Below are 1,091,144 nucleotides of genomic sequence, written 5' to 3'. Positions count from 1 at the left end.
AGGGTACCCAGAAAGGGCCAAAGTCCTGAGAGTTACGCCATGGACTGATGGTTGGGAAGTAGTAGTCTGAAATATAGAGTCTATCAATTTATCTCTTCTTTTAGAAATATCAGGATGAGACTTTTCAGGTCTTTCGGTTTCTCACAATTGCATTCTGATTTATCTGAAGTACTACTTAGTAAACTTGAGCCATTCATCATCTAGGGCTGGAAACAAAATTTTCAGAAGAGTTCTTGCTGGTTCTTGCTCGTTCTTGGCGTCTTGTCTCCTATGTTGGTTTCCAGTGTCCCTTGGCCATCAGATTTTAGCTCAACATATTAAACATTGATTTTAGTTCTGTTCCAATTCAATTAGCTTCTTAATCATGCTTGATTTTTTTTTCAAGTTAAATTGGAGTCGAAATCATCCTTTCCAAACTGTAAGTTTGTGCTTTCTTATGTTCAGACCCAGCATTAAATGTAGAAATTATTTTTTGTCTTTTTAGTATTATTTTTTAAATTTACTATATTGGGACACCGAGGGGCTCAGTGGTTGAGCATTTCCCTTTGGCCCAGGGCATGATCCCGGTGTCCTGGGATCGAGTCCCATATCAGGCTCCCCAAAGGGAGTCTGCTTCTCCCTCTGCCTGTGTCTCTGCCTCTCTCTGTCTCTCATGAATAAATAAATAAAATCTCTTTAAAAAATTTACTGTATTTTAGAGTTTTGTGTACTACAAATTTATTTCTCCATTTTAAATAGGATCTTTTTAATAGATCACTTTATTAAGCTTTAGCTAATTTTTCATAGAATTTAAGATTTTTTTTAACTTCTTTTCAGATGTTAAATCTTATCTTGAAGATCATTCTATCAAGTGTTCTTAATATACAGGTGAGGGAATGAAAGCTAGGAAAATAGTAGTAAATAGAAGCTGCTATTTACCCAACACTTACAAGTATTTTAATGAGTGTTTTAATTTTATTACTGCACCTTGGGTGCCTGGGTGGCTCAGTGGTTGAGCGTCTGCCTTTGGCTCAGGTCGTGATCCCAGTGTGCTGGGATCGAGTCCCACATTGGGCTCCATTGGGCTCCCCATCAGAAGCCTGCTTCTCCCTCTGCCTGTGCCTCTGCTTCTCTGTCTGTGTCTCTCATGAATAAATAAATAAAATCTTAAAATATATATTATTGCACCTAATACCCACAAAAAATATTGTGAGGCAGATAATTGTTTTTAACCTTTATTTTATAGATAAAATAAAGAAGTTTGTAAAAAACCTGCACAAGTGATCGAGTAGCTGGTAGATTGAGAATTTTTTTTTAAATTTCTGCTCTAATCCTTATTATACAACAAATCTTGTTGTTCTTTTTCTATCTCTTTAAGGTGTCAGATTAGATTGTTCATTTGAGATTTTTCTTGATTCTTGAAGGAGGCCTGTATTACAATACACTTCCCTCTTAGGTCCACTTTTGCTGCATCCCATAGATTTTGGACCATTGTGTTTTCATTTTCATTTGATTCCATGTATTTTGTTTTTGATATCTTTGATTTCCCGGTTGCCTCATTCATTGTTTAGTAGCATTTTATTTAACCTTCCTGTATATATGGTCTCTCCAAATTTTTTCTTATGGGTGACCTCTGGTTTCACAGTGGTCCAAGGATATGTATGGTATGATTTCAACTTTTCTGTATTTGTTGAGACCTGATTTCTGACCTACTGTGTGACCTGTTCTGGAGAAGAAGACCTCACGTGCATTTGAGAAGGATATGCATACTGCTGTTTTAGGATAGAATATTCTGAATATATCTGTTAAGCCCAATGTGTCATCTGGTCCAATATGTCATTCAAAGCCATGTATCCTTATTGATGTAGATGGGGAGTGTGAATCCTATTGTGTCATTCCAGAAGTCCAACTCATGACTACTAGACGTCTTCCACCTCAATATTCTGAAAGACTGAAGCTAAAACAGAATGAGATACTAGTCCTGCTGAATCCAAATCTGGCGTTTGTAAAGTATAAACATCGCTTTCCAGTTTCAACAGGGAGTTTCACATGAGGCCGTGATGCAGTACTTTGATGCTTCCCCTTTTTTCTCATAGTAATTTAAATTTTTAAAAACTGATCCTATGAATTCATGGAGCTATGTCATTACCTACAGCAAAGTTTTTAAACTTAAATTCTATTGAGATTTTATGCTGAATAATCATTTGTTGGAGCAAGGGGCAAGGGGGCAGTTCTGAACATTGTAGGATGTGCAGCATCATCCCTGACCTCTGCCCACTAGATGCCAATCATATTCCAAAGTTGTGACAATCAAAAGTATCTTCAGACATTGGCAAATGTCACCTGGAAATAGAATCACCCCTGGATGAAAACCACTGCTCTATAAAATTTAGGTCACAGGATCAGACCTTTTTTCCTTTACCAAAAGCTGTTTCCTATGTTCCTAAATTCTTAGTGATAGCTTCAACCACATTCTGTTCTGTGGCAAAAATCTTGATAGATTTTTAGAAGGTATGAGAAATTAAAAAAAAATATTAGCATTTTACAGTATCCATTTCTCTATTTTTTCTCCTTATAGGATATTATATCTTCATAAAAAGACCCTCCAGTTTCTAAAATGTCTGAAAGAGAACATTATTATCAAGGCAAAATGATTTTAAAAATTGATCACATTTTGAGTTTTCTTGAAATGGAATTCGTTTTAAACCCTATTACTAAGACCTTTGCCACTTGGCTTGTTTTGTAAACTTTAGTAGGAAGTCACTTTTTTTGGACAGATAGATATCGTATAGCTCCAAAATAAAATGCTTTCAATATTTTTTTTCTAACTAAATGATTTCCTTTTATGTGAATTTATAAATAGCTATTCATAACCTTGACATAAAATCCCACTCTTCTCTTTGTATTAGAATTGTTACTCCTGAGCGTGGTATAGCTTTGTTATAAAAATTTAGATCTACATCCCCTGTCATATTTGCCTTCTTTACATTAAGATCTTACATTTATCTTATGTCACTTAACCTCAGTATTGTTATTTAGAAACATAAAGACATTAAGTTGCACTCTAAATTCATTTACTGGTTTTTCCTTTGAAACAGTAAATATCTACACCACTGTTTTTCCTCTTTATATTTACTTGATATACATCATTTTATTTATTATCAACGTTTTCCTCCAGCAATTGCTTTCCCTCTTGAGATTTAAGAATCGTGTTGATTGTGTCAGTGAATGGCCTGAAAAATATATCCTCTGCAAACCCATGAGGTGCACTTTGTCACTGCAGGAGCTAGTGATTTTGTTAGCATAATTATGTCCAAAAGAACCAAATCCTGTTCTTTGATGTCATTTATGCAACCAGCTGTTCATTTCTCATATCTTCATTTCTATTCCAAAGGTATGACCTTCAAATAGGGAAAAGAGATGAACACACCACCTGGACTCCATGCCCTTCAGTTCCCTACATAATACTTGAAAACAAGTCATAACAGACTCTAGGGGTTTTTTTTAAGCTGCAGTGTAAGTCTCCAGTGTTTCAGCCCAATTGGGTAAAAGGTTAGCGAGTTTTTTGTTCCTAATCCTAGGGAAAATCTTTCTCACATATTAGTCACATATTCTGAGAAGACAGCCCAGTGCCCCATCAACTGATTAACCTTGAGTCTGTTTGCTTCTGGACAAGAAATCAGCCATCTTCATATTTGATCTCTTTCTACAAGTATTCTTCAAGCCTAGGCAAATTTCCAAAGTTTTAGATTTTTATATAAAATATAGAATATTATGTATTCAGAAATCCAGATTTACTCTTGGTAGAAATATCTTTAGATGGTATAGAATCTCAGTGATTAAGAAAGAAATCTGTAATCTTTGTCAATATCTTGACCTTCTGGTTTCCTTCCATCTATTGAGTAGCTTTCTTCTCAAAGGCTTGCTCTTTGGATTATTTCTCCAACCTCTCTGAATAAACTGACCCCAATGAATTGTTTAACAATGTCTCTTCCTTTTTCTTTTTTTACAAGTAGTATTTCCCACTTCATCTTGGAGACAGATAGTTATAAAAAGTTAACATATATCTAATAAGTCCTTTGGAATGATTCCTTACTGCTCTTCACTTCCATATACAGGGCTCTTTGAAGCTTCTCCAATAATTATTTCTTTCATTCATCGTTCTGCACAAATTTGTAGTATGGCTACTAATACTGAGAAAAACATAACAAGAACCTTTTTCTCATGATATTTACATGTAAAAGGAGGTAGATAAATGGTAAAATAAAATTTGATACACACCATAATTTCACTTAGTGATAAATAAAACAGGGTAATGTTTGGTAGAAAATTGTCAGAGTGCTTGAGAATGCTGCCTTGAAGATAACCTGGCCAATTCTGTCTTCCTGAGGACTTCTGTAAATGCACTAGAATGCTGACCAGTAATACACTTTTCCTAATTCTGGAATGGTCACTCCTACCTGAATATCAGAAAAAAAAAAAAAAAAAAAAAAACAATAAAAAACCAAAAAAAACAAAAAACAGAACCTCAAATTAGAGCTGAATTTGTTATATGCGTATTTGTTTACTATTCCTGAGAGCTGTGCCAGTGTTGGAATAGATATAAAATTCATGCATATTTATAAATAAAGCAAATGTTCCGTCATTAAGAAAATAAACTTGAGTATCAGATAAAAACAGTTTGAATTCCCTAATGGCTACATACTAGTCGTGAATTAGAACAAATTTCCTTACTTCTTGAATCTTTAGTTTTCTGTCCTATAATTTAGAGCAATACACTGAGAAATCTATGTCACAGATTTAGAGAGAGAATAAAATATAATATCTAACCTAAACCTCATAAGTGAGTAGCTAGCATACGATAAACAAAAATATGGGTTATCTCTTATTTATATATATTTTTTATGATACTACCTTCACCTAGAAAATTTCCAAGACAGAAATATTTACTTGTAGTAGCAATAGTGCTTTGACTTTCTAACACAGTCCCAGATTCATGAATTGCATTTCTTTTTAAAACTAGCAAGCCTGGCTTAGTTTCCTTTGGTTTTCTGTTTGAAATATTTTAATGAATTATAAATATCCTAAATACATTGTGTTCTGTACATTGATAAACAGGCCTTGCTTTTCATGTTTTCTTTGCTGGCAATACAATCTTCTGTACAGATGATTTAGAGGCCAGATGCAGAGCAATTTGAGATGTTGACGCCCCCTGCTGTGAAGCAATTATTGCCCTAGAGGCTCTTATCCTGCTTGGTTATAATTTTATTACAAAGCAAACAAAGTTTTTACTGTGGAATATTTATCAACCTGTAGCAATAGAATCATTATGGATGCAAATTTACATGACCATATTGGTAGACATGTTGTAATGGTCTGCATCAAGGCATTCATGACAACAAATAAAGTCTAAAATTTTCTCCAACAACATTTATTATTGATAGAAACTTATTTGCCAGCCTCTCTTTCTTTGTTCTTTTTGTTCAAAATGCAGGAAAATATTCTCTGGAAATTCTTTCAAGACATGAGCCTAGATAACTTAAAATGTATAAAATCCTGAATAAGGAGTCTTGGGAAAAAAAACGTGCTAATAAAAAAATAAAGATAAATATATAGAATGTTAGGCAAAAGAGAAATTGGTATTGAAAGAAGGTGGGGGGTGCCTGGGTGGCTCAGTCAGTTGAGCATCCAACTCTTGATTTTGGCTCAGGTGTTGATCTCAGGGTCCTTGGATCAAGCCCTAAGTCTGGCTCCATGCTCAGCAGGAGTCTGCTTGTATCTCTGCTCCTTCCACCACTCGTGCATGTGTGTGCACATGCACACATGCTCTCTCTCTCTCGAATAAATAAATAAAATCTTAAAAAAAAAAAAAGAGGCAGGAAATGGGGTTGAGGTGAAAGATGAGTTGGTGCTTTAGCTACACAGCATCTATTCAAGTCCTATCCCTGAAAATAGAAACATGAGACAAGAAGATTTTGATTATCTTTCTGCTTAACATCCACCTAATAACAACACAATGTGTACAAAATTTTGTACACCTTAAAATATAGCATAAACATAATTACTGTTTCTTTAAAAAATATATTTTAACCAAAAGAAGAAGTCTGAATTTTTCCTTAACTTTTGGAACTGAGAGGACACTGAGTAGAAAAATGCAATTAAATTTCATTTTTTTTAAAGGCCATATTGTAAATAAATAAATAAATAAATAAACCAAATTTAAGGTAGGAGGGGAATCTGAAATTTTATATTAAAATGGATAGCATGTAAATTATTTTTAATACAATATATGGTTTTTGTTTTTATTTTCTATTACTTATGAGAACAGCTTTTAGTAAAAGAATAGACTGTCTTCTGAAAGATTCTATTTAAATGAGAAGTGTTGTATGCTGCAAATTCATGTTTATAAACTTCTCATTTTATCTGAATAGCAAGGCACTTTTTATGAGCCATATATTCAAAACTCTTAAAAAGTTTTACTTCTGGATGAAAAATATTAGCATAATTGTGAGATGAAAAACCAACATCAGCAAAGTCAAATTTTCTTAATATCAGCAAGACAGCACAAGAAGGATACTTAAACATGAGTTAACAACTTGCTTCTCATTCATCATAAGGAAAAGGAAAGGGGGTGGGATCAGTAAAGAAATAATGAAGAAAATATGTCTAACCATTTTTATTTGTCAGCTCCGATATTTCCTGCTGATCAAGCTGGCTGTTGTGAATGGCTAATGAGAAGAAAATGAAGATTGAAGTGCAAGAAAAAAATTAAGAGATTTATCTCCTTTTTTTATTAGAACATACCATGGGAATATAAGAATAGGAAAAAAAATGAAACCATTTTTTTTTTTTTTTACCTTCAAATAGTTTATTCACTTCAAAAAGAAATAACACAGGCAGGTCTGGTTTATAAGAAGTTTGGAAGTTTCCACCCTATCCTAACAACAAATAAACACTGAGCAAGTTGGAAAATCAATAACTCCTCAAAAAAAAAAAAAAAAGAAAAGAAAAGAAAAAAGGAAAAGAAAGACAGACAGAAAGAAAAAAAAGAAAGAAGAGAAAAATCAACAATCATTCTTAGATCTATAAGAGAAGTCAATCAGAGGGCAAATTACTGCTGTTATACTGGAGACAGACAGGTGAATACAAAGAATTACAACTTACTAGAAAAGAAACTCATGACCTGAAACCTCTGAGGGAATCAGTGCAGAGGTAGGAAAACCTGAACTGTGATTGATGAATTGCTGGAGGCTCAGTGTGGACAACTCTGAGAGCTAAGAATTTCAGGGAGATGCAGTCATGGGAAGCCCATACACTTTTATGAATTTTACTTCCTGGAGTTTCACCAGGTTCTCACAGTTGAGTATCAGATAAAAATTCCCTCACATGTCCAGCAGGGGTGTGGTGAGGAAGGACTCATTTTGAAACACACCCGAACATTCTGGGTTTTGTTTTTCTTTTTAACAAGATTTTCCTTTAGGAGAAACTATTTAACCAGAGCCTAACTGCTGGGATTTTATCACAGCCTCACTGACCAGGGGAAATGGCAATATCCAATCCCAGCTAGCTCTAGCCTTTCACTTGGAGAAAGGGAAATACCAATGCACCCATTCTATCTATCCTGCCCCACCTAAGTAGGAAGTGAAATGCACATATAAATTTCAAAGGTACTGAGACCTAATCATAGGACTATAGAATATCTCTCCTCCCGTACATATTACCACCACAATACTAAAGGCCTATTTATATATTGTTTTAGCCTTGTAAATCATGTCTGGCTATCAAGAAAAGAAATCACAGACATATATTAAGGGCGAAAAACACAGACTGAAGAGACAGAGCAAGCAATAGAACCAGATTCAGATATGACAGGGATACTGGAATTTAAAATGACAATGATTCATATGCTAAGTGCTCTAATGGATAAAGTAGACACCATGCAAAAACAGATGGACAGTGTAAGCAGAGAGATGGAAATTTTAAGAAAGAACCAAAAATAAATGCTAGCAATCAAAAACACTATAACAGAAATGAAGAATGCTTTATGTGTTTATTGGACTGAGATAGCTCAGAAAAGAATCTCTGAGCTTGGAATATCTCAGTAGAAACCTCCAAACCTGATAAACAACTGGAAAAAACAAATGAGAAACAACAACAGCAACAGAGGAGAATATTCAAGGATGGGACAACTGCAAAAGATGTAACACATATGTAATGGGAAAAACCAGAAAGAGAAGAAAGAAAGGAAAATAAGAAATATTTAAAGTAGTAATGGCTGAGAATTTTCCCAAATTAATGACAGCAATCCACAGACTAGGACACTCAGAGAACACCAAGCAGGATTAATTCCAAAAAATTACAACTACATATATCATTTTCAGATTACCAAAACTTAAAGATAAAGCACAATTTCTTTTTTTTTTTAATTTTTATTTATTTATAATAGTTACAGAGAGAGAGAGAGAGAGAGAGAGAGGCAGAGACACAGGCAGAGGGAGAAGCAGGCTCCATGCACCGGGAGCCCGATGTGGGATTCGATCCTGGGTCTCCAGGATCGCGCCCTGGGCCAAAGGCAGGCGCCAAACCGCCGCGCCACCCAGGGATCCCTAAAGCACAATTTCTAAAAGAAGCAGATGGGGGGAGGGAGGAACCTTACATATAAAGGAACAAGATAAGAATTATATCCAACTTCCCCTCATAAACTATGTAAGAAAGAAGACAGTGAAGTAAAATTTTGGAGTGTTAATAGGAAAAAAAATGACCAACCCAGAATTCTACACCCTACAAATTGTTCTTCAAAAGTGAAGATGAAATAAAAACTTGCCAAGACAAAGGAATTTGAGATATTTTGTTACCAGTAAGACTCCCTTGTAAAAAATGTTAAAAAAAAATTCTTTAGAGGGAAGAAAAATTATAAAGGTCAGAAACTTGTATCTACATAAACAAAGGAAGAGCATTGGAGAAGAAACAAGTGAAGGTAAAATTAAAATTGTTATTCATTCAGTCTTAACTGATCTAACAAATAACAGTTTGTTCAAAAATAATGTCAACAATATATATAATTATGTATGTATACATAGTACATAAGTATACAAATATTCATGTATCCTTATATATAAGTGAAATGAAGGACTGCAGTAGTACAAGGGACAGGAGGAAGGAACTAGGACTATTTTTTTTAAAATACTCATTGTACCTGTAAATGACACAGTGTTATTTGAAAATGGATGTGACTACTTGTAAATGTAGTGCAAATCTTAGGGTAACTACTAAAAATGAAAAAAATAAGTATACTGATAAACCAAGAAAGTAGAGGAAGTTTAATCATGTGAGAATCTTCATATCTTAATAAAACATACATTTAAAAAAATCTACACCCAACTACATACATACTTGAAGCTTTTCCACTAAGGTCAGAAACAAGGCAAGGATGTTCCTTCTCACCACTTGTTTTCTACCTCATACCAAGTCCTAGCTAACACACTTAAGACAAAGAAAGGAAATACAAGGTATGTAATTTGGGGAGGAAAAAAATAAAACTCTGTTTATAGATAACATGACGGTCTACTCAGAAAACCTGAAAGAACTAAATGAAACTCCTGGAACTGAGAAGCAATTAAAGCAAGGTTGTAGCATAAACAATTAATATAAAATGTGAATTTCTTTCCTATATACCAACAATGAAGAAATGGAACCCAGAATTAAAAATATCATTTACATTAGCATGCCCCCAAAAGAAATACTTCTAAATCTATGAAAAATTGAAGATCTATAAGGAAAACTCTAAAATTCTGAGGAAAGCAATAAATAAGAACTACATAAATGCAGAGATATTTCATATTAATTGGTAGGAAGACTCAATATTGTCAAGATATTAGTTCTTCCCAATTTGATCTCCAGAATCAGTGTAATCCAAAGCAAAATACCCCAATGACTTTGTGGATATTGACATACTGATTCTAATGTTTATATAAAGAGGCAGAATCACTAGCACAATATGGAAAGACAAGAACAAAGTAAGGAGGACTGATGATAAGTGACTTCAGGACATACTATGTATAGTATGTACAGCTACAGTAATCAAAACAATGTGGCATTGGTCAAAGAACAGACAAAGAGATTAATAGAACTGATTAGAAATGAAGCCCCATAAATTCAATTGACTGGTCCTTTAAAAAAGGAGCAAAAGACAGTCTTTTGATAAACGACGCTGGAACAAGTGTATATCAACACGCAAAAAAAGTTTAAAAAAATAGGTCAAACATCTGAACAGTCACCTCATCCAAGAAGATATACAGGTGGTAAATAAGCACGTGACAAGATGTCCCATATGCCGTTGTGGAAATGCAAAGTGAAACAACAATGAGATATTACTACACACCTATTAGAAGGGCCAAAATCTGGAACACCTACACCACCAAATGTTGGCAAGGGACACAGAGAAACGGAGACTCTTATTCACTGCTGGTAGGAATAGAAGGTGGTAGAGCCATTTTGGAAGATGGTCTGGAAGTTTCTTACAAAACTTATCATACACTTACCATACGCTCCAGCAATTGCACTCCTTGGTATTAACCAAAAGGAGTTGAGGACCTAATGTCTACACAAAAAGCTACACGTGGATATTTACAGCAGTTTTATTTATAGTTGTCCAAACGTGGAAGCAACCAAGATGTCCTTCAGCAGGTGAAAGGATAGATGAACTGTGGTACTTCCAGACAATAATATATTAGTCGGTGATAAAAATACATGAGCCGACAAGCTGCTAAAAGAGGTGGAGGAAACTTAAATACAAATTACTACGTGAAAGAAGCCACTCTGAAAGGCCTGCATACTGGATGATTCCAACTCCTTGACATTCTGAAAATGGCAAAACTATTGAAACCATGAAAAGGTCAGTGCTTGCCACTGGTAAGGAAGAGGAAGGGATGAATAGGCAAAGCACAGAGGCTTCCTTTTATGGCAGTGAAATTACTCCATGTGATACCATATTGGTGACCCATGTCATTATGAATTTGTTAAAACTCATAGAATGTACAATACCGAGAATAAACGCTAATGTGATAATAATATGTCAATGTAGGTTCATCAGTTGTAACAGATGTACCACTCTGGTGGGGAATGTTGGTAATAGGGGAGGTTATGCATGCATTGGGGTAGGGAATATATGTGAAGTGTCTATGCTTTTAGCTCAACACTGCTATGACCCTAAGAGTGCTCTAAAAATAAAGTCTATTAAAAATTATGGGGAGAGAAATGATACCAGTCCTCCTCTAAATCTTTTTTTTTTTTATAAATTAATTTTTATTGGTGTTCAATTTACCAACATACAGAATAACACCCAGTGCTCATCCCGTCAAGTGTCCCCCTCCGTGCCCGTCACCCATTCACCCCCACCCCCCGCCCTCCTCCCCTTCCACCACCCCTAGTTCGTTTCCCAGAGTTAGGAGTCTTTATGTTCTGTGTCCCTTTCTGATATTTCCCACCCATTTCTTCTCCCTTCCCTGATATTCCCTTTCACTATTATTCATATTCCCCAAATGAGTGAGAACATACACTGTTTGTCCTTCTCCGATTGACTTACTTCACTCAGCATAATACCCTCCAGTTCCATCCACGTTGAAGCAAATGGTGGGTATTTGTTGTTTCTAATGGCTGAGTAATATTCCATTGTGTACATAGACCACATCTTCTTTATCCATTCATCTTTCGATGGGCACCGAGGCTCCTTCCACAGTTTGGCTATTGTGGACATGGCTGCTAGAAACATCGGGGTGCAGGTGCCCCGGCGTTTCATTGCATCTGAATCTTCGGGGTAAATCCCTAACAGTGCAATTGCTGGGTCGTAGGGCAGGTCTATTTTTAATTCTTTGAGGAACCTCCACACAGTTTTCCAGAGTGGCTGCACCAGTTCACATTCCCACCAACAGTGTAAGAGGATTCCCTTTTCTCCGCATCCTCTCCAACATTTGTGCTTTCCTGCCTTGTTAATTTTCCCCATTCTCACTGGTGTGAGGTGGGATCTCATTGTGGTTTTGATTTGTATTTCCCTGATGGCAAGTGATGCGGAGCATTTTCTCATGTGCATGTTGGCCATGTCTATGTCTTCCTCTGTGAGATTTCTCTTCATGTCTTTTGCCCATTTCATGATTGGATTGTTTGTTTCTTTGCTGTTGAGTTTAATAAGTTCTTTATAGATTTTGGAAACTAGCCCTTTATCTGATATGTTATTTGCAAATATCTTCTCCCATTCTGTAGGTTGTCTTTGAGTTTTGTTGACTGTATCCTTTGCTGTGCAAAAGCTTCTTATCTTGATGAAGTCCCAATAGTTCATTTTTGCTTTTGTTTCTTTTGTTTTCGTGGATGTATCTTGCAAGAAGTTACTGTGGCCAAGTTCAAAAAGGGTGTTGCCTGTGTTCTCCTCTAGGATTTTGATGGAGTCTTGTCTCACATTTAAATCTTTCATCCATTTTGAGTTTATCTTTGTGTATGGTGCAAGAGAGTGGTCTAGTTTCATTCTTCTGCATGTGGATGTCCAATTTTCCCAGCACCATTTATTGAAGAGACTGTCTTTCTTCCAGTGGATCGTCTTTCCTCCTTTGTCGAATATTAGTTGACCATAAAGTTCAGGGTCCATTTCTGGATTCTCTATTCTGTTCCATTGGTCTATGTGTCTGATTTTGTGCCAGTACCACACTGTCTTGATGACCACAGCTTTGTAGTACAACCTGAAATCTGGCATTGTGATGCCCCCAGCTATGGTTTTCTTTTTTAAAATTCCCCTGGCTATTCGGGGTCTTTTCTGATTCCGCACAAATCTTACAATAATTTGTTCTAAGTCTCTGAAAAAAGTCCATGGTATTTTGATAGGGATTGCATTGAACGTGTAAATTGCCCTGGGTAGCATTGACATTTTCACAATATTAATTCTGCCAATCCATGAGCATGGAATATTTTAAATCTTGATAGATAGTCATCCCCATGTTCTGTGCTAAGTATATCTAAAAAGGGCAGCCATACTCACTCCTGGGATGCCAATCCCTTTGGTAAATCTACTTACACCATTGTGACCGACTTTCATTCTTGTTTGTAGAATCAAGTCTGAAATAAATGAACGATTATTAGCCTTTAAGAAAGTCAGACACACACACACAAAATAAATAATTAAAAATTTTTAATAAATTAAAAAAAAAAGTCAGACACAACACTTTTTTTTTTCTGGTTCAATTGGGACCAGATTCACAGGTTTCTTCCCCCACTCCCCCAAACTCTAAGAATCCCACTTAAATGGAAAGCTGAGAATGTCTAAAGAGAAGTTCTCTATTCAAGACTTCCAATGAAAAATGCTATAGGCCTTTTCAATGTCAGTGTTACAACATGCCAGGAAAACTGCTATTCACCATGCCGTAAAGAGGTCCTAAAATTGACTTTAGAATTTAATATGTGCCATCGAGAATCATGACTGATCAGAGATTTTACTCTACTTTCAAATTCACAATTTAATGAATACAGACAGAAGACACGAGACCCCTAGGTCAGAGACAAAGGACAGCATTAGTCATAGGGTAGCAGCAGCCAGAGTATCATTGTGAGGTTCCTGGCATTCCGAGTCCCACGAGCCAGTGAGGCCAGCGTATCAGGCCGATGGGATGTGTCAGATCTTTGCAAAAATCTTCGGATAAATTACAGAGATTTCAAAAAGAGGGACTGCATGTGAATTTGGGAAGCAATCCTTAAAACGTGGCCCCAGGCAAGCGACATCAGTGTCCCCTGGAAACTTGTTAAAAATGCAAATTATCTAGCCTCATCTCAGAGAAGCAGAAACTCTGGGGTTGGCGCTCAGCAATCTGTTTTAAGAACTTTAAAGCTTGAAGCTCCGAATGATTCTCAGATGTACTAAAGATTGAGAATCATTACATTAAAGGAAAAAAAAAACCTGATTCACGAAGTTATGAAACATGGCTCTATGTTTTATGAAATATTGTCACTTGCTAGAATAATTACCACAGCTATCACTTGAGTATACAATGTTTCATTCATTCACTCATTTATTCATTCATAAACTTTTAAATTCAATGACTGTTAACTAAGTGGTCATTATGTACAAGATACTATATGTGTTGGAGACGGCGGTGAGCAGAACCACAAACTGCTATAAAATGCCACAATATTCAAATTCAGCTTTTCATCAAATATCAAATTATTTTAACGTATACACAATAGCGAAAAGTTGAAGTGTTTGTATCCGCCTTTAGCCTACATTAAACCCACCTGGGAAGCTCAAGTACATTTAATCGTGAAGACAATTATATCAGAAATTCTTGGAGCTATGACTGTTCCCCCAAGTGATTCTAACACAGGGTAAAATGTAGAAACTTACTCACTGCTATTATCCTATTAAATGGCACGAAAGAACTTAATTACTGAGTATGGTTATTGATATCCTCTGTAGTACAACATTACCCAGTGTTCAGCCTTAGTCACAATATTGTCATGTGGCTAAACATCAGGGCCTGCAAATCCCCTCAGACTTTTTCAGTTAAGGTCCAAATGTTTTAAATGAAGATAGTCACCTTGGGGATTCAAAGAACTATATCTAGTTTCTTTTTTTTTTTTCTATATCTAGTTTCTTATATCAAACACGAGAAGTCATTAAATTTATACTAAGTTCAGATATCTCTTTTCAGAATCTTTAAATGTAAAATCAAGATGTATTATTTCTAAAGAGGAAGAGAGAGAAGAACTCTGTTGAAAATTTTCCAAAGGTTTTCTTTTCTAATGTCATGCTAAAAGATGGAATGAGAAGATAAGAAAGAAATGTGAAAACTGTATGAACTTAAAGGGGATTCACATTGGAAAGGAAAATGAAGGTTGTGATTTTAGGTCCCTCTAGAAAAATTACCATTAAATATCAAAGAAACCGTCATGTTAAAACTACTTCAGAAAAAAAAAATCAAGAAGATTGCTTACACATGTAGTGATAAAAGGCACTATTCTCAGAGTAAGAGAATTTTGGTTTATTCCTAGTCCTATCTTTATAATTAGACAGATTTAGAAGACCTTCTACATGTTTCCTGACCTGAAAAATTCTATCTGGGATTCCCTATCTCGGTATCGGTGATCTATTGCCACAATAACTGTGTGTGACAAACAACCACAAAAACTTAGTGGCATGCAACGATAATTTATTTAGGCTCACGTGCCTGAAGTTCAGAGGTTTAGGGCTAGGTGGTTAGGGTCTCAATGGGGCTTTCTTATATGTCTGAGAGTCAGCTGGCTTCAGGCTGGGGACTCCAGTATCTGCGGGTCAGCTGGCTGCAGCCTGGGATGACCGGCCTCGGCTCCACACTCTTCTCACCTCTCTGGCAAGCTCGTTAAAGCGTGTTCTCATGGTGAAGGCAGATGAAAAAGAACAAAAGTACATGCAGGAACTGCATAAACCCTAGGTCACATGCATGGAAGATTTCTAGAAAGTTACCTGACAGAGTCTGCAGATGCAGGAAGTGTAAGGGTGAAAATGTTTTCACAGTCTACCACAAACTACCCTCTCACACAGGTATTCTTATTCATATTATTTGTGAATTCTCTCATTCCCAGACCTCAGGAAGTCTTATTCCATCATGATATCAGACTTGAAATCCAGATCTTATATGGTTTCTTTTGATCTGGAGGTTTGTGGATGGAAAAAAAAAAAAAAGTAAGCACAATAGATAACAGTAATCATTGGTCAAAAGTAATTCTGAAATTCTCTGGACAAATATTGTCAAGTCCATCCTATGCAGAGTTGCTAGGCTATCAGTTGGCAAGGTCAGTGAGAAATGTGAGAAAAGCTGGTTAGGTGTACGTGAGACATGCAGGAAATAGAGACCGAGCCTTCCCACGAAGTGTCTGGAGAGAATAGTCTGAAGGCTCTTGCCACAATAGCTTTGTCATATATTGTATGGTATGAATCTTAGGCTACTATTTAATACCATATTTTTTATTAATGCATTTAAAAAACATGAAATAATCCCTTTTAGCAGCAATTTTTAAAATAAAGATTGAAACAATATGTTTGGTGAAAAAATTACCAGCTTTTCATTTTCCAGATTTGATGATGAATATATTACTTACACAAACTAGATGCCAGAATTTTCCTCCTACTAAAAAGATTTCATGGTATTCGTGACTACATGAAAACCATAAAACAGGAATTTCTTTTATTGCTTAAAAAGCATCATTATATCATACATAAAATAATTAATATACAAATAAGTGAACGTGACAGTCTACTACCTGTAGCTTTAGAAAATGTATTTACATATTTCTCTATGAAGAGTTTTAATTTAAAGAAATTTTTTTTGAAAATACATTTAATGATTTTCTTTTCCAAGCTTTCTTTTGCACCAGGAAAGTAAAGCAATAGATTTTTGTTTCATTAGCAGAAATAGATTTCAAATAGTTAAATTGTACCAGTTTTATTTTTATTAGTGTCTACTGTATATTTTATTTTTTAATTTTTTTGTTTTTATGTTTGTTTTTTTAAGATTTTATTTATCTATTCATGAGAGACACAGGCAGAGGGAGAAGCAGGCTCCATGCAGGGAGCCCGATGTGGGACTTAATCCTGGATCCGGGGATCACATCCTGAGCCAAGGCAAACGCTCAACCACTGACCCACCCAGGCATCCCTCTACTGTATATTTTAAAGAGAAGATCAGTCAAGTTAATTCTAAGAATGATTTGAGTTATTCATCTAATTCATATTGAATAAGGCTATTGGAAGTTAATTTTCAAGTATAACATTTAAGAGTTTATAAAAAATACTGAAATTAAGTTAAAATTATCAATATTTGGATGAAATTCTTTACCAGGGGGGAAGGGGAGGAATTTACTGGAGGAGAGGGTCTACACTGAAGCAAATAAATTGATATTAAGGAACCAAGTTATAGGAATGTACTTGGGTTTGTGATATTAAAATAAATCATTATTCTACCCATGTGAGTGATAAAATTACACTAATCAAATCAGAAGCTATAATTATTAAAATTTACTAATACTTATATATGTCTCCATATAGTTTTGCATGTTTAGGTATAGGTAAGTAATAATATTGAAGGCATTAAGACAAAAATAGAGAGGCATTGTCATCAGCAGATTTAAATTGAAGGAAATACTATGGATAATCCTTTAGCCTAAAGAAAAATCATCACAGATTAAAAGTAGAAAGACATAGTTAAAATGGAGAACAAAATGAAGTCAAATATGTAGCTAGATTTAAATAAATAGTGGCTGTCTAAAACATTTATGTTTTTAAATTATGTATATAGGGGTGCCTGGATGGCTCACTTGGCCAAGTATCTGACTCCTGATTTCACCTCAGGTCATGATCTCAACATTGTGAGATCAAGCCTCACATTGGGCTCTGAGTTCAGTGGAGTCTTCTGGAGAGTCTCTTTCTCACCCTCTCCCTTAGCCCTTCCTCCTGCTTGTGCTCACTGTCTCTAAAATAAATAAATAAATCTTTAAAAAATTATATATGCATATATATCATTGTATATATATATTAATACATACATTACATGTCAATATTAGTATACAGGTGAATGGTGGTAATTGCAGGTAAAATATTCAAAAGTCTTTACATTTTCTGAAAGAGAGTAAAAGTACATCGTTAGTTTTTAATAAATGTGTATAACAGTTTATAATACCTATTGTTCTCACTACAGTAAAAGTAAAATATTGTTTCATTAAGAAAGTAATAAAATAGAAAGCAGAAATAATCACAGTAATGCTTAATCCAAAGTAAAGAAAAAATGGAATTAAAAGTTATAGTGAATATTTGATACAAATAGAAAACCAGTAACAAGTCTGTAGTTAAATCCAAATATATTAGCAATTACATTAAATGTAAACAGATTAAATATTCTAATTGAAAAACAAAGATTTTATGGCTGAATATAAGAACAACAACAACAACAAAAAACCCCACCTATATGATGCTTAAAAAAGAAAATCCTTAAATACTAAGAAAAAAGGTTGAACATAGATATATATACCAGTCAACACTAACAGAAGTATAATTGGTTTAAAGTAGTGATATCAGGTAAAGCAAACTTTAAGGCAAAAAGTATTAGAAGAGACAAAGAGAAAATTTTCTAATGACAAACTTAATCAATCTACCAAGAATATTTAACAATCCTAAATCTGCATGGCACTAATATAGACCTGAAATGTATAATGCAAAAATTAACAGAACCAAAAGGAGAAATAAACAAATATATAACTTGAAAAAAGAGTTTTTAACAGTCATCTCTGAATAAATTTAAATAAAGGAAAAAAATAAAATAATGCTTCTTTTACACATGATCTACTATGTATTTTCTATTTTAGAACCAGTAGCCTTAAATTTGTAATCCATTTGCAATTCATTTACCAAAATTCATTAAAGTGCAATAAGCCAGATGAGGATACAGAAAGGAATACAATCGTAATTTTCCTTCAGAAACTTATAACTAATAGCGGAGATATAAACAGAATACTACATTACAGAATCACAGAGCTTGCAGTGACAATAGAGGCATAGGAAGGGAGCTGTAGGATTCAGAAGACGTAACTTTATCTTGAGATGTGAAGAATGATTTCAAAATATGACTGACCAGAGTCCTGCAAGAAGAGTAAGGCCTTTTGAGAACAGTAATTGTGTCTCATTTATTTTGAGTTATCAGCATCTAGCACATCTGAGCACAGTTTTTCACCTGAAAAATGGAATAAAGACTATTTCAGGCAGACACATGTTGCTGTAAGAGAGTGGGGAGCTTCAAGGACCTGCTGGTTCTGCACAGGTTTTGTAGGACCTATAAAGAGATAAGTCAGGAAGGCTAAGTTGAAAACCAGTTATTGAAGGAATTCAGATAATTGAGACTTCTGTAAGGTTTGGAGTCCTTCCTGAAAATAACAAAAAAGCAACAATTCAGAAATATAAATATTTTTTAAGAGGCTTGGGGTGCCTGGGCGACTCAGTCACTTGTGCGTCTGACTCTTGATTTCAGCACAGGGCATGATCTCAGGGTCCTGAGATCAGTTCCAAGTCAGGCCGTACACTCAGTGGGGAGTCTGCTTGTGGATTCTTTTGCTTTTTCTCTACCTCTCCTCCTGTTTGCGCTATCTCAAATAAATAAATAAATCTTTAAAAAAATTATTCTATAGGTCAAGTGTGAAAAAAAGGGAATGGAAGATGAGCCATTTTACTATCAAGTACTGATTCAATTCAGAACATGTAGAAACTTTAAATATTGATGTTTAAAGCTCAGGAAGGTGTTTAACAAGTGCCTTTAAAATTTTCCTTGATTTTCATTTAGATTACATGAAATATTTGTAGGTTTACATATAAACATATTAAACATGGCCTGATTCAGAGCTTGTACACAATAGTCCCAAAGTTAAATGTGGATTAAAAAATAAAATTGACTAAAATAGCAAATGTTACCCAAAATGGCATTTTCGAAAAACAGCATATCTTAATTTTCCTTTAACTAGTGTAGGCTTTCCGGTAAATAATGTGCTTTCTAGTTAAGTGACTGTTTTCATCCAAATGAATGAATTAGATCTGTTTTAACAGATATAATTGCAACTATCACTAATAATAATAATAATCAGTCCAGACATAGTTCAATAAAAGTTATGGGTACCATAAACAGGAAAGATTTTATTTATTTATTTGAGAGACAGAGTGCACATGAGCTGGGGGGAGGGGAGGGGAAGGGAGAGAAACAGAGTCCTTGCTGAGCCTGGAATCCACACCCTGGGATCACGACCTGAGTCAAAGGGAGACGCTTAACCAACCCAGCCACCCAGGCGCCCTGCTTCAAATCTCTCATTCACTTTAAAACTTCAATATCTTTGGAAGAAAAATTTTAAAATGCATTTTAAACTCTCTAATATTAGAAAAATACATCCAAAATCATGACCTGGATTAAAATTGACAGAGTCACAATGCAATGAAAAAATTTTGCAGTTATTGGCATGTGTAGATTATTAGAAATTTTACAAACATTTGCAAAGATGTTAGAGACAGGCATATTTATTGTTGTGATGGGGCTCAGGACACACTACCCCATAATATGGCACCTTGACATATTGGATTTAAGGTGAAGTCGTTTCAGAAAATAGCAGAAGCGGGAAGGTCATTTTGACCTCCTCCCCACCTTGCGCATCTCCTCTAAAATGGTCCAGAAAACCTGCACATGAGAGATGCACTCTCTGTACCCAGGGAAAAGGAGGGTTCTTGTCTCCAAAGACAAAGGGACATCTAGAAGAATCTTATCAAAAAGCCTTACTATGTTTCCTCCAGTTTACTGCGTTTACATCATACCCCATAACCTATCCTGTTTATACACGAACTCACTCTCTTCATGAAACTCAGCATAAAAAAACCCCACAGGTCCAACTGTTTCTTTGGGTCTTTGTTTCCTTACGAAGTCTCCTGTGTCATTTACAACTTACATTAAATAAATCTGCTTTTCTCCCATTAATTTGTCTTCGTCAATTTAATTCTTAGATCCAGATGGGGACCAGTGGAGGATCCAGGAAAAGATTTTCCTCCACTATGCATGGAAGAAAAATATATAATAGGGAAAAAGAGAAGATGTACTAAAAAAGGATACACTAAAAAAGGATTAACCGAAGGAATTTGAAAGTAATATTATATTTAATTCTGCTCATAAATTATGACTGTATCCTATAAATGTACTTCTTATGATAGGATATTTAATTACCTGATAAACTGTAATGGCTACTTTGCATCAATAATCAAGTCAATAATCTGTGATTTCTAAATTCCCTAAATGTGCATTCACAGGATAGACTGTCACAGCTCCAAGACTTTTTGGTCTACTGGACCGTTGACCTGAAATTCACAAAGTCATTAAATATGTATTTCCATGATAGGCTGGAAAAGCTTTTGCGCCAAGTCAATGATCTGTTTCTTCAGAATGTTTAAGAGCATATTTACATGAAAGATCTTGTTTTTTTTTTCTTTTTCTTTTCTTTAACAGCTATCACTCTGTATTTCCTTTAGAGCCAAATATCTTATTTTATCAGTAACGTGTGAAACAAAGATTGATGTAATACATTTTAATGGGCCCACCGGAGATATTATCATACTAGGAGGATAACATTTCCATGTTTAAATAAACAACATGCATGTGTATTTATTTTATCTGAAAAGCCATAAAGCTCATATTTGGGTTTATCATTTTGGTCCCTCAGTATATTTCACCATAGTATACTTCTTCTTCACTCATAAATTAAAAATACCCTCCTGGTCAAGATTCACAACACTACTTAAACACTTATATGCATCCCTGACCATGTCCATCAAATTATGTCTTGCTCAGATGTTTTGAGGGACATTAACTGCATCTTTATTTATTTCTTACTAATGTTACAAATATTTCTTTGTCACCGATGGATTGCTTTTTTAACCCAACACCTGTCTTATTTGTCTACCAGTCCTCATCTTCCTATACTAAGTGCTAAATAACTATTTACTACATTTTGTTATATATTACTTTCAGTAAATTAATTATCAGTGGACTCTGTAGCATGGAGAATACTATTGATTTAAATTCATTGTATCAAATTATTCAGAGTATCATATCTTTCTTACACTTTGTGGTAGAAAATGTAGAACTACTTAAAAATGTTCCTGCTGGAACCAACAGGTGTGGAGAGGTGAATTACACTGGCTTTACTTCCTTTTATTCTTTAAAAAAAAAAAAAGTCAATCTGGATATAGTTGACACACAACATTACACTAGTTGTAAGTGTACAACGTCGTGAATTAACTTCTCTATACATTATGCTATGCTCGCCACGCTACGTCCTTTTATTTTTAAAAGTGAATGTTAAATTAGTTAGACTGGATAAAAGACCCACACTGTTCATGACTTCAGTTGGAACTCTGATAACTCCATTTTTCCTATACTCGAAAAACTTTAGAAAAGGACCAAGGGGTAAAAATATCACACAACAGTACGTTTTGTTGGCTCAATGTCTTGTCTCAGTTACAGTTTACTAGAGTCTGTTTTCAACATTTGTTGAAGATTTTTGAAATACACATCAGCAGAACTCTATTGTTTTGTTAGTTGGATCTATAATGAGACATGAAATGAAAAGCAAAGCAAAAAAAATGTTTTGAAAAACTTTTTATCAAAAATTTTTATTTGTGTTTGAATACCTATAATCATAACACTGTTCATGTAGGAAATTTAATTCATACTACTTCACAATGAAATTTTGTTCTTCTTCTTCTTATGATTTAATACCAGCTAATGGAATTATTTTGACATTCAAATATTTAATGCAGAAAACCATCCAGGTCAAATGAAGATTTTTATGTTTTTTTTTTTTTTTTTTCTGGGTGATAGCACTTTAACATCTGTCAAAATTAGGAAGGCTTAAGAATCAGATGTGTAAGCGAGTTTCTAATAGTGCTTTAAAAATAAAAGTGATTTTTAGAATACATAAATAAGTTTAATTAGGCCTCTGAATTTCTAGAGGCAGAACTGCTGATCTTTTGAACCTTCTGTTGATAAGCATCTTGAAGCAGGTCAAAATTTGCCACATAATTATTTGGCGGTATTCCAAGACATGCATTTCCGAAAAGTGTAATATTGACTTTCATTTTTCCTCCTCTGGGTGGTAATGGAACTTGTAACATTTGAGAATTTGTGTTACATTCCTGTCAGTCAGGACCTTCCTGCCTCCTATTTTATTTAAAATCTACTAAGGAGAGTATACGTGGCCATTCTGTTTCAGATTGCCAGACTATCTCTACCGGGCATCCCAGTGATGAAGTCTGTCTTCCCATCCTTACTGCTCAGTTCCATTACCACTTCCCAGTTTCTTTCCTCCCTGCTCTAGTAGTCATGCCAGAAAACCGGTGATGGGAAAGAAGGAAAAAAAAAAAAAAAAAAAGCAAAAACCTTGATCCAAAAATTTTTGTCAGCCTAAAACCAAGAAACTGGTTCAAGAGGCATTGCGTTCATTTGGGATCAAAGAATTGCAATTTGGGGTAGACAGATTCAGGTCATAACCTAAGGAGTATCTCAATCACAGTAGGTGGGCTTGGGGCTTGGAGGGGGAGAAAAAGATTAGAAAAGCTGTTTCCAAAAAGGGCATATGGCGCTGACATGGACATCCAGATCTGTTCCTCATTGATGAGCCAGGGGAAGTGGTCACTCGGCAAAAGTTCACTTTTTTTGGTCTTGTCATGCTGGATATTTTTGTTCTCGCTGACTTCTTGGGATGTTGGCAGTTTGGCCCCGTTTGGAGGTTTACAAAATAGGAAGTGCGAGGCAGCTCCTCTGACATGGCTACCCTGGCTCTATTTTAAGGATGTCTCTACTTATGTCATTTTCCACAATCTTAAGAACTAAAATTGTGCTTCCATCAATTCTCTTTTCTGGTGAATTTTATGGAGGGTGGATTCCATCTGTGGCAAGTGTGTCCTCAGATCTGCCTGGAATCCGTGGCCTGTCTCCCATACGTAAGCAGTTCACGAAGCCTTGAGTGGATTCAGCATAAAAGTAGACTTACCTCAAGCCAGAAAAGGATTTTTTTTAAAGGACTTTGCTATCTGCTGATAAAGGAATTCTGAGACTTTAAATCTTGCATTATTTATGTACTACACAGCCCATGAAGAAAATGATCTGCCATAGTATTAAGGATGAGATAATAAATTCTTTAGCTTTAAGGTAACAAAATAAAAAGGAGGTGACCTTTAGCTAATAATCTTTTGTAAGAAAGGTCAATAACTGCCAGGGAAAAAGAAAGGCAAGTTTTAAGTCTATTACTAAATAAAAAAAAAAAATCTAACTTTGAAAAGGCCTTGTTTTATTTTCTTCAAATAGAAGATGAGTCTGAAGTTATAGTATTAATAAAGTATCCAGTGGTGCATATTCTAGTGAGCAGATATAAGGATTAAGATAGTAAACCATTATATTGGATATTAAAAAACTAATTAGAAGTAAAAAAGTTAATAAATTACAAGAACCTTAAAGATCGTCTAAAACTACCTTTTCATAAAAGAAAAAAAAATCATTTCTAAAAGAGTTGGTATGAATATCACAATAAATAAAAGAATCAAATTTTTTTTTAGTTTCGAACATCTAAAGCCACTTGATTTTTTTTCACGGTCTAAGGAATATGTTCTTAATAATAATAATAAAAAATACCTATATGGCCATTTGAATGGCAAGACATACAACATGAGCTCCTATGTGACCTAATAAGAGACAAACAACCATCAGAGGCCAAAAGAGTAAAAGACATTTTTTTTTTTCTAGAATAATCTACCATTTTTATTTAGGACTCATACATCTTCCTTTTTAAGTCACATTAAGGTCACGTCTGTTCACAGTCAGGCCAGTGGTAATTTCAGTCAAAATACACAAACAGTTTATCAGTGATAAACAACAAAAAAAGGAATATATTTAATTATTTAAGTATTATTATTTTAATACTTATATTATTTATATTATTAATTATTATAATTAATTAATATAATCTATTTTAATATTATTTAAATACCTTATTTAAGCTTTAAACTATCTACTATGCATAAAATTATAAAGTGGGCCTACAAATCAAACAGGTTGTTAACAGCAACACTTACAATAGATGATACACAAATACTTGAGAGATAGAGAGTAACAAATATTACTAGACACAGAGAACGGATTTTTGAGTATCGATGAACAATAAATTCAGCACAGACAGTCATGGCAGCTCCCACAAAAAGGGAAAATACTTTGGATACACTCACTGGTGTGAGAAAGCATCGCACGCCTGTTCTAGCATTGAATTCAGGTGGGGACTTACTGAATTGAATCCATGTCTTAGAATTATTGAGGAACGTGACATTGTTAATGTATTTTTGAAAAGATAGAAATGCTTTCATAGTTACAGGTTGCATGTCTTGTTGAAACCCTGCCCCATAGCATGTTAGGGTCCTTCCTGATTAGAGTCAAGCTGCTAGCACGGACACAGGTACCGGCGTTTAAAGAAACAAAAAAAAGACACCACAGTAAAGTCAGTGACTAGTGAATTGATTTTTTTTTTTTTAAGTTTTTACTTAAATCCCAGTTAGTTAACACCCAGTTAGTTAGTTTCAGGTATAAAATACGGTGATTCAGCACGTCCACATAACACCCGCTGCTCATCCCCTATTTCACCCATTCCCCCCACACTCCCACCTCTGGTAACCATCAGTTTGATCTCTATGTTAAGAGTGTGTTTCTTGGTTTGTCTCTCTCTCTCTCTCTCTCTCTCTCTCTTTTTTTTTTTCTCCTTTGCTTGTGTGTTTTGTTTCTTAGATTCCACATATGAGTGAGACCATGCGGTACTTGCCTTTCTCTGAATGGCCTACTTCACTTAGCCTAATACTCTCCAGCTCCACCCACGTCTTTGCAAAGGGCAACATTTCATTCTTTTTTATTTGCCAGGCATGAAGACATACAGCAGTGAAGGCATCCCCAAAGCAGTTTCTTTGAGGTGGACAAAAGGGTTTCACGCCATTGAAAGAAGAAATTTGTTGTTTTGCTGGGTTATGCAAGGCACATCTCGCACCCTGGGTGGGGAGAAATGAACACAAGTCTACACTCTTAACTTAAAACATGGGTTATTGCTTATTGATGGGCAAAGAGTCTTCCACAGCGATATGTAAGACTCCCGTTGTGTTTGGGGTGCTGCTGTTTGGAACCAACATTCGTTTTGATCTTTCCTAAGTGTTGCTGCAAATGGAAGCTCTTTTACCACAAGAGCTAAGAAGCAGGTCTCCAAAGACTGATAGTGCATGAGAGCAGAGACTTGCCAAGGCTGAACCGAGTCATTGAAACAACCTGCTAAATCCAATGTTTGCTGCTATTAATAAAATCTTATATGTGAAGTCTAATATATTTCTGTATTACCTTTCCTACAACTTTCTAGCCCTTTGTCAATACACAGGAGTCCTCACTCAGCCATGGTCGTGCTTCCCAGTTTCAGTTCCCATGGTCAACAGCAGTCTGGAAGCACCTGGTACTTTTCTGATTGACCTTCAAAAGGTCGACAGTAGCCTAATGCCACATCCCAGTGCCCACGTCATGCACCTCACTTCATCTCATCACGTAGGTGTTTTATCATCTCCCTGATGATTCACAAGAAGAAAGGTGAGTGCAGTACAATAAGATGTGCTGAGAAAGACCACATTCACATAACTCGTATTACAGTATATTATTATAATTGCTCTATTTTATTATTAATTATTGTCGTTAATCTCTTACTGCACTGAAGTCAGAAATTAAACTTTATCGCAGATGCAGGCATACCTCAGAGATACTATGAGCTCGGTTCCAGATCATTGCAATATAGTAAATGACTCAGTAAAGTGAGTCAAATAAATTTTTCAGTTTCCTAGTGCAAGAAAAAATGATCTTTACACTTTACGGTAGTCTATTAGGTGTGCAATGGCATTGGATCTAAGAAGATGCACCTAACATTGCTAAAAAAATTTCTAACTACTATCTGAGGTTTTAGTGAGTTGTAATCGCTGATCATAGGTCACCGTAACAAATGTAGTAATAATGGAAAAGTTTGAAATTTTGCAAGAATTACCAAAATGTGACACAGAGACATGAAGTCTGTAAATACCATTGGAAAAATGGGGCCAATAGACTTGTTCGATGCAAGACTGCCACAGACCTTCTATTTGTAAAAATGCACAATAAAGCAAAGCACAATAAAGCAATGTATTCTTGTATGTTTAAGAAAAGACAGTATATAGGGGGATACATTTCTGTCCACAGTTTGTTGATCCACTGGGGGTGTTGGACTGTATGCCCCACAGATAAGGGGGGGCATTGCTTTGGTTATAGATTTTGAATATGATCTGATACAGAAAGACAAACCACTTGCCTTCATTGTCCCTTGTCTACTTACTCTTCAAGATGAAATTTAATAGCACTTAATTGAATTCTAAAAGATGGAAAAAAAGGTGCTGATTTTCTAATTATATTAAACTTACATATTAACTTTGGGAAAATTAGTATTTTTATTGCATTTTATTCTCACCCAAGAAAATGATTTGCTTTCCACATTCAAATACTGTTTTATATCCTTTGATAAGATATTTGTAGTTTTTATAGATTGTTTTCCTCTTTAATGTATTACTAATTATTGTTTTATTCATTCTTGCAAAAATACATTCTTTTCTAAGAATCTTCTCCATTACTAGTATAAAATACATACATTGCTTTTTAATATTAATAATTAATGAATTAATCCTCATTATAATATTCTCCCATTATGTTTATGTCAAAGATTTGGGGCACTGTACTTGTAAATATCATACTTAAAATTTACATTTCTATATATGGAAAAGTGAGATTATAATTGTTTGATACTATTTCTTTTCTAGCCTCATAATATTAATTAGGGGATTTCATCTTTTCCATTAAATATCATTTCGATAGTATTTAAAGGTCTACAAATCCATTAAATATGAGATAGAATTCAGTTGTGAGACTTCCAAATATCAGTGCCTGTTTTAAGGTTGACCGTTAGTCGTTAGTCATCTTCCCATTCTTGAAGGTCTTTTTGAGGTTTTTTACATCTTGGTTTATTTTGCTTATTTATTTATTTATTTATTTATTTATTTATTTATTTATTTATTATTTTGCTAATTTAAATTGAGCTAGAAAGTTATCCATTAAATGTGTTATTGGGTGTCTGGCTTCTTTCACTTAGCATATTTTGAAATTCATCTATGTTGTATTATGTATCAGTGCTCTACGCTTTTTCTAGATGAATAACTATATGCCAGTGCATGGATATGACACATTTTGTCCATCCCATTCACCATTGATGAACTTTGTATAGTTTTCACTTTTTTTGCCTGCTGGGTGTAGAGCCTGCTTAGAATTCTCTCTCTCTCCCTCTTCCCCTGTTCCCTCTCAAAAACCGCTCTTATGAATACTTGTGTACAAGTCTCTGTAGGGGTATATATTCTCATTTCTCTTTGATAGATTATCTAGGAATGATGTTGCTGACTCAAATGGTAACATATGTTTAACGTTTTTAAAAACTTTTAACCTATTTTCCAAAATGGTTGTGGCATTTTATTTCCAATGAGCCACATATGAGGGTTCTAGTTTCTCTACATCTTTGAAAAAACTTGTTATTGCTTGTCTTTTTTTATTATAGCCATTTTACAGGGTGTGGTTTTAAGATGCATTTGCTTAATGGCTGATGATTTGAAGCAACTCATCATGTGCTTTTTTAACCATTCTATATACTATTTTGTGAAATGGCTATTCAAATAATTTGCTCAGGATCTAAGTTTGCAGAGTCAAGTACTGGGCCAGGGCAGGAGCCTGGTTTCCAGGGAGGTGGCCTGGAGTTTGGTGCCTAAGGGCCAGCCTGGCACTAGGGCAAGTCTAGAGCCATTGCCATCTAGAAGTTAGGTCTGTGGGGACCAGCCTGGTGCTGGGGTTGATCAGCTGGCTGGGGCCACAGTAGTTGGTCTGGCACAGGGCCTGGCCAGGAGACTAGATTTGCAGGTGCCTACTTGGAGTCTACATTTTTGCAGGCTGATTGAAGAGCTGAGGCCACAAAAGCCACCTATGGCCAAAGGAGCTGGCCAGTGCTAGGATGTGCCGGGAGCCAGGGTTTGCAGGAACCTGTAGGGAGTGACCTAGTGCCATAGGAGCATGTGCTGGGTAGGCCCCTCTCGGGTATGTGGTCAAGTTGCTCATGTCGCTATCCTCCCACAGGGAGAATGTCTCTCCATGCTGGGATGCCTAGGCATGGGTAGTAATGAGGGTGTTGTGAAACGATCTTTCTTACCTTCCTCAATGTGTTGTGTTTTGTTTTGTTTTGTTTTTAAATCTCAGTGCTTTACCCAGGTGCTGTAATCCTCAATCTATAATCCTTGACTCTGTGTAGGTATTTTCAGTGGACATAGTTGTTCAGATTGATATTTCTGGAAAGGCACCATCACTAGAAATTCTCATGCCACCATTTCACTGACATCATTCACCTACTGCAATTTTGTAAATGAAAAAGACTTCATTTTACATTCAGTGATAGCTGGTAAAGAATGTGTAAATAGTAAGGCAATGCTATGGAACCACCAAGCTGAAGACATCTGCATAAAATCCAGAGGGTGATCACATTCAAGTTCTTGTCCTATTAATTCAGAAGCTCCAGTAATGACTAAAGTAAAAAAAAAAAAAATTTCCTTGTACCGCTCATTTCCCTGTATCCTGTATCCTAGTCTAGGACATTAAATATTATCTTTGAGAAGACATAGACCATGTGACTCCAAAATATCTATTCTCTCCTTAGAATTACATTTTGCTTCCCTAAATGGAAAATATTATAGGGTAAAACCCATGGGACTTAAGAACCGTTATAATTTTTTATATTGAAATGTAGTGTTATTTCTAAGTTACCATATGTTTATAAATTAATTTATATGATTAAATAAACAATGAGATTTGTGGTCATATAAGCAAGGAAACTTTTTTTTTTCCCCAAGGCAACTTTTACTTGTATTCTTTAAATCACTTTGCGGAGCACTCACATAGAGGTACAGACATCATCCATAATCAGCCAATTGCATCCCAACAACAGGCCTGGCCTGTGAGGGATATAATATTATTTCCATTTCATAACTGAGGACATTGCTCAAGATTATAACTAAGGAGCTACCTTGGTTACTATATTATTCTGTATTTCCTTTGAAAAGCTATAATAACAAGAACAATTCCCACAGTTAGATGTCTAATAGGTAATATTATATACAAATAGTCACTGATCACCATTTTAGGAATTTACATTGCTGAATTTCCAACAATAAATGCACCTGATGCAATTTCATAACATAAAAAAAATAATCCAAGAACAATAATACAGGAAACTCTAATAATTTCCAGACAATTAAATATAATTTTAAGATAGAATTATAAATCATCTAATATATAGTAGTTTAATAATTCAAAATGAATAATAATAATAAAAGCTAACAATTATTATAATTTGAATGTATATTTTCAGCAAATTAATTGCTAATAAGATGTTATGGACCGAATGATATTCCCTCTAAAATTCTATGTTGAGGGACGCCTAGGTGGCTCAATGGTTGAGTATCTGCCTTCAGCTCAAGGAGTGATCCCAGGGTCCCGGGATCGAGCTCCCTGTATGGAGCCTGCTCCTCCCTCTGCCTGTGTCTCTGCCTCTCTCTCTCTCTGTGTGTCTCTCATAAATAAATAAATAAAATCCTTAAAAAAATTCATATGTTGAAGCTTAATCCCCAAAGTGACTGTAATCAAAGATAGAGCCTTTAATGAAGTAAGTTTAATTAAATGAGATTGCAAAACTGAGACCCTAATCCTATAGAATTGGTATCTTATAAGAAGAGGAAAAGACAGCAGATCTCTCTCTCTCTCTCTCTCTCTCTCTCTCTCTCTCTCTCTGCACATCAGACAGAAAAGGCCCATTCGAGGAACACAAGAAAGTGGCTAACTTCAAGCCAGGAAAAGAGGTCACACCAGAAACCAACCAGAATCTTGATCTTGGACCTCAGCCTTTAGAACTGTGAGAAAATTTCTGGTTTTGTTGTGTAAGCCATCAGACTGGAGTATCTCGTTATTGCAGACTGAGTAGACTAATACAGAAGACGTGGATTCTAGCAATTACCTCAAAATATAGATGGTGTGTTACCTAGTTACTTCAGAAGATTTAGGAAAGATTAAATTGTGATAACACATGATCCCAAAATCTTGTGGCATAGAACTATAATGGCTGATGAGCTTGCTTATTTGTATATTTATTCGTTTGTTTGTTTATTACAATAGTTTATTTTTTTTTCATAGTTTATTTCTTGATCACACTTTACAACCACCGTGTGTTAACTGAAGCTTTACTCCATCCTGTCTTTATTCTGGGCTGACGGAGCAAACCTTATCAAAGATGTGGCCTATCTCGTGGCAAAGGACTAAACAGACATGGTGAACCAGGAGCTAACTCTTAAAACTTCTACTTAGAAATTACACATTTGACTTCTGTATACATGCCACTGACCAAAGTAAACCGCGTGACCACCCCTTACATCAGAGGAGCAGTGAGGTATAATCTTCCTACTGGGAAAGGGAGAAAATATATAATTTTCCACACAGCATAGTAAGTCATATAAACCATCTCACCTAACAAAATTACAACACTAGTTAAAATAAAATAAGTAAAATGAAATAGACTCTTCTCTAAAAGTCCTTAATAGGCTATAGTTGAATCAACTATGATGCCTCTACAAAACGGAGCGTTATGAAACTATAAAAAAGAATGAAGAATGTCTATGAACTCATATGCAGTAGATTTCAGATATATATTGTGAAGCCAAAGCAAACTGAATATTGTGAAAAATGCAAAAGTGCGTTCTATTGTATGACACCCTTCATCTTCTAAAAACTCTCGCCCCACCTTTATTCTCAATTTATGGTCTCGCTTTCTATTTCACTAGGAGAATCAAAGCGACCAGAAAGAAGCTCCCAACATCACACGTTGGTGCCTGCTGTCATCTGGTCCCACAGTTGCTTCCCTTCTGCTTTTAGAGTCGAACGGATCATGGTTACACTTAACGCCAAACATTTTGAGTTACACTGTAAAGTTCATTCCTTCCCACCTGTGTAGTACATTGTCCCAGATTTCCCAGCTCATTTCTATATTAGGTTACCTCTCCCTGCTGCATCCTTCTTATGATAAATTATCCTACTAATAATTTACTTGTTTTTTAAAACATCATTTTGAGACAACCACGTCCCCATTTCTTCATTCTCTTTTATAACCAAATCCCTTGAAAGGATTTGTCAGTATTTTTGCTCTCCGGTTTCTCTGCCCATTGTCCATTGAATCCACTCCAATATTGATTTTGCCCCTATCACTCCATCAAACCTGTTCTTGTCAATTCAGCAATGACCTCCACATGCTGAATCCAATATTCAATTAATAGCTATCATAATACTTGACCTGCCTGTCAAGTTGATCTGCCTTCCTCCCTAAAAACCTTGTTGTTGTTGTTTTTTAATTGCCTTCCTGGAACCACAGATTGTGGTTTACTTTCTTTGTCACCGAGGTCAAATTCTGTGGAGTTCCCCATACTCAGTCCTTGAACCTCTTATTTTCTCTAACTACATCACTTCATAGGGGGCCTCATTCATTTGTCTCCCTTTGAATATCACCTGGATGCTAACGACTCCCTAATACACATTTCTGGCCTGGACCTGTCTTCTGAATTTCAGTCCAGTATATCTCTGACCACCTACTCAACGTTTGGAATGAAAATCGAGATCTGAAAGTTGCAGGTTTATTAACGTTATCTCTCCAAATCCGCTTTATCTGTTCCACTTAATGACAACTTCATCTTTCTAGTTATGCAAGTTAAAAGACAAAAAATATCATCCCTGAGTTCTCTCTTTTTCTCACACCTCAACTCCAATCCTGCAGTAAACCGTCTTTGGTTGTACCACTTCTCACTACCTATTCCACTCAGTCCCGGTACAAATAACCTGGACCAACATTATGCCAAGAGTCACCTGAATTTCCTGACTGTACCTTTCTGTAGCTACTGTCTACTTCTACATGGCACAGGGAATGTTTCCTTGAAATCATAAGTCAGATCAGATCGCTTTAATTTGAACCTTCCAATATTTTTGCAATTAATTCAGAAAAATTCCCAGATCCCCAAATGCCATAAAAACCCTTCATATCTTGACCTTGTTACCTCTATGACTTTATCTACTATTGACCTCCCCTTTGTTCTCACTGATGTCTTTACTGTTTCTGGGATGCGGCAGGCCCAGCTCTTAGCACAGACTACACATTTTCTTTTTCTTTTTTAAAGATTTATTTATTTATTTTGAGAGAGAGAGAGAGGATAGATAGGCAGGAGGGGTAGAGGGAGAAAGACAGGGAATCTCAAGCTTGGCACAGAGTCTAGTGTGGGGCTCAATCTCACAACCCTGAGAACAAGACCTGAGTGGAAAAACCAAGAGTCTGAAACTCAACCGACTGCGCCCCTCAGGCACCCTTGACTACGCATCATTTTCAAAAAGCATTTCCCCTTGTATCTTTAGGACTCATTTCCTTTCCTTACTCAAGTACTTATCAGAGATATGACCACTCTATTTAAATTAGAAGCCTTCTAGCACAGCACTTTTTGCTCCTTAACCTAATACATATGTTTTAACATAACAGATAATTTATTATTCATGTTTTTTTGAAAGTTCCTCTTCTACCCACAACAGATTATAAGATTCATGAAAAATTGTTTATGTATTCCTTGTATCTCCACCGCATAGAACGGTACATAGCAGGTGCTCAATATATATTTATTTAATCAATGAATGAATGAAAAGCCTCAGCTTCATCATCAATCACATAGAAACAATTTATGCTTCAGCTTTCTTTCCAGATAAAACAACCCCAATGTTTATAGCAGCAATGTCCACAATAGCCAAACTGTGGAAGGAGCCACGATGTCCTTTGACAGATGATGGATAAGGAAGATGTGGTCTATATATACAATGGGATATAACTCAGCCATTAGAAAGGACAAATACCCACCATTTACATTGACATGGATGGAACTGGAGGGTATTATGCTGAGTGATAAGTCAATTGGAGAAGGACAATCATCATATGGTCTCACTCGTACAGGGAATATAAGAAATAGTGAAAGGGAACATACTGGAAAGGAGAGAAACTGAGTGGAAAAACATTAGAGAGGGAGACAAATCATGAAAGACTCTTAACTCTGAGAAACAAAGGTAGAGGGATAGAGTAACTGGGTGACGGGCCCTAAGGAGGGCACATGATCAGATGAGTACTGGGTGTTATACTGTATACTGGCAAATTGAATTTAAATAAAATTAAAAAAAAATAATTAAAAACAAAAGCAAACGCAAATGCTCTCTTGTAGGCCCAAGGTGTTATACAGATGAATGATGGTGATATATGTCTTATTAATGTAATCCCCTGAAGTAATTTATTATTCTTTCATTAGAGCAAGTGTATGTTATGGGTGTGAATGATAAAATGCAAAAGGCAAAAATTAATAACTTATTCTTCAAAATTTTTTTCACTGTCTACATTTAATATTGAAAATCATATTTTTAGCAAGCTTACATGGAATTTAAAAAGTTGCCTTCCCAGAAGGAAATATGGCCAATAAGAATTCCATTCTAAACAAGCTCATATGTACAGATTCCATGGCTATGGGTTGGGCTATAGGCATATCTTTTTTGGGAGCCACAGTTCAATCCAACCAATAATAATAAAATTAGACAATCCTTTTCTCAAAATTATTTTATTGTTTTGTGCCTTCTCTTCCTCCTCCTTTTATATGTATGTCAAGACCAAACAAATTTTCTCACTATGATATTTCTTACCTTCAAAATTACTTTTGGACAGATGAATATCCAAAACCATGAAGTTTTCTTGTTAGGTAAAAGGAGAAAGCTTTTAAGCCTTGAAGTAAAGATTTACATTTTTTGATAGTGTTGAAATGCACTTTAGGATTGCTAGTGATAGCTTCAATTATTTTCTGAAAGTCTTTACAGATTTCTCAATGTACAGCAAATGCACTTAGGCTAAAGACATGTCTAAATGTATAAAATGGCCATTTGAAGGCTGCAGGCAAACCTCGATTTAGTATGTGAAGATGAGCATTTGGCAAAAAAGGTTGTGACAATGGATGTACTGAAGAAGATAAAAGAGTAGTCACTGAGCAGCACAGTTTTAATGAACTGACCCAGAGTATAAAAAGATAATTACGGTCATAATTAGAGAACAGTAATTCATACTGAAATTATATGTGAATACCCTACGGCAAAATGCTAGAGTTATTGGTGGAATCAATGCAATCCTTTAAATGTAATCTAATGTTCACTGTTTTAGTGAGTAAGACAAAGAACAAAACACCTTATCTTCCCTCAAAGGCTGCACTGATTGTGAGAAATGCCCTGTGTAAAAGAACCTTTCAAAAAAAAAAAAAAAAAAAAAAAGGAAGAAGAAGTTTAGCTCCCAGGTATCAGCCACTTAGCTAATAGTGGAAATTGGATCCTCCCTATACCCTCCAAATACAGTGCTCTGCAGAGTATCTCAAATACCCAATAATACAGCTTTAAAGTTAGCCACAGTTTAAAAATATCCGTTTTCATCAGAAAAACTCATTTAGCAGAGGTCATAAATAGCATCATGAGTTAGAGAAATCCTGGTTGTTCCCACCAAAATCCCTTAAGCCTAACATGAAGCTCACTCTGATACTAAATGATCCCTGAAACTCAGGGAAGGATCCCAAAGAACATGAAGGTTGTTTGGGGGCAAAATCTACTACTAGCAAATAATACATACAGACTACCCCATTTTCATAATTAAGACAAAAATACTAAAGATATAGATTTTGCTTTTAACTTGTTTCTCTGGGATGCCTGGGTGGCTCAGCAGTTGAAACTTGTTGGTTCAGGGTGTGACCCCAGGGTCCTGGGATTGAGTCCCACACCCGGCTCCCCTCAGGGAGCCTGCTTCCCCCTCTGCCTGTGTCTCTGCTTCTCTCTGTGTGTCTCTCATGAATAAATAAATTAATATTAAAAAAAAAAACTTGTTACTCTCATCCAAATGATTTTTGGTTTCTTCTCTCTTGTTTCTACTCTCCAATCCATTGTGCCAAACACACAATTCCTTTATTAAACCAACATTTACCGAATGCCTCTGCTGCGCCAAGCACAAAGATAAGTAAATCACAAAGCATCTGATCACAGAAGGATTCTTTACTATATCCATACTGCTCTTGCTTATTGAACGCTTCACACTGCTCTAGTCGTTTTATGAAAATTAGCTCACTTAATGCTTATAAGAACCTATGGGTATGCGGGAATTAGTGCCAACCTAATTTTATAAATGACAAAACCAAGGCGTGTGGAAGTTGAACAATATATCCAAATTCTTGAATTCACAAAGTGCAGAGCTGGCTTTGAGCCAAGCTACCGGATTCCAAAAGCCAGGCTCGCACTGGCTCTACTCCACGTTCCCACCACCATATCTACCCTGGGTGGGTTAATTTCTCCTAAACTTTTACCTGTTTTATTCTTGATGGCAAAGTGCTGGTGATCATCCAACGATAAGCTTGCCTCTTCTCTGGGATTTTCTACGTGTTTCAACCACCCAGTTCTCTTTCTCCTACTCCAGAACATCTCCAATCTCTGTTAGTGAATAATCACGAACAAGGTAGCTGATCAGGATTTGACCGGGGAGACAGGAACAGGAAAGAAGGAAGAATGATAGTTCAATCCGAAGGAACTGAGCTGATAAAAGTAGGGACAAGAATTATGATCCAAAGGTTGCGCAGGATCTAAAAAGATGAGTGGTTTGAGATTGTGATTTCTAGCGGCGATTTTGAGGTAATCCACCAGACCTTAAGCAGATGTCACTAATAAAAGTGAAAGGGACGAAGTTGACTTTGGTGTCTTTAAAACCATGACTACATTCTGTTTGTACTAGAGCCTGCAGAGTTGACCCCAGAGTGGACACAGGACATTACCGTATCCAAGTAAAAAATGAAACATGAAATTTTTCAGGTATTGCTTATGTAGAACCAGCATCCCCAAAGCATGATGTTTGATAGGACACCGACATAATCGCTGAAAGCAGCAGTGAGGTGTGCATGCCTGATGAGCTTCATTGTTCTCTGGACAACCCTGTGGGCCACGGTGAACGGGGCTGATAGCTTAGAATGTGCAAATGTTTCTGGCAGGTGAAGGGAATCACAAGAAACAGTCTCCCATTTGTGTCCTACTAGAGCATATATCGATATGGAAGGAGAATAAGAAAACAGAATGGCCTGGGGGCTACTCCTAAAAGCCATGCAGGTCTTGAGCAGACCTAGGTGTTCTGAAGTCAGATTTATTTTTAGAGATTTTATTTATTTATTTATTCATGAGAGACACAGAGAAAGGCAGACACAGGCAGAGGGAGAAGCAGGCTCCATTCTGGGAGCCCTATGTGGGACTCGATCCCAGGACCCCGGGGTCACACCCTGAGCCGAAGACAGACGCTCAACCGTTGAGCCACCCAAGGGCCCCTGAATTTAGATTTTAATAATACAATGAAAAGTTGACTAAGGATATAAACGTTTAAGTTGGAAACTTGGGTTTAAATCCGGTCTCCATTGCTTACTAGCCCGGTGATCCCAAGTGCATCGGTTGACTTCCGCAAGCCAGCCTCACCTTGCCCCATCAGTAAAATGACCTTAACAGCATCTCTTCCTGTAATAGAAGGAATAATGTATGCAAAACATCAGAAAGAGGTCTTAAGTCGCAACTGACCCTCAATCAATACGAGCTCTTTTTGGAAAACATGCCCTGATGAGCGATGCTAATGTAACCTCTCTCTGTCTCTCTCTCTCTCTCTTTTTTAAGTTATAAGTAAAAGAAAGAGGACAGAAAACTTCAGTTTAGAATTCCAAAGCCTCTCAGAACTTTTTCACTGAACACTAGGTTTACTTTCCCTGGAGTCTGGGTAGCCATGTGAGACCAGCAGCAGACAGACCCGAGGAGCAGCATGTCAGGAAGGGTTCAACTCCATGACACATATCAGATCAGGGCCAGCTCCCTCAGGGCAGGAACCCAGCTTGGGGATATTCATTCATATTCTCTGGAATCTTTGATGTCACCAAGCTGGGCTAGATACACGTACAATAGTCCACAGGCGGGGGTTGGGGGTGGGGAGTGAAACTTTGCTTTTGATGAGAAAGGAAGAATGATGTTAAATCTTTGCTAGTTCCCCTGAAATTAAGACACAGCCCTCACGGCCCCCAGTTCTCTAGGCTATAAACCCTTCAGCACGCTGCCAGGAATGCTTATAAATTGTGACTCATCGTGCAGACCCATTAGCAATCTTCAGTGCTAAATTGGTAATTTCAACATGATAAGTGCCTTTCCACCCTGTGAAAGAGCATCCACTTTCCCTTCCACTTACAAGTGAGCTGGAGAATTTTTTTGTTGTTGTTGAGCTTTGCTATTTTACCTGAGCTTCTGGAGGATCTCCAGCAAAGATTCCTAATAGCTGCTGCTTAGTGGTGTGTGATGAAACAAGGTCTTCACTCTTTCATCCTCCTTCCCTGAAGCAATGCAAAGGATCATTGTTCCAACTTGCATTTCGGCTTCATGCAAAGAATGTGAAGTCTTGGCCCACTTCAATTTATTATACATATTGTATTTGATAGATGATCATCTTCAAACCGAGAAACGGTGCTATTGGGGACAGGAAACTTCTTGACACCGATTCACACAATAAAAATAAATAAATAAATATCAAATAAATAAATAAATAAATAAATAAATAAATAAATAAATAAGAGTTGCTTCTTTGAAGGGCAGAGAAACTTGCTGCCAATACTTCCAGTTTACTATCAGAGCATTTCCATAAATGAAATTCCAAAGTATTTCCTGTTCTTTTCTTTAAATGACCCTATTGTTGAGCATGTTTTGGATGATATCTCTAAACATTTAACAGGTAAGAAAGGAAGAAGGTATAAGTGCAGCAGTAACTAAGATTTTAAGGAGCACTTTTTTATTTTTTTAATCATGAAGGCTGTTCTAAGAGAGAAAGAAATTGATGACCAAGACATTCAGTAAAAATAAGTAATCTCAAAGTTCTCTGCTTTCAGAAATGGAGCCAATGGAGACAGAAAATCATTTGCACTCCTAAGAGTATCGTTAAACCTGTGGAGGAAAAGAACATACAGTTTTTATACGTTGAAAACAAAATTAAAAAGAACATTTCATAACCAAAACTGGCAAAGAAAGGTGACAGTCTAGGATGCGCACAATCATAGATTAATAAAATAGAAATAAGAGTGACAATAAAAAGGAGACACTCTAGATGGGATGAAGAGAATTCATGACAAAAGAAATAATGCATCAGTTGAGAAAATAAATTATAATTAGAAGTGAAAAAAAAAGTCCCTAAGTAAGTGAACTGGTATTATTTTTAGGATATTTTCGTTGTTAATCTCAGGCATCAATCCGGTGAGGAAAAGAGTAGCACAAGGGACTTAAGAATTGCTTTAGCTACATCTCGAGTTCTTTCGAACAAGAGAGATGGAGGGAAAAGACCACTGAAAATCCCTTCCTGAGAAAACAGTCTGGTTTCATCTGTTGTATATACTGCCATAATCAGATATTACCGAATGTTCTCGATAACAATTGACCTGCTCAGTGACCTATTTTCTTCAACTCCCATGTTCACAATTAATGAATATTCTCCTCACTTAACAAGGTATCAAAGCATTTTCCTTAAAAAAAAAAAAAAAGCATTTTCCTTGCTGAAATTACTGTGCATCTGTGGATGTTTATTGAGCACACATTATTGACTTTATCTCCTTCATCTATCTATTTTGTCTGTTCCTTACAAACAAAACAAAACAACAAAACAAAACAAAACACAAAAAAACAACCCTGCACATTTATCTTTCTATATAAATAAACCAGACTGAAACAGAGTTTTTTTTTGTTTTTTTGTTTTGTTTTGTTTTTGTTTTTTGTTTTTTTTTTTTGAAACAGAGAGTTTAAGGGACTTGACAAAGCACACAACTTGCAAGGGCTAGAAGTCAAATCCATATCTGTGTAACTTAGATCACCTAGTTCTTAAACACGTCTGGCAGGAGGGGTACGTGTGTGTCACCGAGGGGGTTATTTACACGACAGGCACCACAGTATTACTGCCCTATCTTTCCATTTATTGCCTAGTTAACTCATACAGTTATTACCTTAGCTTTTGGAAGAAGACAGTGTAAATAAAAGTTCAAAATAGATAATAGCAAGATAAATGATAAGAACATTTTTAAGGTATCTCTCCAGATAAGCTGTAGTTTTCTTAAAAACATTTTCTATTCCTTTGTCTCCTCCTATAATAGAGAGAATAGTATAAAGTTTGGAAGATATCCTCCTCTGTAAGTACTCATTGAATAAGTCATTCTGGTCATTCCTATTAAATTTCCAAAGCCTGCCATATGCAGAACTAATAAAATTGATCTCCAGAGATTACAAAAATAAATAATAAGGCTCAACGAGAGACAAGAAGATTGGAAAACAGTGAAAAACTGATAAAACAAACATGCGTGTGTACATTAATAATGATAGGTAGCATTTATTGACATTTACTTCCCAGCAGTCATTGTTCTAAGAACTTTGCGTGGATTAACCTCTTACCGTGCATGACGGTCCTGTGAAGAACTAGGCGAACCATTATTAAATTACTGATACTCGAGCTTTGTTTTTAAATAAACTTTTCATCTTAGAATAGGCTTGGATTTACAGAAAGAAAATGGCAAAGATAGAACAGAATTCTCATCTATCTCACACCAAGTGTTTCTTAGCATTAACCTATTAATATGTGTACTGGGGAGGGTTCTCCAGAGAAGTAGACTAATATGAGATAATAAGAGCTAGAGAGATGATAGGTAGATAGATAGATAGATAGATAGATAGATAGATAGATAGATATGATAGATGATAGAGATGATAGATAGATGATAGATAGATAATAGATGATAGATGATAGGTAGATAGACGATAGAGATAGATGATAGATAGATGATAGATAGATAGATAGATAGATAGATAGATAGATGATATATGGCTAGAGATAGAGATAGATAATAGAGAGATAGATGATAGAGAGATGATATAGATAGATATAGATAGATAATAGACAGATGATAGATAGATAGATGATAAATAGATAGATAGATAGATAGATGATAGATGATAGACACACACATAGATGATACACAGGTTTGTTACAAAGAACTGGCTCATGGGACTATGAAGGCTGTGCATACCGCGATCTGCCATCTGAGAGCTGGAGACCCAGGGGAGCTGGTGGTGTAAGTTCTACTCCACGTGCAAGCGAAGAACTGGGTCCCATTTTAAAAACCGTCAGACAGAGAGAGTAAAATCTCCCTCATCCTGCCTTTTGTTCTATTCTGGCCTCCAGTGGATCAATGGGACCCCCGGGCTTGGCAAGGGCCATCCACTTTACTTAGTCTACTAATTAGTATGGCAATCTCATTCCAAAACACCCTCATGGACACCCCAGAAGAGTGTTTAACCATACAGCTGGGTACCCTGTGTCCCAGTCAAGTTGACACATGAAATTAACCATCACGTGATGAACCAATATTATTTCCTTATTACAATCTAAAGTCCACACTTTACTTGGATTTCCTTCCTTTTTAGCCTAAGGTGGTTTTTCAATTCCAAAGTTTTCTTCAGGATACCGCATGACAAGTAGTTACCATATCTCCTGAGGTTCCTCTTGGCTTTAGCAGCTTCCAGACTGACTTATCTTGTTTATGATGAGCTTACTTTTGACCAGTACTGGTCAGATATTTGATTTTGTGACCTACCATTGGAATTTGTCAGATGTTTTCCGTGGATGGGACTGGTATTACGCGTCGCTGAGTGCTTGAACACAGAGGTAAACTACCATTTTCGCTGCATCACATCAAAGGTATAGAAATATCAAAATGATTTGTCACTGTTGTTATTAACCCGGATCACCTGGCCACGACAGGTTTTTACGTTTCTCTTCAGGTTTCTTTTTGAAGAAAGGCTCAATGCACAGCCAACACTTAATTAGTGGGGTTAGATTTTACTTCCTCCAGGTCATAGTTGCTACATAAATAATTTGGAATTCTTCTGCATGAAAGATGTGTCTATTCTCCACTATGGATTTCTTTATTCAGTCATTTATGCCGTTTACACACTCGGGGTATTTATTTTATACGCTGGGTTATAATCTAATGCTAATTTATTTGGCTGCTCAAATTGTTTCAGCTCCGGGGGTGTGGGGCTCTTTAAATTATCTCCTTTGTTCTTTATCTGAATGTGAAACCCCTAATAAAACTGGGGGCTCCTCGATGCCAGCTGACCCTGAGAGTTTCCCATTCTCACGCTAGTCCACACTCGGGTCTCACTGTTCATCCCAGGTACCACTTAAAGGCTCCCACAAGTTTACTGCTTCAGGGATTCCCACTCCAGGTGAGCAGCTCTGGTCTCTGACTCTCTGGACGAGCCTGACTCTCCAGATTTCGGGGTGGCACCTTGCCCTGCAACATCAGTTCTTCCTGACAGGTCCAAGGAAAGTAATGGATTTTCACTCTTCGCTTTTTTTATGTGAGCACAGAAGTGTGGCCTCCAAGCTCTTCACATTTCAAAGCAGAAGCGGGGAACATTCAGCTATCTTTGACCAACCGTTATGACCACCCCCACCCCCCTTTTATCTTTTACCCGTGGCAACATTGAAGCCCAGTGAGCTCATGTAACTTGCCCAAGGTGATGCTCTGGGGATTTACTGAGTCATGGGTTGAACTCAGTCTGATGCTGGTCGTCATGACCTTAACCCCTGTACTGTGCTCCTTCCACATCATACCACAACATACCATTAAAGATGTGGATACAATCATGTGCGAGAAACAGAAAGGAGGAATTAATTTTAGGAACTAACACTAGAAAGGAAAGCCTCGTGAAGGAGGTGACAAGGGAGCTGGTGCCCTGAATGAGGAATTTACGGGGCATGGGAGGGTGCAGACTTCCAGACTTACAGCAGCTATAAAGGCACAGAGATGGGGGTACCCGGCAGGGGGCTCAGAGGTTGAGCATCTGTCTGCCCTCAGCTCAGGTTGTAACCCCAGGATCCTGGGATCGAGTCCCACACCGGGCTCCCTACATGGAGCCTGCTTCTCCCTCTGCCTGTGTCTCTGCCTCTCTCTGTGTCTCTCAGGAATAAATAAATAAATAAATAATCTTAAAAACAAAACAAAACAAAACAAAAAAACTAAAGCTAGGTAAGAAGTCAAAATCAGCAACCCACAAGAGGGAGCCAGAATGAATAACCAAATCAAAGTACTATTAGAAGGTTGGGAAGAAATAGATATAAAACACAGGACTACAGGAATGATAAGCCTGGGCATAAAAAAAGAAAAAGAGTTACCTGAGAAATGACTACCTTTAAAACAGTGAGCACTGGGGCACCTGGGTGGCTCAACGGTTGAGCATCTGCTTTTGGTTCAGGGTGTGACCCCCGGGGGCCTGGGATCGAGTCCCATGTCGGGCTCCCTGCATGGAGCCTACTTCTCCCTCTGCCTGTGTCTCTGCCTCTCTCTCCGTGTCTCTCATTAGTAAATAAATAAAATATATATATAAAAAAAAAACACTGAACATCAAATTTATATATATGAAAAGCTGGGTGATGGACATGAAGGAGGACACACGATGTAAGGAGCACTAGGTGTTATATGAGACTGATGAATCACTGACCTCTACCTCTGAAACTAATAATACATTATATGTTAATTAATTGAATTTGAATAAAAATATGGAAAGCTAAAAAAAAGTTGCTGCATTCCCTCTGTATCTCTGTCTTTGTCTTTGTCTTTGTCTTTGTCTCTGTCTCCTATGTTGGCGTATGTGGGGAATGCTCATTTGGAGAAAGGAAGCCATATGGCCAAGCCAAAGCTCAGAGGAAAGCAGGATTTCAAGCTCCACTGGACTAGCAAGCCTAATGCACAACCATAGTTTAACAAACAAATAATAACAACAACACTTCTACTAGCAATGTAAAATTTAATTAGTTTATGTGTTTGTAAATAGCAAGTTAATTTTAGTGAAACAACAACCAAGAAACATCACGAAGCAGAAAAAATCTCCAATGACCGTGGACAGTGTTAGTGACGTACGAATAGTTTTAAAGGAGGGAAAGCTCTCAACATGTTACTGAATTATCTAGTGTGAAATAAGTTTGCTTGACTGATGAATGGTAAAGTTTCCTCAATGACTACTATATAAAATCCACAACATAACATGCAACCTATTCATTGCATAAATAAATATTTAGTATGTCAGACATTAAATAGATTAGCGAGGTTGATTCCAGGCAATTTGATAAAATTCAAGGGAAGCTTCCAAATTAAGAAATGAAATGGGTAGAGGAAAAGTTGTAAAAAATTTAAAGAGATGTGAACATAATGGGTCAAGCAGACTTTATCTGCTCAGAGGATTTTGCAAGAATAAACCTATTAAAAGAATAAATTTACTGCAAATCTCGCCCTACACTTTCTGTAGTTATAATGAAACTCATTTAAATGAATATTTGATAAATGCATAAATGAATAAAGATGAAATGAATAAATGAATGGAAAGGGAACATAAATACTAAATGGTGGAAATTAAATGAATAATTCTCTTGAATAAATCAGCTTCACTCGAGTTTGCCAGCGTTCTATACGGAGTAATACCATCTAAAATGGTAATTTTGAATGGAGCACGGTAACGAATTTATCTACACAAGAAGTATATGAATTTATGGCTGTAATCAATATACTCTAAACACACTTCGCTAAGTGCTCTGTCCTTTAAGTGCCTTAACACATTATATTTAAATGATATTTTCTTCACTGAGTTAGATTATCCAACATTTCTTTCAGTTATTTTTTTTTTTAACATAGAGAATACTTATGTTCCGGGGAATAAAATAAATCTTTCTCCATGTGTTTTCTTCTCAGAACATTGAACATATTAACCTAATTACTCTCCTCCTTCTATCAGTTTTCTTCTGGAACTTTCCAATTGTCCTTCCTATGGCTACTTTTTCATTATGTTGGTACGAGGCATATTAATCCCAGTCCAGCCTACGTTGTGGAATTAAGGAGAAGGGAAGGTTTTGTCTTTGTCTTCTGAGTGACCAAACATTTTTGTTTTGTTTTAGTTCCTAAACTAGTCATTTAAAAGGGGAATTGTCCGTGAAAAGAAGCCATTTTCCAATCAAGAAGAAAGGCGACTATAAATATTGGAAAAATAAAGCTTATGGATATTTTATAAACTGGGTTTCACAAATTTAAATTTCTGGGGAAGAAAATGATCTCTTGAAGCACAAAGTTTTCAGATCCTGCTTAAATGAATAACTAAGCCTCATGTGTGATTAAAAGAGTGATTGCTTAGAGTTATGTCAGTATTTTGTATATTCAAGAAAAGTTTGAGTAATTAAAAAGATAATCCTCTGTTTTTAAACTTTCAGTCTTAACACAATTAGTTGTTTAAAGTAGATTCATTTTAAACAGTACAAAGATAAACATTAGCCGGATTCGCTTTGAATTGTTGCCAAATCCAAATTAGTGGGCTCAAAACTTAAAAATTTTAATTCTAGGTTTTAAAAAAATTAATCTTACAAAGTTCTAATTATTAATCCATCAAAGTGAAAGGTATGCGCTTTTTGAAAATGTACCAGATTAGCTAGTGGGAAACTCTGTCCCTGGGCCAGATCTGGGGTTGATTCTCTGTGCAATTCCAAACACATTTTATAGGTTTTGTCTAAATGTTCCAGGTGAAGAATAATGTACATATTTTTTAATCTGTTGTCTTCACTGACTTTTTAAAATCATATTTATTTTGTTGTTCTACTGTAGTCATTAGTACATATGAAGAAATGTACAGCTTTTATAAATTAAGAGACACAATAACATCTCTTTCCTTGACTACCTCCTAATTTTAGAATTCTTGTGCTTTAGTATGTGTATTCCTCATTTCTTTGCCGTGCTTTCTGCATGTTTATCACTCGGTGATTTTTAAATAGTGCTATCGTATACGTTTATATCCTAGAAGATAAGTTATTTCTTCTTGCTTTTGAGTTCCATAAACATAATATATTATATGTCATTTTCTAGGACCTATTTTCGCTCAAATTTATCGTTGAACCCAGCACCATTTAGTTTGTCCATTTTGATTTTGATATTCTGTTTTGTGAATACACCATACTCTTTTCTTCTGAGAAGATGCCGTTTGTTAGGTTTGGGCTCCTCATTCTTTCACTTAGTAAATATTTAGTGAACACCTACTAGCTGCTATGCACTGTGTCAATAAACACACACACACACACACACACACACATCTCCCAGTCTTCATGAAGTTTATCCTAGTGAGAGTGAGATTCTTCTATGTCACAGAAATGGCACAATTTCTCATAGATTAGACAGATATTCAATTTATGAGATAATATAAATGTTAATATTTCATAACATCAAATATCTTTTACATGTAGTTAAACCAACTGTCACTCTGACCAGTAGTGCAGGAGTTGATCAATGCCCTCTCCAAATGTTGGTATTGCCAGACTACAAGCATCTATCAATCTATCAGGTGATCTCAATTTCATTTCATTTCAATTTTTATTTTGTGGTAGTGGGTAAGATTGAACATCCTTTCTATGCTTATTCATAATTTATATTTCTTTTTGGCAAAATGTGTGTTCATGTCATAACTCTCTTTTCCCATTGATTATCTTCTTCATGTTGATTTGGAAGAGCCCTTCACACATTCTGGATAATAATTTTTGTTATTTCTTAAGGATTTTGTTTATTTATGAGAGAGAGAGAGAGAGAGAGAGAGAGAACACATGCAAGTGCAGGGGGATGGGCAAGGGAGAGGAAGAAGCAGACTCCCTACTGAGCAGAGAGCCTGATGCAGGGCTCGATCCTGGTACGAGGCACCCGGGATCATGACCTGAGTGGACGGCAGAATCTTAATGACTGAGCCACCCAGGCACCTTCTAGATAATCATTATTTATTGAAAATATATTTCCATGTTTTTTATTATGTCTTTTAATAAACAGAAGTTCTTAAGTAGACATATTTGTCAAAATTTAAAGATAAATGTCTTTGTAAATTGTTTAGGAAATCTTTCCCAGTCCCAAAGTTATAAAGATATCCTCTTATTTTCTGTATTTCAGTTTTGCCTTGATGTTTTTATATCGTCTAGAATAGAATTTTGTATATGGAGCAAAGTAAGCATTTAATTTTCTTTTTCTCCATATGAACAATGAATTATCCCAGCATCATTTAACAAAAAGATTGATGTTATTCCCACAAATTTTCAAAACCACTGTTGCCAAACATCAGGCTGTAATAAGTCACATTGGTCAATTTTTCTATTATTTTCTTCCTCTAATGAAAGTAAAATAAATCTTGATTTTTGGCAGGGAAAGTCATCTGGCTTTGCCCCTTGTCATGTGTATCTTGGCTATTCATGGCCCTTTGCTTTTCTATATATGTTTTATTTTTTTATTTTTTTACTTTTTTATTTTTTCTATATGTGTTTTAGAAAAAAAATATTTGGGGAACTTTCATTTGAATTAAATTTAATCTACAGATAAATTGGGAGACTTGACTAGCACTATGATAGGTTTGTCAACTTCTCTCTGTACATTGATTAGTTTTTCTTTATATATTTTAACCACCTTTTAAGATACACCTAAGCTTAAAGTCATTATGTATTCCTGAAGTTTTGTAAAAATATAATGATACTTCCCAGCCCTAATAATTTTTTTTTAACTTAATTAACTTAATGCATATGTATTAAGTGTTTGGTAAATGTTAGGCACTTGAGATGCAACACAAGTTAAAAGCATCCATCACGCATTTGGAATGTTTAAGGTATTTCTGGCTGATTCCTTATATGTTGAGTAGGTAGTGAAGGAGTTCCAAACATCACTCTAAAATATCCCACTCTGGCAGTTTGACTCTTTTGAGTTGAAGGCACTTGAAAAACAGCAGATGTAAGAAAAACACTCTAACCTTCCTTCTTTTTCTTAAAAGCAGAGATGAAATTTCCATGTGGAAAATGTCCTCCCTATTGTAGAAGAAAAGTAACATTCTTATCATCAAGGATGAGAAGTTGAGAACTAGAGAATTCTATATAAACAGACTTTGTTAAAATAATTCTTTTATCTTCCTTTAGCTTCTCCACATAGTTTACTTACTTTTCCGCAATTGCCTCTCTTTGTTCAACGGAATATAAAAGCATGTAATTTTCGCCATTTCTTTGGGCCTTCATTCCTTTTGAAGGCTCCTGTGTCACACAAAACTTGCATTAAGTAAATTTGTATGCCTTTTCCTGTTGATGTCTTATATCAATTTAATTCTCAGGCTTCACTTTAAAAAAAAAAAGCACCTTTAAGAATATAAGGTAAAATTATCCTCTTCAGCAGTAGTGAGAGGTATCAGCAGTAATACAAATCACAAGGGGTCCTGCGAGCCTTGTTAAGAACGCCAAACCTGTCTGAACACTCTGTCTGGTTTAGCTGTGCCCCCATACATGTCACTGCATATGTGATCAGGTCTCATACTACTCAGTCTCCTCTGTTCACCCAGGAAAAATCAGTCTACTTATATATTTGGTCAACATTACTTGGCAATTCTGCATCTGCACTGTTTGCTAATGGGAATTTTCTTAATAAAACTTGATTTTCTTTGATATCCATACTCTTCACTGGGGCCCATTAGGGGCCCCACTCCCCCACTCCAGGGGTGGTCTTAATAGGCTTAAAGTTAATTCAGTCTCTTTGGATAGTAATTGGTTCATAAATAGGCATGTGATTCAATTTAAGTCAAGGCAATTCAAGGGGAGGTTTTCTGAGTCTTCTAGAATGGACTTTTGTGTTCTGGAAGTACCTATAGCAGGTGTTGTAGGGAACTTGGTTCTTCTGGATATTGTTCTAAACAGCTGCATGAATGGAACTACTGTAATTATCATAATGTAAGTGTCTCGGGATGAAAGGATACGAAAGGGAACAGAGGAGAGTAATACAGAAACAGAACAAGAATCATTAGATTTAAGCCACCCCCACCCTTAGACCTTCACTCATGGGTACCCTGGAATTTATCTTTTTTATTTATTTTTATTTTTTTAAAGATTTATTTATTTATTCACGAGAGACACAGACTAAGAGAGAGAGGCAGAGACACAGGCAGAGGGAGAAGCAGGCTCCTCGCAGGGAGCCTGATGCAGGACTCGATCCCCTATCCTGAGCCGAAGGCAGGCTCCCAATCGCTGAGCCACCCAGGATCCCAGAATTTATAATTTTTAAAGGCCAATCTGAACTGTATTTTTTGTAGAGTGATTATTTATGACAATTTGTCCCAAAGAAGGTTGGTTAATGACTCTTGTCCCGGCAAAGTCACAGTTGCGCCCATTTCATTATCAAGATTTTGGTGATTTGGATAACAAGTTATGTAGTGACCATGGCCTACTTCGGATAGTTAACCAGTGTGGTAGCACAGGACTTCTCCCTCAGAAGGATGCTGCTCCTGGGGTTAATGATCTGAGGTTGTGTCTTAAAATTCTTAATAGTTTTGTCTTTAACCTTGTATATTTTAAGTGAAGCCCAGTGATGCGATGGCCAATGACCCAGGGACTTGAAACTCATGTGCATTCTTCCGTCTTAGCACTCACCTGGGGTGGGTTCTAGGCCACCTGCTCCTGGCTCCTGCCTAGCAGCCGCTGCCACCATCTGCTCTTGGCAGAGGGCTGGAACAGAGACATGGAGGATTTAAATCTGATGCAATAAGTTTCAGGGCAGGCCCCAAATACCCATAAGGGTCTGCACTTCTGAGTTTCTCTGTGCCTGGAGAAGTGTAATATTGAATAGAAAATTAAAAACAACAACAAACACCATGACAGGTAAATAGGCAATCTGTAGAAGAAAGGAAAAACATTTTTTTCCTTTTTTTTTTTTTTTTTCGACAAGGAACACTACATTTACATTCTTCAGTGGGCCCTAAAAATTATGTAGCTGGCCCTGGTGGTCATACTAATATATACCTAAAGTCGTACCATGTGACACAGCAGATTCTGGACCCATCAACCTCACAATAACCAGCCGAGGTCATGGTACAGACAGCAGGGCCTCCATGATGTTCAACCACGAGGTTTCCATTCCATAATACTTCAGATGGGCGGCATTTGAATGGCACCCCCTGGAGGTGTATAACATACCAACATACCTTACAAGGATACACGTACAGAAAAGTATCCTTACCAAGAAAAACAAGTTAGAAACAATAATCATAAAACTAAAAACATTATTTTTGCTTCCATATACGTTCTTTTCAAAATTTCCTTGAAGAGTGAGTGATGCATTTAGTTTTATTTAATTAAGGAAATTAGGTGGAACAGTTAAATTTTAAGTTGTAATTGAATTCTTTACAACATGAAACCGTCATGATTTATTAAAACATACATTACTAATACTGAGATATATTTATTTTTGTGCCTATACGTGGTAAACCTTTTGAAGAAAATGTCATTATACCGTGATCATTTAACAAGTGAAGAATTCAAAGCTCCTAGAGTATTGTTTCTCTATTTTTATTTTATTAAGTATTATGTTGAGTATTTAATTTTATTTCCACTGGGTCACTAATTGATTTCTAATATTTTATATTTGAGGATATTTAAAATTCCATATTTTAATTTACATACGAATATACTTATTTAATCATTTTTAAGATTTTTTTATGATCAGAATAGGGAGAAAAGTTCATTAAATCTTCAAAAATTTACATATCTTCCCCAAATCCAGAAAGACCAAACAATAACCAACCAAACAAACAAACGAAATAAAACAAAACTTCCCCAAACAACAAAAACAAAAACCCTTCTGATTCTTTACAGGAAAGTAGTCTTTATAAGTAAATATACTGCAGTTTTGTAGTTGTGAGTGAGTAAAATAATTTTTTGCCAAAAAAAAAAAAAAAAAAAGGAAAAAGATAGATAGATCTCAGGAGAATAGTCCTTAAGACTTGCTGACTGCCCTGCTATGAATCAACTTGGAACAGGGAAGAGTTAGCAGTGTTTGAAATACATAAAGCACTCTCCACATGATATATGCTAATTGAGTTAGAGTTTCACTTCACATAATTAATCGGAGAATGATAAAGGTCATTAACTTTCAGGATTGCTGTATAGATAACAGACAGAGCCACAGAAAGATGGGGCAATGAGAAAATGTGAAACAGGAATACGCCCAGAACAAGGAAAGCTGAATGAATTCTGTACGGAGGTTTTGCCAATAACCCTAAGTCATCAAGGGGAGCCCAAGGCAAGAATTCCCCTTCCCACTCTTAAAACCTCGCCTGTATTTCTTGTGTCTTGATAGGCACCAACCATCCCTTCTTTTCCGCAGAGAACAAATCAATCAACTTTCTCCATGAATAAAGTAAATCTTCTTGAGCAGTATATCTGGAAGAGAAAATAGAAATTCTTTTTGAAATACCGAACATCTGGATTCAATTTAATTTTTTTAAATGTATATTTTAAAGAAAAACACATAGAGTTCAAAATAGAACAACCTAGAATTATTGAAATTTAACCACAGTTTTAGTTTATCTATATTTTTCCATTGTTGGAATAATGTGAATGGAAACATCTCTAGAAGCTGTAAAGCACATGATTGACATTTTTTATAAGTGCTAAAGACTTTTTTGAGCTCTTACTCTTGGTTATGAGAATTCAGCATTTATATGTGCATTTCATAAATCTCAATAAGTTTGAAGGATTCTGGACTGAACTCAAATATAGCCCCCCTCTAAACACCCTGTCTGCCTAGGCACCTTTGTATTTAGGTACTTCACATAAAAGGAAATCAGAATAGGAGATTAAAAGCTCCAATTCTCTGATCCACAAATTAAAAAATAAGTACAAGTCAAAAATCCTAATTATAATTCTCTGTTAAACTTTGGAAGTCTAGATATGAAGCCTACTTAGGAAAATTCCTATAAAAGCCTTTCAAAAAAAACACTATTATGACATACTCAGTCTTTTTTAATTAATGATTTTCAAAATTATTGTTGTTAAAATAGTAACCTTTCACAGTATTTTGGAAGTTTCATTTTGGGAAGAATCATTGCTCTCTTGTTCAGTTCTATGACCTAGAGCCTAACCAATTCCTAAATGAATAAACCCATTTCCATCGATAATACAGGTTTATTTGTCAGTAACAGAATGATAGCAACAAAACTTGCATGACAATTTAAATGCAGTAACAAGAGTGAAGATGAACTAAAGATTTTTTATTCATTGAAATTATGAGAAACTGATGTGTTAATGTCTCAGTTTGATATTTATGAAAACTAATCCAGTAAGAATATGAGCATTGTTAGTTTTGACATCTTCAACATTCTGCTATTATTTTAATTTAGCAGAGGTTTGCTGGTATATACTGAGTTCTACTCGGAAAATATGATTGAGTACTTTGGTTTATATTTACAAAATAAAGGAAGTCTTTCATCATGTTGACATAACCAAAATTACTTTTAAAATGACTATATTTTAAATCTAGTTACCAAACACCAATTTAAATTTTTCCACTAAGGATACTCCCACATTATTTGAGAAAGTTTTTAATCAAGATGAAATTTTCAATATATTAATGTAGCATATAAAGGACATAAAAGGACACAGACCTCTTTCAGAATATTTCTTATTCGAAAAGTTAGAATTGCCAAAACTCGCTGTCATTTGGTCAGCTTTTTAAAGAAGTGTTGATGTTTAAACTCATTTATGGATGCCCAGCTCACTGTTTAAATATTCAGCTGTAAAACTATTGCCTAAAAATGACACAGATACTATTTCTCTTAAGATTATATTTGACTTATAAAATTAACTTGAGTTAAAAGTAAAGCTTTTTTTTTTTTTTTTTTGGCCAGGATTTCATAATACGAGCAGAAACTTCACATCAGAACTATGTAATATTATTTGCACTTATCAATTCTTCTTCAAATGAAATTTTTGCATTTTTCAGTTCGTGCAGTTCACATAGAAAAAGTTCTTTTAAAATGACCTGAAAAGATGGAAATACTTTAATGTCATTTCTATTAGAGTGTAGAAAACTTGCTTATCAGTTTCCTGTCCTGATTCTTTACACATTCAGAAAGTCTGTGAGAAGAATGGTATTTTGAGAAAGAGCTCTAGGAGAACGGCATACATCTCATAAACTCTGAGAGAACTAACTTTCCCTTAATATCAGGTCTGCCAAAGAGTAGACTTAAATTAACATAATTACAGAACAAATAAGCATCACTGGCTAATGATTAAATTATAAAGCCACGGCTTCTACAAAGACCACATTCCTTCATATTAAAAAATCATTTTGTAATATGTGAATTCACAGAATTGAGTAAGTGGGCGCTCATAATTATTTCAGCCATTGCTCCTATGTTTTCTCTCTGATTCAGGCATGTCACACTCAAACTCTTCTTCCTTGATTTTCTTTACCTTTTTCTCTACTTAAAATGACCTCGTCTTTTCATTCACTAATTTATCTTTTCCAGGAACTCAGTGTCCCTTCTGCTTCGATGATCAGGTCCCCACTTCGGTGTGCAGCTTTCATCACATACCACTTGTGGCTTCGAAGATTACTTGAGCTCTCTATCCCTCAATTTACTTGTGGATGAAACAGAGACGATTAAAGTACATACACATAAGGTTATTGTGAGGATTACGAAGCCAACTGCATAAATCACTAAGAATAATATTCAACATGTTATAAGCTCAAGACTTCATTATCCTTAAGCACAGTTTTTCAATGTCATTTTTCCCAGAAATCCTATAGCTGTTCACACTGCCCTCTCTTCTTGAGTACTTACTGCATGTCTATGAAGTGGAATATAACCCGTTAATTAAGAATTATCTTTCCATTTTGGAATCTTGTTATATAAGGCAATTGCAAACCTTTGAAGACAGTTCATCTTGTTTAACTCGATATTTGAATTCTGAAACGTTTGGGCATACGATATCCTTGATAATTTAAATACTATAGTATTTCTACTATCGCTAATACCGATATTTTTATCTTAGCAAAGGTAACTAGCATTTATTAAACTTTTACTCTCACCGGCACATTAATGCCTTACTTGCACTGCCTTTTTTTTTTTTTTTTTAATCCTTACAGCAATAGTCTGAAGTAGATTCTGTTTTCCCATCCATTTTGCCGATGAGAAAATAAATTTGGAAATGTGGAGTCATTTGCCCAAAGTCACATAATTACCAGTAAATTTCACCATCGGTGTACTGGTATGGGTAGTCAGACCCTATGTCATAAGTCAGATCACCTCTGACCCACTTTTCTCTTCCTAACAGTATGGGAGCTTCTTGTTCTGGAGTTATTGTGCAAACCCCTCACTCTTATTTCTAGAATCCTTTCCAATTGGTTCTGCATAGCACTGCGTGTTCGATTTTTTATAGCTCTAAGGAAAAGGTTAGTGATGAGTAATAATTTGAAGCCTGTCTCCTTGTGGAATCTCTACAGGAATCTTTGTGTTCAATGAAAAGAATGTAAATGGCCTGGAGTCTGTCAACAACGTATCAGTGTTTATCTACATTGGCTCTTTAGATTTGGAACCACTTATTATATTTGTATAGAAATTGCTTCATTAATATGGACCTCTTCCAGCTTTTATTTTCCACCTTATTAACAATAATTTATCAGAGAACAAAATAGTCAGTGTCATAGAGTATTAGATTTGGGTGTGACTTTAGAGACCATCTAGTCCAGGGTCCTTAGTCAATGAGGAAACTAGAGCTTAAGGAGGGGTCTCTCCCATGTACCTTTGTTAGGTGATAGACAAGCTACTGCAGCAGAAATCCAAGAGTACAGGAACTATACAAAAAAGAAGAAAAAGCTACTTTTTTTTCTCTCTTTTCTATGCAGTTCTTATGTGAAAGGCCTAGATCATTAGAGAAAATCTGTTTCACTTTGTCAGAAAATGACAGGTTTCTGTCATTTTTGCTCCAGTTTCTCCTACGGTCTTTTCTTCTTCTTCATGGCATAAGGTGAGACACTGCCTCACATATGTCTACCAAGAGGAAGGAGAAAGAGAGTATGTAATGAAAGTATGGGCCATCTAAAGGCCCAGATCCAAAGGGGCACTCAAGAGACACACTCACTCATATCCTGTTGTTGAGTTTCATTACAGTCACATCTATCTCCAAGTGAGACTACAGAATGCATTCTCGGTGGACAGCTATGTACCTACAGACAATTTGAGCCCTATGGAAATTGGGTACCTGAGCTTTGATGAACACCTGCAAGTCCCAGCAGACCACACAGCAAATAGAGATGGATACCTACCTATACTGCCAAAATCATAATTGCCCTAGCAGTATGTTGCATAAACATGCAATGCTAATGTTTCACAGTGCATTGGTTCAGTATTATTATTTTCATGCTTCTGTTATAAGTAGTTGCTACATCAGTGTCATCTGTTTCCTATTGAAGTTTTTGAGAATAAAAATATGATTTCCATCAAAGCTTTTCTACTTCTTCAGGATAGCCAACTTTTTGTTTGTTTGTTTGTTTGTTTTAGAGCGACCATGTATGAGTGCAAGTTGGGAGAGGGACAGAAAGAGAGGGAGAGAGAGACGCTCTCAAGCCGACTCCCTGTTGAATGTGGAGGCCAACCGGGCTCTATCTCATGACCTTGAGCTCATGACCTGATCCAAAATCAAGAGCCAGATGCTAAAAAAACAAACAAACAAACAACAACAACAACAAAAAACCACCAGATGCTTAGCCAGTTGACCCAGCCAGGCAACCCCAGGACAGCCAATTTTTTAGGGAATCTTGTTGTGGCTGATTTTTCTTTATGTAATAAAGATAGACATTCAAACAAAGAACATATGCTTAATCTATACTCAATACTTTTTGGAGATGAAGAGGATAATAAAATAATTCAAGGGTTTGTAACAATCAGCAACATCCAAGTCTTTGAGTCATGGACTATAAGAAAAGGCATCCTCATATGGGTGAGTCGCATAGATAATTTCATTGGTAACCATGATGAGATAAACTATCCACATTTGGATCAAGACTATTATGAATCAAAGTCAGAGGCTCCCTTATCTATATATCTGATCTTTTATAGCAGTGGTTCTTTATAATGCTTGATTCCATGATAAAACCTAATCAGAGTTAAACTTAAGGAGTTCAAAATCAGATAATGATTTGCATTTGGCTTTTATAATTAACTGATTTAAAACTGCTAGCACAGCACTATACACAGCTACACCAGGGCAGAGGATAAGATGCTGTCACATCTGTTTGCCCCCCCCCATATATTCATTAGTTGAGCAAAATACTTTTGTACAACTCAAGTGAGAGTCTCCAGAATTTATCATTTGACCCTCAAACTCCACTTTAAACTGTATAAACTTTACTTATCTAAAATCACTGATTTCATATGCTATAGTGTTCAGTATCCATGTGGCATGAAAATAAAATGGGAATGTAGCTAAAATGTACATCATGATCAGATCATTACATATAACTCTGGGATTACTTGTACATGGAGTGTATCATTAAAATATAAACAATGGTAATGATACCATCATATAATAACTATATATTGCACACATCCTTAAAATGTCCCTTAAATAGGATAGCTGAGATTATGAATTCTGATTAAATGTCTGTTAAATGTGAATGTTTACTCTTACATATGTATCTACATATGATTGACTTGTCCATCAACAAAGAATTGTTCATTGCCAGTTCCAGAATTTGAGTGATTTGAATTTTAATCCAAGCTTAGTCAACTTACAAGATATGCAAGTTTCTTAGTTCAGTTACATTTTCAGATTTATGCTTTAAAATAGAAAAAAATAATACTTAAAGACTTTTAAGATGTGGGAGAAATTAGTTTAAGAAGATAAAAGGTTGGGGCACCTGGGTGGCTCAGTGGTTGAGCATCTGCCTTTGGCTCAAGTCGTGATCCCACGGTTCTGGGATCTAGTCCCACATCAGGCAGGGGGCCTGCTTCTCCCTATGCTTATGTCTCTGCCTCTCTCTCTCTCTGTCTCATGAATAAATAAATAAAAACTTTTTAAAAAGGGTCACAGACACAACTACAGATGTGTAGGATGCATCCAACAAAAGGTAGCTATTTCCACTCCATCCCTGATCCTTGAATCTTCCTGGGCAAAGATTGAGTCTTGCTTATTTCCACATCTCAGCAATGTCCTGTTAAATGCTTTGCACAATAGTCAGATATATGTTGAATTCACCTGAACCTGAAACCAAGGATGAAAGAAAACACCAGGATAATTCAAGAGAAAACATTTCCTTTGATTTATATTATCTGAATATCTCAGGTGAAAAATCTATTTTCTTTTCTTTTCTGGTCTGAAATATCAGGTAATGACCTAAATCCTCCAATTTAGTTTGTGTGCAAAGACTCAGTCTAAGATGAATATTTATGGTTTTCCTTAGGAACTAAAGTGATTTGGCAGTTGTTCAATTCACTAGATGTGCTATTAAGACAGCATAACTGATTCAGCAATTTCATTCAGATGCAGGTTTGCCTAATGTTGCAGACCTCCTGCAATAACCTGGAAAAATAAATAGGAAATTCAGAGGTTACACCAGTGATATAGTCATTAGAAATAGGCTCCATAGTGACCTGAAGTGATTTTCTTAATTGTAATTTCTCCCTTTTTCATTATAGTTGAGTTTCAAATTATAACTGACTACCTTCTTTGAGTTCTTCATGAACGCAAAGGCCTCATGCAGACCTTCAGTATCCATGAAGAAGAAAACAGACGTTAAATCTCCTCCTCACCTAAAATACAAGTAAGGACAACATACGATTAACACAAAAAAAAAGAGCCACATGCATTTACCAAAAATCTGTTCTACTCACACTCTTTTTTGTAAATTTTTATTTCTATCTTGAAAAAAATGTTTCCACCCATTAAAACAGTGCTCATCCTAGAGTTTACATATCACATTACGTGACAAACTGTTACAATTTAATATTACATATGCCTCACCAATTTAGATTGTAAAGATGCTCTCATTTTTATATTTATAATGCTTAAGGATCCACTGGTATTGGTTGTAGGAAGTCCAGTATCTCTCTCCACCTTCTCCTCCCACATCGTTGCTTATGAATCTGTTGCTTAAGGCATCCAAAGGTGAGGTCAGAGTCCTGTTTCTAAAAGACAGCCAGAAAGTCCCCTACTTTAGTTGTGTCTCATGACCATATGGTAAGGCTACACAAACTTGGAACTTCCTGGTCCCATACTCATTTTTATGATCTACGGTGAGCCTCTGATGATCTGTTTCATTGCTTAAACTCAAAGGTTCCCCAAACTGGGGATCACACTCACAATTTTTTTAGGTTCTTATCTGCTTTTCCCTGTTCCCCAAAGCAGAACACAGTATGAGGCAAGTTGAGCTCTAAAGAACTGAGCCACTCCCAACAAACTGTGGTAATGCATCAGCCTGAATCACTAGTTTAGACTCTCCTTTCCTCATGGGACTTTTTTTAAGGGTCCCGGTCAGGCTATGCTAGTTAAAACAATCAATTTCTACTTTTGAAACTTAGGAATCAGGGATTCGGAAATTTGGCTAAATTGATCCAATTCCTCTTTAGATTTGTGTATTCCAGAGGTTTCATAAAGTGATGGCATTCTTTGAATAAATATAAATGTTATACATTTTACCCTGTTATTTGGTACATTGTGCAATATTTTATGCGAATTTGATTTAGGAAATATTCAAATAATAAATATGGTAAGTCTTTGAAGAGATACAAACTCAAATTTAACATTCTTAAGAACTGGATGATGTCAACACTGATAGACAATTAAATTATAATAGGCTACATTTCTGCTGTTGAACTATGGTAGCATCATGGGAGCTGTAAATAGAAATATTGCTGTTTTATTATCAGAATTAGTGGTGAATATCCTCCCTCCTTCCCTTGAGAATGGGTTGGACATAGTAATTCAAATCCAAAAAATCTAATATGGCAAAAAGTGACAATATATAACTTCCGAGACTAAGTCATAAAAAGCACTATGGCTTCCTCTTTGATCTCTTTCTTATATTGGTCCTCTGGGAGAATCCAAGTGCCATGTCATAAGGATACTTAATCAGGCCTAAGGAGAGAGCCACAATGTGAAGAACTGAGCCTCCTGCCAGGATCCAGAAAAAAATGAAGACTGTTTACAAAAACAACATAAGTGAGCCTTTCTGGAAGTAGATGGCTCCGCCTTGGTCAAGCCTATAGATGACTGCAGCTCAGCTAACTTCTTTACTAAAATTCTGAAGAGACCTATCACTATGAACCAACTACCTAAGCTACTCAAAAGTTTTTTAACCACATAAACTGTGAAATAACAAATGTTTATTTTTTTAAAAACCATAGTAACTGTGGTAAATCCTATTAAATTCATGGTAAACTTTTCATGTAGTAACAGATAACTAATACCTTCAGAAAGTCATCCCTTGCACTGATTTCTACCACTATTCAACTACTTACCCTGAATTTTGATAAACACATTAACTGGCCAATTGCTGTCCAAAACATCTTTTTTCAGAATTATTTACTATACTCTACATGGTAGGAAAATCTCTAACAGGCGATTTAGCTTGATTGTACATATAGCAGCAGGATCTTTGCTCATCCTGTTCCCAAACTCATGTGCACAGCTGATAAACTAGATAGAGTTCAGCAGTTTTTCATAGATTCCTGACATCAGAGTAAACTTTAAGGGCAATCTACTGTAGCTCACCAAATAACCAACTGATGCCTGAACTAAAACGTCCATTTGACCAGTCATCTGTGTTTAAACTCACAATATCCAAGGAACGGGCTTCTGTTTGTAGGCAGTTCTTATATTGAGAAAGTCTTCTTTTATGTGAGGTTTTCAAATTTTTTATAGTATAGTTGACACACGTTTCATTAATTTCAGGTGTACAGCAGAGTGATTCAACATCTCTATACATTACACTGTGCTCACCACATGTGTAGCTACCGTCTGTCACCAGACAACACGATTGTAATAAGATTAACTGCTCTTGAACTTTGAAACTAGTTTACATTTTGACACCAGCCATCAGAATCACTCTAATTTTACTTCAAAAATCAACTCTTCCCTTTAAAATTCAAGAACTGAAATATATATTTAACATTGACATTAGTCAAATTTATTCATTTGTTTATTCATTCATTCATTCATCCATTCACTTAAAAAGATCTTATTGAATTCCTACCATTATAAGTCACTACAATAAAAGTTGTTTAGAATTCAATGATGCATTCAAAGACAGTTTAGTCAAGAAAGGAAGGTAATATATGTAATTCAAATCATTGAATTGTCATAAAGTAATTATTGTGATGAAGTAATACAAATACATGATCATTTGCTACTTATGTCTGGGAAGGAAAGAGTCAATAAAGCAGGTTTAAGACTATTATGCTTGGGGTACCTTGATGGCTCAGTCCTTAAGCAAACCACTTTTGACTCAGTTCATAATCCCAGGACCCTGGGATCAAGGGAGCCCCACCCTAGGCTCCTGCTCAGTGGAGAGTCTCCTTCTCCCACTCCCTCGGCTCCTCCCCCTGCTTGTGCTCTCTCTCCCTCTCAAATAAATAAATAAAATATTTAATAAAAGGAAGATCTTTAAAAAAAGACTACTATCTATGACTAGCATCTGGGAAGTTGGATTTTAGGGGGTTTCCATCATTCACAGAACAGTGTAGAAGCTCACTGTGCCTAAACTATTGGTATAAACAATGTGGTTTATGCTGATCACCTGCCTTCTTTCTGAGAATCTGGAATTTCTGTACATGTTAGATCAAGGGTGCTTATGTAATGAATCTTCAATAAAAACCCTGGGCAATCAGTCTCTCATGAGCTTCCTGGTAGACAACATCTCACACATGTTGTCCTAACCATTGCTGGAACACATAAGCATGTCTACCAGACTCCATTGAGAGAGGAGTTTTAGATGCTTGAGACTGATTTTATCTGGAATTTGTCCTATGTGCCTTTTCCCTTCACTGATTTTGCTTTGAATTTTGCCTTGCTTGATAAGCCAAGTTGACACACCACTTTTATTTATACATTGGCAAATAAAAACAGTAAATACGGGATGAAGAAATGAAAAGCAGCAATCAGGAAGCTGGAAACACTGGATGCTCCACTTTTTCACTCCCAGGTGCTAAATACCAAAACTGAGAGATGTGCCTCCAGAGCAAACAGTATTGATAAGAGAATGTTTTGACTCATGGTCCTTAAATCAAAGCTCAGACTTAAACTAACTCATTCTCTTCTTTTTTTCAATATTCTTGAACTGGTAACTGATCCAATAAAAAGGCCCTCACAACTAAGTTGTGAACTATTTCTGTTTACTTACCTGTAAAAGTAACATAAGAATAGTGCCAGCTCTCTTAGGTTTATTCCAAGGAGTGATTACAAAATGAGTACCAAGTGATTGGAACTATTTCTGGAACATCTACAGAGTGCAATAAATGTAAGTTATTAGTTACTATAGAAAATTGAAAAGATATACAAATAATTCTCAAAGACAATAGAGGAAAAATAAAACAAATACACTGTCAAATTAGCAAAAGCAAGGAAAAAATAAGCTACTCAGTAGCTCAGGAAAAAAAAATGGAAAAACAAAATAGTCATAACAGAAAAAAACAAAAAGTACACAGAAGAATATAAATGATAGTCAAAGTTATAATCAGACTGAAAAAACCACCAAAGTAGTAAGAGACAAAGAATGCATCTATTAAAAAAACAGACAATGATAAATATGAAAGATAGGCAAATTAATTCTAACACATACAAAATTGTGTTTCTGGAAAGGAAAATGGAAAAATGAAACAAAAATATATATTCAAAACAAAATAGAAGAAAAATTTCCCAAAACAAAAGCTTAAATTTGAAGGATGAAAAGATACATAGAGTAATCAAATATAAGCCGTAGTTTAGTGAAATTGAATTAAACTTCAGGAATAAAGAAGCCTGTAAGTAATCCAATGAGAAACAGAAAGAAGAGCAAGAAACAATTATTAGACTACTATCTAAGAAGCTTAAGGCAAAAAGGAAATAATTCAAGAAATGTATATCTGGCTAAATTCATTTGATTAAAAGAGAAGAGTCAAGCATTCTCGACTCCACAAGAATTGGGGGAATATAGCACGTAAGAGTGTCCCACAGTAAATTAACAAAACAAAAAACAGAACAAAACAAAACGAAAAACACCTCCTTGGCTGGACTTTGAAGGGGATTAGGAGCTGTAAGAACTTGGCCCGTACGGTGGCAGTACCAAGGAAAACACCGTATGATCATGACCTTGGTTATAGAGGATATTGACGGAGAAGAAAGATACAATATGGAAAGGGCAACACTAGATTGAACCCAATGATGTTGGATTGGAATTGGATGTACAGGTGGAAGTTCTTTTATTACTTACTTCATTTTTGTTAATTTTCTGTGCTAAATTATATGTATATATGAGAATTCCAACTGGAACAATTGAAGCAACTCTATGTTGGGCTCCATTAGTTTCTTTCTGATATTTACTTTCTGTTTTTCAATGTACAGATAATTTTTTCTTGACAGGAAAGTAAGCAAGAAGGGACATTAATAATTCTACTTTTGATGGTTGTGCACTTTGAATATCAATTGATCGAGCAATAAACCCATTGGTTAGTCACTGCCAAAATGGGATGGTTTCAGGGAATTATACAGGGGATGTAGTAATACTAGCCAATGGCAAAATTTTTCAAGTCAACTCCAAACAGGGTGTCTATTTCTCACTTAAGTGGGTAGAATATGACTTCTTTATTTATTTACTTACTTACTTATTTATTTTTAGAGCGTGAGCAGGGAGAGGGGTAGAGGGAGAGAGAGAATCCCAAGTAGACTCTGTGCTGAGTGTGCAGCCCCACATGAGGCTCAATTCCACCACCCTGAGATCACCACCTGAGCCAAAACTGAGAGTTGACAGCTTACCTGACTGAGTCCCCCAGGCCCCCCACTTTTCTTTTTCTTTTAAAGTAGCAGATCTTATAGATTAGGCAGGTGGCATAGTTATAGGACCACAGAGGTCCTCTCTGCAGTTGAGAAAACATGTACATATTCAAGTCTTAGAAATTCCTGGTAGCTTAAAATTTTTTTTAAAAAAATGGATATAAGACTCATGGAATATTTTAAATATTAATGTAAATACATTTTTTAAATGTATAGCATGCATTTAACATACACAAACAAATCAAAATACAATGGAATTTTGTTAACCACTAGGTATGCAGTAGTTTTGTATATTTTTAAAGATTTTTTTTATTTGTTCATGAAAGACAGAGAGAGACACACAGAGGGAGAAGCAGATTCCCTGCAGAGAGCCTGATGTGGGATGCGATCCCAGGACCCCGGGATCATGACCTGAGCCAAAGGCAGATGCTCAAGCACTGAGCCACCCAGGCGTCCCGAGTTCTGTACTAAATACAAAATTATTCATATTCCCCAAATGAATGAGAACATACACTGTTTGTCCTTCTCCGATTGACTTACTTCACTCAGCATAATACCCTCCAGTTCCATCCATGTTGAAGCAAATGGTGGGTATTTGTCGTTTCTAATGGCTGAGGAATATTCCATTGTGTACATAGATCACAGCTCCTTTATCCATTCATCTTTCGATGGGCACCGAGGCTCCTTCCACAGTTTGGCTATTGTGGACATGGCTGCTAGAAACATCGGGGTGCAGGTGTCCCGGCGTTTCATTGCATCTGTATCTTTGGGGTAAATCCCTAACAGTGCAATTGCTGGGTCGTAGGGCAGGTCTATTTTTGACTCTTTGAGGAACCTCCACACAGGTTTCCAAAGTGGCTGCACCAGTTCCCATTCCCACCAACAGTGCAGGAGGGTTCCCTTTTCTCCACATCCTCTCCAACATTTGTTGTTTCCTGCCTTGTTAATTTTCCCCATTCTCACTGGTGTGAGGTGGGATCTCATTGTGGTTTTGATTTGTATTTCCCTGATGGCAAGTGATGCGGAGCATTTTCTCATGTGCATGTTGGCCATGTCTGTGTCTTCCTCTGTGAGATTTCTGGTCATGTCTTTTGCCCATTTCATGATTGGATTGTTTGTTTCTTTGCTGTTGAGTTTAGGAAGTTCTTTATAGATTTTGGAAACTAGCCCTTTATCTGATATGTTATTTGCAAATATCTTCTCCCATTCTGTAGGTTGTCTTTGAGTTTTGTTGACTGTATCCTTTGCTGTGCAAAAGCTTCTTATCTTGATGAAGTCCCAATAGTTCATTTTTGCTTTTGTTGCTTTTGCCTTCGTGGATGTATCTTGCAAGAAGTTACTGTGGCCAAGTTCAAAAAGGGTGTTGCCTGTGTTCTCCTCTAGGATTTTGATGGAATCTTGTCTCACATTTAGATCTTTCATCCATTTTGAGTTTAACTTTGTGTATGGTGCAAGAGAGTGGTCTAGTTTCATTCTTCTGCATGTAGATGTTCAATTTTCCCAGCACCATTTATTGCAGAACATAAAGACTCCTAACTCTGGGAAATGAACTAGGGGTGGTGGAAGGGGAGGAGGGCGGGGGGTGGGGGTGAATGGGTGACGGGCACTGAGGGGGACACTTGACGGGATGAGCACTGGGTGTTATTCTGTATGTTGGTAAATTGAACACCAATAAAAATTAATTTATTAAAAAAATTAAATGCCTAAATTTGAGGCCCTGTGAATGTGAAACTCTGGGCAAAACAGAAGCCATAGAGATGCAAACTGATGCAATTAAGCCTAGATTCTCAGTCAGAAATTTGCATTATTGGAAGATGCTAACCTTTGTAGAAATCAATTAATTTTTTTAGGTCAAAGTAATTAAATCAAACTTCAAGCAATTAGGTTTTTAAAGAAGGAGAATGGCCTACAAATAAAAATTAGACCCTTGAAACCACTAGTGCTCATCGGAAAGAAGTGGAAAATTGCAGTTCATATAGTAGAGGCTCAGTCAAACCTGAAGAAGAATCCAAATCAGACCAATAACAGAGACAGCAGATATGTGTGGTCAATAGTTCCTGGTTGAGGCAAACTGGATGGATGTTGGTATCAGAACCCAAAAAAAGAGGATCTGTTTTTTTATCATATACTATTATGCTGAAGTTAAAGTTTTGTAACATGAATTCAATCATTTTTTAAATATGTGTTTATTTTTTTTTTTTAACTTCCCAAGTAAACTTCTTCCAAATGTTCTAGAATCTGGGTAAATCTGAACTGGATAAAGATTAGCTCAGGAATCTGATATTTGTAATAGATTGTCTCAATCACTCATCAGCCCCAAATAATAGACCAGCCCCTCCCTTATCGATCCACTGAGTAAACACTTATTCAGAACCTTGTAGGTCCAAGAAATTAGCGAATTACTATAATTGCAGAAATGTACAAGGCACATGCTTGCCCTCCAGTGACCCCAAATAGTACTTCCTGTCCTGGGTCAGAAACATAAACCCCAAGCTATGGACGGGCAGAGGAGACCACTTAACTTAAATCAGCATCCTCATAGAAGTCTTTTTAGGGAAGATGACATTTAAAACGAATATTAAACTATGAGAAGGGGTCACGGGCAGAAAGGAAAGAGCATAATACACAAAGATGTTGAATTAGAGCCTGACACACTTTGGAAGTTATTTTCAAAAAGTAACAATCTGGAATGATAAAGAGGCTAATTCATGGAGGATCTTGAATGGCAGCTAAAGATTCTTTTTGCTGCTCATGGACTGAAGAAAGGCTTCAGCGTGTTCGGGAAGCATTGTTTGCTAGCACCTTTTGAAGGAAAGCAGAGCGAGGATCTTCCTGCACTTACCCCAGACAGAGCCCAGACACAACCTAGCAGAGTTTACCAAAGCAGTGTGACAGCTACTTGGTTTCTATCTCCGTCAGTGTTATCCCCGGATGTGGAAAATGAGCCAGACCTGGCTTCTGGCATCTCCATCCCTGGATCCCCAGAAATCTCCCCATGACCTCTGAAGTCTACGATCTTCACTGTACACGTTTTTTCTGACACCAGTGGGCTGATGAGAAGGCTGATGCCTCTCAGTGCTCGTCTTTGGAGGCGGCCTGCTTTCCACGCCAGATGGCTTAGTGACTTCCTTTCCTTATTTTTCTGAAACTTCAAAAGGACTTTCCTTAGGTCGTGGTCTGTCCCAGGCATAGCTGTCTCCCTCGCTCCAAGAAACGCCAGGCCCATGCTGGAGGGGGGCCCATGCTGGAGGGGGGCCCATGCAATCTGAACGCGTGTCCTTCTGCACACAGCTCCAGAGGGTTTCATTCAGGAAATCCTTGATTATAGCTACCTCTAGTTTTCTCTGTGGTTTTATTTTGACACTGTTTTAGAAGTTGTTAGACCTTCTGAATTTGCCCTCTGGGCCACTGAATTTTTATTCTTCCTATCTTGAGCTTCTTTCCTTTTTCTTTTATTTCTTTAGGGTAAACTCTACCCCCAATGTGAGGCTCCAGGACAAGAATCGCATGCTCTCCTGACTGAGCCAGCCACGCGCCCCATTTTTTTTTTCTTTTCTTTTGAATCTATAATCTGGAGATTGTCTCCATTTTATCTTCCAAGGCCTTATTTTTGACTCTTTAATCCATCAATATTTTAATTCCTAAAAGCATTATCTTGCTGACAACATGAATTTAAATATTTTGTTTTGAATGTCCTTTCATCTAGATCTTCCCTCGTTCTTGTGATTACTCTTTTACACTCCTTCTCATTTGTTCTGCTTCACATATGAGGGGAATCATATGCTATGTGTCTTTCTCTGATTTATTTCACTTAGCGCCATACACTCTAGCTGCATCCACATCACTGCAAAGAGCAAGATTTCATTCTTTTTGATGGCTGAGTTATATCCCATTGCATATTGCACCCCGATGTTTATAGCAGCGTTATCAACAATAGCCAAATTATGGAAAAAGCCCAAGTGTCCATCAACTGATGGATGGATAAAGATAATGTGGACTTTTTTTTGAATAAGGGAGCAGCCTGCTGGCTGGGCCACACTCCCTAAATGCCAAGCCCAATACCGATCTCTCCTCAAAAGCTTTTGCTTGAGACTAAACATAGGCTAATGAAGAGTCGAAGTGGTTCGGGAAGATAGTCGAGAACCTATCAACCTATCACAATTGGGCCTTGAAAGACTATTTTTATCTTCCCACACTCTTCAATTTTCTGATTATAGCATTAGTCTTGAAATCTTAGTTATCTGCTGAAATTTAATGTCCACCTTCTTAAAATTGGGGAGAATGCCTGGTTTACTTTCTCTCTGGCTATCTTTTATAAACAGTGAAGCAATAGCATGATTTCAGTGCTATGAATAGAAACCATTTCCCCCATCTTTCTCAAGGAAAGGAGGAAAATTAGTCTCTCTTTTCTATCTCTGTACACATTTGATATTTGTTTTTATTCATATTTATGCATGTATTATATATTTTGAATTTGCATGTCCTTTTTTTTTCACTGTGTATGTTCACTTTAAAATAAATGATTAGAATACGTCCTTAGATTTAAGAATTCTCAATTTAGGTAAATTAGACATATATCCAATAAATTTTTCAAAAAGATTAGTAGATGCATTGAAGAATAAAATATTAGCAACTGGTTCATTTAACAAGCTTTTTGGAGGCTCTCATGATTTATTACTATGGTCCGTATTTGAGATTAGTATGGGAGATTTGAACCAAAACTGTGAAGGAATTCCTCAATCATACCAGTTCTATATCTGATGCCAATAATAACAAAACTTTGTAAAATATCAATCTTTCTCTCAAGACATTGTTATGGGTTCCATTCATTTCTTTTATCCTTAGATTTTTTATTTTTCTCCTTAAGAATTTATGGATTCTTCCTTTCACACGGAAGCTATTTGATGAGCCTATTTTCAACTCTCCTTTTATTTTCTTTCATCAGGAATGGAATCATTATTATTCTCATCACCAAGCTATAGTTCATTATCTGATAAAAACAGATACTCCTCACACTCAATTTTTGGATATTTGATTTTTCTTATTTATGTTCTCAGCAGGCATATTCTCTTCACTTGTTAGAAATGAAAATTCAGGGGCGCCTGGGTGGCTCAGATAGTTAAGCAACTGCCTTTGGCTCAGGTCATGATCTCTAGGTCCTGGGATCAAGCCTCCTGCTCAGCAGGGAGTCTGCTTCTCTCTCTCCCTCTGCTTGTGCTGTCTCTCTGTCTCTCAAATGAATAAAAAAATCTTAAAAAAGAAAGAAATGAAAATTCATTCTTTTATGATTATTCGTCTCATTAATCTATCTTGATTACCATTTCTCCCCTCATCACTGAAACCTAAAATATCTATTTTATATAATATTATATAATTATATTTATTTAGTTACATAATATCAATTTATGTGATATAATATTAAAATAGCATTTTTATTATTTTTTAGTTACTATGCATCCTAAGTGTTTCTGGCATTTTCCGATATTTAATATACATGAAGCACAAGAAAATATACTACCAAGTGAACTGAGGTATAAATAAACTTCAGCCCTAAGAGCTCCGGAACTTGAAAAAGATTGAGACTTAATTGGATTATCCTCTTCTATTTAAATGAGACCAAAAGCATGCCAAAGACAGAACATTTGCTTAAGCTTTATCCATTCAACACAGTATAATATAACGATTTGTCCAACATGTAAGAGATTTTATGAACAATGAACTTTCTTTAACTGAAAGCAAAATAGCATTTATGATCTAAATGAGAACTGACGTGAGGGGAGAGAGGACAGGGGGAAAAACAATCATTTTATGAGGATCTGAAATATCAGCTTTGAAAAAAAGCATCCACCAGACGAATGGATTCCATCAATGTCTTCTCTTTTAGCATAGGCCGACACGCTTGCAACCTGGTTTGTTGCTTGCTGAAACCAACTAAAAGATGCAGTTAACCCCCTAGAAGAAATACTAGATGATGTAATAAAGAATAAGTGAAATTGCTACATTTAACTATAGAACAGTGCTTCCAGTGGGCCTCTGGAAAAAAAGTCAGTCAAGTGCTCTGGACAGGAGAAAGATGGGCATTAAGAAAAAAGTTTTTATAATTCCAAGCATAAGATTCCAAGAATATGAGTCAATGGGTTGAAAAACTTTGAATATCAATTTTGACTAGGAAAAGATTGGAGAGCTTTTAAACATACATACTTCAGCCACTGAAGCTGTCTAATAAAGAAAGAATTTTTTAATATACCAGGATCACAAGGTTAACTCCAAGTACACTTCTGAAAAGTACAAAGAAAATATACTTCCGTATATTGTCAATCAAAGACAATTCCTTTTACTGAAGAAATTATTTTTACAATAACATAGGAATATATAAGGCAAAATGTTTGCTGAGAAAAATATGTTTATAAGGTAATATGCAGCAAGTAGAAACATTTATTTTACTATACAGATTTTATTGCTTAAATAATAAATACTATCATCTCTAATAATTACTTATTTGTTATGTTCCTACAAGATGATGTTCTTCACACCTTTGTCATTAGTTTATAAAGTTATTTGTTCAAAATTTCTCAAAAAATAAATCATACGGCACTCTCCTATTAAGTAACAAGTCTATAAGATTCTTGACTCTGGAATCTAGAAATACAGTCATCAGATTATCTCCTGACATGCTTATGAATAGCATGGGCCAATGTGAATGGAATGAGCATACCATTGAGTACATTTGCAACTGTATGATTCCTGTACTCAAGTAGTGCTAAATAATGGACAGATGGTTAACTGGAAAGTGACTTTTACCACTCACAGTAGAATCTGCCCTCAGTTCTGACCTATTCAACACATATTGTCGATGTGAATAATGACCTTGATAGCAGGTATTTCAAATGTCACAAAGTTGAGAGTCAGTCTGTATTTTAGATGACAATACTAGATTCCAAATGAATCAAAACTTATACTATTAAAAATATCAAAAAAATAGCAGAAAATAACATTCTCATAAAGCTAATTTTAAGATATATTTAAAGTATCATACTAAAAATAGTAATTTACATTTGAAAAAATGCATTAAGATCTAAGGAGAAAAATAGGACCGAAAACTTTATAAGAAGAAAAGGAAGTTATTGATTTTGGTTGATTGCATGTTCAAGGTAGGATACGTCATCTCTATACTGGTATATAAATACCTGTAATTTATATTTATATAAATTATATACAGGTATATAAATACCTGTAATTTTTTTAATGATAAATTTTCTTCCTTTAGTGAAGGCACAACAAATCTATAAACCAACCAGTAGGCTTAAACTTGGCATAGTTTAACAACATAGGGACTTGTTGAATCACTAAATATTTGTACTACTGTGTTAAATACTAGGAGTCAAAATTCTAAAGGAATATTGATAAATTGAAGGATTACCAGAGAATAGTAAATTTTATTAAGTAATCAGTTTATTCATTCCACAAAATTTTATAAGTGCCTATTATGTATGACATCAATCTGATGATAAGTGAGACAGCTATTGATGGGGACAGGTATTCGGTAATTCCGTAATTAGATTTACTATGAAAGCTGTCAAAAATGATTACAATCCATTGTACTGTATAGAGCAAGCCCTAAATCAGTCGAATCTAGGAGATCATCTGGCCTTCCCTGCAACGCACTAAAGGGTTCATGTGGGAAAACACGCGGTCCTACTAAGTCTATCTTCATAAGGTGTAAACCCTTCACCACTCCAGCTGTGTGGTTTTTTAGTGGTAAGTGATGTTGTTGGTTCAAACTACGGCAGTGTCTACACGGACAGAAGCCAGTGTTTTCACATTACGCATAACGAAGTACATCATCCGAGGTGGAACCTCGCTTCACAAAAAAATGAGAGGATATAAAAGGAAATGTGGAATGGTGAGTGAGATGGAACTAGAAGTGTTACCATGAAAACACCTAAAGCCTGCTCTGCAAGAATCCAAGGTATCTGTAGAATGAATCAGTTTGGGTAAGAAGTTAATGAGCAAAATGCTCATTGGTACCTCATAACAATCTTCCAAGAAGCTGGCACAGGCTTCACTCATTATGTTTGATCAATAATAAGTACATAGTTTATGATATCAGGGGCTACTAAACACGTGATCAGTATATTTACTTTTTTACTATTCTCCTAAGCTTATTAAGCTACCATGGTGTGTACTATGTCATATTTTCCCCAAATGTTAAGGATGGGCGCAGTCTGAAACTGCCGTGAGATATAGTTAACTGGTTTTAGTAAAAATGATGTAATGTAATCTATGGATCCATGTGTGCAGGTATCAGCCATGAAGATGTGCCATTTCAGTACTTGCTGAAAGAGATTGCCGGGTGAGTGTGCTAACTCTCAGCTCTGTTTATGCAAAGCACCCTGCACTCTACCCTCAGAATATCTTCACATGGCACCATATGAAGTATGGTTAGCAGGAGAGTGTAGCTGATAATCCCATCCTAAATATTAGGAAGCTTAAACCTTTATCTAAATCTAGATTTTAAAAACATCTACATAAATAATATTTTCCTCCTGAACTTTATCACGCGTGACACTGTGTGGAGCGGTGCCCCACAGGACACCCGGCAGAAGCATACAGCCACAGGCTTTCTGGGATTGCTCTGTTAGGAACATCCATGATTCTGTAAGAGCCATTCTTACAGGCTATCCTCTCCAGTAAACCACACACACACACACACACACACACACACACACACACACACACACACAAGAGTTGATTAGTTACCCCAGTTGACTGAATTGTGAATATAATTTGATGTCCTTTGAGCATATTGCAAGACCATTATTTTTTTTTTTCTATGCTCAAAATCAGGAAAAACTCGTGCTTCCCCAGAGCAGGTTTGTTTCCATCTTACGAGCACTGGTTGTTTCCCTGTTTGCCTTTGCAACATGTAAGCAAAGGCACAAATCTGTGGTCAAACGCTAGCAAATATTTTAAGCATTATGAAAACATTTCCGCGCATTCGATTTGCTCCTGGTTTACCTATGTTCCATCCCTTACTCAGATCCCTTATTTACTTAGCTTATCCTTTAGCACTGCACTTATTTTTATAAGCAAACTTAAATCTTCTGCAGAAGACAGAAGAGTGAAAGAGAGATGATAACTATGATTGTGGCTTATCACCAAAAGCGTAGTTACTACTGTAACAATTGGAGTAAGAAAACAGCTCTTAGGAACAGCGCGCATATTTTATTTAATACCACAGGACAGCTCTTGTTATTAAAATACTACCTGTCTCAAAATTTTCTAGAAAAAATATGTAATATAGGATATATGATACATATAGGTGATATGATATATAACATGATATATAGTGAACATGTTACATACACACATACATTATGTGTGTAATATAACTTAAATATGCCATATAACTTAAATAATCACATAATACGTGACCAGTAACATATAATCCATAGAGTACAATATATATTAAATACCTTATCAATATCATATGCCCAATACGACATATTTCTCTATTAGAGTGCATTCTGTGCATGGTTTGTGTGTCTGTACTTTTTTTCATGGCTTCCTGAAGTATGTTTAAGACTGTGATAGAGAAACAGAGGGCATGTAGGTATTGGTGGACACCTACATGGAAGGATTGATTATCGTGTAAAATGAAGCCGGGAGAAACAACGGTCGAAGGCATAAATCAGGCACTTTTCAGTGTAACAATTCCTTTATGGCCCATTGCTAAATGTTTTTCTAATCTTAATTACGATTTCTTCTTTGATTCATAAATTATTTAAAGGTATTTTTCCCCTGAATGAATGCTTCTTTTTTTCCCTTTTTTCCCCTGATATTCACGTTTAACCTATTTCACTCTGATCAAAGAATATTTGTGCCTACCAGATCTTTTTAAAATTCAATGAAACATTTTATAAACATATTTATATAGTTGTATATACAATACACACAATGCTGTTATATATGATGTGACCATGTGTATCACTTATTACATGTGCATTTGTAAATGTATAATATTTATGTGTCATTTTACATAGATAATATATTTATATATATTTATATATAGCTCCATTAATCTCCTGACTTAATGGTAGGCATCTCAATTCTTTTCCTCATAGATTTTTTAAATTTTCCTTACTCAAGCTTTAAAATTTTCATTTAAGTTTAAATGATTATATCTTTTTTAAAAAATTTTTATTTATTTATGATAGAGAGAGAGAGAGAGGCAGAGACATAGGCAGAGGGAGAGGCAGGCTCCATGCACCGGGAGCCCGACGTGGGATTCGATCCCGGGTCTCCAGGACCGCGCCCTGGGCCAAAGGCAGGTGCTAAACCGCTGCGCCACCCAGGGATCCCTAAATAATTATATCTTATAATGATACAGAGTTGCTATCATTATATAATTATATTCTTAATACTTTTTAATGTTTGAGCCATAAATTCTATTTTACCTGATATTAATATGGCTATATCAAGCTTCATTTCATTAGTTTTATCTTGTATAGTTTTTCCATTCATGTTTTTTACACTTTTTTTTGTTCTTATGAGTTAAATATCATGCTTGTAAATGGTATATAGCAATCTTTTAAGTCCTTCCTGGTAATTTTCATTTCTACTGCCAGTTTTAATATCTTTATATTTATTGTGATTTCTAGTATATATGAATCTACTCCTACCATCAAATTTTAGGCTGTTTAACTTTTTGTGTGATTTTTTTCTACTTTCCTTCTTTTATTGATTGGTTTCATTAAGTGTAATTGACATAGAATATTTTATTAGTTTCAGGTATACATCATAGTGACTTGATTTTTTTTTATACATTACAGAATGATCCCCATGGTAAGTCTAGTTACCTTCTATCCCCATGCAAAGTTATTACAATATCATTGACTATATTCTTTGTGTTGTACATTACACTCCTACAACTTATTTTATAACTGGAATTTTGCAGGTCTCCTTTTTTAAGATTTATATTTATTTTAGAGAGAGAGAAAGAGAGCACAAGTGGGAGGGGCGAAGGCAGAGGAGAGAGAATCACAAGCAGACTCCCTGCTCAGTGTGGGACTGGGCAAGGGGCTGGATCTCAGGATCTTGAGATCATGACCTGAGCCAAAACCAAGAGTGGGTCACTAACTGACTGCGTCATGCAGGCATCCCTTAACCCCTTAATCCTTGCCCAACATTAATTAATCCCAGCCCTCTCCTTAATTCCTGCCCAACCTCCACATCTCATCCTTCTGGTAATCAACAATTTGTTTTCTGTATCTGTGAGTCTGTTTCTGTTTTGTTTTGTTTTTTATTTCTAGGTTCTACATATAAGAGAAATCATGTGGTGTTTGTCTTTTTTTGTCTGACATTTTACTTAGCATAACCCCCCCCCCAGGTCCATCTCTTTACTTCCTGTTATATTGAGGTTTTATTTGCTCCACCAGTTTGGAGGTTGAATAGTCTGGATCTTATTTCTCTCCACAGTTTTGGTTCTCCTCTTCTTCAGACTGGCTTTCATTCCAGTTTATTCTTTTACTGAAACGATAGCCCTTTTAGGTCCCAGTTTTGGAGGGATATCTCCTGTTTGTACTTTATCTTCATATTGGACATAGGATTCATTTTCTCTTGCTCTCCATGACCGTGCACATCCATCAAGACTGAATGTGAAGGTCACCAACTTTCCAGGCCTATAGCAGTCTACAAAGCTATAGAGAGAGCAAGCGTACTTCCTCTTCATCGTACAGCTCCAGAGGATTCATTTCTGATAATGTAGTAAAAATGTTGTTATTTTTGTAATCCAGACCTGCTGATGATTTTCAACAGGACAAGGGATATCAAGTTTGCCATACTTCTAGAAAGAAAGTCAGTCAGGGGAATTTAAGAAGATAAACAAATAATTGCCAGCGCAGACTCAAGAGGATAAAGTTACGATGATCTGTACAAAGTACACATTCCTCCTTACTCCTATTTCTAGAGTTCCAAGAGTGAATACTTTTACTTTGAATTTTTTGAGTACACTTTCTGATGTACACATTCTAATTAACTGTGTTTCAAAATCTTTTCTTTCTTCTTTAAATGAGCCCTCTAAAGCAGTAAGATTTCCATGACTATGTTTCATCCTGAATTCCTTTTCCATTTTAGACACTCCCTGTTTATTTGATATGAAAAATACCTGATCTGAGCCTTGCTAGTGGTCTTTAAAAATTCAATTAGCTTTTTAAATGTATTTCATGCGTTTATAGCATCAAAGAGTCACAATATTGCAAATTAATTTTGATGATGGTCTTCTTTACAGCTTTTAGTTCTAGGAAGGTATAAAAAGTCAATTTCAACTCAATTTGATTTTTATATGTTCCAGAGAATGTGTAATTCTTAAATTTAAAACAATAAATAATACAAATCCTGTCCATACTTTAAGACAAGCTAGTGCAATGGGTTTAGGACTATTTACAAATGTTTTGCTGTGATTTAACAATGTAAACATCGTATTTCCATTCCATTTGGCATTGCACAATGGAGAATGCTATACAATTTATGAATGACAATGACAATAATGGCATACATTGCCTGTCAGTATTTCATAAAAATTTGATTGTAAGCATTTACATTATCGTAGAAAAATCTAAGAAGAAAAGAGACCAAATAACATCTACCACCTCATGGGGTTGCATTCTCCCATCCTAAATAAAACTGTTTACATTAATTTGTGAATTCCTCAGTGTGAAAGACAAAGTAGAGGAAGTCTTACATCCAATGTTGTTGCAAAAGAAAGTCATTTCAAGTCATTTAAAAAAGATATTAGAATGATTGAATATGGACCTAATGTCTAAGAACAACACTACGATAATCTATATAGGAAACATCCATGTCCCTGTGGCTCCAAGTCCTGAATTTCAAGAAATGCATATGCTGATTTCTCTCAGAATCCTGAGCAATAGTAATCTTATCTCCATAGGGATGAATATTTCCTCAGGGAGTCAGAGAATAAGTGTATTCTTTGTTCTGCTTGCCCTCAAGACATTTTAATAACTTTTAATAACTGAAACAGAGAAGAGGGAAAAAAAGGAGACCTGTAAGCCATTCAACCCTACAGCGGGTATCAAAAGTCACAGGCTCGGAGGCAGAGAGATCTCACTCCAAATCTTTGACAGGAGACCAATACAACTATTTGTCCTGGGGGGACTTCAAGGGTACACTGAGAAATGGGTAGAATAAAATTTGGGAGGAGTGCTGAAATATACAGTGGTTTATTATTCCAACTATCTCTCACACCTCAGTTTGGAGCAGTGAGTCCTGAGAGCATGGTGGGTGGAGGGACTGGAATGCTTGCAATAGTGAGAGCAATGAGCTAGTAGCTAGTGCAAGACTTTGTGGGAATTTTAGAATTTTCTTAGGAAACAGAGAGGTCACCTAAGAAATACTCACATCAGACTATTATAACAGAGAGGAATCTACATGGTTATCATATACCTAAACAGACATAGACTTCTTTTGCACTTTTAGTGGACATCTGTAGAATGATTTCAATAAAATCCAATTTATAGAATATTTGACTTGCTTTTTTTTTTTTAAGATTTTTATTTACTCATGACAGACAGAGAGAGAGAGAGAGAGGCAGAGACACAGGCAGAGAGAGAAGCAGGCTCCATGCAGGGAGCCTGACACGGGACTCAATTCCGGGACTCCAGGATCACACCCTGGGCTGAAGGTGGCACTAAACCACTGGACCACCGGGGCTGCCCAACTTGCTTTGTTTTAACTGAAAATTGAATTTATCTGTGTCTTCCTTCTCCACTTGCCCTCCTGCCCAATTATCCTTCTTAAAACAGAGCTGGTGTCAGGCAATTACTATGCCTTAGAAAGTATTTTATAGGTGTACTGGGGTGGCTCTGTCATGATCTCAGGGTCCTGAGATGGAGCTCCTCTTCTGGCTCTGGCTCATCCTGCTCTTGGGGGAGTCTGTTTGAGATTCTCTCCCTCCCTCTCCCTTTGCCCCTCCCCTCACTCACACATACTCTCTCTCTCAAATAAATGAGTGAATGAATGAAAAAAATAAATAACTCTTAACAAAAGAAAGCATTTTACAGATATCTGTATGTCTACATGCATGCCCACATCTAACTCATCTCACATTAACAGTACTTTCCACGGTCTCTCTAGTTTCTGTTCAATCAAGAAATGGTAAGTAGATGGGCCAAACAAAACATTTAAGAAGAAGAAAGGCAAGACACTAACATAGAAATAAGCTAGATAAATGAGTGAGGAAAGGAAATCATAGCCATGTTGATGGTAAGTGAGTAACTCAACTACATGAAAGCAAAGATATCTGTGAAATAAGGCATGACTTCAATCTAAAAGCACACATACAATGATTCAAATATATATATATAATATATATATATCAGGCTATTGTGAAATTTATATATAATTTATTTTATATATATACATTTATAATTATAAATTTATAATTTATTACATATAATTAATATAATTTATAATAATTATATAATTATAATATAATTCATAAAATAAATTATAAATTTATAATTATATAATTATAATATGATATATAATATTATAATATATAATGCAATAAAATAATACATATGTAATTAATATATAATATGTATGTAATTATGTATCATTATTATATAATGATATATAATTATGATCATTATATTATATATTATATGATTGTATACAATTATTATATATAATAATTTATACATAATTTATACATGATTATAAGTTTATAATATAAGTTTATATATATATATATATATATATATATATATATATATATATATATCAGTATATCAGACTACTGTGAAATTACCTGCATTACTTTCTATCTTGCTTAGGGCAAATAATGAAGACTATTACATAATTAAATTTGTATTTGATAGATAATCTCTTTATATTTTAGACCAAAACAATGTGTGACATCATTACCAACAGCTTATCTGGCTAAATTTGCTCTAATATAATTAAGCAGTATTCTTTTAAATTCTAAATGTGGAATACTCATAGCTCTGTATGGCATTCTCTAGGATTTTCATTAAAAATAGCAGATCTACATTTAAAAAAAAAAAAATCCTGAGGAAGCGCATGGCCAGCAGTTGAAACAATGAATTAGGTTTGCCACCATGCACATAGCGGTACTGCTATAGCCAGGAACACACCCACTCTTGGAGAGACTTTCCCAAGTCTTCCCCTGGGCACATGGGCAGCCATTGTTGAAAATAGCATCTCTCATTGGAGAAAGGATGGATATATATATGACATCTAGTTAATTATGAAAAAAAATTTTCATCTTTCTTATTTATTCTTAATTAAATGTATACTTTTATACATTGAGTAGAACACCTGGTCAAGTGTTCTCATCTTTCATGCTTGACGCTGATAACCATGCGTCTGTCTGATGAAACCCGATGGCCTGGAATAGGCCCTGTTCTCCTTGTCTTCTCTCCATTGGCTAAACTCTCCACAACAGCTGTCTTTTTACAACACTTGTCTTCAACTCTGTCATATAAGGTTCTGGTATTTGTTGATGAGCCTTCAAGAGAACTTGCAAGTGAGGAGGAGAGTTGGGAAGTAAAACTCCAAGCAGGCTTCCCATACTAGGTACAACCATACCTAACTTACTTCGTAGGCATAGAGGCTCCAGACAAAATTTTGTTATGGATTTAAAAAAAAACAACAACAAAAAAGTCCCACCAAAACTACACTGCTACTAAAAATTAAAAAGCTTGAGAAACATTTTAAAATAAATGCATTCAAGATTTCTATTGAAATGTGTTAGGTGGAAAGGAGAGAATATCCTGTGGAATATCACCTACAAACTTCTTAATAGGAGTAATTTGATCACACCTGATCAGGACCTGATGCAAGTTGTCAATTTTGACATCAGGGAAGGAAAGTTGCAAAACTTTTGATCATCCCATGTTTAGGAGGGTGGCTTTTGCCTGGGATTCCTAAGAAACCAGGAGATAAAAAAGAAAGAGAAGAGATGTAGAAGAAAGGATAACATCGACGATCTGTCCACATTACACACAGGACCAGGTATAGGAAAGCTGCCAAAGCAAAGTGCCATAAACTAGGTGCACTGATACAACAGAAATCTATTTCCACTTCATTCGGAGCCTGGAAGTCTGAATCAAGGTGTCAGCAAGGCTATGCTCCTCTGATATCTGTAGGGGAAACCTTCCTGACTCTTCCTAGCTCCCGGAGGTTTTGCCAGCAAGCTCTGGCATTCCTTGGCCTGCAGCTGCGTGACTTCAAGTTCTGCCTTCATCCCCACATGGGGTTCTCCATGTCCGTGTCTCTACACAACCGTCTTCTTGTGAAGACCCCAATCGTATTGAACTGGGAGCATACCCTAGGGCTAAATAGTCTTTCAAATTCTATGGAATGTGGAAAATTCAGACTTCTTGGGAAACAGAGGAGAGGGAAGGAAATTCAACCTGTAACACCAGGATTTAGCAAACTACCAGCAGGCCAACTACAGTCACTATCTGGATAAATCCCTCTGTATTGTAACTCGGTCGACCAACTATGGTATGTCTTGTCTGTGACTACTGTCAAGTCACGACAGAAGAGTGGGATAGTTGTGACACAGAATGTAAGGCTCCTTAAAATCTGAAATATTTCCTATTTAATCCTTTGTGCAAAAAGTTGGCTAGCATCTGCCCTAGCCTAAAGCCAGCCTTCTCGTTGTTAATCTGTTAATGTCAGCAGAAGAGACAGAGAGAGAGTGAGGGAGAGTGAGACACTGTGGCTTGGATTAAAACACAATCGCCACAGTCTTTTGTAGCTCCTTCCACCAAGACCCATGCCTTCAGTCAAGACTGAGCCTGCAACTTATTTTAACTAATACAACGTGGCAGGTGATGTAGTCTGAGGTGTAAATTCTAGGCCTCGGAAGATTCTCCAGCTTCCTTCTTTGCCCTACTAGGACGCTTCCTTCACCGGCTGGACTAGACTCGCAAACGACGAAGCCATGTGGAAAGGCAGTGAGGCCAGCCAGTAGTCAGCAGCAAGCCTCCAGACACTGAACAAGGCCGTGTTAGACCCTCCAGTCCTGCCAAGCCCCCAGATGGCTGCAGGTGAAGAGGCGCACCAAGAGAGATCATCATGAGAACCACCCAGCTGGCCACCGTTCAACCCACAGGCTTGGGAGAAATAATAAATCACCATTGCTCTAAGACACCCAGTGTCATGTCGGTTTTTTACACAGCAAAAGACAACAGAGAAACAGCCAAACTGTATGGATATTTTTTCTTTTTGAAGCTTGTCTCAGTGCAAAATACATCTGGCTGCTTTGTGGTTCTGAGAAAATCAGAAGTCTTCCCAGCTCTCCTCCATTCTGCTATTCCCCAGGGAGATGTGTGTGTTCAATTCCCCTCTCTCCTTGATTTTAAATCTGGCATTTAAATCTTCTTTTGAGGCGGTCACCAAATTCTTTAATACGGTACTGTAGAACCACGATATTCCCAAATTATAGAGTAAAAATTAGGTTATTTATTAAAGTTAATTTATGTGTAGTGTGATCTGTATAAAATAATAACACGATCTCATTTTTATGCAAAGCGACTTGAGATATAATCTGATGATTAAATTTGTTTTAATATAATCTGAACAAAAACATGTGGTGATCATGGCACTACATGCATTTTCATATACAGAATTTCAAAAATCCATTTACGTCCTCTCATAATAAAGAACAGATGAAATATGTTTTACTCAATGTGGAATGAATCAGCTATGAATTATGTCCCATTTCAAAAAATATTTCATTAAAAAGAGTTGCAACTCTAATTTTTCAATAGAATGAAGAATGTCACCAACCTACTATCTCCTAAAATACAGATTTGACAATAAATATTTACAGAGATTTCAGCTATTTACTTATTCTTCTTTCTGCCTCCAACTGAAAGATTTATGTAGGAGAAATGTGTACAAATGAGTGATCTTTTGTCTGTATGTGTTTTCTTTCTTTGCCTTTTCCTTTTTTCTTTTTCTTTTTCTTATTTAAGTAGATGGTTGCTTGGCTAGTTTTATTGAACATACCACAGGGAACACTAACTACAAAAAAACAACAACAACATGTTCTTAAATTAGACATAGAAGATTTTCCCTGCCTTTATTGGAGCTGCAATATATCATGGCAAAGGCCTTGTTTGAGACAACTAGAAACTTACTGTGACCTAATGAAGACAAAAGATACGGGCGACGTGATACTTACTAATACAGAAATAAGTCAGTGCTGTCCATAGTAGATGCACCAGAGTATCTTGTTTAAGTATTCACAGAGGGCAAGAGGGGAATGAAGTGAATAATATCTGTTCTATCCCAGTCCTGTTAACACTTAAAGTCCACGCTTGCTAAGAGTCACAAATCATGAATGTTAATATGGAGAAGAAGAGGAGAGCTGGAACTTAAAATTGCAAGTGCCCATCTCTGTGACGTACTTGGCAACATTTTTTTTTTAACCATTTCATGCCTGGCTTTGTGTTTTTCTCATTTTCTGTATGCATAAGTTATTTTCCCACGTGATTATAAACTTTTCTATTTGATAATAATGAGGTTTCACAACACTTTGAAGGCAAAGATGCAACAGCAACAACGCTGTCAGAAGGTTTTGAAGGTTCAACCTTCAACGTTTTGAAGGTTGCAGCTGCTGGAAGATGCAGCAGCAACAACGCTGTCAGAAAATCTCTGTGATCAGATACGATATTGTGCAGCCTCGGGAATGCCTGGTCAGCCCCAACTTACTCCCTCTCCACCCTGTGCCAGTTCACATGGACCACTTCCGTGCTCTCCTTCACGGCTCCATTGTGGTTGCTGAACATGCTTAGCTTAACAGCTCTCCCTACAAGTTCTTATTTGTCCATCTATGCCAGCGTTTCAGGAGTCCAGTGACTGTGTCTCTGCTCCTTCTAATCCCATTTGAGACTTTCATTTCCCTAGCTCCTCCCCACTTACTTCTATAAGGTTTAATTCTATAATAGATACTTTATTCCTATAATACTCATAAGTGGCTCTGCGTCTGTGACTAATACAGATCTTTTTTTTTTTTTTGATACAGATCTTAATAACAAAAGTCGACGTGGTTTCTTCAGGAGAGTTTACAGAAAGAAAATAATAAATTATGAATTTGGGGCTTTATAATTTTTTAAGATTTTATTTATTTATTCATGAGAGATGCAGAGACACCGGCAGAAGGGGAAGCAGGTGCCCCGTGGAGAGCCTGATGCAGGACTCCATCCCAGGACTCCAGGATCACGCCCTGAGCTAAAGGCAGATGCTCAACCCCTGAGCCACCCAGGTGCCTCTGACTGAATTTGGATCTTTGAATGTCCAGGGTCTGTGTAAGTAATCAGAAAGGCTTTAAGAATGGCCTAAGCAACATCACACTTAGACCAAGCAACTGGATCCCTTGCCCTGGGCTCTGCATCCCAGGGGGATCCACACACTGGAATGCTTTACTGGAAAATGTCTAGGTTACCCTAACATGGGATTGTCCCAGACAATGGAGGCATGCTTGTCTGGGACGGGCAGAGCTATCTAGGCAAAGCACCCCAGAATATGAACTGGACCTTCATGGGCCTGTTTTCTATGGTTCCACCCCCACCCCCTTGGGATAATGGCCAAACCTTTATTTCATGTGTGGGGTCAAGCAGATGCCTGTGAGGTCATCCTGGAGCCCTGTATCTGGGCTTCTCTTCCAAAGTTAATCTGAGGTGGGTCATTTTCAGCTCAGAGTCTTCTGTGAAGTTATACCACCAGGACGGTGTCGACAGGCTGATTTGGTGTCATACTCGCATTGGACACAGGACAAAATCAGGACTCTGAGTTATCAACATTCCTTTACTGAGCCTTGGGGTGAGCCACACTTCCAGGCTCACACCTCGATTCTCGCCAGTGCGCACTCTGACCACAGTGCCGCTTCTTATCTATGTCACCTAAGAGTCATAGGGGTAGTAATGGTCCTTAATCTCTGCATTCCCTACACTGGCAGTCAACATTGTCACCCTACCCCTTTCACAGGTTCCACACTATGTACTAAGCAGTTCCTCAGACGTAGTCATGCCTACAGTCGCAAATTATCAAGGCCATTTTTTGGTAACATCCATGAGCCCCTCTGACTGATCCCTTCGTTGCCTCTCATTGCTGTGGTCATGTCAGGTTCTCCTAAGTCAGTCTTCAGGATTAAACAGATGAGGGACAGAAATTCTTTGTGTGAATGGAAACTTTCTTCTCAATCCACCTAGAAAGACTGCCAATCCTTGCTGATAGCACTTTGAGAGAAGCAAGAAATATATTCTTGAAATACAATGATTGTGGCCCAAAAAGTTCATGAGAAGAGATGGTTGAAAGGTGAGCTGTTCTATGTTTTGACTACAAAGTTCCAAATGGCAAGTTTGATATGACCAGATATTAAATTATCAGCCACATTTTCTGCATATTCTGGTCAAGACTTGATATTTGTGGTCTTCCTAAACAAAGCATAGTCATCAGTTTGAGAGAGTCACTGAAAGCCAATACTCATGGGCAATAATAGTAGGAGTCCTACAATATCATCGGGTTAATGTAATGTAACAAGAATTAAATAAATGATATTAAAGAATTGAAGAAGCTATATATCATTTCAATTAAAACAAGATCTTGAAGAGTCATAGCATTGTGAGTCCACTTAGTATTTTTTATGATTATAGCTGTAATTTCTAAGACCCTGAATATTTTTTTATAACAGCCACTCTTGTGTTAGGGATATGATATCCTCTCAAACTTCTCTGAGAATGTTAATTATAATCTTTTTATTCATTGGTGTTTGTTTGCCCCATAGAATCTTTCTTCTTGTATGTACTAATTCTATGTATTGAGTTTGTTGTCTTCAGGTCTTCTTTTAATGATTTTCATATTCAGAACAAGAGTACAGAAAGAGGTCTTCTATGTCTGAATAGTTGAAATTTTTTTCATCCATTTAACAAACTGTTAAATACATTGTATTCCTTACAGCTAACCTACTCCATACGTCTTCACAAAGACAAAATTTATTTTTTTATTTTTATTTTAAATTTTTACAAAATTTAAAAACTTATATAACATTAGGTTTTTTGTATGACCAAAGTCGGTAAAACATCAAAGATTACTGTATATTTATGATTACATGTGTCCACGCCTGGAGAAACAGGTGAAGGGGATTAAGGGTGCGTTTATCCTGATGAGCACTGAGTAATATATCGAATGGTTGAATCACTATACTGTACACCTGAAACTAATGTAACACTCTATGCTAACCACCTGGAATTAAAACATAATGAAATACCAATAAAAATTTTAATTACATGTTAATTATTCTTATAAACATAAAATAATTCACAATTTTGGTTCTTAATGTCTAACAAATTGCCAATATAAAGAATTAGTTTGTATTGAGTCTCCTACATATTCAAGTTAGACCAAGATATAGCCAAATGTATGAGTCATATGAATTAATATAAAATAATTTTTAGTCACAAATATTGTACTTTCAGAACCACAAATTGAAACACAGAGAAGCAGGAAAAAGACTTTGCAATGCGATTCATTAGGTAAGATTCTATTCTGTTCATGATATCTGAAAGGAGTGACTTAATCCTTATTTCGTTTCTGTTCCTTATGTGATTCCACAGCTCACGTCCTTGCCACACTTCGAAAAAGAGTCTGGCATTGGCAGGGGCAGCAAACCCCACCAAATTTCACTGCATCGGGGCATTCAGACATAGTTGCCTTTTGTTCTGAGGGTATGGGGCAAAAGGTTTGAGGACATTTCCTAGTACCTGATAGGTAGTACTCAGCAGCATGGCAGGAACTTTAATGTGTGATATTCTTTAAAGTGGGGGATCCTGGGTCCTACGCTAAGGGTTGGCTTTCTAAATGGTTTTAGTTCCCTTGACTTATTTGGTGTTCAAGAGTTGTCTGGTCAAGCTTGCAACTGCCACAGTGTAGACTTACCTGTGTTATTATTCAGTGGCATTGACTGACATCCCAGGTACAATATCCTTGTATTTACAGAGAATAGTAAAATTGAAAATGGGGCCGGCTGTTTTTTCTTCTAGGGCTATGGATCCTTCTCATTATTGAGTGTTTTACATTACCAAGGGCAAAGTCGTATATCTCTAATGCCCATGGTCTGAGTGCATCATGAGTTCCTGTTTATCTCATTTGTAGTCCATCTGCCTCTTGGATTTTAGAATTTGATGAGAGGAGAGGAGAGGATCGGCAGGGTAGACCCAATCAGCATCGTTAGTCCCATATTTGTTAGTCCATTACTGATCCTGAACACTGGTCTAGGTCAGGTCCTTGCTTTAGTCTCAGGGGGTAATTTCTCCAGATTTGCTCTAGTAACTTTATTTCCCGGTGTAATTCTTTTTTAGTGATTTCCTCCTGTCTGTCTATCAGTTATTGTTTCACTTTTTCTGTCTATTTTATGAACCATTTCTTCTTCTTCTTATATCTTCAGGAATTTCTCAAAATGGCACTTTTCTTGTTTTCTTAGGGGTTTTCTTTGGGATATGTATACACACACTACACAAATAGATATAGATAGATGGACCAATAAATGAATGAGTATTTATACATATGTACATGCACACATCTGTGTATATAAACTACATGCATACATGTTTCTGTTATTGTGAGACATTTGGGCTGAAAAGACATTAACTATGATGACTGCAGATTGCAATGTGATGTAATTCCTTTAATCTGCTTAATAATTAGCCTATCGTATGCAAAATTTTATTGGAAGTTTTTTTTTGTTGTTTGTTTTTTTTTTTTTTTTTTTGAAGTAAGGGTTTTGAAAAGTGCTAGGAAAGTGCTAGTTGGGACGCCCGGGTGGCTCAGAGGTTGAGTGCCTGCCTTGGGCCCAGGGTGTGATCCTGGAGTTCCAGGGTCAAGTCCCACGTCGGGCTCCCTGCGTGGGGTCTGCTTCTCCCTCTGCCTGTCTCTGCCTCTCTCTCTCTCTGTCTCTCATGAATAAATAAATAAATAAATAATCTTTAAAAAAAGTTCTAGAAAGCAAAATATCTACTTTGTGCTATTTACTCTGCAGGCAAGTTTTGGTTATTTTATGGAGAATCTTCTGCAGCAAAGCCTACACTTTGAAAGTGATACTAGGGTTTCATTATCTACCGGCTTTCCCAGATTTGGGTTAAATTAAGAGGTCTTCCCAGAAAGCTTTATCATAAAAGCTCCCCACAGGAGTATTTTATGACCTCACCGGGCGCAGCAAAGGGACACGCAGTTGCTGTGATGTGGAAGCAGAAATGCTTTCACTGGGCCACAGATCCCATAAGGGAACTTCAGGCCTATGAATAAGTTCCCCGATGTTTTAATTTTAGATACTATGGGGTCTGTGAAAGCATTTCGAGCCTTTCATCAGCACTTGAACACAACGTACTCTCTTAAGACCAGACTTCTTTACAACTTCAGGATCGAATGTCATTTTTTCAATAATTGAAGACAGATGATTGACACCAAGCTTTTCCAAATGCCTGGAAGCAGCTGATCCAAGCCAAAGGCTTGCTCACTTTTTAAGACGGATTCTGCATCTCCTTGTTTTGTTCTATTTAACCTGCTTCCTACTTCTGTTGTCTTGATGTGTGCTAGTTTCAGCTTCCTAATCCCTATAATGGGTTTTAAATGACACTCCGGTATTGTCGTAGTGATTGCCACAGTGCATGGAAGCTGACTGATGAGACCAGACGCCGGAGAGCCGAGGAGCTTTCCCTGCTACATGGTCAGTGCTTAACCAAGGTTGGGTTTTAGTTGTTGGCACTGTTTAAAGGTGCCACATGCAAAGCACTGGTTGAGTAGCTGTGCAGAGCACCTGTGCCAGCCAGTATCTCGGGCTCTTAACATCTGTCCTTCTAAGATGAATTTGGTGCATGAAAAAGTGGCACACGGATGGGCAGGAAAACAGGTGCAGCACGCACGATGCTAGAAGTGACCTTCAATTTTCCCTATGACCTCGAGATTCCTTAAAAATTTAATTTGCAATTCAGAATTGTCAATCACTGCATTCGGTTCACCAAAGAAAGAATTTACATCTAAGACAGGGCGGGGTGACTAGTCAACATGGCTATTGACTACGGCCGGACGCAAGCAGCTTTAGTAGTAAGGATATGACCAAACACAGGTTGTCCCATCTATAAAGCACAGACCAAGTGCCCGTAGAAATATGAAAGGGAGAGATTTTTAAAAGAAAAAAAAAATTAAAAGAAAGATTTAGTCAATTTTATTATATCATTCAAAACAATATTTTAACTTAAATAAATATTCTTAACGTGGTTTGTATGAGAAAGGGAGGAGGGAAGAAAGAAGAGGTAGAGATGAAAAGAAAAAGCACACGTAGTCACTGTCCTAGCTACATTTTTTTTTTTTTTTTTTTTTTTTTTTTTTTTTTTGTCACAAGTAGGTAGCCTCCCTAAGAAATACCTTCTGGCCATAACCCTAAGATCTTAATTGTCTTATTGGTGGAAACCAGGCACCCAAACTCACATTTTGATGAGTATCAGTCTGCAAAGCCGTAGTAGACCCCCCTTACCACAAAGGACGCAAAGGCTCAAGAAGGCAACTATCTAGGTCATACAGGAAGCAACCGGGATTCAAACTTAGATCTATTAGATCCCAAATCCATTTACTTTTCCCAGCATTACACTGGCTTCCCTGGGAAGTGAGCCCCCTCTGGGTAAATATCACACCTTAGTTTGTGTTCTTCTTCGTTTCACTGGCACCTAAGACAATGTTTTCACCAATCACAGGTACTTACTTGGAATTTTGTTGAAAGGACAAAATGGATGAGACAATGGAGAATTGCAGTGGCAAGAAGTTCACTGCCCAAAAGGCATTTAATTTCAGGTCCATGCAGTTCTAATTGTTAACATTTTTCTGTCATTGGATAATGCACTAAAACAAATTTGTATTAGGAAATTTCTCCTCGGCACCATGAGGATGGGAACCATGTCTTATTTTGCTTTGTTTCTACAACTGCAGTGACTGGAATTTCAATGAATGTTTCTTGAGTTGACGAATAGCTTTGTATGTGGGTCAAATGGAGAGCCAGGCATGCATAGCGATATATTTCGCATTCGGGACGTTGTATAAATATTTTTTTGGATGCAAATGTGCAGCATATGTTTTTACTTAAAATGCAGAATGTCTTTAACATAATTGTACATTAACAACCACTAATAAACACCGGCAAAGGTTACGGACTACCTGCTGCCCATCAGTAAAAATAAAATGCATCACGTCTCTGTTTACTTCTGGTCAATGCATCCAATTTATTTAGATAATAAGATCTTCACCCAGGGTAGCTGCCACATGCAAATAGTGTTTAAATTATTAAACAATCAAACTGAGGAACAATAAGAAATACAGGAAACATTTATCCCTTTATCAACATCATTGCAATCACTATTTTGATGTGATACGTGATCATAAAAAGACTAGCAGCCAGCAGTTAAATAACAACACATTTAGGCTACAGGTAAAAAACAACTACAGGGAAAACCCATAAAGGTATTTATTGCTGATGACCTCACTTTATTATTTACATTGAATCATGTGAGATTGTGATGCTTGGTCATTTTTTTACCTATAAAAACATCAATTTCATAGGGTTGTACAGAAGAACAAAAGGCATTTTGTTGTCGTTGTGTTGCTGGTGTTGTTTAATCTCTTGGGTTCAGAGCTGTAAAAACAGGATCTCAGTTTTCTTTGGGGATTAAAGGATGGTTGGAACATGGTGAAAATTCAATATACGGTAGCTATTATTTTCATTAATAATAAATTAGACCTTTAATTATCATGTTGTCAGAAGAATACTCTTATCATGTGAAGGAACTAGCCTCCTACCATTGATCTTTTTCCAAAATATACATTATACCCGTATTGTTCTTCAGATGTTCTGAATATGAACTAATCCAGATAAAGAAAACTGTGGGTCTTACCAAAGGTTTCATGTTTGACTTTCATTTCTAAATGTCACGTACACACACACACACACACACACACACACACAGATTTCCTTCAGGAAAATTCCTGAGAAGAAGCCCAAGAGGCTTCTTGCTCAATTCTTTGCCAAACAAAACCTCCAGACCTTTCAAAATTCGTTTCAGATGTACTCCCAAGGAGCACAATTGTCTGATGTGCACCTTGAATGGGTTATAAGCCATGCTGACCTATATTGTGTATGCGGAGTGTGGATCTGAGGCCGTGTCGACAGCAGTTTTGTACATAAGACCGACTCAGAGTGCACAAAGGAAATCTGCATAGGAGAGGAGTAAAATGCATTTTTGATTTAAAATGATGCCGGTGCCTCTAATTTTTCAAGTGTCAAGAAAATAAAATAATGAAGGCGGCGTGAGGCACAGTTTTGCAAATGCATTAAACTGCAAATCAGTTATGAAGTCTAATCATATAAGAAAAATTGTCAGGTCAGAAATAAGCAAAAATGGCCTTGACCTAATTAAACCATCATCGGTATAATAATTTTGAGTTAGTTTGCTGCTTGTCCCTCTGTTTTTCTCTCTCCGTTTACCACAAGTGTCACTCAGCAGCAGATTCTGGGTTTGTTTTTCAAGCACTGATTTACACATACCATGTTTTATGCATTTTGTTTCCCCCTTTCCTGATAAGACATCTAGTTTTTCCTCAAAACGGGGTCCTGGGAGGCACACGTGGAGGATAGCGAACCCAAACTCCTCTCTTGGCATCTGGCTCTACTCTGCCAAAGAAAGTTGTGCTGGAATTATTTTTAAGTTCTTTCTTATATGACTCTTCAATCGGTTATTTCTAAAATGTCACCCTCTCGCTCCAAACCATGTCCTTAATAGCTGGCAGCCTCCGTAAAGAACGTGGGAAGGGGCATCTGGTACCTGCAGGATCTCAAAGCCGGACAGAATCAGGCTTCAATGACTCAGACTTTCCGTGTGGATTGGCAGCTTTGGCGCCAGGGTCACTTGCTAAGGACAGAAAAGCAAATAGTACTTGAGTAGTTTCACGGCCCAACAAAACCACAAAACCAAGCTGGGAGGTCCAAACAGAAGTGAAGACCTGATTTTGCTGAACCAGAAACCACAGCTTGGAATCTAGATGCACGGCTGCAGGTAGGTGACACAGGTCACTGGTGAGCTGTCTTCACCCAACCCTGGAAGGGCTGGCACATGCCACAGGCAGGGACATGCCACGCTTAGTACATGGGCAGACTGAGAAGAAACACACGTGAAATTGTGGAAGAGTCAAGGCTCATAAAATACCCTAATTAAGCAGAGTGAGTTTTCCCAAAACAGATCCCTACATTTGAACCACGTGAATGTGCGTTATGTGAACCTTAATCGAAGGAACCTTATCGGGTTAATTCATTATCACGCATTCTCTCTACAGTAGGGACTCTTAAATTAACCTAAAACCAGATTGTCAGTTCTGTGAGGTACAAGCTTCATTTATTTGATCCATGAGATGATTGAATGTCAGAACAGATGGGGGCCTGAGGGACTCTGGACTCCAGTCCTATCACTTTCTTTCCTTTCCTTTCCTTTCTTTTCTTTTTCTTTCTTTCTTTCTTTTCTTTTCTTTTCTTTTCTTTTTTTTAACGAAGAAATTGAGAATGAGACTTGAAGTGACAGGGCAGGGAGCAAGTCGACCCTCGGATGGTGTCCGCTGCCACTTCCATGCCTGTAGTCAAACTGTCAGCTTCAGTCTTCCGAAACAGTCTATTTGCTCTTCTTTTTGCTATTTTAAGAATCGTGTGTAGGGAGAAATGTTGCCTATATTTAATATGACTTTGCTCTACCAATGTATTTTGTTTATTTTATAAGTGTGTTGGTACATTTTATGATTATATATCATTACTATATTAATACAATATGCTCGGGGTTCTAACAATCCACTTATCTATGTGCACATAGGTGTATATTCACACGTGTATACCCAAAACGTGTATATAGGCTCCAGGGGTCCCAAAGACACTTTCAGGGCTCCATGAGGTCTTTCCATGTCTAACTTCACACCTGTGTGAGGCTAAATGGTCTTCATGAAACAACCTATGCAACAGATTGAAGTCACTGACTTCAGACCTGCTTGGAACTAGCTTCTTGCAGTAGGACCCGTGTTGTCTTTCTCCCTTTACCCACCCACCACTGCTCCTCCTTGCCTGGCTCGTAAATACGTCTGCCTGACCTTGTCATTGTTACAGCAGGGATCCCACCGTCAAGGGGTTTTATTTATTCTGATCCTGGGCAAATATTTAAAGATGATTCTCACATGGGGACACTTTTATGGATTTGCTGGTGATTTCCCGGCTGGCTTTTTTCTTCATGTAGACAGGACATCTTCAATTGGCTACTACCATTACTTTCCCAACCTCTGCTCCCTGGGATCTACCCCATATCTTGCCAGGGTCCTCTCGGGATTTAAAAAAAAAATTACTCAAGACTGAAATTTCTACCACGGGTTCCATGTTTATTCTCCTGGATCATTTACTCTTGACCAGCCACCAATACCCAGTTATCCCCCCTCCATCACTCGGGGCTTCAGATGGGTCGTGTGTGTGCACGCTAAGCGGGGAGGTTGAAATTGCAATGATTCCTTCCAAAGAGATTCTTTCTACTCATTTTACCTTTATGCACAGCTGCTAGTGGTAACAGGTTTCAAAGTCATAGAACTAGTTTCTGGTTATCTGATTCAAAACTTTGCTTTTGATTAGCACCTCCTTTGGACTGAAGCATCTATTAGAGACTGATGTCTTAGTCGAAGCCTTCCAATTTAAAGCCCTGTTGCACATCCTGATAATGAGCTTCCTCTATTTGAAGAAATCTGCTTTCCCTTGCAACATGAAAGAGTCTTTTACCATTAAATGTCTTATGGCATTAAATATAAAAATATACTTAACATTATGACCCAGTACACACAGAGCATAAATATGCAGGGATTTATACACACTGACATGCCAAAACTTTCTCAAAATCTTTGAATTTGTTCAAACTTTATTTTTACCACACCTTTTCTTAATCCTCACTGTGATTTTTTATTTCTAAACTCTTTCTCTCTCTCTCTCTCTCTCTCTCTCTCTCTCTTTCTCAATATCCATCTTCTCCCTTTAGGTCCTTCTCTACTGAGCCGTTGTTCTGGCTTCAAGCCACAAGGAAAAAAAAATAAATCAGGAAAAATTTTCCCACCTTGGATCAAATCCTAGTTACCAATATAATAGTGGATATATTTTGGGGGAGAATCAATCTTTCCTTTTAGAGTTATGAGAGACCTTGTAGCTTAGGAGCCAGCCTGAAACAGCATTGAAAAGTGGATTCAAGGAGGCACCATTTTGAAGCTTGTAAAAAAACTTTTAAAATGATCATCTGTCCATGTATTTTTCAGAGCACAGAATGGAATTTAAATCATCAAATTTTCTCAGCTAGCCTAAAACAATCGCTGTGATACATTATAAACATCTAACTTTGGAAGAATTATTCTATCTTTCACATCCAACCACCTAAATTCTGCTTGAGGATATTGATAATGTGTGATAACGTGCTCTCTGGGGAGCAGGACAAAGTCTTCTAGGCCCAGTGATGAACCAAAATAAGTGACCCAGGAAGGTTCATATAAAGATGAAGCTCACCTGCAACAGACAAACAATTCGGAGAGGAGGAGGTGGGACCCACCGAAGTCACTATTCTTCCTTCATAATTGTCTCTATAACTGATTCTACTTATACGCAAGTGTGGGCAAACAGGAACTGATGCATTTACCTAGGGCCTAGTTGGACTCAAAAGCTGTATAACATTCTGGCTCATCAACAGGTACCTCTTAATGTTCTATCACCTTCCCAAGGCTGCCTTGGGAACACATCTTGGTGTTAGTAACACATCTTGGTGGCTGAAACCACAGAAGTATTTTCTCAAATTCTGGAGACCAGAAGTTCCAGGCTGAGGTGGCCGGCAGGTTGGTTTCTCCTGAGGTCTTTCCCATTGGCTTGTGTAGATCGTTGTGTGTCTTCTCCTTTTATCTTCACATGGTCTTCATTATGTGTCTATCTGTGTCCTAGTCTCTCCAGGAATAGCAGTCACATTGCATTAGGCTCTACCCTAAAGGCCTTGTTTTAATTGATTACCTCTTTAAAGAACTCATCACTAAATATAATCACATTCACAGGTCCTGGGGTTAGGACCCCAACATATGAATATTAGGGAGACACAGTTCAGTCCATAACCCTCCCCTTCAGTTACAGACCTCTACTAACCTTTGTTCATACCTCCTACTTATCAATGATGCTGGCACATGGATCATAATCTTTATTTCTTCCTCATTCCCACCATCAGCACGAACGACGTGAAGTTCATGTGGATGATGGCTCCATTGCAGGGATCATAACTTGCACTTCACTGTAGCAGTTCCCTTCTACTGCTCTCCCCAGTGGTAGCATTTGCATCTATTTCATCACTGAATTCATGCATTCTAGAGCCTACTGCCCAATCAAAGCTTCCCACTCTTCTAATTCCCTTAAGGTTTTATTTATTACATTCATTACACCTTTTCTTCACCTTCATTATGATTATTTCCTTCTTAACTTCTTTTTTTCCTTTCACTATAAATCCCCTTCTTTAATTTTCTTCTCCACTGGGCTATTATTTTATCTTCAAGCCACAGAAAAGAACATATCAGACAAAAATTTCCTGTAATCTCTCCCACAACAGCCCATGCTGTTGAATATGTGTATTTTTCTTTCTATTGCTATATAACAAATCACCACAAACTTGGTGGTTAAAAAAATCCACAAATTACAAGCCCACAGCTTTCATGGGTCAGGAGTTCAGGTGAGCGTTAGCTGGATCCACTGCTCAGGAGCTCACTGGACTGAAATGAACAGGTTGGCCAGGACTCCAATCTTACCTGAGGCTCAGGGTGCTTTTCCAACCTCACTAGTTGGCAGGATTCATTTCCTCATTGCTAATGGAAGTCCCCATTTTCTTATTAGATATTAGCCAGGGACTCAGCTCCTGGAGGCATCCCTCGGGTCCATGCCCTGTGGCCGCCTCCTCTCCAATCTTGGCAGTTTACCCTAACTTTGATGCCAGCAGCAGAATGTATCTCTGCCATTTATCTTCTTTTAAAGGCCTGGCCTGACTAGGAAATATCCTTTCATTTAAATCCAAGTCAACTGATTAGTAACCTAATTATGGGAATGATATCTTACCATAGTCACTCTTCTGCTCACACTGCAGGGATATCATAGGGCATGTACATCAGAGGATAAGACTCCTAGGACCTGTCTTTAGAATTCTGCTTACCCTGAGATGCTGGGAGGACACCACACAACTATGTGACCAGAAGCACTGCAAAAGCATGATATTCAGAAATTTATTATATCCTACCTTATTCAAAATAAGCTCGGTGTGGCTAAAGACCAAATTAATATTTGTTTAATGTATTAATGAGGGATGAGTATTATATTGGGATTCAAAAAAAAAAAAAAAAAAACAGATTCCATCCAAAATCTGGGCCTCGGTTTTCCTTGAAATCCTAATTCTAATATTAAATGATGATGTTATTGTACGTCTTTAATAAAAAGAAAGGTTGTGGGCAGCCCTGGTGGCTCAGCGGTTTAGCGCTGCATTCAGCCCAGGGTGTGATTCTGGGGTCCCTGGATCAAGTCCCATATCGGCTCCCTGCATGGAGACTGCTTCTCCCTCTGCCTGTGTCTCTGCCTCTCTCTCTCTGTGTGTCTCTCATGAATAAATAAATAAAATCTTAAAAAAAAAAAAAGAAAAAAGAAAGGTGTGTCTCTTGAAAAAATAATAAAGTATAAATCATGCCCTTTAAGATTCGTTTATGTAACTCATATAAGTTAGTTTGTATTTATAGTAAGAAAAAATAATCATGAAAAACCTACATCTCGTAAAATAATCATTGGAGAACAGGAGTTAGTATTTATAAATTATTTATGAACTTGTTATGTTTCAGTGGGAGAGAAGTAGTATAGAGGCATTAACCAATCTATAAGAATACATTAACCCCTTCACACTGTTTTGTAACATAATGAAATATATTATTATTAGGTTATATTATTACTGGTGGCAAGATCTATGTTACAAAAATTACTCATTGTTTATTAAATCTAAAAAATAGATTAACTAATGAATGAGTAATTTGATGTTTAAAACACTAAAAAAAGCTTTTGAAAGTAAGATATTTTCTTATGTCATGATTTTAAATGACTTATGTCATTGATTGTCATGATTTTAAATGACTTTTGGAAATGTGGAAAGAATTCCAGAGAGGTTAGTGGTAAAGATACAAATTTGAGATACAACCACAAAGAGAGCTTTTGTCTTATTTTTATAAGTTAATACTAATATCATGATTAATTTTGACCCTTTTTAACCCAAGTCCTCTGCAGAGAATACAAAGCACCTTATATGTTTCTGTCTGGTAGTTTCTGTATTAATTTAGTTCCCTGTCCCCATTCTCTTACTCTTCTAATGTAGAATACATGTTCATTTAGATAAAACATCATAAATCATCAGGATATTGCCCTACTTTAAAAGTCATAAAATAATTCTCTTAGCTAGCAATTAAGGAGTAAAATAATGTGATCCCAACTTGCTGTTATACGGCAGCATAGATTGTGTTTTAATCAAGTCAATGCATCTCCTGTTCACTGAACATATTCTAAAAATATTTGTACATATAACCTTCCATTCTGTTTTCCTAAATAGAAATGGATTCCGTCATCGCCGTATTTTGCAATTTTAACCTAAGACCTAGCTCATGTATCACCTCTTTCCTGAAGTGTCCTGAAACTTAATAATAACAAGTAGTGTGTTTTTCTTCTCTTATCTTTTAAACCATATTGTTTTCAGGTTTCTTATACTACTTATTATTTGTTATCATGTACCATAGTTCTTTACACATTTATAACTTTCCTATTGAATAGAAAGCTGTTTTTAAGATAACAGATTCCGTCTTTCAGGACCCTCATTTCCATGAGGTAGCACAAAATAGATCCAGGAAATTATTTCTTCAGTGCCAGCATATAATAATCATTGATTGATTCTTATTATATGCCTGATTATTTGCATCTCTACCCAGGCAACGACACAGATATTATTATCCTTTATTTTATAGATAAGGCATAAAGTCACATATTAGTGAAAGGAGAGGGATTTGTATATTGATCTGTCAAATTTCAAAGCCCATGCACTACTTTCTAACTCAATTGCCACTCTAAAGAGTGAAGAAACAACTTAATAAAATTTAAATGAGTATTGAATTTTACTTCCTGAAAATGACCTTTTTGGTTTAGACAGACTTAAGACTCTTTTTAAACAGACACTGCCATCATTTAACAATAGTGTTTTTTAATACAACACTCAATGATGATTCATTGGTAGGTTCAATTTTTCTATTTTTTTTAAATATTTTACTTATTTATTCATGAGAGACACAGAGAGAAAGAGAGGCAGAGGCACAGGCAGAGGGAGAAGTAGGTTCCCTGTGGGAAACCTGATGCAGGACTCGATCCCAGGACTCCAGCATCACGCCCTGAGCCAAAGGCAGACGCTCAACCACAGAGCCACCCAGATGTCCTAGGTTCAATTTTTCTTCAAACATTTTATAAATACCACAAGTTCAGATTATAGACCGTTATGTTAATATTAATAAGTGATTAGGTGATTGTCCACTGAAAATATTAACATAGAGTAATTTCTAAGGGATAGTAAATTTGGAATAGTTAGAGAAAATATCACCTGGAGTCAATTTACATCACTGCAGACATAATTTACATCACTGCAGACTGGACTTCTACCTCCAATTTTCAATTTTATACCATTGTTAATGTTGGCATTTGGAGTAAGAGTTTGGGAGTGGTTTGATCTGCTTTAGTATCTTACAAAGCTGTTATTTTAAATATTTCTAGGAAAAAAAAGCCTTCAATAGGCTCATGACATCTAATGAGTTTGTATCTTCTTTAAAAAAAATGAAACTAAAGATATGTTTCAAATGAAATGTTATGGGCATATGCATTTTCAGTAATACTGTTAAATAGAGATTTTTCTTCTTAGCGCTGCCAGAAACATAGAAAGGGACAAAGTGAGATTCATAAGGCATCTTGACATTATACCTCTCTGGTTAAGGAAAAGAGTTAGTGAATACTTAATATTTATGGAAAATACATATTTAGAGCACAATAAGAATTTACTTTTTAAAAAAATGCCAAACTTTTACTTCAGGTATAATGGAAATTGTCCCTCTCCCTCCTCCTGCTTCTTCTCAGGCTCTCACTCGCTCGCTCACTCTCTCAAATAAATAAATAAAATCTTAAAAAAAAAAAAAAAGAAAACTTATACCAAGACAGTCCATATCCTGGATCATAAAACAAACCTCAACAGACTTAAAAGAAGTGAAATTGTGTAGACTGTGTCTCCTTCCTCTCTGTAATCAAACCAAAAATCAGCAAGAGGAGGATAACAGGAAGATTTCTAAGCACTTTGAAACTAGATGAATGAAGTGAACTTCATCTGAATGAAAGTTAAAGAGAACATAGAAGCATTTGTGGAATTCAGTTAAAACAACACTAGAGGGAAATTCATAGCACAACATGTATACATACATAAGACAAAAAAAAAAAAAAACCAAACACAGTCTGAAATCAATGATAAAAGAATCCACCTCAAAAACCTAGAAAAAGACAAAATAAACCCAAGCAAGGGCACAGAGAAAGTAGATTTTTTATACCTTTCTGGTAAGTACATAAAATGTTACTGCCACTTTGGAAAACAATTTGACAATTCCTTTTTTTTTTTTTTTAAGGACTTTACTTATTCATGAGAGGCAGAGAGAGAGAGAGATGCAGAGACACAGGCAGAGGGAGAAGCAGGCTCCATGCAGGGAGCCCGACGTGGGACTCGATCCCTGGTCTTCAGGACAACACCCTGGGCCGAAGGCAGGTGCCAAACCCTGAGCCACCCAGGGATCCCCTTCAATTTGACAATTTCTTAATGAATTAAACATTCAACGACCATCCTACCCAGCAATTTCACTTCTGTGCATTTACTCCAGAGCTGAAAACTCACGTTCACATGGAAATCTTTACATGAATATTTATAGAAGCTCTATTTGTCAGCCCAAAATTAGGAAAACAAAGCTGTGCTTCACCTGGTGAAGGGTTAAGCAGACGGTAGTGCATTCGTACCAGGGGATACTGCTCAGGATTGAAAGGCAATACGCTATTTGTGTACATAACAACTTAGACGAATCCCCACCTAAATATACTAAGTTAAAAAAAATTGATCCCTGTAGATTAAACACCATCTGATTCAATTTATATAAAGACTTGAAATGGGAAAATTGAAGAAACGAAAAACAAGGTTTTGGTTGACAGAGTTCAAGACTGAGAGAGAAGCTATAAACCACAACATGAGACATCCTTGAGGTGATGGCAAATTCTTCATCTTGACATTTCAATGTCAACATATTGGTTATGATATTGATCTAGAGTTTTAAGATGTTACCATTGGGGGAAACTGAGTTTTAAACTCTGTTTTATGGCTTACAACTCGATGTGAGTCTATAATTACCTCAAATATCTCAAAATATCATTTTTTTAGACATACTAAGGGAGTTATTTCAGGCGGTAAAGGACTGCAAAGGAATCAAAAGAGTAACTCATCATAACCTGAGGCTCTCTGCATTATACCAGAAATTCGAGATGAAAGTCATCTATTAACTTAGTAAGGACGTTTTTCAGTAGTGTGTGGGACATTTTGATCATATTTATTTTGTCAGAGGGAATATACAGATTCTGCTTGGATAATCATTCTCATATCCATAGAGTTCCCTCAAAACACAGAAAAAAAAAAAAGGGCAAAGTTACCTCTTTACTCAGAAGCAAAGTATTTGATACTTCCCAATAGGATATAGGATTAGTAGGAGGCCCAAGTGAGACCTCTCTCCTAACCCTTAAATCAGATTTTGAGGTCATATCACATCAGGTAATCCTTGAAGTATTGATGAGCACACCCAAAGAACTGTGGACCCCTGAAAAGATGAGACAGGGAGGAGAATGCACCTTTATGACTTTAACTGAACAGTGGTCCTGCTTGCAGGACTCGGGACTGATATCTGCTTCTATTATCTAAATGGCTCCTTCTCCGTGGAGAAGAAGCTAGAAAGTTGGTAGAGTGAGAGTTTCCTACACGGTTGTCTGATTCATGACAGTCACAGTTGGTCTCGTTTGACTGGAATTTTCTCTTATAATCATAGCATTTTTCATTGGTTAAAAAAATTATTTTAAAAAGTATTAAAACATCTAGAACACGACTAGTCTTCCGTTACCTGGTTACTGCAGCGGATGCTTGTATTTTGGGCTCCTCCTCATGGAAATGCCCTGTCATCTAGAAGTAGTACCGCCTGCAAGGAGAATCTGATTACTTAAAGTGTCTACCCTGGATAGGCGGAGTACAGTGGTATCGCTCTTGAACTGGCTGCAACAGGGCAGCTCAGGAGCCCAGGGACTGTCCAGTGGTACAGCTGCCAGAAGCAGACGGTGCCCTCAAGAAACATGCCTGAGAAATAGTCTCAGCTGTGCTTGTTTCTTTTGTCTCCACCTGTTCCGAAAACCAATTTTCCAGGCCTCCCATTGATATTTTTACCATTACACAGTCGCCACATGGATTAACTCTTAACCAGAGATGCTATGACAGGTACTATTAAGTGTAGGGCAGGCAATGGAAGTTCAAAGAATCTGGAATTAGTGATCTTGCTGATCTGGTCCTGAAGTTAAACAAAATCATGTTGGTTTCTTACAGACCGTGACTTTCAAGGATGGGATTCTGCAGACTATGACTTTAAGGGCAAATTTTCTAATTCCTGTGATCTTCAGGCATAGTGTCCTTCAAAAGCAAAAGTTTATAAAACTGAGTCCCCTCTGCCTTAGAACGGTTAAGAAAGAAAGGAGGACTTCCAGAATAATGAAGTCAGTCGGCAATTTTTTTTTTAGGACAACAGATTTAAAAAAAAAAGTGAGCTCAAAACTCTAAATTCTCAAGGCATATTCTGAAATTCCAAAATTTCCTATGATACTACAGCTATAGCTGTAGGCCTGCAGAAGCCAAAAACCAAATGCAAAAATTGAATCTATCATCTGCCAAATTATGACACCATTTGAATTTAGTTAATCTCCAGATCTCTTCTGGGAAAGTTAAAGCTTTGATTAGAACAAACATGAGTCCAAGAACCGGTGTTGGGCCTCTATGGAAAGAATTAGAGGACATTGTATATGCCGAGCTCCAAATCCCCCAGAGCTTCACTTGCTGGTTGAAGCAGTCTTTCTTCCCTCCTTCGTGACTATTTCTCTTTGCTTGTAAATGCTGCAACTTCCTAATTTGAAAAAATTATTAAAAAAAAAAGAATAGAGGTCAATTGTGTTCATTCCCTACCTCTTACATTTCATTCTCTCCATATTTTTTATCCACTTAATTTATAGATATGATGTGACATACAATATTCTAGAATAATTATGCTGTTTCTAACAGCGGGAAATATCTTAATTTACAATTTGCTGACCAAAACCTGAACTCAATGATAATGCACACTAAATGAAGCTGAAGTAGGATTTTCTTATAAATGATGGAATTCAAAGATTTAGCAGTTAGAAATGCTAAAGAACATCCATGAACTGCTACCTACTCTTTTATGTGCCCCAAGATGGCCCAGAAAAGACAATGAGACAAATGCCAAAATCTTCGAAAGGTGCTTTCATAGCTGTTTTTTGTTTTGTTTTATAAGCACTATCTAGTAGTAAGAGAAGATACACCCAAATGAGGTTCCAGATAGAGACAAGAGGCAAAGTGGTTATGATTACCATGAGATGAAGAAAGTACTTGTGATAATACGCACGGTCTAAGGCCTTTGGTGGCAGCTAATGGGGCATGGATTTTCATAGGTTCACAAGACATGGACAGTCCACCGAGCCTGGATTACTTGGAGTAGATCAGACTGTGAAAATATATACAAAATACACACACAGATCTACACACACCAGACACATACCCGAATATGGAGCGGCTCATCACCCTCAAAATTTATTTCTTGCCCAAATAACAATACAAGGTGGTTCCAGACTGGAGGTTGAAGGAAAAGGATGTGGTGTCACAAAGCCATACTGTGGCCCAGCTGATGATGCATCTGGCAACTTCCAACATGCACTTTCATGGGGGATCTTGGGCTGCTCTGAAAGGAAAAGAATGTGAAGGAGTCCATGAGAGAAGTCCTTATGGGGCCCGGCTTAGAAGTGGCAAACGTCACTGAAGATAATATTGAGTTGGCTAAAATTCAGTCATGTGGCCACGTTGTAGTCGCAGGGGAAGCTTGGACTGAAAGTCTGCTTTGGAAAAAGAGGAAGTCTGTTTTGGTGAACAGCTAGAAGATAATAATAATAATAATAATAATAATAATAATAATAATAATAATAAAAGAGGAGCCTGACTGAATCACAACATTAGACCATTTGTAGCCACTCGTCCCCATACCTGGAGGAGAGTTCTCAAACCCAAAGTCTCTTCCACTATGAGGAAGCGAGATCCTTGGGGAAACAATCCAAAATCGTATCAAATATACGCCTGGCGATCGTTCCTCCTACCCTTCCTTAGAGATCGGTAATGCTTCACAAGGGGAGCTCTGTACTCAGAAATAGGAAATACCCAAGCCTTTTGAAAAATATTGATCAGGAGCCGTGAACTAACAGAGTTTTCCTCGGGATATAGAATTCTACTGTGATCTCACAGCAGGGTATGGATGCATAAAGGTTAAGCAATTATTGGAATTTTGGCTCAGTAGAACTGTGAACACTTCTTTAATATTCCTCCAGAGTAGATAGGCAAAATAAACATCTTTAGGGGATGCCTTCAGAGAATTTAGGAGATCCTCATGTTGGCTCCTTGAGCGGTACGATAATAAAAAGGTTTACTTTGGTAGAAAAGATGAAGTGGGAGTATTTGGTGGGAAATGTCAAGTAGAGTCCCCTTTTCTACAAAAAAAAAAATGGCAAATCACAAGCAATTTTTAACATTATCATTAGTGACTTGAGGATGCAAAACAGTGATTCCTATCGCAGTTCCTCTTTACTCAGACTTTGGACTGAGTACAAAATGTAAGTGTGTCTTGAAAAACAACACTAGATATTAGTTACTTTATCAGAAATTAATCTGATTATAGCTGCTATTTAAGAGTTTTTTTTTTTCCTAAGGAATACAACTCTGGAAACATGGTACACAGCTTTTGATTTGAAACTCGCTTTTCCCTCTTCCTTTAAATAAAAAAATACCAGAAGCGTTGCACGTTTGCCTGGAAAGACCTTTGCTATATCTTCACCATCTTGCCTCGGTGTCTTTCGCATCCTCAGCTCTGGAGAAAAATGTAATCGTCTAAGAATTTCACAATAAGGGATCCCTGGGTGGCGCAGCGGTTTGGCGCCTGCCTTTGGCCCAGGGCGCGATCCTGGAGACCCGGGATCGAATCCCACGTCAGGCTCCAGGTGCATGGAACCTGCTTCTCCCTCTGCCTATGTCTCTGCCCCTCTCTCTCTATCTCTCTGTGACTATCATAACTAAATAAAAATTTTAAAAAAATAAAAAAAAAAAGAATTTCACAATAGAATATATTGGTTCTTAGAATTAATGCCAACATTCTGATAGGAATAATAAAACAGATCATGGAAATATCCTGAATGACCGGGTATGACCTGACTTATGGTAGAAGTTAATTTTTTTTTTTTCAGAGTAACATGCTTTTATTTTAACATGATGCGTGTAAGGAAAGACAAATACACCAATGGTGTATTTCCAGTTTGACAGAGAAATCTCACAAGTAGTTATGATATTTGGGAAAAGAGACACATCAATTACTAAGCACTGAAAGTCAAATTTTAAGAAAACGTAAGGATCTGCCAAAATAGGGAAGTGATAGAAGGAATGCAGAGACAACCAGGCTATCCTCTCAAAATGGAATGTACATTTTGCATCCTTTCATTATTCATTTATTTTTTTTACTTTATTAAAAAAAAGCAATGTATTTATTTAATATATTCATTACAAGGACTCAACCACAGACTTAATTTTAAAAAAAATAAATAAACAAAGCAAAGATGACAGCCCAGCTTAAGATACAGAGCCTTGCACAGAAAGGAAGGAAAGCACAGACCATCTACGGAAAAAGTAAGCACAGTCCAAGGAGAGAGGCTGGACAGTCAGGGTTCTCCGCTGGAAACCCGCTTTGAGTAGGTTTCTTGCAGCTACTTCAGATCTGCGGGGCTTCCTCAGAGCTGGGCAGCCTGTGTGTTCAAAGGGCGATCAATGTTGGGTTCTCCTAGCAGGCTCCGGAGGGACAGTAGGATGGCCCTGACATCCTACCCCACAGGCACTTGGCCTGCAGGATTTCTGGGCAGATGTTCCCCTGGGTGTCCACCTTGGGGTGGTAGCAGGTGCCAGGAGCTTTGTTTTGGGTGCATGGTTAAGGGTGGGCGTTGGAGGGGCACCTGGGTGGTTCAAGGGTTAAAGGGGTTGCCTTCGGCTCAGGTCATGACCTCAGGGTCCTGGGATTGAGCCCCAGGGAGGGTGTCTGCTTCTCCCTCTGCCCCTCTCCCTGCTCATGCTTTGGGCTCTCTCTCTCTCTCTCTGAAATAAATAAACAAAATATTTAAAAAAAAAAAAAAAAGGTAGCCAGCGGAGAGCTCCAGGAAGAACTTACACCTCAGGTCTTCATACACTGTGCCATCTGCCCCAGGGATGGGCCCTACCCATTTAAAAAGTTTGATTCAGGGGATCCCTGGGTGGCAGCGGTTTGGCACCTGCCTTTGGCCCAGGGCGCGATCCTGGAGACCCGGGATCGAATCCCACGTCGGGCTCCCAGTGCATGGAGCCTGCTTCTCCCCCTGCCTATGTCTCTGCCTCTCTCTCTCTCTCTCTGTGACTATCATAAATAAATTTAAAAAAATAAATTAAAAAAATAAAAAGTTTGATTCGGGGAAGGCAGAAATGCCTGTGTCGCCAGACAGCATGAAGGCCATCAGCTCCCACTGCAGCCCGTGGCCCATGGTGTCCCAGGCAGGGGGACCCCGCTGGGCTGAGCTCCCCTGGCTGCAGCTGGGTCTGGGGTGTCTGGCAGTGCCAGCCCGGGGAAGGGAACCCAAAGACCAGGACTGCAGCTGCCTACCCCTACCTCTTTGCACTTTAGAGGGAGCCTGTGATGGGATTGCAATATTATCACTTCGAGGTTCCAGCTTTGAATGTGTGGTGATCTACGTCTGACTGTGTTGACCTACCCGGCAGGGCCAGCTGTAAATTATGGTCAATTTGTTGTTGTTGTTGTTGTTGTTGTTGTTGGTTGCTTTCTTCCTTAATTACATGAGTATAGATCTTCCCGGGGCAGTGCCACCACACTTCGGTGTGATTCTGAGAGGGGTCAGGTGGTCCTGCCAGTGAGGTTTCTTTAAAAGGCGAACACACGTTTTACCCACTTTTCCTGGAAGGAGGAAAAGTGGCCTCTGTTAAAGATCCTTGACAACGTGTAAGTAATTGGCTAATGGTTTATCCAAAGTCAAGGGCCCTTCCAGTGATTTCGATGGATTGTTCATAGACCAGTTTGCAGACAGGTTTGCGGGTTTGACTTCGGGAACGGGCCCAGCATAGGTGGCGTTGTCACTACCGACAGCGACTGCTCAGTTTGGCAGCAGCAGGAAACAAGTCTGATGCTCTAGGGCACTGCCACTCCCATGGAAACCAGCCCGGTGGTGTGGATGTGATAATTTAAATCTACTAGAGTCTTGGGGCAATAAAACATTTTTTCTTTACTAAAATAGACACTAGATTTAGATTTACTTTCCCTGCCCTTCGGGCCTGTGCCAGCCCCACAGCATGAGGACTGATTGAATGTCTTGATACATCATCCAGCTTATCACAAAATATTCCTCCTAAGGAATTAATTTTAACCGTGAAATAAATAAGGTGCTGTTTTGAGCTCATGGAAGTCATGGTCTTCTCCTACATCACGGTTCCCGGAAACAACTGGACTCACAGGATGATAGAACTGCTGGTTGCCGTTCTCTTGCCACCTTTGAGACACGCGTTTGAATTGCCGTCGTGATGAGTAAAGCGTACACTCTAGCCAAGAAATAATACTTGTTGGGTCTCCAAAGTCAAAAAAAACTGTGTCTAGGAGCCAGAAGATGGAAATGGGAGGGTTGTCTGTCACGATTGTAACTAATGGCTTCCCCACTTGAGGAAACTTTGCTTTTTGTACCCAAGGCTGGGTTCTGCTGATACAGGTCTAAGTACTGCCAGAAGTCAGCTGTGGAGATGGTTCCCAGTGGTCCCTACTCTTGGCATCCAGCGTCCTCGTGTGATCTCCCCCCTTGAGCGCGTGCTAGATAATGCCTCGCTGGTGATGAATAGAAGACAGCAAAAGTGGTGGGATGTCATTTTCTAGCTTAAATTTAAAAAGATTCAATTCTGGCTTCAGTTTTGCTCACCTCTCTTGCTCCCCCCCTTGCTTCTGATGGAAGGTGGATGCCATGTGGTAAGGTGCTCTATAGAGAGCGTCACGTGCTAAGGAATTGGGGCCTTCACCAGCTGCTCATGAAGAGCTGGATTCTCCCAATTGCCACATGAATCAGCCTAAAAGTGGATCTTCCTTCACTAGAGACGTCAGATAAGACTCCAATCCAGCCAATACCTTGCTTGCAGCCTGATGGGACACCTAAGTCGGAGGATCCAGCTAAGCTGTATCTGAATCCTGTAAGATATGAGATAATGAGTATCATTGTTTTAAGTCACTAAATTCAACAGTAATTTTTTTTTTTTTAAGTAGCAATAATGGATCACATACAAAGCACCCAAAAGAGAAATGCTTTAACAGGTATATACCGTTAGTTGTTGAATACGATTTTGAGTTTCACATGCTTTTGGGCAAAATGACAAAAAAGAAGTTTAGGTTTTGGCTGGACGGATGTGAATATGAAATTAGTAATGTGGAAAGAAAATCATAAATACTAATGATTTATAACAATTCTGTAAAATGAAACTATAGCATCGAACTATATGTCCTTTCTTACTAAAAATGCATATTTACATATTTTATGTAGATAATTTTACGTTTTTTGTCTTTACCAGTATAAGAGGTTACTGTTGATAAATTTTATAGATTCCCTCCCCTACTCCAACACACACACACACACACACACACACACACACACACACACTCAGGTTTCAGAACATTAAAGTGAGAATCACAATAGATGCAGGGAAGAAACGCCTATTAGTCAGAGGCGAACTACTGAGTGTCTCTCTTTGGGGCCAATGTAAGTATATAGAAGATTTCAGAGTTGCTTTATGCTAGAGAATAGAATTATTTTTTGAAATATAATTTGAGAAGAAGGATATTATAGATATTGAGGAACTAACAGAGTAGATTGCATGGGCATTTACTTTTTTATTTTTTATTTTTTAAGTATTTTATTTGTAAGTAATCTCTACACCCCATGTGAGACTTGAACCCACAACCCTGAGATCAAGAGCTGCGTGCTTTACCGAGTCAGGCAGTTACCTCCATGAGCATGTATTTTAACCTGCCCAGCATCCAAATATCCTTTTATTCGATTGGGACACCAAGAAAAGTTAATGGCAAGGACATGCTTTCTACAATGAAAAACAGGCAAATGATCTCACTTTTATTTTGCTGGTAGCTGTGATGAGGCTGGGTGGCCAGCTCCTACCGTTACATTTAGATGTTCTAGGGTATGATTTTGAATCTTGAGGGTTTGACATGAAGCTCAGAGAAGACTTCAGAGTTGTGTAGTCAAGAAGCTTGGGAGTTTGGCTGGGATTATTAGAGTTTTTCTGAGATAATGTTGCTGGGCATTTCTGTCCTCATTTTCTGACTTTGGTTCTCTAAAACTTTTGCTAATTCTGTATTTCACTATTTCTTGAAAACATTTTTTTCAACCTAAATTGACCATAGAAATCTTCCGTTTCTTACAAACTTTGATAAAAACAATAGCAACAACAAAAACAACAAAAAATACCAACAAAGATACCCATTAGTTAGGACAAAAGGATCAATTGGAAAAAAATGTTTCAAAAAGACGAGCATTGCTAAAAGTTACCGAATAATTTTAACACCATAAAAAACTAGTATAGTGATGATACATGGAGGAAACCAAAGAAAAAATTGGGGACTCTAGTTAATAAATATTACAAAGAAAGCAAATAGAAGGCAGCCCAGGTGGCTCAGCGGTTTAGCACCGTCTTCAGCCCAGGGCGTGATCCTGGAGATCCGGGATTGAGTCCCACATCGGGCTCCCTGCCTGCTTCTCCCCCTGCCTGTGTCTCTGCCTCTCTCTCTCTCTGCGTCTCTCATGGACAAATAAATAAATAAATAAAATCTTAAAAAAAAAAAAAGAAAGCAAATAGAAACAACAACTCATTATTTTTACTTAGCTCAAAATATGTATATATCTCCTTTTTGCCAGACACATTGCTGGGTGCTTATTGATGTGATATCTTATATAATAGTCTGAACAACCATATGAGGTTAATGCTAGCATTATTTTAAAACTAACAAATGAAGGTGCCTGGGTGGCTCAGTCCATGGAACGTGCAACTCTTGACCTCAGGGCTGTGAGTTTGAGCCCCATGTTGGATTACTTAAAAACAAGATCTTAGAAAATAAATAAATAAAATGAATAAATTATTATCTGACAGATATTGTGGCTTTATTACAACCAGTTAGGTGATAATGGAGTGAAAAGCATGATTTTGATGATATCTCTGAATCTAAATTCTTTTTTTTTTTTTTTTAATTTCAGAAAACTGTGAAAATGAGATATCTTGCCATGGTGACTAATGTGGAAAACTGGCTTCATTGGTTATTCCAAATAATAGTCTCCCTGGTACCCTTTGAAAAATAGTTTTCAGCAACTTCCATCAAAAAGATGAAGCTTATTTCTTACTCCTTAGATCTAGGCTGAACTTATCATTTGTTTTGATGCATAAAATATGGCAAAAATGGCATTGTATTAGGATTTTGGTCAAGTCATTAGTCATTTTGATCATTAGTCTTGACCAAACCTAGGTCAAGAGACACTGCATGCATTTTTCCCCCCTTATACCCCCAAGACCACTGTTTGAACACACTTGGAAAGGTTTCCTTGTCCCAGGGACAAGCCATCTAGCTGAGGTGACCCTAGAGCACAGAGGCTACTCCCCCAGCAACCCTGGAGCTAACAACTAGTATACAAGTGAGCCCAGCCTAGATCAGCCAAGTTCAGGTCTGAACCAGACTCTACAGTCAACTCACAGCTTCATGAGAGACAATAAATGGTAATTGTTTCAAGCCACTGAGCTTTGGAGTGATTTGTTATAGAGTCATAGTTAACTAATTCAAGCATTAATATTTAGTATTTATAAATGTTTGAAAACACTATTATGCCTATTGCATCATCAAAACAAGTATATGGCCTCTGCAATCTGAATGTTATGAATTAAGTACTTTGAGTTTTGGCATTCCTTGGAAAATATCTATACTCTCATAATTTTATGATTAATCAAAACTAATTTAATTAACCAAACTCATTTAGAGAATTAGGATATTTTTATATTTCAAAGAATTACATTAAAAATCTATATAATGTAGTTTTCCTTGAGTTGAGATCAAAGGAAGAAGAATACATTCAGTCTCTCCAACAACAGAAATATTAGTAATTGGTCATATTTATTAAATACTTACTCTGGAGCAGAGTCTATGGTAAGTACTTACTCTTCATTCTCATTTTTAACCCTGAGTAACACCCAATCTGTATTTTCTACAGGGAATCCATACATCCTCAGGGTCTAGTCTGATTAAAGATAAACCCACAGAGCATGAACTGTCACACCTCATCAGAGTCAGTTTGCAGACTGCCAATACCCGGAGCTGTGCTGGGATTTGACAGCAGCGGCTGCGGCACCTCAGAGAGCATCTAAAAGTAGGGGCAGTGGGAGAAAGTTTCTACACTGAACTGTGCATGGGAGAAGTAGTATGGAGATGTCTGGAGTCCATTGGAGGGATTTCCAACTGTCCTAACAGCCCTAAGAACCGGCTATGGGAAGACATTCAAGTGAGGTTTCTTCTTTCTAGGTCTCAGGAAGCTGAACTATTGCTTAAAGAAGTCCCAAGCTGGGAAGACGTTGTCCCAAAACAGAAGGAACAGCCCTTTCGACCCTCTGTTTATGTATTCATACTTACCTTCATCAGAATGATCTGGGAAACATGCTTAAAAAAACGCAGATTACTGAGCTCATTTCCTGCAACTTCATACTTAGTAGATCTGAGGCTGGGCTCAAATTTTTGTATTTTTAATAAGGAGCTTCAGTTAGTTTTATAGATAAGCAAGTTTGGAAAACACTGGTTAGGTGACGTAGGAGTTAGAACATCTGGATGCCTGGCAGCAGGCAGCAAGAGAGGATGAAAGTAAGCAGCAGGCTTGCAAGGTTGAAGCATGACATCCACAGGCAAAACTAGAGGCTAGGAAGTGGAGATTGTGTGCAACAGGGACAAGTGTTTATAGAACAAGCAGAACTGAGAAGCAACTGGCCTCCGCCTTCTCTGCGTGGCCTGTGTTAACAGTTCACTCATTCATTCTTCATATAGTGCGTGTTACTGCGAGTCAGGCACAGTTTGGGTTTCGCCGAATTAAAAGGTTTTGTTATAAATGACCCTTGTCCTCAAGGATGTCACAGTTTAATAGAAGAAATAGACACATAACCAAATAATTGAGTAACTCATGGCTTTGATGTTGTGATAGATGTATAAAAAAATGAGATGGAAGTAAAGAAGGAACTTAACTCTACTGGGGGAAAGGAAGGGTCAGGAAAGACTATGGTGGGACTTGGTGGTCTTGAAAAACAGGTAAGAGTTTGTCATAATGCATAGAAGATAAAGAACATTTCAGGCAAAGGAAATAGTATGTGCAAAAGCAGTTGAAAGAATCAGATATCTTCAGTGAAGCGTGTAGAATCACCCTGCAGCTAGAAGACAGACTGCCAGAGGGGAGGGGGATATGGAAAGCAAGTAAACTACGGTCAAGTAGTAAAAGCATATTGTGATTTCATGCTAACAAATTCGAAAATTACCCAGGACTCCATGGAAAATCTGTTAAGCCATTCTAGATTCTTTTTTTTTTTAACAGAATGTAATTATCAAATTTATTTTCTACATTTAAAACAACACATATACCCTATGACCTTGAATTGTCTCCCAAAATTCATATGTTGAAGCTTTAGTCCCCAAATTGATGGTATTTGGATGTGAGGCCTTCGGGAGGTGATTAGGCTTAGATGGGGGTGTGCGCCTCCTGCTAGACCAGTTCCCTTACAGGAAGAGAAAGACCAGAGCAGCCTCTGCCATTGAGGACTCAGCAAGAAGGCAATGACCCATAAGCCAGGAAGAGAGCTCTCACCGGGAGCCAAATCTGCTGGCATTTGGATCTTGGACAATCCTCGCCTTGGACGATGAGGATTAAATATTTATTGCTTAAAATACCTAGTCTATGTTTGTTTCTATGTTTTTTTTTTATGTTTTGTTATGTTTTTATGTTTGTTTTTAGCCTGAGCTAAGAGTATGTACAAATTTGTTGTTTATATCTCTGTGTTTGAAATATGTGCAGAAGATGGGTGGGGAATCCATGGAAAAATTAAGAAAGTCAAAAAGAGTTCCCTGGCTCTGGAGATCAGGATTAGAAGCCTGTTATCTTGCAGCCTCCCTGACTATAGGTTGTTGTGGCATCATATGGGGAGATTTATTTATTTTTTTTAAAAGATTTTATTTATTTATCCATGAGAGACAGACAGAGAGAGGGAGAAATATAGGCAAAGGGAGAAGCAGGCTCCCTGCAGGGAGCCCGATGTGGGACTCGATCCCAGGACCCCAGGATCACACCCTGGGCTGAAGGCAGTGCTAAACCACTGAGCCACCCAGGCTGCTCTCATATGGGAAAATTTAAAAGATGCTACTATCCCACTACACCTCGTTTTGCTGAATCCATGGCTAATCACCATTACACAAATAAGATGAAGGTGTATGTGAAAAATTGGAATGCCACATGGTAGGAAATTAGGGAGAAGTAAAACAAAACAAAACAAAACAAAAAAAACACCCATGAATTAAAGTAGAAAAATGATTGAAAATAAATAGTGATAAAATAGGTAATGCATATTAGCTGATTCAGATTGTCCAGCGGTGACAACCAGGATGGCTGTGACACACCCATGGCATGTTCATTGTTAATCTTTCTACTATTTTCTTACTTAGACCGACATTTCCATTTGAGGGACCATCGATAAGGGCTATTTCTATTTTTACAGCATTCCCAGTGTCAAGATTCATGAGGTCAGATGTGAAGATGAATTTGTTGGTTAAGCTGTTCTCTCTTAAGGGCAAGAAGCTTAATCATTTTTTTTTGTACTGACCTTGTCTTGTCTGGAGATGAATCAATGAATCAAGTTAGGAATGGTAAATCATGAATAAGTGATTTATACTTGTCTTGATCAAATATGATAGATTGCTTGGGTTCCTGACTATTACTATATATAAAGATTTATATAATATACAAGGGACTGTGGATTGGAGAAAAAAAACTGAAAGTTTTTTCCAAGGATATGGTCCTATGTAACACGGTAAATGTTATTCCTAGTGAGCTAGTTCTTGAGAGAATGATAACTGGAGAGGATTAATTCGATATGGTTTTTTTCCAAGTAATTAAAATGTCCATTGTTTGCTCATTTCTTTCTTTTCCTTTTCCATCCATTGTTTTCTTATTTGTTTTCTTTTTAAGCAATTACACCCAAGCCCTATAGGTAACCAATAATTCAAAATCCACTTAGTAAGGGTCTTTCTTATTTCCTTTTTTTCCCAAAGATTTATTTATTTATTATTTATTTATTTACTTATTTACTTATTTAATTATTTGAGAGGGAGAGAGAGCGTGAATGGGTGGAGGGGCAAAGGAAGACGGAGAGAGAGAATCTCTAGCTGAGCACAGAGCCCAACACAGGGGTTGATCTTACAACCTTGAGATCATGACCTGAGCTGAAAATTAATGGGTCTTTCTTACCATCTACCCACTCAAATTTCTGGAAAGATCTTTCTAGTCTTTTACCAGCAATGAATGAGGAGGGAATTCACAGTGGTCAGAGATAAACTAACTGCTAAATGAGTGAATTTCACGTGGATAAACTGCCATATGCTGCATTTTTCTCTGGTAAAGGAGAAGGGATGGAGACAAGATGGCAGACCATGAAAGTGAAGTTGATTCAGCTTTCAGGCTAATACCTCCTAGAGAAGATCCAACTGATTTGTCAGCCTGTTTTGTGTAGTTTTCCATATGAGACTTTTAAAGAAAGAAATCAAGAGATGATTTGCAAATGATTATTCTACTCAAATTGAGAATGTATGTCACACACAGTGTGCTGGAAGCATACATTTAGGATAGAAAATATTTTGCTTTTCCTGGAAATTGAAAAAAACTATAGTTCTTTGTAAACATCGTTACATAATGAAAAGCACTGCATGCCATGAAGGTTACTGCCATCATCAAAATAGAAATCATGGTGATGGTTTGAATTATGTCCTTGGCAATCTGAGAACCCTATAAAATCATTTTTCTTGGTCTTAACAAAAATATTCAGTGTGAAATAGAAACCCATCTTCTATGTGTTTTTTTCACTCAATATTAAAAGGAATAAAATAATAAATGTGTTTTTAATGTCTTAAGTACACCTTTATGTTTTAAAGAGGGATGAATTAATTGAACAGGATATACTAAACGTATTTAACCTCACTTTATGTCAATCATATAAACACCCTTTGCTCTAATGAATAGTGAGAAATAAAGTTGTCATTGTCATTGCTGTTTTTTCAGTCTTTTCTGGGGCTTTATTTTTTTTTTTTTCTTCTGATATTTCAAGTTCCATTCTGGATACTTTGGATGTGTAAGTTTGAGAAACATGTCATTTTTTAAGTTCTCAGGATCTCTAATATTTTACATCAGCAAATCTTCAGACACTAAAGGCCAGGGAGATTCTAGGAACATTTTAGAGACCATCTAAAACAATTAACTGGGTTAGGTAAGCAAAATTCTAAGATATGGGAAAAGTGAATAGATTTTGCAGATATAATTCAGGTTCCTGATTGGCTTTACTTTGACTTATTCAAAGGCAGTTATCCAGTGGGTGTTGCCAAATCAAATGAACCCTTTAAAAGAAAGATTAGTCTTTCTTTGACTTCGGAGACATTTTCCTGCCAGTCTGGAAAAACAAGCCACCGGGAATTAGAGCTGCAAGACAGTGAATACTGCCAACAACCAGGTGTGCTTGGAAGAGGATCCCAAGCCTCAAGTAAGATTGCAAACACAGCTCACATCTAATTGCAGCACAGTGAGTCCAGCTACGTTGCCCCTGGATGACTGAACTACAGAAACTATGAGATAACAAATGATTATTAAGTTGCAAAATTCGTGGTGATTTGCTTATACTAATAAAAAAAAAACTCACACAGGAATATCAGGGGTGTATTAGTCTCAGTTCTCCACAAAGATAGAACTAATAGGATACATACAGAGAAAAAGAGAATGAAGAAGACAGAGCCAGAGAGCAAGTAGGTATGGAATCTGAGAAGTCCCCACAGGTCAGCAGCTAAAGAGTCAAGAGGGCCAATGTTGTGGGCAACCCACATTCTTAACTTTCATGATCAAAAAAGAAGACTGTGATCTTTCTTTGAGAGTAAATTTTTTAAAAAGAAAAGAAAGAAAAAGAAAAAGATGACAACTCTGATGAGCTCACTAGGGTCATACGTTCTTCCGTATGTAAGTCACTGTACCAAGTTTAGACCCAAGCCTGAGTCTGAGCAGGAGAAGACTGATATCCCAGCGCAATAATAGTCAATCCGAGAAGCAAATACTCATGTAGGATTTGTTACTGTTGTTCTACTCAGGTTTCCGGTGGGTTGGATGAATCTACTAGCACGGTGGGGATTCTCTGTTCTCTTCGACTTGACTGATTCTAAAGTTGATTTCAACCAGAAACACCTTCACAGACACATTCAGCCTAAGATTTAACCAAAGGTGGGGGCATCCAGTGTCCCAGTCAAACTGACATATAAATTAACCATGATGAGAGATGACAGACAGATGGCTTTATGCAAACCCTAGCCATTTCCCGTGGATCTGTTTTAAGAGCATGTCCAACCTATGGCAGAGAATGAATGAACTGTTCCAAGGTTTGTCTACATGTCTGATAGTTCATTCCATTATTTTTTATATTAATATTTATATTAAATTTCTCTATCCTCAATTTTCCTTACCACTTAATCCCCATTCATCCTTTCAAATAAATAAATTACTGAACAGCTGATACCATGTGTAAAAGTCTGCAAATCAAACCAGGATTAGACACTCTCAGGAGCCTTATTCTTCAAGACACTTAAAGTACTGTATTATATATAATTTATTATATATAATAATATTATATAATTTATACAAACCCAGATACTTACTAGGTACGACATAATGTACTAGGTACTAGTAACAATATAAAGATGTGTTAGGCTGAGCCTTTACTACTATGAAACCCATTATCTGGTGGGACCGGAGCAGACAGACAGACACTAGCACAAGCAGACTAGAGCAGAAGTGTTCACGTTCCGTTAGATTGTAGGAGAAGAGATCACTTCTGTGTGGGAAGATGAATTACAACTAGGGAATCGCAGGCTTTAGGGAAAAGTTAGTACTTGAAACCAACACTAAAAATACAGATAGTACTTCGAAGCGTGGGGATATAGTGAAATTTATTATATTAATAAAGGACATAGATGGCCTATGTTGGTTGTACGCTTTTAAAGATAACAGGATAGTAAAGTAAAGTAGCATTTGAGCTTGGAGGGTTTCAGTTTGCGTATCAGCTAGTTCACTTAGGATCTAGCTTCACTTTTCTGAGCCCAAGATTTCTTGACCGTAAAACACGGATAATAGTAAAACCTGCGCTCATGCTGTGAAATCAAATGAGACCATGTGATCGGTTTGATGAAGGTAAAATGTTTATTTTCCCAATTACTGCTTCCTACCGTGCTCTGTCAAATTCCCATCAACAGTCAAAAAGGACATCTCTGTGTGATTCCATATCTTTTCTTTATTAAAAAAAAAAAAACAAACACCTCATTACAGCAGAGACTTTGTTTCAAAGTTTGAAAAATTATAATCTTCTATTTGGCACAAAGCTTTACTTCTCTAGGGAGTACAAAGACTTTCAACTCCAATATCGTGGAGCTGAAGGGCAAGGGAGGAGAAAGTTGAGTGGTATCTCCCAGTCTGTCCTCCATCTTCCTTTCTTCTTCCTCTCATGGTGTTCTTTGTGAGACAAGGCAGATGGAATGATAAATTGATCAATCCATAGCTAGAGAATAAGGATTATTTTCTACAGAATTTTTTATAATCTGTAGAAAGCAACTCTTTTATTAACTTTTTTATAGTACCTTTGTATGCATATTATTTTTGGTTCTCAGAAATAGATGAGTTGGGTTTTCTTGAACTCTTAGCACATGACATCTGCGGAGATGCAGGGAGGGGCCAGAGTGGTCCTTCAGCCTGTAGGCTCCTATTGGAGAATACTCAAATCTAAGCTGTCATCATATTCCTACTAGAAGTACATGCGTTAATTGAATTTTTGACTACAATATCCTCATATATCTTTCATAACTTTAAATACTTAATATAACACTCCAGTCTGCTTACTTTTGGTTGTTGAAATTCTCTTTTAGACTCTTGCCACTAATTTGTACAGACTGGGCAGTGGGGGCGGACAGGAGGGGAGTTTGTGGGAACGGCAAAATACGTCAGTGTGGAGGCATAGACCACCTTGTTCTTCTGAGCATGTGTTCCAGGTATGGACAACCCTCAGGAGGACTCTTCTGTCTTTCTGACTCAGGTTCCTCCATTCATGGCTTAAACACAGAGGCTGGTGCTCAGCTGGGGCTCAGTGGAGCAAATGGTGGTAGTGTTCGCAGAGGCTGACCCACCTGGAAGCTCGTGCTCTTGGTCCCCAATTGTCTCCCTCTCAGTTGCTTCTGATTCTCCTCCATCTCGGTTTCTCCTCATTGAGGCTATAATGCCCACCTTTCAATTATTGTTCTCTGTGTGCTGTTGGATTTCTGGAATTGTTCATGGTTTGTGATCCACTCAGGGAAACTGTAGTGTTTAGATTATTATTATTTTTCTTTTCCTTGATTTGTTATTCATTTTTTGTTTTCCTTTCAAATTTTGGGGATTCACAATTGATCAGAAAGGCTATAATGTATCACTAGATCTCCATATTTTAGCTGGAAAGCAACACGTTTCCTTTACTTTTTCAACATTCTGGTCATGTTCCTCTGTATGAAGTATGGTTTATCAGTGTTCTTCCTTTAAATTGGAGCATGGTACTGAATAAAATGTTCTCCTTGCCCTGTCATGAAAAATAGGTGGGCCATCACCTCCTTTGCCCTGTGAATACAGTATAAGATTAAATTAACACATTTTGACAGTTACATCACATTTGCTTCTATGGAAATTAAATCAACTAACTGGTGTTAGGCTTTTTTATTTCTAATATTTTTTTGTAGATATATTGATGCCAAGTATCTTATATCGTGTATTTTCACAGTTATATTTTTGACCTATTTCATCCTTTTAGTCCTGTATTTGGGATTTGGTTGATTATATAGCCTATTATCTATCACTTCCTGTTTTCATATAAATTATGGTCAATAAGACCAAAACTAAAAATAATGTTTTCCAAGGACCACTAAATTTTATTGTTGAATACACAACTCACATATTACAACAATGAAGTAATTATATTTTTGCTATTTTCAGTACTTTTCTAGAGAAACTATTTATTCGTTCAATAAATATTTATTGAAGTCAACCTCTAGATTCTGGTGATAGAACAAGTCAAACAAAAACAAAAGCACCAAATCTCTCACATGCTCATGGAGTTTATTGGTGAAAGGGGTGACACTGTCCACACACACATTTCAAAAAAACAATAGCAGTGAGATTTAATTGTTTTGCAGAGAATTAAATAAGATGATCTGATTGACAATGCTTAAGCGACTGTATTTGCTATTTCTGGTAAATAATTGTCTTCTTGTGTTAAGGCAGTGGTGGTATTATGTTCTCATAAAAAAGATTTCAGGTACAGGTTAACTTGAGAAAATCCCAGAACAATTTCTAGTTACAACCTTTCCCATACCATTGTACCCTAAAAAGACTAAGGATTCAAAATACAATTTCATCAAAGATCCCTAGCCAGGGAGCCCATAGGTAACCCAAGGAAATAAGAATTATACTTCTAATTAAGCTGATGGTGTTATGTGCATCATAAATTTAGTTGCATCCATTAAGCAAATAGAGCCAATGTGTTTTATACTTACTTTGATTATGATTGAAATACCTCCCGACCGTTTTATCTTGGGTGATCTAAATAATTTCCTGTTAGAGAAATTGGGGCAATAGTATATCTATTGATGTAGGTGTCTTTTGCAAATAATTACTTTGCCTTAGTAAAAATTGAAAGAGTTTATAGCTTCAAGTCTATTTATTTCTTACTTGCCTCGAGTTCTAATGTTATTTCAGATTATGTTACCACAACTGCTCACAGGTGGTCTTAGCTTTAGAATCCCTACTTATAGCATTAATTTTTAACCTTATAATATTTTTTGTGCTTTAGTATCCCCATAACATCTCTTCCCTTCCATAATTCCCAGTCATTATCAGATATAAAGAAAATATGCATTTTTTACTCACTCTCAATTGCATTAAAATTTGTTGTTTTTTTTTTTTGTTTTGTTTTGTTTTTGGTTTTGGTTTTGGTTTTGGTTTGTTTTTGTAAAGCAACTTTGAAAATACTGTTAAGGAGCACCTGAATGGCTAAGATGGTTAAGTGTCTGCCTTTGGCTCAGGTCAGGATTTCTGGGTCCTGGGATCAAGGGCCACCTCAGGCTCCCTGCTCTTGGAGAGTCTGCTTCTCCCTCTCCCTCTACCTCTCCCCTCACTCATTCTCTCTGTCTCTCTCAAATGAATATATGAGATATTTTTTAAAATACTGTTGGAATGTAGACTCATGGAGACCTTCCATTTCAAGACGGTGGATAAAATATTTTTCCCCTTACCATTTTAACACTCCATTAAAATGATAAATGCTGTTGGAAGTAGATGAAATTTTTTGCAACAAATAAAATAGAAACAATGCATTCCTGAACAAGAGTTTTCCACAAATTTCTTAAAGTAGAAAAAGGAGTGATTTCCAAGGAAAAAGTGCATAAACATCTAACTCTAAACATGGAGGTGACATTGGAGATGACTTAAAAGAAGTAGACACTGATCTCTTATTCTTTGCTTTTTACTCCCTCTCCCACGAAGGGGAGCTCTAGCACAGTGCTCAGCTAAATGGACACTAAGTGGTCAGGGGGGATAGATCTTTCCCTCGGCTTCTTAACATGTTCAGTCACAAAGAGATGTGTTACTGTCTTTTCCTTCCTCCAGACAGGGGATGAAGACCATGTAGACTGTTTCAAGCAGATTTTTTTTTAATTTATATTTTCTTTTAATCTTTTACTGGGCAAATATATGTTGGATGAACACCTGGTGCCACATATATGAGGCATTTGGGCTAAAAGAGTGAGAAAAAGACTGGTGTTCCCCAAACCTACATTCTAGTGGGGCGATGGATCACACACTCACACAAATGTAAAATTACAGCCGTAACAATTTCTATGAAAGACAAGTACATGTCGCTATGGGGAAAAAAAACACAATAGGATATTTGTTATGTTTTGGCACAATTTCATGAAAAGGTGAAACTCTAGCTGCCATCTGAATGATGAGCAGAGGGAGCTGACTAGCAAACAGAGAAGGTAAGAGCAGCCCCAGCGGTGGAAACGGTACGGGTAAAGCATTTTGCCAGGGAGGTGCCGGGAAAGTTCAAAATTATAACACTTTTGTTATAGGAGACTAGAGAACAGAGAACTAGAAATGCGGGTACGGCCAAAATACATATGGCAGCATAAGGCAGGTGTGCTGGTTGATTTTAGGTGTCGCCTTGACAGGACCACGGATGCCACAGCTGATACTTAGACGTTATTTCTGTGTGTGTCCATGAGGGTATTTCTGGAAGAGGCTAGCATCTGAATTGGTAGACTGAGGAAAGCAGGTGGCTGTCCCCAGTGTGAGTGGCAGCAGCTAATTCCTGAAGGATCTGTATTGAGCAAAGACGCAGGGAAACTTAAATTCATTCTGACTGTGGAGCTGGGATGTCAGTCTTCTGCTCTGGATGCTCAAGCTGGCATCTGTCTCCTCACCCCCCAGCCCTCGGCCTTCTAAGAAAATCACGGGCCCACTGACTGGGCTCCACGTGGCAGATCACGGGACTTCTCAGTCTCCAAGGCTCAGCTGGTGAAGTGTCTGACTCTTGATTTCGGCTCAGGTCATGATCTCCGGGTGGTGACATCCAGCAGGATCCAAGCTGGGTGTGGGTCCTGCTTAAGAGTCTCTCTGCCCCTCCCCTGTGTGCATGCCTGCAAGCATGCACTCCGTCTGTCTCTCAAAAACAAACAAAAAACTTTGAGGAATCAGTTAATTGCTCATAGAATTATAGGATAAAATTTCGAAGGCGTCGCTGATGAAAGTCTGATGCTACCTTCGTCCTCACTAGTGCTCATTCCTTTCTAGAAGACTGCTTATAATTTAGCTTTTGAAAAATATTGCTTTGTTGTTTCTTTCTTTTTTTTTTTACTTCCCAGAACTTTTAGATTGTCTAAATTTAGTGCTTCAAAATTTTACAATATCCCCATGGTAACAGACTGTTGGTTATTTTGCTGGAAAGTCAGTAGGAGCTGACAGTGACCGTGTTTTCACTTTATCAAAATATCTTCCATTATTTTGGGTTAGTTTCCTCCCTCCAACTGCTTTTAAGATATTTTATCATTAGTTTCACCTTTTTGATCATCATGTAACTTCGTGTGCTTTTCTATATGTTTATCCCATTTGTGGGTCCCTTAAGCTTTCTGTAATTATGAGTTTATAGTTTTCATCAAATCTGACAAAATTTTGGTGGTCGTTTTATTATTTCCGTAAACATCTTCATCTGCTCCCCAACTTCTCCTTCTGGACCACCAGCTCCTATTCTATTATGTTAGATAACCTGACACTGACCCACAGGTCACTACTGCTCTGCTTATTCATCTGTTTCAGTCTTTGTCGTCTCTATTTGAGTAGGTTGTCTTGCAAGATTTTAATTTCATTGATTTTTTTTTCTTCAGCAGTGTTATGATTTACTGTTAATCATTTGGGTATATGTATTTTTATTTCCCCACATTTCTAGAAGTTCTATTTAAATTTTTTTTTAATTTAAATTCAGTTGGGCAACTGTAGTACATAGTTTCCGATGTAGTGTTCAAAACTTTGTCGGTTGTGGATAACACCCAGTTCTCATCACATCACATGCCCTCCTTAATGCCCATCACCAAATTGCCCCATGCCCCCCCACCTCCACTAGCTACCCTCCAGTAACCCTCAGTTTGCTTCCTAGAATTAAGAGTCTCTCATGGCTTTTCTCCCTCTCTGGTCAACTTTCCATTCAGTTTTCCCTCCCTTACCTGATCCTCTGCACTGTCTCTTATATTCCACATAGAAGTAAAACCATACCACTGTCTGTCTGTCTCTCGTTGACTCATTTCACTCAGCATAATACCCTCCAGTTCCATCCACGTTGATGTGAATGGTATTTGTCCTTTCTGATGACTGAGCAATAGTCTTTATCCATTCATCTGTCCATGGACATCTCAGCTCTTTCCACAGTTTGGCTACTGGGGGGCATTGCTGCTGTGAACACCGGGGGTGCGGGGGCCCCTTCAGATCACTACATTTGTATCTTTGGGGTAAATACCCAGTAGTGCACTTGCTGGGTCATAGGGTAGCTTTGTTTTTAACTTCTTGAAGAACCTCCACAGTGTCTTCCGGAGTGGCTGCACCAGTTTGCAGCACCCACAGTGCAAGAGGGCTCCCCTTTCCCCACATCCTCACCAACATTTATTGTTTCCTGTCTTGTTGATTTTAGCCATTCTCACTGGTGTCAGAATTGCGGTTTCGATTTATTTCCCCAATGCCGAGTGGCGTTGAGCATTATTTCATGTGTCTGTTGGCCAAGTGTATATCTTCTTTGGAGAAATGTCTGTTCATGTCCTCTACCCATTTCCTGACTGAATTATTTGTTTTTTGGGTGTTGAGTTTGATAAATTCTCTATGGATTTTAGATACTAGCCCTTTAATCTGATCATTCATTTGCAAATATCTTCTCTCATCCTGTAGGCTGCCTTATAGTTTTGTTGGCTTCCTTTGCTGTGCAGAAGCTTTTTATCTTCATGAAGTCCCAATAGTTCATTTTTGCTTTTGTTTCCCTTGCCTTTGGAGATGTGTCTAGCAAGAAGTTGCTGTGGCTGAGGTCACAGAGGTTGCTGCCTCTGTTCTCTTCTAGAATTTTGAGGGATTCCTGTCTCACAGGTCTTTCACCCATTTTAAGCTTATTTTTGTGTCTGGTGTAAGAGAATGGTCCCATTTTATTCTTCTACGTGTGACTTTCCAATTTTCCCAACACCATTTATTGGAAAGACTCTTTTTTTTCATTGGATATTCTTTCCTACTTTCTGGAATATTAGTTGACCATAAAGTTGAGGGTCCATTTCTAGGTTCTCTATTCTGTTCCATTGATCCATGTGTCTGTTTTTGTGGCAGGCCCACACTGTCTTGATGGTCACAGCTTTGTAATAGAACTTGAAGTTTAGCGTTGTGATGCCACCAGTTTTGGTTTCCTCTTTCAACATTCCTCTGACTATTTGGGGTCTTTTCTGGCTCCATACAAATTTTAGGATTATTTGTTCTAGCTCTGTGAAAAAAATTAATGATATTTTGATGGGGGTTGCATTGAATGTACAGATTACTCAGGGAGCATAGACATTTGAACAATATTTATTCTTGGGATCCCTGGGTGGCACAGTGGTTTGGCGCCTGCCTTTGGCCCAGGGCGCGATCCTGGAGACCCGGCTCGAATCCCACGTCGGGCTCTCGGTACATGGAGCCTGCTTCTCCCTCTGCCTATGTCTCTGCCTCTCTCTCTCACTGTGTGCCTATCATAAATAAATAAAATTAAAAAAAAAACAAACAACAATATTTATTCTTTTTATTCATGAGCATGGAATGTTTTCTCATCTCTTTGTGTCTTCAACAATTTCTTCCATAAGCATTCTGTAGTTTTTAGAGTATAGATTCTTTATCTCTTTGGTTAAGTTTATTCCTAGGTATCTTATGGTGTTTGGTGTAATTGTAGATGAGATTGGTTTCTTAAGTTCTTTCTCCAGTCTCATTGTTTGTGTAGAGAAAGGCAACTGATTTCTGGGCACTGATTTTATATCCTGCCATGTTGCTGAATTGCTGTATGAATTGTAGGCATGTTGAGGTGGAATCTTTTTGGTTTTCCACATACTGTCTCATGTCATCCGGGAAGAGTAACAGTTTGACTTCTTTACCAATTTGAATGCCATTTATTTATTTATTTATTTATTTATTTATTTATTTATTGCCTGATTGCTGAGGCCAGGACTTCTAGTACTATGTTGAATAGCAGTGACGAGAGTGGACATCCCTATTGTGTTCCTGGTCTTAGGGGAAAGGCTCTCAGTTTCTCCCCATTGAGAATGATATTTGCTGTGGGCTTTTCGTAGATGGCTTTTATCATTTTGAGGTGTCTTCTATCTATCCCTACACTGCAGAGAGTTTTTATCAAAAAAGAATGCTGTATTTTATCAAATACTTTATCTGCATTAATTGAGAGGATCATATGGTTCTTGACCTCTTTCTTATTAATGTGATGTATCACACTGATTGATTTGCAGGTGTTAAACCACCCTGCATCCCAGGAGTAAATCCCACTTGGTCATGGTGAATAATCCTTGTAAGGTACTATCAGGTCCTATTGGCTACTATCTTGGTGAGAATTTTTGCATCCGTGTTCATCAGGGATATTGGTCTGTAATTCTCCTTTTTGGTGGGGTCTTTGTCTGGTTTGGGGATCGAGGTAATGCTTGACTCATAGAATGAGTTTGGGAATTTTCCTTCCATTTCTGTTTTTTGAAATAGCTTCAGAAGAGCAGAGTAGGTATTAGTTCTTCTTTAAATGTTTGCTAGAGTTTCCCTGGGAAGCCATCTGACCCTGGACTCTTATTTGGGGGAACTTTTTCATTATGGCTTCAATTTCCTTTCTGATTATGGGTCTGTTCAGATTTTCTATTTCTTTCTGTCTCAGTTTTAGTAGTTTATAAGTTTCCAGGAATGCATCCATTTCTTCCAGATTGCCTAATTTGTTGACATATAGTTGCTCATAATATGTTCTTAAAATTGTTTCTATTTCCTTGGTGTTTGTTGTGATCTTTCCTCTTTCATTCATGATTTTATTAATTTGGATCCTTTCTCTTTTTTTAAAGATTTTATTTATTTATTCATGAAAGACATAGAGTGAGAGGCAGAGACACAGGCAGAGGGAGAAGCAGGCTCCCTGTCAAAGGCAGATGGTCAACCACTGAGCCACCCGGGTGACTCAAGGGTCCTGTCTCTTTTTTCTTTGATAGGTCTGGCTAGGGATTTATCAATCTTATTAATTCTTTCAGAGAGCCAGCTTTTGGTTTCATTGATCTGTTCTGTTGTTCTTCTGGTTTCTATTTCATTGAGCTCTGCCCTAATTTTTATTATTTCTATTCTCCTGCTTGGTTTAGGCTTTATTTGCTGTTCTTTTTCCAGCTCCTTTAGGTATAAGGTTAGCTTGTGTATTTGAGATTTTTCTAATTTTTTTAGAGAGGCTTGTATTGAATGTACATCCTTCCCAGGACTGCTTTTGCTGTATCCCAAAGGTTTTGAACAGTGCTGTATCCCAAAGGTTTTGAACAGCTGTGGTTTTATTTTCATTTGTTTACATGAATTTTTTAAATTCTTTAATTTCCTGGTTGACCCATTCATTGTTTAGTAGGGTGCTCTTTAACTCCCATGTGTTTGCGTTCCTTTCAATTTTCCTCTTGTGATTGAGTTCAGGTTTCAAAGAATTTGGGTCTGAATATATGCTGGGGATAAACCATCTTTTGGTCCTGGTTGAGACTTGGTTTATGACCCAATATATGATCTATTCTGGAGAAGGTTCCGTGTGCACTCGGAAAGAATGTGTATTCTGCTGCATTAGAGTGGAATGCTCTATATATATCTGTGAAGCCCAACTGTCATTCAAAGCCCCATGTTTCCTTGTTGATTTTCTGCTTCGAGGAACCATCCATTGCTGAAAATGGGGTGTTAAAGTCCTCTACTATTATTGCATTATTATCAATGTGTTTCTTTAATTTGGTTATTCACTGGTTTATATTATATAATTGGCTGCTGCCAAGTTAGGAGCATACATATTTGTAAATGTTGGATCATCTTGTTGGATACACCCTTTAATTAAGATATAGTGTCTCTCTTCATCCCTTACTACAATCTTTGGTTTAAAATCTAATTTGTCTGATATGAGGATTGCGACCCCAGATTTCTTTTGAGGACCAATTAGCATGATAAGGAGTTCTCCACCTCCTCCCTTTCAATCTGGAGGTGCCTTTAGATCTAAAATGAGTCTCTTGCACACAGCATATGGATGGGTCCTGCTTTTTTGTCCAATCTGATGCTCTATGTCTTTTGACTGGAGCATTTAGCCCATTTACATTCAAAGTAAACTATAAAAAGTTGAGTTTAGAACCATCTTATTACCTGTAAAGTCCCTGTTTCTATAGATTGTCTCTGTTTCTTTCTGGTGTATGTTACCTTTTGGGTGCTCTCTTTGCTTACAAGATCCCCCTTAATGTATCTGGCAGGGCCAGTTTAGTGATCACATATTATTTTAGTTTCTTTCTCTCCTGGAAGCTCTTTATCCCTCCTTCCATTCTTAGTGACAGCCTTGCTGGATGAAGACTTTTTGGCTGCATATTTTTTCTCATTTAGCACCCTGAATATACCACGCCAGCCCTTGCTGGCCTGCGAGGTCTCTGTGGAGAGGTCTAATGCCAGGCTAATGTTCTTACCCCAGTAGGTTAAGAACCTCTTGTCTCCAGCTGCTCTCAGGATTTTCTCTTTATCTCTGAGATGTGCAAGCTTCCCTATTACATATCAGAGTCTTGATCTATTTTTATGGATCTTGAGAGGGTCCTCTCTATCTCTTGGATTTGAATGCCTATTTCCCCAGATTAGTGAAGTCCTCAGCTACGATTTGCTCAAATATATCTTCTGGGCGCTCTCTCTCTCTCTCTCTCTCTCTCTCTCTCTCTCTCTCTTCTCCCTAAGGGACCTCAATAATCCTAATATTGTTTCATTTTATGGCATTATTGATTTCCCAAAGCCTCTCCTCATGGTCCATTTGTTGTTTTTGTCTTTTCCTCAGCTTCCTTCCTTCCATTAGCTTGTCTTCTAAGTCACTGACTCTGTATTTTGCATCAGTTACCCTAGCTGTTGGAGCATCCAATTTAGACTGCATCTCAGAGCATTTTTAATTTTAGCCAGATTAGATTTCATTTCTGCACTAAGAGATTCTCTAGTATCTTTTATGTTTTTTTTCAAGCCCAGCTAGTAACTTTATAATTGCTATCCTGAATTCCAGCTCTGACATCTTACTTATATCCATATTGATTAGATCTGTGGCAGAGTGTATTACCCCTGGTTCTTTTTTGTTGTTGTTGTGAATTCCTCCTTCTAGTCATTTTGCCGGGAAAGAATAGATGGGGAGAAGAGAGAATATAATCTCACAAAGTAGACAAAACAGGGTGATCTACTTGGTCCCAAGTATTTTTTGGTCTGTGTGTTAGAAGACACTAAACCTTAAATTGTGAAGAAAGCAAAACATATATATATATATATATATATATATATACACACACAATAAAATTGAATACAGGGAAAGGAAGCCAAAAATGAAGAATATATCTATAAAATGTAAATGTAAAAAAAAAGAAAGTTAAAAACAGACTTAAAGACAAAGAGTTGATAAACTAGATGAAAAGGGGGAAAAAAAAGAAATGGAAAAATTTAAACTGAAAGATAAGCGAATCATGAGAAAGAACCCCGTCAAGTTCTCTATACCGCTTTCCCCTAGGGCTGGAGTTTTGCAGTCCTGTTTGGTGAGAACTTGCTGTTCACCTTTCTTCCAGTTGGTCTTCTGGGGGTAGGGCCTACCCTGTTGATTCTCAGGTGTCTTTGCTGGATGGGGCTGCAGCGACCCTGGCCAGGAGCAGGCCTCACTGTGAGCCAAGGTTGTTCTGTGTGGCTTTTGCTCTCTGAAGGCTTTCCTGGCCTCTTTAGAGAATAAAAATAAAAATAGCCAGGCCCAGATCTGCAGCCCCGGGGCTGAAAGATCACAGTGTGTGACAACTGCAGACTCCCGTGGTCTACGCCCACTCCATCCCCTGGGGGAAGGCAGAGGGTTTCTGGATCCCCTCTTCTGCAGGCCTCCACACAGACAGCAGTCCCCCAGTGGGGCTGTGGTTTGCAGGTTAGGCCAGTTGAGCCAAGGGCACCCTCCTGGGCTTGCTGACCAAAACCAGTCTCCCCTCTCCAATGCTTGGGAACTTTGGTGGCCCAGGCAACCTTGATCTTTCCATGACTCCGGGGGTCTTGAGACTTCACTGACCCACCCAGGGTTCCCCCCGCTTCATTGTCCCTGAAGTTCAGGCAGGGACATCTCTCACTGGAGCAGACTTCCTGAAAGTTCTGATTTTGTGCTCCAGGGCCTATGTCACTTTCTGGTGGTCTGCTGATGCAGGCTCCCTCCGCCGGCGCCTCCTAGCCAGTGATCTTCCAGTATATCCCCTCAGTTTTGCTTCTCTGTACTCCTACCTTGCAAAAAGTGCTTGCTTTTCTCTTTGTAGAACTCCAGGTCTTCTCTTTTTACGTCTCAGGTTGAATTCATAAGTATTCAGGATGAGTTGGTAGTCACCTGGTAGTCAGTTCAGGGGACAAGATGAAACCAGGTCCCCTACTCTTCTGCCATTTTGCCTCCCTCCAATGTTTATTTAGATTTTTTAAATAACTTCCATTTCTTTCCTCATTATTTTTACATTTTCTCTTATAGTTCTGAGCATATGGAGAATATTATGATGGCTATTTCCATATATTTATCTACTAATTCCATAACGTCTGCTTTTTCTAATTTCTTTCTGCAGACTGGTTTTACTCTAATTAGGTGTCATATTTTCCTGCTCCTATGCATGCAGACAATTTTTTACTGGATGTTTCACGTTGTAGTTTTTACATCGTTAGGTATTAGATTTTCTTGTATTCCTATATAGGGTAGACTTTGTTCAGGCATGCAGTTAATTTGCTTAGGATCAGTTTAATCCTTTTAAGTCTTGCCTTTACTTTGGTCTGGAAGTGCCCAGAACAGTCTTTGGCCTAGGATTCATTTTGCTCATTACTATTGATGACTCTGGAAGATTCCACCCAAGTCCCTGAGCATCACAGCTTCTTTCCACTTTTCCCATCCCAGAACTTGTTCAGCCTCCTGTTTTCTGGTGGTTCTCTTAGTAGCTACCTGGAATCCTACCCAATATATAAAATGTCAGTATTTAGACAAAGATTCATATGTCAGATATAGAAAGCTGCTTTGTCCAAAATTCTCTTTTCTATTACCATTCTCCTCTCCTGGAAATTGCCTTTCAGCATAAGCTGGAACACTTAGAGGGCTTCTAAGATTTGTTTCACTTCCCTCAGATATCTCATTTCGAGGTTGCTTATAGGATCTAATATCTCAAAACAATTGTTTCATATGGTATGTCCTGTTTCCTAGTTGTTTATGGTGGGAAAATAAATTAAAAAACAGTTCTTTTTTTAACAGATTTATTTGAGAGAGACAGAGGTAGTGAGAGAGAGAGAGAGAGAGAGAGAGAGAGCAGAAGCAAGGAGGAGAGAGAGAAGCAGGCTGCCCGCTGCAATCATGACCTGAGCCAAAGGCAGGTGCTTAACTGGCTGAGCCACCCAGGTGCCCCTAAAACAGTTAATTCTTTATGAATGCAAGCACTGGTTGATATTTTTTATTATTATTGTTGGATTTCATGGATTGATATCACTTTTTTTTCTTTACTTCTATATTTATTTCTCTACTATGTTTTTGGTTTTATTTCCTTGGGAAAATGGCCTGTCGTTTATTTTATGACTTATTTTATTTTTACAAACTTATTTTAATTTTAAAGAACTTTTCTTGCTTTCTGTTTATCTCAATTATATATTTATGAAAATAACATCTTCTCAAGTATATCATAGTATATTGATAAAAAATTGAAGAGGTCTTCTTTTTCTTTAGGCACTTGTTGGTTTTTCGTTGGCTGTTTTAGGCCTCTTTTAACAGTTTGGTGATTCTTTGTTTTCTCTTCATGTTTAAGGATGGATAAAGATTGTATTGTGAGGCCTTTTCATATTGGGTACAGTGTGCAGTGGCTTATTTTGCTTAAAGTACGCACATAAAAAAAATCAGTCATTGTTTTATGGGACCATTAAATGCCAGAATGCAGGGATCTTTTCATTAGGGTACAAACATATACATTAGCTGTCCCAAGTCTCAATTCCTCAAGAGAAGAATCATTTTGGTGGGACAAGGAAGGATGTTGAAACTGTTTTTTCTGATTCTACTTTATCTATAAATGGTTATTATTGTGGACATAATTTTGAAACTATTCTTTTAAAGTAATGGTTAAGGAAAGAAACAACTGTAGTGAATCCATGGCCTTCAACAAAACTTTTCTGTGGTTTTATTTCCTCAACGGGTCAATGTTAGGTCTTGCAAGAACTTGTCTTTGAAACTGTTCAAAGACTGGGTAATAAAAATGACTTAGTTTGTTTTGCAAAACAAATACAGGATAGATAGATGAATGATAGATAGATGGTTGTTTATGGATTCAATGAGAAGGATGGATTTGAATGGGGTAAGAATCTGTGCCAGGTGGCTGAGTGATTTTTTTTCCCCCTTTTTCTTTCTTTCTTCTTCTTTCTTTCTTTCTTTCTTTCTTTCTTTCTTTCTTTCTTTCTTTCTTTCTCTTTCTTTCTTTCTTTCTTTCTTCTTTCTTTCTTCTTTCTTTCTTTCTTTCTTTTTCTTTCTTTCTCTTTCTTTTCTTTCTTTCTTTCTTTTTTTCTTTCTTTCTTCTTTCTTTCTTTTTTTTTTAGAAAGAATGAGAAAACATGTGCTCGTGCATGGAAGTAGGTGGGGAAGGGGCAAAGGGAGGGGGTGAGAGAGAGTTTTAAGCAGGTGGTGGTGGGGGAGCTCAATCTCACAACCCTGAGATCATGATCTGAGCCAAAATCAGGAGTCAGTCCCTTAACCAACAGCCACCCAAGTGTCCTAGTTGAATGACTTCTGTCCTGATCCAAATGAAAGAGTTAGTGGTTTGAAAAGACTGGAAAGTGGGGAACCCTGGGTGGCGCAACGGTTTAGCGCCTGCCTTTGGCCCAGGGCGCGATCCTGGAGACCCGGGATCGAGTCCCACATCGGGCTCCCAGTGTATGGAGCCTGCTTCTCCCTCTGCCTGTGTCTCTGGCTCTCTCTCTCTCTGTGTGACTATCATAAATAAATTTTAAAAATTAAAAAAAAAAATAAAAAAAAGATTGGAAAGTGGTATGAAAAGCTGAAAAAACAAAAATAAGTGGGTTCTTAAAACATTTAAGATATGGGGATGCCTGGGTGGCTCAGTGGTTGAGTCTCTGCCTTTGGCTCAGGGTGTGACCCTGGAGTCCTGGGATCAAGTCCCGCATTGGGCTCCCTGCATGGAGCCTGCTTCTCCCTCTGCCTGTATCTCTGCCTCTCTGTGTCTCTCATGAATAAATAAGTAAAATCTTAAAAAAAAAAAAGACATTTAAGATATGAAACAACCAGTACTTGATACTGGGCTAGATGGTAGGTGAGGGAAAAGGTGGTGCCACTAGTGATTTCTATGCTTCTAAGGTATAAATTGAATGGATATTGGAGCCAGTCACTTAGACAAACAAGAAATCATAAAAGAAGTATTCTTGAGGTGAATTCAACTGCTTTTGAGGCCAACTAAGAATGTGAGGAAGGTATTTATGGTCAGAGAGAGCAGAAAACATGCAGATTGGGGATAGAAACTTATTAGTTGCTTACACAGAGCTTTCCTAAAAGATATGGGCTTAGTGACACTTGCCAGGTGTTTAACAAAGTATGGTGAGAAGAGGAAGGCATCTGGGACTGAACCTTCAGAAATAAATGCAGCACTTAATGGTAAATAAAGGAGGGCGGCCCAGAGATAAGGAAAACGTATGGTAGAAGGAGGAAAAAGCAAACAAAACAAAGCCCCAGGCTAAGGAACGCTGTCTCGGGGAAGCCAAGGGGAAATATTATTCCAAAGAAGTAGAAATGTCAAAGGACTTGAGCATCACCGGAGTCCTAAAAGATGAGAATTGAAGTGTATTCAGTCGACCCCGTCCCTTAGAGATAAAGGGCTGATCCCTCCTGAACCACATAGTGCGGACTCCTGATTGCCCAGCATAATCATTCATCAAGCATCCTCGTACTTTTGAAAAGGAGTCCTGGTTTGTATGACAAATTACCGTTCACTTCACTTGGGGAGGTTGCATCGTGACTATTGACAATTCTGTTGGGGGGAGTGAGGGGGACACAAGTCAGACGGTCAAGGAATGGGGCATCCCTGGGAGATGAGGGGAAGCACAGTGATATTGAGCAACTCTGGGGAAAAAAACAAAAGAAGGTTCCTTATGAGAGGGAGGCAAAGGGTACGGTGCCTGGAGAGAGGCATGATGGGAGAGGTCTCTCTTGTGATTGTTGGTTTTGTCTTTTCTTAAATGAGACTGAATATGCGAGGTTGCTGTAAAGCGGGAGGGAAGGAGGCAACTGGGCCTGGAAAGACGGCTCTGCTTCCATGTGGGCAGGAGGCGGTGGGACGGTCCCTGGAGGGGGGGGGAGGCGGGAGAGGAGGGAGGGGAGGAGGAGAGGAGGCGGGAGAGGAGGGAGGGGAGGAGGGGGGAGGAGGGAGGGGAGGAGGAGAGGAGGCGGGAGAGGAGGGAGGGGAGGAGGGGGGAGAGGAGGGGGAAGGAGGGGGTAAGGAGGGGGAGAGGAGGGGGAAGGAGGGGGGAGAGGAGGGGGAAGGAGGGGGGAAGGAGGGGGAGAGGAGGGGTACGGAGGGGGTAAGGAGGCGGGAAGGAGGGGGAAGGAGGGGGGAGAGGAGGGGGAAGGAGGGAGGAGAGGAGGGGGGAAGGAGGCGGGAGGAGGGGGAAGGAGGGAGGAGAGGAGGGGGAAGGAGGAGGGAGGAGGGGGAAGAATGGAGGAGAGGAGGGGGTAAGGAAGCGGGAAGGAGGGGGAAGGAGGGGGGAGAGGAGGGGGAAGGAGGCGGGAGGAGGGGGAAGGAGGCGGGAGAGGAGGGGGAAGGAGGCGGGAGGAGGGAGGAGGCGGGAGAGGAGGGGGAAGGAGGGGGGAGAGGAGGGGGAAGGAGGCGGGAGAGGAGGAGGAGAGGAGGGGGGAGAGGAGGGGGTAAGGAGGGGGGAGGGGAGGGGGAAGGGGAGGGGGTAAGGAGGCGGGAAGGAGGGGGTAAGGAGGGGGGAGAGGAGGGGGAAGGAGGGAGGAGAGGAGGGGGAAGGAGGGAGGAGAGGAGGGGGTAAGGAGGGGGAGAGGAGGGGGTAAGGAAGCGGGAAGGAGGGGGAAGGAGGGGGGAGAGGAGGGGGAAGGAGGCGGGAGAGGAGGGGGTAAGGAGGGGGGAGAGGAGGGGGTAAGGAGGGGGCGAGGAGGGGGTGGAGGAGGCGGGAGAGGAGGGAGGGGAGGAGGCGGGAGAGGAGGGAGGAGAGGAGGGGGGAAGGAGGCGGGAGGCAGGAGCTCGTCCTCCGGGGACACGCAGTCGGGGCGCAGAGGGTGCGGATCCCGGGGGGTCGCAGCCCCAAACATGGCGAAGGGAGACGCGAAGAGGCTGAAATGCAGAAGGATGTGGCGCGGCCGCTGCGGGCCTCACGGGGCGTTCCCAGGCCTCCTCCCCGCGGCCTCGAACCGCCGCCCCCGGCTCTCTGGGCCTGTGTCCGTCTTGTCCAGAAATCTGGGGGGGTGTTGGGTTCTTTCTTTTTCTTCTTCCTTCCTTCCTTTTCTTCTTTCTTTCTTTTTTCTTTCTTTCTTTCTTTTTCTTTCTTTTTCTTTCTTTCTTTTCTTTCTCTTTGTTGTTTTGGGGGAGAGGAGGCAGGTGTGAGGGCTCAGCGAGGACAGCCTCGGGGTCAGGCTCAGGGCCGGGGCCGCGAGGAGCCCACGCGCTCGGCTAAGGCAGTTTTCAATGGTTTTTCAAAGAAAGTCAGGTTGGGAGGACTCCGTCAAGAAGATGTATGGCGGGGGGAAAAGAGAGAGAGAGAGAGAGACACGTGCAAGCGTGCGTGGAGGGCGTGGTTGGGTTGGCGGCCGGGGCGGGAGGAGGGGAAGGGAGGTCAGGGGGGCACGACCCCCCCTCCCCCACCCCACCCCCCGGCCCGGGCACCGGCGAGCCCCGCGGGGAGGAGGGGCAGGAGGGAGGCCGCCGGGGCATGCGGGGGAGGGCGCGGCCCGGGCGGAGCGAGCAGGAGGCTCCTGCAGCGGCTCCTGCAGCGGTTCCTGCAGCGGCTCCTGCAGCGGCTCCTGCAGCGGCTCCTGCAGCGGTTCCTGCAGCGGCTCCTGCAGCGGCTCCTGCAGCGGTTCCTGCAGCGGTTCCTGCAGCGGCTCCTGCAGCGGTTCCTGCACGCGGCTCCTGCAGCGGCTCCTGCACGCGGCTCCTGCAGCGGCTCCTGCAGCGGCTCCTGCAGCGGCTCCTGCACGCGGCTCCTGCAGCGGTTCCTGCAGCGGCTCCTGCACGCGGCTCCTGCAGCGGCTCCTGCAGCGGCTCCTGCAGCGGCTCCTGCACGCGGCTCCTGCACGCGGCTCCTGCACGCGGCTCCTGCAGCGGTTCCTGCAGCGGTTCCTGCAGCGGCTCCTGCAGCGGTTCCTGAACGCGGCTCCTGCAGCGGCTCCTGCACGCGGCTCCTGCAGCGGCTCCTGCAGCGGCTCCTGCACGCGGCTCCTGCAGCGGCTCCTGCAGCGGCTCCTGCACGCGGCTCCTGCAGCGGCTCCTGCAGCGGCTCCTGCACGCGGCTCCTGCAGCGGCTCCTGCAGCGGCTCCTGCACGCGGCTCCTGCACGCGGCTCCTGCACGCGGCTCTCGGGGAACCGGGGCGGGCCCGTAAGCTCCCGGGGGCGGAGACCGAAGGGACCCGGGAGGCCGAGCACACGCCTGTGCGACGCCCCGCCCTGCCCCCGGGCCGGACACGCAGGACCTGCCCCGAGGGCGCCACGGTGCGCGGGCTCATGCACGTCCTTTCCTGGGCCCCACGGCCGCGACCCCGGTTGCCGCCTCTCGCCTGTGCCGTGGGGCCTCCCCGACCGGGCTCGGCGCTGCCCCCGGGTGTCTGCAGCCCTGGCTCCCGCCCTGCTGGGCCTGGCCTCGCCGCTGCTCGCGGGGCGCACAGGGACGTGACCGCAGAGTCGCTGCAAGCGCCGGTCCATTGCGTGGGAAAGGGACACCCGGAGACTCGGGAAGAAGAGCTCAAGGGCCCCTCAAGCCCGCGGATGGAACAGGTCATTCACTTCTTCGTTCATGGGGCCCAGAGGCCGGGGTCGCTGTGGACCCTGTGCAACCCCCTCCCCGCCACCCCCCATAGTGCTGGGGCCCCCAGCACACGGTTTGCAGTCTCTGGAGCCGGGGCTGCACTTGCGCTGCGTGTGCCCGGGACAGGCCTGGCAGGGGGTGCAGGTCTAGAAGGCACAGAGGGGGCAGAGGGTGTGCGGCCTCCTGGATGTCACAGCAACGAGCGGGCTCTTCGGCCCCGGCGGACAGCTCAGCGGCCTGTGGCCCCCGGGGGATGGCAGACGCCCCCCTCCTGCTCCTCCAGCCCAGCTGCTGCGGCACCTGCAGACCTTGGACACCTGAGCCCGGCCCGTGGGGGAGGAAGGCGTGGGGAGCCTCTAGGGTGTCAGGAGGCCGGCGACAGGCCTCTTACCTCATGAATAGCTTGGCAGGAGAGAGGGGGGACTGTGCTGCTACCAGGGTCATTTAGAAGCTGGTTGGCACAGTGGTTAGAAGTGTGGGTTCCAGGGTCAGAGGGTTTTTTTTTTCTTTTTTAATTTTATTTATTTATTCATGAGAATACACAGAGAAGGGAGAGAGAGAGAGGCAGAGACGCAGGCAGAGGGAGAAGCAGGCTCCACGCCGGGAGCCCGACGTGGGACTCGATCCCGGGTCTCCAGGGTCAAACCCGGGACTGAAGGTAGACACTCAACAGCTGAGCCCCCCAGGGGTCCCCAAGATCACACTATCTTATTGGGACTTTACGTTACTTTGAGGATTTTATTTTCAATCCAGGACGCTGGCAGGTGCCCCGTAACAAACACCGACATCGGCCACCCAAGGGGATGGGGAGGCTGTAAAGTGCCCACAACGACCTAGGCCTGGCCCCGCTGTTTTGTCACAGCGCTTAGATGGGGGCTTGGGTGAGGCACGAGGCATGGGCCCCGGCCGTCTGCAGCACCTGCGCCCACCTACCACCGCACGTTCCAGGACGGAGCGGTGTCTCGGTCTGTAGTTTCCTGCTCTGAGCACACACACGTGCCCATGACTAACACACAACCCCGTCACCGCAATCTCACCTCCTGGGTACAATAACAGATTATTCTGCACATTATTTTTTTCTGGGTTTTTGTATCTGCGGTGCGTGGAAGCCCCCGTAAAGGGAGGCTTTTGGAGAAAATCTCATCCTGCCTGTTAGCCGTCACAGAGGCGCACTGGGCCGGGTCTGGAGCGTGCATGGAGGCCGCCCTGCAGCTGACTGCTGCCTCAGCTTCCCCGCAGTGACCACGCGTGGGAACCTCTGGATCCATGTGGTTGTCAAACTATGGCATTAGAGCCCGGGAAGGTCTTGGAGGGAAACCCACCCTCGGTGCCCAGCTGGGGCTCTAGCACCCGGCCTCTACCGAGCCTCCCCAAGGTTTCCACCAGGCCTCCACCCAAGCTTCCCCCCAGCTTCCACCAGGACTCCACCAGGCCTCTATCTGGGCCTCCACTGGGCCTCCCCCCGGCCTCACCCCCAGGCTCCCCTCCCCCGTCCCCCGCCTCCCATCAGCCTCCCCCTTGGACTCCACCTGGCCTCTACCCAGGCTCCCCCGGCCTCTCCCCTGGGCCTCCACCCAGCCTCCCCCCAGCCTCCCCCTGACCTTCCCCTGGCCTCCCCCAGGGCTCCACCTGGCCTCCCCCAGGGCTCCACCTGGCCTCCCCTCCACCAGCCTCCACTGGGCCTCCCCCCTGCTGGCCTCCCCCTGGGACTCCTCCCAGCCTCCCCCTGGCCTCCTCCCAGTCCTCCCCCTGGCCTCCCCATGGCCTCGGCCTCCCCCAGCCTCCAGCCGGCTTTTCATACACATTGGACGCCTGAAGGAGAGAACCTGCATCCCGAGGACCCAGAACACTGTGTCAGAAATAACTGGCGGCCCTTTTGGAGCTCCTTTGAGGAAACCAAAGTCTTGAGTGTGGGAGTTGATGGAACCACTGTGGCTTGATGATTCCCCTGGCACCACCCGCACACCCGCCGGGCCCATGCGAGAACCAGCAGTTTGAGAAAAGGAGGGGCAGCAGAGGGAGGCTGGCAAACCTTAGCGGCTGTCGTGGAGCCGGGCTCCTTGCTCTTCGGGTGACACGCGTCGCCTAGAGGCGTCCGTGGGTAACACGCTGGCACTCAGCTTGCATATTTGAAAGGCTCCATGTCTTGTCGCAACAGAGCACAGGAGAGCAATGGTTTTCACCTGTATTTAATATTTTTAAATGGGTGTTTCCAACATTACCGTTTCACGGCACATCCTCGTATTTTTGAACCAGACCGTATTTCTTCAAAGGTGCCTTTATTCCATAGGACTGTGTTTTCAATCATGTGCAAATATTCAAGCAACTGCAGTGTAAAATATTCACTCATATTCTTAATGGATATAGTACGCCAACCCATTTTTTGTCCCTCCGGATCACAATGTACTTTCTTAAGTAAGCGGCGTATTGAGTCATGGGACTAATACATTAAAAAGTCGTAACATAAATTGAGATCGTGCAATAGGCTAAGTATAGGGAGCACTAAATTCACGGTGGGCACCTATACATTATAGAAATGAGATATTCACCCCTACGTAGTAATTAGAAAAAACCCACAGACACGTGTCTTTAAATCAATGTCATTAAAAATCAATCGCAGCAAAGACAACGACCATGAAATTTCCCTATGAAGAAAAGATTTCTGAATCACAGATGGTAATCGGATTATTTCGAACAATATTCAATACTGTACTAGTTTAGTGCAATTTAGTAATTGGGATACCTCCTGAGAGAGACGTTTTTAAATCAAAGCAAATTTACTTGGAGAGCTCGTCCTCCAAATTTATCCCAAGTTAACTTATAGATCTTCCCCTGCTCATCACCATTCTTAAAGGCCGTATGTATATATATATATTTTACTGTTATACAATTGAGAAATTTTATTTAGTACAATGTTTTACGATATCAAAATGTTGCCACACTGAAGACATGATTAAAAATGCATGGTATATATTAACATTTTAAACACATATATGGAACTATTATCAAAATGATGTGCTGGTTTTTCCAGACGTCTATAAAACCAAACTAGCCCTTCAAAGTGTCCTACAAATCTTTTTTTTTTTTTCCTTTTCTGAATACAATCTATTCATATTCTCCAAGTAGCAAGTTAAAATGTGTGGGATCTATTTGCCACTGAACCTTTCTGTGTGAAATGTAAACACTAACTCACCTAATAGAGTCCTAGCTCAGCTTCTAAATGGAATTATTTATAACATCTTTGGAATATAATTACATGGGCTACGCTTAACCATCTGGGCATTTTGCTTCCTGCAGACAGTGTGCAATGGTCTAGTAAAATTGTTTGTTTGCTTGTTTGTGTGCTTGTTTCTTGTTAGGCAGATAGGATAAAACTGTCTTTGTCATCACACGCTTTTCTGACTTTCAGGGTAAGGGAGTCCATATGCAGCAGCTTGATATAAAGATAAAGAAATGGTAATTATTAATACGAGCAAAACAGTGCTGGATCTATAACGAAAGTATGATTCGACAAGGGCTGAGGATTTCAAAAGGCAAAACGCACGCCCGGGGTAGCGTTCATCCGCACAGGAACGTACTGGGTAAAGATTCTTTGGAGGGAGAATGATAGACTTACTGAGCAGACCAGATAATTAAATAATTACACATTGTGATTGAAAAATATATGTAGTTCATTAAAACAGGGACTCTGACTCCACTTCTCTAGCTAAGCTTCTATTCAGATGCCAGCTTGGTACTTTAATTAGAACAAAAGACCGACATTAACTTCCATGCAACATAATAATTCATAATAATGATCGTATATTAATCTCTTGAGCTTGCTGGGTACAGCACGTGACATGTGGCATAGCACGGGCACCTGTGCGGTTCCCTGGGGACTGAGGTGGCGCGTGGTAATTAGCCCCTGGGAAATAAAGTCTGTTTCCTTCTGGGAAAAGCTACCTCAGTGCTTCCTGGCTTATGACATCAAAAGAAGTCGAGGGAACACTCTTGGGCTCCGTCTATACTCACGAAACCCCTGTCTAGCGGTAGGCACCCAACCGACGGCTGCTGAATGAGTTCTTGACAGAACCCAGCTTAAGAAATTAGAGCAGCCACGCCTTCCCTTGGCTTCGATGGTTGGAGTTGGGCCGAAAACGTGAAAAATCACCATTTTGGTTGCAGAAAATCATCGAAACACAAGATGACCCAACCAGAAGCATAGTAATATTAGAAGCGGCTCCTTTTTCTAGAATGCTGAGAGTTGCCTCAATGTAATCCTCTGCTTTGTACATTTAGATACGATCTGAATATGCGATTATAAACGTCTTTAAGAACTATGTCATCTCAAAAAATAAAGAAAGAAAGAACTATGTCATCTCCTAATAAGCGGGGTCTCGAGATGCTTGGCGGGCCCGGGGATGCTCACGGCACTTCAGAGTCTAGCTTCAAAGGATAATGGAAAGGACCTATGATTAACAGATAAATATAGAGATGTAAAGATTCTAAAACTGCTTTCTTTGGGGAAAAAAGAAAAAGGCTAAAAGAAAGAGGAAGCAGAAAATGGAGCAGAGGGGATCCCTGGATGGCTCAGCAGTTTAACGCCTGCCTTCAGCCCAGGGCGTGATCCTGGAGACCCGAGATCGAGTCCTGCGTCAGGCTCCCCTGCATGGAGCCTGCTTCTCCCTCTGCCTCTCTCTCTCTCTCTCTCTCTCTCTCTCTCTGTCTCTCATGAATAAATAAATACAATCTTAAAAAAAAAAAAAAGAAAATGGAGTGGAGATGGTGATGACTGGAAAGGGTGACAGTTTACTGATTTCTTTGGCAACCGTCCTTTCAGATTCTTGTCACCAGTAATTTTGAATTGCATAAAACAAACCCACTTAACTGAAAAGTATTTGCACTTGAGGGGGTGCTTAGAACTCTTTCGGGATAGCAGATTCTGAGGCGCCGTTAAGCCAGCAGTTTGCCCGTACGTAGGAAATGCAGATTCACCAGCAGCCAGTTTGTTTTTGTTTCACGCTCACAGCTCGCTTAGCCTTCCCTCGGGTGCGTCCATGATCTTGTGATGAAGCAGTTATGTGGCTGATACGTTTATTGGAATACGTGGGTCCATTTCCCTGCCGTTCAACACGTGGATTGGCAGTTTAAAATAATTATTGTCTACTGGGAGAATGGGTGGCTAAGGCACATTTAATAGCCTATTAAACCAATGAGGTGACAATGTGCCACCCTCAGAGAAAGCTTAATTTTGGGAGTGATTGCACAGCCCACAGGACGTCTCTTGGGAACGTTTTGGCTAGGTCTGTCAATTATCGTGCAAATAATTGTAGCTTTTCATTTGAGGTGAAGGTGCTGATTCGCTATTAAGCAGATGGTAACAGATCACTATTTTCTGTGCACCTATTTTTTCAACGGGGAAACCCACTGTTTGCCACATATATCTTTATTTTAAAAAGTCATATAGGGGGTGCTGGGTGGCTCAGCGGTTGAGCGCCTGCCTTCAGCTCAGGTCGTGACACCGGGGTCCCGGGATCGAGTCCCACACCTGGCTACCCGCAGGGAGCCTGCTTCTCCCTCTGCCTGTGTCTGCCTCTCTCTCTCTCTCTGTGTTGTCTCTCATGAATAAATAAATAAAATCTTAAAAACAAAATAGTCAATTAGTTTTTCTGAATCTTTAATTATTGTAAATCCCTGCACCTGCTCTTTTATTCGGTGAAATTATACAGGCATTTGGAGGGGGAGATTGTGAAATATGTGGCTTCTCATCCCTTTTGTTTTTACGATTTTATTAATTTAATTGAGAGAGAGAAAGAAAGAGAGCACAAGCGTGGGGAGCAGGAGGCAGAGGGAGAAGCAGACTCCCCGCTGAACGGGGAGCCCAACGTGGGGCTTGATCCCGGGACCTTGAGGTCATGACCTGAGCCGAAGGCAGACACCCAACCAACTGAGCCTCCCAGGCGTCCCCCCACCGTCTCTTTTCATGTTGCTTCATCTGGTTACCATGACATTTTAGACTAGTACATTTAATTTTGATGCTTTTATAGTTACTTTCTAATTTATCTACACATGCTCACCATTGCTCGGGCGGGCAAACGTCGTAATGAATGATGTCATTTGTTTCTTCAACTTCGTTAATTACACCAGTCAAGTGGCAGGCCACACAGTCTGATCAGTTGTGCAGAAATACATGAAAATCTTCGGTGACGTGACTTTCTATAATCAAAAGGTTCTCCGCATGTTTTCTGCAGCACTCCGTGTGAGGACCACAGGACTGCAGAACACCCGGCCCAGCAGAGAGACACCCCAGCCATTTTCATTAGCTTTGGGATTTTGGACAAGTCGCCCAACCAAATTCTTCATCTTTAAAATGGGTTGTTGTGGGGGTTCAACAGAAGGAACAAACATGTGAAACACTATGTAGTACTGCCCGGCATGTACCGTGTAGGCAGCTGTGAGCTGTCCCCGTGTCCTTTTTTGACGCGATGGTTTCTCTCTCTCTCTTTTTTTTTAATGGTGCCATTTAATAGCAAAGTGTTAGGTCCTTTCTGTTATTGTGGCCTTTTTTTTATTTTTAAATATTTTATTTATTTGACAGAGAAAGAGAGAGAGAGAGAGAGACAGAGACCAAAGCAGTGGGAGCAGCAGGCAGAGGGAGAGGGAGAGGCAGGCTCCCTGCGTGATGTGGGACTCGATCCCAGGACCCCGGGATCAGGACCTGAGCTGAAGGCAGACACTTAACCAACCGAGCCACCGAGGCATCCCTGTGACTCTTTATTTAGATCTATTACCATGTAATGTTTTCTCAGGACCCAGGATTAGCATAGATTGGAAAATCTTAAACTTCATCGCATTTAGGTATTATCTGGGCGATCTTGCTAAAAACGAACATTCCTAGGCCTCGCTCCTCCAGATCCACATTCTGGGAAACACTGACTGCTGGTTTAATGTAGAGCTAAGACGTCCTCTCATGAAAGCATTTTGCTCAACGCCCTCCTTCCTGACTTGCGGTGTCAAGTAGAGACTCTCCCCACTTCTCCCAATGCCGAGTCTTGGTGTCCTTTTCCTGGATTCCCCGGGATAGACAGTTTCGTTTGTCCTGGGTAGTCCGAGAATGAGCTAGTCCTTGATTAAAATCCATGCTTCCACCCCCTCTGGCATCCGGTCGAATGGCTAATCAAATGCCCTGGAAAGGATCACAGGTAACCCTGGCACCTCAGGGAGAGACGTGGGCATGTTGCACGAGGAAGCAGAAAAGCTTAAATTCCAGGGCTTTTAGTTTAGTGTCTTTGCCACTAACTCAGCATGTGACCATAACCATGTCGCTGACCATTTTGGCTTCATTTACTGCATCTGGGGGAGTGTTGACGCTTGACCTCAAAGAATGGAACTTTCTTAAGGCTTAGTCCAGAATGGCTCTTAGGCTTTCTTTTGACCATACAACCTCTGCTTTTCCACAGAGGGCAACGGCTCACGTATACCCTTCCTGAGCCCAAATTTAAGTGGTGAACATCTGCCACATTTTCTTGGGAGAATAACCATTTGTGATTCATTACGCCCTGGCGCAGTTCCATGTACGAAGGAGTGTGAGAAGTACCAGGCACCCAGAGATCTCGACAATAATCTCAACCTACCATCAATTCACCAAAAACACTTGTTCTTAACTTGCATAGGATTTTATTTGCTTGGATTTGTTAGGGGGGAAAATTGAAATGTTGTAAATCTGGAGGAACACCATAGCAGCGATGTTCTAGGCAAGAGGTTTACCGCAGTCAAAGATCTGAAACAGCATCTATAGAATTAGTGGACATCTGTTTTAATTACAATTTGTTTTCTTTACATAATTTCTTAAATAGACTAATAAAAACATATTAGTATATAGTTACCTTTAGTTGTTTTTTTTTTTTTTCCACATAGCAAATACCAATATAATCTAGAAGGGAGCATCAATAATTTGAGATTTTTATCTATGCCATGAGGTTTAGGCCATGTTTAAGCAAAAATGAACAAACATATATTTTGTGCTCTCGACAGTCTTACAGACTAAGTAAGGGAATGGGCTTACTTAGGATTTCGTTTGAAGATGATGAACTACCAAACTGATAATTATTTGGTTTTGCTTGTTTTAAATTGAGCTTCAACTCCAAAATGTTGTTTGCTTTAACTTCGGCTCTAAACAAAGAACTGGAAGGAACACACCGAAGCTTGATTAAATATGGAAGATTCTTTGGCAGAAGCATTCCCTTATTTGGCCCCAAACACGTTTGTATATGTCTTCCCACCTCTGTTCTGCTATTGATTTTTGTCCAGCAAAAGAGAGCACTGCTGGTAAGGCACCGCGAGGCTGCTCCGCTGGGGCGCTCCCTGTAGGCATCCTTCAACACGGGAAATACTCTCAAACAAGTACATCGGTTCTAAAAAAATGTTGTAAGGTAGTCTCACGTGTCGCTCAAACACGCGCACACAGGCGTTTCACATGAAAGTGGATTTCTGCTTCTATTACCCAGCTAATGGCACCATTTGTCCTCTTTGCCTTGAGCATATCAACATTTACTTGTGGTAGGAACAGCTGAGTGGGTTCAAGCTCATCCATAAACACGGGAGGCCCTGACACGCTGCTCGGGAGGTGTGTCTAAAAAGAGAAGTGTGTTTGAGGGTTGTGTTAGGTAGAGACAATGACATAAAATATACCGAGGATGCGTTTCCTAAGGGGAGTTGGTTTATTCAATGCCAGAAGAACATTTTCTAAGGATAAGCTCAAAGTTTAAACTGTCACCTACTAGAATTTTAGGCTTTGGGGGGAAATGTAGTGGATTCTGGGGCCGTTTCATGACAACGTCAATATGAAGGACTTCATTTTCCACATGAGAGAATAGCTGAATTGTGGGAAAGACACACTCTTACAGGAACACTGCATTTTCCGCATAAAATTAGAAGCATGAATATTTGCTGCCCTTTCATCCCAGTCACAATGAAGGCTAAAGAAGGAAAAAAAAAATATATCAAAAGTTTCTTCACAGAATTAAGAAGTTTTTCATTGATCAAACAACTCTTTCTTTCGTTGTAAGTCCTTTTGTCAGAGGCAGAAATAGCGATTTGATGCTTTCTAAGATAGTTTGGGTTTTCAAAGAGAAACTTTGCTACTTTCCTGTGGAAATTACATGGTATTCTGTTAAAACCGCCCTACAGAAAGGAGTTTCGGAAAAGACATAAGAAGGAAGAGCGATGCAAAATGCTCTCATTTTAGAGTAGCTGGGTTTCAGTGCTTCCAACAGAACCAACAGAAGAAGAAATCAGAAATATTTTCTCCCTCGTAAGACATATATCACTCCTGAAATTTTTACAAAATCAACTGAGGCAAATTAGGGGTTTCAAAGCTAGTCACCTTATAAGTTGTTAGGAAAAAATTTGCATTTAAATTGCTCTGTGCAGCTACTTTGAGATTTTCCCCTGGAATGTTTATGGCTCTTTTTTTTTTTTTCATTAATACTTAAAAAATACAATTTCATAACCAGTGTATTACTACATCTAGTTGTATTACGAACAGGCACTTCATTTCATAAAATAGAAACATTCAAAGTGGTTTTGGTCGACCGATCACTCGGTCGGAATACTTGAATTCTTCATATTGAATACTTACTAGTGAAGTTAATCTGAAACCATATCAACTCTCCATTTCTGTTACAGAAACTAGGTCATTAGTAGCTGTAACATAAGGAATAACTTCCATTCCTATATGTTCTATCCCTAGGAGTGAAGATTGTCCAGCACTTCTTGGAACTTTTCCCCCCAAAATATTTTATATATATAAAAATACAGCAGATTTCTTTTTAATAGATAAATCTTGAGTATTATTTCAATAACTCACTTTTACATATTCCAGAGATGTAGATATAAGAAAATATTAAATGTGCAAAATGCTCTTTTATATGTACATTTGAAAATACGATGTAATAATAGCTTTAGACTTGTATAAAAAGTCATTGGGGGGGAAAGTCTTCAATGTCAGAAAATCCGGTTAGATTAGAGCTTTTGCTTGAGGAATTGTAAACAAACTTTTTAAAATGCTGAGAGTTTTCTCAGTTCTTTCCAACCAAGACACTCTCGAACACATCAAGTCCTGCTTTGAAGTAAACCTGAGCTGAATTAATGCTGTTCAACACCTCTGACAGGGCTTCTTGAAGGGTCTCATTTGATGCGAGTAACTTGCAGTGCTCCCGCGCCCCCAGGAGTATTGCAAACTGGCTTGTCTTCTCATCAGGGTGGTACAGGATATTTCTGGAAAGAAATAAGGAATGTGTAAATGTCTTAAACACAACGCTATTTTCGTATCAACCGTCGTAATAAATATCTCCAAGCAACAGTGGTATTTGAAGTAAATCAAGAAACTACAAAAACACAGTATCATTTTTCAGCCTCTCGTGAATTAATGGATATACGCATTGATCATCAAGTTTCCCATAGTGACGCGAGATCGACATTGTGTGCCCCCTCATGGAAGTATACAACACTCTTTATGAGCTAGAATAATAGTTTTGCTAAAAATGTTGAATCTGTATCTGATGAATCTTCTAAATCTAATTGCCAATAAACACGACAGACAAATACCTTAAAGGATGTAATGATGTGTCATTAGCAAATGCAAACGGAGGGGTGGGGGCGGGGAGGAGAACTCTGTAGCACAAATGATCCATCTCATTCAACAAATAAATTGCAATAAAAAAAAAAAAAAAGTGAAGGAAAAACCTCCAGACTAGGGTTTGTCGACCTCAGGCTCTTGACATTTGGGGCTGGATGCTTCTTCATTGTGCAGCTGTCCTATGCATTGCAGGAAGTTAGCAGTATCCCTGCTTTTTACCCACTAGATACCAGGAGCCCTCTCCTTTAGTCGTGTCAGTCAGTTCAGGCTGCTATAAGAACACCACCTGCTGAGTGGCTTAAGCAACAAAGGTTTATTTCTCACAGTTCAGAGGCTGGATGTCTGAGACCAAGGTGCCAGCGCGGTTAGGCTCTTGGTTGGAGTCCTCTTTCTGTTTCCATTCTCATAAGACTTTCCATGGTGCATGCAGAGAGAGAAGAGATCCTGTGTCTTCTCCTCTTTCCATAAGGGCTTGTCCCATTAGGAGGGCCCCACCTGCATGACCTCACCTCCCGAAGGCCCCACCTAAATACTGACACACTGGGGTTAGGGTTTTAACTCATGTGTTTTGGGAGGATACTGACATTCATTCAGTCCATAGCACTTGTGAAAACCAAAAATGTCTCCGGACTGCCAAGACTGTCCCTTACAGGGGGCAAAATTAATTCTGATGGACAGCTACTGCTTTAGACCAAAAGCAACATATCTACCGGTCATAAAGTCTGGACTTTACCAGGCCTTTACTCAAACAAACTGTTCATAAAGTGAGAAAGTGCATAATTGAATACTAATTGGAGATTCGTTAGTATTAAGGAATTGTTAATGTTTTAGGTGTGACGACGGTATCATCAGCATGTTTTCAAAAAGTGTCCTTATTTCTTAGAAATACATGTAGTAATATTCACAAATGAAAGGTTTTAGCACGTGTAAGATTTTGCTTCAAAACATTCAGGAGAAAAAGAAGGGAGTAGAGCCATGGACAGTGTAGATAGAATGAGACTGACCATTAGTTAATACTTGCGGAAATTGGGTAATAGAATGCGTTACACATGTAACTCTCTTCTTTTGTATATATTTGATATTTAGAATGCTATCTTCTCATAAGTGTGAAGTGAATATTAAATGGTGCCCTGAAATTTATCCAAATATTTTAGAAAGAAGAATCTGGCTTTGGGCAAATCTAAAGTGACAGATTTTTTTCTAGCTATCGATAGATTTTTTTATCAGTGATATATAGAAGGAGATTCACTTGGGCAGAAAACTATGGATTATTGTATCATTTGACTTATACCCAACCCAAATTGGCTGAAATTCTACAGTCTAATAAGAGAGGTTATCATTAAAATACAGTTGTCTAATTGTCAAGTTAAAAGTGAAAGGCAACAGAAGAAGGGTTACCATTGAAAAGGTCAGAAATAGTGAAAGGGACTATAAGGAAAAAGAGGGAAACTGAGTGGGGAAAAATTAGTGAGGGAGACAAACCATGAGAGATCCCTAATTCTGGGAAACACACAAAGGGTTGCGAAGGGGAGGTGGGTGGGGGGATGGGGTACCTGGGTGACAGGCCCTAAGGAGGGTACATGATGGGATGAGCACTGGGTGTTAGACTATATGTTGGCAGATTGGATTTAAATTAAAAAGAAAAAAAAAATGAAAGAAATGGTCAGAGAAAAGTTCCTAATAGAGAATATTTGAATGTCTTCTTGAATCACTGGCTACAAAGATTTAGGGAAGGAACCGGGTGGAAAGCAGAGAGAGCACCCTACAGAGGAGGGATGGTATACACAGAGGCACACATTTCTAGAATAGCCTGGGCTGCCCAGGGGACCCGTGCCCGTGATTGTGAATGACCACGGTGCAAGGCCAGAGCGGGCAGCCTTGGAGAAGAGCTCAGAGAGCAAGGCCTGTCCATCCTAGGAGAGCTTCCATACCAAGTTAGGGAAATCACACCTCCTCTTGTAGGCATAAGAAACAGTGAGAGGTTTTAAGCCAAAGAGAAAGGGTACGAAATTTTATCTGGAACGATCACTTTGCAACAGGAAGCCTGGAGAACCACATGGTCCAGGAGAAGGGTGACAAAGACGTGAGTTACACAGCGATGGCTCATTTGGAGAAGAGGAACTGAGGGCCACGATACAGACTGAACTGATTTATACTTCTCCTGACGCTAACCTCCACTTATACAGGGTTGTGAACTCTTACTTCCTATCTCATCAAAACCCTTCTGCCTCAGTTTCTCCTGACCTCCCACTGTGTGCTCGGCACCATATCTAATCCACCATCACTCGTGCCAGAACCCTGCAGGTCCTCCCTTTTCCTTACTTCTCTGAGGGTAGTGACTTCCCCATCTTTTCAGGGTCTTTCCTTCTCTGCTGGGGGACCCTGAGCTCTATATTTTCAAGGATATGTCAGGATATCATTGCTTTATACACCAGGGGGTTGAGAAATACGCTACTTCTTTATCACGTCTCTTTTAGTGTTGGGATTAGAAGAGATCTGCAGGCACGGCACGGTGATTTCATTTACTTAAATTTTTATCAGGCTTGGCTCAGTGATGGGCACTCAGCAGATCCTCAGTAATACTGGTGGAAATCACATCAATCCAGTTTATTTTGCATTTTAAGCTCTAGCTAAAGAATAAAACTAACTATTCTAGCTAAGAATAAAACTGTCTTACATTTGTCTTTAGGGGAAAAATTTAAGTTGACTCTAAGTACGCAGTGGGTGGCAGTAGAACAGATCGTTAGACTCAGAGGCTATTTCAATGACTTTTTCAAAACAGATCATTTAAAATGAGGACTATCTCTAATAATCCAATATCCTTGATGTTTGTATCTATGAGTAAACTGGGCATGGTATGAGTTAAATAGAACAGAGCAAGAAAGGTTCTCTCTAGATTCCAAACATTCTTGAATTCAGGTATAAATGTTTATTAAGAAACATACATTCCCCTGAATATGAGAGGGAGAAAAACATCTTCCAAATGGAGTGGCAAGTGGGATATGCGCGGTTCTCTGGACAGAAGTTGTACTCAGAGAAAACTTTGGATCTAGTTCCTTAATTAAAACATGCTTTTTAAAATAGAGATTTCCCTCCTGCCATTCCCACAGTATTCATACAGTTAAAGAGATTGTCAGAGGAAGCCATGCAGCCGAACTAATGTACCCGTGGGAACCATTGTACGCATACCGAGGTACAGTATCCACACGTACACGTGTTTCTACGTGTAAAACTTTTGATTTTATTAAAATAAAATTGCGAGAATTAGGGAAATATCTAATGACAATTTCCCTAAATATTAGTTCTGTTAGTTATACATCATTAAGGTGGGAGGGGTTGCATAATAAAAGAAATGAAATAATACAGAGGAACCTTGAAACAACCACGGAGTTTTTCCAAACAGAGATCATATGGCCTCAGATAGTCACATGTATTCTTCTACATAACAGACTATCCAAAGGTTACTTTTTTCATGTTTACATAATCTTTCTCAATTGAATTTTTATTTATTTTTATTTTTTTTAAGATTTTATTTATTTATTCATGAGAGACACAGAGAGAGAGAGAGGTGGGGGCAGAGACACAGGCAGAGGGAAGAGCAGGCTCCATGCAGGGAGCCCGATGCGGGACTCAATCCTGGGACTCCAGGATCACGCCCTGGACTGAGGCAAGCGCTAAACCACTGAGCCACCCAGGCGTCTCCCCCCACCTTTTTTTTTTACATTATTCTCAATTGCATTTTTAAAAAGGAGTGGGTTTTTAGTATGAGGATGCCTACCAGACTTTTGAATTCATAATAAGCCATTTAAATAGGCAAACATATACACATGTATATATGATAAAGGAAAATGATTTAATAATTAAGGTCTTTTAAGGACAAAAATAGTTTAAAATATATTTTAATTATTTAATCTTTTAAAAAGTACTCCTTTATAGACAACTTATACTGTTGTACCAATAAGAATGACTACATTAGTAGAGTATTTGTAGTTTTAAATTTTCTCCTTCTACTTTATCAGTTTTCTGTTTAAAAATAAATCGTTCCTTGGCAAATATATTTCCAGAATGTAAGAGTGCAATAGATATTTTCAAAAGCTGTACCAAATACTTCCGTTCTTAGAAGGCACGTTGCTAAGGATGCTGACAAACAAACATATTATAATCTGTGTTATCCAGAACAGCCTCTGTTTTTTAAAAAAAGATTTTGTTTATTTATTTGAGAGAGAGAGTGAGAGTGGGGGTGGGGACACAGAGGGGAGTGTGAAGCAGACTCCTTGCTGAGCAGAGAGCCTGACATGGGACTCGACCCCAGGACCCTGAGGTCATGACCTGAGCAGAAGGCAGACATTTAACGACTGAGCCCCCCAGGAGACCCCAGAACTACCTCTTAAATGAGTTGAATGAGTGCAATTAATATATTACGGGGAGCGTGTTTAATAATTTTTATCCTAGTATAGTGACCTTTCCACATTTTCAGAACCGACTGGCACAAAATACATTTCTACATATACATTCTATGGTTATTAAATGTTAAATATTATTAATATTAAATTTAATGATAAGATATTAATAAAACATGCTCATAAAAGGTTACAGGATTAATCCCTCAATGACAATCCATTTAAGCATGAGCACAGTCTCTAATATATATGTAAAATTCCAGCATAGCTACTATAAAATATCTAGAAGAGTGGTAATGTTGAATAAAAATACCCCATTGAAAGAGTGGTTAGGTCTGAAACACGAGAAATATGATCTCATTTTTTTTTCAAACAGGAAAGCAATATGTATACTTCTTAAAGACCAATGCGATGGAGTCTGTAGTGTGCCAACATTTGCTTTTCCTAAGTGGTAAGCAACACAGTAACATAGTTTTATAATGACTGTAAACAAGTCATGTGAATAGAAATGGATCCTTTTTTGGTTTGTGAAATTCCACAAGGAGCGAAACACATTTTCCATATGTTACATGATTCAAGTAGTAAGCTGTGGCAAGCTATTATGTAAGATAAACGCTCACATCTATTTCTACCCAAATTGGATACAAATCAGCATAAAAACTACGGATACTGAGATTCTACTTGAAGATGCGTAAACAGATTCTTTCATCATAATGTAAGAGAAAACTTTTATTGTGGGGAGCTGCTGATATAACGTATGTTAGTTGATCCTTATTATGATAGAAAGTTTTTTTGTTTTTTTTTAACCTGGATAGATTGCTTTACCTTATTAAACAAATTGGGGATAATGAAGATATATTTTTAAATTTTAAAGAATAATTTCTCCTACTGATTACCAGAGGTAGTTCTTTTTTTCCTTTGTGTGTCTGTACTAAATGTGTACCATTTAGCTTCCTGCTTATATAAAATAAATTTCTGCATTTGGAGAAAAAGTACCCTTTTCAAAAAAGTACCCCCATAGTATTTTAGTTTTAATATTTGAATAGAAGATAAAAATCAAAACCCAGGCATATTCTTACATTTCATCACATACATTTCCATATATTTCTTAGTTTCTGCGCACTTTCCTACATACTCAATCATTAACTCTAAGTACCCCAGGATCATCTCTGGGGGGGGGGGCAAAAATACTGTACCATTTTATAATATGCAAATGATTCTTGCCTTTGAAAATCACATTAGGTCGACGCTTCTGATGGAAGCTTCTAAGCCAAAAGCTCTTTGCATTCCCATGTATGTCACCAGGATTGAACCTCAGTTAAATGGAAGTAACAGATTTCAACAAATTATACTCTATGAGAGTACTCAAGCATGTCTTGCTTTCTCAATGCTGGGTCATATTTTTCAGCTTAGGGCAGACTAGGAATTGGCAAATAGTCAAAAGGCACGTGTCTGGCAGGAAAATAGGGTGGAGAAAAAGCAAGAAAATAGACTTGAAGAGTTTCCATGTCGAATCTGCTCTTTACAACCAAAAGGAATTATATTTAATGAATCATTCCTGCTCTCATACACACCTGCTTTAGTCCAGTTCAGAAAGTTTCCTCGTAGAGAGAATGCGCTGTGTTATTAATTCAATAAATCACCACCCTATTTGCATACACACAACATGTATCTCAGTATGGCATGTAGAGACATCAGACCTAATTAAAATATTATTTAATTGAAATCATTTTTGTAGTTATCGTGTTTAAAATAACATTAATCCCACCCTCATGCCTATCTTCCCTCATCTGTAACAATCTGGATCTTATAAATGTAATTCATACAGTCATCCTGACCCACACACAACACAAAGAGACTACTAAAAGGAAAGTGTAATACATTATTGATGACACTAATGAAATTACAACACACATCACTCATTTTAATGGGTCTGTTTCAATGACACATCACGGTGACCAGAAAAGAGCAGTGCCAAACTCAGAAACCTAATTAATAACTCACGCAGCATCAGTGAAGGAGATGAAGCATCTTTACTCAACTGACAAATCTTTTCCATTCAGCTAAGGCAAAGGAAAACTGAAGAAAATGAATTTTGAAACAAAGGGAGCTAAAGTCTTCATGAGTCATTTCCTTGCGTGTGAATTAGCAAATTAATGATGGAAACGATGACTCTCTTTCAAATGTTCCCTCTTATATTCATAAATGGGCACAGGATGCCACTCATCCTAAACTTAAATTAACATTCATTATACTTCATGTTGAGAAACTCCTAAATGAAATCACAGTAAATAATAAGCCATGTCTTTCAAAATTGATTGGGAATACATGCTGCATGCCAAGACAGAAAACCAGCTCAATTTTTATGTTTGTGGCTAATTCTTTTCAAGGATCATACTAACTGCACTCCATAGTTAACAGTGGCTTGCTGCACTTATATCAACATTAGGGAAGACGATTTGACTTGGATACCAGGTCAGTGAGAATTCACAAAATACATGGCTGTGCTACTTATCGAACAAATACCTTTTCAGCTAAGCTTGAATTTGGTCTACATTTGCAAAAACGGAATGAGAATGTAAGACCATTATGATATCGTCAAGCCACAAACTCACTCCGTAGACAACTGAGAACGAATAACGGGTGTAGATGGTTTACAAAACGGGTTGTCCTAATTCCTCTCCTTCTGTGCAGGCCTCCCCCAGACATGACTGCAGCTCCAACCCACCAATAAGTGGAGTCTATCTCCTTGCCTACTGATTCTGGTTTGGTTTTAATATTTGCTTTGGCCAACAGAAGGTGGCATACGTGGTGAGCCTATGCCTCACAAGGTGTTGTGCGCTCCCTCCCTTTCTCCAAAACCCTGACAAAACACCAAGCGAATGATCCCGTTAGCCGGCTAGAAGAAAAGAGAACACACAGAGTGGAGAGTGAGGCCCTCCTAGACTAGTTAGCTAGCCTCCAGCCAAGTTGGCCCCAGGAGCCCTTGCTCGCAGAACATAAAATCAGCCCGAAAGATACCCAGCCTGGCCCACATCAGAAGAATCACCCAGCTGAGTCCAGCCTAGATGGCCATATTGAAGAATTACAGACAAAATAAATAGTTAAGTGACTAAATTTGAGGGTGATAGTCAATGGGGCAATCAATGACTGATATGAGTGATAGTGTTTTACTTCCCTGTGGGAAGGGAAAGGTTAATGTTGCTCTAGGCATCAGTTCTCTATCGTCTCCTAATAGCATTGACAGAGCAGGGGGTATGCTGTGGACTCCACAGTTCTTTACGTGTTTAGCTGAATTTGAAAGAGACTGTTGAGAAATCATGCCAAACAGTCCTCACGATGTTTGCATTACAAAGCTAGGATATCTGCGTGCATTCATTTGCAGTTTTAAGGTCTGATTGGAGTATCAGGTGAGATTTTCCCACTAACCAAAAAAAAAGTTAATCCTTATGGCGTAATGAGGGTTTTTTTTTTTTTTTGGTTTGTGTTGTGTTTTGTTTTAATAGGGATCATCTTGCTGACGTACAACCCAAGAAATGAACAAAAACATTCTGTTTGCATCACAATTACATAGCAAAGAGGGCATAGAACAGTAGACTGTATTCTGTGTCTCTATGTCTATTCTCAGTCTAATTGATATGATTATAAGATTAAAAATATAAAATGATATATTTCTCAAGAGAAGCTCCCTGAGAAGAGGATATCTTTTAAGATATTCAGGAAGACTCTGTTGCATGGTGCCATGCTTGGTGGTTTATCAATAAAGAAAAATTATATTTCTGCACTCAAATATTTTCCATTAAATCAAAAGGGGGCCCAGTTATCAGACAAAGATTAATTTTTTTTTAAATTTTCAACCATAAAGTCTTTAATTTTTTTTAATTTATTTATTTATGATAGTCACAGAGAGAGAGAGAGAGAGAGGCAGAGACATAGGCAGAGGGAGAAGCAGGCTCCATGCACCGGGAGCCCGATATGGGATTCGATCCCGGGTCTCCAGGATCGCGTCCTGGGCCAACGGCAGGCGCCAAACCGCTGCCCCACCCAGGGATTCCCAGACAAAGATTAATTAACACAAACCTTAGCACCTTTCGGAATTTGATCACTTTTTCCCCACACTCATGTAATTGTTTTCTTGTCTTAATTTCATCACTGTTTTTTCCTTTCCATCTTACCTTTTTTACCTGTATGTATGGCTTAGACCTCAAAATTTAGATGACTCTTCTTTCATAACTTATTTAGAAATCCTTCTTAGTACGCGAGTTTCTATCATCAGCACCCTCTAAGGAAAATTTCATTTGAATACCCTATGGGCACTTCGTGATTAACATAACAATACATTTCCGTTAATCTATACCCCAAATATTTGCATTTTCCTTTTCTCCATTATTCTTTCTTTACCTTCATTACCTTTAGTAAACAGCAATGCTGAGGCCACAAAACCTAACAAAGTAAGTAATTCAGGTTTTTCTTCCTTTAGTTTTTTTTTTTTTATTTCAATAATGGAAAGGATGTGAACTATTTGTTTTGAAAAATTCACTCTGAAGGCAAAAGATGATAACTTAGGCTGCGTCTATTTAAACAAAGTGAGTAATTGAGCCAATATTGATCTTTTTTTTGCTTATTCTATTCAACAGCCCTTATTAAACGTCTAATATGAGTAAGTTGCTGTGTTAGGTGCTCAAAGATAGAAAAGAGTTTACAGTCTATGTTGAAAGCAAGCACATGATGAATAAATTAGTATTTTAATATATTTTCTATTTAATGCACTTAGGATGCAGTATATGGTATGAGATTAATTAATTTCATATCTTAAAAACTTTTCACTTTATTTTATACGTGTATATTTACATGTATATCTTAGATTGCTAGAAACCATTGCTTTGTTATAAAGGTTTTTGTGTATCTTGTCTCTCCAACTATATTATATGCTCTTTATGGGCAAATTCTGTAAATATTCTATGCAGTGTTCATCACATGTCTTATGGTTTGTGGGAAAATCTGCAGGGGTAGATCCTGAGAGTATCCATTTAACTTGGCTTATCTGATTCCAATCGCCACCCTATTGATTCAGATAACATAGTCCTAATCAAATCAGCATAAGGTAATTCCTTAATCAAATGGATTATTTCAACAATGGACATATGCTGGCAATTGATTTGAAGGGAAACTTTCTTCAGGATTCTAAGAGCGGTAGTTCCTTTTCTGCTTTTGAATAATATGGGTTATGGATATGAACTCTGCAAACAGTACATCCCCTTTTTTTTTCCAACAGGAGGAAAATCAGCTTTGACATGATACCAGGGAAGCAGACTTGAGAGACAGAAATATATTCCCTGGTCATATGAAAGAGATGCTGAATCAAACCAACCTAAAAGCTGCTTTTTCTCTTGACTTAAATTATATGAGTAAGATACTTTACTACTTTGTGTAGGGTTTTATGCTACTTTACATTAAATGTATCCAGATATACAATACTTATTAATTATATAGTTATTAAAAACACAGACTTATTTTCCATTTTAATAACTATAGATATTTTGTAACCTGAAGACTTTATTTAGTTTATGTTTGAAAGTAACCTCAAATTGAAATGTAAAAGAATAACCTCAGAAAATTTTAAATCTGCGGAAGAAATTCAGATGCAATGGGTCTGAGATACATTAGAGGAGTCTGCATTTTTTCCTGCTCCATTACTGAAACTTATTGGGTGATACTGACACACCCTTAACGATTCCCTCCAGTGAGTTTACTCAGAAACTTGTTTCCAAACAGGTTTTTTCCAGTGACATGTGCCATTATATACAAAATTACATCATTTAATTAACAGTATGTAAATAATGACATATTAAGCTTAAAAGACAGTTATTCCTATAAAAATAGAACTGAATGCATTAGAAAGACTCACAAGTATTAACTGATGAAATGAAAATATTTGATTATATGTGGAGAGATAAATGAAAAGATTATTAACAAAGGGAAGGAAGGGATTTTTTTTAGAAGCCCCTATTTCCTGTTCCAAGATGAAGAGACAACCTGGAAATCTTAAATGATGCATCATTAATGTGGCTTAAACAGGAAAGCAAATCTAGAATTTCAACTCTTAGAACAGTACTCAAAAAAAAAAAAAAAAAAGGCCTTGGTCTTATAGCGAAGTTGGTAAAATATTTCAGTTCAAATAAACTGCCTTTTCAATCATTTGTCCATTGACAGGTTCTGATTATGTCAGATAAAAGGATATGTACCTTTTAGGCAATATATAATCAGATCTTTACTCCTAAAAATGGAAAGGCAAATAGGTAACATTTTGAGTTCCAATTCTCATAGACTGGCAGTCATGCCTTGAAGTGCTAGGTTGACAATGGATTGGTGGCTACTTTGGGCCCCAACATAAAAGAGCTCTATTATTACTTAAGCTCTTATTTGCAGACCCTCCCTCACTTAAGATTATTTAGTCCATTCTCTTGGTAATAATGCACAGGTTTCTTGAAGTAATCAAGGGATGTATAAACCAAGCTATCACAAAAGAGGGAGAAAGTAATAAATATTTGATTTTGCTAATTAACGTATAGTCAACTCCAGTAACCCATTTTTAATGTATATGCTAACTTCTCTAGTTTTCCTGTTTATGAATTTGAATTAACTGAACACTTTCTAAAATTCTCCTTTAGGGATCCCTGGGTGGCGCAGCGGTTTAGCGCCTGCCTTTGGCCTAGGGCGCGATCCTGGAGACCCAGGATCGAATCCCACGTCGGGCTCCCAGTGCATGGAGCCTGCTTCTCCCTCTGCCTATGTCTCTGCCTATCTCTTTCTCTCTCTGTGTGACTATCATAAATAAATAAAAATTCAAAAAAAATTAAAAAAAAAATAAAATAAAATTCTCCTTTACTAGGTGCTCTAGACTGTCGACTTCTTAAAGCAATAGTCCAAATTGTTATTAATCAATTAGATTATATTTAAAGAAAATAACTAAAATTTATGTATTTGTCTTCAATAACTGTTTCACAGATATTAGCTCTTTTGCAAGGTATAAATGTCACTAAAATAAAAAGTACCTTTTGAAGTAATTGACTTGATTCGGTGAGTTCAATTACATTAATCTATATCTACCTTCTTTCTTGAGTCCTAATATTTAATATATGCAAAAAATAATTCATGTAGTTCTTAACTGAACTCTTTGGAACTGTGGCCTCAAATAGAGAGGAAGAAAAGTAATTTGTTCTTTGCCCTGGACATCTGGATGAAATTTTGTTCCAAACTTAATAAATGTTATGGCAGACACATTAATCCAATATTCTGAAACTATTACTAAGTGAATTCTGAGCCATACGAAGGCAAAGACCTCTAGTCATAGACTGTGTCTGAAATATGTAAATGTTGGGCCATCTGTGAGAGGATTGTTGAATTCTATAAATTGCATTGAGATGATTAAATCTATATGATGGATAGGTTATAGAATTTTAGGATTTTTAACATTTTAAAGAAGAACAGATCCAAGAAAATCTACCTTTGGATAGAAACAGGAGACACAATATAGTAACAACAATACTAGTCTTATAATGTCTAAGAAAATCTGAGAAGAATTTTATAATAGAAGATGATAGAAATCAAAGAAAAGTAATTACCTCAAGAGCTCACTGAGGGAGTACGTATTAAGCTTGAAGGACTGTGTGGAATACAAAAGAATTAGAGAACTTCGGTCAATTTCAAAGGAATTTTTAAGTTTTAAGTGGGAAAGAATAGTTTTGGAGCTGTTTTCTTCTGCATATGTGGCTTTCTTACCTAAATCAAAGCAAACTCTGAAATTAGACAATACTATCAGTTTTTCTTGCTCAAAAGACTGCAAAATGTAAAATAAATTTCTAATAATTTTGTATATTTTGTCTTCTTTCCTTCAGAAAGAGACAATTCATCTGTTTAACCTGTAAAGACACTAAAAAATGATAGACTGATTATTTATATGAAGATTTAAATGGACATTATAGCCTATTATGTAACTTCACATTGTTGTTTTCCATAATTAATTACATTTGATAATTTTTCACCTTATATAGAGTCAGATGTCAATAGCTTCCAAAATATATCTTATGAACAGATAGAACTAATTACTAATACTGTGACTACTAGCTTAAAATTAAAATATACTGCAGACCTAGTTTTTTTTTCCTCCATTATTTTAGAAACACATAAAATTTCAATTAAAAGTAAATGGAAATATATATAAATATATAAATCTAAATCTATATATTTTCTGCTAATTTGAGAAATAGAAGATAAGAAGATAGATGTTTCAAACAAGTACATACCCAGTTTTATTTAGGCTTTTTTTCTTTTCTTTTTTTTTTTTTTTTTTTTTTTAAGTAGGCTCCATGTGCAGCAAGAACCCAATGGAGGCTGACACCCATGGCCCTGAGATTAAGACCTGACCCGAGATCAAGAGTCAGCTGCTTAATCAACTGAGTCACCCAGGTACCCCACAATTTTATTTTGGTTTTAATTTTTAACTGAATTTTCAGATATTTCATGCTTTAAAAATAAGTGTTGATTCTATAATTCAAATTACTTATTTTGAAGTAAAAAGAAACTTATTTATCAGAACAAAGCATGTTGGGAACTTGCAGTCAGTAATTAGCTTCAATGCTAATATATTTTATATCTATTAAAAATAATGAAGATTACTGAACAGTTGAACCCAAATGCAAGGTAAACCCATGACAAGAGAAAAATAATGTTTTTTTCATCTTTAAGTAAATCAAATAGTTGTGATATAGACACACTCATCACATAATTTTTTAATCATGTCAAGTCTTATTCTGAATCACATATGATTTAAAGGTTACATATTTAAAAATAAATTCATAAAATCAGGTAAACTTTGCTTTTCCTTTTCAGTGGAATTTGGAAATTGTTATTTCCAGATGGAGATGTGTATATATAAATACATATTTAATATATAAATATAAAATATAAATATAAATATTTATAATGTATATATGAATATGTATATGTATATAAACAGAAATACATATATATTTGCAGATATGCATGAACACACATATATACTGATACATACATACATACAGAGAGAGAAAGAGAGATCAGTATGTAATGTTTCCCATACTGGACTATGAAGAAAAAAGTCTACATTTTATGTCCTCCTTCTAAATCATTTAATTGAATAGTAAGCTTCTTGTTATTCTACAAAATACTATATTTATTAGTAACACAAATCAATAAGAATAAAAGAAAATGCCACTAAACAAGCATATTATGTTTTAATAGATAAAGGGCTGATTACATTGTTTTATGGGCACCAAAGTAATTATGTGAAAATAGAAAACTCTACATTATTTATAGGCTATAGAACATTTCCATGGCAGCCCATCTTGGTATCTATTTTCAAATTACTAACTCTTCTTTCCTTTTCCCTTAATTTTAATTCTCATTATACTTGCTTTATCGAAATAGGACTTTCCTTACAGAAATTCTAATTATACTACTTATCATCATCCTACTTGACTGCATAGTATGAAGTCACTCAGATACCTAACTTTATATGCTCAATACTGTAAAGGACCCATTGTGATCTTTGCCTTACTGAAGGAGGAAGGATAATCTAAAAAGGGTAATGTTTGAAAAGAAAATATAAATCACATCTAAAAAGTAATTACAACAATGAAGAGAAATGGAAAAATATGAAGGAAATACTAAATAGTCAATATTAAAATCTGTCCATCTGAGTCAAGATCCTGGAGCTAGGAAGTGGTGGGAATGGGTCAAGAAGCTTAGTGTTGTGGGAAAGAGCATGGATTTTATCTTTTTTAAGATTTTATTCATAAAAAATAAATAAATAAATAAATAAATAAATAAATAAATAAATAAACAAACAAATAAAATATAAAATCCATACTTAATTCCCCGAAACTTTCCTCCTTACTGGTAAAATAGGATATATTACTTATAATCTGGAATTTGTATAATAATTAAATGAGCTACAACATGTAATGGATTTAGCTTGTGCCTGGCATATACAATAAATACTTTATAAATGGTAACTACTATTACTTGACATTTCTGGGTTTCTTGTCCCTCGCCCCTTTTAATTCTCGAGTTACTTTGTCCTTAGTATCACAGAGTTGTGAGATCACCAGATGATTTCTCCTGCCCAGAAAAGAGGTCATCCATAAGGAAATTTCAGGGAACAAGGGAAAGACCACTGTAAGGGTTTACCAAGATACGTATCACTCCATGCAAGAGTCTGTACCAATAAAATCATTTACCTTTTTATATTGGACTGTACCTTTAACTATCGAAAATGCCACCCATTCGCTTTTGTTATAATCACTCTACTTTCCTAGTGCTTTTTTTTTTCAGTAAATATATTTGAAAAAAAGAAGATCATATAGCCAATAGGATGACACACACAGAGACATATATACAACGTGTGTGAAAATCTATTGTTCAACTTTATTTTAAACTATTATAGAAAATGTACCTTGGTGTATTGGTAATTTAATAAAAGCAGACTCTTTGCATTTGTGATTTTTAAAGGATCATGGTAATTAGTGAATAAAAGTTTCATATATTCTGACTTGGAGTATGGGAGGAAAGCCAGCTACTGGCTATGAGAGGTACTAAGGAGGGGACAGCATTCTTATGGTCTGGATGAACTAAAGCATGAATCAGATGAATTTCAGAGAAGAGCCTGACTACTCATGTTTTGCCAAGAACTCAAGGCCAACTTTGTTGATTTCTTTTTAGTGCAACTATGGCATGTGATTAATGGTTTCATCATAGCACTAATTATACACCATTGTTATGCTTTGATGAAAACTTGTCTGTCCTGAGGCAGAATTTGAGAACATTGTCTTGTTTATTGTGTGTTTCTCCACGCTTTTAACAAGTAGATATGGAATAAATTTGACTGCATAAATCAATAGTGGTAGTAATAGTGATTCTAATATTTGTTGAGCAATTAGTCTATTGTGGGGGATCAGAATATGTCATCCCCAAATGTGACACTTGGATAAGAATTATTTTGCACTGAAGATAAATGAGAGACACAGGAAATTCTCTATCTTCTCCAAACTCTTAATACTGGAGATGAATCTAGGTTTTATCAGGCCAAAGACAGCACCAGCAGGGATGTGTATAACAAGCCTTACTAAAACGACTCTAGTCATCTATTAGTCCCCCCCTTATTTACCTTCCTATACATTTTGTTACCTTGGAAGCCTAACACCCTTTTATTTGAGGGTCTTGTCACTTCTCTACAATGTATTGTTCTTCATTAAGATTCTATATAAGCCCAAGTTCTAACCACCCCTTTGAGTTACTCATCACTAAGTTTCTCTAGTGTGTTTCACATCTTAAAAAGTCTGTTTGCTTTTTCTCTCATTAATCTGTCTTTTGTCAAATTTGCTAGTTAGAGAACCTAGGAAGAAAAAGTTTTCTTTTTTTTTTTTTCCCTTTTCCCTATAATATGCTCAGCCATATTCTAAGCATTTTACATGTTTTAACTCATTTAATCCTCAAAACAACTTAATGAAATAGGTAACATTATTATATCCATCTTATAGAGAACAAAAATCAGCACAAAGATTGGCTTGCCCAATGGCACATTATGCGGACGTAGCAGAGCCAAGATTTAGAAACATACATAAATGAAAGAGTTTTAATTTGAATATCTGCCTCTGTTTTTGGACTTCTATTAAAAACATATTCCAACAAATACTAAACTTGAAGCACATGGCTGATAGGTAGATAGATAAAACTTCCAGAGGAAACAACAAAATAAACTTTTGTCAACATGCCAGAGTAGACCAAACCCCACCGCACAATAGCTTATAGCTTCATCAAAAGGAAAACAGCAAATAAACGTTTGTCCCTATGCAATGACAATGATTCCCTTTCAAAGTCAACTTAGATGGTCAGAGATACTTGCCTGAGGATGTTTTCTGACAAAAGAGGGAGCTGATAACTGGTACTAAGCACTTCTCTCCTCATCCTGAACAACTGAAATCTGTATCTCTCTTAATGTAACAATACCATCTTGAACCGGCAGGTATTTTTAGAGCATAATAAGGATATTGTTCTAAAATCAAGCATGAAATAAAAGAATGATAAAACCATTGTGTATGTGCTTCATAATCTCTCACTCCCCTTCTTACCTATTGTATCTCTGCTAAATGCCTGCTTCTTTTGATCGAAGAAAAGAAAGAAAAAAAAAGAAACATCACCTAATTGAGATTTTAATCATTGAGAGACTTGTAACATGAAAGTTTTCAAAGAATTTACCTGAAGTAAAATTGATTTAAAAGTCTAATCTGTGGATTTTCGGATAACTGCCTCTTAGTTTAAAGGGAATACAGCAGGTATAGTGAAGAAAAAAATCCTCTTTTTTTAAAAAAATCTTTTTTTTTTATTTTTTTATTTTTTATGATAGTCACAGAGAGAGAGAGAGAGAGAGGAGAGAGAGAGAGAGAGGCAGAGACACAGGCAGAGGGAGAAGCAGGCTCCATGCACTGGGATCCTGACGTGAGATTCGATACCGGGTCTCCAGGATCGCGCCTTGGGCCAAAGGCAGGCGCCAAACCGCTGCGCCACTCAGGGATCCCAAGAAAAAAATCTTCTTAGATAGAGTAAGCAATTGAAGATATAATGGGGAAACTAAGACAACTATACATTGTGTTCATACACTAAGGATGAAAATAATTTCCAAAAAAGATAAATAGAGAGATCCAAACTAATAAGGACTGGGGGAAAAAATTGTGTTTTTTGAGTGAAAGTATTGGTGATATGGAAAAAATAACAGATTAGATTGGTGCAGGAGGAGAGGTCCATGTGACTAAGTGGTGACTAGGTTAGGTATGGCAAGGTTTGGAAAATTAATCATTTTATCATAGACAGAAAGGAGGGATGAAAAAAGAAACATATATTAGGGAATAATTAGGGATGAACGAAAGCATTGGAAGTAGACGTGCTAGTTCAGTTCAAATAGTTTAGCATTGACTTGCTACCCTTCCCTAACACTCAGGTATGGCAATGCTCTGCACACCCACTGCTGCAGCAATTCCAGCCCACAGGGCCTCCCATGATACTGGCACCTTGGTATTTCTCAACTGACCTTTGTGACATCCTTGCATGGTAACACATTGCGGTTAGGCATATGGGATTCTTTCTTTTTTTTTTTTTAATTTTTATTTATTTATGATAGTCACAGAGAGAGAGAGCGAGAGGCAGAGACATAGGCAGAGGGAGAAGCAGGCTCCATGCACCGGGAGCCCGACGTGGGATTCGATCCCGGGTCTCCAGGATCGTGCCCTGGGCCAAAGACAGGCGCCAAACCGCTGCGCCACCCAGGGATCCCTATGGGATTCTTTCTGATGTGGTATCCAAAGCAATTTCATTTGTGAGTAGAGACTTGGATGAATTTAGGCTAACAGATGTTGTAAATTAGCAGAAGAATATGAAAGAATATTTCAAAGAGGGTGGAATGAGAAAATATTTTATCTTTGGATCATCTAGTTCTAAGCATATGCCCAGATCAGAATAGGCACATAAATGAATTAATGAATGAAGCAAATAGCCAGTTTGTTTTAGTGAGACTCCGGAGAAATAAGATTACAGTTTCCAAAGTAAAGGAGGTACAAGGTGAATTTCAAGTAATATTCTAAATATTCACATTACTACAAGTAATTTCACCTAAAATATATTTACATTGTTAAGGAAAAAAAACAAAATGTTCTTTCATTCTATCTTATTTAGCATTACAGATGAGTAGATTTACGTTCAACTAAAATATTTTGAGGTTTTTTTTTTTTTTTTGAGTTTTGTCTTGATTAATTCTTCATTTGCTCCTATGGTCTCCGATATTTAACTTTTCTTTTTAAGTTTTCCTTACCCTCCATTTGTCATCACCATCATAGATCACCAACCATGGTGGGGGTTGGATGGGAGAATTTCTTTAAAAAGAGGGCTTATCACTCTCTTGGAAGTTGTGTTTTGTTTTTGTTTTTGTTTTTTTTAGATTTATTTATTCATGAGAGACACAGAAAGAGAGAGAGAGAGAGGCAGAAGGAGGGAGCAGAGGGAGAAGCAGGCTCCACACAGGGAGCCTGATGTAGGACTTAATCCTGGGACTCCAGGATTGAAGGCAGATGCTCAATCACTGAGCCACTGAGGGATCCTACTCTCTTGGAAGTTTTATAAGACTGTATACTGCTGTGAGTTAATTCAAATGAATGGAGTGTTTCATCTACAAGAAAAGATGTAGGATCTTTGGGGACTTGCATTGCTCTATAGAATATAAGTCACATATGTTAATTTTCAATTTAGCTCTTCAAAACTAAGAAGACCAGGTGAATTAACTTTTTCTATAGTTACAGAACTCAATATTATCACTTCAACATGAAACTATATAAAACTACTAATGTGCTATTTTGCACTGCATTCTTATTTTTTTTTTGTGTTAAGTCTTAAAATCCAATGTGTATTTTATATTCTAATATCTCAGCTTGGACTAACTATATTTCAAGTTACCAGGAGTCACATGTTGCTAGGGGCTACCATACTGAATAGTAGAGATATATAGGTTCAGATGACATAATTACAAACTATTTTTAAATTAAACAGCTAATTATTTGACATTTTAAAAAACTTATTCATGATATTTTTGTTTCCCTATGAATAAACCCATGAGTCCAACTTGTCTCTACTGTATTGTTAGGCTCGCTATAAAAATCTGATAAGAGAATAGGAAGAAGCCAGACATTTAAAAAATGATTACTAAAAAATATTCCTAAGATTTTCTTAAAAAAAAAAAAAGGAACAACTGAAATCTGAGGTAACAGTTTGTTTCATATCATTCCTGTAAGTTAAGCATTTTGGAGTAAAAAATATGGCCTGTATATAGGTTTGTCTTTGAATTACAAGACTGCTAAAAGCTAGCTTATCTTAACTTTTATTTAGTATTTTAATAACCAAAAAACAGCCCCAAACCAACAAATAAATATCTTATAATCTTATAGAAAGTCTTTGAAGATGTCTTCCCACGGCTGAGGGCTTGCATCACATAATTCAGGGAAGAGTAAGGATGAATGACCACATTATCAAAACCTGAAATAATGGTGTATGTTAGAAATGTTGACAGATCTTTAACTGCAGCAGCACAAAGTGTCCTGCTATGTGCACCATGCATCATCGATAAATAGGAATTTAGGATGCAGTTTTCTGCCTTGACCTTCAAGCTCCAACTGTGTTTTGATCATCAAGAGTCCATAAATAATATAATTTACAATCTCTCAAAAGAGACTATGTGGACACAATAAAGCACATATGTTACCTGGGGGAAAGAGAGATATATAGTTGGCCTCGTAGCCTCAAATTCAGTCAACCTAAGACAAAATTCACTTGTGTTAACACATCACTTTTCAGTCAGTGTCAAGTAGCTAATGTTTATCCTCAGCTCTATTATTTATGATCTTATAATGCAGGTTCGTTTCTGAGAAACTTAGATACTAGCCTCGTAAGGCCATAGTATTTAGGTATCAAGGGTGTCTTAGCAAACTTTGTTTCCTGATTATTAGCATGACATGAATACCCCTGAACTACGTGGAGAGTAGAAAAGTATACTCCCCTGTATCAGAAAGGGAAAGCTCAGCTAGAGATGATTATTTATGTAGAGTGATAATCTCATATACTCTGAAATCATGCTTCTAGAACACAGCAATCAAGTTAAAATGAGATATAATGGTGTCTGGATGAATAAATAACCATCACAAAACCCAAAAAACTGTCTATGAAGGGAGGTGGAGTATTACTGATAAACTGAGGCAGTCACCAGTGGGTTCCAGTGGCTTGACACAATGGCATCATTAAAAGTAATAAAATCAGTGATAAACAAGAGAAACAACAAAACACTGAACTGTTTACTCATTTTTTATTCTAAAAACAGACCAGTCTACTAGTCTGTAAGATCCTACTGAGTTACCACCTCCCTGTGATGCCTGCCTACATCCTCCCCAGCTCTGAAGAAAACAACAGAATCACTCACTCTTCTAAATAATGGCAACTGTTTCTTTCTTGGGATATATTCCTTTTAACCTTATTTGACAATTAATTTTAAAGATATCTTGATTCTGTATTAGATTACGAGAATAGAGGAAACAACTAAACTCTCACAGAGGTTGCAATAGCAAGTAGGGGCCACTAACCCCAGGGATACGAAAAGGTTGGATTTAGTAAATCTTAAAACCTCAAAGGAGGTGTCCTATGAAGCTGCAACTCAGACCTCTGAACAGAGGTCACTGCTCAGGCATTATTAACGTCCCTGAGCTCAGGGATGGGACCCTGTGAAACTGGGAGCCAGAGGTACGAGGAATGGAGACTAGACAGTTGGTGCTGGTGTCGCTGATGAGGATCACGAGCTTGGTTGAGTTAATGTTGGGGGGAAAAGTGCAGATGAGAGCTACCTGCTGCTACTAAAGTGAACTGTCACTACTCGGGTGAGGAAGCGTTTCTAGAGTGGTCATCGACATGAGAAAACAGTGAACACAAGAACCAGAGGCCAACAGGACGGAGTGTCTCTTTCTCTTCCCAGGCTCCTGTTTTCCCTTTGCGCCTCCCATCGGGGTCTAATGAGGACTCCAGGCGGCCCAGCAGGGATGCGGTCTGTAGATGCCCAGTTCCAGGTCCACAGCATGGTTGTATACAGGATGGGGTTCAAACTGAAAGGCTAAAACTTAATAAGGGGCCCATGTATGGACACCAAGCTATTGTCTATTCCACAGTCATATCCCTTACATTCTCAGGTGGAGTAGGCTGAGTGGTGGCCCCGAAGATATGGCCACGTCAGAATCCCTGCGACCTGGATACACCTTGCCTGATTTGGGGGGAAAGAAAAGTGTCTTTTCAAGTGTGGTTAAGCTAAGGCTCTTTATGAAAGGAGATCATCTTGCAGTATCTGGACGGGCCCTAAAAGAGCGAGATGGTGAGATATTAGGGAGATATACAGAGGAGAGAAGAAGGCAAGATGGAAGCTGAGGTGGAGATTGGAGTGATGTGGCCAAAAGCAAGGGGATGAGTGCTGGAAGCTCCTAGAAGCTCTTAAGAGGTGGCTTCTCCCCTAGAGTCTCTGGAGAGAGCGAGGAGCTATTCACACTTGGATTTCAGACATCTGGCCTCCAAACTTGTGAGAGCATGAATTTCTGTTGTTTTAAGCCTGGTAATTTGTGAAGACAGCCACAGGAAACGAATAAACAACTTTGTTTATGCCATAGATGATGCCAAGAGACACTTCGTGCAATTTATAATAAAAAGACAAAATAATAATCATAAAACTTTCAATTTACTTAGAGGAAGTTTCATTTGCTTAAAACATTTACCAGTATAAAATATCACTAGTAGCCTTAGAGCAATGAAATTTGACTAAACCAAAGACAAAAAGAAAGAAAGAAAGAAAGAAAGAAAGAAAGAAAGAAAGAAAGAAAGAAAGAGATTTGACTAAACCTAATCTAAATTGTATGCAAAATTAATCACTCAACAGTTAGAAGAAATCTGACTGTGTAGACTATCAAGTCTTTCATTTGGGAATTACAGTAATAAATATATAAAATGGAAAAGCAAACATTTTCTGAAGTAAAATGAAACAAAGGTATTCATCAACCTCCAGAAATTAATCTGGAAAAATATTTTGCTCTATTTTTAATTCTTTATTTCCAATGTCCAGTATGATTTTCTATTCATTCATTTGATATTCCATTTTAGAAAGGAAAAGAAAACCGGCACCGTAATCAGCTTTCAGAAAATGTCTACTCTTTATTTTTTCAAAACTGTCCACTTAATTTCATAGTTATTAGTTAAGAAAAGGACAGACTTGGGAACATGGGGGAGTTTGCAGCAACTTTCCGAAAGAGTACTTAACATTTGGTGCATATATTACTTTCTCTCCTCCTAAACTTGTATATCTGACGAGGCTACGTTTTGAATGATATTCTGTAAAATTAGATTGAGTTAGCATATCTTCCAAACTCCCTGGTGGAGCATATGTAAGCTTTGATTAGAAAATGAGACCTACTATGATTAGCAATAAAAAAAAAATTGGAGACACTTTAACTGGCACATTGGAGGGCTGCTCCTTCCAAAAATATTTGGCCATGTTTCCTCCCATTTTGCATTATAGTATAAAGAGCCAATTACTATTTGCATGTAATTATTTCTGGATGAGAAAAAGAAAGAAAGGTAAATTTTTTAGTCTACATTAGGATTAGCCAAATATAGCCAGACAGATACAAACAGAATTTCTTCCCAAGATTTCCATCTAAAGTGCTTACCAAAAGTAATCTCACCTTGTCGATCATATTATTTAAGCTGAAATCATGAGAACCTCAGTTGGAAAACAGAGAAAAGTCATTTGGTCCACATCAGAGCTATTAAAATCCACTGCTCATGTAAGAAATCTGTAATTCTTGATCACTTCCCTATCTTTTACCCTTACAGCTAATCCATCCCCAAGTCCTGCAGATTCTATCTCCAGAATGTTACAAATTCTTTTTCCTGTGGCTACTTCCACCAATATGACCTTTGGTAATGGTTAATTTTATGTGCCAACTTAGGTTGGGCAGGCCGCCCAGTTGTTTGGTCCAACAACACAATCTATATGTTACTGGGAAGGCTCTTCGTAGACGTGATTAACATTTACAACTGGTTGACTTTGGGTAAAGAATATCTTGGTAACGTGAGTGAGCCCCATGCAGTCAGTTGAAGTCCTTAAGTGCAAAAACTGAGATTTCCTGATGGAAAAAAAAGTAAATAAAAAAGGGAACTCTGCCTCAGGACTCTGATAGAGAAATCCTCCTAGAATTTCTAGCCTACCCTACAAATTTCAGACTAGGACTGCAGCATTAAATTTTCACCATTCCCAGCCTACCTGCCCTATGGATTTCAGACTTGCCAACGTCTATATTCCCATGAGCCAACTCTTTAAAATCCATCTATCTGTCTATCCATCCATCTACCCATCCATCCATCCATCCATCCATCCATCCATCCTATTGGTTTTATTTCTCTGGAGTACTCTGTTGGATAAATTTAGATCATTAAAGTATCGCATCATTTTTAATCTTCCACTTCTCCCATTATGTCTATAATCCCCTCTCTACATAACTTAGAGGAATACAAGACAGACAGACAAACCAGCAGACAGAATTATGTTATCCTCTGCTTAAAATCAGATTTCAAAGGCAACTGGAAAGAGCATCTAACTCCCTCTTCATGGGCTCTAGGCCCTTGTCTAATTCTTCAGTCTCAACCCAAGTTGCTTTCTCTCAATTCATTTGGCTATCTAAACAAAACAAAACAAAACAAAACAAAAACCTGAATTTTTTTCCTTTTTTCTTTTCTTTTCTTTTTTTTTCTTTCTTTTCTTTTCTTTCTCTTTTCTTTTCTTTTCTTTTCATTTTTACTTCTAGACACTTTTAAAGTTTGTAATTACATATTTATTTGGCTTATTGTCTGTGTATTCTGTTTCTTCCCACCAAAGAGTAAGGTCCACAAGGGTAGGGCTGATATTTACATTTTTGAGCATGGTATTCTCAGTAGTTCTGGCATTTGGTGAACACTAAAGCTTTGCTGAATTAATAAGTGGAATTAGTAGTAATGGAATTAGTTGTAAACCCAGATAAGTATTTTTGAAGAAGTGGCACCGATTTCTAACTCACAGGTTAGAAAGACAACAAGATAGAAAGTACAAGAAATAAAATATCACCTAACCCACAGGTATTAGTCCTATAGCTGAGGTCTGAGTAGTGACAAAGGGTTAAATAACCATTTTTTGTGAGATAAAATATATTTTGTTTCTGCTTCTCTTTATTAGTTTGAAATAGGATCATTTTATTCACTTTAACTCTTCCTTATTAATCTCCTTCTTTTATTTTACTGTTATCTGTGAAGCTACTACTAAAGTGGTCATTAATTTAGCTAAAAAATAAGATTCAGAATGGCTGGAATCAGGTTTTATTGCTAACTGATTTATGTCATTTACCATCTCTGGCAACTTCAGGGAAAATTTTATTTTTTCTGAAGTTTGGGGACCTTAACTGTAAAATCGGGGAAAATATCTACCTGGATGAGTGATGGCAGATCAGAAAAATTATGTAGAGAACATCAAAGAGAAAAAATGGAATCTTCCATACATGGCCTTGTTGGGTATGGTAAAGTAAGAGAGAGAGGGATTTGAAGCAGAAAGCCCTGGGTATAACTATCAGATCCCACAATGATCATGTGGGTTGTGAAGATCAGCACCAAGCACCAAGTATATTAAATGTCTGACATGACATGGATTAGTATTCATTCGAAAATCCCTTTTGGGGGGGCATCTGGTTGGCTCAGTCCTTAAGCGTCTGCCTTTGGCTCAAGTCATGATCCTAGTGTCCTGGGATGGACCTGGGAGTCTACTTCTCCTTCTCCCTTTGTCCCTCCCCCTGCTCATGCGTGCTCTCTCACTCTCTCTCAAATAAAAGTAAATAAATATTTAAAAAAGGATTTTTAAAAGATTCTATTTATTTAACTGAGAGAGAGAGAGAGAGAATGAATGAATGGATGAATAGGGGAGAAGCAGAGGGATAGGGAGAAGCAGACTCCCCACTGGCAGAGCCTGGAGCCAGCATCCTGGGATCATGACCTGAGCAGAAGGCAGAGGCTCAACCAGCAGAGAGACCCCGGCGCCCCCATTTAAATATTCCAATAGGCAGTATCTTTGACTCTGTAACCTCTCCTCAGAGGGGAAACATATTACAAATTGAACAATTCCAATAAATGCTGGCACGAGACGTCCCTCCACTTCCACCACCACCGCCACCAGTTGTAGCACAAAGCAGATCCCAGTTCCTCTGAGATCCAGGGAAAGACCTGGCTGGTTTTTCTGGATAAAGTCTTCAATAGTATTATCAGAGCACAGAAAAAGATACACAGCACGAACATCACACAGGATTCGAAGGCAGAAGAAGGGAGACCGTCCTCTTCAGCGGTGGCTGCCCACAGGCAGGTAGGCAGGTGGCAGAAATGAGAGTCAGGGTCCTCAGGCAGCTCCTGGAAACTGCCTGCTTGGGAGCTGCAGGCACCTGGTGATGTCACTGAGGCTTTTCTTTCAATCCTGGTAGTTCTTGATTCCCTGAGTGTTAGCAGACCCCCCAACACTTCTGACAGACACCCAGGCCTCCACTTGTGTCTACTGAAACCATTTCTACTTAGAATTACTGGACTGTCTTCTAGTCTTTTCATTGACACTTGTCTCATCAGAACGTTTGTATATTAACATATTTTCATGTATTTATAACCTTAATATACAAAATTTCAGTGCTTTTCATAAAGTTTTATCTTCTAGCTCCTTGCATTTAAAACACAAGTTAATTTTAAATATGTATTAGGATTTTTTTCTGGTAGATTGAAAGGAAATACTAGAATCCCACCATATATAATTTGAGGTTTGGCTGCATTTTTTTTATTAGGATTATATCAATTGTATATTAAATTGCGTATTATATTTAGCTCTAACTATTCTTATTTCCATTTCATCCCAGTGTCATAACTTTCCAAGTTGATGTCACTTCAGTATGGTTATATATTCACAGCCTCTTTTTTTTTTTTTTTTTTTTTTGGTCCATGAGATGAAAATGTTATAGTATTGTGTACTCAGTAAGCAGGTTGGATAAAGAACACAACCAAAGGTAGTGGTTGGCACACCATGAAAGCCCTTGTGGTGGCCACTGGGGAAGGACAGACATTTGTATCCCTTTCCTCAACCGGAGTAGCCCAGGTAATCTGTCACTTGAACATAATATCACACTGGGGTGGGGCACAGATACAAACATGTGCTCCCCAGAACTGTGTCAACCAGTTCTCAGTCCTTTCTGTGTGTGTCAGCTCATTATGTGGTAGCTGCCCATGTTTCTCCATATTTGTGTGTGTGTGTGTGCGCGCGCACGCGGTATAAAGGTCTACTTTCTTATTATAAGAATAAGATGATGCTACTAATCATCTAGATATTGGCAAATTCAATGATTTCTGGGCATTGGCTCTAGTAAACATACGATCTACATCGCAGTCGAGTGCTCTAATTTCATTATGGGACAAAACAAAATATTACGTACTTTAGTGGGTACAAAGAAAATACTGAGCGTGATCCTTTCTCTTAGTTCTCTTTGGATCCCATTAAATCAGCATGGAAACACTAAAGTGTGTTATGCTGGGAGATAAAAGAGATGATGATGGAGGAGAGAGAAATAAATGATAAAATATTTACCATGGTTTTGCAGAGAACATTTTGTAATTTTTCTTCCCTTGCTGAAATCATTATTTCAATAATTATTTTCTAAAGAGCATCAAAAGCTGGCTGACATTAGTCTACGGATATTTTCCGTTATCTTACAGATCTGCCTGCTTATCTTCTCTGACTTAACCGATGAGAAGAACGACTCTCTTGGAAGTTAAGTGACTGGTGGGATAATCTCATCAGTGGCCTTTTAGGGCTTACACCCCCATCTCTAAAGTCCCCATTTAGTGATTCCTTCTCGATACTGCACTGTTTTTTTTTTTTTTTATGTAAAAACATTTCTAACTATGATATATGAGATCAGGCAGACAAACGTCCCTCCTCTTTTAACTGCACTTAAGACTTATGGAAACCAGAAAGGGTAGGCGGTATTTTGGGACAAGGTAATTTTAGTGATTCAGACAATAGGACATATCTTTTTTTTCTTCAGAAGCAGGAATAGACTTGGTGCCTCGAGGAAGCACTTTTGCAAATTTCTGGGCCAAGAGATAGAACTTTGAGTGTAGAACAAATGAAACTTAACAAGCCCTTATGAAAATATCTGGCTAGATGTGCACCAAAATCGAACCAAATTTATGGGTGACTTCCGAGAAAGCTAGGAGTACCTTGGATCACACATATGCAGCACTGTCTAGCAGGAAGATCGCCAGTTTTAGTGACAATGAGATAGGTTCAAATCCCATTTATGCAACATACTAGCTTTTCCTAAGTTTCTGCTTCCTGGCCTGCACACAGGTGGTAACAGGGCTGATGCTGCAATACTGTTAGAAGCGTGATAGATGATACATGAAAATGTACAGCCCAGTGCCTGGTACAAACTAAATCCTCCTCTGTGAGAAATATGGTTATTATTTTGGTTCATAATGTCATTAAATACACCATAAAATCCCCGCTCGCTCTCAGACTGGCAATGTGTCTTGTTTTGCAAATACGACAACAGTTAATTTTTCTCACCTTATACAGAAAGAAACCTCAAACCTGAGAAACATTTTTGTGAAATTTAAACAGTTCTGCACACATGAGTGTCTATTTTGATCCCGGTAGACTGAGTTTCAGACCAACCAGCCCGATAAAGTGGCTGTGGTCAATTGAAAGTTTTTAAACAAGTGCTTCAACGTCTAATCAAATTGCAGTGAACGGGATCTGTCAAAATGGGATATGTTCTTTGTTTCAGTATTAACCCAAACGGGCTATTAAAGAAAGAGGCTTGGATTTCAGTATATTAATTTTTGTTTTCATTTGGGAGACTTTTTTTTGTTCCCTTCAGAAGTAGAAACTTTAAAAATATGAAAGGGATACATAATTATGAAGCTAATGTATATGTTTATCATAAAAGAGTAAAGAGAGTGTATGTAATGATCAGCATTATAAAGATTTTGTACATGAGCCAGGTCTTCAATCCTCTTCTGGAAATTTTACATTGTGTAGATTATAAAACTCTGTATTCATGCATATTCTTTTGTGCAAGTGGCCGCTATTAAAAATATTTTAAAAGCATTATGGTAATTCTTAATCACTAGTTATTTTCTTTCATAGCCTAAAGAAACCAGAGGCATTGCTGATAGAATTAATGACAAGAGAAACAATGGTGGGATTTTAGCTCCATTCAGACCACCCACACCTCGCTAAAAAGAAATAGTACAACCCGAACAAAGTAGTTATTATCCCAATCAAACCCTGAACATGAGGTTCTATTAGTAGTTATACAGCTAACTCTAATTAAAACACCATGAAAACTGTATAATGAAATTGCTTTATTCCGAAATGTGTTTCTTTCTGGGAGAGAGGGGAAGGGGTTGGATTTCAAGCTCTTAAAACTCTTAAAATCAAATGTATGTACAGAAGACATAGCCAGACACCTGATCGTAGGGTGTCCGGGAAGTGTGTTCTTTAATAGTTCTGTCTAATGTCATCGCTTGCCTGGGTGTAAACTAGATCTAACGTCTTTCAAAAGCAAAGTTTCGGGAGCTTAGGTGTTTGGAAAGTACTTTTAATGGATTGCTTGCTTTGTTTACTCTTGGCTTAAGGCAGAAGCATCTTGACATTTACTTTGCTATTTTTCTGCTTTCAAGGGTGTGAACAAAAATATTGTCTTGGCTTAGATTAGCTTGAAATTGTCCTCTGAACTTCTTCCGGGCCATTCCAGCTATCTTGGAAAGGGATTCCTTTTTTATGATCCTTCTCCCGGAGTTTTCATGAGCACACAAGGCTAGACAAGCCCTCCCTCGCCCCGCCAGCCCGACAGGTGTAAGCACGTGCACCCACGTCCTTCAACTTACAAATAGGTTGCGTTCCCCAAATTCCCGATTGAGGTCATTACTTGGAACCCTCACGTATCCTCCCAAAGAAATAATCATAAATGCAGGGGTTTGCATGGCAGCCACAGACCACTTACTCAGGATGCAGCTGAAATACCACACATTTAGACAGAACGACAGGACAGTACTACTCTATGACCAGTAGTTTTGTTTTGAGCATGATAATGAGCCTTCAATTATTTCAAATGAGGACGTTCACTGTCCTGGAGCTTCAACTGTGCCATGCGGCCAGCATTCCCCACTGGCTCCTGCCTGTTTCCTCCTCGGTTTCCCACACCCTGAAATAAAACCACTGCATGGGGGGGCATGTGTGGTGCCCTCAGTGTGGCGTCTGACTCCTGGTTCCTGCTCAGGTCGTGATCTCAGGGTCTTGAGATGCAGCACCCCCACCGCCACGCTCAAAGCGGAGTCTGCTTGAGTTTTTTTCTCCCTCTGCCCCATCCACCTACTTGGCTGTTCATGCTCTCTCTCTTTCTAAAATAAATAAAATTAATAATAATAAAAACAACAACAACAACAACAACAACACTGCAATACCCATGTAAGGGGTGGATCACTGAATCTTCTCCCCAAAGCCACACCAAGTTTCTGATCCTTTGGTAAAAATCATCCTATAATCCCATATAATCAGTTAATAGTGCAGCAATGCATATGTCTATCTGTCTGTCTGTAAGTATATATATTTTGCAGTTGGGAGGGAAGGAAACCCTTATTAGCTGTTGCTGTTTAACTGTGACTCTTTAAATATGTAGAGACTAAACGTGGGATCTCTTCCAGCTAACCTCTTCCAATGTATGAACGTAAGGCCACGGTGATATATCTCACACTCCTACATTGCAGCTGCCTATTAATAGAAAACCTTTGCCAATCACATTTGTGCTGAGAGCAGTTTGAACACCCCATGGTTTCCTATTTGTACACTAAAAGTATAAAGTCAAAGATCGTTCTGTGTCCCTGCAGCTTAGTGTAGTCAATTAAAAGAAAGGAGCAACAGGTAGTGCTTTCCTATTTTTAAGACTATTTAGCTTGGTCTAAGGGCAAGTGAGGGAAGGAGGGATGGAGACAGAACAGTAGCCTTGAGAACTCATGCCCAAAAGGATTCTAAAAATTGTGGACAAGGCCAAAAATTTGGGAGAAATTTCCTAAAACAAGCGAGGAAGAATGTATATCCTATAAGATATTAAATTTCAAGCACAAAATGGCTGGTGCCCAAATCTAAGAAGTGGCTCAAACTTCAAAACTCAAAAGGGAGGCTCTTCCCTAAAAGACTGTGCTGCTTGCAATAGTGTTTCCTGAACATATAAAATATGTATTTTGGGGAAAAAAATGTGTTTTGAGAGAAGGCTTTCCTCCTGGAAAAGGTTTGTCATTCAGAGTGTCCACATTTATTTTGGAAGCTAACAGTATTTAAATAGGTTTACTCCTTTAAAAAAAATGCATGTTTGATTCCATCCCCTCCCATTTTTAAAATTTTCTGTGGGACCTTGCTTTTAGCCAATGTTTAAGGGGAGGACTCTATAATAAAAATTAAAATGAAAGAACATTTTTGCTGTGGTGACCCTGGGGAAAGAGAAGGTGTGGTACTGAATTTTTAAATACTTCTCCTTTGGTGAAAAGAGAAATGAGGAAGATGTTTTGGAACCCAGAACACTATCGAAGTCAGCAGTAAGATCAGCAGAATGGAATAAAAGTCACTCTAATTTTGTAATATTTATATAGAATTCTATTGTTTACAAATTATCTTCTCACGTTTATCCTCACTTCATCTAATTTTATCCCAGTAATTTATCTACCTTTATCCTAATATTAATAGCCCTTTGGGGTTTTTAATTTTGTTGGGAAATTGACTTTCAGAGTTACTATCTAGCTTTCTCTAAGCCATGCAAGTATAAAAGACATTTTCCCATTCAAACCCCTTCATACTTTTACAAATCCCAAATCTTTTTATAAGTCCCAATCTCACTGTTGTATGGTGTTTTTAATTCTGAAAGCTATTCTGTGAAGGAGTGAGCCGCCTACAATAGAAGGCGATATTATTAAAGGATATTGTACGGCAAGAGAAGGAAGGCAATTCAGTAGAGAAAGGACAGTCTTTTCAACAATTAGTGCCGGGACTACTAGACATTCACACGCAAACATAACGTCTCTGAATATATAGACCTTGCACCTTTCACAGAAGTTAACTCAAACTGATCATCGACCTTTTTGTAAAACGTAAAACCATGAAACTCCTAGAAGAAACACAGGAGAAGACCTGGGTGACCGTGGGTTTGATGATAAACATAGACACAACGGCCAAAAGCATAACCCATCAAAGAAAAAGTTGATATGTTGGGTTTCATTAAAATCAAAACTTCTGCTTCACAAAAGAGACTGATGGAAGAATGAAGAGACCTCCCAGGTCACAATCTGGGAGGAAATACTGCAGGATACATGCCTGATAAAAGACGTGCAGCCAAAATATAAAAAGAACTTTTAAAACTCAACAATAAGAAAACCAGTAACTTAAGAAGTAGGCAAGAGACCTGATGAGATGCTGCAATGAAGATTCAGAGGTGGGAAATAAGCATATGAAAAAAAAAATCCTCAACATCATATTTCGTTAGAGATTTGCAATTAAAATGATGAGATACGATTACTCATCCGTGAGAATGGCTAAAACCCAGAAGACCGACAACAAATGTTGGTGAGGCTGTGGGGCAACCGAAGGTTTCATTCCTTGCTAGGGCGGTTGCAGAATGCTACGCCCAGTTGGGCAGTTTCTTACCAAGGTAGACGCAGGCTGCCTACGGGCCAGCAGCCGGGCTCCTCGGTCCTCACCAAGACCAGCTGCAAGTGCACAACCACACTAAGACCTGCCCACCAAGACGTACAGCGGCTTTACTCCTCATTGCCAACATCTGAAAGAGGCCACGTGCCCTCTGATGGGTGAAGACATAGGCAAACTGTGCTGTACTCATACGATGAAACAGTGTTCAGTGATAAAAATAACGTAGAAAAGACTCAATCACGCTGCCGACTGAAGAAGCCCATCTGGAAAGGTGACATACTGTGTGATTAAATGATGGAACATTCTAGAAGAGGAAAAACTGTGGGGACAGGAAAAAAGACCATGGTTGCCAGGGGCTCGGGCAGGAGTGGGAGAGAGATAAGTAGGAGAAACAGATTTTTAGGGTGTGAAAGTATTCTGTATGGTATAGGAATGGTGGGTGTGCACCATTGCACACTTATCAAACCCAGAGAATGTAAAATACGGAGTAAACCCTAACGGAAGCTATGAACTGTAGTTAGCACTAAGGTATAAATTATTCATGTTGGCTCATCAGCTATAAAAAAATGTACTACACTATAGCAGGAAGGTGGATAATAGGAATAATAGGGAAACCAATAGGGAAACCCGGCCCTTGCGGGTGGGGAAACTGGGCCTGTGTGTGAAGGGTTATATGAAGACTGTACTTTCTGCTCATTGCTTCTCTAAGCCCAAAACTGCTCTAAAAAAGATTTTCTTTCTCTCTTCATTTTTTTTTAAATATATATATATATATATATATATATATATATATATATATATATAGTAGTAGAGAATGAATAGGTTCACTGGGTCAGACTGCTTACTTTGCCTTTGCAGAATAACTCCAGGGAGTTAAAAAGAATCCGACAACAAAACAGATGCCACAAGCTCCCATCCCCAGACAATGCCAGTTCCCAGGAGGGGTAGGACAGTACATGTTGGAGTCATAGTAAAGGAAGAGGAGAGATGAAAAGATTCACAATTTTTAAGAAAAATGCATAATTCGTTCCCTATTCAGGGGCAATGAGTCAAATTTGACACTGTGGGATTTTGACCGTAGTAATATTTTTGAGATGCTTTGTAGCTTTTAATGTACTTTCCCTTACACGGTCCCCGATGATGCACATTGTTTCATCTGCTCCCCACGGCCTACTAAGCTCAGTGACTCTGGAGCACTTTGCAGCTTTCCATTGTATCGCTGCCATCCATCACGGCATTGTTTCCTGCTCCCCTCCCTCACGATTAGAAGAATTCCCCGATTAGAGAGGTGAGGCTGAACACTGTGAGTGCCCATCGGATCAGATTCTTAGAGCTAAAAGGGACTTTAGAAATTATCAAGAAATGATCCTATAATTGCCCTGAGCCCCGAGACACTGAGCGCCTTAACTAGTTGACAGAGGAGGCGCTGGCTGCTATGCATCCCTGCTTCACCGGCCTAGGTCCAGGGGAATCCTAAAAAAGAACCTGGAATAAGGTTCTCAAAGCCCCTCAAGACCTAAATTCATTAGTTCTTCCTTAGCATCATCTCCCAAATCTGCCCTTTGCTCTTCATTGCTGACACCAACATGCCAAGTTAGGTTCCCAGCACCCATGAGGTCCTTAACACCCAGAGTCTTCCTGGAGGTTTCTGTTCTCTTCGAGCACCAGATAAAGTTTCCTAATGACACAGTTTTCCTCACGGCTCCTTTTGTGTAAGAAAATAAAGTTCGAAGCTCTCCACAGAGAATGTAAAGTACCCCACAGTTGGGTTCCTGGATACCGCTCCATAATTATGATGTAATAGCCATCCAAACTACCCCACTTCCTGTTCTCTACCCCCGGTACACAAGGCACAGCCTCTCCTTTGTGACTTTCTTCACACTATCCTCCCCTGCAATTGCTTCCGTTTTTAGTCGGTCTGGGCTACCGTAACAGAATATCATAGACTAGGTACCTTATACACCACCCAAAGTTATTTTTCACAGTTCTGGGGGATGAAAGGCAAAAGATCAAATCCCTGACAGATTTGGCATCTGGTGAAGGTCCGTTTCCTGGTCCCCAGTCATCCTGTCCTCACAAGGCAGGAAATGGTAAGGGAGCTCTCTGGAGTCTCTTTTACAAGGGCAGTAATCCCCCTCATGAGGGCTCTGCCCTCTTGACTTAATCGCCTCCCAAGGTCCCACCATTGACTATCATCCTACTGAGGATCACATTTCAACATATAAACTTGGTGGGGGGGGGACAAAAACATTCAGTCTATTGCAATCCCTCAGTTAAAGGACATTTCCTTAAGCCCAGATAAATTTCCCTCTTCCCTTAAAAAAGTCACTCGACCACCACAAGATGGTCATTTATCTCCTCACCGAATCCCAACAACACTTCTCGCCTGTAGCATTCATCAGGAGATTTGCATAGGTATTCTTCAAATTTTTGGATTTTTGATTTATATAGTTTATGTCTTGAATTAAACTCCTTAAAAGCGGAGGTCTTATATGGCCAGTTTCCATCAGTACGCTTGCACAGAGCAATGTTCAATGAAGGTGTATTTATGAGGAAGACAACAAATTCTACATGCAACATCATAGGATTTCAAAACCTTCAATCTCCTGATGCCAAATTATGGAGAAAATTTCTTCACAGATTTCAAAAATACTGTTTCAGTGTTTAGTGACACTTTGGTTGAGGAGGTATCCTTTGGGACATGATCCAAATTCCAAATGAAATATTTAGCTTTATACAATGAACTTCTGTCAACAACTTTCTTGAAAAGCAAATTACTTTTGACTTCCTCCTTGTGTATTTGATGAGAATTGTCATAACACCATCAGGTTGAAGAGTGAGATTCTTACATGAATAACATCTCTAAAGGTTATTTAACATTAGGAAAATGAATCCTGTTCACCAAATGTTCTTTTATACAATGTAATTAACAATTTTATCTTTACTCCATATGGTTATCATTACAATCAAATTTTCCATTTTCTTAAACTGCATATGATCTTGTCACACCCATTTTTGTACTTTGAACATTTCCTCCCCCAACAAGGAAGAGCTTACTGGGATTGGGAGTAGAAATTCTACTGTAATTTTGAAATTTTTGCTTCAAGAATTTTAGAAATTCTCCACCAAGAGAAAATATGAAGTAGGATGATTTGTTATATATTTCAGAAATGAAGTAAAAATTCATGACAGTCTTGGGATAAAGGTCAGTCAGATAAATCAAAATGAGGCTATCTATTTGCATCTGTCTATTTAAATTTATTTGCCGTTGGCATATATATGAATTCATAGGGCCAAAGAGAGTAATGGCACACGTGTATATTTCTTCAATAACTGTAGCAATAGTTTAAAATAATGCCAAAATATTGAACCATAAGCTTTCAGTTCTAAAGTTTGTTATGAGTTAGAACATTTTCATAGTAAACATTTTGAGGCTTCCACACTGGGATGCAAGGTAGCTGTCATCATATCACTCACTAACGGGGGAAAGGATCACTTTCTTATTCATTGTTAACTCAGGACAAGATCAACATTTCCCTTTTTACTCAAAATGTGAATATAACTGAAGTGGTAATGGGAAATTTCTCTGGACATATACCTCAGACCATACAGGTCCTCTATGTCTAGTGCAAGGGCCAAGGGATGGTGGAAGACTTTACTACATCACAATATATAAAACTATATTCTCAATGTATGATTTTTATTAATTTCTGAATTTTTCATAAAGTAAAAGTGAGGGCAATTTTTACATTCTAAAAATACAGTTTATACTTATTCTGATTAAGACTTTTTAATAACACCAAATTTAATAACGTGGTATATTTATTTCTTTAGTCATTATTATATCTACCATACACTATACTTTACTTAGTTACCTTGTTCATTATCTTTCCCCATCCCCACTTCTGGAATACAACCTCATCAGAGCAGGTGTTATTAACTTGAGGCAACTTCTATGTCTCTGGAGCTTGTAGACTGTCTTAAAATATCTGTCACAATAAATTAACAGTTTTCAAAGTCGTATAATATAGAGTTGTAGTGTTAGGAGAAATGATATAAGGATTTTAAATGAGAATTTGAGTTTAACATCATAAAGGGAAATCACCAAATATCAAAAGTAGGAAACATTTATCTTAAGCAAGTCTCTTTCTTTTTTAAAAAATATTTTACTTTTCTATTCATTCATGTGAGACACACAGAGAGAGGCAGAGACCCAGGCCGAGGGAGAAGCAGGCTCCCTGTGGGGAGCCCGATGTGGGACTCGATCCCAGGACCCCGGGGTCACGCCCTGGGCTGAAGGCAGACGCTCAACCACTGAGCCACCCAGTTGCCTCAGCAGGTCTCTTTCTACTACTGTCTCATTTTATAAATGTAGACGTGAAGATGCAGAGAGATCAAATGTTTTATCAGATCCCAGGATGTTGGTACTAAAGGCCACCTTAAACCTCAGAGACAGTCAAAATACTCAGAGTTACTCAGCCTATACTTTACTACATGCAGTGGTAGTGAGTCCCCTATCCCATAAAAGCATCACATTTAGTCTTTCAGAAACACTATTTGTCAACAACTTCTTTCTTATAGGTAATTGAGATGTGCTTTCCTATGCTTCAGTTCTTCAGTCCTTATGTCATGCACAGTATGTCTAGTCTGGGGTAGTTTTAATGTTTTATATATATATATATATATATATATATATATATATATATATATATACTAATATAACCATAACTAATACACACACACACACAGACACACACACACACACACACACATATATATATATATAACTAACAGGGGAAAGGATCACTTTCTTATTCATATACATATATACATACATATGTATGTGTGTATATATATATATATATATATCCACAAACACACACACATATAAAGTCATATAGTGAAAAGTCTAAATTTGAGGTTCTTTATGAATGAGAATTCTGCACCAAATACTTTTTCTGCCTCACTATTTGTCCAAAATCTATTTGCCTCCTGCCTTTTTCTCACGTACACACACACATACATATTATATACACACACGACACATAAATACACAGGCATAAATTCAACTGTTATATAAACACACACATTATATATGCATCTATTTCACAGAAGGGTGCATGTAATTATATTTTGTGTCTTGTAGAAAAATAACAGATAAGAATATGTAAAATGTTTATAACCTTTCAAACTCCATTTCCCTCTTTGTTTAGTTTCTACTGTATCATGAACTGTAAAATAAAAACCACATCATACTCCTCTCATCCTCTAAAAGTCAAAATTGAACCCCATTCTATCAAAATGGGTTTATTAAAATATCTATTAAAATTGTTAAAATGTTTCTAGGAATCACTCTGTTGTGACCTTCCAACTAATATCTCTTAATCTACTGGTTGTTTCAAAATCCATCTAAATCCCACTCTCCCCTGAATATTAAACTTCTTTAGCTCTCTCTTGACAGGTAGCTTCTCTCTCTCTTGATAGGGAGAATTAAGCACAATACTCTAGATGTGATCTTATTGGGAAGAATAGTATAGGCTTCTCTTCCGATTCATTCAAGAAAGTGTATTTTTCCCAATACAATTTATAATTCCATTTGGTTTTCCAGTAGCCATATCATGTCTGACTCATATGGAGCTTGAATATCAAAAAAAAAAATCCTTAGTAATTTTCTATATGAATTGCTACACCAATTTGCTTTATTCTATACTCATGTAGTTGAAATCTTCTTTAGGTAGGAGAAGGGTCCTCAAATTGTATATATAATGATTACTGATATAACTCACATAATAACTACATTAAAAATAGTGTCATGTTCACAGAAGGTGCATATTCTGAAAGTTAAGCACAGAAATTTAATTGAGGGGCATAAATAAATGTTGAGACGCATATCCTACCTATAAAAACCTGGTGGCACTTGCTGTACCAGGAAGTTTTTCTCCATGTCTTGAAGAATGTCATTCAGCATTCGGACACGGATGGGAATTCTCTCCTTGGGATCATTAGCAGGACGCATCTCATCTGACTGGAAGAGTTCAGTACTTTCCCGTAGGCGAGAGGCCAGGGCTAGCAGTTGAGTGTTGGGTTGATCACCTGGTGAAGGTAAATGAGTCCACCTCAGAAGAGACATCCTCAAAGGAGCAAAATAAGCATTTTGCGATCTTGATGTCAAAAAGGAACATCAGCTAGACTTTATCATATTAATTCCACCAAGAAATATTCTACCTATTATATTCTAATAAAAGTATTAAATTGATTGCTACCACCACTACTACTACTAATAATAATTATTACTTCTAATAATAACTGTAGTGAATAAGTACTGAGTATTGAGAGACTGCTATGTTCCAGGCACTGTATTGAGCACCTCCAATATTATCTCAATAATATTCACCAAAGCTTGCATTGTCATGTCTACTTCATAGCACCTGAAAATTAATTAAGGCAAGCAAGTGATCCCAGGTCATCAAGAAAAATAAATGACAAGCCAGAATTAGAAGCCTGATTTTTCTGACTCAAAAATTCATGCTCTTCATGGTGTATTTGTATTTCTAGGGGGAAAAAATTGTAAAAGAAGTTATCTTCTCTTCTGAGAGCATGAGATACATTACTCTGTTGTGATGTGTCCATGGGCTCTGTTCCTTTCCTAAAAATTTCCTGTAATTAAAAATATTTTAAAATTGAAATTAAAAGATTTTATTTATTTATTCATGAGAGACACAGGAGAGAGCGAGAGAGGCAGAGACACAGGCAGAGGGAGAAGCAGGCTCCTTGCAGCGAGCGCGATGCAGGACTCGATCCCAGGACCCTGGGATCATGCCCTGAGCTGAAGGCAGACGCTCAACCACTGATATCACAACAAAACTTGAGGTTGGGAGAGGAGAAAGTTTTGCTCATTGAGGAAAGTTAGCGCCCTAAATAACAATTAAAATAATAATGTCATTTTATGAAGATACGGTTTATCTTAAAATATGATGGTTCACTGAAGTTAATGTATAGTGATCTTACAGGACATACCTTTGTACAAGGAAAGAATAAGACAAAAAAAGGCACATTTAGATTATACTGGAATCAAAAGACTGAACAACAGAAAAAACAAGTTCGACATCCTTGAGAGTCTTCCATTTAAGAAAGAAAAATCTGTTCTGATCTAACATATACTACAGAATTGAAGACATTACTACTGAATCAAGTGAGACAAATTGTACCATTCTCCCTTATTTAGCTTTAAATGAATTTATCTTTCATGGTGGTGAGGATGTGAAGGACTGACAGCTTTAAGAACTAACTGCCTTATTCCAGAAAGGACCCTGATAGTTGAACACCTGCCATCTACACTATACCCTATATATTACTTCAAGGGTATAAGGTTACAAATTGAAAAATAGCTTTACTTTCAATGTTCACTCCATCATTTGTATTAGAACTGGTATTCCAAAGATTCCCAATAGCCATTTTAATCTCAGTTAGAGCCTATTTGTCCATTTAAATAAGATCCAGAAAGTAATATCACCTAATCTATGTAAGTTTTGACCCTAAATGATTTTCCCCCATGATCTTAGGATCCCTGTTAGAATGTCAGCTCTGTGAAGGCCGAGATGGTTGTCTGCTTTACTCACTGCCATTTCCTCAGACAACACTATGCCTGGCATGTCACTGAATTATCTCTTTTGATCATTGCATCATAGCATCTATATTATTTTTATCTTTATCTGCCTCATCCGTCTCCTTCCTTGAAAAGAACCCCACAAGTTCAGCAAATAGGTTTTAAATGGAGAAAAAAATAAATAAATGTTCATGCAAATGATTGAAGAATTTTTTGTGTACAAAAATATCCTAAGTCCAGAGAAGAAGTGAAACTTGAGAGACGGACCATGGAATTGCCCAGAAATCAAGGGTCTCCAAAAATGGAAGTTCTCGGACTTCATTTCTACATTAAAGCAGTTGAGGATGAACTGTTTTCATCTGTAAACAACAATATTAATTGCTACTAATTAATTCCTTCTTATTCCCTCAGTCCTCGGCTTTCTAGAGGATGAATCTACCTCTAACTTCAACCCTTCCATTTTTCCATCTTGTTATACAAAGAACAGAGCTGGATATCATAAGCAGGAGTAATATTAGCAGAAGAGGGAAGAAGACGGAGGAAAGCAGAGAGAGGGAGAGGGAAGGACGAAGTGTGAGTCTGTGGCTAGTGGGATAGTGTTGAGATTTATGGAGGCCGGGTCAAGAGAGGCTCTTAAACACACTGAAGGAAACCCATCCCTACTCCTGCCTTCTCGCCAATCATCACATTGCAGCGTCCTCCCCTCCAAGTCATTTGGGAGGCCGTGTGGTGTAGTGGAAAGGGCAGGGGCTTTGGAATCTGACAAAGCTATAGTCACGTCCTAATCCTATCGCACAAATGTATACGCCTGAGAAAGACACAAACACCCCCTCCCCGACCCCACTCACAGTTTCTTGATCTCTAAACTGCTCTTAACAACATCTAGTTTGGCTCATGGGGCTGGAGTAAGGTTAAATGTCACAAAGGACATAAGACACTGAGCACATTACTTGGGCCTTTGTGGAGTGACCCCTAAGGTGCCACGGTGTCCTCAGAAAAGTTGTTCCTCTTGAGGGCCATTGATAGAGGCTCCTAAAACACCCTCCAGTAGTGGATCAGAAACTCAAAGACACTTCATACTTGTCCTACGCATAAGGTCTTAGGACATGCAGGTAAGACAGTAACTAACCACAGCGCCGTCTGCCCCCACTGAATCTGTATGTTCTGTTTGAACCTGCCAGGACCTGAGGCCTGCACACACGACTTCTCCCAAGGCACTTCATGTCTCGATGAGTTTCATCTTGGCATAAACCCACGTGTTTAAGTCTGCTCCACAACCTCCTAAACAAATACATACCTGTCTGATTTTATTTTATTTATTTATTTATTTATTTTTTACCTGTCTGATTTTAAAGAATGATTTTACTACTTACTATTGTGGTCTTTCATCAGAGTTTTATACTCTGAAAAGTTTTAAATTTTAGTTTATTTCCACTTTTCTTTCTTTTTTTTTTTTTTTGTTCTATTTTGTGGCTGTATTTTTAAAGACTCACTCAATTTCATCTTAAATTAAGAGTGAAATGTGCTGGTCATACTCTGAAACTACATTTTTATTTCAAACAAACATAGCCTCTTACTTTAATAGTATTTCACAGAACCTATTCTTCTGTGGATGAGCTTATCACAGTTTTAAAGGTGCTAAGAATCGCACAATCATAGCTTAGACTTCACTGATTTATAGTGACAAGGGAAAGTATGATTTATGTTCCACATAACACAGTGGTTAAAAGCAGAACAGAAGATTATTTGGGGGGAAAAATGTATGTTACTTAATGTCATTTTAAAAATCTCTTGTGGCATCGCTAAACAGAAAAAAAAAAAAAAGAAATTGCCAATATGATTTCATCCAGGGGAAACAACAGTCCTTTATTATCTATCCTACACTTTCTATTCTTCATGCTGGCTTCTTTAGGATGAATCACAATGAGTCATCTCAGCCGGTTATTTAAAGAAGCAAAACAAACAAAAACGCAGGTAGAGAAAGTGTGGGAGCCAGTGCGCTGCTGGTGAATAACCTAACACTGATTTTACAATACATTGATAAAAGGATATTATTTAAAACCGCAATATGCCAGAAGACAGTGGATAACTATGTCTAAACTGAACACAGCAGAAATCTCTCTTGCAAAGATGCCAAAGTGGCATGCTCAGGAGAAGAATCGGGTTGGCCACTTTTTAAAAAAATAGGCAACATATTCTGAAGATTTTCGGATAGTCTAAATATTGCCCAATGATCCAGATAGCCAACACAGATGGAAATCTAGCAAGATTTTGAACATATTGCATGGAATGTGTGTCTGTCTGCCTGGTGTAGGAACTGATCTGATTATTGGCTGCTTTGGAAGAGTGAGCAAAAGCTTCCTTGAATGAATTAAATTCACGTGTGGTTTATTTTTTACCAGTCTCCTTCTGAGGCAAAAAGTTGGACTTGTATATTCAATAACATGTGTGAATTTAATTATGTTTTGGTCAAGCCAAGAAAATGAAAAAAATAAATAAATAAAAAGACTGAACAAAATTAATCAGTGTGAGGGCAAAGGTACTCTATGCTCTATTATAAGCCAAGATTAAAAGTATCTTTTTTAAAAAAGCAACAACTTTAAAATTATTGCCAGAGAGGCAATACTCACAGAAAAATGGATTGTGGTACTATCCTGTCATGGGCGCAGGGTTTTATCCTAAAAATACACTTAGGGGAAAACAAATTCACAATATAACAGACCATTACTATGATGGGAAATTTAAAATTTAAAATTATATGGTAAGAAGTCATTACCGTATTTCAATCAATGTAGTGACACATATAAAATGTAGGTACTGAAAAGCAAACTTTAAATGAAGTACTTGAATGAGGTGCTCAGAGTAGTGAAGGAAATGATGACGGAGGGGAGCTGTAGGAACTGCAACAAATTGTGACACAGGGCTTAAGAGAAAATAATATAATTCTAAGGAATACAAAAGGGACAGCATGCTTTGTATAATGATTAAGGGACATTAATCAATAAAAAATATGAGTTCAAAAAGAAGTGGGAAAAAAAAAAAAAAACTAGTTTCAGGAGACAAGCTCTGATACTCTAGAGACACCCAGATTTCATTGCAGACCCAGCTGTCTCAACTCCTTGTTTGAACTGGGTGTGGAATAATAAATAAATAAAATGCATCTTTAAGACAGTTATGTAGTCGGAGTCCATACAAAAACACATTGTGGGCCAACAGTAAACATAGTTTTGGGAATTTGTACCCAACGGATGGCCAATCTCTATTGAATTTCTCTCAATTTGAGCAAGCAAGGTAAGCTACTTCTGAGAGAATCCTTTTAAGTCCTTGTCACACAAAATGGTAAGTTCCAGAATTGCCAGTTTGGGTCAAACCACTAGAAATCTAACATGATTCAAAATTTCCACGGGAATAAAATCTTTTCTTAGAATTGTTTGGATTTTAGATGGACGGATTTGGAATTTTCTTTTTTTTTTTTCTTTTTTTCTTTTTTTAGGATGGGCACAGGACCCGGTACCTAGTGCAGCCACTCTTCACTGTGGACTCTAAAAACCGAGATGTACTGATGACTAGACTTGGGCAACTTATAAAGCACATACTTAATTTTTCCTTTTGGGACATTCAGCATAAATGACTCCAAAAGAAAAAAAAAAAGACATCAGATGGGTTTCAATCGCCTGTGATGGTAGAAAAGAACCAAGTGACACACACTGACAATAGGAAACTACAGATGCAGGGGAACGCCGTGCGCTTGCTGCGGCCACATCACCACCTTGAGATCCTGTCCCTCCTTCTACAATGAAACGGTTGACACTAACCAATTATCAGAGCTAATAAAAAAAAGAAAGTAAAGTCATATAAAGTCACCATTGTCCGTTTTTCCAAGAACTGGAGGAAGTACCGCCAACAACTGTCTTACATTTAGTGAGACAATCACCAGGTGGCAACGAGCCACCCACTTCGCAACTGTTTCCTGCTGAGTCCGACTTGTACCAGATAAATGTGTACACGGTCATTTGTAGTTTTTACAATAATGGTAAATAGCGGAATCCCAACAAAGAAAAATAGCAGATATTAAACAGAGAGCATCAGACTTACATAGTCTTCAGCTATTTCGAAAAGTGCTGTTTTAAACTTTAAATTGTGTAGAAAGTGAGAAGGAGTGAATTTAGTTAGGTCATCAAGTGCTCCCTCCTTAGTCTGCTTCCAGGTTCCAAGGCGTGGCGGTACCCGGGGTGTCGCTGGCACCTGCCTCTGCCGCCCGCACACCAGTCCTGGTGCCCTGTGCCTGCAATGCTTGGACATACTTTCCTTTGCCACAAGTACACCTGAGGCGTATCAGTTATCTTATCAGTCGCTATTTACACTCTGTCTCCGTGTACCGCATATAAATATTCATTCTCTAACTATTATGTGTTTGGCATTGGCCAAATATTAAGAGCCAAGGTCACTCAGTCAACATGAGCTTTCAAGACCATCCAATAAATCAACTCAAGCAAATTATTCACTGGTAAATTATCCTTCTTTCTGGTGGTTGTGAGAGTGGGAGAGAATGGTCGGCTGCTACTGTAAACTAGGGTAATAAATAAACAAGATGGCCCGTTGTCAGGGGGTGAACATTACACCGCTGAAGATGCAATTGGGTTTCAGAGACCTTCGTATGTAAACTCTTTGCAGTAGGGAGAAACGCTATTTTATGGTTGAGCCTTGAAGGTCACTTTCTTTTTTTTTTTTTTTAACCTGTGATTGAGAACTTAAGACTCATCATCGTGAGGTGTCATAACAAAATCAGACAATATATCAACAATTAAAGCCTGTATAAGCAGTAAAATTAGATGCTTCATTTAACAAGGTACAGGAACTCCGTTGCTAATGAAGTCATCCAGCCTTGTAGCTAAAATTGAAACTGAAATATTTATTTAGTTGTTGTAAGTGGTGTCCATTGTTCACACATTAGCACACTCTTCTACTTTAGTAATAAGGTCATAACCAGAGTAGGCAAAATGGAACAGGTACATCAAGTCGCCGACTGTGTAGCACACATTCGAATGATCTTTCACTTTGACACAGAGCAAATAACTTTGAATTGGGATGGCGAAAATGTGAGAATGTGTAGCTTAAAGGTGATGAATCATATCCACTTTTTTTTTCCTTTTTTTCTTCTTCTTCTTTTTTTTTTTTTTGAATCATATCCACTTTGAACAAATATGTATACTTAGGTCATAATAAAAAATATATATATATTTTTTTGCTTATATTTCTATGTTTTCATCACATTTGTTTGGCTTTGTTTTGTGTCTCTATTATGGGCACATCTTAAGTCTGCCCACATCTTTCTGAGTGAAAGCAGCAAGGAGACCCAAGGAGTTTCACATCAAAGAATATAAAATTCAAGACAAAACCAACAACCAAAGAAAAGGTTCTTTAGGTCTAGCAGAGGCAGTCCGACCTACCAGCAAGAGGCCAAAATGCTCCTGGGCTCACCCAACCCAGAACCGTGACGTCAGGGAGCGGTTCATCAAGACTTAGGAGCATCAGCTTGCAGTGGAAATCTCTGTGGCGTGCCTGCAGCTTTCTTCCCTCCTTGTACCGACACGCCTTGAGAGGTGACTATTAAAGAATTATTAACCTGGCCTCTTTTCAGAATATTTTCTGTACCTTCTTCCTTGAACTAAAACCTGCCTATCCCCTGACGATACGGCTTCCACCCCAGCCCTCCCAGGCGGTGTTCCTTCTCCCGCCAGCCCTAGAACACTAGCAGGTGCCTCTGGGTCATTACTGCTCATTCTGGGAAGGCTTTAGGGCCTGGTTCAGTCACTCTCTCTTACAGGTATTGGTCCCGTCTTAATTCTTGGTAATTTCAATACCCACCTATTATAGACTTTCTTTCCCTTGGCCTTTTGTCCTCCCATCCCTTGCCAGAAAACTCTCATTACCGATGTCTCTGATCTTTGCATGATCGCATTTTTAATAATCCCATTTTTTTGGCCACTATCAAATGAGTCTTTTTAGCTCACTCACTGTCAGTTCTTTGATTGCACCAAGAAGTGGCATCTGTCAATCCTCCTTCATTTCTGTTCCCCCTCATTGTCATCATCTCCTCACTTTAGATACTTTGGCCCACCTCCATGGGCGCTCCTTTATGCATACTCCCAGTTTTATCTTACCTTGTTCTTTGTCCCATTCCCATTAGAGCTCTAGCCTGATTAAATCCAAATCTATCAGTTCTATATCTGAATCCCCAGCTGAAGGCTGAATAATTGTGTTGAATCTTCTCGTTAAAATATCTATATTTCTTCTGAACTCTCATGCTGCCCCCAATACAGGGATCTCTCATTTTATTGCACTTTGCTTTCCTGAGTTTCACAGAAAATACATTTTTTTTTTTTTTTACAAATTGAAGGTTCATGGAAAGCCTGCATCAAGCAAGTCTAAGATAGAAGCTTGACAAAAGTAAAAAAGAAGGAAACTGTATAGAGACTAGCTTAAAAATACTGAAAACAGAATCATCTGAGGCCACATCATATATGAACAAATAACTGTAAAGAGTTCAACTGCTTTCAACAGCCAATATAATTAGAATCATTAAGGGGGGGGGGGATTGTGTTGTAAATTGTGTTGTAGTATTCTCCAGGTTAAGCAATCCCTGTAGTCAAAATTAAAAAAAAAAAAAAAAAGTTTTCAACTTTCAGATCCTGGAAATATTTGGCTGTTAACAACAATTCATTCCCCTCCCCTCCAAAAAAAGAAAAAGAATAATCCATTTTCTAAGGGTGACTGCTTAAGTAACTCTAGTTCAGGTATTGGCTTTGCGTTGAGAAGTATATGCCTACAAATCACACGTTAAATATTTGACGACAAGACGTGCGACTCAAAGAGGAGGGTGCATTCTCCAATTGCAGCACTGCCCATTGTATCTGGTTAATGAAGACAAATTGTAAGTTGAGTCGAAAGATCTGCATGCAGATGAAAGGGAAATGAAAGTAACTATTAAAATAGTCTTAGAATTCTGAAGAAAGAGACATATTTGGATATGAAAGTATTGAAACTACGGCAAAATTTATTTTCTTGTCACCTTTAATCTAGGATGAGCCAACACTTGAGTGGAACAGCATGGAGCCCACACCTCAGGAATCAATCCCCAAGGAAAAACTTCCAGTCAGTCTTGTTTGAACTGACCGAATATTAGGTATAAACTTATTTATCTACTCTCTTATTTATTTATTTGGGAAAATACCTGAACTACATTTTTCCATGTGGAACCTATAAATGATAACAGAAGTTTGAAATGATCAATCTCTCTGATAAAGGAAAGTAGGGGAAACATCCTCTATAATCTGATACTTTGTCTGGTGCTCACGCATAAATACACCTTGTTCCTGTGGATGTGGTGGTCAGATTTCTTCTAAACCCCTCTCGACCATAATCCTTCCCACAAAGGGAGTCACTGCATTGCCATAACTAATAAGTCAGCATATGATTTTATCCATTGCTCGTTAAAAATTAGTTGGACAATTTTTCATTTGTTGAAAATTCTATAATTCAAAGAAAAATTACCTTTAAGACTGTTTTGAACTTCTAAAGCTACATCGAGTGCATTAAAGGGCAGAACTGGTTCATTGGCAATTTGCAAAATCACTTCTCCCGTGAGCTGAAAGAGAAAAACACAAAAGATGCTAGCAGTCAGTATTAAGGGTTTCTGATTTGCTTTTTCATTATTTCATACATTCTTATATAACCACAGTAGTAAAAACACAGAGGGTAAAATATACTTTTATAAGATATCTTTTCTTTTTAAATTTCTTTTTTTTAAAGATTATATTTACTTATTCATGAGAGATACACAGAGAGAGGCAGAGACACAGGCAGAGGGAGAAGCAGGCTCCATGCAGGGAGCCCAATGCAGGACTCGATCCCAGGACCTCAGGGTCATACCCTGAGCCAAAGGCAGACACTCAACCAATGAGCCCCCCACGCATCCCTAGATTTCTTTTTAGTTTTTTAAAAAAGATTTTATTTACTTGAAAGAGAGAGAGCATGGGTGGGGAAGAGGGGCAGAGGGAGAGGGTGAAGCAGACCCCCCTGACCAGGGAGCCCTGCACGCCGGATCTTGATCCCAGGACCCCGGGATCCTGACCTGAGCCAAAGGTAGTTGTTTCACCAACTGAGCCCTCCAGGTGCCCCTAATTTTGTCTATAAGGAAAGAAAACACATTCTGTATATTTTTCATGTCTTAAAGAGTATATAAAGGCATATAACATTTTCTCCTTTTTTAAGCTAAAATATTAAGACATATCACCCTCCTTCAAGAAGTTGCAATATTTAAACTTTAAAATAATTCCTTATTTTATTTATACAATGGAATATTACTCAGCCATTAGAAATGACAAATACCCACCACTTGCTTCGACGTGGATGGACCTGGAGGGTATTATGCTGAGTGAAATAAGTCAGTTGGAGAAGGACAAACATTATATGGTCTCATTCATTTGGGGAATATAAAAAATAGTGAAAGGGAATAAAGGGGAAAGGAGAAAAAATGAGTGGGAAATATCAGAAAGGGAGACAGACCATTAGAGACTCCTAACTCTGGGAAATGAACTAGGGGTGGTGGAAGGGGAGGTGGGAGGGGGTGGGGGTGACTGGTTGATGGGCACTGAGGGGGGTGCTTGACGGGATGAGCACTGGGTGTTATTCTATATGTTGGCAAATTGAACACCAATAAAAAATAAATTTATTAAAAAATAAAATAAAATAAAATAATTCCTTAAAAGCAGTTCAGAATGACACACAATAAAATAAACAGTAGAGAGAAATAACTGAAAAATCAATATCTGGTTATGGGACTAAGTAAAACTCCAGACAAAATTAGTGATCAATTTATTTCATTTAAAATATAATTGAGTCTGAACAGATGGTTACCAGAGTGGAGGTGGGCAGGGGGCTGGGTGAGATAGGTGACGGGGATTAAGGAGGGCACTGGTGATGATGACGAGCACCCTGTGTCCTAAGGAAGTGCTGCATCACTAAATCGTACGCCTGCAACTAGTATTACACTGTATGTTGACTAACCGGGATTTAAATGAAAACTTACAAAAAAAACAAACAAACAAACAAACAAACAAAAAACTGTTGCTTTCATTAGGAATCAGAAAATGTAAATGTAATTTAGTCTGAAAAACTCCATTAAAATCTCCGTTACTATTTTCCTTAAGGCTTTGCTCAGTTAATAATGACTTTTCCAAAATCTGTCAAAACCTAGCATCATTTATGTATCTTTGGGGTCCATGTTTAAGTCAAGTAAAAAAAAAAAAACAAACCCTCTAATGGCATCTCCAAAACTCATACCTGGCATCTCCATACATGCACATCCCCCAGCCCCGGCTCCAGGGCTGTGCTTGAAACCAGCACACACTCCAGCTGAACGAGCATCTGCTTCCTAGACTGAGCAAATCGTATGCATCCATATACATCTCAGAGGAACTTCCTGCTGGCAGCACATGCCACTGTTACTCTCCCTCTCTCTCAATTGATGTTTAATATTTACCTGGGCCTAACAAATGTCCCTACATCTCTAATAACCCTGAAGCCGGCACACAGGGAAATGTGGCTGCGTTGATGTTATTAACGTACTATGAAATGCTGTTAGTAAATGAAAATATTGTCTTGTGAAACTACACAGGGGAAATTAGCACACTAACTCGAGACATTATAGAACACGTAAAAGACAACAACTTACGGGGAAAATACGATGTTAAATATGCACATCTACAGATTCGACAAGGGTCAAATTCCATTTAATATTTAAAAGCCATAATTCCCGGTTGTTTGCACAATTTATATCATGATAAAAGTACAATTCAATTTGATCTTCTAAATGCTTAAAAAACCTACATCTCTTAGAAAGAAAGAGGGCGAAGGAACACTTTGGGTGTCCTTTTATTTCTTTGAGATATTTTTCTCCCAAATGTAGTAACCGCTTCCTCCTCCCCCACCCTCAATGCCTCCGGTTTATTTGCAGAATTTCATCCCCAGAATAGTGATCACACAAATCCTGGGAAACTGCCTACTCTGATAATGCTGTTTTTCAGGGGAAAAGCTTTATCTGCAATAGGTTGATATGAATTCTGTCTCTATGCCACCTCACTACATCCAAATCATGTAAGAAACGCTGATATTTGGAAATAAATTATTTGTAAAAAGGAATTTTTAAAGAAGATTAAGAAGCATTATGGTTTCTTCTTTTCAATTTGCACTGGATAATGGAAACGGCAGAACAGACATGTTTTGTTTACAGTTTTGGAATCTGGAAGCCACACATTATAAAAGATTAAAATGAAAGGATGGGGAGGGAAGAGAAAGGCAACTTCACTGTGTGCCGCTGCTGCGAGTTGTTTTGTTTTGTCTTAAGAGTCATTTGGCAGCTCCAACAACTGGAGCGTAAGCCAGCCACCTTGCTATTTCTTTCAGAAAGAACCTGACAACAAATCCGGGGACTTCCGAGGCACCTGGCCCACGATAGACTGCTTCCACCCCACCGCTTTACTTGCAGCCTCATAAGCAAGAGGGGGATTTACATAGGTCTCACCATGAAGTAGGAGGAGATGAGCCGTACTCCTACTCTCTCATCCACTCTGGAATCACTCTTCTTCAGGCAAGCCGAAGCAAGCTCCTCTTGTATTTATATAAAGCCCCGCTGTTTTCAAAGTTAAGCTTTACACTTAAATGTCTCATTTTATTATCTTGGCAAACCTAGAGGCGGGTAGTGGGGGAATTAATTCTACGTCAAAAACATAGGTATAAGGGTTAGCCTTCCTGGGTTCCAGTCCAAGGTGGTAATATAGGAGGATCCTGGCCTTACCTCCTCCCGTGGACACACCGAATCTACAGCTACACGTAAAACAATTCCTTCTGGGGAAAAAAAAAATCTAATTGCGTGTCTCTGACACATCAGCAAATAAAAATTCCACTTTGAAATGTGTAAGAAAGGCCGAGATGCACTCTGACCATAAACACTAGCACATCACAGCAACGTATAATTGGGAGAAAACTCTCAACTCCCAGTTTCTCCCTGAGGAGAGAAGGGTTTGGATCCAACATGGAGTGCTCTAACCTTTCAGACTTCCACCGGAGGGACAGGCCCCCAAAACATCTAGCCCTACAAGCCAATGAGACTTGGGTCCACAAAGCTGACAACACTATAGCAAATGAAGAAACAGGACTTAAGGGGCCTGTGAGGACTTGTTGTGAGTCCCCAGGGCTCAGTGAAGAGGTAGCAAGCAAAAACTGACTATATCCCAGTCGCCCTCTGAAAGAGGTCTATTTACATATCGTAAAGGCCACAGCTTGAGCATCAGGGTTCTGATTTAACACACACCTAGGGGCCACCTGCAGTACTCTCTGGAGACCGAGGCTGCCACGTGCCCTCTTCACATTGTCTCTCTGCCCTGCTCATCAGTGTCTCCCTGAAAGGAGCCTGGGCACCTGCCTGGTGCCCAGGTTTCGTCGCTGTCACCCAGAAGATGCACCCCTTGGTTGCCTGGCTCTGGTGGCCGGTGGGGCTTGAGTTATTGAGTTTGAATTCCCAGAGGGCTGTGGCAAACAGAATAAACCCACTTCTTAATCAGCTATCCCCTCAGGGTTCAGCCTGAAATGAGAAGAGGAAATGTCAATCTCCCAGTCTTCCCTGAAGGAGGCCTACGTGCATATTTTGTAACTGCTGCCTGAGGGTCAGGTGCCTACTACAACACACATCCAGGCACGATTGTGGTCTCCTTCCCCAGAGAACAGGGAAGTCAATAGATAGGATCTTAGCATTCTTCCAACAGCCTCCTCCAAACCACCGATATCCTCCTAGAAGGAGTTTATATACCTATCTGGCACCCCAGCTTTTACAACTGCCACCTCGGGGATGGGGACACACCCCTTGAACCCTGGCTATGGAGGCCCATGGAGCTTGCATTCCTAAGTTTCACAGGACTGCAAACAAAGAAACACTTCTTAACCGGCTATCCCTCTGGAGCTAAGCACTTAGGAAGCCAACAGAAGGGGTGTCTGGGTGGCTCAGTCGGTTAAAGCTCAGGTCACGATCCCAGGGTCCTGGGATGGAACCCCGCAATCCAGCTCCCTGCTCAGTGGGGAGCCTACTTCTCCCTCTCCCTCTATAGCTCCCGCTGCTTGTGCTCTCTCTCACTGTCTCTCTCAAATGAATAAACAAAATCTTAAAATAAAAGAAAAAAAAAAAGCCAATAGAATTGTCTGTCTTCTAGTCTTTCCCTGAAAGAGGTTTATTTACATACTTCCAGAGCTGCGTCCTGAGGACCTTGCTTCCAAACAGCCTACATCTAGTTGCTGACTGAGATTCTCCCCTTTGGGACACTAATAGATCTTAGCACACCCTCAACCACTGTAAGCCCAATCACAAACAAATAAGAGAAAACCAAGAGCTAGGGCCAGGATGAATAATACATTTTTTATCTCCTACACAAGGCCATTCCATCAAGATTAGAAATGGTAGTTGTTTTTTTTTTTTAATCTAGTGCACAGAAACCCACACAGACAGTGAAGAAGAGTAAAGAAATAGAGATATAGGTTCCAAACAAAAGGATAAGAAAAAACTTCAGAAACAGACCTTAATGAAATGGAGGTAAGCGATTTACTGGATAAAGAGATCAAAATAATGAATTTGCTCACCAAGATAAGAAGAACAATGCATAGCAAAGTGAGCATTTCAATAAAGGAACAGAAAATATTTTAAAAAGTACTGAAGAATACAACAACTGAACTGAGAAATTCAGTAGATGATTTCAATAGCTGACTAGATCAAGCAAAAGAAAGGATCAGCAAACTCAAAGATATGAATCCATCCAATCAGAAGAACGAATAGGAGAAAGCAGAATAAAAAAGAGCCAGACTAAGAGACACATGGGATATCATCAAATAAGTCAATATTCACATCCTAGAGGTCCCAGGAGGAGAAGAGAAAGAGAAAAGAGAAGAAAGTTTTAAAAACGTCATTAAAATTTTTTGAATATCATTGAAAACAATGTTGCCTTAGTGTCAGGTATACCACATAGTTATTGAATGGCTCTATACCTGATGCTCTGCTCACCCCAAGGGCAGCTACCACCTGTCACCACACAACACTATCACAGTAGCACGGACTATATTCCCTATGCTGTACCTTTCATCCTGGAGACTCATATATTCCATAACCAGAAGCCTCTATCTCCCAATCCAATTCCCTCATTTTGTCCATTCCCTCAAACCCCTTCCCTCTGGTAACAGTTTGTTCTCTGTATTTATGATTCTATTTATTTGCTCATTCGTTTTATGTTTTATATTCCACATATGAGTGAGATCACAAGTATTAGAAAGCTTGGTTAAAGAAATAATGGCTAGAAAAAAAATAACAATGGCTAGAGCATCTGGGTGGTTCAGTTGGCTAAGTGTCCAACTCTTGATTTTGGCTCAGGTCATGATCTTAGGGTCATGAGGTCTAAGTCCAGGTTCCCCCAGGCTGTGCTCCAGGCTCAGTGGGGAGTCTGCTTGAGATTCTCTATGCCTCTCCCCCCATTCACACTCACATGATTTCTTCCCTCTCCCTAAAATGAATAAATCTTATTTAAAAAGAAGAAGAATGGCTGAAAAGTTTCATAATTTATAAGACCCAAATAAAATGAATCCACAGAGAACCATGTGAAAACACATTATAACTAAATTGTCAAAAGTTACAAGCAAAGAGAGAATCTTAAAAGAGGCAAAGTGAAAAACAACTTGTTCCATATAAGAGAACCTCCATAAGACTATCAGATTTTTCTGGAGAAACTTGGCAGGCCAGGAGAGACTGGGATAATATATGGAAAGTGCTAAAAGAAAAAAAAAAAAAGCCAATCAAGGATATGCTGCCCAGCCAATGTGTCCTTCAGAATTGAAGGAGCAGTTCAGAGTTTTCCAAACAAGCAAAAGCTGAAGAAGTTCACGCCCACTACTCTTTAACACTCTTACAAGAAGTGTTAAAAGGAACTCTTGAATCTGAAGCAAAAGGATGATAATTAGTAATGGGAAAACAGGGAGGGATAAATTTCACCAATAAAGACAAATATATAGTTAAATCCAGAATACTTTGATTTTCAATGGTAGCTGGGAAATCACATAAATCAAGTATGAACCAAGATACAAAAACCTTAAGAAATAACTACCATAAGTTTTTTAGCAGATAAATAAGGTAATTATGTAAATTGGGGCATCAGAAACATAACCTTGTGGGGGCATGAAAAGGTAAAAATATCAAGCTTTAGTGTGCATTTGAATTTAAGTTGTTATCAGCTTAAAATAAGACTATTGTAAATATGAGATGCTTTAGGTAGTTTCATGGTAACAGCAAAGGGAAAATCTGTAACAGATACACAAGAATGAGGATAGCAGTTGGAGCATGATGCTACGGAAGACTGTCAAATCACAGGGATGAGAGCAGGAGAGGAGAAGAACTCTAAAACAGCCAGAAAACAATGAACAAATGGCAATAGTAAGCCCATGCCTCAATAATTACTTTAGATGTCAATGGGCTAAATTTTCCAATAAAAAGAGAGTGGATGAAGGGAAAAAAACATAAGACCCAGCTCCAACTGGCCTACAAGAAGCTCACTGCAGCTCTAGGGACATACCCAGACTGAAAGTGAGTGGAGAGGGGAAAAGAAATACAGAACAGTAAGCTCCATGTAAACGGAAACCCACAGGGAGCAGAGGCAGCTTAACTTACACAACAAAGAGATCGTGATAGGAGACAAAGAAGGTCATGGCATGGTGATAAAGGATTCAATCCCAACAGAGGATATAAAATTTGTAAATACTTATGCACTCAACATGGGGACGTCTAAATATAAAAAAGTAAATATTAACAGACGTGAAGAAAGAAAAGAACACTATAGTAACGGGGGGAGGGGGAGGTTAGGTCTCTTTCAACAGTGCACAGGTCATCCAAATAGAAAATCCATGAGGAAACCCTGGATGAAAACCAGATGCTTGACCGGATGGACCTTGCAGAGGGTTACAGAACATTCTGTCCCATAGCAGCTGAACACACATTCTTCTCAAGTGCACATGAAACATTCTTCAGGATCAATCAGGTGTTAGACCATCAAAAACGTCTTAATTTAAGAAGATTCAAATCGCATGGTGTGAAACTCAAAACCAATGGCAAGATGAAGACTAAAATTCACAAACAAGTGGAGATTTAAGTATCTCCCTGTCTTGGGCAGCTGAGGTGCATGACAATGACAATGGCAGGATCCTGGGCAGCGAGCACTGTGCAGGGCTCGGAATGGCTGGAATGGCTGTTGGGTTGGCTTCCCCAGGGGAGGGGACAGGGCATGGGGTAGTGGTGGCCAGAGCCGCCGGTGTGCACCTGTGTGGCTGGGGAGCCGGCTGCAGGGGCCTGAATGATGACAGGGGCCAGCCACAGGCACACACCCGGGGGCAAAAGCAGGGGCTGGGGCCAGCGGTGGGTGCATGAGTAGCTGCAGGATGTGGGCAATCAGCGAGCACCCAGGTGGCTGCAGAGGCTGGCTGCAGGCCCGTGCACTTTGGGGGTCTGGTAACCAGAGTTGGTGCTGGCAGCACGCGGGTGTGCACCACGGGGGCTGTTTGCAAGTACCCTCCACAACATGAGCCTGTGGCTGGGGTTGGCCTGGCTTCAGGCCCACAGGCAGCTGCAGGGGGTCTGGCTGTGGGTGTGCATGTGAGTGAACACAGATGCTAGTTGCAGAGGCTGGCCTCAGAGGCTGGTTAGAGAGGCTGGTTAGAGAGGCTGGTTGCAGAGGCTGATACAGAGGCTGATGCAGAGGCTGGCCCCAGAGTATCTGGTTGCAGAGGCTGGCCCCAGAGCCTGGTCCCAGAGGCTGGCAGGTCACACACAATAAAGGCCAGTCACAGCCACTGGAGCCAGCTGAGCACATGCACACGACCTCCCAGGGACTAGCTGCTGGTACTCGGAGGCACAGGCCAGGGAAAGGAGGAGTCTGGGCCGGGTCCTTCATGTGACTGCAAAAGGTCAGGGGGCCTGGTCACTCTTGTGCTCTTTTTGCCTACAGGGAGAACTCTTTTTGGCTAGAGAGTTTCCTCTGGACGCTGAGCAGGGCTAGGCCGGGCAAGGGGTAAGGCGGGAAAAATGAAGCTGTTCTCCCTACTCCCAAGACACCCCCTTTTTTTTAATTTATGAGAAAGAGAGAGAGCAGAGCAGGAGGGAGGGGTAGAGGAAGAAGCACACTCCCCACTGAGCAGGGAGCCCTATGTGGGGCTCAATCCCAGGACCCCAGGATCACAACCTGAGCAGAAGGCAGGTACTTGACCTACTGAGCCCCTGAGCACCCCACTCCCTACCCTTTTTGTGTCCTTATTTTCAGGTTACTTTACTCTGCTATTTTGCTGGAACTCCTGGGTGGCCTCCTGAGATTTCCCAGAGCTGTTTTCATCCTTGGACCACTGTCTCCCTGTTCTTTGTGGGAATATGGCGGCCTGCACCTTCGGCCTTACCGTCCTGGTGACGGCACACCCTGGAGCCACCTGAGATTCCCTTATAATAACTTTACAAGCACACCATCTGCCTCAGGACCTTCCCCACTCTCCCCAGGCCACCCTACCCCCATCCTACAAGATAAAGGAAGGATGCATTACAACAACAAATGACAACAAAATTATTCTACAGAAATAAAAGTGTTCAAAAAAGATTATATTGAAAAATTACTTAATGAGCCCACACTGCAAAGGCTTCCCTCTCTCACTAGGTAATAGTGATATTTCTGGAGTTCCTGGTTTCCCTGGTATCAGGCAAGATTATATTATTGCAAGATAGTAATAGTACAGCCTTCTTCTATATTTTTTTTAAGATTTTATTTATTTATTCATGAGATACACAGAAAGACAGACAGAGACATAGGCTTTCCGCGGGGATCCCAATGTGGGACTCGATTCCAGGACCCCGGGGTCACACCCTGAGTCAAAGGCAGATGCTCAACCACTGAGCCACCCAGGTGCCCCAGCCTTCTTCTAGATTTTAAGGCTAATAAAAGAAATTTATATTTTGTCATATAAAATTTCTCTTTCTCCAACCTAAAATAATTTTAGTCATATTTAAAGATTCAGGGGAATGTTTTCAGAAACTTAATAAAGGAAGATAGACATACAAACACACACATGTAATTTTTGGTTAAACTCCGTAATCATATATTGCTTCATTGCCATGCAGGGAGGTATTTTCATATTTTTTGGTTTTGCCAAAAATCTTTTCCATACCAGTCTAGAGATTAAAAAAGAGATATTTACAATTCGTGAATATTGACAGTAGGCATTCTCCACCCCCCCCCCATTATTAGATCTCACTAGCACATACAATGACTGTATCTACAATGATTGTTTTGAATGAATTCATTTAATTCAGTGACAAAAGATTTGGACAAAAATAGATTTATTAAAGCAATACCAATACCATAATTCTATAATTTTTTTTTAGTTATAGGCAGAGACACTCAGTAAATATGTGATTTGTTCCATTTTTAATAATTCCAGGTTAAAGCAAGCATGGTTTGTGCCTCCTACCTGAGCCGCAAGTTCAACTACCATTGTGGGATTACTTCTACGTCCTCAGACGTCTAACGCAGTACGGCCCCACTCTAGGAGGTCGTGCGGTGAGAGAATTATAACATCTACATTATAGGGTAGTGTGAGGAAGAAATTGAGAGAGACCGGCATGCGAGGGCCTGGTGTGACATAGCAGGACAATTAGATGAATCATGAACCATCTCTCTAGTATCTACCGAGCTTTCATCATCGCTGTGCAATTGGGAGGAAAGAGAAATATAGGACAGTTTCTCCCCTTATGACTTCCTTCCTTGATATGACAACCCGTATCACTTTCACACAATCGGGAAAGAAGGTAACCATAGAAAATTCAGCGAACATGAATCTTTTGTTTTCTGGAAAGCACTACTTTGCCTTCCATGCTAAACATACCGTGGGTTTCCGCCACACGTACATATTTTGGGCTCAAGAAGCTAGAGTGAGAGGGGGGAAGGATACCCCAGATCAGGGGAATAAAATAAACGAAAGCCCTGAGCAGAAGGAAGCATGTATATTCTGAGAAACATGAAGAAACCAGTGAGGCTGAAGTGGAGTTGTTGGTTAGCAGGAAGGAAAGAAGTTTGCATGTCGGGTGTGGGATGAGGGGTCAGAAAGCCCTAAAACTCAAGCAAAGCATGTGGCCATGATTCAGTGATCCATGCAGAGTCCTTCCCTATTCCCTTAACTTCCAGGGCAGAGGCATTAGCTAATAAATTATGGTCTGGTGAGTCTTCAGAACATGATTTTGTGGTGCATGGTGCCCTTCGGGCTGTTAGGTTCATTCTGAGGTGACCTGACTCTGATTTATGCCACTTTGTAGTAGAAAACCCATACATTAGCAACACAGGTCCCATGGATAACAAACCTCAGGGCAGCCGGCTGTTGACAAGGGGCCTCAGTCTGCCTTGAGGTGAGCAGGACAAGAAGCAGCCTTCCGGGCCTCGGCACTGCTTTCCCAGACTGTGATATCAGCAGACGAAAGAAAGCAGGGATGTGCTGCTGACGTACCCAGTCTATTTCCTCAGCAAAAGGAGAAATGAAACGGCACTGCCTAATGTCAGTGCACCAAATCTATGTGCCCCTGCCATGGCTGAAATTCAGTATTCGGATTCTCGTCACCCGTCATTCGAAATACTCGACAAACCCCCCAACTGATCCAAGTGTCTGCCTCAAATCCATTCTCCACACTATAGCCAGAGCTATGCAGTTATTTATGCCAAATATATCCTTATGTACCTCCTCACCCCAAAACACACACCTACCTATGTCACCTCCTTTCTGCTACTTTTCATAGCTAGGAAAATGGATGGCAGGCAACATTCAACTAAAAAACCTATGATCTGACAAGTCCTATTATTAGAAAAACAATTACTTGAAAGTCAAACTGTCTTGGAAAATCAAGGACTTCTATATATCGCCCACGACTACTAGAGCATGTCACTTCAGACCAAATTTACATCCCGGAAACTGGTGTACAAAGCTTAAATGCCACTGAAAGGTCTCTGCTATGAGGGGGCATGTAGAAATGAAGGCACCCAGTTACCTTGGAAGGGAGCTCCAGTGGTTGTCAGAGGGTGGTTCGAGGGCTACTTACCACGGAGAGGTTTGGGTACATGATGTTTACAAGGCCTTGCCAGATAGACCTGTGCCCGCTGCTTTGTACACACATTTGTGAAGCTCAAAAGTCAGAGGAGGCAGGTGGGAAAACTGCTATAGAATTCCTAAGCTTGGGATCCCTGGGTGGCGCAGCGGTTTGGCGCCTGCCTTTGGCCCAGGGCGCAATCCTGGAGACCCGGGATCGAATCCCACGTCGGGCTCCCGGTGCATGGAGCCTGCTTCTCCCTCTGCCTATGTCTCTGCCTCTCTCTCTTTCTCTCTCTGTGTGTGACTATCATAAATAAATAAAAATTAAAAGGAATTAAGAAAAAATGTTTTAAAAAAAATTCCTAAGCTTCCAGGAAGGAAACAGTTCAAGATCCTGCCCTTCTCTCATTAAACTCATCTGATGAGCAGAGTTTGTCCCAAAGGATGTTGACTGGCAGCAAAGGACTTCAAAAACAGCATCGAGGAAATGCAAAAGCTACCAGGAGGGAAATTCATTTGAAGGAGGAGAAGGAGTTTAACCAAGAAAATACAGGGGACATTCTGTCCATAAACCTTGAGGCTGTTAGTAGGAATTCCCTGTGACTGACCCTGTCTGGGCCATGAGCCTCGTGCAAGGAAAGTCTATGTGAACCTCAGGACGTGTAGAGTTATGCAGAAGGCAGTAAAAATGGGGACCCAGCATCATCAGGTGGTGAAAAGCCCAGAGATAGAGCAGAGAAGGCCTTCTGCTCTCCAGCACCCTGGGAAACCTCTGTTACAGTCGTCGCCAAGCCCCTGCAGCTACCAAGGGCTGAGCACAAACCTTGGGACACCCAGTCTGGGGGCTGGCCTGGGCTTTCAGTGCAGAGGCACTGTGGCCGGGTTGTGCAAAAACTCTCTGCACCTCTGGCGGCCATGACGACCGATGGACGAGCTATGGAAAGAAGGAAAAGAGGCATAAACAGGGTATGTCTCTATGGTCTTTTAATTTGATTATTAAATAGGTGGGCCCTCAGTCTGTTCCCTGAACCAATTAAGGTTTTTTTTGTTTTGTTTTTTGTTTTGTTTTTTGTTTTGTTTTAAATACACACTGACCCCCATGGATGCCACGGCATTAAAGAACTAAGACAATCTCTGTTGGCAAGAAACCCACTGGTGAGGAATACAAGCTCCCTGGCCTTACTCTGTCCTTCCAGCCTCTGCCCCAAGCCCCGTTGTCTCTGGGTGTCCTCCTCCTGAACTCAGAGCACGCTACCAGGAGGTGACCATGAGCCTCACTCGAGGTTCCCTCCGAAACAGACCATGAGACAAAATATGAGTGCAAATGGTTCATTGAGAGGGGAAGGTAGCAGAATGAGGAAAGGCAGCCAACAGAAGGCATTTTACCATGTCCCTGTGTGCAACTGGAACTTAATCCTGGTGGGAACAATACAGAAGAGACAAAGTAAACTAGTTTCCTTGGAATTTTCTATGGTTGCCTCATGGAGGTATGAAATCTTCAACTCTTCTGGACCATTGTCCCCATGGCACAAGAGAACCTTGGCAAAGAGATGGGAATCGGTTGCCAAAATCGAATGCTTCCTTTTCTATGCCTAGACCACAAAAGTAACTGATATAAGCCTTTTTAAAAACTGTATTTATTTGAGAGCAAGAGTGGGGGTGAGGAGTGTGAGGGTGGGAGGAGGGCAGTGGGAGAAGGATAAGCTGACTCCCCACTGAGCAGGGAGCTAGAGCCAGACCTGAGACCATGTGACCGGATCCAGGACCCTGGGATCGTGACCTGAGCCCAAGGTGGGTGCTTACAACTGAGCCACCCAGGCACCCACAAGGTTTTTTGTTTTTTCCACTGTTAAGATATCTTTCCTTTTTCAAGGAGTGTCATCATCCATCAGTTATTAAATTGTAGCAAAAAAAAAATGTACAGATTACTTTGGAAATAAGTTAGTTTACTGGTAGTTTTTGATAATTCTTTTTCAGTACATGTAGTCATAATTTTGACTTTGTAAGACAGGTATCTTCCTCTAGTCATATTGTTCTTAGAGGAAAAAAAAAACAGTATTTCTTAGCACATTGGAGAAAGACACTAAAGGTGCCGACTTTTCTTTTATATCACGTCTGGTAATAATTTGCACTGAACAACATATACGCTCACTGGCAAATTGAAAATTAAGTATCTTTATTATATTCCACTAACTTCAGCTCAGTGTTAACAATAATAGTAACTGCAATAGCAACTAACACTTATGAGTTCTTGCCATATGCCAGGCATTATTCTAAATTCTTTCCATGAGTTAATCCATTTAATTCTTGCAATAGCCCTGTTTTATTTTGCAGATGAGAAAACAGAAGCACTGCTCAGTGAAGTTACTTTCCCAGAGCCACTTAGGTTGTACATGCTATTCTGAGATTTGAGGCCCAGGCATTCTGGCTGCAGAATCTGGACTCTTATACTAAATTTCATCTTTTTCTTTCCTTTCCAATCCCTTCCCTAATTTAAAAAAATCGGGAATACCAGTGGCCACAGAGACAGCATTGACCAAATCTGCCCATAGGATTCTCAGGAAAATTAAGGGCTGATTACACCTATCAGGCACATTACATATCAAGGCGGCACATGGTCCTATCAGAAATTATAATTTTTATACTCAGACTAGAAAAGTGGATGTAGGGATTTATGAAGCCAAAAAATCTCTAAAATGCTGAGTATAGAAAGCGTTTTTATCATTTTCCTTGCAATAAAACAGCATTGACTAAATAGATCTAAAATACATCTGGAAAATTGATGGTAATAAAATAGGAGGGTCAGCTGGTATGCATAATGATTGGTATTCATCTATCATCGTAGATCATAGATTATTATTATTCCAATTTTAGGTTCTTTGAACAAGGTTTGGGGAAAATATTTAAACACTAACATGAACACTTACAGTGATCACCTATCCATCCATATTGATACTACTTAAGGGCATTTCTAGTATAAAATGCATATTTAGAGGGCACTGGCTATATGTCAGAGACCCTGTGAAGTACAGGGAAATTCTAGGCTTTTCATATGAAACAGATATTGACTATGATTATTAAATATTTAAGTGAGGGTGATGTGAGAGGGTATACCGGAGTCCTCAAGCATCTGGGGTGATCAGGAAAGCTTCCTTGAGAAAATTCCTTCTGTGAGGAAGCCTCTGGGTTAGGGTGTATGACATACAAGAAAAAAATCAGAAACAGATTTGGTACAAAGCATATGCTCTTACCTCAGTCTGCACAAGGCTGCTTAGTTGGATTTTGCATATCTTTAGACAATAATAAAATTAAAATGTTAAAACCGTGTTTTATTATTCATCTTACATCTATGTCATGATGGTTTCTTCAAAAGGAAAATGTGTATCTTTGAGTAGAGGCAGCCCCCCCCCCCCAAGTGCCCCCATATCCCTACCAGAACAGAAATGAAGTTCTCTGTCATTGCAGAAACTGCTCTAGCTCTGGTGTGGCAAAGAGGGTAGGGGTTGTTTATTTTTAAAAGGGTAATTGTGCATTTACTCAATCATGTACTCAGTAAATTATCCAAAGTAATTAATCATGGAGAGAAAGATTAGAGAATTGATTAAGCAGATTTTGTAATAATGCTAAAGAAAACACATCAGATATACATAATGCAGCAAGACAGAAGAGGCCAGTGATTTCCTATTTATAGTTTGTTTTTAAAGACTGCATTTTCAGATCATAATGCTGGATTTCTGTACATGCAAAATAATGTGGTTTCAGCTCGCTCGTTAAGAATTTAATAAAACAGTGATTTACTAAAGGATAAAGACAACGCCTATTCCTAACACCCAATCCTTAAACAAAGGATATTTTGGTAATAATGGATTCAATCACATGTGAAGTCAATTATTTAGTTACTTGATCAATATTAGCATTTTGATGTAAATTAAGATAATTCTTTCTTTCTTTAAGGCCCAGTTGAAAAACCAACAACAACAACAACAAAAAATTAAACCTCTGTTCTATTCTGAGTTTGGACATCTGATAAAGATTATATTTCTCTAAAATATTTTCAGAATATTGTTCCATTTTTTTTTACAAAAATACTAACATAGACAAATAATGACATCATGTTTCTATGTTATGGAGGCATTAAGGGCAATGGGGGGCTAGGGATATGAAAATGGAGAGAAAAAAACAGAATGTTTTTTTGAGCTTGCTGTTTCTACCTAGAGATACTATAAATAATGGCCAAACTTTACGTGACTCTTACTGTAGGCAATTATATTGTTAATGCGGTTTCTTTTCTATCTGTTAATGCAATAACTGTTCTTGTTATACTGCATCCTATAGAGTGAGACTTGAAAATTTAAAAATGATAAAAGAAATGCAACGGCTTTATATCCTTTGATGTGCAATTATACTCGACAAGTTGCTTACATCAACTTTCTCCAAACTAGATGCTATTGTTCAGTTGAATGCAAAAATACAAAGGTAAATTAGGAATTGCACAAACAGAGCACACTATCCAGCTCTAGGTTTTCCATGAGTTCTCTTTTCGTCTTTGCATGTTGCTGACACAGAGGACTCTTATAACTCCTTGCTTCTCAGGCATCCCAGGATGTTCCATAGAACAACACGGATCAAACAATTCAGAATTTTTGAATATTAACATTCACCAGGTAACCAGTAAAACATGATTTTTAAGTTCATAATTAATTTTAGAACACTTTATCTTAGAGATATTTCTTTTGAAGAAGTAAAGCATCTACAATTCAAGATTTCTGGGATAAATGCTAAAAATGTGAAGTGATTCTTGCAATTAAGGGGTTTATAGTTTGGAAGCCTTTGTTCCTCATTAGCAAAGGAAAACAAGAAAAGCATATAAAATGGTACTTCCAAAGGACCAAATTAGTAGGAAAATAGTGGTCACTATGGACAGCAAGAATACTTCTTGGAAATTTTACTTCTGTTGGACCCTGAAAAAGGATGTGGTTTAGGGAGGGGGTGACAGTTGAGGGCATTCCTTTCAGCAAGATAAGCAGGCAAAATTAAGTTTGCATTCCAACCACTTATTCCAGTAAGTTAGTCCTGAATGGAAGAAGACTTCTTTTAAAAGAAAAAGAAAAAAAGTTGGAGAAGTAAACTATGTTGTAAGGGATCGCATTCCTCATCATCGAGTTCCTTATTCTCCTTAAGGAGACAAAATACATTGAGAGGTCTGGACATGAAACAAAAATTTCAAGGAATACTCTGATTATTACTAAACTAACCTAGAAAAAGACTTAGCTATTCTACGTAAAAGGCCAAAGCAAAGCTTGATCTGTAAAGGTAAAGGCAAGGTTTTCATTTCTGCATTTCATTCTTTAACTGGTAATTTGTGTTTCCATGTTCCCATCACCGCAAATATCCCATCATGATATCTGAGCGCATGTTGTTGAAAACACACTAGCCTTCAATGTAAACTGTGTCAGAGTTAGTCCTTGCACCTTTGCAGGCCTTGGTTTCCTTATCTGTAAGATCTTCCTCTAAAACCCCATCACAACATTCTCTTGGATTTGTAACATGCGGTTGGCTATTGTGGGGTACTGAGAATGTTGAGGGGCTCAGTCTACTCACAGAAGTTTGGGGCTGTCTGAAGAGCCTAACGTGGCACTTTGTTAGGACCTGAACTGGACTTTCCCCAATTGCCATGAATGCTATCACAGACTCCATGCTTTGAAGGCAGCTCATTTCTATGGATGCTGTGCACTGAGCGGTCTCTTTCAAAAGAAGGAGGGTTGTAGAAAGGCCAGGGCTTAGCAGAGCATGACACTAGTTGCTGTCTAAAAAGTAGAGAGAGGTATCTTTCCACAAGTTTCAGGAATCCTGCTTCCTTTGCTTTCTGAAATTTGTTTGATCCCAATATTTTTCATTCCTCAGAGAAAACAGGAACATTCTACTATCCACCACTGTGTAACATGTCTTCTCACTCTTTGCAAAGAAACTGGTCCAATAAAGAGGTGATATGGTAAATTTATGGGTTTTGAATGATTTGAAGAAGGATATAGGAAAGGAACAAGTATTAATTGAAAATCAACTACATGCCAGATCTTTCACTCGAACTGTGAATACATGATTTTATGTAATCCTAAGTAACAAACCTGCCAGATTTCATTTTTTAAAACGATTTATTTATTTGAGAGAGCAGAGCATGCAAGAGAGCATGTGTGCAGACAGGCGAATGGGGGAAGGGGCAGAGGGAGAGAAATCCTCAAGCAGACTCCCCGCTGAGAACAGATTCCCAAGGCAGGGCTGCATCCCAGGACCCTGAGATCTTGACCTGAGCCAAAATCAAGAGTTGAACATTTAACCCACTGAGCCACCCAGGTGCCCCGCTGCCAGACTGCATTTAATCCTACCATTAAATCTTACTGACAAACATTAAGTAATGATGGCAGTAATTAGAGCAAGGTAGCTTGGAGCAAGGATGGGAAGGGTCTGGTAGGTTAGTGGAAAGACTTTGAACTTGGTACTGGTGACCAGAATATCTCAGTGTCTGGTCCCTGGCCTATCTGCATTAGAAGCACCTGTGAAACATTTTAAAATAAAAATTCTCAAACATGACCCTGCCCTATCACACTTGTGCACATACACACACACACACAATTCTAACTCGGTTGATCTACACAGAGATGCTAAAATTCACGATTTTAAAATAAGCACTCCTCATGCTTCTGACGTAGTAGATGATGGATCAGATTTTGAGAACCAGCACTATAGACAAAAGAATGTAATAAAGGACACTTGTTTGTGTGGGGAATTGACATAATGAGATTTGTGGATTTCTATAAGCGTACATTTTATAACGTCCTCAAACTTGCACGTAGATAGTATTTAAAATGTGAATATGAGGGATCCCTGGGTGGCGCAGCGGTTTGGCACCTGCCTTTGGCCCAGGGCGCGATCCTGGAGACCCGGGATCGAATCCCACGTCGGGCTCCTGGTGCATGGAGCCTCTTCTCCCTCGGCCTGTGTCTCTGCCTCTCTCTCTCTCTCTGTATGACTATCGTAAATAAATTAAAAAAAATTAAAAAAAATGTGAATATGAATAAGATGTCATAATTGTTTTATGGCAAAGTACATGCATAAATAAGAGAATGCACAAGAAGACATTCAGCCCAAGAACAAAGCAATTGCAGCAATTCTGAAAAGTTACCAATGCATTTGGGTAATTTTTAACAACCAAAAGATGTATCAAGTAATAAAAACGTAGGTTTCTTCACTAAAAATACAATTTACTTAGTGGAAAACAGGATCAAAAAAGGCTACGCTAAGTAATGTGCCTGTTTTAGTTTTCATCTCATATATGATAAGTTGCTAACAATATATCATTTTTAAAGGGGATGGGATATCCAGTTCCCCATTCAATTTATTTAGAAGACGGGGGACACAAACTAGGGTCATGCTGTAATGAACTATTTCATATATTTAGGCAGATTAAGAAGTGCCTGGGTTTTATTTTCGCAGATCTGTATTATGCAATTCAGGTAATAAATAAGATAATTTAATTTTCTCTCATTTCTTAATGAAAAAAAATTAATTGCTGGGCAATATACCCTTGTGAAATACATAATTTAAATAAACATTTTTAAGGAACAACACTAATCCCTAAAGGTCAAACATCTTGCATAAATTTATGGGGCAGCAAATGATGAAAGAAATCTTGGCTGCCTGATCTCATCACCTCAATTTTCAGATAAGGAAATAGGAGTTGAAAATTGACATGATTTGCCTAACATCACACAGCTGTTTAGAGGCAAAACTAGAACTGGGATTAAGATCTTACAACTCTCAATATGTTTATTTTTACATAGTAAAATGGTAGAAGTAGAACACAAATTGTGTATGTCTGTGTGTGTGAGAGAGAGACAGGGAGCGAGAAAGGAAAATATTGAGGAAAAAAAGGGAAATGTGGTAAATGCACCAAATATACAAAAAGTACACAAATGAGAGTGGGCATGGAATTTGCCGCATGCGTTATCAGGGCATATTCATACAAACCACTGAAATAATCTCCTGAGTCCATTCTCTTCCAATTCCTCTAGAAATAACGCAACGTCCCTCCCTAGGGCACCCGCATCTGCATCTATCTTCCAGGTGTGCTCTCCCATCCGGTTACCCTCTCTCCCATCCTACTACTCGTCCCATTGCAATTTACCCTCAGTTTCTCTGTACCCTCAGGAAATTTTGATCTATCACTCTAAAAAATCCGAGGTTATAATTGTGGGTGTATTGAATCCTTCTCTAATTTGATCAGTTTTTATCTTGTATATGTGTTATGAGTGCCGACATATTCAGAATTGCGATATCCTTCTGTAAATTATTCCTCTTATCCTTATGAGATAATCCTCTAGTAGTTAGATAAGCCTCTAAATTTGAGCTTTGCCTTAATGTCTATTTTGTCTCATGTTAATGATCCTTCATCGGTTTTCTTTGTTTAGGATTCCTCTGATACAGCTTCTTGTTTTCCTTTCTTGTCTTTCAGCGTTCCTGTCTCCTAGGGTTTTGTGTCACTTGAAATCAGTGATTAAGAAATGCAAAAGTGCATTTCTTAAAATTGAAAAATCCAGCCTGACAAATTCTCCTTCAACTGCTTTAAACTATTTATAGTTGCTGTAACTACAGACAATAATGTACTTGTTCTATTACCCATATTGTGTTTTCTAGACAATGCACCCCCCTTTGCTCCCTTAGTCTTTTTCTTTGAAACCCCTTAGTTGGAGTGTTCTTTGTTTTCTTCCTCATCTCCTCTTTCTTTGTTAAAACCTGGCTTCCCACCAATGCCAACCAGCATCTGAGAGGCCCACGACAACGTGGCCTTCAGGCTCACTTTGAGCCACTCTGCCCCTCACTTCTATTTCCCAGGACATTCTTAGGTCTTCCCTGCCTTTCAGAATTCGCATATAGTCTTCCTACTGATGGCAACGCTCTACTTAAGATTCTTTGCAGAGCTGACTCTCACTCTTCAAGCCTTAGTTGAATTCTAGGCCAAGCTTCCATGCAGACCGCAGGGAGGTAGGGCTCCTCTCTACACCCCTCAGCATTTTTCTCCCTTAGAGCTCTGCTTATTACTTTTATAGAACTGTTATCAGTCTATGTTTACATCTACTTGTTTGGTTTCTGTCACCATCTATTATTATTTTTTTTTCTACTTTGCCGTCTTAGCTCACATCTGTTAAACATAAATTCTTTGAAGGCAGCTAGCTGCCTTAAAGCATTATTGCTATGGACCATAATGTGAAGAATATTGGGAAGAATCGGATCTTTCTTAAATCCTTCTGCTTACTTTTAATGCGAATAGATAATTTAAGAAAGAGAAAATATGGATTCTCTCAAAAATTCCGATTTGAACAGAATGTCAAAGTTGTCCAGAAACTCCTTTATCAATTATTAAATAGCATCATAAATACTTCATATCTAAAATGTTAAACTCTTCCTCAAAAAATCTTTATACTACAACCCATGGAATTACGTGAAATATATATTAGCAGCCAATTCCACATACACACAATCGTACTGTTGCATTTTGGGGCAGTAAAAGACGTTTTGCAGAGTTCACAGAGTCAGCTATTTCTAAATAACAAAATGCATGAATTATCTCACCGACTGCCACGAACATTTGTTTCTCTTCTTCTCAACAGAAACAATGAACTGAGTTCAAAATTGTTGATGAATAATAAGTGTTGGGTGGGCAAGTCAGAACCTGCAAAGCTGTCTCACTCGAAATTATCGTAGCGTTTAACTACCAAGCACTCTACCAATCTGTAATAACACAGTGATGACTTCTCTAGGAATCTCAACTTTATGATTATCACCTTATAGGAAAAACTACCAACTCAGAGTTTGTATATGAAAATGAAACCAATGTTTGACTCCTAATTTTGGACCGTCGAAGGGATGAAATCGCACATTAAGTTGTGTCTGAATCGTTTTCCTATTAAATAACAGTAGTTGTTCTAGCATTTAGATTAAAAGCACAGGTTTTGGGATTTAATTATTTCAGGAGATAGAGTTATGGCCTAGGTTATGGCACAATAACAAGTAAACCCTCAAATCTCCGTGGCGTAACGATATTGGTCATTGGGGTCTCTACCCCACAGGGTCTCGTGGGGCCTCAGAACCTGCTGGAATCCACTTTGGGGAATGCTGCTGGTCGCTGTGGCAGCTGACAGGGAATGCCAGAGGATCATTCACTGAGCTTAAGTGCTATGCCTCAGAATTGATGCGTCTTGTACCCCTAGCACATTAAGACTGGTCCCATTACCCCCAACTAACTGCAAATGTCCTGCGGACTGTGAGAAAGCCCATGGACGTATGGTTACCAGTAAATGCTTCTACCAGTAAAGGGTCTGAGCCTCAGCTGTGCTAATCATCGGCTATGCCCAAGTTGGATAACTTTCAACAAATTGCAGGGCCCCTTTTTAATTTCCAACATTGTCATGGAGGACTGGACTCTATAAGTCTTTTTAAAAAAAGGTCAGTGAGACGATTTATACAATATGCTTATCTTTGTACATAGTATTATGGTAACATTTTAGAGATACGTAATGTGCTTTTCACTAAAATGTGAAGAATAGACAGTAATAGATGTACTACATATTCTTCCACTTTAAAAAAAAAAAGAGATGGTAAAGAGAGGACTCCTTTTCTGCTTTCACATAGATGGCTCATGAGTCATTAGGGTTTTTGAACTGTGCGAGAGCCTGGTAACTTTAATAAAGTAACTTCATTAAAGACCATTCTTTTCTATGTTGTTCTCTCAGAAATTAGTATCATACTTGACACAATGACTTTTCAGCATGTGGCTCTTGAACTTAAAGCTTTGTATCTTATGACATGATTGAGAAATGTCAGTGATTTTATAAAGTACGTCGCTAATACACATATCTATAATATCTATAAAACTGTATTAGAAAAATAATTAGCACCTTTGACCTGACTCTTTCCCGCTGGGCCCAGAGAGGAAGGGTATTTCTTCCTTTATTAAAGTTAACGAGGCTCTCACATAGTTCAAAACCCATATTGACTTGGGTCATCTGTAAGACAGCGAACAAGTTCTTGGTTTCTCCTTGCCTCTGCTTTTAAATGTTGACTTTATCACAACAAGAAAGAGACGGGGGCTACAATTTAGTGTTTTCTGTGAGTACGTGAGACAGAAAAAGTGTATTTCAATATTGCTTTGCCGATTAATGGCAAAAATATATTGATCTCAATCTACTGCCAATCACCACAGTAGGAAGGAAACAATTTAAGTCAAAACTTTTAAGTAACTCTTACATACTTGTTATATAAATGATTTGATAATGTCCTATAAATACTGCTTTTGTTTCTTAACTATAATTCAGATATAGGCCTAGTGCATTTTTATATGTATTCTAGCAAAAAAAATCAGCATTTCTCTATAAATTCAAATCATAGCTCTTTGCAATGTTCTATATGCTTCATTAATATTACAAATAAGCCATTGTATGCTTCTCCTAAAAATATAACTTTAAAAAGGTAAACCTTTCGTGAATGTATATTTTTCTATCATGAAAGACACTGGGGTAATGTTGAGTGCTAAGTCAGCTGCCTAGAGATAAATGCATATTGAAATTGCATTTGAAATAGATTTAAAAATAAGTGCTAAACTCTTGTTTTTTTAATCATAAAAGCCTTATATTCTTGATGACAAATATGGATAAAACATTTTACTGTATGATACTTCTCGTAACCCTAATCATCCTGGTTTTGTCTGCTACAGAATACAGGAGCAACAATAATCTCATTCAAGTATTACCCAGTCAAATGCCATAAACTAAAAATAAATTTCAAGAGAAAGGGAACAAATTAAGGTCAATGGTTATGGATGATTTGAATAAGTTCTTCTCTCCATTTGAGACACACACTAACTTTTGAGCTCATTTCTCACTAATTATAAGGCTGACTGGCAGAGATGGTTGTCTTTTGTGAATAAATGAAAACTCTTTAAATCCACCAGTAACATTAAATCATAGCCTGATTAAGACACATAATTTAATCACTCTTAAACTTCTTTCATTAATTTTAAGCCCTGCAGTCATTATCTGGTAAACCATATTGCAGAATTAAAAAAAAAAAAACAAAATAGATTCTTTGAATGATGACTCAAAGTACGATTCTGATAGCATTTCTCTAATCACTCACCATTATTGAAACGAAGTTGATTTAATTGAACCTGTAGAAGAGATTGCATTTTCTAATCATACCTCATCTGTAGATGCTTATTATTCAAAGGAAGCCATATGTATTTTCAAGCACCCTTAATTAAAATAATGCATATAATCTTAGATATCATTTTCCCTTGGTAGTTAGTTATTCTAAAGTGATTCTGGCTTTTCCATCATTTTTTTTAAATGTATTTCTTATTCTAGGCACTACCTTGTCAGTATTTTCTCTTTAGCACTGAGCAAAGAGAAATCTGAGAGTAATTCATTACTACCTACAATGGTAATCACTTGACTAATATCTTCATATATTAGAAGTAAACATCAAAATTCCACAACACAGTGGAATATTGTGTAGACACATAAATTCATAGAAACGTCAAGGATAATTCTGAGCTGTATTCATTCTCAAATAACAAATATAACAAAATCGTGGGAGAATTTTCCCTGATCAACTCCATATTTATCAAGTCTTTCTTTTAGAGAGTACAAGTGTACAAAGAACACAAAATAAAAGAATGGTGAAGATACAGAAGAATACATATGCTTTTATTTCACTATTTTATGTGTATATGTGCATATATACATATACCTGTATTTAAATATACATTATTTATAAAATGTATAATATATAATAGAAACCACTTAATCATCTCATAGAGATATTTATAGAGTATATGAAATTTGCCACACACTTGTGCTAGGGATTTTCATCATCTTAGAAATAAGCATATTTAACGTCTCAAGTAATTCATGATCACCAATGTCTATCTGGCCTTTCCTCCCATCCAAGACCATACTATCCTCTTCACCAAAATGATTATCTGAATACTATCTAAATATTAGTATAAATAAGTACTAATACCTTGACCATCCTAGTTCATTCATCCTCATTTTGCTTACTTTGTAATAAAAATATTTAGAAGGAAATATCTCAAGGACACCTAGCCTACAAGTATGTTTACTCTGTATTATATTTTCCTACTTAGCTGTTATTTAATATCAGCAGAGGATATCATCCTGACAAAAAAAAATCTTCCATTTATTTCCTAGATTCCTTCGCCTCTTGCTTTGCCAGTGATTTCTATCACTTATCCACCTTTCCCTGGACTTTTACATGTCTTCCTACTGGATCTTTTCTATCCCTATTGGGACATGTTCAGGTCTCTCCCAACTTAAAGAAAAATAAACAATAATTTATTAGCCCTTTTCCTATCCGCTAGTAGGCCAAAATTCTTGAAAGAGCTATTACACTCATGGCCTTGATTTCCTCACTTCACCCTCATTCCTTTCCTCACTGCAGCAAACGTCCAGTCTTACTGTTGACAGCATTTGGGTCAAGGTTCACTATTACAGACTCTGCTTTGATAAATCCAATGGCCCTTTATGGAGCTTTTGGTACAATATATCATCTTGAGACAAATCTTTTCTTGGCTACTGTGGCTGTCAGCTTTGGACTGACCTTCTACCTCTTAGGTGCTCTTCCTCAATTATTTTTGTTACTATTCCCCAGAAGATTCATTAAGTAATTTCATTCATTACCATAGTTTCCAATCATATGCACACACACAAAAATACCTGCCAGGTCTATTATCTCCAATCCAAAGCTTTTTCTTGAGATTCAGATGAGTATGTACAACTGCCTAGTGGACAGATCCACTGCAGACTTTGCAGGCACTTTAAACAATATGTCAGGAAATAACTTATCATTTTACTCTATGTATAACTTTTATTTAAGGAATGTCTCCATTGGCTCAGGCTCTCAGTTCACCTAACTAGGAGACCTTTTAATGACTCCACTTCCAGCTCTGGAATATCTGAAAAATACCACTTATGAATATCGTTTTTAAAGTGTAAAGGACATAAAATACAAAGCTATTTGTGTTAGTTCAACTACACACACACACACACACATACATATAACATATTCACTTCTGGAACCAACTTGCATTGATGGCAGAGTAATCATTAGCGGTTTTCAGCGGTTGAACTATATTGATGGGCAAAATATCATTCAGAAGAAAAGTGTTAGTAGTGTTAACCATGTTCAAGGGGTCCCAGAGTCTAGGATAAAAAAGCAGGGCATTCCTTGTGGGACTGGCAATGATCTTGATAGGAGCCCCCTTGGATGAAGAGTCACCCCTAGAACCTAAGCTTCTATCAATGCTGTACTAAGATTGGTGTAAAAAAGCTCCAAATAAGCCATTTGAAAGTAGAACGGGTTGTTACCTTGGAGAAAGTGTGTATTTTGAGAGTTGGGGAAAGAGGCATGGCACATTAATAGTTTTCCTGATATCTGCCCATATCAGATACGTCAGCTCCTGTTCTGTAACTCCAGTCATGTGTTTCTTCCCCATTTTTTTTTAATTTTTATTTATTTATGATAGTCACAGAGAGAGAGAGAGAGAGGCAGAGACACAGGCAGAGGGAGAACCAGGCTCCATGCACCGGGAGCCCGACGTGGGATTCGATCCAGGGTCTCCAGGATCACGCCCTGGGCCAAAGGCAGGCGCCAAACCGCTGCGCCACCCAGGGATCCCCTCTTCCCCATTTTTTAAAAAAAATCTCTGGGCAGAAGAAAGATGAAAGAATAGTAAAGCTGTTTTAGAGAGCCATAAACCTACTGTCTCTTTTGTTTTGGTTGGGGTCCTGAAGAGCCTTAGGAGAAAATGCGCTAAGGAAGAACTATAAAGAACTTTAGTCAGAGTTTTTAATCGATACACACCAAACCCATTTGTCCTTTTATCTTTCCTTATCTCACTTCATGTTTCCACCATCTACACAACTGTTAAAGCAAAAAAACCTGGAAATGACTTTTGACTCTACATTATCCATCATTCTTACACTAAGGCAGAGATGTTGATCTGTTTTGTCTAGTTATCTCCCCAGAACCTCAAGAAGTGGGCGGTATAAGTAGACATGAAATAAATATTTTTAAAACAATCCGATTAATTAATATTTTTCAAATCTGACCATTTCTTTTCATCTCTTCTGGCAGTACTCTCATTCAAGTCCCGATCATCATTCATCTGAGCCAGACTAGCTGCTTTTGAACCGGTCTCCCTGGACATATTCTCGTCACTTGCCAATCCATGCTTCATATTGAGGTAGAATGACCTTTTCAAAATGCAAGCTTAATGTTATTTCCTCATTGCTTAAAACTCTTCAGGACTTTCCACTGTTCTTGGGATAATGTCTAAACTTATTAATGTGCCTTTGTGTCTTACTTCTCTAGCATTCTCTCTTGTACTCTGCTTTATGTCTTAGTCCCTAGTCCTAGACACACTGAACTTATTTTATTTTCTTAATGGGCTAACTCTGTCTCTCATCTCCAGGGTTTACCCATAGCCTTGCCCTTGTCTGGAATATTTCTGTTTCCTCACTTCTTCACTTTGGTAAATTATTTCACCGTACCATTCGGCACTATTATTTTTCAAGAAGACTTTTCCCGAAAACTGATATAGGCATCTGTGCTGTGTTTTCCCTTAGGCCTACATCTTTTTTTTTTTTTTTAATTTTATTTTCTCAAAGCACGCTCCGTGTTTTATTAAAAATTTAAATCTTGTATATCTTCTAAACTTAACTGTAAGATTCATACGGCCAATGACAAGGTCTTCTTTGTATACTGTGCATACCTTGAAGTTGAGCATTTCAGGGAAGAGTCTGCAGCTAGGAAGAATTAAATAGTGGTTGAATAAATAAATTGCTTTAATCTCCATAATGCTACAATAAATGTGGGTACTCCTCCCCAGTTTACATGTGCAGAAACGAAGACTCAGAGAGGTCAAGAGAATTGGCAAAGGTTTGCCTTGCTATGCAAGGTTCAAGTCAGCTAAGTGTTTCTGATACTTCCTTTCATCATGCAGTAATGATAATAAATTTACCTCAAGATGAACGATACAGTTTAAGATGAAAAAAGTAAACGTCTAGAACAGTGATGAGCGAACTATGACCCACAGATAAGTCCAATTTACTACCTGGTTTCGTAAGGACTATGGACTAAGAATGTTTTTTTTTTTTTAACTGCTTGAAAAAAATCAAAGAACAATATTTCATAATATGCAAAAAGGATATGACATTTGTATCTCACCCTCAATGCACAAAGCCTCACTGGATCACAGGCATATCTGTTCACTTACATATTGTCTGCCTTTGTGTCGGCAGAGTTTAATAGTTGCAATAGATCGTGTGTAGTTCACAGAGTCAAAATCTTTACTCTCTTGCCTTGGTCTAGAAAAAACGTCTGCAAGTATTCAACAGATGTGCTTATAATGTTTAGTATTGTTTTCAATAATAAAAAATAGTCACAAAAGACTTCCTAGTCTAAGTGATTTATAGCTCATCTCCCAGCAAAATTACTGGCTAATAAAAAACTATAATGACAAGTTTCTTTGTTCTTACTCCAACGAACACATGGCATACAGTCCAGTAATCAAGTAATTGTTGCTTTCAGCAAGATAAACCATTTCTAGTAGAAATATAGGGAATTGCTTATAATTATCTAAACAGGTACTCAATTTTTTTTAGGCTCCCTCACTTTCCACCTTTGTGTAATAAATATTTATCACAGATATCACACCTATGATCAGGGTCCTGAAGCAAGGTAGCAAAACACCGAAGAACTGACTTGAGTATCCAAAATTCATGAAGAAGCCTGGATGAGGCTCAAACAGGTACTGGAGCCATCTTCCTTTGATGGAGAACAGTCTCTAATCTAACATGATGGATTCCAGCCTAGGATACTTTGAATTAACTGTCTCCTCCAATGAAGTATAAATGTGTTCTACAAGTTGGCTTGGTCGACAATGGCAATTTTTAAATGTTTAGATATTTGCGATTGGGAACGAAATCTGATCATTTGGAACACTGATCCTTTGGGAAGCGGGGAGGAATGGGTGTTGGGTACATTCACAAAGCAAATATAATTCGAGCAGGCAAATGAAGCCCTGGAGAACCAGGGGTTCTACATCCCCCGTTTGTTACAGCGTATTTCTTCCCGTCCACACAGCGTTTCTTCTTCATGCTGCCTCATGACCTATTTTGTCACCCATACGTTCCCTTGACCTCTTCTTCTTTCTGTAAATTTGGAATCCAAAAGCTATTCAAAATGCAAGGTCATTTATATGATTGAACTGAAAATGTACTGTTACTCTCTTGGCCTAAGTAGATCCTTTCTTAACAACACAATCTAAACTGTTTTTAGATTACTGATCTGCCTTGTTTTGAGCTTCATGGTGACGTCATTCATGAGAGACAGAGACGGATAAGCAGATGGAATGATTTTGGCCTGGGCCAAGCGGACTAAGATTCGAAGCTTAGCTTGCCACGTAACTGGCTGCATGACCTTGGACCAGTTTCTTATATCTCAATCTCAGAGTCTTCATTAGTAAAAAGTGGATAATAATAGCTAATTTAAAGAAGTGCTGCGAGCATTCAAACCACAGAACATATAAAATATCCACAACAGTCCCTGAATCAAAGTAGGCAATGAATCAGTTTCTTTCCTTTCTTCCCTTTCTCCTCACTTCCTGTCGTGTTGGTGGGAGAAGCACCAAGACACCCCCGGGGTAACGGTTCGTTATGAGCAGATGGAGTATCAGGTCACAGGTAAAACGTGCTCTGTTAAGAAGATCCCTTCAGCATACATTGGACCAGAGTGTAATGCCTTGTCTCTAAATGAGTGATTTTATACTTTGATTAAGGAAATCCCTTTTCTTTTTTTGATGAAGGAAATTCTAAGTAAGTATATAATGCAGTAGAGAGGCCACAGGAGGGGAGCCGCGAGAAGACCTGGCCTCGGATTTGGGCTCTCCTGTTTGTTTTCCATGTCGTTTATCTCAGTGGGCCTCATTTTATTTTTCCTGATTTTTATTTATTTTTTATTTTTTCATTATGATAACAGTGTTCTCTAATCTCCATCACCTCTTTTCCCCATCCCTTCACTGACCTCCTCTCTGGGAACCATCAGTCTCTTCTCTATAGTTAAGAGTCTGTTTCTTGGTTTATCTTTCTTTCTTTCTTTTTTTTTTCCCCTTTGCCATTTGTTTTGTTTCTTCAATTCCACATATGAGTGAAATCATATGGTATTTGTCTTTCTCTGTCTGACTTATTTCACTTAGCATTATACCCTCTAGCTCCATCCATGCTGTTGTAAATGGCAAGATTTCATTCTTTATGGCTGAATAATATTCATATATATATGAATAATATACATATATATGAATATATACACATGCACACACACACACACCTCCTCTTCTTTATCTACTCATTTATCCATGGACACTTGGGCTGCTCATTTTCATCTCCTGCAAAATTAGGATAAAATCAGCCCTTACACTTCCAGCAGGTTAATGTGACATCCTTTCATGATTCCCACTCTTTCTTTCTTTCTTTCTTTCTTTCTTTCTTTCTTTCTTTCTTTCTTTCTTTCTCTTTCTTTCTTTTTTCCTTCCTTCCTTCCTTCTTTTCTTTTTTCTTTTCTTTCTTTTCTTTTCTTTTTTTTCTTTTTTCTTTTTTTCTTTCTTTCTTGCCTTTCTCCCATTGCTCTTTCTCTCCAGATACACCAGACACAGTTTTCCAGATTATTGAGATTTGTAAGCAAAAGCCTCAGAAAAAAATTGTTTCCTGAACCCGAAATGTCTTTCCACCGCAGGCTCAGATCCTTCTTTCATATATATAGGTGCAAATATTTGTCATCGAGGAGATGGTTTTAGCACCAGCCCTCTGAGGTACAGTTGTTCCTTTTTCATTTGCTCCCACAGTCATTCGCACCTAATGTTCTCACATCTCTCAGCATGGTTAAATAGAATTGTTAGTCACCCACGTAATCCAGCTTTCAGGGCCAGATTCTGGGGCTCATTCAGCTTTGATACCTCAATGTCTAGGTGAGTATTAGCACAGAAATCTCTGTTCAAAGAACACGGGGAGGGGATATAAGCATGCTCTGTAATACTTAAAGCCAGACTCTAAAGATTTGGGGAATCTAAGGTACAGATCAGTGAAAAGCAAATGCTTGCCTGAGGAAAGATTTTTTATAGAAAGACTGTGAGAAGTTAGGGTACATCTGGGATTTAGATGAAGAACAGAGTCAGGACAGGGTAAAGGAATTTAGAGAGAAATTAAAAAAAAAAAACACTTTACATAGTTGCCTGGTACATACTCTTTTTATGGTCCTGGTAAAAGATCTTTCAGGACCTTTCAGATGTTTGCACCTCATGACAGAGGACAGAGGAAACCCTTCCTCCCACAGCTCACAGCCCCACTTTTAAATAATAGTAGCTAATATTAAGGAGTCTTTAGTGTACTGCAAGAACTGTGCTAAGCACTTCACATAGATTAAATATCTCAATCCTCACAACCCTATGAGGCAAGACGACCCTTTCCACATTTTGGCTGAAGGACCGAGAGAAGGGCAAGAGGTAGGGTATTTTCCTGAGTCACACAGCTAACGTGACACATATTAGGGTTATGATTTAAGCACAGATAATTTGGTCTGAAGGCAGTGTTCTTACACTCCACCAGTGGAATTCCCCAGAGGCCTCGTTAAAGCACAAATTGCTGGCCTCACACCTAGAGTTTCAGGTTCAGTCTGGGTTTGAATTAGATCATTTGCATCTCTGAGATATTCCCTGGTGATGCCGATGCTACTGGTTCCCGGACCGCCTTCTCACACCTTTGGGACCGCCGATCTACTCTAATGCACTTCCACGAAATCCTCGTTTATTTGAGAATCTCGCACAGCCCGACTCCTATAATTCACACGGGGCAGTGGGGAAGAAATCACAAATCATAGTGTTTAAGAAAATGGGCTTTTGAGACAGATGTTGAGGACAAATTCCCATTTTTTCCTATTCTGTAGCTCACTAGTTCTGTGACCGAGGGAAAACAGCTTACCTTCTATAAACCTCAGTTTCCACATCTATAAAATGGGTATATAACTGCACCTATGTCATAAGATAACTGGGTAGGAAAAAAAATTAAGGAACATATGTGTAAAATAAGCACGTAGTAGCCTGGAAAGAATTTTCAAAAATGGATCCTTTGTTATGACATAACACCCTTGGCACACAACTTATGACCCAGAGTGAGCACTTGAGGAGGAGTTCTTGCTGGGTCCCTGAGAAGTGATTTGCTTGACATCAGTCACATGATTAGGGGCTAAAACTGGAGCAGGACACTATTTTACAAATGGCAAGAAGTGATTCTAGAGAGCCCTGGGGAAAATGCATTTAGAAAAGAAATAGAATAAAGGCAAACTTTTTTTTTCATAGAGACACTAGTCATCACAATTATTTTATTTCTTTTAAATTTTTCATTTATTTATTTATTTATGATAGTCACACAGAGAGAGAGAGAGAGGCAGAGACACAGGCAGAGGGAGAAGCAGGCTCCATGCACCGGGAGCCCGACGTGGGATTCGATCCCGGGTCTCCAGGATCGCGCCCTGGGCCAAAGGCAGGCGCCAAACCGCTGTGCCACCCAGGGATCCTTATTTTCTTTCTTAAGCCAAGAATCCAAACCTATTTAGTTTTATTTTTCAGTGATAATAAAATCAGAATCGTATTCGTGCTTGGCCCTGAACTTCTTTTTTTATTTTATTTTATTATTTTTTTGGCCCTGAACTTCTAAAAGTAACCCAAGAGTCAATTAAGGGGTGCCTATGTGGTTCAGTTGCTCGACCCTTGATTCTGGGTCAGGTCAAGATCTCAGGGTGGTGAGATCGAGCCCCTCACTGGGCCCCACGCTGGGCATGGAGCCTGCTTGAGATTCTCTCTCTCTCTCTCCCTCACCCATCTAAAAAAAGTCATTTATATATATTTAGACCAACCCATATCATAACAGCCTGTTTGAATGGGCACATTTTAAGAAAAATGACATAAAAACAAAATGTTTCATCACATCAAGTAGAGAGATTAAAAATAAAAAAAAAAAAGAAAGAAAATGTAAACAGGCTGGTGTACTTAGCTCTCAGTAATCAACTTAGGTTAAATAATAAGATAAGGAAAGTACTTGAAGAAAGCATTAATTCCAGTACATGTGATGGGGATTGTCCAGTTTCTCTTTAGTAAAAAATAACAATGCTGTCTGATGTTATAGCACCTTGGGGCCTTTAGACAGTTTGATGGACCTTTTGAAGCATTTTACAATTACCCTACTTATACCCAAGTTTTAATGATTCACTTGCAAAAGAAATGTCTTTTTACACAAAGAAATCTGTGTATGAGCTGAGAAAACAAGAATCCAAGAATGCATTATATTGGGTTATTTGTAAGAGGAATGCTGTGAGTTCTAGCATATTTGATTATTATTCTAATCCTAGATCAGACTTCCAAAGGGACTTTTTTTTTCCCCTAAACATTCAAAAGACATGCCAATTGTGGGGTTAAATTCAATTAAAATAATTTATACAGGAGATAAAGCATAGCAAGTATATCCCGCGGGATATTTTGTAGCACTCTGCTGGAATCCTCCTCCTCCTCCAGTTAGAAGAAACACCTCACATCCACTTCTATTTTGTTTTCTTTTCTTTTCTCCACCGTGTTTCTTTTCAGATTTAAATACACAACCTGAGGATCTACTCTTTTTGGCCCATCCCAATATTTTCTTCTAGAGATTTTTTTTTGCAGACAATTGAATTCATAATATATATTTAGCACGTAGTAGGCCGATTCCCTAAGTTCTTGAAATAGAAATGAAGTTACCACTTTTCTTAAATGCATCCTCGACCACTGAAAAAAGCTTAGTTCATAGCAACCTTAGATTTTAACATTAGGAACATTTTGAAAACTAGTAATAGGATCTTCCATGGGTTGGAAGACAAATTCCATTAAGTATCTTATAATAAGCCATAAGTGAAATACAGAGGACAGATTTATTTGACATTTTTTTTAATTTTTTATTTATTTATGATAGTCACACAGAAAGAGAGAGAGAGAGAGAGAGAGAGAGAGAGAGAGAGAGAGAGGCAGAGACATAGAGGGAGAAGCAGGCTCCATGCACCGGGAGCCCGACGTGGGATTCGATCCCGGGTCTCCAGGATAGCGCCCTGGGCCAAAGGCAGGCGCTAAACCGCTGCACCACCCAGGGATCCCTTATTTGACATTTTTAATATAGTATTTTTTATTTTATTTTATTTTTTTTACTCAAGTACTTTTTGTTATTCTGCATTTCGGTGAGCGATGGCTGTTGCAGCGTTTTTTGTTTTGTTTTGTTTTCCTGTTTTCCGTAAAGCCTAGTACACCTTTCACACAGTAGGTACTCTCTAACGATATTTCGATTGAATTATTTGGTAACAAAAGTAAAATCAACACTTTTAAGATGATTTATTTTGAAGGAAATCCCAGCATTAACTCAACCTTCCAAATACTTCAGTGAGAATCCCTTTTTTAGGGTGTATGGACAGATTGTCAATTTTGAATAACGGTGTCCTTTGTGCTTTGTGACCTGCGCAGAGAGAACACCAAAACTTTGACTCCAGACCTCTATAAACTACCGTTAGAAAAGAATTACAAGATTAGCTTTGTATTTCTTTTCTTTAGTGCAGTTTTATAAGGCCATTTATTATCTTGTTAAATGTTAGAACTAGCATGTTTGACATATTCATAATTTATTTTCTCAAGGAAAAGAACCTCAGAGGAAACTGTAAATAAATATTGGAGATTTGGAGGGCCTAATAAATTTAGCTGAATACATTAGCTCTCATGGCAGCTTAAGTCCATTATTCAGGAAATTGAAATTTGGGTAAATTGGTGTGGTAGTCATCTAGTTCTAAAAATAGAAGCATATAATAAAATTGAAAAACATGCAATCTGAAACAAAAAGATAGAAAAATTGAATGTGTGGTCCATGTCACCTAAATGGGGAAGTTGGTTCAATTAAAATAATCCTATCGCGTTAACCACATTTTTTGAAATATGCAATGCAAATGGAGCCACTATTTACAAGAAAAATTAGACCTCAGAAATATATATATTTTTTTCTTTTTCTGCAAATACAGTCATGATATTAACATCACCCATTGTTCCTCACGGAGTTACACTGCGATTTCATTCTGCTTCATACGTCTAACGTGGCCAAACCACAGTCAACTGGCTGGTTGGGAGAGTTTTCCCTCCCACGTCTACAAATGCAAGTTTTCTTTTTTCTTTTCTTTTCTTTTTTTTTTTTTTTTTAAGTGCAATTTTTCACTGGGATGCGTGATATTTGATACACACCGACATGGAATCAGCTGCTTATTGCATGCACACGTGGGACACGAGAGACTGAATAGACAAGGCCAAGGCCATGTATATATAAGTAAACACTGACACACAATCCGCCACAGCAAGCCCAGGAAGCCAAACAACTACTGTAGCAAACAACCCTCAAACGGCCCATTTTAATTAATACCTGACAGCTTCTCTAATTTTTGCCCCCACTTCCCACATGGGACCCACCAGGAAAAGTCAAGTATGATCTGCTAAGCTCTACAGGATGCCCACTTCCAGCGAGCATGCCTCCAGCATCCCTACGTCTACGGCCTCCAGGCAGGCACACCTGAAGCCCTCCCTGCTTTAGGACTACTCGTCTGTCTACCTAGGAGCCTCTGCCAAAGGCAAGGATGACGGGTGCCTCCCTTCCTATAGCAAGTTGGGATAAATAGCTTTTGCTTGTTTTCATTTGGGGCATTTCATATATTTCCCCAGTAGTAACCGTGACCAATATTGCTTAGCCTGGAGCACCCTAAAGCCTCCTGAAGACTCCCATCTCCTGCTCCTTATTCCCTTTCCATTGTCACCAAGCAACGCCACTCTGCGTGTTAGACGACACCTTACTGCTTGTGTAGCCAACACAACACTTCAAGGCTCAGGAACTATGGCACTGCTTTTACATCGTTTTTCAAGGTAAATATGCATCCCATATAAAAATATAGAAGGATTTTAATGAACCGCAACCGAATTAAGTACAAAAACTTAAACGAGAGTGGGTTTAGAAGGAACGATGAAATACAGATTGGAGTTTATTTTATATCATTTGCAATAATTTCTTCCTCTAGGGAGTTAGGAAGGTTGATGAAATTTTTAAGGTTGCTCTAAAAACTCATGATCCCATACTCTCTTTTCATACTTCTTTACTCCTCCCGTAAGCAATTTTAGGTAGTGAAAGTTCTGACTTTTGAAATGTCACATATAATGCCAATCTCACGTTCCCTGCAAAGAGCATCAAGATCTTTAGTACTTCTCCGATTCTTTCAAGAGTTTCAGAACAGTTACCTTTAGGGGAACAGCTTTGGGTAACTGCTCCTAAAGGAAAATCTGTCTTCTAATTATATTTTCTTCAAGAGGCTTTTCCTCTGAATGAAGATGATTTTATTATTTATTTTTTTATTTTCAAAGATTTTATTTATTTATTCATGAGACACACACACACACACACACAGAGAGAGAGAGAGAGAGAGAGAGAGAGAGAGAGAGGCAGAGACACAGGCAGAGGGAGAAACAGGCTCCTTGCAGGGAGCCCGATGCGGGACACAATCCCAGGACCCCAGGATCACACCCTGGGCTGAAGGCAGTTGCTCAACCACAGAGTCCCCAGGGCCCTAAGATTTTATTATCTTCAGTCTCATTCATGTAAGTTTCCTGAACTTTTTTTGAACTCCTATGCAGTTGGCTTGATGACAATATTGGTACTTCTCAATTTATTCCAATCAAGCACCTCAGTCGAAGCTAGAAAAAACTTATTTAGCATTTTTTTTTAAAAGCCAGGCTTATTTTTACACACATTTGAACTTCGGTTGGAATAAACATAATCCAACAGACGAGATTTGTAATAAAACAAGGCTTCCACGGACACTTTCACTTCTGCTCTCAAGACAGCAGTACATAACTGATCACAAATGAAGGACAATAAATCTATTTGAAGGTAGAAAATTGATACAACAGATTTTATCTTTAAAACCAAAATCCCAAAATAAAAGTTTACTGTCTCTGATATCCTAACTGGACTATAGAAAATGCCCTTAGACGTTGTGCTAAGTCTTTGAATCTCCAGTCGTCTGACAGTACAAGCACAACATTGTTTAAAATGTCTTAAAACACAGAATTAAAGGATTTGGCATTTATCAATCATTTAAAAGAACCTATTACAATAATGACTATGCTAAGAAAAAAATCCTGTGATATGCATTAAGGCATATAAAAATAACTTTCTGGGTAATGTAGGGGAAGGGAATTTCTAGCCTCTCAAGTAGACATGGAAGATAGAAGGATGGTGGGGCCGGAGCACCTTATAGAATCTCCATGGAAGACTCCAGACAGATTCCTAAACACAGAGCTCATGCCCTGTATTATTCCTAAATGAAGATTAAGATTAAAAACTTCTCCATGTCGGGCAGCCCGGGTGGCCCAGCGGTTTAGCGCCTGCCTTTGGCCCAGGGCATGATCCTGGAGTCCCGGGATTGAGTCCCATGTCGGGCTCCCTGCATGGAGCCTGCTTCTCCCTCTGCCTGTGTCTCTGCCTCTTTCTCTCTCTGTGTGTGTGTCTCTCATGAATAAATAAATAAAATCTTAAAAAAAGAAAGAAAATAAATAAAAACTACTCCATGCTTCATGGATATTAGTAACCAAGACAGAGAACCACTGTAGAAGACAAGGTCTGTATTCATACTCCCTTGTTGCCTGTCATCTACGCGGGTCATAGGGAAAAACATCGAAACTCAATTCAGAACAGGTATATGCAGGGCTTTAAGTTAACATTCACTGTCTTCAGTGTTGTTTGGAGGATCTTCTAATTTTTTGAAATGCGACTAATGGATTCAGATCACATCTTTCTGGCAAATTTGCACAGCTGGAGCCTGGACACTTTTGCTACAATATTCCTTCCTTGATTGAAACAATCCTGCTTTTTAATCACGTAATCAAAAACTATAAACAAAAATTGAAAATAGAAAGAAAAATCGCACTTTGGCGGAGGTGGTTCTCTGCAGACGATATTTGGCTCCAGAAATCTGAAACTTTGGGGTCTAACAATTACAGTTTGAGCTTCGTGTGTGGTTATATATGTCTCTGAACTGCTGTCAGGCCATTGTATGTGTGCTTAGCGCTCTTAGCATTTTCATTTCTATCTCGCTGCAGAATTGTAACTATGTGTTTGAAGTCATATTTGAATTAGTGAGAATGTTGTGCCTTATGATCTTTGAGACCAAATATTATTTGACTGCACGGTCTGCTCTCGTGAAGATCGTGAAACTAGAGGTTTTCATATTCCTGTGGATAAATGGGTGTGTTTGTATCTTGAATGATTGTAATTCATGGAACATACCACAGAATATTTCAAAAGTCCATATATTTTAATTTTTAAGGAATCTGTCTACACTGTATGGTATTAAAAACGGTAGCTCTACTTTACCTTTTAAAGGATATAAAACTCTTACTCCTCTTTCTGGGTACCCATCACTCATTCATCACAATCCATCTTCTTAGGTCCTATTTTCATCTAATTTCTCTCTATATCTAGATCTAGATCTATAGGTCTATCTATATCGATATCTATCTCTGTCCATATCTATATCTATATCTACACCTTTCTGCCTTGACTTATTCATCAGTAAGCTTTGCTGTCATGTTTTCACTTCAGGCAAGAGCTTGGCCTTCAGACCTTTATGATTTACAGAATTTTGAGATCAGAACGGTGGGCAGGTTAGCTTTAAAGCCAAATCCTACTTCCAGTTCCGGAGTCACTCCACGATTCCAACCCAATTTGTGCATCTGAGGGGCAAAAAGAACACGCTTCCCAGGCCGTGTGTTGCACGACCTGAAGGCTAACACGCTGTGAGCCGCTGCCCGGCAGAAAGTGGCTAGCCAACCCCATCCGTAAGGCACTGTGCGCAAGTAAGAGCCTCTATGTGCTCCTCTGAGGCGTGAGAGCAGGCGTACCTATGAGCGTGCAACCGGCCTGCACTGCAGGTGCACAAGCTCCAGAGTCCTCGCTGGAGCCTCCACGGGCCACCTGAAGGCCGAGGCGTTCCTGACCGATTCTGGCTTCAGACGAGGCCAGAAGCCATTGGCGAGGAGGCTGCCTCCTTAAAAGAATGTCTCAAGCCCACCTTTTCAGTTTTTTATATTATCCTTTATTTTTCCCTCGTTGGGTTCCTTACAGTCTGGTGAAACGAACCACTTTTGTATCCCGCAAACACATCCCCTGTATTCACATCTCTGGCTTTTGGTTCACTCTTCCCTCTCCCTGGAGTGATGACTCGCTCGCTTGTTCCCTAGATCTGTGCTCTCGAGCCCTAGCTAACTGGAGCTCCCAGTGATGCTCCAAGCTGGGGGCAAAGGCAAAATAACGACAACAACAAGCACACACAAAGAAAAGACTCCCCCTCCTGGAGTCCCTTTTATTTCTCTAGATAATCTTTCAGAACATGGACTCGTTTCTCATTATATCACAGCTTTGTGTGTGAGCCTCCGCTCCCTCCCAGGATACTGACTTTGTCAACCTGTCTGGCTCGTTTTATCTTTGTGGCATCTAACAAAGTGCTTTCTTTGCATATGGTAGGTGCTCAGTAAAATCTTTTTTTCTTTTTTTTTAAGATTTTATTTATCCATTAAGGAGAGACACAGAGAGAGAGCAAGAGAGGCAGAGACACAGGCAGAGGAAGAAGCAGGCTCCATGCACTGGGAGCCTGATGTGGGACTCGATCCTGGGTCTCCAGGACCACGCCCCAGGCTGAAGGCAGGCGCCAAACCCGCTGAGCCACTCAGGGATCCCATCAGTAAAATCTCTTAAATAAATGTTTTGGGAGAAGAAGTGTTCCCTGGGAGCACTGTGGATCAAACTGGTTTTCTCAAGATTTGGAGATTAACCCAAATATTTGTTACTCTTGCTATAAAAAATGACCAAACTACAGAATGGTCCAACATACTCTTCTTTCAGAGGCAGACTTAGAAATACCAAGATCAGAGAATAACGATGGTAGTGTCATTTGTTTTCTATTTTGTATACCTAGATGAGATGGCCGGTTATTCGCTTTCTCTCTTTTTTATTCTTTTGAACTATGACATTATATTACCCTTTACTTTCAACAGGGACCAGTGAACTAATTATTGCTGATGAAAGGTATCACCATCAGTGGAGTATTGAGTATCAGATATTACTAACTTTAATTATTGCAAGTTTGAGAGACATATCGTTGTTTATTCCTCAAAAAGCGCTCTCAAAATATCTCCTGTGTGTTTAAATCTATTTTTGCAAGTGTTATGGTATCTGAAGGAAACGTTCTTAAAAAATTATTTTATCCATTTTTTTTTCCAGTACTGTTACTACAAAGATAGTGTCTGTTCATGATAGTGGCTTTGATACTAAAGGAACCAATAGAACTAATTGCACCTGCACAGATTAAAAGGGGTGCTAACTGCGCCTGCGAAGGCTCAGCATATGCCACTACGCGAAGAATGCAGTGCATTTTTCAACAAGTATTCTTTTAAACGTCACTAAGAAAATCACTGCAACAGATGTTGGAAAGTAAACTTCAACAACAAAATTACAACGTGGAGCCTACAGTTTGAGAGTATTTTGATGCAAGGAGTGGGGAAATTAAAAGGTTCCTTTTTAAAACCTGAAGGGATCTTGCTGGAAACCAGGGTTTATGTATAATTGAAAAAAAATCACTCTAGATAAAATTGCAAGTGTGTATTGTACAAAAATGCTCAATTATCCCAGAGATTGGATTTTTTTTGTGGCGGGGGGGGGGGGGAGGTGGCATCTATACAGATCTTGCCACAAGCACATCAAATGAGGCAATGCAAACACAGCAAACCCCAGATAGTCTAACTGCAATGAGGTTGAAACTGCTCATTAACAACAGCGTACTGAATCTAATTTTATGTTTACCAATTACATTGATGAAAGTCCCCAAAAGCTTTTCTGCCACAGTACTGGGAAGGCTCTGTCATTGGATTAAATCATGTATTTACCTGATTCTCTGTTTCTAGCAGATTTTTAAAAATCTGATGGGTGAACAGTGAAGGCGAATTCTCTTATTAAATACTGACAAAGGATAATGGACTCAAAGATGGTACCAACAGGATTCCCTACAGTCAGGATTTCACATTTTGGTTTTGATATGGACAGCTCACAGAGGTTTCTTCAAAGTTTTTTCTCCTCTCTCTTCAATGCTAATTCCTTCCTTATCTCCGAGAAACTGCAATCGCATACAAAATAGACATATTGAGACAAAGTGCATAGCACTGGAGTTCTTAAAACCCACCGACTGTGCATGTCCACTGAAATTCATTTTTCCTAGACAACGATCATGAAGCACTTCAGTCTATTATACTGTATTTTTCTACCACTGTCCAGTCAACATGTTCACACCAATGATCACGTCTGCTCTCAAGAATATGCCTTGTATATGTTCTTTTATTTATTTTATGATTTTTTTTACTTCTTAGGCATGCATTAATTACTAGAAAAAAAACATAGTTTCCCTATTTAAAAAAGGATTCATATTTTAAAAATAAGGAATTAGATAAACTGTGGAAGTGGATTGATTTGTCACTTTGTATTGGATCATGTTTACCATGTCTGCAGGAACAAGTGAAAATTCATGGAATATGAACTAAAGCTAAGGAGATGACTATATATTCATGGCAGATATATTAGAATTTACTTTCCTTAACTCACCAAGAGAACTTCTGAATATATTTCTTAGAGTTTTTTTTTTAATTCCTACACAACATTATAGAAAATACATTTCTCAAGTGTCATGTTTTTGTAAGGTATTTATTTGTTTTTGTGGCATTCGATATTTTCTCTAAAAGAAGAATAACCTGATTAAAAGACTGGCTGTTACAGCACAAATACCAAATAATTGATATTATTATAGCTTACCAAAACAGTTGGAATTTTTGGAAAAGTTTATGTCATGGACAGAAGATTAAGTTTTATAAAATGATACAGGTCATGATCTGAGCCAAAATCAAGAGTGGGATGCTTACCCGACTGAACCATCAGGCACCTCTAGTTTACTTTTTAATTCCAATGATATACACACTAAGGGAAATTTTAAAAATGCAGAGGAAAAAGGAAAAAAAAAGATTGCTCATAGTTCCTCCACATCTTTCATTTTTTTTATATTTGCCTTAGTTTCTTTATTCAACATGTAGCTAAAAGTATGTCTTGTATATAATATTGTCCACATTTCAATTTAAAATTTTATTTACCTCTATGGATTTATGATTTAATCAGAAATAGATACCTACATCAGTGGACTCTGAATAATCGAGCATCTTTTATTTTGACAATTTAGTACAACAAAGTAAAACGTTAAAAACAGATCAAATGCCCAGAATTAATTGTAATTATTAACCACTCATATTCCTCTACTCTTTTTTTTTTCTACTCATCACTGACTAACCAAGTCTAATCAGGGAGCATGCACACATTCTATATACTAATCTAACATCTGACTTTGATTTAACATTTCTAATACTTTCACAGTGTTTAATTTTTCATGCCCATTTTCTCCTCATTTTATTTTCTTACATTTTATATATTTTTATAATTTTACTTTTATTGCTTCTTGTATAAGGTAGGGAGTACATGCATACATAGGATTTTTCTTTTGTGTTAATTTCTTGATTTGGTGTTAAATATGAAAACCTTTGACAGGGGCAACAGACATGATTTCAGTGACTATGCTCCCAAGGAACTGTTAATTTGCTACCTTGATTTCAAACTGTATTACTAATCCAAGCAGTAACAGATTATCTGTATCTTATTTTCTTAAACACAAAACTCTAAGGAGCTGTTTTGTCTTGTGGGGCTGGGGTCATTGTCTTTTGTTTGGTTTTATTTTTGTAATCCTGTCTAACACATGTAGAGAGGGTTATGATTTATATCCTTCTTTTTGAATGAGTGGGTATTTCTTCCAGGATTGGTTCTATTTCCTGTCCATTTAAGGTTTGAATTCTTAATTCAATATCAAGAATTCATCTATCAACCTCTACATTGACTCCTACAGGGCAGTATCAGGTCATCTTTACATTATCTTCTCAAAAGGCAAATATCTACTGAGATCAGCAGTGAAGATATAGAATAATGTGTTAACAAATTAGATAAATTTAGGTGAAAATCCTATTTTTTGAAAAGGAAATGTTTCAAAAGATTTTATGAGAAAAATCCACTTTGTGGAGAATCTTTCCTTTTTTTTTTTTTTAACCAAATCTTAATATTTCCATTCCAACTGGAACTACCCCAAAAGTTAACTGTGGCAATGTATCTTATCAGTCTCTTCCCTAATATACACTCTAGTCAGGTTGTGTATCATGTATAACACATTTCAAGGAACAGAACCTCATCTCTGGCTACCATGTAGTAAAAAATGTAATTTTGCCTGAAGGGAGGCCTAGACTTTGCACTCTAGTTCTGGTAGGTGATATCGAAGTTCTTGGAACATCATACCTTCATTGTACCTTGATAGTACCTGGGGTCATACCCAATGACCTAGCAATGTGAGTTAGGGAGGGGGCTGGTCATACCCCATAGTCCAACAATGTGAGTTAAGGCGGCAATTTTAAGTGTATGGGATCAGCTCAACCTCCGGAGGGGCTGGAGATGGATTATCAACCACATGGGTAGACGAGTATGTCTAAACGATGGAACCTCAATAAAATCTCTGGACATCTAGGCTCAAGTGAGCTTCCCTGGTGAGCAACAACAAATTCTATGCATATTCCCACACATCGTTACTGGGAAAAGTAACACACATTCTCCATGATTCCAGTGGAAGAGGACAACAGGAAGTTCCACACTTAGAAATGCCTGGACTGTTCCATGGCTGGATTCCCTGGGCTGATTTTAATCTCCATCTTTTCACTGGGATAAACTAACTGTGAGTTAAAAGCTTTCAGTGAATTCAGTGAGTCTTCTACTCAATTATTAAACATGAAATTGTGGAGACTCCTAAACGTGTAATTAGTGTTAGAGGTGGGGGGGGATCTTGGGAGTCCCAAACTTGTAATTGGTGTCAGAAATGAAAAGGGTCTTTTGGACAGCTAAGTTTGTACTCTCTCAAAAAACTGATTTACGCAAGATTATTAGCAAATATTCATGAAAGACTCAAACAACAAAGGGATGGTTTATTTTGTTCCCATTGTTCAATGATGGCACCAAAGACTTTTTTTCCCCTCAAATTTCTCTCATGATGGGAAGGTGGCTGAAAATATCCTAATACAAATCCAGAAAGAAGGAAAGTCTTTTCTTCCTCACCACCTCTGGATTCCTAACCCAAATAAAAATCTGATTATAGTGACTTTCTATGAAAATAAAAATCACTATGGCCCAGATAAGGACCTACCCTCACTAGTTTAGACCAATTAGAGCTGTACCTAAAATAAATCGTGAGATCAGCCTCATGGAAACCTCAGGACTGCCATGGGTGAGGGCTGCAATGAATACAGATATGCGAGCTGACCACACTGTCCACCGTTGAATCCCATCATTTACCAGAAATTAACTTATGACAAAGGCAGTTAGCTTTTCTGCTAGTAAACTTCCACTTCCAGGCACAAGCTGTACATGATTTAAGATGCAGTTCAGAATGTCACAGTAAGTAAAGTCATAATAAGTAAGTTCTGGAAAAAAAAATGAAAGGTAAACATAAGGAAAGCAAGGAAAGCAAGTCAACACACATAATCCTACAAGCATCACTTCCAGTAAAGTCCTAGGGGCATAAAATATCATATTGCAAACATCCTTAGAAGGGCCACTACACCTGAGATTAAGCAAAAATTCTACAAAAATAAACAAGAAAAGAACTAGGAAAAGTAGTTAGAGGCCTCAGTGGTGGATGGATCTAGAAGGTACAGTGCTTAATGAAGTGAGACCGAGAGAGACAAATACCATATGGCTTCCCTTTTTAAGTGGAACCTTAAAAATAATAAAATAAATGAACAAAGAGGAGAGGATGGATTCTGGGGATGGCAAGACGGATGGAAGAGAGCAAGAGGTTCACGCTTCCAGTTATGGAACGAACGTCTGGGGGATGAGAGGTGCGGCCCAGGTCCTGCAGCCGGTGCTACTGTAATAGCACTGTGTGGTGACAGCTGGGAGCTGACTTGTGGTGACACAGCATCCTGTACAGAGACGCTGCAGCACCAGGCGGTGCACCTGAGCCTAATGTAACATTGTGTGTCAGCGATACTCAAATAATTTTTTTTAACTAGGGGCAAAATATAATTCCTGAAGGTGAGGGGTTTGCCTTGGAATGCACAAGCCACGTCCTTTAAACAGCAGCAATACCTCAGTATCGACCAACGGTCTCAGAGCACACACACACAAAATAAAAACTTCTCAATCATTTTTATGATATAAGTTTAACATTGACCTTAAGCCCTCTAAAGAATACATTATTAAAATGCAAGCCACTCTAATTTATGAATGCTAGTGCAAACATCCGATCTAACATATTAGCAAACAGAGTCATGTGTAATGAGGATACACTAAAGGCAGTCGCACTGAAACCAGAAATAGGTCAAAATGTTCGGTATCAGCACTCTTATTTTTTGTATTTCCTGTAGGCATTAGCCTACACTTAGAAAAGAGGTAAGTTAGTGACATAAAAATTGACAAGCAAGAGGGAAATAGATGATGTGGTTTTAAGCGTGGAAAACTTAATATTAATTAAAAATATTAAAGAAGCTAAGCATTTCAGTTGCCAAATTAATAGTTTCATAAGATATGAAACGTTTTAGGGATAGAAATTATACATGCATATTTACGTATACACACAGATATACACACACATTAACAACTAACCATTACATATAATGAAAGCAGTAACTATAAAAGAAAGGAAAAAAAATACCTAGGGATAAATTTAACAAAAAATGGGCAATATCCGTATGAAAAAAAATTCAAATAGTAAGAGAAGACACAAAGGATGCCTTGAACACAATGAAGACATACCACGTTCTGGGGGCGGCGGGGAGATTAGTTTAGCAAAAGCATCCTTTCAATGTAAAGTAAAAACAGATTTCACATGACACCAATAGAACTAACGAAAGATCGGTTCTGTTTTCGCTTCTGTTTAACTAGATGTGATCTGCAAATTGATTAAAAAATAAAAGTCAACTAGCCAGAAAAATACTGAGAAAGGTAAGCAATACAGACAGACTCCTTTGGCTAGATATCAAAAACTATTATCATAGTTAAATAATTAATAATCAATAATTAAAATGTTAAATGGAAGAGAACTCCAAATTCAAAAATTGCCATATTCTTAGACACACACAAAATCATGATTTATCACATGATAAAGATTGTGTTTTAGCCCAATGTTATGCCCTGTGCTTTAAATAGCAAAGTTAGCAAGTCCTTTTTGTATTCCATAGTATTTTTTTTGCTCTAGATAAGTAACGATTTCTGAATCGGGTACCATTTTAGAAAAACCTGGAAACCAAGAGAGCAAGATAGAAATATTTCCAAGACATGGGAGCAAGCCTGAAGGGTGTCCCCGTAAATTAAACTGAAAGTCTCCCCATGAAAATTACGTTCTTCACTGGAGCCGAGAAAGAAATACAGATATGGAACCGCCTCTGTAAGATACTGCAAAAATTCACATCAAGATAATGCCTATTTTATGATTCCATGTCTCTGACCCAAAACACACTGTGGGTCAGGGTATGCAAAGTTGTGCAGCTGTAAAAGTTTAACCCATCTCAGGACCTCAGGTGGTTTTTTCCCCATTTCCCATTTTAAACAAGTTGAAATATCCGACCCTTCCATGTGCCTTGAGTACCGATCCTGTGACATAATCTACGTGCAAAATGTGGGCAAGCGCCTTAATTCTTTTGGACCTCAAATTCCTCATTTGTTAAATGTAGATAATAATATTTATTATGGGATTGTTTCAAAGGTTGAATAAAATAGTGTATATAAAATGTGTAATTCATAGCCGTAACTCAATAAATGCAATTATTACAAAATGATCCAAGCCCAGGTATAAAGGCATATTTCATAGGCAACTTGTAGATCAATAATAGGCCTTTCTCAAATATGAGAGTTAGGATCTTAAAAAATGACTACCATAGGAAAACTGACAGTGGAGGTATTTAAGATCTTATTAGAGAAAATAGAGTTTGAGGACTGTGTTAATGAGAAAATCGATTTAAAAAAAAAAAACCTTACCACTATTTTTACATTAAAATAAAATAATACAGGCAGCTTGATCAGTAAAATGCTAGGAATGATGCTTTTATCCACCCTAAATTGTTAATATAATTAATTCCCACTTATCATTCCTCAATTGCCAATGTTACCCTAATCTCCTTCCTTTATAATTCCAAAGAGATTTTAAATATTCATTTTCTGAAGTTTCAGAGGAGGTACATATTAAGAGGTTCCCCCCCCACCCCATATTTGGTTCTCTAAATGTTCACTGCCTTTCTGATTTCATGACTCAGCGTTCTCGGATCCTCTGTCCTGAGCTCTGTCGCAATCCAGGAGCAATAGACTGTGAAGGGTTAAGATGAAACAAAACACAAAAACAGCATCAAGGACAATTTGGAGTTATTTTAAATGACCATATTTGGCATAATCAATACCTTTTTCTAAAGTTTGCTGTGTAATAATGAGGTTATGTAATCACAGTATATGTCTTCTGACCCTCTTAAAATAATTTATCTCTTCATTCTTCCTAGATGTGGGACTATAGTCTGAAGGCCCTGGATATTTTTCCTCCACCTCCTTTTCTGTCTAAAGGCACAATACTACTGCTCTGACTGTTTTACCTTTTATATTTATAGCTACAGTTTTAATTGGCCAAATATGAGTAAGTCACAAGTCAGAGTAGGAATTCTGGAATAAAAATTCTCCCAGGTGCCATGGATTATGGAATTAAATCTTCTGTACATATTTACATAGTCACTATATCTGTATTCTCTGCACATTGGCATATATACTAAAATTTTCTCTCAACATAATTCTCAGTGTAGGAATATCTAAAGCCCCAAGGTTTTTTTGGAGGGCATTTCAATATATTTGTTTAATAATGCAATTAAATTCAGTTGGTGATAATTCCAAAGAAGAAACTTAGAATTGGAAAGAGGAAAGGGAGCTAAAGATGAGAGGAGAAGAAGGCATAATAAATATTCTTGGAATAAAAGCTAATAATGCCCTTTGGGTAACAGGGCATTGAGAAGTCACATGTTCTTTTAGCCTGAGAAGTTTGTGGAGATTTTGGAAAAAGGCCAGAGGAAAGAACACAAATGTCACAATGACCACTCTCTAAATATCAGAGATTAGCACAGCTTTCTTCATCAAGAACAAAGGAAACATTTAAGCCGATTTATCTGGCAAATTGCACTAAGTTGTAGCAGGATTCATTAGCAAAGTTTTCAGTGGCTAGAAGAATAATCCTGCATTTGCCTGATAAGCACGTGATATGCACGGTTTGACCAACCGTATATACTTGAGGTCCTGTGTAAGGAGTCTGGGTCTTGGTTAAAAACCTCTGTGTGACTTCTCAGGCCTGCACGTAAGCAATTGGTACGGCTTCTTCTGTCAGGAAGCGTCCTCACCACGTGAGACTTGGGCACAGCCAGGGCATCGCAGTCCCCCACGGGATTCCATGAAGGGGACTCGGGCCACCTTGTCAGCCTTGATCTTTGGTTTTTCTTCTTAGCCCAGGTGCCTTTATTCCTAGGCCTCTTCATCTGAGGCTTTGGGCACAGGTCCCTTAGGGCCCTCTGCTGAGGCCTACTTCTTGGGACGACAATGGTGCGGGAGATAGTGAAGAGAAAAAAGGGAGACTTGAAGACACGCTCTCTGAATGCCCAATATCTTCCTCTCCTAGCTCTTGGTCCCTGCCCTCGTCTTGACCCCAAGGTCCGTACAACCGCCCCAGGCATTTGTTCTGAGCTCCCTCAACAGTGAAACTACTTCCACGTGGGTGCTGAGCCTCCTGACCCTTCACCAGTATACCCTTCTACGGGGGGGAAATGGAACAGGGGGAGTCGGTCTTCTCCATGCTCTTAAAACTCTTGCTGTATCATCATAGTAAGTGATGAAGCTTCAGTCTTTCATTTAGACCTTGTGGCTTTCACTGGCTCCTTGAACAGTTAATAGTTTAGCTCTGCCTCTCTCATGTTAGCTAAGCTACTGACAATATGTTAACATAAGAATCCAAAATATTATTCAATGACCTTGTTTTTTTTTTTTTCCCAACAAAAAAATGCAGTTAACCTCTCAAAATGATGTCTAATTCCTCACATGAAATGCAATACATGTTGGGAAAACAAATACTGAGGAAAAAACCGACATTACTTAGGTTCCTTTCACGGCATCAACAAGAAGTGTTCATTAATTTGTCATGCGAGGAAGCCCATGGAGTCTTCATCATGGTAAAGTCATTTCATCCTGTTTGACGGAACTTTCATATAGGATCTTAACTTTAGGATTCCTAACCATGAGGAATATTAATTTGTGCTTTGAGAATCCCGTTACTCTCCAGAGTCACATATATAACAAATATTAAGGCAGTGTAGGGCATGGAAACAGTACAGGCCTAGACCAAATATTTGGACTCTACTTGCTAGGCCCATAACCTGAAACCAGTCAGTAATCATCTCCGACCCTTCTGCCTCAAAGGTTGTTAGATTAGGTAAGGCTATTGTGTAAAGTGCTAAATGTCATCAGAAATTCTGATACTCCTAAGTATATGAATAAACAACATATTTAATGGAAATTAGTAATAGGACATTTGATCTCTCTGGGCCGCAATGACATAATGTCTACCACAAAGATGTTATCAATTAAAAGTGCTAAGACATATATGGCACTTGGAATAGTGAGTACACTACAGCTCCTTATGTTTCAGGTATTGATCATTACATCATCATCATCATCATCATCTCATCGTTCATACATCCTCAGGGTAAAATGGAGCAAACTGGAAAAGAGTTGTACCTTAGAAAAATCTATGATCAGTGACCATAGATTAATATGACTATTTTCAGCCCAAGTGGCTCAGCGGTTTGGCACCGCCTTCAGCCCAGGTGTGTGATCCTGGGGTCCTGGGATCAAGTCCTGCTTCGGGCTCCCTGCATGGAGCCTGCTTCTCCCTCTGCCTGTGTCTCTGCCTCTTTCTCTCGGTGTGTGTCTCTCATTAATAAATAAAATATTTAAATAATAATAATAATAATAATAATAATAATAATATGACTATTTTTTCTTTTGTAAATTTCTAGGAAATTATGATTAGATCATGATCATCTTTCAAAGCACAGTTTATCCTTCTGGGAAATACTGGTATTGTTCAAACTATTTTTGGAACACACTGCACTGAAAATGTCTTCATAATCTATAAATGATAGTTATTTTTATTAATTTTCAATTACATCTTACTTTAAAGTTTTCAATTTGCAATACCCAACTTCATAATCTGCTTTATTTATCAAATTACTTATCTGTATCTGGAACTGTATTTATATCTACATCTATGATATACAGATAGATATTTATACTCTTTCTCTGATAAACAAGAATTCGGTATGAATTTGTGATAGGTTACTGGATTAAGTTCCTTCAAATATATTTGGTTATGCAGACATGCCCATTTGACGTTATCTTATGCTTTCAGTGTTCTTTCTGGAGACCTACTAACCTCTCATAATTCTCTGGGCTTCCTATTAAGATTTCATCCACTTGTATTCCGGCAAACACAAGGGCATTATACTCAGCTTGTTAACTTTATATTGATTTATTTTGAGATTTTTTTTTTATTTTGTTATATGTTTCCCCAAGTGCATGACACATTCAGCTCATGCAGTAATATCCAAACAAATTGTGATTTTTTTTTCTCATGAATGAATAAAGGAATTTTATTCTGGATTTTTAAGAATAAGAGTTATAACACGTAATTGAAAATTACAGGACTACGGGTTTACATATTTCTAATTCCTACCCCTCTAGTTGATAGACAGATATAAATGTCTCTGAAGATGAAAATAATAAACGCTGATTTAAAAAATCTTTCAGTGGCTATATATTGATCTGTAAAATGCCACTTTTAGGTTATTTTTGTGTTATAGTTTAAAATGCCGTTTCTGCCATTGTCTCCCCTCTTTTCTGGAGCTTGTTTTGGGCAAATATTAGAGTACTGCAATCTATCCCACAAGCTACTAAGACTGCTTTATTACATTTCTTAAGCTTTCGCCTCTCAGAGCTATATTCTTGATTTATTCCTCAGTTCTAACCTCCAATTCATGAATGCTTTCTGTAATGACTGCAGTCCTCTCTTGCCTGCAGGGGATACATTCCCAAGCCCCCAGTGGATTCCAAAACTGAACCCAACACTATGTTTTTTCTTCTGTATGCATACTTACGGCAGAGTTTAACTTATAAATTAGGGACAGTAAAAGGTTAAAAATACTAATAATAGAACACTTATAATAATATACTATAATCAGTTATGTGAATGTTTTCTCTCTCAAAATATTTTGTCCTGTGCTTATCCTTCTTTTTGTGATGATGTGAGATAATAAAATGTCTCTGTGATGAGATGAGCTGTGGTGAATGACACAAGCATTGTGATGACGCATTTGACTACCACTGACCTTCTGACAATAGGTCAGAAGGAGGACCATCTGCTAGCAGACACCATAGTTGACTATGACCACACAGTGGGTACCAGAAACCATGGAAAGTAAAACCACAGATAAGTGGGGAAGGGGGCTACTATATTGGAAAAAAATCAACCTTGGAAAGATCCAACCTCTAAACCAATAGATAATTTTATTCAATTACTAACTTCTTCAGGCTTACAATTTATGGAAAAGCTACAACTACACATGAAAATCGGTAACAGGGCTTGGCTTTTCTAGCCTAATGTCACCTGAAGCAGAACTCCAGATCAGGCCCTGTCTTCAAGCACTGGGTCAGGTTTTGATCCCTTTCTTTTTTTTTTTTTTTTTTATTTATTTACGATAGTCATACAGAGAGAGAGAGAGAGGCAGAGACACAGGCAGAGGGAGAAGCAGGCTCCATGCACCGGGAGCCCGACGTGGGATTCGATCCCGGGATTCCAGGATCGGGCCCTGGGCCAAAGGCAGGCGCCAAACCGCTGCGCCACCCAGGGATCCCTTTTTTCTTTTTTCTTTTTGGTTTTGATCCCTTTCAATAGCTGGATGTTCAGACATTTACACTGTATGGAGGATGAGCTTCTTGTTGCTAATGCCTGTATTGGTATGACTTTTTAGTTTCCTATTTTCATACTTAATCTGTTGTTGTGTGTTTAGAATACAGCAATCAAAGAATGAAAACAGAGCTATTGTGAACAAAAGTATTGGGTATTTTTCTAACATTTCTTTCAGGATAATCTAAGGAAGCACACGGACACAAGTGCGTGGCCTTAAGATTTTATAATAAAAACTCATACAGGTTTTTATCACAAGAAAATATGTTGTAGATCACTTGTCAGCTTATTATGGTATTAAAACTATCACTAACATTCTAATATTTAGAAAGCATAATGGTGGCTTACCTAAACCAATTATTCCATTAAACTTATAAATGCTCTGAGGAACATAATGAAGGAGATGTCTATGCGCCATAATACGTATGTAAATGTCAGACTGTAAAATGTTGTAAATAAAGAAATACCCAAATCTATTGTGATAGAACACACTAATAAATGTAAAAAAAAGGAGATGATACAAGTTCAGAATAAAAAGTAAATTAGACAAGGAGCGTAAAGAACATTCATTATTGAATGCTATGAGCCACTTGCCTATTACATGACACGATTCTTGTACAGGGAAGAAATTTAAGCCAGTGAGTAAGAACTTGGTTCTGCAATCCAGCTGGCCTGGATGTGAATCCTGGCTTGGACATTCACTACCTGTGCCAGTGTGGCCTTGGCTCAGAAATGTAGTCATTTTTAACCTGTTCCCTTATTTGTAATGTGGGGTTAGTAGTTATACCTACTTCCCAAGAGTATTGTGAGGGTTGAATAGATACATACAGATATGTAAAAAGCACATTACACTGTGCCTGGCACAAGGTTAGGACAACAACAAGTTCTGTTGAGAGATGGAGCAAATTGATAAACAGTTTGTTCTCCTTTAACGTAATCGAAACCTCTATTAGCATTTACATTTCTGAGTCGGAATATGGGTTTATCCCTCTATCAGTGGCACCAGACCATGAGCTCCCCAAGGAAAGGCCACTTTCGAATCTTGAATGTTCAGCACAGTGTCTAGATCAGATAAATAAATGAGCGGAAAGCAGAGACACATTCCTGTAGAGAGACCGCAAACAGGAGACAACCTCGGACATTTCTTATACAGTCAGAATCACTGTGGTACATTTTTCAGTGCATCAATGAAAGGCATTTTAAAGTACTAACCTGTCAAAAGAGCTAGGCTCTCCGGAAATGGGGTGTTCGGGTCAAATATCTCCGAACCTATAACATCTCAAAGCAATTGCTCTGAACCTCAGGGCACTGCTGAGCTCTTCTAAGCTCTCAGAGATTTGGTGCCAGTGAAGATAATTTCAACCAAGGGTAAGGAGAATCATTTTTTTCCCCCTTACCATTTTCTTTTCCTTTTTCAAGCAGGTGAAAATGGGTGTGAAGTCGTCTATTTTTTTTTTTTTTTGCTCACCTTCTCCCTCTTATCAGCTTGATTCTATACTATAGTGTCTTGAGTCACCTGAGCCCAAGTTCCAAATTCTATTTCTGCTTATTTGTTATACTCTTCACTGAGAAATCTCTGCTCAAATTGAGTCTCCGAAATGCATGGCCTAGGCAATTTTCATGGTCAGAAAATCGCCAGCAAATAGAGCCTTCCCTCACTTCTCAGGCCCAGCAGTTGCTGATGTTAATGGAGCTAGTCATTTGCTTATCACGGGCAAAAGAGATTCCATATTGATTGGTTTGACTCTGGACTCCGGTATTCCAATTTAGCTGGCCAAAAGGAACCCCGAGTTAAGACAGGCCGGGATGCAGGGGCACGCAGCTATTTACAGTCTGCCACAGTTCACGAGCCTTCCACGCTGCAGACAGTGCCTCGCGCTCATTCTCCACAAGACTGTACTGAAAAATGAAAGTAGACTTTAGATCATAAAGAAACACATTTTACTGCTACGATTTTTCATTCTCACTTTAGAATCGTTCATTTATCAGCCATTTGGCTACGCCGCAAACCTCACATCTCCCCCTGAAAGCAGTTGTGTTTCCTCAGGTGCAATCCTCTAGAAACAGCAATGAATGTCCACAGTAAGAGACCCTGAGTAGGCAAGTCCCTGAGCTGGCTCTGAAGGTCTCCCCCCTACAGCTCCATCTGTGTTTTCCACTCTCAAATGATCTCATAGGGCTCTAAGTACACAGACCATGTTATTGGGGTCAGAGGACAGAAGAGGGCAATAAACTACTATTTTTCACTTGAACTCATTTATATTTTGTCAAATATCAAGTTTAAGCAGAATACTTTGTTCCCTGCTAAACAATGTTCTTTTTTTTTTTTCTCTATATTTCCAAGGATTAAAAGAATGCAGTTGTAAGAGACCAAAATTGAAGCACCAACAACAAACAACCCATCTAGATGGGAGCACACACCTTAATTGAAACCCTAACAGAGCTACCGTTTTCTTGCGTAGTGGCCCTGCTAGCAGGCTGTGGCTAATCCTCTGAACCCTCCAAATTCTCCCAAAAAAAAAAAAAAATCCCTGAGAGGCTGAGTCTTGCAGTCAAGTCTAATTTAACTATAACTATGTAGAGATAGCTGAAGGCCGCCCACTCAGGTAGAGTGGAGACCTGAGGCAATTATGAAAGTGATTCAAGCAGAAAAATTTCCTGCTGAAGAAGAGATAATGTTTGCTTGAGCTCTTCAGATTGGCCATCTATAATAATTAAATTCATTAACTCACTCCTTCGCTTTCACTTTGCCAATAAAGACAGCCTTGCTGCTCTTCAAAATACACATGCGAGGCATCCCAAATATTTGTGAATTTTCAAAATACTTTATTGATAACTTGTAAGATAGATTCACAGATTTAAAGAAGTTGGTTCCCAGAAAATTAGATGCAGGGATACCCAGAGGGAGTAGTAAAGACGGAGAAAAGAAGGATAAACTATATCGAGAGGTTGTTTCTCTAAGATGTAGCCCCCTATCCAAGTGACCCCGCTGGAGGTGAATCTTGTACACATGCATGTGCACACACACACACACACACACACACCCCATTTATCAGTCACTAGAAATTGATACATGAATTTTTAATACATTTAATAATTTAATAATAATTATGACTATAAAAAGAGCCCGTGATCCCTTAATTCTAAAAGCAACAGATGGGCTCCTTTGAGCACACAAAAATTTAAGGATAAAGTACTTACAAACCCTATATAAAAAAATAAAACAGCACCATTTATTTCCACTGGTCTCTAGTCAAGTAGCTCCAGTTCTTGTCACTGTCATTTTTTAGGTATTCCCACTTTCTCAAGGCTTCACTGCCACTGCAGCCACCTCCAGGGACTCATGACACTTGATTTTCTCCAGCTTTTTCCTCACCAACCACAACCATTGACATCATGTTTGCTTACTTGGATACCCCAAATTATGGCCAGGATAGAGGGTTTAAAACACCTTGATTAGCAGGAAGTAGGGGAGGGCCCCTATCTGGAACTAAGTATGGAAGGATCGCATTTCAGGAAAACCTTTGTGATTTTGATAGTTTAGTTCTTTAAAATGCCTTTGATAGTTTAGTTCTTTAAAATACCTTTCGCTGTTACACACACGCACACACACACACACACACACACACACACACAATGTCCTACGGTGATTTTGACGGTGTAGGAAATGTCCAACATTGTGTTCCATGTGGGAGCTCTCTACAGGAATGTCATTCCAGGCGTGAGGAAGCATGCGGGAGGACCATCAGGTCCATTATTCACACAAAAGGTGTATGTTTGACACCCACAGCTACAGGGGGAACTATATCAGAGGTCATTCGAGTCTGCTGCAGAGAGATTTGGTGGCAGAAACTCACAACGGTGCCAACAGTGCTGCAGAGTAAGTACCTCGGTGCTTTGGAAGTCACTTTGTGTCAGTCAGTAGACAGGTCATCCTCAGGGATGATTCTACAGGGAACTTACCAGAATGGTTATGACAATGCTCAGCAATATGGAATTAATTCTTCAAAGATGCACATGGTATGAGTCGACAAGCAGATAACCATGGCTCTACCCATGATGGGTATCTTGTGCCAACAGGAGACTGTCAATAAGGCTGTCAAGGTGTATGTGGAGGTCTGTTTCTCATAACTGCTCTTTCAGTTGGATGTTATACAATAAAACAGTTATTTTAAAAAGCAGAAATGACTGCAATGTTGCCGTATTATATTTCAGTTTTTTGCTATTTAAATTGGATATATCTTTACATCCTGGAAACACATGTATCTATCTATCTATCTATCTATCTATCTATCTATCTATCATCTATCTATCATCTATTTATCTATTTTGCATTAGACAACAGAGGTAGTGCTTTCACAAAAATAAATGTACAGTTTTTGAAACACATTCAAATACAGTCAATGCCTGGCCTGCCAATTAAAAAATATCTGAAGACTGAATTAAGTGAAAATTGTATTTTATTATACATATATGATGTCATGTAAGGCTCTGCCTAGATGATCTGCATATTCACACATAAAAACTGAAATGACTGTTAAAATGTAAGATAATAACCTGGCTAAATAAGAGATTACTCAAAAAACACTCAGAAATGAAGCACATGTGGTAATAAAATGGGATGTCGTCTTAAACGGACACAGCAGCAAAAATAATGAATAATGAATTCAAGCACTCAGATCTTTCCAGGATCTTTTTTCTCATAACATATTAGGGGTCTTTTAGAAACATATATAAATATAGCTTGTAATGAAGCAAAATTAAATATTGTCTCTTTTCTTAATATAACAAGCAAGTAATTATTTCATTATAATATTTTTGCCTATTCATCTATTTTCAGCAATGTACAGTCATTGAGAGATTATTAAAATAATACCCCTGAAGTATTAACAACGGTTATGGGAGGGTGGGATTTGGGTTAACTTTTTAATACTTTAATCTTTATACTCCTCTCTATTGATTGAAGTTATATTGTAAGAATCTGCCAGAGGCAATGGGCGGCGTTGGTTTCCATGAGAACAGCAAGAGAATGATTAGGAGCATGGATATGAAGGGACTGATTGGAATCTACTCTTGATAACTCTAGAATTTTGGATCTTATTCGAAAAAGGCAAATTAATTTCACATTATTTTAGTGATTCCATCAAATTTACATATAGACAGATACACAGAGATTTAGAAAACTATAGTTTCTAAATATAGTCATTAATATTTAAAACCAGTTGAAATTTGAGATTCAATTCTACTCCAAAGACGATGGTTATACTGGTATGTGGATGAACAATACTGCTCTTGGCAGAACTTATAAAATAAATCCTCATGACTGATAAAAGAGCAGAAACATTATTTTTCCATGAATAATATTATATAGTTATCCACTTCCATTTAGTGTGAAGATGATGCTTTGATTTCCCCTCTACTTAGCAGGCAAAGTAACATCTAATTCAAAAAAGGTGGTTTTGCAACATGAAGACGCTGAAAATTGTTTAAAGACCTGTATAAAAGTTTCATTCTTAGAAAAGATAATAGAAATGCGTCTGCCCACTAAAGTTGGTGTGGGTTAGATATAAAGTTAGAAGGTGCTGACACATGTGAGTCAGCTGGACATAAACAATAAAGAGCTATTAAAAGGGAAACAATCAAGACCAGATTCATACTCAGTTTGAAAAATTAAACATATTCCCACAAAGCTCATTAACGTACCTCATAAAATAATTATGATTTGAAGCACCAAAGTAACATATAACTAAGGAGATATAAGGAACATGACTCTCCATTTGAAAGCTCAGAATTTTAAGAAAACAACCCATAAACAAAATAGCTTAGGTACCTCAAAAGCTTTATATAATACACTTTAAATACATTTTGCTATATTTTACAAGACCGTCAGGAGATTTATAAAATCCAAGAGAGTCATGAATCATGCCAATAAATTCTAAATTTAAAATATTTTTGATTTACAAATCTTTCCTGTGCAACTTAAGGACAGAAATGACATATTTATAGATCAGTGCTTTTGGTACCACACCATTTTCACTGAGTTTATGTCCTACTTCCTTGTTTTAGTTCAAAGTTCCGATATATGAATCCTAACTGGCTCTTTCTCCTAGTTCAGTCTTTTGAAGTTTAGATTGGTAATGAGCTCCACAAGATGTTACGCAACACTTTCCCCGTCTTTTTCTGAAGGGGGAAAAATCCACCCTATTTCCTTTGCCCAGGGGCCAAGAGTAAGCAGCCTCGTTCAGCGGGATTTTCATTAAATGCACTAACAGATTATTTTTCTCCATAGAGGCCACAGAGGAAGAGAATCAACTTTTCATTCCTAGAAAGTTATCTCTGCTGAAGAAAAGCACAGTAAAGCCAGAATCAGTATTTATGCACACTACTCATTATCTGGCACTTACGATTTAGTCACCAATCAATGATTCCGGATGGGGTTAAGATGGGAATGTGTTTCCAGCAGTGTCAACAAAGCACCATTAAGAAGCCAGCACAATTTCTAAAAATTATGAACTCTTGTCACTAGTTCAAGTTCTAGTTCAGCAGTATTTCCCTCTCTTAGCAACTCCTGCTCCACCAGGCTTTGGTAATTAAAGTCATGTTTAAATCCTGAGGTAGCAGTGTTTCAGTGGTTGAAAAAGGAAAAAAAAAAAAAAAAAGATCTCTCTTGGTAACATTCTAATAAAAGAAATCATAGATTAAAAGCTTAGCATTGTTAGACATTGCCTTAGAAATGGAAAAGAAATTTCATGAGAAATTGTCTAAGAACAAATTTTCACCTTATAACAATATCGTAATGTAGTAATGAATTGAAATAATTTAAGCTCATTAAACAACCATTGATACTTTTAATGGTTCATTTCAGAAAAAAATGAGAGAAAAACATTTTTTAGAAAATAGTAAAATGACACCCATTATGGACGAGAGCTTAAAGTGGTTTGAATTTTGGAGACACAAATATTTTTCTTTTTAAAATAATTTAATTGTTAAAGATATTTTATTTATTTATTTGACAGAGAGAGGAGAGAGAGAGAGAGCACAGCAGGGGAGGGAGAAGCAGGCTCCCCGCTGAGCCTGATGTGGGGCTTGATCCCAAGACCCAAGGATCATGACCTGAGTAGAAGGCAGACACTTAACCGACTAAGCCACCCAGGCGCCCCTAAAAATAACTTTAAAAAGTTATTTAGTATATGTAATTTGACTTTTTCCAACCAGAAATTCTCTTTCTTAAGTAGTTGTTAAGGAAGTTAGCTATTTATTTCTAGCAAGCTGCCAACCTTTTAGAGTCTTCTCTGAAATGGTTTGTAAAATTGAGTCATAAATCTCCAGGGATTGACTCATGAGAGATTTCTAGTGACTAACTCCTTTAGACAAACAAGAAATCAAGCCCAAACAGCTAAGATTCACTCATAATGGAATCTAAATATGTAAGTGATATTTCCTTCATTATCTTAACATACAGCAACAGGTAGCTCATGTTAACAATTAGCTCAGCAACAAATCCCAGTGTATCTGAAATTATCATTAAGGGGGAACGCAGCAGATGCTAGTAAGTTAAAGTGAAAAGCACTAGGCTAAATTCACAGAAATGCAAACTATTGCTGGACAGGCATATATTTTTTCTTCACGTTATTTATTTATTTATTTATTTGCCCACTTGTTTATTTATTTTTCTTCAAATAATTTAGAAGCTTATTCATGTAAAGGAGGGGGTGAGAGGCCGAGGGAGAGGGAAAGAATCTCAAGCAGTTTCCCCGCTAAGTGCAGAGCCCTGGCAGGACTCGATCCTATGACCCGGAGATCACTACCTGAGCCAAAACCAAGAGTCAGACACAATCAACTGGGCCACCCAGGTGACCCAAAACATCTGTTTCTTTTAAGTTAAATTTTTCTTCTCCCCCTCCCCTCTTTTTTTTTTTTTTTAACAACTCAAGGCCACTCGTTGCTCACAAGGTCAATATATGCAAGTTTATCTATGTACAAGAAATATTCACAATTGCTCTGCAACTGCATTGCATATCACCAATGACCTGAAAATCAATGTTTTTTTTTAAATCAATGTTTTTGAGTGTATTTTTTGAAAATGGGACAAATAATATTTTTATGTATAACATTCTTCATGTATGTTTTATCTTAAAATCACAATGTTTATAAAGAAATATAGTTTTCCAAAATGCTGGACAATTTTTTTTACAAATGTTTTGTTTTGTTGAGTTTTTATTTAAATTATAGTTAGTTAACATATAGTGTGATATTGGTTTCAAGAGTGGAATATAGTGATTCATCATATTCATCACCCAGTGCTCAACATGAGTTCTCTCCTTAATACTGATCACCTGTTTTACAAATATTTTAAGCTGCCAAGGGTCAAGAACAACCAAATGTTTCTCCATTTTTCCATTTAAACAAAACTCACAGGTCTTCTAAGACTATTAATATTCCTGTGAGTGCAAAACAAATATATTTTATGAATATCTAATTGAATTCTGTTACTAGTTTTGATTAAAATATAAACACGATCGTGAGTCAATTTAGTATTTATTCTTAAATTTTACCTCATTATCTTTATAAATTAGCCAGTGAGTTCCTTCTTTAACGTAAAGTGCTTTCTGTTGATTGTTCCTAGTTTGTTTTGTTTGTGTTTTTTGATCGTTCTTCGTTTTGATCATGAGCGTAGATTCCAAAGCCAGATTGCCTGGGCTCAAGTCCTAGCTTTACAACTTGCTGGCTCTGCTATCTTATTCAATCAAGGTGCCTCAGAGCTATGTCCTCTCTTTTCTCATTTGTAAAATGGGTTTGATAATAATAGAGATTACTTCATGAAATTGTTGTGAGGAAACAAAATTATGTAAAGTGCACAGTGCATGGTATATGGTAAGTTCTATGTGACTGTTTGATATGATTCTTTTGGTTTTATATTAATGATTGCAAAATTACCAAGCACTGAATATTGTGTTTGATACAGCATATTAAGCCTAATTATTCAAAAGAATGGTGTCCTTCATTGTATCACTTGAAAAATTACACATTTACCTCACACTGTCACTAATTTAAGAAATTCTGGGTTTTCTCCTTTGAAGTTGTGTTCAGAATCATTCAAAGCCAAATAAGATAATTAATCTCATTACTCTTAGTGTTGCAAACAGAATTTCCCAATTTGCTCATCCAATGTAGTTAATAGACATGCTCTTCAAATATTAATAATAGTAACAAAACTCCGATTTCCTGAATATTTCATGTGCCAAGTATAGCACTGAGGATTTTACAGTTATAATCTCATTTGGTTAACTTTGAACAGTCTGAGAAAAGTTTTCATCAGCAGTGAATAAAGATGTGTATCATTGGGGACATTCTAAAAAATGTGAGGAAAGCTTTGGAGGTGATCCACAAAAGGTTTTGCATGACGGTCCAACTCATGTCATAAATAATCAATGGAGCTAAAAAAGGAAATGACTCTTTGGATGATGCACATTGTTAATTTTGGTTGAAATAGACTATCACATGATTTCAAAGTCATAAGTCATTAAATAACTGTAATTTACATGAAATTTGTAACTAACGATGAATAAAAACCCTACAATGATACTTAAGTTTAAGTTTAGGCTACACATTTTTCTCTGATTTAATTGCTTCGGGGACTTAGAAGATCATGAGGGAATATATGGTTATAAGATATACTTTGCTTTAATGACTCTCAATGGATTATGGTAGAATTATCTGTTCTCCAAAACTTTGATCAAGTCCCCCAAAGTAGAATTTTTAAGCCTCTGTTCCCCATTGGATAAATGGAGCTGACATCCACCAAAAGTAATGAATATAAAACAGAGGGTACAGTGTCCGGCACATAGTACGTGCTTAATAAATAATAGCTGTTATTAATAAGTGTTGTTTATTAACAGACACAAAATTTGCATCTGAAAAAACTGCCAAAGCACAAAAATGTAAGACTAGTTCTTGTTATTGTTGTTGTTTTACTGCATGCAAGTCCTTCTTGCCCTATAGTTATTTACTATACCAAGTGGAAATTTGGCAATTTGGTAGTTTTGTCAAAGGAAAAAAAAAATGTACCAATACTACTGACACTTCTACCAAGGCAAAGCCTGATGAGGAGAAATTAGTTGTTGTGAAGGAGATAGCAATGGTGGGAAACAGAAATCTATTAAGCTTTGTGTACAGAATCAAACTAAATTTAAAATTATAGGAATGGCTTGACCTATCTTCTTTCCTCTCCTTAATGTTTCCTTGTACTGTATGATTGCTGTTATTTATTCTATGGTCGCTTTAACAAGACCAAAACCCATTCACATGTAGTACGGCTGCAGTTTGTAGACAGTCTCATTCTTGTGCTTGAAAAATGAAAATATCTGAAAACGCAGTAAAAGCAGTGTGCCATAGTGAAGCAAAATTACAATGCTATTCTTAAGGTTATCATAAGAGAGCAAACAATGGGTCATAAAAAAGATGTGTGGCCATGGCATAAAACTTATCAAAGGCCACCACGGTTCTCTCTCGGAGAGCTACATAAGCCAGACTCAAGAGATACTGAGGCATGTTAGTAACCCTGGCAGCGACAAAAGTTCACTGCCAAGTATACAGGCACTGAAGGGACTGAGGTAATCAGTTCCATCCATCTTTCTGGGTAATTAGAATAATAAGGTCCATGCAGAGGTCACATATTGCCTAATGAAAGAGTTCATCGGAAGGGAAGGGCACAGTAATTCTTACCAGTTGAAGGAGACGGTAGTATTGGACCAGGGCGATTCCTGCAACCTGGCGCTCCTGTGAGGTGGTGGCTACACCCTCCCCACTGCAGGCTGCATGGTGGGCTATGCCGTGAGCTCCCCACAATTAATCAGAGGGTAAGTGAGCTCTACTGCAATGAATCATCTTTGAATAGAAACCATGATAGATTCCAAGGACACCAAAACCAATAAATTCAATGATTCAAACAGATATTTCTGAGTGTCCCCTCATGGCCGACCCACAGGTACAAGGATCGACACATCCTCAAACCCAACTTCATCTTTTTTGTAACTGACCAAACAGATGGCTGAGGCTACGTGACCAACACAAGACACCGAGGGATCTTGGGGATGGGTGAAAACCAAGCTGAACATTTCCTAACTTCCAGGTCAGTGTCCTGGCCACTGGCCACTCTGATTCTATTTACACAAATGTTATGATACCGGATATTTGTGACCTACTCTCTTTGTGCTGGTATCAATAAAAATAATACTGGAAGAAACAATATCTCACAGCAACCAACACAGTTCCACCATGGGACTTCGGCCCTCCTCTCCCCGTCCTGATCTTCAAACCCGCGCAGACAGTACTTTTCTGGTTAACAGATGAGGACATCAATTACACTGTTAAACTGTGTGACATTTTTGGATCTTTGTTGATAATTTCATCTTCTGAGACATTGGAATTTGAAGCATCTGACCCAAAGAAATTCATCCATTTAATTTCCCTTCAGATTGTTTCCACTTTTTTGCCAGCACAGACCTAAGTTCCCCAAATTTTCATGTTAAGGGGAACATGTGAAAAATTAGAACCTAGGATATTTACCACCCCACTCTGTATCCATTCGTCAAAAATATACCCAGTCCTAAATGTGTATAAAAAATCTAAAGATGGCTCTCATAGAAATAAGTAGGTTGATTCGTCAACATCTATTTGAACTAAATGTTAATGTAGTTAAGATCTTATCATTAACATTTTAAAACTAAGTTTCTAAGCCTATCTAAAAACAGGGTGTGCTTTCTTATCCACCTACATATTTATATTAAAATGGAATCTATACTACCAGGGTGTTAAGACTTCCAGCTATTAAAAAAAAAAAAAAGACTTCCAGCTATAAACTGAAACCAATGTTTAAGGATTTCATATTCACCTGAAATAATATCTCTGTAACTATATAGTTATGCTCCAGGGGTTAACTGTGCTATCTGTAAGAATACAAATAATGCTTTCACTTAAATTTCAAACCCAAAGGTTTTCATGTTAGTTTGGCACCCAGAGATGCACTAGCTTTAGAATAGGCGCTTTAAAAAAAAATCACTTATCAAATCCTGGTTTGCAGAACGGTTTGTTTAGAAAATGTTGCCTCTTTGTTATGAGTCCTGGAGATAATAAATTCACATGCTCTACCTTGAGCAAGTTACACACCAAGTATTTGAAGAGAAGAAGTTCGTTGTTCTAGAAAGAGCATCTATCTGGTGGATGAGTCCGGGAACCTGAGTCCTCATCTAGTTGTATCCCCTCAGTTTGAACTTAATTTTCTTATCTATAGAATCATGTAGATTATGTTTAATGGTCAATGGGGTCCTCTTCAGTTCTGAAATTCTGATACTCAATACTATTCACCATCACTGTCTGAAGCACCTTAACAATACTACAGAAGCCAGTCTCGCATTGTGGAAAAGAAGTCTGGGTTTCAGAAGATCTAGATTCTATTCTTGGTACTTCCAGTACCCAGATTTTATCAAACTCTCCAAGTTTCAGTTTTCTCATCTCATCTAGATCTATCTCCTCTAAGTGCTCATCATCATCATCTCTATCATCTATCTCCTCTAAGTGCTCATTTTAGGGAGCAAGATTTTGAAAACAAGATAATGTATTAAAACATTTTTCAAATGTTAGATCCTTCCATAATTAACTGAAAAGGTATTAGTGTTTATTGTACTAAGACTTAGTCATATCAGAATTTATTCTGTCATTTAAATTCTATGAGACCATGAGAATGTGTTGGAAACACAGACATAAGACAGATTTCGATTTGGAACCCGCCCTTCTATATATTTAGGACTTAAGTGCCTAACTTATTAATTCTAAATTGAAAAAAAAACAGATTTTTGAATATTCTTATTAATTTCTTATATCTTCAATCCATAAACAGTTGGTTTGAAGTCATAACATGAAAAAATGTATTTAAAAGGATATTTATTTTTCAACAAACTCGAATGTTTAGATGGTTACAAACATCTGGTTTAAAATATGGACCTGTAAGTCTGTGCTTTATGTCACCTTGTGTATAGTCTTGATTACACCAATTTCATTTTCTTATTGTATGTTTCAAATTCCACTGAGCTTACATCATGAACTTTGATGGATGAGCTAGACTGTTGGGTCTGTCTGGGCAGGTGTGAGATAAATTGCTGGGCAGGCTATGATCTTTGGGCAAATTACTCTCCTTGACTACAATATGTATCGATGAGATGTGTCAGTGTTCATATACACACTTGTCAGTTGCATTACCCAGGTGATGAAAATACAAGTTAGGAGACCATCAAAATGAAGAGGGAGACATCCACCGTGTCATAGGAAATTAGTAAAAGAACCATCACCTGAAGCTGGAAATATCATGAGGTAAAACCTTTGGTCGGTTTTGATAGGGAAAAAAACTCAAACCACTTAGTCAAGTATAAGTAATTATATTTTTTCATTCCCATCTAAAATTAGTTTTATTTAATACAAATGAAAGTGAACATGACAATAATTTAGGGTGTTTTAAGTGGTACAGAGCAGGTAAAAGGGCTATAATCTCAATTCAATAAGTTCTGACCACTCATTCAAATTAAGAACTGCTTTGTTATTGTTGTTGGTTTTATATTTTTTAAAAAATTGATTCATTAGCTCTATTAAAGAGATCTTTAGGAATATATGAATATTTTATTCAGAATCCTTTCAATAGATGTACCATCTATGCACTTAGGAGTCAGGCACTCTTACATAAGAGACACTGTGCATTACAATAGGAGATTAAAAAAAAGACAGAAATATCTTCCTTAATTAGGTAATGCAGATTTCTTGTTACAAAATAGTCCTACAGTGTTTTTCCTCCTTAATGAAAGCATAAATTGATCTTGGCTTCAAGATCCAGAGTATTAATAGACATGGAATACACAAAATATCTCTGTGTTTGAGAGAAAAAGCCCATTTCAGGAGGAAGCCAGAAGATCCCCATTGATTTTGTGTTTACCAAGTAACTTCTGATATCGGTGTACTCCCTAAGCCCCCAAGGTCCTCCCAGTCCTCCATTAGACAAGCCTATTTCAGACCAGTGAATTTGTAAATGCATAAAGACATAATTACTTGCGAGCACGAGTGTTTAGGAGAGGGAATTGGAAGCTACCAGAAAATTCTCTAACAGAACTAAGAGTGGAAAAATGTTTTAAATCCTCCAATAATTACTTTAGCTGCCCCTACTGTGGTGCTCAACAACTTGTACGCTGCCACGTCCCCCATTTTGTTCCTCTCAGACAGACTTTATTCCTAAACGTTGCTGAAAAAACATAATTCTAAAAAGAGGCTCACTATCTCTCAAAAATGCATCATGCAAATATCACTTTACTTATTTATCTATATTCTTGAGAGCTGATACTCTACTAATAAAAAAGTACTTTTTAAATATTTTTTTCTGAAAACTGGATATTCTTTAATAATATAAACACCACTTTTCTAGATTTTAATAATTTGGATTTAAAAGTGATATATATGCTATATTGGTAAGTTATATACATGTTATATATATATGAAATAGAAAGTAAAGTATAAATAGAAATATGTATATGTGAAATAGAAAGTAAAAGTTCTAAATCTTCTGCTAATGTTTAATATGTAAAGAAGAATTGGGCCTCATCTTAATTACTTCAGAATTTTTACTGCATTAGATCCTTCGTAAAACTCTCAAATTATTCTTTATAAAGAACAATTTTACTTTAATGCTACATTATTCTTTTCCATGACAAACAGAACAATAAGTCTCTTTTCTCAATTAGTATAAAAGTTTAGCAAAGAGTAATACTTTTAAATTATAAGGGTCTCTGATACACAATAAAACTACTGAGAATAGTAATCTATCTTAAAAACTACTGAGAATAGTAATTTATCTCAAAGCATGAAGAAAGTTGATTGTAGCATTACCCAGAGATGTACACCCCGTTACCACCTCCGGTAATTCAAGCTCCTATCACCTGGATGGGTAGATGGATGGATTAGCAAAAGAGAAACTGTCTTTTTGATTACGACCCTGCAAATTTCTTCTATCACAAGGGTTCTAGAGACCTATAGTACTACCCGGAATTCTTTGTCTCAATGATAAGGTGATAATCAAGAATAATGTAGCTGTTTCTGTCACGTAAAGCACCCCAAAATGAAAGCACATCGTTCTGGAATGTTTTAAAAGGGTCTTATATATAGTATCATGGTGAATTCTGTTCAGTTATTACAAGATTAACATTGTGTATCATCTTGATCCCTATGCACAGCTCAAATTTGTCTTTGGCAGTACCCAGCTGAAAACTGAATTTGGTTTCCTTGGAAACGTGCTAACAGAGCACTGAAAGACAAGGAATCCAAATGCTACATATAGAAACCTAGTTCCTTTTTGGCTAGCTAGTTGGGTGGAATATAGCAATCTCAGGATCAAATTAAATTTTATGAAATAATGAATTCATCTAATTTATTTTTAATAATGTCTCAAGCTTCTAAGGAAGATTTTATTAGCTGAACACTTTAAATTGAATACTGAATTTAATCAGTTCAGTTGTGCAGAGTTTAATGTTTGCTTTTTCGGTTAAATTACAAAATACTGAATTGATCAGTGAGACCTACTAATGTCTATATTATTTGCTTTATAGTGATCCAACATTCCAATAACTAGAAAAGCAAGCAGTGAGAAGTTGGGGAAATTTAAGGAAGTATAAAATGTTGAATTATCAAGAAACAATGAACACTATTGAGAATATTCCTATAGCATGCAAAGGATGAGGTTTTCTGCTTTTAAATATCTAACAAAATTTTGAGTTTTCTTTAAAATACTGTGATGAGTCTGATGACCTTTTTTTTTTAAAGATTTTATTTATTTTAGTGAAAGAGAGAGAGAGAGAGCAAAAGGGACAGAGACAGGGACAAGCAGACTCCCCGTTGAGCACAGGGCCAGCGGTGGGACCCTGAGATCATGCTCTGAGCCAAAGTCGGACACTTAACTGACTGAGCCAGCCAGATGCCCCTGAATCTGATGACCTGTTAAGAAAAATATTGGTATAACCCTTTGGAAATATTAATGCTTCTACTTGGCTCTTTTTATTCATAGTCAAACTTGTAAGGATAAAGATATTACAGGCTCTGTCAATAAATGTACAATACTAGCATTTTCTATATGAGGCGTATGATCATCATAACAATATGGCACATACTATCATTATCACCAATTTATAAGTAAAGCAGCAAAGATTTTGAGAGCTTAAATTATTCAAAGTGATATAATTACTAAGTAGTGGACCTATTAAAATATCACATCTGACTCCAGAGCCTTCAGCAACACTCTCCAGCCTTAGCTTTGTCAATCTAGAATATGGCAAACCTAAATGTGTGTATGAGTGTTGCATATGTGGACTAATATCTTTGATTAAACAGAATAAGGAAATTGATAAAACCCATGAAAAATAATTATTTGTGGGATATGCTGGGAGTATTGCTTTGGCAATTTTGACGTTAAATGAAGGCAAATGTGCAACTTCTCTTTAAAAACATAGTGTTGATTCAAATTACAATGAACTTGCAAAATCACCATTACTTGGATGCATCCATACATTTTCTAGTGTCTATTTCTGCATACTAGAAATGATCTGTATCTATGTCAATTATGAAAACTTAAAAAGCATGTATGAGTTCAAGGAACTTCTAATTGCCTTTTGTTCCTTGTTTTGCAAAGGAGAAAAAACACTATCATATTCAATTTCTACCCTGTTGCATATTTTACCTCTTAATCTGCCCATATTCCCCAATGCCAGCTAACCACAATCCCTGTCTGAAGAAAAGAAAGAAAGGGCAAAGCAAGGGACCACAACAGTTTAAATCTGAACGATAATGTATCACACTCTTAATGACAAGGAAGCTTATCTTATCATTTTCCCTCCAGTCTGATATTTTTCTTTTCTTTTTTTTCTGATATTTTTCCTACAGAGTAATTGGCCATATTTGAGGAAGTCCTGTGAAAATCCAAAGGGACCATATTGTGGGTCCCATCATTCACGATGCAAAACCCACTGTGACTCCTACACGTGTATTACGTAATCTGTAGAAACTGCAGCAAGTGTGGAATGCATTCATAACACGTATCTCTGAGGCTGTGGTGACATAATAAAACGCTGATGTCATTCAACCGAGCAGTCCAACTGCAGAGAGTGATTTCAGAATCTAGAATGCTGAAATGTTTATCATCACTCACTTTCCTCTAAAGAATCACAGTTTTGTCTTTAAGCGATGAGTAAAAAATATACATAAATCCATAAATAAAAAAATAAAAACATATATATATATATTTTTTCTTCCTTTTCATATACCCATTAGATTGATGTCTTTGGCAGAGATTGTAACCCGGCAACACTGGTAAAGTGGCCATTGTAAAGTACAATTAAAACGGGTAAATGAGTCTTCCTTTCTGTCTCGTCATTTTCTCTTCTCATCCAAACTTCCATTAGTAACCACTTAGAAAACTGTGGTTTTTTTATAGAAAGCCCTGATAAATCATTTTAATATCTTCATTCAGAAAATTAGGTGAATATCAAATAGTAAAATAAAAATTCCATGCTTCTGTGATAAAAATCCTACGACAGAAATAGAATGCTCCTTTTACTTTTTATTTCCCGATACTTATATTATGTTTGAAGACCTGAAGTTGATCTTAGTACACAGTTTAGTGATTAGATCTCATATGAGCTATTTAGTATTCCATTTTTTAAAAATTCAGTGAAATATTGATATGAATAGTACATTCATAAAGACAATGCTCTTTAACACATACTCAGAATCCTGGAATTCTGGTGGGGCACAGAACGAGGAAGCAAAAGGGCCTGACTCTGACCAGAAAAAAAAAATATTAATATTATATTATATATATAAATATATATAATATATTTATTTCCTTCAGTCTGAATTAGATGTCTCTGAATTTCTATTCTTATTCCCTTGAAAAACTAGACTATGCCTGACTCTGATTCATAATTTTGGTAGGAAACAAAAGACATGGTAGTCAAACTCTCAGATGGTTACTACCTCTAAAGAGAACTCTCTCATCTGATATTTAGGCTGAGAAGGCTTAGCAGCATATTGAATAGTTAATAATATGCTGACTGTATTTTGGGAGTTGAAACTCGGTTATAGTATTAAGTGGCTTTGCAACTTTGGCCAAATGACTTCAGACAAGCCATTTCAAAAGTCTGTATCTCAGCCACCTTATAAGTAAAATTAGGGGTTTGGAATGGACAATTTCTAAAGCTCCTTTCAACAGACATAAAAATGCCAGTAGTGAGCCTTTTAAGACACACAAAAGACATATTATTTTCTTTCCTTTTCATATTAATTTTCCTTCCACAGGCAACCAACAGTAAATTCCAGCATCTATAGCAGGCAATAGCCAAATCTTGAAAATAGAAAATAGGAAAATAATGGCAATCTAAAGCAATATGGAAATCTGATCCGACACTTTAAAAGGGCTTTTTTTTAAAAATACAACTGCAGTGCTCTTTGTCTCATAATACTTAACTCTGAAGTATTGCTACATTCTGATGGGGTAAGAAGAAATCTCTCTTGCTGATGAATGTTTCTGTGATTTTTAAAAGTGGTTTTCCAGTGATTTTCAAAGACAATTTCAGCAATCACAAAGAACATATCATACAATCCAAGACTATAAGAGTGTATTTGTTCTTCATTATTTAGGAAGAAACACACAAAAATATTATAATAATTTAGCACTGTTTGGCTAACTCCAGGTAGCAAAGACATTTGGAGATATATGAGCCAATGAAATACTGAAAAGCAGCATCATATATTAAAATTATGGCCTTTCTTTCAATAAAATACTTTTTTTTCTTTCCTTTTCTTTTCCTTCTGCTTCCCAGGAGTGAGAATGGTAGGAGTTTGACTGTGAGCTTTCTCACAAGTATTGATACTAATGATTGTGATACTTGATATAAGACTATAATTCTCCACGTCCTCTTGAGTTAAGATCACAACTTTAAAAGTCTGTGGAAAAAATATTTTTCACATATCTACTCCTGACAGATATTCCAGGAATAAAAAAAATCCACATTTTAAGTGCATAACACCATAAAAAAATCATATATATATATATATATATCTCAGATAGATCACATCTTTACAATCACATATAAAGCCACAGTCTAGAGATGATTTTTTTTCATCTCAAAGATGAAAAAATATAAGCATTGATATATTAACACTATGGCATATTTTAGCGGTTTATTTCATCTGTGAAGTCCAAAGCTCCCATATCGGGTTGGTATCTGGCTGTATTGAGGTTGAGGAACGTTGCTGCCAACAAATCTTAAAGATCTTCTCCAATTTAAACTCATATGCAAAATAAAGAACGATGTTTTAAACATTTCATTCATCCTAGCATTGGCTTTTTCCTTACTACCTATTCACATAAATAATTAAAATCCATGTTGGTATCTGAAAAAGGAATATTAAAGAACCTAAGCTTTATTTTTCATGGTAGTGGGAACTCATTAAAGTTAATTAACTCTTTAAAAATGCTTTTAAGCACAAGCAGTTATATAACTATACTTATTTTCTAATCAGTTATATAACTGTCCTTATTTTCTTATTAGACCATTAGAATAAAAAAAGAAACATAGACTAGAACATTGAAATTCGAGGTACAGCGTCTCATCACACTGTTTCTATTCATGAACCATGAACTTTGAGGGTAATAAGGCTTTTATGTCACGAGCAAATATGGCTGTCAATACTCAGAAAGATGTTTTGCTTCTCAGGAGCAAGCTTCTCTTTTATTTTTATTTGCTTGCTTGGCTTTGCACAAGGCATTTAAAAATCTATTGAGTAGAAAATAAATTGCATACATTGGTTGTGCAGTCATAGGAAACTTAACTTGCTGAAGGACTCATATTTAACATTGATACAAAGTTAAGAATGTGATAAACTAGAACCTGAACATATTACAGAGCTTTAGCTGAGATGCTAAGAAATGGACTGGAAACATTTCAAAAATATGCATCATGGCAAGGTTAGTCTTCCACTACTGAAGGGATTAAAACATATTCATATCTGAAAATGATCTAGTGGGTTACGGTGAAGGACTTATATAAACTCTTAACAATATTTAGATCCCTACTTCTGCTATGATGTTTCTATAAATCCCAAGTGACTGCTGCTGCTTCTATCTCTAAATAATAGGATTCCTCTGAACTCTCTTTTCCTCTGGATTAGCTATGATAAGAACCTCTCTAAAATGAATTAGGAGTGAAACCAACCAGTCACTTCCCACAAAGGCTCATGTTAGTAGATTACATCATTTAATCACTAAATGTTATAGGTTTGTTCAAGCCCATAACATTGAATAAAAAGACTTAAATCATATGACAAATATTTGACATGAGCTGCCTTCTTACATTGCCCTTGAAAGTTATTTTGATGAGCTCATTATAATCAAAATAACGAGTTTTCTTGTTGATTGTGTCAACTGTACTTTGTCACTGATTCAATAATTTTCTTCAATTATGGAGAGAAATCCCATTAAGTAAGACAGTGTAATCTGAATTAACAAAATGTATGAATTGTAAAATATATTGAAGAAACATTTTCCAGGAACGAAAGAAAACACATCTAATACTCAAAGGGTTTATAAGCAATGTTACAGACATTGCAGTAAAATCCTCTACCTTAATTTTTCATTTGTATTCCCAACAATCCTGCTGAGGACGTCCATATTTTAGCAGTGAGGAGATAAACTCAGAGAAGATAGGAAACCCAGATAGGCTCACTCAGCTAGCATGAAGTAGAACCAGGAGTTTCTTATTCCAACAGCCCAGACATTTTGATCTATACCATGCTGCAGTATCCACTTTCTCATAAATGTTCCATTTTATAGTGTATCTGTCGGGTGATCTGAAGTCAAAGATATTTGATGAGAGAAGAGAAAAATGTTTCATGTAAAGAAATACTAAGAAATTTAAGTCCTTTTGGGTAAAGTCATATTTAGAGATGAGAATTCTTCCCTGAGAGCAGTTAGAGACAACACAGAGACAAGTTCCAGAAATCAAAGCTCATTTCAGAGGGATAATAGAAAGGAATCTTACTGAAAACCAGCAAGACTTTGACTTGCTTGTGTTTGAATGATACAGAGACACATACTTTATATGAGAGAACCTTAATTTTTAAAAATTCACCCATTGCAATTATATTCCATGATTTTAAGTAAATTTATAGAGCTGTGAATCCACCCTCACAATCCAATTTTATATTCCCATACCCCCCCCCCCCATAATTCCCTGGAGTCTCATTTGTAATCAGTCCTGCTCCTATCCTAGGCAACCTCTAATTTATTTCTATAAATTTCTTTTCTGAACACTTCATATAAATACAAACGTACATATTTTGTAGCCTTTGCATTTGTTTTCATTTAGCTTTTTGCAGATGACTTTTTTTTGACTTAGCATAACGCTTTTGAGGTTCATCTATGTTGAAGCATATATTCATATTTCATTCCTTTTATACTGAATAGTATTTACTTGTATGGATGTACCCCATTTATTTATCCATTCGCCAAACTGATGGAAATCAGGATCACTTATAGTGTGGAGTTATTCTGAATAATCTGCTATAAATATTCATACAGCTGTGTTTATGTAGACATAGTTTTCATTTTTCATAGGTAGATACCTAGTAGTGGAATTATTGAATCATAAGGTAAACTTATGTTTAACATTTTAAGAAATTACCAAACTGTTTTCCAAAGTAGCCATACCATTTTACATTGAAAGAGCCTTGATTTTTATCTTTGGGGTTAAATATTTCAAACTCACCTACTAATATGAATAGTAGATCTTCTTTGAATATCTAGGATTTAGATGCTAAGCACACCATTGAAGACTCCATGGTTGTGTTTCTCCTCATTTCCTATGTTGAAGCTTTAACCCCCCAGGATACCTGCATTTGGTTATGGGACCTCTAAGGAAGTAATTCAGCTTAAATGGGGTCATAAACTTACGTTCCTAGTTAGATAAAATTAGCATCCTTATAAGAAGAGAAACCAAATCATCAACAAAATGAAAAAGCAGCCGACTGAATGGGGGGAAATATTTGCAAATCATATATCTGATAAGTGGTTAGTATTCAAAATAAACAAAGAACATTTACAACTCAGTAGCCAAAAACCAAACCATCCAATTAAAAAAAATGGGCAGTGGATCTGAATAGACACTTTTCCAAGGACATTCAAATGCTCAACAGGTACATGAAAAGGTACTTGATACCACTAATCACTGGGAAATGCAAATCAAAACCACAATGAGATATCACCTCATACCTGTTAGAATGGGTGTTATCAAAAAGACGAGAAATAACAAGCATTGGCAAAAATGTGGTGAAAAGGGAACCCTTGCACATTGTTAGTGGGAATGTAAATCAGTGCAGCTACTGTGGAACCTAATATGGTGTTTCCTCAGAAAATTAAAAAAAAGAACTACTATATGATTCAGCAATTCCATTCCTGGATATTCATCCCCAAAAATGAAAACACTAATTGGAAAAGATATACAGACATCCCCATGCTCACTGCATCATTATTTACAATAACTATGATGTGGGAACAATCTAAATATCTATCAATGGATGAATGGATAAAGAAAAAGTGATATATATATATATACACACAATGGAACATTTCATCCATAAAAAGAATGAAATCTTTCCCTTTGCAATTCCATGGATAGACCTTGAGGGCATCATGCTAAGTGAAATAAGTCAGACAGAAAAGGATAAAAACTACATTAGTTTCCGGCGTACACTACAGTGATTTGACAAGTCTGTGTTATGCTATGCTCATCACAAGTGTGCCATCTGTCCCCACACAATGCTATTACAATGCCCATTGATTATATTCCCTGCGCTGTACCTTTCCTCCCTGTGACTTATTCATTCCATAACTGGAAGCCTGTGTCCCCCACTCCTCCTCACTCATTATGCTCATCCCCCTAAATCCTCTCCCCTCTGGCAACCATTAGTCTGTTCTCTGTATTTATATGTGTTTCTGCCTTTGATTTTACTGTTTGTTTCATTTTTTAGCTTCCACATGTAAAGGAAAGCCTAAGCAGGCTAATATATACACCAACAATTTATTCAGGGACACAAACGGGACAGTTGAGAGCTTGCAAGGTATCAGAGTTCCAGGGAAGAATCTTTCTTCACTGAAGATCTCTCAAAAAACTAGTGGAGGTTTGGAGTCTGGAACTTCCTCTGAAATATGAGTAACTAGATTCTATCATACATTTTCTTTCTTGTATTTCTCTCATAGATCCTTAATTATAAAGCACAACAAGCAGTCGTGGATTGAAGAAATGATGGTGCTGAGGTTGGAAAACAGATTATAGTGAGTTAAGAGGCTAAAATAAATTCCTGATGCCATATCTGCCGTTGTGGTCCATTTGTAGATTTTTTTTTTCTAGAAATTATCTTGTTCTCACAGGCATCCAACTGACTAATTATATGCAAACAATAAGAATCAAGCTTCTGCCAAAAGAATTAGCTCTGTAGCCAATAGCAAGTTACTTTGGCAGGACAGATGTATTCATTAGCATTAAAAACACTTAATTTTTTATTCCTGAATTAAATACTTGTAACTAATTTCCAAAAGGGACAACTGAAGATATAAAGAGAGAAGACAAGTGACCCTAGGCAAAGTATTTGATTCTTATTATTGGAAAAATAAAGCTTAACCTTATTATTTTAGGAATTGGAATTCTTAGAGAGAAAATAATGTTATTTTTTTAAGCTGCACTGCTTTCATGAGATACAGGGAGGCTTAGTAATGATGTTTTTGAAATAAAAAGTGTTTGGATCTAAGAAAAGTCCTCCGGAGTACATATGGATTCGACTAGATATCCAAGAGTAAAATTAAAAGAGTAGTCAGTTGAAGTAAATACTTTGGAAGCATTTGCTGGCAAAGTATAAAAGTAAAAAATGAATGTGACACTGGTGCATGGTCAAAAGCAAAGTATGTTTTATAATTCAATAATAATTAAAATATGGAAGAAATTCAGAAAAAGAAAATTATCTGAATTTGAACTGTTGCCAACAAGAGTACTATGGCTCCAAAAAAAAAAAAAAAAAAGAGAGAGTACTATGGCTCCAAGCTCTTCCTTAGCTGTGTATTTTAGACTCAGATAATACCCAGTTCTTAAAAATAGTTTTTATATATTGAGTACACTCATGCCATGAACTTCTACATACATGATCCAGTTTAGTTATCTAATAATACTCCCAAAAGAATCCTGTTGTTTGCATTTTTTTGCCTGTTTCTTAGAAGTGAGAAAACCAAGGAGAAATAGTGAGGTGTGAGAAACCGTCACCATTCTCTGATCATAAGACAGTGGAAATGAAGACAAAGTGGAACCTACTTACTATAAACAGGTGTAGTCCTTTGCTCCACCTCCACCCAGGCTTTGATTCTGATTATCTCTCAGTAAAGTATCTAAAGCAAATGTACTAAATCCCTAGTCATGTGAAACAGGGTATGACAACCCAGCAGGAAAAAGAACAGAGAGACAAAACATGGCCTGAGTGTTCACCATTTTGTGCTGAATGTTACAACAAGACTCTACTGAGGGGACGCTAGAATGAGATCAAATCAACATTATAAACTAATTGCCTTGTTTCTGATTTCCCTAAGGGAAATCCAAAGTAAATAAATACAGAGCAGTAACAAGCATAAGAAATGAGAACTGCTGACTAGAGACGTTCTTTCTGCCATGATGCCATAGTAACTGTTGAAGAAGTCCTCTGTGGACAGTAATCTAAGTGCTGCTAAAGTTCATCTTACTTAGATAAATTTACACAGGGCAAAGCACTGCAAAAACATTACTTGAAATCATTGTGCTTTCCAGTGAAAAACAATAGCAAAATAAATGTGAATAACTAATATATACATTAATATAATAATAAAAATAATAAATAAAAATGGATAGCAAACACACCAACCAAAAGTTGCCTGTTAGAGCTTACTCCTCACAAATTATTCCTCTTTCTAAGGAAGAGGAACTTTTTTTGAAAGTTAGAATGAATGAAATTCTATAATCAAAGATTCAAAATGAATTTAATTGAGATTAAGAAAAAACAGGGAAAATAATCTGAATATAATAGTTATGGTCCAAAAGGAAATTATGAACATCTATATATTAATGAAGAATTCAACTGACAAGTGAAATTAATAAATTTTCCTGTCTTTCTCCATAAAGTTTATTATTTGAGAGATTAAATGATACTCTAAAGAAAGGTATTTCCTTTCTTTTATGCCATGCATGTCAGCATGTCAGCCATATATAAATAATTTTCAAAGAAAAAAAGAAATAATTTTCAAGGTGCACATGCTCTATCACATCAATGATAACTTGTATGTTGATTTGCATTTTGAATTTCCAATAATTTATATGCAAAATATACATTTACATTAAAATAGCCGTTTCAATTGCCTTAAAACACAAAATGTATCAACATAAATTTTGAAGATTTTCAATGGTGAATTTACAGAACCAAATAGCATTTTATAAACATAAAAATATGTGTAATGCAATTTTTAAGGTTAATATTTCAAATGTATGATAAAAAATACATATTGTATATCCTTTGTGGAGATTCTTTTTTTTTTTAGATTTATTTATTTTAGAAAGAGAAAGAGAGAGAGCGTGTACAGCAGGGAGGGGGACAGAGAGAGAGTCTGAAGCAGACTCTTCACTGGGCAAGAAGTCTGATTCGGGGCTCGATCTCACAATCCTGATACCACCACCTACTAAGAGTTGGATACTTAAACGGATATACCAATCAGGAGCCCTCTTTTGTGGAGATTCTAAGTGGAGGTAAAAGCATTCATTTTATATGAATGTTTGTATTTATATATACAACCATATTTATGACCTTCTTCAGATAATATTTCTTTAATAGGAGAACAGAATCACACGTCAATTGAAATATAGAAAACCAGCGTTTCATACAAGATCAAGTCATAGCTATGGATTAAAAATTTATTACACTGAAACAATTTTTCTATCAATAAAATTACAAATAATTTACCATCAGTTGTTTTTTTTTAAAATCTGTTCAAAGATACAGAAAACTATATTAACATCTATTTATAGTATCTTTTCACTACAGAATTCAAAAAGCCTTATTTTATAATCACTTATTCAATCTAAGAGAATTTTTATTGTTTTTTTTTTTTCTGGAATAAAAAATATTTCTGAAAATTATTAGGTAGAGGATTTCATTTTGATGTGTTTATAAGACATTTGAGATTATGTGTAATAATAGAAGATCTTAACTCTGTGTAAAGACTGAATTGTGCAGGAGAGCCCTGATCCTTAAATGCTACTTTACACTAGTATTTCCCAAAATATGTGCCTACTTTCATTTCGAAAATACTGGTCTAAACAAAGTTAAGTAGGCATCGAGTCACAGCTTTTACAAGTCTCTGATTTAATAATATGCCTTGTGACTATGTAGTAGTGTGTATGTGATATGCAGCCTTTTCAAAAAGTAATTGACTCTAGATTCTCTTTCATTCTTTCACATACAATCTGAAGTGATTACTGTAGTATATATAGGTCTACTTTGAGATTGTAGATGTAGGCTTTCATGATTAAGAGTTTTAGAAGTAACAAAAGAATTTTAGAAGTAAAGCAATGCCATGAATTGTAATTTTGGGTGTAAAAGAAAAAAGTTAAGTAAAACACTGCAGTTTATTTTTTTAAAGATTATTTATTTGAGAGAGAGAGAGAGAGAGCAGGGAGAGGGGCAAAGGGAGAGGGAGAGAGAGAATCTTAAGGAGATTCCCCCACTGAGCATGGAGCCAGATGTGGGGCTTGATCTCACAACCCTGAGATCATAACCTGAGTTGAAATCAAGAGTCCAACACTCAATGGATTGAACCACTCAGATCCCCCCAAACACTGCAATATTTAGATCAAGGGGGCTATATAAATTTTTTAAGTATGTATTTTCTAGTTTTCCCAATTTAAGTTCCAAATGTAATATCATCCTCATGAACACCTTTGGTGGCCAGGTTTCACCCTCTTCTACCATTCTCCATTAAAGGAAACAAGATATTATTGGAGAAATGTCTTATTCAAGATCATGGGAAGGGAAAGTACAAAGCAAGTCTCAAAAATCTTGTGCCAAAAATCAAGGAAGCTGTCAAAGATTGATGTAGTCATGTCAAAAAATTACAGGACAAAACTTGAAAGAATTTTGTCAAAGTTGGGATAATCTGAACTTTGAACACAAATGATTTTAGTTGATGGAGATCATTGATTCTATGAAAATTGACTTAATATATAAAAACACTGCAAGGGGAAAACATCAAAAGCATTTATTATTACCATGTGAAGCAGCTATTATATCAACTCCATGACAATTATTAGTAGAGAAAATTAATTAAACATGTAATCTGCCTTTTAATAGAAACAATTCACCGTTAACCAAATAGTTTTATGTAAGAATATTTGTTAAAGGCAAAATAAATAATAAAATTAGAAAATTATCATCTTACAATCTTTAGTAAAACTAGTGATTCGGATGAGAATCATAGATTATCATAAAACTATCAGGTTAGTGGCTAACAAATGCAATTTGTGCTGATCGCCGCTGTTTATGTTCCTTCTCCGTCAGGATGCATGGTGGTCATACCTTTCCCAGTCCCTCAAGGTTAGGCATAGTCCTGTGACTTGGTACAGGCATGAAAGCAAGGGTAACTCATGGGCAGAAACTCGGAAGAGCCACTCCACACTGTCCATTTCATTCTTTCCCTGCCTTGGTGATTACAAAGAGTGCACTGATATGTGGAAAGTTGCAGGATTTTAATGAATAAGAATTTTTTTTTTTTTTTGCCATTTTAAGCCAGTGAGATTTTGGGATTATTACTGCAGTGTAACCTAGCTTTTCATGACTATTATAATGGGAAATTGAACACTTGACTGTGCTAAACTAACATCATAGATACAATTTTCTAGTAACAAGGGAAAACATCACTATTCAATGAAGAGATCAGAATCTCATTACACTCATCAAATGATAAATCTTAGAATCATTGATGATATTTCTACTAGGTAAGAAGTGCATCTGATGGAATACAATATGATGCATATATCATCAATGTTGTATTATAGCCAGAAAATCTTAATATTAACATATGATCAGACTTTAAAATTCAACTTCTAGTTCAAAGGCTATTCAGGGGATAGAGGAATATGTTAAATGACACCACATATCCATAAGGTAAAACTAATGACAGGACAACTGGCCTATTCTCTTCACCAAATCAGTGTTGTGGGGTGGGGTGGGGGGATTTGCCTAATGGCTTTTTTGCATTTTTAGGCATGTAAGGCAGTATGATACAGTGAAATACAGGCCAGTAGACTTTCTTATGTTGCTTATCATCATATCCCTGGACTGTAAGGGATCATCATATCCCTGAACTATATTCTTAAATAGAGATGTTGAGTAAATATTTTATAAGGATGAAAGAGATTGGAGCTTAGTCTGAGTCCTATTTTTTTTTAAATATTTTTATTTATTTATTTACTTGCGAGACAGAGAGAGAGAGTATGAGTGGGATGAGGGGCAGAGGGAGAAGCAGACCTCCTGATGAGCTCAGGGGCTCCATCCCAGGATTCTGGAATCATGACCTGAGCCAAAGGCAGATGCTTGACCACCTGAGCCCCAGGTGCCCCATTTAAATATATATAATATGTATAGTATATATATATTTTTATTGATTTATTTGAGAGAGAGAGAGAGAGAGAGAGCATGTGTGTGCAAGAGACAATGAGCAGAAGAAGAGGGAGAGGGAGAGGAAGAAGTAGACTCTCTTGCTGAGCAGGGAGCTTGACGAGGGACTCTATTCCAGGACCTTGTTGTAATTTTGACCTTCACATCTATGGGTAGCAGTTAATTACCTATAAAATGAGTTGTTTAAAGGATAACTTTTGACGATATTTTCAGCACTATTAAGCTGCAAAACTAGGATATTTAGTTATTTACATTACTGTTGCCATTACTACATTTGATGCTAGTAATAGAATAACCTTTTGAGAAGAGTCAACCATTCTGGAACAGGAAATATTTATTTAAAAAGTAGAGAGTGTCTTCATTTCCAATTGATATTCCAACAAGGTTTTTGAGAACCTGACAAGTTAATTTTCACATTTATATGGAAGAACAAAGGGCAAGAACAGTCAAGATATTCTTACAGAAGAATTAAGTAGAGACCATGAACTACCAGATAGGAAGATTTATTTTAAAGACATATGTTTGTACATCAATGGATGAATAGACTAGAATAGAATTAAGAGCCCAGAAACAAACCTATACATGTGTAGAAACTTGACAAAACAGTTTTATTGTACATAGTTAAGGAATTTATTATTCTCAATAAATTAGGAAGAAAATAGAAAAATAGAAAATTACACCCCTAACTAAATAATCATCATCATCATGGGAGATTAAAAATTAAAATGTTAAAACAATTATAAAGATTTATAAAGTAGCATAAAAATATTGTCTTGGGTTATGGAAGAACTTCTTAAAATGCTGAAAACACTAAACATAAAAAAAATTGTTAAATTAGATTACACTGAAATAAGAACTGTTCATTAAAAGATACAATAAAAAGAGTGGAAATAAAAGTCAAAATCTGGGAGGAGATATTTACGCCACATAAATCTTACAAGTTCATGGCCAGAATAAAGAAATATCTCCCACGAGTCAATAAAAAAGATAAACAATCCAATAAAAAAATTAAATTTGGCAACTAACAGGTGCTTAAAAAACAGATGTACAAACATCTAGAAAACCCAAACTGCCAATATGTAAAAACACTCAATTTCATTAGCAATCAGAGAAAGGTGTAGAATTTCACCCACAATTGCATATATCCTATTAGCAAAAATTAAAAACTATCAAGTTTGGTAGAAGATTATATTAAAGGAAATTGTCATACATGCCTCCATGAATTGATACTACATGAGTCCACTTAGCTTAACAGCACTGGAAACTAGTCACTTGTGTCAACATAACTATTTATTCCAAAAAAATCTTGTTTATGAAGACTTTAAGTTAATAAATAACTTCATTGTGTCAAGAAATTTCTACAAACCAATATGTCCAGACAAATAGCCTACTCTTCCATGCAAACACAAACTTCCCTGGGTAATATGCTGCTCACTTGGACAAACAACTCATTTATAAAATAGTCTTCCCTTTATTGTGTTCACCATCCCTAATCTATCATCATGAATTTTCCCATTAAAAATTATTTCTCTGAATTAGAACGCTCACCTTAAAATTTAAGTCTAGATACTCAAATCTATTAATATTTCCTCCAGGATATTCCCTTCTGAAATATGACTAAGATTCAGTCAAGGTGTTGTCCTCTCTGTGTGAAGTCAGTGTAATAACTTTTGCTTAATCAGTAGACTATTCTGGTGGTTTTTGGGGGACTTGACAGTCAATTATCCCAGCAATTTAGCATTACCTAATAGGTTTAAACACAAGTCTGTAATTCCATCCCTTGGTATATATCTTAGAGAAACTCTTATACAAGGAGACTTGTACAAAACGTTCTTAATAGTTGCTGGAAACAAATGAAATAGCCATCAACAGTGGAGCAGTACGTAACCTTCCATATATCTACACAATAGAATGTTTTACAGTAATAAAAATAAATTACAATTATACCTACCGATCTGGATGAGGAAGAGGGAACTCGGCTTCTCTTCATTACCAATCAAAATTTGTAAAACTTGAAACCCAGCTAACACATGTCTTTACTTATTTTTCAAAATCAAATACACCTTTGTTCTTCTGAATACTGTAACTCCTTTTTTGAATATTTGACTGATAGAAAATATATCATGTAGAGATGTTCAAAAAAGTCCATGTTATATTAAAAAAGCAGTAATCTTTTTTTTTTTTTGCTTTAAAATCCCTTTATTATTTCCCCAAGTCATCTGACATAAAAAGTATAGTTTTTCCTACTCTGAAATAATTCTGTTCTCTAAGATTCTCATCAGTCTCTTATTCATGCTTTTACTATGTGGTCCCATGTTCCCAGTCACTTAGTGTTTTCATTCTGACATATCTCTCTGTCTTCATACCCTCCTTCAATCGGGCTATCACTAATCTGAATTAGCCAAGATTATTAATCAAAGAAGTTATGATGAGCCACAATTTCTTGATCTTGCTTAGGGTCTTTCTTCCAAACCAGGGTTTATAACAACTTTACTTTCTTTTTCACATAAGGAAATCAGGCATAACCCAATCAGCACAATTATTTCCCTGGTCACAAGAAAAGACTCAAAATAAGCATGATGCCAGTTCAGGGTGATAAGATGAGGGTCCGTTTTGCTGGGGCTTTCTAGAAATCAGCAGTATTGCTCTTCTGAGAAAGTCACCAGAGGACAGATCTTCTCTTGCTTGCTTTGACAGAATTAGGTACAGATAGGATTCTAGGGACTGCTCCGAGCATTTTCTACAATGGGGGAATTCCGCTGGTGAAATGCCCAACAGAGAGAAGGGTAGAACTAAGAGGATAATAGAGAAGTAGATCAAGTGCTGCGATTGAGCCACTCTGGAAGCATGCCTCTTTAGTTACATGAGAAAAATAGAATTATGTTCTTTTTATTGAACAAGTCTGCATGTAGTTCTTTATTAATGACAAACACAATATCCTACTTGGTAGGGACTTTTTCACTTTTGAAGAAAACATTTCTAAAATGGATTACCTTCTTCCTAGCTATCTTAAAAGTCAGTAATGATAAGGGTCATAATTCTTTCTCTTGACAACTAGAAAACATAATTATGACTGTTCATTATTTTATTTTAGAAAGTGGAATTATTACTATTTGAGCCTCCACTAATGGTCAAGAACACTATAATTTTAAATGTAATTCATTCCTAAACCTTAGCTTATAATATCAAATAGATATATTAGTAAATAAATCATAATTAAGTTTAACTAAATATTATTCTATCACAAACAAAAGTTTTATTTGCCCTTCAAACAAAAATCTGTTTGATTTATTCAAATCCAATTCTCGCCTGGTTCCTAAAATTCAATTTAATATTGTTAAAGTATTAGTATTTGTGGAATACATTCATTCTATCCTAAAAAATCAATTGCTGTGAACTCTTTGAGAGACACTGCATAATTAAAATGCTGGCTACTAAATGACAGAAAAACTGCAACTTTTAAGTATTTTCTGTATTACACCAATAGCCACAGAATACATAGGTCCAAGGATGATTTAAAAACAAACAAACAAAAACAGGATGACATTCAGACTGTCTTGGAAAAGAGGACATACAGGCATATATATATATATATATATATATATATATGTATATATATATATATATATATATATAAATCCAGAGTTTTTCAAGGAATAATATGGAGAGTAACGAGCACTGAAAATTTGTATCATTGATTCATTCATACCACATGATGGGTGTGTATGTGTGTGTCTGTGTGTGTAAGGGGATCTTGTTTTATCATAACACATGGGGACAATGGTTACCGTCCCCAGGTCGTGTGAGCATCATGATCAAAGTCCATTATAATAGACTCGGAAAGACTGCTCAGATTCTTCTGGTTTGTCGTCTTATATTTGATTTTTTTTAATAAGTGGTTATTGCCTGGGGCTTTTAAATATTTTTTATTATACAGAGGCTTTATTTCAACAACAGATTTTGGGAGGACATTTGACCTGCCTACCTAGGGCTAATCTGTTATCCACTGACTGGATTGTCCTTTGCCTCTGTACCTCTGCATCACTTCAAGGATGATATTGTTTGAGAAAGGGTGTGAAAAGACAAAGAATCTCTTGTTCAAAGTGAGGGGCCAATGAAGAAATTGACATTAAAATTCACTTTCAATATATTGACATTTACCAGAAATAAGAAAGATGTATTTAGCTCAGACAAAATTCAGAAGTGTTACTTTATGGGACGAGGCTATCATCATTTCCTGAATCACACATGAAAGCTTTCCAGAGTAGGTTGACTGTGTCTTTATAAGATTGCCATATTATTTATAGGTGATCATAGAGCTTCCTATCCTGATTTATATCATTAACATATTTATGTTCTGCAATAAATACATGTTAAAATCAGTCAGTGTATATATTGAAGAAAAAATGTATGCTAAGAGAATCACAGCTTTTCTCCTTCACTTAATGTGCAATATTAACTCTTGTAATTTGATGAGACAAAAATATCTATTTTGATGATGAACTACCCTTTAAAAAGGGTGTCAGATTTGACAGGTGTCTATTGTGTAACAATTTGCTTTTGAGTAACAAAAACAAAGACAAAAAAGAGAAACTTATAGCATAAGGTATGCCTTTAGAAACTGTAATACTTGTGCCATATAATGAAAAACAATAAACCAAACCTCTCTAGGCAAGAGAAAATATAGTCAGCACCATTTCCAATTTCAGTAAATGAAGATATTGAGTTTAATTATACATTTATGAAGAAAATGCACACCTATAAAATTTCCTTTTCAAAGCATACAAGGTTGGTTTCAATATCCCATCATTTCCCTTGAGTAGCCCCAACCAACATTCTTTATCACAAAGTACAATCTCTGCATTGAAAATACATATTTGGGATATTTTCTGGTTTAGCTCATGTCATGAAACACAGTATAGATCCCTACGGAGACATCTTGCATCTAGTAACAACAATTTGATATAGCAGAAAAAAATTTTCAAAGTATTTTTAAAAATAACAAAAGTCTTAAATCTCACAGCTTCAAAATAACCTCAAATGTACAAGTCTGATTAAATCCTATCATTATACTTGCTTTGCTAAATAGAATACAGTATTCTCATATTTCATCCAAATAATATATCAACATTAAAGATACTTGGAAGACACTCAGATTTGCTCAGATTAGAAATCGGAGCCAGGTTTTTAAGCATTTAAAGAACTGTACCAGAAATCTATTAGCTCACGAATACATGGCTGTGGGATTCATGAAACTGAATAAAAGATATCCGGTCTCTTCCTTTTTCTCTGACTTTACATAAGGGCTACTATGCTATGATTTTTAAGCTATAGCTTAGAATGACATCTCCGGAGCCATAAAATCCTTCTGTATTTTAGTCTGCCTTTGTGTCCTATCGTTATAAAATCAACAGATTCTTTTAGTGGATTGTTTTCAGTTGCCATGCTCTGAGAATCTTAATATCACAACAACTGGTACAAACATAATTTATTAGTGACATTTAGAAATAATCACGGATTCATATTTTGCAAATTATGTGTTTAAAATAAATTAGCAGGATATAACTGTATTAGTCAAAGTCATTCTGGTTATTACCTCTAAATGTAACTAATATCAGCTGAAATGGTTAAAAATTAGAATTATTTAAATGTTTTCCATTATTGAAGACACCATATCTTGCCTTTATTCACACCACTGCAAAATTGAGTTAAAATTTATAGCTATAAGTAAGGGCAACTATAATTACTTTGTTAGAATACAAACTATATAAGAATCACTAGTCCTGACTTCCAGGCTTTATACAAACGCTGCCTTATTCTGCAATTTAATCTCACTGCGATACTTTCTCCACACGCATAATAGGAATGAATACTATATTATTCCTATTATTTTTTCTTTGGAATATTGCAATATCCAAATAATTTCATAAAAGATCTCTATTTTGACATTATATAAGAAAAGGAAGAACTGCATACACATTTAAAAACAATATTTTTAAACCCCTGTACTAAAAATGTATTAATATTGCATATCCCACAATAATTAAAGACAAAGAAATATTTTTTTCTTAAATTAGATGGAAAAAAACAATATGACTAGTAATTGGAATTTCTTAAGGGAGCTCACCTGCAGAATTAGGTCATTTGCTAGTTTCCATGGTACCACATGTGTAAGGTGCTTTTCATTTTCCTGGATGTATCATTCATACTCAGAGATTTTAAAGTATAATATAGAGCATTTGGGGTTCTGGAGGAAAAGTACAATTAATCCAATAATGCAATAGATAGCATCTTTCCTCTCCTTCCCCAAATGCTATATACTGACACTTGATTTTAAGCCCTTTCCTTTTCAACATATCTATAGTGTTTTGTTTAAAATAGGGTTATCAATCATCATTTATTGAGTGTGGATTATGGCAAAAATTTATCAAGAAAATGCTAATAAAATATATTAAATCCAAAAGGATATAAAATAAATACAGGATGTTACATCAATTAAAAGTAGAGCAGGGGTGCCTGGGTGGCTCAGTCGGTTAAGTGTCTGCCTTCGGCTCAGGTCATGGTCTCAGGGTCCTGAGATTGAGCCCCATGACTTCATGTTCCTGATGCTGTTGGGCTCCCTGCTCATCCAGGAGTCTGTTTCTCCCTCTGCCTCTGCCCCTTCCTTCCCCTGTTTGTTCTCTCTCTCTCTCTCTCTAATAATAAAAAAAAAATGAAATCTAAAAAAAAAAATGTAGACCAAAGAAATGGTTAACAAGTCATGTGAACTCTATGGATAATGGCAAAGAACTGAGAATTGGGCATAAATGAAGAGAAAAAAAATAATTCTAAAATTCCAAACAATTGGTTCAGAAGTTACAGTGACCAGTTGACCAGGCAAATGCACTTTTTTTTTCTGGATTTTTAAAGATTGTGGTAAAATACACATAACATAAAATTTGCCACCAGTCATTTTTAAGTATGATTGAGTGGTATGAAATATGCTCCTAACGTGTAACCAGGACCAATATCCGTCTCTGGAACTCTTATGCCTTGTGCAAGTTACAAGGTGTAAAACTGAAACTCTATACCCATTAAATAAAAATGCCCCATTCCTACCCCAACCTCCATTCTATGTTTTTTTTTTTTTTTCCTCCTTGGTTTCGATTACTTCAAGTACATCATATACATGGAAGCATATAGAATTTGTCAATTTGTGATTGGCTTATTTCAACATGGGTGAAACTCTTCAAGTTTCATCCATGTTGTGGCCTGTGTCAAAATCTCCCTCCTTTTTAAGGCTAAACAATATTCCATCGTATGTATACACCCCATTTTACGTATCCATTTATCCCTCCACGGACACTGGGGATGTGTGCATGTTTTAGCTATTGTGAGTAATACTGTTATCAACGTGGGTATACAAATATGTTTTCAAGACTCCACTTTCAATTCTGTGGGTATTTACCCAGAAGTGGAATTGGTAGATCATATAATTCTATTTGTAATGTTCTGAGGAACTGCCATAGTTTTCCACAGCAGCTACACCATTTTATATTCCCACGAACAGTGCACAGGGGTTTCAATTTCTCTACATCCTTGTCAACACTTGTTATTCTTTGTTTTGTTTTGTTTTTAATAGTAGCCATCTTAATGGTGTGAGGTTGTGGGGAAATATGCTTTTGAACACTTCCTCTTTCTTATAATGTGTCTTTTCCAATGGATCCCATAAACCATTCTAGCCTGGCTCGTTTGTCCTCTCCCTGTCACTCTTGCTCCTCTGCATGAATATTGTCAGGGCAACATTCTTGCACCATCGGTAATGATGAAAATGTTCTATGATCTGCGCCATCCTATGCAACCCTTAGCCATATGTGGTTACTAAACATGTGAATTGTGGCTAATGATATTGAGGAAATTAAGTTCTGGTTTTATTTAATTTATTTTTTAATTTAAAGCTACATGTGACAAGTCATTATTGCATCAGCTAATGCCTTGGATTCTATTTCTTCCTGAGCTCCAATCGTGTATCCAACTACCACCATGACAGATTTGTCCAGATGCACGAAGTATCCAAAATTCCGCATGTTCAATGCTAAACTCTATCACTTTCTTCAGCTCAATGCCCAATTTGGTTAATTCAATAATATTAACTTTGCCCATAATGGAACTATTCAAATTACCCTTTACTCTTCACTCTGCTTCATGTCCCATATCCATTAAATCATATATTCTGTTATTCAAACCTAAAAAAAGTCTCTCAAATCTGCCTTTTGTTATTGAAAGTACACATCATCATTTCTCACACAATATTACCAACAACCTGCTTTTTAAAGAATTCTCAAGGGTAGCTAATTGACATTAAAGATGAAGTTAATATTTCTTAAAGTCTTCAAATGTCGCCTTTCTGGTGAATTTCTCAAATCTAGTCAGAAGCATAAACTCCATCTTCGTTCTCCTCATAACTTGTTCATATCACTATCACCTCTTTTAGTATGTTACATTGAAATGATTTCCTTACCTGTTTACTTCTTTTGACCCACTCCTATGTAATAACTGTTTTTGTATTTCAAGTGTTCTGCTTCAACCTTGGCTTATAATAGGCTACTAAAATACTTAGATAACTAATAACAATTTATGAGCTAAATGTTGAAGATTTAGAAACATAACTAGAAAAGTCCTAGGTAGAGAGGGAGAAATAAGCCTATTCCAAAACATAAATCCATGGAGATTTTTATTCACTTATTAAAAGATTAGCAGCTCAGATTTATATTGGTATTTCATTCATGTGTAGTCTTCGGAGAAATTAGTTTGGCTTCTATGATAATTAAAAAAAAACAAGTACTATTTTTAAAGGTAATTATAGAAGATAAGAAAACATCTCCAACATCAAGACAGTATGTCCTGCCCTTCGGCAACTTTATACAATACCACCTGACTGTCATTGAAGCAATGATGAATTACACCTTTTAGCATCAATATTGAGTCTCATTCATTACTTTCTTAGGTTGCATGCTTTATATCAAAAAGACAAATGCTGACATAAATTCATACTTTGTAAAAAATATATTTTTAAAGAGCTACAGGACAGCATTTGAAAGCTACATACTAGGACTCATAGCTCTTATCCCATGTATGAGTGCAGTTTATTTATTTTAATTTTTTTATTCAGAAAAATAACACCATTGATAGACTATTAACTTTTTAATACTTAGGAACTATAATTTAATTTTACATACGTCTTATTTGGGATCTATAACAAAGGCCTAGAATGTAAAGTTACTCATTTGTAAAGGATAATAGATTGCATTACATGAACATTTGTATTAGATGTATATGCTTCTTATATTTATTTAATTAGGCAAAATAAATATGTCATTGTGTCATAGTGCCATGTATTGAATTCAAATTTTATTGGGAGGAATAAGGAATAGTATCTTCAATATTTCAAATTACTATAGATTTCTTTAAAATGTTTTATAATTGGTATATCAGTAATTGTATTTTATCATTTTCTAACGTGTTTCTCCCATTTCACATCAGGTTTTCAGAATTCACAGCGACAGAACTTATACATAACTGGATCTTTTTATTCAAAATCCATTGCTAATTTCTATAATATCTCACTGTTATGTAAAAAAGGAGTGTACTAAATACATGATATACTATGATAATACCATTATTATTCTTACTGAAAAAATATTCCAAAGGCCTTGATCAATCTTTTATAAATTAAATTATATATTCTCTTTGTATACTCTAACCTACCAGTGTATTCTCAACATTTAATCAATTAGTTGAATTGTACACTTTCATATCTAACTTATGCAGGTAAGAGTCTACTTTCAAGACATCAGCACTCATACTTTTTAATGTGTTAATAATTATACTCAATTACATCCATATTGCATTTCCAGAGAAAATGTATACATTGTCTTTCAATCTCACAGAATCCCAGTGAGGAAAGCCCTTATGAGTGTATTCCTTTTTGATGTAGAAAATAAAATAAAGTTTTACTACATTAAATAACAAGTTGATAGCCAATGTAGTAAAATCTGTGCTCCATATATCCTAGTCATGTGCCTAGTCAGCTCCACCATATTTTTATTTTTATTTGGTTGTTGATCAATGAAAATTTGACCTTAAAATAAAGTATTTATTAAGTACTTCTTGTTATGGTTCCCTAGTTTCTTCTATTGGTAAACTAATATTGAACTTCTGAAAGCACAGTTTCTTCCCCTGGCCTATCTCTCCAACATGAATGGTTACCATAAGTAAACATGATGATTAGGGAAACAGTATCAACAGTAGATAAATATATTTGGCCATGAAAAGTGCCACAGGCCTCTTACTTCTGCACTTATGCATGATTTATTTCTTCACAGAATGTTTTCCATCATCCATTTAATGGGTTAGTATCTGTTTACATGTGAAATGAATTTGAAAATAAATGTAGAACCGGTGGTAATGTCTGTGCACAAATTTGTGTATTCTTTCAAAAGGTCTCTGACATTCTGTGTTTTACACTAAGTGCTGACTTCATAAATATGTTCAGCCTATGTCCTACTCTACTTCACTCCCTTCTTGTCCCATCCCTACTTCCCAACATGCTCTTAGAGGTTGTGGTGTGGCCAAGACATCACTGTGTGTTTCCACTTCTCACTATACATCTGATATCACTAGGGTCTCAAATTATTCATTCCATAAAAATCCACTGAACTCCCTGACCCAAAGGAAAGCAGAAAAAAATGAAGAAAATATTACTATTCCATTGCCCTAAAGTCCTCTAATGCTTCACTTAAAAATAAGTAAATAAACCTAGACTTTAAGTATCCAGAATATTTGAATGAATACACACATCTGCACACAAACACCCTCATCTAAATGTATGCAGATGTATATACTCATTTAAATAGGTATATAGATACATAGATATAGATATCTATTTTTATCTATCAATCTACCATCTTTGGAAGTATTAAGAATATACTTAATATTTTGAATACTAAGGAACTATTTTCCTTAGTAAAGGGGGGCACTTCCATATTGCTATATCCAAATAAATATGTATATTAAAGGATGGGTACATTAAAAACTAAATCAAAGAAGTGAAATAAATTGCAAAGCAAAGAGGTATAAATATAGTTAAGATTTAGATATTTTGAGCTTAGGAGAATTTTAAGTAAAATGTGGTCCAAACTCCTCTTATTTCAAAATTTCAGAAGAAATAAATTCAGTTTTTTAAAAAGCTAGGGTAGACCTAGAATCCTAGTCTGTATTCTGAGTTCATTCTAATGCCATTTACTGAGTTCAGTTCATTATATCACATTTCCTGTTCATGAAAGAGAAAAATAGCCATGTAAAATTTCACTAAGAAGATTTAAGAATGATTCAATCTTTCAACTAAGCATATATAAATATGGATTATTTTAAATGTGCTGAAATGCCAATATTCTCTATAAACTCTATCCCCAAAAGGGAGGTTATGACAGGTTAAACAAATAGCTGGTAAATGTAAAAATTCATATGATGTCATATGATGTCAGAGATTAAATTTATTTACTCCATATTGTACAATCTAATTTTCTCCATATTATAAACTCACAGCTAAGAGTTTTAAGAAAAATGTAGGTACAATCATCATAGTATAAAAGCATTTATTATAAATGCAGTCTTTTTTTTTAAAGAGCCATTTTTCTTTTACCGAAATTAAAAAGTACCACCGCAAAAACTGAGTCTCTTAAATACTGAAACAAAGATACAAAAATTCAAAGACACATTTTATACTGCCCTTAATCAAAGGGTGTACTTGAGAGTATACCACAAATCTACTTTCAGATGAAGAAACAACCCTAATTGTTTTATTAAAGACTGATTTTGAATACAAATTATGCTGTTGGTCAGTATGATCTTGATTGAGTAGTTTATCATCTTCACTCCTTAGTAAAATAACAGGAGGTACTTAAAATCTTTTCGAGTATATTTAATAAATGAAAATATAAGATTTATCTTGATCGATTATTTTCCTTTTCTCCATCTACCAGCAAAAAAGAACAAAACTTTCCTAACTTGCTCATGAATGCAGTTATCTCCTACCTTCGTAATGGTTTCATGAAGGTTGAAAAATGGATCCATTTCTTCAATTTTTGCTGTGCGTTTAGGAAAAAGGGCCTCAGAAAGAAAACTCGGACCCTGTAGAAAATCAGAAAAGAAACATTTAAAACTCTTCATTGATTTTGTTTTTCAAGTGCTTATCGGATTTTCCTTAAAGATTCAAAAGGACTCTAAATTGCTTTAAGTTTTCTGTGGATTGTTGGCCTTAATTCTACTGATCTAATTAACCCAATTGCAGAATACTTATAAATTAAAGAATAGAATTCTATAACTCTTATTTGTATTTACAAAATAATTTTATTTTTTCAGAGGAGGTGATTCTTTGCAGTCCCCCCTTTTTTCAAATGCAAACTTATATGTAGAGTAAGATATTCTGATGACAAAATCTCTATCTGAAACCCTTTCTCTGATTCATATATTAAATTTTATGTTTTAAGGCTGGTAGGATGGCATTTTTTTTTGTAACACAATTACCATCAAAAAAGCCGAGGTAAACATGTGCATGATATTTTAAATATTGCAAAACTCACTTCAAAGCAATAGTAAGATATTTCGGATAGATAGGTCTCATGGCTCCACGTGCTTCCAATAAAATGAAAGCATGTTGGTTGTATCAGAACCTTGGTGTTGAAAATGCTTCAAATTAATCAGAAAACCTTTTTTTTTTTTAAATCAGAAAAAAACTTTAGTCATTTTGTACCTTCAGGTGTAAACAAACCTCAGGATATTAGAAGACACAGGATGCTGACCATGTTAGTATCTACTATCCTCTAAATATTCATGTTTATTAAAAATTCCTGTATTTAAATCCTAATCTCCAAAGTAATTGTATTAGGAGGTGGGGCATCTGGGAGAGGATTAGATCATAAGGGCTTCATCCTTGTAATTAGGATTACAATTGGGGTAGAAGTTTTCTACCTACAAAGACTCCTCACTCCATCATGTTGGCACCCTGGTCTTGGACTTCTTATCTCCAGAACTGTGAGAAACAACATTCTGTTGATTTTTATGCCATTCAGTCTGTGATACTTTGTCCAAAAGGACAAAGATGTTATCTAAAATAATGCTCTTATAGTTATTGACATTATTAGCATGCCACAGGAGGACTATTACTTACCATATAAATATAGCTTTTACTTGAAAACCTGAAGTAACTAGGATTTGTGTAGAAAATAGAAGAATTGGGTTAAGATATATATGTATATATGTAGACTGCTGAATGATAGTTAATCTTTCTGAAGGCTTTCATAGGGAAGAAAGATGCAACCCAATCCAACCAGCAATGACTACAACAGGGTAGCAAATTTATTTTTTATTTATTTATTTTATTTATTTATTTATTTTTTTTAACATTTTTTTATTTATTTATGATTGTCACAGAGAGAGAGAGAGAGAGAGAGAGGCAGAGACATAGGCAGAGGGAGAAGCAGGCTCCATGCACCGGGAGCCTGATGTGGGATTCGATCCTGGGTCTCCAGGATCGCGCCCTGGGCCAAAGGCAGGCGCCAAACCGCTGCGCCACCCAGGGATCCCCAGGGTAGCAAATTTAAACTGAATTCTATTAGACCTGTTCAACAGAGCTGTATATTAGAGCAATCCAGCAGCATAGACTATATAGATCAATGATGAAAAAAGTTAGGATGATGTAATGATGGACTCTGAAGTCATACAGATGAGGACAAAAACCAACATATTAATAATTCCCTATAAATTAAATAATTATGTACTCAGGCATACTCTTCATCCCCTATTTTGTACGATATTGTGATCAAACAAAAGTAATTTAGCTATTTGCTCCAGTATATTCCCACTTGGGATAATAAAACCATGAATCAACCAAAAACTTATCTATCTAGGGAAACAGAATATTTATAAACACTTGCTTTATGTTCCCCTCCTCATTTTGGCTTGTAATCTAAAACTAATTTGCCAGAAACTGCTCAATCCCAACTAGTACTCCACTTTTTAAGGCTTACCATAAAACCACACAACTAGGCCAAAATATCATAAATATCCTTCCCTAGTTTCCCCATTTGGAGAGTTTACTAAGACTCAGTGTTATGGGTTGAATAATTCATATGTTGAAGTTCTAACCTTCAATATCTCAGAATCTGATGTTATTTGGAAATAGGTCATTGCAGATGCAACTACTTAATTTAGAATAAGGTTATAATGGGGTGTTACCCACATTATAACAGATGTGCATACAAGGAGAAAACCATGTGAACATGAAGGTAGAGATTGGAGTGATGGTTGACAAACCAAGGAACTCCAAAGATGGCCAGAAAACCACAAGAAGCAAGGCAAGAGGCTTGAGATGGATTTTTTTTGTCACACATCTGAGAAGGAACCAACTCTGATACCACCTTGAACAACAGATGTCCTCATACTCAATCTGTGGTACCTTCTTATGGCAGCCCTGGGAAACTAATACCCTTAGGAAGCAATTCTTCCTCACTGCAATAGGTCTCATAAACTTAAATTTGTTTATTAATAGGGTCTTTTGGGGGCATTTTGGACAGTCAATATAGAAATATATTAAAGTTTTGGTTCTGCCACTTAATTATGTTATCTTAAACACTTTAATCTCCAAAGGATTAGTTACCACATCTAAAAAAACTTAAACATCTTATACTTCACAGAGATGTTGTGAATGGTCCAATACCTGCCATACTAGAGAGCTTATATTAATGGCATTGATGATGAAGCTAATAGCAATAAATATCACAATGATGCTGGTAAGGGTGGCGGTGATATGGTGGTAATTGCAGTACGATGGTCAACTAAAGGAAATCCAAAGACCTCTCTACGATCCTATGAAAGGGCATAATTCACATTTAGATAGGTCTATTTTTCTAAAGAGAGTTATCTTTGAATCAACTTTAATAAAAGAAAAGAATGGCATGAATAATTTGCGGCATTCATTTTCATTTAATAACTTAAGCCTGAAGTCCTTAAAAAGTTTGTTTCATGAGTAGTTTTAAATAAACTTCTTGACATAATTTTATCTTATTAATTTTCCTACCAAAGCAAAACTTCATAAATAGTGCAAAGGTAAAATAACAGCCCCCCTCAAACTGAGTGATCCCATACAAGAAAAATAGGGAGTTATAATTAATGAGGTTTTTATTGAACTTTCAATTATTTAGTAGCAGTATATGTTAATTTAAATTACCCATTATGAGCCTTATCCTCCAATGTAATCCCTTTCTCTGTCTTATTCTTTCACCTAGTTCTTGCCATACCATTTTTTTTTGTTTCTACTGCCTCATTAACTTAAAAAGCATCCATGTGCCCCTTCTACATGCCATTTACTGCACTAAATGCAGACATGATCCTTAATCTCATGGAGTTTAAATAATGGAATTTGAACACACAAGACATCAAATATCACTGTCTTTGAAAGTATTACAACGTTACCATTCTCTATATGCATACACACACACACGTATAACATTATTATTCATAGACAGGTATTTATATATCCTGACATAAAAATAATGAAAAGATTAAGAGAGGGATATATGCTTTGTGAAAGTTTTCTACTACTATTATATTAACTCTGAGTGATGGCTGTTTAATAATGGCTCCCATCTGTAGATGAGAGGGAAGTTAGGCACCACTAACCACTTGGAAAGGACTTTGGTCTAGAAAAAATATTGATTGGTTAAAATAAAGAAGTAAATAAAAATAAATGAAAAACTTAACACTATATGTCTGCCACCTGCAGATCATAATAAAAATATTACAGAAGAAGGGATACTGATAAATAAAAAAGTCTAACTAGGATATGGGGTAAAATTCCATTTGTCACTCCAGTCATTGACTTACTTGTCCTTCCTGTAACATTTAGCCATATTTAGGACACTGACTTTCTTTCAGCTCTTTTGTCTAACATCACTGAGTTGAGCCTGCTGATTCTTGAGTTCCATATTATTCTCTCCATGAAATGGATTTCCTTTTCTTTTTTGAATCTTACTGTCATTTTTAGGTGGTCTACTCTCAGTCTTCTCTTTTTCATAGCCTAAGGGGTTTTATCTACTTTTCTGGCTTCAACTACCATCTTCAAAATGATGATTTCCTAATCTTTATCTCCAGATCAGTTTCCTGTTTTTAGTTCATCATTTTGTTTGTTTATGAAATCCTTCAGATATATCAACTTATGCTCCAAATCATGTGTTTCTGTTTGTTGCCTTCATTTCTTGGATGATAGCATTATATCAATATTTTGCCTATATTTATATATATATATATATATATATATATATATATATATATATAAATTTTGTGCTGTTCTTGGTTCCAGCGTCTCTCACCCTTTGTACCATAGAGTTACATTAGCCAATTCCCTTATAATCTATATATTTAGACAATTTTCTACAAGTCTTTATCTATTGCTATAGTCTAGTTATTTATTATTTTACCCAAACTCTGGTCCCTACTGACTAGAGACCAAAGTTTAAATTCTTTAGTATGATATTTCACAAACGAGTCCTAGCCTTTTTTTTTTCCTTCACCTTAGAACAATTCTTTCTTTCCCATAGGCTATTTTGCATAATATCCATATAGCTTCTGGTTATAGTACAGCAGGTTATTCACCAAATAGGACTCACCCTTACTTTTACTATCTCTGTTCCTATACTTATGCCATTTCCTCATCTGCCTGAAATGTTCTTCCTCCATCTGGTTATCAGGTTTCTTTCTATAGTTGCTTTCCTTGATCCTCACCAACCCATCAGAGTTCATTGTGCTCTTGTCAGTGTTTGAATTTCACATTATATTTACTTCTACTTATTTATTACACTGTGTTTCTGTCATACTTCAGTTTACTATACTATGAGCCTTTTAAGACCTGGGATCCCTTTTATATTAAAATAGTGAAAACTGACGGACAACCTTGAGTAAGTCATGAATCTCTCAGTCTTAGTATCATCAATCCATATGGATGAAAAATGTAAACATGCTGGTCCTTCTCAAAGAGTTCATGTCAAAATTAAGCAAAGAAACAAAGTATATAAAAGTGTTCAGGAGGGAGCAAAGGACTACCTTAAAACTGATTTTTTACACTTGTCACGAATTGCTCTTGTTATGTAAGCAAAGTTAGAGTTCTGAAATTAAAATTACTGTAAATATGTGCTTGTGTATTGAACTGCTTGTGAAGTTTCTCTTCTACAATCTACAGTTGTTAAGACTTGTAAACCATTTCTGTAGGACAGCAAGTCCTTAGAGGGCTTTGAATACAGCAAGTTATTTTTTCAAGTGTGTGCTGAGGATGCTTATATGGGGAGGGGGTAAATTTCAAAAAGATATGATAGGAAACAGGGAGTTTACATAGAAGGCTATTGCAGTACTAGAGTGAGAAAATGTGAACAATCGCCAAACTGTGGAAAGAGTGGGGATATCCACTGACAGATGAATAGATAAAGAAGATGTGGTATGTTCTCCCATATAATGGAGTATTACTCAGCCATCAGAAGAGATGAAATCTTATCATTTATATTGACATGGATGGAACTGGAGAGTATTATGATGAGTGAAATAACTCAATCAGAGGAAGACAATTATCATATGGTTTCACTCATATGTGCAATATAAGAAACAGTGCAGAAAATCATAGGGGAAAGGAGGGAAAATTGAATGGGAAGTCATCAGAGGGAGACAAACCATGAGAAACTCTTAACTATAGGAAACAAACAGGATTGCTTGAGGGAATGTGGGTGGGGGTAATGGGGTAACTGGGTGATGGGCATCAAGGAGGCCACATGATGTGATGAGTGCTGGGTGTTATAGGCAACTGATGAATTACTGAATACTACATCTGAAATGAATGATGTTCTATATACTGGCTAATTTAATTTAAATTTTAAAAAAAGTGATAGGCTAAACCAGGACAGTAGTTGTAGAATTAGAGAGGAGGGGGTCAGTTTGATAAATGTTTAGGATAAAATGTCTAAAATAAAGTACTTGGTAATTAATTGGATGTGTAAGTCTTAAAAGGAGTCTAGATTGCAAGTATTTCCAGATTTGATTAAATGAGTGGATACAAATTTCATTAACTTAGAAAATATAGAAACACATGAGAATTTAGGACAAAAAATAAGTTTTAAACATTTGAAGTAAGGTATTTGTGAGATATCCATCTAAATTTATCCCAGAAGACGAGTGACTGTATTATTTCAGATGTTTTTGGTTCAAGACCAAATTCTAAACTGAAATAAAAAATAAAAAAATGTGTGAGGAGATTTGAGAAGCATGCACATAATAATCAAAATGTAAAGAGGACCATACATAGCTAGTGTAGCACAGATCTCTGAGTAACAGCGAGATCTCTGAATGGCACCTATATTTAATGAAAAATAAAAACAAAATCTATGAAAACATTATAGATAGAATAATCAAAGTAAACATCATCATATGAGTTTGATTTTATGAGACTCAAAAAGATAGAGAATGTCTGGGAATGAATAATCAATGCTTCAAAGGAAGTAAAGAAATACAATAACATGAAAATCATCTATTGGAAGTCTCATTTCAAAGACTCCCAGTGCCTTTTTTCAGAAGAGTTTCTATGGATTAGTGAGCACAGGACACAATGCTATCCGTTGAGGAGTAAATGTGAAAAGTGCAACATTATGAACTACCTTATTCTCTCTAGAAATTCATGTTAGGTTGAATGAAAAGTTAAAAAAATATTTATCACTACCTGAAGAGAATAAAAGAACCAAGGCAAAGTGTATTTGTTGTTTTAGACAAGATCGATGTGAACTTATTTTTAATGTGAGAGAAAGCATCCGGAAGATCAGACGATATTTTTTTAAAAAAACAGGAAAATTTTAGGGAAATAAATAGATTACAGTCTTAAAGGGAAGGAATTACAAGCTCAGGAAAATTACCCAGAAAAATGAATTGTAACTGGAGGAGCCATTGGAGAGACAAGTGTTGAAATGACGATAAAAATATGGTGGAAGAGTGTTAGTGCATATACATAGGGAAGAAAACACTCAAAGGTTATATTCAATTCATTTCTACAATAGATGGAGTTGACCAGACTTTAACTTACTACCATACCAAAATACACCCTTTGAATTTTTTTTTTGAGAAATAATCATTTAAAACATTTAGTACATGTAGGTGTAAAGGGCATTGATCTAAAAAAAAAATTCTGCACATGTCTTTTCTGTGTACTTGGCACTTAAGGAACATGATTTAGGTGAATACAATAATATTTAATCTACCTACGTATCTTGAAGGTGGAATCTATTATGACCCTCTCCTTACAAATGGGGAATTGAGAACCAATGAGTTCCACATATGAGCTCAAGATCATACCATAAGTAAGTGGTAGAGCCTGGATTCAAACACAGATTTTTTTGACTCCACAACCCATGCTTTCATTGCTATGCCATGCCTACTCCTTACTGCCAAAATTCTCCTTAGCTGAAGATTTTGATTTTTTGAATGTCAGTGGAAAAGGATGATTTTCCCCATCTCTTGTTCTAGTTCCCTCCGAGACTTACTCTACTCTGTATAAGCAGCATGAATGCTATGTACAGTTAAAATATATAATCAAAGACTTCTTGCTTAGACTAAATAAAATTGAATCTAAGAAGTCCCACATGCATTTCCTTCATTGTAATATTCTCCTTTCTGCAAAAGAGAATATACACATCAATACTTAAATTTAATATATGAAATTAAAACACTTGCAGGCTTTGAATGGCACTGACATTCATAATGTGCTGGGCTGAAGAAAAAGGTAATTACAGCCATAATTTTGGAAACATAACCTTCTCATTACTATTCAAAGTAAAACAGACTTGAGATAATGTGAGTTTAAACAGAAGTGTAACAATCTAAGGGTCAAATGTGGAACAATATTAGGACATTATTTTCTGAATTCACCCATTTTTTTTTCATTTCAGTTATTTTTTTTCAAGTTTTAGGAAAGTCCACAGCATTAGCCTTATTGAAAATATTGAAAATATTCAAGGTCCCTTTATAGTTCCATTCATATTGAGATAGCATTCTAATTTTAGACCTAAATGAAACATTAGAGATCTTAATTTAACCCAGAAACACAAAGTAAAACATAAGAAATTCAAATGGTTAAATGATTTTTTAAAAATTGCAAAACAGTTCCTGGAAAGCCAATAATAAACATTGCCTCTGTGTGTGTGTGTATGTGCATACGTGCACATTCTTTAAACATTTCACCTTTTCCTGTACTTTTAAGAGGGGGATAAAAATTGTAATACAAGTCTTAAAAATACATATAATTTCAATGAATTTATGATGAGTTTTTGATCTTGAAGTTCTCATATGCAAACAAAATACTTTCATAGGACCCAATCTTCATATTTTAGACTTTCATTCAGCTCTTCCCCCTTATATGTCTTGCCTTCTTTCATATCTTAATCACTGGATGTGGCCTATCTTATACATTATCATTAAGTAGTCTATGTCTTTGTTTTGTTTTGTTTCACATCACAAAGATCAGGAAGGAGGGAAAGCTGAGTTGTAGCAACAACAACAAAAAATAATAATAACACTTAGCAGAGGGTTTCACAAAGTAAGGCATTTCCTAATTAATTCCTTCAGCTAATAATCTGATGGTAAATAGTTAAGATTAAGTAAATATATGTTGCCAAATAAACTTTCTGAATAAACATTAATTATTCCATATAGTAAAGCAAAATGAGCAGTGTTTGTGTTGCTTCCATAATTGTGTTGCTGTCATGAATAAAAGAATAACATCTGACAAAACATTTGCCTTAATGACACTAGTAACAATGTTCTTATTAACATAAACATAACAAATGTATATGCATTAAATAAAGAAATAAAATAACTAAATAAAAAACCAAAATTTCTTTATTTAGAATAAAAGATGTAAATATATATTATATAGAAATATGTACTATTTATATAATATACAATATTTAATGTTTGTCTATGGAAAATAAATGATAAAGAGTCCTATAGTATAATAAATATAGAATAAATACATAAAACTAGTAAATATTATTGAAAGTTTAACAATATTTATCAAATACTTGATATATGGCAAGCTCCCCAACTTCTCTCTGTGCTTTAGCTTTCTCATCTGCAAAGTGAGTATGACAAAATCTACTCATAAAATCATAAGTATTATATGAATTCCTATATATAGAACTCCTAAGAAAATTCCTAGAACTGTTAATCCAAGTAGCAACTCTGTCAGAAAGGTATATCTGTCCCCAATTTGTAGATAAAGAAAGCTGAGGTTTAGGACAAAGGATGAAGAAATTTGCTAAGGAAATACATTCACTCGTTGGCAGGATGTTAACCCAAACATATGACCCATTCATTCTCATTTAATCCAGGGGTCCTTAAATGCCAGGTCATACGGCGGTGCTGTAGTCCAGTCCATAATAAAATGAGAGAGGTCATAATGTTGCAGAGGGATTTTTTTTTCATAAAATCAACTACATGCTAATTAAAGAGCTATTTTTTTCTTAAATTATGTTTTTTCCACTGTCTTCTGATATTAAAACATTTTTCTTTTGCATGAAATAAATTGAAAGTAGATGACATCTCTTGTTTTTTGTTTTGTCTTAATGCACTTCACTAGTAAATTTAAGGTTGGTACTCTATGTCAGGCTCAGCATTCTTATTTTTTGATTCATTTGTCCTCAAAAAAGTTTTAAATCTAAAAAGGACTGATTAAATCCTTTAGGTTTTTTTCATCACGTCAGACTTAGAGATAAAAATATTTTCAGTGCATTTATTCAAATTCTTCATGGCTGCGTACCTTGTGTGAGAATAGAAATTTCAACGTTGGTTAGTTGAGCCTCATACATGCCTTTACACTTACATCACTGATTCAAACTATAGAATTCTACTACTTCAACCATATATGGCCTACAAAGGTTAGTAGGCATCTTCATGAACATAAAACAATAAAAATAAACTACGTACCTGAAACACTTCCACACAAGTAATATCCACATGGTAAAATGTCAAAATAATGCACATTTTCTGATTGGTAGGAGGTTTAACAGATTTTCAATATATATGCTAAACACTACGTAACAGAGGGTCATAAGACTCCCAACACTAAAATATAATCTGATGATGAAAGATGTCTTGTAACTTAAGCCATTATTCCTAAGCCAAGTACCATTTTAAAGTAAATACTAAATATTTTGGGTGTTTTGGAGAATCTGGCATGCCCATTCTATGCAGGTAAAGTATTAGGGAGGGATGTGAGGATTCTTTACTGCCCTTGAGAAACACTTATAAGCAAAAGATTTGTATTTATATATAGATTTCCTCTAAAGTACAGAAAATTATCTATGAATAGTTATACCCTTAAGTAGAGATCATGTCAATCCTTAATGTTCTATAATATGCATTAAAAATATTGTACGTATAATGAATGATATATAATGCTAATAAGGCTCACTGAAAAATCCTCAGTTAAAATCCACATAAAATAGTAGATACTCTAATCACTCTACTTTGTAGATAAAGCAACTGAGGCACAGCGAGTTTAAGTAACCTACATGAGCAGTAAAGCTGGGAAATGAACCCAGGCAGGGTCTGTGCTCTTAACCATTCATTATAGAATATACCGCCTATAATACACGCTACAGTATCTACAGACATTCTTTAGGATCTTTGCAGGCGAAAAAAATTAAGTCCCTGTTCACCTCATATACATCTCATATATGAACAGAATATATAACTCTGCCTAACATTGTGATTTAAAATCTTAGCTCACCCTGATCTTCTCTTAGCCTGGGAATTCCACTCTTCTCCAGTAATTTTATTTTATTATTTATTTATTTTTTTAAAGATTTGATTTATTTATTCATGAGAGACACACAGAGAGAGGCAGAGGGAGAAGCGAGCTCCCTGTGGGGAACCCAATGTGGGACTTGATCCCAGGACCCCAGGATCATGCCCTGAGCCGAAGGTAGATGCTCAACCGCTGAGCCACCCAGGTGCCCCTCTTCTCCAGTAATTTTAGATACACATGTTATTTTACCATATTTCAGTTTTTAAAACGGGATATCTCCCCACAATATATTTTAGATCCTCATGCTGACTGAGCTAGGCAATAGAGATGCTCTCTCCATTTTCCTATGAAGTTCAAATAACCATGAAGGAGGCGATCTCATAAACTCAAGTCATTGAATGTTTAGCTGAATGTTCTTTTCTCTTCAACTTGCCTCCTTTCTTTTGGGAGGCTGATAATCCTTTAAATATCAGATGTGCCACTAGGTGATTATAAATTATTTCACAGTCTATCGGATGGAGTCCCAGAGGAGGTTCCAGGAGGAGCCACTGTAGACAAGGGGAAGACACTTATGGGGCCACAGGGTGGCACCTGCTTGTCCCCTCTGCTATTATGTTCTAGTTAGAGCTGGTTTGGCTCTACCAGTGCATCCAGGCCACATCGTGGGGTAGGGTGCTGCACCCAGTGACATCATAACATGGTTAATATCCTATGTATCACTGAGAATGCAGCAGGATTGACACAAATAAGTTGCAAGGTGGAAAAAAGAAAAAAAAGAAAAAAACCCTGTTATTCCCAGATCTTGGAGGGAAAGAGTTTTCTCAGTAATGAGAAATCCAAACTTTAATACGGTCTTTAGTAAAACTTGGTCTCTCTGGTAAGGTCTCAAGTCAATTTAACAACAGCATTTCTTTGAGGTCAGAGCCTGTTAGCCTTCTGAAAAGCTTTCTGTTGAACAGTCGGTCAGTGCTTTTTTGAGGGCTGTATTTAATCAACTGTGAAAGAAATGAGGGATTTAAAGGTCTTAAAGTTAAGGGCAAAAGAATCTAAACATCAGGTTAAGAAGAAACAAATACATTATTCAAATCCTGGGAGAGATGCTCCAGTCCTTCAAAGTCCTTTGGCTAGAAATAGGAAGAGATTACCTATGTAGTCGTGACCTCATGTTCCGTAATCTGGGTGAAAACACCCAAGGGAAATTAAAACCAGAATATTAGCCTATCTGAAATTTTACCATTCACTGTATTTTTCTTATTATTATTTTAACACCTTTTTTTTTTTTTTTTTTTTTTTTTTGCCAATACTAAGCCCAGCCTAGGAGAAATTGTGGAGAAATCAGAAGAGCATAGTTCTCAGAAGAGAAATGATTGTTTAAATCCATCCCAACCCTCCTCCCCATTCCCCTTCTATGCCACCCCATTGGCATCTCATTTAACAACATATGAATGATTTCACATTAATATGGTTAGATATCCCTGGGCAAATTACATATTTCTATTCTTGTTACTACTTACTAAAGGCTAAACGAAAGTTTTTATTTCCCTCTGTAACCCAGGGAGCACATGTGGATTTAATTTCAGGACTGAAATTTGTTTCTGGAGTATCTATAGTTTGGGGCAATGTTTTCCTTTAGCTAAATGCATTCATTTTAATCATTCACTCCATTTATTCATTTGAAAATCAATAAAGACACAAAATTAATTCTGCAATTCACTAAAGCAAAAATCCCATTTAATTGAATAAATAGGTATGAAAGAAAAGAGCTGTTGTAGCCCTAATGGATAAAACATGTATGCTACATTTGTCTCTTGGTAGAAGTCTCTAAAGACTACAGTAAGTGTGACTTCAAAAAATCATCCAAGCCCCAACACAGAACAGACTATTTCTTTTGTGGATTAAAATATAAAGAAAGAAAATATGCTTTTGATTTCTGATAGCATCTTCCCTTAGTTTTCATTTGAGAATAATCAGTTATCTCAATTTTCCCTCATCCTCATTTAAAGACAGTGAAATTAAAAAGACATTGATGTTCTACTTTTCAAACAATGGGTCACTTCTGATTAAACTTCGATTGAACATTAGACTTTCAGACTTAAAACAAATTGCCTCCTTTTGCTTTTCAATTTGGACCCAATTTCCTGCTGCCCTCAGGTCACTTGATGGCAATTAATTGATTATGAATCAACAGAAGGTGGACTCAAATTGAAAAAATAAAAATAGAAAAAGAAAACCTGCTTTTTTTCCTTTAAATTTATGACCAACGTTTTATAAATGACTCAGTTCTCTCTCAAGTTATATACACATATATTCATAATTTAACAAATTTTACATTTATAAAGTATTTTTAGGAAAAGTAGACCGCTCAAATTTTACTTGACCTTAGGTTATTTGACTTCTGAGAAAAGTTTTAATCAAAGAACCATATCCTACTCTACAATTATTAAGATATTTCCTTGTGATTTGATACAATAACCAAATCTGAAGGGTAGCGGTGATTCTCACCAATCTGTCAGTACAGTCAGCATGGTTCACTTAAAGATTAAGTAGGAATTTTGGACCTAAGTGTGAACTCTGTCTCTGCTGACTACTATGGTAACTTCAAACAGGCATATTAGGTCTGACACTGTTCCCTATATATATTGTTGGAATCCTGATATAATGCACACATAGTATTATTATGTTTTGTTAGTATTATATTCTTATAAATAACATGTATTTTTAAAGCTCCTATTCTCATAATAGTTACATATTCTTATTTAGTATTTTTATTTATTTATTTTTTAATATTTTATTTATTTATTCATGAGAGACACACAGAGAGAGGCAGAGGCACAGGCAGAGGGAGAAGCAGGCTCCCTGCAGGGACCCCAACGTGGGACTTGATCCCTGATCCTGGGATCACACCCTGAGCCGAAGGCAGATGCTTAACCGCTGAGCCACCCGGGTGTCCCTATTTAATATTTTTAAATGAAATAATACAATAAGCAAAACCCTTAAAGTGGTAGCTTGCACAGACAAGCTGCTCCAAAACTGCTAATATTTATCATTTTATTAACGTTAGCCTGTTATTAAACTCTGTATCAGTGCTTAGTGTGACTTTAGATATCTAATACGTTTACTTGTTTAATGTTAATTATTAAAAATTAATACTTAATAATGCTTATTTAATATCTTTGAACATTTATCAGAATCATACATGATCAAAAATTCTATGCAAAAAAAGGTGGCCTTTTATTACTCAAAAATGTTCAGAATATTTTAGAGAATATTTATAGGATCATTTGGAGACTACATATTCAAAATGACTACTACTAGTAATTGAGTATAAGACCAATAATCAAGAAACAAAAGCTTAAGATGTTCTGACTAAATTATCATAGGCACCTGGGTGGCCATGGGCAAATTTATTCTCATCTTTTCTTCCCTCATCTATAGCAGTTAAACAAATGTTTATTGAGTTACAAGCTTTTGCTTATACATGAACAAAGGAGAATAAACCACAGTCTTTGAGAAGCAAATAAGAGAAGAGACATGAAGTATAAACGCACAAGTGTGTGTGTGTGTGTGTGTGTGTGTGGAAGGAGAAATACAATTTATTAAGCAAACAATCTAGAGAGAGAGAAACACACACGTGTGTATATGTAATATGAAGTTCACATGTACATGAGTGTGTTATATAAATATGTGCATGTCTGTTTATGCACTTATGAAGAAATCAGCTTTATTTAAAATAAAGTAACTGATAACATGGAGGCATGCAGAGGATGCTAATCCCAAATAATGAAGTTTTAGGGCAGGCATCCTAGGAGAAGTGCTTTCTGAGCTTAGCCCTGGAAGGTAAAATGTAGTTAGGGAAAAAGGGGGTTAGAATATTTCAAACAAAGGGAAAAACATGTTCAAATGCAGACAGATGAAGAACTCCTTACTCCTTAACTGGATGCTCTAAAGAGTTTGGTGTTAATTGGCTAAAATGTTTGAGTTGTGCAGTGTGCCAAGGATATGAGGAAATGGAAGGTCATTGAGGATCTTAATCTAATGCCAAAGAATTTGGACCTTATTAAAAAAAGAATCAGGAGACATCTTTACGGTTTTAAACAGGGAAGTTCAATTAGAGTATTTCAATGGCATCTGAGTTCTAACATTCTGTGATTTTATCACAGGTATAATACTTGGGAGACTTTCTTTAAAATAGTTCATGTTAGGGATCCCTGGGTGGCGCAGCGGTTTGGCACCTGCCTTTGGCCCAGGGCACGATCCTGGAGACCCGGGATCGAATCCCACATCGGGCTCCCGGTGCATGGAGCCTGCTTCTCCCTCTGCCTATGTCTCTGCCTCTCTCTCTTTCTCTCTCTGTGACTATCATAAATAAATAAAAATTAAAAAAAAATTAAAAAAAATAAAATAGTTCATGTTAAAAAAATTAAAACAAAAAAATAGTTTATGAACTCACTCTAAAAACATAATAATAGAAACTCATAGGCATATGTATTTGCTACTCTTATGAATTACATAGACACAGCATAGTTATGAAATGGAAAATAAGCATTATTTTTATATTTTTATGAGTACATGCTGGAAAAGACACTTATTAAAATCGTTATAACCATGAAAGATGCCATATTTGCTTTAAAGATTGGCAGTGTTTTTTATGGTTACGGTTCAGTAATGCAAACTACGGCCAATGGGGAGTGAAGATGCAACCTATTTACAAGTCATCCTAGGTCATTTTCTACCTAACAAAACTCTCTTCCTGTGTTAACCTGACAGCAATAACAGCATTTTGTTTCCATATTTACATTCAATAATGTCTAAAACATGTAGACCAGCTCAATGACGATTATTTTATTCTTTATCCATATAATTATATGACACGCCAGCAGAGTGTGTACTGTTTGCAGAACAACTCTCACTTCCTAATTTACTAAGAAAGAGAGAAAGCTGAAAAATACCTGCTTTCCCTGGATGACCTTTTATGTCTTTCTGCTTTTAAATTAAATTCGATACGGTGTATTTAAGTCACTCACATGGGGAAATGAATAACAGTAAAATCTTGACCAATATACATTGACTAACAATTCTTAGAAATTATTTTTCAGCTCCCTATCTTAAATTTAGAATTGGTATTTGAGGACCGGAAAAGATACTAGAAATTAGGTTGAACCCTTCTCTTTATATCTGAAGAAACTGGCATGAAGGCAACGGCTGATGAGAGTCAGTGCTTGCTCTGGTCGCTGTGCTGCCATTTCTTACCCCCAGGTGACTTTCCTAAAGTGCTCATCAAAGCTGCCAGTCATCATAACACAAAGAGGGCTAGCGCTTTGCACCAGAAAGAGCAAAGGGGGAGTGAGGGCTATGTAAGTAAATTTCCTCTCAACTATCCTGCACAGCATCCGGATTTCTGCCCCTTGCCAAGTACACAGATTTTAATGAGATTTTTGGAAAAGGCCTTAAGAAGAGTAGAAACATGAACTCTAACCGTGTATTCATGACGACAATATTCCTTCACACGCAGTGACAAACACTCACATACCCATGTGCTTAGGGTACACAGGTAAAAAAAGGAAAGCCTATGAATGCTCTCCATTCCTTTAAAAATTGAACGTCATATCCATACACGTTGACTTTCCTCAGTGAAAATCTTTCCCGTGCCCCCTTACTGGAATTATTCTAACTTTTAAACAGGGGTCTTTAAATATATGGAAATCCTTGAAAATCTTCCCTTTGGCCCCCGCCCCTTTTTAAAACTATTTCAATGCTCCCAATTACACTGTTCCAAACTGCACATGATTTATTTATTTATTTATTTATTTATTTATTTATTTATTTATTTTTCTATTAGCTAGTTCTGATAGATTTCAATACTGAAACCAAAGCCAGGGTTCAATCTCTAGTTGGGCTAGTAGACTTGTTATTGAAAACATTTCCTTTCTCGGGGCACCTGGGTGGCTCATGTGGTTGAGCATCAACACTTGGTTTCGGCTCAGGTCTTGATCTCCTGGTGGGGAGATCTAGGCCCAAGTGGGGCTCCATGCTCAGTGGGAGGAGTCAGCCTCCCTTCTCCCTCTGCTCCTGCTCTCTCTCTCTCTAATAAATAAATCTAAAAAAGCAAGAAAGCAAAAAAGCAAGAAAGCAAGCAAGCAAGAAAATCCTTCCTTTCTGGATTTCCATTTTCATCCTAGTTAGTGATCTTAAAAATATGCACTGCTAACCAAAAGAGAAACCAAAAAACTCAACACAGAAAGATGGCTTAGTACAAACAATCATCACTACTAGAAAAACTAAGTCACATAGGGCCTTGGGTCAATAGGATTATCTTTTTGTGTGTTATGTAGTACAGTGGTGTCAAAGGATAGTGGTGCACACCAGCATTTAACTGGTTTTGTAAATATTTCAGAAATGATAAAAACCAATGATATAAACAAGGTCTAAGTTAAGCATAATGGCAAAATGGTAATACTTTCTATTTTTACTATGATGCTACCGTGGAAGTAATTATACTTTGCATAGGACAGACATTCAGTAAACTTGTGATAGAAAAATAAAGATCATTAGCATTTCTATAAGTTCAATCCATCATAAAGCCTATAGTATCATTAAATCAATCTATATTTAAGAGACTTATTTAAAAGACAAATTCACACCCCCTACACAAGTGCTATAAAAATGTTTAAAGGATTGTCTCATTTTGCATTCAAGGGGTATGCCAAAGTCTGTGGAAGCATGAAGGAGAAAGAAACACTGGGGAAGAAAAAGAAAAGCAGAACAAAAATACTTCTTATGTCGGCACTGCGGGTTCTTCGTCTTGTTACAAAATGGATTTTCCTTTCAATAAATAAAGCATCGGACAAGGGACACATTTTGCAGATGAACTCCCTCCTTGTAATCAATTATATATTCTGGAATTAAAAAAATAAATATAGAAAATGTAGATTTAGGGAAAAAATGGAACTAATAGAAAAATGGAACTAATATATTTTATTTAAGAGATTAAGGAGGAAAAAAAAAGATTTTAATAAAAAAATATAAATTAACCATAGCCCACAATCTGAAGTTGTAAGGTATTATCTTCCATAAATGAAAAGTAAAACAAACAATAAAAAACAAAACAAGACAAAACAGAATGAATTATCTGTTGGGTGTGCCATATAAGAGAATGCACATTCTGGTAGCCCTGGGAATCCAGAGACAGGATTCTCCCCCAGGCTTTGTCACCAACGTGGTGACCTTAGGCAAATCCCTAACATTACTGCTCTCCAGTCTCCTATTAATGTGGGACATCTGGCTTCCTTTAAATTCTAAACTTCTCAGACTTTGGCTTCTGTACTTTCCCCCCTCGCATATGACCTGTTCTTCAGACTCTATTGTTTCTCAATCCAGGCTGCACATTAAAATTACCCTGAGAACTGTTTAAACTCACGGATGCCTTGGCCCCAGCCAGTACAATTAAATTCCAATCATAAGATTGACCTTAAAAGATGACCTTTTAAGAAAATCCCTTTTGTTGGGAGTCAACCTCTTCTCTCTTTTCGAGGTCTGACTGGAAAGAGAGGCATCATCACAGGCTCTTAAGAGCAGAGAGTTTATAACAAATTTGAACTACATAGTAACTGTTATCTCGTTTTATTCTTTTTTTTAAGATTTATTTATTTATTTATGATAGACACAGAGTGTTACCTCATTTTATGACCTTTCAGACAACTTTTCCTTACACTTGGTAGTAATACGTAATAAAAACCAGTAGACATATGGAACCCCTATCCTGCCTTTATTTCTATAGGCTCCGTTGTCTTCACCGAGGAAATAGAGATGGAGTTCTATTTAGTGTGTATATGTGAATCTACCAAGGAGCACGCAAACGTGATTCCATCTCATATTGTGAGTGGAAAAAGTTTTCAACAACAGAAACACTAACAGAGCAGAGGAAAAAAGTATGATTATAAATTAAATACCTACTATTACCATGCATGTAAAATATCAAGAAAACATCCGAGAAAAACGTAACAAAATTTAAGAAATGATATGTGATGACTGATGATTTTAAAATACTATTATTTTAGTATTGCTTCTCATTTTTGTCAACAGTGTGCATGCATTATTTTTTTAAAAAATAAAAACACCTGACTTGGAGGAAAAAAAAAAAAAGCCTATATTTCTGTAGAAGTCTCATCTGGAAAACATTTGGCTTAAAGCCAGAATTATCCTCATGCTCATGAAAAAGTCCAACTTCACAATACACCTGCTTCCTCTCCTCCATGCAGTTCTTTTTATATTCACTGAGTGAGCTGCAATTCAAAAGCTTTTGTGGTCTTCTCTTTTTCTCTCCAATTGGTATGGCATGAAAGACATTTCAAAAAAAAAAAAAAAAAAAGAGAGACAACATAAACAACTCAATTGCTTGTTAAATTTTATGTTAAGGATATGCACTGACCCAGCAAAATCACCACAGACAGCCAGACATGCTGCTGAAATTTAAGCATCCCTGCCCACCTACTTGTTTACAGAGAAAGCAGGCAGTGACCTGAAATCGCTTCGCTCTTCTTCCCCGACACTTCAGCTAGAGAAACGAAACCAGGAGAAAGGACTGGAAGTATGCTCGGTTTTCCTTATGCGATTCTATTGGTGTCAAGAAGAGCCAAATTGGAGGGGTATTAAGGACAAACTTAACACAGTCCACTCATGTATCTGAATGCGGAGCTGGGACTCCAACACAGGAGAGGCCAGACCTGTCGTGTTGCCCCCTGTTGCCCAACCGGGAAGAGCTCTTGGTGAACATCCAGGGGTTTCAGGGGGAAGGTGATATGAAATGTTATTCCTCAAATATCGCGAATATGTCCTTTGGTATTCCCATTTGCCCTCAGTTCTTTTCTGACATCCTCGGCAGCAAACGTGAGCTCGTGTGAGCAAGAAGACACGTTGCAGAGACTCTGGCCCTGCTCGACCATCAGAAAAGGGAAACCTACAGTCCCTTGTCCTCCACACATTAGGATTTCTCCTTCCAGTGCCTTTGCTTTTCTTGCAAGCAAACCTCACCAAATTCCTAGTTCTAGTACCTGCTTCTAGCCACGGTGCTGGGGCATGAAGTGTTCATTTGTATTCTGGGGAGTCCTTTGTCAGATTTAAATCCTTTGGCACGTAAGAAAGAAATAGCTCAACACCCTTTGGAGCTGCAAGGCTCTTTTTGTTTTGTTTTGGTATGTTTTTTTTGTTCTGTTTCTCTCCAGTCCTCTCCCTCTCTCCCTTCGGGATGCAGAACACATAGTGACAACATGAGGACCAGTTGATAAAACTTGCCTAGGGGGATCAGCCGGTAAGGTTCCAGGCTTGCAGCATGTGATCCTGGGCTTAAGCACTCTTCCTTGCTGGCCTTGTGAGGACAAAATCCTCCTTTGGGTTCTCTCTCACCGAGAGATACAAAGCTACGGGGCAACGGCACTCTGAAGAGAATAATGCCTTTATTCACTCTGAGGAAATGCTCCAGTGACTTGCTTTGTCATTCAATAATTTATTATAAAACAGAGATAACAACATAGGCTGCAATTTATTGTTTCACAGCATCAAAAATAGAAGGCTATGTTGTAAGATTATAATTAAATGTGGGTGAAGATGCTCAGGTTGAAAAACAAGCATGTATGTATCTTAGGCGTTTTTAGGCTGAGGAACAAGTGAGGGGTGGAGAAAGGAGTCTGGGCAAGGAGAGATCAGACCTATGCTAAGAATCGAGAAGGCAGCCAACGAGTGTGTCTTTTGCCTTCCCCTCCAAATTCAGATCACCTTTCCTCTGACCAACCCAGTTGCCGTAACAAAGGCCTTGGCCTGCATGACACATACACACATGACATGATTTCACCTAAAAAACCTTCCCTACTTCCTGCTGATGCACTCAGTTTCTCTTCAATGGGAATATCATCTTTCCTATCCATGGCTAGAAAAAAAAGGCTTATAAAACTAAGGCAGCTTTGAGCATATACATGAAATTTAAAAAAAAATTACACTCACAGACTTTATTTATAGAGTAGCATGAATGAGTGATGTCAGATACCTGAGCGGAGCTCAGAAGACATGAAAGGGTCTTCCCTAGATGAGGAAGGAGCAAAATCAAAGGATCTGGTGGTGCTGAAGTCACAGGTAGGTAACTGGCATCTCATCTCTGCCAATTCTGATTAAAAGGTGGAGACTTGATAACATGGAAGGGAAATATCAGACAAACCAAAAATGAGGAACATTTTACTTAAAATAGTGGGGTGGAGGGAAACAAAAGTTGAGTATTTCAAAAACTTCAATATCTAAAAGAATAAAAAAAAAAGAAATTACAGTTAGCTACCACCTTGCAACCAGTTGGATGGCTGGTTGAAAGAAAAAAAATAGGGGATCCCTGGGTGGCTCAGCAGTTTAGCGCCTGCCTTTGACCCAGGGCCTGATCCTGGAGTCCCGGGATCGAGTCCCACGTCGGGCTCCCAGCATGGAGCCTGCTTCTCCCTCTGCCTGTGTCTCTGCCTCTTTCTCTCTGTGTCTCTCATTAATAAATAAAATCTTTTTTTAAAAAAAATAACAAGTGTTGGTGGGGATGTGGAGAAAGCGAACCCTTGTGCATTGTTTGTGCAGATACAAGATGGTGCAGCTGCTGTGGAAAGCAGGATAGGAGGTTTCTTAGAAATCAAAAATAGAATTACCATCATGATCCAACAATTGCACGTCTAGGTATATATCCAAGGGAAGTGAAAGTGGGATCTTGAACTCGTGTTCATAGCAGCATTATTCAGAATAGCTAAAACACAGAAACGATCCAAGTGTCCACAGATGGATGGATGAGAAAGCAAAATGTGGTAGATGCACACAATAGAATATTATTAACAAGGCAGGAAATTCTGGCACACGCAACAGCATGAACCCTGAGTACGTTATGCCAAGTGAAATAAGCCAAATGCAAAAAGACAAATACTATAGGATTCCCACTCAGAGGCGGTTCCCAGGGCAGTCAGAATTAGAGAGGCAGAGAGCAGAATGGTGGCTGCCAGGCGCCCGGAGAGACAGAAGGATGGGGAGTTGCCGTTCATCGGGAATAGAATTTCAGTTTTAAAAGGTGGAAAAGTTAGGGAGATGAGTGTTGGAGACGATCGGTCACACAACAATACGAATCCATTTACTATCCTTGACCTGCAAACTTAGAAATGGTTAAGATGTAAACTTTATGTTGTGTGTATTTTACCACAATAGGAAAAATGAAAAAAAATATTTAAAAAAGGCTAAGACTATGTAAATGTTCCAGATTAATGAGACTGAAAAGCAGAATAACAAAACGCACCTCCGATTGTAGACTGGTTCTTGTACTGGAGAAAAATAAAGTCTATAAACTGTACTATTGGGCCAACTACCATATGAACAGTAGACTAGATATTATTTTATTAATTGATTCTATTAGAATTTCATTAATGATCAATTTACTGAAGTTGTTGAGCTATGTAAGGGTATTTCTGCTTTAGGGAAATGCACAAAGACATATTTTTGAAAGATTGTTTATTTGAGAGAGAGAGAGAGAGAATGGGGGGCAGGAGAGAAGGGGGAGAGAATCTCGAGCAGACTCCACGCTGAGCTCTGAGTCCGATGCCAGGCTCCATCCCACGATCCTGAAATTGCGACCCTGAGATCACGACCTGAGCTGAAACTCAGAGCCGGATGCTCAACGGACTGTGCCACCCAGGCGCCTCCAGAATAACACATTTGAGGCAAAAGGATATGGTGTCCATAGCTGACTCTGAAATATCTCTTATTATATCGATGTATATAGGTACATAGATAGCTATTTCTATCTCTATCTTAACATCTATCCACCCATCCAGGCATCCAGAGAGAGAGAACAAACGATTGCAAAATGGGGAAAATATTAGCCATATGCAATTCTGGGTAAAAGGCTTATAAAATTTTGTATTCTTATTTGTATTATTCTATTCTTATTCTCTAAACTTTTCTGTAAGCTTGAAATTGTTCCCAAATAAAATGTTTAAAAAAAGACTTAAGGCCCAGATTCTGCATATGGAATCTGAGACCCTTCAAATTTGGCCACAGCCTGTCTCCCCAGCCTCTTTCTAGTTCCCTTATTTAACACGGTGCTGAAACTTTCTGAATCACAGCATGGATTTTCGTTCAAGCCCTGCAACTTTGCCATGCTCCTGCATAATAAGTATTTACTGATCTAATAAAGCCCAGATCGATTATCATGCCCAGGCTTCCCCATCAGAATTAAATGCTCACTATTGCCTCTATTAGGAGGTAGATATAGATACATACACTAGTACCGTATTTATAAGTGCGCACTATGGCCATTGCCTATATTACATCCATATTATAGTTTACTCGAAGTTTCAAATCAATGAATGAATAATAATCATTGAGCAATCATAATTGTTAATCATTAACTAATTAATGTTAAGTGACTATGGTTCCATAAAAGACTCATATAGAAATGGATATAAATATATAACTCATGTATTTTAAACCGGATAATGCTTCTCTGCCTTGGCTTTTATTTTTCCATGTACTCTCTCCTTTCCATGTACTCTATTGTCAATAGTTACTATGTAGAGATAAGGAGCCTTGTAAATCTGTATTTTCTGAAGATATGCTTATAGGCTATGAGAATTGAGAAAAGTATATATATATATATATACATATATATATATTAATAAAGTTCAGGTCAATATGAATACACACTAACATATATGTCTACATATAAGTGTGTGTATTCAAAGAGAGAGAGAGAGAAAGAGAGAGAAGTTCCAAGAAACAGGGTTTAATTTTGTCAAAGCAGAAATTGTATTTCTGTAATTACTTTTGGTACAGACTCTACAGCATAGCTATGGCTATATATCTTCGCTGAATGTCTGTTTTATAGCTAAAGATATTACAACACCACAATGAAAGTCAATGATCTGATTTTTAGTTTTGGTGTTTGGTGTTTCTGGAAGATATTGAATTTATGTGTTAAGGTATTAAACCCTCTGTTTATCCATGGCCCAGCTACCATGTAGTATATAGCCATTTTATCAAATAACTTCAATTTCTACCCAGAACAATAAATATCTCTCTGGATAAGCATGATTCATCCACTGTGTTCAAACTATTCAAGGTATTTTAACAGTAAAAAAAAAAAAAATCTAAAATGCCAGATTTTGACAGTCTTCATGTCAGTATTTTGCTGTGAACTTACAACATGCCCCAAGTCACCAGATATTCTGTGCTCCCGACACATGCATTACATTCAATCACTCTATCAATATCAAGTGGGACTTCTCATATTGTGTCCAACATCACAGAGCTAAAAATATGACTAATAATAATAAAATTTTACTATGTGGTATAAGAAAGCATTGGAGAAAAGCATTTATTTGGCCAGGTACATAAATAAGACTTTAGAATGTACGTATCTTACATTTCTAACATTAAATAATATTCCATTAATTATATCGATTTTTATCATTTTAAAACATAGTTACATAAACTTTAATAAGAATACTAAAATGTGTTTTCAAAGTAAGCGTCAGTTACCTTAAAAAATAAATCAATAAAGAATTATTAGATGGCATTTTTAAGGTGTGAAATGAAAATGCTGTCCTTCAGTTTAGCCATATGCCTAAACTTGTCCTTCCTGAGAGGGGAAAGAAAGAACAAACAACTCTTTGTTAGACACAGATTTCTCTGTATCATAATTAGAAATGCAGATGGGAAGTTTAAATTAGGCAATGGCTGACAGGAGGAAAGACATTTGCTTTATAACTGTTGGGAGTGATTTCAAGTTCAAATCCTTTGAAATGAAACAAGGTCCATTTGTCACAGAATGTAATACAGTGGCACATGGTCGGGTTAGTTGGCTCCAGTTTGGTTAAGACTCAAATGCATTTGTGGGACAAAAGGCACATGAAGTACAGACACCGGTAAGGGATGTTCAGCAAAAAATGAATTCATCTTCAGTTTCCAAAAGCTAACATAAGACAGCTTTCCAAATCTCTCCAAGAACTCATCTAATACTTCTCTGTGATCGTTTTTACCTTTAAAAGAGGAAACATCTGCTATGCAATGTGATTCTTTTACAATTTAAGGTGATATATATGTATGTACATTTAAACACACACACCCACACACACATACATATATTCCATTATTTTAGATTTCCCTAAACTTCTTTTTATAGCCAAGGATGTACAGCTGAGGATCTTATAAGTAATTTCCCAAAATAATTAGAAATATTGGTGCTAATCCTTGAAATTATGTCTAGCTTGATCTAAATTTGCAACGTTTCAAACCGCAGTATGATTTTTTAATTTTTTTTATTTTATTTTATTTTTTTATGATTTTTATTTTATTACCTGGTATTTATTTTTACTGAAATTAAATTTTAGGAACTAAGGAAGAGAAGCTGTGTCCTGCTCTCACACGGCTGATATGGGCCTAAGATTTGCACCCATAGAACAATTAGATAATAGTGTTTAAACTAAAAGATACTTTGAATGATTCATGTGTATTAAATGAAGACGACAATCTTAAACCATCTGCATGATAATGTTGACTTGTACATAGAGTGAGGAATACTATCATCGTAGTAAAGACACCGATTTTGTCAGATGAAGCGTAAACTACCCAAGAAACATTGTCAGTGAGCAAAACTACTATGTTCCGCCTCATTAACTGGAAGAAGAGTGTATTCTAAGACCTACCTTCCTAGGTTTCCTTGTCTTGCATAATGGTGGTCCCGGGAATCTTCTCAACTCCTGGTTTTGCTCCATCAGTGACAAGATGATATATACATGAATCAGACAAATCTAGAGTACTAGCTTTGCTAGAAAGGTGTCCATTTGAAATGTGTCCAATGTGAAAACAGGTCACTCTTCTCTAGTTTTTCAGCCCTGCTTTGCTGCTCCACAGTCACCGAATTCACTGCCTTCTCTTCTTCCATTCTCCTTCCCCCCATCCCTTTCTTCTTTGTAGTTCTGGTACTTTGTTGGCTCATACACCATCAGAGTAGTAAATAATTATTTATTTATTTATTTATTTATTTATTTATTTATTTATTTATTTATTTATTTTTAAATAATTAGCTTTATTAACTACCCATATAAGCTTCTGGTTTTACTTATCGTGATGGTTTCACCTGTTTTTCTGAATTATATGCTAATACTATTTATTAATTCATAAATATAAATGATGTATTAACATTGTGTATTTCAAGATAGATTTAGCTCTCAAACAGCCATCGAATTACCATCCCTTACCCCAAACACAGTTTTATAAACATTTTTCTTAGCTCTTGCGTATTTTTAAAATTTAAAAATACTTAAATCTCTATTTTTAGTCCCATTACCTTTTAATTGTACCTCAATTTCTCCCCATATAGAATTAATATAATAGTGCCTCTATGCTTCTTTAATCTCCAAATATGCAACATTTGTGACTTTTAGCAAGATTCCTATTATTTACATTGCACTGTAGTGTCATAATTATTTATATGAGGCTTTATTTAAAAAGTCAATAACCAATAAATAATATATGTAACAATTTAACTACGTAAATATCATTCACTACTGAGGCCAGCAGGCTGTAACAATTACATATATTTCTGACCAGTAAAATGTAATCCCATTCCACTCAAAAATACTATTCATGTAAATTTTCCTTTCTTACTTATTGATCAAAATCAAGAGACAACCCAGTCAACTTCATATTTTAGTCTGGCTTTAGCTTTGGTTTTGGTTTTGTTCCTCCTCTGCTGAATTCTCTGATTGTTGGGTTTTCCCCCCACCTCCTTACTGAGTGAAGAAACATTTTCTGTCTCCAAATATTCCAAATATGTGCCAGCTCATTACTTGTTCTATCCATTGTTTGAATTCCATCCCATTCTTCAGCTCCACTGATTTCATATTCTGTTTTAAATGAGAAGTTTCATATTTCAATTATAACTCTCATATGAATTTTGGAACACTTGCTTGGATCTTTGTGACCCTTCCAGATGCCTGTCCCTCTGCTTCTTTTCAGACCATTGGTGTTTTGGATAGCTATGTAGTGATATAGCTTCACTCCTAATTCTTCTATTCAGTACTCTTTTGTGTTGAGAGTGTTTCTTGTGTTCCATATCATATTTTTCCCTTGCTTTTCTCCTCATTTTGTGGCATCTTAAAGAAATTTTCTGAGAATACATACATGAGAAGTAAGTGTTGTGAGCCCATGCAATAAAGAGGTCCTGATTCTGTTTGCACAACTGATTGAGAGAGTAGGTTTAGAATTGTAGGTTTAAAATAACTTTCTCTAAAAACTCAAAAGGCATTTTGCCATTTTCCGGTACTATCCTAACTTCCTGATGAGAATTCTGACGCTAGTCTGATTCTCATTCCTTTGGAGATATTGGCTTTGTATTACTTTGGCATTTGTTTTTGATCTTTGGAAGCTTCGGGGTTATGTTTCTTGTTAGAATAATGTAGCATTTAAAGAATAATTGACTAGAATGAAATTACTAGAGAAGGGCCAGCCTTACATGTTTTTAAGACAAGACAATAACTAACAACGTGAAGTTGCAGATATCCCTAATGGTCTTCATGCTCTTCCAGGACTGGCCCAACGTGTTTATAAACACATGTGCTTCCAGGACTGGCTTAACACGTTATATACGCCCATGACTAGGTCATTTAGTTGGGATAAGCACAGATATCTTAAAAAGCTCATGTAAATATACATATTAAGGATAATAGGTTAATTCACCAGGCATGTGTTGAGTGTCCAAGCCAGCGCATTAAGCCCTGAAGATGTACTGATACTGAGAATAAACACAAGATCTCAGGATGGGAGAGCCAGGCACCTGAGAAACCTGGAGACAGAAGAGGAAGCTACAGGACTTGAGTCAATGTCCAGCTCTAGGAATGAGGTATAGGGAGGAGGTATAAGGTGGATGTTATGGGAATAAACTCTGAAATCAGACTGCCTGGCTTCCAATCCCTCCTTAATACTTACAGGGCCATAAAAAGCTACCTAAACGTTCTAAGAAACAAATGGATTTAAATATTACAAGGCATTTGACATAATGCTTGGTACACCGTAGCCACTCTGTAAATGTTAGCCGTTATTATTATTATTGCCATTTAGTAATTGTGCAGCCTTGGCAGGGAGACTGAAACTCTGATCTTTCACACTGTCATGGGGACAATGGAATTAATGATTCCTGTGTGACAGGATTTTAAATGAGCATACCATATATGAAATTATAAGTGCTTGTTATCACAGAGCACCTACACGCCAGTGTAAATTCATTAGCATTAATTTTTATAGCCCATGTTTCAGAAACACTTGTAGAGTAGTGCGAGGCTTGCTAACACGTTATCACTATCGATACCACACCATTAAGGGGTGTAACAAAGATGTTCCTCCAAGGCAGTAAGTAACACCTGCACTCAGGGCCTTCATGATGTTGGATAAAACGATCCAAACAATCAATTTAACCTCAACTGTGTTTCAACTTGTAAAACACTGAGTCATTAACCTTAACAATGTCAGTGAGCTCTTACTACCAAACTCAACTAAATGAGTGTCTGGGGGAATATTTAAGAGTACAATTCATGTAGAGTAATGTGCTAAAAGCATCACCGAAGCCTGTTAGAAGGAATAACCCAGGAGTGAGCTGTGAAGGATTAAGTCACTTGAAATAGTGAGATGCAAGCTTCTCAGAATGGCACACGGCTACTGCAGTGGGACTTGTGCTGAAACATCTGAAGATCTGTGGGGTCAGGGAAACCCATCCTTTGGGATTTATTAGTTGTCCCATATCTGTCACTTAACAGGAATATGACCTCTGTCTCAGTCTCTATGTCTATAAGGTCAAAATAATCCCAACCTAAAGAGTACGGCACAGGGAATTACAGGAGACAAGAGAAAGTCCTCGAAATATATAGAAAATGAAACAAATCAAGGTATTACTATGATTACCATTAGGACAATGGAATGACCTTAACCAGTTTTTACATTTCTACATACTGCCTCTCATTTTAAACCTTTAATGCTTCTCATTTTAGCCCTTTAGGAATTAAGCAGCATAAAAAAAAAAGAAAAGAAAAGAAAGAAAAGAAAAGAAAAGAAAAAAAGAAAAGAAAAGAAAAGAAAAGAAAAGAAAAGAAAAGAGGAAAAGAAAAGAGAAGAATCTTGAGTCTATTTTTGGGCTCAACCATAGGGTTAGAGGAAAAAGTCCTCCCTGGTCACAATTCTCATAATTTCGTAAAATAGACAATCTTTCCACTCTACTGTATGCCACTTCCTATGTCCATATTTTATTCTTACATTTAATCTGTCTCTTTTGCAAAGTTTTGATAATTTGTAAAATATTTACTCACCAAGAGAATGCAAGTAATGGGGCTTGATGGCTTTGGATAGACATTAACTATTTTGTTAGGCCCCTCATTATTTTGCACAATGGCTGGAAAATATCTAATATACACGTACACATATATTCAGACATATTTACATGCACATACATGTACTTTTACATGTACATATATAGAGAACAACGTTCACGTTTTTATAAAGAATATGGCTCTTCAGAGAAGATATTAGAAAAGCCTGTCAGCGATACGCTAACCCCAGCCCAAGTTTACTGCACACTTACACGTCAGAAACTGCAAAGCTCTCTCTCTGTAAATGTAGATATTGATATTCATGTAATCCAGTGTTCCTCACCAGCGGGATTTTGCCTTCCAGAGGGCTTTTAGTGGTACCTGGAGACATTTTGGGTTGTCACACCTGGGGGAAGGGGGCGCCACACTGGCATCTGGAGTCCTTGCTAAGCATCCTTCAGAACACAGGGCAGCCGCTCACAACAAAGAATTATCTGGCACAGGGTCATAGTGTTGAGGTTGCGAAGCCCTGACCTCATACTCCAGGTAATCACGATGCAGGTATCATCAAAACTCTCAGTCTGTAGATGAGGAGATTACAGTTGAAAGGAGTTAACTTGGGAAAGGTTGCAGGTCCGTGAGAAGCAAGGGCCGGCAATCAAGAACAGCCACCCTTTAATCCACAAACTCACTCCCACTAACAGGTCTTAACAGCGGTCCATACTTCAGCTAGAATCTGGTATATCCTCGCACTGCTCACTAGGTATGAGATTTCATAAGGGAACAGGTGAACCCAACCTTGTGTGCCTGCAGTAGGTTATTTTTTTCTCCCACAAACTGATGGAGTGAAGGAGCCAAACGAGAGGGGAAATGACTGAATTGTTGGTAAGTAAACACTCACTCTATGCAAAGTTCAAGCATGTCGTACCCTTTGCTTTCATAGAGATAAGAAACTTGCTTTGAGAAGTGCTAATGAGACTTGAAAGTTACCTTCAAGAAGTTATGCATATTTCAAAAGAAATAAAAGTCATTATGCATTCTCTCTAAAGAGGATACAATCTCAAACTGTCAAAACCCTAAACTCTTCTACATATATTACATATAAATGCCATCTTTTAAAAACCTCCTTCCATTTTTTTCTTCTAAATTAGCTTAGTGGGCCATGGTATTTACAGTATCTTGGTCTGGCCTGTGAATAATGTGACAGGTAATTTCTTCACTTCTCCTTGCCCGTAGTTAAGTTTGACTGAAGATATGGAAAACAACTTTTATGACTTAGGTGGTAAAAATAAATGTTCTGTAAGCCGTACAGAGCTAGGTTCTGGACAGCTAGCATAAAATATTGCATACTGAATTTATATCTGCCAATAAATAATTTAAAAAAAAAACCTAGGGACATTTTATACTAATGTACGCTAAAATATTTTCCCAAAACAAATTGATAATGTTGGTAATAATCTCAGCGTACCTGTCATGTTACTGGAGAGCAGGCTTCTCGACACCAAAAAAGCACTCCGCTTGGATATGCTCAAACGATGAATTGCAAGTAAATGACATTCGTAACTGGGCAGCACTAATTTTAAGGATTAATTCTTTATGGTAAAGAGAATGGCAACATTCAAAGAATGTCATGGCAATAATAGTCTATTCCTATCTCTGCAATGGATAAGGACGTGCCTTCTGCAAGAGCCTATGGTTGCAAACAACATGGAAATTCTAAGATAGTATAATTTAGCTTCGTTTAGTTTATAATGATTATGATTAAATCTAAACTATTATAAGCAAACCACCATCTGGAACCACAGCAAATCAAGATTCTATTTTCTATGATGACCAATCATGGAAAGCTTATTCAGATTTCCACTTTGCAATATTGTATAGTAATGTGATTAGATAATCATGCAGACCAATGAACCCAGCTAACTGGAACATAAACAAATGTACCATGTGTCACTTGGAAATACTTAAGTACTTTATCAGGGCCTCCTGACCCACACTGCTGAAGTCATTTTAAAAGAACAAGAATGAAACCAACAGCAAGTGTTCTAAATCTATACAAAAGATATATGAAGGGGGAAGAGGAGGATTGGAAAAAAGTAGACATTTTATGTGTCGTTTGCAAGTTCAAATGGACACTTCAGGAATAGAAGACTAGGAACATAGTCAAGAACATATAAATCAATTAAAAAACAGAACAAAACAAAACCACAATCCTCTGCGGTCCACGTTAATCAAATATGGTACCGATTGTTGGGATTTTTGTCTCCTAAAGAGATGCTGAAGTCTTAACCCCCAATATCTTTGAAAATGATCCAATTGTTATAGGGTCACTGAAGATTATTAGGATGAAATGAGGTCATTAGAGTGGTTCTTGATCCAATATGATTGTGTATATATTAAAAGGGGAAATCTGGACACAGAGAGAGACAGGGACAGGTCAAATGCCATGTGAGTTTTGGAATTATGCTGCTACAATCCAAAGAATGCCAAGGATTTCCAGCAAATCATTAGAAGTTAGGAGAGAGATATGGACCACAGTCTTCTTCATCGCCCTCAGAAAGAACCAGCCCTGCCTACTGATACCTTGATCTTGACTGACAGGCTCTAGGGATGTGAGACCACGCGTTTTAGTTGTTTGAACCACCCAGTACTTGTAGTGACTTTGTTATGATAACCCCAATAAATGAATACATTGTTTAAATAGGGATTAATGTCATTCAGAGTACCGTTTCATGGTTCTACCCCCTTGGTACAAAGATGGTGAGGACAAAACTTACAGACTCCGCCAGCATATACACTATTAGGAGAAAAAAAAAGGAAACAATGAACTTCAAGGCCTTACCCTATTAGATGTCATGAGAAGGATAAAGACAATCGTTGTGTTGAAGGGAAAGATTATGTTATTTCTAAGACTATTAAAAATTGTTCACTGGGAAATGTGGAAGGTTGCTGAGCCAGGGAAAGGGAAGACAGGCATAATCAAAGCACTTTTTTTGGGAAGCTGGCCATTTTGTGTGTTTTTTTTTTCCTTTGGTAAATCAGGTTTTGTTTTACTGGAAGGAATAGAAGAAGCTGTAACATAATGTTATATAAGAAATATATATATTCAGATGGTTAAATATACTTCTCAGATATCTTTGGTCTTTATCCACAGTTCCTGAAAATGCTTCAGAGCCATGAAGGTGAAACATGGGTCTGGTTACTAATGAAAGTGAGGTTTGGACCCCACCCACGGTGGGGGCTGGGTCCCAGGAGGACCCATCATATAATCAGAGGGTTAGAACTTTGAGTCCCAACCTCCACCCTCACCTTTGGTCTTTAAACATTTTGCAAGACAAAAGTGGTGCCTGAAAAGTCTACTGAATATTTTAAAGTCCAGATGTGAGGGCATAAGGAATGGTCAGAATTAGGCCGCCGCTGCTAAAGATTCAACGACAGCAACGAGATGCATTGTAAGAAAAAATATATTGAACTCAGCAATAGAGTGACTGGCAAAAATAGGAGTTAGAGGAATTGGTGAGGGGATTAAGAAGAAAACAGTCAACAATAGTTTCAAGAATTAGAGCTTGGGTGGATGAGCTTAGGTTCTGGGTAAGTGATGTCATCACATGTCTAGATTCTGAGTTAAGAGGACATTGTTATACACAGATACCATTCTAAAGGAATTCCGCCAGTAGCCAATCCATGGCTGATTCCAGAAATGGACTCTAAACACTACCATAGAAGCCATCATGGTGCTAACCGATCTCTTTGACCTCTGGAGAGGCACGGAATTTGTAGACTTGGAAGACCTGCTGTTCTCTGATGAAATTTCTCTCCCTCTGATTTATTGTATCACAGGTATGGTCTCGGTTTTATTTTTCCCCCATGGTACTCTTGAGATTTACATTATTTATGGTGGATGTATCTGTATGTTGTGAAGTGCTCAAGAATCTAAGGCAATGTTAAAAAAAAAAAAAGTCTTAAGTATATGTGTGAATTCTAAGAAAATAAAAATAATTAAAATTTTAAATGAATCACTCCGTGTGCTATGGCTCAGACACCTTATGTTTAGAGAAATCACTTGGCATTGAGCCTTGGCTTCCTTTTATTGCCGTGCATTTGCTTATGCTCATGCCTGGATGCTCTAAAGAGATTATAAATCCCTTGAGCGCCATGGATTGTATCATAGCTTTATTTGTTCTTAATGCAAAGCATACTGTTCTGTACATAGTTTGTGCTCAATTAAACTTAATTGATGGTTATGATTAATATCTTTAAGGAAGAGAAATATTATATTTCTTTCATGTTACCATAATACATTGGTTCCTTTCCATTGTTTCTTCTCTCTAGAATATATATATATATATTATTTTATTTTTATTTATTTATTTTTTTACAAGCATAAACAAGCCTCACAAATGCTTTTGGGAGACTTTTACGCCTATGAGTCTGGTATTTCTTTTAGCATCAGAGTTAAATTTTCTGTTTAAAATAAGCTAAATTCCATTCATTTTTAGAACAATGCTTTATATTATATATGAAAATACAAAATCCACTAATAAAATGGATAAAATAGAGATATGGGTATCTTAAGATTCAGGACTACATACTCTCCACTTCTACACTAACCCCCCATCCACCTACCCACCCATGATGAAGTGTCATTTTTCCTATGGCATCTCCTGAAAAATGACATTAGAGAATGATAGAGTACAATGTGGTACAAGTCTATTTTTTTGGTGCCTTACAGGTTAATCACAGTGTAGTAGCAGCACCAGCTATTTTGAAGGGGTGCCATGCCCATGATACAGAGACATTAATCATGCCCTGGGTCTCTTAACAATCTCCCCACCTCTAAATACACATGCCTACCTTGGTTCAGGACTAAGAGTGAGTATCTGTAATTTTACAATTATGACCTTGGAATCATTAAAACCTGCTTTATGTATACTTTTAACTCCAATTCTTTTCATTTTCCCCTCTGTTCTATCCTCTTAGGATCTGCTATGACCTTGTTGAAGAAATTCTATATACTGCTTTCTTGTAGGAGTTTTGAACAATATACTGGAACTTTCATAAGGCAATCTGACACCTGTCAAGCTAGTTGTCACACATTTTCTATTTTCCAGCTTCAATACTTCAAATACTTTAAAGCTTCTTGAGGTTTAGGCTTCAGGTTCCATGCCTTGATAAACTTGAGCATAGAATCCCTTATGAACGTCATCCTGGTCCTGATTATTAAATTAATTACAAATTTATAATTTTTCTGGGTGGATCTTTCAGTTCATATCTTAGTCATATTATTTCTATTTTTATATTTGGAAAGATATTTAATTATCCTGGTCTCTGCTGATATATTCATTCCCAAAGACAGACTCTACACTGAATATCCTTAACAAAATATTTTAATAAGTTAGTAAATTAATATTGAATAAGTTAATATAAGGGAAAATCAATTAATAGAACAGGATACCTACTTTCTTTTTAATGAACACTGTTGGCAAGAGTGAGATTATAGGGCAGCAATCCAATACTTTGCCATAAAGTTTTTAAAATACACCACTATTCAGGAAGATATTTTTTCAACATCTTGAAGGGCTTAAAATATTCATACTTTGACCCAAACTTCATATCTAGGAATTTACTTCAGAGGAACTCAAGAGAGGAACAAATATCAAGTCTGCAAATTACCTATGATGACAAAACAATGCAGGGAAACTCATTGAATAATAAGTGCATAGTTACATCAAGTTATGATGCAATTATATTATGGGTTATTATCTTTTAAAACAATCTAAGAACGATGTTAATATCATCTTAAATAAATAAATAGCAACAATATACACAGAGCATGATTAAAATTTGATTAAGGAAGTCAGGAAGAGGAGGGAGAGAGATTAAGGTTTGTAAGAACATAGTCATTACGATCAAAATAGTAATTTAAAAATGGATCCATCCATCTATTCATTCATTCATCCATTTATTTAATGATTGTAAAATTACCGATAGCTATATCTCAAAGAGTAGAATGATTTTTGCTTTCTAGTACAGTATTTATATCATGCTACATAGCAGGGCTCTCTTTACAAGATACATTCAAAACGACTATGGCTACCAACAGACTATAAGAAAACTAAATGCTGACTAAATTCTTAACCAGCATTCCCTACTTTCTGGTTTTCTGACTTGTGTTTCAGTTTGGAATGTAGAGTTTTCTCATTAAGATTCAAACACAGAAATTCTACTGTTCCTCTGTCAAAAATTACCCAAAGACGTATCTTTGCTCAAAATATTTTGGTATGCATATACACACCATTTGGGCTCATAAAACACAGAATTTTATAAACTTTTCATAGTTGAATATGATCATAATCTTCAAAATGGAGTAGATGGCAGAGAACTTAGCACTTGAAATTTTCCCAGAGTTTGTTCAAGGTTCCATTATGCATTTCTTTGCTTATAAAGTTTACTAAAATGAAGTCTTGCTTTAGAACACATGTCCCAGACTGGGTCTGTTTAACTGAATATTTTTCATGTTGACAACTTCTCACTTCTTTTTATATTTCATTAAGCTTGAAATTCTAAAACACATTTTCAACCATCTCCCGGAAGAGATCTGCTATATTAAGTACCTCATGGCTTCAGGGTCACAACCATTAGACAGACACACCTTTCAGAACCTAGGTTAGGATGACACTCAGCTGATACTGCCCATGACCCTGTAACGATTGGTTCAGGTCTCCAGTTTTCTCAGCAACGAATCTTAAATAATGCACTAAAGGCATTTGAGCAGGTTTCTTCAAGGATATTTACTTTCCTACACCAGGACCATCAGCAGTTTGGCATACCAAGAGTTCAGTATCTAGAGTTTAGTCACTTTTTATTTCTATGATCTCTTGATCTTAAATCAACTCTGAGAGACGTGTCTACTCAGAGTCCATGACTCCCTTTTGAGATTAAGTTCTAGTGACCTTGATTCTAGAATCTCAGAGTTCCCGGTTCAAATGGCCTTACATCTGCTTCCAGTGACTGGCCAGCCTTCTTCCCCAGGTCTGGTGGGGAAGACTGTCCCTCTGGTATGCAAGCCTAGGCCCAGGAAGTGGGTGAGAGGCAGCCACATATGGGTGCTAGGGATTATGCTTGCAAGTGCAGACTGTGTACACACACGGGTACACAAGACCCCTCACAGTGTGGGACAGAATCGAGAGTGGAGAGAAAAAGAAGGGTGGGTCAAGGATCAAAGGTCAGGAGCGGAGGGCCAGGTATTTCTCTGTCACCACATTTTGGCACAAGTTTCTCATAAGTCTGTGGACATTACGTTCAAAGCTGCCTTCCCAATATTTATTTATTTATTTATTTATTTATTTATTTATTTATTTTATTTAAGATTTTTATTTTATTTATTCATGAGAGACACAGAGAAGAGACACACACACCCACACAGAAAGAGAGAGAGAGAGAGGCAGAGACACAGGCAGAGGGAGAAGCAGGCTCCATGCAGGGAGCCCGACTTGGGACTCAATCCCGGGTCTCCAGGGTCATGCCCCAGGCTGAAGGTGGCACTAAACCGCTGAGCCACCCAGGCTGCCCAGCCTTCCCAATAATTTTAAACAGGTGTTTCTCAGATCAGGAGGAAGGAGTATAGTTTATTTAAGTTTTTTTAGTTTGATTTATAATATTTAAGCAGTATGTACACATAATGGCCCCCATTTGTACCACTGCCTTGTACCCTAAAATGTTATGAGAAAATTGGGCTATACCTTCACCTGTGATCAAATTAAACACATTAAGTCACTTGAAGTAGACTAAATTTCAGAGTCAACAACAACAACAAAAACAAAGCAAAGCAAAGCAAATGGGAGAAAAGGGAGTGGGAGCAGAAAACCATCCAGAAAAGTCAAGGGGAGAAAAAGGACATGAGGAGTATCACCTTATGTGCAGGAAACGGTACAAGAAACCGGAACAGAGAGGGGAGAGAAGAAATTTAAGTGTGAAAAGGAATATGACATACAGAATAGGAGTTTAGCAGAGAACAGTTATAGATGCACACACTGGGCTGGGAGGAGGAATAAGTAAGTCTGGACTTAATTTATTGTTTTTGCTGTTGGTGGTGTTCTAGTCCCTGATTCCAAGTTTCTATTTCCTTTTATACAGAGGAATGAATTAAGCTACTTAGGTTCAACGGTCAGTGTTGCTCTAAAAGCCAATGAATCTATAAGCACTTTGTTTGGTTTGGTTTGTCTGTTTGTTTGTTTTCCAGTCACTCCACCAGAGAAATTCTGGACCAGGCACATCTATGGATGCATCACACATATGACCATCCTTCCACCAAAGAAACCTCTGATCCTACTTTGGCCACTTAAATTGTCCAAAATTACAAGTGACGGAAGTCTGCCAACCAGTGATAGCCAACGGAGCTTCCACTCCCACCTGCACCTGTGGCCAGTACACAAAAGAAGGGCTTTGAACTCAATCTCAACATTTTGCCATGTCCTCATCTGATTTTAGTATTTCTAACAATAAGTTCCAGCAATAATAATACAGAACTTCTTTTCAATCCGATTCCCATATATATATATATTTCAGTGATAAATTCGAAATTGTTTCTAAACATGGAATATGTATGACATTTCTAATATTCTGATTAGAATCATCAGTGAGTACAAATAAAGCAACAACGTACTAAAGAACTAAAAATGACGTGTGTAAAGTTACAGTTTTATTTTTTTCCTACTTTTGCCCATTTATCAGTACTACATAAACACTACACTGTTTAGACTTACGACATTCTTCGTTAATAAGAGAAAAATGGGTCGAAATAATTTCAATGCTAATGTTATTGACAAGAGACTGTGGAAATCAAAATACTGATAAATAGTTTGTTATCTTTCAGAATCCTCTCCATTCCTGTCAAATCACAGGGACAGGGCCTCATGAGAGACTGACGATGACTGCAGCTCTCTTGAGACTAAGATAAAAGCCGGAACTTTCATGAGGAAGCAATAGTGATCTTTAAAAGCCAAGTGGCCTTGGCTTCAATCCATTTCTTTCTAGCATTTATGAGACTTCAAAGCCAACTGTTGCGTTTTTCTTTGTGGTTTTTATAGAAATAATTGCTTATTAAAAAACACACAAAACTATAAGCTTCTGTGTGAAACATTGTAAACCGTGAAACAGATGTTAAAAACTTGCAATTCCAGATGCAAATAAAATTGTGGAGTTGTGGTGATTAGGGAACAGACAAGGAAATTCAATCATGGCCATAGTCATCATCCACATCTATATGAAATCTAGATATGCTGCTGCCTTCTGGAGTTTATAGTAAGAGCATGTGGGTACCAAAGCTTCTGTTAACATTTTAATTTCTCATTCTAAAGAGTCATCTAACTTAATCCCCAAAATGTTTTTTTAAAAAAAGATTTATTTATTTGAGAGAGAGACAGAGAGAAAACGAGAGAGCATGTATGAGTGCACAGAGGGGCAGAGGGAGAGAGTAAGAGAGAAACAGATTCCCTAGTGAGTGGGGAGCCCTACATGGGGCTCCGTCTCACAACCCCAATCTCACAACCATGAGATCATGACCTGAGCAGAAACCAAGGGTTGGCTGCTTAATCTACTGATCCAGCCAGGTGCCCCTCCCCAAAATGGTTTTAGATGTCAAAACATTTTAACTGGAAGAAATATGTCATTTTCTATGAAGTTAAAGAGACAAACTTGTTCTTGTCCTCATCTTCCAACTTTAACTTGGAAATAAAAGTATAAACTCTCTTTGTTTGGGACAGGACGATATAAATTACCGTAAGGAAACATTCATACCAGTTTGTCATCATATCTAAGTTATGGGCTTATTTTAAATTGAATTAAGAATTATTACCCACTTGTAGATATTGCTTAACTTTAAGAACTGTCAAAGCTGAAATGTTCAGAACCTTTGCATAGGAAAGTAGGAATAGTAAGAAATACCACAGACTATGGTCCTACACTGCACTATGGATGTGGTGGGAAGTGGAAAGCATTTTAGAACTAGTTCACTTTATGTAGAAAACCTCGAGAAACGGTTTAAGACTGGGAAAAAGTCCAGATATCTGGCCCTACAGTGCTGGTTTGAATCTTATTCTTCCGCTTAGTAGACATGTGATGTTGGCCAATCTACTTGACAACTTGGTGCCTCGGTTTCATCCTTAATGAAACTGAAAATACTACTACCTTCCTCATAAGTACTCGTTATAAGAATTAAATTAAATGAATTAACATGTTTAAAGGTCTTAGAACAAAACAATGTCTACCACAGATGTTATTTCTGTTAAATATAATTTTTCCTGATACTACCCTGGCTCTTTCACTTCACTCTATAGTAGAAGCCATCCTAGCCAATAGGATCTGTCCAACTGACTGCCAGGTTAATTATTTACAAGTTGGTTCAATTAAATAATCAGTAAAACAAACAAAAAAACCCTACATCTCTAAAGTATTATATGTTAATTTATAACTACTGAGTTCATGTTTATTGGCCAATATTTTGATGAAAAGTCAAGACCTTTTCTCTAAACATTGACCTGTTGAATAAAGAGCTCTCATTTCTTTTTTTTTTGTCATTTCTTTCTTGTCCTAACCATTATTTACATTTCAAGCTGCTTTTTTTTATTTAAAGTGGAATTATTAAAGATGTTAGTGAAGTAAACTGAATACAGAATGCATCTAGATGACTATAATTTCCCCAAGACTTGCCTGCTCCACAGCATTCCAGTTTTTTTATTAGCAATTCATCTTTTAATGCATTATCATTATAGGTTTCTTAGAAGTCATTTTTTTTCATATTCATGACTCACAAGTTTATGTAGCAATTCATTTACCCTGTTATTTATAACAAATGCAAAGGGCATATATAGATCTGAGAACACAGCTGAATCTGGACATGCATACTACGTAACCTGAGAAAACACAAGTGTGCAAAAATTCAGAAAGGATCTACTGTGATGAGCTTCACGGAGGCTTGGGCATTAATCTTTGTGTTCTAAAGGAATGAAAATCGTCAATGAATCACCCACAAGTTAAGTGGAAGTCAGTTAAGAGGGAAAAAAAATTAAAATTAAAAAAAGGGAAGTCAATTAAGATAACTTCTACTATACTTTCTTCACTTGATTACTTACTTGTCTGAGTCCTAATCTAGACTGTGACCACTTGAAGAGAAGGAGAGCAGATTTTATTCATCTCTGAATTTCTAACATAGCACTGGATTACAGCAGGTACTTAATAACTGCTGGCTAAATAAGTGAATGAGTTTGAATTAACAAATACCTGAATAAATCACCTTGAAGTCACCCCGTATTCTTAACTTAAATGTTGCCAAACTTAAACATCATTGACCTGTCATTAAATCCACCTGTAAGTATTACCAAAATCATCAAAAACTTCATAATAAAACAAATTTCCCCATAACAGGGATGATCACAAGACTATCCTTGAAAATAGCATTTGAGTTAAAATACAGTATGTATATGGTATATTTTGATTTAATGGTGATAGGCACTCAGAATAAATGTTCCTACTTAGAATTCCAAGCAAGGACAACTGCTAGGGGAGATCTGTCCTCCTTGCAGCCATTTCTAAATATTAGGCAATTTGAAGTAGATCTTTTGAATTATCCATTTGAGTCTTAAGAGTTTCTTCATTCTTTGTTTTTTCAATATCTGTCTCATATTTCAATTTCTTGTGTTTACTCCTCAGGCTCCTGGAAGCATACAGCAACTTTAATAGCACTCCCTCTGTGACAGGCATTTCATATACTGTACAATCAAAGCTTTTCAAGTCTGCTCTATAACTGTTGATTTGTTGATTGGGGTTTAACCTTCTCTTCTAAAAGAAGGTTTCTCAGAAGTGGAATTCTTTGTAGAGTCACAGTTTATGAGAGTGTTATATTCCCTACTTCATGCTGTTTGTCAGGTGAATGGGATGGCAATACCCAAAGATGCCCAGAAAATACACACACAGGTTTATATAGAATCACAGTTCAGATTCTTAAAAAAGAGAAATGTTGAACACCTCGTCAGACATAAAGGATGAGGTAGGCTGGTTTAACGGAGGCCACTTCCTCAAATCAGCATTTCTCCATGTGTGTCGGAGACTCTCAAAGGTCCCTGAGATCAACACTATTTTCCTGATAATAATGACATTACAAACCTTCACGTTTTCATTTTCTCTCTCCATTCCTAAGTGTACAGGTTACAAAAAGCTCATCAATATGGTTTTAGATTCCACGTTGAAACTAACCTTTAGAAAATGAATACTTGTCAAGTCTCAGTGTAGTATCAAAGAAAAATATTTGCCATTACGTGAAAAGACTTTCAGACCAGATTTTCTTCATACATTTCAACCAAAACAGCATAAAACAACAGATTAAAGTGTAGAAACACATATGAGAATCCAGTTATCCCATATTAAGTAACAATAAAGAGATTTGCAAAAAAAATGTAAAATAATGCACTCTTCTCTATTTTCTTGTCTTGGGAAATATAATTCTCTTTCATAAAATAAGTCATTTATATTAATTTATATCAGGTTTATTATGGATTTTAAATGAAATAGACATATATATATATATATATGTATATATAGAGAAATTTTCAAAGTTTAAATTCATGATGTAGGAAATAGTAACACATATGAACCACATATGCAAAAGCCCTTTTCTTTGTAGTCCTCAATACTTTTAGAGGGTAAACGGGTTTTTAGAACAAATGTTTAAGAAGCTCTGTCCTAAATGAAATAAGTCTGACCTGAAAATAATGATATCATATGATTTGATTGATACTGAAAGTATGTTTCCTCAAATAAATTACAAAGAAAAGTAATGAACTAGAGAGAAGTCTAAAGAATACCTCTCCACTCCATTTCCAATTGGCATTTTGAAGTAGTAAGGTAAAAATCTCATTTTTAAGTGGCATTATGTAAGTTTTATAAGAATCAGTATAAAACAGATTCTAGCAGATACGGCAAAGTATCAGCACGTCCTACGCATAGGTACACACCTCTGCACACCTCTGGTTCTTTAAGTCAAGAGCTTGTTTTTTTTTTTTTTTTTTTTTTTTTTTTTTTTTTTGAGAAAGAGATAGAGAGGTGGTGGAAGGGGCCAAGGGCGAGAGGGAATCTTGAGCAGACTTAGAGCCCTCATAATCCTGAGATCACGACCTGAGCCCTAATCAAGGGTCAGTGGGTTGGTTGAGCCACCCAGGTGCCCCTTCCTTAAGTCTAGAGCTTTTAATTGACTTTTGAACTGTTATTATCTGTTAACACAACAGTGTCAGTGCCTAAGTTCCAAAGAGAAAATGTAATGGAAGAACTATCACTAAGTAAAATACATTATTCTTCAACTTAGTAGAATAAAACATGAAGAATCAAGATGTAAACCACGAGTTGCTTTGCTCTGAAATGTATGCGTGTGTATGGTAGTGTTGCATCTGTAGAGTACCTGCACTAATTATTTTTATGTGATGAAATTACCTTAAGGTTAAAGTTCACATATGCATACATACACCTAAATACTTAGGCTGTTGTATATCAACTTAAGATCCACAATTGGTATCGAAGTCATCTAACTTAAAAAGAATAAGTTTCAAAACACCTATGCTACTTGGTTTTCAGTTGCTGGGTTACTAAATGATACTGAAATAATTATGCAAAAAAATTGGCTATATAAAGGCTATTACACCTCTTTATCTCATTATCATTTAAATGTTAAATGCTCCATTATAGAGGTAAATTGGGTTTAAAATAGAATGTTTCAAGCCGAAGAGCAAAAAATATAAGGTTAAACAGTGTGAGGAACCAGAGCTTCAATTTGTGATAGAAAGCTTACTAGGGCATGGTATACCCTTTGATATACTAAGAAACCCAGACCCTCTGACATGCCCTATGGAGAGTAAATATACTGATCTGGAACAAAAATTATGTGAAACAGCTGTTAAGTGACAGAAGAAATGTGCATCGGACCACCAGCCTGTCATAAATATTGCACTCTTAATCAGAAAGCATCTGTCTTTTCATTTCCTTTTCAGCAATTTCTGCATTGTATTTAATCTGCACAGAATGCTTCTCTGAACAGGTGCAACAATGTTTACAAATTGAAAACCTTATTTAAATGAAACTTAACAACCAGAGACATTTCAATTAACGGCGATATTTTATGAGAAGGAATAATTCTAGCATTTGGCAAATCCATACATTGCTTTGTATTTGTGAAATTTAATTATTGGAAAATTAGAGTATAGACATCAAGAAAAACTAAGAATGAAATATGCTTCAAGCATATTCAATATACAAGCATCCAGAGAAACTATAGGGAAAGAGCACTGGTGGGAATATGGATGCATGAAATATTGATGAATATGATAAAATGTCATATTTCATCAAAAATTATTTTAGAATAATATCCCATGTGTCTGTGGTACTAGTTTCTTTTCCTACAGTTTTTCTTTTTCCTATTATCAATCACTTGTTGAAACTGACTATAATGGATCTATAATCAATCTGCTGGACAAAAAAAAAAAAAAGGCAAAACGTACTGAAGTTAGCATTATAGTCACCCAAATAAAATTTAAATAGATAATCTCCTCTAAAACATGAGAAGTATTATAAAATTAGCTCATTTAGAACATGCAACATTTATAAAGTGAAGAGACTATAGGATTGTCCACTTTGGCTCTTTTACTCAAAATGAGTGCCATGATAAAGCACCCAGTTCCTACAGGGCCAGGTGGGTAATGCAGGCAACACAAATCTGGGGAAACATGTGGCCTCTTAGGCTGATTGTTTCATTTCCCAATTTGTGATAGCAACAGGCGCTGAAGAAATATTCTTCCTAACTGCACTCTAGGACAAACAACATGGAAGACTCCTTAATAAAGAATATGGAACGCTGCTAATTCATAATTCAGCCAATTGCTTCCATGGGGGGAAATGTTTCCAGATATCCAATTTTTCACTAAAGTTCGGGGTAAACAGAATGTATCTGTGAATTGGATTTTGCCCTTGGGCTTCCAGATTGCCACCTTTAGTGTAATAGTGAGGACATGCGCTTACTGTTAAAGAGATCCAAAACCAACTTCTATCTTGGTTACTTATTAGTGTAATGACCTTGGATAAGCTACTTGATTATAAGCTTCATTTCAGCCTCAGGGAAAAAAAAAAGTTAATAATAGCTGACTCATAAGGATATTATAAATACTAGGTAAGATGAGATAAAAATATTTAGCACATCAAGAATCAGTAAGTGGTAGATATTTTATAAATTATGCACAAAGTATATATAGCATGCAACTATATGTACAAATATGGTTTTAAATCTAATTGCAAATTCATGAAAAAAGTGCTAATTTCCTCATCTGCTTTACTAATTGACATACGATGAATATTTTTCATACAATGGATAAAGCCTATCAATGTTTATAATTCCTCTCAATGTATACAAACATTTACTGGAGGTTAATGCAAAAAGCAAAGGTTATTATCTGTTCTTGGAAGGATTCACCACACAAAATTATCTCAAGCACTTATGTTTTGCAGGGGACAGGTACATTAAAATCATTTTCCACACTAAGCCTAATAAACAAAGTCATTTGTTATATAGCTTAGGGGATTCTATTTTAATTGCTCTTTTAGGATGAATATAATTAAAAAACTGCTGATGGGATGTGGACATTTGGGGTATGGATTGGGGACATTTGAGGTATGTTCTGAAACCAAAAATGATCAGCTCTTGCAGACTAAGCCAGTTCTAGTAAATAGACATTAGCCACGGGAGTTTCAGTGATGACAGTACCTTCTTAAACCTTGACTGCGATCTGTTTCCAAATATTTCTACTGACATCTCAGATCCTCCAGCTGATCCTCATTAGATCCCCCTCTTCAGCCTTACCAGTTTGTTTCCCCTAATAATTAACAAGCTCCTCCTTTCCACGAATGCATTCTTGTCTAAAAAGTTTGGAGATCCTTCTGCTAATATGTTGAACCTACAATCAGATAATAATACTTGTAACGATAGCTATGTTGATGGAGGACTTGTGTGCTCGATATTAGCTAAGCCCCTTCCAGGTAGTCTCACCAAATCGTCACCAGGGCTCTATGCAGCAGTTCCTTAAACATACCAAGTTTCCTCATCTGCAAAACAAGGCTGAAAGCGGTTAGCTCATTGTCTCGTAAGTTATCAGAGTCAAGATTTACGTATAGGCCTATTCCTAAGGCTGCACCATATTGTCTAAATTCACGGCTTAAAGCTCAACCAAGATGAATGAGATATGGATGGAATAAAAGCTACTATTCTACACGTTAACATGACAGGAGCTGGGTGCGCTGAGATGGGAGGATGATGAAGCAATACTAAGATATCAAGCAGGAGAATTAGAAATGAGTTAAGTCTTAATACGTTGATTTCATTAAAGTGTACATAATGGGCTCGGTAAGAGATAAGCTACCTCTACACACGTATTCCATTTTTACGCAATAATAGCAGGTGAAAATATAATTAAAAAAAAAACAGATACATTCTAATGACATCTTTTCTATTACCCAAGAGTTCACCTCATTACAATAGGATGTACCCAGTGTTTCTCCCTCCAAGAATTTATGTTGTTAGTGACCATTAGCTGTTTACAGAGGAACTCAGGGATGAGTGTGAGAGTGCTGCCAAGAAACAGAAAGCTAAATATCACTAAAGCTATCAGAAATTAAGAGATCGCATATCCGCAGTCGAATCTCTAAACATGTAATTTAAACACAGCTCTTCAGGAGCATCTACAGTTGAAGGACAAAGCAGGTTTTATCCTATTTTCCAGCCACTATTTATATGGTTCATATAATAATTACCTCGAGCAGGACACCCCGGCTTTCGAACAGCTCCCAAGGAAGCATGCACAACTTGTCAAAGTTAAACTATTTCAACAGTTCTAGATCTACAGAGAAAGAGTTTCCTGTGACATAATCCTGAGAAAGATCCAAAGTCCAACAGATGGATGAACAAAGACTTAGTTCAGGTAAATCAGGCCTCAGTGATAATTTTTGGGTAAAAAAACAAAAACAAACACAAAAAAACCCTTCTATCCTCATCAAAAAAAAAAAAAAAAAAGTCGTAACTTTTTAGGCAGGCAAACTATTGACAAACCCTGGGCAGCTAATCCACAAGACTCACATTAATATACAGCACGTGAAATGCATTTTCCCTCGGGCAAGGAGAGGAGAATCTATTGCCCATGTCATCTGTTTCTGTGAATACTGAAGATTACAATTATGTTTTGATGTTAATCCAACTACTGCAAATTTCTTGTTGCGAAGCATACTGTGAAAATGTGAGTGACAGTATAAATCTTTTTAAATTGAATTCAACACTATTGAAAAGAGCTGATGTTTTCAAATACGGTTACAAAGCCTCTGAACAACAAGAATAACTCTCCAAATGAAGCAGCCTCCTAGAGTGACCTACTTGGTAAGAAAGACAAATAGGAAGGATAAAATCAAATTCTGCACGTCAGCTATATTGTGTGTGTATTTTGCATTTTTAGGAATAATCACCTCTAACGTTTTGACGTCCTCGTAGGTGAACTCCACGGTGGGAACTCCAAGATGGTTGATGAAATAATCAGCATCACCAGGTATCTGCACAGAACTGACGTTGCTTTCTTGGCACTTAGCTTTTCTGGAACAGTTGAAATGGCTTTTCTGAAAAACATAATTTAAACTGTTAGTGTACGTTATGCTTCTCGGGACATCCCCAAATCAGTGCTACTCGAAATACGGTCCATCTATAAGCTGCGTGCATGTCATTCAGGAACCTGTTGGAGATACAGATGGTTAGGCTCTCCCCACCGCCCCCCAGCCCCTCTGGAATGGGAACAGGAACCTTCTGGGATAGAGCCCAGGAATAATCCATGTCGTGACACATCCCTAATGGTTCTGAAGTCCTCCAAACAGCAACTAGCGCCTGGCACTGGACCAAATCAAACTTTGCTTGTTGTGTTTCAAAGGGATTTTTATCATAGATTTATCATGAACTGCAATGACTCTTTAGTTAGCAAGATTTTGAAATGATGCCGAATCCCTAAAAAATTTATTTATTTTTTTTTGTTTTCCAGTAAATTTTTTTAAAATGGCTTTGTGATTGAAGAATGGGGATTCCATTCTTCTTAGAATTTTTTAAATTTATTTTTTATTGTTTTATTTTTTTATAATTTTTTTTAAACCACACAAGAAAAAAAAACAAGAAAAAAACACACACACACACAAGGAATTGTCTCTTGTCTCCATTTATTCTTAAAAGCATATTCTCTTAAGTCTCAAGTATGACACTTGTGGAAAAAATATCAATCTTCTCAGCCATAATCAGGAGAAAAGTAAGACATTAGCAATGAGAACATCACATCTAACATGTTCAATACATGTTTGTTATTGAATCCAGCCACCCTCCCCCCACACACTCAACTGTGTGTCTTTGGCATGATATAATTTCAAAAATACTTTTACATATAAATGATCAAAGGATTTGGAAATGTGTAGTCCAATAGTTAGAAAGTGAATTGTCCCAACTTTTTTTCAACTACAGGGCTAGATTTTTTTTTCAACATACAATAATGTTTTAATATCTCCTCAACTTTCTTTGAGGACCTAACAGAAAAATCTTCACAACAAAGTTAAAATCAATTAAAATGGAAAGCCCGTGTGAGTGTTTGTAAATAAGGCAAGGTTTCAAATATCTTGAGTAAGGATAAAAACCTAAAGTTTTTATAGTGAAGCCCACCAACTTGCTTCTTTGGAATCCCTGATTTTCTGAAAAGAGGGTTCATTCTCTTTCACTTTTTGATATATTCCTGGGGCAAAGATTCCTGAAGGTTTTAGATCGACCTGGGACAGTTTAGACAGAGTCTCAATCTTCTCAAGTTAGAGCTCCCCTTATGTACTGGACTATGAAAAGCAAAGCAATTGTATCATGTACAAAGTTCCAAGTACTTTTGACAAATCCAGCTCTTGAGAGCTGGCACCTTCGAAGGTATTTGTGCAGCCCCGACAAGATTTTTTTCCTAATTGAGTTTGAATGCCTTGGTCAAGCTGGACATTCACCGACACCCCCACTGCAATCAATTCTTGCGTTCTTTGCTTGCTCTACCAGTTTCACAAAGCAGTTCTTGTTTCGTCTCCGCCTTTCACCAGCCCAGGACATTCTTTCTGAAGCCATTGCAGATACCCTAGCCTCTCTCTCCTCGTCGTGGCTAATCCCATTGCATAGCTTTAATAGTTTCCATTTCCGTGATTCCTTCTAGCTACATCATTACCTATGCGTTCTCTGTTTTTCAGCCAAATCGAAAGGACAATATCCAGCCTTGAGGGTTCCTAAAATACTTCCACATACTTTTCCCTATTCTGGCTTGCTTTACTACACCCATTTGTTAATGAATCTACCTTTTCTTTAAAGGTTTGTATTGCTACCTCTGTGACCTATAAAAACTCCCTTTGTAAGCCAACGAAGATGGCACCAGAATGAGCGTTATTTAGAATGGTTTTTAAATTGTATTTTGAAGGTCGGGATCTATTAAGCTACATTGATGGTCCTAAATATTGACTATGCAGGGAGAAAGCCAAGCGTTGTGTGGCCTGGATGGCTGGAGCCCGTAGCTGGAAGGCTCAGCTGGGGAACCTCCTTGTTGGGATGAAGCACAAATGAAGGGTAAAAGCTTCAAGAAAGCCAATCCAAAATTCGAGGATTAGGGACAACGCCGTTTCCCCTGCTCTTACCTAGCAAGCCCAGACCTTCCCTGTAGAGGACTCACCTCAGCAGCTCATACCATTTCTCCTCACTTTGTTTCTCTGCCTCTGTCTCCCACCACCTCATCCTCTACTGACTATTCCCCCGTGATTTCACCAGTGATGAGAGGAGGAACCACCGTACCCTCAGGCCTGTGCTTATTTTGTTCTTTAGTGTTTTGTTCCTAGCTATTCGCAGAGTAAAATAGGATAAAAAAAAAATAAAATAAAAACAAAACAATTTTCAGATCGTATTTTTCCCCCAAGTCATTTCATCTAGGGATCTCCCTTAGGAGAGGAACACTCCTGGCATAGAAAGTCTATTCTCTCAATCTCTTCATTATTCATTACTTTAAAATCTAGGCCAAATGCATAGAATTTAGGTGATCCTAAGCCTGCATCCTATCTTAAGTGAACAGTTTTCTCAAACAAGGCCTTGGTGGATTGTAGTTGATCTACATCAGGTAAGAGATACTCATCTAACCCAACCCCCGTGAACACTTAATCTGAGAGGGAAGTAGAAAGAAATGTTAATATCCTTCATTTTACGAGAAGTTAGCCACCATGGGAGAGAGAAGGTTGGTAACAAATTTGTGCAGGTCAATTAATCTTTTAAATTTATTTACAAGGCTGAGTAAATTCAAATTAAGTATTTCATCCAAGGAGTTCAAAATGCTCCATACTTAATGTTTGATAACAAGCATTTTTATTACAGTTCATAAAATAAGCAAGTTCAGGCAATCGCCGTGGTTATGTCACTTGTTTAATTTCCTACCACAAGTCTACTGAAGACCTCAAGTGAAAGCACCATGTCACTCCTAAAGCTGTATGCTTGTTGCGAGTAGACTTTTAGGGCGAAAGGCACAACCTCATAGTAAATGATCACAAAAATGAAATATAAAGAAATTAAGTCAGCATTTACCTTAATTGAATAGCGATATCAAGGTATATTGACAAGTTTCTAAAATATTTCAAAATATGTTTAATAATTCAAACATTTTTGAGGCACCTGGGGGCTCAGCGGTTGAGCATCTGCCTTTGGCTCAGGTCATGATCCTGGGGTCCTGGGATCGAGTCCCGCATCAGGCTCCCTGCATGGAGCCTGCTTCTCCCTCTGCCTGTGTCTCTGCCTCTCTCTCTCTCTCTCTCTCTCTCTCTCTCTCTCTCTGTGTCTCTCATTAATAAATAAATAAAATCTTAAAAAAAATAATTCAAACATTCTCTCTCTTCCATGCTCTGCTTCTCCTGTACACTTAAGTATTCACTCAATATTCTTAGGAAATCTAGGGTGATTTACTTATTCAAATAGCAAGTGTGAGATTCAAAATAAAAGTACCACGTGCTATACATACACGTTGTAATAAAATCAAGTAACTTTTTTTCATTTCAATAATATTATGTAACTCCGGTTGTGTAGAAACAACCTAACCCCTGGTTTTCCTGGATTTCATGACACAGTAATGTTCCAATCCTGATAATGATGCCTATGGGTATTTTAAAAATGGTTTCTCATTTTTAGGCACTGAGATGATTAATTTTACGCGTCAGGTGGATTGCGCCACTAGGTACTCTGCTGTTTGGTCAAACGTTATTCTGGGTATGTCTGTGAGGGTGTTTTCAGATGAAGTTCACACTTGCACTGGTAGACTGACTAAAGCAGATCACTCTCCCTAATGTGGCTGGGCCTTACTTCACTCAGTTTCAGGCTTGATGGGAGCGAAAAGGCAGACCTCCCCCAGTAAGAAGGAGCTCCTCCTGTCTGACATTAGCTGGGACATGGGTCTTGTCTTTAGACTCAACAGAAGCCCACTCACTTCTTCTTGAGGGTGAAGACTGCTGTTTGGGGGACGGGAATTTGTACCATCAGCTCTCGGGGTCTCCAGCTTGTCAACTGCCTGTTTGGGGACTTCTTCATCCTCATAATCCTGTAAGCCAACTCCTTGTAATAATTCTCTTTTATATATTCTACTAGAATATATGTATTCTATATAAAATAATTCTATTTATTTATTTATTTATTTATTTATTTATTTAATAATTCTATTTATTTTATATATATTATATATATTTTATATATATATATATATATTTCTCTGGAGAACTGTGACTAATACAGATACTTTTAGATGTTAGATCACCTTTTTAAGAAATTTTCATCAAACCAGTAAAAAAATTAAACTGTAATCAATAGTGATGAGATGAGCTGGGGATTTTTTTTGCTTGTTTTTGGTCAGCAGGAAATAATTTCACAAAATTGTGTTACATTTTTACTTTCGAACTTATTAACCTGCTCCCAGGGAATGTGAACATGGAAATATTTAAGGAATCATAGAGAAATGATTGCATTTTGAATCTAGACCCCAACCTAAAAATCTGAAAGCCCAAGGAAAGCACCAAGGTTATTATCCTGAGGTCCACAGAAAGAATTTAGGAGATCTACAAACTTGGTGGACCAAGAAAAAAAAAAAAGAAAGAAAAAGAAAAAAGAAAATAAAAAAATAAAAAAATGTATCCTTATTTCTATTCGATTCTAACTAAAATTTAATATTTCGTTTGAATATCAAGTAGGCAGTAAACCCAATAGTATTAGTAGTACCTGGGACTTTTTGACCAGATAAAATCAGGCATTTTTATATCACATTTCAGTTGCAAAAAATGCATTACTAATTTGAAAAGATGGCAGTTGTAAAACATTTGGTTGGATTTTGGTGTTTAATATATTAACTTAAAAAAGTTTATGTACCATTAAATACAAATATACATTTTAATATTTAGATAATTGGAGTTTGCCATAATTAGTTTCCTTTGTAATCTGGCAGGTTTTAATTTAAGCATTTTAAAACATTATTTCTGAGAAGGAGTCTATATACGATAGATCAGTTTATCGAAGTGGTCCACAACGGAGAGCTCTCCAAGCAAAACAGTTTCATTTAACACATTAGAAAAATGAAGTCCCAAATCAATAGAATTAGAATTTGATTCCAGATCTTTTTCATTCTAAATGCAATGCGCTTTCCTCTCTACCATGCCGATATACCCAGCACACAGATCACATTAATGCAGGTGAAAGTCCTGACCTTAAATTTGCTCTTTCTGGGATTGTAGGCTTTTTTTTTTTTTATTTTAATTTTTTAAATTATTTATTTATTTATTTGAGACTGTGTGTGTGTGTGTGCGTGTGTGTGCAGGGAGGGAGAGGGATAGAAAATCTGAAGCAGACTCCACACTGAGCACAGAGCTCCACTCAGGCTCGAGATCATGAGCTGAGCTGAAACCAAGAGTCAAACTCTTAACTGACTGAGCCACGCAGGCCCCACTCCCTTTTTTAAAATCACATTATAATCACTGGATGTGGTTGAAGCCAAGTGCACATCTGTGGCACTTCTTCAATGTTCATTTAGTTGCTGTGTGTAGGCCATGAGTTCCTCGCTTACTGTGATTGCATTTATACGCCAGTTCCCCACGTTGCTACCTATCCGCGTTCCTCATGAGCCATTACAGATCTCACAACCCATTACGGATCTCCTTTAGTTTATCTTTGAGAGGAAACAGGAAGTTATACTTACTGATTTCTTTCATATTTTAAACTGGAAACTTACTTAAGTCATCCTTAATGCCAGCATCTGATAATGAGTTTCTAATACATAGCATATATTTTCAAATCGTAAACATTTTTAAAAATCTTATTAAAGATTAAATTGAATCTGGGGAGAAATCAGCTTTTTTATCGTTTATTTTTTTTTTTCTAATGGAAATTTTCAACCCCATAAAACAGGATTTTCAAAATCTCCAGTATCTCAAGGTTTCTGCAAAGGTTTAATCGCCTACTTACAGAGTATTAACAAAGTATTTTCAGCTTTAAATGGGGCAGCACTGCTATCCCTCTAATATACACAAGTAGAATTGCCAAAGTGCAAACAGTCTAATTCTCATCTCATTCTATTCATTTTTAAAACTTTAATCTTGTTACCAAATATAGAGAAATATTACTTCATGTTTTAAATGCTTCAAATTATATTTAAAATGTATTTGTCCAGTAAGGAGTTCTTTAAAGAGTGCTCTATAATGGTGAAAATAGAGAATGAAGACAATTACCCTTGTTCTTACTCTAACTTGTGTTTCCTCCCCCAGCCCCATGTCTACTCCATTTTCCCTTCTTCTTCTCTGGTTAATTTAAGATTCCTGACCAGGGACCCCTGGGTGTCTCAGGGGTTGAGCATCTGCCTTTGGCTCAGGTCGTGACCCCGAGGTCTTGGGATCTGGTCCAACATCGGGCTCTTTGCATGCACATCTCCCTCTGCCCGTGCCTCTGCCTCTCTCTGTGTCTCTCATGAATAAATAAATAAAATCTTAAAAAAAAAAAGGTTCCTGACCAATAGACACATTATAGTAGAAAATCTATTTCTTTCTTTTTTTTTCCCCCCTTCTCCACTTAAGGCTTTTGTGTAACAATAAAAAACAGGTGTGTTATTTTAAAACCTTAAAAAATTCACATTTCAATCAAACTGTTGGGTTTAAATAAAAGTCTCCACTAAAATAATAAAATAGTATCCACCCTAGGATGGATATTTTGTACCACAATACATTGCAGATGAATCCATCACTTAAAGGTAGAAAGCTAAATCATAAAATATGGAGGAAACAATGGAAGATCATTTTTAAAAATCCTAGAGTGGGAAAGACATTTTTGAGTATGACAACACACCCAGAGAATGATAAAAAAAAAATTAATTACCCCAACGACATAAAATTCTCCTCCATGTTTCTTGCATGACAAAAATTATCCTAAAGATAATTGAAAACCTGGGAAAACATAGTTATAATTAATTCCCTAGAAATATGGCTAGTTTCTGTAACACATAAAACAAAAAGCCTGAAAAGCCAATAAAAAATAGTCAATGAATATGAACTGGCATTTCACAAAAAAAATAATTATAAATGTCTTTGATGGATAAAAGATATATAATGTGTCTCTTATTTTTACTTTATAAAATGCTTTGGCAAGTTTGATTATGGGCTGAGTTGTGAAGGATGTGGGAACTGTGGTGCCTCCCATGGCTAAAGAAAAAAAAAAAAAACTGTTACGAATCCTATGAAGGTTAAATAAATTATGTCCCATCCAAACAATGGAATAATATTCAGTATTTAAAAAGAACAATGAAGCAACTTATGCACTGGAGATAAACAATCCCTAAGGTATAACTTTTGCAGGAAAAAAAAATAATATGCGGTAAAATTCTATATGTTGTCATTTGTGGTAAAAAATAAACAAACAAACAAGACAAAACAAACCAGAAAAAAAAAAAAACATAACTATAACTGCTCTCATACAAATGGTGTTTGCCTCTGGAGAGAAGCACTGGCAAGAAAAACCGGCTTAGGAGGAAGACTTTTTATTGTCTGCCTATTTATTTCTTTTGGATTCTTTTTTATTTCTTTTGAATTCTAAATCTGTGATTGAATCATCTGCCAAAAATAAATGTTAACTTTTTCAAATCTCCTTTATATTATATACTCTGAGTTCCCAATTCTAAGATTCCCAGATTGTAAGTAAATCAATTTTAAAATAGCTTTTTGTTGGTTAGCAGGAAAGAAACGAACCACGTACGAGATCTCTCCCAGTGTCAGGGAGGCTAGCATTGGTACAGAATGTCTAGGTACAAAATTGAGAATTGTATCACCAACAACCATTTAATATAAGAAGGTCCATTTAGGACCATGGGAAATGCATGTGCCACTGGGGAGGCGACAGATATGAGGAACTACCACTTGTTAGGGACCAACCCGTTCTCTTATAGGCAGATTTGGGAATGGATAGAATAAATAACACAAGTCCGCGGCTGGGAGAGGGGTCACTCAGGTCGGCACTCAGATACCCAGGCGGGGTGGGGGAGACTGGAAACCCACTCATTGCATAAGCATGATCTCCTCGAGGACTGGTCTTATTTACACGGTTGGTGTGTGCTGTATTTTCTAGACAAGTATCAACTTATTATCAAAATACGCTAAACACGCACCATCAAACTACACCACCTTACTTTCTACATGGAGACATTTACATAAGGGTTTACCATTTACAACCAGACATCAAATTAGATCATAACTCTACCCCTTTGTTAAAAGCTTTGTTACCTTCTAGGGACCCAAGGAAGACAAACAGAATGGTGGGAAGGATTTCTAACTAGATCCTTACATTGGTGGCCCCTCCCCTGCCCACCTCTACCCTCCGTCTAGTTAGTCATCCCCCTTCCCTCCCACTCAACTATGGAAATAAGAAAGGGGTTCCTCGTTTGTACAGGAAGAGCTGGTAGGATGCTGTTGAATCAATTCAACTAAAATTACCTTCTGGTTTAAGAAAATGGTGACTTACTAAAAAAAAAAAAAAAAAAAAAAAAAAAATCGCACACAAGGAGACTCCATAGATCCCTCTACCACACCGGTGCTTCTCTCATAGGTTTGCTTTGGGTCCTTCCAGTTGCTGAACCTATTTCTTCATGCAATGCAAGCAATATATAGAATAACAAACCCAGGGCGCTTCCAAAAACCGCTCTATCTAAATGAAACCATGAGCATATATTGAAAAGGCAAAGCAGAACCATCCCAGTTGACCTTTGGCCAAAACACTGGATGAGAACACACTCCCCCTGGGTCCAATTCCTATAGGACCTTTAATGACCGAAAGGATCAAGATATAGATTTTATGTCTCAGTGAAGGATAACAACTCTGGCCTCACCATGCTGTTCCATGCTGAGGAATTGGCTGACATAACATAACTTCGGCTATTATTTCACCAGCCTTCTCGAGGTTTGTCTTAAATAGCTTCTCCTGGCCTCACAGGCAATGCTATTTTAAATAAGACGGCGTCAGCATTTCGGTGATGTATTCCAGCTGCCAGGCATTAAAAAAAAAAAAATTTAACTGAAAAACCTAACTGGTTTTCAATTCAACATTAACTGTCTCAGGCTGCAAATATTTTTAATGAAATATTTAAACACACTCTACTGTCGATGAAACAAGTTTAGTGACTCCCCTTCCAAAAAAAAAAAAAAAAAATCAGACATTTCCAAAAAAGTAAACCCAGAAGCAAGAAAACCAATTGGAGTTACTCTGCAGAGATTTAGCCTCATTCAGTGGATGGAGGAGGACGTTTGCCGTCCCCCCAGGGACCTGGGTTACAGGGCGGGTGTAAATCAGGTGGGTGCTCTCAGGTGTTTTAGAGGTAATTCATTTAATTTTAAGAGGGCACAGGGAGAAAAAGCTGAAAAGTGCAGACAGAAGGCAGGAGGGCAGGGGATGTGGATGGCGTACCCTCATCACACACTACCTTCGCAAGCAAGGTAGGTGCCGAGAGAGAGCAACGGCCCAAGGAAGCAACCCCATGGGCGTGCTACCTCTTGACTCTGACAGATGACAGCATCATCACGGAACCTGAAAGCCCAGGGCCACAATCACGGTGAGCCTAGGGGATGGCTTTGCTGGAGTGAGTTCCTCAGAGCCGTGTGGCCACAATCTATCACAGGCAGCACCGGGCACAGGATGCCCAGGCACTACCCGTGACTCACACCCCAACGCCAGTCAATCTCCACCTGTCAGGTTTCTTTGTACCAGACCTAGGACCATTATTTTGGTCACAGGGTACTGAGAAGTCTTACACGTACATCCTTAATTGTGTTAACTCAATTCTCCTTTGTAGTTTTTCTGCCCCCCCCTACCTGTTTCTTGAGGTCAGAGACTTTCTCCACCCTTCCTCTTCCAGAGGTCAGAGACTTTCTTCCACCCCATGGTGATCAGCACAATAAAATGGGTGCAAAGTCCCTCACAATGAAGTCAGTGCATTCATATCCATGTTTTGTGATGGGAGGGGATGGTCAGCGAGAGAAGACCAAACACCATCTGGTGTGGCTGAGGTGTAGACCTGAAAGTGACTGGATTCAGAGTTGTAAAGATCTCAGGAAGCTTGAGGGTGACTTCAGGTAATTCCATGAGTCATAACTGTCCTGGAAAGTCTCTCTGTCTTCATTCCGTGCTGGGAAAAATCTGCTTTCAAGAACACTATATATCCTAGCAGGAACCTGGAGGAAATCGGTAAGTGCGTACTGACATCACAGAGTACACGTGATAAGTAGGCACTCGAGATAAACACCGAGGAACAATGGAAGCACGACCTACACATAGACTGCAGGTGAGATGGACAATTTTGCATTCTCCCTTACAAAGCACGGAGGTCTCTTTTCAGCAGGATCACTTCAGGCAGTGACTTAACTTCCTGAAGCCTTGAATTTCTCTAATGTAATAAGGAAATGTGTGTACAACATGAAGAGGTTGAGAGGAGGAAATTAAATAATGCACGCAGAGCACTCAGCACCTGGTCCTCTTTCAGAAGTACTTACAACCTAACTGTTATGACTATGAATTACCATCACTACTGAAATAATCAGCCGTCCGCACGCACGCTTGCACACACACACACACACACACACACACACATTTCTGGCAATGTCTTTCCACCAAATTTGCCTTCTAAGATATGGAATGCTCATATTCAGAAAGTAAATATTTTCCTGATTATCTAATGCACTTTTTCTCAATGTATTTGGGTGAGCTTTTGTTTTAAAGGAGGTTCTTTTCACACTTTTTGTTTTTCTCTCTTCTCAAAAATTAACCTCTTTGGATTTTATAAGGTAGTTCATGTGATGGAATTGTATTTTTCTTATCTAAACACGCTTACTAAAGTCACTAAGAAAGTATTTTTAAAATATCATACTAATATTAAATATTGTAAATTATTGCCCCTTGGGTTTCCCACACACAAAAAAAAGGCTTTCTAAAGACATGGGGTAAGGCTGTGTAAAAGATAATTATATATATCTAAGAAATGATAGGATATCATTTCAGGGATCCCTGGGTGGCACAGCGGTTTGGCGCCTGCCTTTGGCCCAGGGTGCGATCCTGGAGACCCGGGATCCAATCCCACGTCGGGCTCCCGGTGCATGGAGCCTGCTTCTCCCTCTGCCTGTGTCTCTGCCTCTCTCTCTCTCTCTCTCTCTGTGTGACTATCATAAATAAATAAAAATTAAAAAAAATAAATATTAAAAAAAGGATATCATTTCATATTTTTTAATCCAGTAGCAAAGAGTTTTTTTAAGCTATTTTATTTTTCTTGTATTTTTCCTTAATAAAATTATTATTTTCTAAAGAATAATTCTTAACACTATGTAGTTACAGTGTTATTGTAGACACAATCTGTATACACTCATGACATTTCCTTTTCTTTTATTTTGTTTTTTTTTTTTGACATTTCCTTAATATAGATTGAAACAAGATAAATCTGTGATGGCAAAACACAAGAAAAAATACTTAAAACTGTATTAAATTAACAACAACAAAAAGCAACAAGCAAAATAGTAGTGATCTAATATAACATCTAATTCATATTTAATAAATATGTATTGCATATACTATGTGCCAGGTGCTTTCATATATATTATATTTTATATATATTTTTATATATATAATATTTCATTTTATCTTTATAACAATACTTTAGGGAGGAGATAATTATCCCTATGCTGGTTTAAAGCCACCATTGCTCAAAGAAATGTAAGCACATCATCTGCGGTCATTTAGGTCATGAGAAGGCCAAGATTTGGACAAGAGCTTCTGTTTCCAAGCCTGGTACTCTTGACTCTTTAACCCCAGTGCTGGGGCTCCAAAGAAGTCAGCTTTCACCTTTTCCCCACATTTGGAACTCAGAGCATGGAGAAATGGAAGTTACTTTGACAGGAGACTTTTGTGTTGGATTTGACATTTTGCAGATAGACACAAAAATCACACAAATGACCGACTGGCATGTCCTCTTGCCATCCACCACACTGACATCTCACCTGGATGGGGTGAAATAGTTGCTTCAAACCCAACTCATCGAAGATTAAACCCTACGTTACACTAAGCAAAAGAAGCCACTCACGAAAGAGGCAGTTGCCGTATTATTCTCGTTATATGAATGCTCTTGGGTGAACTGTAACCCTCGCAGATCCCTGAGATGAAACCTCAACCCCCAAGGTGACTGTATTTGGAGATGGACACTGTGAGGAAGTGAAAAAGGTTAAATGAGGTCATTAAGGGTAAGACCCTAATCTCATAGCTCTGGTGCCCTGAGGAGAAAGAAGAGGAAGAGACACCAGTGTCCCCTTTCCCTCCACCGTGTGGGGACACAGCAAGCAGGTGGCTGTCTGAAAGACGGGAGAAGAGCTGTCACCGGGAACCGGCACCCTGATCCTGGGTTTCCCGGCCTCCAAAGTTGGGACAAGTAAATGTCTGTTGTTGAAGCCACCCAGTCTATGATATTCTGTGATAGCAGCCCAACCGGGTTAACACGATCAAGTAGCTGGAGTAGTCACATCCATGAGACATAGAGTAGAAGGGTAGTGGTCGGGGACCTGATGGAGGGGAAAACCTGGGGAGTTGTTTAGTAGGTATAGAGTTTCGGTTTTGCCAGACAAAAAACTTAAAAAATATGTCGATACATACTGGAATTAAAAATAAATGAATATTTTTTGAAAAGTTAAGGTGAGGGAGCCTGCCTGGCTCAGTCAGTGGGACACGTGACTCTTGATTTGGGGGTTATAAATGTGAGCCCCATGCTGGCTGGAGAGAATCCTAGAAAATAAAATCTTAAAAAAACGTTAAGATAATAAGATCGGCTATCTTATTGTATATGTTATACTACAGTTAAGTATTTTATTTCAATTTTTTTAGGTTTTATTTATTTATTTGAGAGAGAGCAACAGAGAGAAAGAGAGCACGAGAGGTGGGAAGAGACGTGCAGAGGGAGAAGGAGAAGCAGACTCCCTGCCGAGCAGGGAGCTGAATGTGGGACTCGATCCCAGGACCCTGTGACCAGGACCTGAGCCCAAGGCAGAAGCTTAACCTACCACGTAGCCACCCTGGGGCCCCAATTAAGTATTTTAAAATAAAAATAAAAATAAACCAAAGAATAAAGTATTGGTGTCTCTTAAATCAGCTTTTCCCCAGTATTCCTTTTCTCCAAAAACGGTCCCAGCATCGACCTAGATGCTCACATCAAATCTTTATAGTCATTCTTCACTTTTCACCTTCTTTTGCTGCCCCTTACATATGCAATCTGGTGCTTCTCAGGCCTTAGCTTGTAAGAGAGAACCCAGAGGGGCTTATTAAAACACAGATTTCTGGGGCCCCACTCCCAGGCTTCTGATTTAGTACGTCTAGGCCAGGTCTCAAAGAATAAGTGCAGGGTTAAGAAATATGAGGTAAGAGCTTAGATAATTAAAAGCAATTACTATTATTATAAAGGTTTTTTTTTTAATATAGAAAAAATGTATGTTAATTCCTCAAGTTCAGAGAAACAAGATGTTTTTCAGAAATAATAACGTTATTCCTCAGAGTCCGGAGTCTGTCTAACCTAATTTTTTGTTGTTGTTTATTATGTTTGGCGTTCAATGAAATGATGGTAATTTTAAATAGACCAAATGAAATGATTTCATCAAGAAGGCAATGAGGGGACTCTACCTGCAGTATCATCTATCATTTGGAATCAGAAATGTATTTTTATCTTTTTTTTTAAACTGTTGGTTCTGAGAGCGAGGTTTCTAAAATCTATTATATTATTTAAGTACCATATACAGAATATTGGCCTATATGTTCTTCTTATATTTTCAGAGCACTTTGTGCAGTGTGGAGGGTATTACCGCCATCCAGCACATGAGGACACGGAGAGACAGACACGTAAGCAATTGCCAACAGTCCTAGAAATAATAAGTAGCGGAGTCTAGTAGAATCTGACTCCTGCTCCAGGATTTTCTTTCCCCCTTCTTCATGCTTTGTCAAAAAGAGTTTTTTGTTTTGTTTTGTTTTGTTTTCCCCAGGTGTTGCTTCAAATCTTCTCCCCTAGTTAAGTGTATTTACTTTTTGGTCAAGATTTGTCAAGGAGGAAGCCGGGGACGAGCTGTTAGTGCTTCATACCCTCAGGCTGCCCTGTCCTGGCCCGTCCGTAGATGCCAGGGTGACTGGCTAACCTGAGCAGGTGCTCCAAGCTCCGGGGTCCTCGGCTCCCTGCCCTGGCTGCAGCTGGACAACTATCCTTCAAGACGACTGCACACAACGTAAAATAAGTTTAAAAAGAGAATTAAGAGGGTTGGTTTTGCCTTTTGTTGCTGTTGTTGTTTTGAAAAGTCAATTCAGTTCAAATCCTAGACACTCAAGGGCTGGTAAAATGCTTCATTAATCATCCTGCAACTCAGGAACAAGAATCCTAGCACGACGCTAATAACAAGTAATCACAGATTTCTCCCTCCCTCTCAGGGTACGTGCATGTGTGCATGCGTACGGACGCATACGTGTGTATGTCGTCTATGCTTTGTGACCACTGCACAATCAACAACCCTTTGCTGAACACCTACTAAGGGTCCGATGTTCTAGAGGATACAGACTATTAACAGAATGTGTACTTTAGAGTTGCAAGGATCTTGAAAAACAGTTGGGTAGGAACTGCTTACTCGCCTGAAATGCTTGGATGGTTTGTGGGAAACATTGTGCTTCAAGGGGTGCAGCATCTAGGTTTGAAAGTGACCTTTGGAAGTTTACATAAATTTAGTAGAATGGAGTAGAGTCCATTGATAAGAGATCTTTGGCGACAGCTAAAAGGTTAGGAAGCCATGCAGCAAGATGCACCTGCTGCTAGCTGGAAGACAGGCAGGAGTCTCCACGACAGGCATTGCTAGTGGCAAGATTCTTCATGGAAAACCAAACTCTGGAGGGGATGGATATGGTCTCCACGTGATGGCTTCCTCAGGGAAGCCTGGCTTTCGATACGAGGTCAAACAGTAATAGATCACGTCCTCGTTCTGACATGGAACAACAACGTAAAGAAAGACATGCAATCCCTGCTCCCCTCACCAGCCCCCCAAAAAAGTTTAGGGCTCATCAATAAATAGACTCTTGGCCCACAGGAGCTGGTCTAGAATTAGGAAATCTGTGAGAGTTCCTACTCCTACAGTATCTGGCTTTATGCCGGATTGTATGGCTTCTGAGGCTCTGAGGAAAACCTGCAAGAGGCTTTCTTAGATGTGCATCACCAAGATTAATTGTGTTTTCCAATTAGACAAGGACAGCAGAGCTACAATAAGGTAAGTAAAAGCTGATAATACATAAATCGCACATATTTAACCTAACTCACATTTTATATAGAGGTGCTTGCTACTTTATTAAGTACTATTTTCTCTTCTGTTAGATATGGAATATGTGCAATCATTTTGGGTTTTTGTTTATTGAATTAACAGGATTTTTATTTTTTTTATTTTTTAAGGTTTTATTTATTTATTCATGAGAGACACACACACACACACACACAGAGAGAGAGAGAGAGAGAGAGAGAGAGAGAGAGATGCAGAGACATAGACAGAGGGAGAAGCAGGCTCCATGCAGGGAGCCTTGATGTAGACTCGATCCTGGCACCCCGGAGTCACACCCTGGGCTAAAGGCTCAACCACTGAGCCACCAGGCATCTCAATTAACAGGATTTTTAAAATTATCTCAAAAGTTGGCAACTCTAGAATAAATTATATTATTCTACGTCACCAAAGAAGATAAAGTGTACCCGCCATTTAGAAAGTCATTCAGGATGTATCACATACTTGAAAAAAGATATTCTTTGACCCACTGACAGTATGGCTGAGAGTCTATCCTCTGTGACTCATCTAACAGAATAGGACAACTAGCTACATCAAAATATTTACCACGTCATTATTTATATTATAATGCACTATATTTTGGGGACAAATTATATAAGTAGAGACTATTAGAGATGACCTAAATACTCCTAAACCATAATGCTTCAATTCAACCTCACAGTCATTAAACATAAGGATCATAAAGCTTAGTGGGCTGAAGATGCTTTTGAGAAAGTATTGCTAGACTAATCTTTAAAATTGCAAAACCTACCGACAAGATCCTCCCTCCTAGTTTAAACTTTCCAAGAGCTTCCCGTCGTCCTCACATAAAACCCAAACACTGACTCTGGCTTGCAAAGCCCAACCTGATCTGGCCCCTGGCTGCTTCCTCCCTTGTATCCCGCTCTCCCTCACCCACCAACATCCCCACACTCCGGACTTCGTTTCACCATTTGGAGCCCATGCCCTCTAGTCATGGCTTGGCCAGCTCTCCCCTCCTCCAGTCTTAATTTAAAAGTTCTCTCCTCCTGGAAGACTTACTTGATTATGCAATACGGAGTCCTCAGTCAGTCACCCCCTATCTTGTTCCCTTGCTTTAATTTTCTGCACAGTGCTCACTGTTGTCTGAGAGTTTTCCTTATGGATTTGAATCTTTTTTTTTTTTTTTTTTTACTTATTTATGATAGTCAGAGAGAGAGAGAGAGAGAGAGAAAGAGAGGCAGAGACACAGGCAGAAGGAGAAGCAGGCTCCATGCACCGGGAGCCCGACGTGGGATTCGATCCCGGGTCTCCAGGATCGCGCCCTGGGCCAAAGGCAGGCGCCAAACCGCTGCGCCTCCCAGGGATCCCTTCCTTATGGATTTGTGCGTTAGTGGGCTACTGCACTAGGATGCACACGCCGTAAAAGTCCAGATGCTTACATGGTGTCACTGGTACATAGAAGATGCTTAGATACTTCCTGAATGAATCTGAGGAGGTTCAGAATGTGCAGCTTCAAAATAGGCTACACTGACCTGAGAACTGTTTTGGGCTGAAGGCAATTGAGAGGAAGGAGAACACCAGGAAAACCCACTGTCCTCTTTCTGTCTATTGGGAGGGGCAGGACGATGTCTCCCATCAGCCCCGAGACAGATGGCACCAGAGGGATCCATAGAGCAACCCCTCTACAAGCTTACCTCCCATTATTTCCCCCACTTATTTCCCTTCTCAGTTTGCCGCCCCTAAATTCCTTTGTCTCATCTCTTTTCTATACATTTGCTGTCCTTTGTAAAGATGCTGGATACGTACGCCCAAGTGCTAACCACCCCTTTCAGTGATTCATCAGTGAGTTTTCTCATGCAATGTGCATGTTCATAAACTCTATTTTTCTTTTATTAATCTATCTTTTGTTCAGTCTAATTTTTAGGGCTCCAGACAGAGCCTTTTTTGTTGTTTTTAAAGGGTTTCTTTATTTATTAATGAGAAAAAGAGAGAGAGAGAGGCAGAGACACTGGCAGAGGGAGAAGGAGGCCTCCCTGCAGGGAGCCTGATGTGGAACTCGAACCCGGGTCTCCAGGATCACACCCTGAGCCGTGAGAAGGCAGGCGCTCAACTGCAGAGCCATCCAGGCATCCCAACCTATGTCTTTTTTAAACAGAAATATGCTTTCAAAGAAAAGTTAGCTATGTATAAAGGGGATTTTTGTGTAAAGCTTTAAATGATCATACCATGAGCCTAATTTTGAGGCTACAATACCCGGCTACCATTGCTACTTGGGAATAAGTCCTGTTACTGAAATGCATAGGATTCCCAAAGAGATGAATCGCAGTTTAGGGTTGTGCTTTTTGAAGCCAATAAAATTTCACAATGTCAAACATTTACAAAACCCAAAGCAACATATAATTAAGAAATAAACTATTTAGTACGATGTTAAGTACAAGAACTCTACGTGGAAAGAAAAGATTCATGTGGGATGTAGCTGTTTGGGAAGAATTTATAGAGAAGACACAACTTAATTCAAGGACAGGTACAGGGATTTGGACTTAACAGGGAAAAACTAAAAGGATTCCAGAAACATTTGGGAAGAACTTTTTTAGGGAAATTTAAGATATTCTGATCCCTTATGACTTGCTCTTTTTGAATTTTCTAACCCTAAATTATCCTAATTTTAATCATTCGGCTTAGAGTCCAAGATAATACAGGACCACTCGGAAATTCCAAGTCCTCAAATGCTCAGGTATTACATAATAATTTATTCATTTTAGAAGCTTGAAAAGCTTGAACCAGTATGCAGTCGGCCAGGAGAGATCTCGAATTTATAGACCGTTCTTAGCTTGTAAGTGTATTTATTCAGCATCTGATACATTTAAAAATATATAATGATTTAGATATAAGACCCAAGTCATTTGTGTTTACTTCTTGGGGCCTTGATATACTTGCCAAATACAAACTGAACTATCAGCAAAAATATATATATGGATATTTAACAAGATGCCTATAACTTCTTTCTGTACAGTGAGTGCTCTGAGAGACAAGAAAATAAAGTAAAAGGAAAGTCTAAATCCTTAAAGGTAGATTTAATTTAGTGGCATTTGATACAGACCATAAAATTTTTAGATATTGATAAAATATATAATACCCAACCTATCACCAGTAGTATCTCTTAAAGTGCACCCACTTAAAATGAAAGTGAGATTATATTGAACTTTATTCCCCCACTGAATCATGCAATTAATTCCAGGACTTTCTGACACACCACAGGTACACACTGGAATCCCCACCTGCAAAAAATGTTGCAAGCCATTATGTTCATCAGTGTATGTCTCTAAATCAATAAAATGGCACAAAAATGCAACATAAGCAAAGAGGAAATTTTAATATAGTGTATAACGCATGTTTCACATCCTGTTATACTTTTATTAAACATTCAGCTGCCAGCATAGCACTACGAGGCTGTGCAGCAAGAACACTCGTATTAATAGAACATTTCTCTAACAACTTATAAAAAAGAAACATGCAGATTTTGACAAGCACCTAATATGGTAAATCTCAGTAATATGAAAGTATAGCTGTATATTTCAACATAAACTGAATGTTCAACATTTTAAAATACCAGTGGTGGGAATAAAGTAATTTAATAGACAGAATTGCCTCTAGTCATTTGCAAACTACTGAAAATTTGCATGTAAAATTTAATACTCTATTTTCTTTTTCACTAGAGGCCTTATTGAAAGAGGAGAAAAGAGCAAACGGGAGGAAATCATGTATTAGTGAGTATAGTGTTCTTTTAGGAACTTCAGATAAAGGAATAGCAACACTTTACCGCATTGCATTTCCAATGCACTTCGTGGTCTCACAAACATTTTCTTAACATTCTCATGCTTGCTTTTGTCTTAGAAGTTTGGTTATAAACAGTTACTGCCAACATATATATGCTGAACATATATATATTTATATATATATATATATATATAATTTTACATGATTTCATAAATTTGCTGATTTATGCATAACATAGTTTTAGGCCAACAAATGATGGAAAGTAAATATCTAGTGTCATGAGCTATGGCCACAAACACTCCGTGTTTACCGCAAAACAGAATTGTTATACTAGGTGATTCCCAGATCTCCCTCCTGTATAGATTTTGTCACATGGAAAGCTGTACAGCAGAGAATAATTCACACTTTAAGAGGGGATGACACATTCTAATTTTAATGAGACCCTTAATTTAATGGAGGGGGGGGTAAGATTTAAAGACTTTATTTAACAATTTCAAGTTAAAAATGTAAAGCCCGAAGTTCCATCACTAAATGCTTCTTTTCTATCTCCATTTGACCAAAAATAAAGCATCTGACCGGGAGATGACAGAGACACTGTATTTCAGTTGTGTTGACTCCTGCTTAAGCTAATAAGTCTTCCTCTGGCTACGTTGCTGATGCTCCTGGGAAAGCCAATGTTGCTGGGGCCTCGCTGCCCTTTTTTTTCTTTTTAATAAATTTATTTTTTATTAGTGTTCAATTTGCCAACATATAGAATAACACCCAGTGCTCATCCCGTCAAGTGCCCACCTCGCTGCCCTTTGTTTCAAGTTGGGTCAACTTCTCAAGTGTCCGTCCCCTCCCCAGCTCAGGGGTCTCCTCATTATTATTTCTCCAGGGTTCCCTGGCTCAGATATAATCAAACGTTCAAGTATTGCCTGCAGCTAAGCCAAATTCACCACCACCTCCCCATATTCACCATTAACTTGGTGGCAAGGACACACACGCACACACATAACCATCTCAAAATTGATTCTGTATCGAAAATGTCTTCTTCGGTCCAATTCCTAATTATCCCGAGGGAAAACTTCACAGAAAAATCTATTTTTAATGTGGCCTGTCATTCTTTAATATTATCTTTCCTCTGTCTTCACATGTGTTAGCATTGACCTGATCTGGTGCCTGTGTTTCATTCAAAGAAGGTGGCACCAATCAAACGCGTTAGCAATGTGTGAGCTCCCCTAGATTGGCAGATACAGAGAGGTTCCTTCCCAGAAGAAAGCTTCTGTATTTGCTGCCTTAGATGAAGCTCCCACTCCAGAAATACCAAGTTAATAACCACTGCACAACTAGATATTCCTGCTTCTTTGCCCTCATTGTTATTTTTTTTTTCCATATATGCTTGAGGTCACAGCAACTCACTCCGCCCAGCCAAAGTAAGAGCACTACTAAGGTCCTTTCTACACTGTCCCCAGTATAGGGCCTATCATCACACTTTCCCTGTAATAAGGAATTAAAGTATCAATCAATAGTCTTAAAATACCTTTGTTTTATCAGTTTAAAAAGAAAAAGCCAAAAACTTTGCTACATTCCTCGTCTTTTACAGGACCTACAGGCACTATATACAATATTCGCCTTCATGTTTGGTCATATGTAATGAAGCTAATGTATGTCTTAGAATCCACACACTGCCATGCATCCTAAGGTAGAAAAATGATGCTCCTTCTTTTTTTCAATGTCTCTTTTCTCTGAAAGCCAATTTTTATTTGCATTTTCACATACGGGGGCAGGGGGGGTGTCCAGTGCAGTTGAACCAGTTGCCTCGGACTAGAGTTATACTAAAAGTTCTATTATGTGTTCCAGAGTTTCCCAAATATTTTAAAAGATGATGTTGATAACATGTTTTCTGACTCTACCCAAAATGACAATGGTTTTCTGATGATCTCCCCTTCAAAGAAAGCTCACAACATGATAGAAGCAAAAGAAAACTTAGGATTTAAAACCCTGTAGGTGATATTACATTTAAATAATAACACCGGGCAGACCGAGTGGCTCAGTGGTTTAGCACCGCCTTCAGCCCAGGGCCTGATCCTGGAGACCCGGGACTGAGTCCCACGTCGGGCTCCCTGCATGGAGCCTGCTTCTCCCTCTGCCTGTGTCTCTCTTTCTCTCTCATGAATAAATAAATAAAATCTTAAAAAAAAAAAGAAAGTTAAAAAAAAACACCAATATAAGATGGAATTTAATGAGAAAATATCCAAAGTTACATAACACACAAAATATATTCAGCACTATAAAATGTTTTATTATAAGCTTGGTAGCTCCATTATTATTGCTTCTACTATTAACATTTAAATAAATAAAATAATTTATTATTAAATATTTATTTAAAATTGCCTAAAAGGAGACCTTATCTTCATGGTTCAGAGTATGGCTCAGTCTCTAACATGCAATATGAGTAAGAGCCCAGGCCCAATGGGCCCAGATTAAAATGAAACAGTAATCTCCAAAATTCCACAATTACTTGGAATTATTCTGTCAAAGTGAGAAACTGCTCTTATAGAAACAGCTTAGAGCAGTCTGAGTGGATTTTCTGGAATCACAAATGTCAGTGTACCTTGAGTCTAGACCAGTGGTTTTCAATGAATTTTAGACTCACATCTATATCTTTGTCTATGTCTATATCTATATCTATGTCTATATCTATATCTATGTCTATGTCTATGTCTATGTCTATGTCTATATCTATATATCTATATCTGTATCTGTTTTAAATATTTTATTTATTTACTTATTTGAGAGAGAGGGAGAGAGTAAGCAGAGTGGGGGGTTGGGGGTGGCAAAGGGAGAGGGAGAAGCAGCCTCCCCCCTGTGCAGGGAGCCCAAAGATCAAGACCTGAGCCAGAGGAAGGCACCCAACTGATGAGCCCCCCAGACCCCCCAAACTCCAATATATTCATTAGTAACAAGGACTCACTATGCAAGCAGAGGAAACACTATTCAGAATCTCTAGGGGGAAAGAAAATGAACCCTATAGATAGACTTAAAAACACCCATCCCCTTATACCTTAATTAACCTCCTTAAAGCTGGTATTGTCCTCCACTTAAAAGCCATGCTCTAGGCTTAGAGCTGGGGGACATACAGCAAGAAACGGGGTGCCGTGGCTAACAGGAAAATTGATTACTTCATGAATTTACACCATTAACTATTGCCGATGAATCCAACTGGAATAATAAGCGCCATTTAGGAGGAAGACTGAAGACAAAGAATAATCAAAAGAGAAATCCGTACCATTATGGAAGTGGGAGGTGAGGAAGTGCTGGGATATAGTTAGATGAAACAGAGAGCTGCATTAATCATTAGTCAAAGACTTAATAAAAATCAAATGTGTTCAACCATAAAACTTCCAAATTAGACATATTAGCTGTGTAAAATAAATATTATCTAAAATGGAAAGAAAAGATAGCTATACTACATCAAAAAGAAAGCTATACTCCAATTTTTGCCATGTAAATTTTAGAGGCTAAAACAGTCATTTTAGTCATTTACCTCAGGAAACCCCAAACTGTACAATGAAATTTTCATTACAAAAATAACAGGTCACTAAAACTTCAGTAGCTACTGGAAATGTGATAAAAAATGTCCTGGTCTCATTTGCCATAAGAAATGTATATAATGGTATTTTCCATTCAAAGAGCATTATATTTGCTTATTGGCAAAGGGTTTAATTATACATTTCACTAGATCATTTTGGGGTGTTCTTCAGTGGCTTTTCCAGTTAAAACTGCCTCTATTGTTTGCCAACTTTGTCACCTTGGGTAGAAAACTTAAAGTGTCTCTACCTTAGCTAATCACTACATGGGGTTAATGGCAGTACTTATTTCCTAGGTCTAATTTAAAGATTAAAATGCATAATAATAAAATATTTTATAATGCTCATCGATAAAAAACTTTACCCCCCAAATGTCTGCTGTTATAACTGTCATTAACAAAAGTAAAATTAAAGACCTGATACATAATTGTTTTCATGGAAAAAAATCCATGTGATTCAGAATTTCAGATATAATTAGAGCTTCACAAAGCTCTTTATCAATATCGCATTGTATTCAACAACATTTCCTAGAGGAAATAATGGTACCTCTTAAAAGATGGTAAGGGACAAAAGGAAGATTGATAGGGAAATGGTAATGAATGAATTTCTTTAATGTACATTCCAATAATTTAAAGGCTCAAAAATAAAAATAAAATAAATAAAGGCTCAAAAATGTTAAAGAACCAATCATCAGTTTTCCTATATTAATAAAAAAAAAATACCGGTAATAGCTTATTTAGCACCTCTCATTTTTCAGATCTCTCATGTTTATTATCTCCGGAGTGTTATAACTCACAAACTACTAAGTCTCGAGGACTGAAGTGCTTTGAAGACTGTCTCTGCATTGTTTACACTTAACATATGGTAGGTATTCGATAAATATATGAACAGATTATTAGCTCTAATCATGAAGATGAGTTATAATAAGAAAAATGAGGATTCGAATATTCTTTCTCTTGTGGCTAGTGGACTCAAATTCATATTTTCTGATTCTCTGCAAAAAAACTGTATTGTCACTGGAGATCTAAGAATTCACTAATATGATGACATATAGGATAACTGGTCATACTGAATACAACTAAATTCCTTAAGTACAAATGCATAAATAGATTCACAGAAGGAAACGGCATAAACATCGAGTGTTTACAATGCTAAAAATAATTTTAAGGATAGATTTCACAACCAGGGTAGTGCACAAAGCTATTAGGAATAAATTGTAATGTCAGTTAAAGAAAAATAACACAATCGTTGTATTAACTGAATACCCCAACCAACTTTACTTAAGTTTTCTATTTTGGCTTTTCAAATCTTAATAGAAGAGGTGGCCTGAGTATCATTAAGGAGTAATGGGAATGGAGTAAGAATCACATCAGAGAACTGCATGACCAAAGAAAAAGACAAGAGACAAGAAAAAATAATTTTCCAAAAATAATCTCCCCCAATTTCATGTACGGAGTATCCAATAGCCATTCTCAACTGTACTATAAATAAAATATAATAAATTAAAAAAACAACAACAACAATGATGTGTTAATTCAAAAGGAGAGCTTGATTTTGCCCGATGGCTTGACAATCCAGAGAACTAGTGATCTCTGGGAGCACAATACAGGCTTTTCCTTTTCTGATTTTAGAGGCCTTAAAATCACCCTATGACCATTTAATTCTGTCGATTTCCACCTATGAGTCACCGATCTGCCTTTTAAAACTCTAGTAGGATACCATCCCCTCAGCCAGCATTAATGATACCTTCCTCTGCACATTTATTCTTCAATTAGACTTCTCATCACATTGCACCCTACACCACAATGACTTCGGAGCCAGAATGATCTGTGCCTGAATCATCAGTGTCTAGGCCTGTGCACTCTTCCTTGTAGGTACTGAAAACAATCACTTTCTGTGCCATTCAGGTAGCCCAATGACATCTGGGAAGCCTCCCCCTACCCCTCCAGCTGGAGGCAGTGCTCACTGGATCTCAGCGCCTTAGAACTTGTCGCACCAGCTACCCCTCGGCTGTTGTCCCCTTCAGGTAGACCACACCCTGGGCTACAGTCACCACGTTTGTGTTTTATCTGCCTTATCAAAGCACTGGCCACGGGAGGACCGAAGCCTGCGTTCTCTCTCATCATAGCTTCAACAGATGCCCTGGCTATTAAATGTGGCTCCGTCCAAAGGAACCTTGGCCTCCTCCTTCTCTATGTTTCCTATCACATTTGTCAGCAGCGCCTGCCAACTCCGCTTCCTAAATGTACCTCCCAGCCCAGTAGTTCAAATGAGCTCTGGTGCTCCCATTCCTACTGCAGTGCCCTCCTTGCTGCTGCCCCTCCCGGAGCCTCGTATGTCTACTGAGCCAGAGCGATCTTTAAGAGCAAATGTCAAACCATGTCAGTCAACAGTTTCAAACCCTACAGTGACTTCTCATTCCAATTAGAATAAGATCCAAACTCTCTGCCATGGCCTCTAAGGCCTTACATGATCTGTGCCCTGTGCTCCCTGCCATGGTTTGCCACTCTGGGCATTGGGCACTCTGCTGCGGGCTCCCTGGCCTCCTTGTTTCTCCCACATGCTCCCACTTCAGGGCCCTTGCACTTTGATTTCTCTTCCTCAAGACAAATCCACAAGGACCATCTGCTCACTTCATTCTGATTTCTGCTTCCAACACCCCTTTTCTGAAAAAGGCCTTGCTTGGTGATACTAAAATAGTCCTGCCTACCCTCTATTCTCTGGACTACCGTATTAGTGTTTTCCTAGCACCTAGTAAAGTAACTGGTGTTACATTAACATATCCCTTCGCTGTCTGAAATCGAAGTGATTTTTCTATCCCTCTGTTAAACATCACAGAGAACAGGCAGATGTTCCTATCCCTAGATTAAATAATTCTGGAATCAAACTTCCTTCCCTGTCCCTGTGCTACGTGATCCCATGGTGAACTGCACATTTTTCTTTTGAGAGTATGCGAAATAACCTCACTGTTTACTTGAGAAAATGCCTTTTCATCGAAGATATAAGTGAAACGTAAATAGCTTGGTTATCAAGTTTTGTTTTAAGTTCCTAGCTTCATCACGCCTTCCAGTTCCAAGTAATCCTGCCATAAATTCCTTACAATGCCAAACACTTTCCCATGTTGCAAGACCTACCTTCAAATCACCCAGTCCGGTCCTATCACCCTATAAATATTCTGACCCAATTTCCCATTTTGAAGGCTGTTAATGACTCTTTCAAGATAGGGCTCAGCCTTAGGGTAGAAATCAAATGAGCATAGTTTTGCTTGACCGAAAGCATATTTTTCTGGTAGTTTTTTGAAGAGTTACCACTTGATAATGTTGGCGGTCCACCAAGATCCTATCAAGACCTCCTTACTAACTGGGACTCAGGGCTCTAGCCTTGGAATAGAACACTTCCTTGAGGACCTCTGAAGTTCTCAGTTGGGGATCTCTTTAATAGCAACAGCGAAGTAGGTCCCAACCTGGGTCTGAGGTTGAATTTTTTTAGTGATTTTCCATTTTCTGTTTGTCTCCTGGGGATGCAGGACAATTATGAATATTTATCCAATCTAATTAGAAAACTATTATCCTTAGTAGAAATAAAAAAAAAATAAACTACTAATTTTCCTGTCTGCTCTTGTTATCTATTGTGAATCTCTATAACCCAAATGAATTTGTACTTGAACTATGAAGTCAGCATCAGTGTGCTTTATTGTCTCCATGAATAGAGGAATATAAGCTCCTTTAGGGCTAACACCTGACTGTCTTGCTCACCACATTAGCCCTGGTACTCGGAGGAGTGCCTATTATGTAACCGGTGCTCAATAAAGATTTGTGGATGAAATGAAAATCTTTTCAGATATAAAATATGAAAAGCTAAAAAATGCACAAGATACACCTTGAATTTCTCAAGTCAAAATTTCTGACTAGAGAATTATTTGAAAAATATGAATGGAGATAAATGGAAGAAAAATGGATTCATTTATATCTGTCTTATATCCATATACTGTTGTATCTATAAATTTCAATGTTAGACCATAAGGCTTTAGTTAATGGTTATTTGGGAAGCAAGCTGGAACAAGCCTTTGCCCTATCCTTTGACGCTTGCATTTTGTGTGCGATGTAGATTTCCTCACACTTCTTAATTTTCCTTGGGATTGGCAAATTAGAACCTTCCCCACATTACAGCTGGAACATGCTTTTTCTGCTCCCTCAAATGTCTAGTTTCAGGTGAGGGAGAAAAAGAAAATGTTAATATTTTATGCCCAGTTCTAGATTTTTCTTAAAACCCACATGTGGAGTATTCCATTAAATAAAAAGGCATAAAGTCAAAGTATATTCCAAAGTCAGAGGAATTCATCAACCTACCAATTATATTAAGTAAATATAATCAACAGCCATCTAATCTGGATATTATCTCTATATAAATTATTACAGTACTATCTCTTTTGAAATCTGGATTATTGTCACCGACATTACTTATTCTGTTTCACTTCCCAAGACAATTTAATAAAACTTAATGCAATAATAACTTTCTAATCTAGCTTTTTAAAGTTTTTCACAAGCAAATGGATATCCAAAAACCACAATCATGGCTTGAAGTTTCAGGAAGACCATCCTTTGCAGTTTAAATATGTCAAAATTTTTTTTTTCTATACCTATACATATCCAAGAGACATCAATGTACTACATGGAACCTACCAAACAGACCAGTCAGATATTTCCTATTTCAAATACTTAACTTTCTTACTAGTATTTTCCTTCCAATTCTGTATATCCTGAATATACTTCTTCAAATTTGTTTAGACCTCAGTAAGCAGGAGGCTTAACTTGTTCACCTTTCATGGTCTCTCCTAACTTCACCATTGATGCTATATCTTTTTTTTTTTCAACAAATATGGCAAAATCATCTAATGAGAAAATGATCCCAGCAACTAAATTTCTTCTTTGGGAAGCTAATAGCACCGAGTTTTCTAAGGTATGTATGTTGCCTTCACTGGTTCTTTACATCTTAAGTCAGTTCTCATTCCAACTTCTGATGTAGTAGGGTATTTTGGAAGCTGCTATTTTATAACTGATAGTTAATATTGTCATTTGTATATTAGGACACTGAGGCATGGTTGTAAAGTCAATTTATTACCTACTTGTCCTCTACTTATGGTGGACGGAAATGAAAACATGTCCTTCCTAAAATCAATCCCCTGCTGTCCCTCCTCCACACACAAAATAAACAAAACAAAACAAAATAAAATCTCTACACTAATAGTGCAAGGTATAGTGATATGATGAATTTACAAATTCATAGGTTCTCTTCCCTATACTGTCGAAAGTATTACTGATTCATTTTGAAATATGAAGCATAGTTTGAGCTGCAGCAATGTTCAAAGAAAGTATTACTTTGCCACTGAGCTTTATATCCTTGAATAAGTTACATATTCTCTGGGAGTCTTGGTTTCTACATCTCTAAAAAGATAGTAATGGTGTCTATTTTTGTAAGATTTTTACAAAGATACAAATGCAAATCACCTAACCTAGTGTCTGGATCGTCAAAATAGCCCAATCAAGAAAACATACTCATGTTTAACAAAATAAAATGAGTAAAAAGCAGAGGTTTATTTTAAAAATCTGCTATTTTGAGGCCCCCTCAGCATATACCCATAAAAAGGATCCATCTTTTACGTCTACTCATTTAATATTTTACCATGTATTTACTACATGCAAATACCACAATCCTGGCTCTCCACTAAAATTAGACTGGGTGCAAACTTTCCATATATTACTCCATTTAATACTTTGAACTATCTTAAATGAAATGAGTATTGCTTTGTTTAAGAAGTGAAAAAAAATTGAGACTCCTATAAGTTAGGTAACTTGTTTATGGTCAAAAAAAAAAAAAAAAAAAAACCTGCTAAGTAGCAATTACCCAATTGAGACCTATGCTTTTTTCTCATTTTAATTTCAACACATTTCCCCAAAATATTAGCCTACTAATTAAATCGAATAGAAAGGACTGATATTTGTTGATAGCCTATTATTGGCCGCTCATATGGCTAGCTATTTTTGGTTTTTATTTTAAGAGTTTTCAAGGGCACACTGTCAACCTCAGATTTTCATGGAAATTGAAACTGAGGTTCGCAGAGGTCAATAAGGAACACATGACCAGAATGTGGCAGAGCCAAGATTCAAACTCAGATCTGCCTGGTTCTAAGGCCCGTGAACAGATGACACCAACACTGAAAAAGTGGGGGCTTTGGAATCAGACTGATCTGGGATCCAACATCAAGCCTGCCATTTGTCAACTCTATTAAACCTCAATGGGCCCAATTTGGGCTCCTAAAAATGGACATGATAGTGCATTTCTCATGACTTTGTTGAGAGAATGAAGTTTTATATATATATATATATATACACACACACACACACGCACACACACACACACACACACACACACACTGCTTAAGACCTAGTACATTTAACAGTAGCTATTACACCATCTGCCTCAAGAAGAGGTAAAACCATAAGGAATGATATGAATAAAACATGATTTCCAGGTTTCCAGCTTGAAAAGCAGGTGGCTCCATTTTCTAAAAACTAAAATATATACTCCTATAATACACAAATATGTCATATCCCTTTCTCATCTCTGAAGGGGAACTCACCTATCACATGACATCCCGTTATCTCCCACAAACAACTAAAGCGTGTACCCCACTGGACATGGATGGCCAATCACTTTCTTCCTTCCACAAATTTGGGACTGAGATGTCAAAAGGGTCCCTGGTCATAGTTACAGGCATAGGAGACATAAGGCCTTTTAAACTATGGGCTGGCAGCTTTTTAAAATTATGTATTCTCTGTTAAAGAAACCCAGAAAGGCAAGTCTCCTGGGAGTAGCAGGGAACCAAACAATGCAGTGTGTAGCTGAGCTGAGACAACTCCGAAGCAAGGGAGAGACAGAGTTGATCAACTATCAAGCTTCGGAGGCCACACTGTATTGCCGCAAACTGAGTTCCTTGAGATCATTCTGTATTCTTTTCAACAAACGTTTATGCTAATTCAACGTTTCCGGTTTTATAATCAGACAACCCCTGAGACAGAATATATTTTAGGGGGCTATATGGAAGAGTCGATGTCGTAGTTACCTTCCCAACATCTGATGTATCACAAGTCCTTCCCTGGCAGTCATGTGATTGGCTGGGACTGCTCGCCTTAAGTTCTGGGTGTGAGTCCTGACTCTTCTAAGAACTTACCTTGGTGACAGGTTGGGAAAACTGGCTGAAGCCAGTCAGGCTGCCTTTCCTGGGAGGGCTTTTTACCCTCAGGGCTTCTGAGAAAGGTCTCCCACTCTCTAGAAAGAGCTCTCTGAAGAGCTGCTTTCTCTCTTTTTGAACAGTGTGAATGAAGAAACGAAGCCCAGGCCCACTGAAACGATTGTGTAACTTTCAAAGAAGCCAACTGGGGAACAAAGCTGACTCTCAGAGAACCATAGAGCCAAAAAATCCTAAAGAAACACAGCCAAATCAGCTTTTACTAGGTCTATAGTCCTAACTGCTTCTGAGCCAATGTAGCTCCTTTATTGTTTAAACAGCCAGTTGAACTGAGTTTTTTGTTAGTTGCAAATGAAAGCATCCTGCCTGAAACGGGAGAGAGGGAAGGGAACAGGGAGACAAAAAGGAATGAAGTCATTTGGGGGCATCTTGAATTTGACAATCTTGTGGAATATCCAGGTGGGGATATGCAGCTTGCAGCTGGAAATACGGTTTTGGAACATCAAAGGAAAGGAGACATCAAAGCTGGTGAAATAAATTGGGAGGGTCACCAGCATAAAGGTGGGACCTAAGCCCTGCGGATAGCTGAGGTCCCCCAGAGAGGACCCTGTAAAACTGACTAGTCACCGGTATCATTTGGCTCAAACAAAACCTACTTAAATATGATTTTTTATGGGTTTTGCTTGCACTTGAATTATTTCAGAAACATCTAAAAATTAAGTCCTACCCCACAGCAAGAAATATGCAGTTGTTCGCATTGTTTTTTAGGATGATATACTGACATTTCAATGCTAAAGATTTTTTCATACGGGATATAAATTTAAGGATTTGAGCAGAAGGAATGAGCATTAGATTTTCTATTACTATATACCAGAAGTACATATATAACTTTTACCTGGTATTTCTTTGTTTCAATTCATTCAATTCTGAATTCTAAGCCTATTTTCATTTTTTTTTTCTCCCTCATGTAGGCTCCACCACCAGCATGGGGCTTGAACTCACAATCCTGAGATCAAAAGTCAAATGCTCTACCATCTAAGCCAGTCAGGCACCTCTAAGCTAAATAAATAGTACATGTGAATTTTTTTAATGCCATTGAAGAATATTTTATTTATATAAATATACATATATTTAAAAGGACTATAAAACAATAAAAAGGACTATAGATTTGTTATTTCCACAGTGCTTATTTTAAAAGAAGGGCTGATTTCTCCTTGCTTCTTATAATCCCCAGTTGTATACCATAAAAACATATTTGATTGAAAGGACCTGGGTGTTTTCTTTACTGCTAGCGTGATTGTTAGATCAGAAGCAAAGATACAGCAATATAAAAACTGGAGAAGAAATTAAAAAAAAAAGTGGAAGGGAAAACGGAGATAGGATTAAAAATAAAAGGTGGGAAGAGAACAGTTTACAAGAAATATAATTACTTTCTCATAACAAGAATTCCTGGCTGTGTGTTTATGATGAAAACAAAACCAAGGGCATTCTAAACAACAGAGAAAATCAATATAATCAACCTAAAAATAACCTTCTACCTTGCGAAGATCTTAACTTTGATATAAAATCGACATGTTAAGTCATCTAGTTGAATATCCTCACACTAGACATCTTGCCATCAACATCAATGGAACTTTCATAGTGAGTCTACCATGTGGAAATGCTGAAAATTCAGTACAATCTCCTGAATAAATATACCGTGACCTTTTGGACTGTTGTGTTCTTGCTTTTCCTAGAAACTCTACGCAGGGGGCACCTGGGTGACTCAGTCAGTTAAGCTTCTGCCTTCGGCCCAGGTCTTGATTTCAGGGTCCTGGGATCTGTGGTGCCTGGCTTCCTGCCCATCTGGGAGTCTGCTGCTCCCTCTGCCTCTCCTCCCGGCTCAACCTCTCCCTCTCCCTGTCTCTATCTCTCAAGTAAATAGATAAAATCTTAAAAAAAAAAAAAAAAAGCTATAAACTCTACTTGGGGTGCTAGTTTATGTGGTGTAGGTCCTTGGGAAAATAAATAAATCTCAGAGCCTCAATTTCATCATTTCTAAAAAGAAGAAATTAGGCCAATAAATCTATTCAAGGAGATATTGTCCTTTGAAAAATCAGAACCAATGGAGATAAATGGATGGGTACAGTTCTTTGAGAAATCCTTGTATTATATATTAAAAGATAATTTTATTTTTGAAAAAAAAACTTGTTTTCAGATCACAAATTTCAGAAACTTGAGCTCGGCGAAATCAGTTTTGAAAATATCCCATCTTTTGAAATTAGTGATCACCAGGTGAAGAAGGTAGATGTGGGAGGAATGCTAGTCCAAGGGAAAGCCCTATCAGAATCTCTCGCTGGTCGGGTTCCAGATGCCACTGCTAGTCTGTATGTTTTACTGCTTATACTTCTCTGTCTCCTCTGCCTTCTGATGCAGATTTGTGCAGTTTGCTTGTGCACCGTGGCCTTCCTGTAATCAGATCCACTTCTGAACTCTTAACCTGGGACCCCTGCATCTCTTATATGTTCTGCTGGGTCTCACCACTCTCCTTTCTGAAGAACTTGCATGGAATCTTTTTTCACTCTCTGTTCCCCAGACTCTCACCAACCAAAGTTGCTTTGCTATGAAAACATATGTGCACTTTTTCAAACTCTGTACCCACCCCTGTGCAGAGGACATATCCTATTCTTTGAGAATCAACCATATTCTAAAGCTGTGGGTCTTCGACTTTCTAGGGAGACTGGGATTATTACATTAGTTCTAGAATATAGAAATGCTAAAGCAAAAGACTTATCTATAGAATAAGTTAACTTATAACATGTGTAGTACTATTTTTCAAAAGTGTGTATAAGTATATGTGATATAAATGTATATACCCTCTAGGTAGCAAGTTTCTGAAATGTAATATGTCACATGAAGAACACTATAAAATGCTGTTGAGATTTATACTATTTGGATTTATTTCTAAAATGTTATTGAGGGCACCTTAGTGGCTCAGTGGTTGAGCATCTGCCTTCAGCTCAGGTTGTGATCCTGGGGTCCTGGGATCGAGTCCTGCATCAGGCTCCCTGCATGGAGCCTGCTTCTCCCTCTGCCTGTGTCTCGGCCTCTCTCTGTGTGTGTCTCTCATGAATAAATAAATAAAATCTTAAAAAATGTTACTGAATTAAGTATATACCATGTGCTATAACAGGGAGGTATTAAAATACCTTCTCTAGGGCGCCTGGATGGCTGGGTCTGTTAAGCATCCAACTCTTGATTTCAGCTCAGGTCATGCTCTCAGCCCAGGTCATGCTCTCAGGGTCCTGAGATGTAGCCCCACAGCAGGTTCCTCACTTAGAGGAGAGTGTGATTCTCTCCCTCTCTCTCTCTGCCCCTCCCCCTGTTTGAACATGCTCATATGCATGCTCTCTCTCTCTCTCAAATAAATAAATATTTTTTTAATAAAATAAATAAATGAATGAATGAATGAATGAATGAATAAATAAATAAATAAATAAATAAATAAATAAATAAATAAAATACCTCTTCTAATTCAGGGATTTGAAACCCCTTCGCTAAATAACTCATTAGAGTATTTCTTGTGTATTTTCCTGAATCATCTTTTTATTGGCATGATCAGATTTTTAGAGAGTGGTAGAAGGGAATTAGAAACTAGCTAATACAATATTCCTGATCTCTTATTTGATTCTCAAGTATATTTTGGTTCGTTGAAGAACAGTATTTTATTTTAAGAAAATTTTGCAAAAAAAAAAGAAAAGAAAAGGAAAAGAAAAGAAAAGAAGGAAAAGAAAATTTTGCCACCTAGCATTCAAGAAGCTATTACACATCTATTGTTGACCTAGATCACAACCAGGCAATTAAGTATCCATCTATACCTACAACATGGGTTGGTGGGCCTCATCAGCTATCAAGACAGGAACAAATATCCCCAATTAAAACAGATCTATGTAGCGCTCCTGTGAGTGTAACAGCAGAGCTTTAACCATCATTTCACTTGGCTTTAGCAACACGGAGCCAAGCCCAGGGCTTCTCTCAACCAGGTTGGCCTTGTGCAAGTCCTTTTTCTTTCTTGCAGCAGATGCCTTGGGGCCTCCCTATCTGGCTGCTCCCATGACAAGCCCTAAGACTCTTTTATTTTAAAGTTTTTGTTGCTGATCATTTTAAAGAAGAGGCAACAGCCCAAGAGAAGTGAAAACTCTTGAGGGGAAAAAATAATCACAAACCTTTGGAAATGTTGCTCTTGTGACACCAACCCTAGGAAGTGTGACTATCTATCTGCTATGATAATGGAAAAGCCAAGTGCTCTTAGATAAATGCTTTAGTTTCTGAAAGTGGATTCACCCAAACACTACTTAAGGTGAAGGTAATATGTATATGTTTTCCCTAGAAGAAGGTTCCTCACTTCTGCCGGTGGGCTCCCAAAGCCAATTAAGGTAAAACAACAGTAATATTTTTGGTTTTAGGTCTTTTTTTAAACTTTGGAGACCACTATTTCATATTCATAGAGTTTTTATCCTATTAGGTATCTGCCTAGCCAATGGAACTCAGGCTTGTTCTTCCTCAAACCTTCTGTTTTGATACGTTATATATTTTATGCACTCATTGCTCACTTAGATAATCTAAAGTAACATCAAATACATAAGCGCGGTTTGGCCTATAGATGCTATAGAAAGAAAAAAATAACAGTAAAATAAATTTCATTTCATTTTTTTCTTTTTTTAATAATAAATTTATTTTTTATTGGTGTTCAACCAACATTTCATTTTAATTTTAGTTCTAATTTTAAGCAAAACCTAAATGGTTTAATCAATGCAAATTTGTCGATTTTTTATGCCAATGGTTTTATTTTTTTTTAAAGATTTTATTTATTTATTCATGAGAAACAGAGAGAGAGAGAGAGAGAGAGAGAGAGAGGCAGAGACACAGGCAGAGGGAGAAGCAGGCTCCACGCAGGGAGCCTGACGTGGGACTCGATCCTGGGTCTCCAGGATCACACCCCGGGCTGAAGACCACGCTAAGCCACTGAGCCCCCAGGGATGCCTGTCAAGAATTTTTGAAATGGCTAAAATGCTTAAAGAAAAAGGAGAAGGAGTGATGGTGGTCAATTCCACTTTTCAATTATATGTCGGTAAAGTAAGGGTCAACTCTCTCCATCTTGTACACACATATCCAAAGATATCGTAAAGCACAGCTGCACCAACTACTAATGAATAAGGGTGTGCATGTGTGTACATATCCACATTTTTGATAAACTGAAACTTACTAAAAGTTGCATGAGTCACTTTTATTCCCCCCCCACTAACACTAGTTGCTGTTGCAAAAACACCAGTTAAGTAGTTCCAAGATTAGCATTTCACAAGTGTCCTCATTTTTCAAAAGGCTGATATTTTACATTTTAAAGATACTTGTTATGAATTGTAGATCATTCTTTTTTAAAGAATGCTCTAGGCATTCTTGTTCTATATCATACGGACTTGATAAATATTAAAATCTACTAGGGTTCCTGCAATACTTTCTCCATTCACAGAAGAACTTGGATTTTTGATATCCCTGAAGAGAAAGATTAATGATGAAATGTAATTTTTTTAGAAAAGTAATGATGATTAATAATGACCAAGTTATCATTGTAAGAGTACATGCCAATAATATTTTTTAAAACACTATAGTATAAAATAGAATTCTATCTTTTCAATTAGGTGTCCAATATTTAAATGTTACAGGAAAACACTTACTGCACACCTTGAGGAGAGCTCATTAGCACATTGAAGCCTAGAGAAGTTCATCAAAAACAAAACAAACTCACTTGATTTTGACTAATGTGGCTTTCCTCAAATGCATTTGACCAATAATTCCCCTTATTTTTAATAAACATTGAGGGGTAAGGTTTGAGAAACACTAGATCTGAGGAAGTTTAACAAACATCTTAGTTTTAAATGTTTTGACTGTTAAATGTGTACCTGCTTATTAATGAGTTATGAAGCTGTGCTTGAGTCACATTCAAACTGATGTGTCCACAGCAGGCTAGATTCAGACGGTGCTTTCCGGTGAATCAGTAAGAGGGCATAGAAATGGGAAGTGGTGTAGGGGAAGGGAAGAAGAGAATAATTAAATCTTAAATAATAAATAATTAAATTAAAATTAAATAAATTAAACCTGAGTTCTACCCAGGCTAATTCTGAGCTTTGTCCTGCTTGCCTTTATTAAAATCACCCAGGTGAGTTTCCTTTTTACGTGGGGAGATTACCTATGCCTAGAATGAGGTGGTTAACAGGAATGCTAAAAAGCTGTAATAAATTGGATAACTTGTTAAAAACAACCAGAATAAATTTTAAAAGCAATTGGCAGTTCAATGCATCTACGTATCTGTTTTCTCCATCACTATCCATCCATCCATAAGTCTATCATTTTCTATCTCAAATAATTTTCAAATGAAAAAAATAGAGAATGTTCAGCAACATGTTGTCTTCTCTGTTAGTCAGCATATGCTGGATTTGACCATGCTGCATTTTGCCACCATATACTTGAGCATATTTCTATAACAGTTAGTATATTTTTGTTATTGCTGATTTACATAGCTCTCTTCCTTGTTCACATGTAAGCTCTTTGAGAAAAAAAAACTTTTTTATTTATATCTTCAGTGCCTTTCAGCACAATAGATGCTAAAAAGTTTTGAATAAAGGGACTAAACTAATGAGTGTAACCACAGGAAAAAAAACAAAAATGATATAGGAATGTTTATAGCTATTTATTTATTTGCTTATTTATTTATTATTTGTTTGTTTGTTTATTTGTAGATTTTATTTATTTATTTATTTATTTATTTATTTATTTATTTATTTATTCATGAGACAGAGAGAAAGAGGCAGATACATAGTCAGAGGGAGAAGCAGGTTCTCTGGAGGGAGCCCGATGCGAGACTCGATCCCAGGATCCTGGGACCACTACCTGAGCCAAAGGCAGATGCTCCAGGTGTTTCTATAGCACATTAATTAAATAGAGATGGCAAAGGACATGGCATTAATGTTAAAGAGTTAAGTGATATAAACTACATAAAGAAGAGAAATCATGTACTATTCAGTTGTTAATTTTAGTGGTAAGTCCTTGGGTCACAAGACATTATTTATTTATTCCTTAACTCACTCCAAGGAAAAAATGTTACATCGTACAAAAATTTAATTATGATAAAGCAAACACACACACACACACACACACACACACACACACCCCAAATACAGACCACCAAAACTAACAAACACCACAAGCCATTAAGTAAAAGCCTAGGAAAATTAGATATTAGAAAATTAAAGTGAAGCCAGAATCATATTATTATCTCAATTCTAGGCTAGAAAATGGTCTTCGATTGCATTTATAGCTCTCTAATAATCAAAACAAGAAAGAAACAAGCTCAATTCGATCTTCAAATTGTCCTTTGAAGCTATACCAGAGCTAGTCTTCTTAGAACTGAGGACCGAAAGGAAATCTGAGGTAGGTAGAGCAAAGCCATCATGGGAGGCACCACCAATAGGGCCACAACACAGAAAATCACTCTCCAGGGGCGGAGTTTGATAACCCGCCTTGAAATTGGGTGACAGCATCATGCCACACAACACGTTTAATAAACCAGACATAAACTGAAATAATGCAGTTTAAATAACTTAATCTTGGTAGGGAGGTTCAGCATATCATCTTATCTAGAGTGAGGTTCCTCAGGAATGGTACTAATGACCTTCAGGCATAACGGGTTTTGTTGGGGGGGCGCCGCACTGCACACTGTAGGTTTAGCAACCCCCATCTCTTGCCTATTAGTATCAATAACAACTCCCCATTCTCCAGTTGTAACAACCAAAGAAAACAAAAAACAAAAAGCCAAATGTCTCCAAAGGGTTGAAACCATCCCCCTTTGCGAAGCACTACTCTGGAGCACCGATTCACACACTGGGGGAGAAGCAGAGATCCCATTAAGAATATCTCCAAAGCTATGGATCCTTTAACCAGCAATGGACCCATATGTACACCTGACGGAAATGCTCATGTACCTTTCAGGGCCTGGGGACCCTCTTTGGTACCCAGCTTAAGCACATCTCATTTAAAGGAATGATGGGTCACATGTCTTTCAGCCAAACTTTTATGAATGTGTATTTCTTGCAACTGGCCCTTATATACAATCAGGTGGCTTTAAGGGCTAGATGGGGACATTTTAAAAAGATTGTTCATAGAAATAACTGAAATCAGATCAAAAACACTGCTTTAGCCAAAACTGTCCAAAAATGATTTCCCTAAACAAGATCAAAATGACTTGGGCTGCTATTTTTTTTTTCTGAAATAAGGCAGGTATATTTAAAAGATCTTAAGTAATAAAATCAGAAATAACGTTCCAATGGTGCACTGAAAAGACTTCACATAAGAAGCAGCGTAAGGCACTAGAAAAATTATTTACTGAAAGCTGTTGTACTTAAATTTGTTATTTCAACATAACAAGCACACCGGTACCATTTTATTTGAGAGATTGCCAAATCCCTGAGATTTAAGTGTGCTGATCCACCTTGTGGTTCCGGTGAAGAGCACAATGCCCCAGGCAATGCCATTTCAGAATATGCCACCTCCTTGCTCCAGTGATTATCTAAGATATGGTACATGACCTCATGAGCCCTAATAAGTCAGTCCAGGCGGCTGAGACAACATTTTCTCCTGCTGTGTACACTAAGCTGCTGATACAGGAAATTGTCACCTCGTGGAGAGCGTTCAACAAATGTTTCTCAGTATTTATTATGTGCCAGCCACGATTAAAATAACCAAAATTGCTGCTGTCAGTGAGCTTATGTTATAGTGAGGAACGGTGCATAAATATATAAATAAAACACATAATATAATTTCAAAGATTAATAGTCCTTAAAAGAGAATAAAGCAAAGATACACACACACACAGACACACACACACACACACACACACACATATCCGAATTCTTGAGGTGATAGTTTAAACCATTTAATTATTTAATGAATGCTGTTATTGTTTTAAAGCCAGCATGAAAGTTCAATGCATCCTGGGTAACATGTTCTAAAGGGAAATATAAAAAGGCATTATTAAATAATGACCTAGAGGTAGAAAGTGGAAAAATGTTTATTATTTTCATTACTAATATTGTCCTGAGGATTTTCCTATTTAATAAAAATCTACTGCCAACCATTTCCCTTTGAATTCATTTCCTACGGCTGCTGTAGCAAAACACCACAAATTATGTGGCTTAAAAGAACAGAAATTCGCGTCAACTTTCTGGAGGTGAGAAGTCCTGAGTGTGCCCTCAAAGGTTCTAGGCCAAGATCCTTCCATGCCTCTTCTTAGCTTCTGATGGATGCCTGCGATCCTTGGCATCCTTGGTTTGTAGATAACACTCCAACTTCCCCCCATGTCTTTATATCACCCCAACTTTCCCCACATCTTATATGTCTTCCACCTTGTAAAAATTCCCCCTTTTTTACAAGGACATCAGTTATTGATTAGGATACCTCCCAATGCACTATGACTTCATCTTAACTTAATTACACCTGTAAAGACTGTAATTCCAAATCGGGTCACATTTACGAGTACTAAAAATGAAGACTTGACACAATTCGGCCCACTACACCTTCTATAGTTGCTTAAAACATTTGGTACCAAAAATAGGCCCCCTTACAGATTAAAAATGTAGGTCTGTAAATAGTTAAATTATGTAGCTTTTGAACAACAAAGTCCACTTATTTTGAGAATTACAAAAATATGCAAAAATATTAACCACAGAATTTCTTCCAAAGAAATAATGGCATTTATTTTTTGACTTCAGTTAAAATCGCATTGTTATTTCATCAGATTATTAAGAATAAATCATATTTCCTTTAAAAAAACAGTTCATGGGATGCCTGGGTGGCTCAGCAGTTGAGCTTCTGCCTTTGGCTCAGGGTGTGATCCCGGATCTGGGGATCGAGTCCCGTGTTGGCTCCCTGCAAGGAGCCCACTTCTCCCTCTGGCTATGTCTCTGCTTCACCCGCTGTGTCTCTCATGAATAAATAAATAAAATCTTTAAAAAATAAATAAAAAATAAAAAAAACCAGTTCAGAAAGGCCTGAAAAAGGGAAAAATTCATAATCCCTTGAGACATGGATATTGTCAATATTTAACATACTTGTTTGCATCTCTCTAGTCGTACTAGCTTTTAATGTTAATATCTTCTGGTTTTTTTTTTTGCACTGTCAATATTAGGAAACTCATTTGTTTTGACTTTATTTGTTGGAAGCATTCCGAATCTGCTTAATCTAGAAGTTATAGGAGAGCAGTAAACTTTTATGTGACAGACACCAATCATCTTTCTGCAAAATTGCCAACTGATCATGAAATTTTAGATTCTCACCCTTGATTCTCATTTCAGCTCTAATGGCAGACTCCTTTATAAAGTAGGCCTTTCTTTTTCTGGAAAATCTAAATGTCAGAGGGTTCTTCATTCTTCTTGGCAATCAGCAAACACTTTCTTCTATTGTCCCCTATTGGTCCTTGCTCTACCTTCTTAAACTACAATAATGTATTTACTCCCTTTTCCAAATGTGAGGGTCAATATCTTACCTACCTTCATTCTTTCCCTTCTATAAGCTTAATTACTTCAGTCATATTTCATATACTGCAACTTCAGACACTATCTTTCTCTCTTTTTTCTGGTTATACAGCCCTTTTAAATTACACTCTTCAGAACTAACACATATTCTCCAAGGATGGTGTGACAGAGAGTGAAAAGTGAAATGACTACCATCCCCATTCCTTTCTCTAAAGTTTATTAATGCATTTTAAGATAAATTTAGGCTTTTAATAGTCATATAACAACATTGATTCAAATTTAGCTTGCTGCACAATAAATCTCTAGAGCTTTTCCACATGTGCTATTATTAACATGTTTCCTCCAAATAGCTATTATAGGAATTAGGATCAGTAAGGATAACTAACGTCCACAAATAATGCTCCAACTACATCTCATCCATTAATCTAAATTCCTCTGTATCTAAGTCTCTAAGAATCACTAAAAAGTATAGAAACCGATCATTTTGGAATTTGGTGTTATTAACTCCATAGCCTAGTAAAATTTTAAAAAGTAAGGTAGAGATTAGGAGATGATAGAAAAACTCTAAGTATGTTGTGGATAATCTTACTGAGAATAACCCAAAGAATTGCATTTCAATATTTTACACTTTTGGTATTTTAAAGTTCATACAGTAGCTTTCCTTTTAAAGCCTTCCAGTAATGTACTTCATCTTACATTTTTGACTAGTAAGAATTCAGTGAATTTAATTTTATTTGACTTGCTAACCAGTTAGATCTCATCATCAGAGTTGATATACAAATCTGATCATGTACATATTCATAAATACCTTGCTATTGTATCTCCGTATGCGTTCAATGAATGTTTGGTGAGCGCCTTACATGCATCAGGTCTGTCTCTATCTTGTAATCTGATGTGTTTCTACCATATTTGTGTATATGTGTGCACATTTGTTGGCTACACTGAATGACAGTCAAAAAGATAAAGACATTCCAAAGGATTAAAGGCACGATTCCATCTTCTAATCTGCTTTAAGGATCTCATCGCTATATAGGGCATCTTTGGTCGACAACTCAGGGAAAAGTATGGAGCTCATAAACTCAGTTATTAGCTCTGTCATTGTCTAGTTTTGGATAGTAACTAATTTTCTATATTAGTGAAATAACACCATTGGGATGATCTTAAAATTTAAATTTAGAGGAAATAACACAAATAACAAAGTAGTAATTAAAGGTGCTTATATGAAGCATTGCTACAATTTTAGTTTTAATTCCCCAAATTTGTTTGTGTAACATTATCAGAAGTAAGTCAGGAAACATTTCATAAATTGACAAGAATAAAGAAAGAAGAAAACATTATTTCATATCTTCTCTTTTTAACCCTGCTAATACTAGGACTGATCAGAGATAGTTAATGCATGAAATCATGAAAAATAATCATTTAAAGGTCATAGTTGGGCCTCAACCTTTTGTGTACTGTAAAAGGCACTGTAGTCCCTCTGTTTACTAATAAATTGTATTAGTGAATATGAGCCATTATACATCTTCTTAAGACTATGAATTGAAAGAGTGGAAACTTGAGAAGAAACATAGAAAGCATAAGATTTCTTTGGGTAAAGTGTCACTAAAAATAATACCGACATCAATTTAAATCAAAGAGTGTTCCATTGTGCTCAAGGAAAATTGATCTTAAAGCCTGTTCAGAAGGAAAAAAAATCACTGCAGATACACACACACACATATCACTGCAGATATGAATTAGCAAATATTTGTATTATCTACAAAAGTGACGCATACAAGGTGAGGAAGACTAGTATTTGCATAATAAACTTACAGAGAGAGATGGTTAAAAAAAATCACTTAAAACAACTTAGAGTTAGCAGTAGTGATGATAATAAGCAGATGTCCAGACTGGAGAAGAGGGCTAGGAAAAAAAAAAAAAAGGGAGAAAGATAGAAAGGAAGGAAAAGGAAGAATTGGAAAGAAAGAAAAAAAAAGAAAACTTGAGTCATGTTGTCATGGTATTTTAATATGAAAATTGAATGAAATGTCACAATACAGAGAAAGAAACAAAGTGATTACAACTTAGAGCCATCTGGAGTTCAGGCTTTGTATATTCTTAAAATATGAGGATAATCTTCAGGGTCCTTTTCTTTCTCCTAACCAGTATTCAGAACAATAATTGGGGAATACATTGTTCGAATAATAGTTCTCTTTCATTACTTGAGAGTTTCAGGTTCATGGCTACAACTTCAGGAAGAGGGTTAGTTGATCATCGATTCCAGACCTTTAAATTAGAAGTTGGCCACAAGGAGTGCATATTTGAATCAGGCTGGTACCATGCAGCAGTTGGCATAGCTTATCACAAACACTTAGCTCACACATAGCCACGCGTTTACACGAAAGCCTGGGGGCAGCTCCTCTGAACCCCTAAGAGCGTACCTTCTCTTCGCCTAGAGGGCCAGGGACACGGCCTTGGTCTCAGCCCGAAGAGATGTGGGCCAACAACTAACCAAAAGATAAACCACAGGGGCATGTGGTGGCCCTAGAGACCTGTCTGTTTTGCTCCTGTTCCTTCACTCCCAACTCTTACACGTGTTAGTGACGACAAGCCATGTCCCAGGCTGCCTCAGCAAACACTGGGTAGTCTTGGCTGCTTTCAACGGCTTTCAAGCAAATGTGTCATATGATCAACTTAGCCACATAGTGCGTGGCCAGGCAGCATTACGAGGGCTCTGCAATAAACATCTGTCCCTTCGGGCTACACTTCACCTAAACGGCTGTCTTGTTTCAAAATAATTTTGAAGTAGAAGAGGATCCTTAGAGCTTCGCCTTCTCCCATGCTTTCTGATGAGATACTTCTTGCTTTTGTGTTGATGGCACAGGCATGTGCCTGAAGCTCAGACGTCAGAGGGTCCCACCTAGGACTATGGACTAGGGAGAGGGCAAAAATGTAGGGACTCACAGCAGCAAGCTTCGGGTAGAAAGATCTAAGTGATAGCAGAACAGCCTGGCTACTTCAAGTGGGTCTGATTTCGCCTGCTTATCTGATGCCTGGTTCCTCTGGTTTATGCCCAGTTTAGAAATAGGTCCTCCAGCCTTCCTACAGGTTCCTTGGTAGTATTATATGATCTAGCCTGTTCACTTTTGCTTATTTTGGCCAGAATTTTCTTTTGTTGTTTGCAACCAAGACCATGTAACAGAATGCTTTTCCTTCCAGGTTCATAAAATATATATATAAAATTCATGACATTTATTTATATATACTATTTTATAAATCATATATAATTTATATATATAATTTAAATTTTTGTTTATATATAATTAAATTTATATATATATATATATATACAGTTTGTATATATATAATTTAAATTTAAATAAAGAATTTAATTTAATTTAAATAAAGAATTGCCAGGATCGAGAACCAAAGGATTCATCAGCAAAGCACTAACCTCTGAATTGTCTTTCTTGGATGCATTCCAAAGGGGATGCTAACCTCTCCATAGTTGTGGGGAAATGACAAGAAGCAGGGGATTCTTCAACAAGACTATCTGTTGAGATCCCCACCGAGACAACAGTCTCTGTTTGAGACGAGCTCTTCCTGCTGTGACGAAGCTTCTTAGCTTTGATTTGCAGTCTATCGTATTTTATGTGACAGGCTGTTGACAATGCTACCTTTGCTTTCTGCAAACCCACAAAGAGAAAAAGTAAACTCACATGATCTGAAGAAAAGAAAATAGGTCAAATACTATGATAAAGGTTGAATCCCTTGATGGCTCTGCCATAGTTAGGTAAAGAAGCCCATGCTTTTAAACAGAGACGGCTCAGTAGACCTAAGCAGGATATAAGCTACTGGATCAGAATCTCTTGGCGGTAAGGCTTCGGCGTGCATACATACACACAAATGTATGAAATATTATGCATTATACCTCCACAGGAGATACTTATCCTTAGTGTAGAACCAACCACTGTTTCATAGAGACCAGATACTTAGGAAAAACCTGCTTAGAAAATGTCAAAATCCCCACTGCCACCTATCAACATGAATAGAAATAATGTTTATAACTTATTTTCACTCTTGTCAGTACTAAGTCTGCCTCTCATTTTTATCTGATTTCCTTCTTTCATTTATCTGTAATCTTGCCTCTCAGTAATTGCCACAGACTCTGTTTGCTTTTGTGACTATTTTTTTTTTCATTTATTTTCTCCCTTACCCAAATGCTTTCACAGAGATAACATACCCGTAACTGCCTACAGTAGAGATCCACCCTGACCTCGGCTCCGTTCATCACTCCCCACCTGTCCTCTGAACACACTCCCACCAGAAGAAGGGATTCCACAGAAACCATCAGGCAAAGGAGCAAAATCAAAACCTGACAGCCTTGGGAGACTTGCCCACAATACCACCTCAGTGTGTAATGCTGAAATATCCATAGATAATGTCCCCTGAGTTGCCTTTTGTACTCATACAGAAGAGAAAAAAAGATGGGAAAAAAAAAAATACTGAAAACCCTTAAATTTTTAGAGTGATGTTAACAATTTTCTCTTTCATTTTTTACAGTTGATCTGTACACTTTCCAACACTAGTGATAATGTTCGGCGATTTTACGAGCAACATAACTTACGATTTAAATCCTCAAGTAATGAATTCAGAGCTGTACGATCAGAAACGTACGGGAAGCGAATGACTACGACTGTTTGTCAAGAAATTAGCTGAATCACCAGAGTGTCATGGAAGGGTTTGGTTAACGTGTTGCAGGTACCACAGTCGTCTTACCCACGACCACACACGATCCAAAGTCGCACAGCTCGTTTCTGAAAATGAATGACGTGGCAAGCGCTTGTAAGTCCTCAGAATCGACATATTCAGAAGAGGCAGGAAAGGTCTGTCCAATGAAATCCGTCTGGATTGTCCTGTGAATCATTCACTGATCCACTCGTTGCTTTCACCTTCTTCTCACCCAGCCTGGCTTTGCCTCCCAACCTTGCGGTTTGGGCCCTCTCACCCTGCGGAATGGCGCATCTCCATGAGAGCCTGTCACAGATTTCTCTGCTGTCCTGCACAGGATCCCTTCATCGTTGAAGGAACCCTGATAACTGTCTGTGTAATTCTGTAACTTGTGGACCGCTGGCCCTGGGGATCCAGGGTGCCGCACTCTGCTGTCACAGTACAACATTGACCTGTGCCAATGAACACCAGAAATCACATTTCCCTTGTCGGAAAGAGCACTAGTACTGAAAGATGCTTATTTTTATATTTGTTCGTCAAACACTTTCCCCCACGATGGCTAAAACAGGTGGCACTGCTCCAGAGCATTGTCTGTTGTGAGCAGAATTAAGCCACGCTTTATCTAAATATGCACATTATTGACACAGGCTAATCTCTAGGCCAGAAACAGAACTTCTGGCCTAGAGATGTTCTTTTACACTGTCCGGTAGAGTAGTAGGGTCACAAAAGGCTAGTCAGCACTCAAGAAGTGACTAGTATGACTGGGCAATTGAATTCTTTTATTTATTTATTTATTTATTTATTTATTTATTTATTTATTTATTTTTAAATATTTTACTTATTTATTCATGAGAGTCACAGGGAGAGAGGCAGACACAGGCAGAGGGAGAAGCAGGCTCCCTGCGGGGAGCCCCCTGTGGGACTGAATCCCAGGACCCCGGGGTCATGCCCTGGGCCGAAGGCAGATGCTCAACCTTGAGCCCCCCGGGTGTCCCTATTTAATTTTCATTAATTTAAGTTTCAACTTACAAATCCACATGTGACTAGTGGCTACGCTTTGGATCAGTTCAGGTCTAGATTGTGGTTTCTTTTAGGGCTTTTCTCTCGTTCTTCTTTTTAATTCTAAGATCGTGCCTGGCGCCTATAATAAACAGATTCCATGAGTAACCTTTATTGAATTAGTGAGTGAATTGTGTACTTTGAGTTTAGCTTCCAACTTCCTGAAAAACTGAAATAATAAGCACACAGAAACTAGGACAAAGCACGGGGCTCAGAACAGTGTTCAATAAGTAATAGCTGCATGTATATTTTAGAGGAGCTTCCTGTAAAGTTGCTTCTGAATATGCCCTTTCACTCTGCAATGCAAACAGGGAAGTCTGCACAGTGGATGAACTCTGCGAACCAGACAATAGCACTTCGGCTTTGAATGAAAGAGTGTGAGTTCAGGGGCTGCTGATCCAAGAAAACAAAAGCCAATTGTTTGCTTCTGCTGGGCAACCTTTCAAGTCTCACCCAAGAAAACTGGCAGAGGCAGGTGTTATATTTTTCATAGAAGCGACAACAGATACTATCTCATTTGGAAGACGACTGGTCCTCTCGAAAAACCGTACAGTAGTTCAGCCCCTACTCAAGAGCGTTTTTCATCACGTTGACACGAACATCAGTTCTTGCTTTGCCGTCTGTCTTCCGTCTTTCATATGATAAAAATAATTGTAGAAGAGCAGATTTGTTATCTGAAGCTTTCATTTCTTTTCTTTCTTTAAAGAACTATAAGAAGTTGGGTTCTACCTTAGATTTCATGGGATTGTCTTTGCCTCATAAAATCTTAAACGGGAGAGCTGAAAGAGCTTTGGGAGAGTTCACAGCGCTACATCAGTGCAAGGCATTAACAATTTAAATTATCTAAAAGTTCAGTTATTCTTTTATAAATCGTTGATATCATTGACCCTGCGATAGCTTCCATAGACCTGATCTAGAATCATTAACATTTAGCAAAGGGCATAATTTCTCATGAAAATTTCCCAAAAGTTTAAGGAAACTGCTTCTTAAAGCCAATTAGTAGACAGGAACCCATTGATTGATGCTTAATCCGGACACAATTGAACACATCCTGGGTTAAAACACGATCATAACAAGAACTAGCTCTTTGCACAGGTTCCTGACATTTGTAATTTCCTACTGTATTTGAATTAATTTGACGCAGAAGCACAAACTCACTCCCTGAGGTGGAATTAGCCACATTTTTGGCTCTGTCAGAACTGTGGGAGCTGAAATTAGTCACTAAAGGCCTCCTGATATCTTGGTTTCCACTTGATCACACTGCGGGATGACCATGAGCAGAAGCGCCGGTGTTAGTTTGCAAGGGCTGCCATAACCCAACCGCAGACTGGGGGGCTTACACAACAGACACGCATTTTCTCTCGGTTCTGGAGACCTGAAATATGGGGTCAAGGTGTCAGCAAGTTTGGTTTCCTGTGGGGCCTCTCTCCTGGGCGTGCAGATGGCTACCCTCTTGCTGTTTCCTCACACAGTCTTCTTCCTCCGTGCCTCAGCATCTCCCGTGTCTTTCTGTGTGTCCAGACTTTCTCTTAGAAGAATACCCATCGGGTTGGATTAGGGCCTACCCTAATGGCTTCATTGTAACGGGATCACTGCTTGAAAGGCCCTAATTTTCAAATGTGGTTATCTTCGGAGATCCTGGGGGCTAAAGCTTCCACATATGAATTTGGGTGGAGACACAGTTCAGCCAATACAGCCCATCTTAGTTTCTCTTATGAGTTTAATGAAACCGGATTATGGTTAGTTTGGGTCGGGTCATCTAGAAATCACCAAGGCAGGGGTGACTGGCCTCTAACCAGGTGTCCACATGACTTTCCGTAACTTTATTATCCTCTGTGATAATGCCCAATTCACATGCTCTTTTGAATGCAGCCTCTTAAATTAATTATTGGGAGAGGTTCCAGAGTGAAAAAGAGATAGAGAGAGAGATTGTAGCTCTGATTCTGATCTAGTCCCTCTTTGCCCCAGAGCATCTAGCGCATAATTAACATTTGTAGAGTACTAAGTGGCAGACGCTCTGTGAAGAACTGTAAATACCGTAAGTTCGTTTACCCTTCATCACGCCTCTGTCAGGTCATTTACAGTATTATCCTGATTTCAGGAGTGAAGAAAGAGGCACAGGGCTACTAGGTGGGAAAACTGAGATTTAAACCCAAGTGGCTGAATCCAGCGGGCGTTGGTGAGGAATCCTTCGTGATTTCTCGGTCTTATCGCTCTCTGGCCGGGTTGGCCTTGTTAAATACCTATCACTTGTGAGAGCCTCCCTGCAACAGTGGCTGTTTACACAGTTGCTGTAAAAATAGATGACTTAATATTTATGGACATGATTGATGAAGCAGGAAGATAACTCATTAAGAATTCATTGTAATCCAAACAATAGGAGAGACTCAGGATGGTCTATAAGGTTAAGGGTTGAAGAGAGACACTCGGTCGTCCCCCATTGACCCTGCTAGAGCCAAGATGTCACTGGCGACTGTTTCCAAGGCAGACGTACTTGCCATGCAGTAGTAAAAGCGCAAATTAGATCGCATCGCTGCGCAAGGGGGAGTGGATCAAGGATCTACAAATGGACAGAAATAGTAGAACAATTCCTTCAGGCATCTGGGGGATGAGATCGGATAAAGAGAGAGCAGATGCACACAGAGAGGCAGTACTGAAGGGAAGGTTTGTCCGACTGTTGTCTTGCATGTTTATTTTCAGACAGTGAGGAAAACGTGCTTACAGGGCCGATAGGACAGATCGAGGGAAGAGGGGCCCCGAGATAGAGGAGAAAGGGGGTTGGACACATCTCAGTGGAGGAAGGGGTAGCGTCACCTCAAGTGGGGTTAGAAGAATCAGGAACTTTATAACTGACTGCAAACATATAAATAACAAAGAACAAATTGTGGGAAGGCCAACATGTCTATGCTGGGCGGCTACCTGAACACACACCTGGGACGTAGCGCAAAAAGATGATCTCTACCAAGTTCTTTATAGATTCTTTAAAAAGAGTGTTGCTTTTTTTTTTTTTTTATTTGGTTAATTCTCTCTTATACTGTTTATACTCCCTGGAAATGTTCTGCTTTTTTTATCCTCCCTATCTTCAGTCTAGTGAAGTGTGACGGAAGTGAATAAAAATCTGTTAAGGAAAAATAAGTCGAAGAGTTTGCATTTTTCAATCCATATTTGAGTATGATTTTTCACAGCAAAAGTATATGCTCCCAAAGGCTGATAACATATTTTATCTTTAGCATTATTAGATCAAACATTTAGAGAATGAAAGCTGATAGCTCCTAAATGTTGTACAATATTATCTAAAAGGAACATAAATTGCATGAACCTTCAAGTTTTCATCCATTATAAGATGACCTTCGGAAATTACTTCTGCAGCAATAAAACTAAACATTCAAGGATGATGCATGTGCAGTACATTAAGTTAGGAGTGTTTACGTGGCACGCAGTGCAAAAGATAAATTGGCAGATTTGCCAAACTACCACGCCATATCTACTTTTTTCCCATTTCACCTGAGTGAAAAGCAGTAAAATACCGGTGTTAGTGGGATCTAAGTGCTATTGCTTATAATTTTTGTGTGTGCCCTGAGGTAAAAGAAGAAGGTAATGAAAGCAGCAGCAGCTAGAATGCCTGGGTCAAAGGGGAGCCTGGTAGTAAATGACCCCAAATCTGGTGATGGCCTGTTTAAGGCCTTCAGTTTCCACACCCCCTGATGGGTCTTGGTGTGATTCCAATCTCCAGAACCCAGAAGGACAAGGCAGTGGCTTTAGGAGACCTTTACACTTTAAAAAATTCCATGATGCAAGCCTTTGAGAGTTTTATCTAAAAACAAAGGAAGAAAATTTGTTATCTTATATAGATATCTTTCATATTTTTTAAAAGAATTTATTTATTTTTAGAAAGAGAGACCATGAGCAGGGGGAGGAATAGAAGAGGAGTGAGAAGGATGTGGAAAGAGTCTCAAGAAACTCCAGGGTGAGCGTGGAGCCCCACTTGGGTTTGATGTCATGACCCTGAGGCCATGACCTGAGCCAAAACCAAGGGTCGGATGCTCAGCCGACTGAGCTACCCAGGTGCCCCAGGTATCTTTCCTATTCTTTACTCTGCACCTCAAACTTCACTTTACCTCTTCTCATTTACTCCTTCTCAGAGGAAGAGGTGCTCATCCTGCTTGCCAAGGTGAACTTCTCCCCTAGAACGCTGAATACATTTTCTATCGTTTCTTCCAGGTCCTTACGACCTTCCCTACCTGACATCTTTCCTGTAGCTTTAGTCCATCTCTCTTCTGAATACAAATCCTCAGCCTGGTGCAAATACTTTCTGACCCAATCCAACCAAAACAGAACAAAATTATTCAACAATATCTTCTCTAGACTAATTCCCACAAATGATGTCTGTTCTCTTTATCGTTCTTTTACTGTGAAACAAACCGTAGTGTTTTAAAACGATAATTTATTATCACTCATGGTTCTGCCAGTTGACTGAGGTCTAGCAGGCAATTTTCACTCCGTGCCTCTCCCGTAGTTTTAGTCCGTGATAGTTGGGGCTGGAGTCAAAGGAAGTCCTCTTCACAGTCATTTTTGGTCTGGCGTCTCTTCATGAACGTTCTTCTCATGGCTAGCTCCAAATTCCTTCACTCCCTGTGCTGCAAAAGGTCTTGGAAAAATCCTAAACTCCGGTTGCTGTCACATCCTCTCATTATGTCGCCCACACACATGTAGCTAACTGACATTACTGAGAACTTGTGATTTGCTAGGCACTACGTCAAGTATTTTTTGAATATCACCTCAAGTAAAATCTGTAAACTAGATACAATTACTATTTATAATCTCTATTTTAAACATGAGCAAACAGAGTCTTAGAAATTTTAAGTTTATTATCCAGGGTCACATAACTAGCTATTTAGTAGACTGGCCATCCTATTCTCTCCCTTTGAGTCTTTATTCCTTACAGTGTGCTTTTGTTTTACCTGAAGAGCTTCTTTTCAAGATCACCACTGATTTGTTGTTTTTCTAGACCAATGGTTTCTTATCAGCCCTTCCTGGATCAATGGTGGGCTTTTCATTGTGGTGACCAATCTATCTTCCTATCTCTTGGTTTCAATGATAGTATTTGATTTTGTGATGATCATTTTTCTTAATCCCATTAGAGTTCACCATTCCAGGAGTCATTTCTCTATTCATTTGACTCCCAATATTTTATATTTAGTATTCACCTTTCTTCTAAACTCCAATTTCATCATTTCAAACTCTTCACTAGTCATATCTATCCAAATGCTCTGCCATTATTTAAACTCAACACATTTATAAATTATTCTTTTTATTCTCAAACTTGCTATGACCTTTTCTCCACATGACTTATTTCTGACAAAGGTCTCTATCACTAGCTCAAAATGTTGGTGGAATTAATATATATATATATATATATATATATATATATATATATATATATATATTGTCTTAGATCTTTTTCTTTTGGGAAATCCATCTTCCCTGTCTCTCACTCCAAAGGATTCAAAAGGAGTTTACCCAAACTCCATTCCTGTGGTGGGTGTCTGACTTAAGCTGAGTCTTTGAGAGTCATACCCTGTTTTCTGGTTGAAACATATGTAAAGATGGTTCCTTTTGATGAAGACTTTCTAGCTTCTAGGGTAATGTGATTCTGGAGGCCAGAAACCATCTTCACCATATAGAACGGCCCAAAGAGGAAACCAATAAGGGAAAGCAGATCTGAGAGACTGTAAAAGAATTTCTTGATTCAAATATAGGAACCAGTAAATTCTCATTTTTGTTTAAGCAAGTTTGAGTGGGCTTCCTGTCCCTTGTAATCTAGAGGGTCTCCACTGATATCACTGCCATTATATTTGACTCTTGTTCTCTTATACAATTCTTGTTAATGCTACCCCTATGAAATTCTCTTCTGTGTATTATCACAGCTGCTACTCTAACTCAAACTTCATCATCTATCATCTAGAGTAAAGAATAGCCACCCACTTGCTGTCGAACTTCACTGTTCCAATCAGTCTTATTCACTGCTGCCAGAATAATCTTTTTAAATTACAGTTTTGATATTGTCAAACTTCTTAGCTTGTCATTCAAGGCCGTTCATGGTCTAACTGTAGAGACTTCTCTCCCAATATATCACACAGCAGAATGCAGATCATGGAGCCAGATACCTGAGCTTAAATTCCATATCTGCTACTTCCTAGCTATATGAATTGATGAAGTTTCTTACTTTCTTTATGCATCAGTTTCTCCACCTATCAAATGGAGATAATGGTACCCATCTTATGGTATTATGAAGATTAAATAATTAATATTAATAAAGTACTTGGGACATAATTATTATCAATTAAAGAAAGTAAAATGCTCAGAAGAAAAAGTTCTATTTTCTTTCTTTTTCTCTTTCTTTTCTTTCTCTCTTCCTCTTTCTTTCTTTCTTTCTTTCTTTCTTTCTCTTCTTTCTTTCTTTCTTTCTTTCTTTCTTTCTTTCTTTCTCCTTCCTTCCTTCCTTCCTTCCTTCCTTCCTTCCTTCCTTCCTTCCTTCCTTCCTTCCTTCCTTCTTTTGGTAACCCTTGTGCCTAACACATTTTGATTCATGGGAGGCCCCAATTAAAAGTTTAGTGACTGAATGAGTGAATGAATACAGTCTCTGCTCTCTCCAAACAAAGCTTTTTGCTCCTCATGAAGGTCCACATGCATGTTTATGCTTCTGGGCTTTTGTGCCTATCACTGACCTAGAAATTTCTTTCTCTCCAGTATGTGTGTGCATGTGTGTGCATATATATATATGGAATACTATCCATACTTAAATACCTTACTCAAATGCTGTCTTCCTGAGTAATTGTGCTAAATCCCTCTTGCCAGATATAAATGCAATCCCCCTTTACAAAAATCCATTCTGATTTATCTGGACTTCTCTAATGGCACATATTTTTTCCTTGCCTTACATTAGACTTATTTATGTATGTGCATTACCTTCTTTCTAAAGAATAATGATTGTAGGAAGTGGAAGAAGGATTACCTTTGCAGTATCCCATAACACCTGGTACAGGGTCTTGCATGTTGAAGACATTCAATATTTATTTTTGCGTTACTATACATGGATATAATGTATATGTATACAAGTGACTTAACTGCTAATAGGAATAAATAGGAAAATGTCAGTATTGAAACTCTAATTAGACTATGAGAAGGAAATGTTGCAATATTACTGAACTAAATAGGCTAAAGACTTAAGATTTAACTAAACCAGATCAGACCCCACACAGACCAACAGCTGAAAAATTGGCTTTATCTGCTTGCTTATAATGAAAAAAAGATATAGTAAACTTATGACAAGTATAAGAAAATCAAATCAAACATCATCTTGAGGGAATGACTAATGAAACAATCAAAATATACCTGATATATTAGAGGCAATAATTTGGGCAGTAAAAGATGAAACAGGCACAATTAAATAATTACTACGACCTGACTGATCATCTGGAAACAGACTCAACAAGAATCCTTTTGCAATGCCCACTGAAGGCTCCCATCTCAGGTTCTCAGTCATGGGTTTGTATCAGTCATATAACTCTCAATCTGTAAACCCTTTCTCTCTAGTTAGATGCAAAAAAAAAAAAAAATTAGAAGGCAGATTTAAGGAAGAAATAAAGTAATTTAAACTCATAGAAACAGAGAGTAGGATGGTGCTTGCAAGGGGTTGAGGGGTGAAGGAAATAAGGGGAAAGCAATAAAAGAGTACAAACTTTCAGTTATAAAATGGATAAGATCTGAGGATCTAACATATAAATTGGTGACTATAGTTAATAATACTATACTGTATAAATGAAATTTTCTAAAAAGGGAGGAAGGTATATGAGATGATGGATGTGTTGATTAACTCAATGATGGGAATACTTTACTTCCATGGTGTATACATGTCTCAAATCAATACAATGTACACTTTAAATGTCTTATGATTTACTCATTAATTAGACCTCAATAAAGCTGAAAAAAGTTAAGAAGAGAAATAAGAACAGAGTCTAGAAGCAAATTTAAATCTACAGTTTACCTTTTTTGTACTCAATTTTGAGGAAACAATAATGAACAGATTGTAATGATTATACTTTTATTTGCTTAATTTTAGGATAATTAAAGCATTAAGACACTCTAATTGTTAAGGCATTTCATTTCTTAAGTTTGTAATTATAGTTTAAATGTTTGGTGAAATCTCATTATTTATATGCACAATTTACTAGCTTTAGTAGTGGCATATTAATAATTAGAAAATGCTAAAATAAATTAGAAATTAGAAAAAGTATAAACAGTACTAAATATTCTTGTCTTTGTACCGGGGACTCTTGAGCATTAATGAATCTATCACAAGCTGAAGTACAAATTGTTCACTAATGAATCACAGCTCAAATACTTAGTGTTAATCTATAACACTATTGTGTTAACCCTATAGTGAAATGTGAAGGAAATATAACAATTCAGAGTAGTCTTTTTGAAAAAGGTGTTGGAAATTAGCAAGTGACTTTAAATTCTTAGGAGGTGAATTTAAGTTGTATAATTACTGAAAAGAAAGTCTTGAAGTAAAACTAATATCGATAAAATTCACAGAAAGCCTCTAAGATATACTTTGCTATGACTATTAGTTTTCTAGGGCTACCAACCTAATGACCTCATTTTAATTTAATTACTTCTTTAAAGATCCTATCTCTAAATACAGTCACATTCTGGGATACTGTGGTTTAGGACTTCAACATGAATTTTGTGGGAATCAATTCAGTCCATTAAAATGACTTAAAGATTTTTATTTTATTGGTAAGAAATCACTTTTAAAAATACTTCTAAAATATAAGTCAGTTGGAAAGACAATTTCATACATTATTGTAAAAAAAAAAAAACAAAATAGAAAAGAATTGAGCCCAGAAATAAACCTACACTTGCATGGTCAATTAATCTATGACCAAGGAAGCAGGAATATATAATCAGGAAAAGACAGCCTTTTCTATAAACTATGCTGGGAAAGCTGGACAGCTACATACTGAATAATGAAACTGTAGCACTTTCTTATACCATACAAAAAAATGAACTCAAAATAAATTAGACCCAAATGTAAGACCTGAAACCTAAAAGAAAGCATAAGGAGTAATCTCTTGACAATCAGTCTTAGCATTATTTTTCTTGCTATGTCTCCTCAACAGAGACAAAAGCAAAAATTAAAAAAAAAAAAAAAAAAAAGATTGGGACTACATCAAACTAAAAACCTTTTGCACAGTGAAGGAAACCATCAACAAAATGAAAAGGCAATCTACTGAATGAAAGAAAACATTTGCAAATGATATATCTAATAAAGGGTTAATATCCAAAATATATAAAGATCTCATACGACTCAACACCAAAAAAAAAAAAAATAGAAGTAATCTGATTAAAAAGGAATACACATTTTTCTAAAGAAGACATACAGGTAGCCAATGGACACATGATGAGATGCTCAACATTGTTAATCACTAGGGAAAAGAAGAACAAAACCTCAATGAAATATCGTCTGATACCAGTCAAAATAGCTAGAATCAAAACCAAAACAAAACAAAACAAAAACAAACAAGTGCTGGTGAGAATGTGGAGAAAAGGGAACCCTTGTGCAATGTTGGTGGGAATGTAAAGTGGTGCAGCCACTCTAGAAAACAATATGGAGGTTTCACAAAAAACTGAAAAGAGAGGTACCATGTGACCCAGAAATGCCACTTCAGGGAAACAAAAACATTAATTCAAACAGACATATGCAGTCCTATGTTTACTGCAGCATTACTTACAATAGCCAAGGTATAGAAGCAACCCGAGAGTCCATCCATAGGTGAATGGGGAAAGATGTTGTGTATACACAATGGACTATTAGCCATAAAGAAGGTTGAGCTGTTGCCATTTGCAACAACATGGATGGATCTAGAAGGTTGTACATTAAGTGAAAAAGTCAGACAGTGAAAGACAAATACCATATGATTTCACTTATATGTAAAATCTTTAAAAAAAAAAAAAGAGCAAGGAATAACAAAAGCAAAAGAGAGTAGACTTATACAAATATAGAGAAAAAAACTAGTAGTTGCCGGAGGGGAAGGTGGTGGAGGGATGGGCAAAATAGGTGAAAAGGATTAAGAGTACAAACCTCCGGTTTTAAAAATAAAATTAGTCATAGAGATGAAATGTACAGCATAGGAAATAGAGTCAATAATATCTTAATAACTTTGGTGACAGATGCTAACAACACTTACAATGGTGAGCATTTCATAATGCGTAAAATTGTCCAATCGTTATATTGTACATCTGAAACTAATATTATGATTATTTTCTTTAAAGATTTTATTGACTTATTTGAGAAAGCAAGAGGGAGAGAGAGCATGAGCTGGGGGAGGGGCAGAGAGAGAGGGAGAAGCAGACCCCCCCCCCACACTGAGCAGAGAGCCCCACCCGGCTCGATCCCAGGGCCCTGAGATCATGACCTGAGCTGAAGGCAGACACTAAACCAACTGAGCCACCCAGGTGCCCCCCCCCGAAACTAATATACATCAGTTATACTTTAAAACACAATTAAAAAAAAAAAGCCCAACACTTAAATATAACTATTCACAGCCATCATGGAAAGATAGGAAAGTAAAATGATATATAAGTACCCAGATGAGCCTAACTCAAGATCAACCCCAAACTTTATATCCCACACTGTACTACAAGTGCACCCCACGATCATCCCATATATCACCACGTCAGATAGTATTCTTAATAAAATAATAAGCTGGATCAGCCATAAGCTCATCTATAAAACATAAAAATTACTTTCAATGATCTTTTACTTTCCATTTATAAAGCCTTCTTGGGAAGGAGATTAAGACTATCCTATTTGATCATTTGCCTGCCTCCTAAAACTTTCTCAGTTTACACTTACATATCACCCTTAGGGGTGCAAAATGGTACCACATCTCTGGAAGGATGTGGCCGTATTCATGAAAATCATGTTTTGATTTGACTGATTTCCTTTTAATTGTGGTAAAGTTCACAAAGTAACATAAATTATACATTCGAACTATTTTGAAATTCACACCTCTGTACCACGTAACACATTTACAGTATTGGGCAACCATTACCGCTACCGAGTTCAGGAACACTCCCATCACTTCTCTGACTTTTTTTTAAATGCAGAAAACTTTCTAGCTGTACCATATACCTACAAATTAAGTGAAATAGCAGGGTTCCTTAGAGTCCTCAGATGTGAAGATCCTAACAGAGGAACCAAAAATGTCTGACGTGAACAGATAAAATGGATAAAGAATAGTATTAATGTTGCTATTCCACTGTATTTCATCACAGAGGTTAAGTTCACATCAGTAAGAATCATTTAAGAATTAGATCACCATCTTTTGTAAGGGAATTTTAGTGAAAGCCCCTGTAAACAGAATATGGCTCAAATTTCATAAACAGTAGTTTCATCATTGGTATCTAGATTCAACAGTGGAAAGTGAACGGACATTCAAATTTCTGACGACCTACTATGTTTTTATTACTTGTGGCAGGTTTCCCCCATACATTGTCCAGTCAAATTTGCACAATAAACGCATCATATACATATTATAACACGGCTTTTTTTTTTAATAGATGAAGAAACAGACTTTCATGAGACTAAATAATTTGTCAAAGGTGACAGTCAATAATGATGGAGCTGGAAGTCAGGCCTGATTCTCTCATGAGTCCAAGGCTCATTTCACTTGACCGGACAGGAAATGTAATAGCAATCTGAGACTCAGTTTATTTTCAGATGAAAAAGCCATACATATATACTGTATCCTATTCCAAAGCCATCAGGAGTTGATACAGACTGGATTTATGTGATTTCCCCAAAAGAGAAAATATTGTAAAAGTAAAACCCAAGAAGTCACATTAAACATCCCTCTTCCATTTTATAAAGTGGAAAGTTCTACTGGGGGGGGGGGGATGCTTACTTTTCTTTTCTATTAATTCATGGCAAAGGGGAAAGTCCTCTTGGAAACTTATATTTATATATTGGTATCTTTATTCCTAACAGACGGGAAATGTTTCTTGCAATCGTATCTCAGTCTTGTTTCCCTTATATTATGAAAATCTAAATTTATTATCTTCACTTAAAATGACAGTAAAAATTATTTCTAAGATTCTTAATATGCTTTCACATACAAATGAGCCAAGTTTCATAGTTATCACATAAATTCAAGTAGATTTTTTAGAACGATTTTAACTAACCTCTAAACAGTGAAAAAATGTATTAGAAAAAGTCACGAACAGTTAATTTGGTCAAACCTATTAGTAGTTAATTGAGAATGACTTAAGAAGGCCTTCTTGGGACACCTGCGTGGCTCAGTGGTTGAGGGGTCCCTCCCTCCCCGCAGGGAGCCTGCTTCTCCCTCGGCCTGTGTCTCTGCCTCTATCTCTGTGTCTCTCGTGAATAAATAAATACAATCTAAAAAAAAAAAAAAGGCCTTCTCCAACTCTGGTATTTCTTAGAAAATAACCTCCAATATTCTAAGAAGATTTAAAAAATACTTGTATTTAAATTGATCTGAGATATATATTTCTTTCCATATAATCAGTCAAGATATACTACGTTATTGAAGGTTATATATTGGAAAACTACATTTTAAAGAGTGCTTCAAGTACCAACCTGTTTTAGATAGCAAAATCACATCTATATGTGACAGGTGAGTACACTTTAGATAAAAACATCATGTTTCCCATCCAATAAAATAGATGTACTTTTAAAACTGAGATAAGATCTTATTTAGTGAAAAGATACATTTCCAGTTGGAAGTGGGATAGACTAAAAGAGAAGTTACTAAGAAAAGTGAAGAAGGTAAGATACTGTATTTCTAAACTACTGTGTTATTTAAAAGTTCTAGATCCTATTTCCAGGGGGATAATGAAGCTCTGAAGTTCAGATTCCTGGTTTCAGAACTCAAATTTTGCCACTAGTGACATGCTAACGTAGTCATTAAAAACTGACTTTGAAATTATGTATATTCATTTATGTCAAGGAAGAAATGCCAGTTTTAAAGTGTTTGAATATGATACCTCCAGTATAAATTCTCTGCCATTCCAATTAATAGCAAGTAGAGGAAATTCATTGTTATCAGTTCACTATAAGATCCACAGAATATTCAAATACATGAAAGAGAACTGAATTTAAAGTATGTTTCTCAGATCACAGCTTCACCTTAAAAAAAAAAAAAAATCCAGTCCTGAAGATGTGGATAAACCTCAATATTATAAAGTTAAAAAAGAAAAGAAAGAAAGAAGCAAGGAAGCTTGCATTTATTTATACTTGAAAGCCAATCCATCAGTTTCGTTACATTTTGTAGAATTTATAAATAGCTGTTTTCACATATATCATAATGTTCCAGGGAACACATTTTATTTCCTCAAACCACAACTCTCATGAAATTTAGATGTGAAGAAAAAGTGGGTTAGTTTTCCTTCTTTATTTTTTTAATGACACCTAATTTTAGCCACAGACTAACTTGATAGGAATGATAAAATATTTATACAAAAAAAACAAATGAAACTTTTAGCTTCTTGATAACTATAATGTAAATGTTCTTCTGATGAATCTAAAATAAAGTTATATTATATACTGGTGGAGAAAATATTTAGAGTTGCCAATCATTAGTGAGAAGAAACTGAAATAAGAGTATATAAACATGATTTGGACTAGGACAAAAGTAAGGAAACAGGGATAATCCTACTAGAGGTTATGGTTATGAGCTACTATTTTAAATCAGGAAATGTTCTTAAAAACCATCCAGCCTGAATCAAATTCAAAAGGATTTAATTATGTTTGCAAGTTAATGTATGTGTATAACCAACGTGGATTGTGCAGGCTAGGATAGATTGCCAAATTATGACAAAAATTTCCTAGTTAGGCAGCAATCTCAAATGCTAGGAAAGGTCAATCAATTGTTTGAAAAGTACATCCCGCCTACTGTCTTTCTAAATATCATGTGCACATTCATATCCTACACGCACACGAATCGGATGCTTTCTGTGTGAGGGGCACTATATCTAGTGCTTGCCAAGTATTTGCAGTATTGTGTTCGATAACAAAATGATTCCTCTTCAACTTATAGAGGAGTAGACTCAAGCTTAAATGGGGCTTATACTCAGGCTGTCCGATTCTAGGATCTGTGGTTGCCATACTTATCTATACTGCATATGGGTTTCAAAATATAAGATTATACTTTCTAATTAAAATAGTATTTTGAGCACCATCTTTATAATAACTATTTCCACCAAATCCACTTAAAGGAACAAAAGAAAAACACTACTAGGCTGGGGAATTTAGATTAAGCATTTAAATAAACTATCCATTATCAGCCATTTTCTCAAACCATATAATTTAATGGTCATTATCTATCCTGAAACTATTTCACAAGCATCTATAATTTGCAAACAAACAAACAAGTAAAAAAAAAAAACCTCCAAATGTGATACAAAATGGAATTTTATACGGATGACTGCAAATCAATATGAATGAAGAAAGGATTGTAGAAGCTTTTTAACCAGAAAGGATTGTAGAAGTTTTTTAACCCTTAGGGAGCATCAAATTCTTATACATTTTGTAGAAAATACGTTCTGCAAATATGTAAAATTCCTAAGGATGAAAAATACTCGGAAGGATTTCATTCATCTAGTCACCAGATATTTATTGTGTGTTCCTTTGTGCAAGGAGGTATCAACATATTAGTTAAGGATAGGACTCTAAACACAATCTGGTTTGTCCTTCATTTATATGGGCTGTATGATCTTGAGCTTGTTACTCAAATTTTGAGCTTCAAATTTCTCATCAGGGCAGCCTGGGTGGCTCAGTGGTTTAGTGCCTGCCTTCAGCCCAGGGTGTGATCCTGGAGTCCCGGGATCGAGTCCCATGTCAGGCTCCCTGCATGGAGCCTGCATCTCCCTCTGCCTGTGTCTCTGCCTCTCTTTCTCTCTGTGTCTCTTATGAATAAATAAAATCTTTAAAAAAATGTTTTCTCATCAATAAAGTTATAATAATATTTCCCTGACAGACTTGAATGGAGGATTGATTTATAAAATTTATATAAAGTACTTCACTTTATATTTGGCACATACTAAGTGTTCAGTAAATACTGTTAGCTATCCACCTAATGTCATGGAGGAGTGGGAAATCCAAAGATGAAACTGGCTTGTATCCAATTTAAAAGGAGAGTAAATTAATTACAAATTTAAGATAATTTTCATGTACATGATGATGTAAAAAAATATATGGATAAAGATATCAAATAGAGAAAAATGCTATAAATGTTTATTATAACTTTTTGATATAATAAAATGATATAAGTTAAAAGATTATAAATCACAACTATTAGCGACTTATAATAAAGGTCTTAAAGTTGCCAGAACCTCAGCCAGCTATAAATACAAAAGATCTCTAATCTGTAGACTCAGACAAATCCTGATTTCCGGTGTGATCTAGTTCACTGTCATCTATTTATTTTGTCATTTAATCAGGTTGCCTCTTGTTTTAATTTAAAGATCTATCATTTATTTCCATTATCTCATATTAACGCTTATGACATAAGCTTTCTAAGGGTGGAAATTGGTGTCAAACGTGTTTTGCCCCATTACAATAGATGTCACTTGAATTAAGGGGGGAATGGATTAAGTTTAATCATTAATGGAGAGAAGTCAATGAGTCATATGTTAAACATATAATTGGGACACGTGATATCTAGAGCAATTATCGGTACACTGAATGACAAATCTGAATGACTAAAAGTAACATAAAATAATTATCGGCAAAAATATGGCAGGTTAAACACATTTTTGTGTCTTCTCAAACTTAAGTAAAAAGGAAATAATAAAAATGCTAAGGATTCTCAAAGACACAGAGGAAAAAAGGAAGGAGACATTAACACAAGATATAAAAAGGAGAAAAATGAGTTGTCAAGAATTTAACTGGGGAGGCCCGCCTGGGTGACTCAGTGGTTCAGTGTCTACCTTCAGCTCAGGTCGTGATCCTGGGGTCCTGAAATCGAGTCCCACATCGGGCTCCGTACAGGGAGCCTGCTTCTCCCTCTGCCTGTGTCTCTGCCTCTCTCTCTGTGTCTCTCACGAACAAATAAATAAAATATTTAAAAAAAAGAATCTAACTGGGGAAAGAAAATTACAACAAAGTGTGTGTAGAGAAGACACAGGCAAAGAGATTCAGTTCATCAAACAGACACCCAGAGACATGCGGAAGGTGAATTCTAGTACAGAACAAGTTGAGACTGAGGCATGTGTTGGAAAATTGGAACATGTTCAAAGTCTATACCTGGAAAGTCACTGCTCATGCTACTCTTGGTCTCCTCCCATACTGAAAATGCCCACATTTAGGCTCCCATCTTTCAGGCAGAAGGCTGGGTGTTTGCCTTCTGGAGGAATGGAGCATGAAATAACGGCTTGGTACTCATAGACACCAGGCACAGTATAGGGTGGATATCTTGAGTTTTAATGATAAAAATTTCCATGTATGCAAGGAAAAATTGAAATATGATAAAGACTAACAGAAACATAAGAAAAGGGAAACACCAGGACTGTATGGACCAGAAGACATTATCAAAAAAGGTAATCAGCATCTTTAGAGAGATCAAAGAACAACAACTAAAAAGGTATTGGGTTTGAATTAAAAGAAAGAGAGAAACAAAGACAGAGAGAGAGGAGAATACATTACGAAAAAAAAAAAAAAAAAAAAAAAAAAAAAAAAAAAAAAAAAAAAAAAAAAAAAAAAACTAATCCGAAGAAGTCAACACGAGGAATTTCAAAAGAAGTTCTTACAGATGAGGAGAGGTTGTCTCCCAGAAATCAGGTTTTTAAAGATGACATAGAGACAGTCTATATGAGTTAGAGAAGCAACCTAAGTTTCTCAGAGCCAAGTAGGGGGAGTTTCAGATAGAAGAACTGGGGAAATAGAGAAAAGCATCAAAATTTGCAGAGAAATTCACCAGAAATGAAGGACATGCCTACAAGGGCACCACAGTTGTTACATCCAATATTTGCCAAAGTAATCCTCATGAAGCAACACTCAATTTAAGAATGTCAGAGACAAACATGCTATAAGATCTTAAAAGCAAAATAAGTTTATTTTTAATAGAAAAACTATCAGAATAACCCTGTAGTCTAAACAAGAACACTGAAATCCAACGGATAAGGAAGAAATGTCTTCGAAATTTTGACTGAACAGAATTTTAAAGCTAGGTTGTATACGAAATCAAACTAAGAGTTACAGGGAGGAGCAAAATAAAAAATGTTTAGACATTGGGAAGATCAATAAATGTGTCCTATTGCATCCTTTCTTTTGAAGCTATTCTTAGATGTGTTCCTGTGAGATACAAAAATAAACTAAGATTTGAAAAGATAGGGAGGGATCCCTGGGTGGCTCAGCGGTTTGGCGCCTGCCTTTGGCCCAGGGCGCGATCCTGGAGACCCCGGATCGAATCCCACGTCGGGCTCCTGGTGCATGGAGCCTGCTTCTCCCTCTGCGTCTCTGCCTCTCTCTCTTTCTCTCTCTCTCACTATCATAAATAAATGAAAGAAAAATTAAAAAAAAAATAAAATGATAGGGAATGGCTCCTATGTAGGATCTATGAGAGAGGGGCAGCCATTGGAAAATCTTGGGTTGACAACGTGCCGCAGGCTTAGTTAGCGATTGTTCTAGATTGTGCCCCAGGATGACAGTAGACTTCATGAGATGAAGTGTTGCTTATCTTAACAAAATAAAGACTTTGGAAAAATAAGCCATACCTTTCCAGCAATAATATTTGTGGCATATCAGAGGCCTCCTGCCATGGAAAAGGCAGACCAACAAAGGAGAATCTATTACATTCCATGGCCTCGGAAATTCCACGGTGAGAAGAAACCACAGACACAGGTATGAAGGCCTGTGATGCCTGACAGCTGCGCTGGTGGACCATAGGCCCATGGTACTTAAGGAGGGAGGCTAGTCAGTGAAGATGGCCTGTGGGTAAGGCCGAGAGGGCTTAGTGCCACTTCTCTGCTCGCAGGAGTATCAATTTGCAACATCCTTCCTGTATGTTTTCTCCACAGAGTAAAAAGCATATTTGGGACCTACCAAACCTACGCTGCGCTCTGAGGCAACGCTGGTACCTAGAAATAAAGAAACTGACCTTCCATTCACCTCTGGCCTGTGATCGTGGAGCTGTCAGACTTCAGTAAGTGTCACTAGGGATCAAGGTCATACAAGGAATTTATAATTTCTTCCATTTTCTAAAGCTACAGGCTTGTTTTAAAAACTTACGCCGTATTAAATGGCTAAAAACAGAAAGGCAGAGCTACTCTACCATTCTAAGTGCTAGAATCAGCCGATACATGCCTCAAGACATGTACATAAGGTTATGTATCACCCAAAGGGATAGAAATAATTAAAATGATTCAAATACACTAATATATATATATATATATATATATATATATATATATATATATGTTACCAATTACAGGACACAAATTAATAACATGGGGAGATATTTATGGCAGATAGAAATTAGCTTATTAGACACTACGTATAGTAGGTAAAGGATTTATGAAAAGCAAAACACACATGTACGCATACTTGGACTAAACAGATGATTTCCAAAATGATGGAGTTGTAAATAATTTTTAATTTCTATGAGTTTCTATGCATTGTTTAGTTTGTCTATAAGAAGTATTAAAACCTGAGTGGTGTAGTCGGTTGAGTGTCTGACTCTTGGTTTCAGCGCGGGTGGAGATATCAGGGTTGTGAAATCGAGCCCCGCGTCAGGCTCCACGCTCAGTGTGGAGTCTGCTTGAGATTTTTCTCTCCCTCTCTCTCTGCCCCTCCACACCATTCTCTCTCTCTCTCTAAGTGAATAAATAAATCTTTAAAAAAGAAGTATCTAATACTTGTAACAAAACTTTTATAAGCATTTTATATTATATAAAAGAGAGAGGAAGTTGTACCAAGAAATCCATCTTGTTAACTTACTTATTCCAAAAATTTATACCTGAGCTTCCAACTCCTAGGGAACTGAAGAGATCATGCAATAGATCATAAATCAATAGATTATACAATTTTCACTCTGCGTGTGTATCTATTTATCCATTATTTATCTGCCTAATATCACAAATAATTTGATATTATTGGCAATAATTTGTTACGGAGCTTCCAATAAAAGACGCAAAGCTACATAATGACAATATTTGTCATTGAAAATCAATTGCATTTGTTATACTGGTGACTACTACATGTATTGGTTATTAGGGAGAAGCATATCTATAATGAATGGTCTGTCAGGGAAATGCTATGGAGACCAAAGTTAAGTGTGCTCTCTTCTGGTTAGCCATGCAGCTTTGAGGTTTAATGTTTAAACTGAAATTTTAAAAAAAATAATAAATAAAAAAAAGTGAATGCTAAGAAGGACAACATCAAATGGATAAGCCACCTTGGTTTCTGCTGAGCTGGTGTAATGTGGGAATGGAGTTTGATGATCTTGAGCAGTAAACGGTCAACTTGTCTCACGGACGGATGTTTCACCTGGTTATGTTTCCCTAAGTGTGGACTACATTCTCATAGCATTTAAAAAAAAAAATGTTTATTTATTTATTCATGAGAGACACAGAGAGAGAGGCAGAGACACAGGCAGAGGGAGAAGCAGGCTCCATGCAGGGAGCTCCACGTGGGACTCGATCCCAGGACCCCAGGGTCATGCCCTGAGCTGAAGGCAGAGGCTCCACCACTGAGAATGTCCCTACATTCTCATAGCATTAAACGGTCTCTGTTTTGTTATAGTTCTGACCACGTCAATATTGTTTTTAAGGGAAACTGAATCCTAATAATACAAATATGAGGCTGCTATAAAGATTAGCTCCTCTTTTTTATTTTGTTATAACATAGAAATAGCTTCATTGTGTTTCTGATTTTAAAATTAATGTCTTTACTACTAAAATTGAGAAAATAGAGGAGAGTCTGAAATAGGAAGTAAATCAATAACCCCACAGCCCTACTGTTATCATTTAAGTGCACACACATTTAGTTATTAACATTTATGAATGCATACCCATATGGATGTGAATATATGCGAAATGTATATGTGTATAAACTGTATGTGTTAACATATATACGTATGTTATCAGTGTGCTATAAAATGATTTTTTATTTTAAGAATATATCATGAGTTTATTTCCCATATAAACAAAATCCTATCTACAACATATTTTGGTTGTAAGAGCAGAAATATGTTTTCGATCAAAGAACAAATCGTAGGTTCGAGATACTAGTCATGTAGAAGAAAAAAAAAACATGTTTAATGATGAAATAAAGGAGACTAGATGGTCTTCCTCCCATGCCATCTTTCCTTTTGAAAGTATTATTTCAGAGTCGTAAAATGACATTGATACGGCAATCTGCTTATATGCCTACATCCATTCAGATATGTAAGTATGAGGAGAGTATATAATTTATAACTGGGTGTGAACACGTGTGGATATTCATATCTGTGCTTTTACAATCCACATTTATGTTTAAATTTATGTGGCCATTCTTCGAATGCTTGGAATGATTATGGTAATACAGCCACCAGTCAGGCTTCCTTCGGAATACTCCTTCCTTCCCGAAGGCACTGGTGTGTTGGCACAACTATCAAACATGCACAATCAGCATTCATTATGTGGGTTTCATTTTTTCCCTTTGAATGGCATTTACCATCTTACCTGATCAGCATTTTATACTCCATACGTCGTAATGTCTTCTTTTCTTTCTAAGACATTTTAAGGACAATGATAAAAAGTGAGAATGCAGATGAAAAGTATCCTGTTTCTCAAAGCTGCAAATTCAACTTCAAGGGCTTCATTTTAGCACATTTCAGGGAGCCGCCTGATTGACTATTCCATATACTAAAGAATGAGCAGCAATTGAGGCCAATCATGCTGAACTAAAAGGAGTTGTGGAAGCAAAAACTTTTGATGTAGAGTTCAACTGTAAGAGATAAACAGTATTATCCAACATTAAGAGGCAGCATTTTTTTCATCTCAAAGCTCAAAAGAGAATTTTAGCCTGGAAATTCTTCTGAAAAATTCATAGTACACAGCCTGCGTGAAACAAGCCACGTCAAGTCTGATACTTGGACTTTTTTAAGTATGACATCGCTTCATCAGAGGTCCAAATATGATCTTGTGTGGTGAACCCATTCTAGGTGCTGAGTAACCTTGTTGAGGTCAGAAAACATCAAAGGCATCATTACTGAGGTTTTTTGTAGTATATTCATTTACAAATTATTATCATTATGTTGCTTAGCCAAAGTGATTCTTGACCATTTCCGATATTACTCTGTACATTTAAGAGAGTGGTAATATTTGCATCACTGTCGTAAATGTTGGTGGTTGCCTACATTTGGAGACCAGGCTGTAGGTACCGACACCTGTATACTCTCCCTGGCCACTCAGGTCACCCAGGTACAGCGTAGGATGGTGGATGGCATCGCCCAACAGATGGGAAATTTTGCTCTACAAGGATCTTTATGCTGCAGTGAGCTTAGAGTGCCTTGCCCATCGCTAATCAGTTTACTGGAGAAGTGGAAAAGAATTCTGTAATACGACTAAGCAAATTTCATATAAATGAGAGCATAAAATAACTAAAAGTATACATTTGGAGTAAGTTTTAAACATAGGACAGTGAAAAGGGGTTTACAAAGCTTAACCCTAAAGTTAGAATATTATAAAGGAAAAAGAAAGCTCAACTACATGAAAATTTAAACGTATGTACTTCAAAAAGTTTAATAAGCTTTTATGTAAGAATGTAAGACAAGTACATTAATAACAAAATGGGAAAAGGGAGTTTTCCATGGATGAAATCCAGATAAGATACAATGAAATTGAAATAACTTCAAATTAATTAATGATCAAAGAGGCACATATAGAACAATAAGATACTGTATCCTATCAATCGATCAAATAAGATACCTTTCAATTTGATCAAAAGTTTTGGGAAATACCTTCTCTTATTGGTAACATTATAAATCAATATGTCTTTCAGGAAGACAACATATATCAAAAAAGTCTTAAATAGCTATATCCTTTACTAGCTATTCTACTTGTAAGCATTTTACCTGGGTCAGGGAGAAATTTTATATATAGTGATTTATTTATGAGAGTGTTTATGAAAATCAAAATTGGAAACAATTAAAATATACAAAAATGGGAAATTGGTTAAATAATACATGATATATCTATAGGTTGGGATATAGTTCACTCACTAAAAATGGTCATAATGAATTGCATTTGTAAATAGTGAGAAAAATTAAATATTTAAAATGAAGAAATTGCATTTTGTAAGATGATTTATTATATAGTATAGAGAGATGTCAATATAAATACAAAGACACATAGATATCTCAGTAACTAATCTAAAAGTTTATACACTAATATTTTAATGGCAGTTGGATTGGTAAATTATTTTCTTCCATTCTGTTTATCTGAGCTTCTAATGCATATATGTAACAGATACTTCTTATGGAAAATAACTAAACTAAAAAAGTCTTTTCCTTCTTCTTGAGCTGTACATGGTGGCAGACTGGCAAATGATATATTTTTTTTTTTTTTTGTAGGCTCCTGGACATTATCTACAGTATCTTTTTTTTTTTTAATTGCCTCAGAACCCATGGTTTGGGTATTACTTAATAGAGCAGACCTAAAATTAGATTTTTGAGTAGCCAAAGTGTAGAATTAACCATGATCATTTTTGACATGTTCTTATAAGCAACGGGCAATTTCTGAACCTATAATCTCACAGAGTCATAACTGAAATTTGTAATGATCCAATTCAATATTTATAGGGCATGTATCACTTAGGAGGTATTGTGTTGTCTATTAAGGGGCTAAATGAAGAAAAAGATACAGTCCCTAGGCTCAAGACATTCATAGACTAGCGGGAGAAATACTACAGGCGTCACAAGGCTGACCATGATCAATGCTATGTAAGAGTTTCCGATAAAACGAGTTTAGAGAAGGGAAAGATAATTTTCTGAAATGACCTTCGAGAACCATAAAACTAAATTATTTTTGGTAATTTATACTTACTAAGGCAAGAGATAATACTTGGTTATTTTAGGAACTCTGCAACAAAATGGCTATGTATTAAAGGATTTTTCTGTTTACTTTCCACTATTCAGAAAATTAAATTACCAGAACACTTCATACTCCAAGATTCCAGCTAATTAAGGCTTTATTTCTAAGGGCATCGGGAAATATTTTCTCCATCATTAGGCTTAATTTTATTATTCTTAATTTCATCTCATTATCTAGAGCAAGATGAGTTAATGGTGTCCTTTATGATTAGTTCTATTACATTTAAGCTCAAATGTTTTCCAATACTTTGATTTTGTCATATTCTTTCTAGATCAAATATAAAACTCTCAGTGTCACATAATGGGATTGCCAATAATTTTCCCCAATATTTTTTTTTTGTCTAAATGTATCACCCAAATCAGAGGAGAAAATTTTGTCCCCTCATATTTTGGGCAAGGCCAACTTATAAAACTGGAATAATGTAACTATGGGGCACACTCAAGCACCATCCTTCCTTTTTTAAAATTTTTTTTCTTTAATTTTTTTTTTATTTATTTATGATAGTCACAGAGAGAGAGAGAGGCAGAGACACAGGCAGAGGGAGAAGCAGGCTCCATGCACCGGAAGCCCGATGTGGGACTCGATCCCGGGTCTCCAGGATCGCGCCCTGGGCCAAAGGCAGGCGCCAAACCGCTGCGCCACCCAGGGATCCCAAGCACCATCCTTCCTATTAAAATTCTCATTTTTACTTAGAAAGTGACAGAGAGGGAGGGAGGGAAGGAGAGAGAGAGGGTGCGAATTAGATCTATGAGATACTTCTGGAGTAGGTAAGTTTTCTCCTTGAAAACAGAAATATCAATTTGTAATGTGGTAAAATATATATATATATATATATACATTATAATAGCTAGAACACTGATAGGAAAAACAAAACCAAAGATATTACCCTGACAAAGAGCATACCGATGTTTCTTTTCAATCACTTTCAGTTATTTTGGTATAAAAAGCCCACGGTTTGGATATAGGTTTGTTTTACATGTGAACCTCCTACTATTGTAACCTTATGAAGGTTAAGACCCACTGCTATGTGATTGGTGATATTTCCTCATTGTGTAAGTGTGCTAAGAAGCGAGATATCTTCCACAAGTGTGAAATCTTAGAAGCAGAAGGGACTTTCTGAAATTATCTATCGCCTGCTTCTCCAGGAATGCAGAAATGCCTCCTGCCACTATTTTCTTGGGTGATATTTAAATACGCTGATAAATCTCAGATCAGGAAAGTATAACTTAACAGTTTTCAGAGCATTTGAAGAAATTAATGGAAAGAGTTCTTTCATTCACCAAAACAATTTTCAATTTCCACCTGAATTTTCCTTTTTCGGGTATCCTCCTCATGATGTGCGAGATAATACTTGTTCTATTTCCAGGCTAAAAGTCCTCCCGCTTTGCAAAGGTGGTATCAACGGACATGCTATGGACGAGCTCCGCTCCAGGCATCTCCCTGGATCATCCCATGCTTGTGATGGAGAGATTATTTTTCCTCTTTAATGAACCATAAGGTCGAGGTTCCTTCTGAGCCTCTTCAACTGTTTTTCTAGCAGGTAGACGGTGGGAACGTACATAATCACTTGCATTTCACACCGAGATTGGTGTCAAGCACCTTCAGACTTCAGACACTCCTAAGTCCTGGCTGGGGGGGGTGTGTGTGTGTGCAGTGCAGCACAGGATTCCTCCATTGAAGAACAGGCTTCTGCTTCAGAGATCTCAAAGTAATGCCTACAACCTTGTGCTGACTTTTTTGGCTGTTACTTATGTTCTTGTGAATCGATACCTTCAGGAAATAAAACTCTTCACATCCCAAAGCAAGAGTCAGCAAACTACAGCCGCCAAGCCAAGCAGCCCACCACCTGTGTTTGTAAATAAGGTCTAGTTTGAACACAGCCATACCCATTCCTTTATTGTCTAGAGCTGCTGTCTTGGCAACGTACAATAGCAGTGCCAGAGACCACAAGGTCCACAAAGACTAAAACATGCCCTGTGTGACCCCTTAGACGGTTTTCTGGCCCCCACTCCATAGTCCAACAACTATTTTTAAAATCCACGTAGGAAACTTGCATAAATTCCTTTTGCTGCTTTTCTCACTCAGGGCGTATTAATTAATATATACATAATAGCAATACACGTTTGTTTATATGTGTGTACATATCACTTTTTAAAAAAGTGGCTAAGCTAAAATGAATAATAAATAAAAAATAATAAATAAATAAATAAATACATACATAAATACATAAATAAACAAATGATAAATAAGTCTATCAAATTGTGGTATACATCATTATCAGTCAAGGGCGATTTTGTTAAAGTGTCGATTCCCAAGAATCTCTAAAAAGCAATAGGGAATTTCTAAACTTATAATTCTGCTTCAAAGATATTTGAAACATCTAAGTATACAAATATACTTGAGGAAATAAATGGAGGAGGTACAGTCTAAGTGTTCTTTCACAGAGCTGGGTCTCTGTGTGTTTCTCTACAGGAAGGGGTATATTCCGAGGATACTAGCATGCCTTATATGTATTTCTCCATACAGATTATTAGTGGGAGGAAAAAGCAGGTAAAATTGAGAAGAAGATCAATTTCTTAAATGCATCACCAATATGGTGTGGGTTGCATTAGTCACTGAAAAGCATGGAGCACTACTTCCTGCAAAGAAGTAATGAGGCTGCTACAACAATGGGAGAGTCAAGAATAATAAGGGAAAACCTTTTCTTCTTTTTAACCTTTTTAGTTTCCACTGAATGGATTCAACTTGGTGAATGTTAATCCTTTTCTTCCTTTATTGGGAAGAAAACTAATTTGGTATCAAGGAAAAACTTTGTATTATCCAGGGACAATGCTCTCTTATTCTATGCACACGCACACACACACACCATGAAAATTTGAATTAAAGGACATTTTTAGTCTCTTTTCTCAAATTTTTGCTTTTATTAAGTAAACTCAACCCACTTCTTCCACTTTGGAGCAGAAACTGCAACTTATTCACCTGGTAGATGGTAAGCACTCAATAAATGTCCACTGAGAAAAGCTTATTCTTTTAAAGAAACATTTTCAGAGACGAACTTAACTTTTTACTCCTATGAATATACTGGAATCTAATAATTTTGTGGCTCCAACATAACAAATAATATTGTATTGAACTGAATTGCAGATTCACTTGCCTGTCCAATATTTCTTCCTTTGCTAATAAAATAATTGATCCCAGGGAGGTAATTCTTCCTCCAAAAAGTGATTAATCTTACCCATATAGGAAAGTAGAAATACAGTGATTTTTGAGCCTGGAGGTCAAAGGTAATCATTAATTATGAGACCTTAGGCCTCAAGTTCTTTCAGCTTCCACATTAAATGGGGGTCGGAATGGATGGACAATCAAGTACCTTCCAATTGTAATGGAGGTCATATGGAAGCTTTGCAAATCAACCAGGAAGTAAATCAGCTTGGGTGTAAAAATAAAATCACACTAATAAGACACAGATGGTTTTGGGAAAATAATATATTAGCAATAAGGATTATGTAACTTTTGAAGTTAATGATCTTCTTTTAAAATAAGGACCGATTTAATGATGTATATGTAAGCAGGTTTTTAAAAATTACTTTTAAAATGATTTAGGTTAAAAAAATAAAAAGAAAATGATTCAGATTAAGAATGATGAAAAAAACAATGGGTGAAATGCACTTTAATCACTTAGATTTCTTAGCCCACAAGCCACAGAAATATACATCTGGTTACTTTCAGTAAAAAGAAATTCATTGGAAAACTATCTGGAGCTTCCAGAGTAAATGGGAAGGGAGGAGGTCAAGGATTGGAAAGAAGGAAGTGTGGCATTCCCGGATGCCAGGCAGCGGCACTATGAAATGTTCTCACATATTGGGCAGATTGGTCAAAATGCTGCTGCTGGAAAAGAATTCAATTACTTCCAAAAAGTCTGTTCATTTTTATGTTCAATTATACTCTCAAAGGAACTTTGTCTCTATGTCAAATAAACTGTTCTGAGGGCTATAAGATGTAGCCATCATATGACAACATTTGGAATCATTCTCTGTCGAGTACCTTAACTGTGAAGTCCTGGTGGTGTGAATCCCTAAATACAAGGCGATGCTTTACCCAGCTATTCGGCTATGATCCAACAAGGACTGCCGGCCCTCCTGTTTGGTGGAGGGGCAGGTGTCTTCAGGGTCCTCCATCTCGTTGTTTTCGGTTCACCCAGAGTCACAAACAGGGTCTATCATGGTTGCCATCCTATTTCTGATGGCACTCCCCATATAAAAGAAAGATCCGACTAAAACAATGAGAGGAATTTATCACTTCCCTAACGAAAAGTCTAAAAACAGGCAAGAACTGATCCAGCAACTTAAACATTATCATCAAGCACCTAATTCCCCTCTCTCTGACCTCCTTTCCATGCTCAGGCCTTCCTCTCAGACTCCACACTAATGCCTCCTTGCATCTCTATTAAGGCAGTAAAATGGCCTCTAGCAGTTTTGCCACACATTTTCAAGAGGAAGAAGGGTGGCCTTTCCCGGTCGGCTCCAAAGGAAAGAGAAAAATCTCTGGTTTCCTCAAAGGTAGCCCATTCCTTACTGCCTCGTTGATCTGTTTGTATAATGTGTCCATCCATGAGCTGACTACTGTGGACATAGAAATGGGTTGCAGTGACTGGATTGAGACAACCAGGGCCCACCCTCGGGGTGAGCGTCAGGGCAAGCCCATACATACCACCTGGCTGAGAATGGAAGGGAATGTCCAGCTGGGCAAAACCTGGGTGTTAAGGCCCTAAAAGAAGGGTAGCGGATAAAGGGTGAGAATCACAACCGTCTCTTATGTAATTTAGAGACTATCACACTGTCTTATGATAGTTTCATAAAGAACAATGTTCCGTTTATAAAAGAAATGTTATATTTGAAGTTGAAATGAAATAGGAGGCTGGTTTATTCTATCTAACCTCATTATTTTTCTTCAACAAATTTCCATACCCAGATTACTTCCAGTAACTCATAGTATGCATAGCCATTTCTATTATTAGAAAAGAACTGTAAGAATGACCTTATTTCACACAAGACACCATGGTAATGGCTTTTGGTCCCTGATGACATGACATCTGATGGATTCAGATCAGTGATCCAGAAATGAAAAGTGCTATCCTGTATTATCCAGCTTTTTGAATTTCATATGCCAGCAACTAATTTAGGGCTTTGTCTTTTTTTTTAAATTTTTTTAAATTTTTATTTATTTATGACAGTCACACACAGAGAGAGAGAGAGAGAGGCAGAGACACAGGCAGAGGGAGAAGCAGGCTCCATGCACCAGGAGCCCGACGTGGGATTCAATCCCGGGTCTCCAGGATCGCGCCCTGGGCCAAAGGCAGGAGCTAAACCGCTGCGCCAGCCAGGGATCCCCAGGGCTTTGTCTTTTAAATGTGAAATATTTTTTTTTTAAAGATTTCATTTATTTATTCATGAGAGACACAGAGAAAGAGAGAAATAGAGAGAGAAAGAGAGAGAGAGAGGCAGAGAAACAGGCAGAGGGAGAAGCAGGCTCCCTGCAGGGAGCCCGACGTGGGACTCGATCCCGGGACAGTGGGGTCACACCCTGGGCCGAAGGCAGAAGCTTAACTGCTGAGCCACCTGGGCTTCCCTAAATTACAATGATTTCTGCCTTCCTTCTTCATCTTTGATGTTTTTTTTCCCTTTCTGGTCGTCTGGAAAATGAATAATAAAAACAAGCTCCATACCTATAGATATCTGTGACTGTTATATGACAATTTTAACTATTTTCACTTAGTCTGTAAACCAATATAAGATTATGTGGCTTGGTTTCCATTATTCTTCTCTAATTAACATCCATTCTTCCTTGAGATAAGAAGGGTAATTTATTTATATTATAATGTATATATATATATATATATATATACACTCTTACTAGGTGACTTCAAAATATTCCCTTAATATATTTTTTCTAAACATTTTGTAATGTCTTTTTATGACAATCTTAATTTTATTAGAATTTTAAAGTTACTTTAAACATGTGTCTATTAAATTAAATCACTTCAATAAATATAGTTTTCATCCTTCCTCAATGATATCATAAATAAAAAAAATATTATTTTCCCTCTAGTTGCTATGAAGAGGATCCTGGTCTTCTAATCTCCATCCACCATAGCCATGGAGGAAATACACAGAGAAATCCCTTAATCATTTTATTCCCAGGCCAATAGCCATTATTACCAGAAATTCAGATTGGCCCTTCATTATGTAACCTGCTTGTAGCCAACTGCAGTGTTAGTCTACGTGATTAAGTCTCCCAGCTTTCTCTATCCAAGCAAGAGATGCCCTGGCAGGGGGTTTGGTCTAAGTACAAAAAAGCTTCATAAAATGTGTTTTATTGTACTCTTTTCCAATAGTTTATCAATATAAAGATATTCTGTGGAGAAGACACAGAGAGTGTGGCCTTAAGCACAGTCTCAAAGGTACCTAAATAAACTTACAATGGGACCAGTTTCTCTGCCCTAAGATCTGTAAAATTAGAACATGTGAAAGAGAGAAAAGAAAACCCTCCACAAGTATTGCTCATTAACCCGTTAGTTTATGAGAAGGTTTTTAGATCAAATTCAAGGATAATCCTTTTTATTTTAAGATTTTATTTATTTATTCATGAGACACAGAAAGAGAGAGAGATATAGAGAGGCAGAGACACAGGAGGAGGGAGAAGCAGGCCCCATGCCGGGAACCCGACGTGGGACTTGATCCCGGGTCTCCAGGACCATGCCCTGGGCCGAAGGCAGGCGCTAAACCGCTAGCCACCCGGGGATCCCAAGGATAATCATTTTTAGGAGTTATTTACACATAGATGAATGCTGATGTGTGCCAATGTGGCATGTAGACACACAGCAGTCAAATGGTATACCTCGCATAGAAACTATTTTCTAAGTAATAATTAGCATATTTCACAAAGCAGCTCAAAGAATAGGATGCTAGGCAGTCTTCATATTGTCCACACACTCTGGATCGTGGCCAGATTGAACACGAGTGTGAAGAAAGGCTCGAACTCCAAACTAATAATTCATGCTTGTTCTCTAATTCATAGTACGCCTGCCCGCCATCTTCGTTCAATTTCGTTTGGGAAAGTAATGAAAGAAATCACTAATTACACCACCAAAGGTTCAAAGAATCATCTTTGATGTAGAATTAAAAGTTGAAGTATTTCGGTGAAGAGCCATGTTTTTTCTGACAAGTGGATATCTCAGCCACTCATGCTATTAAACATTATGCCATTTTCCATTTCAATAAGGTCAGTTTTATCATGTCACTTTTTCCTTTTGGCATTTCCATTTCAGCCGTGTTTGCTTTGCTTTGGCCTATTAACACTTCCACTTAAATTGGTGCCAATCTCTCCCAGACTACAGAGGTATTTGATAGACTATTTTGATAAAGGGTAAAGGAAATAATACCAAAATACATATTTCTAACAATTCCAGAAAACGTGGCGCCAAGAAACTATTCGCCATATCTGGATTAGACACTTTCCCTGCTACATACACCCAACTCCCAAGTGAACTTTTCTATTAAATGCATCTTTAGATTGAATGGTGTTATTCAATCTAAATGGTGTATAGATAATATTAAAATTTATTTAAGTAGATGTTGTGTAACTAATTTTGCAAATTGATAATGAGATGTGGTGTAGATTCCAGAAAGGGGCTTTATCTTTATGGATTTCATAGGCTATTATGCATGTCAGGGAAGGTAGCTGCCAAGAATGATCTTGATATAAAGACTGAATGGACACCCTGAGGACTGGTGATCACAACTGGGATGGAGGCACTTGTAGGAGGAAGGGCAAAATTTGCTTAGTTCTCTAGATAGTACCTCAGATGGGCCAAAAGAAGAAGAGGAGAGGGGAGGAGAGGGGAGGCGAGGGGAGAGGACAGGTGGGAAGGGAAAGGAAGAAAATTACACTTCATTCATTCATAGAACGATTATTTGAGAGCTTACTATGTACCAGATACTATTTTAGATTCCAGAAAATCATCAGTAACCACAACAGACAACCATCCCTCCACATCTTCATGAGCCTCGTATTTTACAGGGGAAAGACTGGTAGCGAACACCGTAGCAAGTACATTATAGAGAACGCTCTAAGTGCTATGACAGTATGGGCCAAGGGCCTCAGGAGGGCTTTGGGGGGGTGGCGGTGGCCAATTTAAATTAGGTAGACAGGGTCATTATCACCCTGAAAGACCAGGACTGCAGCAGCATGAGCAAAGGGAGAAGAGTAAGGGATGGGACTGCTTAGGTCAGAGGTCAGATCTTGCAAGGCTTTCGTAGGCCGCTGCAAGGACTCTGGCTTTTACCAGGAACCAGGAACGGAAGGAGAAGCAGATCACAGCGTGATCTACGTTAGGTTTTTAAAGAATAACCGCGGCTGATATTCGGAGAAGATCGAGGGGGCTGGAGGCAGAGAGGGAAGCAGCTGAGCAGTTCAGTTAGACGGGACAAGACTGAAGACAGAGAAGGCAGGGGGACGCGGCGGATTCCGGCTACGCCAACAGAATTTCCAAACGGAGAGGCTGGACAGTGGGAGGCTGGGAGAAGAATAAAGGGTGACTGCACTGTTGGGGGCTTGAACAACCGGGTGACAGTTAAGATGCCCCAGATGGGGCAAGAGACACGCCACGTTATTTCTAAACTAGCCCCCAAGGCGACTTTTGCCACAGCTCCGGGTTTTCATTGCTAGGAATCAGAGAGGGATCACCGCCAGGGAGGTGGACGGTGCCCGGGGGGTCGGGGTATAGGTGACTCCAAGCCTCAAGCCTGCTGGCGCCCGGGAGCACAAGGGTGCACGTGAAATGTGAGATGCACGTCAAATGTAGGGTTCAGGAAGCTGATCATGGTAAACGAGTCGGGGGCCAGGCCCCCTGGGCCACTGGAGTCCTCCAAGTTTCTGCTGTGGGCGTTGGGGTGCAGAAGATCAGAGCAAGAGAGCGCCCAGGGAAGTAGGCCCCAGGCCCCGGGAACCCTCTCCTTGACCTCTGCCCTCCAAGGAGAAAGTCCCCGGGAAAGCTGGCTTCTGGCACCGTATCCTGAGCAGGAGCAGGGTAAAGCCTACACAAGCCTGCACCCGGATTACACTCTGATGTGTTATTATTTAAATGGGAAGCCCATGACACCCACATGGCTTTTTTGCCTTGGTACTGCAGGAGCGATCCAAAACCTAGGCCATCATGCCTCGTGGCGAAGAGGCCAACATGTGAAGACAACCAACCACAAAGAGCCAACCTGCTTTCTCAGAGAACGCAACCACTTTGGCTCCAGTCCCCCGAATCACGTCCTTGCTTTGCTTCCAACTCTTCTCTACCATGAAGTCTCACCCCTACCTCCCATTGGTGGAGTACTGATGACCACTTCTGGTTTGGCCCTGCCCGATTTAAATCAATTTTTTCTCATACTCTTACACTTCTTAGTATATCTATTTATCTTTTAACAAATACAATCTTTTCTTTCCCACGATCACCTTTCTGAAGTGGGTTAGTATTATTATCATTATTATTATTATTAATCCTTTTTCATAAAACAAACCATACTGAGGCTGGAAGAGGTCATTGAAAACTACTTCTTCTTCTTCTTATTATTATTATTATTAATTATTTTTCATAAAACAAATCATACTGAAGCTGGAAGAGGTCATTGAAAACTACTACTACTACCACTACTACCACTACTACTACTACTACTACTACTACTACTTCTTCTTCTTCTTCTTCTTCTTCTTCTTCTTCTTCTTCTTCTTCTTCTTCTTCTTCTTCTTCATTATTCCTTTTTCATAAAACAAACCATACTGAGGTGGAAGAGGTCATTGAAAACTCCTTCTTCTTCTTCTTCTTCTTCTTCTTCTTCTTCTTCTTCTTCTTCTTCTTAATCCTTTTTCATAAAATAAACCATACTGAGGCTGGAAGAGGCTATTGAAATCTTCTTTTTCTTCTTCTTCTTCTTCTTTATTATTATTATTTATTATTAATCATTTTTCATAAAACAAACCATACTGAGGCTGGAAGAGGTTATTGAAAACTTCTCCTCCTCCTCCTCCTCCTCCTCCTCCTCCTCCTCCTCCTTCTTCTTCTTCTTCTTATTATTATTATTATTATTAATCCTTTTTTCATAAAACACACCATACTGAGGCTGGAAGAGGTCATTGAAAACTTCTTCTTCTTCTTCTTCTTCTTCTTCTTATTATTATTATTATTATTATTATTTATTAATCCCTTTTCATAAAACAAACCATACTGAGGCTGGAAGAGGTCATTGAAAACAACTTCTTCTTTTTCTTCTTCTTCTTCTTAATCCTTTTTCATAAAACAAACCATACTGAGGTTGGAAGAGGTTATTGAAAACTTCTTCTTCTTCTTCTTCTTCTTATTATTATTATTATTATTATTATTATTATTACTAGTATTATTATTCCTTTTTCATAAAACAAACCGTATTGAGGCTGGAAGAGGCTAAGTCATTGACCAAATGTCACCAATACATGGTCAGGCTGGAATAATTCTCTCTAAATGTACATTTTAACATCAATATTGTAGTTGTACATTGCTCCTGGCTCTCTATTCTCAGCTAAAATAGTTAAAAGGCCAGGAATCATTAAGACACTCGGTAGTAATCAACCTAGAACTAGTCTAAACAGGCAGAGAACACCACTGGCGGGAACAGCCGTTAGCAGCTCTGCTCTCCAAGCAGCGAGTCCCATAATCAAGCTTTCTACCTCCCCTCTCCACACGACAAAAAGCAAAGGAAAAAAATAATTATTTACGCCGCTGGTTGAGGCGAGCCGTCTAAACAAAGTAATTTGCTTTTCCTAATTCAGTTGTTAACTGTAGTCCTTGGCCCCATTAACTGTGTTTCTCATCAACACCAAACACACACACACACACACACACACACACACACACACACGGAGTGAGGACCGTCTACATCACTACGTACTTGCATCTTTATTGGCTACGTTATAACATGTAACAGTACTATAATATCTTAAGAATGACTGTGACAGTATCAAAACATAATTTAGTTTCTTTACTAAAGGAAGTGAATTGACTTATTGCTTGCTTTTCTAAGAATAAATAGCAACGGTAATTGAGCACATAGGCTCCTTAATTCGGAGCATACAATAGCATTTTACCGTGATGACAGCAGCTCTATAATATGATTAAAATATATCTTGTAAACATGATTAATGTTCCTTGCATGGTATTTGCAAGTAATTATGTCTTTTAAGAGACATTTTATGACTTGAAAGTATTGACTGTTACAACACTGTTCAAACAAATGGCAAACTGTTTTCATAAATATGTATATCTTATGAATGCGATGATTATTATTATTTTTTTTCCTAACTGGGCTTGCCTGACAGATGAACTTCTAACATAATAGGAGACATTGCATTCTTTTGTGCGGTCATGTACACGACTCACAGCTAAAGGACATTTATCTGCGTTGTGTTCTCTCTTTAATTTCACCCCTTGCCAAATAAAGCATCTGGCTGGGAAACAGTCCTTCTGCTGAGCTGTCTTGCTCCTCAATACATCTGTTTGACTAAGAGACCCGGTTGGCCATGGTCAGCTCTGCTTCCAGGACCAGCTGCTCTAAAGTGTGAAAGAAGCCTGGTTGTGATGTACATGTCCGTCAGTCCAATCTCATCACCAGCCACTCTTCGCTGCAAAACTAAATAAATCGTACCTCCTCTTATCTGAAATTTCAAGCTTGCGGAGTTGTGTAGAGGACATAATAAAATAATTAATAATAGAGAAGCATGTACTCCATCCAGGACCCGGCACATACATGCTCAGTAAATATTCATTTTCCTTTCTATTCTTCTCAGCCAAAGAAGTCTGTCCTGCTTTCAGGTCTTTTTTTTTTTTTTTTTTTAAGGTTTTGTTTATTTATTCATGAGAGACACAGAGAGAGAGGCAGAGACACAGGCAGAGGGAGAAGCAGGCCCCATGCAGGGAGCCTGACGTGGGACTCAATCCCAGTACCCTGGGGTCACACCCTGAGCCCAAGGCAGATGCTCAACCGCGCAGCCCCCCAGGCATCTCCCTGCCTTCAGCTCTTAAACTGAGTCCTCGGATCATACAAACGCACACTCCCCCAAACTAGCCCATTGCTCTTGCTATAGGCCACCTGTGTGTGAAGCGCCGCTCATCGTCAACCCCATCTAGGAAGACCAAAAGCATTCCTTTGAGATGACTTTAAAAAGTAAACTGCGTGTTATACTATATGTTGGCAAATCAAACTTCAATAAAAACAAATGAAAAAAATATTATCACTCCAAAAAAGAAAGAAAGAAAGAAGAAAGAGAGAGAGAGAGAGAGAGAAAGAAAGAAAAGAAAGAAAGAAAGGAAGGAAGGAAGGAAGGAAGAAAGAAAGAAAGAAAGAAAGAAAGAAAGAAAGAAAGAAAGAAAGAAAGAAAGAAAGAAAGCAAACAAACAGTACTAGCCCGAGGATGACTCAGGTGAGGTCAAACACAGTCATATAATCAATAATAAAAGTGAGAAAACATTTAAATGATAGGTTAGGAGACATGCAGGCAATTGTTCGTTAAATTGCTCGAAATGAATTATAAAGAGAAAGACAAGAAAAAGGATTAAGGAATAAGGCTGGACAGAGGAGGTTCATGGGGACTAGAGAAAAATAGGAGGAGAGTGAAAGAAAAAGAACCAAAGAGGCAAATCAACGGCAATGAAATTCACCGTATGTCTGGTCCGTGGGTTACTATGGGAGTGCTCTCTGGAGAACGGCTACCTCTTTTTTAGCATTTCTCAAAACATGGTCTGTACATACGTTCAACAGGTTAAGTTGCAATTATTAGGATACTTTGCTTGAGAATATATGTCATATCTGCAATAAAATTTAGAGGACATAATAAAATGCAACTTGACATGTAAATCTTTTGCTCAACTGGCACCGTTTCTTAGGAAGGCTCATTTCCCAAGTACTGGTTTTGTGTATCTACAAAACTCTTATTTCTTGTCCGGGCATGTTTAGTTTAAGGAACAATGCCTGAATTCAGTGGACTCACTCAGCTTGCCTGCCCACGTTCAAAAGTTGTGATTGGAGTGAGCAGAGGAGAAGTTTACAAATACAATCCGACCCCCCTTACCTAGTAAAATGCTTAAGGAAGTTAGCGCCCGTGCGGAAGCCAACGAAGGCTCAAGTGGCGATCTCAGCAGGTTACGTTAGATCTGTACCAATGGTTTCCTCCCCAAATTCCCAAAGACCAGAGTCAGCATCTCACCCAGATGGATTATATGAGTCTCGTCTAAATTTACTGTTTCTTTTGCTTTAGCTTAAAAGAAATCAGCAACCTCTAATAAAACTAATAGGTTAGTGAACAGGTAGGTAGACACAGATGGATCACTTTTAATGAAGCTTTTTCAACATGATGAAAAGATCCTCTGAGGAATTTCTGAACGTGTCCCATGACCCCGTTGACACAGCACTCTGAAAGGTCACCTCCAAGGGAGCTGGAGCTGTATGGCTATACCTGGGGCTCCCCGAGGTGCTGGCAGACGGAAAGGCCGTACCACAGGCTGTGGCCTGCTTTGCCAACTGCACGGGTTTCTCGAGTTCCTTAAAAATGCATTTGCCTAACTAAAAGCTAGGTCTTCAGCCTATGGATACATATATTTTTTTAAAGATTTTATTTAGGGGGTCCCTGGGTGGCGCAGCGGTTTGGCGCCTGCCTTTGGCCCAGGGCGCGATCCTGGAGACCCGGGATTGAATCCCACGTCGGGCTCTCGGTGCATGGGGCCTGCTTCTCCCTCTGCCTGTGTCTCTGCCTCTCTCTCTCTCTCTCTCTCTCTGTGACTATCATAGATAAATAAAAATTTAAAAAAATAAATAAAAAATAAAAAAATAAAGATTTTATTTATTTATCCATGAGAGACACAGAGAGAGGCAGAGACACAGGCAGAGGGGGAAGCAGGCCCCATGCAAGGAGCCCGACGTGGGGACTCGATCCCAGGACCCGGGGTCACACCCTGAGTCCAAGGCAGATGCTCCACTGCTGTGCCCCCCTGGGGTGACCCTATGCCTACATATATGAAGCTAATAATTTCCATGATTCTATCTTCTGAGATATGTTCAAAGATTAAAAATTTAATACCAAACAGCAGCCTCTTGAAAACTTCAGATGTAAGGAGCCTCCTGTGCAAACTGGAGGATTCGCTGAATAGAAAAAAAAAAAAAACCTGTAATTTTAACAGACTTAGAATCTAATGATTTTCACATTCACGTTGAGATTTTTCTAGATGTTGGCTAATGTGGGCTAATACGCGTCCCTTAGATCAGTATATTTTAGTTTCCCTAATTCTTTCCTACTGAAAAGTGAAGGACCTTTTCTTTTCCAACAGTATTTTATGCTCAGCCTCTGCAATGTTATATCATAAATTTTGCATCTCTAAGCATATAAGATGGTGGAACCTTTAGCGAGTGATTTTTATTTATTTTTTTTATTATTTTTTTTTAATTTTTATTTATTTATGATAGTCACAGAGAGAGAGAGAGAGAGGCAGAGACACAGGCAGAGGGAGAAGCAGGCTCCATGCACCGGGAGCCCGACGTGGGATTCGATCCCGGGTCTCCAGGATGGTGCGCTGGGCCAAAGGCAGGCACCATACCGCTGCGCCACCCAGGGATCCTGATTTTTTTTTTTTTTTTTTTTTTTTTTTTTAGGGTTTACACGGAATACATATGCATGGAAGTTTATGTACACCGACACTCTGATCTTCAAGCTAAATACTATTCTGATTTCTTTCACTGTATATTGGTTCTAGGAATTTGTACGAATGGAATGATACAATGCGTACCCTTGTGTCTGACCTCTTTTGCAGATCACAGCCTTTGAGGTTGCATGTATCCATGAATTATTCCCTTTTATCTCTAGGCAGCATTCCATCATGCGAGTAAACTACAATTTGCTTACCTGTTCTTCCACTGGTAGACATTTCGATTGCTTCCAGTGTGGGCCATGCTTGTGCGTATCATATACACATATTTTTATGTCTCCTGGACAAACACCTAGTCTTGGGATTACTGGGTCATATGGTTGATACATGTTTATCTTTATAAGAAAACATGAAATCATTATTTCAGGTGGTGGTGAGACCTGAATATGGTCTCATATTGAATATTCTCATACTTCATATGAAGCTAACTCTTCTTAGAGAAGTTACCAAAAAAAAAAAAAATGGTAACTTGTTTGCTCTCACCAGTGAAGTCTGAGAATTCCCATTACTCAAAAAACTTGTCACTATATGGTGTGTCAACATATAGCCTTTTTGATTTTAGCCACCCCAGCAGCTATATCTATAAAGAGTTAAAAACTATATATTCATCACATTTGCCCATGAAATACTGATAATATTCACCTTTTGGGTCTGTGATATTTGCCTTTTGGGTGCTCTCTGTTTCTCCCTACACGTCGTTCCCTCTCAGCATGAAACATCATCTTAAGGTTTCTGTGTGGGAAGGAGTTAAGGGCTAACCCAGCAGGCCTGGATTGCTCAAACCCAGCACATTTCACCCCTGAGAGATGAGCTCTGAGACCTTGGAATATTCTGCTTGAGTCTTTCGTGTGCCTGAGGTCCTAGGTCATAAACTATCCAGTAGTCTGTGCCGCCCGCGTGATTTACGGTCACCTCCTTGCTGAGGTCTGAGTCCTGATGAGACTCCAGTGTATCTCTATGTCCAGATGCCAGTGGTCCACACCATGAGTGATGGATCTCTGTTGAATGGCCCAAATGCGGGGGTTCTGTTGTTTTGTTTTGCTTGGGCTGCTTGGAATCCTCTTCACCCCCAGTCCTACACCTGGTTTTCCTGGGCTTCGGGAGATTTCTTTCGGACCGATGACTACCCAGCTGTAAACTTCAACAGTCACTACCTTGCACATGTTGATGACTTGAAGCACCTGGGATGGAGGTCTCTCAGTTTACCTCCCCTGCTGCCTCACCTCTAGAAATCCCTGTTTTGCACTCGGTAAAATTCTGAGTGCTTTAGAGGAATCTTTCTCATATACCTTCCTTGCCTCCTGTTACGGGCAGTTCCTTCTTTGTGCTCAGGGAGGCTCTGGAGCCCCTCGAGGGGTTTCTTTCTGCAAACCCGACTCAGGACTCCGCAGCCCGTCTTGCACCTGGTGAGCATCTCCCAGGCTGTGAAGGGATTTCGACAGCCGAGCCCCCAGCCCCCCTCCAGCCCTTGGTCTCCGACCCCACGCGCTCGGTGAAGATCTATGGGGAATTCCAACTCATCGCGTCCTCCCAAAGGGTCTGGGAAAACTTCATTTGTTCTGCTGATTCTTCTTCCCTCATGCCTTCCCTAGATCCCTCCTCGTCTTGTCGCTCTGCCATGATTGAAGCAGCTCTTTTCTCCCAGAAAGGGTTTACTTACTAGTTTCTGGATTTTAGCTTCTGTGGCTTTCTTTGCAGCCTCAGATATCAATAGATTTTTATCTAAGATTTTTTTTTAAAAAAAAACTTGTGATTAGGTGATCTATCTCACTTGTTCTCATTGTTAGGGTAGGAACAGTGGTCCCCGGCCACTTTTTACAACCCAAGTGGGAAGCAGAAGTCCTATATGTAAGCTTTATTTAGTAAAATACAGAAAGTGCCAGAAAACAAAAATCCATTTCTTTGTTCGTTCATGAAATATTATTGAGTGGTCTCTATGTACTCGATAGTGGAAATATAGCAATGAATAAAACCATCCAAGTTCTCTCCTCTCAGGCAGTTTATAGTCTACTGGGGAAAGACATAACAAAATAATTAAGATATATAAAGTGTTAATTTACGTGTTAAAGAGAAAAATATAAGACCCTAAAGGAGATATAAAATGTCAAGATGGTGGGACGCTGGGTGGGTCAGCGGTTGAGCATCTGCCTTCAGCTCAGGTCATGATCCCGGGGTCCTGGGATCAAGTCCCGCATCCCTCTGCTTCTCTGTGTCTCTGATGAATAAATAAATAAAATCTTTAAAAAAAAATGCCAAGATGGCGTTTCATATTTCACATATTGGAACAAGGAATTTCTCACTCAGGTGATTTTGAGTAAAGATCTAAAGAAAGGATAATGTGTCAAATCTATGACTCCTTTCAAGCAGAAAAATCGGCTATTGGATAGCTGTGTCTGTCCATGTTCCAGGAATTGCTCTCTGATGCGCACTGTTTTTCCCCCAATCTTCCAACAATACAACCACCTCCCCGGACAATCAAGCATATACACCTATAGGTGAAATAGCAACGCAGATAACCATCTTGCTTGATTATTTACAAATAATAAGAAAAAGAATGTTAAAACACGGTGTCGTGAAAGAGGGCACGTGAGAAGAGGCGCTCCGATATATTGCTGTGATATTTATAGACTAATGATTTTGACCCAGAAATTCAATATTCTGGAATTTATTCTAAGAAAGTGTTAACACACCGCAGATTGGCTACTGCAGGCCTGAAGCCTGGAAAGCTAGTGATGACTTTACAACTTGCCGAGACATAGCTGCCACCAAGTACATGCACCTGCGTGAGATTAGGAGGATGAACATAAGGCAGCATCTGCTGCTTCTGCTGTGACAGGGTAGTTTCAGAGGCGTTGCTGGCACTGCACGCTCGGTGCAAGCACTGGGATCCGGGCTCCGTGGTCTTCAAGGTGCAGGTTGTGGGGCGCATTTCTCTTTGCATTATGGCTGAGGCAGTGCGGTCCTAAAGCCAGCGACTATGAGCTCACTGGATCTTAGGAGAAGTGGTGGGCTCTATCTAGATTCAGTAGTTTGTGCAGTAGCTTCTGGAACCCCATGCTTTCCTATCAAGCAGGCATAGAAATGGCCTTGGAAGGTCTCTATTATCATGCTATCCTATAAGCCATGCCTGGAAAAATGAGAGGTGGTTCCTGCAGCCCTTCCGAAGTCTTTGTGATAACTAATTCCATATTAAAAATCTACTGCATAAAGAAATGGCTTTTGTTACATGCAACCATCTGGCGACTGATGAAGGAACTAACCGGAAAGAGGCAAGAGGTATGTACAGCTTACTAGAGAGTCGCAATGTTAATTTAAAAAACAGAACACCTTTGGGGCGCCTGGGTGGCTCAGGTGGTTAAGCATCTGCCTTGGGCTCAGGTCATGATCCCTGGGTTCTGAGGTGGGGCCTGGCATCCAGCTCTGCACGGACCTCCCCGCTCAGCAGAGGGTGTGCTTCTCCCCTTGCCCTCCCCCACACTCACACTATGAAATGAACTCACACTCACTGTCTCAGAAATAAATAAAATCTTAAAAAGAAAATTTTGCACAGTATATAAATGTTTTTTTTAATGTTCTTAAAAAAGAATTGGCTAACAAATGGTAATATAGCTATGACATAAAATAATATGCTTTCACCAATCAAATTTATTATTTTGAAAAAAATCCAAACCTACAGAAAAGCTAGAAGTATTTTACAATACATTCCCCTATACTTACTTTCATATGATTCACTCATGTAACAAAGATATTATATATATGTATATTAAATGTAAACTATAATGCTTGCAAGGAAAAAAAGGCAGTTTCTTTTTCTCAACAATATATCTGTACATATTACACAAAAGAAAATATTCTCACTGGTTTTCTCTGAGCAAAATCATAGATGCTTGTTTTTACTTTTGCCCAAGTGATGTTTATAATTTTTCTACAAAGACCGCATAAACAAAAAGGAGCTAAATTAAGGGTCAGGGAATTCTTTGTAGTGTATACAGTTCTTTATTAAATTCCTATTTTTAGGATAAAGTGAGAATGCCAGTCACCTTTGTGGATTTTTCACCAAGCTAGAGCCTGTGACCTCACCTTGGGATCATGCAATATCTTATTTTCTTAACCTATCATTACCTACTGAATATTATTGAAACTTGCTTGACATTTTGGATGTTATGCCATATACAACTGGAAAATAAGTCACTTTATTTCAAAGATGACTGAGCTTCATATAAAACGTAATTTAGAAATTAATATCCTTCATTCGATTTCTGGAATTTTCAAACCAAATAATTTTGGGTGACTTTACTTAAAAAAAAAAAAAGTATACTGTGGTTAAGGGTACGAGTTCTGGTGCTGTAATCCTAAACTAGCTTTTCTTTAAAATCCTCCCTAGATTCACGTCTCTTTCAGTTTTACATCTGGGTTACCGTCATCGTTAAGTCTTTCTGTGGTAACCACCGACTGTCCCAGATGAATGAGTCGGAACACTTCAGGTGAGATGGTCACCGTAGAGGAATGTCTCCACCTGCTCTCCGCGGTGATGCAGTCACAGGGCCATGGGGGGTAGTTGTGAACATCCACACTGAACTTCAAGGTGTCACGGTCGCTTATATTAACCAAGTGCTCACATCTAACATATAAAGTATAGCTTAGAGATCTGGAGCTGGAAGGTCTATAGATAAGTGAACAATAAACCTGAAGGTTAACAACCCAGAAACTAATTGCAGGCCCTCAGGTACATTACAACTAGACAAACAAACACAAATAAATAGAGGATGCACTCACAAGTGAATGTCTCTATAAATAACCGCCCGTAAAAATGTTGAGTCCCCCTTCACCACACCTATGCAACGCCTGAGCGCCTTAAGATGGTCCATCCTATTTGACAATTCTTCCATAGGCTGCATTGAAATGATTTCTCTGCTCCTTGGAGACATACAGAAAACTGCTATGACGGCCTTCAGGGGTAGTGTTGTTTCAGGGTGAAAATAGCTTGATTTCTTCTGCTGTTCGATTTATGTTATCACCCGGGTCTTAAAATTCTAATTTTCCTACTAAAAAATACAGTTAGCAGTGGTTACCGTGGAGAGATTAGTGTCAAATTATAGGATGCTTAAGGCTATGAATTTGCAGGTGAAATTCCAGATCAAAGGGAAGGGATAATCAGTGCCTTCGAGTCTTATCAACACTGTGGGTTGAGGTGCGTTTCAGAAAAAGTGAACGCGGGTTGTCGATCTTGCCCTTTGAAAAAAAAAAAATCCATTTTCAAAGTGAAGGGATTGAATATTCATTTTAGCTTCTGTAAAATTCCAACCTAAAAGGGTGCATACGGGGTTTGGTTAAAACAGCATTTCCTTGACTGTTTTCACCAGATGAATGTAGGAGAAAAGTTCTAGAACCAAACAAGCTTGGGAAAGACTGCATGTTCTATTTACCTCTGGATCTTTGCCACGCGTAAGACGCACACCAAAGGCTCTACTTAGTACATCTTTCACAACACACCCTGGGAAACACTAGTTTACAGCAAGATTCATTATCATGTTTATGTGTTCAACCTTTCCTTTAACATTATTACACCAAGTTCCTTTTGCTTCAGAGAACACCTTTTTTTAGTGAAGCATTGATTTCATTTATTTTTACCAAGAGCCTATTGAGATTTCTCATTTTAGATTGTTTTTTGAAAGTCATTTAAATCACATATATTTTAAGACTTACAAAATGATGATTTCGTATACATACATGTGGCGAAATGATCATCCAGGTCAAGATAATTACGCCGGTAACTGTGTGTGTGTGTGTGTGTGTGTGTGTGTGTGTGTGTGTGTAGAATGCCTCAGATCTACCCTAAAACCCAATACAAAACCGTATTATCAACTATAGTCACCATGCTGTACATAGTTCAGTTCCTTTTTTTTTTTTGCATTTAGATATCTAACCTTCCCAGCGCCATTTATTTTATTTTATTTTTTTTAAAGATTTACTTATTTATTCATGAGAGACACACAGAGAGAGGCAGAGACACAGGCAGAGGGAGAAACAGGCTCCATGCGGGGAGCCCCGACGCGGGACTCGATCCCAGAACGCTCAACTGCTGAGCCACCCAGGGAACCCCAGAGCAACACTTATTTAAAAGTATGTTCCTGATACCCTGTCAATAATTAGCTGACCATATATGCGTGGTTTATGTCCATCTTCTCTGTTCTGTTCCACTGGCCGATGTGCCTGTTTTTATGCCAGCATCACCGTTTTCATTAACACAGCTTTGTAAGACAGCTTGAAATCAGGGAGTGCGATACTCTCAGACTTGTTCTTCTTTGTTAGGATTACCTTGGCTCTTTGAGGTCTTTTGTGGCCCCAGACAAATTTTAGGACAGTTTTGTCTATTTCTGTGAAAAATGCTATTGGAATTTTGAAAGAGATCGCCTTGAGTCTGTAGGCCACTTTGTAAGAGCATGGGCGTTTTTAGTAACGGTGATTCATGTAATCTAAGAACATGAATTATCTTTCCACTTATTTGTGTCTTCTTCCATCCTTTTCATCAATGGCTTAATAGTGTTCAGTGTACAGGTCTTTCACCACTTTGATTCAAGTCATACCTAAGTATTTTACTGTTTTCAGTAATATTGCAAATGGCATTGCTTTTATTTATTTTTTTAAGATTTTATTTATCAGGATGCCTGGGTTGTTCAGTGGTTGAGCATCTGTCTTCTGCTCAGGTCATGACCCCGGGGTCCTGGGATCAAGTCCTACAACAGGCTCCCCATAGAGAGCCTGCTTCTCCCTCTGCCTGTCTCTCTGTCTCTGTGTCTCTCATGAATAAATAAATAAAATATATGAAAAAAATATTTATTTATTTGAGGAAGAGAGACCGTGAACACAAAAAGGGAGCCTGCTTCTCCCTGCTGAGCAGGGAGCGTGACCCAGGGCTGGATCCCTTCCGGATCTCCACGATCATGACCTGAGCTGAAGGCAGATGTTTTAACTCACTCCGTTGCTTTTAAATTTATCTTTCAGATAACTCATTGTTGGTAAAGAGAAACAAATTATTTTTTTAAAGAACCAAATGAGCCATTTGAATACAAAATATCAATGTAAGTACAAAATTGCTTGGTTAGGATGCTACTTAAAAACATAACAGAACAAACAAGCAAAGGAGTCATAATTTATACAACTTCCTTGGGGTAAGCACATGCCAATAGAAACTAAAATTATCCCAGTAATTGTATTTGAAAAGGCGTTTGTTTGTATTTTTAAGTAGACTCCACGCTCAGCATGGAGCCCAACACAGGTTCAAAGCTCATGACCCTGAGATTAAGACCTGAGACCAAGAATCACTTGCTTAACTGACTGACTCTTGATGACCCAGGTGCTCCTGAAAAGGTGGGTCGTTTAAGGCATGAAACCACATCTGTTTAACTTATTTGCATTACTCATAATAAAAATTTTAGATAAAATGTCGTCCATCATAAGGACAAAGCATTACTACTGTAATCGCTATATAGATAATTAACTGATGACATCGGTGGTAGGTTTTTAACCAAAATATATTAAAGATCAGGAGGGGAAAGAGGACAATTAACTCATCAGGCCTAAGTTTCATTGTTTTAAGTGGTACACTCTATTATATTGCAATAACGATGCTGCGTAGGTGAAAGTTGTACCCAGCCGGCCAGCAAGGGTGATTCACTAACTTCCCCTGAGTAAATGGCCATTCTATTGAGTTCTGTAGGGTCTGGAGTCTAATATACCAACCCAAAAGTCACAGACTAACACTAACTCAGCTAAAGCCACTTAAGAACATGATATTCATTTTTTTAAATTTTTATTTATTTATGATAGTCACAGAGAGAGAGGCAGAGACACAGGCAGAGGGAGAAGCAGGCTCCATGCACCGGGAGCCCGATGTGGGATTCGATCCCGGGTCTCCAGGATCACGCCCTGAGCCAAAGGCAGGCGCCAAACCGCTGCACCACCCAGGGATCCCCGATATTCATTTCTTGATGCATGAATGCATTCACACTATACCAGTTAATATTTCAATATCTCTAATTTAATTGTCTGCACTACTCTTTGGCTAGGTCACCCAAATACTTAAACCAGCTTCCTTCTAAAATTCGGGGTTTTACCCAGCATCTAAGGCTTCCCTTGATATCTAGATTCAGATAAAAAAGGGATTTATAAATTGCCAGCATATACTGAACAGAAAACCTTGTAAAACAATAATAAACTGGAGGGATTGCTGGGTTTTAACACAAAGAAAAGTATTGTAAACCTAGGAGATAGATGAACCTGCCAATAGACTCACAATGTTAAATGTGAGACTTTATGGAAGTGGTAAATTAGGGTAAGATAGGATTTTAAATCGGTTTATTAGTGTTTATGGTCACTTCCGTCGGCTACTGGTAGTGGAAGCAGCGGAAAGGAAGATAAATTAAGTAGAATTAAGCAGAATCCACGGAAAAGGGTTGTAATTTAGTGTGAGCAAGAAAAAAACGGAGAATTTCTCCTCTTAAAAAAACTAAAGAGAGAAACTATCAAGGATAGAACCAAATCCACAAACAAAAACTATGCCATGCATCATGAGAGACAAGTCAGTGGAGAATGTCTCAAAGTCCATTCTACGCTTGTGTTTTATAGCGTGGAGAGCAGACTTCAAGCTTTGTTTCCGTACTCTCTTAAAATTCTCAACAAAAGAGAGAGAACGAGAAAAGACATTCTACTGCCATCCCTTTTGCACGCTTACCACGCTGCATCTTTGTCAATATTAGAGACTCAGGTGTGTCCTCCGGAAATGTCCAGGCCAAAACCCAGCCAGCCAATGTGACCATATTGGGAGGGAGAACCTTCGACAAGGTCATTAGGGTTAAATGAGAACATAAGGATGGAGAGCCCCAGTCCAAGAGGACCGGGGTCCTTATAAGAAGTCGAAGAGTCTCCAGGAATGAGCGTGCATGGGGAAGACCACGGGGAGGCACCGTGAGAGGGCGGCTCTCCGCAAGCCAAGGACAGAGGCCCTAGGACAAAACGTACCCTCTCTGGATCTTCGCTTGGACTTCCAGCCTCCAGAACTGTAAGGGAATACATTTCTGTTCTCTAAACCACCCGGTCTGAGGTATTCTGTTATGGAGGCCCAGGAGACTGGGGCCAGTGATTTTAATTGCACAGTGTATACAAATAAAATCAAGGGGGGGAAGCATTTTATTTAATAACTCTCTTATTTGAAAGTCAGGCTTCTAGAGACTTAAACGTTGCAACCAATTACCTGCTGGGGCTACAACGTCTCCTACATCTTGTTTCTAGCCCTAGAACAATACCCTTCCCACAAGAGAAGAAGATCTGAGGCAGAGCAGAGTTGCACTTGGTTTGAGCAAGGACACGGAAACACACATCAGTTGTGGGCACTGAAAAGAGGCGCTGGTAGTTCCCTAGAAGGGCAGTTCCTTGATGTGATCCAAGTATGGAGCTCTGACAAGACAGACTTAAATTTCCTCAAAGATTCTGAGTGCGCTCCACCTTTCTGCCACTGTTGTAGAATGATGATTCTGGATTAAACCAACTTCCTTCCCTCTTTCCTCTGAGTTCCAGGAGAGCACCTACCACCCTCACCCCTATATTTTACCATATTTATGCATGTCTGAAGTTCATAGTAAAGTCCTAAATTCCTGGGCCAACATGGGCATTTCATCTAGTAATTGTGGTCTCTACGACCCCCACAGCAATGCCATGCACAGTTCGGTTCTTTATAAATATTTATCACATTGCAGAGCTCTGCAACAGACTGGGGGTGTTCATAAGGAGGTAATACCGTACGTAGTCTGGTTCTGGACTCAAGGCGCGAATGAATGCGGTTGAATTAAAATATATGTACTATATTTCCTGGTGGGTAGTTCTTGGTACTAAAAAAATAAAACATGGAAACTTTTTACAAAAACACTATAAAAAGTAAAATATATATATATATATATATATATATATATATATATATATATATATGCTGCTTTTTTCCAGAGACTTAAAAAAAATAGCACTGTCTATCCTGTGGGCTGTTTCATAATATTGAGGCAATCCTTTGGTTTGGATCAGGTTTGCCAGTGTCTCTGGCAGGTGCTTCAAAAGTGACATTTAAGAAGAATATAGCTAGATTGACTACTTTCATATGTACGGATGCTTCAGGCTTTCCCGAAATAACCTCTTAGAAATTTCCTCACTATTTACTTGAGACTTACAGAGCACTGACTAATATATGGATGGCCAAATTCTGTTTTTCTAAAGGCAAAATCAATACCTTCTGTGAACTATGAAATATGATTTCAAAAAATAAATGTGAGGGATCCCCGGGTGGCTCAGCAGTTAAGCGTCTGCCTGCGACCCAGGGCGTGATCCTGGGGATCCGGGACTGAGTCCCACGTCGGGCTCCCTGCATGGAGCCTGCTTCTCCTGCTGCCTGTGTCTCTGCCTCCCTCCCTCTCTTTTTCTCTCTGTGTCTCTCATGAATAAATAAAATATTTAAAAAATAACAAAAATAAATGTGCAACAGCAGTGTATGCACAGAGGGATGCATGGGTTTGTATTGCATCCTAATATTTAAAATTATTATGTAGGGAGAAATCTTATTTTATCTTAATTTTCATAACTGACTTTGCGTGGAGGTGGTTGCATTTCATTAATGAAGAGGGCATTGACCTGTGTATCCTTTATTGTACATTTAGGGACCAATAGGAATTGTTTTCAAGAAAGAGTTTTCTTCTAAAAAAGTGGATCTTGTGAAGATCATTTACTCTTGCCTCTTTTAGTGGCCTGGGTACTCCACACCTGTAGAATATTATGCCATCCATAGTGTTTGTGTGTGTGTATATATATATATATATATATATATATATATATATATATGAATATTCACTATATATATACACAATATATATAAATACACACACAGAGTGGAGAGAGAGAGAGAGAGAGAGAGAGAGAGAGAGAGAGAGAAGGGGGAGTAAGGGCTTGAATGTTTGTGAATGAGAAGATAATGAAGGTTTATAATGTGCCTTCAATATCACTACTAAACAAAGTTCACCATGTTTTATATAAAATACTGGAACAATAAATACCATTTAGAAGATTTCAGTGAGATTAAAACGTAAGGTGTGTTGCGACCAGGAAGAGAGCGAAATATCAAGCCACAGACTAGAAGAGGAATTCACAATATATGATATATGACCAACAAAAAAAACTGGAATTGCACATATATAAAGAACTCTTACATATGGGTTAGACAAAGATGAACAATTCTCTTTTTTTTTTCAAGAAGGAAAAGACCTAAGTGATCCTTTAAGATATCCACATGATTAATCATCAAAGAAATTCAGATTAACACCCAGAAAGACATACTCACATACATCAGTGCGTTGCTATAGGACAACTATAGTCACACATTGCTGGTGGTCCTAAAATCGATACTTTGGGAAATTTTTTGGCAGTGTCTATTAAAGCTGATCGTGTGTCTACCCTGTGACCTAGTGATTTCATTTCTAGATAAATACCCAAGAAAAATGAGTGTGCTCATTCTACCAACACCACAAGAATAATTATAGCAACTATCTTCATTATAACCAAAAACTAGAAATAATCATCCAAATCCAAATGACCACAGACCATGGAGTAAAAAGTAGGAAATTCACACCAGAATCTCATATAGTACTATGTAGATGAGATTTTAAAATTTAACCAAATTTAAAATATTTTACTGGATCTTACCAAAAATTCTTAGTTTTCTGTAATTGACATATTTCTTTGATGTCCACAATGCACATATTAACATTACCATTATAAGCTGAAAAAGTTATTTCACTGTATTTTTGCATAGCAAAATGCAAAAGAAAAGTAAATATTAATAGAAAGTTAACATTTTTGTGAAGGAAATAGGTAATTTATATTTTGAAAATACATATTCATGTACGAAATGGGGATTTTAAGAGAATTTTTTTTTTAGTTTTTTGAATTGAGTTTTTTTAGTTTTTTTTTGAGTTGAGATTTTTAATTCTAAAACTTACAAGCTAATTTAAGTGACAATTTTTTTTTTGGTAAAATTATTGGTAGCACAAAAGAAGCAGAAATGTAGATACAAAATATTAACAAAACTAACAGAAAGAAATCAACCACGTAAAGCCTTAGTTCTTGCCTCTTATTTACCATTCAGTGGGCACCTCACTGGTGGGTTATTACTCCTTTCAGAAGACAAAATGAATTTATTAGTTATCACTGTTGTAATTTTAAAAATTTCACTATTTTTTTAGGGTTTTTTTCAAGTTATAATGAACATTTCCAAGTAAACACCAATGAAGAAAGAGCAGTAGAACTAACTCACATGTTCCTATTACCTAGCTTTGGTAACCATCAGTTTTCATTATTCTTCAGGTAATATTTTTTTAAGGACACTCTTTCATGAATTTTAAGAAAAACCTATAGTCATTAAGCATTTCTGAATCTTCAAAAGATTCTATCCTCTCCACTCAGGATGATTTAATTCAAATTTAGTAGAATAGTGTCAGGGAATTCTTTCCTTAATGTCAGTGCTTTTATTTCTCTTTGTTTCAAAATCAAAGTTAGAGTACCAAGCTGAAGGAAGAGCTCCAGAGGTACCGCATTCATCAAAGACATGGCTGACTTGTTATCCTTGTCATCTAGATGTTGTAAAACTACTGACACGGGTCACAACATAGACATATTTAAATTTTTTTTTAACTTAAATTCAATTTAGTTAACACATACTGTATCATTAGCTTCAGGGGTAGAATTTAGTGACTTATCAGTTACATACAACACCCAGTGCTCATTCCATCACGTGCCCTCCTTAATGCCCACCTTCCAGTTACCCCGTCCACCCACCAACCTCCCCTCCAGCGACCCTCCGTTTGTTTGCTATAGCTAAGAGTGTCTTATGGCTTGCCTTCTTCTCTGATTTTGTCTTATTTTATTTGTCCTTCCTGTCGTCCATGTTCATCTGTTTCTTAAATTCCACATATGAGTGAGATCATATGGTATTTCTTTCTCTGACTTATTTTATTTAGCATAAAACCCTCTAGTTCCATCCATGTCATTGTAAATGGCAAAATTTCATTATTTTTGATGGCTGAGTAATATTCTTTTGTATATATATGTATATTTGTGTGTGTGTGTACATATATATATAACACATCTTCTCTATCCACTCATCTGTAGATATACATCTGGGCTCCTTCCATAGTTCGGCTGCTGTGGACACTGTCACTATCAACATTGGGGTACATGGGCCTCTTTGAATCACTATTTTTGTATTCTTTGGATAAATACCTAGTAGTGCAAGTGCTGGGTCATAAGGGAGTTCTGTGGTTAACTTTCTGAGGAACCCCCACACTGTTTTCCAGAGTGGCTGCTCCAGTTTGCATTCCCACCAACAGCACAAGAAGGCTCCCTTTTCAAGATGGACATATTTTAAAAATCATTATGCTAAAGAAGAGAAGCCACACAGAAAGGCCTATATACCAAAGGATTCCGTTGTTCATGCTATTCTGAAAGACAAAACCATTCCGGCCCAAGTCAGATCCGTCTTTGTCAGGAGCTAGGAATGAAGAGAGGAGACCGAATGCAAAGGGCTCTGATGGGACTTTTTGGGGATGGAAATACTGTATATCTTGATTGCGCTGGTGTTTACATGTTTGTACACATTTGTCAAATTTCATCATCCTGGATACATAAGAAGGGAGAATTTGAGGGGCGCCTGGGTGGCATAGTCAGTTAAGCATACAACTCTTGGTTTCAGCTCAGGTCCTGATCTCAAGGTCATGGGATCAAGTCCCACAGCAGGCTCTGCACTCAGTGGGGAGCCGGCTTAAGATTCTTTCTCCTTCTCCCTCTGCCCCTCCCCTTGCTTGCACACACTGTCTCTTTCTCTCAAATAAATACATCTCTTTTTTTTTTATTTTTTTAAAAGATTTTATTTATTTATTCATGAGAGACAGAGAGAGAGAGAGAGAGAGAGAGAGACAGAGACAGAGACATAGGAAGATGGGGGGAGCAGGCTCCCTGCAGGGAGCCTGATGTGGGACTTGACCCCAGGACCCCAGGATCACGCCCTGAGCCACAGGCAGATGCTTGACCACTGAGCCACCCAGGCATCCCAATACATCTTTTAAAAAAAGGTGGGGGTGGATTTTACTTTATGTAAACTATTATTGTAATTCATCCAGTAAGTCTAACTGAAACAAAAATAATAGCATACTAAGGTCTAATGGACCAAGGACAATGAAACTATCACCCACCTTAATAGAGATAACACATTATTAAAGAAATTTAAATCTCTCTGGTATTTGATTTAGGGCGACCATTTCACAGTTTTGTTTTTTATCAAGCTTATAATCCATTAAAATATCCTATATCTGTCTAGATTTTTAAAATAAATGCAGTACTTTGTATTAATCTTTAAAGATTCCATCTGATATATTTAATTCCATGACATGAACGTAGTGAGGTATTTCTGATTCTGTACATGGTTATACAAGAGTATATTGTGTATAATCTTATGTCATCCACAATTCAGTCAGCATGCTTTATAAAAAAAACATTGTTCTTTGTAGAAAAATCATTTTTAATTTGTTTTTGTTTGGTTGTTTGGTTTACACTAGATAATATGAAACATGTATTTGTATATGGTAAGATCTAAGTAAGCTGATGAACTACAAAGTCCTGAAGACTGATAAAGCAATTTGCAAGTTAAGTTATATATATTCTGTTATAATTAGTTCCTTTAAAAAAAAAAGACATGTATTTACTTGAGAGAGAGAGAGAGAGAGACTGGGGTGAGGGGCAGAGGGAGAGAGAGAGACTCTCAAGTATACTCCCCGCTGAGCATGGAGCCTGATGTAGGCCTTGACTCCACAGCCCTGAGATTGTGACCTGCCAAAATCAAGAGTCAGATGCTTAACTGACTTGAGCCACCCAGACACTCCAGTTCCTTTTATTTTTTGAAAGGAACATTTTCAATCTTTCTTTTTTGAAATGCCACTAGTGTTGGATTATTTTAAATTATATAAATTACTGTGAGGTTTTGTTTCTTTCAATTCTCTTCATCTTTCTATTTTTAAGTGTCCTTATATATTTTAAAGAAAAGTGGCATTAAATTATTATATGTAAATCTGTCTTAAATTTCCATATTTACTTGTTTTGTGTTAATAAAACTCAATACAGACAGTTAAGTAATACTCATTTTTTTAAAAAAATTTATTTATTCATGAGAGAGAGAGAGAGAGATAGAGAGAAACACACAGAGAGGCAGAGACACAGGCAGAGGGAGAAGCAGGCTCCATGCAGGGAGCCCGACGTGGGACTTGATCCTGGGATTCCAGATTCATGTCCTGGGTGGAACACAGGCACTAAACCACTGAGCCACCCAGGGATCCCCATTACACTCATTTTTTTAATTGCATATACTGGAATGCCTGGGGGGGCTCAGTGGTTGAGCGTCTCCCTTCAGCTTGGGTCGTGACCCCAGGGTCCTGGGATTGAGTCCCACATCGGGCTCCCTGCATGGAGCCTGCTTCTCCCTCTGCCTGTGTCTCTGCCTCTCTCTCTATGTCTCTCATGAATAAATAAATAAAATCTTTAAAAAATTAAAAAATAAAATAAAAACTGCGTATGCTTTTGTTTGAATTTGTGATAATCCTACCTTTCTAAGTTGTCCTATAGTCAACATATATAGGCTCTCTCTCAACTGAAAGGAAATTTTCTTTGAATAAATTAGAATTTATATGCCAATTCTCAAATTAGTATAGAAACATTTTCAACCATAGAACAAAAAGTTTTCTCCCCCAAACAGATAAGAAGGTACATCTTCCATGTCACTATCCATTATTGAGAAACCATGTCATACTTTTAGATAATTAGGTTTAAATTCTAGTATTTTGCAGTTCTGTTATAAGATGTGCAAAGGTATTCTAAAAGCAGTATCGGGACACCTGGGTGGCTCAGCGGTTGAGCATCTGCCTTTGGCCCAGGGTGTGATCCTGGAGACCCGGGATCGAGTCCCACATCGGGCTCCCGGTGCATGGAGCCTGCTTCTCCCTCTGCCTATGTCTCTGCCTCTCTCTCTGTGTCTCTGTGTCTCCCGTGAATAAATAAATCTTTAAAAAAATAAATAAATAAAAGCAGTATATTCTCAGACATTTCTATAGATAGATATTTCTATAGATTTGACAGTCCTTATTAGTTTGTTATTTCTATTTGCTTATGAATCTCACCGATTCCATATCTTCCGAGGTTCTCAAAACACCAATATTGTAACATATGAGACAGAAAAGAAATTTTCAACTGAGCCTCCCCAGTTGCCAGATACTTGAACTCACACTTTCTTCCTGGACACTCACTTGTACAGAAATAGCTTAACTTCCTAACAGAGACATCTGCAGCTGAGTTTCTTCTTCTGAGTTTTTTCCAGGCAGGTACGAGTCACAGAATGCAAAGCAGTATAAAGCACCTGAGGAAGTCACTTACAGACCTGCATATAATTTAGGACAGGCACAGTGGGGTTTGGCTGTTCTCAAATGTACGGATTTATCTATTTCATCTCTCATAATATCTTCTTTATTATACTACATATGGAAATGTCAATGAAAACTATTAAACTAGAAAATGCTTTATGAAAGTCATAAAATGTTAGTTTGCATTACATTTCAATCAGGCATTATGGCTAAACTAAAGCACCGTTCATTATCCCTCTCTCTTTCTAGCTCAGTTTCTAGGATACTCACTGGAAACTCTGTGGGCATCTAAAAGGTCATTTCTAATATATACCAGTAACCCTTCGGGTTGGGAAGAAACCACCCCCCCCAGGGCTGGTAATATTACTTTCCTTCTGAGAAATAACACACATCATTTCATCTGTAGGGTAAGTCATAAAAAGAATGTAAAAATAAAAGCACAGAATCAACTAATCAACAGGAAAGATGTTCTGAAAAATTCTTTGAAAGGGTCCAGAGTGACTAATTTTTTTAAAGATTTTCTGTATGTAGGTACGTGTGTATGTATGTATTTGGGGGGTGGGTAGTGAGTGAGCTCGAGCAGGGGGAGGGGCAGAGGGAGAGAATTTCCAGTAGACTCTGTGCTGAGGGCAGAGCCTGATGCTGGGATTACCTCAGGACCCTGACATCATGACCTGAGCAGAAATCAAGAGTTAAAATGCTTAACCCAGGTGCCCCCAGAGTGACTAAATTTTTCTTAAAAACAAAAACAACAACAACAAAAAAACTCTAGTGAGACATTATCACAAACTATGTAATTTATTTCAAGTTATTCTACAGGAAAATGCATGCTATCCCTTTCCATAAGCATTTTTCAAATACTATTTTCTAGCTATCTTGGAATTAGTTACCACTATATTCTAGAGACTGGACACAGATCCTGCTTTTAGGGGGCTTAGGGTGTTGTTGAAAGGATAGGGCAGGTCTCAAATTTGCTCAAAACATGAATGAAGGGGAAGAAACCTAAAAATAGCCACGTTTACCACAAAATGTCAAGATTCACAGAATTGGGAACTTGAGAGCTAACTTCAAGTTTTAAGAAATAAATTGACATTTTTACATAGTTCTCTGTTAACTGTAAAAATCTATAACTATCACCATAGTGAGTGCAGAATGTAAGAAACTGGCTAAAGGAATATTGATGAAAATATAAACAATAGATTATTTCTTAAAAACTGAGATGGCTTTGTGCATATTAAAAAACGTAAGTGAAAACATCGGGACATGGCAAATTGCAGAGAATTAGGCAGCTGTGTATAATCATTTTACTAAAAAGTAGTTCATCTTACCTCTATTGCCAGTTGCCGAAGAGATGGTGAAGCCATGGAATGCAGACTTGAGTTACCCCTTATGGGACTATGGAGACTAACGTAAGCCACAGCATTTCTCTGCAGAACCTTCTTGAAATCCTGAAACCGCACCAAACCAAAACAAACCAAAAAGCTCCATAAGTAAAAGTAACACATTTTACGTTGTCAGTGCTGTGTTGAACTGTAAACACTCCCTACTTAGAATCATTACATTACACAACTACTCTTTAAAAAAAAAAAAAAATGTAGTGTGTTAGAGTGTACCAAGGTCCCGAAAGGATTTTGAATAAAGGGGATAAGGGGTTACGTATCACACATGACAAAATAGTTTCAAGCATGTTCCTGAATAAAGTCAAATCTTAGAAGAAAATGTTCTTACATGGCTCACATAGAGTAAGCTTCAACTAGAGAGTGCAGAACGGAAAGTCTGCTCTAGCCTCAGCACTTAATTTTATAGCTACTGAATCAGAGAAGAGACATGGGCAAACTACTTCAGCGATTAATCAAAGTAGGCCTTTCCTTTGAGACAATGAGCTACGTTTTACATGAAGTAGCTCTTTATCCTGAGCAAAATGGGGCATAATACACCTTTGTCCCTGAACATATTACTGGAAATAAAACCCGATGCGTTTTATGCACATGAGTAGCATAAAATGATTTCCGCAGACTAGTTTTTCTAGCTGAGCCCTGTCCCCCAAAACTGAAGACCACTGAGGCTATTATTAAGGTGCCACTGTCAAATCCCTCCCTTTTTGCACAGATATTTAATAATAACCAATCGTCATGGTGACAATTCCATAGAAAACACCTAAAAAGCCCTGTCCTACCTCATGTCTTAGGAACTTAGCTTTCTTCCTCCAACACTAGGAGTCAGGAGACTGTGAGAGCCAGCCTCCCTAGCAAACCAGTATGTGACCCCTATTTTAAGTTGAAAATTCAGCTACCTCTCTGTAAGATTCATTTAATAAATATTTTAAATGAATGGGAATGATGAAAATATAATTGTCCACATACATGCAAGGCCACATTGATTCAGTTTACAGGCAATGATGCTTGATGCTTAAAAAAATTCAGACCTTTTGCAATGCACTCCCCCTTGCATGGCTCAGGATGTATGTTGGGAACGACTAATGTTGGACAAGCCTACTTTGAGAACATAGCTTAGAAATATGCATGTTAATTTAGGATGATATAAATTCAATGTGAAAGTCACTAGATAGATATGGAGAAGGCTGTATGATATAATGGAATACATTTTTGGAATTTAAAAAGATTCTTTAAGAACTTTTTAAAAATGTAACTTACTGTTGCAAGAAACTAAAATAATTGTTTTATGATGAAAAAAATTCTGAAATACTAAAATCAGCTCAGAACGCAAATATATTTTCCAAATTGTTTTTTAACTTGTTTATGTCTTTGAAGTAAGTAATTTGGATTAAAAGTCTGAGAGGTTGGTTCAGCTCTTACATTTTCCATCTTACTAAAAATTTGTCAATTTAAAGACCTTTCAGCAATAGAATTTATTCATTTGATTTAGTTCTCTTGAAAATGGAACAGATATTCACACAACTAATTTGAGGATAGAAAAATAATCTAATTTACAATATGTATATCTTGATAAATTCTAAAGTTTTTCCATTTTTAAGACTTCTTTTTCTTCAAATTGAAAAGACACTTGCTATTTTCTTTTGTATCATTTTGATATTTTCTTTGAAGTCAATAGATATTTTAACTTTCTCTTTGAGTACCTAAATAAAAAAATGAAATAGGAGAATTTCCTATTAGATATTTAAGTTTGTCTGTTTTTTCCTCCAAAGCTGAGTTTGTAAATAAATTAGAACATCAAATAGTTTTATTTTCCTAGAGAAAACTGTAGAGATTTTTCCTACACTTCTCTACTAGCCTTCTTTTAAAAAAAAAATCATAAATAGAATATCTAAGAGCTTTATAACGTTCTCATTGTTTTTAATACGGCATCAATCCAATTATCAGTTGTCGTATCCCATTAAAAATACAATGCACCTGAGAAGCTCAGACCTATCAAAAGCATTTGGAACTTAAAGGTACCAGTGGCATTCTAGCTATGACGCAATGCATTCTAGATTTCATTTGGACAAAGGCTTCCTAAGGCAGTTTAGGTAGGCCGGTCGGTTAATAGATCTGTGGGAAAGAAGGAACAGAGAGAGAGATGTAAGAATAGAAGGAGGATGGGGTGGAGGAAGGGAGGAGAAAGGGAAAAAGAAAGGAGACCCCTATTTTGAAGCCAATCTACGTACCGTGTAGCTACGGTATGAGGCGAAGGTAGTAGATATTTAACATAGGAGACTGTTTCCTAATTCTAGATCATTGCCAGAAAGTCAAAAAAAAAAAAAAAATGATTGTGTGCATCAGCTCATCTCTTCTTGTCCAGTACCTGTCAAGCTCGTCTGCGGAGAAACACACTAAGCAGGAAAATGCAATCGTGGGTCCATGACTCTGATGAGTCTGTTGGTCTGGGAGCAACAAGATAAGATTGTTGCCGAGCACACACAATTCACTGTGTTCTAATTCCCCCTCCTTTTTTATGGGGGATCTTAGCAAGTTAGCAGATGGGACAACTTTGCTGCAAGGTACGTTCTTATCCCTGGCTTCCAGGGCTTTGTTGTGTCAACTTTAGTCGAAAAGAGAGAGCGAGAGAGAGCACGGGAGCGAGAGAAGCGTAATAATCAGTGTGCATTTACCTCTCCCCATTCATATGAGCCAATATTGCCAAAAGCTGTTCCTCCCCATGAACAGAAAACGATTGTGCGGTCTGGCCTCCACCCTTTCTTGACTCTTAACATCAAGGCCCGGATGAAAGCTGTGATTACGGCAGTGCTGCTAGCCCATTCTTGTCCGTAAGAACTGGGCGCCGCGGGATGCTGGCTGCCAACTAGGATGTAGCGGTCTGCAAAGAGAAGGAAGCGAGGGCCATTAAAACAAAATATAGACCTCAACAATGAATTTGATGACATTTACATAATCCTATCGCACAACTGAGCCACAATTATGTAAAACTGTCCTAATAATTAAGACCTACTTTGACATTTTTCACCCAACTGTCTTGGTTCACGCATCTGTGTATATCAAAGCAGAGGCAGCTGCTGGACTCAATTATGATTCCAAAGCTTAGACCCATATTACTGTCCTTTGCAACATGCATATTAATTAAGGAAGGATACAAATATGCCACAGTGAAACGTTTATCTAACATTTTTCCAGGATCGTAGTGGGAAGTGCCCTGTAAACAATGTGTATATGCTCAGTAAATATTAATGAGCTATTAATACATGTGACGGGGAGCAGTTATTCAGTAGCTGTAAATATCAAACAATGTGGTAGTCATATATGGATTTTGAAATAAATGAAGTATTTAGGGAATTAATTACAGCCTCCAACTCAGAGTTTTAGCTCCTCTGGTTTCTCTGAAGGAAAAAAAAAATCAACATCAACAGTCATCCAAGTACTGTAAAAGTTTTCTTTTCACATATTTCATAGAACATACAAAATCCATCAGATACAACATAAAGAGACTGACTATTGTCAATAATAAGGTGGAATAAAAGCAAATCTCCAGAGTTTCCTCTGATTTTGCTGCCACTAAGTGTTACTGGTATAGAATTCCATTTATTTCATCAAGTGCTCCCACACATCCGTGTAAAAAGATTTCTACAGCAAGTGCCATTTTACTCAGAGATGTCCTGTAGCTCAATGGCGCAGACACTGAAGCCAGCCTGCTCGGGTTTGCACCCAGGATATTCAATTTACGAGGTGGGTGACCTTGGAAAGTTTATCTCAGCTCTTTGTGCCTTAATTTCTTAAATTAAAAATGGAAATACAGGGACGCCTGGGTGGCTCAGCGGTTGAGCATCTGCTTCTGGCTCAGGGCGTGACCCCAGGGTCCTGGGATCGAGTCCCGCGTCGGGCTCCCTGCACGGAGCCTGCTTCTCCCTCTGCCTGTGTCTCTGCCTCTCTCTCTGTGTCTCTCATGAATAAATAAATAAAATCTTTAAAAAAAATAAAAATGGAAATACAAATAAAACATACATCATTCAGTTACTTTGAGTTGTAAGTGACTTACTTACACTTGGGACAGTGTCTGACACAGCAAATACTACCTGTATGTGGAAGGAATGAATTACTCCTTTACCTCATGGTGTCAAAAAACCATTTGACGGGAAATCGTTGCATGAAGTTATTTCAGTTTTCCATACTGATTTTAAAAGCAGCAATGAATTTGATCTGCCAACATTTTATCAAAATTTAATTAATGATATAAAGAGAGTGGTTGCAAATGTTGAAACACAGGGAATTTATTTACTCACCTCCCAGATATGTGTGAAAGTTCTGCTTGGGATTATCTGTATTCTAGATAAACCATATCTAAAAACCTTAATGATTGTTTCTAATTTTCAGAGTCATTAAATAAGAAAATCATGTGAGTGAACAGCCAATATTTTTGCATAGAATTCAAATAAACAGAATTTGAGAAGCTTTGTCTATTACACACTGAAGAATACTACTGGTAAATTGATTTTAAGAAACTGATTTTTTTTTTCCTATATTGAATTTCAGTTAGGAAAGTTATTTTACCCTAAAGCGAGTTTTGTATAATTTGGTTTTTCTACAAAAACTAGCACATGTAGCAATGATGATAAATATTTCTGGTGCTTCAATTAGAGATTCTTATGATGGAAATTTGTTGAAATAGTTGAATTGCAACTATAACAATTTCCAAATCCATTTATACCTTGCATTTAAAGACATTAAAATCAGAGGTTGTTCAACATTGCTACTGGAAAGAAATTAGAGGAAATATGAACCTTCCGTAAATATTTTTAAGAGTTGGCTGGCAGGAAACTTGGAGAGATGTAAAACCTGATCTCAAAACTCTCCGGGTTATCAATTATGGGACAATTTGACTGAAGTTGTGGAGAAAAATAATTCTCCAGGGAGAACTTGAGTAAATATCCCAACCAAGTCAACAGAAGTGGCACAAGTTTGTGCCACTTTCTAGAGTGCTACGCGGCTCAACCTCAGTGTATTCAAAGTGTTGCTATTACTCTCTTCATTAATACATGTATTCGTTAGTTTTACTTTTTTAGCCTACATGATGTTATCTGAAGACGCCATGAACATCCCAACGCGAGGTGTAAAATTATTTAAAGTTCAGCTAGGGGACCATTTCCATCAGCATCTTCAAAACCTAAAGCCACACAGACGTGAGGCCGAACTGTCAGTAGACCACGGGCCAGACACAGAACATAGGTTAACCCTGAAAGATTCATTTTTGGAGATAAACATGTTTACTTTAAAAAAAAAGGGGGGGGGGAATCCCTGGGTAGCTCAGCGGTTTGGCGCCTGCCTTTGGCCCAGGGCGCGATCCTGGAGACCTGGGATCGAATCCCACATCGGGCTCCCGGTGCATGGAGCCTGCTTCTCCCTCTGCCTGTGTCTCTGCCTCTCTCTCTCTCTCTCTCTCTCTCTCTGTGATTATCCTAAGTAAATAAATTAAAAAAAATCATTAAAATAAATAAATAAATAAATAAAATAAAATAAAATAAAATAAAGAAAAAAAGAGAAAAAGACATCACAAAAACTTTTTTTTTTTTTTCCCTAAAAGGTCCTCTCTTGATAAAATCAAAAATTCCAGTGGTTATGGTATGGTGACGAAGAACAAACAGACAAAAAACCCACGCTGGTTTGGGTAGCTTTTCTTCATAAGGAACATGCCAATTTAACGAGTCTAAACTCTCTTCTCATTTTGGTTTCTTTTTTTCCCCCCTTTATGCTCTCTATTTAGATTTATTTTTGAAGAAAGTAAGAAAGAGAATAAAGACCTACTTCTTGGTTTCATACTGACTGACTCACTCTTCGAGCAGTATGAACGAGCTACAGCTACAGTGGGACATTTAATTACGCTCTTACATTGTTACAGAGCATTTTCTTGTGACGGTTTAATAGATTGTTAATACATTATAGAATCTGTACCCCTCCTTACCTGGAGATGTCAAGCCCTTTAAATATCCAATAACATTAGTAATTGTTTTGAATTTCGTAACTGTCTGAACTTGCATGTTGACAATTCTTTCGTCTGAAAAAAAAATTATAAGATATTTGCTTTTCTATATCCTCTTGTTGTTTCTTAAAACATTCAACTTAATTTATCGAATGTCGTTAACACAAGAATTCCAAAACAATTGAAAATTTCTAGAAAATCAAAGTTACACCTTTTGGCAAGTGCCTACTGAATCCTTCTGTTCTAAAATTCTATTTTAGGAATTTGTTATACAATGAGGATCAGGCTACAATTGCTCATAGAACTGCAGTGCAGAGCTATAAAGAGGCAATTTGAGACTCCACACTCAGAGCTGCAGTGAAGTTCAACATGAGAGCACACAGAAGACCTCGGGGAGATGTGGACAACTCATACCTTAAAAAAATATGGATCAGATAAAAATATTTCCAAAGAAATTTAAGTGCTTTTCTAGCTTCAGAAAAAGAACACGTGGAAGCTAATTTAATCTTTCCTGCGTGATTCATTATTACGTTATCACATGGAAGACTGTAAACCAGCAATACAGAAATTAAGAGTAAGGATTTCTAAAGCTATACATATTTTTTTTTTGCAGTCTTCATTTTCATCCGTGTTGGTTGGTTTCTCACTTCTATTCTAAATCTCCACAGAGTTGCTCTGCCTCTTTGAGTGCTTGTATTCGTGCCTGATACTCAAAAATTTCAACAACAAATAAGGCAAAGACACCATGATCAGGAGATACTTCAGTCACAGTCCTGGAGCCATCTTTGAAGGTCTTTGGGGGTGATGGGTATTAATCATGTACTTGATGGATCCTGGGAAGTCTTGGGGTAGGAGGTTCAAGGGCAGCTAGGAGATTCTTCTGGGGGGTTGCAGATGGCAATTAGGATGCAGATAATGCAGGGCACCTGGGTGGCTCAGTGGTTGACCATCTGCTTTCAGCTCAGGGCATGATCCTGGGGTCCTGGGATCGAGTCCCACATGGGGCTCCCCGCAGGGAGCCTGCTTCTCCCTCTGCCTGTGTCTCTGCCTCTCTCTGTGTCTCTGATGAATAAATAAGTAAAATCTTAAAAAAAAAAAAAAAAAAGAAAAGAAAAGAAAAAAAGCAAGCAAGCAAGCAGGCAAGCAGGTAATGCCAAGTAGCCAGGCTCTACTGACAGGCCTTCAAATGCCACTTTTTTCTACTGGATGAAAATTGTTTAATAATAATAATTGTCTTGTTTCCTTGAACGTACCCTTTCTGGGAATGCAAATGGGAAGTCAATATACTGAGTTTATTAAAATTAAAACTAAAACAAGAGTGAAGATTCCCTGAGAGAATGTCTGAGCACCTCAGATATGAGAAATGGAAATTTGCATAAGAGCCCGAGTATTGTGGTTTTTAGCTTAGGTGCTATGCACTCTTGTTTGTTTTAAATTAATATACTTTTTTTTTTTTATAGCAGTTTCAGATTTACAGGAAAATAGATTGGAAAGTACAAAGTTGTCAAATATCCAGTCTCTCTCCCCCGCTCCTACTAACGTTTATCATTTGGGTGATCTAGTGATTATCATTGATAAGGCAACATTAATACATAATTGTTAACCGAAGTCCACGGTTTACATGAGGGCTCACCCTTTGTGTAACCCGCACTATGGATATTGACCACGCATAAGGGAAAGTCTCCAAGCTTACAGGATCATGCAGAGGAGTTTCACTGCCCTACAAACCTCCTGTGCTCTACCTTTTCATCCTTCCCCTACTCCCTCCTTATTGAACCACTGATCTTTTAAATCTCTCCATAGTTTTCCTTTTTCTAGAACATTATATAGTTGGACTCATATGGTTGTTTTTTGTTTTGTTTTTAGGGTTTATTTGAGAGAGAGAGGGAGTGAACGTGGGGGTGAGGGGCACAGGGAGAGGGAGGAGTGAATCTCAAGCACATGCCCACTGAGCATGGAGTCCTGCACTGCTGGAGCTCACCCCCCTGCGATCATGCCTGGAGCCAAAATCAAGAGTGGGCTGCTTAACTGCCGAGCCACCCAGGCACCCGTCGTATATTTGTTTTTAACGTTTATTTTCCTTCTCTACTTTTGTTCCAAAGAGTTCAGATAAGTGAACTTCAGGCAAGTGACTCATTACTTTAGAGTTTTTTTTTTTTTTAAATCTATTTTTAAAATAGATTTTTTCCAGCTTATTTTTGAGTTAGACATGGATGAAAAAATATTCTCTGGTTTTATAAGATTCTTTTGTTTTCCTCATTTAGAAGTGAGAAAACCTCACAAGATTTAGAAACCTGCAACATAGGGCTTAGAATATTACCTTGCATTAATATAGTTTCTTACAAATTATAGTAGACATTTTCCCATGTACACGCGAGGTCTCATTGGATCTCACTGATTCTTGAAACAACCAAGTGAAATGGGTTCTATTATCTTTATTGAATAAGGCACATGGGGCAGGCCAGGGACTCAAACCAAGGTAAATATAATAATCATATAAATAACATTTTTAGCCAACAATAAAGTCTCTCTCCCTCTAAGATTCTATTTCTTTCATTATGAGATATTCTTCATATGTATATAAAAGAATCAAAACTAATACAACATACTATGATGATCCACATCTAGTTTTCACATATTATTTTACTATATTTCCTTCATTCATATCATTTTTCAGTAATGAATATGATCTCACAGACTTGGTTATTACCCTAAGGTAAATGTTTATCATTTCAGGTTTTGCTATATAGATTTAGATAGATTGGTAGGTTGATAAGTAGGTAGATATAGGTAGACATGAGCATAGGCACAGATGTAGAAATAAACATACTCCATTATTTTATAAGCTTTGATATTTGACAGATATTATTTATCCCCCTTTTTTTTCCCACTCAGCATTATGTTTTTCTAACTTTCCATGAATGTACATGGAGATCTGGTTCATTCATTTAAACTGCTAAGTAGTATTTGGTTGTAAAGTCAATTCCAGCTTATGTTCTAGTTCCATTACTAAGATCTAGGAGGTTATTTCCACATTTTCAACATTACAGTGTGGCAAAGAGATTTTTTTTTCTTTACATTTCTTTTAGCATGTGTGCCATTTTTTTTCTCCAATTAGATAACTAGAAGTATAAATAGTGGGTTATAATATATGTGTATCTTCCACTAATATAAGATGTGTTTATTCCACTAATATATATGGATCTTCAACTAATATCTTCAACTAATGTATGGAGAAATTGCTTATCATATTTTTTTTTACTTTTGACAATATTATGGGTATAAAAATCTTCTTATTGCTTTAATTAGCATTTCCCTGGTTACTAGTGAGGTTCATAAATTTTATATATTTTATGTCTAAGTTTTTCATTCATATTCTTTGACATATTCCTTTGAGTTGTTTATCATTTTGGGTATTTTTGTGGGGTTCTTTTATTTTGACTATTATTCTTTTATGAGTTATATGCATTACACATACTTTTCAGTCTGTGGTTTACATTTTCTAGATACTTATTATATTTTAAATATCAATATGGTCAAATCAATAATATTTCAATATTCTCCTTGAGTACTTGTGGGATTTTTATGTTTTGTTGTTTTTACTTTTTTAAGAAACACTTTATTTCCTAATGTCACAAAATGTTTTCCAAGTATTTTAAAACTGAATTTTCAAATTTGTGTTTTTAATCTAGTCAGACTACATTGTGAAGTAGGTATTCAATATTACCTCTGTGTTAGGGATAGTCAAGTGTTCACACATACTTTATTAAAGACATTTGAGGGTTGCATTCGGGATGAATTAAATTAATGAACTCATTTGAGGAGTGTCTTCTGTCCATAAACATTGTATGTCTCTCTATTTCAGTTGTTTTTCAGGTCTTTTTAACAAAGTTTTATATTCTGCTCCAGAAAAGGATTGCACAACCATTATTAATTTATTTTTATGATGTTCCTACTATGATAACAATATATAATATTTATAACTTTTTCTATCATGTATAAGCATGCTATTTAATTTCTCACCTTGGTCTTACAATGAGTCTTCTTACTAACCTCTAGAGATTGTAATAGTTGATCTATAGAGTTTTTTTATTTTTGTTAGTTTCAATTTAGGCAATTGCTCACCAAAAGAAGAGAGCTTTGTTTACTTCTTTCAAATTTTATGACTTTCAAGTATCATTCTTATCATCCTGTCTAGGGCTGCTAGTGCTATACAGAATAAAAGCATTGAAAGCAGTATTCCCTGGTCCTTACTTTGTGCTTTTCATTTTAAAAGGATGTTTCTTGGATTTTACTTTTAAAAAGAAACAAGTGATATTTGCTATAGGTTCCTGGAAAATTCCCTTTCAGATCAAGGAAGAACACTTCTGTTCCTACTTTGCAAAGAGATTTTGTCATAAACAGATGTTGAATCATCTTTGGAGATAATTGAAGGCTTTTCACTTTGCTGTGCTAAAAAATGCATATGTTCCTGGACAAAATTCTACTTAGTCATGATATGTTTTCTGTAATTGGCTACTAATGTTTTTAGGATGTTTTCATAAATAAGAGATTGGCTGACAGTTTTACTTATCATTTGTCCTTGTCTTGTTTTGGGATCTGGATTATACAACCTCACAAATGTTTAGGGATATTTGCTTCTTTTCCTGGATTTTTCTAGGAGTTTACAGGTAGCACAGGGATTATCCATTTTACAAAGAAGTGCCAGGATTCATACATAAACTATTGAGTTCTCATATTTTGCATGTGGGGTGAGGAAGCAGAGTATGTTCTCACTTAATGTATATTTTCATTTAATTAACATTTTCAAATAAATATTCATGGTTATAAATTCATTCAGATATTTAACATGTTTATTGCTTCCAGTTATTTGCATTTAGTTGTTCACTATATTCTTGTGCTTCCAAAAAAAGGAAAGAAAAAAAAAAAGAAAATCACTCTGTATATCTATTTTTGTCCTCTTTTCTAACATTAACTCATTCTTGTCTTTTTTTTTCTTTACCAGTTTTGCTAGAAGTATTTAAGTTATTAGTATTTTCAAATGGGATTCGTAGATTCTCATTATAAATTTTTTTCACTTCAATATTATACTCTATGCTTACCATTACCTTTGTTCAATTTTATCTGAATGCATTTAAGGTTACAGATTTTTTTATATAGATTTAGTATGCCGTTGAAATTAATATATTAATTTCAGCATATGGTCTTTTTATCTTACATTCCAAATTTTAGAATTTTTTACTATTATTCATTCTTTTTCAAACACTATTCTTAGTTTGCAAGTTATTTGTTTTAAAGATTCATTTATTGATTTTGAGATAAAAAGAGAGAGCAGGGGAAAGAGTGAGAGGGAGAGGAAGAGAGAGAATCAAGCAGACTCCCTGCTGAGGCAGGGCTTGATTCCACAAGAGCCTGAGATCATGACCTGAGCCAAACCCAAGTCAGTCACTCAACTGACTGAGCCGTCCAGGCACCCCCTCCATCATCCTTTCTGTAATAAATATGATACATTAGTTCAAATAATTTTAAAGTATTCAAATAGAAGGTGTGTGCTACTATTGACATCTAACTTAATTACAGACAGAAAGCAGGGTCTGTAAGCTTAGTGATTCGTTGATATTATGTGAGATTTGTTTTGTGACCTCTATAGGCCATTACATCTGATAGAGAATATACATTTTAATAAAATGGCCCATGCAAAAACATGCATTCCCTGTTATATGAGGGCAGCATTTCATATACAAGCCCTGTAGATCAAAGTTGGAAAACTGTGGGGCTGTAACTTTATTCATTGTTTTCTAAGATTTCTCTGTTAATTACTGAGACATGTTAAAGTTTCCCAAATGATTTGTCTTTATCAATTGTCCTGGCAATACTAGCAACCTTTCCTGTGCATATTTTTAGACTATTTGTTTCTTGTATTCAAGTTTGGAATTCCTATATCTTTCTGACTTCTATATAGAATGTGTAGAGCAATTATTTCTTACATCGTCTTTATCTCCTTTTTTTTCCTACAGTCTTCCTCCCCCTCTCCCCTCTGATATTAATAAAATCATTCCATCTTTCTTTTCCTTAGCATTTCTGTGATATATATTTTCCCAGCATTGCATTTACTTTTGCCAGGCATCCCAGGAGCATCTCTGGCTCAAGGACAATTTTTATGCATATTTCTTGGCTTGCAGTTTCTGTACTACAATAGTAGTGGAAATTCTGAGCTAGGGTTTTTGATTTCTAAATACAATTTTTTTTTTCCATCCAGAGTTCAGATAGAAGAAAGATTCCCTGTACTGGTGGGTGAGCTCCTTTCTAGTCTTCCTACTACCTGCATCTATATAAGAATGCTACTTACAACTCCCTGCTCCCTATAGACACATAACTATGCCTTCTGTCCTCATGTATTACTATATTCCCACTCTAATTTACCAGAATCCATAATTTTCCAATACCAGGCAATCACAGGGTAAACTATTTTGCTTATTTCTCTGATTTTTGTTCCATCTTCATTTTTGCCTCTGGATATTTGACTTTCTTTTTTGATAGCTGCTTTTAAATATATATATATATATAATATATATGTATATATTATATATATATAATATATTTATTTATTTATTCATGAGAGACACGAGAGAAGCAGAGACACAGGCAGAGGGAGAAGCAGGCTCCATGCAGGGAGCCCGTGTGGGACTTGATCCTGGGTCTCCAGGATCACGACCTTAGCCAAAGGCAGATGCTCAACCACCGAGCCAACCAGGTGCCCTTCAATAGCTGCTTTTTAAAATGTTTTTTCTTCTATTTCATTGAGTCATTAAAATTTGTATGGAACACTAAAAATATTTTGTCCTGCCCTCTTTCCATACTAAACTCTAAGATTTCTATCTAGAAGATATATGGAGATCTGAAAACATGAAGACAATCTTTTGCTCTGAGGAGGATGCTATATTTTCATTGGATCTTCCCAACTAGAGAGGGACCTTTTTATGTATCATTGCACAAGGACCAGACCGAAATAATAATATATAATATAACAAAAGTCACCTTTTCATCTATTTATTTGCATCCCCATACTTGATATTGATATTCATACATATTGTTTCAGGATGCCTGGGTGGCTCAGCGGTTGAGCATCTGCCTTTGGCCCAGGGCATGCAGGGTTCTGGGATTGAGTCCCGTATCAGGCTCCCTGCAAGGAGGCTGCTTCTCCCTCTGCCTCTCTCTCTTTCTCTCTCTCTCTCTCTCTCTTTCTCTTTTTCTGTCTCTTTCTCTCTGCGTGTCTCTCATGAATAAATAAAATCTTTAAAAAAGTGCTTATAAAAAATACATATTGTTCCATATTATTCCATGCCCATATCTGAAAACAAATGTTGTGTTTCCCTTTATGAGAAGCAGCACCATGATCACACTTTCACTTATAACATGAGAGAGCCACCAAAACTTTGGATAAACTCCCACGACACATCTATTGCTGTTGGCATCACTAATTTAAACAGTCCACTGGTAAGGCAATGTTACTCTTCATAGCAATAACAATAGCAATCCTATACTTTGGAATTTATTTTACAAGAGTAATTGAATTCTTCCCAGTATAATGTCTAACTGCAATTACAGAAAATGGCATAGATATCCCAAATAGGGAAATGACTTAGAAAATTGTGATAAACTGTGTGCCTGTTAAAATGTAAGCATATGAGCACTGGGTGTTATGCTATATGTTGGCAAATCAAACTCCAAAAAAAATATACAAAAAAATGTAAGAATAATCTGTAGAGACATGGATATCCTGTATGTGAAAAAAATAGAATACCAAAAGATATAGATAATGACTGAACTTAGGTAAAAATGTGTTTACAGACAAAATGTTAAAAAGGAAAGAGCAATAAATGAAACAAACACTGGGTTAGGAAGGCCTCCCAGGATCTCCTGGGGTGAAATCTTGTTGTAAAGAGGTTTTACAAAGCCTGAACCCTTGGACATTTATTCTTCTCCTCCAATTTTCAGGCATGATGGGAATTAAAATCTAAGGAGCCCATCTTCTATTGCTCCAACTTATGACACCAAATCCCTGAAAACTGAGGCTGTCTGGGGACCTGGCAGAAAAGGAGAGAGGTTTAGGATGTTCTATTATTGGGGAAATGATGACTACCATTATGCAAACCCAGAAAGATATAAATTAGGGATATATAGATATACCCAAGATATATAATGGACTCCAGCTCTGCCCTCCTAGAGTCATAAGAGGTAGCTAATACCTCTAGAGCAACATAAACTCCCAGACCAGAATACTTAGACACCTGGTTGTGCAGCACACAACCACACAACAGAAACAAAATGAACATATATATTACCCAAAGTAAATACTGAAACACACAACACGTGAGTTTAATAAGCATTATAACTAAACGCGACAACAGAAGGGGATGCATTAGCGATAAGAAACAACCAGAAAACGCCTTCAAAAGAAGAAATAATAGGTAAGGAAATAGAAACATTAAAAGAAATATGACAATAGATAGGATGAGTAGATAGAAATGGTAAGTAAGAGTATAACTGAAAATTGAATTTAAGAGCTTTATCAGGTTGAGGATTGTTTTCAGGAACCACAGAAAAGGGTGAAGAGAGAAAACAGGAAAGTACAATTAAAAATCATGGTGGATAGAAATAGGAGTTCTAAAAAGGATGCCAGAGGAAGAAGAAGAAGAAAAATAAATGGAGGAGAGGAAATATTTAAAGAAATAATATTTTTCCAAAATAGGGAAAAACATCTATATATTTTTGTTTCGTTTTTGTTTTAAAACATTTTATTTATTTACTCATGAGTGTCAGAGAGAGAGAGAGAGAGGCAGAGACACAGGCAGAGGGGGAAGCAGGCCCCATGCCAGGAGCCTGATGCAGGACTCGATTCTGGGACTCTGGGGTCATGCCCTGGGCCGAAGGCAGATGCTCAATGGCTGAGCCCCCCAAGCGTCCTACATCTACATATTTTATAATGAAGTTTAAAAGCATGTAGGATATAGAGAAAAATTCTAAAAGTTCTCAGAGTGGAAACCAGATCACTTACAAGAAAAAAAAAATAAGAAGGAGAAGAATCAGGTTGATAACAAGCTTCTCAAAAACAACATGACACCAAAAGGCCATAAAATTAAAGAAATTTTTTAAATAGCCAGAGAAAATTTGAACCTAGATTTAGTTTGGTAACAAAAAACGGAGGCCTATGAAGTTGTCCAGCCCTGGAGTAATGGATCTATCAAATGTGGTAAAGCTACTTTTTTGCAAAACCGTAGAGCACCTAGAAGCAATGGAGTAGACAGGGGACAGCAGGGATAGAGCCACAGAATACTAAGTGAAAAAAGATAACAGAATCCAAAGATATATTGCTCAATAATATGTATAAAAATCTTCACTTCCTTCCTGTTTCTGAATACGTCAGTCCTACAAACTCTTAGGTGAGGTTGGCCAGGATAGCACGTCCGGCAGCAGCAGTAGGATATGATGCACAGCGAGCGAGGGGTCATGTGAAGGAAGGCGAGCATCCCAGTGGGTTGTGGTGCTGCATCCCAGGGTGCCAGGGCTGAGGCATGTGGAGCACAGTGTGTGTGTGTGTGTGTCTGTGTGTGTGTTTAAGCCCGAAAATTGGGAGTGAAGAAACTGTCAGGGGGAACAGAGCAATGAGAGAAGTCAGGGATGAGGACTGAGAATGGCATCTCCATTTCAGGGCTGAACAGCACATTGCCTTGGGAGCTGAAGGGGTCAGGAAGGTAAGTGCCCCACGGATGGGGGACAGGCAGGGCGATTAGTGCAGGCCAGACAGTCCATGTGGGGCTGAGCCTGGCTTTTCTGTCGGACCCACAACGGAGTGAGAAAGGCTTTCTTACGGAGGAAGGAGTAATGACATCAGTGGAGTACACGCAAGGGAAGCAATGACCCAGCTGATATTCAAGGGCATGACCCGCACAGGATCTCTCATTGTTAGTGAAGAGATTATAAACATGGGAAGAGAAAAACAGCAGGTATTCGTATGTCCTTTCGGTGTCTCAATAGATATACATAGATATAAAACTAAATAAAGATATAATCTGAATGTACATACATGTATGTATATCTATACAGATTTAAATTAAATATATTAATTAAATAAATTAAATTAAATTAAATTAAATTAAATATATTGTATTTAATTTAAATATATTCTCCCCAGTTTTGTTTACTAAGTACTGAAGGAAGTAACACTCCAACGGCCATGAGCTCATCTAGGATCCACATCTTGTTTTCCAGATATCATTCTCTACTCGAAAGAACTAGGACTTTTTTGGAGAAATGGCTGATAACATGGTTGGGGCTGGGGAGTACAAAATGATTTGATATATCAGATTTCTGTTCTATCAAAAATGAAGGAGATTTGCAAATCATGAGAATATGCCACAGACAGGACCTAGGTTGAAGGTGCTATTTCGGGCTGACTGGGGACAATTTGAGTATCACAATAAAAGTTGTACCGGCTTATAACCCATTGAATAAAGCGGGGATATAAATCCTAACCATATTATAAATTGATACTACATGTATAAATACCCAAACAAACAGGAAAAAGAAAGCTCTTCTTTACAGCAGAATGTCAACCCATAAAAGCAGAAGGGATGATGAACTTCGAAGGTCACTTTTGGCTCAACTTGGTAAGGACTAATTGGCCCAAAGCATAAATAACTGTTAAAATTAGTGGGTGGGCATAGGAGGGGGTGGGGACAGGAGCTCTGCATGATTTCAAATAATTATTAATTGTATAAAGAAAGAAATTAAAAAAATAATAATAATAAAATATAAAAAGAAAGAAATTTAAAAATAACTTCAACGAGGAGCCCTCACAGATTTTTGATGAATTAAATGATCACAGTTAGCATTCCCAGTAATGGGACAAATTGATATCAGCAATGGGGCGGGGCGGGGGGACAGTCTCACTCTGTAATGTTGCTGCCAAAGATGCAGCAGCTGAAATTATTTATGGGAAAACACGAGCTAAACCCACACTGGGGAACATTCTACAGGTAGCTGGCATGTAAGCTTCAAAATTGATAAAGCCGTGAAAGTCAAACAGAGACTGAGACTATTCCGGATTAAAGGAAACAGGCCACTTGGTAACTCACAACACGGGACTCTAGATCCCGTCGCTACTTAGGTCATTACTGACACAACTAAGATTTGCACGGGGCCTCCGGGGTGAGTACCCGACAGCCACGTATGCACGTTTCATTCATGATCGTGATGGTTGCGTGGTCTGCAGGGACAACGTCACCCCTTTTGGGGGAATTCGGATGTGATGGGTCATCTTGGTGGTAGTTTGCTCTCAGGTAGTTGAGAAAAAAAAAATTATTTGTGCTAGTCTTGAAACTTTGCTGGAAGTTCACATTTATTTCAAAATTGAAAAAAAAAAACATTTAGAATGAGAAAATCCTGGATAACATTTAGATGTCACTTATTATTTAAAAAGTCAGTGCGTGTGCGTGCGTGCGTGTGTGTATTGCTACTTTAAGATAACATTTCCAGCTCACATTTGCCAAATGCTTTCTGTCTTTCATGCTTCAAAGTTTGATGGCAGCTTTAAATTTAATGTGTGAAGTTCAAAAGATTTCAAGATGACAAAAATGCGTTCCACTCAGAGAACATTTGTATTCAAATAGGGTGAGGAGACCTAAAAGTAGTTGTCCTCTCTCTAGTCCTGAATTTCATCACGTGCAGAGAAAAATATCCTACTACAGAAATTCTTTTCCAGGGGCAATTCTGTCTCATATTCCATTGCTATTGTGAAGACTCAATTAATCCTGGTCTCCTGGGCAGCCTGGGTGGCCCAGCGGTTTAGGGCCCGCCTTCAGCCCAGGGCCTGATCCTGGAGACCCAGGGTCGAGCCCCACGTCAGGCTCCCTGCATGGAGTCTGCTTCTCTCTCTCTCTCTCTCTCTCTGTGTGTGTGTGTGTGTGTGTGTGTTGTGAATAAATAAATAAAATCTTAAAAAAAAAAAAAATCCTGGTCTCCTTCGCTCAGCCAACAAAGCCTCATCTCCACCTGCACTGTGAGTAAGCGGGACTCAGCATCTAGGAAAAGTCCCATCCCCATTTGGAGAGATTTGAGGACTAAAAGTTGCAACGAACTCTGAGTCCTAATTCCACTAAATAAGCTTTCGTTGGTTTCTTCAACATAGTTCTTGCTAGGATTCCTAACTTTAATTATTTGCCTCATTCTGTGCACCTGACTCTCTTTTTAGCTGCCTGACTCTAGAAAAGAACTTCTAGGATGGGGGCTGTGATTTGTTTTCTTTGTTTTTCAATTTCCCTGAAATCTAGAATCACGCTTTTGGTGGCTGGGACTTCATAAACCTCTAGCATCTCTCCTAAATGCCAACTGCTTCTCTAAATATCTGACTACAAACTGCTTCTGGATTCTATGTCATCACAGCTTGTCTAGGTTTCTCGGTGCTCCATTTCTCCACGTGAGATCTCTCCATTGCCAAATGTTTTTCTGAACCAATATATTATTGGTTGATACCTTATACTAGATCAAGGGTCTTATGGGAAATATTGATCAACTGACATGGCATACATGCTAACCAATCAGAATGCACTGGCAGCAAATAACTGGAATGCCCACAAAAACAGATGCACACTGATATCCCTGCCCCAGATGCTGTTTTTCTTGCCATATTGTAATTTTTTCAGGAGCTCCATTTCAGTCTATCCTGTAGGGAACATCACCTTACACAAGAATTCTACAGAAGCGCCACCTGGGTGGCTTGGTCGGTTTAGCGTCTGACCTTGGCTCGGGTCATGACCTCAGGGTTGTGTGGTTCAGCCCTGTGTCAGGCTATGAGCTCAGCAGGGAGTCTGCTTCTCTCTCTCTCTCTGCCTTTTCCCCCATTTGTGCATGCATGAAGAAAAAAAAAAAGTTTTACATAAGAGTCTGCACAAATTCTAGTCCTAACACCTGGCTAGGTCCACTCGGGCCCCCCTCACTTGATGTGATGCGTCTTACCATATCCTGGATACTGACAATAACACCAACTACCAAAGAAAAGGTTCTTCAAACATTTTATCCACTAATTACAATAATGACTTTTATAACAGAAGCCTTAAGAATTTCAAGTTTATTGAAAATAAAAGGGACAGAGGAACTAGATAAATAAAATGACGAGGAAGCATTCCACAAATCTAGAATGTAGGGCACATTCAGGACAACAGACTTGTTCCAAAGTTCCCAGTGTTAAGAGAAGAAAAAGAGGTTAGATTAGATCAGATTAGATTAGATTAGATTAGAAGGGATGCAATTTATAGGCCTGGTTTGGTTTGGATAAACCCACTGTAAAAAAATTGGGATGCCTGGTAATACACCATAGTTTGTGCATCAAATAAGGTAAAGTTTACTGTCATGAAAAAGTGGATGTATTTAATTAGATAGACATATTTCAAAATAATATGTATAGTATGATCTCCTTTTGGTTAAAACAAAACAAAACAAAACAAAAAAACCCCAAACCTCCAAATGTGTATATATAAATCCAGAAAGATTTAAACTAAGTTTTGATAGTGGTAATTACTGGGTGGGAGGAATATGTTCTGGACTGAGCTGTTTCTCTTCAAAAATCACATGTTGAAGCCCTGGCCCCCACCATAGCTGCATTTGGAGATACGGCCTTTCAGGAGATAATTCAGGTTAAATGAGGTCTCAAGGGTGGGAATTTCATCTGATAGGACTAGAGTCCTTATAAAAAAGAGAAAGAAACACCACAGGGTTCTCACTCTGCTTCTGTGTGCGCAGAGGAAAGTCCACGTGAGGACACAGAGAAGGCAGCCGTCTGCAAGCCAGCAAGAGAGCTCTCACCAGAAAGCAAATTTTCTGGCACCGTGAGCTCGGAGTTCCCAGCCTTCAGAAGTGTGAGAAAAATAAATGTCTGTTGTTTAAGCTACCAGGTCTGTGGTATCTTGTAGTGGAAGCCCAACATGACTAATACAGAATGTGTGGATTTGCTTCTCTGTTTTTACTCATCTCTCTTTTCTAACTCTTAGCAAACATTAACTGATTTGTAATGATAGAAATTAAAGAGAAAAGCAAAATCGCCAAATCTGTTTCAGTGCTGCAAAGTTTTCATTCTGAAAAAGTGAGACTAGCATACGAATACTGAATGAAAACTGTCGGCTTGGTCCTTTTTACCACATTAGTAGCTATCCTTGAGTCTACACACACACACACACACACACACACACACACACACACACGTGTGTATTCTTATGAACCTGCGTGCATTTTGGAAAAAAATAATAAAGTTTAATATTATTATTTTGAATTAGCAGAATTACCTAAGTAGGAAGATGTTTTAAAGAATATTAAACTCAGGAAAAAATAACTTGTCTTCTTTGTATCCCTTCTAAGAGTGAAAACTGATCAACAGAGTTTCTACATCTTTCTACCAAACCACTCCACAAATCACAAATTATCAGATTTGTCAGCAGACTCCTCATCTGCAACACTAGCCTAGGACTGCATATTTCCCACATTTCCATCCAGATCTATTTTCACCCTTCGCCTGGCTCTGTGTCCCAAGGAGCTGGCCTCTACCTCTACAGAGAACATCTACCGGGCTCTTCTGTTCTTGGCTTCAGGTTGAGTTTAGCCAAGAGAAGACATCGATACGTGATCAGCAGGTTGAGTAAGAGAAAGATTAGAGAACGTGTATTCCGTTACCCTCCCTGCCGGTCACTTGCTGGCAATGACTGCACTCCTTGACTGAAAGCCAGGGCTCCTGTCACACTGCCCTCTCCTACCCCTTGAGGACTTGCTAGTTCCTGAAACTACTCTCCCTTCTTGGGATTTTAGGTTTACAGGTAGTAACAATTACTGGCCTCGGGGTGGTTCACCATCCCTTTTTCTTTCTTTTAAGATTTATTTATTTTAGAGTGAGAGAGAGAGAGAGTGAGAGTGAGCAGGGGATGGGTAGAGGGAGCAAGAGAGAGAGAACATCTCAAGCAGACTCCGTACTGAGTGAGAAGCCCAACAGGACTTGATGTCAGAACCCTGAGATCATCACCTGAGCCAAAAATCAAGAATGTGCTGCTTAACCAGTTGAACTCTCCAGGTGCCTCTCACCACCCCTTTTCTATTTCCCTTTACCTATTTACAATTACGCATAGGCCCTTGGCCAAACTCCCACAAATTGCCATTTTTGGTGTGGGTGTCATCGATTTCCTGATGGTAACCTGATTTATATGTTGACTGACTTAGGTATATTTACTGAGTCATCTATATGTGTTGCCAGGAAAAGAATAGATGTTGAGGAGGAGAATAATTTCTTTTATAGTGTTAGGACAGACTAGGATATTCAGGCCAACTTTCCCACATTATCAGTCCTTTACAATGCTGAATAAAACACAAAACGAATCTTGTTAACAGCATATAAAAACTAGAAGGTAAAGAATTACTAGGTCAAAATTTAAGTTGTGACAGGAACACAGATAAGCAAAACAATAAAGCTGCTTTCAACTTGAGGGACTTTACTGAAGCTGGAAAATCTCTTAATCTTGATGGCCTTATGAGATGCAAAGTTTAGAAGAAAAAGCCCTGAGCCTGCCCACGTCGGAGAGAAGGTAGTTCCAAAAAGAGATTGTTCCTTACAAAGTAGAGTTCTAAATGACTGCACTCCCCTCTCCTATCCAAGAGATGGTGGTGAAAGTTACCTGTCATGGAACGAAGCAGGAAAAGCAATCTTGAAAAAGCTATAATTCTAGGTAACTCTAAAAGAATATAAAGAAATATATATAGCTTCTAAAATAATAAAGGGAAAATATAATGACAAAAATAGTCTTAATATAAAGAGAGAAATAAAAGGAAAACATAATATGTGGTACAAAGAAGAAATCCAAATTAAGATGAAAAGAATATATAAGTAAGTATAAATACATTAATAATCACATTACATGTAATGAACTAGAGCTTTCTGCTAAGAGATAATCAGATCGTATTTAAAATACAAATTAGTTGTAGGGCGTCTAACAGGCTCAGTTGGTAAAGCATGTGACTCTTGATCTCAGGATTGTGAGCTAAGTAGAATTTACTTTAAAAAAAAATACAAAGGAGTTGTTATTAAGAAGAAATGCTAAAAGAGAAATATATAGAAAGTTGGATTCTAAAAAATAAAAAGAAAGAAAAAAAGAAGAAAATAAAAATAAAAAGATATACCATAAAGAAACTAACACAATAACAAGCTAGTGAGTCTAAATTAATATAAAGCCAAATTTTTTTTTTTAAGTTAATACTTACATGAGAGAGAGCACAAGCCGGGGTGGGGAAGGTAGAGGGAGACTGGGAAGCAGACTCTGCTCAGCACGGAGCCCAATACCGGGCTGGATCCCAGGACCCCAGGATCATACCCTGAGCCACAGGCAGACACTTAACCGACTGAGCCACCACCCAGGCGTGCCAAACCAAATCAAATCTAAGACAACCATTATAAATATAAAAGAGATCACTCCATCTGATGAATGTTTCAACTAACCAGCAAGATATGATGTATTTGGATTTATCTAAGAAGGGACGCCTGGGTGGCTCAGTGGTTGAGTGTCCGCCTTCGACTCAGGTCATGATCTGGGGGTCCCAGGATCGAGTCCCGCATCGGGCTCCCCGCAGGGACCTGCTTCTCCCTCTGCCTGTGTCTCTGCCTCTCTCCCTGTGTGTCTCTCATGAATAAATAAAATCTTTAAATAAATAAATAAATAAATATATAAATAAATAAAACATCTAAGAAATGACCTTAAAATGTATGAATCAAAAATGGACAGAACAACAAGATAAAATAGACAAATGTGTACATAAGAAGGAGACTTTAACACTAATAATAAGAATATCTGAATGTCGTGTTAGGCTTCCTAGCTTCAATGGACATGTATAGAGCTCTACAGCTGACACTACACGGTGCACACCCTCACATACTCCTAGGCCACTGGGCAATAAGGGAGACATGGAAGAACCATATAGAAGTAGAGCAAAAACAACACATTCTAATGAAAACTGCAGCTTGGAAGGATCTGCTATTCTTCTTCCAGCATGCAAGTGCCTGGAGCATGGCAGAGAGAGTCAGGAGGTGCTACTTCCACCTCGAAGAGCATGGCATTTGCCTGGAGCTTTAAAGGATACTGAGGCTTTACAAACTTAGAGACACACCCCTGAAGACATGTTTGGAAAATACTAAATAGAGTGATAGGGAGAAATATTGGCTACGGAACCACAAAGGCACTGAGGGATCATCAGTCCATTGCCAAAAAAAAGGGTCATCAAACTGTAAAGACAGGGCGCGCTCTCCCGGAGTAAATCACATACATAAACCGCAAAGTTTAGCCGAAGCGTCTGTAATTGGAAAGAAGTGACAGGTACGTGAGAAGTGATGTGAAGAGGATATCAGAAAGTATGAAAAATTTGCTGAGGAACATTGGAGATTGGAAAACACTTGTTAAAAGCAATTCTACCTCAGAGTGTACACCCCAGGTTGTCTATAGGTCTTTTAACAGACAAACACAACCCTAGATTGATTCTAAGTTGAATCATCCCTGAAAATCACAACTGTCAAGACAGAAAGCTGGCAACGTGAGACGCTCTGGGCGAAGCCAGATCTGTGTCACCCTTGGTAGACCCCACCTGCACTCCCCAGGACACAGAGGACTGACTGTACTGTCTATGGACTTTGGACAATAGGTTTCCCACCTATGTTCACTCTGCTTAAGACCCTTGATGAGTCGTCCTTCAAAGTCATTTCTGAAGCTTTTTTCCCCTTTTGTCCGGGGACTTCAGACTGGCAGCTCACGAAGGCTGATCTTTAGTTCTACGGATTCCTCTCTTATCAGCCTCCAGCTCACACTCCTCGGTTCACCGCACAACCAGCTGCTGGAAGAGCCATAGCACTGGGGTGTCACCGTTGCAGTTTAGTGCCTCCTAACATCCGTCATGACCCTTGAGTGTAAACGTATTCTAGCTCACTAAACTTTGGGAATAAAAAGTGGCCACTGCTTGTCTGTGTGCCATATAGAAGTTGTCTACGCAAATTAAAATGGTTGCATGTTCTGGATATATTCCTCCAGATTTGGCGCTGGAAGTCATTAAGGCCTACCTTTCCCTAAAACAAGTTTGCGATTCTCTTATATATATTTTTTAGGCCTACTGAGGAACCCCCTTTTGCAGGGCCAATAAGGGCCATATCATATCATTTCCATATCACTCCATTATCTTCCTGACGTATCTACCAAGACACTCTTTAACCACCAGACTAACATAATGTACCCCGGGATCTTCTCACAGGCTATTCTGAACAGGTTGGTTAGTTTCATACGTAACAGAAAATAATGCTGAATTCAACTGTCCTAATATTTCTTGTTAACGACTATTTCATGAAAAGCTAAAATTTGCCACTTGCCAAAAAATTTTAGTATAACCTAAATTTTTGGACAGTACGCTCAATACATCTTTTTAAATCTCTGCTTGGGATGGTAATAATGAACACTTTTAAGTAGTTGTTGTAGCTGTTAACAAATTAGAAGTACAAACCTTCAAAATACATTTGAAATATGTAAAAATCATAACTGACAGTGTCACTATACTATTCTAATTAAAGTGATTTTCATCAAAGAATATGTAAAATTGTGAACAGGGAAATATATTTTATATATAGGAAATATATATCCTGTTCACAAATTTAAATATATCCCATATATATTAATAAAATATATATATATCCATTTGAAGAGATGATCCAAGTTTACTTATGTGATGACATTAATTTTTATGCAACACAGAAATAGTCACTTTTCTGTTCATCAAAAGTGATCCATCAAACATTCATATGTTTGAACTGGCCATATATGTGTCAACACACCCTACCTTCACTATTTTAAGTTGATTAATTTTTTTGTCTTAAGTTAATGGATCTTAAATTTCCTTCTCTCCGTTTCCCACTATATTCATTGTTTTTAACCACAAACTCTGACTGATAACTGAAAATTCAAATTTCCGTGTTTTGGTTGATTCTCAGAGACAAAGATTGTTAACATAATAGAGATTGGAAATTGGAAATAGATAAAAAGAAGAGAAGACTGTGGAAAATAAAATACAGCCAATATGCAATTATTTATATGTTATATATCAATATATGCATGCATGCATATATATGCAAGACCTTTTTTTTCCTGCTTCTTTTTCTATTCCTCAAACAATTTTTAGTTCCCTCAAGAATTTTCTTTTTTTTTTTTTTTAATTTTTATTTATTTATGATAGTCACAGAGAGAGAGAGAGGCGTAGAGACATAGGCAGAGGGAGAAGCAGGCTCTATGCACAGGGAGCCCGATGTGGGATTCGATCCTGGTCTCCAGGATCGCGCCCTGGGCCAAAGGCAGGCGCCAAACCGCTGCACCACCCAGGGATCCCTCCTCAAGAATTTTCATATAAATACTCTGCTCTCCGGTTCCTTTTACTCAACGTATTTCACGTATTTTATGAATGCTGATATCTAATGCCTTTATTTAGTTTAAGTTTTATGGCCTGTTTCAGTTAGGTAGCTTTCTGTTGCAAGAAACTAAAAATCCAACATAGATTGACTAACAAATATGAAGGTAGGGTGTGTTGACTCATATATGGCCAGTTCAGTAGGTTTGGCTACAGACAAAGCTTTAGGGCTCACTTGATGTGGAGAAGGTTTTCTCTCTCTCTCTCTCTCTCTCTCTCTCTCTGTCTCTGTCTTTCTCTCTCTGTTTCTCCTCCCATTATTCATCTGTACTTTCTTGGTGTTGGTTCCATTTTCAGGTAGGCTATACTCTCAAGGTCCCAAAAGGGTTACCAAGAGATCCTGAGGTTACAGGCTTTTTTGTTCAGCTATAGTGTTAAAGTGAGTCATTGCTACAAATAAATTCCAGAAAGTGAGTCCTGGCACTGTTTGGCTAAGATCATCCTTGAACCAACCATCATAATATGGTTGATGTAATGTACCAATAGGCTTGAGCTAATGAGGATCTATTTCTAGAGCTTGGGATGTGGCCAAACCTATCCACGCTATCTTGCTGGGAAATGTTGGCAACGATTCAAAGAGGGGGAGGGGCAAATGGATGCTAAGAAAGCAAAGATGATAGGTCAATTCTGCTGTACTCTTATCTGACAATTTGGATTTGGTGTATACAAAGGATTAAACGGGTAAGATGATTAGTTGATCTGAACACGTATTTTTAATGTGCTCCTGCCTAACTTCTCAGTGAAGATTTTCCTACACTAAGGTTCAAGACTAAGAAAATTCAACAGTAAGATATAATTATAATATGTTTGTAATTAACTTTTCTATTCCATAAACTGTAAGCATTGCTCTTATTGCCCAAAATATAGCACTTCATTCTGCATCCTTTTCATGTACCATCCCTATACGTATCATAATGAGCAAGTGCTATACTTACGTGTTTATGAGAAAACTTAAAAGTCAATTAATTATTTTGGCTGCATCATGAGTATTATTATCCAAAACTGGCTCATTATTCTACATTTAAGACTAGTTTAAATTTAATAACTCGGTTCAGACTGCTCCATCACTATTTGGGAAATCTAAATATAATACCCTGTATTTAAAAAGATGATGAAAGGAGTACCCATTATAACATGAAATATCTTCTCAATTTATACATGTCCCTTAATTTAATTACTGTCTAAAAGCAGTAATAAGCTACTATATCCATAAGGAAACCTGATGTGGCTTAATTCCTTAGAAAGCATGTATCTTGTTGTTGTTGTTGTTGTTGTTGTTGTTTTTAACAGTGGAGCTGTAAACACTTTTCAGTGTATATTTCAATTTTTCTTCCAAGCTTTATACACGTTGTGACTTACTGTGAAGATACAGCTGTGGATAGATACAGCAAAATGTGCCATTTTGCCCAGCCTTGCCATTATTATACAGATATTTAACATATTGTGGAGGAAATTGATATAATTCTTTGCTGAGAAAGACAATGGCTAATATAATATTTCACAGTATGCAGAAGTGCTGAGACACAGAACATAACTTGATTCTCAGATCAACTTGAGACACTAGAAGCTTAGCTAGAAGGGTGTCTCTAGATCAGGTAGGGACCTCCAGCAAGGCGGTGATGCATGAGGCCATGGAGCTCCCACGCACGCTGTCGGCTCAGGAAGGGCAGGACAGTGGCTGGACCACAGCCGGGTCTCTGAATATTAATTGGAGGAATCAATCAATTAATTAACTCTGGTCTTAAATTTGGTCTTTTAGAAGTCCAGTGCTTTCCTCAGAACCAAAGTATTATGAAATGTTCCTTACATATTTTAACAAATAGAGCCCACGGTCAATTTGTAGGGCTCCGAATAAAAGACGATAAAAACAAAAAGCTTCTCAAAATCTTCAATAAACTGATCAATAATCAGTTTTGGAGGCACTCAATCGATAGGACTTTGCAAAGTGTATGTGTGTCTCTAACAGAGGACAAGCCTATATGGATTCAGGTTGTGTGTGTGTGTGTGTGTGTGTGTGTGTGTGTGTGTTTAGGTGTCTTCAAAACATTTTTTGGAATGCTTTTGTTGTCAAGAGAAAAGCAGATGAGATAAAACATGGGTCATTGAGCCTCCAGGTCTGGACACAAAACCCCAGTCCTGGTGTTGAATTTTACAACCGCTAGATACGGATTTAACAATATGTAAAGAGAGTCTCTGCTTTAGAACTGTAATGCCGAGGCTGGAGGCAGAAATAAGATGCAGCCTGTGGCTCGCACCCCACCACAGGTAGCTTAACTACTTCAGTTTTATCCGTTGTGTTCCAACAAGGCCTGACAAACCGCCCCGCAGTACAAGAGGCATCTCTCGGGCGATGATGCGTAAAGACACGGGGATTTTTTAGTCAATCACAGGAATTAGGCTTTAATGCTTCCTACTAAAAGACTTCATACCCCAGCTAGCTGACTGCTATCCATTGAATCTTGGCAGCCAACAAGACTGCTGAAGCTGAAACGAGGAAGCTATGTTAAGCAGATTTTCATGAATGCACAAAATGCTTTATTTGTAAAGCTGCTTTCCTTTGTGGTGGTTTAAAATGCTTTTTTCTCCCCCCCCCCTTTTTTTTGATCTCTCAGTTTGACGAACTCTCAGTCTTTATCAAAATTATGTTCTGAAAACCTCTCTTAAAGAGCCACAGATGAGAAATAAGTGCTTACCTCATCACAAAGAAATAGTTTCTTTTTTTTTTTTAAGGAATAATTCTAAACATGTCAATCTAAGGGATTAAAAATGATCATGGTCCTTACAAAAACTACAAAATACACAGAAAGACACGAAATACTTTACCATTATTTGGAAGCTCTAGAGGGCTACAGACACCAGTTTTGGTTCTGCTGTTTGGTGAAGAGATCAGTTTTGCAACGAGAGATGCCGAGACGGGCTGCACTAGCAGAGACGTGAGGTTTGCTCGGTTTTGCCTAAAGCTTCCATCTGGATTCAAAAGACAAGAGAACAGACCTGTTAGCAAACCGAAATTAAAAACACTTGAAGAGAAGTTTTTTGTTAATAAGTATTTAAAATATGACCCATGTGCTTATTTGAGTTCCTTTGTTTATTCCCTAGATCTACTCTACAAGAGGCCTTGACGTACTTCAGTCCAAACACTGTTACGTCCCCTGGTTAACGATGGCAGAGTGGACACATGCACCTACCTCCATTCTCCCATAGAACTCCACTGAAATGACAACAAAGGAATAAAAAAGCATAAACCCACATGGGCTGATAAAAGAGAAGGGGCAATAACAGCAGTAAGATTCTAAAAGCTGGAAAGCAGATGCGTAAGCGTCAACTGATGTAACAGGCCCAAGACGACCACAATCTAAGCAGCAGAGGGTAAGCTGAGAAGCAATGCAGTTTGTACCACACAACCCAGAACGGCTTAGGAATCGGCCACAGCGCCTACCTATTAAAATATGGGCAAAAGAGGAGGAAAACAGGAGGATTTGATGAAATTCTGATTATGAAGGTATCTCTCCTCAAATCCTCATTCATGCCATCAGTCAGAAGAGTGTCTGTTCCTCCCCGACTGCCTCAGAGGAGTAAAAGTGGGATGCTGAACAGGGAAGGAGACACCAGACACAGTGATGGGGAAGGGGTCTCATATTTAAAATGGGATGGTCTTGGGCAGCCCGGGGGGCTCAGCAGTTTAGCACCGCCTTCGGCCCAGGGTGTGATCCTAGAGTCCTGGGATCAAGCCCCATGTTGGGGTCCCTGCAGGGAGCCTGCTTCTCCCTCTGCCTGTGTCTCTGCCTCTCTCTCTCCTCTCCATGCTTCTCATGAATAAATAAAATCTTTAAAATAAAATAATAAAATAAAATAAAATAAAATAAATAAAATAAAATAAAATAAAAAAATAGGATGGTCTTATAATTGCAGAGACTCTTCAAATGTTTTACCGTTTTATGGTGCCCAGAATCCTTCCTTCCAGCTAGGGCAATAGGAAATTCAATTGGAGTAAATATGGCCAGGTCAATGAAGACTATACAAAAATACTAAAAATCTGGAAGTCCACCAAGAAAACAACCACCAAAGACCTCCTATGTTAGTATCCATCAGTGAATAACACTCATCCATATACACAACTTCAAATCCACTCAACTTTGCCATTCTTAAGTAGGCCCCCTCAGCCAAGGACAACCCTAGAATGGCACACATGCACCAGAGCTTATAAGAATAAGAGCAAGGGGGTCGGGAGGCTCAAGGAAGGAGGTCTCCAGGAAGACAAAAGAAACGGAAAAACTAGCTACTATGCTACTGGATTGAGAGGATATTGGCAGTAGAGATCAGAGAGTTAGCATGGGAGGAACATCTAGATACATAGAAAAATAAGAATCTAAGAATTAGACAATCTTTAGCTTCAAAGGGAGCAAAAAGTTGTTCGAGAAAGAAATGTAATCATTGTACAGTGTGAATAGTATTTACGTAGTCATTATAATATAAATAATGACTATTTAACACACACAAAAATGATACTCTTTTGGAAAATAATGGGAAAGGGGCACACGTCAGGGGTGAGGGACTGTGGAGACTTTGAGAGCAAACTAAATCTTTATCTTCCATAGTGGTAGTAGTGATTAAAACGGAAAAAAAAAAAAAAAAAACAATGAATTCAACTCATAAACATGCTTTTGAGAGACAGAGAGGTAAATATAAAATGTTGGGAACAACTGAAAATACTGAAAGAAATTGAGTGTTTGCCTCTGGGAGAGAGGGGAAAGAGAAAAAAATATATAGGGAAGGAAGGAAGAAGATGAGGGGTTTTTTGTGTTTTTTTTTTTTTTTTTAAGATGAGAGTTTTTTACATTAACCTTTGTAGAATTATTTGAATACATCCAACAATAACTTGGAGAAAAAAACAAAATTAAATAAAAATAAGGAGAGAAAACTATGGTAATACAGGTGAAAGAAAAGTCCACAAGCACTCAGAGTAAAGAGAAAGGAGAGAATAAACAAAAACAGTGCTTAGTACAGACTCAGAGAGGAAATACACGACGGAATGATTCTCTTAAGCAGCCAACATGTCTGTGAACACAGAGCTTTATTTTTCAGAACTTTTATTAGGGAAAATGATTGCCAAAGGTTTTTCTCAGAATTTAATTTGATAAGACTGCAGGGGGTGCAGAGCTCAACCACACTGGTATCCAGGCTCCAGGAGGCAGATTATAAATGAGAAAGTGTGTTACAGAAGTGTTTCCTTAAATTTATCATCTGGAAAACCACAAAGCTAAAAAAAAAAAAAAAAAAAAAAAAAATGGTATTTAGCTTAGGCCTATGGCAGCCATAGCTGTCACGGCTTTGAAGAAAAAAATAATAAAGATTTACGCTTAGGATCAGTTTTGCTATGTCAGCACAGCGCTGGTTGCATAATTCAGCGGCCCTGTGAGAGCAGAGGGATATACGGGAGTACACTGTGACCACAGTGTAGTTCACGCTTCCCAGCCAGTTTCAGGTCATGGTACCATAGCGGCTGCGTAATTTGCAGGGCCCAGAGCAAAACGACAACAGGAGACTTCTTGTTCAAAAGGCATGAAGAATTCCAAGATGGTAAGAGCAGAGCATTAAACCAAGTGTGGGCCCTTCCGAGTGGGGCCTGTGGGACTGTGCAGTGCAGGCCCGTGAGCCAGGCCCTGCAGGGCTCCCAGGGCACCAGGGGCTAGCAGCCATTCCACCCACTGATAGAAACCCAAGGGAACTTTCACACCTCCGGGAAGCTGCTGTCAGCCCCCAAGTGACCGGCCCAGAGTCTCTGCAGCTCCAGGTTGCACCCGGGGCCATCACGGGGTAGACGGCGTCCCTCAGTGCACCAGCTGGCAAGCCCTGATATGAGCCATCCTACTCCCACTCCCCAGCCTGTATTTTCTCCCTCGGCCATCACTTTCAGGATTCCCAGTCTACGTGGGACAATGAAACAGTATTTATGAGAAGTGTGTAATCAGTCATTTTGATCTCATGGATGTTAAGTGCTGACACATTACCAACACAAATGAAACTTCTTAGAAGGCTGCACGATCTCACCTCTCCCCAGATCAAATCCGGAACTCTTTAGTTTGCCATTCAAGGCTCTTCACGATCTCACACTTTATATTTTGAACACGATTTCCCATCATTCGTCTCCATACGTCTCATGCTAACACCACATATTCTGTGATGGGCCTCGTCCCTGTTGTTGCTAAAGCCGCCCCTTCCCCTTAACTGGCTCTTCTCATGCATCACACATGTCGAAACCATACCCTTCCTTTAAAACCCAACTCAGAAAATAAATAAATGATTTAATTAATTAAAATTAAATACAATAAATAAAAAATAAAACCCAACTCAGAAGTCCCTTTCTGTAAGAGGCTTTCTCTGTTGCCCTCAGTTCTCTATCTGATATTTCTGCACTTTTCTTGGTAGTTTTTTCATTTCTAATTAACATTGTCATTACATTTCATACTTATCACTTTAATCACTGTGTTTTTCCTCTTTAAACTCTAAGTTCCTTGAAGACAAAAACCAAGTCTTCTCCATCATTGCAAGACACACAACGCCTAGCACAAGGCCAGGAACACAACAGGATCAGCAATTCTTTGAAAAATAGTTTCGATGCCACTGTCCTACAGGTTTTCTGAATGCCCTGAAGATGGAACAAGGGTACAACTAAGGAATAAATTTTAATTTTATTACTCCTATGCTTGCTATACATTTGTGCTTTTCTCTCCAGGTCACTACTCTCCCACAACAGACATATTACATCAACTTTCAAAACCCATCTATCGCCAACAATTAACTAGTTAGCCTTGCTGTAAAATTACCTTTTGTGTGTAAAAAAAAGACTATCTCTACAAACAAGATAATCTGAGGCGTATTTATCTGTTAATGAAAAAAATCAATAACTGCATTTCCTTTTTCTCTATAATGCTCTATCCAGCATATGAAATAATATATTTAAAAGTTAAATATGAGTCAACCCTAAACTCTAATTGAACATACTTAAATCTTTGATTTATTTTATTTTATTTTTTGCTGCATGACTAATAGACTTGCATTAGTTTTGAAATATCTGAAGTGGGTCATTAATTTTTCACCTTCAGCTTAATGGAAGTTTGACAACAGTTCACATCCAAGAGCAGATAGTAAAAGCAGGACTTTACAGTATACTGAGATTAAATCATAGACAAATGTTATTTTTTAACTCATTTATCGAAGAAGGGCTGAGAAGAGAATTTTAGTTTCTTACATTATTAAGAGGTTTTGAATAAAACCAAATACATATACCATTTTTATCTGTTTATATTCTAAAGCACACTTATGAGCTATAAGGTATGTGTTGAAAATCAGGTAGATAGATTAAAAAAAAAAAAGAAAGAAAGAAAGAAAATAAGGTCGTCGATGTGCCTTGATGGAAAGGGCACCACCTGGAAAAGATGTCGATATTACCTCTTAGCACTCCAACTTTTATTTTTATTTTATTTTTATATTTTAGCACTCCAACTTCTAGATGATAGCATGGATATTGTGGCCTGTGTTCATTGCTTATGCTCAGTAAAGACTGACCCTTTTTTTTTTTTATTTAGATAGCTGGTTTTCTCTTCACTTTATACACTCGTTGCAATCCCGATAAAGATCCATATCCTTCCGTGCCATAAATAATCCAATCCCTGACACAATGCCACATGCATGTGGTAGAAAGAGGAAACAGGATGTAGAGTCCCACGTTGGACTTCATCACTGACTCATTCTGTGAAATGTAATATATAAATAATTTCACTCTGCCAGTATTGTCATCCCATCGACTACACCTGAACAACCAAGGTGACACTGAATGGCCTTCATTATTCTAAGTGAAATAAAGAGTGTCTCAGCCCAGAGGCTGAGAGCCTGAACCACAGTGGGTAAAACATGGGAGAAATGAGGTTAAAAATAAGCGGGAAGGTTTTCTAACTACTATACATATTTAGTAGGCTTCACATTACGCATTTTCACATTGTTGATGGGCCACTTCGACCGTAGCTGGTTAGGTGTATAAAGAAAACATAAAGACTCCATTATCTTCCAGCTAGGATTTTTTTTTTTTTTTTGATAGCAAGATGGAATTCTTTGAAACTCAACTGAAGAAGTGTATATAGCAAGTAGCGATTACCCAAGGAGTATCAGAAAAGATAAGCCTCCAGAAACTAGAACTCTTAAGACACTGGGATCCTCAGATGAATGCACCAAGCAGTGAAATAAGGTAAAAAAAAAAAAAAAAAAAAAAAAAAAAAAGATTGCTGGCAAATAAAAGCAAGAGGAGCCTTGTGTGGATCAGTGGTGATAATGTGCTGCCACTGGAGAGGGTAATAGAGTTTCCAAGTTGAGGAATGTACTCCACGCTCGGCACCTGTGTGTGTACCCGGTCGATCCGTACTACGTGGTATAAGCAGAGGCCCTACCCACTCTTCACTCAGTGTGCTTAGTCCTGGACAAGCAGCACGGGCCTAACGTAGGAACTCATTAGAAATGCAGAATCGTAAACTCCACCCTGGACCTTCTGAATCCGAAACTGTAGTTTAACAAGGTCCCCAGGTGATTCATATGCACATTAGATAAGCACCGGCCTAAATCATTATATATTTTTCCAGCAGCTCGATTTACATAATTTTCACAGCAAAGGAGATATAAAAAGCGGGATGAAAAAGATAAAAAAATAATAGCTGCTGTGTGCTCACCTTTCCCAAAATTAAAGATGACAGAGCCTTTACCTGTATCAATAAACCCCAAATCAAGTTTTCTCAGAGGCTCTTTCAAAATGGGAAACGAGGCTGCTCGTGTGCTATCACGAAACAACAAGTTTAAATTGGAATGAGAGAGCACTTTTCTGTTTTTGTCCTTTCCCCAAAGATAAATTCGGCGATTCAAGATCAGAATTACATTTACAACACTTTATTTCAGCCATGAATAAATATTACAATAGGTAACTGATTTGACTTCTTTTCTCCCCTTTGGTTTTCAGGTATTATAATTCATTATAGTAGAAGACTGACAAACCTAACATTGTAAATGCTTCCCACTTGCCAGTGAACCAAGCAATCAGAGAGCTTAAAAAGAGATTTTTAAAAAGACATTTTGTGCTGCACTTTTATAAAAAGGCTCAAATGGCAAATGAACAAGTTGATATCAGTAATGTTATCCCAGAATATTTGATTTGACTCTCTCCAGAGAATTGTCACTTTGACAGAAATCAGAACATTAAATAACTGGAACAATTTTGTTTTTCATTTTTATGTGAACTCACTAAATTTACAGTTATTTCCCTGCAATGACCAGTGCGCTAAATTGACTGGTCATGTTGTTGTCCTTGTAAATACAGCCGATCCTTTACTATTTCAGGATCCCATAACCTGCTGGTTATGAATATCACCATTTTCCCTCAAGCTAGTCAAATTCAGTACCGTGTTGTTTAGCTTATTATTAAAAATGCAATAGTTAACACTTTAAAAAGCCCTGTGCTATGCAGTCTGGGAGCTCATTTTTACTCTCCATGTCTCTGTGCGTGCGCACACACACACGTATATATTTTTACCATATAAGGATTTTTTACTGATTATTTTCATAACTAAAATGAATTATTATTTCTTTCATTGACATAATATTTCCTGCCTGCCCTCAGACTAAAATAAATTATTAGGTCTACGGGACGCCTGGGTGGTTCAGTGGTTGAGCGTCTGCCTTTGGCTCAGGGCGTGACCCTGGGGTCCTGGGATCAAGTCCCGCGTTGGGCTCCCTGCATGGAGCCTGCTTCTCCCTCTGCCTGTGTCTCTGCCTCTCTCTCTGTGTCTCTCATGAATAAATAAATAAAATCTTAAAAAAAAAAATTATAGGTCTAAAAGCTGGCCAATGTTGGGGTGCCTGGGTGGCTCAGGTGGTTAAGGGCCTGACTCTTGATTTTGGCTCAGTTCATGATCTCAGGGTCAGGCTCTGCACTGGGCATGGAGCCTGCTTAAGATTCTGCTTTCCCATCCCTCTACCCTCCCCCAACTCATTCGCTTAAAAAATGCTGGCCACCACCAGTTTACCCAATTCACGCATCACTTACTCTGGGAAGCTTAGTCCTTGCATTTGCCCCCACACAAATCCTTGTCTACACCTCTAGTAAACACTACTTTTCTCTAATGCCCTTTTTGTTTTCTGCTCACTGACCAGAGTGTAAGTTTCTTGGGGGCTGATTCACTGCCATATTTCCATGGCTTAGCCCACGGCACAGTAAGAAGTAGCAGCAGTTTGGACGAATGATCAGACCAGTGTTCAAGTGAATAATTTTGTTTTGTCTAATCATAAACCTAAGACTCGTGACTCACAATATAAAACTTGGAATCACAAAATCCTAAAACTGAAGACACAGATGGTCTCGTTTCCTCATTTCATTGGTTCTCTCTTACGCAAAGCATCTTGTCATGTTCCAAAGTAATTATCACAATATTTTAGTGCTTAACTCATGTTTTGGAAAAAGTCATAGAGGGAATAGAAAGCAACATACTCATTTATAAAGCAAAATGTCTGTATAATCTGATATTAAGAGAGCATACAGATTATGTACAGTAAAATTTCATTTAAAAATAGTATACCAGACAAATCTGTTAATACTGTCACTATTTATATTAATATTTTGTTAATTTAACCTGGTCTCTTTCTTTCCAGTTAGCTTATTCAAACGTATTGATCATGAATATGACACAGGCTCAGACGGAGCTAGACAACTTTTCCCATTGCTGAAAACATTTTTCTTTAATGTTTAGATATAAAAACTCAAGATTTGTATTGGTAAAGTGAAATTATTTGGGGCAAAGGACATTACAATACACATCACCATCATTTTCCCCTCTCAAACAAATATACTTGGATCCTCTGTATATTTGTGGCTATGCAACGGACATTCAATAAGGAAGAGTTTTTACTACTGTATTAAAAAGTTTTGATTAATATGCAGTTATATGAGGTGATATGCTTCATTCTGGCCAGTATACAAGACATATGCATAGTATTTAAGTAAATTGTTAGTTGAAATCTGGAGTGTCCTATATTGAATTTATTATTATTTAGAGAATTATGGGAATAAATTTTTATAAATACCGTATTTTTTGTGACTTTACCACACGCTGATAAATCACTTCAAAAGTCCATTTCTGTAGATGGTGGTCATCATTAACAACATGCCCTCTAAAGCATTTTTGTAGTCTGATCCTTTCTACTCAAGAAACAAGGCTTCCTTTGGCATAGAGTTTTATCTCACTGAGTTTGTATATAAATTTGTCATTTTTAAGTGAAAATTTAGATGTACAATGGCAGTGGTAATACTCAGATGTTGACAAATATTTTATTAATTCTATCTCAGAGGAATAATTGAGTATATGAGAACTGATTTCCCATCCCCGAAAGTCTAAATCTTTGTATTTTTTTGGACTTACCGTTTGTCTACTCTAAGACTATTTCATTCCCTAAAGCATTCCAAGAACATGAACATTTGGAAATAAACCATAAACTGTATCATAAGAAAAACAAACTGAGACATAAAATATCTAGTTTGTTCTTTACTTCAAGGAGAGTAGTCTAGATTCATAACTGGAATAATTGGCCATCTGCACATTACATGTAATATAGGCAAAGCAATCCTCTTCAGAGGCATTCCCCCGAGAAGCTTCCCATCTCAGACTTGAAGGATATGAACATCGGAATGATTTGCAAAGTTTCTAGTTTTAGAAAAAGTGTAGTTTGCATTTTTCAAAAGACAGCAAATAAACTGTGTGGATGGGTTTGTTTTTTTTTTTTCGTTGTTGTGAAAGTATGCAACCATTAATTTACAATAAAATTCTTCATACCAGATTGTAACGAGAACACGTTATTTTATGAGGCTAATTAGATGAACAGGGAGAAAACCAATGCTTTATTTCTGGATTTACTTATTTTTTTAGATGTCTCTGATACTAAAAGAAAATAATTAACCCTCGCTATTCTGATTTGAATGTTAGATGACATGAGCTATCACATATGCAGTGTTTTCCAGATCTTCTTGGTTTCTTGTGCATTTCTATTTTTGACATGGAAACATTGACACAAGACAGGGATGGTGGGGTCACCTGGGTGGCTCAGGGGTTGGGCATCTGCCTTTGGCTCAAGGTGTGATCCTGGGGTCCTGGGATCGAGTCCCGCATTGGCCTCCCCTGTCTGTGTCTCTGCCTCTCTCTCTCTTTCTCTCTCTGTGTGTGTCTCTCATGAGTAAATAAATACAATCTTACAGAAAGAAAGAGGGAATAAGAGAGAAAGAAAAAGAGAGAAAGAAAGAAGGGGGCACTGGCTTTGAGTCCAAAGATGAATCTGGTCCTTACTCTGCCTCTAACTGGGAAGTGATTCTGGGAAAGCTTTTCACGTCTTTTGCAGTCTTAAATGCATCATACATACAAGGTCTAAGGACTTCCATTTCTAAAGTTTTGATTCTAAACTTGTCCATGGGTAATCATTTAAGTAAGCTAATAGTTCCCTCTCCGAGTGTGTTTCAAATGGCAGTATGGTGCTTTATAATCCTGACAGGAATTTAATAGAAATATTTCTCATCTTAACGTTGAAAGAGGCTCTTTGTATTTAGATGGCGACATCCAAATTTGAGGTGAACATCCCACTGTAATAACAGAAAAGTTCCCCATATGTGGAATGGGTAATATGAAAGATTTCCATTAATTCCCCTCCTGGCTTATCATTTTTCTACCATTGAAATTATTTTTGCGAATACTAATACACAGAATTAGGACTTAAGAACATATCACTCTAGTATCTTGCTGCATTGAGAAATGAACAAGTAGAGATTTTAAATATGCGCTATGGAAAAAAAAAATCCCCACTGTCAATAAGCCACAGATTGGTCATCAAAAATTATCTCTACAGAGAACTCCAGTCAGAAAGATTCCATTATTTATTCTGAATTTATATATGTGAGAATTTTCTTACTGAAAAGCCCTGTAATTTGGTGAATATAATATAATTTAGCAATTAGTTTTGTATGTACATTTCCTGATAATATTTTATAAAATGAGACCCAAATTAACATCAAAAAACCCACTCGAATACTACTTTGCCTATTTTATTACTAAAGTAATGTTTTTCGTATCCTGAAAGGTTATTTCAGTAAATAATAAGTCTTTGAAGTCACAGCAAAGGCTGTAAACACAGTGAGAGACATGGCCATGCTTAGTATAGTACTAATGGTCCAGTTAATAAGCTCAGGTGTTCTGTAAAGACAGGAATGGTCTTTGTTAGTTCTTGTGTGTAGGACTTCAAATAGCCCTGGGTGCAGTCATCTTTTAAAAGCTTTTTCCTGATAATGGAGCTTGAAGAAAATTCAGAATTATTCACTTTGGCCTAAATTTCCGTTCTAGCTTCTTCATTTAATCTTTCTAAAAATCCAGTGATGTACTATGACCCCCTGCACTACATATCAAGTACCTTTCAGGTCATTCTGAGTCAGTGTCATGAACGTTTCTTAGAAGAGGTAGAAAATGAGTGGTATCTTAAATAACTGGAAAAGGAAAAGGTCCCAGTTATTCCAGAACAAGAACAGATCCCCGTCGTATTTTTGAAGCAGTTGGGTTGGAATTGGGACAGAAGATCCAAAATGCCCAGCTTCATGACTGGAACTCTTCCGGAAATGGGAAAGCTTCAGAGTGACCAGAAAACCCATGGTCTTTAACAGGGTAAGTGAAATGAAGAGGCTTCAGCAGGCCTGAAGACAACAGACACACCAGAAATAAGGGAGCAACTGGTACCTGAACAAGACAGTGTTGAATTCAGTAGAAGCAAAAAAATGCACTGGTAATGGGTGAGTGGGAAAAACTGGTCACTGGTCAGCCTGTCAGAGTTCGGCCCACGAAGTCAATCTTCTTGACTCCTTATAGGGAAATACAAGAGTAGCTAGAGCACCAAAAAAGCAATTACTAGAACTGTTCGCTTTAGTTCCATCTGATGTCAAATGATCCTGGCTCTGACAAGATTTGTAATACAATATTTAAGCTTCAAAGTGTAAAGAAAATGTGTATAAGGGAGATAATTCTATGCAAAAGAATCAGCATGACTAAATGGGCTGTGGGAGGGGAAAAAAATGGTGTGAAAAGGGATGGCAAGTGGCCAAGCTTAACTGGAAGTTACCATACATGTTGTAGATAAAGGCTAGAATGACAGAGTCCTTGTTGAGGTAGTGCATGAAGAAGTGTGGAGAATTTTAGGGAAGCCCTAGGGACTCTGACAGGGTTTTGAGCAGAGAATTGGTATCATGAAAGTGGATTTAAGAAATATTGATCTGAGAGTGATATGCAGGAAAGAACAGACCAGGGAAAGGGAATACAATGAAAACAGGAAAAACAGATCCCAACGTTGCCAGACGCAGAGCTCCTATTTAGCATCTCATTCCATTTCCACACTTAACATACGATGACACAATTTTTCAACCTAGTTATTATTATTATTTCTCTTTTACTGAAATGACTCTAAAGCTCAGAAACTTAAGGTCACATAGCTGTTAAGCAACAGAAGTGGGCTGAGTCTGCTTTTTTAGACTCTGAAATTAAGGGCCTGGTGTCAAAAGCGTTAGGAGCTACAGCAGTTTCTTAACAAGAACTAACACCTGCACAAACTAGGATGTCTCTAGAAGTAGAAAGGTAAAGACTCATGTAAAAAGCCTGAAAGAGTAGGATTGTCAACACTTGGCAACCCACTGAACAGAGTGGAGGAAATGAGATGACAGAAGCAGCCAGGAAGGCTTCAATCCGGGACGTGTGGGAGAATGAAAGTCCTGTTAATGACACAGATTCAGCAGGAAAAGTATCCCAGAGGTAAAGGGGAGCCCGAATGCTTTAAATAATTATATTTCACACTTAGCCTTACTGGGCAGTCGCTACTTTATAAATAATAGTATATAAAATGAATAAATAAGACATAAATAAAGTCCTCCTCACCAGGTCACATTACCATTAACCCCACTGGTTGTTTTCTGAGCACTTTGCAAATGCTTGCACAATGACATCCTTTAAACTGCTGTCTCCCAGGCCATAAAGTGAGGACAAAAGCTGCCAAATACCTAGCTCAGGCCTTAGGATTAATGAGAGTGCCCATAAAGTGCTTTGAGCTCCACAGAAGAATAGGTACAATATAAATGAGCCACATTATTCCAGTGACAAATACTATCCATATACTGTCCAATAAAACTGAAAAAAAAAAGCAATCTCAAGTCGTTCCTTTTGATAGTGCATATTGTCCTGCTATCACTTCTTTTCATTCTTTTGAGGTTCCCATGGAAAAAAAAAAAAATTCTGCTTCATGCCCAATTTGTAGAGTGCACTGAGATGCACAAATCAAACAGATAATAGGATATTCTATGCCTACTTTCGCATAGTACCTTTGGCATAAAATGAAAAAAAAAAGAGCAATGCATTTACAAGGTTGTTTCAAAGAAAATATAAATCATATGAAAGCAAGATGGCTATTTTTAGAATGTTATGTTCAAGTCAAGTTCATTTTTCAATACAAAAGAAGACATCAACTACTTTCTGCATGCATTCAGGATCTGTTTGAACTATCTGAAATTTCAAAATGGTTTCATGTTTTAATAAAATCTCAATGACATGCTAGATTTGTAAGATCACTTATTATATATCTATACAACCTAGATTGAATCAACATTGATGTTAAAATCCAATACCTCCCCATAAGTAATAAGAAATTCTAACAAGTTAACTAATGTCACACTAGTATATTATCTTCATGTAAAGATTCAGCATTCCAGATTTCTGCCTTAGTTATTGACAGAACATCCACAGGCTTTTTAAATATAGTTACAGCAAATTTTCATGAATCCACCTCTACGTTAATCTTACATGTTTAGCAATGTATGTAATACTGAGATGGGACAACCCCAGTGAGGAATAGTAATGTGTGTAGAGAAAAAGTCATTCACTGAGTCTCCCCCTTAAGAACAGTGATATAAATAAAATATAGGTAGATGATAACATCAGTGAGACTCATCCCAATATTAGCTAGAAGATAAACTATAATTACATACAATTTAGTCAATAATATGAATAGGAATTAGGACAAAAATATTAAAGATTCTTTTTAAAAGTGAGACTGAAGTGTCTAAGCTCTGTACTGAATAATTTCAATTAGAGTGTGTTTCAAAACAAAACCATAGAGGCTTTTAAAAAGTCTTCATTGCTTCCAAGTTCCTAAATTAACACACGTATAAATGTTACCCTCCGACACACACATATATATACATATATATACACACACACATATAACTCAAAGAAGAAATAATATTTACAGTTATTCTAAAACTTGCGGATTAACTACTAGAAAATAGCATCATTTAGACTGGTGGTTCTCAAGGCATGATTCGAAATCCAAAGAGTATAAAATCAGAATATTAAAAATGAAAATATCATAAAATAATAATCTATATTTCTCTTTCATGAGTGGCAGGGACTTTTATTATTTTTTAATTATCTAAACTAGATACATTAATGCAATCTCATTACAAAAACAGAAACATCGCAAATAAAGGTAAGGTCATTTTGATCATGCCCCTCTTTCAGCCCCCCATACCTCATTCCATATAAATTAAAATTTATATTCCTTTCAAATATGCAAAATTAAAAAAAATGTGCATTATTATTTCATGTTCCTTTAAATAAATAATATTGTACATACAAATATGGTATTTCTTTTCACTCAACAAAGATGTCTTAAAGATGTTTTTCATGTAAGTTTGCAGAGATGTATTTTATTAGTATTCTAACGCTATAATTCTAACATTCTATAATTTATTTGGTCAACTCGAAATTTTGCCATTGCACTCAGAACTTTTTTTTTTTTTTTTTTATTTACGATAGTCATACAGAGAGAGAGAGAGGCAGAGACACAGGCAGAGGGAGAAGCAGGCCCCATGCACCGGGAGCCCGACGTGGGATTCGATCCCGGGTCTCCAGGATCGTGCCCTGGGCCAAAGGCAGGCACCAAACCGCTGCACCACCCAGGGATCCCGCACTCAGAACTTTAATGAATATCCTTGTTCATACAACCACTTGCACAAGTAGGAGGGTTTCTGTAAGGTTGCTATGGGGAAACAGATTTTGGGTGAGAGAATATGGGAGTTTTTAATTTTAATACTTACTGGTGGATCACCCTGAAAAGCGACTGAACCTAATTTTATCACTATTAGCACTACAAGATAGGATCCATATTCCCTATCCTCCTCAAACCTTCTAAGCAAGAAGGACCACATATGTGAAGATCCTGAATTAAGAAAGAATGTGGTGTATCTGAGAAAGCAAAAGGGGTCAAGCATGACTGGGATGATATAAAGAAGGTCACGGAATAATGAATAAGATCTTAGGGTGTGAAAAAGATCTTGCCTTTATTTTCAGAGCAACTTAATCAATCGGGTCTCTCTGTTCCTCCAAAGGATACTGCATATAATAATTTTATCCATGTCTGTATGTCCTAGAAGTCCTCTTAACCATTTCCAGCCCTAATGTCCTCTTTCTCTCTCCTCTCCAGAGGGAACTAATATGGATTTGATTTGGTTAAGCCCTTTCAATCCATACTCTGTATTTTAATATGTCACCATAAGCAGGCAACATAGATCTCAAAACACTCTGCGTGTGGTATGTATGTATGCACGTATATATGTGTGTATTAGTTATTTATAGAGCGTGCATGTGGTAGAGGGAGAGGGAGAGAGAGAATCCTAAGCAGGCACCACGCCCAGCATGGAGTCCAACACCTGGGCCCACCTCATGACCCTGAGATCATGACCTGAGCCAAAATCAAGAGTCGGATGCTTAATCGACTGAGCCACCCAGGTGCCCTCATTTATGTAAATTTTAAAGAACAACAACAGCACTAAAGTTTCACGTAGAAGAGTGTAGCACGTTCGGATTGGGGGGTTTCAAAGTTCATTTATAATATACCAGCCTCTATTAGAAGTTATAAGGGAGGAAGCGGTAAGACGATTTAGGAGGCTGTTTGTAGGTGAGGATGAATGCGGGCTTTCACCAGCACAGACACGGTGGAGATGGAGAAAACAAACTGAGGACTTCGGAGCAGTTGGAATCACTAAGAGTGACTGCAAGGTGGTAGGAGCTGAGGGAGTAGAGTGAGCCTAGGGGACTTCTGGATTGTGAGCGCCGGTCAGGTTACTCTCACCCTCCACATGCTCAGTTAACTCTGGGCTGAACTCCTCCCCACCACTCCCGGCCCCAAGTGCCCACTCAGGTGGTTCTCTGCCTATTAATCATTTTAATACACGTATCACTGTTCCAGAAAGAATATATGAAAAGAAATTCATTAATATTGAGAGCTTTTTTCATTTCCCATTTACTATAAGGTATTCAGGGTGCTGAAAGCGTTGGAAGCACAAGCGCCTTAGCAATATGTCATGTGAGGAATAATCCCAGAAAACTGCCCCCGTATAAAATTTCTAAACTGAGAGAAGATTCTGTTTTGCATTATAACAAGCAGTAGTAATTGGTCCAGGGACGGGGCATTTTGTTCTTCTGAAATGAAATGAAGTCTGGGATCTTTGAGAAAATGCATTCTTCTATACCACAGTGGTTATTTTTCGTTTCAGTATTACATATCAGAGAATTTTTCTTTCTCATAAAAAAAAAAGTGTGTCGAGTAATTATCATATTCTAGCTAGATGCTCACGCTACAGTAGTGATGCAAGTCAAGCTATATGCCATCATGGAGACTACGGTCAAGTAACCAGACATTTCTAGAAGTATAAGGTGCAAAAATGGGGTTGGAAATTTGGGAGATGGTGGAAATGTTCTATATCTAAACCTAATTATCACAGTGCTATAAACATGAAACATTTAGTGACCTTTACACTTCATATGAGTGCCCTTTATGTTCTTCAGTGTATGCATGGTTTCAGGGGTAAGAAGGAGAAAAAAACTGGGACAGAAAAATAATTCTCCATAAAAACTAATGTTTGAATGTGAAAGAGATCATAATATTTGAATGTGAACAAGATTACAAGTCCATGTTTCTACAACTTCCACTCTACAAATCCAAAAATGTATACGATATTGTACAAAAGTAAGAATATAGCATATTATGCTATACTCTATAAAATATTATACAAAAGTAAGAATCTAATAGCACGAGGAGCATTAAGGAGTATTTGGGTATGGATGACGGTAAACTGAATCACTTGAATGTTTTTCTCCCTGAGATGAGAGGTATGTAAATAGACAAAATTAGAAAATAGGTCTACTGGAAAATGCTAGTGAAATGTTGGTAATTTACTCTGAAAAATAAGAAATGTAATATTTTTAAGAGTATAAAACTTACATCAAATAGAATGATGAGCTATTGAAAGACAGAAACAAAACGATTTTGAGGTAGGAGTACCAAGGACTTCCCTGCCTGCCAGTGTTGAGAAATTGGACCTGTGCTGCCCTGTACCTTTGGCGACATGCTTTATAATTTTCTTTCCTAAAGGTAATTTTTCAATATGTATGTTTTAATATGTGTTTTTTAGTATGTATAACATGTATCTGCCATGGATCAGCGCGTACAACAGTGTACGGAGAAAGGGGAGTGAATCATTTAATACGCGTATCACTGTTCCAGAAAGAATATATGAAAAGAAATTCATTAATATTGAGAACTTTATTAATCTCCCATTTCCTAACTATAAGGTATTCAGGGTGCTTAAAGCGTTGGAAGCACCAGTGCCTTAGCAATATGTCATGTGAGGAATAATCCCAGAAAACTGCTAGAAATAATAATGATAATAATCTATTCCTATCATATGCTAATTGTTCTATCACTGTTAATTTTTACAAACAATATTTCAGAGCATGTTCAGAGTTGATTCAGCAGCTTGATCCTGAGTCCTAAAGGTGGTAAAGGAACTGGAGAGCAGCATATATCCAAGAAATAACCTACCTACGCACACTTTTTCTTCTGCCACAAGCCTTTGACTACAAAAGGTGAAGCTTTCTGGCCTTAAATGTCGGACAGAGTTCAAAACCGGTCTGGCAAATGTTTCAAAAATCATTACCTACTAAAACTCATCACAGGTCTGAATAAGGTACCATGTCCTCATGAGGTGGCTCAGGTCTCTTAGTCAGCACATTCTGTTTTTACCCATCACAGAACCAAGGACAGACTTACATCTCTTACGAATGTGGCACTTTCCCTGACACCCTGTCAGTGGCACAGGTGCCATTAAAAAGATTCAGCTGCTGATCCGCTAATCCTTCTTTTTTTAAGCAGCAGATATGTATAAAGATATGTTCATACACATTTATATGTTTATAAAACACATACACGTATTTATATCTAAATATATAAGCATAATATACAAATACAAAACATATATTTATATGTTTATAAATATATGTTTATTATATCAGATATTTTGTATATTGAGCTCCGTCTGTGGGAAGGGTCAAGGTAGAAATATGCTTCTATCATAGCTAGAGTTGGCTCACTTTGTACTTGCAGCTGTAGATTCAAACATTAATCACCCTCACACCAATCGCCACGACTACTGCAACACGACCTACCTGTGTGCACGTATCTGTGTGACATATGCAAGCATACTCCTCTGTGGTCTAGGTGTGTGTAGGGGGTGAGCCTCAATGTAAAGAGCATGAACATGAGAAGGAGGAATCCATAAAAGGCCTGTCTTTAAGTGGGCCTAACCTTATCGATGCAAAACAACAACAAAACATAAGTGACTGTTGATCCCCAGTATCTTGCAGCTGGCCATCGCATATCGGAAGTATCGCTTTACTTCCCTAGGACAGACCCCATGTTCTTTCATATTCCATAAAATGAAAGTCTGACATTGCCAACCCCCAAATACTTTCCAGTCGATTGTATCTGTCTCAGGATTTATCCCCACCGGGAGATCTCTCTTCCTTGGGTGCAAAACAAGGGGTTTGGTCAGAGGATGATGACTTCAATGTGTTTAAATTCTAAGAAGTATAGTAAGTATTTTGACTTCACATATATATCCACAAGACGGATGATCCTAGGTCTTTGCTTTGTTTTTAGTATGGGAATAAAATTATCTAAAAATACCAGAAAAGAATATCACTCTTAACAAAAGAAGTCCTGTTATGTTATATGATGTGATTTTTATAAGATTTTTTCTGAACTCTTATGATCCGCCCTCCTAAAAATTACAGTAGCTGTGGATCAACAGTGACTTATGTTTTGTTATTGTTAGAAATGGGAATTATAGGGGCACCTGGGTGGCTTAGCGGTTGAGCATCGGCTCAGGGCATGATCCCGGGCGGGGTCCTGAGATTGAGTACTGCATCGGGCTCCCTGCATGGAGCCTGCTTCTCCCTCTGCCTGTGTGTCTCTGCCTCTCTCTGTGTCTCTCATGAATAAATAAATTAAAAAAAAAAAATGGGAATCATAGACTCAAAGGCTTGTGGTGCCAACTGAAAATAAAACGTGTGAATCAAGGCCTCTGTGGAACTAACAGAAATGGCGAGGCCCTGGCAACTCAAATCCAACCCCCTACCGCATTTAAATTCAGTTTCAACACAACAAAGACAAAACAATACCAACAGACTGACAGTCGACCAAAGCACCTCTATGGATTAGATTTGGTTTTAAACTGAATATTACGAGGTAACATTTTTTTCTAAGGACTATGTTTCTTGCAGTTTCCCAATAATAACTAAACCCTCAAAGAAAGAAAGACAAACAAAGAAAACAAACCAGAAGTCCTGAGGAACTAGTCATTCTTGCTGTTCTGAAAGAGTCCAGGCTGAAGGCCAGTTATTTTATCATGTGAATTGTCAGATATCGTTTCTGACAATGGGTTTGCAATTTCTTCACGTGAGCGGATGGTATTTGCCAACAAGAATTTTAACCAAGCTGCTCTGATCATTGTCACCCCTCTCAGGGAAAGGATCAAGCCGCAAAGGTGCCACAAAACAAACTGCTGGATGAGTGTGTTACCAAGACTTATTAATTCACTCATTATCCAGAATTTCACTGCGCTTTCAACCGTGCGGGTCACCATCCCTGTGTGAAAGAAGATTCAGAACGAAGTAAACATTGCCAAGAGAGTCATTCGAAACAGAGCTGCAAGGACAGTGAGGAAGGAGGGCCTAAGCCCCTCTCCTGTTTCAATTCTTGGAAGACCTCAAACCTGCCTTTTGTTCCTTGCAATTTGACCAAGGCCGGGAACACATCCTTCTACTTTGCACCGAAATTGAGATAATGTAACACCGGTTAGCTAAATAGCAAATAAATAAATAAATAAATAAATAAATAAATAAATAAATAGCTAATCATCGTCAGCTTAAACTCTAAATACAGCTTGGAGTCAGCACCAATCATAAGTCTTTCGGAACGGGTTGCGTGACCTCGTGGTGTTTGCCTGTGTAAGCCTGCACTCCCCACCTGCAATTCCAGCACACTCTGGGCTTCTGCGGACTCTGTCTCTTGAACGCCAGCCCCTTATACCCCAGATTAGTTTTACTGCCTCTTCTTGATCAACACCTAAGTACCAATGGGATTCATCTTCACATGTATCTCAGCTGTATTGTATGAAGGCAAGCGAAGAAACAAACAAACTTCATGGCAGATATTTGTTCTAGGAGGACTTATCCTTTTGTTTAATAGGAAAATATATTGCATTGCTACGATCGTATTCAATAATACAGGCAACTTCAGGAAGCAGGGCTACTTGTTGGGAGCAGAGAGACCGAGGGACTAGGGAAGTGATGGGGGTAAAGTTAACACAATAGTCTATTTAAACTATAGACCCCGTTGGGTAGAAAGGAGTCACAGGGACCATCCTCACATCTGTACACTTATTTGTCTGTCCTGCAGAACTTTCACACCAACTATTTGAAGCTCATCTTATTTTTCTACTTTACTCCTCCCCTTACTGAACCTGTCCCTCTTCTACTGTTTCCATATGACGAAGTGGCTCTGCTGTGCTCTTAGCAACCAAATCAGAAATGGCATCATCATTTGATCTATGACTTTTCCTCACCCTTTACATCTAATCAATCTCCAAGTCGAGTAGATTTCACTTTCTAAACATCTAGTGAATCCATTGACTTCTCTGCACCCTTACAGTAGTTAGTCTACCTCTGCGTGTTAGCTGGATGCTGGATAATTACCCCCAAACTTGAGGTTGCAAAAGAATCACCTCGGTGTCTGTCTAAAATTACAAGCGTGCTCCTAAACTCATAAGAAAGATGGGGTTAGTTAGTAGGCACTCAGCCGTTTAAGTGGCCGTGCTTGGCCTTTCCATACTATTTTGCCATTAAAAGTATAAAGGCCAACACAAATTAAAAAGAAGAAAAAAATTCTCCGGGTATAAAAATGGAAGGAGACTTCCCTCTCCCTTTTCTAAGAATATTACCTTTAGGGGCACCTGGGTGGCTCAGTCAGTTAAGCCTCTGCCTTCAGCTCAGGTCATGACCTCAGGGTCCTGGGATCCAGCCCCTCGCCAGGCTCCCACTGAGTGGGGAGTCTGTTTCTCCCTCTCCCTCCACCCCTTCCCACCATTTGTGCTTTTTCTCACTCTCTCTCACTCTGTCTCACTCTCTCAAATGAATAAAATCTTTAAAAAAAATAATGCTCACCTTTATAAAATTTATAATTGTGAATTATTTTCCCGTCCCTTTGAAATGTATGTGAATCTTTTAAAAAGCCAAATTAGCGAGTTTTATGATCCCGGGATATTTTGCTCAAGGACCTGGAACTGTCTTTGAAATGCGATCATCAGGGAAGGAAACATCCCCATCACCCAATTTCCATGAGAGGAAAGCAGGCTAACCTCAGCTGGTGTCTGGTTCATGCCGCAAATCTATCTCTTGTCATAAAGATATGGGAAATATATTTTTCCCTTTGGATACAAGTGATCAGCAAACACAGGTGGCCACCCCAAATAGCAGGTGACTTTAGGATGAGCTACGTGTGACAATCAAGTCCTCTTCCTGAGCACTAAAGGTTGTTCACCCCGAGCCAATGTCTGCGATGTGCGGTATCTGCTCAGCTACATAAAAGGATAAAATTCATTTCTGTCTTTGCAATCTCTTTAGCAGATTGCCTGTGATGCACATCACATTTTGGTTTAACGCTTATTTAATAATAAAATAGTTTTCTTTCTGTCTTTGTAGAGAGGATTTCTAGGTTGGCAGCGGATTTTGTTTTTAATTATATTTCCTCAATAAGAAACAGTCTGTGTAAGGTTATTCTGCTACTTTAAAAAGGTAGATTAACCGAAGGGCAGTGGTATATATAGATTGGAGGAGGAAAGAACCACTGTAGTTTAATGCAGGTATATTGGAACTCTTTCAAAATTACTCATTCCGCGCATCTTACACAAAACAAGTTTTAAGGCATAATCCTCAACTAATAACCTTCTCCATCTCTCCTTCTGTAAAGACATAATCACAAAATATTTTGGATTTTTTCTTCGGTACTCATAACTCCATACGGTCAAAGACATGATTTGCTGCCTTTTTATTTATTCCTAGCTTGCTGCCCTACTCAGTTCAGATTCAAATCTTTAAATGGTTTAGTGTTAGAAGGAATCTTAAAAATCATCTACATGAACCCTTCATTTTACAGAGTTACAGAGGTTAAATGACATGCAGTACAAATCTCTAGTCCTCACCATGGCCCGTGATGAGGGGCATCCTTCCCACTCTGACCTTATTCCCTATCACTTGTTCACCTTCCTCCAGCCTCCCTTGACCTTTTGTTATTCCTCTACCACAGCAGACAAGCTCCTGCCCCACACTGTTTGAATTTGCTACCCCAGGCCCAGCAATGCTTACTTTCAACTATCAGTGGGTCACTCACTCATCCCCCTCAGTTTTTTCCCCACACGTTTCCTTCTCTATCAAAGTCATCCTCAATAATTCAATAGCAACACATATCCACCTTCCATACACACACAGACACACACACTCCCCTCTCTACCCTCTTGCTCCGCTTTTTGTCATAATATCTATCATGATCCTAACTCGCATTTAGATGCAAATGAATGAGTGAGTGATACTGTGACTTTAGGGTGTGCCTATCCCAGGGTTACTTCAAATGTTTGCTTAAATTCTGTATTTTCATTTGTTTGAACTTCTGTGTATTCCTTCCCAATATATAAAATTCTTTCAAATAAAATCAAGCAAGAGGGAAAGACAAAAAATCAAACAAGAGCCCTAGAGTTAATAGAGGAGAAAACGGAAGTTATATCCTCACATTCTAACTATGGATATAAAAGGATGATTTGAAGGGAAAAAAACAAAACAAAACAAAACGAAAATGTTTCTGCTATACCCATTCAGATCTCCTAGGCTTCAAATACATTCTAGTGGGTAACAAATACCAGGAAATGGACTTGGCCCATTCCCTGTTCCTCATTCATCTTTAACGTTAGTGTGCATCATAATTACCTGGAAGGTATATTAAAATATAGATTTCCAGCCCCCACATCCAGAGCTCTGATTCAGTAGTTCTGGGGTGGGGCCTGAGAATCTATTCATTGAATAAGTTCCCAAGTAATTATGCTATTGCTTTACGAACTACACCTTGAGACCTACTGTAAAGGTAAACCCCCTATCACTTGGTATTTAGTATTCATAACCACTTTATCCACCCCAGGAAATGGGTTTTACATGGAAGTGTTGCCTCTATCTGAACTGTATATGCACTCAAGCAATAACAATAGATACAGAATTATATAAGAAAATATGCTTTTAAAAAATATTCTTGATATTTTGAAAATATAATTTATTTTACTCTGCAAGGAAGGCTAACAGATGCTGAGGTGAAACGAAGCATAATCTATCCCATATTTTTCCCTAACTATACTGGAATTTCTTATTAAATATTTAAAACCTTTCTATAAGACTGATGAATCTCTACCTCAGAAACCAATAATTCATCATATGTTAATTAATTGAATTTAATTAATATTTTTAAAATTTTAAAAATCTGATCAGAAAATTTCTACTCTTAATTTGTTATGAATAAAAACAGGGATCCCTGGGTGGCGCAGAGGTTTGGCGCCTGCCTTTGGCCCAGGGCGCGATCCTGGAGACCCGGGATCGAGTCCCACGTCGGGCTCCCGGTGCATGGAGCCTGCTTCTCCCTCTGCCTGTGTCTCTGCCTCTCTCTCTCTCTGTGTGTGTGTGACTATCAGAAATAAATAATAAAAAAAAAAATTAGTCACCTTTATATGTGGGATGTGGACAGGCAAGCAAATACATTAGAAATGAGTGGTAATATTTGGCATCTTATCAAAGGTCTTTCACTGATTTTTTAAAGCTATATTGAGGCATAACTGACACACAAAAAAAATGCACACATTGAACACATACAACTCAGTAAGTTTGGGCATAAGCATCAGCCTGTGATACTATCATCACAATCAAGGTGCTGAATGTATTCACCAGGTCTGTCTTCCAGATCTTTCACCGATTCACCCTTGCTTTGTAATTCCTTCCTTAAAGAGACAAACTGGACTATTAAAACCTAAAGGAATTTTAAGAAATCATGTTGTCCAAGCACGTAATGTTCAAATTGAGAAAGAGGAGCTGTTTAACTTTACAACGCTTTTCCAATATGGGCATTAGAACTTGAGCGTACGCTAACTTCTGAAATAATTATGCTTTCAAAAATGCTTTCAAAAGTCTTAAAAAAAAAAGTCTTGTAAGTATTACTGCGGCTATTCACAGAAGTGTTGACATTTGGAATTCATTGACTATATATTCCAAAAGGATATCCAAATTAAAACACATGTTGACCAATACTGTACATCTATTACCTTACCTTGCTTTAAGGAATATCTCAACTCTGAAACACTCAACAATCTTAAAGCGAGGTTGTAATCGTCCACAACACTGTACTCTACTCTGTAACAGTTTACATAGACAGAAATTTAAGTTCAAGTCCCCAAAGGGTATATCCAACAAGTTCTCCCGGCAAAGCTATAACATGAAAAGCAGTCCCCTCCCCGGAGCTGTGATAAGGCTAAAACAAACAGAAGAGCTAAGAATCAGGTGAAGGGGATCAGAATACGTCACACCAAAATAGGCTATTTTGACATAAGTATTGTTTTGAGCCAAAGGCAATTAACTCTCTGCCCTGCTCCTTTCTAAAAGCAAGGTATACATTTTCTTTTGTAAAGATAAAATACAATTTTCACTTGCAAAGGTGTCCCCCTTTCCTATACCAGGAAGAGGAAGCTGATTCCTAATAACCAACTTGGATCTGCGTAATAAATCTCATTTAATAGCCCTTCTCTTGCATGGGTATCCCCTATTTACCATCCCAAGAAATCCACATATCTGGACCTTTGCCTAGTTACTTCATAACGTATTGATCTATTAAAATCATATAGAAGCCTCCAGATTTAACCTCACCTTCGGGTTTTTTTTTTTTACTTCTTTTCTGTGCGAGTCCTATGTGCATACAAAATACACCTTTTCTCCCATCAGTCTGCCTCTTATCAATTTGATTCACAGACTCTGGGCACTGAAACTAAAACAGAAGAGTCCTGTTTCTGTTGTCCTCCCCTGTACAGGCAAGTACTTCAGAAGATGGGTATTTCTATTTTGACGAGAGTAAAGCTCTAAGAAAGCTCAGGAATAATCTAAATGCTGGCAATTGGATCTTTTTAAAAAATATTTTATTTATTTTAGAGAGAGAGAGAGAGGGAGATAGCAAGTGTGCATTAGCGGGGACATAGGAACAGAGGGAGGGGGTGAGAGAGAATCTCAAGCAGACTCCTCACTGAGCGTTGAACACATTCTGGAGTCTGTCTTATGACCTTGAGACCATGGCCTGAGCTGAAAGCAAGAGTCGGATGCTTAACCAACTGAGCCCCCAGCCGTCCCAGGCATTTGGGTCTTTATAAGGCTCCATGAGCAGTGCTGATGAGGAGCCTTGGTTGAAAGGCATTCCCAGGGGTAGGCCAATGTCTGGATTTTGTACATGAGTAACTCAAGGCCTGGAATGTCTACTCCATCCCTTAACTCCCATGAGAGAAATTTAAAATATTTTTCTTTTTTTAAGTTTTCAAATGTCTCTTGCCTGGCTCAAAGTGGTTGTGTACAATTAGGTCTGGGAGGGCTACCATAGCTACATGTTCTGTTACTTCATCTTTTTTTTTTTAATTGGACATTTGGAAATATTACCTCCTCTGTGAGGTACCTTATAATCCTCCCTTATCTCTTAACGACCAAGATGAGTTTTGTTTTCCTTCTCTTGTGCCCCATAATGTTTTTTCATATTTCTATATATTATAAAATTGGTAGCAAATTCTTAAAAATAACATATTATAATGGGACAAAAAAATCCATATCATCATGGGAAAAGAAAATAAACCAATGATAAAACAAACGGAAAAAAAACAAACAAAAAACATCTGGAGAAGGCACAGAAGGACAAAATGGGACCATTATTTTTACATTATTTTGTTTCATAGCCTTCTTCAAGTACATTTAAGAATATACTTGAATCAGAATGAATGTCACCAAAAAAAAAAAAAAAAAAAAAAAAGAATGAATGTCACCTGAGACTGGCACATTTACTTAAGATTCTGCATTATACACGGAAAGAAGGCAATGACTGGATAGTTTTCTCCAGGAGCTTTCCAAGGCATGATTCCTAGAGAATCACTGCACAATTTTACCTGCCTTTAGGCTTTCTGGATTTGTTTGCTTTATTTTATCTTATTTTATTGAGAAATATGAAACAGAGAACATGTAACTGAGTTCCTGGAATACTTGCCACACTGACCTGTTTCCAGGATGCGTCTAACTCAATTCACGTGCCCCCTTCAAGACAAGAATTTCAAGAACCCTCTTCACATGGAACTGAGGAGAAGACTGCGTGAGCAGAGCTGGCCTCTCCCCCAGTGAGTTCTTTGGTCCCCGGAGCAATATGTATGATGGTTATGAGAATTCACCGTGAAACTAGAATGTTTGGGTCTGAAACACAGCTCTGACACTGAGCAGCTGTGTGAACTAGAATAAATTATTTAATCTCTCTGTGCATCTGTGACTTCAAATCTTTTAAAGCAAAATTTAAAAAAAATGGTGATCACTAGAGATGTTAAGGTTCAGCCCATTGTTAAATTTATGATAGTCACAGAGAGAGAGAGAGAGAGAGAGAGAGAGAGAGAGAGAGAGAGAGAGAGGCAGAGACACAGGCAGAGGGAGAAGCAGGCTCCATGCACCGGGAGCCCGACATGGGATTCGATCCCGGGTCTCCAGGATTGCGCCCTGGGCCAAAGGCAGGCACTAAACCGCTGCACCACCCAGGGATCCCCTAAAATCTCTTTTTCAAAGCAATACTAAACCAAGTGGGAAAAATAAACTATTCAGATCTGCATTCCTCTTCCTTCCATTCCCTGCCCTCTCGACTTTGAACATCACTGTCATTGACCCCAACTGCTTCTCATCAACCAGCACCAATTAGGCTATTCTGTATCAATCACTTCTAAATTCACAATAAATGCTGGCACGCCATCTTCCAGGGGAAGATTATACGCAACATTATAGACTTTATACTTCTTTTTAGGCTCTGCATTGCTCAGAGGAAGAAAAATGCAACTTACCACTCAATCTCATAAAGTTCCCGCTTATAGGAGCATTATGAAGAGCGTCAACATTCAACACACTTTAGAAATATAATCCAGCCATGTATTACCTGTACGAGAACTTATATTGAATCCAAAGCCATGCATTGGACAACAACCTGACAAAAGAGAAACTTTTTTTTTTTTTCTTAATTTGGCTAAGTAATTCAACAGATGCTTCACATTGGAAATGTGTACTTATTATCCAGTAAAGGGTTCTTGCTCCTGCCTTGAGGCCCACCTACTTAAAGTCTGGTGTTCAACAGACAAAATAAATAAATAAATTCAATATTTACTAAAACCTTCCCAAAATCTGAAAGGCAAATTTTATTCATAATCTCCAAAATGCATTTGGATATGTTCTTTATTTATTTCCCTTTTCTTGTCTCATACACTTCAGCTCTCCACCTCCCCCGATTTCCCCAAGTCTTCCTAAACCCAACCAGTACAGACCTCCAACACCCTTTCTCGTCTCCCCTCTCACCCCTCCCATCTAGTTTAGTTCCCTTCACCATAAATCCCCACCATTCCTGATACAGATCAACCACGGGTCTGAGGCTGTCCAAATATTCTGGTTCATCCATTAGGTGGATCTGCATTAAGAGGCTCAGGAGACCATAAGGCAAGAAACTTTTTTCCATAGCTGGAGAAGGGTAGCAGAACATGCCCTTCCAAATTATGCTACTTTGGCATAAAGGTTATTTTGAGTTGAATGCAATTGAGCAGCAGATACAAGAAAAGTTCTCTGCCCTCCCCCTATTTGCCTAAAAGCCAGGCATAAATTTGTAGAGGTGTCCTCTTCCCCTCTTTATCAAAGGTAAAAGTCAATCACCAGGAGCAACTCAAGATCTTTCTCAGCCCAAAAAGTCACCAGAAGAATCTACATAATGAGCTTTGCTAGCTAGCCCTTGTCTTTCACCAGTTCCTCCATGTGTTTACTCTCCCACAATGTGGCGCCTCTAGAAACTCGGCCTTTTTCCTTTGTCAGCTCGTCTACAAATTTATTGTTCTTTTGTTAAAATGCTATATAATTCCAAATTCTAACTACCCTTTTGAGTAACTTGTCACTCCTACATGTAGGCATGATGCATGTGGTAATAAACTTCTGTTTTTCCCCCTTTTTAATTTACTTCTTAAATTCAAGTATAATTAACACAGTGTTATATTGGCTTCAGGTGTACAAAACAATTCGACGATCCTATACATTACTCAGTGCTCATCATAAGTACTATTTTTGTTCAGGATTAAAGAGAGAGATAGAGAGAGAGAGAGAGAGAGAGAGAGAGAATCCCAAAAGAGTCCACACTGAGCTCGGAGCCCACACAGGGCTCCATCCTAGACCACTGGAGATCACACCTGAGCCCAAACCAAGAGTTGGGTGTTCAGCCGACTTCACCACCCAGGCTCTTAATCTTCTTCACCTACTTCATCCATCCCCTCAAACCATATTTTCCTCCTGTTAATCTATTTTGTGTCATTCTAATTTGCAGGGCCCTAAGCAAAACTAAGAGGTAGACAATCAAAGTTAAAAGTATTCCCCTCTACACTAGCTTTGGATACGCAGGTGTTCTTGTCCCATCACAGTGGGGATAGGCTATTAGTAGTAAACATCAGGATTTTTGAAAACAGGTAAAGCTAGATACATATTACACACTATACAGTTAATTTTTTTTCCTGTCCGATAGCTCTAAAGTTCTAAAGAACTGATACTATAATCTCATTCTACATATGTTCCCTCTTCCTTATTTCAATACTCAATTTAGAATTTTCTAAATGATAGTGTCAATGAGTTTGAGCTTCTGTGGGGGTGTGGAGAGCTAATGGGTTTATGTCTAATAGAAATTCTAGAACTGAGATAATTACCGAATTGGCTTTCTTAAACTCATTATCCTACTCAGTAGAACTTAATGTATCCTCACAATATTAATTGAACCAAAACAGTTTTTAAAGGAAAAAAAAATGGAGGCATCATATATTCTAGCTGACAGCATTATGATGATGAGTTTTAAATGCAAAAGTGACTATGATACTAATTTTTCTTCCAGGATTATTGAATTAAATAATTTATGGCCAATGATTAATGGTGCTAATTATGTCCACTCTCAGAATTACTTCAATAATTATTTATTCTCTTCTGCTTCTGAGTAATTACTTGAGCGGATGCATCTCAGTTTACATTGCCTTGTCTCATAAAAAGGAGTTAGTACTCTCTGTTGGACATTTTAGAAACCATCATAGTTTGGACAGTTTTGGTGGCTGGACAGACTACTTTTCTGTTTTCCTCTACAGTCTGCCTCAGCCTGCTGGTTTTCTGGCAAAACTTCTTAACTGACATCCATTATTCAGCGAGGTTCCAATTGTAACTGGATTTATGAAGGTTTTTGTTACTTAATATATCCTGAAATATTTGTTTAGTACCTTGTACAGTCCACCTAACACTGACTTCCCCCTCGACTTTACATTTTTAAATCTTTTTATATCTCAAAGTTAACATGACACATTCTCCTTTGTTTTCACATATTATCACCCATTTACGTTGATGTATCACTGAGTCACAGCAGAGTTTTCACATGGTATTTCTGCGGTCATCTCATTTAACACATTCTCTCCTGCATCACTAAAGCCTGAAGATATTCTTTAAAAAAAATTATCTAATAAGAACTGCTTGAACGGAGAAGGGAGACTTGGGAGTACTTTTCATGCCAGCAATAACCTTGTTCTTGAGTTTAATAAATAACTATCTGTATGCAGTTATGAAACCCAAACATCACTGAGAAAATCTAGCATTTTGTCACATCTAAGTTTTTACAAAAGGAAATGAGGCCTTCCTTCCCCTAAGCAATCAACAGTCTTGAAACTAGCACAATACCTCCAATATTATGACACGTTTATTGTTAATTGTTAGGATACAGTCCGATGCTACTTTACACAAAGGTGTCTCCAGGAACCAACCGCTGGTTCGATGACAACCAAATGCAGGCTTCAGGTGCAAATCATGTTTCAAAATTAATTTTTCTATACCTAATTGTGAGAACTGGTGCTTAGGGAAAAAGCTCACACATATATACTTTTAAAAAAACCTGCATCTGCACCATTTTCTATTTTTTTTCTTTTTTTAAATTTTTATTTATTTATGATAGTCACAGAGAGAGAAAGAGACAGAGGCAGAGACATAGGGGGAGAAGCAGGCTCCATGCACCAGGAGCCCGATGTGGGATTCGATCCTGGGTCTCCAGGATCGCGCCCCGGGCCAAAGGCAGGCGCCAAACCGCTGCGCCACCCAGGGATCCCCATTTTCTATTTTTTACCACAATATTCTATTGCACATATTACTCCATTGCTCAAGCACTAAAATTCTGTTCCAGTTTACATGCCATTTTAGAAAATCATTGGAAAAAATATTTTTGTACGATATCTCTGTATTTACTGATGTGTTTATTTGAAATATATTTCTATGCAGAATTATTTTCCTAAGGGTATAAACATCTTTATGTTTCTTGCAATGCATTGCTTTATCTTTAGTATTCTAGAAGGGTTGCCTTTATATATAATGAGCATAACATTGATGTAGGGTCCACATCTTATTCATTTTAAAATTTATTACTTTATTTTTTATTTTTTACTATTTTATTATTATTATTATTATTATTATTTTAGATTTATTTTTTTAGAGAGAGGGAGAGAGCGCACACTCGCAGTGCACGTGCATGAGTGAGAGGCGCAGAGGGAGAGAGACTCTAAGGCCTTGGAGACTGTGAGCTGAGCAGGAAGCCTGAAGTGGGACTTCATCCCAAGACCCTGAGATCATGACAACAGTTGGGTGCTTAACCAACTGCGCCTCCCAGGAGCCCCTGGTTTAGTGTACACATCTTAAAACAACTTTACCAGAATTTGGTGTTGAGGGTTTTTTCCTTTAGTTTTGTATTATGTTGCACTATTTTGCTAGTTTTATAAAGCTTTTCAAGGCTGGATATCATTATATGAGTTACTGCTTTGTGAGGGTGTCCTTTAGTCTTCCGTTTGTTTTAGTCTTAGCATTTCCCATTATTATGTTAATTATTTTCTTACATTCTATATTTTCTGTATAAATCGTGGTGGAGCTGTTTTGCTGTTAGCAATGTTAAATGGTGCTTTTCATTTTATCTTATCATTCAAACTATGTGTGTGTGTAAACATGGGTGTATAGACCTAGGTTTACGGACACCTGGAGAGGAAAAGTCCAAGAGGAAAGAAGGAAAAGTCTACTTTATAGTTGTAATCCCATAAGGAAACTTTTCTACTTAAAAGTGCTTCCTTTTGATCAGTTTTAACCTTCATCATTTGTTCTAAATTTACTCAGTGTCCCAAAAGAACTCATCAATATCCAATCTCTAAGTTTCCCATGACTTTCTTTCTTAGCCAAGTGAACAGTAAGCATTTTCTTGCATACCTTTATATTCATATAAATCTTCTAACTCTGTAGACTCTTTACCTTCACTAATTTTGGACTTGGATCTGCTCTAAAATCAAGACTACTTTAATGTTCGCTCTTTTGATATATCTGCAACTATCGACAGAATTGAAGAAACGTTAACACCTTCCGAAGTCACTTTTGAATAATGTACCTTTGACCAAAATCTGTACCAATATTTCTGACATATAATAAAGAAAAGACTTTTGGCTTTAAGTCTTGGAAAAGGCTCTGCTTTGGAAATATTCAATTTTACTTCAAAGAGGACATCTATGTTTTTGTTCAGAAAACAGAAGCAAAATGTTTCAAGGTATGTTAAGTACAGATAAGTAGGTCATGTGTACATTAGACACAGGTAGAAAAAAGGTGGAGGGACCAAGAGAGATCCAGTATGTAAGAGGTACTAGATACACATAAGGCGCTTGTGCACTCTATGCTCATACGCTAAAAATACACAAGCATTTAATGTTCATTCGGCCTTCATCCTACCAGCCCCTTCTGACCAGGATTCTGGTTCTGCATGTCCTCTGCCCAAGGAACGTAAATCAAACCTTTGATGAATAGACTAACTGAAGTCACAGCTCTTAACCAGGCATACTCTTCCCTGTCTTTCCTAGTGAACAAATGTCTGTTATTGGGCTGGAGTACGTCTCCCTCTGTGGACCTGCTTGCTCAAAACCACAGCTGTGGACTCACTGAAACGTTAGAAACGTTGAAAGGAAGACTCTCCGGACATCGTGTACCTCAGCACCTAGACGTGGTCTTTCCTTGCCGCCTGTTCCTTCTCATACGTGTGTTAACCTATCCTCTCCTCTCCCCACTATGTGTTTTAAATTGACTTAATAAGCCATGTGATTAAGCAATTTAATTCGGTTTTCAAGACTCTGTTCTATGACCTCTGGGACAGCTTGCCTGAGTATAGTTGGAGGCTCCCTTTGCATCAGGCCAATTTTCTAAAAGGCAAGTTTTATTTCGGTCAGCGATCATACCTTAAAAATTAGTATATACCACGTGTTTGGGTTTTTTTAATTAAAAATTAATCATTTGATTACTAGGCATACCAGGAATTAAGCAGTGACCCAGAATGTCCCAAACTACTTGAAATGATCAGTGGGAGAATTTCATCAATGGCTGAAGTTTCTAAAGAATTTGACAAAAGAAAAAATAAAAACATTTTTTCAAGATTTAATTTTGGGCCTTTATTTTCCCCTGTTTTTTGAGATAGGCACTCATTTAAGCCTTATGTAGTGAAGAAACTGACTCATCAAAAGGAATATTCACAACACCATCTGTGGAACTTTTTCTTCATATATTCTTATGTTTAATAATGACAATGCCAACCGATGGGATATTTAAAAAAATAGCTCATTTCTTGGAAAGAAAAATTAATATCTAAGAGATTACCTACAGATAACAAGCAAGACTACCGCTCTGCTTGGTTGAATCATTCTTTAGTGAACAGCTATCCAAATACCAAAAGTTTATTTTTTCCTCCTTTATCATGTAACATACATTAAAAACTTTCCTTATAATAAAGCCTCATTTAATAAATCCCCAACATCTACTCACCCATCGAATGTCTTGCTTACTTAGAGCAATGTAAAATTCAATACAACAAAATGACATCACAATCTCTTCTGGTCATCTTTAGCCAGAAGATAAAAAAAAAAAAAAAAAAGAAAAAGACTATACATTACTAAAGAATATTCTAACACTTGTTTAGATATCGACTTAAAGCACAAGTTAAATCTGGTTTATTACAAGGAAAATGTTGAATTCAGATAGTCGAATAACATGTGCCAGTAGCAGGATTCGGAAAGCCTGTGAGCAGAGCACAGCCTTGGGCACGTGGAAGAGACTTGCTGTCATAAACCCATGTTCACAGAACTCCTGTAGTCTTTTACAGTCTGGCCGTGTTAACTCATTATTTGACCCTGATCTCTCCTGCACTTGGGGTTTGCAACCAACCTCTGGCCTCTTGCCCACAATTTCTCATAGTGCCTGCACCATTAATCTCCCAGTGGCTTTGACAACCCGCTCTCTTGCTGTTGAGCGGAAACACTGACCAATGAGTCACTGATACTACATAGTTGTTTTAAGAATAAATTGTTAAATTCGGCCACTTTTGTTCCTGATTTTTGGACATCAGAGCTTGTGAGTGCTTTTCAGACGCAATCATGTTCTACTCACCCACTCCTCCTCTCACTTTTTCATCATCCAAAGAAACTGCTTCCCATAAGTCAGTCTTTTATCATGAGCGCTTCTCCTTCAGGTTTGCTTATTCAGCTTCTTCCCCATACATTTTTATCACATGCTGGAAATGCCCCAGTTTCCTGTTTTAAGTCTATTTGCACTTCACTGCAATTTTTTCTCTCTCAAACACCTCATCCATATCTTCTCCTTTAATTTCAACATACACGAAACTTAAAATTTCATCCCCAGTTCACACACCTCTCTGAATTCCAGGCTGCCATAGCCAACAGACTACTTAAACTCTCTTCCTGAATATCTGCAAGTATCACGCGATATCAAAACAAATGACGGAAGAACATAATTCAAAGCTGCTCCTCTAGCATAATGACCTCAATCCATCTACTTACACATGCCAGAAACAAAGGAATTGTAGGCTACCTCCTGTGTCGAATTTAATAGAAAATGCTGCTCTCTCTTCCCAATATGCATCTGGTAATTCCATGCATTTGTTTTCATGTCTACTGCTGTCACTCTGTCTTGGGGACCAGCAACCCTTTCCTATGCCATTGACATGGTCTTCCACCACCTTCACTGTTTCTGCTCTTCTGTTCCTACAATTTATCTTCAACACTTCATCCAAAATGAACTTTCTGAAGCCTAGATATGATCCTTCTAACATTTCAATGGCTTCTCATTGTACTTATGTTAAGGACTACAATCTTAAACATGCCAATAAACTCTGTTCCACTATTTTCTACCCCTGTCCTGTCATATGACATGCGTTCTCTCACTCTGCAAACAGAATGCAGAGGACTTGTTAAATTTACTCCAATTTTCCAAGTTTGTTTCGGTCACAGGGTGAAAACTTATTCCACTTGTTCTGTATCTGAGACATCTGCTAAGTTCTCTAAGTTAAGGTCAGTTTAGGCCTCAGATGACCTATTGACCCTTTCCCAGGAAAGTGCTCCCTGACTTTGCTTCTCTCATCCAAGTCTAGGTTGGAGATACCTGCTATATGTGCTTAGTATGCCATGTAAATAGGTTAAAATTCTACATTTATTTGTGAAATTATCTGACTGTCCATCTTCTCCTCTAGACCAGAAGCCTCATGAGGCAGAGATGCTATGTACTCTTGCTGACAGTGTTTTCCAGTGCTTCAACATAACGTATAGCATGAATAGGTATTCTATAAACATTTGTGGAATTAACCAGTAAATGAGGGGAAAAAAAAAAAAAAGAAAAAAAGACTGAAGTTCCCTGAATTTTCTTTTGTAGTACTTGGTTCCACAGGCAAGGTTTCTCTGTGCTTCTTTTTGGTGGCTTACAACTCAGCTATCTGGAGTCTTTTAAATGAAACAAGAGATAATTTCCAAAGATAATAAACTTGAAAAAGTATTATTATCAAAACAGTGTATATATACACAGCAAGAAATGAAAAGAATAGTTGAGGGGATCCTTGGGTGGCTGAACAGTTTAGCGCCTGCCTTCAGCCCAGGGCATGATCCTGGCGTCCTGAGATCAAGTCCCACATCGGGCGCCCCACATGGGGCCTGCTTCTCCCTCTGCCTGTGTCTCTGCCTCTCTCTCTTCTCTCTCTCTGTGTGTGTGTCTCTTGTGGGTAGATAAATAAAATCTTAAAAAAAAGAAGAAGAAAAGAAGAACAGTTGAGTTTATGATGAAAAGGAATTGACCTCTATATCTTCTCTTTGTATGTCAAGTTTGTCTCCCAGAGATACTTTAAGTATTCTTCCTTTCAGTGTTTCTAATAATTATCATCATGGCACTATTCCAGATTTATCAAAACATTAAACAATATAAAATGATAACTCTGTATAAGGAAAAAAATGGGAATTTAACTTATGCTACCCTTCCCCATCTCTTCCCAAATATTAACACTTAGATAATTATGTTTAGCTCTTTAGTTGGTTGTTTTTTCTACTTTTAAATAATATTTGGCCCTTCACATTTTAGGAGCATTCCCTGAATCTTCCTTTTGAAATATGACTTTTATTTTTAAAACTTTACAGTCTATGGTTTTTATCCTATAATTTGCATATCCCCCCAGAGTATGTTAACAAATGCATAATCTGATTATGTCATAGTACTCCTTCTGCAAGTTTACACATTATTAAAATATGCCTAAAAACAAGAAAAAGAATTGCTCTCAAAGTAAATTGGGGAAAATGTATTCAATAGCTCATGCATATTTATTTTTTTACAAATGGGAAATGTTGAACAATGTAAATTAATGAATTTATAAGCCATCTGAAACAATTTGGTAGTTTCCTGGGGCAGAGAGGTTGAAATAAAAAAGGAAAAACTATTCACTTGATTAAATAAAGCCAAATTATGGCTTGATTTTCTATAGTCTTAGAGTTATACATTACACTCCAAATAATTCATTTATAATAAATTCCACTTGAATTTAACATAGATATAGAATTCTTACATGCAAGATGAGACAACAATCTCTAAGTAAGATTCACTTCACCTAAGATTTTACTGAAGGAAAATAAAGTAGTGGTGGCAAATATTGTTAGAAGTAAAAATAGAAGACATTTATAAATCAATGACATCTTAGACAACTTTTGCACGTAGATAGGTACGTAGCTCAATTCACATGCTTGCCTGCCTGCCTACCTGCCTTCCACTCCCTCCTTTCCTTCCTTCTCTTTTCTTTAAGTAACAGAGTGGGGAAAAAAGTCCCTGACTTGGAAATGTATCCATCAATACCTCCACAACCATAGAGTTCAGAGCTGGATAAAGGTTTGCATTTATAATAAAATATTTAAGGGTGATATTCAGAATATAAAGAAAAGAAAACAACGTAGACTCAATGTGGACAGAATATCTTTATGTGTAACCAAGTTATTTAAAAAAATATATTCAATACATATATATTTTTTTTCTAGTTTCTCTTTTTGTATATTTTTTATTGGAGTTTGATTTGCCAACATACAGCATAACACCCAGTGCTCATCCCGTCAAGCGCCCCCCTCAGTGCCCGTCACCCAGTCACCCCAACCCCCCGCCCACCTCCCTATCCGTTACCCCTTGTCGTTTCCCAGAGTTAGGAGTCTCTCATGGTCTGTCTCCCTCTCTGATATTTCCGACTCATTTTCTCTCCTTCCCCCTTCATTCCCTTTCACTATTTTTTATATTCCCCAAATGAATGAGACCATAGAATGATTGTCCTTCTCCAATTGACCAACTTCACTCATCCACATCGAAGCAAATGGTGGGTATTTGTCATTTCTAATGGTTGAGTGATATTCCATTGTATACATAGACCACAGCTTCTTTATCCATCATCTGTCGATGGACACCGAGGCTCCTTCCACAGTTTGGCTATTGTGGACATGGCTGCTAGAAACATCGGGGTGCAGGGGTCCTGCCATTTCACTGCATCTGTATCTTTGGGGTAAATCCCCAGCAGTGCAATTGCTGGGTCATAGGGCAGGTCTATTTTTAACTCTTTGAGGAACCTCCACACGGTTTTCCAGAGTGGCTGCACCAGTTCACATTCCCACCAAAGCACAAGAAGGCTCCCCTTTCTCCACATTCTCTTCAACATTTGTTATTTTCTGTCTTAAGTTTCCCCATTCTCACTGGTGTGAGGTGGTATTTCATTGTGGTTTTGATTTATATTTCCTTGATGGAAAATGATGCAGAGTCAACACTTATATTTTAAAATAAGAAATCTAATGCAAATAAGATGGAAAACTAGTTTTGATTGACAAAGATATTATTAGTATGTTGTAAATATCTGTAAACAGAATCAGAGAAAACAAACGAAGCTTGTTCTAGTTTATGAATAAATCTACTAAGCTTCCATAAAAACTCAGCAATCCATTAACCTCAATTTGTCCAATTCTTTTAATTTACTTTATTAGCTACTCTACCATAAGATTATTTGGTACTTAACATAAGGTCTCCATTGATAGTTACTTACTCAAATAAAGGGGGGAAAGATAGAAGCACACTTTAGAATTTTGATACAGACAATGCAAGGTCATTGGGAAGACAGTCTTTTTATATATTCAAATAAGTAAACCAAATCAATTCATTTTACCATAAGGTGTTCTCTATGACTGTTCAAATGACATCATTGCCTCATTCATTCTTGAATTTTCTGTACATTCTCAGTTTCTTTAGTCTTTTGAAATCTATCTGAATGGGTTCTAAGTGTTATCTGGATCTTTTATTATTTAAAAGTGTCAAAGAAATGGTAATTCCACAGCAGTTAGAATGCTCTCCTGGTTATGAGATTTAAAATATTTATGTTAGTTTTATACTTTTAAGGTTTCATGGATGACTGTACAAAGTTGAAGGGGAAGAGTCATAAATCAGATATTATTAAAATAATGTTTAATCATTAAATCACTAGCAAGTAAATTAAAATTCTTGGCAGACCACCGCAAAACAGCATCTTATACTAAGAAGTTCCTAACATCTCTTTGAATTCACTTTACTATACTAAAAACTAGGACTGACAGGCAACATACTACTAGACTGTAAAGACAATAATAGTGGAATTTAATCATGAAATCAGTTAGAAGCTCATTATGGTTTACTCGCAGAAAGCAAACTAAGTTGCCCACTTTCCCACTTTTCTGCATTCAGATTTAGAAATCAAATCTATTATCCAGAAGCCATCTCACAATTCTATGTCTCTGATTACTACCTTCCAAAGTAAGAAGGGTGCTTTTCTTACTATCTCTTCCTCTATATTTATTTGAGGAATATAATTCCTAGAATATGAGCGAATGAAAAGAAAGGGAACTCCTACTGCATTATGAAAATTTATGTTTCCCCGCGCATACAGGAAATACAGGGAAACATCATAGAAGCAGTACATATTGATCTTTGTAATGTAGAAGTACATACATAAAATGTATAGAATGCTTTACTTGGGATAAGATTGTATAAACACCAACAGATTGAATGTAAGAAGATTCTTCTTTAAAATGAATCCAGTTATACTATATGAATGTAGATGCTAAGAATGTGGCTATGCTATCAACCACATAACCTACACCTTTTTTCACTGTAAGTGAAGAAGAGGAAACATGATTTAATGTAGAAATCAGAAGAAAACTTCGGAGAACTATTGGACACGCTTTTTTTTTTTTATTGGACACATTTAAAAGAAGGCAAAAAACACAGGAATCTGTAATGAAAGAATAGGAAAAAGAATGTACCAAATGTGAAGGAGTGGCAAGATAATAAAGAGTGAAATAGAGTCTTAAAAATGCATTAGGAAATTAACTTCAAAAAAAAAAAATAAAAAGAGAAGGAGGTCAAAGCAACATAAAGTTAAATGGTATGTAGAGAGAACAGAGAATGGAGACCCAATATTTATATATGTGTCCTTGACCTAGAACCAGATCATTTTCAAAAGGAGCAACAATTAATACATATTTAATAATAATGGTACTAATAGTAATAATATGTGCTAAAAAAAAAAGTAATGGGGATTTCACCCTGTTCATATCTAGTGATGATGGAAATCCCTTAAGCAGCTAAAAAGGTGGGCCTATCTCTTTACAGGAGAGAAGAAAATCACCTCACCTTATTAGTTGTCTCTACGTTAACTTCTAACTTCATAGAGTCGTAAAATAAGCCTTAGGAGTGAAAGCAACAAAACAAGGATAGAGATCACACAGTTGGAATTAAATCCAGGTTTTGGATAATTGTCCTTAACAAATTAAATCCAAACTCTAAAGCTAAAATTTACAATTTGCTGACTGGCTTCCTGCCTGACTCTCTGACATCATTTCATACCATTATCTTTCTCATTCATCTTGTTTAAGTCACAATAGCCAATTTTGTTTGTTTCTTGAAAAATAACAAGTTCTTTCCTACTCTGGGTCTCTTCCTTTGCTTTCCACTCAGACATCCCTGCTGTGTCTGCTCAACTGCTACATCTTTAGATAATCCACCCATGACTACTCATCCATAATTACACCCCTCATCCCTTACTCCTCATGGTCTTTCTCCAACAATTGTTGTCATGCTACCAATCACTACTACTTGGAATGACCATATTATTTGCTTATATGTTTAGTATCTGTCCTACAACTTTAGAATATAAGCTCTGTGAGGGCGGGCACCCTGTCTGTTCTGTTCAATATATCATCAGTAAGTGCTATATCCCCAGTGCTCATAGTACTGCCTGGACATGAATTCAATCAACAAAGATGCAAATAAGCAAAAAAAAATGTGCAAATAACCTTCAATATCAAGAATAAATGATAGGAGGATATTCCTCATAATAATCATCTTTAAAATCACTAAGAAAAATTAAAATATAATTACAGTATAGTACTTACGTCAAAGATTACTGGCAGATTAAATGAGACAATGTACACAAAGGATTCAGTACAAGGCCTGATAGCCTAGCATATAGAAGGTGCTGATGAAGGTTCTTATCATTGTTGGTTATCATTTCTCCAAAAAATGGGTGTAAAGAAATTACTAGGGCATTAAGATTGATAAATTTTAATGAATGCAACATAGAAAAGTGTTAATATTTTCTTTCTATTTAATCAGGCATAGGGAATTATCATGAAGAAAGTCCACAGATTTTTAAATAACACTAATTAAGGCCAAGTTTAATATCTGCACAAATGTAATGCTTAAATTCACCTAGCAACTTACATTTTGGCATATTTACTAATGATCAGGAGTTAGATTATTGTTACCTGTCTTACTGAAAGTAAGCTTAATGGTTCCCTGCTCCTTTTTTTTAATTTAAAATTATGTATTTCCTTGAATATCACTTAATAATTGTTTGTTACATTACCTGGAAAAGAGTCATAAAAATAATTGTCATAGAAATAATCAAAGCATAGGAAATGATCACGCAAACAAGAAATGTCCAAGTTAACCTTATTTTTAAAAGGTGCCTAAAGTTGTTTTTCAAATCTTGAAGGATATTACTTCATATTGCTACCACAGCCAAACACGTTGTATAAACTCAGAAAGAATGAAAATGGGGCAGCCTGGGTGGCTCAGCGGTTTAGCGCTGCCTTCAACCCAGGGTGTGATCCTGGGGACCCGGGATCAAGTCCCACGTTGGGCAACTTGCATGGAGCCTGCTTCTCCCTCTGCCTGTGTCTCTGCCTCTCTCTCTCTATCTCTCATGAATAAATAAATAAAATCTTCAAAAAAAAAAAAAAAGAATGGAAATGTACGTATCTATGCATGAGTTACAATAAAATTAAGCCTCATGAGATGACGTTGGATTTAGGTGATTGTGTAGATTGCAATCTCAAGTAATAACTTTTTTGAAAATCCATTTTTCTTTAATTTCAAGTCACCTATTTGCATGGTGAAATTACAAACGGCACAATAAAATTACAGTGTTTTCCTGGAAATGCATTCCATTCAAATATAAATTTAAGTGATTAATTGCTATTCTCAGTAAATATGATGTTCCCAGAAATGTGTGTTGTCAAAGTAATTTATTCTAGTGCATGGATACTAGTGAGGGGCTGATGGTCCTTGATATATGAGGCCATCTTCTCCTTGGTTCAGGTGTAGTTTGGAATGCAACTCCACTTAGAAGTATAACCTGAGATTCTCCTCAGCCGTTTACAGAATCAAGGATAAAAGATTTTGCATTATATATTTCCCTCATTCAACTTATCTGTCGCTCTTATTTGTATGTTGAAGGCCTCATGACACTTGGTATGAATGTAAATCTAGTGACTATTCTTATACATACAGCCAATGACAGCTTACGTGTGCGGCCAGTGAACAGATACACTCTCTGACCCCCTAAATCACTTCTTGACTCCACCCTCGTTTACAGGAAGGCTTAGATTCACATGGCTTTTGCCACTGATCTCCCTTGGTAAGCTGCAGCCATGACAGGTTTAGGAATGTAGACCAGGTGACAGTTATCCAGTGATTAAAGGCCACTTTCCACCTGCAAGTTAGTAGATTCAGTAAGCGGACTCATGGGCAGGAAGCACACCGAGGGACAAATCTAATTTTATTCAGTGAAGAACAGGAAGATCCAGCTGCTAATCCAGGATCCCACAACCAGTTTCTAGCAGAGGGGCTGAGGACGGGACACCAGATATTCCTGCTCCAAAGCAGTGCTTGCTGTTTTCACCACTCTGTATTTTTGCCAGAAAGCAGCTCACAGAGAACCATGTGAAGAATCGCGGTTTTACGTAATTCAGACGGGGTCTCAGAAACTAACCCAAGATATTTTAATTTACCCCGTTTACTCCTCAAAACGATTTGGGAATGTTTAATTAAATTCATGATCATACAAAAATACCACAGTAAGACTGAGGGAGCCTGTCCTTAGTTTACTAACATTAGGCTTCTCTCCGGTTACTGCTATCCCCAGGACTCAAAGAATGCTGGGCCCGTGTTTGACACTCCATAAATGATTGTTGTATGAATGAGTAAGTGGAGTTTAAAAACTAGTGAACATGTAGGACAGTTTCCGATTCTGATCCAGTTCTGGGTCTGGGAATTCTCCGTAACTAAATGTTTATGCCATCCAATTTTTCTTAAGTATGTCAGTGATGTCTGATAAATTCTTTAAAAACTACTCTTCTCCATAAAATGTAATAAACATTAAAACACACACAAAGAAACAAATACTGCATGATTTCACTCAAATGTGGAATTTAAGGGAATTTAAGGGAAAAAAATGAACAAAGGGGAAAAAAGAGAGAGAAGGAAACCAACTAAAATTCTTAAATACTGATGAGAACAAATTGATGGTTAGCAGAGGAGGGGTGGGTGGTAGAGACGGGTGCACAGGTGATGGGGATCAAGGAGGGTGCTTGTGATGAGCACTGGGTGTCATACGGAAGTGTTGGGTCACTATTTTACACACCTGAAACTAATATTACACTGTGTTAACTAACTGGAATCTATAAATAAAAACTTTTAAAATATCCTTCATTAGGGATTTGAGTAGAGACTTCTTTTTTTTTTGTCAACAATAACTCAAATGTCTCTTTATTTCTCCTATGTTAATGATTCTCTGTTATTTTAGAGAAAACCTACTAACTAGTAAAATGGAGAAGATAGAAAAATTATATTTGGTCATCATTGCAATATCCATTTGCTAAAAGGTATTTATTTCAGTACCAAAAATTTCAATGTTCGTTTGTTTGTTCATTTGTTAGTTTGTTGGCCTCTCTTCCTGGTGCCCACTCAAAGGATTAAACAGATACTTACCCACTGGCCTGGCCTGACATTTTGTGACAATCAAATAAAGGCGTCTCCTGAACTTCTACAAAAACAAACCGACCATCTAGCTCTAAGGGGCAAGACATTTCTGGATGCTTCTTACTGCACAGCTTCAAAAAAAAAAAAAATTCGAAGACAGTAAAAGGTCTAGCATAGGTCAGACAGGATGCAGAGAGTTGTGGAGTATACACAAAAGACTTAGTGAGAACAAAAAAATAAAAAAAAAAAAAGGGAAAAGAAAAGGCAAAAAAATCTCACAGAAACTACATGAGGGAAGTAATTCATTTACACCAAATCTTTCACCGTGCTCCCACAATCAGTGTTATGAAGACGCGCCCAACCACACACACACACAAGCAAAAACAAATCTGTACTAAAATTAAGGCATAAACCAGAAATAGCATGTGAGGTAATGATACATGGTGTGAGCTCTTCATTGGTTGGTTTCACAGCTATTAATGTAGGATTTACTAGGTGCAGGCTCTCTGCTGGGTCTAGGGATATATAAATTACACCGTCCTTCTCTCAAAAACCTTACAGACAAATAGACTAAATCCAGCATTTACAGCACAGAGGGTTGGTCTAACGGGAGAGGAATGCATAGGCTGCTGGGGGAGCCAATGTATCCCGAGCGACAGCAGGAGGAGGAGCAGCATACCACAGGGCTTTCTAGAAGATGCTCAAACCCAATCCTAAAGAAGTGACCATGAGCTCATAGAAACTCAAGTTATGGTGGAGACAGCATATTGGAAAGGCAGGTGACATCTCTGAGGACTACAGATACTTCCAGTACGGCTGCAACCCCTAATAGAGAAGTCCATGTAACTACACACCACCGTCATATAGACGACACCAGACGCAAGCAGGACTCAAATAATAAAAGGACCTTGTTGACTAACTTGAAAAGTTTGAGTCATCCTAGTAATCACTGGGGAGCCATTCAAAGATTGAAAACACATCCTTTTCAGTGATGGCTCCAAAAGTCGTTTCTCAAAAAAGATTGAAGAAGACCCAGACAAGAGGCAGGAAGAAGGATAGGTCTGCTTGGCTCAAAGAATTAGCTCATTTTTATGACATAAGCATGACTTACTTTCTTAAAATGAAATCATTTGTCATACGAAATTGATTTTGCCCATTTGCTTTGTATTGGCTTTGTGGTTTTATTTGTGTCTAATGTGTAAATTATGTCTGACTTTATGTTTTGCAGACTGGCTTTCGTTAAGTGCCTCACGTCACACACATAGTTACATCTGAACTATGCCTGAAAACTTTACGTATATTGAGAAGATACAATATGTTTCCCATTGACATTTTTTAAAGATTTTATTTATTCATGAGAGAGAGAGAGAGAGGCAGAGACATAGTCAGAGGGAGAAGCAGGCTCCCTGCAGGGAGCCGGATGTGGGACTTGATCCTGGGACCCCGGGGTCACGGCCCTGAGCCGAAGGCCCCTGAGCCACCCAGGTGTAACCTCCATCAACACAGTAATTCAAACCAATCTAGCACCATGATCATAACTGTCCAGAAATCACAGGATAGAAACATAGCTGATTTCAATAAAACAGAGAAATCACTCCTTGAGAGGCTTATCTCAGTCACATGTTATAACATCCCCTGCCACCAAAATAAACTAGATTGTCAGACAATGTTCCTTAAACACTCATGAGTTTCTACTGGACCTCTATGCTTAGAATACTAGGAGCTGCACCAAGACATCGTTAAGATCCTAGTAAAATGCAGCACGTAATAACGTATTTCTACTCCAAGCAGAACTTGTTACATATCAGGATACGTATAATACCTACTTTATTTTAAAATATAAATTCTATTTTTAAGTATAAGTCTACAAAAAAAGCATCTCTTTGTTGTGACAGTTTGGAAGAAATAACTCTAACATGTGGAGGCCAGATTTTGTTTTTTTTTAAAAGAACCTTCTAGGTACTAATAAATGCCTCTGGCTAGGACAGGATTAGTAAGTCTAAAATCTATGCAAAGCTTTTTATTTTTTATTTTTTTTGTAATATTTGTAAGAAAATTTGATATCAGCGCACTGGAGTGAATAGATGTGGCTGCTTCTGGCCAGAGATGACAATGGTGGACTTCTGGAATCTTAGCTTCCAAGCGACCCACTCAGTGCTGGGAGTTTGAGAATTCCTATATATGCCCTCACGTTTACCTACTGCTTGTGTCTTGGTATTCCCGTTGAGAAACTCTCTCTCCAGACACTCAAGAGGTGACAAAGGAGGCCATGCTAAGAAGATGCTGATTTAGGAAAAGGATCAATTTGTTGCGTACCAGCAGATCGGCTTGTCTGATTCTAAGTTGATAAAACTGGACCTGCTGCAAGCATGTGGGATGGGATGGCAATAATTTTCCATTCATGTGCCGACTGCTTGAGTGATAATGGCTACTTGGAGAGGTTTTGTTGAGAAACACTCTCAGGCTTTGTCTAGGCCCAATCAGAAATAATCCTGAATTGATTAATGACATGAAGCTCAGTAGGAGAAAGTAGCATTAGTAACTGACTTAGACCATAAGGTTGACTGTGCAATACACACATAGTCTCTGCATCCCTTTCTAGAAAAGTATTTTAGGAATTGAACCATTGGGGTTTATATCCTAGATTTGTTGTACTGATTCAGTTATAAATAATTTAGCTGACGATCCTACTTTAATCCTTTGTTCAATCTTGTCTGCCTCCATGCTTTCCATGCAATTGCCTGTTTTTATTGTTTTATCCCTTCTTATTGATCAAGTAATCACTAGCTTATTTTATTCTCATTTATCTTTTACTTTATTTTTTTTAATTTTTTAAAATTTATTTATTTATGATAGTCACGCAGAAAGAGAGAGAGAGAGGCAGAGACATAGGCAGAGGGAGAAGCAGGCTCCATGCACCGGGAGCCCGACGTGGGATTCGATCCGGGGTCTCCAGGATCACGCCCTGGGCCAAAGGCAGGCGCCAAACCGCTGCGCCACCCAGGGATCCCTACCTTTTACTTTAAATAGAGATTAAGAAGCAACCTCAGGGGCCCCTGGGGGGCTCAGTCAGTTAAGCGTCTACCTTCAGCTCAGGTCATGATCCCAGGGTCCTGGGATTGAGCTCCTCATCATCGGGTCTCCCTCTATCCTTCCCCCCCAACCCCATACCTCTCTCTCTCTCTCTCTCTCTCTCTCTCTCTCAAATAAATAAAATCTTTATCAAAAAAAAAAAAAAGAAGCAACTTCAGAAGAGGATACAGATGAACATAGCCCCCATCCTAGAGGAAGCTGGAGCTTGCACTTTTCCTGAGAGCGCTGCATAGAAGTTACTACAAAAAAGAGAGGTCACAAGCCCTGTGTTGAACCCTTCATCCTAGAAAGACTGATGGTAATACCTTGAAAACAGCTCATCTCTGGGACTTGGGACAAACATCAAATCATCGATGATGAAATATAGCCCAAGAATATTGTGGGAATTATGCAGATTAGACTTTTTTTTTTCTCTTTTCCGAGTTCATATCTGTATCCTTCTTTCAAGCATTTATCTAGTGCTCAATCCAGTCCTTTTTTCATGTAGAGACGGGGAATGATGTTTTATTTGTTTCAAAATATGAAATATCAGTCTCTTTATCTTTCAAAATAAAAGTTACTTTGCTCCCAACATGCACGGTATCTGGAACATATGAATTAACATCCCAGGATGCCTTCACTTTACAGATATATCACTTTTAACATTGAGTTACCTGTTAGTTCTATGAGAGCTAGAAGAAATGATACAAAAGAAGGCTACACCAGTTGGAAAATGGGCAAAGATATGAACCGTCTATTTAGAGAACCACAAATACAAATGGCTAATGAGCTTTAATTCAACTTGCTAGTCATCAAGGCAATGCATATCAAAATGAAACACCTTCAAAATGTTTAAACTAAGGTGGTGTTGGAATCCATGGAAGCAGGGAATCCTCCATAGGGATAGAGTCTTCCTGGAGGCTAATTTAACAATATGTTTCGATAGCTTTAAGGGCCACATACTTCAACCCAGGAGTTCCTTTACTGAGAACATATCCTAAGAAAACTTTCTGTAAAGGTCTTGCTTGTAATGTTCTTAGTCGTCTCTTTAAAAGGAAGTTAGTCTTAAACCAGGAAGTTGAGCTTAAAAACAACACAAGTGAACTATTCTTTGCTGTCCTCACATGACTTTCTCTTGCCCCATCACAGGAAGTCTAATTTGCAGAGGCTTCCCCTGCAGAAGAGTGGTCCTCAGCTCTGACTACATCACAGCTTACACGAGCGTCTCTGGTTAAACACTGCCCCTCACACCAGTTGAACAAACTTTCTCACTCAACTATCTAACAAGGCATGAGATCATTTTGTTTTGTTTGTTTGGCAGGGGGACACCTTCAAGAACATCCAGTTCAACACTTGAACACTTCTATGTGAGTAAGAAACAAGACCAAGTGGTGAGCTGGCTTGTCCATGGCTACACAGCTAACAATAATAATATTATTGTCAATAATATAGGCAGGGATGGGGCCCCTGGGGGGTTCAGTCGGTTAAGTGTCTGCCTTAGGCTCAGGTCATGATCCCAAGGTCCTGGGATGGAGCCCCGCATCGGGCTTGCTCTCAGTGGGGAGTCTGCTTCTCTCTTTGCCCTTCCCTCCCACTCTGCTCTCTCTTGCTATCACTCTCTCTCTCTCTCTTAAATAAAAATCTTAAAAAAAAAAAAAAGCCCTGCTGAACTAAATAGATAATTGTGGTTATCCACTCCTCCATAAAGTGGTGACCACCCTGTTAATGATACAATAATACGAGAATGCCATAGGGTGGCAAGGCATCGTAATATAGAGACACAATTTAAAGGTAAGACGGTCTTAAATGCACTCGAGAAATATAATCACAGGTCTGGATTTCAGGCTCCTCTGGTGCATGACAACAGCTGCTCTGGGATTCAGAGAAAGAAAAAAATCTATTTGGTCACGCTTGCTTCAATCTACCTGGTCTAATAACTGTAGGTCCCAGCGCAAATTCATATTGAAGAAGCATCATCCAGGAGAAAAGGAGCTAATAAAAGGTTACTGAGGTATCTCTCAATAATGAAAAGGAGACACAGAATTTACGTGCTTTTGTGTGATTAGTGTATGTTTTTAAATGCACTGAAGATTACTCATCAAATATTGGTCATATCAAGATACTGGCATTTTGTAGCAAGACTGTAATATGGAAGATAGACGAATCCATTAACGGGGTAAGAAGTCAGACACTGAATTGCCTCCTAAATTGAAGCTCTGTAAATGATATGATGAGGTATAATTTGGTATTCAGAAAGCCACCCTTTCAACCCAATACTCTTAAAAGAAAATAATTCATTATAAATATTTATTTCACGTGTTCTTGGTTTGAATGCCTGGGGCCCAAGAGAGTTAACTTCCAAAATGGAACTTTTCCCTAACTTCCTACCAGGGGGTAAAAAGTGAACTCCATTCAACCAATTTTGCGGAAGCACAGATGTAGTGGCTTTTCTTCCTTCTCAGAAGGGGATACTTCCATCAGTGACAGAAAAGCACATATCAACCCCCCCCAAAAAACAAACAAACAAACAAAACCCAAACAAACAATTGTTCATTGACTGGATAATAGTCCTTAAGTGGAATATACTAATATCCAGACTGAAGTCATAACTGACCAAAATTCATAAAATCAAGTCCAATTAATTTGAAAAATATGTACTAATCCCCTACTGTGTGTCAGGTAATAGGCTAGACCGTAGTCTTAAAAACAAAACGAGTGGTCACAGGTTCGGTGGCTAAATATTATTATACTCTGGAAATAATAGACTTTTTGTTTATCTGAGTCTCCTCGAGATTTTAAGGTAAAAGAACAAAACGCTACAGAGATTTGAAAAACATATTTAGAGTTTGTCAAAAATCAAAAACCACTAAAAGAGACAGCTGTCACCAAAATGGTGCAGTAATAATAATACTGCCAACACTAACAGTTTACTATATGCTAGATGCCAAGGTAAATACCTTATAGGACTTACATCATTTAGGCCCCACATTATACCTTTGAGTAACACGTTGAGCAATGTAATCTTAAAAAATATAATCTGTACCCAAAACAAGATGTCGCACAGAGATTTTTCAACCAATAGTGAATGGATAAATTATCCCCACTTAAAAAAAAAAAAAAAACAAGGAAAGTAACTCCGTGGTCTCTCTTGGTCCACGTCACTCAGCTGTGGAGGACTCAACCTTTAGGGTGGTAAACAGCATGAGAGCAATAAACATATTTGCATAGAAGTTCAGAGCAAGGCTCTCTGACGTAGACAGGGAACAGGAGATTAGGAGGAGGATGAAGCTTCCTGTCGCTTCTTTCCAAATCAGGAAATCGGTGCATTTATCACTCTGTGCTCTGATGGTCTGCTGATGTGTCATCTTCCCTAATTAAACTGTCAGTCCTCTGAACGCAGCCATATGTCTTAATCCATCTTTATTTTATTTTATTTTTTTTTAGGGCCTTGGGTCGTGTCTCGGACAGTGCGGGTAATAGGTAAGAGTTTGTTGACTGAATACATGACCAAAGAGCGTGCCTTTGATTAACTGATAGATCAAATCTGCCCTGAACAGTGGCTTTAGTCTTGGGAATATTTTCTAAAACTTTTCTGAAAATAAACTATATTGTAAGAAGATCATGACTTACAGCATCATGGTGTTTCATCCTGTACGCATAAGGTCATGAGACATATTCATCTTTCTAAGAAATATTCATCTTTCACTTTATGTATGATTACTTAGGCAGGCGGTCATGAAAGAAAAGATATTTGTCACATATATGGGTTTTATTTTATGATTTAACTGCAAGATTCCATTGCTATTCATCAGCAAATAAAACTTACCTATCTGTGCACTGTGATTTGTTTACTGAATAGAGCAAGATTGATTTTAGCCATTTGGCAGGTGAAAATTAAAACCTGGCTTGCTCTGTCCCAATGCCTGGTCAGATGCAGAGTAACGAAGAAGCTGGAACAGAACCAGTTCCTTTATTTCTTAGAGGTCAACGGTCAAGGACTGAGTCGCGGTGCCACTTCATTGCCCATAAAATATAGTATAACACAGAGAAGCTCACATGAGACGGGCAAGGCTTATTACTGCAGCAACACAAGAGTATCTGGAAACGGTGGCAGCCTCTGTCTTTTTTTTTTTTTTTTCTTTTGTTAGCCTCTGTCTTTCTTAGGGATGGGGTTAGCGGAGACTGTTATGTTCTGTAAGCAAAGATTGCGCAGAAATCAGTAATTTACGCTTAATAAGATTAAATAGAAGTAGCATCTGGAGTTCTTCCTTAATCTCTTCTGAATTTACAGCCCAGGCAATGTGGTCAACCTTGCATTTTTAACTAACGATAATGGAAGTTTCCTTCGTTTGGATCCGAGAATCCCTAAAGGAATAAATAGATGCTTGGGTGTAATTAACGCCTCTTCCATTACTTTACCCTAGTTTGCCAAAGGGTAGCTTCTGAGAAGGCTGGCGGCACTTACCTGTCGGAAGGCATTTTGTGGGAATGGACATCTCTTCAGGGCTTGATGGAACAGAGCAGCACAGTATGATCTAGGTCTGAGACTACAGCAAACATGAGACGACACAACTCCCAGCTTATCGACTTGCGCACTAATCTAGTTTCTGTTTCTTAATATGTTGTGTGAATTGGTGTCTCCATTGGTGTCACAGTTCATTGGTTTTTTTTTTTTTTGATTTTGTGTGTGTGTCTGTGTTTTGTTTTTTTGCTTTTGTACAAATCATAACAGCTCTCAAAAAGGAACAAAGTCTAATGGATTTGTTTAAAAAAAAAATAAATCCAAAGTAACATGCACTACGTTTCCTTTTCTTCAATAATAGCAAAGAGAGTAGTGATTATCCATATCTTGAATATCTTCAAAAACAGCTTTAAAATTCTATTCTAATAAATTTTCTGGCAGATATATAGATTATTACAGATGGGCCAATCGATGCATAGTCTATAGAAGAATCGGCTTGTACTCTGAAAAAAAATATCAAGATCATGAAAAAAAAAACAAAGACATTTTTAAAAGGCTGATGGTCCTCTCCAAGAGAGTGGCTGGAATGGAGAGAAAGCTGTAAGCTACATTTTTAGGACAACTGTCAAAATCTGGGTAATGGTCAGAGGGTTGAACAAGAGTATTACATCACTAACAAATTTCCTGATTTTGATTACTGCCTTACTGTAGTTATGTAGAAGAATGTCATTGTTCTTACACACTGAAATATGTACGATAAAAAGCTGATGTCTGCAACTTACTGAAAGATTACTGAGACCATTAACTCTCAAATAATTCAGAGAGAAAGTGTGCCTGAGAGCGTGCACGAGTGGTTATGAAGTGGCTAAGGAAATGGGACAGACTGTTAACAACTGGTGATTCTAAGTAAACGGTGTGCATTTTTGTGACATTCTTGCAAGCGTCTTTGAGTTGAAAATGATATTTATAAAAAAAAACTGAGACAAATCGATAGCAGTAGAATGCAAAACAGGAATACCCCAAGGATAATCATAGTGATTAAGGTAATATCTTGCATTTGTATAGTGATCACTAATACAGCTCCGAAATATGCTTACTTGACCTTATCATTGGAACAAGTCTAAGACTGCAGATGTCCTTACTCCCATTTTAGAGATGGAGAAACTTGGAAACAGAACTGCTTCACTTCTTTAGTTTGAAAGACTTTGATTTGAAGTCCCATCTGTGGTAACCACACCACAAACTGTGCAAATTGCCCTCATTTAGGTCACGAAGGCAAGCCTGTGGTTTGTCCTGTGCTCACTAACCAGCTGTCAGGCTGTAAGAATTTGGGTGGTTGCAGATCAGTGAGCAGCTCTATAATTTAGAATCAATCTTCTAAGCTGTCTTGTCTCTGTTTTCATACCATGTTATTGGTTTTCATTCCGAAGCTGTGCCTGCTTTCCTTGGCATGATCGATGATGCAGGTGCACAGGTTTAGGAAGGAAACAATAGGAAACCCTACTGGATTATTATGCATCACAAAGAGAAAGGGCGAGCAATCAATGTTAGACAAGTAGAATTGAGAAAATTATTAGGGAAATAAATTTCGATTCCATGCTTTCAAGAATTACATCACATAATTCGTATTTTATTTAAAAAGCTGTACATGTTCCTTGGAAAGAGAAGGCAAGAAAGGGAGGGTCTAGACATTCATATTTCCAGAATTCTTATTTCATAAGAAGACAAGGCATGTCTTCTGAGTTTAGAACACTCTATTTAATATTACTTGGTCTATCTCTGATTCTTTGCATGTGAGGGCAGAGATGGGAGAAAATAAAATTCTCTGTGTTGGCACGTTAAAAAAAACAATGTTACCACAGTCTATTAAGTAGTGGTCTTCAAAGTCGAATGCAACTCAGTGGCTAAACAAGATGAGATGCTGAGTCAATTGTAGAAAAAAAAAATATATATCTAGATGGATAGAAACTTAAAGTTTATTCTTACATAACAAAATGTTATCATACTAGGACCGCAGCACCAAAATATGAAGTATATATTAATATAATAGTATGTAACCTTATAATGTATTTATTTATACATAAATATTTATGTAAATTATCACACTGTAATTACAGTATATTTATACATATACATACATATATTTATATATAAATATTTATGTAAATAAATACATAAAACATACATATGTTGAACATATCTGCTCAAATATTTTTATAGTATGTAATATTGTTATGCATCTATTTACATAAAAATATATGTATGTTGAAAATACCCGCTCAAACATTTCTTTTTTTTCCATTCAAACATTTTTAAACAAATAGTGCATTCACAAAAGGAGTGCATTTCCAAGCAGTGTTCCTTGTCTGGAAAACGGGGATAATGACTGAACCTACATCACAGGGCTGTGGTGATGATTAAAAGGGTAAATACCTAGGAAAGTTAAAGATGCTTGGTACACTGTTAGCATTCAGTAGATTTTAATTGTTATTGTTCATATAAGTAATCTGATGAATATTTATTGAGAATCTGGTGCCGTCCAGGTAGTACGGGAAGCATGGGGTTTTGCGGTTGTCACGGGGCAAGGCCCTGCACCGAATTCTATGGGGAATAAAGAGATGATTCAGAAAAAGGTGTTGCCTTTTGCTTTTGTTGTATTGTCTATTGCTGCCTCACTTAAAGAATAATCATTTATTTTCTGTGGGTCGGGGACTGTGACTTAGCTAGGTGCCTCTACCCTGAAGTCTTCATTACACTTATTCACATCTAATAAGCTGTAAAACACATGCCGTGGACTCTACTAATTAATATTCTCCAGGGCTTTCTCAATAACCAGTTGGTAATACATTTTACCACTAGGACTACAGTCATCATTCTGGATCTGGGACTCTAACGGTGTGGTTCATATCGTCTTTGTTCCACATGATGCCGTTTTCACTCGGATGGCTGCTTCTTGCCTCATGGCCCTTATACGTAATCAGATATTCTTAGTCTTTATCAATTTATTTTGGGAATAACTGAGTAACGCTGAGTCTGTTTTCTCCCCTAAGTGCCCTGTGGCTGTATTTATGCTCTGAGAGCTTATCTCCAGTGAAGGAATTCTTCCCATGAGATCATTCAAGTGAATTCTTTTTACTATAATGGTAAATATTCCTATTCTTTATATTCTTTTACTGAAATGGTAACTTCTTTTTTTTTTATTGTTATTATTAGAGAGCACAAGCAGGAGGGGCGAGAGAGAAGGAGAGAGAATCTGAAGCAGACTCTATGCTGAGCACAGAGCTGGATGCACGGGTTCGAACTTGCAATCCTATCACAACCTGAGCTGAAATCAAGTCAGTGGCTTAACCGACTGTGCCACCCAGCTGGTGATTTCTTGGTTTAAATGAGTGGAAAAAAATTAGAGACAGTGACAAAACATGAGACTCCTAACTCCTACTAAACATGAGACAAAACGAACAAAGGGTCACAGAAGGGGAGGTGGGTAGGGGGATGGGGTGACTGGGTGACAGGCACTGAGGGGGGCACTTGATGGGATGAGCACTGGGTGTTACACTCTATGTTGGCAAATTGAACTACAATTAAAAAAAAATCTGAGTTGGAAAAAGGCCTTTGTTGGTGTCCTAAACTCGCTCAGATTTTATTGACGGCATTGATTTCGTATTCATTTGAGGAGTCATCTTGAAAAGTTATATTGGACAATTTGAAGACTACCTATCCCGCAATTTGAGCAATCGCTTTGTTCTTGTCCTTGAATAATTCAACTTCACCACTATAAGTTAGTTTCAGTTCCTCAGTTAACATAAGAGTAGTGATGTGTACTAAAGTACACGTTTTATACAAAAATAAATTTTTACATGCACGCATGGCAGATTACATGGGAATTAATCATATCCTCACTGCTACATCATAATCCCTCCTAATTTGTACAATGAAACTTCATGGTTATCATCACACTTATTTTCCTTAAGAAATCAGAAATAAGGACAGGAGCAGGGAGTGCAGTTCTTTCTCATTGCATAAAAGAGAAAAACAAACAAACAAACAAAAAACAATGAGCTCCTAATCCAAGCCTCATCTAATTCACGGTGAACAGACCATGGTCAAGGACAGAGACTTCTGTCAAGCTGCGGCTCTCGCATCAAGTCACATCTATTCATAATCAGGAGGACACTTGGAGTATGGCCATTAAATGACATTTACTAATCTGATGAATTTTGCAAGCTCCAAGCTCTTACTTCGTTTTACTTAAAAACATATTAAGGGAGAACACTGATGTGTATAAATAGATCACGTTTGTATAAATGAAGGCCCAAAAGACCAATTTCTACTCAAAATGGAAAAAAAAAAGTGACTTATCATCATCATAAACAGCACTCTACCCCAATTCTGCTGGTAAATTTGATTCTAGTCTAATCTACTTTGAAATGTAAAGAAAGCTTTTAGTAACAGACTTCACTTTGATATTCTATATAATTTGTACCTTATCTTACTCTAAGTTTTTCCTCTTTTGCGGGGATATACAATCATACACGTTTATATACTATATTCACCTCTGACTTTAGCCAAAAAGAGCTATAAGATAATACGTAGCTATAGTGCAAATATATAGACGATCAAGGCACAAACTTATTCATCATATAATTTCTTTAAATAGAGAGTTCTTTATGGTTATTTATATATTACTCAATGGGAAAAAGAGGCACACAGGCAACTCCTCCATAAGTCAGATTAATGTAATATTCTGAATAAAATAAAATACAGTCACTAAAGCAGTTGGGGGGTAATCATTCACAGAGTACAACATTCCATACCCAGATCATATCTTGTAAATAAATATTATCTTAATGGGACATGTACACGTAGCTTCAACCCGGCCTATGAACCTTCACTGGCCCTATGATGGGCATTAAATTAAGTGTTATTTCATTTTTATAAATTTTTTATTATGAACATTTTCAATGTATAAACAGGTAAAAAGAGAACAGAATGATAAAACCTCAGGTATCCAACACCCAGCTTCAGAAACTCACCAATTTTAGGGCATTCCATTTTTCATCAATGCTCCACTTAACTGGATTGTTTTGAAACAAATCCCAGATGTCATTTTACTTCAGTTGAAAATATTTCACTATGCGTCTTTAAATTAAAAAAACAATGACTTTTGACTTTTCCTATTTTTATAGGAATACTGCAATACTACTATTCCAATGTGAAAAAATGTGAGATAATCCCTTAATATCTTTTTCTCTCTTGCTCTCTCTCTCTCTCTCTTTTTTTTTGGGGGGGGGGTATGTTAGTTTGACTGAATCAGAGCTGTTGAAACTGGGTAGGTCCAACATTTTATTTGGCTGATAGATCATTTGTCTCTTTTATCCTATAGGTTCGCTTCCCTCTACTTCTTCCTTGTAATTTATTTTGGAAGAATCTGGTCATTTGTTTTGTGGAGTTTTTTATACTATGTATGTTGCTGCTGCCATTCTCATGGTATCATTTAAAATACCCAACCTTTTTTTTTTTTTTTCCTTATACACTGATACTTAAATACAGGGTCTTAATCTAATTAGATTCAGATTTTTCACAAGAACACCTCACAGGTATATTGTGTACTTCCACTGAGGCACACAATACCTGTTTTTCTTTCTTTCTCCATTTATTTCTACTTCTCTTTCTTATTAATGTCTATTATTGCTCAGTGCCTAGATTTATTATTTCACTGGGGGATTATGAAACCGTGATATTTTAATTGTCATTCCTCTGTTATGTGTTAGCTAGAGGACTTCTACAGAGAGAACATTTCCCTGACATATGAGTTTTATTTTTTTTTATTTTTTTCCATATGAGTTTTATAAGGAAGTCAGGTTAAATGGTCAATTATCTCATCTCTTTACCCATTTTCAGACTGGTGAATTGTTTCTCTATCAACTTCCTATGGTCCCCGACAGATTTCTATTTTATATATTTTTTATGTTTTAAAAATTTTTATTTATTTATTCATGAGAGACCGAGAGAGATAGAGAGATAGAGATAGAGATAGATAGATAGATAGAGAGAGAGAGAGAGAGAGGCAAAGACACAGGCAGAGGGAGAGGCAGGCTCCATGTGGGGAGGCCGACATGTAACTCGATCCCTGGTCTCCAAGATCACGCCCTGGGCTGAAGGCAGCGCTAAACCACTGAGTCACACAGGGATTTCCAGATTTATATTTTAGTATCACTACATGCTCCAGGATTATTTTTTCACTTTTGAATATGTGAAACTCATTCAAATTGAGTTATCTTTCGGTAAAGAAAAATACTGAACCAAGACACTACCTGTAGTTGAAAATACAATAAAAGCATAAAGTTAAAATCCTAGAGGAAGATATGCCCAATATATTAAAGTGTAATTTGAGTATAAGAACAAACATTCCCCCGTTCTCATAATGCTCATAGTACTAAAACACGGGCAATACAATAAAATGATATAATTCTATCAAATTTTATTTCTAAATACCTACAAAATATTGTTTGCTTACTATGTGCCAAGGTATACTGTGAACACTTCACACGATTTACCCTGTAATATATTCACAGTCTTATGAAGAGAGGATTACTACCATTTTACCTTTGAGGATACCTAGTCTTGTGGAATGTCTGACTGGCATTTAATTATAGAGTCAGGCCCTGATTAACATATGTCCCTAAAATCCCTAGAGAATCTGTGAATGGCTCCAAGAGATCCACTGTCCTTCTGAACTAATCTGTGTCCATACACACTTTTCTGGAAGGACTTTGCAGTTTTAACCAAATTTGAAAGGAAACCATAATCTCTCACCTCTCTCTGAAAGTCAAGAATTGATGCAATATGTGAGTCGATCAAGAAGAGTATGAGGAAGACCTTGGGAATTGAGGATTGAGAATCTGGCCATTTTTATTTACACAAACATTCCATAGATTGGCCTGATATGAGCGGTACCACCTAATAGCCACCTTCCTTCAGAGGTCTTTTTCCAATTTCAGACTTCACATCTGAAAACTTATAGAAACTGAAATATATCTCTACCTAAGTTTGAATATGTTTTTCTGGTGCCATATAAGAATTAGTCATAAAAAAAAAAAGAATTAATCATAAACAAGGGCACCTGGGCACTCAACCATTTAAGTGTCCGACTCTTGCTTACAGCTCAGGTCATAATCTCAGAGTTCTAGGATCAAGTCCTGTGCATTGGGATCCTTGCTCATGGGGAATCTGCTTCTCTTTCTCTCTCTCCCTCTCCCTCTCCCTCTGGCCCTTCCCCTGCTGCTCACGGTCTCTCTCTCTCTCTCTCATTCTCTCTCAAATAAATGAATCTTTAAAAAAATTAGTCATAAACATTATTTTGTACCCGATTCTTGAACTTTGAGTAGGTATACATTTGTCAATGCCATGAATATAAAAATCTATGTTGCATTTAATTATAAAAGAAATGCTTACAACTATTTCAGAAAACAAATATCTCTGAGGAAAATGCCACCATCATTAAATAAAATATAAAGACTGGAAATAAATAATTGGCAAGAGTGCCAGGAATGAACCTAAGACTAATTTTGTCCCCCTCCCATCCCTAACAATAAATTTCACAATAATTGTGGACACACAAACTGCCAGTGGTTTTCTCACATAACTTTTCTACATTACTCATATCGATATTAGTTTCAGGAATAAATAATATTGGTGCTTTTTGAGGTATTTTTCACTGGATCTATTGGCTGTTTTAGGATAACTCTATGTCCTTCATCCTGGACTTTGCCGTTATTTATAGAACTAAATCACAACATCAGATATTTGCCATTGATAAAATTTCAAAGACACATTCTTCAACTTATTGATAGTTTTAATACTGGATTATAAGCACAGATCATTCTCTTATGGAAAACAACAACAATAATTAATTTTTTTAAAAAGCCTTTTTGCCCTGATGGGTATTCTATTTCATTTCTGCTTAATGGTACTTTTTATCACTCTGTTCATTAGGATAATCATCCTGGAACCATAAACACACTAAATGAAATGCTACAGGGGACAGATTACCAATATTTCTAATTAAAGATACTGTTGACCATAAGCTAATTAGACTAAGCAACATTTTAAGCACGGCGCAGGACTATACAAATATAAATTACAAAGATTAAAAATAGTTGGAATTTTATCAGGCTATATAAACTATTTTACATTGAATTCAAGATAATACTGGATCAGATTTGTTTCAGTGAAGTTTTATTTTTTAAAAAATATCTGAAAAATATATAAATAATATTAAAAAAAATAAAAATCTAGTTACAGGTAAAGACCCCACTTGGAGGAATCAATATTTAGACCCAACAAGGAACAGACACCGTGCATTGCATCTACAATTCCTTTTTTGTTGTTGTTGCTGTTGTTCTTGCTCTGTAAGTTAGGTGGAGAATTGAAATATTACCTCGTTGATATAAGAAAGTTCAAACCTTCAAAACTTCACCTAAATAACTCAAGTGGAGATTTTGTTTCCCCTGCTTGAATTGATATATTTGTTTTGTGATGAAGAGGTCATCACTAAGGTGCTGAGCCGGGTAACATTTAGCAAATGAATGGATCATCAACTCGTGCATTTATGTAAACAAGATAACTGGAGGAAAAAAAAATTCCTGTTTTACCTTGGGAATGCAATTCTATAATGCATTAGGTCTTAGGTTGGAAACTGGAAGTTAACCCTTTGGAAAACAGGAGAAGGGCAATCCTGGCTCCAGAGGTCAGGTCAAAGAGCAGGTTTTGTTTATCAGGCTCATACTCTGTGGCCTCAAACACTGGCTCTAGGGAAGAGAAAACATGTTTCTTACGAAACAGTAGGAAGAACATATTTGTCTGAGGCTCGAGTTAGAGGCTTTTACAGAATCCTAAAGCAGAATTCAGAGATTTAACAGTAGACTCAGAACTATAAGGGAAGCAGGACACAAATGGTTACTAGTAATTCTCAAGTTAGTAAGGAATTAAGGAATAACACTCTTGACTTCAGAATCCTTTATGCCAATATGTAGAAAACGGCACACACACGAATCAGAATTATTACTCTAAGACATGAAAGTATGTAAGTAATGTTAAAGGAAACAAGTATCACTGCCTGCTCCAGAGAGGGCCACTTAAAAAAAAAAAAAAAAAAAAATATATATATATATATATATATATATTGGGGCTATCTTCCTTGATTACTTTCCTATTTTATATATGCAGATTCATGCATGTGTATTACACTTTAAGATTATAATGATGCCCAACTGTACTTTTTAAGACTATACCACGAACATATTTCAAAGTTAAGAAGGAATTAGTTTCTTGCTCTCTTTAAGCTGCAAGTATGCAATACAATGGCTAAAATGAAATTTTTCCTCTCATGGGCATTGTTTAGTCTTTCCAAAGCACATGGAATCGGAGAGTTTAATCCAATAGTGTTTTTCCTGGTCCCTGTATGTGGCATTAAAAGTACCTGTAGGTTCTTCCCAAGGCTGTGGGAAGCAAGGGGGTGAGGGGTATTGCCCTAGGAATGCTGGGGAGATTCACTCATCACTGAGACCTCATTAGGCGGTGAAGCCCCCTAATTCCTTTGCCTCATGATCTCCTGAGAGGTAGAGACCTTGCTAGGACCTAGGATCTTCTTCCTCTCTCAGAGAATGGTAGACAGATGGTACTTTGTCCTGAAAAACTTAAAGATTTTCTTTGCAAACTTTGTCCTTCTTCTCCAGTTCAGTATTCCAGAAGTGAATTTGCAAAGAGAGGGGGTAATGAAAGCAGATTCAAGATATAGTCTTCCCATCATACCTGACCTAGATTTTAGAAAGCCAGATTTCTTACACTTCAGAGGAAAATTAAATGAAAAAACTCCAAAAGAGAAAATGGCTCATTAGATATAAAATTTCTTCAAAGTAAATGATCTAATGGGAATAATTCCAGTAGAGGAGTGGGGGAGAGGCGATAGACATTCGTTAGAACAGATAAAACCAAATATTTGAATTTTCAAAGTAGGAAAACCAATACATTCAGGAAACTATAATCTGAGGAAACTATTTATCTCCCGAAAACTCCTAGACCCACATTTAAATATGTAATGTGTAAGCACTTAGAGGAGCACATAGGGATCAAAGAAGCCAAAACTGGCTTAGTGAATACAAGGCAGGATAAATTCCTTCCTCTCTTCCTCTCTTTTTTTCTCTTTCTTTTCTTCTCCTTCTCCTTCAATAACAGTAATAATAAATATATTTTTTGGTAGACATGCAAATAAAAAATAAAAATAGCAATTTTAGTTATTGTCAATAAAATGTTTAAATATTAGCTGAAAACTCATTGAACAGAAATATATCAAAGTTGGTTGAAAAGAGATATTGCAAGATTACTGTGAATAAAATAAGTGTAATATATTGAATTCTAAAGACAGGTAGCACAGTGCTATTAAGGGAAATGTGTTGAAACGCATGAAACGAATGAGAAATATTTACGACTTCCTGCATTTACGTTACAAAAAGTCAATCACCTATGGGAGAGGGAAAACATGGTTTGACAACAGCTCAGTAAAAGAGAAAAGAAAAGAAGCACTCTATGGATTATAGTTTCCCCTCAACTGTGTATAGATCAATGGGGAGGTGGTTAACACAGACCACGTCCCCATTATTATTGCAGTCTAAACAGGGGTGTTGATGGTGTTTCTTTTTACTCCTCCAGCTCAACTACTTTTGGGAAATTCTCTCATGAATAAATAAATAAAATCTTAAAAAAAAAAAAAAAAAAAGAAAGAAAGTAAATTCATGGTTGCAAGGTACCGTTTCCAGGTCCCTCTTTTAGAATGTGGATTAGCTTTCTCCTAAGTGCCCACATAGTCCCTGTATTTACCTGTACTGTGTATTTTCTACACAGTGCTGCACATGTCTTTTTAAAACATATGTCTTCATATCTTTTTAATTTAAATACAATTAATTAACCTATAATGTATTTTTGGTTTCAGAGGTAGAGGTCAGTGATTCATCAGTGCTCATTCCATCATGTGCCCTCCTTAAGGTCTATCACCCAGTTACCACGTCCTGCTACTCCCTCCCCTCCAGCAACCCTCAGTTTGTTTCCTATGATTAAGAGTCTCCTGTGGTTTGAATCCCTCTCTGATTTCATCTTGTTTTATTTTAATCTTTAAGCAATTTGAGTACTGAGAATGTCTCATGTTATGCTACTGAATCTCCAGTGTTTTGAATCATTCATTAATCCATTCATTCAGTATATAGTTTTGAGTAGCTACCATATGTTAGGACCCCAAACAAGATCTCTAATATTATGTTTTCAATAAATATTTAATACATGAAAACATGTGGAAAAAATATTTCTTTTTTATTTTAAAATCAAACTCAGTTCATAAAAGAGTGGCTACGTTTAAAATAAAATGCTATGTAGAAGTGAATACTTGATCTTTTTGAATTTATACTCATCAGGGTTCATCAGATTCAATAATTTTGATCAATACCTAGATGCCGACACTCTTACTAAATTTATTCCATTACACAATATTAAAAGCATCATTCTCGATTCAATTAATCCTATTCACACATAGTGATAAGGAGCAGTCAAGCCATTAAAATGAAAGTGAAACCCCAGAGGCAAAATAAAAATCTACTTGGATCATCTGCATAATTAAACTTATTTCTCCTCTAAAACAACAAAACATGTAAAGGGTACATTCAGTGCTTAGTTCTAAAGTAATCTTGAGTTAGTTAGGGACACATAAATATCCTATTAAAATTAATTATAGCACTAACCGATTTAATGCTATATGAAAAACCACAATTGTTTCAGCACTTACCATGGCATAATGATGCCTCTCAGTTACAGTCAATGAAGCCAAAATACACATATAACCCACTAAATCCATTTTGTTAAATTTTAAGGTATTTATAATTAGAGTCATCTCTTACACAGTAAAATAAGATCAGTATACTTGAATAATTAAGTTCATTTTTCTGTAATCTTCCACTAAGGGTAGGAATTAGATTAAATAAACTACATGCCTTCTTTAAATCTACAATCTAGGATAATATGAATTCACTTGAACTACTTTGACCCAAATGTCTCCACATTTTAGAAGAAAATATTTTTAAGATCATTTTTAGCATTTTCAAAGATTTTTTTTTAATTTTTATTTATTTATGATAGTTACACACACACACACACACACACACACAGAGAGAGAGAGAGAGAGAGGCAGAGACACAGGCAGAGGGAGAAGCAGGCTCCATGCACCGGGAGCCCGACGTGGGATTCGATCCCGGGTCTCCAGGATCGCGCCCTGGGCCAAAGGCAGGCGCTAAACCGCTGCGCCACCCAGGGATCCCCATTTTTAGCATTTTCTTTTGAAGAACCTAATGTCTTGCAAAATATTTAAGATTGGTTTATGGTGGGAGGAGAGGTCCAAAAAATTAGAAAATATTAGATTTTAAAAATTAGTTCATTGAATGAATTTTCAGATCCTTCTGATCCTGACATATTGCTGTCAAGTAGGATAAAAGAGAGTATCTAGTCTCCGTTCAAATATATAATTTTTTTTAACATACCACAAGTTCTCCACAAAACTCAATTAGGTACACTGCTTATCTGTAAACTTTCTTTTTTTTTTTTTTTGTAAACTTTCTAAATAACAGATATTGAACATAAATCTTTTATAATACTCAATTTATTTAGATCATAGTAAACTTGAGCTGAACTTCAATGGATATGGTTTTGTGATTTAGACCAAAAGTCAATAAACATTTTCTGTAAAGATCAGATAGTAAATATTTTTGTTATTTTCTGTTAACAACACCTCAACATCTCAACTCTGTTGTTGTATTATGAAAACAACAATATACCCTAATAAATAAGTGAGCATGATTATGTTTGAGTAAAACTTATTTTTGAAAAGAAGCAGTGGACCATGGTTTGCCAATCTATGTTTTAGATGCTGCAAACTGATTCCAAAAGAAAAGTTTAAATCTGCTGTGAGAAACTGCATTAAATAAGCTCTATTTTGATATCTAAGAATAAATTAATTATGATTCTATTAAATTCAGAATTCTGGCTTTAAAATATCATTTTAAATCTATCAATCTCAACATTGTAGTGTTCTGCTGAAAGAAGGATCTTTTCCTTCAAATGTGGGGCATCCTATTGTTGAGCTATCATTCTTTTCTTAATTTAATAAAGAACAGGTGGCAAAGTTCTATATGAAATGTTAATATATTCTAAGTTTGACGTATACAAGTTTTGAGAATACCCATTATGTTCTTAGACATCATATTAAAAAAAAAAAAAAAGAAACATTCCTGTCACAAATTTTTATTTCACAAACATGGGGATTTTTATTTTAGCTCGTTTGGCAAGTGTTTACACTTCAAACTCTTTAATTTTTTAAAAAAACTATGAAATGATGTCATATTGTTTCACAAACCATTTGGAAAGATTTCTTTGCATTTGGCTTCAGTTATTTATCTATTTTTATCCAGGACTCTTTCCCTGAATCATTTTCAGCTCTTATCCAAACAGCATGCTTTTATCCTGGAAGGTGGAAAAATATAATAGTACTTCAGTTCTCTAAGGCACTCCCCTCCTGTGGTACTGACATCCTAAATTGAGAGCTTCCACTGGAAGTGTTTAAGATTTTGTACCAAAGATAGGACAAGACACAGCAGTTAGTCCTAGAGAAGGGCAAGTGAGCAGTGTGGTAGTAAGTGGGTTAATAGGAAAAGTAGGGCACTGAGGGTCATCCTTCAAAATAGAGCAATCTCATCAAGCTGACAGGTGGCATCAAAATTCTGACAATTGGGCTGTTGCTGCCAGTACCTGCTGCTGTTCTCACTGCCCCGATTCTGCAGTCACCTGTTGCTCCACAAATGAGACAGATGTTAAACAGAAACCTATACTCTTCTTGAAAACTTACTCAAACCAACTTTTACCCATCAATTACCTTCTATGACAAAAGAAAAAGAATAATTTCTAATCATTTAAACTGGGACCATTTACATTTTCACTTAAGAGACCTGAAACACTGTATCACTTACAACTCTAGAATAGTATCCTCATAGACATTCAATAAGCAAACATACTAAGAAATTAAAATATATTGTCCATCAAATGGAGCACTTAAACATATTGACTGAATTAATTGTTAAAGTGTGCTATTTTTCTTTATTTTAGAAGATCGTTATGAATCATCTCTAATAAATAGGGACTTTTTGAGATTTGAGTATAAAGATTCACATACTTGAAAAAAATGTCAAATGCAGAAAATATTTTTAGAAAAAAAACACTAAATCTTGGCACCTCAGTGACTCAGTGGGTTAAGCGTCATGAACCTGGGGTCGTGGGATGGAGCCCCAAGTCAGGCTCCCTCTCCCTCTGTCCCTCCCCTCTTGCTTTTGCTCTCTTGCTCTCTCCCTCTCACATAAGTAAATACATTAAAAAAGAAAAAAAATGCTAAATCCATCTGTTACTAATTTTATTATATGGGAGAAATATATTTTATTTGTCTGCTTTTCCTTCTCCAAACAAATTTGAATTGTCAAATGGAATGAAAATAATTATTTTGCATAGAAAATAGCTATAAACATATTAATATTTTAAATCACCACCTGGAAAAAGAACTTCATCACCAAAATTACTTTAAAAATGCATAAGAAAATAATTCATCCCATCTCTATAATTATAGGAAGCTTATAATAATAGATACTAAATTACATTTTACTAAATCGACCTAAGGCATGAAATGCTGGCAAAGTATGTCCACTCTGCAATAAAATACATTTACAAGTTGTTCAGTATAAAATTTGTTGTTTTTTAAACATTTCATATAATGTTAAAAATGAGATATAGTCTCATAACTAATGCCTTACATGGTAAAAGGTAACTTTTATTAATTCTCCAACATCTGCCTCTTCATAAATAAGAAATACCAACATTAAAAAAAAAAGATGCTAAAGATTTAAAAATAAACACTGCTTAAAGTTTCATAACTTAATAATATTGAGATTTCATTATTTTCAGTTTCCCAAAGGAGAGTTGCTATTCTGTAAAATGAAAAATGTGCTAGACAAAGAAATGTCGTTAAGTCAGGTCTGCATAAACACAGACAGTATGCCATTAGCAGTTTCATAAAACACTGAAAGTTTTTCATAAAAGTCTATAGTATATTACTCAATACGTGATTTCTGAATATCTAGAAGGGAGGACTGATTTCGAAAGTACAATATGAAAACTCACTATGAAAAAATCTAAATGTCCTTTTTTTGCCCATTTTCATAAGCCTATTCAGTTGGTAGACAGGATGCCTAGATATCGTACAAAGGGGTTTCAGTGAGAAATTCAACATTTTTTCACGTGATATCTTCTCATACAAAATTGAAGAATGGAAAGGGGAAAACACATCAGAAACACATGGAACTACTCAAAATTACACATCCCAGGGACACCTTGTTGGGGGATGAGGCCTATGGTGATGGAGGAATGAAAACGCACATGGACGTAGGTATTGAAAAGCCTTTTCACCTGGACCTTCAATAACTCATCCATCCACTAGCTTATTGTGGCATCCCACACGAGTTCCAGATCCTCCTTGACTATACATGTCATTCAATAATTTGGATGAAAATATAAAACCCACTGGATCCCAGCTTTCGTAATATCATACCTAGACAGATATACCTTTGAGGAAGATTCACAGAAATGGGCACTTAAAATAAAAGTTGTGGAGAATTTTTACTGGAAGCCATATGAGATATACAGAAAAACAAGCTAAGTTAAAACTAGACAGGTAGAAATGAGGTCAAAATGTGGATATTTTACAACTGGGTCAGAATTACTAATAGTGTGTAGCAGACACTTTCCCCTGCACTTTGCAAATATACTAGCTCATTTATTCCTCACAACATCTGTATGAGCTAGGTGTTATAATTATCCCCATTTAAAAAAAATTATTTATTTATGATAGTCACAGAGAGAGAGAGAGAGAGAGAGAGAGGCAGAGACACAGGCAGAGGGAGAAGCAGGCTCCATGCACTGGGAGCCCGACGTGGGATTCGATCCCGGGTCTCCAGGATCACGCCCTGGGCCAAAGGCGGGCGCCAAACCGCTGCACCACCCAGGGATCCCAATTATCCCCATTTTACAGATAACAGTAGTTCAGAGAGGTTAAGTCACTTGCCCAAGGCCATAAGGTGGCAGGTCCAAAATTTCGACCGAGGCAATTTTTCCATCAAATCCACACTCTTAATCACAAGGAGGTGTGGTATTTTATTTGTACTCAGCCTGGCCACTCTTCTTGGGCCTATTTCCAAGTACAGAAATAAGTTGTACACTTGAGAATATGAGGCCAAAAAGAAAGTAAATAAATAAATAGATAGATAGATAAATAAAGAAAGAAAGAAATAAATAAATAAATGAAAAAAAGAAAAAGAAAAGAAAATATGAGGCCAGTGTAAACCTTAGAGAGTCAGCTAATGCCATAATCAAGAATCAAATAATATTGAAAGATTGATTTTAAGCTCTAAGGTTAAAAATTACTACAGTTAATGTGAAGTCCTGAGTTTAAGTGCCTTTAAGACATCTACTTCCAGCCTATAGGATTAGCCCTCCTATCATAACTAGAAAACTAGACCACTATTATTTTCAGGCAGTGAGATACCGTGAACCTTGAAAAAAGGAATCAAACAAGATAAGTCTTAGGATTGTCCAAGTTTTCTGCCTAGAAATACTTTTCAGAGGATTAAGAAACACAGTAGTTGTGCTCAACTGAAAAGACAGATATCATATATTTTTAGCACCAGGTAAGGTAGAGTTTGTTGGGTTTTGCAGGAGAGAATAGAGGAAAGGAGGAGCTTCACACAGACAGGGCTCCAGCTATCTGCATAAAGGCCTCCTGAGACTTCAGATGCATATTAAGCTGTGACTTCAGATGCATATTAAGCTGTCCATGCATAGGGTGAGACTCCACAGGGTCAGGTGAAGAATCCCAATCAGGAAACACAAAGGGAAAGACTCCTGGTACACACAAATAAATAAACTGCCCACCACTGCAGAGCACAACATACTTTAAAGAAATACAATAAATCCATATGTGTATCCATGTAGCAGTCACAAAATTCTGAGCCAACCAAAAATAAGCTAAAATATGAAGAAGCAGAAAAATAAGATAACAGAAACAAGCTGCAAAATGGAAAAAAAAACAACAAGAAACAAACAAACAAAAAAAGAAATTACTTGAAAAAGACAAAAAAAAAAAAAAAAACACAACACTCCAATTATAAATAAATTCCAGGATTTTAAGAAAAGATAGACATAATGAGCAGAGAAATAGGGACAAAAATCAAACTCCTAAAACCAAAATCCACAATATTCAAAATAGAAAACCTACCAGAAGGGTTTAACAGTAGATTAGAAACTGAGGAAGAGAACACTAAATTTAAAGTCATAGAAATAAAACTCAAACTGAAAAGAGTGAAAAAAAAAGAGGCTAAAATAAAAGATGAAAGACACAGTGACCTGTGGGAGAATATCAAGCTACGTAATATATGTAAATTTGAGTTCCAGATTTTTGAAGTGGAGAAGGAAAAAAAAATTGGATCAAAAAAAATGGCAGAAAAAATTCCAGATTTAATGAAAAACAAGTCCACAAATCCAAAAACCTTAAAGAATACCAAGTAGGATAAACACAGAGATAATTATACTTAGGCATATCATAATCAAATGGCTTAAAACAAATAATAAATGAAATCTCCTTAAAACTCTCTGAGAAGATGAGATATATCACCCATACAGGAAAATAAGCATAAAGGTAACTTATCAGAAACAATGTGAGGCACAAGTCAATAGGATAACATTAAAGTGATGAAAGACAATGAAAGAGGAAAAAGGCACTCTATAATATATATATTTAAGACTTTATTTATTTGACAGAGAGAGAGAGCCAAGCAGGAGGAGGAGCAGCAGAAGGAAACGGAGAAGCCGACTCCCCACTGAGCAGGAGCCCCAGGTGGGGCTGGATCCCAGGACCCTGGGACCATGACCTGAGCTGAAGGCAGACACTTAACCGACTGAGCCACCGAGGGGCCCCTGAAAATATCTTTTAAAATGAAGGTAAAATAGAACAATTTTCAAAAGAAGATAGAAAGAGGGAGAGAGAGGAAGAGAAAGAGAGAAAGAAAGAAGGAAAGAAGGGAAGATGGAAGGGAAAAGGAAAGGGTCATCAGGAGACTTGTGCTACAAGAAATGTTAAAAAAAAAAAATGTGTCCTTCAGGCTGAAGGAATAAGTTACCACATTGAAACAGATACACTCACAAAAAGATGAAGTTATGAAGAACTGATTAAATATGTGGGTATATATAAAATACTTTTTCCCACAATTTTTTTCTGTACCAAATAAGAAGGACAACAAAATATTGTCTGGTCTATAGCAATTGGGAATTAAATATTATACAATAGCACAAAGGGGTAAATAGAAGTATATTGTTGTTAAGTTCTTACAGTACATATGCAAGGGCATAATTTTACTTGAATGTACTAAATAAGTTAAAAAATGCATATTGTAAATTAGAAAGCAACCATGGTGGGGCGGAGGAAGACAAAGAGGATGTATAACTAATAAGCTAACAGAGGAGGTAAAATGGCCACAAAATATAATAAATGATATGGAAGAGAGGAAAGAGGCAATAGAAAAAAATAGAAAATAGGAGTATGGCAGATATATACTACACATCAATATTTAGGGTTTTTTTAATTTTTATTTATTTATGATAGTCACAGAGAGAGAGAGAGAGAGAGAGAGAGAGAGAGAGGCAGAGACACAGGCAGAGGGAGAAGCAGGCTCCATGCACCGGGAGCCCGACGTGGGATTCAATCCCGGGTCTCCAGGATCGCGCCCTGGTCCAAAGGCAGGCGCCAAACCACTGCTCCACCCAGGGATCCCTATTTTTTTTTTTAATTTTTATTTATTTATAGGGTTTTTTATTTATTTATTTTATTTATTTATTTACAAGAGACACAGAGAGAGAGAGAGGCAGAGACACAGGCAGAGGGAGAAGCAGGCTCCATGCAGGGAGCCCGACGTGGGACTCGATCCTGGGACTCCAGGATCATGCCCTGGGCCGAAGGCAGGCACTAAAGCACTGAGCCACCCAGTGATCCCCCAATATTTAGTTTAAATGTAAATTGGGGCAACTTAAAAACTAAAAGGCAGCACCTAATATTATCTAAAACACACTTGAAATATAAAGACCTATTGGTTAAAACGAAAGGATGGAAAGAGCTAGAGTGGCTATAGTGATATCAGACAAAATAAGCTTTAAGACAAGAAATACTGAAAGGGATTAGAAAACGACATTTAACCATTACAACAAAGACAATTTATCAAGAAGAAGTTAACAACATTAAATGTGTATATATATATATATATATATATATATAATATTCAATTCACATTGCTGAAAAATGTAAAAGAAGATGTAAATAAATGAAGTGATTACCAGTTGATAAGTTGGCAGACACAACGCCGTTAAGATTTCAATTCTTCCCAAATTGCTTTATGCATTTAACACAAATGCAAAATCCTAACTGGTTATGCTGCAGAAATTGGCAAGTTTACTTTATTTTACTTTTGAAAGTAATGACTGTCTTTTTTTTAAAAAAAGAGAGAGAACTAGAATTACTGTTAGGGAAAGAGAAAACTTGAAATCTTGCAGCTGCCCTAAAACAGAAGGTTCACGCGTCAGAGACTGTTTGATGCTGCACTGATTTCCCCCTATGCCTTCATCAACAGAATCTCAATCTCATTGGGTAGAGCTATGTGACCGGGTATAAAAAATTATTTTCTCAAATCCCATTTTGGGTAAGGCCAACGAGACAGAAGCATAAATCTTAGGGGCATGACTTTAAGGAAAGACTTAAGAGGGCAAGTAGACCTCATGAACCTGTATGCTCCTGTCCCTTCCCTCCATCTGGAGTGCTCACGTGGAGCCTTTGTCACCAACATGAACTAAAGGCAGAGTCTTTAGGTAGGGAAGCTTCGAGGCGCTGAGCGTACACCAAGCCATCTACCCAATTACTTATTTTGTGGGGAAGAAAAATCTGGACAAGTCCTCGGTTTGTGTGTGTGTTGTTGTTCTACGCAGGAAAAGCACCAAGCCTCAAAATGCTACTAGGTAGTAAGAAATCATGGGAGCTCATTCCCAAGGGTTATTCCTTTAAACTCTAGGTGAGTGTGGCTGAGCTTTTTTCAATACTAATTGCATTCGCCTATTTCTTCGTGGTGACCGGAATTTGGCCTCAGGAAGTTCAACTATTTTACCTCAGTGTGGTAACATGTCTTCTGAAAACTACCAGGAAAGTAGAAGGCATATTTCCGTGGATGTAGTTTTCTAAAGGTCACATGGAACTTCCAGGTATTACAGATTTTGAAAGATGGATGACAACCATTTAGGTGATTATCAAATCGTTTTCAAAGGACTTGTGTAGCACACAGAATGGTTTCTAAATAATAGCATCTGTAATATTCATTGATGGCCTCTTCAGAATTTGAAATTCGGCATTTTATGAGCGTTACCAATGAAAGGGAATTTTTTAAGATAAAGCTGAAAACAGAAAAAAGTAAGGGAGTTACCACAAATGACTATTCCTATTATAATTTGAAATTCTGTTAATTCCTTAATAAGCCAAATCATTATTTTGGGATACTGCGTGCCATACATTTTCAAACCACCCAGCACCCCTCTAACAGCAGATATGGCCCAGTGATTTATATTTTTAATGGACGGTCTAACCAGACATTTCAATGACTCTAAACATAGCAATATTTTGACATTCAGGGCCAGAGAGCAAGGGTTCTGTACTTGCTTCCAGTTGAAAGCAAAGAGGTTCTCAAGAGCTGTCAGCCTTTTTCCTTTATGTTCTGAAAGCTGCCTGAACTTGTCAGTTTGCTTTCACTGTACTTTTATTGTACTTTTATTGAAATAATGCAAGAAAAAAAGTTATTACAGTGGTCAACACCTTTACATTTCTTTGAAACAAGGTAGAGATGTCACAGGACCACAGCATGTCAGAATCGGAAAAGCGTTTGGTTATTGTTAAGTTCAGTATTTCTGTTTTATTTATTAGAAAAGCTGTAGAGGCCACAGGACCTCTCAAAATCATACAAGGAGTCAGTAACAGAGCAGATCTAAAAATATCATGTGATACTTCCGGGCCACTGGTCATTTGCTCTTAACAAGCAAACAGAAAAAGCAATTTTTTAAATATAATCCCCCTATTTATTGTCACTAATTGTAAATTCTAGTCATTTTTTAAATCCTTAAAACAAAAGATTAGAAGCAAGAGTAGTTAATAATAACTTCAATTTTATATAGAATTTTATGATTCACAAATATGTCTTATAAAATAAGTTTCCAATATTTCGTTTTCTTATAGTGGGTGCTTCAGAAAGAAAAAAAAATATTAAAATTTTATATTTAAAATCAAAGGTAAGAAATAATGGAAAGTTTCTCCCGTTATCTTTGCTCTCTTGCTAACATAGTAACCAGATAAAGGACTTCCCAGGAAAATGGATAGAATCACATAAAATATTTTTTTCTATTTGTTCAGGGTTGACAACGCACAATGTCTGAATATTGGAATAATCATTCTTTTCTCCTTTGCAGTCAGACTTACATTGTGCAGTGGTGACATGATCAGACAAGCAGCTCTCAGATGACATGTGACAATACTACATTCAATCTTAGCAAGAGGCTCCGCAATTTCACACTTGCGGTAGGCTGGATTAACCCAATTGTATTTTTTGGAGGTTAAGAGAAACTTTACATTTGCAGAACACCATCCTTCAGAGACCAGGAGGTAGAATTTTGTTATCTCAACAGAATGTTATGGAAGCAAATGATCAGTTAGTTAGTTATCAAATTTTAGCAGACGGTGGGAGGGTTTTGAAGGAAGTAGATATGACTCCCTAAAAATGGACCCTGAGTTCTTCACTTTGATCCTCAGAAATGTGTGAAACTTGAGACTTCCATTGAGCACACCTGTCAGGTAAAATATGTCCAGTGTACCAGTTCCAGGCTCCTCTTGGTTCTACATGGAATATATATATATATTCCTGCTATTGGTCTTCCAAAGTGTGAAAAGAACTAAACTGAAACTAGGTGAGAATCAAGTTTGTAAAAGTGAAACCATTTCCATTACAGTGGATTTCAAATGTATTGGACACTTTACAAAATTATAATAAATTCCATTTATGATACATCAAAGCCTATCCTTGATGTTAAGCATATCTGTATCTTTTATATCTGTGGCTGTTTTAGATCATCCAGTTTCAAATGTTCAACACACTCAGAAGAACATACACTTTTAAACCTTTTTTTTTTTTTTTTTTTTTTGATTTCTGGAAAGTACATGTTATTTCAACTGGATGGAATACAGAGAATTCACAAAATCTAGATCTTACATAAATTTACCAAAGTATAAACCAGGCCGTAGATGATTTAATCTTTATGAAAATAGAGTAAAATTTAGAACTGCAAGACTTCTGTTCTGACTCTGCCATTTACTAGAGGTGTTGTGTAGGGTGATACACAAAAACCATGAATTAGGATGTTTCCTGTTCTGTAACATGGCGATAATAATACTTTCTAAATGGGTTTTTGCAGAAATTAAACAAATTAAAGGGATCATATAATCTGTAAGAATGCCATATCAATATTAATTTGATATTAATATATAAAAACAAATGAACACTGTGACTCCTCACTACAAGTAGCCCACAGATAAATCATTTCCCATGTGTTCTCAGGTAAAATATAGATTAATTCCTGAATACATTCAGTGTACAATTTTCAGACACACTTTATTTTTCTTCCTAAAAATAGGCTGAATGATATGTAATCAAATAGATCATCCATTCGATTGTCCAAGGATAAATGTCTTAGTAGTGAATGGAGTAGATCACATCAGAGGTAGTGTTCTATGATACATAATTCTCCTTTAGCAGTTTAAGAAAAAAAGATTATGTCAGTGCACTGACAATAGCAGATTTCCTGGCAGAAATGTATATTCTCCATGTTACCAGAAGGAATTCCAAGGAATATGAGTCAAAATGTTTAAAATTGTCAGTTTGATTTCTCTCTCAAGTTATGTCTTTTCCCAAGCTAACTTGTGATCTACCCCTTGAATGCATCTCTACACTCATTTTATTATCAGAAATACTTTATCATTGAGCAAAAGTTAACTTGTATTTTGTTCCAAATGTAGGATATTACCTCATCTACTGGTTCAAAATAGGTTTGTCTTTGCTTCTTTTATATGAGAGGGAACTAGTGGGGGTGAGCATGCTTTGAGGACATCAAGCTTGGATCTTAGCTACGTTATTCCAAAAATAAGTCCCTTCACTAAGTCTGTGTTTTACTTGGCTCAAGAGGAATATCAAGAAAAAATGGATAAACAAGAATTGAAAAGACTGTACATAACTGGTGATGTCACCCAAAATCTACAACCCAGGGAATTACATCACTAGGAGACTTCTACTCAATTTCTCAGAACATAGAATCTGCTCCATTTCTCTCATCATCTTCCCCTTTGTCTATTCTTTCCTTCCTCCATTATCACATTCATTTCCTTTGATTTGCAATCTTCTCTACCAAAGGCATTAAAATGGACCTAATCTTTTGGTTTTGTTTCATACATAGGGATAAAGACTTGTATTTCCTCATATTAAAAAAAAAAGGAGAGATGAGTTAGGCCTTTCATATTCTAAGAAAAGGAAATGGAAGAGACGCAGAAAGGGAGAAAGACGGATAAAAAAGAGGGAGAGAGAATCTTATTTCATAAAGGGAGAAAACCCACTTGACAAGTACTGCTTCTGCTGTGGCCATACACAGATTCGAGTTATATTTTTGGCATTTTATTTTTAATATAAAGGTCAGGAAAAGGCCAGCAGGTATTTAAGGAAAAGCCATATTATAAAATAAACAGGCAGGTGAAAAAAAAAAAAGGAAACAAAAACATACACAGAAAAAAAAAAGCTCATAGAAAAGAAAAAATCTGGAAAAAATATAATTTATATTACAGAAAAAATTCTACATCCATTTAAAAGACATGGTGTATATAAGCCAGGATACAGCACAGCTCAAGAAAGAGGTCCTATAAATTAATGATATGAGGATATAAGCAAAAATTAAGTAGAAAGTTGAGAGATAAAGTTGAGGAACAGAACCAACCCAACAAACAAAGGGATGGATAATAGGAAAGCAAAGAACCTTGGAGGTCATGTCAATGGTCAAATACCTAAAGGAGTGTCAGCAAATGGGAGCAAAGGATATGAGGGGACAATTTTTTTTAATAAATTTTTATTTATTTATGATAGTCACAGAGAGAGAGAGAGAGAGAGAGGCAGAGACACAGGCAGAGGGGGAAGCAGGCTCCATGCACCGGGAGCCCGACATGGGATTCGATCCCGGGTCTCCAGGATCGTGCCCTGGGCCAAAGGAGGCGCCAAACTGCTGTGTCACCCGGAGATCCCATGAGGGGGACAAATTTTATCAAATAAATATTTTAGAGCCTTTCCCTAAACAGAAAGACATGTGTACCCAGATCAAAAATACCCACTGTGGAAAAACTGACGAAATGAAAAAAAGATCCATTGCACATTATCATATATTCAAAAAAAGATCCTAAATGTTTTCTGGAGTAAGACGTTGCAAAATAGGCCTTCCAACAAAAAGGACAAGGGATAATAACACTGAACCTTTAATAGTGACATTGTAAACTGAAAAAAAATATTAGAAAATTCTGAAGAAAAATAGTATTTCTCACTTAAAATTTATACTTAGTCAGTATAACAGCCATATATGTGACTGAATAAAGACATTTTCAAATATACAATATATTTTCAAATATACAATGCCTGAACATTTTTACCTTCTACTCATCCCTTCTCAGAAGTTATTTGAGAATATTTTCTTCCAAAATGAAGAAGTAAATAAGGAGCAATAATATGTGGGATTCAGGAAAAAAATGCAGAAGGAAGCAAAGGGAATCATTAGACTGTTTATAAAAAGAGAATGATAAAGGTAAAGAAAGTAAAAATGTGACATACTCATAAAGGAGATCTCTAGGATGAAGGAATGGGATTGTGTATATTTAAAGATCTCAGAGTAGGGCTGAAGAATTTGGGAAGGAATTTATGACAGAAACCTCAAAAACTAAAACTGTGAAACAAAGCAATCAAAGTATCATGCAAAAATTGAAGTCCTTAGATTTTATCGCATGGCTAAACTAAACAATGCTTTGCATAGTTATAAAAATAAAGACACTAAATACTGACTTATTTAAAAATTGAGAAATACACCATATGCAAAAATTAACTTAAAATGGATTAAAATTTTTCACGTAGGACCTACTGCCATGAAACACCTATAGGAAAATTTAGGGAGTAAGTTTCTTGAGATCAGTGTGGCCAAAGATGTTTTGAATTTGACCCTAACAGCAAAGGCGACAAATGCAAAAATAAGTAAGTGGGACTCCATAAAACTAAAAAGCTTCTGCCCAGCAAAGGAAACTATCAACAAAATGTGAAGGCAACTTAGTGAATGGGGAAAAATATTTGCAAATCAGATATATGATAATGGCTTAATATTCAAAATATATAAAGAATTTTTACAACTCAATACCAAAAATCCAAAACAAGAACAAAACCAGATTAAAAATGGGCACAGAATCAGAATGAATACACATCTTTCCAAAGAAGAAATACAATAGATCAATGAAAAAAAAATGCTGAACATCAGGGAAATGCAAATCAAAATCATAAGATCTTACTTCAGACCTCGTAGAACTACTATTATCAAAAAAGATAAGAAATAACAAGTGTTGGTGAGGATGTGGAGAAAAGGGAACCCTTGTGCAGTTAGTGAGAACATAAACTGTGCAGCCACTATGGAACATGGTATGGAGATTCTTCAAAAAATGTTTTAAAAGTTTTAAAAAATAGGACTACCATATGATCCTCTAATTCCACATCTAGGTATTTATCAAACAAAACAGAACAAAAAAACAAAATAAACAAAACAACAACAAACACAAAACTAACTTGAAAGATCTATGTACCCCCATGTTTACTGCAGCATTATTTACAGTAGCCCAGATATGGAAATAGCTTACATGTCCATCAACAACAACAACAACAAAAAGAGTATAAATTGAGAAATTAAATAAAATGAGAAGAACGAAGTGAGGACGGAGTGTGTTGAGTGTTGGTTATGGAAAGATGGGCAATCGTGTCTGAAGAAACCTCCCCCCTTGTAAGTAGGGCCAGCCCTAATCCAGAGGCAGCCCATCCAGTCTTCTTCCTGAAATTTTAGCAACTAAAAGCATTCTGTTTACAATAAGAAAACCGTTTCCCCCCCCACACCCTGATTGGAATGTCCCTGAATAGGTTCATGTTGACCCTCCCCAAAATCAACCTGGATGCCATGCGACTCCCGCTGTTCTTTTGTCTTTAGGAAGTTTCTTTCCTTTTGCCTTTTAAAAGACACCTGTAATTGCTAATCAGGGCTCTTTTCCTCCTCGGAGGCGGAGAGCCCGTTTGCACAAACGTTCAATAAACCCTCTTGCTGATTGCATCTGCCTGTCTGGGGTCTGAGTCTCTGGGGCGTCCACCGGGCCACGTTGGCACCCGTGAGCCAGGGTCCAACAGTGTCCTTTCTTAAGAAGACATCAATTCAACATTCACAAGATAGTATAAACCCAGTATTTGTAAATACGTTTGACCCTTGAGCAGTGTGGGGGGTAAGGACACCAACTCCCTGTAGTCAAAAATCTGCATGTAACTTTTGAATCTTAAAAAAAAAAAAAAAAAACCTGCTCATTTGCTTACTGTTGACCAGAAGCCCTACTGGTAATGCAATATGCACATATTGTATATTGTTATATTGTCACATACTGTTGTATGTATCATACACGGTATTCTACTGATAAAGTAAGCTAGAGAAAAGAAAATGTGATTAAGAAAAACATAAGAAAGAGAAAATGCACTGAAGATAAGGAATACGGTATGCACGGATAAGTATTTGTTGACTCAAACTGAATTAACAGCATCGTTATTTCTATTTTCATTAGATGGTTAGTATATGGAAGGCATAAACTGAATTTCAGTTATTATCACTCAATATTTTTTTACCAAGTTACACTTAGCACAACGGAGTGGTTTGTTGTTATTACCATTTTTTTAATTAAACTGGATAAGAGTGGCATGTTTTTCTGAGATAGTTTTGAAAAATCATTAATTCAAGTGGTTATTTGCCCTTGGCAAAAAAATAAAAAAACATGCAATGCTTCCCCAAGGTGATTAGTGTTTTTTTTTTTTTCCCTTGAGGGGGGGGGTGTCATTTTAGTAAGCTGGATAATTGTTAACTAATTATTTTAAATGATGATTGTATATTGGCAAGGATTGGATGTTTAAGGGTACTGAGTTTAACCCATAACAGGAGACTGCTACTTTGGAGATTATACAGTAACTGCCGGTATCCGTTTACTGCATGTAATAAGCACTGATGGGAATTAAATCTGCATTTCCGAGATGCTAAAAACAGATTGTTTCCTTCAACGAGAAGTGTTGAAACAGCATTTAGCACACTAGAGAAGACCCTGGGTATCCTTGTTTTACGGCTCTATCGGCCACTCCTTAGCTGATGGGTCTCATGCACTCCCAGGATCAGTCGTCTCAAAGGCATGGTTCTACGCATCTTAAAATCACGGTGCCAAAAGGTGGAGCATGCTTTCTGTGGTTACCCAAATTTTCACTTTTCCCTTGAAGGTGTGGGATTTAGGGTAATGGCCAACGGCAGTAAAACAGTATGTGTGTTGGACTATCACGTTGTCTCACCCGTGAACGACTATATCACCGTGTTGGGGCCATGCAAGAGTAGAAGAGCAGCATACAGTATAGAGGAAAACAGAGTTTAACCTCCCAGCTTTGGAAAAATTCTAACACATTGTTATTTCCTAATTCATATCAGAGAGAGTAATATTCCCTCACTTTCAGAGGTTAAAAGACAGTAACTCAAGCTCTTAGTTTCCTGTTTGGGGTTGTCTTCTTTAGTTTTAAGAGGGCATTTTATATTGATGATTAAAAAAAAAAAAAAGAACTAACCTCCTAATGCAGTGATTTAATCGGATTCCCTAAGGCAGTAATCATTTCTGTCAAAAAAAATAATAATAATGGGAAATCCAAAATGCTACATAATCACATAAAAACATAAACTGGATATTCTGAGTCGAGGTAATAAAGTCAAATAAAGAAGAAGAAAATGATTGCACATTAAAACTAGGGGGGAAAAAGGGGACGCCCAGGTGGCTCAGTGGTTGAGGGTCTGCCTTGGGCTCAGGGCTGATCCGGAGTCCCAGAATCGAGTCCCGCATCGGGCTCCCTGCAGGGAGCCTGCTTCTCCTCCCCCTGCCTGTGTCTCTGCCTCTCTCCCTCTCTGTGTCCCTCATGAATGGATAAATAAATAAAACTTAAAAAAAAAAAAAACAACCTGGGGTGGGGGAGCCAACTGAATGTGTGTGTATGTGTGTGTGTGTGTGTGTGTGTGTGTATCTAAAAAGGGAGCTAGAGACACAAGCAGGAATCTCACTGCAGACAAAATCCATGATCCTTTTCTTCTCCTGGTGAGTTCTTCATGAAAGAACTTTATGAAAACTAATTATCTGAGAATTCACTTCGCTTGAGAATGTTGTGGTTTTCACACCATTGGCACGCCTTTCGAATCTTCAAGCTCTTTTGCCACCAGATAATCCATAGCAGGAGCCAGGTAGGTCCCCTCGGCTGGCGGGGCCGGGCTGCACGGTGGCCAGGCCGGGCTGCGTGCTGTGCAAGGCCCCGGCCTCTCGGGCAGCAGCTCCTGGCCCAGGCAGCTGGTCCCGGCCGGGCCGCCTCTCTGCCACTGCTTTCCTCTGCGTCCCCTCACTCTGCTGCATTTGGCTTTTCAGCTGTGCTGCCTCCACAAAGCCTCCCATGTGGGCCCTTTGCCTTCAAATATTTGAGGTAGATCCTCCCAGGCCCTGCAATTAGACCTTGATTGATAGTAGTTATTAACACAGTAATCCATTTTTTTTTAATGTAGAAAGAACAGAAAAATGCATCATCACTTATGTTGCTTTCCTTATGCCAGGATCTCAGCGTAGGCTCAGGACTACAGGCCGTTCAGTATCTGGGGTTTCAACACCGCTCAACCAGCTTGTCAGCATGAGGGAGGGCCCATCTGTAAGGTGGCTGCTGACCGGTAGCAGTGGGATGCAAATCAAAACAGGACATCCGCGGCCAAAGGGGAAGGAAAAAACAAAAACAAAAACAAAAAACAAACAAAAAAAGTGTGGAACAATATTTTTCTTTGAAGAAAAATAATTTTATTTTTTGATTACACCTTCCTACCTTCCTACACATTTATAATTATGGAGTTCCAACATACAGAATGAGCCTTCTCTTTAAAGGGAATCAGAAAAAAAAAAATGTCGGAAGAATGTTGGCAGAAATTTAAGCCGGATTTTCCTATGAAAAATCCCTTTCTCCAATAATTTCTTAGTTGTCCATGATCAATGTAACCCATTCAAGATGAGTCAGGCCTAAATAATACAGCGGCAGAGCCCGTCACTTCCCCTCAATTGATCTTTGTGACCTAATTCCTTCGTGGAGGTTACTTTTCTCATTTTTCAGAGTAAGGAGAAAATGGATTCCATGCAGATGGAATATGTCTATTAAAGCAAGTCAAGTGGAATAAAAAAAATAGCGAGGAGAGGATATAAAAATGCATAAGGGATTATTTTTCACTTTAGAAAGAGAAGAATCCATCAGTCATTGGGAGTGAAGAGAGCTGACTGACGGGCAGGCCGCAGAGTCTGGGAAGAGGGGAAGCCCAGAGACGGCGGCCTACACAGGGGATGGGAGCTCCGGCTGAGTCCTGCTCTCCTGGGGCCCCCACCGTCACCCCGTCCCGAGGGGGCAAGAGTGACCACAGGGGTAACATCAGGAACAAGCTCACAGCCCTTCCAGTGTCAGTAGACCATGTCTGCAGCGGGGCCTCCTCAGAAATGAACCCGGTGGTTCCAAAGTCGGGCCTGACTGAGATTTGCAGCTGTCACAGGCCCTCCTCCTGCATCAGCACGAGCCCCTTCTTTATTGTGGCTTCAGATTCCTCTCTGTGACCCTTGGTGGCCTCCCCTTCCCTCCGGCGTGCACTCTGGGGCTTCGTGCATCTCCCCCTGACACCAATCAGAACCGCCGAGAGCCTCTTCGTGGCACCTGATGCTTCTGTCTTCAGTGTGAACAAAATGGTATTTGCTTACTTTGGGGCAGAGGCCTATGGGATTCGTTGACATTTCTTACAATTCCAGTAGCCATTTTTCGCTGGATTGCAGTCACGTCCAGCGTCTTAAGCGCTTTGCTCTTCCCCCTGTGTTGGACAGCCCACAACGTCCCCCACCAATTTAGTGCCGAGATGAGAAATCACTTGGTAAATACTGTTTAGGATATTCCCCATTAGTTTCCAACGTCCTCTATCAAAATGACCTTATAAACTTTATTAAAACAATTTTTTTTTTTTTTTTTTTGTCTTTTGCTATCCAACTATAGAGTTTTCACTCTACGCCAGCCAGGCTGTTCTTACTGGGCTCAGAAAACTCATGCCCTCCCTACTGCTGCTTATAATTCCCATCACGGGAATCATCTTTTTATCGTCTCCCTCACCCATTCGTCACACTGTTGTCCAAGTTTCGCTTGGCACCTTAGGTGACACTTCTAGCAACTGCTGTACTCATCCAAACGAAACTGCTAATTGTTCTCTATTCCATTTCTGGTAATAACAACAGGAAGAGCTAACAGCTTGTGAACCCAGACTGGGATTCCACACGCTTTAAGGAAACGCGGCCTTAAAGCTTTGTTGACATCAAATCCTTCCAGGCACCTTCTGGAGCGGATGCTGCTGTTGTGTGTTATTACCACGTTACAGGTAAGAAGACCCGGGACTATCGTGTTTAAGTAAGATTCCTGATGTCACAGGAAGTGGCAAATCTGGGTGACAGGCTTCAGCTTCTGAAGTCTAAGCTGGAACTCTTAATGTCATACACGGTCTCACTTGACACTTGAATCAACCTGAAAAATCAGTAAAGGTAGCGACGATGACGTTGTGGTTTTCCTTTGTCTTCCACTCTTCCACAGCGCCTACCACATTCATCCTCACGCATTGCTGGTTGAAGGCCTGAATTGGCATCTCATTTTACAATAAACATTTTGGGGGCGCCTGGGTGGCTCAGTCCTTCAGTTCAGCTCGTGAACTCAGGGTCCTGGGCTGGAGCCCTGTTTCATGCTTCCTTCTCCCCTTTCCTCTGCCCTTCCCCCCAACCTGTTTTCTTTCCCTCTCTCATTCTCTCTCGCTCAAATAAATAAATAAAATCCTTTTAAAAAAGGAAAATTAACATTTTATTATGACCTAGGAGTTAGTTACACTCAAAAGTACTATCTGAAGAGATTAATAAATCAAGTCAATTGAAATTAAAAAAAAAAAAAGTAAGGGATCCCTGGGTGGCTCAGCAGTTGAGTGTCTGCCTTCAGCCCAGGGTGTGACCCCAGGGTCCCGGGATCCCGTCCCATGTCAGGCTCCCTGCATGGAGCCTGCTTCTCCCTCTGCCTGTGTCTCTGCCTCTCTCTCTCTCTGTGTCTCATGAATAAAAATAAATAAATAAATAAATAAATAAATAAATAAATAAATAAATAAATATATAAATATTTAAAACGTAAGCCAGTTTTCTGTTTTTAAAGCTTATTCTTAGAGTAGAATATTGAAAAAATACGTACATGATAGAATTGGTCCTGAATAGGAGTGGTCAGCATTTTTTAGGTGTCAACAACACTTTAATGTAACTAGATCCTGAAATAAATATCTTCTTCCCCCAGTTCCTGAATATTGCTAATATTAAGATTTTATCATTTTCTACCAGCTGTTATGTTTATAAATTATTTTTTCCATGCATTTAATTTTTCACCTGAATTTTGGACAACCTACAGTAATTTTCAGAATATCCTTTAGTTTGTTAAGCTGTAAGGATTTCTGTATAATTTTAATTTCAGACTGGGTTTGATTACACCACGGATCCTTTCCTACCTCAAAGTACCAGTCATTACGAAGGTGTCACTGAGAAGACACATTACCGTTACTCCTTTTGCTGAACTTTTTTTTTTTTTTTTTAATGACTTACTAGACTTCCAACAAACTGGTGGAAATGAAACCTGCCACAGGAAGAAGGGACATGGGTCTAGAACGAGCTGTAATTGCGAACAAGGATCCAAGAGTAAAAGAGCTCCCTAATTTTAGTTCTAGAAGCAATATATAGGTATGCAAACCACCAATGTTTTACACGTATGATGTCAACCCTCCAGCTGTTGGGCGTTTCCAAGTGACAGGATTTCCATATGATTCTTGGTTATCATGAAGGCACATCTTGGGTAATTTTAGTTTTCATTTGACTGTTTCATAGACACAGAAGTTATTTTTGCATACTAACCAGTTTGACAAAATATGTTGAGTGGAAAACCTGCTATATTTGAAAACTAGATTCAGGGGAATTAGATAAGATGTTTCAAAATAAGTGGTTGCTAGATTTCAAAGCTTTTTCTTTCAAGCCAGCTTGGGTATCAACAAAACCTAAATTTTCTTGGAAATACTTTACGACGTCTCTGTGACACTGAAAATAATAGAACAACTGATGGAAAAGCAAGAAACCAGCTCTATTACTTCGTGATGTGTAGCCTCATGACTTTGGGTCAATCACTTTGAACTGACATGCCTCAGTCTTCTCATCTTTTGAAATTATTTAAAGTAATAGCAATATATGATAAGGTCATAAATAGAAAACTAAGCTGTTTTATTTCGGTTTTTAAGGACTTTTGAGTAATTTGGGGGTCGCAAAACACCCAAGGCATGAAGTAAGTATATACTGAATGAATATATGCTTATTCAAACTTTCTAAAATTAAAAAGAAAAAGCATAGAATCAGATAACATAATCTGGAAATTAAATATATCAATATTAAAAATGAATAACAGTATAAATCCAAACATACACACACAAACGTGCAGGATCTTAGAAGAAAATAACAGAAACTCTACAACATCATCCTTTTGAATTAGTGTGAATGGCCTATCTTTGAGTACACTGATAAAAAAGAAAAAAGAAAGAAAGAAAAAGGAAAAACAATAGCTGGAGAAATAATGAGCATCTGCCGGAATTCAAGCATGCCGGGAATAAGGGGCAGGCTTAACGCCCGGTTACCTCCGCGAGCTCATATTGGACTAAAACCTCTCTATGTCTCTTCGTTCTCTAATGTACATACACACACACACACACAAGTGAAATCCAGCAAAACTTTGACATAGATGAAACGTTTTCTTTTGATTCTTTCTATCATGCCTCTGCGTTCCCTCTTTTAAGCTGCGGCTCGATTTTCTCTGTTCCATCTTAGTCCAAAAATAAATCTTGAGCTTCACACTCCTTTGTTAAAACGCACCATGCTAAGGTGTCATTCTTTGAGACTTGCGTGCAGTTGCTTCGCGTTAGACCTGGAGGCATGAGGGATACATCCTGAAGGGACAGTCCTTTACATACTATGACTGGCAGGAAAAAAAACAAAATATTGGAAAACTTTATATAGATAGCTCAAGAAACAAGGTAAGAACCTTCGAGTAATGCCTTGAACCTATCCAAGTCTTGACTACATTCCAATGATCAGAATTGGGGAGGGGGTGGAGACGATGAAGGTGAGGCCTCAGTAGACTGTACCTTAGGATCCCTTTGTGTGATAAGGAATCTGACTCCACTTTTGGATGTCTGGTGGCTGCCAGATATTAAGCCTTACTTGTCCCTCTTTGCCGTGGCCCCACAAAGGGGCAAGACAATAAGAAAGCCCAGGTGCTCTCTCCTTTGGTGCTAGACGTCCAAACCACATGCAGGACACCTCAACCTAGCTCCATCCCCAAATCACCATAAAACAAAACAAAACAAAACAAGCCAGTCTCCTTTCCTTGCCCTGCAAGCCATCTGGCCTTGCTCACCTCAATAAACCTCTTAATACCCTCTTGGTGTGTGCACGGCCTCATGAGTCTTGACCTCCACCCAAACTTTGCATATGGGGTCCATCCTGTGACTGTGGAGAGTCCACTACACCTTGCTCACCTGGTCAACGTGGTGGAGGGTGAACGGAATATCTTGTTTATTCTACGATACAATATCTTTAACATCAGGTAAACACCCTCCCCACCCCAGAGGGGTGGACCTGGAATTTCCTGGAGAAATCCCAATTGGTATCTCCCCTCCCCACCTCTCCGTTTAGCATACCGCCATCAATCCCCAAATTTGACTGCTTGTTTAAATACCTTGTACAGATCCATTCATGCCCTGCAGACTCTTCAACCCTCACCATGACCTCTCTATCCCTCCGTGTAGATAGAATTCAATGTGGGGAAACCTAATGCGGTTCCGGTTTCCCGTATTCTCCTTTCTTACATTCCTCAATGTCTTCTGCTGCCCCAAGTAAAAGATTAAACTTTTGATTTATTCAACATTTTTAATCTGTAGTACTAATCACATATGATAAAAAGTATTTATAGATGGAAGATATCTGTTTGGATGTTGTTTGTATGTAAAAACATAATTATTCATGCATAAACTTATGATTATATATATATATATATGCACTTCTGATTCTCCACTATATATAAGAACATATATGCACCTTATCTACTAGCTTATATGGTTATGAATATTTATTACTTCAATGACAAAAAAAGTACTATTTTTAAACAACAGAACGATACCACAGATGACATTAATAAAATGAATGGAGCTTTGCCGAACAGAATCCAACGCTTATTACATTCACCTACGTGGCCTTGAGAAGTGAGGTTCACTGAAGTCATTATATGAGGCAAGCTGCACAATTTACAGGTTTGTAGCACATTTACTGAACATATTAAATCACACTCCAAATGATGCGTAATTCACATTTTATTGTTTCAAAGCTGTTTTTCTCCTCAGGAAAACTATTTATATGCTAAGTTACTTATTCTAAGGTCATCTCTTTCTATTTTTAATAATAAAAAAACGAGTCCCAGGACTGTGTGTATGGATGTGAAAGTACCCATTGTGAGAAACAGGAAGGACTGGATTCATAGCAGAGATAATTTTACTTACAATTTATAGTTAACTTTATTTTACGATTTTAGAGTTTCAATAAAAAGTTCTTCCTGGAAAAAAAAATATTATTATTATTTTTTTTTCCCCAAAGGCCATTGAGTTAACAAGAGGACTAAACTGTTAGAGGCAAGAGTCTACTCGGGTCCTTGGCTTGCCCACACACACGTTTGGTATACAGAGCCTCTCCTTCCCAGGAGAAATCCCGACCATCATCTTCATCTTCCCACCCCCCTCTTTTTTTTCCTTTTTCCCCCATTATTCAATGGCAGTTGTCACCTGCCACCCACGCAGGAGAAAGAGCCCCATGATGTGGGTACAATACACGAAGGGAGATGTGGTGGCATTAGTGTCCTGATTCTACAATCTCTCACCCCAATTTCTGCCAATGGTATCTCTGGAATTACCACTCGGACTGCGTCCTTCGGAGCATGTTTGTTGGAGGAGTTTCAAAGGCTCAGGTGGCTTCTCAACTCCTCACCCAAACAGAATGAACCAAGTAGGAAAAGAGCCCCCGCTCAGCCTCCATCTGGGATTTTCTCCTTAGAGACCAGACAGCAGCTACCCTCCCCCAAGGTAGGCTTTAACTAAAGGGGGACATGATTTTCATTGCTTTATGAGAATAATGTGTTAGAAACCTCACTTTTATTGACTTACCGATTCATCTTGTCTTAATATTTGAATAAATGAGGAAGCAAAATGCATAGAGAACGGGGGTAGTAAAGAAAAAGACAAAAAATAAGAAAGTAAAACAGTGTTATTAAAATAAGGGGAAAGGTATTACCGAGGATATTCTTTTCGGAATGAAAGACTTTATTAAGAATTAATAACTAAGGCTAGGGGTGCCGAGGTGGCTCAGTCGGTTGAGCACCCGACTCCTGACCTGAACTCAAGTCATCAGCTCAGAGCTGTGGGATCCAGCCTGGTGCTGGGCTCCCAGCTAAGCGGGGAGTCTGTTGGACATTTTCTCTTGCCCACTCCCCATTCTCTCTCTCTTTGTTTTTTAATTTTTTTTAAAAGTTTATTTATTTATTAATTCATGAGAGGCAGAGACCCAGGCAGAGGGAGAAGCAGGCTCCCTGCATGGAGCCCGATGCAGGACTCGATCCCAGGACACTGGGGTCATGCCCTGAGCCACCCAGGTGCCCCCCTCTCTCTCTTTTAAATAAATAAATCTTTTAAAAAAAGAATAGATAAGGTTACCTTTTTTTTTTTTTTTCCTTTTTCCAATCAAGCATTGAATTTGTAACCAGAAAGTGTGAGAAAACTATAAGGGTTACTTAAATGCTTCCTGGAAAGTCACATATATGAAAAAAGGCCCAGAAATTAATGATAGTGATAAGTCTTTCTGAGAGTAGAGTAGGGGTGATCCATCTTCCCTTACACTTGGTACGTGGTTGTGCCAGACGCTGCACATGCCCAGAGAACAAAAAGGAGGAAAATAAAATTCAGTCCATGTGCTCACATGCCTAGGAAGTTAAGCTAAGGGTTTCTCTTCCACTTGGCCCACTGAACATGCCACACAGCCCCCCCATCTGAAAGGAAAGCTGATGATTAGGTGAGAAGTTCCCAGTCATTCACCCTAATTTCAGGACTCCACGGATTCCCGACATGGTTTAAAACAGACAGGCCTACGGCTCCTGTGTGCACACGGAGCAGGCCGGGCTCTCCCTCCTTCCTGTCCCAAATAGGGAGATCTGTCTGTCCCCCACACTTTCTTTGGTTCATAATCCCCCATATACCGTAAACACACTCAGAAAGTAAGAATAAAACAAAAAATTGAGCAATTGGTGTTTGTTCTCTTTGGCTCAGGTCATGACCTCAGGGTCCTGAGACCGAGTCCAGCATTGGGCTATGAGCTCAGCGCAGAGTCTGCGTGTCCCTGTCCCTCTGCTCCTTCCCCACCTCCTCTCCCTCAAATAAATAAATAAAACATATATATTAAGAAAGAAAGAAAGAAAGAAAGAAAGAAAGAAAGAAAGAAAGAAAGAAAGAAAGAAAGAAACCTTGCTGAGCATCCGGGCCACAGTGCATTCAGGCAGCATCGGTTCTCGCCATGGCCCCCAGGCTCGCACCGCTTCAGCGGATGAGACGGGGAGGCCTGTCTGGCCGAGTTCCTCTCTTGACAAGAGGCAGAGGAGTCAGCAGTCGCTGCTCAGGCCCAGAGCCGCTGCCCAGGGCGGCCTCGAGGTGCTGCTGCTGCGGGAGGGCGGCCCAGGCCCTGCCGTCGGGAGCTGCTGGACGTGGCAAGGCCGGCCCTCCTCGCCTCCTCTGCAAACTGTCCCCACGGACACCCGCCTTCAAAGCCGACGTTTGCGTGAAGGCCCAGCCCAGTTTCAGACATTTAACGGACGCCCGTAAGTGGCTACTATGACTGTTGTTGTTGTTTCTGTTTTTTCTGCAAGGCCTGACAAAGGACGTCTTGCTCCTTGGGTTCAGACAAAGGGTAGCGGGCTTTCCGCTTCCAACAGGCTGTCGACGTGAATAAGACATCCAACCCCCTGGGCCTCAGTTTCCTCATCTGTGAAAGGGGAGACCTGATGTTCTCAAGAGGCCGCGCAGGGTGTGACCTGGAGCACAGCGCGCAGGAAGGGAACAGTGGCGGTCTCCCTTCTGTCATTGTGTCTGGGGACCATTGAGCCACCTGGCTAGGTTTTTTTTTTTTTTTTAACACCCACCTATAGAACAGTTGCAACACTGATTCCACCTGAATGGTTACAGGAAACCCCAGAGTTTCACTAGGCGGCTTTTGTGAGGTGAGTGAGCATTTTGGGCTGAAATGAAAGGAAGGAAACTCCATTGCATAAGGCGGGTGAGGGTGAAGGGTTTTAGTGCTGACCCTGGGGGAGACAGGCAGGGACGAACAGACACAGAGACACAGGACATGCGTGCGTGCACACACCCAGGGCACCAGCCATGAATACATATTATGGGTCTGTACAGACACACGCATTGATACGCGTCATACGTGTGCTGTAAAGATGCCTAAGAGACGCCCGTGCGGGCAACAGCGACGGTTACCTCACACGGTAGAAGTGCAAAGGCCTTAACTTTCTTCCTCAGATTTTTATACACGGTGTGAATTCTTAAATCTTTTTTGTTTTTATTAAGATTTTATTTATTTATTCATGAGAGACACACAGAGAGAGAGAAGCAGAGACACAGGCAGAGGGAGAAGCAGGCTCCACGCAGGGAGCCCGACGTGGGACTCGATCCCGGGTCTCCGGGGTCACGCTCTGGGCCGAAGGCAGATGCTCAACCGCTGAGCCACCCGGGCGTCCCTACACAGTGTGAATTCTTAAAATGGATATTTATATATTCAGAAAAATGTAATACCCTTATATCCTTAAGAAAGAGATAAACATCTTATACTCAAACACGCAAAAAGTGGGCGGCTGGAACTTCCCGTTGCACTGCAGCTGGTGTACACTTTCTCGTGAATCCCCTTTGTCCACGGATAACTGGAAGGACGGATTCCCCAATTAAAGAAATTTCAAGCCATTACATTTACGGTCATTTTTAGGGAGGGTAAATTTTCACAGATGCTGTTTGGCTCCGTAAGCAGCTTCTCATTGTCCTCGTCGGGAAGTGGGTCTGGTGCCCCGATGCCAACCGTGCTGGGGTCTTCGAGCATTTTGCGAGACTCAGGAGCAATTTCGCTTGCGTCCTCTGGCTGCTAGATGTCCTACTGGCAACCGGGTGGGGTCACTGGACGCCCAGAGTTTCTGTAAACCCTCTCCCTGAAGCCTGAAGCCACCTGGAGCTCACATTCGTCTACAAACTGACCTCACTCCTGCTCTAGTCATGGAAATTCCCGGGCTCTCAGTCCCACGGCTCACGCCCTCCACCTAAGACCCTCTGTTGTCCTGCTGTCGCTTCCCATGGGGTCCTGAGCCAGGCCCTCGCATTTCACGTCTCCCACGGGCTCCACTCCACGATGCGTACACCCTGAGGAAGACTTCCCGGCGCCCCAGGGGACTTCTCTTTGCCAAACCCAGCTGCCATCTCACCTCCACTGAGAGCCCCATGTGGGATAGAATTGGAAATCACCTGCCAGGAGGTTTCCAGAATCCAGAGCACCAAAAACACCATTCTAGAATTTGCTCTCACTTCCACTCTTTCTCCTCCTCAGGAGGACCAGAAAAGGTCCTTTGTAGTGACTCTAAGAAACTTCTCTACGTCAAATGCTCATTCTCCAAGGAGCGGCATTTGATACTCTGTCTGCTGTGTCCAGTACGGTGGGAAGGGTACTGGAAGTACGTCGAAAAGTATTTAAGAAAATATGATGCCTTGGGGATCCCGGGGTGGCTCAGCGGTTTGGCGCCTGCCTTTGGCCCAGGGCGCGATCCTGGAGACCCGGGATCAAATCCCACGTGGGGCTCCCGGTGCATGGAGCCTGCTTCTCCCTCTGCCTGTGTCTCTGCCCCTCTCTCTCTCTGTGACTATCATAAATAAATAAAAACAAAAAAAAAAAATTAAAAAAAAGTATATTAAAAAAAAAGAAAAAGAAAAAGAAAATATGATGCCTTGGGGATCCCTGGGTGGCTCAGCGGTTTGGCGCCTGCCTTTGGCCCAGGGCGTGATCCTGGGGTCCCGGGATCGAGTCCCGCGTCGGGCTCCCTGCATGGAGCCTGCTTCTCCCTCTGCCTGTGTCTCTACCTCTCTCTCTCTATGTCTATCGTGAATAAATAAATAAATAAAATCTTAAAAAAAAAAGAAAAAATATATTATGCCTTTCATACTTCTCTTTAATATTATTTATTTGAACAGACATTCACTGACTACCTCCTGAGGCTCAGCTATGACATTAAGTAGCTATGGTATTAACCACGATTCAGTGGAATAGGGGAGAACAGAATATATGAACTTTAGGAAAGTTACTGGATGTACCCGAGCCTCACTATTGTGCTTGTCTGTCTGTCTGTCTGTTTTCAAAACAGCAACAGTACTATCTGACTAGTTTACACTGGCTGACTACAGGCTAGGCTTTGGATTTAAAAGAACTTCAATTCAGTCTCAACTTCTCCTCTTATTACCTTATTTGGGAGAACCTGGTTGATCCCCTTTTACTTCAGTTTCCCCATCTGTACAGTGGAAATTAAAAATGGCAATAATGACGGCAGCACCTCACATATGTTTGGGAGGTTCAAAGAGTTCATATTGTACATTTATAAACGTGCTTGGTACATAATAAGTGTTCAATAAAGGGTTGCTTTGCCAATTGTCTGAATATTAAATGATGAAAAAGGATTATGAAAGAAAGCAGTCATCCTTGAAATATTTTATAAATCTAGTTTATGATACCACCAGCATTAAACATATACTGTACAAAGGTACTTATCTTTTTCAGAAGATTATTTTTATTTTTTTATTTTTATTTTTTTTAAGATTTTATTTATTTATTCATGAGAGACACAGAGAGAGAGAGGCAGAGACACAGGCAGAGGGAGAAGCAGGCCCCATGCAGGGAGCCCGACGTGGGACTCGATCCCAGATCTCCAGGATCACGCCCTGGGCTGAAGGTGGCACTAAACCACTGAGTCACCGGGGCTGCCCTCAAAAGATTATTTCTAAAGATTTATTTATTTATTTTAGGTACTTCTCTAACATTTCTGGATAAGTCGGAAAAAGTTTTTTTTTTCTTTCGAAATAGACGCATGGCAATGGTCCATAATTATCAAGTAAATGCTACAAACCAAAATAAAAAACACTACTAAAATTAGAATCATATCCAAATCATTTCCAGAGTTCACATAACCCATTAAAACCGAAGAGATGGAAGGAAGGAAAGTTTTTGGCAGGAAACATGTTTCAGAGAGTTGCTTTGGACAGAGCAAGCACAGCTGATGGGTGGACCATACTGTGGGGATGCCCGGGGCAGGGTTCCCTGCCCTTCCCGCTGCCGAAGTCTGGCCATGCTGCAAAGTGGAAGCGGATCAAGTACACCGCGACAGTGGTACCACAGAGGACAGCTCATCCTATGTGCCTGGTAAGGAAACCGCCACGTACAAGGAGGGCTACCCAGATGCCCACACGTACACACATCGGACTCTTTCTTCAGCACTAGGAGAACTCTTCCAAACTTTCTAATAGCAGTTCAAGATCATGAGTGATCCTGGCCGAGAAAGTAACAGTATGTACGTGTTAAGCCGATGTTTCTCGAAGTAGGTTTATGAGACAGGAATGGAGGTATTGCAGAATTGAGGTAAGTTCCATAATCTTACAGCAAAGAAGGAAGATTTCGTTTTAAGAGCTCATTCAATGACCTTCTCTTTCCCTTTTACAGGTGAAAACGTAGGTCAACTGAAATAGTGTTTCCCTTCATTATGACTTCTCATTCCCCTTGTTCTCTTTCCTGCCCTTCTACTGCCCTCTCTCATTCTTATTGCTTTTTAAATAAATCTTGTTTTTTAACCACTGCCTGGCATACAATGCATGTTTTTATTGGTAGTTCCTCTTTACTAACCTCCCTGACTCTCAATTTTCTATTTAGGAAAAAAAAGATAACCCCCGAACACAACCTCCAGGCAGACACATAAAAAATTCACACGAGATGGGCATAAAAAGATGGCACAGGGAACTAAACGGTGCCACAGAAACGTACATTGTAAAATGGTCCTAGTTTCCTTTCTTAATTTCCTCAATTTATTTTTTTCACGGTTTCTTGGATGACAGACGGGATCATCAACACATTTTAGAAAGTTGCTTAGAAAGGGGGAGGGAGGGGCCTCTGGGTGGCTCAGTCTGTTATGCGTCTGACTCTTGATTTCTGCTCAAGTCATGATCTCAGGGCAATGAGACTGAGCCCTGGGTTGGGCTCCGTGCTCACCAAGGAGGCTGCCTGAGATTCTCTTCCTCTCCCTCCGTCTTTCTCTTCTCTTTCTCTCTCACTCTAAAATCAATAAATAAATCTTAAAAAAAAAGAACATTACTTAAGCTATTGTAATTTACAGTAAAGTACTTTAATGCCATCTAGATTTTTTTAAATATGGAAATGGGTTGGAGGTAGAGGGATGCAGTGCCCTAATTCATTCAACCTCAATGTTTTTATCTGTACAATGAGAAATTCTATATGCCACAGGGTATTTATCGCTGTAGAAGTGATCCGTGATGAGAAAATCAAGATAATTAATAGCACATGCTATTTATTACTGACACAATTCTATCACACAAGAGGTTTTCATGAATATTACAGAAAATGCACAGGTAAGACTTTCAACTTATTCTTCAATCTACAGCATTTAAAAGAAATCTTGTGCTGAATTTCACTGCACTAAAAACTTTCATGTAAAAAAAATGAAATGACTGGTACCATATTTTATTGGACTTTTCCGTTAAGGATTCAAGTATAAGGTATGGCTTCCCTCACTCTGGGTGATTAAACTTTGGGCATCATGAAAAGCTGTCTCCGAGGAAAATACTAGTTGTAAAGTTTTGATTAAGTACCAAGCAAAAGAAAAAAAAAAACATAAAGGGAAGTTTGAAAACAGAAAGAAAAACAATGCGGAGCATTTTTCTTTTAAGTCATTGCTATTTCGTTGGCCGTTCTCAATGTACTTAATTTACAGAGGTTAGTCACCAGTACAGTTTGGTTTGAATATCTATCTTGGGGAATTAACTATAAAGTATCCAGAGCACCTCCTGAGATTCACTTCGTATAAACAGAACTCAATATTATTTGGAAGAGTGTTTTGGGCTAGTTTAAAAAAAATGTGTGTGTGTGTGTGTGGTGTGGTGTGTGTGTGTGTATGTGTGTGTTTATGTGCATGTGTGTGTCCATACTCATATCCAAAGCCATATCCCAAAATAACTCCAATGTTTTGCAAATACCAGGAAAGAGTATTTACTTTAATACTGGAATAAAGAATTGCCATCAACTTTAGTGACTGGCTTCCCAATGCCCACAGGATCCAATGCTTTGCAATCTGGTCCCACCTGTATCATTCCATCCCCCTATCTCATGACTCCCTATCCTCTGGTCCAGCCACATTCAACTGTAAAGTACCTGCTTCTTTGTCTCATTTCTTATGATTGTGTAGCTTTTTACCCAGAATCCATCTGATGTTTAGATCAGTTATATTCCTTTTGTTTTCCTCTGACACTACTTTATCCAAAAGCATTTCATCCAAGAAATCCGATCTCTTCTGTGGCTGGCCATCTCCAAATCATCTTTCAAAACTTATTCCAAGTTTCAAATAGAAATGCAAAGTACTCAGAATAGCTGAAACAGGAACAAAGTTGAAGGACTGACACTTCCCACAAACTATAAAAACTTACTACAAGGTTACATAATCAAGACAGTATGGTATTGGCATAAGGATGGATGTAGAAATATGAATAGAATTGAGAGTACAGAAATAAATCTATATACCAATGCATAATTGATTTTCAACAAGGATGCCAAGACAGTCTATGGGAAAAAGATATTCTTTTCAACAAAAGGAACTATAATAGTTAGATATCTACATGCTAAAGAGTACTTTTGAACCCCTAGATCATCTAATTTCCAAAAACTAACTCAAAATTAAAGAACTAAATGTAAGAGCTAAAACTATAAAATTCTTAGAAGAAAACATAGGTGTAAATCTTGAACGTGGCAACCTCAGGCTAGGCAACAGTTTCTTAGATATGGCATCGGAAGCACAAGCAACAAAGAGGGCTAAAAGATAATCTGAATGTTCTCAAAATTAAGAACCTTTGCGCATCAGTGTTCACTGCCAAGCTAGTGAAAGACAATCTACATAGTGGGACATATTTAGAAATCAAGCACTGATAAAGACAAGACTCAATGACTAAAGTAGGCAAAGGATAAAAACAAGCATTTCTCCAAAGAAGGTATAAAAATGGTCAATAACACCTTAAAAAGATGCTCAACATCTTTAACCATTAGGAAAATGCAAATCACAACCACCATGAGCTACCAGTTTATACCCACTGCAATGACTGTCACCTTAAAAAACAGAAACAGAAAAAAAATAAAAATGAAAAACAGAAACAGGAAAATGACAAGGGAAGGGAAGATTGTAGAAAGAGTGATCCCTCCGCATATTGTTGGTGAGGATTTAAAATGGTACGTCTTCGGGACACCTGGGTGGCTCAGCAGTTGAGTGCCTGCCTTTGGCTCAGGGCGTGATCCCGGAGTCCCAGGATCGAGTCCCACGTTGGGCTCCCTGCATGGAGCCTGCTTCTCCCTCTGCCTATGTCTCTGCCTCACTTTCTCCCTCTTTCATGAGTAAATAAAATCTTTAAAATAAAATAAAATAATAAAATAAAATAAAATAAAATAATAAAATGGCACGTCTTTTACAGGAAGCAGCTTGGCAGTTCTTCAACACTAAAACACAGAGCCACCCAGCTATATAGGAGAGGTATAGACCTAAGAGAACTGAAAGCAACGTTCACACAAAAACCTGTATAGGAATGTTTGTAGTAACAGAATCCGTGAGAACCCGAAAGTAAAGGGAACCCAACTGTCTGTCAACTAATGAATGGATAAACAATCTGTGGCATGCCCAGAAAGTGGAAAATTATTCAGCCATATAAAAGGAGTGACGTGCAGATCCATGACAAGGATAAACTTTGAAAATATTATACAAAGTGAAGGAAGGTGACCTTATATTGCATGATTCCATCTATGAAATATGCAGGGTAGGGAAATCCATGGAGACAGAAAATGGACGGAGCTGCCAGGGGCTGGAGGGAGGGATAAATCAGGAGTGATTACTAATGGATACAGGTTGGTTGGTTGGTTGGTTGGTTGGTTGATTTATTTATTTATTTATTTATTTATTTATCTATCTATCTATCTATCTATCTGAGTGGTGAAATGTTTTAGGATTGAATAGTGGAGATTGTTGCAAAACTCTGTGAATACACTAAAAAACTAGCAAATCATAAACTTCACAATGGTGAATTTCATGGGATGGGAATGATACCTCAATAATTTAAAAAAAATGAAAAATAAGAAGCTTTAGTGGAAACTGTACCTCCTCTGAAACTGGATTCTTAGACTGAGGAATGTGTCCACCCCGTCCCGGAGTACCCTATTTTTCTTTCCAGACTACGGTTACCTTTTTCTGTAATTATCTCTGTCCCTTCTGGATCTTTACCTTTTTTGAATTAGAAGACTCCTACTTTTGCCTTCTTGTGCATCACTTATTAATAGTCAACTTGAGGAATGCTCATTGACTGGATAAAGGAGGACACTCTTGGGCCATATAAATACATCTTGGGGGAAAGAAGAATCCATGATCATGTATATTTCTTTATTTTAATAATACCAAAAGGGTGCTGATAGGCATGTTGAATAGTTTGACGGGGGCTTGCTTCCACACTCAAGGGCCCCTGGAAGAAGCTATGCCGCCAGAAAGTTCCTCCTGAAACTCCCTCCTGAGAACTGCCTTCTCTACATAGAACTAAGAGGACAAAGAGCTGTCCAAGTGCCCTAGGTCCCAGTTGGAATCCCTCACACAAGGGAGGATCCGGAAGTACCAGGGGGCTTTATCCCAACCCTTGAACTCTGCTCTATCACGCAGGGGCTGTAAAGCTCACTGATCGCTGGCCTTGTCCACCATTCTGATGTAAGTCACCTGGCCCTTCCCACATTGAAAAGCACGGCCTACGGAAAACATCGTATTTTACCAACATCGACCTTACTACGTTCAAATGTGTTTATATAGCAGTCCTGACTGTATCAGTTATTTTCGTACTTAAGCAGCATTTCTTTTATGTCTTCTAATGGACTACCTCCTAACTGGCAGGATAGAAATTTTGATTTATGTTCACCAGAATGATTCCTCTCCTCTGTTTACGGAAGAGAATGCAAAATGATGAGAGATTTATCAGTGATTGGGAATATCATACGTTCTACACTTGAAACTCTCAAAAATCTAAAAATAATTAGCCCTGTAAGTTAATTATCGACTTAAACAGTGATGTGTTGAGGTTACCTTTCTTGCAGAAAGGGATGCGACTCTTGGCTGCCTCCTCAGGGTTCAGATTTTAACACATTTCCTTATTAGTGTTGAACCTCTCTCCCCTAGGAAAATCTGGATCCCTCTAATTACATTCTCCTTTTTTTACTTCTGAACATAAGGTCTATCCAAGTAGGTAATGAATACCCGAGGAAAGAAATTCTTAATCTGGTTTCTGTAAGTCCATAAGGGGAATTATCTAAAGATATCTATTTTTTCCCCCCTAGGGGATCCATGAATCCTCTAGAATTATAGGTAAAGTAAGTAGGTTTTTATGTACAACTCTTTGGAAAGAGGACACACATCTCAAAGCTGTCAGCACCTCAAGTAATAATCGCCACTTCTATTTTGTGCTCATTTTCATTCACGGCATCCCCTCTTCTGTTCAGGGATGGGAGCAGGTCCACAGGATGAAGCTAGACTCGGTAAGTGATTAGAGACAGATACAGGGCAGCATTCCAAGATCCAGGTATCTGGTTGCATGACCAGAGGCCAGTCTTGGAGTTCTTTGTTTTTATACGGAGCATAGTGCGTCTGGGACTTCTACCGTCCCTTTCCATGCTACGAATCTAAAATTGTGAAGCCTTGTTCACAAGCAGCAGTGGAGACCAAAAGGGAGAAGAGAAACAAGAATGAAGGATGCTCTGTGCCCCTTCCACACGCACCCCCCATCAGAGCTGTCCAGTCTCACGCTGGAAGGTACCCGGAGGGGTCATCCCACCCTGTCGCTTTGCACCGTCTAACTTGTGACTCGTGGAGGTGGTCTATGTGTCATCAGCTGCCACTGTTGGCAGCACTGACTCCGAGGTGCCAGCTTGTCCTCCTGAAGTTGGCTGGAAAGAGGCCTTGAACTACGGACCCACCCAATGTGCCATGGGTGCGGCCTGGTCCTAGCTCTGTGTGCTGCCACAGGCTGGCCTCGAGGCTGCTTGGGGACTCTGTGGACCTCCTCCTGCCCTGTCTCCGATGGCCACACTTCAGCTCTTCAGCAGGCTTTCTCTCAACCTCAGTTGGCCTGACAGCGCCCCCTCCTCAACCCCAGAGCAGGTGTAGGATCCATTGGGGAACCCAAAGGAGTCTTGTGTCCCTGTCCACACTTTAGTGACTGTGATTTGCCTGGGACCTGAAACGCTTCATCCTGGTCTAGACACTCAGTCCCTGTTTTGTTTTTTTCTTCCTTGTTCCTCTGCCTTTCCTAAATTGATAACCTACCCAGCATCTCTGCTGCTGTAAAACCGGGACCCTGTAATAATTTCTATAATTTTCTCATGGGACTCAGGCCCCACTGCAGCACCTCATTCCTGAGATTGCCCCAAACTCTCAGCTCCCACCCACCTACAACCATTGTCCCTTCCCTGTGCCTTCCCACGGCAACTTATTGTAAAGTCGTGATCTTTCATAGGCTTTTAGGAAAGGCTGGGGGTCACCTACCAAAGAAAGTAATAATTTAATATTGAATGTTAACCATCACTACACTTAAAAATGGATTAGATCTTTCCCATCACAAAGACTTTCTTTCAGGTCATGTCTTCTCTTAGGGTCAATTGAATGCAGACTGTTCCATCTATCTTTTGAGAATGTCTCTCCCACCATAGAATCCCGTTCCCCACATAGCTTTGTGTGTCTAAAGATCCTTCACATGCTTTACTACTGTAGGAGCTGGGAAGGCCAGTTTCTCCTGTGAAGGACTAGGACCGATCTATTAAGCAAAATTCTATGCTCTTCTTTCATTAGAGTTGGTGCCAGGGCTAGGGTGCTAGTGCCTGATTATACTGGATTTTCCAAGTGATACCACCATCAAGTCATAAACCAAGAAGAGTTACTTAGACCGAATTAGGAACAGAGACTAGCAGGGACGCCTAGGGGGCTCATCAGTTGAGCATCTGCCTTCAGCTCAAGTCGTGACCCCGGGGTCCTGGGATCGAGTCCCACATCGGGCTCCCCGCAGGGAGCCTGCTTCTCCCTCTGCCTGTGTCTCTCATGAATAAATATAGAAAATATTAAAGGAAAAAGAACAGAGACTAATAAACAACCATAAGACTTGTTGCACTAAGCACTTCTTGTTTTCCTTTGACGACTGTGAAAATAGAGGCATGCTAAAAAGTGTCTCTTTCCTTTGTACTTTTAATGATAACGTTAAAGAAACTGTTTTTATAACCTCCACTTGTATTAGTTTGCTGGGACTGTTATAAAACAATCTACTACCAACTGGATAACTTCAACAACAGAAATTTATTTTCTCACAGTGCTGGAGGCTGGAAGTCTGAGATCAAGGTATCTACAGGGTTGGTTTCTTCTGAGGCCTCACACCTTGACTTGTTGATGACCATCTTCTCCCTATCTTCTCATGGTCCTCTCTGTGGCTGTGTCCTCATCTCCTCTTCCTAGAGAATATCGATCATAGTGGAATATGCTCCATCCCACTGCTCTCATTTTAACTTACCTGCCTGTTTTTTTTTTTAATTTTTTATTATTTTTATTTTTTTACCTGCCTGTTTAAAAACCCTGTCTCAAAAAAAAAAAAAAAAAAAGAAAAAGAAAGAAAGAAAGAAAGAAAGAAAGAAAGAAAGAAAGAAAAAACAACAACAAAACAAAAACAACAACAAAAAAAAGCCTGATTCCAAATATAGTCTGAGAAGATACAGGGGGTTAGTACTTCAATGTAGGAATTTTTTGGGGGGAGGGGAATTTAGCTCATAACATCTCTTGACTGAAAATCACCTGGATTCCTTGGTCAAATCTATTAGGAAATCTTAGTTTTAATCTAAATAGCATCACCATTATCATCCAGTAAATACTTACTATTTTAAGTATCTGCCCATAGCAACCCCTATTATTTCCTCATGACCTGGTTGATCTGTGTATTCCACAGTTACCCTAAATGTAAAGGAAGTTCTTTGGTTTTGTCCCATTTTCTCTAGTGTATCAAACGCCATCCCAGGGACAGCAGACATCATCCTGATTGAGGTTACTGAATAGTAATCTGGCCTGTGATTACTCGGTTTAATATTCATCATGATTTTCAAAACCTTCTTGAAATACTGAAATGACGCAGACTTTCAGAGTGATACCACAGTAATAACTTAAGTATGTTTGTGGAGCAGGTGAAAATTTCAATGAGATGTATTCTAGAAAGAATTGCCTAAAGCACGTCATCTTTTTTTTTTTTTTTTTTTTTTTTTTTTGCCTGTTGCTTAAAAATGTGTGTATCTGTGTTATCGTAAGAACTGTTGCTTTATCTATTTTTTTCTCAGGATAAAATTGCATCTTCTATTCTATTACTGAAATAAGAAAAGTCACCTGAGGGTCTGGTTACAGAAAGCTGTCTAAGAATTTTATTCAGATTTGTATTAAAAAAAAAAAAAAAACACACAGATTTTTGAACATGGTCAGCAATGAACCAGAACAGATCATGCTGAGTAAAAGATTAGCTGGGATACACTGCTTTTCCAGACTCGAGACTATACCAAAAATTCAATTATAAACCTAATTACTACTGTAATTGTTAAACAATCAACCAGATTATTTTTTGTTGCCGGGTGTTTTGTTTCCTGCTGACTCATAAACAGGTTTAACCTTGCTGTCACTGCGTGACCTAACCAGCCCTGCCCTTTCTAGTGTCTGTATTACTTTTTATATCATACCTCAAGCTACAAAATGTGCAAAAGCTGAGGCACAGACCACACATCTCTGTGTAGAGGCATAAAGCTAGGGAAGGATTTGCAGTGGAAAAGGGAAAGGGCAGGTGCCCCAGGCCAGCAATCCCACAGTACGTTTGAATGAATAATAGTCCTTCCAGATGCTTCTCTGAACATGAATTCCATGGTCAGGTAAATTTAGGAAATCTTCCAGACTATGATGCTTTGGGGGTTTTGGAAAACACATCACAATGATAATAGATTTTAAAGTTCTGTAGTAAAGAAATCTGTGTTGCTGAGTCTAGCTCTCCATTTCCTTAATAAATGTACAGAATATACTTCTGCAAATGTTATCAAGTCAAAGCCTGAGGAATTAATAAGAAGGAAAAATAAAAAAAGAAATGCTTTCAAGAGTGTCTGTGCCCAATAGAAGGCAATGAGGGTATTCAATTATCATATGGGAATTATGCATGTAAATCACAATTTTTGTGAATATATAGGTAGTGTCACTTCATCTTATTCAGGAGTCAAGGGAAGAAAGTAAATTACCTGACCTGTTTCCACCAAACAGAGTCAATTTTTTAATGCAAAAGATGTACCAAAGTCTGGCTTCCAACTTATTACAAAAGTGGTCCACATATATATTCCCCAAAAGTCTAACACTGAGATGGTTATCTCTCAAAAAAAAAAAGACATAATATTCCCAAGATTTAATTTTTTCAATTCTCACTGAAAAATTTAGAACTGAGTGGCTGTTGATAAGGAAAACAAAAGTAGAATATGTTTTTTCATCCAGGATGTATCTCTCAAATGAAATTGTATGGGACTAAAATTTACAATGCCAGCAGTTTGGAGCAAATGCAATAACACTTTAAAGTAGCATTATGAGATTTGTTTTTACATACTTAAAATTCAAAAACTCTTTAGAGAATACTGGAAATGGAAAATGTTTACTTTAGGAGCATTCAACTATGTTTTGGTTCAACACTAAACCATAAAATAATTCATGAAGCACACCCAACATGTGTGGTTCTTAGAGTCTGCTTTGTAAATAGATTTTAAATAATTCAAGTGGTAAAAAAGACAAACAATCTTTGATTCTCTAAGATTATATATAGAAAGAGTCTCATGAATGATCTAAAACAGCAGATAATTACCAAATTTTGTATAAAATTGCACTAGTTTAGGCATTTACTCTGTAGCACTCATCCAATAGAACTTTCCTTAATCATGAAAATGTTCTATAATCCTCACATGCGGCTACTGAGCACTTGAAATATGGCCCATATGACTGAAATTTTTTCATTTTATTTGATTTTAATTAATTGAATTTTAAATTAAATAGCCACACAGGGAGCCTGGGTGGCTCAGTTAAGCAGCTGCCTTCTGCTCAGGCCGTGATCTTAGGACCCTGAGATCCAGCCCTAAATCCAGCTCCCTATGCAGCGGGGAGTCTGCTTCTCCTTCTCCCTCTGCCCACCGCCCACCTCTCTTATGCTCTCTTTCTCTCTCTGTTCCAAATAAGTAAATAAAATCTTTAAAAAATTAAATAGCCGCATTTGGTTAGTGACTACCATAGTAGGCAGCACGGCTCTAAGCCCTTGTATCTCATGACCAAGAAGACAGCTAAAGCCACATTTCTGGAGTTGACATAGTGATGGCGTATCTGGATATTCCATTCTGTCAAGTGGCGGGGGTGCCTTTAAATCTGATGTTGGGAGTGCTATCAGCAGAGATCCACTAGCTGATAAGAGGTACAGAATTTGCCTTAGTCATGGAGGATCACTTCAGTCAGTGGCATGCCCTTCTTGGGGAGCCACACATCCAAAGACTGGTTTCGGAAGAGACATAAAGGCCTGGTCACTCAGTCCACTCATGGACAATTCTAACAGACCATATACTCACAGGAGGTTGGACTGTTCTGTAGTTCTACTTCTACCCCTGGTCAATCCTGCTTGCACTCTTTTTTTTCCCCCCCAACAAGCATCGATCTTTAATAAAATCCTGCCAACTATACTTTCTCTCAGTACCTGCTTCTGGAGAACCCAACAATTGACAATCTCTAAGAACTGATTGATAGGAAGAGATGCTTAGAATTGCTCAATGGAAAAAAAGAAGTACAAATAAGTATTATGGTATGCTATATTTGTGTAAAATTGAAAGGGCAAAAAATAATATACATTTATCTGCTTTTTTTCTATAAAAAAAGAAATACAGGGAAGACCATTAGGGAATGAGTGAAGTGAAATGGAGGAATTGATTGGGGAGATACTGACACTACCCTGAGTATTCATGTTTGTAAGATTTCGACTTTTGGAACCATGGTATATTTTATATTAAAAGTAATCATTAGGGGGAATCCCTGGGTGGTTCAGTGGTTTAATGCCTGCCTTTGGCCCAGGGCGCAATCCTGGAGTCCTGGGATTGAGTCCCATGTCAGGGCTCCCTGCATGGAGCCTGCTTCTCCCTCCTCCTGTGTCTCTGCCTCTCTCTCTCTCTTTCTTTCTCTCTCTCTCTCTCTCTCTCTCTGTGTGTATCATAAATAAATTAATTAATCTTTAAAAAAATAAATAAAATAAAAGTAGTCATTAAAGACAGAGAAAATAAACATTTAAGGTGAAATATAAACAGAAAGAAACAAATCTAACACATTTTAAATAAATAGCACACACTAAAGAGAGCGTGAGGATGAAGAACTAACCCCAGTAACCTCTGATCACAATATTTTTACTGCATACTCTTTGTTCAAAGATAAGAACTGTACATACTCACATATGCACAAGGAACAGAGAAGCTCCTTGTACTACTCTGCTAATTTAAAATACATCAAAATTTAAATTGTAACAAAATTATATCAAAATTTAAAAATTATATCAAAATTTTAAAATAACAAAATAAATAAATAAATAAATAAATAACGGAATAACAAAATAAACTAAGAAAATAAATGTATATGTATTAACATTAATGCTTTTAGGAAAATCTGCAAGATTTCATTTATATTCTATACCTACATAGTTTCCCTACTGCAATGTCTATAATCTTATGTAACAAGATTTCAAGCCTCAATTACTGTACTTTGTACTTTGCTATTTATATATGAAGATGACAGATATGGGCACCTGGACAGATCAGCCAGTTAAAGGTCGGACTTTTGGTTTTGGTTCAGGTCACAATCTGAGGTGAAACCCCACATGGGGCTCCTTGCTCAGCAGAGAGTCTGCTTGAGATTCTCAGTCTCTCCCTCTTCCTTTGCCCCTCCTCTCTCTCTCTTTCTCTATCTCTTTCTCTTTCTTTAAAAAATAAATAAAACATTAAGGAAATGATTGACAAATAAGTAGTTTTAAATTTTGGTTTATTTAGCTATATTTCCACTTAAAGTTTAGATTTACTTTATAATAAAATTGCAGTGAAGCTATAAAGAAACTAAGTACCTTTACTGTATCTGGTTTTGCAAAAGGAGAAAATACACAAAAATCAAATGTTTATATATATATATATATATATATATATATATATATATATATATATACAGTTTAGTATTTTTTATAGTTACATAAATTAACTGGTTAAAATTGAATAAATGATCAAAAATATTTGGGAAACAAATGATTTTTAAAGAAATTCAATATTATATTATTGACTACTACTAATTTATAAGATCAAAAATAGATTCCTAGAGGGACTGAGAGACTACTCTGCACAATTTTATGGCAACAAAGTGGGCAATGTAGAAGGAATGGATAAATTCCTAGAAAAAATATGACCTACCAAAATGAATTACGAAGAAATAGAAAATATGAACTGACAAATAACTACTAATAATTTTAAATAAAAAAAATCTTCCCAACAAAGAAAGTACATGGACAGATGGCTTCACTGGTGAACTCTACCAAACACTTAAAGAACAGTTAATACCAACCCTTCTTAAAATCTTCCAGAAAATAGAAGAGGATAGAAAACTTTAAAACTCAAAAAGTCATCATTAAACTGATACAAACGCAGATAGGGACACACACACAAAGAAGGAAGGAAGGAAGGAAGGAAGGAAGGAAGGAAGGAAGGAAGGAAGGAAGGAAGGAAGGAAGGAAGGAAGGAAAAGAGAGAGAGAGAAAGAAAGAGAGAAAGAAAGAAAATCACTAACAGATTTCAACAGAACATTAAATGGATTATACGCTATGATAAAGTAAGTGGGAATTATTCCTGGGATACAAAGATGTTCAACATTAGTGGAATATCCCAGATTACAGAATGAAGGATAAAAATCATATGATCTCAATAGATGCGGGGGGGCATTTGACAAAATTCAACCATTTACTTATGATGAAGACTTTCAACAAAGTGAGTATAGAGGGAAAGTACCTCAAAATAATAAAGACCATGTGTGAGAAGCCCACAGCTAATCATTCTCAACAGGGAAAAGCCAAAACTGAAAGCTTTTCCTTAAGATCAGGAACAAGATTACCACTTTAATTCAACACTGTCCTAGAAGTCCTGGCCAGAGCAATTAGGAAATAAAGACAAATTAAAACCCAAATCAGAAAGGAGTAAGTGATGAAAGACAATAATCTAAAGGCTCCACCAAAAATCTGTTAGAATAAACAAATTCAGTAATGTTGCAGAACACAAAATGAATATCTAAAAATCAGTTACCTTTCTGTACACTAACAATGAACTACTAGAAAGAGAAACTAAGAAAATAATTCCATTTATAATAGCATCAAAAAGAATAAATTATTTAGGAATAAATTTATCCAAAAAGGTGAAATATCTATACAGTGAAAACTGTAAGTCCTTGCTTTGAAAGAAATTGAAAAAAAAAAAAACAGTCAAATAAATTTGAAGATATCCCATGTTCTTGGGTTAGAAGAATTAATATTAAGATTTCCATAATACCAAAACAGATCTATAGATTAATGTAATCTCTAAAACACTTTAATAGCATTTTTCACAGAACTAGAACAATTTTTTTCTTTTTTCTTTTTTTAAAAATTTTTAAAGATTTCATTTATTTATTCATGAGAGACACACAGAGAAAGGCAGAGAAACAGGCAGAGGGAGAAGCAGGCTCCATGCAGGGAGCCCGACGTGGGACTTCATCCCGGGTCTCCAGGATTACACCCTGGACTGGAGGGTTGTTCAATAAATTGTTCAATTTATTTCTTTTATAATAATTTCTTTTATAATCATTGTATTTTTGTAGATAAGAGTAGAAAACAATACTCTGTAAGGATATTGGCAATTGCATATAATTCAATCCAAATTCGGTCTGATGTCGTATTGATACAGTCTAAACCTGCAGGCAAGTTTTATAATTTTACTGCAGTATTTTATATTTCACTTTCAACATTACACTTAACCAGGTGTCAAAAGTAGGGGGAAAAGAAACAAAGCCACACATTCTTTAACATCAAACTTAATCATTTGTCTGATGTCACACTAAATACAACTCTTATTTTCATAAATCTCATTTACATAAATTTTATGACTGATGCAAGATAGTATTAGTGGAATGAACCCTCATTTGGTTAGAAGTTAGGTTACTTGGGATTTAATTGCTGGTTATACTAGCCTGACATCTTTGGTTAAAGCTCAGTTTTTCTAAGGATCAATTTACTTATCGAGAAAGGGACAGCAAAGACTACCCTGTTGAAAGATTTAAGGTAAAGCATACAAAATCCTATAAAAATGGAAAATTATGGCACCTGGGTAGCTCAGTCAGTCAGATCCAAGGCCATGGGTCCTGGGATCGAGCCCCACATCGGGCTCCCCCTGCTCAGTGGGGAGCCTGCTTCTCCCTCTCCTCTCTAATTGTTATCTTACTCGCTATCTCTGTCTCTCTCATAGAAATAAAATCTTTTTTAAAAAAGTAAAATTAATTTTTCTATTGTTTTAATTAGCTTCCTATCTTCATTGAGATAGCAATTTACTGATAAGTCATTTTTCCCAAACAGTAGATTTTATCATCTTCTTAGAATCCCCATAGACTTTTGTGGAAACTTCAGTTCCTAAACTGATTGTTTCCATTGATAGAGCAGGTGTTTAGTTTAAAATAGAGAATTCTGAGTACAGTAATAAGAATATTCTAATAAACTATGTGGCACATATACTGTCTACGAACAATAATAATTCAAAAATATTCTCTAAAAGGGCCGTAACCTTAGACATTTCAGCCATCAATTATAAGTTTCCCATATAAAAATTTTGGGACCAAGAAAACTTAGGTAACTACGATTATTTTTCCAAAAAAAAATTAGGTTTTTGAAAGGAGCAGTTTGAATGTAAACAACCTCTCTTCTCAACATAATGCAAATTAAATGTACTGAAAATCCGCTTCACTATGCGCCACTCTTCAAATGGTTCTTAGAACCAATTTGGACAATATTTCATGTAAATCTCAAGCCTTCAGGACACATACAAGAACCACCAGTTGGAGTAAAATAACAAAAATACAGGCACCTTATTTTTTTTTCCCCAACAAAGTGACAAGGCATTTCAAGCTGTGAATATCTAACACTGTCTTGACAACTAGGCACATATTTATATTTCCCGCTATTCTAGTCAGGGAATAGTTCAACACGGTCTCAGTTGATTTAGTGCCAAGTCAAGTCAGTCTTTCAACATTTGTCCAGGTAACTGGACCAAGAACACGTGGAGAAGACTTGTCACAAATTACAGTGATATTCTTTATTCTTTGAGTGGTTTTGTTTGGCAGGAGTGATGTTGAACAGACAGCGGGTAAACACGCGGATCCACTGAATTGTAACACTGGGAATATTAAATAAAGTGTGTCGTTTCATACACTTCACTAGAGTAAAACCACTGAAACCACTTTCCTCTCCAGAATATAAAACAAAGAAAAAGAGGGCAGGGTGTTGGGGGTAAGGGCGGCACGGGGAGGAAACGGGATTGCAACAGAGAGAGGGACATATACGCAAAACGTTAAATGAGGATGGATGTCGGGAAATTGGGTACAAGGAGGATTAAGTCTAAGTCAACATAAAAGAAATTTGGATTTCAATTAGTGAGTTGTTCATAGATGAGGTAGGCAGTTACCTGGAGATGGTAGTAAAACGAAAATAAACTCTTTAGCTAGCACAGGTTTTGGAAGATAAATGATTAAAAATAATAATAATAATAATAATAATAATAATAATATGGAAAGAAAAGGACTTCTAATTGCTAATACTATTTCTAGTCTGGTGGTGAGACAATCTGAAGCTTAGAAATTGGGGAAGGGTTTTCTTTTCCATGTCCCAACATAGACTAACTGATCGGCTTCTCAAAGGTGTCCATTTCTCACCTCCCTATACTTATTCTCACCCACAGCTTTCTGAATCTCTCTTCACTTTGAGCAAAACCAATTAATGATTTGAAGCTAAGCATATCTTTGATTATAACTGATCACTGCTGTTATAATTATGACAAGTTACTGTGAATGTCAGTTTGTATGCCTCATTTACATGAGCCTCCACCTAACCTGATCAAGGCTTTGTGCCTCAAAACTATATGAACCTTACAGGAACCATAAAATCTCTTGGAATTCTAAAATTAGATGGTTCTAGGGAATGAGGTTTGCTTAGCCCACGGTTTAATGTAGCTGAAATACTTGTAGCAAGTTGATGGAAGTAATTACGATCAAGTCTGATATCTTGGACATGTAAGCTTTGACATATTTGATAAATTATCAGAAGAATTAAGAGAATAGATTAGATTTTTAACATCCTAATATTGTAAGCAGAATTTCGGCTGTTCTGAATGGTTGAATAGATGTGAAAGAATTTAAGGAGAAAAACCATGTATTTTGTAAACAAACCCACCAGAGGTATATGCTTATACACAATATTTTTTTTTTTTTAGTTTTAATTAGGTTAATTAAAATCAGGGTATAGCCCAAGGTCAGAATCATCAAAGACCAGTAGTCATGTTAAAGAAACAGGTTTCTCACTCAACCAATATTTTCTGAGAGCTAATGGAGTATAAAAATAGGGTCCAGGCTGCAGAACACAAATATTCCTCAGTCCTGATTGACATGGAGGCAGGGAAAATGAAAGGCTGCAATATATAATGTTGAAAGAACAGCAACATGAGGTCATAAAGCTTAGATCAGTCGTCCTAGTGGCCCAACTAATGTTTGGAAATAAAGCATAAAGTTCTCTAGCTCAGTAGTCTCAAAATTCATTTGCATCAGAATCACCTGGAGAGTTTGTTGGAATACAGATGGTTGGGCCCCATCCTCAGAATTCCTACTAGAGTCTGGGACAAAGTTTGAGATACTGCATTTCCTTATAGTCTTGTAAGATCTGGACCTATTTCTGACTATCTATCTATCTATCTATCTATCTATCTATCTATCTATCTATCATCTATCCATCTATCATCTATCTGTCTCAATGTGTAAGATATATTAGTATAATTATTTTAAAGGTAAAAAAAATAAGGTTCAGAATGATTAATATGCCAAATGAACTAAAGACTTGTTTTTGTTAAAAAGATGAGAAGACATTATTTTCTGTGTTATAGGAGGAAAGGATTTAAAAAATGTATATCTTTTTTACTCATTGCTCTGATTCTATAATAATCAAGACTTTTTAGGTAGGCAACGAGACGTACTGAGCAGAACTATCTTATAGGAAGTTCCTTCCCTTGTCTTACTCGAACAATCCATTTGGATCATGTGTTGTGGAAGAGTGCCTTGGCATGCTTATTTGAGAGACACCTACGTGAATCAATGCAGAAATTGTGGTATACTTCCCAACAAACTGTTACGTGCAAGTGTGAAGAAACACCAAAGACATTATACTAAGCAAAAGAACCTGCACATATTATTATGCGTATATCAGGTTTCCGTTTGCATGAAGTGCCAAAATTCTGTACTATGGTAAAAGTGAGTCTGTTAGTTAGCAAGCGCTGGCGATGGGCACTGACTCTGAACTTTCCAAGGTGATAAAAATGTAGTATCGCTAAATAGGCACAGAGATTACACAGGTATATCCTTTTGTTGGTTAAGATGTGTGCATTTCAATTTATATGTTTTTTTTTCCATAAAAATAACAAGTGGTGCTGTGGGGTATGAGGAGATGTACAGACAACACAAACATAGTAGAATGTAGATAATCAATGAAGCAAGGTGAGGCATATGGAAAGTTTGTTACGCTCTTCGGTTTATTATGTACATATTTAAAAAAACAAAACTACGTACTTGGACTTGTATTACTCTATACCCTTCTTTAGAGCTTAATCATCCTTAGATTAATTAATAAAACAGTTCCTAAAAATGGAAAAAGTGATAATTTTATATTAATTCCTCTAATAATCATTTACCTAACAGTATTGTAGGGTATTAAGCCAGATACTACTCTTCACTTTGAACAATTTATTACTTGTAGTTTTTATTTACAATTCACAACCTGTCTTCTCCTCCTTCTTCTCTGTCCACAAAATTGAGGATTGCATTATTTTTTTCATGTGAATAAAACCATAAGACACAGAGATCTTAAGATAATTGCAAGAGGGAGGGATAAATGAATCAGAAACCAGTGGTATAAGTCACTACACTTAACCAGAGATTCTTAGCAACCAGGACAAAAAGAGAAATACAATGAATTGAATCTTTTCCTTTTCTGTGTATTTTGGAGACATCCTCCCCCCACCGACCCCCACACACTGGCACGATATTTGTAAAGGAATTTTCCATGTGAGTCCTCTATGACTACATTAGTAATTCAGTAAATAATGTTATTTATTGCACTGATATTTTGTAATTGAGTCTAAGAATTCTGGCCTGCAATTTTGTTCAAAATGGTTGGTCATTTCACTGTTGCTAAAGAAGGTAGGCAGGGAGCATGACTACTCATATTATAAAAATGTTTCTTTAAGCAGGATTCTAAAGGAATAATGGAAAGAGAAAAATCAGGACCTGGCAAATATCACAGAAATAATTGAAACGAAAAAGAACTATTGATGAATGCTATTATTTATGAGGAAAAGTAAGATAAGAAAGAGGATATTTAGGTAGCTTCATAGTATCTTCCTAGAAGATGTCCGTTAATTACAAAGGGGAACAAAAGAATACCTACACGGTAGAGAAAACTAGCAGACAGCACCACACCTGAGAGATACAAGCTAGCATCATGAGAAATGACCCGTGCCCGTGACGTACCTCCTCATAGAAGGCACTGAGAAGGGCGCACCATCTCTTCTGCAGTATCCCTGCCAAAAACTGATAGCTACAGTCGAATCATTAGAAAATATTGGACAAGCTCAACTGAGATATTCTACAAACTAAACTGCCAGTATTCTCCAAAGGGTCAAGATAATAAAAGAGAGACTGAGGGACTATTTCAGGCTGAAGAGGATTAAGGAAACAAGACAACTAAATGCAGCATGGAATTCCAGATTGGATGCTGGATCAGAAGGGGGGGTGGGGTGGGAATTGGAGAAATCTGAATAAAGTCTACAATTGGTTAGTGGCACTGTATCAATGTTAATTTTATGGCTTTGATAATGAAGTGCTATATTATATAAGATGTTAATATGAGAGAAGTCTGGGATAAAGTCATACAGATTCTTTAAATATCCTAGTTGAAATTTTTTGTGAGTTGGAATTATTTCAAAGAAAAGGGATGGGAAGGGAAGAAAAGAGAAGAGGAAAGGAAAGGGGAAAGGAAAAGAAGGAAAGGAAAGGAAAGGAAAGGAAAGGAAAGGAAAGGAAAGGAAAGGAAAGAAGGAAAGGAAGGGAAGGGAAGGGAAGGGAAGGGAAGGGAAAGGAAAGAAAGGAAAGGAAAGGAAAGGAAAGGAAAGGAAAGGAAAGGAAAGGAAAGGAAAGGAAAGGAAAGGAAAGGAAAGAAAAAAAAAAAGCATTCTGAGATTGCTCGCAGCTCTGGCCAACATTTTGCTAGATATTACTGAATTCCACAGCGATGAAATGATCTGAGCCAAAAAAAAAAAAAATGTGTTGAGTAAATGTTGCCAACTGGTCAATATACCAATTTAAACAGAATATTCATAAAGTAGCTTTTTTTTTTTTTTTTTTTTTTTTTTTTTTTATGGCCTAGGCATTGATGTTCATTTGAGGTAAGATTACTCTAGAAGTCTAGAATTCCTGAGATTTTTTTTTTTATAAATTAATTTTTATTGGTGTTCGATTTACCAACATACAGAATAACACCCAGTGCTCATCCGGTCAAGTGTACCCCTCAGTGCCCGTCACCCATTCACCCCCACCCCCCACCCTCCTCCCCCTCCACCACCCCTAGTTCATTTCCCAGAGTTAGAAGTCTTTATGTTCTGTCTCCCTTTCTGATATTTCTCACACATTTCTTCTCCCTTCCCTTATATTCCCTTTCGCTATTATTCATATTCCCCAAATGAATGAGAACATACACTGTTTGTCCTTCTCCGGTTACTGTGGCCAAGTTCAAAAAGGGTGTTGCCTGAGTTCTTCTCTGGGATTTTGATGGAATCTTGTCTCACATTTAGATCTTTCATCTATTTTGAGTTTATCTTTGTGTATGGTGCAAGAGAGTGGTCCAGTTTCATTCTTCTGCATGTGGATGTCCAATTTTCCCAGCACCATTTATTGAAGAGACTGTCTTTCTTCTAGTGGATCGTCTTTCCTCCTTTATCGTATATTAGTTGAGCATAAAGTTCAGGGTCCACTTCTGGGTTCTCTGTTCTGCTCCATTGATCTATATGTCTGTTTTTGTGCCAGTACCACACTGTCTTGATGAACACAGCTTTGTAGTACAACCTGAAATCTGGCATTGTGATGCCCCCAGATATGGTTTTCTTTTTTTAAAATTCCCCTGGCTGTTTGGGGTCTTTTCTGATTCCACACAAATCTTAAAATAATTTGTTCTAAGTCTCTGAAGAAAGTCCATGGTATTTTGATAGGGATTGCATTATACGTGTAAATTGCCCTGGGTAACATTGACATTTTCACAATATTAATTCTGCCAATCCATGAGCATGGAATATTTTTCCATCTCTTTGTGTCTTCCTCAATTTCTTTCAGAAGTGTTCTGTAGTTTTTAGGGTATATTTTGAGAACCATTTGAATGGTAAATGGTTCTCCAACCTTTTATTTTCAGGTTGTAGGTGTCCTTCTGTCTAAAATGAGTCTCTTGTAGACGGCAAATAGATGGGTCCTGTTTTTTTATCCAGTCTGAAACTCTGCGCCTTTTGATGGGGTCATTAAACCCATTCACGTTCAGAGTTACTTGAACTTCTTCTTAAAGGGGAGTTTTAAGAGTCCCCCTTAAAATTTCTTGCAGAGCTGGTTTGGAGGTCACATATTCTTTCAGTTCCTGCCTGTCTTGGAAGCTCTTTATCTCTCCTTCCATTTTGAATGAGAGCCTTGCTGGATAAAGTATTCTTGGTTGCATGTTCTTCTCATTTAGGACCCTGAATATATCCTGCCAGCCCTTTCTGGCCTGCCAGGTCTCTGTGGAGAGGTCTGCTGTTACCCTAATATTCCTCCCCATGAAAGTCAGGGACTTCTTGTCTCTTGCTGCTTTAAGGATCTTCTCTTTATCTTCGGAATTTGCAAGCTTCACTATTAGATGTCGAGGTGTTGAACGGTTTTTATTGATTTTAGGGGGGGATCTCTCTATTTCCTGGATCTGAATGCCTGTTTCCCTTCCCAGATTGGGAAAGTTTTCAGCTAGGATTTGTTCAAATACATATTCTGGCCCTCTGTTCCTCCTGGGGCCCCACGGGGTAAACAACCCCCGCTGAGCCCTGCAGCAGGCAGGGGCAGAGCAGCTCCCCCAAGTGCTAACACCTGAAAATCAGCGCAACAGGCCCCTCCCCCAGAAGACCAGCTAGAGGGACCAGTGATACTCCCCCGTGTTCCAATACAACTTGTTTTTGGCCACTCTGCACTGAGCAAAATGACTAGAAGGAAAACCTCACTTCAAAAGAAAGAATCAGAAACAGCCCTCTCTCCCACAGAGTTACAAAATCTGGATTACACTTCAATGTCAGAAAGCCAATTCAGAAGCACTATTCTACAGCTACTGGTGGCTCTAGAAAAAAGCATTAAGGCCTCACGAGACTTCATGACTGCAGAATTTAGATCCAATCAGGCAGAAATTAAAAATCAATTGAATGAGATGCAATCCAAACTAGAAGTCCTAACGACGAGGGTTAACGAGGTGGAAGAACGAGTGAGTGACATAGAAGACAAGTTAATGGCAAAGAGGGAAACTGAGGAAAAAAGAGATAAACAATTAAAGAACCATGAAGACAGATTAAGGCAAATAAATGACACTCTAAGGAAGAAAAACCTACGTTTAATTGGGGTTCCCGAGGGCGCCTAAAGTAGCTTTTTGATAGCATTGCAGCCCATTGATTTGTCACTAAAAAGTTAGCTGTCATATGTAGACTCCTGAAACCGAGGCGTTATAACCCAGGGAAGTTAGAGCATTTGCAAATGAGACAAGTGGACTGACATTTTTGGCGTTGTAGATGGACATCTCCTAATTTTAATTCTGAAATTCTAATAATGAGACAATAGACTATAAGAAATACATATCAATAAGGTCTCAAGGAAAAACCTTAAATGCATTACTAAAAGTGTGCTTTAGAGGACAAAGCAGTAATCAGTAGACCTAACAAAATTTATAAATTATAACTCATATTTGATTCAATTTACTTCTTTCTTGGAGAGTTATTGATTAATCAGTAAAGTCAATGTACACAGAGGACAAGTGGACTTGAACAAGATAATTAGAAAGTCTTTTGTGCTATTTTGTAGAAAACAGGGAAAATTTTTGGCAGGGCACATGAATAATTACATGAATTTTTTGTTAGTTTAATTACTGACTGTAGTGTCATGGTTAATGGGTTACTATCACCCTGGAAGAAGGGTCACGGAGCTTCTTCCCCAGCCAAGACTGTATTAATGGACTGCTTGTCAATGACACATCGGACAGAAACTCAATGATGCAGGGAGCACCTGCCAAAATCAGTTGTCTTCTCTCTGCCACATGACCCCTCAATAACGTGAACACAACCTATTGAGAGAAGGAAGGATGTCTGATGCGAAGACGGTCATCTTCAAGCTGCCAGTGACTGGCCAAACCAATAAGATCCCTTCCCTGAGGGAGCCGGATGAGTTGATCATATTAACTCCATTCTGCCCCAGCATCATTTTCCACTACTTAGGTCACCTAACGGGACCATATTTACCCCTCGACTCTGTACTTAAAGCAATTCCAGACACCCTAAAGCAGCAGGTACTTCATCCTTCTACGTATTTGTATATGGTTTCCACCTATATGGAGTGCCTCTGCCACCCAGTAGTAATTTATCTTTCAGTCAATCAATAATAACATAAAATATGTCTTCTTTTTGCTCATAATACTGCAACTGGTCCAGACAAAAATCTATTACAGACTTTTTAAAACGTTTTATGCCTTGTTGGAGTAGTCTCTAACTTGAGCAGATAAAAAATATCATTTTTTACATACAGAATGGTAAGAGTTCTTCGACCTTGCTACCCCTTAATTTCATATGTACTTATAAATTACAACCTGTAATGCTTAAAATAATAATAAAGATGAACAACACACTTACCCACACTGGGATAACCAGGCGTAGAAGGGTCTCCTCCTGGGTTCAGTGACACCATGAAAGCTTCATAGCTAAGATTTGCAGTCTTTGGTAAATCACAAGGATCAACATATAGAAGAACACCACCAAATCCAGCCTTTTCCAATAAGGAAAGCTAAAAAGAGGAGAAAAAAAAAAACAAAACTATTAAAAGAATTATCATGTGCACGGAAAGTACCTGCCATTTGATAACTGTGACTAAAATGAGATGACTCCCCACCAAAAATAAATAAATGATTCTCTGTTTTTTTTTTTATTTTAAAATAAGCAGATGCTTCATATTTCCCAATTATCAAGCCCAGTCACTGGGTTCCTCGAGAGGCCTCTTTCTTTTTTCCTCTGTCTCAACATTATTTTAGCAGCATTCTTATAACACCTATATTTGAGTTCAGTTGTCCACAGGTGCAATTTCTGCCCCTCTCATTTTTAACTATCTAGGTAGGTCTGGAGTCTCACTTTCACAAGATTAACAAAGGATCGACCGAAGATGAAATTCTGCTGTAGGAGAACTCTTCTGGCCACTGTCATGTCCTTCCCTTCGAGCAGAAAGTCGCCTGCAGCATTTTATGATTGTTTCCTAGGGCTGAGCCTGTCATACCAGTTGCTGATATGTTGAAAGATTTCCTCACATTTGGCAAAGAGCCACCGTCCTGACCCCTTCTAGGCCCCTGCAGCCCACTCTGGTCCATGCCCTGGATACTCCAGCCATACCTCCCAGATCCAGCAATGAAAGACAGAAAGAAACACGGGGCCTCCTTCCGAAGGGTCAGTCCCTGCTCTGTCTTTGTCATTCAAGACCTTGAAAACAGCTCCTGATTGCTTCATGTGAGACGTATCTAATGCAGATTCCTCTGTGTTCTTCAGTACGTACATGACGCGTAAGTATGATGGAGCAGATGAACATGGCATCTCAAGTCCTTTTTATTTTAACTTGGCAAATTAATTTCTGGGGTAAAGAGCTTACATATCTTAGTGTGACTTATGTGGTGTGAAAAGCAGTTATCATAATTCGGTAATCCATTTGTTCCCCACCCTGAGAGAGGAAGAACACTTAGGGGACACTGGGGAAGTTAATAATGGAGACATAGTAAGTGTCAGCAGTTGCTGTTCCTTGTGGGAGTCTAGTTAACACCTCCACTCCCCTGTTACTGCTTGTCTTCTTTATTGAGTTTTACAGTGGACTAAGCAAGGGGGCAGCTGTGGGCCTGGCTGGGCCCCTCCATAGGGACAGAATCATCCTTATCATCTCTAGCAGTGTACGCTGGCACTTAGCAGGTGCACAGTGGGCATTCAACGGTATTGGTAAATGAAGGAACAAATGAGAAAGGATGCTGGTTTGGCACTGCCACTACTCTTCAAAAAAAGAGAACTCAAAAAAAAAAAGAGAGAGAACTCTGAGAAAATACTTAGGATGTACTTCTTTTTTTGTTGTTGTTTTAAAGATTTTAAATATTTGTTTATTTATTTGAGAGAAAGCGTGCATACGGTGGGGAGGGGTGGAGGGAAAGGGAGGGAATCGCCAGCAGACTCCCCAATGCGTGCAGAGCCTAGTGTGGGCCTTGATCCCAGGACCCCGAGATCATGACCTGAGCTAAAATCAACAGCCAGATGCTCAACCCGCTGATCCACCCAGGTGCCCCAGGATGCACTTCTACAGGAAAAATAAAACATAATTGTACATATAATATGGTTTTTACGTAAAAGAAGCTATATGCAGAAAAAATAAAAATACTTGATGTAAGCACATCACATTAATGGCATTTTTTCAAATCCTTTATAAATATTCTGTACATTAATTTTTGATTTATGAACAAATCTGTATTAATTATTAATGCATCATATTAAATAAGATATTCTATTATTAATCAGAAAAAAATTCCTGAGAATCTAAGCAAAGAACAATTGATTCATATGTTGAGTTATGATTTTCCCATCAGTGTTTTAATGAAGAGGGAGATGAATTTAGGGAGAGGGGAGGAATGAGAAAAGGAAAAGAGTGCAAAGACTCTGTCAATAAAGAGGACCAGATTTAAGACTGATTCTCCAAAAGCTCACACTGAAGTCCTCAGGGAAGGTTTCTAATGTTTAGATACTGAAATCTCTATTTTTAAAAAGAATAATCAATGGAATGATGTTGAATGTTCTGCTTACTACAGAAGAATATATCAAGAAAAAAATATATAAACAACTCCAGATAGCAATTTTTAAATACCAAAAACTACTTTTTAAAAAATATTACTAAAGTGACTTGTGATCATTAGAGAAAAAAAGATACAGGGAAAATAAAAATAAAAATAAAAAAAATAATAATAACAGCAACAGTCCCATCTTCCTGTCAAGAGATAGCAAATGGTAATATGTTGGAGTTTCTAAATCCTTTTATTAGAGCTTTAGGCACATATTCACATATACTCACAAAATAAGGCCACAATTTTGCAAGCTCTATTTTTTCCCACTTAAAAACACATACTAAATATGTGTCCATGTTGATAAGTACGCTTTTATACAGTATTAAGAGCTGTGTACTATATCCATATGGGGATGCTCTACATAATAATAAAATATAGAAAGGCTGAAATCATGCCATTGGCAATGATGGGATGGAGCCAGAGAGTATCACGCTGAGCGAAATAAGTCAGTCAGAGAAAGACAAACACCACATGATTTCACTCATATGCAGAATTTAGAAACAAAACAGATGAACGTATGAGAAGAAAAAAAAAAAACAGAGAGGGAAGCGAACCATAAGAGACTCAATTATAGAGAACACACTGAGGGTTGAGGGAAGGAGGTGGGTGGGTGGCGGGCTACATGGGTGAGGGGGTGTTAAGGAGGGTAAGCGATGTGATGGGCACTCATCACTAAATCACTAAAAAAGAACTAAATTCTTTTAGTGATTCATAAAATATTGAAACCGATATTACGCTAGATGTTAACTAGAATTTAAATAAAAATCTGAAACAGGGATCCCCTGGGTGGCGCAGCGGTTTGGCGCCTGCCTTTGGCCCAGGGCGCGATCCTGGAGATCCGGGATCGAATCCCACATCGGGCTCCCGGTGCATGGAGCCTGCTTCTCCCTCTGCCTGTGTCTCTGCCTCTCTCTCTCTCTCTGTGACTATCATAAATGAATAATAAAAAAAAAAAAAATTAAAAAAAAACAAAAAAAAATAAAAAAAAAATCTGAAACAAAAAAATATATATACAAAGGCCATAAAATGGTATTTGAACAATCCTTGACTGTTGCTCTTACAAATTTGTTTTTTTTTTATTTTTTATTTTTTTAATTTATTTATGATAGTCACAGAGAGAGGGAGAGAGAGGTAGAGACACAGGCAGAGGGAGAAGCAGGCTCCATGCACCGGGAGCCCGACGTGGGATTCGATCCCGGGTCTCCAGGATCGCGCCCTGGGCCAAAGGCAGGCGCCAAACCGCTGTGCCACCCAGGGATCCCAACAAATTTGATTTTTTATATCATACTTCAACAAACTTCCTTACAGCTAAATCATTACACAAGTTTTTTTTTTTTTTCATGAAATATATTTCCACAGGTAGAAACTCTAAGTGAAAGTACTGCTATTTTTATGATTTTTGGTAAAGTATTTTCCCGGCAGAAAAACTGTCATAAGTTACATTCTTACCAAGTTATATAGCTGAGTATACGTTTCCTCTATCATCAGAATTAAATATTACTTTTTCAGAAATATTAGCCAACCTAGCCAAAAATTGCTTGTCTATTTTTTTCTTAATTAAAGTGAAGTTAAATTTATTTTTGCTTGTAACTGGCCACTTGCATATTTTATTTGAAAATTACCTGCTAGTGAAAATTTTTTTACGATTCCTGGAGGACTTATTCACTATTATATACGGAGTGCCACTTTTGTGCAGGTAATATGCTGGCATTGCCATACGGAGGTAAGTAGGACAAAGTCCCTGCTCTCAGAAAGTTCAGTTAACCAGTGGAATGATGAATAGTTTTCATATTAAGTGTTAACCCCAATTAACTGGCAATGAGTGGCTGCTGAGGAAGCATTTCGAGGCCAAGTCCAGGGTCAGTGAAAAGTGGGAAATGGCTCTATGAGAGTCGTCTGCTGTGGACACAAGAAAAGAAAGTGGCAATTCACAATTTTTGTTGTCGTTGACCCTGCTTTAGTGGGATAGTCAAATTATTTTCAAAAATCTCTTTTAAAAAATGTCAGTACATTAACTATCTGACTGATTAAAGTTTATGAAACCTAACGACTCAGAATTTGCCATAATCAAAAATAAAATACAATTACATATTTTGTTTCCTCTGATTATGTTTGGTAATACACTGTGATTTCTTTTATGATCAATATATATTTTTCTATACGTGACAGCTTATAATGAAGCGATGCAGTTGTTTGTTTGCTTTTAAAGATTTTATTTATTTATTCATGAGAGAGACAGAGACACAGGCAGAGGGAGAAGCAGGCTCCCTGGAAGACTCGATCCCAGGACCCCAGGATCACTACCTGAGCCGAAGGCAGACGCTGGACCACTGAGCCCCCCAGGGGCCCCCGAAGCAACGTAGCTTAACAGTATAGGGTCTTTTGCCGGAGTTGATTACTTCCCTACAACCCTGAAGAGATAGCCCTATATGTGATTTTACCCATTTTTCCCCATCCTCTGCCTGTAATGGTCGGACCTCAGGTGTACACTTCTCTGATGTTGTCAAGTCTGGTTCACGATGCTATCCCTTGCTGGCTACCACAACGCTCTTAAATAAGTAGCTTAATTTGGTGACTTAATTTCAGAAATTATCTATGACTGGATTTCCACGGAAGTTGGCAACTGAGGAGACTGCCTGCCTATATTAAGTCAGATTAAAAAATAAAAAAAAAAGTTCCTCTGCATTGTTAGCATTGTATCTTGAACATGGTGAGGTAGTGACTGCCTAAAATATTCAAAAGAGGGGATCGCTGGGTGGCTCAGCGGTTTAGCGCTGCCTTTGGCCGAGAGCATGATCCTGGAGACCCGGGATCGAGTCCCATGTCGGGCTCCCTACATGGAGCCTGCTTCTCCCTCTGCCTCTCTCTCATAAATAAGTAAATAAATAAATAAATAAATAAATAAATAAATAAAATGAAATATTCAAAAGATCTACTATTCTGGTGAGATGATACTTTTAAAAAATGCATTCAAAGGCGAGTCAATATAAAACGAATGAAGCCAGCTGTCATTGGGCTGTCTGCTTTTTTTTTTTTAAGGATTTTATTTATTCATGAGAGACACAGAGAAAGAGGCAGACATACAAGCAGAAGGAGAAGCAGGCTCCATGCAGGGAGCCTGACGTGGGACTCAATCCCAGGACCCTGGGATCATGCCCTGGGCCGAAGGCAGGCCCTAAACCGCTGAGCCACCCAGGGATCCCCAGCTGTCTGCTTTTGACCATCCCTGGGAGCACAGGTAAAAGTTGTTGTTAGCCCCACGTCAGATCGCTTCAATCTAGGGTGATGATGACACTAGGGGTCTAATTCACAAAAAGAGAGAGCAAATAAAAGGCTAAGATTTCCTAATACTGAACTCTGATTATGCTTTTCCTCTCAAGTACATATGTGATAAGTGTGGGGTTCTTTGTCATCATGCCTCCCACCTCGCAAACTAAGACGATAGTTGACAAAACAGAGCCAGTTAGAAATTGGAATGGAGACATATAAACTGAGTCAAGCAAATGGTCCTGCGCTCAAGTGTTACAAGCGGGCCGCGGCCCCTGGCTGGTGCTGTCCTGACCCACTGGGCCGTACACCCTGCAACGGCACCGTCTCCTAATGTACACAAAGTGCCCTAAGAACATGTCTCCATGAAAACAGAAATCGCTAAACCAGCCTCGTATCCACAGAGCTCCCTCCCTTTTATCCAGCTCAGAGATCTCGAAGTGCAGAGCCAACGCGCTCTTCACTGAAGTATTCACGGGTACAGAGTCCTCAACGAGCCGGAGGTGCCCGCGACACGCGCTGGACTAGTCACTGAGAATGGTCAACAGTCGTCCTGGGACACTCTTCCATTTGTGTGCGCAGTGTCAGTCAGCTCCTTTCCAGCTAGGACAAGAGTCATCATTTGAAGCCATTATAGTCCACAAAATAAAGTCTCATTGTATTTTTTTTTTATCTCCATGGATTCATAAGGATTTTAGGGTCATTTTTAGTAGCACTGGACTATGACCTGTTTGAAGACAGGAATGCTACGGCTTTATTGTATATGCCCAGTGCCTGGTCCAGTACCTGGCAGCAAACGATTCCTCTATTGTTGAGCTGATGAATAAATTAGTGTATCCATGGGTGAATGAACACACAATGCATATGGGGACAAATAGAGTACACGGATTTATTTTGCTCTACACTTCACACCCACTGGCTGGAAAACATGCACTACCTTTTGTTTGTATCATTGTGTGTGTGTGTGTGTGTGTGTGTGTGTGTGTGTGTAATCTGTCAAAAAGAGAATATACGTATACGTATTAGGTCAGCTCATTTCTGAAATTAAACCTTCCCCCACACTCAACTAAATGTGTCGCTTTCTTCTTAAACTTCTATAAAAAACACACAATTAAATCAGAATTGGGTTTGATTTTTGTCCTATTTCATTTTATGTTTTGTTATCTAAAAGTTAGAGATAAGGAGTGGTGGAGACGAACACGCTGGGATTTGAACATGGAAGTTTGTCTTGTTGACAGGGTCTTGCAGATAAAATGTCTTTGGTGAATTTCAGGGTGACTGATCCCATATTTCTTGCTGTGAACCATATTAATACATTTCTCCTTGCGTATGGTGTATAAAGCTAGGTCCTAACAGTTGCCAAACAATTGCCTCTGAAATAAAAGGTACTACAAATCCACGGGCTGGATCCAGCATCCCTACTGAACAGGTCTTACAAAACTCAAAGCTCCCTGAAAACTACTCTTTCAGCCTGGTACCTAAAAATGGTCCAATATAGGTTTATATTCTCATTGCCTAGAGATTGGCAGCATGTGAGTGGCTGCCTGGTATTTATATATTCAGGGGAAAAAAAATCATTCAAAGGAGATCAAAGCCAGGAATCGTAAAGAGAAAGGACCCTGTTCTGATTCTTGCCATTTAATGTCTTCCCTTATTGACTTCTATTCTTACTTTTCAATAAAAATGTATTTTTTCTTCCTATTTCAGAAGGAGGGCGTTGTTATGAATTGAACAATCCACCTCTCCAGTGTCTTCATTGTGACTTCCACGGCTAGACTTTAATCCATCTACAGAGGCTCCTAAGTCATCAGTTCATCCTTTTGAACCCCTTGAATGTCAGCTTTTCTCCTTTTATTTTCATGGGTTGCAATGCATAGCCCTCAACTACCACTCAATTTCAAGAATCAACATTGGAAGCTTGTGGTTTCCTCTGTTATTTAGCTGCTTCACAGCACTGGCCGAGCCCTAGAACCAATCCTCTGGCCTCCATGACTAGAAAAGCTTTCTGAGTCTTCAGGTGGAAAGCAAGAGCAAATATAACAAGAAGTCCTTAGTTTTACAAATAAAACTAAGGCCCACTGTTATGGGCTGAGTTACGTTCCCCTATAATTCATACGTTTAAGTCCTGACATTCCGTACTTCAGAATGCGACTATATTTGGAAATAGACCCTTTAAAGAAGTGATTACGGTTAAATGAGGTTATACTGATGGATTCTAATCCAGGATGACTAATGTCCATAAGAAGAAGAGAGAGATGCATCAGAAATGTATGGACATACAGAAAAGGTATATATGAGGACACAGCAAAAAGGAGGCAATTGAGAAGCCAAGAACAAAGGTCTTAGGATAAACCAAACTCATCAACACCGTGATCTTAAATTTTCAGTCCTTAAAACTGTAAGAAAACAAATCCCTCTTGAAACCGTCCAGTGGTATTTCGTTACGGCGGCCCTAGCAAACTCACACGCCCACGTGAGGTGCCAAACGTTGTGAAAATAATTGTGATCCGAATCTAAGTCTTCTGAGGCTGTTTTTAAGCCAAATCATCAAGTACTAATTGCACATCTCCTATGAGCCAGATACGGTACCCAAAGTCATTTGTTGAATTTCATTCAGAATATCTGATTCGTCATTTCAATTCCCACTATGTGGTTGTTGACATCGTGATTCAGAAAGGTTAAAAGCTTGACCCACAGTCAGAACTACTAAGTGGTAATTCCAGGGATCAAACTAGAATTTGCCAAATTCAAGTCTGGCAATCTTTCTGCTAAAGCACACCTTTCCTTTCAATTATGCACCCATCCTTTACAAAGACAAATAGACTGGCTGAAGGGTGAATTTATAAAACACATCAGATTCTCTTGCTGTGATTTGCTTTCTGAGAGGACAGTGGAATCAATACTGTGTGAGTTATATGCCTGTTTATTTAGATTGCTAAAAAGACTTGGGTTTTTAGAAAATACTGTCAGGGGGATTAATACGCATTATAACAGAATGTGTTAAGGATTTGTGGCCAGAGTAACAGAAAAATAAAAATAAACCTAGAAAAAAAACAAAACCACAAACCTAACACTTCACAGCAAATTCTGATTCATTTAATTTACATGGCTCTGGCATATATGAAAAATAAAAATATTGGATGTATAATACGTAATCATTCCTTAAGCAGATATTTTGACTTCAGGGCTTAAATTTACTGTTTTTCTTCCTTTTTGGGATTGTTTTCCCTGTTAATAGGTTTGTTGTTTTGCCCTTTAGTTACGTATTGTATTGCTAGTATGCCATTAAAGAGATTTTAAGATTCCTGTTTGCTTTGTTATATTTCAGAAATAAACTCACTTTCCTTTGTTAAAGAAAAAAAGACTATCATGGTGAGGAATATTCACTGTAATCAGATGGAGTATATTCAAGGCATAATCACAGCATTCTTTTTTGATTTCACTCAACACCTCTACTTGGATTTCAAATTGCTTTACTTAATGTATCCAAAGTTATTTAAATAATTCTAGTGAGATTAATAAGAAGCAATGACCTTCTGCTTTTGTGAAGAAAAGAACTGAAGTTATGCAGAAAGTTAAGCCTGTTGTTGAAGTTCTAGAAAGAATCCTCAACTTTTATCATTGCAATTCAACAAGGAGGGAAGGAAGGAAGGAAAGGAAGAAGGAAGGAAGGAAGGAAGGAAGGAAGAAAGGAAGGGAGGGAGGAAGGGGAGGAGGGAGAGAGTATCTATTTTGTAAGGTATCCTCACGTACAACATTCTAATTTCACTTTAAACTAATGTCTCATTGTGGCCTGTGCAGTTATTCTCATTTCAAATGAAGTAATCGTGAAATAAGGAAGACTCGATCATGCCACATAGCTAATAGCATATTCAGAGTAGAGAGATTTATTTTCTTGTTGGTTTTCCCATTACACTATATTACTTCTAAATCATGAAAAAAAGTGACTTTGCAAATTTCTTTAACATTTTTAATTCAATCAAGTTATTGGACAACCGTTGTAATGCTTGCTGCATAGAAGGCTAATCTTAAAAAAAATGACTATGTTATCATTTTTTTCCAACTGTAGCTTCAAAATATCGAAGAGAATGCTGTATTTTATTTCTATGTTTTTGATCTTTCCTTTAAGTGCTGGGTCCACCTATGGTACACGGACACGTTATTCTAGGCTCCAGACTGATAAACAGTCATAGAGTGGGGATGAGCAAGTATTAACCTAAATCGTATTATTTTCAAGGAGAGGGATCTCAGACTGGGATAGGAAACACAGTGGCCTGGGGTCTTTTCCTCTGTCAAGGAAATTCATGAATTGAAAATCCATCAGTTTTTTTTTTTTTTTAACATGATTACAGTACTTACAGTCAATATTGGGAGAGAATATATAATTGGTATGAATAAATAAATTGCTCATATTACCAACTGCTAGACTCCATCTGTAGGCATGGTGTTGCTTTTACTAGGCAAATCATGTTCAAAAGGAACAAAAAATAATATATTTTTTAAAGATTTTATTTATTTATCCATGAGAGACATAGAGAGAGAGGCAGAGACACAGGCAGAGGGAGAAGCAGGCTCGATGCAGGGAGCCTCATGCAGGACTCGATCCCAGGACCCCAGGATCACACCCTGAGCCAAAGGCAGATGCTCAACCACTGAGCCACCCAGATGCCCCCCCAAAAATAATAATTTTTAATTTATGCTCTACTACCCTTAACTAAGAACATTAAACTAAAGTCATAATAGGAAGAAAACCATGGATAATAATAATTATATAATTTCTGAAGATATCACAGAAATTTGTCATTGCTTAGGTTTATTAACATAAGTAATGTTACTTATGTATATTACTATGTGTATTTATTGACATGAGATGTTACTTAGATTACAATATATTACTATTGACATAAGTAATATTCTGATGTTTCACTGTTAAAGAATCATCATTCAAAAATTTTTCTAGGCCTATACAATTAGTTCTATAAAAGAAATACTAAATTGAGCTCCTAATTTTATACATAAAGGAAAAAATAGATATATAGTTGATGTTCAATGCTTTCCTAGGGTATAGTGTTATGGATCATAACATGAACATTGACAAAATTAAGTTATGGTATCGTAGTATTATATATACATATATATATATATATCAGGTAAAATATTAAAATTAAAAAATTTAGAAATACTGAAAATACTATATATATAGCATTTACTTTTAAACATCTTTTTAATTTCAAAAATAATTGTTTACTTAATTTTACCTAATTTTTACCTTACTTATGTTTTTACTTTGTTTTGTTCTTTGTTTTACTTTGTTTTTTACTTGTAGTCAAATTACTTTTAACATTTCACCATAGGAAAACTTCAGATCTTGGCCTACTTGCAAGTGCTATATAATGTTCTAGGAAAAGCATCTGAATTTATGAGTTGTTGGGTTGCAGCGTGGCTTGCAGGCCATAAGGCAGGTGAAAAGCCCTGCAATGAGAGGAAGAGGCCTTGACCTGGACCGGCCGTGAGGACCAGGACGCCGGGCGCGCCACTGAGACACTCCACACTTCAATGTTCTCAGCCATAAACAGGGATGGCATCGCCCTGCCAGTCCCACAAAGTGACCGGCGGACTCAAAGGAGGCCGCGTGTCTGAAGGGCTGTGCGGAGGGGAAGGGCCTACACGGTGCGTGAGACTGTCTGGTTTGGGTGATGACCAAGGGGCCAAGGAGGGGCAGCAGCTGATAACTGCAAGGACGCAGTTCCTTTGCATTTTGCTGGGATGGAGGATGGTTTTAAGGAAGAAAACAATCCCCCAAACTAGTTATCCTGAAGAAATGTTTCTTGACATAAAAATGATGACGTTTCATAGCTTTATTTCCAAAAGTAAATATTCGTATGACTTAAATCTACTCTTCCATTATCTTTTGCTTATGACCAGGCTGTTTGCTTTTTTGTTGTATGTTAGAGGAAATGTGAAAGGAAAAAATTCTAAGATCCTCCCAGTCATACATCCCGCCCCCCCCCCATATTACATTAGCTTTTTTTTTTTTTTTTAAGATTTTATTTATTTATTCATGAGACACACAGAGAGAGAGAGAGAGACACAGGGAAACAGGCAGAGGGAAAAGCAGGCTCCCTGCAGGGAGCCTGACATGGGATTCGATCCCAGGACCCTGGGGTCATGCCCTGGGCCAAAGACAGACACTCAACCACTCAGCCACCCAGGTGTCCCTAGTTTTTTAAAATTTTTATAATTTTATTAAAATGTTAGTTTATATCTTTCAAAATTGTGATAATGATTATTACAATCTCTTTAACAATCAAGGAAACACTAATTTTTTTTCTTTACCTTCTGTTCGATTTTTCCCATTTGGAAAAAAAAAAAAAAAGACAATCTGCTTCACTGAGACATAATTTCTCAACCCCTCCTGAAAATAATTTATTTAACTATATAAAACCTGAGGTCTCAATCAGGCACAGGACAAGTAACCAGAAACACACGGCTGAAGGATGCTCTTACTCCCAGGCACGGTAAAGGATTACACATACATGGACATGGATTATGTGCAGCTTTTTTTTTCCCCCCAAGAGAGCAAATCTGATGCACAGGTCTTGCAGAGAATTCAATAAGAATAGAAATAATTTCCATATTGTCTTTTCTAATGGCACTAATTAGAAAGACTCGTATTTGTCAAACAGCAGAGGGCATGTCTCCTGTCCACGCAGTTAACAGATCATGATTTGTTGCCTTTACAATTCCAACCTGGCAAAAACTGACACAGCCTTTTTACAGCACAAACCCATCGAGGTCACAGAGTTTCCACTTCCCTGGCCCAGAAAGGCTTTTGATTTTCTTGAGAATCACTATGCCCTTTGGATGAAAAAAAAACAAAAAAAACAAAAAAAACCAAACTACCTGTACGTACGTTTTCACTCTGAGTTTATTTTTTTTTTAAGTAGATAAGAGAGCAAAGGTCCATTCTGATTCTGACTTACCTTTTGAAAACTACATTAACTGTTAAGTCTACCAGCTAAATTTTTCATTACAGATGCCTAGGAATCTAATTCAAAGTATTATTTCAATGTACTATGTCCCAGGTGACTGAGGCACCCACTGCCAACCTCCCCCAGCCCTAGGACTATATTAAGACAAGCCTCTGGGCAGAGAACATATCCACTTTAATGCCTGAGTGCACAGAAATGAAGGAAAAAAAATAACTTGGGGGGATAGTTCTCAGCTAGCCACAGTGGGATGAGCAGCATTAGGTTACCTCTGAATGCACAACACACACACACACACACACATAGGTGTGAAAAACTGAAAAAGGAGAAAACATTAGCATAACTGATTTTATGGTTCATGGCTTCTTTCCATGCAGGTTCATCAGAACGAGTCCCTTTTTCCATGAGAGAATGGTTTCCTATATAGGAATGTCTGTCCCATATGAATATATCTATATACTTCATTAAAGCAGCAATATTAAGGGGAAATTATTTTTAGCCAATATCTGCCTTTCCAATGCATTTCTAGAATGTTTAAAAGCTATTGTGCACCTCAAATGGGAGTAAATAATTACTCTACTTTGTTTTCTCTTTTAATTGAATAAGTTTTGCTCATGTTGCGATAACAGGTTTATTTGAAAGTGAAAGTAATTTGTTATAGAACAGCAGCTTTTATAAATGGAAATTTCTACAAAGGAACATTGTGAGATGTTTAAATATTAACCAGACATATTGTTCACTCTCAACACTAAATTTCAGAAACTTAAAACAAATTAGGTACATACGTTATATTGCTGGGTCCTGCTTACCAGTGCTAAGAAATCCAAAATGTTCAATTCTAATTAAAAATGAAATTGAACTGCAATTCCCTGGAAACAAGGGCTGATCAGACTCAATAAGCTTTACTTAATTTATTTCAGAAACAAAATAATTGAATTGCTCATAGACAAAGAAAAAATGTGCTTACATTGTTAAAGAAACACATGCTTCCAAATCCTCTGCAATTCTATTATATTTTCTAATGCTCACAGTTGATTACATATCCCATATATATGTTTCAAGACACTTAACGGTTTGAGAATATGCCAGAAAGCTTTATTATTCACAACATCTATATGTATGTTTACCAGGCCTGCATCATAAATGACATCCTTGAACTTCTCTTTTTTTTTTTTAATTTTAAAAGAGATATAAAAACAGTATCAATCTTCATTGTAATTTTTTTTAACTTGGGTTATCATTAAAAAAAAATAATAAAAATAAAAAGACTTTCCCAAATGCTTGACTAAGATCATTTCATTGTCACACCACCCCGGGAGATTTTTAAGGTCTTATTATTTATCTTATTTGTATTTGGTTTCTAGTTTTTCAACTTCAGAACACTGTGGCTCAGTGAGGTGTTATGACTTTTCCGTGGTTATACAGTTTGTAGTACTGAAGATGGAAACACTGGTTTTAAACTAGTAGGGAAAATGGAAAAAAAAATAAACTAAACATGAATGAAGAGTATATTGTTAGGCAAGGAGCAGGTCAGATTATCCCATGCTCCCCCCTCTTTGGGTTTCCCATTGCTTCATATAGGGATTCAGCTTCAGACCACAATGGTCCTACCACGACTAAGCCCAGAAGGTTCAGAATGGAATGGCTCATCTTGAGAAAGAGTCTTCTTTGGACATGAGGTTGGATTAAGGAGCAACGATTCTAGAATAGTCCTAGACAGTAACTCTCCCCAGCCCTGGATTTTTATAAGAACAGACAGTGCAAAAATCAGAGTAGTCAAACGATGAAATCAGCATGAACACTTCTTCAGGAGACAGAACTAATGCAGGAGAAATGTCCATCTGTCAGGGAATTTATAGAAGTCACCCTAGCAATGGACAGGAGTTGTATCTAAATCCACTTCTCTCATAGTATTTGCCTTTTTTTCTGGTCAAATAAATAAGGTGAGTTAAATGAAATAATATAAGACTTTTAAACAGGCATATGTAAGACAGTGTCATTGTCATAATTAATCCTGCAGTATACTTTCTATTAGATCTCAAAAATGTTTAAGAGAATAAAAAAAAGTATGAGTGTAATAAAATTGGATGCACACATCTAATCAGAAAAATAGGGGAAAAGGATAAATAATGGGGATGCCTGGGTGGCTCAGTGGTTGAGCATCTGCCTTTGGCTCAGGGCATGACCCCAGGGTCCTGGGATCAAGTGCCACATCGGCTCCCCTAATAGAGCCTGCTTCTCCCTCTGCCTGTGTCTCTGCCTCTCTCTTTCTCTGTCTCTCATGATTAAATAAATAAAATATTTTTTAAAAAAGATAAAATAATAAGCATTATGTATGATGAAAGACAAATAAATAAAGCATATAAATTTTTAAACTGAAAGAAAACAGATGAATCATCCCATTAAAATCAGAAATGTTTGGAAAGGAACAAAACCTTAGCAATACGTGCCAAAGAAAGCTTTTTGAAACAAAATAAGAAAGGAAATGATAAAAAAAAAAAAATAGGCACTTTGGCAACTAAAAAAAAAGCTAGAAAAGGCAAATCCATACAAATTATCTGAATCAAAAGCAATAAAGATTAAAGATACACCCTACAGAGTGATTTTTAAAAATCAGAAAAATAGATAAAGGATATTCCATATACCTGAGTGTGCTAAACAGCATAATGGCAAAATAAAAACATATTGAGAATGCAAGATGATATTCTAAAAATAGATATACGTAGGGGATCAACTTCTTGTAAAATTGGACAAATTCTAAAGCCAAAAATGGTAAAATATACAGGAATCAAGTAATTAAATTTTATGAACTTAACATTTTTTCAGAGAACTCACGCACACCCACAAATACTCACTTTACATGAACTTTGCTACAGAGTAAATATTGGAAAGACTCTAAAAACCACATTTGGAGATGCCTGGGTGGCTCAGGGGTTGAGCATCTGCCCTTGGCTCAGGGCATGACCCCGGATCCTGGGATCGAGTCCCACATGGGGCTCCCTGCGTGGAGCCTGCTTCTCCCTCTGCCTATGTCTCTGCCTCTCTCAGTGTGTCTCTCATGAATAAATAAATAAAATCTTAAAAAAAAATAAAATTAAAGCTAGATTTGTATCGGTGCTATTATTTACCATGATCCAATCAATTAGATATTAATAAAATCACGTGCAAAATCAATGTATTCCTTAATAACTAGAGATCACAAAACAAGTGAAAAGCATCTGGACCACAATGAAAAGTAGCATACGGGTCAGTGAGACTTTTGTGAACTGTGGAACTTCTATGAAGCTAAAAACTTAATAGTCTCTCTAGTTCACATACAGCTTACATAGGAACCTGGTTTTCTTTTGAATACAGAAAATTAGTTAGAAAGACGGTTTATTTAATTCAGAAGCAGAAAATAATGAAATGGAAAACAACAAAAAAGCATGTACTTTTTCTTTTCTTCTCTCTCTCTCTCTCTCTTTTTTTTGTTTTTGTTTTTGTTTTCTTTCTTTTCTTTTCTTTTTTAAATTTATTTATTTATTTATTTATTTATTTATTTATTTATTTATTTATTTATTTTTTTATTTATTTATTTATTTATGATAGTCACAGAGAGAGAGAGAGAGGCAGAGACATAGACAGAGGGAGAAGCAGGCTCCATGCACCGGGAGCCCGACGTGGGATTCGATCCCAGGTCTCCAGGATCGCGCCCTGGGCCAAAGGCAGGCGCTAAACCACTGCGCCATCCAGGGATCCCTCTTTTCTTTTTTAGAGGCTGGGGGAGAGGCAGAGGGAGGATGAGAATCCACACCCGTGCGGAGCCCACTGCGGGGCTGGATGTGAGCACCCTGCGATGATGACTTGAGCCAAAAATCCAGAGGAGGTGGTTTCACTGACCGAGCCACCCGGGTGCCCCTGATGTACGGGTCTGAAGAAGTATTTGCACAGCGAAATATCTGCAAACATTAAATAGGGAACAAATTCATCACAATTGACAGCAAGGTGAAATTAAATATTTCGTAAGCAGCCTGTCCGTGTCCCTAGACTCCGATCAGACGAAGTACCCAGCAGTGGAGCAGCTGGGCCTGCAGCTGCTCGGCCCCCCTGCGAGCAGCGACGCACACCGGCTTCCCCTGGAGACTAAAGAGGAGGCTGCCAAGGGGAAGGGCCTTTAATAAAGCCAACAATGGGCAGAAACAATGCCAAATTAGTGCAGAAATCAGCACAGGCGTGTGCCGTTTTGTCTCAATTACAAAAGTCAGATCCACAAAGAGGGGAGTCCCACCAGACTCTAGTGGGGGGCTGTGGTTTTTAAGCCCTGGAGCCCTACACCTGAGGGCGTACTTGCACGTGTTCTAACCTCTGGAGAGGAGATCCTGGAAAACAAAGGAGGGTCGGTTTCTGCTCTTTCTGCGCCTTGAAGAAAAGGAGATTCTCACTCACAAGTTCATTTCTGCGAATCCAAAAGCTCATGACTCCTGATTTTGTAAGTGACGCTGATGTCAAAGGAACCAGACAGGGGATGAGAACTCACAGGGAGCTGCTCGTCTGTCTCTCACTCCCCCTTCTCTCCCAGCCTGGACTAGTGGGGCATGTTTTTTTCTTTTTTTTTTTTTTTTAATTTTTATTTATTTATGATAGTCACAGAGAGAGAGAGAGAGGCAGAGACACAGGCAGAGGGAGAAGCAGGCTCCATGCACCGGGAGCCCGACGTGGGATTCGATCCCGGGTCTCCAGGATCGCGCCCTGGGCCAAAGGCAGGCGCTAAACCGCTGCGCCACCCAGGGATCCCTATTTTTTTCTTTATTAAACTCATCGTGAATTGTTAAAGGTAAAATAAAATAAGAAAGTTGTCATAAGAATTCGGTTGCATAGGCCTGTCTCCGACCTTTGTCTCATCTTAATGGACACAGATACTTCCTACGCTGCGAAGCTAGCCACTCAGACTCTTTCGGATTACTAGCACATAGGTTCACAGGTATTTCAGGAACAGCATGAAAGCCCATCCTAAGCCCCAGCTGCTTGCTTTCTTTCTTTCTTTTTTTAAGATTTTATTTATTTATTCATGAGAAACAGAGAGAGAGAGAGAGAGAGGCAGAGACACAGGCAGAGGGAGAAGCAGGCTCCATGCAGGGAGCCCGAAGTGGGACTCGACCCCGGGTCTCCAGGATCACGCCCTGGTTGGGAGGCAGTGCTAAACCATTGGGCCACCCGGGGTGCCCCCCAGCTGCTTTCCATTGCTGTCCTACTGGCTTCATAACGAACATCTGGAATGGAGTACAGGGAATCAATGCAATACATAAATTATAAAATCGAATTATTGAGAAATCACATCATTTCAGAATTCTGACATTTTTCACAGAAACGTTTTTCATGTCTTATCAGTGAAAAATCCTTATTAGAATCCTTATTTTATCTAGCTTCTTCGGTAGAATGAGCTCTAAAGAAAACTTAAAAATGGGAATGGAGGCCAAATCATTGTGCTAGAAACATTGTGTGGGCCAGTTTAAGAAACATGATTATAATCCCTTTCTGTATAAAATAGCATATAAAATTAGGTTATCTGATAAGAAGATTTATGTCAGGTCTTAGTATACATTTTAGGGGTCAGAAAGCAGAAAACCCCAGTTAGGATCTGCTATATGGGAGATGGTTTTCTTCGTGGTACTTTCCTGGTTCATACTACACAAATATCGAAAGCTTCTTAAAGTAAGAAGCTAGTTCAAAGAAAGAAGCTAGTTCCAGCAGCCCTGAACATTACATGATTGTTATACGACCTATTTACTGGTGACTAGGCTTTATCCTTAAAACTAATAACTACCATTTATTATTTGCCCACATCTTGACACACATTGCTGTTGGATTTACACAATTTGGAAAGATGGATGTTGTAATTTTCTTTTTACAAATAGGGAAACTGAGCCCAAAAGTTAAGTAACCTGTCTAGTCTCAGCACAGTCATGGAACTAAGAAAATAACCAGGTTATTTGACATTTTGAAGACAATATTTTGTGTGTCTTCAAAACACACGCATTTGCCATATTATATAAGGCCTCTTAGAAAAATATCCCAAAGAAAATATTATTTCTGCCGGAAGCTATGTCAACAGACTGACCATGGTACCTGTCAATGCCTCTGTTCTCATTAATTTTCTTTTTGTTTTTTAATAGTTTGTCAATTAATCTTTGAAATAAAAGCCTTCACTTTCTCATGCCCTCCTTTAATTTCCGTATGTCCTTTCATTGCTAACTGTACTTACAAATATTTTTTGAAGTATATAGATACTTGTCCACATGTATGTTTATATATATACACTTTTATATGTACACACATGTATATGCACGTACATATATGTGTGTGCAGAGACTGAGAGGGAGAGAGAGATTGATTCACTCATTCATTAACATTTGCGAGTAAAATTTAAGTACCAGACCTACTTCACAAAATCCCTGTGCTACATGCCATTTTCTAACATAATATATAAGAAAAATCTCATGTTAAAGTACAGGTAGTTTTAGTAATACGGCATACCTTATATATTAAAAAAAAATGTATCTTTATGGGATGCCCGGGTGGCTCAGTGATTGAGCGTCTGCCTTCAGCCCAGAGTGTGATCCTAGAGACTCGGGATCGAGTCCCACATCAGGCTCCCTGCATGGAGCCTGCTTCTCCCTCTGCCTGTGTCTCTGCCTCTCTCTGAGTGTGCCTCTCATGAATAAATAAAATCTTTAAAAAAAAAGAATCTTTAAAAAAAATGTATATCTTTCTTCAACGTCTGTTCCATTAAGTCAGCTTATCTATGGGGATAAATTTACGTATTATTTGCATTTCCTTAAAGGAGATATATTTAAGTATTGCATACTTCAAATAGTAAGAAAAGTTTAATGAAAAGGTTTACTATTCTGAAGAGTGGCTACTGAATCATAATTACTATTCTAAAATCCCTTAAGCCCCAGCTAGGCTATCATTAATTAAGGTAGAAAATTAAAAATGGCCTAAAATTTAATCCACTGAAATACATGGGTCAGTGAAACAAATGCTTGCCTTTGATTCATTCTTGCTGATCATTCCCTTAAAAAAATCATTAATTTACTTCTTTCTCTATTAAGTGTTATTTAATTCCTATGATATTATATGGTTCAAACTAGACTTCCTTGAATATTGTAGTAGTTAATAACTTAGGCTTAACAGGAAAAACAAACAAACTGAAAGGGAAATTATAAATTGAATAGCTCGGAGTTCTGAAATAATTACCCACATTAAAAAATAAAATAAAATAAATAAAAATATTTCTTGCTTCTCTTAAGATTGATTACTGCTTAGTGCATCTTGTGATCAAATTCATCCTATACTTTATCTTCTTAAAGTAAATTAAACTATCCCTCATGCCTCTGCCTAACAGCTGGCAAGTCACAAGAGTAAAAGTTTAATCAATTTACAGTGTCCCCCACTGGAAGGGCAACTGGATTTACCGTATCTGCACATCTTTCTTGTATTTTTTTCTCCATTCAGATTCAAAGCAAAGAGCCTCAGATCCTCAGACTGTGAAAGCATCAACATTATTGAGTAATCCACAATAAATACCCACTGTGACTGGTGTTATAATTTACAGCTAGATGCCATTCTTCACTTAACAAAAAGGGAGGATTATTTTGGTCCAGTAGAATTTCATCATTCACATTCTTTTTGGTACATACATCAGTAGTTATCAATTCTGCCAAAATTCTGTATTTCACTAATTATTTTTTTCCTTTTTTTCCTCTTCTTCACCCATCCTCATTATATCAATAGACTAAATCACAGCTAATTAAATGTGCTTCAATATGAGTTTTTATATTCAGTGAATCAGAAATATGTAATAGAAAAATTGGAATGAACAGTGTTTGAAGAATGCAAAGGAGAAAGACAGCTGCATGCATTTTTATAGGGTTCTAAGCTGTTCCATGTACTTTGCTGTCACGACTTTGAGAGGACTAACTTAAAACTTAACCTCAATAAATAAATATATAATAACACAATTTTACTTGCACTTAAAAATGTCCCAAAATACAGCCCAAAAGGCAGTTGAAAGGAAACACAGAGCTTTAACAAAAGGATACAAATAAACAGTGATTTGCACCTCATTAAGATACAAGGTATTCCACAAAAGTGCACTTTCCATATAAATGAAAGTTGATCTTTTAAATCCTAAAACTGTTTCCCAGTTAAATTCAAATGATTTGGCTTTATCCTGATTTAAATATATCCAGTATAGAAATAGAAATGCACAACACATAACAGAGAAAAGGCTCAACTTTACTGAGGGCCAGGCCTTTGGAGAGGAAACAGGAAAGCTGGGCTGAGAACCAGGGTGTCCAGCAGAACAGAGTTGGGCGGGGTGGGGGGAGCAAGCAGAGAGATTTGAAAATTCCATAGCTTTTAAAACTTAAAATTGGACAATATAAATCCCAGAAATGGGAAACTCACAAGGAACACTAAGAATTTTTCTTTTTTTTTTCTTCACTCCTTTTGTGAGATATTTGCTTTAATGATCAAAGAAAATTATGCATCATTAGAAGTCTGTTGATTGAGTTTTATCAGGTTCAGGAAGGGTAATCTGCATTCTCCACAAAGTCATAACTAAGATGCAACAGTCAGAGCTCAGAAGCAGTAAAACCAATGAAAGCATCCACTTAGGAATATCATGTCTAAGAGTTCATACTAACAAACAACAAAACAGGCTTCCGAGTCCATCCAGCCCATTGCTCACAGAGGTCACCCAATGGAAGTGCTTTACCATATAGGGGAGGAATAATTTCCTGTCCTCTTCAAGGTTCTTCTAGCTGGATTAAGAATCAAATTGACATAAGACAGATTAACAGAAAAAAATCAAATTTAATTTTGTATGTACCAGGATTCCACACAGACATGGAAATTCCAAAGACAGGCAAAATGAGGTAGTACGTCATTCTGAACCAAGGTGAATTGGGTAAGGATCTGTGACTTCAGTGGGAAGAAATGCAATCTACAAGAAGATATGAAAGAATAAATGTTTGGTAAACAAATGTTTGCTGGCCCTTCAGAAATAATGGAACATACAGGAGTCTGATCAAATAGGCCTTGCTAGTTCCTGTCTACCATACCTTGGTCATAATATAATGTAGTTATTTGTGGTGATTGGTCTCCTCCTGAAGCAGGTCCTCTAGCTCAATTTTTTTTTTTTTCAGGTAGTTGTGGGGGAGGTAAAAAAGCTTTTCTTGAATCTGGTGGGTTTTGATTTTTTTTTTTTTCGAGATTTATTTATTTATTTTTTATTTTTTTTAATTTTTTTATTTTTTTATTTATGAGAGACAGAGAGAGAGAGGCAGAGACACAGGCATAGGGAGAAGCAGGCTCCATGCAGGGAGCCCGACATGGGACTCAATCCCTGTCTCCAGGATCACTCCCTGAGTCGAAGGCAGATGCTTAACCACTGAACCACGCAGGTGTCCCTTGACTGCTTTTTAACTCAAAATAATCCTCATGCCAATGTGATCCATCTTGGGCATCCTGCTCTTGTCCCCTAAAATCAAAAGTTAAGTCTGAATGGGCAACAGTTACATTAAAAACCTGTATAAAGCCCAGCAAGAGAATTTGGAAAATTCAGTGGTTGGATATGAGTCTTTTGCTGCTTTCTCCTCTCACATCTTATTTGTAAAAATTATGAGGTGGAAATGCATTATCCATTAATTTGGCTATCATTCAACATGCACTTATTTACGGGGTTATATTACGGGGTGTTACCCAGGTACTGTTCTAGGGACTGGGACACAAGAATTAGCAAAAAATTAATGTACAATTATTTTCACTTTTTCAAAGGGAGACAATGTGTTTGTAGATATTAAATTTTCAGAAACCATCATATGTGACAATGCTAGACTTTTACTTAAAAGAAATTAAAATAGGAACCTGGGTGGCTCAGTCCGTCACACGTCTGCATTCAGCTCAGGTCATGATCCTGCAGTTCTGGGATTGAGCCCCACATTGGGGTTCCTATTTCTCTCGCTCCCTCTGCTGCTGTCGCTGCTTGTGCTCTGTGTGTGTGTGTGTGTGTCTCCCTCTCAAATAAATAAATAAATAAATAAATAAATAAATAAATAAATAAATGATTTTTTTTTAAAAATAAAATACTATTTTAAGCAAAATAGGAAATATGTGCATTAGTTTCCTGCAAGATATGTTACCCAACCTGTGTTGTTCTAAGTATGTGCCACTGTCAGAAATATAACAAAATTAGAGGATATGGTTCAGCGGTTTGGTGTCTGGCTTTGGCCCAGGGCGTGATCCTGGAGTCCCACGTCGGGCTCCCTGCATGGAGCCTGCTTCTCCCTCTGCCTGTGTCTCTGCCTCTTTCTCTCTCTCTCTCTCTCATGAATAAATAAATAAAATCTTTAAGTGGATATAGTAACATCAAAGTAAATCAAATCTATAAGTGGATATAGTAACATCAAGTATCAGGCAAATTTAATGTGAATTACCCAGGGTAAGGGAGTAATACCACAATAAAGTTGTATCTAAAATGCAAAGGGAAAAAAAATAAAAATAAATTTAAAAAAATAAAATGCAAAGGGGATCCCTGGGTGGCTCAGTGGTTTAGCACCTGCCGTCAACCCAGGGCGTGATCCTGGAGACCCGGGATCGAGTCCCACATCAGGCTCCCTGCATGGAGCCTGCTTCTCCCTCTGCCTGTGTCTCCATTTCTCTCTCTCTCTCTCCTCTCTCATGAATAAATAAATAAAATCTTTAAAAAAATAAAAATAAAAAAATAAAATGCAACAAAAATGACTAAACATTGGGGAGAATGTGATAAAGGCATACTCTCCAAATTAGACAAATAGAAAAAAGCAATTTTGCCAGATAAATCACTTTTGCTTAGGATCCAATTGCTCATTCATAAATGCTGCTCTATAAAGTGGTTCATAAACAACATGAGGAAGTTTTTAAGCAGTCTATGGTGAAAATTGCAGCTTAAAATACATTCTTGGAAACAAAACTGTATTTTATTTTGGAATTTTATTCTGGTGATTGCAGCTGATAATTTGTTTTGATACACTAACATGGTTAAATAAAAAGCAGTACTATGTTGAACACTTAATTCTCTGTCGGCTTTTTGCTGGAAGCATTGCTTTAGAACAGAAGTCAGCAAATGTTTTCCAAAACCGCCAAAGAGTAAATATTTTAGACTTTGCATGTCATATGGTCTTTGTAACTACCTTGCTCTCCTTCCTGCAGTAGCAAAAAATAAGCAACAGACAACACCTATGGGGCAGTGACTGTATTCCAATAAAACTTTATTTGCAAGCACAGGATTTGAGATGGATTTTGCCCATGGCCAAACTTCGCCAACCCCTGCTCCAGAGCCTTTTACATAAGCCTGGATAGGGGATTATTCAAGAGCCCACCTGGCCTTCCTAAGCCATCTGCTCCTGCTCCTCCCATAGGACATCACCTAACCTACCAGTCATGAAGGGTAGCAGCTTCTTCCCTGACGTGTAGAGAACAAAGCCACTCCATTTCTCTTGGTAAAACTCTGAGAAGAATAGTGAGCCCAGTGTACATCCTCACTCAAATTCCTAATAAAATTCATTGCAATTATTTTTCTTATTGTTCAGCATTTATTATGTGAACACATTCAAAATATATTGTGGAAACTTACAGAAGAAATCCTAGTGGGACATGAGGGATAAATAAATCTTCTAAGAGAAAGATAGAAATATTAGTCCTCTTGGACATTAAATCTGAGCTTCCTGTTGGCCAGGGTTGAAGAAAACAAACAAACAAACAAACAAACAACAGGGGGCTATATTATAAGTGACTTTTAAACAGTAGGTATGTATGTATACCTAATATGTACAATTATAGCTCAATAAAATCATTTGCTAAAGAGAAAAAAAAAAGAAGGTATTATCGGGGTTACTTGGGGGTACTGTTTAAATACATACATGCCTAAGATCTGGTTTAGCAAACCTGTGGTGAGATCCAGCTGTTTTGAGTCTTGAGATAAAATGCCTTCATGATGTATAGTCTAATAAAGCAGAATTTCTTACAAGAGATTGGTATTTTGGTGAGAGGGCTTTTCCTGTTGTGGGATTGTTCCACGATGAAGAGTGTAGAACCTCTGTCCCTGGCCATTTACAACCTGCAGTGCCTCTTAGGACAATGGAAAATGCTCCTACGCAGTTCCAAAGAGGTGCTGGCTGTGGGCCATTGATCTAATGAATACAAAGAGAAGTTTAGTTGTGGACTGTGTCCTCGAAGGCTATGGCGTATTTAATATTATAGTCAGGGCAATGATACAGATATGATCAGAGTTTTTATGAGAAGATAGAGAAGGGATCCCTAATCAGGCATTTAGGTTAAGGAAAGCTTCCTATGACAGCTGAGACTGGAGTAAGTCTGAAAGCTTTTGGTCACTGGGAAAGTGCTTTATAAAATAGGACACAACATTGGCAAAGGCAAAAAAGTGAGGCCAGCATGCGTTTGCATGAGGGTTATGATCAGATAGTTTTGATTATGAAAAGGTGTAAGGTAGGGAATGATGCGTGTTAAGGCTGGTGAAGTCAAAAGGGTTGGATTATGGAAGTCTGTTTACCTGATTTAGGACTTCAGATGTTTGTCCCGAAGATGTCTGAGAATCCTAGAAGAGTCTGCGAGTGTGGGTGTAGGGAACTGATGGACTTAAGCAGGGGAGTGTCATTGTCAGACTGTTTCTGGAGAAGGCCCAGAGAGTATGTATGAGTGGAAGAGCACCAGAGCCAGGCAAGGCTGCCCTTCGCGGAAGTGAAGCTAGAGGAGACAGGAAGGAGTAAGGTCATGGTTTAAAGCCTTGATAACTTCTTTTACCAGGGCATGAAGGAAATGTGAAAAATCACCGTGACTTTATGGATTTCCCACTTGTGTCAGAAGGTACATCGCTGTACTCTGCAGGGGTGGAGAAATACAGAATCGGAAAGGGTAGGGGCAAGAAATGGGTTCAGGTTGGTCCATGTTGACTTAAGGTCAGAACATCTAAACAGAGCTGTCCATCACTCAGGGGGTCAGACTGTGACGGATAACCCACTTTAAAGACTTTAGGATAAAGACAACACCAGCCTACTGTTTGATGGATGACTTGAAACTCCATACATGTACAGAGATTGCAGGTGACTGGCTAGTCTGCTGTCATGTGGTATTATCAGTGACAAGACGGTCTAAGCATATGGGCTTTGTTGTTGTTCCTTAATTTCTGGAAACATGTAATGATGTTAACATTTACTGAACACTTATTCTGTGCCAGATATTCTTCAATATGACTATATATATTGACTCATCCCCAGAGAAAAGGTTCTTTTATTATCTATCCTCATTTTAAAGATGGGTGAACTAAAGCACAGAGCGGCTAAGTAATTTCTTGCCTCTCTTCAGTCACACAGCTATTAACAGGAGACTGCAGACGGATTAGCACCTTATGAGAAGTCACATGCCTTCGCAGACCCTCCAATGCTTCTAATGTTTGCATCTCCCTAAATCATTTTTTTTTCCTGCCAGTTGAAGAGCAAACAATATTAAACGTTTCTAATAGTCTTGAAACAGTTGTCTTTGCCCGTACTCCTTAGGCATGGCCATGAGAAGCTTCTCTAAAGTTCTCTTCATACATGACCTTTATTCCTAGTTTCACAAAAAGGAAAGTATTTTTCTTTTCTTCTTAAACCACAGGTAGTGATTATCAACAGGCTTGAGTTGAGTCATGACTCTGCAATCTGCTAGCTATATGATGTTGGACAGGTTGACACAAGTCCCCAAAGCCACAGATCATACCTATAGAAGACTGAAAAGGGTGCATAATAAGCCAAAAAAAAAAAAAAAAAAAAACACACCGTATTTTTCTTTTGGCTCAACTGTCTTGGTGCCCTTAGCAACTTAGACTCCATTGGCTATGTTCTAGGCCTTCATAGAACTTCTCTAGGATCCTGCTCCCAAACACTCCATCAAATTCCCTGGTTGACATTTCATTGCCTTGGATTCTTGGTCTCTTCCCTCATATCTGCTGCTAGTGAATGTGGACTGAGACGTTGGAAAGGCTCTGCCTGGCATGGTCTGGTTTGCCCATTCTTTATGAGGCCTTTGGCTTCATGACCTGAAGAACAAAGGTCAGTCAAGTCTAGTCCACTGAACGGCTTGGGCTGTCAGATCAGAGGTCACGTGTTGTGTTGTTCAAGAAAATGTTCTTTTTAAAAATATATATATATATATTTATTTATTTGTTTATTTATTTATTTATTTATTTATTTATTTATTTATTTATTTATTTTTATGTGAGAGAGAGAGAGAGAGAGAGAGAGAGAGAGAGGGGCAGAGACACAGGAGGAAGGAGAAGCAGGCTCCATGCCAGGAGCCTGACGTGTGACTCGATCCCGGGACTCCAGGATCGCGCCCTGGGCCAAAGGCAAGCGCCAAACCACTGAGCCACCCAGGGATCCCCTCAAGAAAATGTTCTATCTTGGAAAGCTTATATATGCTCAGGAAAAAAAAAAATTGCTAATTTTATTCTATATTAGTAGTGATAATGATAACTACTAATTAATTGCCACATGACATGCAGTAGGCTAAGTATTTTAAATATATTATTTAAACCTCAAAAATAAATTCGTGGCAATACATATTATGTACTCCATTGAGAAGACATATCTGAAGTTCAGGCTGTGCCTTGGCAGCTCTGGCTGTCTGATGTCTACTGTGCAATTTTCCCCCTGCGGTGTCCACCTACTTATAGAAACAAGCCAGCTCCACAAGAACTCATCAAGGTTAGAGTCTTAAAACAGATACCTTCCTCTCCTGGACTGCACACAGCCACAATTAGATTAATTTTTTTTTCAAAGTGGTAACCACATTCTCTCCATTTTTATAGCCCTGGACTCTTGCACACTGCCTACCACATTGCTGGCCAATGAACGTTTGCTGAATGGATGACTGAATCATCAGAGTGGCTCCAGAATGAATCTGGTAAACCTAGAATCCCCTTGGGTGTCAAAAAAGATTATTTAAATCCCAACTCACAATCAGATGACTGACCATGCATTTGCAGAGGCTCAATTTACGGTGTGCCATTGACAAATAGTGACAATTATCCATAGAGCAAACCAAGGAGTTAAGCATTTTGTAGCTAGAATTCACCAAGATAAAAAATGGAAGGCCACAAAAATCACTCCACACACACATACCAAGTTTCTATCATTCAAAGTACAGGTATATTTTAAAGCTGCCACAAAGATAAATCTAGCTTATATTCCCATGACCTAAAACTATAAATCAGGGTAGTCCGCAAAGACTTTAGGCAAAAAGACTGGGGCAGAGTTCTTCCTAATGCCTAACAGTCATTTGCTGGGCTTTGCTTTTCATTTTTGTTCATTTTCATTTAAACTGATGTGGGGATTTTTGCCTAGTGGCAAACTCCGTGTATATAGCCAATAGGCCAAAGTCTGGTGCTTTTATTCAAGTGATAGAGACATCAAAGGGAGGATATCTGATGAGGAAGAGAGCAGTCGCACACTTCAATATCTGTGACTGTAATCAATGCAAGCTCTATTGTTCAAATGGCATCCTCTGAATAATTTTGTAAAACTATCTGCAAGGCTAATGTCTACAGTATATTGCAGATTAATAAGAGATTAAAAGGAATTTAGAAATTGTATTTGCCTTGTGTGTATGAATAAATGAGCCTTTATTAGTGTATGTTCTTAAAACTTATATAAATAACAATTATCCTCAGTCTTTTAATCACTAACACACATTTAGCACTCTGGGTAATTGCAGCTTTAGAACCCTGGTAGATGTTTTAAATGTCACTGTTTTCAACAGTCTTGATTTTTGGATTCCCTTTCCTCTCTTCATTATTCATTGCATAAGTGTCATTGCACTAATGGATATCCTACCCCCATAAAATTCGGTGAATACTCAGGACTCTCCATTCCTTGAGACGAAGTTTGTGTGTCACACTTTGAGTGACAAAAAACCCTAAAAGTATCAGCATATTTCTCTAGTATTTCATACATCTTATTTTGTAAAACATTTAAATTTTGTTTTGTTTTAATTATTTCCAGCTTGAATTATATATGTAACTCTAGGCGTGGGTAGGTATATATGAGTTGGAGCAAATTAACCAATTAATATTTTACATTCACTTAAAAATTAGACATCTGATGTTTAATTACTTGTAAAGTTTATCTTTAATTTTATTATTCTTTAAGATTATTTATTTATTTATTCATGAGAGATACAGAGGGAGAGAGAGAGGCAGAGCCACAGGCAGAGGGAGAAGCAGGCTCCATGTAGGGAGCCCGACGCAGGACTCGATCCCGGGTCTCCAGGATCACTCCCTGGGCCAAAGGCAGGCGCTAAACTGTTGAGCCACCCAGGGATCCCCTAAAGCTTATCTTTAAGTAAATAAGTATTGCAAGATAAACTTACTTATAATTCTTATTAGAAAAATGTATACAAATAAGTAACAAAACATAATGGGAAAAAACTCTGTAACTTAGATTGAACTGACAGTCACCAGAATATGCTTGTATTTGGAAGTAAGTAGTAGCATTCAGTGAACACTTGAAAGTTTAGGGGGCTGTATACCTTAGGATTCAGAGCAAATCAGCAGTTTTGTTTGGTTCTAAAATGAACTCATAAAATTATTTTCTACTCAATTATTGGTCAATGGGCATTCCTCTTAATAAACCAAATAGACATGCTTGCAGCTTACTTTGAGTCTAAAGAAAACCAACAGAGGAGAAATGGCAAAATAGTTCATTATGCTTATATATGTGTATACATATGCATATATATGCACATACATAATGGTGTTATTGCCCAAAGAAATTTATATTGTTACTTTTTCCAATAAAGTTATTGCTTTGAAGAAAGTTATAGCAGTAGAGGAAAAAACACACATGCTCTCGCTCCATGAAAGTGAAGATGTATATTCAACTTTCCTATTACGAAGAAGACGAGAAGATGTGGAGATCCTGGAAAAGCCTATGTAATTTAACATCCTATTCACTTGTGACAAGAAGGTTTATAAACTTTTGTTTTGTTTTATATTTTAAATATAAATACATGTTATTTTTTAATTTTAATAAAATTAATAATTTTAATATAAACAAAACATATAAAATATATATTTTAAATTTTAAATAAATTTTATTGAAATATAGTTTCCATAATACAAAACATACTAGTACGTGTATATTACAACTGTTTAAAAATATATATTTTCCCATGTATCCACCACCACCATCAAAGTATAGGATATTTCCATCACCTCCAAAACTTTCCTTCTGTGCCTTTGCTGTTAAATCACCAATCACAAATCTACATTCTGCCACCATTGGTTAATTTGCTTTTTTCTAAAATTTGATATAAACGGAGTCAAACAATGTGTACTTTTTCACTTTAGTTTAATATTTTTTAGATTCACTGTTTTGTTGCCTGCAACAACAGTTTTTCACCTTTTTACTGTAAAGTGATATTCCATTTTGTTCCCAAACTCTATCCACTGACCTTATACTAATGCCACACTGTCTTGATAGCTATAGTTTTAAAGAAATCTTGAAATAAAGTGGTACAAATACTTCACATTTCAGCTTATTTTTAGTGTAACATACATTTTTATTTATTTTTTTTTAAATTTTTTTATTTATTTATGATAGTCACAGAGGGAGAGAGAGAGAGAGAGGCGCAGAGACATAGGCAGAGGGAGAAGCAGGCTCCATGCACCGGGAGCCCGACGTGGGATTCGATCCCGGGTCTCCAGGATCGCGCCCTGGGCCAAAGGCAGGCGCCAAACCACTGCGCCACCCAGGGATCCCAGTGTAACATACATTTATTTGAAACTTTATCAGCATATTCCTTAGAATCTAAAAATTTCAAAGAACAATTTATAATTTTAAAATAATTGATATTTACGAAAAGAAATGACAAAGTATATTTCCTTTCTTCCTGATCATGACAGAGCAAAAGACATTACAAATATAATATTTAATGTTAGAGATGAGCTTTAAAAATCTCACATAGACCCTATAAAAATTATCTGTCACAATACAGAAGAAATAACAAGAATATTAGATTTCAAACATATCAGCTTTTACTAGGTTTTCCACAGTATCCTTATTTTGTCATGCTTGCTTTCAAGAGACCTATAAATCAGCAGTTTTCTCTCTCTGACCTCCTAAGTAGTCAGTTTTACCAAAATGAAAAAGTAGAAAAAAGCTTCTTGGAAGACATCCAGAGTTCAAATGCTTGATGAAAAAGAGTAACAGATTTAGTTTGGCAAAAATACAGTTCAGCATCCCACAATAATACACGTATGCTACCAGAATATGTCTAGGTTCTGTTCAAGAGTAATATGAAAGATATTTAACTACCACGCACCAAGGGAACTGACCAACCAGAGTAGATTCTAAACACCTGGCTCGGGTAAACTAGAGTGTATGGGCTGAGTAACCTTCTGGATATCAGCTTATAGAAACATCCTGGTCTGCAAGGAAAACAAAGGTTGGGTGGATAAATGGATGGATAAATTGAAGAATCGTGCTGCTTTTCCACACATATTTAATTTGAGGTGTTATAATGGTTAACACTACATATAGATACACACACATATAGAAATATATACACACACATACACACATGTACATACATTTATTTAAAGGATTCATTATGGTGATTGCAAACAGAGAGAGAGAGAGAGAGATGTGTGTGTATATATATTTCCTATTGGCTCTATTTTTCTGGAGAACACTAATATAGGTAAAGAGATTCCTGGTGAGAGAAAGTGTAGAATTTAGGCAGATACGTAATTCCTACAGCTGCTATGGAGTTCTTGGATTGATAATAACTTTTGATTAAACTCTAGAAATCTCACCCACTCTTTTCCTAAAATTTCTATGAGTCCAGGTGTGGGTTATGTCCAAACCCTGGTGAGTCGAACATTAAAAATCAAAACACTAAAGATATTTAATTCTGTCTACTAAGATTATGAGATGATCATATGATAACATAAACGTGGGATGTTAAATACTGAAAGAAACAAATCACTGCAGTTTGACAAGATCAGTAAGCGGAAAATTTTAGGGACGTGGCCCAAATTTTTCTCTTTTCTTGTATTCATTTGCCATGACAAAGACAGATCTATTCGAACCACATTTACGGAGACTATATTCTGTTCTAGACACTATGCTGGTCACTGGGGATTCAAAGACAAATGTATTCACTCCCATTTCTCACTCCCCCTTCCTCCCTCTCTAACCCACAAGATGGAGAGGATGCACTGCCAGATGTGGGAGGGCTTTATGAAAGATGAGGCTTCAGCCCCATCTATAACAAGTCAGTTACTTTGCAATGCATGGCATTGTAGGTAAGAGCACAGGCTGTGGAGCCAAAAGGTATGGGCCTGAATTCAAATTCTCAGAGTCACATCCCTATGACTTCCACAAGTTAATCGCCCTCTGTCTCAGTTCCCTCAACCATAAAGTGGTGATCACTGGACCGCCCCTATGATGTTGTTATGAGAGTTACTGAGTTAACACATGTAAAACCATTTATAAGAGAGCCTCGTGTATTGTAAGCACTAAAAAATGTTTGCAGTTTTTAGAGTCTCATGCAACTAAATATTTTCTCTTGCTGATTATATAGGTGACATTGATGTCATTTTTTTTTTTTTACTATGCTGGATACTTGAAATATTTACTCATTATTTTTTTGAAGAAAAATGCAAGAGACAATTAAGTACTATTTAGAGTAACAATCAACTCGTAAAGCATCTTTGAATTAATTTGAAAAATAACTCAGAACGCTTTTATGGGGGAAATAACACTCTATTAATGTTAGACATGAAAAGAGTCGGGGATAAATGAAGAAACATAGGCATCACGCATGGAACAAGACAATGCTGTTAATATGGCAATTTTCCATGTAATGAGTTTTCAATTAATTTTAAAATGTTTGTAGAAATATAACTAAAACAACTTAGAAAAAGAAGACTGGCATTCTCAAAGTTTAAAGACAAATTACAAAGATAGAAAAATAAAAGGTGTGGCACTGCTACAGGAACAAACAATGGGGTGAGATAGAAAATCCAATAGGTCTGTAGACATTATAGGGGCAGCCCCACAAATGCTTGGGGAAAGGATGAATTTAGTACATAGTCCTGGAAACCCCGGCTCAATATTTTTATTCTTAGACATCTAAGAGTCTTCAAAGCTCTAGTTTTGCTGATAAAAATTTTTTGTTATAAAATCCTTTCTTACTGCCTGGGTGGACATCATGTCCTTCAAGAAGTACCCATCCTGGCAGTGCTTTGACTCTGTCCTTATTCCCAAAAGGACGCTAACTGCTTCAACCCGGTTTGAGATCCATGCATAGTAACTGCGCATAAATAACATTATTCGAAGACCTAGCAATTCCACCCTTAACTTTATATCCAGCAGAAGTTGGTACATAAGTTCACGAGAATTCTCACAACTGCGCCATTCATGAGATTCCAAAAGAGAAACAACCCAAAGAGCAAGCAACTCTAGCAGGTATGTTGGTGGTGTTAGGACCAACAACAGGTGGTGGTGCACATTCCTACAATGCAAGACTGTCCAGCGACAAGAATGAGCACAACTACCCTGGTCTCTCTCACACATAGAATATTGAGGAAAAGGAAGCAAACGCTACATGTATGTACTATTGATCCTACTAAATGTTGTAGAAAACAGACAGAACTAAACTATTCCGAAGGAAGTCAGGAAAGCTGTCTGTCTCGGGGCTCAGTGATTGGGAGAAGCCATAAGGATGGCTTCTGGGCGCTGGCAATGCAGGCACACTTAAGTCACCTAGTAGTATGCTTACGGTCTGTGGGATATTAATTATATACTGTGGGATATTAATCAGCCTGAAAAAAAGAAGAAGAAGAAAATCCTGCAACAATCCTACAGCAACACGGATGAACCCAAAGGAGCATTACTAGGCTAAGGGAAATAAGCTAGACAGGGAAAAACGAACACCGCGTAGTATCACACATGTGAAGTCCTAAAAACACACACACAAACTCATAGAAACAAAGGGGAGAAGGGTGGTTGCTGGGGGACGCGGCAGGGGAGAGAGGGAGGGGCTGGTCAAGTCAAGGGTGCAAACTTTCTGTCATGAATAAGGTCTGAGGATCTGGTGTACAACATAGTGACTGTGGCTGGTAATATCCTACTGAGGAACTGACATTGTCCGTAGGAGAACAACTTAAGTGCCCTTACCACACACACACACGCAGTGAAGACGCACGGGGAGTTCACCCAGACATAAACTGTCCAGAAACTGCCATTTATCAATCCAACAAAAGTATCCTAATGTGTAATATTTATAGGAAATTAAATGATCCAGCTGAAAATCTGAAAAAAAATCTGAAAAAAAACTGCCTAAATAATTTCCTGAATTAACTGATCATATATTTTGACACAGACATTTGTATTTTGCCTCTGCTAAAGTGCCATTGACAGGTGGAGAGCCTGCCTGTATTTTAAACACTGACAAACAGATCTGAAGAATTGATTTAGACAGGAGGAGAAAGTCTCAAGACAAAACAGACATTTTTTTAACTTTTTCTGTGTCCACAGGACGAGGCAATCTTGGCGGTGCGTGGTTGGAGTTCAACTGACACCCAACCATGAAGATGCTGCATCTCCAAGCTGGACTTCGGATTATTCACACACCTGAATCCAGACCCCAAATGCAAGATGCCTCTTTTCCCCCAAAACACAAGGATAATTGAGTTAGTAGTGCCCAAACACGTTATTGACAAAAAACGGGTTTGGCTATTGTTACTATTTTATTCCAGTTTTCTTCCTTTGTGTTACGAAACATTGTTTATTCTATCAGATAGAAGATTCTGGTTCCTAAAACCTTCTAAGAACAGACATTGCTTTGGGATGGAGATAAGTCTCTCTGAAGATTAAGCCTAGTTTCCAGGTGTACAATGTAGACGTATCTCCAAGATTAATGACCAAATAGGCATGTTGACCAAATGACCAACAGACGTGTTAAAACATACTTGCAGAAGTAGCTGAGCTATCTCTAATAAGATGCCCAGGGCACGGACACACGGTGCAGGTCCTTGTCCCTCCAGCAGATGCAGATAAGAGAAGTCATTGCTCTTCTGCTTTCTGTACCAACTATGAAACTGCCCTAACTTTGTGGTCAATTCTGTCCTTCTGCCCAAGTAAGTCTGTTAATGCTCACGGAATGATAAATTGTGTTCTCTCTCTCTCTCTCTCTTCAGCCCCGATGCGGAGGACTCTTTTTGCTGCCAGAAATGTTTTACTTCTCTAATAGGAGGAAGAAAACGAACGCACAACGAGTGCCAACTGCATGTCAGACCTGCCTCATGTAACAAAAGCTCTTGGTGACGTAGATTGAGGAAGTAACTTCTGTTAATGTCACAAATTCTATTATTTTAGGTAACCCCGATGACAGCAGCAAATACAATGGATATTTTTCAGGTAGAAAACATAAACTGCAGTCACATTCTATTAGAGATTTATGTTTCTTTGTGCTTCTCTCTGCCAGAGCATCCTATAAAGGTGAGGGAAGAAGAGGGAAAGAGGTGATCATGCTGTTCTTAGCATGCTGTAAACTGAATCTTTGTTTTTTTTAAGATTTATTTATTTATTCATGAGAGACACCGAGAGAGAGAGAGAGACAGAGACAGAGACACAGGTAGAAGGAGAAGCAGGCTCCATACAGGGAGCCCGACATGGGACTCGATCCCGGGACCCCTGGGTCACGGCCTGAGCCAAAGGCAGACATTCAACAGCTAAGCCACCCAGGCGCCCATGTAAACTGAATCTTAAAATACCCATGAAAGTGGATACTGAGTTCATCTGAATACTTACAAGAATATTTTATAGTCTTCATATATATGTATATACCTTTATATACAAGTATATGATACATATATTTATAAGTAAATATATTAACATAGATACAGATATTTTGAGTCCGTTTCCGATTCCCCTCAACTCATCAATGTTGAAGCACTGCGTCTATATCTCCATGTCATCCTGCTGTTTTCAGAATTAAAAAGTTCTTGATCATTTTCATTGCTTATTCTGTTACTGTTGATTTTCTGTAAACAAATCCTGAATAATTGAAGAATGAAGAAAAGTGAAGTAGATACCAGGACAGAGGTGATATCTGTATATTTCATTACTGAAAGCAAAGCCAGCCACCCTCTCCCTCCCACCAAAAAAAAAAAAAAAAAAAAAGGAAAGAAAGAAAAAGAAAAAGAAAAGATTGAATCACAAACTCAAAGACATTATTAGGACAAAGGCTAAGAAGAATCAAGATTGCGGAATTACAGCATTACCTTCCCTTCTCCACCCACTGAAATTTCCTTTTAGTTAATAAATGCTAAGTTGCTGAAAAAACATTACCTAAACCTTCCCTATAAGAATAGTTCGTGTTTCTGGTGACCTGCTAGGTGTCACTTGTGGAAGTTCGTGGGGCAGGGGATGGGTAGGTAAGTGGGGCTTGAAGAACTCTCCAAAGTTCATCCACTTTTACCCAAATTATTTTCCTTGTACTCTTTCTGCCTATCCTTGAAACACTTGAAGGATTGTAAAGGCTCACATGGTGGTTTGAAAGTTGTAAAAGCAGCTGATGTCACGGGCTTTCAAAGGGTAGAGGAATAGAAAACATTTAATAACTGTAGTCTGTTAAGTGTTCTTACAAGCGTACTAAGAACTGGAAATTTTGCCTGATCAGCTCTATCAAATCACAGAACAGTAAGTCACAATTTTCTGTTATCTCACTCATGCCATACTATCACAGCTTGACCTGGGTTAGTTGTAGGAACGTAAGTCAGGTTTTAATGCTTTCTCATGTGTATGGAAAAATGTTTCGGTATTTCATTTATTCATTTGGTATTTCATTTATTCATTTGTAAAACATATTACATTTCTACTATGTGTTAGTATTTACTGTATTATAAAGTCATTTAATCACCAAATATTTTAAAGTGAATTTTAGGTGTCTGTGCCTTGATTTTGGTGGAGGAAAGGAGAAACTAAAATCAGAGATATAAACGAAGCATAAAGCATAATCCTTGCATTTAATTTGCTTTGTAAAGATACAAATAATGTATGTGAAACAACAAAAAATTATTACAGTGGATTTTTAATGAGATGCAAGTCAGCTAGGAAAGTTGGAGAAGGCTTTGTAAGAGGACCTGAGATAACCCAAGTGACAGAGTAGAGTATAAGCATTCCAGGTGGAAAATGAGAAAGAAAATACTTGGGAAATAAGAGAAAAACTAGATTCTTTGTCTAAACAAAATTCAAATATCCACAAGAATAAGTGTTATTTTAGGATGTTGCGATCCCTAATTCTAAAAATTAAAAAGCTTGATTACATACATGATGTATTATGTGAAGTCTGGTATTGTGGAAGGTTCTAGATCAAACAAGGGGCTCATTTCAAAGACAGCAATCTCTTGTACAGACACAAAGTTTGAGCATGGTTCCATACTGTTTAATTAAAAATTGGTTTCATATTCTTTTAAAATACGTTAGGTTTATCAAACTGATCGAGCAATTTAGAGGAAAAGTTAAAACTTTAGAAAATACACACATTGCAAAAGGCTTTTTAATGTATTATCAGAACCAATAACATGTAAAAGTGAGACAGGTTACAACCTACTTTAAGGACTTTACAGGCAGAAAAGTGACACTAGACGAGGCAATTAAATTTTACCCCATAATAAAATATTCTAAGGAGATTTTAGGGAAAATAATACAAATAAACATTCTTCCGTGAAGGTAGAATTATAGACTGGAGATAGCTTTAGAAAGATTTTCTGAAAACTAAATTAACTGAGCTAATTTAAATAAATAATTATCACTTAAACATGAAGGCGTATCTTTAACTCCACTATTTTTGTCTGACTTATTCCACCCGGTAGAATGTCTCATGTTCCATCCATGTTGTCACAAATGGCAGAAATTTCTTTCCTTTTTAAGGCTGAATAATATTTCATTGTGTATATGCATGTATGCGTGCATATGCATCTCACTTTCCTTATCTATTCATCCCTTTAGGTTGTTTTCAAATCTTGGCTATCGTGGATAATGCTGCTACCAACATGGAGGTGCAGATATCTCTCTAATATACTGTTTTCGTTTTCTTTGGATCTATGCCCAGAAGTGGGATTGCTGAATAATATGGTGGTTCTATTTTTAATTTTTTTGAGGAGCCTCCATACTCTTTCGTATAGTGGTTGCCCCAGTTGACATTCCCGCCAACGGTGCAAAAAAAGTTTGTGTTTATCCGCTAAACTCTAAATGAGGCACACTGTGTTTATGTGGTAGATGTTTAAGTGTCTCAGGAATAGGAAAGGTCAATTTGTGTCTCTCAAAGTGAAGTTATTTTTCAGTTTCATAAAAAAGATTCCTAAGCAAATAGTCATGATTTTCCCCTGGTAACAACATATTTCAACTAGCATTTCACTGAGCTGCAACAACCTATCTAATCTTAATCTCTCATTAGGTCCTAGCAGGGTGCAATAGGGTTTGTTTTTTTTGTTTTATTTCATTTTGTTTTTCAAACACATTTGGGATGATGAATGTGTAACACGGGAGAGTTAAGATGTTCATCACAAACGAACAACAATATGTTTTATACACACACACACACACTAACACGTAGAGGATCTTATTTAAATATTGTTGGAAAATTCAAAATGATTTTTTATCATATTGGCCTTCCTGACATTATCACTCTAGATCATTTTTCCCTCTCTAAATTTCAGGGAAGCAATAAAGCATATTGTAATATTTGTGCCATAAACAAACAAAACTCAGATGAGTTAAGAATTAAAGTATGCAGTTTTGGAGAGACATAACATATGATTTTATGCCTACGATGTATTCGACCCACAGATTTACTATGTGTTTTAACCCAAATGGAGAAACCAAACAACAAAAACAAAACAAAACAAAAAACTCTTACGCTTTTAATTAAAAGTGTTTTTTCAATCAAAAGCATCACCACTTTACATATGAATCTAAAATGAAAACTGACATTAAAACCCACATTAAGGAGATTTAGCTTTCAGGCAGAATTATGCGTAGAAAATTCTTTTAGATGGTAGGATGGACTTTCTTTTCCTAGAGCTGTTGCTAAAATATTTTAGTAATTTCAGTGAGTACATTGGCAATGATAAGGGTAAATCTCTGCAGTGAGCTTAGATTAAATATCCGCTTGCCCCAAGGCTCCATATAAAATGAATGCAAGTTTGAGAGTTCCTCTTGCATCTGGCTTGTCTCTACCAATGGTTTGTTACTTGCAAGGAGTGTTTCTGACCATCTATCTGCAAAATAAAGTTCTAATTGCAACTAGTAGGTATGTTCACAGCTGAAAAGTTGAACTCTTCTAAAATGAAGGACACTGTGTGGACTCTCCCCAGAGGAAGGAAATGTACACTCACTCCATCTGGAATACAGAACTGTTGCATATAACAACACAACAAAAACAGCATCTAACCTTCAGAGAAGCTACATTAGAAGACGGTAGTTCCTGTCTCCTAGATAAATATTTCATATGTTTCCCTGCATGTTATAGATGGAATTGCTACCAATTAGCATAGGAAAATATCATGAGTTTTCCCATCATGTAGTCCAACCTTCCAGTCTAAGTTCTTCCACCTACTAACCTGTAAAATTGCAAAATTATTAGTGAATACTTTCAAATAAGGTCATGAAAAGGATTGAATGTAAATGAAGTCACACAAATATGTCATCTGGTCCAATGCGGTGACCTCATTGGAATAGGTGGGTTACTTAAATTGGACTTTCCAAAAGGAACACTACTGAAGCAAAAAAGAAGTAGGGGGCTGCAAATGCATCAAAATTTTGGCACACTATGGATAAGTTTCTATTTTCAAAATTACTCTGGGCAGAGTTTGGCTAGCCACACACTGACTGACATTCCTCTTGTTCCCTTCAACTTGAATGATGTAAGATGATTAGAGGCACCTATTCAACCAGCTAATAGGACACAGTTTTAGAGCTGAAAATAGAGTTAACTTTGAGATTTCTCGCTGATATATTAACCAGATACATTCATTGAATTATTCATTTATTCAACATACAATTTTTTGAGACACAGCTAGCATCCATGAAAGACCTGGCACGGTGTTACTAGCCGATGGTGCAGGAGCAGAGAAAAACCAACATCGTTTCCTTTATGAATTGATTATTTAGTAAGGGAGGTCACATATTAAATTATATCACACAAATGCATGAAATTATGAAAGAGATTATTTGTTAAGGGAAAAAAGGGCCTACTTGCACTTTACCGACATATTCTTTGGAATTAGGGAAGTATCAAGTAAGGAAGTAGGATTATATTATGTATACGTGTAAGAAAAAGGGTAGGGGGAGAAAGACTCAGGTACAATAAACTAGAATAAACAAGTGTCTTGAGATGGGAGGGAACACAGTATATTTTAGGAGGTAAAAGAAGATAAGTAAAAATGAGGTTTATAAGATGGTAAGTATACAATGAGGTTATATAAGATGAGTTAGGCAAATGTCAGAATATTAAGGGATTTGTAAGTGATACTAAGCATTTTGGGCTTCATGTTAGTGGGGGATGACTTTATGTTGTTGAGAACCATTGAAGAGGTTTAAGCATGGACTGATGGGATCAAGTTTGTTTAAGAAAAAGATCACTTTAGCTGTTAAATGAAGGACCGACTGCAAAGAACAAAGATTGAATAGAGACACTTGTATATGAAACTATGGTCATTTTACCAGATTAACATTATTACTTCAGATTCTTCATCTCTCTCCTGGTTTGTAAATCCATGGCCTTGCTACAAGCTTAAGGTCTTCAGAAAAGGTAGAATAAACTAGGAACTATGTCTTGATACAACTTATCCGTATCAGATATTTTAGTCAAAATATGGATACTTGACACAGCAGAGTTAAAGTCGCATTTGATATAATCAAACACAAATTTCAGTTTGTAGTGCAAAACATGATGATTATATTAAGATACTGGCATCCGTGGTTTTATACTCTTGGGTCTTTGATATTGGAAGTTTTACTTTGCACGGCTGTGAAAGTTTTCTGTTAAGTTGTCCTATGAATGCAAACAACATCTGTTGATTAAAATTAGGCCCAGTCAATAGTAGTTAGCATCCCTTAATGTCTCTGGAATTGAGAATGGGATGGGAAGGTGAAGTGAGCTGGTAAATAAGAGGATTAGTCAAATTAGCTGGGTTGCACTACTGAGGTTGGAAGATGAAAGAAGTGAATTTCCTGCTAATGAAAAGTGAATGTCCTCATTACTCTGTATGTCTTCATTGTTGCGTTCTACCTTTATCTATCCCAATTATGAAAGTTCTATTTGAATTTTTTCACATCTGCTTAGTCATTTTTACATGACGTGCCTAAACTGTTTTCTCTTCAAACGCTGTTGAAAGCTGTAGGGTTCAAGAATACATTTGCAAGGGGATCCTCGAAAGCCTCATTAAGGCAAGAATTATTATTTTTTTGATTATACTACAAAAGGAAATGGAGACCTTGCTTCTGAAGAAACTCAACAATGAATAAATTCTCTTAAATGACAGATAAAAAGCACTTTGTGGTGGGGTGCCTGGGTGGCTCATCTAGTTGAGTGTCTGACACATGAGTCTTGATCTCTTGGTTTCTGCTCTGCTCAGGTCATGGGCCCTAGGATCCAGCCCCCAAATGCCCCTCAAGCCCTGTGTCAGGCTCCTCCAGGGAGGAGAGTCGGCTTAATAAATAAAATCTTTAAAAAAGGTTCTTTATGGTAAATCTGTTTTTTTTCTGTTCTCCTTATGTTTATTCACTTTAGAGAAATGTAATGGTTACTAATATTTATACTATAGTGTAACTCTTATTAAAATATGAATAATTGTTCAAATAGGTACACTTTTATTAAAATTCATTATTTATGACTAAATTACTTAACATTGAAATGGTTTACATCATGTAAGTGCCATACTAACTTTCTGATGGATACCAAAGTTTCAGAGATGAATTCTGGGGGGGAGGGGGGGGAAGACCTTTGGAGTTCTGTTATTACATACCTAATTTTTTTTATTCATGATTACTATCTTTTAATAAGAAAAACTAAAAAAGTACTCATATATTTCAAACTATACCTAGTTGAAAGCCTAGGTATAGTACTTAGTATTTGATCTTCATAGTTTAGGCTTAAAATACATCATAATTTTACATTGGTTCAATTTCTGGCTCTTACTAATACACATAAAGATGCCATATGGGTAGAGGTACATATAAGACAAGTATCCTCAAGACACTTGACTTCCATCTGGCTAAAATTTGTCATAATATATGGATTTTGTTAGAAGGAGACATTATACTGCTGTTAGCCAGATAATGGATGCAAAATATACCCAGATTTCTCATGTTTATGTTGTAAATGTTGCCCCATCATACGTAAATGGAGTGACTGGCACAACTGTATGCCATGCTTCTGATAAAAGAACTCCACACTCGTGTATAAATGGAAACGTTATATGAAATTTCAGTTTTCTGGAAATACACAGGAAAAAAAAACTTTAATTTTTGGGAATCTTAAGATCTTCCTAAAAACATTATGAATGTAAATTATTTCTATATGAATACAGTATATTCTTTATCCAGCCATTTGGATGAATATTCTCAGAAATTGCTTGATTTTTTTCCTTATAAATCTTCAATCAACAAACACCTTTTTTTTCCATAATTAAATCGGGATATGGCCTTTGATTTTCATGTTGTATTTCCACTACCACTGCACTCCACATGCTTTCTGTTACCAAAAACAAAAAAAAAAAAAAAAAAAAAACTTCCCCAGTACTAACATATCTTTACCACTGCCATTTCAAAATGTGGAGGTAGCCTTAGCCAATAAAAAGTATATGAGCACTAGGGAGCTGTTTGGAGAAGTGAAACTAAAAGGGTCACAAATAGAGGTGCTTTATGCTATAGCTCTTAGGATTTCCTGAGGGCTTATTTCTTAGATTCATCACTCTGACACATTCTTCTCAATTAAGTGAATATTTCTTTTTTTTTGTGAATTATCTTCAAGAGCATGGAAAGAATAATTATGTAGAATGGAATATAAGTTAACTCTAAATATGTAAAAATTATGACCCTGATTTATCTATCCTTATCTGCGAAAACTCTGGAATTTAGTTCACTTTCACTTGACTTAGTGAATACTTTTGTGGAAAGTATATATATTTTTAAAGATTTTATTTATTCATGAGAAACACACAGAGAGACACAGAGACCCAGGCAGAGGGAGAAGAAGGCCCCACGCAGGGAGCCCAATGAGGGACTCGATCCTGGGACCCCGGGGTCACAACCTGAGCCAAAGGCAGACATCAACCGCTGAGACACCCAGGAGTCCCTGGAAAGTGTAACTTTTAATTTTAGACAAAAGGATGAACCGGTAGATAAAGTGATTCTCTTAATGGCGTAGGTAGAGCCAAGAGTTAAACCCCAGCATGTCTGGTTCAGAGCCCACGTCCTTAAGTACTAAGCTCTCCTGCCTTACTGGTTAATTTTGCAGTGCTGTTTCCATGTAAAAACAAAGCAAAGGAATTCACATAGATGAATAATAATCTGAAATTTGATTATGTGATCTCTAATAGAATAGTGTTCAGAGTTTGAAATTCAAAATACTGCCCATGCACTATATTTTACTTTCTTTTATTGTATTATCATGCTATTTTGAGTATTTGGGGAACCATTTTTATTTCTACTTAACAACTGCATTAATCTGTAGTCAGTTTATCTAAAATACTCAAATAATTCAAAGAAATGCCTATTTAAGAGACTTCTTATTTTGTTGAAAATATAATAGTAACACATATTTATTTTAAAATTTTTTTTATTAATTTTTATTTATTTATGATAGTCACAGAGAGAGAGAGAGAGAGAGAGAGAGGCAGAGACAAGGCAGACGGAGAAGCAGGCTCCATGCACCCGGAGCCCGACGTGGGATTCGATCCCGGGTCCCCAGGATCACGCCCTGGGCCAAAGGCAGGCGCCAAACCGCTGCACCACCCAGGGATCCCAATTTTAAATAACAGAAATATATACAGAAAAATAATTTAAGATTCTGTATTTCCATCACAAATGTATATTCAAAACAAAATGCAATGGAAATATCAGTTCTTACCCCCCACCCCACAAACACAGAAATATCCATTATGAAATACTCTTACCTTAGAGGTAAAAGGGAGAATAAATGGTCTCCTTTTGAGCAATGCAAAAACCATTTGACTTCTGCAAGTGTTTTAATGTCTTTATATATCATTTTTAAATTAAGAATTTATTATAGATAATCTTGTTTTTTTCTTATAGATAATCTTTAATAATAATGATGTTTCCTAAGTGAATTAAAAATATAAGATTATAATATGGATGATAATGTAGTGTAATGATTGAATATCCTTGGCACTGGTTTGGGATAAGAAATTTATATGAGAATACTTGAAAATAAAAATACTCAAAGGAAGATAAAGTATCTTGTTTACTGACAAATATGCTACCAAATTAAAATTTAGTTCAATAAAGAAGATGTATTTTTCATGTCTATAGACATATATGTGGAATAAATTATAAGAACATAAACAACACAAATAAATAAATGCAGCATTCTATCAAACACTTGTACTGCAGTTTACTATATGTAATCTCGTTCACACGGACCCATAGGTAAATTGTAAACATGAAGCCTAATGTTTTACAATTAAAATGAAAAATACATTAAAATCATTATGGGGATCTAAAAGTACATAAACCAAGATTTTAAATGTTCAGAGGTAAGCCTATGAAAAATGGATACTCCGTAGGTGAAGTATAAAATATAAACACAAATACTGTTCCTTTTCTTATCCTAATCTGTAATTTATCAGCATGTTATTATAAGCTATTGCTATGTTACCATGACTATATTTGTTTTTTTTCCACTTTTTTTAACTATAGTTCCCCCCCCTAGATAAAAGGATATATTTGAAAGTAAAATATCAATGCTTTCTCTTATATCGGATAAATAACCCAAGAGAACTGATTGAATAGTTTATAACATCTGGTTTCTATGGACTTAGAATTACAGATGGAATTACCTCATTTGGTAGGAGAAACAGGATGCATACTGTACGATTTTTAAGTCTCCCCAGATATATTTTCTACACTGAAAAAGTAATACTTTAAACTGTTTTGTGGGATAGAGAGGGCAGTACCAGAGATGACATATTATCATAGAAGTAAGCGTCTCAACCCTCAATATTTATCTGATGTCAAATGCAGCAGGTTCAATGCATCATACATTTATGTGATCAAGTAAATTGCTAGAAGCAAATTTGACATTAAGATGATAAACACGGCTATTAACAGAAATCAGGGTCTACGGTAATCAGATCCAATAAGCTAATTAATCTTAGCTCTGTCACAAAGATTCCTTGAGACTGGAATGATAACGTAAAGCATAAGCAGCACATTTCAAACAATTTGGCCTTCCGTCTTCTATGTGGTAAACATGGACTGGACAGGGCCATGGTGACTGAGATAAATGCTCTTCTTTTTAGAGAATATTCTGGGGATTTGTAAAGGAATGCATTATTAGGGTAGTCCCTTTCAAACAGTCGGAATTATAAAATTATCAGAGTAACTAATTATTATCATAAATAGGATACTCTTTTAAAGTTATAAATGACCTTAAGTAAAAAATATATATATATAGAAATCAATTTATCTAGCTAAATTAGTGCTAGAATAGAGGCATTCTTTACTAACCAACGTAGTCTAGGTATGGATTTTGCAGCCAGAGATGTATAGACACTGGTCAACTTCTTAAAGAAAAATAATCCATCTACCTACACAACTCCCTTTTTATACTAAAGATTAATACTTCCCATAATTTGATTGAAAATATGATAAACTCATTTTCTTAAGGAAACATAAAAAGTGGTCCTTTGAGTTTTTCAAATAAAGACACATGTTAAACTGATGCATTCCTGGAACAGACTTTTAAAAAGCACAGAATTTGCCATAATTTGAATTAAAAAGTCCAAAATCTTATCTTTTGCTTGAATAAATTAAATGATTTCATAACTACTGAGGCATTTGATTTCAGAAAGGGCGGTTTTCTTGATTTCTTAGTTCACAACTATTGTGTGGTCACAATGTGCACTTTCTCATTTTTTGTGTGGAAGTTTTCTAATCAGGGGCTACGGTTAAAAAAAAAGATATATAGGTGGTATCTGACATATACTAAACAACTCCATACCTTGCAGTGAATTGTCAAATATTATAATAAATAAAAATACATACACATACTTATCAAGAAATGCTATATAAAACATTAGATATCCTAAATATTCTAGAAGCAGTCTGGGGCAACCATGTTTGGAAGCCTTTTCTAGTATTTAATCAACCTTATGTTATAAAATTATTTATGTATAGCTGAAATATATTTTGCTATCATTCAAGACCATGTTTTATAGCTTTAACCTTTACAAAGATTGGAATAGCTCCTAATTTTATGACATGCAAAACTCCGTCACGTGTTTGAGACTTTTTAAACTTTCTCTTCATCTTCCTTTTCTTTGGATTAAATAATTCCCAGTTAAATGACTTACCACATTTTCCTGATCCACAATCCTCTTGAATATCCATTCCTCAATGTTTTTCTATTTTAAAATAGAGCAAATACAACTGGACCTGATACTCTACTAATTAACAATGCATGGGGCAGATTATTTTTCTAATTTTGCATATCTTTCTCTTGCTAAGATGAACCAGGTTGTTATTTGTTTTTAATGTTATTTTCCTGATATCTTCTGGTCTTTGTCTGCTGCTCTGGGCCAAACTATTCATATTCTCTTCTAACTGTGAAATTTCTCTAGGATTCTGTGACATCGAAGCAGTAAGAAATATAATTACATAGGATCCTCATCTGAAAAAAACAAAGAAAAACTGTGTGCCTACTTATTAAGATCTACTTAGCTCAGATATATATTTCAAAAATATGTAATAAAACAAAACAAAAATAAGTCACTGATCCTTCCTCCAAAAATATTTCTTACGGGCCTGGTTAGTAAAACAAAATAATCCTGTCACTTTCAACTCATTAGTTAGAAACTATTCCTTTCTGTGAGGATTTTGTTAACAGCCAACAAAATTCAGTACAACACTGGGAGATGTTCCCAGCAGGCTAGCAGGCCCTTCTCACTTTTCCATTAAACATTCCATGCGCATCCATCAAGTCATTACAATATTCCACATATCTGTCAACCTTTGCCAGGCTATCACATACAAGCACGCACCCTAAAACGATTCTTATGAAAAATTCATAAACATTTTCAAGTTACAAATTCTTCTCATTCAAGATAAGATTTAATGGCAACAGTTTCCCGAAGAAGTTAATGAGAACTCCTCTCTAATAATAAACGAGCTCAGATATGCAAGTGCCCTATGATTTCACCAGGCGCTCTGGTTGGGAATAAATTCAACACCAATTCACATTCAGTTTTCTTTTGTTTGGGTGCCTCAGGCTATGTCTTCCCGGCTGTCAGTAATCTGATAAAAATATCAAAATTCAGTCACTGTGGATGAAGAGTGATTTACCTGTAATGACCATATCCATCCCACCGGTTGGTTTTTACCATCCTTCGCAGGGAGAATATCAAGTGATATATTTTATCCCTTAATTCAGGTCAGATTCGGGACAGCTGAGTTGGTAATTCTGAATCATCTGATTAGTGTGCATGATTGACAAAGGGTCAGAGATGGGAAATCTCACTAATCTCTCAATCTTCTCTCACTGGAGGTGAGGGAAGCTGAAATTAATACTAGAATGCAGGCATTTTCAGGCACCTATTGAGAATCTTGGTTATTAAGTCCACCCTCATTCCCCTCCCAACTTTTTATTTTGAAAAGTTTCAAAGATTTCAATAGAAATGAAAATACAGCCAGGCTAAGATTCACATACTGATCACCTGACTTCTCCAGATGTTCATTATTTTTCCCCACATTTGCTTTATCTTTCATATCTTTCTCACTCTGAACCATGGACAAGTAATCTAAAAACATCTTTAAAAATATATATTTTTTGAGAGAGAGAGAGAGAGAAAGAGAAAGAGGTCCTGAGTGGGAAGGGCAGGGGAAGAGGGAGAAAGAATCTCACGCAGACTCCATGCTGAGCGTGGAGCCCTACATAGGGCTAGATCTCATGACCCAGATATCACCCACCACTTGAGCCTAAACCAAGAGCTGAAAGCTTAACCGACTGTACCACCCAAGAGACCCTAAAAATATCTTTCATTAGATGTAAAGACCCATTATTGAAGCCACAATGGTGCAAATGTCTGAGAGAAGGCATCTTAAAGTAATGGTTTCTTCATTAATTCACATAAATTAATAAACTGTGGGGAGCAGTAGCACATAAGGTTTGAAGTAACAGGCCTAGTTTTCTTGGCTAATATGAGGCATGACGTCAAGTAAACCACTCGAACCTTCAGACTTAGTTACTGTGGAGCAGTGACCGTTCCTACACATCACAATGATTTTGTAAGGATTATGAGTGTTTACAAGAGATAATGTATCTGAAAATTGCAGTTCCACAAAATATCCTTCAGATAACTACATTTAAAAAAAATTCTCCAGTGAAAATAAGAACGGTTCCTTTACCATGGTTACAACAAGAAGATTGGGTATTTATGAATCATTTACTAAAAGCCAGGTGATATAAAGACAACACTACTGATTTCACAAGGAAGAAAATAAATCTTAAAGAGGTTAAAGGCTTGAATACGGACTCATGGCGATTAAGGGGTAGAACTGGGACTCAAACCCATATAAATGATCATGTTCCATGCCTAGGCCATGAGAAACGAGGTTGGATTGATTGACTGATTGATTGATTGATTGATTGATTGATTGATTGATTTCAGAGCAGCAGAGACACCGGCAGAAGGAAAAGCAGGCTCCATGCAGGGAACCCGATGTGGGACTGGATCCTGGATCTCCAGGATCATACCTTGGGCCAAAGGCAGGTGCTAATCGCTGAGCCACCCAGGCACCTGGAAATTGATTATAAATAGCAAACAAACAAGTGATACAAAAACCCCTGAGGTCAAGTGAAGAATTCAAGTCTGTGTTTAGCCACCTCTTCTACACGTAGTGTCACGACCCCAGATGCAGTCTACCCTTCCCCCGAGCTAAGGATATGAAATTGATGATACACTGATATTAATTACCTTTTAATAAATCTTTATAAATTATATTATGTGTAATGACATCTTAACAAATTGCCTGTTAAGGGCATTAAGTAGTAACTTTTAATTTCTGGCCTTTAACCAACATTTTTTAGGATAAAGAGACCTCCCCAAAAACAAATTCTTTGGATATGGTCTCATACTCAGGGCATTTGTAAAGTGTCATCTGCATACCTGTGTTTCCTAGTTTGGGGCAAAGGGCTTTACAGTGGTCCTCTCTAACCAATCAGAATTTTAAACAACCCCAAATTACTGGGAAAACAGAATTCTTTCCTGGCTTATCAGCTTCTTGCTCTATACATGACCTTATTTTTTTTTAAACTTTATTTATTCATTGCAGAGAGAGAGTGTGTGTGCACGTAAGCGAGCACGAGCAAGGGAGAAGCAGGCTCCCCGCTGAGCAGGGACCAACACGGGGGGCCATCCCAGGACCTGGAGGTCATGACCTGAGCTGAAGGCCTGAGCCCAAGACAGATGCTTAACCATCTGAGCCACCCAGTCGCCCTTAAGTGACCTTACTTTAAAAATAGATTCTATCGGAAAAAAAAAAAAAAAAGATTCTATCGACCTGTTTTGTGATTAAAGCACACAAATGATAAAGCTGAGCAAAGTAAAATAAATAAAATCTACATATTTAGTAAGTCATACAAGGAATTTTGTAAAAACCAAAGGAAAATATTTGCATGTTTTACCAATTATCACATAAATGATACCATTTGTAGCCATGTTTCACTCCATTATTTCCAGCACCGGTTACTCAGCTATTTTGTCCAGCTCTCTTTGATTCCAACTTAGGCTAAAACACTTTCTCATTTAGATTTACTGTCTAAGAAGAAAAGGCAATATGGAATCCAGAATATCACAATTTTGAAAATTTTAGAAATTATATTATTTTTTAATGATCTCATGATTAAATTTTCTGATCGAATCAGACTCATATCCTGTAGCTACTCTTATCTTTGGTTTTCTTCAAAGTAGGCTGTTGAACATCAAAACATGTTGAAACAAGGACTATAAATATTAAAACTTATGTAATATGTGAGTACACCTAATAACAGAGGAAGCCAAAGTGGGCTCATTTTGTTTACTATTCTAAATTAAAAACAAAAATTCAATCCAGATACATGTGTGAATGGTTTAAATAATTTCCTACAGAGTCACATAAAACTCAAGAATGAAGGATATGAAATGGGTAGAACGATGCTTGTGTATCTCTCATACGATAGTAACTTGGGAGGAAAGCCAATTCCATTTTAATCCACTAAGTATTACAAATTTCCTTTTTTAACTAGGTCTTCTCTTAAGTTAAATAATCCTTAAGGTTCTAAAATTTATAAAACTGAAAATAGTGTTCAATAGCACCCACAATAATATAAGGTGAAGAAAAGTTTCTTCTCAGTGTTTTCATAACAGCACTGAAATTAACTTTTAGATTTTATCAGATGTTTTAATATCCATAATACCATCACCAAGTTGTAATCCTGTCCAATTACAGATATGCCACTACTTAAAGGCAAAAAAAAAATGTATTAGAACAGTCACTGATTTGGGTATTGGAAGAGTGTCAGGTAAGTATGGCAAGTTACAACTGTAAGGGTTGAATTTCATTTGATGTCATTTTATATATGATGGAATATATCCTAACATTGCTCAAAGACTTTTTTTTAAAGGTTTTATTTATTTATTCATGAGAGACATACAGAGAGGGGCAGAGACGCAGGCAGAGGGAGAAGCAGGCTCCATGCAGGGAGCCCGATGCGGAACTCGACTCTAGTGATAGGTAGGATAGTAACAACCTAATGGATTTGGATAAAAACAAAAAGAAAACAATAACTTAAAATTTAAGAAAAAAACATGATCTTTTGGAAGAATCTGCTTGATAGCTCTTCCTTGATTATGAATACTAGTCCAAATTGAAGTCTGCTATTATATTACACATATTTCTCAGATTATACTCTAATTTTTCTGATTTTCCAATACAAACTTGATTTAAAATGCATAATTATTCCAAAATTATTGGGAATGTTAGTGTACTAAGACCTTTAAAATGTAGTTGGATGACTATAATACTCAAATAACGAACTTGTTATTAATTTAAGAAAATTTATAAGAAATGTATTCTAAATGAGATTTGTAGGTGTAATCTAAAATTCAATACGAGAGAATATATACCAAGAAAGTAATAAAGATTGAATAAAATTTGGAAATGCAAATCTAGTAAATAAAAATAACTTTCATTTTACCTGTAATAAGCTTTTTTTTTCAAACTGCACATTATTAAAACCACAAAAGCCTTATTTTTAACTATAATATATATTGGGCTATAAAACCTTTTCAATAGCTTTTGCATAAACACAGTGAATATTTTCAGTTAAAAAAACAATTTAATGAATGTTTATGAGTAATAAATTAACTTATCTGTTAATAATTACTTATTAAAATAAAATTTTATTGAGTGTATATTATTTTCAAGGTTTAAGTGAGAATATTTATTTGTATAGCTGGGTCAAGGTTTTTAGCTTAACAAAGGTTAATTTGTTATAAAAACAGGAAGTCTAACTGAATTCAAAACCAGCTACAATACATTGTATGGCTATAATTTTAATCACATAAATTTTAGGGAGAGAGTTTTGGACTTTTTTTGCCAAATATTCATTTTTTTAAAGATATTTCTTTCCAGAAGTAATTTAACTGTCTCCACATATTTTATAGCAACAGCAAATGAGTAAAATCCAAGTTGCTGCCTAGGATTCCTTATCAATGTGTTCCTCCGCAAGATAATAATTAATTTACCTTTATTAAAAGACAGAGAGCGAGAGCTCAGTGCTAAATTGATAGCAATTAACATCAAATATTGGATGGATTTTTAAAAACTTTGTTAAGTACAGGGCCAAGGGTTTATTTATCTTTGAATTTTTCAATTTTGTTGACAGCCTGTGCGAAATTTTAACCCAGAAATGAAAGGAGTTATGCAAAAATCAAAGTTAAAGTCATTTTTAGGATATTCTAAATTCAAACATCTATGAAAATCTTCAACATCATAATAATTCCTGAAATAATGTGAACCCTCTACTGAAGTACTGAGCCTCGTGTGGAACAAACAAGGCAGGGATTATACTACTGAACGAATAACGGCTTAGATTTTGATTAGCCAGGACAGTGACCATTAAGGAAATTAAATGCAAATAGAAAATGCAGTAATTGCTAAAACATTTTGGTGTGATTGAATAAAATATTGGCTTACTTTCAGCAAGTGCTTAGCATGTTCTAGCACATACATGTATTATTTCAATTAATTTCTACAGAAACCGTATGATTCAGGAAATTTCATTGTGTTTTTAGAGCCATACATGGTACCTCCACTTTCACAATAAATTAAAAATTTGTAAATGTTTACATCATTACCATTCTGTGAATATAGTTTTAATTACCTAAATATTATTTTCACAATATTACACAACTCCATCACTTTAAAAAGAAATTTGTGCATAAAAATAAAGACTGAAGAATGTAAAAATTGACAGTAGGTACTATCCTGTTAGGTCACTATTTATATTCATCTTAATTTATGTTTATTTTTGACATTAATTTCTACATTTATTTAGATCTGTCTTACTCTACAATTAAAAAGGCACTTTTTTTCCCTTTGAGATTAAAATTATGCTATTACATAGCATCAACATAATTCTTATTGTTAAATCATGAAAAAGTGCAATCTTAAATGAATATATTTCTATAATCGAGTGTATCTCATAAGTATATTATTGTCTTCAGTTCAATTCTGCGAGTTTGAGAGAGCTGCCATTTCCTCGTGACTAAATTCATGTCCCTTCTCATTAGATTCTTTGTTTTTAAGGGCTTAAAAATATAATATTTTATCACAAGTCACGCTTGCATTTTAATGCTCACACAACCTTAAAAGTTGAGATTTTTATCACCACTGTAGAGAATGTAATTTTTTAAAAAGAAAAAAGGAGAAAACAAACAAAACCTCTAAGACTTCAGAGCAAGAAATCATATAAATGTCTAAGGTCACTTAACCCTCAAGAAGAGCGAGGCCTTGAACCTGTATCTACCACCCTTGTCTCCTGCCATATTGTGGTTCATGATTTAAAACAAGTTACCTGTTGGACACAGAGCAAATACAGCAGATGGGAAGGAATAGAACACCTCTGTACAGTGGGAAAAATAAAAATTGTCAACTATACACAGGGGGAGAAGGAAACACTGGGATATTTAAAAGTAGCTCAGAATGACCACAAAGCCATGCCCTTGCCGTAACAGACATCTACATTGGTGAGTCCAAATAATTGCCAGAAGTTAAAATAGGTCTGAAGCTTACTCTTCCAGATATTAGAGTAATATTTAATATATAAAAATATATATTAGAGTAATATTTAATATATAAAAATATTTCTGAAACATGTAACGTTAGGAAATGAACTAAAAGAAATCAGTTGTTTTTTTTTTTCCTCCTTCATTCCTCCCTCACTCCTTGTCCGTCTCTGACTTCTTACTCTCCCTTTTTTGATTGCTTGCTTTATTTATTTTCTACCTATTTTAAAACATAAAATTTTATTTTATTTTATTTTTTGGCTTATTTTTCTAATTTTATTTAAATTCAACTAATTAACATACACTGTATTATAAGTTTCAGAGGCAGAGCTCAGTGACTCATCAGTCTTATGGAACACCCAGTGCTCATTACATCATGTGCCCTCCTTCATGTCCATCACCCAGTATCCCTGTCCTTCCACCCACCTCCCCTTCGTGACCCTCAGTTTGTTTCCTATGATTAAGAGTCTCTTATGGTTTGTCTTCCTCCATGATTTCGTCTTTATTTTTCCCTCTCTTCCCCTATGATCCTCAGTTTTGTTTCTTAAATTCCACATATGAGTGAGATCGGTTGATAGTTGTCTTTCTGTCATTGACTTATTTTGCTCAGCATAATATTCTCTAGTTCCATCCACATGGTTGTAAATGGAAGATTTTTTTTTTTTTGATGACTGAGTGGTAGTCCATTGTGTGTATAAATATATACATATATCACACTTTCTTTACCCATTCACCTGCCAATGGATATCTGGGTTCTTTCCATAGTTTGGCTATTGTGGACATTGCTCCTATAAACGTTGGGGTGCAGGTGCCCCTTTAGATCACTACATTTGTATCTTTGAGGTGAATACCTAGTAGTGTAATTGTTGGGTCATGAGTAGCTCTATTTTCAACTTTTTGAGGAACCTCCATACTGTTTTCTAGAGTGGCTGCACCAGCTTGCAGTCCCATCAACGAATGGTGTATGAAGGTTCCCCTTTTTCCACATCCTTGCCAATATCTGTCATTTCCTGATTTGTTAATTTTTGCTATTCTGACCAGTGTGAGGTGGTATCTCATGGTAATTTTGATTTGTATTTCCCTGATGCCAAGAGATGTTGATTATTTTTTCATGTGTCTGTTGGCCATGTGTATGTCTCCTTTGTAGAAATGTCTGTTCATATCTTCTGCCAATTTCTTGATTGAATTATTTGGGTTTTGGGTGTTGAGTTTGAAAGTTCTTTATAGATTTTGGATACTAGCCCTTTATCTGATAGGTCATTTGCAAATATCTTCTTCTATTCTCTCAGTTGTCTTTTGGTTTTGTCAACTGTTTCCTTTGCTGTATAAGTTTCTTATCTTGATAAAGTCCCAATAGTTCATTTTTGCCTTTGTTTCCCTTGCCTTTTGGAAATGTGCCTAATAAGAAGTTGCTGCAACTGAGGTCACAAAGGTTGCTGCATGTGTTCTCTTCTAGGATTTTGATGGATTCATATCTCACAATTAGGTCTTTCATCCAGTTTGAGTGTATTTCTCTGTGTGGTGGTGTGAGGAAATGGCCCAGTTTCATTCTTCTGCATGTGGTCCAGTTTTCCCAACACCATTTGTTGAAGAAATTGTCCTTTTTCCATTGGATATTTTTTCTACTTTGTCAAAAATTAGTTGACTATAGAGTTGGGGGTCCATTTCTGTTTCCTTGATCTCTGTGTCTGTTTTTGTGCCAGTACCTTACTATCTTGATGTTTACAGCTTTGTAATAGAACTTGAAGTCTGGAATTGTGATGCCCCCAGCTTTGGTTTCCTTTTTCAACATAATTTGGCTACTTGGGGTCTTTTCTGGTTCCACACAAATTTTAGGATTATTTGTTCCAACTCTGTGAAATAAGTCGATGGTATTATTTTGATAAGGATAAGAGGAGCAACAACATGCTTTGCACCTTTCTTGTGGTGCCAAACTTGTATGAAAATAAGGGGATTATTTCTGTTGAACATATGTAACATATATGCAAAAATCAGTCCTTCTAATACATGATGTTACTTGTTTTGATTTTATATTAAAGTATTAAATGTGGGCAGCCCGGGTAGCTCAGTGGTTTAGCCCCACCTTCAGCCCAGGGCGTGATCCTGGAGACCCGGGATCAAGTCCCATGTCGGGCTCCCTGCATGGAGCCTGCTTCTCCCTCTGCCTGTGTCTCTGCCTCTCTCTCTCTCTCTCTCTCTGTCTCTCTCTCTCTCTGTGTGTGTGTGTGTGTCTATCAATAAAAATATTTAAAAAAATAAAAAATGTTAAATATAATTAAATTATATTATCACATAGGTAAAATACAGACATGACTTCCAAACTTTGGTATTCATTCACTACAGACTTTGAAAACTTGTAGACATACCTTTATTTCGTTTTGACCCACAAAAATCACTTTAATATTAGGAATAGGATCTGAAGAATTCAATCAGTTATTCTTATTCTAAACTCACTTTTTAAAAGTCTGATAGCTAAATGGTACAATAATGACACAGTCCAAAGTCTTTTCATTATAACTTATGATTGAAGTTGTATTTTAACAAAAACCACTTAACTTTTGTAAATATGGTGATATTTGGTCTAAGTCATTTAGAAAAATAAGTAAAGTCAGTCAGTGGAAAATGGAAAGCATTCTGATTTAAAAAACAACGGCAGATTTAGCTTTTAAATACATTAAACGATTGTTTTCTGACTTTGTGTTCTAGTCCTGACCATGTTTTCTGTGATCAACGGAGCAGCTCTGGAGTCTTATAATTATAAAATATAGAGCATATTTTGCTCTTTTGTAATTACTTCTGAGAACTGGGTATGAAGTACCTCATTTAATCAGTCAGTGAATAAGTGTACCCTTTCTAAGTATCAAGACAGTGTTTCTTTTTGTTTTTGTTTTTTCTTCTAAAAGACTTTCAAATAGTGTCTTAAGAAAAAGAAACAAGTTTGCTTCCATACAGAAAACCATACCTAAAAGCACCATATAATGGTGCTTAAATATTTTTTTCCATCTGAAATATTCATAGAATGCCACAAAAATAGATTCACTGGTATCACCAATACCAGGAAAAATTACTATAATGCACTAAAACTTTCAATTAAAAAAAATGGAGTTTTCTTTTTTTCCTATCTTTCTAGCCTCACTGCCACATCACACATAAGATCATACCAGTGTGCACACTCATACACCACACACACACACACACACACACACACACACACACAAATACCATGAATATTCTATCTCTAAAAAACATTGAGTCTCTTATGCTCATTGTTATATTACTACACTAGCAACATATATTTTTGATGCTCTTAGCTAAATGCATATTTTAATTGTCATAAGAAATTAAATTTTAATTTTACCATCTTAAACTTCTATCGCTTAAAGTAGGGTAAATGCTGTCAGTTATTAACTAGAAGAAAAAATAATTATTTTGTAAATATTCAATTAATGTCATCAGACAAAAGGAAAAGGAGACTGGATTGAATTAAACTATAGATCAGCAAATCTGAAAAGCATGCAAATGTTTCGTGTGAAGTTAGTTTACAAATATAGTGTTTCTCAGCATTTATTTTACCTAAACTAGAAGATTTCTTATTGATCTTCCAATTGTCTGTTTGTTGAATATTGACTGGGGAATCACCAATATCTATAGATTTTTCCTCACTAAATCCCCAACTCAACATTTTAAGTTAAACATTTTTAAATTACGTAAATTGTATTAAGTCTATTTGTCTTTAAATAATACTATCCCTTCCTAATCTGTGGGAAACATTCTATTTGAAAAGTATAAACACCTAAGAGTTGTTTCCTACCTCTCATTTCCCCTCTGGCTCTTTGAGGAGGCTTCCCAGTGTAAGAATGCTTTATGAACTTAAGTGGTGGTTGGTTAAGTTACATGGGGGCCAAAGCACAATTAACATTAAAATATAAATATTATCAGGTGAATAGATAGTAAAATGGTTTATTTGTAGGAAATTACAACATCATTTGAATTCCAGATCATTAAAATTCTAATTATAAGGGTCAAACTGTAAATAAGGAAAATTTAAAAATGAGTTAATACTTAAAAAAAAAAACAATTAATACTTACAGATATTTTTTTTCCTATATAACAGTGAGTACTAAGAATGTGCTGTCATTCTTTTTATTAAAAAAAAAAAAACAGCAATAGCACTTGTGGATTTTTATGTGTAATTTCACCATGTAAAAAAAGGCATAAATATATGTATTCATTTGTAATTTCACTGCCAATAAATTTAACTCCTATAAGACAGGAGGCTGATGTGTGGTGGAGATCTAGACAATGGCCCAGCCTCCATGTTCCAGTAGGATTTATATCATTTCTACTTGTAATGAAGTATACAGTAATTTTTTTATTATTATTGCTTTTGTGAAAATAGCTCCAAAAAGAAAGCCAAATGCTTTTATTGCACTTATAAAATAAATTCCATACCAGAGTGCTATCCAGCAATTTGGGAATATGTGAGGGTCTTAGGATGAGCTTTACTAAGTTTCAGATTGTCACAGACAAATCTAAGTGAATCCATTAGGACATATAAAAGAGCCTTCTGCCTTAAAGCTTAAAGAATCAAAGCACTCTTCCATAAAACAAACTGCTAAAATACAAAACTAAAATAACCCTAAAATCTCTGCTCTAATATTTAATCTTAAGGGAACTAGTGCAAGTTAGATCTTGTGAACTGGAGTGACTCTTCCCCAACGACGTATGGATGTCGAGGCACACGGCTAGGCACCACTTGCCTGTCATAGTTTCTACTGCACAGTGCAGGGATTTTCTCATCAAACCCTAAATCAATACATAGATAGTATTTACAATAAAACTAATGAGATTTCTTCCTTCTTGTTCACACATTTTTCTACTCACTTTGGGAGATTCAACATCACAATTAGGTTCCCTTTTTCCTCCATCTCGGATGCAGAGAATCCCACCAAAATTTATTTTTGAACTATGATTTAGTAACTACGGCATGGGTAAAAAAAGGTTAATTTTTCTCTTTACTCATTCATCCACTTGTGCCCAATCTGGATTTTATATAATCTTAAATAATTCGAATATATTGTCTCACATCATGATTAAAACTCTACCGGTGATTTAAAATTTCATCTTCCCGTCCGTCACCAGTTCAGGTCTGTTGTTGAAGAAGTGTACTCTGTTTCCTTTCTTTCCTCATGCACTAATGATACTTATCTATAAATTGAAGATAATAATGGTCCCTACTTCAATAATATGGTTATTATGAAGATTAATGTGATGGTACACAAAAAAAATGTGTATTAGCACGATTAGCAGTTGTGATACACAAAGAAGTCAGTTGGTTCTCTGCCTTTTTCAACCCAGCTGCACGACAAACTCTATCACCTCGCTTTCTCGTTTCAGCCCCAGAATGATGCTTGTTGGACCCGTTAAAGGAGCTCAGCTGTTACCACGCGGCACAGCCGTATTTAGTCCAGGCTTCCTTTTTCTTCACTATGTGAATATGTATTGATGTATCACCAATGATTCCTCCAAATATCTGGGATAATCCACAGAACACAGAGATGGCCAGAGTGGAATTTAAAGACTTAAAGACTCCTCTGCCTAGAAGATAAGTGTGTGGCAAGGCTCTGCCTAGGGGGGATTCCACGTAGATCTCTTTGTTAAATCTACTCATGGGCCTATAAATAAGATGATGAGGGGAAGTACACCAGGTTCTTAATAATTGTGTCCTGGGATCCCTGGGTGGTGCAGCGGTTTAGCGCCTGCCTTTGGCCCAGGGCGCGATCCTGGAGACCTGGGATCGAATCCCACGTCGGGCTCCCGGTGCATGGAGCCTGCTTCTCCCTCTGCCTGTGTCTCTGCCTCTCTCTCTCTCTCTCTCACTGTGTGCCTATCATAAATAAATTAAAAAAAATAAAGAAAAAAAAGAAAAAAAATAATAATTGTGTCCTATTCTAGGTAAACCACTACTTCGCTGCTTTGTAGATATGGCCAGAAGCTTTCATAATGTAAACATTCTCTGGAGCAGTCAACTATAAAGAAACTTGTTTTAACTCCTAATCTACTGGTTAGGATTTTGAGTATTTGGCCTATAAATTCTGTTACAAATATTTTTGAATGTCTTCTCTAACTTGAAATTTTTAATCGCCCATAATTTTACCAGTCCGATTTATGTAACGGGCCCCTACCACACATGGCATCGCAGTCGTGCATACCTCTGGAAGACTGAATACGCAGAATTTATGCACCAGCAGCAATGCTATTCTATTTCCCATTGCCTGTTCAAAACACATCTACAGGGGCTCCTGGGTGGCCCAGTCGCTTAAGCATCTGCCTTGGGCTCAGATCATGATCCCAGGGTCCTGGGATCGAGTTCCGCATCAGGCTTCCTGCTCAGTGGGGAGTTTGCCTCTCCTTCTCCCTCATCCTCTGTCCCTCCCCTCCACCTGCTCACGCTCCCTCCCTCCCTCTCTCTCTCGCTTAAATAAATAAATAAAACCTTTAAAAAAAAATTACCAAACACCTAGAAGAAGACTTCTTCTGATTATCGGTAATTTTAAAAGTCCTATAATCAATTTGAGTCAGTCGTCTTAAATAATTAGAATACGTTGTCTCACATCATGATCAAAACTCTACCAGTGATTTAAAATTTCATCTTCCCGTCCATCACCAGTTCAGGTCTGTTGTTGAAGAAGTGTACTGTTTCCTTTCTTTCTTCATGCACTAATGATACTTATCTATAAATTGGAGATAATAATGGTCCCTACTTCAATAATATGGTTATTATGAAGATTAGTGTGACAGTACATAAAAAATGCTTAGAAAGAATATCTAGCCCATATTACTAACAATGGAAAAATATAAAGAAGTAGAAATCATCCATAATTCCATTGACCCAATTTATATAATTGGCCCCTAAAGGCTGGAGGAAATAATACTGGAGAAGCTGGGAGCTTTTTGGGTCAGAAGAAGGTGCATCGGAACAAGGGTGTGTGTGTGGCAGGGGCGGGGAGCAGACTAACCATTTCTTGGCCAGGAGAAAATAATCCACTCCGACTAGTCTAGCCCAGACCAACAAAAACATGTGATTACTTATACTCTTTTGTTTCACTAGAACATACACCAGTTTATATCAATTTTGTTTGTTGGATAGTGTTCAGATCAGTATGGATTTGGGTCACCTCTCTACGACCGTATGCTGCCTTTTCAAGAGGCCCCAGGAACATCAGTGCCTTGTATGGACCTGAAGGACCAGGGGAGCTGGTCCAGGCAGCTACTTGGCCTCCCTTTAGAGGCCGATCGTAGACACTGTTTCCAGGTCTCCGGCGTATGTGTATGTGTCTGTATATCCAGCTCTCCCCGCCCCGTCCTTCCAACCTTTTATAAGCCAGATGCAAGAGGTCTGACAACATTCTTACATGCTTTTACTTATTTCCTTTGAAATGCTGGGGTTGAATAGTTCACTTTGAAATGCATGTGCTTGTACATACTAGAGCCTCAGTTAAAAATTCCATCTATCATCTCGATCAGCGAGCTAGTTGGCCAGCTACATCTATCTACCCGTCTACGCTAACGACACGCATCCACGTTCAAGAGTTAGGATGTGAGATGGGACCGCCTGGGTGTGAATCCTGGTTCTTTCATTGAACTCTGTGGCCGTCTTTGACACGGTTGCTTATTGTTTTTCCTGTAAATTGCAGATAATAATAGTCCCTACTCCACAATGTGATTATTGTGAAGATTAATGTGACGATGCATTTAAAGAAAACACTCAGAAAAGTATTTATCCCATAGTACTAACATACTCTCTTTAGAAGTGACATTAATATAATTATTAATACTATGATTATTGTAAATATCTACCTTATAACTTATTTGACTTATGAGGATTTTCACATGCCATTCGATTTTGTTCTTTACATTATAATTTAGAGTATTTCACCAAACAGCACCATTTTCAATACTAAACTGGGCTTATATATCATTTCTAAAATCTGCCACAATTCATTATCGTTGTTTATCATTTCTGTTTCTCCCTCTTTAAGATATACTGATTTAACTGGAATTACTGGACCAAAATGTGATTAAATGAGAAATCATACTACTAAAAATTAATATCACAACAATATACATATATCATATATGTCAAATTTAATGTATTTTCAAGAGTAGCTTAAAATTCTGGCCAATCATCTAATCATCAGACACTGATTTAAGTATAAAGGCATCCATGGAAGGTAAAAGATAGCAGATACAGGACATTTTATTGTCTCCTTACAGACTGTGCAAGCAGATTTCTGGAAAATTTTTGGACCTGGTAAGCAAAGATCTTTAAGTGTTGGATAAGGAGAAATCCAATATATCTTCAGAACCAGAGAGTTCCAGTGACACAACTACACTGACCATTCTTTTTTCTTGTTTCTTTTTAAGCTGTATATATTGATTTTAAATAGGGAGAGATCATGTGCTTGCAAGGGAGAATAGGGAGGGGGGCCCAGGGCCAGGGCGATGGGTAGGGAGGGTTTTTTTTTTTTTTAAGATTTTATTTATTTATTCATGAGAGATTCAGAGAGAGAAGCAGAGACACAGGCAGAGGGAGAAGCAGGCTCCCTGCAGGGAGCCCGGTGCGGGACTCGATCCCAGGACCCCGGGGTCACGCCCTGGGCTGAAGGCAAGCACCAAACTGCTGAGCCCCCCAGGGATCCCAGGGGGAGGGAGTCTTAAGCAGATTCCACGCTAAGTGGGGAGCTCCACATGGGGCTCAGGCTCACAATCCTGAGACCAGGACCTGCGCCAAAACCAAGAGCCAGATGCTTAACTGACTGTGCCATCCATGCGCCTCTGACCATTCTTTTATAATAGAAAAAGAAAATGAAGTAAGAACGAGCAGTAGTGGCTGTCTATCCTGGTGGTTCATTATGAGATACTTAGATTGAGTTGCTTTAATTATGTAAATGCATCTAGTGGATGAGTGTTAATAAACTTCTATTTAAATAAAATAAATCAAAATTCTGTTTCTCCTTAGCATATTATATTTTAATTAAATTCTTGAGCACAGTCAGTAACTGTGAAGTTATACAGTTGACAAAATCAATCACTAAGGACCGTAAATCTGCTAGATACTCGTCTAACACAAAGCACACAGCAATTAGTCAGTTTTGATAATAGAAGTTTCACATCTGTCATAAGAAGAGGACACTCTGGTTCTTATTTCTAGCATTCCACATAGGTATTATTATAAAGAATATGCCAATTTTATGAAGGTCCCACAATCCCCAATAACTGGCCTGAATGATCTTTTGTCTTAAGTAATAAGGATATTAATTTTTTTCTTAAAGGTTTTAATTTGAAATGCTGTATTGAGGAAAAAAGTCATCTTCCTGTGACATTCTCTGACCCTGTACCTCTCTTTCTTCCTCTTTCTAGGTCTCTCTTGCTTTCTCTCCATTCACAGAGGCATGTCACTCCAACAAAACAGAAGAAAATATTCACCCCGCCGCCAACAAACAGCCATTGGACCAACCTTATAAAGTAGTGGCCATTTTCCTAATTTCAGGAGTGCAATCTGATTTGTTGTATTTTTCATTTTTTGAATCCTTTTTAAATCATCTGCATTGCCGTAGCTCACATCAATGACTCCAGCCTGAAAGACAAAAAGAAAAAATAAAGTCTTGCAGGAAGATGTACAGCAAACTGCCCATTTAGCATGATGGAATCATTCACAGTAATTTGAAATATTAAAAAAGAACTATTTCTACTCTCACCCTGACCCAGTCCCTACAGACATGATTTTTCTATTTCTACCAGGGTAAAACAACTCTTCTGATCACTTGAAAAAAAAAAAAAGAAAAGAAAAGGTTCAGAGTCACAAACTGAGGGCTGCTGTAGGGGTGCTGGGGGAGGGACGGGGTGATTGGGTGATGGGCGTTAAGGAGGCACGTGATGGAATGAGCCCTGGGTGTTGTACGCAACTGATGAATCACTAAATTCTACCCCTGAGACTAATAATACACTGTATGTTAACTAAATTGAATTTAAATAATAAAAAAAATTGTAAAAGGTTTATATTCATTTTTCCTTTGCCTTCTCCTCCTTTCTAAACAACTTTGAAACCTAATTCATTCTTCTAGCAGGCGATTGAATTCGGTCTATTATATATTAGGTTTCTGGAATTTGAACCATTTTACAAAATACAAGATTAATTTCCTTCAAGTCCAACAAAAAGCATACCATTCTTAGACTTAAAAAAACAATTTGAAGGCTCTCAGTTGTCATGCAGATTAAGTAAAAAGTCCATCATACGCAGCTGTTCAGGTGGCGCATATGTTCAGTTGTGACTGACACAACCTCTACAACCAACCATATGTGCCAGGACGGCATTCGAGGATTTTAGAACATGAGCTCAGACTATGATTTCTGTCACATTTCCAACCACCCTCCCTACAGTTTTTTTTTTTTTTTTATGTTCTACATCAAATATTTCTTATTTTTAAAAGTCCCCTTTTACTAATATCAAAATTCTATGCCTTTCTGGAGATTGCAATGAGAATCCTCTGATGTAGCTGCCCCTTTCCTTCTCCTTGAAAAGTACCACACCGAGGGGTCTATCAAACACATATTCCTATGATCCAAAATGATCCCTTTTAGTTTCCATGATTTCAATCATTAAAATAGTAATTGTTGGGATGTCTGCGTGGCTTAGTCGGTTAAGTGTCCGACTCTTGGTTTCTGTTCAGGTCTGATCTCAGGGTCATGAGACCGAGCCCCAGCTGGGCTCTGTGCTTAGCAGGGAGTCTGCTTGAAGATTCTCTTCCTCTGCCCCTCTTCCTCCTCAAAAATAAATAAATTTTTGGGACGCCTGGGTGGTTCAGTGGTTGAGCATCTGCCTCTGGCTCAGGGCGTGACCCCAGTGTCCTGGGATCGAGTCCCACATCGGGTTCCCTGCATGGAGCCTGCTTCTCCCTCTGTTTGTGTCTCTCATGAATAAATAAATAAGACCTTTATAAAAAATAATAATAAAATAAATAAATCTTAAAAAATGCTAATTGTTATGCTTTCCAATGATAACGTTGTAACACAGAACGTACTGCTTCCAGCTACTGCATACATACGTCGAGGCGTTAAGGGGTTTGTGGTAGCAAATAGAAGAATAAAGATGGGGAATGGAGCCCTCTAACTGCCCACTTTTCTCAAAGGGAGCAAATTCCTTTCACCAGTTTCATGCAAAAGGCTTCCATGGAAGACTCACATGAAGAGGGACCTCTGGTTTTAGAAGCACAGGTGAGTACCGCCAAGACACCTGCAAATCTGTTGGAGGAAACATTTCTGGCATGGAAAATCTCCTGAGCCATTTCATTCATCCGGTATCCGTCAAAACTTTACTGATAGAGTAAAGCCCCTTCCAAATGTTACCGTCCTGATGAACTGCATTTCCACGCTGCCCAAGTACCCGTGACCTTCTCGACTTTGAGTCCCACGGGGAGTTGTTTCTGATTCTCTTGAGGACCTCACTGGCCTCATCTCTTTATGTACATATACAAATATAGAAGTTTTCCTCGGTGAAAGCCCATCATGCACCTTTCTCCGCCCTCATCTAGACGTCCAGCATACGCTGTTGGCTTATTGTCTCAAATTGAAACAATTATAGTTTGCGTCATATCTCTGAAAAGTTAAGCTATACTTTCAAATGGATTTCCTAAGAAAACTTTATTGTTTTTTTTTTATTATTTATTTATGATAGTCATACAGAGAGAGAGAGAGAGAGGCAGAGACACAGGCAGAGGGAGAAGCAGGCTCCATGCACCGGGAGCCCGACGTGGGATTCGATCCCGGGTCTCCAGGATCGCGCCCTGAGCCAAAGGCAGGCGCCAAACCGCTGCACCACCCAGGGATCCCAGAAAACTTTATTGTTAAAAACGCGTCTGTCAGAATGGTTTTTGGATAATAATTTTGTTCCTATTAAAATCTGATTAAATCAGGGCCTTATTAATATAATTTTTGAGTTTGCTAATGCCATTATGATATAAATAACTGTGGATTTACGATTCTAAAAGCCCGATTAAATAAATGATCACATGATACTAATAATAATGTTGAAAAGACAAAAGAATGAATACGATTCACCTAAATTTTTAAACTACCTACAAATTATGTGTGATTCACTGATACCATCTTAAAACAGGGATGTTAATTGGTTATATTAATGAACATACTTTTCATATTTAGGACGGGCTGGGGGAAAATCATACTCGTTTGAGAGGGTGTAGGCTGGACTTTGGCTTTTTGTTTGTGTATATACCAGAAAGAGTTACAAAAATACCAAGTTACATTATCAGACAATAGCTTTAATTTTAATTTTAATTTTAATTAAAGAGCTCTCTAATGATCTTCCTTAAACAGCACATCAAGAGATTACGCATTTTAGCACATGAGGTTTTTTTTTCTCAAAAATAATCTTCAACACAGCATCATTATACCAATTTATTTTGGCTTATGCATTAGAAATCAATGATTACAGAAATCAATGTTCTCATGGTTTGGCAGGTGATAATAAGAATGTATCTACTGCCTTCACAAGATGCCTGTGAATCAGGTCCTTCCCGAAAGTCTCTCCTGTTTACCTTTAAGCACACCGAAAAATCACAGCTGCAAGAAAGCGCATTGAATTTTTCTGAGACACAAATCAATATACAATGATATGATAAAATGTCAAGCCATTTCTTTCCACACATTCTTCTTGCTACAATGAACCTTTTCTCACTGTATGCAAACTGTCACGCGAGAAAGTCATCGAGTCGGCCAGCTGAGGTACTAGGTTTAATTTATGTCCGAATACCAAGGATTAAGTTACATCTGACCAGTCCCTTTGGAAAATATCAAATGAGTAGGAACCTATGCATTTGTTGAACTATTCACTCCTGTGCACCCAATTTTTCCATTGATGACTTCCCTGACACATAGGAGGGGGTAACTGAGAGGTGCAAAGTAAAATGGAATGAGGTCCATTTTGTTTTAATTATTATTATTATTTTTTAACCCGGGAGAGATAGAAAAACGTCTACACATTAATTTTTACTTAAATTCTATACATTAATTTTTGACTAAGAACAAAGAACTTAAACAATAGCAACAACTGAAACAAAACAAAACCCCCAAACATTTTATACTTCATTTAAGACTTTAATTTTTTTTTTATTATTTGTTTTTGATAGTCATAGAGAGAGAGAGAGAGAGAGGCAGAGGCAGAGACATATGCAGAGGGAGAAGCAGGCTCCATGCACCGGGAGCCTGACGTGGGATTCGATCCCGGGACTCCAGGATCACGCCCTGGGCCAAAGGCAGGCGCCAAACCGCTGCACCACCCAGGGATCCCTTCATTTAAGATTTTAAAGGATTGAAATGACAGCAGAGAGTGGTGGGCCACGTAGAAGCAGCTAACAGAGAAAGTGGCACGGATTAGAAATAAACACTAAATATTAAAATACAAATATCTTTTGTGGTAGAATAGGTGATTAGAAGGAATCATAACCTAGATAACTAGCAGTAATGAAAACTCAAAACATTAAAAAGTCATATTCCAAAAAAAAAAGTCATATTTCATTATACCCGTGGTTTTATGCTTCTACACAAAGATGGAAAGAAATCCTGAGCAGAAGCAACAGAAAGGAATGAAGAGAATTGCTATTTCCTGTAATCAGCTAAATAAAATAAATAGAACCATCATGGAAATGACCAGGTTGGAGAAGCATCTCTGGGGCCATCCTCCTGTGGGTGCCTTGTGCTCACTGATGAACAAGCCAGGGGCCCTGTTTCTCTTCTATCTCGAGGTAGCAAGAATTATTCATGCTTACGAAATGATGTATGCTTGGAAATTCTTCAGACTTGACATTTTCAACCAAATCAATCACTTTGGATCCTCTGAGCTCTTCTCTAATAGATTCTGAATGTACAGATATTTGAAAAGCATTGCTGCTTTGACTAAAACAGTAATTTTCTACTCAGAGTCAGAAATGGTAAACCCAAGCAGTTCTCATCCTGACAAAATACGGTGTCATCAGAAGTACTATTCACCTAAATACAAGTCTCACTTCGGGAATTCACTACTATCGTGTACAATCTAGGTTTGGATCCACTTTAAATTAGGGCTTATGTCTATTAAAAATCTGCAAAATCAAAATGTCCACCCATGGTTACCTCGGTCTTTTCTAAAAGGCATTAATATGCTAATACTTGTGAGGACTTCACAATTCAGAGATTGCTGGGATTGTATTAGTACTTACGTTCATCAGGTTTACTCAATGGCTTCCCATCACGGATAGTATCATGGGAACCACACTGTACTGAAGCGTGAAAACCAATGCCACTCCCTCCCACTCTGTGCAGGCATCACTGATCAATCATCACCTTTTCAAACTTCTCAATATGCCAATCTAGCTAATCAAGACCAATTAAGTGTCTAGCTAATCAAGACCAATAAGTAGGGAACTATATGATATTTCAATATTTAATATTTTGATGCTAAATAAATAAATAAGTAAATAAGTAAATAAATATCAGATCAGAATTTGGAAGGATTCATAGAACTGACTTCTACTAGCAGGAACTCAGAAGCTGACCTGAACCATCCTAGCACGCCACTGGGGCACTTGTACCTGGCATTTTTTTTTAATAAATAATTATTATTTTATTTTATTGTGTTTTGTTTTGTTGGCTTTCTGTACCTGGCCTTTTAAGTGGTCAAGCACTACATTACTCAGGGCTTTCCTAGAGGGTTGAACACGGAAACGGGTATGCATTAGAGGTCTGGGATGAACCTGGCACCCAGGCCTTGGCCACGTTGAGAAAGAGTCAAGGAGGAGGAGAGAGGAAGAGGTGGGTCACAGTAAGAGGGAGATGAGGGCAAGAGCAGTTCACAAAAGAGCCAGTGATGAGGAAGTTGGAAAGTGAACATAGGGGCTCTGAGAGAGAGAGAGACAGAGAGAGAGAGAGAGAGAGAGAGAAGAAGGACGGAAGTGGACATGGGTTTATGGCATGACAGACGGGGGAAAGGAAACCAGTACTGGACCATGCATGCCCTCTGTGCTGGACACAGTGCCGTGGAGATCACATCGACTGCATCCAGTCTACCTTCGGAACACTCAAGCTTGGGAGGTACCTCAGCCCATCTTGCAATGAGGAAACCTGAGCGTACGTAGAAGATCCACGCATTGCGCGAGTGCTCATGGCAGTGTGGGGCCAGGCAGTTAGCAGCTGCTCACCTAACTGTTTCTCTGAGGAGCCTGCCAGCTGCAGGTGGACAGTGCCTAGAGCGCCCCTGGGTGTCACTTGGTTCCCTGTGACTGGCACAGGAGAGGCGCCCAGGATGTGTCTGCTAAGTGTGGGCTGCCACTGCCTCTTGTCAGATTAGCGACACCCAGGTGGCTGACGGCTGCATTAGTCGCCTAATCTTTCACTACCAAATTAAAACATACGGAAAAGCAAATTAATGATCACAGGGCACTTTATTTAATAAATGATACTCAGCTTATTAAGGTAAGGATATTGAAGGAGTCGCAGATTCATTCGAGAGAATTCTTCCCGGAGGCCACGAAAGTAATAGAGGACAGAAATCGGCTTCTTTTAAAATCAATTAGATTAGTTTATTGAAATAGTACATACACCTAAGGATAAACTTTTCCACGTTATCTTTCTAGCCCTGAAAAAAATGGAAATTGCAGCACCTACTGAAATGTGGTAAATGTTATTCATAAGGTATTTATTTATTTATTTATTTATTTATTTATTTATTTATATTTATATTTATTTATTCATGAGAGACACACACAGAGAGAGAGAGGCAGAGACACAAGCAGAGGGAGAAGCAGGCCCCATGCAGAGAGCCCGACGCGGGAGTCGATCCCAGGCCTCCAGGATCACGCCCTGAGCTGAAGGCAAGCGCTCAACTGCTGAGCTACCCAGGCTGCCCAAGGTACATATTTAAATACTAGCACCTCATGGAGATTAAAATATAAATTAAATTTGCTAAGAATGTTACATTCTCACTTAACTCGGGAAGTGGTTATGCTTTAAATCATGTCAAAACTAAAAACAAAAATGCTGACCTAGACTTTTCTGTCAGATAACACATAATTAGGATGATTCAGAATCTTCAGAAATAACTTCAGGCAAATTAGAACTTTGTAGTCAAACACTTTCTCACTAAAAATGCCGTATTTGTTTTCATGAAGGGGGTTGGGGGGGGTCACTGCACTTTAACTGCTTAGCTGAACTCAGCTGTGTTTTAAGACTTTTATGTCATAAAATAGGCTTCTGCTCTGTTTCCCGGGTAGAAGATGTAACGTCTCCGACAAACATGTAAGTCCAGACAACATGTTGTGACAGGTCACTTCTGGGTTTGTAAATGCTTCCGTCTAAATGTTAAATATGGGGAAAAAAGCAGTACGGACTTGAGATATGTGGAAGTTAAGCCCGTAGTGATGAGGTTCAACTACAAGAGCAGCACTTGGGGATCCACCGTGCTGAGTCCGCTAAGGCCCTGGGCTCGGGCGACCGGGGAGAGGAGGTCACACGGGCCGGGCCCTGCCTGCAGATTCGTAAAGGACACCAGCACCGTATACATACAGGGGCTCAGGGCCTCCCACCTCACAACTGTGCCCTGCTGACCAAGAGACGGATTCCACAGGAGCAAAAGCAGGAAAAAACACAAAAGCATTCCCAGCGCTGAAAGCCTGCGTGCACCAAGCTCCCATGTTCTCCGTTGGTGGGACAGTAGTGGCTTCATCTTCTTACCCAGACAACAAAAGTCTAAATCCTGCAATTCCATTCCACTCCTTTATTTAGCTTTATGATCACTTGTTATCTGTAACAGGAATCCCTCCCAGCCAGATGCATACAGCTCTGCCTTTTGCCATAACGCTTGGCAAGCTGACTTTTGTTTGAAAATATTAAAAGAAATGGGGATCCCTGGGTGGCGCAGCGGTTTGGCGCCTGCCTTTGGCCCAGGGCGCGATCCTGGAGACCCGGGATCGAATCCCACGTCGGGCTCCCGGTGCATGGAGCCTGCTTCTCCTTCTGCCTGTGTCTCTGGCTCTTTCTCTCTCTCTCTCTCTGTGTGTGTGTGTGTGTGTGTGACTATCATAAATAAATAAAAATTAAAAAAAAATAAAATAAAAAATAAAAGAGAAAGACAAAGGTTTCCTCGCTATGAGAAAATAGACATCCAATTTTAAGAACCCGGAGGATTACAAGCAGCTTTTTCTTTATCTTTTTCTTTATTTTTTATTTTTTTCCTTTTTAAGACTGCTTGATACAAACCAATACAGTGTTTAGATTTCAGGTGTTAAAAAAAAAAAAAAAAGATTTCAGGTGTTACACTAAGGCTCGATATTTTATGAGTTGAAATGATTCGTCACTGTGCATTCAAAAACAAAATATTTACTCCTAGTTCCTTTGAGCTTTTAGTTTTCAATTAAAAATCTGATATTGAATGTATTGAACTATGTTGAATATACTTTATTATTTATTCATACTTATTGAATATATTTTTTTATTTATGCATACTTAACAAGGCATTTTCCTCTCTCGTGATTACTCTTTGTCACATTAAACACAAGACAAGTAGATTACGTTCAGACAATGTGACATGAAGTTTGTACGTTCACGTCATGACATATAGTTCTCATATTTTAATTTCTCCCATTTAAATGTGTTTATTTTATGACACGTCATAACAATAGCTAACACTTTCCGGGTGCTTTCTACGTGCATTCAGTGCACTCTACTCAGTTTGCATCATTTCATCCCCACGGCAACCAGGGGAGGTACTATCACTGTTCCCCTATACAGATGAGAGCACTGAGGCTTGGAGAACTACAATGACCAACCCACAGTTGTGCAGCCAATAAGGGAGGATGCAACCGTGGGCTCTCTGGGGAACGGGATAATAATAAATGTGTTGAGGACCATCTATCTTAAGCACAGTTAATGAGTTGTTAAAAATAAGTCTGGCCATAAAACTGCATTACTTGCCTTTATTCTCAGACACAAAATAATACTTAACAGAAATTCCCAAATCTATAAAGTGTATTAAAGTGAAAACAAATTCTCTGTTCAAAAATATAAACACGGTGGACTCAAATCTCACCGACCTCTATTAAATATTAATCATTTCCTTTGCCTTTCTGCATCTGGGTGGGTTTCACAGAGGACAAAAGAGATAATTGCACAGAAATTATATAAGAAATTATATAAGGCCATATATTCTATTTATAAAACTGACTAGGCATTGTCAGCCACTCACTACCAGTGTCTTTAACAGTACGATGGCTTTATAGTTGATATTTATCTTTTAGTAAAAAGTATAAATCACTGTTTATTCCCTGAAGCTAACCTCACTCATGCTAAATTATTTATGGATCCATTTTAATATGTATTTTGCATGTGACAGGACAACTCTCCTTAGGACCCCTTTCCTGACCCACCTGTCATTATGACGGGGTAAACAATGTCACCTTTCTAGCGCACAATGAATTACAAAGAAGTTGCAAAGTACACCATCCATCATGCTGGCACTAAGTAGGTTTTCGAAGTAGATCTCAGATATCACAAATGCTGTTTAGACCGTTACCAGAAAGCAAAAATTGGAAGCTTATACAAAGTGGTCATATGATGAATGGACATGACAGCTCTTCAAAGAGAAGGGGCACTCCTCTTCCACAAATAACCTTGTCAAAAGCAAAAGTAGTGGGGAGCCTTGCTGGCAGTCAGACCAGAATAATTTACGCACTTGTTAATGGCTCAGCCTGATAGAAATTCATGCAAATACAATGTACTCAAAATCAAAAAGTAGGTATGTCTGAATCATCATCAGCAACCTCTCAAGCTTGATTTTAATTAAGAATGGTCTGAAGAGATACGGAAAATCACCCACATTCTGTTAGTTAGAATATGTGAGTTTTAATGGCACATCAGTCTAGAACATGTATATGAAATATATGCAAATATTCTACACGCATATAAAATAGTCACCTAGAAATTGCTTTGCTTTTGAAAGTCATAATGCGTGGCTTGAGCTTTTAGAAAATCAACATCAATAAATTTATTGATGTAAATATTTAAATTATTATGTACTTAGTATATTAGATTTGAATTATTAATATAATCCCAAAAATAGTTATCGTTAGTGTCTTCATCTAATTCGCATGGTTGATTTCTCAAATTATGTTCTTCAAATACAAGGTGTTTGTGTTATCCATAATTGCATTTTAGTTCCTTTAACACTGCTCCCTTTTAGTTAGGCCTATATTTCAAACCTAAAATCTATTTCTACATTGACAGCTACGTTTATTTTTTTTCCCTTTTAAAGCTTCTTCAAATCTTTGTCAATACTTCTTTATTAAAAACAACAGACTTACAGTATTTGTAAGTGGCGGACGGTCCCAAAATGACTTACGTCTTCCTGGGCATTTAAGTAGTTCTATGATTCTGTAGTAGACTTTGGTTTCTTTTAGAGGAAACCACGAAAATTCAAACATTTATAACTGGTAAGATAAATGTGTAGAAAACTCTCAGAGATGTAGCTACAGGGGAACACAGAAAACCAACCAACCCAATTGCCCAGGGGATTAGTAGAGGGCCATGCTGAGGAAAAGAGGGACACAGTTGCGATTTCATGGCTTTTCCATATCTCCTGGGTCAAGGAATAATAAGTAATTTGCCAGAGCAAACTGAAAAGCAAATAAATGGGGGTGATTCCAGGGACCGACTTGAGCTCCTGGGGTTTTTATTGTTGATCTGTGTTTGGGACATGTTTTGTTTTAAGGCCCATTGATTACTGCGCTGAATCAATGGGAGTTAAGAGGGTGCTGGAAATGTGTGGGGCCAAAGAAGCTTTGGGAGACCAGAGCTTCTGAACCAACAAAAGAGGGCTGGCGGGCTCCCTCCCATCATTGCTATCAGAAACAGTACCTATTAATCAAATCAAGTTACACGAGTCCCACCTTACAAATATTACACACATCTAATATTATAATAGCTTTTAACCAATCGTAAGGCTTTCCATGGCAGTGGTTATTATGCACTAAAAGTCAGAGGATGATCCACCAGAATACGAATGACGCTGAACCACCAGTAAAAGAACTCTCCCACCCTTCCAACAACTAGAAATCAAACTAACCAAAAAAGCAAGATTGTATCTGTGAAGTCACTTCAAATAATTTAAATATTTAATATATTAATCAGAGCTAATACAAGAGAGTCTTACAAAGCTGTGCCAATAATCAACAACAATCAGAAACATGGTATTATTCCATTTGTCTCAAAGGAGGCAATCGAAAGGCTTGTAAAAATAATAACTAAATGTGTGTATTAAAAAGGTATTTTTACATGGAGACAGAAAATGTGCCTTTAACAAAGGAAAGATGGCCAATTACTTGTATCTAACTGGTATATCGTCTCTACTGTGGGCCAGGCTCTGTCCTCCCAGGTTTCATATATCACCTAGTTTAATTTTCAGAACCACTTTATAAAGTTGGCACTATTATTATCCCCATCACGGAAATGAGGGAACTCAGCCCTAGATGGGTAAGTGGCAGTGGGTAACCAGGGACTCAAGATTTGAAACTAGGCTATGTGGCCCAGGAAGCCACGCACGTCAGCTCCAAGCCAAAAGAACTGGCTAAGCCAGAAAAAGTAAAGCACCTGGGCCCTTTTCTCCTGCGTTTTCCACCAAGAAGGCAGAAGCCTTGTATTTCAAACCCTAAATCTGTGAATAGTCACATCCATTTTACACTTCATTTCTTGTCTGCGCACCCAACCTCGAACACAACCCGCCTCCGTTTCTATTCCTTCTGTCTGTGTCATCAGTCCATTAAAATTTGCCTCCTCAAGAACCCAAGAAGGAGATGAACTTGTCCAATCCCAATCTAGCAAAATGTGAATGACTCAGTCACCCGTTCAACACGTTCGAATTAAATTCTTCCGACGTGTTTTCGCTTTCAAAATATGACAAGACAACAAGGTCAGGCGATCCCAATCATCCTTCCCCTTCCCTGGCACCTCCACGCTGAGGCCATTTAATGGTTACTTTCTCATGCTGCATCTTGCCAGGGAGTTCAATTTAGATGAAAGCTGTTGTTTTCTAATTCCATTTCACTGTAAAATGACAGAGACAAACGGTCGTATTACCTCGAGAGTTCCTTTGGCAGAATAGGCTGCGTATGAGTAGAGCAGGTCTTGGCCGCTACGCGTCCTGGCTTCCTCGCTGCAGGGCCGGCCGCTAGGATGGAGGCATTGGCCGCTGCTGCTCAGAGTCACAGAGCTGGCCACCGGGCCCGGCAGGTTGAGCAGCACAGAGTAATTCACAAACTGTACGTCTTCTAGGCCCAAAGCGGTCCAATGAGTCTTGATCTTCTTTGAAATCTCTGTGTCATCTTCACTTTTATACAGTTGTACCAAATTTCTGAAAGAAATAAAAAAAAAAAAACACGCACACACTCTAAAAAAAAATAAAACGAAAAATATTCTGTTGAGTTATAACCATTGAATATATGAACCATTAGGAATAGATGCAGGATATGAAGGATGAATGGGGACAGGACGCCAGGTAAGAAACACAGTTTGTTGGAGGTGATGAGCCTGCAGAGAAATTACACCGAATCAAAGCAGAATGAATTAAGTTCTTAAATTAAGAACTAATAAAGCACGATGGGATTGCAGGGGAAAAGAGTGATTAACGCCAACTGGTTCTTTTATTAGTTCTGATCTTTCTATGGATATCAACATAATCCATTTAAAACTCAGTTCCAAAATTAGGAGTCGTGCCGGTGGAGACAGTTTTGTATTGCGATTAGTGTGACTCCATATAGAGCTATGTGATGAATCTATAATTATTGCTTTTTAAAATGATACAGAGAGGACACTTTTGATACAATTACATGCCAAATTTCATGAGACTATGAGCACACTGATATGCAATAAAATCTGTATATCATGGCAAAACCAACCACAGATTATCAAATCAATAAGAAATTAATTTTTGTGTGTACTTGCTGTAGTCCATATATTTATTCCCACGCCTCTTCTGAAATCCAAAGAAAGGGAGACAGAACAGGAGAGACTCCTAACTCTGGGAAATGAACTAGGGGTGGTGGAAGGGATATGGGCAGGGGGTGGGGGTGACTGGGTGATGGGCACTGAGGAGGCACTTGATGGGATGAGCACTGGGTGTTATTCTCTATGTTGACAAATTGAACACCAATAAAAAATAAATTTCTAAAAAAAATCCAAAGACACTTTTTGTTAGTGACTTTTTTTGCTTATGACATCCTAGAAGCCAAAAATATTTCTAAAAAATATATATATATATGTGTGTGTGTGTGTATATATAAATATATATATATGAACAGAACATAGAATAAATTGGACATGGGAAATTTAAAAATAATAATCCAGTAAAATTTGTTTTGGGCTGGGATGCAAAGGGACCAGTTTCTTTTTTGGGGAAAAAAAAAAAAAGGATCTTCTTAAAAAAAAAAAAAAAGGATCTTCTTATAAGAAGTTTATTGCTATCCAAAAAATTGGCTAAATGAATATTACCTAACTGGATAGTATGTTTATTTTGGCTCATCCCATTATTTTTCTCACACATACTTGATTCTTTATGACCTTATTTATTCAATAACCCCCAAATGAAACACATCTGGAAAACGAATATGGAATATCCGGATCGGGAAAAAATACATAATATGATAGTGTAGAAAAGCATTACTGGAGACAAAAAAAAATAGGGCTGTTGACACAGCTAAAAGCAAGAAAATGCAATAATAAATAATTTCCCAATTTTTTCTCAGTTATTTCTCTTTTTTTATGATTTATTTATTTATTCATGAGAGACACAGGGAGAGAGGCAGAGACACAGGCAGATTCTGAAGCAGGCTCCCTGTGGGGAGCCCGATGTGGGACTCGATCCCAGGACCCTGGAGTCACAACGTGAGCTGAAGGCAGATGCTCAACCACTGAGCCACCCAGGTGCCCCTCTCAGAGTTATTTCTATTTTTTTTCTTAATAATGTATTTTGACAATGATCAATGCCATGCAAATGTTATGAAAGAGCTGATTGAAAGAAGTTCAGTTTATATTCCGAATAAGACCGGTCTGCCTTCCGGTTTTGTGTGTGTGTGTTTGGCAGGGGAGCCGTTTTGAATCATTGACAAATAAAACTTCATATATTTAAAGCGTACAATACTATTTGATCTATATGTACGTTATGAAATTATGACAATCAAATGAGCACATACATGACTTCAGCAGCTACCTTTATGTGTTGTGTGTGTTGAGCACGTCTAGGATCTCCTCTGTTAGCAAATTTGAAGTATACAATGGAGAATTATTTTTTTAATGGAGCATTATTAACTGTAGTCACCAGGCTGTACGGTAGATCCTCAGAAATTATCCATCTTATAGCTGAAGGCTTAGCTCCCCTGGACCAGCATCTCTCCCTCTGCCTCATCCCCAGTCGGTTGGTAACTCCGGTTCTACTCTGTTACGATGAGTGTGTTTCTTGGGTTCGTTTCTGATTACACACATAAGTGATGCTCTGCAGTATCTTTCTCGGTCTCTGTGCTATTGTACGTATCCTCTGAGATATCTACGTTATCCCAGAAAGCATGATCTCTTTTTTTTCAAGGTTGAATAATATTCCACTGCACATCCATCCCACGTTTTCTTTATCCAGTCATTCATCCATGAGCACTTGGGTTGTCTTCATACTTAGGCTATTGTGAACAATGGGGCAATGAACACAAGTGCAAATATCTCTTCTAGATACTAATTTAATTTCCTTTGGATACGTACTCAGGAACGGATTGCTAGAACATATGATGGTTCTAGTTTTAATTTTTGAGGAACATCTATACTCTTTTCCATAATGGCTGTACCAGTGTAGATTCCCACTAACTGTGGACAAAAGTTATCTTTCCTTTACATCCCCACCAGCATGTTTTGTTGTATGTATGTATGTATGTATTTATTTATTTATTTATTTATTTATTTATTTATTTATTTATTTATTTATAGTAATAGACATCCTAACAGGTGTAAGTAAGGTGATATCCTGTGGTTTTGCTTTGTGTTCCCTGATGATTAGTGATGTTGAGCACCTCTCATGTATCAGTTGGTCATTTGTATATTCTTTTTGAGAAATGTCTATTCAGATCCTTTGCTCATTTTTTTTTTATTTTTATTTATTTATGATAGTCAGAGAGAGAGAGAGAGAGAGAGAGAGACAGAGAGAGAGAGACAGAGGCAGAGACATAGGCAGAGGGAGAAGCAGGCTCCATGCACTGGGAGCCCGACGTGGGATTCGATCCCGGGTCTCCAGGATCGTGCCCTGAGCCGAAGGCAGACGCTAAACCGCTGCGCCACCCAGGGATCCCTTTTGCTCATTTTTTAATTGGACTATTTGCACAGTTTTTTTTTTTTGGCTACTGTATAAATTTATACAATTTATAATTGTATAAATTCCTTAGAACCCCTTGTCAAACATATGTTGTATAAATATTTTTGTTCAATCCACAGGTTCTTTTCATTTTCTTTGTTGTTTCCTTTGCTGTGCAGAAGCTTTTTAGTTTGAGGTAGCCTCATTTGTTTATTTTTGCCTTGTTGCCTTTGCTTTTGTTGTCATATCAATAAAAAAAAATGACTGCAAGGACCAATGTCAAGAAATATTCCTTTTCTTCTAGTTCCTGGTCAGCCTGCAGCACCCTGGCAGTGGTGGTGATATTGGTATCGGATGTATGAGCACCCACAGAGCGACCACAAAGCCAGGGTCTAGAGTATAGGCACTTAAAGAGTGATAGTGGCTCCCAAGCTCCAGAGCTCTGGTAAGCCCACAGCAGTAGTGGCTCCGGCGCCTGAGCCTCAGGCATATACAGAGTGTCAGCTATGTCCAAGCCTGAATTGTGGCGACACGTAGAGCAGCCAAGGCTCTGGGTTTGGGGAATGTGCCTGGGTGGGATGTGGAGGCAGCCATGGTCCAATGGATTGTGCGGTAGTAGCTCTTCCCAGTATAAGAGGGGCATGGTAGGATCTCCCTCTCCTTGGAATCTGCAGCAGCCTCTGTTTACCTCAGGGGTGGAAGCTGTTGGCGTCCTCTGAGGACCAGGCCACTGAAGCCTGTACCAACGAACATCATGGGGTCTCCACGGTGAACCTATGGGGAGTCTGTGGCTGAGGCCCTCAACAGGCAAAGACTGCTCGAGTCCTCCACGGAGTTGGCCACTGGGAACCATGGTGGCATCTGCTGCATGGTTGATACCAACAACCTCTACCTTTCTTCCTGGTTCCTAACCATTTCTGGATGTCTCAGCTAAGCTGATCTCCTCAATCCTTTCTGTACAGTTAATTCCCATCTCTGGCTCCACTGTGTTGTTGTATATTCTTAAGTGGACTCTTGAGCCCTCCCACAGCTATTTGGATTCTTGGATAGTTAATTATTTCTGGGGAGATGAAGATTGGTATATCCTACTCCCTCATCTAGGTGTCTATCCTGTTCTTTTGTTCCTTTATCTGATTTCCGTACCCCCGTCCTCTTACTTTAGTGCTACTAAAATTCTCTCTGCACTACTTGGGATAGGACAGGTAAACTGAGTTGAAACTTAGTTTGAAGAGAAAGTTATTTAGAAAAACCTATCAAGAGCATTCTTTTGTAATATGCATAGAGTTGCAGAATGCATATTTATGCAAATTTATCTGTATACGGTCAAAAGTCATAGAAATAAAGAAATTTCAATTTGTTTTTTTTTCCTCTTTTACCCAGTTAATTGATGAGTTGAATCCATCTGAGAGTATGTACAATATTTAATCTGCCATTTGTTATGCTGGTCTCAGTTCCAAAGTGATTTATGGTATAAGCAACTCAAAAAAAACATTAAATTCTTCAAGGTGCATATGTTATACAAGACGGCCTTAAAAAGTAAACCAAATACTTCTTTAAGGAGCTCCACTGAAGAAGTAGTAATATGTCCCAATGCTGGATAATTTCTAAGTATTATTAAGCAATAAGCTAAAATTCCTGAGGAGAGGATATCTACATTCTCTACCTCATTATGAATTAGTATATATGTTGTGTATTATAATTTCATTTTTTAATATTATGAACAAATTTAATATATAAAGAACATATAGCATATAAAACATATAAATAATAATGAAGGAACAACCTAACTTATGAAATACAATATCTCTGATATTATTGAGGTCCCCTCAGTACTCTTTATTCCATCACTTAGTTTGGCCTCCTAGGGTAACTGCCCCCCAAAATGTGACTTTTTTTTGTTTCTCATTGTCTTCTTTGTATAGATTTAATATTTATGTACGCATATGGCCTTAACAATTCACTCCTTTTTTATTGACACTTTTTTTCAAAGATTTATTTATTTATTTATTTATTTATTTATTTATTTATTTGAGACACAGAGAGTGAGAGAGGCAGAGACACAGGCAGAGGGAGAAGCAGGCTCCATGCAGGGAACCCAACGTGGGACTCGATCCCAGGATGGTAGGATCACGACCTGAGCCAAACCCAAGCCCAACTGCAAAGCCACCCAGGCATCCCTCACCCTTTATTTTTGAATGCTCGCTTTTATATAATTGGCATTTATTATATGTGCTCATTTTTTCCAGCTTTATTGAGATAAAATTGGTATCAAACATTGTATGAGTTTAAAGTGTTCAACATGTTAATTTGATGCGCTTATAATTTCAAAATGATTCCCACGGTAGTGTTAGCTAATATCTCCGCACATCACACAACTATCATTTCTTTTCTGTATTGAGAACATTTTACATCTAGCCTCTTAGCAACTTACGGCATGGTGATTATAGTTAATATAAAGTATTCTTTTGTGATGTGCTTTTTTCACTTACTCTTAGACTTCTGAAATTCCTCATTTGTTTATTGATTTCTGAGATAAGTATTTTAAAATTGTTCCCAGCTTTCCATTATTATAAAAGAATGAAGCTATATTATAAAAGAATGAAGTTATAATACAAATAAGAGAGGAAGATAATAAATCATTAGCTAAACTATTTTCTTTTTTAAAAGCAGAAAATAGACACAATTGGAAAATAACTAACACACAGAAGTAACTTAAAAAAAGTATGAGAACATCACAGCTCCATGTGAATCAGCTTTCTATGAACACGTGGATGATACAATTCTTTCTTGGTCCCCCGTATCCTCTCCCGGCCCAGTGCTTCCTTCATGCCTTGTAGGTCAACATTTGGACTTTTATCAAGTCCCATGGCTCCTAGTTGTTTTAGGTTCAGTCAGTGGGAAAGGCATAAGAAGAGCCATTGCCCCCTGGACCTCTTCTTCCTCCACTGAAGGGCACTGGAATAAATTAATAAATGGAGCATTCTTGTTCATATTTCCTGACAGACGTACCAAAGAGTTTCTCTAGCCAAGGAGGGCATATACCTGTACTAGTAAGACATGCCAACATGCTTTTATTTATTTATATTCAAGATTTATTTACTTACACCTGACGTGGGCCTTAAACTCACCAGCCTGAGATCAAGAGTCACGTGCTCTGTGGAAGAGTTCTGGTTATATTCCTATCTGCTCTGCATGGAAGTTCTGATCCCTCCATCCCTCACCAACACTTGATTTATTTTATTTTATATTTCTGCCAACGTGGTGGGTGTGGAATTGTATATCATTACTTGTTTAACTCAAAGGTACCATTACTGGGTTGGAGGGTAGGCTATCTATTTTTTTTTTATGATAGTGAGAGAGAGAGAGAGAGAGAGAGTGAGAGAGAGAGAGAGAGAGGCAGAGACACAGGCAGAGGGAGAAGCAGGCTCCATGCACCGGGGTCCCGACGTGGGATTCGATCCCGGGTCTCCAGGATCGCGCCCTGGGTCAAAGGCAGGCGCCAAACCGCTGCGCCACCCAGGGATCCCCATCTCTTTTAATATTTTCAAACAAAAGTCAGCTTTCCAAGCGTTATGGCAAAAGGCAGAGCTGTATGCATCTGGCTGGGAGGGATTCCTGTTACAGATAACAAGTGATCAGAAAGCTAAATAAAGGAGTGGAATGGAATTGCAGGATTTAGACTTTTGTTGTCTGGGTAAGAAGATGAAGCCACTACTGTCCCACCAACGGAGAACATGGGAACCAGGGATCCCTAGGCTATGTGATTTTACAAAACATTTTATACCACAAGCATTATTGAAGAGGTCCTATTTTCATTATATCTAATTTTCGCTAACCAATGAGCATAAAATTATATACCAAGATAGCTTTCAGATATATTTCCATAATTATTAATAAGGATCTCTACATGTATTATTGAGCTATCTATGTTCTCCTTTCTGGGCTGTGACTGTGTATTTTGCCCACATTTATACAAGTTTTTCTATATTCTGGAAAATTATTTTTAGGTCATTTATGACACTTTATTCTACCAGTTTTGGGCTACTCTTTAATTTTCAATGTCTTATGATGAACAGAAGTTTATCATTTCAATGTACACAATTTTAACACAGTGCAATGGTCTGTACACTTTCTTGATGGGCTGAAGAAATCCTTGTCAAACTCGAGGTAATAAAATGATGCTCATTTTTTCCCTAAAGTTTTAAGTAACTTGTTTTTAAACATTTTGATGTCTCCCTGGAATGTGTTTGTGTCTATTGGGGGTGGGGAATGAGGTGGGAATTCAATATAACTTTTTCCCCCTATAAATAACCAGTCTAGTGCCCTTGATCATACTCTTCACCAATGTGCAATGACACATCTGTCATTTATGGATTTTCATGTGTGTGTGGGTCTGTCAGGACTCCCCAGTCAATCCCATCAGTCTTTTTGATCCATCTCCATTATAATATGCTATTTTAATTAGTTTTATTTTCTAATACATGTTAATATCCAAATGGCAATTCCTCCTACTTACGCTTCCTTAAGAACATCTTCACTATCCTTTCTCTTCCATACTAATAATGGAATGAACTTATCAATTTCCTTGTCAAGATTGTGTCTGGAATTACTCTGAGACTGAAGATCAATTTGAGGAGAAATGTCATCCTTATAATAACATAAATAAGTCCTTAATAAATCAAGCACCAGTAAATGCTAACACAAGTTGTTTTAAAATTAAAATATTTTCTCTGCTTATTGCTGGTACATAGGGATCCTATTCTGTTCTATCAAATAATCCTAAATTCCCTTATTAAATATAATATTCTTCAAGTTTTCTACATAAAAAATTATGTGATAAGCAAATAATGAAGGTTTTGTTACCTCCTTTCTAGTCACTTATAGATGTCATTACTATTTTTTTTATTACTAAGAAGGTTAAAGTCTCCAGAAAATATCTAATAAAATATTTAATAAGGTGTGACAGTGGTCATTTATTTCATATTCCAAATATTAGGTTAAAGATGTTCCTCCCTTTCTTATTTTGATAAAAGATGTCTTATGAATTAGTATTAAATATTATCATAAATTCTGGTGCATTTATTAAGAATCATATTATCCTTTTCTTTAATATGATGGATTACAGTAATTGATGTTTTAAGATTGAATTCCTAAGATTAACTTTTACTTAGAACGCATTATAATTTTTGTCTATTACATGATTTATTTTGCCAACATTTTGTTTATAATTTTCATGTCTATTTTTAGAAATGAAGGTGGTAGACAATGTTCCTCTCAGGCATCATTTCTGTCTGATTTTGGCTTGAAGTTATATAAACCTCATAAAATGAGATAGAAGGTGTTCTTCTTGGTTTGTTCTCTGGGAGAGCTTGAATACAATTATAATTTTTGAAAGATAGGAATTTTCCTAAACTAAACATTGTCTGTACTTGATGCTACGTTTTGGTCCCCTTGGGGATTTCTTTTACTACTCTGTTAGCTCAGGAACATAGTGTTTTAAAGGAAGTTTATTATAATGTATACAGTATCTGTGTGTTTTTCAGGGTATTTATTTTTAAATACTACCCAAGCCAGAAAGGCTAACTCTAGTACCCAGCTTATATGTAAGACATGATTTCTTTGTAAGTACTGATCGCTATTCCCACAACATCCAAGCAGGGAAATCTGCAAAAGCAGTTAAGAATTATGATCCATGTTCTTATTTTCTCCTGCAGACCTATAACATAGATAATCTATTCAAAATTGATTGATGTGATATCATTTTGTACATTACCCAACCTGATAGAAATTATTTAAATCTTGTATATTATGATGGTTGACTGGATTTAAGGGAAAATGAAACACCTTCATAGTAATCTGAAGAGAACCACTATATCTATATCTATCTGTATCTATATTCATAATAAATGATATCCTGAAAAACGTTAACAAAGTTTTTGTATACGTACGGCTATAAAATCACTGATCTTTTAAAAAATGATAGAGGGAACACTATTTTTAATAAATATTACTCAATGGGGCACCTGGGTGGCTCAGTGATTGAGCATCTTCCTTTGGCTCAGGTTGTGATCCTGGGGTCCCCAGATCGAGTCTCGCATCAGGCTCCTCGCAAAGAGCCTGCTTCTCCCTCTATGTCTCTGCCTCTTTCTGTGTCTTTCATGAATAAATAAAATCTTAAAAAAATAATAATAAAATAAATATTACCTAACGGTCCAAATCATTAACAAGTTAATAAATACTTGTTCAAATCCAATTTTCCTAAGATTGCTTCTTAACTCTGTTGCCTTGGAAACTATATTTTAAATTTGTCAAACTATTTATAGTGATCTTCCCCCCCAAAAAAAGGCTTAAGTAGGCTATGAGAGTTCCATGATCTGAAATTATGTAATCTTTAAATCTAGATTGTTCTAATTAAATCAGTGCTCATTAACAAAAAGTCTTATTGATACAAATGTCTCAAAGTATTCTAGTCAGTGATCATTTCTAACTCACTTAGAATATTAAAATGCCTACATTTTATTAAGACTTTCCACCATTTTTCTTAACCTTTTCTCCCCCACAATAGGTATTTTGGTATTTATGGTGAACAGTTCTGTTATAATTGGGTATTTTGCTATATTCAAAGACAAATGTTATTAAGTAATTAACTGCGATGTAATCTCAATTTACTAATTCCAGAGAAAGCTGCAAAAACAAGAAGTGTGTCACCTAAAATCACAAGGTATTTGACAGAAATTTTACTTTGCCTTAATTTTTAAAATAAGAGTTTCCATGGGCCAGTAGTCTTGGCAGGCAGCATAATGAACTGTCATGCCTGAGACTTGAATTTGGAAGTTTTACATTAGCATTCCTTTGGCCAGTGGAGACTGGAAATGGGAGGGTTTTGGCTTTGGTAGACAAAATTCTGTTTATATCAATGTTCAACACCTGCTACTGGATGAGCCACAGAGCAACAGCGATGTTAGAATTGGAGGAAGCGATGCATGTAGCATTCCTAGCACCAGAGCGAGTGCCAAGATTACGTTGTAAATGAATGGCGAAAGAAAACATCTAAAGAAACATAATCAGCAGAGAAAAACCCAGCACGTTTACTGAAAGTTCACTGAGACTTTATTACGTGTGTATAGGATAACATACATACACACAAGCACTGCTGCTATACCAAAAAAAATAAGAAATGTCCTTAAAGTTATTATCTGAAATGTAGTAAAAGTCTTTGAATTTTTTACTCTATGTGTAGAGTGAATTCAAACACTAAAGCGTGTCCTGTGAAATTCTCCCACTTGCCTCATTGATCTTCAAGGGGCAAACACTGATCTGCTTTCTGTCACTCTAGCTTAAATTTCATTTTCTAGAATTTTATGTAGATTCATATAATAGGACTGAATTTTGTCTGGGTTTTTTCACTCAGTGTGCTTTCTGAGATTTATCCATGTTGTTTTACGTATCAATGATGCACTTTTTTTTTTGATGCACTTTTTCTTTGTTGCTGTTTTCCATCTTATGGAAATATTTATTCATTCATATTAATGGACAATGAGGTTAGTTCCATTTTTTTGACTATTGCAAATAAAGTTACTATGAACATTAAGAATAGCTAAATAAACACTAAAGCATGAACTGATTTTTTTATCTCTCAATTTTGCTTTGGGAAATATAAAGACTAAAACACACGGTAAAATGCTATCATCACACATAACATCAAGAAATTAAGTGGGTAGGAGAAAGCAGCAGCATCCTCTCACCTTCCTTGCCAGCCAGCCACTAGCATCATGTAAAATGATTACTCGCTCAACTATTTCTTACCTTCTAGAATAACATACTAATTGTAAATCATGTACTGGGTATATATTATTAGGACTGAAAATATTGTGCAGATTCATTGCACAAAAAAATTCCTACTGTCACCATTTTATAACAAAGGAAATTGAAAATCAGGTAATGCAAGCAAGATGGAAAATGTTCCAGATTAAATATGTCAGACTTTTACTGTACTACGTTGTATTTCAGATATCCACCCTAAGCTAAGCAGTTTAGCTCTTTAGAAGGAGCATTTAATCTGACAATCTTAGGCACTTTCTATAGGCAATAAAGACACCTGAGTGTTATGAAGCACAGTATTCTGGGTAAAATAATTAAAAGTCAGATGGTATGAGGCTGAAAGAAAGGCATCTTTAATGCTTGTGAGAAAGAAAGATTTGGGGAAATCAAAAGAACTGTTTCAAGAATACAATACACCAAATTTCAGAGTTGGGGAGCCATCTAATCAAGAAAGAAGAAAACTGCTTCTTACACATTTCTTTTGAAAAAAATCAGCACACAAGTAGATTATCTAAAGGACATCTGACTATCCCCTCTCTGTGCGGCCCAGGAGAGCATGGCACATAACTGTTTGCTTTGCAAGTTATGGACGGATGCTGATGGGCTTGGTGGCCTCCAGCTAAGTCCCCAGCACAAAGATCAGTAAGTACTTATTTAATTAATTTGACGTTTCTTTCAAAGTTATGCTTCATAGACAGCAAAATACAAATATTGAAAAACAGTAAAATAAGCTTTATTAAAAAGCAGAACACAGAGGAATACAATAAAATACCAACCCATCTGTTATGACCTGAGGCGGGAAAAAAGTCAAGTGGTATAATTACGTCTTTCACCCTTGCATACACCTGTATAGGAGATAACTTCATCTCTAGCATATTTGGATTACAATTTAAAAATACAGTAGTGGGATGCCTGGATGGTCAGTTGGTTGAGTGTCTGACCATTGGTTTCAGCTCAGGTCATGATCTGATAAATAATAGTGTCTGGTTTCTGAGAGTCTTTCTTTCTCTGTTTTTCAGGGAGACTTGTTGTCAAAGGTTACTTTTCATATTAAGTCACCTTAACTTATCTAAGCCAAATCTAAAAGAAGACTCACAAAATGGTGAAGTTAATCCAATCAGTACGACATTACAAATCTTTCATTTTGGGAGGTGAGTGGGGGAATGGGGTAATTGGGTGATGGGGGTGGAGGGAGGTACTTGATGTAATGGACACTGGGTGTTGTATGCAACTGATGAGTCACTAAATCTACCCCTGAAACTAATAATGTAGTCTATGTTAACTAAATTTGATTTAAATAAAGAATTTTAAAAAATCTTTAGTTTCATCTGCTAGATTGTCTAACACAATGACAATAAACTTGGATGGTACCAATGCTTCACCGGGACTTATGATTTAGAGTCACTACTCCATGATCCAATGTTTCTTTAGGTAACTGAATATATTACTAAATAAATATCAGGAGAAATACTTAATTTCATTAAGATTGTAACAAAAATGGTCAATCTCCATACTTCAGAATGAGCATATTTACTGATAAATTTTTAAGTACCTAAAACACTAACATGATTATTTTTTCTTGACATTAACACAAAATCAATCATTGTTACTAATTAAAAAAATATATAAGCTTTTTAAGGTCAAGTAATGAGTCATCTCAACACAGCCTTAAACTCTAACTACAATGGCTTGCACCTAGTGAATGGTAACCATAACAAATATTCAGTAACTATTTTTTACTAAATAAATGTCTTTAAGACTACATTAAAGAATATAATTTTGACACAATATACACATATTTTACTTTATTTTCCAATATAGGAAATTAAATCTTGAGTTCTAATGCAAGGCTGCCCAAAATAATTAAAGTGTTTTATATAATGGAAGGGCTAATATACATCTATATATGTATCTATATAAATAGATAGGGATTACAAGATTTTATTTATTTGAGAGAGAGAGAACACACAGCAGGGAGAGTGGCAGAGGGAGAGGGAGACGCAGACTCCCCACTGAAGAAGGGGCCTGATGCAGGGCTCAATTCCAAGCACCCTGAGATCATGACCTGAGCCAAAGGCAGACACGACTTAACTGACTGAGCCACCCTGGTACCCCAGAAAGTGCTATTATATTTTTTAAATGATTTTTAGATATTGTCTTTCTGTGATACTGCAAATAGGTTTAGGCTATTGACAGAACAGTGATCAAAACAAGTAAGAATTTAAATATTACTCATCACTTGTTAATCAAGACTACCTTCCTTCATGGGCAAGCTCATTTTAGCAACCTAGAATAAAATCTTGTCCATGAAGTCCTACTCACTACATGACAAATTGCATAAATCATGAAAAAAAAAGTTAATACACCCAGCTTCATGAGATGAATTGGAATCAATCTGTGGAGACGTCTGGTCATTGAAAATCATGACAAAAATGAAAACTCAAGATGCTAAAATGATAGGAAACGAGAGTTTTGACAAGAAGAGCATATTGCATGTTGTGATATTTGAATAAGCTGTCACTTAAGTACTTCATCTTTATTGTACGTATGGGGAAAAAACGAGCCGCGCTGAGCCGTACTGACGTTGGTATATTTCTGACATACACTATTCCTACTGGGCTACAATCTAATCTAATGAATAACATGAGACATTAGACAGCTGACTATCCACAAAAGTTAGTGGGTTAGTGGGTGGAGGAGGAGTTAGTGGGTGGTGGGGGGAGATGGGACCCTTGGGAAGGGTAGGACAGACAGTGGAAAAGTTCTGGATGTCAGATTCAGCAAAAGAGGGCTTAAATTCTGATTCTCACATACAAGTTAGATGACTGGGGGCATATCGATAAGCTTTGGAACCTCAGTTTCAACACTGTAATACGTTGAATACTAACATTTTACACGGTTGTTTTTTGCTTGTTTGTTTTTTGAGAGCATTAAATGAGAAAACATATGAAAAGCGCTTAAGCACAGTCTCTAGAACTTCCAGGCACCCAAAAAATGTTACTTTTCTTTCTCTTCCTTTCCTACGTGATCTGTCCTGAAACAGGAGTGATAGAATCTACTTTACTAAAAGAACTACATCAGAAAAAAAAAATATATATATATATATATGAGAAAAAATATATATGAGAACTCAATTTTGATTTATGGAGGGAATTATAAAGATCTACTTGACATCTTTCTCTTTTCCTCTCAAAAAATTCATGATATCGGAATATATTAACACATGATATTTGGATTCTAGACACTGGATTCAAATTTTGATATATTTTCTTTTGTACAAGTCATCAACAGGATAGGAACACAGTGAGAAAGCTAAATTTAGAAGCAAGAATCTTCTGAAGCCTGGGTGGCTCAGTGGTTAAGTGTCTGCCTTTATTTAGCTCAGGAAGTGATCCTGGGGTTCTGGGATCAAGTCCCACATCGGGCTCCCCTGCAGGGAGCCTGCTTCTCCCTCTGCCTGTGTCTCTGCCTCTCTTTCTGGGTCTCTCATGAATAAATAAATAAAATCTTAAAAAAAAAAGCAAGAACCTCAGATTATTGATTATTTTTCATAGAAAAATTAAAATCATCTCTCTTTAAGAAAGGTAGGGGGGCGAGATAGAAAACACAGATAAGCAAAGGTTAAAAAAAAAAGTAAAAAAAAAAAACAAAAATGATCCTATCAGGAAAATGCCCTACAGGTAATCAGAAAACTGTACTACCAGTTGGTAAGATTAAATTCACAATTCAAATGCTTTTGAAAATAAAAATCCTTAATAGTCACTGCTATGTAAATACTGCCACCATTCCCAACATTTTCTGAGGGCTTGCTCTCTACCTGCCATTGATTTATATTCATAAACTCAAATCTGGCACATGGAATTTTAGATTATATTAAAATGAACCTAGAAAAAAGTTAGAATATTTCATGAGTTTTAAGAAAAGAGATCTAGGGGGCCTGAGTGGCTTAGCCAGTTAGGTCGTTAAACGTCTGCCTTTAGGCTCAGGTCATGATCTCAGGGTCCTGGGATGGAGCCCAGTGTTGATTTTGGGTGTCGGGATGCTCAGCATCTCTGTCTCCCTCTGCCCCTTCACTCTCCTTAGTGAGCTCAGGCTCTCTCTCTATCTCTCAAATAAACAAAATCTTAAAGAAAGAAAAGAAAGAGAAAAGAGATCTATAAATAGTCCCTTTTCACTGGCCCAGGGAAAATAACTGGTACCTCATGAGACAACTTTCTAAACCGGTGGTTGTCAAAGTTTGTGGTCCAAAACCCCATGGAGAGTGCAGTCCCCGAGCCCCTTCAGGAATCTGTAAGATCATCACAGTTATTTTTGTAATAATGCTAAGATGTCATTTGTCTTTTACTGTGTTGAAATATGAACTGATGGTGCAAAAGCAACAGTGGATAAAAACTGCTGGACTTTTGGCACTGGTAAAAACAGTAGTAACAGTGGTGCCTAATAATCACTGAATTCTCCATTATCATCCACTTGCAGGAAAAAAAGAAAATGGCCAGTTTCACATAAGATGAATATTGATGAATCTCTAAAACATACTAATTTTATTAAATCTCAAACTGGAGCACACATCTTTTTAATAGTCTGTCATAAAATGGAAAATGCACATAAAGCACTTTTGCTGCACGCTGACATGCAGTAGTCTCCAGAAAAAGCACTTGTTTTAGTTGTGGGCTAATCCAATGTTACTTTTCATGAAACACCATTTTTACTTGAAATAATAACAAATAGATGAACTACGATAGATCAAGCTTCAGTAGGTGGAAGACATTTCTCAAAAATAAGCAAAGAATGACTTGAAGAAAATATCAGGTTTTGGTGCCAATTAAAATATTTACGCTTTATACTAAGAATTTTTGGAAATTTGCATTTGTCACAATGAGATTAAAAATGTGTGATACATAAAAATGTTTCTGATGAAATCAGTGATAATATGAATCAATGTGGTCTTTCTGTTGCATAATGAAGTATGTGAATATTGGGAAGACCCACATTACTAAGGGAAGCAATATTTTCCAAGTGAGCAATGTATGGCACAGAAGTGTGCATGCAGGGGAAGACCCAATTAAAATATATGATTGTCCATTTTATTTTTTAATACAATAAATTATGAAAAGTTTATTAATATACTTTTAGATTCTATGCTGCACTATTAAGAAACTGCATTTTGGTATAAATTTTAAATATCCAGTAAAGCTTTCAAAATATATTACCCTTTCCCAACCACATATGCATGTAAGGCCAGATTTCCTTCATACACTTCAACTAGATCAACATATGCAACAGACTGAATACAGATGCGGATATGAGTCAATCTTTTTTTTAATTTATTTAATTTTTTTTATGACTCACTCTTCTATTAATCCAGACCCAAGATTTGAAAAATATAACAATGCCACTCTTCTCACTAATTATTTTCTTTGAAAAAATATAGTTTTATAAAGTAATTTAGTTTGTTAGTATGTTGCTGGATTTCTATCATTTTTTAAAGCTTTTTTGTATTTATTTGAGAGAGATAACTAGAGCAATTGGGGGGACAGAGAAGGACAAGCAGACTCTGCACTGAGGACAGATCCCAATGAGGGGCTCAATCTCAGGACCCCAAGATCATGACCTGAGCTGAAATAGAACTGGATGCTTAAGCCACTGAATCACGTAGGTGTCCTGGATTTCTGTCATTTTTGAATAAATTAATCTTTTCAAAATTTCTAAGTTTTGATCCAAATATAATAATTATGCACATATAGAACCTTCATTAGCATAAGCTCTTAGAGATCTCAATAATGAAGACTATAAAGTGGTTGTGAAACCAAAATATTTAAGAACCACTGCTCGACGCCATGCTTAAATGTAGATAGTAATGGGAGGTGCCTAAAAACATCTGTGAATACACTACGTAATATGCATTTCCCAGTCCTGAACCGAGATGCCAGTCACGGAGGCTGGCAAAACAGGCTGGCAGCCTCAAGTCTGGAGGATAGATCAATAAGAGAAGGTGCAGAGAACTGTAAATTTTCCAATAAGAACAGAGACAGGAACATTTTTTTGAATCATGCCAAAGATGTCTTTTTGTATACGTGTGTCTAACTTCATACAACTGGCCGCATTATCAGTGACGCTAATCCAGTTGATGAAAGCACACACAGGAGGCTGATATGGCCTCAGATCAAGGAATAAATAAACAGCAAAACTGTCATCGATGAATATCGACTACATGCAGGAAATATACAAGCTTCTATCAGACCGAATCTGACAAAACCAACGTAACTTCTTTGGCACCTTGTACTGACCCCCACAGAGTTCCTGGACTTCGTCCTTAGGTACCCATCCTAACGCTCCCCACTGACCCACCAACATAACCACTGAATATCTGGGAAGCAGCCACATCGGTAGCAGCTACTGTGTGGCTGATGTGGATAAGTGGTTAAGGTTAACCAAATACACAAATGCCATGACTTCCAGTTATGTTGGATAGGCTTTAAATTTTATAAACCAGGGTCACTTGGGTGGCTCGGCTGGTTAAGCATCCGATGCTTGATTTCCGCTGGGGTTGTGATCTCAGGGTGATAAAATCAAGCCCTCCTTGCTCAGCACAGAGCCTGCTTGGGATTCTCTCTCTCTCTCCCCACCATGCCACCCTCACTCTTAAAATAAAAAATAAAATAAAAAAAATAAGAAAAGATAAAACAAAATAAAAATAAAATTTATAAAGGAAAATTTGAAAATATGCAAATTCACAATGATAGTTGTCAATCTTAACAAACCTCTCAGTAACTGATAGAATAATAGAAAATAAAAAGTTAAGGAGCAGACAACTTGAATAATATGATTTTGAAAACTGATCTATTTAACATATAAAGGAAACTATTCCCAAAAACTTCAGAAGAGCACATGAAACATTTACTAAGCAAGTCTCAACAAACTACAAGACACTAGCATACAGATTATATGTTTTGAACACAGTGGAATTAGGATGGAAACCAGTAACAAAGATATGAGCAGAAAATCCCAGTAGCTTGGATATTACATAATCCTTCTGAATAACCAATAAGTCGAGGATGAAATTGAAATATAATTTTTTTATAGATTGTATTTTTTTTATAGATTGTATTTATTTATTCATAAGAGACCCAGAGAGAGAGGCAGAGATACAGGCAGAGGGAGAAGCAGGCTCCATGCAGGGAGCCCGATGTGGAATTCGATCCCAGGACCCTGGGATCACGAACCGAGCCAAAGGTAGACACCCAATGGCTGAGCCACTCAGGTGCCCTGGAAAATATTATTAAATGAGTGATAATGAAAATATGGGGAGCAGCTAAAGCAGTACTTGAATAAAAACTTATGGCTTTAAATAAATATATAAGAAGGCAAAAAGTCAATGATTTAACTCTCAACCAATTAGAAGCATAACATAAAAAAATACAAAAGAAGAAAATAAGAAAAGTAAGAAAATGAATTCAATAGAAAACAAATGTATAAAAGAAAAAAATCTACAACTCTCTGATATGCATTTTGGGCCTTTTTTTTTATAACCCATGAGTTTTTAATGTAGGTCCTTTAATTTATCTATTATGGAACATTTATATAATATGGAAATATTATATAATAATGAATTATGTAATAGATAAAAAAAACTAAAAAGTATGCTTCATTTTATCCTAAAAACTTAGTCAACAAAGAACGGAAATGTAGCATAATGATTTTCAGAAATCTGGTCAAGCTATTCATCAAATGCAATTAAATTAACATAAACATTATCCATCCATGTTCCTTTGCTCTGTTCTTAGTCTCTAGCGTTTCTACGGCTTCTATATAGACAGATTATGATACAATTCCTCTCATTAGCCAATACATGTGGAATTTCCTAACAAATACAAACTACAATGAAGACAAACATGCAGAGAAAAATAGAAGGAAGAAATAAAGGAAATGGGCTAATTTTTTAGAGCCCACTGCTCTAAGTCCTTGTTTTCATTCTTGGAAATACAGACACAAGCTTATTTTCGCGTAAGCTTACAATTGCTCAAGGCCACATAATGTGGACGCCGGTATATGGTTAAACTGGAAGTTCTGATTTTTCTTATAGTTGGCCACTACTCCTTTCACAGCCATAAGAATGTTACATAATTATACTGAATTCCGTTAAGCTGTGAGAAATAAGCACCAACCAAGCAACTTCTGTTAATTGCACCTTTAGTATTACTTTCCATGGATGGCCAGAGTCTATTTTTAGAGCCTTTAAAAATATATGCATATATTTCTTCCAAATTAAATCATGCTGTTAGGGAATACTTGAACTAATTTTTGGTCCATGTGAAATGAACAGAACACAAATGTTTGAGTCCTAAGCAAGAAAGTGGTGCAGAGCAGAGTTGCTACTTCTGCTTGTTATTTTTGGAAAGCCAAAGCTTCTGTGAGGACTGCAGACTAGAAATGAGCACATGTTGTTGCTGGGCAAGCTTTTCTCAGTATTTCTCACAAAGATCTGAAATGTCCTTATTTTTATATTCTTCTAGATCTCCCTCTGTAGGTTTTATGTATATGTGACTAGCGAGGCTGTACTTAGCACATACATAACCAGGGATAAGTGAACAAAATTATTCTGATGTTTTTCTGAATTCAATAATATCGTCGACAGAATATGAAAACAATAATACACAAAACACCTGAAGCATGCACGAATCAACGTTTCAGGTATGTTCCAGAGGCTGAAAGCTTGTTTCCTTCAAATAGAATTTGGTGTTTCCATATCTTATGAGAACCATTTACTAACATTTAAAACTGGGACTCTATTCATTATATATTGTGGAGTTAATAAAGCAGTTTAAAAGATAAAAAAATAAAAATAAATAAATAAAACTGGGATTCTAAAAAAAATCTGAAGTTTCTGATCCCTCTTTTTACTGTTTTCTTTTTTCCATTCATTTTTAAATTTGAAGATTTGATATCATCAGTCTGGAATTCTTGCTTCTCAATAGTCTGCTGGAATTGGGGAGTGCTCAGCTGTTTCAGACAGAGGAGCAGTTCTGCAGTTCACTATGGACCTCGATCCCCAACAGCCTAGCACTTATTCACTTTATTTTACATTATCTACTTGGTCCAAGTAGGCTTTTTAGTTTTTTGAGCTCTTCCCTTACAGTACATCCTTTCAAATGGCAACTGTTTAAAGAATCATCTACTTTTTTCATAAATTTGTTGTAACTATTTGCATCTATTTTTAAATGAAGAGTATTTTTATACTCTCTTGAGGCCTCATTAGGCCTGAGGCAATTCAACTTATTTCCTAAAAACTAATGGAACCAACGATTATGCTAAAGAAAATGACCACAGCAAAATATAATTTTGTTTTAATATTAATGACACTGGTGTATGTGAAGAAATGAGAGAATGGGGAATCAGGTTATATAATTTTCATAATTGGTCATCTTTTTCATATGACTGCATTTATACTATTTCTGTCATACTAAAAGTAAAACAAAAAAATATACAAATCACATAAGAAGCCACGCAGTACACTTGTGACAGATTATTGGCAGGCCAGAAAATGCATTTAAGTTATCTTTGGAAAGGATGATTACAAATTGACATTAAAATTATTCATCCATTAAGGATCTACTGACATGTCATCATGTCATAGAAATTAATAGGAAAGAAATCATTCTATTTAGAAATAATTACATTTAGTTCTGCATTTTTCTTCAGGATTATGTTTTTACCACCCAACCTGTCTATCTGACTAGACCAATTCTCACAGTCTTACTTCCTGTTGTATCCAAAATAATATTTTAATTATAAAAAGAATCTGGCCCTAAATAGGTAGACTGTTCTAAAAATTTTTAGTGGAATAAATGTGGACTGGCCTATATGGCAAGAAATCAAGAGCTGAATTGATGAATTAAGGGTATGGAGATAACCGTATCATTGCCAAGAATGAATGAGATCATCAACTAGGATGACTGTTGACACAGTGATTAAGAGACATTATTGGAGAATTCCTGAGGCCAAAATTCTCAAAAGGACATTGAAGTAGCCATAGAATGGGCCTGAGAGGCGGCCAGGGCCTGGTGATGTGAAACCTACCACTGTACAATGTGCAGAAATCCAGGTAAGCAGTCAATTACCAGGTAACTAGACAGCAGGTAGCAAGACACCTGCACCAGTGTATGATCCGAAGGCAGGTCTTTAGTCCCTGGTCAGGGAAGGGTAAAAGCTGGAAAGCAAAGTGCCATGAGGGGAAGGGCCAAGAGATGCATCACAACTGTGATTCAAGAACTGGCCACTTATTAGAGGGAAAAAAAAAGACATAATATTAACATAGGAGAAAAGCAAAGTTTTCCTAGTGGTACTTCTCTGATGATTGGTGAACTCTAACCCCAATAAATAATGAGGATTTATCGGTAAGCACATTACCCCTTAAATGTATTTGTACTGAAACCGTAAAAATGGGGAAGCTCGCTCAGGTTCAGGAAGGCTGAGTTAGAGCCTCTCACATCTCCCTCCCCTCAACAGTGACTAATCTCAGAAACTGTGTGGGAGTTTGACTGCACGTGGATGTCAAGTAACTTTGCTGGAAAAGAACCACTGTCACCGGATGAACTCATACAAAGGAATGCAATTCGTATTATCTAAAGTGGCAAACCCATGTGAAGAATTAGTAAACCCCAATCACTGATGGAAGTACACTGCATTTTTGTGCATTGTGAAGTAATGATCACAACAAAACCAAGCATTTTGTATAAGGATCCAAGTCAATGCACAGGAATGTCTACACGGTTGAATTGCAGGTGCTAACTGTTAGAGCTCTGAAAATCAACAAGGAATGTGTGCAAATGAAATCATATCCTTATCAATTACCTTTCGAGCTCTACATAGTTGAACTTATCTGTTTAGTTAGAATAAGCAAAACTAGCTCAGACTTCATTCTTACTCTCTGTACCACCTTCCTAGTTCTATCAAACAGGAGGAGAATATATTTGTTGTCCCTTGAAGACTCTGTAAGAAAAAAGAAAAAAAATGATTTTCTCATGACATCTGGTTTTTACTTTCCAGGGGTCAGCCAAAGAAGACTGATGATAAGCAATACCTTAACTCACCCAAAGCTCCGACAGGACAAGAATAGATCCATCAAAACTAAATCAGTAACTGACATTTGTACAAAACATGCAATTAATCCAAAGGTTTATAGCTTCGCAAGATAAATAACTGTCAGGAAGCCATCCTTTACTAAAAGGATGTTTCATCTGAAAGACACAGAACAATCCCTACCTCTGCTACGAAAGCCCACACAATGGCGATGACTGGTTTCCAAGAAATGCATGTAATTTTTCATAATTTTTGCATTTAATTATAAATTCAATACATGGATTAGGCAAAAATACTGTCAGATGTATGACAATACTAAAGATAACCTCTGTACATGAAATAAATGTCAGCGTTTCTTCCCCAAATGTCCCGATGTTTGTTTTGAAATACAATTTCCATTATTTGTATAAAATAGGCATGCCCGGTCATGTCAAAATATATACATCTTTTAAAATATGATAATGGGGTTCTATTTTCAAATGTTCACACAAGCTTTCTTCCCGTACTTTTAGAAAGCACTACGGAACACTGAATTTTGATTTGGCCTTAAGAATTCCCTCGTAAGATCCACAGGTACAGAGTTGTAAATGGGCTATCACACTTCACATGAGAGGAGAGAATACAATAATGGGAATTAAAACTAGGGTTCTGGAGATAAAAATGTGCCAAATCTCTATCATTTGCTAACTGAATGACCTTGAGCTCTTTATCAAAACTCTTTAAGTTGTTTCACCGGGAAAGGGGGATGATAACAGTATAGAGATTATTAAGTTGTATTAATTAAATATGACGATCCCTACAAAGGATTGAGCTCAGTGGCTGCTCGGGTCCCACCCACTGGCCCATCCACCGCTTGTGGAAGTGCGCAGCATCCATCCATATTGCTCTTGGCTCAGCTCAAGAGGAGGCGTAAACCATGCATAGATCTCTTCAGATATTCATTTGATTATGATCTATCGATTAATTAACAGATCATGATGTATCAGTATATATCAATATACCTAGCTGTTGAGTAGTAGTTGGCACTAGCTCTTACATGATGTGACCCCTATAAACCTTGTGAGTTGAGGAAAGACTCCAGACATGGAGAGTAGACACTTGGTGACATGACGTCCCTAACGACGACCCACAATCATTGTGATCATCTATCACGCGAAAGCCCAAACCTATTCTTCAGGATTTGTGTTTAGTTACAGCCTTATCCCTACTCTGATTCCTCATCTGACTTACTGCAGCTCTCCCACCTGTTGGATGAGTCAGAGGGAGCACACTTCAGGATTTAAGAACGAGGAGTGGGAGCCAACCTGGCAGGGGATCTCCTCTCATCAACTAGTCCAAGAGCTTGGACTAGTTCTTAAGCCTCCTGGAAACTCAGAGGCCTCATCCTGATTCCAACCTCGGTGAGCAGCGGCTAAAGTCAACAGCGAGGTTTGTAAACTGCTTGGCACGGAGCAGGGGTACCGTGAGTACTCACTAATTAGTTCCTACTTTGAGCTTTCCCTTACTCCTCCCGGGCCTGCCCATCAAATGACACGGTCGTGGTTGCTGCCACTGCCATTACCTGTCCCACAGAGCCCTTTTCTGCACGGGCCAGGCAACTCGAAGCACTCGGCCCTCCAAATGCTCCGTGCCTGACTTACCAGGCATTGCGAGTCGTCTATGGTTATTTAAATATTTCCCTTGAACTTCCCCAATCCCCTCCACCACATACACACACAAAAGAAATTTATTATTATTATTATTATTATTATTATTATTATTATTATTATTATTATTTATTGAGAATTCCAAAGATCAATATGTGCAGAAGAGAATGAGCCTTGTGTGCCCATCAGCAGGTGGCACCACACCAAATCAGCCTCCCCAGCCCCATACACTGCTTCCCGCCCCCCCCGCCCCAGGTTGTCTAGACCATGGTCCCTGGCATGTACACCCCTCAGTGTCCCTGTAAGGACTCCAGATAGAAACCCAGCCACATCATGCTCACACTTCAAAAAATTAAGTACGACACCTTAAAGTCATCTCATGCACATTCAGAGCTCAGCTTCCAGATTCTTGCAAACATCAGAAATTCATTTTCCTCCTCCAGCAGACCCACATATCAACAATCGCTTGATTCTTTCTTCAGCCTGTCCTCATCTCCTCCTGTGGTCTCCTACTATTCACTTAAAAAAAAAAAAATTAGCAGCTCTTTGATTATTTCTATAAGTATAGAAATACATTGCTTTTGTTTTGTTTTGTTTTTTAATTTTTTTTATTTATTTATGAAAGTCAGAGAGAGAGAGAGAGAGAGAGAGAGAAAGAGAGGCAGAGACACAGGCAGAGGGAGAAGCAGGCTCCATGCACCGGGAGCCCGATGTGGGATTCGATCCTGGGTCTCCAGGATCGTGCCCTGGGCCAAAGGCAGGCGCCAAACTGCTGCGCCACCCAGGGATCCCTGTTTTGTTTGTTTTTTTTTTTTTTTTAAAGCATTTCTTTAAAAGCTGACCTAAAACTATCCCCATAACGTTAATTGGTAAATCAATGCTGAGTTAAGGAAGGGAGTGAAGAAGAGAAGAAAAGGGGAGAAAAAGAAGAGTAAAAGGAATGAAGGAAGGATGGGAAGAGAGTCATCAGGGAAGGAGGGGAAAATGGAGGAAAGGAAAAAAATTAATTTGTCATGCATGGTTGCTCCTGATGCCTGATTTGTGTCATTATTCATACCGTGAGGTACCTGTTTCCCCCTGTGATTTCTGCAAGAGACCATATTCCAATTTTATTTTACCCCAGAATCAAAGTGTAACACAATTTAAACCTAACAGACTCTTAGCTTTATTTTCTTTTACATGTTATAAGTTAATACAACTCTTGTTTCCATCTTCCACGGCTTCCTCGTGGAGCGATGTCATTGTCAGGGGATGGGCCCTCACGTGTAGATGCTCCGCAAAATACATTTGAAATAGGCTGGCGTCTATTTGCTTTTCTTAATGGGTGCAGGCAACATATAGGATCTTACCACTGGAAGTAAGAGGAACCATTCTCGATTGATGCATTCCATCCGCCCTACTTCGGCTGCCATTATTTTTCAGAGAAGAGTAATAAAATGTCCTTTCATTTACTCTCTTGGAAGAGCAAAAAGGGTGGAAAAAAGAACTTTGAAACAGTTACCCTACAGTGGCATCTGAATAATGTCAAGTATCTGATTAAAAAAAAAAAAAAATTAGCCAACATACAGCTATTTCATTGTGTTTCAGCAGAATATTAGGGCAAGGAAAACTGAACTACCCCCCTTGAATCAATTTATCTTACGTCACAAAATGAGAGGACTCTTCCTAACTTAGGTAATATCTTTGTAAACGAACACTTATTATTTTAGAGCACAGCTTGAAAACTCAGAGTGCTTCCTTGCGTGGACAGTTTCCATAAAGAAATACAATTGGACGTGAAAACATGTTAATTTTTAATTTTTTTTTTCATTTAAGCTCTTGTTTGTTAATCAAGCAACTCCCATATATCCAAGCACACTGAGTTGACTTGGCACCAGAGAGCATGAGGCAATATGTCTAGATCTGCTTTAATGACACTGTCCTTTCAGGGATGCCCGGGGGGCTCAGCGATTGAGCGTCTGCCTTTGGCTCAGGTCGTGACCCCGGGGTCCCGGGATCAAGTCCAGCATCGGGCTCCCCGCAGGGAGCCTGCGTCTCCCTCTGCCTGTGTCTCTGCCTCTCTCTGTGTCTCTCATGGATAAATGAAATCTTTAAAAAAAAAAAAAAAGGCTGTCATTTCAGGGAATTTATGATACTATATATGGGTGATACTATAAGTGAGAGATAGGCAGGAATGACACATCGTTTTATAATAAAAATGATACATAAATGCTTTAAATACAAGAGTAATATAAACTAGAAGGCACATTTCTAAAAGTTAGGCAAACGGAGCATCTCCAGACAGAACATCATAGGTCCAATAGGCAATGTCAACCCTCGATCAAAAATAATCACTGAGCTACTTCTCTTTGGATGTCTTTTATTACTTCCATCTGGACTGCTTTTCCCCCCAAGCTTGCACTATTCAAATTCTATTATTCAAGTTTCTGTTCCTTGAGAGCCTTTTGGAGCATGTGCATAAAACGTAATAAGGACTCTGCAGTATCCTTGTTTATATGGTGTTTTTCCAAGGCAGTTTCAATAGATTAAATTAAAATGTGCATCACTTTATGTTGAAGCATTCCCCTCAACCCCAGCTTCACTAAAATGAATTGCTGTCAAACTTTTAATCCTTTGGTCTAAATAAAGGATTTCTATGCTGGTTAGAATATAAAGGATGCTCAGAGCAAATGGGCCTTTTTGTTTAAAATTTTACATTTAATTTCCCGTGAATAAAATTTTATAACACGGAAAACATCAGGTCTTTTTTTTTTTTAATAAAACAGTAGCCAATATGGTAAATATGGAAAATGCCAGTAAATAAACAAATCCTGTTCTGCCTCTATAATCAGGGTGATATTAAGGGTAAATAAGTCGCAAAATAAATATTTCAGTATTTCAACATTTGAAAATTCAAGATATTTAAAAAATGATACAGCCCAAATGGCATAACAGAACCTTGGATTAGGAATCATGGATCCAGAGGTAATTTTTAAAGTTTTATTAATTTTATATACATGGGAGATCATGTAAAATTGATCATCTCATAATATTTTACTGAGTTTTTTTTCACTTTTCCCTTTCTTTTTTCCCTTTAGTTTGTTTCAACTTCCTCCTGTCTATTCATATCACATTTCCCCATATTTCATGCAAAATTAGGTATTCTTCATATATATTATGAATATATAACCACATAAATACATATTATGTAGCGTCCAGGATTTTCTCCTAGAACACACAAACACACACACACACACACACACACACACACAAACCTAAGTTGTCTTACGACAAAAGAGGTGAAATCAAAATGTACACATTTTCTATATCCTGCTTATATTCAATTTCATCTCTTGGAAATCTCTCTAAGTCATTGGGAATGTTTCTAAATTACTATTTTTTGTGTTGATTGCAAAACTAAATATTTTAGGCTTTATGGCATATTTTTTTTTTTCTACTGAAGCTCGTTAGCCTCATTTTTAGTTTTTCTACCCATATAAAATTAACATCCTTGTACATGTGTTTTTCATGTACTAGGAATTTTATTTTACACACATTTCCAGAAGTGGGATTGCTGAGTATATATTTATCCTTGTACTTCCCTGACAACTGAAAAATTTGAGTAGCATCTTTTCACATTTATTTGGCCATTAAGATTTGCTCTTCTGCAAATGTCCTATTCAATCCTTGGTTAATTTGTTTGTTTGGCTTTTTCTTACAAATTTGAAATGGCTCCCTGTACATTATAGATATCCATCATATTTCTGTCATTAGTACTGTGATGCTTAATATCTTTACTATATTACATGACAGTTTTAATATACTTTGCTATATTTATAAAATTGTGTTATTACTTCTTTTCTAGTTTCAGAATTTTCCTCAGAGGTGAAGACTTTTCCATATCTTTTCAAAATGAAGAATACTCGATTTGTTCTAAAAATATTCTAATAATTATTTCTTACATTTTACCCACAAGTGCATTCTTTCTGGAAATGAATTTTGTTAGGTTTAAGTTAAAATTAAGTTAAACTTACTTTGGGAGAGCTTGTCAGTTTTACAAAGGCATTCATTAGCAAAATTTCTCTATTAGCCACTAAACTAAAATATATCCTTAGTTGAAGGAAAAAATCCTGAACATTATCCTTTATTGAATTTTCTATTCTGTTCCATGCATTTTTTTGATCTAATTAGTATGCTATTTTTATCTGAAATGCATTTTAATGCCATTTTTAGAATATTTACCTATAAGGCAAACCTCTAACATTATCATCCTTTCTTGTAATTTCCTTGCTTGTTCAGGTATTTACTTTTCCAGATAAAGTTTAAGGAATTTTTTCCTATTAATAAAATATCCTGTTAGCTTTAACTAGAGCTGCATTAAATTTATATATATTGATTTTAGGAAAATGTGTACCTGCTATTAAATCTTCCCATAATGGAGACAGTTTTACTTTTTGTACTGTTTATCAGGTATTTGCATTATATGCTAGATTCATAAAAATTAATGGGAAGAATTTTTAAATCTTTTCTATGGTCTGGAATAATTTAAACAACATTGAAATTACCATTTCTTTATTTTTTTTAAATCTAATTCAGCTATAAAAATATCTGGTTGGGACCTTTTTATGGAAGGTCTCCAAACACATATACAATCTCTTTCAGACAATTTCACTGCTCAAAACTTTTGGTCTTTGGTAATTTTTATCTTGATAAGAAAGCATCATGTCTCTCGGTTTGAAATTTATTGTCTGTTTTACATGATATTTTGTTATAATTTGTATTTTAATCTTTCTTGTATCTGTGGCTATAGCCCCATTCATATAGGTCATTTTATCTTCTTTTGCTTTTTCATTTTGCCCTAAATTGGTTTTCCGAGAAGTTCAATTGATGGATTTTTTCAAAGAATCAGCATTTGAATGTAGATATCTGTCGACTATCTTTCCCTATTTCATTCATTTTATTTTTTCTTTATTAATTCCTCTTTATAGCTAATTGTAGTTTATTTTTATATTTATTTTTTAATTACCTAGGATGAGTATATTGGATTCATCTATTTATCTTTTCCCCCTCTTTAATAACAAAAGGACTTGAGAGGACTGGGTGGCTCAGTCACTGAAGTGGCCGACCTTTGATTTCAGCTCAGGTCATGATCTCAGGGTCCTGGGATCGGGGACCCGTGTGGGGCTTCATGCTCAGTGGGCAGTCGGCTGGAGGATTCTCTCTCCCTCCCAGTTAGGAGCTATCACTTCACTTTTCATAGGTACACACACACAACACTTGGAATTTAGAAGACTCATTTAATCTAACAGATTTGTGTCCCGTGCTTTTCATAAGATTATCATATTAGTAAAGCCCCACAGTAAATGGTAAGTTACAGAATCATTCTTTAAATCAACTTTTTGAAAATGGAAAATCAGTGACAAATTTTATATTAAATCTTCCTTATTTAACTGCTTTCAAAAAAAGTTTATTGCAAGATAAAAAATAAAAATAAAATAAAAATAAACTTCTACCAAATAAATTAAGTTACAGGTGTGTGTGTGTGTGTGTGTGTGTGTGTGTGTATCATTGAAATTTAATTGATTACACTAGTCTTCACACTCTAGAGACTGACTGCTCAGCCTAATTACCTCCACTTATTCCAGGTAATGCTCATCTATCATTCCTGACTTTCATTTCCCCTAATTCGACCTACTAGCTTTGTGCACTTCATCAACATTGGCCAGGTGGGGCTGCCGCATCCAATCTTTCTCCCGCTACCACTAGTGATTCATCTGCCCCTCATCTCATAGCACACTTCATGCTACCTTGTGTCGAGAAGAGGTCAAGGAAAAGAGAAATGTAATTCTGGGTTAACCACTTCACAAGACCAAGTATGAAGCTGGAAACATGTTTTTAATACAAGTGTTAGTACTATTTTATGGAAGGAAGGAAGGAAGGAAGGAAGGAAGGAAGGAAGGAAGGAAGGAAGGAAGGAAGGAAGGGAGGAAGTCAAGAAAAAGAAAGAAAGATGGTAAGATTCAGGATAATGCTAAATTTGACAAGATGATAGGTCAACAACTGTGCACGTGAACTTGCCCTAACCAAGGAGTGTGTACTCTGTCATAGCACAGCCTCAGCCTCTATGATCATATTTTTCACATGATACTGTTAAAGTTTTCCTGACTTTCTAACCAAGTACACACTGAACTTGAGGAAGGGAGGGAATATATTGTTATTGTCTATAATCCTATCATCTATTACAAGTCTAGCAAAAATGATGGAGGAAAAGAGTTAATGAGAAAAGCATCCACATGTATATTTATAGATACTCAAAGCCTTTAAATAAGAGCAAAAAGGTTTGCTTGGGTCCTATGGCACAAATAGTCATCACCCCCATTTATGAGGACCTTGTGCTATCCATAGATATCCACAAAGTGTGCATATCCAAATAACTAGTACACATTCTCAGAAACATGTCATTGAAAACTGGTACTGTTTTATTTAATGTGCACTTACGTGCACTTCATCTTTTGTTTTGTTATATCAAACATATCATACAGTGATATGTGCAAAATATCAATAGATTTTTTTTTGCTTGATCTTCTGAAGTTATAGAAGTTTCTACCAAAGCACTCCTATTTTTTGTTACATAAATGACACACATTTAAAAGACAAGTGGCATTTTCAAGACAAAATTTTGTCTTTTTCAAGAATGCCTATGAAAACTCTAATATAACCATGTGCCAGTTCTGCTTCTGCTCTTTTAAGAAACTTCTCCCTAACTAGTTTGGTAATAATTGGGTAGAAAGAATATAGCATCACTTCCAGATTCTCTGTATTGAACCAATTTTTTCCCCTGCTTTTATCTTCAGCAGCATCTTTTATAGTCACTGAATAAATGCAGCACATCTACACGTACTGTCTTGAAAAGGCAGAAACCCATTTTTTGGAGGGTCTTTTTTTTTTTTACCATTTTAAGTTGACTTAGGGAGAGATGCGTTTTCTTTGATGTTCTGTTCCCTACTATGCCCTCTATTTAAGACCCATTAAAAGCAAAGAAAGGAGATCAAACACTCAACAAAATAAAGGCCTCTTCTTCAATTAAACAAAGCTTTTGCTTTTTAATGTCAGAAATCCCTTTGTAAATAATATAATACTGTAGGTGCTGAAAATGCAACAGATTAAAAAAAAAATTAAAACACTATTGGTTGTCTATAACTGACAGGGCCAAACATTCTAAAATGCAACCTAGTAGTCCGATGTATGCCAGGCCTGATCCATAGAATCCTCAAAGAATAAAAGGATTATTCCACAAACAAAAGTGATTCATAGTTTTTCTTCAAATAATATGATCTCTTAAACTTGTTCTGCCATTAACAAACTTCCCCAAATTCCATAGTATTATTTCTTCTCTATCTAAATTGAGTTTCCTCTCTATATAAATTCAACGGTATTAGAGGCTTGTGTGCCTGGTGGGATAAGTAAGGCATCATTGGGGAAAATGTAGTACAAGTTGCATTTTTAGGAAGTGAAACAAAATCATGATTTTCTCTTCATTTCTGCCAAGTCACCAGGACCGGCTATAGGTATTCTACTTTATAGCACAGTTGACTTATGAACCACACACTGAATAACCAGCTAATGTCAATAACAGAAATACTGGTGGTCACTTAAGGCAGGAAGAACAAAAATTTTTCTTAGGGGTTATTCATGTTTGTTTGTTTTTAATGAAAATACAAAACAGAGCACACACAAAGAAGTAAGGATGAAAGCTGGTGCATGTCACCACACTATAAACTTTGAGATGCCTATAAAGGGTAGCGCAACATGTCACCCCAAAATATGACACTTTGGCAGAAGGACTATTTTGAGCTGAAAGTAACTGAGAAGCAGCTATAAGAAAAGCTCTTGTATCTCCTCCTCTTTGCCTAAAACCATGAAATAAATTTGTAAAAGTGTCTTCCCTTCCGTCTCTTCCAGCAAGGATGGAAGTGAATCATTGGAGACAACTCTACGAACTTATCAGCCAACATACAACCTTGAGGAATCTATATAACAAACCTTGTGAAACTAGCCCTCATCTACCATTAATGTCCCCATATATTTGCATTCCCACAATTTGTTGCACCCCAAAATTCAAAATCCTTTTCTTTTGCGTAGTTACTTCTCTACAAAATTACTGTTCTTTTGTGAAGTTGCTAAATAAGCCCAAGTTCTAACCATCCCTTTGAGTTACTCATCCCTGAGTACTCCTGACTTTTATACGTGATGCAAGTGTTAATAAACTTACTTTTCTCTTGTTTCTGTCTTTTATTAGTCTAATTTGCAGGGCCCTGGCCAGTTCGCCTACAACAGAAGAAAAGGAAAATACTTCCTCCCCTGCACCTAGCAAATCCAATGGCAAGGGGACGAGCAAAACAAACAGGTTTAGACAGACCAGATGACTTTTCCCCTGGACTTTTAAAGAATTAACAGAACCAAGTCAGTGAAACAAGGGAGCAAAAGGCAAACAGGGTAATAGTAAGAATATACACAAGATTGGTACAGAAAGACGTAAATACAGGCATGGCTTGTTATATTGTGCTTCCCATTATTGTGCTTTACAGATACTTTATTTGTTCACAAACCTGCATGGAGTAAGTCTATCAAATGCCATTTTCCAAACAGCATGTCTCTGTCACATTTTGGTAAATATCACAATATTTCGAATTTATTCATTATTATTGCGTGTATTATGGTGATTTGTGATCTGATGTTATTATTTTAATTGTGTCGGGGCGCCACAAACCACACCCACATAGGACAGTGGATTGATAAATGTCCCACTGATTGATCAGCTGTTCCTGTCTCTCTCCTTCTCAGCCCTTTTCCTAAGACCCGATATTGAAACTAAGCCAATTAATAACCCTACAATGGACTCTAAGTGTTCGACTGAAAGAAAACGTCACCTTTCTCTCATGTTAAATGAGAAACTGGAAATGATGAAGCTTACTGAGGAAGGCATTTAGAAAGCTGAGATGGGGTGAAAGCTGGGCCTTTGGAGTCAAACAGTCAAATAGTGAAAGCAAAAGGAAAAGTTCTTGAAGGAAATTAAAACTGCTACCCTGATGAAGACACAAATTATAAGAAAGTGAAACAGCTTTATTGCTGATACAGAAAAAGTCTAAGTGATCTAGATAGAAGATCAAACCAGCCATGATGTCCCTTATGCCTAAATTTAATCCAGACAGAGCAAGACCCTCAATATCTTTAATTGTATGAAGGCTGAGAGTGGTGAGAAAGCTGCAGGAGAAAAGTCTGAAGGTAGCAGAGGTGGGTTTGTGAGGTTTAAGGAAAGACGCCAGCTTTGTACCATAAAAGTGCAAGATGAAGCCCTGAGTGCTTCTGTTGAAGCTGCCGCAAGTTATCCAAAAGATCTGGCTAAGATCAGTAATGAAGGTGGCCACGCTAAACAACAGATTTTCAATATTAGACAGAACAGCCTTCTTTTGGAAGATACCAAGTAGGACTTTCGTAGCTGGAGAGAAGTCCATGTCTGGCTTCGGAGGACAGGTTGATTCTCCTGTTGTGACTTAATGCAGTAGGTGACTTTCACTGGAAGTCAGTGCTCATTGACCCTCCAGAAACCCTAGGGCCCTTCAGAATTTTGCTACACCTCCTCTTGTGCTCTATAAATGGAACAACAAAGCCTGGATGACAATACGTATCCTTACAACATGGTTCAGTAAGGGTTTAAGCCCACTGTTGAGACCTCTTACTCAGGAAAAAAAAAAAAAAAAGATTCCTTTCAAAATATTACTGCAAAAAAAAAAAAAATTACTGCTTATTGACAATGTGCCGATCATCCACGAGCCCTGATGGAGACGAACAATGAGATTGACATAGTTTTCACGCCTCCTAACACAATACCCATTCCTCAGCCCATGGATCAAAGGTTAATTTTGACTTTCAAGTCTTATTTAAGAAATATATTTCATGAGGCTGTAGTCGCCATGGATAGTGATTCAGCCGTCTGGGGAAAATTCTCTATTCTAGATCTCATGGAGATAAAAATATCCACATTATTAAGAGTTTGGAAGAAATGACTTCTGATCCTCATAAATGGCTTATTTAAGATGTTCAAGATTTCAATGGAGGCAGTGACTGTGGATGAAATACCAAGAGACCTAGAATTAGTAGTGAAGACTGAAGATGTGACTTAATTGCTCCAATCTCAGGATCAAACTTGAATGGCTAGGGACACCTGGGTGGCTCAGTGGTTGAGCACCTGCCGTCGGCTCAGGTCAGATCCTGGGGCCCAGGGATCGAGTCCCACATTGGGCTCCCTGCATGGAGCCTGCTTCTCCCTCTGCCTGTGTCTCTGCATCTCTCTGTCTCTCTGTTTCTCTCTCTGTCTCTCTCATGAAAAAATAAAGTCTTAAAATAAAAAAAAATGTGAATGGCTAAAGAGTTGCTTCCTATGGATACACAAAGAAGTGGTTTCTGGAGATATATATGCTGTGATGACTGCAGAAATGACAACAAAGGATTTAGGCTAGTACCTAAACTCAGCTGATAAGGCAGGGACAAGTTTTGAGGAAATTGACTCTAGTTTTAACAGAATTTTTATAGTGGGTAAAGAGATAACAAGCAATACCAAATGCTGTTAAGAAATTGGGGCACCTGAGTGAGCCAGTGGGTTAAGCATCCAACTCTTGATTTCCACTCAGGTTATGATCTCAGAGTCATGAGATCAAGTCCTGTGTTGGGCTCCATGTTCAGCGTGCAGTTTGCTTGAGATTCTCTCCCCCGCCCACAACCCATCCTCTCTCTCTCTCTCTCTCTCTCTCTCTCAAATAAATCTTAAAAAGAAAAGAAATTGTTCATGAAAGACTCAACTAATGTGACAAAGTTTACTGATGTCCTATTTTAAGACATTCTCACAGCCACCCCAACCTTTAGCAATCACCACCCTGATCAGTCAGCAGCCATCCACACTACAGCAAGACCCTCTGCCAGCAAGAAGTCTATGACATGCTGAAAGTTTAATGGTTAGTATTTTTAGCAGTATTTTTTAAATTAAGGTATGTATACGTTTAGACATTTTAGAATATGTTATTGCACATTTAGTAGACTATAGGATAGTGTAAACATTTAATAGACTATAGGATAGTGTAAACATGACTTTAATATGCACTAGAAAACCAGAGGTTTCACTTGACTTGCTCGATGATATTTCCTTTATGTTGGCAATCAGGAGCCAAACCCCCAGTATCTCTCTCCAAGGTAGGCCTGTATCGGTAAGATCAGGGCATTACCTTTAGGGGGGCTTGGATGGGTGAACACTTGTGAGTCCCTAAGGAAAAATCAGGAGGAAGAACAGGATCAAACAAAAGGAACCATGGACACTTGGTTTCTCAAGAAATAAGTCATCTATTTTTTCTTCCTTTCCTTTCACTTACTTTCTGGAGCACTTTGTGTTTCTTTCCAATAAGAGTTTTTGTGTCCTCATTCAGCTTATATTCCCTCAAGTAAATCTTCTCCTCAAGCCATTGAATCTGTGGTCCCAAATATCTACTCAGTGGAACAATTTCCTTTTCTTCAAATCCCTTCTTTCTCTCATCTATCAAGTGGACAGAATAGCACTTCTTTGTCACTGCTTTGAATTCTGGATCCCCTTCGAGGAGCACCCCCCGCCTTCTTCTCAGATATGTTTAAGCACTTAAATCTAAACATTAGATAAAGGAAAGATTTAATAAGTCTCATTCAGCTGAATGTGCTCTCAGCTCCCATTATTGAAGCATTAAATGAAGAAATAATCAAACGAGGGAAAACAGGAGAGCGGAAATGTGTGGATAAGCGACTAGGAGACACAGATGTTGAGGAATTACAATTAAGCTGAAAGATGCCCCCTAGTAACAATGTGTTCTAATGTGCAATCACCTGAATTGCCCACCAAAACATACAAATGGGCTGTTTTGCTTTATGAATGCTTAATCCTGAAAACCAGATGTAGGAAGCTATTGTTGTCTAGTAAGGAGAAATTAAGGCACTCCACAAATATCCAGAATTAAACCTTTCAAAACTGAAGCCGACTGACGATGTTTGTCACTAACCTCCACATCTGGTTTTTGTTTTTTTTGTTTTTTGTTTGTTTGTTTAATAAAAAAGTCACTTAAGATCAAAATTCAAATTATCCATTTTCTATCTTTGCCCTCTTGTGCAATTTACCTGCCTTCAATTCCAAACCTTTCAATGCCTCCGATAGTTTCCAAAAACGGGGTTACCATTAACGTTATGTTAAAGTTTAGCCTGGCATATATACTTGGATTTCGTCAACATGATATGGACTTGCTCAACTAGTTTATCCAACCATTACGTCATAAATATTAATTGAAAACTTCTGTTCTATATACTGTGTTGTGGTCTCAAATGCAGTTCTTTTAATATCACTGTGCCTCCCAATAATTTGTTCTATTCCTTTGAACTTTTCCTTATTTTTCATCTTATCTTTTATCATTGCATCAATTTTTTCTGATTTCTCCTTGCTATTTTGTTTATATATCCTAAGTCCTCTTTTCCTCATATATTATTCATTATTTTCTATGTCATATATCATCTCAGAAGTCTATCTTTCTCCTCTCACGTTTTTATTCATTTATTCTTTATATGCACTTTGCCATCTCCTCTCACATACATCAAGGAAAACCTCCCAGTCACTAACACATTCACATATTCACTTACTTTCTAATATTTTATCTTTCCATGTATATTTCCTGGGTATATATATACTTCACAATTCCTATGTATTTATATATACAAGTAAATATCATATAAAATATATATAATATGCATATGTACTTAACTTACATATTATCTACATCTATTATATATACATATATATGTCTATAAATATAGGTATATACAAAGCTCTGGTGTTCTGTAACATAATTAAATGAACATATGTATATCAACTTATCTCTATATATTATAATTATATTTACATGTATAAATATACATATAAAAAACATTTAATTGCAATATTTAGGTGTACATTTGTGTTTGTGTATGTATAATAGTTGAGGGTGTGTATCCAGTTTTTCTTACTTTTCCACTCAGTTTCCCTTCTTATTTTCTTATCTTTCTTCTTTTGAATAATGAGCTGAATATTTAAAGAACCATGTATGTTTAATGGGCATCAAAAAGGAGGTGACTGATATACATCTGTCCCTACCTAAGCATGTTTAAAAAGTTAGCAGACCTAATCTAGGAAAAGTGACAGTGGCTTTGCTCCTCTATGCTGCTGCAAACAAAGAGGCCATCATTCCCAAATGGTGGTGCTTTTCACTCTCCCTGAGTCCAGTTAGCCACACAGGCTAAAATGACTTTTCCTTGGTTTTGTGGGAAAGCTGTTGACATACTGGATTGGAGAATTCTTCATAATTCTAATGCAACATGTCAGCCTTATCCAGCATTAAGCTGCCATGTCATACTTCAACCTCCTCCCACCCCCAGCCCAGACCTGTCCCCAAACTAAGGGAAGAGATACATGGATCGGAAAGGATGAACAAGGGACTTGTCAAGGTCTATGTAACAGAATTTTCCTTCCTGAAAGAAGAAGAAAGGAGCTGGAACGAGGCCAACCTGCCTGCCTTAGCTGGACACCACCACTTGGAAATGAAGCCTTATGCTGAGAGGGTAACTCCTGGCTAGCAAAGAAGCTAGTCTGCTGCAAATCTCACTTCCTTACGGAGAATTCAGCTTCCAAAGAAAGCATCATAGCAGAATGATGAGGAGTACAGATTTGGAGTCTGAATGGTCGTGTTCAAAGCCTCAGCTCTAAAACATTGGGTAAACTACTGTAACTTTCTCTACCTCGGTTTTCAAAAAAAGTAGGAATAGTAGTATCAGTACTGACCTTATTAGGATTGTTGCACAGATTAAACAGTTTAATATTTGTAGGTGTTTAAAACATGTTAAGTGCCATTTAAGTGACAAAGTGAAGAAATGCACTGACAAGTTCATCTTTTCTGAAGAAAATTGGATCAACAAGTCTATTTAGTCCTCTACACCTTCTAAATCTTCTACTCTCCCATTTCCTGTAGCAATAGTTTTGAAAAAAAAATGTTTTTTTTAATAATTACCTTCAATTGAATATTTAGCTAGCTATGTAAAGCAATGATGCTTAAGTGAGAAAAAGCTACAACAGATGGTAGGAAGCATACATAAGGAAATTAAAGAACAAATTTAAAGAATATGGTCACTTAAAGAATTAGAAGAAAACTAAGTGGAGTTGTTTGTAAATACTATAATGAAAATAATGTCTGAAATAATTTAAATTTACTTCCAAACTTTATTAAAATGTTTTGTTTTCTATATGGAGAATCTGAAACTAAAAAGAAAAGTTAAATTATTCTATGGGACTCATGGTATGCAGAATGACAATAATACTATTAAAATAAGAAACAGGGATCCCTGAGTGGCGCAGCGGTTTGGCGCCAGCCTTTGGCCCAGGGCGCGATCCTGGAGACCCGGGATCGAATCCCACATCGGGCTCCCGGTGCATGGAGCCTGCTTCTCCCTCTGCTTGTGTCTCTGCCTCTCTCTCTCTCTCTGTGACTATCATAAGTAAATTTTAAAAAAATTAAAAAAAAAAAAAGACTCTCTTTCTCCCTCTCCCTCTGCTCCTCCTTACTCTCTCAAATAAATAAATAAATAAATAAATAAATAAATAAATAGATGAATAAATAAATAAATAAATAAATAAATAAATAAATAAATAAATAAATAAAAAAGTCTTTTAAAAAAAAATAAGAAACAATGTAGGTGAGCCAACCTGCACTTGCCTGGTCAGCATGTTACCTGACACAGCTCCAAGACTTTCTTTGGCTACATATAAGGGAGGTAATTCGGTTTTAATCCCTCAGCAAATGCCCCTATAACTTCCTTATTCCTGCTCAATTTGGTTTGTACAAATCTTTTGCCTTGTACAGCTCTTTGGAGTTCCCTTCTGCTAGAATGGATCCTCCCAATTCCCGAATCACTGAATAAAAAGCCTACTGGATCAGTAAATTATGGATTTTTTTTTTTCCACAGAGGAGTAACAAGATAATTTGAGTTGGCCTCTTATTTGTCATTTTTAATTTCTGAGTTCTTTCATTTTTAGGAATAGGTTTTCACTCACCCTGGATAGAAAGTTCTCTTCTAGTTTACATCTGATCATAAGAGGGATGGGATTTGCAAACCAGTGGTAAATTGGGTACCGTAGTTTCAATATATTCACTACTGTACACCACGTATACTACCACGCATGCCATATTTCATTGTTACCAGCCAGGATACGGTATTCCTCAGTCAGTGGCCTACTGTGGTAGCCAGGGTTTTCAACAAATGTTGGTCAGGAGGAGCATATGCATCTTGGGGTGAGGAAAGAGAGGAACTAGAGATCTACGATTAAAGATGTGGTCCCAGCACTCAGGGAGTTCATATCCTAGACATTCAGAAAGCAATCAAAGCATTGTGTTCCTTAGAAAGGAAAAACAGAGAATGTTATGAGGACGCAGGAGGAATTCAGCTAATTCGGACTGGGAGTGGATGACAGGTTTCAAATGGTTTTCCATACGCAGGAAGTGATATCTGCTATGTTGCTTTTTTTTTTTTTTTTTAAGATTTTATTTATTTATTTATTCATGAGAGACAGAGAGAGAGAGAAAGGCAGAGACACAGGCAGAGGGAGAAGCAGGCTCCATGCAGGGAGCCCGACGTGGGACTCAATCCCAGATCTCCAGGATCACACCCTGGTTTAAAGGTAATGCTAAACCGCTAAGCCACCCGGGCTGCCCTCTGTGCTATGTCTTAAAGCATTAGTAGAAGCTGGCCTGGGAAAGACCATGGGGAAGGATATGAGGAGCCAATAAAAGAGGCAAAACCAGAGTACTAGCATGGCAGATCCTTGGGTAGGATGAGGAGATCTGGTGAGAAATCAGGTTGAAGAAGTCATGCTGAGCAATTTGCAATTTAAAATTGCCTGTTCAGAGTTAATGGGAACATTTCAAGATAATGACCCCGTTGTATTCTTTTTTAAAGGAAGTGTGGGCAGATCAGTTTGAAGGAAAGGGGTTCTCTTTAAAAATTTATTTTTTTTTCTCTCTTTAATAATTTAGATAAGAAATGCCGAGGGCCTGAATTATGTACGGCAATAACAAAGAATAGTAGGAGGGGATACGGCACAATTCGTTAAGGCGAAGTCATCAGATGCGGTAACTCATTGAAGGTAGGCTCATTTCAACACCTAGACTTTCGGGCTTTCATTACTGGGAATGTGATTATTTCCATCACTAATAGAGGCAGTGGAGGAGGAAGAACCTGAACTGAGGGTTTCAGAAACCGATCATCACGGGAATAATGCTGAAATAGCTAAGAACAAATGTTTGATGTATATGTTTGGAATATGCAATTTCAGACGGTGAATGTGCTTTTTTTCTCATCATGTAATTTATGGACACAATTTCCTCTTCTTGTAAATTATAGGAAAGTAATCTCTTTTGTCCTATATGTTTATCGTTGATATACAATTATAGGAAAGTAATCCCTGTCATCCTATATGTCTATTGTTGATACATAAATTATAGTATGGTCTTCATCGTTTACTTGAAGGGAATGCCGTTGCTTAAATGAAAACCTGGTTACCTGTGTGAGCGAATGTTCCATCCTACTGGACTCAAGATATGTCAATCATTAGGTTTTTGAAATCGAATTGGGAACTAGCAGCCTTCCTCAGGCTAAATCCAGTTCACAGTTGTGGCGCTCGAGAAGAATAACCTTTTCCAATAATCAAAGCCCACTGAGTCAGTTAAAACAGTAATTGATGGGGCAGCCCGGGTGGCTCAGCGGTTTAGCACCACCTTCAGCCCAGGGCATGATCCTGGAGTCCCAGGATCAAGTCCCATGTCGGGCTCCCTGCATGGACCCTGCTTCTCCCTCTGCCTGGGTCTCTGCCTCTCTCTCTCTGTGTCTCTCATGAATAAATAAATAAAATCTTAAAAAAAAATAATAGATGAAGCTAAGCTTAAGCAGAACTAAAACTGGCTGATTATAGCTAGTTTCAAACAAAGTAAGAGTTTGGGGAGGGTGGAAGGGGTTCTGAAAGCCTTCAAGCAGGACAAAAACACACCCTCTAAGCCAATGCACAGCTGGCCTTTGGAAAGTAGGGGCACAAAAGATTATCCACTTCCATGTTTACACACTCACTTTTAGCTTAACTTGCATCATTTTCCTGCAGTCAACCGGGAAGAGCAGCCTTGCTTCTGGTGGACTAAAAGGAAAATGATTTTTTTTTTTTTTTTACCTCTACACATAGAACAAGGTCTAGAGACTGCAGTACTAAAGCAATGACTGAATCAGTTACTTCAGCCAGAGAACTAGGAAATACAATAGTGACATCAGTTGAGAGCAAAGCTAAAACCTAGATGAGACAAGGAACATCTTAGAGTAAAGCACAACCCCAGGAGAAGGGCAAGGCCATCTGTGATAGCGGATCTGCAAAAGCATGGGGTAGCCCTAACTGAACACCGATTCACTCATCCATCCATTCATTTAAATAACTACCGGATACGTACAGCGTGCTTGCAGCTTATGTGAGCAGATGGAGTTACAACAGTGAAGAAGGTACATAACCCCTGCCCCAGAAGCTCTCAAACATTACTTAAATGTCATGTGTAAAAACAACATCACAACCTAACACAGTATGACAAATTTAGATAGAAGTGAAATGTGGTGTCAGGATGTGCTCCCTACATCACTCTAAGATCGGCTGCATTTAAAGTATGAGAGAAAAGGAAAGGATGGAGGATGCAAATACAGATATGCCCAGAATAAAAATCATCGCGTGTAATCTTCGCCCTGGTATCTACATGAACTCCGCCAAAGAGAGAGAAAAGAAGAAAAACAAAAAAGTATAAGGTGGTAATCGGGAAGCACTAAAATTCATTCGAAAATATCACATCATTTTTGTTAAATGCACAATAGTTTTTGGAGATATACAATTAAGATAAAATATAAGAAAGATACATAGTTGGGATAAAATATGAGAAAACAGTATCAATTTTGCAAGGATATTGTGAGAATAAACTGCGTGACATTTGAAAGCACCCAAACCTTGTGGGGAAGTGGGGTATATCTTTTAAGAACTTACTTAAGAAGAAATTTGTGGAGCTGGGGACCTCATACAATACAGCTGAATATAGGAGAGGTTAATATAATGTATTTTAAGAGCAGTTTGCTTTATTCATCAAGTGTGATGACAGTATGTATACAATTTGATCCAGCTCTTGCATTTTTATGCCAAAAAATGGAAAGTAGACAAAGATGTTCACTCCAGTGTTAATGCTAAGGAACACAGCAAACAAACAAACAAACAAAAAATTATAGTAAATGGGAGGAAATTAAATAATGAAATCACATCAGAGGGAATTAAGATATCTATGAAATGTTCCATCTCCATAGAAAAACAATGAAATGTTAAGTGAAAATTACCTAACTCTCTCATGTATGTGTGAACATAAACACACACTTAATAGAGAAAGATTAATTTCATACTAATTTGGGGATGACCAATCTGAGCTGATGGATCATGACTTATTATGTTTCTTTTGTTTTATAACATCTAAATTTTTGGTGGTGAGCACTCTCCCTCTGTCCCTTCCCCTGCTTGCACTCACTCTCAGTCTCTCTTTCTCTTTAAAATAAATATATCTTTAAGATTAAAAAAAAAAAGAAAGAAAGAAAAGAAAATTGGATTATATATTGAATAATTTGATCTTAAAATACCTTTTTAAGTTAGAATATCAGACAATTCATGTCTAAAGATAGAAAGTCTTTGGGGAAAGATCAGTTAAAAATTGGAGAATATACAAGCTTACAGGATTTTGTAAGTGCTGGCATGAAATAGCAGTAGAGATGTTTATTAAAATATTTTTTAAAATATTTTTGGACAATTTTATCATGCAAAAACATAAATTCTACTTCAAATGCTTTCAATTTTAAACAAGTTGGCCAATTAAGATACACTAGTTTGCTGGAGAGATTCTCTGCAAAAGGAACAATTTCTTTTCCTTCGGTGCAAAACTCCACCAAGAAAATACTTAACTCACATTTATATTTAAATGCAACACTGAGATCAGCTTCCTGTGTGACTCCTAACAACAGGTAACAAGATGTGGAGACTATAACCTGCTTTTTCTACCTGCAGACATTTCTAACTACGGTCCGACTCGTGCCCGGCTAGATGAAGCATAAACCCAGAGAGGAAAGCCACATCTGAAATAGGAACTATCCTACCTTCAACGCCATTCAAAGCAGGCTTCAGAGAAAGTTCTGTGCTCCTTTGGCAGCCGGCACCTCTGCTTTTATCCCCAGACCTAAGAGCACGTATTAGGAAGTCCTACTGGCCAACACAATCCCCTTTTCAAAGGCAAAACTATTACACGGCATCGAACATGATGCTTAACCTTTAACTATTTGTTGAAAGAGTCCTTAGTAGGCAAATCTGGAACGTCCACATGCAAATATGCACTGAGTAACAGTTAATCTCAGCTCTGAGCTTCCAACGATAAAACAAATAGATCCTATTTTTGAGATGCGTGAAGCAGTTTGCCTGAGGTTTACATCTGGATACTGCCTAATTACTAAAGCTCACTGTATTTTTTTTAACATAAAAAATAATGGTGACCTTATGAGAATCTCTGGAGTTTGGGAGAAAAAAAAAAGTATTGGCTATAAAACAAACAAACAAAAAACCATAGGTTATATTCTGGGTTTAACTCTAGCTTAGGAGCAAGTTTTCTATCACTTCAACCAATAGTTTCAGTCTAGAGAGCTGGGAAGTCCTTTTGTTTCATTTCTTTTCTCCTTCATCATGGTTGTCTGTCAGGAAATTCCCCTCCTCCATTGCCACATGGAGGCAAAGTGAAGAATAATCTCAAATACGTGAAAATTTTACTGACTGTATTAGGGAATTATAGGAGTATATAAGTCCTGTAAATAGGCAGGTATATTTCATGTCTGTGTATACATGTGGATCTATTTATATGCATATAACTAACATATGATTTTATTTTGCTTCAGCTGCAGATTTGGGGAGACTATTACATGAAGTACTCCACATGCCTAAGTCCTTCTATTGCAGATAAAGGCTTGCAGGTGTGAAGTGATATATGAGAATACAAAAGTATACTTTAAAAAATATATATATACTTTTAAAGTATGAAAGAGCATTTCCAAGAGACCTCACTCTTTAAAATTATATATAATTCCAGGCCTCTAACTAGGAAAACGATTAGCTAAAGTTCAAAATTGATCTTGAGTATCAGGTTTCTCATACCATTGCAAGTAGAGTTGGTGGGTCAGCTCTAAAGCACGTTCTCTACCAGTGAGCGTTAATCAAAGTGAGTTCTGAGAATGCTTTGTTATTGATCTGTGATTAAGTAAATACAGAAACTGAGAGCAACTGATTGAACACTTTAAAAGCAATTTTACACATCATTTTCTTTTTGTTGGACCGAATGATAGAAAGTCCAAATAACCTGCCACTTCTCTACGGGGGCTTCCTGAGGTCACTTCCCAAATAAACCATCTGAATTCATATTTTTGTCCCAGGTTCTGTTCCTGATGTTAGACTAATGTCTGTTTGGTCTACTCCTACATCACCGACATCTCTAACAATGCCTGACATATGGCAGCTGTTCTATACAAAATTACGTAATGTTTATTTCATTAAAGGTTGGGTAACCTTCGACAAATCAGTCCACTTCCCTGCGCCACAGATTCCTCATATAATGTTCAGAATGGATAAACCCCCAAGTGTTTTCTGGATTCTAGCTCTATAGTTATGCAATTGGTTTTCTGAAGAATGTTCTAGACTGTTTTCTAAATCAGAGAGAGAGAGAGAGAGAGAGAGAGAGAGAGAGAAAATTCCAGTGGAATGAGTAGGTGGAAGTGATCCTCGACAGGTAGGAGATCTAGAGGATGCTGAGAATTGGAATGGACAGGGAGGAGGGGAGGATCCATTTGGAGATGAGTTTTGATGGTTAGTGGTGAGAAAGCATATAGCAGGTTGAGAAACCAGCACGTGTAAACCAGGGCTGCCCTGCCCAGTGAATTTGCTTAGGAGAGTCAACAAATGATCATAGGAAAGCATTTAGTGTTTCCTCCATGGCCGAAATTTCCATTATTTTTACACAAGGGATGTCATATGCATTGGACCCCTCAGTCACCATCAATCTAAAAGATTGAGGGGGATTTGTTCAGTGAGGGGCAGAAGGAACATGATGGGTTACACAAAACACAGGTGGAAGCATCCAACAGGTGTGAGGCATGTGTTTAGGGGCGAGTGAAGAGCCCCCCAGATCGATCTCCCTAACAGTTCCCATCAGGGAGTAGTAGAAAGGAGCTAGATGCAGCATGAGGGAGGCTTACACACCTCAACTGGCTCAGTTTTCAGAAAAGGTGAGTATTGACCCTAATGCTGGTCTTAAAAAGACTTTTTAAAAAAGGCTCTTTGGAGTCCATCCTTCGTTCTATATATTGATCACTGTTATGAGATGCTCTCGTTTTCATTCTAATCTTACTGTCCCTCCGAGTTAGCATCATCATCCTCCCCCCAGATGGCATATGGATGACTTTGTGTAAAACTGCTTGTATTTGCTAACAGAGTCTCACCCCTTCACTGACTCATAACCAGTTTATACCCTACTGCCTTGAACTTGTAAACACTTGTTTCCCTGGGATACAGTTGCAGGCGCTTTGAGACAGAGGGACCTATCTGAGCCATCTTTTGGTCTCCAGTACCTACTATGATTCGGGGATGCAATAGGGATGAAGTGCATAGAATAAAATGAAGTAAACATTTAAAAATGATAAGTTTTAATACCTCTTGCCAAAAAATGAAAGTCCCATTAAAGAATTTTGGCAAAGGAATCGGGGTTCTCCATGCACTGGTGAAGGTCCATGAATCACAAAGACTTCGTTCTTTAAAATGTGCAGCAATACAAAACTTTCTCCCAGAACTGTCTTCTAAAAAGGAAGAAAATAAAACAGGACGCAAGGATACCTTAGCAGTCCCATTTCATTTGCAAGCTTCTCCTTGTGCCCTCAGCCTGTGATGGAGGGCTGTCCCAAGACTCCAACTTCAGGTCTTTTCTAGCCCCACTGCCCAGGTGAGGTTATCCAGGCTCATGATGGATCATGGGCCAAGAATATGCTGATCATTCTTAAATTTTATCTCTTATTCAAACTCCCTCCTAAACTTGAGATGCAGGGCAGCCCGGGTGGCTCATTGGTTTAGCGCCGCCTTCAGCCCAGGGTGTGATCCTGGAGACCCGGGATCGAGTCCTGCATCGGGCTCCCTGCATGGAGCCTGCTCCTCCCTCTGCCTGTGTCTCTGCTTCTCTCTATCTTAAATAAATAAATAAATAAATAAATAAATAAATAAATAAATAAATAAATAAATAAAACCTTTAAAAAAGAAATAAAAATCTAAAAAAAACTTAAGATGCAAATATCCAATTTCATACTCAGCATTTCCAACTTTATTCATAATTTGGGCCTGAAAATCAGCATGACCAGAGCTCCTGAACAAGCGCCTCTTACGCAAACAGGCTCTTTCTGCAGTCTTTCCCATTTTGGCTTTGTGGCCTTTCCATCCTCCCAGTCGCTCAGACCAAAAACTTGGCGTCACCATTGACTCATCTGGCTTCTCCCATTCCCAACTGTACAATCCACCAGCAAATCCGATTTCTTCTAATTTTAAAATGTATTCAAGACGTGAACCTCTACCATCAACACTAATAGGCTGAGATAAAGGATCACTCATTTGCACCTGGATTCTTATGTTGGCCTTACAATTTGTCTCTGTGCTGCTCCTCTCCTCGCCCAGTTGGTCTCTTCTCCAGTAAGTAACCAGAGGAAGCAACCCTTTTTTTTTTTTAATTTTATTTTTTTAAATTTTTGCAACCCTCTTAAAACTCATCACATCACTCTAGTCCAAACTATGTAAGAGTTTCTCCTTTCATTCAAAGTTAAGGTCCAAGCCCTCAGGATGTCTGTCTTTTCTGTCCTGTTCATCTCTTGGACATCATCACTTTCACGCTCACACGGCACCATTCAGAACTCGGCCATTCTTTTAAAACAGCAAATAGGCTCCCAACCCAGAGAACTGCTTGAAAGGCTCCTCAGTTATTATGAGCCTATGTTCAAATATCACCTATCAGATGAGCCTTCATGTAGCATCTCATATGAAAAATAATCCCACACCCTCTTGCACGTTGACCTTCCCAAAATGCCTCCTTGACTTTTTTCATGACTTACCTTTCTTAAATAACTTTGTATCATCTGCCATACATTTACTTATTTATTTCTTTTTATTTTTTTAAAGATTTTATTTATTCATGATAGACACACAGAGAGAGAGGCAGAGACACAGGCAGAGGGAGAGGCAGGCTCCCTGCAGGGTGCCCGACGTGGAACTTGATCCCGGGACTCCAGGATCACACCCTGGGCCAAAGGCAGGCGCCAAACTGCTCAGTCACCCAGAGATCCCCTGTTTACTTATTTATTGTCTGTCTTTTCTTAATAGAACATAAGTGCTATGAAATCAGGGAATTGTTTAATTACTGCCCCTTGGCCTAACCGCAGCTAGAATAACACCTGACACACCGTGAGTCCTCCAAAATGTTTTTAAAATGGATCACGAGTGAAGAAGAGATATCATCTCTGTCCTGCAATTATTATTTAAATTAACCACCGTTACTGGCATAAATCAATTCTCCATGCAGCATTAACCTGTCTGTGTGCACATTGTAACTTTACACTAAAGGAGAAGCAATTTTAAAATAGTACATGATCACTGATGTTGGGGAAATACAGAGTCTTAGATGGAGAAAGAGAATTAGAAACCAAAGTTTCACTTTACTGGAACATTGAGGGAATAATACTGTAACATCTAAATTGTGACTCCAACTAAACTTCACTCTTACACAATGGCAGCTTCTTGAATTTTAAATCTGATGCCCATACTGGCATGGTTGAGGGGAAATTTTCATTATTAAATAATCTGATGCTCTTCATATCATGATTACCTCCAGGAAGCTGAGTGCCTCAGTGGTTGAGCATCTTCGGCTCAGATCATGACCCCAGGGTCCTGGAATCGAGTCCCACATCAGGGTCCCTGCAGGGAGCCTGCTTCTCCCTCTGCCCGTGCCTCTGCCTCTCTCTCTCTGTGTCTCTCATGAGCAAATAAATAAAATCTTTAAAGAATATACGATGATTACCTCAAAGTTACAAGGATGTGGTCCCCTAAATAGAAAAATATCTGAACAAGTGAAACTAAACATTTGTAAAAGCATGTACAATAATTACAGTGTGACTACACACTGACTGAACCATAACTATCAACATCCTGGTAAAAAAACAAACAAACAAACAAACAAACAAAAAACACCACCACCACCACCACATGCAATCTGCATAATAAATGCCTTCTTAATAATGACTTCACCTTGGTTAAAAGTTAACCCAATTCCAACTCAATATTTGTAGGGGCAAATATATTTTAAACTATTCAAAGAGGTTTTCGCTTGGACTGTTTCCCCTGCCCTACCGTTTCTAGCTTGCTGTAGGGGACCCTTCATTCAAAGTTGATGAGACAGATTGCTGTGATTTTCAAATCGCTAAATACTTCTGTCAACCCCTTAAGGCATTTTCAGAATTTAGTTCTTGGATTTGTTGGGATGATTTCCAGGCTCTCCTTTTTGGTGGAGATGAGGTGAGCAACAGCTTGAAACTATGATTCATTTCTGTTGGAATCTCTGTCAGATATGTGCAGAGAAAAGAAAATGACTAATCACCTACTAAAAATGGCAACAGATGCCATAAGCAAAATTCCATTCAACCTGTTAACTTCGGTTCCAATGTAAAAATCATTTAATTAAAAGTCTGAGTTTTAAAATATCATTTTTTTTAAAAGTAACATCTGCTTCTAAAATATGAGGTGATAAATTTTAGGCTCAATATTGTAAAGTTCTTTACAATGACGTTCTTCTGCATTTTGGTTTGTATACACCAACGCACAGATAGACGTGCAGGATCTACCTTGCAGTCGCATGAGGGTCCACATGCAGATGCTCTGCAGTAAGGGCTAATGATTTCTGCACAGATTAAGCATTCTTGTCTTTAGAAGATCCTAATGGTGTCAGGTTGACCACATTAGGTTCATATGAAATAGTAATTCATGTTTTTATTGAATGTTTTGTCTGCCTTTGGAAGTGTAAGTTTTTATTCAATGTTTCTTTGACTTTATATCTGAAACAACAACAAAAAAAAACAAAAACAAAAACAAAACAAAAAAACAGGACCAAGGAACGGCAGATGGATTTAGTGATTCAAAGTGGTGCATTGGGATCCCTGGGTGGCTCAGCGGTTTGGTGCCTGCCTTCGGCCCAGGGCGTGATCCTGGAGATCCGGGATCAAATCCCATGTCAGGCTCCCTGCATGGAGCCTGCTTCTCACTCTGCCTGTGTCTCTGCCTCTCTCTCTCTCCCTCTGTGTCTCTCATGAATAAATAAATAAAATCTTAAAAAAAAAAAAAACAACAACAAAGTGGTGCATTGATAAAACAGCCGAATTCAGAAGTCTTCCCAAACCAAGTGGCGGCCAACCGAGGTTTCTCACCCCACCCCCCCAACCCACTGGCCCATGAAGTACTTTTGGAGACTTTTATCACACGACTTAGAGTAGGTGGCAGAGAGTGGCACGGGCAAGGGCGGGGGGAGAGAGATCCTGCAAGAGAAGAGAGGGGCGGGTAATGGCAAGACTGTCTCTTCTGTGTCCCCCATGCCAGAGCCAGGCCGCTGTAGCAGCATTTACTGAGTCAGGGTCTCTGAAGTATTCACAGCGGCTGTCTTCTTTCTGGCCTGAAAGGAGGGCTAACGCTGGAGGGGCTATTTCCCCCCTCCTCTAACTATCAGGTGAGCCTAAGAGCCCACACGGAAGAGTAGCTGTGATCTCACTGAGCAACCACAGCTCTAGTCAATACTTTAACCTTTATCACTACATCTTTATTACGTAACATAGTTTGGTGAGTTCCTGTGTCCCACTTTACAGTAGAGAAGCCAAGGCTCAGAGAAGATAAGTATTTTGACAAAGGACAAATAGCTAATGAGTATTAGAGCAGGAATCTACCTAGGGCTTCTGGCATTTAATCCGGTTGTTGTTCTACTAAATATGCTTAAACATGCATCCCTGACATTTTGTAGATGGAAAACATAAAGTTCACAAAAGTCGGGTGACTTTCAAAGCACCAAAAACCTAAATAGAGTAGTATTCTCTTATTATTTCAAATCTAGTAATATATGCTTGACTTTAAAAAAATCTCTTGGTCTTTTTGAGCCACATAGATCTCTGAAAAGAGATGTAAACCGGATAAACTCCTGGGTCTCTTACAGTCATAAAATACAGTCATATATATATATATATATATATATATATATATATATATATATATATTTCTATATTGGCTCTAAAATCTTAAACTGGTTGATATTATCAAGAACAATTCCAAACTGCCATGGATGGTGCTAAATATTATTGCTATGTTGACAAGAGCATTATTTCAGCAAACAAAAATAAAACAAAATATATATGTATAAATATATGGATAGATAGATAGATTTGAGAAATATGCATTGGTTAAAACCCAATAGAAATTGTGCCAGGAATGGCTAATATCAGTATTAGCCATGATTCAGAAAAGAAATGCAAAGAAGGAATTTGTCATAAATAAAATGCATGCAATGAGTTAAAAAAAAAAAAAACTTGGAATAATAATTATTTCTCTTCTACCTTTAATGGCTAATTCATTTGAAACTCAGGAGGCAAATCAGTGAACATTCCACAATTATTATGAGCCAAATTTCAGCTGTTAATCTCCTAGGAAGTCATGACAAAATACATTAAACAGGCCTGTAGTAAGTTATTCAAATGTGACAAGGTAAAAATCAGCCTCCTGCTCAACTGATATTAAAAAAAATGAATTTGTGAATGAAATGATAGAGCATATAGTCCCAAGGAGACCACAGGACTTATGATTTCAATCATTTTAAAATTCATCTCTCTGAATCTTGAAAACCTAAGAAAGTTAGCTTAACTTTCTGATAGTAAAACTGTAGCTTTGTTAAGTGAACCACTATTTTGGAACTAGTTTTATATTTATTTACAAATAGAAATAGAAATATATAGAAGTTCAAAGATTATTTTTTCTTTGAAATGCATCTTTGCCACAAGATGGAGTACACCCCTTGCAATAATTTCCAGAAATACTATGGCAAAGCCTGATGCACTAGCAATATTTCTTTTCCCTATTTTAGGGATAAGGTAAGAGAAATAAAAATATGAAAAAAGCTAAATAAGATTCATTACCAAATAAACTAATCGATTATCCAACTTACTCCCCCTGGCAGTCTATTTTTAAAATGGATTTCAAAATTCATTTTGATGGAAACAATCGTGTTTATTTAGGAGACCACCACTTACACAGCAGCTCAACTGCACTGCTGGAGAAGAAGCTTCCCATCAGGATGTTCTGACTCCCATCTTTTCCCTTAGAAATGGGCAAGCACAGTTTTCTTCACTTCAAGCAGATTCTAATAAGTAGGGATCGAAATAGCCTTGTGTTTTCCACCCGCCTCAACAAATCGATGAGAATACTTGTTATATAAAAGGTTTACCTTATGCAGCATCTCCTCAAAATAATCCTTACTGTAAAGAGAAGACAAAAATGCACCAACTACAGCTATCTTTTGGAACTCACCCCAAACCTACTGTTTACCAAAGTTTTTTCTTCTCCCCCCCCTAGTGATAGAGCTCCCTCTTTTCTGCCCCCATAGGACACTTTACCCTTACATGTCCACGAGTCTATATGTACATGCACATACATGGTTTGGTCCAGGGTATGCCTCCTGGGGCTATTACTGTAGACCTCCCATGGACAGAAAGTCCTGACATGGTCTTTGAAAACCACCCCTCTGATCTCTTAACACTTTTCTACATCAGAGCCTCCTCAAGACCAGCTTGCTCTAGGTTACCACTCATAACTACCGATGAAACTCTGAGCTGCAATGAATTGATGATGTCTCCACAGAGGCACAGGACTTCTATCATTCCCTAATTACTTAATCACATTACCCTTTATTTACTCAACTATATGAATGTGCGATAAAATTTGCATTTTTAAGATCATGCCTGATATTTTCCCTTTGGTTTCTTTGTGGCGGGTCCGGTATCATCATTTACATTATTGCACTCAGGTATTATGGGTCAAAATTGCCTACCAGAGTTCAAAATTAAAAGGAGAAGGAGTATTCATCCCAGAGTCAACAACACACACTGCAGAATAAAGAGAGTTTTTGATGTGTGTGGAACATTAATCTTTGCTGACCTAGACTCAGCAATTCAGTTTGATGCATTAATCCACGTTGGGTAAGAGCAGATAAATGCACTCAGATCAGAGGCAAAATAAATATTAACAAAGGAAATATTTAAAAGACAAATGGGGAAGCAATACGTTAACGCTACAAGTGCTTCCATGTAATTAAAGCACGTACACTTCATATCAATGATGCATTTATGAATTTACCTTGTCCTTGAGGGCAAGGACTATGTTCACTTGTCTCTATGGTCTCCTCAACTCCACTTTGGGCCCAGAATGGTACTTGGCTCATAATATGGAAGGAAATCAACGTTTACGGAGTGGGTGCATGTTCTACTGATTGGATCGTTCTCATATGGCCTCATGGGATAGCCACACCAGGATTAATTAAATACTCATAGTTGACTAAACAGACTGAAAAAAAAGAATTCTGAGGAATTCAACTGGTAAAAAGGTATAGTCTTTATATATTTGAAGTGATATAAACATACATCATAATCATTTGGTAAAATTCCTTTCTTTATAATCTAGAGTCTTAGTTCTAATCAAAGACTTGTGAGAAGGGGGAAAAAGATAAAAGAAAATGGAGAGGGATCCCTGGGTGGCTCAGGGGTTGAGCGTCTGCCTTCGGCCCAGGGCATGATCCTGAAGACCTGGGATCAAGTGCCCCATCAGGCTCCCTGCATGGAGCCTGCTTCTCCCTCTGCCTGTGTCTCTGACTCTCTCTCTGTGTGTCTCATGAGTAAATAAATAAAATCTTAAAAAAAAAAAGAAGAAGAAAAGAAAATGGAGGTTCAAACCTAAGGCTTACAATATTTTGGAGAGTGAAGCCAGAACACATAAAGCAGAAAGCAATATATAAAATATGTAGGTGCTAGGATATGCAAGGATAGGCAATAATCAACCTTGAGTCTTCACGTACCATTGTACCAACACTTCCGCTACAGCATTTCCTATTATGGAATTGTTTGTGTCCATGTTTATTCCCATTCCTGCAACAAGTACATACATAAGAGACACACACACATGTTCAAAAATGTTTATGACGTGAATGACCACATGCAAGCATGAAGAGCTGTCAGCGAAATGTAGACGGACGTCTCCTAGACGACGGTACTCAAGGCATCAGAGCTCTAACAGCTGCAGCGGCCAGGCTGATAGAACAGGAACGCGAGCTCTTAGACATCAGCACACAGTGAAAATTAAAATATTACTTATTATAAAAGGAAACATCAGAAAAGAAAACAATGGACTAAAGGACTATTAAGATCTCTTTTTATCACTGTATTACTTTTGCTTTCCCCACTTGGGGACATTTTCTTCTTATTCTTCTACTGACTGAAGTAATAACCAGTAGAAAAGGCAAAGTCAGAATAGATGTTCATTTAGTTTGAACAGAACCTGGGATGTATTTAACCTACTGGTGGCGGTGCAAAAATGGGGAAGATAATCAGCTCTCTAGAGATAAACAGTTCAAGGAAACCTGCAGTAACCAAAGGGTCAGCTTATTTTGCCAAAACAGTTCTCTTTTCAGAGGCAATAAAGAAAAAGCAAGGTATGCTTTGTTTTGTTTTTTAAGATTTATTCATTTATCTGAGAGAACAAGAGAGTGAGTGTGGGGATGGGGGTGGGTATTGGGTGCGGGGGCAAGGAGAGAAAGTCTCAAGCTGACTCCGCACTGAGAACCTACCACGGGCTCCATCTCATGACCCTGAGATCACGACCTGAGCTGAAACCGGGATTCGGATCCTTAACCAACCGTGCCACCTGGGTGCCCATAGGTTGTATTTAATGAAGAAACAGCTTGGGACACCTGGGTGGCTCAGGGGTTGAGCATCTGCCTTCAGCCCAGAGCGTGATCCTCGAGACCTGGGATCGAGTACCAAGTCGGGCTCCCTGCATGGAGCCTGCTTCTCCCTCTCCCTATGTCTCTGCCTCTCTCACTTTCTGTGTCTCTCATGAATAAATAAAATAAAAAATATAAAATAAAATAAAATAAAATAAAATAAAATAAAATAAAATAAAATAAAATAAAATAAAATAAAATAAAATAAATAAAATAAAATAAAATAAAATAAAAAAGAGAAAGAAACAGCTTAACGCTTTAGGTGTTCATTTATCTCTATTGGGCGGTATTTTAAAATTAGGTTTTAAAATCTTGTTGTTTTCTAAAAGATTCAACCAAAGGGACACTTGGATGTGTTTTTTTGTTTGTTTGTTTGTTTTTGTTTTTTTTCTTTTTATCCAAACACTAAAGTCAAAGGAAAAGGAGACAGTTAGACAGAAAAGGTAGGAGCATCTGATGAAGGTACTGGAATTAATTTTTGACTGGTGCCTGGGAGCCTGTGTGACAAGGAGCAGGTCAAACCTGCCTCTGGAACGCAGGAAGAGCATTTTCTTGGAACATAAAACAGTCATGTGCAAGATTAATGTATAATAAAGACTGATGCTAAAGTTAAAGTAATTTTTATCGTTTTAGGTCTCTTGGTTCATCTCTTCAACATTTATAAGATGTCAAACATCACTCACGTGGTCAAATATTTAAGCTCGTGCCTTACCAAGCTGTGCCATTCAATATCGCAGGGGGACACATCTAGCTGTTGAATAATTAAATTGAAAGAAGTTCAGAGTTAGGTTACTAGGAGCAAAAATGACATGACTCCTAAAACAGGATACTGAATTCTTGCCCAATAAGCACAAAAGAGATTTCTTTACATTTTTTTTATTTCTTTACATTTTGAAATTTAAAACAATATATTTTTGAAGGTATAATCCTTAGGAGAATGATGACATAATAAAATACAGGAATAATTAGCAAGTCACAGGGGCTTTTTAAAAAAATATATTTATTTGTTTGTTTGTTTATTTATTTATTTATGAGGGAGGGGGAGAGAGAGAGAGAACAAGAGCAAGGGGAGGGAGAAGCAGACTCCCCACCGAGCAAGGAGCCTCATGCGGGGGCTCGATCCCAGGACCCCGGGATCATGACCTGAGATGAAGGAAGATGCTTAACCAACTGAGCCCCCCAGGCGCCCTACAAGGACTCATTTTTTTTTGCCGTATATGTAAATTGACATATTTCACAACATTACTGTATTATTTTAGACAGACAAAAGGCTTACAAGAATTATACACTAAAAACTAGCTTAAGAATTGAGATAAGACATTACCAGTTCTGTGATCACACTCCTGCCTCCCCATAGAGACCTCTATCCTGATTCTGATGTTAATTATTCACATGTAAGGATCTATCCTTTCATACATATGCACCACGTCTGCACAACACGGATCTATGTGATACAAAGCAATATGTCAATATATCACGCTTCATGCATCCTTCTGCATATTTTTTTCATTCAATCTTATGTGTGTGAGATTCATTCATGTGACCTGCAATAAACTTTACTTCATGCATATTCACTGCCATTGTATGAATATACTACGATCTACCTACCTAGCTAGAGAGGAATACTTACAGGCTTCCGTCTTCTTCTCCTATACAAAGCACAGAGCTAAGGACACTCTCACGCTCGCCTCGTTGTACCCGTGTGGGTGAGCCGCCCCGAGAGCGCCCAACCAGCAGGTGCGATTGCTGGTTTATGTGTTCTGTGCATCTTCAGCTTTCTACCTGACATCAAGCGGTGGCCCCAATGTACCAGAACGGGTAAGCGTTGCTGTGGTCTCCCCAGTGCTCCAGGTGATAAGCCTCAGCGTAGTTCAATTGTTTTATAGGTTCTCATTCTTTGCCTCAGAGCCTCTTCCCAGCATGACATGGGACAAGCAATAATCCTATGCTTTGGCAACTGAACAGCACTCCCAGAGTCAGGAAGCACCAAATAATTTCCCTTTGCCTTGTCCTTAAAATGCTCAAGGTCGTAAGAAGCAAGAGTCCTAAACAAGTCTGGGAAACAAACAATGGGTTGCAGAAGGGGGAAAGGGGGGATGGGGCCACTGGGTGACGGGCACTGAGGGGCACTTGATGGGATGAGCACTGGGTGTTATACTCCATGTTGGCAAATTGACTTTAGATTTAAAAAAAAGGAAAAAAGAGAGAGAGAGAGAGAGAGAGAGAGAGAAAAGAAAAACCCAAGCCATATAAGCTAGAAGCCAGTAATTAGGACGACAGTGCCTATAGTGCTGGTGAGGCCACGATTTGCACAAGCGCAGCTGTTGGTGCTTAGTGCACATTCTCAGATCAGGTCCTTGGGGTTAGGCCGGTGATCTAGGTGTTACTACTCCTGTTTCATACAAGAAAAAACTCAGAAGTTGCAACACTTGGGTCCCTTGGGCACGTCGCCGCGGTCAGTGACCCACAGTCGGGGGGCCGAGGAGCGCACAGCAACTCACATGCAAGGCACCGTGGGCAAGAGCAGCTGCATCTAACCTGGCTTATTTAGGGCCTGCTGTGTACACATCTGGGATTTTCCAATTGCCTAAGGTTGCTTTATTTTAGCGGGAGCATCCCAGGACAGCTTGGGACCTCCAGAAGGTCACAGAAGGGATCCTGAAACAATGCCGCTGGGAACTGTGCAGGACCGTGCATATGGGGATTTTTTTTCCAGGATGGTACTGTAGGTGGATTTTCTCTTTGTTACGATTTTAGTATTTTCTGTCGCTTACTTTATTGTAAGAATTCAGCATATAACATACATAGCATACAAAATACCTGTTAATTGGCCATTTCTGTTATTGGTAAGGCTTCCGGTAAAGTTGGGGGATTTGAAAGTTATACATGGATTTCCGACTCTGTAGGTGATGGTGTCCCTGACCCTTACGTTGCTCAAGGGTCAACTGAATTTAAAATAAAACTTAGGCAATTTACTAAATAGCCACAACACTACGAAAAGCTGCAGCAGACGGTAAATGAGTCCTTAAAATAAATTTGGGTCATCATGTATGGATTTAACTTATTTATAACATCCCTCTCTCAAACTTAGGCGGTTCACTTGTTCAATCAGCATCGTAAGCCTCGCTCGATACTCAAGGGAAAAGACTTCTGAAGCTCTGAAGAGGAATGAATCCACAGAATTCAAGTCATCCTCACGCAAGAGGGCCTCTGTCCTACAATAAGAATTTTAAGAAGTAGGGCACGCGGGCAACTGCAGGCCGAGGCTTAAGGGAACCCCCAAGAGTCTGTAGATACAGCCCCAAGCATGGGATCCAGGAGAAGCTGCCTTCCGAAGAGCGATGACGGGGAATGACAGCCACAGAGCGGGAGGCGGACATGTGAAGAGCTTCAGGAAGGGGGCAGCCCGGGGGGCTCAGCAGTTTAGTGCTGCCTTTGGCCCAAGGCCTGACCCTGGGATCCCGGGATCGAGTCCCACGTCAGGCTCCCTGCATGGAACCTGCTTCTCCCTCTGCCTGTCTCTGCCCAGTCCCCCCGCCCCGTCTCTCATGAATAAATAAATAAAATCTTAAAAAAAAAAAAAAAGGAAGGATGCAAACTACAGATTCTCATTTTGAGGATGGTAGAGAGATGCCACACGGTGACCAAAGAAGGACTCTCAGCGTTGGCTTCTTTCACCACAATGCATGCAGTGTAACTGTTGGACTAAGAAATGACAGGACTCAGAACTCTATCAAAGTAAAAGGTCTCTCAGGCCAGAAAATAGAAAATTCAAGGGACATGAAATTATTTTTATATATGTTTTTTTGTTTTTATACTATACTGTGTAGAAAAAAAAAATAAGATCCATAGATGCAGCTTACCAGGGGGTATATTTTGGTTTAGTGACATCTTGACCATCCCCACCAAATGCTCCTAGAGATAGGTCTTAAGGACACATGGGTGCTTCAAAAAATGTCATGAGAGGTGAAGCCCAGCAGCAACGTCCACCTGGTTGGGCACCTCACGCACAGGTGGTGGTCAAGGCCCCGAGTCAAAGAGCCCAGAGTTCCATGGCCTGGGGTCCTAGTCAGCTCAATCTTTACCCACGTCACATTAGGCAAATTATTTGGCCTCCTCCCATTCCTCCTCTGTAGGATGGGAGATAATAAAAGCAACTACCTGATGGATTCACTGTTGGGATTAAAGCATTGACAGCAGTGCCCGCCTCATAATAAATATTTTGGAACTATGATATTTATTAATGACGTTAAAAATCATAAATAAAACCTGAGGATGATGATAACTAAATGGTGGCTGGGGAAAATAGCATAAATCCCTTTTTCTCGTTCCAGGGATGAATAGTGTACATTTAAAACTTCTGTCTCCTTCCTACTTCCTATCAGGCATTCATTCCACCATTCCATGGGGGAATTCAAAATCCACCATCCCCAAGGGCAAGAATGGTGCAGCTTCTCCAGCCAAGAAGGAAAGCCATGTCCCTAAAGAAGTTGTTGCCCATGAGGTCAAGGAGGGACCTAAAGCCAAGGCCGCTGCTCCTCTGAATGGTGGCAGGTCTAAGACGCTTCCTGAACACCTGGCCAGGAAGACAGAAGCCCCCAGGGGCCCTAGGAGGGCTGGCATGCCCACCAAGGCCTCCTCATCCAAACTAGCCAGTAGGAAGGCATGAGACTGAGAGCTAGAGCTGGGGTGGAGACACTGAGGTCCTGCCTGAGTTTTTATTCTCCAACAAACTGTCACTCTATTTATTTCATTGTAAACTATTTATCAATAAAGGCTTTTTTTCCCCTAAGAAAGAAAGAAAGAAAGCAAGAAAGAAAGAAAGAAAGAAAGAAAGAAAGAAAGAAAAGAAAAGAAAAAAGAAAAAAGAAAAGAAAAAGAAAAAAGAAAAGAAAGAAAAGAAAAGAAAAGAAAAGAAAAGAAAAGAAAAGAAAAGAAAGGAAAAGAAAAGAAAATCCCCCACTTGTATGGGAACTAGTTCAAAGAGTCCTTAGTTCCTACTACTGGGGAACCAGTACAGCCTGGGAGCTCTGCACCAACAGCACCACTCAGCCTGCTCGAGGCGCCACCTGCATCTCCTACCCTGAGCTTCCCAGTCTATCAACGCTGCCACTTTCTGTTTGGCTTCTACATTGGGAGTTAGCGTCTTGATTGCGTTCTCCCGGCAGCCCTTCCTACCCATTACCCAGCCCTCTAGCAAAGCCTGCCACTACCTTCAACTCCCAACGCATTTCCTTGATTCCTTGACCACTCATTGCCACCAGTTTGATCTACGTCCAATCTTGCTGTTTTAGTGCCTGGCATGTAGCAAGTGCATTGGGGCCGTGTTGCTTTATTCCCTCTAACCACTAGATAGGAATTTTAACTCTGCTTCAATCCCTGGTGATGCAGGCTTAGAAGCAAAGCATTTTCAGAAGTCTAAGAGCAAGAGAACACTTGGGTTTCAAAGACCATCCCATCCAGGTCCACGTGAGGACCGCGTGAGCAGTGAGCTAGGAAGTAACCCAGCGGGGTCAGCTGCGGGCTTGACCTCACCATCGCACCAGCAATCGTTAATCACAAAAATCCTCATTTTTTCTGTGCCCACTTGCATCGAGCTTCTCTAATGGCAATGGGTTACCAGATAACACAGAATAATGAAAACGGGCGTCAGAGGTACAAGGGTAACTTGCTCACGAGACACGGTCTCTAAAATATTTCAGCATGCTGCGATCATCGCTGGGTCATTGTATGTATGTGCATTTTCACGCATCAAGAGAAAGAATACTTGTTCTTTTCACTCTTTTTTTTTGGGGGGGGGTCCAGTTTTAATGAATCTAAATAATCTATTCTCAACCCGTACTGCTATGGTACCGATACTGGTGTGGCCTTTCCAAAAGCCATGCAGCGAGCCCTAATCCTCAATGTGAGGGTACTGGAAGGCAGGGCCTTGGGGAGGGCGTGAGTGTGAAGCTCCCCGGATGGCAACGGTGCCCTTATAAGGGAAGGAAAAGACACCAGAGCATCCTCTGGCTGCTCTAGGAGGATGCAGCAGGAAGGCAGCTGTCTGCAAGCCAGGAAGAGGACCCGCACCAGGAACAGAACCAGGCTAGCACTTTGATCATAGGCTTTGCAGCCTCTAGAATTATGAGGATAAATGCCAGTAGCTTACGCCACCTAATCTGTGGTGTTTGTTAAGCAGCCCGAGCTGACAACGGGGCTCGGAGCATAATTACGATTCAGCAAAATTCAGTTATCTAAGTCAATATATTCTAATATATTCAGTGCATGGTAACTACGGGCTAAATATTTTCACTGTGAGGGTTACAGCTACCTTTTCCACGGTCCTCATTAGACACCCATGAACAAATACCTTATGGCCTGCTCACTGCACCTCAAAGAGCTGATCTGAAGGATCAACCCAATTGCAGGAACTGAAACGTGCTTAAAACCTGAGTTCCTGGTGTCAGGAGTGAAGTGTGCGTCAGTGCACCCAGGAATCCGTGCACACCGACACTGCGCCAGGGTACCGAGGGTCAGGCATAGTTTTCCAAGGCTCAGACTAATTTAAAACCTGATGCTTGGAATTCTGATCCAGCACAAATCAAGCTAGCGTAGCTGATAAAGTAGCCTACGTGCAACCCCGATAAACCGGGGTAAATATAAAAATAAAAGCATGTAATTGCTTCAAAATGCTAGCAATTCACTCAAAAGCCTCGTCACAGCAGCTAAGACTTGGTTCTCTCTGGAAGTAACCCACGTCCAAGGAACCTACAAATAGCTATAAGGTTCTCTAAGTCGCTTAAGGTTTCCAAGCAACCGGGAGCACCAGGATAGATATTCATGTTACAAAAGGAGGAGAAAATGCAAGTATTTTGAATTTCTGAGAAGAACCAGAGAGCTTCCTCGGGCTACTGGTTCTATCCTAGGAACTCCACCAATAAGAGTGTTTCTTGACTAAATACTATGAACGGCGGTGTTGGTCTTGATAAGGAGCGCCCATAACGACCATACCACCCCACTCCCAAGAACGTATGTGTTTATAGGAGTTTAACACAAGTCACTGTCTATCACTGATTAACCCCAATATTCAATCACCTGACATTTATTTGGTGCCCGTCGTGTTTCTGGCCCTGAGCTACTTTCTGGAATTAGAAAGAAAAATAAGAGCTCATGTTTTATAAAAGAAAATAGACCTGCAAAGTGACAAATTAACCTGCAACTCAGAGCATAAGTGAAAGTATAGTGTCTGTGTTCGAGGGCAGGAGAGGAAAACGACTTCCTGTGTCACTGAGGAGACAGCCCCAGAAAAAAACGATATTAAAAATAGTCCCTCGGAGTTTGGCTGGTGGGTCAGGGAGGGAGACAAAGAAATCCCATCATGAAGGAAGGCTGGTGAAGAATGTCAAAAAAAAAAAAAAAAGTCTATAAAACTCCATGACTTTTTTTTTTTTTTTAATTTTCAGTCGCTTAACCAAGTGACATTTAAAAGCAGCTATTTCTTTTCCCACAATGGGAAACCCACTGTTGAATCTACGATAATCCAGGAATTCTGAGAGGCATTAACGTGTCCAAGTCGTCCACCATCATGTGGCATCAGCAGATCCCAATTCAGGACCATTTCAAATGGAAGCCAAGAAAAAGAAACGGAAAAAGGCCGTGTCTTTCCCAGACCTGGTTTTGATGGGCCTGGAAGACCTAACATGGTGGTTCCCAAAGTCTAGGGCCTGGCCTGCAGCAGGAGGAGCAGGAGGGTCTAGACCCACTCCCTAGACCTACTGAATCAGATTCCACGGGGTGTGGGCCAGAACTCCGCTTCGACAGCCCTCTAGATCATTCTGATGCATTCAAAGTTTGAGAATCACAGATTTAAAGCACGGTTTAGGGCGGCATGAACACGTCCATGTCTTCACGAGGGTCCTGGCTGTCTTCAGAGAGAAGGAGAGCCCACGTCCACGAGAGCCTGGCTGGATCATTTCAAGGGCAGGATTTCTACTGTGAGCCAATCTCGATTTTGTTGCACATAAGTGACCAGATTAGTTGATCTGAGATTATTGTATTTGACATTGACTGAAGATAATGGGGACTAAAATATACATTTGGGATACATGAAAGGAATGATTTTTGTAGAAGTATGTATATAAGTACTTGTTTTCTTATTTAAATGCGTACTGCCACTCGCCAGTTGCATGACCTTGGAAAAATCACCTCGCCTCTTTTTGCTTCAGTTTCTTTTTTTTTAAATATATATTATTAAGATTTTATTTATTTATTCATGAGAGATAGAGAGAGAGGCAGAGACACAGGCAGAGGGAGAAGCAGGCTCCATGCAGGGAGCCCGAAGCGGGACTCAATCCCAGGACCCCAGGGTCACGCCCTGGGCCGAAAGCAGATGCTCAACCACTGAGCCCCCCAGGGGCCCCATTCAGTTTCCTCTTATATTAAATGGGGACAGAGGAGTTCCAAGCATTAAATCAGTGCATATAAATTACTTAGAAGAGCCCTTAGGATATACTTTTATCGTTTTTGTTGGCATCTGAAATAAAAAGTTAGGGGTTCCTTCTATAGTTCGTCCTTTTACGGTTTGCACCAATAATTTTTACACTTATTGCAATTGTTCCTTTAAACGATTTTAATCAAACGCTTCAAACAGCCAACGACTGTGATTCTTTCCAGCCCATTCCTCCGTCAGTTCTAGTATCTGTATGCTGCTGCTGAGTGATAGAAGTAGGATCAGAAAGGCCGGCCTCCTCTAAACCCCGCTTCTGTGTGCAGGTTTGCATTAGAATCGTCTCTCTGCGTAGATCTGAATTAGAATCTTCGCTACATGGAGGTCGAATTCTCCTTCTTACGTTAGAGAACAGGCATGGAGAGACAGCAACAGAGATCTCACGGGGAAGCTGAGCTCAGACGGCTGCTTCGTACCAGGTGAGCACAGGTGTCTCACACGCAGTAGGCCAGACAAGGGGGGCGCATGATGGAGATGGGCGGGGGGCTGGAGGGCCTTGAAGAAAAACAGACGAGGCAAGGGGGGGCAGGAGGAAAGAGGTGACGTGGGCAGATGCTTATGCTGGGGCAGAAGGGAAAAGCCCAGAGAAGTGGCTCATCCCTCGTGAGAGCGGAGGGGGGAATGGACTTCACCTACTTCCTAAGGGAACACCGCACCTCCCCCCCCCACCCTTCATTCCCCCACACCTGAATGCCTACTGTTGTTCTAAAAAAGCTTCCAGTTGCTGTTGAAACAAGTCACCACAAACTTCGTAGTTTAAAACGACACACATTTGTTATCTTACAGCTCTAGGGATCAGAGTCCAAAATGGGTCTCATGGACCTAAAACCAAAACCCAGGTGTCCACAGAGCTGTGCTTCTTATTTATGGAAGCTCTATGGGAAAATCCACTTCTTTGAATATTGTAGCTTCTAGAACCCGCCTGCCTCCCCGGGGCACATCGCCTCTTACTCTGTTCTCACAATCAGCAGCCCCGTATCTTCAAATCCACTTGCTCTCATTGATCTCCTCTTCCTTAGTCACATTTCGTTCTTCGACTCTGTTTCTCTCACCCATAGAAGACTCCGGTGAGTACACTGGGCCCACCCAACTGATCCAGAATAATCATGTCTCAAAATCCTTAACTTAGTCACACGTACAAAGTCTCATTTGCCAATTAAGGTGACCTATTCAAAGACGACAGGGTTTAGGACGTGGCCACCTTTGGGGAGACATCATTCCGCTTACTAGAATTGTGTTCTAATATCTTCTCTGACAACACTTGATTTAAATGCAAACCCACCAAAGGGTTAGGGCTTGAAATATGTCATCTCCTAAGACTGCTCCAAGATTCATGGAGCTATTAGTCAAGCTTATGCAAAGTCTTTCTTTTCTGCTCAGTAAACCCACATGCTGCAATTATAACATAATAAATGATTACTATGTGTTTGTCTGACAAGAAATCATTCGTTAAAAAAAATAAATAAATAAAAAAATAAAAATAAATCATTCGTTAAAATGCAGAAGAAATCTAAGTTGCTTTATACTTTAAAGGCATCTTCCAAGGCATCAGGGATGAAAGAGTTACAGCTGTATGGCCACAGAAGATATATTTACAATTATTTTGCCCATGCAAACATAAAAATCATTCAGTATGAAATGCACAGATTCAAATAAACCGGTTCTTGATGAAAATGGGCTTTATAAAAATTGTTTTTTATGTCATCAAAAAGGAATGTTGTCTTTTTGAAACACTTTCCAGATGAATGGCATATCATAATATATATTTGCTAGCACATAAATAACTGCCTGAATTCAAAAAGATGGCAAGCACAGATAAAATTTGAAGATATGTGTTACAAATAAAGCAGATATTTTATGATTCACTGCTACGTCACATTTGGTGCCTCTAGGTATCTCTTCCCAGTATGACATCTGAATATTAAGATAATTCCTTGTAGGTTTGGCACCTAATGGTAGATCCCACAGTACGGACTGAGCGAGCATATGAAAGAAATAGGCCATTGGCTAAAAATCAGAAAAGAGAATATCGCTGAAACGGAAGCAGACAAAGGCCAACTCAATTATTCTATATCACTTGATTAATTATTAAAACAACAAGAAGGTCGCCCCTGCTCAGGCTCTGTTTCTCTCAAATGAATTAAATCAGAAGGAAAGAAAAAAGAAAGACAAGAAAAGAAAAGAAAAGAAAAGAAAAGAAAAGAAAAGAAAAGAAAAGAGCAAAACAAAGCGAAAAGAGGGATCCCGGGGTGTCTCAGGGGTTTAGCACCTGCATTTGGCCCAGGGCCTGATCCTGAAAGTCCCAGGATCGAGTCCTGCGTCAGGCTCCCTGCATGGAGCCTGCTTCTCCCTCTGCCTGTGTCTCTGCCCCTCTCTCTCTATGTCTATCATGAATAAATAAATAAAATCTTAAAAAAAAAAGAAAGAAAGAAAAGAGAAAAGAAAAGAAAACGAAACAGCAAGAAGGGCAGTGAGTACTTTGAATGAAAACTAAAACAAATTTAAAAGACCCACATCACACTTACCCGCAAGGCTGGGATGTGATGAACATAAAAAGTCCATGAAATTAACAAAGACAACAGGACTGAAATATTTAGATGATTAAGATGTTGTGAAAACTAATTTAAATAGCAAAGAAGTTCAGGCAACAAAGGACACTGTTAAGAAATATAAGCAAATAAAAAAGAATGAAATCATTTAGGAAGCTATCTTCAGAACTTGGAAGACTAGGATGCAGCCACAGACTAGACTAGGTGGGACAATGATAAAGCTGCTTACAGGCTCCAAGTGTGTATTGAATTATCAATGACCTAAAGTTTAAGTTAGAGAGCTAAAAATATCTAAAACAAACAACACACACAAGCACCCCTACCTGGAAAAAAAAAAAAAAAAAGGTTCATAATGAAAAGCAACATGATGGGGACAGTTCTCTCTTCTAGGCACTACATCCTATCAAAGTATTTACTAAACACGCTTATTGCTGGGAGAAAAAGGATTCGCTTACGTCAGCTCTGCACATGTACATGACAGTGTATCCTGTTTATCGATCAATCAAATATTTAGGTTTTTTTCTTAGAATTTGTAAGATTTCATAAAACAGATTTCTATGATGTCTGGTCATGACATTTGCAATGGTGAAATGAAAAACAGAGAAGAATTGTACATTTAAAAACATGATTCACTTCTGCATTAAAATTAGCTTCGTGGAATTACCATGTGCTTGTTTATATAATATCTTCCTAATTTGTGCACGCAGGTTAACGGGCAAAAGTTGAATATTACATTTAGTTTTCTGTTTGGGATTCCATTTCCCAATTTCTTGAAATGCGCTCCCTCTATCAATTTCGTTTTTGAATTTTATTTATTTATTCATGAGAGACCCTGAGAGAGGCAGAGACACAAGCAGAGAGAGAGAGGCAGGCTCCCTGCGGGGAGCCCGATGCAGGACTCGATCCCAGGACCCCGGGGTCACTGACCTGAGCCGAAGGCAGATGCTCAACCACTGAGCCACCCAGGCATCCCTCTCCTACCAATTTAAAAACATAATCTCTTGATATGTTACCAGAATTTTATGGCCTTTACTTTTTTCTCATTTTTCTTCAAAGTTAAAAATACCTGTCATTTGTGTAAGTTCAATAAGTATCCAGTTGAGCCTAAAAATATGTCATCCTTGGCAGGCTTAATTATCTCCATCTTTGTTCTATTTTAGTGAGTACAAGAAAATTGCTTTTTATTACTTATGTTGGTAATATAATTATTCCATTTTCACATTTTTATATACTATACTGTGTATATCAAGGGCAATATGCAAGTTGCAAGTATACATTCAAATAACTGTACATTGTTTTTCAAAGAAGATAGGAATGCTGCAAAAACATCACTGTCATCTATCAAAATATACAAAATATACAAAATGGGGGGCACCTGGGTGGCTCTGCGATTGAGCATCTGCCTTCGGCCCAGGGCGTGACCCCAGGGTCCTGGGATCGAGCCACGCATCGGGCTCCCTGCATGGAGCCTGCTTCTCCCTCTGCCTGTGTCTCTGCCCCCACCCCCTCTCTCTGTGTGTGTCTCAGCAATAAATAAATAAAATTTTTAAAAATATATAAGGAAACATGGAGTAACTAAAAATATTTGAAACAACAAATCTGACATGTAAAAAGCTGTTTGGGTGGCAACGTATGGTAACGAGTGCAAGCGCTGGCTAAAGAAGGAAGAGGCCTATTAAACACTGGTTTTGAGTCGTAACCAAAAAGATTTTCAAAACATCTGTTGTAAGAATTGGTCAATAACTTGGAAGCACAAAAAAAAATTGGTGCAGGCAAATTTACCCATATTTTTTTTTAATTTTTTATTTATTTATGATAGTCACAGAGAGAGAGAGAGAGAGAGAGAGGCAGAGACACAGGCAGAGGGAGAAGCAGGTTCCACGCACCGGGAGCCTGACATGGGATTCGATCCCGGGTCTCCAGGATCGCGCCCTGGGTCAAAGTCAGGCGCCAAACCACTGCGCCACCCAGGGATCCCAAATTTACCCATATTTTATAGTACATTTTGTACATAATGTATGCATGTGGGATTATGGATAGGTCACAACAATTCATGAATCATTCTAAAATTCATTATTATATAAAAGTATTGTATTATTTATTATAAATTTATTATTTTCTAGATGGTGTTTAAAGATGAATGACAGTACAATGACATGATTATTCCCCTTAGAAAATCATAAGCGTATGAAATTGGAGGGCCAGAGATGAACAAAATTAAAAGGAGGAATTGTCTTCGAAATTACAATATATTTGACAAGTCTGTTATTAAGGTACTGGAGGTTATTCTTAGATAGGTCACAGTGAAAGAAAACTCTGGAAATCCACAGACTTCAGTCCACTTGCTGAGGCTGCTACGTCCCGCAAAGGGCGGCGGGAGGCGGGGGCAGGAGGGCGGGTGCAGGGGGGGATGCTGAAGGCACTTGCAGGGGGGGCGGCCTGCACTCGGGGGGAGCCCAGCACAACAGGCAACTTAGAAGTGAGGCCGTGTGACTAATGGTATCTTTAGCTAGTGCAGCTCAGCAAATGGCCCAGAAACGTAGAGAACACGTGTACGCAGCATAACATGGTGAATAAAACTGAGGTTCAGATTCAAGGGAAAATCACTCTGATTTTTTTCAAATTATTAGAAAAATCTCATTGATATAATTTTAAAGAGATGTCAGAGTAGAATGGCTATAATGTAGAGTATTGAAAAACAACACTTCAGCTCTTTGCTTGAAAAAAAATTTTTTTTAAGATTTTATGTATTTATTCGTGAGAGACCCAGAGAGAGAGACAGAGACACAGCAGAGGGAGAAGCAGGCTCCCTGTGGGGAGCCCGATGTGGGACTCGATCCCAGGACCCTGGGGTCATGCCCTGAGCTGAAGGCAGATGCCCAACCGCACCCCCCAGGCACTCCTGCTTGAAAATCTCTAATTAGCACCACAAGCAACATTAAAAAAAAAAAAATAGTGTGATTCTGAAGCAACAAGTTTCTTAATGTGAAAACAGAAAGTCAGTGTCAGGTCACTGAGAAGTCAGGAGGTCGTTTTTCTGCCTCCTTTTTAAAAACCCATGTCCTAAATGCCGTTTCAAACTTACAGCCTTAGTTCTTCGACTGAACTCCTTTACTAGCCTGAATTCTCTGTTTTCTATGTCTGTGCTTGAGGATGTTGTTATATGGTGCTCATAGGTCAGAAGCAACCGTGGTGTCTTCCTCATGTAAGTATTTTTTTGTCTCTTTTTTTTCCTGCAAGGTTGAACGTTTCTCAAGGATTAGGACTCTTTTCAATCCTCAAATTTCAATTATTCTTTATGCTAGCAAATAAGTATTATTTTATTAAATTCAGATATTACATTGTTTGTGAACACTCCTGTAAGACATTTAAGCATTAAAAAGCGACAAGTATATCACTCGGATGAGAACTGCTAGTAAATGATTACTTAACCAGGGATGTATGTGCCTTTTGTCTAAGCATGAAACTGATTTTTTAGGATCAATGACTGCAAAGATAATTCAATAATCAAAGCAGTTGTCAGATCTGGACACAACATACTAATGGTTTGAATGGTCAAGTCAGTGGTGGTCCAAATGGTAAAGCACATGTGTAACTTTCTACCAGAAATCGGATTGTGCAACATTACAGCACTTTCAGTATATCTTATCTTCCTCTCTCTTTTTTTTTTTTTAAATAAAGATTTGATTTATTTATTTGGCACAGAGAGAGAGAGCATGAGCAGGGGCAGAGGCAGAGGGAGAGGGAGAGGGAGAAGCAGACTCCCTGCCAAGCAGGGAGCCCACTTAGGGACTCGATCCCAGGACCCTGAGATCCTGACCTGAGCCAAAGCCAGACATTTGACTGAGCCACACGAAGCCCTTATCTTCCTATTTCTTAAGCAAATCAGTAACAATGAGTTCTTAAAAGAGAAATAAGAAACAAGAAAATATTCATGTTTGGTTATTACTTCTGAAATTCAAAATATCAGATTCTTTGCTATACTTGGCACGAGTTTATATTTTTTTTTTTCTTTTTTTGGACTGAGATTAAGTATAGAGGATCTAAATATGAATACAATAAACGGAGTCTGTGGTTTTGATTTTCTTTTTCCTTTTTCAGGAAAGATACTCTTGAGAGGGTTTATTAATCTCTTTTTCTCTCCAGCTTCATTGATATATACTTGACAGACAATTGATCAATCTCTTAATTATGCATGTAGAAATTATACAAAGCCAGGGAAATAAAGTGAGTTCTACTATTCTAAGTTATTTCTCTATGCTACAGTCTCAAGCTACATAGTCCTTTGGTTTTAGTGCATCCTGCTTCTTTGTAATATATGTTTATGGCATAATAAGGGAGTATAACAGAAATACAGAATAATAGCACCTACCCTAGTTACAATTCTGATATGTAAGAATTTTAAGTCCTTGAAATTCAAAGTATCATAATATACAAGGGGAAAAATATTCTGACTACATGTTGCAGTTTAATGATAATTTCCCCGTTGTAAACTCTCACATATTCATTATAGAAATTGAGAAAATAGGGGGGCGCCTGGATGGCCCAATCGGTTAAACGTTTGCCCTCGGCTCCGGTCTTGATCCCGGGGTCCCGGGACCCAGCCCCACATCGGGCTCCCCACTCAGCGGGGATCTGCTTCTCCCTCTCTCCCTGCCTGTTGCTCTTTCCTGGTTGTGTTTGCTGACTCTCTCTCTGTCAAATAAGTAAATAAAATCTTAAAAAAAAAAAAAAAGAAAAGAAAAAAGAAAAGAAAAGAAAAGAAAGAAAAGAGAGAAAATATAAATAAGAAACAAGTGTAAGATCATCTGTGTTATCACTCTCTGATATCTGTTCCTAGCATACTGTTTTTATTGCTAACCAGTCTCTCATGTACATTCTATTTTTCCATACTTGAATCACACTGAATATATAATTTTACATCCAAATAGCCTTTATACTCTACTCTAAATATGTACCAACGAATTCACATTTTAACGGCAATATCACATTAAGGTATATGACTGTTCTATAATTTATTTCTTTCCTCAGTATGGGCTACTAATTTATCTCCAGTTTGTCTCTATTATAAACAGTACTTCAGTAAACATCCTTGTGCAGAAATCTCCAGGGGAATCCTTGCTAACCTTCTTGAATAAATATATAGCATAGTAGTTATACAAAGAGTAAAGATTATTTACCATTGAAGTGACAAATGAGAGAATGCCTTTCATTTCTTTTCTAGACAATGCTAGAATTAGTTCATATATATATAAATATATATATTCATATATATGTATAAGAATAACACAATTTATTAGTTCATATATCATATATATACATTCATATATATGTATAAGAATAACACAATTTATCTTTAAATAGTTCAACAGTAGATCCTCTTGCTAATTTATCTTCATGTGTTAATGAGGAAATTCAGAAAAATAATAGGAAAGAGTACCATTTTGCAGTTATTCTACGATTTTTGCTTGCTCAATAGAAAAAGAGAAATATAGTTTGAGAATTAGGAATTCATTTCAAGTATATAATATAACAGAGATTGCTTATAAGATACTTAATAAAAACGAGCAATACTGTATGAAATCTAAATGGAGTTAAAAGTCGTCAACAAAGTAGGCTTATCTGAACACTTGCATTAAGTGAGACCCGACCAGGTTGTAAAATGTTAAACATAAGGGAATAAACGTGTAGAACTCACTCATATCAAGGAAATGCTTTGAAATATTCTCAACCAGAGAGTTGAAAATGATGTTAAATTGTATAAACCACCACCTGCAACTGCAAGCTGTATCAGGAAGTTAACAAATATGTGTCTCCAGGTATCTATTCCTATGCAACATGTAACAAATCAATGGAATAGACCTCATCCAACAAAATAGCTATCATCAAAGTCTGGTTGAACCTATATAATGATATACTCTGGGATATTTCCAAACTGCCAGTACACAAAGTGACAAGGGATGCATCATGGACAGAATGCAAAAAGCAATAGAGAAAGACATAAAAAGGAATAAAAACTTAGATTTGAAAAAAGAAAACCTACAAAATGAGAACATCACATTGAATCAAAAGCAATAAAATTTTTCAGCTATGTTTCTAAAGTCTTATAAAATCATTAGGCATGATACTATTATCAATAGCAGTATCACTTTATAGACCATGGGATTATAGGTATATTATCTTATTTGGTTCCTACAACCATCCTCTCAGCTATGCAGCCTTGCACCTCTTGGAATGTTCCACATTAAAAAAAAAAAAAAAAAAGAGAGAGAGACAAACAAACAAAAACCCTAAAACCGACAGATGTTAGATTACCTGGCCCTGATTACAGCTAGTAAGTAGCAGGACCAAATTTCAAACTTGGCTGTCCTCAAACTCAAGAAATAATTCTCTCTCTCATATATCAATTTCCAAACCAACAAACAAATATATATATATATATATATATATATATATATATATATATATATGTACAAATATTTCTAAAGCAAGAAGTAAATCAGGGGCAAAATCACTTTTGACCTTCTGTTTAAATAAAGCATTTGGAGAAAACATATCCCTCTAGTTTACTAAAAACAAATTTCCATATTTAGGATCCTAATATTCTAAAAATAGTGATTTATAGCTGATCCAATTTAATAGATCTGCCAAAATAGCAACTTCACTCTTCAGTGAGGTTTAATGGAGTTGGTTTTGTGATAATAAATTTAAGTAGAATCAATCTGATGATCCATACTTTAAAAAATAAATAAATAAAGCTACAAAAAAATCCAATTGCGCTGTTCCTCTAATAATTTCAATTTTTCATAATTTTCCAAATGCTTAATCTTATGTTAGAACTGTAACAATAGGGGCGCCTGGGTGGCTTGGTTGGTTAAGTAGTTGACTGTTGGTTTTGGCTCAGGTCATGATCTCAGAGTCTTGAGATCAAGTCCCATCACACTCCAAGCTCATCCAGGAGTCTGGTTGAGAGTCTCTGTCTCTCCTTCTTCCTTTGTCCCTTTGTATGCATGATCTCTCTCTCTCTCTCTCTCTCTCTCTCTCAAATAAATAAAATCTTTAAAAACAAACAAGAGCAATAAAATCCCAGCTTATAAACATCTATAACAAAACACCAAAGACTTTTCATGGGTCTGGTATCCACAGCACATATTACTAATTATTTAAGATGAAATAATATCTATAAACTCATGTTGGAGAGAAGAAAAGTAATGGACCTGAATATATTTTCTAAGTCTCAACTTTTTATTTTTTAATAAGTTGAGCCAATCAAATAAAATGAAAAAAAGCAGAAACTAAAAACGAAACAAACCAAAACCAAAACTGATTTCATTATCCCAGTCCTTCATGGCAACTATACCAATAATATTGAATTTAATATGAAAAATTTTAGACTTTCATACAGTATTTTCAGACTTTAGATAGTTACAACAAAAATATTACAAACTAAAAAAAAAATTACAAGTATTTTTAAAGTTAAATCTAAAGCTACTGCCTGTTATATCATATGGCATTGTCCAGAAATCAAATTTTATCTAATAAATTTTGAAATTTCTCATACACCTTTATAAAAAAAAACAGTCTTCTACAAGAGAATATAGGTGCTTCATATTATCAGAGAAATATTTATATAATCTATCTATATATTTAATTTTTTTTCATTTATATAAATGGTCTAGTTGTAGTCCCTAAAAGCATTGACTCTCTGATTCTTTAAAATTTTGTTTTCAGTTCATCTTCAAATAGGCTTGTTTTCATCTCAGTATTGCCACAGATCCTTGAAGTTATTAATTTACTTGTGCAAGATCTCTCACTATCGAGTACAATTGATTTATATAGTACCCAAGAAATATTTCTTCCATAGATCTCCGTAATAATGATTAAAACATGATTGTGGAAAAAAAATGATTACCAAATTATTTTTATTCTTCATAGTAGCTCGTTTTTATAAATGTAGAGTTATTTTGGCTACTGGTACATGAGTGAGTGATTATTGTCATATTGTCATAATTAATTCTACAGTTCAGATAAGAATTACATCATTTTAAATGACGACAATTACTATAAAATGATGAGCAAAGAGGATACTGTGATACAAAATACAGAAATAAGACGTGATGATGGAGGAAGGTTCTACTTTAGGCAAGTTGGTTAGAAAGGCCCGTCTGGGGGTGTCTGGGTGGTACAGTTGATTAAGTGTCTCACTTTGGCTCAGGTCATGATGTGCCAGGCTCCATGCTCAGTGGGGAGTCTGCTTCTCCTTCTCTCTCTACCCTTCCCCTCCACCCATGCTCTTTCTCAAATAAATAAATAAATAAATAAATAAATAAATAAATAAAATCTTGAAAAAAAGGAAAAAGAAAGAAAGAAAAGAAAGAAAAAAGAAAGGAAGAAAGAGAAAGAAAGAAAGAAAGAAAGAAAGAAAGAAAGAAAGAAAGAAAGAAAGAAGGGGAGGGAGGGAGGGAGGATGGAAGGAAGGAAGGAAGGAAGGAAGGAAGAAAGAAAGAAAGAAAGAAAGAAAGAAAGAAAGAAAGAAAGAAGAAAGAAAGAAAGAAAGAAAGAAAGAAAGAGAGAGAGAAAGAGAGAAAGAAAGAAAGGCCTGTCTGAGGAGTTGCTGTTTTTAAATTGAAACATAAAAGATGAGAAAGAGGAGTAGCGGAGGATAGGGGTGAGGCAATGGAAGGTGTATTTCAGGGCTCAAGGAAGCGTATTCAAAGATTCTCAGGTGGAGATGGGGTTTCACGGGTGTGCAACTTGTACAGCTGCACATGGCCCCAGGCTAAGAGTCCACTCTTGGTTTAATACTCTATTGCATTTTGCAATTCTTCATGATTTTGAATAAGGGCCTCGCATTATGACTTTTCACTAGGCTTTACAAATTATATAGCTGGACCTGAATGTTGCCCATTCTTCAGACACATAATTAAGAATGATGAATAAAGAGGATGTGACATCAGATAAAGTAGAAAAGAAAGGGCCAAGTCAGGCAGTGCTTTAAAAGCGACAAAAAAAGTTTGGGTTTTGTTTTAGAGTAAGAAGTTGTTGAAGGTACGTGCTGAGCGGGTGAGTACCGTGGTGATATTTGCATATAGAGCATTCGTTCTAGCTGCAGGATGAAAGGGGTTCGCCATCTATAATACAGATTAAATTCTATTAAAATACAAATGTACCCATTTTTTTTATACAGTGTCTATGACTATTTTCATGCCAGAGAGTAGAGTTCAGTTGCAACAGAGACTGTATAGCTAAATATAATCATGATTTGTTCCTTTAGAGGAAAAGTTTGCTGACACCCAGGTTAGAAGAGTACAAAACAGAGGCAGGAAAATCTGATGGGAAGCTTTAGCACTAACAGAACTTAGGTGTCCCTAGTCAAGAAGTAGAAAGACATTAATATAAGGCATCAGGTTCAAGACCTATTCAGTATACTTAATTTAAGGATTAAGTGGGTCAACTGGATGTGAGTTGGGATTGAAAAGCTGGGCAGTAGGTGATGCCATTAAGATAAATAAAACTGGGTAAGTATTATGGTATTGGGAAGAGGAAATTAAAATTTCTATTTTATTTATTTATTTATTTATTTATTTATTTATTTATTTATTTATGTATGTATGTATGTATTTATTTATTTAAAAATTTTATTTTTTTATTCATGAGAGACCCTGAGAGAGGCAGAGACACAGGCAGAGGGAGAAGCAGGCTCCCTTAGGGGAGCCAGATGCAGGACTCAATCCCAGGACCTCAGGGTCACGCCCTGAGCCGAAGGCAGACGCTCAACCCCTGAGCCACCCAGGTGACCCTAAGATTTCTATTGAATCCATGTAAGCTTAAGATGCTATAAGAGAAGTCATAGAGGATTGTATTCATGACAAAAGAATGCTCGGTCCTAAGGACAACAAGGACAGACCTAAATATCGGTATCACCATCAGCGAGATGCAAACACAGAGATGGATGTGATCCTCTAGAGAGAGAGGAGAAGGCCAACAGTAATGGACAAAGTAAGAAAGGGTCATGTCTTGGAAGTTAATGAGAGCAGAGTTGCTGAGAGTTGGGAACGCTGAGAATGTGTAGGATAAAGACGGAAATATATTCACCAAATTTTCCAATAGGAAGACACTTTGCTTTTTTTATGATCGTTCCACCATGAGAATAGAGGCAGAAGACAGAGCCAAGAGGCTGAGGGTCAAATGGGACGAAAGGGAGGGAGAACAGGAAGGCAAATTCTTGGAAAAAAGACTGGGAAGCAGGAAAGTAGGGTGAGAAATGAAAACAAAGGGAGAATTAAACCAAGTTCTGTTGGCACGACAGGGTCACATGCAATTGGATGAGGAATGGAAGGGGATCAACAGTAAGCAAGTCCTGCTAGAAGAGTAGGACGCTCTGAGCCAGGACTTTCCTGAAGGCAGTGGTGGCACAAATTCCCTGTGTACAACTGAATTGTGAATCTAAAATAGAGAAGTTAAAAAAAATAATAAAATAAAATAAATAAAATAAATAAATAAATAAAATAGAAAGGTCAGAACAAAATTTAAAAATAATAATTAAAAAAAAAACTTCAAAAGAGTCAAAAAAAAAAAAAAAAGGAAAAGCAGTCCACGGAATGTTGAGGATGGTGATATTTAACGAGCCAGAAAATAGTAATAGGAACTGTGAACCTAGAACCGAAGTCCACACGTTGTTTCATGACGGAGAGCAAGGGGAAAGGTGCCAGCAAATGGCAGCGAGAAGAAAGGAGTCGCCTTGATCCAAGGGAAGGTGATCAAGCAAGGGGGACACTAAGCACCTCTTAGGTCTCAGGTGCCTCTGCCTGTGGGAAGAGCATCCACCGGAGACAGGGATGCGGGGAGGGTAGGTCGGCAAGGGGTGTGCATCCCACAGCGGGGGAGTGCAGGACCTTGCAGGGTGAGCGGCGTGTAAGAAGGATCACACCACACACCGTTATCACGTCCCAAGTTCTTGGCTTTCAAGGGACACTTTCTGGAGAGGGGAATCCATTTCTTACAAATTTTGCATACATGGGTCCTTTGATGGCCTTGGCACCATGATGTATTTTTCCAGATTCTAGGATTTGGTACGCAAATAGAGGCACGCCTTCGTGATTCCGTGCACTTTTAATTATTGCTAATTTAAACTTTACATTTTAGACATGAATTTATTAGTTTTCAACTTTTTGTTCTGCTAAAGATAACTCTGTTGATTCACATATTGTTTATTCACTGATTCACCGATGGACTCAATTAATTTATACTCAATTAATTATACTCAATTAATTTATACTCTTCGAGGCCCTGGAAACTCCAAGATTAATCTGACGATTTGCTATTAAAGGGTTCATGGCCAAGGGAACAAGAAGGATTTTAAAACACTGCATGTTTTAAGGGACAATTGATCACTTTGTGTTGTCCGTTGGAAGCATGGACAGAGATTATCTGCTTGGGAAATACCTCATGGAGGAAGAGAGATGTGAGTTGAGTCATAAACACTTAAGACTCCAGATTAGGCTCCATGAGGACAGAAACTCTCATTCCTACCCCCATGTCACTCCCCAGATCTGTAGGACCACCTCGCCCTACAGAGTGGTAGCCAATAACTAACTGCTGAACGCAGAGGTGGAAGGGGGCATGACAGAAAATAATCTTAATTCCAGGTACAGTATATTCTAATATACAACATCCATTCGTCTTTTTCTATAATGTATCTATTTCTAATATTTTGTTTATCTCTTTTTTTTTAAGATTTTATTTATTTTTTTAAGTAATCTCTACACCCAGCCTGGAGCTCGAACTCTCAACCTCGAGATCCGAGTTGCGCGCTCCATCAACAGAGCCAGCCAGGCGCCTCTTGACTCAGGGAGTCACTCACACAGGAACAGACAGACCGGGATACATTTCACTTCCAAGTCCTTTCTGAGGAATACCCCCAAAATTCTATTAACTCTACGGATATCACAGAAAGAATATTTTGGCATGACTTTTTTTTTTTTTAAATCCCATCAATGCATTTTATTATTTCACAATATATTCTCACTTCCACATCATTTCTACAGCTTCTTCCAATTAATACTTTGCTACTCAGAGTAAAAAATATTATGGGATATTATTTTTATTTTATGTTTATTTTATACCGACCAGGTTTCAATGTATACTTGTTTATTTCTCATGAACCTTTTTTTATCCCTCGGAAAACATTCAAAGTGCTATACGTAGTAAAACCAAGCATTTTTTCTTCAGCAAAATTAATCCCTGCAGTGCAGTCTCTCGGTTATTATCATTTTTCAAGAAGGGGAAGATACTGTTGAAGCAAGAATCAGATTTGATATAAAGATGTCCACCCTATAATGATTATCCATAAAACATACATATCATAAATTAAGTTTAAGATCATACATATATATTATATATCTGTCATGTAACATACGTATAATTGCATGTGTATATTTCTAACGTGCAATGAGGAATTGGACTACTGCTGGCTCTTTTTCTTGCGTGGGCATATCGTCTAAAGTTTCTTTAATGCACATACATTTATTCTGTTAATTAAAAAACAGCAAAAGGCTATTTTAAAAATAATGTCTTAGAACCGGGCCAAATATTGGTTTTTAAAATTGCTTAGGTGTGTGGTCTATGTATACAATGGAATATTACTCAGCCATTAGAAATGACAAATACCCACCATTTGCTTCAACGTGGATGGAACTGGAGGGTATTATGCTGAGTGAAGTAAGTCAATCGGAGAAGGACAAACAGTTGTATGTTCTCATTCATTTGGGGAATATAAATAATAGTGAAAGGGAATATAAGGGAAGGGAGAAGAAATGTGTGGGAAATATCAGAAAGGGAGACAGAACATAAAGACTCCTAACTCTGGGAAACGAACTAGGGGTGGTGGAAGGGCGGGGGGTGGGGGTGAATGGGTGACGGGCACTGAGGGGGACACTTGACGGGATGAGCACTGGGTGTTATTCTGTATGTTGGTAAATTGAACACCAATAAAAATTAATTTATAAAAAAAAAAAAAGAATAAAATAAACCAGAGGCACCTGGGTGGCTCAAAAAAAAATAATAATAAAATTGCTTAGGTTTAAAAAGAACATGTCACTGCACATGGCAAGATTTGCAATCATTTTTTATTTTATTTTATTTATTTTTTATTTTTTTTTGCAATCATTTTTTTAAACTTCCTTCATGAAACATGTGAATCTGCATGGTATTGGCTTCATGGACTTCAATAAAACTAGAGATTTCGGGCTCAGAGCCAAGACCTGCTTCACATTCAAATTTCTGCATCCAGGAGGTGGGATCTTGTGCGCTATCCTCAAGAGCAAACACGGGCTTTGCTCCTTCCTGCACCCGATGAGGACCCACTGAGCCTCCTTCCCCGTGTGGGAGCGATTGCCCCTCCGGGCCACCCACGCTGGTATGAGCCCAAAGGTGCAACGCAGCGCAGGAAAAGATCTATGTAATTTTACTACACGAGCCCACAGGGATGGATCAAACAATAAATCAATCTGCAATGTAATAGGAAGCGAAAAAATGTCAGTGCCATGGACTCGGGTGTGTCTTTATACCAGGCAGGTATAGACAGCTGGCAGCGTCTCTACCAAAGGCAAAGTCATGCACCTGCCCTCTTCTCACCTGAGCTTGTGCGGGCCAGCGCCTCCCCTGTGCTCTCAGCTCCATTCCTGGCTCTCCTCCCTCCTCATACCCATTTTCGTTGGGCTATGCCAATTCCAGTTGATGCTAAATTTCCATATTGGGATTCCCTAGGTAAGCGAGTCAAAAATCGTAATATTTCTACCTCCTTCCCATTTAAAAAGGAAGAGCACACAGAAGCAGTCTCTGGGGCATGGGGGTGGGGGGGACCAGGGGCCACGTTTGCATACTTGTAACTTTTCACATCAGTGTCTTAAAATAACGTGCCTTTCATCCCTCAAAAACACTAGATGTTCTCCAGTGACCTTAATACAACCCACAAGTAGAAAGAGCGCACCTGCCCTGTGCATCAAGGAAAAACCTGTTAAATAGGCAGGTTGTCCAATTTCTCCAGTCATTCCCATCTACTCGGCTCTACCCTCCAGTTGTAACATCCGTTTCATTTCATATATAGCCTGAGCGGAGAGCAAAGACTGGCCTGCCTCTTTGAACCAAGTACGGACTAGTTCACTTCAGATATTTCTCAGAAACACCGATAGGTCCTCCTGACCAAATCACTGCGATCTGTGATAGGTTTCCTTTCTCAAGCCCTGAGAAAAGAAACCATAATCTCATCTAGGCTTTCCTTATATGCGAGCATCATTTGCGTGCCTGAAGAGTAAGCTCTTCTATATTCCTATAGTCAGAAGCCACTCTAAAGAAGGAAACATTTTTATTTTAAAATATTTAAATAGTATGAAGACCTCTCAGTTTGTCTAAAGAGAGAAGAATCAAACATACAAATCCATATAAATAAAAATTTTTCAAGACACATCTCTCTTACACCCTTGATTCGACAAAGCTTCCTTTGAAAATCAGATCAAATCAAATTATTGGAATATCTGGAATATTAACTTTCCCCTTGAGGGCTGGTTCCTGGCAGGAATCACTTAGAGAGTTTGCAAACAGTAGGAGGATGCAGTGCAACTTTCGGCTCATATTAAATACTCAAGAGGCACAAATAATTTGAATTAGTTATGTACGAGACAGAGATGCAATCAATCAAAGCTGAAGAAGACAGAAAGCTCTGGAATTCCTTCATCAACCTGGCAATATATGCCCCCTCCCCCACACCACCCATCGAGCCTCAAGATGTGATTTCAAGCCACAGTTTGCAATTTTTTTCCGGAATATCTATGCAGACACCACACCCCAGTGCAGTGTAAATTTTCAATATACTGGGTGAGAGGAGAGGACATGAAACATTCTGGATAAACAAAATATGTTCTCTCATAGGAAGAAAGGTCAGGGCATTTAATTTAGGGCGACAGGCCACATGGTGCTGATCCCTGACCGAGAAGCAGAGGAAAAAACAAAACAAAACAAAACAAAACTGAACCACCTTCTCCCTGAAGCTCAGCTTATACTTTATACCAAATCTATTGGAACATTAGGACCTCACAATTAATATTAAAATTAAATGATTGTAGATAATATTAACCTTTTTGTGGCTGGTATAATTGAAGTTCTGGGCTTCTACATGCATGGGTTATTATTTTCCCCCTTTGGTGATTTTTTTTTTAAGATTGATTGATTGATTGATTGATTGATTGATTGATTTATTCATGAGAGACATAGAGAGAGAGAATGAGGCAGAGACCCAGGCAGAGGGAGAAGCAGGCTCCATGCAGGGCGCCCGACGTGGGACTCGATCCCGGGTCTCCAGGATCACGCCCTGGGCCGGAGTAGGTGCCAAACCCTGAGCCACCCAGGGATCCCCAATGGTGAAATTCTCATATATATTTGACTCTTAGTTTAAAAAGTGACAAAGATTCTCCCCTTGGCCAAACTCCACACTCATGCATCTCTAAACTCTTTTTCATCTAGGACTTGACTTTGGAGCTTCCTCGTTCTTCTCTGCATTGTCCGACGTGAGCAAGAATCCTAGGATTGTGAGGTCAATCTAACCAGAATCCCCCATCCTCGGTATCTCATCACCCTCGACACCCAGGCAGGTTGCTCGTGTTCTGCAATCCCCCAGGTAGTATCTGATCAGTGTGATATTGGAATCACCCGATCATCTGATTCCGGAAGGATCCTGTTAGGTCAGTTTGAAAGAATCTCCCATAACTACCGACGTGTCCTCTTGACAGTATTCCATCCGACCAACCCTGCACCCCCCCTCCCTTGGCTATAAATTCCTACTCTTTCTTGTATTTGGAGCTGGACCCTGTCTCTCCCTACTGCAACACCCCACTGCAGTCGCCTCTGTTCCTGCTGTGATCGTCCCACCAGAGATCACATTCTTCGACCAGCATTGTTAAAAACAAGTTTCCCACCAAAATAGCAGGTCTAAATGTGTCTTGTTTTACCCTAATCATTTTCCCAGAAATGCAAATATGAATTTACTGGTACGGGGTTGATCCTTAGGAAAAAAAATACTAAGTTTATGGACACCTTCTGGTAAAGGATAAGGAAAACTAATTTCCAAATTGGCATGAGTTCTTCTCCAATCTTTTTCTTCTCCTGAAAAGCTAAGTTTTATAATCCTGAAACCCTTAGAGATGATTGTTGATCCAAATTCTTTTTTCTCTTGATTATAAATATTTCTAAATTAACTATTACTTCCTTCAGATAATAATTAAATATTGCTTATACTTTTGTTAGCAAAAAGAATATGCATATATACATATATGCATAACTTGTAAGCCTTTTTTTTAAAGAATAGCTATAATGTTTAGCCTCTTGTAAAACTAATTTAAACAAAAGGTAATGTAAAACTGGTTACTAATGTCAGTAACCAGCACAAAATGATCAAATCTACCACTTTAGTAGTGACCTTCATGACACTGAATAATTATATAGTTAAAAAAAACTAAAAACAAAACAAAACAAAAGAAAACAAAAAAACACACAGCCTCCTCCCTTATTTCTGAAATTCCAGAAACCACTTAGGTACTGCTACTAAGTCATGATTTCACGTGTCGTCTTCTGTATTCAAGACCCAAACATTTCCTTTATGTCATAGTCTTGAACTATCTATAAAGAGTCAGAAAATTATGTGTTGTCCCAGATGCATTGCATGAATTGGGTCCTACAAAGGACGGAGATTTTTAGAGAGATTTCAAGTTTTTTCACTTCCTGTCAAAAATCTTACTATAGAACAAAAAACGTGTACTGCAATCTGTGCGTGTGTTTGTGTGTATGAGCGAGTGTGTGTAAAACCAAACTCTTGGACCTTTCGTTCTTAGACTTGCCTACAATTCTGAAACAACTTCATCTCCTGTTGTGGCATCGTTACAGGCCTAGCAGCTACTTCTGGCTGCATCTGTGCTTCTGTGACCCTAGTTAAGTTGGTCCTTGCTGTATTCTCAGTACCAGTGAAACTCAAAACCTCTTTTAACCAAGATTTCTTTTTACATTTGTTGTTAAAATCCTACTGATACAAATGGTTGATTTTTTACTGCACTTTTTTTTAAATTGTGCATTTATTGTGCATTTATCTTTACTGCATTTTTAAAATTTATTGTAATTAGCTAATTATAGATTTGCAAATAAAATTGAGAATTCATTGATCTAAAAATTTTTAGTTATCTTTAATTATATTTATTAAGATGACAAATTTAGTTTAATATGCTTTTGTAGTCATCCAAATTAAACTCTTAAATTAGTATATTTTTATCTCTTAATTTGATTTCTGAAACATGAAATAGTTTCTTAAAATGTTTACAGATGAAATAAATCACACGTTCATTGTGATTGACATATATTTCAAAAGCAGAATATTGCTAACAGTAAAAGTCCAATACATTTTTTAAAACCTGGGGATCCCTGGGTGGCGCAGCGGTTTAGCGCCTGCCTTTGGCCCAGGGCGCGATCCTGGAGACCCGGGATCGAATCCCACGTCGGGCTCCCGGTGCATGGAGCCTGCTTCTCCCTCTGCCTGTGTCTCTGCCTCTCTCTCTCTCTCTCTCTGTGACTATCATAAATAAATAAAAAATTAAAAAAAATAAAAAAAAAACCAACCTGATTTGAATAAGTATATAATGGGTTTTCAGGGTAACATTATTACAAGATGGGTATTCAGTATGAAATTGCAATGATTTTAAATATATTTAACTCCATTTGTATTTTCTAACCATTTCAAGAATTTTATTTTTCCTGATTAGAAACTCTCTTTGTTCCCTTTTCTTGGAAGAACATTCTTCAATGCCAAACTTATTACTATATATATATATATATATATATATATATATATATATATATATATATATATTTTTTTTACTATTTATATTTTAAACAGAGTTCCAAAGAGAAAGATTCTTAAAGATGATTTTTTTTATTTTAATCACTTAGGTACATTTCAATTGTACTTATGAATTTCAAACAGTGATAAGAATTTTCTCCATATTTACATTGATAGCTGAATATAGTATTGGAAATAAGGGGACTGCTGTGTTGCTCCATAAATACATACTACTACTAGAAACAACACGTTTTTTTAGTAAAAAAAATTAACATAACTTCTATGTTCCTTTTTCCAGCTACCATGAAAGAATCTAAGATAGCAAATGATATAGAGAGGACAAAGCAATTCATGAGCGGGGTAATGCAAAACCAAACAAGTAAAAACGTAACCATAACACATAACATTTCATCTACATCAGGATTTGAGTACCGCGCAAACATAATAATGAAGTAGTAAAATCATTGTTAATGGAATGATGGATACTTTTCATTAATTTTAAGATAATATTATTTGCATTAACTTCAGTGTATACCACACGATCTAGCGCCCTCTTCCAGTACTGAGTTCATATCTGTACTGACCACACACAAAGCACCTTGAACCTTAAGTCCGGTAGTTCTGAAGGCAGAGCCGATTCACCTGTAGATCAAGTTAAATGCTGACATTGAGTCTCCACACGAGCCAATTTAATTGGAAATTCTGGGGATTGGGCTCAGATATCATTATTTTTAGTTTCCCAGTGATGCTAATGGGTTGAGAACTGGTGATACAGTCCCTAGAATTCATTCTATAGATGAGAAAATAGACCTAAAGAAATGTAAACTTCTCTGAAATCAAAATTACTAAGAGGCAACGTCAGGAAGCTTACCTAGGGTCTCCTGATTCAGAGCAAGGTGTTAAACATGGAATCAGCTTTTAATGTTTCTCACTGCTCTACTGGTGACAATGTTCGCTTCTGCTTTTGCTCCTTCTCTCTGTTCTAATCATTTGCTTTGATAAAACTGAACATATCATCTCTAGTTCTACAACCACTTATGTTTCTTCTGATATTTTCTTCTGAAAATAAAACAAGTGTCCCAAGATTTTGGAGTAAACCTGGTATATAATAGTTCTCCAGACAAACAGAAGCAAGTGTGTATGTCTGTGTGTGTGTGTGTGTGTGTGTGTGTGTGTGTGTGTGAGAGAGAGAGAGAGAGAGAGAGAGAGAGAGAGAGAGAGAGAGAGAGAGAGAGGAGAGATATATTGTAAGGAATTGGTTCATACAATTATGGAGCTGAGAATTCCCCAAACCTGCGGTTGGCAGGCCAAGGACCCAGGAGGCTCAATACATAGTTCCAGTTTGAGAACCAGGAAAAGCCGATGCTACAAATTCCAGGCTGAAAGTCAGCAGGTGTAAGAACCAAGAGGAACTGGAGTTTCAGTCTTAGTCCGAAAACAAGAAAAGGCCAGGATCTGAGCTTGAGCTGCTAGGCTGGAGGAGTTCCCTCTTGCTCAGCCTTTTTGTTCTGTTCAGGTTTTCAATTGATTGGATGACATCCAGCCACATTTGAGGAGGGCAGTCTTCTCTCCTCGGTCTACTGATTCAAATGCTAATCCCATTCAGAAACACGCTCACAGACCCACCCAGAATAATGTTTGTTCAAATGTCTGGGCACCCAAGGGCCCAGTCACGGTGACATAAAATTAACTATCACAATTTGAATCCAGAAATTCTACCCTCCAATTTTCAAACAGGCCCAACACATCTTTTTACCTCCAAATACACTGTGTCATCAAGCTCTGAGCTCCTAGTAATTGCCTGCCTGTTGATTTACCAACAGATAGAATGAGGTGATATTTATCCTGCGTGGAATATAATAAACTCCAATAAATGGTCATTGGAGTTCATGTTCTTGCTTGTTTGAGACAAACTCAGGACTGACTTCCCTTTTCATCAGATGAAGCCACAAAATCAGCAACCCTAGTGACATGTGCTTAAAGCACTGGGTTATGAAATATTAAAGATGATGATTCAGCTCAAAGTTGAAGTGCCTTGCACATAATAGGCATACAACAGATATTTGATGACTGAAGAAATAAATGATGCCACCTGGATTCTGGTTCCATCTAAAGAAAACTCCAAAACTAAGCAATTCAGATAAAGGGAGACTGTTTTCTTTCACAGAGTATTTTAAATAAACAAACATCTACAAAGGGGAAATATAAGCCTCTTCTACAACTTTTTGGCTGTTATGAATGGGGTATTAAGCATTAAATGTCAATTTTCATTTTTTAGGAAAATTGGATTTTGAAAAATTAAATGAACAATGCACTTACAGCTTGAGAAAGAATGGGTTCTCTTATATCCATCAACTGAAGTCCGGTGAATTACTGAGTAAACTGCTAATCCCCACCTGGAATTGAATCAAATAGCATCCACCCCAAAGGGTAGACACTGAGACACATGACAATTTTCCAGTTAACATGGGGGAATTACAGCCAATTTGAGAATCCTTCCCAAGGTATCCCTTGTTCTTCTGCATTCTCCGCTAGCTTATCATGGACAGATGCGTGCAAAGTGACAGCAAGCTGATCCTATGACACATACTATATGAATATGGTTGGAATAATGAATGCCCAGAACAAGCCTGGAGCCTTCTAGCCTCTTCTCATCTTCTCATAAAGAGATTAACTGAGAATTGTTTGTTAGCTTTCCATGTATACAGAAAATGAAAACATGTAATAGAACCCATTTCTTACTCAACATCTTCTGGGTGTCAGATCATTTCCAAGTATTCTAAGATTTAACCATAACCACTCTAACTAGTAAGTGGTATTCTTTCCATTTTACAAATGATAAAATTGAGGCCTAGAGATCTGAAGGATATACAGATCTTCCTCAACTTATGATGAGGTTCCATCCCAAAAGATCCATCATTAGTTGAAAATATCATTAAGTCGAAAATGCTTAAGTCGACTTTTTACACCTAACCTACCAAACATCATGGTTTAGCCTAGCCTACCTTAAACATGTTTGGGACAGTTACATTAGCCTACAGTTGGGAAAAATCATCTAATACAAATTCTCTCTTATAATAAAATGTTGAATATGTCATATAATGTATTGAATGCTATCCTAAAAGTAAAACAAAAACAAAAACAAAAACAGAATAGTTGTATGGATACAGAACGGTTGGAAGTGAATCCGTTGTTTACTTTCCTTATCGTATGGCTGCTAGCTGTGGGTCACCACTACTGCCTGGAACCCCGAAGAATATGAAACCACATGTCACTATCCAGGGAAACGAGCAAAATTAAAAAGTGAAGTGTGGTTTCTACTGAATGTGCTAAACGGCTTCTGGACAGCACCTCCCCCTCTCCCCCCCGCCCACCCCTTCCCAGACTGTGCCACTTTGGCTTATGGATTATTTTGAACTAAAGGCACTTGAGACCCCGTGGGCTCCAGAGAAACATTAGGCCTTCCCTAACCACACAGAAAAATCTGAATTGGGGGTCTTTTCCAGAAAAAGAGTCATTAACAGAGACAAATTTTATCCGAGTGACCCACCTGTGCAGAAAGGTGAACAACTAATTACCAAACATCTGCTTTTCTTATCACCTTGTGAGATGCATTTCTTTCCTCTGGAATCTCAGACTCCCCACCCCCTTCTTCTTAGTTCAGAACGGCACGCATACCTCATTTTGCCTGTCTTTGGAATTTCCATGTGTGGGTCCCCATATATGCTTATTAAATGTGACTTTCTCCTACGAATCCATCTCATGTTAGTTTGAGTCTTAGTCCAGCTAGAAGGACTTTGAGGGGACAGAAATTCTTCCTCACGATAGCACATTGCTCATGCACCATCATAGAGCTGAAAGGTCTAGTGGAACCATCATCATAAGTTGTGGACTGTCCGGATAGCATTTAAACGCTGAATCCGAGAACTGAACCAAGATTTAGTTCAAAACTCCCAGGATCGCCTTCTACACTTCATGCTCTACTTTACGTAGATGCAGAGGCTCTTCTTTCACTCTGGTGACAAAACTGGCACGGCTTTATCAATTTCAGCGCAGCAACGGGAGGCAGGCAGTCCCAAGGCCCATGTTAGTTGGTTTTTATGATTTGGGTTTAAAGAATCATTTTGATGACTTTTCAAACTCAGCAGATCTGAAACGTTTTCCAAATTTTCTAGAATTTTCTGACAGAAGACACAGACCTTGACAGCAATTTCTCCTTCTTTCTTTAAATGACAAAATGTACCAACAGTGAGAAAGAGACTAAACGTGACACGATGACAGTGGCTTTGTTTAGGTAAAGAAACTTCATTATGGTGTTAAAAAAAAAAAGACTTAGAAAAAACTTAGACTTGGCTTAGTTAATTCTGCTAATGAGCCCGGGGAAGTGAATATGATGATTCCTAATTTTATGTGTCAACTTGACCGGGATACAGGGTGGCCAGAATTTTTTAGCTAACCATCTTTCTGGGTGTGTCTTCGAGGGTGTTTTTGGAGGATACGAGCATCTGAATCAGTAGGCTGAATAGAGACAGGCCTCTCCAGCGTGAGTGGGCCCCCTCTAACCCACTGGCGGCTTGAGTGAAACAGGCAGAAGAAGAAAGAATTCACTCTAACTGAGCCGGGACGCTGTTCATCTTCTACTTGGACTGGGGCTTACACCACCAGCGGCCATGGTTCTCAGGCCTTCTGGCGTGAGCCAGAACTAAATGTCCAGTTTTCTGGGTCTCCAGGCTAGAGACAGCAGATGGGGGACGTAGCCTCCACAATCACGTGCCTCGATTCCTTGTGACTGTTGTCCAAATGTCTTTCTCTAAGTGTGTGTGTGTGTGTATACATAAATGCTTATATGCACGCTTATACATGCTTGAACTAGTTATAGCTTATATATAAATGAGTCATATATATAATATGCATATATGTAAAAGTAGTCACATATATATATATGTATATATAGGATATATATATATATCTCCTGTTGGTTCTTTTTTTTTTTAAAGGTGTTTAAGTTTTTTTTTTTAATTTTTATTTATTTATGATAGTCACAGAGAGAGAGAGAGACAGAGAGAGAGGCAGAGACACAGGCAGAGGGAGAAGCAGGCTCCATGCACCGGGAGCCCGACGTGGGATTCGATCCCGGGTCTCCAGGATCGCGCCCTGGGCCAAAGGCAGGCGCTAAACCGCTGCGCCACCCGGGGGTCCCTCTCCTGTTGGTTCTGCTTCTCCACAGGACCCTAATACAGTGGTATACAGCAGATCAACTAATTTAAAACAGTTTTTGCTTGTTTGTTTCTCTGTCTTATTCGTACACAGTGGTTCTGGACGTATACACACCTCCCCTGCTTTTCTGCAGGTCAGCTGTACCCAACTAGGTAAGTTGATACTCATGACTATGTGAGAAGTGCTAAATTCTTAAAGTTAGATGAAAGCTTGTTATAGAAGTCCTCCAGTCAGTGTCTAACGACAATCTACTTTTTCTAGTTTAAATTTAGCAACTTAATACAGAATAGGATTTAGTAATTCAATCAATATCTCATCACTGAATGACATTTTAAAATACAAAAAAAAATAGGATACATAAAACAATTTATTATGCCAAAATCTAGAGTCTTTCTTTTTTTTATACCTTTCAAAACCATTGAGGGGTGTGATTTTAACATAGTGCTCAAATCAAAAAGCAATGTAGGAAATAATAAGCATAATCAATCATTGATCACATTATATGTAATTCAATATACACTAATCACACATTTCATCTTCAAATAATGAACTTCATTCATGCAGGAAATTATTAATACTATCTTCACTGAGTTAGTAGAACTATTTATCTAAAGATTTATCTGAGAATAAAGAACGTGGAGTCTAACCTGCACCCAAAGGATTACAGTCTCATTTTAAGTCTATGATTCACCTTAGTATTTTACTCGAGTGTTGGGATAGCATCAAAATGCTGAAGAATAAATACTCACTCCTGACAATTTAATCTAGAAACAAGAACCCTAACTCTAACAGCAGCCTGAAACGGTCATTTATTCCACCTCCTTGAACAGGTCTAAATTTGACCCACTACTTTATCAATTACCTCCAAAGGCAGTCTAGACTTTTTCTGTAAACATACATTCTGCTTTTTTTTTCCCTCAAAAAGTATGACAAATTTTAAACTGCATTGTCTTCTTTTTCTCTTACCATCTCTCTTTCTTTTTTTCTCAATTATTATTTTTTAAATTTACATTTCTTAAATAAAGGGTTCTCAAACTTGGGTGCATATTGTTGCTTGAGGAACTTAAAAAAAAAAAAAAATCAGTGTCTGTGTCCCATACTCACAGATTCTGATTCACTTGGGTTTGGATGAGTGTCAAGGGTCTATGCCTCTTAAAAGGATGATTCTAGGGATCCCTGGGTGGTGCAGTGGCTTGGCGCCTGCCTTTGGCCCAGGGCGTGATCCTGGAGATCCGGGATCGAATCCCACGTCGGGCTCCCGGTGCATGGAGCCTGCTTCTCCCTCTGCCTGTGTCTCTGCCCCCCCCCCCTCTCTCTGTGTGTGACTATCATGAATAAATAAAAATTAATAAAAAAATAAAAAAATTAAAATGATGAAGTGCAAAAAAAAAAAAAGGATGATTCTAAAGCACAGTCATTGAAAAATACTGCCTACGTCTTCTGGATGCAATGCTTACAAGTATCTGGAGCAACGTAAACTTATTGAGAAGTATAAATAGTAATCACATGTGACATAGCTATATGCAATATCCAGCAAAAAAAAAAAGATAATAAAAAGAGAAATTTTAAAAAATAATCTACCATACACTTAAAGTACCATGAACTAATTTCCAACATAAAGACTGTCATTAACCTTACCCTCCTCTTCCTATATTACCAGACACGTCCTAATCTGCTGTTGTTGTGGTCAAGACTCTGTAGCTTCCGTCCACAGCTAAGCCAAACTTGTCTCTGTCACCTTGAGTATCAGATGTTAACGTTCCCAAAAGCAAGCTGATACCTCGTAAAGCAACTGTCAGAGGAGCAATCCCTGCAGCTGTTGGAAAACGCAGGCACACACTAGCCAAGAACACCTGGATTGCTTCCGTAAGTCTCTGGCCTGGTTGTATTCTAGATTCTTCTGCGGAGCTGTTACAAATTGCCAATACCCAGGCCCCGCTGCCCCCAGAGATCTGAGGTGAGGCCCAGGAATCTTACTATAAAACCTTTCCAAGGTTTGTTATGTGAAGACAGGGTAGAGAACAACTGACTCAGATTGGTTTGAAAAATCTGAAGGTCCCATGAATCTGGCCAGTTTGTAACATCCCAGGGCACTAACACCCGAGGAACTCCTCACGTCCCTATATACCTCCAACTACACCAAGGCTCCCTCCCTTTACAGTTACTCAACGGTTGCTCTTCTTCACTTTGAACTTATTTTAACTCTGTAAAAGCAAACAATAGTAGGGATTAAAAGTTAGGAGAATACTGTAATTTGGTATAAATTCTCTAACTCCTAGAGTGGCTTTCATCAGAGGCAAATAGATATTTGGGACTTTGATCCTTCTGTTATGTTTTGTTAAATTTGTCTTTATTCTCAAGTCTTCACATTTTAAGTGTCAAAGATATTCCCCATTGTTCCCCAGAAGCGAGAAAAATGTAGCAAACGTGATGACAAATTGCAAAGCTTTTTCCCTTTCTCTTCAACTACCCAGATGAAAAATATTTTTTAGCCCATATTAACAAAAATGAAAGGAAACACACACACAATCATTATATAGTGCCAAGACTATTCTAAACACCTTGCACATAGTAATGCATTTGCTCCTAACAACAACCCAATATTTCCATCCCATTTTACAGATGAGAAAAGGGAGATGTGAAGAGGTGAAGTAAGTTTCTTGGGGTTATTTAGCAGATAAACTGCCCCTTAAAATCTGTCTTAACTACGATGCTATGATGTCTCTATAAGAATTAAGATTTACCTTCCTAGAGTACACAGGTGAGTTATCATATTATTATGTTTATAATTAATTGATTTAATTTTCATAATCAAGTGGGACAATGCAACAGAAACAAAATTTACGTGTCATAGTGTTTTTTTTTTTTTTTTTTCTAGTGATAAGGTACCAGAAAATCACTAAAGGCATCCTTTGGTCCTCAGAAAAAACGCGTACATAATGTTGGAATTATCTAGGAACTAATCGTTAGAAAAATTAGTCACTTGGGAGACTTCCTCCAACAGAGTCATTTTGAATAAATTCAGGGAAATCCCTTCAGATGACCTGGTATAAGTAAGGTGGGAAGTTCAATTAGTTGGGGAAAGAAATGAGCATTAAAAAGTTCCCACACTTCTAGGTAAAGTCTACCTATTGGTTAGCTTTCGATCTAGTTTTAAAATTTCAATCAATTCGGTTGGGTGGACAGCATCTGCAAGACAACCAACCGAGCCTCACTGTTTGCAAGTTGGCCAATAAGCAGTAGACTCAGTCCAGTGGACAGGCTTCGAAGGCCTAGTTGCCTTACTATCCTGTCTTTAATTCACTCACCAATGATTCAAATGAGATCCGAAGTTGTCTGCCTCGCTCAGCAAGATTGTGGCTGACCGGCATAACTCTCTTATTTCACTTTTTAAAATTGATCTCACAGTTTTCAGTATTTTAAGTAATCTCTACAGTGAACGTGGGGCTCAAACTCACAACCCTGACATCAAGAGACACACGCTCCAATGACTGAGCCACGAGGCACCCCATCACTTTTTTTAATGACTTATTTATTTATTTAAGAGAGAGAGAGAGATTGAGAGAGAGAGAGAGAGAAAGAGAGAGAGGAGGAGCAGAGGGAGAGGAAAAATCTGAGTGTGGAGCCCAATGCAGGGCTCAATCTCATGACCCTGAGATCATGACCTAAGCCAAAATCAAGAGTTAGATGCCCAGTCAACTCAGCCTCTCAGGCACCCCATCACTTTTTTTTTTTTTTTGATACTTAGTGGTGATCTCTTCCCCAGCAGAGGACGCAATTAAGTAGTTTTGCTTTAAAAGTATTAAATTCAATGCTACTTGCATCCTAGAATGCACCCAGTGACAGTAGCTCTAGCCGTATTATGTGGGACAAATCAGATCCAGTGATGACACATCACTCCCTACGGCAGAGTGGCCCCCGCTGGGCAAAGCATATGTGAACCAAAAATGCAGAACGCTGGGTCTACCCTGAGGACCTGTGCACAGGGCAACTTCTACTGTAAGACTGAAAGGTACGGTTGTCCTTTTCTAGAACCCAGGTGGCCCTTGAATTGTTCCAGGCGAGGGACATCTCAATGCACCGGAGACCTCATTTGTTAGGGCAGCCCAGCGTTCAGTACTGCCGTGGCACGGGACAAAGAAGCAACAGCAGCCGGGGAGCAGATAGGGCAGGCTCCCATTTCTCTCCCCACTTACTGTAAATGCTAGACACTAACCTTTGAGTTGGGTTTGGGCAATCCAGCGGGAAGAAGATTTTTTTAAGAGGTAACGGTATATATCCTGTTAATAAGACATCCAGGCTCTCAAACAATAAACTGGAAAAATAGGAGATAGTCATGTATTTGCATTTCAAGCTTGGAAGGAAGTTTATACTTGAGAACATGCAATTTCTGTTTTGTAATAAAATCTCATGGCTCCTTTGGGTACCTTTAAAAGTTATTTTCAATGAGAACGAACTTGGGAACCTAATTAGATATATTAAATTTTACATATTATAGCAATTCTTGAATATCCATATTATTTTTCTCATCATCAGAAAATCCTTGTTTTACTTCTATTTATTTTTGATGTATCAGTTTTCTTTCACTTTCCCTAGGAATTATCTACATACTATACATATCGGGGTTCTAATTTATCATTTATCATTGTAGAAGAAAACCATCAAAAACTTTGTAACATTTTCTTCAGAACATTTTGATAATTTGGGTCACAGAACAAATTTGTATTAGGGTTAGTTTATTATGGGATGGTCTCTAAGAGACAATTGCAAATAAACTAGCTCCATGACCTTAGAAACATAGCTGAAAGTTTCTATATATACTATAGAAACACAGATCATTTTATCATGTTACTCATGCCAATTTTTTTCTGTTCAAAGTTTTGGAAATTACTGCTGATAACCTCCTACAATATAGTCATGCTTATAAATTCTTAATAAAAAAAAAACTCAGCTTAGAAGAGTAATGAGGCATTACCCAATTGACACCAGCTATTAAAAACAAATACAAACTATAAGGAGGACATTACTTTTAATCTGCTAAATGATGAAAAAGAATGGTGGTAATAGCGTGGACATTAACAATTTTATCTTATACTAAAATAAGTTAGAAAATATATTTGGTAATTACTTTGCCCAATTTCTCTGATATTAACTGTGACTGAAAGGTAATGAACACTCAATACATCTTAATATTTGTTATTTTATTGTTATTTATGATGGTAATAATCTAATTTTTAGCCTTTGATGTGTGGCATGTGGATGGCTTTTTTAAAGTGTGCCAGTGAGTTAGTAAGACATTTCATCCTTTTAAAAATTTCTGGGTTTTGCATAGATTTTGCAATCCACATAATCTATAGTAGAGTGGTACGTGTACATCTAGGGTTTATGGTCCAACCATCATTATTTGGGTTGTTAACCTTTTCTCTTTAGTTTGCTAAGATGCTCAATCAAGAACGTATAGTGGGGGAATCCCTGGGTGGCACAGCGGTTTGGCGCCTGCCTTTGGCCCAGGGCACGATCCTGGAGACCCGGGATCGAATCCCACATCGGGCTCCCGGTGCATGGAGCCTGCTTCTCCCTCTGCCTGTGTCTCTGCCTCTCTCTCTCTCTCTCTCTCTCTCTGTGACTATCATAAATAAATAAATTTAAAAAAAAAAGAACGTATAGTGGTCCCTAACTTGTAGGACATCTGACCTACATTGACCTTAATTTCATGATTGTTTTCTTAAGGGTGGACCATTTGCTATGAATGGAAAGACAACTCCCCATTTATAGGACAATAAATAGGCTGATGGCAGAAACAACATTTCTGCCAGTAAAGCAAACCAGCAGACCGACAGCCAGAACTGGTGCACCTGACCAGAGCGGACAGTGGCCTCGCCGGACAACACGGGCCAATCAGGGGTAAGCTGGCAGTGCTAAGGTAGCCGCCTCCTCAGCCAGGTGCGACGCACCTGCTCGGTGAACAGGAACTGGAAAACTCATCCTGGCCCCTACAGCTGATTACTCCCAGGCCATGGCTGCACACTGCTGATTACACGACAAGTGACAGATGGAACAATCAGCTCACAAATGCAGACACAGTCCTCAAAGTTGCTAGGGTATCCCAATGCTGATTCATTATTGGAAGCTCAAACTCATGAGCAGAGAGCCATGCAACGTGCTCAGACTCTAGGTCCATCCATCCAGCCATCCATCTTCCTTCCTTCCTTCCTTCCTTCCTTCCTTCCTTCCTTCCTTCCTTCCTTCCTTCCTTCCTTCCTTCCTCTCGAATGACTCATTCAAACACATTCTGATTCTGAATTATGTCCAGCAGAATAGTCATTCTTCTTTAGCGACAGCCTCCACCACTCATTACAGGCTTATGTCCACAGCTTCACTCATTTTGTGACTATATAAATGATCCATTTCAGATCATGAAGAAGGGTATGTGTCTATACGATACTGGTAAATCATAATTTAATTAAATTCAGTTAAAAAATAACGTTCTTTTTCAAAAAGGAAACATCAGACCAGCACTTTTACACACAGAAGGCACAATAGGTTAAGTGATTGGTTTTTCTACTACTATTTTATCATCAAGTAGCAATAGGGAAAACACACACACACACAGTGAAGGGAGATGTTAACTTTGAGTCTTTTTCACTATTTTTACTACTCGGTTCATGTGATTGAAGCCATTCATTCTTCAAAATCAACTTGATCCATCATCCCATTAGGAGTCCTTACATGTAGCATGCCCTATTTGTAAAGGAAGGTAAGCAAAACTCTCTGAATCTCATTTCTCTGGTTTATCTATATTTTTCTTATCCACTCTCTGACTAGTAACCATTTAGCTTCGTCAGCTACTTATTAGTAGTCCCACCAGAGGGCAGACAGAGGAAAGCTCACACTAAAAACTCAAATAAGCACAATACTGATATTTATTCATTTTCTCATAAAGGTTAGTGTGGAGAGGGGACATTTTGATGCTATTTCAGAGTATTCAGTATTGTTCCACAGTCCTTTTCTTGTCTCTGGGTAGGCTGGAGACTCTCTTATGATCTCAAAATATCATAAAATAAATTTTCATGGAACAGAATTCATTTTGTAAGAAGAGGATTATTTATGAGTCAATAGACATGCATGCAGCAAATCCAAAGTTTAAGACAGTTCATAAGAAGAAGCCAACAGAGAGAGTTCAACTGGTGAGATTTTTAACTATCCTGTGGAACTTATTACCAAATACAATATGTGTCACATTTTTTACAATGAGGATTCTGACAAAGGTGAAAACAGAGAATGATATTAATCCAATCTGTATGCTACAAAAACATATAAAACAATTCCCACATCCACAGGAGTCAGTCAGTACTTGATTCGAGCTCTGTTTCTGAAATGATAAAAAGGAGGTTTAACAGCAACTTTATTATATTTGTCAAAAAAAGAGGATACCCTTCAAACCACCTCCAATTTCTTTGAAATGGTAGAAAGAACTATTCTAGAATATCTTAGAAAAAACTTTAAATACTAGAATTTTTATAAGGAAGAGTAAGTCATTATTGCTGAAACAATTTTGTGTAAAAATTAGTAGGAAGTATGCATTTTTTGCAATAGTAACAATTCAGGTTAAAAACTACAGAGGAGTTTTAAGACAGTAAGACAAAATGCAATGCATAGGTTAACACTAAATTAGCCAAGAATTAACTAAGTTCCTTTTCCAGTCTCAATAGCTTCATCTTTGAGCTTAGATTTATAAATTTAGTGTCAAGAAAGGTCCAATGAAAGAAGAAATCATTTTTCTTGTAAGAAATAATTATTATCCAATGTTCTCCAAACTCAGAAATTATAAAATTAACTCTGCTGATGCTGAAGATAACCTGTCCACAAAGTCCTTAACATCTAGATCTTTCAGTGGGTTTACATCTATTGATTGCCACCACTAAGTAGGTAACCTAGGGAACAGAATTATTTTTTTCTAAATTGGAGAGATAAGAGCAGCTAACAGAATTAAAATTCCAGATGGCTAAAGAAAGAGTTAATATGTCCACAGGCACAAGAACTATTGCAATAGAGGGGGTGAACGAGCATCAAGACATGGTAAGGGCAGCCCGGGTGGCTCAGCGGTTTAGTGCCGCCTGCAGCCCAGGGCCTGATCCTGGAGTCCTGGGATCAAGTCCCACGTCGGGCTCCTGGCATGGCGTCTGCTTCTCCCTCTGCCTGTGTCTCTGCCTCTCTCTCTCTCTCGTGAATAAATATTTTTTTTTTTGTAAAAAAAAAAAGGCATTGTAAACACTGGCTACAGAAATTTTGGCACCACCTACATAAAAAATAAGGGGTCCAAGGGAACTTATCCTGCCTATTGGCAAATACTAGATCCTTAAAAACCCTTCCCTATCCAAGAATGAACTAAAAGATTGAAGATGTAATACGAAAAAAATAATGCAGTGAGTAAGGAAAAGAGAGCATAGTGGTGAAAAAAAAGGGGGGGGGTTGGGGAAAAAAGTATAATACCTGTTAGTGAAGAACCTTGAGACTATTATATTGAAATCATATAAAACTATAAGGTCTCTTCTAAATCTTGTGATTTTTTTTGTGAGAGATACATATCAAAGCTACTAAAAATGACAAGACACCTAAAAACACAATGGCAAAGTCAAAACCAACATCTGAAGCATTTAAATCCCAGAGTTGGTGCTGGAGAAAAACAAATCAGGAATGTAGAGAATTGACCTGAAAAGCGCTCCAAAAAGAAAGGGGGAAAAAATGAGCAGAACGAGCAGCGCACTCCTGTGTACGCAGGGAATTGCATTTACTAAGAAGCAACAGAGGAGGCTGTCACAGGTGTTACCAGTGGCTATCTCCAGACTGTGCAGTCACGGAGGGCCTTCACTCTTATTCCTTGTATTTCTCAAGGAATACAATGAAGACTTTTTACAGCCAGTACCTATTACTTTTATAATCAGAAAAAGTAAAGACACACAGTTCACCTTGTCTATTCTATCTATCTATCTATCTATCTATCTATCTATCTATCTTATCATCATCTATCTATCTATCATCTATCTATTATCTATCTTCACTGACGGAATGGCTTTGTCTACAATGACCAATCCCTGCTGTCTGGTCTTAGGCTGGAGGCTCTGTAAATCCGCTACCTTTAAATTACAACGATGAAGCTTAATTAACCCAGGTTCTATTTCTCCCTTTCGATCCTGCATAATTCAAAATTCTACGAAGCTGAAATTTAAAATCAATTCCAGCTTGTAGTAGCACGCCATACGGGCCGATTCTTAGTTTTCACCATTCAAGAAGGAGAATGCCTCCCAAGTCTTCAGTCATAACGAAGAGGAGATTAGCCCCAAGACCTAATATTTTTGTTTATTCTTTTGAATTATTTTTAAGCGCTTTCAAAAGTTATCCGTTATATTTTCGCTTACTTTCTCTTCATGGAAATTTAGGAAAGCTTCCTTTAAATTTTCATGAAGACAATAAAAACATCAGTGTTGTTTCTACCATAATGCATTGCAAACAGCAAGCCAACAGCAATCAATGGTGTTGAGGAGGTAACACCAGCTCTGACGTTAAACAAGCTCCGAATCTCAGCTCTCCTATTTACTAAGTGTATGTCATCAGGCAAGGAGATAATCACTGAGTGGAGCTTCTACATCATTAAAGAAGAAACAACCCTAACTGCTAAAACATTTATTTCCCAAATCCTGTGCAGTGCCTTCCCTGTACCAGACACTCTCCTATATATATAGGTACTTTGGGATTTGGTTAATTATTTTCTATAAAGGGTATTTACCAATTTGAAAAATACATATATCCCAGCTGGTCAGTACTAGCTTCTCCACAAAAGTGACTTTTAAATGCGAATGCTAGATTATTGTTTTCTCTTTTTCCTAACATCAACAATTAAATTGCTGGAACCCGTAATATTTAATGCATATTGAGATGCCACAGTCATGCTGTTTTTGTCAACTGTTTATTATTGGCACAGGGTAGAGTTAGCAGTTTTGCAGCTAGCCTATTTTCAGAAATGGCAAAAAGCATGCCTGATTAAAACATTTTCGGTGGAAAGAATCGATTTTGAGAGTCAAAGAGAATAACCAATGCTCTTGTCTAATATATGTCATTGCAACTTCTCTTTGCATGACTTAACATAGCTGAATATTTGAGTGCATTAAAACGTGGAGAACATGTATTGACCACCTACTGCAAGATAGACACATATTAGGTTTTCTGTGTGTGTATGTGTGTGCACGTGAGTATGTACACGTGGATGGTTTTTCAGTTCTCGCTATGACCTTTCAAAGTGTAACACTATTGTGGGAAGAAATTGAGGCAGGTTGTCTTGCCAGAGTCACGGACTGTGTCATGGTGGTGTTCAGTGTCAGATCTCCCATGCTCCAAGGCCTGTAGTGTTTCCTCTAGAAAGATTAAAATTATCCAATTTTAAGACATATTTTAAAACAGAGAATTTCCAAATACACACGATCATGGATTATCAAAAGCTAAAGTGTGACATAGAGTACAAAAAGATTCTATAGCATAGATGAAAAAGATATACTAATGACAGGTATTCATATCTCTCTTAAAACGGAATTTGACAAGTTAAAATACCTTTCAAACAGCCAAAATCATGTGAAAATCAAATATTAACAGAAGATTTATCACTCTCATTGAATGGAATGAAGACCTATCCACAGACCCAACTTGTCTCTATAAAATACTGAATAAGCTACAACTGCAAATGTTACCTGACATACGTTACAGTTCAATGAATCCATGAGAAATTATTCAAACTGTGTTTTGAAAAAAAAAAAAGAATAAAAAGGTATTGGCTCTAGACGCAGTCCCGAGTCTAAATCCAGATTCTGCTCCTTACTAGTGCCTCAAACTAATCTCTTAACAGTTCTGTGCCTCAGTTTCTCCCTATGTTAAAAAAAAAAAAACATGGCAGTACTACTTCCTAAGGCCATGGAGAGGGTTAAAATAAGAGGCAGGTACATATCAAGAGCGCAGCAAATACTAAAGGTGTAGGATGTCCATAATTGAGGAGAAGCATAATATTTTAAAGGTAAAAAATATGATTGAATCAGAAGTTCCTCATCATAAGTGACAGGTGAATCCCAAGCACTTTAGATTGAACAATGGTAACTGCCATATTGTTTAATTCGTTTAGAAAACATCTCAGACTTGGATGCACAAATGAGAAAGGGTTAAATTTTTTAGGAAAGACAAGAGTAGTACCAAATGCATGGATATAGTGACAGAGCATTGACTTTTCTGCCTAGGTTGAGAACATATGCAGCATGCCGTGTGCTAGGGTCTGGAACTAAACGAGACTTCAGAAGCTCACCAACAAATCCTGAAGACAAGAATGCCAACACCCATGGCCTTTCTTCCCATCGGTGCCATATTTTCAAGTCTTCAGAGAAAATAACAACATATAAAACGTTCTCCGAGGGATGTTGAAGGTTCTCCTGACCCCCTAAATCACGTCCTCGTACGCTTCTGTCAATGCCTAACATGCCTTGATCTTGAATAAAAAGGTGAGGTCCCCTGTTACACAATAAACACTCTCTGGAAGCAGAGCACATGAAGCCACGAAACGCTTAGCTCCAGGTTGGTTCATGTAACTGCTTGGCTAAGGCTCTGCGAATTCTGAGGGGAAAGGAAACAGGGCGAATATTCCCAACGCCGTCCCCTCAGATGGGATTTTGTAAGCACTTCTGTTTCCCAACCCTCTCCACACACCGCAGCCGCTCTGTCCATACTTTCTAATGAGATATTAGAGTTCTAAATTGTACCAAGTGTATACATACATCTCTTGGAGCACTTCACGTTGCAGATCGCACTCAAGCTTGGTCACCCGAACCCTCATTCCCAGGTCATGGTGTCATCTGGACCTCTACTCTCTCTCAGGCATCTCCCATCACTGCATTGTTCTCAAAGGCCAAGTGGACTGTGCAGCCATCCCTCACCTATGCCTCAGCCATGACCTCAGGCCTTTGGCTCCCCTCCTACACAGACCCCCGCCTGCTCGCTGCAGTGGCCCACCTGCTGGGGACCTGCGCGGGGGCAGTTGACAAGCGCTTACAACAGAACAGCTGTCACTCAGATTCTCCAGGTGAGATCTCCAAACAGTCTTCAGCAGATTCTCCAGACTCCAGGAGAATCCAGATGGTCACTGGGGAGGCGGCCTTCTGCAGCTGGAGCCACCAGAGCTGACAGCTAGAGGTCACGGCCCAGCACACTCCCCACAAACGGGCAGCAGCCGGGCCTAGAACGGCCACCCCGAGAAGAGCGCCTTCCCAGCTGCCACACCACACATCTGGGGCTCTGCTTTCAGACTTATCCTCCGTGCTAAACCGAAATCCTTCAACAGCCCCACCGTCAGTTCCAAGTCCACTGCAGCCATTCCCTAGCTCCCCTGCAGCTATGCAGGAAAGTTCTTCACTCTTCTGAAACCTACCTACAGCCCATCATTCCTGGTCTTATCACCCCATCCTCAGCACATGATTTACTGCAAAGAGAAAATGCGAGATAATCAGGCAGGAACTTCCTGAGCTTGTGCCACCCACACCAATATACGTATCTGTGTCCACGTCTCTCCTTGCTTCCACGAACACACTTCAGTATCTGTCCTCTGAGTCCCGGGAAAGCCAAACCTCTTCCCATGGCTGACAGCTCCTCCTCCTGATCAGGCTCCTGTCGAACCCTCCATCCTCTCTCACATTGCTCCCTTCACCTTCAAGATCCTGTAAAGATTATACCTCAGTCTCCAGGAATCATTGCACTAGGGCACATTTCTCTTTGGCATATATATATATATTTTTTTTCCCTCTGCGCTGAACACTCGTCATTACCTCCTTTGCTTCATTAATTCCCAATTGCTTTTTGGATCTCAGTCAATTTACAGCTAATCCTGGCCCTTCGACTTGAGTTTAGACATCCCTGTACCTGCACCTTGAGCACCCCACCTCCTGCCGTCATTACAGTATGGAGTAGTTGCCTGTTACGTAATTAACGGTCCCATAGACCGTAAGCGCTCCGAGGACAGGGCATGGTCTTATGCAGAGCTCATCCTCCAGACTCACACAAATACCCGACACATGATGGATACCAAACCCCTTTTTCAATGAATAGTTACTTTTATAACTTATGCCTGACGTTAAGGGTCAGAATTAAGGTAGATACTTGGAATGAATTATCTCATTTAATCTTCACAAGGATCCTACTAGATTTTTACAATTATTACTCTGAAACTAGGCACTGAGGGCTCCAGTCATGTGTGAAAAGTTCTCATCGAGATAAAAGACAGAACTAAGAGTCAAACCCAGTCTGAATTTCAGTCCCTTTATCTAGCCATATAATCTCCTCTGCTAGATTGTAAGCCGCTAGGGGAATAGGCTCATGTCCCGTCTGTTTACATCATTAAATTTATCCGTTTGTTTGTTCATCACCACACTGTGCTTTACCACCCGATTAGCCCTAGATACACACTAGTTGACTGAATTATAAACTTCTGCCATTTTTGTTATTGTTACTTCTTTGTTAGATTTTTGTGTCTTTCTTTCTACTCAACTACAAAGGGTGCAGAAGTAACTTGTGATGCACAATCTTTTTAAGAAATGTTTTTTTTTTCCTATGGAGAAATGAAATTTGAAGACAAATGTAAGCCTTAAACACGAGAACAGATATAATTCGGTGATAAGCACCTACTTCGTTTCAAATGAAGACAGGGTTAGAGGTAATGAATTTAAATTACAGAAAGAATGAGTTAGGTTAGAAGTTGAACAAAATTCTCTGAATGTGAATAATAAAATGTAAGAAAATGATATCAAAGGAAGATATATGGATCGCCATCTGTGTAGCATTTGAAATGATGTAGATAGAGAAGTATCAATTTGAATAGCAGAGACATAAGAAATAAATTACCTCTTCTAGGTTATGATTGTATGTTTCCATCGTTCTTATCTGCTAATGATGACTTTTATATTTCTTTTTTTTTAATTTATTTTTTTCATTTTTTTATTTTTTTTATTTATGATAGGCACACATTGAGAGAGAGAGAGAGAGAGAGGCAGAGACACAGGCAGAGGGAGAAGCAGGCTCCATGCACCGGGAGCCTGACGTGGGATTCGATTCCGGGTCTCCAGGATCGCACCCTGGGCCAAAGGCAGGCGCCAAACTGCTGCGCCACCCAGGGATCCCCCGACTTTTATATTTCTAAGAAAGATCCAATTGTATGTATAAGGGGGGTGGGGAGAACATTTCCACAATACAAATTACAAAGTAGAAAGGAATTCAAATTTCATTCTCTCATTGAGTCACTTTTTCAGGTATTACACAAATATCCAATGTTTTACCATTATCAGAACAGGAATATATTTTGAACAGGAGAAAAGCACTAATTGTCAACAGAATGAATAAATCTGAGGGTAAACCTACCCATTTTATTCCTAAATATGATGGCTTATATCAGTCATCTAAGTATTTAATCAAAATATTTGCTTGGAAAATCTAATTTCCACCAGGAGACTTTCAGACAAAATATCCCTCACTGTCAAAGGGAAGATTTATATTTGCTTTTAATCTCATTGGATAGAAAAATTCAGAGAGAAAAACATATTTCAATTCTTCCAGCCAAACACACTTAAAATACTTAATTTGTATGACCTTTCAAAACTATTTGTAAAAAGGGGGGGGAGGGGCAAATAAAACCAACTCCTTCCTTCCTTCCTTTCTTTCTTTCTTTTTTCTTTCTCTTTTTCTTTCTTTGTTTTCTCTTTCTTTTCTTTCTTTCTTTCTTTCTTTCTTTCTTTCTTTCTTTCTTTCCTTTCTTTCTTCTTTCTTCTTTTTCTTGAATTTAAAATATTTACCTTGTCCCCGTAGTGTAATTTACCTACTTATGTACTAGAGCTCTAAAAGCAAACTACCAGTAGCAAACACATTCACAATCTTTTATCCATATTACCTAAATCCAAAATGTTCTGGAAACCAAAGCCATTTTGTGTAACTTTGCAGTGAAGGCATTTGGTGACAAAACCTTAATCGTTACTGCATTAGGCTACTTGGAATTTAAGATGTCTCACAAAAAATTAAATGTTTGGCTGCAAAAATATTAATATGCTTTATTACTCATATCACCCAAAACCCTGTGGGGGGGTATTAGGTACTGTATTACTACAATATGTAAATCTTAAAAAAAAATCTAAAAAAAAATCCTACGACACCTAGATCCCAAACATACCTGGCCCCAAGGGTTTTGGACAAGGAACTATGTGCTTGTACCATGCAGTGATTGCACATGACCCACGTTAGCCCCTTTCAGCATCTACTCACTATTTGATAGCTTCTCTTAGTCTGCATACCTCTGTATCCAGTGCTCTAAAACAGGCACTGCACAACTTGCTAGATTGCCTTTTAACCTATTGAACCTCAGTGCCTCAGTCTCCTCTCCTTTGTGAGATGTATTTTCCCTTCTGGCATTTGCTTCCCACTCCATCTACTGCCTCGAGATCTCCTTAGCTATCTCCAGGCAACTTAATTCTCTAGCATAGCCCCTTACTCCCAGACATTTGGAGAAAAAGTTAAAAAAAGAAAAAGGGGGGTGGGAAGGGAAGGGAAAGAAACAGAAAGGAAAAAAGAAAAATTATCTAATGGAATGAAATTAATAAAATGGTAAAATGCTTTTTTGGAAAGATAATATTTGTTAATTTTATCGAGCGACTTAAGAATTGGGTCAACATTTTACCATGTACTCCCACTTGTAGGAATCTAGTCTGAGGAAGCAGCATTTCTAAATATAAAATAAATTTTATGCACAAGGTTCTTTATAGCAGTAATAAATATTAGGTCGAAAAATGGAGATAATTTACATACACAGTAATGAGAAAGGATTAAATAAATTACATTACGGTATGTCGCTTTATAGCATGGTATGCAACCATTATAAATAATAACAAATAAGAATAAGTAAAAATACAATTAGGAAGATTGTGTTACAAAAATGTACTGATACAAAATTAGGTTAAATAAACTGAGTAAAATAATTGTTAATGTGGATGCAACTTCTTTCCTTGAAGTATGCATAATTGTACAAAGAAAATATCAACATGATTATTGTGGTGGGACTAATGAAGATATATTTTATTTTCTATATTTTATGCATTTTTAACTTTTCCATAAAGGAAGAATATCATTGTATATTGGGAAGTATTTTTCTTCAATAGAAATGAAAGAGACACGTTTAAGACTACTAGATTTTATAATCTGATTTTTAGTCTGTTAATCATTTTATAAGGGTCAGTTTCTGTGAATTCTATTATTAGGTTCTCAGAACAAAAGCTTGGCTGGGCGTATATCAAGGGGATTCTCTTTCATGAACATTTCTCCTTGCCCATCAAAGACGTATTTACCTTGAAAAAATGCATACATACACATATATAATACATACATGTATATGACCATAAATATGTAAAAGTACATGTATGTGTGTGCATCCAGAAATTATCTTTAAAACTGAAGCCTTATTTGATGAATCATTTCAAGTAAATATCATTATTTTAACTGACTTATGCAAATACAAGGTCACTGTGACTTTTAACTGCCAAAGCTGGTAGTCACACCAGACTCTCCAGAAAGTAAATCTGCTAAATAGTGTTGCCCTGCATCAATCAAGCCTTTAATTGGTAACAGATTTTAAAGTATGAGGTCATTTCTGAAGAACAGCCTCATTACCGTGAAAATCCCATTTAGCATCTCCAGAACAACAAAAAAAAAAAAGTAAAAGAAAGAAAGGGACTGCATTTTTTTCTCTTCAGAGAAGCTTACAAAACCGTGCATCACAGTGCATGCAATCACAGATGGCTTAAAGAGGACCAACTTTACCTTTATAGAGGGAAAGTTCCCTCTTACCCCCCCCCCCCCACCACCACCAGCCTGCCTGGCTCTATCAGGGTGCCCTAATCAGACCAGGTGTAGGATCTACAGCTGGGACCACTTACCTGCCACCTGCAGCCTCAGTGCTGCCTTAACCTGTCTCTCCCGGGGGAGTTTAGAGCACTGGGGTAGCTGAGCATGTTGAAGGATGTCCCATGGCCATTTAAGGTAGACACACTCACACGCCCAATACCCACAGGAGGGTGTCAACTGCCTCAGAGCTGCCCGCCTCCCCTCAGGTCAAGGCGGCACCCACCTTATATGGTGCCTGGACTTTTTCTTTGTGTTCTCTTGGGCTTCCTTTCCTTTGAATTAAAATGGCCTTACTTTGGCTCTTTCAAAGCCCGGGAGCTCTGGCCCCTGGGATATTCTTGCTTCCCACCTCACCTTACCTGCCCTCTCCTCGCCCTGAAGAGTTGGCTCACCCTGGTAAGCAGTCTGAAAGATGGGCTTTTCACCTGCCTTGCTTCTGCCCACTACTTCCATTCCTTCCCCCTTAATAACTGAACTTTGGGTCTGCAGACAGTTTTCAGCAGCTTGCCCTACGCTGGCGTTGCGGTTCTAATATTTACTGCGCTGTTACAACGAGCTGCTCAGGGCTCACTCTTTACATTTTCCTCCAGGACTGAATTTCTATCTTGTTCATAAAATTGTACTCTCAGACCAGCAGCCTCTTTTTTTTTTTTTTTTGTTACTGGTATTACCTAAATATCTACTTATTTTCTTGACCCAAATCTCTTTAGACATCTACCTTTGGCCGACACTTGCTTTTTATCCTTTAGTGACTATTCATAGGATCTTCCAGAAATCATTGACTCTGTTCTGAGAAATATTATCTCCAGAGTCTGGACATTATTGCTATGGGCCTCTGGTTGACAGATGAACTTGGGTTTTAAGATTTACATCTTTCTTTTTTAACTGATTTTTTCGCCAGCAATTTTTAATCACTTTATTTAGGTAAAATGGTGGCTGTTTTATTAAAGTGATCACATGCCTGCAAAAATCCTACAAGGTTTATAGTACTGGTTATTGATTCATGCTTACTATACAAACCTGCGTTTATATGTGCTAGTGTGCACATCATTCTTTGAGAGGAGCCTGGGGATATTAGCAAAGGAAATTCAAGGATCTTCCCATTACTGTAAAAAGAAATATATGCCTTCATTCATCTTCCCAACACAATGGATTATCAATATTCTCGGCAAGTACGTTAAATGATTTTGAAACAAACCTCTCACAGGTAATGATGATGCTCTGTTAGAATTCTTCTCATTAACGGAGAATTAACTCATTCCTCCCAATGGGAAAATCTGCTCTCTAGAATATTTATGGGGATTGTAATTGTAGAAGTTTAAACTGTTGAGGGATATTATTTGTTGAACAAAACTGATCATTTGCATTAGTAGTAGGACAGGAGCAATCTATTTGTCAAATAAAGAGCTACAGACAACAGAAGGAAACAATTACTTTATATCTCAATGATATGACATTAAAACAAAGAGAAAAGGGCAAAGCAGTCATCAGTTAATGCAGACTATCACATTTTTACTCTGTATACTTATATTTTGTGACTTAGGATTTGAACTCTAATATGGTCAAACCTATTAAATCATTATGTTTGTTTAACGTATATCTGTCTTATTATTCTGATACAATTTATAGGCTTTTTTGTTCTGTTCTCTTTTCGGTTGTTACTTGTTACCTCGGTATCAGCCTAGCAGGGAGAAAGAAGAGCAAGCACACTAGATTGGGGGGAAAAATGGGTCAATGACAAAAGGCACATTTAAGGATTTAATGAGTTCAGTTTTTGCCTCTTTTGAAGGCTAATTGCTCACTGGAATTTCCTGGGGTGAGCCACCTCTGGGGACTGGCACTTGGTTAGGACTGCTGTGGATGTAGGACTGAAATGTAACCAGTGTTCACAAAATCCAGGCTATGGCAACGGGCTAAGACCCAGGGGGTAGACAGGTACTGGCCACGTTCTCACTTAGGGTGCAGGTGGTAAAGTGTGAAAGGACAGGGAGGTGTACTATCAGATGGAAGTTACTCCTTCGATCCTCAGTACTGCACTTTACCTCCTGTCTTTAACACTCTACCCCCACTCCACATCTTCAGGTCAGCTTTGTGGACTGCTGGATCGGAGCCTGCATTTCTACTCCTACTCCGCTGTTCTGTTTTGTTTTGATTCAACAGGTCTTCTAATGCTAGAAGTCGGGAAAAATAATAACGAGCTACCGTTGTTATCTGAGGTAACCATCATGTACTCGAAATACCAGATGCATAGAATCAATGCATTCAAGACGGTTGTGTATTTTTGAGGTACAAAACCGTCAAGAAAGGGAAGAAAAATAAATGTGGGCAGCTAATGGCACTGATAATGACTTCGCTGCATGGTTGAGGTGGACTAGCATCTTCGCTTCCAGGAGACACAATAGAGATGCACATACTAGTAGCCCCACAGCTGGGACACAAATGAACAGAAAGTGGCAAGTACAGCAAACACGTCGGCTACAAGCGACCCTGAAGCCATCAAAGAGAATTCTCCAAAGGAGCTCAGGTTCGTTATTGGTGTGTCACGTAGCACTTGAGACGGCTCGCAGGAGTTCAGGGGAAGGAAACGAATTTGAAACAGACGTAAACTCTGATCGTGGACAAACCAGGCACGCGCACAAGACCTCATCACTACAAATGTGTTCGTGTACACACACCCAACCTTCACTCTGTGTGACTCTGTAGAAACACCCAGAAAATCACCAGCCAGATGCCTGCATTATGTGCCTAAAGATGATGTCAACTAGTTGTGTGACCTTGAACAAGTTATTTGATCTTTCCGACCTTCGATCCTGTCATTTAAAAGTAAAATATTGGATTTGATGACACTTAAGGTCTCTTCTAGGTTCTAACAATCTAGGACCCTATGAATCTATAGAAATTATAAAAGAATGCAAGGTGAAAAGAACGCACTGGAGCTTTATAGCTGGACATCCACGGAAAACCAAAGGACACTCAGAGTGACATATAATGGAGTTTCACAACACTAATTGTACAGATGAAAGACTCCTCAGGAGTATTAAAAAGAAATTAGCAGGTCAGAGTAATAAGCAAAGAAAAGAATGTAGTCCTCTAGCACTTCTTTTGTGAAATCCATTTATATCTAAATCTTGATATCGAAACTGCCTTTCTCCTTGTATTCCCCTATACCTGCTGTTCAATTTCCAAATGAACTGAAACAATATAATAGGACATTTTCCAATTTCTGTGCAATGATGAGAATACAGAATAAAGTCTAAGAGATAAAATCTTGGCAGGCTTTAGAACTGCCTACTAAAAACACAAAGGAGGGAAGAGAAAAAGGAAAAATTGGGGAAATGATACTAATCAAATGATCCTATGATTCTTTGAACCAGCCAACCTTTAAACTATCAGCCATTTCTTCATTTATTCCAAAGGTTGGAAATTTAGACAGCTGTACTCTTCATACACCTAAAAATTTGGAAAACTTTACGTTAACCCTATACTTTTCCTTCTAAAGAAATACTGAAACTTAATTTTACTAGCAAGCACTTCATTTCAGTTAAAATCATTTAAATAAAATATAATTAATACAATAAGTTTCTAAACTATTAACTAGGATATTCCTGTATTAACGTTTTATTCTCCAATAATAATGTAGGGTCATCATCCAGGGAAGCAATGCTGATAACCTTCTATATTACCTAGCGGAGGGATAATTACAGTCATAGATTCATCTGCACCACTCAAACTTTTTATTCATGTGTTCTGGGATTGTAACTGCAAACTGCATAAAAAGGGAAAACACATACAAGTATAACAAATTAAGTTAAAGATCTATAATTTCATACCACTTTTATTAATTTTTTGTGTTTGATTTCCACCTTTTTATGTTGCATATTTTTCATCATATCTTATAGTGTCAAGGTAGTATGAAAAGTTTTACGTAATATTAACTGAGATTATGGAAGTGGGTGTAATCAGCATAAATGTCAGATAAGATGGGGCGCGTTCAGGGTGGTCCGGCCTAGACAAATCAGAAGAAATGTAACAGTGTAAACAGTACTTAATGACATTTCCAGATAAGAGTCACTAAAAAGTCCAATTAAGATTAGTCTACCTGATGGGGCACCTGGGTGACTCAGTTGGTTGAGCGTCCGCCTATTGGTTTTGGCTCAGGTCATGGTCTCAGGGTGGGGAGATGGAGCCCTAAGAAGGGCTCTACACTCAGCAGGGAGTCTGCTTGAGATTCTCTTCCTCTCCCTCTGCTCTCGCCCCCAACCCTCACTTTTTCTCTCCCTAAAGTAAATAAATAGATCTTAAAAAAAAAAAAATAGTCCACCTGAAAGAAGTTCAAATAACATTTATTCCTCTTTAGATTCTCCTAGTTCTATGGTCAGCAACACAATAGGAGTAGGCTTACCCTTGGCATATTCCTCCTATGGACCAAGTACACATAGTTTATAATGTCCACAGGTATCCCACATCAGTCCTAGAAGTAAATCTTTTTTTTTACTACTCATGAATTTCCTGTGTAAATTTAAGAAATATTTGGAAATTACCACAGTGGTAATTTACAAGAGAAAGGCAAGCTCCCCGAGAAGTTCTAACTCATTCAGTATACCACGGCTGGGAATGCAGTCTATGACTTCACCCAGAGTATTTTTTTGGGGGGCGGGGACTGGAGGTAGGGTAATAAAGTGAAAGAAAAAAATATTTACCATAGTTACCATTCCTGAACGATAAGCCATAATGTCCTGGAAGGTGTTTACAAGGTGAGCACATCTATGAAGACAAAGTATATGTAACAGTTTCCCTGAGCAACATCCAATGGGTCAACATTTCTAGAAATATACTTAAGAGAAGCCAATGCCAAAGCAATGGCTCAGACTCCTTGGGTTGCTTTCAGCATTTTCACCTAATATTCCACATAATAGACCCACATTAACTGAAGAATTTTCTACCTTAGATGAGCACGACATTAGCCATGATATTTTAACAGGACCGACAACTCAAACTCAATTTACAGGAGGTTCACTGAAGGAAACAAACAAACATAACAACAATAAAAAAGTTCCATAATGACACTGAGAACAAGTTGAATGACACTGAGAAAATGATTGAATCTCTGTGTTTGGTACATGCAGACTGTATGAAATTTTGGTTGCAAATATTTAATGTTTTTCATCTGTAAAATTTAGGAAACTTCATGAAGTTATGCATTAAATACATTTTTTGATGAAATATTCTGCTTAACAGCTGACAAAAAAATAGTTTGTTTAATTGCAATAAAGCTCTCCATTGTGATATCCATTTACCTGGTCTCAGAAAATAAGCTACCATTCTTAACTTGAAATGAAAATATTTTCCTTTAACATCTCTTTGAATTAACACTGATTTTTAAAAATGGAATCATTCAGTTACTTTTGAAAAATGGGTTTGATAGGCTGATGAACTTAACAAGCCGGCTCTAAATCAGTGAAATTGCCAATATTGTGTCTAGTGAGTGAGAGAGCTGGGCTGATCCAAGAACCAATAAAAGAATTATGTCTGCTTTAAAATGTACTTTCCAAAATAAATAAATAAATAAACAAACAAACAAAATGTGCTTTCCTCCCTCCACCTTTATCAAATGAAGCTTATATCCTACACAATTAGAATTTATTAAGACTTTTTTTTTTTTTTTTTTTTTTTTTTTTTACTAAATCAATCTCCTTTTTACCTGTCTTCACCATAATCGATTTCTCTCTTCCAGTCTCTCTTGAATCCACTCCTTGAATGCAACTGCACTAGGCTTTTGCAGCCCCTCCTCCCCAGAAACCATGCTGGTTGCAATCACCAATAATCCCCTCCTCACATATACACACCCACACTGCTAAATCCCATAGTCAGTCACAGACTTCATTTTTTTTTTTTTTTTAATGCATAACGAGGACATTCTGACATAGTGAAGTATTTTACCCTCCTGGCCTTCTAAAACCCTCACTAACCTAGGTTTCCTCCAACCTCCCGAGCAGTTTTTCCCAGTCTCCTTTAGCTAGTTTGGCTTCATCAAATGCTAGTGGACTTTTTCAACACTGTCCTGTCATATCATCTCTCTTCAGTCTACACTCCTTTATAGTGCTCTCAGAGTCACAACTTGAAACGCCACTAACATGAAGACATTCTGAATCATACGTCCAGCTTATATTCTTGGACGTCTAGTAGGCATCCCAAAGTTGCCAGGTTCCAGATTCAGTCTCCTCTTGGTCAACAAAACTGGTCCTTCCTTAGGTCTTCCTCATCTCAGTTAGTAAACCTTCCATGCTTCTAGCTACTTAGGCCAAAGAAGATAGAATTATTCTCTATCATTTCTTTTCCCTTATATCCCATATTTAATCCATCAGGGAATTCTGTTGATTTGATTGGAGATATATATATATATATATATATATATATATATATATATATATATATATTTTTTTTTTTTTTTTACTTGAATATAGCTGGCACACAATGGCACCTTAGGATCAGGTGTACAACATAGTGATTCAGAGTCTCTACATTACGGTATGCTCCCCACTAAGGGAACGACCACGCGTCACCAGGGAACGCAATTACAACATTGACGACATTCTTTACACTGTGTCTTTTATTCTGGTGACTTACTCATTCCGTAAGTGGAAGCCTGCCCGTATCTCCCGCTCCCCTTCACCCATTTTGCTCACCCTTCTCTATCACTTTGTCCTCTGTACTTGGAGGTTTGATTCTGCTTTTTGTTTGTTTATTTATTTATTAGTTTTGGTTTGTGGTTGTTTTTTTGTTTTTAAGATTCCACATATGAGTGAAATCATGGCATTTGTCTTTCTCAGTCTGACTTATCTCACATAGCATAATACCTTCTAGGTCCATCCATGTTGTGGCAAATGGCAAAATCTCATCCTTTTTAGGGCTGTGTAATACCCCATTGTATATGCGGCTTTCATAACATATGCACAATCCAGCCTCTTCAAACCAGTTATGCCATCCTAGTACAAGCCACTACCATCTACCATGAGGATTAGTACAGCAGCCTGCCTACGCTCCCCTACTTCCTGCTATCGTCAGCAAAGCAGGAGAATAATCCTGTTAAAAGAGAGTTTGGATCATATCACCTTTGTTGAATATCCTCCAATGGCTTCTCCCAACTTCCTCAGGTTAAAAGATTAAAAATCAAATTCAACTTACAGCGGCCCACAATGCTCTAAACTGTACTACTTAGTATGGTAACTACCAACCACATGTGGGTATTTCAACTTAAAAAAAAATTGCATAAAATTGAAAATTCAGTTCTTCGGTCACAAGAGCATATTTTAAGTGTTTAACAGCCAAGTATGACGAGTACCTACCCTACTGAACGATGCACATATAGAACATTCCCATCAGCACAGCGACTTCGATCGGACAGTGATTCTCTGTACACTACTACTCCCCATGATCTCATGGATACACTGAACCCAAATCTGCAAGACTATTCTCTAAACTAATTGATTTTTTTTTTCCTTTAAAGATTTTGTTTGTTTATTTGACAGAGAGAGAGCACAAGCAGGCAGAGAGGCAGGCAGAGGGAGAGGGAGAAGCAGGCTTCCCACGGAGCAGGGAGCCCGAGGGGGGCTCGATTCCAGGACCCTAGGATCATGATCTGAGCTGAAGGCAGATGCTTACCCGACTGAGGCCCCCAGGCGCCCCTAAACTAACTGATTTCTAAATACACACAGCTTTACTGCTTATCCCTCTACTTCAGTATATTGCGTATTACAATTTCTGCCTGTTGGAATGTTATTCACCTTAAGTCCCATATCATACAACACCATTTCACAACGTTTCTTCTGGACACAATTGTAATCATTTATAGACTCTTCATTCTCACAAGTGTCACACCGCCTTGTTTGGGCACGTCACACGACGCATAGTCCACCTATGATACCTTCTGATGATAAACTATGGTACAGGGATTGAGGTGGTTAGTGCTGCTTTTGCTGCCTTAACTTTTCATAGATACCTAAATATGCAGTTGCCTTCCTGTGATTAGGAGGCAAAAATATGAGGATGAAGAATACCAAAATGTTGAGGTTGGCAAACACAGTGTTGCAATGTGTTTGGGCCCCTGATGTCACCACTGAGCAGCTGAACCAACAAACAGCCATCACTGGGCTCCAAACAGTTTGTTTTGTTTAAGCCAACGTTGAGTGAATTTTCTGTTCCTTAAAGCTAAAGATAGAATATATAGATGTCAGGATGTAGAGACACCTGGGTGGTTCAGTGGTTGAGCGTCTGGCTTCAGCTCAGGGTGTGACACCAGGGCCCTGGGATCAAGTCCCACATGGGGCTCCCTGCTTCTCCCTCTGCCTGTCTCTGTCTCTTATGGGTAAATATTTTTTTTTTTAAAGCCTGCAGGATATAATCATGCCTTGTCTCTGTACTTTGAACATGGCAGAGAATGAAGTCATATATTTAAAAGGAGGGGAACTGAACTGGACAGTGCACTCAGAACACAGATGCACACCCTAAAGATGAGGGGATGCGGTGAAAACCCAGGCAACCTGCAATGTGATTTAAAGAGTCACTTAGATGGTTACTCTCCATGTTTTTCCTTTAGAGGAAAAATATCCTTTTGCCAGAATAAAAAAAAAAAAAAAAAAAAAAAAAAAAAAAAAGGTCATACTGTCAGACAAAAAGCAAACAAAGAAATTGGATAATAATACATGGCCCTTGCTCTTAAGAAACATACAATCTGCTAGAAGAAAACAAAGCCAGTACTTGAGAAGGCTGAAGTGCTCAGTACAACTCTACCGGCAGGACACAAAACTCACTGTGTTCATTGTGGTTTGATAGAAGATTGGTGAGGGCTGGAAAGGATTCGCAGAGGAGGAAACGCCTGAACCGACTACTCTTGACACTCTTGGAAGACGAGTAAGTATTCATCAGACACGCAGGCAAGGGCATTTGAGGCAGAAGCAGCAGCTTGTGCCAAGGACACGGGGACAGCAACCGGTAGGGTGCATCTGGACAACAGCAGGTTGCCCAGATGAAAGCCACAGAAGGAGAAAGTCAGAAATAGAAAAATGAAGAGCCAGGTCATGCTCTGCAGCCATGAGCAGGAATTTGGACATTTTTCTGTGAGCAACAAGGAACATGATGTTACCAAGAACATTGTCAAGAACTAGCGTTACTTGGACGGATCATCACCCAGGCGCTAGTGTGGAGAGGCACAGTGCCAAGCACTGGGAACCTAAAAAGCTTTCACGACAGGAATCGTGACTTGGGACCATTGCCCTAATATCTATTAGCGCCGCCATCCATAAGCTTTAACACGTGTCCTGAACTGCATTAGTCACTGGCACTGTTCAAAAGTCTGAGCATCTTAACGATCAACAAGTATCTCCACATTCTAGATTCTTCTCTCAGTTTAAGGGCTCTCCAGACGATTTTTATCCTTCCTATTTCAAACATTTCAAATGTAATTTTTAAGGACGTCCATATACATGTTTGACCGGGTCCAAAAGTGGGCGCAGTGTATACGGGGACAGGGGGGCAGGAATTGATAATAAGGACAAGGCTGTTCGGTGCCAAACCCCAGGCCCCAGAGGGAAGCAAGCCAAATTAAATAGGAGACTCTGAATTTATAACTTACGTTATTAACAGATTACAATTTCTAACAGTTCTCAGGCAGTGGTGCTCAAGGCCCTTTTCTTGTCTAATGATATGCCAACCGGTTTTCTTGGAACCCTCTAGCCGACTTTTGCTAGTATTTAATATTTGATGGCTCATCACACCTATTCATAAGCATTTAGAAGGGTATACTTAATAATGTGGTGTCACCACACCTTTCAGGAGCACTTAAGAGAGAAAGTAAGACCTGGGGGGTGAGGTGGGGCGTATCCAATGCTCGGTTCACAGTCCAGCAAAATCCAGGAGTCTCAATGATATCCACGCAATCGGGTTTTCCCACTGCAGCAATCAACCCATCGCATACCCTTACCACCCTTTTCACGGCTGATTGCAGCGGCCAAGTAGCAATCAGCTAGGGTGCCGAGTGGGCACACATGTCTGTCCTCAGGCAATCACGAATACGAGTTTGTATCGGTACAGTCGGGGGCTTATACGTGACAACAAAAAAATTGACTAAATCTGTAGAAGTGCATTCACAAGGGGCGCCCCGCCTCTTTACTAACACCCCTAATAACGCAAAGCTGAATTTACTCCACAACCAATTCAGGGCAGGATAATCATCTTTTATTCTTATTTTCCTTTCACTATTGCAACATGGCACCACTATGATATCAAACTTAAAAAAAAAAAAAAAAGGAAAGAAGGAGGAAGGAAAAGAAAGTGAAAGTGAAAATGGAAGTGGAAGTGGAAGTGGAAGGGGAGAGGGAGGGAAGGGAGAGGGAGGGAGGGAGGGAGGAAGGAAGGGAGGGAGGGAGGGAGGGAAAACAGAAAGAAAAATAAATGCAGGATCACAGACAAGAGAATGGAACCAGTAAAAAGAAGCAGGTGCTTGTCCCGACTATTTTTAAGAGTCCCTCCCCAAGACTGACCTCTATTCTGAAGCGGACTAAGGAGAAGAGCACATTCTAGTGAAGTGGAAGAGTCACACCAACCTGTTGATAGACAAAAAACTCCGAAAAGCCCCCTTGAGTCCAGGCTTGTCCGGCTCAAGGATCTGTGGTATGAGCTCCCGCATGGGGCAGGTGTCCAGGTCACTAACTAAAATAGTAAAAGCCTGTCAGCCCCGAACTATAAACAAATTCTGATGCTCATGGAAATGACACTTTGAATTGTAACCGGGCGGTGGAACCATCTGGACCCTGCCCATAAAACCACAACCGTTTCCATCTCTCAGCATAAAAGAGGGTGCGCCTCAGTTTTCTGAATTAGGAGGGATAGTCTGCAGGTCCAGCTGCATCCAGGGGAGCCCGCACATGAAGGTGTGGTCTCCTCCCGCCCCCAGCACCCCCCAGCTTGCCCCAGGCTCTGGTTCCGGAGCTTCTTACGCCCACTCTGCAGGCCAAGAGGTAACTAGGGACAGCAGTGGGTTGATTTTCACTGTTTGATCAGAAAATCGCGTACCTGTTCACTCTGGGGTCAAGTCAGGGTGAAAGAACCTAAGGCACGTTAGGTGCCAAGTATCTGGCCACACGGATGACCGGCCCTCACTGACACGCTGCGTACTCCTGGAGCCTTTAGCCACGTCTTCAGGATCAGCCTCAGCCAGTGCCACCCAGCACTTGTCTTCAATGTGGATCAGGGAGGATAGTGACCAAACTGGAGGGAATTAAATCTTAATGATCACTTACGAGAATGTTGGATGGCACACAAAAAAATTAGGCAAAAAAAGGGAAATCAGAGAAACAAGAAGGGCTGTCCATGACTCCATCAATAGTTCTTTTAGTGAATTAATGTATAGCTTTATGAAAAACTTATGAATCAAGACACCGTTTGTTGGATGATTGATTTTTTATTAGCCCAAATTAGTCTTGCTCTATTTGGAAACTGACTTTTTGAGGTTATAGCTTTACGACAACAACAGAGCTGATTTGGACAGTTTTATCATAAACCAACGAGCTAACTCCGTTTCCCTTTGGAATTTGCAAAGAAAACAAAAAGGCCAACTCAACAGATTACAGCACAGGTGTTGGAAATGGCTGCACTTTTCAACCAGTAGTGTTACAATCATGTAGACATAGCTTAAGTGAACTGAATTGAAAATAACAGCCTTTTTATTGGAAGACCATTGTAACACACAATTATTAAAATTGATTAATACTTGGGCCAATGCAATTTCATTATCTCTGATCGATTTCAAGCATTACTTTTTAATGGCCTTCCCTCTTGTCATTTCGGTTAGAACTGCATGAACACTAGCTTAGTGGAACAACACGGAGTCCTTTCTTTACGAGATTAAGCTCTCCGTTCTAATAACAGGTCCCAAATGAATCAAATGCCTAAGTGCAGAAGGCCAGACGCTACTATAAACACTGTTTAGAAATCCATAGTTGTTGGAGGATTTGCTTTGATAGATTTTTATGTTTATCATGCCAGAAAAAAAAATGCACATTAAACAGGGATTGTGATTACATTATATTCCATAGCATGGGGCTTTCTTTAGAAATACACACCCAGGAAATGGCCATTAAATGACTGCATGGAAAAGACAGAGAGAGGAAAAATATATATAGATATAGATATAGATATATATATAGATAGATAGATAGATAGATAGATAGATAGATAGATAGATAGATAGATATAAAATCTGGCCTAAGGTTATCTTTTCCTCCGAGTCAGGAAAATATAATCTGGAAGAACTCGGTGGCTTATTTCTTGGTCAGCTTCTAAAAAGCAAATCCTTATGATGTTACCTCTAAAATACCACCTGAATCCATTCTTTTGCTTCAATTTCCATGAACTTTGCTTCGATCCAACCCTCAACAGCAACGTAAGCAATCATTTTAATACATAATGTCCTCCTCACTTCACTCTGGTTTACGGCTTTTTCCTCATGCCATCCATCCTAAACATTGTTTCCTGTTCTTGTTTTAAAATCCGTATCTCACTGACTCCTCAACAGCTGATTAAAAATAAAGCAAAGCAAACCAAAACCATTTTTTAACAGCATACAAAGGCCTCCATAATCTACTACCTGCATCTAACTCTCTCCTCCCCCTCCTCTCTTCTCCCTATTTCCCTCCCCAATCTCCTATTTCAGATCAGCTTGCCTCCACTTGTCCTGTGTTCTTAGACACAAAGAATCAAGGCCATCTCCAAATATCCCATATGACTCTGTCTTTCCGTCTTATACCTGGAATTCCCTTTGTCCCTCCCTCTGCCTGGAGGACTCCTGTAAAACATCTTCTGATTTTATCACCCGTCTACCAAGCTAGCCCTGTCCTTTAAAACCAGGTTACCAGTTCTTACCCAGATATTTCCATGTCTTATTTATATCACCCTTTATTCAAATTATATCGTTTTAGCAAACAATCCCATCTCCTACCACCTAACAGTCTCCGAACTTTTTGAATCCAGGAAGCCCAACTTATGTAATTTTAAAATCCTCAAAATAAATGAATGGATGAATGAATGAATGAATGAATAAATAAATAAATATAAAACAAATAAAATAAATAAAATAAAATAGAATAAAATAAAATTCTCTGTACCCTATTATCTCCCGAACTGTAAACACGTGCTTAATAATGTCCACTGAAGTAACGTGTGAATACAATTTAGGAATCAGGATTTATTATTCAACAGATACAAAATATTTTTTTTAATTATGAAAATCCCTAAGGGCTATAAGCAATAATTTAATTTCATGATAGCTATTGACCGGCACATCTCAACCAAGAAAGGTAAAATTTGGAACATTTTAAGAACATACTTTACAAAACTGATTGTCTCTCCGTACTTGAGCTATAATCTTGAGTCTAAGATCCACAGGAAGAATCAATATCATCAAAGTGGTAATCTTAGGAGATAAATGGGCTGCTAGTGTCATTCCCCATTTATCATGATATCGTTACAGCCGAGATTGTGCGGAACTATAATCTATCCTGACAGAGCTCACTGATCCAGAACCTTATTGCAGATTTTTATAACTTGCATTTTTAAAAATGCATTAGAAACTTTGATTTAGACATTATAGAGTATTGAATAAAAGAGACAACTGAGTAAGCCATGGTTGTCCTGTGTGTGGCACCACCATGCCCCGAGCTGACCTGTCTGTCACAGCCTGATGGTTTATCACTTCCTGCCCACGGCTCCACTAAAGCGCACTATTCGGTAATTACAAGGTGATCATTCCTTGTTCCGAGGCCACTTTTATGATTGTTATGCTTTATTTTTTCCTTTATGATCCGAGGCCTGCGAGGATGCTCACTTTTTCTTTAAAATACAAATTTCACTTTTTTTAAAAAACTTTAATTGAAGCATACTTGACATACAAGTTTCAGGTGTACAATGCAGTTGTTGGACAATTATACACATTACAGGATGTGTAGTTACCATCTGTCACCATACAACGCTATTACAATATTATTGACTATATTCCCTACGCTGTACTTTCCATCCCTGTGATTTACTTTGTAACTGGAAGTCTGTACCTCTTAATCCCCTTTACCTAAACTCATTACTGATACACAAAGCAGGCAATTCATTATTGTTCTGTGATCTCTCTATAGCCACTGCTGAAATTTGGGAGGACATTTTGAGCTACTCAGAGTGTTGAAATTCTTCAATCGGATGTAGAGAAGCAGAAATATCAAAGCAGTAATATCATTCTACGATCTTTCCCTCACCTAGAGACTTAGAGATTCTCAGAACCCATATGCCAAGCAAATACTTTCTAAGTGGATCATTTTTAATCCATCAAAATACAGAAAAACCTTACACGTGCTGCCTAAAAAAGTAATCTCTTTTATGCTAACATTATACTTGCAGATTTTGCATAAAAGCATTGTTAGGACACGCATGTTATCTGTTATTTGCAAATGTTCAGAGTTGTACACATAATACATAACTTGTGAAAATCTCTCACTAGTATCTTTCATTTAAACAAGTAAAAATAAAACCAAGTTTATGTTAATCACCATGTGCCTTAAAGAGATTTTGGTGCTAATATGTCAAGACATTATAGTTAACCTTTATGACACCTATGATGGAGCTTGATTAAACAAAAACGCAAGCACAGCAAATGGATTACAAAGAGTAAAAAACAAAACAAAAACCCACACATGTGTTTGTTGATTGGCTTGCTAGGGATCTGAGAGACCAGTGCTCCTATTAAGAGTTTAAATCCGGCACCTAGGAGTGTCAGTTTTAAAAACTAATGGAGAAATAGGCATTTCTTTCTGAAAATGCAATTCTAATCTGTAGCAGACATAATGATAGTCTAATTGGACAGAAATAAATCTCACTATCTGGTCCAGGATATTTTAACATCTTTCTTTTTCATTCAAAATCCCATTTATAGATCCTTGAGGCTCAAAAATCCATTTCCGTTTACCATAACCATTTGGGAAGGGACACACACCAGTTAAACCTATGCAGCACTGTTGAAAACGCAAATGGGAACAGTTTTCTGCATTGAGTGGGCTGCAATGAGTTCCTACAGCCAAGTCACGCTGCCTTAGGAATCTTCTCATTGCTTATGCATCGTAACTGGTCTCCGGCCCCACCAAACAAACACTACGGGCTGAGCAGCATCCCAGTCTTTTCAAGCTCGAGACGTGATTTTTCATTCTCAGAATTTCTCAATTCCACTGCATTACTGTGACATTCCAACCATGGCTAAAGGGTTGAGGATTTAGAGTGCATCCCAGAAGGTCTACTTAGTTCTAACACTCTGCTTTCTCGTCTTTAATTACCACCCGGGGATTAGTACGGCCTCCTCAGACTATCACAGAGCATGGCTAGTTTTTCAAGACCTGAAATAGCTCTAAGGAAAGGCGTGACGCCTCTGTGTTTCACGCACATTTAGAAACTACATATTGAGGATAATGAAAACTCAGTTTCACTTTGACCTAATACCATGCAGCCCCAAAACTAAAGGGGATACTCTATGTCAAAACCTTACCTCCGATTATTAGTATTCCTACCCCTTCCGGACTGTCCTGGGTTTTTTTTCTCAGGTTTGTTTTGACTTATCAGAGTTTGTTTCTGCTGTAGAGAGAAATTGAAGTGTTGAAAAGCATCAACTGTCACACCCATGTGATTTAATCCCTTTAATGAGAATTCTTTTTCTCCTGATGGCACTTTTGTCGGCCTGTGTTACTACAATGGTGACAGTCATTTTCTATGACTGGGACGTATTATTCTCTTTCTCCTTCAAGACGACTCCAAGCTCTTTGGAAGTGGACACTATCCTGCCTTCCTCTGAGAACTCCACGCCTCCCCTCCACCCACTGCAGGAAGCAGGTATTTAATATATTTAAGTAATTTACTAAACCCTGACAAAACGGAGCCAAAGATGAAACTTGACGCTACGCGAGATGCTCTCTCACATTTCTGCACATTCCCTGAGACTGCCTTTGCTCAAAACAACCTTCCCAAGGATACGCACGTAGCACACAGCCTTGGCAGACGTAGACAGCGGCTCCTCCATAGGAAAGGTCAGCTTGGTTCACAGACTTGGGGGAAAAAATGAATATACTGTCTGCGTTGAGAACGTGCAGGCGTAGTACACATGTATGTTATTATACAGGTAGGGTGACCATCCGGCATAAAAGCTTTAGGATTCCGGGGCGCCTGCGTGGCATAGTCGATTAAGTGTCTGACCTCTGGTTTCAGCTCTGGGGCTGTGAGGTCCAGCCCCACATGGGGCTCCACACTCAGCACGTCAGCTCGGAGTCTGCTCAAGGCCCTCTCCTCCCCTACCTCTCTGTCCTTCTCTCTCTCTAAAATCAATCAATCAATCTTAAAAAAAAAAAAAAAAAAAGATCTAGGATGCCTAAGTTCAAAGTCTCTCTTCTGTAAAGTAGCTACTACGCGTTCAGGTGTCAACTCACCCTCCTTTCGTCACCTGTGGGAAGTGGGGCTCAAAGGATTCATGCAAACACAATGCTTATGCTGCTTATGCCGCTCGCTGTCTTCCATCTTCGATTCGGGGCTCTCTGCACGTGTCCATGAACTCACGACAGACTAACTTGTTAGCTCGCCAGCTCAGTAAAATCCGACTTCTCACAGGTATTAACCGATCCTTGGCATGAACGACCGATACCCATGTTGGAGTCCCACAGCCGGAGGATTTTAATCAAAATTGAGTGGCAGGTGCACAATCAGCTTTGTGCATTATGCCCCTCGTTTCAGCATTTGTCTTTGTGCGCACACCTCTTCACCGATGCTCCGCGGACACGTGCCTCCCCGATGCACACCTGCCCAGTGGTGCCAACAGCGGGAGTTGCCCGGTGACATCACACCATCTCTGCACTGCCCTTCCTGTTCTCAGTCTCTCCATCTCTATGCGACCCTCTGAGAGTGATCTTCTCAGAAGGCGCATCTGGTCTTGAAATCCTCCTACCCAAAACCGTTTGATGATGTCTCATCGTATCAGAACCAACTCCCAACCAGCAACTTTGCTCCGAAGACTTCCACGAAATTCTCCTAACTCACTTCTCAAACCTCTGCAGTATGATTTAAGAAGAATGGACCTCTGCCTCTTACCTGCTTATTCATGTATTGCATCAAAGTAAAGGAGTGGAGCTCTCACTAGGGAGGTGCAAGTCTTCCTCAGGATGAGTTGAGGCCTAAGAGGTGCCATAAAATTTACCTTGTAGATACGATCATGCATTTGGTACCAAAAAAAAAAAAAAAAAAAAAAAAAAAAAAGACTTTTTTGGGGGTGGGGGGAGCTGACCTCAAAATTCTCAGAGAACTTTCTTTGTTTAGGGAAATACTTAAATATGGAGCGTGAGGCTAATGGCATGCCTTGGAAGACAAGCAGATAGAGATAAATAAACAGCAAGATGAACAAGAGGGCGAGAGGAGAGGAAAGTTGAGAGGCGAAGGGGGAGAAAGGAAAGAAACATGGGCTGGGCCACATTCCAAGACATCAGCCTATGAAGGAGGGCGGTTGATGAGATATTACCACAGGGGATAGTTAAAGACCTTTTGGTAACAAAAATAACCACAACAGACAGAACATGAGAGACTCCTAACTCTGGGAAACGAACAAGGGGTGGTGGGAAGGGAGGTGGGCAGGGGGATGGGGTGATGGGGTGACAGGCACTGAGGGAGGCACTTGATGGGATGAGCACTGCGTGTCATGCTATTTGTTGGCAAATTGAACTCCAATTAAATAAAATATGTAAAAATAAAATTAAAATAAATAAATAACCACAACAAGAATAGTAAATAATAATAATAATGGTAAATAACAGATAGTCTTGTTTCCCACGTGCTATGTCCTCAGTACCTTTCATGCGTTCATGTGAAGGTCAGACTATCATTACCTACACTGTATAAATAAGGACACCGTGGCATCATAAGTTTGAGAAATTGCTCCCGATCATACAGCGGGGTGGAGCGGGGCAGGGACTTGATCCCAACCAGACTAATTTCAGGTCATTCCAAAGCTGAGTGGCTGTGATATAAATTCCCTTGACTTGGAATCTTCAAAAGAACAGATTTGCCCATCACAGAAATGCGGCACCGTAATGGCACGTGTGGCATGGCCCCCAGTTTAGGTTTCCTCAACGACCTGACTGGGGGAGGCCGCAGGGTGGGAGGCAGCGCCCGAGCTAAGGTCACCTGTGGGCCCCAGCGAGGTGCGACAACAGTTTTGGGGTGAAACAAATTCGGGAGCAGATGGGAACCAAGTGGGTATCACTTGATTTTCCCAAACACAGGGCTGTGGCTACGCCAGGGCTGGTGGGGCCTACCTAGGCCCCAGGGCCAGGTAGGGTTCTGGGGGTTTGCAGCCATGTCCGGGCCCTTGTCCACATGCTCACCTCACCCCTCGGGTCGGGCCAGCACCGCCAGGCCAGCCGCCACCTCCGTCCCGGGCGTGGACACCGGCCTCCAACAGGGAAGGGGACCCCTCAGGCCTGCAGGGCACAGGAGCCCCTTCTCTACTGCTCCACTGTGGACTCCTCCTCCCAGCAGCTTAGGCTATAGCACTTTTTCTTACCTTCTAAGAATTTTCTAGACTAGACTCTCACAGCGGTATTGCCTCTATCGATTGCTTTCTAACCCGGATTTCTAATCCAGAAGCCTTCCCTTAAGTCACCAGGCGGAAGGAAATCTTAATTCATTTTGATTGCCACCTTGTTTCTCTCACCCCAAATTGTTTGACTAGCTTTCCTAATTTTTGAATCATCCTGTGTCATTTTCACAGCTTTTTTTTTCTCTCCAATTAGCAAATTATTTTCCAAGTGACGTTTCTCACAATGCCCAATTTCTCCTCCCTGCTTACAGATTATTATTTTTTTAAATTTTATTTTATTTTATTTATGATAGGCACACAGTGAGAGAGAGAGAGGCAGAGACACAGGCAGAGGGAGAAGCAGGCTCCATGCACCGGGAGCCCGACGTGGGATTCGATCCCGGGTCTCCAGGATCGCGCCCTGGGCCAATGGCAGGCGCTAAACCGCTGTGCCACCCAGGGATCCCCCCTGCTTACAGATTATTGTAGCGATGCTTATCATCAGTGTTGCCTGTCATTCGACTTTCCCCTATTCCCAGCACAGGGTGGGGGTCGGGGGGTGGGGGTTATTTCTGGAATGAAAGTTGCTGGCAGCAATCGCCACCATCTCTACCACGGTGACTGCCACACAGGTGCCGCTCTCTTAGAACCCCTGCCTTAAGCCTCCTCTAGTCCCGTGGTCTCCACATCTTCTGCACATTTGCTGCCCAAAGGGTCACTGGAAAAAGGCAGAGCACCTGCCAGTCCCTGGTCACTATCCATCGACAGAAGGAAATAACAGGGCAAGTAGATGTTCAAAAAAAAAAAAAATCCATGTGGATATTTCTGTCCAATTTTCAAGTCTGTAGAGCAACTCTCCTCACTGGCACGTCCTGCGGTCTCAGACAGCTGACGCACACCCCTGGGGGTCAGACCATAATTGCACATAATTAGCAAACTGCACCTCTTTCAAAAGATTGCCACTGTTTAAGCAAAGACTAAGATCACAAGAATCCGAGATTAACATATCATCCTCGGAACGGTTATTTCGGAATGAGACCGAGCTGTGAGAAAGATTGCGAGCTTCCTCCTTGTACCGCACCAGTTCTGCGCGTAATGTGAAATTTAGGAAAACAACAACAATAAAAAATGGGGAGTTGTGAGGCAGTCTTCAGAAATGAGGCTATTTTGAGAAGAAAAGCAGAACTTTAAGTTATTCTATGGTCGATAATTTTAAAAAGAGGCAGGCATGAAGCACAGGGCTTATTTTCTAAGTTAAATTCCATGTTGAATATTGCAAACGAATACAAGCTGGAGAATGGTCAAAGCTTACCATCCCCTCCCACCTGTCACTTCCTGCTGAACTCAGTCTTTAGAAGTGGGTATGTTGTGTGTGTGTGTGTGTGTGTGTGTGCACACGTGTGTTGGTTATTTGCCAAGGTAGCAGCCAAAAGCATGTAAATTAGCAGGGGGACAGTCCCCGGAGCAAGGAGGAGGGGCAGGCTCTGCCAAAGAGCTGAGCAATCCTGCAGCCCCATAGGCAGCCTGGGTAGAGGTTTGGGGGGATTGAGCAATCCTCCTGGAACCCATTAAGTGACAATTTCAAGTTGAACTGACCAACGGCTACGTCACAAAGTAGCCCCCAGAGACCTTTGCAAGTTAAAGTCTCTCTCTCTCCCCCTTTCCTCTCCCCCCTTCTCTCCTTACCACAATGTGTAATTTTGCATCAATAGACTTTACATACACAAGTAGGCTCCCATTGCTTCAATCTGGACATTCCAATAGGAATGGAAACGCACAAATGCGGGCACCTGCCATGTCTTCTTCATGGCTTTCTCTCCAGCCCAGCACCCAGTAGGCCCGTAATACACAATCATTGAGTAAATAAATAACGTAGGAATAAATGCATCATGTTAAAAGGCACCTTGAGCGAGTCTTGTGATTGTAAACTAAGGCAGTATCTTGAAAATGGAATATAAATTTGACTAACAATACAAACCCTTCAATTGGAAAGTTGAGATGTCTCCTTTCCGTGTAACAGTGCAGTTTTGATATTGCCCTTAACCTCCCTAATCATTTTCTATTTAGATAATGTGCTTATCTTTGTGTGTGATTTTAGTTATTTGACTGAAATGTAATTTAAAAATTAAAAGCAGGAGAGAACTGTCTTATAGGAATTTAGTTTCTCCACTTAAAATAAGAAAGGAAAGCTTTGATCATGAACATGTGTTATGCCAGCAGCAACTGATTCAGATCCAGCGAGGGCTCACAGAGCAGGATGCAGAAAAAAAATCTGCTAAGGTCTCAGCCAAGAAAAAAAATAAAATAAAATAAAATAAAATAAATAAATAAATAAAACCAACAATAACAAAAACAACAAAGAAAAAAAAAGCGGTAAACCACAAGAAGTAGCAGCCTCTGAAAACCTGATTCAATTCATCTTGGCTGCCCCACTGGACTAAAATAAACATTTTCCTCCCTCTGCTTTTTGCCCACATGAAATATTAAGATACTTTGAAATACTCAGTTAAATTCCAGTATGCCACAGAGACACACCTAAGGCATCTATAATAAGGGAATATCTGACGTTTCGTCGAATTACCAAAATTATCAGGCTAATAAATTAGAGCTTTTGAGTCTCTGTAGCAGCTTGAGCTACAATATTGGTACAAGCTGATCTTACAAGTTGTTCCCTACAGAATAGTTAATATGATGAAACCAAGTGAAGAAATAGAGAGAAAACGCCCACACTTATTTTATTTTTATTGAAGGTAAAAACCACCTGCACACTGTGCTGTTCAAAGAAAAATGTTCAGTTTCATTTTTCTCTCACAGATAGAAATGCACTCCATGGAATTGGAACTACTTCCTTTTGTTTCTTGCTCTATCAGAATTTGATTTGCATATTTGGGGACATGTTAAGGTGTTCTCTGTGATTTAGAGAGTTTATAAAAAGGCAATTTGATCTCAAATCATACTTTTTCTTTCTTTATTTCTAATACTGAAAGCTGCATACCCTTCCGAGAAGTGAGGCATGAGGGGAAGACATTAGCTTGTCTTGTATTAGATAATAAAAAAGTTCCACAGGGGACGAGTTACATAGGATGACATTGTGAATATAAGGCTCATTTGGATTTAATTCATTACTACATCATGTTGCACAGGAAAGCAATTTTTAAGCCATAGAAGTGCACTTCATTTGTAAAGGACCCAGCTATAACACACAATCAGTTATTGAAGACAGAAACTGATTTCCCAAATCAGGCATATAAAATTTAATATATTTGCTCCAGTTATAATGAAAGAGAAGGGAAGTTGAATGCCTTTTTTTTTTTTTTTTCTCCCAGATGAGAATGAATCTTTATAAAATTTGGAAAGTGCATCTTTGCTTGGGGAGCTGACTACATTTTTGATGCCACAAACTGAATAAAATGAAAACCTTTAATAAAATATTTAATAAAATATTTGAAATACCTGTTATACATACAGAATATAATTTCAACATCTGTCGTTCCATAAGTTTAATAGTATTACATTAAAAAATAAGATTTGAAATTTGTTAATGAAATAAGGATAATGATGGGCACTTTTTTTTTCATATCAGTACCAATTTTCCATATTGTTCAGTTTAATCCTAAAGGCTGAATAAATTATTCTGTGGAGGGGAAAAAAAAAGAACAGTCAAATTATACTGGTTTATTTACGCTCCCTAAATCTGTATGTATTATTACTTAGAATCCTCCAGAGAAAGACAACCAACAAGATGCATATTTACAAAAAGAAAAGAAAAAGAGAGAGAGAGAAAGATTTATTTTAAGGAATTGGCTTATACAACTGTGGAAATCTGAAAATCCAAAAATGGGGGGCGGGAGCAGAAGGCTGGAGACACAGGAAAGAGTTGCAATTTAAGTTCAAAGGCAATTTGCTAGTAGAATTCCCTCCTCTTTCTGAGACCTAAGTCCTTTTCTATTAAGGCCTTTAACTGATTGGATGAGACCCACACATTAATTGCCATAATGAAAGTCATCTGCTTTACCCAAAGTCTACTCATTTAAATGTTAATTTCATTTAAAAAATATCTTCTGCAGAAATATCTAGAATAATGCTTGGCCACACATCTGTGCACTGTGGCCTAACCAAGATGACACATTAAATTAACAATTACACTGTAGTTATAACCATCTAAAATGTGGAAAATAAACTTATCTACCCATTCTGTGATAGTTTCCCAGGATAGAGGCAATGAAGAAGAAGTTCTCATGACCCCTTTTAAGGTCTCTGAATTACCAGACTACTTTAGTTTCTCTCCTATCAGCTAGAAACATCTACTTGGAAAAAAAAAAAAAAACACTTAAGTGACTGTAATAAAGAACTTAATTTGATTTGGTAAATATACATAAATCATCTATTTTCACATATATTTTCATTTAAATTTCCCCTGTAACCACTCTGATGAGATTACAAGATTGATACTTTTATCCATAATTTTAGAGCATTTTTCTTAATTTCTAAAGCATAGATTGAGATTTTCAAATTGCAAATCTCAAAGGGCCACGTCTCCCATTTGAATCTTGATTTCATTGACATTAAAAAGGAACATGAAGGAGAGAGGTATGTAATCAGTTCCCAACCTTTCTGTGTTTAACTTATACTTAACTCTAGTAAATGTGATCATTACCACCTTTTCTATCGCTAGAGTGTCAGGAAGTCAAGTGACTCCACAGGAAACTGACATACTTTATCCTCAAAGAAAAAGGTTTGTTTTTGCCTTTTACTACATCTGACTGATCTTGTTCCTTTTTGGGAATGAATAAGATCAAGAAGTGAACGGATGAAAAAGCATATTATAGTCAATGCAAGAAAGATATAAGAAAGATGTGACACATTCTTAAGGTTGAGCCATTTTCAGGATAGGCAGCCAGTAAGCACAGATGACCTTGATATATTTGATGGAAATGTTTCATTGACCATAGAATATAGTCCATTCCAAGAGTCCTTCCATTATGTAAAATATATTCCTCCTAAGAATCCAACCAAAGTCAAAGCTGAAAACCTGCAATTCCTGCATTTCGATCCCTAACAATTTGACATAGTCCTGATGTTTTACATCAGACAGATTCAGTGAAAGAAAGAAAGAAAGAAAGAAAGAAAGAAAGAAAGAAAGAAAGAAAGAAAGAAAGAAAGAAAGAAAAGAAAAAAGAGAGAGAGAGATTAAGAAAAAGACATGTGTTTACTAGGAAGTTAAGCGACCTAATCTTAGTATGTAACTTTGAGGACTGGAAAAAAAAAAAAAAAAAAAAAAGTGTGTTTGCCAGGAAGGGAAAGTGGATAAGGGATGGGGAGGGAGGAGACCGCAGGACCGCAGGAAGAAAGCAAACCTTGTGAACGGACTAGCTCCAGACTAACACAACCCCTTCCTGGAAGAGCATAGAAAGATCTGTGAGGGGATCTAGTTTGTACCTTCATAAAACCTGCCATCATAGAAGTTACCTTTCTGTGAAATTTTCCCTTTCCCTTCTTGATAGCAAAAGCATGTTCTCTACATTAAACAGAATATCATTAAAAAAAAAATGTAGAGTGACTCACAGAGTGCCTGGAATGTAGTTGATATTCAGCATATGTTTACACAAGGGAAAAGAAAATCCTCTATCAAAATTTTTTTTAAAAAGCACAGATTATGATCATGTAGATAAAACAGGTCCAGAAATCAAATTCATGTTTATATATATTATGTATATATATTATTATTATATATACACATTAAATTATATATAGTCATATATACATGATTTTAATTTCAAATTCCAATAATATGGATGAATGGCCAGAAACAGACTTTTTCTCCAAAAAAAAAAAAAAAAAAAAAAAGAAAAGAAAATAAATGAAAGGAAAAAAAAAGAAAGAAAAGAAACCACATGGAAGTGAAGACTTTATCAAGAAGGTGTAGATATTCTGGGTTCATTCTCTCCCACAGTAAAGATTTACTGAGTATTTGCATGCTGTGACTCAAGAACTGTGCCAGACTCACATAGTTCTTTCCCTACCGCAAAGAGGAAAGTGATTCATGCCAACAAAAAGAGAAAAAAGAAAGAAGGAAAGAAACTCTGCAAGTTACTAGGAGAGAGAACTCAACTGGTAGGAGATCGGAAAGAACATGAGCCAGACCTCAAAGGATGCCTAGTATTTGAACAGGTCAGGATGGATAAGGTCATCGCAGACAAAGCCACTCTGACAATAACCCTTCTTCATCCTCTGGTGAGTGCTGCTCTTGCTCTGGTCAAATGCCTGGAGACTGTGAAGAGCACAGCTCCCACTGGTCTGTTCACCCAGCGAACTGTGAATTAATGTCATTCAGCACAAAATAAGAGACTCTGAGGGAAGCAGTTCCTTTATCTAAAGTCCAGAGCAGTAAAATAGTATGCATAATTAAGTAAATCTTATACTGTGTATTCTCTTTGTGATTAAATTTAAGACAATGCACATTTGTTATCTGGAGACATCGATGATAGAATGGCTGATTACTTCCTTTAGGAACTGTCACTCTATTACTGTTAAATTCATTCGATTATCATTTGCATAAGTTGAATTATGGGCACTTTTGTTATACGTTTACATGCTTTTCTCCAATTAAAATGCCAGTTACTATATTGCCTTCTTCATTTCTCCCAACCTTCCTGCTCTCATTCTAAGACAGAAATTGATGAGGAACAAAAATAAATACAATGGGTAAGGAAGACAGAGACATAATAATAATAATGATAATAATAATAATAATAATAATAATAATAATAATAATAATAATAATAAGGGATCCCTGGGTGGCTCAGCGGTTTAGCGCCTGCCTTCCGCCTAGGGCATGATCCGGAAGATTCAGGACCAAGTCCCGCATTGGGCTCCCTGCATGGAGCCTGCTTCTTCCTCTGCCTGTGTCTCTGCCTCTCTCTCTCTCTGTTTGTCATGAATGAATAAAATCTTAAAAAAAAATAATAATAATAATAAATTACACGACAGAGGAGGACAGACAGATGGCTGGAACGTGCATCTGGAAGCTAGAGAACAGTTGCTGACAGCATCATCACCATGAAGCCTTGCTTTTGTACAAAAGCATACCAGCAAAAAAAGAGAGAGTCCTGTAGCACCAGAAGAAAGAAAAATCATGGATTTAAAGGAGACTTCCCAATGTTCTGAAAACCCGGAAACACTCTGTGGGCCTTCATGAACTCCACAGCCAGCTTTTCTTTAGGCAAGGATCACCTTGTCTCCTTCATGTAAGACTGAAGAGACTGTGCAGTTGTGACTTTTGTGGAACAGGAATCCAGACCAATCATGCAATCTTTGGTAAAGGGACTGGAGCGCTCTTCAACAGGTGGAGGTGATTGTGGGGGACAGACGCGGAAAGGGGAGGATGACAAAGTGAAGACACGCTCTGAGCACAGGAAAGACAGTAACACTCTAACAACTAAACAAATCTAGTGTCAGGGTTAACCAAATGGCACGGAGAAGCCACCCTACTGTTGACTATCTTATGTCAAGGGATGGTAGGTGAAGGCAGGTAGACAAAGATTCCACCAGAAGAGTGAATTATAGAATTTTTTTTTTTATTTATAGATAGCTTGAACAGAGATTTTCTTTCAGGTGATCAGCTTAGCATAAGGAGGTATCATAAGGATATAGGAGATGCTAACAAGTAGGGATTCTAAGATTTTAGACTCCTTGGGATATAGGGTAGCTATAATCTAGGGTTCTTGCTGCAGTCAGTCGGCCTGATAAGAGTAGGCACTTTTCCTTTCGAGAAGAAATTCAATGTCATTAAAGCCAAGTAACATGACCACACAGTGTCGATGGCAAAGTTTAATGAGCATTTATGAAATGTACCACTCAAGCTACATGTATGACTAACTGAATATGCTATTGTCGCCAAAAGGCACTGAAGGAGGAAGAGGAGAAAGAAGAAAAAGAATAGAGGAGGAGGAGGAAGAGAAGCAGCAAAGCAGGGGATGATTTCTAAACATATATTTGAAAAAAAAGAGAAAACTAGATTTGAAAATCCGTTTCAATATATCAGCAAGTAATGACTATAAAGTACATAAACAATACTGAATGCTATCTAGGTTTCAGATAAGGTCTCATTCATCAAGATACTGCTGAAGAAAATGTATGTTTCCTATGCTTTTTGAAGAGTTCATTACCAGCTTGGAAAAAAAAAATACGGTGTTTGTTTGTAAAGATCATTTCACAGCACAACTGAACTCATGCCTAACTGCTTGTACCAAGCCAGACAGTGGTAAGAAATATTGCCCCTGTCCAGATAATGCAGACATTTAAAAATAGATGAACCCTAGATAGCTTATTGTTCATTTTATTTTGTTAACAAATACGTCTACTAAATAAAATCCAGAACGATGGGGTACCATACATAAAGTAATAGACTGTTCTACTATTATAATATTTTAATTTCTCAATTTGTAAAGGCCATGGGAAAGAACATATAAAAACCATGGGGAGATGCTTTAAAAAGTAGGTCATGCATGCACGCAAAAAAGAAATGCAAATGGTCAATTAAGATATAAAAAGTTTGTCAACATTATTTTTGGCCTATCAAACCAAATAAAGGACTAGAAAGCTGGCAGCTCTGAAAGCTATTTGGTAAGACAAAGCAAATAACTGAACAAATTTAAACTCCCTGAATCTGTGATTTGCTTCCAGGAATCTATCAGAAAAGAATAATTAAAGAAGCAAAGACCTATGTACAAAAGTATTTGCAGAGGCAACCTAAATGCCCATTTATAAGAAACAGGCTCAATAAATTTATGACACCTACATAATGGAATACCAGCAGTATTTTAATATAATGCTTTAGATCTATATTTATTGGCTTGAAAAATGGTTCTAAATATACTGTAGGTAAAACACATTCTGAAGCAGATATCAAAGGAATATACATGTAATGACACAATTTTGCTTACTGATTGGAAAAGATAGAAAGAAAAATGATGAAAGGGTGACAGGAGTACGAGTGATTTTTAATTAATTCCAATTCTCTACATATATTTTACTTGTAAGTAAGAACAACAACCATGTCCTTTCCATTTAAAAAAGAACAAAAAATGCCATGTTAGCCATCATTAAGATACAGCAGCACATGCTTTCCTTGTCACCATTTCACGGCATCCATAGGCTGTCGAAAGCCAACACGTCCCTGCATTCAAAACTATGCTAAACCTCATTAATTCATCCGTTTCAAATATTTTATCACTATAGTATTATATTTGGTAACTGAAGTTTGAAGTTTTTGACATACTCTGTTCAGCGGTGTGTTTATGATCTTTACCACACTCACACACACACACACACACACACACACACACACAGGTCATTCATTCAACAAAATATGTGATAAATGAAGAAAGGCTCGGAGACTTCATTGCATAGCACACACGAAACATTATACGCGCCCAGTGAAGGTTCTTTAAGTTAAAAAGTTCTCTCAACAGCTCTAGATAAACATGTTTTATTACAAGGTGACCAGCATCCCAACTGACCAAAGCTGATTAGACCAGGGATAAGCACTTGACACAGAGTCACAAATGCCTTTGGTCTTCAAAATAATATTTCATTCTGGAGAATAGAAACGGTAGGGTCATATACTGGGGGGATATAGCAGTTGGTGTTGGGAGGGGAAAAAAAGGAAGAAAGAAAGAAATCACAGGTAGTACAGATGGAGAAGGAGTCAAGTCACCTTGGTGTTTCAGCACTTCGGTGGAGGGTGGCTATGGAGGTCCCTGGAGCTAACTGGATCCACAGTCTAGATGGAGAAGGCCTGATCAAATGAATAATTCTTATTCATGGATTATTGTGTGGGCCCAGCCTCCTGTGTTGATGCTCACAATAAACGTGCATTATCTAAATAGTTACTGCTTCAAGGCACCACAAGCAACTCTCAATGGCCTATTTTGACTCGGACCCGTCAGAATATATCGGCTATTTATCTGAATACACCCTGCTGGCTTACCCAGAAGACACGTGGAAGAAATAAACCCATAACGTAAAAGAATGAAGGCATTTTTTTTTTTTTCAAATAGCAACAAGTTACGCATAGGCCTAAGTGACGGAGAGAATCATGTCAGGAGATTAGTACACCCCCCACATTTACACACACTAACACGGTCTTCATATCCCTCTGCTAATCTTGACCATGTCTAAGAATGTGAGAGTGTAACTAAACTTCAGATTGGGTTTCTTTTATTTGGTCAACACACCGAGTACTTGGCTGAAGTTCATGTATTATGTGGGCTTTATTTTGGGGTTAATTAGGGACGGAAAGAAGGAATAAAGAGGGAGGGAGGGAGGGAGGGAGGGAGGGAGGGAGGGAGGGAGGGAGGGAGGGAGGGAGGGAGGGAGGGAGGAGCTCTTTTATATTTCTTAGCTTTTCCAACCTTCCATGGGCTAAAACTGGGTGATCATCCCAGAGATTCATGCTACCCTCCGCACCCCCAAGGTCTGCATGCTGGTCCTAATTAGAAACACGGCATCAATGGTCTTCAATCCTCAGCTGGAACTGAGACATCAACAGTGTCCTTTAACAGTTTTACAGTATCTGGTTTGGATGGGAGTTATAATTTTTGTTTTTAATCAGAAGACAGCACATCCTCTGAGTACCTATAATTATATAACACACATATAGTTTATAATATAAGTAGGTATATTAATAGGTTTTGAATATGATAACAGGAAAATATAAATGGCAAATCAGATGATTTTCCAAATGCATAGCAACATTGATCAATGAAATACAGACCTATTTCTCACTTATTCAGAGGTTCATTTCCCTCCCTTAGAAAAATACTTATCCGATGTCTGCCACACAACAGGAATCTAACGCAGGGCCGAGCAAATCTGGTCCATGCCCTCACAGAGAGGCTGCCCTTTATACTGCACAGCTTTCAGATGTTTGGAAAGAACCGACATAGACTTGGGGCATGGACAGGGGTAGAAAACCAAGAGGGAACAGAGAGAGCAACTGACGCACAAAACACCGTGGGCTAATAAGTTGATCCTCATAAGTTGATGAGAAGTAACAGTAGGAACCTGTGATATACAGAATCAATGCTCAGATGGCTTGGTAAACACCGGAACTCACAATAAGGCACGTGGTTAGCATGACTATTTGGGAAAAGGGTGTTTTTGGACGAAGACATGTTATTTGGAGAAAGTTACCGTAAACGTATTTGTAACAAAATATTTATTAAAGAAAAATCTCTTATCTCAATAAAGAATATACGTGGCTATTTGATGGAGCACAAATGTGAATATGTGTCCAACCACTGAATAGTGCCTGGCAATATAATTGCTAGTGGTTATATTTCTGTAGCTATCTTTTAAATATATATTTTGTTGATGTTCAAGTTTAAGAGAATATATGCCTTACTGTCCTGCAACCCCTATTCTGAGGAAAATAATGAATATTTTTAATTATATATTTAAAATTTTAGAACCAGCTATCTATTTGCAAAAAAAAAGGATACAAATCAGTTTTTAAGGATGTCTAGAATGCTAAGGGGGGGGGGGGAATAAGACCAAGAAAGCCAGAGAAAGAAAATAAATCCATAGGCTAGTTTGTACATAGAATGCAAACAGACCCTGACCTGCCCCCCCCCCCCCCCGCCCCCCGCCGGCTGCAGGGAGCTGAGCCCTTCAGGCTCCGAGTCAGCAGCAGCCTCGCAGGGGGTCAGCCAGTGGGACAACCAGGAGGGGCCTGCAGAACTGGAGAAAGGGAGAAGCTACGGGACTTCCTACTTTCTCTCTGCCTTCAGTAGCGAGGCTGCACCTCCACCCCACGCCCTGCACCTGTGTATATACAGAAAGTTCCAACTCCCGCCAAGTTAGCCCAGCTCCCTCTGTCCCTCCAGTCTACGAGCCTACGTCTGGTAATGGTTCCTTTTCTTTGGGCTGCCTCACTGTGCTGCCTTCCTTCTCAGATTTTATCATTGACGGAGTGATCTCTCTCCTTTCACAGTGCCCTCTACTTTAAATATTCAGAGAGTTTCCTGTTGTCTGTTAGATCCTGACAGCTACCATCACTCACTATGAGATAATCTTAGGTCTTTCAGCTCAATTCTGTATAAACAATATCACATTGGGAAATATCATGGAAAGCCTTATTATCTGCATAGGACACGCTTATGCAACAGTGAGCAGCAGGTGGGAAACAAATTGCCAGCATGATCTCTAGGAAGAGAAAAATAATTCACCAGCATCAATACACATGACATTTTGGCAACACAGATTCAATGATACGTCTTCAGTGGGCAGAGGATCTCCCTAGAAGATCCCTAGAAATCACACATGCCCATACCGTGGCTGTAACGAGTCAGTGTGACCCAAGGAGAATGTCCTGGGGAAGTCGTATCCATCTCTCATCCACCCAAGAACAACACAGATGATTCGCTTAGGACTGTCCTTTCTTGGCAAATATGGAAAATATATGGGAAAGTTATATTCCAGTTCTTCATCTCCCTAAAAGTGGAAACTAGAAAACCCTTTAGGACTCAACATCTATGCTAATGATGTGACGAGACTTTCAAGTTACCCATTAGTTATCCGGCAATAGTGAAACTTTCCCCAAGAACTCAGAAGTAATGCCCGTTAATATCTTATCATCATTTAACTTAAAAAACAACAGATTCTGGTTAGGGAAGTCATATGCCAACTTACCCAGAGAGACAAATGAACTTTTAGAAATATGTGATATATGGAACCCATTTTTTTTCAATAAAAATATGCTCACTGAGATGCCCAGGGGTACAGGAAACAAAACACTATCAGTGTTTATCTTAGCTTCTAACCATAAGAGACAGTTACTTCAGCCCATAAAAGAGGTTTATTTATTTCATTCTGGTGTCATTAAAAAATTCAATCATATGGCTAATGCCCTAGTTTTTATTACACATATACCCAGCTGTCTTTGCATCTCAATTTGGCTACCTGGGCTTCCCAAGAGGGAGCATATGCAATGACTGGAATCTTTTAGTCTCCACAGTAGTTATGGTTCTTATCATCAATTAATAAAACAGCATCATAAATCTGTAGCGCAGTATCATAAATCTGAAATGTGTACCCTCGCTGTGAAGGGTGGGTTGCTAAGCTTTGTTGCTTAGCTTGCTGTACTCACCTTAAACCATGGCAAAATCACCCATTCAGTACTCCCCGAGAGACATCTTTCCCGGGAAATGCATCCCACCCACATCCATTTCTTCTACACCTACCTGAAAGACTTCTTAATATCTTCTGCTTGGATCGTCTCAAGAATCTCTTGGTATAACTGAAGATCAAGCGTTGCTGAAGACGTAGCATTTGAAGGGCACTTCTTATGTGCATAGTAGCCTATCAAAATCCCCGAAATAAATAAAACGATGGCTGTGCAAAGTATTTTTAAAAGGCGGCAAAAGTTGCAGGGGTTGCTCTTTGGTGCAGACCTTGTGTAGCGGGTAACATAGTCAGACTCTTCTTGAAGTCTCTGAAACCTTCCTTTGGGTGAAGTTGCTGGTTGAATGGAATCAAGATTGAGATCTGTAGTCTCTGGATTCTCTAGGTTCTGAATCTCAGCACTATCTAGCTGGAACTGGTCAAAACCAGGCTCCTCCAGTTCCTTTTCCATGTCCCACTCTAAGTCAAGGGCAGTGGCTTGTAGGTCATCATTGTCCAAGTACTGTGAATGTCCTGGCGCTCTTTGATCTGCATTGACTTTCTGATAGGCCATCTTTTTACCTGTGAAAATAAGGGAAGCATATTTTCTTAAAATGAACTGTAAAATTGAATAGAGGAACTCTCAATTGAATTGGAGTGGGGAGACCAGGAAGGGAGCTCTCACACCTTGCCCTCAGCTAATGACAGATCCCAAAGGGAAGAGACACACCTTGCATTCCCAACTGGAAGAAGCCTACTTTACTACCCCAGCAGGAGAAAGGGAAAAAAAAAAAAAAAGAAAAAGAAAAAGAAAAAAAAAAAAAAAAAAGGTCTCCCTGTTCGGTAACAAGCTCAGCAAAGAAAATACAATAACTCAGCCAATGAGAAACCATCACCACCCTGAACCCTCACTTCCCTCCGAAAGACTTTTCATTCTTAGCAGCCCTCCCACCTTTCTTCTTTTCTTGAAAAGTGACAGTCCTCTCCATTGATCTCTAGTCTTGCCTATGCTTTGCCATAGTTTGCAGGTCCAGACTCGTAACTCGTCTGCTATTCCAGAGGAAAAAACAAACAAACCACAAAAACACTTTTCTGGTAAAACAACGGGCCGTTTACTTTTAAGGTTGTCAAAACAAATTAATAAAGAAAATCTCCACGGTGAAAACAAAAGAAAGCAGCAATCCGTATTAGATACCCATAAAATTGTAGTGTTTATAATCAGAGGAAATATATTGTCTCTATAGAAAAATCACATATTTGTTAATCGTTTAATCTTCTATTTTGCTGTTGATGTTTATTACAGGAAGAGAAGACAAAAAGTAAAAGTAAACTAAAAGTAGAAGGTACTTGGAGAAACTGAGAAAACATAAAATAGACACATGTACAGTCATTCCTTTGAAGCTCAGGAGAATAAAAAAGTCACAAATGGACAAGAGCATTGAGGACAATATGTTATAATGAAGGCAAAGTTTAAGCTTACATGTGGTCGAAATCACTTTTTTAAGAAAAACTGAGCGCAGGAGCAATAAAGCACAACTTTATTGCTTTAGTGGTTTATTGTTTATTAAGTTAAAGAGGAAAAAACAAAGAGACCCTGGGATGATTTACATTATCAGAACTGTTTTTAAAAAGAGATTCAGGATGGAATAGAAATAAAAGCTAAAAGGAGTCGCAATGCTATTGGAATACAAGCAGCAAAATATGGTGGACCACATAGTTGTGAGGTATCAAAAGGACTGGAGAACTTAAGGCTACCACAGAAGACCAAATGTTCCGTGAATCAGTGACATGGATTGGCCTGGATCACTGAACTTCAAATAAAGGTCTGGGATGGCATCTATCCAAAAAAGGGAAGCCTTTTGCCAGCTAGGAGAGTTTGGTTTCATAACCTTGCTACAGGAGCAGCAGATGGAGATTTTCTCCCCTGCACGGTTTTGGATGACAGTTAGTTATGTCCTGCCGAGTGGTATTAGGCCAACTGGGCTAATTAGCTACTAGCGGTCTTCAGTCTGTATTCAGTGGCCCACTGGTGCATTATGGTTGCCCATTGGGAGTATTTATACTTTGTATTTTCTGTGTAGTAGATTTGTCATCCCAGCTGGATTCGAAGGTCCCTCACTAGGTTTTATGATTTTTCTGTGCGCCCCACTGTGGTGGGTGAAGAATAGCGCTCAACAGACAACTGATTAGCTAATTGCCTTAGGGCCAGTGGTTAACAAGTAAACTCCAATAAAACAAACAGGGACTTCATGAAAGGGAGTGGCGTCAAGCACGGAATCCTGGGTATGGATTACTCTGATCCTGGCTGGCACAGGTCCGTGTTAATTAAAACGTTCTGAATTTTTCAGAGAATTCAAATGTAATTAAATACCAATCTTACAAAATATGAATTGCCATTCTAACTAGATTTCTCTTCACGACCCTATACCCTAGGATTCATTCTTACCCACAGTTGACTCACTAACAAGGAGCAATGCATGCCAGGTACTGGGATAGGCGATGAGAACGGAGATACATGGGTCCTTATTCCTCAAGTAAGGAACAATTCAGTCAGAGATAAATGCATGCATGGACCTATGGTTGAATTAAAAATGCAGAGTGCCAGGGAGACTCAGGGGTGACTGACTCCAGCATACACCACCAGAAAGGATATCCCGAGAAAGTGACCTCTCTAAGATATTTCTGGCAGGAGAGGAAGAGCTAACTAGGGCCGACCAGAGTGTGGAAGGAGGACGATCAGATGGGGAGACATTTATAAACATGCAGAAGAATGAGAATTCCTGATGCATGAACCATTTGAAAAATCCAGAACTACCAGGGTAGGAGTCCATATAGGCCTAGTAGGAGAGCAGAGGGCAGAGGTTAAGAGAAAAAGCGAGGGAAGGGGGACTTTGGGCAAAAGACTTAACTTCTGTGTAACCCATGGTCTTCCTCTGTGACACGGGCATGAAAATAACATAAATGTCACAATGTTGTCACTAGACTGAGTGCACCTAAAACATCCGTTGAGTGTTGCACAGGCTGTGATGGGCTAGAAGGGACGTCTCTGGTATTTAGAGGAGAGAGGACTGGGAAGGATTGTTGGAAGAAGTGGGTTTAGTGATGCAGAAGACATTACATGGGTCTCTAAGACATTGTGGAGAAGGAAAAGGGTATATCATATTCACATGCACGGACACTCACATGCATATGTGCTGGGTGTGATTCACTTGTCTACACTCAGTCTACATGTAGAGACAAAAAGGAAACACACTGTATGACACACCAAGAGTTATCATGAAGGCGAGTGTTTATTTGACACTATGTGTTACAGCGGCCTCAGGAATGATTCTGCAGGCCCTTTTTTTTCCCCTTCCCTCCCTCCCTTTCGAGTGGCCTGATTTCTAAAATGATTCAAGAAAGCCCAACGTTTGCATTTTGTCTTGGGTCATATCAAGAGAAGAAAGAAAAAAGAGAGAGAGAGAGAGAGAGAGAGAGAGAGCGAGAGAGAGAGAGCATGTGCAATAATTGGAGTTAGTGATAATTATTCATCTAGGTTAGGTGATAGTTGATTAATTGCTAGAGGAGCGGAGGACTCTGAAATCACACTCGGTTAAAAGAATTAAAAAAAAAAGGTAAAAGAAAATTTTGGAGGATAGGAAAAACTTGAAGGTGGTAGAAATAAAGACGCCCTAAGATCCATGATTCTAACATCTCTCTCAATGCAGAAGAGGGAAACTGAGGTCCAGAGTTGAATATTCTTTAGACTAAGGAAAGTGATATCTGGGTACATTTTTCTCAAAATGATTTGTGGTTTTATAAAAATATGAGATTAACAGTTTGACAGTAAACTAATATTAAATACACCACAATTCAACTTATTGGAGCATAAATTATAAAATACTGCAATTTCTTAACGCTAGTCATTTTTTTTCTTATTTAAACAATAAACCCCTGCCATCTTGCCCATGGTCTTATGATATTTACTTAGGTGTTCAGTTTATGCATTATTGATTAATTTCCTTAGAAACTGACCCAGGGAGGTCCTGCAGACTTCCCCTGCTCCTCATTTTAATGAATCGGAGCCTCTCTCTTTAAAGAGTGTTTGAAAACTGGAATTGTAAGAACATGGTTTATGCTCCAGGGAGACTTGGCGCGCAGGAGTTACTACAGAAGTGTGAGATCTCTAATTGTGGCCTCTAATACAAACAAAGTCACTTCTCCACAAATCATTTTAAAACCCACTGCAGTGGTGAGGCACAGTTTTCACCTCTAGCCTGCCCGCAGGCCTTCGTCACGGGTACGTCAGCAACTTAACGCTTTTCAAACATCAGCCAGAGCCATCAGTTGGAAGGTGACGCAGATACGGACAGTAAGTCCTCACCATGATGGTTACCTGCCTGCCCCCCCTGCTACCACCTGTGAACTCATGACACATCCATGAATTTACCCTAAATTCTATCTTCCGGGAGAATGGTAACTGGGTCAAAGGTAGATGGAGCCATTCGATGTAACAAATTCCAAAGTATTTCAGGAAAACTTCCAAGTAAAATAAGTATGTGAGAGCATATACAATGAAGCATTTTTAACCATTTATTTAGAAAAACGAGTTATATATATACTGTATACAAATATATTCATATATATATATATACACGCATTTTATATAAACTTAGAAATCCATTTCTTAAAATTATCTTGCTTCAAGGAACATAGTACATAGCATTTTGCAAAAATACACTATAAATCTCTGCCCTGACAGTTGTTTCCCTTTGTCTAAAATAAACTCAAAAAAACAACAACAACAGGTGTGAGTGGAGCAGCACAATTCAAACTGGTGTTATACAGGGTCATCCGTACTTGAGGTGCAGACCAGGTCATAGAAACCTGTTACATGTCCTCAAACAGAAATATCCGTAGCATCCTTACATTCTCTATTATAGCATTTAGGCTTTCTTAAAAAGCACAATGTTTTGTGAAAGGTAGATTAATCTTCTCCATGTTTTCAACACCTCTTATTCACTTAGGTGAGATCCCTTCCCACCCAGGCCTACACCAAAGGCTCAGTTGTCTTAAAAATTCAATATATTCAAACATTTATCTTTTATATACACTTATCCCTTTATAAGGAAAAGAAAGCAGATACAACTTATGCTAAAAGGTATTTTTTTTCCAGATTATGACAGGCTTAGATCAATAAAAAATGAATTTGTATTCTTACTGAGCATATGATTAGTTTAAAAATAAATCGTTACTTCTGAATGCTTTCTTTCACACGTTTTCAGTGGCTGAGACTAAATAAATTATATAGAAATAAAAGATGAATACAAAACAGGCAGAAATCTCAATATGTAATGCAATCTCTGGCTGCTGCAGATCTAGCTTAACAAAAGAGAATGGCTGGCAAATATTTCAGATGATAAATACATGTTAAACAAAGATTTCATTTAAAAGTTATATGTTACTAATGCCGCTTAGAAATATGATCACAGCACTATTATTTTCTTGCTCAGCAATCACAGTGAAGGAACTTACTATGCAAATGCCCTGGTTTTATCAATCTCTAAATTGGTAGGCTCTACAGTCAGTCTACCCGATTCAAATTCCAGCTCTGCTATGTAATTTAGACCAGTTACTTAGTATCTTTATGCTTAAATTCCACATTTGTAAAACGGAAATAATAATAGCACTGTATTTTTATCATCAGCATGAATGAGTGAGATAAATTATTAAAGGTGCTTAGAACCAGATCTAACACAGTGTAAGTGATCCGCTAATAAAGGATTACTCTAGAAATCCTATAGTTTAAGAGAATAGAGGAATTGGAGCTTATGACTATAAAGTACAAACTTGGCTAAATTAAGTTATATCCAGAGGCTGTAAGTTTCAGCAACAAGAGCCTAGAGATAGTAAGAATTTGAGCAGCGGACTCCAGCATTTTTGAAGATGGGAAGCATCTTCTAACTATTAGCTATGGCTCAGATAAGAGAGAGATGTGACTATATAAATATATATATATATATATATATCAAATATAAATATATCTATTTATCATAGATATATTTATCTCTCTCTATATATATATACATACAGAGAGAGAGAGAGAGAAGTTACTATTACATTTCACTTAAAGCACAGCATCTATATCTTGCCATTACAAAATTTCTTTTTAGTCTATTTACAGAAAGAGCAAGAAGGCTTTTCTATAGTGCTAAAGGGTTCAGTTTAAGAGTCCCAGGAATTGGTGATAATTAATCATAAACATGAGCTGCATACATTTGTTGTAGGAAACCGTTCGTCCTAGGTGACTGACTTCACGTGTTGACCACGATGACACCGATAGCGTTTTCGACTCCAACAGTTATTGGAGAGATTGTGCAGATCTTATTAGAATTAGAAACACATACAAAAGCTTGCCTACTGGTAAAAGTTATTTTATAAGCAAAATAAATAAATGACTCTGGCAGATTAACTCGAAAACATAAGGCAGGATCTCAATTTCCTATGACAGCTCTGTGATTGAATCTTTATTGTACAGTGGGGGGAAAAATGTTCATATAGTGTTTCCTGAAGCTTTGAATGTCAAATAATTTGCTGGTTTGAGCAGATTGATTTGAGGCAAAGGCATTTCTTAGAAATGTCAGTGCATCATCAAAAGGCATTCATTACGCACCTTCGTGCAGTATAACTCTGGCTGCTGTACTCGTGAACTATAGGAGTGCCCAGAGGAATTTTCACATTTAAGTTTAAGAACATTTCTTATGGGCTAAAAACATTTGACATAAATTTTTCAGTATGAACCTACTTTATACAAATAAAGTCCATGTTTGTGGAATAAATACTTGTTGTTGAAAGCCTTAATGGTCTCCACGTGAGAGCAGGGCCAAAGATAAAACCATAAAAACAGTAATTCAGAAGACTCTGTTCCCTGACTTAATTTTTTTGGTATAATGAGATTTCCCTTTTCTTTCTGGCTTTATAAAATGGCCCTGACAATTGCTATAGCATCTGTAAGTGCATTAAGAATTCCTTTTTTAATTGTAGTTTGTATGTCCGCTGCATAAAAGAAATGACAATAATTATTTGTTGTTCATGCTTCACTAATTGAATAAACAGTATATATAAAATAAGGGGGGATTATCTGTGTTTCGTTTATAGGAGGGGGGAAAAAGTCAAAACCTACTCTTAAATAGTACACTAAATTAGGCAGAGCAGATAATCAAGCTGGAGAGTATAAAACTAAGACTTTACTCTGAGGTCTGAGCTACCTTGATCACTAAATGACATGTAAAAAGTATGCTTATAGGATACCAAATTAATGAGCTATAAATTTCAAAATGCAGTCAAAACCATTTAAAGGAATATTATTTGATGAAATCCAGCAGGTTTTTGTATAAATTTGTTTTATATCGCTTGCATATGTATGACCACCTGCCAGTTCCCTGAGTGGGCCAGCCATGCTTTCCGTACCTATGTGCACCTGCAATTTGTGCAACACGCTAACTGGTTAGTTGGGCCCACCTGAGGTCCTGTATTTATGATAAGGTTCTTCAATATCAGAGTGATATCATTCAGTTCAGACAAAATTTGGCAAGCAGAAGAACTAACTTAAATGCACTAAAACGAGGGGCACCGGGGTGGCTCAGTTAAGTGTCTGCCTTCTGCTCAGGCTACGAGCAATCTCCAGGTCCTGGGATCGAATTAATCCCCATGTCGGGCTCCCTGCTCAGCGGGGCATCTCCTTCTCTGCCCCATCCAACTCCTGTGCGTGTTCTCTCTCTCAAATAACTCTCGAATAAATAAAACTCTTTTATTTAAAAGAGGTAAATTATTATTTAAAATAAATTATTTAATTTTATTTAAAATAAATAAAACTCTCTCTCAAATAAATAAAAATCTTTTTTTTTTTTGACTAAAATATACAGAGTATAACACTCTCTGGGTTTCCTGAAAAAGTAGTTGGAACACAGTACTGTTTAGAATAGCTATCATGTGAGATTAAGTCTTATTTTTTTTTAAGATTTTATTTGTTTATTCATGAGAGACCCAGAGACAGAGACACAGGAGAGGGAGAAGCAGGCTCCCTGCAGGGAGCCCGACGTGAGACTCGATCCCAGGACCCTGGGGTCACACCCTGAACGGAAGGCAGACGCTCAACCGCTGAGCCACCCAGACAACCCCTGTGATTAAATCTTAACTACTCTCACAAAATTTTCTACTTAGTGATGTGTAAACAGTTTCTGTTCCTGCCTTGGATTTCTTTCCTTGTCTTTTTGGGGTCTGCTTCTACCTAGATTGATTATTCATTTATTTATTTATATATTTATATATTTATTTATTTATTTATTTGGCTGGCCCCATTCTTTCTATCTATAGTTTGCAGAAATATTTACTTACTTCTACAGAATTTGCACCCTTTTTTACCTTCAGAGTGTCTGAAATGGCTTACATTAGAAATGCACATACACAAGACAAATGAAAACACAAAACTACCAATTATAGAAGTGTGGAGGAGAATACATCCTGAGAGTCTGGCTAAAGAAAGCCACTATAATGGAGTTTTGATGTCATTCTGAGCTTCACTGCAGTGAGGGCGAGGAAGACTGTCTGCAGGGTCTTCTCAAATCCCATCATCCTTCACCTAATCTCACTTGTTAATCCGCAAGGCTGTCAATCTTAGCTGACGAGTGTTTTTAATTTTATTTTTCTAAGTTTTTCCTCTTTGGTTGCAGATGTCTATGTTAAGAAGATATTTTTCTCTCCCAGTCAGAGAAAACTATAAGTCTCTCTCTCTCTCTCTCTTTTATATTTAGATTTTGATAAACAGAGGTCACAACAGGCCCATGTTCCAGTATCCAAAATAAAATGTGAACAGATGATTCACTGACCCCTTAAAATGAGCCAGGATTTATTATAAGGTTAAGGTTTTATGAACATTATGGCACTTAAATCAAACAATCCTATATGTTAAATGGTATTATTATTCCCATTTTATGGATGGAAGTACACATAAGGCTTAGGGGTTGCCTTTTATCCAAACTCTCACAGCTATCAAGAGCAAGCGGCTGGAGTATCACACCCCACCTGTCAAATTTTAAAACCTGTTCTTTTAAATGGTACAACCGTTGGATTCTCTACAAGCCCCCAAGGCTGGCATAGTAAGGAATTCAGAGATCTTAGTCATTGAATGATCCCCGGCTCCATCACCAATGTGACCACAAGCACCGGGAGTGTCCATGCCCATGAAATCTGAATAGTCCTGCCTCGGCCCTTGGGTCTCGGGGTGCTGCTCTGACCCCAGGACCTAACGAGATCCCTGTGGCCCCCCCTGCACAGCACCCCGCGGGCCCCCACGTTTCCCCGCACTGCAGTTTTGAATAAAGGAGAGTCGCGTCCAAGTACATTGCTCTCCTCGATGGTCTCTTCCTAGCAACACTTTGAAAATTCCTCTTTTCTCCTGCTGCCGAGGGACAAAGAGCAAAACAACTGTGCTTAGAACTTGAAAGCTCCAGTTTACAAACAACCTGCTGCTGACCTATTTTCAGCCATTAAAACTCTTTGTCCATCTTATCCTACTCCCTACTATGTGTGCTTTATACAGGCCTGAGAGGGCTTCAAGGGTGTCAAGAGTTAACAGTCAATACAATCACCACTTGGCTCTTTGAGAGCTGTCTGCCAGGAGGAGCCTCTTAGCTTGATAGATACACTGCAATTTTTTATCCTTTCAACCAGTGTGAATGATCTTAAATTGCTGTTTTTTGACTATGGCTTTTGGATTTCCCAGGAACAGACAGATGAAGCCGTTATCTACATGAGGCCACTAAGCCCTTATTTTTCACATGTTCAAAGGTAATTTTACTGGTTTACTTTTTAAATATCTTTACTCTTCAAAAACTATCAACAGGTCTCTAGAAATTGGAAGTGCTTTATTCTAAAATTTGTATTGCTGTTTCCTAAAATCATAACATGAAAAGACTTTTTGAGGCCCAGGGTAGTAATCTAGTGTACCCAGAATCTGTGCTTTTTATTTTCTGAAATGGCTCTTTTCATACTTGTTTCTTTAGCATGTTAACGGGGAAAAGTGTTAATATATTGTGATTAACTGGTGGGAAAGAAGGCAACCTAGGAAAACACATTGGTCCCCCATATTTATGTTACTATGAAAACATGTATTATAGGAACCATTCCGAATTTTATTGGATAAATTCTGGAAATCTATTCTTTAGCTAAAGATCACCAAGGAAGATCCAAATGTAAACATTTTAGTACTCATCTTCTGAACTATTGGACCATGAGCTAAGGAAAATTTAAATTGGTGATTTAATCTAAAATATCACAATATTAGGAATTCATTATACTTCATAGCATGGTATGGTCCTTATAAGATAAAGAATATAGTAATTTGCTGAATCTTAGGGCTAGAAATTAGTTTAAGTGAATTATGATGTTTGTCTAAGTAGTAGGAATACATTAATGGGAAGAAAACCAAGAATTGTGAAGCTTTCAGTTTGACAACCAATGAGACAATCAAGACTGAAATGCTTTTCAAGAATTACCTCAAGCAATTTAATAGAGAAACAAATTTTTCAAGACTTTGCTATTGCTATTTTTTCTTACTGTCTGAAATGTTGTATCATAACTATTTATCTGAAACTAATCAAAGGTATATTTTTTAGGGGCACCTGGGTGGCTCAGTTGGTTAAATATCTGCCTTCAGCTCCGGTCATGATCCCAAGGTCCTGGGATCAAGGCCCCCATTGGGCTCCCTGCTCAGAGGGTGTCTGCTTCTCCCTTTCCCTCTACCTCTCCCAGCTTGTGCACTCTCTCCCTCGCTCACCTCTCCTAAATAAATAAAACCTTCAAAAAAATATATATATGTTTTTACAGTATTTTTTTTCTAGGCCTCCCACTGACATAAAATGGAATTTTATCAAAAAAAAAAAAAAGGCTGACAATCATTATTTTCAGTTACGAAATTCAAGTTATTTCTATAAGTTACCTTTAAGTATGATAATACCAATAATTGATAGCTTTTTCAATAAAAAAGCATGTATTAAAAATAAGAAACAGGATGAGAAATTCTAGAATAATATTTACATTGGTATGACAGTTTGAGACGTTAGTTTTTAATTTTTTTTATTATTTATTTATGATAGTCATAGAGAGAGAGAGAGGCAGAGACAAGGCAGAGGGAGAAGCAGGCTCCATGCACCGGGAGCCCGACATGGGACTCGATCCCGGGTCTCCAGGATCGCGCCCTGGGCCAAAGGCAGGCGCCAAACCGCTGCACCACCCAGGGATCCCCCGAGACGTTAGTTTTTATTACAAATTTATATATATATATATGTATATATATATATATATATATATATATATATATGCTTACTAATTGGTTTAGGTAAATTAAAGTAACTAAATAATTTACTAAAAACTATATTGGGCACTGCTTATGTCATTTATATTTTATTTATGAACTGGAGTATTATAAAAAATGGAAGACCTCCAATGGCACATAAAAGTAATGCTGATATGAAATTAAATGTCAGGCAAAAGGCATGAAAATGCAATATTCACAAAGACATTAAATGTAAAACATTTAACAGAACTTTTGTATAATTGACACCATTGAAAGGTAGTTTGCTATAATAATGCATGCAAAATTTTAAGATTCACCTAGCACTTCAGCTTTAAAATGTCAAATATTATTACTTTACCAACATGAATTTTAGATTCCTTCCCATTTTTTTCCCATTCTGTATCCTTTATATTTTCTTTATATTTTTTCTCTCCTTTCCCATTATTTCATCTTTTTTTCTTCTCCATTCTTGTTTTGCTACTGACATCTCCATAATTACTGAGAAATAATAAGAAAACATAAAGTCTGTTTTATTTTTTCTTTGTATTGAGAATGATCTATCCTGAACTACAAATAATCAATGTATTCTTTTTATTTGAAGTGATGACCTGATGACCAGACCAAATACTATGTTTTGGTCTAGCATTCCAAATACGCTTAATCTTTAGCCTAAAAAACTCAATTTATCTTTAACCTGCTGCTTGGGAGTTCCCTACTCTGACAATGTATAGGAAAAACTAAAGACCTTTCTTCCTAACACTTCTATAAAGTCTTCCTTTAGCTATTATGACTGGTGAGATTTTTCATTCCCATCATCCTCCATAACTATAACCTATATATTACCCACAAAATATTTCCTAATCACATATCTTAGAAACAAAGGGATTTTTCTTTTTTTCTGCCCACTACGTTCTCTCTTTTTAACCCAGTAAAGGGTTGAGGTCTTTAATCATTTCCTGAGTAATTTAAAACACTTGAAAGCTCAAAATAATGAAAGCATAGTTTTTGCCTTAACAGGAGAATAATCATTAAGGATGTGGAAAATTAAGTTCAGAATTAACATAGGAACCTACACTGCAACAAAGATGTAAACAGAAGATGACCTTGACTATTTTACTTATGCTAAAGAGATTTTTTAGGAAAAAAAAAAAAAACAGGATGCATTTATGTACCACATGTACCCTCTACATAGATTAATTATTTATCAGAACAGTGCTATGAAGTTACTACTGTCATCATCCCTGTTTTACAGACAAGGACACTTAAGGGAGAGTTGCTATTTGCTTTAGATAACACAGTTTTTGAAACCAGATAATGTGCTTCCAGATTTTGTGTTCTTAGTCTCTCTGCTATAGTGACAGAAAGCAATCAAATGAAGGCATATTTTTAATCCCTCTAAAAGTAAAAAAATAAAACAGCATAAAAGAACATCACTCAATTTTCCCACAACCAATACCTAACATAATTTTGTAGTATGACCTTTTCCCATGAGTTCCGCCCCTATGTAGCCTTTGGGGAGAAAGGAAAAAGAAAGAAAAGGTTTTCAGGAAAAAAAAAAAGAAAAAGAAAGAAAAGAAAAGAAAAGGAAAGAAAAGAAAAGAAAAGAAAAGAAAAGAAAAGAAAAGAAAAGAAAAAGAGTAGAAAAGAAATGAGTAAGTTCACACATTCACATACAGATCTGTCTCCACACTATGGCCTCACTAAAGTTGCTTGTGGTTTCCCCAAATAGACTTCACACCCACGCTCGTAGCTACTGGATATCAATCTTCATGACTTTAATTTCTAAATTTTTCTTTTCCGTATACTTTTCCTCTCTAACTCCAAGAGTTAGGTCTTATTTACATTTTTTTTTTTTTAATTTCCCACCATTTTTGTAATGATTAGTTATCCGGGTAAATGTTTGTTGGACTAAACCCATAATGTTGACAACTCCTAAGTATTCATGATCTCCTCATGTTTATATCCATGCTTTTTCAAGAATATCATACTTCTTAAGAGCAATTGTTTAGCTTAAATGTGACAGTTTTTAAATGAGCAGACTGAACGACAGTGTGATATTTATTCGCTAGTGTCTTTTGAGAACTGTAATTGAGGCAAGAGTAACTTTTACAGTGAAGGAATTCTTGGAGCCCTGAGTGCCAAGAAGTCCATCTACCCTGACTGGGAGACACTATAAGGAGAGGCCCCAAGACCATACGGAGAAGCAGCTGAGCCCAGGCGTCCAAATCCAAGAGCCACACATGTGAGACCAGACCCATCACCAGCCAATATTCACCAAGGGACAAGCACGTGGAGCAAAAGCAGCAGCTACTTGACACCTGCCCCTATTCTTTATCAAGCATATATAATCAAATAGCTGTTGTTCAAAAACCACTGTATTGGGGGGTTGTTTCTCAGCAATGAATAAATAACTAGAAGGAATTACCGCTGAAGCTATTTTTCCAGAACGGACACCTGTGCAGGTGACTTGACCACCTAAGATCACATGAGGTGTTTTATTCTGAACTAACACAACATTCCACGCACTCCTTTCGAAGACATCTAAGGCCTTTATCAGGCCCGGGCTTAAGCTTCCATTCCTTTCCTTTCCGTGTACATTTCAAATCTCTTCTAGGCACACATTGCACACGTTCCTCCTCTGCCTCATCCGCTCAGGTTCAGATTCTTCGTTCCACTTAATTTTATCTTTGCAGACTGGCATGGTATCCAGAACCCTGCAGCTGTTCAGTGGATGATAGGCTACAAATAAGCATGGCATCTTGAAGCTATTATAGAATTTAGGGTGAAATAATTGCCATTTTACCGGCAATATGTCTTGTAACAACTACTTCAGTTCATCCAGCCTTTAAAAGGGAATGTACCACCTACCTATCATACACACTTCTAAGACTTAATTAATGAATAATGTTAAATACTGTAACCAAAGACAGTTGATATGCTGTATACCCAGCGAAAATGCTATTGTTCTAAAATTATAAACTACTAGGAATCAAGAGAGCTAGGTTTTAATTCTCAATCTGCAATCTAGGCACGTCAGGGCAAACTACTTTTCTTCATAGGTAGAACTAGATTTGTCTGTGTGAAAAACAAATGAGAAATTCATCAATGTGTTCTTTAAGTACTGTTTATCAATATCCTATAAAGATTAGTAATGAATCAAAATCGGTTAATACCAATTAATCACCGTCACATGATGCCATACTTGGTCACCCCAATTACTGAATATTTGCTGATCTAATGGCTTGAGGTAAAGCCACAAGTGAATTTACATTACAAGCGTCTGAATTTCTCTTTTCCCCAAACAAAGCACAGGGCCTGGAATGAGAAGAGGGGACTTTTGGGTTGTGTGCCAGGGGTGAAGACTGTACCCAGGGAATGGGGGACACAAGAGCAGAAGGAGAAAGGAAGCCGACTATGAAATGGTAGCCTCTGGAAAATCCAAGAACTTACCAATTTCCAGTCTCTTAAACACATTATAAAAGTATTTACTTAAGCCATTCAGAACTGGTGTCTGTAATGTGGGCATCCACAGAGTTAAAAACAAAATCATGTCCTCTATGTTGAGGGGGGAAATGTAAAGAGATCTAAAGAGATCTATAGGAGAAGATTAATACAACTCCCCTCCTGCACATAATACATTTTGAAAGGAACCTATCCAGAAAAATCCATTTAGCTATGCCCAGAACAATCAAGACTGACTGTGTAGAGATTGAAGTGCCTCAGTCCATCTGCTGATGATATTTATTGCTTTTTGGCACCTTCTACATATTTACCAAGCCTATATAAAAGAAGGCTATGCTTCTTATTTCTAGGACAAAAACAGATGGTGCTCCAGCAGGTAATAATTTAATTAAATGGCTCCTAAAGCATGAACAAATTGTTCCAAAGAAAAGAAAATATTTTTATTTATTCTTTAAAAATAAAAGAGGGGGACAAAGCACTAAATCAAGTTAGACTTTTTTAAAGCCACAAAATTAAGGTTTACTAAATCTCCTGTTCTTAACACAAAGCGCTTCTCCCCATCTATCTTCATCCTAAATCAAAATCAAAATTATCAATAATAGAGATGTTGTTCCTCAACTTTCATTGGCTAAGAAATGACTTCAGGTTAAAGTGAAATGTTTTTACGAAAGTGAAAAATCACATATGCTTGGATTAAATTTTATGATATTCAAAGTGAGTTGCACAATGTACTTTATGGACTAAACGGGATAGAGTCGGGATCCCTGGGTGGTGCAGCAGTTTGGCGTCTGCCTTTGGCTCAGGGCGCGATCCTGGAGACCCGGGATAGAGTCCCACGTCGGGCTCCCGGTGCATGGAGGCTGCTTCTCCCTCTGCCTGTGTCTCTGCCTCTCTCTCTCTCTCTCTGTATGACTATCATAAATAAATAATAAATAAATAAATAAATAAATAAATAAATAAATAAATAAATAAATAAATGGGATAGAGTCAACTACATACTTAAATTGTAGATTCTAATAATTGAAACCAAAATTTGCTGTTCCACTTAAAGCCAGAAAGCCCTTTAAAGCTCCTCTGATACACACATTAGAGATGTCACAATACTAGAAAACAATGACAATTTTGCAGCGTAACAGGATAAAGTTCGGTCACTTGGGTTCAAGATGGAAATGGGTATGAATCCCAGTACTGCCACTGCCACTTACAGACTGTATGACTTTAGGACAGGAAATCAAGTTTTTGAAGATTCTGTTTCCTAGCCTGTACATACATGAATACACCCAAACACAGAATGATGGCAATTATAGACTCAATATGAGGATTTAATGGATAGATTCTTAGCACAGTTCTTAAAACAGAGTAAACATTCTACAAATGGCTGCCAGTCATCATCACAATTAAACAATAAGAATATATGTATAGTACAGGAGCTATAAAAAATATGAACCAAAATATATAAAGACTTGCTTCAAGTAAATTACAATCTATCAGGAAAGATGAAACTAATGCATATACACACTTAAAGTGTAATCAAGAAGTAAACTGTGGAGTTTAAAATATTAATTCAGTAATGTTGAAATTAAAGAGGGTTTTGATGGGAACTAAAAGGGATACCTTGAAAAAGGGATATGGCTTAAGAATGAAGAAGTCATTCAAATAAATAATGATGAGCTCAAGGAGGATGTTTGGAATGAGTATCTGCATGTAAGAATGAAGGGACTCTCTTAATTAAGAAAAAGGTAAATACCAGGGGCTGAAAGAAAATAAATTTAGACAGACAGAAAAGGAAATGGTCTCCCTGTGTAAGAGTAGGTTCTTCCAGGATAAAGGCACCATGATATTATGCTTCACAAGATCATGATACAAAGCAAGAAAAGCTAACATCAAGAACATCATGACAGTGAAGTAGGATAACCACATAATGCAGTGAAGACTGAAACCATTTGTACTAAACAATCATGCCTTTTAGCAAAGTTGGGCTACTTAGACGACTCAAAGTATATACACTTGCCTCAATAATTTTATGATCATTTATAATTATAGTAAATTATGTTTATAATTTATATTTAAAACATACTTATATTTAATTACTATCATATATAATTTTATATCTTCTGAAAAACAAAGTTAAAGACATCATTTTGCCTGATATCAAATTATATTACAAAGCTATAGTAGTTGGAACAGATCAATGAAACAGAATAAAGAACCCAGAAATAAACCCACGCATTTGTGGTCAACTAATTTATGACAAAGGAGCCGGGACTATACAATGGGGAAAGGATAGTCTCTTTAATAAATGGTGTTGGGGAAACTGGACAGTCACATGCAAAAGAATGAAAGTGGACAACTATATTACAACATACATAACAATTAATCTAAAATGGATTAAAGATGTCACTGTAAGACCTAAAACCATAAAAGTCCTAGAAGAAAACACCAGCAGTAAATTCCTTGACATAGATCTTGGCAATAAAAAAATAAATAAAAAATTAAAAAAAAATTTAAAAAAAAAGCAAAAGTAAGTAAGTGGGTTTACATCCAACTAAAAAGCTTCTGCACAGCAAAGGAAACCACCAACAAGAGGAAAAGAAAAGCTATTGAAAGAAAGAAAATGTTTCAAGTGATATATCTGATAATGGGCTCAATAGCCACAATATATAGAGTTCATACAACTCAATAGCAAAAAACAATCTGAAAAAAAAAATAAGCAGAAGATCTGGATAGACATTTTTCGAAAGAAGATATACAGGTGGCCAATAGGTACATGAAAAGATCCTCTACAGCATCAATCATCAGAGGAATGCAAATCAAAACCACAATGAAATATCACCTCATACCTGTTAGAATGGCTATTATCAAAAAGGCAAGAAACAACAAGCATTGGTGAGGATGTAGAGAAAAGGGAACCCTCATATGCTGTTGCCGGAAATCCAAATTGGTGCAGCCACTATGGAAAACAGTATGGAGATTCTTCAAAAATTTATAATCCGAACTACCGTATGATCCAGTAATTCCTCTCCCGAGTATTTATTGGGAGAAAACAAAAACACTAATTTGAAGAGATTTATACACCCCCATCTTTACTGAGGCATTATTTAAAATAGCCGCAATATGGATATGGAAACAATCCAAGTGCTCATGATGGATGACGGATAAAGAAATTGTGGAACACACACAGACACGCACACACACACACAATGAAACATTATTCAGCCATAATAAATAACGAACCTTGCCAGGTGAGACAGCAGCCTACATGGAACTAAACAGAGAACAAATTGCTGGTTGTCACAGGTAGGGTGTGGGAGGTGGGAAAAGTGAGAACGAATGAATTCATTAATTATAGTCATACTTCTATTATATATTATGTGTATACATGAACTTTACCTTGTGCTGGATGATGATGATAACAGCAATACATTTTCCTCATTCATATTCTCAGTCATCTATCTGTTCTCTGTATTTTCACTGTCAAAATGGTTGAAAAGAGAGGATGGCATGTATTGGTTTTGCTTTGATAGATGGGGTGACCTTTTGCTGATGGCTGCTGTCTCACCTCACAACTATAGCAGCGGATCCTGAGGGAGGAGCTAAGGGATAGGAACTTTGCTTGAGGCACTGCCATTGTCTTTACATATTTAATCTCACGTCCTGAATGGTAAAGAACTACTGACACTAATACATACAAGAGAGAGAGAGAGAGATACAGACAGGCATCATTCTAAAGGCAAAATCCAATCACATTTTCTCTTGGAAATTATACAACAGGGTTAAGTAAGAACCTATATGGTTTTTTCTTAAGTTCTAGTGACAGAGTTGCCAGAGTTTAATGCATAGAAAAGATTATTAGTCACTGGACCAAGACTGACTTCAAAAACACAAACGGGATATCCAAGGCATTGAGTCCCATTTTAATTTATTCTTTCTACATCGATAAGCAGTAATCCAAGTGTTTCAGTAAGTAAAATGAACTCCTGATCAAGAAAACAAACATTCTACTTTCCCATAACCAATAATACCCTAGATAAAACACAATGCCGGACAGCTCTAATTCTGCCTGGATAAGCCTATAAGATATAAGCAAACATTGCTAACTCTGGGAGAGTCGATACTTTAGGAAGACGTATGCTCTAGTCATCTTACTGATACAGTAGGATCTCACGAATGTGGAAAATTAGCGTTAGAATTAAGGTAAACAGAACCTAAAAACTACTTTGGTAGCATAATATCCAGTTTAAGAATTGACATCCTTCAAGGAAAAATGATTAGATGAACTATAAAATCCATATAAATAGCCTCTTAATAATTATTGTAAAGAGAGTCTGTGTATTTCTGAGATATGCAAAGTAATGCTTTCAAAGTATAACAATTCTTATAATATTCACTAAAAATGAAAAGGTAAGGACATCAAGGTAAGTAAAGAAACTATTGAGAGTATCCTAGACAATTTAAATGAATAATTATTATTTTGAAGTTGGTTTTCTGTATTATTTAGTTCTTTAGTGATCTCTCCTCTAGAGTTTCAGAAAGAAGCTTAGGCATTCATTTTACTATGTTGACTTCAACATCCCACCTTCTGCTTTAGTCCCAGACATTTGGTATAATCTTGATGCTTTATGTCCAAAAACACTTTTAAAAAGCTTTTGACATACTTAAGACCTAGTGTATTTTTTCTCAATATTTCTCTGAAAACTGTTGCAAAAAGTACCATCAACTAAATAAATTAAATAAATAAATAATAAATTTTACTTTATCAAAAGCGCATTTCTACTTCAAAGAAAGCAATCAATAAAATGAAAAACAACCCATAGAATGGGAGGGATTAATTGAAAATCATTCCTGACAAGGGACTTTATTTAGCATATATAAAGAACACTTACAACTGGAAAATAAAAAGACAACTTTATTTTTTTTTAAAAAGACAGTCTGGACAAACATTTCTCAAAGGAAAATATTTAAAATGGCTAATAAATACATGAGGAAATGCTAAAAGTCATTAGTTATTGAGAAATGCACATCAAAATGACAATGATAATTCCACATCAGGGTAGCTACATCAAAAAGACAGGGTGGAAGTGTTGATGGGATGTAGAGAAACTGAAGCTCATAGCTTTGGGAATGTAAAATGGACCAGCTGCTTTGGAGAATGGTCTGGGAGTTCCTCAAAAGATAAAACGTAAGGTTATTTATGATCTAGCAATTCCACTTCTAAGTTTATACTCAAGAGAAATGAAAACATGTATCTAGACCAAGATTTGTACATAAATGTTTCAGCAGCGTTATTCATAATAACCACAAAGATGAGAAACCCAAATTATATTATCCATCAAATAATGAAAAGACCAAATGATGTATATCTGCACCACAGAGTATTTTTCAGCAACAGGAATGCTTTAAGTACTGACACATACTATAACATGTGAATCTAGAAAACATACTAGGTGAAGGAAGTCAGTCATGACAGACAACGTATCGTAAAATCCTATGTTTACAAAAGGCCCAAAATAAGCAAGTCCACAGCACTGGGAAGTAGATAAGTGATTGCATATGTGCTGGCGCAGGAAGAGTGGAGGAAATGCGGAGTGACCAGGTGACTACTGATGAATAAAAAACTTTATTTCTGGAGTGATAAAAATGTTCTTAAATTGATTTTATTATGGTTATAGTTCTATAACTCTGAACACATTGAGACCATTGCATACTTCATATAGGTGAATTTTAGAGTATGTGAATTATATATCTTAATAAAATTATTTTTAAAAAGAAAAGTTCATTGCAAACACCTTTAACTCTGGCTCTGCCTTTAGCAACAACTTCCTTTTCCTAAAACTTCAGCCAAAATTCTTTCATGTTATAAGATGGCCCCAGTAAAAGTCTATATAGGCTCGAGTCAAAAAGTTGCCCAAAAGGTCTACAGAAGTAAAACTATATAGTCCAGACTTATACCAGGGGAACTTTCACATAGGGAAATGCTTTGTCTTCAGGATGTGTTGTTCGTTGGTAAGGTTAATGATTCTTCCCTTCTCTATCCACGTTCTCATGTTTGCTCATAAAACAAACATGCATAACCCTATCGTTTTTTTTTTATTTGTTTGCTTTAGAAAAGTAAAAGCCTGTTTTTAAATATAGGGTGTTAGAAGCATTTTTTTAAGAGCAGCTGGCTCTATTAGCACATATTCATGTGCCAAAAAATTGTAACGCTGATATTACATTTATAATAATAGTACTAAATAAATAGCATTGTCCTTATTTACATGCTTAATAACGCCATTAGAATGGTAAATATATGGAAAAGCTCAAATTCACTACATTTTTGTATCGTTTTTTCATTTTTGTATTTTTAAATACCTTCTGGACACCTTTAGGAATAAGGACCAAAGTTAGAAATATTCCTGTTTGCAATTGTCTCTGACTTCCTATACAAATTTCAAAGCACAATTTTTTTATAAGCTAAAATGCTGGCTAATATGAATGGGAAAAAAATACTGCAGATGTTTTGTCTAATTCCATTGCATACATTATTGTTGTTTTCCTTTCTGCTTTGCTTTTCCTTTAAGGCACCAGAACATTAAATAAAACCACACGAAAGGTCATTCTGATGTAGAAAAAGCCAAATTTCCAGTATTCTCCCCAATTGTTCTACACATTTAAAGCTTAAATGTTAAACTGAAAGCATTTTAAACTGTTTATATTTAAAATGTTAGGCTTGGGACACCTGGGTGGCTCAGCAGTTGAGCATCTGCCTTTGGCTCAGGTCATGATCCTGGGGTCCTGGGATCGAGTCCCGTATCGGGCTCCCTGTGAGGACCCTGCTTCTTCCTCTGCCTGTGCCTCTGCCTCTCTTTGAATCTCTCATGAATAAAGAAAGAAAGAAAGAAAGAATCTTAAAAAATAAAATAAAATGTTAAACTAAAAATTAAAAAAAAAAAATCCTTAAAACACTCCAAATAGTTCAGGCAAGATTTGTCACTTGGGAAAAGAAAACAAAAAACAAACAAACATTAAGAACAGATCTTAATAAAATCCATTTAATTTCACAGTACGTCTGCCATTTGAAAACATCTTTTTTTTTTTTTTCCTTCTGAACACAGCTTAATGAACCTTTAATTTACCTTTCATTCAGTATCCACTGAGGGTCATTAAAAGACAAAGTCTTAAGTCAATGCACTTAATTACCATCATCATATGTTATTATGTACTGTTATATAACACCATATGCCAATTATCATGGGACTTTAATAGATACTGAATAATTACACATCTGCACACACATAGCACTCATACTATACACCTACATTTGAACTACATCTTTGAAAATAAACAGGTTTTTAAAAAATATTTGTATTTGAGACACTGACTAAATGCCTTATAGATTTCAAAACTGAATATGGTTTCAAGAATAACAGTGTCAATTATTCCCTAGTTACGTCTAGATATCAGACATCTTATAATCAGAATCTCTAAAACACTTATTGTATTTAGACATCAAAACACAAAAGTCCAAAATAATTTATTTTAAAATAAATTATTGACTTATAAATTATTGACTTTCAGAAAAAAAGAGGTAAATAATAGGATGTACTTGGTATTTATTCATGAACTATTAGAGGATTTTTGTCATTTATCCAGTTCCCTGCCCTACTTACTAACAGTCACCCGAATTCAACCTGTACGACAGTACCTCCTGTGTTTCTCTTAGTCCTCAACATTACTTCCAGCTATAATGGGTCTATGAGATACATTGTTGTAAAAGTTATCTTTTAAAATTAAGCATACTTGGCTTCATTTCAGCCCTTTGCAAGAATTTTATTTAGTCACCCATTCCTAGAATAAAATAAAAATCTCTTTCGCCTGAAATATAAGGTTTGGCATGAATAAGTCCCAACTTTCAAGAAAAAAAAAAAAAGTCCTAACTTTCCAGTGTCATCTATTTATATATATATATATATATATATATATATATATATATATATACATATTTATATTTTTTAATGACACTACTTTTGGTTTGTAAATAGGCCCTCATACATGGAAAACAAGGAGAAACCAAAGAAAAAAGTAAACCACTCCAGGTAGCAGGTTTAACAAGCAAGGGAATGTACATTTGAGGCTTGTCTTGGGCAGCCTCAAAACAAGTAGATCTCCACACCTGCCTACAAGAATCTTAGAAGTTTATATGGAGGCTTTAAATGGGTTTAGTCATGTATGCCATCCAGATGGTCTCAACAATATATGATTCTCTCAAAGTTGTGTCCTTTAAATGGCTCCCCCAGGGGAATAGTGGGCATAACGCATATCCCAGAGAGGGGATAAGAAACCTCTAATTGCTCAGGTCCAGCTTGCAGTTCAACTAGTCAACAAGTGGTCCTCTGATGACCTCAACAATCATATTTTATATGCCCATAATGCACACCTGTACACCCATTACCTTTCTAAGAAATCTACTTCATTCTGAGATGTTTACTTTTTCCTCCATGTTTTAAGATCTCTGAATTCTCAGCGAGTCTTTATGATCACCCTAGTGCAGGTGGTCTGTGACATATCTTTACTTGTTTATCCATGTGGTAACTCAGTTATTATTCTGGACCGACGAGACAGCTGTATTTCATCTAGATTTCATATTATTGGGCCATGCAAAGATCATTTTGGGAAAAAGCAAGATCCTAGTCATTGTTGAAAACACTCCACTGATACCTTCTGAAAGGTCAGGAAAATGCTGGCATCAAAAGTTACATTATAGGTGTCATTAACTTAGAAGAAAGTCCCACAGACAACAGTGGAGTATTATCTTAATGACTATTACATCCCTACTTCTCTTAATGGCACAGAGGAAGAAACATAGGCATTAATGGCTCTGAGTCAAAAAAATATCAATGATTCACCCTCTTAATGTAATATATTTCAGGAAAAAAACTTGTCTATATTTTATTTTATATGCATAAAGACTGATGGATAATCTAAAAATATGTAAAGAAGCTTAAAAGAGTTCTTTCAATAACTTTAACATTTTTAAAAATCAGAAGTTTTCTTTTTTAGAGATAAAGTAATAGTGCACCTTACAATGATTCAGTGATGTAAACAGTTTGACAGCTTCATGACTTATACTTTGGGCAAGTTGCTTAACTACTGTGAATTTCAATTTCCTCATCTGAAAATCGATGATAGTAATAGAACTCAGCTCATATGGTTATCGTGAGGATTAGAGGATTTAAAACAGTGCTTGAGATATAAGTGCTCAATAATGTTAACTACTCCTATCTTATCAATTGCTTTTTTTTAATATTTTATGTATTACCTTGGAGGGGGGCAGAGAGCACGATTGCACAGGCATGTGAGCACACGCGAGTGAAGGAGAGGGGAAGGAGAGAGGGAGAGAGAGAGGAAATCTGAAGTAGACTCACACTGAGGATAGAGCTTGTCAGAGGGCTGGATCCCATGATCCTGAGATCATGACCCTGAATCATGACCTGAGCCATAATCAAGAATCAGATGCTCAACTGACTGAGCCACTCAGGTGCTTCTATCAATTGTTTTATACGGAGTTGCTTATGTGTCTTGAATACCTACTCTGTCCCTTCATAAGCACATTTGTCTTCCTATATTCTTCCCCTCCCTCTTCTTCTTTTTCTCCTTCTTGTTTTTCTTCTCTTCTGGAGAATATTTAATATATATGGGAATAGAAACAATAATATGTAAACCATGAACTCTTGGTAATCATCATCCGGTTCCACTGACCATCAGTCTAATCCCATTCACCTTTCCATTCACACTCATTCATATTATTTTTTTAAAAGATTTTATTTATTTATTCATGAGAGACACAGAGAGAGAGACAGAGAGAGACAAACAGAGACAGAGACACAGGCAGAGGGAGGTGCAGGCTCCATGCAGGGAACCCGACGTGGGACTAGATCCCAGGTCTCCAGGATCACGCCCTGGGCTGAAGGCGGCACTAAACTGCTGAGCCACCCAGGCTGCCCAATTCATTTTATTTTTAAAACAAAAAAACTCAGACTTACCATTTTCCTTGCAATTATTCTAGTATGTAATTCTAAATAAGAACTATTTTTAACATAACTATAATACCATTATCCAACTAAAATAACTAACATCGAATGGTTAATATTGTTAAATATCTAGGGAGTATTCATACCACCAATGGTTCTGAATAAATCATACTAGAGGGATTCCAGTTAAAAAAGGGTCGGGAAGTCCATGCATTATGTTCACAACAAGATTTTGAATAACACAGACTGAAATTATTGAGTGGAAGAGGGAAATAGGCAACGGTATCACTCCGAATGCCAGGGTTCCCTAACTTTAGTGGATGGTAAAAGGTGGTATTTAACAGGTATTGAAAACCTGGTTTAGGGAATATTTTTGTTATCTAAAGAAAACCTGGCCTAAAACATCTTAATATCACCAGAGATGCTCTTGCATTTTAATAGCATTGATTAGCATTATGTTAGATTGTTATACCTTTGAGAAATGTGAGCCAAAAGTTAAAAACACAATTTAGCATTTATTATCAAAAAACTAGTCACAGCTATTTAACTTTGTTTTTCATTGCATTTCTAGAAATATAATTTTTGGTAAATTCAATCATTAGTTTAATAAATGCTTATTGAACATTTACAATATGTTGACAGATGCTCTTCTAGACATAGGGGATAGAGCAGTTTAAAAAAAAAATCCCTGTCCTCGTGGAAGTTACTTCTAGCGTGTAAGAAAATAACAACAAAATTAAATTTATATATGGTTTAGACTTGAATAACATGGGGGATAGGGGTACCAACACCCCACTCTAAAATCCACATATAACTTTTGACTCCCCCAAAATGTAGCTAATAATCTGCTGTTGACTAGAAGCCTTACCAATAACATCAACAGTAGATTAACACATATTTCGTAAGTTAAATGTACTATATATTTTTTCAATAGAGTAAGCTAGAAAAATTCAAGTGTTAAGGGAAAAAAAAACATAAGGAGGAGAAAATACATTTATTGTACCATACTGTATTTATTGAAAAAAAAAATCTATGTCTAAATAAGACTTGTGGAGTGCAAACCCATGTTGTCCAAAGGTCAACTGTAGTATGAAAAATGGTGCATGGGGGGGGGGAACCTAAACAGAGACAGGAATGGAGGTGTATATTAGGGGGTAGGGCTGGGGATGAAGAGGGAGGTTCAGCTTTTTTTTTTTTAATTTTTATTTATTTATGATAGTCACAGAGAGAGAGAGAGACAGAGACACAGGCAGAGGGAGAAGCAGGCTCCATACACCGGGAGCCCGACGTGGGATTCGATCCCGGGTCTCCAGGATCGCGCCCTGGGCCAAAGGCAGGCGCCAAACCGCTGCGCCACCCAGGGATCCCAGGTTCAGCTTTAAATAGATGGTCAAAGTCTGAACTGAAGTTTTCTTCCCATAACCATCAATCTGCTCTAATCACTACCTCATATGAGTAAGATGCCTATTAATAATGAGTATTCAATGGCACAAAACCATTGGTTTTCCATTTGATTCTCCTGAGTAACAGTGAACTTAAAAACTGAAATTTAGCTGTTGGTCGATCAAGACTTCTAGGACTTATGTGAAATAAAACCACAGACTGGCTTCAAAGACATCCCTGACGATACTTCAGAATAAATAAAAATATAATTCGTACTACTAATAAGATTAAAAAATAGCAATTGAACATTTTCACTTCAATTCAAATAAGTAATTGTATTAGCACAATGAACCCAGGAAGAAGTCTCCAGTCACATGCTCCAGGTAACCGTGGTAACCTTTCTTTAGAGCTATTGCATTGTACTATCTGTATGACTCTCTTCATGACTTAGGATGATTTAGAAGAGAAATATAAAGCTTCTCTATATTCTCATGACCCAATCTCAAAACTGTAAGATCACTACTGTTGCAATTACTTCTTTGTTAGAACACAAATAAGCCTTTTTCAAGGCAACTCTAATAAGAAATATGATAAACTTTAATCTTGTATAACCGTTTCAAATACAAAACCAACAAATCTTAGCTTTAGGACAAAAAATAATAATAATAATAATACTGACCAAATAGTGTCTCATTAATAACTGAGAACTGAAGGCAACCGTGCTTTTCAATTTATGAGTCTGGCCTCAAATAGTCTTTAATGATATTAAAAATAAAAATCACTGAGTGCCAACAAGGTTGTGAACCAGCTGGCAATTTCAAAACACTGTTGATATGGCTATGCACAACACTTTTGGAAATCGGTTTAAAAAAATGTATCAAATGTCTTAAAATGTCTACAGTCATCTTATAATGTAGCTAGAGGAATTAAAAGGAAATGAAACGAAAATACATAAGACCGTCATTGTAATCCTTTATAAAAAAGTAGTAGGACATTTGTTTTAAACCTGTATTTATTGGGATGCCTGGATGGCTCAGGGGTTGAACTCTGCTTTCATCCCAGGACTGGATCGAGTCCCGCATCGGGCTTCCTACATGGAGCCTGCTTCTCCCTCTGCCTGTGTCTCTGCCTCTCTCTCTGGGTCTCTCATGAATAAATAAATAAAGTCCTAAAAACAAACAAACAAACAAACAAACAACAACAAAAAATGTATTGACCTAGTCAACTTTATTGGCTATAATTAGTTCTAAGAAAGGTAGTTGGGAACCTTAAGATGATGTATGTATCAATGAGCATTCTAGTAGTGGATATTTGTCCAAGATAGATAGGTCATCCTTGTTTTTTTTTTTTTTCTTAAGATTTTATTAATTTATTCATGAGAGACCCAGAGAGAGAGGCAAAGACACAGGCAGAGGGAGAAACAGGCTCCATGCAGGGAGCCCGACGCGGAACTCAATCCCATGTCTCCAGGATCACACCCTGAGCTGAAGGCAGGCACTAAACCGCTGAGCCACCCAGGGATGCTCATCCTCATTTTTTTTTTCTTTTTTTAAGATTTATTTATCTGAGAGAGAGAATGAGAGAAAGAAGCTGAGGAGGAACAGAAGGAGAGAATCTTCAAGCAGACTCCCCGCTCAGACTCCGCTGAGCATGGAGCCTCACACAGCGCTCGATCCCAAAACCTAAGCTGAAACCAAGAGTTAGATGCTCAACTGACTGAGCCACTCAGGCACCCTAGGCCATTCTCATTTTTAAGCTAACTCAGGCAATAACATAGAATCAAAGAAACATTTTTTTTTTACCAAGGGTTTTTAGTATGACTATTTCTATTTTAGACATACTCAGATAAGGCCTCAAATGTTGATATTCAATTATTTGCTGTGTAATAAAATTAACTATAAAAACAACAGTTAGCATTTATTTAGAGTTTACACTGTGCCTTTAGTCTTAAAACCCTTCAAAATTTGTTTTGTTTTTAATAATCCTCACTTTCAGATGAGAAATCATGACTTTAAAAGGTTACGTCATTTGCCTATGATCACAGTTACTAAATGGCAATGTGAAGATGCAAATTCAAGATAATACGATTGCCAGCTCCTGACCCCAATGCTACAGTGCCATCCTCAGTGGAAAGACTCCAGATTTTTTTCAGTATTCTTAAATGGCAGTTGAAGCAAATTCTCCATGGAAAACTCTATAGCCCATTTTGATGCCATGGCTTTTACACTGTGACCGTATTTCCCGAGTCATGAAACGTGCCTATGTGGTCTGACAAGCTCAAGTATTCTTACGAGGAGAAAAATGTTGAATGTGCGAAGTGGAAAGAGTTCTGGAAAAAGAGAATACACAACCGCTACACCATAGAGTTGAAAACACAGCAGTTGCTATGGAAAAAAAAAAAAAAATATATATATATATATATATATATGATATATATCATATATATATATATATGAAAGTCCATGGTTCAATACTAAGTGAGGACCAGACTCAAGAAATTACCTGAGACTTGAGTCACTAGTAATCTCCTTTCCAGTATTTTGCATCGCCCAAACTTTCCTATTCTTTGTTAACACACTTTTGTTATCATTTCTCTCATTTTTCTCTCAAGTGCTTTACCGTTCTCATTTCCTTCAAATATATGCTTTGGCCAATGTCGCTATTAGGCATTTGGCCTGATGACATGCTGTGGTCAACTGATACAACCAATTAATTAATGCGTGTTCATACAAAGACCCCAAACCCGACAAGCTTATTAGGAATGAGAAATAATCTAAATAGATTAACCATTTTATCCAGGAGTATTATAAATGTGTCAATCTCCCTTAGAGGTAGGTAAATATATGTGAATATCCACAATTATAATAAAATATATGTACATGTAGATATATGTAGATATCATAGATTTTTGCAGGAAAAACTATACACATACAAATGACATAAATACAGAAAGAGGAAAAAGAAAATAATGACTTCCTTTTTAATTAATATGACAGATACAGGTGAAGACAATATAGTAGAGTAGCTTTTGAAAAGAAAATAGGATTATGTTTCCAAAAATAAATGTGGAGGAATTAATAATGATGTGTGTTTAAAAGGCCTAGAGCCAACCCACAGAATTAAAAAGAGGTGAAAACATTTAAAGTAAAACAAGTCAGACTCTCTCTGTGGCATCAGTCTGTGGTATCGATTGGATTTTAGGACACATTGAACTCATTTAGGACATAAGAAATTATATGTTTGTGCATTTGTCCCCGTGTGCACAGAAGGGCATTCCAGTGATCCAAGAAGAATCCCCATCCTAAGACTATCATGACATCAGATGAAGCCAACTAAATCCTCAATACAGGCACATTTCAGACTCTAGACACATTTTGACCCACCATTACAGCATCTTCTTTGATGCCCACCACCCGCCACTTTTTGTTACGACACTAACACTGTATATGTTCTTAAACAAGATCAAGAGCAATGAGTCTGCAGAAAATCACAAACTTCTAACAGGGTAGTGGATCTATAGTAAGAATTATTTGAAAAAAAAAAAAGAAAATCCAATCATATTACATCACACTATTAGTATATACAGTATGTATTCATTTTCCAAATGAATATAAGGTGCTATTGAGATTGGTAAATATGCATTTACTTTAAATCTTTAAATCGATACTAATTCACAGTAGCTTTGCGTCATGTACTTTATCAACAAGTCTTAAAGGCCAACTGTGATAATATGCATCTACAACCACATAGTTTATAGGAGAAAGTGTCTTCAAACTTGAAATGTTTGAGATTCACTGCGCTACCGCGTACTTTTCTTTGGAGGTGGGGACTCACTAAACACCTTAGGCAAAATGAATGTGCTACACTTTAATAATTATAATAGGATTATCAATTTTAAAAAACCAGTCACTTTGCTTCATCAATGAACTGGAGCAACACTAGAAGATTAAGAAGGCTTATCAGTTCAAGACACTTTAAGACAAGTCCAGTGGTTATAAAATTAATTTTTAATGATTTCTACACCATCTGGGAGATTCTCATTATGTGTAATAAAAGCTAAACTAATAGTGTTTTAAAATTCCCCATTTCACCTAAGCATCAGAAAGGTCTGATAATTTTATGTTCGAGTTCTAATAAAAATTTACACATTTGGGTAGAATTATATAAAAGCTCTAAGATAATATTTTGAAAACTTACAGATTTAAGACTTTTTTTCTTAATAAAGGTTTCAGATGGCTCTCTTCTCCAAATAATTAAAGCATATGTGGCATATGGTCATTTTAGCCAACAGAAATTGTCTAGTAATTTTCTTAATGGTTTATCTATTTTAGAGAGGCCTGTGCTTTCAGTGATAGCAAGCACATCCTTTTCTAGAGGCATCCTGATTGCAAGTTTTCTGTATCCACTGGACGATTATTTGACACACTAAAATATAACTAAGATAATGTTGACAAGCTAAGGAACAGTAATTGTGTCTCTGGGACTGTTTTCTTCAGATATTTCCACCTTCAGCTCAAGTACTAGAATCACCTCTCTGATGCCTTTTTTTTCCATTATTATTATTATTTTTTTTTTACTTCATTACAAAATAGGCTTGATAACAAGAGCTAGCTTAAGCAGAGTCTGCCCTCAGTCACAGAGAACCTTTGAGAACACGCCTTCCAAGTTTGTCAGTGGTAAGAAATAGGAGGAGGAATCTGAGAGCATCCCGCCCCTCACGGATGCCTTTATGGGGGGATGTTGGACAGCCTCAGAGCTTTGTCCTTACCCCCCCTCATGGGTTTGCCCCCCTTGTTTTTAAGCACTACTTGTTTAGAGTACGTTCTAAAGTCTCTTTTACTGTAGCATCAGTCTTACTTCTAAGACTTTTATACATATTCAAATAGCGTCCATTCCAAACTTTTCAACATCCTTTGGAAGTTAGGAACGTGCAAGTACGCACCTTACGAGGTGAGGAGCACTGTCAGCACATGTCTATCAAGATCTTTCTTTCTCCACCCAGACCAGCTGTCAGAACCTCCCCGTAAGCAGACAGGGCTCAGTGCTGAATGTTGTTTAGGTTAGCGGGGTTGAAATATCTACAGGAAACCTATCGCATGGGCTTCCGTAGGCACAAAGATTTTCAGGATCCTAGCTAAGTTGCCTTTGACACTCTCTTAAATGACAGCGCGGGTTCCAGGAAGACTCTTGGTTCTCCTGTCCGTCAAGACAAGATGTGTCCCCTGTGAGCTCTCACCTATGTTCTTGGGAGATCGCAACCATTAAGGATAAACTAGAGTGAGACACGCTTCCTTGCGGTCAGGATAAATTCTAAACCCAAAAGTATGCTCTTGAAACAAGAGTTTATCAGCGGTGTCTTTCAGAAACAGTGTCCCAACTAACTAACCCAAGACCAAGCAGAGTGCAGAAGGCAGGCCTGACCAATCTACAGTTCTGGCCATCAAGGAGTGAGGGAGTGAGGAACGGAGAGAGGGAGAGTGTGTGTCTTTCCCCCCTCAACGCCAACTCCAGGGTACTAGCTGGGTGTCCCTAGAATTCAGCTTAATTCTGACATGATCTACTTGAGGACCGTGTTAGATCCAACAGGAAAGGGTCTAGTCCTACAAGACTGCTCCCCGACCTCAGCCTCCAAGCCCAAGTCCAGGTCGCCACCTGTACCAACTGGCTATAGATTGGTGGTTCCAACTACCCCTCCTCAGGCCTGATTAATTTGCTAGAGTGGCTCACAGAACTCAAATTAATGTTTTACTTACTGGGTTTCCAGATAATTATAAAAGGATATAACTCAGGAACAGCCAGATTAGAAGAGACATATAGGGCGAGGTCTGGGGAGAGGACATGCCCTCTACAGAGGGTGCCACTCTCCCTAATTCTCTACATGTTGGCCCACCCAGAAGCACTCCAAACCCCATCCTATTGGGTTTTCATGGAGGCTTCATTACCTGGGCACGATGATTAAATCATTGGCCATTGGTGACAGAAGTGAACCTCTAGCCCCTAACCGCCCACCCCCCAGTTGGGGGGGGGTGGAGATCTGTACCTTCTAACTCTCTAATCACATGATTGGTTCTCCTAGCAACCAGCCCCCATCCTCACGTTTGATGCTAAAGCCACCTCATTCTTTTTCTGTTTAGGAAATTCCAAGTGTTTTAGGAGCTCTGTGCCAGAAAACTGTGGATAAAGACCAAATGTGTATTTACTATAACTCACAACTTCACATAGCGTCAAACGACAGTTTATCCCCCCTCTTTTCCAGCTACGAGCACTTTTGATTGTTCCTACTGTTCAACAAACACATAGTGAACATCCACTTTGTTCAGCACGAGGCACTGGATGGAACACAGAAGCGGCTGCCAGTCTCGGCCCAAAAGGAACTCCCACTCTAGGGGGAATTTTATTTTTTTTATAATTTTTTTTTTATTGGTGTTCAATTTACCAACATATAGAATAACACCCAGTGCTCATTCCATCAAGTGCCCCCCTCAGTGCCCGTCACCTATATGTTGGCAAATTGAACACCAATAAAAAAATAAATTTATTAAAAAAAATAAAAAAAAAAAACAAGAAAGGAGAAAAAACGAGTGGGAAATATCAGAAAGGGAGACAGAACATGAGACTCCTAACTCTGGGAAACGAACTAGGGGTGGTGGAAGGGGAGGTGGGCGGAGGGTGGGGATGACTGGGTGACGGGCACTGAGGGGGGCACTTGATGGGATGAGCACTGGGTGTTATTCTGTATCTAGTGGGAATTTTAGATTAAAGACTGCACAGATCATGGCACGTCAGTCATACGCCGGTGCAAGGAGGCATGAGAGCACCCAGGGGTGCAGTCCAGCCCAAGTTTAGAGGGTCAGGAAAGACGTCTCATCAAACTGCTCCTCCCTCAGTGGTGGCCGCAAAGTCACTCGCTCTTTGTGAAAACTCCAATTCTGTTCTCTTCCCCTGTAAGGTGAAGCCCCTCTAATCAGCCTCTTCCCTCACCCGCCCTCTCCTGGACCATGGGACAGTCCTGCTTCAGCCCAATACAGGGTGGCTGCATTTCAAAACGTCTACTTGTTCTCTGCAGGACAGTGGGTATCGGGAGCATGCGGGGCTGGGGCTCAATCCCAAAGCACAGCCTGTCGTCCTGGTCCATATTATTTATACCTTGGTCTCTTCTGATATGTGGAAACTCATGTAATTAAATTCAGATCGAGCTTGCAAGTCGCTCTACATTCTTGATAAAAGGAGTGATTTTTCTCTACTTAAGGGAACACGGTTTATAATGATGCAGTCTCCTGAATGTGCTTTTGAGGCGCCTAGCCACTTCCTACCCTAGGTCTTTTTATCTCCGTGACGTCTGCTGAAGATCGCGGCCCGCTGCATTGGAAGAGCTTACCATACGTTCCAAACTGCGTCCTGACACCTGCTCCTACACGCCCCGTTTCAAACATGAACATGTGTCTAAAGTGATTTGAGTTGCACAGTGACAGGGATGGGTCTCTCATCCCTGGTGACAGGGATGGGTCTGGCGGGGAATCAGCCATTTAAACTGGGATCACCCATGGCTCAGGCCATTTTTGAATGTTTTAATGAGTATCAGTGAATCTGAACATAAATATCTAACAAAAAGTATATCCTCCGGTAAATTCCATGTAGATTCACCAAGTCCTTGATTCGGAAATGAGAGTAATAATGGGCATTAGTGTTTTTAACGCACGATCACGAGGTTCAGCGGTACACTAAATGGTCATTATTTGTGTTCCCAGCGATGAACAAGGGAGCCCTGGGCACAGTCGTAGCACTCGGATGTCCGCGACCACCCAGGTGTCCCTCAGGCAGCACGGCGCCTACTGCTTAACCGAATCGCATACAGTTTCGGTGGGACTAGTGCCCCCATCAGAATTCAAACTCAGCTCTGACCTCGATGTCACTCACTCTTCCCAGTGTCCTCCCCACCCTCATCAGGACTTTGCCTTCCTATTAAATCTCTTCAGAAGGCTTCCAACTTCATCCTGGCGTCCGACTCCGACAGGCGTTGTTGGTATATAATGACCGTTGAACAGGAGTCTTTAAATCCACAAGTGATGAGCTGAATGAAGTACTTGTTCATACCGCCTATTATTGAATCATATTCTTAACGACACAAAAGGCTTCTGCACGTGCGAAGCTGAGTCAGGTTAGTGTCAATTCTATAATCGCGGCTACAGCAGGAATGAGGCATATACAGAATTTTCACCGGCCCTCCAGATGGTCACTCCATCCCTTCGCCCCCCGCTCTGTGCCCAGAGAAGCTGACCTGTGCAGGCGACATCAACAAGGCCCGCCACCCTTGATTCTAGTTGGGTTTGGCCAACTGAAAGGCAACAATAGGAGACCATTGAGCAGAGAGTGAGATCCAAGTGTCCTTCCTCAGCTGCCTCTCTGCCTGGCCACAGCAGGCTGCCTCCATCCCTCAGGGGAAGGCCATCGCTGCTCCAGGACCATCTTCCGCATGGTTCTCTCCTTCCCCACCACTGCTCCATCCTCCCTGGCCACCGAGGCAAAGGGTAGTAAAGTCTCCTTTACTGCGAGACCTGCGACAGTGGCCCTACACCCTACATATTCACCCCATCTGCATATGCCTAGGTTTGCTAACTGATACAGTTGACAATAAATGGCATTATGGCTTGGGCCTGAGGGAAATAAATGTGACTTGTATCATCACTTGATTTCCTAATATATTCATGGATCCAGAACTTTTTGTTGTTGTTGTTTTTGTTCTGAGCCTTCTCTGTGTTCTTTTCCCAAGTTTGACAATTTTCCTCCTGGCAGATCTCTTCCTTAGCTCTACCAACAATGCCGTCTCCACAACAGGACTTCATAACCTGATTTGGTATTTATTCCTGTCTTTAGAGAAAGTCCATGTAAGATTCAGGCAACTTCGGGGTAAAGAGAGCTGAGACGGGGTCTGGGGGTGATCATGGTTCCTAAGTGAATAGGATTTCTGACACTTCTATTGCTTTATTGGTCCAGGAACTTTAAATGACAGCTTGGCTATTGAGGTGAGACAGAGTAACCCAGCAGGCCCGGGGATTATAAAAATATTTGGATCATTCTTAAAGGGAGTTGTTGAAAAATGGTACTAATTTACCATTTTACTAATTTGGATAAATTTTGTTGTAATTGCTTAATATAGATGATCTAATTCTAAAGCTGTTTGTTTTAAACTCTGAGAAGCTTAAAGAACACTTTAAAAACAAATTGTTATTTTGCTTTATTATTCCATCATCTCCTTTCCCTGAACTCACCTAGTAGTAGTTTGACTTTATCAAGGCTATATTTATATTACCTCAAAACACAACAACAAAAAACATGCCCTGCTCCTTTTCCCAAAAATATAGGAAGGATAAGTTGATTTTAAATGTGTATATTTTTAAACACAAAATAATATTATATATTTGTATATATTTTATTTATATATTTTATATTTATGTATATATTTATTTATATTTATTATAATATATTAATATATTTATTGCATATTTATTATATATTTATTATATTTATATTTATTATATATTATTTATAATAAATATAAATTTAATATATGTATTTATTTACCAAATATTGTATAATGTATATAATATATATGGTAATAAATAATATATGTAATATATAATATATATATATATATATATATATATATATATATATATATATATAGTAAATAAAGCAAGTTTCCTAGATTAAAAATGATGTCACAGCTAAAGAGATTTCACCAAATGATTGGTAAAGATTAAGCCTATGGAATCAAATTTTCAAAGTAGCCCATTGTAGCTAGAAAAAAATAGTTCAGGCACATTTTCTGGTTTTATTTTTTATTTATTTTTTTAAAGGTTTTTTTTTTTTAATTTATTTATGATAGTCACAGAGAGAGAGAGAGAGAGAGAGAGAGAGAGAGAGAGAGGCAGAGACACAGGCAGAGGGAGAAGCAGGCTCCATGCGCCGGGAGCCTGACGTGGGATTCGATCCCGGGTCTCCAGGATCGCGCTCTGGGCCAAAGGCAGGCGCCAAACCGCTGCGCCACCCAGAGATCCCATTTTCTGGTTTTAAATGATAAAAATGCACTTAGAGTTTTCTGATAGTAGTAATTCTTAGCCACCATTTTGGGAGAAATAGCCGGGCATTTCAAATGTCATTCACAATTGGGGAAAAAAACACACACAAGCGCAGCCAAACGTCCTGCCCTCCAAACAGGATAGAGAGACACTGATAACAATCATTATTACGAGTTAAGTGGTGTCACAAACCCAAGTTCCAATTTATCTTCCCAGCATCTAGCTAAGAACTAGCTGAGCCAACAGTCTCCAGAAATAAGATTACCATAGAACGAGCAAATCATCAAGGCCTATGACCTTGAGTTTCTTTCTCTATCAATAATCCTGTCAGGATGGCAAAGTAGATTCGTAACCAAAACAAGCTCCGCAGCCTTCCTTCTAGGTGCAGTCACTGTTCCTATTACCTCCTAAAGGGTGGGCTAAATTACAGAACATTCCAGGCACTAGATCACTAGATGTTGATTCTCTCTTCATTCAAAGTCAACACTCGCCAAAAAAAAAAAAAAAAAAAAAAAAAAAAAAACACTTTTTTCTGTTTTCACAGTGATTATTATTATTATTTTTTTTAATGTTAAATAGCAGAAAATAAAGAGTCCCTTACTACTTTCCTTAAATCCACCAGCACATCTCCCAGGTGTCTCACACGGGGGGCACCAGCATCCCCACCAGCATGATGGGCGTCCCGTCCCGCCGTCTCACCAGGGCAGGAGAGTTCTGGGCTTACTACCCAAGTGCAGGTCTCTAGCTCCTTGATGCAAAGCTTTCATTAGAACAACTCCTGGGATGGTCAAAACAAGTAGAATCCACGAGCACTAGCTCCTGGGTTTGCAACAACATGTCATTCTGGGTTTTAAATAGAGAGACAGGTTTTCACACAATTGGCTAGACTACGTTGAATCACTGATGTTGTGGCCCACCTGTGGGAGATCAGTGCCACCATCTAAATATCCTGAGGCCGAAAAAGAGGTCTAAAGGTCAGATGTCTCCTGATCCCAAGACGGGCCCTCCTCCTCTTCTCTCCTGCATCCTCTGCCCATGTAGGAGACAGGCTGGAGGAGCTGAGTCCCCCCTCAGCACCGGTCCCGCGGGGAGACCATCAGGCCTACGTAAGGGGTTTGTGAACAAGGACTCGAAACAGGAAAACCTCTCTAACAGCCACGGACGTCTGCAATACACAGGATATTTCCCTGTTTAAAATTCCGATTTAGATTTATTTTCTCATACTTTATTATCACTGAATAATAAAACCAGCTGATCACAATCCTGCTCATAAAACACTTCCCCTGCTGCTTAAAATTATTATTGACTTATGAAAAGACCATTAGCTTTTTCATCTGCACATGAACTAATTCCAATTCATTTAGGCTTTTCCCGTTGGTAATATTTTCCAGCATTTTAATGAGTGCTATTGCCCTGCTCTGCTCATTTCTTAAATACTTCATATTCCCAAATTGAAAAAGAAAAAAAATGGATTATGACTGCATGACTATGTAAAAAACTCCAAAACTATTATGACTTTTTAAGAGATTTCTTTATAAAACTCCCAGACAGCTTGTGGTCCAGTCTGGTCTCAGATCTTGTTTTAGGACCATGTTCTATGTAATGTAACTGCCAGTGTAATACAGTGATTAATTATAATACCCACATTCTAAAGATGATTTTGAGTTATATTTTTCCAGTTATATTGCATAAATGTCAGCAATATTAAGTATTACCGTAGCATTATTAATATAATTAAGACTAAATCAAGACATTTCCAGAGTAAAAGCATTAATTGATCATCTTTAAAATCATGCCATATGTAAGATCTAGCATTTTCCAGCTGACAGATACTTTGTAATTTTTTTTTTTTAATAAGTGAAGCCTAAAAAACAGAAATCATATCATAGCATTTGGGAACAAGTAGATGAAATTCTATTTGTACCAAACAAGTTTTCTTCCTTTTTCCCCCTACAAAATATCTTTATAACTTAAAAAATTAGAGGGAAAGGGAGTTATATGTATTGAACCCTATGATTTCCCTTGTAGCTTATGAGCTTCCATCTCTCTCTCTCTTTTTAAAAAAAATATATATTTTATTTATTTATTCATGAGAGAGAGAGAGGCAGACACAGGCAGAGCAAGAAGCAGGCTCCATACAGGGAGCCCGATGCAAGACTTGATCCCAGGACCCTGGGGTCATGACCTGAGCCAAAGGCAGATGCTCAATGTACTATTATTATTATTATTACAAAGGGAAAATAGAATATTTCATTTGTAGAATGGGGGGAGGGAGTTTAAGAAAGAATCAAGAAAAAAATACAAAAATAGCTTTGAAAAGTTTTGTCTTCACATGAGGCATAGTTATTTTAATTAAAGCTTAACAGCAAAAACTATTTCTTGGCCCATTTTGATAGATTACTAGAAACGACCAATTTTAGAGCAATGGTGCTAACAACTCCAAGGTCACTATCGGGATTATGAAGACTCATAAAACTCTTTACTAGTCAAGACTGTAGGTGTAGAAAGACGCAAAATACCGAGCCATTAGACTCTTCACCCTTTTTCTTTTAGAAAGAGACAGGGTTAGGCTTAGGCAGCCTGAGGAAAACACCATAGGTCCTGATGTTAAGGAAAGTCCTTCACAGAAGGTGACTGTCTAGCTCCAATAGATAAAACAGTTTAAGACCAGCAGTCTAGGTCGATGCGGGAAGACTTCCCTTAAACTTCGCACATTATCCTTCCCTTCCCTCTCTGAAAACTGACTTTACCTGCTTGGGTTCAGCTGTGCCGTGCTCCACTGACCACAGGGCATTGCATGTGCTCTTTCTCTTTTCAGAAGCGTCCCTCTATCTCCCTCCCCTAAATGTTGCCTCATCTTATCAATCCTACGTCATCATTTCAAACATAGTCCTCAGGTAATAATTGCTTGTTCACCAGACTAAGTAACACTGATTATGAGATCTCATGGAAGGTAGATAGGTTTACTTCTTACAGTTGTGACTGTATTTGGTTTTATTATTTGATTAATCAAATATTTGATTAATAAATCAAATATCCACCCAGGATGCCTGGGTGGCTCAGCAGTTGAGCTTCTGTCTTTGGCTCAGGGCATGTTCCCGGGGTTCTGGGATCGAGTTCTGCATTGGGCTCCCCTTCTCCCTCTGACTGTGTCTCTGCCTCTCTCTGTATGTCTCCCATGAATAAATAAAATCTTAAAAAAATAATAATTGCCTCCCCCACTAGAATGGAGACTTGTTCTTTGCCTATTTTGAGTCACCATTATAATCCATAGCACCAAGCCCAGGGCCTAGTCAAAGGGAAATGATTAATAAATCCCTGATGAATGAATCAGTAGATGGATGGATAGATGGATGGATGGGTACTTAACTGTACCAAGAAATACTAGAGTTGGCTGACACATACTTATGATGGTTCTGTCCCTTTGGAAAACCCTATGCTGACATAAATTGTATAATGACTGTTTTCTTTTTTTTTTTTTCTTTAAGCTAGTGATGATTAGAAAATGTTTATTCAAATGAACAGAACCCTTGAATTGAGAGGCATTTTTCTTGCAATAGAACTTTAGCAATTTGACATTTGAGAAGGAGACCATTTATTCTACTTAAATCAAATGCATCTGGAATGCGAACGCTTTCAACAATCTGTCCTCAGAGAATTTAATTAATCAGATGCATTTACTTATGGCACATAGAAATTTCAGTATTGGGTTTGGACAGTACTCTACAAACACTATTGACTAGTTTGGACAAGAAGGTTGGCCTGAAGGCCAGACCTGATGGTCTAAGGGTTAGAACATTGTCAAACACAGTAGTGACAACTGTGAATTCAGTGGGGGATGACTCAGTGTCTCAATTAACAGATGGAAAGTCCCCTTGAAGGTGAAATCATTGATGATTTCAATTTAGCAGCCAATGATCTAGATTCCCTTTCTTGGATTAAGGATAAGCAGGAATCTTAGTGACCTTGACATCTGAATGCATGGAGTCATGGATTTGTTACACAGCCACCTAAGGCTCTCACTGCCTGAATCCAGCAGACAGCCTAATTAAACAGCAAGAGTTCCTGGAGGGGAATGTTAATGAGTCTACTTGGCAGCCAACAGTCTGTTCCCCAGATGGTGCAGGGGTTATAAATTGTCAATAGGGTATGAGTAGTGAACGGAGGCAGGGAAAATACAGAAAGACTCCTACGTAACTGGAACTTTCTGATTTACTAGCTCCAACACAAAAATGTTTGGAGATGTGGCAGCAGGGGCTTGGGTAGAAGAAGTACTAGCATATTCCATTTACTTGAACTGTAGGAATACATCGAGAATCACTTTGGCTTTTCAAACGGACATAACTCAGTCTCTATAAGTTTAATATTGGGATGGTTATTTCAGGCATTTTTGTTTGATGATAAGGACTATAAAAAATAATATCAGGGCAGCTGGGCGGTTCAGTCGATTAAATGTCTCTTGATTCTGGTTCAGGTTATAATTTCAGGGTTGTGAGACGGAGCCCCACGTCAGGCTCTATGCCCAGCGTGGATTCTGCTTGGGATTCTCTGGGATTCTCTCCCCTCCCCTCAGTCTCTCTCTCTGTCTCTCTCACTGCCCGTCCCCCAGCTCCTGCACATTCATGCATGTGTTCATAAATAAATAATAAATAGTTCAAATCTGAAAAAAAAAAACAACAATAACATCACTAAAGGCCTACCATGTTTACAGTCTGTATTTATTACTTTCTGCCGTTTTGTTTTTCCTAATGGATGGAATCTAGAGCATGAGAGCTCTTTCCTAATTAGGTTATTTTTGAATGAGCAATAGCTTGATGAGGAATAATTTCCCGTGACCTTAAAGTCATGTCCTCACTACTCCAAAGTAGCTAGTGTCAAAGCAACATCTATTAGCCACAATTAGGAGTGAAAACACCTCTTCCCTTTTATCAAAATTCCTCTATCTGTTTGGTCCTTAATTAAGCGTCGGAGCCAAATGGATATATGAAAGCCACAGTCGAGTTTAACCTTCACTGTACTTCAAAAAGTAAATTCTAAGAACCATCTGTGGTAGACAGATTCTTGGGTGACCCCAATAACTTTCACTTCCTGGTGTCTATACCTTTGTGCACTTTTGCTTCCATTAGTGTGACTAGCTTGTAAACAATAGAACGGGACAAAGGATGTCACTCCTGTGACTAGCTTATGTCATATAAGGCTGGCTGGCTGGCTGGAGGAAGTCTTTCCTCTGACCTTGAAGATGCAAGCTGCTAAGATATTAACTGTCTGATAAGAGGGCACAGAGCAGAGAATTACAGGTGACCTCTAGGAGCTCAGGGTGTCAGTCTATGAACACAAAGAACTGGATTCTTCCAACCACCACCTCTAGAGGACCACAAGCTCCAGAAACAAACGCAGCCTGGTTCACCTTGTTTGCAGCCTTGTGAAGCCCAGAGCAGGGGACTCTGCTGAGCCATCACCATCCTGACCTGTGGGATTAGATAATATGTTTAAGTTTGCGGGAACTTGTTACGCGGCGGTATAAAACTAACACACCATTGACGAATTATCTGTTTTTGGCTAGGATGGTTAATATTATGCGTACAATTGACTGAGATGCAAGGTGCCCAGTCAACACTTACTCTGGGTAAGGTTTCTGTGAGGATGTTTTTGGATGCGACTAACATTTAAGTGGGTAGAATGAGTAAAGCAGGTTGCCTGGACTTCCTCCAGATGAGAGAGAATTCTTTCTGCCTCATGGCCTTTGCAGGGGACATCAGATTTTGTAATAGTCCCTCTCTCTGTGTTTTGTTTCTCAGACGAACTCGAATACAGGCCATAATAAAAAATGGGGGGGGGGGAATCATCAAATCTTAGGGTTGGAGAGGACTGTAAACATTTACAAGAATCTCCTATTCTGAATCTACAGGAGTCAATAGTGAGGCCATCTCTAATTCAACAGGAGTACATTTTATAGCCCCGAGTCTTAGAAAGTTCTTTTATACTGACCCAAAATCTGTCTTCCTCATGACTGCTACTTTCATTAACCCATAATAAACATATTTCCCCTTTCAGACATTTGGATAGCTCTTAGGTCTCTACTAAACCTTATTTTCTCCAAGTAAAACAATCCTACTTCCTTTAGCACTTCCTTGTATGACAATTTCACCACAACTCACATCCTCTCCACATATTTTGGAAGGTACATTAGCTCTTATTACCACTTGGAACTAAAGACAACACTCTCAATTACATGTGGCCAGAATAAACTATAATGGCAATTTAACCCCTTTCAACTGAACTCATAGAATTTCTAGAACCTCAGACCTTCTGTACATTAAAGAGACTTTACATATATAATATTTAATTGTGGCCAATATTATAGATTAGCTTAATCGACATCCCTTCTCAAACAACTTTTTTTCCCTTATCTTCCTCTATTATAGAGCCTGAAAAGCTAAATGCTTGATTTCCCAGCCTCTGTTGCAGTTAGAAGATATTAAACGATAATAATTCTGACTAATGAGGTCTAGAGAAAAGTCTGCCAGGGATGAATCTCCTTATTCAAAGAACAGGGAAAACTTCATCAGGAAAAATGCTGTCTTTCCTTTCTTCCCACCTGGAAGGCAGACGTGAAGGGTGAAACTTAAGCAGCTGTCTTGCAACAATGGGGCAACAACCATAAACAGAAGACAGACAGAAATGATGAAGCCTCTGATGACAGTTACATGACCCTGGACCATCCACTTTCTATCTTCTGGTTATAAAGAAACTCCTGTTTTTACAACTCCTTTAGTTAGGTTTTCTGTTACTTCCTAACCTTTTTTTTTTTTTTTTAATAATAGAAAACTGAAGCTTAGGAAGCTAAATTGATTGTCAAAAGTCCCTTTTCTGGTAGAAAAAACAAAAACTTCCTATTCAGATTTCTTGCCATTATTTGGTTCTGCACTTTTATATAATACTGTCAATGTACAGGGTATAGCATAAATTCTCCAATTTAAATATAACCCAAAGATAATCTCAATGTTACGATTGTCAGAGCTGTGATTAAGAAATGCATGCTCTGGCACATAAGGGTGTCTACAAATTAAAATAGAAATAACACTTGGCCATAGATATATTTCAAGACACTCAAGTGAAATATTCAATTTTGACCATACGATTCAATCCTATAAATTAACCAAATGACACATAAATGGTTCCTGAGAAGTGCTACTTCTGGCCTAACCAGAGCAGTCATCTCTTCACATCTTTCCATTAAATTGCCTACTTTGACTCCTCCATAAAAGTAGTTTTATAAGTTGAATTTCTACTTTCATGATGGCTCTAAATGAACACTTTTAAGTTACCGCAGCAAGTGCACTGAAAAAAAATATCATCTCGTTGTCATTATGGAACAAGAAAAAGGCTTTTGGGACCCTTCTCAACTTTTTTAAAAAATGTAGTAGAGAAAAGAACACCTTTTGCTTTCTTCTACATAGTCCTTTTCTCTTTTTTTCTTTCCACGATAGGCATAACTCACCAGAGGGAGTTAAGTTTGATCTTAACTCTAAAAAGATGTTTTCCTAATAGACAATCCCCAGTTGGAATAAAGTCCTTTCCCTGATTTTTTTTTTTGTCATTTTTGGAAACACATAGAATGTATAACTGAAAGGAAATAAAGAATATAGCCTTCAATTGTTTTTTATTTTCAACTTCTCAAAAAGCCAGAGAGATTAAAGTACAAATCCCACTACCAAAGGCATAGTAAAAGGTTGGGAGAATGTTCTAAAGGTCACATTATCTTAATGAAGTGCCACTTCCTGACAACACGGCCGTGATATTGGAGTAATCTACTCCATTTAGTGGGAAATGCTCTGTGAAATCCATGCCCTCTGCACTCTAAACAAAGACATTGGTAATTTTCTTAAAAGGTCACACACAAATGTGTTGTTTAAAACTAGGCATTTGTCAGTCGTGAATATATGAAAGTGAATATCAGATACAGGAATTGGCACAGACTATTTGTAAAATGCCAGAGCTTTTCACCTATGCTTTAATCATATAAAATTGTGTCAAGTAATTTCATTCTTTGATCTATATCACTTTGTGAAAATATTAAAGGAAAAATCATGTTAAAGATTTGAATACCATTTTATCTAAAACCTCTGACTCACTCAACTTTAAAAGTGGGTTTGGGTAAGTTGATGAAGTTCATCTAACATTTTTTTTATTTTACATTTTTCAAGGGGAAGTTGCATGTGTATATATGTCTCACCTTTAAAAGACACGGTTCTTTTAGAAAATGGGTTCTTGGGATCCCTGGGTGGCGCAGCAGTTTGGCGCCTGCCTTTGGCCCAGGGTGCGATCCTGGAGACCCGGGATCGAATCCCAGGTCAGGCTCCCAGTGCATGGAGCCTGCTTCTCCCTCTGCCTGTGTCTCTGCCTCTTTCTCTCAATCTGTGACTATCATAAATAAATAAAAATCAAAAAAAAAAGTTTAAAAAGAAAATGGGTTCTCACTATGAGAACTGCCAACTCACCGTGTGATATTTCTCATTAAAGTACACGCATGATAAATTTTTAAAGAATGAAATTATTGCAGACTTGTCAACCAGATGGGGAAAAAACTAAAAGCAAACAAACCGAAAAAGAAAGAAAGAAAGAAAGAAAGAAAGAAAGAAAGAAAGACCGACCCAGAAACTACTCATCAAAGTTCCTGACTGAACAACAGCCACTGCCACACTGCTAAAGAAAATACACATATTTTCTTTTTTCATGTTCACAAAGTTCACTTGGCATGGGTAGATTAAAAGTTAAAATAATCAATTCAGAGTGTCTTTAATTTTATAGAGTGAAGCTACAGAAGTATGTCCAAAGAAAAGTTTATGGCACTAATATGGTAAAGGCATTATTTTAAAACTCAAAAAATGGGGATCCCTGGGTGGCGTCGCAGTTTAGCGCCTGCCTTTGGCCCAGGGCACGATCCTGGAGACCCGGGATCGAATCCCACACTGGGCTCCCGGTGCATGGAGCCTGCTTCTCCCTCTACCTGTCTCTCTCTCTCTCTCTCTCTCTCTCTCTCTCTCTCTCTCTCTCTCTGTGACTATCATAAATAAATAAAATTAAATTAAATTAAAAAAAATAATAAAACTCAAAAAATAGGCCTACTTAATAAGTAAAAGCTGGAAAACTGGTTAATAACAATAGAGACAAAAATAGTTATCTTAAATACTTAATTACAATAATCATAAACATAAATCCCAGATGGATTAAAAGTTTATATGTAATATTATAGAAAATTATACTTACAAATTAATGTCTCAGAATAAGGAGAACAAAATGTAGAAGAAAAATATATAGCTTATGTATGTATAGAAGAGAAGATACATAATATAGAAGAGAAAAGAAGTAGTTTACAAATGGACAGATGTAGGACGCTTGGGTGGCTCAGGCAGTTAAGTGTATGACTTTGGCTCAGGTCTTGATCTCAGGGTCCTGGGACTGAGCCTCTAGGCGGGCTCCACGCTCAGCAGCTGCTTCTCTCTCTCCCTCCACCCTTCCCTCTGCTCATGCTCTCTGTCTCTCTCTCTCAAATAAATAAATAAAATCTTAAAAAAAAAAGGATAGATTTGGTAATTCAAAATTTAAATGTTCTAACCAAAAATGGTAACCAAAATTAAAAAGCAAGATTAGATAAAATATGTACAGCAAAGTCAACAAATAAGAGGTTACCACCTTATGTTAAAAAAAAAAATCCCAAGAAACACAAGAAACCAGTACAATGGACAATTCATTCAAACAGACACTTCACAAATAGAATTAGAAAACCTACATATGGAAAAGTATTCAATCTCACTACTAATTCTATGTATTTCCCAATTTTGCTTTGCTTTATCAAACATGATTTCAAAAAATCATAGAAGACTTACAGGTAAAGATGGCTGAATGAAATGTGCTTCTATATCCTTTTGTAAAATCCCAGTTGAGTCTCCGAAAATAAAAACGAGCTAACAATAATAACAGAAAGGCACTGCGACAGCAATGGGAAGTAAGAAATAAGGGCACTTGTGGATCTGAAATCTTGGAGAAATTCAGATACAATTCGATGGACAGAGGGGAAAAAAAAATGAGGAAATGAGGTCCCCAAATCCCAGGGGGCAAACAAGCATGGAGCCTTCCAAAGAGACGTAAGGAAAGCATCCCCAAGCTGAGAATGAACAAAAACTAAGAACCAATATGAATATAAACTTGCTACACTTAAAGTCTCCATTGGAATTCACTCAAATTTAAAAATATAACTTGAAACCGCTGAGACAACTGGGGTCTCTCCCCTTCCCCTGGGAGGAAGCAGAGCAACTGGCAACCTGTCTTCTGCTGACGTCAGAAATGTACCATCGAAGGAAGGGCTTCTACCCGGGAGGGGCTGCTGGTGGGGAGTACGTGGGCCTCAGAAGCAGAAGGGAACCTAAGGTAGCCCTGCACTCCCAGGGCAGAGGTGGAGGGAAGCAGAAAGCAGGCTAGGCCGCGAAGTCACTAAGAAGGCAACCGGATCAAGGCCTTGCTCCTCAGACTTTACCTGAGAACCTCCCAGCATCTTTTTAGGTGTGGAATCTAACTCAGCAGGTCCAGGTGGGGCCTGAGTGTCTGCACTGCAAACACGCTCCCAGGGGAACCCCAAACTGCTGAACTTAGAACTTCCATTAGCGAGGTAATTTTTTTTTTTTTTCCCATTTACATCCTAACGTTCTCCATAACCTAGAAATTAAGAGATTCCGTTCACTTCTCTATCTCTGGAACGCTGGAGAAGCATGTTTTTCTTTCTCACGCGTTTTGATTTTGACGACTTTTACTGCGAATTTCAATAATTACAGAGATACAATTTCCAATCAATTGTATATATTGGCATAAAACACTCTATTTTAAATGAAATCTAAATACCGCAGGGATTTGATGGCCACTGTCATCCACTTTAAATGATATGCTCTCTTTTACAGACACTTTACTCTTCAATTCATTCATCTTCCCATTACACTTCTACATTTTTTTTAGATGTAAATTCACATACCTTGACATTCACTTGTTCAAATGTCTAATTCAGAGATTTTTAGGATATTCACAAAGTTGTGCGATCATCTCAGAGTAGTTTTTAAAAGATGTATGGATGTATTTGAAAGAGAGAGAGAGAGCGCCAGGATGCGGGCAGGAGGAAGGGGAGTCTTAAGTCTTAAGCAGACTCCATGAACCCTACATGGGGTTCAGTCTTACAACCCGAAGATCATGACCTGAGCCAAAACCAAGTTGGTGGCTCCATCGACTGCGCCACCAGGCACCCCCCTCAGGGCATTTTTGTCAACCCTAAAAGAAACGTCTCACCCATTGGCAGTTATTTCCCATCAACTTCTTTTTCAACTCTAATGTTTATAATGATGGTGTCATCTGTGAACACAGTTGCTATTTCCTTAGCAAATGAGATGGTTGTTTTTTTTTTTTTTTTAATTTTTTTGTCACGTCTAATTCTTCTAGCTAAAACTCCTAGCTAAAAATTCTTCATGGTAAACTGAAGTACTGAGAGTGGATGTGGTGGTCTCTGTCTGGATCTTAGGGGAAGAACATTCAGTCTGTCACCACTAAATATGTTAGCTGTGGGCTTCTCGTAGATACTTTTTATAAGGCGGAGGGAGTTCGCTCTTATTCCTAATTTGTTGAATGTTGTTATCATGAAGAAGTGTAACATTTTGTCAAGTGATTTTTGTGCATCTCTTGAAATGATCGTGTGTCATCTTTTATTCTATCAATGTGGTATATTACAGGCATTCATTTTCCAAAGTTGAACCAACCTTACATTGCTTAGATAAATCCCACTTGGGTCATGGAGTTTAATCCTCGTTTTATGTCACTGGATTTGGTTTGCTAGCATTTTGTTGAGGATTTTTGCATCTATATTCATAAAAAAATATATTGTTCTTTTTTTCTTTTAATGTTTTAGACTGATTTTAAAATCATGGAATCAACGGAGAATTACTTCCTCTCCTTAGTACTCTGTGGATGAGTTTGTAAAGAATTGGTGTTAAATGTTTGTTAGAATTTAAATGTCTGTTAGAATTCACCAGTGAAGTCATCAGGATTTGACTTTTCTTCGTGGCAAGTTTTATTAATTCCATCTTTTTATTTTTTTAAAGATTTTATTTATTTGAAAGAGTGAGTGTGCACATACAAAGGGAGGTTGAGGGGGAGAAACAGACTCCCTGATGACCAGAGAGCCTAATGTGGGGTTTGATCCCAGGACCCCAAGATCATGCCCTGAGCCAAAGGCAGGAGCTTAACCAACTAAGCCACCCAGGTGTCCCTCAGTCTCTTTATTCTTTAGAGGTCTCCTCCAATTTTCAAGTTCTTGAGTTAGTTCAAATAGTTGTCTAAAAATCTATCTAAGTTTTAAATATATGGACGTTGGGCCACCTGGGTGGCTCAGAGGTTGGGCACCTGCCTTCAGCTCAGATCGTGATCCCAGGATCCGAGATTGAGTCCCGCATCGGGCTTCCTGGGAGGAGCCTGCTTCTCCCTCTGCCTGTGTCTCTGCCTCTGTGTGTCTCTCATGAATAAATAAATAAAATCTTTAGAATAAGTTAATAAATGAATGTCATATTACCTAATAATCTATTTCATTTCATAACGCCTGTGGTCATGTCCCCTCTTTCATTCCTGATTTAGTAGTTTGATTTTTCCCTCTTTTCTTGGTCAGTCTAGCTAAAGGTTTATCAATTTTGCTGATCTTTTCAAAGAATCAACCTTTTGTTTCATTGATTTTATCTACTTTTTTTTCTAATCTTTATTTTATTTACTTTCACTCTAAGTCTTTATTGTTTCCATCCTGCTTGCTTGGGTTTACTTTGCTCTTTTGTTTTTCTAGTTTCTTAAGGTGTGAGGTTAAGCTTTTGATTTGAGATTGCCTTATTTCAAGTAGGCATTTACAGCTATACATTTCCCTCTGAGCACTGTATTCGCTGCATCTCATACATGTTGGTGTGTTGTATTTTCATTCATCTCAAAGTATTTTCTAACTTCCCTGTGATTACTTCATTGATCTACTGGTTATCTATTTTCACATATTTGTATATTTCCCCAAAGGCCTTTTGTTGCCAATTTATATTTTTTTTAAGATTTTATTTATTTATTCGAGAGAGAGAGAGAGAGAGAGAGAGAGAGAGAGAGGCAGAGACACAGGCAGAGGGAGAAGCAGGCCCCATGCAGGGAGCCCGACGTGGGACTCGATCCTGGGTCTCCAGGGTCATGCCCTGGGCTAAAGGAGGCGCTAAACCGCTGAGCTACCCAGGCTGGCCACCAATTTATAATTTTATCCCGTTAGTCAGCATATTTTGTGTGATTTCAGTCCTTTTAAATTCATTGAGACTTTTTCTTCTCATTTGCCTAACATATGCTCTATTTAAAAAAAAAAATGTTTCATGTGCCTTTGAGAAGAACATATATTCTGCTGGTGTCTGGTACAGTGCTTTTTGATGCCCAGTAAGTCTAACTGACTGCATTCCAAGTCTTCTTTTTCCTTGTTGATCATCTGGCTAGTTGCATGCATTATTGAACATAGGGCATTGATGTTTCCAACTATTATTGGTATGTATTTTCCCCTTCTGTCACTTTACATCACATATTTTGTTAGGCATACATATTTATAAATGTTATGTCTTCATAGGTTAACACTTTTATAATTATAAAATATCTTTAGCCAGTAGCAACAGCTTTTTTTTAATGTGTTTATATGTTAATCTATATACAACTCTTTCTTGGTTACGGTTTATACGGGATATATTTTACACCCTTTATATCCACCTTGTGCCTCTGTATCTTTGAACCTAAAGTGTCTCTTTTAGACAGTTTACATTTGGTGTATTTTTTTTTTTTAATTTAAAACCTTATTTTGTCAATCCCTGCTTTTTGATTAGAGTGTTATTACACTTAATATAACCTCAAATTTACTGATAAGATTCCTAAAGTCTGATATTTTTCTATTTTTCTATTTGTTTTCTATATATTATATGTCTTTTTGTTCTTTTGTTCTCCCATTTTTAATTTCTTTGTCGTAATGAATTTGTTAAGTGGAGTACCAACCCTTCAAAGATATCCAAATCACCTTCAATCTTTGCCATATTTCCTTACATGATAAAACGGACTGCGTAGGGGTGACTAAAGTTAACTTGTAGATGATGGAGATATGCTCTGGCTTCTACTTGCTGCTTATAGTAAAATACAAGAGGATAGAAAGGAATGTTAAACAAAAAAATACATGGGCCACAATTATTTGGGAAATTCTCAACCTGTTCTGCTTGCAAAAAAAAAAAAAAAAAAAAGTCAAAAATTAGGAAATTTATTGTTAGGAAAGTATGTTTTAGAGAATAACAGTGTAGCTATATGATTCTTTTTCTAATATCCTATACGTTCAAATGATCTAAACCTTTTTTCTTTATAATCTTTTACTTATATTTATAATATTTTACTGAAAATAGAGTTTTTAAATCATACAATGTGGCAACTTTGGAAAACTGGGTTTGTTGTTGTTTTATTAGTGACATTCCTGAATTTATAGTCCATATTCTTCATCATATGTAGCCACTAAAGTTTCTGCTTGGTTAGCTTAGTGGTCATCTAATGATCATGATGAAGTTTTCCTAAAGGCCTGGAACTAATGTTCTCCAGACTTAGCCAAGGGGATATATGAGGATGTCTGGTTATATCTTTAACACTCAGACAGGTGGTTTACAGTATTGGCTTAACCTTAACTTCTTGCTTATATAGAGACTCACAGTCCACCAGAAGTGAGAGTTTGGTCCTTCATAGACCTTTCCTGGACATTCACATAGTCTTACACATGTGTGTGGCCTTCTGGATTTCCAGAAATATAGTAGAGCTTCCCCCAAGCCCCCAGTAAATATCTCGAGTTATTCCCCAGATTTTTCTTTTAATTCTTTCAGTCAGCTTCCTCTTTCTCCAGCCCTTACCGTCTCCTTGGTAGCTTTCATATTAAACAGTTGCCACTGCTTGTTTCTGAGCAATACCCTGAGAGAAAAGGTTGTTTGCACTGAGCACTGAGCAAGCTCTAAATGCAGTTAAAAAAAAAAAAAAAAAAAAAAAAAGCCCTTGTAATGCAGGTTTCTAGGATGGCCAGAAAGGCCAAATAACAATTCTCTGAGAATGTTGTTTTTCTCCAAGACATGTTTTTCTCCTTCAGTGATTTCTGGGCTGCTGGCTTTCATTGTGTTAACAGGGCTGACAGTTTTCAAGGCTATCACAGTGCTGGAAAGAGAGGGATGAAAATAGCTAAAGGCTGAAAAAGGTTGAAATGTCACAAAACTTACTATTAACTGAAATTCATCTGTTTTTCTTGAATAATGTTCCCTGGATTGTTGCAAGTCTTTAGATATTTATGGACTTCTGAAAAAAGTTGATTTTGACATTTAATGACATTGTTCTTACTGTTTTTTATGGAGAAACAAATTTCTGGAGGTCCATACTCCATTGTTACTCTCTAGGAAGCTTACTTTTTCTGAGAAGGAATCTAAAATCAGTTCTCCCACAGACAGGGATTTGGGGAAAAGACTTTCACAGGTGCTTAGATCAACTGCTACTCATCTGAGACCTCCACTCATAAATATGAACCTCAGATTTATGATGAAAGTTAAAAGTATAAAAAGCTAAGGTAAGAACTGGCTCCCGAGGAAACAAGGATAATAGATCTCTGCTAGTCAAATTGCTATCCAAGGACCAACAGCATGGCATCGCCTGGATTTTCTTAGGAATTTAGAATCTCAAGTCCTGCTTCAAACCTATTAAATCAGAAACTGCATTTAAATAAATTCCCCAGGTAATATATGCACATGACAGATGCACTGATCTAGAGAACAAAAGGTAACTCTTAGAAATTACCTTAAAATGTTTTTGAAATGATATTGTATACCCTCAACTCTCAAAAGAGCACGATTGTAAAAAATAATCAGAGAAACAAACATTAGATTCTGAAAACTAAAAATCAGTGGATGGGAGATAGAGTTTCCCTATATCTGCACATCTTGTGAAGCAACGCACTGACTGCAGTTTGTTTTGGACTAGCATTTCAAGGATATGTGAAAAGTAAGAAGCCTTGGAAAAACAGTTATAGTGTTTCCCTCCAGACTAAAAGGCAGGTTTGCTTATGGTCTTGGAAGAGAGGGATGGTATTTGCCTCTGGAGCAAAGGGCAGGCATGCACCATGAGCACTTTAAAAGATTCCAGTTCTTGAAGCTCAGAATTTCTCTCTTACAATGTCTCAACAGTCACCTCATGGTACTTGTAAGCAATGGAACTGACACAGATATATTGATGCCCATGCTACCTGCTAGGCTGTGGGTAATACATGTCTTTGTCTCTAACACTAAATGCCATGTATTCCATCAGTACCTATGAAATTGAGGCAGGCTACCTTGTTAGTCCTCAAGTAGGTACAAATCTCAGACCGTTCAGTTTTTGACAATAATTAAATGGACAGTGGTAGAGACCAAATTAGTAAGACAAATAAACAAGGAGATAGCCCCATAACTTAGGAAAAGATGATAACGGAAATACCATATGAAAGAAAGTCAAAAGACCCCCAAAATTTGATACGAATATTAGAAAATAAGAACAATGAAGAAGAGAAAACATGAACTTATTGAAAAGGGCATCCATGTCTTCAGATGGAGTATGCAAGGGAAGGGCTAGGCAGTATTAAAATAGACTCATATGGCTGGGAAATTTCAGAAGTACAGAGGAAAAGAGAACATTCTAAAGGCTTTTATAGCAAACACAATTTTCTTCAAAGGAACCCAAACCAAACAAATATCAGAGGTCTTAGCAAAGTTTTATGTTAGAACAGAATGTCTTCAGGGTTAGAGTAAAATGAGGAAATAAAATATAAACCGAGAAATCAATAAATATCTAAACCATCAGCTTATTATAAAGGAAAAAATAAAACAATCTTCAAACATCAAAAATAAATAGATAAGTAGACCTTATGTGACTAGAATCACTCAAGGAAAAAACCCACCAAAATAAACTTTAACAGAGAGAAGAATTTGGTCTATAAGAAGCAGTTAACAATTAAGTAAGACCCAAAAGTAAATGATGCTAGAAAGAAATTAAAACTTCCTAGACTGAGACATTTAAGAATCTTTATCAACATTCTTTTATGCATCCAATCAACCTACATGGTCCTATAGAAAACATTATTTATATAAACACAGTATCATAATATCTCTTCACAAGTTTTCAAGAGCTGAACACACGGATCCAATTGCACCTATAAAAATATCTAAAATGATGGAGGCATGGTACCTTCTAATTTTACATCAGTGCATTCCTAGAAACCAAAAATATCTAAAGCTATCTCACAGTTCCTTTAAAAGTTCCTTTAAAACTGCCAACAATCTACTTGTCACTTGGAACACTGTCAACAATCGAACCTAAAATTTCATCCCTTCCTGGATGCTCAAAGATATCAGATTTTATGTTCTAAAAGCTACAAGTGACAAACACATGCAGTTTACTTTGTAGGCTTCATATTATATGGACATCCATGAACATTTAAGTCGAGTCTTTGCTGGCAGCTCAAAACTCTCATGATTAAGGGGTTACCACGGAGATGACAGTCACAGCCGTTCCTTGCAAAACACGGAATAGATAAGAACTGCATTTATGGCCTGAATATCCCGACAAATATGAGGTGACAAGAGATGCAACACACACATCAAAACAGCAGGATGGTCCCCGAGTGTAGAGGAAGGAGGGAGAGATTACATTCTACTACTCATTCTTCTCATCTCAAACATTTGATTCCTGTTTAAGATCCAATGTTAAACTTAAAACAGATAGAAAAAAAATCCTCCTTGGAGCAACTCTAAAAATATAGTGTATTATTTGCCAGTATTCCATGCATACTTTGAAAGCCTAATGTGTGCATAAAACTTGGAAGAAATGAAAGGGGCCATCTGACCAAAGCTATGATGTCATTGGGTAAACATGCCATGGAAATGCATGGAAACTACACTTCTAAGGACCCTCATTTCTTTGTATTTTAAAAGGATGCTTGCCTGAGCGTCGCCTGTGACCAAAGGGTTACTGGAGCTCACAAAGGAAATGAGCCACCACTCTGACCCTCATACCAGCTTCCGATAATCTTAATGAAATTCCAAAGACCTCAAGGTTTGGTGTAGTTGATGACTATTTAGAGACTGTTTAGGGAAGACGGGAAAGGCTGCTCTGAAGAAACCTTTAAGTCATTTTGTGAACACATATTCCTAAAAACAGCGAACATCAAACATGGTTTCCTCAACCGCCAGAGAGAGAATGTGCATTTCCTTACAAATCAACATCTTAGAGATGCCAGGAATGTTAAGTACCCTGGATATATTTTGAAAAATCTTGAGAATAAGAAGTGCCCAATGAAAACCAGTGGACTCCAAAATGTCAATAATGTATTCCAGACACTAGACCTAGAAAACATAGCATCAGCACGAAACGTGAATTCTCAGACCAAAAAGTGCTATCTCCACGATATGCAAAATATCGGTAATGATGTATTCCAAGAGGTGGTCGCAAAAAATAAGGCCACGGCATGAATAAAAAGGAACTTTTCAGGCTGACAGAAAAATTAAAGCAGGAAAGACAATAAAAATGTATTGTAAATATGCAGTGGCATGCAGACACTGTGTCTACGGTTACTCGGCGTATGCCCAGGCATTGACGCTTTCTGGGCCCTGAGTTGATACATGTTTTTTAATATGGGATTCTGCATATCTTAGTGTAGAATTAATATTGCATATCTTGGGGGGGGAAACAGAAAAATGAACACTTTTCATGGAGACTGAATACTAGATTGTGGACATGCCTATAAAAGTATGATAAAGGACTTTATAAGCAAGTAGCTCTTTTATATAGAATTTCACCATTTACACAACAGTTCTGAATGTATTATCTCCATTGACCCTTGAAGTAATATATTAGGGCGGGTAGAAAGAGAAAGGCAGGTCTCCTGATTCTAGCATTCGTCTTCACATCACACTGACGCTCTGAGGAATCAACACTCACAAGTGTGATGCCGCAACTAGAAGTACTTCAGGATAGGGGCGCCTGGGGGGCTCAGCGGTTGAGCATCTGCCTTGGGCTCAGGGCATGATCCTGGGATCCCCATCCTGGGATGAGTCTCGCATCAGGCTCCCTGCATGGAGCCTGCTTCTCCCTCTGCCTGTGTCTCTGCCTCTCATTCTGGGTCTCTCATGAATAAATAAATAAAGCTTTAAAAAAAAAAAAAAGTAATATTTTAGGATAGGTGAAATTACATGTCTAGCTTTTTCTTTTTTAAACCCACAAATATGGAGTGCTCATTTTATACTAAGCACTCTGCTAAATGCTGGAAATACAAGGAAAAAAACCAACAAAGGAACAGACAAAGCAAACAACAACAACAACAAACATGGTCTTGTTTCAGTGTTTGGATGGACACTGGGACTGTTCTTCAACAAACGATGTCCTGGGGGAAGAGGAAAGAAATGATTGTAAATACAGACGTGGACATGTTAATGTAGGTGTCTTTGAAACATCCAAATAGAGACGTTAAATAGGCAAATCGGCACAGGTCAAGTCCTCACGAGAGAGATCGAGGCTAGGAGAGTGTGTGTGTGCGTGTGTGCGTGCGCATGCAGACACCCACATGTATGCATCTTTTTATAAATGTAAGATGTATTTGACTTTGTAAAGCAAAATTAAGAAGCCTGTATTGTCAGTTCAGAATGTTAGGTATAATCTTGCACAAAATTTATTCAACTCTAAATTAAAGACGTTAACCGAATGCATGAATAAATGAAAGGAAAGGAAGGAAAAGAAGGCACAGACAGACGACAGACATACCAAAGCCAGGTTTATTCAAATGTAAGTGCAATGGGAGTACGGAATGTGGCTTCCCTGCTCTCCAGTAAACTCTAGGTACTCAGTAAACACTTCACCAATAGAACTGCCGATAGTTAGAGCACCGTGAACTCTCTTCTGCTTCCCCTCTCCAGTGAGTTGAAAACTAGCAAAGTAACAGTAAATGGTCAAAATACTCCAGCACAAAGAATACAAAGCGGAACAGCATGTTACCTATTTTTTTTTATGATTCATGATATTCAAGTATAAAAGTCCCCGTGAAAAATATGCTACATTTAAAATGAAAAACCTAAGAGCTCTACATAATTCCTTTCAAAAAATTATAATAGAAGACATCTGTGCACAACAGAGCTATTTTTTTTCTCTATTTGAAAAGAACGATCGGTGTTTTCCTTGGCTGAGAGAAAAGACTGTTCCTAGCTGATAATTGCATGTGATCCAACCATGTGATTAATTCAACTAATGGGAAGTGGTTTACTTTGACTCAGTAGCACACTGCAATCACCCATACGTCTGATTTCAACAGTCCCAATTTACACTTGTCTTGTCCCAGCACAACTGTTAATACCACGTGTTCACTTTCAGAAGTGTCCATGTTTTTTTTAAGTTTGTTTGTTTGTTTATGTATGTATGTATGTATGTATGTATGATAGAGAAAGAGAGAGAGAGGCAGAGACACAGGCAGAGGGAGAAGCAGGCTCCATGCCAGGAACCCAACGTGGGACTCGATCCTGGGACTCCAGGATTGCGCCCTGGACCAAACGCATGCACCAAACCTCTGAGCCACCCAGGGATCCCCAGCAGTGTTCATGTTTACATGATAAAGTAGTCATCATACACACAAAACTGTTAAAAAAAAAAAAAGAAAGAAAGAGAGAAAAAAAAATAACGGCGTCTGGGTGGCTTGGTCAGTAAAGTGACTTACTCTTGGTTTCAGCTTAGGTCCTGACCTCTGGGTCATGGCACCCAGCCCCAGGGTTGGGCTCCCTGCCCCTCTCAGTCTACTGGGGACTCTCTCCCTCTCCTTCTGTACTTCCAGCCTGCTCCCCCTAGCTTTCACTCTCACTCTCACTCTCCCTTTAAAATAAATAAGTAACTTAAAAAAAAAAAAGCTTTCATTTCATAATCTGGATATTGTGAGTCATTGATCACTCGAGACCAACGATCTGTTTATTTTGAAAGCTCCACAAGTGTCTCTGATGTGTACCCAGTTAAGAACCAATGACCTAAAGTCCATCAAGACTCATTACAAGTAAGAAAGCACTTGGTGGCAGATGCTCAAAGATCGAATTTGCAGTGGCCACAAAGACAATGAGATGGCTAGTCTGAAATCATAATTTTTATATGTTCATGAATGTTTAGCTTTGAGTATACAAAGGGGACTTTACGTTATCAAATGTCTACTCTGGACTTGTGAATACTGGGCCAGGTACGACTAGATGCATGGTGCACTGGACACAGTAACATGGTTCAAACAGTACATGTACGTCTTAGGTGTGTCCTACCTGAAATGTCAGCCAACTTACTTTTCCTTATTTTCTTGATATAGAGATAATTAAAATAATTCCATGTAAATGATCTTTCTTTTTATTCTTTATTGTTTTGTAATAAGTTTTCCAAGAATGTAAACATGCAAGTTTTATTGAGTATCCTCCTCAATAAATCTTTTTTTTTCTTTTTTTTCTTTTAAACTAAGTATTTCACCTCATGCTTTTGTTTAAAGATACTATCCCTAATATTTATTGGTTTTGGCTCTAAACAAAAATGATAATCAAACCCCCTTGCCTGCTTTCTCCTCATCTGAGAGCAGCCCCTTTCCCATAAGGAGAATCCACGGTTATCAGTGGCTTATCAGTGTTTCAGGGTTACCAGAGGAAGCCCAGAAAGGCTTTACTTTGACTTTTCACTCACCTGGTCTTCCTTAGGTTTTTCCTAGCAAGCAGCAGAAGCGTCACTCATTTGTACAGTCTGATTCTGGCTTGGTAGTTCCGTCCAGCTCCCCAAAGGGCCTTTCAGGCATACCTATGGATACCCCGGCAGGCTTAACCACACTCTTTGTGGACCCAAACACCACTGCTTGGTGATCCCTCAGGATTGGGGCATGTGTACCACCTTACAGCCCACCTTCGGAGGGAGGGCTCAGGATAGAGGCCCCAACAGGATGCAGAAGAAGGCAGGAGGTCCCTTGGGCAAGGAACTCCAGGTTCAGGTACCCACAGAGCTTGGTCTTGGGGTTGGAGTTCTGGGGGACCCGGATGGGCCTAATTTTAGGGGAATCACTTGGCCAAGGTGCCCTGGGTAACCTTGAACATCTTCACATAGGCCATGCAGGCAAGGCTTAACCCTGGCTGATCTAAGTCTTTATAAGAAGCCCTATGATTCTTGGAAAAGAAGACAAAAAACAAAACAAAACAAAACAAAAAAAAACATAGGTGCCTTCTGAGGAGAGATTATCAAGCCATTTCCTTCCATCTTTCTATCTTCCAGGGATGCTGTCATGAGATGCCCTCTTATCACTTTCTGGGCTCTGCTGAGGGAGAAGCTTTCTCTCCCCCGAGCCCCTACACTGCAGTATAAGATTTTTTTTTTAAATATATATATATATATATATTTTTTTTTTAATTTTTATTTATTTATGATAGTCAGAGAGAGAGAGAGAGAGAGAGAGAGAGAGAGAGAGGCAGAGACACAGGCAGAGGGAGAAGCAGGCTCCATGCACCGGGAGCCCGACGTGGGATTCGATCCTGGGTCTCCAGGATCGCGCCCTGGGCCAAAGGCAGGCGCTAAATCGCTGCGCCACCCAGGGATCCCTACACTGCAGTATAGCCGTGGCCTATAAACTGCTTAGTTGCAGCACGGAAGGAGCACCTCAGTGACACGGTGCCCACCCCCCCTTATACTGCTTCATCACATCGCCCATTTCTTTCGGTTGCAGTGTTGTCCTGGGGGGCAAGTCACATGGGGAGCCAGGATCTAGGTTCATCTTGCTTTTGTTATATAAGTAATAAACTGTCTGAATCTACAAGAGCTTGCTGATTCCTTCCTGGTTGTCTCTTTCAGCCCTGTTGAGTCCATGGCGAGAACAGCGTGGCTAGGGGAAGGTGGAGCGGGGTCCTGGTGTGGGGCAACTACTGTCAGGTCTCAGGAAGAACCGCCTGCCAGCCAGGGGTACTTGAAGAAGGCAGCCCAGAATGAATGAGAGCGAGCCGGTACAAAGGAGTGACTGTGTGTGGGTCCCATTCAGAAAGAGAGTTGAGGAGACAGCACAACATAAGGCCAGGAAAAAACAAAAAGTTATTTGAGGGTGGTGGTGGTGTTGGGCAGCAAGTAAAGGAAGGCTGAAAAACAATGGACTATAAAATAGAATATTGGCCAGCAGGAGCACTAGGGAAATACTTGCTATAATATGAAAAAATACATTTAAAAGTATTAAACACACATACACACACAAAACACACACAGGTTACATAAGCATATGCCCTATGTGGTCCTGATTTTCTATCAAAGCAAACAAAAGCATAGACTGGAAGTCAGGTTTTTTTGTTTTTTTTGTTTTTGTTTTTTTGTTTTTTTTTTTATAGTCTATACTGTCAAAAATGAGCATAATTACATTTATAATTAGAAAAGAGATAAAAATAAAATGGATTAAGTGTAAAAGGGTATTAAAAATGGTCAGAAGATAACACTAAAGTAAGAGAAACATAAACAAGGTAATGTTTAGACAAAATGTTGAAAGGCAATTTAGAGGCACGTTGATTCTAATTAAGATTTTTAACGTTTACTTACACAGGTGCATCTTACCATAAATGAAGTGAGAAATAAATTGAAAGAATTTATATGCTTTCCAAATTACTGACCTAGTGCAATTGTTGAATATCCCTTCATCTTTTAATTAGCTTCGTCTTTATATAGGACCACCTGCTTTACCTGCCCTATCGAAGCAAGTAAAAGGCATTTCCTCTTGAATGTTGGCAAGCAAAGCATATGCTGGAAGAGATAAAGGAGCTTCTTAAAATGTAGATGCTTGAGCTGTACCCTAGGAACTCCGTTAAGGCAAGTCTGTGGTGAGACCTAGGAATCTGCATTTTTAGTAAGTTTCCCAAATGATTCTGATACTGGAGATCTGGGAAACATACTTTGAAAGATTTTTGAATGAACAGAAAAACCCTAAACATAAATATATATAATTCTACATCTTTTGTTTAACCAAATGCCTAAATTTCTTGAAGTCATATACTTCTCACCAGTGTCTATACTAGTTTCTTCATACTCTGACATATTCATTGCCATATTCATGTAGAAACAACCCCATTTTAAAATCTTATTGCTTACTAAAGGGAAATAACAGCCTTGGGATTTTTGAAAACTACATGCACTCCTCTCAATGAGTCTTGATGCTTTTTGAGCTACTTTTACAAAGAGGACACTGCTGAAACTCTCTTGAGTGTTGAGGCAGGAAAAAAGGCTGTGTTAATAAATTCGGATCTCCTTAACCCCCATCCCAGTCCCTCCAAATCTGGTCTTAACTTTACTTCCTTCCAGAAGACATTCTATCTTGGCCGACTGGTTGACCTTGGAGTACATATGACCACTTATTTCTCAATTTTGAATTTTCCTTCTCTTCCCCACAGATATATCAAAGCTTATCCCAACTTAAAGCTATTTTCAGGTCCACCTTCTTCTTAAAAGTTGCCTATCTACCAACTCACACGTATGTCTCCTACAGCTGAACTCTTCCGCGTTTAGCAACGACTTCTGACACATGCATAGGTCATGCAGAACGTATGTGCTCAAACAGATAACCAAGGGTAGGGTTGCATGTGGGGAGCTGTGAGAAGGGGTTGGTCATGAGAAACTTACATATCCCTCGTACCCTTCATTTATTATTATTTCTTTATTTATTCATTCAACTATTTCACAATGATCTCTTAAACGTCTACAAAGCACCAGAAACGTTTTTAGGTGCTGAGAACATAGCAGTAAACAAAACACCCAAGGAGCTTATATTCTAATTCTAAAAGGCAGTAATAATGCATAGTATAACTAACACTTATTGAATGCTTACTGATGCCAGGTATTGTTCTATGAGCCTTAAGTTAACTCACAACAATTTCAGAGGTAGATATTATTATTCCTGTTTTATAGGTAAGGGACCCAGGAAGAGACAGGTTCATGAAGCAAGCAACAGTAGACAAAGATTTTATCCTAGACATTTGGCTCTAGCATTCACCTTCTGAGGTCTTCACCAGGCCTTGCCATCAGTAATAAAAATATATGCTATGAAGAATAAAGTACAGTAAGAGGGAGAGTAATAGATAAAGGTGTTTGGGGAGGCGTCTCTGATGAGGTACTGGGCATGGGGACAGACAATTGTAGCTAGAGAGGATCACAAGGGTGAAATTTCTGAAGTGGACTTAGGTTTGGCATCATGGCCACTTACCAAATTAGGTTTCATTTCAACTTCAGTAGAAAAGGACTGAGCTACATTTGACTCCACACGTAATTTACATCCAGCTGCAACAATGAGTGCACACATGTGTTGTACATTAAACAGCTAGCGTGGTTCAAGTACAAAGAATGAAGGGGTACGTGGGGGAAGACCAAGTCCAAGTCTGAGAAGCAGCAGAGGAATGACAGGAACTTACTTTGGTTTTAAAAGGAAAATGTTCAGGGGTGCCTGAGTGGCTCCCTCCGTTAAGCGACTGACCCTTGATCTCAGGGTCCTTGAGTTCGAGCCCTGCGTTGGGCTGTACGTTGGGTGGGAAGCCTACTTAAAAATAAATGAAGGAATGAATAAATAATTTTAAAGAGGAAAGTCTTCATTTCTCGGGGGAAAAATAGACTTAGAGAAACAAGAATAACAGCAGGAGACAAATCAGATCATTTCATAGCTGACGAGAGGTTATTAGGGTGGTAAAAGTAGAATTAAGATGGAATCAGACCCTAAATCGATTTGGAAAGGGAAACCAAAGGGCTTTGCTTATGGGTTGGATATGGTATAGGGAAAAAAAAAATATTAAAGATGGTCCACAGTTCACACAGAGAACCAATGAGTTAGGGACACACAGGCTGACAGAAATCCCCAAAATGCTGAGGTAAGACACCAGAGATAAGGGAACAAGTCAGACCACCAGACATCCTGCCCAAGGTATGGGCGGAGAGGGTGTCTTGTTATATTGGCTACTTGTGACCCACAAAGAATCACCTGACCCTAAAAAGGAGGTCAGCCATCAAAGAGGTTATCACTAGTCCTGTCAACTCAATGGTGATACCATAGATATGTTAGAAGGATTTGGGTTCCCTGGCTGGCTTCCAATAAAAGACCAGCCCTACAAGGGCTCAGTGGCAACTGTGTCAGGATCCCTCTCACTCCTGAGAGCTCTCTCTGAATCTTTACTTCATGAACTTCTATCCTTACTCACTCTCCTGCATCCACGAGACTCCGTGAGATCCAGCTCTCCCACATTACCAAAAACAACAGAATATTCTCAAGTGGAAAAAAAAAAAAAAAAAACAGGAGGAAGAGTTATAGCTGTAGATGGTGAGGTGGGTAAAGCTTCCTAAGTTTCGTTTGGGAACTTTAAGTGTGAGATACTATTAGACGGCCAAGTGGTGATGTCCAATAAGTACCTGGAAAAGGAAAGGAACATTCCTAGAAAAAGGCAAAGGCCCAGAACCTAAAAAAAAAAAAAAAAAAAAAAAAAATCTGGCTCTTGGTTAGATGGCTGATTGGATTATATTCTATTGGTGGTATGTGCAACAGAAGTTCCATGGAGGTAGGCTGGTGTCTTGACAGCATAATGTGGAAACAGTCTGTTTAGTAAACACTTGGTACACTGTAGATATCCGTAAACAATGAGCAATACAATTCTTGATATAAGAATCAAAATACCAAACTTTCTCAAACTTTGAGAGTGCTCAGCCTATGCATAGTATGCTGGTACATCTACTTGTGAGAAATCATTAATGTTTGTAGGATATAGCAAAGAATCATAGAGATAAATTAATATTGACATAAAATGACATTTCATTTAAAGTCCTGATGGATTTTGTTCTAATGTATTCATCCTATAGATGATTTTTAACCATTTAAAATTATATGAATTTAATGGAATATTTTGAGGTCATTAGAATCATTTTATTAAAATATAAATATAAATTTATATAAATATAAATATATTAATATAATATAAATATAAAATATAAATATATCCATAAAATATAAATATAAATAATATTGATATGGAAAATATAAGTATATTTGAATAATATTGATATGGAAAATATGAATAAATATTTATATAAATATAAATTTTAAATATAAATATAAACTCACATATTTGCATAATATTGATATGGAAAATATAAAAATGAGGACATGGGATGCCTGGATGGCTCAACGGTTGAGTGTCTGCGTGATCCCAGGTGCTGTGAATGGAGCCTGTTTTTCCCTAAGCCTGTGTCTCTTTCTCTCTCTCTCTCATGAATAAATAAATAAAATCTTAAAAAAAAAAAAAGAAAAATGAGGACATAAAAATAAAAGAAAAGAGAATAGAAAAATATTAACATTCATTACCTCTAGTGTCTGGGAACCAAGGACATTCTGTATTTTTTACTTCATACTGTTCAATACTTTTCAAACATACTACAGTGAATTTGTACTACTTCTATAACAGGGGGAGGCACAATAAGCAAACATATGTAAATTCTATTAACTATTCCAATTCCATTAACTATTTACATACAATCATTTAATTCTTTGGCAAAGCTAAATACGTTCAATAATACAGCAACTTGCTAATAACAGTACACTCAGCAACTATGCTTTCCTGAAGATGTGTACTCCTAGAGGTTTCCCTCTAAGTTTCTCCGACCAGATGTACAAAGTACAAACTCATTTTGCAAATTCTACGCGGTACTAAGGGTAAATCAGTTAACTCTTATCTTAAAGGAAGTAGAAACAGCTCATTTTAACTCTTTGTTTTGCCCTGGGGAACGTGGAAACCAAAATCCCATCAAACCTGCCCTGGAAGCTTTTAAACTTGCTTTTATTTTTAGCTCCCATTTTATCACTTGCTAATGGACCAGATACAGGACACAACTGTCAAGGTCTGAGCCCACATTTCAGGTGGGTCATCTGCCTCACTGTGCGATGCATTTGGAGGAACCAAACCCAAGATTAAAAACATAACATTAGGCTGAATTTTAATTTGGGGGAAAAGCAACAAAATGTGTGTATAAGCAACTTCTACATAAAGGTAATACCTGTCACAGAAGACTTAATGGACTGAAGTGCCATCCTCCTTAAAGGTACATTTTTAAATCAGGAGGAAGCACAGCTAAGCAGCAAACATCTTATTAAACAACAAGTGTGCCAATGCGAGAGGCAGAAGCCTCTGGGGCCATGTTAATTATCTCAGGGTCGGAGGCATTAAGAAGCCTGTCTGGCAGCTTCTAAGGCAGTCAGATGGCAATGCCAACACACCAGCCTCCCCAAGGTCCTGCAGTTACAGCACTGTCATATTTCAAATGACAGGTAATACTTATGAACACGCCGACACTAACCTCCTCAATTATAGTCAATGTCAAGGTTTTACAACTGGAGGAACTACTAATTTCTAACATATATATATGGCCTGACAACAAGTACTTTATAAAAGTAAGTGTTTAAAGGACCTATTGCAAAATGCCAAAGAGATCCTAGGAAGGCTCACACAAAGATTCTGTGGGCGTTTTTCGTCTTGGGGGAAGAAAAAATACATTTTCCTTAAAATAAGGATCACTTTTGTGGCATTCACTGATGGCACAAGGAAACCTCGGGGCACTTCAGTGGGCCTGGAGTCCATGCTCCTTGGCTATAGTGACATTTTACCACAGGTTATTTCAAGTTAGATCTAATTCATTTTTCAATATAATCATATAATCCTATTAAAATAGAAATTTTTACTTATAGGCGTGGTGTCATTTCACCAGGTTCCATATTTCTCGTACTTTTTACTCGAAGGACATTTTTCAGTTTCTTGTCATATGTTTGCAGTTGATGTGCTAGCTCTGTCCACACCTACTGTTGCTAGTTTTTTCTTTTACTTGTAAACCTCCCCGCTGGACCACAAAGAGCCACTCAGATGTCAAAGTGTGTTTTGGGTAAACCTTGCGTGGTGCGACCTTTGACATGAAACCAGAAGTGGCACTCATGATCAAGCTTTAGGATGCCAACTTTTAAAATCACAATACTACGTCTAAGAGATTAAATTCTGGTGCGGATTTCAGCTTTACCAGGAGGGAGTTTGTTAAGGGAAGCAGTTCAGCAAAACAGAGACATAGGAGAATGAGACAGACCCATGACTTATACTCCCAGAAGGATGAACTACAAAAATAAAATAAAATAAAAAGTTTTAACGACGTAGGTCAGCACAGGTCTTCCGCTAGACAGCTTGAAATTGCATACAAATTTCAATTGTGTATCCATCCACCCATTTTCTTTTTTTCCCAGAGACACTATAGCATATCTATGTACTTCTTAAAGGAATCTATAACACCCAGATTTTAAACCATTAAAATATATATTCTATGGAACTTATTTCCCAAAATATCCATATATAGACGGGACACACAGAAACACACTGAAGTGAAAGATCCATTTAAGATTCAGCTAAGTTTTAACTTACAAGTAACAGAATATTTTTATTTGCCAAATTTTGTGTGAGAAAGAAGTGCTGAGTTGGAATAGGTGTTTTTTGTTTTGTTTTGTTTTAGATTTATTTATTTATGATAGACATAGAGAGAGAGAGAGACAGAGACACAGGAGGAGGGAGAAGCAGGCTCCACGCTGGGAGCCCAATGCGGGACTTGATCCCGGGACCCCAGGATCACGCCCTGGGCCCAAGGCAGGCGCTAAACCGCTGAGCCACCCAGGGATCCCCTGAGTTGGAATAGTTAAGTATTAGAGTCATCGACATTCTAAATATGTTTGCGTTATTTTTTGATGATTTGTCTTATGAGTCTCTACTTAGGGGATACCATCAACATACCCTTTAGCCATTTAGATGACATCCTAATTGTTTCAAATGTATAAAAATGTTTAGATGGTAGCGGAAACACTGGGGTCCCAGGGTAGAATTTTCATAAAAATCTTTACTGCTGTTTACTTATAAACACATTTAAAACGCCTGAAACGGTGGCTGTATTAATGTACCTCAAGTAATTACTTCCGAGAATTAAAAAAAGTCATGCAAAATTAGCTTCTAAATTTGGTTCTAGGGAGGACACATTAGGAATCTCAATCTTTATTCTGATTCCATGTCAAGTGTGCAGCAATCATACTCAGGTATGTAGTCAGAGATTTCCCTCCCTTGGAGTAGAAATATAATCGTGGCAGTAGACTTGCTGTTTTTTATTATTATTATTATTATTATTATTATTATTTATTTTTATTTTTTTATTTTTATTTTTTATTTTTTTTAGACTTGCTGTTTTTGATAAATCAGTGTTTCTACCATGTGACACGTGTTTCAGACCAACTTCCTCTCAGCGTAAAAAGATGCTTTTAAAAGCATTTTGGTTAAAAAAAAAAGCATTTTGGTTATTGAAGCAGAAGGAATCAGAGCCTCAAACATATCAAAAAAGAGGCTGAGGATCACCTCGCCTTGTTTGCTTGTGATCGGCACGGGAATCCTTTTACTCAGTGAAGTGACAGCAGCTCACATCTGGATTGCAAAGTTTCTGAAGGTTAATTTCAACTTCCAGCTAAAGGGCATTACTTTGTATTGACTCACGTTGCCTTCCCACAGGCGAAGAATTCCACACACAATTTTAGGTCAGTTCGTTCCATCTAGATACAAGAAAAAAGGCTTTAAAAATAAACAAGGGGAAGCCACTTTTCTGTGGGTGTTCAAAATAACCACCTGCTCTGACCCGAAAACGTAAAAATTGACCATTTGCCATTTCAAGGTATTGCACACGAGCCCGGGGCACCGCCAAAAATACAAAATTCTACATGAGGGCAAGCAAATTACTCTTCACCAGTGTTATGTCTCTCTCTTTTTCCAGGGAGGGAAGGTTAGAAAGTTTACAGTATTAAGACCATTAAGACCATTAAGATAACTTTCAACAGCATATATCTCCTATTGCTGGAATAAAGATATGTTGTGAAGGCAAAGGATTTTGGGAGAAATATTTTATATACTTGTTATTCTCATCAGGAATGTACATGGTCTCATCAAGGTTATCGGAGCTGAATTTTTATTATCATTTAAGCATCTAGTCACATGGGCCTTTTCAAGTGAACTAATTATATAATAAAACCATATATGTGTGTGTGTGTGTGTGTGTGTATGTTTTTTTTGTGTTTGTTTTGTTTTTTACATTTCTAATTTGGTATGGAATCTGTGGGAGATGTTTTTGTAGTTGAAACTGGCCTGCAATAATGGAATCCATACACTATTTCTCCACTAATCTTGCTTCAGATCTGGGGACATTTATGTACTTAGTGGGGTGCAACTTCACTTTTCATGTGAGTACTCCATTGGCAATAATTGTAATTTTTTATTAGGTATATCTGTACCTGCTATACTCAAAGGCATCACACATTAAATCAACAAAGACTTTGTGTCATGGAGGAGCAGGAGGTGTGTGTGTACATGCATGTGAACATGGGTGTGAATGGGGCAAAATGTTAACTGTCTTTCGACAGGTGGCGCATGAGGGAATAATACACAATAATACACAAATCCAACTCCCCCAAACCCATGCACTCCTCCTCCACTGAAGCAAACGACAGAGATGATGCTGGAGTGTGGAGGTCCCTACACATCACTGGCATACACGGAGGATCCGTTCAACTAGGGGCAGAGGCAACACTGAAGGCTGAATTCAGCCCACAGACATGTTAGGAGCACTCACGAGCTCCTAACCCACTGGAATCTCTTTAGGTGGGGTCCCCAGCGCCCCAGGATTGACTGCACTCCTTGCTGCATATCTAGCCCAATTCATTACTTGATCGGCCTTGAGCCTGAGGATACTGGAATTTGGTACTTTTGCTGGTAGGCAGCCTTTTCCCTTACTTTAAACCACAGATATTAAAAAAAAAAAAATATATATATATATATATATATATATATGTATATATGAGAGAGAATGAGCAGAGGGAGGGGCAGAGGCAGAGGGAGAAGCAGGCTCTCCACTGAGCGGGGAGCCCAATGTGGGGCTCCATCCCAGGATCCCGGGATCATGACCTGAGCCAAAGGCAGATGTTTAACCGAGTCACACAGGTGCCCCAATCACAGACATTTTAAGAGGAAAATACTGCTTCCCAGTGAGTCAGCAGTTTGAACGTTCTGACCTCCTATCCACTTGTGGCCACATACTTCTATCTCTTATCTATTCTTCAAGAATCACACTGGCCTCTCCAAAGTACATGAGGTTGTAACTATGTCTACAAGTATATATTTTCTCATCAATATTCCACGGAACTTTATAAGCCCATATAAGTTGCAGAATCAAGCCTCTCTTCACTGTAGATTTTTTTCCCATTGTTCATTTAAAAATTAATTTGTTAGAATGGGTAAAGGGAGATAAAAGTCAAGATGGAGAGATGGCTTACGGACTCCAATTTTCCCCAGACTTTTCAGATTCTGTATTTTTCCTCATTAAAAGAAATATTTTTAGTATTTTCTTTTTTCTTAATCTTATGCACTCGACATTTATGATTCATTTATATATGTTTATATAGTCCCATGTTTTTCATGAGAACATCAGACATATAATGTTTGATTATGTATATTATATATATAAACATATAATCAAACATCATATGTTTGATGTTCTCATGAAAAACATGGGGATTAGGGGTGCTCACCCTGTGCAGCTGAAAATCCACATATACTTTCGACTCCCCCAAAACGTAACTAACAGCCATTAACAGTCAATTAACCCATATTTTGTATGTTATATGTATGATATACTGTATTCTTAAAATGAAGGAAACTAGAGAAAAGAAAATATTACCAAAATCGTAAGTGAATTTACAGCACCGTAGTACTAAGAAAAAAACCCACAAAACACAGATAAGCGGACCAATGAAGTTCAAACCTGTGCCGTTCAAGGTTTAACTTGTACAAACAAAGCTTTTGGAAGGTTTTTGCAATTACAACAGCAGTTGCCCAAACTGTGCAGTTTAAATACTGCACTTTGCTAATCCCCAGAGCGACCCTTGGGGTACACGCTCTCTGCCTCTGATTGAGGAGGAAATAGAACCCGATCGTGTGACCTGATGAAGGTCGTATGGTTACCACGTGGCAGAGCTGAGATCTCTGCATGTCTGATTTTACATGTGATTCTCTCAGCCACCCATCACGCTGTCTCATCACTTGATAGCTTTTCAGTGGGTAGTGCAGTCGGGTCTTACCCATCACTGACACGGGATAAAACACGTACACGTAGAAACTTCTCTCCTATCTGCTGCTCAACTCTGGACATTAAAACCTTCATCACAGCCTAGACTGGAGTGCACACATTTTGCCACCCTCCATCGGAGACACTCTAACCCCATTTTAAAAGCAAGGCACCAGATTATAGTTTTGAGTATTTAGAATAAATATTAGTGATCATTACTACCAACCAAAGTGAAAAAGTGAAAATTCGATTCGAATTCTTTTTTTTTTTTCTGAAATGTGGCATTTTAGTTATCTAACTTAAATCATCTCATAAGGTAACAGATGCTTTTAGACACCCTCATTTTCTCTCATTTTTGTACCTAATAAACATTTTTATAGACGAAATGCTATTTGTGTGCCTGACGTGGGTGGCAATACCAGGCTCAGACTCATCTCCCTTATTGTTGTGTATCACTTAGAAACTCAGCGACACCATTAGATCACCCGATTCTCTGAAATGTATATGTTGCTCTGACAACTGAAAGCTGCTACCCTCTGCTAGAGTGTATGCAATTTTGTCAACTTGTCTTCAGCTTATTAAAAAGTAAAACCGCAAAAAATAAGGTTACTGTTCTTTTCCCCTCTACTGTCGTGTTCTCTTACACGACTAAAAAAATGTCTTCGATTTTTTAAGTTTGTCTTTTTCACTGCAATATACCCAATAATGTGCTGAGAAAATTAAAAAATTTACCCATAAGCTATTTAGTGTTCCTTGTCCCTCTTATCTATGACTTCTAATAAAATTTAATCACTATAAAGAAAAACAAATTTTTCATTTTCCCTTTAAAACATCACTAGGGGTGTCTGGCTGGCTCAGAGGATAGAGCATGCGACTCTTGATCTCGGGGTTGTAAGTTCAAGCCCCACATTGGGGATAGAGATTATTTAAAAATCTTTAAAAAAAAAAAAAAAGCACTCAACTACTAGCAGGCACTTCCTATTTCAGGTTAATAGACAAAAAGCATCCACTTTGACCATTTTTGCAATTTCATAGTCCACTCCTTGATGCCATTTGGTTGTTTCTTTTTTTTTTTTTTCCTATTACTTGAGTTTTTGACACTACAAAGCAGGGATTTTTATGACCACGTATGGACAATCATCATAGAGAAGGTAGAGTCAGAATGTTAACACTAATCGGTCCAGTTTAATATTTTATTATATAAATACATATATATATTTATGTCTAATCTATAAATACATATTCTATGTAGTATGTGGTTTGTAAAAATCACAGTATCTTCAATTTCATAAGAATATGTGACAGAGAGCAGTTATTATCCTCATGTTGGCATAGGGTGAACAAAACTAATGGAAAATAATATAGTAGCTTATAATAATAACCAATAATAATAAAATAATAACCTCAAACGGCGGAAGTGTTTTCTGACATTAAGGAATCTTTTTACTGCTGCCTCACAGTCCCACAGATTTTAGAGCCTCCAAATGGTGTTACCTTTACCAGGTAAGTTTCGTATACCTAATATTTTATTACAAACCCCTATCAATGAACTGGCTACAATAATAGGAAAAATAGAAAGGGATATGAACCCAAACTCACATCTAAGAAATCTGAGTTCTGTTCTTCAATAAAAGTATAATACCAAAAGTATCATATTCTGTCCAGAGTCCCTTGGTCTCATGCTGGGCCACACGGTCTCACATTCTCCACAAAACTCTTCATTCTTATCACTGGTGTCAGGAAGCAAGCACGTTTGTTATGAACTCATTTTAGTGTATGGTAACTGTCACATTATTCCGCATGTCTGCATGATGAGGTCCAAATATTTTTTTAAGTCTTGTGCCAGAAAAAAGTAAGAAATTGGTAAGTCTTCTACTTTCTGATAATGAAAGCTCTGTAGCCAATGAGGTTTCTTATTTTCTTACGGTCAAACAGGAAGCTCCAAGACAATTAGATTCTCAATTAAAAAAATATTAACTTTATGATAGGCATACTTTCTTCCTTCCCTGCTATTTTTCCCTCATATGAGATGGATGCCACTTATTAGACACTCCAAATAATTTTCAGGAACAATGAGGCATGAATTTTAATACAAAAAATTACCCTATAGGGGATCCCTGGGTGGCGCAGCGGTTTGGTGCCTGCCTTTGGCCCAGGGCGCGATCCTGGAGACCCGGGATCAAATCCCACATCGGGCTCCCCGTGCATGGAGCCTGCTTCTCCTTCTGCCTATGTCTCTGCCTCTCTCTCTCTCTCTGTGACTATCATAAATAAATAAATAAATAAATAAATAAATAAATAAATAACATGTTTAAAAAAAATTACCCTATAAATACAGAAAGTCTAGTATGTTTGAAACTTCAAAATCCCTTGTATATTTGTATGTGTGTGTGTAGATATAACATATAGGTGTATGTGTATATATATATATATATATATATATAATATATGCATATGTATTCTTCTGAATAGATACAACTTTATAATTTGAGTGCTGATTTGTGTCCTTCTTAAAGTTGGGAAACTATATTTGCATTGTATTATCTCCCAAATGCCTGGATTAGTATCTGGTACATGGAAACGATTCAAAAGAACACATCTGTTGATTTTTTTGTATTGTTCTTTTTAAAAGACCCATTTGTGAGGGTGTAGTAAAATATTCTATTTGTTTCTAAACAGTAGCAAATTTACTATATTCTCATCAACCTTCTCAAATGTTTCAGGAAATCTACTAAGATCCTAAAGGATATTTACCTAAAGAATTAAATGTTATTCATTTTTTTAGGTCTGGAAAATATTTTGATAGGCTAAAGATCATGTTGGAAGACTTTTAGATAAAAATAATGGCTTGAGTCCAAATATCTCCTAACCAACCAACCAAAGAAAGAAAAAAAAAAATCTCACAAGCTTTTTTTTCTCAATCAAAACAACCAATTCTAGGAGATTTGGGATTTGCTATGATCTATATGTTTGTGTCCCTCCCAAATTTGTATGTGAAATCGTAATGCCTAATGTGGTGGTGTTAGAATGTGGGAGCTTTGGGAAGTGATTAGGTCATGAAATGCTGCCCTTGTGAATGCGATTAGTGCTTTTATTAAAAAAAAAAAAAAAAAAAAAAGTAGCTCCTTCCAGGATGTGAGGATACAAGAAACCTGCAACCTAAAATCCAGTGTGCGCGCTCTCTCTCTCTCTCTCTCTCTCTCTCTCTCTCTCTTTCTCTCGACCATCCTGGCACTCTGATCTCAGACTTCTAACTTTCAGAACTGAGATAAATACAAGCCTTTTGTTTATAATATAAATATAGACTGTGGCATTCTGTTAGAGCAGCCCGGATGGTCTAAGCAAGGTCCTTAAAAGAAAAATCTAGGAGCTCTTCCAGCGCAGATAGAGCGTTGCACTCATCTTTATATCTCCAGGGTCTAGTAGAGAGTCGGACCCAAGGTAGGCGCTCCACAAATTTTGAATGGATGCATAAACGGATCATTTAAAATGATGCTAGTCGAATATGTTCTCTGAGCTGCTTTTCCCTAGAAAGATTGATTTCTGCTGACCCATCAGTATGTTCCCGTCCACTGTCGCTCCGCTAAAGCATGCCTTTGAGAACGACAGACGAGGATTTGGTGCTTAGTCTCTGGCCAGAAGTAGAATAAAAGGTGTAAATCCAGCCTGCAAAGGGAATTAATCTCTTGACCCTGGCCCTACCAACTCTCTGCTTTACCTGAGTTAACCCGCCATGGCTGCAGAAACAGCAACATCCATGTCCTTTAATTGCATCACCCTAACCATCCAAATATTACGGACGTGGATGAGACGCACATTTGAGAAGGCATTACCCGCACTGTGTATGCTAACATTGTACGTTTGTAATCCGAGCCAAAATCACATCCCATTTTTCAGATGATTACTCAATGCTCTATTCTCTGAAGTCAAGTAGACTATTAAGGACCTTAAAATTTCTCTATTAAAACCTCTAGATCCCAACCCAGGAACATTCTATCCATAGTTACAAGGCATTTATGAGAACCCTTAAAATACCCGAGTTCTTCAAATGCAACATTGTCAACCTGTCGATGAGCAAACAACGATCAAATACCTAGTATGAGCAAAGTTCCCTTCCACATGTCCCCACGGATCCAAATTATGACAAATATTTGTGGCTTTCAAGGAATTTACAACTTAACTTTATTTAGGAGATGTACTGGAACGCCCGGGTGGCTCAGAGTTTGAGTGTCTACCTTCAGCCCAGGGCATGATCCTGGAGGCCTGGATTGAGTCCCATGTCGGGCTCCCTGCAGGGAGCCTGCTTCTCCCTCTGCCTGTGTCTCTGCCTCTCTCATGAATAAATAAATAAATACAATCTTAAAAAAAAAAAGGGGAGATATGCATATAGAAATATAATTGCTATCAAAGAGAAATGAGACATGAAAAGAGGCACGGAAGGCATTTTAGCAGATGAGAAGGGCTAAACTCTGAAGCTTGCAAATGAAAGTAAGACTAAGCAAAAGAGACTTGGTAGTTTTATTTGTCCTCACGTTCAACATGAAACACGTCAGGGGAAAGACTGAGCTCACGGAAGCCCGTATGTACCTTTAGTACATCCCCTGCATTCATTTTTAATGATCGCCACCGTGCGTGCTGTCCCTGGTACCTTGAGGATCAGAGTTATATATCCTTTTTGTCTGTGTACACCAAACTGTGTATTGTGTTAGCTCATGAAATAGGCGTTCGGATATTTATTGAACACACACACCTTGGCGTCAGGGCCTGACAACACAGCTTAACGGAAGACACGTGGCCCCCACCTGTATGGAGTCCACAGTCTTGTGAATCAGGAGCAAACAGATGAAGGAAAGCAGGGACAGAGGAGTAAATGGATGAACACTGCAACTGCTTGTCAACCCTCTCTCCTGATAAATCTCTTTCACTTGCAGGAAATGCTGGTACACCGTCCTCCCGCTGATAATTACGCAAGTGCGGAAGAGTTTATCTCCTGCTCTCCTGTTTATTCCTACCAGTCAAGAAAATTTTGTCAAGTTTTATGTTCTGTAGTCAGTATTCTGAAAATGATCGTGTCTCCTCCAAAAGACAAAGCGCATTACCGCCCTGAAGACGCTTTTACAAACCACACTGCCTGGAGATGCTCATTTATCTGCTGAGGTAGGCAGCCCTGGTCAGGAGCCGTAGGGACACAGGAGACGTGGAGAAAGAGATGGGCAGGCAGGCAGGTGAGAGAAACCAGGGCCCCTTCACTGGATCATAAATGCAGGTATTTGGGCGGGCCACCCGGAAAGGGCTGAAGAGCCGTTGGAGAACTGTGACCCGGGAGGGGCACAGTCCAAGTGACATTTTGAGATGATAACCAGCAATCAGACACGGTCTTTGTCGTTACAGAGGTACACTTAAAACAAGGAGGGCCTGTAAGGGGATGACCCGAATAGTTCAGGGATGGACTTTTAACGGTCTCAACAATGGTGGTGCCAAAGGTACCAGAAATGTAGCAGAGGGTTTCAGCCTGGAGACGCGGGCAGTGGTGTTACCACAAACAGGATCATCAAGTCCATCAGGGAAGAAAAAAACCAAACCCAGACAAAAACAGACACCATCTTGGACTTGAGAGAATAAGGGAATCTAGAGAATAACCTATTTTCCAGCATAATTAATTGCACTTGGGTGAAGCCCTGTGAGTGAGGCTCTGAAAATCAGTTGGAAATGTACAGATGCGGAGTAAACATTATTTTCATGTTAAGGAAATTCCTCACAGATCTCGTTAATAGTGAACACTGGTGTTGAATAGTTGATAAGTAACTTCTGGTTTTTGCTTGAAACCAGCCAAGAACCACAACCTACGAATCCTTCATGCGCTGCTGCAGCAATAGAACTCATGACTTAGGGCACCTGCTAAGATTAACGCCAAGAGGCCCCCGAATGCTCTGCACCGTGCAGGCCCTAACAGAACTGTGAATTTCTAACATTCATTCATTCATCTGACCATCCATCCATCTATCCACTCATCTCTGCTAACTGAGGGCTTATTATGTGTGATACACTGTGATGGGGTCCGGGATTCAGCTGAGAAATAGGAGAGATCGGTCATCTGCTCTTATTCAGGTCACAAGTTTCCTACTGAAAAACAGGTTCGTTCTCTTCAAAAGTATACGCCTAAAGGTTCTATCTCCAGATATACCAGGTCAACATTGAGAAAGTGTATCAGGCGTGTAGATTTTGGAGGCCATTAGTTGAAATCGCAGAAGAAAAAGACACAAACGTGCGGAGCAAAATTTGGTGCTGCGGAACAGGCTCAATTCTTCCAACCACAGGTTCAGGGAGCCCAGATTAATGTCATTATTAAGCAGGATATAGTTATGCTCTGCAACTGCTTTACATGGTTCCATGGGGAAAAAGGAAAGAAGGGCTGAAAATGGTACGTGAAGTACAATTAGATCATTGGTAAGCTCATAACTTAGGTTCATACCATTTGGTCAGTTTTCTAATGGCCATAACTTAATGATTCAATTAGTTTCCTGGGAACAAGGATAAGTGCATGTTCAATGTTCTGTATCATATCAGTGATTAGACAGTGCCAAAGCCATGTCTAAGTGAAGCTTATGAGCAATGAGACCCAAAAATATATGTGCTGTTGTTCCGTGATGAGTAGATGAATAAATACACCGTTGTTGACAATAAAAATAGATACAACAAAATTAGGACACAGAATGATTTCCTCAAGTACTATTTTCCCAAGTTGGTAGCTGTGCTAGTCATTCATCCACCGTGCGCCACATGCAAGGCAGGTGAATGAATGACTGAACCAAAGATGACCGGTGGGGGAGGGGGGTTCACATGAATATGCTGGAGAGCCCGTGAGATACCACATTTCAGAAATTGGCAGTGCAGGCCATATAATGCATGTGAACGTTAGTTTAGAGGTATAGATCACAGTAGCAGAAATGGTGCAATATTATGCCATACGGTATTCACCAGGCGACTGAGAGAGTACAGCAGGGCGTTAGTTAAACTAAGATATTTCAGAAATGCAGAGGAAATCAGGAGAATGCCTCCTTCAAGAAGATAAACCAGCAGAGAAATGTTAAATGCGTTGGTGTGGACACCTGTCAAAAGAGATAACCCTCCATGAAGAGTCTCAAGTTGCAGCGTCCAGCCTTTCTGTAGTCGTGCGCCCGTGCAAGGCCGATCATACCGATGGGTGTAGAATATCGATACGTTATTTGCAGTGGAGGCGCGGGGTAAACTGATACCCTGCTGGAGTGTTGTGGCTCCTAAATGGGAGGAATCATTTTCTTATGTACAAGATCACACCTGTCACTTTTAATAGGTTGAATCTTATGCAGTCTATGGTAGGAAAAATACACCCGTTGGTAACTTACTTTCATAACCATTAAAGTATCTGTGTCCTTAGTGAGCTAAGGGTAGACAGGATTAAGCCTATTTAACTCCCCGTTTCCGACAAGTCATCAACCCCTAAGTCGTCCACACCGCTTTAGGAACAGCCTGCTACGCTTACCGTGTCTGAAAACAAAATCAGAGTATTTCTTCCACTTACAAACATTTCCAGTATCATTCAAAAATGAGGAACTCAAATCTCTGAACAGATACACTAATAGAATTCTGAGGCCACATTCTATTACTTTCCGTATTTTTTTTTTTTTCTGAAAAAATGGCTTGGCACCTGTCAATTTGCCTGCTTCCAGAGGTGTCTGAAAAAGCCTAGTAAAATCCCAAATATACAAGACTTTGTAAAAGGCGTGCCCAGTTCACCTCGTGAGTGTATTTGATGGATGTTTTATATACTAATTTTGACATTGATATAAGAGCCGTGAACATGGCGGAGTCCTCCCCGTACATCTTTACTGCAAATGGAAATATTGCTACTAAAGACAGGCTTGAGTCAGTATTTAGAATGATTGATAATTTTGAATATAAACATGGAGACCTCTTCTCCAGGAGGTGGCATGACTGCGCTGGATGCTGATATCGTTTTTGACAGTTTTTATGAGACCCTAAACAAGTGAGGGATGGTTTTGCAGGACCACCTTTCCTATACTTGTCACTCTGATTTCCTGCAGTAATGAACTTCGGGGGCTCTGCTTAGTAGCAAAAGCCATGAAACCTAGGAAATGCACATGTGTCTCAAAAACTGCGCAAGTAGACAGAGGGCCTGGCGAATGCTCAAACCTGTTTTTTTTTTTTCTTTCTTTATTCTGAAGCAGAAAGTAGAAGAGAAAGCTGCCTCAGTGCCAAGAAAGAATAGCAACTGGAAATGTTATTTAGTGATAAGTGGACATCACCCAGGGTAGAAGAAAAAAGGACCTTAAATGAAAATTATTCTGGGAAAAGAATGGTGTATTTCTACTCTTGCTTTGAGTCTCTATGAATGAAACCTGAAGAACGCTGTGAATTTTTTTTTTTTTATTCAGGTGAGAGTATTTTCAGGAAAATGTAGACTACGAACCACATTAAAATAAGCCTGCTGACTCCTGAGAACTTTGGAGGATAAAGCAGGGCACACTGTCACCACAATAAGGTTCCAGGAAGGAGGATTCCTTGCACGCACAAAATCTCATGACCTCTCCGTGCTCCGTGCTGACATCCACGCGGCGCTGGAATCAGTTGGACAGATTCAAAATCCCGAGTGTGCCACTTAGTGAGTAACCCTGGGCAAGTTACCTGCATCCACTGGACACGGTCGTTAGTTTGATGCTTACGACACAACAGGTACGCAGGAAACGGCAGCTATTTCTCTTGGTTCCATGCCACCGTCTTGGCACAAATCGGTGCCGCAGGACATACGGAGTAAGTTATGTGTCTGTGTAAATTAAGGTGAGCAGATTATTTAAATCAATTCCACGAAGTTATTTCTGCCACAACCGTTCTGTGGGGGCAGTGATGCTGCCTCTTTTACTAAAACACTCCGTGCAGGGACCCTAATCCTATTATGACTCACAGGACCATTCATTCAAAATTGCTGTTTGACTTCTCTAGGTCAAATGCGCATCTAATTATTGAAAGACAAGAGTCTAATACTTAAAAAAATGATATTTCTCTTATTTAATGAGGTTTCTGTAATTTTATATATTTTAAGAAACAAACACATCTTAGGAAGACAAAAGGAAACCTCAGAGACGACTACTTGTAACGATAGCTCAGAAAAACCCTTTAGTGTTGTGGGCTTAATCCTTTCAGGTATATATTCAGGTAGACTCATAACAACTAGAACCTTATGGCACATGTGTTTTGTGACTTCTAACAATTAGCAACGCATCTTACTTGTCAATAGATGTTTATCACATTGTTTTAAAGGGCCACGTAGCATCCTATAATACAGATGTACCATATTCTATTATCAAAAAATCCTCAAAATATTAGATGTATGATTTATCCGAGACTGATACTTCCATGAGAAGGAGATCAATGCTTGTCTTATCCGGTATTGTGTGTCTAGCTCCTTGTACCACGCCTACCACACAGAAGAAGCAAATATTGGGACGCCCGGGTGGCTCAGCGGTTGAGCATCTGCCTTTGGCTCCGGGCATGATCCTGGGGTCCTGGGATCGAGTCCTGCATCGGGCTCCCCTCAGGGAGCCTGCTTCTACCTCTGCCTGAGTCTCTGCCTCTCTGTCTCTCTCTCTCTGAGAGATTTTAAATAAAATCTTAAAAAAAAAAAAAGCAGCAGGGATCCCTGGGTGCTGCAGCGGTTTGGCGCCTGCCTTTGGCCCAGGGTGTGATCCTGGAGACCCGGGATCGAATCCCACGTCGGGCTCTCGGTGCATGGAGCCTGCTTCTCCCTCTGCCTGTGTCTCTGCCTCTCTCTCTCTCTCTCTCTCTCTCTCTCTCACTGTGTGCCTATCATAAATAAATAAAATTTAAAAAAAAAGCAGCAAATATTGTTGGTTAAAAACAACAAAACACACAAACACTCAAACCTCTGTGATTCTATTTATTCAGAAAATATTCATAAAAGAGAACTCAGGCTAGAGGTCTTGAAAAGCAATGCACAAAAAAAAAAAAAGAAAAGAAAAGCAATGCACAATGATAATGGATTGATGAGTTACACAATATTCACTAAAACATTTTAAATGTTAATTTATAACTGGTTTTCTCATAAAATTAAAGAATAATCTAATAAACAATTAGTGAGCTTTTACTATGAATATACCCCACAGCCTATACTAGCATTGGAGATAAAGAAGCACACAGAACTAAAAAGGCCCTTTTCTAGCAAGGAGGGGAAGAGAGTATTAAATAAGAAATTCTAAGGGAGATTAGCAATTTAAAAAAAAATAGCAAGGAGATAGTAGAGGGACCTTGGTTGAACTTACACAAAATGAGTTGAAGTAGGGCTCTAAGAACACAATCTGTAAGCCGAGATTTAAGGAATGATTAGACGTTGTCTAGGCAAATATGGTAGATATGGACAATCTGGACGGTGGAAAAAAATGGGTACAACGATGAAGACATTAAATAACGAAGGGAGCAAGGGAAAACCTGGATAGGGAACACAATGAACAGTGGTAGAATGAGGGTGGAAGGTGAGAAACTCACAGAGGACTTTGTAAGCAATGCTTAAATCTCCGAATTTATCCTTTGAATATTGGAAACCAATGAAGGGTAAAGATACATTGCAGGGTGCAAGGTGAGAGAGACAGGAAGATTAATTAGGAAAATACTATTACAGTGATCTAAGTGAAAGGTGTGGTAGTTAATGGAGATGGAAGGAAAGAGCAAGATCCCTAAGGGACTCACAACAGAACTGGGAGTTCTGGTTGTGGGCAGTCCACTCCACTTTGCGGCTTACTGTCATTTCAACTGTTATCTCAAAGTAAAAAATAAAAATATAAAAATATAAATAAAAATAAATAAATAAGAAAGATTATTTTTATTAAAGTTTGTGCTACAACATAATAGGCTTTGCTTTTAGATTTTTCTGCGTATAGCAGAGGCTACTGGTTGTCCCCATATCCATTCTCTTCTCCTTTATTACTAATAGAATCTTTGATTTTTAGGTAGGTACACGTCCCGCAGGAAGGGAAGCTACAGCTCCCAGCCTACCTTGGAGCAACTGAGGTCACAGTGACTTACTTCTAGCCTAAAAGATTGGAACAAAGGAGCAATGTGTGGCTACGCAGAAATATCCTTAGAGGGAGGGGATGTGATCTTTATCTCCCTTCCTCCTACTGACATAGAGGGCCGGCTAGAACTCAAGCAATGATCTCCATCTCCATCTAGAGTGGGAACTATCTATGCAATGAATACTGTGGGACTGGAGAGATGGAACGATATGTTAACCCTTGCCTTCCCTCAGGCCGACCCCTAGAATTCTTCCGATAATAGGGCAATTTCTATTTGGTTGAAGTTGCTGTGTTTGGTTTCCTGTCTTATGCATTATGCATTATGCTTTGGGTTTGCTAATTTTATAAACTTATGGATAAATTTCCTGAGGTGAGAGAGGCCTTTGTTTGTATCTTTTGTGATTTTCAATATAAGTTAGTGAGATTCTTCTTTAATTGGCCAAAAGGGGATTTCTTTTATAAGTTAGAGAGGCTATATTAATTTCCTGGGCTGCTGTAACAAATTACCACAAACTGGGTATCTTAAAACAACGTAACTGTATTCTCTCACAGTTCTGGAGACAGGGAGTCCAAAATCACTGTGTTGGCAGGACTGAATCCTTCTGAGGCTTCTGAGGGGGAACCTCTTCTACGCCTCTTTCCAAGGTTCTGAGGGTGACCAGAAATATTGGTCTGTCCTTGGCTTAAAAATCCATTGCTCTAATGTCTGTTTCTGACACGACATGACACTCTCCGTGTGTTTCTCGGTGTTCATAAGGCTCTCTTACAAGGACACCAGTCATTGAATTTAGGGAGCACGCTAATCCATTAGGACTCCACTTTGATTACATCTGCAAAAACCCTTTTCTCAAAACAGGCTGTATTCATAGGTACTGGGGATTATGATTTCAATGTATTCTTTTTTTTTTCCTTAGGGGGAATGTAAATTCACCATGTAAACCTCACTATCTTTAAAAATATTTTATGATCTCCTAATATTTTGCATTCCTTAAAGCCATTCCCAAGCGCATGTGAAATAAGCTAAAGTCGGATTGTCTGCAAAACATCAAGTTAAAACTATATTCTTTCAACAACAATAAAAAACTATATTCTTTCTATATTTTCTTTGAAAAAACATAATACTTAATATCTTACTATCACTGGCATCTGTTCATAATTTCAGTTCATTGTAACTGACATTATAATAACTTTATAAAGTCTTCTTGATAAAATTTTGGGAAAAAAAGTATAAAGCAGAAGCAAGTTTTCATTTTTTCCCCTTAAAAATTCCTGAAATACGACACAGAACGATTTCTAAATTAAATTTGCATATAGGCACTCACTATATATATTTTTTTTCACTATATATTTAATGAATAACAGAAAATAGTATAATTTGTTTTTTTATTACAATGTATGATACAGGTTATAATCATTTGCTTCAGCTTACCTAGGAAATCTTAAAGGAGTTTCAGGTAAATATTATACTATTCATAATAGCAGTTTTTCCTCAAAAACTGTTGATGAGGTCTTGGTAAGGAGCAATGTATGATGTAACCCCCCCCCCCAAAAAAAAGACAAGTTATGAGATTTGTATCAATAAAACTGAAAAATAAATTTGAATATATGATTTATTATAAATCTTTAAAATGTCATCATTTTATGTACAGTATTGGGATAAATTTTAAAGCCTTTAACCTTTATAAAACATGTTTGGTAAGTCTTTACCACCAAAATGTTTGATAAAGTATGACTTTTATTGCAGCAATATAAATAGGCTGTTCTGCAGAAGGAGTTAATCATTCTATTTAATTTATAAAATGAGGGACGCCAGAGAGTGGCTCAGTGGTTGAGCGTCTGCCTTCAGCTCAAGATATGACACCAGGGTCCTGGGATCGAGTCCCACATCGGGCTCCTTGCATGGAGCTTGCTTTTCCCTCTGCCTGTGTCTCTGCCTCTCTGTCTCTCTGTGTCTTTCATGAATAAACAAAATAGTTAAAAAATAATAACTTATTAAAATGAGAGTTTAGCACATGTTAACAAAAAAAATTGCAAATTTATATCTAAATTGACTTTAGTAGCCACCATGAAGCTAAATGACTTATCATTCTTTTTTTTTTTTTTTTCTGAAACATACCCTATTTAACATACTCACTAAGGCAGGAAAAGGCACAACCATGTCTTAGTGCCTGAGCTGTGATGAATAGATATCACCATAAGTGCTCCCTAAAATTAAGTATCTTTATATGCTCTATCAGGCAGGTCTCCAAGACTGTAACAAAAATGAGCACTAATGTGTGACATGAAAGTGACCACTCAAGCAGTGACTACTTAATGCCCTGCTCTAATGGCAGGAGAGGCTCTTCCCTAACGTTTAAGTAGTTTTATTTGGAATATTTTTCTCATGTTCCCTTAAGAGCTTTTCACAAATGCATGCACACATATACACTGATTAATAGAAAAATCTGGAAAAATGCCTTCAAATGTTGTTGTCATGGTTTCAGTTCACAGTAAACACTGAAGCTGAACGTGATACTCAAGTGTGAAGATCCCCAACTGGTGTGCTTTTAAGCCTAGTGTCAAAGTATAATAGGATTTTTAAATTCAGTTCTTTGGGCCAAATGATGACCTTTATAAGTCTGTGCTTCCATGAGATGATATGCAGTTGATTTATTTGAAACTATATAATGTTTCTCATTTTTATTGAAAAATTGAATAAGCACATGACTGTATAAACAAACACAAAAATTACTCTGAAATCTGAAGGTAGCATTGCTAAACTACACGTAGAACGTAAGAGATCCAGGGCCTTTACGAAATTGAAGAAGAACGGAGGGAAGGCAAGCAAAATAGGAAGAAGAAAAGGAGAATAAATGGGCAAAATGAGTTTTACATTCCCATTGCTGTGCCCTGAGAACACCGAGTCAGCATTTAAGCTCTATATTAAGGAATAATAGTTGTTGGCCAGTTCTGTTCTGGTAAGCTACTATAATTGCACCAAAAAACAAAACAAAACAAAACAAAAAGTTTTCTAATCATGGAAAAAGCAAGCAACTGTAAAACGTCGTCAATATAAGCGAGGAATCTATTTCACAATTTACAAACATTTAATGTCTCTCATCTACGTCCTTTACAAATCATATGTCTCATTCATTCATTTCCAAATGGTTCATTTATTCATTCCTTCAACCTTTATTTTACAAGAACCTTCCATTCTGGATACCAGCAATACATTATGAAACAAAAAGTTAAAAAACAACAAGAGAAAAAACTTCTGAGCTCAAAGAGGCCACTGTCTCCTTCTCAAAGACACAAAATATAGCAGTAAAACATATTTTATGTCAGATGATGATAAATACTAAAGAAAAAATAGGAACACTGAACAGGGATATACGTGCATTGCAAGAAGCTGCATAATTTCCAATACAGCTGCCAGGGAAGGCATGAAGGACATGAGACTATAAGCCACACAAACATCACGGAGAACGTGTCCCAGACACAAGAGACGTCAAGGGCAAAGACCAAAAGGCGAGAGAGCACCTAGCCAATGAGTGGAAAAGGAGGGAAAGACCCTAGGAGACGAGGTCAGAACCATGGAATACGGGCTTGCACCACTACGCAGGGGTGCGTGCGTGTGTTTCTGATCACCTGAAGATCTATGAGCCACTGTAAAAATTAACTTACGTAATAGCATAATAGCATCCGGGAGCAAATGACAATGATTTTAACTTAGATCTTAATTAATTTCTGATCTAATTTTCTTAGAGAGTCCTGGCTAGAGATACGATGCCTAGAAGTTTAGCACCATGGGATTAAGGGCTACACCCTGCTATGTCTCAAACCTCTGGGAAATCCTTAACCTCACCATGCTTCTCAAGACTGAACAGAACATAAGAAGTGGAAATCTGCCTATGTGAGAGGAAGGAATTTAGAGAAACCTCTGTGGGCCCCAGGGAGCTGTACCCAACAGGGAGAGCTGTATATCAGAAGGACCACTCCTGGAGGGATTACAAAGTCATGAAACATTCAAGAATGTGGTTCAAATTCTATTTTTTTTTCCCAAAAATGGAAGACTGAATCTGGAGAGCTATGACAAAAATTAGGCAACTTATTAATTTTTAAAAAATATATATTTGTATGACTTTTATTTATTTTTTAAGATTGTATTTATTTATTCATGAGAGACACAGAGAGACCGAGAGAGAGGCAGAGACACAGGCAGAGGGAGAAGCAGGCTCCATGCAGGGAGCCGGACGTGGGACCCGACCCCGGGTCTCTAGGATCATGCCCTGGGCTGGAGGTGGCACTAAACCACTGAGCCACCCGGGCTGCCCAGGCAACTTATTAATTGATCCAAATTTGTACACACAGGATGTAGTAGGCAAAAGAAATCTAAAATGTATACATCTGCTTCTAAATTTATACGGTGTGGTTTTTTTTTCCCCTGAAAAGCTGAATTTATTTCCAAAATACATTTACATCCAAATGAATTTTCTTACATAAAAAAGAAAAATAATTTTTAGAATCTAGGTCAGCAAACTTTGTCTATAAACAACCATGTAATATATTTGAGGCTTTTCAGGGCACGTGTTCTCTGTCAAACTACTCAGCTTCATCATCACAGTGTGAAAGCAGCTACAGACAAGACTAAATGAATGCGCATGCCTTTGCTCCAAAAAACTTTATTCACAAAAGTAGACGGTGGGCCAAATTTGTCAGGAGGGCTATAGTTTTCCGATCCCTTTCTAGGAGGATAAAAGGATAACAGCCATAATGCATCTATTATAAAGAATAAGTAATTTTAAATAGTTTCCTGAAATAGTGACTGTATAAAATGATTATTCAGAAATAGATTATTTCTCAATTAACTCACAGCATTTCAAAGGATATTAGCCACATTCTCCATCCATTGTCTCTTATATAGAGATTTTTGCTTGGACACACTCATTGTATACTAGACATAGCACCCTCATTAATCTTACTGGCATTGCCCTACATTCTTGTTCCTACCTTTTTTAAGGAGTAGTCTCTACAAGGTAGCTGATTACCTTCACTTGATTGTAACATTAACAGCCTTTTATTGGTTTTCCGTGTTTTTAACCTGAGTTATAATGTTGATTTCATTAAAACAATCCTTAATAAAGACGCTGGTTCACAAAGCCGGAGTCTCAGACTATCCAAATAGTGTAGTCGGCTGAGAGAACGCTGAAGGAGTCAACTTGGTGTTGCCCGCCAGGTGGGATAAGACCAATTTCTCTTGGCACATGTCAGACCTCAGGACCTCGGCCGCACCACTGTTAGGAATTTCTTGTCTATTACTAGCAGCAAGCCAACTCAGATTTCATAAAGCAAAATGGAAAGACTTTTAGAAGAATATAAATGAATTTAATGACCACTCAAGATGAAGAGGAGGCCAGAGTAGACTGAGGCTTCAGGGACAACTGAAGCTACAAATTTGAGTATCATCAGGCTGCTCTCTCTTCTCTACTTACTTGAACATTGGTTTTATTATTTTCTTTCTCTACACATTGTGTTTCTCTGCAGTCCATGGAAAACAAACTTGCTGACGGTGACTGAATTTTTATATGGGAAGCAATTTCCTGACCAATAAACTGGGCCAGTGAGCTAATCTTTCAGGCTGTGAAACCTGGGAAAATCAGAATTAGTCTTTCTTCAATGGGTGAATCTATAAGATTGTGTTAGAAGCTCACCTTTGGGCCCATAAACTATGGCCAAGAGAATAGGCCATGTACAAATAAGACATCCCTCAGTGGAGTTTTGGGAGTCAAAAGGGAAAAAAAAAGAATCAGTTCTGGGGAGAATAAGAGTGTGTTAGACAGTAAATCAAAAAGTGCTGCAAATCTCAAAAGCTAAGACATTTTGGTAGGAAGTTAAAGTCTGGTAATTTTAAAAGACAGTAATCTCTATTAGATTATATAATGTCTGACATATATAGTAACTGCACATAAAATAATTGTGCATAAATTGCAAAGTGGGTGTAGGTTATGTGTTGGAGTGCACTGGAAGATGCACAATCTAGTGGCATCTGAAGGTGCTGAATCATCCTGCACTAAAAGAACATCCTCAACTTACGATGCTAGACACTATCAGTGGACGAGGGCTGCTACGACTAGAAAAGACGTCGAGGATAAAGGCTGCGGCACCAAAACATTCCACTAAAAGCCACTGGGCAATAAGATCTCATCAGCAAAACATGTTTTGCTTTTCCCTTCAGCTGGTCAAAAACTATTTGGTGAAAGCTAGTCAATTAATGACTTCACACAGAAAAAGCCATTTCTCCATTTTTATCCTTTGAGATAAGCATGCCTTTAGTTCAGAGAGAAAATGGCACTACTTAATGCTGTGTTAGGAGAATTTTTCTGCCAAAACAAACGTTTTGAAGCAATAACACAGAAGCAAGATGGTGATACCAGAACAAGTTATGGGAACAGACTGGAGATGCTGAATGAAGGTTAAGTGCTTTAAGGCTCTTAGAAAGTAATGTTCTCTCAGCAAAATATTCCCCAGTGTGCACTTATCCCTGTGGAAGATGTGGCATAATTGACTTTGAGTAAATAAAAATAAAGCTAAAGAGTTTTAGACCATATGGCTGTTGTCTAATGTTTTACTTATTTGGACTACAGATAGCCAATGGTATCCCTCCATCACTCCGTTAGTTTTTCTGTAGGGAATAAAGATTAACAGCAACATCATTGGCCAAGTTAAAACCAGGTGTTACATAACATTAGTTTACAATAATATTCAGTATGGGGTTAATCAACATCCATCCCTCAACTGTAAATGCACCAATTTTAATTGCTGCCCTATAGCTGTGGGGGGTTTAAACTACCATCCATAAACCTTCTCACCCTGTATGATTAAACTCAAAGGCAGCCAGAAAACATTTTAGCAAAGCAAGTTTTTAAAGCTGTAAGTAAAATATTACTTTGTTTTTAAATATAATTACATTCGCATAGTAAAACTTCTGAAAAAATTTTATATTCAAGTGGAAACAGTGCTTATTCATGACTAAATCACATTGTTTTAGCTTTTCTGGTTTTATTTTTTTCATGTTATTTTAATTCCAGTTAGTTAACATAGAGTGCTCTATTACCTTCAGGGGTACAATACAGTAACTCAACACTTCCATGCATTGTCCTGTGCTCATCATGACAAGTGCGCTCCTTAAGCCCCATCACCTATTTAACCCGTTTCCCCATGCATCTCCTCTCTCTGGCAACCCTTAGTTTGTTCTCTATCACTAGGTCTGTTTCTTGATTTGTCTGTTTCTCTCTTTTTTTTTTTTCCTTTTAGCACATCAATTTCTTAAACACTGTCTTATCATTTTACTATGTAACCAAAAGAAAAAATATATGTAAATATATTATCTGGATACAAAACCAATAAGTAAAATTGGCGTAAACACAAAATTCCAGAAATATTATTTTTTGTTAAAAAATTCTAGATTTAACTTTCAGAAGAAAAGACTAGCTCATTATCATTGCTGTTGAATTCTGATATCAATGAATTAAGTATTTTGAGACTACCTAGTGATAGCCCAGTTCCTTAATATATAATTGAGGAAACTTAAAGTAATATGTTATAATTAGACAAAATGGACCAAAAAAAAAAAAAAAGACTAAAAAGAAATAAAGCAAGGCATTACATAATGATAAAGAGGTCAATCTAATAAGAGGATATAGCACTTGTAAATATTTATGCACCTGACATATAAAACAAGTATTAACATACCTAAAGGGATAAATAGACAGCAATATAAAAACAGTAGGGGACTTTAATACCTCACTTGCATCAATGGATAAAACACTGAGGCAGAGAATAAGAAAATATCTGCTTTAAACAATGTGTTAGACCAAGTAGACTTAACAGATATACACAGAATATTCCATCCAAAAGCAGCAGATACACATTCTTTTCAAGTGCACATGGAATATTTTCTGGGACAGGTCACATGTTAGGCCACAAAGCAAGCCTTAATAAATTTAAGAAGACTGAAATCCTATCAAACATCTCTTCTTACCATAATGGTACAAAACCAGAAATCAGTTACAAGAGGAAAACTGGAAGTTTCACAAATATATAGAGAAGAAACAATGTGCTAGTAAAAAACCAATGGGTCAAAGAAATCTAGACAAATTTTATAAAACATATCTGGAGACAAATGAAAATGACAAAATTTATTTGATGCAGCAATAGCAGTTCTAACAGGGAGTTCATAGCAATAAATGCCTATCTCAAATCCAGAAAAATCTCAAAAAAAAAAAAAAAAAAAAACTTTATAACCCAAGCAACTATAACCCAGCTAGTGTAAGGGAGGAAATAACAAAGATCAGAGTGGAAATGAAATAATTAGAGTTAAAAAAGCAAAAACAACACAAAATCAAACCTAAGAGCTAGTTATTTAAAAAAATAAAAATAACAAATATTTAGCTAGAATCACCAAAGGGGAGGAGGTGAAAGGACTCAAATGAACTTAGAAATAGAAGTGGAGATATTAAAACTGTTACTACAGAAATACAAAAAGTCATAGGAGACAACTGTGAACAATTAAACACCAAGAAATTAGACAACCTAGAAAAAAAATGAATAAATTCTTAGAAACATACAACCTTCCAAGTCTGAAGCATAAAGAAAGAGAAAATCTGAACAGACTGATTACTAGTAAGGAGATTGAATCAGTAATCAAAACCTCCTAGCAAACAAACCAAAACCAGGTAGCTTCACTGGTAAATTTTACCATTCAAAGATTTAATGCTAATCCTCCTCAAACTCCCTCAAAAATAGAAAATAAAGGAACATTTCCAAACTCATTTAATGAGGCTTGTACTATGAAAACCAGACAAGGATACCACAAAAGAAAGTTACAGATTAATATCCCTGACGAACATAGATGCAAAAATCCTCAACAAAACATTATCACCAAATTCGACAATACATTAAAAGGATCATATACCATGATTAGTGGAATTTATTTCAGGGATATAGGATGGTTTAACATCTGCAGAAATCAAAATGATACATCACATTAACAAAATGAAGCATAAAGATCATATGATCATCTCAATAGATTCAGGAAAAAAAATATTTAACAAAATTCAACACACATTCATGATAAAAACTATCAACAGAATGGGTATAAAGAGAACATACCTCAACACAATAAAGGCTATATATAAGAAGTCCATGGCTAACTCACACTCAACAGTGAAAAGCTGAAAATGTTCCCTTTAAGATTAGGAATGAGACAGGGATACCCACTTTCTGCACTTTTATTCATCATAGTACAGGCAGAGATTGGAGATACTGTGGATTCACTTCTATAGAGAACCCTGTAATAAACTGAGAAACACAATAAAGGAAATCAAGTAAACTCTTGTCCAATAAATGTACAATAGCATTAGGTCTAAAAACAAACAACAACAAAACACTATATATACCTTAATTTATCATTATCTTTAAATATTTTTTTCAATTTAATTTCAACTTGCCAAGATATAGTACAACACCTTTCTTTAAAAAATACTTTAAAAAATTAAAAAAAAAATACTTTATGCCCAGGACACCTGGATGGCTAAGTTGGTTAAGCATCCATTCAACTCTTGGTTTTAGCTCAGGTCATGATCTCAGTATCTTGGAATATAGCCCCCGAATGGAGGTGGCTTGAGATTCTTCCCCCCCCCCTCCTGCTCCCTCTCTTTCTAAAATAAATAAAATCTTATAAAAAAAAAAAAAGGACTTTACTGCTAAAAAATTGCTCACCATTATCTGAGCTTTCAGTGAGTTGTAAGCAATGATCAAAGATCAACATAACAAATATAATGAGAAAAATCTGAAACACTGCAAGAGTTACTAAAACATGATAGGGATATGAAGTAAGCAAATGCTGTTGGAAAAATGGCACCAATAGATTTGCTTAGTGCAGGGTTGCCACAAAACTTCAATTTGTAAAGATAGTATCTGTGAAGTACAATAAAGCAACATTCAATAAAACAAGGTATGACTGTGTTGGAAGTCCTCACCAGAGTGATTAGACAAGAAAAAGAAAAGACATCTGAATTGGAATGGAAATGATAAAACTGTCAGCATTTGCAAATGACATATAATATGTAGAAACCCCCGAAGACTCAAACAAAAAACTGAATAGACAAATTCATTAAGTTGCAAGATACAAAAACTATATATAGGGGGTTCCTGAATGGCTCATCAGCTTGGTGCCTGCCTTCACCCTGGGACATGATCCTGGAGTCCCAGAATCGAGTCCCACGTCGGGCTCCTCACATAGAACCTGCTTCTCCCTCTGCCTGTGTCCCTGCCTCTCTCTCTCTCTCTGTGTCCCTCATGAATAAATGAAAAAATCTTAAAAAAAACCTATATATAAAAATCTGTTAATTTCTAGACACTAATAATGAACTATCAAAAAGAAAAATTTAGAAAATCCCATTTACAACTGAATCAAAAAGAAAAACAAACAGGAAAAAACAAACTATGAATTTAACTCAGGAAGTGAAAAACCTATACACTCAAAACTATAAGATACTGATCAACGAAACGGACATATAAATAAAAAAATATTCTGTGCTTATGGACTGGAAAAATTAACACTGTTGAAATGTTTATACTACCCAAAGCAACCTATCAATTCAGTGCAATCTCCATTTCAATTATTTTTTTTGCAGAAAATAAAAGCAACCCCAAATTTGTATGGAATCGCAAAAGACTCTGAATAGCCAAAGAAATCCTGAGAAAGAAAAAAAAAAAGTGGAGGCATCATACTCCCTGATTTCAAACCATATAACAAAGCTATAGTGATCAAAACAGTATGGTATTGACATAAAAACAGACACTTTGATCATTAGAACAGAACAGAGAGCTCAGAAACAAATCAATGCATGTATGGTCAATTAATCTACAACAAAAGACCCAAGAATATACAATGAGAAAAGGACAGTCTCTTCAATAAGTGGCATTGGGAAAACTAGACAGCTATTTGCAAAAGAAACTGGATCATCTTACACCAACATAAAAATTAACTCGAAATGAATTGAAGACTTGAATGTAAAACCTGAAACCATAAACTCCTAGAAGAAAACACAGGTGGCGAGTTCCTGGACATTGGTTTGGTAACGATATTTCAGATTGGACTTAAAAACAAAGATAACAAAAGCAAAAACAAACAAGGGAGTCTACATCAAAATTAAGAGATTCTGCACAGCAGGGAAAACTATCAGTGAAATGAAAAGATAACCTACTGAGAGAAAATATTCATAAATCACATATCTTAAAAAAGCTAGTATCCAAAGTATATAAAGAACTCACACAACTCATTAGCAAACAAAACACATACACAAAACAAAAACAATGTAAGAAAAGGACAGACGATCTGAACATTTTTTCCCAATCACAATGAGGTATCATCTCAAACCCATCAGAATGACTTACCAAAAAGACAAGAAATGGTAAGTGTTGGTGAGCACACGGAGGAAAAAGGAATCCTTGGATACTACTGATGGGAATACACATTGGTATAGCCACTACAGAAAACAGTACAGAAATTCTTCAGAAATTAAAAAAATAGAACTAGCATACAATCCACAATTATACTTCTAGATATTTATAAGAAAATTAAAAAAAATGAAAAAAAATGCATGCACCAACATATTCATTGCAGCATTATTTATAATGGCCAAGATATGAAACAATCCAAGTGCCCATCAATGGAGTGGGTAAAGAAATGTGCATATATATTCAGCTGAATATTATTCAGCCATAAAATAAATGAAGTCTTGCCATTTGTGACAATATAAATTGACCTTGATGTTATTATGTGAAGTTAAATAAGTCAAAGAAAAACAAGTATCAGGATCCCTGGGTGGTGCAGCAGTTTGGTGCCTGCCTTTGGCCCAGGGCGCGATCCTGGAGACCCGGGATTGAATCCCACGTCAGGCTCCCGGTGCATGGAGCCTGCTTCTCCCTCTGCCTGTGTCTCTGCCTCTCTCTCTCTCTCTGTGACTATCGTAAATTAAAAAAAATAATAATAAAATAAAATAAAAATAAAAATAAAAAAATAAAAAAAAAAACAAGTATCATATGATCTCACTTATATGTCCAATCAAAAAACAAAACAAAACAAAACAAAATATTCAAGCTCATGGATGCAGACAGTGGATTGGTAGATGCCAAGGAGAGGGGATAAGTGGAGAGGGTCAAAAGGCACACACTTCCAGTTATAAAATAAGTAAACCTTGGGGTCATCATAAGGGACATTATGGGGACTATAGTTAATAATACAGCACTATATACTACAAAGTTTCTATGAAAATACTTCTGAAAAGTCCTCATCACAAGAAAAAAATTGTTGTAACTACGTATGACAATCATGAGTCACACCCATGCATATATAATGCTTGGTCTTCTTTTATAAAATTGTGATGATTTTCTTTCTTTTAGTTTCAAGCAATTTTTTTAAACTAATCTCTACCTACAGTGTGGAGCTCAAACTTAACAACCCTGAGATCAAGAGTCACATGGTCTATCAACTGAGACAGGCGCCCCATAATGATTTTTTTTAATGTAATATAAACCCATGTTACCGACCATCACTCCAGAGGTAAATATCATCCCTTGGGCAGTACAAAAATCAAATACTGTATTTACTAAATTTGATAAACACCAATACAAACTGCTTCCTCTGTTCTCATTCTCCCCTCCAGGACAGCTGTTCTCTTAGGACCTGCACACCAGCAGCACCTAAGAATTTCTCAGAAATGCAAATCCTATGCTGATCCCAGTCTGAATCAGAAACTCTGAGAGTGAGACCCAACTAGTTGTGTTTAAAAAAGCTTTCTAGATAGTTCTGAAGCAGCTAACTTTGGAAACTACTGTTCCAGAAAGATGAGATTTAGCATTTAGCATCAGGTCATCATCAGAGTGATGTTTTTCATATCAGAAGTATATGACAAAAGTGCTGCATCTGGGCTTATTTTCACCAAAAACTTTTACTTAAAGATAAAATAAACACATAGAAGCTATCAAAAACAAAACTTTCCTTTATACCAGTTTTTACTGAACCAAGATTACTCAATTTGATTAATATGAGCACTATTTTCTAATAATTTGACCAGATATGATACTAGAAAGATTCCTAGCAGGTTGGATGGTGTAAAACCCCAGGCTAAACTGGGACTTCCCTTCCCCTACAGCATGAACCTCAATATCCTCAAAACGGAACCAAAGCTACCGCCCCCACAGGGTCTGGTTTGACTGGGCCACTGGTGGACGGGGAGCTCACCTGACTTTTCTTTAGTCAGTCTAGGAAACTCCTACCTGAACTCGTTTCCAAAATTGGCCCGGGGCCAGGCGTCCTGAAGTCTGAGAAAAATCGATGCTGCTCAAGCTTCCTGATGATCTGAACCTCTTGGGGGAGTGTTTCTCAACTCTCATCCCAGACCTCCTAAATCTGGGGCCAGTCTTCATGGCCATCAGCTGGACACTATTTCTTGGCCCCATCAAGGCGCAGACCAGGGTATTATGCACCTGATACCTTCGTCGCCATTTCCTTAGCTCTATTCAGCTGCCTGAAGGCAGCTTGTGCGGTTGGTTATTCTTCCAAGATTTTTCTACCATCGGGTTAGCCTCACATGTTCTCTGCAAGCCTGGTAGGCAAATATCTATACATATTTTTTGAACTCCACTTTTCCCAGTTATGTTGACCTAAAACAGCCCATTTAATCCTAGATTTTCAGGCTCTTACTTGTCAACTCGTAAATTGATCCCAAATGTACTAGCAGTGCAATACATTTTTATACACATATCACTATCTTTTTTCTGGCCCCCAAAGTGACATTTCTCACCCTAAAAAAATAAATTAATGAGGCATGTGTAGGACTTAGGGATGAACAGGCATCCCAGAATGCTTCATTTGTATTCACAGATTTACCTTTAGAATCCAATTTTCTATTTACGATAATGGACTATGTATAAAACTGATCATCTTTGCAATAATTATGATTAAATGAAAATAGAAATTTTACACAGATGAAATTGTGCCTATTTTTTTTAAATACATCTGTAAGAAGCTGGCATATTCATCCTTACAAAAGCTATGCACACATAAGAATGCATAAGTCGTGTACTCACAGCATCCAAAAAGAAAAGACTTAATAAAAACATATCCAAACATGTTTTGGGTTTTGTTGAATATCAAAATGGAAACAGTAATAACAATTTGACAAAAGAACTTTTCATTATACCGGAAATTACATCCCATCTTTTAGTAAAAATATCTGTTCAGTTGATTTGGAGGTGGCTGTTAAAAGCCTCAAGGGCCCTATACACTTGGAAGATGAAATGTTTTTTTCTCTGCTTTCCTTCTACCTCAGACTTCCAATCACAAAGAACTATGTTCTATGAAGATAAAACGAAAAACAAAAAAAACCTTCCCATCAACTAAATTCCGGTTTTAAAAGCAAGTTTAAGGAGCTCCAAGAAGACCCGGAGCAAACAATATTCTACATAAACTGACACAAATGACACATGCGTGAATTTAGATAATGTCCAAATCAATGACTCAACCATTTCCCGCCCATCTGATATGTGGACACGTGTCCCGTTCTGGGGTTGGTGATACTCAGAAACGTACAGCACAAAGTATGTGTTGGATTCAGCAAAGTATGGTCGAGTTACGAAGACAAGAATTACCCCTAACAAGCAAGGGAATAAAGAAAGGCCGCTCACTCTCCAAAATAAGGCCTCACAGGCTGTGGCGAAGGTGAAAGTACCAGAGGGCAGAGAGGGCAGGGCCCCGGTGTCTCCCTGGAAACTGGAAAGCTCCTTGGCTCTAGGAGGGGAAGTGGGTTCCGGATAGGCCTTAAAAAGCTTCAGGGTCTCAAGTAGGCCCAATCCAAGGGAAAGGCATTGTAGGGGAACAAAGAGGAAGAGGTGATAATGAGCAAGGAGCCCAGCAAGCTAGGAGCACGGAGCGGTAGGCCATGTTTAAGGCTATTATCCTGCCCGTTTTAAGCACAGCAAATATTTCAAGCTGTACTGCACACTCAGGTTACTGTTTTTGGCTAATTGCAGTCGCAACATCTTATAAATTAATTTAGGAGAGAAGCATGATTTTTAAAATGTTCCGAACATGCTTTATGACAGCACTATGATTTCCAAGAGCTCCAAGATTTCATCCAAACCTAAGCAAAAACATTTTGATTTCTTAAACCTAAAATACAGTGAAATACACATACCAAATTGTTTATATATGTTATTCACATAGAATTATAGCTATGATACATCTATATCTAATTATAATGTATTTATAGACACATATGGCTTCTTGAAAAGCCCTTTCCAACTTAACTGCTGACAGGAGCCTTGTAGCGGTCTCAGATGGAAGCCTAATAGACACTCTCAAAGCGTCAACCCCGCTTCCAAAGTCCCAATATTTTGTAGGTAGGAGTGTTTCAGGGTACCCCAGTTCCCCTGGGCTAACTTATTCTTTCTCTCTTCTGCAGCCCCTCATACTTTGCATGTTACAGACTACAGGCCGTTGATAATTTCTTATATATTTACTTGTTTAGCAACCATTTACTGAGTGCCTAGTACGTGCCAGGCACTGGAAATGTAACACAGAGCCAGGGGAATACGATCCCTTTTCATAAGGAGGTTAAATCTGAGAGAAGACAGAATGGAATAAAAATAATTATAAATCGGGATCCCTGGGTGGCGCAGCAGTTTGGCGCCTGCCTTTGGCCCAGGGCGCGATCCTGGAGACCCGGGATCGAATCCCACGTCGGGCTCCCAGTGCGTGGAGCCTGCTTCTCCCTCTGCCTGTGTCTCTGCCTCTCTCTCTCTCTCTCTCTCTCTCTCTCTGTGACTATCATAAATAAATAAAAGTTAAAAATAAATAAATAAACATATAAATATATAAAGAAATAAATAATTATAAATTATGTTCAATACTTTAAAGAAACGTCTGGCTGAAGTACAGTCAACACATGGTATAGCAGTTAAGAACATTTGCTCGCGACCTCAACTGCCTGGATGTGTCATCCTGACTTGACCGCTCTCTAGCTCTTTGACCTTGGACAACTTATTAGTGCTTTTCTGCTCAGTTGCTTCATCTGATAATTTGGGATAATAATGGTATCTACCTCATAGAACCATTATGAATATTAAATGATAAAAGGTAAATCACAGAACAGTGGCTAACATGTAAAAACATAGACATAATAACTGATAATATAATGTCTACAACCTTTTCATTACACTCAAGCAATGTCTTGGCCAGAGGGAGAGCACTGAGTACAAATAAACCACATTTTATTCTTTTTGTTTTGTTTTGTTTTTTTGTTTTTGTTTTCTGGTGCCATAAGGGAATCATTTTGAGACAGTAATTTACTGTCATCACGATGCCATATACTATATTGTGATGGACAGTTTTACAGTCGAAAGTAATGACTCTAAGGCCTCCTTTATTGCTGACCATTTGGTTTCTTCGAGTAATTTTCTTTCATAGAATAATAGACACGGAAACAAACATCGGACACTGAGCTTACATAATTGGGTTCAAGAAAGTTACACGGTATCAGGGAGAAAAAGGAATGAGCCAATAGGTAAATGTGCAAGAAAGAAACGTCTGGACTCCCACAAAGGTGAGGCAGGCAGACAGGTAAAAGGTGTTGCGTGGTTTGCCAGCATTCAGGAAAGCTCACCAAAACCAGGAAAAATATGCAAAGGTAAAGATTACCTCCCACTGATCAGATGTGGACCAGAACAGAGCTCCTCAAACTTGAATCTTGAACCACCTGGGGTATCTGTTAGCATGCAGGCCCTGACTGTTGAGATCTGGGTGAGCCCTGCGAGTGTGCAAGGATGCTCTGTTACTCGGTAGAAACAGATGAGAGGCATCCGCATCCTCTGAGAGCTGGTTGGAAATACAGATCTTCAGGCCATATCCAAACCTACTCACAGAATCTAAATCGGAATCTGGTTAGCAAGATCTCCAAGTGATTCCTACGCACATTTGAGCTTAGGAAGCACTGGCATGAAGATGTGGCCAAATTGTCATATGTGGCCCAGAACTTTCTTGGTTTTAGCACTGAAAGTCTCCAACCCCTCAGTCCCAGACAAATAGGACAAATATATGGCCACCCTAGCTATTGATCCCATAGACCGGACTGGAGTTTTCAGTGCATGCTACAGGATTTTAAAGGTCATAGGCGGTACAGTACAATTAGCTTGCTGTTTTCCATCTTTGGCCAGCTGCACAATCCTTAGCAAATCACTTCCCCTCTCCAAGGACTATTTTCATGTAAAATGAAAATCATATCTACCTCACAAAGTAGTTTTAAGGATTAAAAGAGTTATAATGTAATGGAACATGCTTTGCATTCACAGAAATTTTAAAATGTTAGCTTTTTTTTTTCTTTAAAGATCCATTTGAGAGAGAGAGAGAGAGAGAGAGAGAGAGAGCGAGTGAGCCCAAGAACAGGCCAGCACCAACAGCGGGGAGGGGCGAAGGGAGAGGAGGAAAGAGAATCGCAAGCACTCTCCACACTGAGCACGGAGCTCAATGTGAGAATTGGTTTCACAGCCTTGAGACCACGACCTGAACCAAAATCAAGAATAGGACGCTAAGTGCCTGAGCCACCCAGGTGCCCCTAAAATGTTAGCTATTATTATCAATAGGTCTTATCTGGAAGTAGGGACTGAAATCTCCTTGGTTTCAGTGCTATGAGCATGGCTGATTAGGATCATGGATTCTGGCTCCAGCTAAGCACTGGAAAGGAAAACAAGGAATGAAGTAGAGGAAAAAGAACAAAGTGCGCGTGATGTAAAGGGTAAACAGGTGAAGATTCTACTCTGGCAGCAGGTGCTGCTCTAGCGTGATTATTTACACTGGAGGCTTAGAGGCGGCTCATGCTAATTCCTTTCTATGTTGTACGTCCCCAGTTTTGAGCTACCATGGGAGAGTTGAGCAGTTGCGACAGAGGTCACATATCCGGGAAGGCTGAAAACATTTATTATCTGGCCCTCCATAGAAAAGGTTTGTGAAGCCCTGATCTATAGAATCTTAGGCAAGACTTCCAAAAACCTCACATGGCCTATTCAGGCTGGGCGCAGTCTTGCATATGCTTCTGTAGCACATCACTGCCCTGACATTGTGTCCTTATTGATCCGTCTTCCCTCGATGAACTGAGTATTTCTCAAACGCAGAAACCAGGTCTTACTTTTTGAGTCCCAAAACCCTAACAAGGAAACCTGATCCATAAAGGGTGGTCAACGAATGGATGTAGGACTGAACTGAACTATAGGCTGAAGTTTGGGCACATCGCGTATTTAGATGAAGAGTAGGTCTGTGAACTGAAAGGGTAACTTGTTTCTCTTTTCATAGGTAATAGCTCCTCTTGTGAAACGTGACATCTGAGTTAACGGCTAATTTGCTATTTTGACGTTTGTCAAAAATACCTATCTGGCATGTGAATGAAAGTTAATTAAGTCTAAAACAAGTTCTCCATTTGGAATGAGCAAGTATTGTGTCCTCCTGCAAAATCCAATAAAAAAGGGGGGGGGGGGCAGCCCAGGTGGCTCAGCGGTTTAGCGCTGCCTTCAGCCCAGGGTCTGATCCTGGAGACCGAGGATCAAGTCCCACATCGGGCTCCCTGCATGGAGCCTGCTTCTCCCTCTGCCTGTGTCCTCCTCCTCTCTCTTTCTCTCTCTGTCTCTCATGAATAAATAAATAAATAAATAAATAAATAAATAAATAAATAAATACGTTTAAAAAAAAAAGGATATACAAGAATAACAGTTTGGTAAAAACTTTGACATTGAAAACTATCTGTGTCCAAAGGCTGGAACTGCCTTACTTAACATTACATATGCATTTTCAGTAACTAGCCAATGGTACTCTAAATACTTATCAAATACAATTCAGAAGTCTGACTTCCACAAATAAGACTTAGCCACAATCAAACTCCTTGCTATTTTGATAAAGCTACCATACTGTTTTAATATCAGAGGATCATATGGCCAATGGCACTAATTAATGGGTTATTCTATGAATAACTGATGCGCTGCAAGAAATATGCTTTCTTCAATAAACTGGAGTGGACAAAACCAAATACACTTCAAATCTAACGACTGCCTAGACCAAGATTCCTTAAGAAATGCATGTGCAGTATAAAAAGACAATTCTACAAATCAATCTTTGTAGTAGAAATTGAGAAATATTAACCTTTTTAAATATATAATGTTCTCCCTATTAGCTACTGTCATTAACCTTCTTTTCAATGTTAATAAAGTAAACTTAATTTTGGAAGACCTTTAAAATGTCAGACCAGTAGATGAGAGAAAAAAAAATATATCTTTATTAAATTCCTAGATACAAAATAGAGTAATTGTCTTATTAGCTGTATTATTTTTGCTCCAATTAAAAAGGAAATATGGACTGTACTTCCTAAATGTTGGGAAACTAGAAGTGAGTTTATCAACAATTGTGTTTATGCTCTTTCTTAAAGTGGATTGGATGTGTTGGCCTGTTATAGTCATCATAAAATTAAAGTCTTTAATATTTTTCAGACACAACGACTCTATAGATATTATTCTTGTGTAAGCTCAGTATTTCTACAAATTGATGAGTGGTTTTGCTTTTTCTAATAGGTGATTATTCTTTATCACTGCTAGCATTAGCAGATACAATTTGATGGTAGTATTGCAGACAGGGATTTAGCTGTGACCTACATATATCAGTAGGTTAAAATACAGGCTTTGCCTAGAGTGGCAAAATGACTCTTAAAAAAATATTTGTGTTTTCTCAGACGTAGGGAAATTTCTGGCAAGAGGAGTCTCCCATGTGCTGAAATGTTGGTTTACTTCTACACATTTTGGCAGACTCTGGTCCAACATGCAGATTATTTACAGGATTCATATGAAACTTTATAATCTGAAAACGTACAATGGTTTTGTTGATATGAAGTTAAAATGTATTAACATTTTGCTTAAGATTCCATTGCTCTGTACCAAAATTCAGTGATGAGCAACTCAACTATAAATCCGAAGACCTAAATAAAGTCCCAGGATTCACTTTTTGCAAGTCTACTTGTTACAGAAGACTATGAACCTGATGTTTGTGTGTTTCATGGGATGGGGGTATGGATTTTCAATAAACAGATCCCAAAGTTTGGCTGCTTTTGTTTCTTCGGTTCCCAAATGGGATAATAACAGAGCATCCTTGAATGTTGTTGTGAGGGTCAGATGAATGTATGTGTCATGCACAAAGTATAGTGCCCGGCATGTATAGTTAGAGCTATATAAATGTTAGCTATTTTTATAGAAAATGAATCAAGTAATTTCCCAAATGCCTATTTACTGTCGGAGAAGATTAGAAATAAAAATAAAGGGAGTTTTCAGATAATGTGACTTACGTTGACTGGAACTTTAATGATGCCAAAGTAAAAAGTATGACAAAGAAGAAGATTTCTTTCTTCTTTGATGCTTGTATCTCCTTCTTTTGCCTTTTTCCCTTCTTTCAATTTATTGTTTTCTTTTTGCTATTTTTTTTTTTATCCATTTGCTGTCTTTAAGGATTAGTGGTCTTTCCCCGTCTGCCATTATTTCAGGTAATTGCTTAAAGGCACAAATCAAAACCAATGAATAAAACAGGCTTCAGAATAAGCTCTCTTAATTATCAAGGCTCTGCTGGTTTTCAATAAGGCAGGTAATTGGTAGGCAGGCAACTCAAGAGAAGCAAACAGCAGTGCCCAGATAGGCAACTCTAAAAAGATTCAATGCACCCCATCCTTAATTCAGGATTGTTTTAAAAAGAAGACTGGGAATATATAGGTAAAGCAAGCAATGTGATTACAGAAAGGTCGGTCAACAGAACATATATGGCATTAAAACTGTAATAAAAACTAATATACTTACATTTTTCTTACAATTCAGTGGCGTTAATTAAAAACCCCTTTTTTTTTTTTTTTTTTTTTTTTAGCTATGTGCTTAAGTGCAATGGGCAATGGTATCTTCCATGGCTTCTCTTCCTAATTCTTGTGACTCTTCCTTCCTCAGAACAAGTAGTGAGCTGAAAATGCCTCCAGTTCAGTTTTTTTTTACATGTTATTAATAATCATGTAGTACTACCTCTTGTCTGGATTATTCACCTGATCCAAATAGGTTTATTATCAGATTTTGAAATAAATCACTGCATCACTTTTTTTTGTGACACTATTTTTTCACTATTCTTTTAAGCCATAGTGTATGAGCAATTTGAAGGTTAAGATTTAAAGCACAGATTAAAAAAAAAATCCAATTGATTATACAAACTTGCTGAATACAACATGTTCTAGTAGAAAATTTTATATGTTTTTATCTCATTCTTTAAGTGCAACTTTAAAAGCCCTATGAACAATTCCATTACTCATTACCTGTTCTTTTCTGAGAAGTATAATTGAGGTCAGAAAATTATGTGATGAGCATGGGGTCTTAAAAACCTGCAATTCATCAAAAGAAAAGAACAGAGAAACCAACACAAACAACTTCCCCTAAGTGAATGATATACTTGTTTATTAGGAAAAAAAGGTAGGCAGAAAGTTCCTATTTTGAGAGGGAAAAAAAAAAGCTAAATTCATTGAAGTTATAAGCTTGAATTTCATGCCATAGGTTTTTAATTTTCTAAATAAAATTAAATGTGTCTGTGGAGTCAAGGAGATTATTCCCATTACTGCATTAGAGAGAAAAAATGATTATCTGACTGATGTTTTCACTTTTTAAACAATTGTGTTAGCTTTATAAATTCATTTAAAATCATTTATCTAGGAATTAACTAAAAACAAAACTAGAGGATGGCTGGATGGCTACGTTAAGGGTCTGCCTTCAGCTCAGGTCATGATCTCGGGGTCTTGGGGTCCAGCCCTACGTGAGGTTCCCTCCTCAATGGGGAGCCTGCTTCTCCCTCTCCCTCTGCTGCTCCCCTTGCTTTTGCTCTCTCTCAAATAAATAAATAAAATCTTTGAAAAAAAAATAACCCACAAAAAAACCACAAAATTAGGTAGTGTCCAGAATCATGTTTTCTCACTATGTATTTCTGTGTTTCTTTTTATCCTTTGTTTTTTTCCTCTCCTCTGTCTTTACATTTTGTCTCTAAACTGCTAGAATCAGCTAATGTCATGGGAGAGTGTAAGCAAAACCTTGTAAATTCTGAGCATAAGTAGGCAAAGAATCACCAGTTAGCCTGGCCTCTCCACTTGTGACAGGCTTAGTACAAGAGTAACTGTTAAACAGAGTTTGCCATTGTCGAGCGGAAGACGTTATGAGCAAACTGTAAAAAGAGTAGCTGCTCCGCTTAAGCAGGTAATAATGCAAACACGTTGTAATTTATTTAGATTATAATCCTTAGAGAGATGAAGTATGTTAAATATGAGATCCTTAAGCCACATTGAAATTTTGACAATTTCTAAACTGAAATTGACTCAGGTTAATGAAATCAGGTTGGCTCTGGTTAAGGACATCCATATTAACATTCATTTTTATTAACCAAAGAACAGCTGGATAATCTCTCTGCAGATGAAATTCTATAATTTTACATCAGCAGATCCACAGCTATAGGATTTTTTTTTTTTTTTGACCCCTTCATGGAAGAAATTCTAGTTAACAGAGTCCTATTACCATTCATTTCTTGCTGTACTTTTTTACATGTTGGTCTGTGCCATTTGAATTTATTATACAATGTTTTGTTGATCCCTAAGAGTTTAATTTGTAGAAGTAAAACATAGAATGTTAATAAAAAATCAAAGATGGGGATCCCTGGGTGGCGCAGCGGTTTAGCGCCTGCCTTTGGCCCAGGGTGTGATCCTGGAGACCCGGGATCGAATCCCGCGTCGGGCTCCCGGTGCATGGAGCCTGCTTCTCCCTCTGCCTGTGTCTCTGCCTCTCTCTCTCTCTGTGTGACTATCATAAATAAATAAAAAAATTAAAAAAATTATTAAAAAAAAATCAAAGATGTAAGTGCTAAGCAAAATGTGATGTGTATGTGTGTGTATATATCTATATCTATCTATATAACCTTTATTACCTATTAAAATAGTTTATTTGGCTTTTTGGTTGTTATATTTTTTAGTATTAAGAATATTTAAAGATATTGAATGCCATGGACAGATAAACACCGAGTACACTGTTTTGATTTTATGCCCAGAGCATTATTTTCTCTTCTTCTCCTGAGGGTATTCCCATTGCTTTGCTAATCTTTAATATATACAGTGGCCCTGCCTCACACGTGGTTTCTCCTTCTGCGTTGTCCGTTACCCAAGGCCAACTGTGGTCTAGAAGAATATCCTCCTTCTGATCTAAGGTCAGAAGGTCAGTAGTACCTTAATGCTACCTCACAATGCCTCATTCCCGTCACTTCATCTCATCACATAGGCATTTTCTTATCTCACACCATCACAAGAAGGGTGAGTCCAGCACAACAATATATATTGAGAGCGAGCAAGTGAGACCACATTCGCATAACTTTTATTACAAGATGTTGTTATAATTGTTCTATTTTATTATTAGTTATTGCTTTTAATCTCTTAACTGTGCCTGATTTATAAATTAAACTTTATCATAGGTATGTATGCATAGGAAAAAAAACATAGTGTATATAGGGCTCGGTACTCTCTGTGATTTGGGGCATCCACTAGGGGTCTTGGAAGATACTCCCTGCAGATGATGAGGGACTCCTGTACATGACCTACATCAAGTATTCACAGACATTCCACCAAACACTATTATATCCAGTTATAATAACACCAAGGTAAAAGATCTGGAAGTGGACCTATTTTTAGACATGTTCTGAGTTTCACGTCATACTGAAGAATGTGAGCAGTATCTCTCTCTCTCTCTCCCCCACCCCACATGCCCCAGAATCCACATCCACCTGGTGCCTGGGGATATGTCCTTATTTGGAAATAGTCTTTGTAGATGTAGAGGCAATTTAAAATGAAGTCACACTAGAGTATGGTAATAAATCTGTATTCCAGTAAGTATAACGTCCCATGTTAAAAGAGAGAGTTACATGCAGAGAGAGATGTGCGGGGAGATAGGATGAGGAAGGAAGGATTAGAGGTGTCTCTACAATTATTAGATTGTGTCTTTACAAGACACAGAATGCTAAGGATTATGGGCAACATCTGGAAGCTAAAATATGTGGAAGAGTTTCCTATTGAGTTTTCAGGATACGGCCCTGCTGACACCTTGCTTTCAGACTCCTAGCCTCCAGAACTGTAATAGAATGAATCTCTATTGTTTTAAGCCATCCAGTGTGTGGTACTTTGTTTCAGCAGCCTCGGGAAACTAATACTCATATTATTTTTAAAAATTATTTTTCTTATTTTTTAATAGCCATGACTTACACATTATTTTAAAGATTTATTTATTTGAGAGAGAGGGAGAGAGAGAAAGAGAATGGGAGAAGGGAGAGGGGCAGAGGGAGGAGAGAGAATCCACAAGCAGCCTCCCCACTGAGCATGGAGCAGACACAGGGCTCAATCCCAGAGCCCTGAGGTCATGAGTTCAGCAGAAACCAAGAGTTGGATGCTTAGCCGACTGAGCCACCCGGGGGCCCGACACATTCTTCCACGTAGGCTATATTCTAATACTTAACCCACACAAATATCCTTAGCAGAAGAGGAGGTTTCCCCATGGAGGCCACTTGAATTGCCTCCTCTGAGACCTGCTCCCTGGTCCCCATGACCTCTATCCTAGTCTCTCATGTCACGTGCATCTCCCCTTCGTTATATTTGTTACAATTGCAATCATATTTTTTTTGAGTCTGGCTCCCTCACTTGAAGAGAAGCTCCTTGGGAGATAGATACTTGGGCTGTTTCTGCTCAGCACGTAGCACATTTCCTGCTTCAAAGTAGGTAAAAGTATGGTGAATGAATGTTAACACCTCCTAATGTCTCCAATCATAAACCTTCATTTTTCCCTTTTAATCTTAACTCTTAGATTACTTTCTCCAGTGCTTTTTATTTCACATCATAGGGATTCTTTTTTTTTTTTTTTTTACATTATAGGGATTCTTAACAAGAATGGTTCAGGAAGCTTTGTGTGTTTGTCTTAAAAAAAAAAAAAATGCCTAACTTCCTCTTCTCCTGTCCCAGTTAGCTTCTCCTGCAGGAAGCAACTACAGATGGGTAGAAGTTTTTTGTTCTTAAAACTCCTCCACGTTCTATACATGCCCCAATTCTCTGTGCGGAGGGGACAAGATGACAATATGAGCCCCAGAACCCTCACGCTTTCTAGTCAAAATTAGACAGAATGTTTCATTCACTGCTTCTCTACACATCTATCTAAATGAACGTTCTGATTCACACAAATATATATTTATAAACATGTTTCTCTTTAATGGGATACTTAGAGACACGCATGACTACGTTATATTTCTTTTAACGGTCATTCCAAAATGGACCAGCTTGCTCTTCAATAAGTAGATTTTATTCAGTTTCTAAATTATCATAAATTTCCATACTTTCAATATCATTTTTTTTCCTAAGAAAAATTTTAAGAAGGTGATTATTATTTAAGGCCATTAAAAAAATTAAAGAATATGTTTACAGATTTGAGGAATAATCTAAAATAAGTGAAGCAGGAATTATCGTATCAAGTCTCCAAAATAAATTACTATTTTTGTTAAAATAAGTGTAGAAATACATTGATTTACTATGATTGAACATGCAGTAAATAAAAATGCACACAAATAACATTATACCCAATGATATTATCTGTACCAAAAAGATTTCTTTGAGAGTTTAAAATATTTTTTGGACTTTGAAACAGACAAGAAAAATTTCTCAAGTGGTTCATTGTTAGCAAACCCAAGAAATTACATTGCTTCAAATCAACAATGATCTTATCACAACTGATCCTCACTTTTTCCAGTTCTTATTCCAGTAACAGAAAATTCAATCTTCAAGCCTATGAAGAGTTGTAGGTCAAACTTAACAAGTTTGAAGGTGATTATCAGTGCACTAAATATAGAAATGATAAGACTATAAACCCTTAATTGTTCTGAATCTTCATCATATTCATTGTCATATCCTTAGAGTCATAGATGTAGTCTGTTAAACATTGAACTGAATTTTAATAGGTCACTAGATATCAAAATTATTTGTTCTAACAGATCATTCTAGAAAAAAGTATGCCACTTACGCCATGGGATCGCTCCGTAAAATAGTAAACTACGATTTATTTTATAATTTGCACTTATTCAGGTCAATTTAATATTAATTGCTTTTCACTAACTCAGCTGTACTGCTAGGTACAGACTTACAGAAAAACAAGACGAGAAGGGCTCATTGATTCAGACGCTGCCTTTCCTGTGGGTTTTATTTAGTCACATGTAGAAACACACAGTAACGTATACATGGACTTACTGTGAAGGCTAAGGTTTCTAAACGTAATACTGACTCATGGTAAAGATCATTATGTGCCTGTTCTCTCAAGTGAACAGTAAGGCTAGTGCTCCACTGTTTCAAATCAACATATTTCAAGGACAACCTTTATCACTTCTATCTCCATACAGGAGCCTATTTTAATTGCTTATTCTCTTCTGGTTTCTTTCTCCTTCATCTGTCTTTCAGCTTTTTGTTGTTTTGCATATAGGGTGATGAGTTTCAGAACAGGATACGGGGCATCTCTGATTGTACTGAATGGCAGCTAATGTTCTTATGGGAAGTTTAAATAAAACATATGCTGAAAGAAGAAAATTAAAATGACCCTAAACAATATACTTCCATAAATATAAGGAAAGCTTCCAACTCATTTTCTCCTACATTTTTGAGCAACTAAACTATTTTAGGGTCCATATAAGGATGCCAAGAATTTGCCGAGGATTTGTTATTCATGTAATATTTTCACAATTATGACGTATCAAGATACTGCCTGTATTAATAATTTTATATATCTTAATTAGACTCAATTTTAAAATTAAATGCTTATCTTGAAAAGGACTTCTACGTCATCACAGAAAAATAGAAATCTGTAAATAGCCTCAGAAGAAATATAAAGAAAATAAAACAATGGTATTGGATTTCAAGTGAATTTTAAATCCCCACAAGTAGAATTTACACTCCATGAAGGCTAGGACTTTTGTCTGCACTCCCTCAAGCACTTAACAGTATCTGGTATGTAGTCATTACTCAAAAAAAATGTATTGAATAGATGAATAATAAATACAGTGCACGGTAAATGAAAATATTAATCAGGTTTGTGCTCCTCTGCTCCACAAAGCTAATTTCTTAAGCACCAAGTTTTTCTTTTCTCCCCAATAAGTTCTTGCAAATTATGATAATAGCTAGTGTTTGTCTAAAGCATATATATATATATATGTATGTATATATATATATATATGCTTATATTTTGTTCAGTGTGATGCATTAATTACTGATAGTAAGTAGGATCCTATAATGCTATTGTTGTCATATTGTTTTAATGTTCCTGTTGAATAATGTTTAACAATAAAATTTCCTAGTTGACAAAAGCCCTACAGCAGTGGCTTTCACTTCTGACTGCAAATAGAATCACTTGCAGAGATTTAAACAATACTGATGCTCAGGTCCCATGTAACCCAGGCCAATCAAATCAGAATCTGCTGGGAAGAGGGCTGACCATTAGTAGTGACTTAAAAAGCTCCCAAATGATTCAAATGTGCACTGAGAGCCACTGATTCAGGAGGACAGCACTGAAAATCCATTTGTCTATGTAGAACATGATCCTTATATCAATCTTTAGCTTATTAAATTTATCCTATTTTTACACAACCCAACTTTTCCCTGTTTTATCAGCTTTGAAAAGTTCCTCTCGGGTTTCCATACGTACAATCTTAAAAATATATATATATGTATATATATATCCTTACTTAAAACTATCTTGAAAAAATCAATCCCTCATTTTGGTTTTTGTATTTTAAATTTTTATTTATTTATTTTTTTTATTTGAGAGAGAGAGAGAGAGAGAGAGAGAGAGAGCGCATGAGCAGAGGGAGGGGCAGAGGGGAGAGAAGGAAGCAGACTCCCCATTGAGCAGGGAGCCTGATGTGGGACTTGACCCCAGGACCCTGGGATCATGACCTGAGTCGAAGGCAGATGCTTAACCAACTGAGCCACCCAGGCGCCCCTCAGCTATTTTGTTTTACAAAATTCAAATAAAAACCTTCCAACCAAATCTAATATTTTTGGAACTATAATCTTTTAAATCGTTTAGAATGTGCTAATTATTTCCTATGAGACACACAGTTTCATTTTTCATTCCTTCTCATTGGCTCAGGATTGACAGTGGATACCATGTAAATTGCACACTGGATAACAGAACTGATCAAATATATTTCAGATGTGGCAATGAGACAGCAAAGGAGCCCACTGTTGTGCCATTATGATCAGATGAGACAGCAAAGATATTCTAAATTTCCAATAACTCAAGAAATATTAGATCAATAGTTTCAGTTTAGGACCAAAGCGGGTATGGTATGGGTGGCGGATGGTGGTGTTTACCAATGGGACACAGCGCTGCACTCACAGACACTCAATTCTCCTACACAAACGCCACGATCCATCATTTAGATAATGCTCTGTTCTATACTCACGGAAATTGATTCATTTGTATATTACACTATGGTTTTTCAACAGGAAATCTGCTTTTGTGGTTTCCACGAGGAATTTCTGACCACTGTTATTTAAGGATACCAAGTGGATCAGCAAAGAAATGTATTATTAAGACAATGGGGAGAAATCCAGAAATATAATCAAAATTCAAAAATCAAAACACACGATGAAATGTCCTTATTATCTGTGGAGGTTACCAAGTTCTTTGGTTTCTAGTCATGAAGCTCTACCGTTGCTGATTTCTCTATTCCCACATGTAATTAACAGTCAATCTTATAAAATATATTTTCCAAAATGGTTTTATCTATCCCAGGCTTACATTCTCACTGCACCACCTCTTTGGGGCTTCGTATTTTCAAGCTTTGATTTTGGTTAGAGACCCTAGACTTGTTTTCTGGTGATTAGTTTTTCCTTCCTACCACCCATCTTGTGTATTACTGACAGATTCATATTTTTAAAAATCCCACTATTAGCACCTTGTCCTGCTGAAATTTTTCCTACCTACTAACAACATAAAAGCCCAAATCCATCATTTGGCATTGCAAACCTTGGATGATTTTGTTCCCCACAAATTGTTTATCACAACTTTTTCTTCATTCTCTTTTCCAATTTATTAAAAATAGAAAAAAAAAACATACCAAATCATCTTCTATGGAGCAAAGTATAAATTTGTTTCTGCCATCAAATAATGGAAAAATATAAAGCCAGAAAAATTTGCAATTAAATGTGAACTGCACTACCAATTTACTGAATGCGCCCCTCTCTTCCCAAAAAAGGGTTCATTTGTTGAAATCCTAACTCCTGATACCCCAGAGTATGGCCTTATTTGGAAATAGGTTAATTGCAGATGTAGTTAATTAAGATGAGTCACACTGGCTGACTGTCCTTATAAAAAGGAGACATTTCAACACGGACACACACACACAATGCCATGTGGAGACCGGAATTATGCTGCCATAAGCCAAGAAACTACCAGGAGCTAACAGAGAAAGTCCTGGAATAGAACCTTCCCTGGTACCTTTAGAGAACATGGTCCTGTCGATACCCTGATCTTGGACTACTGGCCTCCACAACTGTGAGACAATAAATTTGTGTTGCCTAAGCCAACTAGTTTGTGGCACTTTGCTGCATCAGCCTTAGGAAATTACAATATTGACTAATTATTTTACATTTTTAGTTCAATTATTTTTCCCATTTAAAAAAGATGGGCATTATAACTTTCTTATCATGTGACTGCCCTCAAGATAATGGGTCACTGTTTGTAAACTAATACATGGCTTGACTTTAGAAGCCATTCCCCTTCCTCTTCATTCCTCACTGCTTCTAATTTATATGAACTACAGGTCCCTGGGAAGATTAAAGCTTCTCTGGATCTTAGTTGCTTCAAAGGTAGAATCATAAAAATACTTTACCTAACAGCAATCTATATCAGAGAGTTTCTCATTCTTCCTTCTGACTCAAAGTTCTGTGATTTATGACCAGAATTCATATTCTTGATGTTGTCTTAATGGCTTATCTCCTTGATAGTTTATTCCTCAGTGATGATATAATTTGAACCATGACTAACACTAACAGATTTTGTTCTTCACATTCTAAGATTCAACTCACCTTAAAGTTTACCTAGTGCGGTTTTACAGTCTAAAAAATCCTAATAGTGCTCTCTGATGATCATTAGTTTTTATGGAACCAAAAACCCAGATATTTTATATAAATCTAAAAGGCAGATTTACTATCTATTTTTTAAATTAATAATGTACATATTTTTATTATTATTGTATTTATTTTGTCATACTTGGCCAATATTCTCTAAGCCCTATACTTCTGCACTTACATTGTTGGAGTGAAGAATAACTGATGAATGTGTTGGTATTGTCATAATACTTAATACTCGAACAACAATGCCCAAGGGTCAATAGGCAGTGCATTCCTTTTGTATATTTTTCATCACATGAACAAGTACATCCACATGTTGAACAGAAAATGTCTGTACCATTTTTTAATAGTAATCCATATAATCAGAAATTCATATATATGCAAAGGGTATAATTTTATTACTAATAATGTTGATATATAACCTTCTAAGTATTAAATATGAATATTTATTATCTAAAAAGGACTTAATGTCGCATGGACAAAAAAAATTATGGCTGTCAGTCACTAATCAATTTTCAGCAATTCACTAAGAATACTGATATTTAACACACTACACTCCCCCAAAACCTTGAGAGTTTACTACATTTCAAATCTGATCCTAGGTCGTATCACTAACGGCGGCCCTTCTGCTTTTATTGCAGCAGTATTCAAAAAGAGAGCTTATGTTTATGTAGCCATGTTTAACCATATAGCTAGAAATTTTGAGGTCATATGGTGTGTCCAAGATTCCAGGGAGACTGTGGTCAAATTTGACATTTACCTCAAAATTTTTTTCTTGAAATAGGCCACAATGATAAAAAATGGAACAGTTCTAATATATTTTTATATTTGCACTCACAGATGGCCAGAGACACTTAAATGATTCATATTCATCAACATATGTGAATTGCTTCTAAATATCACAATATCATCACATCATTTCCACTTAATAGCACTATAATTTGTCAAAATCTGTTATTCTGTTTGGTTTATATCTGATTATCAATGAACACAGCCTTTATTTTTTTTTTTATTTTTTGAACACAGTCTTTAATCTTCATTAATTAGCATTTTCAGTCTGAGACTGAATACTAAACACTGTCCTTTCATTTACTTATTTTTCCCTTAAGTTCCAAGTTTAATGTGCTCGGATGTCATGACAGTGCCCTATGGAAATATGACCTTCTGAACCACTAATATTAGACTAACTGGGTTTCTCAAAACATTCAATTCCAAAAAGTCAATGATCTGAGGAAGAGTTCAGCTTATATAGACCTTCTGGAAGTTTCTGATATCTCACCCAATGGCTGAGTTAAAGTAAGCCACATCCCCAAATATTTCACAAATATTCACCAAATCTAGATATCTAACGGTTCATTCAGAAAGATTTCTTCCATTAACTACATCTTGTAAACTCTGCAGAGAAATAATGCATGGCATCTGGACATATCAGACTTCACTGTGTTCATGAACAATCTTTCTTCAATTCTAAAGGCTTAACCTCTGGTGAGTACATTCAACATTTCCGTGTTCACGTTTCTCAAATACCTTATAGACAGGTATTCAAGAACTTATAGCTCATTACTAATTCCTCATTATAAAAAACTGAGTATTAATTTTTGTTTCTTTTTCTCTGTTTCAGTCACTTGCATACTTTGACATTCATCAGAACTGCTGAAAGTCTTTAAAAACAGAGTGCTAGGCCCCAGCAACAGAGTTTCTTATTCATTAAATCTGAGGGGAGGCCTGATAATTTGCATTTTCAACAAGTTCCCAGGTGATGTTGCTGCCGCTGTTCCTACCACATTCTGAGAACTACAGCTCTATTGTGGCAAAAATAAAATAAAATTAAATTAAATCAAAAGAAATAAAAAAAATTAAAAATTCAAGCAAGTTATTCTCGAGTCAGTCCAAATTTGGTAGACTAGAAACCCATTTTTGGGTACAACTGGAAAATTGACCATATATATACATATCTATCTATCTATGCACACACACACACACACACACACACACTCAGGCAGTCCTCTCTGTCATTTGATCTGCACAAAAGAAGTGTTAGAGTTAAATCCAGCGTATAGTAATATATGACAGTTAATAAATGATAGTTTTTTTTAAACCAACCTCCATTTTATATTTTGATGATATATTTGCATTAAGTTTCCAAAGGGCAGAATGACTAATGCCTTTTTTTTTTTTTAAATCTCAAGCTCTTCTCTAACATTTTGCCTATCCTTATCATTATGGAACATCCTATTTATAAGTAACTTGCCCAGCATGACATAACTAAGTAAGTGATGGGGAACAGATTCCCATGAACCTTGAACCTAGTTCTGTTTGACTATTCTCTAATGATACTTCACTGTCCAGATGTCATTAGTCTATTCACAATTTACTAACCTAAATTGGGAGAATTTATTTTTGGGAGAATTTATTTTTATGTAAGGTATTACATTTGATGTTGGGAATACATAACAAAGATAAAATCTTGCACTTAAGATTATAACATAGTAGAGAAGTTCTTTTTTTATTTTTTTTTGATTTTTATTTATGATAGTCACAGAGAGAGAGAGAGAGAGGCAGAGACATAGGCAGAGGGAGAAGCAGGCTCCATGCACCAGGAGCCCGATGTGGGATTCGATCCCGGGTTTCCAGGATCGCGCCCTGGGCCAAAGGCAGGCGCCATACCACTGTGCCACCCAGGGATCCCAGTAGAGAAGTTCTACATGTAAGTAAAAAGCTCCAATACAAAGTGATAAGTGCTATAATATTAATAACAGACACTGCAATGTAGTTTCAAAACTATTTCCCAAAACAATATAACCTGATCTTCAAAACAACTTGAGAATTAATTGAGCCGATTTTTTGTTTCAATTTGATAAATGAACCAGCTGAAGAGAGAAGACATTATATGACTTTCCTTTCATTCCATTCTCCAGATCAAAGTTTCCCACAGCGTATTTAGCAGCACACTAGACCTAAGAGATATTTGGAAGGATACATGGATGAATGAATAAAAGGTTCTGTGGGCAATTCTATATCTCTGCTTGGAGAGATTCGTAATGCATATTATCATTTTAACAGTTCCAAGAAGACCAACAGCAGAAAGCAAAAAAACAAAAAACAAAAAACAAAAACAAACAAAAACTATTAACTTTGCTTATGTAAAGTGTTATGCAAACTTATATGACCATAAAAGTCAGTAGAAAACTTTCGGAACACTGATCCAAACCTATAGTTTTCTAATGATATTTTGCTGAGACGGAGAAGTTTCCAGAAAACTGTGGCATTGGGGTGGGGTGCGCTGAACTACTTCTCCTTGACTTTTTCCCTCCTCTATCAGCCTGGCTGCATTCAGAAAAGTTCTAGTTTTATCTGTATTCTATACTAAAGAATGTGATTATCCAAGTCCAGTGAAAAGCCACTACTTTAAGTGAATCACCAAAATTTAAACTACACTTCCAGGAAAAGAGTTTGAATAGGACTTCATCTTGAAACATTACTGACGTTTATTTTATGTTAAAAAAAAATTTAGGGTATAATTGCAGCCTAAATCTTTACAATGAATAATGAATCACGTCATTAAAGAGTTAAAAATTCTTTTGGATAAAATTTTGACAGCATGACACACGCTTCTTAATGTCTGACTTTTATATAATTAACAGAAAAAGTCTTATCAATAATATTCAAAACTCTCATATTTTATTCCTTCCATCCTTTTTTTTTCTTTCCTCCTCTCTTAATTCTTTAACGAAAATACATGGCAATCTTTTCAAACTTATCAAACTTTATCCTGCTATCATCTTAAATCCCTCTTACAGGCACGTTTTATAATTACCACAGAGAAAAATCAAAATTTACAAAATGTACAGGTCACAAGCACGCATGAGGAGACTAAATGTTGAGGAGCGAAGTGGGAAGAGAAACAGTGAAGACCGCGTGACATGGTAGTGAACATTAATGTTTTATTTTCTGTATTTTATGATGCTTTACCGTCCTGGAGCTTCGCTAATCCACCCCAGGCAGCTCATTGCCAGAGCCTGGGAACAACTCGCCTGCCTGCATGACCTTGATAGGCCAACCAACAATCCTAAACCCCAATCCCAGCTACCTTCTCTCCAGCTCACACGCCACACCAATATCCCCTGTGTCCTAATCACCCCAGGACTAGGTGGCAAACGCCTAGAGATTATTCCTACGGCCCAGAGCTCCCCAAAGTATTCAAACCAACCAAACCTATACTATTTACCCTGTCCTGCTTTGCCTTCCTCTTGAAACTACGGGAAAGAATCTGGGCCACGGTGCCCACTCACTCGCTCTGCCTTCTGACCAAACCTGTCACTTCCTCCCACGGCCCCACACGGTGTGGCATGCCTCCTTCTCCTGGAAACTGTAAGTAACAAAAGTTTCAATGGCATTGGCCTCTCCCGTGTGGTCACTCACTCGCCTCTATAAATTAAAGCCCAGGGACGATCACACAACGTGGGAGCACTCTGTGCCAGGTCACCGCTCACCAATGGCCATGCGCATCATTTGATCTCTCTGCCAACAGCACACACATGGACTTCATGAAATCTTGCACTTACAGTAGGTTTAGGTTTTACGCTTTCCAATTTGCTTAAGTAAAGTCAGATGTGAACAATATTAGATAGGAGGGGCTGACCAGGCTTGATCTCCTTAGGTGACCTTGTTGGATGATCTTATCAGATGACCTAACAAGACTGACATGCTAGATGGGAACACAGAGATTTGTGTTAGATTGGGGGTGGCGGGAGGGGAATATTTAAGTAGGCATTATATGTAATCAGTTCACTGAAGAATGTTTTTATCATTTAATAGTTACTGTTCCCCTATCTCATCATGACAAAATATCTTAATGAATTCTTTTTTTTTTAAGATTTTATTTATTTGTTCATGAGAGACACAGAGAGAGAGAGACAGAGAGAGAGGGAAAGAGAGGCAAAGACACAGGCAGAGGGAGAAGCAGGCTCCATGCAGGGAGCCCGATGTGGGACTCGATCCCGGGACCCCAGGATCACGCCCTGGGCTGAAGGCAGGCGCTAAACCACTGAGCCACCCAGGGATCCCTTAAATAATGAATTCTTAAATAATGAGTAGCCTCTGTCTACACTCTACAGGGGACATAATTCACACTTACAAAAAAAAAATCAATTTGTAAAGATATGTCCAAACTGGAAAGGGAACTACAACTAGAGACAAGTCATCACCCGGGGGGCTCTCACCTGTGTAACAGGACAACTCTTCTTTCCTATACCTTTCCTGCCTCCCTTCCCCCAGAAGTACCTTTCCCTCTGTTCAGCCTAAGATAGTATATAAGCCTGAATCCCTTCTGGGATCTCAATTCATTATATAAATCCCACAAATACATAATTAAACCAGATTTTTTTTTTCTCTTGTTAACTTACCTATATCAGTTTGATTTGAGGGCTGTAGCCCTTGAACTTAGGCGGCTATCAGGAACAAGATGTTTCCTCCCTATAAACATCTCTACGAGCGTGGGGGGAAAACCAAGTTAACATTCTGTTTCTATTTTAAAGAGAAAAAGTAAGGTTTTTGCTGTCATAATTTAAGGCTTATTTACAGAATCTGGAATTTACTCTAGGACTTCATTTTCATCTTTTATGAACTAATGAGTACAAATTTCAAATAAAGCTTCAGTTTTAAGTACGGTTTAATATCGGTATGTTTTATACGGTCTTGTGAGAGCTGCATATTTTTTAATGGGGTTTTGAAGATATAATGGATATGATTAGAACTGTGTAAATAATTATTTGAAAATATAAGACATATATTTATGTCATATATGACATATATTAAAACCAAAACTAGGTGAAAAGGAATTATTTATACCATAAGAATAAGGCTAATATGCATAAATAGGTATCCTCATAAACACAAGGTTTTGTTAGCCTTAAATACTGTAGCTAGAAAATTTTTCTTTCATTCATCAAATACCCTAATAAAAGTCACCTTTATTTTAAATATTAGTAAGCCTATTTATAAATAGAGAAATGCATCCTTATTAAAACTGCTTATAACAATTTTACCTTTCCTTTTTGATTTGGAATATTTCATGCTCTCTCAATGTTTTGATAATCATCATTTTTAAACTCCTGCATCCAATCAACAAACGCCTCTGATAGGGCATATATCATATACAAGTTTCTGGAAATACAACCACAAATGAAACAAGAAGTCTTTGCCCTTGAGAATTTTATGGACCTGCTGAAGGGACAGATTACTAGATAAAATACACAGTGGTCTGTACTATGATAAGGACATTCTAGGACAGCCTGGGGAGATGGGAGAGGGGGGCTTCTAAAGGATGGCCCCAACTAAGGTGAGTGACAGGCGAAAAGTTTACCTCTGTAAACTCAGAGGTGAGCGACAGTAAGCCTGGCCTCGGGAAGTGGAATGGTGATCCTACATCCAGCCAAATTGGTCGCAGGAAGTGAAATCACAAAGTTCTTGGGCTGTGGAGAGTTTAGACATCACCCTGAAGAAAATGTGAAGCCCCATGAAGATCTTCATAAGGAATGTACAATGATGGGTACTGTTGAATGTTAGAGGCAGAGAATTACTTAAGATATATAGGATCCCAAAAGCCAGCAAACATCAATTCCATCTTAGCTTAAGCAGTTTTTCAAGGAAAAGACATATATTTCTAATATGAAATTTATATTAGTTATATTATTATATTATGATGTTCTAGAACATTCCCTCCATTAAATTTGCAATATGTTTTGTTTTTAAGAAATATATTTAAATTGGTTAAAATAAATTACAATATCATTATGTAGTTTATATATTTATATTATATAGTGGACGAAATATGCTTATAGAAGACAAAAACAAAAACAAAAACAACAAAAAGAAGACAAAAACAAAATGTCAATCATAGTAGGTACTGGTATTTTATTACAATACCATGATCTGCTGCAGAGTATACAGATTTGAACAAATAAGAATGTAGAGGACTCCAGAGGAAAGGACAAAAATTCTTTGAAGAAAATAAGAGCTACAAGAGAAGGTCAAGGGAACCAAAACCAGTTTGTTAGGAAATTCTGAAGAATGTTTTAGAAACATCTTAAGATTTACTTTTTCTTTTATGAATAGGCAACTTCTCTTCTGAGAGATCATAATCCTCCCTTTTGTCTCCTTTCACACAAAAGGAATAAAAAAGAAAAAAACATTCCTATCACCCATGTGAATCATTTCCTGACTTACACAGATAGTGAAATTATTTATCATCAGACATTCTCTGGTTAATATTTCTAAGATAATCATTTGCCTACAAATAAACTTATCAAAGATATGCACCTCCAGGGAAACTACTGTATCATTTTTTGGTCTTCTCAAGCCTTTTCAATTCTAAAGGTAACTGGTTCCTTTTCTGAATTATTAGCATAATGGGATTTCATAATATTCTAGGAAAATTAATAATTAAATGCTTAATTATACCTAAATGCTAGTGATGTTTTTTAAAGCTTTTATCTTAGCCATATTAGGAAAAATAAATTCACCTTCCATGATGTTTTTTGAAGCTTTTATCTTACCCATATTAGGAAAAATAAATTCACCTTCCAAAGTTTATTCATGACAATGATTTTTGCTACTATTTGGGAAAATATGTATTTTACAATAAGTATCAAGGGAGGATGGTTAATCAAAATTAATGAATTTTCCCTATCCATTCTCATGTATGGACATTCCTTTTAAAATTTTGTATTATAGAAAACAGAGATTAAGCTTTGGAAAAATAATTTTGCTTATGCTGGGATCTTCATCCACTAGCATCTAGGCCTATCTTCAAGTCCTGCAACCATGAATAATTAAAAACTGTTATTAAAATTGATTAATTTTTTTAAGTAGGCTCCATATCTTACTTAACATGAGATTTGAACTCATGACCCTGAGATCAAGAGTACATGCTCTACCACTGACTGAGCCAGCCAGGAGCCCCAAAATTGACAAAATGGTTTTAAATAATCTATAAGCACAAAAGATAGGAAAGAAATTTTCAACTTAAAAATTTTTAACTCCACCATATTTTCTAAACAGACTGGCATGGTTAATGATAAAACATAGTATAGGATAGTGTTAAGAGCCCTAATTCTAAAGCAAACTTCTTGGTTTAAGTTCTGACTCCTCCCTCTACTAGTATGTCCTTCCATGAGTTTATTTACCTTTCTGTATTTCAGCTTTCTCTGTGCCTCAGTTTCCTCATCTCTAGGATGGCCATAATAATAGTACCCACACCTCGCAGGATGGTTATGAAGATTATGTGAATTAATACATGTAAAACAGGGCTTGGTGTCTACTAAAACTGTGTAAGTTTTAAATACGCTTTGCCTGGTCTCAACACTTCACAAAATCTAACATTTTGATAACATATGATCAAATAATTTTAATATTACAAAAATAAAATCCCTTGATTATAGGCAAGACTGAATTCCAGTCCCTATGCACCAGAAGGGCCTTACATGATGTATACAGCTGGCATACATTATGACTAGTCAGGTCTCATGCCCTATTAGTGGTTAAGTATTTTGACTATTATCCTTGGTTATAGGGGGTAACTATCTTCCAAATAAAACTGGATTATCCTGGACCAATATTTCTTACCTAAGTTCTATAGATCCCCTAGGGTTTTATCCTGGTAGAGGATGAGGGTGGGGAGAGAAGAAAGCCGGAGTGGGTCTCAGGTCTTTATTTTATATACTGGAGTTAAATAAATGACTTCACCTTAAAAAAAAAAAAAAAAAAAAGGTTCTCATGGGCTTAAATTAAGCTGAAATTCACTCCACTGGAGGTTGTTTTGAAGATGTATTTTGTAGAAAATTTTTCAAGTACAGCAGTTTCTTTAAATACCCCACTGCCCTTATGTTCTGATAAGACCAAATTCTAATTCCTTGGCCTTAGATCTGAGATTTTTCTACCATAAGACTACCACACTATCTATAAACTTTTGCTCTAAAGATAATTTCATATATATATTAAAAACTTCATATATATATATATATATATATATATATATATATATATATATATATGAAAAACCACTGTCAGCTGAACAGTGATTCAGACCAAAACTGATGTTTGGGATGCCTGGCAAGTTGGTAGTTAGGAGCTTCGTAAGTGATGGTGTATTATTTTTTACTACAATATTTCATTGACTTTTTTCAATGAACTTTTAGGGTATTGTCAATTCAACAGAGAAAGCTGAGGCTTTAGCTAAGAAGGTGAATAGGTGTCCCAAGGTTGTACCACTAGGATTTGAGGCAGGCAGGCTTCCAGCTTGCTCCTCTGTCTTCCACGGAGAGAGCTGGGGGGAGGACTCCCAAAGATACTAATAAGACAGAGCGAAAAGGCCTCAGTGATCCCTTAAATGAGATATCCAAGCTCTTATGAGCTGTGAATTCATAACTTATCCCTCCTCCACTGAGGAAAACATAAGCTAAGACCCAAAACTTGAATCTTAGGGAGATAAAGGTGATCATCTTCTAATAATTCTATAAATTATTTTCTCTTTTTCTGGCAAGTTGGCATATTTACAAGAGAAGTTTCTGTTAAATAATCTCACTTAAAATTGTCTTTTTTTTAATAAATTAATTTTTATTGGTGTTCGATTTACCAACATACAGAATAACACCCAGTGCTCATCCCGTCAAGTGCCCCCCTCAGTGCCCGTCACCCATCCACCCCCACCCCCCGCCCTCCTCCCCTTCCATCACCCCTAGTTCATTTCCCAGAGTTAGGAGTCTTTATGTTCTGTGTCCCTTTCTGATATTTCCCACACATTTCTTCTCCCTTCCCTTATATTCCCTTTCACTATTATTCATATTCCCCAAATGAATGAGAACATACACTGTTTGTCCTTCTCCGATTGACTTACTTCACTCAGCTTAAAATTGTCTTTAAAGCAAAGTATCTGTACCTTGTTTCTTCTTAAAAGAGGATGATGATTTTTTTTTTCTTTTTTCTTTAAAGTAAGCTCTACGCCCACTGTGGGGCTCAAACTCAAAACACTGAGATCAAGAGTCACATTCTCCACTGACTGAGCCAGCCAGGTGCCCCAAGAGGATGATTTGATTACTATACCCATCATTCCACTGCTATCAACGAAAAGTAGCTTTAAATGATTACGTAAAATGTGTCAAGCATTGAACTGCATCCTTAAAATTTACCCCTTCATTTAATCTCTACACCATACTACTTTACAGATGAAGACATTTAAGCAAAAAAAAAAAAAAAAGTATGAAGTAATCTGATGGCCACAGATTTAAGAAGGTTTCACCTGGGATCCAAATCCTATTGAACATTCATTTGCCATATGTTTTTTCTTACTTGTTCCTGCTTCCAACTCCTCCCCTAACACAGATTATAATAAAAGAAATGCACGGACACACACAAATGCTCTGTGTACATAGTGTGATAAGTAATACACATGAATACAAAATTAAGCAAATATAAATAATGTGAAGAAAAAGCTGGATGGTTATACCAAGGAAGATTAATATGTAAGTATATATTCATATATGTAATCACACATATATGAAAACATACAAATGCTAATAGTGGCTAAAACTAGATGATGAGATTACTTATTCTTTATATGTTTACCATTTTCAAATTTCCTTAACGAGCGTATGTTACTTCTATAATTAGAGAAAAAGTCATTTTTTTGAAAAATCCTATTCTTGTCACAAATATGTGTAAGTAATTTTTATTCCACCTTTGGCTGTTTCATGAATATTCCTCAATACTATATAACACAATTTTTTTTAATGGAGCCGAAATTTTATATTAAAGAAAATTGCATTCTCTTTTTACATATCAATGTTATTAATTCATAGTCCTTATTAAAGCATAAAGAACAGATCCATTTATTCAAACTTAATGGATACACAAATGCTCACATATTTTAAAATACTTCATATTAGAGATGTATATAAAATTTGAAAGGATCTAAAATTTCATAATATAAAAATACAACCAAGCTCTGGTGTAGGATAACAGAAAAAAAAAAAATTATATATATATATATATATATATATATATATATATATATATATATATATATATATTGGTTTCTACTCTTGGTTCCTGGCATAGAGCTTCTAAAACTTGTAATTTTTTTTAAGTGATAATAGCACAAGAATTTTTTTTTTTTCTAATATTTGGTCTTTGGGGCTGGTTCCTGACACTCAAGTTCCTAAACCCTTTGGAAAGTCTTGGGTAATAGCAGTCAGTTTTTATTTTACGGGGAAATTCTTGCTGGGAGTCTGGATAGCTCCTGGATGGGGAGCTGGTCACTGGAAAGACTAAGCCCTGACGAGAAGCCTAGAATTTCAGCCCCTCCAACCCCTCATTCTCCAGAGAGCAGCGGAGGCCTAGAAACAGAGCTATTAACTGACCAGGCCTTCCTGACACAACAATTCCAAGGGTGTGGCGTTTGGATGGCTTTGGGCTTGGTGAGCACCTGGAGGAGCCAGGAGAGCAGCGTGGCCCGAGGAAGCAAGAAGCTCCGCGCTCCTGGCCCAGGGCACCTCTCCCGTCTGGACGCCCAGCTGTATCCCTCACCATCTCCTTTATACTAAACTGGTAAATAGTGTGTGGACTGTTTTCCCAAGTTCTGCGAGCTGCTCTAGCAAGTGAATCAAACCTGAAGAGGGGTGGTGGGAACCTCTGATTTACAGCCATGGGTGAGAAACACAGGTGATACCCTGGGCCTGGGACTGGCACCGGAAGTGGGGGCCAGAGGGTAGGCTCCAGGTAGGTAATGTCAAAACCAAATTAAATCATAGGACACCCAGCTGAAGTCACGGAGAACTGCTTGAGATGGGGAAAACCCCACAGATCTGGTGTCTGGTGTGAGTGTGGTGGTAACATGGAATCAAGGAGAGACTCAGGATAGAATTTCCCCTACACACGCACCTAAGGGAAAATGACCTATCTGTAAACATATTCAGGTTTTAGAATTTTTTTTAAATTTTTTTTTAATTTTTATTTATTTATGATAGTCACAGAGAAAGAGAGAGAGAGGCAGAGACATAGGCAGAGGGAGAAGCAGGCTCCATGCACCGGGAACCCGATATGGGATTCGATCCCAGGTCTCCAGGATCGTGCCCTGAGCCAAAGGCAGGCGCCAAACCGCTGCGCCACCCAGGGATCCCAGGTTTTAGAATTTTTAGAGCTAATTGTTAAATTCATTCCAACCCACCATCAAGGATCCACAGTTTAACCTGTCACACTTTGGCATCCCCACTCTAGAGCTCGGCCGCTGTGCCTCACGGAGGACTTGCCCACTCCCTCCTCATACAGATGCTCCCCCATCTTTCCCATTTTCTTTGCTTTCACTTCTTGTTCACCAAATGTCCAGCCTATCCACACCCTGACTGGTTATATCCAGAAGCAAAAGAAGAGACATAAGTGATGACAGTGGAAGAAAGAAGATTTTTTTTTTTTTACCTCAATCTTACTAGTATTTCCCCAAATCCATACTATCACAGAGAGGAAACTAAAGAGGGAAGACAAAAAGGGCAGGAGAGAAAAGAATGAAAAAAGGCATGGAGGAAAAGTATTTTATACCTAATATTTCCAACTCAGAAAAGAAAAGGGAAGAGGATCAAAGTTTCGTGGCTACACTCAGAAGCCTTTAAAACCGTTACCGCTTTCCCTGAGACTCTTATCCATTCACACCCGATAATAATGCAATCAGAGTCATGACACATTTATTTAAAACATGAATCAGAGTTGTTATTGAGGCAGGTGATGTTAACGGAGACACTGACATCTCAAACCACAGCTGCTTCTCTATGATAGCCACAGGGCAAAGCATCATTTCGGAAAACAGAGAAGTGTAGATTAAAGAGTAGGGGTGTATGTGTGGGTATGCGAGTGGGGGTGTGTGGGTGAGCGAGAGAAAGAAGAAAAACAAGAAATGCAGGGTATGGAAGCCCACGAGCAAAAAAACAAACAAACAAAAAAAGCTATGGGCAAACACTATATAAATTAGGCTTTAGGGGATTCCTGGGTGGCTCAGTGGTTGAGCGCCTGCTTTTGGCCCGGGCCCTGATCCTGGAGTCCCAGGATCAGGTCCCACATCAGGCTCCCTGCATGGAGCCTGCTTCTCCCTCTGCCTGTGTCTCTACTTCTGTGTGTGTGTGTGTGTGTGTGTGTGTGTGTGTGTGTCTCATGGATAGATAAATAAAATCTTAAAAAAAAATTAGGCTTTATATCTTCATTGCATATTCTATTAGGGAGCAGCTATAGGTGCAAATAGGCTCTTCCGTCACCAGATTTTTGTTTTTGAGAGAGAGAAAGAGAGAGAGAGAGTATGTGTGTGAGAGAGTGGGGGAGGGAGGAGCAGAGGGAGAGAGAATCTTAAGCAGACTCCAGGCTCAGCATGGAGCCCAACACGGGGCTCAATTTCACGACATGAGGTCATGACCTGAGCCAAAATCAAGAGTCAGACACTTATCCCACTGAGCTACCTAGGCGCCCCACCTCCCTATGCTTTAATGCTACCAACAATTATCCATGAATGCGGATTAATGGGATTTTTAGGATTATAATTGTATAAAGCAACTGATTTTGTTGGCCATCTTTATCTGTATATAGATTTATGTTATATATATATATATATATATATATATATATGGAAAAATAATTTATCCATATGTCTAGCAATACTAAAGAAGCACAGTTCAAATCATTTGGTGTCCTCTTAAGATTTCTCAAATAGCCACCGGAAAAAGTGTCACCACGGGTATTAACACAGTTCGTTTTGTTCTAGTTCATACAAGTGTTGGTGTAGTGGCTGACTTAAGTCAGCAAATAACAGGGCTAGCTAACTGCCAGAGAAAAATCAATCATTTCTCTAAAAATTGTATCGTTCAGCAATGTAGTTATCTTTAAATATATATATTTTTGCATTCAGTAATTTAAAAAGTAACAAATTTTTTTAGATTATGGGAGACTTTTAAAACATTTTTTTTTAAATGATGGCAGGAACCACTGATATATCCTAGCACGTACGCAAATCTCTCCTCAAGAGTCTAGAACTGCTACTGGAGAGCCTGTACTATTTGCTTCTCAGCCTGATTCTACATTCTTCATGATGCAAACAGAGGCAGAGACGGGATTTGGAGGAAGAGAACACACACACACAGTTGGAGATGGGACCATAGGGAAGAATAAAGGGTTTAACTGGGAACAATGTGAAAGTTTGGCTTTTTTAGGGGAAAAGGATAGTATCTGCTTCGTTTCTATAATCTTCCATCGCTCTTCAAAACTACTAAAGGGCTTTTATAAGTCAGACGTGAATATGCGTGTCAGGCAAAATTAAACCCCAATACAGAAGAACTGTCACAGTGCAATCATTAGGCAAGCTGCTTCCCATTGTGTGTTATCCTGGATCTCCTCTGAAGAGAAGCCATCATTCGTACAATTCAGTTGTTTTGTTCAATAAATATTTATTGAACACCTGTAGATTACAGGACTATCCTCAGCCCCGGGAATGCAAAGATGAAAACAACTGGCCTGGTCCCTGTCCACATGGAATTCAAAGTCTTTACTCTTACCTTTTTAGTCACAGTTTGATAATAGCGGGGGAAAAAAATCCAGAAGAACAATAAAATCCCTTATCTACTCAGAAGCTTATCTTAGTCTGATTAAAACTTCAATTTGTTATTATTGTTGGTGGTTGCTTTTTTTTTTTTTAGATCCTCTTTGGCCTGATAGTCCAATGTGCTGTCTACAAAATTGCCTACAATCGCACACATGCATACTCAACCTCCAGAATAGACTTGTCAGTTTGGACATTTTCTAGGCGGCTGCCTTAAGATTTTGCTAACTTCTGCAGCTGGGAACCAGAATAAATCCTTAAATAAATGAAAGCAACACCTGATGGACCCTCCAAAGACTCATGCCATACCCTAGAGTTCACCTGAAGTGAGAAACACATAACCTTGTTCTTAGTATCTATTTGTTTTTATATCCTCATTGGGACAGAGGAAGGAATTTAAACATTTCAGTATACCATAGTGAATTTCTGTAGGTTTCTAACAAGGATTTGCTATATTTCACTTAGGACTAGGCCATGATACACCATTTGATGAGTGCACACTGTTGGTGATTTGCCTCAGACAGAGAGTGGAATTCGAATATAGATAACGAAGCAATGGCATCCTACAGGGAACGGCAGATCTAACTGGCACACAGACAGGGACTTGGTCTTATCTGTATCGCATTCATATAAGTTAAGATAAATAGTCATTTTCAGCTGAAGCGGTTGCTTTTACAATCAACAGTTTAGTCACTGACTCAAGGCAAACACATAAGAAATGGTAGTTGTCAGAGCGCTCTTTTGGAAACACAATACAATACTTATAAGAAGACACATGAGACAAATTGGGCTTGCATTAAAACAAATAATTGTGACTATGACTAAAATATGATGTATAGGCTCAATTGTTCCTAGTACTTTATAAACTGCAAGAAGAATGTCCTGCTAGAAATTATGAGCAAAAGCCATAAGGTAGTTTTAAGAAATTATGTCCTATTATGACTATTTTGCAAAATTCCTTTCAAATCCTTCATCAAAGAAAAGCTGCCCTTTTCATGCTTTCTAGAATTCTAATTACAAAAAATGGATCAAATTAAATATAAAAATATAGGATTACCTATGTCTATCATATTTATACTACACAATTGTATTAGTTTTCTATTGCTGCATAACACCTTACCACAGCTCAGCTGAAAAGAAGACACATTTCTGGGTGACCAGACGACTTAGTCGGTTAAGTGACTGACTCTGGCTTTCAGTTCAGGCCCTGATCTCAGAGTCGTGGGATCGAGCCCTGTGTCCAGCTCCGGGCTCAACACAGAGTCTGCTTGCGATTCTCTCTCTCATCGTCCTCCTCTGCCTCTCCCATCATCCATGCTCATATTTTCATCCCCTCACTCTCTCTCAAATAAATAAAATCTTTAAAAACCACAACAGCAAACACCACACATTTCTTATTTTTTTCCTTGGGCTGAGAGTCTGAGTTTTCCTTAGGTTGATTCTCCTCCACAGGGTCTCACACATCTGCAGTTAGGGTGTTAGACACGCTGAAGTTCTCATTTACAGTTAGAAGTTCTCTTTCAAGTTTAGTCACCTTGTGGGCAGAATTTAGCTCCTTGTAGCTGTAGGACTGAGAGCCCTGATTTTTTGTTAGCGGTCACCAGAGCTGGATCTCAGCAACTAGAAGCGGCCCACACTTTCTTACCACATAGCCCCCACGGACAACCCCACATGGTTGTCTGCTAACTTCTAGGACATCAGGAAAGCCTTTCCCTGATGACAATTTCCCATCCAGATAACACAGTACCATCACGGTTGGGACCACTCTATCACCATTTGTTATATAAGGTTACCTAATCAAGGGGATGACTAGCTCATCCTATTTGAGGGCTCTGCCCATACTCAAGGGGAAAGGATTATTCAAGCTACGTATACCAGGAGGCAGGAATCTGTGAGACCATCTTGGAATTTTTCTGTGTAATATGATTGGAAATTAGTATAGCCTGTACAGCTGCGCTTTAAAACTTCATCCAATAAGGACTAGTGAAATTATTATTTATCCTAATAACAGTATTACTGTCATAATCAAAAATCACTATTATCCCCAATGAGTGAAGAAGATGGCAGAAGCATAAAAATCTCAAATCAGCGTCAGAGAGCTTAAAATCACTCAGGGAAGGCAGTGAGAACAGAATCCAGTATGCTTACACGAAATATGCTGTTTCCCTAGCTCTGTACTGTGGCACAATTCCTATAATAAGTAAAGGCAGATGGCAACCTGATGCTACTGTACCAACTATGAAGGAAACTGGCAAATAATTTTCTTTCAAATGGTAATTAATGTATTAAAACCAAATTCACTATAAAGCAAGTTTCAATAATTTCCCAAATTAGCAAAATTTCAAAAATTATGTTAATTTTGAAAATTGAAATGATTTTTTTTAAATCAGAAAGAGATTAAAACAAACACTCACCAAAAAGAAAGAAAGAAAGAAAGAAAGAAAGAAAGAAAGAAAGAAAGAAAGAAAGAAAGAAAAGAAAAACCCAAAAACCCTACAAAACAAAACACAACACCCGAGTAACTAGACACATCTGGTCACACCACAAAAATCACAAGAGCTACAATGTCAACATACCTTACACATTTTGCCTTCTTCTCTTTCCCTTCTACTCCCCCTACCCTACCAAATGCTATAATGATCAAGGGAAATACATGAATAGACTAAATAGCTGTTCTCCAGTTGAACATGGTGCTTTCAAGTTCTCTAAAAATGGGGAAGATGAACAACATTATTGCTAAAGTATTCTCCAATTTAGTTCCGAAATTCTGTTATAATTAAAATCTAGACAATCACAAGTAAAACAGTAGGCCCTGGAAGCAGACTGTAAGTAAGAAAAAAAATAACAATTGGGGTGATCCCTACTATTTGTCCAGCCCTGTCCAGGAACTGTCACAATACTAGCTCATTTAACATCCTCACTAGCCAAAGGAAGCATTACCATCCTTATTTAACAGGTAAGAAAACCAAAGCACATTGAGGGTTCAGCGATTTACCTTAATTAAACAGCTGGTAAGTACATTATACCTGAAAGGCCCCTGATAAAAGTTTTTTTTTTTTTTTTAATTTGTATTTATTTATGATAGTCACAGAGAGAGAGAGAGAGAGAGAGAGAGAGAGAGAGAGAGAGAGAGGGGCAGAGACACAGGCAGAGGGAGAAGCAGGCTCCATGCACCGGGAGCCCGATGTGGGATTCGATCCGGGGTCTCCAGGATCGCGCCCTGGGCCAAAGGCAGGCGCTAAACCACTGCGCCACCCAGGGATCCCCCCTGATAAAAGTTTAATTAAGCAATGACTAAATTAACAAGTGAATAAACAAATAAACAATGGTGAGCCAAAATTCAGAGAACACTCATCCTTCACATGCTATACAGTTAACTGGATAGTAAAAAGCTGGTATTTCAAGCTATTATGCTTTTAAAACAATGCTCCAGCAAATATGCGATAAAAATGTTTTCGTATGTTTCATTTTCTTCTTTGTGATTCAATCAATTAGGCAAAAACCAGTGAAAACCTTCATGGCGAAGTTAGGTCAAAGGCAAACTAAATGCATCTTAATACTTATAAACCTGTGATACCTTCCCCCCCACCCCCCATGTTTCACTACAGATAAATCCACCTGAAGTCAAATTTACTTGGATACAGGTCCTACCATTCCTACTTAGGCTTTGGAAATACAAAATTAAACCTTAAATGAGCTCTTTAACCAGGAAAAGATATATGTACTCAATAACATTTTTTCCTACAAACAAAACTGCATAAATTTTTAAAATGTACATGTCTTTATAACAGATACCAATTAGAGCTATAACATTAATCTTATATAGAAATAGCTATCTATAAAAAGCCTTGATATAAACGCAAGCAGCTCATTGAAATCAGATACTGTCTTCAATTTTAGTAAGATTGACTAAATCTTATGGTCAATTTTATCTCAATATTTTAAAAGAATAATTCTTCTAAAACAACTGTTTAATTTACTCTTCTTTCGTGAAGTCCAAGTAAAATTGACCAGAGAGTGTTAAATTGAGACTCAAAGTGTGACTTTTTTTTTTTCTTTTAATCAAGTAAATCCCTCTTGAAGATGTATTCTATAATAGGCATAGAACTATAATTTTTGCCCTCAAGATATTTACAACTTTGTAATGAAGATAAAACAAGTATGTAAATGACTGTAATACAAAACAGTGCTATGAGGGAGGTTGAAAAACAATGCAATGGGCTTTCTCAGGGTAAGTGCAGTTCCCCACCAGTTCAAAATAACATCCTCTTATTCATTCAACAAAAAACTCTTGGTTGGTAATGGTATAGTGTCCTCCCCCAAATTCCTATGTTAAAGTCCTAACACCCCGAATTTTTGAACAAAAATAACTGTGTTTGGAGATAGGAGCTTTCAAGAGGCAATGAAGCGCAAATGAGGTCACATGGGTGGGCCTTAATCCAATATGACTGGCATCCTTGTAAGAGGAGGAAGGGACATCAGCAACACATGTGCAGAGAGAAAAGGCTGGAGGAGGACAGGCTGAGAAGACAGCCATTTGCAAACTAAGGAGAGAGGCCTCAGAAGAAACCAGCCCTACTGGCACCTTGATCTTGGTCTTCCAGATTCTAAGAAAATAAATTCAAGTAGCTTAAACCACCCATTCCGTGTTGTTTTGTTATGACAGTTCTCGCCAACTGGTATGCTCTGCCTCATAGGAAAAAAAAAAATATAGTAGCTAAACTGAATAGACCAAAAGACAATAAATCTTGAGCCACAGAATATATTTTCCCCTGTAGGATTAATTCACAGTACTGAACAAGTCTCTAGATTAGGTGTCATAAGCATAAGCACTAGGGGGCTAGGAAGATAAATGAGGGGAAAGTGTCTGGGATTAATAAAATAGGGAGTGATGGGGACTGTTGACAACTGGGGACTTCATCACTAGGACAAAGATGCTGATGCTACTCAACTTAAAATATTACCTAGTCTGTCTAGATATGAACTCAGCGCTTGTCAACTGCAAATGCCTAGATCTGTTTCCTCCTGTAAACCCTCTACTAAATAATCTATAAAGTCCCTTCCATCTTCAGCTTTTTCAAAGTCTGCAATTAGAGGACAAATTAAGCATTCCCAAGAAAATCGTAGACTGGTATTACAAACCACTTATAATCCACAGTTTAATCAAATTATTTTCTAGAAATTAACTCTTGAAATTAATTAATATTGAATGGCATGAAAAAAAAAATCAGGAGCTTTTCAATAATAACATGCTACCCTTGATAGCAGACCTCAGTTTCATAGTTTCTGATTCATTGAAGCAGTTATCATTATCCCTGCTTTACAAATTAGTAAACCTGGATGACCCAAGTTCTTCAAACACAAATGGCTGGAGATTGAGTATGTGGAAGCCTCTCGAAAGAGCACTGGCACTGGAGTTAGTCTCTGCTCTGACATTCACTAATTTCATGACTTTTACGAAAACCATTCAGCAACTCTTACCCTCGCTGAGCCTTTGTTTATTCCGTATAAAATAAAGATGAACGCGCGTCTCATAGGTTTGTTGGAAGGACTGTGAGAAAACGCACACAGAACAACCTCTCTCAAAGCTTGGCTAAGAAGAATACTCAAAACCGGGAAGCCTAGCAGCAGCAATGGTCATGGCAGGAAACGGCACCAACGATGCAGGTAGAAACGTGTCTATCACATCTCCGGAAATATTCAGAGCCCCTCTCAATCTGTACCCATACTATTAAGAAGAAATCGAAATCTGAAATTTCCTCTTTCCTCAATCTGCTTCTCAGCATATATCCCCTACTCTGGTGAATGGCAACATGGCCCCCCAGGTGACGAAGGTGATTAAGCTGCAAGCAGGAGGACTTATTTAGCCCCATCCTTCCTCTCACCCACGTCTCTCCTTACCCCCACACATTAGTCTGTCATTGAAATCTACTGAGGGTCACTCAGGTAGCTCAGTGGTTGAGCGTCTGCCTTTGGCACAGGTCGTAGTCCCAGGGCCCTGGGATTGAGTCCTGCATCGGGCCCCCTGCATGGAGCCTGCTTCTCCCTCTGCCTATGTCTCTCATGAATAAATAAATAAAATCTAAAAAAAAAATTAAAAAGAAAGAAAGAAACCTATTGAGTTTCTTTCTGGAATTCATTCACCCCCCCTTCCCCTTCATTTCCACTGCTACTGCATTACCTTTGGCCAGGTTAAGCAATGGCTTCCTAATTAGTCTTCTGGTATTCATTTATTCATTTATTCTCTCTCCTGGCACCTTCCAAACCTGTATTCCATTTTCTTGCTGCACTAAACAAACAAAAATGCTGAATATAAGCCTCTTGTACTTAACTTCACACTGTTGTTTGTAGTGAAGTTCAAACTCCTCTGAAATGGCTGTGTGTCTCGGTGGGGAAGAGCACAGACTTGAGTCATTGGCAGTAAGTTCAGGTTCCAGTTCAGCCATGTGATAGTTGTTTGAGAACTCAGCTGTTTCTCCAATCAGATTAAGTTCTTTCAGAAAAGAAATCTCGCCCTGTATGGTATGCCCAGGGTCATTCCTGGGGCCCTGCACAAAGATGGCAAAAATGTTTGCCCAATGAATGAATGAGAAGATCAGTCACTGCACCTCCACAGACCTAGTAAAGTTGGAGCTGAGGGGTCGCTGGTCCATAGATGTCCACCCCCTACTCCACTCGTGAGGTTCTCTCTCCAAGAAACGGATTTGAAAAACTAAACTGTCCTAGTGAGGATGACTGTATCTACCAACTAGATGGATATTCTAAGGTCCAGTTCAAGATGCTATCATGCAAAGGACAACATAGCTATACTCCACATTCTCAGACCAAGCCTGCCTGTGTGATCTGTCCTCTGAAGGAAGCAGCACAAACACAGTAGAGCACTCATTCATTTATTAATAAATATTCTTTGAGCATCACAATGTGCCAAAGTGATCTAACTTAGAGAAAGTTACAATCCCTGTCCTCCGTTTGCCGCTACCTTTAGAAGAGAAAATAATTAATCACAAAAGGAAATGCTGACTCCAAAAATGTGGTAAGTACCATAAAGGCGGGGGGAAAAGAAAGCTGCAACAAATACCGTAAGATGCGGACCTAATTTTAGGCAATGTTTTCAGGAAAATCCTCCCTGGGGCTGTGTCAATAAATATAAGAAAATGAAGAAGGGGATACATTTCACCATCTTTGGAATATAAATGAGAATTTTAAGATCACCATGAAGAGAGAAATGTTTATGCTGGAATTGCCTTTATATTTTTTAATAATAATATCAATCTAACCCCCAATGTCTTCTGGACTGTGATCTCCTGAAAGATGTGCTGATAGATCTAATTCTAAATTGCCTGAGTGACTACTCTGAAAATGCCTGTTGACTGAACATGTGAAAAAGGGTTAAAGGTAATGAGACAAGATAACTATGTATGATTCAGACCACGCCATAGCAGTCACTTAAATTAAGAGGTTAGCATGCTCATTAACCAATCTGAAGAACCATTAGCAATGGAAAATAAAGAGAGTGGAAATAAGTATTGAGGAACAACATATTACAATTAAATTAATGGGGTTTAGGGAGGATCCATGAAAGTTCCCACAGCTTTTGCCTCTTCTTTATAATGTCATGATTCTAATTTACCTCATTTATATTAATGAATGGAGGATTGCACAACTATTAGCATGATTGAAAATTACACTAATGCTCAGTAAATCTACCTCTAATTATTATGATTAATGAGAAGTTGATCATCTTGGACCAGATTAACAACCTAAGGCAACTGAAATAGAGCAAAAGAGCTTTTTCTTGCTAACCCAGGTCTTTAGTCTTTTTTATTTAATGAAATCCTTAGCAATCCACTCAGCAATGTTATATACTAATTCACTATAAACATCCATTTACATAGATTTACATAGATTATATTTTAACATTTACGTATTTATTTGAAATAATTATTTCTGAGTATATTAAAATGTGTCTCATGACTTGGTTTAAGCAGTGTTAATGCTCCAGTATGAAAGAGAGTAATAAAACCAGCCATATATTTTTTTCTCTACCTGGTTACAAGTCATTTGTTTCAGGGTTATTTCCTCCAAAAGAGAAATTATCCATCTTTGTAGTCATCAGAATTAATAATTAAGACATTAAGAGGCATAAATCTCAGTGATTAACTCATTTAAATATTGCTACTTTACAAAAAAAAAATTTTCAAGTGATAAAAAGACACGATAGAAAAAATTTATTTTAATCAGCTCAATATCTGACTGCCTTTTTTGAGTAGAACAGGTGACGGTTTTTAAGTACTTTCCCTTAATTCTAACTTTATTAAGGCTGCAATATGGTATCAATGCCTTATGTTTTGGTCTAATTTATTTTCTATCATTGGCTACTGACAGGTGTCCATGTAAACAAACCCATAGTCAACGCTAGACTCTTGGAGCACAGTGGCCTAGGATGTATACTTTGACATATAATATATGCTCATATAATGAGCAAAAAGCCATCGAGTAATTTTTCTGTGAACTTAAGGGCTTTTAATGATGCACAGAAAATTTACGTTAACGTGGCCTTTAAGTCCTGAAAACGCTGTCCCATCTCAAAGTTGTATTTACTCTGTTATTATCAAGAGTCTCATACTGTATTATGTGACCTTAAGTTATAGTCAATCAATTTAAATACACTGATGTTATTTCCCCAGGCCTGTCAATCATCTAAAAATTCTTAAATTAACTCACACAATGCACGCAAGACAAAATATCCTCCTCTTCATGGAGATTTTGAGATCAATGGGAGAGACAGAGTAAAGAGTTATAAGAATGAAGAATATTACATAAAGGAACAAGCAGGTGCTTTGCTTGTATGTAACAAGGAAACCTAATACAGGAAATCAGGAAAGGCATCTCTGAGAAAATGACACTTAGGAGGAGAGCAGGGCGGATACAACTGTTGATAGCAGGTTAGTATATCCTATAAGGAAGATCTAGGACCCTGGGAACCAAAATGAAGTTTATCACTGGATATAAATTCAAAGAAAAAAGCTATGCAACATAATGGGAAGACTGGGAGCTTAGGAACTCCACAGACCAATGTTAGGGTCTACCTTTACCAGGTCCTACGTTGTATAAGCTTTGGGTAATTATGTGTCTCCCTGTTTTATGTGTCACAAAAGTGGAAATGAAACACACCACATAGGATGGCTGTAAGGATTTTAGGAGGCCATATATATTTATATATGCCTGACACAATAGTAGGCCCTCAAAGAACGTTAATATTATACAGTGACCCAAAATTCTGTGTTCCCACAAATTCACAAAAGGAAATATGGGGAGCATGTCATGGGGAGCTTTTGATGTGAAACTAAATGACTTCCAAAATGAGTTAGAGAAATAGGCTGTGGATTCATTCAAACCTATGTCAGTTCACTCTCCAGCCATTCATTAGTTGTATAGCCTTGGCAGGTTACTTTATCCGCTTTGAGCTTCGGGTTCCTCATCTGTGAGACAGGCTACTATAGCGCCAGAGAGAGGGTGAATGGACAAATGGGTAAGAATGGATAAAGGAGAATGGGAGATACAGATGTCCAGTTATAGAATGAACAAATCACAGGAATAAAAGGTCAAGCATAAGGGATATAGTCAACGACACTGTAATAGCTTCATGGTGACAGATGGTAGCCACACTTGTGGTGAGCACACCATAACATATAAGCTGGCTCTCTACGCTGTACACCTAAAACTACTATGATGTTGTGTGTAACTATACTCAAATTTAAAAAAAATAATAAATGAATAAATTAAAAATAGTGCAAGGTCACAGCACTAGACTGGAATAAGATAGGAAGGCCAAACTCATGGGAGTGCTTCCAACCAATAGTGAAAAGCTCAGTAAAATCCACTGTATGTATTACTGTAGTGGTAATGGCAATAACAGCAGCAGAGCAATCATCTCTGGCCATATTATTTATATATACAAAGTAGGGGGTGGGAAATAAGGTTGGGAGAACAAATCATGAGAAAAGGGCATCAAAATTAAAGAATTAAGCGTTCCAACTAGTAGTGTAAAAACACTCCAGTGGTTCAGATACACTATTGGATGGTCAGGGGAAATTGAAAAGCATATTTGGGAGAAAGTATCAAAAATATCTTTCATGGGCAGCCTGGGTGGCTCAGCAGTTTAGCACCGCCTTCAGCTCAGGGCGTGATCCTGGAGACCGGGGATTGAGTCCATGTCGGGCTCCCTGCATGGAGCCTGCTGCTCCATCTGCCTATGTCTCTGCCTGCCTCTCTCTCTCTCTCTCTCTCTCTCTCTCTCTCTGTGTGTGTGTGTGTGTGTCTCTCATAGATAAATAAATAAAATCTTAAAAAAATGTATTCATGAAAAGACGACTGACCGGCTGATCGGTGACATCTAAATATTGGTAACTGATTATTACATAGGGTACGTGTCATCTGTTGCTACATAACAACTACCTCAAAGTTTGGTGCCTTAACCAACCCGTTTGGTGTATCCATAATCCTGCAGGTTAGCTGGTCTGTGGTAAGAAGGGAGTTTCCTCTGCTGGTCTCGCCTGGGGTCACAGATGACTTTCAGTCATCAGTTGGTTCACCTGGGGCTGGATTGCCCAAAATGGTCCCCTGGCGTGTCTGGAAGATGGTAGCAGCTATCAGCAAGATCTCTCTCGAAGAGTCTCTCCTCCTTGGGAGAGGGGCTGAGGCCTCATCACATGTGGTATTAGAAAGGCCAGAAAATGAGAACAAAAGCTTCAAGGTCTCTTGAGGCCTCAGCTCAGAGCTTCTGAACTATCGTCACTACCACATTCTGTCGCTCAGAGTGAATTACAAGGCCAGCCTGAGTTAGGGGGGCAATGAAATGGACTGTATTCTTGGGAGAGGGGCAGGAAAGACACACTAAAAGAGAGTACATACAGGCTTAAGAGAAATTTCTACGAGGAAATTTCTTCCCCAAGGTGCCTCACAGAGCAGCTAGTATCTGCTGCCCTCTCATGTTTACGGCACTACCCAAGGTTTGATGCCCCGGGAGACTTGACCTTATGCCATTCATGTTTGTTCTCTGTAGACAGTCGAACCACTATCTCAATGGATCTCATCCATTACTCTTCACCAGGATCATCAGGGAGCTTCAGAAAAGGGATCTCTGCCTTCTACTGCCTCCGTATTCTGATGTAACACACCAGGGATATGGCCTAGATATTGCTCTTTCGTGTCTTTTAGAAATTTTCTTGTTGATGCTAACAAAGGGTCATGATTGAGCATGAACCACTGCATCTAATGTGTGCCAGTTCTTTTTAAATATAAATATTAGTGTACTTCATGAGCTGCTTTCCTTCCAAAATATCAGTATTATTTTATTTCTCTGATCCCTTTGGACTATCATTTCTCATTCTTTATAGTAATGATTCATATGTATATGGTTGCTTCTCTAATCCTACACACACACACACACACACACACACACGCACACACTGAGTGTATGATGATACCCCCAATCCATGACTTCAAGGCTAGTGATTCCCAGACTATGACTTCAATTCTTTTTTTAAGATTTTACTTTTAAGTAGTCTCTATATCCAATGAGGGCCTCAAACTCACAACCCCAAGATGAAGAGCGACATGCTCTACCAAATGAGCCAGCCAGGTGCCCCTCTCCTTAGTAGGACTTCATATGATCTCCATTTTCCATTTTTTAACTAACTCTGAAACTTTAGACTTAGATATTCCTGGTGCCTACAGGGCACCTACAGATATATGTCACTCAGGTACCACAAATGGTGTGTGCATTAAGCCAAACTAATCTTTCCCCTCATTGTTTGCCCCTTTTCTATCCAGTTTCTCATTGAATGTTACCACCATCATGAAAAAATGATGTAAAAATCCCATTTGTCATTCTAGGTACCTCCCTATCCCTTTGTCTCTACATTCCAGTCAAGATATGTTTCCTTTCTTAATGGCCCTCATCCCCCTTAGATCACCTTTTCCCACTGTTAATGCTTTAACTGAGACCATCATCACGTCTCACGACCACGGCTTCCTTGCTGGTGTCCCTCAGTCTATCTGGATATGCCCTATTTTAAACGATCTCCATACAACCGCTGGGAGATCCATTCTAAAATACAAAACGGATCATTAAAATACAAAACGTACTGCCCAGTGGAAAATATTTCATTACTTGTTGTGGTTGGAGACACAGTTTAAGGCCATATTACGACAGGCCCCGGGATTAAAATCTAAGCATTTGGCCTTCAAGATCAAGAGGAAAGTGTTTGGCTGGCCTAGGACTTAAATTTACAAAAAAGTCTTTTGAGAAGACTGATGTGGCAGTGGCAGGAAAACCTGGGGGGAGGAAGACCAGTTGGGTGACTACTGTCATAACTCAGGCACACGGTAACAATGGTCTGGCCTAAAACTGTCATGATCCCACAGATCTGCTGACTGGACTCACTTGTATTTACGACCCCGGATCTCAGATGGGTACTCAGCAAAGCCAGGCGGGCCTACTAAACCTTCCAGAGTAAATTCACCGTCCTACTTTCCAACCTAACATACATCTTACATCCCAGTACCTTCCTCCTTACCTTTCATTCTTTACTGCTATACTCACCTACTGCTTCTTCCCAAAAATAGTCATATCAGAAAATAGATTATATAAGAATTACCCCGTTTTCCTTCCATAAACCTTTCTCCTCCACCTGTCTCTGCACCTGCCATGCTCTACCCTCCCTCTGATTTCTGTGAAGGCAGCGTCCCCGCTCCTTCCTTCTCGTAGGAATCCCTCCCCTCCCCACACCGAGCCTAATCAAGACCTCCGGGAAGTATCCTCTTTTTCACCTTTCTGTTGATTTCCTGTTCCCATAAACACAAATGAGGTCTTAACATTGCCCTTAAATAAAAAAAATCCACCTTCAGTCCACATCGCGTTTCAGTTATTATATCCTCTCTTTGCTACCCTTCTCAGGAGAAAACTCTCAACCCAATCACATACAACTGAAATTACCCTCTTACCACTGAGGTGCTGGTCTAAAGTATGTCCACAAATTCTTTGACATTTGTTTCGAAAGGTGGGACATAAACTTCCTTAGGAATCCCCGTTTCGATACACATCTAATGAACAGAAAACAGCAAAAGTGATACTACCTAATTTCTGAGAATAAGTCCTAACAGGTATCACATTTGATGTCTCTCCTTTTGATCTCCTGCTCGGTGGGAAAACCTGCTACCATATTGGGACCAGCCCTGTGGAAAGGCTTGAGTGCAAGGACGTGAAGCGGGCTGCCAACAGCCAGCGAGGAACTGAGACCGCCCACCAGGAGCCTTGTAACCGAGCTGTCTTTCGGGCCTACTGCAGCCCCATCCAAAGTCCTAACTGCTCATTCATGAGACCCTGAGCCAGAACTCGCCAACTAAATATGTCTGAATTTCCAGTTCGTAGGAATGATGAGATAATAAACGGCTGCTGTTTTTAAGCCACTGGGCCTTGGAATTTTTTATTATTATTATCTTAGCAAAAATATCCAATTCTTTTTCACCCCAATCCAATTAGTTATGTGTAGTCATCGCTCCAACAAGATGGTTCTTATATACTAAATTAAATCGCTTAATATGTACAAAGCACTTAGAATAGCTTCTGGGCCGAAGGGCTGAGTGGGTTTCTGTTGCTAAGCGTGGTGCTGCATCTGTTACTGTAAGTAGCGGTGGGAATGCATGGGTCACTGAGGACCACCGTCTCGCAAAACCCACTGGTGGATTCCCTGTCCTCGCCCTTGCTACCTCTTACAACACAAGCTACTCTCTTCTTACCGTAATGTTCCTCCCTCCCCCAGTCCTCTGTGGCTTCCCAGTACGATCCTACCCCATGGCCTTTTGTATGCACTACCCTGCCCCGCCAGGCTTATAAATACTGAAATGTCCATGCATCTGTCCTGTTGTCTCTTATCATTATTTTCGTTGACATCATCTCCCTCGGTGACTGTATCCGGTAGCAGAGCTTTATGGACCAGTGTTTTGCCTCCCACCAATTCTTTATCTCCAGCCCTGATCTCTCCCCTCAGCTCTAGGTATGTTTATTTCCTTCTCAACATTCCCATGAGAATCTATCAGGCTTTTTAAATTTAGCACGTCCACGTAAGAACTCTTGATTTTCTGCACACTTTTATCTTGTGTCTCCCACCACTCAACTGTAAGCTCTATGAATTCAGGAAGTTTTTCATCCTAGGCACTAGGTTCTGAAGAATCTGTGCTTACAATAGCGCCAGGCACATGGCAGGCACAGTAGGAATTTATATAAATGAATAAATATTTCACTATATATGAGAAAGAATGGGTCGGATCTTTTTAAACGTTCTGAAAAATGTAAATAAATAACTATAAACTTTACCTTTTAAATAAGTTCGAATTCTAGTTAAAAATCTCATAAAGATAGGGTTTTGGGGTTTTTTTGTTTTTGTTTTTGGGAAGATTGAAACAACGTATAAAATCCTATACAGGGGCACCTGGGTGGCTCAGAGGTTGAGCATCTGCTTTCGGCTCAGGGCGTGACCCCGGGGTCCTGGGATCAAGTCCTGCATCGGGCTCCCCGCACGGAGCCCGTTTCTCCCTCTGCCTGTGTCTCTGCCTCTCTCAGTGTGTCTCTCATGAATAAATAAATAAAATCTTTAAAAAAATTCTTTCTCTCTCTTCTCCCTCCTCCTTTACCCTTTCCCTGCTTGCTTGCATGCTTTCTCTCACTCTCTCAGTCAGTGCAGCAGCAGCTCTCTATCTCAGGGCTGTAAACTTAAGCCCCACACTGGATGTAGAGATTACTTAAAAATCATTTTTAAAAAATTATGAGATTTCTATCTTTTCTAAATACTATGTCTTTATCTTTTGATTGTCTAATGTTTTGCTGAGCTCTTAATATGTGCCAAGCAACACATACGTCATGTGATAGAAAGATAAAAAATGCTGAGTTCTCGCTGGCTAACACCACCCTGACGGACATAATCAGAGACAGATGTGAAAGCAATGTCTAAGGCCATATTTTGGGGATAAGGGTGACAGGTCAACTACGCCAAATGAGTCTGGCAAGGCTTCCCAGAGTCACACTGCATCTCATAGGGTATAGTAACTACCAGGTTGTTAGAAGGTTCAAAAGAATTAAAAATGCATCCAATCTGACAATCTTTCAATGTTTTCTAATGTCTTTTTTTCTATTTAAACTCTCAGCCCAGCTATAAAGTTCTCATGTATTCATGCCAATATCCTTGAAACAAATTCCTAGTTCTTTTTTGGAACTATCACTAGTGTCATGTGACTAAAGTATTTATATTAATCCCATAAATGTTCCCCATGAGTTATTCCTTAAAGTCACTGCTTTGATTTTCCTTTTTTATATCTAGGTCACATGAAACACACACTTTCCAATATCTCCAGTTGCTGAGTATCGGTGATTTAAGCCAGATAATATGCTAAGCTTGACATCACCAGAGTCATATAAAAAGAATATATTAGGCCAAGGAAAGCTAACACTTTCTCTATGCCCACTCAACTATGAAACAAACACTCCTGAAATCATTTTACTTTTGACTATTGAGCATCAAGTCCCCTGTAACCAAGGCAACGGGTTTCAGCTCCCAGTTTAACAGACAGAAGGCAATTATCTGACTCAGGTAAGGGTCCATCCTCAGCCCCCTTGTCAACTAATGCATCCCGCGCCTTCACCTTTCTTCAGCGTCGGTGCATCCGTAACTTACATCACCACTCTCTTCTGCCTCCTATGCTCTGTGGTCTTTACCGGCAAAGCTTCTTCCACACTTGAGCAAACTGCTGAAGGGGAGCTTTCAGAAACGACATGTCATGGAAACTACAAACAGTGAAGGCCGCAAACAATAACTTGGTGTTAAAACAGCTGGGAAGAGTGTCCTAAACACAATGCAAGAATTTCTGAGCAGCTTAGCTAGGTGGGTCTGGCTCCTGATACCTCAGGAAGTTTGAGTCAAGCTATTGGTTGAAGCTGCCATCAGGGGAAGGTTCAGCTGAGGCCCCGGGATCCTCTTCTAAACTTACTCTCACTTCCGCTGGCGAGAAGTGTCGCTTCTAAACCATAGGGCCTTCTCCATCGAGCTGCTGATGACACGGCAGCTGGCTTCCCCAAGAGCGAACAATCCGAGAGAGACCGGGGTAGAGAGGTAGTGCATGCACCTGAGACAAAGTCCCAGCGTCTTTCATGACCTCGTGTCAGAAGCGACGTGCATCATACACCACACGGACCACCGTGTTACGCTGTTGTAGGGCGACATACAGGACCTCAGTACTGAAAGGCGAGACCTGTGGGTCCAGGCATGTTGTGAGAACGAGATAAGTAATACGTGCAACACGTGCAAAGCCATGACTGGCTCAGAATAAAGGTCATGAAAATTATATCATCATCAACATCATCATCAGAGGTAAAGTTTGGAGGTAATTCTCTGTGAGATGGGGCGAAACCCTGAAAGATATCCTCTCACGCCCCAAATGTTCACTAATGCACAGAAATATAATCCTAGTATTGCCACTAATTATAGGACACGAGTTCGGCATTTAATATTCACTTCAATTTCTCATCTTGAAGATAGGAGGCAAGAATTATTTTTTAAAGAATATTTGTGAAACCGTCACCACCATCAAAATACTGAACATATCCAATACTATTTATTTTTAATTCTTTAAAAATTGTATTTATTTATTCATGAGAGGCAGAGAGAGAGAGAGGCAGAGGCACAGGCAGAAGGAGAAGCAGGCTCCTTGCGGGGAGCCCGACGTGGGACTCGATCTCAGGACCCCGGGGTCACATCCTGGTCCAAAGGCAGACGCTCAACCACTGATCCACCCAGGCATCCCGATACTAGAATTAAAACAAAACCTATGCTATTGCCTTTAATTCAATTAACCAATAATTCTGTCATTTTTTTTTCTTTCCCCTGTTTAATGTTTCAGGAATATAGGAAAAACATTTTTTTCTCCTCACCCCACTCCATATTTTTAATCAAGCTGTTATCATTTCCAGGGTTCTCTTGGAATTCCTGTTTCACAATTGCTTTTTAAGTGACATTACAAGGAATCCACAGGCTCTTTCTCAATTTTACAGACAAAAAGTATACTTTTTTTTTTATTTTTTTAAAGATTTTATTTATTTATTCATGATAGTCACACAGAGAGAGAGAGAGAGGCAGAGACACAGGCAGAGGGAGAAGCAGGCTCCATGCACCGGGAGCCCGACGTGGGATTCGATCCCGGGTCTCCAGGATCACGCCCCGGGCCAAAGGCAGGCGCCAAACCGCTGCGCCACCCAGGGATCCCAAAAAATATACTTTAATTTAGGTATTTATGTAAGAGACCTTTCCGTTCTCATTACGGAAAACAATTTCCATGATAACTTCCTTACTTCTCCAGGATATTTGTTTATCCCCATCATTTAAGCTTGTCCTCCGCGTCATCCACAAACATTCCATGCACCTTTATCGTAATCTTCAGGTCTCTTCTCCCCTTGATAAGGTCACATATAATCTTCAGCCCTTTTGACAGCCACTGTAGATGTCATCGGATTCAACATCTTTTAAATACTTCCATCCACTTTCAGTTAAGCTCTGCTGCATAGTAAATAAGATTTCTACCAAGATGGCATTGCATCTTTCCTGTAGTGTATGATACTAACAGAGCATGGCTGAATTAATTAAAATGTGTACCTAAAAGACTGAAAAACATGGTAGTCACCTACAGAATTCTACTTTATTCTTCTAAAAGGCAAGCCTGTCATCCAGGTTAGCTAGATATACCCTGCATTCTGGCTCGTTTTTGGGGAATCTGTTAAATATGTTAGAGAAGATGGCTTTTAGGGAAAGAACAAAAAACAAATAGCATTGGTTTCCTTAATACCATCAAAGATTATGCCTCTAAAACTCTTGTCTCTTTACCAGCTGTAATGTTTTCCCATAAAGGCTATTAATATCTAGATGGTTTTCTTTATTTCTTTTTCAGATGTTTTGCTGTTATAATTGCATATAGAAACACAAATGTTTCCTGTATCCTCTAGCCTTACTGAATTTATTAGTTCTAGTAGTTTTGTGGTAGTGATTAGGACTTCCTAAATGGACAGATAAAACAGAAAAGACTCCCAACTGGCACATTTTCTTACAATTATATAGTCCCAAATTATTAGAGTAATAATTTAACACAGATAAACACGCAAATCTCAACTACTTCTTATTCATATTAAGTTCAAACGGGTATTCTTGATCAAAGGGTAACTCCTTCCCCAAATGGTGCTTAAGGGATCTAGGTTACCTCTCTCCTATGAATTTGTCATTTTCTTGGCAGTGTGGTCACCAACAGGAACACAAAGAGGGCCAGGCCAAAAGGTATGAAAGGTATACTAGCTTCTTAACCCCACCCCTGACCAGGAGTGACATACATTATACTTTTTTTATTTTTTTTATTTTTTTAAGATTTTCTTTATTTATTTGTGAGAAAAACAGAGAGACAGAAAACAGGAGCAGGGCATGGAGGGGAGTAGGAAGAGCAGAGGGAGGGGGAAAAGCAGACTCCACGCTGAGCAAGGGAATCCTACTCAGGCGTCCTCCCCGCGACCCCAAGATCATGACCTGAGCCAAAAGTAGTCGCTTAACTGATTGAGCCACCCAGGCACCCTACCATACATCACACTTCTGATCACATTTCTTCACTGGAGCTCAGACACAAGGCTACTTAACCTAAGAAAACTAGAAATGATAGAGTTCTAGAAAAAGGAGGAGTCAGAGTTGCTCATCAACTATGGTAGCTATCTATGCTGATTCCAAGTTCCAGAAGAATAGAGCTAAAAGGGACTTTATAATCTTCCAACCACCTATTTTGTGGGTGAGGGCCCTGAAAACTGGAACAATTGTGTAGTTTACCAAAAGTAAGCAATACGGTTAACATAGAATATGGACATTACCACTCACTGCCTGAGAGTAAGTCCATTTCGTCCCATCTTAAAACAGAACTTGTGGAGGTAACTCCAGCTACTCCCTATGATCCCCTACAGAGGCTGCATCATGTTAGTAGCCCTACCCCGACCCAACGTGCCCAGCATCATATCAACAGGCCTAAAGCCCAGAATGGATGGGCTAGGAAACTCACTTAGCATGAGCAGGCCCTTAGAGGGATAATTCATCTTAAGAATTGGATGCAAAGGGGGCAAATCTTGTCAAAAGCAATGAGTATCAACTCGTAAAATAGCACAAGATACTTCCAACATATCTAAGTGATTGGTTTGGCTTGTAAGATGACATAATCTGACTAAAGGATGACAGCTTAAGCCCCCTATTCAAATAAATCATTGGAATAAAGGCATTACTTTGGGCCTGATTTCAGTGATTATGATCACTGAAATGTAGGATCTTTGTTCTCGATGCTTATACGTCACCTTGTCTGGAAATAAAAAATCACCACTTAGTAGGTAGGTAGGTAGGTAGGTAGGTAGGTAGGAAGGAAGGAAGGAAGGAAGGAAGGAAGGAAGGAAGGAACAGTTATGCTTCCACAAAAACATGTTAAACTTTTTCAATTTCTGTGCTTTCATCTTTTCAGGCCACCATTTAATGAACATACCCTGTTTGTACACCTCACCGGGGACCACGGTGAATCCTCTGGCAGGGGAATTCTCCAATGCTTCCTGCCCGACCACCTCGTTAAAGTTTGGGGAATTGCTGCATTAATGCCCCTCTGTGGTGTGACTCCTCAGAACAACTGGCACTTGTGCATATCTAAGACCTGCATGTCCCAGGCAGCACAATGCACAAACAGAATCTGCTTTACCTACAAAATAATAAGCTCCAAGATTAGGATCTATTTTTACTTGATTTCAAGGCATTTGCAATACCTATTTCCAGGTAGTTTATGCTCCTAGATGGCCCTGTGAATAGCCCTAAACAGTTTCCCAATAACGGCACGCCAGCTGGGTCTCTAGAAGTCCCAAACAAACACATATGCTACTGCAAAAGCAGTTGAAAATTGGTCTGGTTTCCACAAACTAAAACTTGCCATATTGCAGTGTCACTAACTACGCTGTCATGAAATAGTTTTTAGGGAACTATTGTCACAGTTCCTCTCAAGACAGATGTCCACCAAATTAATTTCACAATTTCCGGAATGACACTTTTTCTTTCAGCATCAAGCACACATAGAAGGAGACCGTGTGTTATATTTCAAGAGAACACACCAACACTTTGAAAATAATTACTTTTTGAAAGATAGTTATTACATAAACAATTGATTGCACTGCTAAGTGCTTATAAACGCCTCATATAACAAACTGAATACAAGCAATCAGATCATCTACAAGCAACAACTGATATAATTACGTTCACTGTGACTAGACAAGATAGTCTTTACCAACTCCACACTGATTGAAAGTAAGTTGTCTAAATATTGAAGGAACTCATCAAGAATTAAAATTTATCCCGATTTCAACAAACACATTACCCTATTTGTAATGCAGGAAGAAGAAAGGAAAACAATGAACGAAAGAAATACCCAAACACAGCAGTTTTGTTATTTCAACTACATAATTCATGCTAGGATCTGTTTCACATGAAAGGTTCGCTGAGGAAAAGCAAACTCAAGATAGATTTGGAGGCACGTGCAATGAGTAACTGAATCGCTCCTTTTAAATTTAAATTTCAGTAACTAAAGAAGTAATATATCCCTCACCTCTAGGGAACTGGGAAATAAAGGTTAAGTAACACGTGTTGGAGCCTCTTGAGCAGTAATATCAGAGTCTTCTCCTTGCTTGGTATCCCTGATGCTTTGGATCCCCTACCTGGTGTCCTCTCAATTTGAGGACAAAGTCATCCTATGGATATATCCTCTCTTTTATTCAACAAATAGCTGTTGAGTGTCCAGTATTTTCTAAGCATGGTATTAAATTTTAGGGATACAATAGAAATACGGTGTGGTCCTTGCCCTCAAGGGGCTCATGCAGTAATCAGACAAAGACCACCTTATAGATAAATAGTCACAGTAAAGCAATAAAGGAATTCTGAAAGAAGTCTGGATCTTGTTCAATGTTGAAACAGAAAGCAAGCAGTTATTTCCACGGAGGGTTAGAGGAGAGGACTATGGTATGATAAAAGGTTTCATGGAAGATGTGATGCACCGGATGAGTAGGTGCTTTGCATACGTTAGCGAGGTAAAGGATGTCCCAGAGAAAGGATCCATTAGCAAACTCCATCGGCAAAGAAGAAGAAATTACTTTGTCAAGGTTGATGGAGACTTTGCAAGTTGGCGCATGAATTAATTAGACTGAAACAGAATCCCGGCCCTTCCACCTTACTCATTCTCCCCTATTGATCTAATTTAGACACACTGATCTTCAAAGCCTCCTTTATTCAATTCCTTGAACGCCCTTAGTCATCCCCCCCCCTTCGAAATAGCTAGTAGAATGACACTATTAATTTCTCACCTCTTAAAAGATAATGTGCTATTCATTTTAAGATTCCAAAGCAACCCTAAAAATAAATCAAAGAACCAAATCTTACCCTGGCCATTGGCCTATTTCTCAGGATGGATTCAACAGGTATAACCAAGTAATAAGTTTCTTTTTCTCCTAATCACAATTGAAATCTCCCCCCACAGCTGGGGGGTCTCCCTCCCCAGCCTCTAGATGCTATCTTGGGCATAATTCATAGCTTGGGTCGCTTTAGAATTGCTTAACTGTGTAATTTTAGGAATTAAAAAGCACACTCTAATCAAAATCAAAACATGTATCTCACAAATAATAAGCTTCTTGCCTTCCCTGAGCTCAGGCTCAGCCTTGTTTTAGTTGCCAGGGGGGCAGAAGAGGGGCTTGATCTGTTCTTTTCCTCTCTTTGTCCTTCCTCCTCACCTCCCCCGGACTCATTGTGCGGTCTCCTGCTCTTGCAGCACGCAGAGCTGTCAACATCATCCACCCACTGGGCTGAGTCTGAGTCGCTTTATCCCTTTCTTACTTGGCTTGGTTGCAGAGACGAACACCATTCTCTAGGAAGAGGCAAGGATGCTGTTGACAGGTCGTTGGCCTAAACCGATGCCACCAGAGAGGAGGCCGGAGACCAAAACAAACAAACAAAAAACCCCCAAAACCAAAAAATCTGTGAAACATTCTTTATATAAAAGAGAAAGCCACAGCAGAGTGACTGAAGCTACAGAAAGGAGGAAAGAGCAGAAGTGGTGACTGCTGATGGAGCTGAAATCCTTAAAAGGAGACACGGCTTATGTTGAGAAGAGACATAAATGATCTTGTATCCTGTTCCTTGGTTCCGGAGAATTGCTACCAAATATTACCCTGTTTCACTTGAGTAATCGTCATTTGAATCCTCCTTGGCTATAAACCCATGTCTGCGGATGCTCCTCTCCCCTTCCCACCTGTCAGCAGCCCCACCGAGAAGGACCTGGGCCCAGGAAGGGTCCTCCCTAGGGCGGGAGACGCAGCATGAAACGCATCGGCTGCTACCCAGGAGGGCAGCCTGCCTCAGGACCCGCTGGCCCCAGAGCTCTGCTACCTCTGGCTTCTTCCACGCTTGTCCACACGTATGTGAGGAGCAGACAAGCTCTGTTCGGCCAGCGTCCCTGTGTCAGGGGGATCATCATTGGTTCTCAGCAAGAACTTAAGATAAAGAATCGGACTTGGTGGCTGATCTCTAGGTAAATTCCCCTTACCAGACCCTCGAATCCTTCCCTGCGTCCCAAAATTTAAGGACACACTTGAAGAGAATATCCAAACAGGCACCTGTGGCTTTAGAACAGTGAGAGAGCCCAGGGGACTTCAGGGGCTTCCATGAGCAACTCGGTCTGGCGACCGCCTCCAAACTCCTTTTACTTGGCACTGAACGAGAAAAAGAGTGGGTTTTTTTTTGGTTTGTTTGTTTGTTTGTTTTAATAACTGTAGAAATCAGTAGAATCTCCTGATATGGTCCACTGGCCAACTTTTAAAATCTGCGTTCAATTATATTTGTAGTTTTATTTCAAAAAAAAAAAAAAAAGATCCTGCACAAACACAAGACAACAGCAACTGATGCTCTAGGGAGGCCGTAGTTTCTCACTGTATCATTTCAATCTTTGCCAAGAGTAAGGGAAAAATAAAAAAGGTTCTAATTTCATTTTGTAAAAGCAATGAATGTTACCCTTTGAATTACATTTAGATTCAGGAGGCATTTTTTTAAGGAGCCTTTTAAAAAAGGTAAACAGAGTGTTATCGTCAATGGATATAGAAAGTTCTACACTAACCACAGTCAAATCTGCAAATTCAATGACATTACCCAGAAGACATACATCGTAGCTTTTAAGTTAGAGAGCATTTAATAACATACATAAACCTTTTATGAACTTCTCTTGCACTGTCTTTTAAGCCAGCAGGTTCTGGTGACAGGAGAGAAACAGAACCCACTCAAGTCCCTGACTTTTCCAGTTCACATTTTGCTGGTCTCCGCGTTCGTACCATTTCAATGCTCTCTCTAGTGTTCTGATCTTCATTTTTTATTGTCTTTAGTTTGGTCCAGAGAATTATTTACTGAATATACTAAATGACATTTCACTGAACTAAAAGAACAAATACACCGACAATTAATGTCTCACTTTAGACACACGCAATACACAGCGTCTTCGCCTAACGTAACGGCAAGGTTAGTATCCAGATGGCTTGACCTCCTCAGCATTTTTATTCTTTTGAATAGGGCTCTCCTGGTACTTATTTGCCAGTCTTACCTAAATGCAAGTGCTTCGTTGTCAATCTACAAAATGGAGTTTTACTCAATCACAGCGTAAAGCGCCCTCAAAATAGTGCAGTTTTCATTTAATGAATTAATTTTTATGCAAATTTAACCTTTAATGGTGCTACAAACAGTTGCATTCAAGTTACATCTGCATAACATTTCCCAAATGGTTTAAAAGTAGTGAGAGTGGAAAACAACTAATTTTTTTTGGTAATTAAAATGCCCCAAACATCACCTGTTGGGCTTAGCAGAATCCTCCAGCGTCCTTATTTGTCAGTACTTACTGGACAGCGGGCTTGAGCCCCTTCAGTTCATGTGCCAGGAGGAGAGCACTGCAAAGAAGGCTTCTGCCAAATGGACCACAGCTAATAGGGTCAAAACCCCTGATAGGATACGCCAAGGCCATATCTAAACGGACTCCGGGGAAGAGTGTCATTAAAATCTACCTGAGAGCTTTTCTCTAAACACAGTAAGAGGGTACAAGTCTTGGTAAATCATTGAAGTATCTTAATTTCCCCGAAACCTAGCCACTGGGGACATAGTATGTGTGTCTGTGTGTGCATTCGGTGTTTATTTTTAAAAGGGTCATTAAAAGGTGATTAATTCCACCTACAAATAGTAGAAATACAGAGCAGAGGTGTCCCTGTACAGGAAGGCTCATCACAGGGTCTGGCACATGGTGTTTGTTACACTTGATAAATGTTTCCTGAATTAAGTGACTGTCCAGTGCCAAAGGCCAGGGGAATGGACCCTACTCAGCATCCGCATGTGCTATATTCACGGCTGCATCCTCCCATCCTATTCACCCAGAAAAACTCATTTTTGCTGTTGCTTTCGTATTAACCGTGGGAGGCAACATTGACTTGCATCAAAATACCTGCAAGGTGATGCCATGAAAATATAGTGTAAATACTTCAAGTCCTGAAATCTGTGCAAACTGCATCAGAGTGGAGATCTGGTTTGCTCATGTGTTTCTAGTGCCTAGGACGCTGCCTGGCACAGAGCAGATGGTCAATAAACAATTACTGTATGAATGGATGAATACATGAATATATGAATGATCTGGTTCCTAAAATCTGGTTCTCTATACACGATGCTACCTAAATAAATCTTTTTAAAAAACTATTTATTTGAGACCGAGAGAGACAACACGCATGCTCACACACACACAGAAGAGCTAGGGGAGGAGCAGAGGAAAAGAATCTCCAGCAGACACCCTGCTGAGCATGGAGCCAAGCTCAGACTCAATCCAGGACCCAGGAGATCATGACCTGAGCTGAAACCAAGAGTCAGATGCTTCACCAACTGAGCCCCCCTGGAACCCCTAAATAAAATAGTTTTAATCAAAAGGCCATGTGGTATAACATTTGAGATTATAAATTCTGAAAACAGACCTCATTTAAATCTTTCTTCTTGGGGATCCCTGGGTGGCACAGCAGTTTGGCGCCTGCCTTTGGCCCAGGGCGCGATCCTGGAGACCCGGGATCGAATCCCACGTCGGGCTCCCGGTGCATGGAGCCTGCTTCTCCCTCTGCCTGTGTCTCTGCCTCTCTCTCTCTCTCTCTCTCTCTCTCTCTCTCTCTCTCTGACTATCATAAATAAATAAATAAATATTTAAAAAAAAGTTATGAAGGGGAATATTGATTCCTTTCTGAGACAGTTATTGTGTGCTTAGTAGGTTCCGAGTGCTGGAGACTCAAATGTAAAGAAGATAAGAACCGTCATCAAATGTAATGAAAATTAGGACAATGCAATGTGGTAAGTACCACTTTAGAAAGAGAATCAGGCTATCAGATCAAGTAGGGTCTGGAGGATTCGTGACACAAAAAAGAAAGAGGGAGAGAGAGAAAAAGAAATAAAAGAGAAGGGAAGGGGAGGGGAGGAGAGGAAGGAAAGAAGGAAGGAAGGAAAGGAAGAAAGGAAGAGGACAAGAAAGAAAAGACAAAGAAGAAAGAAAAGAAAAAAAAAAGTAGCATTTGGAGAGAGAGGATCAGGCTATCAGACCAAGTAGGGTCTGGAGGATTCATGACACAAAAAAGAAAGCAGAAGAAGGAAAGGAAAAAGGAAAAGAAAAAAAGAAAGGAAAGAAGGAAGGAAAGGAAGAAAGGAAGAGGACAAGAAAGAAAAGACAAAGAAGAAAGAAAAGAAAAAAAGTAGCATTTGGAAACTCAAAAAAGAAAATTATACAGAAGAGGTGTCTCCTTAGCTGGAAGGATGAATGTGACTTTGGTAAATGAATCAGGTAGGGGAAGGGCATTCAAAAGAAAAAGCACGGTGAAAGGCATAAAAATATGAATTCATTTTATAAATTAAAAATCATGAAAGCCATCTTAGATTAAAAAAAAAAACTTAAAATAGTTCCGTATGCCTGGGACAGAAGGTTTGAATCAGGGAATCATAAAAGATAAGGCTGCGCATCAGACTTGGACGACACTGGACATCACCAGTGGTTCTGAAGAAAGAAGAAACTGGCAGTAAAGAAGGAATGTGAGAACAGCAAGATACTTAACCAACAGGCATTTATAAAAGTCTTTTGGAAAAAAAAAAAAAGAATAAAAAATAAAAAAATAAAATAAATAAAAAAAAATAAAGGTCCTTTGAGGCCAGAACGTTGTATCGCAAGCTTGATTATGGCATTTAATTTTATTTTATTTTTTTATTTTTATTTATTTATGATAGTCACACACACACAGAGAGAGAGAGAGAGAGAGAGGCCGAGACACAGGCAGAGGGAGAAGCAGGCTCCATGCACCGGGAGCCCGACGTGGGATTCGATCCCGGGTCTCCAGGATCGCGCCCTGGGCCAAAGGCAGGCGCCAAACCGCTGTGCCACCCAGGGATCCCCTGATTATGGCATTTAAAGTTGAAGATAGTCTGTACCAAAAAGTACAATAAAAGAAAAATAAAAACTACTTAAGTGCAACTTTTGTTTCATTACCTGGACTTTTATATAAATTTCATCTAAAGATATTTTAGTCTTGCCATCAACTGTAAGAAAACGAAATTAGAGGGGAAAAAAAAGGTTAAGGAGAACGCAGGTACCTTATTCTCAGAATGAAATAACCTTTTAAAACACGATCTCCCTCCCCGTCCTTTGAGGTAATAAACTCAATCAGCCTTTTGTCTTGTGGTTTTGTGTGAGTCAGCTCTGTTGGGCCTACTGCTACTACAACTGTTCCTAACGTGAGCTGGGAGGTCGATTCTTATGATGCCGTCGAGAAGGCTGCCCCTCGTCTCCTGTTCCAACTAGAAAGGTAATCATTACGACTTCAATCTAGTTAGGTCTTGCCTCCTCCTCGACTGCAAGCGATTCATGCAAATAATTCTTACACCTTGTAAATACTTCCCACCTAAAGTAGAGGGCTTATAGGCCAATTCAGGAAATTATGTAATCTGAATTTTTAAGCACTGTTTTCTTTTGTATAGAACATTCTTATCACAGAGTAGAAAAATGAAAAAGTACAAATTAGAAAACTTGCTATTAACATTTTGGTATAGCCTTTTTTCTTTCTCTCTCTCTTTTTAAGATTTTATTTATTTATTCATGGGAGACACAGGGAGAGAGGCAGAGACACAGGCAGAGGGAGAAGCAGGCTCCCTGCAGGGAGCCCGGTGTGGTACTCGATCCCGGGACCCCAGGGTCACGGCCTTAGCTGAAGGCAGACGCTCAACTGCTGAGCCACCCTGGTGCCCCTATCCTTCCTCTTAATAGTCTTTTCTCTATCCTTCTATCTTTCCTCAAAAATAGACAGGTAGAGAGGAAGGTAGATAAACAGGTAGATGAATCAATATACACAGATGATAAAGAGATGCAGACATGCAGATGTATTTAGCTATTTATGTTACATGTTGTTTTTATAGATCACTTAACTTTTACTTTCACTATACCCAACCTTCAGTTTCATTAATGATTTTTTCCACAACACTAATGACTGCTAAGTATGCCATACTATAAGGAAACTATAATTTAACTCATCTTTTATAATGGCATATTAACATTATCTCATTTTTAAAATCAACAAAGTCGTGTACCTTAATATTTTAGGGAAATGCTTTCTACAATTTACAGTCAACTAATAAAAGTCTTTGTAGAGTCTTCAAGAACACGACAAATACTTAAATGTCTAAAAAAAAAAAAAAAGGCAAGGTACAGAGGAGCCTAGACGTCTCAGTCAGTTAAGCACCTGTCTCTTGATTTCAGCTCAGGTCATGATCTCAGGGCGTGAGATCGAATCCCAGGTCAAGCTCTGTACTCAATGTGTGTATGTGGGGGGAGGAGGTGCGTCTGCTTAAGATTCCGTCCCTCTGCCTCTCCCAGTGCTCTTTCTCTCTCAAATAAAGAAAAAAAAAAATCAAGTTCCAAACTTAAAAAAAAAAACAAACAAACAACAACAAAAAAAAAAAAAAAACAGAAACAAAACCACTTTGCTTTCAGGAAAGCGTGCTCACCTAATTTTAAATTCAATGTGTCCTGGCTATGCTACAATATCCACTGTGCTGTGCACGAATCATGTCTGTATTTTACACGGCAACATCTAATAATGAAAACCAGTTAGTTGGTCATATTAGCCAACCCAAGCATGTTGCCAAACACCTGTAGACAACCACAATTAGTGGTTCTCAAAATCTAGCAGACATAAAAAATCATCTGGGGAAGTTTTCAAAGATGCAGATTCGCAAAATTGACCTCCTGCCCCTAATTCGGATTTACTTAAGTCAGTGGTGAACTTGAGGAATCTGCCTTTTTTTCAAGTAAGCTCTAAGAGTGGGCCGGCAAACTCTCCTTAAAGGCCCAGAGAGTGATGTTTTATGCTTTGGGGGGTCTCTACCACATATTTTTCTTTTTGTCTTATATCATTTTTTTTTTGGTTTTTATTTGTGTCTTTAAAAAGCATAAAAGACATTCTTCACAAACTGAGCCATACATGCTCCAGGCCAGGTTTAGCCTGTTGGCTGTAGTTTGCTAACCCCTGCTCTCAATTTTGGTGCAAGTGATGAGGGGATCATAATTTGAGAATTACCGCTCAAGACCAGCACACAAGGAGGGGCCCAGGAGCCCTACGACTGGTGTGGTTACCTCAATAAGCTATTGTTTGGTGTGAATTAGTATTTCTGTTGCTTCACACTTCTCCTTCTGGATAGTAATAAGGCGTATCCTTCTGTTGGATGTTTAGGTACCGTAGCCAAGGGTGGTTTTGTTTGTTTTCTCTGGCCAAGTGCTAAAGGACAGAACACTTCATTGTCTATAACGAAGTGTAAGGTCACATTAACACGCATTGTAAAAGACACGGTGCAATCACGTTACATGTTGACACTACGGTTTAATTAAGATGTGGGTCCTGGTCCAAATTCTGAGATTACTGATGGAATTAAAGTCAGTGAACTGCAAAAATACATTAAGAAGAGCTAATGACGGCTGATTATGGACTTTGTTCTGTTTGATACCAATATAGATGCATTTTCCCATGATGGCTACAACGGTACCTCCACTGCACAGGTTTTTCTTACGATGTGATTCTGACCCTCCTCCTTTTGAGAGGTTGTGTCAGTGAAACTGGGTAGGCTTGTAACGATGGCAGACGTGGCATTGTAGGACTTCCAAGCTGTGTCATCAAAGGCAATAAAGCTTCCACTGGCTCTCTGGGGACACCTGCTTCTGGAACCCTGCTGCTGGCTGTGAGGAGGCCCAATGTAGAGGCCATGGGCACATATTCCAATCGATAGGCCGGGTCAGGACTTAACATAGAGTCAGCATCAACTGCCAAACCTACCGGTGAAGATGCCTCTAGCTGATCCTCGCCTCCAGCTACTCAGTCACTATAGCCATAGTATCTTCCCAGCTGAAGTCGCTGACCTCATGGAAGAAAAGTCACTTCCATAGTTTCCCTGTCCAAATTCCTAACCTACAGAAACCATGAGAAGTAATGAAATTATCTTTTGTGTTTTAAGGCACTCAGTTTGGCGATAATTTGTTAAACAGTAATAGTAACTAGAAAAGCAAAGGAAATAAATGTTAATAATTAATTAATTAATTTCCGGTAAGTTTAATAAATTTAACTGTCATTTAAAAAAAATAGAATTCTACATGAGCATCCATGAGCATGGATGTGTGCATGTGCATACTTCAATGATACTTTAGGAGACCCTAAAATAATCTGTATTTTGTTTTTTAGAGAATTATATTTAGTTGATGGTTTAGTGGGTAAAAATTAATATGTCAAGTCCAATATGTCAAATGGCCTTTTAAATATAAATATATATAAAATGTAGATATTTTACACATTATAGACATATAAGAAAACGGAATATTAGTTACAAAAACGGCAACTTACCATAATTAAGTTGTTATTAGAAAATAAAGTTCAGCATGAATCTTTACGATAATGACTGAGATACCTGATAACAGATATACATGCAGACACAGTAGTGTATCTGATATAGGACTAGGACTTCTTTATGAGAACAGTAAAATTGTAGAGAAGAACCATTAGCACCATTCCTGAAATCCTTTTCCCAAAGTCCCTTTTCATTCTATCCCATTCCACATTCTGCTTGTATCTGCCCTTGAAAAGAATGGCATTAGCCAGGAAATTTTTTAAAAAATTTAAATTATAACACCACCATTCCTTACCATGGTCAGCATTTAAGGAAGGAATTGTTAATCTTAGAAAAAGGTCATATTCAGATTATGCCTATAAATTTGATCAAAGTGAAATCATAAAATAGCAGTCTTCAACTCTGCTTTTCCGGGAAGCCTTATAAATTTTCCCTACAAGGGTTGTGCTAACTTAACATGTAATCATGTGCTAAGAAAGCATTTGTGTTGCATTTGAAAGAAGAAAATGTTCAGGGTTGCTTTTAACCTACAACCCGGCCAAAATAACTATAATATAGAAAAATCAGCATCATGTGGTAGAGAAATTATACATTTGACCCTTCTGGAGATAAATGTACTGCAGATAAGTTATGATGCTCTAACTGTGCACAAAGCAATTACCCTATTTAAGCACAGTTATATATCAAGGATTTTATATGGTTGCGAACCAACGTAAAGGGTTATGTGACAGTCCTAGCTTCACCACTTTTAAATGTTTATTTTGATTAGTAAGTTGCAGATTCCTTTATTAAGGCCGCAAGATTCAGGGGCAAATCAGCTTGCCTAAGAAATATCTATATATTTACATATGAATGGATATAAAATTGCAAGAATATACAGTTTTCATTGAATGTCAAAGCATGTTAGCCTAGAAGAGATTTCCCTTTGCTCCTAATTGACCAATTTCCCACCTATCTCTCCCTTCCCACTTCCATCTTCCTCTGCTTCTCCCCCCCTTGCCTAATACACGTCTTCTTATTTTCTTTATTCTTTTTAAAATTCTTTTGTTCAACAAAGGTGAAAAAGAATCACAAAAATGCCCCAAACCTGGATAAGTGAAATTAATTAATAAAAGTAAATACATTTGGGGGTGCCTGGGTGGCTCAATCGGTTGTCTTCGGCTCAGGTCAAAATCTCAGGATCCTGGGATCATGCCCCGTGTTGGGCTCCCTGCTCTACAGGGAGTCTGCATGTCCCTCTCCCTCTGTCCCTCTCTATATATTCTCCCTCTCTCTCTCTGTCAAATAAATAAATAACATCCTAAGAAAAAATTAAATATATTCAGAACTTACTATATACTATACCAAGCACTGTCCTGAGTCTTTTAAAAATATTGCTTTATTAATCCTCAAAACAACCCTGTAAGACTGGTGTCAGCATTGTATCTATTAGCAGACAAGAAAACGGAGGCATAGGAAGGTTAACCTGCCCAAAGTTAGACAGACAGGGATCAGAAAAACAGGATCCAAATCTAGGCAGTGGGACTCCAAAACCTGTTCTCTACCACAGGTTCTGCTATGGAATTTTTGTGAAAGATTCTGTTCACACTAGGCCAAACATAGAGCAATTAACTAATTTTTATAAAATGGTATTCAACTGATAAACATTAAAATATAAAAGGAGGTACCGAGGGGCTCAAATTATTACAAGGCTCTGGAAACCTGGAAAAGAATCCAAGAAATGCAGGTAGAACCGTTCCAGAAATTATCTGTGGGATTGTAACTTGTTTGTCCTACCCCATTCTAAAGGATATTAGGGGAGTAAGGATGAAGTCCTCATGGGGCTTCCCCAACGCCATTCTTCTAACGAATCAAAAAATCCTCACTGGCCACACATTTCAGGAATCTTACCTTACAGAACTGAGTCATGTTCAATTCCCATTTATTCCGTCTTAAATATTTGTCTAGGGACACTGTGCTCCAAAGGCTTGAGAATCCTATTAAAGAATATCTCAGTGGAGACAGGGAGTCGGGGCAGCTCGGACTCTTGCTTTAAAAAGGTGTTGTAACTCCTTCTGTCACATTTTTGTCTCTGAGATTTGGGAGACAAATGGGAATACGCGAAGAACCCCAGATAACAAGCACTGGAATATGGGAAAACAGAAAATGTGGCAAACAGACCTGAGTGGAAACCTCTGCGTCTCCGTTTACCACACCCCGTGCAGGATCCTTGGTAACCCGGTTTCCTTTTCTGTATTATGGCCATAGCAGTGTTAGCCTTGTAGGGTAGTTATGAGGATGAAATGACATCATGACAGAAAAGGTGCTGGACCCAGAGCCTAGTATAAGAAGAATTCCCACTAATGCAGGTTTACAAATGAAGAAATTGAGATGTTTACACCTAATATTGGTAAGCGTCCCATGATTTTTTTTTTTCTTTTTAGATCTCTGTTTTATGGAAATGCAAAACTCCAAAAAACTAGGCATGTTTTTACTTTACACAATATATTACCATGAAAGTACACTTCATACATACTCAGCAAACCTAATATAGCAATTAATTGCTAAAGAAATATATATATACATATATATATATGCATTTTTAAAGAAATAATTCTACATTCTACAGAAAGGATATATATCTACAAAAACAAATATTTCTCTCCAGCATACAGGTAACCTGAAAATTAAAATAGTCATAGATAGAAATTACCTCTAAATTTTGCAGTATTGCCTAAAATACTGAGTTTTTTTTTTTAATTAAATGACTGACATATAGGAAAATGTTTTAAATCCAGCCTTCAGACAAGAATCACAAACCAGCAGGAGATAAGCAATAGTCAGTAACTACTAGATGCTGGCAAGTTGCTAAGCAACTCTGAAACTTCAATTTTTTAGGCTCTTTATTCAGCTAACAAATATTTATTGAATACCTACCACATGTATGTTGCCGAGGAGGGATACAAACAACCTCATGAACAGTATTATTTTTATCATTTCCTCCTATGACAAAATGACACTAAACAGTTTCATAACTCACGTACATTCTAAGACTAGGGAAATGAAAGAAATTTTTGAATCACAGCCTGATAGCTTACAAAGACCTTGTTATTTTTCATTCTGTCGTCTATCGATGAGTCCTAAATCACTGTCTTTGGAACTATACCACAGCCTGTCTTATAGTTATGTAACTGATTTTTTATATGAATTTTAATATCCATGAGGAGTAGGGATGCCATCGGGTTTCTTTTGAATTTCCTAGAGTGGTTTGTGGGATGCTAATTGTGGGATGCCAATAATTAGTAACAAACAAAAGGTTGTTACTAATTCCCAGGAAAACAAGAATTGATATTGAGATTATTAAAAAATTTTATGGCAGTTTGATTAATTTTATGTCTGTTGAACTTAATGATAAGATGTGTGGGTGTGCATTTTGTACGTTTTGTTTTGTTTTGTTTTTAAACTGGATCCATATCTCTTCTTTTTTAAAGATTCAACTTTTGGGGGTCAAGTGAAGGACACAAGACAGCATATGTTTCATATTAACAGTCTCATCAGTTTTGACATATTCATGCACCCATGAAATCACCATCACAATTAAGATAAACACTTCTGTTACCCCCGTAAGTTTCCTTGTGCCCCCTTTACAAGTCACCCCTCTCACGAGCTCCATGACAATAGCAACTGGATAGGACACTGTGTCTCAATAAAAATTAATTTATAAAAACAGACATCAGCATACATCTGGCCTATGGGCTGCAGTTTGCTGACCCCTCCTCTGGAGGATCATTCCATTGACTCTGAAAAGCACTTTTAAGAGAATTAAAAACAGAGAGTAAGGAACAAAAACCATTGGATTTTTGGTACTCAAATCCTGTGGAACCTACTTAGAGTGTTGCCAAAACAATCCTAATAGTTGTTTATCTTTTGAGATGGCCTTTGCTTCAGAATCTTTGTTTGATTTTAACTTTATCAAGTGATCTTTAGTAATAATAGCATGTAAGCACGTCTTATTATGATTGACTAATTGTCAATTTCATTTATCTACTTTTTTTTTAACTTTCATTTAAAAATTAGGTACATTAAATATACGACTTTACATAAAGATAACAAGTCATGGGCATTTTATAACAAAATAGTGTCCAAGGGCAGGTATTTTTGACTCTAAAACAGATCACGATAGTTACAGAAGGAACAGGTCTATCAAACATTCTGACATTATGAATAGTGAACACTCACCCTTAGGTTTAAAGGAAATCTGAGATACCAAAGTATTAATTAGCTTTTCAAGCACTAGAGCACTGTTTTCCTCGGAATATAATTCATTAACCACAACATCAGGTTATACAGCATTGCTTTTCTATATATTGTTTTTACCAGATGAAAAACCACTACCATGGCCCTGCCATCACTATGGAAAAATAGAAAATAAAAAGCAGAAATAGCATGGAAATGACTCAAAATATCCTCTAATCTTTAAAGTTTGTTAGACTTACCGTACTTTCTGGATCCCTATTAAAAAAATACATGTTAGAAGTGATTATAAAAGTTGAGGTTCAAGTGGATCACCATTCCCTAAACTACAGTACAGCAGGAGTTCCCATTAGCAAGTTTGTACATCAGAAGAAATATATTCTATAGAGTGGTACACTTTAGAGAAGAAAGCTTAAAAGAACAGAATAACATACCCAAAGGTGGACAACTGGAAAGTCTATATTCACTATTACTCAAAAGTCTTCAAGTCACAAATTTAATGCATGTGTGCATGTGCGTGACTTTGTGTGTATATATTGTGAAGGGTAAAACTGTCCCAGCCTATTGCCCCGTATCATCTCCACCTCTACTAACCAATTTCATACTTTGAAGCAGGGTACTAAACAGGTAAAAGGTCAAAGTATGTCATAGAAGATGATATATATAATCGGTATATTATCCTTTGTTTTTATTCTCGCTAACAGTTCATGTCAAAGATCCGTGAAGTAGAATTTTTATTGTGAGCCATAATTTCATTCTATATGAATATGAGAAAATCTGACACATTTGCCATAGGTTTCAACTTTTATAAAGAACACCTTGGGGGATCCCTGGGTGGCGCAGCGGTTTAGCGCCTGCCTTTGGCCCAGGGCGCGATCCTGGAGACCCGGGATGGAATCCCACGTCGGGCTCCCGGTGCATGGAGCCTGCTTCTCCCTCTGCCTGTATCTCTGCCTCTCTCTCTTTCTGTGTGTGACTATCATAAATAAATAAAAAAATAAAAAAAAAGAACACCTTGGTAACCACAAGATAGTTCCTTATTAATAACATTTTAGAGCCAAACAGCAGACAGATGCTTATTTAGCTAGAACAATATTATAAATGAAAGTGAACTGATTCCCCAAGTTCTTTATGAACAATCATACCAAATTGACTTAGGAGAAAACCCTCTGAATGTGGGGATATTTTCAGTTTTACAAATGTCTGAAGTTCAATACGTTAATACCCTAGAAATGGAAAAGCAAGACCTTAATCTTATGGTAGGCAGGACCGCGCATTTGCAGCGCTCATTTAAAAAGTATCTATTAGTGTTCTTGCACAGTGCATAGATTATACGACTTCAGGTGGGCATGCTTCTTCATAAAGGTATCGGTGCTCTAGCAAAAGAGATGGCAGGTAAAAGAAGATCGTAAAACAATACCCTGCACTTCCCTATCATAATATTCTTCAAATTTTATTTTTTATTATGTTTTAGTTGTGTTCTTTGGAACAAGTATGATGTTTTTCTTGTTAAGCACTATAGGCATCCCCTCTCACTTTTCAAAAGTTCACATAATGCCACTTTGCTTTTACCAAAGACCTTACATTAGTATTTACATTTACTGCAGGAAAGAAATCTGGAAAGGAGTCTTGCTTTTATGAAAAAAAAAAAAAAAAAAAAAAAAAAAAAACAAAAAGCAAAAACAATGGTCTGGCATTTGCTTTGCAGAGCCATTCAGCAGCAGCGAGTACCCCCAGCAGAGAGAGGGGCCCCATCATGCTCCTTCCCCAGGAACTACACTCCTCATCTCAGCATCAAGCCTCCATAGCTTGCACCTGTGTCTGTCAGCATCTGTGCTTTGTTCTCGATTTTTCAGTCTCCATTAGGACCTTAAAATGTATGCTAAAGTATGAGAAAAGCCTAACGACTTATTCTTTTAGGTGTGGCAACACTCAAAAATGTTTCCGTACACGTTAATGGTATCTTGATTCTTTGCTTTATGCCATTTCAGCTTGCAAAAGCTTTTGTAGGAATGCTCTCCTTTCAGATAGTAGGCGAAACCCAGAGTCCTGTAGTGCCTAACACAATGCTCGTCAGTTGGTATTCAATATTTTTGAATGACTAAACTTAACATATTCTAAAGCCAACTAAAATAATACCTAAAGCTTTGTGGTGGTGTTATTAAATAAGAAAATGAGAGCATTTAAGTATTCATTTATTACTCTCGATTCATAGTTTCCCAACGTGAGATTTGAGGGACACCAATTTACAGCAGTCTAGATTCACAGTTAAACATGAATAGTTCCCTATTTTACACATAATCATTCTGACTCACTTGTCCTCATCCTTGCTCCCCCCCCATGTCTCTCTCTAAATTTATACATATTTTTTTTTCTTAAAAAACAAAAAACTAGGAAACAAACTCCCAGGGGATTCAATTGCACACAAGAGGCTGAGAAATCCTACTGTGGGTGCTAAAAATAGGAGGCAGATTATTTTTGCTGTCAGTAGTACCTGTGCTAGAAACACAAGTAGTTAGTACAACTAAGTATCTGTGGAATGGAGTGGATAAATTGATGGTTGCAAGTTTATGTGTCAGCCACAAGGCTCAGAAGTTTATATTTAGTTAAAATAATATCTCAACCTCTGTTTCATCTGTAACATGTGTTTTTTTTTCAGAATTTCACACATTGACCATAATTTCAAAAATTAGGAGACTAAGACTCACGATGATTAAAATACAAAAACACTAATTCAAATGAATACATGCAACCCCTTGTTTATTGAAACATTATTTACAGTAGTCGAATTACAGAAGCAGCCCAAGTGTCCGGTCAACAGATGAAGGGCTAAAGACCTGGTATATGTTACAGTGGAATATCACTCAGCCATCAAAAAGAATGAAATGTTGCAATTTGCAATAAAGTTGATGAAGCGAGAGAATATAATGCTAAGTGAGAGAACTCAGATAAATAAATACCATATGGTTTCTCTCATATGTAGAATTTAAGGAACCAAACAATCAAAGGGAGGAGGGGAAAGACAGATACAAATCAAGATACAGACTCTTAACTATACAGGACAAACTGATGGTTACCAGGAGGGATGAGTGAAGTAGGTGATGGGCTGAGCACTTATCATGATGAGCACTGAGTAATGTATGGAATTTTGAATTACTATACTGTACACCTGAAACTAATCTAACAGTGTTACCTATACTGGAATTGAAATTTAAAAATTAAGAAAAAAAATTGCCTGAGGTTGCATACCATAAAAAAAGTAAGGAGGTTAAATATATGGCCAAAGTTTAAAAAAAAAAAAAAAACTTTTTAAATGCTATAACCTAATTCTATCTAGTTCCCAAGCTCAAATGCTGTGTACTAAAGTATAGATCAGAATATGGGAACTATATCAATTTGGAGTATTTATCACTGAAAGAAAACAAATTCATAGAATTTGGGAGTTCATTTCTCTTTAAAAATTAGAGATTCCCCAGGGTAAATATGTCTAGAGACCCTGCAGCCAGTATCTTTGAAATAGCATCAATTATTCTAACTCATAGGATAAAACGATTGCCTATTCAGGAAGATACACAGAAAACAATCAAAAATTTAGCTGAACTATTCTAATGGATATATATATATATACACACACTAAGGCCCCACTATATATTTTACGTGAAAACAAGACATTTTGTGATGAAGCTTTGAAAAAGCATAGCATAGTTGGTCTAAAACCTCTAAAAATTAACTGTCAAGATCTACAATGAGAAGACATGATTCATCTTTTCAAAAACCTGGTACAGTTTAATAATTGAATGCTCATAAGATCATCAAGGGATTCCCAGAAGAAACTGGAAGACCTATTTGTAACAGGAACTCATGAAAGAAAGAGGAGCTCAAAGTAGAGAAAATACATCTCAATTATCAAGGATTTGGAAGGGAAAGTGTGTCTACACCATGGGAGAAAAAAGCTGATTTTGGAAAACTAAAGTTCCAAATAATTCCTTTTTCAAAGAGAAACTACTTTATTATTTAACAGAGGCACCCTCAATTAGACGAGCAAGGTTCGGCAGAGCCAACAGGCACGTAATCTTTTCTACCATAAATTTGGAAGTAATGCTTTCTAAATAACACAGTACACTTACGGTCATCTTGACTATATTACTGTAAGTCAGAGCCACGAAATTAAATCTTGAAGTTGAAGCAGTGTTAAAGTTCACGCAAAAATTCACCAAAAATGGAGAACAGTATGGTGTTCTGTTGCTTAAAAACCATGCCGATGGAGCATAGAAGAAACTCCAGTATCCAGCAGAGTTTACTAAGTAGGTGGGAAGCTAAGAAGAGCCCAATAATTCTCCAATCAGTACTGAAGTAATAGGTCCAATGACTGTTCACTTTGATACCATTAAATTTTAGTAGATTTCATTTCTATTCCAATCACCTCCGCACATATGTTTCTCAGCCAGTGGTTCTGATACTTGGAACGATGCAGAAAAATTAAGTCAGGATGAACGCAACAGTTAATAATGTTTGGAAATGTAAGAAATTAGCCTGGGCTGTCTGTGTTGTTGCTACTGTCTGGCTTTTATATTGTGTCACTACATTCGTTATTAGAGCGAGAGCGTCTAATTCAGCTTCAGCAGTTTCTTTGTTTTGATGACCTGATGGTGCCTGGTTAATGATATGCTGTGAGATGTATCCTAACTGGTAATGCAGCTACTCCTGGGGAGAAAGCAATGAAACGTTCTACTCTGCAGTTCTGGCGAAGGAGAGACACTGTAAGCTGCACTGCGTGCCTCCATCAAGGGCTGAAATTACAAAAATATTTTTATGTCTTTAAGGTTTCCAATAACTTGTGAATCTCTGACATTGGAGAACATGTTTAAAATACTACCAGGAGAAAAACTCATCTCAACGCACAACTCTGCTGCCACTGGATGGATCTCATCTATTAAAAACACATAAAAAGTGTTGAAGTTATTTGAGTTTACTCAATCATTTCTACATGATAAAACAGGCTGAACTTTCAAATTACAAAAAAGTCAAGGTGAAAACAGGTAACAAATCATCAGGAATAGAAGTCACCTTATTTCACAGGCTAGCGATTTGTTCAGGCCTCAATTCCTCACAAGGTAGAGTCAAGTCAACCAGGTGATCGCGTCTCTTCTTTCACTGCGCGCCTGTGAGAATCGTCTATTCTGTCCAAAGCAACAATCTCATTGTGTCTTGAATACTTTCTAATTCCCCACCACCACATCTTTGTTAGGACCCAGCACACTTTAATCTCATCTACCCTTGAAGAGGCCATTAGTATTCTAAGCACTAGGATGAGGATTGCCCCATGGTGATTTCTTTCTTTCCCCTGAATTCTGATAATAAACCTTTCTACACTTTTCATTTAACAAAAACCAATAAGTCCTTCATAATAATAGTAAATGCTACAGGACCTTCACCTTAGTAGCAGGAACTAATCTCATCACTCTACACAATTCAACTCATTTAATCCTCATAATAACCTGAGAGGGATCCCTGGGTGGCGCAGCGGTTTAGCGCCTGCCTTTGGCCCAGGGCGCGATCCTGGAGACCCAGGATCGAATCCCACGTCGGGCTCCCAGTGCATGGAGCCTGCTTCTCCATCTGCCTGTGTCTCTGCCTCTCTCTCTGTCTCTCTGTGACTATCGTAAATAAATAAAAAAAATTAAAAAAAAAAATAACCTGATATATGGTATCCTTCCTTTTTTTTATGGATGGAAACGTGAGATAAGGAGATGCTGTATGACTTCCCTTGGATCACAAAGCTCCTAAGTTGTCAGAACCAGGAATCAAACCCAGGTAGTTTGGTTTTGACCTCTATTCTACATTGCACTGTATATTATTTTACACGAATTATAATTTTACCAACTATATTACTTCTCAAACTCTAGGTTGGACACTGATGATTGGTTGATCATTACATGGGCAGGCACAGACTTATAGTCAACAAATGTATTGTGATTGGTTGAGTCCTCAAAATACCTGATAAACAGAAGTTACATACTTCATTTGTATAAAACTGGGTCCCCTTCAAAGTGTGAGGAAAGAATTTGCATTAAGAACCCAACAGGATGTCAGGTATTGTTAGATTAAAAGTGATTCTATTTAATTTGGTCATAACTGCAATGTATGCGAAGAACATTTAAAATATTCATCTCAAAGGAAACCTCAAATAATTATTCTGTTTAGTATATAAAGTATACGACGGAGTGTGATTTTTCAAAGCTATCCATGCCATATTTTATCTATTTTGGTGAAAGTTCTATCAAAAGCTTTAAGGCTATCTCCAAGACATATTAACGATGTGATTTATGCGAGGCATAATGTTTAATTCTCTACATTTATTATGTAATTTATTTTTTATAAGAATCTGTTGAGGTAGGTACCATTTTATAAGAAAAGACTAAGGAAACTGGAAAAAAGAAATGTTAGTTAACTTGACCAAGGTTACACAACTAGTAAGCAAACAGGGACAGGACTACGATTTAGACTGGCCTGCTGGGGATCCCTGGATAGCTCAGTGGTTGAGCACCTGCCTACGGCCCAGGGTGTGATCCTGGAGACCGGGGATCAAGTCCCACGTCGGGCTCCCGGCATGGGGCCTGCTTCTCCCTCTGCCTGGGTCTCTGCCTCTCTCTCTCTCATGAATAAATAAATAAAATCTTAAAAAAAAAAAAAGGATTGGCCTGCTAATTTGCATATATGAAAATATTTTGTAAAGCAAGGAAAAATAAAACAATCCAAGGATAGTAATTCCACACCTATCAATAGCCCAATGGTGTTAAGTGAAAGAATAATTGGAAGGGACCCTTAAACACATATACACAAAGGTATTTTCTCAAGCAAATCATAGCAAAAATAGAATTACTTTTTAGAATATGTATCATATATATTCATACACCATAGTATTATGTATGTGTATATACATAAAAGATACATATATAAATACGTAATACTGTAAAAGATTATGTAAAGCTATACAATTTCTCAACCACAATTCTATAGGCATAGTAATGTCATTTTTGGAAGAGGTAGAGAATAATGATAAAAAAAAAAGTGAAGAGGTGCAAAACATATGGGGGCACTTTTACTAGCTGTGTCATTCATCATTTCCTTGATATGGCAGTGAGAATAATTCCCTAAAATCATAAAACTCCCCTCACTAAAATCCTTCAATGATTTTCTATTACACCTGAAATAAAATCCAAACTCTTTAGCTTGACCTACCACAAACATTCTCCTCTGCTCCCCATGGTCCTACACACGGCCTTTTTTTCCAGCCTTATTGCCTCAGTACAAGCCACCACTCTCCTTGAAAGGCTATGCCTCCATGTTCCCCTGAGCGGCTCCTTTATTTTTTTAGTCAATTTAGCTTAGATGTCATCTCCTAAAATATGCATGTCTCCCCTACAACAGTTTTTTTTTTTTTAATTAAAGTTAAATAATTACTATGTACTGATTTTTCTCCACTTGACTCTAAGTTCTACATGAACAAGGGATCTTCTGAGTTTTATTTTGCATTGTACATGTGAAGTAATCAATGAATCATTCATGAATAAAGGAATATCCAAAGACAATAATATTGGGATTTAAGTATTATTATTCTGAACTACTATATTAACCAGTGAAATATATATGTATTTTCCCCCACAGTTACCTATTTCTAGTGCCTTTTAATGTCATTACAATTTTATTTTGTTTTATTTATTTATTTTTTTTAAGATTTATTTATTGACTCATGGGAAACAGAGAGAGAGAGAGAGAGAGGCAGAGACACAGGCAGAGGGAGAAGAAGGCTCCATTCAGGGAGCCCATTGTGGGATTCGATCCCAGGACCACGGGGTCACGCCCTGGGCCGAAAGCTGGTACTAAACCGCTGAGCCACCTGGGGATCCCCCGTCATTACAATTTTATACTAAGCTATGAGTACTATAATTTAACTATGCTTCACAGTTTGATGAGCTAAATAATAAAACCGGCTGTTATAAAATTATCATTAGTTTGCTTTCCATGTCTGTTTGCTAATAACTAATTCTGAAAATAAAGTTATACACCTCTTCTAAGCAAGTCCAACTTCTTTAATCATGATTAGATCACTACAAACTTCAAAGTAGAGTGAAACCATAGCAAATCTTTAAAGTTCCTTAACTTCTGTTTTATAATTTTTACATCTGCTCAATATGCTGAACTGGATGACTTCTAGCATCCTTCAAGTTCTTACATTTTGCAATTCCAAAATTTAACTTAGATTTCCAAATTTTCCCTCTTCAATTGCATTTACGTCCCCTTAGTCCTATAACAATAAAGGAAACAATACATGGAAAATTACAATGATGGCTACGGCTGCCTACTGTTAAGTCTTCAAATATCTCTATCTCCTCTATAAAAAATATGTAACAAAGAATAGAGCATTCTGGAGTAACTAAGCTACCATTATGTGTTTTTCTCCATTTTATGCTGCTTTTTTACAAATCTAACCCCACGCCTCAATTCCATGCACAGTTGGTTAGACTTACGAATGTCCTTACAGCCTGTGTTCTTCTAATAATCACTCTGCCAAAGGACAGGGCATGGGCCTTTTTGAACTGGTGAACTTCCAAAAGATAGCAGGAATTGAAGTTTTGTATTTTACACCTGCAATGCCAAGCTAACAAAATTATGGTAGATGCCGAAAGCACCAGGGAATCTGACTTTTTGTTGTTGCTCCTTCCTACATCTGTGCCTGGCCAGAGGCTACATTTTAAAAAAAATGAATTATTTTCTCTCATTATTCAAGAATAGGGCATTGAAAAATGATGGCACTTAGATATGTGGTAAGAAAACTGTATAGAGAAGGAAACACTAGTATGTTTTAGAAAATTATCAGTTTCAAAAATGAAAGCTACTATGCAAATTCTGTTTCTCCTCCAACTTTTGCTAATTCTAAGATCCACTGATGGATAAAAGTCATTATTGTGTTGTTTGCCTAATGATAATTGTTTATTTTCCTCATCATTCTACTTTTATTAATCAAAATTTTATTAATCAAAAAGGGACCTGTCCCTTCTCCATTGCAAAGAATCTTATGTTTGAATCTGTCCAAAATTCATGTTTTTGAAGTCCTAACCTCCAACGTGAAGGTATTTGGAGGTCAGAACTTTAGAAGGCAGTTAAGTTGCAATGAGGTCATGAGTTTGGTGGCCTCCTGCTAGGATTAGAGATCTTATTAGGAAGAGGAAGGGAGAAGTGGGCTCTCTCTTCCTACCAGGTGAGGTTATAGAAATAAGGCATCTATCCGCAAGCCAAGAGGGCTCTTGTCAGAACTCAACCGCACCGGCACCCTGACCTTGGACTTTCCCGCCCTCGGAACTATGAGAAATAAATATCTGTTACTTGAGCCAACCAGTCTATGGCATTTTGTTATGGCAGCCCAAGCTAAGACGTCTACCCCGAATATTTACCTAATTACATATTTATATCAGAATGGACTCATGGAAATATACTTAATTTTATGGGTTAATATTCAAAATTATCATTTATTTTGTTGTTCAAATTGTTTTAGCTTCAGTCATCTATGATTTTTCAACAACCCCCATCTATTTTGAGCACTTTTTCGACTTTCTTACCACAACATGTGTCAGGTTCGTCTCATATTTACCCTGTCCCATCTGGAATCAACTGCTTTTCCAAGGAATCCTTGTTCCTTTAATGCAGAATATTTAGAAACTAGGGCCTGGGGCTTGCACCTCTCAAAGTATTTCCCTCAAGATAATTTCCAGAAAGGGAAAGATAGTAACTTAATGGTGGAGAAACCTTGCAGACATCTGCTTGCCAAGTGATCAGATTAATATCAGACATCACCACCACCATAAAATCCTCAATTTGGTGTGTTGATAATATAGAATCATTTCAGTAGTAGTATTATTTTTAAAAATGCACCACTTTATTCCAACCATGAGAAAAATCAAATCCAAATCGAGGGACTTTCTACAAAATAACTCATTAGTACTCTTCAGAAGTGTCAAGTTCATAAAGGAAAAAAACAAAACAAAACAAAACAAAAAAAAAAAAAAAAAAAAAAAAGCTGAAGAACTTTTACAAAGTGGAGAGGCTAGGGAGGAATAACAACTAAACTCAATGTGGGATCCTAGACAGGATCCTGGAACAGAAGGGGAAAAAAAAAATCATTAGAGAAAAAAATTATAACAATTCAAATAAGATTTATAGTTTACTTAATAGTGTTGCACCAACGCTAATTTCAAAGTCTTGAAAGATGCACTGTGGCCATATTTATTGCTAATATGAAGGGAAGTAGGGAGTGGGGTTAGAGTATACATGGGAATCGGGTCCTACTTTTGCCACTTTTCAGCACTCCTAAAATTATTTCAAAATGAAAACTTCTTTTTAAACAATAAAGATAATTGATCTTACTAGTGACACTATTTATACTTTATGATATACTTTCACCAAAAAGGAAAGGATGGAATAGATGCTAATGAACAAACAGTGCAATGGAAAGCTTCTATCCGTGCCCAAGCATTCTGAATGAAGGCATTTTCCTACCAACTGTACGTTTTGACCTCTAAAATTCTGAAACATATTTATAAAAAATAACATATCCCATGGATTCTCATAAAATTTTGCTATATTTGAATTTTTAAATATTTGAGTTATTTTAAGCAGTTTCAAAGTAGGATCTGCAAAAAATTAAATGACTAATCACATGCAGGCCTATATAGAAAAAAAGGGAAAAATATTTTAAGAATTTAAGTGGCTTCATTCTAAAAACTAACTTAGCTAGCTTTATTGGATACACATTTTTTGCCAAGTACTCTTCCAAAGATAATATTAAATTGCTAGATAAGGAGTGGTATATTGGAAAAATGGCCATAACTCTCTGCTCCCTCCTTGATCCACACGCTTAGCAAGGCAACTCTGCAGCTACTCCCATCAAGACGTGGAATCTGTTCCATCCTCCTTGAATCTGGCCTAGTTGTGTAACTTGTCTTGACCAACACAGCAGAATGACAGGACGCGGGTCCCAGGGCACTTTGTGTGCTTCCTCTCACTCTCCTGGACCCCCTCTCTGCTGTGAGTGCAACCCAAACGGCACCCGGGAGGAGGTGCCATCACATGAAAGAGAGGTCACTTGTCCCAGGGGAAGCCACCTTAGATCAGATTTCAACCAGTCAACCACCAGACCCTAGATTAATCACCTACTGATCCACACAAGTGACTGTAGAGGCAAAGTGAACCCGGCTGAGCTGAACCCAGTGAGCAGTAAGGACTCTCTCCTTACTATTTGAGTCACAAAGAATTGTGGTGCTTGCTTACATAGCAATACCTACTGATACAATGGTTATTTTTTTTCCCATTGTGCACAAAAGGAAAACCAGGTACAGAAAAGTTAAGTAGGGGATCCCTGGGTGGCTCAGCGGTTTGGCGCCTGCCTTTGGCCCAGGGCGCAATCCTGGAGTCCCGGGATCGAGTCCCACGTCGGGCTCCCGGCATGGAGCCTGCTTCTCCCTTCTTCTGTGTCTCTGCCTCTCTCTATGTCTATCATGAATAAATAAATAAATCTTTAAAAAAAATAAAAAGTTAATTATGCAAGTTTGCACCAATATTAAGTACAGAATTACAATCCCACATCTGACTCCAAAATGTTTTCCATTTTGCAGTACTATCTTCCAAAGTCTAGTGTGTTCTCATTTTCATTATTTCTATAAGAATTGTCCCTAGACTTCACTTCTAAAATTATTAGATCGGATTACAAGAGACTAACCTCCTTGGAATAAGCACATGCTAAATATTGTTCTGATTAAAGGGACATTTATTATACTTCACATGCTTTCATAATCATACTAATCATACCACATGCTTTAAGGTGAAATCAAGTATGCTATAGAGTAACAATGATTAAGTATCACAATGAATGCTTTCAAAATATGCCTCTTCCTATTTACTTGTTAAGTAGCATATTTTATTTTTATCACAGGTATTTAATATGGATTTTACAGTATAAATACAATTATATAAACATTCTTGAAGACATTTGATACTCAATTTTCTTTTTTTTTTAAGATTTTATTTATTTATTCATGAGAGACACAGAGAGAGAGAGAGGCAGAGACACAGGCAGAGGGAGAAGCAGACTCCATGCAGGAACCCTGACGTGGGACTCGATCCCAGGTCTCCAGGATCAGGCCCTGGGCTGAAGGCAGCGCTAAACCATTGAGCCACCCGAGCTGCCCCTCAATTTTATTTTCTATTTAAAAATATACAAAATAAAATTATCAGTTGGACCAAGAAAATTGTGATGAAGACCCCATAGGATCTTTATTTCAACAGTGTTACATACAAATATCTTTGGAGCCAGGTTGCAACTGAGGCTTTTCTTTATTTTTAATTCCCTACAGTTGATGGCTCAAAAAAGAAAGGAGTACATCTAAAGCAAATGAAAGGAAGACTGAACTACAACTTTCTTTTAATTAAGCCATAAAGTGCATGTTCCAAATAGTTAATCCCATTTGATTTAGAAAAGACTCTCCAAGTACTTAATAAACTACTTGCTGGATAAGACAGGTTCTCTAAGCAAGGTCCTGTTGTGCTGGAAGTATCCAAATAAACTAATGTATTTAGCAGTGTGACTGAAATAAAACCCATGGGATATTTTGGGGGCCACATGTTGCCACAAGTAAAGAACATCTTAAACAGCCAAACCCTATAGTTTTACTATATTGACATTCAGTTTCAGATCTTTGTTCAATGTCACTGAATGAAAGTGACCAAGCATGTTAAATATGCCATTTTGCCTTTAAATCTCCAAGGGGCTTTCACACAGTAAGCGTAATATAAATATTACTGGTATTATTTTTCTTTTCATCAACAATTTCTTGGGTTCTTGATTAAATTCATAACCAGTTAAGAATTGAGAATCATTTGAAGAATACAAAAGTAACTTTTTAAAAAATAAGCCCTGTAAAAATTCAATTTTTTTTCTGCTCCACTTATGGATTGATATTAATTTACATTCGGAAAATGGGAAGTAATTTCTGAAACAAAATTAAATCAAACTTTTAATTTGAAAAGAGCTCTCAGCATGTAACGAATAAAGTTTCGAATGAGAACGATTGCCTGAAACACTTCACACCAGACATAAGCCAGGAATCGTGAACGGGTAGAAATAGTGCTAAAGAAATTGCATACAGTTAAACATACTAAGCCCTATGTATTAGACTGTAGGTATTATTTTGCATTTTCAGCTCCTCTGATTTAATGAGTCTTAACATCTAAGACATAATACAAACTATAGCCATAAACTCATAAAGCTGATTGGGTTAAAAGTTAGGTTACATTTTTTTTTCCCCTAAAACTGTTAAAGTATTATATAATACAATTTAATTTTTTATCAATTAAAATTATTGACTTATTTTTGTGTTTCTTTCTATTCTCCTGATAGAATGATCTGAATGGAATCTTCTTAGACAAACTACACCTTGAAAGTCTGGCCTAACAGTCCAAGGCCATGTGTCCTGGAACCAGACTGCTTGGGTTCAAAATCAGACTCTACCACTTACAGCAGCTCCGCGAAGTTGTCTCTATTCTCAAATTGGGAAGACTAATGTTTAGAAAGATTTCTAATATTCCTATGTCAAACTGTGTTAATTAACAAAGATGACACAGCCACCTCGGTATGATTCCAGAGCCTGGATCTTAACCACTTAGCCCTGATGCTGTTATGAGATAATCGTAAAAGTTACCTGAAAGAGCTTTATCACCAAGACAAAACAGAAGACAACACTACACCTCCTCTGTCATCCCTCAAAATATAACCCTCTCACCCTGCACATATACGAACTCACATGAAATAATCCAACTTACTGCTTTAGAATTCTCTAAGCTTTATATCTAGACTATTCAAATTTGACAAGTATTTCAATTTTAATAAGTAGGCAATCAGGTATCCTGTTTCTAATATTGTCTTACTTTCTGGAATGCTCAGAACCTGTCTACAACTGAGAGTTTATAGAGTTAATCTACAGCAGAGATATTTTTATTTATTAAATCTATTAAGTAGCAATTAAGCTTAACTCCCTGTATCTTTCCCCATCGCAAACATTCCAAAAAACAAGTGAAACCTGAAGTTTATTATAACTGAATTTTATCTATATTACAAAATTTTCCATTCTAAGGAAATCTCTGTGATGTTGAAGGTACACTTATTTACTACCTATTCTAACTTGTGGATTATGTTCAACACCTCTTATTCTCCCAACAACAATAGCATTAGTCTAATTACACCCAGAGGAAACGGGGCCTCAAAAAAGTTAGTAAATTACTACAAGTCTCATGGCTTAGATACATCCAAACTGATACTACAGATTCAGATCCATCTACCCACCCAGCCCACTCCCTTTGTACTCCATATGGCACCAACTATCATTCTCTAACGTAATATTTAATGTGATAAAATGTAAAACCAGAGAAAGTGAACTCTGCATAACAAATATGTAAGACCATGGTTAGAGAGATTATAAAATTATTTTGAAGACCAATTATAGAATTTTACTTTTCTCATTTTGGGCTTCATGAGTCAACTGCTTTAGTTCTTCAAAATTTCCAGTTTAGAGAAGACTAACACTTGCTGAAAAGTCATAACTTTTTATCATGTTATAAAATATTAAGAACATTCATCAATTTGATACAATAGAAAAACTGATCGGTAGATATTAGAGAAAAAGAAAAGGAAAAAGGAAATGACCATTTACTGAGTACCTGTTATGGTATAATGTATTTGGTTTAATCTCTGAACAATAACCAAAGCTGTGGAATTATCCCTTTCTTCAGATGAGAATCCAAGTTTGAGGGAGATCCACTGACTTGCCAGGTGTCACAGCTACTGAATGAGCTGATTTGGAGGAACTGCCTCCGAAGCCCACCAGAAGACAGGGTTTGTAGCCCAGGCAAGTATCCTGTGAATGCCTATTACTAGTCAATCAGATACCTAACCCCACAGGAAAGAGGCGATAGAAATGAAACATAAATTACTAGCCAGCACAGCTTTTCCTCCTTAGTATATTCAGAGTGAATCCGTTTTTGTTAACTGGCTTGTTTTAAAGCACTGTTTACACCGAAAGATGGTGAGAGATGATCATGTGACACCTGGATAATCCAGAGAACACTTGCAGGTAAAAATATTTATACCAACAGCACTGCTGTGATAGCTGTTTACATTAAAGATGAGCCTAGAAAATCATGTTTTGTTAATATACTGCTTGGTAAGTCAAAGTGAAAACAGTTTATGGGACAAATTTTTACCAAGTCTTTTTCAAACCAGTAAAGTCATAATGCTACCTCCCATCCAGTCTATCACATCACTGATTATTACATGAACTTCAAGATAGTTTAAAAGTAAAAAAAAAAAAAAAAAAAAAAAAAAAGTGGCTAATGGCAATTGTCGGGTGCCATCCATTGGAACATGCATCCAATTTCAGGGATACTAAAATGTGGGAAAATGTGCATCTTAGAAACCATGAAACATCATAGACACTATCATTGTGTTTAATGTCAAAATATATTGGGATACTTTGAAAGCAAACATAACAAGTGGATTCTCATGTAAAAACCATTAGTCTCCATTACTCTCTAATTCCAAATATTTTCACAAATAATCCTGCCAGCAGAATGATGAGAGATTAATGATGCCACGCCACAAGGAAGCTCCAGGGAATAACAACAACAGGGAAATATCAATTCAGAATTCTAAATATGTCCTGATTATAAAGTAGACCGTTGCCAACAATTAACTTGGTCATATTTTAATGTATCTAAAAACTTTCTATCCCAGACCTCAGTCTTAGGACCACAAATAGCCATTAAGTTTGCACAAAATTAACAAGGGGAAGTAAGGTTATCAAAACTAAAAAAGGGACGGTAACTGTGATTTTATCCATTTGCATTAAATTGCTCAAGAAACTAATCGGATCAACATCAAATACATCTTTTAGGTGACCTGCCCCACATACTGGTTACCAAGGATTCCACTGAACCGTTTAGCTATTGCAGCCTCAGGGCATCCATGTATTGATAATTTACAGAAGTTTTCCTCACCTAATTTGTCCAGCTATTCCTGAGGAGGAAAAAAAAAAAAATCCTAGTTACCTTAGCAACTGCAAGGTTACATTTTATCTTGAAACTGCAGAGCTTTTACGAAATTAAAAAAATAAAAAAAAATGCATCTGTGCTAACATTCCATCCTTGTGGGGTGATGGCTTTCATGGGTTGAGAATAACATGCAAACACCTTTATCTTCTCGCTGCCCCACCCTTGACAGCATTTTGCACTGATTGTCTTCATTTTTTTTTCTTTTATGCGAAATGAATCACCAATATGAAAAAAAAACATATATATATATATGAAATTGTCAGAGAGAGGCTATGGAGCTATGGAGAGTGTAGTTCATCACCACTGGCCTTCGTTATTTCTATGAGAAGAGAAATTGGTGGACAATTGGCAATTGTTGTAACAGGAAAATAAACATCCCGTCAAGTGTCAGCAGCTAGAAAGTCAATTTCCAGCACTAATAGAAGACAGCTACACGCCTGTCTGCAGAAGAAGAGATTTTTTTCAGAAAATTCTAAGTTAAAAACATATTTTAACAATTTAATTTGAAAAAGCACTCTAAGGGCTGTGGTTCTTGCACCTCACATACTGAAGGCCACATAGTAAAGGGCAGTTGTCACATCTTAACATGGGACTTCAGCAATGCCTGAGGTATGACTGATTCTGAAAAGGAACTCCGTGGACAGAACTGGCTTTAACCCTTAAAAAAAAAAAAAGGAACTCAGAAATAAGGGAAATAGGAAATTGAAATACAAGAAGGTGTATTAAATCCCCTTTTCCTTAAAATGGCTGAAATCCAATTTGAAGTAGCTTAACAATAAAAAGGAATATAACTCTTCAATGTGGACTTCTGCACGCCGGGCGGAGGCTCTAAGGCCTCAGGTGGGAGGTGGCCCTGCCCTTGGGGGTCCCCTCCCCGCACAGCACACAGGACTCTCTCTAGGCAGTGGCTGGGCAATCTCAGGAGGCGCTTCTTTTGTCCCCTTTCTCAGGGGTCCCTTTCCTTCGGCCTGATGTCCAACATCTTGAGTGCTCTCCCTTCACATGTGGTGTACTTTTTTTTTTTTTTAATTAGTTTCAAGCAGGAAGGTACTTCCAATTCACTGCAGCTCAACCCTTACCAGAAGCAGAAATCATTTTCTCTCCCCCCACAACATGTAGTTTCAGAAAGATACTGGATTAATTACCTCCGCGTGAACCCTATTCTCATTTAGGGAATAGTCACTGAGTCCAACCCAAGGGGACAATGTGATGAGCAAGAACTGAGTCATAAATCTGCAGATCTATTTGTTCTAGTGCCAGATTCAGAAAAAAGAAAAAAAAAAGCGACCAATACAGTTCAGAAAATATTCTTATCTTTAAAAAAAAAAAAAAGAGAGAGACTTTTGGGAGGATGTCAATTCCATTCCAAACTTATCTGCGGACTGTATCAGGTGTTTCAAGAGCATATTCGGTGTGTTCTGTTGATGGGGCCACAGGGAACACCAAGATGGAAAGATGTGAGCGGGGCCTGGACAGCTCACATTCTAGAGTGTTTCCTTTGCACAAGGCTCTTCCAGTTTCGTGAAGGCATTCACGGATCCCCCTCCTCCGTGTACCCAGTGGCTCTGGGACAGATTTGGCTTAGGATGGTACATTATTGATTTCGGACCCATCTTTTGGGTGAAGAAACAAGGCAAAGGGAGAGTCAAGCCAAGTGACTATTAAGCAGCAAACCGGATACTGCAGAAATGGCAAATAGTATTCATGGGGTGTGAACTAAGGCCTCTCACACTCTCCATTGCTCTTCTCACTACACCAGAGTGTCATCCCGCCTGCACTTCGGGGCTAGGAAATAGCTCCCACCTTCAAATGTGGAATTTAAACCAAAATAAATGACCCCATCCTTCACTGAATAAAACTCATCTGCTATTTGCTATTTTCTCATCTTACTGCCTGTCCTTCAGTCCCCACATCAAAACCTTTGGTCCACTCATAAGACCCACATTTAATAAACTGGAAAAAGTATTTTTTAATATTTAATTTATTTATTTATAACAGAGAGAGAGAGAGAGAGAGAGAGAGAGAGAGAGAAGCAGGCTCCCTATGGGGAGCCCCATTCAGGTCTCGATCCCGGGACCCCAAGATCACGCCCTGAGCTGAAGGCAGATGCTTAACCACTGAGCCACCCAGGCATTGCAAAAATTCTTTATAAAATAATGTTGATTGAGGAAAATGATAAATCTTTCTATAAGATTTTTACAGAAATATTATTTTTTAAATATATGTTCTATACACAAACACCAAAAGGCAATATTAATAGGTATTTTAAAAATCTGGGTTGCCAAGTTATGGATAATTTCACTTTGGTCTTAATACTTTTTATTTTTTGCATTTTCTAAAATTTTTGACAATTAGCATGTTTTATATATAAAGTTATTCCTAAAACTGCTAAAAAAAATCTATCTCATCTATCTCTTGATGAAAATCTTCCCTGATTAGCCATATTTAATAAAATGTCATTACTTGGGGCACCTGAGTGGCTCAGTCAGTTGAGCATCAGATCTTGGTTTTTGGCTCAGGTCATGATCTCAGGTTGTGAGATGGAACCCCATGTCCTCAGGCTCCTGGCCCAGCAGGAGTCGGCTTGGGATTTTCACCCCCTCCCCCAACTCTCTCTCTCTCTCTCTCCTGTTAAATAAATAAATATTTTTTAAAATGTCATTATCTTATTTGCATTATAGTATTGCATAATATATTGCAAATATATCTTCTATATGTGATTATTTACACATTATATATTTGAAGGCAGAAAAATTTTTTTTCCTCAATCTTTTAATGATTAACTTGCTCAGTTAAAATAATCAACCAAATGACTTCTAAAGTTATGCCCTCCTTGCTTGTGAATCTTGAAGGAGATTCAAATAATAAATATAGCAGCCATTTATTGAGTTCATACAATGTGCCAGGTAGTTTTATATGTTCTATCTCATTTAATCCTTAAAATTAAACCTTTTACAACTTTCACTTTATAGACAAGGAAACTAAAATGTAGGAACAGATAAATGACCTAAGCCTTCACAGCCAGAAACTAATAGAACCAGTATTTGAAAACAACTAAGTGACCCCACAGTCTGTGTTCTGAATCATTACACACTAGTTTTCATGCTTCACAATATTAAACATTTCCAGGAGGCAACAATGAAGAGTTGAAGAGAGATTTATACCAGTTACTTAACATCCATTTTTTTTCCCATAGGAATAATACAAATACGTGCTGTTAAAGCACTGTTTTAAAATTTAAATAGCTATATGATCATGGCTCAGCATGAGTGTCTGGTACATGGAGAGTGCTCTATAAATGCTAACAAATATTGGTATATTGGTCCGCGTACGTGACAGCTAGTGGGAACTCAGTGAAGCTGGAATGGCTACAAGACTAAGCAGGCTTTTTTTTTTTTTTTTTTTTTGAGTAAGTGTGAACTAAGGACATGTCTCCAACTCTAAGAAAATCTATTTCCTGCAGGATTCTCGGCAAGTCCTTCCTATACCATTAAGATCCTATAGCCATTTCTTTTTGAGATTCCTCTTTTCTTAAAAACCTGCGGTTTTGTTTTATGTTTTTATTTTGAAATGAATGGATACTGCTAGGATTATGAATTGGTTGTCATGATCAAAAGAGAAACATATTAATTTTTAATCTCGTTTCAAATGAGTAAAAACCTAAAGCCAGATTTAAATCTTGCCTGTTGTAGTAAATAAGTCAAATTTCAACCTGAGAGTAAAATAAACATAGGGACTTTGTTTAATTTGACCCTAAAGTAGGGGGCCCACTTTTCCATTAACTACTAAGACCGTCATGAATAGAAATGCCTCCTCCATCTTTCTCTCAGTTCCTTAGATTTACCTGCATAAGTGTTCTCAAATACAGCCAACTTCGAAAATAATTTTCTAAGGCTTAGTGAGAAAAAAGACTAATTTCTATAGCCACCTGCCTGTTTCTAGAGCCATGGGTGATTGATGGCTTACAAAGCCTTTTTATACAGCACTGACATTTTAAAGATACTGGCCAGTCTGAACTTTCCATCTGGCGTCCCTGATTCCTTTGTCCCACTTTTCCCGTAGTGACTTATTCCGTCCTTGAGCTCGAAAACTACTTTGATTTAATTTAGGCCTAGGAGTTTGGGGAAAGTTTATTTAAACAAGAAATGAGAGTAATGATTTTCATGGTACATGGTGATGGAGAAGCAAATCCCTGACTCCCTGGCATTTATTTGTATAATAACTCCACAGCCACATACAACCAGAGAGATAGTCCAGAAACTTCTGTGCATTTACATAAAACTAGCAAGAGGGGGCGGGGGCCAATGCTTGCAAAATAAACAGGAAGATGGGGGAAATTAATTTATTCCAGGCCAAAAGAGACCCAACTTCTGTCTTTTGAACAGAGATAATTGATGTAAATAAGATATATATTACTTAGTGCTGGAGAAGCAGTTTATACTTTTAAAAATAGGGATCCTTGGGTGGCTCAGCAGTTTAGTGCCTGCCTTTGGCCCAGGGCATGATCCTGGAGTCCTGGGATCGAGTCTCACATGGGGCTCCCTGCATGGAGCCTGCTTCTCCCTCTGCCTGTGTCTCTGCCTCTCTCTGTGTGTGTCTCTCATGAATGAATGAATGAATGAATGAATGAATGAATAAATAAATAAATAAATAAAATCTTTTAAAAATTAAATAAAAATAAAAATATCCTTACATATTAGATCTTTAAAATTCCATTCATAGCAAAGGGATAGAAAATAGTTTCCCTCAGAGTCTGAAACCTAGTTAACTACTAAAAATGTGGCTCTTTATACAGGGAATTTTATTCACTCTTCCTTTCATTATGTCTATCCAAAAATAAATCCAAAGTACTTTCTATATAATGGATCCAAAATGCAATCCTATTTATGTTACTAAGTAACACTATTAATGTTTTGTTCCCGAAGACTAGTAGCACAACACCTTTATAGATGCCATCATAGAATGGCAAAGGCTGGAAATGTGGTTAAATGTTTAGCAACGAGAACTATACACACACACAGAGGGAGAGAGAAAGAAACAGAAGGAGGGAGAGTGGGAGGGAAGGGTACACAGAACCTCTGCATCAGATAAAACCATGGAAATTTGAGAACAGTTTTGAAGTATTAGTAAAAATAGGCTATTTCACTTTGGAAGCTATCCATGACACGGTTCAAGTCCAGGCTAGATATTGCTCATCTCCCCAAAATATTCTGAACATTGCCTTCTACCACCCAGTACATTTATGATCAGGGAACCAAAGGAACACTAGAAAAGACTCATTAGATCTCAGTTCAAGTAGTAGTTTCATCTTGGGTAAAGTCACTTCATCTTTCTTTTTTTTTTTCCTTACAGATGCAAGATTATTCATTTATAAAACAAACATGCTGGTTTCTAGGATATTTAAAGGATATTCTAGTGTTACTAGAATTCTTTGAAGAATACTATGATTTTTGGCCTAAATGCTAGAAAGGTAATTCCTTTCAAAAAATATGAATTCTCTTGGGGATCCCTGGGTGGCGCAGCAGTTTGGCGCCTGCCTTTGGCCCAGGGCGCGGCGCGATCCTGGAGACCCGGGATCAAATCCCACGTCGGGCTCCCGGTGCATGGAGCCTGCTTCTCCCTCTGCCTATGTCTCTGCCTTGTCTCTGCCTCTCTCTCTCTGTATGACTATCATAAATAAATAATTAAAAAAATAAAAAAAATATGAATTCTCAAATAATAAAGATAAATGAGGGGCACCTGGGTGGCTCAGTTGGTTAAACGTCTGCACACAGCTCAGGTCATCGTGTTGGTCCCACGCTCAGTGGGAGTCTGCTTCCCACCTCGGTCTGCCCATCTTCCCAGCTCATGCTCTTGCTCTCAAATAAATACATAAAATCTTTAAAAAAAAATAAATGAACTTCCAATTATGATTCAGACTGAGTAATAGAAATTGGATAAAGGCTGTATTTTCTAGGCACAAAGAATTATGAGTTACTTGTGCAATTTTAGTTTTTGCTCTTAATAAAGCTCTTATTTTTTAAAAAGGACTAAGCAGTTTAAAACAAAAACTCATTTCTGATAACAAAATACTTATAAAAAATCAGAGATCACATAGAAAGCAAAGAAATCATGATACCAGAATCTGAAATGAGGTGATTAATGAAGCTCTTGGTTTCTAAATCATTTTCTATTATTGCAAAACAAATTACCCAAGAACTAAGGAACTTAAAACATCAAATATATATTGTCTCATACTTTCTGTGGGTTAAAAGTCAGAGGATGGCTTAGCCGGCGCTTCTGGCTCAAGGTTCTTCAAGAGGATGCAGTCAGGGTGTCGTTCAGGGGTGTGATCCTATCTGAAGCATGGCGGAGTAGGTTCTGCACCCACGCACACTTACATCCTTGCTGGAAAGACCCAGTTCTTTGTGCGAAGGTGGATAAGGACCTCAGATTCTCACTATCTTTGGCCTGAAATTTCCAATTCCTTGCCATGTTGGCTTTTCAATAGGGCACACTGCAACATGGCTTTTCACTTTGCTCAGAATGAGAGAGAATGAAAGCCACAGTCATTTTATAACCTAATATCAGAAATGCATCCCAGTACTCATTCTGTATGCTATCATTAGAGTCAAGTCATTAGGTCCAGCCCTTAGGAGGGAGGGGTATTTATTATTAAAGGCATGAATACCAAGAGGGAGGGATCACTGGAGACCGGTTTAGTGGCTGCCTAACAGTTCTGTAGAGTCAAAGCAAAAAGATACACAGATACTGATTGCACAGTTCTTATTACATGATAAAATGATAATTATTTATCCTTAATGAAAAACTCTTCATGTCAGGAGTTCTAAAATAACTTTTTATATGTGTTTGTATGCAAAGAGCATTGAGTGATACATAATATGCTGAATAGTTGCTTTGTACAATGTTTAGAGGTATCCTTCATGACCATATCATAATTTTAAACTATGAATGAGGATATTTCAATAGGGACAAATCTAGTGCTACTTCTAGTGATATTTAATACGTTAAAGAATATGGTAGGAAATGGAGAATATGTCACTGTTTTTCAAACCTTTAGTACGCTTAAGATCAAATTATGCACACACAAAGGTAAATATCCGGTTTAATCTCAGCTATACTAAACTAAATCTCCAGGGGATGGGCACAGATTTTTTGCTTTATGATACACACCCCAGAAAATTCTGATGCATCAGCTGCAGAAACCATATTTTAAGAAACATTTCCTTATGTAGTTCATCCAATTAATTGCCCTTTCTACATTCTTGGGATATAATACAATGGAGACCCTTTTGGGCTCTGTATCAGACACTTCTGTCAATTTCTCATCTTTTCTCATATGTAGATTTTCTGGTTAAGCTGCCAAAAATTCCCAAATCAATGTAAGACAAACCAAAAAGTTGGAATGTAAAAGACTGAGATAAATGTTTTGCTCTTTTAATTAACAGAATTAAAGAAATTATGAGAAATTACAGTTCTATATTTGTTTCATGTTTTTCAAGTTTTACTTGTCATTAAGCTCATTTTTTTTGTATCTCTGAAAAGGTTTATTCATGAATACAGTCTCTTTAATACCTGTTACCATCTCACTATATTGCTACCAATTAACTTCAGGAATACACAATAGAAAATACAAAAATTATTAAAACCATATTCTCAAATTTATCAAAATTTAATTAACATTAATGTTTTTAGGTATGGTGATGTCCAGAAAAGTGATGATCTTTAAGAAAATTCTACTCCAAGATAAGCAATTTACAAATGATTAGTCATACTACTGCCCAGAGCAACCCGCATTTTAATACTAAGTTAAATGATAGAGCCTATGGATAACCATTGAACAGTTCTGGTGTTGTCAGCTATATAAAGCTCTATGGTTTGAAAAACTTAACATGGCTACCTGAAAGAACCAAAAGTAAAAACATTATAGTAAATCTGGAACATTTATGATTATTATTATGTATTAGATATGTAAAAATTTACCACTAGCCTTCTTAAAAATGATTTCATTACAAAATAAGAAAATCGTTACAGAATGACACTAATTTTGATGACTTTAAAAATGTTCACACAGCAATCACACAAGGAACATGGATAAAAGTTTTAACGTTACATATATGACCTACCCTGAATTTAAAACATTTAAAATTAAAATTACCTTTATTCCACATAAGGTAGGGGGAAAATATTTAATAATTAGAACAACTTCACCAAACTCCATGAACATATGGAGAGCAGCAAAACTGGTGATGCAACTATTTCACATAAATTCAGTGAATTATTGCCTCGAGCTATAAAGAGTATGGTAACAACAAAATAAACAGCTACAGCTGTTAACAAATAGAAATAGGAAGCTATTTCATTTGTGAAAGGAAATAGCACAAATTTTCCGGTCTCTAACAAAAAAAGTATGCAACATTTTCTCCCATTTAAATATTTACAGTCTATTATTTTTACTATTAGGTATTTGATTAAGTAGTGAAAGTTCTTGCTGTCTTTGATATTAGTAGTCCTTCTCTACAATTAGTCAAACAATCTGGGATTGTTAATAACGTGTAGGAAAGTTTCATTATACAGGAAATGGGTGGATTTTTGTATTTAGTTACCTAGTAAATAATACCAAATCCTAGCATGCCAAACCAAAGTAGACTTTCCATCTGACAAATGAGAATGACAACTGCTTCACTCATGCATAGAGAACTTATAAACATGATATTGATAAGACTAAATTATTTGAGATTGGAACCATATCCCCCAATATGGTATTCTAACAGCTTCATCATCATCATCATAATCATTAATCAATGCAACTTATAGTGAGATCTTTTAATGTACTGGATACATGCTGCCTATTAGAGATACAAGTGGAATTATCTATTTTGTATTGCTCTAGAAAACTGGATTTATATTAGGGATTGTAGAATGTACACTTTAAAAAAATGTTATATACAATATTCCCTGTAGGCCCAAAAGAGTATCAGGCCTCTCTCTAAACAAATTAAATTATACAATTATATATAATTATATATATATATATATAAATATATATATATATGTGTGTGTATATATATATATATACACACACATATCTCCATACATTCAAAATGTATTCATATATATTTTTATATATAAACAAATATAATTATATGATGTTGATGATGACGAAAAATTACTCTAGCAATGATTATTGTAACTTTTGTTTAGGCAGCCACCACCTAATCCCATTCCTGGATTACCTATAAATTTCCTTCTAAAATATAGTCAACTGATTTTTAGGAAACACTGTACTCTTCCAGCTACTAGTGATTCTGCAATATATCCACACACTCCTGATTTTATCAGTGAGTTGTATGCTTGTCAAAATCAATTTGTATTTATTCTCAAAACACTCATTTGCCATTGTACATAATACTAATACAAAATGTGTACAAAAGGTAGTTGAATCTCTGAAAATTAGGTCAAGACCTTTAGAATAACTCAGAAAATACAAGTTAGTAAAAGATAGGATTGACAGATAATGCTGCTTTGCTAACCTAAACCCATTCCCAGATTGTTCTCCTTTCTGAGACTTCATAATGTTGGCGTCAGCTAAAATAATAGCAAATTGATGTAGACATCTGGCACCATCCTCACCAATGAGACATGGACACTCATTAATTGGTGACAAGAAAAATTTGTTTAACTCATAAAGAGGGTAGATGTCTCCAGAACATGATCCTAATGTTGGGACCTGTGACACCCATTTGTGACTGCCTGTAAGGGCAAGGCTAGGAGAAATTCAGAGAGAATGTGATTATCCTAATGTCACCCATCACTTAACTCCAAACTTCTTATTTAAGAAGACAAAGGAAAGAAGGAAGGAATGAAGGAAAGAAAGGAAAGATGAATAGAGGAAAGGAAGAAAAAGGAGGACATTCATTCATATAAGCCATAGGAAGATTTGTTTGGCTATTTGCAGTTGAAGTATTCCTAACTGACACCCAATAGTGGTTAGGGAGGACGGGAAGGGGGGATCCAGAAACAGTTTTCATTCCAATCGCGTCACAATTTTCTTGAGTTATGCCTCACTATGTAATCAACGATACTGCAAATCATTTGAATGTAACTAATGCAAGGAAGATAGGATATTTGGAAATCCAATCAATGGACCCCAAATATTAGTAAATAAATGTGCACTGATTCATACAGATAGATTGATACACAGATATAAAATTTAGGTATATATGCATCATTTTTTTAAGATTTCTCACTTAAAATGACTTTTCCAATAAATCAACAAATGCCAGCAGTGAAAGAATCGAATAAAAACAGCTTCCACTATATTTTAGGGAAAGAAAAATCAGTCAAAATGTCAGCAAGATTCTAAAATCAATGCCAAAATGTGAACATTGTGTATTTTCATCGCAGATTTTGGTAAAGTTGTAAATAGATAAATTGGAAGTAAATAGAAAGTCTGGAAATAAAAATTAAAATTAATGAATTTCAAAAGGTAGATTGAGATAATATGAAACAAGAATGTAAAAAAAAACTTTAGAGCACTACAGATTATTAAGTTCTCATTACTATTAAATTCTTAAAGAATTTTAAGGAAACAATTGTTTTTGTTGATGCCTATCAAAGCAATTAGGGAGTATTTCTTGACTATTTTGTTTCTAATATTTATTGTATTATTAGAGTACTAGAATTTAGAGTTAGAATTTAGGGGTGAAGGATCTAGCCCAACTGTGCAGTTTTAGTAGAAGACTAGCCTAAAACATGCCTGCAGAAAGGGTATGAAGCATTTGCTTTCATATATATATATATATATATATATATATATATATATATATATATATATAAAGATTTTATTTATTCATGAGAGACATAGAGAGAGAGGCAGAGACACAGCAGAAGGAGAAGCAGGCTCCATGCAGGGAGCCCGAAGTGGGACTCGATCCTCGGTCTCCAGGATCACACCCTGGGCTGAAGGCAGCGCTAAACCACTGAGCCACCTGGGCTGTCCTTGCTTTCACATTCTACAATAGGGACTTACCTTATGAGTAAATGGATTCCTTTCTGGGGGAACATGAGCAAATAGAAACAGCTTTTTAAATTATGCACAAACCTGCCAACCTACAATTTCTGTTAGCCTCTGTTTTGTCATCAGAAGTAAGACAGAGGTAAGACTATTTCTTCATTCTATCCCAACCACCCGCTCTCCAACTTTCCTTATTTCTGGAATAACACATGCAAGTTTTTGTTTTGTGTTTTTGTTTTGTTTACCATTTTTCACTTGAAGTGTCTTTGGATGAACTGCCACCAATTCCATATGTCAGCATACCAGAATAAGAATAATAAACTTGGAGTTGACCACAGTATTTCTAAATCTAACTTATTAACCAACAGATAAGTATCTTTTCAGTTTACGATGACTCCTTGGAAATTCCCAACGTTTCTCTAGTATTTCCTTAATATAAATATTTAGTATGCATTGATGCAACCTAACATTCTATTCACTTATTTGATTCCCTTAAGTCCTGCTACTCTTTTATGTATATCTTTAGTCATGAGAATGTGTTATTTTTAAATCTGAATTCAAATGATCAGTACCAACATACTTTGGTTGAACTCTTCTTTTATGTAATAATTACACTAGTAGCTACTATTAGGTGGAAAGCACTTAATAACAAGCTAGGATCTGTTCTGGGAATTTTATGGATACACTATCTCTAACCAGCTCTACAACAAGACAAGGCAAGAATTATCACTTGTTTTAAAGATGGTTAAATGGAAGCTCAATGAGTTAAAGCATATAGATCAAAAGACACAGTTATAGGAATATTCTACACATATCTTGATATCTAATACTCACTTTCCCTAAAGATATTTGAAATAGGGTCCGAAAGAAGTTTAGACATTTCTCTAATAGTCATGTTATACCTAGAGTGGTCCACAGGCTAAAAGCATCGCCTACACAGAATCCCAGGACCTACTGAGTGAGAATCCACACCTACGCTAGATTCTAAGTGAGTCATGGCTATATTGTGGTTTGAGAGGCCATGACGTGGAGACACTTGCATCACCATCTGCTCAGATATCCACCTCCTTTCCATGACAGAAGATCATTTGAGTGAATATTTCTAGTCTCCTTGTTCTCTAGTTTAGCAGTCTCTAGTTTGTTCTGGCTTACACATGGTTGTATACAGGTCAGAGTGTAAAGTCCATGCTTACGTGTGCTAAAATGTCTTATCCTCTTAGATCTGTCTGTATTCACACTCTTGCTCAGGATCACTGGCCCATTCCATAATGATTATTACAGTTATAAGTATATATAATCACTCACTCTCATTACCCATATCCGCTAGCATTTTTGCCTTTCTGACTTGCCTAGAACTGTATATGCCAGGGAGGACTCAGACTTTGTATCTGGCCAGGTAATCATTCGGGATCCACTTGATAGACTCAGATTTTCTTTCCCAAAAGATGCCAAAGCCTAAAACTGAACTTGGAATAGATGATGCCATTTGGTTTTATATCAAAGCTATAGTCTCCAGAACAGTTTGCCTGAAGACACTGTGTCTGTATTTGAAAAAAGATTACTAGAAACATAGTCATTAATAAAACTTATGTCCCCAGAGCCCACTTGATGGCTGGTAACATCTGTGTATTTTAGTTAGAGGGTGAGTTTTAGGCTGCTAACCACATTCTCCCCAATGCTACTAGGGTACTACGGACACAGGGATCATATATTTCTGAGAAGCTCATCCAGCAGCATATCTCAGATAATTCATCACACATATAGTTTGAGAGTGGTTGAAAAATTCTCCAAATTACCTGAAATTACAGTCTCTGATATTATTTGTCATATGATTGGAAAGTCTGAATACCATTGTTTTTTTTTTTTCTTTAAGATTTTATTTATTTATTCATGAGAGACAGAGAGACCAGCAGAGACACAGGCAGAGGGAGAAGCAGGCTGCCTGCGGGGAGCCCAATGCAGGACTCGATCCCAGGACCCCAGGATCACACCCTGAGCCAAAGGCAGATGTTCAAAAACTGAGCCACCCGGTACTCCTATTACTGGGCTGGTTTAATAATTAAATAGTATTCTAGTAGGTAAAAAGAGAATGAATTCTGACCTAATTATCCATTACATTTATTTTTTCCAATATTTGACATAAATAATGAGCATATACTCATAAAGTTTCACAATACCCTAGGAATATTATAGTAAGATCCCCAGAAGTGAAATTATTGAGACAGGAAGTACAAAATTTTAAGTCATCAACATGACTTAGGTTTATGATTTACAAACTTCTAGGAAAAGATTGTTCTGGTTATACTTCATCAGCAAAATATGCCCACATACTCTTGCTATTATTGGGTTGTATAATATTTTGGTCTCTTAAAAAACGTGATAAATGAGTAAGAGCTTGAGAAGATGACAGAGTAGGAGGACCCTAAGCTCACAATGTCCCATGTTTACAGCTAGACATCACTCACATCTTTGTAAATAAATTGGAGGTGACCTGAAGACTGGCAAAACAAACTACAACTAAATGTGGAGAAGCTATTTTGGAGGTTAGGAAGAGCAGGAAGGCAGTGGAGGGGAACAGTAGAGAGGAAGCTGCAGGTACAGGGAGGGGAGAGAAATGGGCCCTAGCACCAGAGAGCCCACATGGGGAAGGCAAATTCCCATAATGTTTAGCTTTAAAAACCAGAGGGGCTGAATTCCATGGGTTTTTATAACCAGGTGGACTTGGAACCTGGAGATTTAAAAGTTGATTCAGCTCTAAGCAAGCCTGGAGGGCAAGTGACAGATAGCTGAGTTGCCCCTCCCTGCTTAAAGAGAGAGCAACCCACAGTGAGATAACATAAAAGTGGCAGTTTACACAATACTTGAAGCAATAGGAGAGAGATCTATTTACATGGATTTTGGGACACATGGGGGACTTCTCTGGGAGTAAAGAAGTTGAAAGATGCCATTTCCCTTCTCTGCCCTGCAGCACAAACACAGGGCCACCTACGGGAGGTAGTGCTGCACAGACATTTGCTACCTAACCTGCTAGCACTGCACCCTGCCAAGATGTTCTACTAAGGACTCACTCTCTCCAAGTCTGATGGCCTGGCCCCTGAACTCAGCACAAACGCACCATACCCCCAGCTCTGCCATTCGCCCACTTTGGGAGATCTGGCTTAAAACCAGCCACTCAGTACAAATTTTGCTAACACTGCTGCCGTGTCCTCAAGTTCCCCTGAGGCAAGCCCTTTCAGAGTTGGCCTGTCTGGGTACCATGAACACGACAGACAGCAAGCACAGGGCACAAAGGCAGAGAGATACTGCAAAAGACTGGGTAGAAAGGAAAAACAATCCAGGTACAACAGCAGGGTCCAAGCAACACACATAGGAGACTCCTCAGAAGTTGCAGGTTCTGGTGAACAGGGGATACTGCACAATAGGGCATTACAGGATCTCTTCTTCATAAAGATAGTACTTTCAAGAGCAGAATATGTAGCTGACTTTCCCAACATAGAAACCGAGGCATAGACAAAATGAGGAGAAAGAGGTATATATCACAAATGGGGAAAAAAAAAAAAAAGCATGAAACCATAGCAAGAGAGATATAAGCAAAACAGAAATAAGTTATATGCCTGATAAAGAATTTAAAGTAATGATCATAAAGATACTCAGTGGATTTGAAAAAAAGAGTGGAGACATCAGTGAGACTCTTAACAAAGAGATAAAAAAAAATAACATTGGAGATGAAAAACTCAATAAGTGAAATTAAAAATAAAATAGATGGAATAAATAGTAGGGTAAAGGAAGCAGAGGACCATATCAGTGTGATCTGGAGGACAGAGTAATAGAAGGCAAACAGGCTGAACAGATGGCAGCCAAAATAACATAATGAGAAAAGACTTAGAGAACACAGCAACACCATTAAGCATAATAACATTTGCATTATAGAGATACTGAAAAGAAAAGAGAGAGAAGGTGTGGTGTGAGGCAGAAATGCATTTGAAGAAGTAATAGCTGAAAATTTCCTGGGAAGGGGAAACAGATCCAGCTTTAGGATGCACAGAGATCTCCCAAAAGATTCAATCAAAGGAGGTCCACATCAAGACACACAGTAATTAAAATGGAAATACATAGTAATAAAGAATTTTAAAGGTTGCAAGAGGAAACAAAAAAGAGTTACATACAAAAGAAATCCCATTAGGATATCAGCTGACTTTTCTGCAGAAACTTTGCAGGCCAGAAGAGTATGAAACAACATCTTCAAAGCATAGGAAAAATCTGCAGCTGAGAATACTCTATCCAGCAAGGCTACCATTCAGAATAGAAGGAGAGAAAGAGTTTCCCAGACAGACAAAAGTTAAAAGAACTCATGACCACCAAACTAGTCCTACAATAAATGTTAAGGGATACTATATGAGTGTCAGGAAAAAAGAGAGTATGAAAGAAAGGAGATACCAAAGCAAGAAAATTCAGTATATCTGCAAAAGAAACAAAACAAAACAAAAAATCAAGAGAAGCATAACAAAAGAGATATGATATGAAATATGTGAAACATGGAAGGGAAAGGAGTAAAAAAAAGGGTTCAAATAAATGGCCATCAACATAACATATGCTACTATATGAAAACAATGTTAAATATAAAACAAACGGCAAAATAAATAAAAAATAAAAGAAATAAAGCAAACAGCAATAACAAATCAAAAAGCAGTAATAGATATGTAAAAAATAAAGAGTAAGGAATCCAAGTATTTTGCTAAAGAAAATCAACTAATCGTAAGAGAGCAAGAGAAGAAATAGGGGAACTACAAAAACAGCATAAAACAAGTAAGAAAAAATGGCAATAAATACATACACAGATATCAATAATTTCTTTGAATGTAAATGGATTAAACACTCCAATCAAAGGACATATAGTGACAGAAATAATTGGGGGGGAGATACCAAGACCCATTTATCTGCTGTCTACAAAAGACTCATTTCCGATCTAAAGATGCATACAGACTAAAAGTAATGAGATGGAGAAACATTTATCATGCAAATGGGGGGGGGGGAAGCTGGAGTAGCTATATTTATATGGGACAAAATAGACTTAAAAAAAAAAAAAAAGGTTGTCCCAAGGGACCAAAAAAATACACTATACAATCATAAACAGTACAATTCAACAAGATATAGCAATTGTAAATATTTTTGTACTGAACATGGGAGGACCCAAATACATGGAACAGTTAGTAACAAATATAAAGAAATTAATCAATAGTAATACAATAATAGTAGGGGATGTCAACACCCAATTTACATCAATGGATGGGTTATTAAAGAGAAAATAACAGAAAGACAGTGGCTTTGAATGGCACATTGGACCAGATGGTTCAAGATAATCAGAACATCCTCATCCTAAAACAGCAGAAAACACATTCTTTCCAAGTGCACATGGGACATTTTCCAGAATAGTTCAAATACTAGGCTACAAAACAAGTTTTGTATTCAGACAAATTCAGACAGATTGAAGTCATACTATGCATCTTTTCTGACTACAGTGCTATGAAACTAGAAATCAACCACAATAAAAAATTTAGAAAATACACAAATACATGGAGGTTCAATACCATGCTACTAAATGAACGGATCAACCAAGAGGGCAAAGAGGAAATTAAAAAATACGAGGAGATATATAAAAATGAAAACACAACAGTCCAAAATCTTTGACATGCTGCAAAAGCAGTTATAAACAGGAAGTTTACAACCATGGAGGCCTACTTCAAGAAGCAAGAAAAAACACAAATAAATGACATAACCTTACGTCTAAAGGAACTAGAAAAACTACAACAAATGAAACCTAAAACCAGTAGAAGGAAGGAAATAATAAAGATTAGAGCAAACATAAACAAAATAGAAACTAAAACAAATAAAAAAAAAAAAAATCCAGTAGAATAGATTAATGAAACCAGGAGCTGGTTCTTTAGAAATACCAACAAAATTGAAAAACTTTTAGCCAGATTCATCAAGCAATTAATAAATGCATATTAAAAAAAAAGAGACAACTCAAAATCAGAAATGAAGGTGGAGAAATAACTGGCACCACAGAGATAAAAAGATTACAAAATAATATTATGAAAAATTATATGCAAATGAATTGGACAACCTAGAATAAATAGATAAATTCCTAGAAATGCAGAACCTCCCAAAACTGAATCAGGAAGAAATAGAAAATCAGAACAGACGGATTACCAGCAATGAAACTGAATCAGTCAAAAAACAAACAAACAAAAACAAAACCTCTCAGCAAATAAAAGTTGAGGGCCAAATGGCTTCACAAGTGAATTCCAGCAAACATTTAAGAGTTGATACTTACTGTTCTCCAACTATTCCAAAATATAGAAAAGAAAAGAAAAAAAAAAAAGGAAACTACAGGTCAGTATCTCTGATGAACATAGATGTACAAATCCTCAACAAATACTAGCAAACTGAGTTCAACAATACAGTAAAAAAAAAAAAATCATTCATCATGATCAAGTGGGATTCATCTGTGGGATGCAAGGATGATTCAATATTCTCAAGTCAATCAATGTGCTACATCATATCAATTTAAAAAGGGAACAAAACCCATATAATCATTTGAGTAGATGCAGAAAAAAGCATTTGGAAAGTATAGCATTCGTTCATCATAAAAATCCCTAATAATTTAGGATTAGATGAAATTTACCTCAACACAATAAAGGCCATATATGAAAAACCTACAGCTAACATCATATTCAACGGTGAAAAAATTAGTGTTTCCCCTAACACAGTAGATGTCCACTCTCACCACTATTATTTCACATGGTACTAGAAGTCCTAGCCATAGCTATCAGATCAGAGGAAGAAATAAAAGGCATTCAAATTGGTAAGGAAAAAAGTAAACATTTCACTATTTGCAGATGACATGGTACTATATATACAAAACTCTAAAGACTCTGCCAAAACAAAACAAAACAAAAAACTACTAGAACTCATAAATGAATTCAGTAAGTCTATAGGATACAAAATCAATATACAGAAATCCATTGCATTTTTATATATTAATAATGAAGCAACAGAAAGTAAGAAACCAATCCCATTTCCAACACACCAAAGATAATAATACACCGAGGAATACACGGAACCCAGGACATGAAAGACCTGTGCTCTGAAAACCATAAAACAGGTTAAACATATTGAAGATGGCATAAGCAATTAGAAAGATATTCCATGTTTGTGGACTGAAAAAAAAAAAAAAAAAAAAACAAATGTTAAAATGACCATACTATCCAAAGCACTATGGAGATTTAATGCAATTCCTGTTAAAATACCAACAACAGGGATGCGTGGGAGGCTCAGTGGTTAAGCATCTGCCCTCAGCCCAGGACATGATCCCAAGGTCCCTGCTTCTCCCTCTGCCTGTGTCTCTGCCTCTCTCTCTGTGTCTCATGAATAAATAAATAAAAATCAACAACAACAACAACAAAACACATTCAATTTAGAAAAATAAAAAATAAAATAAAATAAAATAAGTAAAATAAATAAAATAAAATAAATAAAATAAGATAAAATAAATAAAATAAAATGAAACAAAACAAAACAAAATAAAATAAAATACCAAAACATTTTTCAGAGAACTAGAACAAACAATCCTAAAATTTGTATGGAACCACAAAAGACCCTGAATAGCCAAAACCATCTTGAAAAAGAAAAACAAAGCTGGGGGGTGTCAGAATTCCATATTTCAAGTCACACTACAAAGCTGTAGTAAAAAGAACAGTATGGTACTGGCAGAAAAATAGACACATAAGATCAATGGAGTAAAAAAGAAAGCCCAGAAGTGAGTCCTCAATTATATGGTCAATTAACCTTCGACAAAAGAGGCAAGAATGTGCACAGGGAAAGACGGTCTCTTCAACAAATGGGGTTGGGAGAACTGGACAGCTGCTGCAAAATAATAGAACTGGACCACTGGCTTGCACCGTGCACAAAGATAAACTCAAAACAGATTTAGGGCCTAGACGTGAGATGTAAAATTCTAAAACTCCCAGAAGAGAGCATTGGCAGTAATTTCTCCAATATGGACCATAGCAAAAAATTTTTTTTTTCTAGACAAATTTCCTGAGGCCACAGAAACAAAAGCAAAAATAAACTAGTGGTACTTCATCAAAATAAAAAGCTTCTCCACAGTGAAGGCAACAAGTGATAAAACTAAAAGGCAAAAAAAAAAAAAAAAAAAAAAACTAAAAGGCAACCTACTGAATGGGAGAAAATACTTGCAAATGATACCTCTGATAAAGGTTAGTATCCAAAATATATAAAGAACTTCTATAATTCAACGTTTCCCCCAAAGAAATAACTCAATTTAAAAACGGGCAGAAGATATGAAGATGAAGAGACATTTCTCCAAAGAAGACATAGGCACGGTGAAGCAGACCCATGAGAAGATGCTCACCACCGCTCACCCTCAGGGAAATGCGAATCAAAACCACAACGAGGTATCACTTCATACCTGTCAGGAGGGCTAAACTCAAAAACACAACACATAAGCGTTGCAAAAGATGTGGAGAAAAGAAATCCTCGTGTACTCTTGGCAGAAGCACAAATTGTGGGACACCCGGGTGGCTCAGTGGTTGAGCGTCTGCCTTTGCTCAGATCCTGAGGGTCCTGGGATCGAGTCCTGCGTCAGGCTCCCTGCAAGGAGCCTGCTTCTCCCTCTGCCTGTGTCTCTGCCTCTCTCTCTCTCTCCCCATGTCCTTCATGAATAAATAAAATAAAATCTTAACCAAAAAGGAGTGCAAATTGATGCAACCAATGTGAAAAACAGTACAGAGATTCCTCTAAAAGTTAAAAATATTGGCACCGGACTGGCTCGTCGGTAAAGCACGAAATTCTTGATCTTGGGGTTGTGAGTTCAAGCCCCCTTTTGGATATAGAGATTACTTAAAAAATAAAATCTTTAAAAAGAAATCTTTAAATATCTTAAAAAAAAAAAAAAAACCTTTAAACATATAACTATGCAATACTGGGTTTTTATCCCCCCAAATACAAAAACATTAATTTAAGGGATACATGCATCCCGATGCTTATAGCAGCATTGCTGGCAATAACCCAAGTGTCCACTGACAGATGAGCAAAGATATGGTGTGTGTATATATATGCGTACATGCACAGAATTCAGCATTATTCGGCCATCAAAAAGAATGAGATCTTGCCCTTTGCAACAACAGGGATGGAACTAGAGAATATAATGCTAAGTGACGTAAGTTAGAGAAAAACAAATACCGTATAAATTCACATGAGAATTTAAAAAAACAAAACAGACAATGGGAAGAAAGACAGAGACAGACAAACCAGGATACAGACACTTAATTATGGAGAATAAACTGATGGTGACGGAGGCGGGGTGGGTGGGTGAGTGGGGTGGGGGTAGGGGGGTGGGTGGGGGGTCGACCAAGTAAGTGATGGGGATTCATGAGCGCACTTATCATGACGAGCATTGAGTACTCACGCTCAACTGTTGAATCACGAGATCATACACCTGAAACTAATATAACACTGATTACAGGAATTTTATTTTATTATTATTATTTTTATACGGGAATTTTAAAAAGTAAAAGAAAAAAGATATATGAGAAATGAGACTTTCTTGCTATTGTAATTTCCATTTGTTTATCAACCAGGTTGAAAACATCCATATGCCTTTTTTTTTGGTCCCTGTATTTCCTCCTTTGTGAATTGTCTGTTCATGCCCTTTGTGTATATATTGGTTGGAATATTTACTACATTTCTCACATATTTTGGAGAAAACGTTAATATATATATATGAAACTTCTATAATATATTTTAAAATTTTTACTCATTTTGAGTACTAAATAAATAAATAAACAAATTTTACTCATTTTGTTATCTACTTTTTTATATTCTCAGATTTCAAAATTTATTTCTAGTGCTTTTCTTTTGATAATGATATCTGATTTTAGAAGGTATTTCTTGAGATGCCCGGGGGGCTCAGCGGTTGAGCACCTGCCTTGAGCTCAGGGCGTGACCCTGGAGTTCCAGGATGGAGTCTTGCATCTGGCTCCCTGCATGGCGCCTCCCTCCACCTGTGTCTCTGCCTCTATCTCTGTGTCAAATAAATAAAATCTTTGGAAAAAAATACTAATAAATAAATAAGTTATTTATTTATCCACCCGTCCCCTCCATAAATTCAATGTCCATTTCTATTGTTAAGTGTTCCATTAATTTTTACAGTTTCTATACTTAGGAATTGTTCTATTAATTTTTCTACAGTTTACTAAAACTTTTCCTTAGTTTAAAAGTAGCATACAAAATAATAATAATAAAAGTAGCATACAGTCACTATAAAAAAATTGCACACATATACAAAAATGTTATGCAATTTATATGGACTCCATCACAAATATAGTCTGTTAAAATTTTGTCATATGTCCTTCAATTATTTTTTATGATTTGTAATTTATTTGAAAGCATAGAGTATATAAATTTTAGATTACATTACAGATAATCCTACAGTATAAAAATACCACCACCCTACCCTGTTCATAAAAACTTATGCCCAAATTAAGATCTTTTGTTAGACGATCAGAAGTATTGGTTACTGTTAACATGTAATTTTAAGGTTTTTAGTTTTTTTTTTTTCTTTTTAAGATTTTAAGTAATCTCTATATGCAATGTAGGGCTTGAACTTGCAATCTTGAGATCAAGAGACACATTCTACAGTCTGGGCCAGCCAGGCACAGCAAACTTTTAAATTTTTGAGGCACTAAATAAATAAATAAACAAACAAATAAATAAATAAATGTAAATAAATAAATAAATTAAATAAATTAATGAATTTTTGAGATACATTGCAAGATTATGCTCCAAAATAAATAAAGAAATTTTTGAGGTACATTGCAAGATTATGCTCCAAAATGCTTATATGAACTTAGATTTCTTCTAGAAATATGCACTGTCTCATTTTCCTAACAACCATAGGCGTACTTTGTTGTATTTATTTACTAATTTGAGAGGCAAATATGCTATTTTATTTTTTAGTTTCTATTTATTGCAGATTTAAAAATAATTACTTAATGCATCTGAAATTATGTTGCTGAACTATGAGTTAAAATCCCAATTCTAAAATAAACAATATTCCAACTCTACTTTTGTCCTTTTGATCTATAATAGCATCTAATTTGGGATAGTTTATTAAATTCTACTAGTTTGACTATTCCTGTGCCAGTTACATAATATATTTTTGTTGGTGCCTTGTAAATGCTTTAATATCTGGTTGAACTAGTTTTATAGTTTCATCATTGTTTTTTTCCTTTTGTATTTTCTTTAATAGTCCTATCTCATGTTTTTTTGTTTTGGTTTGGTTTGTTTTTTTTCCCTGAAACTTCTAAACAGATTTTGACTTTTTGATTGAAATTAAACGCATAAAACTAGTGTTTTAAATTTTGCTTAAAGAACCTACACATATTTTGCTTTCATTTTTATTTTTTTTAATTTATTTATGACAGTCACACACAGAGAGAGAGAGAGAGAGAGAGAGAGAGAGAGAGAGAGGCAGAGACACAGGCAGAGGGAGAAGCAGGCTCCATGCACCGGGAGCCCGACGTGGGACTCGATCCGGGGCCTCCAGGATCGCGCCCTGGGCCAAAGGCAGGCACCAAACCACCGCGCCACCTAGGGATCCCCTCATTTTTAACTTGTTAACCTTGTTGTTGTTTTTAGAATTTTTTTTAACAAAGATGACAGGAACATAGGAATGGTTTTGAATTTTCATCCTGTTGATTTTTTTTTTTCAGCAATTTAAGCATATGCCTTGGGACTTACTAGGAAAAAATTAGGTTACATACAAATAATCATATTTTTATCTCTTCTCTTCCTATATTATTTGTCTTTCTTATCTCATTTCCTTAATAAAACTTAAAAATCATTTTTTCTTATTAATAACAAGCATCCTAGTTAACTTCTTGCCCTTTGTATATATCTTTATAGTTTTAATTTTCCCTGAGGTCTTAGTGTATTTTAATATGCCAAAAATATTTTGCTATTCTCAATTTTATCAGGAATGATCATTAACATAACTAAATTTTTATTCCAGTGAGTGAAATATTACAATATAAGATTAATTTATATTGAAGCCACCTTTGTATTCTGGGTAAAACTCTGGTGGTATCAAAGAATTTATTTACAATATTCCTAGTTTATTTACTGATATTGCCCTAGCAGTTTAATATTTAAAAGAAATATTCTCTCAGGATAACAGAAAAAAAAATTTCTTATTTAATAGAAAACATAGTATTTCCAAGAGCTAATAGCATCAATTAAGGAATAGTCAGAAAATATGTCCTTCTTTTTGACCTCCCCAAGAGCTAATAGCACAAATTAAGGAATAGTCAGAAAATACCTTTTTTTTTATCCCCCCCCCAAAAAAAGTTATTTATTGAACAATTACCCACCATTGGATTTGACTTAGGCAACCGGATATTGGGTGTCTCCACTTTCCTGATTTATTTTCAGCCCTGAGAGCATCATCGTAGATCAAAGCCAAGGGCCCCCAGGAAGGTGACATATTCCTGGAAGTTGACCACCTGGCCTTGCTCCCATCCAGTCCAGGTCTTCCATCAAGTAGGCACCGTCCGCATCCTGCAGCTTTGGGCCACTGGTGGGCTTTCTCTGGATTATTGCCCTCAGTTCCGCTTTGCTGGGGGTGCTCCTACGGCCCCCCTGTTTGAGTATTCATGGCAAATGGCCACGTGGAAGCCGGTGGCCTGATCCAGGGGGCACGTCTTGGCTTGGTGCTGGTATCAGAGCACACAGCCAGCAGGGAGTCGAAGGAGCAAGAAAATATCTTTTGAATAACTGAATTCCCCAAGTGGTTGATGTCTATATATAAAGATATTAAAGATATCAATCTTTGGTTCTCTTATATTAACTTTGTAATTATTGTTCACAGAATCAAGATAAAGCAGGAGTTAATATATAACGACTTTAACCCGCTGAATGATACCTGTGCAAATACTATCTGATATTATGCATATTCTAGCAAGGATTTGGTGGCATATTAAGAATTTGATCTTCGTGACTCGGGTTAGGTCTTTTCTAAGTCACTGCTTCCCAGGAAAATTACCTCCAGCCACACTGGGTGTTTCATTATTCCCTTAAGCACTGTTCTCTTCCACACTTCTCTGTTTTTATTCACACCGTGTCTTCATTCTGAAACATTCTTTCTATGCAAAATTGACTTTTTATCTTTAAAGCTCTACCTTACAAGTTACTTCTTCAGCTTCCCGAATGAAAATACAAATTTCATATAGCTACTTTTTTTTTTTTAAGGATTTTACTTATTTATTCATGAGAGACGCAGAGAGAGAGAGAGGCAGAGACACAGGCAGAGGGAGAAGCAGGCTCCAGGATCCTGGGATCACGCCCTGAGCTGAAGGTAGCCGCTCAAAGGCTGAGCCACCCAGGGGTCCCAATATAGCCACTTTCATGCTAATTTTAATTACATGTCTCTGACACTAGATTTTGAACTTATCTAGGATGATAACAGCATCTATTTATTTTGGTGTCTCCTGAAGCCATGTACTAGGAGCTCATTAACTACTACTACTACTCAATGAATGAGTGATATATGAGACTTTTCATTATTAATTTACCCTACCCCACATATTTATAAATATATTACAATTTCAACTGAAGAACGTCTAGTATAAAAGAAAAAAAATATCTCTCTTTGCTCCTATATTTACCTTCTGTTTTATTATGCTCCAATTGAACATTAGTACTATTGTCCTAGTTATTATAGACCATGTTCTAGAAAGTAATGATACAGCAGCTTAAGGACATTCATAATCTCTAGCTCGTATGCAGGGTGAAGTCATGGCCCGGGCTCATATGGAGAATGCTACAGTGAACTTCCCTCTATCGAGTTATTTTTAGAAACATTAAGGGGAAAATATCCCATGCTCACACCTGAGTTGCCAGTCCACGGAGAGACTTGCTTTTGCATTTGCAATAAACTGGAAAGAAACTTCTTTCACAGTTGCTTTAGCATTAAGAAGAATGTCCTCTTACCCATTTGACAGAGATTTCTCATATAATCACCTGGATGTTGTTCTTAGTTAAGTGCAGGTGTCCAAGAAGAAGAGAACGGTAAGATCAGGAAAACAACAACAACAAATTAAAATAATTGACTGAATTGCAGGGAGCCTTCTTTTCTTCTTTCATGGAAATGCAAGTAATTCAGTCATGTCTTGTCAATTATTAATGTGATGTTTTTTTTAATGCATGCATTATAAAATGAGGTGTTCTGTGTCTTCTGGATCTGAATGTTGGATCTGAATTTAAATGTACCCTTTTCATTCATTAAAGGCAGAGAAGCAAAGATGAGGAATGAAGAGAAAGGCACGCACAGGGCAGACAATGGTGGTCAGCAGGGGAGGAGCAGGAAACTAAATGCCAGTGGTGGAATCAGATGGCTCAGGAAGCTAGGAAAACCCCACATCCCTTAGTTGGTCTCTATTTAAAACCCTAAGAGAAGCAGTCAAAAAAAGATGATAAAATAGCAAGGTTTACAAGCAATTTTGATGCCTAACAGACTAACAGCAGTTTAAAGTACGACTAGGTTACCTAATGAAAACTCAAAGAAGCATCATGAGGAATGCTATATATATTTTTTTTTTAATAAAAATACCCGAAATTTTCTAATTGTAAAGTTGTTTTTGTAAAGGTTGGACAAGTCAGAGAGGTTCAGGCAACGGGAAAAAACTACTTTGGAATTTAACAGAAGTTACCAACTACAAATAAGCCACTGTGGGAATTAGGAAGCATGCTTAGTTACGTGAGGCCCTTGCATGGAGCTGCAGTATTAATCTGCTGCTTCTCCAAAAGTTGTGCCTAATATACTATAGGAAATAATTACAAAGTTTTTGAGGTTCAAGTCTAAACAAAGGGAATCGAATGCTTTTATTGTCATGCAACATTTTGAAACTGACAACACTGTAATAACTTGTGTTTCGCATTTAACCAAGCAAATAATTTGACTCAATTTATATGTTTATCTTGATACAGTAAACACAATTCAAACAGCACCATAATAATAGAGTATTTTGAAATCTATTACAATAAAACAAACCATATAATTACATATTTATGCTAGTTACTGCTAGATAATAGAACAGAAGCACAGAATACCAATGTTCAGAGCAAGGTTGGTAAACTCCATAAAAAACAAAAAACAACAACAAAAAAAAACGTCCCAAATGATAGGGGTCATTAATTCAGATTTTTCAAATGCCAGATTCTCTTTTAGGGTCACATTCTAAAAGAAGCAAGTCAATTATTTTCTTTTAATTGTAGATTGACAACTTTGGCTAGAGTAAAAGCTACAGCTAAACAACTCTGTAGGTAGCAAAGAGGGAATATATTTAATCAACAACAGATGAAGTGAAAGTCTGCTATTTGAACTAAAGATGGATGCACTCACTGAGAACAGCAGTCTACTTCACTATAGAAATTGAACGATTTCCTATTTTATCTTTCTACTTTTTGATTCTATCTTTTCTTTGTTTTTGTCCAACCTCAACTGGCCCTTCAACTGTCAGATTGATATTACTCCATAATACGTTTTTAAATTTAAATCCAGTGAGCTGATTTAACAATAAAATAACACAAAAAAAAGACAAATTCAGTTCTCTGAAATAGGATCTAAAGTATACTTTATAATCATAATCCATGAATGAAAAACAAAATGGGATCCCTGGGTGGCTCAGTGGTTTAGCACCACCTTTGGCCCAGGGTGTGATCCTGGGGAGCCAGGATGGAGTCCCACATCGGGCTCCCTCCATGGAGCCTGGTTCTCCCTCTGCCTATGTCTCTGCCTTTCTCTGTCTTTGTGTCTCTCATGAATAAATAAAATCTTTAAAGAAAAAAAAAAGAAAAAAAATTCCTATTACAATTTTTAATTTTTCAGTCAATAGTATAAAGTCCTGATGGACAAAATGAAATCAGCCAATATCCTAAACAATTAGTTTTGAATGCAGGACCCTCACCACCAAGCCCTGTAAATGCACGTCCTCAATTACTGTGACCGCAACAGCAGTGACTATTGCCCGAAATTACACTTTGAAGAATAGGTTACATACGGTCAATACATTCATAAACATCACCATTTGCTTTGCGTTTGGTACCATTTAAATATTAACATACTGACAGTCCAGAAAAGAAAAATAGGGTAATGCTGCTAGGTTTCATGGAACTATTTCTGAGTATTAAAGATGGTATTTTCTAGACTTTACCATATTACTTCAATATCTTAATTGGATTCTATGGTAGATTTAATGCAAACATATCATATTAGATTACTGTGCCTCTTGCCAGATTTTTAAATTTGAAAATGAGTGTCTATATTGCTAAAATTAATTCAGATTGAGACTTCCAGATGTTTATATATGTGCACAGGTGTCTACTCCCCACCCCCGTTCCATATCCCATTAAAAATGAATAATAGTATATAAGAATAAGAGAGACCTTACATGTGGGCCCCAAACCAAGAAACGGTGCCATCCCTAAACCAGAAACATCAAAGTTTTTCAACAGTAGTGGAACTAGGCTAAAGAAGACACCGTGGGTCAATCGTCTGAGCCACTTCTGAGTAAAGTTATTTTGCCTGAGAAATAAGTGGAGAAGGTTTTTGGTTGATTTCCACAAAAATCTCTTCACTCAAAGAGGTTGGAGATGAGAAAAGACTGAACTTGAATCCACCAGACTCCACACTGATGGATTGGTTTTCACTGTTGCTCACTGGCTCCATTTGGAAGCATCTATTCCACGAAGTACCAAAGACCATTTGAAATGCCAGTGGCTAGAGCAAGCAGAAAACTGCATGGGGTTGGCAACGTGCAGTGAAGGGCCGATGTAAAGTTCTAGTAAAGAACACCGGGCACCGCACCATCCTGTCTGTAGTGTGGGTATTTATCATGCTGTGAACATAGGAAGTCTGTCGGTGTCCAGAGAGACAATTTAGAAGACAGACTTCCATTTCCGAGTTGCACACTCTGTACCTATCTTCCATAGTTTGGGAAATAATGAAATGCAATATGAGCGGATAACACTCCAATCGTGGACCAAACTTATTGACAAAGTCAGATGTTTGAGGAGAATCTGCAATGCAAGAAACTGCAAAGGAACAGTCTGCAGAGTCGGAGCTACTGCAGGCCTATGAAGCATTTATATCAAGAGATTAAAAAACAAATTTCCGTTCACGGTTAAAGTAAGATTTAACAGGATACCGTATCAGAGAAGGCAAAGCAAGCAGTAAGAGAAATGTAACAACACATGACCAGAAATAATTAACTGTTTGGGATAAAAATGATCCTTTTCAAATTTAAAACTGTAATGGATACAGTGATTAATTAACACATTGAATACTACAGAAAATCAAAGAAAATACTTCTGTCTGCACCAGAAGACAAGCTCAAGAAATTCTCCCAGAACTCACAGGAAAAACAACAGAGAGCACTGATGCAAAGAATCGATTAGACTCCTGGAAGGTGTAGGAAGATCACACCTACTTCCAGGAGAACCATAAAAAAGGAAAAAAATCTGAAATCAACCCTCTCCAAATTTCAGAAAGACACCTAAGTGTCTAAATTTAAATGCCTAAGTTCCCTCCAACAGCTGAACAATTGGAAAGTAGAACTATCACTGCAAATTTATGAATTTCAAGACAAAAGGAAAACACCTCAAATTGTCTATGCTTGAAACAAAAGGCAGACTTACCTCAAATCCTGCTTCTGTGCTACTCAAAACCACAAACCACTTAAGTAATGTCATCAAAGGTTTTGGGGGAAAATATTTATTATCCAGTCAAGAGTATTTATATGAGAAGGCAAGAGTATATTTGTAGTAAATGCAAGCAAGGTAGGCTAAACACATTCTATTCAGTATAAATAATATTATTCTGTAACCACATGGGAGATAAAATAATGAAATAAAATTGCCATCATGATATGAAAGTATAAACTGCTTGACGTTGAAATAGAACAAAATGTAAATGATTATTTTTAGTTATAAAAAAACCCTTGCAAATCTCAAAAATTAGTCTTGAAAAAAAAAACAGATGTAAATACGAAAAATAAGAATTCAAAAAAGTAAAGCAAATTTAGCAATCAAGACTACATGAATGAGGGGTACCTGGGTAGTGCAGTCGGTCGACCACCTGGCTCTCGGTTTCAGCTCAGGTCATCATCTCAGAGGCCTGAGATCGAGTCCCTTGTCACCAGGCTCTACCCTTAGCCTGGAGTCTGCTTAAAACTCTTTCTCCCTCTCCCCCTGATTGCTTGCTCGCTCTCTCTCTCTCCCTCAACTAACTAAATAAATTTTAAGGAAAAAAAAAAGAGACTACATGAATGAAACTGAAAGTGATACAATGAAGGGAAGGGAAGGATAATCTACTTGGATAGGAGATAATATATTCAATACAGAAAATGATCATGAAAAACAAAGAAAATGACAATGATGGCAGCACATAGCAAAATTCCACCTGAGATCACCCCTTTAAGTCCTTTATAATTTTAAACATAAAAATTATGTTGAAAAATGACTGCAAAGAAGTGAAATGATAGGAGAAGTAGTAATATTATCACATTTTGTTACAAAATAAAATAGAGGAGACCAAGTAAATTGAGGGACAGATAGAACTGCTCTGGGTTCTCACTTAGAACGGAATTCGTCAAAGACGTACCACGGAAACAGGAAATGTGTCATGTCATTGAATACAATTCAAAACTAATTTTTATGGGGTACCTGGGTGGCACAGTCAGTTAAGAAGTGTGGGACTCGGTTTGGGCTCAGGCCATGATCTCAGGGTCCTGAGATTGAGTCCTGTGTGGGGCAAAGAGGATGATTGAGTCTCTCTCTCTCTGCTCCCCCCAAGTTCACTCTCTCACACACACTCTCTCTCTCAATCTTTAAATCTCTTTTGTGACTATGTAATTAGATTGTTAATACTGATAAAAATAAATTTTATCAGGGACCGAAGAACATGTTTTTTTTGTTTTTTTGTTTTTTTTTTCTGGAGCCTTTGAACTTTAATACAAGCTTCTTGAAGGAAATGTTCATGTCTCATATACTTTGGCAGGGTATATAGCACATGCTAAACACTCGAGCACTTGAGGGATTGAATGAAAATCCATTGTAATAACCATTTCAACTTAGTTTCAAAAAATAAAAAAATAGGGATCCCTGGGTGGCGCAGCAGTTTAGCGCCTGCCTTTGGCCCAGGGCGCGATCCTGGAGACCCGGGATCGAATCCCACGTCGGGCTCCCGGTGCATGGAGCCTGCTTCTCCCTCTGCCTGTGTCTCTGCCTCTCTCTCTCTCATTCTCTCTCTCTCTCTCTCTCTCTGACTATCATAAATAAATAAAAACAAATTAAAAATATATATATATAAAAAAATAAAAAAATAAAAAAAAGTAAACTTATTTTCATGTGCTTCTTTACAAAGGTGAGTCTATAATCTGGGAGACATCACATTTAAATTCATTTAAAAGTGATTTGGTTATGCATTTGTTCAGGGCACGTATCCTTTAAAGATAAAAAAAAAAAGCTAATTTTATGCTGCATTTATAGACCATTAGTATATTTATTGAATGCTTAACAAGTGATAGCCCAAGTGCTGAGGGCTAAATCTCCATGAGTGGAACGTATGAAAGCAGGTCATTGTGCTTTCTACATGTTACATTTCAAACTATAAATATGACAAACTGTCTTTGGGGGGAAAAAAAACTGCCCCTTTTCTTCTCTTCTCTACACAAAGCCAGAGTGATCTTTTCAAAACATGAATCAGCTCATGACAGACACTGCCTTACTTTTTAAACCTTCTAATGACTTCCCATTATACTTAGGATCTAATTCAAACTTCTAAGGCCGCAAAACCCTCTATTACCCGGCCACTGCCTCCTCTTTCACCTCATCATCTCATAGCTTTTTTGCCCTTATTCACAACATTCCAGACTCCCTGACATTCTTTTTCTCCCTCAAAAACTTTCAGAGTCTTAGCTCTTACAATTTTCTCTGCCAGGGACCCTTTTTCCTATGTGCTTCACATTGCCGGTTTCTTTCCATCACTTAGGGTTCAGGTCAAGCATTACATCTTCTAAGAGGGCCACCCTGACAATCCTATCTAAAGATCCCTCTCTGACCCATGACCCCATTATATTTTCCTATCACTGATCACCCACTGATATAATCTCATGCTTGTGTAGTTTTATCTGTTAATTGTCTATCTCCCTTCTGTGACATTCCATTAAAACGCAAGCTCCACGTGAGACATTTTATGTATTGCTCGCCACTGGCCCCACATCTAGAACAATGGAAGGTGCTCAAAAAAATATCTTTGAATAGATGAATGTGGAAGTCTTTCTGCTCTTTTAACTTAAGCCCAGAAAATAAATGGCAAGGGTACATTTGAGGAATGTATATGGTAGCCTATTAATAAAGATATTAATCAGTCTATATAATAATAACCATGCTTGCTCGGGAAGCAACCTTTTAGTATTTAAATGATGATGACACTGATCAGAAGATTAACCGAGATTTAAATCAAGTTTAATTAATTAGACACTTACAGCGCTCAGTGTTGTTGAGCTGCCACCAACAAAGATGTTTGAAGCAAACTTCTAGTGTTATAATTAGCGACCTTTCCCATGGCATTTGCCAAAATACTATTAGTGGTGGAAATAACACTGCATAGAGCTTAGCCAAAGAGCAGATCGAAACTGGAACCTCTTTACATAGGCTTCAGGATTAGGGTTTTGGAACTAACTGAAGACAGAGATATAGTTTAGTAATTACAGTAGAGACACAGTTCTTTTTTTTTTTTTTTTTAAAGATTTTTTTTTTTTTTTATTCATGAGAGACACACAGAGAGGCAGAGACACAGGCAGAGGGAGAAGCAGGCTCCATGCAGGGAGCCCGACGCAGGACTCGATCCCGGGACCCCGAGGTCACAACCTGGGCCGAAGGCAGATGCTCAACCACTGAGCCACCCAGGCATCCCTGAGGCATAGTTCAATATACTCTGTATATTTGTCTGTTGTCTATTTGGTTGGTGGGTTTAAAAAGGAAGGCAGAGAGGTGGAGAACGTGCGTGTAACGATATTGCCAAAGGGATCAGTAGAAACGGAATGATAATACGAAAGGGGAAGTGAATGAGTGAAATTCATGTCAGCTGGAGTCCAGTTGAGACTTACATTTGAAATAGTTAATTTTCTGTCACTCAATTTGACTACTATCTACACCTAGAAGCTCTCATCCTTTCCTAATAGTTTTCTAGATGCACAGGAAAAAAAAATAGGCTTTTACATTTGTATTTGTATTTCTAATCATTAAGGTAGATTTCGGCATCAGGAGAGTATGGCTATCCTGCAATACTGATAAAATCGGTCACCTTCAATGGGTACCTTAGGTCATTATCAATATTTAAATATATAAAGACATCCATAGCAAGTTATTTATTGTGTGTTTAAATAATTGTTTCATGTATATAGTGTTGATAGGAAAAGGAAAAGGAAAAGGAAAAGGAAAAGGAAAAGGAAAAGGAAAAGGAAAAGGAAAAGGAAAAGGAAAAGGAAAAGGAAAAGGAAAAGGAAAATCTAACCTACCTGTAATCACTGACTAAAGCCTATTTTTAAAGCTCTCTAGGGACACCTGGGTGGCTCCGTCAGTTCAGCAGCCAACTCTTGATTTCAGCTCAGGTCATGATCTTAGGATCATGAGATGAGGCTCAGGGTCAGGCTCCATGCTGGGTGTGGAGCCCACTTAGGATGCTCTCTCTCCCTCTTCCTCTGCCCCTCCCTCAAGCTCATGCACACACACTCTCTATTAAAAAAAAAAAAAAGTTTTCTATAGTGTTTGCAAACTTTTGCATTTTTATTAAGAATTCCCCACAAAGACACAGAGAAAGAAATTGTGTTGATTATGAAAGTCAGTAGCAAGTAGGACATCTGAATTTCGAATTCAGATGTCTTACATAAACATAGAGGAGAATATCATGTATTCTATATCACCCTAGATCCAAAAAGACAAGTTTCCAGAATTATTTCCCTAAATCTATTAAACTTTGGGGGAAAAAAAAAAAGAAGAAAGAACCAAATGTTGTGCTTATGCCTAAAACTTATCACTGTAAAGGTATTCTCAATGAGTATAACTGTTTATATAATTCTATTATTTAATTCACATATGTTAATTCACCAAAACTAACATAGCTGAAAAAGGAGATGCAACAGCAAACCCAAAAGGTAAGAAAAACAAATCCATTTTTCCTTCTATCTCTTTTGAAATCTTTTTTTTTCCCCTCTTATTTCCTTGGACCCTAATTTGCAGAGGAACATTCCTGAGACAAGCAACATTAGGAGGTGTTCAAGTATTTACTAAGTATCAGAGCACCTGGGTGGCTCGATTGTTGAGCATCTGCCTTCGACTCAGGGCATAATCCCAGGGTCCTAGGATCAAGTCCTGTATTGGGCTCCCCGCAAGGAGTCCGCTTCTCCCTCTGCCTGTGTCTCTGCCTCTCTGCCTGTGTCTCTCATGAATAAATATATTTTTAAAAAATATATATTATATATATATATTAAATATATATATGCATTTATTAAGTACCTAACATATGCTGATGATTATTCGAGGAGTTTGGGATACAACAGAAACAAAGACACTGTCCTCGTGGAGTACAGTTGGATAGATGAAAGACAAATTATAAACAGACAACATAATGAACCAATAAATAATAAACAACAATGAAAAGTATTTCTTTAAGTTTGGCACAAACTAATTAAATAACCAAATTGGACCAGAAACATTAATGTGTTTAATAATGGTGCGATGCCTAAAACCCTAGTAAGGCTAGTATATTATATAGTGTTCACCATAGATTCCTCCTAAAATGCAAAATTAATTAATTAATTAATTTAAAAAAAGCCTAAATTCCAGAACACATCTAGTCCCAAAGATTTTGGATAAGAGATTGCAGACTTAATATAAAAAGTAGAATGGGAAATGGAGATTACAATTTTAAACAGATGGTCAAGATAGGCCATGTGAGCTGGGTTGATTAGTGTTCTCACTTCCCCCATACATATGTCCACCTGGAACACATGATGGTGACCTTATTTGGAAATAGGCTCATTGCAGAAGTAATTAATTTATGGATCTTGAGATAGGATCATCCTGGATTTAGATTTAGGGTCAGTACTTTATCTAATGACAGATGACCTTATAAGAGAAAGACAGAGGGAGATTTGGGGCAAAGTTACACAAAGATGAAGGCCATATGAAGATGGCAGCAGAGATTGGAGCTATGCAGCTACAAGCTAAGGAGAGACAAGGAATGCCCCAGAATCTGGAAGAGAGGCCTGAAGTGGCTTCTCCCTTAGGGCTGTCAGAAGGAGCCAACCAACCCTATTGCTATAGATGAATATCTGTGTCTCCCCCTCTCCACCCTCCGCTCCCCACCATAATTCAGACCTTGAAGCCTCTAATCCCCAGTGTGATGGTATCTGGAGGTGGGGACATTGAGAGGTCATGAGGATGGATCCTCATGAATAGCATTAGTGCCCTTATAAAGGGGATTCCTGGGAGTCCCCTCACCCATTCTTCATGTGAGGCCACAGTAAGGAGACAGCGGTCTGTGAACCAGAGAGGAATCTGCCCATGCCTTGATCTCAGACTTCCCAGCCTCCAGGACTGTGAGAGATAAACTTCTATTGTTTATAAACCAGCCATGCTACGGCATTTTGTTATAGTGGCCTAAACAGACTAAGACACCTATCAACACATTGCTTTCAGATTTCTGACTTTCAGAACTGAGAGAATAAATGTCTTTTAAGCTCCCAATGTGTTACAGCAGCCCTAAGAAACTAATACACCTAATTAAGAAAGTAACATTTGAGCAAAGGCAAAGAAGTCAAGCCAAGCAGATGTCTTTGAGGAGAACAATCTAGACAGAGGGGCCCTAAAGTAGGAGCATATCAAGCATGTTCTAGGATGGCTACTGTGATCATGTTGACAATGAGCTGTAAGCGGGCCAAGCACAGAGACACGAAACCAGTTATGACACCAGCTAAATACTGCAAACTAGATGATGGTGAGACCACAGTGGTATTAGCGGGAGTAAGTGGCCAAACTCTGGATGTATCCTGAAGGCACATACATTATCATTTCCCAATGGACTACATGTAAGCTGTAAAAAAGAGAGTTTTTGTGTTTGTTTTATGATTTGTGTTTTTGTTTTTAGGTCATGAAACTGGGAGAACGGAGTTCCTTCCCACAGAAATGTGGTACACCACAGCAGGTTTTGGGGAGACTATCAGAAGCACAGCATAGTTTGAGATGTTCACTAAATGCCCAGGTAGGGATGCGGAGTACATAATTGGCCATATGAGTCTAGGGTTCAGAAGAATGGTCAGAAGTGGCAATGCCAAGTTGAAAGCTGTTAACATACAACTGATATGGGATCGCCAAAGAGAAAAAGAAAACAGAGAGGACTAAGGGCTGACTCCTGGGTACTCCAACTTCCAAAGAGTAGATTTAAGTGAATAAACTACAAAAGACATTGCCAAGGAGTGGCTAGTAAAGTAAGGGGAAACCAAGAAAGTATGATATTCTAAGGCTAAAAATGGAAAAAAAGGAAATAGTAATCAACACTTGATGCTTATAGATGAAGTAGGACGAGGATTAAGAATTTACTAATGAATTTAGAGATGAAAGTAATTAGTGACTTAGATAAGAATACTTTTGGTAAATGGTCTGAGCAAATGTCTGACAAGAAGGGGCTTAAAGAGGAGGGAGAAATAGGAAGCAGAAACCAGGGACAATTATTTAAAGAAGTCTTACCAGAAGAGAGTAAGACGGAGTTGTAGCTGGTCGAATGAGAAGTGAGGACAAGAAAATATATGATAAACCTGTTATTCACTTGAATTTAAAAACACAGATTTTTAAAATTCCTTTGAAGCAAGTAATCATACAGGATATATTGCTAGATACAGAAAAACTTAACACATAGAAATGTAATAACCACATGGAAAAGAAAATAATTTGTATTTCAAAACTGTGAATGAAGTGTCACCTCAAGAAGAAAAAAAAAGTTTCAGAAAAACAAGAACTAAAACAAAACAAAAAAAAATGTTATGATATCATAGCCAGAAGTCATTGAAAAGTATACATATGTTAGAGGCAAGGTCACACTGAAAATAAAATCTTCATTTTTTCAACTTTTAGACTAAAGACTATCCGGTGTGGATTGATCTACAGTGAAGCCGATTAACTCAGAAGTCTGAGTTTCACAAGATTAAGAAAGAGCAAAATTGGGTTTCTCTTTTATCTTTGCAATTAAAAAACTGTCTACAGTTAAGGTGTCCCTTAATAAAACAGACATATTTCACTCATTCTGAAAGCCTCATTAACAAAGATGAATAAAGTACAGAAAAACATGTGTTTAGTACATATATTAGTAAACATAGAAGGTCACATATAAAACACCTTGCAAAAAAAATAAAATAAAATAAAATAAAACAACTTGCAGGCTCTTATTATGGGGCAGAAAGCCATTTATGCTTCTACAAACTCAAAAAAAAAAAAAAAAAGTCAGTACATTTTGGCTTATCCTGTGCTAGAAAAACTAAAAATCGTTCTCATAGTCACATAAAATAACTTTAAATGCTTACTGAGATTGAAGAACCACAGTAATACTGAATTTTATATAAACATTGAAGGCAACAAAAGGCCTGCAGGAAGCATGGCATTGCACATTGAGTTCTCTTCTTCATGCATCTTTTTAATCAAAAAGAACAAATAAACAGATGGCCATTTTTTATCTTATCTGTCTTCTAAGGTACACTAATTATGAGAAAGAGAATCAGATATCAGACATGATTTCTTTAATGAATAACAGGAGAGTGGGGGTACGGGAGAGGCGAGAAAAATCATTAAGAACCCTTCCTTGCTGTCATGTACGGGGCCAGGAAGAAAAGAACATATTGAGCTTATTGCCAGAGAGAAAAAGGCCGGCGCCATTTGTCCTTATAAGTGGAGTAAGCAATTATCACAGACACTAGATGTAGAGCAACATGAGACGGTCCTAGGAGGCAAGACCTATAAATTAAGGTGCTTTTAAACACTTAATCCAGAACATGTAGGTTTTTGCAATATAGATTTTTCATAGGAACATGTTCTTTCATGCAATTTTAGCAAGTTTTTGCTGCCTAGGCCATAAACTTTCCTAGAGGATAACAATTCAACAGGTTGGTCCAATCCCATTAAGATGTAAATAATAATAACATACAGACTTACTTGGAAAACAGATTTTCGTTAATACATGGAGGTCTTTTATCCAGGTTCTTACCTATCAATCAGTAATTCACTACATGCTCAGTTCAAGTATTAGGTTTAATCATTTAAATACTGTTTTATAAAATAAATAATAAATAAATAAATAAATAAATAAATAAATAAATAAATAAATAAATACTCTTTTGTCAAAGTATCTTATAAATCTTATTCTAGAAGATCTTACTAGACTGCACCTACACATTTATCACTTTATTATATATTCAGACTTAACCACAAAGCCATTTCAAATCAAATGCTAAGTAACCAAATTTGAGGGTTCCAGTGTATCACATTGTATTCTTCTTTAAGATAATTGCCTGAGGAATGTATACATAAATGCTAACATTTCAATAGAACGCTCTTGGTTTTAGAACTACCTTAAAATCATCATATATAACCCCGTAAACGTCCTCTATATCTTTGTAATTAGTAGTAATTCAACTTAATGCTGGGCTATATCTGTTCATAAGGAATTCACTGTCTTAGGATAGTAAATTTCTACTTTTCTTACAAAGAAAACCCACGTCATCTTGAAACCATACAAAAGTCCTTCTTTACATTCAGCTAACCCTTTGCCTTGTAGCTACTATTTATTGGTTCTTGTACTTCCCCCTTGCGATTATACTTAACGATTGTATTTAACATTCCATATTTTCAAACACTTAACATAGCTACAGACACTAAAATCTATGGCTCCTTAGTCTAATTTAAAAAGTCCCCAAAACCAAAGCTGAACGGCAATAAAACCAAACCTTTAATAGTTGTATTCAAAATGATATTTTTATTTTCTTGTTGAGATTGGTATTGTTTGTTTTGTGTGTGAGAGTGTGGTGAGGGGGCTTTTTCTGGATGTCTAATATTGGCTGAGTTGAAAACTGCACAGGCTGAGGAATCTCTATTTACTCAATATGCTGATTTATAGAGAGAGACCTCAACTCAAGGTAACTAGAGAGCAATTTAGTTCAGCTCTAAGAATATATTGATAAACTTCATAAATTTGCTACCTGTTGTACCGAATTACCAAGATAGAAAATTCGATGGAGAAAAGAGGAAAAGGAGTATCTGTAAAGATGCAAAATAGATGAAAATAGAACTCAAGAGTCTAAGTCATTTGTTGGAATGACACAAGTTATGGACTGAAGGTTTTATCTCTCCAAAACTCATATGCCAAAGGCATATGATGGTTCTTGGGGTGGACCTTTGAGTGGTAATTAGTTTTAGCTGAAGGCATGAGGGTAGGGCCCCATGATTTGATCAGTGTTCCTACGGGAAGAGGAAGAGAGACAGGACTGACCTCTCCTTTTCTATCGTGGTTGGCCACAAGCAGCCATCTGCAAGCCAGGAAGAGGGTTCTCACCAGGAGAGGATTCTGCAGGCACCTTGATCTTGGCCTTTGCAGTCTCCGCAACTGTGAGAAACTACTGTCTGGGATTTAAGGCTGCCTATGATGTTCCTTTACAGCAGCCTGAGCTAAGACAATACACAACAAGACCCCAGTTCCAAATGCCTCCTCCTTCAGGCCATCCTACAACACATGACTCTTAAAATGCAATATAACTGAGGAGGATTAAAAAAAAAAATCAGTAATGTGGTCATGAGAATTCATTTTGCTATGAAATGAATTTCAGGCTTTGAAATTCCAGGTATAACCCAGTGAATGAGGAAAACTTGGAGCCAGGTAAAATAAGACTTGAAATCTCAACAGATGTCATCTACGTTGTATATTTGAAGGACGTAGAGCAGATACTATCACACAAAAACTTACACTTGAAATTCCACCATGAAAAATATAACATTTTACTGTGAAGAATTTCATTGGATCATTTTATGCTGAAGTTTCATACGAAGGTTATATGATAGGAAGGACAGAGAGGAACGAAGCTAAAGGATGATCAGCGATATTAGAAAGGAAATGTAGCAAAAAAGCTGAAGAGTAAAAACAAAAACTGCAATTACTCCACAATTGTTTGACAGGTCTTGTCTCTCTCACTGGTTTACTCTAATGGAGTCTTAGAATAAGAACTCAAACCCTAGTCAGTATTCTTTGGACAGACCACAATGATGAACAGAGCAGATTCTTATATTTTTGGGTAAAATGTATCATTCTGCTGAAGTCCAAGATTGTGTTTGCTATTAATATCCGATTATATTTTTTTAAAGATTTTATTTATTTATTCATGAGAGACAGAGAGAGAGAGGCAGAGACACAGGCAGAGAGAGAAGCAGGCTCCTTGTGGGGAGCCCGACATGGGACTCGATCCCAGGACCCTGGGATCACACCCTGGGCCAAAGTTTGATGATCAAATGCTGAGCCCCCCAGGTGTCCCAATATATGCTTTAAATGAATATATATATATAGTATATATTACAACCTATGTGATGGAAATAAATCTGCTTGAAATATTAGATTTTTATATAAGTCTCAAAAGCTAACATTTATTTTTTTTCCTAAAGATCACAGGATTTCCCTTCAATCCATTTTTAAGTGGATTAGTAACCAGAAGTTAAAACATTAAGGTATTAATATAAGCACTATAACAGCATTTTTATTTCTCCTAAGCATTTATATCTATAGATAGCACTTTTGCATTTAGTTTTAATGGTCCATGTTAAATAAAAAATAGGCAAATAACACTCTACCTTAATCCACAGTGGCAATATGTCACTTTATTTTTAGATTGCTTTTAAGTGCCGATCAAAAAGTGCAGAAAATCTTTGCATTACATTTTTATACTGCAAATTACAGTTATTTTAGTCACAACTAAGGGACACAGAACTTTTTTTTTTTTTTTTTCCCTTAGGAAATAGGATATATTTTTGTTTCTCTAGGGGAAAGCTAGTAAGTCTTAACAGGAATGTATCAGGACATCAAGTGAATTACCCAAGTTTTGATAGAGAAAAGACATTAAAAATCATCTCAATGCCATCTGAATTATGAATTCCATTGATGAAATCTATTTCCCTGTCTCTTAAAAAATGTATATAAACACAAAAATCCTTAATGTGGGGTCTCTTAACTGGTGCTCCATGGAAAGATTTTGAGCAGTCCATACCTCTGCAAAAATTTCTATGCAAATGTTTGTGCTGTATACATGAATGATTATTTTATCATCAAAATCTACTTTTTTTCCTCCTGCTTTTCGAATATTTCTGAAAATTAGTGAGTAAGGCAGCAAGACTTGTATTATTTCATTACATGTAAAATGTCAGTCATCCTAGAAGTGGGAGAGGCTGATACTAACGGCTCAATGTGTTTTTAAGATGAATTGGATGACATTGAATTTTTTTTCCAATCATGAATTTTAACAAAACAGGCTATCTGTCCTCCTGGCAGCTGAGTGAGTTGTTCAGCAGTCAAAATATCACACATCTCCCAAGACAGATGCTTATTGCACCTACTCATATAAATAGGACATTTGTAAAATATTTAAGGAGCAGAAAATATACCTTGAATTGCCATGTACTTCATTGATGTAGACTCCTAGTCAAAGCTATTTTTTTCTTGAGCACTCACCAACTCGATGATGCTTTGATATGCATAGATTGTCCTTACACCCCAGAACCCTAGGTGTAATCTCTTGAGGCCAACATTTGCCATGACATGTCATTCACATAAACCGCCTGCAGTCATATCACACATGTTTTGTCAACCTATACATTCTTAATCGCTTTGCTGTGCACCTGCTGCAAAACAACCTGTCAATTTGGCAGGAAAGAGGGACAGGAAATCCCCATGCTGCCTTCTTGTCCACTATGCAAGTATTTTAACTTGGCACATTAAGTATCAGTAGGGGAGACTGGAGTCGAGAGGCACTGACATCCTGTTCTCATATAGAGCAAGTGCATAAAGAAAATCTGATGCTTTCCACAAAAGCAGATCATTGAACTGTGGTTAACATCTTGGACATGTGCACATCTGCTCACATGCAATCTGGTGAACGGACACAAAGCCTAGATGATACAGGCACACGTGTTCTGAGATTAAGTAAAAATAGCATAAGACCATCCACTCTGCTTAAAATGTAGCTAGCCTTAAAACTCGACTGTAATCAGTGGATTGTAAACATGTTTAATGCCAGTCCAGGGAAAAAAAAAAAAGTCAGCATTCCCATAGCTGTTCGCTGGTCATGTAATAGGAACTAATAATTGAATTTTTTGAAAGACACTACTCATGTCACAATGCCTTTGTATAAATGGTTTTTTTTTCCCTTAAGTACACTGTCCATTTATTTGACTGGGGAACTCTTCATTTAAGAAGGAATCAAATATCACCTCTTTGCTTAAATTTTTCTCTCTCCGATAATTCTCTTCCAAGCATGAAGATTGTGCATACATAGTAACCTAATAATCGGTTTAGATACTATTCTGAGAATGAAATTAGTTAACTTAAATAATATCCCCTGGATTGGTACCATGCATAGAGTAGCCTTCCTATTTCTCCTTTTTCAAACATAAACTTTATAAAACACCTAACTCCCATGAGGAAGGCTTGTTCACCGGCACTAAACTGGCTAAGGCACTTTTCACATAATTCTCAATGTATATATCCTTGGAGAAAGTTATAATGCATTTGAGAGACCATCTACACCCATCATTGGTTTCTCTTCAATGATGAGGATTAAAAGAGAAAATAAATTTGGTTTGAGAGGTGCCTGAGTCAGTTAAGTGTTCAACTCTTGATCTTCACTCAGGTCATGGTATCTGGGTCATGAGATCAAGTCTCATGTATGCCTCTCACCCCCACCCTCCACAGCATGGAATCTGCTTGAGATTCTCTCTCCCTCCTACCCTATTGCTCATATTCTCTCTTTCTCAAAATAAAATCTAAGTAAATAAACAAATAAATAAAGAGTTTGAAAATTTTGCTTACACTTGACATGTCTGACAATTAACTGCCCATAACTCATCCTTACAAGATCATACCACTATATGCGTAAAAGCTTCAGTGGAAGCTAGATAGCAGCCCCCTAATTAAAGTACAGTTCGGGGAAAATTGTACTTTTCTTTATAAAAAAAATAGACTTTTATATTTCAAAAATTATATTTTGAGTTCTAGGGATTTTTAATATAAAGCTAAATTAAGTGGATTTGTGCAAACCATCACACCCAGAGTCACTATTAAGGGCCTTATGTACATGGAAGGCTTAATAGATTCTTTAACCGAGGGATTTAATCACATTGTGGATTAGGAAGAAAAGGGTAGGGAAGGAATGGCTAAAGACTACTACTTATTAGTTCCCACTGTGAGAAAGTAGGGGTTCCTGTGGCAACAGAAGTCCATATAGACTCTCTGCTGATACCCTCAAAACAGCATCTTTAATGGCTGAGGTTATATGGGTACTGAGGTCTCCAAAATGACCACACAGGGCATTACAGTATCCAAGGTGCATGACCATACATTGAATGAGATTCCAAAGTTCGAGAGGGAGTAATTCTAGAATGTTATCAGAGTTCTGAAGGTATATAAACATAGAGACACACACACACATACAGTAGACTATGAGTTGCTGTGCCCATGACTTATTGCATGTAGTTTCAACAGCTCCTAATAATATGTCTGGTACATAATCGTGTGTCAATAACGTTTGTTGAATGAACAATCGCATAAATTTGGTATGTTCGGATTTAAATACAAATCTACTTACATTAAATGGTCTAAAGTTCAAAGAATTTCCAACCTGCTGAAAATAACAACTTAAGAAGCCCATATCTAGTCAGGACCATCATTTCAGGAGTCATACAGACCCGGGTTTGAATCCCAACTCTACCATTTAGTTCCTATATATTCTTAACACTTTCATCATCTCTCTGAGCCTTCTGTAAAAGGAAGAAACTGAGACCAGTTCTCACATGGTGGATGTGAGGCTTAAGTCTGGCCATTGGAACTAAAGCAATGCCCATCCCCTAGTAAAATTTCTATGTACAGTAACTATTCTCTTCATCATCATCATCATCATCATCATCATCATCATCTTCATCAATGTCAGATATCTATTTTTTTCAGGTATCTATTTAATTTTGACAGAATGGAGTTCTTGTTCATTTCACTGATTCAAGGATGAAAAACTATGAAATAATTACTTCTAAAATGATAATTCCAACATTCATTAAGTTCCTGATTAAACCCTATTTCTGTATTAAAATATTAGCAATAATCAAGAGTACCATTAGAGAATATTTTTTTTCATAAAATAAAGTAAAATATTTCTTAACTCAAATGTGTGATCCTGGTTTCATCAGAAAGTTGTTTAGAGGAGATGATCTTTACATCTCCTAACATTTAAGTAACAACTGCAACCAAAAACACCCTTTATTGTGCAAGTAGTGTCTTTGATTCCTCTGAAATTCTTCACTTTTAGTCTGTATGTCATACTTTCAGCAGCTACAGAACAAGAGAGGAACAACTTTTCCGATGTCAGATGCTGAGGATCAATAGCTATTTCCCAAAGTTTATGGCATAATTAAAATGTGTAACAGGAATAATTTTCTCTTTAAACCCTAAGGCCAAGCCTAGAATTATTGACTAAGTCAAAGTTATGTGGTGTAACATTTTTTATTATGTTTATGGATAATATAAAGGAGTTTATGGCTTTTACATGTAATTTGTTAAGTTAAAAACACTGAAGAGGAGGTATCCCTTACATCAGCAAAGCACCAATTGTTTAAGAAACCTTTTTAAAGTGTATTTTGTAGAGGGTAAATCTATATTCCTTTATACCAGTTTGTGGTCACCTAAAACTTCCAACTGAAGGTTAATGGTCAAAACATTCTTGAATTTAGTAGAACCCATTTACTTCCAACTACTTCTTCAGAGCTTTATCACGTTCAATAAAAGTTCCGGGAATGCAGGTATGATGGAAATATCATGAGGATGTGTGGGGAGGTAGGACAAGAGGAAGCAGGAGGTACTCAAACAGGAAACACTATTGGTATGCAGGAGACTGCGTGAGTTTGTGTAAAATACGGTAGCTACAGAAAAGCAGATATATCAGCTATGGAATAGACTGGGAAAAAAATATTCTTTCCAGTGAGAAAAATTGACAGTCACTAATTTCTGTATGTGGATATAAATGGCAAGCACGTGAAACACTCTTTGGGCAGTCCTGTGTTTTTGTCTGTTTCTATCGTCGTTTTAAAGGCAGCTCTTCTAAAATGGTACACCTGGGAAACGTGGTCATTAAGAAACAATGAAGTAAGATACACCCCAGATTTAAACTGGCTTTGTCTGTCATTGGTATTTACTAAATGTCCAATTTTATTACTTGCCCTTTTCATTATTATCAATGATAATGATTTAACCATATAAACTCTATTACAAATCACTATCCAAGGGTCTCAAATCTTCGAGCAGGTTAAAAACTGATCCGGCCTTATTTTGATTTCTTCGAACAGAGCCAAATGGAAGTGGGTCTCTATCATCCCAAAGTTTCATAGGTCTGTCACATTCACACTATAGGGCCAGTTATGTATGGGCACTTTTCAAATGTTACCTAGATGAGAAGACACCACTAAAAAAGCTTATCGGGGGATCCCTGGGTGGCTCAGCGGTTGAGTGCTTGCCTTCGGCCCTGGAGTCCTGGGATCGAGTCCCACATCAGGTTCCCTGGATGGAGCCTGCTTCTCCCTCTGCCTGTGTCTCCGCACCCCCCCCACTCTCTATCTCTCATGAATAAATAAAATATTTTTAAAAAATAAAATAAAAAATAAAAATAAATAAAAAGCTTATCAGCTATAAAAAACTGGGTGTTCCATTATTGTTCAAAAGCTGGATGATTCTGTAATAAAACGTACACTCTCTTCTAGTTCAGCTGTGGTCCAGGGGCATGGACTGTGAAGGTAAAGAGCTGGAGTGGGCTTTCGGGGTGGTGCTACACGTTAGAGCGTCAATCGTCCACAGTAATCGTCTCTAACTCTGCATACCAGCCAATAACACACACTCACTCTCATCTCTATGAAAACTGGCTTAGTCATTGGCATTTTTTTTTTCCTATTGCTTTCCCATATTCATGGTCTCCTAACTTCTCTGAGGCTGCCTCAGGCCAAACCTCTTAATTTTCTTTCATGGAATCAACATCCCACACGTAGCCCCACCCTAAGTCTTGGCTGTATGAACTCATCCTTTACTACAAAGATGCAGCCCGTTTGGTATAGGCTCCATCACCCACTCTCCTCTACAATTTGGTGAATCTGTCATTACACTCACTCTTCTTATTTTTCCTTATAGAAAGTTGCCCTCCTGCTCTTTGAAGTTACTGTAATGAAGAAAAAAAAAATAATAAAGTGGTTCTAATGAGACCAAGTTCTCATCTCATCAAACACACCCTTCACCTTCTCCCCCCGACACTGATTTCTCATTTGTGAAAGGTGAACATTATATCTACTGGTAGCACCACTGTGATGGATCTACCTCCTTCGTTCTATCTTCTGTCTACCACTCCCCAGCCATGGCCGTTCCCACGACACAATCACTGAGTAGCTCGCACAGCCTAACTTTACAACTTGGTCTTTGCCTTTCACCTTGTTCTTGATAACTCTCAAATTGCTTCTTCCTCATGTTGCACCTTGATTCTGGCTTTGAATCACCAAATAGATCCTATCTATTTGACTATTCTGACATTTGACATCCTTCACTCCTTTAATAGAGAAAACCCCACTATGCATTGCCCTGCAAATGCTGTATCTGAATCTTCTTTTTGTCCTATGACCCCATCTCCATTTCTTTCATTTCTGTTCACACTTCAGATGTTAGTGTTTTCTATCACCTTTTCCTTTAACCTCTATCTTTGTATAATCTCCCCCATCCACAGTGGCATGTAGGACTTCAGTTTTAGTAATTTCCAACTCTTTAATCTCATCCTAGGACTCTCTCCCAAGGCCTAGCATCATCTTTGCAATTTAGGTCCTGGACATTCTCATCAGTATATAACACTTATAGTTTAAAATCATTTCCTTTAAAACAATCTCATATTTCTCTCCCTAAACTGTTCCCCATCTTGCATCCCCTAAATCATCTAACAGAACTATTTTCTCTGTCACCTAAGCCAGAAACCTAGTTTTCACAAGCTCTTCCTTCTGTTGCACTCACTACAAATGAACACCAATTTATCCTCAAGTATGACTCACATTGATTTGATTTTGGTCAAATCCCACCATTATTACATGAACTCAGTTTTCCATTACTGTGCGATGAGGGACAACAATGAAGATGAATTTGAAACTGAACAGGAGGGCAGCTTTCTTTCTATAACAAAGAGATACTCACATAATTATTTGCATTGGAGTCTATATTCCCCTTTGGGTGATTGTGAAGCTTAAATATATTGACTACTTAGAATAGTCTCTGGCACACGGTATAAACTTAATACATGTTTTCTTCTATCACCACGACTTAAACTATTTGAGAACTTATCTAGGTAACCCCAATCAAAGTTACAGAATGAAAGAAAATGAGAAGGAACAATTCTCTAATTTTGAATGACAGCACACTGTTCCTAATCTCCTAGAATAGACTCTACGCCAATTATTATTCTTCTAGACGAATGCTTCTTTCCATTTTAAGACTTTTATTTATCTTTTTTATTATTGTTTTTTTTTACTTAAGTTTTCTTGTTTTATTTCATTTTGTATTTACCATGTTAAGTGACTGCTACTTTATGCTCAACTAATTTTCATGTTGGAATAAATGTAAATTGCATAGACACAGGAATAAGATGAATTTTATGTTTGACTTTTTTTTTCTGAGCATATTAAGTCTACATTATTGAAAATATAGTTTGTGTTAGTGTGGTTCTAGGCACTAGAAATAGAGAAATAAGCAAGTCAGCCATGGTCTTTAATCTCAGAGACAGAAGAGTTTATTTTTATTTTTTTTCCAGGAAATAGACAATATACAAATGCACCAAAAAAATAAAGTTTTTAAAAGACCATAGTGAGCTATTAAAAGAATTAAAATCAAACATTAAGACAGAATGGATGCTCTAGTGAGAAAGACTAGAGAAGGTATCACTGAGATGATATCTGACCTGACAACTGAAGGACAAAAAGAAAACAAACCACAGAAAGTTTAGCAGAGACTATGAGTCCACACAAGGGTTCGAAGTCTGAGTTTGGTGTGTTTGTTGGTGAAAGAAAGGCCAAAATTTCTGAGATTCAAATAAGCCTATTAATCTCTGCTTTGATTTAGTACCGGATAAATTCTAGTTATTTCCCTCTTTATATATATGCGATTATAAAAACAAATTATTTACTATGGAATCAACATAAGTAAATGCAAATTCCATGTGAAGATCACCTTTCCAGAACATTTTATGAACTAAGTACCAATGTTATTGTGGATTATGTTATCAAGTCACCTGAGAGTATTTTTTGCAAATAATTTAGTAAGTACTAATTTCTAGAAATATAAGTAAGTTTTCTAATCAAGAAGAAATATGATGTATAAAAGAAAACCACAGAAGGCAAATGGCAGACTGAAAATATAAAATATGAACCTAAAACGGATGAGAACTCAGGCTTAAGAATAAAAGCATCATTATCATTTTCTTTTTTTCACCCGAATTCCTATTTATCCATATCAAAAACAGAAACTTAAGGTAATATCACCCCAGTGCACTTACAGTTTATAAAGTTTCTAAAGAAGGTTTTTAATGCAACATGCATTTCATCAATACCTATGTGCTCTTCTCTATTCTTTTTCTCTATTCTTATTCTCCATCCCTTTGCACTTACTCCCTGCTCCCCAACCAAATCCACCACAGTCAATGTACAGAAACCTTCAGTTAACCAAAATAAACATAAAACAACTATATAAAACCCAGTAGAAACTGCAGGAGAGACACTTGAGTAATACCATATCCTTAGAAAATATATATAGCAGCCTAATTTTCAAAATGAGTTTTTATACTCTGAAATTTTAATAATGTTAAAATTTCAATCATATAAACATTTAGATATTAAGTCTATCTCTCATTATTCTGTGTCCTTTTCCTTTTTTATTATTTTCAGATTTTTATTACATGTTTGATATATTTCCTATATTTTTTTTCCTGACAAATGTCTAGTAGAGTAATAGAGCAACTTAAGGAGCTCAAAAGAAAATCATGCATAGCAAGATTCTAAGATGAGTCAAATAATACTATTTTCTTTGTCTCTGTAACTCTTACTTAATGAAATCCCTCTCTTCTAGCTAGATCTGTCCCCTGCCATCTATAGAAATTATTCTGATGTCTGTCACCATCTCTATACATCCCTTGAATAGCTGAAACTTTTTTTTACATATTTGAACATCATAAATCTTAAAACCAATTTCTTACTTTCTCTTGGCTGCTAGGAAGCTTGAAAACAAATCTGTGTCCTGTTTGGTAGCTGACTAGAATGTTTTGGCACATATTCTATATACAATATTTTAATTGTTATTTTAATCTTATTTTGTTATTATATTTACTAATTTGTAGCTTATTTCAAAGTATTAATTTTGGGAAAATCTCTTTGTTTTCAACAAGAGGAGAATAAAGCATGTAAATAAATGGACAGTAGAATTTCTATGCCTTGTCTCTGCTGTTATTTTTTCCAGGGAAAATTTTCTTCCTTCTGGCCACTTACTCTACTTTAACAAACCTGCCAGAGCCAGTTTACATCATATCCCCTCTATGAAACTCTCCATAAATGCCTAGGTTCCCCTATAAATTCTTAGATAACCTGTCTGTGATTATAACAATACCAAGAATTGGTAACAAGTAGAAGCAACTTCCCTCTTTGGTGACAACGTACATTTTCCACCTCTGAAATTGACCACCCAAAAATGCTGACGTGATGAAGAATTTTTAAAGATTTATCAGTAGTTTAAGAAGACATGACTTGTCTCTGATTGTATTAAATATCCATAAACAAAAAGGAAAGTAAAGCTTAGTGACCCTCTAGCTCTCTCTACTCCTCACATCTCAATTCCAAAGGAATCTACTTTTGAGAAGACAAAAAAATAAAATCACAGAGATGGAATGGTTTCAAGAGTTTAATCACATCTTAGAAATGAATCATTTACCAAGGTCTGAAGTCACACAGCAAAGCTGACTGTGTTGCTTAAGAGGTGTATGTGCACACCGTTTGCATGTTTATATGAATTGCATTAAGTCCAGTAGTTTACTTTTCAAAATACTTCTATTCTGGGCTTTTTTAGTAGATAGGATTTGGTACTAGATGTCACACACTTATTGTTTTTTTTCCAAGTACATGCTACACATCTTGAATTACAGTGACCAGGGGCTTTAAAGAGGACAGGTGAGTTGCATTTTAATTAATTATGAACACAGTTTTGAATGCATCTCCCAAAGTGTTCAACTATGGAGATGGTTAAACATCTATCAGCAAGGCAACAAAACAGCCCTGGTAAATAAAAGTATTTACACATACTTTTCCTGGAGAGAGATTAAAAGCTCAAGGGATAAAACCAAAGCTCAATTCCTTCTTAAGGGTTTTCATCCAAACCACATTTTCTTTGCAATCTAGTCAGTCACCTGATCTCCCTTCATTTATGTAGCAAGTATAATACCTTGCAATAAGTCAAGTATGTGCTTGGTTAATCCTCCCCCCAAAAACTGTTATACAAAAAAGGTTGGCTTAAAAAAAAAAAAAAAAAAGTTGGCTTGCTGTTCTACTCAGTTAGCTAAATTTGTTTAAACTCTTTCCAAAACTAGAAAATAGGCATACAATGTAATAATTATAAGGTGTTTATACATGTACAATCATCAGATCATTACTTACACCCTTTGTTTTATTTCTTTAAGGAAAGAAAACAGATGCAAAGACAGATCCAGGCTTTTAAACATAAGGAAAAAATTTAATTGCATTATTAATAATAATGTTTAAACAATCAAGTCATCCTGTAGGTATGTATCACCTTTTCAAGATTTTATTGTGACTTTAATTCAAACTTAAAATGTTTCCCTTTAAAACAATTTCGGTGCCATAAAATACCATTTAAACCAAAGGGGATTAAACTGTGCTTTTCGGAACATTCAAAAGTCTATGAACAAACTCTAAATTTTAAAGTGTTTGAGAACTGGCCTCTCCCCCAGCAGTAGGTTTTAACTGAGTACCAAGTTTTTAACCACCCTTTATCTCATGTTCCATTTAAGTACATTGCTTCCTGTTTTATTTCAAACAAGGTAAAGATCCTATTTCCATTTACAAAGACAAGAAAAAAAGAGCTCCTCAGCTCGGTTGTGCTGCTGTCATTAACAACTTCTCATGCATTATTGCAGAATTCATCTCCTAAACCCACTGCCTACTTCAGGGATTCTCTCTCTGATATCTGGGGGGGGGAATCCCTTAGCTGTCTTCATGAGTCCCCTGGCCTAACCCACTTAGGTCAGACTCACCTGGGATTTCATGCCTTGACATTTTCTGCATTTTCTGCAATTTTACTGGCTCCAAATGTGTTCAAATTTATCCTTATGTAATAAGGTCTCTTCAGCAGAGCTTCTGGAAGTTCCAACTCCAAAATGCCCTTTTGCCTTAATAATTAAATTTCAACTCCAAAATGTCTCAGGTCTTCAAGTGCCCTGACCTATCAGGGAGAGCTAGTGGAAGGAAGCCTTCCTCCTGGAACATGGATAAGTTAAACAAGAGCTTCTTGCACTTCTCCTTCTTTAAAATGCTGTTAAGGTTCTATAGGCTGGGAAGGAAGAGTCATAAACTGGTCAGTCCTCTTTGGGGTTTTAGAAAGATTTCAAGACACTCACAGGCATGGTTTGCAATGATGAATGCAGAGATACTTTCTCCACCACAGAAAGTAAACATGCACACCAAACCAGTATAACAGGTTGGGGGATACAGTACTGCTGCCCTCCGGCTGCAATTTAGCAGCACAGACACTAAGGCACCTTCCTGCCTAGATTTTTTTTTTCTTCTTTTCATAGCCCAGCAGGATAAGTATAATTTCCCTTAAAAAAAAAAAAAAAAAGGGTTATATCATGAGAAACAGGATACATGCAATGCCTGTGTGTCTGGACTCCTCTTGGCTGTGAGGAAAGTCAAGGAAACTTGAGTTAAAAAGCCAATGCAACTTTTATAGTCAAGGAAAATCCCACAGCTGGATGGACCAGGATAATAGTTTGCTTGAATGAATACTGGACAATCCTTTCCAGGTCATAATGAGAGACTCTAAAAGGTATCAATATTGAAAGTATTCATAAGCCTGATTTTTTTTCCCTTTTCAAATAGGAAAGCAGATGCCTCCAGAATGGAATGTGCCAAATTCCTCTATAAAATTACAGGGTCTGGGCAGCTAGGGTGGAGATCTAGGTTTTGGCAACTGCTTCTGAGAAACCAAGGGTAATTTTCTTACCTTCATCGGCTCTGTCTGCTATTCTACAAAGTAAAAATATCAGACTTGAGGCTCTGTAAGCTGCCTCATACCCTGAAAATGTTAAGATTCTACAGTTTTTTTTTTTCCTCCCCTAATTCTGACAGCCAAATTCTCCTTGTTGAAGGGTCCTCTCTTCTCTGCTGATTGCTCTTTGGACCTGGCCTTGGATTCCACAGGGTCTAGCCAACCCTTCTGTGCTTGGAGACCTTTTTTTCCCCCTGAGCTCCAGTCTTTTATAGCCTATAGAGGAGGGGTTTCCTAGATCGTGAAAACCAAGAACTGGGGTAGGAAGGGGAGATATAAGTAGAAGATGCTCAAAGACATCTGAGCAGCTGATAAGTGGATGGCCTGAGTGACAAGGGTGTGTGGGCCGTCCACAGGAGACTTCCACTCAGGGAAACCGCTCTCAAGGTTGTCTCAGCATTGAACCCAAGAGGTATCTTTTACTTAAATCACTCCAAAGATGGATTTATATACCGTATCCTTTTCTAAGAAGCAGAGGGCTTTCGACATGCTTTGACCAAGGAGGAAGAGGAGGGAAATAAAATGGAAAAAGCTCATCTGGACTAAGTTGCTGAGGCAGGAGGGATTTGGTGGATGAGGGACATTAGGGACACGGCTGGATAGTGACAGGCTCTTTCCCTTTCGTACAATCCCTACCAGGCTCTGCTCTGCCTGTTACTAAGAATCTTGGAATAGAAAATGCACGTCCTTCCTGACTCGCCATACAGATAAGGGGCCCTTTTATGCCCCCAGGGTAGCTTCTGGAGAAATCTTAACCTGAGGAATTTCCCAGGGAGCCACCTGCCTGGTTGGAAGTTGCCCCCCTCCTGTTGTTCAGTCGTTGTGGCCTTTCACCGCTCTCGCAGACTGGCCAGGTGCTACTCAGTGGTACAGGGGAGTTTGCAGGGACTGTGGAAGGAGATGCTGCTGCCTTTCCTTACCAGATAAAATGCTCAGCATTTGTCCCCATTCCCGTCGCCACATTATTTTATATATTTTATTTATATTTTCAGAAATAAGAAAAAAAAGAAATCTAGCATTTTATCCAATGCTAGATAATCCTATTTTTTTTTTTGAATCCTGAGACTATTATGAGCCTTCTCATATATTATTCTCTGTAGAGTTACTTTTCGCTGGGACTGAAAGGAAGAGATTGCTTTTTATGTTTGAAAAGATAATTGAGATCTGTTCACATGTAGCTGAAGATAACCTTGGAACAACTTCACTTTCATTTGGGAAAAAAATAAGTTCCTGATATCATAGCTGCTGATTGCTTAGAGGCTCCACTAACCAGGGTACCCTCCTCACTGGCTTCCTGGGTATAAAACCTACAGGAAACAGCACTAAAATGGATCATCTTTGACAATGTCTATGGCTTGCCCTCCACGTTGGGACGAGACATGGTCACAATCTAGACACGTGTCATTAGAAAACCACTATTAAAAGAACATGATCGAGTTCTAATGATAATCTATCACTTACAATCTTCACAACCAAAAAACTTAAATCATCCATATGTTTAATGTGCAAAACAAAGTATTTATATGCAGTCATTTCTGTTATAGCATGCTTATTTGTCAGCTGAGCTGATAATAATTGTATTATTTCAGAGTATTTCAGAATCTTTGCTAAGTCAAAGGCAAAATTAAACATTTCAAAATGCCTTTTTCATCTACTTCAACAATTTTTAAACTCAATGTGAGATTTGGAACAGGATGTTGCAAGGCATAAAGAATAATGTTAGACCATTCCAGAAATGAAGATCCCAGAAAATATTTTGATCTATTTTATAGGATATTACATTTACCGAATCTCTTACCTCCACACAAGAAGCTGCAAATTATCCCCACAGTACTTTGCTTTATAATTAGAAATCCAGAAATAATTTAAAGCCAACAATTGAAGAACCCTCACTTATCATTAGCTCTCTCCAGATTACTAAATTCACTTAATTTTAAGGCAAATATAACTGGAATCAAAACATTGCAATATTCCAGGAAGATGGATCTGAACTATTTGTAGACCCATTAAGGGTTCATTTCAACTCAGATGGAACAACATGTTCCCCGTGGAAAAGTTTTCACTGAGCTCACAAGGGAGCTGGAGATAGAACCGATCTCACAAGCGGCCCTCAGCCACAGAACGTTTGTGGATCTAGCACATGATTTTCTAACTCAAACCATAACATTCGAATTATTCACCATAGCTCTTGTTTAAAACGTATACATTTTTTCCTGATATATACCGATTATTAATTCTGAAATTAAGGATATGTGCGTGTATATGCATGTGTACATGTAGTCGCCTTTTATAGTGGAACATATCACCATAACATAACGTTACCTTTTCCGGAGGAAAAAGTAAAACAAAATCTATAGACATTCTAGGACTCTAAAATACAAAGCAAATATTTCCCATGATCCTGACACAAAGAGAGACAAGCCCTGGTTACTCCTCAGTTTACTAAAACCTCTGAACCCAGACACAGTGATGCGCTCGCATCAGTCTATACAGCAGGCTAGTCAGGTGGTTGCCAAAGAGTCATACACATTTTATATGAAATCATCCTTATATTAACAATCCAAATACTTCCCATATATTTTTTAAGAAAAGACATTATAGAGACAAAGTATATGCTATGATCACATACATAAAATCATTTTTTCCATAAAACACATATAAGTGAGTCATTTCATAGAATCAAGCTAAATAAGTCTTTTGGCTTGTGTTTCTTCAATAGAGTGCACTAAAATGACTCCTTTTTGTATTAACCTTTAAACTAAAAGTGTTGATAATAGCATTTTATGCAGTATTTAACAAAATTTTTTTTTTAGGAAACATACAGCAATAAAATAGGATTCTGGGATGCTTAGGTAGGTTTAGTGGAGAAATGATTAAAGAAAATAAAGGAAAAACACAGGCATTCTCTGTAGGACAATTTACCTTTAGAAAATGGACAGTTTATGACCAGGCATGCCTGTGATCATCTTACTGTTATTCTCATACACGTTATATTTCACAGATGTAGTTATACGCTTGATTATATGACCTAAATAGAAAACTGGGTGGTTTAGGGATTTTCTTGGTGGCAGTATCACAAGGACAAAACTAAAATGTCATTATCAGTCAATTAAAAACATATCTTGACCAAAATGTCTTTGTAAAGGCAACGAATAATTCATAAGCCTATTAGAAATCCTAGCAGCAAATCAGCATTATGTGAATTTTGAATTTTAAGAAGGAATTTTTTGCACTCAAAATAGTGAAACATGTGAGCAACTTTGTATTGTCTCTATCAACAAGCCTAACCATAGAAGCCTAGACAAGCCAATGTCAACAAAGCCAATCCCTTCAAAGGACAAAGGTACCTGTAAAATAAACCCCCTTTTCCCAACTGCTGTGCTCTCCTCTGAGATCCCGTTTTCTACCATAAAAATTGGTTATATTAATATATCAGGACAAGGACACTTAGCTGGAAAACCCTAGATATGGCAAAACTTTGTTACAAATAAAAATTCCCCAAGTAGTGGCAAAAAAAAAAAAAAAAAAACCCAATTCTGTGTCAATGTCGGAAGAGATCCGCACCACAAGTTGGCCACAGCATTTCTCCGGGATTATAATGGACAATAAAGGTAAGGCTTTGCCCACTCTCCACCAATTTGGGTTTTTGTGTCGGTTAAGCTGTTGAGCCCAAGAGACAGCCAGCTTCTTTTGAAACAGGAAAAATCCTCACCTCTTTTCCTCACCCTCAGAGCATAGCTTGAAACTCGCTTGGCAGGGCACAAGCAGGTGCGTGTGTGCGTGCGTGTGCGTGTGTGTGTGTGTGTGTGTGTGTACAGGTGGGCGCGGGCACACACACACACACACACACTTTGTAATAGAAGCTGCTTGATTCTCTGATTGGAAACATTTCAAAGACTGTTGGCACTTACCTTGCAAAGATGTGTTAGGTGAACTTGCTTCATTCTCTCCCATTTTATTATTTCTTTTTAAAGGGGGCCAAGCAGTTTCAGGTTGTGTCAGGTACCTTGCAAGCTTTGCGACCTTCTGACTTCCTACTGTAGTACTGTAACAGTACACCACCTGCTTTCTGCCGTGAATAATTACCATTCTGCTTCCTGAATTACCTGGGCTTGCAGGACCAGTTTTGCTATGAAACGAGATCACATCCCCTGATCAACGTTCTGCTATTAACGTGTGCTGCACGAAATGTGGCTTTGTTTCAGTTCTGATATTCACTTTGAATTCACTTTGAAAAAAGAAAAAAAAAAAAAAAAAAAGAAACTGTATTTACATTTTCCCCAAGTGGGGATACTAGCAACATACCACGGTGCAGAGCCAGCTTTGTTTTTCAGTGTTCCCGATCTGCGTCTCTTACAGAAATAAAAAAAATATAAAGTGAATTTTGCATTGTTCATTAAAAACAAACAAACAAACAAAAGCCCACAGACATAAGGAACAGCCTGGGAGTCACTTTTGTGTAGTGGTGGAAAGACCAGCTTTGGAGTATCTCTGGTACTAGCTGCAGACCAAGGAGGGCTATACTTTCTCTGAGTCTCAGTTTCCCCAACTGGAAAATGATGATACGTATTTCAGAAGGTTCTTACGAAGACTGAAAACAATCCTGTATGTGGTAAACACTGTGAATGCCAGATGATAAATACAACACAGGGAGCACTTTGCCTCCTCCCCTCCTCTTCCTCTACCTTTCACCTTCTTCCTTCCTCCCCACTCTTGTCCCTTCTCCCTATGACAAGTGCAAAGAATGCCCAGGAAGAGCACTGGTATCGCTGTGTCCTGATGTCAGTTATCCCACTTATTGAGAGATCCTTAAAAAACGATCCAATGCAATTTCAGAGTCCCTCAAGGTCCTCACTCATAACAGGATCTAGATATTTGCATTGACTTTTTACAAGGAATATAATGAGTATTCATTTAAACTATTGTTCCTCAAAGATAATCTCTAGCAAAGATAAGCAACAAATTGAAGATTTATCTTTATTTGTAAAAGTGAGAGAGGAAGTGGATCACAAAAATAATTTATAAAAGCTCCGTCTCCCATAAAGTATCCAGAATTAAAAGAAATCTCTATTTTCTCCCTCTAGAATTCCTTAAACTTTAGCTCTGTTCAGAATGGCTTAAAAAGAAAGTTCCAAGGTTCAAACATCTTCTCCTTTAATAGTTCTTTGATTTTCAACTTGAAAAAAATCTGTATACCATGTTTGCTAGCTCATTAATGAAAAAAAAAAACTGAAAAAACTGATTACATAAAGTCATGTAAAAAGAAAAGGTAAACAACTAGAATAGTTATTCTCAAAAATACTAGAAATGAAGACAAATGTGGCAAAAAATCCTCATTGCAGGGGCACTTGGATGGCACAGTTAAGCAACCAACTCTTGTTTTTTTTTTTTTTTTTTTTTTTTTCCAACTCTTGGTTTTGGCTCAGGTCGTGACCCTAGGGTCATGAGATCGAGCCCTGTGTTGGGCTCCACACTCAGTGCAGATTCTGCTTGAGTTTTTCTCTCCCTCTCCTTCTGTCCCTCCCCAGTGCACTCGCTCTTCTCTCTCTCAAAATAAATAAACAAATCTTTCAAAAAAATTCCTCATCATAGTGAATTTACAGTTCTCTCTTTCATTACCTCTCTGGATCTCAGTGTCTTCACCTAGAAAGTGATCTAGAACATTTGCTGTCTAGGCCCCATTTTCTCATTATAAATGCCCAAACCTCTGATGTAAAAGTCTAAGTTGTGGTTTGTCCCAGAATAGTCTTTGCCGAGGACAACTGCTAATGTAACATATAGACCAGGCTACACGCTTTAGCAAATGTAACCTGAAACTGAATGTCTTTCAACAAAACACTATAATTATTATATTCTGACTTCCCCCCAAATAAGAGAAGCACATATACCAATCCTCCCGCATTATGACAACTTGGAAATGCATTTATATACCTGTCCCAGGCACCTAGAATTGTCAATAGCCAGTCCAAAACACCCATTATCTACCAGCTGAATTACGGGATGTGTGAAGTTAAAACGGAAGTGGAACGGAGAAGTCCTATTTTTAAGCAGAAGGAAAAACATAAAAACAGCAGAAACCCCAAAAGCGCTTGCAGTTGCCCAGAAAGTAACATAAATATACTCTCAGTTATACTGAAATAGCTTCAACACTTTTAAAGTGCCATGCACTCACTCACTCACTCACTCACTCTCTCTCTTGTGTGTGTGCCTCACATGCCTGGAAAATTCTTCCTTCACCACTTCCCCTTTGTCTAATTCAGATGAAGAAACTCTTCTTGAACCTAATCTTGATTCAGGCTTCCTCTATATGCTCCCAGATGCCTCTTAACAACTCGGACCTTTCCTTTCACCGTGGCTCTTACCACATCGTATTGTATGTACTGCTTATTTCTGTCCTCGAGAGCTATTGTACTAGAGACTTCTTCTGTGTCTGCCACTATATCCCTAAAACTATGCTAGATAGCACAGCTCCTACCATATACTATGCCATCAACAAATTTTATAAAGGTGAATAAAATTACCATCGTCAGAAAGGGTAAATTAAATCTCAAAGAAAAGAAGGACACAGATTAATAAAGAAGATGATGAAAGATACTCCAGGAGGGAAAAATGCCAAATTAAATTTCAAAAGTAAAAAGAAATGGAGGTAACTAGTTAGGTTTATCTGCAAGGGCAAATAATTCAGAGCTAGAAGGGTAAAAGAGATGAGGGCATTTATGAGAACTCCCAAAAAAGAATCAAAGAGAAGTGAATGGAAGAGAAGAGAAAAAAAAAAAATACATAGTGAACACATTAGATTAACACACAGACACACGCGCGCGCGCACCAAAAAATAAACACTGGTAGTATTAACTAGAATAGCTTTACTGAATGGTGAAAGGAACAGTAAATATAAAATTATCAAGATTTTTAGAATATTGGAAAGAAAGTCTATAAGAGTGTATTTTCTATGAGCTTCTGAGAGAGTGCTGCAACAATTATCAAGACTTTTTCTTTTAAAACAACTTAGATGACTTCAGACAACATTTCCAACCATATCACATTTCAGAATTTCTAGCAGTCTATCTGTAAAGCAAACTTCAAGGAGAGAGTGGGCACAGAAGATAATAAATGCAATCCTTTATCATTCAGTTTGAGGGTTCTATCTAGAAATTAAACAAGAGGAAGATACCAATGTTGAAATTTAAACTTCTTATGCATAGTTATTAAAGTGATTATGTAGTTCTGTTTTTCAAGGGAAGATACATGTGAAAATTTGAAAAAAAAATATTAAGTTTTTTTTTTTTTTTCAGAATTATGAATGTTGGCACGGTCTTATAAAGCATGGAGCCCTGGGTATGTAAAATGTTACACATTTAATAATTACACAGACCTGGTACCTCTCAGTGAAAAGTATAAGAGTGGGAACAAATAATTTGGTCAAAACCATAAACATCCAGAGAGAGAAAAGATTAGACTCTAAAAACTGTAATCCTAGAAGCTACTATGAGGAGAAAATTCCATGTTTAGCAACCAGAATGAATTTTTGAGATTGCAGTTTCAAGAAGTAGGTAGAGGTGCTTGGAGAGTGCCAAAATATACCACCTACCCCAAAATATGTCTCATCGGCGTATGGAGATAGATTAGATAGAAAAAAAAAATCTTTCTTTGAGAGAGAGAGAGAATCGTAAGCAGGCTCCATTCTGGGCATTGCAGCTGGATCTCATGACCCTGAGATCATGACTTGAGCTGAAATCAAGAATCAGATGTTTAACCAACTAAGCCACTCAGGTGCCCGGGCATGTGGATTATTTTGACTCAAGGGCCGATGAGAATCAGCAGACACAGGAAAAGTTCTTTATCCCCCTTCATTGCCTAATAATGGGGTATTAACCTCTTCTTTGTAAAGAAAACTTACATGTTTAAAGGAAATTTCCATTTTTAATAGTTTCTCCTTAACAGGAACAAAACTACTCCTGGAGGCAACTCTTACCACTTCAGAAACAACCCTTCCTTATACATTCTCTTCCCTCACTTTTCTGTAACTTCCCTCCCAACTCCAGAAGTCCCAAACCCCTTTCCGTTGTTTAGACTAAGATCCTATAAACCTCAATCATCTGGCTCTTTGAGTCAATTCCTTGTGAGAATCCCATGCAAATCTACATAATTACAACTGTTTTCTCTCTCCGTCCCTCTCTTTCTCTCATTAATCCATCAGTTTGCTCAAGGGCCCATGGAGTGGAAACTAGGAGGGTAGAGGGAAAAGGTTTCTCAACACACTGGTGGTGTTTACTTCATGCATTTTAGAATAAAGTAAAGCTTGTTCCTATACGGTTATATTCCAACGTCTAAACCGTTTCAGTCTTTTTATCTATAAAGTAGAACTAGGTAACCGTATTCTGAAAGAATTTAATCAGATCATATTTGAATGCTCAACATGGTGGGGCTCCTGGCTGGCTCAGTCTATAGAGCATGTAACCCCTGATCTTGGGGTTGTGACTTCAAGCCCCACACTGGGCAAAGACCTTACTGAAAAATGCACACACACATACTCAACTTGATGTCAGGCAAGTAATAGGATGGCTAGTTTTTCATTATCACCTCAACATAGATCCCCAATCCTGTCAAACCACTCCAAATCTGACAAACATTTTCCAATGTTGGGAATTGATAGGACATAAAATTCTCTGAAATGAGTCCACTTTTCTTAAATTTACTTAAAAAATATTTTATGTATTTATTCATGAGAGACACACAGAGAGGCAGAGACACAGGCAGAGGGAGAAGCAGGCTCCCTGTGGGGAGCCTGATGCAGGACTCGATCCCAGGACCCTGGGATCATGACTTGAGCCAAAGGCAGACACTCAACCACTGAGTCACCCAGGTGTCCATCTTGATTAAAATAAAGATGTCAACAGTGCAAAAATGAGAAAGTTTGTACTTTGATACCATGAGCCATTTGGCTTTAGACCCAGGCATTTCATCACTTAGTGTTTTTGATTAAAGATTCTTTGTTGAAGCTGAAATTTTATTGTTTGACTATAGCCAAGAATTTTTAGGTTGGGATTGTCTGATCCTTATAGCTGCTAAATGTTTTTGAGTCCTACCAGAAATGAGACAGGTAAACTAGGGAAAGGGGTGAATGCATATAATATATACATACAGGAAAAATGGGTAGAAATAAACAAGGATTTCTCATGCTTAGGAATACTGGCTGAACATATTCTACATCCTTTCTTCCAGATCTGAGTATTACCATCTACCCAGCTGCCCTAGACAGAAAATTAGGATTTATCCTTAGCTATATCGTCCCACATTCCCCAAATAGTCATGAAGTCCTAAGAATTCCATATCCTAAATGCCATCGAAATTCACCTCCTTAATTAACTCTCACTATCCTCTGGGTAAGCCCATTATCACCTTTTGTCAAGACAGAAAATCCCTAAATGAATTCTCCTTTTTCCTTGAATCCATCCTTTCTGTATCTGCAGAGTCATCGGGCAGAGAGAGCGATCCTCCCAAAACGTAGTCACGTCATTTCCATGCTCAGGTATGTTCACTGGTCTCACAGCCTACTCAATAATGTCAGCACATTATCACCACAATTTTCCATCCCGCTGACTCCTCACCCTCCATTAGCATCTAGTTCATTTAACTTAGTTGAATACATGACCACATTTACTTTCCTATACCTGTGAATATGAATATATATATTTTTGACTATATAATTTTTGACTATATATATATATATGCATACAAATTTGACTATACACACACACACACACACACACACAGTCAAAATTAAAGCATACCAAGTGCTTTGTATTAAGATCGACTGGTTGTCAAAAGTAACATAACTAAACTTTTCCTTTTTTTCTTCATAAAATTGCATACAGAATCTTAAGAAAATTTGTATTGATAGAGAACAAAGAAAGTAACTACTTCTTTCCGTAATAAGACACCTCCATTAACAAGGAAACAAGCAATAATGACGAGGAGAGTATTGTCATTTTCATGATCTTTCTACTACAGTCTTATTAAATGAAGTAGCCACGGAACTATATAAATTATATGCTAACACACATAGGTACATATATTACAGACTTGCTTAACAATTACTGGTGGTTTACAGGTTATTTCACATAATTAAGATATACAATGACTCATCTAAAAATAACAGACACATGGAGGTGCCAGGGTGGAAGGCAGGTGGGAGTGATCTTACGAAGCATCCTAATTTGCTGCTGGGAACAACACTCTTGTAGATTGTGGAAGAACTGTGTACCAAAACATTAAACGCAAGCTTGCAATCACGGTATCTAATGACTTATATACCTTTTATGAGGATCTCATGACATCTTGGCTTACGTGCCAGAAGGTTTTAAAGCAATATACTCTAATTTATTAGAAACCTCAGCCTCATCCGTGTGAGTGTACTGACAGTAGGAAGACTGGCTATAATAATCATCTAAGTATCATTTGAAAAAGAGAAAATAGTGAACTTTCAATGTGTATTTAATACTATCATGGAACTATGAAACGAAGTACACACACACACACACACACACACACAAATACTTGATTGATCTATACAGAACTATTCCACAAACCGGGGCAAAACTCCCTCAAGAGGATCCCCAAGGAATATTTTTTTTTTTAAGATTTTATTTATTTGATGGAGAGAGAGCAAGAGCACAAGCAAGGGGAGCAGCAGGCAGAGGGAGAAGCAGACTCCCCACTTCCTGCCCAGCAGGGAGCCCGATGCGGGGCTGACCCCAGGACCTGGGATCATGACCTGAGCCAGAGGCAGATGCCCAACTGACTGAGCCACCCAGCCCCCCCCCCCCACCTCCACTACCAAGGAAAAAATATTAAAGGAAGATGCATGCTAACTTCCTAAGACGACGCAGAATGATGGACTTTTTGATTTGGAAATATCAGGACATGCTAAAAATTTACAATAAGGCTGGAAAAAAAAAAATCTCCAGCTAAAACCCTAGAACATGGAGGTCTCCCAAAGTGATAGAATGACTTCTCTCATCCTTCTAAAATTCAATGAGGATCCTTAAATGGTATTAGCTCGGAGATAAGTTTATTTGCTCAAAACATACTGATATGACCAATCCTTAAAAAAGAAGTTTCATCTCCATATCAAAGAATGATCTAGGACGCCCCTGCTAAGGGTCCAAGTACAAGCCAGTCATTCACGCCCAAGGGCAAAAGGTCGTCCAGCCTTCGGCCTCCTCCCCAGAGCCTCAAAAAGCTAAACAATGGCAACTCTGCTACAGAAATTTGGCAAATACTAACTAAATGAAAAACCACCAACGTCCAACGGCTGTCCAGGGGGTCACAGCCTTCTCTCTCAAGGTGAAGCTCAAGTAAACGGTGAGGCTTCTCACTGTCTTTAGCAACATTAGATCCCTTTCTCTAGGGTCTCAGTAAGAGGACACGGTGGGTGCCTACCAAGCATCACTTCTTACCTTCCACACTAAGTGCCCTTTCGATTCACGAATACGAACAAAAGTAGTTGAGAATGACTAATTGTGGGGAATCAGAGAAATTGCGTTTATCGTTTTGATACATAATATTTCTTTAATTTTTCATTTTTCTGGTTTCTTTTTCCTCCTCCTGTTTTTGAATAAAGTCGAAGTGACATAACAAGCATTCCTGGGGCGGGGGTGGGGGGGTGGGGGGGTGGGGTGGCGGGGAAGATTCCAAGAGGACGACTTTTGTTCAGCATCACAATGGACCACTACTTTCTAGGTGAATGTTTTCTTTCTGAGAGCTCCTCTTCCACTTTCCCTGCTGACTGGCTGCCAGCTAGCATCGTTACAGAAAAGGAGAGGAAGGATTAAAGTCTTCGACCTTCCCCTAAGTAGCTAGTACTTAAAATAGACTTTCTCTAAAGTGACTGGCTTGTCTTTCCTATGGTGACCAGATGAACAAAATGGGGGGGGGGGGGGGGGGGAATCACAGAACAAAAAAAAAAAAAAAAGGGCGATAAACACAGCTACTTTGGGGATGGACTTTACAGAATAATAAGCCAAATGGGGAGAAATCTATGGGGAAAAAAAATAGAATCCCAGGAAGACACTGGGAAATACAGTATCTGATCACAATGGACAATGAGGAGCTCCCATGTGAGCAATTTTAAGAACTGAATAAACATAAAAATAGAGCTGGGCGTGCTGTGGCTAAAGGTACCTTTACATACTGATTATGTTCCCTCAGACCTCGCCTCAAACCTTTAGCCTTCTTACAGCCTAACATAGCCATTTTTATTTCCTTAATTTTTTTTTTCCTTTAGAAAGCTGGGCAATTCTTCCAATAGTCAAGGCAGCTATTTAGAGCATCTTTTAGTTGCTGTTTTTAGGTCTGCAAGGTTCATAAGCATTTAATAAATAATTGACCATCGATCAATTGAAAACATATTTCAACCTTCTACTAAAATCGTTAAAATGAGAGCGTAAGGGACACCGTTAATTAAAAAGTGTGACCAGGACTCTGCTTCCCTCTAAGGGGCCAGAATATGTCGCCCCCTAAATATGACACTTGGGTGTAAGGATTGTTTGGAGCTAAAGCCAATTAGCTCCCTGCCTTAGCTCCCTTCTATTTATAAGAAGGACAGAAGTTTCCATCCCTCATAGCCTTTCCCTTTCCCCCACTAGGCGGGGAACCACTCTGGAGACAAGTTCTGGTCCCTCAGATAATTCCTATCTGAAACAAAACAAAACACTAAATCCTCCTTATTTTAGGATACACTCCGCCCACTCCCCTTCCCATAACTTACCTCACCCTAAGAAATCTCAAACCCTTTCTCCATCCTCTAGCCTAAGTATAGAAGCTTCAAATTCTGTCTCCTAGAATCACATTCCTTTATGAATTCCCAGTGTGCACGCATGTCATTAAATCTTTTTTTTTTTCCTCCTGTTATTCTGTGTTTTGTCCCTTTGATTTGCAGGGTCCCCAGCCACTGAACCTAGGAGAACAAAGGAAAAAAGCTGTCTTTCCTACACCTCTTTTCTTTAGCTTTCCAAAAATCTAAAACAAAAAACAAAAAACTCTTTTACTTCAGATTGGTGATAAATTGAAAATTATATTTTAAAGTTCGTAACAGTTTAAAGAAATGAACTGGGATTGAATTACCCCTATTAGCACCTAATGAAGTACAAGTTAAATAGTGAAAACAAAGAGGACAGTGTAAAATGCATCAAGAAACTTGGAAGGCAATTTAAATTATTAAAGTTAAAATTAAAGAGAACAATCTGCTTTCTAACTTAAGAGTTATTTTATGACATCACAAATTCTGCATTTGTCTGTCCTCAAACACGGGTCTGGAAACTTTAAAAAAAAAAAAAGTAGAATCTGAACAAATTTAGGTGAGTTATTCACTTTCTAGTGGGTCCAATTCTTTTTATACAGCCCCTTTTTGCTTTGTTTCCTCTTTATCCTCTAAAGCACTTAAATACCCGACTCTTGGCTTTTTACCAACAAAGTCATCTGAGATTTCCTCCCAATTTCAGTGTCCAAATGTAAATATTTACAACGGTATCAATACAATAATTCATCTTCACCACCAAATTAACATACCAGAACAGTTTTATTGGAATTTTAATTTGTTAATGAGCTGAAGATGATTCCATAAAGAAGCCAATTTCAATGTAAATTCAGAAATTTTCTGATATAAAGAGAAAGCTGCCATTCACGATGCAGATTTTTTTTTTTAATGTTTATCTTACTCTCTTTCACTGTTGAGGGCACAGGCATTTGCCATTTTTATCCTATTTGTCCCTTTGCATAGACCCAAGTTTAAGTTTCCTACTACCTGAAAACTGCCCTTGTGGGTCACAAGCTACAGGACACACTGATGCCGGTGCCTAAGACAGGTGCCTTGGACCCGGGGGTAGATGAAGGACTCCACCTACTTCCTCAGCTCACAGGGCAACCGGCTGTCCCCAGCAGGATGCAGTGTGTGTGCAGCCCACCCTGCACTGTAGCCTAGGAAAACTCCTGCTGTAGCCAAAACAAAACAAAAAACCCAATCCAACCCACTTCTTATAGTTGTCCAATGATAGGAAATTTTCTCAGTTTATCTGAAAAAAGTCCTTAACTTTTATTCCTAAAAAAGTATTCTTTTTTTTTTTTTTTTGTATTCATTGAAATATTTCTTGGAGTGCGAGGGTGGCTCACTTGATTGGACCCAACTCTTGATTTTGGTTCAGGTCATGATCTCATGACCCTGAGACAGCCCAAATCCAGCTCTGTGCTGGGCATGGAGTCTGCTTGGGATTCTCTCTCTCTCTCTCTCTCTCTCTCTGCCCCTCCTCTCCTCATTAAAAAAAATATATATATTTTTTTTCTTTCAGAATTTTAAGTATTTTTTTTCCCCTTTGTCATCTGGCTTACATAGTTTCTGTAAAAAAAAAAAAAAAAAAAAAAAAAAAAAAAAAAAAAAAAAAAAAAAAAAAACTATGGTTTTTCTTATCCTTTATCATCTGCATACCATGTTTTTTTTGTTTGTTTGTTTGTTTTTCCCCTTGCTATTTTTATGTATTCATTTTTCACTCATTCTTAGTCCATTTGAGTATTATGTGACTTGGTGGAATTTTCTTTGTGTTTATCATGCTTAGAGTTTGAGCACACTTGGGAGTTTGTTGAACTTCTTGGCTTTGTCAGCTTATATAATATTCACCAAATTCTAAAAAAAAAAAAAAAAATCTTCCATTGCTTGCTATCCTCTAATATTTTGTCTCTCCTTTCTTCACTCTTATTTCCTTCTGCTACTCTAATTACACATGTGTTATAAGTAAACACATAGATATAGATGTAGAAATCCGAACAGGTCACTGGAACTCTGATTTTCTTCAGTCCTTTTTCTTTTGTTGTTATGTTTGAATAGCATCTCCTGTTGTGATTCTCAGTTCACTAATGGTTCTTCTGTTTACTATTCTACTATAAATCTATCCAGTGAAATTTTCATTTCTAACAGTTTATTTTTCATTTCTACAAGTTCTATTTGGAACTTCTAACATCTTCAACATTCTAATATTTTTAAATCTTTCATTTTTTTTTTCCTTACTAGGCTGTTTGCCTTTATTATCATTGCTCATGTTTATAATAGTAATTTTAAAGTCATTTGCTAATTCCGTCATTCTGGATCTATTTCTCTTAATTTTTCTTCTGATTATGAGTCTCAGTTTTCTCCTTCTTTGCAGGTCTAGTAATGTTTTATTAGATGCAGAAAATTTTGACTCTATGACTTGTAAACTAGTGAGTGGTAAATTTTGTTGTATTCCTATAAAGATGCTGGACTTTGGATCAGCTATTAATTTACATTCTATGTATCTTTTCTTTATTCTTATAGATTTTTATGTAAAAGATATATGAAGATATATCTTTAGTTTTATTTCCAGCACTTTGTATACATTATTTTTGTTCCAGTTGAACACTTTGCTTGACCAAATTAAGTAGAGCAAACATCCAGCTGAAATTAAAGAATCGTGTTTATTTTATTTTATTTTTTTGTGGAACATCTGATTTCTATCATTGAATTAATTATATTAAATTCTAAGAACAATGCTTGTCTCCACTAGTAACAGGACTTAAAGGCTATTAAGTTATTCTTAGATGAGCCTGATTGTTTTTAATTCTTTCTTATAGTTTTTGTTTTTAGGGGAGGCCTAGAGTAGCGTTTACTCTAGAGCTAGTAAATTTAGCCATTCAAATAGAACGTGTGACATTTTCTAGAGCTCTCCTAGATGCCTTGTGCAGTCATCAGGTCTATCCAGTCTTATTGGTAAGAATATGAAGGATTCCTAGCTTGAGTGAACTTGGGAAATTATCCAATTTAGAACTCTCTGGTATTTTTATTTTTCTAGTGCCTGTTCTTTGTTCAATATCATGGTGTTTCACCCTTTGCACTGATTGATATTCAGTTACAGACTTCAAAGTATTCTTCTGCAGATGTCTGGAGCTCTTTCTTTGTGCAGCACCTCTTACCTCCACCTACAGTGGTGGTTCATTCTTCCAAAGTTCAATCTCCAGCTCTTCAACTCAGGATATACGTGGGCTCTTCCTTTATCATTTTGAGAATAATTTATACCCATATTCATCTGTGTATAAAACCAGGGCTATTGTGAGGTTCATCTTGTTTGATTTCCTTTTCTTAGGATCACAGTCCTGGGCTTTCTGTTGTCCAATGTTTGTTACCAATTGTTTTAGATATTTTGTTCATTTGACTTGTTTTATGGCAGAAGGCAAGTCAAAGAAAACGTACTCCTTTATAGACAGAGTAAAAAATGGTGCAATGTTTCTGGAGGGCAATTTGAGAAAATATATCTAAAATATAAAAAGAAAAGAAAGAAAGAAAGAAAGAAAGGAAGGAAGGAAGGAAGGAAGGAAGGAAGGAAGGAAGGAAGGAAGGAAGGAAGGAAAGAAAAGAAAGAAAGAAAGAAAGAAAGAAAGAAAGAAAGAAAGAAAGAAAGAAAGAAAGAAAGAAAGAAAGAAAGAAAGAAAGAAAGAAAGAAAGAAAGAAAGAGGGATCCCTGGGTGGCGCAGCGGTTTAGCGCCTGCCTTTGGTCCAGGGCGCGATCCTGGAGACCCGGGATCGAATCCCACGTCGGGCTCCCGGTGCATGGAGCCTGCTTCTCCCTCTGCCTATGTCTCTGCCTCTCTCTCTCTCTCTCTCTCTCTCTCTCTCTCTCTCTCTCTTTCTGTGACTATCATAAATAAATAAAAATTAAAAAATAAATACATCTTAAAAAAAAGAAAGAAAGAAGAAAAGGAAAAGAAAAGAAAAGAAAAGAAAAGAAAAGAAAAGAAAAGAAAAGAAAAGAAAAGAAAAGAAAAGAAAAGAAAAGAAAAGAGATCGGGGTCCCTGGGTGGCTCAGTTGGTCAAGCATCCTATTTGTAGTTTTGGCTCAGGTCATGATCTCAGGGTCATGAGACTGAACCCCCTTTATTGGGCTCTGCAATCAGCAGTGACTCTGCTTGAAGATTCTATCCCTCTATTCCTCCCCCTGTCCCTGCTAAAATAAATGTCTTTAAAAAAAGAACTCTCAAAAAAAAAAAAAAAAACACAACTCTCTTGGACGGAAAGAGAGAGAATTAAGTAACAATCATTAGAAATGTCACTCCCAGGAAATCTTCCAAGACAATAACCAGAAAAGTTTACAAAATAGCTCCGGTAACACTTGTTAGTGTTGTTTACAATATAAAGAAATATAAGTAATTCAAAGCTAACAATAGATTTTTTTAAATTATTTATACAATAGTGTAGTGGAATAATCTTTAACTGTTAATGCAGAAATATTCACTGACTTACAAAATATCCAAAACATTGTTGCAGTGTCACAGTATATGACATATGCTAAAAATATTACAATTATCACCACGTTATAGAATTACTGGTGATTGTCTAATTTCTTCCTTGCATCCTTGATTTTTTTTTTCATATCTTGAAAATAGTTACCTATTACTTTTATAATCAAAATAAAGTATTTACCATTTTGAGAAAAAAGTAATTCTTATTTATGATCCCTGATTGTTATTCAAAATAAATTAGAAAGATTTAAGAGGTCCTAAACTATGCTTTCAAAAAATGCCAAGGGCATCCATACAGTTTATCTACATGCCTCTGATATTTATAAACGGAATGTGAGCTTGTTAGTTTTGGCCAATACCTAGCAAAAAGAAATGTCTGTATGTGTATAAATAGGAATTCAATAAGTAGTTAATAAATTTAGTTGATAAGAAATTTTTGTAGACTTTAATAAGGATTCCTTAAAGCAACCTAGGAAGAAAAATTGGCGGTATAATTAAAGAGCCATAAAACATAGATATTCTATTTATGAGAGGGTGGGGTAGGGAGATAAATATCACTCAGTGATATTTCACAGCTTCTTTCTTATAAACCCATACTTTTACAAAACCTGATATGAGTATCTTAGCCACCTGTTGATTTGGGGAATTTTAGTTAGAAAAGGGAAACACATCAGGTCAGCTCGACAATTCTGTTTGAAGTGAAAAAAAGGAGACAAGAAGCCACCTAAGGAAAAACTATCACTCTCCAGAGAACTGGCAAAATAAGAAAATTAGACTGACATTTATTTTTCTTTATAAAACACTATCTTCTTATAATCATTATTATCACTAACAAAAATATAGACAGAAAAAAACAGAACTTAAATAACAGGTTATTCCAGTACTGACTTTTAAATATATAGCCCAGACAGAGAGAGAAGGAGGAGTGTATGGGTAAATATAGATAAGATATAGATGTAGAAAGATAAATATATTCAGAGGCATGGGCATAAATTGAGATATAAAACCTAACAATGTTCAGACCATTTTGAAACATTTTTTTTTCTGTTAAAATTACACAGTGGGTATCATTCTATTGGTATCTTTTTGATGGAGTTTGAGTCAGATAAATGTGCATTTTAGGTCCTGGCCACTACTTGCTCCTAGTGTGATCTTGAACAAATTATTTCACTTCTCTGAGCCTCAATTTTCTTTCTTTACTAAAATGAATAAAACACCTGAGCCTCCACATGCGGTTGAGGTGATAGTTCCATATGATAATGCAAGGCCTGATCATAATAGGTTCTCAGAAAACTGTGGATATAATACAGATTATTGTTTTTAACTGTTATTATAAGATTTACAAATAACTGTGATACACAGTTTTTAGACTGTTTTTCCAAATCTCAGGGAATCTCTCTTAGCTGTTCCCCCGCAACCACAGGAGTAGAACATTCTGTTCTATGTAATAAAGTTCATTCCACAGGTTACAGTTGACCAAACAAGTATGTACATAAAACTCCAACTAGGAAGACCAGAGATTTCCTCCTCCGCCCCCTGCAATTTTGATTTGGGATTGAAGGAGAATTAAGGTTAGGCTTGGAACACGTAACGTCAGGAGCTGTATGTGTACAGCCATGTTCAGCCCTGGGACCAGAGAGGGACAGCTAGTCACAGAAGGGAGAATAATGAAGCTGATATTTGGAGGAAAAGGAGATAAGAGATGAAGAGTGTAATTAGTCTGGATGACTTATGGCTCTTTCATCAATTTTAGTCTTTCCAAGGCCTACCCCTTGGATTCCATGAATAGATGGACACTTATCGGTTCAGTAAATGTGAGAATACCTCTTTGATCTTTCGCCAATTAAATTCATAAGGAAACGGTGTTGAGAACCTGTTCTGTTACTCTCAGAGATGTTAACCTGACCAGTGATACTGATATTTGTCAGAGATTGTATGAAAATAATTGGTGAAAGAATTGATGAACAACTTTCTTCTTAGAAAGCAATTGCTGTGATTTAAGACTAATCCATCTTTTCTGGGGGGAAGACTGGGAGAATGGTAATTTTGAGTCACAACCTTGAGTGGAGGACCTGGAGGGGGGCCACACTGAAAGTTTTGGAATGTAAAATGTGTTTGCTCTCATTGGAAGGTAAAAAAGGAAGGATCCTGGCTCATGCCTTGTAGACCTTAACCTACAGAAAATCCCAATCTATAAGGCTAGATTAGACAGGCCACGTATGGTAGGCAGTACAAAGGTCCCTGAAGATGTCCATGTCTTAATCCCACAAGCCCAAGTACTTCCGAGGTAGTTCTCAGATTACAGGAAAAAAAAGGGAATTAAGGTTGGATATATAATTTTTACTAATCAGGTGACCTAGAGATGAAGAGGTTATCCTGAACCATCCCAAAAGGCCCAATTTAATGATATGAGTCCTTAAAAGTAGAAGAGGAATGCACAGAGGGTCAGAGAGGTATGATTTGAAGACGACTTGATCTGCTATTGTTTGTTCCTGAGACAGAAGGGGACACAAGACAAAGAATGCAGGTGGCTCTAGACGATGGGAAAGGCATGATTCTTCTTCAGGCCTCCAGAAAGAAACACCATCTTGCAGACACCTCAGTCTTAACCCATTGAGACCCCCTGTTGGACCTCTGATCTACAAAACTACAAACCAGTCTTAACCCATTGAGACCCCCTGTTGGACCTCTGATCTACAAAACTGTTGGGCAATGGATTTGTTTTGTTTTAAGCCATTAAGTTTGTGTTAATTTCTTATAGTGACAATAGAAAACCAATATGCCGGTACATTCTAATTACTGAACTCAAATTATGTTTGTGGCTTAAAGTAACTGTAGGTAAATTCTATCCTATAGGAGTAAAAAGCCATGACATCTGCCAGGGTTTTTGTCCATAAAAGAGGGACACTTTCCATAAAGTTTAAAGGGGTAATGGAAAACAACAGTGAATTCAGGCTGTGAACACATCAGGAAGGATTCTTGCCCAATCGGCTAGTTATAATAAATGTGCTTTTTTAAATTTTTTTTGTAATTTCTTTAAGGTTAAAGCTAGCTAGAATTGGTTTTGAATTGAATCGGTTTCGTTATTTATAACCAAACAGTTTTAATGACTAGAACTGTTAGAGATAATTACCCCAACAACAGGTACAAATGGCCTCAGGCAGGGCTGCTGACAGTCCTAAATGAGAATGATATCTAGGGCTTCTAATTTATTTTTTTAAACAATAGTAAATCATAGCACACACTATAAGGAACACCTCAGTGCATCCCTACAAAAACTTCAGAAAAGCCAACACCATGTTTAAACACTGAGGAACAGAGGTTTGAAAAGCTTTAAAAACATGGCAAAGGTCCTAGGTGATGGAAATGGCATTCGGAGACACCTGTTCTCTTTCCTTTTTTTTTTTTTTTTTTTTTATTTATTTATGATAGTCACAGAGAGAGAGAGAGAGAGAGGCAGAGACACAGGCAGAGGGAGAAGCAGGCTCCATGCGCCGGGAGCCCTACGTGGGATTCAATCCCGGGTCTCCAGGATCGCGCCCTGGGCCAAAGGCAGGCGCCAAACCGCTGCGCCACCCAGGGATCCCCCTGTTATCTTTTTGATACTGAAACTCTATTATATCATTCATTCATTCTCTAAATGTTCGTTGATTACTCAGTATTTACCAGACACTATTATACCTAGCTAACTGACCTTTAACGAGTCCTCATTACATGCCGAGTAACTTACATATATTGACTCCTGTAATCTTTCTTCTATCATGTCCATTTCACAGATGACACCCGGAAAGAGGACCTGGGAGTGACAGATCCAGGACTCAAACGAGGCAGTATGGTTCTTAGTGACCCCTTAACCACCGATCTCTACTGCTGCCGGTGCTGGGTGCTGACTTTACAGATGGAGTTTCCGCTGGTCTCACAGAGGTTGCATTCTAGTCGGGGACACAGAGGAGAGCAAAGCAAGCAAACAAACAAGTACCAGCTGCAATAGGGATGTGTACGAAAAGGTCAGGATGCCATGTGAAAGGATAACAACCTATCAATAGTAGTTTTAGGGAAGTAACCTTAAAAACAGAGGTAAAATGTGAGGAGCCATCCACAGAAATATTTGGAGGATAGAGGGGGGAGCATACTGGGCGGCATGGGAGAAAGCCTGGAGGTAGAAAAGAACGTGGTTCCTTTCTTTCAGCTGAAGGAAGGCCACTGTGCCTGAATCCAGCAAAGCAGTAGTTACATAGGATAAAACCCCGAGAACCACAGTAATAAACGGTCAGATTTAATATGGGTTTTATAGTTCTTCATTATGTGAAATAAAATCTCCCCACAAAATAAGAATTATTAATCAAAAAATCTTATTTTCAAAATGCTTTATATGTGTCTAATAAAAGAAACCATTTCGACTGGCTTCCCTTTATCTGTGCTGGAGGGACAGGCATTGCCATTTGGTGCCATAAGTGAGCAAAGCACGGCCATCACCGAATGGCAGCTCTTCCTCTGCAGACACAAAGGTCTCTACAGCCTAAACAATAACCACCTAGTTCACTTGCTCAATTCACTCCTAATTACCTGGTTATCTGCTCAGTTCCTTTAGTCTATATACTCTGAGCTCAAACTGTCAGTTTCATTGGTTATAAGTGAAATCAATGATGTTGATGTATAATACATAAACTGTTGCAAATATCTACAGGTGTATACATATAACTCCTAAATATTCAATTCATAGGGGACGCCTGGGTGGCTCAGTGGTTGAGTGTCTCCCTTCGACTCAGGGTGTGATCTTGGTCCTGGAATTGAGTCCCACATCAGGATCTGCATGGAGCCTGCTTCTCCCTCTGCCTGTGTCTCTGCCTCTCTCTGTGTGTCTCTTGTGAATAAATAAAATATTTAAAAAAATAATTCATAAACCTCTCATATCTACTAATACATTTGAACTATGAACTTTAATTATTGAACATAGTAAATTCATAGTCAAAATCAGAATGTTGCTCAGAAATTCTGTGAAAGGGAATTATCAGTAATATTCTTTTCTTAAAAAGTATAAGACATAATGTCTTCTTATGAATTCATTAAAAATATAATTCCTTATAATTAATATTTTATAAACTAAAATATCAAATTCTATATATGCATTGACTTTTCCACTCAAAAAATTTTAATTTATTAATTTTTAAATATTTTATTTATTCATGAGAGACACAGAGAGAGAAGCAGAGACACAGGGAGAAGGAGAAGCAGGCCCCATGCAGGGAGCCCGATGTGGGACTCGATCCCGGGACCCTGGGGTCACGACCTGAGCCAAAGGCAGATGCTCAACCACTGAGCCACCCAAGCGGTCCAAAAAAAAATTTTTAAAGGTATATTTATTTTAGAGAGACAGAGAGAAAGAGAACACAAATGTGGAGGGGGGCAGTGGAAGAGGGAGAGGGAATCTCAAGCAGACTCCCCAGTGAGCACAGAGCCCATCACAGGGATCAATCTCATGACCCCAAGATCATGACCTGAGCCAAAACCAAGAGTCGGATGCCCAACCAATGAGCCATCCGGGTGCTTGCCCCTGTTACAATTTTAATGTAACAAATAAATGACATATCACTAGACAAAATTACATGTAATTACAATCATAAAAAATAAGAAAGAGCCTATGAAACTCAGTCTAATAATCCATTTAAATTATGATGATGGTTACTCCCCTATAACTCTGATCCTCAAAATAACAGAAAGTGCTAAATATGGAAGAATAAATCCATCTGGCTTCTAGAGCTTAAGAATTGATATTTCGTTTGAAATAAAATAACTATGCCAAGTTTATTTTATAGAAATCACTAAAATTTGTATTGGCTTCCTCTGAGATTAAAAAAAAAAGATTCTAAAATAATATTGCAAAAATAATAATTTGTGTTACATAGAAAATACTAAGTTTTCATAAAGAATAGAGGTTTGTAAGAATGGGATTGCTCTTATAACTGCTGGATGAGCATACTCTTGCTTAAAGATGATGTTAAAGTATCATTTCATTTTGCCAAGTGATACATATAAAATCTGTTGACCTATATAATCCTACTTATTTAAAAATTCTGGAATAATCTATGCTTTAAGGTATTGAAATTATATATGTTGCTGTATATTTGGGCTTATTGGTATTTTGCAAATTTGCCCTCTAGGAATACTGCAGTTTTATACTCCAGCGAGGAATATAAAGCATTTGCTTAACAAGAATTTGGGTCGGCCAAAAAAACCCTTCAAATGGAACATTTTAATTAGAACCTCTCAATGAGAAAAACTGCAAGTTTTTTTTTTCTTTTTCTTTTCCTTTCTTCTTCCTTTTTCTTCTTTATTTTTTAAAGGAAAAGCAGCTCTATTATTATGTTCTTACAAAAAAACAAAAAAAAAAAAACAAAAAACAAAAAAAAAAAAAAAAAGAGAAAACCCAGACACTTGGGAGGAAGACCCAACCTGGTTTTAAATTATATTCTTCCAAAAGCATAGATTTATAAAGATATAAACTACTTTCACCTTTTACATCCTTTTAACACCTTTAGCAGAAATTACCTTATAAAGTATGCCTAAGTGTCACAGCCAAGTGGAAAGACCAGGATACAGGATTCTGTGTAAGTGTTTTGCGCTTTCCTTTTTGTCCTATTTATTGACGAAAAATGCTGTCTTTTCCCTCTCAACAGATCAAGAAAGAAATATTCAGTCATTTCGATAGAAACAGGGACTAAAACGGAGTCGCCAGTGGGATACTAAACGGAAGAGCCCCTAGTGTAGGTTTCCCAACCATGCAGGCCATCGACTGCTTCCCTGCACCCCCAACGCACCTGCTCTTGGTCATCTGGGAACAACACGCCCGCCTCCTGTGTGCTTACCACGCCCCTACCCATACCTCAGGTAAACATACCTATAGACACAGGGTAAACCACACACTATTCGAGACCCAGCTCATTCTGTAAGTCACTGCTGAGCTGATTTTCTTTGCATCCTCCCTTGTTCCCGACCCCGGGCCTGCCTGGGGCTCCGTGTTCCTGTGATGGCGATGCTGCCCATTTGTGGGCAGAGGTTTACAAAATCTATGTTGAAGCCAAATCAGCCCTGGCAGACTTCATATTTGACCCAGAAGTTGTTTTCATTTTCAACTGGCCCAATATTTTATATTTTATGATTTACCATATAATTCCAGAATTTTCAGCTTTGCTGCTTAAAAATTAAAAAAAAAAAAAAAAAGAAAAAGAAAAAGAAAAAGGATCTTCTACATTTTCACAGGGCAAAAATCCTTTGAATTAGAGCGTAGCTCCTGCACGATGCGCAGGACCTATTAGGTTCACCACCTTCCCTCTGGTCTCCCCATTCTGGGCCCATCGCATAGTGTTGCACTTACAGGATGTATGTGTGCATTTTTATCACAGAAACCTAGAAAACTATTTCTCTGCACCTAGCCCACTCAATTCTACCTTTTTTTTTTTTTTTTTTTAACCATTCCTCTCTATACATTACTTGACTTTGGTATCTATCCCTAGGCTGTTGGGAACATGATCCCAGGAAATATAAATACACATGCCATGTATTACTGCCATTATCCTTACTATTGCACTATTGCAGTCGTTTTTAACTATGACTTCTTCATTCCCTCACTTCCAACTCATTTTCAATGCAATGAAAAATATCCATGTGTCTCTTCCCCAGCCGTTCTTCTGTTTAACGTGCTGGACATGCAATGACCACGAGAGAGGCCGTCGGGAGGTAAAGCTATGGATAAGTCTCACCCTGGATCATTAATATACATCCACAGAAATTAGTTTAAATAGCATCCCATCGTCTTACCTTCCTCCCGGATAACTGGCTTCTTGCCCAGCACTAAACACAGCAGGCCCAGAGCAACACCAGAAGTCCCACCATAAGCTTCTGGAATCAGCTGACAGCCAGAGCGTCCGCTGGGAAGTCGCACCTCCGCATAATTGCCCGAAAGTCCTGCAGGCCTCGCTAGGCTTGGTTTCAGGGACTAGTGGTTCGTTTGCTCAATCTGTCTGGTAGCTTTACCAGGGGAAAACTGGCTTTTCATCACTTGCAGAATGAGAAATGTTACATTCTTTGAAAATGTAATCAAGCTTTTTCGGGTCTCTGTGAAAGGTTCAGAAGAGAGCATGTGTTTCTGTTTAAACGCTAATAAAAAGAATGGCAAACGCTACCTGGTCATCTGTTACGCGCCAAGTGCTGAGCTAGGGGGCTCACGCGTATTTTTTCATTATACCTCTCAACCTTCAGCTAGGAGCTGTCATTCCTCTTTTTATAGATAAAGGAGCTGAATCTTCAAGTAAAGGTAAGATAGATTGTCTAACATAATAGGATTTATAACTTGAAATTCCGGCATCTATAGATGGTTGATGCCAAACGTGTAACATTTACTGATTTTACAAAGCTGTGCTTTGCCTTCATTCAAATCTACTCCCCCCCGGTCTCCTAAGGGGAGTGGGGCCTTCCTTAGTTAATGAGCAAACAGGCCAAGAATCAGCGCTTGACGAAAAATCTGAAAAGAATCATCATACTGGAAAGAGCTGAGGATATTTATCTGGGGAAGGACAAAAAAAAAAAAAAAAAAAGAAGAGACGTAGTGCTGTTTCTGAACATTTGGAGGATGAATTAGTTGTGCCCTAAAGGTCATGCAACTTGTGAAGGAGGGGCTTTTTATGAGAATTAACACAAAATTACAAATGCACAATTAGTTATTAAGGTGAATATTTAGGGGCGCCTGGGTGGCTCAGTCCGTTAGGCATCTGCCTCTGGCTCAGGTCATGATCCCAGGGTCCTGGGGTTGAGCCCCATCTCAGGCTTTCTGCTCAGCCAAGGGCCTGCTTCTCCCTCCCTCCCTCTGCCTGCCGCTTCCGCCTACTGTGCACTCTCCGTCTGTCTAATACGTAAAGAAAATCTTTAAAGTGAATATTTAGAATCATAAAAAAGTCCAAATTTTCAAATGCCAACTTAAATTCCATTCATAAAAAATGTTCAGGAAAATAAAATAATATTATTCTTTATTAACTGCCTAGCATACTTTTATTGCACTTTCCCCCCACAATTTCGTCCATGTATTCTTGATTATCTCTTTAATCATTTTATGGCAAAGATCTTGCAATTTTTTTTCTATACAGAAAATAGATAATTAGGTTTCTTTGGTATGGTTGATTAAAAATTATTTTTTGTTGATATATTAGAAGAGTTTCTGTCAGCTTCACAAGTCATCATTGAAAACATAAATTTTTAGGTTCGTTAACAAATTAGAGAAAACCTCTATCAAGTTTCTTTCATTTATAAGTTGTCATAGACATACTCAGGGTTTATGTTACTGTTACAGTTTTATAGAATACGAGCATAGTGATTCTGAAGAATTCTATTTTGTTCAATTTCATGGAAAATGAAAAAAATACATATGGTACTTATAATTGCATATGCTCCATTACGGAGCATACTCCTGAGAACAGAAATCACTGGCTAGAGGAGCCTCCACTTAACAATTTTACGCATGTGACAATTAGATTCTCATCAACTGGTTTCTGACTTCATGCATTCAAATATCCGCTACCCACATACTTAAGGTGTGAGACATTTTAGGACATGTTCATATTACGGTGTGACTTCTGGCCACGTATCTTTGTGCTCTAGCAGAGTTAGCAGTAGCGATTTCCTAGAAGCCATTCCTGTGCATTGGAATGGAGAGCAGTTAACCTAAAAACACACGAAGATTACCACGAGCCACATAACGCCTGCCCTACCGAGCCCAAACTAAGTGCATTCCCAACTGAAGCATCCCATAATCAGATCCCCAACCTGCCCCAGCCCCTCTAGCACCTCCCACCCCACTGTACATGAAGAAAAATATAAGGGAGGATAAAGTGGACGAGACCTGTCCTGTGATTAAAATATCTTATTTTTGCTAACCTAAAAAAGACATATGACCTTCCGAACTATTCCCGGGGCCCCCTCCCAGAGCTTGGCGAGTGGTTGGTGCACAGAAGATGCTTGAAGCTTAAGCTGTATTAATTTCACAGTAATTCTGCTTCTGTTGGAGGGTTACTTTGTAGATAAAGGACACCTGTCTTCTGTGCTTTTCTGTAGAGCGCGGGGCTACATAGCTTGGGGCAAAAACTATAGGCAAGAGGTTTCTGGTTCAGCTTTAGAAAGAACTTGCTAACAAGGAAAGGTATCCAGTAATATTGTGGGCTGCAGCAAAAAGTTGTGAATTCCCATTACTGAAAGTAGTTGAACAAAGCAGCTATGTGACATCTGGAAAAGATACGATCGTCAATGAGAAGTCAGGCCTAGAATACATGTGTGACGCTTTTATAGCTCTAAGTCACTGTGACATTTAGTTTTGCCACACTAGGTCCTTTTTGATTATTTGTAAGAATTTTGTTGGGAAAAAAATAAAGCTAGTATGAAGAATAAGTGTCTAATAAAGAAATTTAGTTATTCAAAGAAACTGAAAATTTTATATTAAAATTCCCTTATTTCTTCTACATAATTCATTGGCTCTTTTAAAAAAAGAAACAAAGATAGAAAAAGCAAACTTCTTACAAAACAAAATCTTAAAAAAAAAAAAAAGTGGATGTGAATGGAGCTGTTCAGTTTGAAGCGAGGGTAAAAGACTGAAAACATGCCTTTGCCCCTTTATCTTCCTCTTGACCCCACAGTGACCTGCATGGACTCCAACAGTTTCAAATTTAGGGCTCCATGAAAGTCAATGCTCTATCCCCTAGACTAAGGGCCTCCTCATGAATTTCTACTATCCAAGTGAATTTTGATATCTGAAGCATTTTTATAGTCAGCCTTAAAGCAAAGAGACTTTTGTGAAAGATCTCAACAGGGCTTCTTAAACTGGGGCATGCATATTCCAGGTGTGACAGGTAAAGGAAGGAGATAACAGGACGCACAAGATAAAGGCGGCACAGCTCCCTGATACAGCTGTTCTACTTGATGTTAAGTATGTACAACGTTACTTTTATATTCAAATAGATATAACAGATGCAAAGTAAGGGAGGCCTGGGGGGCTCAGTGAATGTGTCTGCCTTTAACTCAGGACGTGATCCTGGGGTCCTGGGATTCAGTCCCACTTTGAGCTCCCTGTGGGGAGCCTGCTTCTCCCTCTGCCTGTGTCTCTGCCTCTCTCTCTCTGTGTCTCTCATGAATAAATAAAAATCTTAAAAAAAAAAAAAAACAGAAACACAAACGCAAAGTAATATTTATAGAATTCTGAAAGACAAAATCCGTAATTTCAAAGAAAATTCCAGCTGGCTATAGAAAGTTGCTGTTAGGAGCTCAAGCTTTGCACAGAGAATGTGTTTTATTCATGTTGGCAGTAAGGAGTATTTTAGGGAGAGGCCCTGCATTAAGCTAATAGGTTCAGAATTGGACTTGGAAGCTGGACATATGTCTCTAATCTCTGCTCCAGGAGCGTACGACCACATAAAAGTCAGAGGAAATGGCACCTGTCTCCCTTACTTGGCTGCAAAGATAAAAATCAATCCAAGTGATTCTTATTAAACAACTTCAGAGTTCTTGGCATTTCAAAGGACACTATGGGGTAAAGATGTATAACAAAGTGCACAGTCTGTGTCCTTTAAGAGGCTGCAACCTAGTAGGGAAAACAGAGACAAATCGATGACTAATCCGAAATGGTTATCAGATGAAGGAAGCCCAAGCAGCTGTGTTGGCAGAGCAAAATAAAATCACATATTTTCTGTGGACTAAGGTTACTATAGAAATATATGGAAATGGTTTTATTATTGACAGTGAACATGTAGCTATCCACAATCTGAAGGAAACAGTTTCCTGATAAGACTATTTGAAGAAAAGGAACATCCATGAGAGCCAGAAAATAATTCTAAAATGCTGATTAGCAATGGAGTTAAACAGAGTTTATAAGAAGCTAAAAAGCTATGCGTGTCAAATTAAAATTCTAAATGCATCACCCTAAGGAAAATGATAAACATCCCTAATCCTCTTTTGGAAAGTATTTGTTTTTAATTTTATTACTATGTACTCATATCAATTTGTACTATGAAGAGCTTTCGGTAAGAGTCACGTTACCGTACTTTCATATGGGGTGTTTGCAGGGATATTTTGCCAAATACCTATATCAAAATAACCAACCCACTCCATAATTCTAAGACTTGATATTAAGACTGTAGGTGATTTTGTCATTTTACTTGATTCCTGTGGATTACCCAGTCACTCAATTTGTCGCCACCTCCCCCCCCCCACCCCCCACCCGCTTTTCTGGATATGTTTGCTATCTCTGACACTTTCATGAAAGGAAATAACAAAGAGCTGAAGTCGAATTTATCAGCTTTAAGGTTGTAGCCGTTATAAAATGCCCAGTGACTAAAAGTGTGGACTAGAATAATATCACATGATATTTGCACTTTTCATGATGGTCTTCTCCTCCAAAATATGAAGAATCCTCAGGTATTCTAATGCATGGTCTGCTACAGGTCAGTTAATACCGCAAGGCCTGTGACTTAAGCACACCAACGACTCCCAATCATTGAGCTGGTTTCAGAAATTCCACTGCTGGTTTGCAACAACAAATAGTATAAAATATAAGGAAGGAACTGTCAGGGCTAAGAGAAAAGCAGCTTCAATAAGATAATAAAAGCAAGAAGGTCTTAATAAGTAGTTAAAAGAAAGAGTTTGAGACTCTAACATACCTGATTTAGAAATCAAATTCTGCTACTTGGATTCTCACACGGGGGAGCTTTGGCAAATTAATCTAAATCTCCTGTGGCCTTGTTGGTAATGCTGTACCCATGATTACTAAAGGAATGACTGTGTGCATGGGAAGGGGAAAAAGGAAAGAGACAGGGAGAAAAAGAGAGGATTTTATCTATCTCTGTATTTATCACTGAGGTGTACACAGTACACTATACAATCTAAAGACATTGTATATGATTATATAATCATAATCTGCAGGTATATATTTTGGCAATGAACGGGGCAATTAATAGGCCCAATGTCTGTTTTGATAATTTGTGAGCCTAAATGTCCATTATGGGTTGAATGCTAAGTTATATCTTCCCCAAAATTTGGTACCTCAGACATGATCCTATTTGAAGTTAGGGTCTTTAAAGAGGTAAATTAAAATGAGGTCATTAATGTGGGCTCCCCTCCAATGAGACTAAAGTCTTTACAAGAAGAGTAAATTTTGACTCATACTTCCTTCTCTCTAGAACAACAACCGAGGCACAGATTATTTAAATATCGTGTCCAGGGCAAATTCAAGCATTGATGGCTGAGCCAAAACTAAATTCCGCCCAGTTATTCTTCCTTAAGTTCCAGTGCTGACTTTGATGAAATGATTTGGTTTCAAACCCACTGTTGTAACCTTAGCAAATTTTTCCTAATATACTGTTGTGAAGGTACATACAAAATATTCTGAAAAGCCTTTCTCATTATTTTGAAAAATTCTAAAGACTAAAAAATATAATCTTAACAGCTTTTTTTGTACAAGTCAGGATAAGTGTTAATAGGCTAAATTATTTTTTAAAAAATTCATGAAGTCCTAATGCCCAGTACCATAGATCATGTCTTTATGTAGGGACAGGGTGTTTACAGAGTTGATTAAAATGGAGTTCTTAAGATGGGCCCTAATCCGGGACGCCTGGGTAGCTCAGCGGTTGAGTGTCTGCCTTTTGCTCAGGGCATGATCTTGGGATCCGGAGGGAGTCCCGCATCAGACTCCCTGAGGGAGCCTGCCTCTCCCCCTGCCTGTGTCTCTGCCTCTGTGCGTGTCTCTCTCATGAATAAGTAAATAAAAAATCTTAAAAAAAAAAAAGATGGACCCTAATCCAGTATGACTAGTATTATAATAAAAAGAGAAAATTTGGACATAGCCAAGGACATAAGAAAGGCTACATGGAAACACAGGAAGAAGGAGGCCATTAGCAAGCCAAGGGGGTAGGCCTGGAACAGACTTTTCCCTCATAATCCTTAGAAAGAACCAATCCTGCCACAAACTGATCTGGGACTTCTAGCCACCAGAATTTGAGAAAATGATTTTCCGGTGTTTATGCCACACAGTTTACGGCACTTTGTCATAGCAGCCCTAGCAAACTAATACTTTGTCTAAACTGACATTCTTGCTGAATGAATGACTACTTGCTTCTATAAAGAGGTGAGACCAAGGACGTTGTAAAACTAAAATCAGGGCTCCAAAAATATTTTGGTTTCCTTCCAGTACATGGCAAAGAAAACTCAATTTTGTGTTTTGTGATCTATTTATGATGAATTATATAAAACATACTAAACATAGATAGAAATGCATGTTATAAGATATCATAGGCCATGTCTAATATTGTTTTGATCTGGTAATTCCTGAAACTGGAGTTACCACATATTATCTAAGGCATAAAATGTTTTGAATAATGAACTGATATATCACCTTTTTGAGAGAAACACACCTCTACAAAGTTCAAGATGAATTAATTACAAAACATACCTCTATGTAATAGAAAGGATCGACCTACTGCATTCATATGTAAACCAATTACATTTTGGAAGATATCTGCCAAAAATAACTTTTATTTCAGAGTACTTATTCTTAAAGAATTATTTCCGGACATTATCAGGACAACTTTAGACACACACATCATATTATCAGAGTGTAGGAGGACACATATCTTTTGCTAATTTATGGTAGATGAAAATACTTATTTTAATAAGGTTCATTTTGAACCCCAAAATACATTTGCTAGAATTGTTGCCCAAACTAAATGCAGACACCACAGGGAGCACAAGATTCAAGTTTTACCTGAAATGTTGGTAATACTTCCTCAGGAAATTCGATATAAACTTATTCTGTCTTGGGAGTTCCGGAATCAATATGAAAGCCTAACCTCTACTGATCTCACTTCACAGAATGTCCCTTAATCATTCAATTAAGATGGCCTGAAGTACAAAAAACTGTAGGATTCCATATATAAAAATAATGCACAAAATACACAGTTTTTATCTGGACAGTTTTTTTTTAAATTTTATTTTATTTTATTTATTTATGATAGGCACACAGTGAGAGAGAGAGAGAGGCAGAGACATAGGCAGAGGGAGAAGCAGGCTCTATGCACCGGGAGCCTGATGTGGGATTCGATCCCGGGTCTCCAGGATCGCGCCCTGGGCCAAAGGCAGGCGCTAAACCGCTGCGCCACCCAGGGATCCCCTATCTAGACAGTTTTAAGCCGTTCTTGTGTATTCACACCATTCACATTTTTATTACACTTCCATAAGAAATAGCTCTTATTATAATGCAGTATAATGGGTTGAGGATTCGTGTGTACAGGGAAGGGGCCTATGCCTTGCCTTACATAGACACTAAATATCTGTTGAAGAAATGTCTAACACTTTACACATATATAAAATTTTGAGAGATTAAATATAATATTCTATTGAAATTTACTTTTCAAAAATGTGAAGGATGGTAATTATGAGGAAAGGTAAGGTATTTGGCTAGAAGTGACATCTGTACGGGCAGATTCAAGAAAATATGACTCATGAAAATAAACAATTTTTCGAAGTTAGCCAAGAAGTTCAAGAAATGTCAATTAATTTAACAGATTAAGTATTATCTATTACTTTGAAATAATTTTTATGTAATACATAATGTAAATCGACTGCCTAATGGTCCTTCTGTAAGTTCTGAATCATGCCACCCCACTGAGTATGATGTCATTAAAATATTTTGCATAAACTGACTCACTGCAAAGGCTTGCTTAAAAATTCCTGGCACCTTTATAAATAAATATTCGGTAACTACAAAAAGAGCAATGCTCATCGAAGCTCTTCATGTGCTGTCATAAAGTGAAACTGGTAGACTATAACATTCTAATCATTTAAGGAAGATAGAACCCTAGGTTCCTGTCATATTATTCTAGGTTACATCCTAATATCCTGGATAGAAAGTTCATTCTCTTTATATTTGTCTCTTTTACTTGTCTACAACACGGCTCTTTTTAAAAGAAGCTGCTGCTATTGTACTCCCACAACCAGAGAGAAAACTACATAGTCCAGGACACTCCCGACACCAATACAGCCTGTATACGCATCCCTAGTACCGTCTCCAAGTCTGGCTACATGTTACATTGCCTAATTTTATTTCCTACCTATTTCAGGTTTACAATAATAATCTTAATAGCTTTCTTAAAAATTATTTTCGCATAAAATATGTAATACTCATTCAACTTTTCAAAATTACTGGGGCCTCATTAGATAAATGTGCAGTTGAAACACAACTAAATAGGCTACATAACTGATCGATGTACAGGAGAAAACACTTACAAAAATGCTATGGTTCTGTAAACTATACTTCTAAATGTGATTTTAAAAACTATTTCATGGGACGCCTGGGTGGCTCAGCGGTTTGGTGCATGCCTTCGGCCCAGGGCGTGATCCTGGGGTCCCAGGATCAAGTCCCACGTTGGGCTCCCTGCGTGGAGCTTGCTTCTGCCTCCGCCTATGTCTCTGCCTCTCTCTTTCTCTCTGTGTCTCTCATGAATAAATAAATAAAATCTTAAAAACTATTTCATGTGCCTATCTGGCTCAGTTGGTAGAACATGACTCTTGATATCGAGGTCCTGGGTTCAAGCCCCACACCAGGTGTAGAGATTACTAAAAACTATTTCATAACACAGGCTGAAGGTCTCTGGGATTGGATGGATGGATTACATAAACATTTACATATATATATATATGTGTATGTAATTGTACACGTATGTGTATACACATGTGTGTATTCACACCATTCACAATACACATATGTGTATTCCTATATATATACATATATATATATATATATATATATATGGAAGAGAAACATGAACAGACCTACAAGCATTAGTATCACTACTACCTCATACATACACATGACATTTTTAAACTTTTTTTATGAATATGCTTTTAAAGAACAGATTATTAAAGCTTTCTCTAAAGCAAATCCTGCTTTTTCCATCTTCTTCTATTCGATAATCAGAGATGCCTTTTCTCTGGGAGAAACTAATCCACCAAGTAAAAATAATGATAAAAGCATTAAAGGTGATGGCCAGATTCATAGAAGGATAAAAATTTCAGCAAGCTCAACAAGCTTATTATGCCTATTAAATTAGGGAAGTCGTCCTACTAACTTTCTTTTGCAGCATTTTCTCAATTGTATGATAAATCTGTAGTAAATACAAAATCTAGGTCACATATTTCCATAAATGGGAATGTTCTAGAATTCTTTAAATCCACTAGACAGTGGACTTCTCAGGTTTATGTTTTTTACCTTTCATTTAATTCGACCATTTGAATTTGGCATATAGTGCTCTAGTAGACTTGAATAGCCATATGACACAACGTGAGGAAGTGTTTAGTCAGATACAGTGAGGCCTTGTTTAATGATTTAACTTTAATTTTCATATTGTGAAGAATGAATTCATATTCCATTTTGTTATCCGTAAGTGTTAATTCTTTTAAAAAAAATTAAATATAGTTTACTTACAATGTTACATTAGTTTCAGGCATACAATACAGGGATTCAACTGCGCTATATGCTTTGCTCAAAACAAGTACACCTACTGTTCATCATCATACAACATCCTTGACTATATTCCCTATGCTCTGCCTTTCATTCCCATGACTTAGTCCATAACTGGAAACCAACATCTCTCACTGTTTTTTAGCCATTTTGGCCATCTCCCTACTCCCCTTTTCCTCTGGCAACCATCATTTTTCTCTGTATTTCTCTGTTCTCTGTATTCATAGGTTTGATTCTATTTTTTTTTATTCACTTGTTTTGTTATTTTAGATTCCAGATATGAGTAAAATCAGATCCTGATTAGCCAAAGCACTCTCAAGAAAAAAGAACAAAGTTGGAGGTGTCACAATTCCAGATTTCAAGATATACTACAAACTTGTCATAATCAAAACAGTATAGTACTAGCACAAAAATAGACACATAGATCAATGGAACAGAATAGAGAGCCTAGAAATAAGTCTATGTTTATATGGTCAATTAATTTGTGACAAAGGAGGCAAGAATATACATTGGGGAAAAGAAATCCTCTTCAGTGGTGCTGGGAAAACTGGACAGCTACATGCAAAAGAATGAAACTAGACCACTTTCTTACACCATACGCAAAAAAAAAAAAAAAAAAAAAATCCAAAATGTATGAAAGACCTAACTGTGAGACTTGAAACCATAAAAATCCTAGAGAAAACCATAGGCAATAACCTCTTCGACATGGGCCATAGCAACTTTTTTTCTAGAGGCAAGGGAATAGAAGCAAAAATAAACTACTCAGACTTCACCAAAATGAAAAGCTTCTGCATAGTGAAGGAATCAACAAAACTAAAAGGCAACCTATGGAATAGGAGGAGATATCTGCAAATGACATATCTGATAACGGTTAGTGTTCAAAATATATAAAGAACTTAAAAAACTCAATATCCAAAAAATAAATAACTCAATTAAAAATGGGCAGAAGACATGAATAGACATTTTTCCAAAGAAAACATACAGATAGCTAATAGACACATGAAAAGATGTTCAACATCACTCGGCATCAGGGGGATGGAAATCAAAACTATAATGAGATATCACCTCACATCTGTCAGAATGTCTAAAATTACAACACAAGAAATGACAGGTGTGGATAAGGGTTTGGAAAAAGGGGAGCCCTCTGACACTGCTGGTAGGAATGCAAACTGGTGCAGCCGTTGTAGAAAATGGTATGGAGGTTCCTCAAAAACTTAAAAAGCGAACTCTCTTATGATCCAGAAACTGCACTAAGTATTTACCCCCAAAATACAAAATACTAATTCAAAGGGATAAATGCACCCCAATGTTCATTGCAGGGTTACCTACAATAGCCAAATTACAGAACAAGCGGTCATCAACTGATGAATGGATAAAGGAGAGGTAGCATATAGACACAACAGAATGTTACTCAGCCATGGAAAATAATGAAATCTTGCCATTTGCAATGATATGGATAGAGCGAGAGAGTATTATGCTAATGAAATAAGTCAGTCAAAGAAAGACAAATATCATATGACTTCGCTCATGTGGAATTTAAGAAACAAAACAAGCAAGCAAAGGGAAAAGAAGAAGGCAAACCGAAAAACAGAGTCTTACGTGTTGAGAGCAAACTGATCATTACCAGAGGGGAGGCTGATGGGGAGATGGGTGAAATAGGTGACGGCAATTAAGGAGCGCACTTGTTGTGATGAGGACTGGGTGTTGTATGGAAGCGTTGGATCACTACATTGCATACATGAAACTAACGGGATTTAAAAAGTTTTTTAAAAAGCTGTATAAAAATTTAACTTTCTTTTTAAATTTATTGTAAATCGAAAGTATCTTTATGAGAATGTTTCAAATTTCAATACCTATACTCTAGCTAAAAAGGAAACAAAAACTAAGGCCCGATATTAAAAATAATATGCCAAGGAGAACAAGGGAAAGAAAGATTTTTATTGTTACAGTCTGTTCTGCTCATTTCTACTTCTTCTATTTGGACTATTTATATATACTCACAAAGTACAAATTCATGGAAGACAGACTTACTGAAGCTATCAGCATTGCCGCAAATCAAACAAGCAAATTACAAAAGAAAAAATATGTACAGGGAAAAAGCAAAACAGGAAAAGAATATTTTAGCACAAATTAAATTCTGCATCCAGTGAATGCTATATCTGATAAAATGGGGGTGGTTATTATCCTCATGCTTCAACTTGGACACAGTTGAGTGCACTGTATGGGCAAGAACCAGAACCTATTACTAAAATGTAAGTCCTATCCATTGGAGTTATCAGTGTTTTTTCACTTCACTGTGCAATTTCTATATACATTTTTGTTAACTAGAAGCAGAAGTTGAATATATCAAAGGATGACTATTATGGTACTCATGAAGAAAAAAAAAAGTAGTGTAGTAAAAATGCTGATGTAAGAAACAGATTCTTATTCAATTAAGGCAGCACTTCATAAAGACCCAGTATGTGAGCTAATATAATTTCAAGTCCTATAAAGGCTGAAACACTAAAATACACAGGCATATTTCTAATGAATGAATTCTTAATGATGAGTACTAACTATATCCATATTCAGGACTTGGAACACTCAAGCTCAGTTTTAAGTTTTCTCATTTATCTTGTGACTGTGTAAAATCATCTAATCACTTTTGTGTCTGTTCCCTAATCTGTAATTTGGAGTAATGATGCTTACCCTGTCTTGTTTACCGAATGTCTAAAAGAACCCATAGCCTTATCTGAATCATATCTGAGGAAGTATACCATCAACTATAATCCAGAAGAAAAAGGCTATGAAAAATGATACATACTCAAATCAGTAGGAAGCTATTTGGATACACACGGCTTGAAGAAAAAACTAGTGTCTGAAAATTGTACACCACACAAAAAGCTTTTTTTATATTTTTAATTTTTTAAATTTATTTATGATAGTCACACACACACACACGGAGAGAGAGAGAGAGAGAGAGAGAGAGAGAGAGAGAGAGAGAGAGAGAGAGAGAGGCAGAGACACAGGCAGAGGGAGAAGCAGGCTCCATGCACCGGGAGCCCGACATGGGATTCGATCCCGGGTCTCCAGGATCGTGCCCTGGGCCAAAGGCAGGTGCTAAACCGCTGCGCCACCCAGGGATCCCACCACAAAAAATCTTAAAAAAGCAATGAAGTAAGGTTGGAAAGTATACTGCTCTAGAGTTAGACAATTTTAGTTTTTAATCCAATTTCAGCTAATTTTGTAACTAGAAACATCTCAGCTTTGCTCTCTATAAAATGGGGATAATAATATTTTCCACATAGAATTTACAAGATTATTAAATCTGTGATCCATCTTCAAAAAAGGACTTACTGCCCCTGCTCCTGGGATTACTGTTAGCAGACAGCCTTCAGGCATCAGTGCCTTCAAAGATTACACCCAGAGGCAGAGAATCACATAGCCCAACATGGTATCTTCGGTGTTTCACACTGAATGACTGACTTACATGGAAATAAAAAGTTCTCCCTTATAGGCCCAAATCAGGGCAACGCTCCAGGACCATTCTAGGCCCAGATCTTCCTGTAGTGCTGGCTAACGCTGTCTCAGGACTGTGGAGCAGCTGGACTTCTCCTCTGGCCAACTCTTCTTTCCTTTCCTCCCTTCCACAGGTATTAAATCCTCCGGGGACTCTACCAAACATCCTATACTCTAAATCCCCTGTTAAAATCAGCTGTGAGAAAAGACCAACCTGAGACAAATGATTAGTGATAAGAGCAGGGTTCTGATAACTAATGTGTCATCCAGTAAGTAAGTGAAGGCCGCTATGGTTTTCCTCAATTATTTGAAATCATAAACTTCCACAAGAGTTAACTACTACTGCTACAAGGGCATAGAACATACTGGCACATCATCAGAAATGAAGTTAGTGTCATCACTTTGACAATTAATACAATAATTTGGACCCAATATAGATTACAGAGAACTGGGATAGCCACATGGATAATTTAGTTCAAAATACACTTGTATATAAAACATCTACATAGCTGAAACAATTTTTTTTCTTGGAAAGTTATGAATTGTTTAATATTTTCATTTGTTCTCAAAATAGGACTATAGCTTCAGATGGCAACCTTTGATTAAATAATTCATTGGGTTTCCCAATGGCTTTCTCTAGAGAGTGGTCTCTACTTCACAGTAAGATGACTATGCTTTTGTAACAAAATGCTTAAGGAAAATTAGTGAGTAAAGATTTTTAAAGTGATACAAAGAAAGCTTGACAGAACAGACTCAAGACGATATACAGTAATTCCTGAAATGTTAACATGACATCTTACTACTAAAACAGGAAAAGACTTGATAGCTATCAGCAGTTGATAAGATAACATACACAGTGCTAGAAGAGTGTGCTTTGTGCCAAGCTGTTCCAAGAAAAACTGGATAGCAATCAACAAATGATATTTAGATATGTGACACTAAAATAAAATTTAAAAATAGAGCAACTAAATAACCTTTTAGGATACATCCTTGAGAGACAAAGATAGAAAGTAGATCTGTGGTTGCCTCCAACTAAGTCTAGGTGTTGATGGTGGGGGATGTAATATCTGAAGAAGATGGGGGACAATTACTAACACCTATGGAATTTCTCTTTGGGGGAAAAATATCCTAAATTAGATTGTGGTGATGATTCACAACCTTGTGAACTTACTAAAAAACATAGTAAAGTGTGTGGTATATAAACTATATCTCAATAAAGCTAGAAAGAATATTATAATTTAAAATCATTTTCTACATCATTTAGGTGGCTTTTCAATAATTATTTCTACTGTTCTTAAGTATCATGTATTAAAAGATGCTTGAGAGAGCAGCGAATGAAAAGTAAAATTTCTCCAATGAAGGTAATTTAGTTGCTTTTCAAGTGTTGCATGGATATCTCCTATTTAACGCTATGTCTAAGCCATTTATAATTTATTTGAAGGCTTAATTGCTCAATATCTCTTTCAATTATTAAAAGTCTGTCAGTTCATTTTCATGTTGGCATTATAGAACATTTGGAGAGCCATTTGTTCTTATTTAGTTCTCAAATTTTAACTTAAGGATCCTATTGCCTAAAGCACATTCTATTCCTTAGGTTCTAAGTGTTAAGTAACTATAAATGATATCAAATGCAAAAAAAAAAAAAAAAAAACACAAACGAACAAAACCAGTAAATTTTGGTCTTCTTTCTGAAAATGATTTTACCTCAAAGACACTGCAGAAAGTCTCAAAATTGGACAGATCCTTACAAGTTATTACCTGTTTCCCCAATTAAACATATAGTATCGAATTCATAGAGTAATTATGAATTTAGAACTACGTCTAGGCAAGAATCTAGATCTAGAAATGCCAACTTCACTATAAACTGTCCAACACTTAGATTTAATCCCACATTTTATAACCACTTTACCACTTGTTTTGCGACCTCCTCCATAAACATACAAAAACAGTAACAGGGAGAGAGTAGTGAAATCATCTCATGGATACCCCACACATAGCAGGTTTCTTCTCCATTAGGTGGAGAAATGCCAATTTCTTTTTTTTTTTTAAATGCCAATTTCTGACATTAGACTATTCTATTATTCGTTAGACTATTGTTTCAGGAAATTATATACATATACTCTATTTTTCACATGATTACAGCACATTTAAATAATCATATTGAAAAATGCAGGGCTAGTAATTTCAATTTTTAAATAAAATAAGGCTCTTTCCCCTGTGTTACAAAAAATATTTGTTCTTCTGCAAACCCAATGTTTTTCTCTAATGCAAATTTTCTCCTGAAAACAGTGATTCTCTATAGATAATAATTTGGGGTTTTCTAATCAGTAGTAAACACCCAAATCAAGAGAGAAAAATATTAAAGAATCAGCAATACCTTTATAATATTATCAAATATTCACAGTACCATATTTCTTAGGAACTCACATAGGCATTAAATTTTTGTATTAATATTGAAAAATAATTTTTATTCAAAAATTTTAATTGGATTCTAAGCACCACATGGGAGGGACCACAGTGTCTAACATTTGATAGTCTCTAATGCAGAGTGTATTTTTTCTGGGATCATAAATTTCAAGTATAGAAAAAGATACCCTGGGTTGGTGACCAACCAATGACGAGAAGAGAACTGCTAGTGTCCAGCAATTAAGTATCAATGGATGTAGAAAATTACTCATTTTCTTTTCTTTATTTTATTCTTATATTTTCTCTATTTTCTCCTATCCCTCATAAACAGGGCTAGACTATGAAAAATAACTATGACAGAAGATTATAAGTATATGTTGAGTTTGGCTTTATATAATCAATAATTCTATTTTACAAAACCTGAGTTTTGTTTACTACGTATAAAACCAAAGGAAGAACACAGCGATACAGCAAATGTAACTCGACATGATTCACTGAGTAAATTCTAGAGGGATCACATTGGGCACATTGAATCTAACCTACTTATTATCCAACATTAAATATATTTAAAAGTCTCATTAAATCATACAGTTTTCCATACACTTTACTTTGAAGAGGAAGAAAATGAATCCACCACTACTAAAAAATGGGCTTCTTGCTACTGTGAAGCTTGAACTCCCCACATTCTCCTCAGTTGCTCAGCAACTGTAATTGTACTAGAATCATTTATATTAGACATTAGATACTTCCAAGCTTTATTTTTCCTTCTTCTAAAATGAAAGCTATTGTTAAACCAAATAATTTGAGGATAGAGGTAGCAGCATTTTGAATATGAATGTGCTCAAGTGTATCTCTCAACCTACACCATTCGAATTGTTTCTATGCAGATTACAAAAGCATCCAGTCAGATTATGTATTTTTATGTCTCATTTGATAGATCTGAAAAAATTCAAGACTAATACGAATCCTTCTTCAAAATAACTACACAGTCTTAGTTGATATAATTATGTTCTATGAGAAAGCTAGCTATAGAAATAAATACATTAAAAAAACATAAAACAACCAATTTTCAATAATACTTAGATTTTTGTTATTACTTTATTTTTCAATTGGGGAGGGAGGACTAAGTATACCTATGGTAAAATGTTGTTCAAAACAGCCAGTGATTCTGGATAACTTCAACCAGAGCATCATATGACTGACTACACTCAGAATTCTCCTTGGACAAATGATTTGACCTTAACATTGGCTGTGATTTGTATCTTATTCACAGAGTTTACCAAGCGCCTACATGATACCCATCTTATATCACAAAGCAAGTAATTGTTTTCTGAATCAAAATGAGTGAAATAATATAAAAGATACTGATAGATAACCTCAAGTAATTTAATTCTGCTGGAAGTTATTCACCACGACTAGTCTCTAACTGGCTTGTGTTGTTAAATAAAAGCCATTTCAAACACTTTTTTATATATAAAAACCAAGAGAATTTAAAAATAAGTTCTCATATGAGTATTGTAATAAATCTTATATAAATACGAAAAAAGTATCCTATCTCATAAGAGGAAAGAATAGGGATACTATTTCTCTAGAACCTTATATTCATCATCACGCACTAAGTACTTAGGCAGATAAGGCCGTGGCTACCCATGTGATGGCCTTCTAAGGGCAGTGGTTCCATGGACTCAAAATGAACTTTCATATTTCAATGTGTATGACACATTTTGTAAGAAGCTAAAGTGACTATTTTTAACTTACATAAATCAGTCCAAAACTCTGCTTAGTTAAAAAAGAAAAGCACATTGGCAAAACCTTGAAACTAGCAATATAAGGTATTTTACACTCTAGAAGAGATGACTTATTTTAGGAAGGAGAACTCAAAATGAATCTTCTACCTTTGCTTACAGCTACCCCCAATTCCCTAGGAGTAGACAGTGTCGCACTCCCAATACTGTCAGCTTGTTTTCAACTTTGAAATTTTAGAGTTTTTTTTTCCAGAATTAATTGCATGTAAAGATAACTTACTTGAATTTGAGGCATAAAATAAAGCTATAATATACCACAATGCCAGTATCTGGAGGATATTCAAATTTGAGGGAGATTAAATTGTACAAGAAATGAAGCTAGCTTTCTGTAAAAGCAAACAAACAAACAAACAAACAAAAAACAAGATATGAAGGGACAAAACAAAATTATTGAGTCATGGTAGGAGTCAACCCACGTGAAGGCCATCTGCTATGGTAGACGGTTTATCCATACGTGAATGTTTCAAACTAAGCTCAGGAATGTGCTGAATGGAGCTCTACTGTCTCTACCACGTGCCTGGACAAAAGGGGATTGAACAAATGGCAAGAGAATCACCACACAAGGTAGGTCATTCACCATCAGTCTAAGAAACAGAATAAGACAAAGAAACGTAATTCTTAGTTCTAAGCTCCGATGAAGTATTTGGTCCTGGGAACACAATATTAAAATGACAGAGATTAGGGGAGAATATTTTTAAATGTTACAAAGGAGACACTTTTGGAAGTAGCAGCTCTAATTCTGTCTAGGGTTTTAACTGTTTTTTTAAACTCATGCAGTTAGCATATATGGATTCTTTGGCTTTTCCAACATAGATGCTCTCTTGATGGTCCTCTGTCCAAGCCTTCCCAATGTCAAAGTCTTCGGAAAGGGTACATTTTCCCATCTTCCAAATGGGGTAAGAGATGAGGGGACAATCTGAATCCGTCTAGGCATTTGGACCTGAGCTTCTCTTCATCACTGCTATTTATTTTTGTATTTCGGGGGTCCTGGGAGCACACAGACAAGTTAACGGACAGTTTAATTAACAGAAATGTACAAAAGTATGGGCTAGGGCTATGGGAATCAACAGGAGGTGAGGAGCATCCAGGATCTAGCAACAGCAGAAGACTGTTACCACTCCTACATCTTATAGGACACCGAGGGAGCGCAGTGTTATCAGAACCTAAAGGTAGGCCCTGAATAGTAGAAATAGGAAGACTATAGAGTGAACTGAGGGGCAGAGGGACAGACTTCGCTGTCCAGATGGAGTTTACAAAACCAAAATAGAAACAATTACAATAAGATACTTATCTTTCAATTCAATCCTCAGTTTGTCAAACCATTTAACTGATGTGCCACTATGGCCAGTAAGAATTTTTTTCATATGTTTGCTCACTTGTAGGATAATCTTTCTCTAGTTGTAATTGTATTTCATTTGTAGATAGAGCAAAAGCTCGTGTTATTGCAAGATGGTCTTTTTTTTTCTTTTTTTTAAATTATGGACAGACTTATGTCCTCATATGTGTCTAATATATATTCTTCATGGGTTTTTGGAGAATATAATATTAGATATGAATCTTTTAGGAAACAATCGAACAATTAGCTTGGTTTTAAAGTCATTTAAAAGCTCCACAGAGGGCAAAAAATCTTTGTTCTGTTCACTGAAGTATCCTGTGCTTCGCTCAGTATCTCGCACATATGAGGTATTCAATAAATACCTGTTGGATGAAATATAAATAGTGACTATTTTGCTATTTTTTTTTGTGGTAGCTTATACTATGCCTGTTATTTTATTTTTACTTCAGATACTGCTTTCAAGTCAGAGAAGGCCGCGCTGTTTGCTATCTTCTACCCAGGTTTCTTCCAGTCATTTCCGTGCCACTGCCTAATTTCGATACCAATTTAAAATGAAAGCATTCTCTACCCTATTGCCTCCTACACACACGGTGCTGCTGAGTCATCACTTCCTGTTCCGTAACATGATTGGTAGGCCTTCTTCTCGCCTTTCCCCAATCTCAAATTCTTTATCCCAAACTTCAGCCAATTGCTTTTTGGCCAACTGAAACTTCTTTTGGTTAGTTTCTACATCACTTCTGAGCACTATTTAGTAACTTCCAAAATTATTTTACGTTGCCTTCATTTAACTCTCTGTCTTGAGATGACTTACAACATCATAAATCCCTAAACACTACCTTTAGAGTATGAGTAGCCACTTGTAAAGATGTGCTGTACTAAACACATAGATACAGTAATTAAGCTAACTCTGGGTAAACAGAATAATTTTAGGAGTGGATAAAAACAAAGAGTATAATCCCTATTTCATTTTTTTTAATAAAACCTAACTGTGAATTAAACATAAGCTACATGAAAATAGCAAAACTGCATTTCTTATGGTTTATGACACTTTTTTGTTTGCTTGTTTTTAGTTTTATTGCTAGAATTAATTGATAATTGATTTATACAATTTCCTAATTCTTCAAAAGATGAGAGTATTAACAATTTGCAACTAAGTATCATATTTATTTGAACACAACAAATTTTTAAAAGATGCTATTTGAAAAAGAAACTCATTCACTTTTAAGAGTTAGCTCACACAATCTTAATCCCTTTCACTTCATCATAAACAGGTTATGACACGTTAGTTTTAATGCAAAAATAACTGAGGTTTAAGTTTTGTTTTGCTTTTAATTTCAGTATTTGGAATCATTTACAAGGTCGAGAGGAAGAGTACAAACTGAGGACCCTCAGCATCACTCCATTCTCTTCCCAAACCAGGCTCCACCAGAAGAGTCGGAAGTCTGGCACATGCATGGAGACCACAACACTTCACATTTTCTTATATGATATTCTCGTCTTTCTATGTACACTGTATCCCTCCACTGTCTACCAGGCAGCATATGTAAAGTAAAGATAAAACTGCAATAAATAGGGATCCCTGGGTGGCTCAGCGGTTTGGCCCCTGCCCACAGCCCAGGGCGTGATCCTGGAGACCCGGGATGGAGTCCCACGTCAGGCTCCCTGCATGGAGCCTGCTTCTCCCTCTGCCTGTGTCTCTGCCTCTGTCTCTGTGTCTGTCATGAATAAATAAATAAAATCTTTTAAAAAAAACCTGCAATAAATAATAATAAAAGTAATAATATATCCTTGAAGCTAAATAGATTATCAACATTATTTGGAGTGTCTATTGGGTATACATCATTCTACTGGGACATTTTTCTGTATACTGGTGTACTTAGAGAAAAAATTTTGGAGGGTGCCTGGGTGGCTCAGTCAGTTAAGCTTCTGCCTTGGGTTCAGGTCATGATCCTAGAGTCCCAGAATCCAGCCCCTACATTGTTAGGCTCCTTGCTCAGTGGGGAGCCTGCTTCTCCCTTTGCTTGCTGCTCCCCTGCTTGTACTCTGACAAATAAATAAAATCTTAAAAAAAAAAAAAAACTTTTTCTACAAGACACAAGATGACTACCTCTTATGTACATTTCTGACAAATTATTGTTTTTAATAAACCACATATTGGGAAAGAGGGAAATAAGACAGAGCATGCCATATTGTGTTCATACAAATTACTAATTTTATAATAAGCTATAGTATCAATATTAGGAACAGAACAAAGACATTTCCTTGATTTCGACTCTAAGGCTCCACGTCAAACCAGGAAACTGGAGCCCACGTGTTTACGGCAGCTAGGAAATCCCACTTCGCTTCCCTCAGGACCACATACAATTGTCATTCAACCTCCTTCCTTGGATACAGTGAAAGAGAGCAGACTTCAGTTTTTGGAGATACCCAGGATGCCCTTTTCCCTCAAGGCTGACTCACACCGTGGAGACACATCAGAGATTGAACTCTGCGTGACAAGGTCCCCTTGGCCAATATACTCATCTAATGCCTCCAAAGTCAGACCTAGTGGCCAGCCCTTCGCAGCCTGGCCTTTGTGACAGCAGATCTCAGGGAGGTCCCTCTGCCTTTGCTCGATTTCTACACTGTCTCTTAGCGGCAGCTTTCAGCAACAGCTTCCACAGTTTACTTCTCTTTGTTGTTGTGCAGTTGGGTGTGCCTGGGGGTTGGTGCTATCACGCAGGCCGCTGGTAGAAAGCAGTTTCCTAAAGCCATCTCAGTGACTCCTCTGTCTTTTGCACATGAGGTCCTGCTCAACTTCTAAAATACTGATCTAAAAACGAATTCTAAAATAAAATAAAATAAAATAAATAAAATAAAATAAAAAAATAAAATAAAATAAAATAAAATAAAATAAAATAAAATAAAATAAATAAGATAAAATAATAAAATAAAAATGAATTCTAGGTTTGGGTTTTATTTGTTGTAAATCAGTTAATGAATTCCTGTTAATCCTCAACACTATCTCTAGATGGCATTTCACAACAGAGTTCTTGATGAGAGCTATAGATGCAGTTAGGATGCTTCACAGCTTTTTCAAATAATTACATTTTTTTAAAGAATTTCCTTGAAATATCGAAGTCCCGGTTGGCAAAATTCCGTAACACCTTGCATCCTCCCTTCCTTCCTTTTCTCCCCAACCAGAAACCTATCTTGTGACTTCATCTTCTTTGGTAGCAGCAAAGGGCAGAGAAAATAAATGAAACAGTACAAATTGCCCTAAGAGGTGGTGGCCACAGCCATCCACAGAAGCCACCACACCAATCTTGTAAGCTCTGCTTCCTTCCAGTCCTGAAGTTCTATCCCTGTATTATTGGCCACCAGACAGACACCTGAGGTAACATGGGTCAATAAAAACTCTTTTCTTATGACAATGGCCTGAGCAATAGAAGGTACAGTAAATCTCCAGTACCCAGGAAAATCCTAAACTTAGAGGCTCATTACAAGTTCTCTGTTTAAGACCCAGTTCATGCTTTTGGGATCTTTTCTGATTTCCGTATACAAACCTCTCGAGCTCTTCTGCAGAGCGGGCTCCACGCGAACATGTTCGAATGCCCTGAGCATGAGGAGAGGGCTCTGCAATGTTGGTAATCAGAAGTGATGCCTGCACAGGCTGGTCTCAGTAAGAACCTTCTGGTGTGCTTAGCAGAACTCTGTATTTGGGTCACCTCAGCTTGAGAATCTTACAGATATAATCACTTTACAACTTCTTATTCTCAACCCTTGTCTTTTTTTTTTAAGATATTATTTTATTCATGAGAGACACACACAGAGAGAGGCAGAGACACAGGCAGAGGGGGAAGCAGGCTCCCTGTGGGGAGCCTGATGTGGGACTTGATCCCAGGATCCTGGGATCACAACCTAAGCCGAAGACAGATGCTCAACCACTGAGCCACCAAGGCACCCCCAACCCTTGTCTTTTCTCTAATAAAATAGATTTGGGTGATCAATATTACACAATAATGACACAATAATTTCACAATCCATGGTACTTTGTTGTCATATTTTGTTAGATCTAAGACTCCAAGTTCTGTTGAGGCTCCTCTGGTTAAAATCATGCTGCTAGTATCTCTGGTTTGTTTGTTTGTTTGTTTGTTTGTTTGTTTCCTCCTTCAGGAAGTTCAAGGAAGAACCTTTATGTTTTCAAGATGAGGCTGGATAGGATCTCCAAGAATTCAGCAAAAGACTCCAATACCTCTTTTCCAGTCTACCTTAAGGAACAACATGGAGATGTATCCTCATGTAGCTATCATCTATCCTCTATTGAGGATAGATGATCTATTCTTCATGATGACAAACACTATAAACGTGATTCTGAACTACTTATTTGGTTATTAACCAAGGAAGTCTACTTCTTCTTTTCTAATTCAGATGGAGACAAATAAGTAAAAGGCATAAAAGTCATTAGAAAGCACATGCAGCATCAGCTTATGAACAAACGCTCAAGTAGATCATTGATTTTATAAAAAACCAGAAAGATTTATTCCCTATTTATCATTGAGATATATCTCTGTCCTCACCAGGTTTAGAAAAATAAATTTAAGCCCTATTCCATCAACAACTATAGTTCTCCAACAATGCCATGTCTGTAACTTTGTTCGTTGAGCTACTGAATTATTAGAGCTAAAAAAGAGCAAACATTTTAAAAGCATTTAGCTTTTGTTGGTTTTCTAATATAATCTACCTATTCATTACCAGTGATCATCTTTTTGTGCACAATATGAATTTGCTTCCAATGCTATATGCTTGTTACAATAGCAGTCATTTTCTTCCATTAATGTGTACATTGACTTTCTTTCCATTTTTTTTTTTTTTTAGGCTGCTTTCCCAGGCACTTTTGCTCAGGGAAATCTATGATGCCACCATTCTCTCTGGTGTTATCTAAACCTAATGTTTAATAAGTCATAAATCTGTAAACGCAATGTGCCTCTGTTGTGCAATTTATTTCACCCATTCTTCATTTATCCCTAGCAATAATACACAACTCTCCTAATCAATTTAGTAGTCAAAGGAAATCAGCTTGATCACAGATAAGCCTAGATAAGCTGAATTTCTTAATATACTAATATATTCAAAGGCTTTGAAACTTTAGGTACTTAGAATAAAATGTGAGTTGGTAAGGTCCAGCATATTAATATCCTTCCCTGGTTCCTGGTCAATACTCACTAACTCACCTTCTAAGACCATAGGTTCCCTTCATGTTTTCAACCCTATTTCAGAAGTCAGCTTTCATCTGTGATGTCCTTTCCCATAATTATACAACAGTAACTCTTTTAGTGGATATTGTGCAGTCCTTCTCTATTTTATAGGACTGAGCCTTCTGGAATTCTTCAAAATAATATCACATCTGTGGGGTTTTTTTTAAGTGTTTATGGAGTTCAGAGCATACTATGATCCACATACACACATGCACACAGACAAACTTGTTTGCTGCCTCAATAATTTACTTGTGGATATGCTCAACTTAGAGTCATAAACAACAGAAGAGCTAAATAACTACACAAGGGAGCAACCCAAGAAACACTGCAAGGCAGTACAAGATTAATTGCTTGAACAGGGGATATAGACAATAAGGTTCACAGCACACAACAAACCAATCATTTAGCAACTCTGAGTGAAAGGATTATTCCCCCAGTTGAATAGAGAAACTTCTGCATGAGCATAAAAAATCTATTATATTTGGTCCAGTTGACAAAAGTCCAGCGAAACCTGTGATTCTCTACTGTGAGAACTTCAATACACTAAGCATTCTCATGTTTATTAAAATCGCTCAGTAACCTCATTATGTATGTTTTTTCCCCTCCAAACCAGCTTCTGATATGACTTCTAAATTTACTACCACATCTTTAACCCATTCATTCAATGGGAGATTATTTCACACCATCCAGTACTTGGCTAACGATTGGGGTACGTGGTCTCTAGAAATGATATCGCGAGTGACTTTAAGTAAATATGGTACGTGGCACAAAAAGTAAAGGCAGACATTGACTCTTCAAACACAAACTGAGTTATACCACAAAGTCTCATCTTCACATAATGTGATGGAGGCTTAGAGACAAATACACCTCTAATCAAGGCTGCAGATTAATATGTATACTTTTTCCTGTCCTACATTTGTGTGGAGACAGCAGGTGGATTCAAGGCAGAGAATCTTTTACTATAGAAGTAGGTGACACTATTTTACATGAATATAAATGAGTTCTTAACACACTAACTAGCCAAGCAAATAATTGTATATGCCACAGAACAAGACAATAGTTACATAGAGATTTATCTACCCTAAAGACATGAATATTTATCTAAATGTGTAAGATGGTACATTTCTATCTTCCGTTGAACTATTTTTAAAGGTTAAAAATAGCAAATTAAATAATCTAACAAATCTTGTGGTCAAGACAGCAAAGCACATTCCTGGAAACCCCTGTGTTAATTGAGGCATATTTCTCGCCTTTGAATCTTTGTAGTTTCCAGCTCTAGTTAAAAGTACCTTAAAAGAAGTATTAGGTTACTTTTCAGCATGGCTTTGTCAAAACAACGAAGAAATCCAGTAATTTAGCTTTGCAAAATCTAGAAATGTAAATAAAACAAGATGCATTTATGCAGTCTTGGGCATTGTGTTTTCATTACACTTGCAATGTTTCCCTTAACTTGTGAAATATTTTGTCAGTTTGGAGGGAGGAATAAAAAGCTTAAAAATTTCATATCTAGAGAATTCAAATCCAACTCTAACACCCAAGGATGTAATCTCATCGCTTCGTGCATCCTTTAAAGTAATATAAAGCCAAATAAATTATCCAGTTAAAGTTGAACTGTATTTTTTTTCTGATTTGCAGATTTCTTTATCCATCATGCACCAGTCACAATGACATGATTAGCCAGATGTTCAAATTACGTATCAGAATATCGATATTTATTTTGTAAGGCACTAGAGAAGGAGTAAATTTAATTTTTATATCTTACGGTTAGCAAGAAGGAAGCTGAGTGATGTTCTTTGGGTCTTTATTACTAGGAGAGAGCATAACCCTCACCCCTCACCTTCACACAAACAGTATGTTTCTTCTTCAACCTACCAAGGACCTGTGCCACTTATGTAACTTTACAGCTCAGTTTTAAACCTGGTTTTTCCTTGTCAACATGTATTATCACTCCCTCAGTTTTTATCCATTGTTAGAAAAAGGTTTCCTGAACAATAGAGAAAACCAGGAAAAAAAAAAAATCTCAGGGCTACTTGTCATAGGGAAGCATAACTGGAGGTCTGGGAGGGGAATACAGAACAGAGTAATCATTCTTTCTACAAAAGCATAATTTGGCTTTTCTCATAAAGCTTTTTGCCGAGCAAGGGATGATGCAAAAATAACCAGATGGCAGTTTGATGCTAATTTAACCAGAGCTCCTGGCTGTGGCCTGGTTGGTTGGTACCGGTCCAGTAACTAGAAGTCAGTATACAGTTACCACAGCTAATCATGTAATCCCTGTGCCTGTACACAACCACTAGCTCTGTAATATGCAATGAATTAGGAAAAAGAAATCAATATCAACTGAAAAGAGCCTGCTGTAATCTACTGAAGACACAGTGGTAAGGAGATAATGAAGAAGCACACTAGAAAAGGGCCACAGAGTGCTCTGGCAAGTTTTAAAGCCAAAATTCACATTTAGAACCCATTTAAAAAATCATCAATGCTTAGTTTTAATCTCAAAGACTTCAAACAGCAGACGACCAAATAAATAAATACGAAAGGAAAGCAACATGACTGTAGTCTGTGTCTTACTGTCTCAGAACCTACATCCCCTCAATTGAAATGCGGTGACATGAAGTCAAATGTAATCCTCACAGTAAAGAACCAAAACAGTAGCATCAAACCCAGATCTGTCTCGATAAAAAATGTCAAAATTCAGTAGCTTCATGTAAAAAAATGTATTCAAAGGATAAGGTGTATCATGTCAACATGAGAAAAATAAAACAGGACAAAATAACTTGTATGTTTTTCAGAATGAACTATCTTTGAAAAGAATAGTATATTATATATTAACTGGTTCCTTCTAGAAACTAAAGGGCTAGAGTGTCTCCTGAAGTACAGAAGTTTAAAAAAAAATTTTTTTGAGATCTGGTATGTGGTTGAGGAGGACAAGTGCAAAAACAGCAATTTATCTCAAGATTCAAGCTAAATAAGTAAATAATTCTAAACTGCAAACACAATTTGCCTCTTTGCCTTTGGAATGCACTTTAAATAGCAAAGAAAATGTGTTTTCCCCCACATTCTGGCTGCTTTGTAAACATTAATTAATTAATCCCAATAATACCCTTGTGAATGGGAATAGGTACTTCTCTGTGTTCTACAAATGAGAAAACTATAATACTAATTATGTACATTTATAGAACTATTTTTTCCCTTAGGGATACAGGGCGCCTTACTATTTTGCAATTACTAAACAGACATTAATCATCACATTACCTCTGTGAGGTATGCAAAGCTAACATTAAATAAGAATGATTGAAACTTTTAAAATAAGGAATTTTAACACTTTATTATCCTTAAAATTACCTCTATGTATCAGGAGAATCCAGTTTGGATGATAGTAACTACAGCCACAGTAACAACTAAGACCCTACTTTGGAAATATGAAAGTGTTGTACAGGTTTTCTTTTTCCTTTAGAGACAAAAAAAAAAGAAAAAAAAAAGCCTCAAAGTCTTTGAATTTTCCAATCAAAAGAAAAGGAAACAGAAGACACCACAGCAAGATAGGAAGTTAAGGAAAATGATATATTTATTAATAAACATCTCCTGAGTTCTAATAATGGAGCAGCCACTGTTCTAGATCCATGGAATATAGAAATGAATAAAAGAGATCTATCCCCATGAAGCTTACATTCCAGAAGAGGAAAAAGTCAGCAAAAAAGTAAACAAAATAATTTCCATTGAAAAATAAATTTTTATGAAGCACAGACACCAAGGTAAGAGGCAGAATGAGGGCCCCAGCATGTGCAAGGAGGAGGAGAGGGACCTCACATAGAGGTCAAGGTCAAGAAACTGCCCTGACACGAAGAAAACGCTCCAGGACAGCACTAGTAATAATTAAATTTACCTTTTGTTTATTTATTGAGGCTTATTTTTTTCTACCTTTGAGAATTACTGCAACAGTCTAAACTTTGAACTAGTGTGTACTGTTTAGTTAATACATCTAGGGAGGCAAACGGCTCCTCTTATCCAGGGAAGCACTACTGCAACAGTCCCCAATGCTGCCTGCACATCAGAACAGTCAGGGACTCTTTCTTTTGAAGATTGATTGATTGATTGATTGAGAGAGAGAGAGAGAGAAAATCTCAAGCAGACTCCCCACTGAGCACAGGGCCTGATGCAGAGCTCAATCTCACAGCTCTGAGATCCTGACCTGAGCCAAAATCAAGACTTGGATGCTTAATTGAGCCACCCAGGCGCCCTAGTCGGGGACTATTTCTTTTCTTTCTTTCTTTCTTTTTTTTTTTTTAGATTTTATTTATTTATTCATGACAGACACACACACACACACACACACACACACACACAGAGAGAGAGAGAGAGAGAGAGAGAGAGAGAGGCAGAGACACAGGCAGAGGGAGAAGCAGACTCCATGCAGGGAGCCCAACATGGGACTCAATCCCTGGACTCCAGGATCACGCCCTGGGCTGAAGTCAGGCGCCAAACTGCTGAGCCACCCGGGCTGTCCGACTATTTCTTTAAAAGAGAAACACACTGGAAGCCCTCTGAAATTTCCAACATAAGCATCCTGTGCAAATGAATGAATAAATAAATAAATAAATAAATAAATAAATAAATAAATAAATAAATAAATTTTAAAAAAAAGCATCCTGTGCGTAGGACTGAGAATCTGTCCTGCAAATGCTGCAGCCCTCCTCCAACAGACCCCCCAGGCCCCACAGAAGATTCAATCACCAACAACTCTAGGGCCACACAGTGGTGATGCTCCCAAACACAGCAGCTTAGGGAATAAACATGACAGCGGTAGCACTCACTAAAGTATTCAAAATAAAATATATGAAAGTCCCGTGGAGATTAAGAGAAACAGAACCGTGAGCAGAATCTGGCCGAGAGACCGACAGTTTGCCACAGCTGCAAAATGCACACCATTTGATTGTACCAAGTACAAAGAAGGCTAATCCCAGAGATGAAGTTCTGCACAGCATCAGAACTGGCCATGATTTAACCATCATTCTTCAGCGCAGAGCGGAATACCCCCTTAATTCTGGGACAACATCCATTGGCTGCTCACGCCAAGAAATAATCCTCATTATCAGGTGAGCTCTTTTAGCAGAAATTCAGCATTCCAATCACTTAATACACTCTGGTACATACTTCCACCCAGCTGAGACTGTCAAGAAGTCACAAAGCTGTATTTTCCATTCTACACTTAAACCTGGAAGTGTCAGAAGGCATAAATGTTTAAAATAATGTAAATTACTTTTAAATTATGGATAGAAAACTAAAGTTGACTCCATTAGTTGGCATTACAGAAGCCTTTGGCCATCTACACATTCAGCTCATCCTTGCATGAAAGCACAGTATGGATGTAAGATAAGAAATAGGGAGAAGGGACGCCTGGGTGGCTCAGTGGTTTGTAGCACCTGCCTTTGGCCCAGGGTGTGATCCTGGAGTCCCGAGATCGAGTCCCACATTGTGATCCCTGCATGGAGCCTGCTTCTCCCTCTGCCTGTGTCTCTGCCTCTCTCTCTCTGTGTCTCTCATAAAAAAAAAAAAAAAGAATAGGTAAAAAACAGCAAAGAGACACCAAGCATCTCTCCTTTAAGCATGATAGAATGTGTTCATTTCATTCCTGAGCTTAATTATTGCCTAATTCGGCGTGTAGTTCGTTAACATGACTACATTTGCATTTAACACATGTATATAGATGCATGTGCAAACGCAGATTTCTGTACATTTTTCATCGTATACCGTTAGTGTCGGTACAAATATTGAAATTATCTTTGCATGCTGGACAACTGTGTAAAAGCCGACATAGCAGTAAAAGTTATCACTGGGAATCAAGAGAACTTGTCTATTTAACAGAGACACACACCTCTTTTGCATTAGTTTCTTCTGTACTATTTGAACTGTTTTGCTTGGAGAACAGCATCCTCATGTGAAGGGCAGCCTTGTACTCAGTGAGCAATGCCATTCTCTGGATCATTTATTTCCTACTTAAGCCCTGCTTTGGAGCTAGGACGTCAACAGCTTGAATAAGAGTAAACTGTTCTCTCAGCAGCGAACCCACACCAGCAGCTGATGGTCAAAAACGATGCATTAGCTATCTGTATGCTTCCCCGGGAGGAGAGAAGGCTCAAATATGCCTCAAGTTTTAATGATGCTGGAAAAAGGAGAAAGTGACCCTGATCTGTCTCCTAGGGCATAAAATATCAAGCAGCAAATGAACACACAGAGTATCCTTTTGTACTTCCGTCAGTAAAGGAGAGAAGCATTCCCTCTTCCTCATGTAAAAATCCTGCCCATTTCTCTCGCCTAAGTCCCTGTTTTTCCCCTACAATGATCATGGCGGTGGCCAGGAGGCTTACTTCCACCCTCCCTGAACACACTGAGCAATTCTCTGTCCAGCTCTTCGCTCAATCTGTCCCCCTTCTTAGACTACGTATTCCCTTTTACACTCAGTCTTATCCATCTTGCAAGGTTCACTTCAAATCCTGTTGTAAAAAAAAAAAAAAAAAATCCTGCTGTAATCACTAGCCTTCCAAGATTATTCTAAAAAGAAAGCACTCTCCTCTCCTCTAACTCCTATAGAATCTATTTTTATGTGTCACCTACGGCATTTACCTTGCTAACTAGTGTTCATTTAATATGGAATCACTGAAACTCAGCACTAGGCAGGGTTACGGGAGACATCTGGTCCACCTGCCTGGCTGGTGTAGGAAGCCATTCTCCACACCACTGATCAATGCTCATCTTCGTTTCCTTGCCCCCACCCTGCACCCCGCTCCTGCTTCCAAGGATGAGAAGTGGACATTTTATTAATTAAATACAAATATACAGAAAAAAAAAAAAACTTGGTGCAGAGTAGCCCAGCAAATGTCTGTAGAATGAATAACAATATTTTAAAGTTGAATAGTTCTAAAAAAATAAAAATAAAAATAAAAGTTGAATAGTTCTAACTTGGTACTTGTTCCTCCTCACACTTCCGTCAAACGTAGCTCTCTGTCGTTTTTAACTCATGATAGTTGCTCTGGGTTCTTCCTGCATCTCTACCAGTAGGCACCACAGGCTTCAAGACAGATCAGGTGATGATGAGCTTTATCTCAACCACACTGGATATCTCCTTTAATCATCTAAGATAACTTGCAGGCCTTCTCTTCTTATGGACACTTAGACTATGGCATTGAGAACAGGGAAGAACATTCCTGTGAGTACCTAGTGAAATGTCTCTCCACTTAGGACGTGGTACCAGCAGGTGGACAGCAAGCATTCACTCAGTGCAGAGTGAAAATCTGTTGGCATGACTGGTGATAGCTTTGGAACGCCAGTTCCACGTCAGCCCTGATAGATACGTAGGTTCAGTCCTCACAATACTGTAGTCTGCGTGGACTCCTGAGGTCACTTGCTGGCGTTCAAAAGACGACCTTGACTTCCCTCGTGGCTGTCTGTCAACCATTCACAGCCATTGATGGTAAAGACCACTGAACCAAGAAGAGGACATGAGGTACCACGGGCATCTGCATGCGCATCTGGCAGGAAGAGACAGGGTCAAGGACCCAACAGGAGACAGACTGAACTTCACATTGAGCAGATCGGGTTCAGGGTTGACACATCCTTCGCTGTGTTTTTTCATTCCTTTAACTTTCAATCATTCAGGATATAAAATCCCTCATCAGGACAAGGAATAGTGCAATTTAATAGCCCAGTTACTGTTTTCTCCCAGTACATATTTAGTGTTGCTCAGGCTTCCATTTAGATAGGAGGTACGCTGACTTTCACCATCTGCAGGAAATGCACTTTTGTTTTTTGCCTCTAATGCTTGATAGTCTTTTAAGTATAAATATACTATTTTCAATATTTTCAAACTCTATTTGATGGGCTTGAATTTCAGGTTTTTTTTTTTTTTTTTAATTCCGGTTTTATTTACTGCATTGCTACCATGTCCTCGCGTCACAACAGAGAAAGGAGGACACTGGGTGGCAAAGAGTTACACCATGATTTTTTGTATACTACTTTTTTTTTTTTAAGCTAAAATAAACATCAAAATATATGGGTGCTCAGTCAAAATGCTCTGCTTATCTAATGTATTTTTCATAGAGAGAGGTTCCTTATGAGAATGAGAGACAGGGTTTTCTGGGTTAGTATCCAAGTCCTCAAGAATGAAACCGCAGTATTCCGTCCCTTAGAAAGATTGATAGTTGACAAGTGCACTTAATCACTTATTATTGTGACTGAAATTAAACTGAATCAGAGACACCTGGATGGCTGAACCAGTTAGCCAGTTACCCTTAGTTCAGGTCATGATCCCACGCCCCGGGATTGAGCCCCGCATTGGGCTCCCTGCTCAGCAGGGCGTCTGCTTTTCCCTCTGCCCCTCTCCCCCTCCAACCCATGATCTCTATGTCTCTCTCTCAAAATAAATATTTTTTTAAATTAAATGTTGAAACAACAAACTTTAGTTAATTAATTCCTCCTGATATATGGCTTTCCATTATTTTCAAAAGCTGTTTCCATTGCTTTTGCCCCAAAGTAATTTAAGAAAAAAAAAAAAAAGTTTTTAAAGGCTCTATGATCGCAGTGTGCTGTGCACTCTGAAATGAATTATGTCCTAAATATTTAGATTATGTGCATACAATGATGCAGCTTTATCATGCATGGTGAGCAATGAAGTCCTTCATAACTGAATCAATGGAATTTCTTAATTTTATCACAACGTCACCGTGATTCATAAAAAGTATAAAAGATCCATCATAGAAATGAGAGAAATCTCTTCCATCTTCAATAAGTAAAACCAGAAGCAATATGAGCCTAGAGATTAGATCATCTGTCAGTTACAATGCATCATTACAGGTCCTCAAATTATGAATATGCAGTTTTCTGAGTGGCAAATTTCATGGCTGAGGGAGTACAGATTAGTTTCCCAATTCACAATGAGGTATATAGTGGAATTTGGGAAGGTTTCAGGCACCTGGGGACTGGATGGAGCATATGGTCATAGTTATTCATAAGAAGATTTCAATAAGAAGTGGCTCTGGAGCTACAGAGCTGCAGCGGTAAGAGAAGACTAAGTCTTCAGAGCCTATTACCTAAACACGGCCATTTACCGCCAGTGAGGTCTGCCAGTGTGCTGTGGGCTGTAAGCGCTGTGCAGAATCAGGATTTCCACTTTGGTTATCATTACCCTGGTTGTGTAGCCTCGAGGAAGCCACCTCACAGCTTCGGGACAATTTCCATATGTACTTTGCAATCCTCTGGACCACTTGAGTGTAGAGTCATAAGAGGTAGGAGGCTCCTCCATTAGGTGCCCAAAAAGAAGGCCTCAGTTCCAAATAAATGTTCTCATTGCTTGTCTAGGTCTGTCAATCAACAGCATTTATTGAGCGCCCACTGTATGTAAAGATTCTTACTTAAAGAAAGTGGACTCCGGAAGTAAGGGAGGAGGTAAGAGCCTCTGCCTTCCAACTGCTGCAGGAGAGAGGACAACACAGGAACGCGCAGTGGAGGCTGATGTTGAACCCAGCGTGCTCCGAGCGTGCGCCCAGATAACTGGTCTTCTGGTTTAACAGACCCTTATTTTAGCCATGTTAACAACAGAGATGCGACACCCAAAGTGCTTTTTAAGAAAGGACTTGCTGCCCGGCTGCAGGAGTGGGGTTCACCGATAGCCTCTAGTTGAAAGGCTTATCCAGCTTTGCTTCCGTCCTCCGTCTTACTCTCAGGAAAGCCCCTGGCCAAGCACCAACAGGGTGGCGGAGGAAGGGCCTGGCCATTCCCTCCCATTGGAGGACTCCCCCAATGGGTGATCTTCACCCTGAGGCACCAAGATGGGAGATAGGCGTCACGTTCTGTAGCTTTCTTTTTTAATCCTGCTTCTGCTCTTTTTCCTTTCACAGATATCACTCACCAATAAATTTTTTGCATACCTGACTCCATCTCTAAGTTTCCCTGTGGAAAACCTAACTTTCAACAGATTTTTAAAAATGTTATGTATACTATTTTTCTGCATTAAAAATGAATGAGATACTGACACATATGATACAACATGCAAAATATCATGCTAAGTACAACAGGCCAGTCACAAAAGTCAGTCACACGCCGCACATTGCATGACTCTGTTTTTATGAAATATTCCAAACTGGCAAGTCTTTAGAAGCAGAGGAGTAGATTAAGTGGTAGCCAGGGGCTGGGAGGACAAGATGATGGAAAGTGACCATTCGCAGGTATGGGATTATTTTTGAGGGGGGAGAAAAATGTTCTAAAATTGATTGTGGTTGCACAACTCTGAATATACCAGAAGATACCAAGATATGTACTTTAAATAGGTAAATTTTTTGTATATCTCAACACAGCCATTAAATATTTTATTTGTATACACTTGCCTACTATCTGAGACTATGTTCGCACAGTGGCAGTAGGGGGCTGGGGCAAGGCATGTGCTGATTCTTCACTGAATGTGTCATTTTTCAGTGTATGAGCATACAGTAGACTAATGCTTCCATTTGGGTGAACTGAAGTGAAAACCAAACAAGGCAAATTCGTAAAATCATTAAACTAAATCTGTATACAATTCTAATGTTTCAACCTGAGTTGAGACAAAGTGAAAGCCAAGGCTCCCTGAGGGAGTGTCCTCCTTTGCTTAGAAGTTTCCTCCAAAAAGAAAGAAAAGAAGAAAAAAAGAAAGAAAGAAAGAAAGAAGAAAGAAAGAAAGAAAGAAAGAAAGAAAGAAAGAAAGAAAGAAAGAAAGAAAGAAAGAAAAAAAAAAGAAAAGAAAAGAAAAGAAAAAGAAAAAGAAAAAGAAAGAAAAAGAAAAAGAAAAAGAAAAAAAAAAGAAGTTTCCTTTCCTATTACTTCTGTGACTATGATAACTAAGGGTGTCTAGGTGCACATATAAGTGTACACCCACAATAGGATGTTACGTGAGGATTTTCCTGTTGGTGCAGAATTGTCAAAGATGCTACGTATTTCACATTTAATCAAGTCTGTAAGCCAGGTGGAGTAGAGACAAGACATGAACTTAGTAAAAGGAGGCAAAACCTGCCCTGCTACCACCAACCATTACTTCACCTCCCCAGAATCTGTGAAGGAATGCGGTCGTCTTCAAGCCCTCTGCTTTGTGTGGAGTCCACGTTCACGCCGAGAGGCCGCCGTTAAGAGCAGCAATTACCGAGAGACTACATGCGGTGCCTTCAAGAAAGGGATTCAGGCATTTCATTCCCTGGTTAGATGTCTGTTTGGGCAGATAAGCAGCAGATCAGTCTCAGAGCCTGCCTAGGTAGTGGGAAGGAATATTGGAGATAGTAGAGCCAAGGTAAGGCCTCTGCTTCTACTATTTGGCACAGCAGGGATTTAGAAGTTTCCGCTGGACCACCTGGACATCACAGAAGGCAGCTAGAGTTGCACCTATTTTTTGCCTTCCATATAAGAAGACCCACTTGTAGGGTAAAGGGATTCCAACAGCAAGCAGGTGTGGGTTAAATAGTACTGGGGGCAGGTGTGGTGAGATAATGAAAAGGATACAGTGGGCAGATGATGAAGGGTCAAAATACAGACCCCAGTCCCTTAGATTAATGAGTTCATCTTTATAAAAATGCACCCAGAGTTAGGTCAGAGTTATCACGTGTTAAGTATTGTAATCATTACCACCATTTAATTCTGGTTTCTCAGAATGAAGCCTGCAGTTAAACAATCAAAACTGCTTATTTTACTCAATCAATAGTCTCTACTACTTGGATCAGTGCGATTAACAACACTACACTTTTCAAATCACATTTACTTAAATTCATTCTTTAAGGAAAACACCAATTAACTTCCTATTATAGACAATTAAAAAAATCTGCACACTAATTAACATCCTCTCTACTCAATTTGAATCCACAAATATTCAAAAGCAAACTGCAATGAAAATCTGGGGGGTGATGTTTCTATTTCTAATGCAGTAATAAATTATTCTTGAGAATGCTGCACACATATTCTCATTTAGAAGTAAACAGAATAGTATACGAGCTCAGTGACATCAAAATATTGAAGATAAAAGATTGAAGATTTCGAGAAAGAAATCAGACTTCACCCACTAATTAATTCCAATATTTGGAGGAAAGCTTCGTCTTATCCTATACATTAAGAAAGCATTAATCAGTTATTGCCATGATCGCAAAAATCAGAATCTCACCTGAAACACCACGAAATTAGTTTTATAAGGAAAAAAAATTATGTCCTTGTACCTAAACCAATGTCTAACAATGTGGGTTCAAGAAAGTGTAGGTCAAAGGTTGAATGTGTGCATGGAGTGAATAATCTTTTCCTTACTTCTCTATCAAATCTCTCGATATAGTCATGAAATGTTGTCCATTTTCCTCTAGCAAGGTCTCTTGACATGTCTACTTCTCTTCAAACTCCCTCTAAAATTCTGGAGCGTTGTCCTTTGATATTCTTATAGCAATCTCCAGTAGTTTCTTTCCTTGTAGCATAGTGCAGTACCTTTCTAAACAGGTCAGAGAGGACACTCTCCTCCTGCCAAACCTCTGGTGCCCCCGGTGCGAGCTTCTCTAGGATGCCACCCAAACGTCTTAGGAAGGCGCACAGAGCCTTGTCATCAGTCTCAAACTACTTCTTCACGTAAACTAATGGCCGCCTCCTCCCCAAATCTGACGCACCTATTAGCAACACCCAGTGTCTCTACATCCTAAACAAGCCATAACCTTGTATGCTTTTCACTATCAGCACATTGCCCTCCCCACCTTTTCTTCTTTCAACAACAGTTATGTCCTTGGCACTGCCCTGGGTGCTGGACAGAACCATATATTGCATTCAATATAAAAATTTGCTATATCAATACACATCTCTGATGTTACCTCCGTCTTAAAGCCTTACCCAACTTCCTCAGAGGTAGAGGTGTTCTTATTACACTTCAGATTCTAGTTTTTTGTATTTTTGAGTTGTTTGTGTGCATTTATATAATTTCCACTAGCAACCCAGGGGCTTTGTTGCTCATCTAGATCCCTGACACCCAACAGAGTGCTGGGCTTGAAGAATGCAGTTAATTTAAAAAGCACCATGAATGAACAAATGAACGATCAAAGTGATAGAAATATATGCCCAGATATTTGAACTAAAGAGATTCAGTAATTCAGGTTAAGTTCTAAGTTAACGCTGGTTTGGACAAGGCCCACACAGAAACTTGAAAAGGGTTGATTATGAAATGTGTCTTGCAAAAATTAAAAATTTGAATTCCTTTCCATTAATACACGCAGTCCATTAATCTATAAAATGTTACCAACCCTATTTATAGATGAGAAGTAAGAGAATCACAAAGTTCAAGTAGAGTTTCATTTCAGGTCTTCAAACTTCCAATGCAGTGCTTTTGTTTGTTTATTTTTGTGAAGTTAACTCACAATATTTGTTGTCTGATAAGAATTAGCAATTACACATCACTCTTTCATCATATTGGATCCTATTCCCAATTGGCTGTCACTGTGCGTATAGCAAAAATCTCATATTAATTTTGTTTCTATTTCCTTTATTTGAACTCACACTGATAATATTTCTCAGAGGCAAGCTTGTGTATTTTGTTGTATAGTTCCTTTCATACACATGCATGTAGATATCTGAGCATGTTTTTATGTATAAATTGTGATTTTACTAAAATAGGTATCCAGATAGATTTGGCATAACCGATTATTTCCTTTTATAAATATGAATTCACAGATGTTGATATGTAGTCTCAAAAAACGGGCATCTAATAATTTTCAATATAACGTTTCTAGGTAAGTATAGATAATTTCCAACTTATGGAAAAAAAAAATACGGAGGCCTCTGTATCCTAAAATTTGGTTGTTAGAAAGCAAAAGATTTTTATTCTCAATAGTAAGCGACAACAAACAACAGGGTTTAGATATGGGGTAAGGACTAATTGTTTTAAAATAATTTCTCAGGTAAAGAAATGAAATGATAATTTTGAAAAATGCAAGAAATCAGAGAGAAATTAGATTTGTTTTCAAAAGGTTGAAATGAAGTTTCCCACAGAAGGGAAAAATGTTACTAGAGAAAATGGATAATATAGAAACAACTAAATTGCATTTTTTATGTTTTCTTTGTTTTCATGGCTGAATATTTATGATATAAAATTTAAAATTTAAAGGTATAATAACAAAACAAATTTTTGAATATTTTGAACTATTCAAATATTCCATCTTTGGTCCCACTTTTAAATACTTAAAATATTAAGGAAAATTAATGACTAGAGATCTCAGTAATACACTTAGATACATATTTTATTTTTTGAAAAGTAGCTTATATATGCAACTGGACTTATGGCCTGTGATGGTTAATTTTATCTAAAAATAGCTGGTAAAATGTTATTTCCAGTAGTGTCTAAGAAGGTGTTTCTGGAAGAGAATAGCTTTTAAATTGAAGACAAAGGAAAATGTCCTCACCATACAGATGAGCCTCATTCAATCTACTGAAAGCCCAAACAGAACCATAAGGTAGAGGAAAGATTAATTCACTTTCTCCTTAGCTGGGACATTGATCTTCTCTTGCCCTCAGACATGTGCCCGGTTTTCCAGTTTTAGGACTTGAACCAGGACTCACACCCCCTAACCTCCTGGTTTGCATGCTTCAGACTCAGCCTGGGAGTTCCATCATATTCTCCTCTGCTCAGAACTTCAGGTTTGGGCTGGAACTTCACCACTGGCTTTCCTGGGACTTGGCTTGCAGATGGCAGACTGTGAAACCTCTCAGCCTCTATCCCTCTATCTATAAACATGTGAGTAAACTCCTTATAAAAAATCTCTTTACACATGTCTGTCTATATCCTGTTGGCTCTGTCTCTCTGGAGAAACCTACCTAATACATGACTTTATTCAAACAACAAAGATGGGAGATTTTTCTGCCACCATGTCAAAACATTTCTAAAATTTAGCCTTTATCCCGCCAAGTAGATGGAAAAAAAATAACGTTATAGGCTACATTTTCTGAAGTAATAATACCATTTAATACAGCATTTAAATAACACATATCAATGACAATAATAGTGAACTCATGGAAACAAGCAATAAAATATTCCTAATCAAAGACTATAGAATATTGAGAGTAAAAAAAGAAAATGAAAACATTTTCTTTTAAATTCATCCAAGGAACCAAAATAGTGATTATATATTATTTTATACCTCTGGTTGATTTTAAAATAAACATCAAAAATAAAACCACTGTAATCATTCATCCCCAAATTCAAAACACAACACATAGGGATAAATTAATGAAATTAAAGGAATGCTACATTCATTTATTAAAAGCATTATAAATAAATAAAAATATAAAATAAAATATAAATATAAAGTATATAAATGCAAATATATATAAAATATTTAAATATAAATATAAAATATTAATAAAATAAATAGAAAAACAAACAGAAAAATATAAAAGCATTAATTTGCAAATATAAAGAATTTGTTTTAGAAAAATATATAGTAAATTTAAAAATGCAAACGAAGATATAAAAAGAGATAAAAGTGTATTTAATGATAAGTCGAAAAATTACATTTTTAAATTTTTTGACATTAGCATAATGCCGTAATTGAGAGAACTATTAAAAAACTTTCCACAAAAGAAACAAGAAGAATCCAAGAGTTTTTGGATTGATCCACATATTCTTCAGACTTTTAACCATATTCTATAATTTGTTCATGTCATAGACAAAAACACATTAATCCACCTAACTTGTTCTAGAAGAAAAATAGTATTCTTTAAACCTATTAAGTATATTTCCAAATAATTAAATGAGGATAGTAGCAACAGTTAAGTATTCTGCTCGAGTCAAGCACTAAAGAAAGCATCTTACGTTATCTAACTTAATCCACCTGACAACATCCCTATATTAGGTACTATAATTTCCACTCCATAAATAATGACACTGGGCTCAGAGTTATTGTCACATGCCCTAAGGTCATCAACACTAACTGGCAAAGCTAAAATGTAAACCTACTTCTATCTCACTCGAATGTTCCTTTTCTTTTTTTTATTTTTATTTTTATTTATTTATTTTTATTTTTTTATTTTATTTTATTCTTTTTTTTTTTTTAATGTTCCTTTTCTTAACCACTAAGTTGCACTACCTCCCAACTAAGGACATATTATATATTTACTATATTATCTAATTACACTTACTTAGAAAAGGATCCCGCATTTCCTCACTGAAGGTACCGCCAGAAAAAACATGGCCTCTCCATACCAACTTATCATCCTCCGAGTCAAAGTAAAATGGAATTCCTAAAGCTAAAGTAAATAAAGAGTGACTGGCCGGAAAGATCCTCTGTGTGCTCTGAGCAGTCTCATAGCTCTGCTGCCTCCACCTTGTTTAGGTGACTTCCTTGTCCCAGGGCTGCTGCATAACCTATATCAAAAAATCTCAGACTAAAATTGAGGTCAGGGATTTGTTTTCTTTTAAAGATTGATTTATGTGAGGTCTGTTATAAAGATTGAGTTATGTGAGGTCTATTTACTTATTCTGAAGAGAGAGCACATAGTGTGAGTGGGTGAGCTGGTGGCTGACCTCGCCACCCCCACTGAGATCATGACCTGAGCCCAAACCAAGAGTTGGCCCCTTGACCAACTGAGCCGCTCAGCTGCCCTGAGGTAATAGCTTCTAACTCGCCTCTTTACTTCTACGTTTATGTTCTGTTGGCAGCAGCTTTATTTGCGGGCCCAGATTACAACCACAAACTTTTGATTTGATGGGGACCAATTCTTCGCACTTCTTTGCCATTCTTTTGCTCATTCACTCAGCTCTGCATCAAGAACTTCACCGGAAAAAATAACAATATAAAAGAGAATAAGGGAATTAATATAACAGAACTTAGATATCCTGGTAATCTATAAAAACTCCAAGAGAAGGCCAACCACTGGGCATTGAGGTAGACACGCCCCAATGTCAGGAACCGTGCCTTGGGAGTAAATGCAGTAAGACCTGGCGAAGCCAGCCAGGCTCAGGGCTTCCGGCAGGTGCAGGCCAACCCCGGCTCCCCCGTGAGCCCTGACAGCACCAGGCAGCCTCGACAAGAACCTCTGCAGGGGGCGCCTCGGAACCTGGAGGCAACGCTATGACTGTGCTTGGTGGGCGAGGAGAAAGTCTACTCAAGCTGAATGCCAGGTGGCCTGCGAAAGGCTGCTCTTGTTGAAGGCGTTTACGCTAAAGTTTCCAGCGATGCGTTTGGTAGGAAAGGCAGTTTAGGAGGGTGAACTACAAAGATCTCAACTGGACAGCAAAGTTAGCCTGACCATGTCTCTCACTAGGATACAAAGAGATGTGAAAGGGTTTACGTCCCCTGACACCATTTGCCATGAAATACATTATTTCTGTTTAGGGATGTCAACTCTAACTTGCAACCACTGTGCGCTCACTAGTGTTTAATCTTCACTGAGCTTTAAACCTGTTCCAAAAACAAAAACAAAAAACCTACCCTTCAGAAAATTCAGGCCTAGCCACTCAAGAGATCAGGTGGCACTGGACCAAAAGCTGTTGCCTCTACTTAAACCTGGCCCGACGCTTGAACTGTCAACCGGGGCTGCGCAGGCTATAAAGTACGCAAGTCCACGGCAGCATCATTCATAGGACAATTAGGTAGGTAGCATTCCCGGGAGTTGCGTGGCACACAAAATGCACAGCTGTACATGTAGACCTAAGACTCACAGCTAGAAATTTCAGCCCGGTCAGCCTTTAATTTTGTACTTTATGTTCCCTAAGCCCTGCTACAATGTAAGCTCCCAGAGGACAAGGATTTTTGTCAATTTTGTTCCCCACTATGTGCAAGTAGAACAGTGCCTGTTCCAAAGTAGACAATAAATATATGTTAAATTAATGAGTCAAAGGAAGACTCTATATCTAAAGCAGATAAGAAGATTCAACTAATGGTAATGATAAAAAAAATCATAAAATCATAAAAGGAGCCAAGATAGTGTCCTATGTGGCATTTAGCACTTATTAAGGCTCTTTTGAAGATGGAACCCTTTGATGTTACCTGAAAAGGAAACTATTAAATTCATAGCTTTGATTATTGACATGTAAGGAACACACTAGGCACCTTTGCCCATCCCGTAGATTATTTTCTGATACACACTTCAAGAGATCCTAGGAGATAAGCTGAAGAAAAGCAGTGACCATCAAGGATTCACTGCAAGACCAGGTGAAGATAATAATACTGGTGGCAGAGAGGACACATTAAAATAATGGCTTCAAAATAGCTAATTCAAAATCCCAGACCTCACAGGCAAAGAGTCATGCCCAAGGGATGGATAGAGGCTATCTTCTGGAAAGCAAAACTCACCCAAAAAAGGTAACTGACCCTAATTTGAAAGTAAACACTATAAAATGACAGCCAAATAGGGTACGGAAGAAGGTGGTATCAAGAGGCACTCCCCAGTGAGAGCATAAGTCTGTTTCTTCTTGAGGTGCCTCTGAAATAATATTAATAATATAACATTTTGAGAACAAAATGCCCAAATATTTAAAACTGTTGAGAGGTGTTTATCTAAGATGGTCCTGAGGTGGGCTGGGCCTGGCAGTAGAACTAAGGTTGCTATGCCCAAGGGTCTTGTGTATGATTATTATTCAAACTGGCAACCATAATTTACTCGTAAAGTTTGGTGAACAGAACACAGGAGGCTCCCTCTCTCCTCTGCTGACTCCTTTCACTATCACACCGTTAGGTGTGGATATTGCATTCATTTTGGCAGTCAGGTGTTGTATAGTGTGAAAACAAGCGGTAGACAATAATACAGTTTCTCATGTTGTCATTTCGTCAAAAAAAAATGACATTATACTGAATAATATAAAAACCTATATCATCTGCAACGCTGCCCTAAATGCTGCAGTCGAAAATACATGTGGGTTCACCCTGAAAAATCTTGACCTTATGCAACATTGTCAATTAACCTAGAAAAGACACAAAAATAAGTAGTGTTCACTCCTATCCTAACCCTTTCAGTTCATATAACAAAAATAGTCTCTGAAAATTGCAAAACCACAAAAAATCGCCCACCCTTTAATATAAGACCAAGTGCAGAGAGATGAAAACAGGTGAGGAAGAAGGGTGTGACAGGAAGAAAAAAGTACTATTTTTTATTTACTTAGAACCTCAAAATATAAATCCAACATTTTTCTCCATGCTGCTGATAAAATTTGTAATTTAGATTTTACAAAAAAATATGTGTTTTCTATTCAAATAATCTTCTCCATTAGGCTTATTATCTAATATCTTTAAGTGAATAGCCAAGCTGTGTGTGTGTTATTCAGTCCAAATTAAATCACCTGGTTGGCTTTTATTTTCCTGCCCATTTAATACCTATCTGCATTAAATCTATTATTTTCATGTTGTCATAGAAATAGAAAGGAAACAAAGGCAAGTAGGAAGTAATCTGTAAATATATAACTAAGTTCTTCATAACACATTTTGTTCCCATTTCCTTCAGATTATCTTTCTACATATAAATAGGTTTGCCCTGATTGTTCCTAGTTGTAAGAGCACACCATAAGAACATTACCACTCCTACTTCTATGTGTTTAATCATTGGTCTTATTTCTCCCGTCCTCTACATGGCCCCAACTACTGCCAGAGTACATGTCCTTATCGTCACCTACCCAAAAGTTACTGGTTATCAGTTTATTACTGATCACGGTTTACATAAATTCATCCTTCAGAATTGTCAACGCAGACCTTATAATAAAATGTGATTTGTGTCTTGTTTACTTTCTATTTCTAAGACTCAGGGAAGGGAACTGCACATATGGAACACAAAAGTTGCCTAGATTAAAACTATGTTGTTTTTTATTGTTGTTTTGAGAGAGAGAGATAGGACAGCAAGCAGCGGGAGGGGCAAAGGGAGAGGGAAAAAGAAAATGCTAATTCCATGCTCAGCATGGAGCCGACGTGGGACTTGATCTCAAAACCGTGAGGATCATAACCTGAGCTGAAACTAGTATGTGTGTGTGTGTCAACTATACTCAAATTTATTTTAGTTTTTTTTAAATCAGAGGAGAGAGGAAGTTGATTATTAGTTAGCTTTAGTTCCAACCATCTCTAAAATGTTATCAATCTAAAAGAGTTTGGGAGGGTCTTTTTTTTTTTTCAATTTCTTCTTCTACTACTATTACTACTACTTCTACTTCTTTCCTAATCAGAAAATTGATGTATAGACCTTTAAAAAAATCCAATTTCAAATTATTTTCACCCTACAATTTTCATCAACTTGACTATTTTCATAGGTATCTTTTCATTTTCTACCCCATTAACACTAGATACATTGTGAATTCACTGAGCTTTCTCCGCTGCAAGAATGATTTTGTGATAAATGCTACTTCAACATTTTTTTCTCTCTTAATAAATTGCTTCAGTGCATAGAATCCTAAGATTTCATTATATTAATTATTATATTCATATATTTCTCTGAACATAATTAGAAATTTAAATTCATGGAACATCTTAAAGATACAGTCAAATCTATACATCAATGTAGAACATTTAAATATAATAAAATGAGGTCAATATAATCTTTTAGTAATTGTTCAAAATAGGATCACATATGAGAGTTCAAGAAATAGAAACATTTAGGGACAAAGTAATTGTTTATTCCTTAAGGCTATATCTCTTTATTCATAGTCATTATTTGGAACCCCTCTGTTACAACAAAAAGCTTCAGATATTATATTGTAAATCATATTTATTATAAATTATTATGATACAGCTCAGTTAAGAAAATGCTTCTTAAAAATTATTAATGGATTTTTTTAAAATTATGGGATGAAGATGATATTTTCCATTAATGGCATTGTTACTGTAGTTATTAAAATTACTACTTGGTATCTAATGAACAACACACATCAATCAGATGTTTCTAAATAAGTTTCAGTATACTAGGGACAGATGCTAAAGAAATGCCTCAAGATGACTCTCAGGCAATGTGTCAATTCCCTGAAGTAGGTCTATACACCATAGGGCCCCAATTCTGAGTTACAACACTCACTGTGAAATTCAAAAAAATTCCATAAGTTTCTTCTCACTCCTTTCTTTCCCTTAAGAGCTAGAGTTGACCTAGTCTGAGCCCAGAGAAAAAAAAAAGGAACTAATTTAGTGAAGTCAACTATTTAATGTCAAGTTCTGGTTTAGATGGTAATAAAGTAGAGGGTATCTGCTATGGATGCCGAGCTCAGTGGTTGACCAAATGTAAAATAGGAGCTGACTTCTAACATGGGTGATCTTGTGCAAATTAGGCAAACTGTAAGCTTCAGTCTCATAATCTATAAAGTAGAAACAAAGCAATGTATTTTCAAAGGATAGTAGAGAGAATAAAAATGAGATAACGTACCTGAATTACTTAGTGGAGTACCTAGTACTCAAGTAAGCAGGTCAATGACAGCTATCAATATGATTACTATATATTTTGACTTGTTATTTCTTTTTTTTAATTTTTATTTATTTATGATAGTCACAGAGAGAGAGAGAGAGAGAGAGAGAGAGAGAGAGAGAGGCGCAGAGACATAGGCAGAGGGAGAAGCAGGCTCCATGCACCGGGAGCCCGATGTGGGATTTGATCCCGGGTCTCCAGGATCGCGCCCTGGGCCAAAGGCAGGCGCCAAACCGCTGCGCCACCCAGGGATCCCCTTGACTTGTTATTTCTTAACAATTACTTTGTAAGTCTTAATTTTACAAATAAGGTCCATGGTTTATTTGTTTTTAAAACTTAAGAAGCAGCATAAAATCACAGCGGGGTCATGGGAACTTGCTAGAACTCATAGCTTCATCTTCTGCTATGTTTCATAGTCATAAACTGGCTGTAAACTGTTTAGAACTACTAAGGCAGCATACAAATTCTGGTTTGGGATGATGCCACAGAAGCTCCTGAACTCACATCCTCCCATGGACATACAGAATCTACAGCAACATACAGATCAACTCCATCTGAAAGAAATTAAGAAACATGCTGACTCCTACACATGGGCTAACAAGAAAATGCCCACATCAAAATGGGTCTTGGCACACCTTCAGCTACTGAGAGCTACTAAGAGCAAAGAAGATGGGGGGACATGTGGGTAGCTCAGTAGTTGAGCATCTGCCTTTGGCTCAGGTTGTGATCCTGGGATTCTGGGATCCAGTCCCACATCAGGCTCACCACAGGGAGCCTGCTTCTCCCTCTGCCTGTATCTGCCTCTCTCTGTGTGTCTCTCATGAATAATTTTCTTTCTTTCTTTCTTTCTTTCTTTCTTTTTTTTTTTTAAAGAAGGTGGCTTGAACGATCAACAGTTTGAGACATGATCAAGAGCTAGGGGTAGCCTAAATAATAATGCTCATCTCTTATAAGACTACAAGTACAAGAGATGGAGGCACCTGGGTGGCTCAGTCAGTTAAGCATCTGCCTTCAGCTTATATCATGATCCTAGGGTCCTGGGATCAAGTCCCTCATCAGGTTTCCTGTTAGTAGCCTACTTCCCTCTGCCCCTCCACCCCCTCCTCACTGTGTTCCCTCCTTCAAATAAATAAATAAAATATATTTTTAAAAACCTACAAGAGATGGGTGCATTATCTAAAGCAAAGAAATCCAACAGAGAGTCAAGAGAAATAAAAAACAAAAATATATGTTCCAAACAAAAGACAAAATTCCAGAAATAGAACCTAAGGAAATGCACATAAGTGATTTAGCTGATAAAGAGTTCAAAATAATAGTCATAAAGATGCTCACTAAGGTCAGCAGAACAATGCATGAACCAAGGGAGAATTTCAGCAAAGAATGGAAAATATAAGAAAGTACTAAACAGAAATAACAGCTGAAGAATAATAAAAGTGAAAAATGCTAGATCAAACAAATGAAAGGATCAAAGAACTCAAAACTGGACAGTGAAATTCATCCAGTCAGAAAAGCAAAAAGATAAAATAGAATGAAGATAGCTTAAGGAATTGATAGGGTGTCATAAAAAAAAAGAAAAAAGAAAGACCAATATTCACATGATAAGTGTCCAGAAGAAGGAGAGAATAAAAGAAACAAACATTTTTCAAAGAAACAAAACAAGCAAAGGGGAAAAAAGAGAGAGAGTGGGAGAGAGGTAAACCAAGAAACAGGCTCTTCACTATAGAGAACAAGCTAATGGTTACCAGAGTTAAGTGGGTGAGGGGATTGGTGAAATCGGTGATGGGGATTAATGAGGGCAGTTGTGATGAACACTGGCTATTTTACAGAGTGTTAAATCACTAATTTGTAGAGCTGAAACTAATGTTACATTGTATGTTAACTGACTAGAATTTAAATAAAAACTTAAATATTATTCAAAGAAATAATGGCTGAGAACTTAGGGTAAGAAACAAATATTCAGATTCAGGAAGCTTAGAAAATTCCAAGTAAAAATAATCCAAAGAAACACATACCAAGAAACATCATAATTAAATCGTGAAAAATTAGGAAAAAAAATTAAAAACAAGGAGAGAATCTTAAAAGCAGCAAAAGAAAAATAGCTTCTCATTAAGAAGGGAATCCTCGTAAGACCATCAGTAAACTTCAGGAGAAACTGCAGGTTAGAATAGCGTGGCATGAAATATTTAAAGTACCAAAAACAAACAAACAAACAAACAAACAAAAACTACCAAGCAAGAATACTCTACTCAGCAAAGCTGTACTTCAGAATTGAAGGAGAGATAAAGTATTCCCCAGACAAGCAAAAGCTGAAGGAGTTTATCACCTCTAAATCAGCGTTACAAGAAATGTTAAAGGGATGTTGAGCTAAAATGAAAAAAAAAAAAAGAGTAACAGAAAACATATTAAGTTATAAACCTCACTAGTAAAAGTAAATATATAATTAAATTCAGAATACTTATATTGTTAAATTGGCATGCAAATCACTTATAAAAGTAGTATGAAGGTTAAAACATATAAACTATTTTTAAAACCTTATAACTGCAATAATTTGTTCATGGATATACATGGTAAAAAGATGTAAATTGCCACCAAAGAAACAAAGTGTGGAAGAAGAAAAAGCTGAATGTAGACCTCTGCATGAATTTGAAGTTATATAGCTCTCAGATCAAATAGACTCCTATAAATATAAAATGTACTATACAAATTGGTAACAACAAAGCAAAAACATATAGTAGATATGCAAAACATAAAGAGAAAGGAATCTAGGCATAAGACTAAAGAAAATCATCAAATCACAAAGGGCAAAAGGAGAAGAAAGAAACAAAGGAATTACAAAGCAGCCAAAAACAATTACTGAAATAGCTATAATAAGTCAACACCTATCAATAATTATTTTGTAAATGTCCTAAATGCTCCAATCACAAACAGCAAGGTCAACAAAGAAATCAAAAAGGAAATCAAAGAAACACATGAGGACAAATGAAAATAAAAACACAATGGTCTAAATTCTTTAGGATGCAGCCAAAACAGTTCTGAGAGTTTATAGCAAAACAGGCCTAACTCAAAAAATAAGAAAACTCTCAAACAACCTCATCTTATAACTAATGGACATAGAAAAAAAAAAAAAAAAAAAGAACAATGCCTAAACCTAGTTTGAAAAAGGAAATAATAAAAATTAGAGTGAAAATAAATGAAATAGAATCCCCCACCCACAATCACACACACACAGACACACAAATAGAAAAGATTCATAAAGCCAAGATCTGGCTCTTTGAAAAGATAAGCCAAGTTGATAAACCGAGAGCCAGATTCATCAAGATATAGAGGGAGAGGACTCAAATAAATAAAATCAGAAATGGAAGAGAAATATCAATAAAGCAGAAATGCAAAGAACTGTTAAGAGTATTTTAAAAGGAATCATATGCCAAACAACTAGACAACCTAAAATAAATGGGTGCATTTCTATAAATTACAAACTTCCAAAAATGAATCAGGAAGAAATACAAAATTTAAACAGATCAATTAGTAGTAACAAAATTGAACTGGTAATCAGAAAACTCCCCACCCACAAAAAAAAGTATTCAGAAACAGTTGCCTTCAAAGGTAAATTCTACCAAACATTGAAAGAAGAGTTAATAACCTATTCTTCTCAAACCATTCCAAAAAAATGGAAGAAGGAACACTTCCAAATTCATTCTATGAGGTCAGCATTACCAGACACCAAAAAGCAAAGACATCACAAAACAAAACTACAAGTCAGTATTTCTGATGAAATTAGATGCAAAAATCTTTGAACAAAATGTTAGCAAACTAAATTCATTAATACATTTAAAAAAATTATTCACCAGGGTGGTCAGGTGGGATTTATTCTAGTGATGCAGGGTTGGTTCAATACTAACTGATGTGATAATCACATTAACAAGAAGAAAAATAAAAGCCATATGATCATCTTAATAGATGCAGAACAATCATTAATAAAATATAACATCTGCTCATCATCAAACTTTCAAAAAAGTGGGTTTAGAAGGAACATATCCCAACATAATAAGGCTATATACCAAAAAAACAAACAAACAAAAACATAGATAACATCAAATTCACTAGTGAAAAACAAAGCCTTTCTTCCAAGATCAAGAACAAGACAAGGATGTCCACTGTCAATACTTTTAAACAATATAGTACTGGAAGTCTTACCCACAGCAATCAGAGAAGATATAAAAGACATTCACATTAGTAAGGAAGAAGTAAAACTGTCACTGTATGCAGATGGCATACTATCTATAGAAAAACTTAAATACTCCACTAAAAAAGTTATTAAAATTAATAAATGAACCCAGTAAAGTTGCAGGATACAAATTAATATACAGAAATCTGTTGTGTTTTTATACACTAATAATGAAGTAGTGGAAAGAGAAAAAAAGAAAAAGAAAAAACAGCCCCATCTACAATTTCAATGAAAAGAATAAAATCCCTAAGAATAAATTTAACCAAGCAGGTGAAAGACTTCTACTCTGAAAACTATAAGACACTGATGAAAGAAATGGAAGATGACAAGGATGGAAAGATATAACATGCTCATGGATTGGAAGAATATTGTTAAAATGTCCATACTACCCAAAGCAATTTATAGTTAATGCAATCCCTATCAAAATACCAATAGCAGTTTCCACAGACCTAGAAAAAAATACCAAAATTTGTAGGTAGGCACAAAAGACTTCAAACTGCCAAAACCCTTGATAAGAAGAACACAGCTGGAGGTATCACATGCCCAGACTTCAAGACATACTACAAAGCAATAGTGTAAAGACTGTGATACTAGCACAAAAATAGACACAGGGATCAACAGAATAGGATTGAAAGCTGAGAAATATATTCATATATATATATATATATATATGAATCTATATACATATATATACATACACATACACATATATAGTCAATCTATGAATAAGAAAGCAAGAATATAAAATGGGGAAAAGCAGTGTTTTCAGTAAATGGTGCTATGAAAACTGGATGACTTCATGTAAAAGAATGAAACTGGACCACTTTCTTATCTATATACAAAAATAAGCCCAAAATGGACTAAAGTCCTAAATGTGAGATCTGAGACATAAAACTCCTAGAAGACAAAAGGTAATCATTTCTTTGACATCAGCCTTAGCAACATATATATGGATATGTCTCTTTAGGCAAGGGAAAGAAAAAGCAACATTAAACAATTGAGACGACAAAATAAAAGATTTGCCCAGCAAAGGAAAACACCAACAAAACAAAAACTAACCTACTGAACTGGAAAAGACATTTCTAAATTTTTCAATAAGGGGTTAATGTCCAAAATATATAAGGAATTCATACAGCTCAACACTAAAAAACAATCTGACTAAAAAAAAAAAAAATGGGTAGAGGGGCTGTAGCCATTTTTCCAAAGAGGACATACAAAGGACCAAGAGACACATGAAATGATGCTCGATATTACTCATCATCAGAGAAATGCAGATATATCACCTCACATCAGTCAGAATGGTTAGTAT

At 37.6% G+C, this 1,091,144-nt stretch overlaps 1 protein-coding gene and 1 long non-coding RNA gene across 3 annotated transcripts; one reads left to right on the top strand and one right to left on the bottom strand.

The window, feature by feature from the left end:
* Positions 1-138,266: 138,266 nt before the first annotated feature.
* On the bottom strand, positions 138,267-1,019,115 carry NAALADL2 (N-acetylated alpha-linked acidic dipeptidase like 2). 2 transcript variants are annotated; one of them, XM_055308319.1, is made up of 14 exons: positions 1,018,992-1,019,115; positions 787,333-787,834; positions 650,290-650,563; positions 638,630-638,749; positions 575,972-576,122; positions 461,281-461,424; positions 438,916-439,008; positions 435,617-435,822; positions 432,876-432,995; positions 330,773-330,919; positions 284,069-284,164; positions 191,144-191,237; positions 181,881-182,076; positions 138,267-143,804 (listed from the first exon to the last, which is right to left on the bottom strand). In XM_055308319.1, the coding sequence occupies exons 1-14, from the start codon at positions 1,019,032-1,019,034 to the stop codon at positions 143,606-143,608; spliced, it is 2,385 nt and encodes a 794-aa protein (XP_055164294.1). In that variant the 5' UTR covers positions 1,019,035-1,019,115; the 3' UTR covers positions 138,267-143,605. The 2 variants fall into 2 exon arrangements, with proteins under 2 accessions (XP_055164294.1, XP_055164295.1); XM_055308320.1 differs by lacking the exon at positions 1,018,992-1,019,115 and adding an exon at positions 1,014,068-1,014,153.
* Positions 1,019,116-1,036,171: 17,056 nt separating this feature from the next.
* On the top strand, positions 1,036,172-1,040,329 carry LOC129498778 (uncharacterized). The gene is made up of 3 exons (XR_008662200.1): positions 1,036,172-1,036,388; positions 1,039,059-1,039,269; positions 1,040,062-1,040,329. It is a non-coding gene; the product is annotated as an uncharacterized LOC129498778 (long non-coding RNA).
* The last annotated feature ends 50,815 nt before the right edge of the window (positions 1,040,330-1,091,144 follow it).

This window comes from Nyctereutes procyonoides, unplaced genomic scaffold (genome assembly GCF_905146905.1).
Source record: "Nyctereutes procyonoides isolate TBG_1078 unplaced genomic scaffold, NYPRO_anot_genome, whole genome shotgun sequence".
Classification (NCBI taxonomy): domain Eukaryota; kingdom Metazoa; phylum Chordata; class Mammalia; order Carnivora; family Canidae; genus Nyctereutes; species Nyctereutes procyonoides.
The sequence above is the reverse complement of the archived record's forward strand: the minus strand, read 5'-3'. Positions and strand labels throughout refer to the sequence as shown.

Excerpts from the sequence above, each read along its gene's own strand:
- NAALADL2 (XM_055308319.1), bottom strand. The coding sequence starts at position 1,019,034 with ATGGGAGAGAATGAAGCAAGTTCACCTAACACATCTTTGCAAG. Across the intron at positions 284,165-330,772 it reads AGGACGTCAAAACGTTAGAG|GGTCCGAGTTTTCTTTCTGA; the intron begins GTGATTATTCCT and ends GATTTTCTACAG. Across the intron at positions 191,238-284,068 it reads TTCATGAAACCATTACGAAG|CTCACGGGAGAAGTGATTTT; the intron begins GTAGGAGATAAC and ends TTTCTCTTTCAG.